This window comes from Lissotriton vulgaris, chromosome 1_2, assembly GCF_964263255.1.
Source record: "Lissotriton vulgaris chromosome 1_2, aLisVul1.2, whole genome shotgun sequence".
Lineage (NCBI taxonomy): Eukaryota > Metazoa > Chordata > Amphibia > Caudata > Salamandridae > Lissotriton > Lissotriton vulgaris.
Window position 1 is genome coordinate 267,845,537 of NC_141686.1, and position 1,153,433 is coordinate 268,998,969.

At 47.6% G+C, this 1,153,433-nt stretch overlaps 2 protein-coding genes and 1 pseudogene across 13 annotated transcripts in view; all 3 read right to left on the reverse strand.

Annotated features, from left to right (window-relative positions):
• Positions 1-279,269: 279,269 nt before the first annotated feature.
• On the reverse strand, positions 279,270-779,289 carry KDM4A (lysine demethylase 4A). 3 transcript variants are annotated; one of them, XM_086953195.1, is made up of 23 exons: positions 779,040-779,289; positions 753,903-754,074; positions 749,755-749,930; positions 697,334-697,448; positions 640,953-641,146; positions 636,387-636,436; positions 635,883-635,986; positions 634,221-634,358; positions 591,871-592,112; positions 584,444-584,646; positions 506,913-507,352; positions 486,637-486,933; positions 429,245-429,356; positions 421,315-421,496; positions 412,261-412,459; positions 348,498-348,574; positions 341,292-341,347; positions 335,636-335,744; positions 334,920-335,108; positions 304,296-304,466; positions 302,655-302,774; positions 298,578-298,670; positions 279,270-281,328 (listed from the first exon to the last, which is right to left on the reverse strand). In XM_086953195.1, exons 2-23 carry the CDS (start codon positions 754,038-754,040, stop codon positions 281,188-281,190), a joined length of 3,546 nt encoding a protein of 1,181 aa, XP_086809321.1. In that variant the 5' UTR covers positions 754,041-754,074; positions 779,040-779,289; the 3' UTR covers positions 279,270-281,187. The 3 variants fall into 3 exon arrangements, with proteins under 3 accessions (XP_086809321.1, XP_086809322.1, XP_086809323.1); XM_086953196.1 differs by lacking the exon at positions 486,637-486,933 and having other exon boundaries at positions 779,040-779,195; XM_086953197.1 differs by lacking the exons at positions 697,334-697,448; positions 749,755-749,930; positions 753,903-754,074; positions 779,040-779,289 and having other exon boundaries at positions 635,883-635,985; positions 636,385-636,436; positions 640,953-641,090.
• Positions 779,290-952,486: 173,197 nt separating this feature from the next.
• Positions 952,487-1,153,433, reverse strand: part of PTPRF (protein tyrosine phosphatase receptor type F) — a 756,588-nt gene continuing 555,641 nt past the window's right edge. For 2 of the 10 annotated variants that reach the window (XM_086953199.1, XM_086953200.1), the window contains 30 exons: positions 1,150,027-1,150,215; positions 1,120,197-1,120,307; positions 1,098,226-1,098,495; positions 1,096,698-1,097,279; positions 1,094,163-1,094,296; positions 1,093,644-1,093,788; positions 1,087,134-1,087,439; positions 1,080,498-1,080,691; positions 1,079,117-1,079,143; positions 1,073,465-1,073,582; positions 1,071,892-1,072,470; positions 1,063,706-1,063,803; positions 1,047,674-1,047,927; positions 1,045,685-1,045,775; positions 1,044,730-1,044,942; positions 1,042,667-1,042,824; positions 1,039,233-1,039,348; positions 1,033,308-1,033,340; positions 1,024,121-1,024,218; positions 1,007,170-1,007,293; positions 1,004,714-1,004,889; positions 991,240-991,359; positions 979,301-979,455; positions 978,423-978,708; positions 976,574-976,752; positions 976,256-976,382; positions 974,693-974,818; positions 968,552-968,706; positions 957,481-957,616; positions 952,487-954,091 (listed from right to left, as the gene is read on the reverse strand). In XM_086953199.1, the coding sequence (XP_086809325.1) occupies positions 954,023-954,091; positions 957,481-957,616; positions 968,552-968,706; positions 974,693-974,818; positions 976,256-976,382; positions 976,574-976,752; positions 978,423-978,708; positions 979,301-979,455; positions 991,240-991,359; positions 1,004,714-1,004,889; positions 1,007,170-1,007,293; positions 1,024,121-1,024,218; positions 1,033,308-1,033,340; positions 1,039,233-1,039,348; positions 1,042,667-1,042,824; positions 1,044,730-1,044,942; positions 1,045,685-1,045,775; positions 1,047,674-1,047,927; positions 1,063,706-1,063,803; positions 1,071,892-1,072,470; positions 1,073,465-1,073,582; positions 1,079,117-1,079,143; positions 1,080,498-1,080,691; positions 1,087,134-1,087,439; positions 1,093,644-1,093,788; positions 1,094,163-1,094,296; positions 1,096,698-1,097,279; positions 1,098,226-1,098,495; positions 1,120,197-1,120,307; positions 1,150,027-1,150,215 (5,369 nt within the window). In that variant the 3' untranslated portion in view covers positions 952,487-954,022. The remainder of the gene's footprint in view (positions 954,092-957,480; positions 957,617-968,551; positions 968,707-974,692; positions 974,819-976,255; positions 976,383-976,573; positions 976,753-978,422; positions 978,709-979,300; positions 979,456-991,239; positions 991,360-1,004,713; positions 1,004,890-1,007,169; positions 1,007,294-1,024,120; positions 1,024,219-1,033,307; positions 1,033,341-1,039,232; positions 1,039,349-1,042,666; positions 1,042,825-1,044,729; positions 1,044,943-1,045,684; positions 1,045,776-1,047,673; positions 1,047,928-1,063,705; positions 1,063,804-1,071,891; positions 1,072,471-1,073,464; positions 1,073,583-1,079,116; positions 1,079,144-1,080,497; positions 1,080,692-1,087,133; positions 1,087,440-1,093,643; positions 1,093,789-1,094,162; positions 1,094,297-1,096,697; positions 1,097,280-1,098,225; positions 1,098,496-1,120,196; positions 1,120,308-1,150,026; positions 1,150,216-1,153,433) is intronic. The other 8 variants (XM_086953202.1, XM_086953203.1, XM_086953207.1 and 5 more) reach the window with 7 other exon arrangements.
• Positions 1,001,510-1,003,559, reverse strand: LOC147736470 (uncharacterized; annotated as a pseudogene).

The window sequence follows — 1,153,433 nt, forward strand, 5'->3', positions numbered from 1 at the left end:
AGGAGGTGCAATAACCTTCCTGAGTATCCTATGCATGAATTCTCTCTCTTTTTAGATGCATAATATTTACCAGTTGACCCTAAAACACCACTTGTGGATGGAAGAGGGGACACCTACAGGTATCAGGACCTTAGGTATTGCATGAAGTTATGCAAGAGATAGGGAGGTTGGGACCATGCAATAGGGATGTTGGGACCTTGCCATAGAGATTTTGGGAGCTTGCAATAGGGAGGTTTGGACCTTGCAATAGAGATGTCAGGACTTTGCAATAAGGAGGTTGGGACCATGCAATAGGAGGGTTGGGACCTTGCAATAGGGAGGTTAGGACCATGCAATAGGGGGGTTGGGACCTTGCAATAGGGAGGTTTGGACCTTGCAATAGAGATGTTGGGACCTTGCAATAGGGAGGTTGGGAACATGCAATAGGGAGGTTGGGACCATGCAATAGGGAGGTTGGGACCTTGCAATAGGGAGGTTGGGAACATGCAATAGGGAGGTTGGGACCATGCAATAGGGAGGTTGGAACCTTGCAATAGGGAGGTTGGGACCTTGCAATAGGGAGGTTGGGAACATGCAATAGGGAGGTTGGGACCTTGCAATAGGGAGGTTGGGAACATGCAATAGGGAGGTTGGGACCTTGCAATAGTGAGGTTGAGACCTTGCATCTTGTTCGTCTCTCGCTCCCATGGAAAATCCAGGCGAAAATTATGACAATATGTCCACTTGGCGCTACTGGATATCAGAGTTAAACTATGGAGTGAATCCATGCCTGGGCCGGACCATGATGCTGACTCTGACAGCCCTACCCATGCAGTCCGTAGTTTCCAGACCTGAATGTTTTGTGTACTTCACTGTGTCTTGTCCATCAGAAGAAAGGCTTTGTGAAGTCGTGTGTTACTTCTTGGACAGAGGGTAATATGTCCACCACCTTGTCCCACAACGTTTAAGAGTACCTACCCAAGATTTGTGAGGTGTTGACTGATCTAAGGGTAATACTGGCACTGCATAACAAGTGTGTCATGAAAGATTACATGCGTTTGGATTCTCGTTCTTGAGGAGTCATAAGAAAAGCATTGGGGTTCTGGTGACTGGTGAATGCCATTAAAGTTAAGCTCTCTGACATGGGGTGCTCGAAGAGAAAATCTGGAACCTATGGAGCAGGCCTTCATTCATTTTCCAAATTATATATCACATTTTAGCGTAATCACACAACATCTACTTCCCTGATAGAAATCAGTTGTGTCCATAGAATTGCCGGAGTGGTGGTTTCCATAGTTACCATGTATTCCACTAAAACAACATTTTCTAGTGAGCCTGCACCCACTTGTGTACATCCTTTAACCACATTTTGAAGCAATGTGGTATTAGATACAGGTGCAACTCTGATTATATGATAATTAGATTAGAATTATTTCTGAAGAAACAGCAGTCAGTCCAAACCTTGAATATATCTTGTACGTTCAGAGTTAGTTATCAGCCGCTGCTGGGAAGAGCAGTGGGGCAGTTAGGCCGGGTGGGGTGATTTCGAGAGACGGCCACGAAGGAAAATCAAATAAATAAATAATTAATTTTCCCCCTCGTGGTCGTCTCTCGAAATTAAGCCTGGGCTGAGATTCGCGAAGTTCAGCAATGCGAAACTCAGCGAAGTGCAAACAAAACACAATGCTACGGAGAGCTCCGAACTGCGTTAGATAAATGTTGTTCGCAGTGATTTTCAGTGCCAGGTGCTTGTCCACACTGTGCAATCATCGCAAATGGCACCTTGCACAGCGCAAGTGGGGGCTGCTTCCTTTCTGCCACTCTAGTAGATTTTTACTCGAGCAGCAGCTTTCTTAACACGAACGGACGGTTTCTCAACTCGAGCGGTCGCAAGCATACACGACCACTTGCAATGAGAAATCTGACCGCTCGCGTTGAGAAATCTCGCTGGGGTGGATTAACAACGCTCGCACTCGCCAACTTGATGTTGACGATCGCGAATGAGGAAAAAATCTCACTAGTAGGTGGATTTTCTTCACTCGCCAACTTGTCGATGACGGATGCGAGCGAGGAAAAAAACTCTGCTCCGCAACGCGAAGCTGAGTTTTTCAGAACTCCGTGAGCTCCGCGTAACGCGGAGTGCGGAAAACTCTGCAACCTCCGCGAACAGAGCGGAGTTCACCGCCTAGACTTACTCGAAATCCACCCCACCTGGCCTCACCACTCTTACCTGCAGCGGCTGTGGCTGGTAGTCATCGCTAAGTAGTAGATAAACCCCAATTGGTCCAAGCAGAAGGCTTCCAACTCAGTTGGTGTTTCTCAGTTCAAAATGCCCTTGTCCCACAATGGTCTCTAGTGTTCAATTTAAAAATAGGATCTTCTGACTCCTGATGTTACTGCAGGCCTGGTGAGTCCTGACAATCTCCCAAGAACCATTCATAGGAAAGTTTATTGCACAAAACCAAGGACACTTCCTTTTCTGGGCCATGGGAAAGAGAACTATGTATGGACACCTCAATCTAGAGAAGAACATCTATGTCACTTCGAGAAATAGTTCCTACTTGACGTCCTCCAGTGAAAGGCAACTGAGAGCATATGTTCTCAAGCTGAGTGAACTTGCAGGAGGAGCTGCTATCGGGGAAAAGTCCCCATTGCTGCATCCACTGCTACAGGCGCATCGCTTCCCAACACAGGGTTCACAACCCCATACAGCCGTCTGTTGCTATAATGAACGGTGATGGAGTTATCCGAAAAAATCAGAATTGTACTTCCCGAGACCGAATGGGGAAAATGCCTTTACAGTAAGGCAGACCGCCTGCAACTCCAATGCATTTATGTCCAGTTCCCAGGCGGTCCAAAGGCCTTGTAAAGTTCTATTGCGCAGATGGGTACCCCAGCCCATTGAGGATGCATCAGTGACTACCGTTACCTTTGCCAATGAGTGGGTAAAGGATGAACAACTACCGGAGTGGAGGGGTCCATCCATCAGTGCAAATCCAGATGAACTAATTAGAGAATCTGAACCAAGGGACTCCATTCTGCTAGAGCCCATTCGGGCGTCGTTTGAGGACAGTCATCTACCATCTAATGCATGGAACCAACAGGATGTATGAGGACCTGAGGTCAGACAGTTGTAAGACTGCCAAACTGGGAGTTGTGCCTGGGTCAGAAATCTCTAATCTGGTGGCTAACAGCCAGATTCATGAAGCATTTTTGCGGGCGCAAACGGTGCGAATCGCAGAATTCGGCCGTTTGCGCCCGCAAAAATTGCATTAGAAATTCATCATTGGGTCATGACATCGCAAATTGAGAAATCGCAAAAAATTGCGATTTTTCAAATTGCGATCACATTTAAGGAATCTCAATTTGAGATTCCTTAAATGATATTCATGACCCAATATAAAATTGCGAATTCGCTATTTTTGGACGCAATTTACTGCGAGGTCAAACCTCGCGGTAAATTGCGAAAACTCAGAAAAATGCATTTAAATGCATTTTTCTGAGTTGCATGTTACACACACACATGTCCTTTGGACATGTGTGTGTGCAACACCTGTGTCACATTTCATTTGAGGGGTGCTACAGGGTGTCCTGTGGACACCCCTGGCACCCTTCAAATCGCAATCTTATTTGCGATTAGCTAATTGCTAATCGCAAATAAGGAATACTCCCCATCCATTCCTATGGGCCTTTTGGCCCATAGGAATGAATGGCGAGTTATTCCTTATTTGCGATTAGCAATTTGCTAATTGCAAATTAGGAATCAGTAGGAATCGCATTTTATTATGCGATTCCTACATGAATGCCGTTTTGCGAGTCCTTAATAGCGAATCGCTATGATTCGCTATTAGGGGCTCGCAAAACGGCCCGTTGATGAATCAGGCGGTTAGTGGACTAATGCGTCCACTGTAGGGGGCGGCTGTGTTTGACCTCGTGGTCACTGGTTCAAATCCTGGCAAGGTCCTTTCATCCTTCTGAGATGTATCAAATGAGTACCATTGAGTTGGGTAACAATACACTTCTGTCAGTGCCAAGCTAACTTTCTGGGTGAATGTAAGCTTTTACAAATGCACGTTATGTTATGAATGATCTCCAGAATATCTGTGCTCCTCTGAGGAGGAGGGAAACCCTTGATGCAAGATATGTCCAGGACTCATCTGATGAAGGTTAACCTCTGGGTACTGATGGTAAAGCCCAGCTGATGGAGAAGGGTCATTAGGTGCTGAAGCTCTCCCTGGACCAGTACTGGGTACCCCACACTCCATAGTCAGTCACACAAGTATGGAAATACATGAATTCCTCACCACTGCATTAAAGCTGCAACAACTGCAAGTGCTTTCGAGAAGGCCCGCGGTGCGGTCATTGGTCCAAGTGCCCAGATCGTGAAGTGATCCTGCTGAGAGCCCAGGGTGAACCTCAGGTAAACTGAAGGCAGGGAGGACTGGAAGACGAAAATAGGCATTTTCAAGATACAGGGACACCAACCAATCCCCCACATTCAGGCACTACAAGAGTTGGCTCAGGGACAGCATCTTGCACTTATCCAGCCATATGACCTCTTTCAGAAGACATACATCCATGCTAGGTCTCTGACCTCCATCCTTGTTAGGGACCAAGAAGTAACAGGAGTACCCCTGTCTTCTTTAGGGACCATCTCTACACCCCATGTGCTTAGCAGGGCAAGGTCTTATGCTTACAATTTTTATTTACTTCTTTTTATTGTTTTTTTTCCATTTTTACAATAATATCTGTCACCACACAGGTACAAACACTGCAAGTAGGTCAAACAGAAAATGAAAGCAAAGAAGAAGACAATCCCATGTCCCAGTTTCCATTTTCTCCCATCTTTTGACATCTTTGTTTTGCACAGTCTCCATTAAACAAATGTTCTCACCATCACAATCAAATGCAGTGAATTCTTAATCTATATCCAGAGGGGTTCATTGCTATTCTTTAAATACTTCCCAAGGCCCCTAAACCTTTTCAGTTTTTTTGGGGACAACCCTGGCCGTCGCTTATTGTTTTCTCTGCTCCCATGAACCAGCCCAAGCCTTCTTCAATTACTTGAGTGTTGGGGGAGTCCTTGCTCCACCTATCCTAGCTACATTTCACAAGGCCATGTCTAGTCCTAAACTGCACAGTAACATTGGTACATGGGTGCCTGCTTCCTCAGGTGAGGTATGTGCCAGAGAGCATGACCTGGTGGAATGAGGGAAGTCTAGCGGAAGGAATATGAAGCCCTTGTGGATTAGCAGAATGACCCAGGGAGATCTCTTGTAATATTCTCCCCCCCAAAACAGAAGATGTTGGAGAAGGGTGGTTGGCAGTCAGATAAGTTTTGATGCAGACATAAGAGGGTGTCTCAGACTGAATCAACGGATGACATTGGTATCCCCTAGATCTACACCTGCCCCAAAACGAGCAGTCCATTTGTGGGGGTATCTGGTGCGGCTGGGTAGATTGTCTTTACCCGGGACTGCATTTCCTTGGAACAACCTCAGAATGTTATGTACTTTGATTAAGCCAAATTTTCTGTACTATTAATAAATTGTCTTGCTGGAGAGGCTAGGCTCAGCATGCGATCCATAGCTCTACTGGCCTTGAAGTGTTCCAGAAAGCAGTTGGTTTTCTTGCGAAACAATCACCAAAGGAGGTGTCCACTGGGGGTTGCCTGGACATCGCCTGCAAAAGCAGTGCAACACGGGCAGCCATGGTAATGCTGCGCGACGGCTGTGCCCATGGATTGAGCCACTGCAGAGTCCAGACTGCATGTTGGGTTCTGGAGGCGTCCAAACCATCATTAACTAAATTGTTTTTTCATGTGGTCTGGTAGGCTGATCACTGGGATCCTAATCGTAAAGGAAAATTCACCTGAGTAAATTCAGTTGTGTAAATCTACTACTACGCCTAGAGGTAACTTTACACTTTTTTGCTATTCACACATTTACATGTCTCCACCCTCTGGTGGAGCCTCCTGTAGCAGGATTTAAAAGTGCACAAGGTCTTGACCACCAGGGCAGCTATCTCTCTTTGATAAAGTACATCAACATATATTTAAAGACTATTAAACTTAAAAAAATATAAATATTAGGCCCGATTGTGGAGTTGGGCAGAAAGCCATCGGACAGCTTGTCGAAGGCTTTCCACCCAACATCGATGGCTTCCCGCCGACTGCCGTATTACAATGACGGCGGTCAGAGAGAAACCGGCAGGGGGATTCATCTGCTCTTCCGACAGGCTCAAAGAGACCACCGAAGCTTCGGAATGACTAATAATCCCATGATAATGGAGGAGTTAGCCTCCGCTCCGCCGTTGGGATTATAATGTCATTTGCCCACAGCCTTTCGATATCAGCTTTTCTGACATGGAAAGGCTATCAAAAAGTGACTTTGGGGCCCCTAGCAGGGCCCCTAACCCACTCGGCCCTCCACTATTGGGCTTGGGGGCACCTTAGGTGCCCCCCTAAATATCCATGCACTGTGTGGCAGGCACCGCACGGTGCAGGATGTTTGAAAACATAAATTTTTCAATGGCCGCTTGTGCTGCAGGCCTATTCCGCCTACCGCACAAACTGCCATTGAATAATGGATGTTTCTGACTGCCCTTAGGGCGGTTGCATCCAAATTATGCCGGTGGACCGCCGACCTATGGTTCGACTGACATAGTAATACGGGGCATAGTATCATTGAAAATATGTGAAATATGAAATGTGAAATAATGTGAAATAATTGTATATATCATTTGAAATCTAGAATTTATCAAATACATTTTTGTAGCATATTAACTTAACCCCTTCCAGGCTGATGACGAGCTGGGCTCGTCATGGCGTAGCCTCCTCGCACGCTGATGACGAGCCCAGCTCGTCACGTAAAGTGCGTTTTCGCAAATCTCAGCGTGCGAGCGGAATAACGCATGAGGTTAAAATGTGTAATATATTATTCATTATTTGAAATATATTTATATAATGACAAAATATTACTAAATAATTGAAAGAAATCCCCACCTACATTTTATCATTTTTATATATATATATATTTGCAAAAAGTTCCAAAAGTTTGTAACTTGCGCTCTCAGCAACACAGGCACGACACGTAGGTTGTATTCCAAGGGTGTTTATTCGCCTACTCAACATGTTTCGGCTTCCATGCAGCCTTGATCACGTAAGTGAGAGTGCTCTCCCAAAACATAAATAACATCACTTAGAATCTGTGGACATCAAGAAAGGACTGTACATTGGAAATTGATCAAGAAAGTATGTCGGCCATCTTTTAACATGTTCTAACAAAAATAAATGCACATAGATCAGCAGCGCCATGGCGTAATTAATACAAATAGAAATACAATCTTTCCTGCAAGATTGTTTGCGCCGCATCAGGAATAAGGCATTAACCAATATAGCAACCCTGCTTGCAATCGCTAGTAGTGCACAGCTGCGCTCATCACTTCGATATTAAGAAAAAACACAACTTGCCAACACCCACTTTTTACTTTCAAGAAAGCCAATTATTTATGAGCAATAGGACAAACACAATTTCTTTATATTTGACCTGGTATATTTATTTATACCCATCAATTTCAGTATTTCTTATTCTTTTATACTTTTTTTTATCAAAGAAGGACAAAATATACATTCACCTGTTCACAATAAATCTGTACAACACTATCTACACAACACTTAATATATACAATTCATTTATACAATTGACAAAAATTCTACATATAATACAAAAAACACACAACAATTAATTCAAAATATTATTCAATGAAATGATCAAATCAATACTGATACAGAAAAGGAAAAAAGAGACAAAGTCAAAGAGGAAGGAGTAATAGCTTATTGTTTTGAAAACGTTTAGTGTTATAAATAACTCCCTCCGATGTGCCGACGCGTTTCTAGTCCAAAGAACTGAATTTCTGGACTGTCATCAGGGCCCTGTCACTTGTTTGTGTTCAAGAGATCCAAAATTGTTGGCTATACGAGGTTCCTGTTATGAGAGTCGACGGATCGTCTACCGAGACTGCACTGTCATCACAATCAAGCGGGGCATCGACGATCTACCTGTTCCTAAATATAGTTTCAGAATCAGGGTTAAAATCATCAGCCTCTGCACGTAACTCTGGTAATCAGTGTAACATCAAGGTTCCCTGCTAAAGAACGATAATATGTACTGGCTTCTTCAAAGTTAAGCTCTAATTCTCTGTAACACTTCTAGATTCCTTGCCGGTGAGAACTTTTTTATATGCGTTTCTTCCAGCTCGTGCAGGCTCAAGACCTGTCACTCGTGTTAACATCCACGTTTATACTGCTACCATGTTCCAAGTATTACCTTCTTAATTTACAAATAGGGTCCAGCCTTCCCCACTCCTTGTACGGACCTAACTCCTTAGTTTTCATCACTTCGATATGGCATGTATACAGCATGTTAGAACTGTGCATCCTGTTCTAATAAACGTGTCAGCCATCTTGCAACCTAACATGTCTAAGTTGCAAAAAACATTGGGCCCGATTCACAGAACTAACTTAAGACAAAATCCTAAACTTACTACTTTTGGTATTCACAGAAGTTAGGATTTTGTCTTAAAACAGACTTAAGACAGAATTAAGACAAACTTAAGACAAAATCCTAACTTCTGTGAATACAAAAAGTAGTACGTTTAGGATTTTGTCTTAAGTTAGTTCTGTGAATCGGGCCCATTGTCAGTAGAAATCATAGGATTCATCCTAATTGCTGACAAACTGCTTGAGGTCATGATTTCATGTACAATAATACAAGATTAAAATGCCAAATGCGGGTGCCAAAGACTAACTGCAATACCGGCAGTGGGTCAAGGTCCTGTGTCGACCCATGCCTGAGCGTATTACATAAAAAGTACAAAAGCATGGTATGTGAACTCAGTCATCATGTAAAATACATGTGTGCACCCGCGTGAATGGCTAGACACATGTCTACAGATGGAGAGTGACAGCAAAGAGTGTGCATGCCAGTCATCAAGTAAAATACAAGCGTGCACTGGAAGAATAGCAGATTGCATATCTCTATTGTGGCTATAAATTAGTCAAATGAATTGCAATAAAGCAGGGAGGACAAAATTAAAAGTCGATAAAACAGTGTTGGAAACCAGGTCAGTCGTACTTGTCACGGATGTCACTCAAGGATGGTGTATTCAGTGAAAAAGTCGATGTGCAGATGGTGATAAAAAGAGGTGAGAAAGATTGGAATGCCCGTGCAGTGAGTGCGGTGATGGGACTTCTTCCTTATTGCCTACCTGTGTGAACATAATAAAAGATAATAAAAACATATTAATAAATATGTAACTACAAAACGCCTTCTGTATCAAACTGAATAAACACGTATATGCACTAAGGTCGATGGAGGAGGCACAAAAAGAAAAAATGACATCGGACACATGCATGGGAGTGGCTAAGGAACATGTCACTCTTCTCCCAGGTGTATCGCTATCTCCTCATCCTGATTGAGGCCACCAGGATCTTTGGACTGGTAAATGATGATACATTTTGAATCGTTTTGTCTTAGTTTCAGAACCCTGTTGCCACCCCTAGGATTTCTGGGGATCTGTTCAAGAATGAAAAATCTCAAGAGGGAATTGTTGGAGAAATGTTTGCCCCTAAAGTGTCTCGCCACAGGGTATTTCTCATCGTTGTGTGTTATGGTGCGGCAGTGTTCAAGAATATGTTTCTTGGCTTGGAGGGTTGTGCTGACTATATACCACAGTTTACAGGGGCATTCGATTACATATATCACAAAGGTGGTACTACAAGTGAGGAATTGTTTGATTTCTCTTTTTATTCCATTGTATTCAACCCACTTAGTATAAGTGCTATTCTTGCAGGCTTTACAGTGGCCGCAGGGAAAAAATCCGCTGAGACCATGTTCCTGTCCGGTCAGGTAAGTAGTGAAGTCACTGTGCACCACCATGTCCCTGATACTCCTCCCTTTCCTGTAGGTGACACTAGGTCTATTGGGGATGGTTTCTCCTATGATGTTGTCGCACTTTTGTTCTGCATTCTGTCCATCAACTATGGTTTTTGCATTTGTCACCCAGAGTGGGATGGGTATGCTCAGACGTGAGTCCCATGCTCTCCACACCACTGGATTCAAGCAAGCCGGGCTGAAGACGGCTGGAATGCCAGAAACCGGTCCTCGGTAGCTTGTTTCCGGTCCAGGGAAGGCATGGCTTGGCAGTTCGGGCTGGACTGTTCCCATGAGGCACAGGGTCAGACCGATTTGCATATGGCCATGTCTGAACTGGGGTGGTGTGGAGTGCAAAAAAACGATGGATTTGGACCCAGATCTCTGTACTGGGGTGAATGTATGACATTGTTCTGCATTCTGTCCATCAACTGTGGTTTTTGCATTTGTCACCCCGAGTGGGATGGGTATGCTCAGACGTGAGTCCCATGCTCTCCACACCACTGGATTCAAGCAAGCCGGGCTGAAGAAGGCTGGAATGCCAGAAACCGGTCCTCGGAAGCTTGTTTCCGGTCCAGGGAAGGCATGGCTTGGCAGTTCGGGCTGGACTGTTCCCATGAGGCACAGGGTCAAGGCTGATTTGCATATGGCCATGTCTGAACTGGGGTGGTGTGGAGTGCAAAAAAACGATGGATTTGGGCCCAGATCTCTGTACTGGGGTGAATGTATGACATTGTTCTGCATTCTGTCCATCAACTGTAGTTTTTGCATTTGTCACCCCGAGTGGGATGGGTATGCTCAGACGTGAGTCCCATGCTCTCCACACCTCTGGATTCAAGCAAGCCGGGCTGAAGACAGCTGGAATGCCAGAAACCGGTCCTCGGTAGCTTGTTTCTGGTCCAGGGAAGGCATGGCTTGGCAGTTCGGGCTGGACTGTTCCCATGAGGCACAGGGTCAAACTGATTTGCATATGGCCATGTCTGAACTGGGGAACTGGGGTGGTATGGAGTGCAAAAGAACGATGGATTTGGGCCCAGATCTCTGTACTGGGGTGAATGTGTGACATAGTTCTGCATTCTGGCCATCAACTGTGGTATATATATATATATATATATATATATATATATATATATATATATATATATATATATATATATATATATATATATATATATATATATATATATATATATATATATAGATATATATATATATATTCACAGAAAAAACCATAGGTTATAGACCATATATAGTTAGGAATTTGCATTTACAAAACCTTGAAAATTCACTGAAAAAACCATAGGTTATAGACCATATATAGTTAGGGATTAGCATTTAAAAAACCTTATTTTATTTGCACAAAACCATTGAAATTCCATATATAGTTAGTTGCACTAACTATATATCGCGGACCCGCAATCCACTGCTAATGATGTCACATATTACATCATTCATGACATGGTCAGTGACATCACTGATGACATCACTGATGACATCTCAAATGACATCACTGATGACATCACTGATGACAACACCCAGTGACTGTATGTTTCTGTAAAGTTAAAATATGTCTTACATATTGAAGAATGAGTGGATGTATAAGTGTCTGGATGAAGGATTTAGTAGGTGCATGACTGACTGTATGAGAGAATGATTAAATGTGTCTCACTGAGTGCATGGGTTAGTGATTAAAGTGTCTTAATTTGGCAATCATTATTTATGTTCTTCTGTAAACTGCTGCATGTTTAAATCAGTAGCTATATCAGTAACTATATGGGTTATTGAATGGTTGCCCAAGTATTTGTATGGGAGACTGAGTATGTGTGTGGGTGGCTGGGAGGTGTATAACTCTGTGCATAGATGTGTGAGCAGTTGATTCCCTAGGTGTATGGCTTCAAAAGTGCATGTAGAAACAGCTGTATGGACAGTTGACTGTGTGCATGAGTATATTGGTGAGTGAATGGATATCTCAGTTCTACATGTCAAAGTAAGTACATATGTAAAACACACTCCATGTGAGAGTTGACATATATAAATAACTGAACATAAGAGCCAGTGAATGTGAGAGTGGCTGTATGAATCATTGTGAACTTGTATCAAGGATTGTATAAGAGAGTAAATATGTGTTAGTATATGTTTGAATAAGTAAGGTGTGTATAACTGTATAGTTGAGGAAATGGAGGTGTGATTGATTCTTTGCATGACTGACTAGGTGTGTGAGTAACTCCATGGATGTGTGACAGTCTGTGAGTGCCTGTTTACACTGAGTGTATCTAAGGTTATATTAGAGTCTGAAGATGTATTATCACATAAATGATATCATCAGTGATGTAATCAGTAATGTCAAATGAGATGTCAGTGATATCATCAGTGATGTCATTTGAGATCTCATCAGTGATGTCATCAGTGATGTCATTTGAGATGTCATCAGTGATGTCATCAGTGATGTCACTGACCATGTCATGAATGATGTAATATGTGACATCATTAGCAGTGGATTGCGGGTCCGCGATATATAGTTAGTGCAACTAACTATATATGGAATTTCAATGGTTTTGTGCAAATAAAATAAGGTTTTTTTTAAATGCTAATCCCTAACTATATATGGTCTATAACCTATGGTTTTTTCAGTGAATTTTCAAGGTTTTGTAAATGCAAATTCCTAACTATATATGGTCTATAACCTATGGTTTTTTCTGTGAATTTCATTGGTTTTTTAAAAGCTAATATCTATAGCTGTAAAATATATTCTTTATTAAGTGACGTATCACGTAGCCCGTGAGACGCCTCATGATGCATCGCATAACCGTGACGTATCGTCTCTGCAGCGCAAACCAAACCCAAAACGTAAGCGCGCCAAAACACGCTTAAAGATATATATATATTTTTTTAACCTTAATTAGACAAAATTCACCCGTGCACATATCACAAACGTTCAAAAAACACAATATGTCGGACTCCCGTTACGCTGCCGGTTAGCTGCCCGGTTAACGTACCAGGAAGCACCTTTACCGTGAAAAATCGCATTTTTTTTTTCAGGGAACTTTAATAGCTTCCTCATCAATCCTAGGGGTTCAGGAGGGGTCTGCCTTACCCCTTTCATTCATTTACACCTTTTTTCCACCTCTTGTCTCTCGATCCCACAGAGAGACAAGATGGCGGCCGCTCCAGACTGTTTACAAAGATAACAGCCAATCAGCTTCTCCTCAGACTCCCGTTACACTGCCGGTTAGCTGCCCGGTTCGCGTACCAAGACGCGTCTCTACGGCGAAAAAATCGGATTTTTTTTTTTTGGGCCCAGCGTGGCTCTATAATATCCCCTCATCAATCCTAGGGGGTCAGAAGGGGTCTACCTTGCCCCTTTCCTTCATTTCCCCCTTTGTTTTGGCCTCCTCTTGTCTCTCGATCCTACCGAGAGACAAGATGGCGGCCGCTCCGAACTGTTTACAATGTTGACAGCCAATCAGCTACTCGTCAGACTCCCGTTACACTGCCGGTTAGCTTCCCGGTTAGCTGCCCGGTTCGCGTACCAAGACGCGTCTCTACGGCGAAAAAAACTGAATTTTTTTTTTTTTTTTTTGGGCCCAGCGTGGCTCTATAATATCCCCTCATCAATCCTAGGGGGTCAGAAGGGGTCTACCTTGCCCCCTTTCCTTCATTTCCTCCTTTGTTTTGGCCTCCTCTTGTCTCTCGATCCTACCGAGAGACAAGATGGCGGCCGCACCGGACTGTTTAGAATGTTGACAGACACCGGAGAGCCAATCAGCTTCGCTTCGCAAAGTTACGATAAGCGAAAAGTACGCGAACCGGATCGCTGCCCGGAGCGCTGTTACAGATATATATCTTGATTTAAACGTTAATTTCTCAAAATCCACTGAAGCACATATATTGAGACCTAGCAAAGGCACATCGGGCTAACAGTCCCTACAATTTTGCCAAGTTTCGTGCAAATCCATTCAGCCGTTCGAGCTAAAAGTGAGTCCAACCGCCCTATGGAAAACTCAATGTTAAAAACGCGTTTTGGGACCCCCCTTTTTTCTCAGCCCCCCCTTGACGAAACCCCCCCAAATTTCCAGGAGCTGCTCAGAAACAAAATGTGCCATTTTCCTGAAAATTTCAGCCGATTCCGTCCACAAACGCCAAAGTTATTAGACATAGAATTTTCAGAAATCCCATAGGGAAAAAATCCTAACTATATATACCTACTGGCGACCGCCAGTAGGTAATATATATATATATCTATATATCTATATATATATATATATATATATATATATATATATATATATATATATATATATATATATATATATATATATATATATACATATATATATATATACCTTTGTTTATCCATTGTCCCGTCACAATACATTCATGACTCTGACTTCTGTACGAGATATTTGCTCAAGAACAGCTGCTTTTCCATGGGACCGCCTTGCTGCATTATGGGATAGGTAGTCCTGTTGGGACATGAGCACGCGCTGGGAGGCGGACACTTAAGTCTTGCAGTTACAAACTAAGCACAGTTTGGCCCCAGAGAGCGGCCAGAGACTTTGCCCAATTGCTTCTTAAGGATTCAGTTTGGATTAATACATGTGCAGCAAAGCAGCAATGAATTTCGTTCCAGAGTAGAGGTCAGAGGTCGGATACTGGCGGACCGCAGACTAGCGCTGCAAAACATTCCAGGTTGAAAGCTGTCTTTATTTGATCATTTAGTGACAGATAGCAGCAAGTAGATTGTAATATTTTAATACAATTTGTGTCAGATCCAGGCGATACATTATGAGAGATTGGTGCCGTATGTTGAAAGCAAATACCTCTCCCATCAAGGAAGGTGAAACATATAGATTTTTTGCATGCATATACAACATTTTCAATGCAATTAGAACTATGGTAAATCGTGTAGGTGGAGTATAAGCACTGTGCTAACTGAATATTACTATATGCTTTACCTGTCATAGTGTTTGTAGATCCAAAACTCGCATGGGGTTGATATCAATGCTGTGTGTTGGATAGTATTTCTTCTATGTTGTACATCGCCTTGAGTGGGGTGGGGTATTTAAACTAATTTTGTAATGGCGCCAATTAGATTGAAAAAGGCTTCTACAAAGCCGAAACGTGTCTCTCGTATCTCTGGGTTGAGGGTGATCTGAGATAATACAAGAAGCTGTATCCTTACAGCCTTGAGTCCGTGCCTTCTCCTTTGGATGTTTCTGAGGTAGCGGGACTGTTTGTTCATATGCAGGGTTCGAGTCGGGGTACCACGCGGGTGGACGGCGTCCCCCCCACTTATTTTTTTGAGAGCTAGATAACCACAAACTGCAACTGAGTGCAAGCCACTTTTCGTGACGTCACTTCCGGTCGTGACGTCAGCGTCCCCCCACTTCTTTTTTTAGGAAATGTGCCCTGTTCATATGTATATATATATTGCACGAAAACTCTAGAACAATATACCAAAGAACCGAGCCCAATTCCATCAGCGTGGGTAAAGATTTTTTATTGCATCAAATGGCAAATCCTTGCCCGGTGCGTTTCGGAGCAGAGCTCCTTTGTCACAGGTCCTCCATAAGCCCTACTCTCTTCAACATCTACATGGCACTGCTTGCAGCCATCGTCAGGAACCAAGGACTCAACATAGTCTCCTACGCCAACGGCGCAAAGCTGATTCTCTCCCTCACCAACTAACCCACGGTCGCCAAGAACAACTTTCACGATAAAATGAAGACTGTCGCCACCAGAATAACAGCTGCCTCAAGCTCAACTCAGAGAAGACCAAAATCCTCATCATGGGCTCCACCCTCTCCGCCGGTGGACCACCTCTGGTGGCCCACAGCACTTGGTACTGACAGACCATGCACCGAACCTCCGCATCATCCTGGACTCCTCGCTCACCATTAGCTGACAGATCAATGCTGTCTCATCATCCTGCTTCCACAGTCTAAGCCTGCTCCAAAAGATCTACAAGTGGATCCCCATTGTGTCCAGAAACAGTTGCCCACGCACTCATCAGCAGCAGAATTGACTACGGCAATGGACTTTACGCCAGCATCACCCAGAAACTCCTTAAGAAACTTCAGAACATTCAGAACGCCTCCGCCAGACTCATCCTCAACATCCCCACCGCAGTCACTTCACCGACCACCTGAGAGACCTCCACTGGCTCGCAGTCATCAGAAGAATCGCCTTCATGCCCCTCAAACACACCTACAAAGCCCTACATGACTTGGGACCTGCGTACCTTAATCACTGCTTCACATTTAATGAACCCACCAGAGACCTCTGCGCTGCCCAACTGGCCTTGGCTACCCTCTCTCATATATGCAAGACCACAGCTGGATGAAGATCCATCTCCTACCTCACAGCAGAGACCTGGAACACCCTGCCTCTCCACTCACCATCACTACCTCAATTCAGGAAGGAACTCAAGAACTGGCTCTTCAACTGAACCACAATGCCTCCAACGGACCAGCAGTCCATACCCAGCGCCTCGAGACCCTTATGGGTGAGTAGTCACGCTTCATAAACCAACTGATTGATTGATTGGATGGAATAACGGACCAACTTAAGTATAGGTGGATGTGCGGGATGGATCAATGCACAATAAAAGTGGGTATAATACAAACACTTATTTATTCTTAGCCATGGAGTCAGAAAAGAACTGGTGCGCAATAAATACAAGATGACAGTCTAAGTGCATTTGTATACTGACCTCGTGGCCTGGGCCTCTCATTTCACTGAACCTTTAGTTAGTGGGTGGCGCGTGAGATGTACAATCTCCACTGTAACTCACCTAATCCTACTGAGCGGACATAACTTGAAAGTCAGCACAGCAGGTCTGGTGTCTTTGGAGGGCCTGTGGGAATTGGACATCCTAGGGTGTGCATGGCTGGAAGAACCAAGTGAGTTGGCGTTCCTGGTTTGATGCCAAAATAGAATATGCCATATTTATGAGAGTTATACGTCATGTTGGCACCATGCAATGTGGTACAAGTGTGACGCAAACCTTTAAGTCACATTTATGAAGGCATGCAAAGCCACTTTGTGTGGCTGCATGGCTTTAAAAATATGGAGTAATGCCACGTAGGCAAATCGCTGAGTCGCCTTAGTCTGCACATGGGAGGCATTCCATGGGCACTGTGGTGGGTGCTTCCATGCCCTGTTTGGGAGCTGCATGGGAGTTTGGTTTTTGACGCATTCCCAAATTTACAAAGAATTGTAAACCTGGGAATGCGCCAAAATGATACGCCTCTCCAGGAGAGGCGTAAGAAGAAGAAATATCTTCATATTTCCTCATTATTTCCTCTTTTTACGTGTTCTGCACATAGAAAGAGGAAAAAGGCTCAGAGGATTGTTTTTGTGCACAAACGTGTCTCTTCCTGCACCAAAACAATCCTGCCTACAAAACATGCCCCTTGCACCATGGTGCAACGGTGCCTCTGTTGGTGCTAGGCTGCCACAATGGCACCAGCACAGGGGTAAAGGACAGGAATGCACCGTATTGCATAAATGTAGCGTATTTCTGTCGTTTCGCTGTGACGCAGGGCAGCATCGCCTTCTGCTCAAGTCATCCTGAAGCTTGTCTGTGCCACTGGCTTTTTCCTGCATCAGAAGTGATTTGTTTTATGGGATCCTTACCAATTGCTTTTGTACATTCTTTATTCCATAAGGTGGCTCCTGCAAGAAATCGCCCATGCTTAAAGATGAAGAGCTCCTGGATTAAGGGATGACCGCCACAACCTTCCAATGACATTGATGAATTATCTTCTTTTTTCATTTATCTGTCAAGGGGGAGAAAACAGGAATCACATTAGCTGCACACCTTCTAACCTATACATGACTAGCCGTGCAATAAGGGTTTTGGGGCCCAGGCAAGACATATTTTGACCCCCATTCTTCGTAACAACTATGAATTTATTACAGACTAGCTTACCCGTCGCGCGTTGCTGCGATCTCAGAAGAAAGCAAATTTAAGGAAACTTGTTATGATAACATTCACTTTACATTGTGTCATTTTTATTGAAACGTATTCATTTTAATATGGAAAACATTTTAAAGTGTTGTTTTAATTCTGTTTATTTATTCGAGTGCTTGTGGATACACTGTATTTATTTTTTTCCGTCTGGTGCGTACACAAATAAATCAGAAGGTTTTCCGATGCGTGAGCTGGCCACATACAGTTGTCCATGTGAGAAGCACGGATTCTCCAAATCTAGTCCACACACTTGCAGCGATTGTCCTTGTGCTTTGTTGATGGTCATTGCAAAAGCGATTCGCACCGTAAACTGTAAACGTTCAGTATTGGAAAGATTATGAGGGCCCTGGGGGCCTTTATTTAACAATTTTTTTTTTTTTTGCCAGAAACCTTCGCAGAAGTGTACTCAACAACTTTTAACACATTTTTTTTTGTTTTGTGTTTTTGCCAGAAACCTTCGCGGGAGTGTACTCTACAACTTCCCAAAGTTTCATGGCGATCGGATCAATGGTGTAGTAATGCATAAAGGACAAACAGACATACTTTCGTTTTTATATATATATAGAAGATTTTTAGCTCCTTCAAACATTTTGGTGCCAAACAACGTTATACATTAAACTTTCAGAAATAGGAGTTTGCAAAAACAGGACAAAGCTCAATGTGCCTGGAATGTGCAAACCACATAGTACATCATTGATGAAAATACTTGTTTTTGAGCTGGGATCTAGATTTTGTTTGTCTTGCAAGAACAACATTTCTTGCAGGATTCTGTGTGTTACCAGTCTGTTCCCACCATTGTAGTAAAGACACTGTAACAGTGATTCAGTCGGATGATTAGCCGACTAGTACGTTAAATTAAAATAAAACGTTTACAACCTGCTTGAAACTTTAGCTTTAATTGTTGTATATTCAGAGATACAAGTAAATCCCCCTTCACAGCGGGAGGTCAACAGTCAGAATCAAAGCACTGCTTGAAGAATTTACACCATTGCATCGGGTAAAATCTGACAAATTCTCCTTAATTCTTTCCCATGCCTCGTCTTCTTCGCCTCTTGTTATGTGTAGGCTTCACTGGCTTTACAGTGAACTCGGACTTTGTGAGATAAGAGACAGGGCGTAGAGGCAGCAGATGAAACAAGAAATAAACATAAAGGCATAGAATGGGAGGCAAAGTCATGTCTAAGGGGGAGTACTTTACTACTCTGTTGGGTACTTTTTAGCTGTAGTAACTTTAGAAGTGCAGTTTGTGACTAGAGATGGGCTTACTCATTTGTGGGTGGGTGCAAGTCCCTCCCTAAACCCCACCCTAGCCCTACTCCACCCCCTCCTTACTCTCCTTCCCATTTAATAGTAAGTATTCCCCGTTTTCCAGCCACTCTGCCTCCCACATTTACAACTAAAATGTTGGTGTTCGTGAGCTGAAATATCCTTAGTTGAGGTGGAGCTCTTTCATACATAAAAATAGGAGAGGTTGAAACCTCTACACATAGTTTAGTGATTAGCATTTTGTAGTATATGAGTAGTACTACTGTAGCACTACTAAATATACTACAAACTCCCTAGGTATTCAAGGGTATGTCTAGACGTGGATCTGTGCTCATTGTGCCAGTGGAACCAAGTTACACCCGACTGACGAGCCCCAATCAGGGGGACACTGGTCTTGGGTTGTTTGTGTTCCGGTTAAGGGAGAATGCGGCTCAGTAGTTTGGACTAGTCTGTTCCTATTGGAGCAGGGTTCAGACTGATTTGCATATGACATATAGACTAGCCTGTTCCTACTAGAGTAGGGTTAAGACTGATTTGCATATGACATATGAACTAACCTGTCCCTATTGGAGTAGGATTAAGACTGATTTGCATATGGCTGGGTCCAAACTGAGGTGGCATGGTGTTCAAAAGACTGATGGGTTGGAATGCTTAGCGATTTCCAGTGGTTAGTTGTATTTCAAGCATTCTACCTGTCACCTTTTGTGGATTTGAACAATCTGGATAGAAACTGAATTCCACGTAAATATAGTTACAAGATTTAATGAAAAATAATCGAGCTCTAAGTGCAACAAGCATTGGCAAAGCCAATAAGGGCCAGATGTAGGTGGCCAAATACCGGTCGGTAACGGACGATTTCGGTCGTTACTGACCGGTATTTGGAGTTTGAGATGTAGGGGGCCTAAATATTACCGATTCGGTAAATTTACTGAATCAGTAAATCTAGATGTAGGTGGCACTGAAAACAGTGCCACAGGCCCTTAAGAATTCGTTATTTACCACAAAGTAATATTTTGTGGTAAATAACGAATTCCAGTGTACATGCACATCTGTGCATGTACACCTGTGCCATGTGGCATACATATATGCCCTAAGGGCATGTACACTTGTGCCATGTGGCATATGTATGTGTGCCAAATGGCACACAAGCCAGAATCAGGGGTGCAACAGGGTGTCAAAGTGACACCCTGTCCCCCTTGACAATTCGGTAATTTTACCGAATCAGTATTTACCGATTCAGTAATTGCCATTGATTCCTATGGGCCTCAAGGCCGATTCGGTAATTACCGAATCTTAACAATTCGGTAAATGTTACCGAATATTTATCTACATGGCATTTACCGATTTGTAAATACTGAATCGATAAAATTCGGTATTTACGAATCGGTAAATGTCATTTACCTACATCTGGCCCTGAGTCGGTCCTTTGGGACCTATTGGCTGCGCCATTGGTTTTAGCCTTGCATTGGGGAATGCCGTGCCGCATGAATATAGAATGTTTTTTCAAGCAACCTTTTGACGCAGATGTCTGCGTGCATCTCTATAAAATTACACATGCATTTTTTTCTTCTTTTTTAGTCACCAATCCAAGCTGGATCAGTAATTAAGAAGAATAAAAAGGTGCAAAGCGTTTTTTTACATTGGGTTGTGTGAAAAGAAAAAATGGAAGTAGGAAGCAACATGGGTGCCTAAGGGGGAGCCGGAAGCAACACAGGTTGTTGGGGCTTCGGATAGGAGAACTATAAGGGACACAAGAGGCAGGGGGAATCAAATGGTCAAAACACAGCAATGTGGACATGGTGTGGAGAAAGCACACAGGCGAGAAGGCAACTGCAAGTAGTGGGGAAGAAAACCACAGGCGAGAGAGGAACATAGAGCGGGGTGAAGGGTGGGGAGAATGAATGAATGAATAAAATTTATAATGCGCAGACAATAACCCGAAGGTATCAAGGCGCCTAACAGAACAGAACAATAAAAGAGGTAATCACTACATCGCTACAGGTACGCTTGCACAAAAAGGTGAGTTTTCAAAGCCCCTTTGAAAGCCTGAAGGGTGGGTAATGATCTTATTTCCCGGGGGAGAGCATTCCGCCACTAAGGGGCCAGTGTGGAAAAGGCCCTGCCATCCCATTTCACTCTCCTGAAACGGGGGGTAGATAGCAGGAGTCTGCCAGAGGACCGCAGATTCCTAGTGGGAGAGTATCGGGACAGAATAGATCCAAGACCAGAGGGGCTATTTCTGGCCAGAGCCTTGTATGTCAGGCACGCGATCTTAAAGTGAATCCGTGCCTCAACAGGGAGCCAATGAAGCAGCTTTCTCGCCGCTGTGGCAGAGGAGCGCTTAGGAAGGTCAAGGACAAACCTGGCCGCCGCATTTTGGACTACCTGCAAGCGCTGCAGAAGGCTCTTTTTCAGGCCCGCATACAGCGCATTGCAGTAGTCTATTCTTGAGCCTATAAGGGAGGGAACCAAACGAGGGAGACATATGGATAACACACACACTCTCGAAGAGGGCTTTAACGAAAAGAATAAAGTAGTACCTGCAAAAGAAGGCATGGAAGGACACAGTAATGCATCCATGCTCCATGGAGCAACACATAAAAAGAGAAAGGAAAGCCCACACAGCTGATAAATAAGAAACAAGCAAATGAGAGTGACAATGAAGATAACCAATAGTAAGCAATGGGAGGGCTCTAAGTCCGCTGCATGCTAACAATAGGTCTCACAACAGAGCATGTGCTGTCTAGACCTCGAAGGAAATTATCAAGGCGTTATCAATGTATGTTCAAGCTTTCTTTTGGCACTGTTTGGCTAATGGACACTGGACAGCTTGAGTTTAGCTGTTTTTGCTTGCCGCTGTTTCTGAAAGTTACTTTTGTTCAAATTTGTTTGACATTACCAAAGCTTAAATTAGATAAACATGTGGACGTTTTTAGGTCTCGCCTATGCAGCGCGCATGCGCTGCTTAGGAAAAAGACCTAAAGCTGTTGATTCCCTTTTTGAGGCAAAAACGTGCACGTGATCCTCTCCCTCACCAAGGACCTCCTCACCGCCAAAGCCAACCTGCACCGTGGTATGAAGGCTGTCGCCAACTGGATGGAAGACAGTCGGCTCAAACTGAACACGGACAAGACAGAGATCCTCCTCCTCGGACCTAACCCCTCCGCCTGGGACGACTCCTGGTGGCCCACCTCCCTGGGCACCGCCCGACTCCTACCAACCACGCACGCAACCTGGGAGTCCTCCTCGACTCGAAACTCACCATGGCCAAATCAACGCAGTCTCTTCAACCTGCTTCTACACCCTCCGCATGCTTCGCAAGATCTACAGATGGATCCCTACAGACACACGGAAAACTGTCACCCACGCCCTCATCAGCAGCAGACTCGACTACGGCAACGCCCTCTATGCCGGAGCCCCGTCCAAGCTCATTAGCAGACTGCAAAGAATCCAGAACGACTCCGCACGCCTGGTCCTTGACGCCCCCCGCCGAGACCACATCACTCCCCACCTGAGAGACCTGCACTGGCTCCCCGTCGACAGAAGAATCACCTTCAAACTCCTGACCCACGCACACAAAGCACTCCACAACACCGGCCCAGAATACCTCAACAGCCGACTGTCATTGTACGTACCCAACAGAGAACTCCGCTCTGCCGACCTCTCACTGGCCACCGTCCCACGCATCCACAGAAACACCGCCGGGGGCAGGTCCTTCTCACACCACGCCGCCAAGACATGGAACGCCCTCCCTCTGCCCCTACGCCAGACAGAAGACCCACAGACCTTCAGGAGACTATTCAAGACCTGGCTCTTCGACCGCTAGCTGCAGCCACCCTCCCCCCCCAGCGCCTTGAGACCCTCGCGGGTGTGTAGTGCGCTTTATAAATTCTCTGATTGAGTGATTGATTGTGTTCCACTGCCTTCAATGGCAACGCGGGCACGTGTGGCGATTGCCTTGCGGGAGCGAGCGGCAGCGCCATATGGCATCAATTATTCCCGCTGGCTCCTGCAAGAAGGGAAGCGGCAGGTCCCCTGCTTCTGTGCGAGGCGTGTGCGCTTGTACTGCCTATTTTCCGGGTATGCTCTGGTTTTTACAGTCCGGCAGAGTAGGCTGGATTAGGAATGCCTGGCTGTTAAGGCTGTCACTGACGCCCTGAGCTGCCCTGTTGGAAGTGCAATAGAGCCAACGGGACACGGCGGGATAGAGCCTACGCAGCTTAGAGAGGTGTGTCAGGCGCTGCAAATATATGTCTCTTCCTCTGCTGTTGCTGCTTTATTGATGGCATCCTCTCAATGTAATGCTGCTCCGTTTTCACATTTTAGCTGACTTATTAAGTAAGGCTTTTCCTGGGTCGGCGTTACACACAAGTGTGTCTCGGTCTTTCTTCCTTTTGGGTTCCGGTGCGGAAGGTTTTAGTGGCAGGTGGCCCCTCGATTCTTTCATGCCCCAGCCTCCCGCTGCCCTCCAGAGAGTGCACACAGCTGTACATAAGGCTGGGTGAACAGAATGGATGAAGCTCCGCTGAGAGGTGACGTGTGCACTATAGACGCTGTACACTGCAGGATGTGCACAGTTAAAAGGGGTCACAGCACACTGTTCCACAGGCTACATTTTGATTTACATCGTGCAGAGTGCTCTCTTTTTTTTATTATTAGGACTGCTCTTTATCACGAGTGCTCCCTGGTGGTGGAGTAAGTGAAACAATGTCAGCCTGCAGGTAGGGTGTGAGTTGGGCGAATCTTTTGCTTGACATGCTCTACTGTAAGTTCTTGCTTCCGCAACCCCCCCCATAATTGACTATTCCTCTTTTATAATGACGCTGTAAATGTCGGGTGTATTTATTACACAACTGAGTGGTACTCATTTCATCAGCCCGCACGGATGAACAACTGAGGGTTGACTTTGAGTACTGTATACACAGTAGGAGAGTATTTGATGAAATTAAAGATGAGGGGAACATTTAAAAAGGCTGCATTGCTGCTAGAGATTACCTGAAAGGATTGTAGAGTCGGTCATTATAGAGAAACCAATTAGCGTTTTTGCCTGTAAAATTAAAGACTACAATATAGGGGAAAAATAGACCTGTTTCTGTGTCTTTTTTACTTCAGACTGCATGAGCCACTGTGTAGTAATTGTATAGCTCTTCAATCCTTGGCAGCACAGCACCCAGGATAATGTGCTGCATGGCTGAACACTTATATGGTCCCAAAAGCGAGACGTATTGGCTATTGGCGCATGCCTTTGGTTTCAGCTTTACGTAGTACCAGAGTGTTTGCGATTTAGTCTGTGTCGCTCTTCGTCAGTGTATACGTTTGTGTCCATCTGCGTTCAATTTTGAGTGGCACATCCCTCCGCTTCAAATTACGGACTGTAGCAGAACCGCGCAGGCTAACATATATGGCTCTGGTAAACCACATTGTATTCAGCTAGGCTTGGGTTGGGTTGCATATCACACAAACCACATGTCTTTGTCTCTGCAGTCAGTATACGTTATATCCCGGGCGTCCAGCAGTGTCATTTGGTGGAGGCAAAGGGGCAGGTTTACAATCCCCTTGCGCCCCTATTACGCCGTTGTTGCATCACTTTTGTGACGCAGCGGCGGTGCAAAAGATGCGCCATGGTGCGGGGGTACTTACAACGTGACACATCTGGGAGATGCGTCATGTTGTAAAGCCCTGCGCCAGAAGGAGGCGTTCCTGCGCAAGGGGGGAGTTCCGGCGCAGGAACGCCTCCTAAAAGTGGCTGCGTCAAATCTACAAGATCTCACTTAGTCACTTTTGGGCCCAGGCTGCGTCAAAACCAGTGCTTTAAATGGGCAGGTACTCGCCGGTACTGAGTACCAGCACTTCCGAATTTTTTTGCCGTCAGTACCGGCACTTCTCTGGAGCCAGGGAGAGTACCGGTACCCTGATCGACAGCACGGCAGGCTCAGGTTTTTCCTCCAGTGCAGGGCAGAGGCCACTCTGCTTCTGAGGAGCTGGTAATTAACTCGGCTGCAGCAGCCTTTTGCAGATTTGCTGGCGAAGATTCCAGCAGCGCCTATTTCATCTGCAGGGGGCTGAGCGGGCTTGTGTCACGTTGTGATTTACAGGACAGGGGCCCTGGACAGACCGTGCACTGTGAATCAGGTGTGAGCCACCATTCGGGTGAAAGTGCCATGACTTTTATCTTGTGTAAGGAGTTAATCTGTTTTTTACAGAAACACACTTCTCATGTGTTTTAATTTGTGCTGTAACTGGTACAGAAGTAATTATGTATGATCATATTTTGCCCTTAGCCCCGCCCCTAGCCCCGCCCACTTGCCAGACCTCTATTTTAATGAGTACCTACACTTATTTTTCCCCATTTAAAGCACTGGTCAAAACCCTGCTTGAAGCAGGCGTAAGGATTGACGCAGCATTGTAAAGATAGGGCCCCCAAGAGCATTGCTGGAGCTGCGTCGCGCTTGTGACAGAACTGCAGCAATGCGCTGCCTTTACGGCATAGATGCGTCACGCATCTGTGCCGTTTTTGACCCATAGTGCGCCACATTGTAAATGCGGCGCATCCATGATGGCGGTGCCGTAGCGCACAATAACTGGCGCATCCCTGCTGATATGCAGGGATGCACCAGTTATTGTAAATCTGCCCCAGAATGTTTAAAATGTGTGCAGTAAACGTCACATTTTGTAAAACGCATTTGCAATGCACTATGTCTCGCAATTGCGAGATTTAGAGCTATTGGAATTGTAAGTGACTAGGCCTTTTATTTATGTTTTAAAAACCAAAACGTAAATAAAAGTAATTGTCAATTACAATGCCAATAGCTCAAACTCGAGTAAATGCGAGACCTATTGCATTGCAAATGCTTGTTCTGCATAGGGCACCCCAAAATATGTCTTGCCCGGTGACAAAAAAATCATTGAAATACCTCTGAAGAGACATTAAAAGCAATACAGGGGAGAGATGCAGATTAAATACCTCGCTATACACAGAGTGAAGGGCGCAAGGGCCATGGGATGAGGCGAGCATGTGCTGGCCGAACAAACTTATGTTTGAGGCGAGGTAAGGGGGGGCTACTACGGGAGAGACACGGAGCAGTAAAGGGCGGGGTATGCACCACCCTCAAGGGAGGGGAGGGAAGCAAACATGGAAACGCCAGCAGGAAGAGACATCATTGTAAATGAAAAGTAAACATCAACCCGGTGCCGCCCCTGTGAGACTGTCCCAACAGGGTACGGCGTCCGAGGGGGGCCAGAACACCAGCGAACACCCTCTTGCACGGCAGGAAGAGAGAGCCCTTTCATACCGGAGAGCAGCTGGCGTCAGCCGGAGCCAGCGAGCTGCCAGCCGAGGGAGAAGAAAGGGGGCATTGATGGGCAGCCGTGCCCAGTGCCAGGGGAGGGCCCATCCGAGGGCACCGCGCAGGGATCGGCTCTGTACAATAGGCCCGAGAAGGAGGGGGTTCCAGCGGGCTCTGTGCAGCGAAGGGGGCCAGTACGGACGACCTTCTTTGAGGGGGAGGGGTGGGGGCTTCTCCCTCGGCCCTCTCCACCCCGCGAGATGGGTGTGGAGAAAGATTCAGTGCACAGGGTATAGGAACTCCCCACTGAGGGCTCTGTGCAGAGAGGGGTTCAGTACACAGGGTATAGGAACTCCCCACTGAGGGCTCTGTGCAGAGAGGAGTTCAGTACACAGGGTATAGGAACTCCATACTGAGGGCTCTGTGCAGAGGAGGGTTCAGTACACAGGGTATAGGAACTCCTCACTGAGGGCTCTGTGCAGAGAGGGGTTCAGTACACAGGGTATAGGACCTCCTCACTGAGGGCTCTGTGCAGAGGAGGGTTCAGTACACAGGGTATAGGAACTCCTCAATGAGGGCTCTGTGCAGAGGAGGGTTCAGTACACAGGGTATAGGAACTCCCCACTGAGGGCTCTGTGTGAAGGAGGGTTCAGTACACAGGGTATAGGGACTCCATACTGAGGGCTCTGTGCAGAGAGGCGTTCAGTACACAGGGTATAGGGACTCCATACTGAGGGCTCTGTGTAGAGGAGTGTTCAGTACACAGGGTACAGGGACTCCATACTAAGGGCTCTGTGCAGAGGAGGGTTCAGTACACAGGGTATAGGAACTCCTCACTGAGGGCTCTGTGCAGAGGAGGGTTCAGTACACTGGGTATAGGAACTCCATACTGAGGGCTCTGTGCAGCGAAGGGGGCCAGTACGGACGACCTTCTTTGAGGGGGAGGGGTGGAGGCTTCTCCCTCGGCCCTCTCCACCCACGAGATGGGTGTGGAGAAAGATTCAGTGCACAGGGTATAGGAACTCCCCACTGAGGGCTCTGTGCAGAGAGGGGTTCAGTACACAGGGTATAGGAACTCCCCACTGAGGGCTCTGTGCAGAGAGGAGTTCAGTACACAGGGTATAGGAACTCCATACTGAGGGCTCTGTGCAGAGGAGGGTTCAGTACACAGGGTATAGGAACTCCTCACTGAGGGCTCTGTGCAGAGGAGGGTTCAGTACACAGGGTATAGGACCTCCTCACTGAGGGCTCTGTGCAGAGGAGGGTTCAGTACACAGGGTATAGGAACTCCTCACTGAGGGCTCTGTGCAGAGGAGGGTTCAGTACACAGGGTATAGGAACTCCCCACTGAGGGCTCTGTGTGAAGGAGGGTTCAGTACACAGGGTATAGGGACTCCATACTGAGGGCTCTGTGCAGAGAGGCGTTCAGTACACAGGGTATAGGGACTCCATACTGAGGGCTCTGTGTAGAGGAGTGTTCAGTACACAGGGTACAGGGACTCCATACTAAGGCTCTGTGCAGAGGAGGGTTCAGTACACAGGGTAATGGGAACTCCATACTGAGGGCTCTGTGCAGAGGAGGGTTCAGTACACAGGGTATAGGAACTCCTCACTGAGGGCTCTGTGCAGAGGAGGGTTCAGTACACTGGGTATAGGAACTCCATACTGAGGGCTCTGTGCAGAGGAGGGTTCAGTGCACAGGGTATAGGAACTCCTCACTGAGGGCTCTGTGCAGAGATTGGTTCAGTACACAGGGTACAGGAACTCCATACTGAGGGCTCTGTGCAGAGGAGGGTTCAGTACACAGGGTATAGGAACTCCCCACTGAGGGCTCTGTGCAGAGGAGGGTTCAGTACACAGGGTATAGGGACTCCATACTGAGGGCTCTTTGCAGAGGAGGGTTCAGTACACAAAGTAATGGGAACTCCATACTGAGGGCTCTGTGTAGAGGAGGGTTCAGCACACAGGGTATAGGAACTCCCAACTGAGGGCTCTTTGCAGAGGAGGGTTCAGTACACAGGGTATAGGGACTCCATACTGAGGGCTCTGTGCAGAGGAGGGTTCAGTACACAGGGTATAGGGACTCCATACTGAGGGCTCTGTGTAGAGGAGGGTTCAGTACACAGGGTATAGGAACTCCCAACTGAGGGCTCTGTGCAGAGGAGGGTTCAGTACACAGGGTATAGGGACTCCATACTGAGGGATCTGTTCAGAGAGGGGTGCAGTACACAGGGTATATGAACTCCCCACTGAGGGCTCTGTGCAGAGGAGTGTTCAGTGGACAGGGTATAGGAACTCCCCACTGAGGGCTCTGTGCAGAGGAGGGTTCAGTACACAGGGTATAGGGACTCCATTCTGAGGGCTCTGTGCAGAGAGGGGTTCAGTACACAGGGAATAGGAACTCCCCACTGAGGGCTCTGTGCAGAGGGGGGTTCAGTACACAGGGTATAGGGTCTCCATACTGAGGGCTCTGTGTAGAAAGGGGTTCAGTACACAGGGTATAGGAACTCCCCACTGAGGGCTCTGTGCAGAGGAGGGTTCAGTACACAGGGTATAGGGACTCCATACTGAGGGATCTGTTAAGAGAGGGGTTCAGTACACAGGGTATAGGAACTCCCCACTGAGGGCTCTGTGCAGAGAGGGGTTCAGTACACAGGGTACAGGAACTCCATACTGAGGGCTCTGTGCAGAGGAGGGTTAAGTACACAGGGTATAGGGACTCCATACTGAGGGATCTGTTAAGAGAGGGGTTCAGTACACAGGGTATAGGAACTCCCCACTGAGGGCTCTGTGCAGAGGAGGGTTCAGTACACAGGGTATAGGGACTCCATACTGAGGGATCTGTTAAGAGAGGGGTTCAGAACACAGGGTATAGGAACTCCCCACTGAGGGCTCTGTGCAGAGAGGGGTTCAGTACACAGGGTACAGGAACTCCATACTGAGGGATCTGTTAAGAGAGGGGTTCAGTACACAGGGTACAGGAACTCCATACTGAGGGCTCTGTGCAGAGGAGGGTTCAGTACACAGGGTATAGGAACTCCATACTGAGGGCTCTGTGCAGAGGAGGGTTCAGTACACAGGGTATAGGAACTCCATACTGAGGGCTCTGTGCAGAGGAGGGTTCAGTACACAGGGTATAGGAACTCCTCACTGAGGGCTCTGTGCAGAGATTGGTTCAGTACACAGGGTACAGGAACTCCATACTGAGGGCGCTGTGCAGAGGAGGGTTCAGTACACAGGGTATAGGAACTCCCCACTGAGGGCTCTGTGCAGAGGAGGGTTCAGTACACAGGGTATAGGAACTCCCCACTGAGGGCTCTGTGTGAAGGAGGGTTCAGTACACAGGGTATAGGGACTCCATACTGAGGGCTCTGTGCAGAGAGGCGTTCAGTACACAGGGTATAGGGACTCCATACTGAGGGCTCTGTGTAGAGGAGTGTTCAGTACACAGGGTACAGGGACTCCATACTAAGGGCTCTGTGCAGAGGAGGGTTCAGTACACAGGGTAATGGGAACTCCATACTGAGGGCTCTGTGCAGAGGAGGGTTCAGTACACAGGGTATAGGAACTCCTCACTGAGGGCTCTGTGCAGAGGAGGGTTCAGTACACTGGGTATAGGAACTCCATACTGAGGGCTCTGTGCAGAGGAGGGTTCAGTGCACAGGGTATAGGAACTCCTCACTGAGGGCTCTGTGCAGAGATTGGTTCAGTACACAGGGTACAGGAACTCCATACTGAGGGCTCTGTGCAGAGGAGGGTTCAGTACACAGGGTATAGGAACTCCCCACTGAGGGCTCTGTGCAGAGGAGGGTTCAGTACACAGGGTATAGGGACTCCATACTGAGGGCTCTTTGCAGAGGAGGGTTCAGTACACAAAGTAATGGGAACTCCATACTGAGGGCTCTGTGTAGAGGAGGGGTCAGTACACAGGGTATAGGAACTCCCAACTGAGGGCTCTTTGCAGAGGAGGGTTCAGTACACAGGGTATAGGGACTCCATACTGAGGGCTCTGTGCAGAGGAGGGTTCAGTACACAGGGTATAGGGACTCCATACTGAGGGCTCTGTGTAGAGGAGGGTTCAGTACACAGGGTATAGGAACTCCCAACTGAGGGCTCTGTGCAGAGGAGGGTTCAGTACACAGGGTATAGGGACTCCATACTGAGGGATCTGTTCAGAGAGGGGTTCAGTACACAGGGTATAGGAACTCCCCACTGAGGGCTCTGTGCAGAGGAGTGTTCAGTGGACGGGGTATAGGACCTCCCCACTGAGGGCTCTGTGCAGAGGAGGGTTCAGTACACAGGGTATAGGGACTCCATTCTGAGGGCTCTGTGCAGAGAGGGGTTCAGTACACAGGGAATAGGAACTCCCCACTGAGGGCTCTGTGCAGAGGGGGGTTCAGTACACAGGGTATAGGGTCTCCATACTGAGGGCTCTGTGTAGAAAGGGGTTCAGTACACAGGGTATAGGAACTCCCCACTGAGGGCTCTGTGCAGAGGAGGGTTCAGTACACAGGGTATAGGGACTCCATACTGAGGGATCTGTTAAGAGAGGGGTTCAGTACACAGGGTATAGGAACTCCCCACTGAGGGCTCTGTGCAGAGAGGGGTTCAGTACACAGGGTACAGGAACTCCATACTGAGGGCTCTGTGCAGAGGAGGGTTAAGTACACAGGGTATAGGGACTCCATACTGAGGGATCTGTTAAGAGAGGGGTTCAGTACACAGGGTATAGGAACTCCCCACTGAGGGCTCTGTGCAGAGGAGGGTTCAGTACACAGGGTATAGGGACTCCATACTGAGGGATCTGTTAAGAGAGGGGTTCAGTACACAGGGTATAGGAACTCCCCACTGAGGGCTCTGTGCAGAGAGGGGTTCAGTACACAGGGTACAGGAACTCCATACTGAGGGATCTGTTAAGAGAGGGGTTCAGTACACAGGGTACAGGAACTCCATACTGAGGGCTCTGTGCAGAGGAGGGTTCAGTACACAGGGTATAGGAACTCCATACTGAGGGCTCTGTGCAGAGGAGGGTTCAGTACACAGGGTATAGGAACTCCATACTGAGGGCTCTGTGCAGAGGAGGGTTCAGTACACAGGGTATAGGGACTCCATTCTGAGGGCTCTGTGCAGAGAGGGGTTCAGTACACAGGGAATAGGAACTCCCCACTGAGGGCTCTGTGCAGAGGGGGGTTCAGTACACAGGGTATAGGAACTCCCCACTGAGGGCTCTGTGCAGAGAGGGGTTCAGTACACAGGGTACAGGAACTCCATACTGAGGGCTCTGTGCAGAGGAGGGTTAAGTACACAGGGTATAGGGACTCCATACTGAGGGATCTGTTAAGAGAGGGGTTCAGTACACAGGGTATAGGAACTCCCCACTGAGGGCTCTGTGCAGAGGAGGGTTCAGTACACAGGGTGTAGGGACTCCATACTGAGGGATCTGTTAAGAGAGGGGTTCAGAACACAGGGTATAGGAACTCCCCACTGAGGGCTCTGTGCAGAGAGGGGTTCAGTACACAGGGTACAGGAACTCCATACTGAGGGATCTGTTAAGAGAGGGGTTCAGTACACAGGGTACAGGAACTCCATACTGAGGGCTCTGTGCAGAGGAGGGTTCAGTACACAGGGTATAGGAACTCCATACTGAGGGCTCTGTGCAGAGGAGGGTTCAGTACACAGGGTATAGGAACTCCATACTGAGGGCTCTGTGCAGAGGAGGGTTCAGTACACAGGGTATAGGAACTCCTCACTGAGGGCTCTGTGCAGAGATTGGTTCAGTACACAGGGTACAGGAACTCCATACTGAGGGCGCTGTGCAGAGGAGGGTTCAGTACACAGGGTATAGGAACTCCCCACTGAGGGCTCTGTGCAGAGGAGGGTTCAGTACACAGGGTATAGGAACTCCCCACTGAGGGCTCTGTGTGAAGGAGGGTTCAGTACACAGGGTATAGGGACTCCATACTGAGGGCTCTGTGCAGAGAGGCGTTCAGTACACAGGGTATAGGGACTCCATACTGAGGGCTCTGTGTAGAGGAGTGTTCAGTACACAGGGTACAGGGACTCCATACTAAGGGCTCTGTGCAGAGGAGGGTTCAGTACACAGGGTAATGGGAACTCCATACTGAGGGCTCTGTGCAGAGGAGGGTTCAGTACACAGGGTATAGGAACTCCTCACTGAGGGCTCTGTGCAGAGGAGGGTTCAGTACACTGGGTATAGGAACTCCATACTGAGGGCTCTGTGCAGAGGAGGGTTCAGTGCACAGGGTATAGGAAGTCCTCACTGAGGGCTCTGTGCAGAGATTGGTTCAGTACACAGGGTACAGGAACTCCATACTGAGGGCTCTGTGCAGAGGAGGGTTCAGTACACAGGGTAAAGGAACTCCCCACTGAGGGCTCTGTGCAGAGGAGGGTTCAGTACACAGGGTATAGGGACTCCATACTGAGGGCTCTTTGCAGAGGAGGGTTCAGTACACAAAGTAATGGGAACTCCATACTGAGGGCTCTGTGTAGAGGAGGGGTCAGTACACAGGGTATAGGAACTCCCAACTGAGGGCTCTTTGCAGAGGAGGGTTCAGTACACAGGGTATAGGGACTCCATACTGAGGGCTCTGTGCAGAGGAGGGTTCAGTACACAGGGTATAGGGACTCCATACTGAGGGCTCTGTGTAGAGGAGGGTTCAGTACACAGGGTATAGGAACTCCCAACTGAGGGCTCTGTGCAGAGGAGGGTTCAGTACACAGGGTATAGGGACTCCATACTGAGGGATCTGTTCAGAGAGGGGTTCAGTACACAGGGTATAGGAACTCCCCACTGAGGGCTCTGTGCAGAGGAGTGTTCAGTGGACGGGGTATAGGACCTCCCCACTGAGGGCTCTGTGCAGAGGAGGGTTCAGTACACAGGGTATAGGGACTCCATTCTGAGGGCTCTGTGCAGAGAGGGGTTCAGTACACAGGGAATAGGAACTCCCCACTGAGGGCTCTGTGCAGAGGGGGGTTCAGTACACAGGGTATAGGGTCTCCATACTGAGGGCTCTGTGTAGAAAGGGGTTCAGTACACAGGGTATAGGAACTCCCCACTGAGGGCTCTGTGCAGAGGAGGGTTCAGTACACAGGGTATAGGGACTCCATACTGAGGGATCTGTTAAGAGAGGGGTTCAGTACACAGGGTATAGGAACTCCCCACTGAGGGCTCTGTGCAGAGAGGGGTTCAGTACACAGGGTACAGGAACTCCATACTGAGGGCTCTGTGCAGAGGAGGGTTAAGTACACAGGGTATAGGGACTCCATACTGAGGGATCTGTTAAGAGAGGGGTTCAGTACACAGGGTATAGGAACTCCCCACTGAGGGCTCTGTGCAGAGGAGGGTTCAGTACACAGGGTATAGGGACTCCATACTGAGGGATCTGTTAAGAGAGGGGTTCAGTACACAGGGTATAGGAACTCCCCACTGAGGGCTCTGTGCAGAGAGGGGTTCAGTACACAGGGTACAGGAACTCCATACTGAGGGATCTGTTAAGAGAGGGGTTCAGTACACAGGGTACAGGAACTCCATACTGAGGGCTCTGTGCAGAGGAGGGTTCAGTACACAGGGTATAGGAACTCCATACTGAGGGCTCTGTGCAGAGGAGGGTTCAGTACACAGGGTATAGGAACTCCATACTGAGGGCTCTGTGCAGAGGAGGGTTCAGTACACAGGGTATAGGGACTCCATTCTGAGGGCTCTGTGCAGAGAGGGGTTCAGTACACAGGGAATAGGAACTCCCCACTGAGGGCTCTGTGCAGAGGGGGGTTCAGTACACAGGGTATAGGGTCTCCATACTGAGGGCTCTGTGTAGAAAGGGGTTCAGTACACAGGGTATAGGAACTCCCCACTGAGGGCTCTGTGCAGAGGAGGGTTCAGTACACAGGGTATAGGGACTCCATACTGAGGGATCTGTTAAGAGAGGGGTTCAGTACACAGGGTATAGGAACTCCCCACTGAGGGCTCTGTGCAGAGAGGGGTTCAGTACACAGGGTACAGGAACTCCATACTGAGGGCTCTGTGCAGAGGAGGGTTAAGTACACAGGGTATAGGGACTCCATACTGAGGGATCTGTTAAGAGAGGGGTTCAGTACACAGGGTATAGGAACTCCCCACTAAGGGCTCTGTGCAGAGGAGGGTTCAGTACACAGGGTATAGGGACTCCATACTGAGGGATCTGTTAAGAGAGGGGTTCAGTACACAGGGTATAGGAACTCCCCACTGAGGGCTCTGTGCAGAGAGGGGTTCAGTACACAGGGTACAGGAACTCCATACTGAGGGATCTGTTAAGAGAGGGGTTCAGTACACAGGGTACAGGAACTCCATACTGAGGGCTCTGTGCAGAGGAGGGTTCAGTACACAGGGTATAGGAACTCCATACTGAGGGCTCTGTGCAGAGGAGGGTTCAGTACACAGGGTATAGGAACTCCATACTGAGGGCTCTGTGCAGAGGAGGGTTCAGTACACAGGGTATAGGAACTCCTCACTGAGGGCTCTGTGCAGAGATTGGTTCAGTACACAGGGTACAGGAACTCCATACTGAGGGCGCTGTGCAGAGGAGGGTTCAGTACACAGGGTATAGGAACTCCCCACTGAGGGCTCTGTGCAGAGGAGGGTTCAGTACACAGGGTATAGAAACTCCCCACTGAGGGCTCTGTGCAGAGGAGGGTTCAATACACAGGGTATAGGGACTCCATACTGAGGGCTCTGTGCAGAGAGGCGTTCGGTACACAAAGTAATGGGAACTCCATACTGAGGGCTCTGTGTAGAGGAGGGTTCAGTACACAGGGTATAGGAACTCCCAACTGAGGGCTCTTTGCAGAGGAGGGTTCAGTACACAGGGTATAGGGACTCCATACTGAGGGCTCTGTGCAGAGGAGGGTTCAGTACACAGGGTATAGGGACTCCATACTGAGGGCTCTGTGTAGAGGAGGGTTCAGTACACAGGGTATAGGAACTCCCAACTGAGGGCTCTTTGCAGAGGAGGGTTCAGTACACAGGGTATAGGGACTCCATTCTGAGGGCTCTGTGCAGAGAGGGGTTCAGTACACAGGGTATAGGAACTCCCCACTGAGGGCTCTGTGCAGAGGGGGGTTCAGTACACAAGGTATAGGGACTCCATACTGAGGGCTCTGTGTAGAGAGGGGTTCAGTACACAGGGTATAGGAACTCCCCACTGAGGGCTCTGTGCAGAGGAAGGTTCAGTACACAGGGTATAGGGACTCCATACTGAGGGATCTGTTAAGAGAGGGGTTCAGTACACAGGGTATAGGAACTCCCCACTGAGGGCTCTGTGCAGAGGAGGGTTCAGTACACAGAGTATAGGAACTCCCCACTGAGGGCTCTGTGCAGAGGAGGGTTCAGTACACAGGGTATAGGGACTCCATACTGAGGGCTTTGTGCAGAGAGGAGTTCAGTACACAGGGTATAGGGACTCCATACTGAGGGCTCTGTGCAGAGAGGGGTTCAGTACACAGGGTAATGGGAACTCCATACTGAGGGCTCTGTGCAGAGGAGGGTTCAGTACACAGGGTATAGGAACTCCCCACTGAGGGCTCTGTGCAGAGGAGGGTTCAGTACACAGGGTATAGGGACTCCATACTGAGGGCTCTGTGCAGAGAGGAGTTCAGTACACAGGGTATAGGGACTCCATACTGAGGGCTCTGTGCAGAGAGGGGTTCAGTACACAGGGTAATGGGAACTCCATACTGAGGGCTCTGTGCAGAGGAGGGTTCAGTACACAGGGTATAGGAACTCCCCACTGAGGGCTCTGTGCAGAGGAGGGTTCAGTACACAGGGTATAGGGACTCCATACTGAGGGCTCTGTGCAGAGAGGGGCTCAGTACACAGGGTACAGGGACTCCATACTGAGGGCTCTGTGCAGAGGAGGGTTCAGTACACAGGGTATAGGGACTCCATACTGAGGGCTCTTTGCAGAGAGGGGTTCAGTACACAGGGTATAGGGACTCCATACTGAGGGCTCTGTGCAGAGGAGGGTTCAGTACACCGGGTATAGGAACTCCCCACTGAGGTCTCTGTGCAGAGGAGTGTTCAGTACACAGGGTATAGGGACTCCATACTGAGGGCTCTGTGCAGAGAGGGGTTCAGTACACAGGGTATAGGAACTCCCCACTGAGGGCTCTGTGCAGAGAGGGGTTCAGTACACAGGGTATAGGAACTCCCAACTGAGGGCTCTTTGCAGAGGAGGGTTCAGTACACAGGGTATAGGGACTCCATACTGAGGGCTCTGTGCAGAGGAGGGTTCAGTACACAGGGTATAGGGACTCCATTCTGAGGGCTCTGTGCAGAGAGGGGTTCAGTACACAGGGTATAGGAAATCCCCACTGAGGGCTCTGTGCAGAGGGGGTTCAGTACACAGGGTATAGGGACTCCATACTGAGGGCTCTGTGTAGAGAGGGGTTCAGTACACAGGGTATAGGAACTCCCCACTGAGGGCTCTGTGCAGAGGAGGGTTCAGTACACAGGGTATAGGGACTCCATACTGAGGGATCTGTTCAGAGAGGGGTTCAGTACACAGGGTATAGGAACTTCCCACTGAGGGCTCTGTGCAGAGGAGTGTTCAGTGGACAGGGTATAGGAACTCCCCACTGAGGGCTCTGTGCAGAGGAGGGTTCAGTACACAGTGTATAGGGACTCCATTCTGAGGGCTCTGTGCAGAGAGGGGTTCAGTACACAGGGAATAGGAACTCCCCACTGAGGGCTCTGTGCAGAGGGGGGTTCAGTACACAGGGTATAGGGACTCCATACTGAGGGCTCTGTGTAGAGAGGGGTTCAGTACACAGGGTATAGGAACTCCCCACTGAGGGCTCTGTGCAGAGGAGGGTTCAGTACACAGGGTATAGGGACTCCATACTGAGGGATCTGTTAAGAGAGGGGTTCAGTACACAGGGTATAGGAACTCCCCACTGAGGGCTCTGTGCAGAGGAGGGTTCAGTACACAGAGTATAGGAACTCCCCACTGAGGGCTCTGTGCAGAGGAGGGTTCAGTACACAGGGTATAGGGACTCCATACTGAGGGCTCTGTGCAGAGAGGAGTTCAGTACACAGGGTATAGGGACTCCATACTGAGGGCTCTGTGCAGAGAGGGGTTCAGTACACAGGGTAATGGGAACTCCATACTGAGGGCTCTGTGCAGAGGAGGGTTCAGTACACAGGGTATAGGAACTCCCCACTGAGGGCTCTGTGCAGAGGAGGGTTCAGTACACAGGGTATTGGGACTCCATACGGAGGGCTCTGTGCAGAGAGGAGTTCAGTACACAGGGTATAGGGACTCCATACTGAGGGCTCTTTGCAGAGAGGGGTTCAGTACACAGGGTAATGGGAACTCCATACTGAGGGCTCTGTGCAGAGGAGGGTTCAGTACACAGGGTATAGGAACTCCCCACTGAGGGCTCTGTGCAGAGGAGGGTTCAGTACACAGGGTATAGGGACTCCATACTGAGGGCTCTGTGCAGAGAGGGGCTCAGTACACAGGGTACAGGAACTCCATACTGAGGGCTCTGTGTAGAGGAGGGTTCAGTACACAGGGTATAGGAACTGCCCACTGAGGGCTCTGTGCAGAGGAGGGTTCAGTACACAGGGTATAGGGACTCCATACTGAGGGCTCTGTGCAGAGGAGGGTTCAGTACACCGGGTATAGGAACTCCCCACTGAGGTCTCTGTGCCGAGGAGTGTTCAGTACACAGGGTATAGGTACTCCATACTGAGGGCTCTGTGCAGAGAGGGGTTCAGTACACAGGGTATAGGAACTCCCCACTGAGGGCTCTGTGCAGAGGAGGGTTCAGTACACAGGGTATAGGGACTCCATACTGAGGGCTCTGTGCAGAGAGGAGTTCAGTACACAGGGTATAGGGACTCCATACTGAGGGCTCTGTGCAGAGGAGGGTTCAGTAAACCGGGTATAGGAACTCCCCACTGAGGGCTCTGTGCAGAGGAGGGTTCAGTACACAGGGTATAGGGACTCCATACTGAGGGCTCTGTGCAGAGAGTGGGTCAGTACACAGGGTATAGGGACTCCATACTGAGGGATCTGTTCAGAGAGGGGTTCAGTACACAGGGTATAGGGACTCCATACTGAGGGCTCTGTGCAGAGAGGGGTTCAGTACACAAAGTAATGGGAACTCCATACTGAGGGCTCTGTGCAGAGGAGGGTTCAGTACACAGGGTATAGGACCTCCTCACTGAGGGCTCTGTGCAGAGGAGGGTTCAGTACACAGGGTATAGGGACTCCATACTGAGGGCTCTGTGCAGAGAGGGGTTCAGTACACAAAGTAATGGGAACTCCATACTGAGGGCTCTGTGCAGAGGAGGGTTCAGTACACAGGGTATAGGAACTCCCAACTGAGGGCTCTGTGCAGAGGAGGGTTCAGTACACAGGGTATAGGGACTCCATACTGTGGGCTCTGTGCAGAGAGGGGTTCAGTACACAGGGTATAGGAACTCCCCACTGAGGGCTCTGTGCAGAGGAGGGTTCAGTACACATGGTATGGGGACTCCATACTGAGGGATCTGTTCAGAGAGGGGTTCAGTACACAGGGTATAGGAACTCCCCACTGAGGGCTCTGTGCAGAGGAGGGTTCAGTACACAGGGTATAGGGACTCCATACTGAGGGATCTGTTCAGAGAGGGGTTCAGTACACAGGGTATAGGAACTCCCCACTGAGGGCTCTTTGCAGAGGAGGGTTCAGTACACAGGGTATAGGAACTCCCCACTGAGGGCTCTGTGCAGAGGAGGGTTCAGTACACAGGGTATAGGGACTCCATACTGGGGGCTCTGTGCAGAGAGGAGTTCAGTACACAGGGTAATGGGAACTCCATACTGAGGGCTCTGTGCAGAGAGGGATTCAGTACACAGGGTATAGGAACTCCCCACTGAGGGCTCTGTGCAGAGAGGGGTTCAGTGCACAGGGTACAGGAACTCCATACTGAGGGCTCTGTGTAGAGGAGGGTTCAGTACACAGGTATAGGAACTCCCCACTGAGGGCTCTGTGCAGAAGAGGGTTCAGTACACCGGGTATAGGAACTCCCCACTGAGGGCTCTGTGCAGAGGAGGGTTCAGTACACAGGGTATAGGGACTCCATACTGAGGGATCTGTTCAGAGAGGGGTTCAGTACACAGGGTATAGGGACTCCATACTGAGGGCTCTGTGCAGAGGAGGGTTCAGTGGACAGGGTATAGGAACTCCCCACTGAGGGCTCTGTGCAGAGGAGGGTTCAGTACACAGGGTATAGGGACTCCATACTGAGGGCTCTGTGCAGAGGAGGGTTCAGTACACAGGGTATAGGAACTCCCCACTGAGGTCTCTGTGCTGAGGAGGGTTCAGTACACAGGGTATAGGGACTCCATACTGAGGGCTCTGTGCAGAGAGGGGTTCAGTACACAGGGTATAGGAACTCCCCACTGAGGGCTCTGTGCAGAGAGGGGTTCAGTACACAGGGTATAGGAACTCCCCACTGAGGGCTCTGTGCAGAGGAGGGTTCAGTACACAGGGTATAGGGACTCCATACTGAGGGCTCTGTGCAGAGGAGGGTTCAGTACACAGGGTATAGGGACTCCATACTGAGGGCTCTGTGCAGAGAGGGGTTCAGTACACAGGGTACAGGGACTCCATACTGAGGGCTCTGTGCAGAGGAGGGTTCAGTACACAGGGTTTAGGGACTCCATACTGAGGGCTCTGTGCAGAGGAGGGTTCAGTACACAGGGTATAGGAACTCCCCACTGAGGGCTCTGTGCAGAGGAGGGTTCAGTACACAGGGTATAGGAACTCCATACTGAGGGCTCTGTGCAGAGGAGGGTTCAGTACACAGGGTATAGGAACTCCCCACTGAGGGCTCTGTGCAGAGAGGGGTTCAGTACACAGGGTATAGGGACTCCCCACTGAGGGCTCTGTGCAGAGAGGGGGTTCAGTACACAGGGTATAGGGACTCGTACACAGGGCATAGGTTCTCCATACTGAGGGCTCTGTGCAGAGAGGGGTTCAGTACACAGGGTATAGGAACTCCCCACTGAGGGCTCTGTGCAGAGGAGGGTTCAGTACACAGGGTATAGGGACTCCATACTGAGGGCTCTGTGCAGAGGAGGGTTCAGTACACAGGGTATAGGGACTCCATACTGAGGGATCTGTGCAGAGAGGGGTTCAGTACACAGGGTACAGGGACTCCATACTGAGGGCTCTGTGCAGAGGAGGGTTCAGTACACAGGGTATAGGGACTCCATACTGAGGGCTCTGTGCAGAGAAGGGTTCAGTACACAGGGTATAGGAACTCCCCACTGAGGGCTCTGTGCAGAGGAGGGTTCAGTACACAGGGTATAGAAACTCCATACTGAGGGATCTGTGCAGAGGAGGGTTCAGTACACAGGGTATAGGAACTCCCCACTGAGGGCTCTGTGCAGAGAGGGGTTCAGTACACAGGGTATAGGGACTCCCCACTGAGGGCTCTGTGCAGAGAGGGGTTCAGTACACAGGGTATAGGGACTCGTACACAGGGCATAGGTTCTCCATACTAAGGGCTCTGTGCAGAGAGGGGTTCAGTACACAGGGTATAGGGACTACATACTGAGGGCTCTCTGCAGAGGAGGGTTAAATACATCGGGCCTAAGTTCCGGTGACCCTCCCACTGACGGCTCTGCGCATAAAGGCTCAGTACACAGGTCCTTGGGGGTGGGACCTGACCTCTGTGGGCTCTGTGCCAAGACGTGTTTTGTACAGACATCCTAGGTAGAGAGAGGGGTGGTCCTCTCTCTCCCCTGCCCCCGGCAGTACTATTACGTTTATCCTGATTAATAACTGTACGGAATTTGTGGATGACTTGTAATAACTATCTGGGTGCAAACAACACGTAAATTTCCTTCGGTATTGCTCTTTTTAGTGGGTACCCTGTCTCATCACGGGTGGGTACCCTGTCTCATCACTGTCTCATCACTGGTGGGTACCCTGTCTCATCACTGGTGGGTACCCTGTCTTATCTCTGGTGGGTACCCTGTCTCATCACTATCTCCTCACTCGTGGATACCATGTCTCATCACTGGTGTGTACCCTGTCTCCTCCCTGGTGGGTACCCTGTCTAATCACTGGTGGGTACCCTGTCTCATCACTGGTGGGTACCCGGTCTCATCACTGGTGGGTACCCTGTCTCATCACGGGTGGGTACCTTGTCTAATCACTGGTGGGTACCCTGTCTCATCACTGTCTCATCACTGGTGGGTACCCTGTCTCATCACTGGTGGGTACCTTGTCTCATCTCTGGTGGGTACCCTGTCTCATCACTGTCTTATCACTGGTGGATACCCTGTCTCATCACTGGTGTGTACCCTGTCTCATCTCTGGTGGGTACCCTGTCTCATCACTGGTGGGTACCCTGTCTCCTCCCTGGTGGGTACCCTGTCTAATCACTGGTGGGTACCCTGTCTCATCACTGGTGGGTACCCTGTCTCATCACGGGTGGGTACCTTGTCTAATCACTGGTGGGTACCCTGTCTCATCACTGTCTCATCACTGGTGTGTACCCTGTCTCATCACTGGTGGGTACCTTGTCTCATCTCTGGTGGGTACCCTGTCTCATCACTGTCTCATCACTGGTGGATACCCTGTCTCATCACTGGTGTGTACCCTGTCTCATCTCTGGTGGGTACCCTGTCTCATCACTGGTGGGTACCCTGTCTCCTCCTTGGTGGGTACCCTGTCTAATCACTGGTGGGTACCCTGTCTCATCACTGGTGGGTACCCTGTCTCATCACTGGTGGGTACCCTGTCTCCTCCCTGGTGGGTACCCTGTCTAATCACTGGTGGGTACCCTGTCTCATCACTGGTGGGTACCCTGTCTCATCACTGTCTCATCACTGGTGGGTACCCTGTCTCATCACTGGTGGGTACCCTGTCTCATCTCTGGTGGGTACCCTGTCTCATCACTATCTCCTCACTCGCGGATACCATGACTCATCACTGGTGTGTACCCTGTCTCCTCCCTGGTGGGTACCCTGTCTATTCACTGGTGGGTACCCTGTCTCCTCCCTGGCGGGTACCCTGTCTAATCACTGGTGGGTACCCTGTCTCATCACGGGTGGGTACCTTGTCTAATCACTGGTGGGTACCCTGTCTCATCACTGTCTCATCACTGGTGGGTACCCTGTCTCATCACTGGTGGGTACCTTGTCTCATCTCTGGTGGGTACCCTGTCTCATCACTGTCTTATCACTGGTGGATACCCTGTCTCATCACTGGTGTGTACCCTGTCTCATCACTGGTGGGTACCCTGTCTCCTCCCTTGTGGGTACCCTGTCTAATCACTGGTGGGTACCCTGTCTCATCACTGGTGGGTACCCTGTCTCATCACTGGTGGGTACCCTGTCTCATCACGGGTGGGTACCTTGTCTAATCACTGGTGGGTACCCTGTCTCATCACTGTCTCATCACTGGTGGGTACCCTGTCTCATCACTGGTGGGTACCTTGTCTCATCTCTGGTGGGTACCCTGTCTCATCACTGTCTCATCACTGGTGGATACCCTGTCTCATCACTGGTGTGTACCCTGTCTCATCTCTGGTGGGTACCCTGTCTCATCACTGGTGGGTACCCTGTCTCCTCCCTGGTGGGTACCCTGTCTAATCACTGGTGGGTACCCTGTCTCATCACTGGTGGGTACCCTGTCTCATCACTGGTGGGTACCCTGTCTCCTCCCTGGTGGGTACCCTGTCTAATCACTGGTGGGTACCCTGTCTCATCACTAGTGGGTACCCTGTCTCATCACTGGTGGGTACCCTGTCTCATCACTGTCTCATCACTGGTGGATACCCTGTCTCATCTCTGGTGGGTACCCTGTCTCATCACTGGTGGATACCCTGTCTCATCTCTGGTGGGTACCCTGTCTCATCACTGGTGGGTACACTGTCTCATCTCTGGGGGGTACCCTGTCTCATCCCTGGTGGGTGCCCTGTCTCATCACTGGTGGGTACCCTGTCTCGTCACGGGTGGGTACCTTGTCTAATCACTGGTGGGTACCCCGTCTCATCACTGTCTCATCACTGGTGGGTACCCTGTCTCATCACTGGTGGGTACCTTGTCTCATCTCTGGTGGGTACCCTGTCTCATCACTGTCTCATCACTGGTGGATACCCTGTCTCATCTCTGGTGGGTACCCTGTCTCATCACTGGTGGGTACCCTGTCTCATCACTGGTGGGTACCCTGTCTTATCACTGGTGGGTACCCTGTCTCATCTCTGGTGGGTACCCTGTCTCATCACTGGTGGGTACCCTGTCTCATCCCTGGTGGGTACCCTGTCTCATCACTGGTGGGTACCCTGTCTCATCTCTGGTGGGTACCCTGTCTCATCACTGGTGGGTACCCTGTCTCATCACTGGTGGGTACCCTGTCTCATCTCTGGTGGGTACCCTGTCTCATCCCTGGTGGGTACCCTGTCTCATCACTGGTGGGTACCCTGTCTCATCACTGGTGGGTACACTGTCTCATCTCTGGTGGGTACCCTGTCTCATCCCTGGTGGGTGCCCTGTCTCATCCCTGGTGGGTGCCCTGTCTCATCACTGGTGGGTACCCTGTCTCATCACTGGTGGGTACCCTGTCTCCTCCCTGGTGGGTACCCTGTCTAATCACTGGTGGGTACCCTGTCTCATCACCGGTGGGTACCCTGTCTCATCACTGGTGGGTACCCTGTCTCATCTCTTGCGGGTACCCTGTCTCATCTCTGGTGGGTACCCTGTCTCATCTCTTGTGGGTACCCTGTCTCAGCACTGTCTCATCACTCGTGGATACCTTGTCTCATCACTGCTGTGTACCCTGTCTCATCTCTGGTGGGTACCGTATCTCAACACTGGTGTGTACCCTGTCCCCTCCCTGGTGGGTACCCTGTCTAATCACTGGTGGGTACCCTGTCCCATCACTGGTGGGTACCCTGTCTCATCTCTGGTGGGTACCCTGTCTCATCATTGTCTCGTCACTTGTGGATACCCTGTCTCATCACTGGTGTGTACCCTGTTTCATCTCTGGTGGGTACCCTGTCTCATCACTGGTGGGTACCCTGTCTTATCACTGGTGGGTACCCTGTCTCATCTCTGGTGGGTACCCTGTCTCATCACTGGTGGGTACCCTGTCTCATCCCTGGTGGGTACCCTGTCTCATCACTGGTGGGTACCCTGTCTCATCTCTGGTGGGTACCCTGTCTCAACACTGGTGTGTACCCTGTCTCCTCCCTGGTGGGTACCCTGTCTAATCACTGGTGGGTACCCTGTCCCATCACTGGTGGGTACCCTGTCTCATCTCTGGTGGGTACCCTGTCTCATCATTGTCTCGTCACTTGTGGATACCCTGTCTCATCACTGGTGTGTACCCTGTCTCATCTCTGGTGGGTACCCTGTCTCATCACTGGTGGGTACCCTGTCTTATCACTGGTGGGTACCCTGTCTCATCTCTGGTGGGTACCCTGTCTCATCACTGGTGGGTACCCTGTCTCATCCCTGGTGGGTACCCTGTCTCATCACTGGTGGGTACCCTGTCTCATCTCTGGTGGGTACCCTGTCTCATCACTGGTGGGTACCCTGTCTCATCACTGGTGGGTACCCTGTCTTATCACTGGTGGGTACCCTGTCTCATCTCTGGTGGGTACCCTGTCTCATCACTGGTGGGTACCCTGTCTCATCCCTGGTGGGTACCCTGTCTCATCACTGGTGGGTACCCTGTCTCATCTCTGGTGGGTACCCTGTCTCATCACTGGTGGGTACCCTGTCTCATCACTGGTGGGTACCCTGTCTCATCTCTGGTGGGTACCCTGTCTCATCCCTGGTGGGTACCCTGTCTCATCACTGGTGGGTACCCTGTCTCATCACTGGTGGGTACACTGTCTCATCTCTGGTGGGTACCCTGTCTCATCCCTGGTGGGTGCCCTGTCTCATCACTGGTGGGTACCCTGTCTCGTCACGGGTGGGTACCTTGTCTAATCACTGGTGGGTACCCTGTCTCATCACTGTCTCATCACTGGTGGGTACCCTGTCTCATCACTGGTGGGTACCTTGTCTCATCTCTGGTGGTTACCCTGTCTCATCACTGTCTTATCACTGGTGGATACCCTGTCTCATCACTGGTGTGTACCCTGTCTCATCTCTGGTGGGTACCCTGTCTCATCACTGGTGGGTACCCTGTCTCCTCCCTGGTGGGTACCCTGTCTAATCACTGGTGGGTACCCTGTCTCATCACTGGTGGGTACCCTGTCTCATCACGGGTGGGTACCTTGTCTAATCACTGGTGGGTACCCTGTCTCATCACTGTCTCATCACTGGTGTGTACCCTGTCTCATCACTGGTGGGTACCTTGTCTCATCTCTGGTGGGTACCCTGTCTCATCACTGTCTCATCACTGGTGGATACCCTGTCTCATCACTGGTGTGTACCCTGTCTCATCTCTGGTGGGTACCCTGTCTCATCACTGGTGGGTACCCTGTCTCCTCCTTGGTGGGTACCCTGTCTAATCACTGGTGGGTACCCTGTCTCATCACTGGTGGGTACCCTGTCTCATCACTGGTGGGTACCCTGTCTCCTCCCTGGTGGGTACCCTGTCTAATCACTGGTGGGTACCCTGTCTCATCACTGGTGGGTACCCTGTCTCATCACTGGTGGGTACCCTGTCTCATCACTGTCTCATCACTGGTGGGTACCCTGTCTCATCACTGGTGGGTACCCTGTCTCATCTCTGGTGGGTACCCTGTCTCATCACTATCTCCTCACTCGCGGATACCATGACTCATCACTGGTGTGTACCCTGTCTCCTCCCTGGTGGGTACCCTGTCTAATCACTGGTGGGTACCCTGTCTCATCACTGGTGGGTACCCGGTCTCATCACTGGTGGGTACCCTGTCTCATCACGGGTGGGTACCTTGTCTAATCACTGGTGGGTACCCTGTCTCATCACTGTCTCATCACTGGTGGGTACCCTGTCTCATCACTGGTGGGTACCTTGTCTCATCTCTGGTGGGTACCCTGTCTCATCACTGTCTTATCACTGGTGGATACCCTGTCTCATCACTGGTGTGTACCCTGTCTCATCTCTGGTGGGTACCCTGTCTCATCACTGGTGGGTACCCTGTCTCCTCCCTGGTGGGTACCCTGTCTAATCACTGGTGGGTACCCTGTCTCATCACTGGTGGGTACCCTGTCTCATCACTGGTGGGTACCCTGTCTCATCACGGGTGGGTACCTTGTCTAATCACTGGTGGGTACCCTGTCTCATCACTGTCTCATCACTGGTGGGTACCCTGTCTCATCACTGGTGGGTACCTTGTCTCATCTCTGGTGGGTACCCTGTCTCATCACTGTCTCATCACTGGTGGATACCCTGTCTCATCACTGGTGTGTACCCTGTCTCATCTCTGGTGGGTACCCTGTCTCATCACTGGTGGGGACCCTGTCTCCTCCCTGGTGGGTACCCTGTCTAATCACTGGTGGGTACCCTGTCTCATCACTGGTGGGTACCCTGTCTCATCACTGGTGGGTACCCTGTCTCCTCCCTGGTGGGTACCCTGTCTAATCACTGGTGGGTACCCTGTCTCATCACTGGTGGGTACCCTGTCTCATCACTGGTGGGTACCCTGTCTCATCACTGGCGGGTACCCTGTCTCATCACTGGTGGGTACCCTGTCTCATCACTGTTTCATCACTCGTAGATACCCTCTCTCATCACTGGTGTGTACCCTGTCTCATCTCTGCTGGGTACCCTGTCTCATCACTGGTGGGTACCCTGTCTCCTCCCTGGTGGGTACCCTGTCTCATCACTGGTGTGTACCCTGTCTCATCTCTGGTGGGTACCCTGTCTCATCACTGGTGGGTACCCTGTCTCCTCCCTGGTGGGTACCCTGTCTAATCACTGGTGGGTACCCTGTCTCATCACTGGTGGGTACCCTGTCTCATCACTGGTGGGTACCCTGTCTCATCTCTTGCGGGTACCCTGTCTCATCTCTGGTGGGTACCCTGTCTCATCTCTGGTGGGTACCCTGTCTCAGCACTGTCTCATCACTCGTGGATACCTTGTCTTATCACTGCTGTGTACCCTGTCTCATCTCTGGTGGGTACCGTATCTCAACACTGGTGTGTACCCTGTCTCCTCCCTGGTGGGTACCCTGTCTAATCACTGGTGGGTACCCTGTCCCATCACTGGTGGGTACCCTGTCTCATCTCTGGTGGGTACCCTGTCTCATCATTGTCTCGTCACTTGTGGATACCCTGTCTCATCACTGGTGTGTACCCTGTCTCATCTCTGGTGGGTACCCTGTCTCATCACTGGTGGGTACCCTGTCTTATCACTGGTGGGTACCCTGTCTCATCTCTGGTGGGTACCCTGTCTCATCACTGGTGGGTACCCTGTCTCATCCCTGGTGGGTACCCTGTCTCATCACTGGTGGGTACCCTGTCTCATCTCTGGTGGGTACCCTGTCTCAACACTGGTGTGTACCCTGTCTCCTCCCTGGTGGGTACCCTGTCTAATCACTGGTGGGTACCCTGTCCCATCACTGGTGGGTACCCTGTCTCATCTCTGGTGGGTACCCTGTCTCATCATTGTCTCGTCACTTGTGGATACCCTGTCTCATCACTGGTGTGTACCCTGTCTCATCTCTGGTGGGTACCCTGTCTCATCACTGGTGGGTACCCTGTCTTATCACTGGTGGGTACCCTGTCTCATCTCTGGTGGGTACCCTGTCTCATCACTGGTGGGTACCCTGTCTCATCCCTGGTGGGTACCGTCTCATCACTGGTGGGTACCCTGTCTCATCTCTGGTGGGTACCCTGTCTCATCACTGGTGGGTACCCTGTCTCATCACTGGTGGGTACCCTGTCTCATCTCTGGTGGGTACCCTGTCTCATCCCTGGTGGGTACCCTGTCTCATCACTGGTGCGTACCCTGTCTCATCACTGGTGGGTACACTGTCTCATCACTGGTACCCTGTCTCATCCCTGGTGGGTACCCTGTCTCATCACTGGTCGGTACCCTGTCTCGTCACTGGTGGGTACCCTGTCTCATCCCTGGTGGGTACCCTGTCTCATCACTGGTGGGTACCCTGTCTCATCACTGGTGGGTAACCTGTCTCATCCCTGGTGGGTACCCTGTCTCATCCCTGGTGGGTACCCTGTCTCATCACTGGTGGGTACCCTGTCTCATCACTGGTGGGTAACCTGTCTCATCCCTGGTGGGTACCCTGTCTCATCCCTGGTGGGTACCCTGTCTCATCCCTGGTGGGTAACCTGTCTCATCCCTGGTGGGTACCCTGTCTCATCCCTGGTGGGTACCCTGTCTCATCACTGGTGGGTACCCTGTCTCATCCCTGGTGGGTAACCTGTCTCATCCCTGGTGGGTACCCTGTCTCATCCCTGGTGGGTACCCTGTCTCATCACTGGTGGGTACCCTGTCTCATCACAGATTGCTCGCTCAGGCCATTATTGAGTGGCCATGCTCCTCTTGGTATGTGTGCAAAGAGGAGTTCTCATGGACACTTCCAACTGCAGATTCCTCACCTTTAGAACATCCTAGACGCCATATTGGATTGGGATAATTCCTCTACCAATGCTTCTGTGTGCCATTGGTGGTGCCACTGGACTCTGTGGTGACTCCACACTGTCGTCGCTTTAACGGAGCAAAGCCACAAAAAGCGCCACCACACACGCTGAAGCCGCTTGTTTCTTTTTACTTCCATGCCGTCAGTGCAGATTGCTGAAGAAACTGCCCCAGACCGCGTGCTAATTCCGAACTTGCGACCTATTTAGATGGTAAAGAACTTTCCACATGACGGGTGGTGGGAGGTAAGTGAGCAATCTGCAGTTAGATAAGAGGATCTGCCACAAAGACTGTTACCGAAGGTAAGCAACTTGTTCTTCTGATGGATACTTCGAACCATAGATTCTTCACCGTTAGAATAGGTTCCATTGAATTTTGAATTTTGAAATAAATTTATTGAGCGCGGTTGCTGCCCGGGGGCGTCCAAGCGCTGAGATGAGACGGAGAGACGAGACGGAACACAGGGTTTAGAGCTCGGAGGCTTTGCCGTACCTCACCAAGGTGCGTGGGTCTGGGGAGTGGACTGTGACTAAAAAATCCTGCAGAACCGAGCAGAAAAAAGGGACGTTCCACCTGAAACTGACTGTCAATTTGGAAAGGCACTTGCCATTATTTGTGCAGTCACTATTCCTTTTTTCACCCACGAGTATGTCTTCGAAATAAGTTGTGTGTGACTTTGCAACATGAACAGAACTGCTCTTTCTGTTATGTATTTCCTCTAGGTCACCCAAATTCAGCAGGACTTCTTTGTCTGCCCTCATACGACCTCAAGGGATAAGGTTGTATGAACATAACGTTTTTTTGCACTGTGTAGCAAGTCTCACTAAGGTCCTGACGAATTGCCATCCAGGCAAGAAACATGTTGACCTGCTCAGGGGGTTGTAGGTATATAGCTTAAATACTACCCATAGCTTATATCTCCCCTCCCACCATTTTAACCAAGGGAGTCAGCCACGCCAATAAATTCCATTGTGGACTGGCCCACCTTTTTTAACCTTCACCACTTCTTTCACGACGACACCCTTTTTCTTCCCGCACACCCGCATGCATCATATGGCCGGGACAAAAGATCTCCGATAAAGAGCCCCTTTACGGGTGCCCGTCAGACATTGCACGTCAGACATTGCAGCACCAGTCTGACGAGGAGCAGAACCCATATGATGAAGCATGACATCTAGCTTGCTAGGTGTGTGAGGGTTTTAGTTCCAACAAGGGTATTCCCCTTCTTTGGCTTTTCTCTACCTCTCTTTTCACGCTTCCCTCGACATACTCTAGTTTTCCACCACTCCACCCCGGGGAACTTTGTACATTGCTTTGTGACCATTCTCCCGGACACGTACACTGGACCCCGTGAAAAATTGTCCTCTTACGGTTCCTTTGTTATTATATTACTTTGCGCAGGATCCTTCCAGCGGAACCTTCATTAGGTTACCTACAGTATATCCATTACTGGTAGGCCCACTAGATCCCCTGGTGCTAATACCAAGCATAGGTGGACCCCTCACTTTCCTTTACACCTATAGCTCACACAATACTCCCGGCCGTTCCCACCTAACATGGAGGACGTTCCGAGTCTGAGCTTCGATGAAGACGCTATCGCCGAGGCCCTGAGACTAGCTCCCCCACTCTTTGGGTCGGGTGGAGCTTCTGTATCCAACACAACCAATAATGACGACTGGGCAAGCCTTACCACCTTGAAAAAAGAATGGCTCAGGATTACCGTCCACGGGTCCATGATGACCGAATACTTACGAGCAAACATCGCTCCACAGGGTCTCATAGTTAACATCATGCCCAGACTCTTTCTAGTGGATGGGCAATTCAAAATAGATTGGTGCCATGTTTCATGGAAATGTACAAAAGATCTCCTCTTCCTAATAGTTAAAACAGCCAAGAGACTAGCAGATGCCCTACTGGTCAAAATTACAGCTATGGAGGTAGCTATCAGAGGGACCCTCACCAAAACTCCCTTTCAAACAAAGCTAGCGGAGATAAATCATGAAATTGCTGATAGTCAAGAGTTCCTGCTCAAGCAAAAGATGACCAAACTTCAAAAAGAAGTGGATAGATTCGATAAAGAAAAGGTGTATCCATACCTCAAAAACGGATATACCAACAAAAGATCTACCTACTCTTCCGATGAGAACTCAGACACCGGGAGTCGCAGGGGCTCTTCTAGTAGTGACTCGAGTGGAAGTTTCCCCACCAAAAATAATCGCAATCAACGACGGGGAAACTGGAACCAGGGCTACCACAATGGACCACAATTCCATGGTCCACCACAGATGTTGCCACCATGGCAATACCCATTCTACCCACAGGCCCCACCACAATTCTATCCCATGAACCCTCCTTTTTTAGACAGAGGTTGGGGCAGAGGAAGAGGGCGCAACAAAAGAGGAATGCAGAAAGGTGTGATATGGCAAGACGAGCAAACCACAACCCCCTCAATGGAGACGAGGAGCACGACCAGAGGAAGGAGAATTTGATCGTTAATCTTTCCGAAAGATCACTCACCCCAATCGAAACCAAGGTCCTTGAAAAGGGCTTAGGATTTGTACCAACGCCTATCCCCGACAGTTTCACGGAGATGTGTGAATTGAACCAACTTTTCAGGAAGATACGCTTACGAGCTTTCTTCCGTGACAAACCCACCGTTGAAAGTACCGATACAGGTCTACGTAAACCATCCACTTTCACTCCCACCGACAACATGGTCCCCCCTGAAGTCTTAGCCTTTGAAAAGGCTGTCCTCAAAGGTTTCGAAAACATACCGGCAACTAACAACTTCAAACACTTGAGCAAAGCTGAAAGACAAGCCATTCAGGATCTATCTAATGATACCTCCATCATCATCAAACAGGCTGACAAGGGTGGGGCTACTGTGATTCAAAACAGTGGCGATTACGACACGGAATGCAAACGCCAGCTGGCGAACACCACCCACTACAGACCTCTTAACACAGACCCCACCAAAAGACTTGTCACTTCTATCATTAGCCTTGTCATGGAAGGTGAGACTAACGGTTGGATCACCAAAAATGAAGCAGATTTCTTGATAACCACCGATCCAGTGATGCCTTATTTCTACACCCTTCCAAAATCCATAAAGGGCAAAATCCGGTCCCTGGAAGACCAATCGTCTCAGGGATTGGCTCTCTTCTCGAGCCACTGTCCAAGTTCTGCGACTCCTTTTTACAACCGGTGGTGAGGAAGATACCGTCTTTTCTCCAAGACATCAGGGACGTGCTCCGTCTAATAGACAACATCGAGGGGAGAGAGGGTGTTGATCTCCTCCTCACATTAGACGTTGAAGCATTATACACCAACATCCCCCAACAAGCCACCTTGGAAGCTGTTGAGACTACTCTACTACAGGAAGAATGGTGCTCACCCACACCTATTTCTTACATACTAGCATGCGCTACCATAGCCCTAACTGAAAACTTTTTCCAGTACGGTACCCAGCTTTACCATCAAGTTAGTGGCACTTCGATGGGTTCCACTTTTGCGCCTAGCTTGGCCTGTATCTACATGTCTACCTTCGAAGAGAATGTTATCAGCTCCAGCAATAACCCCTTCAGAGACAATCTGACTTTGTGGCGAAGGTATATAGACGACATTCTCGAACTATGGAGAGGAGACCGCACCACCTGTGAGTCCTTCTGTACATGGATCAACCTGCAGAATCCCTTCCTTAAATTCACAGGCACCATATCGGAATCCACCATTCCCTTCCTTGACCTGAATATCAATCTCAACCAGGACGGGTTGAAGACTACCCTATACCGCAAAAGTACCGACAGGAACAGTCTCCTCCTCTATGAGAGCCACCATCCGAGAGCTCTAAGGGACAACCTGCCATTCGGACAATTCCTCCGGGTACGCAGAAATTGCACAGAGAGATCCGATTTCCATCAAGAACCGAAGATCCTACAACACAAACTGCAGGATAGAGGGTACCCAGCTCGTCTTGTATACAATTCCCGCAAACGAGCTATCAACAACCCCAGAGAGGTACTACTAGAGCCTAATCCCAAAGAGTCCGATGACTTAATCACCTGTGTCACCTGCTTTACGAAAAATTCTGGCAATATCAAGAAAATCATCAATAAAAATTGGCATATCATAAACTCTAGTGGTCTTAATATCCCACCACCCCGGTTTGCGTTCAAACGAACGGCCAACCTTAAGGACTCCTTGATTCACACACGGCCCAAGAAACAAAATGCCAGCAATCAAAACACTTTGTGGGGCCTAACTCCAGTGACTGGGCACTTCCCTTGCGGGGGCTGTGCTGTGTGTCCCCAAACTCGACCTACCAAGGAGATTATGCTTACTGAGACCTTTAAATGGCAGCTACGCAAACATACCAACTGCAACAGTATCAAATGCACATACCTCATTACATGCCCCTGTAACAAACACTATCTTGGGATGACCATGAGACAAGTGAAACTACACATCATGGAGCACAAAAGTAACATCAGGTGTCTCAAAACGCATACCAGGTTGTACGAACACTTGCCGAGCAGGGCCATCAAGCAGACAACATACGCTGGCTAGTCTTAGAGTCCCATCCCCTCATCTCACAACGGGCATTGTTGAGAATCGAACAGAGATGGGTACAACGCCTCCAACTTGACACGTGTGGCCTCAACGACTCAGTACCATGGTCGGCACTGTCATAATAACCCTGATCAAACAGGTACTATAGCCATACTACCCCCTGTGATGTGTACCTGCAAACTTTTTCCGCCCCTAAGATGGCCGCCTTGTTCGGACGAATGTCTCAAGTGACCGCTCCGCTATAGTGCTCTGAAGCTTTCCACTCTGACGCATGCGCAGGTTTTCCGTCTGAGCTCCGCCCCCACGCGTACTCGTCGAGACAGGAGCTACTTATACTCCTCATGGTCGCTGGTTTCGTTACCAGCTGCGCTGTCCTGACCAGACGGTGGGGGTAGGTGTTAGGGGCACTGACCGCACTCTATCCGGGTAAGTTTGCTTTGATTCCCTATAACGGTCCACCGCCTCGCTAACCCAGCCGGCTTCAGTTCATGCCGGGTGAGGTCTTGCCGATGGGACAGAGGGTGATCCCACATCTCTGTGCGATCGACACCGGCCCTGGGAGGTGATCACCACCATTGTTGGCATCAATTGACATGTGCTTCTGTTGTGCCCTGAATACGGTCTTGACCAGGTCTGGAATCTGCTCCCCGCCCGGGTATACGGTTACAGCCTGTGTTGATTCAGTGTTTGGGTGCTCATTTTGGCCCACGTTTTGCCTTTGGTTGACGCAGTTCCCGATGGCTACATCGACGCACATATGATCTACCCGATTCCCTACTCACCCCTTCGGCAATTTCCACTCTGTGAGTGCTGACCCACGACTGGCAACCACTGCTGAGCATTATTCATTGCTCTTCTCTCCATCTCCTCCCAGGTTCCTGACCTTTACGTGCAGGTCTCACTGGAGCAGACTGCGGGGTACCTTAGGATCTCCCTTAGGGTAAGATCGGTCAATTTGTACCTCTCAGTTAGCGTCTTTTTTAATAAATTTTAACTTTGCATCTTAAAATCCCACTTTCCATTTGGAAAGGCACTTGCCATTATTTGTGCAGTCACTATTCATTTTTTCACCCACAAGTATGTCTTCGAAATAAGTTGTGTGTGACTTTGCAACATGAACAGAACTGCTCTTTCTGTTATGTATTTCCTCTAGGTCACCCAAATTCAGCAGGACTTCTTTGTCTGCCCTCATACGACCTCAAGGGATAAGGTTGTATGAACATAACGTTTTTTTGCACTGTGTAGCAAGTCTCACTAAGGTCCTGACGAATTGCCATCCAGGCAAGAAACATGTTGACCTGCTCAGGGGGTTGTAGGTATATAGCTTAAATACTACCCATAGCTTATATCTCCCCTCCCACCATTTTAACCAAGGGAGTCAGCCACGCCAATAAATTCCATTGTGGACTGACCCACCTTTTTTAACCTTCACCACTTCTTTCACGACTACACCCTTTTTCTTCCCGCACACCCGCATGCACCATATGGCTGGAACAAAAGATCTCCGATAAAGAGCCCCTTTACGGGTGCCCGTCAGACATTGCAGCGCCAGTCTGACGAAGAGCAGAACCCATATGATGAAGCATGACATCTAGCTTGCTAGGTGTGTGAGGGTTTTAGTTCCAACCAGGGTATTCCCCTTCTTTGGCTTTTCTCTACCTCTCTTTTCACGCTTCACTCGACATACTCTAGTTTTCCACCACTCCACCCTGGGGAACTTTGTACATTGATTTGTGACCAGAAGTGCCTTGTGGACAGATGTACTGACACCCATGTAACAGCCTGTCAGATGTCCAAAACTGGCACCCTTGCACCAAAGCTGTTGTAGTCATCAAGCTGTGAGGAAGCTGCTTTTCACCCGTGCATAACAAACGTTAATGTAGAAAACTATTCACCTTGCACAGCCTTACATCTATTTGCCAAAGACATACTTAGAAAGAGTTGATCTTTTAGGTGGTCAATGTCCTTAGTAGCAGTTTGTCCGGAAAGGAAGAGGTGTAAGGCTGTTGTACTCACAGGAAGGCGGTTTTCAGCATCAGGAACTGTAAAGAACCGCTATGCATGGACTCCAAGGGCCCACACATGAGAAACATCAAGAATGGTTTGGTCCCACGGAGGCATAACATGGTTTAGGTGTAAACATGTGTCAAATCTTGTACAACTATATCATAACCGGAGACTGAAACAAAAAGTGGTCGGTCAGGTACACACAGAAAAGGAGAAATGACTGATAATTGTTCACTCTCCTTGCGTAGTCAAGGGCGATGGGAATGACCTGATCCCAGTCTGTCCTGATCCCAACCCAAGGCGGGAGAGGTAGCACTGGAAAACTGTATATGACTATGTCCTTCCATTTCAGCTGAAATGCATCGGCTAACGAACAGCACTGCATTAACACCATTGCACAGAATTGTTGATACTATACCTTCTCAATGGCCGTGAACGGATCTGGCCAGGGCATGCCCCACTCATCAAAGCCCGTCTGTGCCATCTCAAGATGGAGATGCCACTTGTGGTCTCAGGGGCGGCCTTAGGCATGTGCAAGCTGGGCACCTGCACAGGGCCACCAAACCCCAGGAGCCACCACGCCAATATATATCCTTAATATAATAATCCTCTGAGGATGGATACATATTTGCGTGGTGGCCCCTGGGAGGGATTTGGCGGCCTCCAGCTCTGTTCCACTTCCGAACACCCTGACCCCCCTTTTTACTGACCTCCGTGCTTCGCCCCGCCTTGACCCCATCTTCCGGGGCCCCCTACCTACGCTCCCTGCCCAATGCCACCATGAGCCTAGAGCCACCCCTGGTGGTCTGCTCAGTTCATCTGCCCTAGCATTCAGTGCCCCCACTTGGTGGGTGGTGACCAGGAAGAGGTTCTGCTGGCCCTGCCACCTTCTGAGGAGTAGCCCCTCTGGTACAGGATCTAGGACCCCACCCCAGCCTGCTTGTTGCAGTGGCACCTTGCAGTGGTGGTGTTGTCTGTGAGGACATGCACTAGCTTAACCTTTATGGACATCAGGAAGGCCTGCAAGTCCAGATAATTGGCCAGAAACTCCAGCAGATTAATGTGGAACGGGCCCTCTGTCGGAGACCAGAGCCCCCTGATCTCTACCTCATCAGTCCCACAGGGACGCGTCCATTCCCACCGTCAGCTCTGGGAAGTGGGTGGGACCTGCAACGCTGCTACATTGGAGCAGCCACCACTGCAAACGTCGATCTGTCTTCTGCAATACCGGGGTGGCCTTGATCAGACTGCCTTGATGCTGGGTCCTTTGGAACTGCAAATCCCATTACAGACAACACATGTGCCACCTTGCATGGATGGAGAGAAGGATGAATGAGGCTAAGAGCCCAAGTAGTCTCAGACCAGCTCTCAAAATGATCCAGGACAAAGGCTTAAACACTGTCACCACAGGTCAGGTACGTGAAGTAGTGTGGCTCACTGGTTAGAGGCGGCAGACCCGAGAGCAGAGGACGGCCCGGGACCAGGGTTCAATTCCCGGCGCGGCAGGTTTCTGGACCAGGGTCAGCGGACTCAATAATTCTCTCGCCTCGGTGCCCACTCTGATCAGCGATCACACTCGGCAACTCTGGGCATTAGCTTGCTTCATCTTCACTAACGGCCCCACCAGACCGCCGGGGATGCCTGGTCTCACCCTGGAGATACCCATTAAGGGACCATCTCTCAGGGAAGCCAGGAAGGGTTTCGCAGCGGTCGAAGCGCCTTGGGACCCTCCGGGTAAGTAGTGCGCTATATAAATGCCTATACATTACATTACATCTAAAGTCCTGGACTCGTTGCGGCTGAGGGAAAGCCCTGAACTTCACTGTGTCAGGATTGCCCAAGAGAATGGAAGCCTCTGCAAAATAGTCCGATGAGACTCCTGCTTGTTGATAGTCAACCCTAACAATGTCAAGAGGTCTGCTGTTGTCTGCAGGTAGTCCACAAACTAACTGTTGCAAGCCAGACAGCCAATCATTGGGGTACTGGAATACTGGTATCCCCAAACTCCGAAGATGGACTGAGACTAGTGGCATCAGTTTCATGTACACCTTAAGGGTTCTGTTGAAACTGAAGGGGAACACAGAGAACTGAAAATGCTTCTAGCCTATCTGGAACCGGATACAACCTTGATGCAACTGTAGGACGAGAATAGGAAAATACTAATCCTGTATGTCCAAGGAGACCATCTAGTCGCCCATGTCCAGAGCAGACTGTACCAGCGTTTGCATTTTGAATTTGTCCTTCCGCAGGAAGCGATTCGGAGGCTCAAGGTCCAGAATAAGTCTGAGGCTCATGTCCTTCCAAGGGAAGGCGGAAATAGCGAGAGTAACAGCCCCCTCCTCATTCCAAGTCCAGCACCTGCTCTTTCCACCCTTGGAGAGCAAGAACTGCACCTCTTGTAATGGATAGGTGCCTCTCTGAAGGCCACTCTGGTATGTGAGGAATAGTGGCGTGGTAGGGAGACAAGGCAGGGCATGGCCATTTTGAGCAATAAGTAAGACCTATCTGTCGGACATGCTGAATCACCGACCTGGGAGGAAATGTTGAATCCTGCCTCACACGGGTTGGACGAGTGCCACTAAGGGCAATCTAAAGTGGCATGGTGGCCGTTGTGCAGGAAAAGGAATTGGAAGACTGATGGACCTTGACGGTTCTCAGCTGCCTGCAGAACCCATTTCCACAGCCTCAGAATGACTGCTGTGTCTGCTGCATCACAGGCTGGGAGAGCTGTCTTCCCCTTTACACCAGCTGTCTGGAATAGCCTCTAAACCTTCAGAATCGATGCAGAAACTGTTTGGCAAAGGCCAACAGCCCCAAGGAGTGCATTGCAGCTCTGCCGTCCTTAAAGCGCTCCAGCACAGAGTCTGCCTTCTCAGGGAAAGGCAGGAACCATCAAAAAACATATCCATGAGGAAGACCTGTACATCCCACCAGAGAATCCTGGGAAATGCATCCATGCATGTCGATGAAGGACATCAATGTTAGCGATTGCTCTCTCTACAGGCATCCATAGCATCCAGACCTGCACAGATATCATATATGACCCTTGCTTATCCGTCATAGAGCATGTGGGCTACAGAGGCCATAAGATCTTCTGGGACTGATTGCGAGATGTCGCTGGCCATGTCTAAAGGGCACGTTTGTAACGGACCTGCAAACAAACAATATGTATGGACCACAGTGCTAAACTGGCAGGAGAAAATGTGCTTCCAAAAGCATAAATCCTTCTGCATTCCCCATCCGGGGGAGTGGTTGGAATGAGTTGGGATGCACCTTACTGGTCGAGGCCATACACGGAGGCTCTCTGGGGTAGGGCGCTTGATGAGTAGGTCTTTGACGTGTGGCCACCTGCCACTTTTTACCTTTATTTTCAGTTTTATTACACAAGATGATACATCATGAAACAGTGCATCATATATTATTTAAGTTCAGCACGCAGGTATATATATCATTGGCAATCACGCTCTTAAGGTTATACATTGATAGCAGTAATCGCTGTTATTTATCACAGGGTGATATGAGACATAGTATTCAGTGTAAAGCATAGCAATCTTCACATTACAGAGTCACTTAAGGAAGTTCTGGGTGCTTGGCGAGGTAATGGACCACAAATATCCCTGCGATGGGCGGAGCTAAGGAGTAGAGTGATAGAGGTCTCAGGATAGTTGTAGCATTTCGTGAAATATGAGAGGGAATTGTTACATTTAGGCGGTCTGCCATTCCCCATGTCATGGCGACAATACGCTTACCCAGAGAGAGTGCGAGAGCGACGTACGTACGACAACCTTTTAGTAAGTCCCCACTATTAAAGGTATCATGCAGTTGGGGTAGAGGAAGTATCCTTACCGCTAGAGCGGTCGACCTCGAACCTGGGGAATCGGGTTTGCATCTCGTCATCAACGCCTTTGATTCTGGGCAAATCACTTAATCTCAGGGGGCCCAATTCACAGAATGAATTTAAGACTCAATCCTAAACTTACTACTATTTTGGTATTCACACAATGCACTTACTACATTTGGTATTCACAGAATGAACTTACTACTTTTGGTATTCACAGAAGTTAGGATTTTGTCTTAAGTCTATCTTAAGTCTGTCTTAAGTCTGACTTAAGTCTGTCTTAAGACAAACTTAAGACAAAATCCTAGCTTCTGTGAATACCGAAAGTAGTAAGTTCATTCTGTGAATGCCAAAAGTAGTAAGTGCATTCTGTGAATGCCAAAATAGTAGTAAGTTTACGATTGAGTCTTAAGTTCATTCTGTGAATCAGGCCCCCTGTGCCTAACAAAAATGAATGTTTCCGCTCATGTAAAGCGCTCTGATACCCGATGTCTCGGGTATAGTTCACGTAATACATAAAACTCTAATAATAATAATAATCATCTCAAATTCAATTTCCGTCATTTCTCATGAGGCAGTTAATATATGTCCCCAGAATGCCTGAATCTCAGGAGAGGTCCATGAAAAGTGCAGAATATTGACATCTGCAGCTCTAATAGGGTGACCAACTGGCATAGGTGCAAATTCAGGACGGCGAGTGTAAAAATTCAGGACAAAAGGTAAAAATTCAGGACAAAACTTCGGGACAAAAGGTACTTTTTACAGACGGGTCAGAGGAGGTTGCACAATAGTATATAAGTAAGTAAATAGACAGCCACTTAAGTACAAGTAAAAATAGGTTTATATCAGGTTGAGACAATCATGCACTTCACGGTTTTTAGGTCTCGGCTAGAAGCGCGCGAAGCGCGTTCTCGCCGAGAACTATAGTCGTCGGCTCAGCCGACAAGGATTGGAGACAAGAGCTGGCCACACGCGGAGCATTGTCTATGGCAGAGGCGGATTCAGACGCGCGCCTTGGGATTCGGTCGCGCGTGTGAGCTTGTAACGTAGACAGCTCACACGCGCGACCCAATCCCAAGGCGCGCGTCGGAATGTCGGCCAGGCACGGAGCTCTTAGGCGCAGGGTTCACGGGGAGGACATAGGGATCCCGGCAGACTCTGTTGTCTTAAGAGAAGCAGAATTTCCTCCCTCCCCTCTGTTGCCGCCGCCATTCCGCAGCACTCTTTATGGTGAAAAGGAGCACCGTGCTTATATATCGGAGTCCGTAGCTCTTTCATAACGTTCCATTGTTACTACGCCAGACCTAAATATACGTATAGCAGGTACTGCCAAGCAATGTATTTAGCACCCGTATAGAAAGCGTTGATAGTCCACGTTCATTGTAAGTACCTGGGCAAACTCGTCTATGTGTAGGCTGTAGAGTTTGAGCATAAACTATAAATTCTGAAAGGAGCCGCAGAGGAAAGTGGTGTGCATTGCTGCACTTCGAGGCCTGTTCCAGGATTTTCGGCACTATATACTGCAGGAAAAGCAAGCCCCTTAATCCAAGCTGCCACCGAACATCTTTCAGTGTTTATGCACTTGGCAAATGTGCTGTAACAGACAGAGAACGAGAGGCACGTGTGCAGCTGTTTTCAGACAATATGTACAACACCGGCCAATTCTGATGCGGTTATTGTTGGCTGAAAGAAAATTGGGTTACAGTTGTTAAGATGCTTCTGCCGTGTTTTGATTTGTAGCCATAGCGATGACTCGGGATGTTGAGCAAGAGTTTGCAAGTATCCATTGCAGTCCCTGGGTGATAACATTTTCATTGTTATCCCCCAGCTCTTTTTATTTTTCACGGCGGGCTGCGACATTATTCACCCCTGCAAGTGACTTGAGAATACTGACGTGCTTGGTGAAGTATTTGGGAAAACTTCGAATGGTTTTAATAAAAGTGGTACGAAGTGTTTCTCATCTGGGCTTGTGTGCGTCCCTTGACCTGCGCGCGCGCCTCAGGCAGGGGCTCACAGCTGTTATTATTCACACAGCTCTGATGATGCACCTCAGGCACGGGGCTGACGCAGTTATTATTCACACAGCTCTGATGATGCACCTCAGGCACGGGCTGACGCAGTTATTATTCACACAGCTCTGATGATGCACCTCAGGCACGGGGCTAACGCAGTTATTATTCAAAAGAAAGTGCTTCTAATATGCCATTAGTTGCATCCCCTGGTGCACACCTATTCTCCTTGATATTAATCAAGGATTCCTTTAAAAAAATGTATATTCCACTGCTTTTGAAGATTGAATTATATTTATTTATTCAATTTATCGGTTCATTCTGTCTTGTTGAAATTGTTTTCATTTCATATCTTGCATTTTCATAAATATTCCATGGACATGATGGCCTTTAATTATATCCTCCAATGCATTTCGGGCATTGTATGCCCTTCATTAGGGAGCATGTGCTATATAAATTAAACAAGACATATATTCTCTTAAATACAATAATACCCAGCAAGGCATACTTAAATTCTATACAGTTCACTCCATGCGTATCAAACGTGCTCTCTGTGCTCATGGTGTATTGTGCCCAGCGTTGTGAATGTTATAACAAACACAAAGATATAGATAAACATAAAACGAGTGTTAAACTTATATGTCACAGGTATAGCGATTTCGCGGCAAGAATGAAAAGGTAACGGCAGGTAAAAAAACTGAAAACTGAAAGTGATGACAGAGTCATAAGGATGTCCGTCGCGGCATACACAACATAGCGCGATATAGCTTAAGAAGTCTGTGTAATAACTTACAGTTTAAGACGAGTAGAGTCTCTTTATGCTTTCAGGTTCGCAGGTGCTGAGAAGCGTTTATTACGTGTGGTCGTGGACTGCTTCCTGATACCAAAGCTGAAGCAATCCGATTGGTTGTCGGATGCCGATTATGTGACCGATGAGATGGAAAACAGACTCACGAATCGCGAGTTGAGTAAAGGGCATAACGATGACAAGTGACCATGCAAATGAGTAAACATGTAAATAATGATGATCAAAAAAATTAAAAGGATGAGAAATGGAAATGGGAAGGAGTTATTATTCACACAGCTCTGATGATGCACCTCAGGCATGGGGCTGACGCAGTTATTATTCACACAGCTCTGATGATGCACCTCAGGCACGGGCTGACGCAGTTATTATTCACACAGCTCTGATGATGCACCTCAGGCACGGGCTCACAGCTGTTATTATTCACACAGCTCTGATGATGTACCTCAGGCACGGAGCTCACAGCTGTTATTATTCACATAGCTCTGATGATGCACCTCAGGCAGGGGCTCTCAGCTGTTATTATTCACACAGCTCTGATGATGCACCTCAGGCAGGGGCTCACAGCTGTTATTATTTAAACAGCTCTGATGATGCACCTCAGTCACGGGGCTGACGCAGTTATTATTCACACAGCTCTGATGATGCACCTCAGTCACGGGCTGACGCAGTTATTATTCACACAGCTCTGATGATGCACCTCAGGCACGGGCTCACAGCTGTTATTATTCACACAGCTCTGATGATGCACCTCAGGCACGGGCTGACACAGTTATTATTCACACAGCTCTGATGATGCACCTCAGGCAGGGGCTCACAGCTGTTATTATTCACACAGCTCTGATGATGCACCTCAGGCACGGGGCTGACACAGTTATTAATCACACTGCTCTGGTGATGCACCTCAGGCACAGGCTCACAGCTGTTATTATTCACACAGCTCTGATGATGCACCTTAGGCAGGGGCTCACAGCTGTTATTATTCACACAGCTCTGATGATGCACCTCAGGCACGGGGCTGACACAGGTATTATTCACACAGCTCTGATGATGCACCTCAGGCACGGGCTGACGCAGTTATTATTCACACAGCTCTGATGATGCACCTCAGGCACGGGCTCACAGCTGTTATTATTCACACAGCTCTGATGATGTACCTCAGGCACGGGGCTCACAGCTGTTATTATTCACACAGCTCTGATGATGCACCTCAGGCACGGGGCTGACACAGTTATTATTGACACAGCTCTGATGATGCACCTCAGGCACGGGCTGACACAGTTATTATTCACACAGCTCTGATGATGCACCTCAGGCCGGGGCTCACAGCTGTTATTATTTACACAGCTCTGATAATGCACCTCAGGCACGGGGCTGATGCAGTTATTATTCACATAGCTCTGATGATGCACCTCAGGCAGGGGCTCACAGCTGTTATTATTCACACAGCTCTGATGATGCACCTCAGGCAGGGGCTCACAGCTGTTATTATTTAAATAGCTCTGATGATGCACCTCAGTCACGGGGCTGACGCAGTTATTATTCACACAGCTCTGATGATGCACCTCAGGCACGGGCTGACGCAGTTATTATTCACACAGCTGTGAAGATGCATCTCAGGCACGGGCTCACAGCTGTTATTATTCACACAGCTCTGATGATGCACCTCAGGCACGGGCTGACACAGTTATTATTCACACAGCTCTGATGATGCACCTCAGGCAGGGGCTCACAGCTGTTATTATTCACACAGCTCTGATGATGCACCTCAGGCACGGGGCTGACGCAGTTATTATTCACACAGCTCTGATGATACACCTCAGGCAGGGGCTCACAGCTGTTATTATTCACACAGCTCTGATGATGCACCTCAGGCACGGGCTGACGCAGTTATTATTCACACAGCTCTGATGATGCACCTCAGGCAGGGGCTCACAGCTGTTATTATTCACATAGCTCTGATGATGCACCTCAGGCACGGGGCTGACGCAGTTATTATTCACACAGCTCTGATGATGCACCTCAGGCACGGGCTCACAGCTGTTATTATTCACACAGCTCTGATGATACACCTCAGGCAGGGGCTCACAGCTGTTATTATTCACACTGCTCTGATGATGCACCTCAGGCACGGGCTGACGCAGTTATTATTCAGACAGCTCTGATGATGCACCTCAGGCACGGGCTCACAGCTGTTATTATTCACACAGCTCTGATGCGCTCTCTAATACTCTTTACTAATAACTCTCTCCTACTCACTATCAACTTCTAACTCTACTACTTACTCTGTGTGTGGGTGCTAATGCAATAGGTCTCGCATATGCAAGCGATGAAGCTATTGGCAATGTAAATGTAAATTGGTTGGGGACTAGACCAAATGATATCGAGGGTGACTGCATCATCGTCAACTTTAGTGATCCAGTGGCTATAGAGCATTTGCTGGGGTGTGGCAGACTTGCTCCTTCTGGTTCGATAGACACCAGTCACTGGGGGTACTTTTACTGCCAGAACCGGGCCCCGGCCATGAAGGAACATCTTTTACCCCCAAATGGCAACACTTTTTTTGAGTACAACATCCCAGTGGCCAACAGATTTAGGGCTCTGAGTGGCATGGATTGACTACCATTGGGTGGCCCCATCGAAGTTCTATTTACACCAGTACTCTCGGAGGTGGGAGGCCAACGCAGGGGACCAGGGTTTACTGCCCAGACTACCAACCCAGTATTGTCTGGCTCACTTCCCCCAATGGATACTTGGCTAATTGCCCACCCACCATTGACGGACACGAATCTGTCCCCCACCCACGGGTAATACCTACCCCCCTGACTTAGCGCACCCCTTAGGAGCACTCCCTGGTCTATCAGCCTTCCGATCCACCCTGATTTCCTCCTGGAATGTTGCTGGACTGGGGCAAAAGTTGCAAAATTCTGAGTTGGGGGAGCTGGTGGATGGGTACGATCTTTGTTTATTTCAAGAAACTTGGCTCCTGTCCGATCCTGTGAGGGTAGGGTTTGCTTTATACCACAGAGCGGCAGTCCAGGGACTAAGGGGGAGGCCTTCAGGAGGGCTGTGCATTTGGGTGGCAGTCCATGTAGGATGCATAGTTAAGGTAATTGACACCAATTGCCTGGGTATCTTGTGCATTACATTGACTTTCAAAGGGGGATTAGTACTGGCAGTAATCAACATCTATTTACGTCCTTTTCCCCGGCAAAAAGGCATATCCATCTTAGAGGCGCTGGAGGCACTCTTATCCTCCTTCCCCCCTTCGTATCATAAAATCATTGGGGCAGACCTCAATTGCCACTATGAGTCCCTCTTGGGGATTCCCCCTGTTACCTCTGAGGAGGATGAGACCTGGCTAATTCCGGAATGTTCCATTTACCCCCAGAAACGCTTGATGCCACTGGCACTAGCGATTAATAAATTGGTCGTAGCTTTTTCCCTAAGGGCTTGCAATGGCCACCTCCTTCCGGACATACCGGGGGCCCCCACCTATAATAGACCAGGGAAAAGCACGACAATTGACCATATATTGACCAACGTGGAATTTTGGGCACAAATAAGAGCGTTTGTTGTAATCCCTAGAGTGGACAGCGACCACAATTTACTGTTGCTCGAATTAGTTAACCCCTGGGGAAACAAACTACACAGGATGCAACTGGGTCCCCCACTAACCAGAATCGTTTTCTAACAGCGGGGGGTAGGCGCGTCAGGTGGGAGAGGGTGATTCAGATACCGGATAAGTTGGCAGAGTTGTATGAGAAGGTAGCAGGGGCCCTAGTCAAGGTGAGTGCCTTGAGGAGCTGTAACTCTGACCCCTCATATCTATCGGCTCTCCAGGCTACTCATGATATGCTATTCAAGGCACTGGCTGATTTCTTCACAGCTCCCGAAACTGGTAGGGGGAGAACTCTCATGAGAGGGCACTGGTTCAACAAAAGCTGTAGGGAGGCAAAATCATCCCTAATAAAGGAAGTTAAAATGGGTACCCTGCAGTCCATTAGAAAAGCACAGCAAACTTACAAAAGTCTGACCGAAGCGGCTAAGGCTGAGTGGGAAGCCGACAGATGGAAGAAAATTAGAGTAGCACTCGATGCCCGAGAGTACACGGTTTTCTGGAACCTGGTGCGACCCGCCGTAGTCCCCAACCTCTGCGAAGAGGCGTGGCTCTCTCACTTTAAGCCCCTCTACTCACTAGATTGTGTGGTCCCTTTAGTAGACACACCTGAATCCGCAAGCCCCCTCGACTCTGCCCCTGTAACGGGCATTGCCCATGATAGCTACCCCTGCACAATTCTGGAAGTTCAGGCTGCAATTAGGAGTCTGATTCCGGGGAAGGCCCCGGGCCTTGATAGGATACCTGGGGACCTATATCGGACCGAGCAAAGGGTGTGGGCTCCTTACATCTGCACTTTCTTTAATGCCATTATGCTGGGCCTTGACATCCCCCCTACCTGGCTGAGAGCCGAGATTATACCCATCCACAAGATGAATTCTCCCTTGGATCCGGCCAATTATCACGTCATAAGTTTGATTGGCGTCCTCCAGAAGCTCTTAGCCCGAGTCCTCCTAACCAAGTTACAGCTCTGGATGGATGAACATCACATCTTAAGCTCCCTGCAGGCAGGCTTTCAGGCGGGGATTTCTACGATCGAATACCTGTTTAGGCTACAGCTGGTATACTGGAGGACGGTCACCCTAGGGGAGGATAGCCTGTACTTGATCTTTTTGGATCTCTGGCCCGCATTCGACCTGGTCCAGAGGGACAAGCAAAGGGCTGTTCTTAAGGAGATGGGTGCCCTGGCCTACCTGTGTGATCTTTTTAAACAATTGCATCAGGGTACATTAGCTAGGGTGAGGTACTGGAGTGGAGGTGAGCTGTCTTCTCTGTTCCCGGCAGAAAGGGGAGTGAGGCAGGGGTGCGTTTTAGCCCCCACGCTTTTCTCCCTCTTTCTCAATGGCCTGATTCTCTTTTTAATAGGAGCAAAAGACATGGGTTCCCCCAGCCTAGCGGGACGGAAAATACCGGCACTAATGTTCGCCCTTGATACCCTCCTATTATCTAAATCATCGGGAGGTATCCAGCGTACACTGGAGGCCTTCTCTAGGTTTTGCAAGGAGAGGAACTTAGAAATCAACTTCACCAAAACAAAGTATATGGTATTTAATCTGAAACGTCCTAACTGTCTGCACCTGCACCTGGACGGAAAGACCTTGTATCGGGTGTCCACGAGTATTTGGGGGTCACTATAAACGATAAAATGGACTGGGGCTCGCAGATCACCAGGGCCAATCTGAAGCTCGCCCAATCCACGGGTGGAAACCTAAAAGTCTTCAATGAATCCTCGCTTAAGTTGGTAGGGCCTCCTGTAGAAATATATAGAGCCCAGGCGCGAGGTGGTGCACTCTATGGCGCGGACCTCTGGGGACACGTAAGTGCGGCTCCTCTCACCCTCACTGAGAATAGCTTCATGAGGCGTCTCCTCAGACTACCCCAGAGCACACCCCTCACTCCACTTAGGCTAGATCTGGGCTTGGGCCCCATCCAGGATGTCGTCTCGACCCGTCCATTGCTATATTGGAGACGACTCTGGGCCACCCCGGAACTTGAGAGCAATAGGGAAGATTTATGGGACTTGCTAGACAGTAAGGGTGTGGGGGAAATACCATGGCTAAAGTATATCCAGCGCCTCGCCCAGGCTATAGGGAGGGGGGCTCTGTGGTCTTCCCCGGAGGAGTCCTGTGCTTTGCTCCCTAGAAAAACCTTGACCATGGAACTGACAGAGCATTTCTCGGCTGTTCTATTATCTAGTTCTTCCCTGGGTAGGCTGACCAAAACTTTTCTGGAGATTAAGGCCCACACCAACTTTGAGAGATTCTTGGATGACATTCAGCCCCCCCTGGCCAGGAAACTTTATATCCAATTCAGGCACGGCTCACTCCCTCTCAGGGATGTCACAGCAAAGTGGTCCAAATCCGCACTGCCGGCGAGTACTTGCCTGGGGTGTTCGGGAGGTACAGAGACAGATCTGCTCTTTCTGCTCTTCTGCCTCTCGTACTCCCGGGCAAGAGACACATGGATAGTCTTATTTTGTAAGTCCAGGGGTATCAGGGACTACAAGGAGACCTACTGTATCCTCAAAACTGACACTGCCTTCTTGTCAGTATATGTAACTTCTAAATTTCTTCTCTCAATGTGGTTCAGTAGGTATGCAATTTAAAAAAAAAAGGGAGAGCCATCCCCGTTAACTGTCCTTTAGTTGGCTCATTGAGGTGATAACGGGGGAATTTCCCCATACTATAGTAGACTGGGTAGTTTGGCAGGAATCGTTGTAGTGTTTTCGAGACATTTCCTCACTCATGTACTTCTCTTATAAACTTTCTCATATTAACCTATGTAATTGGATTCCTCAAGGTCTTTTACCATTTTTATTGTGTTTAATTATTTATATAAAATTACACTAATGTATGTAATATATGTCTTTTGATGGTTTTTAACCAAAATAAAAGCTTTTGACTGACTGACTGACTTGTAAATGACAATGCCATTTATTTATGATTTAAAAAAAATAAAATCATGAGCAATGCCAATAGCTCTACCTTTAATGCTGCCGAGACCATTGCATTGTAAATGCTTGTTCAGTATGGCCGCTGCTTACTACCTTAGACGATTCAAAACTCGCATCTCGCTCCAGCAGGTACATTAGTCACCAGACGATGGTGAACAACACCTGAATATAAGTGAGGTCACTTTTATTGTTGATTGAAAACTACTGGATATATATTAAGCTGAAAAAAGAATTCAAAGTAATGGTAAATAATGCTAAAAGGATACACAAAGAGAAATGCTGGTTAGATCTGTTAGTAGCCATAGAGGATAAAAATCTAAGGCAATTTTGGAAATTAGTAAAGGCAGCAGCCGGAACAGCAGATGGGGAATTAAATTGCGTGGTGAGTGAGGCCGCATGGGAAGAGTACATAAGGGAATTGTACGGGGCAAGATCTCCCAGAGAGGTTGTGGAGGCCAAAATATGGCAAGAAATCTCAGAAGACCTAATAGCCAAATTTAACGAAGAACAAGTAGAGCTCACAATAAAAGATCTTAAGCTAACCCGTGCAGCAGGTCCAGACAATCTCCCTGCAATAATACTAAAGTCGGAGGTTAAGTGGTGGGCAAGATTTCTCACAAGGATGTTTCATGTAGTTCTAAAAAAAGGCGTAATGCCACCTACCTGGAAGGGTGCCATAATTAGGCCAATCCACAAGAAAGGGAGTAAAGAGGAGCCACAAAACTACCGGCTGATTAACCTCCTAGATGTAGGAGAGAAAGTATTCTCTAAAATTGTACTCAAACAATTGAACGAATGGGTGGAGGAGTTCCAAATAGTAGCCACAGAACAGGGTGGATTTAGAGCAGGCCACTCAACAATTGATCATGGATTTGCTCTATGGGCTATGGCTAGGAAGTCGACGGAAAAAACGGCAAGTTATGCTGTTGTTTCGTCGACTTCAGAGAAGCCTTTGACTCAGTAGATCGGGCATGCCTGTGGGATACCCTAATGAGGTTAAAGATTCCCAAAGATCTCCTCATAATAATAAAGGAACTACATAGAGAAAATTGGGGGCAAGTTATCAAGGATACTGTGGGTTCTTTGACCCCAAAAATACCCATTGCTAATGGATTAAGACAGGGCTGTGTGTTGGCTCCCCAGCTTTTTCCTATTTTCTGTCAGATCTCCCGGCATACCTTGAGTTAGAGGGTAGTGCTAGCCCTAAAATGGATGGGAACAAGGTAGCCTGCCTATTGTATGCGGACGATCTGGTAATAGTTGACCAGACCGAGAGGGGCCTCCAAAGAAAGCTTAATGCCTTTAACACATACTGCGCTAGTAAATTTTTAACTATCGACCTAGATAAAACCAAAACCTTATGCTTCGGGAAAAAGATAAGTAGGTTTAGCTGGTACATAGGGGATCTCAAACTGGAGACAGTAAATGAGTATCGATACCTGGGTATATGGTTCGATAGGGCCCTAAATTGGAATACCCACCTGGAAACACAAAAAGCAAAGGCATTCTCTTCCATATGTGGTCTAAAAAGGTTTAATGGGGATTATGGAGAGATGTCACATCAACCAATGCTTAGAGCCTTTGAGGCAATGATCCCCTCCCAAGTCCTGTATGGAGCCGAGATCCTTTATTTGAGCGGTAGGGGATCTTGGGACGGGATAGAGGGGAAATGCATAAAAAGGCTCCTATCACTTCCTCAATCTCCTATGATACAAGCCATAAGAACAGAAATAGGCACAATGTCCTGGATGATTCAAACTCAGTTGGCTGTAATCAGATTTTGGAAGAGACTGGAAGACCCTGAAAACCAAAAAGTAGCACACTGGTGTCGAAAAGAAATTCAGAAAAGTGAGCTAAAATGGGCAAAGGCCAGTAGAGAAAAATTGATGGGAATTTGTAAAGCATTAAAGATCGATGTAGACCAGGAATCATACCAAGTCCTAAGTACCAAAGGTGAGCTGAAGCAAAGGGGGAAAGAAGTTTCCAAACGGTGTGATATAGAATATTTAGCAAAGAAAAAATCAGTAGCGCATATGTTAAAGGCTTGGTCTAATGAAAATTGGTTCCCCTACCTAGACATTTTACCGAACCGTGGGTTCAGGCAAGAGATCCTGAGGCTACGGATCGGGATTAACCCATGGTTAGTAAACAGAGACCTTAAAACAAAAATGTTAGACCAGCAAGGTCTCTGTAGGTGAGAGCTGGGAACCAAAGGAGACCTGCCACATATCTTGCTAGACTGTTTGTTACTCTTAGAGCAGAGAAAACTGTGGCTGCGTCCTGTATTTTTAAATTATGATATAAAAACAAGGATGCAGGCAGCTAGCCTTTTATTTGAAATCCCCTCCATTGATATTGTAATTGCCCTGGGGAAATTTATAAAGGGGGCCCTGAGTGCATTGAGAAGCCAGGAATAATTTGTAGTACCGCAGGAAACCCTAGGCCAAATGAAATTGCTGGTAGGGTAAAGAAAACGAATAGGCTTTTATATGTAAATATAGGTTTTAAGAAATGTAAGTTTTAGTGGTATTTTATAATTTTGAAAATGGTGTGTAGATTCTTTTTAACGGATTAACTTTTAAAAAAAAGGTGTTATGAATTCACTGTGCAAACTCCTTCCTGTATTATGTTCATTGCATTGTTTAAAGACTAAGGTCATAATAAACATATATTTGACTTGACTTGACTACTGGATATACAAGGAACTTTGCAGTGCCAGCCCCAAGTAACAAAACTGCTCACCCCCCTTTCTAGCCTCATCTTCACACAGACCGTCTCTCATGTGCATTTAATTTCTTTTATAGTGTTACTCATCCCAAGTATGTAGGGCAGGGTGTCAGAGTGCGTTACATCAAACACACATTATGTAGAGACAATTACTCTTATAAACGTGAAAGTCAATGTATAGGAAATGTTACTTAAGATCATGGGTGCTACAAGGTATAATCATTCTTTTATCTATCATTCAGACTTTCACAATTCCTTCTGTCCTTCCATCTATGTGCCCATCTATATCCAAACATATTCAACCATTTGCAAACCTATCCACCATGTATCCTTCCATCCATCATTTCCCTCATCCATCCCTCCATCCACCCTTTCACTCATCCATCTATTATTCATCCACCCACCCTTTCACCCCATCCATCCGTACAGTTACCCATCCACTCTTCTACCCATCCATCTGTTCACTCATCTATCCAGCCATTTATCCTTTCCCCATCCAGTCATCCTTTCACTTACTCATCCATCCACCCAGTAACTTATTCTTCCACCCATTCACCCTTTTAGTCATTCATTCTCCCTTTCTCTCTCCATCCCCCTTTCACTTATCCAACCATCCATCATCCACCCATCCATCTACTCATCCATTCATGAATCCATCCATTGACAATATTACTCATCCATCCGTTCTCTCATCCATCCACCCTTTCACTTCTTCACTCATCTATCCATCCTTTTGTCCATCTACACCCTTTCACTCGCTCATCAAGCCTTACATCCACCCTTTAACTTATCCATCCATCTACCCTTTCACTTATCAATTAATCAATCCATCCATCTTTTCACTCATCCATTCACCCATTCACTTGCCCATCATCTACCCTTTCACTCATCCATCCTTTCAACACACCTATCCACCCTTTTACCATCCATCTACCCTTCCACCCATACATCGATCTATTTACCTTTTCTCTCATCCATACTTCCACTCATTCACTCATCCATCCATTATTTCTTTCATTTTCTATCCATTCACCCTTTCATTCATCCATTCATCCTTTCACTAATCCATCCAGCCATTCACACATTCCTTCACTTTTTTACTCACCCACCTTTTCACATTATGAGCTGAGCCTTTGTCTGCAGAGTTGCAGACAGAAGAGGCCCATCAACAACTTCACCTTGCTGTAGTTCCTAAAGCAAGGGGTGGGGGAGAGTTCACTATGCCCCTGCACATAGGCAATCTGAAAACTAGAAGTCATGAGTCATGTATGAATCACAGTGTTGTGGAGTGACTGTGACATGGTGATGTTTCCAGGGCTTTAAGTGGTGTAAAAAACTTAGGGGTCTCTTCAAAGGGGGTGTTCGATGTAATTAAGGGCGTGGTTTAAAACACCTAGGCTAGAAATCTGCGCTTAGCTGTTGTTTCGCACGAGAGGTATTATGTTGTGTCTGTCATTGCATCCAGATATATAATACTGCACGTATCAGTACACCAACAACAAGCCAGGACTATTGACTTTGTCAATGGTTGTTATTTGCTTAAAATAAAAAAGCAGTAGTAACCATGGCTTTGTTGAATATAATATTGAAAATACTTCAGTTCTAAAATGATCATATATTGAGAGAACGATAACCTGTTCTTTTTAAGTTTTTTTATAGGATTCTTTATGTAAACTGTTTTCTAACATTGCAGCATGGGCGTTTTACCTTTTATCTAACAGAATGCCTTGCTGTACCCTGAGGCAGAAGGGGCCCTGCCACATGCTGTAACAGCACAGACTGGCCCATTGTCATTCTGTATGTGACAATTAGCTGGCATACAGAATGACAATGGGCAAGTGGGGCTGCTCTTGTGCTCGAGGCGGAGTGCAAGGCACCAGCATCAAAGGGCTAAGGCTTCTCGCAGGGAGCAGTGCTGCTCCCTGTGATGGCCAAAATTACGGACAAAAGGCGTCCGTAATAGGGATCCTCACGGACAACGGACGTGAGGTCCAAATTACGGACGGTCCGTGAAATTTACGGACGGTTGGTCACCCTAAGCTCTAAAGTGCCAACAGTGTCAATCAGCACTTAGTCCAAATCTAACCATACTTACAGCCAGGGTATAGTATTTGCTTTATTTGCAAGCAGCAAAGTAGTCATTGCTCATCTGTGGTCATATTCTAGATCATGTTCCCACATATATTTCTTCATATAGACTCAGAGTTTGTCTATAAGGGCTATGGCTGGACATTATAAGCGCGAGTGCTTTCCATTCGATAGGTTTGTCAGGCTGTAAATATGGACCAAAGAGCAGCTCAGACGTTGATAGATTCAAACATCCATGGTCGTGGAGTTAGAATCATTTAAGGATTCAGAGCAAGGCTTCGTCCAAGTGGTCATCAAACATCAGGCAGGGTATTCTTCATAGGAAGCCAGGGCCCAGACGCTTCTGGCCCCGGCTGTGAAATCTCGATTTGAAGTTTTGTTTTGTATCGACTGAGTAGCTACGGGAAACATCCTTTACAGCTAAAATTTTCCAAGCAGTACCTTTACAACGCAGGAATTACAACGCAAGTCGTTACAATGACTTGCGCTGGAGGGCGCTGTAGGATAGAGAATAGTTTAATTTACTATCAAAAACCTTCCCTACTATCCTCTGGGACTGGATTTGAATTAAACTATTCACTATCCAGTGCCCCCCAACGCAGGTCGTTGTAACAACTTGCGTTGTAAAACCTGGGTTGTAAAGGCATGCGTGGAAAAAGCATGCGTTGTAACAACATACATCCATAGCTCCATTTCCGGAGCCTCATCTGCCCTCTGAGCCACCACTGCAAATGAGGCAGTCTCTTCTGTTGGTGGCCCAAGCGGCAGGTCAAGCTCAGCATCAGGGGAGGTGTCAAACTCCAAGGGTTTTCTGTATGTCGATGTATTAAGCATCATCAGTATAGTAAGGGGGAGCAAATTATTTTCCAAACATTATCAACAACATCTTGAGGTACCTCTGCTCTGGCACAAGATCATAGAACAAGGAGTTAACAGAGCCTCTGCTGGTAGGTGCAGCATAGCAGAGTGACTGCGTTAGAGTCAAGATGCAAGCAGACTGGTTACTCTTTGGTTATTTAGTAGCTGACACTGGCGGCCTTGAGCTGAAGTTGGTTCTGGGTCCGACACTAGCATTGGCTTTAAAGCTGTCCTTTGGGGTGAGGACATTGATCCTCAGGACTCTGGTGAAATTGTGTAGAAGTTATCAGAAAAGCGACAAATTTTGGAGCGGAGCTTTGGATCCCTTTCGGAAGGTGCAGAGAGAAACTAAATGCACCAGTGCTTGTATGCAACTCCATTCGGTAACGTCTGGGGCAGTATGGAGTCAGCGTAGACCTGTATGACATCACCTATCAGCGCAGACCATTGCTGTGGACAAAGATTTCCAGATCCATTCTGGCACCTTGCGAGTATTCTAAAGTGAGGAATCTGCAGAAATATCCATGAAAAGGCAGCCATGTCAATCTACTAGTCTCTTTACGAGGAGCCTCATTGGCTCGCTCCGAGTCTCATCCCATGACTCCTTGTTCTGAAGTTACACCACGTCAAAATGCTCACCTCCACAACTCTGCTTGGTACCTTGTGTGGGACTTTTTCTTCGGTGTGGCGGCATGTTTGCTTGCTAATATTCTGTTGGATACTATAGTTTACAACTGTTACTGATGCAGCGCTACTCCGGAAATCATTTCTAAAACCATATCACCTTTCCCTGAAGTATCAAATCATACATCTACTCATCAGTGGGGCCCATATCACTGTGAGTTACTCGCAAGACACTTTCATCCTACTTCATGGATCAGTGAAATTCAAAGGAGAGCTGCTGTATCATGGCGGAGTGTCTAAATAGAAACTAAATATTTATACTATTTACACCTGCAGTTTAAATTAGTTTTACCATAGTTCATTAACAAGACATTTCATTCAGACACACCAACCATTATGGTCGATGAATCTGCTAGTAAAAAATTAGGCGTAGGAAAATTCAAGACCAGCTTAATTCTCCATTTATCTAATTTTTATTAAAGCAAAGTTTAGCATGTTTGACAGTTTATTAGCTTTAATTATTTCTTTATTCAAAGTAACTTTTGAAAGGAATTTTTTTCAAATAGTCATTTTCATTTATTTTAAAGATTCAGAAAATACATTATTACTTAGATTTCAGAATACAAGTTTTAGCAAAAGACAGAGAGTTCCCCAAAATTCATTTTCTCCTAACTTCCGTAACTAATAACCTCATCTAAAGCTCAGTCTCACTCAAAGAATTAAAACATTTATATAGCCCTTCTGTTTACCTCTCCCCATACTAAGGTTTCCCTGTTAGTTATTACCTAGCAAACAAGCGACATAGATGGAATTTACACTCACTTATCCTCCGGTTTATGCCACAAATACATGCACAAAAAGCACATTTATGCAGTTTTTGTTTATTTCGAAGCTTTGCATTATTTTACATCACAACAACAACATTAATTAGTTCGTTATATTTCTCCATGCAAGCAGATTAGTATTCACACGTGTATATGTGCATTCTATACTACGTTGGTTAATATTTTCCACACCACACAATTAATAAAGGTTACTGTTATGAGGAAATGATTTCACGAGCTTTATACAAAATTTTGTTTTCTCACCTCGCTCCATCAACTCCCTCCTCTGGTGAATTTATCACCAAATATCTCCCAAAATTTTGCAAATTTTCAACAACCATGTTTTGAGCTCTTCAAATTAGTATGGTTTATACTTTCGTATCCTTTTCTTTGGTTTCTGTAAAAACCTTTTCTCAAATTTCTCCATCTCTATATCACAGTTTTCTCTTTCTCTTTCTCATCTTTCTTGAATTGCCTTCTTTATCGATTTTCTAACATTCCTTATCTTTCTATATATGTAACATAATCTTATCATCAGAATCACAAATACTACTATTGTTACTGGAATTGGTATCTTACCTATAATTGAACTACCTATTTCTTGGAACCAATGTTTAACTGCTGAAAGACTTTTACCAAGTCGTTCAAGAACACCCTCAACCTCCAGTGGTTCAATTTCTTTGTGCAACGCTGTAATGTTTGTAATGTATTTTTCAATATTTTGACTTTTATCTGGAATATAGGTGCAGCAGTGTTGTACCTTCAAAATTCCACAAACTCCTCCTTCTTTTGTTAATATTATATCAAGATTCAAGGTTCCCAATGATGCACTGGGCCAGGGACAGACTGATTTGCATATAGCCAGGTTCTGAGCTGGGATGGTGCAGTGAGCTAAATAACGGTGATGGATCAAGCCCTGATCTTTGGACTGGGTAAGAGTGGTCTGCTTAATTAAGACACTCTGTTCATCACCACCCCCTTTTCTGAATCGTTTTTGGCCACTATAGGTGTGGCAGGGTATACTCAGACATGAGTCCCTTGCTCACTGCACCATCAGGATTCAAGCAAGCCGGGCCGACGACGGCTGAAATGCCAGAAACCGTTCCCCGGAAGCTTGTCTCCTTTCTGGTGAAGAATTGGCTTGGTAGTTTAGTCTGCCCTGTTCCCATGATGCACTGGGCCAGGGACAGACTGATTTGCATATAGCCAGGTTCTGAGCTGGGATGGTGCAGTGAGCTAAATAACGGTGATGGATCAAGCCCTAATCTTTGGACTGGGTAAAAGTGGTCTGCTTAATTCAGACACTCTGTTCATCACCACCCCCTTTTCCGAATCGTTTTTGGCCACTATAGGTGTGGCGGGGTATACTCAGGCATGAGTCCCTTGCTCACTGCACCATCAGGATTCAAGCACGCCGGGCCGACGACGGCTGAAATGCCAGAAACCGGTCCCCGGAAGCTTGTCTCCTTTCTGGTGAAGAATTGGCTTGGTAGTTTTGTCTGCCCTTTTCCCATGATGCACTGGGCCGGGGACAGACTGATTTGCATATAGCCAGGTTCTGAGCTGGGATGGTGCAGTGAGCTAAATAACGGTGATGGATCAAGCCCTGATCTTTGGACTGGGTAAGAGTGGTCTGCTTAATTAAGACACTCTGTTCATCACCACCCCCTTTTCTGAATCGTTTTTGGCCACTATAGGTGTGGCAGGGTATACTCAGACATGAGTCCCTTGCTCACTGCACCATCAGGATTCAAGCAAGCCGGGCCGACAACGGCTGAAATGCCAGAAACCGTTCCCCGGAAGCTTGTCTCCTTTCTGGTGAAGAATTGGCTTGGTAGTTTAGTCTGCCCTGTTCCCATGATGCACTGGGCCAGGGACAGACTGATTTGCATATAGCCAGGTTCTGAGCTGGGATGGTGCAGTGAGCTAAATAACGGTGATGGATCAAGCCCTGATCTTTGGACTGGGTAAAAGTGGTCTGCTTAATTCAGACACTCTGTTCATCACCACCCCCTTTTCTGAATCGTTTTTGGCCACTATAGGTGTGGCAGGGTATACTCAGGCATGAGTCCCTTGCTCACTGCACCATCAGGATTCAAGCACGCCGGGCCGACGACGGCTGAAATGCCAGAAACCGGTCCCCGGAAGCTTGTCTCCTTTCTGGTGAAGAATTGGCTTGGTAGTTTAGTCTGCCCTGTTCCCATGATGCACTGGGCCAGGGACAGACTGATTTGCATATAGCCAGGTTCTGAGCTGGGATGGTGCAGTGAGCTAAATAATGGTGATTTATCAAGCCCTGATCTTTGGACTGGGTACGGGTGGTCTGCTTAATTTAGACACTCTGTTCATCACCACCCCCTTTTCTGAATCGTTTTTGGCCACTATAGGTGTGGCAGGGTATACTCAGACATGAGTCCCTTGCTCACTGCGCCATCAGGATTCAAGCAAGCCGGGCCGACGACGGCTGAAATGCCAGAAACCGGTCCCCGGAAGCTTGTCTCCTTTCTGGTGAAGAATTGGCTTGGTAGTTTAGTCTGCCCTGTTCCCATGATGCACTGGGCCAGGGACAGACTGATTTGCATATAGCCAGATTCTGAGCTGGGATGGTGCAGTGAGCTAAATAACGGTGATGGATCAAGCCCTGATCTTTGGACTGGGTAAGAGTGGTCTGCTTAATTCAGACACTCTGTTCATCACCACCCCCTTTTCTGAATCGTTTTTGGCCACTATAGGTGTGGCAGGGTATACTCAGAAATGAGTCCCTTGCTCACTGCACCATCAGGATTCAAGCAAGCCGGGCCGACGATGGCTGAAATGCCAGAAACCGGTCCCCGGAAGCTTGTCTCCTTTCTGGTGAAGAATTGGCTTAGTAGTTTAGTCTGCCCTGTTCCCATGAATCACTGGGCCAGGGACAGACTGATTTGCATATAGCCAGGTTCTGAGCTGGGATGGTGCAGTGAGCTAAATAACGGTGATGGATCAAGCCCTGATCTTTGGACTGGGTAAGAGTGGTCTGCTTAATTCAGACACTCTGTTCATCACCACCCCCTTTTCTGAATCATAATATTATATCAAGAGCAATACGATTTTGCATTACCATCATGGGCGTCCGCAGGGGGGGCAAGGAGGGGCACTTGCCCCCCCCTCGAGCACCCCTCCTTGCCTCCCCTGCGGATGCTCATGAAAACCGTGACTTCAAGACAGGGTTCTCACTCTCTTTCCTCTCCTTTCTTTTATTCGCTTCCCTGTGAAATGGATCCAAAAAAGAAACGCTTTTGCTGGAAATGAACTATTTTTCTGCCATTTTAATTCCAAAGTGCAGCATTGGGAATAAAAGGCTAAAAATATGAAAAATAGATAAATAACTAAATAAAGTAAGACAGAGTGGTAGCAAACTGCCCAAACTGATTTGATTCACACCGAAACACATTAGCGCCACTTTTACAGAGTTTGCCAGAGAAGTCTATTTTTGTTTTCTTGTCTTTGTTTTCCCTGGACTTGGAACTAGTGCACCAATCCTGGAGGTACTGCAATGTGTGGATTGGAAAACAAAATGTGTGCTGCAGCTCTCCGTCCAGGGATGTGGTCTTTTTACCGTACTGCTTACGTTTTGTAAGGATATAAGCAATGGACTTTGAAAGTCCTTAACTTTTCTGGAAAAAGCACTCACTGATTTCTGAATAGTGAGTGTAAAAGCATTAAGGTAACCATGTTGTTCCTGCTTACATTTCCCATGGTTTGCTAAATGTTGCATTCCCTATAAGTGTTTGCTTTTTCCAGGAGGTTGTTACTTTTTTTTTGTAGGCCGCATATTGCTCTTGTCTAGTGTGTAATTTAAATTGAGCCGCATCCAGGTGTTTATAGTGGGCAACAATTGGGTTGTAGTTGAAGAAAGTGGGAGTTTTTCTCAGTGGGGCAGTACGGTGTTTAGTGGGGGAGAGGATGTGGCACTATGGTCAGAGCTGCTGAATTTGGAATTGGGAACCAGGTTCAGCCTTAATAACCAGTCCACCAGACCACTCTCCTGCTAGAGCACGATCACATGCTAGACCTTAGAAGGGTTCGCAACACCTTAGAAGCCCTGGTGTCTTCGCACCAGCAGGTGGACCCTAGCATGACAAGTGTAGGTTAAACTTCAAGGCTTGTCCACCACTATCCATACTGAAGCTCGCCTCCAGTCTTGCAAGCAGAACTTTGAAGCAGCACACCCTAGAACAACAGTCACTGAGGTCACAGGACCCTTGAGAAGGGTCAGCTCTAAGGTGTTGCAACCAGTGTGAACGCACCGGGTGCTGGCTTTAGGTGGTGGCATCATATTTGCAAGCATATCATGGTTTTAAAAACGCTTGATGCCTCCTTCCTGGCCTCCAGCAATTTTCGGCAACAATAAAAATGTCATGATGACTCTGGTAATTAATGTTCTTCCTATAGGGAGATCAGAATTTTGTCTTGTGGAAGTTTTGACTCATGGGAAAGTAGCTCAAAGGGTTAATGTACCGGCTGCAAAGAACATGTGCCATGCAGATCACAAAGTGCACATAATGTAAATAGGTCAGTGGGTACTGCTTTTGTCAGAGAGATCCTTTTGTTACTTGCAGTTTATAAGTTAAAATCCCAACTTAGAACAGAGAGCTATTAACTGTCATCCAAGAGCTGCATACAAACTGCAAGGTATAAATGAGAGTGTAAGACCCCATCCCCCCAGTCTTTGATTATCCTAATGTCCCAAATAGTGTTCTTTTGGACAGAAATCAATTCTGATTATTAAGGAGAACCCCCAACCATGGTATTATGTTTTAAATTCCGGGTATTGTGTTTCTCCAGACCAATCACTATATAACTATACGGGCTACTAGTATGGTTGTCATGTGACTCCTACACCTTGTAGTCCTTCGTCTTATGTAACATTTTCTATACAGTGATTTACACACATCTTGATTGTCTCTGTGTAATGTGTGTGATGTAAAGTGCTCCGACACCCTACAATGGTATGAGTGGCGCTGTAAATCAAATTAAATGCATCTGAGAGAGAGTGGTTATGGAAACTTGGGGGGTACAGTTAAAGGGTGGTAGTGAGGGAATCCATGGCAGAGGTGGTCATTGGGGGGGCACTAACAAACATTAATGCACAGGACACCACCAGTGCTATGGCTGGCCCTGCCCTTGAGGCCAGTCTGCCTCACCCATAGGTACCTCCATTGGCCTTCTTTCAGCAGTAGTAGCTGCAACCCACCAGGGATTGACAATGCAGGATTTGCACACACACCAAACTAAGTTAACAAACTTCACAGTCTCCCTGCTTCATTTACAATCACTTTAACATGTGCTGCCTGCAGTGGGGCCACTGGAATTAATTATGCAGCAAAGGATGACAAAATGATGCCGTAGTGTTGACTAAATTATGCATTAAAAATAAGGCTGCAGCATAATGAAGTATATTTTCAGATATTTTATTATTTTGACTTGTGTACACATGCTAACAGTCTCTGGAAAGATTTTGCCTTATTAGTACCAGTGTAACATACAAATGCAGCAGTGAGAAAGGTGACCAGTCAACCTTTCCAATAGGCCATCCACTCCGCAGCAACACAAGTCACATTTTTTATAAACTTTTGATATGTTTGAGCCACAAACAATTTATTATTTTAAATGGTAAGATCATGCAGCAGATCTTGCATTATGAGGCAACTATAACGGAGCCATAATTTTAGAGAAAACATTTATAAACTAGGATATTTTGCCATTCATGTTTGAACTCCGTTGTGGAAAAAGGGAGAAGTGCTGATGACTGAAACTCCATGGCTCGGAGACAAATGGCTTGTGTTTCCACATTTTATCGTATTTGGTACATTCTGTGATTAGAAACATATCCCACTTTGTGAATATATTTTAAATGTCAATAACTCATTATAACCTTAAATAATCATGTGTATCCGTTGGTTGATTAAACTGGGCAGTGAAATGCCAAACAAATACTAAAAGTTGGGATGCCTGCGCATTCTTGCCACACCTCTGGCTCCACCCACAGATCCAATCCTTGGGTTATTCCCGCCCTCTGATTCTCCGCCCACTGTTCTCCTATTTCTTTCCCCAACTCGAACACCGTGTAAGACTCAGCTTCCCTGGACCTGTGATGTGGCGCATCTGCGGGCGCCGCATGTGCCACACATTTACGGTGCAGGGCTTCCGCGTAAGGGAGCTGGCCATTATTGTATCCCTAAAAATGTGCACGTTGTCAGTTTGACATTGACTACACGTAGGGGGATACTAGGTTTCTTTTCAAAAATATAGCTAACATTTGGACCTACACATTTTATTTTGTATAAATTAATTGAATGTGTGTAAAATTTTGCAATGCCCGTGGAATTCTAGTAAAGGGAGCACCCCTTTTTCGAATCACTAGCGTGGGTGATTGCTGTATTATTTATTACTGACTTTTACGTTGTGTTTTAACTTTGTATAACATTTATCATGAATTCTAGCGCCAAGGGGGGCGCTAGAGGGCGCACTTGCGGAATGGCTGCCTAAACGTGCAGCTCCCGCTCCTTGGACATATATCCTTCCTTAATCCTGCACCACGGGGTGCTATATCGCCCTAAAAAGACTGGATTCCACATCCTTGTGTTGCACCCTGCACTCGATCCGAGTTTGGAGCCGCTATAAGCTTAGAGGCAGAAGTTACGGGCTGTTGAACTCCGCCCGGCTTGAGCTCCGGAGCGGCGGAGGGCGGGCGCCCGGCCACCGCGATCACGCGACCTCGGGGATTGCCACGAGGACCCAGGGCAGCGCCAGGACTCCTTCCTCTTGATCCTTCCGGGACGGTGTGCGGAGACTACCGTGTAGGTAGGCGGCTGCTGTGGACTTCCCTTGGGTCCCCCCCCCCTCCCCAAGCCACTCATGGACTCACCTTACTAGCGCTGAGGAGGGGGCATTCCCCGTACGGCGGGCAGAGCTGTGGCCCCCTGGGACTGCCGACCTTGTCTCCCATAACGCCGCGGACCCAAGCCTGTGCGGTGCGAACCTCTGAATCTGCCTTCTGGGGGTCGGAGGTGGGCCCCCCCTGTTGCGCAGTGCCCCCTGCCACGTTCCCGCCTCACTCACCGGCTGCCTGCTGGGACGTGTGGGGTGCCATCCTGCAGGACACTTTACACGGCTGCTGCTAGCCACGCTCTGACCTTCTGGCTTGGCCCCTGCTGTCCGCTGCTCCCCGTCCGGAAACCTGCTGAGGGTGACTGTAGCTGCGACCACGCACCCCTGGCTGGCTGCTCACTCACTGCCTCCTGGCGCTATAAGGCTGAATAGCGCTTCTTCTTGGTGTCGCCCCTACCGCTGTTCATAGGGACTTACCGAGCCTGAGATCCTTCTACCTCCTACTGTTCCCGGCCTTCCTACTAGGCCTGCACCAGCGTCGGGTCGCACTGACCCCCCTCATTGTGGCCCATCGCCTGTTGCCGGACACTGTCATGGGGCGACCTGAGACCCGCCAGCCTAAGCTAAGCTTCGACAGTGCGCGCAAGAACGCCACATCATCACAGATGAACCCGGGGCCCAGCGCGCCGCCTCCGCCACCCTCCTCGCCTCCGAACCCTGCTGTGGACCTTACCAACTTGATGCAGGAAATGCGTCAAGGCTTTGCCACCGTTGTGGAGAAAGTGGACGGGGTCACGGCCCGTCTGGACGCCCTGGTTCACAAAGTTGATCGCCATGAAGAGCGCATCACTACTGCGGAGCAGAGGATCTCTGACAACACTGACATGGCCACGACCCATACGGCGCAGCTGGCCAGAATGGACAACCTGCTTCGTATTATAGCGGCGAAGAACGAGGACTTGGAGGCGCGTAGCCGCCGAAACAACATTCGCATTACTAATGTGCCGGAATCCACGGCCACTGGCAGGATGGAACTATATGTGGAGAAACTGCTTAGGGGCTCGATCGGAGAAGAAGCTTTCTCGCCTCAATTTATTGTGGAGAGGGCCCACCGCTCCCTGGCACCTATGCCACAGCCTGGTCTGCCACCGAGGCCCATAATTGCTCGTCTCTTGAACTATCGCGATCGCGATGCCGCCCTCAGAGCTGCTCGAACTCAAAGATCGTTGCAGTATGAAGGGATCACTTTCTCCATCTATCCCGACTTTACGCCAATGGTTCAGGACGAACGGCGCAAGTTCCTCCCAGTGAAAAAAAAACTGCGAGAAGCTCAAATAGACTATGCCCTTTTGTATCCTGCAAAGCTCCGAGTCACCCATCAAGGCAAGCAAAGTTTTTTTACTAACCCGCAAAAGGCTGAGGACTTCCTGAAGAAGATCCGACGGGCACGTAGGGATGAGCTGAACCCTGCGGACGACCTGGAGAATGACGACCTGCCTCCGGTGCATCGCGATGACTAACTATCACCTCACTCTTTGAGCTGCAATTACACTACACCGACCTGCCTGCTGACAACGACTTGGACACTGATAGCTGGGATGCTACACGAGTGATGGACCTGCATGAACCTTGCACCCCAGTGGTAACGTACACCAAGGACCACCGTCTCGGCCCTAGTCTCCACCGAGGGCGGTATAGTTCTGGAGCTAGGGATCAGATGGTGGCAGTGCGCGCTCTATGTTGTACCCCTGTCGGGTGTCCCCCATTGCACTGTTGCGTTTTTGCGCTGTTTGCGCTAATAAAGTTGGGAGGGGAGGGGAGGGAGGAGGGCTCTATGGGTGGGTTCCACGGCTTCTGGCATGATTGGGATGCTGGGGTGGGAGGGGGGGGGTTGGAATTGATGTTGCTGCTGCGGTTGAAAGGGAGGTTGGGGAGGGACTGCGAGGGTGGGATTCATGGCTTCTGGCATGTTTGGGATGCTGGGGTGGGTGGGGGGAGGTTGGATTTTAAGAGGCTTTTGTTGCTTAGACTGTATTTTTATTTGCTGAACTGGTGTTTCTTTGGGTGGGGACGAGGCGGCTATGGCACTGACGTTAGGCCTTATGGGTCTCTTTCACATATAGGATTGCTATGTCCATGGCAGTATTGAATGCTAATGCTAGATTGACATGCTTATCGTGGAATGTCAGGGGTCTGAACAATGCTAAGAAATGCAGAAATATAATTGCCTATCTGAACAGACATCATGTGCAAGTTGTTATGTTGCAGGAGACGCATCTGCCTGCTCAGGGCGTTGCCACGTTTGCGACAAAATGGGCTAGTACCCGTGTTTTTTCCTCATACTCGACATATGCAAGGGGGGTTGCGGTGCTTATTGCCAGCGGAGTGCCTTTTCATCGTCTCGGAGAGGCGGTGGACAAAGAAGGGCGTTATGCTTTATTGTGGGGAAGAATTGGCCGTGATGTATATGTATTTGTATCTATGTACGCACCGAATGTTGATACTCCTGCCTTTTATTCCACGTTGTGGGGGAAGATTATAGCTGTTGGGGCAAGACATGTTGTGTGGGGTGGAGATTTCAACCTCGCACTAGTGCCCCCCATGGATAGGGCGGATGGTGTCAGCTCCTACAAGCCCAAGTCTAGGGAGACGTTGGAGGGAATCATGGAGGAGGGTGGACTCTTAGATGCCTGGAGACACCTGCATACCCAGGAGCGGGAAGGGACACACTTTACCTCACACACCGGGACATGGGCGCGTCTCGACTATTTTCTGGTTGACAGAGAGGTTACTGCGGAGTTGGTAAGAGTAGAGCACCTGCCTAGGACCTTTTCCGATCACAGCCCTGTGTCTATGCAATTCAGCATTCCTGGGTGGGACGATCCACGTCCTCAGTGGCGACTGCGCCCTGATGTACTTTTGGACAATGTCTTCTGTACTGAGCTGGGTGAGGAGATAGCAGATTTTTTCCCAAGAAATAAAGGCTCGGTAAAGTCAGTTGAACACATCTGGGAGGCTTTCAAGGTCACCATTAGGGGCTCCTGCATCTCCAAAAGTCACGGGGTGCTGCGTGATATCCTACAGTCCATAGCTGCACTGGAGCGCGACCTGCGGGCTCTGGAACACCGCATGATCACAAATTCTGATCCACACCTTCACGCCACCTTTAGGGAGACACTATCAAAGTTTGAAGAGGAGGCAGCCAGGGAGGCGAAGTATCGGGGCAAACACTGGGTGGCTCGGAAATATTGTGAGGGTGATAGGCCTGGAAAAGTGCTCGCTGCAATCACACGACCTTCACGGGTGCACAACACTATACTTGAGATTACTGACGACGCCGGCACTGTAGTCAGGGACCCGGCAGAGGTACTGTCCACCTTCACAACACACTACTCTTCACTTTATACTTCTACGGCAGTGGAACACACCTCATACGCTGAATACCTTAATGAGGTGGCATTGTGCTGGCTCAGCGATGGGGACAGTTGTTTCTTGCGGCTCCTTTCGAGCTAGACGAGGTTTGTGAAGCCATCATGTCCCTTCGGAATGGCAAGGCGCCGGGGCTCGATGGCTTACCGGCCGAATTTTATAAAACCTACGTCGACATAATGGCGCCGGTGCTCTGCGAGGTCTTCACGGAATCCCTAGCCGATGGGATACTTCCCCACTCTATGCGTGAGGTGGTCATCACCTCCCTTCTGAAACCGGATAAAAACCCCACCACCTGTGATTCATACCGACCACTATCCCTCCTGAACTGTGATGTCAAGATTCTGGCCAAGGTCTTAGCCACCCGACTGTCGCTGCTCATGACCAGGCTGGTCCTACCCGATCAGTCTGGCTTTGTGGCGGGAAGGTCTACGTCCCATAATCTTCGCACCCTCTTTGCCTTGCTTCGCACGGTTCACCCCGACATCCCTGTCGCAGCCGTGTTCCTGGATGCCACTAAGGCATTCGACTCGATCGAATGGCCTTACCTGTTTTCGGTTCTAGCCAGCATGGGTTTTCCAAAATTATTTCTCTCTTGGGTTCGACTTTTGTATACGGACCCCACTGCGAGGGTGCTAATCAATGGCCGCCTGTCACTACCTATCGCACTTACTAGAGGCACCCGGCAGGGATACCCGCTCTCTCCCCTACTTTTTGCCATCGCGGTCGAACCGCTCGCCTGTCGTTTACGGCAGCTACACCGGGAGGGAGCAGTGCAATGTCTGCAACGGCAAATAGATGTGTCCCTATATGCTGATGATATCACACTATACGTTAAACATCCCGAGACGCATCTCAATCCCCTGCTTCGAGAATTCATAATGTTCGGAGGGGTATCGGGTGTCCACATCAATTGGGCAAAGTCGCAGTTTTTTCCCCTCACGGATGCAGTGCATGTCTTCCCTCTCGATTACCCACTAGAGTGGTGTAGCGATGATCTTAAGTATTTGGGGATTCGTATATCTCGCGATAGAGATGAGACGTTACGTGCCAACTATGGAGTAGCCATGACCAAGTTAACTGCTTCAGTGGACAGATGGATCACATTGCCGCTCTCCATGGCGGGTAGAGCCTCGCTCATTAAGATGGTGATCTTACCTCCTTCCTGTATCTTTTTCTTAATATCCCCTATTACCCTGGCGCTTTTTTCTTCAGGACGCTCCGCACGGAGCTGCGCAGGCTTTTCTGGGGTAGCAAATCCCCCCGCTTAAAATGGTCGACGCTGACCCTCCCCTATGATAGAGGTGGCTTTGACGTCCCTGATTTTGAAACTTACTACCAATGTGCACAGGCGCACTTTGCCTACCATTGGATGGCTCCGACTCCTTTCATGCCGCACATAGCGGTAGAGGACTGGATCGTACACCCTATACCACTCAACGGTCTGCTGCACTGTCCTGAGACGTCCATCACCATTGCGAACACCTCAGTTTCCTGCACATTAGACGCATGGCGCCGCATTGCTAGACACCTGTCATGCCCATTACCCTACTCTCCTAAATTACCACTTTCTTACCACCCACAACTATCTCTCTTGTCGGAACGAGGTTTCCGTCAATTATGTGACAAATTACACATCGCCTGTTGGGATGACCTGTTCCATGAGAGTAGTTTCAAGACTACGGAACTGTTCTTTAAGGCACAAACGCACACATCCCTTGAACTCTTTTACTACATTCGGCTACGTGAGGGGATGCGGGACATCTTACCTGATTATCCCAATGAACCTGAGACCCTAGCGCCACTGCACTTCCTGCTGGGATCACAAGACGGGACCCACTTGGTCTCTGGTCTTTACCGCCAAATCCGCAATGCTGCCCCGGAGCCGGTCCCTAGTGCTCGGTTGCGCTGGTCTGCTGAACTCGCCATCGACATTACCGATGAGCAGTGGAAATACTGTTGCACGCTCACCTCTCGCGTGTCTGCTAGCAGCAGATTGAAAATTATTCACTACAAATTCCTTCAGAGGATATACTATACTCCGACTCGGAAATTTAGGTTCGGTTTGGCTGACAGCGACCGCTGTGAACGCTGCCGTGCTGACCATGCTGATTTACTGCACCTTGCATGGGACTGTCCTCAGGTTGCTCATTACTGGCAGCTGGTTGTAGAGGCAATTGCGGAGATGGTGGGTGAGGCGGTGCCCGCAGACCCCTTGGTCGCCATCCTCGGATACACGATGCAATTGCCTAAAGGGTGCCGGAAATTTGTTGACACCGCCTTGCTCTTAGCCAAGCGACGTGTTGCTTGCCGCTGGGGTAGAGGAAGAGCGCCTAAGTTTAAGGACTGGCTTACAGATTTGACATATTGCCAAGACCAACACACCACTTTTGCCGAATTGATACCCCTCTCTTGCAGGCCCAGAGATATTTGGGAACCACTAATGCACTACCTGCTCACGCGCCCGGACGACGATGCACGTTCGGGCGACCTGCCTGCCCCTCCTCAGCGCGCTAGCACCCCTCCCGGATCGCAGCCCCTTGATACCTCCTGCGACATCTGACTCTCCTCGTCCCCACACGCTCTCATGCCCCTGCAGCGTCCTGAATGAACTAGGCCGCCCTGTCTTGGCCTGACCCACACCCCCCCCCCCTCTCTGGGCATAAATGTTCCTTTTTTTTTTTTTTTTTTTTCTACATCCACAGCCCGTTTCACACTCTTGCTAGATGACACCCCATTTTATTTTCTGCAACTATAGGACACACCTTTGCAGACTTCTGCCACACTGGGATAGCAGTCCCGGACATCAGTTCCGCCATGGGCTGCGGCCTGCCTGACCCACCTTGCTGCACCACACTTTATTTGCACTTTAGTACAGTCACATACGGCCTCGTAGTTATTACCTGAGTTGGGAAGTTTTGGGTTCCTGTTTTGAAGAAAAAAAAAATAGGAGAGGGATTTCATCTCTCGACTACAAAACCCTGTTCACCTGCTGCTCATCCTTGCTTGTCCTACTCCCCGGGCTGCAGAACCAGCATCATGTATGTTTTTCTATACGCCGCCGGGCCCCCGGGATGCCGGCTTTTGGGCTGTGTACTGTTCATAACTTTTGCTGCCAGCCTCCGGGTTGTAGGCGGACCAAGCTGTGTACCATACTCTGTTTACTCCAATAAAGCAGGTTGAACCCCCCAAAAAAAAAAAATGAATTCTAGCGCCAAGAAGCCAATATTGGTAAATATGTGCGCTACAAATAATCCCTAACATAAACTGTGCATACAGTATATTTAATCTGGTGCTTTAATCATAGGCAGTTTTAAAGTATTCGGTTTTGAAGACAGCCTTGATTGGTGTTGGATCGAGGACCCGGAAGTCGGCACACCTAGCAGACAGAGATAGAGCAGCTTGTCAGAAAGTTTAGCATTTTCCCTACAGGCGGTGTTTGTTGGCCGGTGGCAGAGTCAGTCACATGCCCTGGATTCCTGTAATTTAATGGAGTCTATCCCAGTTGTGCACCCCAGTGTTTCTTGTGTCCCAGCTGGCACACATCATGTCGGTGGATGGTGAAGACGTTAACATTTTGCCCCCCCCTGGAAAAAAGTCTGCGGACGCCCATGATTACCATAGCTCTCATAGGAACCATTTCAGTATTTACCATTAAGAATCCACCTGCTGTGTCTGTTGACAAACGATCTACTATTGTTGATAATCTTCAAATTCTGTGTGCATCAAACGAAATTCCCACTGCTGGTATCAGTGCTCCAAAAATATCACCTATTATTTCTATTACACTCTCTCTTTTCCTACGACTTAAAGGTTTACCTATCTCATGTATTCCATTAGTACCCCTATCTACATGAAAGATTTTAGGAAAGACCAGACCCACATAGCAAGTCCAATACCAATGGTCTGGTAATCTATAGTAAGCTTTGTTCCCACAGATAAAACATATACCAGGGAAAACTGGAACTTTTCCCCCTTTGAATCCCCAACACCCTAAAATTCTATAGGTGTCTTTACATTGACCTGCTCCCACAAAATAATTGTCATACACAGTGTTGTCTCTTCTTAAGCAAAATGTCCCTAACAATGTAGTATCTATATTTATAGCCACATTCCCATTTCTATCATCAATGTTTTCATCTTCAAATGTCCAATATTTGGATTTCTCAAGTTTTACCTTTTCAATGCGTTTATAAGCAATTCTTCTCACTTCAACCATATCTAGAAATGCTTTCTCCTCAACTCTCATTTTACATGTCAAATTATTTTTAAAGGCGTACTCATGACTCAATTCGTCTATTTCCAAAAAGAATTCTCCCATTACTTTGGCAGGCTTCATTCTATTCAGAGCACTATCAATTTTTAACTTAGCAAATACTTCATCTGAATTTGAATATTGATACTCTAGCTTCCCTGTTTGATAAAACAGGCTTGCAATCACACTACACGTAACACCGTATATAAGTGGAAGAAGGTGATATGTCACCCCTTCTGAAACAGATGCAGGTAATTTTACACACACATAGCAGTCACTGGCATCCATAGTTTTAACATATTCAAATAACAATTTAGAAAATGTGTTTTTGGTAAAATCATTAATGGACCTATCCTGATGCATTTCTGGTCTATATACATGTGGTTTATTAGGCTTTGATTCCACATTCTGTCCACTTGAACTCACATTATGTTTTAATTTCACTAAATTATCCTGAAAATGAATGACAATAGCTAAGATTATCCATATCAGTATTAGTAATCCTGTACATATCAAACATGATCGACACCATTTTCTAAAAATAGAACATTTCGTTTTATGATCATTACTAGACATTTTTTATTTTTTTATTTTTTTTACACAGCGATTTTTCTAACAATTTTTCTTCGACCTTTTGTCACCTGTAGGCTTTTGTTTTCAATTTACAATGTCTTTCTTATCAGGACTTCAGATTTTATCTTTCACCTTATACCTTTGAGCAATTATCACTTTTCACTGTGATTCAGTCCATTACTCACTTTTTCCAATTGACTTTGGGCAATATTAGTTCTCTTGGCTACTGTTTACTTCCTCAATCGGAGGTAAAACAATATAGGACCACTCAGGTGATTTATACTTCTGATTTGGTCTTCTCACTCTTTTTGGCCTTTGAACAACTTCTATTCTTTTTCCCAACGACTCCTTTTAACTGGTTATTTCATTTACTTGATCTTGTAGTTTTCTGGCTTTGTTAACCAGTTTAAATCTCAATCAGTCTCTTTTGACCAATTATCTCCTTTACAAACTCTTTTTCTCTTAGGCTCCGTGGTGTTATGATCCACTCTCCAAGCCGTTTTTCTAGAACTTTTTCTCAATGGAGTCTCATCTGCACTGTCATCAGTTTCACTTTCAGTCTCTTCGATACTTTCATTTATGACAAACTTTACAATGTCTTTTTCTTTTCCAAGATCAGTTTTCTCTTCTGACAGTTCTTTCACTCTGTTAGGAACATCTCCATAGCTGGTACTTGGAATCTCATCCTTATCGTGAGTTGTTTCCTCTTTTCCAGTGTCAGGATTTTCAAACTGTTCCTCAGTATTTTCCTGACCACCAGTTTTATCTTTACCTTGCTCACTGTCTTTACTGGTGTCAGTCTCTACCAAATCTCGACCTTCAGATTGATCTTCAGAATTTGGTATTTCAACAGTTTCTCCTTCTCCTTCAGATGCAGAACTAGCCTCCGATACTTCCAGATGTCGACGTTCTTGTCGATCTTCAGTATCTGGATTTCTTCTTGGTTCACCTTCCGAGTCGGAATCAGTTGTGCTTTCACCTTCTTTGTTTGGATTCTCAGGTTCAGGCACACGGATGGTATGGCTTGCATGCACCCATCTTTTCACTCCGGCACATTTAACTGCAGTGGTGCTGACCAATATGACCTGCCTTGGTCTCTGCCAGTGAGGCACCAAACCGAACCCAATCTCCAGGAACTAGAACATGAGCTGGACTTTTCGCTTTCGTGTTTGGTTCTCTTTCGTGTTTGGATTTGCTTTTGCTCACCCCTGAGGCGGAAGCCGGGGGCTTTCTCCTTCTATCCCTTTGCCTACGGGCATTTACCTGAGTGTTGGCAGAAATCTTTTTAAAACTTGTAATATATTTTAAACAGCGCAATTTTACCTGCGTGCACTGCGGACCACTCGGTGCAAGATCTACGTTGCTCCGAGGCCCCGGCCTCGATCCCATTTCCTGACCGGTGCAGCCGATTTAGGTGCTGACGCCGGCAGGCTAGGAGGGTCACCATCTTGGGGGAAGGAATAGGGCTGCAGTCCAGTAGTTGGACGCTCCCGGCCCGCCCGACCAGGTATTTAACCACGGTGTTTCTGATAGAGCTCAGATTTGCTTTTGCTCACCCTTGAGGCGGAAGCCGGGGGCTTTCTCCTTCTATCCCTTTGGCTACGGGCATTTACCTGAGTGTTGGCAGAAATCTTTTTAAAACTTGTAATATATTTTAAACAGCGCATTTTTACCTGCGTGCACTGCGGACCCCTCGGTGCAAGATCTACGTTACTCCGAGGCCCCTCGATCCCATTTCCTGACCGGTGCAGCCAATTTAGGTGCTGACGCCGGCAGGCTAGGAGGGTCGCCATCTTGGGGGAAGGAATAGGGCTGAGGTCCAGTAGTTGGACGCTTCCCACCCACCTCCCACTGGATAAAAAGATGACACCTTCCTGTCTGTACAGCGGGCGCAGCAGCAGGCGCGCCGGCGGCGCGCCAAAGGCAAGCCCGTCTGCGCCCGTCCGCGGCCGACCGGGGCACGGGGCCAGTACCCCTGCTCATTTTTCCGCCAATGCTGGACATAAAAAACAAATCAGGTATACTATTAGTGACCTACTTGCCCTCCGCCTCAATGTTGATGATAACTGCCGTCATACTATAATAATGGACTCTCCAATGCCACACTGTGCGACCTGCGGTTATTCCACTGGGGGGGGGGGAGGAAAGATGAGGTGACACTGATAAATATGAAGTTGACATTGTTAAATTGTAGATCCCTCAAAAAGCACAAATTAGAAATACATGATCTGGTAATAGAGGGCGATCTCGATGTGCTCTTCCTAACAGAAACTTGGTTAGATGAAGCCTCAACTCCCGAAACTCTGGAAGCTGTCCCCGCAGGTTACAGCCTGCTCAGAATTGACAGAGAAATGCAAATAGGGGGGGGATTGGCATTGATCTATAGAAGCGACCTACATTGTACCTTAGAAAAGACTACGTTGCCCAATTGTGAAGGTGGTTTCTGCACGATAAAAGTTAACCCCAAAAATATTATTAATGGACTCCTTCTATACCGGCCTCCAGGTAAGACTTCACAGTTCTGCAATCAACTGACAGAGCTCATAACTCAGTATACACTTCGGTATAAGAAATTTCTTGTATTAGGAGATCTCAATCTTCATTTTGAGAATCCTAATTGCAAGGAGGCACAGGAGGTGGTGGATGCTCTGAAATCTTGGTCACTTAAACTTCAATCTACAGCCCCGTCGCATCAACTTGGCCACCTTTTAGATCCCGTTTTTGTCAACTGGGAAGGAATTAAAATTGCCACACCATTGCAAATTATTTGGTCAGATCATTTCGTTATTCCTTTAGAAGTTGAAGTTGGCCCCCAGGACTGCAGTGTGACCAAAACTAGGCCTCTGAAACATAGAAACTGGAAGAAGTTCACACAGGAAAACTTTAAATCTGCCCTACTTAAAGAACCACTTCCTCCCAGCGACACCCTGCTTAAGGCTTGGGATGATTATGAGAAATGGGTGTCTAGGGCTCTGGACACAGTAGCACCTTGGACATCCAAGCGCCCCGTCAGGAAAGCTAAAACTGCTCCCTGGTTCTCTAAAGAACTTAAAGAAGCTAAAGCCAAATGTAAAAACACTGAACGGAGCTGGAGGAAAAACTATAATCCAGAGGATAAGTTGAACTATAAGAGAGAACTAAAAATCTATCATAAACTCATAAGAACAGCCAAAGGCGCTCATTTTAAAGGATGTATTGAATCTGCTAAAAACCCTACCAAGGAACTCTTTTTGATCTATAAAGAGCTCACGGCCCCAACTAGACTTGAGGCCCAAGATACCTACACGAATGAACTATGCGATGATATCGCAGATTTTTTCATTAAAAAAGTGGATTCAATACACGCTACCTTTACAGGTAGCATGCAAACTAAATACTCGGTAGTGAGAAGTGATTCTGCTACCAAGGCCCATTTGACTCACTTTACAGTTCCTGAGAGGGTAGACCTGCTCACCATCGTTAACAGCATTTAGTCTGGCTCCCCCCTTGATGTGATTGCCCCCAATCGTTGTAAGGAAGTCATTGACTGTATGATTGAACAGATTGAACATCTGATCACCCTATCTTTTCAGGAATGTCACGTGCCTGATGTATGGAAACTGGCACAAGTAATACCCCTGAAAAAAAAAAGCTAACATACATATTTCCCAGTTACAAAATCTTCGTCCAATCTCTCTCCTCCCCTTCTGTGGGAAAGTTGTGGAGAAGATAGTGAACAGTGACCTCATGAAATTTGTTGAGGAGAACTCTCTTCTCCATTCCACGCAGTCAGGGTTCAGAGCAGGCCACTCTACTGAGTCGGCGGCTCTCTTCTCCACAGAATGTTTGAGACAACTTGCAGATGAGGGGCAGACAGCAGCGTTGGTTTTATTAGATCTAAGTGCAGCTTTCGACACCGTGCTGCACTCAACGCTGCTGTCTCGCCTCTCAGATCTGGGAGTAGCTGGGCCAGCCCTGGAATGGATAGAATCCTTTCTAGAAAACAGGAGTTTTCAGGTACACTGCCCTCCTCACAAATCATCTCTTCGCAAACTGAGACATGGGGTTCCACAGGGCTCAAGTTTGAGCCCCACGCTATTCAATCTTTATATGGAGCCCTTAGCCCACATTGTGGAAGCTTTTGGTGTGGATATCGTCACATATGCTGACGATACCCAACTAATAATTAAACTTACCCACAATCAGGCAGAGGATGCCACTAATTTTTCCAACTGTATGCGTTCTGTGGCAGGGTGGATGAACAACAACTGCCTACGCCTTAATGGCGATAAAACAGAATTTTGATGGTTGGTAAATCCCCCTCCGCCTGGTCGCAGGCCTGGTGGCCAACAGAACTAGGTGCGATCCCCAGCCCAGCGAACTCTGTTAAGAATTTAGGAATATGGCTGGATGCGGAGCTTTCATTTAAGCAACAGATTAGCAAAATTACGGGTAAATGTTTTGGAATACTAAAAACACTCCGTAAAGTCCTAGATCTGCTCCCCATCAGTGCCAGGAAGACACTTATTCATGCCCTAGTTACTCCACATTTGGACTACAGCAACGCTCTTCTTCTAGGACTAAGCAGAAAAGGCTTACATCAATTACAATGTGTCCAAAATGCTGCGGCACGCCTGGTACAGAACCTTCCATGCAGGGCATCTGGTAAAACAGCATTACGAAAACTTCACTGGCTCCCTATTGAGGAGCGCATTAAGTTCAAATCTCTTTGTTTTGCCCATCGCATTGCACAGGGAAAAGGGCCAAGTTACCTGCGCAACCTTCTGAATATTCATCGCCCCACCCGGAATCTCAGATCTGCTGGAGCGATGCTGTTTCAGCTCCCTCGCGTACGCAGGACAAGGATGGGAGGCAGCTCCTTCCGCTTTCTTGCAAGTAAGCACTGGAACAATCTCCCTCTTGACCTGCGCATGGAGCCATCAGAAACAAGATTCAGACTTAAACTAAAAACCTACCTTTTTCCAAGGCAATAATTGTTTCCTTGTAGCCTAGGACCCAGACTGGCCCCAGACCTCGGCCTCTTCAGGGAGCTGTAGCATTTCTAAGCGCGGGGACACACTGTTTTTAGTGTAACCAGGCGCTCTAAAAGTGGTTTTATTATTATTATTATTATTATTATTCCCACCTGATTCAACACAGAAAGCACCACATCAGACAGGTTTTTGTAGTAATCCAGTATGATGTCATCATTAATTGTCAACAATTTATCAACTGGTACAAATGTTTGTCTCATCACTCTGCCCATTAAAATCTCATGTGGACTCAATCCAGTCTTTTTGTCAGGGATACTTCTCAATGTCATCAAAACAAGTGATAAGGCGTTAGGACACTTCAGTCCTGTTGCCAAACACATTTTGCAATTCTATTTTTTATCGTTCCATTCACTTGTTCAACTATCCCTGAAACCTCAGGTCTGTAAGCACAATGCAGTTTCTGACGAATGTCCAGTGCTTCACAGATCATTTGCATAATTTCATTCTGAAAGTCGGGTCCACGATCAGTTTCGATCGTAACTGGAAATTTATTTATTTATTTATTTATTTATTGACATTTGTAGAGCGCGGCGAATACCCGTGGGCGTCTCGGCGCTAATTAAGGGATGGATCAGCAACTGGGGTAAAGAAGATATACAAGGCTATTGGTCAAATAACCACGTCTTTAGCTGTTTGCGGAATGTGAACAGGGAGGGACTTGCTCGGATATGTGCAGGAAGGGTGTTCCAGAGTCTAGGGGCGGCAACCAGGAAACGCCTGTCGCCCCAGGTGACTGTTCTAGTGCGAGGCACAGCCAAGAGGTTCTGAATAGAGGAACGAAGAGATCGGGTTGGGACATGATGGAGAAGATTCTGTTTGAGAAAGTGGGGACCTTGATTATTGAGTGACTTGTAAACAATACACAGCGATTTGAATTTGATACGGCTGCGTATCGGGAGCCAATGGAGATCCCTAATGATGTTTGTAACTGGTGCGAACTTGGGGATCCCAGCCAGCATTCGTGCGGCTGCATTTTGGATTGACTGCATCTTATTTGTCACTCGGACTTGGGCATTTAAGAATAGAGCGTTACAATAGTCCAAGGAGGACAGGACTAGTGAGCTGACCAGTGTTTTCCCGGCCGTGTTCGGTAGGAAAGGTAGTATTTTCCTAATCATTCTCAATTTCATATGACCTGAAGCCGCAGTTTTATTCGCATGTGCCATAAAATTGAGGCCAGCATCGAAGATGACGCCTAGATTTCTCACTTTAATCCGAGCCTTGGAATAATTTCACGTAAAAGCAATTTTGCAACAGTTAGCCCATCATTTCTCCTCGTGGGGAAAGCCTCCACCCATCGAGAAAACAAAAAAATGATCACCAGAACATATATAAGTCTGTTACAAGGTGGAAGTTCAATAAAATCCATCTGCATTCGTGTAAATGGACCTCCCTCCCGTCCTATGGTTCCCAGACTCACAATTGTTTTTCTGTTTGGATTAAATTGCTGAGATACCAGGCATCTCTGGCACAGACTTTCAGCAATCATCCTAAACTTTGGATTGTACCACATCGGTCTAAATAGAAGAACCATGGCATCTCTTCCAACATGAGCTTGACCATGATACATTCGGGCCATGTTTGAAATCATGCTATCGGGCATTACTGGTTGTTCATCTTTGTAAACCCAGATTTCGTCTTCCTCTCTTTGTTTGCATCCTGCCTTTAACCAGATATTTTTCTCTTCCTCATCTGCTTCTTCCTGCAGTTGCCTCACTTCCTGCCAAGTTTCAACTACTGTGGTTAGCATTAAAGAACTTGAAACATGCTCCTTTTCCCTGTCCTGATTGATGGATGCAAGATTCTTTGCACATTATTTCGCAATTGAGTCTACATACCTGTTACCTTGGGTGATATAATCATCCCCCCTTTTGTGAGCCGCACACTTCACCACAGCAATCTTGTCAGGCAATTGAATTGTATCTACTAACATTCTCACAAATTCAGCATTACGTATTGGGGATCCTGCAGAAGTCAAATAACCTCTTGGGGACCATAGCTGTCCTTAATCATGAACAACTCCAGATCGATACTGACTATCAGTCACTATCGTAACCTTAATCTCCTTTCCCAATTCACATGCTCTAATCAAAGCAATCAATTCCGCTACTTGAGCAGAACGAATTCCCTTCAAACAAGATGCTTCCAATACATCTGCCACTGTGCAAACTGATATGATGCACTCAGAACACCTTCATTTGTTCTCAGGCATGAACCATCAACAAACATTACGTAGTCTGATTCAGGCAATGGCTCATCTCTGATGTCAGGTCTTGGTTTGGTACAGTATTCAAGAAGATCTAGGCACTTGTGATCAGCCTCATTTTTTACTTCAGTTTCCATGGTATCAGGCAATAGCGTAGAAGGATTAACATTTACACTTCTAGAGATTGTTACATTTTCTGCTCCCAGAATAATTTTCTCATATTTTGTCATTCTATTGTTGGTAAGATACTGTGTTTTTTCCCTAGTGAGGAGAATCTCCACAGAATGAGGTACATATACCCTTACAGGAAATCCCATCACTATTCCTTCACTTTGTTCTAGACTTACGCTTGTAGCTGCTACGGATTTTCGACAACCTGGCAATGCCTTTGCAACTGGATCTAAAACAGCTGAGAAATATGCAATTGGCTTTCTCATTTTTCCATGTCTTTGAATTAGTACTGACATTGCACATCCTTCTCGTTCACTGCAGTACAGTTCAAATTCTTTTTCATAGTCAGGCATCCCTAAAGCTGGTGCTTCACATAAGCTTGTTTTTAGCTGTTCAAATGCTACCATCTCAGTTTTGGTCAGAACTATTGGGTCTCTGATATCTGCTCTGGTTAATCTCTGTAATGGTTTTGCTATCAGTGAAAATCCGCTAATACAGTGTCTACAGTAACCTACCATTCCCAGGAACATTCTTACTTGTCTCTGTGTTTTTGGTGGCTGCATTCCCTGTATCATTCTATTTCTTTCCGCAGTAACTTGTCTGATTCCTTTGGAAATCTTATGACCTAAGTATTGCACTTCCTTCAGACAAAAATGTAATTTAGAGTTATACACTTTATGTCCCTTCTCTGCCAAATGATTTAGCAATGCAATGGTATCTGTTACACATGCATCTTTTGTCTTCGATGCCACTAGGAGATCATCAATGTACTGAACCAATACGGATTCTCCAGGCATACTCAAACTTTCTAGTGATTTCTTTAGCAACTGATTAAAAATAGATGGACTTTCAGTGTACCCTTGAGGAATTCGGCACCATGCCAGAATACGATCTCTGAACCGGAACGCAAAAATTGGTTGAATTTCTGGGTGCAATGGAACTGTAAAGAACGCATTACACAGATAGATCACAGTGTACCATTCTGCATCGCGGGGAATTTGATATAAAATCACTGCTGGATTTGGTACAATTGGACAACATGGGACAACAATTCTATTAACCTTTCTAATGTCCTGTACAATCCTAAATATTCCATTTGGCTTTTTCAATCCCATTATCGGTGAATTACAAGGACTACTCTCTATCTCTCTCAGTATGCCTTGCTCAATCATTTTGTTTATCACCGGTGTTATTCCTTCCACTATTTCTGCTGTCATTTTGTATTGGGTAATGTTTGGGTAACTCACACCTTCTTTTATAGAGACTTTCACAGGATCTACATCTCTCATTAATCCTATATCTTCTCCTGTGAAATCCCACATATTTTCTTTCACTACCTGTAGGAGAGTAGGGTCTGCAATCCTATGATCACCCAGATTGTTTGCTTTTGTTTCATGGTTTACGACTTTCTCTGGCTGTGGGCCTGCTAATCAGACCCACAGCCTTGCTGTTCTCTCACTAAATTGACACATGTACCTTAGGTGTATTATCCAATTGGTACTGGGTCCCCTTATCGGACCCTGTAACTCAGGGCATGGGTGTACCCAGGGCCTACCAGGGGCTGCAGCATGTATTATGCCATCCCTGGATGGCCATCTAAATCTGACACAACTGGCTGCACGACAGCTGGGGCAAGGTGGTGTAATCACCCTTTGCTTTAGATATAGTATACCTATATCTAACCCTAAAAATGGACACACAGATTCCTATCAGTAACTCCTATGGCAGGCCTTGACAATCCTGAAGGCAGAGTGCTTGGAATCGTGTGAGATGGTGCTCTGGCATGAGCTGAGCCCGTTTGCAGCTTGCGGAACCAAGTCCTAATAGCTGTTCCATGATAACGCATACCATATACTCTTAAGTGCATTATAATCCTCGCGGTTAAATGCTATCTTTGGTATTGCTTTATCAAAACATGTTGAGTAAGGTGTCATACGAATTGGAATACTAACCCCTCGCCAATTCTGGCGACGGGGTTAGCATTCCACCCTTCTAGAGGGACACGACATGTATGTAACTGTGAACCCCGGTTAAAGTTAACTCGAGCCTCAGCATCACAAAATGGATGCTGCCACCACAGACACGAGTCTGACCCCCTGCAGCTGGGAGTCCTTCCAGCGAGGGGAGCTTGGACAAAGGGTTTCCTGTCAGGGGCGGTGCTAGCACCATCCCAGACAGGGTTTTGTGTATCCTGGGTAGGCAGGGCTTTACAGGAAGGTGACTGCAAGTGGCACCCCGGTGCTCACTATGCATCTGCCGGCTCGAACCAGTTCCAGGGACACACCAGTCCCTGGCCTGGGGAAAGTCCGGCATGGGAGAGGGGTGTAACCACCCCCCTTCCTGGTCCCACCCCTAGGGCAGGACCTAGTCGCGTACCCACCCCTTTCTTTAGGATAACGGCAGGAGCGTGGACCCTTCCAAATTAGATCATCTTTGAATCAAGAAACTACTTTCCACGAAAGGAACTCTCGACTCTTCTCAAGATTTCTCCCTTGTGACTAAGGAGTAGTCACCCTGCATCCGCAGGCACCATCTAAAGAACTCTGCGGTTTGCTGCACGTCCTTCCTCCGGAATCCGACTGACCTGCACGACGAGACCCGGCTTCCCTGGCACCTCTGACCTCTACCTACCTCTACAGCTAAGCTGAGAACCGTAGGTGCGACGAGACCTCGAGGGACCGGCCATCATCAGAACTGCACGACTTCTATCCAGCACAACCGCCGAGGGATCCTCTGGTGAGTGCTTTGTGGTCCGAGAAGCCCGACCCTGAGCAGCTCCAGCACCGAAGACCAGCCCCCCAGCATCCACGAGATCTGCGTGGGGCCCTTCTGCTTTTTGGCTGCTCACCGCGTTGTCTGGCTACTAGCCTGCTGGCTTGTGGCCTTCCCGACGACGACCGACGACGACAACACTGCTGGTCTGGTTGCTCCAGACTGGCCCTTGCTCCCTTCCAAAAGAGGAGCACCCCGGACCCTCCTGGGCCACTCCAGACGCCAATTTAGGTCCACCATTGTGGGACAGCTCGCACCTCCATCCTGGTCGCCGACAACGCCTCCTGGTCCGTGAGACTGCAGAGCCCAGCGTCGCCCACTCACCTGGTCGAGGTGACTACCATCCGGTGCCCTCCTGGTGCCCACACAATCACTGGCTAGTGATTAAGAACTTGGTCCCCTCTGCTTTCAGGTGTCATCCATCTTCGATCCAGGCTTGGATCACTTCGAACAATCTTCACTGGTCGCCTGCCAGCAACTTCTTTCTTCAGGCTCCTGGTTCGTCAACGAGGATTCCCGACGTCTTTTCAGAGCTATGCAGCCGCAGCCTCTGGGCTAGGTAACTTCGACATTTCGGTGCCCCAGCATAGCCTCACTATCCAAGGGTCCAGATCCACTTTCGTTTTCAGCCTACCTAGTCGGGTTCGCCCGAGAACACTAACTTTGCTTTTACTAGCCTCCATAGGCTTTGTCCAGCATCCCGAGTGAGAGTGCACACTCTGCACCCGAGTCCCCTAGGCCTCCTACTAGTAATCTGAAGGTTCAGTAACATAGTCCTAGCGATTCCAAAGCCTATTAGTCCAGTACTTACCTGCTAGTAATTTCGCATTCCACTTCCATAGTATATGGTTTTTCGTGCCCCTCGGGCATTTGTGTAAATTGTGCAACTTATAGTATTTTCGTAAGAGTTTTGTTGTGTGCTTAGTACCCTGTCCTCATAAAGAGTACAGGGCTGTTGTGATCTAAATAAATACACTGTTTATTTTCATAACACTTGTTTGGTGTCCTTTCACTTGGTGTTCAAGGGGTATATGTGATGGTATAACAGCTGGCTTAACACGCCCTCTAGAGTTTAGCCCGAAGACTGCTCGTATCCATGCTACTAGAATAGCTGGTCTATAAGGTTGACTTACAACCAATCATCGAAAAGGGTTGTTTGGACTGATACAAAGTGCTCACTAGAATAGTGAACATTATATATCAGGCCAACTTCTCACACTACCCCTTTCAATTCATCAGGTATTTTCTCTCGATCAAACACAGGTAACAACTTATTTTGTTCTGCCTCAATCATGAGCATGGTCATTTTATACAAGCTATCTTCATCTGGAGTTTGCAGTTCTATGCCGTCTGGTGAACAGTATATGGCACAGTTCATTTTACACAAAATGTCTCGTCCTAACAGATTTACGGGACTACTGTCACACACCACAAATCGATTCATGTCTTTGAAATTTCCAATTTCTACTTCAACTGGTTGTGATAAGGAGGTTTTAATCTGTCTATTAGTTACACCCACAACTTGGATGTGCTCTCCCGAGAGAGGAAGATTTTGTACTTCCACCGATCTAACAGTAGAACGGGTAGCACCAGTGTCCACTAGGAAAGTTATTTCTACATCATTCACCTTTCCGTTTACAAATGGACCAGACTGATCTACCTGAGGAATGGCTCCAAGCACACACTCTTCTCCCTTTCTCTGGCACCGTCAGAAACTTTCATCCGACTCACTCCCACCTTCCTCTTGTAACCAATACTGGGGACTCACATTCACTCTAATTGATCTATTTACCTGCTCGCCTCCACTGAATCCTGTCTCTGCACTGTATCTCTGTTGATTCATACTGTATGGAAGTGGCGGTTGTGGCACCTGACCTTGCTGAGTAACTATTTACTGCTGTTGTGGTTGCTGTTGAATTACCTCATGCTGCACCTGTGGATTCAATGACGTATTTTCAGGATTAACTCTTGGTGGATACTTACACTCTTTTCTCCAATGCCCTATTCTGCTGCAAATATAACAAGGGAGCTTTTTCTTAAGCTCTTCTATATTCCCTATCAATTTTGTTTTGTTGAAATTTCCTTTACATTTTCCTTGACGCTCTGTATTTTTATTCTCCAATTGTGCTACTTGGTGTTCAGCTACTTTCACTTGTGCCCACATGGCTTTCTCTTTTAACTTCTTTTGTTTGGCATCGATTTCTTCACTACAATATTTGGCTTTTCTTAAAACATCATCTACAGTACTTGATTGCCATCTTACCATACTATTCCTAATCATGTCTCCAATTTCTGGTCTCAACCCATACACGAATCTATATACAAAATGACTCATGTCCTTTTCGCTCAGTTCCTCATATCCACTGTATTGCTTAAATACTAATAACAATCTTTCATAGAATCAATGTACAGAATATTTTGGCTCCTGTGTAGTTCTGTCTATTTAAACCCAATCAGTTTCTTTTGGTGGAATTTTATTCTTCAAAACTACTATTACTTGTTCGTACTTGCGCATTACTTCAGGTGACGGAGCACCTGTTACTTTGTCTCGTGTATATTCCTCTCTTGGCCAATCTACAGATATTTTACACTCAGTCCACAAATCTGCTGGCACAACTAAATCAAATAATCCATCCAGATCAACCCATAACACTTTTGAAACTTTTACAAATCTGTCCACCTGTCGATACCTACCATTCTACTGGTTTCTGTCTCAATCTGGGAAAATCATTCATAAATGATAGTATGTCCTGTCTACTCCAAGGAACATGCACATATTCTCCTCCTGGTATTTCTCTCATAGGAAATGCATTTACTGTTGTTTCTTTTTCTCTGACTGGGAATGCTAATGTAGATTTATCACTAGCCTCTTCTTTCTTCCTTGCCCATTTCACTCTCCAATTATTCACATCTCCCCCTTTTCTTAGCAGCACAATTAATTCTTTTATTTGAGTTATTCTTCCAGCTGTATTCATATTTTCAATTTCTTTCTCTGAAAAGTCTACTCTATACGTCTTCTGCAATGTTTTAAATTTTGTGAAATCTACATTTAATTCACTGGCACATCCTTCCAGCTGATCATGTACAGATTTTGTTTTCCAGGTAATACTTTTACACATGAACATCAGTTCATCATCTTGATAGGCTTTTAATCTGTCTGTTCCAATTGTTCCAATAATGAATTCTTCCATATCAATTTTTAATCTTGCCACATCTAATACTTTAGGTTCATGTTCTTTTAATTTCAAAGTTTTAAGCCAATCACTTAATTCTTGTTCCGACGGACCTATCGGAGTCTGTGTTAAATCTACTTTTTCAATACTCTTTTCAGGTGTAGCAGAATCAGATTCTGCTCCAGTTGCATATTTATAGGGTGAACTCTGATTAAAAGTCAAGTCAAGTAGATTTACATTACTTGCTCGTTTGATTTCTGACAAGTCTGGATAAACATTTTCTTTTACCTTTTACAAACTTTGCTGTAAAGGGATTGTTAAACTTGGCTCTTTTATTCTTTGGTTCTCAAACACTGGGATTACAGGTCCTATCGTTACTGGGACTGTTACAGCTTCTATATTTCTCGTAAGCTCTTGTATCTTTTCTGTCAATTCATTTGTAGATCGTATATACTCAGCAGTACTAGTTTGTTCCTCAACTCGTTTTTCTACTCTATTTACACTTCCTCTTTCATCATTCTGTTTGGGAGTACCAGTAAGTCTCGTTTCTGTCATTGAGGTGTTTGGGTTATATCTCACTTCTACTCTTTCTGGTACATCTCTCAAATTTGAAAATTGCCTTGTGGTTTCATTAATTCTACCTTCTACTGACGGAGCATTAGGTGTAGTCTATAAAGAACCTGGTTGATATTGGGGTGGTCTCCTATTTAATATCTCTTCCAGTACAGCATCCTCTGATTCACTATCACCATAACCTGTTTCCATATTTTTCTTCTTCTCTGTACATTTCCGCCCTTCATATTCATCCACTTGTCTAACTGGATACATGCCATCACACATGTCTGCATTTCTCCATCTGCGCATTCTACTCTCATGTGTCTCTCCCCATAATTCACAAAATCTACCTCTTGGTCTGATATGCCTTTCTGACCTTTCTTGTTCCATTTCATGCATCTCATCTTCCCATTCAACTAGAGCTTCAAATTGAGTAGGTCTAGATCTTGGCTCAAGCTTCATCATCCTTTCTCTTAAATTTCATAAAACTGCCACATTAAAAGATCCAACCTCTGGAAAAGCTAACGCACCATCATTTCTGGTATACCTTGGCCAATTCTCTAACCAAACACATGTATGGTAACCATATTTTGACAACATATAGGAAGCAGGCGTTTTCGGTGGAGGAAGTAATTTTCCCTCCCTTGTTACTATCCCCTTATCCTTCACAAACACATTTTTCAATTTCTTAAACCATGAAGGTTTCTTCTTTTCCTCTTCGTAATAGTAATCCATTCTTCTATAAATTCCCTGTCTTTCAAAAGATCTCGTACTTTTCTGTTGCTGTTCCGTAACACCAACCTATCACAGCGCGGTTTATACTAGCGTACCAATTAGAACAAGATATGTCTTCTTAGTGCTTAACCAATAGTTTCCCTGCTTTTCGTGATGCACCAATCAGCCCTTACTCTGTCTTGGTCAAGAGGACCAATCCCTGCGCGACACTTTTGACGTCACCAGCGCTCCGGCTTCTGCAGCACCGACTGAACCCTCCTTTACAAGTTTAATTGAGAAGCCATATTTACAAGATATACAACTTAATTAGTTAGTAACTTACACAAAACAACTCCATTCGTCTGTTTTGCTAAAACAAAGTGATAGATTTTCAATCGTTCAAGTATACAGTATAGTTACAACAGAATTTTAGACTCGCCGATAAAGTAGCACCACCCTCTACCTTACCCTTCTGTCAAACAATAACAAACCCGTTTCTCTAGGAATAAGACACATACAGAGACCTCAATGCTCCTTAGAGTCTAATCCAGAGTTTCACAAGAACGCATATTGCTATTTCATTTACACACATTCATACGGAAAATCCCTATTCATTGATACAATAGTTCTGTATTTCCAGTAATCAGTGCTTACCTCTGCCCTACCACAGAATTTCTCTATTGTTAGTAAAGTAACACATCCCTCTACTTTACCCTTCTTCCAAGCTCGGATTAAATCCTACTATTCTCCCAGCGATAAGTTTTAAAACAGAATACGCAATGATCCATATACTTGAAAGCTAAAATTTCATAGACTGCCCTCGCTATTCATTTATCCTTTCACCCTAAGGTCCCTAAACTTGTGATGTGCGACGACACCAATTGTGATATGCGCAAATACCACTGTAGTATACAACGATACTACCTTTTGAAACAGACTATGCGATGTGCGACTTCACTTGCCACACTTCCTCTGCCTGCAGACAGATTAACCAGCTTCCCACAATCGCCATAAGCCTTGTCAGGGCTACATATAATGTAATACAAACTCAACAGATGTTAGTCATAATTCTGTACATAAACCCTTATCACTTTGTACATAATCCTAGCTAATTATATAGCAACCAATGCTCTGCTACCAAGTTATATTACTGATGCAGCGCTACTCCAGAAATAATTTCTAAAACCATATCACCTTTCCCTGAAGTATCAAATCATACATCTACTCCCCAGTGGGGCCCATATCACTGTGAGTTACTCACAAGACACTTTGAGCCCGATTCACAGAATGAACTTAAGACTCAATCCTAAATTTACTACTATTTTGGTATTCACAGAATGCACTTACTACTTTTGGCATTCACAGAATGCACTTACTACTTTTGGTATTCACAGAATGAACTTACTACTTTTGGGATTCACAGAAGTTAGGATTTTGTCTTAAGTTTGTCTTAAGACAAACTTATGACAGACTTAAGACAAACTTACGACAGACTTAAGACAGACTTAAGTTAGGATTTTGTCTTAAGTCTGTCTTAAGTCTGTCTTAAGTTTGTCTTAAGTCTGTCTTAAGTCTGTCTTTAGTCTGTCTTAAGTTTGTCTTAAGACAAACTTAAGACAAAATCCTAACTTCTGTGAATACCAAAAGTAGTAAGTTCATTCTGTGAATACCAAAATAGTAGTAAGTTTAGGATTGAGTCTTAAGTTCATTCTGTGAATCGGGCCCTTTCATCCTACTTCATGGATCAGTGAAATTCAATGGAGAGCTGCTGTATCACTATTTACACTTGCAGTTTAAATGAGTTTTACCATGGTTCATTAACAAGACATTTCATTCAGACACACCAACCATTATGGTCGACGAATCTGCTAGTAAAAAACGTAGGCGTAGGAAAATACAAGACCAGCTTAATTCTCCATTTATCAAATTTTTATTAAAGCAAAGTTTAGCATGTTTGACAGTTTGTTCGCTTCAATTATTTCTTTATTCAAAGTAACTTTTGAAAGGAATTTTTTTTTCAAATAGTCATTTTCAATTATTTTAAAGATTCAGAAAAGACATTATTACTTAGATTTCAGAATACAAGTTTTAGCAAAAGACAGATAGTTCCCCAAAATTCATTTTCTCCTAACTTCCGTAACTAATAACCTCATCTAAAGCTCAGTCTCACTCAAAGAATTAAAACATTTACTCAAGGAAATCTTACATCTCAGGAAAATCAGCATTCCGACAGCATCTCAGGAGGAAATTGAAGAGAAGCATAATTTTAAGTAAAGTCAGGGGTTTTTATACACTATTTCACTAACTTTATCTATCCAAAAAGTAACTATCAACACAAACTCGGTTTCTGATTGGACAAATTTGGGGTGGATGAGCATCACCTTATCATTTTAACATTCAATTCCATTGTGTCAGCTAATTTTTAAAGGGTCCTTTGTTTAAGAAAGTCTTTCGCCTAGTCACATCCTCCGCTTGCAACTCCATGGACTTTTCCCACGTTTAGTAACTCAAACGTCCATCCTCTTGGCAGTCATCAGGACTTCCAGGGCATACTGGTCTTGAACTGGCTTCGTTCATGCACAAGCAGCTTGCATTCAACTCGGACTTGGGCTGCGCATGCTCAGTTCATCGTTTATTCGCAGTTAATAGAGCAGCCAAATTTTCACTAGGCCTCAAAGGCCAGAATGGGAACTATCATAGAAACAAACACAAAATAATGTTCAATATGAAACTATAGCCCTTCTGTTTGGTAGGTAGCCAAAATATCGAAATTAAAATATCGATATACAATAATATCGATGTTTTAATTTCGACGGTATAGAATATCGATGTGCAATAATATCGTTAGATAGAATATCGATTTTAAGGTATCTATGTTATTAATATCAAAATTGTGTTTAGTGTTATGTATTTCAGTTTGTATTTTAGATGTTTGTTAAACATGTTTTTTAATGTATGTTTAAAAATTGGTAATTTTATTTACATTGTACGTTTTAGTATCAGAGCGGGTTGTGGGTTTATAGGGGAATAGGGTGGAAAGTAATTGAATTATAATGAATAAATTATGTTTTTTAAATATTTTTGATAAATAATTAATTGTTAAATATTAATTAATTTGCAATTAATTATTATTAATTATTTGATTAAATTAGAGTTAATGTAGTAATACTTTTTATTTTTTTTATTGTTAATTAATAATTAATTGATAATTATTTATTATTATGTGATAAAATGATAATTCAATTTTTTATGTGATTTATTTATGTGTAATGGGTTGTGTGTTTATAGGGGAATAGGGTGTGAAATAATTAAATTAAATTAATTAAAGAGATGGTGTTTATTTATTGGTATTAAATATTATTAATTATTAATTATTTAATTGGTAATTCGTTTTTAAAATTAATTTATATTAATTATAAAGAATTGAATAATAAATATTGTTTATTGTTGTAAATGTCTTGTTAATTAATTATTAATTGGTCATTAATTATTAATTAATATTTGTCAATTAGTTAATTTACAATTACATCAATTTAATAATATTAATTGTTATTAATTGATCAATTGATATTTAGATTAATTGTGTTTTTTTGTATGTGTAGTGTGTTGTGTGTTAAGGGGGAGTAGCGTGGGAAGTAATTTTTTGTTATTTTAGTAAATATTAATTATAAATATTTGGTATTTAGTAATATATTTTTGTAAATAAAATGACATTTTTTTTCTTTAAAAAACATATGTAATTGATAAGTATGTTAATATAACGCCTACACTATCCTGCTCTTTCGCTACTATTGCACCCTCTGGAGTGGGAATAGTAATTTTTACCCGTATGCTATCCAACGCCCTCCCTACTGTTGCACCCTCTGGAGTGGGAATAGTAATTTTTTCCCCTACGCTATCCAACGCTTTCCCTACTGTTGCACCCTCCGGAATGGGAATAGTAATTTTTACCCCTACGCTATCCAGCGCTTTCCCTACTGTTGCGCCCTCTCGATTGGGAATAGTAATTTTTACCCTTACGCTATCCAACGCTTTCCCTACTGTTGCACTCTATGGAGTGGGAATAGTAATTTTTACCCCCACGATATCCAATGCTTTCCCTACTGTTGCACCCTTTGGAGTGGGAATAATAATTTTTACCTCTACACTATCCAACATTTTCCCTACTGTTGCACCCTCTGGAATGGGGATAGTAATTTTTACCCCTACGCTATCCAATGCTTTCCCTACTGTTGCACCCTTTGGAATTGGGAATAGTAATTTTTACCCCTACGCTATCCAACGCTTTCCCTACTGGTGCACCCTCTGAAGTTGGAATAGTAATGTTTACCCCTAAGCTATCCAACGCTTTCCCTACTGATGCAATATGTGGAGTAAGTATATATATTAATTTATATGTAGAGTTTTTAATTTATTTTAAATGTATATGTATTAGCTATTATTTTTTAAATATGTTTTAATGTTTATATCTATAATTTGTTAAATTATATGTATTTTTAAATTAGTTTTACATTATTATTAATACATTTAAAAAATCGATATTTTTTTACTTCAATATTTTTTTCACAACTATATTTTTTCCTGATATTTTTGTACTTACCTTTATGTAGATAGAAATTCGATATTTTTGATTTCGATATTTTTGCTTCGATATTTTTGTCTGTCTATATTCTGTCTGTCGATATTATGTCATAGATCCCTTCTGTTTACCTCCCCCCATACTAAGGTTTCCCTGTTAGTTATTACCTAGCAAACAAGCGACATAGATGCAATTTATACTCACTTATCCTCCGGTTTCTGCCACAAATACATGCACAAAAAGCACATTTATGCAGTTTTTGTTTATTTCGAAGCTTTGCATTATTTTACATCACAACAACAACATTAATTAGTTCGTTATATTTCTCCATGCAAGCAGATTAGTATTCACACGTGTATATGTGCATTCTATACTACGTTGGTTAATATTTTCCACACAACACAATTAATAAAGGTTACTGTTATGAGGAAATGATTTCACGAGGGGTATACAAAATGTTGTTTTCCCATCTCGCTCCATCAACTTCCCATGGCCACCAATAATATTGTACTCAAATTGGAGCACAACAAAGTTATTCCATGAAATCACTTGACTCTCTTTAGGTCATAAATGAGCGTAGACAAGGGATTACCGCAGGAGACAGTAGGGGTTAGAAACTCTGACACAGCTTGACAAAGAAAAATAACCCGCGGTTCTTAACATGTTCCTGAGTCCACTCACTTCTCTGGACACCAGCTGCCAAGATATCTTCTTCTTGGTAGGCAAAGGATGTGCTATACACAGGGCCTTCCCCTCTGTTCTTAGCATGTTCCTGAGCCCACCTACTTCCCTGGGCACCGGCTGCCAGGGCATCCTCCTCCTGGAAGGCAAGGGATGCAAGTATGCACAGGGCCTTCACCTCCTTTAGAATGTCCAGTTTGTCTTGGAAACGTTAAGGCGGTTCTATGTAAGCTAGGCATTTAAGAACTGCATTGAAAGGCAGAGGTGGCGTCTATCGCCTGACATTCTAGATACTAAGGGCCCCATTAGGATGGGGGGCGGGCTTTGCCCGCCCACCATCCTATCGGAAATCGGGACCGCCCGCCCTAAGGGCGGGGGTCCCGCACGCACCATTAGGATGTGCCCGCCACAGTGGCGGGCACATCCTGTATTTATAGTATTGTAGCGGGCGGAGCTCTGTGCTCCGCCCGCCACAATACTAAAAATGCTTTGCAGCATTTACATAATCAAAGCGGCAGGCACCGCACGGTGCATACCGCTTTGATTATGTAAATGCAGTGGGGTACCACAGGTACCCCCCCGTGTGCCACCCCCCTTTGTACTTCACTCCGGGGGCCCACAGGGGGCCCCCAAAGTGAACACCGCCTGCCTTTCCGTGGCGGCATTGCCGCCGCGGAAAGGCATTGCACTCGTGCCATTATAATATGGCTTGCGGTGTCTCATAGAAACCGCCACCATATTAATCATTTTCCGCCCCGGCCGCAATGTGACCGGGGCGGAAAAGTGGCGGGCGGTGTTTCCCTACGTTGCGGTCCCCCCGCCATTGTAATGTGGCGGGGGGGTAAAGTGTGGCGGGCGGACATTTCTGTCGGGCGGATCGCCACCGCCACCATGGCGGTGGCGATCCGCCCGAAATCCTAATGGAGCCCTAGATCTGGTCTACATGGCCGCCTTTATTGAGGCTCCAGGAGAGAAGATGATCTGAATACCACTACTGGCGGTGACAATCCTGGGTCACCAGAACCATTCTGGTCTTGTGTTTCTGTCTTGAGAATTAACAGAACTAGAGAAGAAACATACCACTATTTCCCAGACTGTCTTACGCTTTCCAGTTTGACTTGGTTTCTGGGAATCTCGAAGCAAAGTCTCAAAGTTTCGCGTTTGCTTCTGTGATGAATACATTTATATCTGACTTTCCCCATGCTTTCAGGTCCACAGAAAGCATTGCATCATTTACGCCCTTCTTGCAGAAACATCTTCAACTTGTGTACCTTGTCATTCAGAGCACTTGGTACGTAACTAGTTTTCAATTCACCAACACATGACGGAGCCAGAAGTACCATCCACAATCACACCCTCCAAGCGAACATTTACTACAACACAAGAACAGTGGTAATCTCATCTAATAGCATAACAAACTAAGCAACATTTACTATTAAAGACACCAAACAGTCAGATCTTTCATTCAGCACTAATTACTGTCCCACAACACCCATGGAGATCAACTAAAACAATCAAAGATGTAAGATTCTCTAAAAACTCTTGTATAAAAATCTTGAACGGTACCACCAAGACCTCACTCATAGGCCCTTCTCAAAGGAATCAAAGCATCCACCGTGTACATCTCGGTAACAAATTGAGAGTGCCCTCTAAATTATTAGCTCCACATTTCATGTGTACTATCAGTAAACGCATTGATTACCTCAAGGATTGATTATGGAAACAGTCTTTACCTAGGTTTACCTAAATACTTAGGGCCAGGTTTATCAATCTTTCAAGGGGCACCTTCCTGCACAAAAACAAACTTGAGAGGAATGTTCTTCTTCCTGTGGGCCCGATTCACAGAATGAACTTAAGACTCAATCCTAAACTTACTACTATTTTGGTATTCACAGAATGCATCTACTACACAATTATAAAACATAATTAGCATTATCAATGAGCTACTAATACTAGCTGTGTCGACAAGTTTCAGCATAGTTGCCTCACCGGGTCCTGCCCTTCCTTCAGGGTGAAGCTAGGGTGTAGGTTTACCTGTAATGTTATGTTATGTTATGTTATGTTAAAAGAAATTTATAGAGCGCACGTTCACCAGCGGTTTCTTGGCGCTAAGCAGAGTCAATCAGTTACTGTGACAATACATAAACTTTCAAATATAGGCCTGGACAAATAAACAAGTTTTAAGAGACTTTCTAAACTGGATGTAAGAAGTAGACAGTCGCAATTCAGGAGAGAGAGAACTCCAAAATTGTGGGGCCAGAAATGAAAATCTTAAACCTCCTTGTTGTTTTGAGTCAGCAGGTTCATATTTGCTGACCGTAAGTCACGGGACGGAACGTAGCGCCATACTTTAGAAGAGATGAAAGCCGGACCGCGGGCAGAGAGGGCTTTATAAATAGTACAACCGAGTTTAAAAAGGCAGCATTGAGTGACTGTCTGATATCAGCTGACATGACATATATTCCTCACTTTTTCATGTGGTGTCTCTTGTAAGAGCCAATGTACATACTCCTTGGAAGCACCTGCTTTACAGACTGTGTTTCTCCAAAGTTTCACCACTTCTCTTGTTTATATTCAAGGAAGGTTTACTCTTTTTGGAAGGCTAAGATAGGACAGTGAGCTACTCTCTTACTTCACATGTGCTCCTGGGGTCTTTTGGCTTCTGTACGCAAACTGGCCAAAGGATAGAAGAGGACACCGAACACGGAGGAATGGAAGTATCCTTAAAAATAAAGGAGAGATGTAGTAAACTATTTACACTATCATAAGTACTGCTCTGAACATCACACTACAGACACAGACTTTATTTCACAGGTACATCTCAGCAGCATTAAAGAACATACACTTACACTTGATAGCAGACCTTGAGAAAGCAACAAGGCTCACCGAAAGCTCATGTATTGTCCCCAAAAAGGTTTTGTAAGATGAAACAAATATATCACTCTCCTATGAGACCAACATGCATTGCAGTCAGTGATTTCTGCCTCTATAGATGTTTTATAAGTATCACAATTATTTTAAAAGAGAAATAAATCTAAAGCATGGTTATTAGCCTTATCTGCAGAGCTGTTTTCAATGATCCAAAAAAACACAAAGGCATACCTCCTGTGCAAAGCAGTTGTTTACCACAACCTATTTTAGTGAGAAAGGAAATACATGAAGGGTAATCTGCTACCTTGAATTGGAAGTGTAAGGAATAATAGTCCTGGAATCAGAGCCCTCTACTAAGTGTGGGCTAGGGTGATGCTTCTGAACGTCAACAGTGATCATACCCGAAGGCATCTATTCCTTGGCAAAACCACCTTCTGGGATGCCCTAGAGCATTGTTGATCCATGTAAAATTAAATGGAAAATAGATTATATACCGCTCCATTACCCAGGCTGCTAGCTGATTAGGTAGATGAAAAACCTGAGAGCTAAGCAATCCCTGCGCGACACTTTTGACGTCACCAGCGCTCCGGCTTCTGCAGCACCGACTGACCCCTCCTTTACAAGTTTAATTGAGAAGCCATATTTACAAAATATACAACTTAATTATTTAGTAACTTACACAAAACAACTCCATTCGTCTGTTTTGCTAAAACAAAGTGATAGATTTTCAATCGTTCAAGTATACAGTATAGTTACAACAGAATTTTAGACTCGCCGATAAAGTAGCACAACCCTCTACCTTACCCTTCTGTCAAACAATAACAAACCCGTTTCTCTAGGAATAAGACACATACAGAGACGTCAATGCTCCTTAGAGTCTAATCCAGAGTTTCACAAGAACGCATATTGCTATTTCATTTACACACATTCATACGGAAAATCCCTATTCATTCATACAATAATTCTGTATTTCCAGTAATCAGTGCTTACCTCTGCCCTACCACAGAATTTCTCTATTGTTAGTAAAGTAACACATCCCTCTACTTTACCCTTCTTCCAAGCTCGGATTAAATCCTACTATTCTCCCAGCGATAAGTTTTAAAACAGAATACGCAATGATCCATATATTTGAAAGCTAAAATTTCATAGACTGCCCTCGCTATTCATTTATCCTTTCACCCTAAGGTCCCTAAACTTGTGATGTGTGACGACACCAATTGTGATATGCGCAAATACCACTGTAGTATACAACGATACTACCTTTTGAAACAGACTATGCAATGTGCGACTTCACTTGCCACACTTCCTCTGCCTGCAGACAGAGTAACCAGCTTCCCACAATCGCCATAAGCCTTTTCAGGGCTACATATAATGTAATACAAACTCAACAGATGTTAGTCATAATTCTGTACATAAACCCTTATCACTTTGTACATAATCCTAGCTAATTATATAGCAACCAATGCTCTGCTACCAAGTTATATTACTGATGCAGCGCTACTCCAGAAATAATTTCTAAAACCATATCACCTTTCCCTGAAGTATCAAATCATACATCTACTCCTCAGTGGGGCCCATATCACTGTGAGTTACTCACAAGACACTTTGAGCCCGATTCACAGAATGAACTTAAGACTCAATCCTAAATTTACTACTATTTTGGTATTCACAGAATGCACTTACTACTTTTGGCATTCACAGAATGCACTTACTACTTTTGGTATTCACAGAATGAACTTACTACTTTTGGGATTCACAGAAGTTAGGATTTTGTCTTAAGTTTGTCTTAAGACAAACTTATGACAGACTTAAGACAAACTTACGACAGACTTAAGACAGACTTAAGTTAGGATTTTGTCTTAAGTCTGTCTTAAGTCTGTCTTAAGTTTGTCTTAAGTCTGTCTTAAGTCTGTCTTTAGTCTGTCTTAAGTTTGTCTTAAGACAAACTTAAGACAAAATCCTAACTTCTGTGAATACCAAAAGTAGTAAGTTCATTCTGTGAATACCAAAATAGTAGTAAGTTTAGGATTGAGTCTTAAGTTCATTCTGTGAATCGGGCCCTTTCATCCTACTTCATGGATCAGTGAAATTTAATGGAGAGCTGCTGTATCACTATTTACACCTGCAGTTTAAATGAGTTTTACCATGGTTCATTAGCAAGACATTTCATTCAGACACACCAACCATTATGGTCGACGAATCTGCTAGTAAAAAACGTAGGCGTAGGAAAATACAAGACCAGCTTAATTCTCCATTTATCAAATTTTTATTAAAGCAAAGTTTAGCATGTTTGACAGTTTATTCGCTTTAATTATTTCTTTATTCAAAGTAACTTTTGAAAGGAATTTTTTTTTCAAATAGTCATTTTCAATTATTTTAAAGATTCAGAAAAGACATTATTACTCAGATTTCAGAATACAAGTTTTAGCAAAAGACAGATAGTTCCCCAAAATTCATTTTCTCCTAACTTCCGTAACTAATAACCTCATCTAAAGCTCAGTCTCACTCAAAGAAATAAAACATTTACTCAAGGAAATCTTACATCTCAGGAAAATCAGCATTCCGACAGCATCTCAGGAGGAAATTGAAGAGAAGCATAATTTTAAGTAAAGTCAGGGGTTTTTATACACTATTTCACTAACTTTATCTATCCAAAAAGTAACTATCAACACAAACTCAGTTTCTGATTGGACAAATTTGGGGTGGATGAGCATCACCTTATCATTTTAACATTCAATTCCATTGTGTCAGCTAATTTTTAAAGGGTCCTTTGTTTAAGAAAGTCTTTAGCCTAGTCACATCCTCCGCTTGCAACTCCATGGACTTTTCCCACGTTTAGTAACTCAAACGTCCATCCTCTTGGCAGTCATCAGGACTTCCAGGGCATACTGGTCTTGAACTGGCTTCGTTCATGCACAAGCAGCTCGCATTCAACTCGGACTTGGGCTGCGCATGCTCAGTTCATCGTTTATTCGCAGTTAATAGAGCAGCCATTTTTTCACTAGGCCTCAAAGGCCAGAATGGGAACTATCATAGAAACAAACACAAAATAATGTTCAATATGGAACTATAGCCCTTCTGTTTGGTAGGTAGCCAAAATATCGAAATTAAAATATCGATATACAATAATATCGATGTTTTAATTTCGATGGTATAGAATATCGAAGTGCAATAATATCGTTAGATAGAATATCGATTTTAAGGTATCTATGTTATTAATATCAAAATTGTGTTTAGTGTTATGTATTTCAGTTTGTATTTTATATGTTTGTTAAACATGTTTTTTAATGTATGTTTAAAAATTGGTAATTTTATTTACATTTTACGTTTTAGTATCAGAGCGGGTTGTGGGTTTATAGGGGAATAGGGTGGAAAGTAATTTAATTATAATGAAGAAATTATTATGTTTTTTAAATATTTTTGATAAATAATTAATTGTTAAATATTAATTAATTTGCAATTAATTATTATTAATTATTTGATTAAATTAGAGTTAATGTAGTAATACTTTGTATTTTTTTTATTGTTAATTAATAATTAATTGATAATTATTTATTATTATGTGATAAAATGATAATTCAATTTTTTATGTGATTTATTTATGTGTAATGGGTTGTGTGTTTATAGGGGAATAGGGTGTGAAATAATTAAATTAAATTAATTAAAGAGATGGTGTTTATTTATTGGTATTAAATATTATTAATTATTAATTATTTAATTGGTAATTCGTTTTTAAAATTAATTTATATTAATTATAAAGAATTGAATAATAAATATTGTTTATTGTTGTAAATGTCTTGTTAATTAATTATTAATTGGTCATTAATTATTAATTAATATTTGTCAATTAGTTAATTTACAATTACATCAATTTAATAATATTAATTGTTATTAATTGATCAATTGATATTTAGATTAATTGTGTTTTTTTGTATGTGTAGTGTGTTGTGTGTTAAAGGGGGAGTAGCATGGGAAGTAATTTTTTGTTATTTTAGTAAATATTAATTATAAATATTTGGTATTTAGTAATATATTTTTGTAAATAAAATGACATTTTTTTTCTTTAAAAAACATATGTAATTGATAAGTATGTTAATATAACGCCTACACTATCCTGCTCTTTCGCTACTATTGCACCCTCTGGAGTGGGAATAGTAATTTTTACCCGTATGCTATCCAACGCCCTCCCTACTGTTGCACCCTCTGGAGTGGGAATAGTAATTTTTTCCCCTACGCTATCCAACGCTTTCCCTACTGTTGCACCCTCCGGAATGGGAATAGTAATTTTTACCCCTACGCTATCCAGCGCTTTCCCTACTGTTGCGCCCTCTGGATTGGGAATAGTAATTTTTACCCTTACGCTATCCAACGCTTTCCCTACTGTTGCACTCTATGGAGTGGGAATAGTAATTTTTACCCCCACGCTATCCAATGCTTTCCCTACTGTTGCACCCTTTGGAGTGGGAATAATAATTTTTACCTCTACACTATCCAACATTTTCCCTACTGTTGCACCCTCTGGAATGGGGATAGTAATTTTTACCCCTACGCTATCCAACGCTTTCCCTACTGTTGCACCCTTTGGAATTGTGAATAGTAATTTTTACCCCTACGCTATCCAACGCTTTCCCTACTGTTGCACCCTCTGAAGTTGGGAAAGTAATTTTTACCCCTGCGCTATCCAACGCTTTCCCTATTGGTGCAGCCTCTGTAGTTGGAATAGTAATTTTTACCCCTACGCTATCCAACGCTTTCCCTACTGATGCAATATGTGGAGTAAGTATATATATTAATTTATATGTAGAGTTTTTAATTTATTTTAAATGTATATGTATTAGTTATTATTTTTTAAATATGTTTTAATGTTTATATCTATAATTTGTTAAATTATATGTATTTTTAAATTAGTTTTACATTATTATTAATACATTTAAAAAATCGATATTTTTTTACTTCAATATTTTTTTCACAACTATATTTTTTCCTGATATTTTTGTACTTACCTTTATGTAGATAGAAATTCGATATTTTTGATTTCGATATTTTTGCTTCGATATTTTTGTCTGTCTATATTCTGTCTGTCGATATTATGTCATAAATCCCTTCTGTTTACCTCCCCCCATACTAAGGTTTCCCTGTTAGTTATTACCTAGCAAACAAGCGACATAGATGCAATTTATACTCACTTATCCTCCGGTTTCTGCCACAAATACATGCACAAAAAGCACATTTATGCAGTTTTTGTTTATTTCGAAGCTTTGCATTATTTTACATCACAACAACAACATTAATTAGTTCGTTATATTTCTCCATGCAAGCAGATTAGTATTCACACGTGTATATGTGCATTCTATACTACGTTGGTTAATATTTTCCACACCACACAATTAATACAGGTTACTGTTATGAGGAAATGATTTCACGAGGGGTATACAAAATGTTGTTTTCCCATCTCGCTCCATCAACTTCCCATGGCCACCAATAATATTGTACTCAAATTGGAGCACAACAAAGTTATTCCATGAAATCACTTGACTCTCTTTAGGTCATAAATGAGCGTAGACAAGGGATTACCGCAGGAGACAGTAGGGGTTAGAAACTCTGACACAGCTTGACAAAGAAAAATAACCCTCGGTTCTTAACATGTTCCTGAGTCCACTCACTTCTCTGGACACCAGCTGCCAAGATATCTTCTTCTTGGTAGGCAAAGGATGTGCTATACACAGGGCCTTCCCCTCTGTTCTTAGCATGTTCCTGAGCCCACCTACTTCTCTGGGCACCGGCTGCCAGGGCAATCGGGACCGCCCGCCCTAAGGGCGGGGGTCCCGCACGCACCATTAGGATGTGCCCGCCACAGTGGCGGGCACATCCTGTATTTATAGTATTGTGGCGGGCGGAGCTCTGTGCTCCGCCCGCCACAATACTAAAAATGCTTTGCAGCATTTACATAATCAAAGCGGCAGGCACCGCGCGGTGCCTACCGCTTTGATTATGTAAATGCAGGGGGGTACCACAGGTACCCCCCCGTGTGCCACCCCCCTTTGGACTTCACTCCGGGGGCCCACAGGGGGCCCCCAAAGTGAACACGGCCTGCCTTTCCGTGGCGGCATTGCCGCCGCGGAAAGGCATTGCACTCGTGCCATTATAATATGGCTTGCGGTGTCTCATAGACACCGCCACCATATTAATCATTTTCCGCCCCGGCCGCAAAGTGACCGGGGTGGAAAAGTGGCGGGCGGTGTTTCCCTACGTTGCGGTCCCCCCGCCATTGTAATGTGGCGGGGGGGTAAAGGGTGGCGGGCGGACATTTTTGTCGGGCGGATCGCCACCGCCACCATGGCGGTGGCGATCCGCCCGAAATCCTAATGGAGCCCTAGATCTGGTCTACATGGCCGCCTTTATTGAGGCTCCAGGAGAGAAGATGATCTGAATACCACTACTGGCGGTGACAATCCTGGGTCACCAGAACCATTCTGGTCTTGTGTTTCTGTCTTGAGAATTAACAGAACTAGAGAAGAAACATACCACTATTTCCCAGACTGTCTTACGCTTTCCAGTGTGACTTGGTTTCTGGGAATCTCGAAGCAAAGTCTCAATGTTTCGCGTTTGCTTCTGTGATGAATACATTTATATCTGACTTTCCCCATGCTTTCAGGTCCACAGAAAGCATTGCATCATTTACGCCCTTCTTGCAGAAACATCTTCAACTTGTGTACCTTGTCATTCAGAGCACTTGGTACGTAACTAGTTTTCAATTCACCAACACATGACGGAGCCAGAAGTACCATCCACAATCACACCCTCCAAGCGAACATATACTACAACACAAGAACAGTGGTAATCTCATCTAATAGCATAACAAACTAAGCAACATTTACTATTAAAGACACCAAACAGTCAGATCTTTCATTCAGCACTAATTACTGTCCCACAACACCCATGGAGATCAACTAAAACAATCAAAGATGTAAGATTCTCTAAAAACTCTTGTATAAAAATCTTGAACGGTACCACCAAGACCTCACTCATAGGCCCTTCTCAAAGGAATCAAAGCATCCACCGTGTACATCTCGGTAACAAATTGAGAGTGCCCTCTAAATTATTAGCTCCACATTTCATGTGTACTATCAGTAAACACATTGATTACCTCAAGGATTGATTATGGAAACAGTCTTTACCTAGGTTTACCTAAATACTTAGGGCCAGGTTTATCAATCTTTCAAGGGGCACCTTCCTGCACAAAAACAAACTTGAGAGGAATGTTCTTCTTCCTGTGGGCCCGATTCACAGAATGAACTTAAGACTCAATCCTAAACTTACTACTATTTTGGTATTCACAGAATGCACCTACTACACAATTATAAAACATAATTAGCATTATCAATGAGCTACTAATACTAGCTGTTTCGACAAGTTTCAGCATAGTTGCCTCACCGGGTCCTGCCCTTCCTTCAGGGTGAAGCTAGGGTGTAGGTTTACCTGTAATGTTATGTTATGTTATGTTAAAAGAAATGTATAGAGCGCACGTTCACCAGCGGTTTCTTGGCGCTAAGCAGAGTCAATCAGTTACTGTGACAATACATAAACTTTCAAATATAGGCCTGGACAAATAAACAAGTTTTAAGAGACTTTCTAAACTGGATGTAAGAAGTAGACAGTCGCAATTCAGGAGAGAGAGAACTCCAAAATTGTGGGGCCAGAAATGAAAATCTTAAACCTCCTTGTTGTTTTGAGTCAGCAGGTTCATATTTGCTGACCGTAAGTCACGGGACGGAACGTAGCGCCATACTTTAGAAGAGATGAAAGCCGGACCGCGGGCAGAGAGGGCTTTATAAATAGTACAACCGAGTTTAAAAAGGCAGCATTGAGTGACTGACTGATATCAGCTGACATGACATATATTCCTCACTTTTTCATGTGGTGTCTCTTGTAAGAGCCAATGTACATACTCCTTGGAAGCACCTGCTTTACAGACTGCGTTTCTCCAAATTTTCACCACTTCTCTTGTTTATATTCAAGGAAGGTTTACTCTTTTTGGAAGGCTAAGATAGGACAGTGAGCTACTCTCTTACTTCACATGTGCTCCTGGGGTCTTTTGGCTTCTGTCTGCAAACTGGCCAAAGGATAGAAGAGGACACCGAACACGGAGGAATGGAAGTATCCTTAAAAATAAAGGAGAGATGTAGTAAACCATTTACACTATCATAAGTACTGCTCTGAACATCACACTACAGACACAGACTTTATTTCACAGGTACATCTCAGCAGCATTAAAGAACATACACTTACACTTGATAGCAGACCTTGAGAAAGCAACAAGGCTCACCGAAAGCTCATGTATTGTCCCCAAAAAGGTTTTGTAAGATGAAACAAATATATCACTCTCCTATGAGACCAACATGCATTGCAGTCAGTGATTTCTGCCTCTATAGATGTTTTATAAGTATCACAATTATTTTAAAAGAGAAATAAATCTAAAGCATGGTTATTAGCCTTATCTGCAGAGCTGTTTTCAATTATCCAAAAAAACACAAAGGCATACCTCCTGTGCAAAGCAGTTGTTTACCACAACCTATTTTAGTGAGAAAGGAAATACATGAAGGGTAATCTGCTACCTTGAATTGGAAGTGTAAGGAATAATAGTCCTGGAATCAGAGCCCTCTATTAAGTGTGGGCTAGGGTGATGCTTCTGAACGTCAACAGTGATCATGCCAGAAGGCATCTATTCCTTGGCAAAACCACCTTCTGGGATGCCCTAGAGCATTGTTGATCCATGTAAAATTAAATGGAAAATAGATTATATACCACTCTATTACCCAGGCTGCTAGCTGATTAGGTAGATGAAAAACCTGAGAGCTAAGCAATCCCTGCGCAACACTTTTACGTCACCAGCGCTCCGGCTTCTGCAGCACCGACTGACCCCTCCTTTACAAGTTTAATTGAGAAGCCATATTTACAAGATATACAACTTAATTAGTTAGTAACTTACACAAAACAACTCCATTCGTCTGTTTTGCTAAAACAAAGTGATAGATTTTCAATCGTTCAAGTATACAGTATAGTTACAACAGAATTTTAGACTCGCCGATAAAGTAGCACAACCCTCTACCTTACCCTTCTGTCAAACAATAACAAACCCGTTTCTCTAGGAATAAGACACATACAGAGACCTCAATGCTCCTTAGAGTCTAATCCAGAGTTTCACAAGAACGCATATTGCTATTTCATTTACACACATTCATACGGAAAATCCCTATTCATTCATACAATAATTCTGTATTTCCAGTAATCAGTGCTTACCTCTGCCCTACCACAGAATTTCTCTATTGTTAGTAAAGTAACACATCCCTCTACTTTACCCTTCTTCCAAGCTCGGATTAAATCCTACTATTCTCCCAGCGATAAGTTTTAAAACAGAATATGCAATGATCCATATACTTGAAAGCTAAAATTTCATAGACTGCCCTCGCTATTCATTTATCCTTTCACCCTAAGGTCCCTAAACTTGTGATGTGCGACGACACCAATTGTGATATGCGCAAATACCACTGTAGTATACAACGATACTACCTTTTGAAACAGACTATGCGATGTGCGACTTCAATTGCCACACTTCCTCTGCCTGCAGACAGAGTAACCAGCTTCCCACAATCGCCATAAGCCTTTTCAGGGCTACATATAATGTAATACAAACTCAACAGATGTTAGTCATAATTCTGTACATAAACCCTTATCACTTTGTACATAATCCTAGCTAATTATATAGCAACCAATGCTCTGCTACCAAGTTATATTACTGATGCAGCGCTACTCCAGAAATAATTTCTAAAACCATATCACCTTTCCCTGAAGTATCAAATCATACATCTACTCCCCAGTGGGGCCCATATCACTGTGAGTTACTCACAAGACACTTTGAGCCCGATTCACAGAATGAACTTAAGACTCAATCCTAAATTTACTACTATTTTGGTATTCACAGAATGCACTTACTACTTTTGGCATTCACAGAATGCACTTACTACTTTTGGTATTCACAGAATGAACTTACTACTTTTGGGATTCACAGAAGTTAGGATTTTGTCTTAAGTTTGTCTTAAGACAAACTTATGACAGACTTAAGACAAACTTACGACAGACTTAAGACAGACTTAAGTTAGGATTTTGTCTTAAGTCTGTCTTAAGTCTGTCTTAAGTTTGTCTTAAGTCTGTCTTAAGTCTGTCTTTAGTCTGTCTTAAGTTTGTCTTAAGACAAACTTAAGACAAAATCCTAACTTCTGTGAATACCAAAAGTAGTAAGTTCATTCTGTGAATACCAAAATAGTAGTAAGTTTAGGATTGAGTCTTAAGTTCATTCTGTGAATCGGGCCCTTTCATCCTACTTCATGGATCAGTGAAATTCAATGGAGAGCTGCTGTATCACTATTTACACCTGCAGTTTAAATGAGTTTTACCATGGTTCATTAACAAGACATTTCATTCAGACACACCAACCATTATGGTCGACGAATCTGCTAGTAAAAAACGTAGGCGTAGGAAAATACAAGACCAGCTTAATTCTCCATTTATCAAATTTTTATTAAAGCAAAGTTTAGCATGTTTGACAGTTTATTCGCTTTAATTATTTCTTTATTCAAAGTAACTTTTGAAAGGAATTTTTTTTTCAAATAGTCATTTTCAATTATTTTAAAGATTCAGAAAAGACATTATTACTTAGATTTCAGAATACAAGTTTTAGCAAAAGACAGATAGTTCCCCAAAATTCATTTTCTCCTAACTTCCGCAACTAATAACCTCATCTAAAGCTCAGTCTCACTCAAAGATATAAAACATTTACTCAAGGAAATCTTACATCTCAGGAAAATCAGCATTACGACAGCATCTCAGGAGGAAATTGAAGAGAAGCATAATTTTAAGTAAAGTCAGGGGTTTTTATACACTATTTCACTAACTTTATCTATCCAAAAAGTAACTATCAACACAAACTCGGTTTCTGATTGGACAAATTTGGGGTGGATGAGCATCACCTTATCATTTTAACATTCAATTCCATTGTGTCAGCTAATTTTTAAAGGGTCCTTTGTTTAAGAAAGTCTTTAGCCTAGTCACATCCTCCGCTTGCAACTCCATGGACTTTTCCCACGTTTAGTAACTCAAACGTCCATCCTCTTGGCAGTCATCAAGACTTCCAGGGCATACTGGTCTTGAACTGGCTTCGTTCATGCACAAGCAGCTCGCATTCAACTCGGACTTGGGCTGCGCATGCTCAGTTCATCGTTTATTCGCAGTTAATAGAGCAACCATATTTTCACTAGGCCTCAAAGGCCAGAATGGGAACTATCATAGAAACAAACACAAAATAATGTTCAATATGGAACTATAGCCCTTCTGTTTGGTAGGTAGCCAAAATATCGAAATTAAAATATCGATATACAATAATATCGATGTTTTAATTTCGATGGTATAGAATATCGATGTGCAATAATATCGTTAGATAGAATATCGATTTTAAGGTATCTATGTTATTAATATCAAAATTGTGTTTAGTGTTATGTATTTCAGTTTGTATTTTATATGTTTGTTAAACATGTTTTTTAATATATGTTTAAAAATTGGTAATTTTATTTACATTTTACGTTTTAGTATCAGAGCGGGTTGTGGGTTTATAGGGGAATAGGGTGGAAAGTAATTTAATTATAATGAATACATTATTATGTTTTTTAAATATTTTTGATTAATAATTAATTGTTAAATAATAATTAATTTGCAATTAATTATTATAATTATTTGATTAAATTAGAGTTAATGTAGTAATACTTTTTATTTTTTGTTATTGTTAATTAATAATTAATTGATAATTATTTATTATTATGTGATAAAATGATAATTCAATTTTTATGTGATTTATTTATGTGTAGTGGGTTGTGTGTTTATAGGGGAATAGGGTGTGAAATAATTAAATTAAATTAATTAAAGAGATGTTGTTTATTTATTGGTATTAAATATTATTAATTATTAATTATTTAATTGGTAATTAGTTTTTAAAAAAGTAATTTATCTTAATTATAAAGAATTGATTAATAAATATTGTTTATTGTTGTAAATGTCTTGTTAATTAATTATTAATTGGTCATTAATTATTAATTAATATTTGTCAATTAGTTAATTTACAATTACATCAATTTAATAATATTAATTGTTATTAATTGATCAATTGATATTTAGATTAATTGTGTTTTTTTGTATGTGTAGTGTGTTGTGTGTTAAAGGGGGAGTAGCGTGGGAAGTAATTTTTTGTTATTTTAGTAAATATTAATTATAAATATTTGGTATTTAGTAATATATTTTTGTAAATAAAATGACATCTTTTTTTTCTTTAAAAAAATATGTAATTGATAAGTATGTTAATATAACGCCTACCTTATCCTGCTCTTTCGCTACTATTGCACCCTCTGGAGTGGGAATAGTAATTTTTACCCGTATGCTATCCAACGCCCTCCATACTGTTGCACCCTCTGGAGTGGGAATAGTAATTTTTTCCCCTACGCTATCCAACGCTTTCCCTACTGTTGCACACTCCGGAATGGGAATAGTAATTTTTACCCCTACGCTATCCAGCGCTTTCCCTACTGTTGCGCCCTCTGGATTGGGAATAGTAATTTTTACCCTTACGCTATCCAACGCTTTCCCTACTGTTGCACTCTATGGAGTGGGAATAGTAATTTTTACCCCCACGCTATCCAATGCTTTCCCTACTGTTGCACCCTTTGGAGTGGGAATAATAATTTTTACCTCTACACTATCCAACATTTTCCCTACTGTTGCACCCTCTGGAATGGGGATAGTAATTTTTACCCCTACGCTATCCAACGCTTTCCCTACTGTTGCACCCTTTGGAATTGTGAATAGTAATTTTTACCCCTACGCTATCCAACGCTTTCCCTACTGTTGCACCCTCTGAAGTTGGGAAAGTAATTTTTACCCCTACGCTATCCAACGCTTTCCCTATTGGTGCACCCTCTGTAGTTGGAATAGTAATTTTTACCCCTACGCTATCCAACGCTTTCCCTACTGATGCAATATGTGGAGTAAGTATATATATTAATTTATATGTAGAGTTTTTAATTTATTTTAAATGTATATGTATTAGTTAATTTTTTTAAAATATGTTTTAATGTTTATATCTATAATTTGTTAAATTATATGTATTTTTAAATTAGTTTTACATTATTATTAATACATTTAAAAAATCGATATTTTTTTACTTCAATATTTTTTTCACAACTATATTTTTTCCTGATATTTTTGTACTTACCTTTATGTAGATAGAAATTCGATATTTTTGATTTCGATATTTTTGCTTCGATATTTTTGTCTGTCTATATTCTGTCTGTCGATATTATGTCATAGATCCCTTCTGTTTACCTCCCCCCATACTAAGGTTTCCCTGTTAGTTATTACCTAGCAAACAAGCGACTTAGATGCAATTTATACTCACTTATCCTCCGGTTTCTGCCACAAATACATGGAAAGGGGCGACCACTCGGTCCCCCCGAACGTATGGCGGAGTACCACGATCCCCCCGGGAAGCCATCTTGGGCGGGAGGTGAGTCTCGGCTGGTATGCCCGAAGCGGCGTAGCCGGGGCGCGCCTTTTCCCGCCCTAGAGTGGGTTGGCCTAGACACTGACGCAGCTGGCCACGCCCTAGGGGCAGGCAGGGGCGGGTTTACGCCCGCCCGTAAGACAGATAAAAGGAGAAGCAAGATCCGAAGGCATCCTCTTGTTCCTGTGCTCTGAAGCTGCACCTCCTCGCTGCACGTGAGCTCGAGACGGAACGAAGAGCCAATTTTGAGCGTTGTAATCGTTCTTGTTTGTTTTTCAGATACTCTGTTGGAGAATGCCGAAGAAGGCGGGAAAGCGCATGACTACTGACCAGATGCTGCGCGTTCTCATGAAGGAGATGACCGAACTAAAGAGGCGAATGGATAAGAACGAGGAAGGGGGACCGAAACGTCCTTTGGCGGGAGCAGCCCCGGGAGGGAAAAACAAGAGGCCCAGGAGGGGAGCAGCGGGAGAAGACATCCCGGGTCCCAGTGCCCCGCTCGAGGCACCAACTCCCGTGCCGGAGGAAGGGAATCCGATTCCCGTTGTGGTCACCCCCGTGTCCGGGGAAGATATGCCGCCCGAGCTGGCAGCACAATTGGCAGCGTGGTTGGGAAAAGGTAGCGAGGGCGCCACGGCTGTCGACGCGCAGGAGCTAATGAAGCAACTGCGTGAGTCACGGGAAGCAGCGAAGGTGTCCACGCCGGCTGCAGCAGTAGAGAAGCCACAGGGGACAGGTTCAGTAGCAGAGGCAACGTCCGGTGCAGGTAAGCAGCCATTGCCGATTGCGAGGGATGAGTCAGCACCCTCTCGTAGGGAAAAGTTGGGTCAGCATGTTCCTTTGGCTATTAAGGAGAAGATATGGGCAGGGGAGTACGTAAACATCTTCTCGTTGCTTACTGATCACTATGAGATGGAGCATGTTAAGGGCCAGAAGGAGCTCATGCATCCGAGTGTTTGGCGCGCAAAAATGGCCGCCTTTAAGGTAAATGAAAACATTGGCAATTGGGGCCAAGCGTGGGGGGTTTTTACATCGATCTTGGGGGAGCGAAGGCCCGATCTGTTACCCGAATTGCCGATTTATCAGTCACGAATCATGGGGTACTCGGTATCACACGAGGGTAATCATTGGTTCTGCTATGATAACCTGTTTAGAAAAGCTAAAGAACATGATAAAAACTTAACATGGGATTGTTATGATTCTGTGTCATGGTCCAAAATGAAGGAGACTGGTATGTTAAAATTGCCATTAGTAGGGAGTATCGTTGGCGAATCTTCCCGCCAGTATGCGGGGACGCCCTTTCGGTCAGGTGCGGGTACCGACAATTACTCGAAGCCTGCCGGCAACACAGGAAAAAGGGGGGTTTGTTGGAACTTCAACAGGGGTAAATGTACTAGGCCCCAGGGATCGTGCAAATTTAGACACGAATGTAGTGGGTGTGGGCAATCATCCCATCCTGAGTCCACGTGCAGAGCCAAAACGGGTGATAACGGGGGTAGAGGAGGCGCCAAACAGGTCTAACATAGTCCGAGGGGTGCCTTTACCTACCCCGATTGATACCTTGGCAATGATTCCTTGGCTCAGTGAATACCCGGATCGTACTTCTGCTGGGGTGTTGCGGAACGGGTTTTCTTATGGTTTCCGCATCCCAGTGGGGGACTTTCAAGGTGCAACGAAATGTAAAAATCAACTATCGGTCTTTCAGCATACGACTGTGGTACAGGATAAGATCAGGAAGGAGGTTACTCGAGGTCGAGTCGCCGGTCCGTTTAGTGTACCACCGGTTCCTAATTTTGTTTGTTCCCCTTTAGGTGTGGTCCCAAAGAAGGACCCGGGTGAGTTTCGGCTGATACATAATTTATCAGCCCCACGTGGTCTTTCCGTAAACGAAGCGATAGACCCGGAAGTGTGTTCGGTGCGGTACGCATCCTTCGATGAGGCCGTAGCCATTTTGAATCGCCTGGGGCCCGGGGCGCTGATGGCAAAATCTGATATCGAGTCAGCGTTCCGGTTGCTCCCGGTACATCCAGACGATCAGCGTCTCTTAGGTTTCATGTTTCAGGGTCATTATTACATGGATAGGTGTATGCCGATGGGGTGCTCTATATCTTGTGCCTATTTCGAAAAATTCAGTAGTTTTCTACAATGGGTCTTCACAAGGAAGACGGGTTTCCAAAATGTGATGCATTACCTTGATGATTTTTTGTTCCTGGGGGCAGCCGGGGATCCGGAATGTGGGCAGGCTTTGGCGCAGTTTTGTGTCTTGATGAATCAGTTTGGCGTGCCATTGGCACCAGGTAAGACTGTGGGGCCTTCCACTTGCCTCGAGTTTCTGGGGATCGAGTTAGACTCCGCAGAAGGTTGTTTTCGTTTACCAGCTGACAAAGTGTCAAAGTTCAGGACATCCCTGCAAATGTGTTTAAGTGGACCTAAGGTTAAGCTGCATCAATTACAGCAGTTAGTTGGCCAGCTGAATTTTGCCCTGAGGGTTATACCAATGGCCCGCCCCTTTTCCCGTTCGATTGCTCAAGCCATGGTCGGCCTGAGGGAGTGCCATCATCGCACAAGGCTCTCGGCAGAGGTCCGCCAGGACATGCGCATTTGGTTAGCATTTCTGGCGGATTTCAATGGTCGAGTCGTCTGGAACAAACCGGCCGGGTCCTCTGAGGAGCTGGGGCTGTGGACAGATTCGGCAGGGAGCATAGGTTTCGGTGCCATCTTCGGCACGAGATGGTCTGCACAAAAGTGGCCGACATGGTGGCATGACAGTGGACTGACAAGTAACATTGCTTTCCTGGAACTTTTTCCCATTTTCGTGGCCCTGAGAACTTGGCCCGAAGGGTTCAAAGATCACTCTGTGGTATTTTGGTCTGACAATATGACCGTGGTCGAGTGTATCAATAGTCAGGCAGCACGATGCAAATGCATTTTGAGACTGCTCAAGGAAATTGTTTTACTGTGTATGCAATTGAATGTGCTATTCAGGGCAAGACATGTCCCAGGGGTAATGAACCAGGCGGCTGATGCACTGTCTCGTTTTCGTATGCAGGCTTTCTGGGGTTTCCTTCCCACAGCGGACCCGGAGCCGGCACCCTTTCCCGAAGCTCTCTGGTCTCTCGGTGCTCCGAACTTCGTAACCTCGTGGGAGAGAGTTTAGCACCCAGGACGAGGAAGGCATATGAAGGGGCGTTCCGGTCCTATTTGGCCTTTTTGGGGACTGATAGAGAGGAGCTTTGGGGCCAGGAGGAGTGGGTGGTGAATTTTCTGATGTCCTTACATCAGGTCGGGAAATCGGTGGCCACGGCTCAGAGGCATCGGGCTGCCATTTCCTTTGTTGCCAGGGCTCATGGGATCCAAGACCCGACAGCGTCTTTCGTTGTACAGAAAGCGCTACGGGGGTGGCAACGCCTTGAGGGTCGCAGAGTAGACGAGAGGCGCCCGATAGGTTTGGATAGGCTGGCCCAGTTATTAGCCAGACTCCCTGCTACGTGTTCATCTCAATTTGAGACAGTGTTATTCCGAGCCGCTTTTACGCTGGCATTCCATGGGGCTATGCGGGTAAGCGAACTGGTGGCGAGGAACAAGCAGGATGTGACGGGAGGATTGTGCCACGAGCACGTCCAGATCAGAGGGGAGACGATGACGGTCTCATTTGTCAGGTCCAAGACCGATCAAAGTGGGATGGGTGACTGCGTAATCATACGCAGGATTCCCGGGTCCTCCATGTGCCCGGTAAGGTGTCTAGAGGATTATTTAGCACGAAGGGTGGCATCATGGGGGGGGACATTGTTGAGACACGCTGACGCCACCCCACTGACAAAGTTTCAGTTTCAGCGGGTGCTTGCGATGTCGATTGACGCTGCGGGCTTGAACCCGGGCGAGTTTGGGACCCATTCCTTTCGGATAGGGGCTGCTACAGAAGCTACAGCCAGGGGTTTGGATGTTGAACAAGTTAAGCGGGTGGGGCGTTGGTCCTCCAATTGTTATAAAAGGTATGTGCGGTTGCACATGTTGTGAAGCTGTAACAATGTACTCACGCTTCTTGTTTTTGTTTGGTTTTCAGTTGCGCAAGCCTACGAGGCGGGGCGGACTTTGCAGTCGACCCAACACCGGGCCAGCGGTCAGACATCACCGGCTGTGAAAAAGGAGGTGTGGGTCGTGGGCCACTCATACGTGAGACGTGCCGCAGACGTATTCAAGGCAGGTGATATGATTCACGTAGCTGGAGAATACGGGTACAGTGTGTCCTTCTACGGAAGAGGCGGTCTCTGTATTGACCAGTTTCAATCATTTTTTGAGGGTTTGCTAGGGCGGACGAGGTCACCGCCGTCTGTAGTCATAGTACATCTTGGGGGTAATGATTTGGTCACCACTGGTAGACGACTTCTTCTTGAGGCGATGCTTTCCACTGTGAGTTGGTTAGCGAGGAGAGTTCTAGGGTGCACAATTGCGTGGTCCCATATGATCCCACGAAAAGTGTGGCGGGGGGCTATTTCGGTTCCTGCTTTAAATCATTCTGTTAGAAAGCTTAATAACAAAGTGAGTAGGTTGTTCCGTTCCAAGACACTGCATTCTATTTCACATGGGTGTATTAATGATGACAGTATGTATTTGGGGGATGGAGTGCATTTGTCTCGGGTGGGGAATGAGTTACTCATAGGAGACTTCTTAGCATGGCTAAAAACGTTACACCATGACCTTTAGGTAGGAGTGTTGTGGGGGGTCCGGATAGCCGGTCAACTATCCGGCCTGTGGCGGTAAGGTCATGATCGGTGAGCACTAATTGGAAGATCCCTATGAGTGGGCGTCACCCAGCACGGATGGGAGCGCTCGGGGGAGGTGGCCATTGGCCCCTCAACGGGGAGGCGGTCCCTTCTAAGGATGGGTCGCCGAAAGAAGAGGAAAGGCGGTCAAGGCCCCTTCCTGGGTAGGAGGGGTTACAGCCCCCTCCTGGGGAATTTCCCGGGGCCAGGACGTCTGCGACGGCAGATATGGTAAGTTGTGTGGGGTTTGGGGGGGGGTCTACGCTACCTTCTAGATACCTCACACGAGTCCACGTACGACCTCTAAGTGGCGTCGAGTTTTATTGGGGCCCCCGTCAAGTCAAGGGAAATTGGTAATTGCACTGGAGGTACGCCTCTGGGCCGCCCCTCACAAGTGAGGGCGATATTTCTGGGTTAGGGATCTTGACACCGGTTACGACCTTGCCGTTGGCCCTTAAACGTTGGGATGTACAATTTCAAAATTTCAAGTAAATGTTTTGTAGGATGTTAGTTCGGCTAGGAGAACCTTTGTATTAGAGAATCTGTTAAGGTTAGCCAAACATCGCAATGTGGTAATGAAATTGTACATAATATGAAACTGTTTATTTAATGTTTTAATTTTGTTTCATATTTTAATAAATACGGCCGGGAGGGTTACTCCCTCCCGTCTTCCAAAGACTTCAGAACTGTTTCCGTTTCCCATCCTTGGGGATTGTGTTGAGAGGGGGTGGCGGGTATCTCAGCCATATGGAAAGGGGCGACCACTCGGTCCCCCCGAACGTATGGCGGAGTACCACGATCCCCCCGGGAAGCCATCTTGGGCGGGAGGCGAGTCTCGGCTGGTATGCCCGAAGCGGCGTAGCCGGGGCGCGCCTTTTCCCGCCCTAGAGTGGGTTGGCCTAGACACTGACGCGGCTGGCCACGCCCTAGGGGCAGGCAGGGGCGGGTTTACGCCCGCCCTGAAGACAGATAAAAGGAGAAGCAAGATCCGAAGGCATCCTCTTGTTCCTGTGCTCTGAAGCTGCACCTCCTCGCTGCACGTGAGCTCGAGACGGAACGAAGAGCCAATTTTGACCCACCCACCAGCCCCTGATGACAGCAAGTGGTTTTGAATAAAGTTGATGGATAACTCTGATTTTCGTTTACAGGTTGTGGTATTATCGTGATGATTTTGAGTATGTAATAAAGAATGTCGATTTGTGTTACGTTTCGCAAATAAAGAAATTCTGCTTTAGTGTTCATTGGTAAGCATGCTTTTAATAAAAGTGTAGTTGCTACTGTCTTTTTAGTTTAGTCATTTAGTTAGCATTGTCGTATTTATTTTGGTCGGGCGGTAAGGTCATGATCGGTGAGCACTAATTGGAAGATCCCTATGAGTGGGCGTCACCCAGCACGGATGGGAGCGCTCGGGGGAGGTGGCCATTGGCCCCTCAACGGGGAGGCGGTCCCTTCTAAGGATGGGTCGCCGAAAGAAGAGGAAAGGCGGTCAAGGCCCCTTCCTGGGTAGGAGGGGTTACAGCCCCCTCCTGGGGAATTTCCCGGGGCCAGGACGTCTGCGACGGCAGATATGGTAAGTTGTGTGGGGTTTGGGGGGGGGTCTACGCTACCTTCTAGATACCTCACACGAGTCCACGTACGACCTCTAAGTGGCGTCGAGTTTTATTGGGGCCCCCGTCAAGTCAAGGGAAATTGGTAATTGCACTGGAGGTACGCCTCTGGGCCGCCCCTCACAAGTGAGGGCGATATTTCTGGGTTAGGGATCTTGACACCGGTTACGACCTTGCCGTTGGCCCTTAAACGTTAGGATGTACAATTTCAAAATTTCAAGTAAATGTTTTGTAGGATGTTAGTTCGGCTAGGAGAACCTTTGTATTAGAGAATCTGTTAAGGTTAGCCAAACATCGCAATGTGGTAATGAAATTGTACATAATATGAAACTGTTTATTTAATGTTTTAATTTTGTTTCATATTTTAATAAATACGGCCGGGAGGGTTACTCCCTCCCGTCTTCCAAAGACTTCAGAACTGTTTCCGTTTCCCATCCTTGGGGATTGTGTTGAGAGGGGGTGGCGGGTATCTCAGCCATATGCACAAAAAGCACATTTATGCAGTTTTTGTTTATTTCGAAGCTTTGCATTATTTTACATCACAACAACAACATTAATTAGTTCGTTATATTTCTCCATGCAAGCAGATTAGTATTCACACGTGTATATGTGCATTCTATACTACGTTGGTTAATATTTTCCACACCACACAATTAATAAAGGTTACTGTTATGAGGAAATGATTTCACGAGGGGTATACAAAATGTTGTTTTCCCATCTCGCTCCATCAACTTCTCATGGCCACCAATAATATTGTACTCAAATTGGAGCACAACAAAGTTATTCCATGAAATCACTTGCCTCTCTTTAGGTCATAAATGAGCGTAGACAAGGGATTACCGCAGGAGACAGTAGGGGTTAGAAACTCTGACACAGCTTGACAAAGAAAAATAACCCTCGGTTCTTAACATGTTCCTGAGTCCACTCACTTCTCTGGACACCAGCTGCCAAGATATCTTCTTCTTGGTAGGCAAAGGATGTGCTATACACAGGGCCTTCCCCTCTGTTCTTAGCATGTTCCTGAGCCCACCTACTTCTCTGGGCACCGGCTGCCAGGGCAATCGGGACCGCCCGCCCTAAGGGCGGGGGTCCCGCACGCACCATTAGGATGTGCCCGCCACAGTGGCGGGCACATCCTGTATTTATAGTATTGTGGCGGGCGGAGCTCTGTGCTCCGCCCGCCACAATACTAAAAATGCTTTGCAGCATTTACATAATCAAAGCGGCAGGCACCGCGCGGTGCCTACCGCTTTGATTATGTAAATGCAGGGGGGTACCACAGGTACCCCCCCGTGTGCCACCCCCCTTTGGACTTCACTCCGGGGGCCCACAGGGGGCCCCCAAAGTGAACACCGCCTGCCTTTCCGTGGCGGCATTGCCGCCGCGGAAAGGCATTGCACTCGTGCCATTATAATATGGCTTGCCCGCCACCATATTAATCATTTTCCGCCCCGGCCGCAAAGTGACCGGGGTGGAAAAGTGGCAGGGCGGTGTTTCCCTACGTTGCGGTCCCCCCGCCATTGTAATGTGGCGGGGGGGTAAAGGGTGGCGGGCGGACATTTTTGTCGGGCGGATCGCCACCGCCACCATGGCGGTGGCGATCCGCCCGAAATCCTAATGGAGCCCTAGATCTGGTCTACATGGCCGCCTTTATTGAGGCTCCAGGAGAGAAGATGATCTGAATACCACTACTGGCGGTGACAATCCTGGGTCACCAGAACCATTCTGGTCTTGTGTTTCTGTCTTGAGAATTAACAGAACTAGAGAAGAAACATACCACTATTTCCCAGACTGTCTTACGCTTTCCAGTTTGACTTGGTTTCTGGGAATCTCGAAGCAAAGTCTCAATGTTTCGCGTTTGCTTCTGTGATGAATACATTTATATCTGACTTTCCCCATGCTTTCAGGTCCACAGAAAGCATTGCATCATTTACGCCCTTCTTGCAGAAACATCTTCAACTTGTGTACCTTGTCATTCAGAGCACTTGGTACGTAACTAGTTTTCAATTCACCAACACATGACGGAGCCAGAAGTACCATCCACAATCACACCCTCCAAGCGAACATATACTACAACACAAGAACAGTGGTAATCTCATCTAATAGCATAACAAACTAAGCAACATTTACTATTAAAGACACCAAACAGTCAGATCTTTCATTCAGCACTAATTACTGTCCCACAACACCCATGGAGATCAACTAAAACAATCAAAGATGTAAGATTCTCTAAAAACTCTTGTATAAAAATCTTGAACGGTACCACCAAGACCTCACTCATAGGCCCTTCTCAAAGGAATCAAAGCATCCACCGTGTACATCTCGGTAACAAATTGAGAGTGCCCTCTAAATTATTAGCTCCACATTTCATGTGTACTATCAGTAAACACATTGATTACCTCAAGGATTGATTATGGAAACAGTCTTTACCTAGGTTTACCTAAATACTTAGGGCCAGGTTTATCAATCTTTCAAGGGGCACCTTCCTGCACAAAAACAAACTTGAGAGGAATGTTCTTCTTCCTATGGGCCCGATTCACAGAATGAACTTAAGACTCAATCCTAAACTTACTACTATTTTGGTATTCACAGAATGCACCTACTACACAATTATAAAACATAATTAGCATTATCAATGAGCTACTAATACTAGCTGTGTCGACAAGTTTCAGCATAGTTGCCTCACCGGGTCCTGCCCTTCCTTCAGGGTGAAGCTAGGGTGTAGGTTTACCTGTAATGTTATGTTATGTTATGTTATGTTATGTTATGTTAAAAGAAATTTATAGAGCGCACGTTCACCAGCGGTTTCTTGGCGCTAAGCAGAGTCAATCAGTTACTGTGACAATACATAAACTTTCAAATATAGGCCTGGACAAATAAACAAGTTTTAAGAGACTTTCTAAACTGGATGTAAGAAGTAGACAGTCGCAATTCAGGAGAGAGAGAACTCCAAAATTGTGGAGCCAGAAATGAAAATCTTAAACCTCCTTGTTGTTTTGAGTCAGCAGGTTCATATTTGCTGACCGTAAGTCACGGGACGGAACGTAGCGCCATACTTTAGAAGAGATGAAAGCCGGACCGCGGGCAGAGAGGGCTTTATAAATAGTACAACCGAGTTTAAAAAGGCAGCATTGAGTGACTGACTGATATCAGCTGACATGACATATATTCCTCACTTTTTCATGTGGTGTCTCTTGTAAGAGCCAATGTACATACTCCTTGGAAGCACCTGCTTTACAGACTGTGTTTCTCCAAAGTTTCACCACTTCTCTTGTTTATATTCAAGGAAGGTTTACTCTTTTTGGAAGGCTAAGATAGGACAGTGAGCTACTCTCTTACTTCACATGTGCTCCTGGGGTCTTTTGGCTTCTGTACGCAAACTGGCCAAAGGATAGAAGAGGACACCGAACACGGAGGAATGGAAGTATCCTTAAAAATAAAGGAGAGATGTAGTAAACCATTTACACTATAATAAGTACTGCTCTGAACATCACACTACAGGCACAGACTTTATTTCACAGGTACATCTCAGCAGCATTAAAGAACATACACTTACACTTGATAGCAGACCTTGAGAAAGCAACAAGGCTCACCGAAAGCTCATGTATTGTCCCCAAAAAGGTTTTGTAAGATGAAACAAATATATCACTGTCCTATGAGACCAACATGCATTGCAGTCAGTGATTTCTGCCTCTATAGATGTTTTATAAGTATCACATTTATTTTAAAAGAGAAATAAATCTAAAGCATGGTTATTAGCCTTATCTGCAGAGCTGTTTTCAATTATCCAAAAAAACACAAAGGCATACCTCCTGTGCAAAGCAGTTGTTTACCACAACCTATTTTAGTGAGAAAGGAAATACATGAAGGGTAATCTGCTACCTTGAATTGGAAGTGTAAGGAATAATAGTCCTGGAATCAGAGCCCTCTACTAAGTGTGGGCTAGGGTGTTGCTTCTGAACGTCAACAGTGATCATGCCAGAAGGCATCTATTCCTTGGCAAAACCACCTTCTGGGATGCCCTAGAGCATTGTTGATCCATGTAAAATTAAATGAAAAAGAGATTATATACCGCTCTATTACCCAGGGGCGTCATGGCGCTGCTAGCTGATTAGGTAGATAAAAACCTGAGAGCTAAGGGTTGAAATGCCAGGGTTTCAATCTTTCCCTGAAGAGTAGTTCATTTACTAAGGACCTGAGGGCTAATTTATCATAGTATTGCATCACCCGTGCGCCACTCAACAGGGCGCAAGAGCGACGCAACACTAAAGTTAGATTTATCATGCCACGCAGCATCACCAGGCGTGGCCCTGAGCGATTTGATAAATCTAGAGTAAGGCAACGCAGGGCAGCGCAGCCCAGCGCAAATCTCTGTTTTGCGTTACTCTGCTCCAGGGAGGCTTTTCATGGGTGTTACCATGCAGGAATGAGCCATATAATGTTATATACGGTGCATTCCTGTCATTTCTCTTTCACGCACTGCAGAAATGTGGCTTGCTGAGCTGTGAGCAAGTTTGATACATTTGCCCCCGGATAACAAGTGACATCGAGCTCCAAAGTATGGTCGCAAGATAAGGAAATAATCTCTCTCCCAGAAGCTTACTTGATTATGTAGACAAATACATTTTTCAAGATGCCGATCTGAGAGACCTTTGCGGGTTATAACATTGAAATCTGGGCATACAGAATTCAGGACCCCTGTTGCGGACGGTTATATGTGCCAAACAAAGTACCTTGAACATAGCTCTCTTTCTGAACAGCATCCAGTGGACCTTTGAAAGTTCCTTTAAAACTGATTGATGTGAAGGTATGTCAAGAATGAGGCGAGCTGCGGCATTCTGAACTATCTGGAGTCTGATCGCTGAGACCTGAGCAACATGGCTGATGCCCGGTGGAGCTGCTAGACAGCTAATGAGGAGATTGGCCCTGGTTTCCCCCTCGGCCCACACCCCAGCCGGACATTGGGCACAGTTCCTCCTCGTCTCCCTGCTATGGCTCCTTCCTCCTTTCCTTCGAATTCTCTCAACCGCTGTTTGTTTACTTTACCGTACTGTGCTATTGTAACTGATGTAACCTGTAACGCAATGTTTCCCTGGTAAAGCGCTCTGATACCTCCGGGTCTAGCCAGAGAGAGCTATATAAAACGTTTTAGTTGTACCTTGTAATGCAACGATCCTTCGGTTAAGCGCTCGGATACGCCCAGGTCTAGCCAGCGCTTTACAAACTTCTCAAATCAAATAAATTCAAAACTGGTTTTCTGAAGGCCCGGTGGAGCTGCTCGACTGCTAATGAGGGGATTGGCCCGGGTTTCCCCCTTGACCGTCACCTACCCAGCTGGACATTGGGCACAGTTCCTCCACTTCTCCCTGCTATGACTCCTCCCTCCCCTCCCTCCTACGAATTCTTGCAACGTTGTTTATGTGCACTGTACCTTACTATGTTCTTGTAACTGATGTAACCTTTAACGCAATGATCCCAAATGTAAAACGCTCTGATACCCTCTTGGGTCATGTTGCACTATATAAAACTTTATAAATAAATAGTCTGTTTAGTGAATGACGGTTACTTCCCAGATAAAGTGCATCACAGTAGTCTAGGTGAGAATGAAAACGCGTTAGGACTACTTTTTTTGCATGAAGTGAAAGGAATAACAGGAAAAAGTTACCTGCATATTCTTAAGATGTTGATGCAAGATGACATGCCTTGACTAACCTGTCTCGCAGAAGTTAGAGTCTCATCAAAGATGACTCCTAGGTTCTTGAATGATTTAACTGGTGCCGGCACTCTACCAAGCGCCATTGGCTACCAGGACCTACACCGAACGGATGATGAGTGAATCTCCGTTTTCTCCACGTCTAATTAGAGGTAGTTCTTTCTCATCCAGTTCTCACCTCACACATACAATCATGAAAGTTGGAAGCTGCGGAATGAACATAGTTTATAGTGGTAAGGATGATTTGTGTGTTGTCCGCATATGTCAGGACAGAGAGTTCGTAGGACCTAATCAAAGAGGCTAAAAGAGAAAGATAGAAGTTAGAATAGTGAAGAACCCTGGTAAGCCCCCAAGGCATTGAGAAAGTACTTTAATCAATTCACAGCTAAGCCTATCTGTTACGTACCTGACAGAAAGAAATGCAGCACTTGTAGTGCCTTATCTTTAATCCCTCGCCGGGCGAAGCGGGTCACAAACACGGGGCAGTTAACGGTATTAAATGCCGCTGGGAGATCTAATAAAATTAGAACGGCTGAACCTCCTCTTTCTACTAAGACTCTACTATTGTCCTTTGCCGATACCAGCGAAGACTCTGTGCTGCAACCAGTTCTAAACCCTGATTGTGAGGCATCTTATAATCCATTCCTGTTTAAAACGGCTGTGAGTTTCACATTTAGACAGGGGTGTAGCCATCATTGGTGAAGCAAGTGCAGTACACCAGGCGTTTTCCTGAATTCACGGTCCACCAAAGACTCATGATACTCGCCCTGAAGTTTATCCCATGGTGCACTGGTAGGCGTTCACCTGGTGGTTATATGATACGGTGCACAGTTGCGTGACACATGGGTCCTCTTGCCATGATAAATTTGCCTGTAGGTTGGTCGTGGCAATGAAACATGTCGGCCATTCGCAACCTTCTGGTCTAAACATGTAGGGCCCGATTCATAGAATAAACTTAAGACTCAATCCTACACTTACTACTATTTTGGTATTCACAGAATGAACTTACTACTTTTGGTATTCACAGAAGGTAGGGTTTTGTCTTAAGTTGTCTTAAGACAGACTTTGGACAGACTTAAGACAAAATCCTAACTTCTATGAATACCAAAAGTAGTAAGTTCATTCTGTGAATGCCAAAAGTAGTAAGTGCATTCTGTGAATACCAAAATAGTAGTAAGTTTAGGATTGAGTCTGAAGTTCATTCTGTGAATCGGGCCCCTTAACAATAATTTATACATATATATATATATATATATATATATATACATATATATATATATATATATATATATATATATATATATATATATATATATATATATATATATATATATATATGTATTTACTTTAAAATAATTAAACTATTATCTTTAATTTATTTTAAAACTAAAATTATATCAAAATGAAATATAAAGTTATCAATATTTGAAATATAAAAAACATTCTGGGCCCGATTGACAGAATGAACTTAAGACTCAATCCTAAACTTACTACTATTTTGGTATTCACAGAATGCACTTACTACTTTTGGTATTCACAGAAGTTAGGATTTTGTCTTAAGTTTGTCTTAAGACAAACTTAAGACATACTTAAGACAGACTGAAGACACAATCCTAATTTAAGTCTGTCTTAATGTCTTAAGTCTCTCTTAAGACAAACTTAAGACAAAATCCTAACTTCTGTGAATACCAAAAGTAGTAAGTGCATTCTGTGAATACCAAAATAGTAGTAAGTTTAGGATTGAGTCTTAAGTTCATTCTGTGAATCGGGCCCGTAAGGTTTTTAATCATGAGGCGGGGGATATAGTAAAGTATGTATGACATGCCTTTTGGACTAATTTTTACGTTTTGTTTTGTAAGAGGAAGTGATTGTCTCTCCTTTCTTTAAGGACCTTTTGATTGATGCATGCAGTAGGGTGATATATTTTTGCGAAATTGAGCAGTTATTGTACACACCAAGTATAAGTAGAGATTCTGATTTAGTCTGGTCCTTTTGCTACTGTAAGAAAGTGCTCATGATGATACAGTGAGCCTGTTGGTCAATATTAGCAAACAGGCTCAGTGTGGTCGCTTATGTGAGGCACTTGCTATCATTTTGTATAGGGTTAAGTAGCACCAAGGGGCATATTATCAAGGCTGGTGATATGAGATTATCGCCGCTTTTGCAGCCATTTTTGGCTGAAAAGCGGCGATAATTTTATCGCCCTATTAGCAAGCTGTCGCTAACAGCAGTTAGCGACAGCTTGTAGGCGATAGCGAGCGGTTTGGGGCCCGCTTTGCATGTCAGCGATATTTATCGCTAATGACATGCAAAGTGGGCGTACCCAACCTGTTCGCGACTGAAAGCAGTCGCTAACATCGCTATTGCCTATTATCAATGCAGGCGTAGCGCTGAAATAATTCACGCTAAGCGCGAATATCGCCAAAACCTAATGCCTGCTCAGACCACTTCTTAGCCTGTATATCCAATGGGAGGTGGATATTCAGGTTAAGCCCCTATTAGCGATAATGCCTGAATATCGCTGGATTTCCAGCGATATTGACGCATTTTGCCGCTATCGACGGATATTTTATCGCTTTGGAGATAAACGTTGCTAATAGCACTCCGCGATAAAATCCGGAGATGCGCGTCGATAAAAAAAATATCACTAAGCACATTTAGCGATAAATATCGCTAGTTGTTGATAATATGCCCCCATATCTTTTGCTTATGGATCCCACCCTGACATATGGTGTGACCCGGAGGTTCCCCAGAGCAGTTTTGAGTCCTAATTCTGAAATGTGTGATGTGGTCTCTATTTAGAGTGATAATTTAAAAGAGTGCTTGTGTGAATGACATTGGGGCTGTGTTGTTGTGATAAGAGGTACACTGGGAACCATCGTCCTCAGGGGTCTATTGAGGCCTGATAATTGCTGTATTTTTCTACGCCAACAATAGTGAAATGGGTCACTTTTCCTACTTGCACCAGGGACTGTGGCATCATTGCTATGGTCAGGGTCATCTTTTTGCGTGGCTGAGCTGGGCCCATGCTGACAACCTTCAGAGAGGCTCGTAGAGCGCTCTGCACTAAGGTCCTAGCACCTTAACTGCTGTCATTTAAAGATGTTCTAGTCAGTTTTAACATATGAATTTAACACCCTGTCAGCCCCCTTCCATGCCCTCCCCTCTAAGTATACCCTCTACTGCCATACAACACCACCCCCTCCTCACCCCAGTGAACAACTTGGCACCAGCGTCATGGCACTAACTGTGGACAATTTAGGGGAGTTGGTGAAGGAGCAAGATGTTCGTTAACTGATCGCTGCTTTGATGATGCAAGTCAGGGACTGACCTGTTAAAAGTGACTCCTGCTGCTTCATTTTACAGGAACTGCAGCGAGGGTGGCAAATGTCTTTCCACCCAGGGCGCACTCTAAGCAAAGGCCGGCTCTTGCTAGGGTACTGTGTTTAGAGCCCATTCCAGGATTTTAGCGGAAAGTGGGAATAAATACATTCGCTGCTAGTTCCTCAACTCCTTGGGATTGACAGAGGGGTTTTTAATGAGTGAAATTCCTGCTAAATACCAGTTAAGATGCCTGTGCCAAATATCCCATTTAACCCAGAACACTTGACTGGGGTGAATGTATGATTCATTCAGTATTCTGTTTATCATTTATTTGCGTAACACTTTTTACCCTAAGTGGGATGGGTATGCCCAGACGTGGGTTCCTTGCTTACTGTGGGCCAGATTCACAGAATGAACTTAAGACTCAATCCTAAACTTACTACTATTTTGGTATTCACAGAATGCACTTACTTCTTTTGGCATTCACAGAATGCACTTACTACTTTTGGCATTCACAGAATGAACTTACTACTTTTGGTATTCACAGAAGTTAGGATTTTGTCTTAAGTTTGTCTTAAGACAGACTTAAGACAGACTTAAGAGACTTAAGACAAACTTAACACAGACTTAAGACAGACTTAAGACAGACTTAAGACAAACTTAAGACAAAAACCTAACTTAAGTCTGTCTTAAGTCTGTCTTAAGTCTGTCTTAAGTCTGTCTTAAGTTTGTATTAAGACAAACTTAAGACAAAATCCTAACTTCTGTGAATACCAAAAGTAGTAAGTTTATTCTGTGAATACCAAAAGTAGTAAGTGCATTCTGTGAATGCCAAAAGTAGTGCGTTTAGGATTGAGTCTTAAGTTCTTTCTGTGAATCGGGCCCTGTGCTACTAGATTGAAGCTAGCTTGGCTGATGAGGGGTAATACCCAGAAACCGGTCTCAGAATGCTTATTTGCAGTCCAGGGAAGACCTGGCTTGGCAGTTTGGTCTGGACTGTTCCCATGAGGCCCAGGGTCAAGACGGATTTGCATTTGTCTGGGTCTAAACTGGGGTGGCGAAGTGAGCTAAAGAACGACGATGAATTCAACCCAGATCTCTTGACTGGGGGTGAATGTATGATTCAGTCAGCATTCCGTCCATCATTAGTTTGCGTAACAATTATCTGGTTCCATGTTACTGAAAATGGTTGGCCGTAACTTTAGGTACTAACTTGAGAATGCGGTGTACATGGATCAGTTGATGAGCCAGACTGGATAGTAAGAAGAGAGGTGAACACCTGTAACTCTGTGAGAACTACAAAACATTCCAACACCGGAGGGTTTCCTGACATACCCCTAGAAAATGCGATGAATTAATAGTCAAGAGATTCATTGGAGCAAATTCTTCATAGATAGTATTCATTTTTGTCTGAAAGAAGATAATCAGCTTCTCACAGAAGGACTGAGTAAGGTCCTTGCTCGAAGAGTTGGTATGCCGAGAAAAAGCTTTACCTACAGAAAATAGCTCTTTGGTGAGATTCTATGCATTATCTATTTTGCGCATAGAGAACCTGGATTTTTCTTTCAATATAGTACATTTGTACTCTCAGATGCACTTTTCATACTGGGTTATTTCCTTCTGGTCGTAAACTTTTCTCCATTTTTAGGTCTCGCCTGCCGATGCGCTTGCGCATTCGAGCTAGCGAGAGATATAGGGGCTTATGCAGAGTTTAACCAAACTGGCGATTTGATGCTGTGCTCGTGCGCTTTTAGGTCAATGCGCAAGCGCATTGAGCTAAAATGCGCTTGCACAGCATCAAATCGCCAGCCATCTGTTCCCCAGCTTAGCTTCTTACGTCACAAACCACCATTTGTCTCTTCAAAGGCTCCGCTCCCCGCCCCCGCCTGCACCACTCTCCTACTTCTCCTTCCACGTGCCTCTAGCACTTACATCCCTATCACTCCCCCCTCCCACCTCCCAAACAGCATCGAGCCAGGAAGACAGTAAACGAGGCCCCATCGTCTCTTGAAGCCGCTACTAATAAGACTACATGTATGTTTTCTATCCTATATTTCCATGTTTATTTCCCTTCAATTTACTGAAACTTATTTCTTCCAAGAAACACACGGATCACAGCTCGCTCTCCTTTCATGTACCGTGTCACGCTTTTTATGTGCCATGTGACGCTTCTAGTTAGTACAAGCTCGGTAGGAAAGGCCTGGGCGGCATTGTAAAACAGCACACTTTAAATGCCCCTTTTGGTTTAAAAAACATGTCCCTCACAAGTGCACATAACTTATACAGCTGACAGATGCAACATGTAATCATATTTTGTAACATAAAAAATGAACTTAGGCACTCTGCCCGGCGGAGTTTGGGCAATCTAAACACACACTAGACGGCTTTGTTACTATCAACAGGTGTGAAAAACACACTTAGAGCTTGAACCGCGATAGCCTGTTTCTGTACAGCATCCAGTCCCAGCCGCATTTCGTGTGCCTTGTAGTTTACACCAGTTTGTCATTGCTCTGAAAATAATGAAGATATATGTGGGCGGTATAATGTATTTTATGTAAGCACGCACACGGCATGTGGTATTCATTTCGATAGTACGGGGTCCACATTAGATATTAGAGCCACTAGCTGGCCGGGTTGACCTAATGCGTTTCTGAGAACTTTGATGTAAAGCAGCCCTTTATATCACAGAGACCCCCTTTAAGCTGCAGCAGTAACTTCTAGCCGCGGTGGATTAATGCTTTGTGCACTGTGGCCTGCCAAGATTGATGGCTTTCGGCACAGTTTAATGACATTGTTTGGAGTAACCTCGGAAAGTTCACTTTGTTTATACATGTAATACAACCTTTAAACGGTGTAATGGGTTTGAGTAGACTCAGAATGAACAGCTCGGTGTTTATGAAATGCGTTTCTCTTTTATTTCTGTGTTTTAGGTAATGAGATCATCATGTATTTCGCATTTGTTACTTAGTTTTTTCTTAATAAAAAAATACTGCAAACGTGTTGATAAAGTATAGGTTGGCTTGGTGTGGGGTAAATACGTTTCATTATCAAAGATTTTGAAAACTGCATAACGAGTACAGATGGTCCTTTGAATGATAAAGAACCAAAGTGTTAATATATTTTTATTCTTAAATGTCGCGAATAGTAAATGTGTAGGATGTTGGGTTGACATAATGAGAGTTACTGCAACTGTGTGCACATTTAGACCGAAATTACAAAATAACTTTCTTTCCCAGTTTTCTATAGGGCGAACTCGACCCGGAGGTATTGGAGCCTTTACATGAACATCAGTTACATTACACAAGTCACCATATTTAGGCACGGGAGATTAAGTGGTTTCCCCAGAATCGCCGAATTTTGAGACGGCGCCTAAACTCCAGGCTTGTTCATCTGTTTCAAAGTCGACAGCCCTCCCCAACACTTCAGAATTCGTTTCCAGTCGGGTCTTTTAAAAAAAAAAATCGAGTAGCACCTCACACATTTCATGGTGGGAGTTAATTAACACCACTTGGGGGAGTTCGAGGCCCCAGGCTGTTAGCTCCAAAACACACCAGGCTTATGACGCTAACCCAAGTAAGTACATGCTCAGTTCGCCAGTTACAAAGGGTCTCTGACATCCAGTTGTGGCATACGGGCTTTGGATGCTGGCTCATGTACGTTCCTCATAGTTAAAATAAAAAAGTCTGAAACTTTGCTGTTAATTACCTATTGTAATCAACAGATACCGCGAGTCATAATTAACAAGCATCGAGGAGCATTTCAATCAACTAAAACGTCCCTTTAGAAGGTCAGTTGTACTCGCAGATTCCACGTGACACTCTGCACCACCACAGCATCATTCAGCACCACCACAGCACCACTCAGCACCACCACAGCACCACCCAGCACCACCACAGCACCACCAGCACCACCACAGCACCACTCAGCACCACCACATTATCAGTCAGCACCACCACATTATCAGTCAGCACCACCACAGCACCACTCACCACCACAACATCACTCGGCACCACCACAATTCCACTCGGCACCACCACAGCACCACTCGGCAGCACCACAACATCACTCAGCACCACCACACAGCACCACCACAGCACCACCCAGCACCATCACACCACCACAGCACCACTCAGCACCACCACAGCATCACTCAGTATCACCACAGCACCACTCAGCACCACCACAGCACCACTCAGCGCAACCACAGCACCACTCAGCGCAACCACAGTATCACTCAGCGCAACCACAGCATCACTCAACACAACTACAGCATCACTCAGCGCAACCACAGCATCACTCAGCGCAACCACAGCATCACTCAGCTCAACTACAGCATCACTCATCGTAACCACAGCATCACTCAGCATCACCACAGCATCACTGGTTCAAATATGTTCTCTCAATGTTTCAAGCTTTATTACAAATGTCAAAAAAAGATGTTAATATTTTACTTCTGTTCTTGGATTTTCGTCACAATAAAATACACTGAACATAATCTTCACTAAAGTTATTTACAAAAGTTTAATCTATTGCCATTATAGATTACAATCACTTTTATTTAAGTATTAATTATTTTAAAAAGTTAATAGCCATTGTTATTTGTAATATCAAGACATCTAAGTCACGTAAATACAAAACATGTTGCATTACAAATGCTATAGGGTCACATTTGCGAAAGTTATAACTATTGGCATTGAAAATGACAAAGCTATTAATTTAGCTATTTTAAAAAACAACACATAAATTAAAAAAATGTCATTTATAAGACCAATAGCTCAAACTTTCCTAATGTGAGACCTATTGCATTTCCAATGCTTGTTGATCCTGCCGACGGCATTTCTGATTGAGCAACTTTAATGTTTCAAGGGGCTGAATGAGATGTCTTATTTGACCACAACTCTCTAATTGGCGCTATTGAGTCAAGTGCCTCAGTGAGCTATCTGTCGTAGCAAAATCCAGTAAAGGGGACAGATGTATTAACTAAAACTGAACTAAAATCCTGCTTGGTATTTTTTATACAAGGGCCTTTTATGACATATCCGGAGAACTGCTGCCGGCCCTTTTACTTTTGCGGTAACCCTCCGATTAAACACCAGCGTCATCTGCTCTGATCAAGGTAGAAGCATTGTTCAAAGTGTTGCATTTACACACAGCAGGTAACTTGCTTCCATTGGCAGCAGACACAGGAGCAGATTTCAAGCCCCCTGCGACACATTTATGCCGCTGTTGCGTCACTTCTGTGACGCAGCTGCGGCATAAACCATGTGCCATGTTGTGCCGTATTTTCAATGTGACGCATCTAGGGAGAAGCGTCACATTGTAAAGCACTGCATCACATGAACCCTACGCTTGGTTTTATGTGGGCGTTCCGGCTAGGGTGGGCGTTCCCTCGCAGGTACGCCTCATAAAAGTGATGCAGTGCAATATACAAGATTTCTTGGAGTCACTTTTACGGCCATGCTGCGTCAGAACCCTGCGCCTGCTTGAAGAAGGCCTAAAGAGTGACGCAGCATGTTAGGCATAGGGCGCCCCCGAGCCTTGCTTGAGCCGCGTCGCGCTTGCCATGCGACTCCAGCAATGCGCCGCCTTTATGCAGGGGGATGCGACACGCATCTGCCCATCCGTGCCGCATTGTAAATGCAGCACATCAGTGATGGTGCACGGGTGGTTTTGCGTGTCACAAGTGTTCTGGCGCATCCCTGCTGATTGCAGAGATGCCCCAAACCTTGTAAATCTGCTCCAGGGTGCCTTATTTGTTTCGGAAAAACACAGCCATTTTTTTACTGGGAGAATTTTCGAATGCAGAACATTTTTTCTGCACTTTAAAATGTTTGGGGAGAGGAGCTACGTCAGCAAGCAAGATGGCTGCTTAGGCTCACGGCTCCGTCGACCCTCGTAACCCGCCGCGATATCCTGCATGTTATCCTGACTTAACGCCTAGTCTCTGTGTGCATGAACTGTCCCGCACTCCGATGGTGAAATCCGGAACTTTTATCAGCTTGTTTGACAGAGTTACATCGAGTGTAAGTTTGCGGCCTGCTCCAGCGGTGAAGCCGGGTCCTGGAGTACTTTCACAGCCGGGCTGTAGTGCAACCACATCGGCCAGGAGACTCAGGCTGGGCCCGAACGACCGGAGTGGAGGCTTTGTTTCAGCCCGGATTTGGTGGCGATCGTCTTCCGTGCTCAGTATCGACGGAGGAATGAGTCTGCGTGCTGCTGGCTGCGGGTGGGGGCCCTCGTCCCGTGGCCCCGGTTTGCTCCCGCCGGGGTCCGGTGGTTCGGGGTCACTGGCCTGCGGCCTTAACTGGGTTGACCGTGGTTGCGAACAAAGACTGGTCACCCTTCGCAATTGCACGTTCGAGATCCTGTCTATCCCCCCCGTGGGTGCCGGAATCACCCGGGGAGGTGATAGTGATTGATACCGAACACGAGATTATGGATCGAACGGTGCATGAGCCATCGCTGCGGTTAATACTGGCAGAACTTTGGGCATTCCGCTCACCTGTGGATACTTTGCTGAGCAAGTTGGACTCGCGCCTATCTGAAATTCTCCTGGTGGAACCAGGGCCGGCCTTATTGTTGAGACGGGATTCTGCAGCCATTCAAAACGTGGCCATTTTGACTCCGTGCGAGGACCCCGTGAAGAAACGAGTAATGGAATCATCGGATGGTGCCCTGGTGGACGGTGTTCCCGAGGATGGCATGGTATTGCTGAACTTTTCACCACTGCCGGCTTTGGAGATATCGTCAGGCGTTCCCCTCCCGGAGGTTTTTGTCTGTGACTTTCCATCTCTTTTGTGGTCATCTTCTCCTTTCCTGGCAACGCTACGACTCCTGTTCAAGACACATTGGGACTGTTCATCTCGGAGGGAGAGTTCGTCTGCATCTACGGTTCTTGAGGACTCACTGCCTGCTGGTAGCCATGGGCTGATTTCTGCTGACTCTTCTCTTCTCTATTGCTTCTTTGTGTTCCTCTGGGTCTCGCTGGAAGTGGTTCGTGTTTTTTCTCGGAAGGGCCAAGGTTAAGATCGGCTGGATCGGGATGGGTTGGCATGGCTTTTGGACCTGTAACTGTTTGCTCTAAGAGGCTGGGCGGTGTCTCACGGTACCCTCTAATTTCTCTACATTGCTGTCATAAGGTTATCTTTTACTGATAGGGGGTGGCTGTTTCAGGCGGGGGTCTAAAGGGGCTGGGAGCCACATGGATATGCCCTCCTCCGCTCTTTTTTTTCCTACCTTTGGGGTTTTAGTTGTTAGGGGTGACAGGCAAGCTGCTAGTGGGGTCAGGCTGTAGCCATTTGCAGGGGTGCAGGGTGGAGGGCTGAAGGGGTTTTTTTTATTTTGCCTTTTTTATTTTCTATGGCCTTCCTTCTTTCTCTTTCTTCTTGGAGGGTCAGTATAACTACGAATCATTCGGATTCTTATCGTATGCTTGTACTTCGTGCTTTCGCTTTTATGATATCTTGATTTGTGGGCGGGCAGGCCTCGAGTATTGGCGCAACATGGAAATGTATATTGTGTGTTCTTTTGTATCGACCTCTATGCTCTGGCGCCAAATCTCCATTTTAGTGGTCATTATATGTATATCCTGTTTTTTTACCCTGCCCCCCGCTTCTTCTGTTTGATTGTATGGCACCTGATCCTCTCTTCTATAATATAAAATGAAACCTCTGTCTTATCCTGAACTCCGACTATGCATTCCAATACAAGCTTTACTCTGATTCGATGCTGGACCCTGGGGTTGTCAGCTGATGAGCTGTGTCGTATTGTGTTATTACCACATTTTAATTTGTCTAGCGGCCGGCCCCCGCCGTTGTAGGCCCATGCTTGTATTTTTACTGAATGCTACAATAAAGGTTATCAAAAAAAAATGTTTGGGGATTCACAGAACTAACTTAAGGCAAAATCCTAAACTTACTACTTTTGGTATTCACAGAAGTTAGGATTTTGTCTTAAGTTTGTCCTAAGACAAACTTAAGACAAAATCCTAACTTCTATGAATACCAAAAGTAGTAAGTTTAGGATTTTGTCTCAAGTTAGGTCTGTGAATCGGGCCCTTTGTTTGTTTTTATACATGCAACGCAGCTACATTTCCCAATCGGTGCAACACTTTTTTGGGCCTCCATAGGAAAACACTAGCCAGCCTGGTAAATACCAGCATAGATGGCAACCCTAGGTATGTCCTGTGCCACAAGTTCATATGGGCACAAGCTCAGTGTCACCCACACACATACATCCCATTCATACGCACACATGTTCATACATGCCCAAAGAGCACGCTCTCACTGACACACATGGTAGCCCTATCATAGTGCCCCTAGTCAAGGTATTGTGTTCAAACCATAGTATCTGGCTCCATGGACATTACACTTAAGGCCATATTTACAACCCCCATGCGTCTCTTTTACGCCGCCGTTGTGTCACTTTTGTGACGCAGCGGCGGCGCAAAAAATGCGCCATGGTGCGGGGTATTTACAACGTGACGCATCTGGAGATGCGACACGTTGTATAGCCCTGCACCAGAAGGAGGCGTGCTGGCACAGAGGGGGGGGGTCCGGCGCAGGACCGCCTCCTAAAAGTGGCTGAGTGAAATCTACAAGATTTCACTCAGTCACTTTTGGAACCATGCTGCGTCAAAACCCTGCGCCTGCTTGAAGCAGGCGTAAGGATTGATGCAGTATTGTGTGAATAGGGCCCGAGAGCATTGCTGGAGCTGCGTCGCTCTTGCGTCGCAACTCCAGCAATGCGCCGCCTTTACAGCACAGATGCGTCACGCACCTGTGCCGTTTTTGCCCCAAGGTGCGCCGCATTGTAAATGCGGTGCATCCATGAAGGCGGCGGCATGGCGCTCAATAACTGGCGCCTCCCTGGGAATGCGCCAGTTATTGTAAATCTACCCCCCTAAGCCAATGAAACTGGTGTGAGGGTTCTGATAACAATGCACGAGGTGCTTGGCCTTCAGCAGCTCACGATGATTTTCAGTGATCAGAAATAGTTCTCACTAAAGTAAAAGTTGGAGACCCTCTGGTGTATACATTGTTTTTTTAGCTTTCTTTAAAGGAGCGGGGATGCTGCATAACTGGTTATTACCGTAGATGTTTCCTGTGCATGACGCCTTCCCTTTGTTAACCTCGTAGAATGTGCAGTTTGTTAGGCTGCAGAAGAGAAGGTGACCTTTGCTACAGATGTATTTACTCTGCTCCTGTTACCAAGGAATAAAACTGTATTTTTCCAAAGTCATCCGGTTGTGTCGGTGACTTCTTTACACACTGCCAAATGTTATCTGCACTGATCTAGATACTATTAATTGCCTGAGGAGGGAGGGCAGATGGCACCGTTCAACCCATGGGTGTGTTCCACAGGATGCTCAGATCATGCACAGGCCTCCCTCATGGATATGCCCTTTGATGGATCTCGCCATTTTGTGATCAGGCCGACTCTGCACTGCAGCTCTTCGGAGATTCACAGAATGAACTTAAGACTCAATCCTAAACTTACTACTATTTTGGCATTCACATAATGAACTTACTACTTTTGGTATTCACAGAAGTTAGGATTTTGTCTTAAGTTTGTCTAAAGACAAAATTAAGACAGACTTAAGACAGACTTAAGACAGACTTAAGACAAAATCCTAACTTAAGTCTGTCTTAAGTCTGTCTTAAGTTTGTCTTAAGACAAACTTAAGACAAAATCCTAACTTCTGTGAATACCAAAAGTAGTAAGTTCATTCTGTGAATATCAAAATAGTAGTAAGTTTAGGATTGAGTCTTAAATTCATTCTGTGAATCGGGCCCGGAGTCATTATACCCGAGAATGGGCAAACCAGAACCCCAAAGGAGATTGGGGATGAAACAGTAAGCATGATCCAGAAATCTTCGATGGACTCTAGCGCTTTTGCCAGGTGTTTGTTTACCCACATCCCTCCTTTGTGACTCACTGGACTCCTCCAATCCCCACTCCGTGCACTCCTTCTGGTGGTCCTGCCACCTGTAGGTTACATATTGAGCTTTGTCACACAGCTTCTCAGAGGGTGTATTTTTTGATTGCTGGTGGTGACGCGCATGGCCATGATCCTTTCCATAACCCTTCCTGTGCAGTGTCAGTTAAAGGGGGGGGGGGTCCTCTAAAGAGGGCGTGGCCAGAGAAACGTACCTAGGCATCCTTTCCAAGAAGGACAGCACTTGCAAGTGAGGGTGTGACAAAAATGTGAGCTGAAAACTGGAGCCAGACCTTTTGACTTTGCCAGTGCCTTTTTGCTGTATCAGACAAATCAGTAATAGCAATATTTTTGTGTGAATAATTAGGAGTGGCAATATGAAACTGAATCTTGCCTTCCTGAAGTCAGTGGGTGCGGTGGTAGTATTCACTCCCAGCCACCCATCAGACCACTTTCCTCTGCAGTCTCTCACTCTGAAAGACACTCACACCCCTCTTCTCCTGACATCATCTGCACATCTCACACGTCGTCGCCTTCCTTTCCATCTGTCTTTTCACACTGCCCTGCTTGTTTTTCCATGTTTTTCCTTGTGTTACCCCCTCTCCCCATGCCTTCTCTCTTTATCACACAGTCCCTCTCTAGCACACAGTCCCTCTTTATCACAGTCCCTCTCTCTTCATCCCACAGTCCCTCTCTATCATGAAGTCCCTCTCTATCACACAGTCCCTCTCTATCACGCAGTCCCTCTCTATCACGCAGTCCCTCTCTATCCCACAGTCCCTCTCTATCACACAGTCCCTCTCTATCACACAGTCCCTCTTTATCACACAGTCCCTCTCTCGCTAGCACACAGTCCCTCTCTCTTCATCACACAATCCCTCTCTATCACAGTCCCACTTTATCACACAGTCCCTCTTTATCACAGTCCCTCTCTCTTCATCACACAGTCCCTCTCTCTTCATCACACAGTCCCTCTCTATCACGCAGTCCCTCTCTATCACACAGTCCCTCTCTATCACACAGTCCCACTCTATCACACAGTCCCTCTTTATCACAGTCCCTCTCTCTTCATCACACAGTTCCTCTCTCTTCATCACACAGTCCCTCTCTCTTCATCACACAGTCCCTCTCTATCACACAGTCCCTCTCTATCACACAGTACCTCTCTATCACACAGTCCCTCTCTATCACAGAGTACCTCTTTATCACACAGTCCCTCGTTATCACACAGTCCCTCTCTCTCTCTATCACACAGTCCCTCTCTCTTCATCACAGAGTCCCTCTCTATCACACAGTCCCTCTCTATCACACAGTACCTCTTTATCACACAGTCCCTCTTTATCACAGTCCCTCTCTCTTCATCACACAGTCCCTCTCTCTTCATCACACAGTCCCTCTCTATCAGACAGTACCTCTCTATCAGACAGTCCCTCCCTATCACAGAGTACCTCATTATCACACAGTCCCTCTTTATCACACAGTCCCTCTCTCTCTATCACACAGTCCCTCTCTCTTCATCACACAGTCCCTCTCTCTTCATCACACAGTACCTCTCTATCACACAGTCCCTCTCTATCACACAGCCCCTCTCTATCACACAGTCCCTCTCTATCACAGAGTACCTCTTTATCACACAGTCCCTCTTTATCACACAGTCCCTCTCTCTCTATAACACAGTCCCTCTCTATCACACAGTCCCTCTTTATCACACAGTCCCTCTCTCTCTATCACACAGTCCCTCTCTCTTCATCACACAGTCCCTCTCTATCACACAGTCCCTCTTTATCACAGTCCCTCTGAGGAAATATAAATTTTTGGTCATGTTATGTTCCCTAGCGCGTACCCCACCGACTCCATGTGCCAGCTTAAAGTGCATGTAACTTCCCTCCTGTGTCAGCTATGAAGACGCAAATACATTTGCGTCCAACGTTAACTTGTCCTCTTTCAGATCCACCCTGAATGGATTATATAGTCCGTTCCTAAGTATGCTATGCCACCGTCTTTTTGTAGTGTACTTTACATGTTTTTCTGCTCTGGCAGAGTAGGCCCTGAATTTCTGCCATCGAGCCTCTTTTCTGGCTTTTGACTCTGACAGCCTCTGCCCAGGCTACCTCTGTACCCGTGAACTCTGACTTACTTCCAGCGTGGCCCGTCGCGCTCAGCTCAGCCTGCTTTCTGCCAAGACTGACTATAACCTTCGAGTTATCTGTTCCGCTCCTCGAAAATGCATTCCTGCCTACTAGCTTCAGTAAACATCCTCCCCAGCTGCAGAGCCAAAGGGCCGACCTGTCTCAGTGCAAGTAATTCATAGCCTCTGTTACCATGCTTCCATGGAAGGCCCCGTGCCCCCACGCTTCTCATGCAGACACTTAGGCGCTTATACACGCATCCACAGTTAACATAGAATAGCTTCTGCCCTAGAGACCTTTCCGCCCAGATAATATGGTTCCTAAACATCAGATATCAGATATGATAGAAGTACGAGTTGATCTGACATGCCAGACTTCTGTCTCTTTCCGTCAGTGTAAATGTCAAGTCCCCTGCACCCCTCTAATCACACGTCATGCAGCTGCGCGCGCATCCAAGCTTCCGATTTCTGCTGACATTGCAACAATTCTGTTAGTGCCACCCCTTTGTGACACCTATTTGTGACGTTTCTAGCACACACCTCTAGTTCACGCCTCTTGATTACGTACTAGTACCACGTGTATACTGTTATCTTGTCTTCTCTCAGCTGTTACGCCTCTTGCACTGTTGCTTATGATATGAATTAAGTATATAAGCTATGTATTGTCAATAAAATGTAGCGCTCTATCCCTTCTGACACCCCTGTGGTGGTCAGAATCCGATATCCTGGTCATGACCATTCCTTTTTAAGGAATAAAACCCCTAAGAACTCTAACACCACGGACTCTGGTTTTTTCTTTCCGATCTGAGTTATTATTGATTAAGTACTTACCTGCATAGAAATTAAGAGAGTAAATTAATTATTTACGTCATTTTGGCGCCCGAACAGGGACCCCTCCCCCACCTCACGCGCCGGTTGGCGCATTGCAAGCTCTGTCCCCTGCCATCAGTTAGACGGAACCTACGCGTACCGGCAGGATTTCCTGCATCTCCCTCTGGCCCACGGAGGTGACGAAGACTGCGATCAGTGCCCAGACGAGGCGGTGAGGAGTGCGGAGGATCCCGACCAGAGCCTAGCCGAAAGAAGCAAGGTCCGAGGTGTCAAGAGGCCCACCAGGTTTCCGAAGTTTTCCGAAATTTTCCGAAGTTTTCCGAAGTGTCGAGTTGAGTCCAGTCGAGTTTTCCGAGGCCTTCTGTTTCCGTGCTTCCCGGTGAGTACCATTGCTGGGACGTATCTAGACGGGTTTGGGTACACAAGTCCGGTCTGCACTGTTTTTAGGCAGTGTATCTGTACTGTTTAGCAGTATATCTAGTATTCTGAATTTCTGCACTGTTACACCAGTGTATCTGTACTGTTGAGCAGTACATCCAGTATAGGGGGTAGTCATCTATGTCTCAAATGTCTTCTTATGTGATTAATGTCGTGGTATGAATGTGACCGTTTTAATGTGCATTATTGTGTTTCTTGTATAACCTAGCTGTAACCAGTATTTAAGGAGTAAGGATCGAGCATTCAGTAATAAGTAAACAAGATGCCGTTTTTCAGCAAGTTAAAGCAGATAGGAACTAGGAAAGGGATACTGGAGGAAGAAATTCCTATTCCCCCTAGGGACACTCCAGGTAACTTTATGTATCATAAACATGGCATAGATGCCATATTGTATTTAGACTTATGGGCCGATTACACCAAGCACCTAGACGAAAGACACAGATGGCCTGTTACTGGAACATGGGACGCCGAGTGCATCATGAAGGTAGAAGAAGCACTATGGAAAAAGAAAGCTAGACAATCTTAGAAAGACGCCATAGAATTTTGGCGTAAAGAATCACATAAGCGTGCTGAGAAAGCACTCCGTAGAGAAGACAGACTTAAAGAATCAGAAAAAGCCCAAGAAAACGAATTAGTTATTGAAGGGATCCGAGTAAAAACAGAACAAATAGACCGTGCCCGAAACAATCTCGTAAACGGTATGTATCTCGCGGCTGAGGGTTCATCTGAGGCCCTATCAGAAATACCGAAAAACTTACCGCCACCATTAGTTCCAACTAAAGTAATGCATAAGACTACTAAAGACATATTCCTAAATTCTTATCTAGAGGATGTAGCACCAGCTTACACCAATTTGCCTGTTCGTGCCCTGCCTCCCGACAGGGACGGGGGTGGCACTCCGCCCCCAGATCATGTTCCGCCGGTACCGCGCCAGACCTCCCCCGCTCCGCCAGCTCCGCCACTTCCCGCACCCAAAATTGACCTACCGAAGCAAGACCTACCTGATCCTACTAAACGACAAATTCAAGTTCAGATCCAAACTCCGCAGGGAGATAATGCCCAAGCATCCACCTCAGGAGGTGCGACCGCGGGTCTTCGGACCCCGCCATTAACACCCAGATTCAATCTCAGGGACATGCAGAGTCCTCTCACGTTCAGGTCACCTCGTCTTGACGCACTCAGAGAAAACATTTCCGTTTGTAGATATGATCCAGTACCCGGTAAAAACGATTTAATGATATTGGCATCACTACGGTTAAGATCTGCTACTGATATCTTGTTATGCTATGTAGGAATGAAGGACCGTCTAGATAGAATATATGAATTTGTTCAGACAGGGAAAGACCCTGACAGTATCAAGGATGCCATGGATAAACAGAAGGTTGACATTCAAGCACAGATACTACGATTTTTAATAAATTGTTTAATAAGAGAACGAGACAGGCCCGGAACAGATCAAAGTGAATTAGATGCACTGAACAAGTGGGGTCAAAATATAGCCGATGGAAAACATGACAGGGGGGCTTGCATAGCCAGTATGTACAAGAAAATTAGAAAAGCAGTGATAACGGTACACCAGAAAGGGAATGACAAAGCTTCCTCCGAGGAGGAAGAAGAACCTGAAGAACATGAACAAGCTACAGATACTATAGCGTATGTAGGTAAGGGAACCTACCTTAGGAAGGGCATCCGTCCGGAAAACAAGAGAGTTTTTCTCTCTGCTTTAACAAACCCGAATTCTTCTGAACACCAGTTCCAGGAGACTGATAAAAGACTACGAGAAAGAATGGGGTACCATGTACTCAATTCGATGGATGAACAAGAACTAGCCCGGTCAGCCATATTATGGGCTGAAAATCCGGATATGTATAATGATGATACCTTAGCACAGACGTTTCTAAACCTTTCCCCAGAGGAACAGAAATTAGCAGGTGTATACATGATTCAGCACCTCCTCACGAAATACAGAAATAAACACTCCGATCCAGGACCCTTACACGAAACATTAGAAGCACTACTCATGGATAGATGGAGAGGTTTCAGTACCAAGTTAATACAAATAATTCTAGAACAACGACATAGATATAACACCTTCATAAGTTCTGAATATGTTCCCGCCCCACCTCCAGAAAGGAAAACGTACCACATGCAATGCGGAAGTGGCATTGAAAGTCAGAACCCCTTACGAGAAGTACACCCAGTTATGGGTGCGGATCACGTCTTGAAACGTGTATATGTACACACGCCACTGACTAAGTTAGAACTGTTAGAAATGAAGAAACTAGTTCCGAGTCATGATAAAGACCCTGCAGGTTTTCACAGAGAGCTTAAAGACATGTTACTAATGGGGGATTACACGTATGATGATATTATGAAAATGTTAAAGGTACTGTTGCCCACGGGCATTTACGAGAAATTAAAGGAAAAAGAATGGGAGGTGGGGGACACAAAGATTGCATGGGCAGAAATAGAAGACGAAGAAAGCAAACGGATCCCAGGGGTAGGCCTTGGGGACAAGACTAAAGCATTACCCGGATTAATAGTACAGGTTTTGCCAAGATTATTGACAACAAGAAAGGAAGATTGGGACGCCATCTCGTCCTGTAAACAGAAACATGATGAAGATACTAGTGACTTCTATTCCAGATTTGAGAAATGTTTCATTATAAATAGTGGCCTACAACCAAGCAGCGAATCATATCCACACCTTTTTGTATCAAAACTAGTCGAGAACTCCCTACCATTAGTTAAAAATAGAGTGTACAAAGTTGAAAGTACTTGGCAGGCAAATACACCATCCCAGATGTTACAAATGTTACAATATCATCAGAACAGAATTAGAGAAGAACAAGATCAGGAACAGAAACGTATGAAAGACACCAAGATGAAAATGTTAGTAGCTCAGACGGTCCCAGCCGACGGCCAGAGAAAAGGTGGGACCCAGACAAGTCACACTACAGCTCCCGTTAAAGGGACATGTAATTATTGTAAACAGCCAGGTCATTACGTACATGAATGCCCAGTCCTGAAACATAACATTTCAACAGGTAAAACTAAAGAAAGACCGCATCCGCCTAGACAAGATCAGGTCCAGCAACAGACCTCACAAAATGTACAACCAATGCAGAATACACAGCCTATGCATGCTCCATCTCACACAGCACAGACAGTAGCAGGACCACAGCCCATTGCCGCGACTCAGCAAGTTTCACAACAGATGTACCAGTATGCCCAATCTGCATATCCAGATTACCCCCGATATACATGAAATAGCCTAGAGAGGGAAGGTGGTTTGCCTCTTATTGAAATTCCTGTAGATCAAGAAGGTCCTTATGTACACAGTCACGTATTGGGAAAAGACAGAAAGTTTTTAATTGACACAGGGGCAAGCCGCACCACAATCAGTCATAATGAAGTCCCAGGGGCACCCCTCTCAGGCTCACAGAATGTTTCCCTTGGTTTTTCAGGACAGCCTATTGTAAATGAAGTATCGGAACCAGTACCATTGGCTGTGGGTCCATTGTCACGAGTTACAGATTTGTTACTTACGAACTCATGCCCAGAAAACTTGCTAGGAATTAAAACTCTGAAGGCTCTAGGAGCTATAATATGCTGTTCCCCGGAGGGAGTTAGACTCTTTCTACGGGATTTCAAGGGTCATTATGTTTTACGAGAATTTGATGTCAGATTGAAAAATGTACCAGATCACCTATGGGCAAAAGGCCCGGCTGACGTAGGTTGTATGCATATCACCCCATACCGTGTTACACTCAAGACAGGAGTCGTTCTACCCAGAATCAGACAATACAAGTTACCACCCGATGCTGTAGTGGCTTTACTGAAAATAATTGAAGAGCTCATTGCCCAGGGAGTGGTCGTAGAGACCGACTCCAATATCTGTAATTCACCCATCATTCCAATTCTTAAACGTACAGACCCCAATGCACCGCCAGTATATCGGCTGGTGATTGATCTTCGAGAACTGAACAAATGTATTGTACCACAGTACCCTGTGGTCCCCGATATCTCTTCCCTATTGACTGCCATTGATTCAGAAGCAACGTTCTTTACTGTAATTGATCTCAAGAACGCTTTCTTCAGTGTACCTATTGATCCGGAGAGCCAATATCTCTTCGGATTCAGTTTAAATGGACGAAGCTTCAAATTTTCCCGCGCACCTCAAGGATTCACAGAAAGCCCCAGCATCTATAGTCAAGCACTGAAAAGACAACTAGATTGTGTTCAAATGCCAGTTAACACCGCTTTACTGCAATACGTCGATGATCTACTGATCACCGCACGAAGTGAGCCCGAATGTGAACAAGCATCATTGACAGTTTTACATTTCCTGGCCGACAAGGGACACAAGGTGTCTCCTTCGAAGCTACAATTCTGTGTTCAGCAAGTTGTGTACTTGGGTCACTTGCTGTTCAAAGTGGGGAGACAGCTCACTCCCGATCGCATTCAGTTAATTGTAAATATGCCACGACCCCAGACACAAAAGGAAGTGCGGGCCTTCATAGGCCTCACCTCGTACTGCAGACAATGGATTCCTCAATATGCATTTCTAGCTAAACCGCTCATCCAGTTAACGACGCAGGAGGCAGCAACTTCGATTGCCCTCCCTTGGACTCAGGAACACACACAAGCCTTTGAGGAATTAAAGAAAGCATTATGCCAAGCACCAGTTTTAGCGACACCATGTTACAGCAAACCGTTTACACTTTTTGTTACAGAACGTGACGGTACAGCATTGTCTGTCCACACTCAAGATCAGGCAGGTTCACATAAGCCTTGCGCTTATTTTTCAAGTACATTGGATTCCGTAGCTCAGGCACTCCCTGCATGCTTAAAGTCAGTAGCTGCAACAGCGTTAGCAATATGACAAAGCGATTCAATTGTTTTAGGACATCAGTTGACAGTTCAAGTACCACACTCTGTAGAGGTTCTTTTAAACAGAACCCAAACTCAGCACCTGACTATAGCACGACTGACAGGTTACGAATTAACACTATTCCAGCCACACATAGAAATCAGACGCTGCAGCATCCTGAACCCAGCAACACTGTTACCTACCATTATGACAGATCCAGCTCCGCATGATTGCATAGAGATCATTAATGCAGTAACAAAGCCCCGACGAGACTTAACAGATGTTCCATTGACAAATCCTGACCTGACACTTTATGTGGATGGTTCATGTATGAGAACAAGTACAGGAGAGTTAGTGGCCGCGTATGCCGTGACCACTGAAACTGAAGTTAAAGAAACACATCGTATTGATACACTGTCTGCTCAAGCGGCAGAGCTCATCGCTCTGACCCGAGCCTGTATTCTAGCCAAGAACAGAAATGTCAACATATACACTGACTCCCGTTATGCGTTCGGAGTTGTACACGACTTCGGCATGTTATGGCAAGAACGAGGTTTTCTGACCTCTCATGGTGCCAAGATCCAACACGGTCCCCTCATTCAAGCACTGTTAGAAGCAATACATCTGCCTTCAGGCATATCCGTTATGAAGTGTAAAGCACATACTAAAGTCACAGATTCTGTTTCCCAGGGTAACGACCTGGCAGACCAGACAGCAAAACATACAGCATTGACTCACACTCAGACAATTGATACGACAAAGACAACAGGACCGACACACTGTATGACAGTCAGGGATCCCACACTAGATGTTATCGACATTCAGACACATGCTACTCCAGAAGAAATACAGAAATGGATTGAACAAGGAGGGATCCAAACAGATCAAGGTTGGGTGACGAAGGGAAAATCTACATGGTTTCTCCCTGACTCTATGGTTCAAGTCATGATAAATACAGCACATAGTCCAGCACACCTAGGAGAGAAAGCGATGTTAGACAGTTTACAAAATCTTTGGGACAATAAACACTTACGAGCAGCAGCGAAACAGAAAGTGCGTACTTGCATGATCTGTTGTCAGTTCAATCCAGGTAAAAGCGTCCCTGTAGAGCAAGGTGGATTTCATCCTCCCGATCACCCTTTTGAAGTCCTCCAGATGGATTATATCCAGATGGACCGTTGTCGAGGATTTAAATATGTCCTCGTAGTTGTTTGTGCTCTGTCCCGCTGGACCGAAGCATACCCAGTCCCAGATTACACTGCTCCGACCACTGCCAAACAGCTGGTTCGTGAATTCTTCCCACGATACGGCTTGCCTCGTGTCGTGTACTCAGATAACGGTCAGCCATTCTCGTCTGCATTGATGAAAGAAGTTTCTTTATTACTGGGATACCAGTGGAAATTCCATTGTGTCCGACATCCTGAAGCCGCAGGCCTGGTAGAAAGGCATAAACAGACACTAAAGATACGCCTTGCAAAAATATGTCAGGAGAAAGGGGTCGACTGGATAGTCGCCCTGCCAGTGGCACTATTCTACATGAGAATGGTTGCCCATTCGAGATCAGGGCTATCCCCGTACGAGGTGGTCTTTGGCAGACCACCGAATATGTGGGGGACGCCCATTCCGAAAAAGATTACTGATGTTGATTGTAACATGTTGACAGATTACCTTGCCTCCTTGATGTCTGCACTCCAATCATGTCGTTCACAGGTTGCCGCAGCCTTCCCTGACAACACTGATGTAAAGCCACACGACGTCCGTCCTGGGGACATCGTATTAGTGCGCAATTTTGATAGAAAGAGTCCGTTGGAGCCCCGCTGGAAATCGCCGAAGACCGTCCTTCTCACCACGAAGACCGCCGTGAAGATCGAAGGGAGAAAGGGGTGGGTTCACACGAGTCATGTGAAAAAATTTTTTGGACTAAAACCTGATCGAGACTCGTCCACCCCCACCAAAGACTGTGTCGAGCCAAAAGACTTTACAGAATCTGAACGAGAAAAAACTCCCCGAGAAGAGTACCGTATGAAACTCCGATCTAGCAAGTCAGACAGTTTAATTGTTTAAGTCCTCCCCTAGGTGAATCGGTTAAATAGTTTCTGACATGTATCCCCTAGATCGAGATAGAGAGAGAGAGAGAGAAGCCAAGAAACGTACATACTGTAAATCACTTCGTAGTCACTGTATAGTGACACTATTAATCATGTTTATTCTGAGTATTTTAATTATTGTTGCTAGCATCCTTTTACCTATCTATTGTCCTATTTTCAAGCGTGAACAATCTGTTTACAATATATCTGCTGAACACATTTTTAGTGAGTTACCCCCACACGAACTTTCCTACAGACTTGCGCTGCGCAACAACACTTTTATTAGTATGCTACACCATTCTCATCAAACTAACAATGCTACAGATTGCTGGATATGTGGCCGACTCCCTCCCTACCAGAATTACAAGGGAGCTCTGCCCCTCTTTCCGTACCCATTCACTCACAATGGCTCTTGCGGAGCATGGTTTAAAATAATAAATTCCTTAGATCCGGATATTGCTGTTTTCGATGGGGGCTGGGTTTGGGGTAACCTGAACTTAGTCCTGCTCGACGTCTGTTACCCTGATAAGGATGGACTCCCCACTAGAATTGGAACTGATCTAGAAAATGAAGTGTATGGATTAGGTAACTATACGATTAGCCTTATGATTCTTACTGTTGAATCCGAAGCCGCCCCTGTTATACCTACTATGTCAGTATTGCCAGTTACTGGCGAATTATGCATCAGGAAGAAAGGTTCAGTACACTTAGGTCATAGTAAATGCACTACTGTGGTCGAATTCAGCGATCATGGAAAATCGTCCTTTAAAGCTATTAGTCATTCTTACTTTGTTTGTGGTCATACCGCATACATACGTCTACCTCCAGATTGGGATGGTACCTGTTACATTGCATTCCTTCTGCCACCTGTTTTCCTAGCTCCCCCTGATTACCATAGAAATACCAATCTAGTAAAGAATAGACCCAGAAGAGATATCCCACTTGTCGACTACACAGAAACGGCATGGGAACAGTACACCGATTTTAATAAAGGATTCTTTTTCTTTTTAGGACCTGTTCAGAATAGTAAATTAATACGCAGATTAACTAGAACACTTGAAGCAGTAGTAAATGAAACTGCCTCCGCCTTAGGTAACTTAACAGAAGAACAGTCCGCCATGCGGGTTGTTGTCCTTCAGAACCGTCTTGTTATTGACGTCATCTTGGCAGATAGAGGTGGAGCTTGTAAGGTCATCGGGTCAAGTTGCTGTGTTTTCATACCACAAAACGCACCATCTGTATATCAAGCTATTACACGTCTCCATAAAATTGCAAATCAGATACACCAGAATCCAGGCACCTGGACTTGGTCCGGTTGGTTCTGGACAACGTTAACCGCTTGGGGATGGAAGATCCTATCCTTCCTAGGCATTGGCCTAGTCCTAGTATTCAGTTGCTGCCTGTGCCTACAGTGTGGGCCAGCGATTTGTGGACTGTGTGCCACCTCTTGTATTGAACATTCCAGTTTTCTCTCAAATCGTAAACGAAAGAAAGAAGAACAAATGATGTTACAAGAACAAACTGATCGATTCATGAGGATCGATATATCATGAAGGGTCCGTAGGGAACAAGGAGGGAATGAGGAAATATAAATTTTTGGTCATGTTATGTTCCCTAGCGCGTACCCCACCGACTCCATGTGCCAGCTTAAAGTGCATGTAACTTCCCTCCTGTGTCAGCTATGAAGACGCAAATACATTTGCGTCCAACGTTAACTTGTCCTCTTTCAGATCCACCCTGAATGGATTATATAGTCCGTTCCTAAGTATGCTATGCCACCGTCTTTTTGTAGTGTACTTTACATGTTTTTCTGCTCTGGCAGAGTAGGCCCTGAATTTCTGCCATCGAGCCTCTTTTCTGGCTTTTGACTCTGACAGCCTCTGCCCAGGCTACCTCTGTACCCGTGAACTCTGACTTACTTCCAGCGCGGCCCCTCGCGCTCAGCTCAGCCTGCTTTCTGCCAAGACTGACTATAACCTTCGAGTTATCTGTTCCGCTCCTCGAAAATGCATTCCTGCCTACTAGCTTCAGTAAACATCCTCCCCAGCTGCAGAGCCAAAGGGCCGACCTGTCTCAGTGCAAGTAATTCATAGCCTCTGTTACCATGCTTCCATGGAAGGCCCCGTGCCCCCACGCTTCTCATGCACACACTTAGGCGCTTATACACGCATCCACAGTTAACATAGAATAGCTTCTGCCCTAGAGACCTTTCCGCCCAGATAATATGGTTCCTAAACATCAGATATCAGATATGATAGAAGTACCAGTTGATCTGACATGCCAGACTTCTGTCTCTTTCCGTCAGTGTAAATGTCAAGTCCCCTGCACCCCTCTAATCACACGTCATGCAGCTGCGCGCGCATCCAAGCTTCCGATTTCTGCTGACATTGCAACAATTCTGTTAGTGCCACCCCTTTGTGACACCTATTTGTGACGTTTCTAGCACACACCTCTAGTTCACGCCTCTTGATTACGTACTAGTACCACGTGTATACTGTTATCTTGTCTTCTCTCAGCTGTTACGCCTCTTGCACTGTTGCTTATGATATGAATTAAGTATATAAGCTATGTATTGTCAATAAAATGTAGCGCTCTATCCCTTCTGACACCCCTGTGGTGGTCAGAATCCGATATCCTGGTCATGACCATTCCTTTTTAAGGAATAAAACCCCTAAGAACTCTAACACCACGGACTCTGGTTTTTTCTTTCCGATCTGAGTTATTATTGATTAAGTACTTACCTGCATAGAAATTAAGAGAGTAAATTAATTATTTACGTCATTTTGGCGCCCGAACAGGGACCCCTCCCCCACCTCACGCGCCGGTTGGCGCATTGCAAGCTCTGTCCCCTGCCATCAGTTAGACGGAACCTACGCGTACCGGCAGGATTTCCTGCATCTCCCTCTGGCCCACGGAGGTGACGAAGACTGCGATCAGTGCCCAGACGAGGCGGTGAGGAGTGCGGAGGATCCCGACCAGAGCCTAGCCGAAAGAAGCAAGGTCCGAGGTGTCAAGAGGCCCACCAGGTTTCCGAAGTTTTCCGAAATTTTCCGAAGTTTTCCGAAGTGTCGAGTTGAGTCCAGTCGAGTTTTCCGAGGCCTTCTGTTTCCGTGCTTCCCGGTGAGTACCATTGCTGGGACGTATCTAGACGGGTTTGGGTACACAAGTCCGGTCTGCACTGTTTTTAGGCAGTGTATCTGTACTGTTTAGCAGTATATCTAGTATTCTGAATTTCTGCACTGTTACACCAGTGTATCTGTACTGTTGAGCAGTACATCCAGTATAGGGGGTAGTCATCTATGTCTCAAATGTCTTCTTATGTGATTAATGTCGTGGTATGAATGTGACCGTTTTAATGTGCATTATTGTGTTTCTTGTATAACCTAGCTGTAACCAGTATTTAAGGAGTAAGGATCGAGCATTCAGTAATAAGTAAACAAGATGCCGTTTTTCAGCAAGTTAAAGCAGATAGGAACTAGGAAAGGGATACTGGAGGAAGAAATTCCTATTCCCCCTAGGGACACTCCAGGTAACTTTATGTATCATAAACATGGCATAGATGCCATATTGTATTTAGACTTATGGGCCGATTACACCAAGCACCTAGATGAAAGACACAGATGGCCTGTTACTGGAACATGGGACGCCGAGTGCATCATGAAGGTAGAAGAAGCACTATGGAAAAAGAAAGCTAGACAATCTCAGAAAGACGCCATAGAATTTTGGCGTAAAGAATCACATAAGCGTGCTGAGAAAGCACTCCGTAGAGAAGACAGACTTAAAGAATCAGAAAAAGCCCAAGAAAACGAATTAGTTATTGAAGGGATCCGAGTAAAAACAGAACAAATAGACCGTGCCCGAAACAATCTCGTAAACGGTATGTATCTCGCGGCTGAGGGTTCATCTGAGGCCCTATCAGAAATACCGAAAAACTTACCGCCACCATTAGTTCCAACTAAAGTAATGCATAAGACTACTAAAGACATATTCCTAAATTCTTATCTAGAGGATGTAGCACCAGCTTACACCAATTTGCCTGTTCGTGCCCTGCCTCCCGACAGGGACGGGGGTGGCACTCCGCCCCCAGATCATGTTCCGCCGGTACCGCGCCAGACCTCCCCCGCTCCGCCAGCTCCGCCACTTCCCGCACCCAAAATTGACCTACCGAAGCAAGACCTACCTGATCCTACTAAACGACAAATTCAAGTTCAGATCCAGACTCCGCAGGGAGATAATGCCCAAGCATCCACCTCAGGAGGTGCGACCGCGGTTCTTCGGACCCCGCCATTAACACCCAGATTCAATCTCAGGGACATGCAGAGTCCTCTCACGTTCAGGTCACCTCGTCTTGACGCACTCAGAGAAAACATTTCCGTTTGTAGATATGATCCAGTACCCGGTAAAAACGATTTAATGATATTGGCATCACTACGGTTAAGATCTGCTACTGATATCTTGTTATGCTATGTAGGAATGAAGGACCGTCTAGATAGAATATATGAATTTGTTCAGACAGGGAAAGACCCTGACAGTATCAAGGATGCCATGGATAAACAGAAGGTTGACATTCAAGCACAGATACTACGATTTTTCATAAATTGTTTAATAAGAGAACGAGACAGGCCCGGAACAGATCAAAGTGAATTAGATGCACTGAACAAGTGGGGTCAAAATATAGCCGATGGAAAACATGACAGGGGGGCTTGCATAGCCAGTATGTACAAGAAAATTAGAAAAGCAGTGATAACGGTACACCAGAAAGGGAATGACAAAGCTTCCTCCGAGGAGGAAGAAGAACCTGAAGAACATGAACAAGCTACAGATACTATAGCGTATGTAGGTAAGGGAACCTACCTTAGGAAGGGCATCCGTCCGGAAAACAAGAGAGTTTTTCTCTCTGCTTTAACAAACCCGAATTCTTCTGAACACCAGTTCCAGGAGACTGATAAAAGACTACGAGAAAGAATGGGGTACCATGTACTCAATTCGATGGATGAACAAGAACTAGCCCGGTCAGCCATATTATGGGCTGAAAATCCGGATATGTATAATGATGATACCTTAGCACAGACGTTTCTAAACCTTTCCCCAGAGGAACAGAAATTAGCAGGTGTATACATGATTCAGCACCTCCTCACGAAATACAGAAATAAACACTCCGATCCAGGACCCTTACACGAAACATTAGAAGCACTACTCATGGATAGATGGAGAGGTTTCAGTACCAAGTTAATACAAATAATTCTAGAACAACGACATAGATATAACACCTTCATAAGTTCTGAATATGTTCCCGCCCCACCTCCAGAAAGGAAAACGTACCACATGCAATGCGGAAGTGGCATTGAAAGTCAGAACCCCTTACGAGAAGTACACCCAGTTATGGGTGCGGATCACGTCTTGAAACGTGTATATGTACACACGCCACTGACTAAGTTAGAACTGTTAGAAATGAAGAAACTAGTTCCGAGTCATGATAAAGACCCTGCAGGTTTTCACAGAGAGCTTAAAGACATGTTACTAATGGGGGATTACACGTATGATGATATTATGAAAATGTTAAAGGTACTGTTGCCCACGGGCATTTACGAGAAATTAAAGGAAAAAGAATGGGAGGTGGGGGACACAAAGATTGCATGGGCAGAAATAGAAGACGAAGAAAGCAAACGGATCCCAGGGGTAGGCCTTGGGGACAAGACTAAAGCATTACCCGGATTAATAGTACAGGTTTTGCCAAGATTATTGACAACAAGAAAGGAAGATTGGGACGCCATCTCGTCCTGTAAACAGAAACATGATGAAGATACTAGTGACTTCTATTCCAGATTTGAGAAATGTTTCATTATAAATAGTGGCCTACAACCAAGCAGCGAATCATATCCACACCTTTTTGTATCAAAACTAGTCGAGAACTCCCTACCATTAGTTAAAAATAGAGTGTACAAAGTTGAAAGTACTTGGCAGGCAAATACACCATCCCAGATGTTACAAATGTTACAATATCATCAGAACAGAATTAGAGAAGAACAAGATCAGGAACAGAAACGTATGAAAGACACCAAGATGAAAATGTTAGTAGCTCAGACGGTCCCAGCCGACGGCCAGAGAAAAGGTGGGACCCAGACAAGTCACACTACAGCTCCCGTTAAAGGGACATGTAATTATTGTAAACAGCCAGGTCATTACGTACATGAATGCCCAGTCCTGAAACATAACATTTCAACAGGTAAAACTAAAGAAAGACCGCATCCGCCTAGACAAGATCAGGTCCAGCAACAGACCTCACAAAATGTACAACCAATGCAGAATACACAGCCTATGCATGCTCCATCTCACACAGCACAGACAGTAGCAGGACCACAGCCCATTGCCGCGACTCAGCAAGTTTCACAACAGATGTACCAGTATGCCCAATCTGCATATCCAGATTACCCCCGATATACATGAAATAGCCTAGAGAGGGAAGGTGGTTTGCCTCTTATTGAAATTCCTGTAGATCAAGAAGGTCCTTATGTACACAGTCACGTATTGGGAAAAGACAGAAAGTTTTTAATTGACACAGGGGCAAGCCGCACCACAATCAGTCATAATGAAGTCCCAGGGGCACCCCTCTCAGGCTCACAGAATGTTTCCCTTGGTTTTTCAGGACAGCCTATTGTAAATGAAGTATCGGAACCAGTACCATTGGCTGTGGGTCCATTGTCACGAGTTACAGATTTGTTACTTACGAACTCATGCCCAGAAAACTTGCTAGGAATTAAAACTCTGAAGGCTCTAGGAGCTATAATATGCTGTTCCCCGGAGGGAGTTAGACTCTTTCTACGGGATTTCAAGGGTCATTATGTTTTACGAGAATTTGATGTCAGATTGAAAAATGTACCAGATCACCTATGGGCAAAAGGCCCGGCTGACGTAGGTTGTATGCATATCACCCCATACCGTGTTACACTCAAGACAGGAGTCGTTCTACCCAGAATCAGACAATACAAGTTACCACCCGATGCTGTAGTGGCTTTACTGAAAATAATTGAAGAGCTCATTGCCCAGGGAGTGGTCGTAGAGACCGACTCCAATATCTGTAATTCACCCATCATTCCAATTCTTAAACGTACAGACCCCAATGCACCGCCAGTATATCGGCTGGTGATTGATCTTCGAGAACTGAACAAATGTATTGTACCACAGTACCCTGTGGTCCCCGATATCTCTTCCCTATTGACTGCCATTGATTCAGAAGCAACGTTCTTTACTGTAATTGATCTCAAGAACGCTTTCTTCAGTGTACCTATTGATCCGGAGAGCCAATATCTCTTCGGATTCAGTTTAAATGGACGAAGCTTCAAATTTTCCCGCGCACCTCAAGGATTCACAGAAAGCCCCAGCATCTATAGTCAAGCACTGAAAAGACAACTAGATTGTGTTCAAATGCCAGTTAACACCGCTTTACTGCAATACGTCGATGATCTACTGATCACCGCACGAAGTGAGCCCGAATGTGAACAAGCATCATTGACAGTTTTACATTTCCTGGCCGACAAGGGACACAAGGTGTCTCCTTCGAAGCTACAATTCTGTGTTCAGCAAGTTGTGTACTTGGGTCACTTGCTGTCCAAAGTGGGGAGACAGCTCACTCCCGATCGCATTCAGTTAATTGTAAATATGCCACGACCCCAGACACAAAAGGAAGTGCGGGCCTTCATAGGCCTCACCTCGTACTGCAGACAATGGATTCCTCAATATGCATTTCTAGCTAAACCGCTCATCCAGTTAACGACGCAGGAGGCAGCAACTTCGATTGCCCTCCCTTGGACTCAGGAACACACACAAGCCTTTGAGGAATTAAAGAAAGCATTATGCCAAGCACCAGTTTTAGCGACACCATGTTACAGCAAACCGTTTACACTTTTTGTTACAGAACGTGACGGTACAGCATTGTCTGTCCTCACTCAAGATCAGGCAGGTTCACATAAGCCTTGCGCTTATTTTTCAAGTACATTGGATTCCGTAGCTCAGGCACTCCCTGCATGCTTAAAGTCAGTAGCTGCAACAGCGTTAGCAATAAGACAAAGCGATTCAATTGTTTTAGGACATCAGTTGACAGTTCAAGTACCACACTCTGTAGAGGTTCTTTTAAACAGAACCCAAACTCAGCACCTGACTATAGCACGACTGACAGGTTACGAATTAACACTATTCCAGCCACACATAGAAATCAGACGCTGCAGCATCCTGAACCCAGCAACACTGTTACCTACCATTATGACAGATCCAGCTCCGCATGATTGCATAGAGATCATTAATGCAGTAACAAAGCCCGACGAGACTTAACAGATGTTCCATTGACAAATCCTGACCTGACACTTTATGTGGATGGTTCATGTATGAGAACAAGTACAGGAGAGTTAGTGGCCGCGTATGCCGTGGCCACTGAAACTGAAGTTAAAGAAACACATCGTATTGATACACTGTCTGCTCAAGCGGCAGAGCTCATCGCTCTGACCCGAGCCTGTATTCTAGCCAAGAACAGAAATGTCAACATATACACTGACTCCCGTTATGCGTTCGGAGTTGTACACGACTTCGGCATGTTATGGCAAGAACGAGGTTTTCTGACCTCTCATGGTGCCAAGATCCAACACGGTCCCCTCATTCAAGCACTGTTAGAAGCAATACATCTGCCTTCAGGCATATCCGTTATGAAGTGTAAAGCACATACTAAAGTCACAGATTCTGTTTCCCAGGGTAACGACCTGGCAGACCAGACAGCAAAACATACAGCATTGACTCACACTCAGACAATTGATACGACAAAGACAACAGGACCGACACACTGTATGACAGTCAGGGATCCCACACTAGATGTTATCGACATTCAGACACATGCTACTCCAGAAGAAATACAGAAATGGATTGAACAAGGAGGGATCCAAACAGATCAAGGTTGGGTGACGAAGGGAAAATCTACATGGTTTCTCCCTGACTCTATGGTTCAAGTCATGATAAATACAGCACATAGTCCAGCACACCTAGGAGAGAAAGCGATGTTAGACAGTTTACAAAATCTTTGGAACAATAAACACTTACGAGCAGCAGCGAAACAGAAAGTGCGTACTTGCATGATCTGTTGTCAGTTCAATCCAGGTAAAAGCGTCCCTGTAGAGCAAGGTGGATTTCATCCTCCCGATCACCCTTTTGAAGTCCTCCAGATGGATTATATCCAGATGGACCGTTGTCGAGGATTTAAATATGTCCTCGTAGTTGTTTGTGCTCTGTCCCGCTGGACCGAAGCATACCCAGTCCCAGATTACACTGCTCCGACCACTGCCAAACAGCTGGTTCGTGAATTCTTCCCACGATACGGCTTGCCTCGTGTCGTGTACTCAGATAACGGTCAGCCATTCTCGTCTGCATTGATGAAAGAAGTTTCTTTATTACTGGGATACCAGTGGAAATTCCATTGTGTCCGACATCCTGAAGCCGCAGGCCTGGTAGAAAGGCATAACCAGACACTAAAGATACGCCTTGCAAAAATATGTCAGGAGAAAGGGGTCGACTGGATAGTCGCCCTGCCAGTGGCACTATTCTACATGAGAATGGTTGCCCATTCGAGATCAGGGCTATCCCCGTACGAGGTGGTCTTTGGCAGACCACCGAATATGTGGGGGACGCCCATTCCGAAAAAGATTACTGATGTTGATTGTAACATGTTGACAGATTACCTTGCCTCCTTGATGTCTGCACTCCAATCATGTCGTTCACAGGTTGCCGCAGCCTTCCCTGACAACACTGATGTAAAGCCACACGACGTCCGTCCTGGGGACATCGTATTAGTGCGCAATTTTGATAGAAAGAGTCCGTTGGAGCCCCGCTGGAAATCGCCGAAGACCGTCCTTCTCACCACGAAGACCGCCGTGAAGATCGAAGGGAGAAAGGGGTGGGTTCACACGAGTCATGTGAAAAAAATTTTTGGACTAAAACCTGATCGAGACTCGTCCACCCCCACCAAAGACTGTGTCGAGCCAAAAGACTTTACAGAATCTGAACGAGAAAAAACTCCCCGAGAAGAGTACCGTATGAAACTCCGATCTAGCAAGTCAGACAGTTTAATTGTTTAAGTCCTCCCCTAGGTGAATCGGTTAAATAGTTTCTGACATGTATCCCCTAGATCGAGATAGAGAGAGAGAGAGAGAAGCCAAGAAACGTACATACTGTAAATCACTTCGTAGTCACTGTATAGTGACACTATTAATCATGTTTATTCTGAGTATTTTAATTATTGTTGCTAGCATCCTTTTACCTATCTATTGTCCTATTTTCAAGCGTGAACAATCTGTTTACAATATATCTGCTGAACACATTTTTAGTGAGTTACCCCCACACGAACTTTCCTACAGACTTGCGCTGCGCAACAACACTTTTATTAGTATGCTACACCATTCTCATCAAACTAACAATGCTACAGATTGCTGGATATGTGGCCGACTCCCTCCCTACCAGAATTACAAGGGAGCTCTGCCCCTCTTTCCGTACCCATTCACTCACAATGGCTCTTGCGGAGCATGGTTTAAAATAATAAATTCCTTAGATCCGGATATTGCTGTTTTCGATGGGGGCTGGGTTTGGGGTAACCTGAACTTAGTCCTGCTCGACGTCTGTTACCCTGATAAGGATGGACTCCCCACTAGAATTGGAACTGATCTAGAAAATGAAGTGTATGGATTAGGTAACTATACGATTAGCCTTATGATTCTTACTGTTGAATCCGAAGCCGCCCCTGTTATACCTACTATGTCAGTATTGCCAGTTACTGGCGAATTATGCATCAGGAAGAAAGGTTCAGTACACTTAGGTCATAGTAAATGCACTACTGTGGTCGAATTCAGCGATCATGGAAAATCGTCCTTTAAAGCTATTAGTCATTCTTACTTTGTTTGTGGTCATACCGCATACATACGTCTACCTCCAGATTGGGATGGTACCTGTTACATTGCATTCCTTCTGCCACCTGTTTTCCTAGCTCCCCCTGATTACCATAGAAATACCAATCTAGTAAAGAATAGACCCAGAAGAGATATCCCACTTGTCGACTACACAGAAACGGCATGGGAACAGTACACCGATTTTAATAAAGGATTCTTTTTCTTTTTAGGACCTGTTCAGAATAGTAAATTAATACGCAGATTAACTAGAACACTTGAAGCAGTAGTAAATGAAACTGCCTCCGCCTTAGGTAACTTAACAGAAGAACAGTCCGCCATGCGGGTTGTTGTCCTTCAGAACCGTCTTGTTATTGACGTCATCTTGGCAGATAGAGGTGGAGCTTGTAAGGTCATCGGGTCAAGTTGCTGTGTTTTCATACCACAAAACGCACCATCTGTATATCAAGCTATTACACGTCTCCATAAAATTGCAAATCAGATACACCAGAATCCAGGCACCTGGACTTGGTCCGGTTGGTTCTGGACAACGTTAACCGCTTGGGGATGGAAGATCCTATCCTTCCTAGGCATTGGCCTAGTCCTAGTATTCAGTTGCTGCCTGTGCCTACAGTGTGGGCCAGCGATTTGTGGACTGTGTGCCACCTCTTGTATTGAACATTCCAGTTTTCTCTCAAATCGTAAACGAAAGAAAGAAGAACAAATGATGTTACAAGAACAAACTGATCGATTCATGAGGATCGATATATCATGAAGGGTCCGTAGGGAACAAGGAGGGAATGAGGAAATATAAATTTTTGGTCATGTTATGTTCCCTAGCGCGTACCCCACCGACTCCATGTGCCAGCTTAAAGTGCATGTAACTTCCCTCCTGTGTCAGCTATGAAGACGCAAATACATTTGCGTCCAACGTTAACTTGTCCTCTTTCAGATCCACCCTGAATGGATTATATAGTCCGTTCCTAAGTATGCTATGCCACCGTCTTTTTGTAGTGTACTTTACATGTTTTTCTGCTCTGGCAGAGTAGGCCCTGAATTTCTGCCATCGAGCCTCTTTTCTGGCTTTTGACTCTGACAGCCTCTGCCCAGGCTACCTCTGTACCCGTGAACTCTGACTTACTTCCAGCGCGGCCCGTCGCGCTCAGCTCAGCCTGCTTTCTGCCAAGACTGACTATAACCTTCGAGTTATCTGTTCCGCTCCTCGAAAATGCATTCCTGCCTACTAGCTTCAGTAAACATCCTCCCCAGCTGCAGAGCCAAAGGGCCGACCTGTCTCAGTGCAAGTAATTCATAGCCTCTGTTACCATGCTTCCATGGAAGGCCCCGTGCCCCCACGCTTCTCATGCAGACACTTAGGCGCTTATACACGCATCCACAGTTAACATAGAATAGCTTCTGCCCTAGAGACCTTTCCGCCCAGATAATATGGTTCCTAAACATCAGATATCAGATATGATAGAAGTACGAGTTGATCTGACATGCCAGACTTCTGTCTCTTTCCGTCAGTGTAAATGTCAAGTCCCCTGCACCCCTCTAATCACACGTCATGCAGCTGCGCGCGCATCCAAGCTTCCGATTTCTGCTGACATTGCAACAATTCTGTTAGTGCCACCCCTTTGTGACACCTATTTGTGACGTTTCTAGCACACACCTCTAGTTCACGCCTCTTGATTACGTACTAGTACCACGTGTATACTGTTATCTTGTCTTCTCTCAGCTGTTACGCCTCTTGCACTGTTGCTTATGATATGAATTAAGTATATAAGCTATGTATTGTCAATAAAATGTAGCGCTCTATCCCTTCTGACACCCCTGTGGTGGTCAGAATCCGATATCCTGGTCATGACCATTCCTTTTTAAGGAATAAAACCCCTAAGAACTCTAACACCACGGACTCTGGTTTTTTCTTTCCGATCTGAGTTATTATTGATTAAGTACTTACCTGCATAGAAATTAAGAGAGTAAATTAATTATTTACGTCACCTCTCTCTTCATCACACAGTCCCTCTCTATCACACAGTCCCTCTTTATCACAGTCCCTCTCTCTTCATCACACAGTCCCTCTCTATCACGCAGTCCCTCTCTATCACGCAGTACCTCTCTATCACACAGTCCCTCTCTATCACGCAGTACCTCTCTATCACACAGTCCCTCTCTATCACACAGTCCACTTTATCACACAGTCCCTCTCTCTCCATCACACAGTCCCTCTCTCTTCATCAAACAGCCCCTCTCTATCACAGTCCCTCTTTATCACACAGTCCCTCTTTATCACAGTCCCTCTCTCTTCATCACACAGTCCCTCTCTATCACACAGTCCCTCTCTATCACACAGTACCTCTCTATCACACAGTCCCTCTTTATCACACAGTCCCTCTCTATCACACAGTCCCTCTCTATCACACAGCCCCTCTCTATCACACAGTCCCTCTCTATCACACAGTACCTCTTTATCACACAGTCCCCTCTCTTCATCACACAGTCCCTCTCTATCACACAGTCCCTCTCTATCACACAGTCCCTCTCTATCACACAGTACCTCTTTATCACACAGTCCCTCTTTATCACACAGTCCCTCTTTATCACAGTCCCTCTCTCTTCATCACACAGTCCCTCTCTATCACACAGTCCCTCTCTATCACACAGTACCTCTCTATCACACAGTCCCTCTTTATCACACAGTCCCTCTCTATCACACAGTCCCTCTCTATCACACAGCCCCTCTCTATCACACAGTCCCTCTCTATCACACAGTACCTCTTTATCACACAGTCCCCTCTCTTCATCACACAGTCCCTCTCTATCACACAGTCCCTCTCTATCACACAGTCCCTCTCTATCACACAGTACCTCTTTATCACACAGTCCCTCTTTATCACACAGTCCCACTCTCTCTATCACACAGTCCCTCTCTATCACACAGTCCCTCTCTATCACACAGTCCCTCTCTCTCTATCACACAGTCCCTCTCTCTTCATCACACAGTCCCTTTTTTATCACAGTCCCTCTCTCTTCATTACACATTCCCTCTCTATCACATAGTCCCTCTTTATCACAGTCCCTCTCTCTTCATAACACAGTTGCTCTCTATCACACAGTCCCTCTCTATCACACAGTCCCTCATTATCCCAGTCCCTCTCTCTTCATCACACAGTCCCTCTTTATCACACGGTCCCTCTCTCTTTATCACAAAGTCCCTCTCTCTTTATCACACAGTACCTCTCTATCATGCAGTCCCTCTCTATCACACAGTCCCTCTCTATCACGCAGTCCCTCTCTATCACACAGTCCCTCTCTATCACACAGTCCCTCTCTATCACACAGTCCAACTCTATCACGCAGTCCCTCTCTATCACGCAGTCCCTCTCAATCACGCAGTCCCTCTCTATCACGCAGTCCCTCTTTATCACACAGCCCCTCTCTCTTCATCTCACAGTCCCTCTTTATCACACAGTCCCTCTTTATCACACAGTCCCTCTCTCTTCATCACACAGTCCCTCTCTATCACAGTCCCTTTCTATCATATCTGTTACTCACGGAAGGATCTTCTCCTACTGAGACCCCCAAGAATACGCTCTGTCACTTTGTGCATAAGCAGGAAGACACATATACTCATTGTGATCTCTGTAGCCCACATTCTTGGGGATTAATTCATAATCCTCCAGCTTCCACTCATTTGCGTATGGCCCTATTGAACTGAAGGTCCCTCCCCAAGCACTCTCTGGAGATCAATTTTATGCTACAGGACCACGACTTAGATATCTTGTTCCTTACGGAAACGTGGTTAACCTCTAACTCAGAGGCCGACATTGTCCTTGCACTCCCCCGGGGTTTTTAATTCATTCTCAGACCAGGCCCTCTGGTGGAGGGGGCGGCCTGGCCATACTGTACAGAGATTATTTTGTCTGTAGAGTGAAGGATGGCAGCATCTCGGAGTCTGAAAGCTGCCACTTCTCCTTTCAATTATCTTCTACTACCTCTTTTATAGGCCTCTTAGTGTACAGCCCTCCAGGGAACTCCAGCCACTTTGTTAACTCTCTCCTGGAAACAGTTACTGTCCTGGCGTCCTCCGCCCCCAATTTTACCATTCTAGAGGATCTCAATCTCCACTTTAATGACCCCCTAGACATAGTGGCGGAGGACCTCCAAATCGATTTTAGATCATACGTGCTTCGACTAGTTAATACGGGTGCCACACATAATAAAGTCCACCTTCTTGACCCGGATTTTACCAATATTCGGTCATTTCAGGCTAACCCCCCCTTTCCCCTCCCCTGGTCAGATCATTTTTTGGTCCCTTTTATCCTGGCAGGGCGAGTTCAAAACACCACAAACCCCTAGTACAAGCACTTTTGAGAGGGCTTGGTCCAAGCTCTCCTTTGAAAATTGGACTCGCACACTTGAACATTCCATTCCTCCCCACGATCCGGACCCCGTGGTAGCTGACACCAACCTTAAAAACTGGCTCAGGAGCCCACTGGACGTAGTCTTGCCAAAAAAAAGACTGGGAAAAAAGATTGGGAGAGTAGGCTCTGCCTCCTGGTATACACCCGAGCTCAGAATCTTAAGGAAAGGTTGTAAGAAGCTCGAGCGCACATGGAGGAAAGACTGGAACAATGCAAATAAAGATACATACCGTGCTGCTATTAGAGCGTGTAAAGTCACCCTCAGAAACGCCAAGACAGTATTCTTTGACGAAAGAATGAAAAGTTCTTCTAATTCTACCAGAGAAACCTATCAGATTGTCAAAGAACTACTGAAGGTCCCTGATCCCCCATTGTCTCAAGACATGTCAGGAGCCAAATGTAATGAACTTGCCAACTATTTCGACTCAAAAATTAAACACATCTTAACTACCCTGCCTCAAGCGGACAGCCATGCAAATGCCGGTAGCCTCCTCCCTGCCTTGGGCCCTCAGCTCAATGCTTTCAATCATCCAGTCTCAGTTGAGGAATTTCTTAAAGTCCTAGCCGTTATGAAAAGCGGTTCCCCACTAGTGACCCGGTCCCTATGCGGTTTCTCAAACAGATTGCCACTACTGTTGCTACACCGGCAACTGAGCTTATTAACACCTCACTTTCCCAGGGGATTGTTCTGCCCAGCTGGAAAGGGGCCATTGTGAAGGCCCTTTTAAAGAAACCGCAGCTTGACCCACTGGAGATGGTAAATTTTAGGCCGATTTCATTACTCCCAGGACTCAGTAAGATCACAGAAAGACTGGTGAATGACCAACTCTCCCACTTTCTGGGGTCTAATGAGCTACTGCGGAGCTCTCAAACCGGATTCTGCCCAGGCCAAGGCACGGATATGGCCCTCCTCTCTGTCATCGAGGAGGCATGTTGCATCTTGGATTCGGGAGGATCAGTGGCAGTGATCCACCTGGATCTGAGTGCAGCCTTTGATACGGTTAATCATCGTGTCCTAATCCAGCGCCTGGCTGAGGTGGGAGTAAGGGGGTCCGCCCTGGCATGGTTAACATCATACCTGAATAATTGCACCTTTCAAGTTTGGGAAGGCAATTCACGATCTGCCTCAATCCCCCTCCAGTGTGGTGTGCCGCAGGGCTCGTCTTTAAGCCCCACATTGTTTAATGTGTATATGGCCCCCCTGGAGGATGTGGTTGTCCCGTTTGGAATCAAAATTGTAAGTTACGCAGACGACACTCAACTGGTCGTCTCACTCTTCCAACTTGATCAATGCCCGGACAGTCTTGGTTCATGCTTGAAGAAAATACATGCATGGATGTGTGATTCCTCCCTTAAACGGAACGGGTCAAAAACCGAAATCATACTATTAGGTCACAAGGTGACCTCAATACCCACCACATCTGGCCTGCTTGTCTGGGGGATCTTCCCAGCGAAATTAAAAGCTTAGGGGTCTGGTTGAAACAGGATCTCTCGTTCAAAACACAAGCAAAAAAAACGGCAGGAATCTGCTTTGGCCTTCTTCTGTCTGCCCGGAAAGTCCTTCCCCTCCGCCCGCAGCATTCTAGGAAGCTGCTAGTACAAGGACTGGTTTTGTCCAGATTAGATTATAGCAATGTTATGTTTTTGGGGGGCCCCTGAAGCCACAATTTATAAACTACAACAGACTCAAAATGCCGCAGCTAGGCTATTGATGGGTACCTCAGCTAGGACGTCAGCAAAACCAGCACTCAAATCGCTCCACTGGCTCCCCATACGTGAAAGGATTAAGTTTAAATCTTTATGTATCGCCCATAAACTTCTTCAAGGTAAGGGACCCTCTATTATGAAGAGTCTAGTTACGCCCTGCAAGGCTAATAGGCCCTTGCGCTCCGACAACAAATGCCTGGCGAGAGTGCCAAGATTCAAGAAGGCACGCACAGGAGGCCGCCGCTTCTCCATGAATGCGGCCTCGCTGTGGAACTCCCTCCCCTCGAAACTGCGTGTGGAACCCTGCCATTCGCGTTTCCGGAAGCTCCTGAAAACCTTCCTTTTCCCCAAGTGACCCTCTGTTTTCCTTTCTCCCTCTCGAGCCTGATTCTAGTGCAGCGCTGGGATGCCTCCAGGTAACCATGCGCTTTATAAAACCGGTTACATTACATTACATTACATTACACTAGTCGATGGTGTTTCGACCTTCATGACTCAAGGTCAACATGAGGACAAGTATGACATAATCAACAAAGAAGGATGCTGCCTGAAAAGAATCTGCGGCACATAAAAAGGCGTATATGAGCCTTAAGTCAGGGCTAGCACTGCTGGTTCTTGGGGGAGGAAGGAAGACAATTAAAAAAGCAGGTCAATTGGTGAGTATATGCCTTCACAGGAATAATGCAGGTCTAAATTGCTGAAGCATATGAAGACCGTAGTCCATGTAAGGATATGTGTCAGTCACTATACAATCCAGAAGGTAACCTGGGAGCGGGGTGGGTGTCAAGTCCGTCTTCTGTGTAGAGCCCTTTATCCAATTAGGGCTTGCGGTAACAAACGGATGGCATTTAAAATCAAACTCCTTAAGCTCCCACGGCGAGGTGCTGCTTAACACGGATTGTCCAGCCGTGGAAACTCCAGTGTGCAAAATTGCTCTCTCACTTCTGAAAGATACCATGCACCACCTCTGGATGGAGACACCCTTCATGATCTGCTAGGTATCGACAGATGAATTTGTCCGCCCTGGTGGTCAGAGAATCTGGCATATGCCTTGCCATTCCAGCCATGCCCAGAGACGCAGGGTCTCCTGTCCTGTTTGTTGGGATGGTGTTATCCATGAGTACCTGAACCAGCTTTCCTTTCAATGCCAAGCAAGTCATTCAGAGCTCCAGAAAGTTGTTGTGGAGTTTGGATTCCGCCGGAGACCAGATTCCTCTGATCTCCACCTCTCCCAGAAGGCTGCCCTATCCCAGGTGTGAAGCATCTGTCCGTACTGTGTGATCTGGTTGGGGAAGGGTAGAGGGACCAGCCTCTGACCCAATTGTGGTTGGTCTGCCACCACTGCAGATTCTGTGCGGTCCCATCTGAGAGCTGGACTATGTTAGAGAGATTCCCTTGATGCTGCGCCTACTGGAACTTAGGGTCCCACTGCAGAGTCCGCATATGCCATCTGGCATGTGTCTCTAGCAAGATGTAGGAGGCCAGGAGGACCTGCAGCCTCTGTGACTCTGACCGAAATCCAGGATAGAGGCTGAAACCTCAAAGCCTCAATATCCTGGACTTGCCACTCAAGAGGATAAGACCGAAACCGCACTGTGTCCAGAACAGCTCCGATGAAAGGGAGCATCAGACGGAGTCGGGTTTGAATTCAGCACGTTGATAGTGAACCCCAGCAAAATCAGCAGATTTGTTGTAGTCTGGAGGAGAGAGAGGACTGTCTGGGGTGAGCTTGCCTTCAATAGCCAATCTTCAAGATTGGGGAAGACTGGCACCCCTGATCTGCGCTAACGAGCTGCGATCACCTCCATCACCTTGGTGAACACCAGAAGGGCGCTGGCAAGGCCAAAGGGGAGCAATGTGACCTGAAAGTGCTTGTGGCCTACCGTTAACCACAGGTAGTGCTGATGGGCAGGCAGTACGGGAATGTGCAAATAAGCATCCTCCAAGTCCAATGCAACCACCCAGTCTCCAGGGTCTAGGGCAGACAAGACCTGAGCCAGAGTGAGCAATTTGAACTTTGAGGAAATAATTGAGAGCTTGCAGATCTAGACTAGGCCGAAGCCTCATGTCTTTTTTCGGGTCCAGAGAGTAGCAGGAATAGCAACCATAGCTGACTTCTGGTGCTGGAACCCTCTCTATGGCTTCCTTGCCCAAGAGTGTCCTGACTTCCTCCTGAAGCGTGTTCCAGTGGTCCTCCGTCAGTCGGTTGAAAGGCATGAAGAAAGGGGTAGTCTCGAAGGGGAGGGAGTAGCCCCTTTGGTCTATCTGAAGAACCCACTTGTCCGATGTGATATTTTGCCAGTAGTGGAGGGGATGGCTGAGCCTGTCACCAACCAGTCTCCCATGATCTTGAAAATCTGGACCAGGAAGGTTTAGAGGCTGCTGGGGGAGGAGTGGACTGACTGGACCTCTGGCCTCCTGACCCACCAGGTTGAAAGGAGCCATGCAGAGGTTGCTGAACTTGTGCGGTCTTGTGGCTGGGATATGGCTGGCATGGCTGAAAGCCCCCTATGTGGAAATGAAAGCGGCGAAAAGTAGGCGGGGGACCGGTGGGCACTGAGAAGCTAAAGATCTTGGCTGTAACCTGTGAGTCCTTAACACCATGGCTGCTGCCCCGATTCCCCCCTGGTGCTGCACATTCCTTAACTGGGTGTGGTTGTGACGGAACCATTCCGTCATCAGCACAGCTCAGCCGTGACTGATGACGGAATGATTCCATCACCAGCATCGAAGGGGTTAAAGTGCTCCAGAGCCATGCCTGCCTGGTCTCTGTAGAGACAGGTCCATCAAAGGGCATGCCCATAAGGGAAGCCTGGACTTCACCGGAAAAGTCAGAGGTTCAGAGCCAGGCATGGTGTCGAACGGCCACCACTGATGACATTATTCTGCCCAGCGAGTCAGTGATATCAAGCCCACAATGAATAGTGAACTTTTAAGCATCTCTCCTGTCTGATGACACTTGGGAGAGAATGGCCTAGGCCTCCTCCGGGAACTCTGGCAGCACCTGCGCAACAGTTTCCCACAAGAAGTGAACATAGCAGCACAATAAGCAGGCAGTGTTTGTAGGGATTTGCCTCTGAATATAGTATGCCAGAAGGTGGCTATACCGTGTACAGAATCCAGGGGTTCCCCAGAAGTATACAGGGTTCAATGTAAAAACCAAAGTGCTCTATTACTGGTAGTGTGGGCGAGCAGCCTTGGGCCTAACACAGAGGAGTGTAAGACATTTATTGCACACACAGGACCAATAACTGACACAACTCAAAAAGGAGATCCACACCAATTTTAGAAAATAGGCTTTGTTCAAGTTTTATTTTAAGACCAAGATATTCGAATTAAGGTAAGTACGTTTAGCAGAAAAAAAATATTACCTTTTTAAAAGTCGACAATGAAATTTCGGAACAGTTCAATGCTATCCTATGGAGGAAAACAATAAAGCGGTTATACAGGTAAGTTTCCAACTTACAGTTCCAGTCCCCAGGACCAAAGGTCAGTAAGGGGCAAGGGTCAGGTGAGTAACAACACTGCACTACCAGTGGCACAGGGGCAGCTGGGTACAGTGGTGAAAAGGAGAGTTCTCCCAATGAGTTTCACTGCAGACTGGGGTTGCTCTAAGTCACAGTGCTTGCAATAAGGTAAATCGGTTGCAGGGGCCAAGTTTTGGGGGTTAGGAACAGCACAGGGTGGGTCACAAAGCAGCACCAAACAGACACCACTAGCAGCACACAAGTGGCCGGGGGCAAATTCAGACTCGGGCGGCCAATGCTTTTCAATTGAGAACTTGCTTCGGACAAACATGGGGCAGACGTCGCACTCAAGGGTGCAGAAAGGAGACCCACGACAGCAGAGGTAAGTAGAGATGTAGGAGGTCGTAGGGGCACCATCGAGTCAGCTCACCCAGGCCTAGGGGCTTTGGGTGAAGGGGTGCCTTTAGAAGTCGGATTCCTCTTACTGGAACCAGTCGCGGTCAGGGAAAACCTCTGGATTCAGGCTGCAGGCATTTTCATGGAGCCCAGGAGGGGTCAGTCAACTCTGGAATTAAGGTCAGGATCGGTGGGGAACCTGTTCTGGATAGGTGGTTGTAATGGCAGAGTTTTTGGCTTTATTTAGCAGTGATATAGATCATTAGTCTTGCTCGCATCTAGTATAGGTATTCTTAGCCTGTGTTGGCCCTTTTAAGCCCTTTTTCCAGACCTAGAAGAGGATAGCTGCTTAATATGCCTTTATTCTTGACTTTCACCTGTCTATTGCCTATTGGCTTTGACATATTAGACATATTGGTATGGTTTATGTAGGTATTCTGACAGAGCTAAGGAGCATTTCACCCCTTTCAGGCCTACAGGCCTAGAGCTAGAGGGACTCCATTTTGATGAAGCTGGGAGACTTTTCAGGGCAAAGGCAATGTTTATAGTTATAACTGTTGTCCGCCCTAAGCGGACCGGAGAGAACCGGCCAGAGCTGAATCTAATCAGGAATTGTTCCCGGGCTCAGGTCTCTAGACGAAACAAGCAGACTGGTCACTGTGGGAGCGTCTAGCGCAAGGAGCCTGGTGCATGGGATTGGTGGGAGGAAGCTGCTGGCTGGAACTTTCCATGAGGAAACAGCATTCTATATCAGTGAAGTGCAGAGGCGGAGTCAGTCAGTCGAGGAGAGAGTCAGTCGAGGAGAGAGTCAGCCAGAGAGTCCAGCAGAGAGTCGAGCAGTGGAGTGGAGTTGGCAGAGAGAGAGAGAGGGTTCAATCTGGAGAAGAGCTGAGTTGAATAGTGAGCTGGAACTGAAGGAAGCAGTCAGAAGCAGTTGCTTATCAGGAGGAGGTGTGAATAGCTGGAGTCTGAAGTAATGCCTTTTAAAAGAGATAGAGGAGAGCTCGTGGACTAACCTATGGGAGCAGATGGAGTTAATTGGACATTGGCGCAGAGACAGAGTGAATAAGCTAGTGGAATGAACGGTGATCAGAGCGGCAGGAACCATTAAGATTGAAGACGGAAGGTGGAGAGACAGTTCGTGTGGGGGAGAGGAGTCCAGAGACAGAGTGATCAGCGCAGAGGTGTACCCAAGAGTGCAGGAGAGAGAGAGAGTCTGAGATGAGCCAAGGCACAGACGAGAGAGTAACCCAGATGACAGCTAGAACAAGACTTCACACTAATCAGGTGATATTGTTTTCATCACATTAGCTACACTTACACTTTATGTCTAATCTTTTCCCTTTCAGCGGAGTGTTCCTGTTATGTGTAATCTTTTCTCTTTCAAGCGGTGTGTTCTACCTATAGTCTTTGTCATATCTGTGTGAAGGTTTATATTGTACTAATAATAAATGACCCCATTGATTAGTGAATTAGTGTGCATGAGTTCTTTTATGATAAAGTTATCCTGGCTTCAAGCCAGTTGCTGTTGAGCCACTGATGGATAAGGGGGGTAGGAGCGCTTAAATCAAGAAATTAACTCAGTCACATAGTGTGTATATCTTTATCCCCATACAGTGAGATTACTCACTCCTGGTAGGTATTACTGTTTGAACAGATGCTACCCCTGATCAGGTAAGTAATAGTGAGGGAGAGAGGAGACTTGCAACCAAGGGACTAAGTTAGTACACCATCCCATAATATTATTGTAGTAGCAGACCCTTAGTGAAGAGACTTCCCAATATATATATATATATGTATAGGTGTTCATAGGAATGTGGTCGTCGTTGATATGCGGCGTTAGTGAGAGCACTGGGGGGTCGAACCAGTGTGTATACCCACTGGATTGTGGCTTGAATAAGTGAGAACACTAGGAGGTTGAACTAGTGTGTAGTTTCGCAGGATTGTGAACAGTTTGGAAAAGGGAGCATTGGGTTCTGCAGGCCCATGTGTAGTCGCACCGGATTGTGCGCAATATCTGCCCTAGGGTAGACCGGTCTGGGTCTGAATGGCCGCGAGACCAACTGATGTAAATAAGTGTGGTGTAGGGTATGGATATCCCTAGTAATCAGTGAGTATTCTTAGTATCCCTATAGATTTAGTGGTGTTTTTAATAATATGAGCTTGTATATTGCGAGTTCCCCATCCTCAGGTAGGTACCAGGTGCCTGGATATAGGTGGTCCTGGGGAGGGAAGGTGAGTACGTTCTGGCTGGGTTGGAGGGGCCCCTGGGGGCTGATCCCACCTACTCAGAAAATCCAGCCATAACATCTGGCGTCGACGAACAGTTTACGAAACCTGTGTGATCTGGCCATGTGCTTAGAGAGTTTCCCATGTGTTCTGAGGGAGTGCCCTGAACGCTGGTTCCATCTGGCGTAATGTTGCAGTTTATGTAGCCTGTTAGACCCATGGGCTTGAACAGTTGCAGCGTGAGGAGAGTGCATTACATCATGGCATTTGGTTTATTCAGGGTGGAAGGAATGGTTTTCATCTTGGTGTTTAAACTGTCAGAGTTGAAGGATGGCATTACATGAGGAAGCCAGTTACATCTATGTGATGGTCCAATTGTATAAATGTGTGTAAAAATGCTTTTAAATTGCCCATTCAATTGCTTGCTGCATCTGCTTATGCTGTGCAATGTGAAATGTGTTCATTGTAATATGATCTGTGGAGTTCTTTGAATATAGCTCCTTGTAAATATGACTTGTGAATAGCGCCATATTAATGTGGCTTGTGAGGTGCATGTTCTCATGTTGATTTATTGTGTTCCTTGTGCATTGCGCCTTGGATACATTGTTTGTGTAAAGCTTGTCTTGTAAATATGACTTGTGAATAGCGCCATATTAATGTGGCTTGTGAGGTGCATGTTCTCATGTTGATCTGTTGTGTTCCTTGTGCATTGCGCCTTGGAAATGTTGTTTGTGAAAGGCTTGTCTTGTAAATATGGCTTGTGAATAGCGCCATGTGGTCATGGCTTGGACAGGGCATGTTATCATTACGTTTGGCAGGAGGGAGCTGGATCTCTCTCGGGTGCTTGGGGATAACGTTTTGAAAATATGTGTACGTGTCATCTGTAAACGTGAAGAAATGTGCTAATGATTTTCCCATGTATCCATGGACGTTGGGAAATGATTCTGCTTGAGCTGCCAAAGGGTTAATATCTTGAGTTGAGATGGCAGTCTTTATTTTTTACATGCTGTCAACATGCATGGTTATCTGACCTGACTATAAAAGTCAGTGGATTATTTTAAGGATTATTTGATGGTTTGATTTTCACTTTTTGTTTGGTTCCTTGGTCTGCCTACGTGCTTTGTCAGTTTCTTGACGGGAAGGTAACATCTTGTGTTTTGAGAAGGGTTCTGTTCATTTCACATTCCTTTTGAAATGCGTCTACGAATTTTTGTGTGGGTTCGCCTTGGAACTGATGTGGTTATAAATAAACCTTACGGAGAAAGCTGTGTTCTTTTAAAATGAGTGAAATGTTAAAAAGATAGCCCGTTAGAATGCATGCTACGAGCTGTTTTCATTAATTATTTCTGTGAGGGGTTTCCATCTAGACAGGAATGTGCTGGTTGCAATGATCATAAATCCAGAATAATCAATTTTGTCCGACAGTGCATGGTAACATGTGCTTTTAATTAGTGGAATGCAACCATGTGCCTTTGAAAGACAAAAAAAAAAAAAAAAAGGTTAAAATGTAACATTATTATTTTCCCAAATATGAATTAAAATGTATGTTTTTATAAATGTGTCACCAAAACGTTAAATTAAATACAATGTTGAAATGTATCTGCATTTTATGTTGTTTTACAAATTATTTCTCTTTGACAAATGGACCATGTTACTTCGTTTTTTTTTCTCAAATACAGAATGTATAATCTTGTGTGCCAAAGATAGTTGCCCCTTTCTAAATAAGTGCCCATATTTTAAATGTCTTGCCTTTAGCTGAATTAGTTGGACAAAAGTCTTTTTCAAAACTGGAGCTTTTTTTAATTGGCAGTACACTGTAACAGAATTGTTTTTTTGTTAAATTCTAGCTTCCGTTAGTTAGAAAATAAGGCATGAGAAATTTGTTTTTCGACCTTGGCAGACCAGCTGGTTTGTGCCTTCATTCTGCAAGTTTCGATCACGTCCCAGTTCGTTATGATTGGCTACAATCCAATTTTCTTCCGCGAACGGCTTGTTTACTTAAGGGCGGGGTGACCTGGCTCTTCCCTTGGAGTTAGTTAGTCGTGATGGGCCTGGGCGGGCTTCTCTGATCAGGGAAATGGGAGGCTTGCAGTGCCCTGCTGATGCTGTGAGCTCATCATTTGGCGGTAATCCAATTTTTTTTTTCACACTGTAGCCTGGCTCCTGCTCTGAAGGGAGGGGCTGGTTTAGTAAGGATTAGGGTATGTTAGGCCCTGCAAAAAGTTATTAAAAGTTAAATTTTGAATGTTTTTAATTAATTAGGATATTTTCTTTTCAATAATGAAAGGCACCCGGGGTGCTTTTTAAATGGAAAATTTTATTTTACAAGAATAATGATACTTGTTCTCTTGTTCCTAGGTTGCTGGGTTGTGGTGCGTGCGTGCGTCGGCCCACCCCCCTCCCACTCCCTTTATTGTTTTAGCTTTTTACTTTCATGTTTTTATTTTAGTTTATTATTTTTGGATGATGGAACCAGACCAGACCAGACCAGACAGGGTGATGGATGGCCGCATTGGAGGAAGTGTCCGGATACCGAGGATGCAGGGTGGTGGCCTACACTGAAGAATTTGGACATTATGGCTTGGCCTGCAATTTTTTCTTGACATCACTACGAGCAGGCTCCACTTTTAAAAAACAAAAAACCAAAACATGTTTTATTTGTTACAGAATTTTAAAAGGATTTCATGAATAATCCCTTGGACAAGCAGGCCCCACTTTTAAAGCAAAAAATATGCCACCTATTATAGTTTTTCTGTTTTCTTCAAAACAGTTTTTGCGTGATTTCAATGAAGGACTTTTTTGAATGGCGGTGCCCACATGTGTTCTTAAATGGGGTTGTTGTTGTTTTTTTTTTACTGTTCTTACATTTTCACCTTGATTGATCAAAGGGTGGTTACCTTAAAATTTGGATTGTTTTGGGTGGTGTGTCTTTTAGTATGATTATGTATTAATGTTTGCCCGAACCTTGACACAGTTTGTCATGTTTATTTCTCAGATTTCACTTTAAATTGACAAATGTCAGCAAGTAGGCCTCATTTAGGCCTATTGTTATTTTCATCTCACATATTAGCCCCTACACCAATAGTTTCATGAGTCATCATTAGCTTAAGTTGCCTATAGTACGTAGGGCTCATTTAGGCCCTTTCTTGTTCTCTCATTAGGAGTTGAAACACATTTAGTTCTTAAGTTGACAATAGTAGGTAGGCCTCATTTAGCCTTAAGTTGTCCGAAGTAGGCCCCATTTAGGCCCCTTGCTGTTTTCATTCAACACATAAGTCCCTACATCACTAGATTTCACCAGTTATCATTAGAAGTTGAGGCACATTTAGTTTGAGGATGCTTTGGTTAGTTTCTGTTGTTATCAGATCCAATCTCAGATATGTTTCAGCATTCAAGTCAAGGGTGCTTTGATTTGTTTTTAGGTTTCTATTGCCTACAATTGAGTTTCAGGTGGAATTTTCTTAAGTTGTCATTCTTTTTAGGGAGATTTTTAGGTTTTGATTTGTTGATAGATTGTGTTGATGTTTGTTTATCTAGATGTTATTGTTTATAAGATGTTCGCAAGATAAGGATCTAAGGGTGGATGGCAGAGATATTTAGCAGTGATATAGATCTTAATCTTGCTCACATCTAGGATAGGTATTCTTAGCCTATGTTGGATAGATTATGTTGATGTTTGTTTAGATGGTTGTTGTTGTTTATAAGATGCTCGCAAGATAAGGATCTAGGGTGCAATGTAATGGCAGAGTTTTTGGCTTTATTTAGCAGTGATATAGATCATTAGTCTTGCTCGCATCTAGTATAGGTATTCTTAGCCTGTGTTGGCCCTTTTAAGCCCTTTTTCCAGACCTAGAAGAGGATAGCTGCTTAATATGCCTTTATTCTTGACTTTCACCTGTCTATTGCCTATTGGCTTTGAAATATTAGACATATTGGTATGGTTTATGTAGGTATTCTGACAGAGCTAAGGAGCATTTCACCCCTTTCAGGCCTACAGGCCTAGAGCTAGAGGGACTCCATTTTGATGAAGCTGGGAGACTTTTCAGGGCAAAGGCAATGTTTATAGTTATAACTGTTGTCCGCCCTAAGCGGACCGGAGAGAACCGGCCAGAGCTGAATCTAATCAGGAATTGTTCCCGGGCTCAGGTCTCTAGACGAAACAAGCAGACTGGTCACTGTGGGAGCGTCTAGCGCAAGGAGCCTGGTGCATGGGATTGGTGGGAGGAAGCTGCTGGCTGGAACTTTCCATGAGGAAACAGCATTCTATATCAGTGAAGTGCAGAGGCGGAGTCAGTCAGTCGAGGAGAGAGTCAGTCGAGGAGAGAGTCAGCCAGAGAGTCCAGCAGAGAGTCGAGCAGTGGAGTGGAGTTGGCAGAGAGAGAGAGAGGGTTCAATCTGGAGAAGAGCTGAGTTGAATAGTGAGCTGGAACTGAAGGAAGCAGTCAGAAGCAGTTGCTTATCAGGAGGAGGTGTGAATAGCTGGAGTCTGAAGTAATGCCTTTTAAAAGAGATAGAGGAGAGCTCGTGGACTAACCTATGGGAGCAGATGGAGTTAATTGGACATTGGCGCAGAGACAGAGTGAATAAGCTAGTGGAATGAACGGTGATCAGAGCGGCAGGAACCATTAAGATTGAAGACGGAAGGTGGAGAGACAGTTCGTGTGGGGGAGAGGAGTCCAGAGACAGAGTGATCAGCGCAGAGGTGTACCCAAGAGTGCAGGAGAGAGAGAGAGTCTGAGATGAGCCAAGGCACAGACGAGAGAGGAACCCAGATGACAGCTAGAACAAGACTTCACACTAATCAGGTGATATTGTTTTCATCACATTAGCTACACTTACACTTTATGTCTAATCTTTTCCCTTTCAGCGGAGTGTTCCTGTTATGTGTAATCTTTTCTCTTTCAAGCGGTGTGTTCTACCTATAGTCTTTGTCATATCTGTGTGAAGGTTTATATTGTACTAATAATAAATGACCCCATTGATTAGTGAATTAGTGTGCATGAGTTCTTTTATGATAAAGTTATCCTGGCTTCAAGCCAGTTGCTGTTGAGCCACTGATGGATAAGGGGGGTAGGAGCGCTTAAATCAAGAAATTAACTCAGTCACATAGTGTGTATATCTTTATCCCCATACAGTGAGATTACTCACTCCTGGTAGGTATTACTGTTTGAACAGATGCTACCCCTGATCAGGTAAGTAATAGTGAGGGAGAGAGGAGACTTGCAACCAAGGGACTAAGTTAGTACACCATCCCATAATATTATTGTAGTAGCAGACCCTTAGTGAAGAGACTTCCCAATATATATATATATATGTATAGGTGTTCATAGGAATGTGGTCGTCGTTGATATGCGGCGTTAGTGAGAGCACTGGGGGGTCGAACCAGTGTGTATACCCACTGGATTGTGGCTTGAATAAGTGAGAACACTAGGAGGTTGAACTAGTGTGTAGTTTCGCAGGATTGTGAACAGTTTGGAAAAGGGAGCATTGGGTTCTGCAGGCCCATGTGTAGTCGCACCGGATTGTGCGCAATATCTGCCCTAGGGTAGACCGGTCTGGGTCTGAATGGCCGCGAGACCAACTGATGTAAATAAGTGTGGTGTAGGGTATGGATATCCCTAGTAATCAGTGAGTATTCTTAGTATCCCTATAGATTTAGTGGTGTTTTTAATAATATGAGCTTGTATATTGCGAGTTCCCCATCCTCAGGTAGGTACCAGGTGCCTGGATATAGGTGGTCCTGGGGAGGGAAGGTGAGTACGTTCTGGCTGGGTTGGAGGGGCCCCTGGGGGCTGATCCCACCTACTCAGAAAATCCAGCCATAACAGTGGTCCACCTGGACACGGGTCGGAGGCGTCGAGTCAGAGTGGGCAGGACTTGCGGATCTGGAGGGCACAGAGTCCTTTATGTATGTTTCTTGGGGACAGAGCCGCTGTCCTCTGGAGTCCCTGGTCTTTGTTCAAAAGCTGACAGTTTTCCTTGAGTTCTGGAAGTCGCTAGCTGCAGGACAAGCGTGGTCTTCTTTGCAGGGTTTTTGAAGCTGGAGAAAGGCTGGTAGGGCTGGGGTCAAGTCAGTAGTCTTCTTCGTCCTTCTTCTTAGGTCAGCAGGGAACTAGTTTATTGGTCGGGGGAGGCACCAAAATACCAAATTTAGGGGCGTAGCAGGTAGGGCAAATGGCCACCTTAACTGGGGTGGCTACACCCTCAATTATCCCACCCTCCTGTGGGAGGGGGCATAAACCTAGCCATGGCTGGAGGGGTTTCCCCATCTTCAAGATGGTGGGGATTGAAAGATGTGCTTCACCTTGCCTCCCCTACCTTAGGTGTGGAGTTGGCAGAGGTGGGCACACCTCCTTTGCTTCTACGTTTTCCCACCCCAACGTGGGGGTGAAAACTGGGGACTAACATTTCCTGCTAGCAGCAGAGACTGGGGGTTTGCATTACAAAAACAGCAGGCCTTTGAAGCTGGCCCTTTAAGCACTGGGCCCATCCTGGGGGAGGAGGCGTGACATCTCCGCCCATGATGTGGATTGTTTATGGTCCCAGAGAGAAGAGGCTCTCCACCCAGTGGTCCAGAAACAGGTCTGTTTATGGTAGGCTGCCTAAAGCCAGACAGTGACCACACCAGGGTCGGCAGGTTTACCGGCGCACCTCTGAGGCGCCCTCTGAGTACACGGTACAATAAATCACACACTGGCATCAGTATGGATTTATTACAGGAAGTTGCTTGGTACCAAGCACTCCTGGTTTCAGTGAAGCCATCGTGGTACTGGGGAACTCGAGTTGTCGAGTTTCCAGCCCATGTACACCTTATGGCTTCCTTGGCACTTACAATATTTAAGAATTGACTTAAGTATTGTTGGGGCATGCCTACTCATGCAGGTATGCCCTCATCTGTGGTATAATGCACCATGCCTTAGGGCGGTAAGGCCTGCTAGAGGTGTGACCTAATTATACCTTCAGCCAGTGCTGGCTGGCATGGCCCCCTGGCAGGATGCCATGTCCACTTTGTTGTTTTTCACCTCACAGGGCCATGCAAACTGCAAGGGCAGTGGCATGGTCCTAGTGAAAGGGTCTCAGGGAACTCTCTTCAGCTTCCAGGACCTAGGGACCCAAGGTACCACTTACTAGGGTTTTATAGGGGGCAGAAGTACCAGTTGTGGATATGTTTTTAGGGAAGAAACACTGGCACAGGGGATCTGGTTGGCAGGGACCTTGTGCACTACAAACTAAACCACATCAATTTCCAGGCAAAAAGTGGGGATAGCCATATAAAAATAGGCCCTCTCTCAGTCTTCATCGACCGCAATACAAGGCTAGCCGAAGAAAAATGCTTCTTGCCCCAACTATCCAGTCTCTTGGATTCCTTGTCCGGGGTGTGGAAGGAAAAACACTCTGTGAGGCCTGGAACACCAGACTATTGGGGCAGGGTGGTTGCCCGGAGCAGGGCAATGATGGTGGGCAGATGCCCTATACACAGGGGCCCGTGCTGTGCTTGGACAAAGTTCCCAGAAAGACTTCCGTCAAGCCTTCGTTGAAAGGCAGGAGGTGTTCTGAAGTTGAGACACCTAGCTGCAGAACCTCTGCCAAGATGCTAGTCTTGACTTCCAACGAAGGGAGCTGAAGGTCCAGGACCTTGGCTGCCCTTCTCACCACCGTAGTATATGAAGCTCCATCCTCCACAGCCATGGTAGGGGGGAGAAAGCAGGCCAGAATCTGGGGAGGTATCCAGGCCTCTGTCCTCACCCAATTCCTCATACCAGTCCATTTCGTGCTCAGGCTGGTCTTCTAAAGGGTCCCGCGACCCCTCCCAATTATCCTCCTTTCCTAGCCTCTCAAAAGAAGGCTGAAGAATCGACCAAGGACCCAAGGGTGTCGTCGGATCCAGGTCGTTGGGGATGAGAATTGGGCTAGCGCTGCCAGGGGATGCCGGGCAGTCTCGGGCGCAGGGGCAAGCCACAGGGGAACGACTGGGCCAGTCCGGATCTGACACCGGATCCATTAGGGTGCATTGGCAACGGTGGTGTCAGTGCGGAACCGAATTAAGCCCCGCCTGAGCCTCCGAGGCCCAAAGGCACGCTAGGAGGGTCAGGTCGCTTAAATATGAGGCACATGGCATCTCAAAAGTCTTTGAACTGAGCAGGGGTTGCTCTGGTCCCCGGGAAGGCAGGGAAGTGCAAAGCTGACCCTGGTGCAGGTTCTGCAGAATGAGGCCTAGGGCACTGAGTCTCCTCCATCATGTCAGCTGATAGACGGGATGATGTTAAAGCACACCTCAACTTCTAATGCTCCTTATGTCTCTTACCTGACCGACTCAACAAGTTTGAGAAGGAGGACGAGGACTTAGGGCTCCCGGAGCAGAACCTCTCCCTCAATTGGGAACAAGAGCGCCAGGCAACCGGCATGGAGTCGAATGCAGGGCTGCAAACAACTTTAGAGACAGCTCCCCTAAAGCCTTCTGAGACTTGTCCCAGCAGTCAGAGCATGACTTTGAGTCATGGTGACTCTTCAGGCACCATAGACAAACTAATTGTGGATCCATCACCGACATGGTGCAATGGCAGGTGCCGCATGGTCTTCTTCGACAATAAGGAAAAACTGTCGACAAAATGTCAAAACAGCCTGTCAAAAAGTGACAGAGGGTAGCTCTCTTTATGGATCAGTGCTAGCTGGGGCGGAAAGAAAAGAACTGATGTCAGCGAGCGGAGGTGCCGCCTATATAGGTAACACAGACGTCACTTCTGGTGCGGACACCACACAGATCCAAAGGACGTCACCGACCACTACACAAGGGTACTTTTCGAGCTAAAGTATTCTGGGTCCAGCCGGACGCCCAGGATATTTTAAAGCAAGGAATCTACCACTAGATGTCTCTATCAGATTCATCGGACGCTAGAGGTGGTGGATTTCATTCTCGCCTGCAGGCGCCCTTTCGCAAAATCAGTTTATGCCAGGTGCTGGAATATATTGTCAGCCTATCTACGTTTACCGGAACAACCATCATAGTTTAAATCTCCTGTTCTGATGCAATTTATTAAAGGTTTGACATACATGTTTCTGCCCTCCAGCTTTAAAGATACGCTGTGGCCCCCGAACATTCCCAGCCCTAAGGTGATGGGTGGCCCTGCTAAAAATCTTGGTATATGGTTTGGGGAAGATTTAAGATTTGAAGACCATATAAGGAAACTATCAGGGACATGCTTTGCTACCCTGAGAGCGCTGCGAAGATTCTTTCCACTGCTCCCCAGAGATGCAAAAGAGACTGTTGCCCGAGCTCTCATTTTATCGAGACTGGATTACGCGAACGCTCTGTTCAGCGATATCCCTGCTTATTTGGTCAAACGTTTACAGGTCATCCAGAATGCCGCCGTCCGTCTCTTGTGTAATGTTCCGAGATGGAAGAGCGTCCGATCCCACATGTGCAGTCTTCATTGGCTGCCAGTGGCACAGCGCATTCTATTCAAATCTTTAGTGCTCTCTTTCAGAGCAACCCACAATCAAGGGCCAGCTTACTTGAAGAAACGGTTTATCTTTTATGCCCCTTCACGTTGCCTTAGATCGTCCTCCCTGTATAAGATGACTCTTCCTCGCTTTAAGCGGATCAGATTAGGGATTCAGTCGATAGCTGTGGTGGCTGCCAGGGCATGGAATGCCCTTCCCCTTCACCTGCGCTCTATTCAGTGCGTGGGTCAGTTTAAGAAGAATCTGAAAACTCATCTGTTTATCGGTGTGGCATAAGCTGGTCCCCCCGCTGTCTTTTTCTGTCTTTCTCCATCGCGCCAGGATACTCCCAAGTAATAGAGCGCGTTATAAAATGGTTTATATACATATATATATATATATATATTTATATATATATATATATATACATACAATGGGACCTTAACTTGGTCTTGACATTTTTCATGTGCATGGACTTTGACCTGTTGACAGTGGCTCGCTGTACCTACTGACTTTGAAGACTGTCTTCCGTTTTGCGGGTACGACAGCACTTTCAACAAAACCACCATACACCACCTTTTTTCCAGACAAGTTGGTGGTGAGGACTTAGCCAGCATTCTAGCTGAAATTCCTGACTCCCTTTCTTATTGGGTCTTTGACAGCATTCTTTGCTACCCTTCATCCCTCAAAAGAAGGCAGGCTCCATGAGGTGGACACCAACATGGTAATAAGCTGTTAAACTGATCGTACCAAAGAACACAGTTTGGAAGATCAGATTTTTGCCAGGTTCTCAAGGTCAAAGAAAGAGAACGGTTTCAGAAGACGACCCTGTTGAGGTGGGTACCCACCCTTGAAATCAGGCAGGCTACGACATGGGTATCAGTGTACATGTTCATGATGCACCACGGTCTTGATAACCAGGTTGGCAGGGTGGCACTCTGCCAGCTTGGTCCTACAGGACTCATTGGTTTAAGTCTCCACCTTGGGAGTTACTGCTTTGGTATCTATTCTGAAGTGAGGAATCTGCGGCTAGAAGTATCCATCAGAAGAATAAGTTACTTAACTTTTGTAAACTCTTTTGGTAGCTGTTCTAACCAGAAATACCTTACTGCCCGCCCACCTACCCGTTCTGTGGCGTGACCTTTTTTAACATCCAAAAACGTCCAAAGTTAATATTCAGCACACTGGTACCAACAATTGTTCACATTCAATATATAACAGCATAGAAAAGGAAAAAACAAACTTACATCAGTGTGGAGGCACTTGCCGCACTAAACGTTCTAAGATGGGTACAGAGCACCCAAATACCTGCATGGTTTATTAATGAATTAATTTATTTATAAAGTTTTATATAGCGCGAACAAGATATCGTATGTTCAGTTTTGAATTATTTAACATAGCAGTCAATTTCCAGTGCTGGCAAAAAATCAATATGGTTGTCCATTAATCAATACAGTAGGAGAGTTGAAGCAAGAGTCAGTAAGAGTAGCTAATCAGTATGCTTTAACAGGGATACCACCCAATGTAGGAGGGTGGGGCCTAGTCTGCAGAAGTGTAAACTGTGGGCTACAGGTGTGTCTGTACCCGTTTTGAACCTATTTCCACCTTAGTCTTGCAGGTCTATTTTATTAGGTTTATTAAGCACTCTGCCCAGCTGCCTTTATGCAAGGAGGTGAAGATACTTAACATAGAGGGTGGAGCCCTGGAAGCTCGTAATTGTGATCCGCGTATGACTGAGTCTACGGAAGGCGTATAGAAAGTCAATAATTGCTGAATAAACAGTTTTTTTCTGTTGCAGATTGTTCTCATCAGATGTTAGGATTGTTAGCAAGATGCTCTCAAACGTGCTGCAGTTGCATTGAATCCACCTTGCTAGAAGGGTGGCAGCTCAGCATGGATCCCCCAGTCTTCCACAGCTTGTACAGGTTTGGTGAAGGTCTTACATGAAGAATCCAGGAGTGCTATGGGGCAATAATCTAAAGGCTCAGTCAAAGTCCTTTTTATATAAATGGGATGCAGTGTGCTCCCATGCCAACTCTCTTTGGAATCTATGTTACATTCCAAAACTCAAAGAGCATCAATAAAATACTGATCTAAATGAAAACTTTACTTTACAGTGGGTATGATCTTTCTGTAGATACTGTTTACCTGCAGATTCCTCTGAGGCGACTGTGGTGCCAAGATGGGTAAATAGGTGCAGAAAATGACTCTTTCGAGGGGGAGCATTCTCTGTATGAAAACCAGCTATGGTTTGGCCAAGAAGGACCCAGCAGAAGCAATCAGGACCAAATCCACCACTTCTGCTCTTGCAAATGGATCTCTGCACACCATAGCCAACAAGCATTTACAATGCAATGGTCTCGGCCTTGTTAAAGTTAGAGCTATTGGCATTGCTGATGACATTATTTTTATTTATGTTTTTGTTTTTAAAACTTATAAATAAATGGCATTGTCATTTACAATGCCAATAGCTTAATCTCTCGCAAATGCGAGACCTATTGCATTTGCACCCACACACAGAGCCACACCCACAAAGCCACCCACAAATACAGAGCCACCCACACAGAGCCACCCACACAGAGCCATTCACAGAGCCACCCAAACACACACAGACCCACCCACACAGAGCCACCTACGTACACACACAGAGCCACCCTCACATAGAGCCACCCACACATAGAGCCACGTACAAGAAAGATACCCACACAGCCCCCCCCCACACACAGACACACACACACAGAGCCCCCCCACACACACATAGCCCCCCCACACACAGAGTCCCACACACAGAGCCCCACACACACACAGAGCCCCCCACACACGCACAGAGAGCCCCACACACACACAGAGAGCCCCCCATACACACACAGAGCCCCCCACACACACACACAGAGAGCCCCACACACACACACACACACACACACAGAGCCCCCCACAAACACACCAACACACACAAGCCTTCTGAGGGCTGCCTTTGGACTAGCCCATAATAATACATAGTACAATCCATTGCTGTGCTTTCCCCGTTTTTTGCAAAAGAGAAGCCCACAAACAGTTGATTGTCGAAACAAAGCTCTCTGGTTTGATCAATGTAAATCTGAAGGCTCTGTTTGGAGCATGATGGTGGAGGTGTTCCTCCTCAGAGGGGTGTGGTGGAGTGTACAAGGTGGTGGGTTGCCCAATGTAGAGGGCCGTAACTACCTTCAGCAGGAATGTGTCTTTTGTCCGGTGGACACATTTGTCTGGGAAATCTGCTGGGTATGGTTACTAGACTGGAGTTCACTTGCGGATTTAATGGGGAAGAGGAACACCGTCTTGATAGTCAACAAGTGTAGACAGTTGTGCGTCGGGTCAAAGGGGGGGTTCATGTCAGGGCTTTATTATGCACAAAGCACTTTCCCTGTTTGCGACATGGTGCTATGTTCCCTCTAAGGTGCGCGTGTGCGTGCACCCTTCACTTTCACTGCGCCCAGCACCTCTGCAGGACTGTATCTTTAGATTATTGGCATATAGAGAAAACCTTCCCCGGCTGCTCATCTAAAAAGAATGCAGCAGCGTGAAAGGAAGTTTTCTCTACCCTTGGGCACTCCAAAAGGGAAATCCAGTGAAAGAGAAACTGCTGGGGTCCCATCAGTATTCTGATGGGGTCCCTCACATTAACAGTGTCTCCAAGCAGATATTTAAGTAAATATGCTAATGTGCTTAACACCTTTACAAGCCCTTTTGTTGCTTGAAAGAACTTAATGAGGTGTGCTAAGTTCATTAACATGATATATAAAGAAGTGGTTCTGTCAGGAATGTGGCAATTTCTTTGTTCAATTTAATTAATATATCCAAAATATTTAATTTTTTGTAGTAAACATTTACAAACTTAGTGGAAGAAAATGTTTCAACATCACTTTTAAAGAACTAAATTGGGATACGCGGAACACACCACAAGGACAAAATATTTTTGGTTTGTATGAGTATTATGCACACAAATTAATGAATATGGCTGTCAATAAAACAATACAATACAAGGCGATAAATTGATTGAAGTGCAGGAAAAGTGACTCATGGTGATAAGTGAAACAAGCATTGGCATAGCCAATAGGTATCGCCTTTGGGACCTTATAAATGTTACTTGTTGTATTATAGCTCTGGGTGCAATGGCAGAAGCAGCAAAATAGTAGTCCAGCGGCTCACTATGCTCAGCACAGATTTGTAGCGTAGGCGTTTTATGCCACAATTTTATCAGCCACTTCCCTTTGAGAGACCCCCCCAGTTTTTCAACCCACTTAAAGCACTTGTTATACTATTATAGGTAATAGGCAGGAGTCTAGCTTCTAACTCAGTGGGAGTGACGTCATAGGAAGTCTGCCCTTTTCACAGCCTGTGCCCCAGCCCTCAAAGAACCTCCTCACCCTCAGCCTACCTCGCTGCGATGATGCCGGCTTTAAGGGCATCGCTGGAGGTGGGAGGGAGGTGAAAGGGAGCTGCTGGCTTCAGGAGTGCCAAAGGGCCTGTTTGCATGCAGGACTGAGGTGGGAGAGCATTGCGGTTATCGCTAGAGGTGGGAGGGAGGTGACAGGGACCTGCGGGTGTCAGGAGTTCCAAAGGGCCCGTGAGGGAGTGAGGTGGGAGGGCACTGCGGTCATTGCTGAAGGGGAGAGGGAGGTGGCAGGGCAATGCAGGCGTCAGGGGTGCCAAAGGGCCCGTTTGTGTGCAGGAGGGAGGCGAGAGGGCAATGCGGGCATCGCTGCAGTGTGAGGGTCAGACTTCTATCAGCCGCACGGGGCAAAGACTGCCTCAGCTTACGCCACCTGCCGGTGGGAGCACTACAAAGAGACCGGAAGGCAACATGAGTGGTAATTAGGTAACAAAAATTAAGTACATTAGAAGTTCTCCATGTACAGCTAAAGTTGTGAAAGCCTAACATAAGCAAAGACAAAGAAGTAGCGGCATTTGCTCTCATGGTCGAGCAGCGTAAACTTTAGGGGTGATTTGGTGGCGAGTGTGGGTTGGTTTTAATTCATCTGCTGTGGAGACGTGTGTGTTCCATTTTTCCAGCGTGACTGGGAGCTTTCCTTTAAGCCAGTTTGAATTGTTCAAGTTCCATCTTCCGTAAACGCGCTCTGTGGTGGTGGAGGCGCATTGAAGCAAGGTAAAGGCACTCAGAGCGGCCATAAAGTGCGTGCAAAGTAAAACCAGCCGCGCAGCCGCGAGATTAGTCTTCACTTTTTAAGCACTGCACTTGTGCTTGTGGCGTGCCGCTGCACGCTCCCGCAAGGTGGATGCCGCCACAATCACGAGTGCGGGGCTTGAAAAAGTGAAGAGCGACGGCTAAAGGCCCTCCTATGCAATGCCAATAGTAATGTTGTACTGTCCATTTCTCAATACATGAATACACGACCCAAGAGTGACTTTATATTGAGGTTAGGGAAGCTGCATGGACTAGTGTGACTGCAACGTCGACAATTTGACCCTAGGCGGAAGCGCAGCTTAATATGCGTCGAAGGCTGGTCTTCATCAGGACAGGGGAGGTAGGAAAACAAATGTTGACAGCCGGAAGGAATGAATGCCGGGGTTCCTATGAGGTAAGTAGTGTAGGATCCAAACTAATTTTGAAGAACTGGTAGACTAACACCAGGAGGCTGTGGTATGAATAAGCGATGTTAACTCATGCGAGCTCCACCAGCCTGTTGGAGACGAGTTAAAGAATGATTTTAAACAACACAGCCCTCAAGTGATCGTTACAATAGGGAGAGACGTGACCTATTCAGTCTGCTTTCGCTCTGCTAGTGCATTTCAATCACTTTATCGCCTTGTATTGTATTGTTTTATTGACAGCCATATTCATTAATTTGTGTGCATATTGTCATTTTTGTCCAAAAAATATTTTGGCCCACATGCATCAAGCACTTTTTCATTCGCAAACGGTGCGATTCCTTAAAATCGGCCGTTTGCGAATGCAAAAGTGCTTTTTGGGATGCATGAAGCAATTTTAGAATTCGCAACATTGTTGCGAGTTCTAAAATTGCGGGTGCTTTTAAGAAGTCGCAGATGTGCGACTTCTTAAAAGCAATGCATCATTACTTTTAGAAGTGGAAATTCGCAATTAGGGTTCCAAATTTACCGAGTGGTTGAACCACTCGGTAAATTTGGAAAAAGTGTTTAAAATGTTGAAAATGCTTTTTTTTCAACATTCATGTTACGGACACACATGTCCTTAGGACATGTGTGTGTGCAACATGATGCGAAAAATACATTTCAGGGGTGCATGGGGGGGGTCCTTTGGACCCCCCCCTGCACCCATGAAATTGTCTAAGTGCCACTCGCAATTTGCATTGACTCCTATGGGCCTTTTGGCCCATAGGAATCAATGGGAATTGCGAAAATTAACTTAAGAATTCGGTATTTCTTTGGGATACGGTAAAAATTGCGATTTTTACCGAATCACAAAGAAATACCGAAAAAAATGATGTTTGCACTTCTTAATTTGCGATTCCTTATTTTTCGCAAATTAAGAAATGCAAAATGACACAATGATGCATGTGGGCCTTTGTCCTTGTGGTGTGTTCTGCATATTCCAGTTTGGTTATTTAAAAGTGATGTTGAACCATTTCCTTCCATTAAGTTTATAAATGTTTGCTACTAAAAATTGAATGTTTTGGCTATATTCATTACATTGAACAAAGACATTGCCACATTCCCGACAGAACCACTTCTTTATATATCATACATACCCAGGTTCTGAGGGACACAGGGTCACCCCATTATTGTTAAAAGATCATTAACATGTCTACAGGCTGCTGAAGAGACACGCTGGCTCACTGGTTTATAGGGTCATCGGGGTTTGGTCATTTAGGCATTTCTTTGGGGCAGTTTGTGGCCTGTTTTATGGGCTGGTGACCTGGCTTTTACAAATGATTTCTCTGAAGATAGCACAAGCACTGCCTGCAAGAAACACACATGCATAGAGTGTCATATACCTTCTAAAATACTTACATAGCATGTTTTACATGTGCTTTTCAAAACTGCCTGAATTTCCAAGTGTAGGCCACAATTTCAGCTGGGACTAATGGAGGACACTTGCTGCCCAGTTCAACCCTGAAGACACATGCATAGCTACATTAACTAACATTGGCAAAACCGATAGGCTTAGCCTATGCAAGATCTATTGACTTTGTCAATGTTTTATTAGATATTCTGAACAGCAGTACATGCTTAAAGTAAAGAGAAAAAAATGTGCTTTGATGCAGCCAGCGCTTACCGCACCATATTGCTTTTTTTCCCCTTTAAACCATATATGCAGTATATCTAATGTGCCGTATATCTAAAAAAAGCATTGACTAAGCCAAATAGCTCTCGGGGGATGTGAGTGCTATCATGGAGATATATATATATTCAGTGAAAAGACCATAGGTTTCAGGGGCGTCATAGTTAGCTGGACATTTCACTCGTACAAAATCATAGAAATTCCTCCGTTATAGTTAGTTCATCTAACTATAACTCACGCGCCCGCAATGCACTGCGGATGACGTCACATATTACATCACTCATGACATGGTCAGTGACATCACTGATGAAATCACTGATGACATCTGTGATGACATCATCCAGTGAATGTGTGTCTTTCTGAAAATTAAATATTTTTTATATATGTATATCTCAAGGTCGATATAATAATAAATAGGTAAATAAGTGTCTAAATGGATGTTTTTTTGTAAAATTGATTGTATGACTGTTTAAGTGTATCTTAGTGAATACATGGGTTAGCGAGTAATGTTTAAATATGTAAATATCTGTATCAGTCTCTCACTTTGTGTATAAGTAGCTGCAAATGTTGGTGAGTAGCTACGTGAGTGTCTATACGGGTTATTAGTTTTCTTTTAGTATCAGTGTGAGTGTCTGTATGGTTCGGTGGGGGTATTACTTAGTGCATAGATGCATGAATGAGTGACTCACTGTTTGTATGTGTTGAAGACAGCATCTGTGCAGGACTGTATGGGTGGATGAGTGTGTGTATGGGTGTGTTAGTGAGTGAATGACTGCCTCAATAGTGTCTTTATGAGTAACTACTATGTTTTAAACTAGTATATCTGAGTATTGATGTATACAAGTGAGTATATGTGAGAGTGAGAGATTGGAAGAGTTCCTGTATAAATAAGTTTGTGTTTCTATACGTGATTGTTTAAGAGAGTAATGTGTATGTGTACGTTTCTGTAGAAGTAAGTGTAGTGATGTGTGTATAACTGTATATGCAAGTAAATGGATGTTTGATTCTTTATTAGCATGAGTGACTATGTGTGTGAGTAACTATGAATGAGTGGCGGTGTGTAACAGGATGTATAGGTGTATTAGTACATATGATGAGTGAGTACATGTTTGAGTGACTCTATAGAACTGTTGGTGAATGAGTGGATGTGTATGTAGATCTTGGAATTACTGAATAGATTGTTGTAACTGGTATTGGTATGTCAATTTTTTGAAAATATTAGTTTCTATTTTTGAATGTGTGTATCAAAGGTTATATTAGGGTGAGAGGAGGCCTGCCACTCTATTACAAGGATGATGTCATAAGTGATGTCACTGACCATGTCATGAATGATGTAATAAGTGATGTCATCAGCAGTGCATTGCAGGCGTGTGAGTTATAGTTAGCTGAACTAACTATAACAGGGGAACTTCTATGGTTTTGTACGAGTGAAATGTCCAGCTAACTATAACGCCCATGAAACCTATATTTTTTTCAGTGAATTTCTAAGGTTTTTTAAATGGCAATTCCTAACAATACGTGCCTGAAACCTAGGTTTTTTCACTGAATTTCAAAGGTTTTTTAAATGCTAATTTCTAACTATGTCTACAGAGATAGGTCATGTGAAGAAAGAAGAAAAAACGCACAGAAAGACAAAAAAAAATGCAGAAAGAAGCAACAGAAGTCAACAAAGACGAAGAAAAGTGCAGAAAGTAGGAAAACATGCAGAAAGAACAAACAGAAGAGCAGTAAGAAGCCTTGTTGCAAAGTCATCCTTTACCCTCAACTTTCTAAGACGGGTTCTGCTGGTAACTGACTGACTAACCACTCCTAGAGCCAGTGCTATGTTAAAATACATTTAGAATACAGTTAAAACACCTACCTACACGAGGGAACACTATGCGTTGGGGTCTCCCTGTTATTAGCATAACCTCCTCTGTAAGCCCCTAGTATATAATAGCGGTACAAAAGAGGGTTTGTACCGCTTTTGGCCGCCATAAGTGTGGCAGGGTATACTCAGATGTGAGTCCCTTGCTCACTTTGCCACTGGATTCAAGCAAGCCGGGCTGAAGACGGCTGGAATGCCAGAAACCGGTCCTCGAAAGCTTGTTTCCAATTCAGGTAAGATATGGCTTGGCAGTTCGGGCTGGACTGTTCCCATGAGGCACAGGGTCAGACTGATTTGCATATAGCCATGTCTGAACTGGGGTGGCAGAGTGGGCTAAAGAACGGTGATGGATTAAACCCAGATCTTTTGACTGGGTGTGAGTGTTTGATTGATTCAGATGCTCCGTCCATCACCACCCCCTTTTGTACCCCTAGTATATAATAGGGCAGGGGGATTAAAACTACCTCTTAAAACGCGCCACAGGGCGTGTTTGCACACGTCACCTCAGGCCCCGTCCCCTCCCTTCACCACTGTGCAAACAGGCTCTGTGGCCATTTTATGTTGGGAGATTAAGTCTCCTTGAATCCTGAGGGTCCCTAGGGTCCAACTAGTCCATTAGGTTCCTCCAGTAAGCGCCACAGAGCTGCGTTGCAGAGAGATGTAAAAAGGGGCACAGCCCAGTCCACCTCTCTACAGCGCAGCACAGTGGCACTTACTGGAAGCGCCTGGTGAGCTAGTTGTCCCCCAGGGGCCCTCAGGATTGAAGGGGAATTATTTCTCCAACCTAAAACGTGCCACTGGGCGTGTTTGCACACGTCACCTAAGGCCCAGTCCCCTCCCTTCGCCACTGTGTAAACACGTCCTGTTGCCATTTTAATTTGGGAGATTAAGTTAATTTGAATCCTGAGGGTGCCTAGGGTCCAACTAGGCCACTAGGTACCTCCAGTAAGTGCCACAGAGCTGCGTTGCAGAGAGGTGTAAAATGTGGAACGGCCTGGACCATGTCTCTGCAACGCAGCACAGTGGCACTTATTTGAAGCACCTGGTGGGCTAGTTAGCCCCAGGGTCACTCAGAATTGAAGGGGAATTATTTCCCCTACTTATAACGCGTCATAGGGTGTGTTTACACATGTCACCTCAGGCCCCGTCCCCTCCCTTTGCCACTGTGTAAACACGCCCTGTGGCCGTTTTAATTTGGGAGATTAAGTCCCCTTGAATCCTGAGGATCCCTAGGGGCAAATTAGCCCACTAGGTACCTCCAGTAGGTGCCATTGCAGAGAGGTGTAAAAAGAGGCACAGCCTGCACCACCTCTCTGCAACGAGGCACATTGGCGCTTACTGGAAGCACCTGGTGGGCTAGTTGGCCCCCCAGGGTCCCTCATGATTGAAGGGGAATTATTTCCCCAACTTATAACGCGCCACAGGGCTGTTTGCACACGTCACCTCAGACCCTGTCCCCTCTCTTCACTACTGTGTAAATGCTCCCTGTGGCCGTTCTAAGTTGAGAGATTAAGTCCCCTTGAATAGTAAGGGTCTCTAGGGTCAAACTAGCCCACTAGGTACCTCCAGTAAGCGCCACAGAGCTGTGTTGCAGAGAGGTGTAAAAAGGGGCGTGGCCTCTGAACACCTGCCTGCAACGCAGCTCCCTGGCACATACTGGATACTTCTTGGGCTAGTTGGCCCTCAGGGGCCCTCAGTATTGAAAGATAATTAATTCCCGAACTTACAACTCATCACGGGCGCGTTTGCACAATGGTGAAGGAAGGGGGCATGTCCTGAGCTGACATGTCTGCAAACGCCCTGTGGCACGTTTTAAGATTGAGAATTAATTCCTCCTCAATCCTGAGAGTCTTAGGGGGCCAACTAGCCCACCAGGTACCTCCAGTATGCGCCCCAGAGCTCCGTTGCAGAGAGGTGTTCAGAGGCCGCGCCCCTTTTTACAACACTCTGCAACGCACATCAGTGGCGCTTACTGGAGGTACCTGGTGGGCTAGTTGGGACCCTCAGGATTGAAGAGGAATTAATTCCCCAACTTAAACCGCGCCACAGGGTGTGTTTGCACACATGTCAACTCCGGCCCCGCCCTCTCCCTTCACCACTGTGGAAACGCACCCCGTGGCGCGTTTTAAGTTGGAGGATTAACTCCCCTTGAATCCTGAGGGTCCCTGAGGTGCAACTGGCCCACCAGCTACCTCCACTAAGCGCCACAGAGCCACAGAGCTGCGTTGCAGAGACGTGGCTCACTAACCATGTCATGAATGATCTAATATGTGACATCATCAGCAGGGCATTGCGGGTGCGTGAAATATAGTTAGTCCAACTAACTATATAGGAGCAATTTCAATGGTTTTGTATGAGTGAAATGTCCAGCAAACTATAACACCCCTAGAACTTTTTTGAGTGAATTTCAAAGTTTTTTTAAAGCTAATTCCTAACTATATAAGGCCTGAAACCTATGGTTTTTTAAGTGAATATATATATATGAAATGAAATAAAATGAAATTTAATTTGTAAAGTGCATGGCTGCCCTAGAGCGTCCCAGCGCTAACCCAACAGATGACAGGAAGAAACTCAGAGAGAAACCGGTACTTAGGGGATCTTAGGAAAAAGAAAAGTTTTGAGCGACTTTCGGAACTTAAGGTAGCAGGGTTCGGTCCGGATATGCCTACGGAGAGCGTTCCAGTTTTTCGCCGCATTTACAGTAAAGCGGCGTCCTCCTGTGCGGGCCTTCCTAACTCTTAGAATTATGGCAAGATTTTCCAAATCCGACCGGAGGGCCCGAGCGGGTCTGTAGGGACGAATCAGGCTCCTAAGGGTCGGAGGACCTTTGCCTTGGAGCGTCTTATGGGCAATGCATGATGATTTGAAGGCAATTCTCTCCCGAACGGGCCGCCAGTGGAGAGCTCTCAACAGTATATATATATATATATATATATATATATATATATATGCAGCGTGAGACAGGCAGGTGGGCAAGCAACAGGAGGGAGGTGCAGGCACACCTGGCCTTGGCTGTAGTGCACTGAAGACCTTCATTTCCACTAAAGGGAAAAACACTATTAGAGGGAACATTGCCGTTGTGCCCCTTTCCAAATGTGCGCTGGGTGCAAACAGGGGCTGTGCTCCCTAATACAATGAATGCGCTGCCCCCAGGAGAGCCATGAACTCATGCTGCCCTGGAGGCAGTGCATTCACAGAAATAGGGAGCGGCTGCTACAAAGCCACATATTCTGTGTAGGTGGCAACCCAACTGCATTTTATAGAGGGGTTAAAAATCCCCTACAGGTAGGTGCAGTGAGTGACGGGAGGGAAGTCCTTTCACCACTCGACAGTCCTGCCTTCAAGAGGTGCACTGAGAGCGTGCTACCTTTATGAGGCACACTGAGCCTGCACCTCCTAATGGCAAGTTTGTCTCTTTTCCTGTGTCTTTAACACCTTGGCTGCTAATGGTTTTCCCCTCCTGTGCTGATCCTAATCGAACCTCATTGTTCATGACGAGCTCAGCTCGCCATAAGCACAGCTCCACTGTGAGCAGCGAAGGGGTTAATACAGAGCGGGAGCAGAGTCCAAGGGATTCTCATTAGTATTGGGCCATAACCCCATGCAAATGAGGGAACAAACTCTCATGACAGTGCTGGCGTTACGAGTGTGCCGGTGCTATCAGTAGACACACAAGCAGCTGTAGCCCCTTCTGTTATACCAGTGTGCCCCAAGGGGTGCATAAAGTGGGCACCCGTTGCACCCTGGGGGCACGATGCAAAATAAGGCTCCTGGGTAAGTGGGAACCAAATTAAAGTTGCACTGCGGCATCACAAAAGGTGCTGGCGGGAACATGTGAGCCAGTAGTTTTAAAAAAAAGAGGTGATTTGAATAGTGATGGCTGATCTGACAAACGTAAAAAGGCTGAAGATAGCCCTCAACTGTAGCCATAGCAATGTCTTGCTGTGCTAAGCACAAATAAAACAACAAGAAGTCAAACAACTTTGCATTAATGATTAAGATGTTAAAGTGGGGAAAACCGGACAAGAAACTTTTCCCAGCGTCCTGTGTTTACTGCTTTGGTGATGGATGTGTGGCTGCCAAAATAACACCAACCGCCTCAGAAGGAAGATCAAAAGCCATCAACCATCAGTGCTCAATCTCCACGCAGGGAGACGCAGGTTGTGCAGGCTTGATTGCAGAACCCGGCCCTACTGCTGCAACAGGATATTCTTGCCAAAGGGGCAGCTCATGGCCTGAATTTCCGGGTACCACACTCTCTTCACCCAGCCCAGAGCCACTTGAAAGGCTTGGACCATACTTTTAATCTTTTTCAGTACTCTGGGCAGGAGAGGTAGGGGTGGAAAGGCATACAGCAGCACAGAGCCCCAATTGAAATGGAAGGTGTCTCTGAGGGGAGAACGGCCTTGAGAACGCCAATGCACAAAAGCTTCAACAATGCGCATTCTCTGCGCTGGTGAATAGATGGGTCCAAGGTTCTCCCCATTGCTGGAAGATGCCCTGTGCCGCCGCAGAGTTTTACTACCATTAATGATCTGCTAGGCAAAGGCAGCTTTGTTCTTCTACCCTGGTGTTTAAAGATCCTGCCAGTTGTTGGGCAATCATGGAAATGCCATGAGCATTCAGCCACTTCCAGAGACTTAAAGCCTCCTGGCACAGGACCCACAATCCCACTCTGCCCAGTTTGTTGTAATACCACATGGCATTTGTGTTGGCCGTGAGAACCCGTACTTGTTCCCGTTGATGGTCAGGAGTAACGCCAAGTTAATCGCTCACAACTCCAGCAGGTTGATGTGTACGCGAGTCTCCGTTGGAGGTTAGAATCCCCTCCTAGGTGACCTTCCCAAACCGAGCAGCAATGCATCCATCACCAGTCACTTCTGGGTGGGATAGGGCTGAGGAGTCTGCTGCCAATCCAGCTGCCGCTCTTTTGCAGTCTTCTTTGCAACCTGGATACACTCTGACAGCTCTCCTTGGTGCTGAGCACACTGAGACTTCAGATCCCAGCGTAGAGCTCCCATGTGCCACCTGGTGTGGTCCACAAACAAGATGCAGGCGGACAAGAGGACCAGAAGCCTCAGAGCGTCTCTCAGTGTGACCCAGACAAAGGGCTGAAACACCTGGATCATAGCCTGACTGTCTTGGGACTCGTTGAGGAAGAGGGAAGGCTCTTAAGAGCATTATATCCAGGATAGCTTAGATGAAGAGGAGCCGTTGTGAAGGTGATACTTTGGCATGTTGTACGAAATTGCCCCTTTTTGTATGGTTGCCCCCCCATGTTTTGCCTAATGTTGATGCACTTTGACTGAGTGTGCTCTGGGTTTCTGCCAACCAGGTACCCAGGGCCTATGTTCTTTCCGTAAATCTGCACTGTTGCACACCCAAATTGACAACTCTCTGGCCACATGTAAGCCCCTTGTAAAAGGGACCATAGGTACCAAGGGCACTGTGACCAGGGAAGGTCTCCAAGGGCTGCATCACTTATTGTGCTTCCCTTAGTGTCCCTGTACCTTTACACACATACACAGTATCAATTCAGGCTGAGTGTTTTGATTCAGAACAAAGTGAAGAGTCGATATGGCACACATCCCTGTGTGCAATGCCTACAACCCACTGCCTATGGCATAGGTAAGCCACCCCTCTAGCTGGGTGAACTAGGCAACTGGTGAGGGTACATGTGCCTGAGCCCTGTATCCCTACAGTGTCAAGCCAATTCTTAATATTTGAAGTGCAGTAAGGCCATAAAGAGTATATGGTCTGGGAGTTTGTCATTACAAACTCCACAGCTCTATAATGCCTTTACTGAAAACTGGGAAGTTTGATATCAAACTTCTCAGCACATTAAACCCACACTGATGCCAGTGTGGACTTCAATGAAAAATGCACTCAGAGGGCATTATAGAGATGCCTCCTGAAAAACGACCTGACTCTAGTGTCCTGGCTGAGTGGCTGCTCGTCAGCTGCCACCACCAGACATGTTTCTGGACCCCTGAGTTGAGAGCCTGCTTTTCTCTGGGTCCTAAAGCAAAGCACATCCTGGGTCGAGGTGCCAAGCCTCCTCCCCTAGGATGGGCAGGGTCCCTGAAGGGGAAGTTTCAAAGGCTCACCGCCTTTGCGAGCTGGCCCAGCCATTTGCTGATCCCAGCGTCTGCCCCTACCGGTCTGACCCCAATTTTGGGCAGGAGAACCGGTGGGAAAACCAAGATAGGAGGAGAGGTGTAAATGTAAAAATTGATACTTGTATAGCGCACTACTCACCCGCAAGGGTCTCAAGGCGCTTGTACGAATACCGCTGTGGAACCCATCCTGGCTTTCCCTGTGAGGCGTCCACTCCTGGGCACCCCCAAGGTGGAGGCCAGGCATCCTTAGCGTTGTGAGGGCCGTTGTGGAGATTAAGCAAGCTATTGCCCAGAGTTGCAGAGTGGGATTCCATGATTGGAATAGGCACCGAGGCGAGAATTATCAGGTCCGTGGAATTTTTTGAGCCCACGACCCGCCGAGGCGGGGAATTGAACTCTGGTCCCGGGCTAGACATCTGCATCAGGGTCTGCCGCTATAACCATTGAGCCACACTTCTCCCACCTTTGCCAACCCCACCTCTCTGGTGCGGGAGGCAGGGCGAAGCACAACTCTCAGTATCCGCCATCTTGAAGATGGGGGGATCCAGCCAATTAGAGTAAGGCTTATGGACCCCTCCCACTGGAGGGTGGCATAATATGGGGTGTACCCACCCCAAGAAAGGGACCCATTGGTCCCAACCTTCACCTACCTGAAACACCCCTAAATTTAGTAATTAGGGTCAACCATGAATCTTACCTCCTCAGACAAGAAGAAACAAGAAGAAGGACCGAAGAGCCGTGCTGAAGGAAGAGGCCTGTCCCAACCTCTTCCTGCTTCAGTGAAACTCTGGTGTTTGCCCCCACCCCCCCTGCCCAAAAACCGGAGGGCCTGCCCTTTCCCAACCAGACTTTGTGTCCCAGATTTGCTCACCCACAGACTCTGGCTAAAGCTAAATCCGCACCACATGCCAATAACCATACACCACAAAGCGGTCTCCCGGCAATTCTGACCTGGGATCTGGCGATACCTAACCTGACTCAGGTCTCCCGACGACGTTTGCAACTCCTTTCTGGAGGACACCCCACCCCCCCAACCGCAGCTGGTATGAAGAATCCAACACCAAAAGATACCCCTGCACCAGACACTCCACAGCCTTGGATGGCCCAACCGACGATGTCCCGGTATCCCACTACATTTCAACTTACCCCTACAACCGGTGGTCACCTCCAGAAGATCTCCATGCCCGAGCTTGCAGTGTTTGTTAAAACTGGAGAATCCCCATTAAAAGTAATAGAGCAACCAACGCCAAAACAGCACCCTGCACCCGGCTACCCTAATGCCGCTGTGGGTGCTTACTTGAACCCCATTTTGCCCTGAACTTAAATCCCAGAGCTTTGCTCCCTCAATCTTGTGTCCTGCTCATGAGCAGCCACCAACCGGAGGCCCCCATTGCATTACATTGGGCCTCAGCACACAGCACCCGGCCGCCCTAGTGCCGCTGGGGGTGCTTTTGAGTGCATCCTTGACCCTGTCGGAACCGCTGTTTTAACACCAGAAACTCAACCCCAAAGACCATTTACTTACCTGCAAACCGATAACCTAATTTTTCTCCATTGGATAACAATGACTGTTTTCCTCAGAAAAACGTCAAAGTATTGAGGGTGTTTGTGTGGAAACATTAGTAACTGTGTGTAAGAAATGGTGTTACCAAATCTCCAGGGGGGGGGGGGGGGGGTAGCATGGAGCAGAGCGGGCAGGCTAAACTACGGAGGACATGTGAAGCACTCACGCACTATCCACAGACGACACCCCAGGCACACTACAAAAGAGTCACAACACCACCTTTGGTTGGAAAAAGAAGAAGTTTAGTGATATCACCAACCTGCAAGGTAAAAAGGAACAAAATAGTGGTAATCACAACAAGGCGCCAACTGGCGCCGGAGCCAAGTACATCAGGGGGGGTTATTTACATGGGACGAAAGGGTTGAGTCCATAAGTCCATGCTTAAAGGAAAAAGGATGGTTAACTGAACACTAGACCTGGGGCCAATCTGGCAGGGCCAACTCAGGCTCTCATCCTCGGGGGTAGGCTGTAATTGCAAAATCCAACATTATGCATAAATACTCCTCATGCGTTATAACGCCAATCCCTACCCCTGTAAGGGAAAAACAACATATAATACCAGACAGAAACACATGTAATAAATCAACGCGGCTGACCCCTTTAACGTGGGCGGAACCAGGGGCCTGGAATCACCTTTCACCTGGCATAACATTAAGCATGTCACCACAATGCAGCTTAGTTTACTAATCCTCCCACCGCAGGAGTAAAGGGGGGTAGTCAACCTCTCAATACCTTCCCCTATTAAAACATTTCATCAGGGGTGCAATTCAATGATCCCGGTAGCTTATCACCATGAACATTCGACGAAGCCCGCCCCTGCAAGGAATGCAATAAAGAGGTGCTCAATTAGCATTTCCTGGTACCAGCACCTGCAAAACCTTTCTTTAGTCATGAATCAACTAACAGGCAGGGAGCATCCGGTAAGTAGGCACCTTTCCTTAAGTATCTACAAGCACCAGGCTTCAGGCAACCTTTCTTTATGCCAGGACAATCACTTCCTCATGCCAGGATACTCATTCCCCTAATCAAGAAGAACATTTCCTTGGGCATTAGATGAGGACATTGGTACTAACTCATGGGTGGACAGAAGGTGAACCTGGGGCGTATGACCACTAAGCTTAACTCAGAGCATCTAGCCTGAAGACATGCTCATCCTGTCCCAGTTCAGGGGGGCCCCAGTTCCTTCCCCCCAGGCCCTTACAGTCCTGATTAGTCCCACCACAGGGTTAGTCAGGGCCACCACCGTGGTATCTGGGGCCAACGGGGCCCAACTACAAATGTCCAAGCTAAGGGGAGGGGGGCGAGCACCGACCCTGTGCCCAGTTGCCCTCTTCACCCCCCCACACAGTTTGCCCAAGGCCCCACTCACCGGGCGCTTCTAGGCTTCTGGGTCCGGGCTCCTCTTCCACTGGTTTCCCTAACCCGAACTTCAAAGCGGAGGGGGGCAGGCACCGGCAATGTGCCTCGAGGCCCCCCCTCCCTCCGGGCTCTTCACTCGGGGCTCCCTCTTGCTGCCATCTCTGCAGGCGGCGGAGGGACAAAGGCGGGACACAAGCGGGGCTCTCCTGCTGTCTCCGAGTGCCCCGTCGACAACAGCTCGTGCTCCCAGCCTCCTCGAGGTCCTGACCGGCGGTGGTGGGCTCCCGTTCCGGTCTCTCTCACCGGCGCTCCTCACAATCCCGGGGCTCCCTCCTCATCACAGGAGCCCCGTGGCACCTCCGGCCGGCTTCTTTCCCGCTTCCTCTGCGGCGGCTTGCACAGACCGGCGGGGTGGCCTCCCGGACCGGTCGCTCTTCACGGGGACCCGGGACTTCGGTCCTCCGCTCCTTCTCTGGCTGCCGGGACGGCAGCCAATCGCTGCGCGGCCTTCCAGGGGCCCGGCCGCGCAGCCACTCCGTGCGTGGCTTGGCTGGGGGCGTGGCCAATGACGTCGCCAGGCGCCCCCGTCACATGACACGGGCCCGGACGGCTTCAGGGCCTAGCGCGGCCCTCTCTCCACTTCGGCGGCCCCCTCCTGGCATCGGGGGCTGCCGCAACGATGCACACCCCAGCAGGGGGTCTCCTCAAGGCGGCGCCGGGCCGCGGTGGTGATTTTCGGCGCTGCCACACAGCGCGAGGCCAGGACAAGGGGTAGGCTCCCTTTCTTGTTAAGTAGTCCTCTCACAGAAAGTGCGCCAAAACACGTCAGATAAGCGCTTTCAAAGGGTACCAGTTCCTCTGGGGCACAAGACAGCTCCTCATACAGCTCCTCACACAGTTGGCAAAGGGGCCACAGCTTCCTTGGGGGCACCAACCTCCCCAAACAGCGTCTGACAGGCGCACCTCATGGAGGGGGGGCGAACAGTTCCACAGCCAGCCCCAGGGGCACACTCCTCACCTCCTGGGGGGTTCAAGCCCACAGCATTCCTCCTCTTCTGGGCACCTCTTTCCCTCAGCGCTGGCGTAGTTCAAGGTCCCACAGCGTCAGGGACCTAGGGGGGCTCTCCTTCTGTCAGGGGCCCTGGGGGACAGTTGAGGGGGGGTGGAATGGATGCAGGGCCCAGCTCACAGGCCCATGTGGCGGTGACTCCTTGCAGCAGATCCCCTCACGTCCCTGTCCCAGCTCTGTCACACTCTCTGGTGGCACTTACCCCTACTTATACCCTCCTCCCTCACAGTGCCAGAACCTTCCGGAATGTTGGGGAAAACTGGTTCACACTGGCTCAAGGGGAGGGGTTGAGCACCCTGGGTGCCAGGCTTCCCTCCAAAAGCTAGGGGTGGCTGGGTAATAATAACTAGACCGCTGACCTAACGCAGTCAGGTGGCAAAACCCAGGGCCATGACATCCATTTTAAAAACACAGTACATTTCAGTCGGGTGCATTTTTAACATGGGGGAATATTTTCTGCACACCATTTAACAACATTTAATTTTACAACAGGGCAACTCTTACCACACATGGTCCTTATATGTTTAATACCATGGGGGAGACATTCAAATTAGGGGGCAAAAAGCGAAAAATTTGGGGGACAGGGCCAAGTCCAACACTGTGTTTTTCTGAAAACTTTTTTACTTAACTTTTCTCTAAGAAATATTCCAGTGAGATATCGAGGCATATCACACAGAGTAGAAAAAGTAATATAAAAAGTAATTACAACTGCATTTGAAAATATTACAAACCTGTAACAAAACTCATTTTCATCCAACTTGCTTGTTGATCAATCTGTTTCGAAAAGTATAATTCCACTTACTTGTACCAAGTTCTGCTAGGTTCTAAAAATAAAATACAACAAAAGAAAAACTTTTTATACAAAAAATTAGTCTGATCTCAGTACGAGTGTGTGACCTCATTTCTTGCCTGAGAGTGTACAATAAATGCTTAACACTACTCTCTGATAAAGTCTTACTGCTTGCCCACACTACCACAAATAGAGAGTAAGGTATTATCTACTTTAGCCTCTGCCAACCTATGAGGATTCTCTGGACTCTGTGCATACTATACCTTACTTTGGTATAGTATTGTGCACACTATACCTTACTTTGGTATAGTATACACAGAACTAGCTTCCTAAACATGTTGATGGAAAACACAAACAATGTCAAAAGGTTGTCCGTAGTCCGGAGATGATTTATGACTGATTGAGGTGGGCTTGCCGAGACAGTAGCCAGTAGTGGAGGTATGGGGAAACTGATTTTCCCAAACTCCACAGACGGACTGAGACGACCACCACCACCAATCACCTTTCTGAACAGGCTGAGGTCCAATAGTAGGGCCAAAGGGGAGCATAGAGATCTGAAAGTGCTCTTGGCCTACCTGAAACCACAGGGAGTGTCTGTGGGTCTGCAGGACGTGTAGGAAGCTGGCTCTGTATAATGCACAGAGTCCAGTGGAACCCCAAAGGTAGGCAGAGGTAAAAGTAAATAGCACCTTACTCTCCATTTGTGGTAGTGTGGGCGAGCAGTAAGCGTTATCACATGGTAGTGTTAACACCATCGATGCTAGTGTTATTTTCCTCCTGTGCTGACCTTTTGGTTTTTCCATTGTTCATGACGAGCTCAGCTCGTCATGAGTGTATGGAGGTGTACATCATGACGAGCTGAGCTCGTCATGAGCGTTGAAGGAGTTAAGCATTTATTGTACACACTCAGGCAAGAAATGTTATCACATACTCAGACTGAACCCAGACCAATTTGTTTGTATAAAAAATAATATTATTTAGTTTTATTTATTTTCTAGAACCAAGCATTCCTGGCACAGGTAAGGGTAAATGGTACTTTTCAAGGCAGGTTGAACAATACAAGCAAGCTAAATGAAAAGGACTTTGTTACAGGTTTGAAAATATTTTCAATATAGTGCAAATTACTGCTGGACTACTTTTCAGATTACTTTATGGATTGCTTTTTCTACTCAGTGTGATATGCCTAGGTATCACAGTGGGACATTTCCTAGAGAAGAAGTGAGTAAAGCAGTTTTTAGATATTTGCAGTTTTCCAAGTTCTCATACAAAACCAACTCTACACTAAAAACAATTTTCACAAGGAAGCAGTCAATGCAGTCCTATAGGAGGAAATGTAGTTATCGGTTCAAGGTAAGTACTTGGGTTTGTGAGTTGGTTTCCTGGGGTTAGAACCAGAGTACCCCCAGGGTCAAGAATGCACTCTCAAAGCACCCTCAGCTGTACTAGGGCAGCAGAGTGCTGAGACCCAATGTTATCCAATGGGAGTAGGGGGGCTCCGGTTGGTGGCTGCTCACGAGCAGGCCACAAGGTTGTGGGAGCAAAGCTCCAGGTGTTAGGCTCAGGGCAAATGGGGATCCGAGTTAGCACCCTCAGTAGACCCGAAGCGGTGGCTGGGTGCAGGGCGCTGTTTTGGCGTCGGGTGCCCTGTTTTCAATGGGTATTGTCTGGTTGCAACAAAGACTGCCGGCTCGGGGACAAAGATATTCTGGAGGTGACCACTGGTTAGAGAGGCATGTTGGGATGCCTGGGGACGCTGGGACACCATTGGTTGGCCCACCCAAGGCCTTGGGACGTCGGGTGCAGGGGTGTCTTTAGGCATCTGGTTTTCTTGCCAGCTCCGGCTGCGGTCAGGGGGATCATCCAGAAAGGAGCTACAGGTGTCAATTGGAGATTTGGAGTAGGTCACAGATCACCAGATTTCCGGTCAGGACCGCTGGGGAGACCTGCTTATGGTGTTGGGCCACTCAAACTCAGTGCAGAGTCGCGGATTTGGCCAGAGCCAGAGTCTGGTGTTGAGCAAATCCGGTGCTCACAGGAGACAAATGTCTTGATCTTGGAAGGCAGGACTTGTCCTTCGGGTTCTTGAGGGCTACTGGCTGCAAGACACACTGTGATTTTGCTGGAGCAGGTTCGAAGTGGGAACAGGCCGGTAGGGCTGGGGCCAAGTCAGTAGGTCTCCTCCTCTTCTTACTTTCAGCACGGGTTCTCGATCCTTCTTCTTCTCGTTGGTTCTTGTCTGAGGCAAGGTTTGGGGTTGTCCCTAATACTAGATTTAGGGGCAGGACAGGTAAGTAAAGGTCGGGACCAATGGGTCCCTTCCTTGGGGTGAGTACACCCCATACTATGCCACCCTCCAGGGTAGGGGGGGCATATGCCTCACTCTGGTTGGCTGGGTCCCTCCATCTGCAAGATGGCGGGGACTGAGATTTGTGTTGAACCTCGCCTCCCTAACCTGAGGGGTGGGGTCGGCAAAGGTGGGCACACCTTCCTTCCTCACTTGGTTTTCCCACTGATTGTCCCACCCAAAGTGGGGGTCATAACCGGTGGTGGGCAGTTTCTGGAAGCAGCAAATGGCTTGGGTAGCTCAAAAAGGTGGCAAGCCTTTGAAGCTTCCCCTTAGTGGACCCTGCCCATCCTGGGGAGGAGGCTTGGAACCTCGTCCCAGGATGTGCATTATTTCAGGACCTGAGAGCACAGGCTCTCGACCCAGGGGTCCAGAAACATGCCTGGGGAGCAGCCACTCAGCTAGGACACTAGACTTAGATCGATTTTCAGGGGACATCTCTAAGATGCCCTCTTAGTGCATTTTTCATTAAATCCCACACTGGCATCATTGTGGATTTAGTGTGCTGAGAAGTTTGATAACAAACTTCCCAGTTTTCAGTAAAACCATTATGGTGCTGTGGCATTCGTAATAACAAACTTCCAGCATCATACACTCTTAATGGCATTACTGAATTTACAATGTTTAAGAAATTGCTTAGACACTGTAGGGGTACAGGGCTCATTCACCTGTACCCTCATTATGGTGCTGTGGTAATATATATATATATATATATATATATATATATATATATATATATATATATATATATATATATATACACACACACACACACACATGGAAAATGCATCTGTTCTTGGCATGTAGAGCTGTACACTTTGCATTAGATCGCCACCTGGTGTTGGGCTCGGATGATTGCATGTTGTTGTCGTCTTGGAAGAAGTCTTTGTAGTCACAAGATAGGGGACTCCTCCCTTGGACGATAGTGCGCATGGGCATCGGCTCCATCCTTAGATTGTTTTGGGAAATGATGGAGTTAGTAGAAGTAAAGAAAAAGATGTCCATGCGTGTGCATCTAAGTAAGATAAAACTGGAACAGATACAGGTCCCGGGGAGGCGGGAGCGCGTGTAGAACTCTGCAGCTCTACATGCCAAGAACAGATGCATACTGGTAAGTAGCATTTTCCGTTCGAGGCATATGAGCTGCAGATTGTACACTTAGCATCGATTGTGCAGCAGTGTCTCCCCTAGCGGAGGTCACCTGTATCCGTTGCAGTAGTTTGAAAGAGAGTTTTAAGGACAGCTTGGCATACTGCAGCTTGCTGCTTGGCTTGCACATCAACACAGTAGTGTTTAGTGAAGGTGTGTGTTGTAGACCATGTTGCTGCCCTGCATATGTCCTCTAGGTGGATGTTTCCTAAGAAAGCCATAGAGGCTCCTAGTTTGCGTGTGGAGTGCGCTCTAGGAGGAACTGTTAATGTACGCTTTGCTTTTTGATAGCATATTTGTATACATTTTACAATTCAGAAGCAAAAAAGGTTTAAATGTCAGTGAAAGATGGGCGCACTGCTAGGAAATGAACGCGCATGAGTGTGCAAATTCTTAATCATAGGTTGGTGGTACAACTGGGTGAGTGGAAAACCTGTGAAACCACTCAGTGGTCAAACCAGCATGCCAGTGAGACCCAAACTTATACTACAGATACCCTATGAACACACATTAGAGAGTACATATATTATTCATTTCATAGGATAAATACAAAATCACAAAAGGTAAGATGGCAGAGAGACGAATAAGTCTTGTGTAGATTCAATTCTTCAATTCTTTATTTTAATGTTAGAGAAACAGCAGCCAGCCGACACGTGTATCGCTCGCGCGAATCTTCAGGGCTTAGGACGCTACTGTATACGCAAAGGAGGTCGCTCTGCCGGTTGATGTAAATATATAATTTACCGTCGAAATTTCTATGCAGGTAAGTACCTAATCAATAATAACTCAAATTGGAAAGAAAGAACCAGAGTCCGTGGTGTTAGAGTTCTTAGGGGTTTTATTCCTCAAAAAGGAATGGTCAAGACCATAATATCATGTTCTTCCCACCGCAGGGGTGGAAGAAGGGATAGAGCGCTTCATTTTATTGACAGTACATAGCTTATATACTTAATTCATGTCATAGAAAACAGTATAGTAGGCGTAACAGCTGAGAGAAGACAAGATAACAGTATGCACGTGTTACTAGTACGTAATCAGAAGGCGTGGACTAGGCGTGAACTGGAGGTGTGTGCTAGAAGCGTCACAGATAGGTGTCACAAGGGGGTGGCACCAAGCAGAAATGTTGCAATGTCAGCAGAAATCGGAAGCTTGGATGCGCGCGCAGCTGCATGACGTGTGATAGACGTGAAACTGGAGGGGTGCAGGGGACTTGACATTTACACTGACGGAAAGAGACAGAAGTCTGGCATGTCAGATCAACTTGTACTTCTATCATATCTGATATCTGATGTTTAGGAACCATATTATCTGGACGGAAAGGTCTCTGGGGCAGAAGCTATTCTATACTGACTGTGAGTGCGTGTTGAAGCGCCTAAGTGTCTGCATGAGAAGCGTGGGGCATGGGGCCTTCCATGGGAGCATGGTAACAGAGGCTGTGAATTACTTGCACGGAGACAGGTCGGCCCTTTGGCCCCGTAGCTGAGGGGGATGTTTACTGAAGCTAGTAGGCAGGAATGTATTTTCGAGGAGCGGAACAGATAACTCGAAGGTTATAGTCAGTCTTGGCAGGCAGCAGGCTGAGCTGAGCGCGGTGGGCCGCGCTGGAAGTAAGTCAGAGTTCACGGGTACAGAGACATCCTGGGCTGAGGCTTTCAGAGTCAGAAGCCAGAGAAAAAGGCTCGATGGCAGAAATTCAGGGCCTACCTTGCCAGAGCTGAAAAACATGTAAGGTACACTACAAAAAGACGTTGGCATAACATACTTAGGAACGGACTATTTAATCCATTCAGGGTGGATCTGAAAGAGGACAAGTTAACGTTGGACGCAAATGTATTTGCGTCTTCATAGCTGGCACAGGAGGGAAGTTACATGCACTTTAAGCTGGTACATGGAGACGGTGGGGTACGCGCTAGGGAACACAACTTGACCATAACATTTATATTTCCTCATTCCCTCCTTGTTCCCTACGGACCCTTCATGATATATCGATCCTCATGAATCGATCAGTTTGTTCTTGTAACATCATTTGCTCTTCTTTCTTTCTTTTGCGTTTTGAGAGAAAACTGGAATGTTCAATACATGACGTGGCACACAGTCCACAAATCGCTGGCCCGCACTGCAGGCACAGGCAGCAACTGAATACTAGGATTAGGCCAATGCCTAGGAAGGATAGGATCTTCCATCCCCAAGCGGTTAACGTTGTCCAGAACCAACCGGACCAAGTCCAGGTGCCTGGATTCTGATGTATCTGATTTGCAATTTTATGGAGACGTGTAATAGCTTGATATACAGATGGTGCGTTTTGTGGAATGAAAACACAGCAACTTGACCCGATGACCTTACAGGCTCCACCTCTATCTGCCAAGATGACGTCAATAACAAGACGATTCTGAAGGACAACAACCCGCATGGCGGACTGCTCTTCTGTTAAGTTACCTAAGGCGGAGGCAGTTTCATTCACTACTGCTTCAAGTGTTCTAGTTAATCTGCGTATTAGTTTACTATTTTGAACAGGTCCTAAAAAGAAAAAGAATCCTTTATTAAAATCGGTGTACTGTTCCCATGCCGTTTCTGTGTAGTCGACAAGTGGGATATCTCTTCTGGGTCTATTCTTTACTAGATTTGTATTTCTGTGGTAATCAGGAGGAGCTAGGAAAACAGGTGGCAGAAGGAATGCAATATAACAGGTACCATCCCAATCTGGAGGTAGGCGTATGTATGCGGTATGACCACAAACAAAATAAGAATGACGAATAGCTTTGAAGGACGATTTTCCATGATCACTGAATTCGACCACAGTAGTGCATTTACTATGACCTAAGTGTACTGAACCTTTCTTCCTGACACATAATTCCCCCGTGACGGGTAATACTGACATAGTCGGTATAACAGGTGCAGCTTCGGATTCAACAGTAAGAATCATAAGGCTAATTGTGTAATTACCTAATCCATATACTTCATTTTCTAGATCAGTTCCTATTCTAGTGGGGAGTCCCTCCTTATCAGGGTAACAGACGTCGAGCAGGACCAAGTTCAGGTTTCCCCAAACCCAGCCCCCATCGAAAACAGCAATGTCAGGATCTAGGGAATTAATTATTTTAAACCATGCACCACAGGAGCCATTGTGAGTGAACGGGTACGGAAAGAGGGGCAGAGCTCCCTTGTAATTCTGGTAGGGAGGGAGTCGGCCACATATCCAGCAGTCTGTAGCATTGTTAGTTTGATGGGAATGATGTAGCATACTGATGAACGTGTTGTTGCGTAGCGCAAGTCTGTAGGAGAGTTCGTGTGGAGGTAACTCGCTAAAAGTGTGTTCAGCAGAGACATTGTAAGCAGATTGTTCACGCTTGAAAATAGGGTAGTAGATAGGGAGAAGTATACTGGCAACCATTATCAGAAGACTTAGAAAAAGCATTATTAACAATGTCACTATACAGTGACTACGCAGTGATTTACAGTATGTACGTTTCTTGTATTCTCTCTCTCTCTCTCTATCTCGATCTAGGGGATACATGTCAGAAACTATTTAACCGATTCACCTAGGGGAGGACTTAAACAATTTAACTGTCTGACTTGCTAGATCGGAGCTTGAGTCTGTATTCTTCTTGGGGAGTTTTTTCTCGTTCGGAAGGTTTAAAGTCACTGGGCTTGATACAGTCTTTGGAAGGGGTGGATGAGCCTGGGTCGGATTTCAGTTCATTACACAGTTTAACATGGCTCATATGGACCCACCCCTTCCTGCCCTCCACCTTCACCGCTGTCCTTGTAGTAAGTAGAACGGTCTTCGGCGATTTCCAGCGGGGCTCCAACGAACTTTTCCGGTCAAAGTTCCTTATCAGTATTAGATCACCTGGACGGACATCATGTGGCTTTACATCAGTATTGTCAGGGAAAGCTGCGGCAACCTGTGAACGACATGATTGGAGTGCAGACATCAAGGAGACAAGGTAATCTGTCAACATATTGCAATCAACATCAGTAATTTTTTTCGGAATGGGCGTCCCCCACATATTCGGTGGTCTCCCAAAGACCACTTCGTACGGGGATAGTCCTGATCTCGAATGGGCAACCATCCTCATATAGAACAGTGCCACTGGCAGGGCGACTATCCAGTCGACCCCTTTCTCTTTACATATTTTAGCAAGTCGTGTCTTTAATGTCTGATTATGCCTTTCTACAAGGCCTGCGGCTTCGGGATGTCGGACACAATGGAATTTCCACTGGTATCCTAGCAATAAAGAAACTTCTTTCATTAATTCGGATGAGAATGGCTGACCGTTATCTGAGTACACAACACGAGGCAAGCCGTACCGTGGGAAGAATTCACGAACCAACTGCCTGGCAGTGGTCGGAGCAGTGTAATCTGGGACTGGGTATGCTTCGGTCCAACGGGACAGAGCACAAACAACTACGAGAACATATTTAAAACCTCGACAACAGTCCATCTGGATATAATCCATCTGGAGGACTTCAAAAGGGTGATCGGGAGGATGAAATCCACCTTGCTCTACAGGGACGCTTTTACCTGAATTGAACTGACAACAGATCATGCACGTACGCACTTTCTGTTTTGCTGCTGCTCGTAAGTGTTTATTGTTCCAAAGATTTTGTAAACTGTCTAGCATCGCTTTTTCTCCTAGATGTGCTGGACTATGTGCTGTATTAATCATGACTTGAACCATAGAATCAGGGAGAAACCATGTAGATTTTCCCTTCGTCACCCAACCTTGATCTGTCTGGATCCCTCCTAGTTCAATCCATTTCTTTATCTCTTCCGGGGTAGCATGTGTCTGAATATCGATAACATCTAGTGTGGGATCCCTGACTGTCATACAATGTGTCGGTCCTATTGTCTTTGTCATGTCAGTTGTCTGAGTGTGAGTCAGTGCTGTATGTTTTGCTGTCTGGTCTGCCAGGTCGTTACCCTGGGAAACAGAATCTGTGACTTTAGTATGTGCTTTACACTTCATGACGGATATGCCTGAAGGCAGATGTATTGCTTCTAACAGTGCTTGAATGAGGGGACCATGTTGGATATTGGCACCATGAGAGGTCAGAAAACCTCGTTCTTGCCATAACATACCGAAGTCGTGTACAACTCCGAACGCATAACGGGAATCAGTGTATATGTTGACATTTCTGTTCTTGGCTAGAATACAGGCTCGGGTCAGAGCAATAAGCTCTGCCGCTTGAGCGGACAGTGTGTCGATACAATGTGTTTCTTTAACTTCGGTTTCAGTGGTCACTGCATACGCGGCCACTAATTCTCCTGTACTTGTTCTCATACATGAACCATCCACATAAAGTGTCAGGTCTGGATTTGTCAATGGAACATCTGTTAAGTCTCGTCTGGGCTTTGTTACTGCATTAATGATCTCTATGCAATCATGCGGGGCTGGATCTGTCATAATTGTAGGTAACAGTGTTGCGGGGTTCAATATGCTGCAGCGTCTTATTTCTATGTGTGGCTGGAATAGCGTTAATTCATAACCTGTCAGTCGTGCTATAGTCAAGTGTTGAGTCTGAGTTCTGTTTAACAGAACCTCTACAGAGTGTGGAACTTGTACTGTTAACTGATGTCCTAAGACAATTGAATCGCTCTGTCTTATTGCTAACGCTGTTGCTGCTACTGACTTTAGGCACGCAGGGAGTGCCTGGGCTACTGAGTCCAATGTACTAGAAAAATAAGCGCAAGGCTTATGTGAACCTGCTTGATCTTGAGTGAGGACAGACAATGCTGTACCATCACGTTCTGTAACAAAAAGTGTAAACGGTTTGCTGTAACATGGTGTCGCTAAAACTGGCGCCTGGCATAATGCTTTCTTTAATTCCTCAAAGGCTTGTGTATGTTCCTGAGTCCAAGGGAGGGCAGTCGAAGTCGCTGCCTCCTGCGTCGTTAACTGGATGAGTGGTTTAGCTAGAAATGCATATTGAGGAATCCATTGTCTGCAGTACGAGGTGAGGCCTATGAAGGCCCGCACTTCCTTTTGTGTCTGGGGTCGTGGCATATTTACAATTAACTGAATGCGATCGGGAGTGAGCTGTCTCCCCACTTTGGACAGCAAGTGACCCAAGTACACAACTTGCTGAACACAGAATTGAAGCTTCGAAGGAGACACCTTGTGTCCCTTGTCGGCCAGAAAATGTAAAACTGTCAGTGATGCTTGTTCACATTCGGGCTCACTTCGTGCGGTGATCAGCAGATCATCGACGTATTGCAGTAAAGCGGTGTTAACTGGCATTTGAATACAATCTAGTTGTCTTTTCAGTGCTTGACTATAGATGCTGGGGCTTTCTGTGAATCCTTGAGGTGTGCGGGAAAATTTGAAGCTTCGTCCATTTAAACTGAATCCGAAGAGATATTGGCTCTCTGGATCAATAGGTACACTGAAGAAAGCGTTCTTGAGATCAATTACAGTAAAGAACGTTGCTTCTGAATCAATAGCTGTCAATAGGGAAGAGATACCGGGGACCACAGGGTACTGTGGTACAATACATTTGTTCAGTTCTCGAAGATCAATCACCAGCCGATATACTGGCGGTGCATTGGGGTCGGTACGTTTAAAAATTGGAATGATAGGTGAATTAGAGATATTGGAGTCAGTCTCTACGACCACTCCTTGTGCTATGAGCTCTTCAATGATTTCCAGTAAAGCCACTACAGCATCGGGTGGTAATTTGTATTGTCTGATTCGGGGTAGAACAACTCCTGTCTTGAGTGTAACACGGTATGGTGTGATATGCATACAACCTACATCAGTTGGGCCTTTTGCCCACAGGTGATCTGGTACATTTTTCAATCTGACATCGAATTCTCGCAACACATAATGACCCTTGAAATCCCGTAGAAAGAGTCTAACTCCCTCCGGGGAACAGCAGATTATAGCTCCTAGAGCCTTCAATGTTTTAATTCCTAACAGATTTTCTGGGCATGATTTCGTAAGTAACAAGTCTGTAACTCGTGATAATGGACCCACAGCCAAGGGTAATGGTTCTGATACTTCATTTACAATGGGCTGTCCTGAAAAACTAAGGGAAACATTCTGTGAGCCTGAGAGGGGTGCCCCTGGGACTTCATTGTGACTGATTGTGGTGCGACTTGCCCCTGTGTCAATTAAAAACTTTCTGTCTTTTCCCAATACTTGACTGTGTACATAAGGACCTTCTTGATCTACAGGAATTTCAAAAAGAGGCAAGCCAAATTCCCTCTCTAGGCTGTTTCATGTGTATCGTTGATACTCAGGGTAAGCAGATTGGGCATACTGGTACATCTGCTGAGAAACTTGCTGAGTTGCGGCAAGAGGCTGTGGCTGTGATACCGCTACTGTCTGTGCTGTATGGGATGAAGCATGCATAGGCTGTGTGTTCTGCATGGGCTGTACATTCTGTGAGGTCTGTTGCTGAACCTGATCTTGTCTTGGTGGATGCGGTCTCTCTTTAGTTTTACCTGTTGCTATGTTATGTTTCAGAACTGGACATTCATGGACGTAGTGACCTGGTTGCTTGCAATAATTGCACGTCCCTTTAACGGGACCTGCGACGTGACCTGTCTGGTTCGTACCCTTTCTGTTTCCGTCCGTATGGACCGACTGGGCTACCAACATTTTCATTTTCGTGTCTTTCATACGTTTCTGTTCTTGATCCTGTTCTTCTCTGATTCTATTCTGATGGTATTGTAACATTTGTAACATCTGGGATGGCGTATTTGCTTGCCATGTACTTTCAACCTTGTATACACGATTCTTGACTGCCAACAGGGAATTCTCAACTAACTTTGATACAAAAAGATGCGGGTACGACTCGCTACTTGGTTTAAGACCACTATTAATAATAAAACATTTCTCGAATCTTGAATAAAAGTCACTAGTATCTTCGTCGGGTTTCTGTTTACATGCTGAGATTGCATCCCAGTCTTCTTTTCTAGTTGCCAATAATCTTGGCAGAACCTGTACTATTAAACCTGGTAATGCTTTAGTTTTGTCCCCAAGGCCTACCCCTGGGACACGTTTATTCTCTTCGTCTTCTATTTCTGCCCAAACAATCTTTTTCTCTCCCACCTCCCATTCCTTTAGTTTCTCGTAGATGCCTGTGGGCAGCAGTACCTTTAACATTTTCATGATATCATCATATGTGTAATCCCCCATCAGTAACATGTCTTTAAGCTCTCTGTGAAAACCTGCAGGATCTTTATCATGGCTCGGGACTAGTTTCTTCATTTCTAACAGTTCTAACTTAGTCAGTGGCGTGTGTACATATACACGTTTCAAGAGATTGTCCGCACCCATAACTGGGTGTACTTCTCGTAAGGGGTTCTGACTTTCAATGCCACTCACGCATTGCATGTGATACGTTTTCCTTTCTGGGGGCGGAGCAGGAACATATTCAGAGCTTATGAAAGTGTTATATCTATGTCGTTGTTCTAGAATTATTTGTATTAACTTGGTACTTAAACCTCTCCATCTATCCATGAGTAGTGCTTCTAATGTTTCGTGTAAGGGACCTGGATCAGAATGTTGGTTTCTGTATTTCGTGAGGAGGTGCTGAATCATGTATACACCTGCTAGTTTCTGTTCGTCTGGGGAGAGGTTCAGAAATGTCTGCGCTAAGGTATCATCATTATACATATCCGGATTTTCAGCCCATAATATGGCTGACCGGGCTAGTTCTTGTTCATCCATCGAATTGAGTATGTGGTACCCCACTCGGTCTCGGAGTCTTTTATCAGTCTCCTGGAACTGATGTTCAGAAGAATTCAGGTTTGTTAAGGCAGAGAGAAAAACTCTCTTGCTTTCCGGACGGATACCTTTCCTAAGGTAAGTTCCCTTACCTACATACGCTATAGTATCTGTAGTCTTTTCTGGTTCTTCAAGCTCTTCTTCCTCCTCGGAGGAAGCCTTTTCTTTCTCTTTTTGGTGTATTTCTATCACTCTTTTTCTAATTTTCTTATACATACTGGCTATGCAATTTCCTCTATCGTGTTTTCCTTCAGATATGTTTTGACCCCACTTGTTTAGTGCATCTAATTCACTCTGATCTGTCCCAGGCCTGTCTCGTTCTCTTATTAGGCAATTTATGAAAAAACGTAGTATCTGTGCTTGAACGTCAACTTTCTGTTTCTCCATGGCCTCCTGAATACTGTCAGGGTCTTTCCCTGTCTGTACAAACTCATATATTCTATCTAGACGGTCCTTCATTCCTACATAGCACAGCAAGAAATCAGTAGCAGATCTTAACCGTAGTGATGCCAATATCATTAGATCGTCTTTTCCGGGTACTGGATCATATCTGCAAACTGAAAGGTTTTCCTTTAATGCGTCAAGGCGGGGTGATTTGAACGTAAAAGGGCTCCGCAAGTCCCTGAACTGTAACCTGTGTGTCAATGGCGGGGTGTGTAGACCCCCTTCCGCACCCCCTGAGGCGGAGGCTTGGGCATCATTTCTCGGCGGAGTCTGTATCTGAACTTGAACTTGTCTTTTAGTAGGATCAGGTAGAAGTGGTTTCGGTAGATCAACTTTAAGTGCGGGAAGTGGTGGAGGTGGCGGAACAGGAGCTTTCTGTTGTGGTACTGGCGGAATTTGATCTCGGGGCGGGTTACCGCCCCCGTCCCTGTCGTTAGGCAGGGCACGGACAGGCAGATTGGTGTAAGCGGGTGCTACATCCTCTAGATAGGAATTCAGGAATATGTCTTTAGTAGTCTTATGCATTACTTTAGTTGGAACTAATGGTGACGGTAGGTTTTTCGGTATTTCAGAAATGGCCTCAGGCGAACCCTCAGCCGCGAGATACATACCGTTCACGAGGTTACTTCGTGCGCGGTCTACTTGTTCTGTTTTTACTCGGATCCCTTCGGTAACTAACTCATTTTCTTGGGCCTTTTCTGATTCTTTAAGTCTGTCTTCTCTACGTAGTGCTTTTTCAGCACGCTTATGCGATTCCTTACGCCAAAACTCTATGGCGTCTTTCTGAGATTGTCTGGCTTTCTTTTTCCATAGTACTTCCTCCACCTTCATGATGCACTCAGCATCCCATGTTCCGTTAACAGGCCATCTGTGTCTTTCGTCTAGATGTTTAGTATAGTCAGCCCATAACTCTAGAAATAATATGGCATCTATGCCATGTTTGTGGTACATGAAGTTTCCTGGAGTGTCCCTAGGGGGGATAGGAATTGCTTCCTCTAGTATCCCTTTCCTAGTTCCTATCTGCTTTAACTTGTCGAAAAACGGCATCTTGTTTACTTAGTACTGACTGCTCAATCCTTACTATTTAATACTGGATACAGCTAGCTATACAAGAACACAATAAGGCACATTTAAAACGGTCACATTCATACCACGACATTAATCACACGAAAAGACATTTTTGAAACATATACGACTACCCCCAATACTAGATATACTGCTAAACAGTACAGATACACTGGTAAACAGTGCAGAACTTCAGAATACTAGATATACTGCTAAACAGTACAGATACACTGTCTAAAAACAGTGCAGACCGGACTTGTGTACCCAAACCCGTCTTGATACGTCCCAGCAATGGTACTCACCGGGAAGCACGGAAACAGAAGGCCTCGGAAAACTCGACTGGACTGGACTCGACTCGGCTCGACTTCGGGAAACTTCGGAAAACTGGTGGGCCTCTTGACACCTCGGACCTTGCTTCTTTCGGCTAGGCTCTGGTCGGGATCCTCCGCACTCCTCACCGCCTCCTCTGGGTACTGATCGCAGTCTTCGTCACCTCCGTGGGTCAGAGGGAGATGCAGGAAATCCTGCCGGTACGCGTAGTTTCCTTCTAACTGATGGCAGGGGACAGAGCTTGCAACGCACCAACCGGCGCGTGAGGTGGGGGAGGGGTCCCTATTCGGGCGCCAAAATGATGTAAATATATAATTTACCGTCGAAATTTCTATGCAGGTAAGTACTTAATCAATAATAACTCAAATCGGAAAGAAAGAACCAGAGTCCATGGTGTTAGAGTTCTTAGGGGTTTTATTCATCAAAAAGGAATGGTCAAGACCATAATATCATGTTCTTCCCACCGCAGGGGTGGAAGAAGGGATAGAGCGCTTCATTTTATTGACAGTACATAGCTTATATACTTAATTCATGTCATAGAAAACAGTATAGTAGGCGTAACAGCTGAGAGAAGATAAGATAACAGTATGCACGTGTTACTAGTACGTAATCAGAAGGCGTGGACTAGGCGTGAACTGGAGGTGTGTGCTAGAAGCGTCACAGATAGGTGTCACAAGGGGGTGGCACCAAGCAGAAATGTTGCAATGTCAGCAGAAATCGGAAGCTTGGATGCGCGCGCAGCTGCATGACGTGTGATAGACGTGAAACTGGAGGGGTGCAGGGGACTTGACATTTACACTGACGGAAAGAGACAGAAGTCTGGCATGTCAGATCAACTTGTACTTCTATCATATCTGATATCTGATGTTTAGGAACCATATTATCTGGACGGAAAGGTCTCTGGGGCAGAAGCTATTCTATACTGACTGTGAGTGCGTGTTGAAGCGCCTAAGTGTCTGCATGAGAAGCGTGGGGCATGGGGCCTTCCATGGGAGCATGGTAACAGAGGCTGTGAATTACTTGCACGGAGACAGGTCGGCCCTTTGGCCCCGTAGCTGAGGGGGATGTTTACTGAAGCTAGTAGGCAGGAATGTATTTTCGAGGAGCGGAACAGATAACTCGAAGGTTATAGTCAGTCTTGGCAGGCAGCAGGCTGAGCTGAGCGCGGTGGGCCGCGCTGGAAGTAAGTCAGAGTTCACGGGTACAGAGACATCCTGGGCTGAGGCTTTCAGAGTCAGAAGCCAGAGAAAAAGGCTCGATGGCAGAAATTCAGGGCCTACCTTGCCAGAGCTGAAAAACATGTAAGGTACACTACAAAAAGACGTTGGCATAACATACTTAGGAACGGACTATTTAATCCATTCAGGGTGGATCTGAAAGAGGACAAGTTAACGTTGGACGCAAATGTATTTGCGTCTTCATAGCTGGCACAGGAGGGAAGTTACATGCACTTTAAGCTGGTACATGGAGACGGTGGGGTACGCGCTAGGGAACACAACTTGACCAAAAAATTTATATTTCCTCACGGTGATAATTCCGACCCGGTAGGGCCCTTGACCGGGTTAAAAAGTAGCAAAATTTCGACCGCTAACAGCAGCAATGACAGCAGCAGGGCTGACAACAGCGCGCAGACGGGAGCCCACAGCCGGAACGTGGCGAGGGAGCAATAGACAGGGGGAAATCTATAAGCGCCAGGAGCGGGGGCGGTGGAGTGGGGGGTGCGGGAGGCCAACTGGACAAGATGAGAGAATACACATGCATATACTGTCTTTCAGGGGGGGAGGGGGACCTTGGGAAGGGGGAAAAAGTGGGATTGATTTGTATTGTACCCGGAGGACACTGCCGCATCTAGTTATCACTGTTTATTGCAAATGTTGTGGTTGCAACTGAGTTAAGTTTATATGAAATGGCACTCCGAGTGGAGAGGAGATGCAAAGACTTACACGAATCATGGCCATGCACGAAGGCCCGGGACTCAGTCGCCTGACGCATATGGCACAATATAGTAGCGTCTAAATAGCGAATGGTAATGTCGGTGTACTGATAGCAGAACACTGGGATAAATGTTTGATGTGCACGATGCGTACAATGTGTTATTGGAAATTTAGATGATAAAAATGCCAATAAAAAAAGAGTTGGCAAAAAAAAGTAGCAAAATTTCGAAGAAGGTCACCTCCAAGATAGTTGCATCTGACAAGACTTGTTGAAAAAGATTCCGTATTGACGGTAGGGAAGTCGAAAGTTATGCAAAGGTCAATCCACTCTCACGAGTCGTGAGTCATATCCATCCAATTTCGTGTTCGAAATGTAGGAGCCCCCAAATGGTGGTATGGAAGACGTGTAATGAAAAATGTAAACGCGAAGTGCGCGCCGACATACAAACTTCCCGGGTCACAGTGTTCCTGGTATCGGACGACACCAGGAACACGACCTCCTTTGCGTATACAGTAGCGTCCTAAGCCCTGACGATTTGCGCGAGCGATGAAACACGTGTCGGCTGGCTGCTGTTTCTCTGACATGAAAATAAAGAATTGAAGAATTGAATCTACACAAGACTTATTCGTCTCTCTGCCATCTTACCTTTTGTGATTTTGTATTTATCCTATGAAATTATTAATATATGTACTCTCTAATGTGTGTGCATAGGGTATCTGTAGTATACATTTTACAATTCACCTTGCAATCCCACCTTTAGAGATGGGGTTGCCTTTATGAGGTGGAGAGAAAGATACAAACGGATGTTTTGTTTTTCGAAAATACTTAGTTCTATCTATATAGTAGAGAAGAGCTCTTTTAATATCCAGTGTGTGTAAAGCCTTTTCTGCTACAGAGTCTGGGTTTTGGAAAAACAGGTAACTCTACAGATTGGTTTAAATGAAAAGGAGTTATGACTTTTGGGAGGAATTTTGGATTAGTTCTTAAAACCACGTAGTTGTAAAAATGGTTCTTGTATTGTGAATGCTTGCATCTCACTTACTCTCCTGAGAGAGGTAATAGCAATAAGGAAAGCTGTTTTCCACGTGAGGAATTGCAGTTCACATTTATGTGAAGGCTCAAAAGGGGGTCCCATGAGTCTTGTAAGAACATTTAGGTTCCACCTGGGTGGGATGATTCTTTTTAACCCTTCCATAAATGCTTTAATTGCAGGCACTCTGAAAAGAGACAGATGTTGTCTGTTTTGTAAATATGCTGCAATTGCTGCAAGGTGCAGGCGTATGGATGAATATGCCAAGTTACACCTTTGTAAATGTAAAAGGTAGCAAATGATATTCTGGATTGAAGCATCCAGGGGATCAATTTGGTTATTGTTGCAATAAATGGCAAATCTCTTCCATTTAGCAGCATAACAAGCTCTAGTAGTAGGTCTCCTGGCCTCTTAAATGACATTCATACAGTCTGGTGGTAAGTTAAGATAAACAAACTCCAAGACTTCAGGAGCCAGATCGCCAGATTCAGTTGATTTGGGTCTGGATGTCGGATGTCTCCATGGTTCTGCGTTAGCAGGGATGGAGTCAATCGTAACTTTTGGAGTGTAACTAGAGAGAGTTCTAGCAGTGTGGTGAACCCCGGTTGGCGTGCCCATGTAGGAGCTACTAGGATTAGTTTGAGAGACTGTTGTCTGAGCTTGCATATTACTAATGTATTATTGGTATTGGCGGAAAAGCGTATGCAAATCTGCCTGACCAGTTCATCTATATCGCATTGCCCTTGGACAGCAGGTGTGGAAACCTGGAGGCGAAGGTTGGGCATTTTGCGTTTTTGTGTGTGGCAAACAGATCTATGTCTGGATGACCCCAATTGTGAAAGAATGGTTGAAGAACCTGTGGATGTAGTTCCCATTCGTGAATTTGTTGTGTCTGCCGACTCAACAGATCTGCTATCTGATTGTGAACTCCTGGAAGGTGCCCTGCCAATAAATATATGTTCTGTGGAATGGCCCATCTCCAAATGTTTCGTGCGAGCTGGGACAATTGTAGAGAGTGTGTCCCCCCCTGTTTTTGTATATAATACATGGCTGTCATGTTGTCCGTCCGGATTAAGACAGCTTTGTTATGTACTTGTAATGTTTTGAGTGCTAAGAATATTGCTAGCAGCTCTAGATGGTTGATATGAAAGATTTTTTGTTGACTGTTCCATTGTCCTTGAGTTGTATGATGTAGGAGATGGACTCCCCATCCTGCGAGGGATGAGTCTGCTGTGAGCACTAGTTGTGGAACAGGTTCGAGGAACGGCCGCCCTTTTGTCAAATTTTTGGTGTTCCACCACTGCAGAGAGCGATGTGTGCGGCTGTCCACCAACACCAGGTCTGTTAGTTGACCTTGAGCCTGGTTCCACTGTTGTGCTAGACATTCCTGTAACGGACGCCTTTGCAGTCTTGCATATGGTACTATGAAGATGCAGGATGCCATCATGCCTATTAGTCTCATGAACACTCTGGCTTGCAGAGATTGTTGTTGTTGAAAGGCTGTGACTAAGGCTTGAATGCTCTGTATCCTTGCTGGACTGGGATACGCTAGAGCTGTAGACGTGTTTATTGTAGCCCCTAGATACTGATGTATATCACAGGGTTGCAGGTGCGACTTGGTGTAGTTGATTGTGAACCCTAAGTCGTGCAATGTTTGAATTGTCTGATGTGTGTGTTGGACACACTGATTGAATGACTTGGCTTTTATGAGCCAATCGTCTAGATAAGGGAAGACATGTATTTGTTGTCTCCTGAGATTTGCTGCTACTACTGCTAGGCACTTTGTGAATACTCGTGGTGCTTTTGTCACTCCGAAAGGAAGGACTTTGAAGTGATAATGTTGTCCTTCCAGTACAAACCTTAGATACTTTCTGTGAGCAGGATTGTAAAGGAACTATTTGTATTGCGTCCTTTTGTAGAAGTGACAGAACTTATTGTTTGAGCAGAGTAAGGTGTTCTGTAGACATTGGACGCTGCCTGGCTGGTATGTGTGGAGGGGTTGCTGTAAGTTCTAGGCAGTAGCCATACTGGATAATCTGTCTTACCCACTTGTCTGTTGTGATGGAGTTCCAGACAGGCAGGAATTGTGTTAACCCCTTCGACGCTGATGACGAGCTCAGCTCATCATGAAGTAAACCTCTCGTATGATCATGACGAGCTCAGCTCGTCATGAACCGCAGGATTTTCAAATCTTCAGCGCACAGCGGGAAAATGCGCCGCACCAATGGGGTTAGTCTGCCCCCACAGGAGTGGAATGCTGTTGGGGGAGCAGAGGGAAGTCAATGTTTTGTGGTGGAAGAGGTTTGATTATTGTTGTTATCCCGACCTCTTCCTTTGTTGTTATTCCCTCTATATCCTCCTCTAAAATATCCCTTGTTAGAGGATGTTTGTGTGTTAGATGTGAAGGATGTTGTATTGTCTGCACCAGTTTGTTTGGAGCCCCCTCTATAGAAGGAGCAACGAAAAGAACCTCTAGTTTGTGTGGACTGTAAAGCTTCCATAGATTTGGCAGTGTCTGTATCCTTTTTCATTTTTTCAAGTGCAGGGTCTACTTCTGGTCTAAACAATTGGTTTTGATTAAATGGTTGATTTAAAATGGTAGTTTGCACTTCCTGTTTAAAATCTGAAATGCGTAGCCACGCATGTCTCCTAAGTACGACACTAGTATTTACAGCTCTAGATGCAGTATCTGCTACATCTACTGCGCACTTGATTGAGGCATTAGAAATTAGCTTGCCTTCTTATATAAGGTAATTTGCCTGTGCCTTCTATTGGTCAGGTAGATGTTCTAGCAGTTTCTCTAATTATCATAATGAGCCCTATCATATCGGGAAAGGAGGGCTTGTGTATTAGGTATACGCCATATGTTGGTAGCTTGCGCAGCTATTCTTTCGCCTGAAGCATCAATTACCTTGGATTCTTTGTCAGGTGGGGGTGCCTCACCTGAAGTGTGTGAGTTTGCCCTTTTCCTAGCATTTGACACAACTAGTGAATCTAATGCTAGTTGTCCTTTAATGTAGGTTGGATCTGCAGGTGCAGGCCTTTATTTTTCTCAATTCTAGGGTTTAAGATCCTAGTACGTACAGGGTCTTTAAATATCTCTGGAGCATGTTTGATGACCCCTTTAATCATAGGAAGAATTTGAAAAGATCTTTGTGATTGTTCAAATGTATCTAATAGGTCATCTTCCTCTGCCTCATCAGAATGCATAGTGACCCCATGGTAAATGGCAGCTTTGTTCAAAGGTGACCAAAGCCAATGTTCTTTTCTGGTGGAGAAGGTTTTGATGGGTATGACTGTGGGTCAGGAATATCTGGCACATCCTGTGGGTTTGGGTACTCCCAGTCTGTATCATCTGTAGGGTATGGGAAAGGCTCATCTGTGTCTATTCCTCTTCCTAAACTATACTCATCATCATTTTGAGGTGAGTGTGAAGATAAAAGAGGAGAATGTGAAGGAGAGACCTGTGGTGTATTGTTAAGAGGAACACGGGATGAAGGAGAAGGAAGTATATGTGAAGAAGGGTGCATAGGAGATGTGGCAGAGTCCTTCTTTTTGGCAGGAACTACAGGAGTGGATGTTTCATCTGCCTTCCTCTTCTTGTGTGGTGTAGTGGATACAGCACCTGTCTTTGGGTCAATGTAGATCTTCTTTTGCAGAGGATCTGGCTGGAAAAACTCTTCTCCTTGTGGAACCTTTGTTGGCGCCGATTTTTTTGGTACCGGACGAAGTTGCTGCTTGTCTTTAGCCTTAGGAGTTGTTACAGTGTCCTTTGGTGTAGTTTTCGGCACCGAAGGTGTTGTTTTCTGTGTCGTAGGCTGTTTCGAGGGCTTGGACGCGTCGGAATCAGGCCTTGTCGGTTTTGGCACTGAAGACGATGTCTTCGGAGTGGAAGCTGGTCTCGTCGGCTTCGAGGGGTCGGACGCTGGCTTCATACCCTTATCTTTAGAAATCAACGGTTTTGGAGCCAAGACTTCTTTTGGTTTCGGTGCCGAGGGAGCGGTGGGATCGGCACGTGCGGCTTGCTCGGTACCGAGTTACCGGAAGTCTTAATGACTTTTTTAGGAGCCGGGCTCGATGGCGGGGTTGTCGAAGTGGTTTTTCGGTCATGACTGGGCCCCGGAGGCGGAGTGTTGACCTTTCCCTTCGATCTGGGGGCTGTGTGTGGTGCAGTAGTACTCACGCGCTGACCCAATGGTATGGAGTCATCTGAGTCGTCTGCCTCTGATACGATTTGGAGATCTTCGGAATCTTCTTCGGGAACGAGCGGAACCTCCTCGTCGAAGATATCCACTGGTTCCAGAGCTGATCTCTGCATGTCGTCTCGACGGGCCCTCCGATCTCTGATGATTTTCTTGGATCGAAAGGACGCGCAGGCTGTACAGCTGGATTCGCCGTGTTCTGGTGATAAGCACAGGTTGCAGGCCTCGTGGTGGTCACTACGTGGAAACTTTGCTCCACACCCGGGGCATCTCTTGAATGGCGTCCTTTCCATGAGGTGTATGCCTCACGGCATGGATAGGCCCAACGGCCCGCATCGACGACAGTAATCGAGCTGATGGAGTCAAAACGATGTTAGTCGATATCGAAATTAGTTTGGAGAGTTTTAGGAAGTTTTTTTGCGCTTCAAAGTGCTTGAAAAGTCGGAAAACTTTCATCCAAACCCAGTGGCGGAAAAAAACAATCTAAGGATGAAGCCGATGCCCATGCACACCATCCTCCAAGGGAGGAGTCCCTTATCTCGTGACTACAAAGACTTCTTCCAAGACGAAAACAACATGCAATCATCCGAGCCCAACACCAGGTGGCGATCTAATGCTAAGTGTATAATTTGCAGCTCATATGTCTCGAATATATATATATCTAAAGGCATTACAACACTTTTTAAGCACAAGAGACATCAAACTGCACCAACACACCATGATGCTCCCGCACATGACAGAATGGTGCTTGGAAAACACCTTCCTATTCGATAAACTCCTTTACAAACAGACGCAGGGCACAGCCCTGGGTACTTGCTTCGCCCCCAGCTATGCTAATTTGCATATGGCTGGTGGGAGGAGCAAGTACTCATGACGCAACACCAGGCGGAGATGTCGGACAGTGCGCTACATAGACGACATCTTTATCCTCTGGCGCGGCTCTGAACAGATTGCATTGGACTTCACCAACAGGATTAACAGCAATACATTGAACCTAAAATTCACATGTACCACCAGCAAGGAGAAAATTGTGTTCTTAGACCTAGAACTCTACCATGGCGACACCAGAGTCCAAACACGCACACATAGGAAAGAAACAGCAGGAAATGCCACCCTGCATGCACAAAGCTTGCACCCAACAAGTCCGATAGAAAGCATCCCCTATGCAGAATGCCTAAGGATGAAGAGGAACTGTAGCACCAACAAAGACCTAGAAGCATGCACATCCAGCCTTTTCAACAGACTGAGTCAGAGAGGATACCAAAATACAACACGAGCAAAGGCCATAAGAAAAAGCAAACTACACACAAGGGAAGACCTACTGAAAACTAACACATCCAGTAAGACAGTATCCAGGCAGGAAAGCACCAATACCCCCAGACTCATCACAGGGTTTAATAATGTAACGACTGGATTCTCAGACCAGATAGAATCAGCTCATCGGAGCACCACCAACCCAGCCGAAACGTAACCACCTCCCTCCTTAGGACCTATTTACAACAGGTATCTATGTCTCCTACCTAAGGATGGGGAATTAGCAATGTACATGCATAAGTTTTCTACAATATCACACTCACACTCACATAAGCTAGTCTCGCGGCAACCCGGGCCCAGACTATTCTACCCTAGGGCAGTTCTGATTAGTTACCATTACACACTGACCACAATCAGTGCTCGCCCAAGCCACGATCCTGCGGGTAACTCAAGCCACAATCCTGTGGGTATATGCACCAGTGTCCCCCCTGGTGTTCTCTTACTTACATTACAAGCCACAATCCTGTGGGAATATGCACCAGTGTCCCCCCTGGTGTTCTCATTAACGCCGCTTACCAACGACGATCACTTTCCTATAAATACCATTAGGAGGAATCTTTCGTTATCTACTAGGGATATGATACTACAATATTATAGATCACACAACGGTTTACCAAATTAGATGATGTACAACTTATCCTCCACTTCAAGGGCCCCTCTTTCCCTCATTGCTCAGTCATCGCTTACCTGATCGGGAATTTCGTCCGTTCATGAAAACAGTGCCTGACTAGAAGAACAGGTTACCCTGATTGTACAAGAATAAAAGGCACATGCTGGTTCACTAAGAACTGGGGTATCTTTATTACAATAACAATAACAATATAACGCAATACTATAACATATAGCCTGCACAGGAAAATGAAAGGTTAGAATGTGCACACTAGGAGGAAAAGGGTCGACGTCACCTTATTAATACAAAGTCTGGATTCAGCAGTCATCTAGGTTCCCTTCTCGTCTGTGCCTTGGCTCGTCTTAAGGTCACACTTCTGCAGTCACGGATACACGTCTGCACCGCTATGCTCTGTCTCCTCTGCTTCCCTCCAAGTCACTGGAACCTTCCTCTCATCAGCTGCTTTCTCTCTGGCTGTTCTGCACTACTCCTCTCTCCTCTCAATCACGGACCATCTTCACTTCTCGGCTTCGATCTTATAACTCAGTTTCAGCCACTCGGGTATTCGTTCCCTTAAGTAACTGCTTCACTCTTTATGCTCTGATCTTAATGTCAGAGCTCGCCAGCTGCTCCAACTAAAGTGTCTTCAATCTTTCTAAGAGAGTATCAGCTCTTCGATCTTTCTCAGACTTTAAAATGGCGACTGTCTGCCCTGAAATAATTAATGATTCAGAAAAGGGGGTGGTGATGAACAGAGTGTCTGAATTAAGCAGACCACTCTTACCCAGTCCAAAGATCAGGGCTTGATCATGTTCATCACCACCCCCTTTTCTGAATCGTTTTTGGCCACTATAGGTGTGGCAGGGTATACTCAGACATGAGTCCCTTTCTCACTGCACCATCAGGATTCAAGCAAGCCGGGCCGAAGACGGCTGAAATGCCAGAAACCGGTCCCCGGTAGCTTGTCTCCTTTCTGGTGAAGAATTGGCTTGGTAGTTTAGTCTGCCCTGTTCCCATGATGCCCTGGGCCAGGGGCAGACTGATTTGCATATAGCCAGGTTCGGAGCTGGGATGGTGCAGTGAGATAAATAACAGTGATGGATCAAGCCCTGATCTTTGGACTAGGTAAGAGTGGTCTGCTTAATTCAGACACTCTGTTCATCACCACCCCCTTTTCTGAACTGAAATAATTAATGGCATTGATGCTAACGGCTAGCTGGCGCCTACGGACAGCCTCATGCTTTCACTAATATGGAAGCTCGTTCCTTCATGGAAAGTTACGGCCAGTAACCTGCCGCCCACCAAATTCTTGTACCTCCCCGTACCAAGGACACGTTCCCAGCCGGCCGGCCTGATGTTGTGTCTTCGGAGTGGAGAAAAATAGTCTTTCGATAAGGGTCAGCCTGAGACGGTTCTTTCCAAGCGAACAACACCTCGTAACTAAAACATTACATTTGACCTAGAAGCATCTCAAGCTGCCGGGGCAGAAAGAAAGATGGAGTCTCTCCCGTTTGAGGCCTACAAGGCCCGAAATAAGCATAACTCCATAGAAGGTATACTAATACTCTTACAAAAGGACGGATAATCACTAATACTAATGAATCCATCCCCTAACATAAGTTTATAAGCCCTGATCTAAAGAAAAGGGTACGGAACTGTATCAATACGCCTTATGAATAGGCCCTGTTTATGGTTCTAATCCTTGCACTAGAATGATAGTAGACTGAAGTCACCTCCAATCACCTTCCCTCAAAGGAGGGCCGAAAAAGTCGGTCAAAACATTTCACCCTTGACTTCAGTCTATTAATCATTCATTAAATGGAACTAACATCTGTAGAAGAATAATATGAAACAAAACTAACGGATCTATTTTTCGTGCCAAATCTACAGTATTGGAGTAGGGAAGGAATGCACTGAATAAAGCAGCAAATAGCTACTAAAATGCTAATAGCAATCATAATACCCCCTAATATCTGTCGTAGAGAATGTAAGTCAGGTAACCAATTGAAGAGCCAGTCAAACTAGCCCTGGTCAATGTGTTTTCTAACCTCTTCAGTCAAGTCATGAAGTTTGTCAATATGAGCCTGAATGGATTTAGTATGGTCAGACAGGTTAAAACAGCAAAGACCTTCAAAGTCAGAACAGTCATGTCCATGTTTGAGCAAAAGATAGTCAATGGCAGCCCGGTTTTGCAAGATAGCTCTGCGTTCACCCTGGGCGTCTAATAACATGTCAGATAGAATTGTAGAAGTGTGATTAATTGACTTGACCATGCAGCAGGCCATCTTCCCGATAGATTTAGCATTGTAGACGGCCAATGCTGGAACGGCAATAATCGAAATAGCTAAACTAAGGTATTCAGATTTAGAGTATAGATGTAGGGAAGAATCACAGTCTTCCTGTAACATCATAGCATCACGAATTACACGGGAATAAGTATTAGGATGTGAAGAAAACATTAATAAACTTAATCTAGTGATGGCACAAGGGCCTCCGGAAATATTTGCAGGAATAAAGGGCTAGGAAGTATTACCACAAGAGAAAAGCCATCCAGAAGGTAACAACATTGTGCGATAATGGTTAGGGGCAACTACTACACTTTTACAGGTCATATTATTTTTAACAGAAGTACATGACTTCGGAGGTCTTCGGGAGCACAAAGTTCGTTCATAAGTGGAAAAAGAAGTGGCCGCCCGCAACTTAAGGCGCATACATTCAGTAATTGCATTGGGATCACATGTGAGAAAAAAGCAAAGATCACCCTGGGTGATATTATATGTGGTTATTTGGGAATGAATCGGGGGCGTTGAATCTGAAAGTATAGTACACAAAGGACAATACTCGTGGGTGGCGAAGTCTCCAAGGATCACATTGGGGCGAACATTTGATATATTAAAGATATGGGTTAAAGTCTCCAACGAAGCGGGGACAGCAACCAGACAGGTCGCTAGAATGTCAGTCACCGAACGCATCGGTGTCAAGCAAAAATGCGGAGAATTAGTAACTCGTTTAGCTAAAGTAGTCCAAAAATTAGATGATGAATCCCACGCAGCAAAGGAACGCGGTACTCGGGTTCTCGAATCAACCAAAGTCTGTGGGTTCCTCGATGTAAATGGCCTTTAACAATTTGAGGTACTTTTCGTTGTCTGGAATGTTGACAAATAGGACAATGTAAAATGGTATCTTTAATTAAATTTAAAGGAATATAAATTCCTCGATCGGCGGCCCACCTGCTAGTGGCTCTCTCTCCAAAATGTCCTGCTTTCTGGTGGGCCCATTTCGCCAATCCTGCCAAATCAGAATCTTGCATGTCCACCACTGCCTCAGCAATTTTAGATTTTTCATCTGCAATGTTATGAAAGAATTTGTCAAGGGAGTCTATTGGGGTATGAGCATCCATATGAAAGATTGTGACAGTACTCTGTGGGAGCATTTCCGAAATTTCTTGCCATAATTCTTTTCCCCCCAGTTCTTTTGAATGCAATTCCCGATTATGAGAATGCCAAGTTGGTAACCAGACCGCCAGTCCATTAGCAGTGGACCAGGAATCAGTAAAAATATGACATGTGCCAGGTAATTCTTGTTTAAAACTTGATAAACAGCATATAATTCAGCAAATTGACTACTCTTTCCCTCACCAGTTGTACTCAGCAATTTTTGTGTGATCGGATTATAGGACACTGCCTTCCAATGCCGTTTCTCTCCTATGAACCTTGCTGAACTATGCGTAAACCACACATGGTTTCTGTCCTCCACGGACAAATCATCAAATGGCTTACCCCACTTAACAGGAGATTCCTGTACTACAGGTACGGAGCAATCACTCCCAGTCTCAGTCAATGGCGCCTGCGCCACTTGCTCATGTAAAGATGCTACACCATTTGGTCCCACACGTGCCCTGTCTTGAATGTACCACTTCCACTTAATCACACTCGCTTCTAGAGCATGTCCAATTCGATGAGTTTTCGGCGAACTCAAAACCCACTGCATAATAGGAATTTCAGGTCTCAGAATCACATCATGTCCCAAAGTCAATTGCTCGGTATCCACCAGAGCCCAATAACATGCAAGCAACTGTTTCTCAAAAGGTGTATAATGCTCACCAGCATCGGGTAACTTTTTAGTCCAGAAACCTAACTGTACTTTATTTTTGCCTTGTTTTTGCCACAGACTCCAATTTGCATAAAGACCTTGCACGGACACATTCAAATCTACATCACCATCGCACACAGGCCACAAATCCAAAGCATACTGAATCGCTTCTTTTTCCAAATTGAACGCATCTTGCTTTGGTTTACCCCATTCAAACACATTCTTTTCGCGAGTGACTCGATATAAACGGGCCAATATCTGACTCAAATGTGGAATATGCTGCCGCCAAAAGCCAAACAAGCCAATGAAGCTCTGGGCCTCTCTCCTATTTCTTGGCACCGCAAAATCAAGAATTTTCTGTTTCACTTTTGGAATCACCTCTCTGTGACCTTCATGCCAATTGATGCCTAAAAACTTAACATTTTGAGATGGACCTTGTAACTTATCGGGATTGACTTCCCAACTTTTCTCATGTAAGCACTCAAGGATTTGATCTAATTGGGTCTGAACTTGATCTTGTGTCTCACCTTGAATCAAAATGTCATCAATATAATGACATATCTGGATCTGTGGGTGTACAGGTACTTCAGACAAATGTTCCGCCACCAGCCGGTGACAGATCGTAGGACTGTGTACATAGCCTTGGTGAAGACTTCTAAACGTCATTTGACGTCCATTCCATGTAAAACTGAATTGTTCCTGACACTTGGGGGCAATCGGAATTGAAAAGAAATCATTGGCAATATCAGTGGACGCATACCATTTACCTGGATGCTTCTGGATTCTCTCAGTTAAAGTAATGATGTCTGGTACTGCAACAGTCAAAGGGGGTGTATATTTATTCAGCTCGCGATAATCAACAGTCATACGCCAAGAATTATCACTTTTACACACAGGCCAAACGGGATTATTCCAAGCAGAAGTAACCGGAGTTATAACTCCTGCATCCACCAAATCCTGAATAGTAGCACTAATTTCTTCATGGCCACCTGGGATACGATATTGCTTCTGAGAAACAACTTTTGTATCCTGGGGAATTTTTATGGGGGGGCATTCTTAAACGACCAACCCGTACGGGTCTGGACGATATATAATGTTTAGTTCCAAATTGATAACAGCCGTCATCTAAATGCAAAGTCATTCCTTTCAAAATGTCAATCCCAATTATGTAATCCAAAAGTGGCACAACTAATACAGAATATTCTTTTCGTGGAATTCTGCCTATTCTCATTTCAAGTGCAGTTTGCACTGTGGGGGTTTCCTTTCCACCGAAACCAGTAATTGTTAAAAATTGGCCTTTAAATTTCTTTGATTTTCCATGAATAAGAGTGGCCTCCGCTCCCGTATCTACTAATGCTCGGGCCCTTTGGATATTACGATGTTTCCAAAAAATTTCAATTTCTATATAGGGTCTATTGTCTTTGTGAGCCCACCTGCGTACTGGAGCTTGACCTATTTCCTAGTCATTTTTACTGCGTTTTGTCAACCAGGACAAATCAGGGTAGATGCTCTCATATTTCTTGGGTATCAAAACCTCATGTTCATATCCAACTCCATTACGAAATGGATTCCTGTCATCTGTATGGTACTGTGAATTTCGATCAGAAAGTCTGTGTCGATCCTCCCATCTCCTCAACTCAGGGGACTGATCCCTTTCATCTCTATGTCTGCTGTTAGCATGATCATCTCTCCCCCTTTCTCTTTCCCCCTCTCGCCCTCTCTCTTTTTCACTTCGAGGGGACACATCACGCTCATACCGCCGTTCACCACGACGATCAGAATCATCACGACGTCTTTCGTCACCACTGTCATCAGAATATCCACGATCACCATCATTCTTTCGCACACGTCGGGCACCCTCCTTTCGATCCAAACCACGCTTGCGAAACATGTCCCACAAGCGATTATTAGGTTCACCATCAATGTCTTCCTTTTTCACACCATCAGCCAACAGTGCAAGAAACATATCACGTCTAGAGAACTTATAATCTCCAGCAGTACGACCTTCCGGTCTGGACTGTCTCTCAGGTTTAAACCAGTCACCCAACTCACCAAGCTGACAGACAGATTCAAGCACCATAGACAAAGGATTTCCAGTCTGGTTGATTAACAAAGTCATCATAACCTGTTTATAAGCAACAGGGGAAGAACGGATAATGCGATTCCGCACAGAAGATGTCAACAAACCATCCAACAACCTGTCAGCTGTACTCAAAAAAAATCGCAGTTTTCATCACCTCCTCTTTCAGCCGTTGCGACGCATCGCGTAAGGTGTACCCACGGCTTGTCATTCACAGGCCAATCAGATTCAGTAGGGTATTTGTGATTACAGCCATCAGTCGCCAACTGGAGCAGACTAATCTGGCCAGCACCATTAAAGTTTCGAAAATGATCTTGTACAGTAGAATTGGAACTCAAAGAGAAAAATCTCAAGGCATCTCCTGCATCTAACATGATACCTGCAGCGCCCAACTCATAAAGGCGCACCATCCATGTAAGCAAGGCCTCACCAGGCCGTTGTCGAAACCGTTGCAAAATGTCACTAACTTCCTGTTGAGTAAAATCTTCAATACTATCCATATGAATACCATTTGGATTACCAGAAGCTTGTTGTAATTTACGTCGAAAAACCGGATGCGCAGAAACCTCCGGACGAGCATCCGAAGAAGCCCAATCCATAGATTTAGAGGAACGATCAGAACGAAAAACGTCATTAGCATGGGAAGAGCGACCATTGTCGCCGGAATTATCACCTTTATCACAAGTAGCAGATTTACAGTCACGTCCGGAGCGAGAAGACTTGCGCTTGTCAGACTCCTCAGCCGAGGAGCCAGAATCATTCGAGTCCCAGATATTACCATCCCATTCATCGGGGTTCCAGTCCAGTCCAGCTTTCGCCACGACCAGACGCACCTTCCGTTTACAAACACGACCGCGACGATTCTTATACTTGTATTTCGCAATTCGAACAGCAGCCCTTTCGGCTATTGTCTGATAAGTTTCAAGTTTGTCGGCAAGCAATTTATTTTGACATCGCAAAAGAGTATGAGCATTTTGCACTTCAACAAACTTTTCTTCAATATCCACATATTGCTTCTGTAACTTCAAAAATTTCTCATGTACAATCCTGTACGCGGTCAAAACAATCCAATCTCTGCGTCCCAAAATAGGAAGCTCCTCACCCTTCACTACTGGTGCCTTCTGTAAGCAAGAAATCACATCCGCCAGCTTCAAACAAGAACTCCAATTCTCACCCAAACCAGTAGAATCGGCCCACTCACGGGCCAAGGCCTCGTAAGGCGTTGATTCCCAGCCGGGAATTTCAACAGGCAATTTGAAAGTAGATTTCGACTTTAGCAAAAACATTTTGACAAATCAAAAAGATATATACAATTATAAACAAACAATATACAAAATAAACCACGTACGAGCCGAGCTCAAACCAACAAGATAAAAACAATACAGCGCACACAGGCTTCGTTAACAGTTTGTGACGCCAGATGTAAGACCGGATTCTCAGACCAGATAGAATCAGCTCATCGGAGCACCACCAACCCAGCCGAAACGTAACCACCTCCCTCCTTAGGACCTATTTACAACAGGTATCTATGTCTCCTACCTAAGGATGGGGAATTAGCAATGTACATGCATAAGTTTTCTACAATATCACACTCACATAAGCTAGTCTCGCGGCAACCCGGGCCCAGACTATTCTACCCTAGGGCAGTTCTGATTAGTTACCATTACACACTGACCACAATCAGTGCTCGCCCAAGCCACGATCCTGCGGGTAACTCAAGCCACAATACTGTGGGTATATGCACCAGTGTCCCCCGGGTGTTCTCTTACTTACATTACAATCCACAATCCTGTGGGTATATGCACCAGTGTCCCCCCTGGTGTTCTCATTAACGCCGCTTACCAACGACGATCACTTTCCTATAAAAACCATTAGGAGGAATCTTTCGTTATCTACTAGGGATATGATACTACAATATTATAGATCACACAACGGTTTACCAAATTAGATGATGTACAACTTATCCTCCACTTCAAGGGCCCCTCTCTCCCTCATTGCTCAGTCATCGCTTACCTGATCGGGAATTGCGTCCGTTCATGAAAACAGTGCCTGACTAGAAGAACAGGTTACCCTGATTGTACAAGAATAAAAGGCACATGCTGGTTCACTAAGAACTAGGGTATCTTTATTACAATAACAATAACAATATAACGCAATACTATAACATATAGCCTGCAAAGGAAAATGAAAGGTTAGAATGTGCACACTAGGAGGAAAAGGGTCGACGTCACCTTATTAATACGAAGTCTGGATTCAGCAGTCATCTAGGTTCCCTTCTCGTCTGTGCCTTGGCTCGTCTTAAGGTCACACTTCTGCAGTCACGGATACACGTCTGCACCGCTATGCTCTGTCTCCTCTGCTTCCCTCCAAGTCACTGGAACCTTCCTCTCATCAGCTGCTTTCTCTCTGGCTGTTCTGCACTACTCCTCTCTCCTCTCAATCACGGACCATCTTCACTTCTCGGCTTCGATCTTATAACTCAGTTTCAGCCACTCGGGTATTCTTTCCCTTAACTAACTGCTTCACTCTTCATGCTCTGATCTTAATGTCAGAGCTCGCCAGCTGCTCCAACTAAAGTGTCTTCAATCTTTCTAAGAGAGTATCAGCTCTTCGATCTTTCTCAGACTTTAAAATGGCGACTGTCTGCCCTGAAATAATTAATGGCATTGATGCGAACGGCTAGCTGCCGCCTACGGACTGCCTCATGCTTTCACTAATATGGAAGCTCGTTCCTTCATGGAAAGTTACGGCCAGTAACCTGCCGCCCACCAAATTCTTGTACCTCCCCGTACCAAGGACACGTTCCCAGCCGGCCGGCCTGATGTTGTGTCTTCGGAGTGGAAAAAAATACAGTCTTTCGATAAGGGCCAGCCCGAGCCGGTTCTTTCCAAGCGAACAACACCTCGTAACTAAAACATTACATTTGACCTAGAAGCATCTCAAGCTGCCGGGGCAGAAAGAAAGATGGAGTCTCTCCCGTTTGAGGCCTACAAGGCCCGAAATAAGCATAACTCCATAGAAGGTATACTAATACTCTTACAAAAGGACGGATAATCACTAATACTAATGAATCTATCCCGCAACATAAGTTTATAAGCCGTGATCTAAAGAAAAGGGTACGGAACTGTATCAATACGCCTTATGAATAGGCCCTGTTTATGGTTCTAATCCTTGCACTAGAATGATAGTAGACTGAAGTCACCTCCAATCACCTTCCCTCAAAGGAGGGCCGAAAAAGTCGGTCAGAACAAATAAGTACCACACTAACCTCCGCAAAATCCTGTACCAGCACTGGGCGATTATCCGCAGTGACCCCACTCTAGGCGCCACATGTGCCAAACTACAGCAACTAACTTTTAGGCGGGCCAAATCGATGAGGGAGGAACTAGTCAACAATGCGCCAACACAGGACAGAGGGAGGAATTGGCTGAAAGCACAGGCAGGATTCTTCAAGTGCACAAAATGTAAAGCCTTCAAACACGCAACCAACACAAAAGTAGTAAACACACCGCTCAGGAAAAGCCCATTTCTGATAAAACACCACTACAACTGCAAACAGACTTTGCAGTTTATGTGTTACGCTGCACATGCAACAAACTGTACGTGGGAAGCACATTGCACCCCGTTCATGTAAGAATCCTGCAACACCTAAGAGCCATTTCAAACGATAATCCCTCCTACCCGGTGGCACGTCACATAAACATGCATCACGATGGCAAGGCGGAGGAACTTAGTTACTTTGTCATAGACCGTGTCAAAAAACACCCCAGAGGAGGCAACCGACTACTAACACTGAAGAGGCTTGAATCCAAATATATAATAATGTTAAACTGTAAGATACCAAACAGGCTTAACACAGATGAAGCGATGAGCGTCCATCTCTAACAAGCACTCCTGTAATCTTTTAACTAACCGGACACTGCAACCTCCTCGTGCTCTAGAACAATTACCCCAACCCGGTTTTAACATCTTCACTCACCATCCCTTGTAATACATACACTACACTAGGCACACGTAATGTTAAACCACACATAGTAACATGCAGTACATACACAGTGTACACAACGATCTAATGAATTACACGGAAACTGTCCGAAAAAAACACCCTCATACAATTATATTTTCAGCTGTGAGTGCACATGGCGCGCCCGCACCAAGCCATAACCCTTCTAACCTGCCTACAATTACAGTGGCATGAATTCTTTCCCGACTCCCGGGCGATATAGGTTAGAAAGGTCCCCTCACGACACAAGTTAGCGTCCGCCCACTGGGCACAATCCGCACATGAAGGACTCGGAACTTCATTTCCAATAGCAGCCAAATGAAACGTCTGTAAACTAAGTAAGCGGCACATACGACAATACCAATCGGGTGCAACCATACCTGTACTTCCAGTAGTAATAAGGGGATAGCATGTGCAACCGGGCAGCGAAAACATGAGCAGGTCATAACCCGAACAGACACACAGGCTAAGGCTCACTTCAACACACAGCCGTGATTACAGAATGCGCATGCAACGCACACCTTTGTAATACACAGGATCCGAGTATTTCCTTCATGTTAACATGTGAAGGGCGCCACATATGACCAAACAACAGCAATATTCAAGCGGAAGTATGAACAATTGTATATCTACTCATGACTGCTCGCAAACAGGGTCTATCGGAAAATGTATTATATTTAGATGTTTGTGTACTGCCATAAGTGAATGAACTTCGACATTATTAGGATGACTTGCATTTCTACTGTCACTAACTCTACTATGTCCATCACTTACCTGCCCGTCACCATGACAACCCTTGACATTTTTTTTCACTGCTTGTAAACTTTTTTCTTTGTTTCACGAGTGTAAAATCAATCACTATAAAAGGGCTCTTCACCTCGGTGAAGGTAGATGTAGTGACTAAGGCGGCTCTGACCGCCGAAACGAGTCTAATCGTATGGAATAAATAATATCTTTGTTTGTAACTTCATCCCACGGAGTCGGTGCCTGATTTTATATGGGGGTAACCAGGATTGGCTGAAAATATATATATATATATATCACACACAAGAGAAATAATCCAGCACTCCGCTCGTTGGATGCAGTTAGATTTATTGTAGCACACTGTCTAACAGTGTGCTACAATAAATCTAACTGCATCCAACGAGCGGAGTGCTGGATTATTTCTCTCGTGTGTGATTTACTACGGGACCCGGTCCTGGTCCCGAGTCCAGCACCGGCTTACAAGTGCTCCCTCTGCGACAGGACTTTTCGTGATTGATATATATATATATATATATATATATATATCCAAAACATAGCTCAGGGCTTTGAAGCCGCACACCGCTGAAAGTTTGGTCACAAACTTTTATTTGCAAGCACATTGTATCCCCTCCAGTTGCTGTATCCTTCGGCCTGACGCGTTTCGATGCCTTTGTGCATCTCTTCAGAGGCCAGCACAGGGAAAGTTCTTTAGCCGCTCTCCTCCCACAGCAATGCTGAATTCATTAGCCTCCGGTGTGCTGTGATAGTCACGTTCTTTTCACAACTGCATGCTGGGAAGTGGAGTCTTTGTAGGCAGTGTTAACCCTCCAATGGGTCCCGTCCCTGTAGCTCAATTTAGGATTATTTGAGCGGTGTGCGGCTTCAAAGCCCTGAGCTATGTTTTGGACATGTTTACACGGTTGCTCGGACCGTGGAAGCGACGCACCTCTGAGAACCGAAGAAAGGACCAGCAGGGGGGTAGCGTCCCGTCTGTATTGGCGCTGGAAGTAGCAGAACTTAAGCACACTGTACACCGTCTGGGGCCCATTGGAGGGCTAATCAAATAATCCCAAATTGAGGCACAGGGACGGGACCCATTGGAGGGTTAACACTGCCTACAAAGACTCCACTTCCCAGCATGCAGTTGTGAAAAGAACGTGACTATCACAGCACACCGGAGGCCAATGAATTCAGCATTGCTGTGGGAGGAGAGCGGCGAAAGAACTTTCCCTGTGCTGGCCTCTGAAGAGATGCACAAAGGCATCGAAACGCGTCAGGCCGAAGGATACAGCAACTGGAGGGGATACAATGTGCTTGCAAATAAAGGTTTGTGACCAAACTTTCAGCGGTGTGCGGCTTCAAAGCCCTGAGCTATGTTTTGGACATGTTTACACGGTTGCTCGGACCGTGGAAGCGACGCACCTCTGAGAACCGAAGAAAGGACCAGCAGGGGGTTAGCGCCCCGTCTGTATTGGCGCTGGAAGTAGCAGAACTTAAGCACACTGTACACCGTCTGGGGCCCATTGGAGGGCTAATCAAATAATCCCAAATTGAGGCACAGGGACGGGACCCATTGGAGGGTTAACACTGCCTACAAAGACTCCACTTCCCAGCATGCAGTTGTGAAAAGAACGTGACTATCACAGCACACCGGAGGCCAATGAATTCAGCATTGCTGTGGGAGGAGAGCGGCGAAAGAACTTTCCCTGTGCTGGCCTCTGAAGAGATGCACAAAGGCATCGAAACGCGTCAGGCCGAAGGATACAGCAACTGGAGGGGATACAATGTGCTTGCAAATAAAGGTTTGTGACCAAACTTTCAGCGGTGTGCGGCTTCAAAGCCCTGAGCTATGTTTTGGACATGTTTACACGGTTGCTCGGACCGTGGAAACGACGCACCTCTGAGAACCGAAGAAAGGACCAGCAGGGGGGTAGCGTCCCGTCTGTATTGGCGCTGGAAGTAGCAGAACTTAAGCACACTGTACACCGTCTGGGGCCCATTGGAGGGCTAATCAAATAATCCCAAATTGAGGCACAGGGACGGGACCCATTGGAGGGTTAACACTGCCTACAAAGACTCCACTTCCCAGCATGCAGTTGTGAAAAGAACGTGACTATCACAGCACACCGGAGGCCAATGAATTCAGCATTGCTGTGGGAGGAGAGCGGCGAAAGAACTTTCCCTGTGCTGGCCTCTGAAGAGATGCACAAAGGCATCGAAACGCGTCAGGCCGAAGGATACAGCAACTGGAGGGGATACAATGTGCTTGCAAATAAAGGTTTGTGACCAAACTTTCAGCGGTGTGCAGCTTCAAAGCCCTGAGCTATGTTTTGGACATGTTTACACGGTTGCTCGGACCGTGGAAGCGACGCACCTCTGAGAACCGAAGAAAGGACCAGCAGGGGGGTAACGTCCCGTCTGTATTGGCGCTGGAAGTAGCAGAACTTAAGCACACTGTACACCGTCTGGGGCCCATTGGAGGGCTAATCAAATAATCCCAAATTGAGGCACAGGGACGGGACCCATTGGAGGGTTAACACTGCCTACAAAGACTCCACTTCCCAGCATGCAGTTGTGAAAAGAACGTGACTATCACAGCACACCGGAGTCCAATGAATTCAGCATTGCTGTGGGAGGAGAGCGGCGAAAGAACTTTCCCTGTGCTGGCCTCTGAAGAGATGCACAAAGGCATCGAAACGCGTTAGGCCGAAGGATACAGCAACTGGAGGGGATACAATGTGCTTGCAAATAAAGGTTTGTGACCAAACTTTCAGCGGTGTGCGGCTTCAAAGCCCTGAGCTATGTTTTGGACATGTTTACACGGTTGCTCGGACCGTGGAAGCGACGCACCTCTGAGAACCGAAGAAAGGACCAGCAGGGGGGTAGCGTCCCGTCTGTATTGGCGCTGGAAGTAGCAGAACTTAAGCACACTGTACACCGTCTGGGGCCCATTGGAGGGCTAATCAAATAATCCCAAATTGAGGCACAGGGACGGGACCCATTGGAGGGTTAACACTGCCTACAAAGACTCCACTTCCCAGCATGCAGTTGTGAAAAGAACGTGACTATCACAGCACACCGGAGGCCAATGAATTCAGCATTGCTGTGGGAGGAGAGCGGCGAAAGAACGTTCCCTGTGCTGGCCTCTGAAGAGATGCACAAAGGCATCGAAACGCGTCAGGCCGAAGGATACAGCAACTGGAGGGGATACAATGTGCTTGCAAATAAAGTGACCAAACTTTCAGCGGTGTGCGGCTTCAAAGCCCTGAGCTATGTTTTGGACATGTTTACACGGTTGCTCGGACCGTGGAAGCGACGCACCTCTGAGAACCGAAGAAAGGACCAGCAGGGGGGTAGCGTCCCGTCTGTATTGGCGCTGGAAGTAGCAGAACTTAAGCACACTGTACACCGTCTGGGGCCCATTGGAGGGCTAATCAAATAATCCCAAACTGAGGCACAGGGACGGGACCCATTGGAGGGTTAACACTGCCTACAAAGACTCCACTTCCCAGCATGCAGTTGTGAAAAGAACGTGACTATCACAGCACACCGGAGGCCAATGAATTCAGCATTGCTGTGGGAGGAGAGCGGCGAAAGAACTTTCCCTGTGCTGGCCTCTGAAGAGATGCACAAAGGCATCGAAACGCGTCAGGCCGAAGGATACAGCAACTGGAGGGGATACAATGTGCTTGCAAATAAAGGTTTGTGACCAAACTTTCAGCGGTGTGCGGCTTCAAAGCCCTGAGCTATGTTTTGGACATGTTTACACGGTTGCTCGGACCGTGGAAGCGACGCACCTCTGAGAACCGAAGAAAGGACCAGCAGGGGGGTAGCGTCCCGTCTGTATTGGCGCTGGAAGTAGCAGAACTTAAGCACACTGTACACCGTCTGGGGCCCATTGGAGGGCTAATCAAATGATCCCAAATTGAGGCACAGGGACGGGACCCATTGGAGGGTTAACACTGCCTACAAAGACTCCACTTCCCAGCATGCAGTTGTGAAAAGAACGTGACTATCACAGCACACCGGAGGCCAATGAATTCAGCATTGCTGTGGGAGGAGAGCGGCGAAAGAACTTTCCCTGTGCTGGCCTCTGAAGAGATGCACAAAGGCATCGAAACGCGTCAGGCCGAAGGATACAGCAACTGGAGGGGATACAATGTGCTTGCAAATAAAGGTTTGTGACCAAACTTTCAGCGGTGTGCGGCTTCAAAGCCCTGAGCTATGTTTTGGACATGTTTACACGGTTGCTCGGACCGTGGAAGCGACGCACCTCTGAGAACCGAAGAAAGGACCAGCAGGGGGTTAGCGCCCCGTCTGTATTGGCGCTGGAAGTAGCAGAACTTAAGCACACTGTACACCGTCTGGGGCCCATTGGAGGGCTAATCAAATAATCCCAAATTGAGGCACAGGGACGGGACCCATTGGAGGGTTAACACTGCCTACAAAGACTCCACTTCCCAGCATGCAGTTGTGAAAAGAACGTGACTATCACAGCACACCGGAGGCCAATGAATTCAGCATTGCTGTGGGAGGAGAGCGGCGAAAGAACTTTCCCTGTGCTGGCCTCTGAAGAGATGCACAAAGGCATCGAAACGCGTCAGGCCGAAGGATACAGCAACTGGAGGGGATACAATGTGCTTGCAAATAAAGGTTTGTGACCAAACTTTCAGCGGTGTGCGGCTTCAAAGCCCTGAGCTATGTTTTGGACATGTTTACACGGTTGCTCGGACCGTGGAAGCGACGCACCTCTGAGAACCGAAGAAAGGACCAGCAGGGGGGTAGCGTCCCGTCTGTATTGGCGCTGGAAGTAGCAGAACTTAAGCACACTGTACACCGTCTGGGGCCCATTGGAGGGCTAATCAAATAATCCCAAATTGAGGCACAGGGACGGGACCCATTGGAGGGTTAACACTGCCTACAAAGACTCCACTTCCCAGCATGCAGTTGTGAAAAGAACGTGACTATCACAGCACACCGGAGGCCAATTAATTCAGCATTGCTGTGGGAGGAGAGCGGCGAAAGAACTTTCCCTGTGCTGGCCTCTGAAGAGATGCACAAAGGCATCGAAACGCGTCAGGCCGAAGGATACAGCAACTGGAGGGGATACAATGTGCTTGCAAATAAAGGTTTGTGACCAAACTTTCAGCGGTGTGCAGCTTCAAAGCCCTGAGCTATGTTTTGGACATGTTTACACGGTTGCTCGGACCGTGGAAGCGACGCACCTCTGAGAACCGAAGAAAGGACCAGCAGGGGGGTAGCGTCCCGTCTGTATTGGCGCTGGAAGTAGCAGAACTTAAGCACACTGTACACCGTCTGGGGCCCATTGGAGGGCTAATCAAATAATCCCAAATTGAGGCACAGGGACGGGACCCATTGGAGGGTTAACACTGCCTACAAAGACTCCACTTCCCAGCATGCAGTTGTGAAAAGAACGTGACTATCACAGCACACCGGAGTCCAATGAATTCAGCATTGCTGTGGGAGGAGAGCGGCGAAAGAACTTTCCCTGTGCTGGCCTCTGAAGAGATGCACAAAGGCATCGAAACGCGTCAGGCCGAAGGATACAGCAACTGGAGGGGATACAATGTGCTTGCAAATAAAGGTTTGTGACCAAACTTTCAGCGGTGTGCGGCTTCAAAGCCCTGAGCTATGTTTTGGACATGTTTACACGGTTGCTCGGACCGTGGAAGCGACGCACCTCTGAGAACCGAAGAAAGGACCAGCAGGGGGGTAGCGTCCCGTCTGTATTGGCGCTGGAAGTAGCAGAACTTAAGCACACTGTACACCGTCTGGGGCCCATTGGAGGGCTAATCAAATAATCCCAAATTGAGGCACAGGGACGGGACCCATTGGAGGGTTAACACTGCCTACAAAGACTCCACTTCCCAGCATGCAGTTGTGAAAAGAACGTGACTATCACAGCACACCGGAGGCCAATGAATTCAGCATTGCTGTGGGAGGAGAGCGGCGAAAGAACGTTCCCTGTGCTGGCCTCTGAAGAGATGCACAAAGGCATCGAAACGCGTCAGGCCGAAGGATACAGCAACTGGAGGGGATACAATGTGCTTGCAAATAAAGTGACCAAACTTTCAGCGGTGTGCGGCTTCAAAGCCCTGAGCTATGTTTTGGACATGTTTACACGGTTGCTCGGACCGTGGAAGCGACGCACCTCTGAGAACCGAAGAAAGGACCAGCAGGGGGGTAGCGTCCCGTCTGTATTGGCGCTGGAAGTAGCAGAACTTAAGCACACTGTACACCGTCTGGGGCCCATTGGAGGGCTAATCAAATAATCCCAAACTGAGGCACAGGGACGGGACCCATTGGAGGGTTAACACTGCCTACAAAGACTCCACTTCCCAGCATGCAGTTGTGAAAAGAACGTGACTATCACAGCACACCGGAGGCCAATGAATTCAGCATTGCTGTGGGAGGAGAGCGGCGAAAGAACTTTCCCTGTGCTGGCCTCTGAAGAGATGCACAAAGGCATCAAAACGCGTCAGGCCGAAGGATACAGCAACTGGAGGGGATACAATGTGCTTGCAAATAAAGGTTTGTGACCAAACTTTCAGCGGTGTGTGGCTTCAAAGCCCTGAGCTATGTTTTGGACATGTTTACACGGTTGCTCGGACCGTGGAAGCGACGCACCTCTGAGAACCGAAGAAAGGACCAGCAGGGGGGTAGCGTCCCGTCTGTATTGGCACTGGAAGTAGCAGAACTTAAGCACACTGTACACCGTCTGGGGCCCATTGGAGGGCTAATCAAATAATCCCAAATTGAGGCACAGGGACGGGACCCATTGGAGGGTTAACACTGCCTACAAAGACTCCACTTCCCAGCATGCAGTTGTGAAAAGAACGTGACTATCACAGCACACCGGAGGCCAATGAATTCAGCATTGCTGTTGGAGGAGAGCGGCGAAAGAACTTTCCCTGTGCTGGCCTCTGAAGAGATGCACAAAGGCATCGAAACGCGTCAGGCCGAAGGATACAGCAACTGGAGGGGATACAATGTGCTTGCAAATAAAGGTTTGTGACCAAACTTTCAGCGGTGTGCGGCTTCAAAGCCCTGAGCTATGTTTTGGACATGTTTACACGGTTGCTCGGACCGTGGAAGCGACGCACCTCTGAGAACCGAAGAAAGGACCAGCAGGGGGGTAGCGTCCCGTCTGTATTGGCGCTGGAAGTAGCAGAACTTAAGCACACTGTACACCGTCTGGGGCCCATTGGAGGGCTAATCAAATAATCCCAAATTGAGGCACAGGGATGGGACCCATTGGAGGGTTAACACTGCCTACAAAGACTCCACTTCCCAGCATGCAGTTGTGAAAAGAACGTGACTATCACAGCACACCGGAGGCCAATGAATTCAGCATTGCTGTGGGAGGAGAGCGGCGAAAGAACTTTCCCTGTGCTGGCCTCTGAAGAGATGCACAAAGGCATCGAAACGCGTCAGGCCGAAGGATACAGCAACTGGAGGGGATACAATGTGCTTGCAAATAAAGGTTTGTGACCAAACTTTCAGCGGTGTGCGGCTTCAAAGCCCTGAGCTATGTTTTGGACATGTTTACACGGTTGCTCGGACCGTGGAAGCGACGCACCTCTGAGAACCGAAGAAAGGACCAGCAGGGGGTTAGCGCCCCGTCTGTATTGGCGCTGGAAGTAGCAGAACTTAAGCACACTGTACACCGTCTGGGGCCCATTGGAGGGCTAATCAAATAATCCCAAATTGAGGCACAGGGACGGGACCCATTGGAGGGTTAACACTGCCTACAAAGACTCCACTTCCCAGCATGCAGTTGTGAAAAGAACGTGACTATCACAGCACACCGGAGGCCAATGAATTCAGCATTGCTGTGGGAGGAGAGCGGCGAAAGAACTTTCCCTGTGCTGGCCTCTGAAGAGATGCACAAAGGCATCGAAACGCGTCAGGCCGAAGGATACAGCAACTGGAGGGGATACAATGTGCTTGCAAATAAAGGTTTGTGACCAAACTTTCAGCGGTGTGCGGCTTCAAAGCCCTGAGCTATGTTTTGGACATGTTTACACGGTTGCTCGGACCGTGGAAACGACGCACCTCTGAGAACCGAAGAAAGGACCAGCAGGGGGGTAGCGTCCCGTCTGTATTGGCGCTGGAAGTAGCAGAACTTAAGCACACTGTACACCGTCTGGGGCCCATTGGAGGGCTAATCAAATAATCCCAAATTGAGGCACAGGGACGGGACCCATTGGAGGGTTAACACTGCCTACAAAGACTCCACTTCCCAGCATGCAGTTGTGAAAAGAACGTGACTATCACAGCACACCGGAGGCCAATGAATTCAGCATTGCTGTGGGAGGAGAGCGGCGAAAGAACTTTCCCTGTGCTGGCCTCTGAAGAGATGCACAAAGGCATCGAAACGCGTCAGGCCGAAGGATACAGCAACTGGAGGGGATACAATGTGCTTGCAAATAAAGGTTTGTGACCAAACTTTCAGCGGTGTGCAGCTTCAAAGCCCTGAGCTATGTTTTGGACATGTTTACACGGTTGCTCGGACCGTGGAAGCGACGCACCTCTGAGAACCGAAGAAAGGACCAGCAGGGGGGTAGCGTCCCGTCTGTATTGGCGCTGGAAGTAGCAGAACTTAAGCACACTGTACACCGTCTGGGGCCCATTGGAGGGCTAATCAAATAATCCCAAACTGAGGCACAGGGACGGGACCCATTGGAGGGTTAACACTGCCTACAAAGACTCCACTTCCCAGCATGCAGTTGTGAAAAGAACGTGACTATCACAGCACACCGGAGTCCAATGAATTCAGCATTGCTGTGGGAGGAGAGCGGCGAAAGAACTTTCCCTGTGCTGGCCTCTGAAGAGATGCACAAAGGCATCGAAACGCGTCAGGCCGAAGGATACAGCAACTGGAGGGGATACAATGTGCTTGCAAATAAAGGTTTGTGACCAAACTTTCAGCGGTGTGCGGCTTCAAAGCCCTGAGCTATGTTTTGGACATGTTTACACGGTTGCTCGGACCGTGGAAGCGACGCACCTCTGAGAACCGAAGAAAGGACCAGCAGGGGGGTAGCGTCCCGTCTGTATTGGCGCTGGAAGTAGCAGAACTTAAGCACACTGTACACCGTCTGGGGCCCATTGGAGGGCTAATCAAATAATCCCAAATTGAGGCACAGGGACGGGACCCATTGGAGGGTTAACACTGCCTACAAAGACTCCACTTCCCAGCATGCAGTTGTGAAAAGAACGTGACTATCACAGCACACCGGAGTCCAATGAATTCAGCATTGCTGTGGGAGGAGAGCGGCGAAAGAACTTTCCCTGTGCTGGCCTCTGAAGAGATGCACAAAGGCATCGAAACGCGTCAGGCCGAAGGATACAGCAACTGGAGGGGATACAATGTGCTTGCAAATAAAGTGACCAAACTTTCAGCGGTGTGCGGCTTCAAAGCCCTGAGCTATGTTTTGGACATGTTTACACGGTTGCTCGGACCGTGGAAGCGACGCACCTCTGAGAACCGAAGAAAGGACCAGCAGGGGGGTAGCGTCCCGTCTGTATTGGCGCTGGAAGTAGCAGAACTTAAGCACACTGTACACCGTCTGGGGCCCATTGGAGGGCTAATCAAATAATCCCAAATTGAGGCACAGGGACGGGACCCATTGGAGGGTTAACACTGCCTACAAAGACTCCACTTCCCAGCATGCAGTTGTGAAAAGAACGTGACTATCACAGCACACCGGAGTCCAATGAATTCAGCATTGCTGTGGGAGGAGAGCGGCGAAAGAACTTTCCCTGTGCTGGCCTCTGAAGAGATGCACAAAGGCATCGAAACGCGTCAGGCCGAAGGATACAGCAACTGGAGGGGATACAATGTGCTTGCAAATAAAGGTTTGTGACCAAACTTTCAGCGGTGTGCGGCTTCAAAGCCCTGAGCTATGTTTTGGACATGTTTACACGGTTGCTCGGACCGTGGAAGCGACGCACCTCTGAGAACCGAAGAAAGGACCAGCAGGGGGGTAGCGTCCCGTCTGTATTGGCGCTGGAAGTAGCAGAACTTAAGCACACTGTACACCGTCTGGGGCCCATTGGAGGGCTAATCAAATAATCCCAAATTGAGGCACAGGGACGGGACCCATTGGAGGGTTAACACTGCCTACAAAGACTCCACTTCCCAGCATGCAGTTGTGAAAAGAACGTGACTATCACAGCACACCGGAGGCCAATGAATTCAGCATTGCTGTGGGAGGAGAGCGGCGAAAGAACGTTCCCTGTGCTGGCCTCTGAAGAGATGCACAAAGGCATCGAAACGCGTCAGGCCGAAGGATACAGCAACTGGAGGGGATACAATGTGCTTGCAAATAAAGGTTTGTGACCAAACTTTCAGCGGTGTGTGGCTTCAAAGCCCTGAGCTATGTTTTGGACATGTTTACACGGTTGCTCGGACCGTGGAAGCGACGCACCTCTGAGAACCGAAGAAAGGACCAGCAGGGGGGTAGCGTCCCGTCTGTATTGGCACTGGAAGTAGCAGAACTTAAGCACACTGTACACCGTCTGGGGCCCACTGGAGGGCTAATCAAATAATCCCAAATTGAGGCACAGGGACGGGACCCATTGGAGGGTTAACACTGCCTACAAAGACTCCACTTCCCAGCATGCAGTTGTGAAAAGAACGTGACTATCACAGCACACCGGAGGCCAATGAATTCAGCATTGCTGTTGGAGGAGAGCGGCGAAAGAACTTTCCCTGTGCTGGCCTCTGAAGAGATGCACAAAGGCATCGAAACGCGTCAGGCCGAAGGATACAGCAACTGGAGGGGATACAATGTGCTTGCAAATAAAGGTTTGTGACCAAACTTTCAGCGGTGTGCGGCTTCATAGCCCTGAGCTATGTTTTGGACATGTTTACACGGTTGCTCGGACCGTGGAAGCGACGCACCTCTGAGAACCGAAGAAAGGACCAGCAGGGGGGTAGCGTCCCGTCTGTATTGGCGCTGGAAGTAGCAGAACTTAAGCACACTGTACACCGTCTGGGGCCCATTGGAGGGCTAATCAAATAATCCCAAATTGAGGCACAGGGATGGGACCCATTGGAGGGTTAACACTGCCTACAAAGACTCCACTTCCCAGCATGCAGTTGTGAAAAGAACGTGACTATCACAGGACACCGGAGGCCAATGAATTCAGCATTGCTGTGGGAGGAGAGCGGCGAAAGAACTTTCCCTGTGCTGGCCTCTGAAGAGATGCACAAAGGCATCGAAACGCGTCAGGCCGAAGGATACAGCAACTGGAGGGGATACAATGTGCTTGCAAATAAAGGTTTGTGACCAAACTTTCAGCGGTGTGCGGCTTCAAAGCCCTGAGCTATGTTTTGGACATGTTTACACGGTTGCTCGGACCGTGGAAGCGACGCACCTCTGAGAACCGAAGAAAGGACCAGCAGGGGGTTAGCGCCCCGTCTGTATTGGCGCTGGAAGTAGCAGAACTTAAGCACACTGTACACCGTCTGGGGCCCATTGGAGGGCTAATCAAATAATCCCAAATTGAGGCACAGGGACGGGACCCATTGGAGGGTTAACACTGCCTACAAAGACTCCACTTCCCAGCATGCAGTTGTGAAAAGAACGTGACTATCACAGCACACCGGAGGCCAATGAATTCAGCATTGCTGTGGGAGGAGAGCGGCGAAAGAACTTTCCCTGTGCTGGCCTCTGAAGAGATGCACAAAGGCATCGAAACGCGTCAGGCCGAAGGATACAGCAACTGGAGGGGATACAATGTGCTTGCAAATAAAGGTTTGTGACCAAACTTTCAGCGGTGTGCGGCTTCAAAGCCCTGAGCTATGTTTTGGACATGTTTACACGGTTGCTCGGACCGTGGAAACGACGCACCTCTGAGAACCGAAGAAAGGACCAGCAGGGGGGTAGCGTCCCGTCTGTATTGGCGCTGGAAGTAGCAGAACTTAAGCACACTGTACACCGTCTGGGGCCCATTGGAGGGCTAATCAAATAATCCCAAATTGAGGCACAGGGACGGGACCCATTGGAGGGTTAACACTGCCTACAAAGACTCCACTTCCCAGCATGCAGTTGTGAAAAGAACGTGACTATCACAGCACACCGGAGGCCAATGAATTCAGCATTGCTGTGGGAGGAGAGCGGCGAAAGAACTTTCCCTGTGCTGGCCTCTGAAGAGATGCACAAAGGCATCGAAACGCGTCAGGCCGAAGGATACAGCAACTGGAGGGGATACAATGTGCTTGCAAATAAAGGTTTGTGACCAAACTTTCAGCGGTGTGCAGCTTCAAAGCCCTGAGCTATGTTTTGGACATGTTTACACGGTTGCTCGGACCGTGGAAGCGACGCACCTCTGAGAACCGAAGAAAGGACCAGCAGGGGGGTAGCGTCCCATCTGTATTGGCGCTGGAAGTAGCAGAACTTAAGCACACTGTACACCGTCTGGGGCCCATTGGAGGGCTAATCAAATAATCCCAAATTGAGGCACAGGGACGGGACCCATTGGAGGGTTAACACTGCCTACAAAGACTCCACTTCCCAGCATGCAGTTGTGAAAAGAACGTGACTATCACAGCACACCGGAGTCCAATGAATTCAGCATTGCTGTGGGAGGAGAGCGGCGAAAGAACTTTCCCTGTGCTGGCCTCTGAAGAGATGCACAAAGGCATCGAAACGCGTCAGGCCGAAGGATACAGCAACTGGAGGGGATACAATGTGCTTGCAAATAAAGGTTTGTGACCAAACTTTCAGCGGTGTGCGGCTTCAAAGCCCTGAGCTATGTTTTGGACATGTTTACACGGTTGCTCGGACCGTGGAAGCGACGCACCTCTGAGAACCGAAGAAAGGACCAGCAGGGGGGTAGCGTCCCGTCTGTATTGGCGCTGGAAGTAGCAGAACTTAAGCACACTGTACACCGTCTGGGGCCCATTGGAGGGCTAATCAAATAATCCCAAATTGAGGCACAGGGACGGGACCCATTGGAGGGTTAACACTGCCTACAAAGACTCCACTTCCCAGCATGCAGTTGTGAAAAGAACGTGACTATCACAGCACACCGGAGGCCAATGAATTCAGCATTGCTGTGGGAGGAGAGCGGCGAAAGAACGTTCCCTGTGCTGGCCTCTGAAGAGATGCACAAAGGCATCGAAACGCGTCAGGCCGAAGGATACAGCAACTGGAGGGGATACAATGTGCTTGCAAATAAAGTGACCAAACTTTCAGCGGTGTGCGGTTTCAAAGCCCTGAGCTATGTTTTGGACATGTTTACACGGTTGCTCGGACCGTGGAAGCGACGCACCTCTGAGAACCGAAGAAAGGACCAGCAGGGGGGTAGCGTACCGTCTGTATTGGCGCTGGAAGTAGCAGAACTTAAGCACACTGTACACCGTCTGGGGCCCATTGAAGGGCTAATCAAATAATCCCAAACTGAGGCACAGGGACGGGACCCATTGGAGGGTTAACACTGCCTACAAAGACTCCACTTCCCAGCATGCAGTTGTGAAAAGAACGTGACTATCACAGCACACCGGAGGCCAATGAATTCAGCATTGCTGTGGGAGGAGAGCGGCGAAAGAACTTTCCCTGTGCTGGCCTCTGAAGAGATGCACAAAGGCATCAAAACGCGTCAGGCCGAAGGATACAGCAACTGGAGGGGATACAATGTGCTTGCAAATAAAGGTTTGTGACCAAACTTTCAGCGGTGTGCGGCTTCAAAGCCCTGAGCTATGTTTTGGACATGTTTACACGGTTGCTCGGACCGTGGAAGCGACGCACCTCTGAGAACCGAAGAAAGGACCAGCAGGGGGGTAGCGTCCCGTCTGTATTGGCGCTGGAAGTAGCAGAACTTAAGCACACTGTACACCGTCTGGGGCCCATTGGAGGGCTAATCAAATAATCCCAAATTGAGGCACAGGGACGGGACCCATTGGAGGGTTAACACTGCCTACAAAGACTCCACTTCCCAGCATGCAGTTGTGAAAAGAACGTGACTATCACAGCACACCGGAGGCCAATGAATTCAGCATTGCTGTGGGAGGAGAGCGGCGAAAGAACTTTCCCTGTGCTGGCCTCTGAAGAGATGCACAAAGGCATCGAAACGCGTCAGGCCGAAGGATACAGCAACTGGAGGGGATACAATGTGCTTGCAAATAAAGGTTTGTGACCAAACTTTCAGCGGTGTGCGGCTTCAAAGCCCTGAGCTATGTTTTGGACATGTTTACACGGTTGCTCGGACCGTGGAAACGACGCACCTCTGAGAACCGAAGAAAGGACCAGCAGGGGGGTAGCGTCCCGTCTGTATTGGCGCTGGAAGTAGCAGAACTTAAGCACACTGTACACCGTCTGGGGCCCATTGGAGGGCTAATCAAATAATCCCAAATTGAGGCACAGGGACGGGACCCATTGGAGGGTTAACACTGCCTACAAAGACTCCACTTCCCAGCGTGCAGTTGTGAAAAGAACGTGACTATCACAGCACACCGGAGGCCAATGAATTCAGCATTGCTGTGGGAGGAGAGCGGCGAAAGAACGTTCCCTGTGCTGGCCTCTGAAGAGATGCACAAAGGCATCGAAACGCGTCAGGCCGAAGGATACAGCAACTGGAGGGGATACAATGTGCTTGCAAATAAAGGTTTGTGACCAAACTTTCAGCGGTGTGTGGCTTCAAAGCCCTGAGCTATGTTTTGGACATGTTTACACGGTTGCTCGGACCGTGGAAGCGACGCACCTCTGAGAACCGAAGAAAGGACCAGCAGGGGGGTAGCGTCCCGTCTGTATTGGCGCTGGAAGTAGCAGAACTTAAGCACACTGTACACCGTCTGGGGCCCATTGGAGGGCTAATCAAATAATCCCAAATTGAGGCACAGGGACGGGACCCATTGGAGGGTTAACACGGCCTACAAAGACTCCACTTCCCAGCATGCAGTTGTGAAAAGAACGTGACTATCACAGCACACCGGAGGCCAATGAATTCAGCATTGCTGTGGGAGGAGAGCGGCGAAAGAACTTTCCCTGTGCTGGCCTCTGAAGAGATGCACAAAGGCATCGAAACGCATCAGGCCGAAGGATACAGCAACTGGAGGGGATACAATGTGCTTGCAAATAAAGGTTTGTGACCAAACTTTCAGCGGTGTGCGGCTTCAAAGCCCTGAGCTATGTTTTGGACATATGTAAATGTAAATGTGGGATACTTGTATAGCGCACAGTTACTCTACCCGAGTGTCCCGGCGCTGTAGACCGCTGGGGAACCCGTCCTGGTTTTCCCTGTGAGATGGTCCCTTTTGGGTATCTCCAGGGTGAAACCAGGCATCCCTGGCGTCTGTGGGGGCCGTTGTAGAGATGAGGCAAGCTAATGCCCAGAGTTGCCGAGTGTGCTCCCAGGTCGGAGTGGGCACCGATGCGAGAATTATCAGTCCGCTGATCCTGGTCCAAGACCCTGCCGCGTCGGGAATCGAACCCTGGTCCCGGGCCGTTCTCTGCACTCGGGTCTGCCGCCTCTAACCAGTGAGCCACACCTCTCCACCATATATATATATATATATATATATATATATATATATATATATATATACCAGTCCCCTTCCCCAAGAGAAAAGTGGTCCGACACATGCTCAGAGTTTGTCAGCAGCTTTTATTCCAAAATTAAGCCGCTCGAGTTTGGAATTGGTGGAAACGCTTGGCAGAGGCATTTCAGCCGGTCGGCTTTCATCAGTGCCTTGTTCCATCTAGTGATAGCTGTTCCAACTGGGGGCTGGTTTAAAGGAGTCATGTTCCACTCTGATTGGCCTTTGATGTTAACCCAGTCTCCTCAGATAGTTTGGCGCTACTCCATGCCGGGGTTTAATGTATACCATCCTGAGTGAAAACATACAGTGAAGCTTCAACTCGAACAGCCCAGTGGCTTCCCAGTCGTGCTGGCAACGATATACACTTGTCCCCCCCATCAACATAGAGAGATCCAATATGTCACATAATAATGATGTATTAGTCCTCTCTCTACCTTCATGACTAAGGATGACACGTGATGGGTATTTAAAAAAGGAAAAAAATGGTGCGCCAGTGTACCACTGACAAAGGCAGTAGCCGAAACGCGTCTGGTGCTCAGAGGGTCTGAAATAAAACCTTGATCCTCCTCCCGAGAGTGCGGTCTCTTCTTTTGCAGGACAAGAAGGTAGTAGCTTCGATAATAGCGGGGCACGCCCCCCGCAAACAAGCACCCGTGCTTGAGTGCATGGTCCAGCGTGAAAATGAAGCAGCGATATGTGTATATATATATATATATATATATATATATATATATATAAATATAAAGGTACAGGGCCTCCAAGGGTGGCACAATAAGTGCTGCAGCCTTTAGAGGCCTTCCCTGGCCACAGTGCCCTTGGTACCAATGATACCATTTACAAGGGACTGACCTGTGGCCAGAGAGTGGCAACTGGGTTTTGACTTAAAGGAGTTTTAGGGAAAGAACATAGGGCCTGGATACCGGTTTGTCAAGAACACTTTTTTACACAGCGGGTACGTAGAAGGAAAATGCTACTTACCAGTATGCATCTGTTCTTGGCATGTAGAGCTGCAGAGTTGCACACTGTGCATAGATCGCCACCTAGTGTTGGGCCCCGATGTTTGCAGTTTGTTGTTGTCCAGAAAAGTTCTTTGGAAGTCACAAGATAGGTGACTCCTCCTTTGGACCACATTGCGCATGGGCATCGGCTCCATTCCCAGATTGTTTTTCGCCATTAGGGAAATGATGGAGCTTTGCAGTAAAAGGAAGGATGCCCATGTAATTTGCATCTAATTACGATAATACTGGAACAGACAAGGGTAGACGGGGAGGCGTGTGCAACTCTGCAGCTCTACATGCCAAGAATAGATGCATACTGGTAAGTAGCATTTTCCGTTCGAGTCATATGAGCTGCAGATTGCACACCGTGCATAGATTGTATAGCAGTACCCATCCCTAGCGGCGACCACCCCTATCTGTTGCAGTAGTTTGGAATAATGTTTTGAGAACAGCCTGGTCCACATTAGCTTGTTGCTTGGTTTGCACATCTACACAATGGTGTTTTGTGAATGTGTGCGGTATAGACCATGTAGCTGCTCTGCAGATGTCATCTAGGGGAATGTTCCCTAAAAATGCCATTGAAGCCCCTATTTTTCTTGTAGAGTGGGCCTTAGGAGGAACAGATAACGTACGTTTAGCTTTGTGGTAACAAATCTGTATGCATTTGACAATCTATTTAGCTATCCCAGATTTTGGAATGGGATTACCTTTGTGTGGTGGTGAGAAAGACACAAAAAGTTGTTTTGTTTTACGAAAGGGTTGTGTCCTCTCTATGTAGTATAGCAATCCTCTTTTGACATCTAATATGTGAAGAGCTCTTTCTGGTACTGTCTGTGGTTGCGAGAAGAAAACGGGCAGCTCCACAGATTGATTGACAAGGAAGGGAGAAATGACTTTGGGTAAGAATTTTGGATTAGTACGCAGAACTACCTTATTGTGATGCATTTGCATAACATGCCCTAGTGGTTGGACGTCTAGCTTCTGTTACGACATTCATGCAGTCTGGAGGAAGGTTCAAATATCCAAATTGTAGGATTTCCCACATCTGAAAGAATGGCTGAAGAACTTGCATATGAAGTTCCCACTCGTGATTCTGTTTTGTTTGTCGACTTAACTTAACTCCTGGAACATGCTGGGCTAGACGGAATATGTTTTGAGGTATAGCCCACCGCCATATGTCCTGTGCTAGTTGAGATAGCTGCAGGGAGTGTGTGCTTCACTGCTTCTGTGTGTAATACATTGCTGTCATGTTGTCTGTGCGGACTAACACAGCTTTGTTTGATACTTGATTTTGGAAAGCTTTTAGTGCTAGGCATATTGCTAGTAACTCCAGATTGATGTTGAGTAACTTTTGTTGTGTTGTCCACCTGCCTTGCATGGTGTGTTGCAGTAGGTGGGCTCCCCAGCCGGAGAGCGATGCTTCCGCAGTTAAGATTATTTGAGGAACTGGCTTTAGGAACGGTCGTCCCTTGGAAAGGTTTTTGGTGTTCCACCACTGCAGAGAGCGATGAGTCTGACCGTCTACCAACACTAGGTCTGTCAATTGACCTTGAGCCTGGTTCCACTGACATGACAAGCATTCTTGTAGCAGGCGCATTTGATGTCTTGCATGGGGCACTATGAAAATGCAAGAGGCCATCATCCCTATGAGTTGCATGAACACTCTTGCTGGAAGAGAGTGTTGTAGCTGAAACCTTGTTAGAAGAGTTTGTATGCTGGCTATCCTTGCTGGAGTGGGATAGGCAAGCGCTTTTGAGGTGTTTATTGGGGCACCGAGGTACTGTTGTACTTTGGATGGTTGTAGATGGGACTTGGCGTGGTTTATTGTGAAACCCAAGTTGTGAAGCAGTTGTATTGTGGCATGAGTGTGTTCCACGCATTGGTTGTATGAGCTGGCTTTTATGAGCCAGTCGTCGAGGTACGGGAAGACATGGATGTGTTGTCTTCGTAAATGCGCGGTCACCACTGCTAAGCACTTGGTGAATACTCTTGGTGCTGTTGTGACTCCGAATGAGAGTACTATGAATTGATAATGCTGTCCGTCTATTACAAATCTGAGATACTTCCTGCGAGCCTTGTGAATGGGAATGTGGAAGTATGCGTCCTTGAGATCTAAAGTAGCAAGGAAGTTGTTTTGCGACAGAATCGGAAGGACTTGTTGCAGTGTGACCATGTGAAAATGGTCTGACTGTATGTATATGTTTAGCGGTCTGAGGTCTAGAATATGCCTTAGAGAGCCGTCCTTTTTTGGAATCAGAACATATAGTGTAAACCCCTTTGTTTTGTTGGTGCAGAGGAACTGGTTCTATTGCACTTTCTGTAGCAGGGATTCTACTTCTTGCTTTAACAGTGCTAGATGTTCTTGTGACATTGGATGCTATTTGGGTGGTATGTTTGGGGGGGGGAGATGTTAGTTCTAGACAGTAACCTGATTGATTAATTTGTCGCACCCACCTGTCTGATGTGATGTTGGTCCAGGCAAGAAGGAATTGTTGCAGTCTTCCCCCCACAGGAGTGGAATGTTGGGGGGGAAGGGGAGGAAAGTCATTGGGTAGGGGTAGAGGCAGAGCAGGAATTGTTGGTTTTGCCTCTGTCTTTGTTGTTGTTAGCCCTGTAACCCCCTCTTTGGTAGCCCTTAGTGAATGTGGATTGGCTAGGCGTTTTGTAAGAGGTGGAGGGACTTTCGGAGGAGTAGCCTCTAGTGTTGCCTCTGTATGATGAGCGAAGAAAAGAACGTCTGTGAGCTTGCTGTTGCAAGGCACCCATAGATTTTGCCGTATCAGTGTCTTTTTTCATCTTTTCTAAAGACGTGTCAACATTTGGGTCAAATAAATGTAACTCATCAAATGGCTGATTAAGGATGGAGTTTTGTACCTCAGGTTTAAAACCTGAGATACATAGCCAAGCATGTCTGCTGCATCTAGGGCACAGTGAATGGAAGTGTTGGTAATATTTTTACATTCCTGTATAAGTTCATTGGCCCTATTTTTGTTGTTGTCAGGTAGATGCTGCATTATGGACTCTAGTTCATCATAATGAGCTCTGTCGTATCTGGCCAGCAACGCTTGGGTGTTGGCGATGCGCCAGATATTAGCTGCTTGAGATGCTGTTCTTTTGCCTGAGGCGTCAAGTAGCTTGGATTCCTTGTCTGATGGTGAGGCCTCACCTGATGTCTGAGAATTAGCACGTTTATGTGCATTAGACACTACTAAAGAGTCTAATGGTGCTGGACCTTTAATATAGACTGGATCTGTAGAGGCAGCTTTATATTTTTTCTCAATTCGAGGATTGAGGACCCTAGCTTTGATGGGGCTTTAAAAACCTCTGTTGCATGTTTGATTACACCCTTAAGCATTGGTAAAATGGCAGTAGACCTTTCTGTGTTATCAAAAGTGTCTAGTAGGAAATCTTCACCCACCACATCTTTGTGTAAGTCCACCCCATGATATTGGGCAGATCTTTGGACTAGTAGGTTAAAACCTATAGTGTCCTCTGGTGGGGATGGTCTGAAAGGGTATATGTTGTCTTGTGGGACATAAGGCACATCAGGGGTGTTGTAATCATCACATGGATTAGGTGACTGAGGGGGACTATTGGTCCCTGCTGGGTCATGTGCACCTCCAGCTGTTTCATCAGAGTCTGTGTATACATCATCTTGTGGATCAGGGGATGGTGTAGGTGAATTTTGAGGTGGAGTAGATGTAAGAGGGTAAACAGTATGGGGAGGTGGAGGAGAAGGCACCCTTAATGGAGAGGTTGCAATGTCTCTCTTCTTTGGAGGAGGACGAGGTGCTGGCGCTTCAAGTGGTCTCTTTTTGGAACTTGGAGTCAATTGACCAGTCTTAGGATCCTTGACAAGAGTTTTTTGGTTAGGATCAGGTGTGAAAATTTCCTCTGAACAGGGCAGATCCTTTGGTGTCGAGGTTTTCGGCTCCGTAGGTTTTTTCGGCACTGAGTCGGTAGCTGATTTCGGTTTAGAAGTGTGCCCTTTTGAAGTGTCCTTTACCGGAACCGGTTTCTTCGGTTCCGGGTGTTTTTTCGATTCCGAAGCGTGTGAATCTGGAGCTTTAGACTGTTTTTTAGTTGGCTCCGAATGCGGTTTCGGCATCGATGAGCCGCTGCCAGTCTTCGGTGGCGTGTGCTTGGGTGTCGGAGCAATGGTCGGTGTGGTTGACGAAGATGGCTTTTTCTTCGGTGTCGGTGTAGGATCTGCACCGTGGATAGGCTGGCTCGAGCCAGAGCTGCCTGATGGCTTAATGGGCTTCTTTGCCGGGCCCGAAGGCGGGGCCTGGGATGCAGTCTCTCGGTGTGCACCTGGGCCCGAAGGGGAGGGTGTCGAGGAAGGGTTGGGGTCGACGATCTTACTTACGACCCGTTGAGCTGGAGTGACTTCCTCGACATCGGAGTCTTCGGCGTCTGAGGAGCTGGTACTCTCTGCGGCGTGCTGGTGTTCTGGCACGTCGACAAACTCTTGAAGATATCGTCGGGGATCGAAGCGGACGTGCGGGCCATTGTTCTTCGAGCTCGTCGGTCCCGGATCGTCTTCTTGGAGCGGAAGGAGGCACAAGCGGAACAGTCTTTAGCCTCGTGCTCCGGTGAGAGGCAAAGGTTGCACATCTCATGTAACTCGGTGTGGGGAAACTTCGACCCACATCGAGGACACTTATTGAATGGCGTCCTTTCCATGAGCCAGAAGGAAGGGATTCGTCGACGACCGGAATCGAAGACTTAGAAGTGAAGAATATCGTCGATGTGGAGCGCGATTGAAACAATACCGTTGAACGGGTGAGTATTGCGCGCCAAAGGAAATTTGGTTCCTAACCGGAGCGCTGGAAACACATCCGAGCCCGATGGCGGAAAAAACAATCTGGGGATGGAGCCGATACCCATGCGCAATGTGGTCCAAAGTAGGAGTCACCTATCTCGTGACTTCCAAAGAAATTTTCAGGACAACAAACTACAAATATCCGGGCACAACACTAAGTGGCGATCTATGCACAGTGTGCAATCTGATATGAATGTCAGCTGCCCTACATGCCAAGAACAGATGCATACTGGTAAGTAGCATTATCTGTTCGAGGCATGTGGGCTGCTGAATTCATATCTTAGCATAGGCTGTATAGCAGTTTCTCCTGTATCAGCTGCAGTGGTTTGAAAAAGAGTTTTAAGGACAGCAGCTTGTTGCTTAGCTTGCACATCTACACAGTAGTGTTTTGTGAAAGTGTGTATGGTAGACCATGTAGCCGCCCTACATATGTCTTCTAGGGGAATATTTCCTAGGAAAGCCATGGATGCCCCCATTTTGCACGTTGAGTGGGCTTTTGGGGGAATTGTTAAAGTGCGCTTTGCCTTTTGATAGCATATTTGAATGCATTTAACTATCCATCTGGCTATTCCTGTCTTTGAAATGGGATTACCCTTATGTTGTGGAGAAAAGGCAACAAAAAGTTCCTTCGTTTTCCTAAATGATTTAGTTCTGTCAACGTAATATAGCAGAGCTCTTTTGACATCTAGTGTATGTAGGGCTCTTTCAGCCACCGACTGCGGGTTTTGAAAGAAAACTGGCAATTCTATGGACTGTTTGATGTGGAAAGTGGATATCACTTTTGGCATACATTTAGGGTTAGTACGAAGCACCACCTATTGTGGTATATTTGCATGAAGGGTTCCTGAATGGTTAGTGCCTGTAGCTCACTTACTCGCCTGAGGGATTGATTTGGTTATTATTACAATAGATTACAAATCTTTTCCATTTAGCTGCGTAGCATGCTCTGGTAGTGGGGCGCCTTGCTTCCTTGATAATGTTCATGCAGTCTGGAGGCAAGTTAAGGTATGCGAACTCTAAGACCTCAGGAGCCAGATTGCTAGGTTCATCTGATTGTGATCTGGGTGCCTGATTTCGCCATGGTTCTGTGTTAGCAATTGTGGCGTAGTCTTTGGTGCGGAACTACTGAGAGTTCTAGGAGGTTCGTGTTCCATAGTTGTCTTGCCCATGTGGGAGCAACCAGGATCATTGTGAGTGACTGTTGCTTTAGTTTGCGTGCCACTAATGGAATCAGTGGGGTTAGCAGAAAAGCGTATGCAAATCTGCCTGACCAGTTCATCCATATCGCATTGCCTTGTGACAACGGGTGTGGGAACCTGGCGGCAAAGGACTGGCATTTTGAGTTTTCTTTTGTGGCAAACAGATCTATTTCTGGATGTCCCCATTTTTTGAAGAATGGTTGGAGAACTTGAGGGCGAATCACCCATTTGTGTATTTGATGGCTGTGTCGGCTTAGTAGATCTGCGATCTGATTGTCTATTCCTGGGAGGTGTTCTGCCAGGAGAAAGATGTTTTTTTGGAATTGCCCACCTCCATATGATCTGTGCTAGGAGAGTGTGTCCCTCCCTGTTTTTGGATGTAGTACAATGCTGTCATGTTGTCCGTCCGGATTAACACAGCCTTATTGTACAAGTATTTCTGGAAGGCTTTCATTGCTAGAAATACTGCTAGTAACTAAGTGGTTTATATGCAGTGTCCTTTGTTTGACTGTCCAGAGACCCTGGACTGTGTATTGAAGGAGGTGGGCTCCCCAACCTGTCAGTGATGCGTCCGCTGTTAATACTACTTGTGGAACCAGCTATTGGAACAGTCGCCCCTTGGAAAGGTTTTGTGGGTTCCACCACTGCAGAGAGTTGGAAGTGCTTGGTTCCACTGCCGTGCTAGGCATTCCTGCAATGGACGCATTTGAAGTCGGGTATGAGGGACAATGAATATGCAGGAGGCCATCATGCCTATAAGCTGCATGAACACTCGAGCTGGCAGGGAGTGTTGTGGCTGAAATCTTTGAATGAGAGATTGTATGTTGGATATCCTGGCTGCATTTGGATATACTTTCGCCACTGAGGTATCCATTCCAGGTAAGAAACTATTCGTTTTGCAGCGTGAATCTTTCTGGATTCACTATGCTGTGCATAGATTTCGTAGCGGTTTTGTCACTCATGTGGCGGCTGGGTGGAAGATGAGCGTTGGTTGTTAAAGATATGTTGAAGCACTCTTTGGCCCACTTGTGCTTCCTTGTTCATCTGCACATCTACGCAATAGTGTTTAGTGAAAGTGTGCACTGAAGCCCATGTTGCCGCCAGGCATATGTCTTGGATGGGCGTGTTTGCCAGGAAGGCGATCGTTGCCCCTTTCTTTCTGGTTGAGTGGGCTCGCGGCCCCTCCGTGAGCTCTTCACCAGCTTGCATGTGGCAGAGCTGTATTGTTTTGGCAATCCATCTTGCTATGTTGTTCTTAGTCACTGGTCTACCCAGGAGACTCCTTGCGAAGGACACAAAGAATTGTTTCGTCTTCCTGTGTTCTTTCGTCCTTTCTACATAGTGCATTACTGCCCGCCTTGCGTCCAGAGTGTGGAGCGCCCTCTCCGCGTTTGACGTGGGCTTCTGGAAGAAGCTAGGTATCTGGATACTTTGGTTCATGTGGAATTTAGATACTACCTTGGGCATGAAATACGGGTCTGTCCTCATCACGACCCTGTCACTGTGTATTTGTATGTACGGTTCTTGCAGCGTCAAAGCTTGTAGCTCGCTCACTCTGCGTAGCGATGTTATTGCTACTAGAAAGGCTGTCTTCATTGTCAGCATTTGTAGTGACGCTTTATGGATGGGTTCAAATGGTGGCTTCATGAGTTCCGTCAGTACCACGTTCAAGTTCCATGCCGGCGGCGGCATCCTCTTGGGTGGCGCTATTCTCTTCGCTCCTTCCAAGAACCTTTTAACTACTCTGGAAGTGAAGAAACTTCTTCCTGTTTCTCCTCTTGTGTATGCCACAATCGCTGCCAGGTGAACCCTCAGCGAGGACGAGCTTAGTTTAGCTTTGATCAGGTGCGTGAGGTATCTAAGTACTGTAGACTCTCTAGTCAGTTTTCTCTCCAGGTTTTTCCCATGGCACCACTGCGTGAACCTCTTCCATTTCTCCCCATAGCACTTCCGCATGCTGGGTCTCCTTGCTTCTCTCAGCACCCGAAGTGTGCTCTCTGGTAGCTTTAGATGTGCGAACTCTAAGTCCTCAGGAGCCACGTTGACAGGCTGAGGCTTTCTGGTTCTGGGTGTAGAACTTGTCCTCCTTCCATGGAGAGAAGGTCTCTTCTTTTTGGGAACTTGTGTGCTCTGCCCTGCGACATCTCCATAATCTGAGAGTACCATGTCTGCCTCGCCCATTGGGGAGCCACCAGGATGAGAGTCATGTTGCTCGACCTGCACTTGTTCAGGACTCTGGGGATCAGTGGCGTCGGTGGAAAAGCGTAGGCAAATTTCTTTGACCAGCTTATCCATAGGGCATTCCCATGGGACATCGGTTCCTGTTCCCTCGATGCAAAGTGTTGGCATTTTGCATTCTGGCGTGTTGCAAACAGGTCTATTGTTGGTGTGCCCCACCTCCTGAACAGATTCTCTGTCTCCTGGTTGTTCAGTTCCCATTCGTGGGACACCGATGTTTGCCTGCTGAGCCAATCCGCTTCCACATTGTCCTTCCCTGGCAGGTGTATGGCAAGCAGGTCTATCCTGAGTGGGATCGCCCATCTCCATATTTCCTGAGCCAAGCTCGACAGGGGGAATGACTGAGTCCCCCCTTGCTTGTTGATGTAAAACATCGTTGTGGTGTTGTCTGTCTGTATCATCACCCTTTTGTTGTAAAGGTGCTTTTGGAAGGCTTTGAGGGCCAGCAACACCGTTTTCAGTTCCAGGTAGTTGATGTGCTGGACTGCATCTCCTGGGTTCCATAGACCCCTCACTCTGAGCCTGTTCATGTGTGCACCCCATCCTTTCTGGGATGCGTCTATGGTGATGGTCACAGTTGGGTCCGGTGGCGTTAGAGGTTTCCCCATCGTTATATTCTCCTTCGTCCACCATTTCATCTCCTCCTGCACATTGTGCGTAACAACCACTAGATGTTCCCAACTTCCTTCTGCTTGTGACCATTGCTGTTGCAGCCACTCCTGTAGTGGTCTCATCTTTAGCCGAACATTGGGGACCAGGTGGATGCATGACGCCATCATCCCCAAGATCTTGCTCACCGTCCTCACTGTCAGAACTTGCCCCTTCTGGTAGTGACGTTTCTCCCTCAGCAGGCTGAGTGTTCTCTTCTCGCTGGGTGTCACTCTGCATTCGACCGTGTTGATCAGGGCTCCCAGGAAGATTTTCACTTGTTCTGGGTCCATGGAGCACTTTCTCCAGTGGATGGAGAAGCCCAGGTTCGTGAGCGTTCTTGTGACCTGTTCTGCGTGAGCTTTGCACCTCGTGTAAGAGCTTGCTTTCACGAGCCAGTCGTCCAGGTAGGGGTACACATGTATACCCTTCCTTCGTAGGTGTGCGGCCACCGCCGCGAGGCATTTGGTAAAGACCCTTGGCGCTGACTTGAGTCCGAAAGCCAGGGTTGTGAACTGGTAGTGGTCTTCGTTCACCTTGAATCTTAACATGTGTTTGTGTTTCCTGTTCATGGGGATGTGCAGGTATGTGTCTTTTAGGTCTATGGTTCATGGGGATGTGCAGGTATGCGACTTTTAGGTCTATGGTGGACAAGAAGTCCCCGGGCCTTATTTGTGGGATGACCTCTTGCAGGGAAGTCATCTTGAACTTTTGAGTTTTTACGTAGGTGTTCAGGAACCGTCTTAGGCTTTCGTCCGCCTTTGGTACTAGGAAGTAGTTTGAGTACACCCCCTTGTTCCGTTCTCTGTGCGGGACTTGTTCTATGGCCTCTTTGAGGAGCAGTTCTTGAGCTTCCTCTTGGAGCAACTGCAGTTCTTTGCCCTTGTGACCCCTTCTCTTTGGCTTTCTGCTTGGTGGATATCTTTCCAACTCTGCAGTATCCGTGCTGTATAATGCTTAGTATCCACTTGTCTGTGGTTATTTTTCTCCACTCGTGTAGAAAAAATCTCAACCTTCCCCCTACTGGTGTTGTGTGTTCTCTTGAGCCGTGTCCGTGTGAGCCTACCCTTAGCTGTTGGTGCTCTCCCCCCTGAGGCTTTGGGTGGGTGAGCGCCTCCTTCCTCATGGAGTCACTTTTGGGGGGGTTGATCACCACCTCTTCGTCTCTGGCCCCGTCCGTTTCCTCTCCCTCGAAAGGACTGGCCCCTATTCTGGGAGTTCCAATTCTGCCTCTGTTGACCCTGGTGCCATTGGTTGTCACTCTGTTGACCATGGTGGTGCGACTGTTGCGAATGTGATTGCTGGTTTCCCCCTCTACCATTTGGTCTCCTTGTGGGGGTGCCTCTCCGCATCCCCCTGAATTGTAGGGCTCCCATCGATTTGGCTGTCTCATTGTCCTTCTTCAGCTGAGCCAGTTTGTCATCTACTGATGCCCCGAACAGCGTCTCCCCGTTGAAGGGGGTGTTCAGGGTGTTGTTTTGCACTTCTGCCTTGAAGCCTGATATTCTGAGCCAGGCTTGCCTTCTCTCAGTGATGCCTATGGCCATCAGCCTGCTAGATGTTTCTGCCCCATCTAGGGCTGTCTTCAGGCATGCGTTTGCTATGTCCTTTCCCCCCTCGACGAGGTGGGCTGCCCTCTGCCTGTACTCCTCAGGCATGTGTTTCTGCAACTGGCTCATCTCATCCCAGTGCTGATATTGGTGTCTATTCAGGAGTGCATTGGAGTTTGCCCTCCTCCAATGCATAGCGGCATTTCTTTCAATTTTCCTTCCAGTGAGGTCCATCCTCCTGCTTTCCTTATCAGGTGGTGGCCCAGATGTGGTTGGCACGTTGGCCCTTCTTCTGGCTGTTGCCCCGATTATAGAGTCAGCTGCCACGGTGCCCTGGATATAAGGGGGGTACTTGGAGGAGAACTTGTATTTCTTCTCCGTTCTCGGGGTCACTGACCTGCATGTGGCCGGTTCCTTGAAGGCTTCAGTCCCTTGGGCTGTGACGCTCTTCAGCATGGGCAGGAAGCTGCTTTTCGTGTGCGAGGGGAGCAAAGTTTCTAGCAGGAAGTCAGCCTTTGTCTGTTCCTCCTCCAACTTCACATTGTAGACTGCTGCAGCCTTCTTAACGACCTCATAGTAAGCCCCGATGTCGTCTGGCGGCGATGGCCTCGAAGGGTATGTCTCCACAGGTTCCTCGGGGTTATTGGCCTCGAGATCCTGCCATTCTTCCTCTAGCGACGCCGAGGATTCTGAGTAGTAGCTCTCGCGGAGGTAATCTCCTTCCGAGCGGTAGAAATCCTCCTCTTCTCCCTCATCTGTGGGGTTTGGAGTTTTCGGCGGCTCCTCGGCCTCGAAGTCCTCCTGCACCTCTACCTCTTCGGCGGTCGCAGCGGTCTTCGAGGGAATCGAGTAGGTCTTCGAGGGAATCGAGTAGTTCTTCATTGTTTCCTCGAAGACTCTCTTCCTCTGGAGCATACTCTCCATTTCGGCCTCGAGCCTTCTTCTCTTTTTCTCCATCTCTGCCGCTTGCTCGGCGTCGAGCTTTTCGGCTGGTCTCTTCGACGGTACCTTCGATGTCGAGGCCATTCTGAGCGTCTTCTCGCTCGAGGGTCCCTTCTCGAGGGCCTGCCTCGACGACCTTTGCTTTTCGCTGGTCTTTGCCATCTGGGAATCCTTTTCGAAGGATCCGCTGGGCCTTTCGGAGGATGCGGCTTCGGACGTCGAAACTTTCGTCGCCGGCGCTCCTTTCGAGGACTTAGCCTCTGCTTTTCGGGGTTCTCCCTCAGGCTTTCTCGGCCCTGACTGGGTTTTCGGGGTCATAGACTCTCCTACCTTTTTAGAAGGTCTCACATCGGTCTCTACGACCGTGAAGTCATCTGGTCCCTCGGCGATGTTCTCCTCTTCGTCGGAAGAGGCACCCAGCTGGTAGAGGGTCGGCGTGGTCCCTTTCCCTTGCATCGTGTGGTGGGCCACCCTCTGTCTCTCTCGAACTCTCAAAGTCTTCGGCGTGAAGATTGAACAGGCGTTGCAATCCTCGCTGGAGTGGTCGATCGGCAGGCAGAGGTTGCAGACCGGATGCTGGTCCTTCTGCGCGTACTTGTGGTGGCAATTACGGCAGAACTTGAATGGGGTGTTGTCCATGTGCTCGCTCAGGGGGGCCCCCTGCGCGCACTTTCTCCTTGGCCGTCGAGTATCACAAGGTTTTCTCCTCTTTCTTCGTTCTGGCTCTAAGAGGTCTTCTTCTCCGACTTCCCTCGGTCCTTTTTTCTCAAAAACTTGGTGTATTTCCTTCTTTTCTCCTGAAACTTCTCCGGAGCTTCATGCGACGATCCAGACCCAACGGCGGAAAAAAGAATCTGAAGATGGCGCCCAAGGGTGGGAGCTTCCGCAGGAAGCGTGCCGACATCACGAAGGTGCACCAAATGGTGGGACGTCGACGCCCACCTGGGCTACAAAAAAAAAAAAAAAAGAGAAAAAAAGACTACGAATCCGGACCCAACCACCAGATCGCGGAATAATGCACAGCATAGTGAATCCAGAAAGATTCACGCTGCAAAAACACATGCGCACTGTAGTCCAGGGGAGGAGTCACCTTTCTCGTGATACTTCGAAGACTCTTCCAAGACAACAAGGTGCAAACATCCGGATCCAACACTAGGTGGCGATCTATGCTAAGATATGAATTCAGCAGCCCACATGCCTCGAACTTCATGTTTTCATACAGATGCATAGCTTGTAGGTGCTCAAATAACAGGTGTCATTATTTGTCCAATGGAATGGAATGCTGTCCATTTTGAAAGAAAGAATGGCTTTTTCGTCCATACTGTTAAACGTATGGGCTTGATCCACTCAATTATATCCGAGTAAAACTCAGAACCATAATGCATCATAGCAGTTTATGGACAGCGGCAAGGAAAGATTTGACATCGCCATATAAATTAATAGCAAGTGACACAAAAAGGAAAACAGGAGACCACATCTATAGGTTTAGAATGTAAGATCAGTGAATTTATTATGCTAAGTTTCTGACTGATATGTATGCCCAACACATGTCTGTGGTTCCCATTTTGAACTCAAGTTGTCCTCCCTAACAAGTAATTTTTGTGTTGAATGGGCATACCAATCAATGATGTCTCATGGGCACTCCAACAAGTCTTACAGCTACTACCTGTCCAGCTGACACTCAACATTGGAATGTATCCTTGTCTCACTGCAAGAAGCTTGCATCAATGTTAGCTGAACACACAATGTCCATGGGTGGCTGGATCAAATAACCCAATGTACTGTTCATAGAAATGATACGTATTGCATACTAAGAGCCCCAGGGCGGTGACCAGTCTGTCATCTCTAGATCACATTCCCAGCACCGTTAGTCAGCAGCACTGTGCAAACCCCAATATAGCTGCAATGTCAGCAGAGCCTGGCAGCCACCCTGCTGTCCTGCCTCTTTCCGTCTTTCTGAACAGACCGGGACTTTAATAATGGAACTGGTTTCACGGGGCATATCAGGCTCAGACATTTGATGGAGCTCAAAAAAGATACCTAGTCGACTTAGTATGCTACGAACTGCAATGCAGTCTTTGTATCCATTTAAAGGAATTTTAGCTCAAGATTAAGGCATTCAGATGGGAGTTAAAATAATAAATTAAAAAGAGCCTTGGAATGAGCAAGGAACAAGCATTGGATGATACAAGAAACTACTACTAGAGGTATAAATCACCCCCAAAGGCATCACACACCCTGTAGGAATCACCCTAGAAATTACATCTATGACAAGCCTCCAAAAGATTCCTTCACTCCGCTAGAGGAGCTGCCTACATAAGCTCAAGGACAAACCTGCATTTCACGTGTGTGATACATGCTCACTGGGTTGGAGCTATGAATGCAAAATACAGTGCTACCACAATAGTATCTTTTTTCAATGAAAGTGATCACTGCACCACCCTCCATACAATACAGACAGCGGGTTGTCACAGACTTAAGAAAGGACAACGCTGTTTCTTACCAGAATACCGCAGCTTTAACATTACCGTCGCATAAATAGATCTATGGCTGAACATTTCCATACACCAATGGAAACACAGATCACCGGCTCCACAGAACTACTGCGGATTCTCCCAGCCTCTTATGCCGAAATCACAAAAAATAAATATACAAAGGAGCAGAGAGGTCAAAATGGCGAATATCCGGTGGGAAGAGGAGCCATCTAATAGGTTTTCATTTGATTTGTTCACCCACTGACTGTTTTATTCATTCCAAAAGCTTTAGAATTCATTCCAATGCATTGGGAATGGACTGCGAGATGAAAACAAAAACAGCACACAGAAAACACAGCATTATAAATAGAGAAGAGTTTTACCAGGATGACCTGATAAACACTGCCTGTTCTTCACAGAGGCGATTGTAAGAGCGCAGAGGTACCCATAAGATTCAGGAAGAAACACTCATTTATTACGGTCTACGATGGGGTAGTTGCCGGACTAGGCATGTTACCAAGGTTCTTCCTGCAGTTGTTTTTTGAAACACCAAAATGGCCCAAGTGCAGAACAGGCAGCAAAAATAGATGAAAGATGCTCCAGGTCTGCGAAATGGCCACTCAATGTGCTTGGGAGCATTATCAGATTTGGAAATGGAGGAGAAAGCGGTAAAAACTGATAGGTGTCCCCATTTTAATCCTTCCATCTTTAGTTTGTAGAGGATGTTGTGAAGTCAGCCAGAACTAACGAACTGCAGACTCAAAGTCTTCATTATGATACAAAAGACACCTTTCTTTTCATTGACCAAAGAGAAGTCTTGAATTTGAACCATTCTCAGGCATGGGGGTCAGGTTTCCTGCCGAGAGCTCAAATTCATTGCCATTTTCGGTCTCCAAGTCCAGACCGCCCATGAGCAGGGACACATTATTCCATGATGGCTCGATACAGTGCCGGCTCGATGTAGTCCTCTCGGTACCGGGAGTTGATCACTCTTTGCCTCTTGACCTCCTGCTTCACTTCTGGATCCTCGAAGATTTCTGTGAATCGGGTGTCTGATGCGACGGACTACGAAGAGAGAGGATAGCATATCAGCACAATACAAGTTAGCACTGAAGTACGCATACATTGAAAGACAGCACATTATAACACTTTACAGCAAGTACAAGGTAATATCTGTGCCAACACATCTGGGCTAACCATCGGTAGACGTTATAATTTAATCTACATAAGCCTCTCCATAGCAACATTCAGCTGAAAAAGAAATATTCTAAATACCCACAGACTTTCCAACACCACCCACCTTATCCAACAAGAAACCCCATTCTGCTACTCATAGCTTTTATTCAAGTGATTAGTACAGTCACTCCACATCATAAACCCAGAGAACAAACTTCTTCCCACTCATGTGCCAATAGTACCTAGAGGCAGTCATTTTTGTACCTTATCACCTACACCAGGGGCATCATGGACCTCCCACCTTAGCAGCTTCAGCAGGTTAAGGAAGCCACTAAGTAGATCTGTGCAACATACAACATCTAAATTGTTGTTTATGACTCCTTGGACTGATAAGAGGCTGATGATCTCTAAGCAAAGACTTCTTAAGTACCACTGTAAAAAATCACTGCATGATGAAACTGGGGGGTGCAGGCACATGAGAAGGAACAATGGAGAGGAGGGTGAATGGACGATAAAAGAAAATGGAGAGCTGGAAGAAAGGAAAGATGAAGAGGTGGATAGAAGAACAAAGGACAGATGGAAGAAACGGAGGGAAATTAATAAGAGGGTTGGAAAAAGACAGAAGGATGGAGGGAAAGAAGGATAAACAAGTTATTTTCCTTTGGTAACACTATTCTTGGTGGTCTATCTAACCAGAGATTATTCTCCTTCAGAATAGCCCCAGAAGCCAGTCTGGATCTGCATTAGTGCTCCTGTGAACTAACAGGTTGCATCGTGCGGTTCCATCCCACCCAAGAAGTGATGGAGTGGAGAAGGGTTAAATTGCCATCCTTACACACAGACCTTATTTTCATTAACGTTCGCCTGTTACACCCTCAGACGAGGAGCAGCGAATAATATGTTGGACAGTGTGATGCATTTTAGCTTGGAACCTTTGTAAATGTGGAAAAAAAGGCTGCTCCACTGCACGGGAAGGAGGGAGAGCAGCACAAAGTATCTGCAGTTAGATAGAATAACATCCAGGAAGAGCGTTTCAGAAGGTATACAAGTTGCTCTTCTGATGACTACTACGTACTGCAGTTTCCTCTCGTTTATAGGAGATACAACAGCAGTGCCTCCCAAGATGGTGGGTTTGGAGAATAGATTCAGGCCAAAAAGTCCTGCAGAATTGAGTGGGCACAGTACCCCTCCCATGTGACCTGATTGTAAAGGAAGTTGTGATTTGTAACTGGTTACACAAATACTCATGCTGTAGCCCCTCAGATATCTAAAACAAGAACCCCTTGTGCCAATGTTTTTGTTGCAGCTTTGGCATGGCGGAGTGAACCTGCCGGCCTTCGGGGAGTTATTTTTTGGACAGTGCATAGCAGGTTTTCATACACTGGACTAGCTAGAGAACTAGGATCTTCTTTTGTACAGCCTTCCTTTCTTTGCCATAGAGATGGCCACAAAACGTTGACCATACACAAGATTGTATTTGTGGGGTTGATGTGAAAGCTCAGAGCCTCTTCGGGTGAAGTCAATGGATCCTCTCCTCTTTTGAGAGGTGAGGTTGAGCAAAGAAATGCTGGCAGTGTAACTGACTGGCCGATAAGGCAGATGCACCAAAATCGCCTGTAATTCACTCATTGAATGAATGAGTAAGGTCTTTAAAGTTAACAGTCATCAAAAACAGTAGTGTACATGCTTAAATTGTAGCTTAGGAACACTAAGACCAATTTCAGTCCCCATTTTAGCATCGCAAATGGCTTGGAAGGAAACACGAGTCAAACCCTTTATGAATCGCATTTTAATTGATCGAGCAGGTAAACACAGAAAGGTTGAAAAGGCTGACAAAAACCCCTTTCAAAATGTCTACCACAAGTCCTTGCTGGGCTAACAAAAGAACATCACAAAGTCTGTCTGGTAGGGGTCAGTGTCACAGCGCACAGCGTAGACAGACTTTGTAAAGTGGGTTCTGCTTGTTCTGCTGACCAGGATGACATCAACCATTTCAGCAAGAATGCCAAAAGAATTTAGTTGCACCTGCTCAATCAACAAGCATGGTGGTGTTCTTTGTGGTGATTCAGAGAGTGAAAGCCTTCCCAAACAGAGGTTGGCAAGACAGAAATTAATAGGTAGCGCCGAGCCAGAGGCAAGTTAAGGGTCTGGTTGGGCTCTAAGAGCCTGTGTATGTACTGAGCCATGAAAATAGATGGCATCGAAATCATGCAAGTTTCATCATGTGAAAATAGGATAGTCTCTTTAACATTGAAAGAGGAATTTCTGTAACACGCAGAAGCCTTTCACCTTACTATTTCGAGTTCACTTTGTACAGTGCACGCCCTGAGCTCCCGTACTGGAAGGTGTTTTTACATGTGATAAAGAAAAAGGAGTCTTTATAAAATAAAATACTTGCCTAGAATCACACAGTTGGGTCAAATGGGGAAGCCAGGTTTGGCCCCATGTTTTCTGGTTTCTCATTATGCAATTCACCTCCTAGACTGCTACCCATTTTTCTCCTTTTTAAAATCAAACATTTATGATTTGTTTTTAATTCTTGGTGCATGAGAGTACAGCGTCGGTGGCAGGTAGGGGTAGAGACTCCAGGCAAAGGATCCAGGACCCCACTTCACCCTGCTTGGTGGAGTATCGCATGGTGGATGTGTTGTCCGTGAGAACCTGTATCAGCTTCCCTTTGATGGATGGCAGGAAGGTTTTTAAATCCAGAAGGATCGCATGAAGCTACAGAAGGATAATATGGAGCTGGCTCTCCAACGAAGACCAGTGGTACCTATTTCCACCTCCCGCTGGTGATCTCTCCATCACAGCAGTAACACATCCGTCACAACAGTTAAGTCGGTGGGGAATAGACAACAGTCTATCATAGGTCAGGTTAACATCTGTATGAGGCCATGACGCCTCAGAGCTGCTCTATGACCAAAGCTGGAACAGAAGAATCGTTGCCCCAATGTCCTCGACTTACTGCAGTGATGGGAATGCCCTGAATTGTACTTTGTCCAAGACAGCTCCCATAAAAAGAAGTCTCTGCGAAGAAGCCAGGTGTGACTTCGGCTCATTGACCAAGAACCTAAACAATGTCAAAGGTTCGCCGTTGTCTGGAGGTGGTCTATGACTAATTGTGGCAAGCATGCCTTCAAGAGCCAGTCAGTCCGAGGTAGGGAAAAACTGGTCTCCCAAAACTCCAAAGATGTGTGGTGACCACTGGCATCAGTTTAATTCTTCACTGGGAGACGTTAGTAAAGACGAAGGGAAGTCTGGCAAACTGAAAATGCTGCTGGCCAACATTGAAGCTCAAGTGAAGTCTGTGGGATTGCACGGGCACATGAAAGTACATATCCTGTAGGTCTAGGCTATCCTCCATTCACCCGGATACAGGGCTGACAGAACTTGGACCAGTATGGCCATTTAGACTTTTTACATCCATAGGAAGGAGTTTAGAGGGTGAAGATCTAGAATAGGACTAAGGCATCTATCCTCCTTTTTAAAAAAACATATTTTATAAGGCCTTCATCCTTCTTGGGCATCAAGACATTGCGGAAGCAACATCTCATCCCTGTTTTCGAGTCCGGGATCCTCTCTATGGCCCCTTTGGACAGTCGAGTTGGCACATCTTGAAATAGGTGCTCCTCTGAAACCCGTTATGATGTGGGCGAAAACTGTGGCTGGTCAGAAAGGAACATAAGGGCATAGCCTCGTTAAGACAGTCTGGAGGACCCATCTTTTACTAAAGTGGCTTGGTGTAGGAAGCTGGTTTTCTGTTGCAGTAACCCCCCCCCCCCCTCCTTTTGCCAGACCAATGATGCACTTTGACTTGATGTGCCATGGGTCCCTACCAATCAGGTTCTCAGGGCCTGTGTTCTTTCACAAAACTGTACCTTGTACCCCCAATTGGCACCTCTCTGGCCACATGTCTCTCACACACACACACACACACACACACACACACACAAATACGCACACACACACACACTCCTCCCTCCATTGCAGGCTGCGTGTTTTGGTGCAGAACAAAGTGAAGTCGACATGGCACACATCCCTGTGTGCCATGCCTACAATCCACGGCCATGGCAAAGGTCAGCCACCCCTCTAGCTGGGTGCACTATACCAGTGTTGAGGGTACAGGTGCATAGCCCTGTACCCGTACAGTGTCTAGACCAATTCTCAGACATTGTAAGTGCAGTGCTGCCATTAAGAGTATATGGTGCTGGAAGTTTGTCATTACGAACTCCACAGCACCATAATGGGTTTACTGAAAACTGGGACGTTTGGTATCAAACTTCTCAGCAAATTAAACACTGATGCCAGTGTGGGATTAAATGCACAATGCACTCAGAGGGCATCTTAGAGAAGCCCCCTAGAAAACGACCATGCTCTGGTGGGTTCCCTGACTGGTACACACCAGCCTCCCACCACGAGACATGCTTTTGGACCCATGTGTGGGAGCCTTTGCTCCCTGAGCCCATAAACAAAGCCTTACCTGGCGGAGATAGTCACACCTTCCCCAGGCCAGAAAGAGACATCTGTGGCAGGGGAGCTTCAAAGGCCTTGCAGTCTTTGTAGCATGACCCCCAGCCTCTCCTGCTATCAGGAGCAGGCGCCCTTCCTGTACACCCTCCTTTTCGGTTGGGAGACAGGCGGGAAAAATTAGCACAGCCCTGGTGTGCCCACCTTTGCCAACCTCATCCCTCTGGTGGGGGGAGGCGAGGTGAAGCCCGTTCTTCAGTGCCTGCCATCTTGCAGATGGCAGGCACTAGCCAATCAGGATTAGGGATTCTGGCAATTGGAATATAGAACTCACCAAGGGAAATTAATACTACACTAAACTTCCTTACAGACGGGAGAGTGAAACCTCGCAAAAACGGGAGGAGAATTCCCAAGTCCTCATGTGCCAATATACGCAGCAAAAGAAGGCCTTCCGTCGCAGTGATTCGCACATTTGATAGTTGGTGAGTTCTATATTCCAATTTTGAGAGAGACATCAAACTAAAACAGTAAGACCATGCGATATCTCCAACCACCATCATTCTCTAACAGAAATACCAGTAAGAAGTATTTCCCTATATATCGGTGGCTCCCTTGGACTGTGTATCGCCATACTTATTATTATTTAAAGGTAATATATAGATCCTCATCCGTAAGTTAGGAAAGTTACAAATAAGCGATGTATACACTATACTGTTTTTCCTTTTCCTTTTCACCTCCTAGTCAGTTGCAACTATTTCTATAAGAAGCCCTGACAGCTAACAGACCCATAATATTGAAGGGATCCTGTGGCAGAATGAACTACAATATAGCATTGAGTTCAGATCAAATGTTTTTAACCTTTTACGTTTAGAAGGTATGTGACACTTTTGGTTTCTCTTTGACTATCACAATAGAATAAAGGTCATTTAGACTGAGACGGACTAGGTTGGGACAAAGGGAGAGGTAATAGATTAAATAAATAAAAAAGACTATAAATATAGGCCAATTACATACACTGTGTATAGATACAAAAAATATGAATACATGTGAACTTAATAGGCAATGAGAAAATGTATAAAAAGGTGTACACAAAGGCAAGACTATGACTATTAATGTTTGGTAATTGTGTTTTTTTAACCTAGAATCTGTCCTGAAGAAGGTGCTTTATAAAGAAAGAAAGCCGAAACGCCGTGCCGACATTTTTTTTGATTTGTATTATATTTTGTATTTTATAAATTGTATATTGAATTGAGAAGTGTGCTCATCTATGTTTTTAAAGCATTATTAAATCAAATCATGTGTGATGATATTAAAAATTTGTATACACTTTTTACACAAACAAATTGACAACAGCCTCATTAATCTATCTTGTGCTAGAATTGTGTTGGAACTGTGAGAAGGTGGCCTGATATGCAGTGCTCACTATTCTAGTGAACACTATGTATCAGTCCAGCAACCCTTATTGATGATTGGTTGTAAGTCAACCTTATAGACCAGCTATCCTAGTAGCATGGATACGAGCAGTCTAAGGCTAAAGATTCAAGAGGGCGTGTTAAGGCAGCTGTTATACCACACATATATCCCTTGAATACCAAGTGAAAGGACACCACACAAGTGTTATGAAAATAAACAAGATATCTATTAAGAATCACAACAGCCCTGTACTCTTTATGAGGACAGGGTACTAAGCACAAAACAAAACTCTTACGAAAATACTTAAGTTAGCACAGTATATACAAATGCCCGAGGGGCACGGAAAACCATATACTCTGAAAGTGGAATGCGAAATTACTAGCAGGTAAGTACAGTACTAATAGCCTTTGGAATCGCTAGGACTTGACTATAGAATTTAGATTACTTCTAGGAGACCCAGGGGACTCGGGTGCAGAGTGTGCACTCTCACGCGTGATGCGGGACAAAGTCTATGGTAGCTAGTAATGACAAAGTTAGTGTTCTCGGGCGAACCCGACCTGGTAGGGAGAAAACGAAAGTGGATCCTGACCCTTGGATAGTGAGGCTATGCTGGGGCACCGAAATGCCGAAGTTACCTAGCCCAGGGGCTGCAGCTGCATAGGTCTCAAAGGACGTCGGGAATCCTCGTAGACGGACCAGGAGCCTGGAAGAAAGAAGTTGCTGGCAGGCGACCAGTGAAGAAAGTTCGATGGATCCAAGCCTGGATCGAAGGAAGATGACACCTGAAAGCAGAGGGGACCAAGTTCGAGACTACTAGCCAGTAGTCAGTGGGCACCAGGAGGGCACCGGATGGTAGTCACCTCGACTAGGTGAGTGGGTGACGCTGTGCTCGCAGATCTCACGGACCAGGATGCGTTGTCGGCGACCAGGATGGAGGAGCGAGCTGTCCCACGATGGATGAAGCTGTCGGCGTCGCTGGACCCAGGATTGGGCAACAAAGCCTTGGCAAATTCAAGCCCACGCGGTGGACTCAAAATGGCGTCTGGAGTGGACCAGGAGGGTCCGGGGTGCCTCTCTTGAAGAAGGAAGCAAGGGCCAGTCTGGAGCAACCAGACCAGCAGCAGTGATGTCGTCGGGCGTCGTGAAGAAGGCCACAAGCCAGCCGGCTAGTAGCCACACAGCGCGGTGAGCACGCAAAAGCAGAAGGGCCCCACGCAGATCGTGGAGATGCTGGAGGGCTGATCTTCGGTGCTGGAGCTGCTCAGGGTTGGGGCTTCTCGGACCCCAAAGCACTCACCAGTGGAGCACACGGTGGGCTTGTTGCAAAGAAGTCGTGCAGTCTTGGCGATCGTCGGTCCCTCGAGGTCTCGTCGCACTCACGGTTCTCAGCTTTGCTGTAGAGGTGAGTAGAGGTCAGAGGTGCCAGGGAAGCCGGGTCTCGTCGAGCTGGGTCGTCGGATTCGTGAAGAAGGACTTGCAGCAGACCGCAGTGTTCTTAGGATGGTGCCCGCTTGATGCAGGGTGACTACTCCTTAGCCACAAGGGAGAATCTTGAAGAAGAAATCTTGATGTCCTTTCGCAGAAAGTCGTGTCTTGATTCCAAAGATGATCTAATTTGAACAGGGGGCCCGCTCCTATCTTTATACTAAAAAAAAGGGGGATGACCCGGTGACTAGGTCCTGCCTATGGGTGGGACTAGGAGGGGGGTGGTTACACCCCTCTGCCATGCCGGACTTTCCCCAGGCCAGGGGCTGGTGTGCCCCTGGAACTGGTTCTGACCGGCCTATGCGTAGTGAGCACCGGGGTGCCACTCAGCAGTCACCTTCCTGTAAAGCCCTGCCTACCCAGGATACACAAAACCATGTCTGGGACGGTGCTAGCACCGCCCCTGACAGGAAACCCTTTGTCCAGGCTCCCCTCGCTGGAAGGACTCCCAGCTGCAGGGGGTCAGACTCGTGTCTGTGGTGGCAGCATCCATTTTGTGGAGCTGAGGCTTCGTTTAACTTTAACCGGGGTTCACAGTTACATACATGTCGTGTCCCTCTAGAAGGGTGGAATGCTAACCCCGTCGCCAGAATTGGCGAGGGGTTAGTATTCCAATTCGTATGACACCTTACTCGACATGTTTTGATAAAGCAATACCAAAGATAGCATTTAACCGCGAGGATTATAATGCACTTAAGAGTATATGGTATGCGATATCATGGAACAGCTATTAGGACTTGATTCCGCAAGCTGCAGACAGGCTCGGCTCATGCCAGAGCACCATCTCACACGATTCCAAGCACTCTGCCTTCAGGATTGTTAAGGCCTGCCATAGGAGTGACTGATAGGAATCTGTGTGTCCATTTTAGGGTTAGATATAGGTATACTATATCTACAGCAAAGGGTGATTACACGACTTTGCCCCAGCTGTTCTGCAGCCAGTTGTGTCAAATTTAGGAGGCCAGCCAGGGGTGGCATAATACATGCTTCAGCCCCTGGTAGGCCCTGGGTACACCTATGCCCTGAGTTACAGGGTCTGATAAGGTGGCCCAGTACCAATTGGAAATGTACCTAAGGTACATGGAATCCATTTTACAGAGAGAGCAGTAGGCCTGGGGTCCTGATTGGCAGGATCCCAGGTCGACTATGTCAAAAACCAGCTAAAACACAGGGCAAAAAGTTGGGGGCAACCATAGTCAGGAGGTACCTTCCTACACAACCCCCACCCCCCCCCCCCCCCCAAACGAAGGGAGATAAGGCTATCCTTGTCCAGGTAAGCCTCTATTACCTAAGTGGCCATATAAGGAAGGACCAGCTCTGGCTTGGTTTTCCCCTGTGTCATGGTCCACTAGGCAACCCCTCACCCTAAGGGTATCTGAGGGTCTCCACCATAGGGAATCTCTGCCTTTGGTGTGTCTTGGGAAAGAAGAAGGCTGATGCTGGGATGGAGTACTGAAGTGAGGCTCCTCTACCTTTGGGCTCAACTTCCTCCAATCACCATTCATCCTGTGTGCCTTTCTTTCTTTAGCTGAGATGCACTGAGCTCTCAGGGCCAGCCTCTGGCTACCTAAAGCTGGAGGCTGAGTCCCTCTGTTTGGCTTACTGGAGGGACAGGTCAGGTCTGGGGTTTTTAGGCCCCATGTTTGGCTGTGCCCAACAGTGTCCAGCTGTGGGAGGTCCCTAACTACTTTTAAGGGGGATCCCTCAGGAGTCTGTTTTATTTTCACTTGGCTAGGTTTACCAGCTTCAGTGATCCTAATCTGCTGATTAAGGGGTTCTTTTGGACAGGGGGCCCTTTGGGGTCCACCACTGGCCTCCCTGACCTCTTCAGCCCTGGGCTGACTGAGGCAGGGTAGAGAGGTGCAGGTTACCTGCTCCAGACTGGGTCCCACCTGGGAAGGGTCCACTGCCATCAGGGGCACTACCAGGCTAGGCCTGACTACCTCTGGGGCAGTTCCTTCAACAGGGGTAGAGTCAGTTCCCCGAGGAGGCTGGCTCTCACCTAGTGTCTGGGAGGGGGAAGACCCTTCTTCCTCCTCAATGCTCTCTGTTTGAGTGGAGTGATCCATTGTTTCAGGCTTCACAACCTCACTATCTGTTTGAGTAGAGGCTGAGACCATTTCAACCTTGCCAACCTTTTCAGGAGGGCACTCAGTTTGTGTTTGGGCTGTGACTGTCACAGCCCTCCTATCCTGTTCTGGAAAGTCTGTCTGAGCCTGGGCAGTGGCTACCACTGCCCTTCCAACCTTTTCAGGGAGGAATGGTGCTTGGACTGGGGCTGTAGCTATTACTGCCCCACTAACCTGTCTGGATAGGCCTATCATTCTGGAGTGAGTTTCTTGCTCCACCTCAGCCCATGCTGAGAGTTCCAGGTCATTCCCCAGTAAGCAATCTACAGGTAGGTTATCTGTCACTGCCACTCTCATGGGCCCTGTGACATTACCCCAGCTGAGCTTGACTACTGCCATGGGATGCCTTCTCTTCACTCCATGAATGTCTGTCACCTGATAAGTAAAACCAGGGGTCAGTTGAGCAGAGGGGACCAGATGGTCAATCACCATGGTGATGCTGGCCCCTGTGTCTCTGAATGCCTCAACTTTCTGACCATTCACTATGACCTCTTGCCTATACTTTCCCAAAATGTGGGGTCCAGTAGTGAAGTTGGCAAACCCCATGCCAGTCTCACAGACAAGAGTGTGGTCAGGGGACCTGGCTAGGCCATAGTCCTCCTGATTGCCCAAAGTAATGCCCACCACATTCTTGGGGGCACTCCCACCACCTGGGGGATTACCACTAGTGGTAATAGGAGGTTTAGGAGTATTACCTGGGGGTATATTTCCCTTACTGCCACAACTGGCATCACTTTTGTAATGGCCCACCTGTTTACAGGTATGGCAATAAGGTTTCTTCTGTTCTGAAGGAGTGTTCTGGGACCCACCACCCTTGTTGGAGTTTTGGGGCCCTTGGGAAGTCTTCACTGTGGATTTATCCCCACCCTTCTCTTGAGGCTTGGTTGATTCCTTCTTCTGGTCACCACCCTGGTTCTTAGGCCTGACCCTGGTTCTGACCCATTTGTCTGCCCTCTTACCCAATTCCTGTGGAGAGGTCAGATCAGAGTCTACCAGGTGCTGGTGTAATAACTGGTTCTGACAATTATTTAAGATTTGCTCCCTCATAATTAGATTGTACAATCCTTTAAAATCAGTAACCTTACTACCCAGTAGCCAGCCTTCAAAAGCCTTAGTGGCACAATCAACAAAGTCAGACCAATCTTGAGACAGAGTTTTCTGGGTGTCTCTGAACATCAACCTGTACTGTTCAGTGGTTAAACCAAACCCATCAACCAGTGTATTTTTCAAGATTTGGTAATTGTTAGCATCCTCCACTCTTGTAGTGAGGAGCTTATCTCTACCTTTACCTTCAAAGGAGAGCCACAAGATAGCTGCCCACTGACTTTGGGGAACACCCTGCACAGTGCAGGCCCTCTCCAAAGCAGTTATCCATTTGTGGATGTCATCCCCTTGTTTAAAGGGGGGCACTATCTTATTCAGGTGCTTTGTATCAAAACTCCTTTCCCTATTGCTAGGTATATTGCTGCCACCAGTGGGCTGTAGCCCACATAATTCTTGCTCTCTAGCAAAGGCAAGTCTCTCTTTGGCCAGGGCAAGTTCTTCCCTTTCAATCCTCAGTTTGACTGCCCTTTCTTCAGCTTCATACACTCTCCTCTGAGGGGAAGTCATCCCTCTGTGAGAAGAGTTGTGAGAGCCATTGGTTCGAAGGGATCTGTTAGAGCCTCTTGATAGAGACCTAACTCGTCCATTCCCAATGTTAAGCTGACCTGAGAGTGGCCCCAGGGGTCCCCTAGTACCATTCTCATGCCTGCTTAAGTTGGACCTGGTTAGTCTGCTGACTTCTACCTGTCCCTTATCTGCCTCATCCCCTGACAACTGATCCTCATCCTCAGCATCATCTGCTTCCTGGAGGGGATGGTCATGGCTATCAAAGGGTCCCTGTAAGGAGGGCATACTCTCATCTGGATTAGAAGGGTCTGGGTTACCAGCCCTACTAGCATCATAAGCCTCTAAGAGACCAATCAGAAAGGAAGTGGTGGGGTTAGACCCCTGTCTTATCTTCCTGGAGGTACACACCTGTCTCAACTCCCTGAAGCTAAGAACAGTATATCTGGAAGTGGGGACCTGTGGAGGGTCCACTGACACAAGGGGAGACTCAGAGTTTCCTCCTTTGTCTGACATACTGTTTCTAGTGTGGTGTAAGTGATGCACCTACCTACACTATGTGTTTGCCTACTGATCCCTTGCTAAGAGTTGCAGCCAAGGTGTGCTAAGCCTTGAGGAGCTGCAACAGCTGGTTCAGTAGAACTCAGAGTATTCTAAGCTAAGTTATATGTACCTAACAGTACTTATGTGATCTTTCAACAAGATATTCTTAGGATACGTGTGGTAAAACAACAGCAAGCTCAAATCCCAACCGCTGCTCACCAATGTGGTAAGGTGGCCTGATATGCAGTGCTCACTATTCTAGTGAACACTATGTATCAGTCCAGCAACCCTTATTGATGATTGGTTGTAAGTCAACCTTATAGACCAGCTATCCTAGTAGCATGGATACGAGCAGTCTAAGGCTAAAGACTCGAGAGGGCGTGTTAAGCCAGCTGTTATACCACACATATATCCCTTGAATACCAAGTGAAAGGACACCACACAAGTGTTATGAAAATAAACAAGATATTTATTAAGATTCACAACAGCCCTGTACTCTTTATGAGGACAGGGTACTAAGCACAAAACAAAACTCTTACGAAAATACTTAAGTTAGCACAGTATATACAAATGCCCGAGGGGCACGGAAAACCATATACTCTGAAAGTGGAATGCGAAATTACTAGCAGGTAAGTACAGTACTAATAGCCTTTGGAATCGCTAGGACTTGACTATAGAATCGTTAGATTACTTCTTGGAGACCCAGGGGACTCGGGTGCAGAGTGTGCACTCTCACGCGTGATGCGGGACAAAGTCTATGGTAGCTAGTAATGACAAAGTTAGTGTTCTCGGGCGAACCCGACCTGGTAGGGAGAAAACGAAAGTGGATCCTGACCCTTGGATAGTGAGGCTATGCTGGGGCACCGAAATGCCGAAGTTACCTAGCCCAGGGGCTGCAGCTGCATAGGTCTCAAAGGACGTCGGGAATCCTCGTAGACGGACCAGGAGCCTGGAAGAAAGAAGTTGCTGGCAGGCGACCAGTGAAGAAAGTTCGATGGATCCAAGCCTGGATCGAAGGAAGATGACACCTGAAAGCAGAGGGGACCAAGTTCGAGACTACTAGCCAGTAGTCAGTGGGCACCAGGAGGGCACCGGATGGTAGTCACCTCGACTAGGTGAGTGGGTGACGCTGTGCTCACAGATCTCACGGACCAGGAGGCGTTGTCGGCGACCAGGATGGAGGAGCGAGCTGTCCCACGATGGATGAAGCTGTCGGCGTCGCTGGACCCAGGATTGGGCAACAAAGCCTTGGCAAATTCAAGCCCACGCGGTGGACTCAAAATGGCGTCTGGAGTGGACCAGGAGGGTCCGGGGTGCCTCTCTTGAAGAAGGAAGCAAGGGCCAGTCTGGAGCAACCAGACCAGCAGCAGTGATGTCGTCGGGCGTCGTGAAGAAGGCCACAAGCCAGCCGGCTAGTAGCCACACAGCGCGGTGAGCACGCAAAAGCAGAAGGGCCCCACGCAGATCGTGGAGATGCTGGAGGGCTGATCTTCGGTGCTGGAGCTGCTCAGGGTTGGGGCTTCTCGGACCCCAAAACACTCACCAGTGGAGCACACGGTGGGCTTGTTGCAAAGAAGTCGTGCAGTCTTGGCGATCGTCGGTCCCTCGAGGTCTCGTCGCACTCACGGTTCTCAGCTTTGCTGTAGAGGTGAGTAGAGGTCAGAGGTGCCAGGGAAGCCGGGTCTCGTCGAGCTGGGTCGTCGGATTTGTGAAGAAGGACTTGCAGCAGACCGCAGTGTTCTTAGGATGGTGCCCGCTTGATGCAGGGTGACTACTCCTTAGCCACAAGGGAGAATCTTGAAGAAGAAATCTTGATGTCCTTTCGCAGAAAGTCGTGTCTTGATTCCAAAGATGATCTAATTTGAACAGGGGGCCCGCTCCTATCTTCATACTAAAAAAAAGGGGGCTGACCCGGTGACTAGGTCCTGCCTATGGGTGGGACTAGGAGGGGGGTGGTTACACCCCTCTGCCTTTCCCCAGGCCAGGGGCTGGTATGCCCCTGGAACTGGTTCCGACCGGCCTATGCGTAGTGAGCACCGGGGTGCCACTCAGCAGTCACCTTCCTGTAAATCCCTGCCTACCCAGGATACACAAAACCATGTCTGGGACGGTGCTAGCATCGCCCCTGACAGGAAACCCTTTGTGCAGGCTCCCCTCGCTGGAAGGACTCCCAGCTGCAGGGGGTCAGACTCGTGTCTGTGGTGGCAGCATCCATTTTGTGGAGCTGAGGCTTCGTTTAACTTTAACCGGGGTTCACAGTTACATACATGTTGTGTCCCTCTAGAAGGGTGGAATGCTAACCCCGTCGCCAGAATTGGCGAGGGGTTAGTATTCCAATTCGTATAACACCTTACTCGACATGTTTTGATAAAGCAATACCAAAGATAGCATTTAACCGCGAGGATTATAATGCACTTAAGAGTATATGGTATGCGATATCATGGAACAGCTATTAGGACTTGATTCCGCAAGCTGCAGACAGGCTCAGCTCATGCCAGAGCACCATCTCACACGATTCCAAGCACTCTGCCTTCAGGATTGTTAAGGCCTGCCATAGGAGTGACTGATAGGAATCTGTGTGTCCATTTTAGGGTTAGATATAGGTATACTATATCTACAGCAAAGGGTGATTACACGACTTTGCCCCAGCTGTTCTGCAGCCAGTTGTGTCAAATTTAGGAGGCCAGCCAGGGGTGGCATAATACATGCTTCAGCCCCTGGTAGGCCCTGGGTACACCTATGCCCTGAGTTACAGGGTCTGATAAGGTGGCCCAGTACCAATTGGAAATGTACCTAAGGTACATGGAATCCATTTTACAGAGAGAGCAGTAGGCCTGGGGTCCTGATTGGCAGGATCCCAGGTCGACTATGTCAAAAACCAGCTAAAACACAGGGCAAAAAGTTGGGGGCAACCATAGTCAGGAGGTACCTTCCTACAGGAACGATAGACTAACTTGTGGGGACCTATAACTTTGATGTACTAGAATCTCTTACCTCTTGCCCTCGTCCGTAGTAGTCATAGACAAGACCATCTGTGTCTCGAGGTCAGATCTATCACGGAATTTAGATAATAGCTATGCAGCATAACCTTGTGGCTTGTAAAGTGGGACATCCCGTGTTTTTATTCTCCTTCCCCCTGGTCCCAGACAAACCCAGAGTGGGGGCCTCCTTATTTTTCTAGTTGGTTTGAATGAAACATTGAAAAACTGCAAATGTACTAAAAGTGAATTACTTACCTTTTGTCTAAGAAATGTCTCAGTGTGATATCTAGCAATAATATCATACTGATTAGCAAAAGTAACTTAAAAAGTAATCCAAAAAGTAACATGTACAGTAATCAGTAAAGTAACTAAAAAGTAATTTCTAACTGTTGATTTACATGCAATTCAACCAACTGCACTTAGGAATTAAACTTTAAATCACTGCATAATTCTTGAAAATATTATTATTTTACTTACTTGCACCAGGCTTGGCTTGGTTCTAGAAATAAAATAACTAAATAATATTTTTGATACAAACCAATTGGTCTAAGTCCAGTCTTTGACTGTGTGACATAATTTGCTGCCTGCGTGTGTACAACAAATGCTTCACACCCTCTGATTAAGCCTTACTGCTCGCCACACTACCACAAATGGAGAGTACGGTATTATCTACTTTAGCCTCGGGCTACCTTTGGGGATCCACTGGACTCTGTGCACACTATACCTTACTTTGGTATAGTATATACAGAGCCAGCTTCCTACAACTACTTCCCGGGGACGTTACCCTCAATTACTTTCTCCAAATTCAACTCCTCGCTGCACAAAGTTTAACGATCAAAACTAGACATCAGTAGCTGCAAATCAGGATCACCAATGGATTCTTGCCCTCCGAGAATGCTGTCAAAAGCTATTGAAGTAATTAACCCCCTGATGAATTCCCTGTTTAATACCTTAGTGGAATCATCCTCTGTCCCAGTACTCTTTAAACAGGCAAAAGTTACACCTCTTCTGAAAAAGCCATCAGCTAACCCAGATATTCTATCAAATTACCAGGCAATTTCTCTGGTCCCAGCTCTTTCCAGATGTTTGAAAATATGGTTAACATTTAATTAACATTTAATTATCTGACAACTCTTCTGCATCTGCCTCTACTAGGCTTAAGGATGAATCAGCCCTGATGGAAGTCTCGGCCACTACAAAATTATTTTACATAAAAGAGAGATGGTCACCCTTGTACCTCTTGATTTCTCAGTGGCTTTTGAAACTGTATCACAATTATTACTCCAACCTTAGACAGAGATGGGCATCTGTAGCTTGGTTCACACAGGAAGAGGTGGGAGCACACTGCTTCACCTCTCAGTAGAGTTCGTCACTTAGCATTCTGGTCAATGCAGTTCATGGCCAATGCTTACTTCAAATGTCACTGGAGTATTCCACCAAAGTTGGTGCAGGTTAGTGCTGTAAATCTGTAGACACGTGTTTCTGGATATCATCCGTCATCAGTACAGATAAAAACACATTTTATTTGGGGTTGCTGAGCAGGCTGGCACAAACTTTTCAGGTCTCAGTACCTCTCACAGGTGCATCTCCACAAGCTCGTCAGCTCAATGGCTCAAGGGAGCCTTTTCAAACAAGTAAGCATGGACTACAAACTGCATTTACCATAATGCTAAGAGGCCAACTGTGCTGGGAGGTCCCACCCCTTCCCATCTGTAGCTTAGTTCTTACAAGGCTCCAGTTCTTGTATGATAGGCAGCAAACAGTAACTATGGTCAATACCTCATCAGAAAACAAACAGCTCAAATATGGCATTCCCTAGGAGTTACCACTGAGCCCGACATTATTTAATGTATACATGGTCCCCTGGCGACGTTAATAGAATCTTTTGGAATGAAGTCGTGTCTTATGCAGATGACACGCAGATGCTCGAATCTGTGAATACCCCGTAGACTTCCTTCAGAATGTGTCTGAAGTAACAATGTATGCATCATATCCTGCTAAAATGCAACATGGATAAGGCGGAGATCCTGGTCATTGGACCTTGTAATACTTGTTGTGTCGATGATTGGCATCAGAAGGATTGGGCCTCAAGTCTTGCTAACCCCTCCTCCTCCTCCCTGCAGTAACTGTAAGAACCCTTGGAATTAAATTTGACATTAAGCTCTCTTTTCAACTCAAATGTCTAGGTGTAATTGGTGTGTTTCCGTCAATTTTATGACCATTTATAAAAAAAGTTCTACCCACTACAGGAGCACATTACTCTAAACCACTAATGTTGGACTGCAGAGCTTACTATAGTATGTGCATTATTTCAACATGTACACGTGTGGATGACATGCGCATTACTTCACTAACTAAAAGGAGGGCTTCCTCCCATTGCACACAATTTTAACAGCAAACTGCAGAAATGTCTGACACTCACACATATTTCGTAGGTGAGTCATTAAGGTCGTTAAACACCTTCACCCACACTGAACCAGCAGAAGACTGACTACCACTCAAAGTAACTTACCAGACGAGACTTGACTCTTTTAGGAAGTTCTTCATTAAGAGTATAGGCATCTTCTCTCTTCACAACCAGCTGGGACCCGTCTTCAAACTCCACCTAGGAAAGTCAAGACAATAAATGTCTATGATTGCGCACTAAAATTTGCATCTTCAGGCTCGGTTCCATTCAACTTGTTTAATAAAATGTAGTATAACGTGGAGACCAGAGAAAAACAATATAGACAATGTGATCACATTCAAAATTTAACAAGTTTATACAAGAGTTTTTCTAATCTGTCCTTGTTCTCACAGCTTCTTCTCTTTATGGACTCCAAGACCTTGGACATGTAATATGGCCTTGTGTCTGCTAACCAAAAACAATTCTTAAACCCTCTGTGTAGTTTCAGATACTCAGATGACCGAGTCAGGCCAGCAGGGTAACATCAGGAGGAGGCAAATATAGATACTGGCAAACTGTATCTTAACTTTAATAATGCTGGACCAACTCAGAGTAAACACGTGCAGGTTCTGTGGGTGTGCATTAGGACAATTTACCACCACATACTAACTAACGTGTCTCACACAGCAGGCTTTGTTGCACGCTGACATCAACATGCAGGAATACTGGACCAAAAATAATTGTACCTTTCCATCACAAACATCAAAGATGTGGTCGTAACACTACTGAACCCTTTGCCAATAGACTTAAAAAGCAATAGTCTCTTACCTGTAATCCTTGTTCTCTCTCAGGGGAATCTCCGCTGAAATCATAACCTCTCAATGTTCCCACCCACAAGCAGTTCTTTCCAAGTCACATTTTTACAGAACATTTGCCTTACTTTGGAGAGAACAGGAAATGCATGCGTAAAAATGTACAAATCGCAGCCTTTAGACAGACTATGTTGCAAATTTGCTTGAAATGATGGAGGGGAAAAAGCATTCAGGTGTACGGACAATATTAGCATGCACAAACGGGAAGGTTCAGGGTGCCCCTAAATACAAAATTTAGGGGCATTACAAGTAGGGTGAGGGCAGAGACCAATAGGTCCCTGTCCTGGGGTGGGTACCCCTGTCCCGGTGTGAGTAACCTGCTCCTCTCCTGTGGGAGGGGGGCAGGAGCCTAGCTGTGAGTGGGTAGGGCTTCCTATCCTCAAGATGGCGGAAGTCCGGAGTAGTGCTTCACCTCGCCTTCTCCACCTGAGAGGTGGAGTTGACACAGGCTGGCACACCCACTTTCCTGACGTAGGGTTTCCCGCCAGTTTTCCCGCCAGAGTGGGTGTCAGAACTGATGGGGGCCAGTTCTGATTACAGCAAGTGGTCTGGAGAAGCTCATAGAGGTGGCATGCCTTTGAAGCTTCCTCCTGCCCATCCTGGGGGAGGAGTCCTAGCACCTCACACAGGATGTGCATTGCTGCAGGCCCAGGAGAGCGGGGGACTCCAGCAACATGTCTGCTGTGTGGCAGCCTAGGCAGCCTCTCAGACAAGACGTGGATTGTAGGTTAGGTTTCAGGGGGCATCTCTAAGATGCCCTCTGTAGTGAATTTTACATTAAATCTCACACTGGCATCAATGTGGGTTTAATGTGCTGAGAAGTTTGATATTAAACTTGTCAGTCTTCAGTGTAGCTATTATGGCGCTGTGGAGTTCGTAATGACAACCTCCCAGCACCATATACTCTTAATGGCATCACTGCACTTACAGTGACCAGGGTACTGTAGGGCATAGGGCCTATGCACTTGTGCCCACACCACTGGCATAGGGCACCAAGCTAGAGAGGTGACTGATGTATGCCAGGGCAGTGGGGTTGTGGGCATGGAACACAGGGAGGTGTGCCATGTCGACTCTTTGTTTAGTTCTGCACCAGGACACCTAGCCTGAAAAGGCAGTGTGTGTGTGTCAGGGTGCAGGGCCCCTAAGGGTGGCACAATAAGTGCTGCAGCCCTTAGGGGTCTTTTCTGGTCACAATGCCCTGGGTATTCATGGTACCATTTACCAGGGGCTGACATGTGGCCAAAGATGCCAATTGGGTTTTAGCTTCAATACAGTTTTAAGGAAGGAACACAGGCCATGGGTACCTGATTGCCAGGAGCCCAGGGCACACTCAGTCAAAGCACATCAGCAATTCAGCAAAAAGTGGGGGTATACCATGCAAGAAAGATGGCACTTTCTCACACCTTCTCCTCAAGACCATTTGTGTTATTGACATTGAACCAGCCCTTGACAGTGAACAAGTAGGTATTGTACCTCTTCTTGACGTCGACGCCCTCAAAGTCGAATGGGCCGTCGTGCCTCACCGGATCTTTTTAGTTTTGAATCTCACTCTGCTGGAGAGGGTGAGATAGAGGCACTGGTAGAAGGAATAGTCTCTCCTCGCCCCTGGGACATCTCTCCAGCCGGGGAATCTTGCCCTTTTCCAGTGCTCTACTTGACCATGCTGGCGAATCCTCTCTCGCTCTCTCAAATTACATCTGGAGAGGGTCTTGCAGTGGCGACCCTCCTTAGGGTCATGAAATTCTGGCAAACAGGGAGCTATTTTTGCAATTTTTCAGCCACATTCTGGGCATTTCGCAACACAGAGATGGAATTTTGCAAAAACGATTGATTCCTGTCGGGGACATATCAGAGAAAACTCTTCACCCTAAAGAACTCTGGAGTGAATCACTTTTGGGAAAAAAGAAGTGAAACATTTTGAGTGAAAAAAACCTTAAAAGGCAGAGCTGTGAGCAGGAACCATAAATAAGAACTCACTTAATTGCCACCTACAGGGCATGATGAGACACAGGAGGCCAAAGTGTCCCTTAAAGGCGCAGTGTTCTTTTCTCATTGTTTCAATACTGCAGCCTCTCCAGTTTCATTAACCTATTCTTCCTACCATTCACTTTAAAAGAACGTAGACGTTTTAAAATGTAACGTTAATTCATTTTTAAATACTTTTGGAAGGCTGAATGATTTTTCTACTATTTTATATAATAAGTGAATGGAAATTGGCAATATAGCCTGTTTTAAGGCTGCAAGTTGTACATTTTGTCACATGTACCTCCTGGCATTTCCGAAGGAAGGCAAAGATATTGTGAAAATGTGACTTTGACAGAACTGTTTCGAGGTCCCCGCATGTGTGTCAGACTATTCAGTGCATGATATGAAATGAAATGAAATGAATGAAATGAAATTTGATTTGTAGAGAGCATGGCTGCCCGAAAGCGTCCCAGCGCTTGCTTAGGGAACCCGTCCTGGTATTCCCCTGCGAGATAACCCATTACTGGGCATCCCCAAGGTGAAAGCCAGGCATCCCGCTGCGAGGGGCCGTTGTGGAGATTAAGCAAGCTATTGCCCAGAGTTACAGAGTGGGACTCCATGATTGGAATAGGCACCGAGGCACGAATTGTCAGGTCCGGGGAAATTTTGAGCCCAAGACCCGCCGAGGCGGGGAATTGAACCCTGGTCCGGGCCAGACCTCTGCATCAGGGTCTGCTGCTCCAACCACTTGAGCCACACTTCTCCACACTCCGCATATGATTATCAATTAAGATTCCCTGTGATAGAACTCGACTTATTCTTTTATATTTCTTCCTTGAAATAAGCTGTCATGTCCAGATGTAACTGAACTAACCTCACAATTCATTCATACTTTAGCTGCATTCCACTTTACTTTTGCTTTTTTCATTGTACAGGGCACTAAGATATTCTGGTGTGGTAGCACCATATAAAGTAGCTAACTAAATATAGTCATTTTCATCAGTGGTCTGGTTGCAGTCATGGATACTTAAAATCAAAGCACTTATGGAATTTGGCCGGCAGTTGTGAACAAACGATTGCTGGTGCAGCCATTGAGGGTAGACTTCAAATCTTAGAATTGCTAAAATGGCTCCAGAATAAACACAATATGCTCCACAGGTACTACTGCTACACAAGATCTGTCTGTATATCATCTGCAACAGATAACATGTGATGGTTCCAAGCCAAATGGTTAAGTGGAGAAAGAAAAGCTTTCTGACAAGCAACCCCTGCAGAGGACAGAGAGCATGTGTGCACATTTAACCTTCTGAAGCTACCATCTTGGTGGCAGTGGACGCCATAAGCGCCAATGGAGTTGCAGTCTCACCTCGTACATCTGGATGACATGAGAAGCGATGAATGAGGCGCCGTACACCTGTCCATCTGTCCACCTGACCTGCACAGCTTCCCCAGCAGGAGGCGGCCCCGACTGCACACAACTGTGACTCTAAATGAACAAAAAACAATAGTATTAATGATTTGCACGCATGAAACGGGAAAGTTGCTACACCATGTTCAACACTTTTGGAAGAGAGCAGAATAAGGAAAGGAACACCAACCACACATTCTTGGAAAAAGAAACCAAAATAATTCCAGACATTAACCCACCAGCATGGCCAAACCCAATTTTACAAACCCTCTATTGAAGAACACATGTACCTGGGGACAAGCTCCTTTCAAATAGCTGTAAGTCAGGGGAGCGTGCCTCAGGAATGTGCTTGGAATGGAAACCAGGCGAGAATCAGATTTCACTTTTCAGATAAAACTGGAACCATATAGCTGGGTAACAGCAGCAGCAGGAAATTCCCTAGGAATTGAACACCTAATCTATCTAGTTACTTTCATATCATTCTAGGTGGTGCATTAACATGTAAAGAGATCTTGGAGCAAGTGGGGTGTCATGTAACCAGTTGTTAGCGAACAGTTCTTGACAGTTACTTGGCCTCTGGTGCTTAATAAATCCGACCTGCCATATACGTCTCACCAAAGGGGGGTATCCGTGAGTAAGAAACAGGTCTATAGTACTGGGAGAGAGTGATGTGGTTGAAGGGTGAGAGGTATCTCCAAAGTGGTGCTCCATTGGGCATGAGTCTTGTGGTCTTCCATCCCAATTCTTTGGTTTTATTTGTATATTGATTTACAGGTAAGATTTATAACTTAGAAGCCCTACAACCTACCCCAAGTCAGCAAATGTAGTGTTAGCAGTATATTAAGGTAGCTTACCTAGCACTACCGTAGTAAGCAGCTGAGGGAGTGTTAGGTCTGGCAGATCTCAGTTTAACAATCACAATTGGGTCCATTCTGCATGTTCTCAGTGAGTGTGTTTATTACAGTGGTGGCAGTACAGTGGTAGAGATGAAGCTGCTCTTGTCGAGGCTATATATTTCTGATCGAGAATCTGGTGAGCCGAGGCTATAAGAATGGCTATCCATTTTCTTGCGCCTCGGCTGCTCTGTGAAGTCAGCTCTGGAGGCCTAATACACATCTTAACTTAGCATGAGAAAGATGTAGTGCCTTGAAGCTGCTGGATGATTGTGGGGGAAGGGCCACTGCTAGTGTCTGGTACAGGCAGTGTATGCAAGAAAGGATGGAAGCAAGAGCATGATTCATTCTAATTCACACTCTCCACATAGTAGGAAGGCCAGATTACAATAAACTAATGGTATAACAAGAAACATCCAACATAATGAAATAAAGCCTCCAAGGACCACGCAGGCAACAATATATTCCATAATTTCCAAGGCAGTGTAGTGCAGGAGGCACCCACTGTTACATCCCATAAGAATGTTTACTAAAACCTCAAGGATAGGTGAGATTATGCCAATGTGCTAAACAGTTCTTACTTAGAGCAGATCAGGCAACACCCAAAGACATACATAACAACTGGAGAACCAAAGTCTCAAGAGTAGAGCACACAACCTCCTGAAATCTATAACCAACCCCCTACAAGAGAATAAAATCAACCTACCACTATATCCTCAGGATATAGGTCACTGCTGAAGGAACCGTCGTCAAAGTTCACTTCGTAAAATGTTTCTTTCATTCGTTTAATCACTTCACATTGATAGTAGCGGCCGTTTTTATGCTTGCTGATCACAGACTGCCCAACTTCAAGCTCTGTTTGGGAGGGCTTCACAGGCTGGAACAGGGTTACAAAAGAATAATACTCGGTTTCATTTTATAGCCACAGGCGCCACTACAAAAATAATATTTGCAGATATTGCACCGATCCACAAATTCACCACAACAAAATTAAAACAATTCCGTTATTGAGTCACATTTGCATAAGTCATCAACGGCTGAAGGAAAATGCTACTTACCAGTATGCATTTCATCTGTTCTTGGCATGTAGAGCTGCAGAGTTACACACTTTGCATAGATCGCCACCTAGCGTTGGGCCCGGATGTTTGCAGTTAGTTGTGGTCCTGAAAAGGTCTTTGGAAGTCACAAGATAGGCGACTCCTCCTTTGGACCACATTGCGCATGGGCATCGGCTCCATCCTCAGATTGTTTTTCGCCAGTAGGGAAATGATGGAGCTTTGCAAGAAAAGGAAGGATGTTCATGTAAGCTGTAGCTAATTAAGATAATACTGGCACAGACAAGGGTAGCTGGGGAGGCGGGTGGGCGTGTGTAACTCTGCAGCTCTACATGCCAAGAACAGATGCATACTGGTAAGTAGCATTTTCCGTTCGAGGCATATGAGCTGCAGATTACACACTGTGCATAGATTGTATAGCAGTACCCACTCTTAGCGGCGACCACCCCTATCTGTTGCAGTAGTTTGAAATAATGTTTTGAGAACAGCCTGGCCCACATTAGCTTGTTGCTTAGTTTGCACATCTACACAATGGTGTTTTGTGAATGTGTGCGGTATAGACCATGTAGCTGCTCTGCAGATGTCATCTAGGGGAATGTTCCATAAAAATGCCATTGAAGCCCCTATTTTCCTTGTAGAGTGGGCTTTAGGGGGAACAGATAACGTACGTTTAGCTTTGTGGTAACAAATCTGTATGCATTTGACAATCCATCTAGCTATCCCAGATTTTGAAATGGGATTACCCTTATGTGGTGGTGAGAAAGACACAAAAAGTTGTTTTGTCGGACGAAAGGGTTGTGTACTTTCGGTGTAGTATAGCAATGCCCTTTTGACATCTAGGGTATGAAGAGCTCTTTCTGCTACTGTCTGCGGCTGCGAGAAAAAACGGGCAGTTCCACAGATTGATTGAGGTAGAAGGGAGAAATGACTTTGCAGGAATTTTGGATCAGTACGAAAACGATCTTATTATGATGCATTTGCAAGAAGGGTTCTTGAATGGTTAGTGCTTGCAGTTCACTAACTCTCCGCAGAGAAGTAATAGCTACTAGGAACGCAACCTTCCATGTTAAAAATTGTAGTTCACATCTATGTAAGGGTTCGAAGGGAGGTTCCATTGGCCATGTGAGAACAATGTTTTAATTCCACACAGGTGAAGGTGGTACTCTGGGAGGAATTATTCTCTTAGGCCTTCCATAAAGGCTTTAATAGTAGGCACTCTGAACAGAGATAGATGCTGTCTATTTTGCAGATATGCTGCTATTGCAGCAAGATGCAGTCTAATAGACGTGTAGGCTAAGTTGCATCTTTGGAGGTGCAGTAAGTATCCTATGATCTGTTGAATAGACACGTCTAGTGGATTAATATCGTTGTTGTGACAATATATTAGAAAGAGTTTCCACTTAGCTGCATAACATGCTCTAGTGGTTGAACGTCTAGCTTCTTATATGACATTCATGCAGTCTGGAGGAAGGTTAAGGTATCCAAATGCAATAGTTACAACTTGTGTAACGATATATCTGTAAGAGACATTAGTTAGTGATAGATTCCTTACCTTAGAATATCCCCAGACGTCAGACTAGATCCGGAAACTTTTGCGTAGCAGTACCCTTGCGCGTCAGTAGGCGTCGTCTGCGGCTCCGCGTCCGTCGTCGGCGCCGTGATGACGTCGTCGGAGTACTTAGACGCCGCCTCCGCGTGCTGACGTCAGTTCTTAGACACAGCTTTTCCGCGCCAGAAGCGCAGAGCCATGCCAAAAACCAACACTGGTGCCATGAAATTAGGGCCCTAAAAGGGGCTGACCTTAACCCTAGATATCGGTTCGCAGAACGGGGAGAATGGGTGGGTCGGTAAGGAATCTATCACTAACTAATGTCTCTTACAGATAAATCGTTACACAAGTAGTAACTTGTACATCTGAAAGAGACACGTTAGTGATAGATTCCTTTCCTTAGAATAGATACCCCAGCAATACCATCCCCGTGGTGGTGGCTCTGCGAACCAATAATCACACCAGAAAGTCCTGGAGGACGGAACGGCCAAAGTAGCCGTCCCTCCGGACTTGACTGTCCAGGCAATAATGTCTTGCAAACGTGTGCAGCGAGGCCCACGTAGCCGCCTGGCAAATGTCCTGCAAGGGCACACCTCAGCCCAAGGCAGTTGTAGTGGCCGTGGCTCGAGTGGAATGAGGCCTCAGCCCAACAGGGGGTTCCTTCTTAGCCAAGGAGTAACACGCCTGGATGCACAAGATAATCCACCGGGAGATGGTCCGCTTGTGCACCGATTTCCCTTTCGTAGCGCCCGCGTATCCAACAAAGAGTTGATCATCCACCCGGAACTGTTGTGTGCGATTCAGATAAAATGAGAGCACATGTTTTGGGTCCAGACGGTGGAGCCTCTCCTCTTCCCTCGAGAGGTGAGGAGGCAGTAAGAAGGTGGGCAACGTGATGGATTGCCCATTGTGGAAGGCCGTGACTACCTTGGGTAGGAAGGAGGGCCTAGTCCGTAACACAACCTTGTCCGGATGGACTGAAAGGAAAGGAGGCTTACAAGATAAGAGCCTGGAGCTCACTCTCTCCTGGCAGAGGTGATGGCTACCAGGAAGGCAGTCTTCAAAGAAAGAAGGCGAAGAGGACAGTTGTGAAGCGGCTCAAAGGGAGCGCACATCAGAAACGTAAGAACCAGGTTCAAGTCCCACTGAGGCATCACGAAGGGAACAGGAGGAAACGTATGAGTGATGCCCTTCAGGAATCGATTAACGATAGGGGACTTGAACAAAGAAGGTTGGTCAGGCAGCCTCAGAAAGGCTGAAAGATAGCACTTGACAGTGCCCAGAGCAGAGCCCTGCTGGGCAAGAGAGAGAAGAAAGAGGAGAACCTCAGAAAGAGGGGCATTGAGGGAATCCACACCCTTTGCTGTGCACCATGCCACAAATCTGTTCCACCTGCAGGCGTATACCGACTTTGTGGAGGGACGCCTGGCTGCCAGAATGATGTTACAGACTTCAGGAGGCAAGTCAAATGGCCTCAACTGTCGCCGCTCAACCTCCAAGCATGGAGGTGGAGGCTGGACAGGTTCGGGTGGAGGACCGTCCCCTGCTGCTGCGACAGAAGGTCCTCCTGAAGAGGCAGACGAACCGGGGGATCGACTGACATACTGAGTAGCTCGGGATACCAGTACCTTCGTGCCCAGTCCGGAGCCACAAGGATGACTTGTTCCCGGTCGCGCTTGATCTTCTTCAGCACTCTGGGCAGAAGTGGTATAGGCGGAAAGGCGTACAACAGACCGCAGCTCCACTCGCGACGAAAAGTGTCTCCGAGCGAGTGCCGCTTTGGAAATTCCACCGCGCAGAACTGATGACATTGCACGTTCTCTTCGGTGGCGAATAGATCTAACCAAGGCTCTCCCCACTGCTGAAAGAGGCCTTGCGCCACGTCAGAGTTCAGACGCCATTCGTGATCCATCGAGCACCGTCGGCTGAGTTCGTCCGCCCTGGCGTTCGGGAGAACCTGCCAGGTGTTGAACCATCAGAGTCACGCCCTGATGTTCCAGCCATTGCCAGAGGCGCAGAGCCTCCTGGCAGAGGGTCCACTGCCCCACCCCGCCCTGCTTGTTGCAGTACCACATGGCGGTGGTGTTGTCCGTGAACACTTGCACTACACTCCCTCGGACAGACGGGAGGAATGCCTTCAGTGCTAGACGAATCGCCCGCAGCTCCAACAGGTTGATATGGAGCCGGGACTCTGCCGGAGACCAGAGGCCTCTGATCTCCGCCTCTCCCATGTGGCCCCCCCAGCCCTGGAGGGACGCGTCCGTCACAACTACGTACTCCGTTTGGGGAAGGGAGAGGGATCTGCCGTTGACCCAATCGCGGTCCGTGAGCCACCACTGCAGCTGTCTCGCAGTGCCCTCCGAGATCAGGACATGGTCGGACAGGTTGCTCTGATGCTGGGCCCACTGAAACTTCAGGTCCCACTGCAGAGCCCGCATCCACCACCGTGTGTGATGCACCAGAAGGATGCAGGAGGCCATCAGCCCCAGAAGCCGCAGCGTCAACCTGACCGAAACCCGGGATAAAGGCTGGAAGACCGGAATCAGAGCCTGTATATCTCGAACCCGCTGTTCGGGCGGGTAAACCCGAAACTGCGCTGAGTTGAGCACCGCTCCGATGAAAAGGAGCTTCTGAGAGGGGCACAGGTGTGACTTCAGCACATTGATGGAAAATCCCAGCTGGTGCAGGAGATCTGCCATAGTCTGGAGGTGGCTGACGACTGTCTGGGGCGAGCCCGCCTTCAACAACCAGTCGTCTAGGTAGGGGAAGACTGAGACCCCTAACCTGCGCAGATGAGCTGCGACCACCGCCATCACCTTCGTGAACACCCGTGGGGCACTGGTAAGGCCGAAGGGGAGCACAGTAAACTGAAAGTGCTCGTGGCCTACTGTGAACCGCAGGTAACGCTAGTGGGCCGGCAGGACGGGGATGTGGAAATACGCGTCCTGCAAGTCCAACGCTACCATCCAGTCTCCTGGGTCTAGGGCAGCTAAGACCTGAGCCAGAGTCAGCATTTTGAACTTCTCCTTCCGGAGGAAGCCGTTGACGTTCCTCAGATCCAAGAAAGGGCCTAGGCCCCCTTTGCCCTTCTTGGGTACCAGAAAGTAGTGGGAGTAGCAACCACGACCTACTTCTGGCCCAGGAACGCGCTCGATGGCCCCCTTGGCCAAGAGGGCCGAAACTTCCTCCTGCAGGAGCCGCAAGTGATCCCCCGATACGCGGTGGTGTTCTGGTGGCATGGCTTGAGGAGTCGTCTCGAAGGGGAGGGGGTAGCCCCTCCGGACGATCTGCATCACCCACCTGTCTGAAGTGACAGTGCGCCAGTGAGAGTGGTGATGGCAAACCCTGCCTCCCACTGGCGTCACATGGGCCGAAAAAGCACGGACTAGGAGGGTTTAGAGGTGGATGCCGCGGGTGCAGGTGTGGACTGACTCCGCCTGGTTCCCCGACCGCCTCCGCGGCGGTTTCTACGTCCGCCGCCGCGCTGGACGACAGTCTGCGGCGATTAGCTGGCGGCACGTGTGGGGGCGCCCCTTCCTTGGCCACGAAAGGAGCGAAAGGAACCCGTTTGCTGGCGCGGGGCCGAGAGGCCCAAGGACTTGGCCGTAGCCCTGGAGTCCTTAAAGCGCTCAAGCGCGTGGTCCGCTTTGTCGCCAAAGAGGCGACGGCCATCGAACGGCATGTCCATCAGAGTGTTCTGGACATCTGCCGAAAAATTGGCGGATCTCAGCCAGGCGTGGCGTCTCACCGCCACTGTCGTAGCCATCGCTCTGCCTAGCGAGTCGGTAGTATCCAGCTCACACCTGATTGGATACTTGGCTGCGTCTCGGCCCTCCACAAGGGCTTGGCGAGTTTGGCCTGTACCTCCAACGGGCACTCTGGCAACACTTCCGCTACCGTCTCCCACAGAGAGTGGGTGTAGCGGCCCAAGAGGCATGCGGTGTTGGAAGACCGCAGTCCCAAACTAAGGGAGGAGAATATCTTCTTTCCATAATTCTCGTACCTCTTGGATTCCCTGTCCGGCGGGGCCGTCGGGAATGCGGTCTGGGAATTAGAGGCCTGGATGACCAGACTCTCGGGGGTGGGGTGGGAGGACAGGAAACATGGGTCGCCAGGAGCCGGGCGGTGACGTTTGGCCACGTTCCTATCTACGGGCGAACCCGTAGCGGGCCTGGACCAAGTGCCCAAAAGAACGTCCGTCAAGGCCTCATTAAACGGCAGCAGAGGCCCCATTGAGCATGACTGCGGTTTAAGGACCTCTGTGAGGAGGTTAGTCCTCACGGCCGCGACGGGAAGCTCAAGGCCCAAGGCCTTGGCAGCCCTCGTCAACACCACACCATAGGTAGCTCCCTCCTCCGAAGCCAAGGTAGGAAGAGAGACAAATCCAGTGTCTGGAGAGGTGTCCAGGCCACTGGCCTCCCCAAGGTCTCCTGCCCAGTCCATATTAGACTGACACTCCTTGGTCAGAGGGTCCTCCGACCCCTCCCAATCCTCCTCATCACCCATCTCCTGAGATTCAGGGTTGTAATTGTATGAGGTCGGTTCATAGATGTAGAAATCTCCAAACGGCATCGGGTGCGGCGCCGATAGGCGCTGTCCCGACGTCGGAACCGAAGCAAAGGAGGTATCGGGGACGGCGCCGCCCGAGGACGGCGCCGGAGGTGACACCACGCGGACCGACGCCGGGGAGGGGGGGGGGGGGGGTGGGAGGGGTCGTAAGATCCACCGGTGACGATCCAGAGCCCAAGGAAGGCCCTGCGGAGCCGGGCCCGAAGGCGCCGGCGCCGCTGTTCCCTGCGGCGCCGGGCCCGAGGGCACCGGCGGTGTCGGGATCGTGGGGCCCCGGGCCCGAAGGTGCCGGCGGCCGAAGCACCCAACGGCGTCGGGGTCGAAGCCCCTGACCCACTAGGGCCCCCAGACGGGTCCGCTGGGCCCGGAGGCGCCGCGGAGCCCGTCGGAGGAGAAAGGGACCTCATGGCCATAAGGAAACGCTCAATCTCCTCCGGCGTCTCGTTCAGCCCAGGGACCGGAGGGTATGGGGCCGTCGGGGCGCCCGCGACTCCCGAGGAGCCGCGTGGGCGGTGTCACCCGAACCCCCGGCCGCATCGCGCGAAAGTCGGGGGGAGTCAGAAGAGCGATGATGCCTCTTTGACTTCTTGTGTTTCTTACCTGACGACTTGGACCCGGAGGAGTGGTGCCAACTCCCGGAGCGGTGACGGCTCCGTCCCCGCGACCTGTCCCTCGACCTCCCTTGGGACCAGGACCTCACACGGCGCGGGGCCGACTGCCGGAGTTCGAGCCGCCTGCGGGACCGCTCCCGCCTGGCTTTCCTCGAAAGGGCCCGACAGTCGGGGCAGGCCTCGTCGTCGTGGTCGACGCCCAAACACGTCAGGCACTGGCGGTGAGGATCCGTGACCGATATGGTGCGGTCGCAATCTTCACAATGCTTGAAGCCGGGCATCCCTACGGCAACGTCGATTCGAAAAGGATCAAAAAGATCACCAAAAACTTAGTCAAAAATTGACTAGGGTAACTGCTCTTTCCAGATCTGAGCTGGCTGGCGCGGAAAAAAGAACTGACGTCAGCACGCCGAGGCGGCGTCTAAGTACTCTGACGACGTCATCACGGCCCCCACGAAGGACGCGGAGCTGCAGACGACGCCTACCGACGCGCAAGGGTACTGCTACGCAAAAGTTTCCGGATCCAGTCTGATGCCTGGGGATATTCTAAGGTAAGAAATCTATCACTAACGTGTATCTTTCAGATTCTAGGATTTCAGGAGTCAGATCGCATGGTTGAGCTGAGCTGGGTCCGGGTGCCTGATCTCTCCATGGTTCTGTGTTAAAAGGCGTGGAGACAGGTATAGTTTTTGGTGCAATACTACAGACAGTGGGTGTGGATATCTGGCGGCGAAGCTTGGGCATTTGGTGTTTTCGTGGGTGGCAAAGAGGTCTATCTGAGCCTTTCCCAACAGCTGAAAGAATGGTTGAAGAACTTGCATATGAAGTTCCCACTCGTGGGTCTGTTGTGTCTGAACAGCCTGCCCTACAGCTGTCTGCTGTTTGGAGTGCACATCTACACAGTAATGTTTCGTAAATGTGTGTGTGGTAGACCATGTGGCTGCTCTACATATGTCTTCCAAAGGAATATTTCCAAGGAAAGCCATGGAGGCCCCCAACTTTCGGGTGGAGTGGGCCCTTGGTGGAATGGTGAGAGTGCGTTTGGCTTTCTGATAGCAGATCTGAATACATTTAATGATCCACCTGGCTATACCAGCCTTGGAAATGGGGTTACCTTTGTGTTGTGGCGCAAAGGCAACAAACAGTTGTTTAGTCTTCCTAAAATCTTTGGTCCCATCAATGTAGTACATTAGTGCACTTTTGACGTCAAGTGTGTGGAGCATTCTCTCCGCAAGTGACTCTGGATTTTGGAAGAACACCGGTAGTTCTATAGTTTGGTTGATATGGAACTGAGACACTACCTTAGGAAGGAATTTAGGGCTAGTGCGAAGCACCACCCTGTTAGAATGAATCTGAATAAATGGCTCCTGGATAGTTAGTGCCTGGAGTTCACTAACTCGTCGTAGCGACGTAATCGCTATAAGGAAAGCCACTTTCCATGTCAAGAATTGAATCTCGCAGGAATGCAGTGGTTCAAAAGGGGGACCCATCAGCCTGGTGAAGACCACATTGAGGTTCCACTCTGGAGCTGGTGGTGTCCGTGGAGGAATGACACGTTTGAGTCCTTATAAAAAGGCCTTAATGGCAGGCACCCTGAAAAGTGAGAGGTGTTGTCTGTTTTGGAGATAAGCAGCCATTGCGGATAAATGTATACAAATGGAAGCATAGGCCAGATTACATTTGTACAGATGTAAGAGATAACAATTGATCTTTTGAATAGATGCATCCAGCGGGTTAATGTTGTGGCCTGCACAATAAATGACAAACCGCTTCCACTTCGCCGCATAGCATGCTCTGGTGGTGGGCTTTCTTGCCTCTTGGATGATGTTCATACAGTCAGGAGGTAAGTTGAGGTAGCCAAACTCTAAGACTTCAGGAGCCAGATCGCCAGGTTGAGCTGTTGCGGATCTGGATGCTGAATGTCGCCATGGCTCTGCGTCAAAAGCCTGGGTGTGAGGCGCAGCCTTTGATGCGGTACCACGGACAGTTCTAGAAATGTGGTGTACCATGGTTGGCGAGCCCACGTCGGAGCAACCAGGATGAGAGTCATCGAGTGCTGCTTCAGCTCGCGTGCCACCAGCGGTATTAGGGGTGCTGGGGGAAAAGCGTACGCAAATCTGCCTGACCAGTTCATCCATATCGCATTGCCTTGCGATTGTGGGTGTGGAAACCTGTCGGCAAAGCTTCGGCATTTTGCGTTCTCCTTTGTGGCGAACAGGTCTATCTCTCGATGACCCCACCTTTGGAAGTATTTATTTATTTATTTATTTTGAAAGTTTTATATAGCGCGGACAAGATCCTTGCAGATATCAGAGCGCTTTACAAAGATAAGTACATGAGGGAGCATGGTTAAACAGATAAATCAATAGGTCAATGAGTACAAATTGGTGGCGTCTAAGCCCAACATGAGTACAAAGTAGTACAACTAGGTGGTTACAAAGCTAAACATGTGAGTAATAGACAGTCAATACAAATAGTCAAAAGGGTCAAACATGTAGTATAGATCGGTGCAGAGTACTAACAGTGATCAAGATAGTAGTTCAGGTGTATTTAGCCATGAGGATAGCTTTTACTTCATTTTTAAAGAGTGTGGTGGAAGAGATAAGCCTGGTTTCGGTCGGGAGAGAGTTCCAGATCCTAGGCGCCATTCCCGAGAAGGAGCGCTTATATGTTTTTTCCTTCCGGAATCTTCGAGGTTTCAACAGAAGATTGTTTGTGCCTCTGGTGATTCTAGCTCCTCCAGAGATTGTCAGTTTCTGAGCGAGGTATCCGGGTGAGTTTAGATGTACCGCCTTGTGTGTCATGCAGGCGATTTTCAGATGTATTCTAGCTTCAAATGGCAGCCAGTTCAGGGATTTCAGGTCAGGAGTGATATGGGAGTGTTTTTTTGACCCAGTGATGAGTCTCGCTGCAGCGTTTAGAGAAGCTCTTAGGGGTGCGGTTGTAGTTAGGGGGAGTCCGCAGAGGGCGATGCTGCCGTATTCAATTCGAGGGATGACTAGTGCTTGTACTGCCGTTTGGGAGTCTTTGGCTGGGAGGTAGGGTTTAAGTTTCCTCAGAGTGTTGATCTGGAAGTTTGCTCCCTTTGTTGCCTTGCTGATATGTTGCTGCATGTTCAGATTGGTGTCGAGTGTTATGCCTAGGGATTTTGCTGAGTCCACGATGGTGGGTTGGACATTGAGTGCAGTTGGGTCTTTAAGCCAAATTTGAGTGGTGGAGACCTTCGCTGGGGGTGAGATCAGAAGGAACTCTGTTTTCAGGGCATTGAGTTTGAGATGATTGTCGGCCAGCCATGATTGGGTGCTTCTGATCGTTGAGTTCAGGAGCAAGATGTCCTTGGGGGACTGTAATTTGAGATAAAGCTGGGTGTCATCTGCGTACATGTGAAAGTGTACATTGGATGCTTGTAGCAAGGTAGTGAGCGGTTCCATGACTAGGTTGAACAGAGTTGGGGATAGAGAGGATCCTTGGGGGACATCTAGCGTTACGGGTATTGGCGAGGACATCGTGTTGTTGCTCTTGAATTTCTGCGACCTGTTGTGAAGAAAGGAGGTGAACCACTTGAGAACAGTTCCCGATAAGCCCATTCTTGTGTTTAGAAGCTCTAGTAGATTCTCATGTTTAACAGTATCAAATGCTGAAGAGAGATCAAGGAGGATGAGGAGGCAGGTGTCGTTTTGGTCTAGTATTTGAAGTGCGTCGTCAATTATGTGAGTCATAGCCGTTTCTGTACTGTGCCCTGCTCGAAAGCCTGACTGGTGCGGGTTGAGGAGATCAAATTGTTCAATGTGTTGAATGGGTGGAGTACTGATGGATGTATCTCCCACTCGAGCCTTTGGTGGCTGTACCTGCTGAGCAGGTCCGCCATCTGAAGTCCTTGCCTGGGAGGTGTTCCGCCATGGGGAAGATGTTCCTCTGAATGGCCCACTTCCACATACTCTGAGCCAGATGAGACAACTGTGGAGAGTGTGTACCTCCCTGCTTCTGAATGTAGTACATGGCCCTCATGTTGTCCGCCCGGATCAACACAACCTTGTTGCACAGATGTACTTTGAAGGCTTTTAGTGCCATGAAGATCCCCATCAGTTCTAGAACATTGATGTGAATCTTCCTTTGCTGTGGTGTCCATAGTCCCTGCACAGTGTAGTGGAGTACATGAGCTCCCCATCCCTGGAGAGAAGCGTCAATCGTCAGGATGATCTGTGGCACAGGCTCTTGGAACGGTCGTCCCTTGCAAAGGTTTCGTGGATTCCACCAATGCAGAGAGTTGTATGCCCGACCGCTCATCAAACCTAGGTCTTTCAACTGTCTGTGAGCCTGAGTCCACTGACGTGCTAAGCACTCCTGAAGCGGACGCATATGTAGTCTCGCGTGCGGGACTATGGAGATGGAGAAGTGTGGCTCAATGATTAGAGCGGCAGACCCTGATGCAGAGGTCTAGCCCGGGACCAGGGTTCAATTCCCCGCCTCGGCGGATCTTGGGCTCAAAATTCCACGGGCCTGATGATTCTCGCCTCAGTGCCTATTTCAATCATGGAGTCCCACTATGCAACTCTGGGCAATAGCTTGCTTAATCTCCACAACGGCCCCCACAACGCTAAGGATGCCTGGCCTCCACCTTGGGGGTGCCCAGGAGTGGACGTCTCACAGGGAAAGCCAGGATGGGTTCCACAGCGGTATTCGTACAAGCGCCTTGAGACCCTTGCGGGTGAGTAGTACGCTATACAAGTGCAGAAGTGTGAGTGAGTGTGAGTGTGAGATGCAGGAGGCCATCATGCCTATCAACTGCATGAACACCCGCTGGAAGCGAGTGTAGAGGTCTGAATTTTTGTATCAGCGATTGAATGCTGCTGACCCTCACTGAATTTGGACTGGTAATGTTGATTTTGGATGGTGAACCTGAGGTATTTTTTGTGTGACGGGTGCAGCGGAATATGAAAATAGACATCTTTCAGATCTAAAGTTGCGAGAAAATCTCCCTGACTGAGCAACGGTAGGACTTGATGCAGTGTTAGCATGTGAAAGTGCTCCGACAGAATGTACTGATTGAGGGGTCTGAGGTCCAGTATGGGTCTTAGGGACCCGTCCTTTTTTGGTATCAAGAAGTACAGTGAGTAAACTCCTGTGCCTCTTTCTTCCACAGGCACAAGCTCGATTGCCCCTTTTTGCAGCATGACGAGGCCCTCACGCTGCAATAAGTGCAAATGCTCGTCGGACATAGGACGGTGTCTTGGGGGTATGTTGGGTGGAGTTGATGTTAACTCCAGACAATAACCGTACTGTATAAGCTGTGTGACCCACCTGTCTGTGGTGATGGACCTCCAGACTGGCAGGAACTGTTGAAGTCTCCCCCCGACTGGTGTTGCGTGGTCGGGTGGCAGTGACAAGGCGTCACTGTTTGTTAGTGGCGGAGGATCTGGAGTTGTTGTTTCCACGACCTCTGCCTTTGGCGCTGTTTCCACGATATCCACCTATACTTTGTTTGGTGTATGTGGTCTGCGCGTTACCTTTATAGTACTGTGTGGTTTGGGAGAGCTGGCCTCTGGAAACACCTCTAGTGCTTGAGCGACGAAAAGAACCACCCCTGAACTGCAGGGACTGCAGAGCCCCCATGGACTTAGCAGTTTCAGTGTCCTTTTTGATCTTCTCCAAGGTGGTGTCCACCTCTGGGCCAAATAGATGATCAGGGTTTACGGTCTGATTAAGAATGGTGGTCTGTATCTCCGGGTTAAATCCTGAGATTCTGAGCCAGGCATGTCGTCTCAGCATGACACTAGTGTTGATAGCTCTTGCCACGGTGTCAGCCGCGTCCAGTGCCCATTTGATAGAAGCATTGGATATTAGCTTCCCCTCTTGGATGAGCATCTCAGCTGCCTCTTTGTATTCGTCTGGCAGGTGCTGTAACAGGGTCTCCAGTGTGTCATAATGTGCCCTGTCATACCTGGCTAGAAGTGCTTGTGTATTTGAAATGCGCCAGATATTGGCCGCTTGAGCTGCCACCCTTTTCCCTGATGCCTCAAACACCTTAGATTCCTTATCTGGGGGAGGAGCATCACCCGTTGTTTGTGAATTAGCCCTCTTCCGGGCATTAGAAACAACAAGAGAGTCCAAAGGCAACTGTCCCTTGATGTAAGTAGGGTCACTAGGTGCCGGTTTATACTTCTTCTCAATTCTAGGGTTTATCACCCTGGCTCTCGTAGGTTCTTTAAAGATCTCCCCAGAATGCTTTAAGACACCCTTCAACATAGGCAGAGTCTTGACAGTCCTCTCTGAGACAGAAAAGGTGTCAAAGAGAAAGTCCACTTCAATGGAGTCAGCATGGAGCTGGACGTCATGATTCTTAGCTGCCCTTTCAATGAAGGCATTAAACGCAGATTGTTTTTCGCCATGATGGGAAATAATGGAGTTAGTAGAAGTAAAGAAAAAGGATGTCCATGCGTGTGCATCCAAGTAAGATGAGTACTGGAACGGATACAAGTCCCGGGGAGGCAGGAGGGCGTGTAGGACTCTGCAGCTCTACATGCCAAGAACAGATGCATACTGGTAAGTAGCATTTTCCGTTTGAGGCATATGAGCTGCAGATCCTACACTTAGCAACGATTGTGCAGCAGTGTCTCCCCTAGCGGTGGTCGCTTGTATCTGTTGCAGCATACTGAAATAGTGCTTTAAGGACAGCTTGGCCCACTGCAGCTTGCTGCTTGGCTTGCACATCAACACAATAGTGTTTAGTGAAGGTGTGTATTGTAGACCATGTTGCTGCCTTGCATATGTCCTCAAGTGGTATGTTTCCTAAGAAAGCCATAGAGGCTCCTAGTTTACGAGTAGAGTGTGCTCTAGGAGGAACTATTAGTGTACGCTTAGCTTTTTGATAGCATATTTGAATACACTTTACAATCCATTTGGCAATTCCTCCATTAGAGATGGCATTGCCTTTCTGTGGTGGAGAGAAAGATACAAATAGTTGTTTTGTCTTTCTGAAGGATTTGGTCCTGTCTGTGTAGTATAGTAGAGCTCTTCTCACATCTAAGGTGTGTAAAGCCCTTTCTGCAACAGAGTCTGGTTTTTGGAAAAACACTGGTAACTCTACTGATTGGTTAAGGTGAAACTGAGTAATCACTTTTGGCAGGAATTTAGGATTGGGTCCAAGAACCACTTTGTTAGGATGTATTTGAAAAAATAGTTCTTCTATTGTGAATGCTTGTATTTCACTAACTCTTCTGAGAGGGGTGATGGCAATAAGGAAAGCAGTTTTCCATGTTAGAAATTGCAGTTCACACTTATGTAAAGGCTCAAAAGGGGGACCCATGAGTCTTGTAAGGACCACATTTAGGTTCCATACAGGAGCAGGTGGTAACCTAGGTGGGATTATTCGTTTTAATACTTCTATAAATGCTTTTATTGCAGGTACTCTAAAGAGAGACAGATGTTGTCTATTTTGTAAATAGGCTGCAATTGCTGCTAGATGCAGGTGTATGGAAGAAGAAATGCGTTACTTACCTGTAACAGCAGTTATCCAGTCTTGGTGTCTTTCATAGATTCACATGCCTGAATCATTCCCCGTCGTCGAGACGGGAGCCTCCGGTAAATAAAAAAGTAATGTCCATAGACATACATAGAGAGAAAGGGTCCAAGGGTCTCCCCTTAGTAGCCTTTCCTTGTCCTTATGTAAAAAGGACCAAACTGACATAGTCAGCCAATCAGCTCCGACCTCCCTCTAGAACCTTCCTGGGAGGAGCCTCAGTCCCTCAGATTTTCGTACGCACCCAGCTAGGTTTGGCGTAATATAGTTCCGAGAGGGAAGTGAGTCCTTCCCGGGGAGGCGGGAGGGTTGCATGTGAATCTATGAAAGACACCAATACTGGATAACTGCTGTTACAGGTAAGTAACGCATTTCTTATCCAGTATTAGGGGTGTCTTTCATAGATTCACATGCCTGAATCAGAGTAGCTAGCAATCATAGTAGCACATTTGTAAACAGAGTTGCTCTGCCGTCATAGTAGATAATGCATATAATATCATACAATAAAGAGACAGCTTAGACATAATATCATCAGAGCAATAATGTGCATACCTGGAAGGCGGGATGTAGGAAGGCTCACCTTACTGAAAGAGATGGCGAAGCACCGCCTGGCCCACTGCCGCATCCTTCTGGAGTTCGATATCCAGGCAGTAGTGTCTGGAGAAAGTATGCGGTGACTTCCAGGTCGCCGCCCTGCAGATGTCCAGGATTGGCACTCCTGCAAACAGCGCCGCTGACGTGGACATCGCCCTGGTGGAATGAGCAGTAACATGATCATTCAGAGGCCGGCCTTGTCGTGGCAGAATGAAATCGCAGAGGAGATCCATCTGGAGATGCTTTGCTTCGTGAGGGGTAGGCCCATTCGTGGCCTGCTGTATGCCACGAACAGCTGTGAGGATTTTCTGAGATCCTTAGTCTTGTCCAGGTAGAACTTCAGGCACCTCATGAGGTCCAAAGAATGCAGCGATCTTTCCGCTGCTGTGGAAGGGTTGGCGAAGAATGACCTAAGGACCAATGGTTCGTTGAGATGGAAGTCCGAAGGTACTTTTGGAATGAACTTAGGGTTTGGTCGCAGTATCACCCTATCATGTCTGAATTGTAGATATGGTTCTTGAATGGACAAGGCTTGCAGCTCACTAACCCTTCTGGCCGAAGTTAGAGCGAGCAAGAGCGCTGTTTTCCATGAGAGGTGTTGAAGAGATGCCCTGTGAATGGGCTCAAACGGGTGACGCATGAGCTGGTTGAGTACCAGGTTAAGCTGCCATGTGGGAGGTACTTTTCGAGGCCTCGGGAAGGATCTGTATAGCCCTTTGAGGAATTGCTTGACTAGCCGACTAGACCACAGAGAAGGTCCTGTGACCGTTCTGGTGAACCTCGAGATTGCTGCCAGGTGAACTTTGATGGATGCATGCGCCAGTCCCGACTGGGCCAAATGCAGGAGGTATGGTAATATCTGTTCAGGTGTGATGGCGAGGGGCCGTAAGCCCTGGTCTGAGCACCATATGCAGAACCTCTTCCATTTGAGACAGTAGGTCTTGTTCGTACTGTCTGCCCTTGCTTTGGCTAGTACATCCCTGCAGCCTTGTGGGATATTTAGGTCACCGAACTCTCTGTGCTCAGGAGCCAGGCTGATGATTTGAGCGATTGGAGGTTCGGGTGTTGCACTTGCCCGTTGGACATCGTCAGAAGGGCTGGGTGTTGGTTCAGGCGAATCGGTGATGTGATGGAGAGTCGAAGCAGATCCGAGAACCAGTGTTGCCTCGGCCAGGACGGGGCAATCAGGATCAGGGTGCATGGTTCCGCTTTCATTTTTCTGAGGAGCCGTGGAATCATCGGGAATGGAGGAAAGGCGTATGCAAAGACGCTGTACCATCCGATGGAAAATGCATTTCCTAGTGATCCTGGTTGGGGATGCCAACTTGCGTAGCTCGGGCATTTGGCGTTCCTCTTGGTGGCAAAGAGGTCGATGTTTGGTACTCCCCAAAGAGAAAAGATGTGAGTGAGGGCGCTGTCCGATAGTTCCCACTCGTGGGAGAGGGACTTTTGCCTGCTCAGGGCGTCCGCGATGGTATTGTCCTTTCCCGGGACATATTCCGCTTTGAGTTGGATTTCGTGTATCACCAGCCAGTTCCAGATCATCTGCGATTCGCGTGAGAGCAAGAGCGAACGCGTTCACCCTTGTTTGTTTAGATAGTGCATCGTCGTGGTGTTGTCTGTCCTGACGAGCACTGGGGATTTCTGGATGCGGGGTAAGAAGGCTTGAAGAGCCAGATACACTGCTCTTAGCTCCAAGAGGTTTATATGGAGTGATTGCTCTTGAGAGTCCCATTTGCCGCTGATCTGTAGGTCCTGGAGCACCGCTCCCCATCCCTCTAGGGAGGCGTCCGTTGTTATCACCAGCGGTGATGCTGGGAGGAGAAACGGTAAGCCCACTGTTAGATTTTGGCGACGTGTCCACCATTGTAGAGCTTTCGAAATTTTTGGTGTGATCCGAAGGATGTCCTCGAAGGAGCCAGTGCTTTGGGTCCATTGGCTCGCGAGTGCCTCCTGCAAGGGCCGCATTCTGAGCCTGCAGTGCGGGATGAGGAGTATGCAGGAAGACATCATCCCCAGGAGGGAGGTGTAAGTCCGAACTTTCAGGTGCGTTGTCTTTGCCACAGCCGTGGCCAGAGATAAGATCTTGTCTGTCCTTTCTTTTGAGGGGAAGGCTTTCGTGCACACTGTGTCTAACATGGCCCCTAGGAAGGTAATCTTTGTTGCGGGGACCATGCATGATTTTTTGAGATTGAGCGTCAATCCCAGATTTTGAAAGAGATTGGTGCAGGCGTTGGAGGACGTGATTGCGTCCCCAGGTGAGGGTGCTTTCACCAGCCAGTCGTCTAGGTAGGGGAAGACCTGGTGGCCCAGTTGACGCAGGAAGGCTGCCACTGGCGCAAGGCATTTCGTGAAAATGCGCGGCGCGGACTTGAGGCCGAACGGCAGGACTTTGAACTGATAGTGACGGCCCGCCACCTCGAATCTTAGGAATTTCCGGTGATTTTTGAGGATGGGGATGTGGTAGTATGCATCCTGGAGATCCAGTGACACCATGAAATCGCCTTTCTCTAGAATGCCCAGGATTTCTTGAATCGTCACCATCCTGAACGATTGGCTCCGCAGGAAGGTGTTGAGTCCCCGGAGATCCAGGATGGGTCTCCACTTGTTTTCTTTTTGTTGTACAAGAAAGAAGTGGGAGTAAAATCCTTTCCCCTTTGAGGATGCCGGAACCCTTTCGATTGCTCCTTTTTGTAGCATTGTCGAAAGTTCCTTCAGAAGCAGGCGTGGATGTTTGTGTGTCCGTCTGCGTGGAGGGGTATTGGGAGGGATGGAGGTGAATTCGAGAGAGTGGCCGAATCGAATAATTTGAAGAACCCACCGGTCCGTGGTGATGTACTGCCAATTGTGAAGGAAATGGGTCAGCTTTCCTCCAATTTGAAAGGATGGAGATGGTGTTTGGACTGGCTGGAGTAGTCGGTCGCTGGCGGCCGCCAGCGCCCCTCTTGGTATTTTTACCTCTGTAGGTTGGCCTTCCGAATGAAGATTGTCGGCCTTGCTGTTGTTTGTTTTGGTACTGGCCTTTGTGATTGTATGAGAACGAGGATGAGGACCTGTTTTGATATGAGCCTCGATAGGAGGACTGACCTCTGGGCCTGTTGCCCCGAAAGGACTGGTTTCTAGACTGCAGAGAGCCCAGTGCCCTTGCCGTGTCTGTGTCCTTCTTAATGGCCTGTAGAGCTTCGTCGACCTTTTCTCCAAACAGGTGCTGGCCGTCGAAGGGCATGTCCAGAACCTTTGCTTGGACTTCTTGGCGGAATGAAGTCGCTCTTAGCCATCCCTGGCGTCTCAGTACAGCAGCTCCCGCAAGTTGACGGAAGCCTGTCATGGCTGCGTCGATAGCACAGTCTATGAGTTCCGCTGCAGAAGATTGACCTTCCACGAGGAGCGCTTTCACCTCACCCTGGACGTCATCAGGCAGTTCCTTTACGTAAGGGGCAATGTCCTCCCACAGCTGGCGATTGTAACGCCCCAGCAAGGCAATGGAGTTGGCCACCTTGATGGACATGGCCGATGTGGATGTGAAACGTTTACCAATCGTGTCAAGTTTCCTGCCCTCTTTGTCCGGGGGAGCGGACAGTGGTGAGGAAGGGTTGCGGGAGTGTTTCTGGGCCGCCTGCGTCACTACCGAGTCCGGTTTGGGGTGACCATTAAGGCAAGCCGCCGCAGTGAGTGGTGCTCTGTATTTCTTATCTAGGCGTGGGACCACCGCCGGCACTGAAGCAGGAGTTAGCATTAACTTCTTTCCTTGTTCCCACAAGAATTCTATGATCGGAACAGCTTTTGCAGATTTCTGAGTCTGTTCCTTAAAGCCGTGCAGGAAACAGTCAGTTTCCGTGGATTCCACCACCATGTGGAATCTCTTCGCCGCTCTCTCCACCAGCTTGTGGAAGCCAGCAATGTCGACCGGGGGGGAGTCCGCTTGGCGTGGTTGTGGTGAAGCTGGGGATGATGCTATATATTCATCCTCTTCATCCTGGTCCGAGTGAACCTCCTGGACCTCTCCTTCCTCCAGTTCTTCCTCTTCCTCCTCATCGTCCGAAGAAACCACCACTTGAGGCTGGACGTCGTGTTGGGTTTGATGGGGAAGGTGAGTGCGTTCCGGTGCGGACACCTGTACTTGAGCTGGAGGTGTCTGATCCCCCTTGTCCCCTGGTGCGGGACTCTTAGGCGCTTGACCGCCTCTGTTAGCCTCCGGAAAGCGTTGCTTGTAGTCTTGCACAAGAAGTCGTAAGTCATCAACCAGGGTTGCTGGTAAGCATATCATGGGGGTGACTTCAGTGCGGACACTGGCGTGGACGGAGTGTTCCTGATAGGTGAATTCCTCCTGTTCCTCATCAGTGCTTTGGCATTTTATGTGAAGTTCTGAGACTGAAGTAGCGGGATCCAGATGGTCATCCTCTTCGGATTCTTCGCTTTGGAAAATTTCTTGAGGTGGTTGCTTTTCCACCTTGCTTGGAGACGTCGTTTCCGGGGTAATTAGTGGTTTGCCTGGTTTGCCAGACTGTATGGTAGAGCTTGTCGTCGTCGAGGGGACCGTCGACGGTGGTAGCATCATGGACGGTGCCTCCACCAGTTTCGATTTTTTCCATGGTTCATTCGACGACGAGTCGTCCGTCGACGGTGTCGTCGTCGAGTCCGTCGGCGGAGCCTTTGGTGTCGTCGTCGACGGGGTCTTCGTCGACGGTGTCTTCGTCGACGGGGTCTTCGTCGACGGTGTCTTCGTCGACGGGGTCGTCGTCGACGAGCCTCTCGTCGACGGGGTCGTCGACGAGGTCTTCGTCGACGGTGGGGTGGACGAAGGGATCTTGGTTGTCGACGACTGCGAAGTCGTCGTCTTCATCGACGGTGCCTTCGTAGACGATGGTCTCGTCGACGAGTCTCTCGTCGACACTCTTGTCGTCGCCGGTTTTGACGACGATGGGCTCGTCGCTGGTGACGGCGTCGTCGACGGTGTGGTCTTCGTCGTCGACATGGTCTTTGTCGTCGACGACGATGTCAGGGGAATAATTGAAGAAACAGGTCTACCTGAAGATGAGGAGGACGTAGTCATCGTCGTCGATGCTGAGGGCGACGATGCTGATGTGGTAGACACTGTGGTTTTGACTGAAGTAGTCCTCTGGCTTTGTCTGGAGGACGGAGCAGGCATTTTAAAGGTTTTATCCTCCTTAGCAGACACTGAGGATGACGCAGATCTCGCCTCTGAAGACTTTTTGTGGGTCTTCGTAGGAGGAGTGTCTGAGGGGCCCGGGGAAGCTTCCCTTGGCCTCTTGTTTGAGACAGCAGAGGTCCTGGAAACGCTGCTCACAGAGGAGTCCAGATTGTCTCTGTTCTTAAGCCTGTCCAAGCAAATCAGAAGGCGACCTTCCCTGTCTCTCACAGTCTTTTTTGGAAAAGACCGACAGATAGTGCATTTCTCCGAATTATGGTCCGGGTAAAGGCAATACAAGCACAGGTCGTGCCGATCATCCACATGTATTCTTTTCTTGCTGCAGGAAGAGCAGGCCCTGAACAGGGCTTTCTTCCCAGAGTCAGACATGTAAAAAGCAGTAGAAACACACACTTACTTCAGGGATAGTGTGTTGAAGAAGTCCTTGAAGAGTTTTGAGGTTTCAGAGAACACTTTCAAAGAAAGTTTGGTGAATTTAGAGTAATCCTGAGGAGAGCTCAGGCAGGAGACTCCCTAGCACAACGTGCGGTAGAAAATCTGAGGGACTGAGGCTCCTCCCAGGAAGGTTCTAGAGGGAGGTCGGAGCTGATTGGCTGACTATGTCAGTTTGGTCCTTTTTACATAAGGACAAGGAAAGGCTACTAAGGGGAGACCCTTGGACCCTTTCTCTCTATGTATGTCTATGGACATTACTTTTTTATTTACCGGAGGCTCCCGTCTCGACGACGGGGAATGATTCAGGCATGTGAATCTATGAAAGACACCCCTAATACTGGATAATAAGCCAAATTGGACCTTTGTAGGTGTAGAAGGTAGCAAATGATATTTTGGATGGAAACATCCAGTGGATCAATGTGATTGTTGTTACAGTATATTGCAAAACCGTTTCCACTTAGCAGCCTAGCATGCTCTGGAAGTGGGTCTTCTAGCTTCTTTAATTATATTCATACAGTCTGGTGGTAAGTTTAAGTAACCAAACTCTAGGACCTCAGGAGCCAGATCGCCAAATTCAGTTGGCTTGGTTCTGGGTGCCTTTATTTTTCCATGGTTCTGTGTTAACAGGGATGGCGTGAGCCGTCATTTCTGATGTGGAACCAGTGAGAGATCTAGTAGCGTGGTGAACCACGGCTGACGTGCCCATGTGGGGGCCACTAGTATTAGTTTGAAAGACTGTTGTCTGAGCTTGCGTACTACTAGTGGAATGAGTGGGAGAGGCGGAAAAGCGTACGCAAATCTGCCTGACCAGTTCATCCATATTGCATTCCCCTCCGACCGTGGGTTTGGAAACCTGGCGGCGAAGGTTGGGCATTTTGAGTTCTCGTGGCTGGCAAACAGGTCTATTTGTGGATGCCCCCACATTTGGAAGAATGGTTGAAGAACTTGTGGGTGCAACTCCCATTCGTGAATCTGTTGTGACTGGCGACTCAACAGATCTGCTATCTGGTTGTGAATTCCTGGAAGGTGTTCTACTGTCAGATGTATGTTTTGAGGGATGGCCCATCTCCAAATGTTCTGTGCAAGTTGGGACAGTTGCAGAGAGTGTGTCCCCCCCTGTTTTTGTATATAATACATGGCTGTCATATTGTCCGTCCGGACTAGGACAGCTTTGTTTTGGATTTGTACTTGAAAAGTTTTGAGTGCTAGGAAAATTGCTAGCAACTCTAAATGGTTGATGTGGAACTGTTTCTGTTGATTGTTCCACTGACCTTGTGTGGTATAATGCAAGAGATGGGCTCCTCATCCTGTGAGGGATGCATCTGTCGTGAGCACTGTGAGAAGTTGGCCTGATATATGATGCTCACTAGTTCTAGTGATCACCTTGCATCAGTCCAAACAACCCTTATGGTGATTGGTTGTAAGTCAACCTTATAGACCAGCTATCCTAATGGTAGCATGGACAAAGCAGTCTTAGGCTAAACTCTTTTGGCATGTGAAGCCAGCTGTTTTACCACATATAACCCCTTGAATACCAAGTGAAAGGACACCACACAGGTTGTTATGAAAATACACAATATATTTATTAATAACAAACACCTCTGAGCTCTTTATGAGTTCAGAGGGCTAAGCACATAACAAGACTCTTAAGAAAAATACGTTTAAGTTGCACAAGTTACAATGTTGCCCTAGGGGTGCAACAAACCATATACTAAACAAGTGGTATAAGGAAATCGATAGAAGGAATTGAGCTGTCCAGAGGCTGTAGGATCGCTGGGACTACACTACCCTAACCTTAGGTAAGTAATAGGAGGCCCACGGGACACGTGTGCAGAGTGTGAACTCACATGCGAGATGCGTAACAAAGTCAATGGACAGTACAATTTACGAAAATGTAAGTAATAGACAGTTCTGACTAGGTAGGACTAAAATGACTGGAAATCTGGACACTAGGAGAGTTAATCTACTCTTGAGCACTGAAATGCTCTTGTTACCTCACCCACGGGCTGCGGGTGCATAGGTGTCAAAGTGTGTCGGGTTTCCGTGTTGAAGTCTATGGAGCCTTGAAGAAAGATGCTGCAGGCGACCAGGAGGAAGATGTCCGGTGTGATCCAAGGGTGGATCAAGGAAGAAGAATACCTGAAAGCAGAGGGGACAATGTTCACAGTCACTAGCCAGTGACTGGAGTGGAACCAGGAAGGAAGCAGATGCTGTTGTCGCGATCAGGTGAGGAGTGGACGCTTGACTCTGCAGCCACGTGGACCAGGAGGTGTCTTTGACGACCAGGATGGAGGCACGAGCTGTCCCACGCAGGCCCTCGCTGTCGGCGGTGTTGGTTCCGGATTCGGCATCAACAGGCCTTGGCAAAGGCAACCCACGTGGTGAGTGGAAAAGGCTTCTGGTGCGGACCAGGAGGGTCCGGGGTGCTTCTCCTTTGCAGGGAAGCAAGGGCCAGTCTGGAGCAACCAGACCAGCGGTGTAGATTTCGTGGATCGTCGTCTAGGAGGCCACTAGCCAGCCGGCAAGTGACCAGACAACGCGTTGAGCACGAATCAAGCAAAAGGGCCCCACGCAGATCTCGTGGATGCTGGAGGGCTGATCTTCTGTGCAGGAGCTGCTCGGGGCTGGGGCTTCTCAATCCCCAAAGCACTTCGTTGAGAATGCCTCTGAAGTCGTGCTGGAAGCAAAGTGCAGTTTCTCCAAGATGGCCAGTCCCACGTGTCTCGTCGCACCCATGGATCTCAGCTGTGCTGCAGATGTGAGTTGAGGTCGGAGAGAGTCTTCTGTGGAGCAGGACGTCGAAGTCCAGAGTTTCTTCTTGCAGTTTCAAATCAGGATTAATCTAAATTTGAAATGGGACCAGCTCCTACCTTTATTCTCCTAAAGGGGGCTGTACTATGACTAGGTCCCTCCTATGGGTGGGACCATGTCTCATGCCTTTCAGGCCTGTCCTACCTAATACACCAAATCCTGTCTGGGGTGGTGCTAGCACCTCCCTAGTCAGGAAACCCTTTGTCCAGGCTGCCCTCGCTGGAAGGACTCCCAGCAGCAGGAGGTCAGACTTGTGTCTGTGGTGGCAGCATCCATTTTGTGATGCTAAGGCTCGAGTTAACTTTAACCGGGGTTCACAGTTACATACATGTCGTGTCCCTCTAAAAGGGTGGAATGCTACCCCCGTCGCCAGAATTGGCGAGGGGGAAGCATTCCAATTCGTATGACACCTTATTCGACATGTTTTGATAATGCTATGCCAAAGTTAGCAATAACCGCGAGGATTATAATGCATTTAAGAGTATATGGTATAGCGTTATCATGGAAACAGCTAAAGGACTTGGTTCCGAAAGCTGCAGACAGGCTCAGCTCATGCCAGAGCACCATCTCACATAATTCCAAGCGCTCTGCCTCCAGGATTGTTAAGGCCTGCCATAGGAGTGACTTATAGGAGGATATGTGTCCATTTTAGCGTTAGATATAGGTATACTATATCTAAAGCAAAGGGTGATTACACCACCTTGCCCCAGCTGTGTTACCAGCCAGTTGTGTCAATTTTGGATGGCCAGCCAGGGGTGGCATAATACATGCTGCAGCCCCTGGTAGGCCTTGGGTGCACTTATGCCCTGGGTACCTATGGTACACTGTGCAAGGACTTACAGGAGTGACCCAATACCAATTAGATATGTACCTAAGGTACATGGAGTCCATTTTAACAGAGAGAGCAGGAAGCCTGGGGTCCTGGATAGCAGGATCCCAGGCCAACTATGTCGAAAAAAAGCAAAACACTAGGCAAAAAGTTGGGGGCAACCATAGTCAGATACCCACCTTCCTACAAGCACTATCTGTGGAACAGGATCTAGGAACGGTCGTCCCTTTGTCAAGTTTTTGGTGTTCCACCATTGCAGAGAGCGATATGTACGGCTGTCTACCAACACCAGGTCTGTGAGCTGACCTTGAGCCTGATTCCACTGTTGTGCTAGACATTCTTGTAGTGGGCACATTTGCAGTCTTGCGTGAGGAACTATAAAGATGCAAGACGCCATCATGCCTATTAATTTCATGAACACTCTGGCTTGGAGAGAGTGCTGGCATTGAAAAAGGGAGAATAAGTTCTGAATACTTTGAATCCTGACTTGAATGGGATACGCTAGAGCTGCAGATGTGTTTATAGTAGCTCTAGGTGCGACTTGGTGTAGTTTATCGTAAACCCTAAGTTGTGCAGTGTTTGAATTGTTTGTTTTGTGTGTTGTGCACACTGGTTGAACGATTTTGCTTTTATGAGCAAGTCGTCGAGGTAGGGAAAGACATGTATTTGTTGTCTTCTGAGATGTGCTGCCACTACTGCTAAGCACTTTGTAAACACTCGTGGTGCTGTTGTGACCCCGAATGGAAGGACTTTGAACTGATAGTGTTGTCCTTGTATGACAAACCTTAAATACTTCCTGTGCGCAGGATGTATTGGAATGTGAAAATAGGCGTCCTTTAGGTCTAGTGTGGACAGAAAGTCTCCCTGTTGCAGTAATGGGAGTACCTGTTGTAAAGTAATCATGTGAAAATGATCTGATTGTATGTAGTGGTTGAGGAGCCTGACATCGAGAATTGGTCTTAATGTCCCGTCCTTTTTCGGAATTAGGAAGTACAGCGAGTAAACTCCTGTTCCTTGTTCCTCTAACGGAACTACTTGAATAGCATCTTTTTGTAGAAGTGCCGGAACTTCCTGTTGAAGCAGAGTTATGTGTTCTGCAGACATTGGTCGCTGCCTGGGTGGTATGTTTGGGTGGGTTGCTGTGAGTTCTAGGCAGTAGCCATGTTGGATAATTTGTCTTACCCACCCGTCTGTTGTGATGGAGGTCCAGACAGGTAGGAACTGTGAAAGTCTGCCCCCCACAGGAGTGGAATGCTGTAGGGGAGGCAGAGGGAAGTCACTGTTTAGGAGTGGAAGAGGAGCGGTTGTTGTTATTACCTCTACCTCTTCCCTTGTTGTCATTGCCTCTGTATCCTCCTCTAAAATAGCCTTTATTAGAGGAGGTTTGTGTGTGCGTTTTAAAAGATGATGTTGTGTCTGCGCCGGTCTGCTTGGAGCCTCCTCTAGAAAAGGAGCGGCGAAAAGAACCTCTAGTTTGGGTGGATTGTAATGCCCCCATAGACTTAGCGGTGTGTGTGTCTTTCTTCATCTTTTCTAGTGTATTATCTACTTTCGGCCCGAACAATTGGTTCTGATTGAAGGGCTGGTTCAGGATGGTAGTTTGTACTTCTGGTTTGAAACGTGAAATGCGTAACCATGCGTGACGCCTGAGAATAACACTAGTGTTAACTGCTCTGGATGCTGTGTCAGCTACATCTAGTGTGCATTTAATTGAGGCATTAGATATTAATTTGCCTTCCTGTAAAAGCTCTGCTGCCAGATCTTTGTTGATCTGGTAGGTGTTCCATTAACTTTTCTAGTTGATCGTAATGAGCCCTGTTGTAGCGTGAGAGTAAGGCTTGTGTATTTGCTATGCGCCATATGTTTGTTGCTTGGATAGCAATTCGTTTCCCTGACGCATCAATAATCTTGGATTCTTTGTCAGGCGGGGGTGTGTCCCCAGAAGTTTGAGAATTGGCCCTTTTACGTGCATTTGACACTACCAAGGAGTCTAATGGCAGATGTCCCTTAATGTATACTGGATCAGCTGGTGCTGGCCTATACTTTTTCTCTATTCTAGGATTTAGCACCCTACACCGTACTGGATCTTTAAAAATCTCTGGAGCATGTTTAATGACTCCTTTGATCATTGGTAATATTTGGGAAGACCTTTGTGACTGTTCAAAAGTGTTTAACAAGAAGTCCTCCTCAATGGCATCAGAGTGCATAGGAACCCCATGGTAAAGTGCAGCTCTGTTTAATAAATGATTAAACCCTATACTATCCTCTGTAGGAGAAGGTTTTGTTGGGTAGTACGGAGGATCAGGGATGTCTGGTGCATTGTTTGGTGCACAATTATATGTATCGTCATCCTTGGGATATTCTGTGTTGATATCCTCATCTAAAGGGTATGTATGTGGCTCTGGTACATCATCCCCCCCACCTAAATCATACTCCTCGTCAGTGTGGTGTGATGATGCAGGAGATTGAATAGGAGAAATTATAGGTTCAATATATGGAGTAATAGGAGAGGAAGAAGGTGAAGGAGAGGAAGGGTGCATTGGAGGAGTTGCACAGTCCTTTTTGGCAGGAACCACAGGTGTAAGTGGTGTGTCTGCTGGTCTTTTTTTATTAGGAATTGCTTCCACATGTCCAGTTTTTGGATTAATATGGACTTTTTTTGTCTAGGATCTGGTCTAAACAGTTCTTCCTCTTCTATAATCTTCTTCGGCGTCGATTTTTTCGGTGCCGATAGAGGTTGTCTAGTGTTCTTTGCCTTAGGAGGAGTAATTGAGTCCTGTGGCAATGTTTTCGGTGCCGAAGGTTGTTTAGTCTTATCTGGGGTCTTTGGTACCGATATTGGAGGTTTCGGCGTGGAGACAGGATTTGCTGGGCCTGTGGTGCCGGAAACTGGCTTCCCCTCTTTGTTTTTGGAACCGGAAGGTTTCAGAGTCGAGGCTTTCGGGTCCGGTACGGGTTTTGCCTTTGGCACTGATGTGTCTTTTGGTACGGGTGCCGAAGTGTCCTTGTCTTTGGGCACCGAAGGATGTTTTGTTTTCGGTGCCGACGAGTCCTTCGGTGTCGAAGGATGTTTCGGTGCCAATGGAGGAGGTGTAATTGGCACATGGTGTTTCTTCGGTGCCAAGGCACCAAAAGGCGTATTTTCTTTCCTCTGAGCCGGACCCGAAGGCGGGACGTTAGAGGGCAAATTTCGGTCTCGTCTGGGCCCCATGGGCGGAGTGCTGAGCGTTGCCTTTTGTTTGGGTAATGTCTGTCGTGCACGGGCAGATGTACTCACGGGTTGTCGAGATGGAATCAAATCGTCCGAACCCTCTGCCCCACATATGATCTGGAGATCAGATGAGTCTTCCTCTGCGCCGAGTGGAGCCTCGTCCTTTGAGATATCTTCGATTGGATTTTCGTCCTCTGAGACTTCTTTGACGATCTCCTCCTCAAAGATGGCCTCCGGTGCTGGTGCTGATCTCCTCATCTCGTGTCGACGGGCCCTCCGATCCCGGATGGTCTTCTTCGATCGGAAGGAGGCACAGGCTGTGCAGGTCGACTTGTCGTGTTCTGGCGAGAGAGAGAGAGGTTGCAAACCTCGTGATGGTCTCTATGAGGGAATTTTGCTCGACATACTGGGCATCTCTTGAATGGAGTTCTGTCCATGAGGCGTAGGCCGCACGGCGCCGATAGGCCCAACGGCCCGCGTCGACGCACCGGAATGTAGCTGGTGATGTCGAAAAGTCTATTCGATGTCGAAAAAAGTTTGTTTAAAGTTTCTCGCTTCGAAAATGCAGAAAAGTCTTTTCTAGCCGGAGCGGAAAACTTTCATCCGAACTTAGTGGCGGAAAAAAACAATCTGAGGATGTAGTCGATGATGCGCAGTATTGTCCAAGGGAGGAGTCACCTATCTCGTGACTACAAAGACTTCTTCCAAGAAGACAACAACCTGCAATCATCCGAGCCCAACACCAGGTGGCGATCTATTGCTAAGTGTAGGATCTGCAGCTCATATGCCTCAAACAAACTGTTTCTGGGCGGAGCGGAGAAACTTTCATCCGAACCCAGTGGCGGAAAAAAACAATCTGAGGATGGAGCCGATGCCCATGCGCAGTATTGTCCAAGGGAGGAATCACCTATCGGGACTAGCAAAGACTTCCTCCAAGAAGACAACAACCTGCAATCATCCGAGCCCAACACCAGGTGGTGATCTAATGCATAGAGTACTATCTGCAGCTCCTATGCCTCGAACATGAGTTTGTACTTCACTTCACTGTTGATTCCTCCTTACTTGATAAGGACCTGTGGCAAGAATGGTGACCCTGGGCCAAGCAGATTAAAATTAATCTGTTCCACAGATCCACACTAATTTTATATTAATAACCTTCTTTCAAGATTTAGCTTAAGACCAAGAAATATGTAAAAAGATAAGAATGTTTTTCCTAAGAAATACTTTTCACTTGAAAAAGTGGGCACAGTGCAATTTTAAGCTCTTCAATGTTAACCTATGGGAGGTGTGAAAAAGTGGACCACCTTCTGGGTTGGCTAATTATTCCTGCCTGTCTTCCCACCGAATAGGAGGGGAGACAGGAAGAGGGCCTACTTCTGATAGCAGGAGAGGTTGGGGGTCGTATTACAAAGGCTGCAAGGCCTTTGAAGCTCTCCTGCCCCAGATGGCTCTTCCTGGCCTGCGGGAGGTGTGACCACTTACTCCCGGGAAAGGCTTTGTTTCTGTGCTTGGGGAGTGAAGGCTCTCACTTCAGGGGTCCAGAAGCATGTCTTGTGGTGGCAGGCTGGTGTGTACCAGTCAGGTAACCCATGAAAGGCTGGTCGTTTTTCAGGTGGCATCTCCAAGAGCCTCTTTGAGTGCATTGTATAATAAATCCCACACTGGCATCAGTGTGGGTTTAATGTGCTGAGAAATTTGAAACCAAACTTTTCAGTTTTCAGTGCAGCCAGTATGGTACTATGGAGTTAGTGATGACAAACTCCCAGCACCATATACTCTGAAGGGCAGCACTGCATTTACAATGTCTAAGAATTGACTTAGACACTGTAGGAGTGCAGGGCTCATGCACATGTACCCACACCACTGGTATAGTGCACCCAGCTAGTGGGGTGACTGATCTATGCCAGGGCAGTAGGTTGTAGGCATGACACTCAGGGATGTGTGCCATGTCGACTATTTACTTTGTTCCGCACAAAAACACGCAGCCTGCAATGGCAGTGTGTGTGTGTGTAAAGGTACAGGGCCTCTATATGTGCTGCAGCCCTTAGAGGTCTTCCCTGGTCACAGTGCCCTTGGGACCCATGGTACCTTTTACAAGGTACTTACATGTGGCCAGAGAAGTGCCAATTGGGGGTACAAAGGTGCAGTTTTGGGAAAGAACCCAGGTCCTGGAAACCTGATTGGCAGGGACCCAGGGCACATCAAGTCAAAGTGCATCAGAAGCCTGGCAAAAAGTGGGGGGGTTACTGCAACAGAAACCCAGCTTCCTACATGTCTCTATCAGATTGCACCTTACCTGATGAGGGAAATCTGAACATGGACCAACCTTTTGACTTGGATTAGGATCAACCGTGTTTTTTGTGCTTGACAAAGTAAAGTTTGGCTTCCTGTTGACTGTAACATTTTTGGGGTGCATCAGGGAGCACCTGTTACAGGACCTGGAGTCGTTTTTGGAGCTGAGGCCACACAACCAGACATTATACAATTCTGTAAGCAATGTTTGCTTCCGGTATTAACATTTACATATTTCTGGGGGATTGGTATGGGAGGGGATGAGATATCCCTGCACACTGCCAAGAAATGTAAAAGTTCAAAAAGGCTTTGGTAACCACTGAAATCAGTAGGAGAGAAGCTAAAAATCACGCCAAAGCCTTCAAAAAAGGGCAACTGAAGTCAGCATGCAGGTGGGACGAAGACTGATGTTGGAACTTGCTGGCATTCAGGAGGTATTTCAGAAGTTTTCCAGATACAGTCTCGTGCCAGGGATCTGTGGTTAGAAGTGCCCATCAGAAAACCTTCTATGCTCTCAACTCATCAAATGTAATGCCAAACTCTAGCAACAAAGATACACTCCCTTACAACAAAACTCTCCCAAGCTAAATACAAGTAGATGTTGCACTGTGTGTGAGCTTCTATAGAAAACCAAGTATTGCAATATTTTTAAATCATCTTTTCTGTCACTGCTCTGATAACTCACCTCCAACTGTGTTGGACTTTTATGCCTGAAGCAGGTGATGAACACCACGAAGGGCCAGTCATCTGGCTGCATCATGAGGCCAGCAGCCTGTGCACATGTAACATGAAATGAGGTAGGGCACCGTCCATGGGAGCACTGCACACAGCATCCGCTGATCCTCTTCTTGCGCTTCCTGCAGAACACACATTTCTACAGGAGAAAGAGGGGAAAGGAGAGATCATGAAAACGACTGACTTTTACCTCCTAGAGGGTCAGTGTCCTGTACTCGAATCATGCTGTTGCCACTGCAACAATCTCGAAAGGCTGAGGTCTGGAAGGTCTGGAAAGAGTAGTCAGCCTCATTAAGGTTGTGGGTTCACTATGGGTGCTCGGTCAGCAGAGTTAGGCTCTGCTAAATAACAGCACTATACAATGTGGAACAACTCCATGCAATTCATAAGATTTCACTTAAAGAAAAATAGAAGCCAGACCAGAAAAAAAACACACACACAAAGATGCAAGGAAGGGCTGTGAAAGTAGTTGAACCAATAAAAAAAAGACTTTAGTCCCAATGACAGAACTTGCCAAGACAATTACCTGACTGAACCTCAACAGGCATAAGTCCTTGTGTTACAGTTAGAAATGAGACAAAAAACTCCTTAAGGAATGTACCATCTAGAATTCCTTCATTGGACGGACAGAAGCAAGCATGACAAAGTTTGACCACAAGAACTTACCAGTCTGAATCGCTGAAACGGGACCTTGCTAATGTCAATGGGGCGTCGTTCGGCAATATCAACAAACTTGGCTTCCAGAACAGCCACTGCACACATTACGTGGACCCATCTGGAAAAGCACGGGTAAAAAGACTTTTAGAACAGATCTATCTGTAGCGGACAATAGGATCAGCTCAGGCATTCATGGAGTAGGGATACCAATAACTGGTGCACTGGTGAACAAAACTGTTAAAACAAATAGAAATCTAAAGGTAATGTCTGTCCCTAATGAAACAGGCATTGGTCACCACACTTCACCTGAGTAATGATTGTTTATAAGTACTTTATTCAACAAACAAAAAGGATGTTGGACTAATAATGAGACATGGTGATTGCAACACATGATGAAGTACACAGTCTAGCTACCCAGAGCTCAGAATGTGATTGCCTAAGTGGGCTCTAGGCTGGAGTCCATGGCTAGCTAGTTGGCCTGATTGCCAAGCGTTGCCAGTCTTGTTCACAGTTTTAGGGTGTCTGAGCTGCTATGGATCAGTTGTAGCCATGAATATTGACCATTTTGAAGGGGTTTTGACCACAGTTTCAACAGGTCAAAGTTCCAGAACATAGCAGCAAGAGAGGATTTCAATGGTTTCAGAAGGGTTTTCTCCAGCAGATAGGAAAGGCTCTTTTTGCCATTGACTGTCGGGTGCCATTAGACAATGAAGAAGTCAATTACGAACATCCCACAACCTGTTGCCATGGAAGAGTAACTGACATTACAGGCTCACCACTCTCCATTAATAGGTGATGGAGCAGCTCCTCGAACGAGATGTAATCGTGAATCCCCTGGCAGGGCAGGCTCGTGGTTCTTGCGCAGTCTCAGCCCATCGAAAAGTCCCCACGCTGGTCCTTCCAGTCAGGTGAATCTCTATCTTTCCATGGATCAGGTAAGTTCTCATGCCAGATGCACTCCAGCACCTTTAGCTGGCAGGCAGGTATTTCTCCTCGCCAAAAGAATAAACAAGGTAGTGCCACAACCTTTCACCGAGGGTCAGTGTCCCTGTACTCGAATCATGCTGTTGCCACTGCAACAATCTCGAAAGGCTCAGGTCAGGAGAGAGTAGCCAGCCTCATTCAAGGTTGTGGATATAAAACCACATCTCTCGGGTTCTTTCTTTTTAAAACAAAAGGAAAAGGCACATACACATGTTACCAGGCTCAGAACGACACATTGAATGGCATGTTCAACGTGTCGGTCTAACTACGAGAGCTGTTCTCCCTCCAGCATGGAGGGAGAACAGCTCTCGTAGTTATCTTTTCTGGACTGATATAACCATCCCTGACTCCCTCAAAGTTGGACAAGTCACACCTTTACTAAAGAAACCTACAGCCGACCCAACTGATTTAAACAATTACCGTCCCATTACCAATATTCCCACTCTCGCCAAACTCCTGGAAAAATGCGCACAACTACAATTGACTAAACACATTGATCAGCTTGATCTCCTCAACTCGCATCAATCGGGCTTCCGAGCAGGACACAGTACAGAAACTGCTATGACTCACATAATTGACGACGCCCTACAACTCCTAGATCAAAATGATACCTGCCTCCTCATCCTTCTTGATGTCTCATCAGCATTCGACCCCGTCAAACATGAGAATTTACTCGAACTTTTAAACACAAGAATGGGTCTATCTGGGACTGTTCTCATGTGGTTCACTTCCTTCCTACACAACAGGTCGCAGAAATTCAAGAGCAACAACCTGATGTCCGCGCCAATACCTGTATTGTTAGGTGTCCCCCAAGGATCCTCCCTATCCCCAATGTTGTTCAACCTAGTTATGGAACCGCTCACCACCTTGCTACAAGCATCCAATGTACTCTTTCACATGTACGCCGATGACACCCAACTATATCTCAAATTACAATCCCCCAAAGACATTTTACTGCTGAACTCAACGATCAGAAGCACCCAAGCCTGGCTTGCCGATAACCATCTCAAACTCAATGCTCTGAAAACTGAGTTCCTTCTGATCTCACCTCCCGCGAAAATCTCTACCACTCAACTTTGGCTTAAACACCTAACTGCACTCAATGTCCAACCCACTATCGTGGACTCAGCAAAATCTTTAGGCATAACACTCGACACCAATCTCAACATGCAGCAACATATCAGCAAGGAAGCGAACTACCAAATCAATACCCTGAGGAAACTTAAACCCTTCCTCCCAGCCAAAGACTTCCAAACTGCAGTACAAGCACTAGTCATCCCTCGAATAGAATACGGCAACTTCGCCCTCTGCGGTCTCCCTCTAACTACTACTGCACCCCAAAGAGCTCCTCTAAACGCTGCAGCGAGACTCATCACTGGGTCAAAAAAAACACTCGCACATCTCCCCTGACTTGAAATCCCTGAACTGGCTGCCTTTTGAAGCCAGAATTCATCTGAAAATTGCCTGCATGACACACAAGGCTGTACACCTGAGCTCACCCGGATACCTCACCCAGAAGCTGACAATCTCTGGCGGCTCTAGAAACACTAGAGGCACAAACAATCTTCTGCTAAAACCTCGAAGATTCCGGAAGGAAAAACTTATAAACGCTCCTTCTCAGGAATGGCACCCAGGATCTGGAACTCACTCCCTCCTGAAACCAGGCTTATCTCCTCCATCACACTCTTTAAAAAAGAAGTAAAAGCTATCCTCATGGCTAAATACACTTGAACTATTAACATGGATTTTTAAAGTCTCTGCACCGATCTGTATTATCTGTTCGATCCCTGCGATTATCTGTATTATTTGTATTGTTGACTTACCTGACTGTCTATGCTCACACTTACTTGTACTACTTGCATTGGTCATGTATCTGTTTTACTGTGCCTATTACCTACAATTACGCTATACCTAATGGCCTGTTATTCACTCTCCTGATTGTATCTCCTGCTCTGTAAAGCGCTCTGATATCTGCAAAGATCTTGTTCGCGCTATATAAAACTTTCAAAATAAAATAAAAATACAGGCAGCCTTGGTGTTGAGTCAATACAGCTGAAAAGTGCTGGCTGACTCATTCAGCACTTCTTTCCTTCACCCAGACAAACAGTGTGCATGTGTTCCAAACCTAGAGAAGCATCTAGTCACTATTCAAAATGCCTGGCTTCCAACTCAGGTGGCTACTGCGAGAACTAGTTTTGGCTCGCTCAGGTGGGATGTATGTTCTTGTCTAGATGACTCACAGTGTCAAAAGAAATGGGCACAATACAGGAAAGAGGGGAAAAGTGGGAGTTGTTGCAGTTGGAGAAGCTTGCCTGCCATTGGACTGAAGCATATGGAGTCCTAAGACTAGGGGTAAGATACCTACTTGTCAGGGGGAAGACAGGATAGCATACATGCAGACTGCAGTGTCTGAGATACACAATAGCAGCCAAGTGCGAAAGAGACAACCATCATGTGGGGGCCAAATGTGCGCACACACACACACGGAGCCCAACTGACTATAGCACTCATGTGCTCTCCCCTTCTTTCCCTCCTGCCACACACATTCACCTACTCGCACTCACACATGTTTTCACTCACTCACTATGCCTCTTCCTTCCTTCAATGTACAGGAGTACAGGTAAAAAAGCTTATATTCTTGACAAGAAAACACTCAGTCAGTCTCCACATAGAATGGGTAGATAGTGCAGTATCCATGGCCTCAAAAGGGGTAGATCCATGAGGATTTTATTTTACATTATAGCTAGAACCTGTAGGAAGTTTGCCGGATTGACAAGTTCACTGGGGGAAAACAGGGCTGTCAAGAAAATGCACATGGGTACATCAGAGCAGGGCAGGACCGCTTCAAACGCCTATGAAGAGGACATTTCTTTCAACAGTTTTCCCCAGCCTCAACTTATCCAATCCCCATTGTCATGTGCTGCTGTGAGTTAACTAGTTACTGTGAGCTGTATCATAGACATACATAAAGTTAACTCAGTCTTCCTGCCATGGCCACCAGACGGTGGCCATGGCAGTCAATATTTTGAACAAAGCCCTTACTTACAAGGCACCAAAAATGTTGCCAGGAGCTGAACATCTAATAGGTTCCTGCTCAAAACTGGCCCAAGTCTATATTCCTGCATGAAACTTTCCTGCTGTGATCCGAGGAGAGACAGAAAGGTTACCTTGAGCTGGTGTGCACCTGTCAGGGTACACGCCTCCTTGATTTTGGGGGGACCTGCAATGGTCAAGCTGACTGGTCATTCAGTTTGAGCACTCTGCAACTGACAAATTCCACCCAGAAGCCACAAGATCTTCAAAGCCCAGTAAGACAGGAAAAGAAAATAAAGGCTTGAGTCCAGAGATTAACATCATCTAAGTCTTGGTTCTGCAGATATGCTCAAGTGGTATTGAGTGGGTTAACTTGCACCATCTCTGAGCTGCTAACTAGTCTTAGGAGACCTATCCCAGTACTCCCTAATCTAGAGGGGCAGGATGTCTAGTACCTTCATACCCCTGGTCCGGAGTTCGTAGACTGGAGGTGGTCAAAGGGATTCTGGACATATTGAAATTATCTTTCCAGCTCTTACATATACAAACATTGATAGAGGCGGCTTGACATTGCTCCTTTAGTCCAGTTTCCAGTTGGAACTAGTGACGCCTAGGACGTGTGGTTGCCACCCCCTCCCCCACCCCTGGAAAACTGGAACAACCTGTTTACTAGCATTTGGACACCCCAGAAATGACTGTCCTAAAAAGTCTTTTAGAGGCTCAGGAGGCTCAATTCGAACCTCCAGTTGACCCTCAGTTCAGTGCGCATGACCAGGCCCTATGAACAATTGGCTTGACTAGCGACTCAGAATGGGCGCAGCAGTGACCAGCAGCCACCATTAACAGAATTTTGGAGTGAGACCTAGTTCCGTTTTTGGGTGGTTGATTTTAGGACTCAGCACTTGCTTGGAATACTGTGGCTTCTGTGGAAACCCTGCATGTGAATCACTTGTGAGGGGTAGTAGGAACTGAACCATTTCAAACACATGGATAGTTTCAAACCGGTCTGCATCCTGAGTGCAGAGCTATATAAAGTGTCAAAACACTCACAATAGTTAGAGCCTGACGAGTCCGTAGGAATCCAGAAGTTTACCTTCTTCTTTCATCTGGACTTATTCCCCAAAGGTAGTTAAGAGGACGACTTTTCTGTTACCTCACCACCTCTATGAATGAGATCGCTCAAATTCCCTATGGAGCCACAGGAATAGAAGGGTGATTTGTGATTATAAAGCCTACATCCTTCAGCAGACCATCTGGGAGCCCTTATCTTGCGGTCGCTCCTTTGCATGAGAGTGAAGTGCCTAAGTGGAGTACACCAGTATTGTGGCAAAGGAACACAGTAAGAAAGAAAGAAAAACGTTACTTGCCTGTAATAACAGTTCTCTGTCATTGGTATCTTTCTAACACTTACATGATTAAACCATTCCTGGTCGTCGAGGCAGGAGCACCACTGTAAGCTTTGTGAGCCTGAAAGGCCTCAAACAGTGCCACATTATCACACTCACCTCCCTGGAAAAGACTCAAACTTCAGGCAAAGGGGAGTCCCCCTAGCCTCAACCCTTCAGAGGCCTTCACACCTCAGAGAAGATCAACAACACAAATGATTTCAAGTAAGCCTCTATCTGGGTGGAAGGGAAGTCACACTTACCGGTCTCCATTGGCTCTCTGCAGCGCTCCACCTCTGAGCGGACACAAGCAGCAGTCCTGGAAGGAGAGAAAAGTAAAGCTTTGATAATAATGCTGATTAGGCACTGCTACCTTGCAAGCATGGCTGTAGGGGTTCCTAGATGCTACCCCAGTTATACGCTGAAACTTCAGAACAGCCGTGGCCATCGGTAAAAGTCAATCTCCCACCAGTGAACTGGCCAGAGAGTTACTGGCTCTGCCATAACAATACTCCCAAAAGGCTATTCTTTCCAAACATGTATGCAACTTAACGGGTTTTTACTAAAACCAATTGAGTTAATAAAGATGGATGCTAAATGTGCATAATGTATCACAGGGACTGAGTTTAAATAACAAACCTGCCTTGGAAAATGATGGCTTAGAGGAAGGAGTCTGTAGCCAAGACCAAGACTGGATGTGGGCAGAGTTAAGAACCTTAATATCAACAACTTAAAACTTAATACAGTAGAGCACACTCTCCTCTAATAATAGCATCCCTAACCCTATACATGATTATCAAGAGAAAGGATGAGGTGCTATACCACAGAGCGCATACAACCGACGTGTAACTGCAAACTGCAATGACTGTTGGGCTTACAGGAGGAAAGCACAGACTAAGCCACAAAATGTGCAGGGGCAGTGCTGGGGTGCATTTCCAAACAAAACTAAATTAGTGCACAAAACATTCTTACCAATAGAGAGAAGGCCTGAGCAACAGCTGATAAGGAAATTGCTACTTACCAGTATGCACCTGTTTTTGGCATGTAGAGCTGCAGATTCTTACACTGTGCATTAGATCGCCACCTGGTGTAGAGAAGTCTTTGTAGTCACAAGATAGGTGACTCCTCCCTTGGACGATAGTGCGCATGGGCATCGACTCCATCCTTAGATTGTTTTTCGCCATTATGGGAAATGATGGAGTTAGTAGAAATAGAAATAAGGGATGTCCATGTGTGTGTATCTGATTAAGATAGAACTGGAACAGATACCGGCCCCGGGGAGGCGGGAGGGCGTGTAAGAATCTGCAGCTCTACATGCCAAGAACAGATGCATACTGGTAAGCAGCATTTTCCGTTCGAGGCATATGAGCTGCAGATCTTACACTGTGCATCGATTGTACAGCAGTGTCTCCCCTAGCGGTGGTCACTTGTATCTGTTGCAGTTTGAAAGAGAGTTTTGAGGACAGCTTGGCCTACTGCAGCTTGCTGCTTTGCTTGCACATCAACACAGTAGTGTTTAGTGAAGGTATGTGTTGTAGACCATGTTGCTGCCTTGCAGATGTCATCTGGGGAATGTTCCCTAAGAAAGCCATAGAGGCTCCTAGTTTGCGTGTGGAGTGCGCTCTAGGAGGAACTGTTAATGTACGTTTTGCTTTGTTATAATATATTTGTATACATTTTACAATCCACCTTGCAATTCCAGCATTAGAGATGGGGTTGCCTTTATGTGGTGGAGAGAAAGCTACAAACAGTTGTTTTGTTTTACGAAAGGATTCGGTCCTATCAATGTAATAGAGAAGAGCTCTTTTTACATCTGGTGTGTGTAGAGTTCTTTCTGCTACAGAGACTGGGTTTTGAAAAAACACTGGCAACTCTACTGATTGATTTAGATGAAAGGGAGTAATTACTTTAGGAAGGAATTTGGGATTAGTTCTTAGAACCACCTTGTTACGGTGTAAATGTAAAAATGGTTCGTGTATAGTGAAAGCTTGCATCTCACTAACTCTCCTAAGAGAGGAAATAGCAATTAGGAAAGCTGTTTTCCATGTAAGGAATTGCAGTTCACACTTATGTTAAGGTTCAAAGGGGGGGGGGGGCATGAGCCTGGTAAGAACAATGTTTAGGTTCCACACTGGAGAGGGTGGTAACCTAGGAGGAATGATTCGTTTTAGTCCTTCCATGAAAGCTTTGATTGCAGGAACTCTAAATAACATATGTTGTCTATTTTGTAGATATGCTGAAATGGCAGCAAGATGTAAACGTATAGATGAATATGCTAGATTACATCTTTGTAAATGGAAAAGGTAACAGATGATATTCTGTATGGAAGCTTCTAGAGGATCAATTTGATTATTAGTGCAGTAAATGTCAATTCTCTTCCATTTTGCAGCATAGCAGGCTCTAGTAGTAGGTCTTCTGGCACCTTAATGATATTCATTCAGTCTGGTGGCAGGTTAAGGTAACCAAACCCTAAAACTTCAGGAGCCAGATAGCCAGATTCAGTTGACTTAGATCTGGATGTCTTATGTCTCCATGGTTCTGCATTAGCATGGATGGTGTCAGACACAGTTTTTGATGTGGAACTAGAGAGAGTTCTAGCAGTGTGGTGAACCATGGTTGAAGTTCCCATGTGGGAGCTACCAGGATTAATTTGAGAGATTGTTGTCTCAGCTTGCGTACTACTAGTGGTATTAGCGGGATTGGCGGAAAAGCGTACGCAAATCTGCCTGACCAGTTCATCCATATCGCATTGCCCTTGGACAGTGGGTGTGGAAACCTGGCGGCTAAGGTTGGGCATTTTGCGTTTTCGTGTGTGGCAAACAGATCTATGTCTGGATGACCCCACTTGTGAAAGAATGGTAGAAGAACTTGCAGATGTAGTTCCCATTCATGAATCTGTTGTGTCTGTCGACTTAACAGATCTGCTATCCGATTGTGAACTCCTGGAAGGTGCTCTGCCAATAAATATATGTTCTGTGGAATGGCCCATCTCCAAATGTTCTGTGTGAGCTGGGACAGTTGCAGCGAATGTGTGCCTCCTTGTTTTTGAATATAGTACATGGCTGTCATGTTGTCCGTCCGGATCAAGAGAGCTTTGTTCTGTACATGTACTTGGAATGATTTTAGTGCTAGGAATATTGCTAGCAGCTCTAGGTGATTGATGTGAAGCGGCCCATTTTCCCTGAGTTGTATGGTGGAGCAGATGGGCTCCCCATCCTGTGAGGGATGCGTCTGTTGTCAGTACTACCTGCGGCACAGGTTCGAGGTATGGTCGCCCTCTGGACAAGTTTTTGGTGTTCCACCATTGCAGAGAGCGATATGTACGGCTGTCTACCAACACCAGGTCTGTAAGTTGTCCTTGAGCCTGATTCCAGTGATGTGCTAGACATTCCTGCAGTGGGCGCATTTGCAGTCTTGCATATGGTACAATAAAAATGCAAGATGCCACCATGCCTATTAGTTGCATGAACACTCCGGCTGGGAGAGTGTTGGTCTTGAAACTTTGTGACTAAGGTTTGAATGCTTTGTATCCTGGCTGGACTGGGATAAGCTAGAGCTGTATCGGTGTTTATTGTAGCCCCTAGGTATTGATGTACATGAGAGGGCTGGAGATGTGACTTGGTGTAGTTGATTGTAAACTTCAAGTTGTGCAGTGTTTGAATTGTTTGAGATGTGTGTTGGACACACTGATTGGATGACTTGGCTTTTATGAGCCAATCGTCTAAGTATGGGAAGACATGGATATGTTGTCTACTAAGATGTGCTGCTACTACTGCTAGGCACTTTGTAAACACTCGTGGTGCAGTTGTGACCCCGAATGGAAGGACTTTGAACTGATAATGTTGTCCTTATATTACAAATCTGAGATACTTCCTGCGAGAAGGATGTATGTTTAAGATCAAGCAGGGGTTGGCACCCACTTACCCCCAGTCTCTCGTCCACCAATATGTTCCTTCCCGCCCTCTTAGGTCTTCTTCCCAAGGGAACTATCTGATCCCTCGATTTAGACTCACTAGAATGGGCGGACGTTCTTTCCCTTACCTTGCCCCGAGACTCTGGAACTCTCTTCCTGCCCCATTGAAATTCGAACGATCTTTTGTTAAGTTTCGCAGAGATTTGAAAACCTGGCTCTTCCCTCGACAGTAGGTCCTGACCAGTTGCTGTTGTACCAGCTGTGGCGCCGGGAGACCCCATTGTGGGTAGCTGTGCGCCTTATAAATGCAATTACAATGTATGGAAATGTGGAAGTAGGCGTCTTTGAAGTCTAGTGTGGGTAGGAAATCTCCTTGTTGCAACAATGGGCGCACTTGTTGTAAAGTGATCATGTGAAAATGACCTGAGTGTATATACTGATTGAGAGGCCTTAGGTCTAGAATTGGTCTTAGTGTTCCGTCCTTTTTAGGTATTAGGAAATAGAGTGAGTAAACCACTGTTCCTTGATGTTGCAACGGAACTAGCTCTATTGCATCTTTTTGCAGTAATGAGAGAACCTCTTGTTGGAGCAGCGTTAGATGTTCTGTGGACATTGGACGCTGTCTGGGTGGAATATGTGGAGGGGTAGCTGTATGCTCTAGGCAGTAACCATAATGGATAATTTGTCTTACCCACCTGTCTGTTGTGATGGAATTCCAGACAGGGAGGAACTCTGTTAGTCTGCCCCCTACAGGAGTAGAATGCTGTTGGGGGAACAGAAGGAAGTCACTGTTTTGTGTTGGGAGAGGTTCGATTATTGTTATTTCCTCAACCTCTTCCCTTTTGTTGTTGCCTCTGTAGCCTCCTCTAAAGTATCCTCTGGTGGAGGATGTTTGTGTATTGGCTTTAAAGGAAGCTGAATTGTCTGCTCCAGCTTGTTTGGAGCTTCCTCTGTAGAAGGAGCGACGAAAGGAGCCTCGTGATTGGGTGGACTGCAGAGCTCCCATAGACTTTGCTGTGCTAGTGTCTTTCTTCATTTTTTCAAGTGCTGTGTCTACTTCTGGACCAAACAATTGTTGTTGATTGAAAGGTTGATTTAAGATAGTAGTTTGCTTAAATCCTGAAATGCGTAGCCACGGCTTAGGAGGACACTGGTGTTTGTTGCTATGGATGCAGTGTCTGCTACATCAAGTGCGCATTTAATGGAGGCATTTGATATAAGCTTACCCTCTTGTATGAGGTAATTTGCTTGTGCCTTATATTGGTCAGGCAGGTGTTGTAAGAGCTTCTCTAACTGCTCATAGTGAGCCCTGTCGTACCTTCCGAGGAGGGCTTGTGTGTTAGCTATCCACCATGTATTGCTAGCTTGGGCAGCTATTCTTTTCCCTGAATCGTCTATGGTCTTTGATTCTTTATCAGGAGGTGGTGCTTCCCCTGATGTTTGAGAATTAGCTCTTTTCCTAGCGTTTGAAACTACTAGGGAGTCTAAGGGTAGCTGTCCTTTAATATAGGCATGGTCCCCAGGAGCTGCTCTGTACATTTTCTCTATCCTTGGGTTTATGATTATTCTAGCTTGTACAGGATCTTTAAAGACTTCTGGTGCATGCTTAATGACTCCTTTAATCAATGGCAGTATTTGTACAGATTTTTGGGAGTGTTCAAAAGTGTCTAATAAAAAATCTTCTTCTGCCTCATCTGAATGCATGGTGACATTGTGATAGATGGCAGCCCTATTAATTAAGTGTCCAAACCCTATATTGTCTTCTAGAGGAGAAGGTTTAGATGGATATGTATGTGGGTCAGGAATATCTGGTACGTCCTGTGGGTATGGATACTCCCAGTCTGGTGAACCTGTTGGGTAGGGAAAAGGGTCATCTGGGTCTCTCCCTTCCCCCATGCTATACTCATCATCATCAACATCCTGAGTAGCTGTATGTGGTGGAGAATGAGGAGGAGAATTTTGAGGTGAAATGTTTAAAGGAAGAGGAGGAGAAGAAGATACAGGAGAAGAAGGGTGCATAGGAGATGTGTCAGAGTCCTTCTTCTTGACAGGCACTGGAGGTGTAGGTGCTGTATCTGACTTCCTCTTCCTGTGTGGTGTAGTGGAAACATGTCCTGTTTCTGGATCAATGTAGATACTTTTCTGTAAAGGATCTGGTTGTAAAAGCTCCTCTTCTTGAGGCACAGCCTTTGGTGCCGATTTTTTCGGTTCTGAACCGGTTTGTTGCTTGTCTTTAGCCTTAGGAGCTCATGTGGAGTCCTTTGGCGTAGATTTCGGCTCTGAAGATATTGTCTTTGGAGCCGAAGCCTGTTTCGTGGACTTGAAAGCATCGGAATCAGGCTTTTTATTTGTTTCGGCATCGAGGGTATTGGCTTCGGAGTGGAATCTGTTTTGGAGGCATTGGAAACAGGCTTCGTTCTTTTTGGAGCCATTTTGTCTCTCGGAGTCAACGGTTTCGGAGTGTGTTTCGGAACCGGGACTTCTTATTGTTTCGGTGCCGAGGGAGAAGGTGTTATTGGCACATGCGGTTTGCTCGGTATGGAGCTACTGGAAGGCTTCATTATTTTCTTCGGAGCCGGGCTCGATGGCGGGGCTTTTGAAGTGTTTTTTCGGTCTCGACTGGGCCCGGCATGCGGAGTGTTGCCCTTTGCCTTTGATTTTGGTGTCTGGGTTGGGGTAGGGGCAGTGGTACTCGCGTATTGACCTGAAGGTATGGAGTCATCTGAGTCATCTGCCTTGGATACGATCTGGAGATCATCGGAATCTTCTTCTGGGACGTATGGACCTTCGTCGAAGATATGCACCGGTTCCGGAGCTGATCTCTGCATGTCGCGTCGACGGGCCCTCCGATCTCGAATGGTCTTTTTAGATCGAAAGGATGCACAGGCTGTGCAGCTGGATTCGTCGGGTTCTGGCGACAAGCACAGGTTACAGACCTCGTGATGGTCACTGTGTGGAAATTTTGCTCCACACTCGAAGCATCTTTTGAATGGTGTCCTTTCCATGAGGTGTAGGCCTCACGGCATGGGTAGGCCCAAAGGCCCGCGTCGACGACCGGAATCTAGCTGATCCAGTCGAGTCAATGTTTATCGATATTGAAAGTTGTTTGTAGAAAAATTTCACGTCGAAGTACTTGAAAAGTAGATTTCGTAACCGGAGAAGTTTCATCCGAACCCAGTGGCGGAAAAAACAATCTAAGGATGGAGTTGATGCCCATGCGCACTATCGTCCAAGGGAGGAGTCACCTATCTCATGACTACAAAGACTTCCCAACACCAGGTGGCGATCTAATGCACAGTGTAAGATCTGCAGCTCATATGCCTCGAACCAATGGCTTATTCGTCTAGCTCTGTACACTACATTCAGGTTTGCATTTGAGCAAACCGGAGCAGTACATCAAGGGGGAAGGGTTAGGGTAACATTCTTGAAGGCGAACGTGTAAAATATAGCCTACATGTTTCTTTAACCACAATCTGCATGTGACATTCGCTTGCACACTGCCCACTAACATCTCACATCCGTTCTTCACCAGTATCTCAAGCTTTTTTGGGCTCACCTCTGTCAGTGCATTCTCAGCACATCTGGAACACAGCCAGTCCGCTGTAGCCTGTTCAGGCGGCACACCATAACAACCTGTTGGAGAGGAGAGGCAGTGGTCAAGAGAAAAGCAGGAACATTGCTTGAGATTTTTTTTTTTAATGACATTTTGTTTGAGATAAGTTTTGTCTTAAGACAGGATGATGAAGAAACAAAAAGGACTCAGTTTCCTTAATTAAAATGAGAAATAAGCCAAAAATACAATTTTTTCTTTACAAATTAAAATAGTATTGTATTTTGTGCAGTCAGTGGTTACCTGGTACTGTCATTCACCACGTTTCTACCTGGGACAAAAATACCCTTTGTGTACGACTCAATGGGAAGAGCAGTCTCTTACTTTCTTGTAATCTCAGTTCTACATTATGAATATTCTACCTAAATAATGTTCCTTGGGTGCTTTTGGAGTTCGACATGTTTCTTGCCAGAGTGTCCACACCTGGGATCAATAGCAATTCATCAGGACTGTAACAATAGTGTTCCTAATCTACTTTGTGAGACCCTAAAGCTGTCCTTGTAGTGCTCTCTCTGAATGTTATATACAAGAAAAGTTTTCCTATTTAGAAAAACAATCAGAGTACTTGCATGTAACCTTGGTATACCCAATTTCGGGTCTCAGTGACTCCTATGATGTGGGGAATTACAGCTACTGCTTTTATTAATATATATATATTTAAAAAAGTTTTCTTTCTGATAAGATACATCTGCCAGTGGATTCCTCACCTTGTGAATATCCCCTTGCGTCAGCAACATTCGGAAATTCTTTTCGTAGCTTGGCGCCGACGTGGACTTGGACGTCATAGAGACACGGCATCGCACGAGACTCCGCTGACGTCACCGACACCCATAATAGGCCCACGCCGGCGTGATGACATCAGTTCCCTTTTTTACGCGTCGTCGACGCTAACGGTTTCGGGATACACAGTAGCTTTCTAGTGATTTTGTTGCTATTTCCTTCGTATTTCTGCTTCTTTGTTTCGTGACGATGTCGACGAAGAAGACTGGCTTCAAGCCCTGCAAGGAATGCGGGAAGATGATGTCCATCACGGACCCGCAGGAGGACTGCTTATGGTGCTTAAGCTCTGATCATGATGTGGATGGGTGTTCATCTTGTCGAAAGATAGACCCGAAGGCCCTGCGGGAAAGAGAAACCAAGCTCCTGGTGCCGAAGTTGAAGGCTGACAAAGGTAGGAAGTATTCACGATCTCGTTCGAGAAGGGCGAGGTCGAGGTCGAAGTCAAGATCAAGATCTCGAGAGGAGTCGACCTCGAAGTCCTCAACGGAACATACTTCAAAATCAAGAAGGAAGCTTAAGAAGAGGAGACATGAGTCCCGACGTCACTCGGGAAAGGAGTCGGACTCGAGATCGAAGTCGCCAAAGAAGGTTTGATCGAAGGTGATCCCACCACAGGAAGCTTCGAATAGGGAAGGTGAGGCTTTGCCTTCGGAGTTGCAGGTGCAGTTGCCGACTCCAGCTTCCGATCCGTCTCCGGCGCCGTCCCCGGCCCGAGAGGAAGAAGAAGTTCAGGTGGAAGGGGAATCTGTGCCTGTGGAGGAGCCAGATTCGTTCCCACCTCGAGTCCAGCCTGAGGGTGTTCAGCCACCTTTTCCTGCCCCAGGCCAAGACCTATCAGCGTTTTTAAACGCAATGTATGGCGTCTTTACGAGGGCTTGGTACCCTTCTGGAGCACCTTCGGGTCCCATGGGTCCACTGGCCTAAAATTTAGGGGTGCCACAATCCTATGCCCCAGCTCCATTTATGCCGGCCCCGACGCCGCCATGGCAATACACGGCTCCGCCGAAGTCGTTGACGCCGGTCTCGGCGTCCTCCGCTCTAAGTCGACCTCGAGTACAACCCACTGACTCGCTCTTCGCTTCTGAGCTGAGTGGTCGCTCCCCTGTGGCTTTGGTATCGTTGTGCAGCGCATTGTACCGGAAACTGCTTGACATCTATTGCCTGCTGTGTGCTTTCGACTGCCGCTTTGTTAATTTGCATTTTAATATTGCCAGCGTTACTTTCTTGGCTTTGGTATCGTTGTGCAGCGCATTGTACCGGAAACTGCCTGATATCTATTGCCTGCTCTGTGCTTTTGACTGCCGCTTTGTTTATTTGCATTATTAAATTGCCAGCGTTACTTTCTTGCTGAATTCGCGTTTTCCCCAAAGCGCTCTTGCCGTGCTGACCCTTCCGCCTCCATTTTGTTGTTGTTGTCCTCCTCCGTAGCCCCCCGCCCCGCCTCCCAGCTGAGACGCCCTCGCCCCTCCCCCTCCATCATCCATATATGACAGCTGTTCCCGCGTGCAGCGTTTACGCGCAGCGTTCGCGCCCCATCCGCGCCGAAGGTGCGCCAAAGGTAAGCCCGTCTACGCCCGTCCGCGCCTGCACCGCGCCCAGCGCCAGACCCCCTGGCCCTCGCACTGCCCAACCATCCCGCTTCACCTACGATGCCACCACCCTCCTAGCCCTTAACCCCGGCCGTTCCCCCAACTGCGTCCAAGCCGCTCCTGGACACACCCATGGACCTTTCTCATGCTACTCCTGCAAATTCATCGGCACCGTCAACAACTCCGCTACGATCACACCTCAGATTCCCGACCCCACCCACCTACAATGCATCTTGCTCAACACCCGATCGGTCCACAGGCACGCCATTGACCTTTGGAATCTACTAGACACCATCTCTCCGGACGTCGCCTTCCTTACAGAAACATGGATGAACGCCTCCTCCGCCCCGGACATCACCATTGCCATCCCAGAAGATTATAAGATCATACGCAAGGACCGTACCGGCCACACAGGAGGAGGAATCGCTATCGTCCATAAGAAATCCATCCACATCTCAACCAGCTCTGACATCAATCTCGCCAACTCCGAACACCTTCACTTCCAGATCCACATCGACCCCAAGACCACACTCAGAGGCACCCTCCTTTACAGACCACCAGGACCCCGCGCACAATTTAGTGAGGACATCACGGACTTCATCACTCCACACGCACTCCCCTCCAAAGATTACATCCTCCTGGGAGACCTCAACTTTCACCTTGAAAAGAACAACGACCGCAACTCCACCACCCTTCTGGACAACCTCGCCAACCTCGGACTTAGACAACTGGTCACTTCCCCCACCCACATCGCAGGTCACACTCTCGACCCTATCTTCACCTCCAGCAATCATGTCTCCTTCAGCCACACTACGGCTCTCCTCTGGACTGACCACAGCTGCGTTCACTTTACCTACAACAAGCCCAAACCCAACAACCACCCCCAACCAACTCTGCAAAGAAACTGGAACAAAATCACCATCGACCAGATCTCCTCTTCGCTTCTTCTAAACCCCCCAGCCCACTCCTCAAACCCCGACCAAGCCGCCACCAACCTCTCCCTATGGCTATCCAACAGCGCCGACATCCTAGCACCACTGAAAAAGCGACAAAGCAAACTTGGCAGCAAGAAGGCCTCATGGTTCAACGATGATCTTAAGAAATCCAAGAAACTCTGCCGCTCCCTTGAGAAGGCCTGGAAAAAAGACCCAACCACCAGCACCAAGGACGCCTTCAAAAACGCCACCCGCATACATCACCAACTGATCCGAAAGGCCAAGAAAACCACCTTCAAGGAACGACTAGATAACAACGCCCACAACAGCAAGGAACTTTTCAACATCGTCAAGGAATTTACCAATCCCTCGGCCAACTCTAACGACATCACCCCCTCTCAAGCACTCTGCGACTCCCTAGCCTCATTCTTCCACAACAAAATTGCAGACATCCACAACAGCTTCGACAACCAACCCGGAGACCAACCCTCCCAACCATCTACTGGACCCTCACCCCCCTAGAACACCCTTAATGACTGGAACCCTATCTCCACTGAGGACACCATCCGCCTAATGAATTCCATCCACTCAGGATCCCTCACAGACCCATGCCCTCACCACATCTTCAACAAAGCAGACTCCATCATAGCACCGCACCTCCGAGACGTCATCAACTGCTCCCTCAAATCCGCCACCTTCCCAGAAAGCTGGAAACACGCCGAACTCAGCGCCCTTCTGAAAAAACCCACAGCGGACCCCACCGAAATCAAAAATTACCGCCCCATCTCGCTCCTTCCATTCCCGGCCAAAGTCATCGAGAAAGCAGTCAACAACCAGCTCGCCACCTTCCTCGAAGCCAACAAATCCCTCGACTCCTCACAGTCCGGCTTCCGAGCAAAACACAGCACTGAGACCGCCCTCATCGCAGCAACAGACGACATTCGAACTCTACTGGACAATGGAGACACAGTCGCCCTCATCCTCCTCGACCTCTACGCAGCCTTCGACACAGTCTGCCATAGCACCCTTCTACAGCGCCTCAGAAACATCGGAATCCAAGGAAAAGCACTGGAATGGATCACCTCGTTCCTCACCGGAAGAACCCAGAGAGTCCGCCTTCCACCATTCAAGTCAGATGCCACTGAAGTCATCTGCGGCGTGCCACAAGGATCTTCACTCAGCCCCACCCTTTTCAACGTATACATGAGCCCCCTCGCGGCCATCGCACGCCAACACAACCTCAACATCATCTCCTACGCGGATGACACTCAACTGATCCTATCACTCACCAATGACCCTAGCACCGCCAAAACTAACCTACACGAAGGAATGAAAGAAGTAGCCGAATGGATGAAACACAGCCGTCTGAAACTGAACTCAGATAAAACAGAAGTCCTTATCTTAGGTACCTCCCCCTCTGCATGGGACGACTCTTGGTGGCCAGAAGCCCTTGGAAAAGCACCCATCCCGACAGACCACGCACGGAACCTTGGCGTCATCCTGGATTCCTCACTTTCGATGAACAGACAAGTCAACGCCGTCTCTTCATCTTGCTTCAACATTCTTCGCATGCCCAAAAAAACTTTTCGTTGGATCCCCACCGAAACTAGGAAAACGGTCACCCACGCTCTGGTCACGAGCCGACTGGACTATGGAAACACCCTCTACGCCGGTACCACAGCTAAACTCCAGAAAAAACTCCAACGAATCCAAAACGCCTCAGCCAGGCTCATATTAGACATCCCGCGTAAAGAACATATCTCTGGTCACCTGAAAAACCTCCACTGGCTTCCCGTCAATAAGAGGATCACTTTCCGGCTCCTAACCCACGCACACAAAGCACTCTACGAAATCGGACCAGAATGCCTCAACACACGACTGTCCTTCTACACCCCCTCCCGCCAGCTACGATCATCCAACCAAGCCCTTGCCACTGTACCCCGCATCAACAAAACCACCATGGGAGGTAGATCCTTCTCCTACCTGGCAGCTAAAACCTGGAACTCACTTCCCACTTACCTTCGCCTCACCCAGAACCACCTAGCATTCAGAAAGCAACTTAAAACGTGGATATTTGACAAGTAATTCCCCTCCCCTCCTCAAGCGCCTTGAGACCCTCCGGGTATGTAGCGCGCTATATAAATTCTTTGACTTGACTTGACTTGACTGGGCCATCGGATTCGATACCGACGTCGGTTCCGGCTCCGTTGGAGTCGATGGTGGATCCAGTGGAGAGGCGTGTTAAGGAGAGGTCCAGGAGGGAGGCACAACGCCTTTTGGAGGAGCAGAGATATGTTGACTCTCATCCTGATGTGGAGGAAGGTGAACTAGAAGAAGACTGCTTTGAAGACCTGGCAGATGCTAGTGGCCTGGATTTTTCCCCAGAATGGGAGTTACCATCAGGTTCAGATGCACCTTCAAAGGACGTCCAGCCTTATCATGTAGTAATGAGGAAGGCTGCAGGACTTCTTAATTTGACTTTGCCAACAGTTGAATTTAAGTCTAATCTTCTTACTGAGGTCGCCTAGTTCGGTGGTGGAACCGTTGCTTCAGTTTAATGAGGCTTTAACAGAGCCTATTATGGAGGTGTGGAAAAAGCCTCTTACTGCTCCGGCTGTTTCCAAAAGTGTGGCAAGACGATACAGGGTTGCACCTGAAGACCCTGCCTTTTTAACATCTCATCCTTCTCCTGAGAGCCTGGTCATTCAGGCAGCATGTACAAAGAAGTCTTTGAGTGCGTTCCCCAAAGTGCCTGGGGATAAGGAGGCCAAGAAGCAAGATCAGGTGGCGAATAAAGACTTTCTCCTCGGCAAGTATGGCATTGAAGTCCACTAATGCCACTTGTCTCATGGGGAGATATGTGCACGCACTTATGGATTCAATGCGTTCTTTGGCTCCTAAGATTCCTGATGGAAGTAGGAGTGATTTTGAGGATGTGTTGTCTGACGCTCAAGCGGCGGCACGCCAAGTTATACAAAGCGGATTGGACACTGCTGATTCTGTGGCTGGCATCATGGGCATTGCGGTTGCCACGAGAAGGTCGGCTTGGCTAAAATCATCAGACTTTTCTGCAGATGTTCAAGCAGCTTTATTGGATCTGCCATTTGATGGTGTTGGTCTGGCAAAAAGGCTGATACTGCCTTAGAGGACAGTAGAGCTACTGCCAAATCTTTAGGTCTCCAGATCAGAGGTTCTTCGGCCAGGAGATTCAGAGGTTTTGGAAGCTCTTGCTTTTGCAATTATCGACAAGGTCAGCAGCAGCAGCAGCAGAATACCTTGTACAGATCTTACAGGGGAAAGCAAAGAGCTCGTCCTCGTGGACGTCAGGCCTCTACCTCCTCCGCCTCCTCCAACCCCCCCCAGCCACAGAAAAGCAGCCCTAGATCCGCCATTCAGGATCATGCAGGTCCGGTGGGGGGTCGGCTTACCCACTTTCTAGGTGATTGGGAACCGGTTACATCAGATCTTTGGGTTCTCAATCTTTGAAAAAAAAATTTGTTTTGGGCTCCCGAGTAGAAAGTATACTGGAGCTGTCCAGGGTGCAGTTTCCTCCAACAATCAACTAGACCAAACGTGTCCAGGAGACTCTTGAGCTAAAGCTGTGCCGCGGGCAGAGTTCTAGGGGGGCTACGGTCTTCATCTCCACTAACTACAGAATTAAAGTCGCCACCCGCTACCAGTATGCCGTCAGGAAACCCCAGGATCACATTACCCAAATCCGCAAATGTGGTGGTTTGCAGGCCAGGGGGAACATACACAGACAAAATGGAGATCGTCTTTCCCTCCCACCGACCCGTGATAGCCGCATAGCGGCCCCTGTCATCCAGCACTACGTCATCTATCTCCAGGGGGAGGGAAGTTCTGACCAGAACCCCCACTCCTCTCGATCCAGAGGTAAATCCAGAGTGAGCCACTAAGCGGTAGCCCCGTCTGTTCAGCGCGTGGCATGTATTACCAACCAGATGCATCTCCTGGAGTAAAATCACATCTGGGGCACATCGTTTCAAGTATTGCAACACTATCCCCCGCTTTATCCTATCACCAAGACCGTTAACGTTCCAACTCAGCACCCTAAGCGCCCCCCCATACCGGCATTGGGCACTCCGCCCCCCTCGCCCCGGAACAAGCACACAGGATAATAGCCAGAACATAGCGCAGCCTCGAGCAAAAAAAAAAAAAAGAAAAGCCCCCCCTCACCACCCCCAAGGAACCCCGAAAAAACACCCCCCCCCACCCTGCACCCCTGCGTTAGACCAAACAGCCACCCCAACTTGCAGTGTGCCTGTCGCCCCATTAAACTAACCTACAAGAAGAGAGAGAAAGTCCCCAGAGGAGGAAGAAGAGGCCCGATTCCCCCCACCCCGGGTATCCACACTGTAAAGCAAATCGATCACACAGCCACTGCTATAAGTCCAAGGAAATCGGCTCGCCGATGCAGACTCACTACTCCTGTTCAGCCAGGCCCCCTTCGGCACCTCTCGAACTCTCGCTGCTGGTGCGGTTTGATGGCAATGTGTCCAACTAGTCACTGGCCACTTCGGGGCGATCAAAGAAGAACGCTCGCTCCTCATATTCGATCCTCAGGCGGGCCGGAAAAAGCATGGCATACTTTAGTCCCATATCCCTGAGCCGTCTCTTTACCCCGATGAAACCCATGCGTTGTTTCTGCACCGCCTGCGTGAAGTCCGGATAGAAACTAATTGAGACATTGACAAACTTAGTGGGACCTGTAGTACGTGAGGCTTGCAGGATAGCGTCCCGGTCCCAAAAGTTAAAAATTCTGGCGATGATAGGCCTTGGTGCGGCCCCCAGCTTGGGCTATCCACCGGGGACTCTATGAGCGCGCTCCACCGTAAAAAAGTTGCTAAGGCCCTTAGGCATGAGATGTTTCAGGACCAGATCCTCCACCAGAAGGTCCGTAGACACATCCGCAGAGTTCTCCGATGCGGACGTTATTGCGCCTGGCCCGGCCCTCGAAATCCTCCAGCCGGCGGGCAAACAAGTCGTTGGAGGTTCGGAGAGTGCAATCCTCAGCCTGGAGGTCCGAGACATCAGTAGGCAGGCTCGCAGTTTTGATATCCAGGGACTTGACCCGCTCATTCGTTTTGCCCAGGTCCGCCCTAATAAGATTGACCTCGATCGCCACTGTGTCGATCTGTGCAGCAAGGGTTTCATATTGTTGGCCCATAGTCGTTCGAACACTGGTGATGGCGCCCATGATGTCCTTCAATATCGGCTCCTCCGTTATAGGAGGACCATCTCCGGTCCCATCAAGAGCCTTGCTCGCTCCGCCTGGGGACCCTTTTGGGCGAGTGTAACGCTCTATGGTTTGGGTTTGAAGAACTCCACCACGATGCGTGCCCTTGGTGTTCCGTTTCTCGGTATCCGCTTTGCCCGCCATGTTGAGCAATGAACTCCAACGGAACCGGTGGGATCTGGTCAAAATGGTCCCGCTCATGGTGGCCCGCAAGGGCGAGAGGGCTAAGATCCAAAGCAGACGTAGGACCTGCAGCAAGAACAGGACAGTCGTGTAGAGTGGCCCTAGAACGCCGTCAACAATGACCAAAAGCGAAACCGAAAGTACCACAGGGGCTGGGGGAGTGCCACACTAGCTGTTGTTGTTCAATTGCCACCTGGGTACCTCGGGGACTCCAGTCCGGGGATGGGCTACGATGTAGGCCGCAAACTTCATGTAAATGTAAATGTATAGGCATTTATATAGCGCACTACTTACCCGTAGGGTCCCAAGGCGCTTCGACCGCTGCGAAACCCTTCCTGGCTTCCCTGAGAGATGGTCCCTTAATGGGTATCTCCAGGGTGAGACCAGGCATCCCCGGCGGTCTGGTGGGGCCGTTAGTGAAGATGAGGCAAGCTAATGCCCAGAGTTGCCGAGTGTGATCGCTGATCAGAGTGGGCACCGAGGCGAGAGAATTATCGAGTCCGCTGACCCTGGTCCAGAAACCTGCCGCGCCGGGAATCGAACCCTGGTCCCAGGCCGTCCTCTGCTCTCGGGTCTGCCGCCTCTAACCAGTGAGCCACACTACTTCAGGGTGCAGTAAGTCCGGTTCTCGGCGTCCGAATTGATTTTCGAAAAAAGTTCTCAGGATCAGCAGGGCATCAGCAATAAGAACCCGTCGTTAAAATCAGGATTTGTGGCAGGATAGATGCTGGAGGCGAAGTGGGTCTCGGGAGCCCTTTGCTCACGCGTCCATCTTGGAACCGCGCGAAGCTCCTCCCTGGGTTCTCAATCTTGTAGAAAATGGGTACGCCCTTCCCTTTCGGGATTCCCTCCCAATTACCCTCCTTGCCAAGGTTTATGCACAGAGGAACATCTGTTGCTTCTACAGAAGGAAGTGTAGACTCTATTAAGAAAGGGTGCGATAGAGGTGGTTCCAGAACAGGAAAGGGGTCAGGGATGCTACTCCCGGTATTTCCTGATTACCAAGAAGGATGGCAGACTTCGTCCAATCCTGGATCATAGGATCTTGAATCTCTATCTAAAACAAGAGAAATTCAAGATGTTCACCCTTGCGCAGGTTCTTCAAGCGCTGCTGGAAGAAGACTGGATGGTGTCGCTCGACTTGCAGGATGCGTATTTTCACATCCCAATCCTGAAGTCACACAGGAATTATCTCCGTTTTACGGTGGGGTCGCAACACTATCAGTTTGCGGTCCTTCCATTTGGAATTACTACTGCGCCTCGAGTCTTTACCAAGGTGATGGCGGTGGTGGCAGCACATCTCATAAGGTCGGAGATTCCAGTATTCCCCTATTTGGACGACTGGCTGATCAAAGCAGAGTTGTCAGAGAGAGTGCTCCAACATCTGCAAGAGACAACCCAGTTGCTGTACATGTTGTTTTTTTTAATAAATGTACCCAAGTCTCACCTGGTGCCCTCCTAGCGCATCCTGTTTATAGGTGCTGTACTGGACACAACTGTATGTCGTGCATTCCCTCCTCCTCAAAAGATTTGCGACATACAGGAAATGATTCCTTTATTTTACAATGGAGCGGTCGTTCCAGTCCTGAAGGTCCTTCGCCTGCTCGGTCTGATGGCTTCATGCATTCTGTTGGTCAACCATGCACGCTGGCACATGAGGGCACTCTAGTGGTGCCTCCGCAGACAGTGGTATCAGCACAATGGAGATCTCAGGGAGTCAGTGAGGATCTCCAGAGAAGCTGCAGCGGATCTGACTTAGTGGTGCGTGGAAGGCAACCTGTCTCAGGGGAAGCCTTTTCAACTGCCTCCTCCGTTGGCCACAGTAATAACGGATGCATCCACTCAAGGGTGGGGTGCTCCTCTGGGGGGCCTGGAGGTCAAGGGTCTTTTGTCTCCAGAGGAAAGGTTGCTTCATATCAACCTTCTGGAATTGCGGGAGATACGTTTGGCGCTCAAGGCCTTCCTCCCTTCCCTTCGCGGTCGGTCAGTCCAAGTCCTGACGGACAACACGACCGAGATGTGGTACATCAACAAGCAGGGAGGAGTGGGGTCGCAGTGTCTCAGCAGGGAGGCTCTGCGGCTATGGTCCTGGGTTCAGGACCATCAGATTTGTCTGATGGCAAATCATCTGCCCGGAGTTCTGAACGTTCGTGCGGACACTCTCAGTCGACAGTTCTCGGCCGACCACGAGTGGAGGCTCTATCCAGAGGTAGTTCACGACATCTTTCAGATGTGGGGAAATCCTCGGGTGGACCTGTTCGCCACTCACGAGAATGCTCACTGCCCGTCTTTTTGCAGTCTCCAGTATCCGATGCAAGGAGCCTTGGGGGACGCGTTTCAGTTGAGTTGGGGAAGATAACTCCTTTATACGTTTCCTCCCATACCTTTGATTCCTCGGGTTCTGAGGAAGATTCGCCAAGACCGGGCCCAAGTCATATTGGTCGCCCCGGATTGGCCAAGAAGGGTGTGGTACACAGATCTTCTCCACCTCTCCTCTCACCAGCCGCTCCGTCTCCCTCTCAGGGCATCCTGCCTCAATGGGACTTAAATCTTGTCTTAACATACTTGATGGGTGCTCCCTTTAAGCCCTTACACAAGTGTCCTATGAGGCTTTTGACTTTTAAGACAGTCTTCCTGGTTGCAATTACCTCGGCAAGGAGGGTAAGTGAGCTTCAAGCTCTTAGTTCCAAGGCCCCATTCTTGACCATTCATGTGGACCGAATGGTTTTTAGGACCAGGGCTGCTTTTCTCCCTAAGGACTCCCTTCCACCTAGGACAATCCATTACCCTCCCTACCTTTTATCCTCCCCTCACCCTTCCAAGGAGGAGGAGAGACTTCACCGCTTGGACCCTAGGAGGGCAGGGAGCTTTTACCTGGACAGAACTAAAGACTGTCGAGTGGATGACCAGCTCTTCATTGGGTTTGCTGGCAGCAAAAAAGGAAAAGCGGCTCATAAAAGAACTCTTTCAAGATGGATCATCCTCTGTATAAAGATCTGCTACTCTTTGGCCGGTAAGGAGCCTCCAGAGGGTATAAGGGCTCATTCTACAAGGGCTAAGTCGTCAACCTCTAAATTGTCTAGAGGTGTTCCTGTAGAGCCGCAACTTGGTCCTCCCTCCACACTTTCGCGAAGCATTACTGCTTGGACACCGAAGTGAGGAGGGACGGCCACTTTGCGCGTTCTGTCCTCCAGGATTTTCTGGTATAAAGTGTGGACACCCTCCTCCGGGAGTGGGGACTGCTGTGGGACTCTATTCACAAGGTGAGGAATCCACTGGCAGATGTATCTATCAGAAGAACAAGCTACTTACCTTCGGTAACGCTTTTTCTGGTAGATACAGTATCTGCCTGTGGATTCCTCACTGACTCACCCGCCTCCCCGTTGTCCACTCTTCTATACCAGAGTAACTGTATTTGTTTTATGGTCAAAGAAAATGTGTAATTTCAGATGTTTTCTTACTTTTGCTTCACATTGTATGTGTTATCTTGACTATCGTGAACTGTGTATACTATGTATATATATATATATATACTGTCATTGGTCCGTCCGTGTGCCTCGAAGGCACGGAAAAAAGGGCGGAACTGATGTCATCACGCCGGCGTGGGCCTATTATGGGCATTGGTGATGTCAGCGGAGTCGCTTGCGATGGCGTGTCTCTATGACGTCCAAGTCCACGTCGGCGCGAAGCTACGAAAAGAATTTCCGAATGTTGCTGACGCAAGGGGATATCCACAAGGTGAGGAATCCACAGGCAGATACTGTATCTACCAGAAAAAGCGTTACCGAAAGTAAGTAACTTGTTCGTTTGGAATAAGATGAATCCCCCCGGGGAAAGCTGTACCAGGGGGGCAGCTTCCCCCTCTGTGAATCAGTAACTACTCCAGGTCGGGGAGGATGGCACAGGATCATTGATTTCCAACAGCAATTGTAGCCACAAACCATGGATACATGCCACTAAAAACCAGGGAAGCGGAGAGCGGGTCACCTCTTTCACACCCTTTATTTGCAAATCTGAATGCATTCAAAAACCCTTTTAAGTTGGACTTTTTTAACTCGTAAAAGAGCGTTGATACGTTGTATAAGTGTCCTGCAATCGTAGGATTTGCAGCCACAAAACACCTTTGTAAATGAGGCTAGTAAATTGGTAAGACCCCGCTACAAGATCAAAGGCTCATACAGTAATGCACTGCAAGTCAATCTGTCCTTTGAAGCACAGGTGATACTGGCAACATTAATCACCTTTGCCCCATGGCCTCCTAAAAAATCATCTCTTTTAAATCAATGGAAAGGGGTTCAGTAAATTGCTCTGAAGTGTCCCTCAGTGAATGCCCACTGCAACCAAGGAGAGCTGTGGGACTTAAAGCTCTGAGAAAGAATTCTGTCAGTGCCTCTTGCCTCCTGCTGTACATCTCACAGGAGCTGAAGAAGGTGTACCCTGGGTCCAGTAACTCATTTTGGTCACTGCCAATACAAGTGACTGCACGAGGATCTGCCAGAATCTATTCGGAAAACAATAATGAATGGAAATACTACTGTTTTTTTCCACAGAACGTATGGTCACAGGTGTGAACATATCAAGCATAGGCTTCAACAGCCCTCCAGCAAAACAAAGATGAGTCTTAGCAAACTGGTTTGTTTGCAGTGACTGAAGTTTAAACTGTAGAAATGTATGTTTCAATTTTCAGGTTCTTGGCCCCTCTTGTGGAAACCTTCGGGAAAGGCATATCAAACTGCAGAGGTGAGGTCTTACAAGGGAGAGTAAGGTGAAACAGTAGAGCGACCTCTTATAGACAGTGCGTGTCTGATTCGCAGACATTGGTGAAATGCATAGACAAAGGAGAAATATTACTTCCAAGTCTATGTGATAAGAAGGGGGCCTATCGAACGCCAGGGGGGTGGGAGGGGGGAGGAGGGAGGGACCCGAGTTCAGAGGCAAACAGTACCCAATAAACTCAGCACACAATGGTTAAGAAAACAATTTACGCTGTTTTGTATGACAAAATACTCCTTCATGGAGGATAAAAATGGTGATAGACAACGTTTAAATCAGTTCAAAAGGTTCAATTACACATGTGCAATAGTCTGATCCTCATACAGCGTCGTCAGATAGACAGACTTCCTAACTATGACATCCCCTCTTCATGGGTTCATGATGGTCCTCTTCCCCACGCCGCCTCCAATCACCTGCCTCAAATTCTTGGACTTACTCCGCGCTTGCAAAAGAGGAGGAGGACTGGCTCGGATCAAGCTTAAAGAACCCACCAGAGGTAGCCTTTGTCACACTCCCCTACCACCCTTTGGAGAGATGTGACTGGGCAACATGCCTAACTTGGAAGACATGGGGACAAAGAGCCATAGGAATGAAGAACCCACAGCTCCACTGAGGACCAGGACAAGCGCCTGTAGGGAGAAAAGAAGCGATGGGGACTGTCTTCAGTCTTGCTACAAAATGGGGAGGGGTGGCAAGTCCATCTGGCAGGGGGCATCTCTGGGCGATAGGAGACAAGGAACCTTGACCCAGAAATTTTAAAGGTCACTCCGATCAATTCCATAATAACTCGGGCTGGTAACGAGTGTTGAGGCTGAAATTGTGATATTAGATTTTGCATGTTGCATATTCTGACTGGGTTGGGGTATGCTAGAGCTTTGCAAGTATCTATTGTGGTTCCTAGATACGCTTGTGTGTGGCATAGTTGGAGGTGAGACTTGGTGAGGTTTACAGTGAACCCCAAGTCGTGAAGTAGTTGAACTGTTTTCGGAGTGTGGTGCAGGGCGCTGTGTCACAACCTGGCTTTATTAGCCGTCGTCTAGGTAAGAGAAGACGTGAATGTGTTGTCTTCTTAAATGAGTTGAGACTACTGTCAGACACTTGGTGAAGACTCTGGGTGCTGTAATCACCCTGAATGGGAGAACTTTGAATTGGTAATGTTGTCCGTCCACCACGAACCTGAGATATTTTCTGTGAGCCTGGTGAATGGGGTTATGGAAATAGGCGGCCTTTAAGTCCAGAGTGGACGGAAAATCGCCTTGCGAAAGCATTGAGAGAACCTGTTGAAGTGGTCTGAATGAATGTAGAGATTTAGCTATCTGAGGTCTGATGTCGGCCTAAGAGAGACGTCCTTTTTGGGGATTAAGAAACACAGATGATGTAATGGGACTGGTTCTATCGCCTGTTTTCCCAAGAGAGAGAAAACCTCGAGTTTTAAGAGGGTGAGATGTTCTGGTGACATTGTATGTGTTCTTGGAAGAATAGTTGGGGGAGTGCTGGTAAGCTCCAGGCAGTAACCATACTGGATAATTTGAAGTACCCACTTGTGTGAGGTGATTGAATTCCAGACAGGTAGGAATTGCGAGAGACGTCCCCCGACAGGAGTGGAATGATCGGGTGTAGTGGAGGGAAGTCACTGTTTGTTGGCAGGGACAGTGCTTGTGGAGTTACCTCTGCCTCTTCCCTTATTATTGTTTCCTCTATAACCTCCTCGAAAATAACCTCTGGAAGAAGGGGATTGGTTATTACACTTGTAAGAGGAGGGGGGATTTTCGGTGGACATAGTTTTTGAACCACCCCTGTAAATGGAGCAGCGAAAGGAACCTCTATTAGTAGGTAATTGTAAATCCCCCATAGACTTTGCTACCTCAGTGTCCTTCTTCATTTTCTCCAGTGAGGTATCGACAGCTGGTCCAAAAAAATGTTCTTTATCAAAAGGCTGGTTAAGTATGGAGGATTGTACCTCCTGTTTAAATCCATAAATCCTCGGCCAAGCGTGTCTGCGCAGTAGCACACTAGTATTTATTGCACGAGCTGCTGTGTCTGCTGCATCTAGTGCACATTTAATTGAAGAATTAGTGATGGGGTTGCCTTCCTGGATAAGGCCATTAGCCTTTGTTTTGTACTGATCGGGTAAGTGTTGCATGAGTTTTTCTAACTCATCGTAATGAGCCCTATCAAAGTGTGCTAGTAGAGACTGAGCGTTTGCAATACGCCAATGATTTGCAGCCACTCTCTTACCTGAGGCATCAATGAGCTTGGACTTCTTGTCAGGAGGAAGGGCCTCACCTGTGGTTTGAGAGTTAGCTCTCTTGCGAGCGTTAGAGACTACAAGAGAGTCTAAGGGCAATTGACTTTTGAGGTAAGCCCGATCTGTAGGAGCGGGTTTATATTTCTTGTCTACTCTGGGTGTGAGTATTCTTGCCCTAAACGGGTCTTTAAATATCTCATTTGTGTGCTTTAACATGCCTTTTTGCCTTTTGTAAATTGTGGATAGATCTTTGAGAATAAGTGAGTGTCTCAGAGGAAATCCTCTTCTAAAGGCTCTTTATGGAGCTCCACCCCGTGATATTGAGCAGCTCTGTTAATGAGCCGGACGTATCCAATGTTGTCATCAGTTGAGGAGGGTCTAGGGGGATAGAGGTCAGGGTCGTTGTCTGTATCTTCTCATAATTTTCCCAAGGTTCAGTGTCTGGTGGTATATCCTGCTCTTCGTCCGCATCCCCATCCCCATACTCTTCATCCTGTGTGTCAGGTGAAGGTGGAGGTAGTGGTGAATTTGATTGTGTGATCATCAAATTAGGATTAGGAGGAGGAGAGGGAGCTGGTATGTAAGGGGGAGAAGGGTCAGTGAAATGAAATGAAATGTAGAATATTTATATAGCGCACTTCTACCCGGAGGCCTCGTAGCGCTGTATTTATACCGCTGTGGAACCCATCCTGGGATTTCCTGTGAAATGTCCACTCCTGGGCACCCCCAAGGTGAAGCCAGGCATCCACAGCGCTGCTGGGGCCGTTGTGGAGATTAAGCAAGCTATTGCCCAGAGTCACAGAGTGGGACCCATGATTAGATTAGGCACCGAGGCGAGAATTATCAGGTCCGGGGAAATTGAGTCCAAGAGCTGCCGAGGAGGGAATTGAACCCTGGTCCCGGGCCAGACCTCTGCATCAGTGTCTGCCGCTCTAACCATTGAGCCACGCTTCTCCACTGCCCATGTCCTTTTTCTTAAGAGGTATAGGAGAGTCCTCAGAGATCAATTTTCTGTTTTTTAGGAAGAGTGGCATGAATGTGACCTGTTTGAGGGTTAATGACAAGTCTTTTCTGTTTTGGATCCAAAGGTGGTTCATCAGACCGAAGCTCTTTGGATGGAGTGTTCTTTTCTTTATGTGCCGATTTCGGCGCCGAAGGTTTCGCTCAGAGTCTTTGTGCTTGGGTAGGTTTCTGCTCCAAGCTTTTCAGTGCTGAAGATTTCGGCTTCAATTTTTTTGGTGCTGGAGGTTTCGGCTCCGAACCTTTAGGTGTGGAGACTTTCGGCTCCAAGGTCTTCATTGTCGAATGTGCAGCCTTCGGTCCCGGTGGTGTGGTGACCGGTAGATGCTTCAGAGCCGAAGGTGTTGGTTCGGTACCAGAATGGGGCTGGCTCGAGACTGAGCCAGAAGGCTTCTCTTTATGTTTCTTAGCCGGGCTGGAGGGCAGGGCATCTTAAACTTTGTCGGTGTCGACCTGAGCCCAAAGGCGAAGGGGGTACCAGAACCTTTGTTTTATGTTGACTGGGCAAATGGGAATCAGTACTTACGGTACGCTGACCCGGAGTGATGTGCTCTTCTTCTTCTATGTCGGAGTCTGCTTCAGACACGGATGTAAGAAAGTGGCTCTGTATATACTGGACCAAAGTAAGTACAGTGTGTTCAGAGTCCACAGTCCCCAGAGGACTGGCAGGGGATAAAGTTAGATATAACCTTACTCTCTAAAGTGGTAGCTTGGTTGAGCAGTAAGGCAGTATCAGTAAAGCATTTGTCGTACACACTCAGTCAGCAAATGGTCTCACATACTCAAGAACTGAACTCAAGGCCAATTGTTTTGTATCAAAATATATAGTTGTTTTTTTTAGAACCAACAAGGTATACTTTCTCAGAATGAATTACTTTAGTTTAAATATTTTGCAAATAGGCAAAAGTCTTTAAGTACAGTAGTTACCGTTGTTGCAATGGGCAACACAATTTCAAACACAATGCAACAGTGAGCTCAATGGGGATTTTTAGTTAAATGCAATTAATTACTTTATGGATTACTTTTCTAACCACAAGACTGGATCCTAGATTCAGTCCTGGGACATCTTCTGTAAGCAGTTGAGTAAAAGTGTTTTGGTTACAGTAGTGATTTTAAGGAATATTATTGTATTTTAAAAGTTGACACCTAGAAACTTTTTCACATAGAATCACCAATGTTATCCCATGGGAGGAAATTCACTTAACAGGTAAGTAGTGTTATCGTTACTTTTTTAGGTCTCGCCTTTACCATTCCGCAGGAATGGGAAATGGGGAGAATTCAAGTCGGCTATTTTCTCTTCAAACCAAAGGGCTTTCAGCCCTGCGGTTTTCATGCTGTGCACGTGAACCACGTGATAACATGCACGCGCATTCAGGGCCAGCCAGCCCAGCACATCAAAGGGCTTCTCCTCCCCTAATTATTCATGGCCAGTCGCAGGCCGGCCGTACTTTCAGTTTCCCGGAAGGCTTCTCCTCACCTAATTAGGGGAGGAGAAGCCCTTTGATGTGCTTCACACCAATGGGCCTCAGTCATTCCTCTTGTTTGTATTTGCTTCCAGACTCGATCTGCTCATGTGCACAAGACGCTTTACACATTACACTCATCTGCCTGAAGTGGGAGTTTTAAACAAGCAAAGCTGGTCCTTCTGTACTTGCAGTTTCACTTCTAATGTGTGTTGTTATTTATCATGATTTTTTTTAGCTGAGGTGTATCACACTAGTTCATGAGTTTGATCTCTTCATACTGTGAAATGTTTTCTAAGTTGTTTTTGATTGTCTTACCGCTGGAGGTCTCCCTGTGCTACATTTAGCCTCTGACACATGCAACGCTACGCAACCATGCAACGCCACTCAACCATGCAACGCCACTCAACCATGCAACGCCACTCAACCATGCAACGCCACTCACACATGCAACGCCACTCAACCACGCAACGCCACTCAACCACGCAACGCCACTCAACCACGCAACGCCACTCAACCACGCAACGCCACTCACCTACGCAACGCCACTCACCTACGCAACGCCACTCACCTACGCAACGCCACTCATCTACGCAACGCCACTCAACTACGCAACGCCACGCAACTACGCAACACCACGCAACTACGCAACGCCACGCAACGCCACGGATGCAACGCCACTCACACATGCAACGCCACTCACACACACATGCAACGCCACTCACACATGCAACGTCACTCAACCACGCAACGCCACTCAACCACGCAACGCCACTCAACCATGCAACGCCACTCAACTACGCAACGCCACGCAACTATGCAACGCCACGCAATTACGCAACGCCACGCAACTACGCAACGCCACGCAACTACGCAACGCCACTCAACTACGCAACGCCACTCAACTACGCAACGCCACTCAACTACGCAACTCCACTCACCTACGCAACGCCACTCACCTACGCAACGCCACTCAACTACGCAACGCCACTCAACTACGCAACGCCACTCAACTACGCAACGCCACTCAACTACGCAACGCCACGCAACTACGCAACGCCACGCAACTACGCAACACCACGCAACTACGCAACGCCACGCAACTACGCAATGCCACGCAACTACGCAACGCCACTCACACACACATGCAACGCCACTCACACACACATGCAACCCCACTCACACACACATGCAACGCCACTCACACACGCAACGCCACTCAACCACGCAACACCACTCAACCACGCAACGCCACTCAACCACGCAACGCCACTCAACTACGCAACGCAACTACGCAACGCCACGCAACTACGCAACGCCACGCAACTACGCAACGCCACTCAACTACGCAACGCCACTCAACTACGCAACGCCACTCACCTACGCAACACCACTCACCTACGCAACGCCACTCACCTACGCAACGCCACTCAACTACGCAACGCCACTCATCTACGCAACGCCACTCATCTACGCAACGCCAACTCAAGTATGCAACGCCACTCACCTACGCAACGCCACTCACCTACGCAACGCCACTCACCTACGCAACGCCACTCAACTACGCAACGCCACTCAACTACGCAACGCCACTCAACTACGCAACGCCACGCAACTACGCAACGCCACGCAACTACGCAACACCACGCAACTACGCAACGCCACTCACACATGCAACGCCACTCACACACACATGCAATGCCACTCACACATGCAACGCCACTCACACACGCAACGCCACTCAACCACGCAACGCCACTCAACCACGCAACGCCACTCAACCACGCAACGCCACTCAACCACGCAACGCAACTACGCAACGCCACGCAACTACGCAACGCCACGCAACTACGCAACGCCACTCAACTACGCAACGCCACTCACCTACGCAACGCCACTCACCTACGCAACGCCACTCAACTACGCAACGCCACTCATCTACGCAACGCCACTCATCTACGCAACGCCACTCATCTACGCAACGCCAACTCACCTACGCAACGCCACTCACCTACGCAACGCCACTCACCTACGCAATGCCACTCACCTATGCAACGCCACTCACCTATGCAACGCCACTCACCTATGCAACGCCACTCAACTACGCAACGCCACTCAACTACGCAACGCCACTCAACTACGCAACGCCACTCAACTACGCAACGCTCACACATGCAACGCCACTCACACATGCAACGCCACTCAACCACGCAACGCCACTCAACTACGCACACATGCAACGGCACTCACACATGCAACGCCACTCAACCACGCAACGCCACGCAACTACGCAACGCCACTCAACTACGCAACGCCACGCAACTACGCAACGCCACTAACCTACGCAACACCACTCAACTACGCAACGCCACTCACCTACGCAACGCCACTCACCTACGCAACGCCACTCACCTACGCAACGCCACTCACCTACGCAATGCCACTCAACTACGCAACGCCACTCAACTACGCAACGCCACTCAACTACGCAACGCTCACACATGCAACGCCACTCACACATGCAACCCCACTCACACATGCAACGCCACTCAACCAAGCAACGCCACTCAACTACGCACACATGCAACGCCACTCACACATGCAACGCCACTCAACCACGCAACGCCACGCAACTACGCATCGCCACTCAACTACGCAACGCCACTCAACTACGCAACGCCACTCAACTACGCAACGCCACTCAACTACGCAACGCCACTCAACTACGCAACGCCACTCAACTACGCAACGCTCACACATGCAACGCCACTCACACATGCAACCCCACTCACACATGCAACGCCACTCAACCACGCAACGCCACTCAACCACGCAACGCCACTCAACCACGCAACGCCACTCAACCACGCAATGCCACTCAACCACGCAACGCCACTCAACTACGCAACGCCACTCAACTACGCAACGCCACTCAACTACGCAACGCTCACACATGCAACGCCACTCACACATGCAACCCCACTCACACATGCAACGCCACTCACACATGCAACGCCACTCAACTACGCACACATGCAACGCCACTCACACATGCAACGCCACTCAACCACGCAACGCCACTCAACCACGCAACGCCACGCAACTATGCAACGCCACGCAACTACGCAACGCCACGCAACTACGCAACGCCACGCAACTACGCAACGCCACTCACTTACGCAACGCCACTCACCTACGCAACGCCACTCAACTACGCAACGCCACTCACCTACGCAACGCCACTCACCTACGCAACGCCACTCACCTACGCAACGCCACTCAACTACGCAACGCCACGCAACTACGCAACGCCACGCAACTACGCAACGCCACGCAACTACGCAACGCCACTCAACTACGCAACGCCACTCATCTACGCAACGCCACTCATCTATGCAACGCCACTCAACTACGCAACGCCACTCAACTACGTAACGCCACTCAACTACGCAACGCTCACACATGCAACGCCACTCACACATGCAACCCCACTCACACATGCAACGCCACTCAACCACGCAACGCCACTCAATTACACACACATGCAACGCCACTCACACATGCAACGCCACTCAACCACGCAACGCCACGCAACTACGCAACGCCACTCAACTACGCAACGCCACTCAACTACGCAACGCCACTCAACTACGCAACGCCACTCAACTACGCAACGCCACTCAACTACGCAACGCCACTCAACTACGCAACGCCACTCAACTACGCAACGCCACGCAACTACGCAACGCCACGCAACTACGCAATGCCACGCAACTACGCAACGCCACTCACACACACATGCAACGCCACTCACACACGCAACGCCACTCACACACGCAACGCCACTCAACCACGCAACGCCACTCAACCACGCAACGCCACTCAACTACGCAACTACGCAACGCCACTCAACTACGCAACGCCACTCACCTACGCAACGCCACTCACCTACGCAACGCCACTCACCTACGCAACGCCACTCACCTACGCAACGCCACTCAACTACGCAACGCCACTCAACTACGCAACGCCACTCATCTACGCAACGCCACTCATCTACGCAACGCCACTCATCTACGCAACGCCACTCACCTACGCAACGCCACTCACCTACGCAACGCCACTCACCTACGCAACGCCACTCACCTACACAACGCCACTCACCTATGCAACGCCACTCACCTATGCAACGCCACTCACCTACGCAACGCCACTCACCTACGCAACGCCACTCACCTACGCAACGCCACTCACCTACGCAACGCCACTCAACTACGCAGCGCCACGCAACTACGCAACGCCACGCAACTACGCAACGCCACGCAACTACGCAACGCCACGCAACTACGCAATGCCACTCACACATGCAACGCCACTCACACACACATGCAACGCCACTCACATATGCAACGCCACTCACACACGCAACTCAACCACGCAACGCCACTCAACGCCACTCAACTACGCAACGCAACGCAACTACGCAACGCCACGCAACTACGCAACGCCACGCAACTACGCAACGCCACGCAACTACGCAACGCCACTCACCTACGCAACGCCACTCACCTACGCAACGCCACTCACCTACGCAACGCCACTCAACTACGCAACGCCACTCATCTACGCAACGCCACTCATCTACGCAACGCCACTCACCTACGCAACGCCACTCACCTATGCAACGCCACTCACCTATGCAACGCCACTCACCTATGCAACGCCACTCACCTATGCAACGCCACTCAACTACGCAACGCCACTCAACTACGCAACGCCACTCAACTACGCAACGCCACTCAACTACGCAACGCCACGCAACTACGCAACGCCACGCAACTACGCAACGCCACGCAACTACGCAACGCCACGCAACTACGCAATGCCACGCAACTACGCAACGCTACTCATCTACGCAACGCCACTCATCTACGCAACGCCACTCATCTATGCAACGCCACTCAACTACGCAACGCCACTCAACTACGTAACGCCACTCAACTACGCAACGCTCACACATGCAACGCCACTCACACATGCAACCCCACTCACACATGCAACGCCACTCAACCACGCAACGCCACTCAATTACACACACATGCAACGCCACTCACACATGCAACGCCACTCAACCACGCAACGCCACGCAACTACGCAACGCCACTCAACTACGCAACGCCACTCAACTACGCAACGCCACTCACCTACGCAACGCCACTCACCTACGCAACGCCACTCACCTACGCAACGCCACTCACCTACGCAACGCCACTCACCTACGCAACGCCACTCACCTACGCAACGCCACTCGACTACGCAACGCCACTCAACTACGCAACGCCACTCAACTACGCAACGCCACTCAACTACGCAACGCCACTCAACTACGCAACGCCACTCAACTACGCAACGCTCACACATGCAACGCCACTCACACATGCAACGCCACTCACACATGCAACCCCACTCACACATGCAACGCCACTCAACCACGCAACGCCACTCAACTACGCACACATGCAACGCCACTCACACATGCAACGCCACTCAACCACGCAACGCCACGCAACTACGCAACGCCACTCAACTACGCAACGCCACGCAACTACGCAACGCCACTCACCTACGCAACACCACTCAACTACGCAACGCCACTCACCTACGCAACGCCACTCACCTACGCAACGCCACTCACCTATGCAACGCCACTCAACTACGCAACGCCACTCAACTACGCAACGCTCACACATGCAACGCCACTCACACATGCAACCCCACTCACACATGCAACGCCACTCAACCACGCAACGCCACTCAACTACACACACATGCAACGCCACTCACACATGCAACGCCACTCAACCACGCAACGCCACGCAACTACGCATCGCCACTCAACTACGCAACGCCACTCAACTACGCAACGCTCACACATGCAACGCCACTCACACATGCAACGCCACTCACACATGCAACCCCACTCACACATGCAACGCCACTCAACCACGCAACGCCACTCAACTACGCACACATGCAACGCCACTCACACATGCAACGCCACTCAACCACGCAACGCCACTCAACCACGCAACGCAACTACGCAACGCCACGCAACTACGCAACGCCACGCAACTACGCAACGCCACGCAACTACGCAACGCCACTCACACATGCAACGCCACTCACACACACATGCAACGCCACTCACACACACATGCAACGCCACTCACACACGCAACGCCACTCAACCACGCAACGCCACTCAACTACGCAACGCAACTACGCAACGCCACGCAACTACGCAACGCCACGCAACTAAGCAACGCCACTCACCTACGCAACGCCACTCAACTACGCAACGCCACTCAACTACGCAACGCCACTCAACTACGCAACGCCACTCATCTACGCAACGCCACTCACCTACGCAACGCCACTCACCTACGCAACGCCACTCACCTACGCAACGCCACTCACCTACGCAACGCCACTCACCTACGCAACGCCACTCAACTACGCAACGCCACTCACACATGCAACGCCACTCACACATGCAACGCCACTCACACATGCAACCCCACTCACACATGCAACGCCACTCAACCACGCAACGCCACTCAACTACGCACACATGCAACGCCACTCACACATGCAACGCCACTCAACCACGCAACGCCACTCAACCACGCAACGCCACTCAACCACGCAACGCAACTACGCAACGCCACGCAACTACGCAACGCCACGCAACTACGCAACGCCACGCAACTACGCAACGCCACTCACATATGCAACGCCACTCACACACACATGCAACGCCACTCACACACACATGCAACGCCACTCACACACGCCACTCAACCACGCAACGCCACTCAACTACACACACATGCAACGCCACTCACACATGCAACGCCACTCAACCACGCAACGCCACGCAACTACGCATCGCCACAACTACGCAACGCCACGCAACTACGCAACGCCACGCAACTACTCAATGCCACGCAACTACGCAACGCCACTCACACATGCAACGCCACTCACACACACATGCAACGCCACTCACACACACATGCAACGCCACTCACACACGCAACGCCACTCAACCACGCAACGCCACTCACCTACGCAACGCCACTCACCTACGCAACGCCACTCACCTATGCAACGCCACTCAACTACGCAACGCCACTCAACTACGCAACGCCACGCAACTACGCAACCCCACGCAACTACGCAACGCCACGCAACTACGCAACGCCACGCAACTACGCAACGCCACGCAACTACGCAACGCCACACAACTACGCAACGCCACGCAACTACGCAACGCCACGCAACTACGCAACGCCACTCAACTACACAACGCCACTCATCTACGCAACGCCACTCATCTATGCAACGCCACTCAACTACGCAACGCCACTCAACTACGTAACGCCACTCAACTACGCAACGCTCACACATGCAACGCCACTCACACATGCAACCCCACTCACACATGCAACGCCACTCAACGCCACTCAATTACACACACATGCAACGCCACTCACACATGCAACGCCACTCACACATGCAACCCCACTCACACATGCAACGCCACTCAACCACGCAACGCCACTCAATTACACACACATGCAACGCCACTCACACATGCAACGCCACTCAACCACGCAACGCCACGCAACTACGCATCGCCACTCAACTACGCAACGCCACTCAACTACGCAACGCCACTCACCTACGCAACGCCACTCACCTACGCAACGCCACTCACCTACGCAACGCCACTCGACTACGCAACGCCACTCAACTACGCAACGCCACTCAACTACGCAACGCCACTCAACTACGCAACGCCGCTCACACATGCAACGCCACTCACACATGCAACGCCACTCACACATGCAACGCCACTCACACATGCAACCCCACTCACACATGCAACGCCACTCAACCACGCAACGCCACTCAACTACGCACACATGCAACGCCACTCACACATGCAACGCCACTCAACCACGCAACGCCACGCAACTACGCAACGCCACTCAACTACGCAACGCCACGCAACTACGCAACGCCACTCACCTACGCAACACCACTCACCTACGCAACGCCACTCACCTACGCAACGCCACTCACCTACGCAACGCCACTCACCTATGCAACGCCACTCAACTACGCAACGCCACTCAACTACGCAACGCTCACACATGCAACGCCACTCACACATGCAACCCCACTCACACATGCAACGCCACTCAACCACGCAACGCCACTCAACTACACACACATGCAACGCCACACACACATGCAACGCCACTCAACCACGCAACGCCACGCAACTACGCATCGCCACTCAACTACGCAACGCCACTCAACTACGCAACGCCACTCAACTACGCAACGCTCACACATGCAACGCCACTCACACATGCAACGCCACTCACACATGCAACCCCACTCACACATGCAACGCCACTCAACCACGCAACGCCACTCAACTACGCAACGCCACTCAACTACGCACACATGCAACGCCACTCACACATGCAACGCCACTCAACCACGCAACGCCACTCAACCACGCAACGCAACTACGCAACGCCACGCAACTACGCAACGCCACGCAACTACGCAACGCCACGCAACTACGCAACGCCACTCACACATGCAACGCCACTCACACACACATGCAACGCCACTCACACACACATGCAACGCCACTCACACACGCAACGCCACTCAACCACGCAACGCCACTCAACTACGCAACGCAACTACGCAACGCCACGCAACTACGCAACGCCACGCAACTAAGCAACGCCACTCACCTACGCAACGCCACTCACCTACGCAACGCCACTCACCTACGCAACGCCACTCAACTACGCAACGCCACTCAACTACGCAACGCCACTCATCTACGCAACGCCACTCATCTACGCAACGCCACTCACCTACGCAACGCCACTCACCTACGCAACGCCACTCACCTACGCAACGCCACTCACCTACGCAACGCCACTCAACTACGCAACGCCACTCCACTACGCAACGCCACTCAACTACGCAACGCCACTCAACTACGCAACGCCACTCAACTAAGCAACGCTCACACATGCAACGCCACTCACACATGCAACCCCACTCAACCACGCAACGCCACTCAACTACGCACACATGCAACGCCACTCACACATGCAACGCCACTCAACCACGCAACGCCACGCAACTACGCAACGCAACTACGCAACGCTACTCAACTACGCAACGCCACGCAACTACGTAACGCCACGCAACTACGCAAACGCCACTCAACTACGCAACGCCACTCACCTACGCAACGCCACTCACCTACGCAACGCCACTCACCTACGCAACGCCACTCACCTACGCAACGCCACTCACCTACGCAACGCCACTCGACTACGCAACGCCACTCGACTACGCAACGCCACTCGACTACGCAACGCCACTCAACTACGCAACGCCACTCAACTACGCAACGCTCACACATGCAACGCCACTCACACATGCAACGCCACTCAACCACGCAACGCTACTCAACTACGCACACATGCAACGCCACTCACACATGCAACGCCACTCACACATGCAACGCCACTCACACATGCAACGCCACTCACACACGCAACGCCACGCAACGCCACTCAACTACGCAACGCCACTCAACTACGCAACGCCACTCAACTACGCAACGCCACGCAACTACGGAACGCCACACAACTACGTAACGCCACGCAACTACGCAACGCCACGCAACTACGCAACGCCACTCAACTACGCAACGCCACTCAACTACGCATCGCCACTCAACTACGCAACGCCACTCAACTACGCAACGCCACTCTACGCAACGCCACTCTACGCAACGCCACTCTACGCAACGCCACTCTATGCAACGCCACTCTACGCAACGCCACTCTATGCAACGCCACTCTACGCAACGCCACTCTACGCAACGCCACTCACACATGCAACGCCACTCACACATGCAACGCCACTCAACTACGCAACGCCACTCACACAGCCAACGCAACTCACACATGCAACGCCACTCACACATGCAACGCCACTCACACATGCAACGCCACTCTACTACGCAACGCCACTCTACTACGCAACGCCACTCACACAGCCAACGCAACTCACACATGCAACGCCACTCAACTACGCAACGCCACTCAACTACGCAACGCCACTCAACTACGCAACGCCACTCACACACGCAACCCCACTCACACACGCAACCCCACTCACACACGCAATGCCACTCACACACGCAACGCCACTCACACACGCAACGCCACTCACACACACAACGCCACTCACACACGAAAAACCACTCACGTTGCCAATAGGTCTCGCAGTACGACAGTTGGAGCCATTACAATTGCAAATAACAATGCCTTTCACTTTGGTTATCATTTTAAATACATAAAGGGCTTTGTCATTTACAAAACCAATAGCTCCAACTTTCCTACTGCGAGACCTATTGGCAACGCCAGTGCTTGTCTTACTCAGTGGTGGATCCTGGATCCAGCACTGGTGCACCTCCTGTAAACAGTTGAAAGAATGTGTTGAAGTCATACTGGCGGTTTTTAAGGAACATTTGTAGTTAGTGAAAATCGACACTTGGTAACTTTTCTGGTGAAAACCAGACAATGGGTACCTATGGAAGGAAAGGAGTAGTTTCTTACCTGTAACTCCAGTTCTGTAGTAGGGGTATCTCTGTTATAGTCATAATCTAGTGAATAGACCCGCGCATGTGCGGAGACCCCGGAGCAATCAAAAATAATCTCTTAAACTGTCTTCTTAGCAGTACTGCATAGACACTTAAGAGAAAATGAAAGACAAATAATGCAGCCTATACATGCAAGGCTACACTGTCCAATACTTCAACTAGAAATGCAAGCATATTCCAAAAATATCCCACTTTAGACCTGTCTGCCAGGTTTAACCATGGAAAACACTTCCCCCTTCACCAAATCCTTGGAATGATAGAGAGGAAGGACAGGACAGACAAGCCCCCATAGGCTGCCATTATGTGGCTTAAAAAGGGATACCGTGCCTTTAAGGAAACTTTCCAGAACTCTACTGGTATCCCAGAATGCACAGCAACTCCCTCCACTTTCAGTTCTTTTTGGAGGTGTATCAGCTAGACCTGTAGCATTCATCATTTCATCACTTTCTCCACCGGGCAGGAGGGCGGGCACTTATGACTATAACAGAGATACCCCTACTACAGAACTGGAGTTACAGGTAAGAAACTACTCCTTCTGTAGTAGGGGATCTCTGTGTATAGTCCTAATCTAAGAATAGAATGGCAAGCCCATCCCAAAAACAACCCGGCGGTGGAGAAAAAGACAACACCACTATTATGCGAACAGATTTCGCAGCGAAGCCGGTCCGACCTGAGCATCTGCCCTGGCATCAGAGTTCAGACAGTAATGTTTAGCAAAGGTATGGACCAACTTCCAAGTGGCAGCCTTGCAGAGTCACCCCGGCAATGGGAACATTACGAAGCAAAGTAGTTGTGGCCGCTTTGCCCCTGGTGGAATGAGCCTTAGGCTTACCCCCTAAGGTCTTATTCGCTTTCTGATAACAAAGCTGGATACACAACACAATCCACCTAGAGATAGATTGCTTCGAAGTAGCCAGACCAGTCCTAACCGACCCATAATTGACAAACAAATGGTCGGACCTGCGAATGTCTTTGGTCTTATCCAGATAGAATTTCAACACCCTTCTAAAATCCATGAATGAAGAGACCTTTCCACTGGAGTGGAAGGATTCTGGAAAAAAGATGGTAAAGTTATCGTCTGATTAACGTGAAAATCAGAAATCACCTTGGGAAGGAACTTAGGGTGAATACGCATAACAGCCTTAGCAGCATGAAACACAGTATAAGGTTCTTGGCAACACAACGCCTGAATCTCACTCACACTACGGGCGGATGTAATGGCCACAAGAAACGCCGACTTCCAAGAGAGGTGCTGCAGCGAAACGTTGTGAATAGGCTCGAAAGGTTCCTTCATCAGCCTGGACAGCACCACATTCAGTTCCCATGCCTGCGAAGGAAGCCGAACAGGAGGGAACACCTTCTTCAATCCTTCCCAAAAATCCTTAATCACAGTGATCTGGAAGAAGGACGTCTGTGAAGGACATTTTCTGTAAGCAGTCAATGCAGCCAGATGAACCTTAATGGAATGGAAATTAAGGCCAGACTGAGCCAGATGCAGAAGGTATGGAAGGATGACATCCTCCTTGCAGGTCGTAGGATCATAGTTTTTAGACATGCACCAGATGCAGAATCTCCTCCATTTGTAAGCATAAGAGGTAGACGGCCTCTTAGCCTCCTTCAATATGTCCATGCAATCCTTAGGAAGATTAAGTGGCCATATTGCACTATCTCAGGAGCCATGTCGCCAAACAACGACGAGAGGTTGGGGTGCACCATCTGCCCCCCGAACTTCGTGAGAAGGTCCGGCAGACACGGCAGCCGCCGATGAGGCAGAATTGAGCAGGTCCGTGAACCACCACTGCCTGGGCCATTCTGGAGCAATGAGGATCATCCGCGCCTGGGACTGGGCCAGCTTGATGAGCACCGCCGGAATCAGGGGAATGAGTGGAAGAGCGTACAGAAAGCTGTTCGACCAGTTGATCCATAACGTGTTCCCCAGAGTCCCCGGTAGGTAATACCTCGAGGCGAAGTCGCGGCATTTGCTGTTTTCGGCGGTGGCGAACTGATCCAAGTCTGGATTGCCCCACACGGCGAAGATGTCTTCGAGCACTTCGTCGTTTATGACCCACTCGTGGTTTTCTTGCAGCAACCTGCTGAGGGCGTCCGCCTGAACTTTCTGTTCCGTTATCGTCAATCCTCTGGCTAGCAGCCAGTGCCAGATCGCCTGCGCCTCCCTGTGCGCGATCTCGAGCCCCCCTGCTTGTTGAGGTAATACATTGTGATCGTATTGTCCGTCTGTACAAGCAAGGAGCTGGTCTGGAAGGACGGAATAAAGACCTTCAGTGCCAAGTGAAGAGCTCTGAGTTCCAAGAAATTGATGCAATACGTGGACTCCGCCGGAGACCACTGTCCTTGGATCTGCAGATGGTCTGAATGCGCTCCCTAGCCCAGGAGAGACGCATCAGTCACGATAGTCTGAGTCGGGATATCCTTGTGGAAAGGAACCCCTCTGAGTAGATTCTCTTCCGAGCACCACCATCTCAGGGATTGTTGGGCGTGAAGAGACAGCTGAATCCGGTCGTCCCAACACCCTTTCCTCTGGTCCCACTGGTCCTCCAAACATTCCTGTAGCGACCTCATGTGTAGGCGCGAGTGTGGAGTGAGGAAGATACAAGAGGCCATCGATCCCAGTAGAGAAGACACCGTCCTCACTGTTGTAGATGGAGCAGCTATGAGAGCCTGAGCCTTCCGAAGGATGGATAAGCGTCTCTCCTCCGAAGGAGACACGCTTGCCGACAACGTATTGATAGAGGCTCCCAAGTGCTGCAGGCACTGCACAGGAATCGGGACAGACTTGGACAGATTTATGTGCAACCCCAGACTGTTCAGCAGGACGGCCGTCCTGTTGAAGTGCAACTGCACTTCCTGGAAGGTGGAGGCTTTGATCAACCTATCGTCCAGGTAGGGGTAGACAAACACCTTGTTCGTTCGTTCTCAGGTGCGCTGCTACCACAGCCATGCATTTTGATAAAGTCCTGGGTGCAGACTTCAGTCCAAACGGTAGTACGGTGTACTGATAGTGATTGGTGCCGACTAGGAAGCGCAGGAACTTCCGATGTTTCCGTGCAATGGGCACATGGAAGTACGCATCTCGCAGATCTATCACGCACAGCCAGTCTCCCTTCTGCAGCGGAGGATAGATCTGGTGCAAAGACAGCACGCAAAACTTTTCCCTGCCAATCCAGAAAGGGCCTGAGCTCGTTTGTGTCCTTCTTCTGTATTAGGAAGAAGCGCGAGTAAAGACCCTTTCCCCTTTGAGACAGAGGGACGTCTTCTATCGCCCTTTTTAGGTTTTGCCTGGGGCACGGAGCTTTAGCTCCCCCCCCAGGAGAAATCTGTAGTTTTCAGTAAGGGACACTTGAATACGCCCTCTGTTCCATTGGCAAGCTCCATAAATGGAGGCTAGCCATTGGAACAGAGATCTGTCCGTCAAGACAGGACCAGATTCGGGGGGCGTTCTCGAGATTTTTTCCATGGGCGCGGTTTCACTCTCCGTGGCGTGGTTTCACTCTCTGTTGAGCGCTTGACCGAGCGGCGCGGGTGCCACCCATTTGCCGCCTTTATTTGCCCGTGGTTGCGTGTGTCGACTCCGTTTGGATATTTTATTTAATTTAATCGAGGGAGCCCACCCCTCTTCAGTCCCGCATCACCGCCTCAGCCCCAGGTCAGAGGAGACGCCGAAGGAGCAACCGCTGACGTCACCCTGGAGCCGCGCTGCCAATGGTTTAGGCAGCGGGAGGCTCGCCGGGCAACCTGCGCGGTGATTGGCTGCTGGGAGGACCGAAGAAGCAGGAAGCAGCCTGCCGTGCCCTGCCGAGGCTCCCGAGCGAAGGGAGAGCCCCGGGAGAAGGAGCAGAGCCGGCGCGAGACACCCGGTGAGTGGGGCAGAAGGAGAGGGAGGGGCGCCGGGACACATTGTCGGTGTCCGCCCCCCCTGCGCGAGCTCGCACTCATGAGCGCACATTACCGTGGGCGGGGTTGCCGAAATGCCCGCTCCGTGCTGGGCCTCCGTTGTTCCCCAGGTGAGTGCTTGTTTTTATCTGCCAAGAACTTTCATGCCATGGCGCAACCTTTTAGCTGCCTAAATTGTCACCCGTCAAAGCTCTGCATTCCGGTGCTTGCAGCTTCGGATTTCCGCCTGCGAACAACTCCTTATCATAAAACCCGTGACGGGTTGAAGGTGTCACGCGTAACGAGACGCCCCTTTACAGCGCGGATTATGCGATTACAGAGAAACGTGTATTTATCCGCCATCCCCACCGAAAGAGGAGAATTTGGTTCTGACAGTAGAAGAATTAGACGGATGGCACAGTTTGTCCGTTTCTGTAACTGTCAAGTCAGAGACGTCTGTCGGAATGCTAGAGAAGAAGAGAGTTTAGCCGTGCGACAGTTAATCATGATCGTGGCGTTTGGAGTGAAAAGGCGGCTTTGGCAGATATGCGCTCCCGACAGCTTTCCGCTGTGAAGCCTTTCACGCTGCTGGAGAGGGGAGCTCTCTTACACACTGGCGGGGGTTCCGGTTTTTCAGGAACCTGCACCTCAACCAAAGCACAATAACATGTCGGGAAACTCATCCTCCTCGCAGGAGGTTTTAATAACCAGGCCCGGGCATGCCTTTTAGTCCACGGGGCATTTTCCCGGTTGGATCCCTCGGAGGCCGGTTTTCAAAGCACAGGGCCGCTCCCAGTATCTCCAACTCCCTGGGGTTAATTATAGCAGGAGCAGAGAGACTTCAAGGCACAGAGTGTGGGAGGGAGGGGTAAGGTAGAGAGGGCGAAGGGCTATAGGAGATTGCAGGAGGAGACGAAGGGAGCGTGCCTCCGACCCCGGATTTCTTTGACCATAATTAGCACATCCATAACACAGCATAATTATAGTTTTGTTTTCTTTGTGTTTTCCTATTTATTCATGTGAGCCTCGGGGTATTCGGATTTGAAGTCTAACTAGGCTACTTTTTGTTGGGATTTACTGTGGCATTTGTAAACTTCTGCAGTGTTTACAATGCTTTTGCAAAGCATCTGCAGGCAGGCGTGTGTTTACTGTACTCTCCTTCTTTAAATCTGCGGTGTTGTGAACTGCAAAGGCATGTTACACGAGTACAATTGTCTGCGTTCACTTGTCTCAGTATTACCCGCCATTGCTAATTAAGAATTATTACAGTCCGCAGATCGCTTAAAATCGTCATACTGCTTTCGTTTGGTCTCCTGAACGGATGCGTCTCTGCAGTTGGCATTCAGATCCCTAAGTACAATCACCGCTCTCCGCTGGGTGGCACTGTGCGATTGTAGTCCTAGATTCGACTGTGGTAGAGGGAGGGCGATACACTGCAGGGCCATTTCATCTTAGTGATACTCACGTGCTTCTAGTTTGTCCTTATCAAATATGAATACTAAGCGTGTCTATAGGGTTTTAGCAGTTTCCCCTCCTGCTACATTCTACACATATATTTATAGGTAAGTAGTGTGTAATGTCAGATTAAGGAGAGCGCCTTTGGTACAAGGTTCCGACTTTAACTTAAGGTTTTTGGAAAGCGCTACAAACAACCTTGTGGTGGCCTCTGGGCTCTTTGGAACATACTGTATTCATCGGTAGGGCAATCGGCCATACACTTGCAAAGTCAGTAACTAGAGCCATTGACCGGGTATACTAATAACCAGTTGCTAAAGCCTCTGAGAAGAGTTAATACAGCCTGAGACGTGAGCCCAGTAGGGGTAAAAGCTGGCTTTAGGTGTCTAACTAGCGGTGCTGTGCCTGTATAGGCGCTGTTCAGAAGGGTGGGTAGCTCACAGACATGACAAAATAGATCTGCCTAGGCCCGTGTGCCCGTTCCCGCCCCTCCCCCCCCACTCCCCATCCCCCCCTTCCCCCCACCGCTCTCAGTGTGTACTGCAATACTGTGATTTTCGTGTCAATAACAGCCTTATTCCACTAGACTGGGGCTATAGCTCAATAATTAAACGCTCTGATTTTCGGTCACCGTATATATGCTGAAGCGAGTTGCAGGGGCTCACGGTGCGGATAATGTGAAACTTTCTGTCGGTTGTGGCGTCGAGAGGTAGTGGACGTAGATTAGTTTAAACTGTGTTAACTGTGTTTGCAAGGACGTCATGAAACCAAACCACTAATGAAAAATATCGCACTAGTTGAGGTCTGCATATTGTGTGAGTATCAGACTATCTGTTGTTTAGCGATGGTGACCTATGTGACTGTGCCTATATGCGTGTGTCTGCATAGGACCTTGCCCCTCCATTCGTGCCATGAGGTTAAGTCTTCTCTCCGGCCGGAAATGTTAGTGCTGTTGAATACTGTTTGCAGTCTCTGTAGCTACAGAACTGTGTTGCACGAGAGTGTGCGAGATATTCAGGGCCACTGGAATTATGCAATGCCTCGGCCGCTGCTTTTTCTGCATAATAATAGACTTGCTGGTTTGCTACATACTCCACCGTGTGCTGTGTGATCTGCAGATTTTAACAAAAAAAATTGTTTTTAGAACAAATGGACAAAAAGTTACTAAAACGTTGTAATGCGTTTACGAGCAGTGGAATGCCATTTTCCAAGGTTAACTAGGCATCTTTCAGTTGCTTATTTTGCTATTTCGTTGTTAAACAGGTATTAATCAGGTTAAAAAAATTCCCGACAGTATTCCCATGTTTAAAAATGTCAAAATAATGAAGTAGTATTATCAAACGATGTGCCGCATTTTGTCACATAATTTGCATTTACTTGATGCATAATTTGATGCTCCCTTCCGCATAATTTCAGTGGCCATGGATATATTTTAGCTGCTGTCTTCTTATGGGTCGGTTGAGATGCAGTTGTGTGAGTAGGGTGTGCTGTTAGCCTGACAACCCTTTGCCATCCATACCAGTGTGGTGAGCGTGTGTCGTTGTCGGACTTGTGCATGTTTCTATAAAGGTTGTCTGAAGAAGGCATGCATTGTTAAGGCATCGCTGCCTTGCCTACTTAATGTACTGATGGGTGTAGTTGAGGGTATGCTTTTCATGCCCAAGGTTGTAACTACACATACTTTGGTAGGTAGTAGAAACTGTAAAGCATCACTAATACACTAATACATTTGCAAAATTCTCAAGAGGAAGGAGCAGTTCAGCACATGAGTTGGAGAGGGCCACTAGGGTGACTGAGAGTAGGGTCTGAGATTGAAACTTTGCGAAAGAAGAGTGAATTAATCTTAGGACGGGGTACATCCATCAGCATGTGATTAGAGAGGGGCAGCAGTGCCTTGAAACGCTACTTGTGTGTTGAGGTGCTGTGTTTATGGTATGTGTTGGTTTATGGGACTTTTGCTGCTGGAATTTACTTGGTCATAAGAGATGTCATGTGCATTTTGACTCGTAGGATTGGCCAACGCTTTTTTAAAATTATTTTGTTGTCATCATATATCATTAAATATGCTTTAAATTCAATGCCAATGCTTGTAGTTTGTAAATTGTGCTGTTGTGGGTTCTGCGTGTAGGATCGCATTCTGGCTGCGGTTTCCTACCTGGGAAGGGCCGACCTTTTGTAGGATTTGATTCTGTTTCCTGACCCCTGGCCTGAGGTATCCTCTCCTCCTCTGGATTGAGTCATAAGGTGTTGGTTTCCAGGCCTGCCCTCTGTCCAAAGCGCAGTGCTCTGAAAAAAGAAAGTACGGGCCCTCTCGCACCTATTGTGTTCAGGATTGATAGCAATACTCGCACACACGGAACTGCTTTTCCTGGTTGGCAGACGGATTAAGATTTTTGTTTCAGTTAGGATTGCACCCAGAACAACCCACTTCTTACGTAATTGGCTTATGTTTCCCACCAAGACCTCCTTTCAGTAACCTATCAAATGGTGTATTTTGTCTGAAGGGCGAAGAGAGGAGGGATTATGGAACGGTACACGATAGGAACTTTATCAGCTCTTTGCGCTAGGTTTCCCTGTTGTGTCTTGTGCAATGCTGTGACCGATGAATGACAGTGAACATAAAGTATTTTTCTCCCTGCAAAAAGCTAATATGCAATTGAACTTGGAAAGCCTAACGTAACACTCCCATACGGTTTTTGGTGTCTAACTTTAAAGAGCACACAGGATTTTTAATGTTATGTTTGTTTTTTCTTTTAAACTATGCTGATTCACAAATAATGCACATTAATACACAAACTTATTTCATGCAAACACGTTTGGATTCAGAAAGAATTCTTGTGATAGCGAACGATTATGAAAATGTGATGTGTGTGGGTCTGTGTGTGTGTGGCTCTGTGTGTGTGGCTCTGTGTGTGTGTGTGGCTGTGTGTGTGTGGCTCTGTGTGTGTGTGGCTCTGTGTGTGTGTGGCTCTGTGTGTGTGTGGCTCTGTGTGTGTGTGGCTCTGTGTGTGTGTGGCTCTGTGTGTGTGCGGCTCTGTGTGTGTGCGGCTCTGTGTGTGTGCGGCTCTGTGTGTGCGGCTCTGTGTGTGTGCGGCTCTGTGTGTGTGTGGCTCTGTGTGTGTGTGGCTCTGTGTGTGTGTGTGGCTCTGTGTGTGTGTGGCTCTGTGTGTGTGTGGCTCTGTGTGTGTGGCTCTGTGTGTGTGTGTGGCTCTGGGTGGGTTCTGCGTTTCTGCCCCCCCCTCCCGTTGTCACCCTCCCTCCCTGGCTAATCACCTCTCCCCTGCCCCTACTCCTTCACTACTGCCGCCTTGATGCAGGATGCGCCCTCCCCCGCACATCTCCTGCCGAGGGAGGCCCGCACACTGCCCCGCACTGCCTGGCTCCTGCAGCACTCTCAGCCACGAGAGGACCCCGCATCCGGCTCGATCCCTCCAGCGCCATCCAACCCCCACAAGGCGCTACACCCCCAGCACTCCGTGCATCGTCGGCACATCCTGGAGCCTCCAGTGACCCCCTCTTGCCCTGCAGATCTCCCCCCCCCTGCACCCCCCTCTGCAGCCCACCCCAGACCCGCAGCCCTCTGCCCTCACCTCTCACTCTGGAGCCGCCACTCTTCTTCTGACAAAAATTCCACGGACAGAAAAATGCCAGAGACACACGGACATAGAATTAAATAAATAAATACACACAGACACATCGGTGAGAAAGGTTGCTTTTATTTAAAGTTACAATTTGTGTCTCCCTGTTGCCTGCTTGTGCCTCCGTTTTCGTGTCTCCCTGTTGCCTGCTTGTGCCTCCGTTTTCGTGCCGTGACTCTGTTGCCTGCTTGTGCCCCAGTTGCCTGCTTGTGCCTCCGTTTTCGTGCCGGTGAGACTGAGTGCAGGCTGTGAGTGCAGGCTGTGCGTGCAGGCTGTGCGTGCAGGCTGTGTGTGCAGGCTGTGCGTGCAGGCTGTGCGTGCAGGCTGTGGGTGCAGGCTGTGAGTGCAGGCTGTGAGTGCAGGCTGTGAGTGCAGGCTGTGAGTGCAGACTGTGAGTGCAGACTGACGGACTGTGCGTACCTGTGTATGTGTGCAGCTATGTGTACAAGAGCTAAGTGATGCTGTGTATGTGTGTGTGATGCTATATGTGTATTATGCTATGTGTATGTGTGGGTCTGTAGCTGTGTATGTGTGCAGATGTGTCCAGGAGCTGAGTGATGCTGTCTGTGTGTAATGCTATGTATGTGTGATGCTATGTATGTATAATACTGTGTGTGTGGGTGTAACTGTGCATGTCTGTAGCTGTGTGTGTATGTAGCTGTGTATACAAAGCCTGTCAATGTGTGTAGAGGAGGAGCTCTGCGTGTGTGTGTATAGCTCTGTGTACATATACCTATGTGTGTATAAGTGCAAATGCAATAGGTCTCACATTTCGTAACCATAAAGCTATTTACTAGTAAACGACAAAGCCATTTGTTTATCTGTTTTACAAAAAAAAACATAGGTGAAAATTTTGACATTTACAATGCCAATAGCTCTAATTTTGTCAAAGGCAAAACCATTGCATTGTAGAATGCTTGTTCTTAACAGGGTATCGGCCTTCGCCTGGAGCTCGCGCAGTTGGAACTGCGAGCCGACCGGTGGAATTGCTGGAGGCGGGCTGGTGAAATGAAGACTGTATCCATTGCAAACAATATTCAGCACCCACTTGTCCTGAGTAATGTTTCTCCACTCTGCCGGGTAATGTTGAATGCTTCCTCCCACCGGAGCGGGTAACGGATGAAGGGGAAGTAACAGCTCAGGGCCTAGACCCAGCCGGGCCTTTGGTCGCGGATGAAGCCTGCTGACCTCCACGGTCCCTCTGGCGCTTTTGGAATGGGCGCCGCTGGAACTGCTGCTGTTGCTGCTGTTGTTGTTGTCCAGCCTGGCGACCTTACCCTCTACCTTACGCCCCATACCTTCTCTGGAACGAGCGGAAGGTCTTCTTCTGTTCCTTCGGCTTTTCCAATCCGACAGCCGTCAAGGTCTCTGCCTCCACCTTCATACGGGCCATCTCCTCGTCTGCGTGTTTTCCAAACAGGGTCTCACCAGAGAAGGGTAGATTGGCCACCCTCTGCTGCGCCTCGGGCTTCAAGGACGTCAGACGCAGCCAGGCGTGGCGCCTCAGGTTGACCCCATGGCAGTATCCGTGCGCTGCCAGGAGGGAGGAATCCACAGACGAACTGAACACCTGGTTGGAGACCATCAGTCCTTCATTAAGGATTTCTTGGAAATCTTCCCTATCCTCCCGTGGAAGACGTTCCACGAACCGTGTTAGGGACTCCCAGAGGGACCGATCATAAAACCCCAACAAGGCCGAGGCACTCGTGGCCTTCATAGACGTGGCTGCCGTCCCGCAGACCTTCCTGCCTGCCGAATCCGTCCAGCGGCTCTCCTTGTCAGGAGGCACTGTCGATGATGGGGTGGTTGCCTGCTGCTTCCTCGCCGCCGTCACAATCACTGAGTTCGACGTAGGGTCCACACGAAGAAACGCAGGGTCCGTGTCAGGGGCCCGATACTTCTTCTGCAGCCTGGAACGCGCTGCTTTAGTAACCGCAGGGGTGAGGAAGAGCTCCATGGCGGGTTCCACCAGCCCTGGCACTAACGGCAACAATGGGCGAGACAATTGCTTCTTGTGAAGGATCTCGAAAATAACGGAAGTCAATGACGTGGGCGTAGTGAGCGTGATGCCCAGCTTAGCCGCTCCTTGCAGCAACACCTCCTGGAAGGAGACAATGTCATCTATCAGGGACACCCTCGTCCGAGGGGAGTCCGACAGGGTCAGTGAGTAGTCCCTGGCACTGGACGAGTCCGTGTGGCGGGATCTAGATCGGTCTCTCCTATGGCGCCGTCTGAACAGCGTAGATGAGCGATGGCGACTCCTGGACCTATCTCTCCGCCTTGAGCAAGACCTCGATCTCCGTGGCCTTGGACGGTCTGTGGGCCGGAAAGGAGGGCTCTGTGGAGGCCGAGACAGGAGCCTAGGCTGTGGAAGCCCCGTAGGCGGCATTGGCAAATGAGGTAGCGAGACAGACCTCGGCGGAGCCGGTGGAGGAGGGCGGTGAGGAGGAACCGGAGGTGGTGGAGGCGTAGGAGGATGTGGAGGAGGAGTCGGGGTCTGCGGAGGAGGATCCACGGGTAAAGGAGGAGGTGTAGGCGACCTCGGTTTGGAGGGTGAGTAGACTTGAGAGTACTCCAAGTCTGGAGACTGTCCCACTCTCCTTTTCTTCTTCTGACCAGAAGGGGGCGATCTAGAGGCCCTCCCCCTCGTGGACGAGCGACGTCGCGGCCGCGACCGCATGCTCGCTGAAGCCGAGGACTCTGTCCTAGTCCTAGAACGTCTAGTCTTCCTCCTCGGCGCCGAGCGTCCTTTCGACGTACGTCTCCTTAACGTTGACGAACGTCGGCTCGACGCAGACGAGCGTCTGCTCGGCGTCGATGGCCGTCTCTTCGACGTCGACAATCGGTACCTCGACGTCGATCGTCTCCTCGATGACGACCTCCGTCTCGACGCTGATCTTCGTCTCAACGTCGCTGACTTGCATGTCGACGTTGATTGTGACCGGCAGTGTCGCCTCGACGGCGAGCGCCGGCGTCTTGACCCCTCTCGAAGTCAAGTATAGCTCGACGACGAACCAGTCCTGGACGTCGACCTCGACTGAGGTCTCGACGTCAGTCCCCTCGACGTAGACGCCGCTTCGACCCGGAGCCCCAGGGAACAGACTGTGGTCATTCCTTTCGACGCTGACGTCGAGGGTATCGACGTCAACGGAGACCGGTGGCGTTTTCTGGCCTTTCCTTTACTGGGAGCCCCCCAGAGGCCGACGCACGGGCAGAGGAAGGAGCCCCTTCAAGCCCATACCCACCTTGTCCTTGCTGCCTCCTCAGCTTCAATCCTTGGAGCCTGGTCTTCTCCCTGTCCTGAGGGTCCTTTTAGGGAACTGCAGACAGATATCACACTCCTCAGGAACATGAGAAGGCAGGCACAGGATGCACACCCTGTAAGGATCTAATTTTGCCTTTTTCCTGCAGCACTCAGGACATTTATAAAATAATGCAGGCATATTTGATAAAAAAGCAGCCAAAACAGCAGAGAAATTCCAGCCAGATGAGACAAGGCAAAAACACGTTGAGTGAACACACTCTAACACTTTAAAAGTGCACAATTAGTAGAAAATTAACCCAAAAAAGGGAGATGCCAGAGAGTTCTGGAAAATTCCTTAAAGGCACGGTATCGCTTTTTAAGCCACATAATGGCAGCCTATGGGGGCTTGTCTGTCCTGTCCTTCCTCTCTATCATTCCAAGGATTTGGTGAAGGGGGGGGAAGTGTTTTCCATGGTTAAACCTGGCAGACAGGTCTAAAGTGGGATATTTTTGGAATATCCTTGCATTTCTAGTTGAAGTACTGGACAGTATAGCCTTGCATGTATAGGCTGCATTATTTGTCTTTCATTTTCTCTTAAGTGTCTATGCAGTACTGCAAAGAAGACAGCTTAAGAGATTGTTTTTGATTGCTCCGGGGTCCCCGCACATGAGCGGGGCTATTCACTAGATTATGACTATACACAGAGATCCCCTACTACAGAATACAAGTTACTGGTAAGTACGGTTGAAATTACTTTTCATGGTTAGTGCTGGGCTAAAATATGCAGCACGGGGTTCTCTCCTGAAAACAGGTGAGTACATCGAGATTCGTTGTTCAGCTGATTTTAGGTGAATATTTTAACGTTTCAAAACTCCACACTTAGAAGAATTTCCAAGTGAAACCAGTCAATGTTACCCTATGGTAGAAAAGGGAGTTATCAGCTTTGGGGTAAGTTCTCGACTGGCAGAGTTAAGGCTCCGGGCATAGACTCAGGGGTCTGTCAGGTAGGTACAGTGGATACACCCTCAGGGCAAGCCGGGTGCAGAGGTAGTTAGACCCAATGAGAGGCAGGGGGCCTGCGGTTGGTAGCTGCTGGCTAGCAGGCCACGCGGCTGTGGGAGCTGGGCTCCTGGTCACTTCTTCAGAACAAAGGGGGAAGTGGATTAGGACAAAGGTTGCACTGCCTGGGCCACTCGGGCGGCTGGGTGCAGGGTGCTTTTGAGCCGTCTGGCGCTCAATGTTATTCAATGGAGATCTTGGATAGTGAACAAAGGCTGCAGGCTCGGGGATGGAGACTCTTCAGGAGCGACCAACACTTCGAGGGGTAAGTTGGGATCTTGGAGGATAGGTAGACACCCAGGAGTTGGGCACAGGGGGCCGGGCGGCGCTGGGTGCAGGGGTGTCTTGACGTCTGGAAATCTTACCCTCTGCTGGTCGCGGTTGGAGGGATCTCCTGTTGTGAGACTGCAGCCGTCGTCAAGGTCGCCGAGGAGGGTCCTTGGGCACTGGATTTCAGGTCACAATCGCTGCGGGGACGTCCTCAGGGTCTTTGTCCACTCGGGCACAAGCCGGGCTCGGTGGGTGCAGAGTGGGCTGGATTTGTGGTTCCTGATTGGCACCAGGGGTATTGCTGTTTGAGCAGAACCACTGCTCATGGGAGTCCCAGTCTTTAAGAGGTTCGAGGCAGGCAGGTCCTCCGGGGTTTTCAAGGTTGCTGTCCGCAGGAGACGCTAGGATTTAGCAGGAGCAGGTTCAAGAATCAACAGGCCTGTAGGGCTGGGGCCAAGTCAGTTGGTGTCGTCCTCTTGTTAGCAGCTGCACGGCAGTCTTCTTCTTGATTTTCTTTCTTGTTTTTGAATCTGGATCTGAGGAAGGAAGGTTCAGGGTGCCCCTAAATACTAGATTTAGGGACGTTACTGGTAGAGTGATGGCAGGGACCAATGGGTCCCTGTCCTGGGGTGAGTACACCCCCTATCCGGCTCCTCTCCTGTGGGAGGGGGGCAGGAGCCTATCTCTGATTGGGCATCCTCAAGATTGCAGGAGCCTGGAGTTGTGTTTCACCTCGCCTCTTCTACCTGAGGGGTGGAGTTGGCACACCCCCTTTCCTCACGTAGGGTTTCCCGCCAGTCTTCCTGCCAGAGTGGGGGTCAGAACCAGTGAGGGCCAGTTGCGGAGTACAGTAAGTGGCCTGGAGAAGCTCACAAAGGCGGCATGCCTTTGAAGCTTCCCCCTGCCCATCCTGGGAAGGAGAACTAGCACCTCGCCCAGGATGTGCATTGTTGCAGGCTCATGAGAGCGGGGGGCTCTCCACCCAGGGGTCCAGCAACATGCCTGCTGTGTGGCAGCCTAGGTAGCCTCTCAGACAAGACGTGGATTGTAGGTTAGGTTTCAGGGGGCATCTCTAAGATGCCCTCTGTAGTGCATTTTACATCAAATCCCACCCTGGCATCAGTGTGGGTTTAATGTGCTGAGAAGTTTGATATCAAACGTGTCAGACTTCAGTGTAGCCATTATGGTGCTGTGGAGTTCGTGATGACAATCTCCCAGCACCATCTACTCTTAATTGCATCACTGCACTTACAGTGCCCAGGAATGGCCCTGGGTACTGTAGGGGCACAGGGCTCATGCACCTGTGCCCACACCACTGGCATAGTGCACCCAGCTAGAGGGGTGACTGAGGTATGCCAAGGTAGTGGGTTTGTGGGCATGGCACACAGGGTCGTGTGCCATGTCGGTTGTCTGTTTAATTCTGCACCAAGTCACTCAGCCTGCAAAGGCAGTATGTGTGTGTCAAGGTACAGGGCCCCTAAGGGTGGCACAATATGTGCTGCAGCCCTTAGGGGTTTTCTCTGGTCACAGTGCCCTGGGTACCTAGGGTACCATTTACCAGGGGCTGACCTGTGGCCAGAGATGCCAATTGGGTTTAGGTTTCAGGGAAGGAACACAGGCCCTGGGTACCTGGTTGGCAGGACCCCAGGGCAAACTCAGTCAAAGTACATCAGCCATTCAGCAAAACATGGGGGCATACCATGCAAGAAAGATGGCACTTTCTCACAACGGACACCTGTTCTTCTTCCTCGGCTCCTTCAGCTGGATGTTGGATATCGGAATCTTCGCTGAAGATGTCCGGTACGGAGCCGCTGTGATGTTGCATCTCGTGTTGTTGAGCCCGACCATCACAAATTGTCTTTTACGGTTGGAACGATCGATACGAGTCACAGTATTTTTCGTTGTATTTCGGGGATGAGCAGAGGTTGCAGACCTCGTGCAAATCGATGCTTGGAAACTTAGCACGACACCCGGGACATAATTTAAAGGGAGTCCGTTCCATCGATTGCTAGTGCGGTCGGCACGGGTAGGCCCAACGGCCCGCCTTGAGTTTCTCGATCGAAGGTTTTCTCAGTTGAAACTATGAGCGTTGAATAGGGGACCGCAGTCGATAACAATAGTGTTGAGGGTAGTGGATTGCGCGTCGAAGGAGTTCGAATACGATACCAAACCGGAGCGCAGCAATACACATCCGAACTGGATGGAGGAAAAAACAATCCAAGGATGGAGTCGATGCCCAGGCGCACTATCACCGAAAGGAGGAGTCACCTACCTCGTGACTGGAAAGACTTCTTTGAAGAAAAACAAAGTGCAAATATCCGGACCCAACACTAGATGGCGATCTATGCTAAAGCTTATGATCTACAGCTCATATGCCTCGAACATCTTTTGTTCTTTCCACAAAATATAGTAGAGCTCTAACATTTAATGTGTGCAGAGCTCGTTCTGCTACAGAATCAGGTTGAGGAAAGAACACGGGTAACCGAACAACAGATTGATATGAAAAGCAGAAACCACTTTAGGTAGAAATTTGGGATTGGTTCTGTTAGACCTGGCACCATTGGCGTGGGTCTCCCTTCCATTTTTTGCTGTTGCCTTCTGTATTTTTGCTATGTGTTTTGCTGATCTAGATGCTTTGGGCACTTTGCCACTGCTATACAGTGCCAAAATGCCAGTGCTCGCTATTGTAAATTATTGTAATGGATTAGTGGCTCCATGATTGGCGATTTGATTTACTTGTCAGACCCTATTACAGTGCACCATGTGTGCCCAGGGCCTGTAAATCAAATGCTGCTGGTGGACTTGCAGCACTGGTTGTGCCACCCACAGAAGCAGCTTGTAAAATGTGTCTCAGGCATGCCATTGCAGAGCCTGTGTGCAACCTGGGGCTGACATGTCGACTTGGCAAGGGCACCCACTTGCCAGTCCCTAAACCTTCGCTTTTCTACCTATTAGTCGCCCCTAAGGTAGGCCCAAGGTACCCCATGGGCAGGGTGCATTGTATGTAAAAGGTAGGACATGCCCTGAAGTGTGTGGCATATCCTGATAGTGAGTTACAGCCAATTTCGTTTTTCACTATAGCAAGGCTACCTAGTCCCATAGGGCAGAATGGGCAGTTTGATTATAACATCTTATAATCCTAACTGACCCTGGGAACATGGTAGAAAAACGAATGTAGTATGCCTGAACTCAGAATAATAAAATACATCTTTTAGCGAAGTTGGTTTTAACATTCTGTGTTTGAAAATACCACTTTTATAAAGTCTGTATTTTCTTGCCTAATCATCCAGCCTGCCTCAGCTAGGTTGTGTATTCAATGTCTGGTTTGTGAGTAAAAGGGGATGGGGTAGCTCCAGGAGGCTGGGTGATTCAGTACTAGGCTGAATAGGCCTATCTGCATTGGGAGTGGTGGGAGGAGTAGCACCTGGGCCTCAATAGGTCAGTGCCTGCCTTCCACAATGCTGGCTCCACCTCCTGTGGTGAGTCTGTTGACCCTGGCCCACAGTGACAAATGAAGTTGTGCACTGGCAGAATGCACCCAGAACTGATTCAGACTAGGTACAGACACTCTCTGCCTTCAAAGTCAAAGGATTTGTGTGTATAAAAAGGAGGACTCAGAACTTTAGATCACTTCTGGGAATCAAGACAACCCTTTGCCAAGGAGAAAAACCGAGGAAGCTGAAGGAGGAGACTGCCCTTGTGCTGTGCTGTTGGCCTGCAGTGGTTACTTTATTGCCAAGCAAAGGAGAAAGGGAACTTTGTGTGTACTTTTTCAATCTTGAAGAAGAATCTCCAAGGGCTTGAATTGCGCTTGCCTCCTGCCTGAAGTCTCAGGGATACAAGACTTCACCACCAGCTCCCCTGAATTCCCTTGCTGGGAATTCTGCCTGCAGTGAGGTGCCTACTGTTGTTTGGGCCCTCTGAGAAGACTGCGTGTCGCTGGGAGCGCGACGCAACGAGGAGAAGTGGGTCCCTGCCGCAGGAGTTGCCGTCGCATCGCAGAAGAAGAGTGCCGCCATCGCAGCTGCTCGCCGTCGCATCATCGGCCAAGCGTGTTGCATCACTGGAGAAGCGTTTCGCAGGGCCTGTCACGGCTCAGAAGTCACCGAGTTCACCGCACAGCGGTCGGGCATGCACGCATCGCATCCAATGTTGTTGCATCGCATCAAGACATTCTGTCGCAGCGCGCCGGATCGTCACATCGCATCGAGGCGCCATCTTGTTGCATCGTCACCGGGCCGCAGTAAGAAACAACGCATAACTCCCCACACAGTAAGGAAGCGAGCCTGCGCAGCAGTAAGGAACCAAAGCATCCACTCCCTTGAGTGTAAGGAACGGCACATCAACTTCCCTGAAAATCTTGTTTGTTTTGCGTGACACATCTAAGGTACTTTGAAATTAAAGTGCCGCATTTACCATCTTCATTGAACTAAGCTATTTTCTACTATTTTAGAGTCTATTTTTGATTACAGTATTGTGGATTTTTGTCATTTGGTCTTGTGTTAAGTCTACTAAAGATTGCTTATTTTTCTAAACTGGTGTGGTGTCCATTTGTAGTGTTTTCACTGTATTACTGTATGTGTTCAAAATGTTTACACCCTGCCTCTGAGTTAAGCCTGTCAGCTCGTGCCAAGCTACCAAGGAGGTGAGCAGGGGTTATTTTAGAAGTGTAGCCCCTTACCCTGACTAGAAGCAAGGGTCTCTATTTGGTCAAAGGTACCTACCTCTGCCAACTAGAGACCCCAGTTCTAACAGGTTTGAAGAACCACTTTGTATTTATGAAGGTGAAAGAAAGGATCTTGTATAGTTAGTGCCTGAAGTTCACCAACTCTCCTTAAGGAAGTGATTGCAATAAGAAAAGCAACCTTCCAAGAGAGGAATTGTAAAGGACACCTTTGCATTGGTTCAAAAGGCGGACCCATTAGCCTTGTAAGGACTATGTTTAAGTTCCACACTGGTGGAGGTGGAACTCTTGGCGGTATCACTCTTTTTAGTCCTTCCACAAAGGCCTAATCACTGGTACTCTGAATAGAGATAAGTGTTGTCTGATTTGTAAATATGCAGCTACTGCTACTAAATGCAAGCGAATTGAAGTGTAGGCTAGTCCAGATTGCTGTAAGTATAAGAGGTAACAGATGATGTTCTGCACTGTGGCATCAAGGGGATTGATATTGTTATTGGTACAATAGATAACACATCTTTTACATTTGGCAGTATAATATGCCCTAGTAGTAGCTCTCCTAGCCGGTTTTAGGATGTTCATACAGTCGGGTCGTAATTGTAAATAACCAAACTATGACCTCAGGAGCCAAATCGCTAGGTTGTGTTCCTTGGGATTTGGATGCCTGCTTTCTTCATGGTTCTGAGTCAGGAGACTGGAGTTGAGATGCAGCTTTTGGTGTGGAACTAGTAAGAGCTCTAACAAGGTGGTGAACAAAGGTTGGCGTGCCCATGTGGGAGCTATGAGAATCAGTTTGAGGGTTGTTTGTCTGCGCTTCCACACTCCAGCGGAATGAGGGGGAGAGGTGGAAAGCGTAAGCAGATATCCCTGACCAGTTCATACATAGGGCATTGCCTTTGGAGAGCAGATGTAGGAACCTGGAGGCAAAGCTTTGGCATTTTGCTTTTTGAGTTATGGCGAACAGGTCTATGTGTGGAAATCCCCATTCCTGAAAGTAGGGAATAAGAACCTGGGGGTGAAGTTCCCACTCGTGGATTTGCTGTCTCTGTCTGCCGAGAAGGTCTGCAATCTGATTGTTCACTGCTGGAAGATGTTCTGCTAGGAGATACATTTTTTGATGTATGGCCCATTTCCAAATGGCTTGTGCTAGGCGTGACAGATGGAGAGTGTCCCCCCCCCCCCCCCCCCCCCCCCCCCCCAGTTTTTGTATGTAATACAAAGCTGTTGTGTTGTCTGTGCGGACTAGGACAGTTTTGCCTGTTAGGTGAGGTTGAAAGACTTTTAGCGCTAGAAACTCTGCTAGTAGCTCTAGGTGATTGATATGGAGACACAGGTTCTATGGCTCCTGTGGAGAAAAGAGACTGTACGTCTTGCTGAAGTAGATGTAAATGTTATGGTGACATTTTGTGAGAACGTGGTGGTATGTTTGGGGGAATGTTGGTAAGCTCCAGGCAATAACCATATTGGATCATTCCTAACACCCATTTGTCTGTGGTGATAATTGCCAAATGGGGAGGAATTGTAGAAGACGTCCCCCAACAGGTGTTAAATGATCGAGGGAAGTGTGGGTAAGTCACTGCGACTACCCACAATTCCCAATCAGCAGTTCTTGCATATATCCGCTGACAGCGGGATTTATCGGGCCGGCTGGGAGGAATGAGGTCACCTTAGCTGAATGGGGCGAAACAGAACACTTTGCTCCATTGCCGCGGGGGCCAATTGCATTCCGCCTACCTGCCCAGGAGATAGGAGCACCGCTGCCTGCACCAGGGACCCCACGCTGTCTGTCACCCCTGCCGCCGCTGCCTGCTTCACCGTGCGGCCGCCGAGGGGGAGAGACTACAGCTCCCAGGTAGCAGGGCAGCAGCAACGCCCACTTCCGCCCACCATCGCGCCCGGAGGCGCTCAAAAGGAAGGGGCAATTCCCGCGTCGCGGGACGCGCGCGGGCGGAGACCGGGCAGAGGGCGGGCCGTCTTAGGCCGTCAGAGGCCGGGCTGGGCCACCCCCCCTTGGCTGCAGGAACGAGTAAGTGACCCGACGTCCGTAAAATATGTACTGCGGCTACCGAGGAGGTATTTGTGTGTTGTGTGGTTCCTAATTCTCCACACTTCTTTTGTTTTTACGCTGTCCAATTACTGTGGAATAACAACTTATAACAGTCTATAATGTCGATACAAACCACCTTAACGGATAATTATTTGCTCAAAGTTGTTAGCAGGATCAACAGTGAGAGAAGAAAATCTCTGGGGCAAAGTAACTTACCTGAGCCACAACTTGTCTCAAACCTGGAATCCGCCAACGAAATTAACAACCCCCCCACTGTGACAGTTGAGTCTAAGGACACTAGTTGTAACATTGGAACTACCTCTGTAGAAATGTTAGATGACTCTATCTCTGTGGAAAACCTACCGGAAAGTACTGATGGTACCCCGCAATCATGCACAAGGGCTACACGTTCTATGAGAGCATGCAAGAAACTAATTACCAAGCGGGGAGGCCACATGTCCAGGAAAAAAAAGGAACCTACACCCAAGAAAACTATCTGCGACAAAGGGACATTAACCAAGGACAATTGCGTTACTTTAAATACTGAGCAATTCGATCTGTTGGTGGGTTGCATCGACAGTAAATTGAGGCTGATTGTTGATCCACTATTTGTTAAAATTGATGCCTTAACAGCAGAAGTATTAAGATTGGGATCCCAGCTAGATGTGTACGCAGCCAAGATATCTAATATTGGACCGGCTAGTAAGGATGCCCTTAGCATTAATTCTGCCCCTAAGCCAATTAATGGGAGGTCCTGCTCTACGAAAAATGCAACTTCTGGCCCCAATATGACTAGTCTGACCCCGCAGGTCCCATCTGCCTTACCAAGTACGAGTATGTCACCAGCATGTCATCCAGGGAGGGTAATGCAGGCACCACCCGTGACGGCTACGGTTGTTGGATCTGCTGTGGGACCTTCTAGCAATATACCACTTCCCAAGGCAGGCGGGGCAGCTCAGTTACCTGCAATGCCAGCCACGGCCGCAGTTACTGAGTCTGTAGGGGCCTCTGCTGCCTATAATCGCCCGGTGGACCTCCCACCCGAGTGTGTGCCTTACGTTGTGGTTCTAACGAATGTCCCATCCTTACCACCCAGCCAGGTCTCACCTCCCCATGAGCCGCGGGACTCGTTAAAGAACAAAACGGTCGCCTGGCTACATAGACACTGTGGGTTCCCCATCAATTTCTCGGACCAAATTCTTTCTACTAGAAGGGTTACATGGGTTGGTAACATTAGAAAGAATTGTGGGGGAGACTGCGTGATTGTTAATTTCAAACACCCCCAGCATGTGGCGACGGTCCTATTGAGAGCTGCTGCAATAACCCAGTATGAGACCGACGTAACCGCACGTCCTTTGGGCTATTTTTACAATAATCTTAATAAGTTACCGCCTTCCATTAGTAGAGATAGGACTTTTACCCCCAACATTGTATCCAATAGCGAGAGATCCTTTCAACCTAACCCTAATTTTGCTCCAACTGGTAATAGATTTTTCCTGCCTACACCAAACCCTATACCTACTGTGGATAGTTTTTTTCCATCCAACCCCTTTTTTCCATCTAATGATGTTAGATCTTTTCCACAAACCCAGGGGATGGGGATGGTTTACGAAGTCCCTGTCCAGAACAGGTATCAACTCCTGAGTTCCCTGGATCAGAATGATTGACTCCCTAGGAGACTTGGCCTTGAAGGGGATGCCAATAGGGGTGCCATTCTGATTAATTCCAGTGAGGTAAATGTGGACATTGAGAGTCAACAGTCTAATGATACCTTGGGCAATAATTGTAGTAGGGCAAACGTGTCTTATGCTGCTGTGATCTCTGAAGACCCCGTGAAGGATGCTGATACCAATAATGGGAGGTCCACAAATGAACATTGTAGCAAAGGCAAGAATCCTAATAATGTAGGGGATAGTTCTAATAATGACCTTACCATGGGGATTTCAATTGTTAGTTGGAATATTGCCGGATGGGCTTCTAAGGCACATAAAATGGAGTGGGAGGGCATTATAAGGTCTTATGACATTTTATGCCTGCAGGAGACATGGTGTGTTGCCAAACCAAGTTTTGAAGGGTATACATGCTATAGTCTAGAAGCTACTGAATCAAGGCATGGTAGGGCAAAGGGAAGTTTACTTTTTTTAATTTCAGTGGATCTAAAATTGACAATTATTAAACATCTGTTAGTCGAACCCCACTCGCAAATTCTTTGGGTCCGTACAAAGGACGGCACTGACGTGCTTTTAATAAATTTTTATAACAATAATTTTAACAATTTACGGCACAAAGTAATTGAGGAGTTAGATTGTGCCCTCATGAAGCTGATATCTGAGGCAAAATGCACTTTTACTTATATTTGGCTAGGGGATTTTAACTTAACAGTTTGCAGTCTGTCCTCGTCGAGGGCATGTGGGATTCAAACCAATAGTGGGGATTGCATGGCACACTTCCCACACCACGCCTATGGGGAAGCTATTAATAATGTGATGGCTTCCTACGACCTTGAGCTAGTAAGTGCTGACCTAGGGGGTAGTGATAGTCCCATCCCAACCTTTATTGGGCGGAATAGTGGATCCATAATTGACCATATTATGGTTTCATCTAATCTGGTACCTCACTGCCTGACCACGGTAAGGGATGCTTCTTCCCTGAGTGATCACAACTATATCACTATGCAAATTACTATATGGGAATGCAGAGTAGAACTGCCAACAAAGACTTTGGGGGGTGTTGAGCCACACAGGGCTAATGGGACCAGGCTAAGGTGGAAAGGGGAAAAAGCATCTATAGTGGAACCCATTATTGTAAATAAATGCCGTGCGGATATAGATATTATCCTGACTCCAGGATGTCCGCCTGCCTCTGTTATGACTCATTTTCTTAACATTAATAACATCATCAATAACATCTTCACGGGGACCAGTTCGGGTAGAAGCGAAAAAGGGATAGGCTGGTTTGACCATACATGTACGTCCCTTCTTTCGCAACTTAAACACGCTCTAGCCCCTACACCAAGAGATAAGAATAGAGTCAGACTTTTAAGAATTGAATACAAAAAGGCGTTATCTAAAAGGAAGAAGGAACTACAGCAGGAGGCCTGGGATCTTCTAACCAAGTCTGCAGAAACTGCTGACAGCCGCTTATTTTGGTCCACCATTAACTCCCCTTTCCTCCAAGATGATAATAACCCACAGCTCTCCTCCAATGTTGGGAGTGAGGAATGGGTGAAACACTTTTCCGCAATCTTTCAGGAAGATATCAACACGTCCGAGGACCAAAGGCTTTGGCCTGTGGTGCCTCTAGATATCGCCCTGAAGGAAGTGGAATGTAGTATTAAATCTAGCAAGGGTGGTAAGGCCCAGGGGCCAGATGGAGTCCCAATTGATGTGTTCCGGGCTCAGCCGCAGCTCTGGGCACCGATACTTACTTTGGCACTCAATGCTGCGGTTACCACTCTGATCCCACCTTCTTGGGGTGATTCCATCATTGTCCCCATCTACAAAAAGGGAGATAAGGCATTAGCTTGCAATTATCGGCCTATTAGCCTGCTTGACTCTTCGGTTAAAATTATGAGTCGAGTGTTGTTATATAGATTAGAAGAGTGGGCGGATGAGAATGGGATTCTTGCCGATTCACAATATGGATTCAGGAGGGGGCGGGGGACGTTAGACCAGTGCCTGAATCTTGAATTGTTGATTGGCAAGTATACTAGAGCAAAGCCCGGAAATTTATATCTCTGCTTTGCTGACCTAAGCAGTGCTTTCGATTTGGTAAATCATTCTCTCCTGTGGTCAGTTCTGCTAGATATGGGTGCCCCCAAAGAAATTATTTTTTTCCTTGCTAGATTGTACAGTAAGATGCAAACATGTGTTCGCTATGGGGTTGGTGGGGAGTGTACCCCAAATTTTAACGTTAAACGAGGGATTAGACAGGGATGTGTCCTTGCCCCCTTGCTGTTTAGTCTTTTTATTAATGGGGTTGACTCTGCTTTGAAAACTGTTAAGGCTGATGCCCCACAGGTTGCTGGTAATAGTGTCCCTGTTCTGCTTTATGCAGATGACGCGGTACTTCTGTCCCGAACACCTGTTGGCTTGCAGCGCCTGATGGACAGGTTTACACTGTTTATTGGGAGTAGGAGGATGCTGATTAATAAAAACAAAACTCACACTATGACCTGTGGGACAAAGACGGGAAAAAATTGCGCCTTTTTTATAGAAGGGGTAAAGGTTCAGCATGTTAATAGCTTTTGCTACCTGGGGGTTACCTTTTCTAGCGATGGTTGCTGGGGGCAAGAATTAACCAATGTTAGGACGAAAATGAGAAAAAGCTCCTTTGGTATCTTCAAATTTGCCGCTAAACTGGGAGATAGGCGAATTAAGGATATGATGGAGATCTACAAGGCGCGCAGTGTATCTATCGCCCTTTATGGGGCGGGACTCTGGGGTTATTGCAACGTCGAGCATCTGCAGAGGGAAGAGAATGACTTTATAAAGAAATTACTATGTCTCCCTAAATCTGCCCCAACTGAGTTGATACACAAAGAGGTAGGGGTCGCATACTTGGGGGACCTAGCTTTACTTAGGCCTCTACTACTCTATCGAGCGACCTGGCTCAAGGAAGAGACAGAGTTTAATCAACTTGTCATCAGGGATTGCCTTGGTTTAGACAACTGGTCGATGATACCATGGCTTAAATACGTTGTGGACAGCTATTTGAGCATTTTTGATATTAATTTGCTGTTAGACCACTGTCCCCCACAAGGTCTTGTCAAACAGGACATGAAAAACACCTTTAAGTCCTATAGAACTCTGAAACGCTCAGCTGTGACCAATACCCTTGTTACTGTTAATCTCTACAATAAATATATTGCTACCGAGGGATTTCAGAACTACCTGAATGTGGTAACCAGGTCGGCGCATCGATTTGTGCTAACTAGACTGAGAGCTGGAATCGCCCATGTTTTGGTGGCCTTTCCACACCAAAAAAAGCACCCGGTTGGCCCTTGTCCCTGCGACGGGAATTCAAAACAAAGCACCATGCACTTTATGCTTATCTGTACGTTGTTTCAAAATGTAAGGATTGCATATTTGAAACCAATATTTCTTAGGTATGGCATTCGTACTGTGGAGGATGCAATGTGTATTTTATACAATATGGACTGCCCTTTTATATGTTTTTATGCTGCGAGTTTTATTTGTAAATCTATGACTTTCAGGAAAAGTATGATTTTTTAACATTACTGTCACTTACTGTATTTTATCTTGTTGCATTTTGCTATGTGCTTTTATGGTCATCGATTGTTATGAACCGAATAAAGCTTCATGAAATGAAATGAATGGGGCTTAATTGAAGGGATTGGACTGCAAGTAAGTACGATGCTTTTACAAGACCATTGTAATAGCGGTTTACAGGGAAATCGTTGTTGAATTTGGATGCAGATATATGAAAGATCTGCTGATTGGGAATTTAGTAGGCACGGATGACCTAATGAAATACAGTGCTCATGACATTTTGGAAACCATTATTTTAGAAGAAAAATAGAAATAAAAATCAGAACCTTTTGCGTGATAGGTAGAAGTTACACAGAAAGAACACTGAACTATAGCCCTAATGACGTTCTACGTTGGACAAAACACGTTGGCTGAATTTATTAGGAACTTCTGTTGATGAACTGCTACAAGTTTGTCAATTAATATTGATGAACTGTCATAATCGTTGTGGAAACACTATCCTAAAGTGACGTGCAATAAATTGTGGATATGTGGATTCAAGGAAATCTATCTTTTTGGTTAAATCAGTTGGGAACAAATTTGCATTGGCAAATACTGATTACTGAATATTTTCCTCTTGTTCTTCCTCTGCCCTTTGTGCGTCGAATTCCTGCTTGAATTTTTCACTGAAAATGTCTGACATTATGGCTCTGCATCTCGCGACGTCGAGCACGACGATCACGGAGCGTTTTCTTCAAATCGGAACGATTTACACATGTTACAGTTTTCTTCATTGTGCTCCGGAGACAAACACAAGTTGCAGACTTCGTGCAAGTCGTGCGCGTATACGTAGCACGATACAGACGGCAAAATTTAAATGGAGTCCGTTCCATCGACTGCGAAGTGGACCGACGCGGTTATGCCGGACGGCTTCTCCAAGATCTTCCATCGAAGTAGATGTTTTCCTCGATGGATACAATACGCGGAGAACTGGGATACGTGTTTGAAAACAATATCACGGTTAGAGTGGATTGCGCACTGACGGAAAACCAAAGCAATGGTTTCAAAGCGGAGCGCAGCGATACACATCTGAACTTGATCGCAGGGAAAAAACAATCTAACAATGGAGTTGATGCCCATGCCCACTATTACCGAAAGGAGGAGTTACCTACTTCGTGACTGGAAAGACTTCTTCGAAGAAAAACAACTTGCAAACATCCGGAACCAACACTAGATGGCAGGAGTATGCAAAGCATGTGATCTACAGCTCACATGGCCGAACATTTAGTTTTTGCTTAAGTAGATCTAACATCATTAATCCCAGAAAGTGATAGCGCCATCTCATTTTCTACTTTTATCATACTTTTTAATGTCTTATTCACGTACCTGTTCACGTAAATCCTATTCTTTTTTCAAGATATTGCACTAGCTAGGTATTATGTTATAGGTCACTTGCAGATTCTAAACCTTTCCATCAACGACAGGAAGCTGAAATGCTTGACTTCATTAACAGTAGAGAGTCAAGTGGCCTAAAGAGATTAACTTGGTCATCCATTTGAGGTCTAGCAGAATTGGTAATCTTGAGACATCATCTGTAAATGAAAGTACCCACATATAATAGTGCCCAGAAACCACGGACTGCCTGAACACCACTAGAAGAGTAAAAGCGCTACCTTCTGTAACACTCATTCAGGTGGAGGTTCCATCTAAAGATTCCTCACTTTCTACATCCTTCCAGGTGCCAGACCGGATCCAGACAAGCTTCCACAGCTCCTGCTTACCAGTTGGTGGCACCATTGGCATCCACGGGGACTCCAGCCAACCTCGGACATGATGACATTGAGGCATATATAGGTGCCACCCCAGCACATTAATTTCAGTTTAGCTCCTTTTTTTCCACATCCTCAAGAGACAGGAGTGACAAAACCAAAGTGAAACAGGCAGTGAGCCAAAACGAACTTGGGCCCTTATTTCTGAAGGTTCAATCCAAAGAATGAGGAGGTGGGATGTGAGGATAGACAAAAGTAAATGCCAGAAAGAGCATTCCAGAAGGTAAATAACTGATTCTTCTGAAGATATATCTACCCGCAGATTCCTTACCTTTTCAAACAGTACCAAAGTACCTCTTACCCCGAACTGGAGGCGGGCCTGAGGAGTGTACTTACACCACAAAGTCCTGTAAGACTGAATGAGCAAAATGCAAATGCTACTTACCAGTATGCATCTGTTCTTGGCATGTAGGGCTGCTGACATTCATATCTGTGCATAGATCGCCGCCTAGTGTTGGGTCCGGATGATTGCACATTGTTGTCCTGGAAGAGTCTTCGAAGTATCACGAGATAGGTGGCTCCTCCCCTGGACTACAGTGCGCATGGGCATCGCCTCCATCCCCAGATTGTTTTTAGCCATTGGCAGAGATGGAGTGAACTATGTGAGTGATGACCATGCTGTGAGCATATATATATATGAATACTGCAGCTGCTACAGGCGCCGGGGAGGAGGGCGGGCGATATGAATGTCAGCAGCGCTACATGCCAAGAACAGATGCATACTGGTAAGTAGCATTTGCAGTTCAAGGCATGTGGGCTGCTGAATTCATATCTGTGCATAGAATACATAGCAGTCCCCCTCTTATCGGCGGCCGCCCGTGCCAGCTGCAGCAGTTTGAAAAAGTGTTCCTGAGAACAGCCTGACCAACAGCTGCCTGCTGTTTAGAGTGCACGTCTACACAGTAATGTTTAGTAAAAGTGTGTGTGGTAGACCATGTGGCTGCTCTACAAATATCCTCTAAGGGAATGTTCCCAAGGAAAGCCATAGAGGCCCCCAACTTTCTGGTGGAGTGGGCTCTTGGTGGAATAGTGAGAGTGCGTTTAGCCTTAGCGTAACAGATCTGAATACATTTCACGATCCACCTAGCGATAGCAGCTTTGGAAATAGCATTACCCTTGTGGTGTGAGGCAAATGCAACGAAAAGTTGCTTGGTCTTTCGAAAATCCTTTGTCCTGTCAATGTAGTACATTAAGGCTCTTTTAACGTCAAGGGTGTGGAGCATCCGCTCCGCCAGCGACTCAGGGTTTTGAAAAAACACTGGCAACTCAATTGTCTGGTTTATGTGGAATTGAGATACAACCTTGGGTAGAAATTTAGGGTTAGTGCGGAGCACCACCCTGTTAGCATGTACTTGGAAAAATGGTTCTTGGATGGTGAGTGCCTGCAACTCACTAACCCTCCGTAGCGATGTAATTGCTACTAAGAAAGCCACCTTCCAAGTCAGAAACTGAAGCTCACAAGAGTGCAGTGGCTCAAAAGGAGGACCCATCAGCCTTGTAAGAACCACATTGAGGTTCCATTCAGGTGCTGGTGGTGTCCGTGGTGGAATGACTCTTTTGAGTCCTTCCAGAAAAGCCTTGATAGCAGGAACCTTGAAAAGTGAAAGGTGTTGCCTATTCTGGAGGTATGCGGCCATAGCAAACAGGTGAATGCGGATGGAAGAATACGCCAAATTGCATTGGTACAGATGGAACAGGTAACAAATGATGTTCTGAATGGAAGCATCCAGCGGGTCAATGTCGTGGTTTACACAGTAAACGACAAACCGTTTCCATTTAGCCGCATAACATGCTCTAGTAGTGGGCTTCCTTGCCTCCCGAATGATGTCCATGCAATCGGGGGGAAGATTGAGGTAGCCAAACTCTAGGACTTCAGGAGCCAGATCGCCAGGTTGAGCTGTTGCGGATCTGGGTGCTGAATGTCGCCATGGCTCTGCGTCAGAAGGCTGGGTGTGAGATGAAGCCTTTGATGCGGTACCACGGAAAGTTCCAAAAACGTGGTGTACCATGGTTGGCGAGCCCACGTTGGAGCAACCAGGATGAGAGTCATCGAGTGCTGCCTGAGCTTGCGCGCCACCAGCGGTATCAGAGGTGCTGGGGGAAAAGCGTACGCAAATCTGCCTGACCAGTTCATCCATATCGCATTGCCCTGCGATTGCGGGTGTGGGAATCTGGCGGCGAAGCTTTGGCATTTTGCGTTCTCCCTTGTGGCGAACAGGTCTATCTCTGGATGACCCCACCTTCGGAAGTACGGTTGGAGTACTGATGGATGTATCTCCCACTCGTGCATTTGGTGGCTGTGCCTGCTGAGCAGGTCCGCCATCTGATTGTCCTTGCCTGGGAGATGCTCCGCCATGAGGAATATGTTCCTCTGAATGGCCCACTTCCACATGCGCTGAGCCAGATGAGACAGCTGCGGAGAGTGTGTGCCTCCCTGCTTCTGAATGTAGTACATGGCCGTCATGTTGTCCGTCCGGATCAACACGACCTTGTTGCACAGATGTACTTTGAATGCCTTTAAGGCCATGAAGATCGCCATCAGTTCCAGTACATTGATGTGCATCTTCCTTTGCTGTAGTGTCCATAGTCCCTGCACTGTGTAGTGGAGTACATGCGCTCCCCATCCCTGGAGAGAAGCGTCCGTCGTCAGGATAATCTGTGGCACAGGCTCTTGGAACGGTCGGCCCTTGCAAAGGTTTTGTGGATTCCACCAATGCAGAGAGTTGTATGCTCGACCGCTCACCAACACTAGGTCTGTTAGTTTCCCGTGAGCCTGAGTCCACTGACGTGCTAGGCACTCCTGAAGCGGACGCATATGTAACCTCGCGTGCGGGACGAGGGAGATGCAGGAGGCCATCATGCCTATCAACTGCATGAACACCTTCGCTGGAAGCGAGTGTTGAGGTCTGAATCGTTGGATCAGCGTCTGGATGCTGGTGATTCTCACTGAATTTGGCTGCGCAGTGGCTGCAAGAGTGTCTATTGTCGCGCTCAGATACTGCCGTATATGGGCGGGCTGGAGATGGGATTTTGGGTAATTCAGTGAGAATCCCAGATCGTGCAGGAGATGAATGGTGCGGGACACGTGGTCGGCGCACTGCTGTTCTGACTTTGCCTGAAAGAGCCAGTCGTCCAGATAAGGATAGACGTGGATGTTCTGGCGTCTTAGATGCGCCGCCACAGTCGCCAGGCACTTTGTAAAAACTCTTGGCGCTGTGGTGACCCCGAAAGGCAGAACCCTGAACTGGTAGTGCTGGTCTTGAATTGTGAATCTGAGGTACTTCCTGTGTGAAGGATGCAGGGGAATGTGAAAGTATGCATCCTTGAGATCCAGCGTAGCCAGGAAGTCCCCCTGCCGAAGCAGAGGGAGAACCTGCTGCAACGTGAGCATATGGAAGTGTTCTGACAGAATGTACCAGTTGAGGGGCCTGAGGTCCAGGATGGGCCTGAGGCATCCGTCCTTTTTGGGGATTAGAAAGTACAGAGAGTAAACTCCTGATCCCCTTTCTTGCAGTGGCACGAGCTCTATTGCCCCTTTTTGCAGCATGGCTTTGACCTCCTGCTGCAACAAGTGCAAGTGCTCGCCGGACATAGGACGGCTTCTTGGAGGTATGTTTGGTGGAGTGGAAGTAAGTTCCAGACAGTAACCGTACTGGATAAGAGATTTGACCCACCTGTCCGTGGTGATGGTTTTCCACGCGGGCAGGAACTGCTGGAGTCTCCCCCCGACCGGTGTTGTGTGGTCGGGGGGCAGTGACAAGGCGTCACTGTTTGTTGGCGGTGGAGGACCTGGAGCTGTTGTTTCCACGTCCTCTGCCTTTGACGTTGTTGCCCCTGTAGCCACCTCTACCCTTGTTGGTGTATGAGGTTTGGGTGTTGCTTTTAAAGTACTGCGTGGATTGTGATGCCTGACCCCTTGAGGTGCCTCTGTTATTGGAGCGGCGAAAGGAACCACCCCGAAACTGCTGGGATTGGAGGGCCCCCATAGACTTAGCAGTGTCCGTGTCTTTCTTCATTTTTTCAAGGGTTGCATCCACTTCAGGGCCAAACAGGTGGTCTGGATTAACTGTTTGATTTAAGATGGTTGTCTGTATGTCTGGTTTAAACCCTGATATTCTAAGCCATGCACGTCTACGCAGTAACACACTAGTGTTGATAGCCCTGGAGGCGGTATCAGCCACGTCCAGTGCACACTTAATGGAAGCGTTGGTGATTAGCTTCCCCTCCTGAATTAACATTTCAGCACCTTCTTTGTACTGATCAGGTAAGTGCTGCAGAAGTGTTTCTAGGGTGTCACAGTGCGCCCTATCGTAGCGTGCAAGTAGGGCCTGCGTGTTTGAAATGCGCCAAATATTAGCTGCCTGTGCAGCAATACGTTTGCCTGAGGCTTCAAAGATCTTCGATTCTTTATCTGGGGGAGGAGCATCACCCGTGGTTTGCGAGTTTGCCCGCTTGCGTGCGTTGGATACCACCAAAGAGTCCAGTGGCAAGTGTCCCATGATGTACGTTGGATCAGTGGGCGCTGCCTTGTATTTTTTGTCAATACGAGGATTGATGACCCGCGCCTGAGTGGGATCCTTGAAAACCTCAGGCGCGTGCTTCAGCACCCCCTTGAGCATAGGCAATGTCTTGACAGTCTTTTCAGCCACTGAGAAGGTGTCAAACAGAAAATCGACATCCACTGGGTCCGCATGGAGGTCGACATCATGGTTAGCCGCAGCTCTCTCAATCAGAGCGTTGAAGGCGGCTGAGTCCTCTGTTGGAGAAGTTTTTGCTGCAAAAAGTTGTGGTTTATGACCTGACTGAGGGTCCTCAGGGTCGCCTCCAGCAGACCAAGGTTCATTGACCTCCTCCGGATCCGAGTACGCTGGATAATTGTACTCGTCCTCCTCATCTCCGTCGCCTTCCCCAGCGATAGAGTGAGCTGGTGAGAGTTCTAAATTTTGTGGAGATGCAGGCTCCACAGGGGCAGAAGTACCCGCAGAGTCCAACTTCTTTTTGAGTGGAATACGAAAATGTTCCAACACTGGCTCCGGGGTGATCTTCCTTTTAAGGAGAGAGTTTGCCTGTGTTGGCGTCGATGATAACCTCTCGACGCTCCTCGTCCGCGAGTGGCTGGAGCCGAGGCTGCGACACCACCAATGATGCTTTCGGCGCCGACACCAGCTGCGAGGGCGCCCCGAGCCCGTGTTTTGGAGTGAAAGCCTTCGGCGTCGTCTTCGGCGGCAGCGTGAAATGGATTGGCATCTGCGCCTTTGCCGGTTTCTGTGGAGGCTTCGGCACCACATCTTTCGGTCCGGGAGCCAAGGTGTCCTTCCGAATACGTTGAAGGGACTCCGTGACCTTCTTGGTTAAGGACAGTGAGGGCTGGACCGGCTCGAGCGATTCCCCCGAGTCCGGAGTCGGGTCGGCGATCAAAGGCACGGTCTTCGGAGCCGACACATCACCACCCTTGGCCTTGTCGACCGGAATCGGCGCAGCTAGAGCTTCGGGGTCGACTTGACGAGTCTTCGAGGCTCTTTTCGGGTCGTCGACCTTCTTCGGCGCCGACGCGGCCGCGTCGGTCGTCTTTGCCTTCGGCTGCGACACCGGGGTCTTCGGGTCGGCCATCTTAGCACGGCTCTTGATGTGGGCGGCCATTTTGGACGTCTTAGGCGCTGAGGCCTTTGGAGCCTTTAGTTTCACCAGTGCGACTTTCACTTTCGGTTTCGACACCGCTGGTGTGGACCCTGATGGCTTCACTTTCGGTTTCTGTACCGGGAGTGGCGCATCACCAATGTCCGTGGCCGGGCCCGGAGGCGGGGCCGTGGGACGAGTAGTAAGGTCTTGGGTAAGGCCCGAAGGCGATCCCTCGACCTGGGCCGTATAATGGGGATTGACCCCTGAGTCAGTCTGAGGATGCTCCTCCTCTGAGCTATCCTCCACGGTGGCAATGGCCCCGTCGTCGTCCCCTACCTCACCGACGACTTCCTCAAATTCCTCGTCCCCCGCGTCGTAGTTGTCATCCTCCGACGCCGGGCTGGAGTCCGAAACTTGTAGGACGGTGTCGTCATCAACGTCTTCCTCAAAGATGTTGTCCGGCGGGGGCGCCGATAACTGGGCCTGGAGTCTAGCGGCCCTACGAAGCTTAAGAGTCTTCTTGCACCGGAACTTGGAGCAGGCCATACACCTGGCCTCATCGTGGTCCGGCGACAAACATTTGTTGCACACTGGGTGCACGTCGAGGTGTGAATACTTTGAGGTGCACACCGGGCACCTCTTAAACGGAGTTCGTTCCATGTTGAGTAGTCTGGAGCGTCGTGTAGGCCCGTCTGCGCCGACAGCACGCGGAAGGGCAGCAAGTGTTCGGAGCCGATGAATAAACAACCCGAACGATTGACAATACCGACGCAAGTCCTAAAGACCTTTTGGTCTCAAGTTAGAAAAGTTAAACAACTATCGACTCCGACAGAGGGAACCGAAACACATCCGAACCCAATGGCGGAAAAAAACAATCTGGGGATGGAGGCGATGCCCATGCGCACTGTAGTCCAGGGGAGGAGCCACCTATCTCGTGATACTTTGAAGACTCTTCCAGGACAACAATGTGCAATCATCCGGACCCAAAACTAGGCGGCGATCTATGCACAGATATGAATTCAGCAGCCCACATGCCTCGAACTGACCCTCCCTGAGGACTAGAGAATCAATACAGTAATGCCTGGTGTAAATATGGATAAATCCACGTAGTGGCCTCGCAGATGTCTAGAACTGTAACAATCATAGCTGAGCTCTGGTGGAACAAACCTAAGGCCTTCTAGAGGATCCTTCTTAGACAGGGTAGAACACAGCTTTATGTAGCAGACATTCCAGCAGTTTGGTACTCGACTGCTTTTCCTTTTTTCATACATCAAAAGGTGTATCCATTGTATGTGAAAAACATACACCTATAAAACCTTTACTGAAGCTAGGTCGGCTAACCTCAAAGGCTAATATTCTGGAGAAGTGTTGGCACAGAAGCTGGTTATTACAGGTGCCCCGCTAATTTCACAGACAGTTCATCATTCAGCATGAGACTCTTGCTTTTTAGAGGGGGTGGAACATAGCAGCCAAATACTATATTCTATCAAGGTCAAAGTGAGGCATGCTTTTGACAAATATTTGAAGGCGTAGTCTTCTAATTTTTATTTATTTAGCTAGTTACTAGTCTACTTTTAATCTATTAAAAATGTTCTATACTTTCATACTATAATGTTATTTTGATGTTGATTGCATGCTTTTTTCTTAACCACGAAAGACAAAATAATATGGTAAGTACATTGTGTTGGGCTGCATATTTAACATTCCCTGGACAGGTACAGCAGTACTAAAAGTAATACTTACTGGAATGCACACACACAGAGCATTTTCTGCAGGTGACTAGGATGCTGGTGCCATCTTCCTCCAGATAGGGGGTGGTGAGGTTCAGTTCCGTGCTCCACCCTGTCGTAGTAAAGCACATCTCTGGAATCAGGGGCTTGGTGCGGATGCTGATGTCGCCAACGCTAGGGTCACTTTTGATGTTTTGACCAGCACACTCAGTCTAAGGACAAAGCACAGGCCATTCACACAAGAGAACAACCCAGCCCTGAAATTCTACCAGGTCAGGGAGGGAACCAACACCACAGTAGGACATAACAGGCCTATTTACAATCTAAATTTTGTAGTACGTTTAGTAGTACTACAACAGAACTAATAAAGTACCAAAAAAAGCTATTCACAAACCTACGAGTGTAAATCTCCACCTCCATCTTTTCTATGTTTCTATGGGAAGATACGGATGTACATGTACTACTTAATATTAAATGTGAGAGGGACCAGGAGAGTGGTTGAAAAATGGGGCGTAGCTACTACAAAATAGTTGGGGGCTGGAGAGGAATAAGGATGTGTTAAGGAAGGTTTAGTGAGGGACATAACTCACTCACCAAAAATAAGCCCATTACTATTGATAAACTGTACTTCTAAAGTTACTACACCCAAAAAGGACCCAAAACAGTAGTAAATGTACTCCAACTCAGTGGAGCTGTGTGGTGGGTGCGCTTGCGCATTGACCTAAAAGCGTACGGGCACAGCATCAAATCGCCAGTTTGGTTAAACTCTGGATAAGCCCCTATATCTCTCGCCAGCTCGAATGCGCAAGCGCATCGGCAGGCGAGACCTAAAAAGGTTAACATTAATTTATTATTAAAATATACTTACATGACTTAATTCTATGCATGATAAATACATAATGAACAAGTTACTTACCTTCGATAACGCTTTTTCTGGTAGATACAGTATCTGCCTGTGGATTCCTCACCTTGTGAATATCCCCCTTGTGTCAGCAACGTTTGGAAAATTCTTCGTAGCACGCCGGCATGGACGACGTCATAGGAGCACGGCATCGCGCGCGACTCCGTCTGACGTCACCAACTCCTTATTAGGCCTATGTCGGCGTGATGACATCAGTTCCGCCCTTTTCTCCGTGCCTTCGAGGCACCCGGACAGACCAATGACAGTAGATATACAAATATACAGTATACAAAGTACATACAAATCAAAACAGCACACATAGTGCGCAGCAAAGGCATAAATATCCCATTATATATACAAATATAAATATAAAACTACATATACTCCGGTATAGCAGAGTGGACAACGGGGAGGCGGGTGGGTCAGTGAGGAATCCACAGGCAGATACTGTATCTACCAGAAAAAGCGTTACCGAAGGTAAGTAACTTGTTCTTCTGATAGATACATCTGCCAGTGGATTCCTCACCTTGTGAATAGATTCCCACAGCAGTCCCCACTCCCGGAGGAGGGTGTCCACCCTGCTACACCAAGAAATCTTGGAGGACAGAGCGCGCGAAGTGGCCATCCCTCCTAACCTCGGAATCCAAGCAGTAATGCTTCGCGAAAGTGTGGAGGGAGGCCCAAGTCGCGGCCCTGCAAATGTCCTCAACAGGCACACCTCTAGACAATGCAGAAGTAGCAGACCTTGCCCTGGTAGAATGAGCTCTTATACCCTCAGGAGGGTCCTTACCCGCCAAGGAGTAGCAGATCTTGATGCACAGAATTATCCACCTGGAAAGTGTGCGCTTGTGCACCGCTCTACCCTTCCGGCAGCCAGCAAAACCAACAAACAGCTGGTCGTCCAACCGAAAGTCTTTAGTTCTGTCCAGATAAAAAGACACCGTCCTCTTAGGGTCCAGACGGTGCAGTCTCTCTTCCTCCTTGGAAGGGTGAGGGGGAGGATAGAAGGTAGAAAGGGTAATGGACTGTCCTAGATGGAAGGGAGTTACCACCTTAGGCAGAAAAGCAGCCCTGGTCCTAAGAACCATTCGATCAGCATGAATGGTCAGGAATGGGGGCTTAAAACTAAGAGCTTGAAGCTCACTCACCCTCCTTGCCGAGGTGATCGCAACTAGGAAGACCGTCTTAAAAGGCAAAAAGCCTCATGGGACACTTGTGTAAGGGTTCGAAGGGAGAACCCATCAAGAATGTAAGATAAGATTTAAGTCCCATTGAGGCACGATAAATGGAGAAGGAGGGAACTTATTAGTGAGGCCCTTCAGAAACCTCAAAACCACTATAGATTTAAAAAGAGATGGCTGATCCGGCAAACAGAGAAATGCCGACAACGCCGAAAGGTAACCTTTGACTGTTGCAACAGCAAATCCTTGTTGCGCCAAAGAAAGAGCAAACTGCAAAATATCGGACAAATGAGCCCTCAAAGGATCAATACCCTTCTCCCTACACCAAACAACAAATTTAGACCATCTATACGAATAGATGGACTTGGTGGAGTCACGCCTGGCTGAAAGAATGACATCCACCACATCGTGAGGGAGAGAAAAGGAAATCAGGTTGCCCCGTTCAATCTCCAGGCATGAAGATTGAAGGTGGGGGTGTAGAACCTGCCCCTCCATCTGAGAGAGGAGATCTACCCTGAAAGGGAGACGGAGCGGCGGGTGAGAGGAGAGGTGGAGTAGGTCCGTGTACCACACCCTTCTTGGCCAATCCGGGGCGACCAATATGACCCGGGCCCGGTCCTGGCGAATCTTCCTCAGAACCAGAGGAATCAAGGGTATGGGAGGAAACGCGTAAAGGAGTTGACTTCTCCAACTCAACTGAAACGCTTCCCCCAAAGCTCCTTGCATCGGAAACTAGAGACTGCAGAACGACAGGCAGTGAGCATTCTCGCGAGTGGCAAACAGGTCCACCCGTGGGGTCCCCCACATCACCCGGATGGAGCCTCCAATCGTGATCGGCAGAGAACTGCCGACTGAGAATGTCTGCACGTACGTTCAGAACTCCGGCCAGATGATTTGCCATCAAACAAATATGATGGTCCTGAACCCAGAACCAGAGATGCAGAGACACTGCGACCCTACTCCTCCCTGCTTGCTGGCATACCACATCGCGGTCGTGTTGTCCGTCAGGACTTGAACAGACTGACCGCGAAGGGAAGGGAGGAAGGCCTTGAGCGCCAGACGTATCGCCCGCAACTGTAGAAGGTTGATGTGAAGCAACCTTTCCTCTGGAGACCAAAGACCTTTGACTTCCAGATCCCCCAGATGAGCACCCCACCCTAGAGTGGATGCATCCGTTATCACTGTGGCCACCGCTGGAGGCAGTTGGAAGGGCTTTCCTTGAGACAGATTGCCTTCCACGCCCCACCAAGACAGATCCGCTGCAGCTTCTCTGGAGATCCTCACAGACTCCCTGAGATCTCCGTTGTGCTGATACCACTGCCTGCGGAGGCACCACTGGAGTGCTCTCGTGTGCCAGCGTGCATGGTTGACCAACAGAATGCAAGAAGCCATCAGACCGAGCAGACGAAGGACCTTCAGGACTGGAACAACCGCTTCATTGTAGAATAAAAGAATCCTTTCTTGTATGTCGCGAATCCTTTGAGGAGGAGGGAATGCACGACTTACATTTGTGCCAGTACCGCACCTATGAACAGGTTGCGCTGGGAGCACACCAGGTGAGACTTGGGTACATTTATCGAAAAACCCAACCTGTACAACAACTGAGTTGTCTCTTGCAGATGATGGAGCACCTTCTCTGGCGACTCCGCTTTGATCAGCAGTCGTCCAGATACGGGAATACCGGTATCCACGACCTCCTGAGATGTGCTACCACCACTGCCATCACCTTGGTGAAAACTCGAGGCGCAGTAGTAAGACCAAACGGAAGGACCGCAAACTGGTAGTGTTACGACCCCACCGTAAAACAGAGATACTTCCTGTGCGACTTCAGGATGGGGATGTGGAAATCAGCATCCTGCAAGTCGATCGACACCATCCAGTCTTCTTCCAACAGCGCTTGAAGAACCTGCGCAAGAGTGAGCATCTTGAACTTTTCCTGTTTTATATATATGTTCAAGATCGTGAGATCCAGGATTGGCCGAAGCATGCCATCCTTCTTGGGGATCAGGAAATACCGAAAGTAGCACCCCTGACCCCTCTCCTGCTCAGGAACCACCTCTATCGTACCCTTTCTGAACAGTGCCAGGACTTCTTCCTGCAGGAGAAGCAGGTGGTCCTCCGAACAATAACCTTGGCAAGGAGGGTAATTGGGAGGGAACTCCTGAAAAGGAAGTGCATACCCATTTTCTACGAGATTGAGAACCCAAGATCTGATGTAACCGATTCCCAATCCGTAGACAATGAGTAAGCCGACCCCCTACCGGACCCGCATGATCCGGAATGGCGGATCTAGGGCTGCTTTGCTGTTGAAGGTGGGGGGTGGGTATTAGAGGAGGAAGTAGAGGAGGAGGAGGCCTGACGTCCACGTCCACGACCCCTCTGTCTACCTCTGTATGATTTATCGAGAGGGTTCTGCTGTTGCTGCTTTTATTGGCTTTGTTTGAAGGGGCGCAAGGAGGACCTCCCAAAACCCCTGAACTTCTTGGTGGTAGAGCCTTTTGCTTGCAGGCCCAAAGATCTAGCCGTTGCCCGGCTTTCTTTGAACCTCTCCAATGCCGTATCCGCTTTCTTCCCAAAGAGGCCAACGCCATCAAAAGGCAAATCCATAAGAGTAGCCTGAATGTCTGTGGGAAACTCTGAAGACTTTAGCCAAGCGGCTCTTCTGGTGCCCACCGAAGAACCCATCACCCTAGCCACAGAGTCTGCCGTCTCCATGCCACTCTGAATAACCTGGCGGGCCGCCGCCTGAGTGTCCAAGACAACCTCGTTGAAGTTTGTCCTGTCTTCCTCCGGAAGCTTAGCTGACAACTGCTTCACCGAATCCATTAAGGCATGAACATACCTTCCCAGTAGGCAAGTAGCATTAGTAGACTTCAAGGCCATGCTACCCGAGGAGAAAACCTTTTTAGCAACCTGATCCACTTTCTTGGATTCCTTATCTCCAGGAACCTGGGGAAAAGAGCCTGCAGATCTGTTCGAACAACCGGCCTGCACCACCAGACTTTCCGGCCAAGGATGAGAAGTCAAGATCGCAGGGTCACCAGGTGCCACACTAACGTCTTGCCACTGATCTGGACACTGCAGGTGCAGACAAAGGCCTTTTCCAAACCTCTAAAATCGGTTCAGTCAGAGCCTCAGTGAATGGCAGAGTCGGCTCAACAACCGAAGATGGCGAATGCAAGACTTTCGTGAGGATATTTGATTTGAACTCCACTGTAGGCAAAGTCAGATTTAGCAATTAAGCAGTCTTTCTGATAACTACATGATATGGCATCACATCCCTAGAGGGTGCATTCGAAACCACAGGCAACCCCCATTCTGGAGAAAGTTCCAGGCTACTTGCACTTTGCAGATCATCAAAGCAATGCTCTTGCTCCTGAAGCTCGCCTTCTTCCACTTCAGGTTCCCCATACTCCTCCTCTAAGAGACGCTGGGCTCTATGCCTTGACCACTCCAGACGAACCGAAGTAGTCGGATCCGGTAATGACTCCGACGGAGTTGGAGCCAGCGTCGAGCGAGGAACTGGAACAACAGGTGGTTGAGAAGACGGAACCGGCGTCGAACTGCGATCCAAATCCCGAGGTCGCTCCGGAGCCGGCGAAGCCGTGTGCGGAGTCGCTAACCTCGGCGGCGCCGTACCGAGTCAAGGAGGATATGGCACCGGCATAGATGGTAGAAAAGGCGCCTGAGCATAAGCTTGGGGAACACCCAAGTTATATGACAAGTGACCCATGGGACCCGCAGGTGCTCCAGAGGGGTACATTGCCCTCGCATAAACACCAAACATGGCATTTAGGAAATGCGAAGGGTCCTGACCAGGACCAGGAAAGGAAGGTTACGAACCCAATGGCTGCTCCGATGGAGGCTGCTCCGGATTCGGCTCCTCTTGACCCTTTTGACCTTCCAGGTCATCCTCCGGAGTCGGTGTCTGAGGATCCACGACCTCTTCGTGCTCTGAAGACTGTCCCGAAACCGGATTCGGTTCTAGCTCTGGATCCGGAGAATGCTCTGGAGACCGTACCGGCGAGGCTCCACCTTCAGGAGAAGGAGACACAAAGTCCTTATGATGTCTTCGAGAAGACTTGCTCTTCGAGTCCGACGACCCCGAATGATGCCGAGAACTATGCTTTTTCCTCTTGTGTTTTCTTCGAGGATCCCGAAGCATGCCCAGAAGCCGACTTCGACGCCGACTCCAATCTGGCCCTCGACCTCGCTCTCGATTTCGACCTTGACTTCGGCTTCGAGCTGGAGCGTCTAGATCTTGATCTCTAAGATCTCTTGGCTTCTTTACCTTTAACTTTGGCCCGCAGAAGTTTTGCCTCCCGTTCTCGCAGAGCCTTTGGATTCATCTTAAAGCAGGATCGGCAGCCCTTGACATTATGATCCGAACCCAGACACCATAAGCAATCTTCGTGTGGATCGGTAATCGACATCATCCGGGCACACAAGCCGCACTGCTTGAACCTCGTCTTCCTCAACGACATCTTCGACGAAGAACAGAAACAGAAACACACAAATAGATACAAAGTCACTATCTGAATCTCAGAAGATCCCAGAAACCGTTAGCGTCGATGACGCGTAAAAAAGGGAACTGATGTCATCACGCCGACGTAGGCCTAATAAGGAGTCGGTGATGTCAGACGGAGTCGCACGCGATGCCGTGCTCCTATGACGTCGTCCACGCCGGCGTGCTATGAAGAATTTTCCGAACATTGCTGACGCAAGGGGGATATTCACAAGGTGAGGAATCCACTGGCAGATGTTTCTATCAGAAAGGAAATATAATATAGTTTAGGATGAATTTCTTTTCTTTTAAATATAATAATTATTTTAATATAATAATTACATTTTAAATTTAAACGAAGGTATTCATTCTGTAACTGTTTTATTTTGTTTAACATTTAAAATAAATACACACAAATAAATTACCTTAAAATGTAAAGTAAAAATATTTTCTTAGTTTCTTTTTTTTTTTTTACATTGCCCTGTTCTTTATCATAGAGAGATCTGCACCACTGGGGCAGAGCACTCCCTATGGTAAAATAAACCGAAATTTTTAAAAGGTTAATAAACGTGTAAACAACAGGTAAAATATTTTTATGTTAAAAATTATTGTAATTGTTTGTGGTTATTTTGAATGTACAACAAAATAAATAAAAAATGCTGCAGCACTATTAACTTTCATTTGAATTAAACCTTTACTTAATGTAAATATAGTAAATTAAATGTTTTTAAAGATTAACCAAACAAATACCACATGAAGTAAAAAAAATAAAGAATTTCACTATTATGCATTATTAAAATAGACGTATACAATTAATTACAATTTTTTTATTATATTTTAATAAATATTCATGTCATCCAATTTTTAATTCAAGAAAAGTTATTAAAATATGTTAAAATAAGTATTTTTAACTAGTTTAAATAATTGAGCTAGATTTGCTATGGGGTTCTATTTCAAGTTCCTACCCCCTTATTTTCCGTAGGAGGGTGTTTCAGTGTCAGTGGTTGGAACCGTGTGATGCTGGATTTACTATTGCTCCTTAATGTCTATAGCAACTTTACACTTGTAAATTTGAATGTATTCCCTGTTTCAGAGGGGCAGAGAAATGTAAATCTACATTTTTGAGTGACATCATGTTTGCAAATGCTGAAAAGACAAAAGTAGTAAAGTTCTTAAAATGTTTAAGGGTAAACTTAGAATTGTAGATTTGCTCATGCGCATGTTTAGCTTTGTAAATAGGTTCCAACGTCGGAAAAATCAGATTTTCATGGTCTACAAAATGCAGACTGATTCCACTGAGGGATTACCTATGCTTGCCTTGTTAGAATGTCCAGAACAACATGCACAGAGCACAAAAAGCATGCAGAACAGTGATAAATATTCACAGAGAAAGAAGGTATTAAATAGAGACTGCCAAGAAAATATAGAGATGCAAAAAGAGTAGTGACTTAATTTGACAGCGCTAAACACCCATCCCTTGTAAGACCCATCTGCCATGCTGGCAGCGACATATGATGGCGATGAAGCACAATTCTAAATAAATGTGAAGGAAGGCCTCTATAGTATGCAGAGTAGTAGCAACAAGCACAAGGAAGTGACAGCATGCACACATAGCAATTACCTGGCGGACAGCCTTGGTGCATGCAAAGAGAACATCAGCCTCAAGTCTTTATCGGTTGAAAAGTTTACAGCAGCATGTACAGAGGACACAGTGTGCACACTGCAGCAGCAGCGTGAGAAGACTCACAAAGCAACAAGCATACTCACAGAGCAGAGAGGGGGCGTACATAACAATAGGGATGACCTCCTGGGATGATAAAGTACAGGCAAATGTAGAGTACTGTGAGGATGCATGCATCAGAGACAGCATGCACACAAAGCCACAGGAGCACACATTCAGCAGTGAGTGCAAAGCAACGCTAACACTCCCACACTACCACAATAGCACGCGCAAACAGCAGCGAGAGAGAGCTCGGTTATAGCTTGTGCACACTGCCGTGAGCGAGCAGAAGCAGCAACTGTAGGTACACTGGTTGAGTGTAAAAAAACATGCTTGAAACATGAAACCATCACACAGAAGTGATTGTGTAGACACGGGGACTGTAAGCTCACATTTCTACAGAGCACCTGCTGAAACTCCAGAGGCACATGCACCCTGGGCAGTGTGTGCACAGAATTAAGTGAAAATGTGCATTCAAAAGTAAGGATGACCTGCTGATAGGTCTGTAAAAGCATGCACAAATAGCAATGAGAGTGCACACAAGGCAGCAAACACACATAATACACAGCAGTAGACATGGACCAGTTGGTAGGTGTGGAAAACATGCCCAGTGGATGGTGGAAGAATACATACAGTACTGGTGATAAGCAACATAGTGGGGAGAACATGCTGGGAGGTCTGGGATGCACACAAGCAACAAGCCCATACACAGGCATACAGAGATCAGAGCAAGAGTGAGCCCACACAGCAGTAGGAAGTACCTGCTGGAACATCTGGAAGAGCATGCATACAGAGCAGTAAGGTGCCACTCGGCTCATCGCTCTGTTATATTCCTGCTCCGCCTGGAAATTTGGAGGTCTATTCTGCCAGAGCTGGGTGAGAGGCTTGGCCCAGGCCTCCGTCTCTTCAGGTTCCTCTTCTACCGACTGCTGCTCTGGCATTTCTGGAAAAAGAAAAAAACATGAAACAAATTAATTTTTCCCTTTCCAATTCGTCGTCAAAGCTAGGACACCCAAAGTGTCAGTCCCCTCATCACAGGTGGTGACAGGGGCCTGGTGGCACTGCATTATTAGTCTAAGGGTGCATGCCTTTTATCTGTACCCCAGGCTCCCAACGTTTGAAGTATTACCATTCGCTCAAACTGGAGTCCCTCACCTTCATGTGTGAAGGCTACATGTATATTACTGTTATCAATCAATCAATCAATATCAAGTAAATGGTGGGGTCCATTTGTCCCCACGTAAGCCATGTCCAGGGTGCACATACTCCTTGTGGAGTCCGCCTCCCGAAAACCTGTTGTAACTGATGGGTGGCAGGTGTCGGGCCATTCACTTTGTCAGACTGCTAGAGTGAAAGCCACTGAGGCACTATGGTCCGTGAGGGGCTCAGTCCAACCTTGAATCTTCAAAATTACCTAGACAGTCCAAAGTGGTCCGACCTAGGGCTAATTGCTTCTGAAGCACAGGAAACATGGACTGTTAAGGGAAGTTGCACTTTTGCAGCATAGAAGTAACAATTTTTTTTTTTAAAGTGCCCTTTGACTCTGCTTCACGTCTTAGCCACCGGTGTGATAAATGCTGGCTCCCAGGAGTGAGAAGTTATACTCATTTGTATTTCTTATAGACACTGCTTACCAGTGAAAAGAAAGGAATATGCTACTTACCAGTATGCATCTGTTCTTGGCATATAGGGCTGCTGACATTCATATCTGTGCATAGATCGCCGCCTAGTGTTGGGTCCGGATGATTGCACATAGTTGTCCTGGAATAGTCTTCGAAGTATCACGAGATAGGTGGCTCCTCCCCTGGACTACAGTGCGAATGGGCCTCCTTTCCATCCTCAGATTGTTTTTAGCCATTGTGGCAGAGATGGAGTATAGTACAGTAAGTGATGACCATTCCTGAGAATGATTCTGAGTGCTACAGCTGCGACAGGCACCGGGGAAAAGTGTCCTCGATATGAATGTCAGCAGCCCTACATGCCAAGAACAGATGCATTCTGGTAAGTAGCATATTCCGTTCGAGGCATGTGGGCTGCTGAATTCATATCTGTGCATAGAATAAATAGCAGTTTCCTCCTTAGCGGTGGTTGCCCGTGCCAGCTGCAGCAGTCTAAAAAGGGAGTTCTGAGAACAGCCTGTCCTACAGCAGCTTGCTGTTTGGAGTGTACATCTACGCAGTAGTGTTTGGTAAATGTATGTATGGTGGTCCATGTGGCTGCTCTACATATATCTTCTAGAGGAATGTTACCTAGGAAAGCCATGGATGCCCCTAACTTGCGTGTGGAATGCGCTCTTGGGGGAACTGTTAATGTGCGTTTAGCCTTCTGATCACAGATTTGTATGCACTTAACAATCCATCTGGCTATACCTGATTTGGAAATGGGGTTGCCTTTGTGCTGTGGAGAGAAGGCAACAAACGTTGTTTAGTTTTCCTGAAATCTTTTGTCCTGTCTATGTAATACAGGAGAGCTCTTTTAACATCCAGTGTGTGCAGTGCTCGGTCTGCTACTGAATCTGGATTTGGGAAGAAAACGGGCAGTTCTATGGTTTGATTAATGTGGAACTGCGACACCACCTTAGGCATAAATTCAGCGTTGGTACGCAGCACTACCCTATTAGCATAAATCTGTATGAAAGGCTCTTGAATAGTTAGGGCTTGAAGCTCACTAACTCTTCTTAGCGATGTGATTGCTACTAGAAAGGCCACTTTCCATGTTAGAAACTGTATTTCACAAGAGTGAAGAGGTTCAAAAGGTGGTCCCATTAGTATGGTGAGAACAATGTTCAGATTCCAGACAGGTGAAGGTGGGTGTCTGGGAGGAATCACTCTTTTGAGTCCCTCCATAAATGCTTTAATGGCCGGCACCCTGAAAAGGGAAAGGTGCTGTCTGTTTTGAAGATAAGCTGCCATTGCGGCTAAATGTATCCTGATGGAACTATATGCCATATTGCATCTGTATAGATGTAACAAATAACATATAATGTTTTGCGTTGATGCATCTAGCGGATTTATGCCAGCATTGGAACAATAAATGACAAATCGCTTCCATTTTGCCGCATAGCACGCCCTGGTTGTAGGTCTTCTTGCCTCCTTGATGATGTTCATACAGTCAGGGGGCAGGTTTAGGTAGCCAAACTCTATGACCTCAGGAGCCATATTGCAAGGCTCAATTGTTGCAGATTTGGGTACTGAATGTCTCCACGACTCTGAGAGAGGAGACTGGGTGTGAGTCGCAGTCGCTGGTGAGGCACCACTGAAAGTTCTAGGAACATGGTGTACCACGCCTGCCTTGCCCATGTTGGAGCAACTAGGATGAGCGTCATGGAGTGCTGCCGCAGTTTGCGTGCCACTAGCGGTATGAGCGGTGCTGGGGGAAAAGCGTACGCAAATCTGCCTGACCAGTTCATCCATATCGCATTACCCTGAGACTGCGGGTGTGGGAACCTGGCGGCGAAGTTTTGGCATTTTGCGTTTTCTTTTGTGGCGAATAGGTCTATCTCTGGATGACCCCACTGCTGGAAATACGGTTGGAGCACTGAGGGATGTATCTCCCACTCGTGCATTTGATGGCTGTTCCTGCTGAGCAGGTCCGCCATCTGGTTGTCCTTGCCTGGGAGATGTTCCGCCATGAGAAACATGTTTCTTTGAATGGCCCACTTCCACATGCTCTGGGCTAGATGTGACAATTGTGGAGAGTGTGTGCCTCCCTGCTTCTGGATTTAATACATGGCAGTCATGTTGTCCGTCCGGATTAGCACGACTTTGTTGCACAAATGCAATTAGAACACCTTCATCGCCATCAGCTCCAACAGGTTGATGTGCATCTTTTGCTGCTGCGTCGTCCATAGACCCTGCACTGTATAATGGAGGACATGCGCTCCCCAGCTTTGAAGAGATGCGTCCGTTGTGAGCACCATCTGTGGTACAGGCTCTTGGAACGGTCGTCCCTTGCAAAGGTTTTGTGTGTTCCACCAATGCAGAGAGTTGTATGCACGACCGGTCACCAACACTAGGTCTTTGAGATGTCCCTGAGCCTGGTTCCACTGTCGTGCCAAGCACTCCTGAAGCGGACGTATGTGTAGTCTCGCATGAGGGACTATGAAGATGCAGGAGGCCATCATACCCATCAGCTGCATAAATACTTGCGCTGGGAGTGAGTGTTGGGGGCTGAATTTCTGAATCAGCAATTGTATGCTATTGACTCTGGAAGAGTTTGGCTGCTGAGGTGAATTGTGTGGGACATGTGGCTGGCACATTGCTGGGCTGACTTTGCTTGGACAAGCCAGTCGTCCAGATAAGGATAGACATGGATGTGTTGTCTCCGAAGGTGCGCAGCCACTGTCGCTAAGCACTTGGTAAACACTCTGGGGGCTGTAGTGACCCAGAAAGGCAGGACCTTGAACTGGTAATGCTGGTTGTTTATAGTGAACCTGAGATATTTCCTGTGTCCTGGGTGAATGGGAATGTGGAAATATGCGTCCTTTAGATCTAGGGTTGCTAGGAAGTCCCCCTGACTGAGCAATGGCAGAACTTGCTGCAAAGTCAGCATGTGAAAATGTTCTGACAAGATGTACTGGTTCAGGGGTCTGAGGTCTAGAATGGGCCGGGGAGACCCGTCCTTCTTTGGGATTAAGAAGTACAGTGAGTACACCCCTGTACCCTGTTGTTCTAAAGGCAAGAGTTCTATGGCCCCTTTTTGCAGCATGCATATGACTTCTTGCTGCAATAAGTGCATGTGCTCTGCGGACATAGGACGGTGCCTTGGGGGTATGTTGGGTGGAGTGGAGGTTAGTTCTAGGCAATAGCCGTATTGGATAAGTTGTCTCATCCACCTGTCTGTGGTAATGGCTTCCCAGACTGGCAGGAACTGCTGAAGTCTTCCCCCGACCGGTTTTACATGGTCTGGGGGCAGTGACAAGACGTCACTGTTTATTGGTGGCGGAGGATCTGGCGTTATTATTTCCTCGTCCTCTGCCTTTGGTGCTGTTCCCACGATATCCACCCCTATTGTTTTTGTTATAGGTGGTGTGTGTGCTCCCTTTGTTGTATTGGGCTTGCTGTGATGCTTGACCTCTAGAGGCTCCCCTGTTACTGGAGCGACGAAAGGAACCGCCCCTGAACTGTTGTGACTGCAGAGCTCCCATGGATTTTGCTGTCTCAGTGTCTTTCTTAATTTTTTCTAGGGTTGTGTCTACATCAGGACCAAATAGAAATTCAGGGTTAACCGGCTGATTAAGTAAAGTTGTTTGGATCTCTGGCTTAAAACCAGAGATGCGTAGCCAGGCATGCCTTCTAAGCATCACACTTATGTTGATGGCCCTAGCTGCAGTGTCTGCTGCGTCCAGGGCACATTTTATGGATGCATTTGAAATCAGCTTCCCCTCCTGTATCAGCATTTCTGCTCCCTCCTTATAAGCATCAGGCAGGTGTTGTAGTAGCTGCTCTAACGTGTCGTAATGAGCCCTATCATATCTGGCTAATAGGGCATGTGTATTTGAGATCCTCCAAATATTTGCCGCTTGAGCCGCTACTCGTTTGCCAGAAGCTCGGGTCGACAACACTTTTGGTTTTGATTGGAGCCGATGACTCCGACGCCGTAGATCCGAGGACTGTCTTCATCAGTTTCGGTTTCGATTTTGCATCCGTTTGTTTCGGTTTCGATTTTACCGCTGATTGTGGTTGATCGACCGATGGCTCCTTAGAAATATTCTTAGCCGGGCCTTGACGCTGGGCTATAGAATGTGGATTAAGATCTTGGCTAAGGCCTTCCGGCGATGCCTCGACCTGAGCCTTAGAAAGTACAGTGTCAGTATTGGGCCCCGCGACTGCGGTTGGGCCTTGCTCATCGCTCAGTGCTCCGACGCAGGATCCGACTGTTGTTCAGGATCCTCTTCATCGACGCCCTCGTCGTCATCAGCCTCGAAGATGTTCTCCGGGTCGGGCGCCGTCTTCTACACCGACTGTCTTGCGGCGCGTCGAAGCCGAAGTGTCTTCTTCGACCTGAACCTAGAACAGGCCATGCAGCTGGCCTCGTTGTGGTCCGGGGATAGGCATTTATTGCACACTGGGTGCACATCAATGTGAGGGTATTTGGAGTTGCAAACGGGGCATCTCTTGAACGGGCTCCGTTCCATCGTCGATCGTTGATTGGGCCTCTGGTGTCGAAAAAAGGCAAACGGCCTTCGACGTCCTGTTCGAAGAACTGGATCAAGTACGTGGCACCGAACGAAAGACAATACCGACGCCCGAAGGCCTTTTTGGCCTTAAAAAAGTGTTTTATATTGATTCCGAACTTGAGTCAAGAAAGTACATCCGAACCCAATGGCGGAAAAAAACAATCTGAGGATGGAAAGGATGCTCATGCGCATTGTAGTCCAGGGGAGGAGCCACCTATCTCGTGATACTTCGAAGACTCTTCCAGGACAACAATGTGCAATCATCCTGACCCAACACCAGGCGGCGATCTATGCACAGATATGAATTCAGCAGCTCACATGCCTCGAACACATACTTACAGATGCAGAACCTCTTCTGCATTACATGTCTTTCCCTAGAGAGGGCTAACATCTAAATTCCTGCCCAAAGCCTTGCCCGAATGGGACCAGAAAAGAGATACCAAGAGCATAACTGCCCGTTTGAGGCATTGGGTGGCACTTTCCATGAGGAGAATGCACACTGATCCTGGAAGACCTGCGCATGGCCATAGAGGGGAATCTGGACGGAGGATCTGAACTCTGAACATAACTTTTCTTACCTGTGGGAGTGGTTTTACAGTTTGAAGAATTTTCTGGATTCACATACTGTGCATTATTCTGCCATCTAGTGGTTGGGTCTAGAATTCTCCAGTATCCTAGTAGTCCTCCTCTCTTTCTTTCTCCCTTTGTTTTTTTGGCATCGGCGTTCCCACCATTTGGAGTCTTATCCAAACTCTCCTGATGTCATACGCCTTCCTCAGAAGCTCCCACATGTGGTCACCATCTTTAGATTCTTTTTTCTCTTTCTTCTTCTTTTTGCTTTCCCATCTTCTTGGGGAGATGGGTGCGTCGCCTGTGCATCCCGAAAATTCTTCAAGCTGCAAAATTACTCCTACAGGTAAGAAACAATTTCGTTTCGCAGCGTGAATGTTTTCTAATTTGTCTAACGCTCTTTCCACTTGATTGTTAGGCTCCTGAAGAATCTGGATATATTAATTTTACTGATTTTTGGGGGAATATATGAAATTACTTTGGGTAGGAATTGTGGATCTGTTCTCGTGCCTATTCTATCCCTGTGGAATTGCCAATATAGCTCTTGGATTGTAAGTGCCTTTAGTTCACTCACCCGGCGAAGAGATGTCATTGTAACAAGGAATGCTGTTTTCAGTATGAGCATCTTTACAGAGGCCTTGTGCAGAAGATCAAATGGTTTTCTCATTAGTCGTGTTAGTACCAAGTTTGAGTTCCATGTAGGAGCTGGCACCCACCTAGGTGGTGCTATCCTTTTTGCTTGTCCCATGAATCTTTATTACAGCTGTGTCTTTAGTGCTGTCGGAAAATAACCCACTGTTTGGCACCACTTCGAGTATCCTTCCCATTTGGCTATGTAAGACTTCCTTGTTGTTAGCCTTCTTGCTTCTCTGAGAATGACCATTGTGTTTTCTGTTAAACCCACATTTTTTATTCTTTTGTTCATTCTACACGGTAGAGCGGAAAACAATTATTCCACTGTTGGAAAGAATTCTGTATTCGATAGCACAAACAAGCCCACGAAGCTTCCTGAGTATTGGAAACTCCGTACATATGTTTTATGCTTGGCAAATTTCTGCTTGCTATTCTTAAAATCAGAAAAATGCACTTTAATCCACATGGGGTACACTTTTAGAACTTGCACTTACACCCACCAGCGGGGGCAAGCCATTTTATGTACACGGTTTTACACCTTTAAATCAATTTTATAGCTGTTTTATGAATCTAACGTCTATTTTAACAGTTACTAAAGCTCAACCGTTGTTTTAGATGAGTTTATGTACTTTTTATGCATTTATTCAAATGCAAAATAAAGATGTGATGAGGATTATCACGTTGTAAATATTCGCTCATCACATCAGCTTCCTGTGCACGTCATGTAAGTTTGGATCAACAGTGCTCGAATGCTATTCAGGTCTACAATTGTTTCATCACTATCTGCCTTTGTTTGTACTCCTAAACATACTCTGTGTCTCTTTCTTGTGTGCTTTCTGCCTCTGTTCCTTCATCGCCTTTGCTATCCTTCCCTCTGATTCATGTTCTCCATTAAGGGGTTGCCCAGTCCACTAGATCTTCCAATTATTCATCCGTGCGAGCACGTTTCATGTTCACTTCCTCCGCTAGAGGCCCATTCGGCCACATCTTTATACCATAATAAGTTTCAGTTAATTTAGAGAGTTATTCACAGGGATGGCCGAAACTTGAAGTTTGGTAGTAAGAAGTCCCTCAGGTTAGTGGAGATACTGCCAACCTGCCGGAGTAAACTCTATTCACCAGGCACTAAATCAGGCCATTAATGAGCCACCACATAAACCGGAGTAAAAGTGCAAGAGGGTTTCAGTAGGACAACAGGGGATATTCAAAAGCACATCTATCTATGAAAGTTCCAAAGCTGGAGAAGACTAAATATGAGGAGAGCAGTGCAGCACAAATTGAGATGCCAAACTGATTCTTGCAAAACTCACCATCGTCGCTCCCAGTCTCCTTCAGGACAAGAGGATGATGACGAGGCAGTTTGGCCAGAAGCTGCTTGCGGCAGACTGGGTTCTCAGATTCCATCATGTTGTCCTCTGCCACCTGCATGAGACCAGAAACTCTCACTCAGTTTCATGAGCCACCAAGTAACATAAAAGGAGTACATTTCCAATGACAACAAGGGGAAAGATCAGTTACAATGCACCACAGACGAACAAGTTACTTACTTTTGTTAACACCTTAACTGGTAGATGCTCGATCTAGCCGCTGATTCCTTAAATTAGAATATTCCCCAGGTGTCAGGCTGGATCCGGAAATTTTTGGTGACCAATACCCCTGTGCACCGGTAGGTGTTGTCGTTCGGCTCTGCGTGGCATCGTTCATGCTGGAAGTGATGAGTGAGGTTTCCATATAGGCGCCACCCCAGCGTGCTGACGTAAGTTTCTTTTCGTGACTTTCCAAGTCAGAAGCATGGACCCACGAAGAACACTGATCACTGGTGCGTTAAACTGGGGACCTTAAATTGGAACAGACCTTAATTCTGAAATCTGTTAGGAGATGATGAGTAGGTCAGTAAAGAATCTGTGGCTAGACAGTCTTTACCACATACGGCTTTACCCAAGGTAACTTGTTCATCTGATAGAGACTTTTAGTCGCAGATTCCTTACCTTAGAATAGATATGAGAGGAGTTGGCCTAACAGCTAGGGTGTCCGACCTAGAATCTGGGGAATTGGTTCGAGTCTCGACAATGACGCTGAACATCCTGTGATTCTGGGCAAATCACTTAATCTCCCCGTGCCTAAAAAAAATGAATGTGTGTGTCCTCATGTAACTGGTGCTATGTAAAGCGCTCGGATACCCGATTCAGGTCAAGTTTGCGCTGTATAAAACTCTGCCCCCCCCCCCCAAAAAAAAATCAATACCCAAGCAATACTTTCCCGGAGGAGGGGCTGCGATAAGGATTAGACTAAAAAGTACTGTAGGACCTAACTGGCAAAATGACCATCACACCACACCTGATTGTTCAGGCAGTAGTTCTTCGTAAACATGTGAAAAGAAGTGAGGAAGGGAGGTTTGCCCACCTTTGCCAACCCCACCCCTCAGGTGGGGGAGGCGAGGTGAAGCACAACTCTCAGTCCCCACCATCTTGCAGATTGGGGGACCCAGCCAACATGAGAGAGGCATATGCCCCCTCTTACTGGAGGGTGGCACAATAAGGGGAGGTGTATGCACCCCAAGGAAAGGACCCATTGGCCCGACCTTTACTTACCTGTAACGCCCCATAATCTAGTATTTAGGGGCAACCACAAATGTTGCCTCCTCAAACAAGAACCGACCAGAAGAAGAGAAGTAGAAGGACCGAATAAACCATGCTGAACGAAGAAGAGGAGGATGCCCACTGACTTGACCCCAGCCCCACCGGCCTGTCCTTACCTCGAAGCTGCTCCAGCAAAATCCCGGTGTGTCCTGCAGCCAGCAGCCCTCAAGAACCCGAAGGACCTACCCTACCTTCCAAAACCAAGACTTTATCTCCTGTGAGCACCAGATTGGCTCACCCACAGACTCTGGCACCAGTCAAATCTGCAAGTCTACACCACTCTGAACCCGACGCCATGGCCCAAGTGGCCCAACCCCACAAGGAGGTCTTCCCAGCGACCCTGACCTGAGATCTGGCCATCTCTAACCTGCCTCAAATCTCCAATTGATGCCTGCATCCCCGCTCTGGAAGTTCCCCCGACCCCAACCGGAGCTGGTAAGAAAAACCCAAAGCCTAAAGACACCCCTGCACCCGACGTCCCATGACCTTAGGTGGCCCAATTGACGATGTCCCAGCATCCCCCAGGCACCTTAACTTACCTCTCCAACCGGTAGTCACCTTCAGAACATCTTTGTTCCAAGCCTGCAGAATTTGATGCAACCGGAGAATACCCATTGAAATGAACAGGGCATCCAACGCCAAAACAGCACCCTGCATCCAGCCGCCCCTGGGCCGCTGGAGGTGTACCTTCGGCGCTAACTCGGATTCCCTTTGCCCTGAGCCTAACACCAGGAGCTTCACTCCCATAACCTTGTTCCCTGCTCGTGAGCAGCTACCAACATGAGGCCCATTGGATAACATTGGACCTCAGCACTCTGCACCAGGGCGCCCAAGTGCCTTTGAGTGGGATGTATGTCGTTACAACGCATACTTTTACAACGCATACCTTTACAACGCATTTTTTACACCGCAACATCCATTACAACGCATTCCATTACAACACATGCCATTACAACGAATTCTTTGAAACTACCTTTACAACGCATTCCACTACAACGCATACTACATTTACAACGCATACCATTACATTGCATGTATGGTAAGTATTGAATAGTGTAGGGGTAAAAAGTACTATTCTAACTCCAGGGGGTGCAGCAGTAGGGTAAGTGTTGGATAGTGTAGGGGGAAAAATTACTATTCTAACTCTAGGGGGTGCAACAGTATGGTAAGTGTTGGATAGTGTAGGTATGCGTTGTAATGGTATGCGTTGTAGTGACATGGGTTGTAATGGTTGGGTTGTAATGGTTGCGTTGTAATGGTATGCGTTGTAATGGATGTTGCGTTGTAAAATCTTTGTTGTAAAGGTAGTGCGTTGTAAAAGTTGCGTTGTAAGTGTTGTTTCCCCTTTGAGTGTGTTCTGAGAGGGCATCCTTGACCCTGGAGAACCTTGGTTCTAATCCCAGAATACCAACTCCCACAAATAGGTACTTACCTGTAAACTGTTAACTTCATTTCCTTCCATAGGATAGCATTGACTGCTTTTCCTTGAAAATTCTTCTAAGTGTGGAGTTGGTGTGTATGAAACATTGAAAAACTGTAAATGTACTAAAAGTCAATTACTTACACTTTGTCTGAGAAATGTCTCAGAGTGATATCTAGGCATATCTCACTGATTAGCAACATTAACTTAAAAAAGTAATCTAAAAATTAAGGTGCACAGTAATCTGTAAAGTAACTCAAAAGTAATTTCGAACGGCTGACTTGCCTGTAATTCAACCAACTGCATTTGAACCTGCATTAAACTGTAAATCACAGCATAAGATTTTGCAAAGTATTATTTCACATACCTGCACCAGGCTTGGCTTGGTTCTAGAAATAAAATAACTAAATAATATTTTTGATACAAACAAATTGGTCTGAGTTCAGTCTTTGAGTATGTGACATCATTTCAAGCCTGAGCGTGTACAACAAATGCTTAACACTACCCTCTGATAAAGCCTAAGGTGCTATCTACTTTTACCTCTGCATACCTGGACTCTGTGCCGACTACACCTCACTTAGGTATAGTATATACAGAACCAGCTTCCTACACTGGTGAATCAGGGGTGGGATATACAACTTTGCATTTGTTGGACTACTTGGTTGCCACCTGATCACACAACAGAACTCTTAAATTGTCTTTAGAATTTAGATTTGTTAAAATTGGCATTTTTGTAAAATTACCAAAAGACTTGTAAGGGCCTTGGATAAGTCCCTTTAGAATTTTAGAAAAATAAAAAGGTCACTTTAGCTAGGATTAGAGGGGTTAGAAATATTTTTTTAACAATGTCTGAAAACAAGAACCCAGCTAGATAACCACAATGGCATTTAGGACCAGGTTGAGGAGCTCAACCTCACCCCTTACCTTCACTTGTCTTTCAAGGAGGTAAAGTCCCTATGTAAAATTAAAAACATAACCAAGGGGTCCCATCCCACTAAACAAAAGATTCAGGAGCTATTGGCTGGGTATGCTAAGGACCCCCCATCTGAAAATGGCGAAGACCAATCAGAGGAGGAAGAAGAAGAAGGAGGGGAAGAGGATGCTATGCAACCCCCCTCACCCCACTTCATAGGAAGAGGGACTACTGTACAGTGAGGCCAGAGACCCCCAACCCTGGAGCCACTAGGAGAGTGGTAGTGCCTCAGAAGTACAGGGAGTTCCTCCTAACTTTAGTTCAAGTGCCCCTGACTCCAAGAGTAAACCTCTTGGTGCCTAGAAGCCACACAGGTGGATCAGGTGGATCAGGTGGACATCCTCAATGAGGAGGCCAGCCTTTTACCACGGTTGACGAAAAGCCTGGATCTAGAGACCAGGTTGCTGGCTCCAGAGAGAGAGAGAGAGAGAGCAGCGATGGGCCTAGCACCCATCAATGGTGGCAACAATTTACTTAAGGATAAAGAACAATTTTATGATCCTAAAATCCCCAAAGGGATTGTCCCTAAATACGAAGAGAGTGATGATATCACAAAATGGTTCACAGTCTTTCAGAGGGCTTGTGAAATGAGAAAAGTGAAGAAGTCACACTAGGGGGCACTCCTTTGGGAACTGTTCTCCGGTTACTGCAGAGACAGACTCCTGACCCTTCCTGGGGCAGATGCTGGGTCTTATGACCTCATGAAGAGAACTCTGATTGAGGGATTTGGAGTCACAACTTAGGAACATAGAATTAGATTCATGGGAGGGCTCACAAAACCAATCCTGGACTGACTTTGTAGACTACTCAGTCAAGACACTAGATGGTTGGTTAACGTGACAATATGCATGATTTCATTGGACTTTACAATTTGTTAATGAAAGAACACATTTTGAGTAATTGCACTAATGATAAGTTACAACATTTGGTAGACCTAGGTCTACCTTCTCACCTAGAACTGGGAAAGAAGGCAGACCACTTGGGTGAAGACAAGGGTGACTAAAACAACCACTGGGGGTGAACAAAAGAAAAGGGTTACAAAACCTCCCCAGGAAAAGGTGGTGAGAATCCCCAAGAAAAAAAAAACCTGTGTCTTCTAAAGTGCCCCAAAAACCTGCACAGGGAGGTGTGTCCCAAAACTCTTCCGAATCTACAACTAAGTACAAGGGAAAGAACTTGGATCCTGCAAAGGCCTGATGTAACAACTGTAGAAAGTTAGGACACTTAACTGGAGATGCTACTTGTCCTAACAAGAAGCCCCCCGGTCCTAGTACAGCTACTCCTGGTGTAGCAAGTCTCTAGAAGGGATCAACAGTGTTCCAAGAGCAAATCGGGTTGCATCGGGTTGCACAATGAAGCAGTTCTAGGGTAAGTTGAGTTTGCCACGGTAGCTGTGTAGCCACCCAACTAAAAGAAGTTTTTTCAATACCCTTGGAATAATGGAACTAGGATAGAAGCTCAGAGGGATAAATGTGCCAGTGTCACTATGACGAGAGGTACACTGGTTTCCCCTGAACAATAATTGATTGAGAGATCTTACCCAGTCACCAATGCTGACAGTGTTACCACTAACCATGCAATGGCTATGGTGACATTAGAGGTTACTGGCCTGAAACAGGTAGTGGTCTCTCCAAAGCTTCCAGCTGCATGTCTGCTTGGCAATGACTTGGAAACCTCAGCATGGGCTGAGGTTGAACTGAAAACCCATCCAGCAATGCTGGATATCCCTGAGATGGTGTGTGTAAAAATAAGAGCACAGAGCACAAAACGGGTGAAAAGGTAGTGTTAGTGTCTGAAAGTATGGCCCAACCTTCCAAGAGGAAAGGTAAAAAGAATGGTAACCCAGCTTCTGTACAGCAAAAGGATCAGGACCACTCTCCTCAAGGAGAGGAGGACCCTCTAGGGAAGATCTGTGCCTTGGACAGCAAGACAGTCCCACTCTTGAAAGACTGAGGCAGCAAGCTGCTGCACAGGAAAAGGGAGAGGTCAGTGGTACCCACAGAGTTTATTGGGAAGAGGGACTACTGTACAGTGAGGCCAGAGACCCCCAACCCTGTAGCCACTAGGAGAGTGGTAGTGCCTCAGAAGTACAGGGAGTTCCTCCTAACTTTAGTTCATGTCATCCCTCTAGCTGGGCATTTGGGCCATACCAAAACCAGGGAAAGGCTAGGGAGCCACTTTTACTGGACACAGATGTCTCAGAAATGAAAGGAGTTGGTCAGCTCCTGTGTCACCTAACAAGCCAGTGGCAAAACAGGTGGACACCCAAAGGGCCCCTTGATATCACTACCAGTAGTTGGGTTTCCTTTAAAAGGTTAGGTGTGTACATAGTGGGTCCACGTGATACTCCCACAGCATCAGGAAATAAATTCATACTAGTGGTTGTGGATCATGCCACGATGTATCCTGAAGCAATTCCCTCTCGGACTGCTACAGCTCCTGCACAAGCCAAAGTCCTCATTGGTGTCTTCACCGGGGTAGGGTTTTCTAAGAAGATGGTTTCAGACAAAGGTTCCAACTTCATGTCTGCTTACCTCAAACACATGTGGAAAGAGTGTGGAGTGCAGTACAAGTTTACTACACCTTATCACCCACAAACCAATGGCCTTGTTGAGAGATTCAACAAGACATTAAAAGGCATGATTATGGGGCTCCCTGAAAAACTCAAAAGGAGATGGGATGTCTTCTTACTATGCTTGTTTTTTCGCTTACAGAGAGGTGCCTCAGAAGGGAGTAGGGGCTTCCCCCTTTGAACTTCTGTTTGGCCATCCTGTGAGAAGACCACTCTGTCTTGTAAAAGAGGGTTGAGAGAAACCTCTCCAAGAACCCAAACAAGATATTGTGGACGTTGTGCTTGGCCTAAGGTCCAGAATGTCTGAGTACATGGAAAAGGCATCCAAGAATCTTGAGGCCAGCCAGGAGCGTCAAAAGCACTGGTATGACCAAAAAACAGCACTGGTAGAATTTCAACCAGGGCAAAAGGTGTGGGTTTGGGAGCCAGTGGCACCAAGGGCTCTCCGGGACAGATGTAGTGGCCTTACCCAATCTTAGAAAAGAAAAGTGAGGTCACCCACTTGGTTTACCTGGGCACAAGCAGGACACCCAAAAGGGTGATCCATGTTAACCGTCTTAAGATATTCAAGACAGGGCCAACATCCCCATGCTGATGGTGACTCGTGAGGATCAGGAGACAGAGAGTGAACCTCTCCCTGACCTCATCTCATACAGCCCAAAAAATGGGTCAGTGGATGGAGTTGTCTTTTCAGACACCCTCTCAACCCGACAGCAGACTGATTGCAAGCAAGTCTTGCAGCAGCATACAAAGCTCTTTTCATTGACCCTTGATCAGACAAACTGGTGTACCCATGATGTGGACACTGGTGACAGTTCACCTGCCAAAAACAAAATCTATCACCAGTCTGATTAAGTCAAGGGAAGCATCAGAGCTAAAGTCAGCAAGATGCTGGATTTAGGGGTTATTTCACCCTCTGATAGCCCCTTGGCCAGCCCAGTGGTTTTAGTCCCCAAACCTCATCCACAGGGTGGAAAGAGAGAAAGGATAAGTTACTTACCTGTAATCCTAGTTCTCTTCCAGGGGTATCCTCATCAAGTCATAAGCACTGAATATTCCCGCCCATGTGCGGGGACCCCGGAAATAATATAAAATTATATTTGGAAATCACATATATCTAGCTCCACATAAAAGTATGTACATATATCATTCTCTCACACCAATGCAGCCCCAAAACTGAGGCTAAATAATGTAATTACCCATACATAGACTGTATTTGCAAGTATATAAAAACACATTAGGTCCAATAGCACTTGAACTCTTGTGTTTTAATGAGCAAAACACTCATAAATCCTGAAAATTGCTAATAAATAGACATAGTTAGCCCACAGGCTGCATTGTAAAGCAATAGCATAGAAAATGAAAGCATTTCCAACACAAACTGGCACCGTGCCTTTAAGGCCGCCATGACCCCTGGCTTCCCATCATGCCTCAGGAGTGACCGTTAGGTCAGTTGTTCTTTGCATAACCTGGAAAGTCAGGGCTCAACAATAAACCATACACACTTTGACAACGTCTCATTTACCTGGGGAGGTGAGTGGGTTGCTTATGACTTTGATGAGGATACCCCTGGAAGTGAACTAGGATTACAGGTAAGTAACTAATCCTTCTCTTCCAGGGGATCCTCATCAATAGTCCTAAGCACTGAATAGAATAGCGAGGTAAATGAGAAACACATGACCCAACCAAAGATTGTAACAGCCGAAAATCAGCTGTTAAACATATTTCGCAAGGAGGCCTGGCCTACCTGGGTATCTGCTCTAGTGTCTGAATCTAGACAGTAATGTCTGGTAAATGTATGGATGGACCTCCAGGTCGCCGCCTTACAAATCTCAGACACGGGCACATTATGAAGAAAAGCTGTAGTGGCGGCTTTCCCTCTGGTGGAATGTGCTTTGGGAGAAAACCCCAGGGGCTTCTGTGCCAATTGATAGGCGAATTTGATACACAAAACTATCCACCTTGAGATGGAACGTTTCGAGGCTGCATAACCTGATCTGATCGATCCATAGTTGACAAACAGTTGATCAGACGTACGTATAGATTTGGACCTATCAAGAGAGAATTTAAAAACCCTTTTCAGGTCCAAAGAATGCAAGGCCATCTCAGCTGGAGTGGAGGGATTGGGAAAAAAGGTGGGTAGAGAGATGGTCTGGTTTACATGGAAATCTGACACCACCTTAGGTAGAAAAGAGGGATGTGCCCTCAACACCACCCTATTCAGATGAAACACTGTATAAGGCTCTTTGGAACAGAGCGCTTGAATTTCGCTCACCCTGTGGGCTGACGTGATTGCTATCAAAAAAGAAGCCTTCCAAGAAATATGCTGCAAGGTTGCTTTATGAATGGGTTCGAAAGGAGGACCCATCAATTTCGATAGCACCAGGTTCAACTCCCAGGGGGGCGACGGAGGGCGTAACGGAGGGTAGACCTTCTTCAAGCCCTGTAGAAAATCTTTCACAGCCTGCAACTGGAAAAAAGAAGGTTGGGAAGGTGACCGCCTATAAGCTGTTATAGCTGCTAAGTGAACTTTAATGGAATTAAATTTCAACCCTGCTTTAGCCAGATATAATAGGTAAGGGAGAATGACCTCTTGCTGATCCTTGATAGGATGACAATTGTTCTGCATACACCACATGTAGAAACGCTTCCACTTGCATGCATATGAATGCCTTGTGGAAGGCCGTCTCACCTCTTTCAAAATGGACATGCAGTCCTGCAGCAGTCCTAGGTGGCCGTATTGTATGACCTCAGGAGCCATGCTGCCAAGTTCAGTGACGGAAGGTTGGAATGATGAATCCTCCCGTTCATCTTTGAGAGCAGGTCCGGCCTGCACGGCAGCCTCTTGTGAGGACACTCTGACAGATGTAGAAGGTCCGTGTACCACCACTGCCTCGGCCAATCGGGGGCAATGAGAATCATCCTTGTGTACGAGTGAGTCGGTTTGCTCACCACCTTCGGGGACAGCGGGAAGGGGTGGAAAGGCGTACACAAATTCCCCTGACCAGTCTATCAAAAGGGCATTCCCTTTCGATCCTGGTCAGTAGAATCTTGAGGCGAAGTCTCGGCATTTGGTGTTTTCGTCGTCCGCAAAGAGATCTATTGTGGGACGAACCCATGACTGGAAGATGCTTTCGACTACCTCGTCATTGAGAACCCAGTCCTCTTAGTCTTCGAAATGCCGGCTTAGAGCGTCCGTTCTCACGTTCTGTTTTCCTGGGAGATGGACTACTGTGACTGACCAATTCCGAGCCAGGAGCCAATGCCGTCCTCTTCCATATGATACGCGATGCTTCCCCCCACTGGAGTGGTCAACGGCACTGGGGGAAGAAAGGACTCATTGTTTGGATTGCGCCTTGTTGGAGTTATTGCCTTGTCGCCGATTAGCTCCACCGCTTGAGGAGCGCCTGCCCCTATATTGGGATTTTTGCTGCCCCTGTTGGTCTAGACCCTTCTGCCACGGAGGGGTTTGAACCCTGTGTTGGGAGGATCGCTTGTTGTAGGGGCGGAATCTTTTGCGGAATTATTTTTTCTTTTCAAGCCCTACAGCTTTTAGCGTGTCTAATTCCGTCTTCATACGCTGCATTTCCTTATCGGTGTGTGAACTGAATAGAGATGTTTCAGAGAAAGGCAGGTTCATGATCTGTGTCTGAGCTTCTGGCTTTAGGGCGGTAAGGCGCAACCACGAAGACCTTCTTGCACATACCCCATGAGCATATCCATGCGCCGACAGGGTAGATCCATCCGCTGCAGCACTAATAATCTGGTTGGAGACTTTGCTGCCCTCCGTAAGGATCTCTTCGAAATCCCTTCGATGTTCCTGAGGGAGTTTTTGAACAAAGCGCTGTAGGGAATCCCACAGGGATCTATCATAGCGGCCCAATAGCGCCTAAGCATTGGAAACCTTCAGCAAGGAGGCCGAGGTGCCGCATACTCTTCGCCACCAGGAGTCTTGAGTCTTGCTCTCCTTGTCTAGAGGTACAGTGGAGGAAGACGCCACTGCATGGATCTTTCTGGCCGCTGCGATTACTGAATCCGGGGGAGTGTCGGCTCTGAGGAATAGTGGGTCCTTCTCAGGCGACCGATATTTTTTAAGAATCCTCGCTGGTACTGACTTTATGGTTGCAGGCGTGAGGAATATTTTCTCACGCCTGGTTCTGGTTCTATTATTCTGGTTCTATTATCCCTATTATCCCCTGGAACCAAGGGAAGAAGAGGTTTGGCCACCGTCTTGTGATGCAGTGTTTCAAAAATCACTGAAGACTTGGTCTGGCGCGCTGTCATGGGAATATCCAGCTTAAGCGCCCCTCTGCCTAAGATGTCCTGGAAAGTGAAGATGTTGTCCACTGGAGAGATTCTCAACAGTGGGCTATCGGTTAGTGTAGGAGAATAGTCTCTATGGGAGCGAGTAGACGATGAAGTGGTAGGAGATCTGCGCTCCCTTCTCCTGCTCCTTGACCTGGACCTCCGCCTGCTTGAGCGCATTTTGGTGCGCGTTCGCTCTCTGGGCCTGGAAGGAGGTCGATCCCGATCCACCTGCTGCGTTAATCGAGCGGCTGTGTCTTTGTCGGGGGCCCAGTGGTGTAAAGGTCTGTACCACCTAGGAGACAGCCTGACGGAAGGCGACTTCGGTCTTTCTGTCCTCTCAGGGGAACGTGCTGGAGGAGATGGATTTACCTCTTCGTGCTGCGATCTAGACGGTGAATGCTCTGATGCACTGTCAGAAGAATAGATCACAACATCCGAGGTCTTAGATGCTGATTCTCATGAGAGCCTGAGGGAGATGACGATAGGCTCACCGGAGGAGAGACCTTTCCTGAAGGACATCTAGAGCGAGATCTGGAGCGACTCTGTGATGCCTGGTGTCTTCGTGGAGACTGCCCTGAAGAAAATCTCTTCTCTTTTGAAGGTGGACTCGAGCGTATAGGAAAACGTCCCCTTGACTTGGAACGCCTCTCCGGCGCTGATGCCGCCTCCTTTCTCGGCATCGACTTTGGAAATCTCTGCATCGACGCTGGCTGGTGACCCGGTGATGGAGTTCGCAAACTCGACGTCGACCTTACAGGGGTCTTCTGTGTCGAGGTTGGGACCAACGCCAGTCTCGACACTGGAGGTGGCGGCTGGTGTCTCGACGCCTGAGACTGATGACCCATTCTTGGCGGAGACCCGTGGCTCGACATCGAACACCGGTGGGACGCCGATGGAGCAACCTGCTTCAAAGTTGAACTCCGGTGATGCGGCGTCGATGACGAGTGTCCTGACGTCGAACGCCAGTGATGAGGCGTCGACAAAGCGTGCCTCGACTGCGAACGCCTCTGCCTCGACATCTAACTCCGGTGCGTTGACAGAGCGCTGTGCCTCGACGGCGATCGCTGGTGCGACGACGGAGCACTGGGCCTCGACGGCGATCGCTGTGGCGACGACGGAGTGATCTGCCTCGACATCGTATGCCCACCTGGCGACGACGGAGGCCTGCCTCTCGAAGTTGAACACCACCTAGTTGACGTCAACGGAGGTACCGGAGTCTTCGCCGTCGAAGAATGTGTCTTCGAAGGTGTCTTCGCCGTCGCAGGCAGCTTTGACCCCGATCCGGACGCCGACTGAGAACAGGCCGGGACTTCTCTCGACCCCCAACAGCGTTCTTCTCTTCTGCTGCCTTTTAGGAGACCTACCTCTTTGAGAGAGGCCATACATTCTGATTCTCTCTCTGTCCTTGAGGGTTTTCCTTGATAAGTTCTTACAATGTTGACAGCTGTCTGCTATATGAGTCTCAGGGAGACAAAGGGTACACACAGGGTGTGTGTCAGTCCTGGATTTTTGCCACAGGAGGGGCAAGGAACGAAAAGTGAAGGAATAAACCTTTTCTGAAGAACAAAAAAGGCAGCACCAGCACTCTAAAGTCAAAAGACGTTGAGTGAAAGTGAAAAAGTTGAAGAATTTCAATATATTTTTGACAAAGGCAAAAAAGGTACGAGCTGTAAAACCAGGGTCCTGACTGAAGGAGCCGGAAAGAACAACTGACCTGACTGTCACCCCTGAGGCATGATGGCAAGCCAGGGGTCATGGCTGCCTTAAAGTCACAGAGCCAGTTTTTGTTGAAAATGCTTTCATTTTCTATGCTATTGTTTTACAATGCAGTCTGTGGGCTAACAATGTCTATTTATTAGCAATTTTCAGGATTTATGAGTGTTTTGCTCATTAAAAACACAGAGCTATTGCTATTTGACCTAATGTGTTTTTTATATACATGCAAATACAGTCTATGTATGGGTGATTACATTGTTTAGCCTCAGTTTCGGGGCTGCATTGGTGTGAGAAAAAAAATGATATATGTACATACATGTATGTGGAGCTAGATATATGTGATTTCCATATCTAATTCTACCTTATTTCCGGGGTCCCCGCACATGGGCGGGAATATTCAGTGCTTATGACTTTGATGAGGATCCCCTGGAAGAGAATGTGGTTATATGTGGACTATAGAGGGCTCAACTCTGTCACCCAGACAAATGCTCACCCTATCCCAAGAGCAGTTGAGTTGATAGGCAAATTGGGTGCAGCCAAATTTCCAAGTACCTTTGACTTAACTGCAGGGTACTGACAAATTGGCATGGCCCCAGGAGCAAAAGAAAAGACAGCATTCTCCACACCTGATGGGCATTGTCAGTTTACTGTTATGCCCTTTGGTTTAAAGAATGCTCCTGCACCTTCCAGAGGTTGGTGAATCAAGTCCTTGCTGGATTGGAATCCTGTAGTGCAGCTTATCTAGATGATATTGCTGTCTTTAGTTCCACCTGGCAGATCACCTAATTCACCTTGGGAAGGTTTTGAATGCCTTGCAAACGGCAATCCTAACTATTAAGGCATCCAAATGCCAGATAGGGCAGGGAACTGTGGTGTACCTGGGCCACCTTGTTGGTGGAGGCCAGGTACAGCCCAAGATCCAGGCCATCCTGGACTGGGCAGCTCCAACAACCCAGACCCAAGTCAGGGCATTCCTTGGCTTCACTATGTACTACAGGAGGTTTGTGAAGGGGTATGGGTCCATTGTGGCTCCCCTCACAGAACTTACCTCCAAGAAGATGCACAAAAAGGTAAACTGGACAGTTAGCTCTCAAAAGGCTTTTGACATCCTGAAAGAGGAAATGTGTTCAGAATCAATTCTCAAAGCTTCAGATTATGCCAAGCAGTTTACTGTGCAGACTGATGACTCTGAGCTAGGGATAGGAGCATTCCTATACCAGACCAATGATGAAGGTCAAGACCAACCTGTTGATTTTATAAGCAGAAAGCTTCTCCAAAGGGAGCTGTGTTGGAGTGCCATTGAGAGGGAGGCCTTTGCTGTGGTTTGGTCCCTGAAGAAGCTGAGACCATACTTGTTTGGTACTCACTTCCTAGATCAAACTGATCACAGACATCTCAGATGGTGAATGCAGATGAAAGGTGAAAATCCTAAACTGTTGAGGTGGTCCATCTCCCTACAGGGATTGGACTTTGTAGTGGAACACAGACTGAGGACTGCCCATGCAAATGCAGATGGCTTTCCAGGTTCTTCCACTTAGAAAATGAAGACTCTCTGGGAAAGGTTAGTCTCATCCTCTTCCGTCGGTGGGGGGGATGGGGCTGTGTGAGTAAGTGCCCATTGGCCCCAACCTTTTACCTACCAATAACGCCACATAATCTAGTATTTAGGGGCACCCCTGAACACTGTTTCCTCAGACAAGAAACCACAAGAAGAAAATGTGAGAAAGTGCCTTCTTTCAGCATGGTTGCCCCCACTTTTTGCTGAATTGCTGATGTGCTTTGACTGAGTCTGCCCTTGTTCCTGCTAATAAGGTACCCAGGGCCTATGTTCTTTCCCTAAAACTACATTGATGCCTAAACCCAATTGGCATCTCTAGCCACAGGTCAGCCCCTGGTAAATGGTACCGCAGGTACCCAGGGCACTGTGACCAGAGAAGGCCTCTAGGGGCTGCAGCACTTATTGTGCCACCTTTAGAGGCCACACACACACACAGCCTTTGCAGGCTGTGTGTTTTGGTGCAGAATAAAGTGAAGAGTCGACATGGCACACATCCTTGTCTGCCATGCCTTCAACCCACTCCCCTGGCATAGGTCAGTCACCCCTCTAGCTGGTTGCACTATACCAGTAGTGAGGGTACAGGTGCATGAGCTCAGTACCCCTACAGTGTTTAAGTCCATTCTTAGACATTGTAAGTGCAGTGCTGCCATTACAAGTTTATGGTGCTGGGAGTTTGTCATTACGAACTCCACAGCACCATAATGGTTACACTGAAAACTGAGAAGTTTGGTATCAAATTTCTCAGCACATTAAACCCACACTGATGCCAGTGTGGGATATAATGAAAAACGCACACAGAGAGCATCTCAGAGATGCACCCATAAAACTAACCTACCACTAGTGTCCAGGCTGAGTGGCTGCTTTCCGCCAGACATGTTTCTGGACCTATGGGCCGAGAGCCTGCTGCTCTCTGGGGCTTTAATCAATGCACATCCTGGGACAAGGTGCAAAGTCTCTTTCCCCAGGATGGGGAGGGCTCACAAAGGGGAAGCTTCAAAGGTTGCTGACTTTGTGCACCTCCCCAGGCCACTTGCTGCTCTCAGCAACTGGTCCCCACTGGTTCTGACCCCTACTTTGGGCGGGAGAACCGGCAGGAAAAACAAGTGAGGTAGAGAGGTGTGCCCACCTCTGCCAACTCCACCCCTCAGGTGGGGAGGGGAGGTGAAGAACAACTCTCAGTCCCTACCATCTTGCAGATTATGCCAAAGGAGGCTGACATAATAGGGGGAGTACCCACCCCAGGGAAGGGACGCACTGGTCCCAACCTTTTTACCTACCCTTAACACCCCTAAATCTAGTATTTATAGGCACTCCTGAACCTTGCTTCCACAGATAAGTACCTGCAACAAGAAAAGAAGGACCAAACAGCCGTGTCGAAGCTACCAAGAGGAAGCTGCCCACTGACCTGGCCCCAGCCCTACCGGCCTGTCTCCACCTCGAACCTGCTCCTGCGAAATCCTGGTGTGTCCTGCAGCCAGCAAGGATAAGTTACTTACCTGTAATCATGGATTGACTTCCAGGGGTATTATACTCATGAAAGTCATAAGCACTGAATAATCTCCGCCCATGCTCAAGACCCCGGATCATATACAACAATACATATATATCTGCATGTTTAGAACCACAAGTACATAGTACTATCCTAACATACATATATACATGTATAAACACATAAATATGCAGCCTATTATATATCCAATTGGCTAAGAAGCCAAAATTACATGTATTTCTATTGTATGAAAATAATACCACATACAAATACTGCAATAGAGAACATGCACTGCAATTGTGTTCCACAACAACCTTTTATTTTCAGAAAAGAAAGTAGGCAATAAGCCCAGAGGCTGCATAGATAAATAACATCACTGTATAGAAAAAAATGGCACCTGGCCTTTAAGGCTTCCAAGAACCTGGACACCGTGCCTTTAAGACCTCCAGGAGCCCCCTGCTCCTATCATGAAGGTGACAGTTAGGTCAGTTCTTTTTCAACAGTGTATACACCTGTAGGAACCAACATATATGATGCAAGCAACGCAGTATAGCCCTGTTAATGTTCGTCCGGGGAGGCGGGAGGGTTGCTTATGAATTTGAGGAGTATACCCCTGGAAGAGAACTAGGATTACAGGTAAGTAACTTAGCCCTCTCTTCCAGGGGATACTCATCAATAGTCATAAGCATTGAATAGTGTAGCAAGCCCATACCCACTTCCTCGCGGACGAGCAAACAGCAGCAAGCACAGTTAAAGAAAACATGTTACATGGCATTAACCAAATACATTTCTCATAGAGGTTTGCCCAAACTGAGCATCCGCCTGTGTCTCAGAGTCCAAACAGTAATGACGAGTGAAAGTGTGAACTGATCGCCATGTAGCGGCTTTACAAATATCTGCAATGGGCACATTCCTAAGGAGAGCCATGGTAGAGGCTTTTCCCCTGGTAGAATGGGGCTTAGGTTTGCTCTGAAGGGTTTTGTTGGCCAGTTGGTATGACAATGATATGCAAGACACTATCCACCTAGAGATGGATCTTTTGGAAGCTGCAGAGCCGGTGTTTATGGAACCATAGTTAATAAACAGACGGTCCGATTTTCTCAGTTCCTGTGTTTTGTCTAAATAACACTTCAGAACCCTCTTGAGGTCCAGAGAATGGAGGATTTGGAGGCGGCTTTCCATGTCAGATGTTGTAAAGAAGCTCTATGAATAGGTTCAAAAGGAGCCCCCATCAAATTTGTTAAAACAATGTTAAGCGCTCATGGAGGAGAAGGAGCCCTGATTGGAGAGTAAACCTTTCTCAAACCCTCAAGGAAATCTTTGACCACAGGAATTTTGAAAAAGGAAATTTGAGTAGGGGACTTTCTATATGCAGTGATAGCTGCAACATGGACTTTAATAGAGGAGAACTGGAGACCAGATTTGCCCAAATGCAGCAAATATGGTAAAATCACCTGTTCTTGACCCCGGACAGGATCATGTCCATTGTTCACACACCATAGGTAGAAACGCTTCCACTTGAAGGCATACAATTTCCTAGTGGAAGGTCTCTTAGCTTCTTTGAGAATGTCCATGCATTCAGAAGTCAACTGTAGGTGTCCATACTGTAGGACTTCAGAAGCCATGCCGTCACCATAGGGATGAGAGATTGGGGTGAAAAACCTTCCCGGCGTGCTTGGATAACAGATCCGGACGGCATGGCAACGTCCTGTGTGGTACTTCCGATAGCTGAAGAAGGTACGGATACCACCACGACGAAGCCATTCTGGGGCTATCAGGATCAATCTGGTGTTTTTCCTGTAGAACTGTGGGAATCAACGGAATCTGTGGAAAGGGCGGTGTACAGTAATGCCTGAGACCATTCTAGCAAAAGGGCATTCCTTTGAGAGCCTGGTTGGGGAAACCTGGATGCGAAGACGGGGCATTTTGCGTTTACCACGTCTGCAAACAGGTCGATGTCTGGTACTCCCCAGTTTTGAAAGATGTTTTGAGTGACATCGTTGTTGAGCACCCAGTCGTGAACTTGCAGAGGACCAATGTGAGCACCCCATCCTTGGAGTGAGGCATCTGTGACTATCGTCTTGAGTAGGAGGGTCCAGGTGAAAAGGAACTCCCTTTATCAGGTGGGATCACTTCATCCACCATCTGATGGAATCCCTGGCTGATTGATGGAGAATCACATGATCTTCCCAGAATCCTGATATCTGCATCCACTGGTCTTCCAGACATTGTTGTAAGTGACGCATGTTTAACCTTGCGCTTGGTACGATAATAAATGCATAACGCCATTGAGCCCAGCAGTGATGACACCTGTCGGACTGTGGGACGTTGCGTGTGAAGGAGGTTCAGATATTTCTCGTGGATTGAGGATAACTTCTCCTCCGAAGGACACACGTTTGCTTTTTCGGAATCCAGGGAGGCACCCAGGTAGTGGATCCTCTGTGTTGGGTGAAGCTCGATTTCTTGAAGTTGACATGAAGGCCCAACTGGTTCAGTAGCTGAAGACAGTACGAGAGATGAGTCTGCAGCAGGGCAGGAGATGAGTCTGCAGCAGAGCAGGGGACAAGCTCTTCAGGAGCCAGTCGTTCAGGTAGGGATATATAAATATCCTGTGCTTGCGGAGAAAAGCTGCCACCACAGCCATGCATTCTGAGTATGTTTGAGGTGCTGATTTGAGCCAGAACAGGAGCACCATGAATTGGTAATGCTGGAATGAAACCTGAAACCTTAGAAATTTGCGATGTTTCTTGGACACTGGAACGTGGAAGTATGCGTCCTGCAAATCAATGGAGCACATCCAGTTCCCTTGATGAAGTTGTGGGAAGATTTGATGCAGTGCCAACATTCAAAACCTTTCTTTGCGAATTAATTTGTTCAACAGTCTCAAGTCCAGTTTTGGTCTGTATTCTGTGGTGGGCCTCTTTTTTGCATGAGGAAATAACGAGAATAAATCTGGTTTCCTTTGTGGAATGGGAACTTTTTTAATGGGCCTTTTTAGGTCTTGCACCTGGCGACGCAGCGCAAAGCGCTGTCGCCAGCGAGACCTTTTGTTGCTGACTTGCCTCCCAAGGGAGACAGGAGATGGGCATGCGCAGGACGGACTGGAAATGTGAACGCGCCGTGCACATCTCCTGTCCCCCTTCTGTCCACGCAAGCCAGCTGCATGAAGTAACTGTGCGCGCGCGCGCACACACACACACACAACCCCCCGCCCCCTCCATCCCTCGTCTCCCTCAACAACAAACATGGCGCGCTTTCGCTTTACCTCCCTCCGCCTTCTCTATGGCTCATCTCCTACCAGCCCTGCAGCGCTGTTACTGGTAGAATGATGCACAAGATGCGTGTGCTGTGTCTCCTCTGGGCCCTCGGCTGGGCCGGCATATACTCCCGAAAAGACCCGCTGGTCATCTTGGACTGCGACAACCGCTCTCACCTGCTTCACAGAGTTATACGCGGCGCCACTGGGCACGAGCCGCAGGCCTCGCCGATGTGCACGCTCACGGCGTGCCTACAACCCGCGCAGCTCTTTCACTTTCCCTTGTTACCCATATCCGTCTTCGTTGTCTGCCCTCGGCATCCAGGCTGCCATGCCACAGCTCCACCTCCTTCCAGATCAACCAGGGAACGGCTCAACAAAGAGGCTGCATCCGCCGATGGGGTGCTGCAGATGACAAGGGCCGGACTCCCCTTTCCTCTTGCCACCCCAGCAGTTGCCATCTGTTTCATCGCGGCTGGTAGATGAGCCCGGAGCAGCAGCCGTCATGGCAATCCAGAGCGCGGCACAATTTCCGACAGGCAAGTAACAGTTCCTGTTGTTCTGTTGCTATATCGCATTAAGGATCACAAACAATAGATTCCCTGGCCAGCAGCCTCTGTAGAGCAATTAGTATGCCACATAGCATTTTCCTTTCAATACTGGGGGTTGTAGATCTCAGGTGGCCATAGTTCTGCAAAAGGTCGCCTCAGCCGACTGCCATCTTGCTTTCCTTAACTCACCCATGACCTTCTCTTAGCTGGGAAATTTGTTTTGGCGACGGAGAGGACTCGCCAACTGGCTTTTATGGGCCTTTCTAGCAACTTCGATCTGATAAACCGCACTAAATTATGGGAAATAGTGGAATAATTGGAGGTGGAAAAATAAATGTTAACGATGATAATGGTCTGTTAAGGGCCCTCAATTTGAACACAGAGGTGTAAGGCAAGAGTGTATTTTTCCCCCTTCCTCTTTCTGCTCTTTGTAAACAACCTAAGCAGTTTTTATGCAAGCAGGGAAAGACATACCTAGGTAGTGCCTAATGCCCATTCCATTGTACGATGATGACTCAATTATTATTTCTAGAAAAGCTAATTGGCTTTTGCTTCTGTTGGAATAATTGTTATTCTTCATAGAGGTTTTGAATAAAAAGGTTAATTTAGCTAAACTGTTTAGCATAACCTGTGGCCCTGCGAAGTCAAAATTTAAGTCCCATTAGTTGGGGTGGTGCCAAGTTAGAAAGTACCAAGCCTTTTATTTATTTGTGGATTTTATTTAATTTGTCAGTCACATGGGTCCCTCTGAAACATCAATAACTTAGTAAAAGTTGCATCCTGGCGCCATTTCTTTTTCTTCTTTATAAGTGTAATCTAGGATCTCTTCTTGCCATCATGATTACGAGGAAGCACTCGAGTATTCCTACAACCAGGATGTTGTTCCTAACCACTGGCGGAGCAGGGGCATGCTCAACCATGATGTTGTTCCTAACCACTGAAGGAGCAGGGGCATGCTCACTCGGTGCATTCTGATAAGCTGGCTCTCTAGCCGCAAAGCGTGACATTAGTCTTTCTTCCGTGTAAACTGGAAGTTGGTCATTATATTTTTAGATATACATTGTTAGGTCTCGCCCTGGTAAAAGCGCGCGAAGCGCGTTCTCGCCACGAGACCTATAGTTGTCAGCTCTGCTTACAGCGAGCTAAGACGGAGACAAGAGATGTGCACGCACAGCATGCCGGAATCGGATCAGGTCGCGCGCGTGTGAACACGAGCTCCGATTTCGATTCCGGCATGCTTTTGACACCACAGACAGACACACGCACACACAGACACGCGCACACAAACACACACACAGACACGCGCGTGCGCGCACACACACACACACACACACACACAGGCACACGTGCGCAAAACACACACTCACACACGTCCCCTCTCGCCCCCCCTTCTTCCCAACTCACCGGGCTCTTTCGGCGTGTCCCTCTCCCTCCGCAGTGGGTCAGTCTCGGCAGCAGGCTCCAATTCAGACTCCAGCGATCCTCAGCTTGTCTTCTTTCAGTCGCAGTCTCGTGGCACCGAAGCAATAACAACCGCACGCCTACAAAAGCTGCGCCCCCTCTGTTAAAAATGCCAGCAGGATCCTATCCACTGTCTTTTTAAGTACCACGTGTTCTACCAGATGACGCACCTGGAAGCACCCTATCCCATCAATGCTCGTCCATGGAAATAGAACCGAGAGTATTCGTGACGTGCAGACCATTGGCAATGATTGGCTGAAGGACCTCAGCGAGAGGTTAGAGGAGCTGAGCGGCAGGAGGAATCTGTCTGGAGCAGTAGTAGGTAAATAGTAGAGGGGCCCGGTGATACATGTGAGAAATAATACGGTCTGGCGAGGGGGAGAGAAAATAAGCAGGCTTGTGCTGGGGGTTCAGGCAGCATAACGTGTCTGCATAGGGAGAGTGCAGTGATGAGGTATTTGAATGGGCGAGGACATATTTTGGCGCTGACTAGTTTGTGTGTTACATTTCCTCGTTTGAGATATGTTAATGTGTAACAGTTTTAATGTGTGGCATATTGATGAGTGACACGTACTCACTGGTAGTAACTGCTCTAATTGTTCTTGTTTGTTTTTTTAACTCGAATGGGGCAGCAGCATGGTCTTTTACATTATTTTTCAAGAAAGGCAAAATATTGTCCGCACTCTATTTCCAGACACTCACAAAGTAAGGAAGGGCACTTTAACAGAGGTATGTATAGCGCCACATGGGGTGGAAAAAAAAACCCCTCACAGGACTGTTCAGCAGCCCGTCAGAGAGAAGAGTTTCTATTCACAGCAGTTCCGCACAACACAAGGCAGACATGCCTTCCGCGGCTTTCCAGTCCTTTAAAGACTGGACTCCGTTCTCCTGGGGTCGTGACATCACCCTTCTGGAATGATCAGTATGGCTGCCGGGCTGCACTGAGAGCTCTCAACACTCTAGGAACTCCCGGCCTTCCACTTATGCTACAGGGTCTGTGTAGTGCGGTACTGCCTTTAGAATGGACTCGAAGCGCTATCTGAAATTCTGATATTTTCACAAATGGTCTTCAGACGCGTCACAGACTGGAGTGCGTTTCTGATTGTTTTAGTAAGAATAGTAGGGTGCAGTTAAAAGGTGGCTTTTGTGTACAATCTCGGTTGTACAGGTGTTGAGACTGGCTAGTGTTTGGTATGTGTAGGGCGTGTTTTTTGTTGTTGTTGCAAATATCCGGTACTGTCGGAAAATCTACAGGTGCTATAGGAAAAATTGATTTCAGCAATGTGTATTGCCCGGCCCCGACATACGCACTGCCCTCTGGCAAAATGTATGTTCGCATTTAAGAAGGTGACCACACTTCAAGGACTAGTGCCTCCTTGTCTTCTTCAGCATCAGAAAATATTCGCCCGGTCGCCCTTTGGGGCTGTGAACCACTACCACATTGCTAGCAGCGTAGGGTGGCTCAGTGAGCTGAACACTCGCCACTGACAAAGGTTCTTCTCTGGAAGTCATGAGAACGAAACCAACAGGGCACACTTAGATCTTCGTCTTAAATTCAGTACTATAAACTGATTAATAGTAAGAGTTGTCATTTACAGTGCTTGGAAACGCGAGTAGAGTTCTATGACACTACATAAACATCGAGTTAGCATTCACGTCCAGACTCTATTATTGGAGCCCTCAATTACAACTTATTTTAATTTAACAGCTGTGGTCTTGTTAACAGTACATAACGTTGTGACTCTAATGTGTGCACAGTTCCAAAATTTCAACAAATTAGAAAGGCAGGTTCGGTGTCAGGGTATATAATGTGAAGATTGTGCTGCATTTATTTTATGTTAAATAGCTTTACTTAATCGCGATCGCTATTTCTATTAGTAGAAGGCATACATTCTGCTTGAGGTGGAGAGGCAAGGACAGTAGTGGATAGAAAATATGGCTTGTCATTTACTCCAGCAGTGATCTAAACTGTGGGTGGGGGGGGGGGGGGGGAGTTTGGGGCACCGCTTGGCGACCATTCACAGACCGTATTCATGCTTGAGTGGTCATAAACCTAAGAGCCTATAGAAGACCCACCTGATATTCAAATGACATGGCTTCCAGGTCAATGCCATAGTCAATGGTGCTGGTTATCGCACTGGGACCTGTCTAATCAATAACTGGTAAAGGGAGCTTCTACGATACTGTCATTACACCTGCCTGGCTGCTATACGCAGGGCACAAGTCCTAAAAAACAGAAGTGTGTGTGGGGGGGGGGGGGGGGGGGGGCGCTGACGTCACGACAGGAAGTGGCGTCACGAAAGGTGGCTTGTCTGCTTTGTTCTTCAGCACAACATTTAAAATTAACTTGGGGAACTTCAATGAGTGTGTCTCTGGCACCGTGTCTGCTTTACCAGTCACAAGCATTACCACATTTACAACTCCCTAAAACTCCCTAAAACCCTAAAAATACCCCTGTACCCCAAAACCCAAACCTAGCCCTGAACCTTAAAAATACCCCTGTATCCCAAAACCGATACCTATCCCTAAACCCTAAAACTACCCATGTACCCCATAACCCAAAACTATATCTGAACCCTTAAAATTCCCAAGCATCTCAAAACATATACCTCAGTACCCCAAAACATATACCTCTATACCCATACTTACCTTATCCAAACATTAAAAAACGAGCACTGGCGTTGCCAATAGGTCTCGTAGTAGGAAAGTTGGAGCTATTGGTTTTGTAAATGACAAAGCCCTTTATGTTTTGAAAATGAAAACAAAAATAAAAGGCATTGTTATTTGCAATTGTAATAGCTCCAACTTTCCTCCTGCGAGACCTATTGGCAACGCCAGTGCTTGTTTTGTTTCTTGGAGGGGGAGGCAAGACAGAGGCAAGGAGTGTGGCAAATGGCCGGAAGGAAGCCGGGTGGGGGCGGGAGAGCCTGTTGGGGGGGGCGGGAATGCGAGCGAGGGGAGGAGAAGTGTGAATGCAACACAGAGATGCAAGCTGCTCTTTAGTACTGGCAGTCGCAAAAATAATTTAAAAAATGTGAATGAAACATAAATAAAGCAAGGCGTGTTGGGGGTTGATTAATGTTTTGGAGCAAAAGACCAGTAGGAAGGCCCTGTCGGGAATGTGCAGCTGTCGGGTATTCACAAAAATAAATAAATAAAAAATAACAGTGGGAGGAGTGAAGCTTGCTAGGAGAAGTTGGGGGCTCAGGCCCGACCCAAAATGACAAAAAAATGGAGATATGAAGAAAATTGCCTTGGCTTCACGACTCCCCACGTGTAAAACCATTTACGAGCATGGAGAGACCCTATTTCAGCCTGACCATGGTGATTCTCTGACGAGGCCAGAGGAGTTCAACACTTGCAACGCTATAGTCACAGAGGCGACAGATGGTTAATAGGCAAAGGGCTTGGATCGGGCAGAGAGCAATGCCCGCAATCAGGTTAATGTTAGATGGCGGCCTGGGGGCAGGGGCGCCGTTTCCTGTGATGGTAATCGCTGAGGTATCCGCTTACTGCATAATAAATCTACCTGACTAATGAAGTCCGCCCGAGCGCAGCTGGGTGCAAGGAGGAGCGAGGCGGCAGCAAACATGGCTTGAGTGAAGACGCGCTGCGAGGGGCTCTCCAGGGCACGAGCTCCGATGAGGGGAAGACGGACAAAGAGTGGGGAAATAAGTAACAGCACACAGGGTCTGTCTGAGTGTCCCAGGAAGCGAGAGATGAAAGGGACATAGGAATCAGACAACGCAAGTTTATTGCCCGGAGGTTATTCATTAGGTTATTTGCAGACTGATCCGGGAGTGGTTTAATCCAATCTCCAAGACATAAGAGTGTCCTCTGGAGAGACATATCTTCACTTATAGAACTCCCCGAGATTAGGGGACGGCATGACTGAGTTGCGGGATTGGGACTTTTCTCTTTACACATAATTTGAATACACTGATTGGTTCCTGTTTTCACTCTCCAGAGACACCTCTTGGGAACGCGCATGCGTGGGCCCGCCTTTGGAAATGCGGTTTCCGCTGTGCACTATTTGCTAAGAGGGTACTGTGTTTCTCTGTGTCTATTTACACTCGGTGATCCCATGCTGTTTTACAGCCGATATCTCCATCCTTGTCGTGGGGGACCACTTTTTAAAATATCAGGCAATGTGATTGGCTGTAATAAAATTCCGTTTCCGAAAACCGATGCGAGTGCAAGCACGCTCAGGGGTGTATTGTTTCATCAGGATGTGTGCACTACTAGGCAGTGTGCCCATTGTAAATAGTGCTTGCACATCACACAGAAAAGAACCCGTGCAAAGAGAGATCACAAGTCTTATCTGGTGCAGCAGCTAAGGGCTCCGGGAGCCGTCCCTGCTACATTGACACACACTGGAAGCGGACCCCTACTAAAGTGGCAGCACTCTGGTAGCTGTAATTATTAGTTACATGAGATAAGTTTTGTTTTCATGGCCCAAAATGACTGAAATGAAGAGCTGCTCGTAAGCCAGTTTACAGTCACTTGCGTCGACATGACACGTGTAAACATCGAGGGCAATGCGGTTTCTCTTCTTCAGACGACACGAAAGAAGAAATACATAGTGGCACTTTTGAAACGTGCAGGGCAAAATATTCCTCAAGAAATGTCTTGTCGGGTGAGAGTTAAACCAAGGAACGGGAGAGCAGAAGGGTCTAACAGGGAAAGCGAGAAAGGACGAAATTGAGGCTGATTACAGGCAGGGAAACTGAAAGTGCGGCCGGCCGGCCTGTGGCCGGCCATGAATAATTAGGGGAGGAGAAGCCCTTTGATGTGCTGTGCTGGGCGTGAATGCGCGTGCTTGTTTGCTCACGTGATTCCCGTGAACTTCAAGAAAACCGCGGCTGAAAGCCCTTGGTTTGACGAGGATTTTGCCGACTTGAATTCTCGCTCCCTCAATGCGCTTGCGCGCATTGTAGGTCACGAGACCTAAAAACATGCTTTTACCATTCATGCATTTACAACTAATTTCGTTGTAAATGTATGAGTGGTAAAAGCATATAAAATGTAATGCCATGCGTTATAATGGCATTGCGGTGTCATGGTACTTTCCTAATGAAAATATGCAGAGTGATGGTATGCGGAAGAAAGTTGCGGCCCACATCTCCAGCAACATACTCATATTTTTTCACCACCCATTTGAAAAATGCATAGGTCTCTTTCATTGATGGCCAGCACCGACATACACTTTTAGACACACCTCCCGCCACAAGTTCTAGAATTGCGAACTTTAGAGCTGGGGAGATACGTTCAAATCTCGGCATCAGGTCAACATCCTGTGATTCCAGGCAAATGGCTTTGTCTCCCCGTGCCTACCACAAATGAATGTGTTCTTCTGTAATGTAAATTGTGCTCATGCCATGTTGTTGAGTTCGTGCTATATAATATTGCAAGGAAAAATAAAGTAGGGAAACTCGAGTTCACACACTACTGAACGAGCACTCTTAACTGCATCAGCAGTGCACTGTGAATCGGAGCGTTTCACAGGCCTGTCACAGATAAGAAATGCTATCATTATACTACTGGCCAGCAGCAATTCATACCCGGACAACGTCGGGACGGGCTGCTAGTTATATATATAATATCTGCTCTTGTACTTTAAATAGGTGTCACATTTGCAAAAGTTAGAACTATTGGCATTGTAAATGACAAAGCTGTTAATCTCGCTATTTTCAAAACCAATACAAAATAAAAAAATTGTCATTTACAATACCAATAGCTCAAACTTTTCTAATGAGACCTATTGCATTGCAAATGCTTGTTTTTTATTGTGGCAATAATTCCAGTTCACTGAGTTTCCTGGATACCAGTCTCTTTGTATCAGTTTTATATATACAACATTAAAATTGATCATTGTTAATGATGTACAAAATGAAAATGTGCAGAAATGTATACTGTATTTGGTGTTAAGCCACACCTTATTCAAAAGGCTTGCTTGGTACATGTTCTTGTGCAGGACATGACAATTAAGTCCTGTGAAATTACAGTCAGCAGAAAGCTGCAAACACCCAGAGGAATGTACTCCTTCATTGTAATATGCACCCTTTACTCATGTATACTCACCTGTAGATTTGTTTCAAACTTAAATCGCTCATTACTATTGAATAGCTAAAATGATTCTTCAAACTGGTTTTTTTTCTCCTGGACATGTGTGGCCTGTTTTTGCCCAGTGGAGCACTCCATTGGGCATACACTAGGCTGACTGGAATTGTCTCTTATTTATTGTTCCTTCTCTTTTGTTCTAGGTGACAAACTGAACACTATTTCTTTTTTTATTTAATCTGTCTTGATGAGACCAACACCACTGTGGGTTAAAACATCAACATTAAATTCAGTAACTGGATATATTAAGATTGCCAAAATATCCTTACATAGGCTAGTCCCCTACTGTATAACCTTATTTAATTTAACACTTCTTATCGCAGATTCCTTATCTTTAAATATTCTCCAGGTGTCAGGCTGGATCCGGAAATCTTTGCGCAGTCCCCCTTGAGTGCCCAAAGGTGGCATTGTTCGTCTCTGCATGGCATCATCAGAAAAGATGTATGCAGTGCCTTTATAGGCTCCACCCCAGCATGCAGACCTCAGTTACTTCTTTTATACACCATCAGCTTGGATACAGATGCGCTCCCCTCAGTCATCTTTTGACGGAATTTTTTTACCATTGTCGAATTTTGACCAGTGTGTCCTTTTTAGTTCCTTCAAGCCTTGGCAGCGCATGTGCTGCTCTGCAAGGCATGCTGTATTCAGGTAAGGACTTAAAGCTCCGCCCACTCTCCACCCATATTTTTCTTTGCTTGTCAGTGTCCACTGTAAACTGTGGCTGCTCATTTGCCAATAGGGTTAGAAGTTCCTCCTTACTACTGCCTTGCACATTTTGTAACCTCCCATAGAGACACCCCCGTTATGGGTGTTGTTACTCAGTAGGCTTTAATTACAGCCTCCGAGCACTATTTTCTCAAATAGCTTTGTCCTGCATGCTTTTGCAGGCAGCAGGCGCTCTCTCCCTAACGCTTCTTAATTTTTTTTTTTTATAGCATGGGCGCCGAACGCATTGCAATGCAAAAGGTCTTGCATTTGCTATTGGCAAATGCCTTTTATTTATCAGTTTTAAAACAAACACATACATTAAAGGCATTGTCATTTACAATCCCAATAGCTCAAACTCTCGTAAATGCGAGACCTGTTGCATTGCATATGCTTGTTGTAGAAGAGTGTTCATCTCCGCTTGTAACAAATGGTGATCGTGGAGAGATTTTTCTCGCAGAGGGACTGATGGAGGTGGAGATTTGAACCTGAGCAGATATCCGTTCTGCACAATCTTGATGACCCACTTGTCCTTTGTTATCTTTTTTCACTCCTCCAGATGTAAAAAAATACTCCCCCCCCCCCCCTCCCCCCGCCCGCCCTTATTGTTTTGTTGGTGGTTTAGGCGCAGCCGACTGCTGTTTCTGCATTACTCTCCCTCGTCCAGGTCTCCTCTGTTGGTAGTGAGACCTTGATTGCGTCTGACTTTGGTTTTGTGTGGTCCAGGGAGGGGTTTGAACCCTCTGCTGAAGGGAACGCCGATCATATGGAAGGAACCTTAGTCAGAATTCTTTCCACTTTTCCAAACCAACAGCCTTTAGAGTGTCCAGTTCAGTTTTCATCTTGGACATCTCATGGTCCACGTGGGACCCGGACCGAGAAGAGCCATTGAAGGGAAGGTTGACAATCTTCCACTGTGCATCAGGTTTGAGACCCGTGAGACGAAGCCATGCTGAACGCCTCAAGCAAATGCCATGGGAATATCCATAGGCCACCAAATCTACTGTGTCAGCAACAACACTGATTACTTGATTTGCCACCAATCCACCCACTTGCAGGATGTCCTGGAAATCTCGTTGGTCCTCTTTTAGTAGTTTGTCCGTGAACCTTGCCAAAGAGTCCCACAGTGATCTGTCGTAATGACCCAGCAGGGCGGAAGCACTAGCCACTTTCATGACTGACTTAGAGGTATTGCACATCCTTTCCCCCCCCAGGAATCCATATTTTTACTGTCTTTTTCTGGAGGAACAGAGGAGGCGGAAGCAGCAGAATGTGCTTTTCTGACCGCTGCCACTATGACAGTCTGGAGGTGGGTTGGCATGAAGAAACAATGAGTCTTAGTCTGGGGCCTTATACTTCTTCGAGATCCGAGTTGGAGCCGAGCCCACCGTGGCCAGAGTCAGGAAAGTCTGCACTGCTTACCAAAGGAAGAAGAGGTCTGGCAGAAGACCTATGATGCAGGGTTTAAAATATGACGGAAGTTGAAACTGTGGTGCAGTCATATTGATGTTCAACTTGCTGGCACCCCTGCAGAGCACTTCATTGAAAGTCCCGATATTGCCAATCAGGGAAACCCTGGATGGCGGTGTAGAAGATAGGGTTTGTGAATAGTCCCTAAGGTAAGACCTGAAAGATGAGGTTGTTGATGGAGATCTCCGTCTCCTCTTTGGAGTAGGAGAATGGCGAGATCTTGAGCACCCTTTTGAATGTGAACGCCTTCATGATGGAGATCTAGATCGTCTCGGAGACCTGCGAGGAGAGGGTCTCCAGGATTCTTTAGGAGGAAGTCCCTCAGAAGACCTGGGAGGAACTTTCCAGAGCCTTAAGTCTTCCAAACATCTTGGTGACATATGAATCGAAGGAGATTTCTCTCTGGGAGTCTGAGAGCCCTCTGGTATAACTTGGATACTGGCGAGTCTAAGTGACGTAGATACTCCTCTCGACTTCGAGCGCCGGGATCTCAATGCCGATCTAGGCTTCTCTGGCACCTCCCCAGCAAAATGGCAGGATGTCTCTCCCTCGACGTCGAGCGATGTCTCAACGACGACACGGAATGTGCCACTATCGTCCGCTGCTGCGGAGATCCACTTAAGGATTCAAGCCTTTGCCGCGATGCTCTTGAGGTTGGTCTCTTCGACGTCGACTGTGAAGGTGTTCTCGAAGTCGACTGTCAGTGTTCCTGCGGCGTCTTAGACAGTGAACGTGCCCTCGAAGTCAACAGCGTGTCGGTCCGTAAGGGTGATCTGGTCATCGATCCTCTCGACGCCGACCTTCGGGAAGGAGGCGGATACCTCTGCGTCAACCGATGTCTTCACGTTGACGACGACTTAGGTCTGTGTAACCATACTTCGAGCCCGGAGCAGTATGCCTCGACGTCGTTTTACTTTACGGCGACGGAGGTTCTCTTAGTGTCGACGGCGGTCAGTCCCTGGACGTCGAGGAGTTTCTCACCTGTTGTTCCGACACCGATCTCGACACCGACGGCAAGCACTCAGGAATTTTCTTACTTTGGAGGCTGGAGAGGCAGATCTTCGCCGCTTCTTTGATTTTTCCTGAGAGGAGGCCTCTCAGAGGAAGGATTACTCTCTAGGCACGTTTATGGTGTTTACCTCTCTCCAACGAGGCAAGAAGCCTGATCTTTTCTCTGTCTTATAGAGTTCTTTTAGAAAATTGTTGACAATAACACCTCAGCGTTGTGTGAGGATGGCAAGCACACAATGCACACAGAGTGAGGCTCAGATTTAGCCATCTTCTTCCCACAGGAAGGGCACTTAAAATAACGCTGGCATTTCTGACCAAAAAATAATTTAAGTTGTCAGAAAAATACTGGAAAACAATCCCAGTGATGGAGCAGATTCCTTCTGGAGTCAGGCATTGTTTTATTTTTTGTGCTTCAGACAGACTGCATTTAAATTGACGTGCACATTTTGGTGCAAGTTAAAACTCATGACACATGAAAATATGAAAATGTGGCCTAGTCAGTCTGAAATGCTTGTGCTGAATTAGGAATATGCTACTTACCACTATGCATCTGTTCTTGGCGTGTAGGGCTGCTGACATTCATATCTGTGCATAGAGCGCCGCCTAGCGTTGGGTCCAGGTGATTGCACATTGTTGTCCTGGAAGAGTCTTCGAAGTATCACAAGATAGGTGGCACCTCCCCTGGACTACAGTGCTCATGGGCATCCTCTCCATCCTCAGATTGTTTTTCGCCATTGTGGCAGAGATGGAGTATGATACAGTAAGTGATGTCCATGCTAGAGGTTAATTCTGAGTGCTACAGCTGCGACAGGCACCGGGGAGGAGGGCGGGCGATATGAATGTCAGCAGCCCTACACGCCAAGAACAGATGCATACTGGTAAGTAGAATATTCCGTTCGAGGCATGTGGGCTGCTGAATTCATATCTGTGCATAGAATGTATAGCAGTCTCCCCCTTAGCAGTGGTTGCCCGTGCCAGCTGCAGCAGTCTGAAAAAGAGTCTTGAGAACAGCCTGTCCTACAGCTGCTTGCTGTTTGGAGTGTACATCTACGCAGTAGTGTTTGGTAAATGTGTGTATGGTAGACAAAGTGGCTGCTCTACATAATTCCTCTAGAGGAATGTTTCCATGGAAAGCCATGGATGCCCCTAGCTTGCGTGTTGAATGCGCTCTTGGGGGAACTGTTAATGTGCGTTTAGCTTTCTGATAACAAATCTGTATGCACTTAACAATCCATCTGGCTAAACCCGATTTGGAAATGGGGTTGCCTTTGTGCTGCGGTGAAAAGGCAACAAACAGTTGCTTAGTTTTTCTGAAATGTTTTGCCCTGTCTATATAGTACAGGAGAGCTCTCAACGTCTAGTGTGTGTAGAGCTCTTTCTGCCACTGAATCTGGATTCGGGAAGAACACTGGCAGTTCTATTGTTTGATTGATGTGAAACTGGGATACCACCTTTGGCATAAATTTAGGGTTTGTACGTAGCACTACCCTATTTGCGTGAATTTGGATGAATGGCTCCTGAATAGTTAGGCCTTGCAGCTCACTAACTCTTCTAAGTGATGTAATCGCCACTAAAAAAGCCACTTTCCACGTTAGGAATTGTATTTCACACGAGTGTAGAGGTTCAAAAGGTGGTCCCATCAGTCTGGTTAGAACCACGTTCAGGTTCCAGACAGGTGACGGTGGGTGTCTAGGAGGAATCACTCGTTTGAGTCCCTCCATGAAAGCTTTAATAGCAGGCACTCTGAAGAGTGAAAGGTGCTGCCTGTTTTGAAGATAAGCTGCCACAGCAGCTAAATGTAAACGTATGGAACTGTAGGCTAGATTGCATCTGTGTAAATGTAACAGATAACATATGATGTTTTGAGTTGATGCATCTAGCGGATTTATGTTATTATTGTTACAATAAATGGCAAATCGTTTCCACTTTGCCGCATAGCATGCTCTGGTCGTAGGTCTTCTTGCCTCCTTGATAATATTCATACAGTCAGGAGGCAAGTTAAGGTAACCTCGGCCCCCAGGGAGTGAAGTGGCTTTTAGAGCGGCGCTACCGGACGTCATTAGTGAACTGGCTGCGGGGTGCTCCAATTTCTCCATCATTGGAGATTTAAATCTGCACTTTGACAACATAGCTAGCCCCACAGTGTCCAGTTTTGTGGCCGATCTTGAGGCGCTCCAGCTGGTTCAGCTGGTGGCACAGCCCACCCGTTCAGGGGGTCATACCCTCGATCCGTTTTTAACCAATCTTACGGAAGCCTGCATCTCCAGCTACACACCTCTAGCATGGACTGATCATTATTTGATACAGATCCATTGCCCTACACCGGCTATACAACCTAAGCCAGTGGTGTGTTCTATTCCAAGACGTTGTTGGAATAAACTCAAGCTGGACGAGTTCTTCCATCTCCTATCGGCCGACTCATTTGACAGCACGGGGTCGGCTGATCAGGTCTATGACAGGTTTTGTCATTGGGTTTCTAGGGCTTTAGACACACTTATTCCCATGGTAGGCTGTAAAACTGGAACCGGTAAAGCCAGCCCTTGGTACGATGACTCGCTACGGGCACTGAAGGTTTCTTGTAGGCGTGCAGAGAGGCCTTGGCGCAAGTCTTATAACAGCATGAAGAAGGTTCTCTACCTGTCTACGGTGAAACTGTATCACCGGGCAGTGTGCAGAACCCGTGCCGCCTTCTATGCTGAACAATTTAGGACGAGTTCGAACCCGTCCAAGGCTATTTTCAAGGTGCTGAAAGACCTCACGGCCAAAAAGGTAACTTCGACGCACCAGAGCTCGGTGGAGCACTGTGAAAAACTGGCAGAGTTCTTTCTGGAAAAGGTTAATGCCATTTATCGAGCCTTTCCGGTGGCCACCCCCTCGGCTAATCCACCTCTCAAGCCGTTACCATCTGAGGGGTTGCATTCCTTTCCTATCCTAACACCTGATAGTCTGATAGTCTCGGCATCTTGGCTCGTCAGGTGAAGTCTGGCTGCCCAGCTGTGTTCAAAGACCTAGCGGTATATGAGATCTCGCCGCTATGCTCTCTGATCAACTCGTTACTTACATCTGGCGAGGTCCCACTGAAGTGGAAGCGAGCCATTGTTCGTCCTATCCTCAAGAAACCTAGCTTGGACGGTAGCAAGCCTGAGAGCTATCGGCCAATTTCACTCCTGCCGTGGCCGGCCAAGGTGACTGAGGCGCATGCCAACGCAGTCCTCTCGGAACATCTCCGCCATGCAGATATCCTCGATGCTAAACAGAATGGGTTTAGGGCAGGTCATAGCACGGAGACGGCTCTGCTGTATATGGTGGAGCATCTTCGCTCCGTGCTTGACGCGGGACAAACGGCAGCGCTGGTGCTACTAGACCTGAGCGCTGCCTTTGACACCGTCTCGCACCCGATCCTTGTGCGGCGCTTAGAGGAGGCTGGTGTCACCGGCATTGCCCTCCAGTGGTTCCGGTCGTTTTTAGCCAATCGGGCATTTAGCGTGACCGTCCCACCTTACCAGTCCAAATTCCATCCGTTGAACCTGGGGGTCCCCCAAGGCTCCTCGCTGAGTCCTACGTTGTTCAATCTTTACGTAAGGCCGCTGGCTGAGGTTGTCAGGCAATGGGGTATGACGATGGTGTCATACGCCGATGACACCCAGCTAGCGGTTACGATCAGCGGGGATGCCGAAGTCGATGCCCCCAGGTTTCAACAAGGACTGCGGGCGGTCGCCAGCTGGATGACGTCCAACTGTCTCCAGCTGAACGCTAGTAAGACCAAGGTCATGGTCTTTGGCAAACAACCGGAACTTTGGGGAGAGAGATGGTGGCCAGGGGACTTGGGTAGCTCCCATCCCAGTCGCCGAGCTTAAGAACCTCGGGGTCTGGCTGGACCCTACCCTTACGTTTGTGTGTCATACCAAACGTACGGCGGCCTGCTGCTTTGGTATTCTGCGTGGGCTCCGTCCAGTGCTTAAGTTTTTCGATGCCCCCACGAGGCAGCTCATGATCCAAGCCACTGTCATCTCTAGGCTGGATTATGCGAGTTCCCTACTGGTTGGACTGAATCAGGCAGAGATTGGGCGTTTACAACGGGTCCAGAACGCCGCAGCTAGATCGGTGGTAGGCTTACCAAGATTCTGCCCTACCTCTAGCACTTTGCGTTCACTGCATTGGCTCCCGGTGGCCCAGCGGATCCAGTTTAAGGTCCTCTGTGTCGCCTACAAGATTCTGAAGGGGTCCCCAGCAACGATTCTCATGGCTCTTCTAGCTCATTACACCCCAACCCGAGCATTAAGATCTGCGGACTTGGAACTGGCTGTTGTGCCGCGCTTTAAACGGAGTAGGGCAGGAGGGCGTTCGTTTCAAGTGCGCGCGGCGGTTCTGTGGAACTCCCTGCCCCCGGCGATTCGTGCCGAGAAGGACCTGCTCTCTTTTCGCCGTGCGGTGAAAACTTTCTTATTTCCTTAGTTTTTACACTGTTTGATTATTGTTTTCGTTGTGTTGTGCTGCTGCCTTGTCGGGCGCCAGGACGCTCCTTAGCTGGAGCATCTGTGCGCCAAATAAAAACGCATAACATAACATAACATAACAAACTCTATGACTTCAGGAGCCAGATTGCAAGGTTCAACTGTTGCGGATTTGAGTGCTGAATGTCTCCATGGCTCTGCGTTAAAAGACTGTTAGTCGCAGCCTTTGATGGGGCACCACGGAAAGTTCTAGGAACGTGGTGTACCATGGTTGCCTCGCCCACGTTGGAGCAACTAGGATTAGTGTCATCGAGTGTTGTCGCAGCTTGCGTGCCACTAGTGGTATGAGCGGGGCTGGGGGAAAAGCGTACGCAAATCTGCCTGACCAGTTCATCCATATCGCATTGCCCTGAGACTGCGGATGTGGAAACCTGGCGGCGAAGCTTTGGCATTTTGTGTTTTCCCTTGTGGCGAACAGGTCTATCTCTGGGTGACCCCACTGCTGAAAGTACGGTTGTAGCACTGAGGGATGTATCTCCCACTCGTGCATCTGGTGGCTGTTCCTGCTGAGCAGGTCCGCCATCTGGTTGTCCCTGCCTGGGAGGTGTTCCGCCATGAGGAATATGTTTCTCTGAATGGCCCACTTCCACATGCTTTGCGCTAGATGTGACAACTGTGGAGAGAGTGTTCCTCCCTGCTTCTGTATGTAGTACATGGCAGTCATGTTGTCCGTCCGGATCAACACTACTTTGTTGCACAAATGTACCTTGAACGCCTTCATTGCCATAAAGATTGCCAGCAGGTTGATGTGCATCTTCTTTTGATGTGTCGTCTATAGTCCCTGCACTGTGTAATGGAGGACATGCGCTCTCCATCCTAGGAGAGATGCGTCCGTCGTCAGCCCTATTTGTGGTACAGGCTCTTGGAGCGGTCGTCCCCTGCAAAGGGTTTTGTGGGTTCCACCAATGCAGAGAGTTGTATGCGCGACCGGTCACCAACACTAGGTCTTTCAATTGTCCTTGAGCCTGGGTCCACTGTCGTGCTAAGCACTCCTGAAGCGGACGCATGTGTAGTCTCGCGTGAGGGACTATGAAGATGCAGGAGGCCATCATGCCTATCAACTGCTGGGAGCGAGTGTTGAGGTCTGAATTTCTGAATTAGTAATTGAATGCTGTTGATTCTGGCTGAGTTTGGCTGTGCCTTTGCTGCCAGAGTGTCTATTGTGGCACGTGGGCGGGTTGAAGACTTTGGGTAGTTTAATTAGAATTCGAGGCTGTGTAGGAGGTGAATAGTGCAGGACATGTGGCTGGCACATTGCTGGGCTGACTTTGCTTGGATAAGCCAGTCGTCCAGATAGGGGTAGACGTGAATATGCTGTCTCCGTAGGTGCGCAGCTACTGTCGCTAGGCACTTGGTAAACACCCTGGGGGCTGTTGTCACCCCGAAAGGCAGGACCTTGAACTGGTAGTGCTGATTTTGTATGGTAAACCGGAGATATTTCCTGTGTGCCGGATGTATCGGTATGTGGAAATATGCGTCTTTTAGGTCTAGTGTTGCGAGGAAATCTCCCTGACTGAGTAAGGGTAGAACCTGCTGGAAAGTGAACATGTGAAAATGTTCTGACAAGATGTATTGGTTTAGGGGCCTGAGGTCCAGTATTGGCCTGAGAGACCTGTCTTTTTTGGGGATTAAGAAGTACAGCGAGTATACCCCTGTACCCTGATAATACCCTCCCGAGCACTCAAAATTGCTCAGCAAAATATTAATAAAAAGTCACAAAAAGTTCCAAGTTTTGATTAGCGCACACTCCAAATTCAAGTCCGAGGCGAGTATACCCCTGTACCTTGTTGTTCTATAGGTACGAGTTCTATGGCCCCTTTTTGCAGCCTGCTGATGACCTCGTGCTGCAATAAGTGTATGTGCTCTGCGGACATAGGACGGTGTCTTGGGGGTATGTTGGGTGGAGTGGAGGTTAGCTCTAGACAATAGCCGTACTGGATAAATTGTCTCACCCACATGTCTGTGGTAATGCTTTCCCAGACTGGCAGGAACTGCTGCAATCGTCCCCCGACCGGTGTTACATGGTCTAGGGGCAGTGACAAGACGTCACTGTTTAGTATTGGAGGAGGATCTGGTGTTGTTATTCCCTCGTCCTCTGCCTTTGTTGCTGTTGCCACGGTATCCACCTCTATTGTTTTTACTATAGGTGGTCTGTGTGCTCCCTTTATTGTATGGAGTCTGCTGTGATGCCTGACCTCGTGTAGCTCCTCTGTTACAGGAGCGACGAAAGGAGCCTCCTCTGAATTGTTGTGACTGCAAGGCACCCATAGACTTGGCTGTCTCTGTGTCCTTTTTAATCTTCTCTAATATTGTGTCCACATCAGGACCAAATAAATAATCAGGGTTCACAGGCTGATTCAATAATGTGGTTTGAATCTCAGGTTTGAACCCAGAGATGCGTACCCACACATGTCTCCTGAGCAGGACACTTGTATTGATGGCCCTGGCTGCGGTGTCTGCTGCGTCTAGCGCACATTTAATGGATGCGTTAGATATGAGTTTTCCCTCTTGTATCAGTGTTTCTGCTCCCTCCTTGTAGACATTAGGCAAATGTTGTAGCAGTTGCTCTAGTGTGTCATAGTGAGCCCTATCGTACCTGGCTAATAGGGCTTGTGTATTAGAAATTCTCCATATATTAGCTGCTTGAGCAGCCACCCATTTTCCAGAAGCCTCTAATATCTTAGACTCCTTGTCTGGAGGAGGAGCATCACCAGTGGTTTGTGAGTTGGCACGCTTACGAGCATTAGATACCACCAAAGAGTCCAATGGCAGCTGTCCCTTTATATATGTAGGGTCCACAGGTGCCGGTCTGTATTTTCTTTCGATTCTAGGGTTAACAACCCTTGCTCTTGTGGTTTCCTTGAAAATGTCTCCTGCGTGTTTAAGGACACCTTTCAACAGTGGCAATGTCTTGACTGATTTCTCTGAAGTGGAGAAAGTGTCAAATAGGAAGTCTTCTTCAATTGGGTCAGCATGCATCTCCACATCATGATTGTTTGCTGCCCTTTCTATTAATGCGTTAAACGCAGCTGTATCCTTTGTTGGTGAAGTCTTGACAGGATACGAATGAGTGTCAGGAATAGTCTGTGACTCCCCCGGGTCTACAGGGTCTGTCCAGGCTTGAGTCTGGTCATCCTGATCCGTGTCCACAGGATAATTAAATTCCTCATTGTAGTCATACCCCACATCCTCATCAGTGCGTGTGGGTAAGTATGCAAAAGTGTCCTGGCCATGGGACCTTACAGTCTCAAAAAGAACAGGTGATGTGGAAGAATCCCTTTTCTTCTTGAGTGGAATTTTATATGTTTCAAGAGGATTTTCGGGAAACAACCGTTACATCGCAACTTTTACAACGCTGGATCCATTACATCGCATGCTTTTACAATGCAGGACATTACATAGCAGATGCTATTACAACGCATGCCATTACAATGTAAGTATAGGTAAGTATATAATTTTTATTTTTATTTTATCTAACATTATTTAATTAATTTAATTATTATTAATAATAAATAAAAATATTAATGTATGTTTTTTTATTAATTAAATATATTAATTTAAGTAATTTAAAAAAATTAAGTATGAGTATAGGAGTATATGTTTTGGGGTACTGAGGTATATGTTTTGGGGTGTTTGGGTATTTTTAGGTTTCAGGGCTGGGTTTGGGTTTTGGGGTACAGGGGTATTTTTAGGTTTCAGGGCTGGGTTTGGGTTTTGGGGTACAGGGGTATTTTTAGGTTTCAGGGCTGGGTTTGGGTTTTGGGGTACAGGGGTATTTTTAGGTTTCAGGGCTGGGTTTGGGTTTTGGGGTACAGGGGTATTTTTAGGTTTCAGGGTTGGGTTTGGGTTTTGGGGTACAGGGGTATTTTTAGATTTCAGGGTTGGGTTTGGGTTTTGGGGTACAGGGGTATTTTTAGGTTTCAGGGCTGGGTTTGTGTTTTGGGGTACAGGGGTATTTTTAGGTTTCAGGGCTGGGTTTGGGTTTTGGGGTACAGGGGTATTTTTAGGTTTCAGGGCTGGGTTTGGGTTTTGGGGTACGGGGGTATTTTAGGTTTCAGGGCTGGTTTTGGGGTACAGGGGTATTTTTAGGTTTCAGGGCTGGGTTTTGGAGTACAGGGGTATTTTTAGGTTTCAGGGCTGGGTTTGGGTTTTGGGGTACAGGGGTATTTTTAGGTTTCAGGGCTGGGTTTGGGTTTTGGGGTACTGGGGTATTTTTAGGGTTTAGTTTTAAAATAAATCTTTTAATTTAATTTTATAAATTAATTTAATTTTTTTTATTATTTATTAAAAATAGTTCTTTATTATTAATTGTTCTTTTTAAAATAAACTTAAAGTAATATATGTACAAACTAATTATTTAAAAATAATGTAATTTATTTAACTAATAAAATTTAAATTAATTAATTTTTTTTAAAAAATAATATACTTACCTATACTTACATTGTAATGGCATGCGTTGTAATAGCATCAGCTATGTAATGTCATGCGTTGTAAAGCCATGCGATGTAATGGATCCTGCGTTGTAAAAAATGCGTTGTAACAGAGTGCGTTGTAATATTTCGCGTTGTAACGTCATACATCCGGATTTTCTGGCCTGATCTTCCTCTGATAAATATTAAGTCTGCCAGAGTCGGAGTTGATATGTAACTTCGACTGCTCATCATAGGAGGGCTCTTGGTACACATTGTCCTCTTCTAGAGAATGACTCCTTTTCCCCATTAACACCTTCTTGGACGTTTCGATCTCCGTTTTCAGTTCGAACGCCTTAGGCCGTGCAGTCGGGGACAGTCAGAATTTTATCGGTGGCATAGTGTTTGTAGACTGACTGACCTTCTTCGGGGCCGGCGTCGTCATCGGTCCGACTGACTTTGTCTTTTCGCCAATACGTTTTTGGCCTTGCGTCGACTTCGGCGCCTGTTGCGTTGGAGGTGCACTCTTCTGCCTCGACTCGACGTGCTCCTTGGAGCCGCTCTTGGTCTTCGGCTCGAGGCCTTTGACGAACTGTGGCCTGTCGACTCGTTGCTTCGGATCGAGCACCTTCTGAGACTTGAGTCCCTTATTTGTGTCGATGTCCGTCGACGTCGACCTCGTTGGTTCGACGTGCTTGACTTTAGTCATGGACTTCAGTGTACCGATCTTCGGTTCGACACCCTTCTTCTTCGTCGAATCCGAAGGATCCGAACTCTTCGATCCGAAGACTGTCTCCAGCAGTTTCGTTTTCGTCTCCATGGCTTTCGGTTTTGATTTAACCAGTGACTGGTAATGTTTGACCGATGGCTTGTGTGATATATTCTTAGCCAGGCTGAGACGCGGGGCTATAGAATGTTCGTTATGATCTTGGCTAAGGCCTTCCGGCGATGCCTCGACCTGAGCCCCTGGAAGTCTTTCAGTGTCTGTACCGGGCCCCATGCTCATGGTTGGGCCTGGTTCATCGCTCGAGTCGTCATCGACGGCTCTGATGGCTGTTGCGTCGTCCCCTACCTCGTCGTCGTTTTCATCCTCGACATTTTCTTCGTCGTCTTCATAGTAGTTGGAGTCATGCTCCGAACCGGGATCCGATTGCTGTTCTGGATCCTCAGTCTCGACGACCTCATAGTCTTCTTCATCGAAGATATTTACCGGGTGGGTCGGGCGCTGGCTTCGTCATCGTCTGCCTCACTGCGCGTCGAACTCAAAGCGCCTTCTTCGACCTGAATTGAGCACAAGCTAGACAGTTGGCCTCATTGTGCTCCAGAGATAGGCACTTGTTGCACACCGGGTGTGCATCGATGTGTGGGTACTTAGAATTACAAAGGGGGCATCGTTTGAACGGGCTCCGTTCCATCGACGATCGGGCCTCTGGTGTCGAAAAGGCCATGCGGCCCTCTTCGACGTCCTGCTCGAAAAGAACTGGAACAAAGTACTCGGCACCGATCGAAATGACAATACCGATGACCCCGAAGGCCTTTTAGAAAAGTTTTTCAAACTATTCCGTACTTGAGTAAAGAAAGTACATCCGAACCCAAAGGCGGAAAAAAACAATCTGAGGATGGAGAGGATGCCCATGCGCACTGTAGTCCAGGGGAGGAGCCACCTATCTCGTGATACTTCGAAGACTCTTCCTGGACAACAATGTGCAATCATCCGGACCCAACACTAGGCGGCGATCTATGCACAGATATGAATTCAGCAGCCCACATGCCTCGAACACGTGTTTTTGCAGTGTAGAGAAAAACATGTGATTTAAGTGGCCTTTTTAGCTTTGAAGATTAATAGAATATGTTCTCTCTTCCCAGCTCATCCCTTGCAATCTACATTCACTATTCCTGTCTTAAGAGACTTTGGCTTGTTGCATATTTGGTTAAATATTTCAGTTTAAAACACCTCTTTTTATAATGTGTGTGAATTAATAATGCACCAAACACTACACATGGGGCTAAATTCTTTTTTGCATGAAAAGCTAGCTAAAGCATGATAGATGTATTAACTATGTGCATTTTTTAAATTTACACTCAAACATAATAATGCTATGTGGTACATTGCACATTTTTTGCATGTTGTGCATAAATAATAAGAAAAGCTGCTTTAAACTAATAGCTTTGCTAGGAAATCTTTTATAAAGGGAATTAGTAAGGCGTTGGGAAACATAATGGGTTTATTTACATGAAATTAATACTTTTTTTTTTTTATTGATTTGCTTTTTGGGCCTAAGATTAAATGGCTACCTGTGAATCCAGCAAGGCTAGGACTTGCAATACAAGCACTGGCGTTGCCAATAGGTCTCGCAGTAGGAAAGTTGGAGCTATTGGTTTTGTAAATGACAAAGCCCTTTATGTATTTAAAATGATAACCAAAGTGAAAGGCATTGTTATTTGCAATTGTAATGGCTCCAACTGTCGTACTGCGAGACCTATTGGCAACGTGAGTGGTTTTTCGTGTGTGAGTGGCGTTGTGTGTGTGAGTGGCGTTGCCTGTGTGAGTGGCGTTGCCTGTGTGAGAGGCGTTGCCTGTGTGAGAGGCGTTGCCTGTGTGAGTGGCGTTGCCTGTGTGAGTGGCGTTGCCTGTGTGAGTGGCGTTGCATGTGTGAGTGGCGTTGCATGTGTGAGTGGCGTTGCATGTGTGAGTGGCGTTGCATGTGTGAGTGGCGTTGCGTAGTTGAGTGGCGTTGCGTAGTTGAGTGGCGTTGCGTAGTTGAGTGGCGTTGCGTAGTTGAGTGGCGTTGCGTAGTTGAGTGGCGTTGCGTAGTTGAGTGGCGTTGCGTAGTTGAGTGGCGTTGCGTAGTTGAGTGGCGTTGCGTAGTTGAGTGGCGTTGCGTAGTTGAGTGGCGTTGCGTAGTTGAGTGGCGTTGCGTAGTTGAGTGGCGTTGCGTAGTTGAGTGGCGTTGCGTAGTTGCGTGGCGTTGCGTAGTTGCGTGGCGTTGCGTAGTTGCGTGGCGTTGCGTAGTTGCGTGGCGTTGCGTAGTTGCGTGGCGTTGCGTAGTTGCGTGGCGTTGCGTAGCTGCGTGGCGTTGCGTAGCTGCGTGGCGTTGCGTAGTTGCGTGGCGTTGCGTAGTTGCGTGGCGTTGCGTAGTTGCGTGGCGTTGCATAGTTGCGTGGCGTTGCGTAGTTGCGTGGCGTTGCATGTGTGAGTGGCGTTGCATGTGTGCGTAGTTGAGTGGCGTTGCGTGGTTGAGTGGCGTTGCATGTGTGAGTGGCGTTGCATGTGTGAGTGGCGTTGCATGTGTGAGTGGCGTTGCATGTGTGAGTGGCGTTGCATGTGTGAGTGGCGTTGCATGTGTGAGTGGCGTTGCATGTGTGAGTGGCGTTGCATGTGTGAGCGTTGCGTGGTTGAGTGGCGTTGCATGTGTGAGTGGCGTTGCATGTGTGCGTAGTTGAGTGGCGTTGCGTGGTTGAGTGGCGTTGCATGTGTGAGTGGCGTTGCATGTGTGAGTGGCGTTGCATGTGTGAGTGGCGTTGCATGTGTGAGTGGCGTTGCATGTGTGAGTGGCGTTGCATGTGTGAGTGGCGTTGCATGTGTGAGTGGCGTTGCATGTGTGAGTGGCGTTGCATGTGTGAGCGGCGTTGCATGTGTGAGCGTTGCGTAGCATGTGTGAGCGTTGCGTAGCATGTGTGAGTGGCGTTGCATGTGTGAGTGGCGTTGCATGTGTGAGTGGCGTTGCATGTGTGAGTGGCGTTGCATGTGTGAGTGGCGTTGCATGTGTGAGTGGCGTTGCATGTGTGAGTGGCGTTGCATGTGTGAGTGGCGTTGCATGTGTGAGTGGCGTTGCGTAGTTGAGTGGCGTTGCGTAGTTGAGTGGCGTTGCGTAGTTGAGTGGCGTTGCGTAGTTGAGTGGCGTTGCGTAGTTGAGTGGCGTTGCGTAGTTGAGTGGCGTTGCGTAGTTGAGTGGCGTTGCGTAGTTGAGTGGCGTTGCGTAGTTGAGTGGCGTTGCGTAGTTGAGTGGCGTTGCGTAGTTGAGTGGCGTTGCGTAGTTGCGTGGTGTTGCGTAGTTGCGTGGCGTTGCGTAGTTGCGTGGCGTTGCGTAGTTGAGTGGCGTTGCGTAGTTGAGTGGCGTTGCGTAGTTGAGTGGCGTTGCGTAGTTGAGTGGCGTTGCGTAGTTGAGTGGCGTTGCGTAGTTGAGTGGCGTTGCGTAGTTGCGTGGCGTTGCGTAGTTGCATGGCGTTGCGTAGTTAAGTGGCGTTGCGTAGTTGAGTGGCGTGGCGTTGCGTAGTTGAGTGGCGTTGCGTAGTTGCGTGGCGTTGCGTAGTTGCGTGGCGTTGCGTAGTTGCGTGGCGTTGCGTAGTTGCGTGGCGTTGCGTAGTTGAGTGGCGTTGCATGTGTGAGTGGCGTTGCATGTGTGAGTGGCGTTGCATGTGTGAGTGGCGTTGCATGTGTGAGTGGCGTTGCATGTGTGAGTGGCGTTGCATGTGTGAGTGGCGTTGCATGTGTGAGTGGCGTTGCATGTGTGAGTGGCGTTGCATGTGTGAGTGGTGTTGCATGTGTGAGTGGCGTTGCATGTGTGAGTGGCGTTGCATGTGTGAGTGGCGTTGCACAGTTGAGTGGCGTTGCACGTGTGAGTGGCGTTGCACAGTTGAGTGGCGTTGCGTAGTTGAGTGGCGTTGCGTAGTTGAGTGGCGTTGCGTAGTTGAGTGGCGTTGCGTAGTTGAGTGGCGTTGCGTAGTTGAGTGGCGTTGCGTAGTTGAGTGGTGTTGCGTAGTTGCGTGGCGTTGCGTAGTTGCGTGGCGTTGCGTAGTTGAGTGGCGTTGCGTAGTTGAGTGGCGTTGCGTAGTTGAGTGGCGTTGCGTAGTTGCGTGGCGTTGCGTAGTTGCGTGGCGTTGCGTAGTTGAGTGGCGTTGCGTAGTTGAGTGGCGTTGCGTAGTTGAGTGGCGTTGCGTAGTTGCGTTGCGTAGTTGCGTGGCGTGGCGTAGTTAAGTGGCGTTGCGTAGTTGAGTGGCGTTGCGTAGTTGAGTGGCGTGCGTAGTTGAGTGGCGTTGCGTAGTTGAGTGGCGTTGCGTAGTTGAGTGGCGTTGCGTAGTTGAGTGGCGTTGCGTAGTTGAGTGGCGTTGCGTGGCGTTGCGTAGTTGCGTGGCGTTGCGTAGTTGCGTGGCGTTGCGTAGTTGCGTGGCGTTGCGTAGTTGCGTGGAGTTGCGTAGTTGCGTGGAGTTGCGTAGTTGAGTGGCGTTGCGTAGTTGAGTGGCGTTGCGTAGTTGAGTGGCGTTGCGTAGTTGAGTGGCGTTGCGTGGCATTGCGTAGTTGCGTGGCGTTGCGTAGTTGCGTGGCGTTGCGTAGTTGCGTGGCGTTGCGTAGTTGCGTGGCGTTGCATGTGTGAGTGGCGTTGCATGTGTGCGCAGTTGAGTGGCGTTGCGTGGTTGAGTGGCGTTGCATGTGTTAGTGGCGTTGCATGTGTGAGCGTTGCGTAGTTGAGTGGCGTTGCATGTGTGAGTGGCGTTGCATGTGTGAGTGGCGTTGCATGTGTGAGTGGCGTTGCATGTGTGAGTGGCGTTGCATGTGTGAGTGGCGTTGCATGTGTGAGCGTTGCGTAGTTGAGTGGCGTTGCGTAGTTGAGTGGCGTTGCGTAGTTGAGTGGCGTTGCGTAGTTGAGTGGCGTTGCGTAGTTGAGTGGCGTTGCGTAGTTGAGTGGTGTTGCGTAGTTGAGTGGCGTTGCGTCGTTGAGTGGCGTTGCGTCGTTGAGTGGCGTTGCGTCGTTGAGTGGCGTTGCGTCGTTGAGTGGCGTTGCGTCGTTGAGTGGCGTTGAGTGGCGTTGCATAGTTGCGTGGCGTTGCGTAGTTGCGTGGCGTTGCGTAGTTGAGTGGCGTTGCGTAGTTGAGTGGCGTTGCGTAGTTGAGTGGCGTTGCGTAGTTGAGTGGCGTTGCGTAGTTGAGTGGCGTTGCGTAGTTGAGTGGCGTTGCGTAGTTGCGTGGCGTTGCGTAGTTGCGTGGCGTTGCGTAGTTGCGTGGCGTTGCGTAGTTGCGTGGCGTTGCGTAGTTGCGTGGCGTTGCGTAGTTGCGTGGCGTTGCGTAGATGAGTGGCGTTGCGTAGTTGAGTGGCGTTGCGTAGTTGAGTGGCGTTGCGTAGTTGAGTGGCGTTGCGTAGTTGCGTGGCGTTGCGTAGTTGCGTGGCGTTGCGTAGTTGCGTGGCGTTGCGTGGTTGAGTGGCGTTGCGTGGTTGAGTGGCGTTGCGTGGTTGAGTGGCGTTGCGTGGTTGAGTGGCGTTGTATGTTTGTGTGAGTGGCGTTGCATGTGTGAGTGGCGTTGCATCCGTGGCGTTGCGTAGTGTTGCGTAGTTGCGTGGCGTAGTTGAGTGGCGTTGCGTGGTTGAGTGGCGTTGCATGTTGAGTGGCGTTGCATGTGTGTGTGAGTGGCGTTGCATGTGTGAGTGGCGTTGCATGTGTGAGTGGCGTTGCATGTGTGAGTGGCGTTGCATGTGTGAGTGGCGTTGCATGGTTGAGTGGCGTTGCATGGTTGAGTGGCGTTGCATGGTTGAGTGGCGTTGCATGGTTGAGTGGCGTTGCATGGTTGAGTGGCGTTGCGTGGTTGCGTGGCGTTGCATGTGTCAGAGGCTAAATGTAGCACAGGGAGACCTCCAGCGGTAAGACAATCAAAAACAACTTAGAAAACATTTCACAGTATGAAGAGATCAAACTCATGAACGAGCGTGATACACCTCAGCTAAAAATCATGATAAATAACACACATTAGAAGTGAAACTGCAAGTACAGAAGGACCAGCTTTGCTTGTTTAAAACTCCCACTTCAGGCAGATGAGTGTAATGTGTAAAGCGTCTTGTGCACATGAGCAGATCGGAGTCTGGAAGCAAATGCAAACAAGAGGAATGACTGAGGCGCATTGGTGTGAAGCACATCAAAGGGCTTCTCCTCCCCTAATTAGGTGAGGAGAAGCCGTTCCAGGGAAACTGAAAGTATGGCCGGCCTGTGGCCGGCCATGAATAATTAGGGGAGGAGAAGCCCTTTGATGTGCTGGGCTGGCTGGCCCTGAATGCTCGTGCATGTTATCACGTGGTTCACGTGAACAGCATGAAAACCGCGGGGCTGAAAGCCCTTTGGTTTGAAGAGAAAATAGCCGACTTGAATTCTCCCCATTTCCCATTCCTGCGGAATGGTAAAGGCGAGACCTAAAAAAGAAGAGAGCATGCGCAGATGATACCAGCTTACTTCAAAGCACGAAGGAGTCAAGGCCACTGTGAACTGTACATTCTTGTTATTGTACCAATGTACGAGTGTTAGTTAAAGTATCCTACCAGCTTGCGATGTGACAGGAATGAGGAAATTAGAATGAAACATTTTTCCTAGTAAATGTTGCTAAAGATATAAATGTATTAATCATTCGCGCTTCTTTTGTTAAAACTGGTATCGTTTAGAATTTGCAATGAGTCAGGATGGGGAGACCTCTTGCCACCGTGACTAACCAATCAGGTACAAGCTTTTGTGAAAATGCAACATTTTGTGTAGTCTGCCAAGAATTACAGTATAAATAATGACCTCTTTGGAGGCGTGGTTGGCTTCTAGGCTCATTAAGCGTTAGGCTCTTCGGCTTTAGGGGGACGTGTGAGCTCTTGAGAGAAGGAACAGATTAGACCAGACATTCTATAGGTTAGAGAGTTGAGTTTAAGGCCCTCTCAACGTGCCATCGCATTCTGAGCGGCAAAGCCCCTGTGCCACTTCAGAGTTTGGTGTCCCACTATGAGCCTACCCGCAATTTACGGTCCTCTCAGACGGGACTACTTGTGGTGCCCAGAGTTAGGAAGGCGCGGATGGGGGGGAGATCTTTCAGATACCTTGCTCCCAAGTGCTGGAATGTCTTGCCCCCAGACTTGCGTCTTGAGCCATCAGAGGCCCTGTTTAGGAAAAAATTAAAAACTTACCTTTTTAGCAGGTAGCTCCTGGGGGAGGGGGGGATGGCAACTGCTCACTTATCATAGCGCGGGGACACGCCTTCTGGCGTCACCAGGCGCTTTAAAAATGTCCAAATAAATAAATAGGTACGTGATTGTCACAGGTACAGCCTTGGGAGGAGATTTGCTTCTGGGGAGAGTCAGGGGGAGGTTTCTTGCTCATATTTCTTTTTTTAGGGAGGTCCTTGCACGTCATATTTTTGGCATGGCAGGCTACATTCCTTTGAGGACTGGTGAAGGAGGGGCGGCTTGCTCCTAAGACACAGACAGGCAGAGAGTGCAGCTGATTAGGATAGAATTAGATGCTAAACTTTAAGTTTATGCTTTGACTAATTAACTAGGTCTGAAAATATGTATTTGTCTTATGCATTTATTTCTCTTAATGGGAGATTTTTGCAAACTATTTAATTATTGATTAGCCTTGCAAGATTCTTTTTCTTAGAAACTCTTTAAGAGTTTTGACTGACATTTTGCGCCACATTTTCTTTTCTACATGGGATGCTTGTATGCAGACTGTAAAATGTTCTGTATTAATGCTATTTTTCCTGTTTTCCAAATTCTGTAACCTGATTGATATTTTACTAATAAATAAAGAGTCAGAGAAAAATTTACTTTTGACTAGAAACAACTCTCTTCATTGGCTTAAATAATAATTGCTTTTTTGACTGTTCATGTTTATTTACAGTCTCCTGCAGGTAATACATGGTGTCAAGGGCACAACACCTTTTCAGTGGTAAATAGAGGTAGCATGAGGTTTTGCATTCAGAAATGATTGAGAAATAACCGCTGCATCACCAGCAACAGAAAATGTCGAATAAAGTTGTTGGTTTTTGACTAGAAAAGTCAAAAACTGACAAGCTCAAGCTCCAGGATCCTCAGAGAATGAGCCGGAAAAAATAACTAACCTGTCACCTGTGTGGCATGATGGGAGCTTGGGGCGCCTGGAGGTCTTAAAGGCACGGTGTCCAGGTTCTTGGAAGCCTTAAGGCAAGGGGCCAGTCTTTTCTATACAGTGATGTTATTTATCTATGCACCCTCTGGGCTAATTGCCTGCTATTACTTGTTTTCTTTTCTGAAAATAAAAGGTTGTTGTGGAACACTATTGCAGTGCATGTTCTCTATTGCAGTATTTTTATGTGACATTATTATCACACAATAGAAATACATCTAATTTTGGCTTCTTAACCTATTGGATGTATAATAGGCTGCATATTTATGTGTTTATACATGCATATAGGTATGTTTGGATACTAATATGTACTTGGGGTTCTAAACACACGCATATAGACGTATTGTTGTATATGCTCCGGGGTCCCACACATGGGTGGGGATAATTCAGTGCTTATGACTATTGATGAGTATTCCCTGAAAGAGAACCTCGAAAACCTGCCTGCCTTCAACCCCAAAGCCTTTGTCTCCCGTGAATGCCGTATTTGTTAATCTGCAATCTCTGGCCCCGGACGGAAACCACAAATCTGCACCACCTATCACGGCCGAGCTTGAATGGGCAAACACAAGGAGGTCCCCCCCGGCGATCCGGACCCGAGATCCGGCGGCCCCTGACCTGCCTCAAGCCTCCAGCAGACGCCTGTAGCCTAAATCCTGAAGGTCTCCTCCGAACCGCAAACACCAACTCCAACAACAGAGTACTTACCCTTAAAACAATAACACTATTTTCCTCCACAGGATAACTGTTTTTGTGTGAAAAGCTTTTAAGTGAAGAGCTGGTAAATCTATGAAAAGCTTTTAAACTGTAACCAAATAACCAGAAAGCTTTTACTTACTTGTTTACAGGAAATGCCCCAGTGCAGTATCCAGGTATACTAAACTGTGTAGGAAAAGTGATCTCAAAAGTAACTTACCTGTAATTTTACTAAAAAGCCTATACAAAAGTATATGTACTGTATTTCCAAAACGTTGCATTCTCAGTACCAGTACTGTTATCCAAACTAAGTGCATATAAAATTACAACTCCAAATGTTTACAAACTGCATTACTACTGTAAAGTATTTATTGCTTACCTGTGCCAGGTTTGCTTGGTTCTAGAAAATAAAATAACTAAAATAATATTTTTATACAAAAACAATTAGTCTGAACTGGAGTGTGTGAAATCATTTGCTGACAGTGTGTACAACAAATGCTTAACACTGTCCTCTGATACAGCCTTACTGCTTGACCACACTACCACAAATAGAATGTAAGGTGCCATCTACTTTTACCTCTGTCTACCTTTGGGGTTCCACTGGACTCTGTGCACACTATACCTCACTTTGGTGTAGTATATACAGAGCCAGCTTCCTACCGTTATGGGTAAGGGGAACAGTATGTTATGCATCCCATAGGTCATGATACCCTAATAGATCTTGTAACTCCCCATCATCTGTACCTGGTGATCCTGGAGGTGTATAAACTAACAAAAGAGAGAGCAAGGGATCATGTTCACACTGAGTGAACGGGGAGTACTCCTGTTTCCCTGAGTATCAATTAATTAAACAAATGGAGGAGTACCACCATAAAGAATCAGAAAAATTCCTAATGGGTGTGTAGAAGACAAAAGGGAGGGATTTATCCTTTTGTAAAAAAACCCTCACTCACCAACCTAGTGGTGACATGCTTCATCATCGGGGTCCACCCTGATGACCTAAGGCTTGCCGGCTCGATCCCAAAGGTTGGTCTCAGTCCAAAGAGGTTGATGCAGAAGGCTTTGCTTTGGTATCAGATTTCATTGATGGGACAGAGGGTGGGGCGACCAAAGCAGTCTTTTGGATCTGAACATGGCCTGAAGGCAGAGTCTTTCCGGTGACCTCTTTATGCGAGTGTTTGGAAGCGTGCTTGGGTGTTGGAGCTGGGTTAGGGGCAACAGTACTCTGAGGCGGACCAGATGGAAGTCTACACATTTCCATATCGATATCCACGTCGGAGGAGCTTTCTTCAGGGGGGCAGGCCCATTGTTCTTCCTCTGAACCTGCCTCCTCTTGGGCATGTTGCTTGCAGAAAATGTTGGGTGTGTCATCTTCGTGTCTGCGAGACATTTCCAACTGACTTTTTTTTACCACAAAGAGTTACACGCATCACACTCGGCCTCACGATGGTTCAGAGAAAGACATAAGTTGCACATAGTGTGCAGATACTTTGCGTGGCAACAAGGGCAAAACCTGAAGAGTTTCTGTTGAATCAGAAAGACATCCTCGATGGAAAGCGAGGGCTCTCGGGAGTAGGCCTCAAAGGCAGGTGTAGGAAGGTGGGATACTTCTGCATGGTTACTTCCACTTTTTGCTTGATGTAATACTGTTTCTGACTAGTCTGACTGGGATCCTGCTAATCAGGACCTGTCTCTGTGCTTTCTTCCCTAAATTGGTATGGTAAGTAATTAGGTACATCCCAGATTGGATGCTGGTGTACACTTATCAGTCCCTAGTATATGGTACTGAGGTACCCAGGGTATAGTTACACCAGGGGCCCCCCATGGGCGGGAGCATGTATTATGCCACCCATGGGAGACCACTCAATTTGTAACTATAAGCTTGCCATTGCAGCCTGTGTAAGCTGGTGCTAGCACCACTTACGAAAGATATAGGTTTTCCTATATCGAAGGTCACTGCACTTAAAACCTATAAGTCACCCCTAGAGCAGACCTTTCAATCCTGAAGGCAGGGTGCTCGGTTCTAAGTGTGAGAGTGCCCCTGCATGAGCAGGACACCTCTACAGCCCATAGAGTCCATTATCCGGAGTTGTAAGTGAGACAGCCATATGACATATAGAGCTGCACAGCATCATTACGCGCCGACTATCTCAAAACTGCCTTTAACTAATACTATCATGTTTGGTATCAAACATTTAGGAATCATACCCCTACAACATAAACGGTGCGGGAGGTATGATTCCATGCACCGTAAAGCTCCTTTGGGAGGCACTTGGTGCTCCCGGTACCAGTATTCCAGATCCGGACAGCAAACTAGGGCTGCTGCCGACCAGACCCACGTTTCTCCCCTCCTGCTCTTGATCCAACCTCGGGAAGTGGAAGGCAGAACAACAGGTATCCTGTCACAGGGAAGTGTTACTACCTCCCAGACAGGGTTTAGCGTTATTTGGGCCGGGTGGGGGCAGCTGACAGCGCCACATAGTCTGCGTGCAGGGCACAATTGGTGCCCTCCATTCATAGACCAGTTCAAACTAGTTCAGGGAGAAGTTGGCTCCTGCTCTGGCGTCAACCTGGACAAAGGAGAAAGGAGTATCCTCCCCCTTGTCCAGCCCCTCCTTAGGGAGGGACCCCTGTATCGTCCAAATCCTTTCCTTAAAGTATTTAAGGGCTTACCTGAGGGTGGGTCCCTAGATTCGTCGTAGGACAAGTTACATTTCAGACACCACTTCTTCTTCAGCGTCTGGGCTTTCTGGACTTTGCTGTATTTCGCTCAGTGCATCACACTGCTAACTAGGAAGACTGCTCCTGATCTCGTCGCCCTGCTCGTCTGCTACAACGTACGTGCCTGTGCTCCATACAGAAACCTGCCAAGGCCTGTGGGCATCCAAGACACTAGAAGGAATATCCCTTGAATTGAAGGAGTCACTTCCCTGCATCTGCAGGCACCGCAACTAAGCTGACTAGTCTGCTGATCCTGGGCTCCCACGGACTCCGAAAGGCTCAAGAACACAGGCGGTGGTTCTTCTCATCCCTCGAAACCTGCCCTGTCCTCTCACCAAGTTTGTGGCCAGTATCCCTTGTCGGAGCTGCAGGAACAGAACCACTGTGAACTGCGTCGACTTGTAGTTGCAAATGCTTGTTGGCTTCCTTCCACCAAGATCTTCAGGCTCCAAGTAGCTCAACCTCAAGCATCTCCAGTGACCAAGATCTTCGTCCTCACAGCATTACATGGACCGTGGGCCTTCATCTTTGATGAACTGCTCTAGGTCCTCTCGAGACTCCACTGCCACCGGCCTGTGGGTCCTCTTGAGGGTCATCTTTGAATTCTTTGGGCTCCCCTGATTGCTCGGGATCTGCCCTGTCTCCCCTGGTTGTGGTGAGCCTCCTGAACCTTGCTGGTCCAGACATTGCATCTGCTTCAACTTTCAAGTTGGTTGCAGTTGCCAAGGTTTGTTGGTGCACCCGGCTGACAGTGACCCCTCAACTCTCGACATCTGAAGTGCGACAGCTTGCATCCGTCTCCTGGTCGTCCAAGTCAAGTCAAGTCAAGTCATAAAATTTGTATAGCGCACTACATACCCAGAGGGTTTCAAGGCGCTTAGGAAGGGGAGGAGGATTATTTGTCAAATATCCACGTTTTAAGCTGCTTTCTGAACGCTAGGTGGTTCTGGGTGAGGCGCAGGTAAGCGGGGAGTGAGTTCCATGTTTTAGCAGCCAGGTATGAAAAGGATCTGCCTCCCATGGTGGTCTTGTTGATGCGAGGTACAGTGGCGAGGGCTTGGCTGGAAGACCGTAGTTGGCGGGGGGGGGGGTGTAGAAGGACAGGCGAGAGTTGAGGCAATCTGGTCCGATGTCGTAGAGTGATTTGTGTGCGTGGGTAAGCAGTCGGAAAGTGATCCTCTTATTGACGGGTAGCCAGTGGAGGTCTTTAAGGTGACCAGAGATGTGTTCGTTGCGTGGGATGTCTAATATGAGTCTGGCTGATGCGTTTTGGATTCGTTGGAGTTTCTTCTGGAGTTTTGCGGTAGTGCCCGCGTAGAGGGTGTTTCCGTAGTCCAGTCGGCTCGTGACCAGAGCGTGGGTGACTGTTTTCCTTGTTTCGGAGGGGATCCAGCGAAATGTTTTTCTGAGCATGCGAAGAATGTTGAAGCAGGAAGAGGATACGGCGCTGACTTGTCTGTTCATCGAAAGTGAGGAATCCAGGATGACGCCTAGGTTCCGTGCGTGGTCTGTCGGGATGGGTGCTTTTCCGAGGGCTTCCGGCCACCAGGAGTCGTCCCATGCAGAGGGGGAAGTACCTAAGATGAGGACTTCTGTTTTGTCTGAGTTCAGTTTCAGACGGCTTAGCTTCATCCATTCGGCAACTTCTTTCATTCCTTCGTGAAGGTTAGTTTTGGCGGTGCTGGGGTCATTGGTGAGAGAAAGGATTAGTTGAGTGTCGTCCGCGTAGAAGATGATGTTGAGGTTGTGTTGGCGTGCGATGGCCGCGAGGGGGCTCATGTATACGTTGAAGAGGGTGGGACTGAGTGAGGATCCTTGAGGTACGCCGCAGATGACTTCAGAGGCCTCGGACTTGAATGGAGGAAGGCGGACTCTCTGGGTTCTTCCGGTGAGGAATGAGGTGATCCATTCAAGTGCTTTTCCTTGGATTCCGATGTTATTGAGGCGTTGTAGAAGGGTGCTGTGGCAGACTGTGTCGAATGCTGCAGAGAGGTCGAGGAGGATGAGGGCGACTGTGTCTCCATTGTCCAGTAGAGTTCGAATGTCGTCTGTTGCTGCGATGAGGGCGGTCTCAGTGCTATGTTTTGCTCGGAAGCCAGATTGTGAGGGGTCGAGGGATTTGTTGGCTTCGAGGAAAGCGGCGAGCTGGTTGTTGACGGCTTTCTCGATGACTTTGGCCGGGAATGGAAGAAGCGAGATGGGGCGGTAATTTTTGAGTTCGGTGGGGTCTGCTGTTGGTTTTTTCAGAAGGGCGGTGAGTTCAGCGTGTTTCCAGTTTTCTGGGAAGGTGGCGGAGTTGAAGGAGCAGTTGATGACGTCTCGGAGGTGCGGTGCGATGACGGAGTCTGCTTTGTTGAAGATGTGGTGAGGGCATGGGTCTGTGGGGGATCCTGAGTGGATGGAATTCATCAGGCGGGTGGTGTCCTCCGTGGAGATTGGGTTCCAAGCGTTAAGGGTGTTCACGGGGGGAAGATGGTCCGCAGATGGTAGGGTGGGCTGGTTTCCGGGTTGGTTGTCAAAGCTGTTGTGGATGTCTGCAATCTTGTTGTGGAAAAAAGAGGCTAGGGAGTCGCAGAGGGTTTGAGAGGGTGTGATGTCGTTGGAGTTGGCTGAGGGGTTGGAAAATTCCTTGACGATGTTGAAATGTTCCTTGCTGTTGTGGGCGTTGTTGTCAAGTCGATCCTTGAATGCTGTTTTCTTGGCTTTTCGGATTAGTTGGTGGTGACAGCGGGTGGCGCTTTTGAAGGCGTCCTTGGTGCTGGTGGTTGGGTCTTTTTTCCAGGCCTTTTCAAGGGATCGGCAGAGTTTCTTGGACTTCTTGAGATCATCGTTGAACCATGAGGCTTTCTTGCTGCCAGGTTTGCTTTGACGTTTTTTCAGTGGAGCTAAGGTGTCGGCGGTGTTGGATAACCATAGGGTGAGGTTGGCGGCGGCTTCGTTGGCGTTGGAAGAGGGGGCTGGGGAGTTTCGAAGGAGCGATGCGGAGATTTGGTCAGTGGTGATTTTGTTCCAGTTTCTTTGCAGGGTAGGTTGGGAGTGGTTGATGGGTTTCGGCTTGTTGTAGATGAAGTGAACGCAGCTGTGGTCGGTCCAGAGGAGATCCGTGGTGTGGCTGAAGGAGACATGGTTGCTGGATGTGAAGATGGGGTCGAGTGTGTGACCTGCGATGTGGGTGGGGGAAGTGACTAGTTGTTTAAGTCCGAGGTTGGCGAGGTTGTCCAAGAGGGTGGTGGTGTTGCGGTCGTTGGTCTTTTCAAGGTGAAAGTTGAGGTCTCCCAGAAGGATGTAGTCTTTGGAGGGGAGCGCGTGTGGGGTGATGAAGTCCGTGATGTCTTCACTGAATTTTGCGCGTGGTCCTGGTGGTCTGTAGAGGAGAGTGCCTCTGAGTGTTGTTTTGGGATCGATGTGGATCTGGAAGTGAAGGTGTTCGGAGTTGGCGAGATTGACGTCAGAGCTGGTTGAGATGCGGATAGATTTCTTATGGACGATAGCGATTCCTCCTCCTGTGTGGCTGGTACGGTCTTTGCGGGTGATCTTATAGTCTTCAGGAATGGCATTAGTGATGCCTGGTGCGGAGGAAGCATTCATCCATGTTTCTGTAAGGAAGGCGATGTCCGGAGAAATGGTGTCTAGTAGATTCCATAGGTCAATGGCATGCCTGTGGATCGATCTGGTGTTGAGAAGGATGCATTGTAGGTGGTTGGGGTCGGGAATCTGAGGTGTGGTCGTAGCAGAGATGTTGTCGGTGCCGCTGAATTTGCAGGAGTAGCAGGAGAAAGGGCCATGGGTGTGTCCAGGAGCGGCTTGGACGCAGTTGGGGGCGCGACCGGGGTCGAGGGCTAGGAGGGTGGCGGCATCGTAGGTAATGCGGGGGGGCTGGGAGGGACGGGGGACAGGGGGTCTGGCGCTGGGCGCGGTCCAGGCGCAGACGGGCGTAGACGGGCTTACCTTTGGCGCACCTTCACCTGGTCTGCACACCTGCAGTTTCAAGGTCACCATCTTTATGAAGTCCTCCATTGGGTTTGACAGCAGTTTCCAGCGCCACATCACACCTATGCACCCGTCTTCCCTGGTGCAGGTATCCTGGTTCCTAAGGTATCCACGGGTGGGGTAGCTGTTATGTTACCACTGTTATGCTATGTTACCACTATTTATATAGAGCAACAGCTACTTCAGCAAAGGGGCATCCCGGCGCTGACAGCAGAGCACCTAACTAAAAAAGGTGGAGTAGGGCCACAGGCTACACGGCGGGAAATAGGTATGTTTTAATGGCCTTCCTGAATTCTAAGTAGTTTTTGAGGCTCCGTATGTGGGTAGGCAGCGAGTCCCAGAGGTAAGCCGCCCTGCTGTGGAAGGAACGGCCTCCCGCCCGTACTCTCTGAGACCTAGGGACCGTCACTAGGTATTGACCTAGTGGGGCGGAGGTGATTTGCGAGGACATATGCAGAGACTAGATTGGCCAGGATGCTAGGGGTGTTAAATTTCAGGGCTTTGAAAGTGATGCAAAGTGCTTTGAATTCAATTCTCCTGGCCACAGGCAGCCAATGCAGTCGGCAAATGGTGTCTGACACAGGACAGGACCTATGTAGGCCGAGCAGGGTTCTTGCTTTTATGTTCTGAGCCCTTTGTAGCCTCGCAATTTCTGCCTTATTTGCCCCTAGGTACAGTGAGCAGGCATAGTCCAATCTGGACATCATAGATGCCTGAATGATGATCTGAAGTGTGGGTGGATCAAATAAGCCCAATAGGGGCCTGAGCCCCCCGCAGCAGGTCCCTGCCACCTTTTTGGTTTGAACTTGGTAGCTAAGGGACGAGTCCAGCCATACCCCCAGGTTTTTTACAGCCTGCTGGTGAGGGGTGCACGCCCAAGGCTTTCCGGCAACCAGAGTTCACTCCACAGACCATGGTCCTTCCCTACCAACAATACCTCTGACTTGTTTGCATTCAGCTGGAGGCAGTTGGCGGTCATCCACTCGGCGACTACCGCCAGGTCGTCACGAAATTTCAGGGCGTCCCTCTCAGTGTCACTAGAGAGTGCCACCACCAGCTGAGTATCGTCGGTGTAGGAGACCATGGTTAGTCCCTGTTCCTAGCCACCGAAGCCAACGGTTGAACATAGAGATTAAACAACAGGGGGCTGAGGAAGGAACCCTGTGGGACCCCTTGTTTGATGGGGTGTGTGCCCGAGGCAAAGGGAGGGACTGTGACCACAAACGACCTCTCACTAAGGAACGAAGTAAGCCACGTCAGAGCCAAACCAGCAATTCCCGCCTCCTCCAGGCATTGTAGCAGCATGGCATGTGACACTGTCAAACGCTCTCCAACCTTCTGTCTTCCACACGGTTTCTTCAGGGTCCACTGGGAAGGGTCCTTCCTTAAAATTGCAACTGCGACTTACCCATTGACTTGCATTGATCCTGCAGTTGTGTTCCCACTCTGCACACAGCCTCCATTGTGCTCCTGGTTACTTACCTTGGGTCCCCGGCACTTCTACGTCTTCTGGGTATAGTCCTGACTTGAGTCGTGGTTCGCATACCACTATTTTAGTATGTGGTTTGGACCCCCTTCTGGTGACCACTGTTTATTTCGTGCTACTTACCTGTTTCTATTGCAAAGTATTGTGTGCATTGTGTACATCTCCGGCTAGGAGATATGTTTGTCCAAAGTCCTAACTGATGTAACTCAAGTAGCGCAGAAGTGGAAATCGCGATCGAAACAATACCATCGAAGATAGTTAAAAGAACCAAAGAGTCGTACCGAACTGATTTGTCACACGAAGCAGAGGCACACATGTCCAAACCTAAACAGCAGAGAGAAAACAATCTAACAAAGAAGTCTATGCCCATGCGCAGTATCACCAAGAGGAGGAGTCACCCAATCTCGTGACTCGAAAGACTTCTTCGAAGAAAAACAACTTGCACAACAACCCCGTAACCAAAACTAGATGACAGAAGTATGCAGAGCATGTGTATCTACAGCCACTCATGCCATCGAACATATAAATACAGAATATAAAATAGAGCAACAAATCTATTCCACTAAAAAGTCAAAACAGGACTTGCAAAAGAAATTAGAAGGATGAAGTATGGGTGGAGAAATCCATCCTTAAGCCTCCTTTGCTCTATGTCCCTCATCTGGAACCACCCACGAAAGTTTGATATCTCATTTGTAGGAATGAGGAGACTAGAATCTATAAGAAAAAGCACTCACCTGTTTCTGCTTCTGCTTCCGCGTGACAAAGTCTTTAAAACTCTGAGGTGGATGGGTACTAAATATAGATGGCCATCGAAGGAGCCGGTTCTTCAAAGACCTAACCGAAAGAGAGTCACAGAGTGCGCAGTCAGGCCAGGGATGCTCAGGCCCAAGGCACTGTAGACAAAGATTGTGTGGATCAGCTTCTGGAAACTGTGCAGGGCACGTACGACATCTCTTGAAACCAGTTGTCTGTGGCTGGAGCTGGAGAGCAGAATTGCGTACTGAAGTTGGAGATCCACAGGATATCTTGGACTGAAAATATTAGAGATAAAGAATATAAGAGTCACTATGGCTAGTATCTTGTAAGAACAACTTGGTACATTTAGTTCCTCTTAAGCCAGCCCGGAGAAGGCTAAACAAGATAAGCCTCAGAAAATAGCATTAAAAAAAGCTGCCGACCAGACAGCCAGAAGAGGCATCTTGGATGATTAAAGAGAACCTCAGTCAGTGTGGGCGAACTTGGCGGTGAACTACTCCGTTCCGTCTCATCCCAATTAATAAAACACAAACCTCACATTCCTCTGGTAAAACAACAAGTAACTATCTTTACATGCTACAATGCATTTAGTCATCTCACAAAAGTGAAAATGAAAATATAGCAAGCAGTGAGAGAGGCAAGGATTGTGGGGTACTCTCTAACCTAGGTAGAGAACCAAGCAAATGCCTTTAACACAATGAGCACATCATGCTGAACGATTTGACGGTGGTCCCATCCTCCTAAGACCACCCCAAGCACAGTTATGGGCAAAAATACAATCCCATCCAAAGGCCATGCAAAGCATTATGGGACGAGATTCTAGAATGCAGTGAATATTCTAGTATCCAATATCAAAACATTCCTAGAGAGGCAGCCTCTCCTGGCTCAGCTGAGAACTGATACTATAATATTCACTGCACTCTGGACTCTCGCCCCATAATGCTTTGCTGGGCCTTTGGTTGGCATTGTATTTTTGCCCATACCTTTGCTTGGGGTGGTCCTAGGAGGGTGAGACCACCACTGAATCGTTCAGCATGATATGCTCTTTGTGTTTAAGGCATCAGCTTATCCTCCCCCTAGGTTAGGGGGACCCAAAATCATCCCCTCTCTCATTGCCAGAGTTATATTTCAAAGCTCACTTTTGTGAACTGGTTATATGCTTTTTAGCATGTATAGGTAAAGTAGTTTTATTGAAGAGTTGTGGGTGCAGTAGCTACCTCCGCTACTTGGCGGAGTCTGAGTTTTTGTATGAATTCCGTGTTCTCAATGTAATGTGTAGTTCGCAAATCTACACAACCTCCGCTAGCGGAGCGGAGTTCATTGCCCACGGGTAAACTTCAGACAGTAGACAGATTCCACAGTAAGACAGATCTAGGTTCTAGAGTTAGGCTCTGCTAAAATGAGCACCTGATCAAGACCCTAGAATTCAAAGCCTGTTTCATGCAACAACAAAAGAAGTGAGTGAAGTTTGCCAAGTGGATTTCAGCAGATGCCATCCAGAGGTGTCAAAGTGACTAGCCACATAGTTTGCCTAGGCTTAGATTACAGGTATGCTGATGCTCTTAAAGTGAGGGCTAACATTAGAAGCCTGGGTTTAGGTCTTCAAGTATCTCTTTCATCATAAACTCTATTGCCTGCTCTAGATAAAAAAAACATAAGAGCATCTTAACATCCACATTCTGGATTGGCTGCTCTTTTTTAAGGAGGAAGGAATTGCCCAGGAATGCAAAGATAACTCAGATGCAACAATGTTGGCAGCAAAGGGATGGAGAGGAGGGAGCAGGTTAGTGGGAGGGAAGTGGTGTTTGCCGATTGCGACACATAACCCCAAGATTGCTGCCTGAAGTCTTCCTAGTCTTACAACTTTGGAGCAGCCATCTTTGGGTCAGGTATCACATCTGCAAATGCAAAGAGAAATAAGTCCGACATATTAAGGTCGGGCTCGCACTAAAATCTTTTTAAATACTCTTGAAACGAGCACTACTAAAAATAAAAGGTCTGGTTTGAATGTGCTAATGCATTCACATACAAATAAACAAACGCTGTTTGCATGCGCTGTGAAAGTTTGCAAAAAGGATTGCTTCCTTTAAAAAATGAATAAATGTGAAAAAGAACTGAATGTCACAGTGCAACGACTGAGTTTACTCTTCAGATGTAAAAATCATAAATCAAACAACCAAAAGCATGAATAAAGAGAGAAATACTCCTTTGGACTGAGTCTAAGGCCACCGTATGTGTATTTAATTTCTAATAGAAGTATCCCTGGGAGGAGTTCGTGGAGTTACGCTACGCGAAGTGCAAAAGAAAAAAAAATTCAGCCACACTACACGTAGCTCAGCAAGCGGCGGAGTACGGTAGAGAAATGCGTTCGCGGTGATTGCAGTGCTGGATGCTTGTCCGCACTGTGCAATCACTGCAAGCAGCACCATGCACATCGCAAGCTTTCCTTTCCTGCCGTTCGAGTAGGTCTTTACTCGAGCAGCAACTTTCTCAACGCGAACGGTCAGTTTCTCAATGCGAGCAGTCACGAGCATACACGACCACTCGCAATGAGAAACCTGACCCCCTGGTGCTGAGAAATATCGCCGGGAGGGTTATTTTCCACGATCGCGCTGGCCAACTTGATGTTGGCGAATGCGAGCGAGGAAAAATCCCCACTGGAAGGTGGATTTTCCTCGCTCGCCAACTTAATGTTGGTGAACGTCAGCGAGGGAAAAAACTCCGCTCCGCGAAGCTGAGTTTTTCGGAACTCCGCGAGCTCCGCGTAACATGGAGTGCAAGAAACTCTGCAAACTCCGCAAGCGGAGACGAGTTCACCTCCCAGGATTAAATAGAAGGTCTTCTATTCCGATGCACTGACAACCCAGACCTAAAAAAGGCTGATGCAGTGGGGAAAAACAAAAAGACGACTGCTTTGTGTATACAATGTTTGCATTACATAAATAATTGCTATGTGTAATGAGTTAGTGAACTTTCCAATTGTAAAATAGCCTCTCCGGCATTTCAATGAAAGGACTGTATAGGAGGTACAAGGATACACTAATGAGACAATAGCATGAGGTGAGTAATAAAATGTTACTTACTGGCAATCATAGTTCTTCACCGTGGGATTCCCTCTGAGTTCATAAAATGTAGGATATCTACATGCATGTGTGAGATACGAGATTGTTGCTACACAAGCCAAAATAGCGTACGCTTAATCCCGAAGCTCTGCACTGGCCCGCAATAATCCTGACCTTATGAACCACCACTGGGGACATCATCGGCAACGAGGACCTGTGAGAGGACCATTCGCCCATGGGCACCAAAATGAGTGCTGTCGCACCTCTGGAGGCAGCTGGATGCCAGAGATCAGCAGGACATAAGGATTGAGCCACATCAGTCGGACGCGTGTGCAGACGGCTTGGGGGCCAAGCAGTCCAGGGGACCCGTTCATGTACACAGCGGCGGAGGCCGATGTGAGGGACCAAGACTGTCCCTAGAGGCAGATGAAGACGGTGCATGGCCTAGGCTTGAAGCAGATCAGCAGCCTGAAGAGGCGTGGTCATGCCCAGAGATGAGGCCAGAGTGGTGCAGGCGGAGTGGGGCCTGCTCTGGAGCGACACCAGCCTGTGTAGGACCCGGGAGGTCTCCTGGGAGATCCAGCACATACAGGAAGGCCCGATTCGAGGGCCCCTTCTAACGACAGGGGAGTCCACAGGAAACTACCGGAGAGGCCCCTGCCAACACCGAACGAGGATCAGGACGGTCTTTGGAGGCCTGGGAGTGCTTGCTGACAAGCCCAGAGTGCTGCGGGCGTGGCGGAGTCGCACAAGAGCAGCACCTGCCTGGATGGAACTCGTGAGGCCTGCTGAGCAGCACAGTATGGTGCAGAAGGGGGTGCCCTGGACATGGGGCACCTCCTCCAATATTAGCAGGGCCACCCGGAAGGCCCCTACCCAGCTGGTGAGAACTTCCCCCATAATGAGTGTAGGAGATAAAGGAGAAGAGAGCCTGGGACCACGCCACACATTGAGAACTGCCAGAATTCTCCAGGGATGGCACCAGCTAACCTCACGGTGGGCCAGAGACAGAACAACAGGCGCCATTTACTCCCCCTGAGGTCCCAGCTGGCAATGACAAACACAGCGCAGGGCACAGGGGCCGGAAAGTCACTGGCGGACCGGAGAAACCAGGGGGCACTGCGCCTGGGGACATGAGTGATCAGGCAGAGGTGGAGGTGCGGACAGCACAAGGGAGCCGAGGACATGAGTGATCAGGCAGAGGTGGAGGTGCGCCTGGGGACATGAGTGATCAGGCAGAGGTGGAGGTGCGGACAGCACAAGGGAGCCGAGGAAGGCACAGCAGACGTGGAGGCCCCACCCACAGTGCATGCACTAGACAGGACTTTGGCATGAGGTCCCCCCAGTTGACAATCAGACCTCCCTTTGCTCAGATCTGCAAGGAGACCACAGGTGTGCGTCCGTGCACCTCCTGCGCTAAGTGGAATCCCCAGCGGCGGGCAGGATTTGGGAGTGCTAGATTGCCAGTATCAACACGGAGAGGAACTAGCTGGCTACAGGGTCTAGGGACACCCGGTAGATAGCCCAGCGAAAGGATCACTTGTGGAAGAATACTGGGGGGGAGGGTTGGTGAGAAATTGCTTTACTCCATGGAAGAGACAATCTCACCCTGGACAGCCTAAAACAAAGCCAGCAAACAGAATGCCAGAAAGGAGTATATTACTTACCCTGTAAGCATCTGTTCTTGGCATGCAGAGTTGTAGAGTCACATGCTTTGCATACTCCTGCCATTTAGTGTTGGGTTCAGATGTCTGCAAGTTGTTTTTCTTTGAAGAAGTCTTTCGAGTTACGAGGTAAGGGGACTCCTCCTTTTGGAAATAACGTGCAAGGGCATTTACTCCATTGTTAAATTATTTTCCAGCAAGACGATATGAATGGAGTAAGTAAGTGTAAGTATAGAGATGTCCATGCATGTGGAATGTAAATAGGAACTGCAACGACCATAGTTGTCTGGGGAGGGCGAATATAAATCTATAGCACTACATGCTAAGAACAGATGCTTACTGGGTAAGTAACCTAATCCATTTGAGGCATGTGTACTGCAGATACACATGCTTTGCAAAGACTGTATAGCAGTACCCTCCCAAAGTGGTGGCTAACCAGGGGGCGTTGCAGTGGTTTTAAAAAGTGTTTGACTTGTTGCTGCATCCTGCTGAGGAGGTCGGCAATGCTGTTGTCTGTCCATGAAAGGGGTTCTGCTAGCAGTTGTATTTTGTGATGTATTGCCCAATGCCAAATGGTCTGAGAGAGAGGTGTGAAACTGTACAGATGTTGCCCCCACCCCCCAACCCCCTGTTTTTGTACACAGTCCATGGCAGTCCTATTGTCCGTCCGAACTAGGACAGCCTTGCCTATAAGGTGAGGTAGAAATACTTTGAGCACTAGGTGAATAGCTTGAAGCTCTAGGTAGCTGATGTGGAGACTTCGGTGTTTGATGTCCCATAGTCCCTGAACTGATAGGTGTTGTAAGTGGGCAAGCTATCCTGCGAGGATGCGTCTCCTGTTAGCACAGGGTCGACAAATGGCCACCCCTTTGATAAGTTTTGTGTGTTCCACCACTGCAGAGAGCGATGGGTGCGGCTGTCTACCAACACTAGATCTTGTAGTTGCCCCTGTAATTGATTCCATTGAAGTGCTAAACATTCCTGCAAAACATGCATGTTCATGCTTGCATGAGGCACTATGGCAAGGCATGATGCCATCATACCTATAAGTTGCATAAAAGTTCTCACTGTTAGATACTGACTGATTTAGAGGTATTAGTGTTTGAAAATGTTGAATCCTGTCTGCACTTGGATAGGCTACACCTGTTTGAGTGTTAAGCATAGCTCCTAGGCAGGGCTGCAGCTATGAAGGGTAAATACGGGATTTGTGGGCATGGACTATGAATCCCAGCTGAAGTAGAAGATTTATGGTAATAGGAGTGTACTGTTGACACCTGTGGTATGTGTTGGCTTAGATAAGCCAATCGTCTAGATATGGAAAGACACAAATGTGTTGTCTCCTTAGATGAGCTGCTACCACTGCAAGGCATTTATTGAATACTCTGGGTGCAGTAGTAACTCCGAATGGGAGTACTTTGAACAAATGCTTTCCTGCTATCACAAATCCGAGATATTTGTGATGTGCTGGGTGAATAGGGATGTGTCCTTTAGGTCTAGTGCTGACATTGTCACTTTGCTGTAAGAGTGGAAGCATTAGCTGAAGTGTGACCTTATGGAAGTGCTCTGATAGTATGTATAGGTCTAAAGGCCTGAGACCTAAAATTGGCCGTATAGAAGAACAAGTTACTTACCTTCGGTAACTATGTATCTGAAAGAGACATAGGTTATAGATTCCTTACCTTAGAATTACCCCTAGGCGCAGACTTGACCCGGAGTATTTTTTCTGCGCATCGGTAGGTGGCATCGGTCGACTCAGCATCTGTCGTGGTGGTCAGCGGGACGACGTTGTGGTGTCTACTTAGACGCCGCAACTGGGCGATGACGTCAGTTCTGACACGAATTTCCACACCAGAAGCGCACAAGACACTGGCCAATGGTACGCCTCAACTAGGGCCCTGTAAGGGAGTCCCTATCCCTAGAAGCGAGTTCGCAGAGCTGGGAGGGAGGTTGGGGCAGTAAGGAATCTATAACAAACCTATGTCTCTTACAGATACATTACCAAAGGTAAGTACCTTGTTCATCTCAAAGAGACAGTTAGTTATAGATGCCTTACCTTAGAATAGATATCACAGAAATACCATACCCTGAGGAGGGTCTGCGAACCAAGTACACACCAGAAAGTCCTGGAGGACAGAACGGGTAAAGTAGCCGTCCCTCCGGACTGGACTATCCAGGCAGTAGTGTCCGGCGAACATGTGCATTGATGCCCACGTGGCCGTCTGGCAGATGTCAATAAGTGGGACTGCACATAAAGCAGTAATTGCTGCCGTAGCTCTAGTGGAATGTGCCCGCAGCTCCACTGGAGGTTCCTTTTTTGCGAAAGCGTAACAAATCTTTATACAAAGGACAACCTATCTTGAGATGGTACGCTTTTTGACAGCCTGCACTTTCTTGGCACCCATATAGCCAACGAAAAGTTGATTGTCCATCCGGAAATCTTTAATGCGGTCAAGGTAGCAGGACAGCGCACGTTTAGGGTCTAGACCATGGAGTTGGACGGGTGTGTAGGTGGAAAAAAGGAGGGCAGAGTGATGGTTTGTCCTATATGAAAAGGAGTAACTACTTTAGGAAGGAACCAGCGTCTCGTCCTAAGCACCACTTTGTCCAGATGTACAGAAAAGAAAGGGGGCTTAAAAGAAAGAGCCTGAAGCTCACTCACTCGGCGAGCAGAGGTGATGGCAACAAGAAAGGCAGTCTTCAGAGTAAGGAGCCTGAGAGGACAGTTGTGAAGAGACTCGAAGGGAGCGCACACAAGATTCAAGTCCCACTGAGGCATTATGAAAGGAGATGAATGAAAGAGGTGAATAATGCCCTTAAAGAACCTGTTAACAATAGGGGACTTGAACAAAGAGGGCTGATCTGGTAGCCGAAGAAAAGCAGAAATGGCTGCCAGATAGCCTTTAAGAGTGCCCAGAGCTGAGCCCTGCTGGGCCAAAGAACGAATGAACAAAAGAACTTCAGAAAGAGGGGCAGAGAGGGTATCCACAGCCTTTGCTGTGCACCATACCACAAACTTGTTCCATTGACAGGAGTATAACGTTTTGGTGGAGGGACGCCTGGTTGCCAAGATGACATTACAGACTTCAGGTGGAAGGTCAAAAGCTGTCAACTGTCGCCACTCAATCTCCTGGCAAGGAGGTGGAGGCAGGACAGGTTGCAGGTGGAGGACCGCCCCCTGCTGTTGCAACAGAAGATCCTCGCCTGATCAGAGGATCAATAGCCATGCTCAGCAGATCAGGGTACCAGACTTTTCGTGCCCAGTCAGGGGGCCACAAGAATGACTTGGGCCCGGTTGCGCTTGATCTTCTTCAGCACTCGAGGGAGAAGTGGAACAGGCTGTAATGAGCTCGCAAGTTGCGAGAGGCTCATTAATATTAATGAGCCTCGCAATTTGCAAACCCATTGGGAATCGCAATCAGTGTGAAATACACTGTTGTACATCGGAAATTGCGCCTTGGTGTTGGGTGAGGAAAATGGGATCACCCAGAGCCTTGCGGTGGCGAGGGGCAATCGTCCGTTCCACAGGAGCCCATGTGCTGGGCTTGGACCAAGTGAGGGCGTCCGTGAGGGCTTCAATGAAGGGCAAGAGGGGTTTTGAGGAAGTTAACGCAGGTTGAAGCACCCCTGTCAGGAGGTCAGTCCTGACTGATAATGTTGTGAGATCCAGACCCAAGGTCCCTGTTGCCCTATGCACCACCACACTCCATCCTCCATAGCTAAGGTAGGGGGAGGAAGCACCCCAAGGTCTGGGGAAATGTCCTGACCACTGGTGTCCCCCAATTCCTCTCTCTAGTCCGGTTTGTCCAGACGGTCTGCCAAAGGGTTCAGCGACCCCTCCCAGTCCTCATCACCACCTTTAGGGTGACTGGGAACACCTGGGATGAACAAGGGAACAAAAGTACCCTCCGTGGTTGGTCCGGCTCCGGGTCCATCTCAGGGATGGGGACGGGGGTGGCTGGGGGCACGGCCAACATCAGGGGGCGTTGTCACTGGGTTCGGTGCTGGGGAATGTCGATCAGCATCGATCTGGATCTAGGCCTGGATCTATGGGAGCCCTCCTGTGCCAGGGCTGGAGCCGGCGGTATTGAAGGCCCAGAGCCCCCTGACCGGTTCCGCGGGGCCCAAAGGCGCGCCAGTGGAGTCGGGCTGCCCAAAGACACTGTGTAGGGCTTTGTAGAACATACACCCTGGCTCCCAGAAACGGCGGAGGCGCAGCGTCGTCCCTGAATCATGCACCGGAGACAGAGCCTTAGAGCATCCGTTCTCCGGATCCCACATCACGTCAGCCAACCGACGGGAAGAAGGCAAAGAGCAACAGTGCTTCTTCGCCTTCTTCTTGTGCTTCGACTTACCAGAGGAGATCGAAGACTTAGACCAAGTGAGGTGGCTCCACGAACGATCGTGAGACCTTCACCTCAAGCAAGACCGAGAGCGACGTGTAGCCGACTGACGGGCCTCCAAGAGACTTCCGATTCATGGCCCGGGAGTCGGAGCACGACCTCGGGTCCGGACACAAAAGGCACACAAGGTGAGGATCCGTGCAGGAGGTTGTCATCACGAAACTCCACAGCACCATGATGGCTACACTGAAGACTGAGAAGTTAGGTATCAAACTTCTAAGCACATTAAATCCACACTGATGCCAGTGTGGGATTTAATGTAAAAGGCATGACAGAGGGCAACTTAGAGTTGCCCCCTGAAACTAACCCACAACCTGCATCCTTACTGAGGGCTGCTTAGGCTGCCACCCAGCAGACACGTTGCTGGAGCCCTGGGTAGAGAGCTATCTGCTCTTGTGGGCCTGCAACAATGCACATCCTGGGGCGAGGTGTTAGGCCTCCTCCCCCAGGATGGGCAGGGGAAGCTTCAAAGTCATGCCGCCTTTGTGAGCTTCTCCAGGCCACTTGCAACTAGCTCCCACCGGTTCTGACCCCCACTCTGGCAGGAAGACAGGCGGGAAAACCAAAGTGAGGAAAGGGGGTGTGCCAGCCTCTGCCAACCCCACGCCTCAGGTGGGGGAGGCGAGGTGAAGTACAACTCCGAGCTCTCGCCATCTTGAGGATGGTGAGCCCTACCGAATCAGAGACAGGTTCCTGGCACCCTCCCACTGGAGAGTGGTAGGATAGGGGGTGTACTCACCCGAGGGAAGGGACCCATTGGTCCCTGACCTTTCCCTACCTGTAACGCCCATAAATGTAGTATTTAGGGGCACCCTGAACCTTCCTTCCTCAGGTGCCGATGGAACTCCAGTTCTATCTCCAGCTCGGAGTCAGACTCTTGGATGGAGAAGGCCACAGCTTCCACTGCAGATGCTTCCATTTCTTCCTCTTCAATATCTTCTCCAAAGATATGGGGATGTCTGATATTTTGTCTGCATTTCTTTCGGACGAGCCCGGCGGTCTTGGAGTTTTTTTTTTAGTTAAATGAGCGACAGGTGGCTCAGTTTTCTTCTTTATGCTCCGGAGAAATGCAAACGTTACAGACTTCGTGAAGGTCAGTGCACGGATTTTGGAGTGGCACCAAGAGCTAAATTAGAAGGGAGTCTGTTCCATCGGCAGATTACTCAATGGTGTTTGTTCGAGTAGAAATGAAACTAAACAGGGTAAGCACGAAGGCTGCGGTTGGAGTTCTCAATCCAAATAGGAGATTTTTCCAATTTTCAACTCGTGGAGGATGGGAAACACATTTGAAACAATACAGGCGAAGGTACAGTGGGTTGTGAACCAAAGGGATCCAGACTAACTTTCTTGAATCAGACCACAGTAAACCACATTCAAACTTGATGGTGTGAGAATGTACCATCTTTCTTGCATTGGTATGCCCCAACTTTTTTTCTGACTGCTGATGTGCTTTGACAAACAAGTGTGCCCTGGGCTCCTGCCAACCAGGACCCAGGGCCTGTGTTCCTTCCCTAAAACTGTGTTGAAACTGAAAATACAATTGGCATCTCTGGCCACCTGTCAGCCCCTAGTAAATGGTACCCTAAGTACCCAGGGCATGGTGACCAGAGAAGACCCCTAAGGGTTGCAGCACTTATTGTGCCACCCGTAGGGGCCCTGTACCCTGGCACCCACACACTGCCTTTGCAGGCTGAGTGCCTAAGTACAGAACTAAACAAAGGGTCGACATGGCACACATCCCTGTGTGCCAGGCCCACAAACCCACTGCCCTCGCATACGCCACACCTCTAGCTGGTTGCCCTATGCCAGTGGTGTGGGCACAGGCACAGGTGCATGAGCCCTGTGCCCCTACAGTACCCAGGGTCATTCCTGGGCACTGTAAGTGCAGTGATGCCATTGAGAGAATATGGTGCTGGGAGGTCGACATTACGAACTCCACAACACCATAATGGCTACACTGAAGACTGACAAAGGAGTTGTTTCTGTTTTGTAACTCCAGTTCTGTAGTAGGGGTATCTCTGTTATAGTCATAATCTAGTGAATAGTCCCGCCCATGTGCGTGGACCCCGGAGCAATCAAAAATAATCTCTTAAGGTGTCGAAAAATGCAGAACTGCACAGACACTTAAGAGAGAATTAAAGACAGATAATGCAGCCTATATAACAGGCTACACTGTCGAGTACTTCAACTAGAAATTCCACCAAAAATCCACAAACAGCAAAGTCTGTCCAGATTTCCCTTGCCTCAGCAGCAAAAACCCTCTGGAATGATAGAGAGGAAGACATGGACAGACAAGCCCCATAGGCTGCCATTATGTGGCTCAGAACAGGATACTGTGCCTTTAAGAGAACTTGCCAGAACTTCACAGTATCCCAGAATGCACTGCAGGTCCCTTTTACTTTCAGTTCTTTTTGAAGGCGTAACACGCCAGACCTGTAGCATTCCTTACAAGAATATCTCTCTCCACTGGGGAGGAGGGCGGGCGTTTATGACTAGAACAGAGATACCCCTACTACAGAACTGGAGTGACAGGACAGAAACTACTCCTTCTGTAGTAGGGGATCTCTGTGTATAGTCATAATCTAGTGAATAGAATGGCAAGCCCATCCCCACACCAAAGCGGCGGTGGAGAAACGAGAAATAACATCACTATTGTGCGAACAGATTTCGCAGCGAAGCCTGCCCAACCTGAGCATCTGCCCTGGCATCAGTGTCCAGGCAGTAATGCTTAGCAAAGGTATGGACCGACTTCCAAGTGGCCGCCTTGCAGATTTCTGCAATTGGAACATTACGGAGCAAAGCCGTCGTGGCAGCTTTGCCCCTGGTGGAATGAGCCTTAGGTTTACCCCCTAAGGCCTTATTAGCCTTTTGGTAACACAGTTGTATGCAGGACACAATCCACCTAGATATGGACTGTTTAGAGGTAGAAAGACCCGTCCTGACTGATCCATAATTGATAAACAATTGGTCTGACCTACGAATATCTTTGGTCTTATCCAGATAAAATTTCAACACCCTCCTAACATCCAGGGAATGTAAGGACCTTTCCGCTGGAGATGAAGGATTCTGAAAAAACGTAGGCAAAGTTATAGTCTGATTGACATGAAAATCTGAAATAACCTTGGGAAGAAATTTAGGGTGAGTATGCATAACCTTAGCAGCATGAAATACAGTATAAGGTTCTTGTTGCAAGTCAATGCAGCGAGATGAACCTTAATGGAATGAACATTAAGGCCAGACTGCGCCAAATGTAGAAGATAAGGAAGGATGACATCTTCCTTACACGTCGTCGGGTCATAGATCTTGGACTTGCACCAGATGCAAAACCTCTTCCACTTGTAAGCATAGGAAGTCCGAGTGGAAGGTCGCTTAGCCTCCTTCAGTATGTCCATGCAATCTTCGGGTAGATTCAAATGGCCATATTGCACTATCTCAGGAGCCATGCCGCCAAACTCAAAGACGAGAGGTTGGGGTGCAACATCTGCCCCCCGAACTTCGTGAGAAGGTCCGGCCTGCACGGCAGCCGTATGTGAGGATGGAGAGACCGGTGAAGCAGGTCCGTGAACCACCACTGCCTGGGCCATTCTGGGGCAATCAGGATCATCCGTGCCCTGGACTGGGACAGCTTGATTAGTACCGCCAGAATCAGGGGAATGGGTGGAAAAGCGTCAGAAAGCTGTTCGACCAGTTGATCCATTGCACATTCCCCCGCGTCCCCTGCTGGTAGTACCTGGAGGCGAAGTCTCTGCATTTGCTGTTTTCGGCGGTGGCAAACAGATCTATGTCTGGAGTCCCCCACCTTGCAAAGACTTCTCCTAGTACTTCGTCGTTTATGACCCATTCGTGGTTTTCCTGAATCAGTCTGCTCAGTGTGTCTGCCTGAACATTCTGCACACCTGGTAGATGGGTAGCCGTTATCGTCAGTCCTCTGGCCAGAAGCCAGTGCCAGATCGCCTGCGCCTCCTGCGACAGAGTGCGTGATCTCGAGCCCCCCTGCTTGTTGTGGTAATACATCGTGGTCGTATTGTCGGTCTGTACAAGCAGAGAGTTGGTCTGGAAGGATGGATGAAAGGCCTTCAGTGCCAAGTGAACAGCTCTGAGTTCCAGGAAGTTGATGTGGTACGTGGACTCCATCGGGGACCACGTTCCTTGAATCTGTAAGTCTTCGGAATGCGCTCCCCAGCCGTGGAGAGAAGCATCCGTCACGATAGTCTGAGTGGGAATGTCCTTGTGGAAGGGAACCCCTTTGAGGAGATTCTCCGCTGAACACCACCACTTCAGAGACTGAAGAGCATGCAGAGACAGTCGTATTTTGTCGTCCCAAGATCCTTTCCTCTGATCCCACTGGTCCTCCAAGCACTCCTGCAGAGGTCTCATGTGCAGCCGTGCGTGAGGCGTGAGGAAGATACAAGAGGCCATGGACCCCAGTAGAGAAGACACCGTCCTCACTGTTGTAGATGGAGCGGTCATAAGAGCCTGAGCCTTCCGAAGGATCGATCGTCGTCGCTCCTCCGAAGGAGACACGCTTGCAGACAGCGTATTGATGGTGGCTCCCAAGTACTGAATGCACTGGACCGGAGTCGGGACAGACTTGGACATGTTGATGTGTAACCCCAGCTTGTTCAAGAGAACGCACGTCTTCTGGAAGTGTGCTTGAGCTTCCGAGAAGGAGGAGGCCTTGATCAACCAATCGTCCAGGTATGGGTAGACAAACACCTTGTTCTTTCTTAGGTGCGCTGCTACCACTGCCATGCACTTCGAGAATGTTCTGGGCGCAGACTTCAGTCCGAATGGCAGTACTGTGTACTGATAATGTTTGGCGCCGACTTGGAATCGCAGGAACTTCCTGTGTTTGTGTGCAATGGGCACATGGAAGTATGCATCCTGTAGGTCTATTGCACATAGCCAGTCTCCCTGTTGCAACTGAGGAAAAATCTGATGCAACGACAGCATGCGAAACCTCTGCGAATCCACTTGTTTGCCTGTCGCAAGTCCAGAATGGGCCTGAACTCGTACTTGTCCTTCTTGCGAACCAGGAAGAACCGGGAGTACAGACCTCTTCCTCTTTGAGACAGAGGTACGTCTTCTATCGCCCTTTTCCTTAACAGGATATCGGCCTCCGCCTGGAGCTCGCGCAGTTGAAACTGCGAGCTGACCGGAGGAATTGATGGAGGTGGGCTGGTGAACCGAAGACTGTATCCATTGCAAACAATATTCAGCACCCACTTGTCCTGAGTAATTTTTCTCCACTCTGCCAGAAAAAATTGAACGCTTCCCCCCACCGGAGCGGGTAACGGATATAGGGGAAGTAACCGCTCAGGGTCGAGACCCAGCCGGGCCCTTGTTCGCTGTGGAGGACTGCTGGGCCCCTCTACCCTTCTGTCGTTTTTGGAAGGGTCTCCGGAACTGCTGCTGCTGTTGTTGCTGCTGCTGTCCCGAAGTCTGTCCTCTCCCTCTGCCCTGTGCACCGAACCGTCTCTGGAACGGTCGGTAAGCCTTCTTCTCTTTGGGCTTCTCCAAGCCCACAGCCGTCAGGGTCTCTGCCTCCGCCTTCAAGCGGGCCATCTCATCGTCGGCATGCTTGCCGAAAAGTGTCTCCCCTGAGAAGGGTTGGTTGGCCACCCGCTGCTGGGCCTCCGGCTTGAGTGATGTGAGCCTGAGCCAAGCATGGCGCCGCTGGTTGATCCCATGACAGTACCCATGGGCAGCCAAAAGAGAGACATCCGCAGCCGCGCTGATGACCTGGTTCGAAACCAGCATCCCCTCCTTGAGGATCTCCTGGAAGTCCTTCCTCTTGTCTCTTGGCAGGAGTTCCGTGAACTGTTGCAGGGAGTTCCACAGGGCACGGTCATACCGCCCTAGCAAAGCTGCATCACTGGAGGCCTTCATGGCCGTGGACGCCGTCCCACAGGCCTTCCTGCCAGCCGAGTCGATCCATCGGCTTTCTTTGTCAGGTGGTACGGTTGAAGACGGGGAGGTAGAATGTAGTTTCCTGGCCCCCGTCACTATAACAGAGTCCGGAACCGGGTCCATCCGTAGAAAAGCCAGGTCCGAATCCGGGGCCCTGTACTTCTTCAGAAGTCGGGAGGGAGCGGCCTTCGCCACTGCCGGCGTGAGGCACAGCTCCTCCGCGGGCTCTACCAACCCAGGCACTAGCGGCAGCAAAGGGCGAGACAAATGCTTTTTGTGAAGCGTCTCAAATATCACGGACGTCGTGGGTGTCGGAGCCGTCACCGTGATTCCCAATTTCGCTGCCCCCCTCAGGAGCACATCCTGGAATGTGCTGATGTCGTCCACCGGAGACACCCTCGTCCCCGGGGATTCCGACAAGGTCGGTGAATAGGTCCTGGTCCTGGACCTGGAGGAGTCCGTGCGGGACCGCCTCCTATGGCGCCGTCTTGATCTGGTGGAGGATCTACGCCGACTCCTAGATCTCCCCCTCAGTCCGGAGCGTGATCTTGACCTCCTTGGCTTCGGCCGATCCGCCGGTTCCACCGGAGCGGGCGACTTTGGTTTGGCCGGGGCCCTCGGCTGAGGGGTCCCCTTGGGAGGAGTCGAAAAACAGGGCAGTGAGAACGACTATGGAGGGACCGGAGGCGGCTTGTCTGCTGGCAGCTGAGGTTGACGTAGAGAATGAGGAAGTGGTGGTAGAGGAGGAGTAGGAGCCCTCGGAGGGAGCCCCCTCGGTAACGGTGGCGGGGGTGTGACAGTCTTCTGCGGCGGGGTATACACCACGGAATACACCGAGCCCGGTGATCCGCCTTCCTTTCCAGCCTGGGACGTTGGCGAGCCTCCCATGGTGCCAGACCTCCTTCCACGTCTCTTCGCCGTCGAAGAATGGCGACCGGACGGCGAGCGTCGGTCCCTCGACGGCGAGCGTCTGTTCCTCGACGTCGACCGTCTCACCCTCGACGCCGAACGTCTTTGCCTCGACGATGACCTCCTTCGCCTCGACAGCGACCTCCTTCGCCACGACAATGATCTTCTCTTCGACGCCGAGTATCCCCTCGACGACGAGCACCGACGCCGGGCCTGTCGACGTCGATCACTCGACGACGACGATGAAATCACCACCGGAGACCTAGACGGCGGTCTGTTCAGTTCCTTCGACGTCGAGCGTCGACGCCGCTTCGACCCAGAGCCCTGGGGAGACGGGGCACAGACTGTAGTTATCCCTCTCGACGCCGTAGCAATCGACCCAGACGGAGAATGGGGACGCTTGGTGGTCTTCCTGCCCCTGGGCCTCAGCACGGGCAGAGGAAGCCCCTCCAGACCCACCTTGCGCCTTCAGCCTTCTTTCCTCAAGGCCCTGAAGCCTGACCTTCTTTCTATCCTTCAGGGTCCTGCCAGAGAAGCCTTGACAAATCACACACTTCTCTGGGACATGGGAAGAGGGAAGGCAGAGGATACACACCTCATGAGGGTCCGATTTGGCCTTCTTCCTGGAGCATTCTGGACATTTGTCAAATAATGCAGGGCCCGACCTCCTCCCCGGTGGAGAGAGATATTCTTGTAAGGAATGCTACAGGTCTGGTGTGTTACGCCTTCAAAAAGAACTGAAAGTAAAAGGGACTTGCAGTGCATTCTGGGATACTGTGAAGTTCTGGAAAGTTCTCTTAAAGGCACAGTATCCTGTTCTGAGCCACATAATGGCAGCCTATGGGGCTTGTCTGTCCATGTCTTCCTCTCTATCATTCCAGAGGTTTTTGCTGATGAGGCAAGGGAAATCTGGACAGACTTTGCGGTTTGTGGATTTTTGGTGCAATTTCTAGTTGAAGTACTGGACTCTTAAGTGTTCTGGATTTTTCGACACCTTAAAATATTATTTTTGATTGCTCCGGGGTCCACGCACATGGGCGGGACTATTCACTAGATTTTGACTATACACAGAGATCCCCTACTACAGAAGTTTGGTATCAAACTTTCAGCACATTAAATCCACACTGATGCCAGTGTGGGATTTAATGAGAAATGCACCACAGAGGGCATCTTAGAGATGCCCCCTGAAACCTAACCACAATCCACGTCTGGACTGGGAGGCTGCCTAGGCAGCAGACATGTTGCTGAACCCCTGGGTGGAGAGCCCCCCACTCTCCTGTGCCTGCAACAATGCACATCCTGGGCGAGGTGCTAGGGCTCCTCCCCCAGGATGGGCAGGGGGAAGCTTCAAAGGCCTGCCGCCTCTGTGAGCTTCTCCAGACCATTTGCTGTACCCAGCAACTGGCCCCCACCAGTCCTGACCCCCACTCTGGCGGGAAGACTGGTGGGAAAAACTACGTCAGGATGGGGGGTGTGCCAGCCTGTGCCAACCCCATCCCTCAGGTGGGGAGACTAGGTGAAGCACGACCCCGGGCTCCGGCCATCTTGAAGATGGGGAGCCCTGCCCAATCACAGCTAGGCTCCTGCCCCCCTCCCACAGGAGAGGAGCAGGCAAGGGGGTGTACCCACCCCAGGACAGGGACCTATTGGTCCCTGCCCGTGCCCTACCTGTAACGCCCCTAAATTCAGTACTTAGGGGCTCCCTGAACCTTCCTTCCGGAGATCCTGATAAGAAGAGAAGAAAGAAGATCAGGAGGAAGAAGACCCGCCGTACAGTTGCTAACAGGACGACACCCACTACTTGGCCCCAGCCCTACCGGCCTGTCGATCCTGGAACCTGCTCCTGCTTTATCCCGGCGACTCCTGTGGGCTGCAACCTTGGGACACCCGGAGGACCTGCCTGCCTTGACCCTCTTAAAGACTGGGACTACCATAAGCAGAGGCTCTGCTTCAACAACCAACCCCTGCTCCCACAGCCACGTGGCCTGCTCGCCAGCAGCCACCAATCGGAGGCCCCCTGCCCCTCATTGGATAACATTGGGCCTAACTACCTCTGCACCCAGCCAGCCCTGCGCCACTGAGGGTGAACCAACTGTACCTACCTGACCCTGGGGGACCCCTGAGTCTATGCCCAGAACCTTAACCTCACCAGCCGAGTACTCACCTGGAAACTGGTAACTCACTTACCTGCCATTGAATAACATTGACCGGTTTGACTCGAAAAATCTTCTACTTTTGAAAATTTAAAATATTCATATAAAATCATCCGAATTCCGAATCCTGAAGTACTCACCTGTGATCAGGAGAGAAGCCAGTACTGTACCTTGTAGCCCAGTACTGAACCACAAAAGTAATCCCTATCGGTTTACTAGTAACTTGTAGTTTCTCCATAGGAATCCATTGTCTGCTTTTCTATGAAATTTCTTCGAAGTGTCTACTTTTGAAAACTAGATATATTCTTTAAAAATCAGACAAAGTACTGAAACGTAATTACTTACATGTTTTAAGTTGAGACCCAGTGCGGGACCCAGGAGCCCAGTGCTGGATTACAAAAGTAACGAGATCGTACTTTACCTGCAACCTGAATTTTCTCCCATTGGATAACATTGCCAGATTCCTGTTGAAAAGTTTTTAAGTGTGGACTTTTAAAATAGCTTTATATTTCTGAAAAATCACTGCAATACCTAAAACGTTTTTACTAAATTGTTTTCAGCTTAGACCCCAGGACTGACTCTAGGGTCCAGTCCTGGAACTACCAAAGTAATCCACAAAGTAATCCACTGTGTTTATATAGGAAAACCCATTGAGCTCAATGCTAATTTGTGTGTAGAATTGTGTTGCCTACTGCAATCCCTGTACCTATTGTGTTTACAAAGTTTATTGCCTTTCTGCAAAGTACTCATCTGAGACCTCTCATATGGAGAACAGTATATTTTGATACCTGTTGGTTCTAGAAAATAAAACATCTAGATCTTGGATATAAAAACAATTGGCCTGGAGTTCAGTCTTTGAGTGTGTGAAACCTTTTGCTGACTGAGCGTGCACAACAAATGCTTTACACTGTCCTCTGGCACTGCCTTACTGCTCGACCAAGCTACCACTTTAGAGAGTAAGGTCACACCTGGCTTTACCCTCTGTTATACCTCTGGAGATTATGGACTCTATACACACTGTACCTTATTCTGGTCCAGTATATATAGAGCCACTTTCTCACGGATGGAACAAAGAAAACAATCTAACAATGGAGTCAATGCCCTTGTGCAGCATCTTCGAAGAAAAACAACTTGCAAACATCCAGACCCAACACTAGATGGCAGGAGTATGCACAGCATGTGTATCTACAGCACACATGCCTCGAACATTGTCTTCTCACAACCAGGTAAACATCACTTCTGCTACCCTTTACACCCTCATGCTTATTAAGATTGTACTGTTTATTCCAGCTAACCTACAGAAAATGGTAGTCACTTTGTTAGTGCTTTTGAAGATTGATTACTGTAATGGGCTCTGTTTGAATGCCCATCAGCACGTTTTAAAGAAACTTCAAACTCCACAAAACATGGAAGCACGGGTGCTCCTAAAAATTCCTATGTCCCAGTTCATTTCCAAATCCCTTAGGAAGCCTCACTGGTTGCCTGAAAGGCAGAGGGTGCAGTTCAAAGCACTTTGTATTTTATATAAAGCTATGCATGACCAAGGTCCGTACTTTTTAAAAGACCAGCTTCACTTGGCATGCGCCTGTCAGATCTCTAAGATTGGCATCCACTAAATTTGTGGCTGTGACCAGTTTCAAGCGTGCTACCTGTGTGGCAGAGGCCTTATGCTTAATGCTACTAAAAGCGTGGACCGACCTTCCTCTCTTTTCCAAAGCATTGTCAAACCTTTCTGCATTTAGGAAATCTAAGAAAACTTGGTTGTTTGCCATTAACTAGAGTTTTTTGTGCCTTTTTGTCTGCAGTTCAGCTAGTGCCAGGACGCCTCCCGGTATTTGAGTACTCTACAAGAATAATTAACATAACATGACATTAAATTACAGCAAAAATATACAAGAGCTGGGGGGCTTCACTTCCTGAAGCCATGCATTGGACTTTTGCTGTGTCTTGCGCTGTAAAAGACCAATCCTGGCTGTGGTTCGAGAATACGGAAAATAAAAACAAATTAAATAAATACATAAAAGTATTGCTGTAAAATAAATACAACATATACATGTGGCTGAAACAAAAGCACAGGGAGATGCAGAATTAACACAGAGTATACCCTCCCTCATCTTAACCATAGCTCTCCATCCCATTGCATTTCTCATTCTTACCTCTCCAAACTCCTGATCAGTGGTGGTACTGCTGACACTGCTATCCTCCTCCTTCACAGGGCTGTCCTCAGAGGATGAAGAAGAGGAGGAAGAGCTTGCATCAGCATCACTCCCATCGGCTTCGGCATATCGGCGCGTTGTTCCTACTTCTCCAGGGCTGAGGGTCCCTGTAAGGGGAAGGTCTGTTGATTCAGAGTCAGAGGACTCAGAATCAGTGGTTGAGGAGGAGGCAGCACTGGAGGAAGAGCTCTGGCTGGAGGAGTGGGGCAGCAGGCTACTGCTGACTGCCGTAAGAACCCGAGAGTTAGGGAAGGACAGGTCCAGGGCTTCATCCTCCTGCTTGCAGCAGGGCTGGATGACATCCACCTCCTCATCATCAACTTCTTCAAGCTTCACACTCTTGAGTTCTTCAAACGTCCCCTGTGAGGGTGCCGTACTATCTGCAAAAGAAAAGGCCAAGGTTTTCAGGAGCAAGCTGGGATGCAAGGTGTTGGCTGAATACGAAATAAACACAAGCATGAAAAAGAAAAGCAAAGAAATCTTTCAGGATACAACTCCTTTAACTATTGGAAGATGCTGATTTAGCCTGTTCTCTATCCTTGCATGCTTTGAAAGCCTGGGAAGGCTGCTAGGACCACTTTTCACAAGAATTAACAAACACAGCAAAGGAATTCACTGTACCAATGTTTGTTTTGCCACTTGTAAACTACTGTGGCTGGAGAGAAGTAGCATCAAGGAAGGATATCTGTATGAAGATGCAAACCAAACTATAAAGGAAGGGGTTTGAAGGGAACAAAAAAGTGCAAAGAACGGGAGGGGGAAGGGTGAGGGAGGGAGGGACCATGTCAAAGCTGGGTGGACAGGGTCATACTATTCAGGGGTGTGGAATTCCTATAGCTCAACGCCCAGGACATATTGTTTGGGGTCAAGGGCAAAAGGTTGTCATGTGTAAATTGTCCCTGGGACAAGTAGGCCCAACCCCCTGCAGCACAAACCCTTTGACTGCCAGTTTGCAGTACCACATACATTATGGATCAGAAAAGGGCAGTGTCTGCAATTAAGGTAATATTTTTGTCCATATGTTAATGCTGTTCAATCTTGTATTTATGGTTCATTAATTGAAAGCCTTTATAATAAGGGTGAGTGCTCTAAGTAAATGTTGTAAACTCTGTCTGCACTACTGACAATGGTTCCAGTTTAAAACAAGCATTTGCAATGCAATAGGTCTCGCATTAGGAAAGTTTGAGCTATTGGTATTGTAAATGACATTTTTTTTATTTATGTGTTGGTTTTGAAAATAGCCAAATTAATAGCTTTGTCATTTACAATGCCAATACTTTTACCTTTTGCAAATGTGACACCTATAGCATTTGTAATGCAAAATGTTTTGTATTTACGCGATTTATCAAAGCACCGTGCAAGCTTTCACACAGTGCCATAAACTGCTGGGACTGTCCCATTAACAGCACTACTAGCCGCCGTAAACAATAAACAGGGGCATGCTGTGGGAGATGATAGCAGGGGAAGGGCAGTGCACGGCCCGCCATAGTTAAATATAAACAGTGGCGTGGAGGGGGGGCTGCGAGGGAGGTGAAAAATGTGCAGTCACTCAAAGTGGGAGGAGCCAATGGGTTAAGTAGGCTGACCCACTGTCACATGATGTATGCTGTGGTTGGTGGAAGCAAAATATTAAAGGCAATTTAAAAGACCAATGAATTAAGCTTGATGATGAAAAAAAGACCTAAAAACAGTAGTTCATTAATGCACTGATTTAAATGACATGAGCCCTGCTGCTTTGCATATACTTTCCCATTTGCATGAACACCCAGTTGATGGCTGAGAATAGGGAGAAGGGTCTCCTTCCCTGGCCCAACAAATCTGCAGGTGATGGACCCTCAAACACGGGGTGTTATGAGGCACTAAATCTCCCACGAGGGGTGGTATGTACGGTCATTTTTCTGCCCCCACTGAAGAGACAGAAATTGAGTAGTAACATGTTTGTAAAATCATAGACTGTAGAAGTATATTTGGTACAGACGTAGCCAAACTACAAAAGCATTGTCCTTAAATAATATCTCCCTGCAAAAACAGATCTACACCTTTGGTCCCTAGCAACACCCAGCCCTGCCAGGGCTCAAGTTAGAACAGTAATTCCGAAAAACTGTTGGAAAGTAAGCCTGGCTGGATTAATGAATTAAATATTTCTGTACACTGTGTTTTTGTAAGGCCAAGATTTAGGTTAACTACATTTTGGAATAATTATTTTTGTAAAAAATGTTTGAGGAATCTGAAGCGTGAAGATTTTAAATAATCAGAGTTAGACACTGTAACTCCTTGTTTTCAATCAAGCAATGAGTAACTTTATTTTGGCTATAAGCCATAAAAGCACAGAAGATAAAAGACAAAAATAAAACCATTTTAAGGCATATCATTTAAAAGTACAATAATGTGAATCTTAGAAGAGCCCATAACTCTTTGCTTTTAGGTGGGCACCAGCAAAATGGATGCTTTGAGCAAAACATCAAAAAATAAATGAAAAAATAAATAAAAGAGCCGGTATGTGATATTCTGAACTGTTTCCTTGATTATGTGGCCAGCTATTCCTAAAACTGGGCATGGAACTATAAATAGGTTATACACAATAAAAAGAATGATCAGGCAATAAAGGTTAAGATATATAAATACTGTAAAAAGGTTCCTATATTCTACAAATAAGTATTGCGCATCTTATTCTCCATCTGTTAGTATACATGCAAACAGATTACCGCTTTTCAGGTTTTCCTGGAAAGTACTGATCTTGTGCCTTGCTTTCCACATACACATCAGATAACGAGAGAGAGCAAAAACTATCAATCTGCTTATAATGTGTCTCAGAATCCTGATTGCTATCTTATGTTCCCTTACTCCCGCATTTCAACAGAGCGGGAATATCCAACACCTCCTGGAATTCAAATAGGTTGGACAGAATAACATAATGTGCTCAATAGTTTCTTTTTGGTCCCCACATGATGGGCACTTTAACTCATTAACCCATGATGTGTACTCCCACTTAGCAGTAAATGTCTGGAGAGACTTGGTTCCATACTAGAATTACAAGAACAGTCGCAGGGCAAGGGGAGGCTCTATTTAGTCCAGAAAGGCCTTCGGCTTAAAGGAGTCTTTAACTGTAAGAAAGGCATCTGTTAACGGATCATGGCTTGGATGTGTGGGAAAAAAATTGTCTCTATGTTGTCAATATGTGGTCTTGATGAGTGCTTTGTGAGTAACGCCAGCCTGGTCTGGTCTGGGGCACTCCATAGACCATCACGACCAATCTCTGACAATATGCCATTCACATGCTTTGACAACATGAGCTGGGGAGAAACGAATAGTTTCTTACCTGTTGGTGTAGTTTTGCAGCTTGACGATCTTTCTGGATTCACTATGCTGTGCATATTCCGCGGTCTTGTGGTTGGGTCCGGATTCGTAGTCTTTTCTCTCTTTTTTTTTTTGTGGCCCAGGTGGGCGTCGGCGTCACCCTTCCTTGGGTGTATTTCCGGTGACGTCGGCATGCTTCCTGCGGAAGCTCCCATCCCTGGGCGCCATCTTCGGATTCTTTTTTTCGTGTTTCCTTCGTTTCCGAAGTGATGGCAATGTTCTATGTAGGTGATTTTTCCTTAACCGCCTTGTATGTAAAATCCATTTTATCTCTTCATCTTCTTTTTTTTTTTTTTTTTTTTGACCACCCCTTTTCTCTCCAGCCTCATCTTTCTGGCGGAGGTGGGTGGGTTCGCTAGTGAATCCAGAAAGATCATCAAGCTGCAAAACTACACCGACAGGTAAGAAACTATTCGTTTTGCAGCGTGAATCTTTCTGGATTCACTATGCTGTGCATAGATTTTGTAGCGGTTTCTCATTTCCGTGGCGGCTGGGTGGAAGATGAGTTCTGGTGTCTGAATATGTGCTGGAGCACCTTTTGTCCGACTTGCGCTTCCTTGTTCATCTGCACATCCACGCAGTAGTGTTTTGTGAACGTGTGCACTGAAGCCCATGTTGCCGCCAGGCATATGTCTTGTATGGGCGTGTTAGCCAGGAAGGCTATTGTGGCCCCCTTCTTCCTAGTGGAGTGTGCACGCACTCCCTCGTCTAGTTCCTGTCCTGCCCTGTTGTGGCAGAGCTGAATCGTCTGTGCTATCCATCGTGCAATAGTGTTCTTCGTTACTGCTTTGCCCATGTAACTGTTGGCGAATGACACAAAGAACTGCTTCGTTTTTCTGTGCTCCTTTGTCCTTTCAATGTAATGCATGACCGCCCTTCTGGCGTCTAAGGTGTGCAGAGCTCGCTCAGCGCTATTGGTTGGTTTTTGGAAAAAACTCGGTATCTGTATGGACTGGTTCATGTGGAACCTGGAGACCACCTTCGGCATGAAGTGTGGGTCCGTCCTCATCACAACCCTATCACTATGTATTTGTATGTAGGGTTCCTGTAGCGTCAGCGCTTGTAGTTCGCTTACCCTGCGTAATGACGTTATAGCAACTAGGAAGGCTGTTTTCATGGTTAGCATCTTTAAGGAGGCCCTGTGCAGTGGTTCAAAGGGCTCCTTCATGAGTTCCGTGAGAACTACGTTCAAGTTCCATGCTGGTGGTGGCACCCGCTTGGGCGGTGCGATCCTCTTCGCTCCTTCCAGGAACCTCTTGACAACCTGGGATGTGAAGAAGCTCCTGCCCATCTCACCCCTTGTGTAGGCTACTATAGCCGCTAAGTGAACCCTCAAGGAGGATGAACTGAGTTTTTTGTCCAGCAAGTGTGTCAGGTATCGCAGCACTGTGGAGTCTTTCTTCATTTTCTTGTGAAGTTGTTCACGTTTGCACCACATCGTGTATCTTTTCCATTTTGCGACATAGCACCGCCGTGTGCTCGGCCTCCGTGCCTCCCGAAGGACCCTGAGGGTGCTCTCTGGCAGTCTCAAATGTGCAAACTCTATGTCCTCAGGAGCCATGCTACTAGGCTCATGGTCTCTGGCTCTGGGTGCAGCACCTCTCCGTTCTGCATGGAGAGCAGGTCCTTTCTTCTGCCGAATCTGTGGGGTGCACTCTGTGACATCTCCATGATCTGCGAGTACCATGTCTGCCTCGCCCACTGTGGCGCGACCAGTATCAGGGTCATCTTGCTCGCTCTGCACTTGCTCAGTACTCGGTGTATCAGTGGTATCGGGGGAAAAGCGTAGGCAAATGTCCCGGACCAATCTATCCATAGGGCATTCCCAAGGGACCCCTTTTCGGGTAGTCTGGATGCGAAGTACTGGCATTTCGCATTCTGGCGTGTTGCAAACAGGTCCACTGATGGCGTTCCCCACCTGTTGAATAACCACCTCGTTTCCTGAGCATTGAGCTCCCACTCGTGGGATGCCGATGTCTGTCTGCTCAGCCAGTCTGCCTGAATGTTCTCCTTCCCTGGTAGGTGTATGGCTAGCAGGTCTATCTGTAGAGGGATGGCCCATCTCCATATCTCCTGTGCCAGTGTTGAAAGCGTTGTTGACTGTGTTCCACCCTGCTTGTTGATGTAGAACATCGCCGTGGTGTTGTCTGTCTGCAGTAACACCCTTTGCTTGTACAGTCTTGTCTGGAAGGCTTTCAGTGCAAGGAAGATTGTCTTCAATTCTAGGTAATTGATATGCTTTGTCGCATCTGCTGGCGTCCACAGTCCTCTCACTTTGAGCTCCTCCATGTGAGCGCCCCATCCCTTCAGGGATGCGTCTGTGGTGATGGTCACTGTCGGAGTTGGGGGTGTTAGAGGCTTTCCCCTTGTTAGGTTCTCCATGGTCCACCATGTCATCTCCCTTTGCACTGCGTGCGTCACCACCACAAGATCCTCCCAACTGCCTGACGCCTGTGACCACTGTTCCTGGAGCCATTCCTGCATGGGTCTCATGTGTAGCCGCACATTCGGCACCAGGTGGATGCATGATGCCATCATCCCCATGATCTTGCTCGCCGTCCTCGCTGTCCGAGCTTGCCCCTTCCGGTAGAGGCGAGTTTCCTTGACCAGCGCCCTTGCTCTCTTCTCGCTGGGGAACACCTTGGCCTGCACGGTGTTGATCACTGCCCCCAGGAAGGTCTTCACTTGCTCCGGTTCCATTGACGATTTTTCCCAATGGACGGAGAACCCCAGGTTTATGAGCGTGCTCGTCACTGTCTGTGCGTGGTGTTTGCACCTTTGGTACGAACTCGCCTTCACCAACCAGTCGTCTAGATAAGGGTATACGTGTATCCCCTGTCTTCGTAGGTGTGCAGCAACTGCTGCGAGGCACTTCGTGAATACCCTTGGTGCTGATTTGAGTCCGAAGGCCAGCGTTGTGAACTGGTAGTGGCCTCCCCCGATTGTGAACCTGAGCATATGTTTGTGCTTTTTGTTCATCGGTATGTGCAAGTAGGCGTCCTTGAGGTCTATCGTGACCATGAAGTCTCCGACCTGCAGTTGCGGTAGCACCTCCTGCAGGGAGGTCATTTTGAATTTCTGTGTTCTTATGAATTTGTTGAGGAACCTCAGGTCTAGGATGGGCCTCATCTTGTCGTCTACCTTTGGTACCAGGAAGTACGTCGAGTAGACTCCCTTGTTCCTTTCCTTGAATGGGACTCGCTCTATGGCCTGCTTTTGCAGAAGTTCCTTTACTTCTTCCTGAAGCCTCGCCAGCTGGTCTCCTGCTGGCGGTCTTCCCCTTGGTTTCCTGCTTGTTGGCCTTTTCTCCAATTCCAGGCAATACCCGAATTGGATGATGTTTAGGATCCATTTGTCTGATGTGATTTCTCTCCATTCCTGGAGGTAAAATTGCAATCTTCCTCCCACTGGTGTCATGTGGTCGTAGGTGTTTTGATTGTCCCGACCCCTTGGTACGTGGTGCCCCCCCGGGTCCTTTCTGTGGCTGGGCACCCAGAGTTCTGTGGAGTCACTTCGAGGAGGGCTGCTGCCCCCCTCTCCTATTCTGGCCACGTCCGTTTCTTCCTCGAAAGGACTGACCTCTTGGTTGGTACTGCCAGGACTGTTTCTGCTGACCTTGCTGTCCCTGTGAGTCTGCCTGGTGCGTTTGCTGGAAAACCTGGTGTGATGTACCTGGTTGGTTTCCACCTCTCCCGCCGGGCCTCCGTGACGGGGTGCCTCTTCTGTTGCCTCTGAACTGCAACGCCCCCATAGACCTTGCCGTCTCATTATCTTTCTTGAGCTGGCTGAGTTTCTCGTCCACAGTTGCCCCGAAGAGCGTGTCGCCGTTGAACGGTGTGTTGAGGATACTGTGTTGCACCTCGGGTTTGAACCCTGAAATCCTGAGCCAGGCGTGTCTCCTTTCCGTGACACCCATCATCATCAGCCTGCTGGCGGTGTCTGCCCCGTCCAGGGCCGTCTTAAGGCAAGAATTTGCCGCATTTTTCCCCTCTTCGACCAACATCTCGGCCTTCTGCCTGGCCTCCTGGGGTAGGTCCTTCACCAAGTGCCCCAGGCCGTCCATGATCTGGTACATGTGCCTGTTTAGAAGAGCGTTGGAGTTAGCCATGCGCCAGTGGGTCGCAGCATTCCGTTCGATCCTTCTGCCCACCAGATCCATCCTCTTGCTCTCCTTATCCGGTGGTGGGCCCGAGGTAGTGGATACGTTGGCCCTCTTCCTAGCCGTGCCCGTGATAATGGAGTCTGCGGAGACCTCGCCTCGAATGTAGGCCGGGTCCTTCGTGGAGTGTTTGTATTTTTTCTCTGTTCTAGGGGTTACCGCCTTGCATGTTGCGGGCTCCTTGAATGCTTCTTGTCCTTGAGCCAAGACGCTCTCGAGCATTGGGAGGAACTGGCTCCTTGTCTGTGTTGGGAGCAAAGTCTCGAGCAGGAAGTCTGCTTTCTGCTTCTCCTCGTCGAGCTTTAACCTAAATGCCGCTGCGGCAGATTGTATCGCCGAATTGTATGCCCCGATGTCGTCAGGCGGCGAGGGCCTCGAGGGGTATGTGTCGACCGCCTCCTCCGGGCTCTCGGTGTCGATATCCAGGTAATCCTCCTCGATGGGGTCATAGGTGGCCGACTCGGCGTCCAACCTACTGCCCTCCTCCTCGTCATAGCCGTAATCCTCGTAGGGATTCTCCTCATCTCCCTGGTCGTCGACCATCTCGGCGGCCGGGCCATGTCCGTCGCCGAGTTCTTCTTCCTCTTCGACCAGATCTAGCACCACGTGCTTGGTCTTGTGTGGAATTGTAAAGGTACTCATCTCTGCGTCGAAATCCTTCTTCCGCTGCAAGATGCTCGCCATCTCGGCCTCCAAACGCCGTCTTTTCTTTTCCCTTTCGGCCGCGTTCTCGGCCTCGGAACGCTCGGCCCCTCTCTTCGTCACCTGGCTCGGCGGCGAGACTCTCGGCGTCGAAGGTTTGGACGTCGAACTTGGCTTCGGGTCCTTGGACGTCGTCAAAGCTTTCGGGTCTTTCTCCCTCGACGCCGATCGGTCCCTTTCGGAGACGATCTTCGGCGCCTTCTGCTGCTCAACAGCCCGGCCCCTTTCGGAGGCGATCTTCGGAGCCTTCTGCTGTTCTACAGCTCTCGGCGCCAGGGACTCCTTCTCTGAGGATCCGCTGGGCCTGTGTGCGGTCGCGGACTGCAGATGTCGCTGCGTCGGCGCCTTCGGGGTCTGGCCCTCGTTCTTTCGAGACTCAGGGTCTCTCGTGCTCTTGTGGGACGTCGAGTCTCCTACCTTATCAGGCGTCTTCTTGGAATCGGTCTCTACGACCGTGTAGCTGTCGTGTTCGGCGGCAGCGTTGTCCTCTTCCTCTGAGGACATCCCCAGGTCATACAGCGAAGGCGTCGGGGCTTTTCCTCCGAGGGTGGCGTGTGCTACCCTCTGGCTCTTCCTCACACGAAGGGTCTTCGCGGCGAAGACGGAGCAGGCGTTGCAGTCTTCGGTTCTGTGGTCCACCGGTAGGCAAAGGTTGCACACCGGGTGCTGATCTTTCTGCGCGTACTTGTGTCTGCAATTCGGGCAGAACTTGAACGGCGTGTTGTCCATCCTCGAGCGTTTCAGGCTTCCCTGACCGCGTGGACGCCGATGATCGTCGAAGTTCTCGACGTTCTCTCCTCCTTCTCTCTTCGCCAATGGTCTGCGAAGTCTTCCTTGGTCTTCTTCTTTTAATTTCTTCTCGAACTTCTCGCTTTGCAGTACTTTCTCCAAAAATGTCTGGAGCCCAACGGGAACGATCCAGACCCGACCGCGGAAAAAAGAATCTGAAGATGGCGCCCAGGGATGGGAGCTTCCGCAGGAAGCATGCCGACGTCACCGGAAATACACCCAAGGAAGGGTGACGCCGACGCCCACCTGGGCCACAAAAAAAAAAGAGAGAAAAGACTACGAATCCGGACCCAACCACAAGACCGCGGAATATGCACAGCATAGTGAATCCAGAAAGATTCACGCTGCAAAATTGCACTCCACCACCAGATGCACAGCTTGTTCCATCATTAGTTACCACAACTACAACTTTCTCCGCTTTTCCACAAATGTATTCCATGTAATCCAAAAGTGTATATGGCTCATCATTTATCATCCTGTCACATGTGGGGCCCTTGTGCATTCAACTGTTTCTAGTGTGCATTCAACTGTTTCTAGTGTGCAGATACGCCGATCCGGGACTTTTTCTAACGCATGACGAATGCAAAAAACATCCTCAGTAGTTCATTTCTTTACCCAATGCATTTCGGCCTCTTTATTGCCCTTCTTTAGGGGTTCCCTACAAATTTAAGATATTTGACATTAGTTTACGTGTTCAGACCTCTATGCATCAAAAACTACCATGCATTAAACAATTCCTGTCTCGGTTTTTGTGGCAATAATAAACGTTTTCCCTTTAAATGCGCCACAACGCGCATAAAAATGTACCCAAAGCAGCCTATCCCAAACCCATTCCTCTCACGTATTCGATGTCCCTACTCCTATTTAAACCCCACAATTAGGTTTCCCCATCTCCTAGATAGAAAAGCTACTTAACATTAACCCGTACCCATCTACAGAACTGCAAAAGCATCCCCATACCTTCTTCATGTTGGAGCATAATCTCCTTCTCCAAGTATTCCTTTCAGTACAGAATATCAACTCCTTCCTGCTGTTTCCCTTTCAATTTTTATAACGTGACTCCACCCCTTCAACAATGGCCAATCCTATCGCGTAGTCTCATAATCTCCCAACCATCACTACTCCAAGTCCCATAAGGCACTACTATAGATGCCTAATTGACCCAGATCTAATAATAACCAGTAACTGACATTTACGTTGACCCACTTCCCGTTACATCGCCCTGCCCAGGTACCTCTCAAATATTCAAATACCCCGCCCACCCGCTGATGTCAACAAACACGTCGATTAAAACCAACTTATGATGCTGACTTCCTAAGACATAGAATTCAACACGTATGACTATGCGTCAATAAAAAGCATGTGTTGATGCGTGAATATTCCTACAAAGTCCGATCCGAAAAACTATCTGTCATGATGTTTTCTTCTCCTGGGACGAGTTGTTGAGTTTGCCATCGCACATGTGACTTCCTCCATAGTAATCTCTTTTTAACACTTCTCAATGGGTGCAACTTGGAAGGAGGGCAGTAAATACATACAGTGAGTTCAACAAGGGGTTGTCCAAGTGCACACCCGTTTTCACTAATAAGTTCACCATATCTCTGTTCATCAAAATGTTTTTGTCTTAAGCGTGCAACCCAGAAATACGGCCTGCCCAAATGCCGCGTACATGTATATAGGAACCTTTTTACAATATGTGTAACACATACACATATAATGAGCGACCATAACAGACACATAATAGGGTGTAAGGTTGCAAATGCCGAGGACCGCAATACCAAGTGCGCAGAACGACTGCCGTTATTATATACACTGCTGCGGGACAGTTCAGTTTCGAAAACGAGGCCTGACACGCTAAAGGGATAAAGGAGAGGCGTGACACGCACTGAAGGGGCGGAGAAACAACGGAGCGGGCTGCGGAGTCTGGTCTGACATGGAGGGCAGGACGAGAGAAGCCGGTGAGGGGGGGCGTCGGGCACATTGACGGTGCCCGCCCCCCCGTGATGGAAGCCCTGCTTGTGCCCGGTGAGCGGGGTTGGGAGTGTGTGTGTGCGGGTTTGTAAGAGGGGGAGGGGGGGGGTGCGCGCGCTTGTATGTGCCTGCGTGTGTTGTGCCTGTCTGCGTGTGTGTGTGTGTGTGCGCGCGCGTGCTCCTGTGCGTGCAGGGGATGGGGCCTGCCTGTGTGCGCGCCGTGTTTGCATGCAAGCCCTGCGGTCTGCGCAAGCGCGCTCACTCCCGCGGTGAAATCCGACACTGGGAAAGCTCGTGACACTTTGGTGTCCACTTTCCCAAATACGGATAGCATTAGTTGTCGAGCTGACAGCATTCATGCTTCGCATGAATGCTAACGTCAGCTCGACCTAAAAAATGAAAGCAGGAAATATAGATTTAGCTAAACTACTGTAAAATTTCAGGTAGCATTTCTTTGCAGCATCATCATTTAGTAACATGTTAATTCATGCTAGTATTTACCCAAAATATTCAGAATGGAAAAATAGTGTAACCAGTTTCAGTAAGATTATGGGAAACAGAAATAAACAAGCATTGGCAAAGCCAGAAGGTCTGAAATTTGGTGGTCAGCTTTGTAGTGTTGTCAATGTGTGACTTGTTTTATCATGGTTTTTGTAAAACCTTATTGGTGTGGGAGCTCCCGGGCCCTCACCATTATGACAAACATTGGCAAAAGTAAAAATTGTTTTTGGTCTCAGAAAGCACACACTGCCACAGTAGTTACTGGCACTGAACAAAACTACTTTGTGTGCAGATATGCTCCTTGTGAAAAAGCAGAATGCTGTCACGCACAGTGAAGCCTGCCGCGCGCGCGAGAGAGAGAGAGAGAGAGAGAGAGAGAGAGAGAGAGAGAGAGAGAGAGAGAGAGAGAGAGAGAGAGAGAGAGAGAGAGAGAGAGAGAGAGAGAGAGAGAGAGAGAGAGAGAGAGAGAGAGAGAGAAAGAGAGAGAGAGAGAGAGAGAGAGAGAGAGAGAGAGAGAGAGAGAGAGAGAGAGAGAGAGAGATAATTTTAATAAACACAAAAGGTCATGATAAACGCCATACCAAATTAGGGGCCTAATTATTAAAGAAAGTCTCAAAAGTGCACCCATGGTATATGTCCTTCCCATAACTTCAACGATACGGCTTTCGTGCATTCCCAAGAATTTACAGAAGTAGGACAAGAAATAGTACTCCTAGAAAATATTTTGTGATTTGCATTTTAGCATGAGCAAATATGCATGTGTAGATTTGTGCCTGCAATAATCTGAGTGTTTGCAAGTTCACTTTCCCGCCAACCACTTTTTTACCAACTCTGCCATTGTCAGGAGTAAATTTCCAACATTTCTCAGGATGGGAAAAGATTAGAGAAGAGTTGTTGAAAACCCTTAAAACACGCAATTTAGTAGGTTTGCAGACTCAAAAAGGCATTCTAACCCTGGAACTACTGCTTACCATTACCTGCAGCCCAGTATGTAGATCTGCAGAAACATGGCAACATAAGGAGATTGCAAGTATTAAAACACTACTATGGTATGAGCACTGGCATAATCAGAGAGGCTGTATCAGAGATCTTATATAATGAGCATGCTTCCATAATTTGTCGCCATACTACATGGTACCAAAGGGACAAGTGGATTTTGTTACAGACAGGAGAAGTAGATTTATAGAGCAACCTGCCCCATGGACAAGTAGATATTTTATTAAATTCCACATCCCTGACTATATAGGAGGCGGCACAGGAAAACAAGACAAGTTACTTACCAATATGAATTGTTTTGCAGCTTGATGCTCTTACGACTCTCTTCCTTTACCGGGGATAGTCTATGTGAATCTAAGAGTTCAAGCTGCAAAACCATTCTCATAGGTTAAGTAGCTGGCTTCTTTTGCAGCATGAATTCATATCTAGATTCACATGCTGTGCGCTGCAGTCTTTTGATCACGGACCTATTGGAGCCAAGGAGCACACCACTGCAATAGTCCAGCCTGGCTAGAACAGTGGCTTGAACAATCAGCTGGCGAGAGTGGGGGTAAACAAAAAACAATATGGGTTTGAGGCCGCGACGGAAGCCAAAACAGGTACCTGCAACAGACTTGGCATGATCTTCAAAGGTAAGGGCACTATCGACCCAAATGCCTAGATTTTTTTTAACGGTTTTCGGCAGGGGGGAGCGCCAAGCTTCAGAGGCCACCAATTGCTGCCCCAGAAATGAGAGTCTCTACCTAGTAGGAGGATCTCAGACTTAGTGGAGTTCAGTTGGAGGCAATTAGCCTCCGTCCAAGTGGAGATGGCGGTCAGGTCCTCCTGAAATTTAACTGTATCCTGGCTAGGGTTCTTGGTAAAGGAAAGCATCAGCTGCGCGTCATCCGCATATGACACCAGGGAGATGTCACAGGCTTTGCCCAGCAAAGCCAGCGGCCAAATGTAAACATTGAACAGGGTAGGGGTCAATGCTGAACCCACAGAAAACACTGCAGCGAAGGGAGTGTGTATGGGAATGGAAAGGGGGGGGCGATGAAACGATGAGCCAGACGAGGGATTTGTCGGTGATACCGATCTCCCGCAGCTGAAAAAGCAGGATGTTGTGGGAAACCATGTCGAAAGCGGCACAGAGATCAAGAAGAATCAGTGCTGAAGTTCTGCCCTCATCCTGGGATGCTCTGAGTTGTTCAGTGACCGCCAGTAGAGCTGACTAAGTTCTATGACAAAGCCTAAAGCCAATTTGAGAGGGATCTAAGATGGAACAGTATTCCGGGTGCAGGGTCAGAATGCTGTTCACATGGGATTCCGTGATTTTAGCTCAAAAAGGGAGCAAAGAAATCGGGCGGTAATTCTCTGGCCTAGAAGCGTCTACAGACAGCTTTTTCAATAGTGGAATTACTTTCACATGTTTACAGGATTGCGGGGACGCTGCTGATGATAGGAATAGATTGATGAGTTCCAGGCAGCTAGGTGAAGGAAGTCTTGGAACTTACGGAAGAGTTACGGTTTAAAGGGGTCGTCTGGAGATCCAGGTTTTATCTTCGTAAACCAGGCCTGGAGGCCTTCGATGGAGATTAGGGACGGGCAGGAAGGCAGTGAGTCTCAGTGTCAGTAAGATAACCTTACAAGGAGTCCAAAGCAGTGCTTTTAGAGCAGAAGCTGTCATACATAGCCTCCACCTTGTTAATAAAATAGGTGACCCGTACCTTACATTGGGCATTAGATGTTATGGCATTTTTGGGGGCCACAGGGGATTTCACCATCTCCTTAAGAGAGAGAAGATCATTTTCGAGGGGTCGTTGCTGGTATTGATTTTATTGGCAAAGTAGGCAGCACAGGATTTCCGGACCTGTTTACGATAGGCTTTAATGGCCGTTATATATTCAAAACCTACACATTAGGATTTCATTTAGCGTCTATGGATCATTTTACAATATATCACTTCCTAGTGAAAAGCCTACACATCTCCTTTATTATATCTTGACTGCTATGGGAAGGATCAAATGACGGAATTTTGCCACTTCAGGTGAGAAAATTCTACTTGTATTCTGAAAATTCTACTTGACTGATGTATGCCAGGGCAGTGGGTTTGTGGGCCTGGCATACAGGGATGTGTGTCATGTCGACTCTTTGTTTAGCCCTGTACCTTTGCACTCAGCCTGCCAAAGGCAGCATGTGGGTGCAAGGGTACAGGGCCCATAAGGGTGGCACAATAAGTGCTGAAGCCCTTAGGGGTCTTCTTTGGTCACCATGCCCTGGGTACCTAGGGTACCATTTACTAGGGGCTGATAGGTCGCCAGAGATGCCAATTGGATTTTGTTTCAACACAGTTTTTAGGGAAGGAACACAGGCCCTGGGTACCTGGTTGGCAGGAGCCCAGGGCACACTTGTCAAAGCACATCAGCAATTCAGATAAAAGTGGGGGCCTACCAAGGCAGGAAAGATGGAACTTTCTCACATGTAGTTTGTCAAAATCTGCTCATTATTGTTGGAGATATGACTTTGAAAGCCTTTCAAATCTAGAAAGATTGTTTAGAGTTCTAGGTGATGTATGTTGTAGTGCTTTCTGAACTGGCTTAACTGCCCTTATTTGAATCTGTCCAATGTTGATGGCCCATCCTACATGGGTTACATCCCTTGTTTTAATGGCTTGTGTGTAGGAAACTGGCTCTATATATACTACACCAAAATGAGTTATAGTGTGTATACAGTCCAGGTGACCCCAGAGGTAGGCAGAGGTTAAAGTTAAGTAGAACCTTACTCTCTAGTTGTGGTAGAGTGGTCGAGCAGTAAGGCAGTATCAGAGGACAGTGTTAAGCATTTGATGTACACACTCAGTGTGCAAATGAATTCACTCTTTCAATAACTGAACTCTAGGCCAATTGTGTTTGTATAAAAATATATACGGTTTTATTTTTAGAACCAAACAAGCCTGGCACAGGTAAGCATTAAATACTTTTCAGTAATAAGTTACTGGATATAGAACAGTTAGAAAATGCAATAGTAATTGTACTTTGTTTGATTTACAGGGGATGCAGTAGGTTGCAAAACTTAGCAAATCCAGTACATTGAAATGAATAGGCTTTTTCAGCAAATCACAGGTAAGTTACATTTTACGTTACTTTTCTAACTCAGTGCTGGATACCTAGATTCAGCACTGGGACATTTCCTGTAAACAGGTAAGTAATTATGTTTTGGTTATTCGCATGATTTTTAAAGAATATCTTTAGATTTCAAAACTCCACACTTAGAAACTTTTTGGAAGAAAATTGTCAAGGTTATCCTATGGAGGAAAAGCAGTTTATCCGTTCACAGGTAAGTAATCGACTGTGGGAGTTAAGGTCCTGGAGTTAGACTCAGGGGTCCGCCAGGGTCAGTGATGCACTGTTGCACCCTCAACAACACTAGGGTGGGCGAGTGCAGAATGTTGAGGCCCAATGTTATCCAATGGGGCATAGGGGGCCTTTGGTTGGTGGCTGCTGACAAGCAGGCCACTGGGTTGTGGGAGGAAAGCTCCTAGGGTTAAGGTCAGGAAAAATGGGGAAACAAAGTAGCACAAAAGGTGCACCCTCAGCGGCACTGGGGCGGCCGGGTGCACAGTGCTGTTTCGACGTCGGGCGCCCTGTTGCTCTCTATAGAGAACCTCCGGTTTGCAAAAGCACTGCAGGCAGGGAGCAAAGGAATTCTGGGTGCGACCAACACTTGGAGCGGTAAGTTGGGAAGTTAAGAGTTGGTTAGGCACCGTCGGTTTGGGCACACAAGGCCGTAGGGCGTCGGGTGCAGGGGTACCTTTTGGGGTTGGATCTTCTTACCTGCTCCTGGTCGCGGTTAGGGGGGCCTTCTGTATTTAGGCTGCAGGCGTCGGTTGGAGGCTTGCGGCAGGTGAGGGGACGCCGCATCTCTGATCAGGATTGCCGGGTGACCTTCTCGTGTTGTTTTTCCACTCTAGATCGGGCCAGGTTCGGTGGGTGCAGAGTGGGCTGGATTTGCGGTCTCTGGCTACTGCCAGAGGTTGCAGTTGAACAAATCCGGTGTTCACGGGAAAAGCAGTCTTTGGAAGTAAAGGCAGGCAGGCAGGTCCTCCGGGGTTTTCGAGGTTGCTGGCTGCAGGACACATCGGGATTTTGCAGGAGCAGGTTCGAGGGGAGACAGGACTGTAGGGCTGTCGGCTGGAGCTAAGTCAGTGGGCGTCTTTCTCTTGTTAGCTGGCTGCACTGCTGTTCGGTCCTTCTTTTTTTCTTGTCATTGCTGGATCTGAGGAAGCAAGGTTCAGGGTGCCCCCAAAATAGTAGATTTAGGGGTGTTACAGGTAGGTAAGAGCAGGGACAATTGGGTCCCTTTCCCAGGGGTGGGTACACCCCCTATCATGCCACCCTGCAGTGAGAGGGGCGCAGGAGCTTGTCCCTGGTTGGCTAGGTCCCCATCCTCAAGATGGTGGGGACTCAGAGTTGTGCTTCACTAGGAGTTGGTCGAGTTTCAGGGGGCATCTCCAAGATGCCATCTGTCGTGCAATTTGCATTAAATCCCACACTGGTATCAGTGTGGGTTTAATCTGCCAAGAACTTTGATACCAAACTTCCCAGTTTTCAGTGTAGCCATTATGGCAGGGGTCTTCAATCTGTGGGGCGCGACCCCCAGGGGGTCGTGGAGTCCTGGGAAGGGGGTCGCAGATTGTCATTTTGACTTAGTGGCGTTGGGCTGATTGAGGGTGCTCACGGCGGAGGCCTAATTCACACCGAGGGGTGAAAAACGGCAAAGCCTCATTAACAAGTAAAAGGTCTTTTAAAGACCTGTGAAGTACTCAGGTGCGGCTTTCTGTGTGTCCCTGAAGGTGATTCAGCCCAGCTCACATACACGAGGGGGGGAGAGCTGGGGGGCAGGGGAGGGTGGCTAGGGGAGGAGGCTGTAGCCCTTTGAGTTCCATGTACGGTGCGCACCTGGAGTTGTGGGTCCCGCCTGTAAAACACAAAGCACGAACCCTCATACCTGGCGCCTGTGCGGGAGAAATGTGCCTGAGAGTCTGTTCTTCAGTGAGATGTTGTTACAGCCTGTCCGCCCCCAGCAGGGAGGCACAGAGATGCTCTCCCATGAGAGAGGAAGAAGAAGGAAGAAGACGCAGAGAGATACTGACCCCCCTTCTCCCCCTTATGAGAGAGGCACAGAAAAGGTGGGTGGATGAATGAAAGGGTGGATGGATGAAGGATGGATGGATGGATGGATGGATAAAAGGTTGCACGGATGAATGATGGATGGATGGATGTGTGAAAAGGTGGGTGGATGAATGATGGGTGAATGGATGGATGAAAGGGTGGATGGATGAAGGATGGATGTATACATGGATAAAAGGTTGCATGGATCATGATGGATGGATGCGTAAAAAGGTGGGTGGATGGATGAAAGGGTGGAGGGGATGAATGTATGGATGTAAGGATGAAAGGGTGGAATGGATGTATGGATGGATAAAATGTCGCATGGATGAATGATGGACGGATGTGTGAAAAGGTAGGTGAATGAATGATGGATGAATGGATGGATGAAAGGGTGGATAGGTGAAGGATGTATGTATGTATGGATGGAAGGATGAAGCGGTAGATGGATGAAGGATGGATGTATGGATGGATAAAAGGTTGCATGGATCATAATGGATGGATGTGTGAAACGGTGGGTGGATGAATGATGGGTGAATGGATGGATGAAAGGGTGGAGGGATGAATGTATGGATGTAAGGATGAAAGGGTGGATGGATGTATGGATGGATAAAAGGTTGCATGGATGAATGATGGATGGATGTGTGAAAATGTAGGTGGATGAATGATGGGTGAATGATGGATGAAAGGGTGGATAGATGAAGGCTGTATGTATGGATGGAAGGAAGGATGAAACAGTAGATGGATGAAGGATGGATGGATAAAAGGTTGCATGGATCAAGATGGATGTGTGAAAAGGTGGGTGGATGAATGATGGGTGGATGGATGGATGGATGAAAGGGTGGGTGGATGGATGGATGGATGAAACGGTAGATGGATGAAGGATGTATGGATGGATGAAGGATGTATGGATGGATAAAAGGTTGCATGGATGGATGTGTGAAAAGGTGGGTGGATGAATGATGGATGGATGGAAGGATGGGTAAAGGATGGAAGGATGAAAGGGTGAATGGATGGATGTATGGATGGATCAAAGGGTGGGTGAATGAAGGATGGATGGATGTGTGAAAGTGTGGGTGGATGAATGATGGATGGATGTGATGAGGTCTAACAGGCGCATTTATGGTTGTCTATAGTTGTTGATGATGAGGAGTACCAGTTTCTAGAAACTTTTGTTGGAAGGGGGTCCTTAAGCCTAAAAAGGTTTTACAAGGGGGTCTTGGCATCAAAAAGTTTGAAGACCTCTGCATTATGGTGTTGTGGAGTTCGTAATGACAAACTACCAGCACCATATACTCTTAATAGCAGCACTGCACTTGCAGTGCCCAAGAATGGACTTGGGCACTGTAGGGGTACAGAGCTTATGCACCTGTACCCTCACCACTGGCATAGGGCACCCAGCTAGACGGTTGACTGATATATGCCATGGCAGTGGTTTGTGGGCATGTCACACAAGGATGTGTGCCATGTCGACTCTTCACTTTGTTCTGCACCAAGGCACACAGCCTGCAAAGGCAGTGTGTGTGTGTCAGGGTCTCCAAGGGTGGCACAATAAGTGCTGCAGCCCTTAGAGGCATGCTCTGGTCACAATGCCCTGGGTACCCGTGGTACCATTTACCAGGTGCTGACTTGTGGCCAAAGATGCCAATTGGATTTAGGCTTCAATGCAATTTTAGGAATGGAACATAGGCCCTGGGTACCTGATTAGCAGGAGCCAAGGGCACACTCAGTCAAAGAACATCAGCAATTCAGCAAAAAGTGGGGGCATTCCATGCAACAAGAAAACAAGTTACTTACCTGTAACTTTAGTTCTCCAGTATTGGTAACTTTCAAAGATTCCCATTGCTTGTATCATTCCCCGTCGTGGAGATGGGAGTCCCCGGTAAATAAAAAAATACCATAGAAATAGGTACAAAAAAAGAATAAGGCCTAGGCCTGATCTCATTTTGTAGCATAGCCACCTCTTTTTGTAAAAGAGACCAAATAAAATTAACAGCTAATCAGAATAGCCTCACCCCAAAGACCCTTCCTGAGAGAGCCCCAGATTTTCGTACCAGTTGTGTAACAGTATAACAAAAGATGATGAAGGCTGCGCTTTCCCAAGGGAGGAGGGTGGGCGCATGGGCATCTATGAAAGTAACCAATACTGGGGAACCAAAGTTACAGGTAAGTAACTTGTTTTCTTACTCCAGTGTTGGAACTTTCATAGCTTCCTATTGCTTGTATCAGAATATGTATCAGTCACAAGGCACATTTTGTGTAATAATACATTGTTATAAAATCTTGCAAGATTCATCACATTTATTAGAGATAGAAATTATCCATAGAGAATTGACAATAGAATAGCAAGTGAACATCAAGAGATACAAAATGTGCGAATAACCAATAAAAGGAAGGAGGGTTAGTAGGGAAAGCTCACCACTCATTGAAAGAGGTTCCTCAGGACTGCCTGTCCCACTGCAGCGTAACTACGAGTGGAGGAGTCCAAGCAGTAATGCCATGTGAAGGTATGGGCACTGCTCCATGTCGCTGCTCTGCAAATGTCTTTGATCGGCACGCCGACGAAGAAAGCAACAGAAGCACACATGGCTCTCATAGATTGTGCCTGGACCCGCCCCTCCAGGGGCTTACCAGCCGCTTGGTGACAGTACTGGATAGCGTTGGCAATCCATCGAGCAATACCCTGTTTTTAAAGAGGGATACCCTTGGCAAGGGGCAACCGAAAGCGACAGAGCTGCGTTGATCTTCTGAAGTCTCTGGTACATTGAAGATAAGATTTCAGACACATTTGAACGTCCAGAGAGTGTAGAGCCCTCTCTGCTGGAGTAGTGGGTCGAGGAAAAAAGGATTTGAGAATCACTGGTTCATTCAAATGAAAGTCTGAAGGTACCTTCAGGATAAATTTGGGATTCGTCCTCAGAAACAAAGTCTCTCTTTTAAACTGTAAGAACAGTTCTTGAATAGTGAGAGCGTGCAGTTCACCTTCCCTCCTGGCCGATGTTTTTGCGAGAAGGATGGCCACTTTCCATGAGAGGAATTTAAGGTCCGCCCTATGAATTGGCTCAAAAGGCGGCCTCATGAGTGGCGTAAGGACCAATTTAAGCTGCCACAGAGGCGGTGGAGACCGAAGTGGTGGGAAAACTCTAAAAAGACCTTTAAGAAATGGATTCACAATTCTTGTCGACCAGAGGGAGGTCCAGAAGAAGTCAATCTGAATCTAGAAATGGCTGCAAGGTGCACCTTGATAGAGGAGTGAGCGAGACCTGATTTAGCCAATGCCAGAATGTATTGCAAAATCTGATGAGGAGCAGAAGAGTAAGGATGAATTTCCTCTTGCAGGCACCACAGGCAGCAACGCTTCCATTTTAAGCGATATGTCTTATTTGTACTCGGTGCTCAAGCTTGAGCAAGAACTTTGCTACACTCTGCAGAGATATTTAGAATCTGAAATTCTTGTTGCTCAGGATTCACGCTGATAACTGAAGAGCTCGGATCCGGATGTACCACTTGGCCCTCGGACATCATCAGCAGGAAAGGAATTGGGCGCAGATGAACAAGATGATCGAGGGAGAGCAGGAGAAGCTCTGTGAACCAAAACTGGCGGGGCCATGTCGGGACCACTAGAATCATTCTGCAGTGTTCCGTCTTGAGTTTCCGGAGAAGTATGGGCATTAGTGGGATCGTTGGAAAAGCGTAAACAAATGCGCCTGACCAGGCCATCAAAAGCGCATTCCCCAACGATCCCGGATGGTGATCCCTGCTTGCGTAGAGTCGGCATTTCTTGTTCTGTGAAGTGGCAAAGAGATCTATGGGCGGAGTGCCCCAGAGACTGAACATTTCCTCCAGAGTGTCTTGGTCTAACTCCCACTCGTGGCTCACTGTCTTCTGGCCACTGAGCGTGTCCGCTGTCTTGTTGAGGGCACCTGGAAGATGTTCCGCCGAGAGTGATATCTTCTGTTGGATTGCCCATTCCCAAATTTCATGAGCCTCCTTGGATAGTCGACGAGACCTTGTACCTCCCTGCTTGTTTACGTAATACATGGCCGTCGTGTTGTCCGCACGGACCACAACAGTGGATCGTTGAATCCACGGAAGGAAGGCCTGCAAGGCTAGACGAATCGCCCTGAGTTCCAACAGATTGATTTAGAGTAGGCGATGCTGGAGCAGCCAGCGGCCGCTTACCTGAAAGTCTTGCAAGACTGCTCCCCAGTCTTCTAGTGAGGCGTTTTTTGTTATTAGAGGAGCTGGGGTGACCTGCGTCTGTTGTTATTAGGGGAGCTGGGGTGACCCTGAAGGTGAGACCCTGAGAGATATTGTCTGACCACCCACCACATTGCCTTCTCTTTCCTAGGCTGAGTTATTGTGATCTTGTCTTCGAAAAAGCCTTCTGCATGGCGCCACTGCAAATCCAGTTGTTCTTGGAGGGGGTGCATTTGTAACCTGCACTGTGGAATCAAGGGAATGCAGGACGAGATTGACTCCAGAAGGGACTTATAGAGGCAAACTGAAAGTGACCCTCTTCTTTGCAACAGACGAGCAGAGGTCATCACCTTTGTTTGTCTTTCTTTTGACGGGAATGCTTTGCAGCAAGATGTGACCATACCGGCCCCCAAGAACCTGGCCGACTTGGACGGGCACAGGACTGACTTTTCCGTGTTCAGCTGAAGCCCCTGGTGACGGAAGAGTTGTGTGCATGTTCGGACATCCTCTTCTGCTGCGTGACGAGACAGAGCTTTCACCAACCAGTCGTCCAGGTAAGGAAAGACCTGAAGTTTCAGTTTCCTGGGAAAAGCTGTGTCCGGGGCCAGGACCTTTGTGAAAATCCGTGGAGAGGATCTGAGTCCGAAAGGCAGGACCCTGAATTGAAAGTGGCTCTTGACTACTGTAAAGGGTAAAAACTTCCTGTGGGCAGTGTGGATGGGGACATGAAAGTATGAGTCCTCATGGTCCAGGGTGGCCATGTAATCTCCTGGATTGAGGAGCCGTAAAATGTCTTGTAAGGAGACCGTCTAAAAAGAGAGTTTGATGAGATAGGTGTTTAGCTCCCTCAGGTCTAAAATTGGGCACCATTCTTCTACGGTCTTTTGAACAAGAAAGAAAGGGAATAGAATCCTTTTCTCCATTGGGATAGAGGGACCGGCTCTATCGCACCCTTGAGAAGGAGTAGGTGTGCTTCTAGACTCGGTGGCGCAAGGGGCTTTGGATGGTGGTTGATGTTGAAATTCCAGAGTATAGCCTGACAAAACAATATTGAGAACCCATCGATCTGATGTTATAAGTTGCCAGTTGTGGAAGTATTGGAATATCCTGCCCCCCCAATGGTGTTACAGGGGACAAAGGAACAGTAGGAAGAGCCAGGAAGCTGCTACTGGCGCTTAGAGAATTCCCTCCCATGGCGCCCTTGTCGTCCTCTAGATGAAGATCGAGAGAAAGAAAATGACTGGCCCGGTCGTTGAGAATATTGCGGCTGGTATGATTCAGAAGGCTGTGAGTAAGAGTAATAGCGCTGCTGAACAAGTTACTTACCTTCGGTAACGATATATCTGTAAGAAACAGTAGTTAGTATTAGATTCCTTACCTTCGAATATCCCCAGGCGTCAGACTGGATCCGGAAATTTTTGCGTAGCAGTACCCTTGCGCGTCGGTAGGCGTCTGCGGCTCCGCGTCGGTCGTCGGCGTCGTGATGAAGTCGTCGGAGTACTTAGACGCCGCCTCCGCGTGCTGACGTCAGTTCTTAGACACAGCTTTTCCACGCCAAAAACGCAGAGCCATGTCAATAACCAACACTGGTGCCATTGAAACTAGGGCCCTGAAAGGGGATGACCTTAACCCTAGATATCGGTTCGCAGAACGGGGAGGATGGGTGGGGCGGTAAGGAATCTAATACTAACTACTGTTTCTTACAGCTATATCGTTACCGAAGGTAAGTAACTTGTTCATCTGAAAGAAACAGGTTAGTATTAGATTCCTTACCTTAGAATAGATACCCCAGCAATACCAACCACGGTGGTGGGTCTGCGAACCAATAATCACACCAGAAAGTCCTGGAAGACGGAACGGCCAAAGAAGCCATCCCTTCGGACTTGGCTGTCCAGGCAGTAGTGTCTTGCAAACGTGTGCAACGATGCCCACGTAGCTGCCTGACAGATGTCATGCAAGGGGACACCCCGGCCCAGGGCAGTGGTAGCTGCCGTGGCCCGAGTGGAATGGGCCCTCAGCCCAACAGGAGGCTCCTTCCTTGCCAAGGAGTAACAAGCCTTGATACACAAGACGACCCACCGAGAGATGGTCCGCTTGTGTACCGCCCGTCCCTTCTTAGCGCCCACGTAACCAGCAAAGAGTTGGTCATCCACCCGGAACTGGCGTGTGCAATCCAGATAGAATGAGAGCGCACGTTTTGGGTCCAGACGGTGGAGCCGCTCTTCCTCCTTTGAGGGATGCGGAGGCGGAAAGAAGGTGGGCAAGGTGATAGACTGCCCGATGTGAAAGGCCGTGACAACGTTGGGCAGGAAAAAGGGCCTAGTCCGCAACACAATCTTGTCCGGATGGACAGAAAGGAAAGGAGGTTTAGAGGAAAGAGCCTGGAGCTCACTCACTCTCCGGGCAGAGGTGATGACAACCAGGAAAGCAGTCTTCAGAGTAAGAAGGCGGATAGGACAGTTGTGAAGTTGTTCAAAGAGAGCGCACATCAGATAAGTAAGAACCAGGTTCAAGTCCCACTGAGGCATCACGAAGGCAACAGGTGGAAACGTGTGTGTGATGCCTTTCAGAAAACGAGTTACAATAGGGTACATGAACAAAGATGGTTGATCAGGCAACCTTAGAAAGGCTGAAAGGGCAGAAAGGTAGCCCTTGATAGTGCCCAGAGCAGAGCCCTGCTGGGCAAGAGAAAGAAATTAGAGACGAACCTCAGAAAGAGGGGCAGAGAGAGGATCCACAGCCTTTGCTGTGCACCATGCCACACATCTGTTCCACCTGCAGGCGTATACCGACTTTGTGGAGGGACGCCTGGCTGCCAGAATAATATTACAGACTTCAGGAGGCAAGTCAAATGGCCTCAACTGTCGCCGCTCAATCTCCAAGCATGGAGGTGGAGACTGGACAGGTTCGGGTGGAGGACCATCCCCTGTTGCTGCAACAGAAGGTCCTCCTGAAGAGTCAGACGGACCAGGGGATCGACTGACATCCTGAGTAGCTCGGGATACCAGTACCATTGTGCCCAGTCCGGAGCCACAAGGATGATTTGGGCCCGGTCACGTTTGATCTTCTTCAGCACTCTGGGCAGAAGTGGTATAGGCGGAAAGGCGTACAACAGACCGCAACTCCACTCGCGGCGAAAAGCGTCTCCGAGCGAGTGCCGCCTTGGAAATTCCAACGCGCAGAACTGATCTAACCAAGGCTCTCCCCAATGCAGAAAGAGACCTTGCGCCACATCCGAGTTTAGACGCCATTCGTGATCCATCATGCAAAGGAGGCGGAGTTCGTCCGCCCTGGCGTTCAGAGAACCTGCCAGGTGTTGAACCACCAGGGTCACGTCCTGATGTTCCAGACACTGCCAAAGGCGCAGAGCCTCCTGGCAGAGGGTCCACGACCCCACCCGCCCTGTTTGTTGCACACCTGCACTACACTCCCCCGGACAGAGGGGAGGAATGCCTTCAGTGCAAGACGAATCACCCGCAGCTCCAGAAGGTTGATATGGAGCCGGGACTCCGCCGGAGGCCAGAGGTCTCTGATCTCCGCCTCTCGCATGTGGCCTCCCCAGCCCAGGAGGGACGCGTCAGTCACAACTACGTGCTCCGGTTGGCGAAGGGAGAGGGATCTGCCGCTGACCCAATCGCGGTCCGCGAGCCACTACTGCAGCTGTCTTGCAGTGACCTCCGAGATCAGGACATGGTCAGACAGGTTGCCCTGATGCTGGGCCCACTGAAACTTCAGGTCCCACTGCAGAGCCCGCATCCGCCAACGGGCGTGATGCACCAGAAGGATGCAGGAAGTCATCAGCCCCAGAAGCCGCAGCGTCAACCTGACCGAGACTCGGGATAAAGGCTGAAAGATCGGAATCAGAGCCTGAATATCCCGAACCCGCTGCTCGGGGGGATAAACCAGAAACTGCGCCGAGTCGAGAACCGCTCCGATGAGGAGGAGCTTCTGAGAGGGACACAGGCACGTTGATGGAGAACCCCAGCAGGTGCAGGAGATCCGCCGTCTTCTGGAGGTGGCTGACGACTGTCTGGGGCGAGCCCGCCTTCAACAACCAGTCGTCGAGGTAGGGAAAGACAAATCCCTAACCTGCACAGATGAGCTGCGACCACCGCCATCACTTTCGTGAACGCCCGTGGGGCTCTGGTAAGGCCAAAGGGGAGCACGGTAAACTGAAAGTGCTCGTGGCCTACCATGAACTGCAGGTAGCGCAGGTGGGCTGGCAGGACGGGGATGTGAAAATAAGCGTCCTGCAAGTCCAACACTACCATCCAGTCTCCTGGGTCCAGGGCAGCTAAGACCTGAGCCAGTGTCAGCATTTTGAACTTCTCCTTCCGGAGGAAGCCGTTGACGTTCAGTAGATCCAAGATAGGGCGTAGGCCCCCTTTGCCCTTCTTGGGTACCAGAAATTCGTGGGAGTAGCAACCACACCCTACTTCTGGCCCAGGAATGCGCTTGATGGCCCCCTTGGCCAAGAGGGCCGTAACTTCCTCCTGCAGAAGCCGCAAATGATCCCCCGATACGCGGTGGTATTGCGGTGGCATGGCTGGAGGGGTCGTCTCAAAGGGGAGGGAGTAGCCCCTTCGGACGATTTGCAGCACCCACCTGTCCGATGTGACAGTGCGCCAGTGGGAGTGGTGATGGCGAACCCTGCCACCCACTGGCGTCACATGGGCCCGAAAGCACAGACAAGGAAGGTTTAGAGGCGGATGCTGCGGGGGAAGGTGTGGACTGGCCTCGCTGTTGTCCACTGCGGTTTTCCACGGCCGCCACCGCGTTGGATGTTAGTTTGCAGTACCGTGTTGGATGTTAGTCTGCAGTGCGTGGCTGGTAGCACGTGTTGGGGCGCCCCTTTCTTGGCCACGAAAGGAGCGAAAGGAACCCGTTTACTGGCGCGGGCCGAGAGGCCCAAGGACTTGGCCGCAGCCCTGGAGTCCTTAAAGCGCTCAAGCGCATGGTCTGCCTTGTCGCCAAAGAGGTGACGGCCATCAAACGGCATGTCCATGAGGGTATTCTGGACATCCGCTGAAAAGTTAGCGGACCTCAACCAGGCGTGGCGACGAATCGCCACCGTCGTTGCCATCGCTCTGCCCAGTGAGTCGGTGGTATCCAGCCCACACCGGATGGAAAAACGTGCCGCATCTCGACCCTCCGCAAGGGCTTGGGCGAGGTTAGCCTTGACCTCCGCCGGCCATTGGGGCAGCACGTCCGCGACCGTGTCCCACAGGGAGTGGGTGTAGCGGCCCAAGTGGCATGCGGTGTTGGAAGATCGCAGTCCCAAACTAAGGGAGGAGAATATCTTCTTTCCATAATACTCATACCTCTTGGATTCCCGATCAGGCAGAGCCGACGGGAATGCGGTCTGGGAGTTAGAGGCCTGGATGACCAGGCTCTCGGGGGTGGGGTGGGTGGACAGGAAACAAGGGTCGCCCGGGGCCGGGCGGTTGCGTCTGACCACGGTCCTATCTACAGGCTGGCCTGTAGCGGGCCTGGACCAAGTGCCCAAAAGAACGTAAGTCAAGGCCTCATTAAACGGCAGCCGAGGCTCAGCCGAGCTTGACTGCGGTTTAAGGACCTCAGTGAGGAGGTTAGTCCTCACGGCTGCGACGGGGAGCTCAAGGCCCAAAGCCATGGCTGCCCGCGTCAACACCACACTGAAGGTTGCCCCCTCCTCCGAAGCCATGGTAGGAGGTGAGACAAAACCAGTGTCTGGCGAAGTGTCCAGACCACTGGCATCCCCAAGTCCACCTGTCCAGTCCTCCTGGGACGGACACTCACGTGTCAGAGGGTCCTCAGACCCCTCCCAATACTCCTCATCACCCATCTCTTGATAATCAGGGTTGTCAAATGACGGGGCTGGTTCACTGAATTAAAACTCCCCAAGAGGCGTCGAGAGCGGCGCCCAGCGGCGCCGTTCCGACGCCGGAACCGGATCGAGGGAGGTATTGGGGATGGCGCCGCCAGAGGACGGCGTCGGAGGTGACACCTGTGGGACCGGCGCCGGTGAGGTCGTCAGGTCGACCGGCGATGATCCGGATCCAGAAGCGGATCCAGTGGGGCCCTGCGGCGCCGGGCCCGCCGGCGGCGTCGGGGCCGAAGCACCCGACCCGTTAGGGCCCCCAGACGGGTCCGCTGGGCCCGAAGGCGCCGCGGAGCCCGCCGGAGGAGTGAGGGACCTCATGGCCATGAGGAAGCGCTCGATCTCCTCCGGCGTCGCTTGCTGCCCAGGGACCGGAGGGTATGAGGCAGGTTGCGACGCCCGCGACTCACCCGAACCCCCGGCCACATCGCGCGAGCGTCGGGGGAATCGGAAGAGCGATGACTTCTTGTGCTTACCATATGACTTCAATCCTGAGGAGTGATGTCGACTCCCGGAGCTATGATGGCTCCGCCCCCGCGACCGGTCCCTCGACATCCGTCCGGACCGGGACCTTTCACGGCGCGGGGCTGACTGCCGTTGTTTGAGCCGCTTGCGGGACCGCTCCCGCCTAGCTTTCGAGGTTAAGACCCGACAGTCGGAGCAGGTCTTGTCGTCATGATCGACGCCGAGACAGTGGAGGCACAGTCGGTGAGGGTCGGTGACCGACATCAGCCGGTCGCAGTCCTCACAAGGTTTAAAACCTGGCATCCCTACCGACACCGATCGGAGTCGAAGACTCGAAGAATGATCAAAAAGATCTCAAAAAAGTTTAGTTAAAAAGTGACTAAGGTACCATTTTTTCCAGGTCTGCGCTGCTGGAGCAGAAAAAAGAACTAACGTCAGCATGCGGAGGCGGCGTCTCAGTACTCTGACGACGTAATCACGGCGCCGACGCGGAGCCGCAGACGACGCCTACCGACGCGCAAGGGTACTGCTACGCAAAAATTTCTGGATCCAGTCTGACGCCTGGGGATATTCTAAGGTAAGGAATCTAATACTAACCTGTTTCTTTCAGATGCAGATATTCGCCTCTGTATGAGGAAAAACCTCTCCCTCTTGCTCCATGGAAAGGGACCTTGCGGTATAGTAGAGTCCCAAGGGACACTCCAGTTTCTGTGTCTATCTTTATATCTTGCAACGCATCATCAATGTGCTTCCCAAAGAGCGCCTCAAGGTCAAATGGAAGGTCCATGATCTTGTTTAGGACTTCCGGCCGGAACTAAGTGGCACAAAGCCAGCCTTGGCGTCGAAGGACTGCTGCCCCTGCTAGGGAACGGAAGGCTGTAGTGGCAATATCCATTGCGCAGTCAATTATTTCTGAAGATGTTCTCGCTCCCTCCTGGAGGGTCTTTTTGGCTTCAGTTTAGCTTCTTCCGGCAGCTGGTCTAGATAAGGAGATAGATAACACCACATCTGGCGTTCATACCTTCCAAGAAACAAGGCATTGATTGCTCTGACCAGGAGTCTCAACATGGAAGAGAACCTCTTCCCAGCATTATCCAACCGCCTTCCCTCTTTATCAGGTGGTGTGGTAATAGGGGCAGCCGGATTTTTAGACTTTCTCTGGGCCGCTAGAGAAATCACAGAATCCGGTTTCGGCTGGCTGACGAGACAAGCAGGGCTATCTTCAGGAGCCTTGTACTTTTAACCCAGATGAGGACGCACAGGTAGGACTGTGGCCGGCGACTTCATAACCTTTAGTCCCTCATCCCAGATGTGACCCACGATAGGGATAGAGTGTACTGACTTCCTGTATGGTTCTTTAAAGTCATATAAAAACATTCTGACTGCACAGATGGAATGGGCAGATCGAAACGCTTAGAAGCTCTCTCCATGAGATAATGACACCCCCCAATATCAGCAGGAGGGGAATCCGCCGGTTCTGGAACGGGAGAGGCAGGATCCGAAATGATGTAATCATCCCATTCCCTGTCAGGGTCCGGGATTGTCTGTGTTCCTTGGTCATCATCGGATGTATCATCCTGGAAAGTAACCACATTCTGCTGTGGTTCTGGTAACTCCGGCAACTAAATTTGAGGAGGAAGCTGAGGTGTAACCAGAAGAGCAAGTGGAGTTGGAGGCACATGCACTGTTTCTCGGGCAGAGGACTGTATCTCTTTTTGTAATCGGAAAGCATGAACTGCAAGTCCGTAGTGGGGAAGATGGCATACAGACCATCTCCTGTTGATATTGCTCCTGAAACCTCAATTGTGGCTCATAATGTTGCTGCTCCATAAAATACTCATCAGAGTCTTAACATGCAGCTGAGACGGGTTATCTGCATCACCATAAGGACAGTCATCGTACTCAGAAAACTCCTCTAAAAGGAGACCAGGAGGCAGGGGTGTCACTTTCCTGGGCAAAGTAATTTCAAGAGTAATGAGACGTCTCCGTATAGAAATTGCCACATTTTGTACGTTGACTAGGTCGTCGACGGAGCCACCACTGCCGATGTTTGAACCGACGGGGAGAGGGCCACCGCCGAAGGGACCGTTGTCATAATCAAGCTGGAAGCTGTCGTCGACGTGGTTGCCGTCAACACCATCACTTTCGTCATCCTCGTCGATGTGGACGTGGTCAGAGTAGACGTTGATGACAGAATGAAAGGTACCCCTGTGCGTAGCATCGTCGACGAAGCCAGTGGAGACGAGGAAACTCTCGTTGACGAGCCCGTCGACGGAGCCGAAGTAGATGACGGTAAGGTTTTTGAAGCCGCCGTCTATGATATCGATGTTGTCGTCATCAACAAGAGAATTTTTCTGTCAGCTTCTCCCTCAGGTGGGATAGAAGCTGTTTTTTTTTTAAGTTTTAGCCTTCTCAGAAGGAGAAGATGCAGAAGGCACATGGCTCGTCTTCTTCGCAGGTGCTACTTCTGAAGCAAGTCCTTCCCTCGCCTTTACACCACGGTGAGGAGCTCTGATGGGACTAAGCCTGTCAGACCTATCAGAGGTCTTTTCTAAGGTTTTTGAATGGGGGTCTGAAGAAGTAGAAGAAGTAGACGTCCCTCACGGTCCCACAAGGTCTTGGTGGAGAAGGTCCGACAGATTTTGTAGACAGTAGCTTTATGGTCAGGATACAAAGAATCAATACACTCCTTATGTTTGACCTCCATATAAAGTCTCTTTTTAGAGCAGGTGGCACAAGCTTTGAACAAAGCCTTCTTCTCCTTGTCGGACACGTTGAAGTGAAGAGCTGAAGTGAGAAAGTAGTTGAATTATAAGTTGAAGAAAACTGAGCAGAGCTCAGTGGAGACTACCTTGCACAACGTGCGGTAGAAAATCTGAGGCTCCGAGGCTCTCTCAGGAAGGTCCTATGGGGTGAGGCTGTTCTGATGGCTGTTCATTTTATTTGGTCTCTTTTACAAAAAGAGGTGGATATGCTACAAAATTAGAGGAGGCCTAGGCCTTATTCTTTTTTTGTACCTATTTATATGGTATTTTTTATTTACTGGGGACTCCCATCTCGACGACAGGGAATGATACAAGCAATGGGAATCTATTAAAGTTCCAATGCTGGAGTAAAGGGGGCACTTTTTCAGATTGTGTGACTGATGTTTTTGAGCTATGTATACCATGTATTTTTGTAAAGTGCACTATCACTCAGAATGGTGTCCGGGCGCTGAACAGGGGTGTGAGCCTATCCCCCTGAAAATGAAAACTGAAACGCCAGGTCTTCAGCTAAAAATTGGCTCAGGAAACCCCTCGATGGTTTCAGGATTACTGTAAACATATGCTTTTAATCAATAGAACACTGACCAAGGAACACAACAAAAGATTCTGAGCCTCCAACAAGGACAGTCTTGATCTACTGCCCCCTTGTTTGTGTAAGTACCATGCTTGAATAAGACCACTGTTTGTGCCTTGTGAAATAAATGGTTTGCTCGCAGCTCCAAATAACTGAAGTGATGTGAGCTCTTCTTTTCTTACCACTGACATTGCATGGAGAGCACTCCTCAATGTGATTTCAATCTTGACTGAAAGGCATTAGTGACAATAGTTTGAGTTGGGGGAACCAGTTGGAAAAGTATTCCTTAAAGCAGGTTCGCTCTACACCGCCATGAGAGGAATTGTCAAGAATTAGAGATTGTTGTCCCAACTGTCCTTTGGAAGCTAATGATCTTCCAGACATTGCTATGATATATCATATGTAGTCTTGCGTTCGGGACATAGTAAATGCAAAAAAACATGGACCCCCTTTCAAGGATATTTGATGTGGGGTTGGATAGGCACTCTTTAGGTTGGATAGGCACTCTTTAGAAGAAGATACATTTCTCTAGAATCAATGGCAGTTTTTTCTCCAAGGGAAACACTTTTCCCCGAAATGTTTTTAATGCTGCTCCCAGATAGGAAAGAACTTGAATGCAGGATGCAATCCATTTCTGTTCATCAGTAGACCCATATAGAGCAATAGAGACTTTTAATCTTGAAGTCCTGCTCTGCTGTGTGCGCGCGGTGCGCTGATATCAGCCATTCGTCTAGCTATGAATAAACAAATATTCCTTGACAACGTAGAGTCTGCCACTACTGCAATACATTTTGACAAAGTTTGGGAGGCTGATTTCAGACTAAAGAGAAGGACAGCATACAGATAATGTGATTTTCTTTCAGCAAACCTCAAACACTCCTGTATTTTCTGAAAGCACACGCCCAATCTCCTTGTCTGGGATGGGAGAGGTGTGGCGCCGCGGCCAGGGTGACTGACTCCGGAATCTGGGGATCACGGTTCGATCCCCAGGGCCGGCGGCGGATTAGCCCAGCACCATGTGACTCTGGGCAATAGCTTGCTTGATCTTCCCGACGGCCCCCAGCGCCTAGAGACCCTTACGGTGATTGTGCGCTTTACAAATGTGGATTATTATGTCTTAGAGAAAATCTGATGACGGACCACTATGCAAACTCTCTTCTGATTCACTTGTTGATCTTTCATGGAGCTAATATTTGGTCAGAATTTAGCAATCAGGGCTTTTATCTGAATCAGGAAATATCTGGAATGGATTCATTTTCACTCAAGGTGAGGAAGGTAGAGGAACGGGTTGGACTGCTGCTTCTTTAAGAGCAAAGAGGTTTCTTTTCTTTGGCAACTAGTTGGTATATTGACGTCAGCTTCTAACCTTGAAACCTAGCTAGTAACCATGCTTTACAATGGTTAGCACCCACTTGCCATTTGCAAATGTCCTCTACTCTTGTAGAAGAAAGGACACCGCTCCTGCCACTAAAGTGGGGATGAAAGAGGGGGTACTGAGGTGCCACTGGCAGCTGGAAGCAGCATGTTGCTCCAAAGCTTTAAGCAGGTTGTAACTTCACTACTTTGCCTTTAGATCTCCTTCAGTGACATGGTATCTCTGGCCTTTGCACTGCTGGTAAGGCCAGCAAAGGAGTTGAACTCCTCATGGGCAATCCCTCGGTTTATGCTCAGACTTGTATAACCTTTATTTTACTATAAAGCCCACCACCTTTAGTGTCTCTGTCTCATTCTTCATTCTGGCCGGAAAAGAAAGCCTGAAACTTGGAAATTCAGGATTTTCAGTCACGCTTTAGTGCAGAGAAGTGCAACCAAAATTAATCAGTACCCAGAAGCTGCCAACTCCACTTCATCTATGGCTGCACTGATAAGTTGACCTGAAACTAATGAACCTGCATGCAACATCTCCCCAAAATCCTGTCTGTAGTGACTAGGTGATTATTCAGAACAGGATTTAGAACCATCCCATATATCACGGAGGTAGCATTAAGGAGGCCTGCAGCACTGGCATTCTTCATGGCAGCAGCCGCAGATCCAGTAATCGTTTTTTTTATTAAATCCATCCTACTACTTTCTCCATTAGATGCTGCAGAGGTTTCATAGGGACATGCAGGTCTCCTCCGACCAAAGCCTCAATATAAGGACTAGGTTGAAGTTTGACTGGAGGAAGTCAGGCTCTTACTGGGGCGATTTAACCATCGTGTAACTACCTGAATGGCGGTTGGTGTTGAGAATTTCTCCTGAGACAGTTCAGAGAAACTCATGCCCATTAGAGGAAGGGGCCTTGGGGATGCCCTTGGTTGGAGTGTTTCCATGATCACAGACTCCGTTGTCTGCAGTGCCCACAAATGAGGATTTCATTTTGAAATTCTTCATGCGAGAACATCATGAACAGTGGTTATGTTATCCATAGAAGACACCCTTGCCAGAGATGTTGCAAGTCATATGAGTGAATGACAACATGGAGTCGTCATCATGTGAAGTGTACCATGTAGGTGCCTCAGCTGGTGCTCTGTCGTCTGTGCCGAGAGGGCGTATGTGGAGCATCCAGATTCCCCTTGGAAGATTAGGGTGCATGAGGAGGAGCATCCTGCCTTGAAAAAAATCAAAGATACAACTGCATTCTTCAAAATGGAGACACTGACGTCGTACCAGACACCATTGTAGGTGTAGGTGACAAAGAGGAAGCAGAGGAGTCTAAGGAAAGACATAGCGAAAAGATCCTAAGGACTGCGGAGATGGATCCATAGTCAGTGATAACCTCAGCCTCTTTTTAGGTCTCTATGGCAGGGATGTCTAAGTTCTCAAAACCAATCTTTGTGACGTTGAGGGCTACCTTGATACCAGAGAAGCTACTGATGAAGGTTATGTCGACGTTGAATGTACATAATCTATTGATGGCATCGGGGAGCCATCATAAGTCTGGAGTCCTTCAGCATTGGCGGAGACACCATGGGATGTCTGGATACTAAGAGCGCTGCCAGTAATGGTATACATTGTTGTCAACGTCAAATCCTTCAACGGCGAACATGTTGGGCTTGAAGCTCTTGTCGCCATGGCCTTGACGGGGATAGGGTCCATCAACTGTGAGAATGATGGTGATGATGGATTCTTTTTTTCAGACACTTTCACAACTTACTAGTGGAAAAAGAGTGTTCCTTGGAGGACATTTCTGATCTCTTCTATTTTCCCTTCAGTTCCTACAGCTTGCCATACGTCCGAGTGAATGGAGCCTAATAAGTATTTTTCCCAACAAAGGAGTGAATATAATCTTACTCTGTCTATTGTCTGCGACTTCAGAGTTACAGCAAGATCAGGGTCTCAGAGTCCAACCTCTGAGTCAAGGGTTACGTCAGCACTGATCTGGGAGTGGGACCAATTTTGGTGCGAAGCAGGATATGGCTGGCATTGCAGCCTTTGTTTAGGGCAAGCTTGGGATAGAGTGCGTCACTCTGGGTTGAGGTGAGTTGTATGAAGGACCAGAAGTTTGGTGCTTTTTAAGGCTAGATTTTAGGATCTCGGGAGCAGTGCTCTACTTAAGCCCATGGGCACTTTGAAAGTGGAACTACACGAGATAGACTAGCAGGGGGATAAATCTCCTTGGTGTGGTCTTTGTCGTGGGGTCTGTAGGCCACTGGGCGAAATCTCCTCTTGTTCTGGTTCCGATTCAGAGGTGCTTGGGGATACCATCTCTGGGCTGTCCTGTCCTTGCAGTGGTTGAAGGTTGGAAAATCTTCTTTCTTTCCTTCAGCGTGGTGGATATATTCTTGCCCAAAGAGGTCTAGGGTCTCAGGCAACTCCTAGCGGTACAGCTTACAGTGTGTCTGTAAGGAAGTGGGTTTCTGTTGCAGTAACAAATAGTTTGACCTGTCGGTGTTGTTTTGCAGCTTGAAGAATTTTCTGGATTCACATGCTGTGCATTATTCCGCCATCTAGTGGTTGGGTCCGGAATTGTGACCTCGGGAGCATTGCTCTGCTTCAGTCCATGGGCACTTTCAAAGTGGAACTACCTGAGATAGCCTAGCACAGGCAGGGGGGATAAATGTCCTTGGTGTGGTCTTTGTCGTGGGGCCTATAGACCACTGGGCAAAACCTCCTCTTGTTCTGGTTCCGATTCAGATGTGCTCGGGATACTATCTCCGGGCTCTCCTGTACTTGCAGTGGTTGAAGGCTTGGAAAATCTTCTTTCTTTCCTTCGGCGTGGTGGATATCCTCTTGCCCAAAGAGGTTTGGGGTCTCAGGCAACTCCTAGCGGTACAGCTTATAATGTCTGTAGGGCAGTGGGTTTCTGTTGCACTAACAAATAGTTTCTTACCGGTCGGTGTAGTTTTGCAGCATGAAGAATTTTCTGGATTCACATGCTGTGCATTATTCTGCCATCTAGTGGTTGGGTCCCGAATTGTAGTATTTCTTTTCTCTTTTTTTTTTGTTAGTGTGCGTAGGAAGCTCCCACCTTTGGTCGCCATCTTCTGCTTCTTTTTTTCCCCTCTCTCCTCTTTATTGTTCTCTCCCTTGGTGGAGGAGAGTGGGTTCGCTAGTGAATCCAGAAAATTCTTCAAGGTGCAAAACTGCACCGACGGGTAAGAAACTATTCCTTTTGCAGCGTAAATCTTTTCTGTAGTCACATGCTGTGCATAGACTTTGTAGTGGTTTGCTAGTCTTGTGGTGGCTGGGTGGAGGATGAACTTTGGTTTGTAAATAGATGCTTTAAGCCCTTCTGTCCTACTTGTGCTTCTTTGTTCATTTGAATGTCTACACAGTAATGCTTTGTGAATGTGTGTACCGAAGACCATGTTGCAGCCATGCAGATGTCTTGAATTGTTAGCTAGAAATGTAATAGTTGCTCCTTTCCCCCTTGTTGAGTGTGCCAGTGGGTCTTCTTTTAAAGTTTGTCCTGCTTGCATGTGGCATAATTGTATGGCTTGCACTATCCATCTTGCAACTGTGTATTTGGTTACTGGCCTTCGCAGAAAACTTTTTGCAAAGGATACAAATAACTTTTGTTTTTCCGTATTCCTTAGTTCTTTCAATGTAATACATGACTGCTCTTCTTGCGTCACGTGTGCAAAGCTCTTTCTGCTTTGGCCTTTGGATTTTGAAAGAAACTTGGTATCTGAATACTCGGAATTATGTGGAATTTTGATACCACCTTTGGTATGAATTGAGGATCTGTCCTCATGACAATCCTGTTACTATGTATTTGGAAGTAGGGTTCCTGTAGTGTTAGTGCCTGCAGTTCACTAACTCTACGTAGGGATGTTATTGCCACTAAAAAGGCTGTTTTTAGCATGAGCATTTGTGGCGTTGCTTTTCGTAGTGGTTCAAATGGTGCTTTCATCATTTGCGCTAGAATCATGTTCAGATTCCATGTTGGTCCTGGTACCATTTTATTGTGGTGCAATTCTTTTTGCTCCTTCAAGAAACCGTTTGACCACATGTGAAGTGAAGAAACTCTTCCTGGTTTCCCCTCTTGTATACGCTACAATTGCTGCTAAGTGTACTTTTAGCGAAGTGAAACAATTTACTTTGTAGTAAATGTTTCAAATACTTTAGCACAGTTCTTTCTTTGGTAATCTTTTTTGAAAGACAACTTTTAAGGCATTGCTCACCCCTATGGAAGGCCCAAGGTACCCCCTTGGGAAGGGTGCAGTGTATGTGCAAGGTAGAGCATGTACTTGTGCAGGTGACATGCTCTGGTAGTGAATTACAGTCATTTTTCGTTTTTCACTATTGTAAGGCTATCTTGCCCCATATGTTATCATGGGGGATGCTGGCTACAGTGGCTACCAGCATATCTTCCCATAGGAGCAAGATAGGACATAAAAGTCTGGTATCCCTGAACTCGGAATTTAATAACACACCTTTTAGGAAAGGTTGTTTTTAAATCCTGTGTTTGAGAACAGCACTTTTAGAAAGTTGCTGTTCTCTTGTCTGACCTTTCTGTGTGCCTTGGCCTGTTTGTGAACTGACTGTCTGGTTTGTGAATGACAGGTGCTGGGTGGCTCCCAGAGTCTGAGTGGGCCATCCCTGGGCTGAATAGCTCCATCTGCATCTAGAGTGGTGGGAGGGGGTAGCACCTGGGCATGAATAGGGCTGTGCCTGCCTTCCACAATGCTGGCTCCACCTCCTGCTGGGCGGCTGACCACCCTGCCCCTCTCCCTGAAAGGAAAGGAGAGGCCAGGAAAACAAAGTGCTCAAGGAACACCCAGAACTGGTTGAGACCGGGCTCGGCACCTCCTGCGCAAATGGATGAAAGACTTTTAGGGGTATAAGTGCAGGACCCCTGTAGGAACTGGGTTAACCAGATTACGGGGGGGTAGCATGGACCGAGCAGGTAGGCACCCGAAGCTTAGGTGTTAAGTGACTGCACAGCACACGCATCCACTGAGACAATAAGTGCACGCAGAGACTGAGACCACATCAGTATGTTTGATTCAAATAAGGAATATGCTACTTACCAGTATGCATCTGTTCTTGGCATGTAGGGCTGCTGACATTCATATCTGTGCATAGATCGCCGCCTAGTGTTGGGTCCGGATGATTGCACATTGTTGTCCTGGAAGAGTCTTCGAAGTATCACAAGATAGTTGGCTCCTCCCCTGGACTACAGTGCGCATGGGCATCCTCTCCATCCTCAGATTGTTTTTCGCCACTGTGGCAGAGATGGAGTATGATACAGTAAGTGATGTCCATGCTAGAGATTAATTCTGAGTGCTACAGCTGCGACAGGCACCGGGGAGGAGGGCGGGCGATATGAATGTCAGCAGCCCTACATGCCAAGAACAGATGCATACTGGTAAGTAGCATATTCCGTTCGAGGCATGTGGGCTGCTGAATTCATATCTGTGCATAGAATGTATAGCAGTCTCCCCCTTAGCGGTGGTTGCCCGTGCTAGCTGCAGCAGTCTGAAAAAGAGTCTTGAGAAAAGCCTGTCCTACAGCTGCTTGCTGTTTGGAGTGTACATCTACACAGTAGTGTTTGGTAAATGTATGTATGGTAGACCATGTGGCTGCTCCACATATTTCCTCTAGAGGAATGTTTCCTAGGAAAGCCATGGATGCCCCTAACTTGCGTGTTGAATGCGCTCTTGGGGGAACTGTTAATGTGCGTTTAGCTTTTTGATAACAAATCTGTATGCACTTAACAATCCATCTGGCTACACCTGATTTGGAAATGGGGTTGCCTTTGTGCTGTGGTGAAAAGGCAACAAACAGTTGCTTTGTTTTCCTGAAATGTTTTATCCTGTCTACATAGTACAGGAGAGCTCTCTTAACGTCCAGTGTGTGTAGAGCTCTTTCTGCCACTGAATCTGGATTTGGGAAGAACACTGGCAGTTCTATTGTTTGATTGATGTGAAACTGGAATACCACCTTTGGCATAAATTTAGAGTTTGTACGTAGCACTACCCTATTTGCGTGAATTTGGATGAATGGCTCCTGAATAGTTAGGGCTTGCAGCTCACTAACTCTTCTAAGTGATGTAATCGCCACTAAAAAAGCCACTTTCCACGTTAGGAATTGTATTTCACATGAGTGTAGAGGTTCAAAAGGTGGTCCCATCAGTCTGGTTAGAACCACGTTCAGGTTCCAGACAGGTGAAGGTGGGTGTCTCAGAGGAATTACTCGTTTGAGTCCCTCCATGAAAGCTTTAATAGCAGGTACTCTGAAGAGTGAAAGGTGCTGCCTGTTCTGAAGATAAGCTGCCACCACAGCTAGATGTATACGTATGGAACTGTAGGCTAGATTGCATCTGTGTAAATGTAACAGATAACATATGATGTTTTGAGTTGATGCATCTAGCGGATTTATGTCATTATTGTTACAATAGATGACAAATTGTTTCCACTTTGCCGCATAGCATGCTCTGGTGGTAGGCCTTCTTGCCTCCTTGATAATATTCATACAGTCAGGAGGCAAGTTTAGGTAACCAAACTCTATGACTTCAGGAGCCAGATCGCAAGGTTCAACTATTGCGGATCTGGGTGCTGAATGTCTCCATGGCTCTGCGTTAAAAGACTGGGTGTTAATCGCAGCCTTTGATGAGGCACCACAGAAAGTTCTAGGAACATGGTGTACCATGGTTGCCTCGCCCACGTTGGAGCAACTAGGATGAGTGTCATCGAGTGTTGTCGCGTGCCACTAGCGGCATGAGCGGGGCCGGGGTAAAAGCGTACGCAAATAAGCCTGACCAGTTCATCCATATAGCATTGCCCGGAGACAGCGGATGTGGAAACCTGGCGGTGAAGCTTTGGCATTTTGCGTTTTCCCTTGTGGCGAACAGGTCTATTTCTGGATGACCCCACCGCTGGAAGTACGGTTGTAGCACTGAGGGATGTATCTCCCACTCGTGCATCTGGTGGCTGTGTCTGCTGAGCAGATCCGCCATCTGGTTGTCCCTGCCTGGGAGGTGTTCCGCCATGAGGAATAGGTTTCTCTGAATGTCCCACTTCCACATGCTTTGCGCTAGATGTGACTACTGTGGAGAGTGTGTTCCTCCCTGCTTTTGTATGTAGTACATGGCAGTCATGTTGTCCGTCCGGATCAACACAACTTTGTTGCACAAATGTACCTTGAACGCCTTCATTGCCATAAAGATTGCCATCATTTCCAGTAGGTTGATGTGCATCTTCTTTTGCTGTGTCGTCCATAGTTCCTGCACTGTGTAATGGAGGACATGCGCTCCCCATCCCAGGAGAGATGCGTCCGTCGTCAGCACTATTTGTGGTACAGGCTCTTGGAACGGTCGTCCCCTGCAAAGGGTTTGTGGGTTCCACCAATGCAGAGTGTTGTATGCGCGACCGGTCACCAACACTAGGTCTTTCAATTGTCCTTGAGCCTGGTTCCGCTGCCGTGCTAAGCACTCCTGAAGCGGACGCATGTGTAGTCTCGCGTGAAGGACTATGAAGATGCAGGAGGCCATCATGCCTATCAACTGCATAAACACCCGTGCTGTGAGCGAGTGTTGGGGTCTGAATTTCTGAATCAGTAAGTGAATGCTGTTGATTCTTGCTGAGTTTGGCTGTGCCTTTTCTGCCAGAGTGTCTATTGTCGCTCCTAGGTACTGTCGTACGTGGGCGGGTTGAAGATGAGACTTTGGGTAGTTCAATGAGAATCCGAGGCTGTGTAGGAGGTGAATAGTGCGGGACATGTGGCTGGCACATTTCTGGGCTGACTTTGCTTGGATAAGCCAGTCGTCCAGATATGGGTAGACGTGAATATGCTGTCTCCGTAGGTGTGCAGCTACTGTTGCTAGGCACTTGGTAAACACCCTGGAGGCTGTTGTCACCCCGAAAGGCAGGACCATGAACTGGTAGTGCTGATTTTGTATGGTAAACCTGAGATATTTCCTGTGTGCCGGGTGTATCGGTATGTGGAAATATGTCTCTTTTAGGTCTATTGTTGCGAGGAAATCTCCCTGACTGAGCAATGGTAGAACCAATATCCCTGACTGAGCAATGGTAGAACCTGCTGTAAAATGAGCATGTGAAAATGTTCTGACAAGATGTATTGGTTTAGGGGCCTGAGGTCAAGTATTGGCCCGAGAGACCCGTCCTTTTTGGGGATTAAGAAGTACAGTGAGTATACCCCTGTACCCTGTTGCTCTATAGGTATGAGTTCTATGGCCCCTTTTTGCAGCATGCTGATGACCTCGTGCTGCAATAAGTGTATGTGCTCTGCGGACATAGGACGGTGTCTTGGGGGTATGTTGGGTGGGGTGGAGGTTAGCTCTAGACAATAGCCGTACTGGATAAGTTGTCTCACCCACCTGTCTGTGGTAATGCTTTCCCAGACTGGCAGGAACTGCTGTAATCTTCCCCCGACCGGTGTTACATGGTCTGGGGGCAGTGACAAGGCGTCACTGTTTAGTATTGACAGAGGATCTGGTGTTGTTATTCCCTCGTCCTCTGCCTTTGTTGCTGTTGCCACGGTATCCACCTCTATTGTTTTTATTATAGGTGGTCTGCGTGCTCCCTTTATTGTATGGAGTCTGCAGGGATGCCTGGCCTCGTGCAGCTCCTCTTACCGGAGCGACGAAAGGAGCCTCCTCTGAATTGTTGTGACTGCAAGGCCCCCATAGACTTGGCTGTCTCCGTGTCCTTTTTAATCTTCTCTAATAATGTGTCCACATCAGGACCAAATAAATAATCAGGGTTCACAGGCTGATTTAATAATGTGGATTGAATCTCAGGTTTGAACCCAGAGATGCGTAACCAAGCATGTCTCCTGAGCATGACACTTGTATTGATGGCCCTGGCCGCGGTGTCTGCTGCGTCTAGCGCACATTTAATGGATGCATTAGTTAGGAGTTTCCCCTCTTGTATCAGTGTTTCTGCTCCCTCCTTGTAGGTATCAGGCAAATGCTGTAGCAGTTGCTCTAGTGTGTCATAGTGAGCCCTATCATATCTGGCTAATAGGGCCTGTGTATTAGAAATTCTCCATATATTCGCTGCTTGAGCAGCTACCCTTTTTCCAGAAGCTTCTAATATCTTAGACTCCTTGTCTGGAGGAGGAGCATCACCAGTGCTTTGTGAGTTGGCACGCTTACGAACATTTGATACCACCAAAGAGTCCAATGGCAGCTGTCCCTTAATATATGTAGGGTCCACAGGTGCCGGTCTGTATTTTCTTTCGATTCTGGGGTTAACAACCCTTGCTCTTGTGGTTTCCTTGAAAATGTCTCCTGCGTGTTTAAGGACACCTTTCAACATTGGCAATGTCTTGACTGATTTCTCTTAAGTGGAGAAAGTGTCAAATAGGAAGTCCTCTTCAATTGGGTCAGCATGCATTTCCACATCATGATTGTTTGCTGCCCTTTCTATTAATGCGTTAAACGCAGCTGTATCCTCTGTTGGCGAAGTCTTGACAGGATAAGAAGGAGTGTCAGGGATAGTCTGTGACACCCCCGGGTCAACAGGGTCTGTCCAGGCTTGAGTGTGGTCATCCTGATACGTGTCCATTGTAGTCATACCCCATATCCTCATCAGTGCGTGTGGGTGAGTATGCAGAAGTGTCCTGGCCATGGTACCTTACAGTCTCAAAAAGAACAGGTGATGTGGAAGAATCCCTTTTCTTCTTGAGTGGAATTTTATATGTTTCAAGAGGATTTTCTGACCTGATCTTCCTCTGATAAATAGTAAGTCTGCCAGAGTCTGAGTCGATATGTAGCTTCGACTGCTCATCATAGGAGGGCTCTTTGTACACAATGTCCTCTTCTAGAGAATGACTCCTTTTCCCCATTGACACCTTCTTGGACATTTCGATTCCAGTTTTCGGATCGAATGCCTTAGGCCGTGCAGTTGGGGGGAGTCCGAATTTTATCGGTGGCATAGACTTTGTAGACTGACTGGCCTTCATCGGGTCCGGCGTCGTCATCGGTCCGACCGACTGCGTCTTTTCGCCAATATGTTTTTGGCCTTGCGTCTACTTCGGCGCCTGTTGCGTTGGAGGCGCGCTCTTCTGCCTCGACTCGACATGCTCCTTCAAGCCGCTCTTGGTCTTCGGCTCGAGGCCTTTGACGAACTGTGGCCTGTCGACTCGTTGCTTCGGATCGAGTCCCTTATTTGTGTTGCTGTCCGTCGACGTGGACCTCGTCGGTTCGACGTTTTCGACTTTAGTCATGGCCTTTGGCGTACCGATCTTCGGTTCGACACCCTTTATTTGAGACCCCGCAGGGTCGTCGACACTCTTCTTCTTTGTTGAATCCAATGGATCCGAACTCTTCGAACCGACCTGTCTGCAGCAGTTTCGTTTCGTTTTTGACTCCATGGCTTTCGGTTTAGATTTACCAGTGACTGGTAATGTTCGACCGATGGCTCGTGTGATATATTCTTAGCCGGGTCGAGACGCGGGGCTATAGAATGTTCGTCATGATCTTGGCTAAGGCCTTCTGGCGATGCCTCGACCGGAGCCGTTGGAAGTCTTTTAGTGTCTGTTCCGGGCCCCGTAGTCACTGTTGGGCCTGGTTCATCATTCGAGTCGTCATCGACGGCTCCGATGGGTGATGCGTCGTCACTTACCTCAACGACGTTTTCATCCTCGACGATTTCTTCGTCGTCCTCATAATAGTTGGAGTCATGCTCCGAACCGGGATCCGACTGCTGTCTTGGATCCTCATTTTCGACGACCTAATCGTCTTCTTCACCGAAGATATTCACCGGGTCGGGCGCTGGCTTCGTCATCGTCTGCCTCGCTGCGCTCGAAGTCTTCTTGGACCTGAATTGAGCACAAGCTAGACAGTTGGCCTCATTGTGCTCCGGAGACAGGCATTTGTTGCACACCGGGTGTACATCGATGGGTGGGTACTTAGAATTACAAAGGGGGCATCGTTTGAACAGGCTCCGTTCCATCGACGACCGGGCCTCCGGTGTCGAAAAGGCCACGCGGCTCTCTTCGACGTCCTGCTCGAAAAGAACTGGAACAAAGTACTTGGCACCGATCGAAATGACAATACCGACGACCCCGAAGGCCTTTTGGCCTTTTAGAAACGTTTTTTTATTGATTCCGAACTTGAGTAAAGAAAGTACATCCGAACCCAATGGCGGAAAAAAACAATCTGGGGATGGAGAGGAGTCCCATGCGCACTGTAGTCCAGGGGAGGAGCCTCCTATCTCGTGATACTTCGAAGACTCCTCCAGGACAACAATGTGCAATCATCCGGACCCAACACTAGGCGGCGATCTATGCACAGATATGAATTCAGCAGCCCACATGCCTCGAACATAAGTTTTATTAAGATCAAGATCAGGGCAATCAAAGATCACAGTAGTAATAGCTCATTACCTTTCCTTAAAAACGCATATTTTTCGTTATTCAGCCATAAATACATAAATAAATAAATAAATAAATAGATAGTAAATAGTAAATAACTGTAGGCCTGGCATCAGCCTTGCTCCTAGTCAGCACCTGCAAGAAATTCCTTAGAGAGACATTTGAATACTGTTTCATTTAGCAGGAAGGAGTAGTTTCTGTCCTGTAACTCCAGTTCTGTAGTAGGGGTATCTCCGTTATAGTCCTAATCTAGTGAATAGTCCCGCCCATGTGCGTGGACCCCGGCAATCAAAAATAATCTCTTAAATTGTCAAAAAATGCAGAACTGCAAAGACACTTAAGAGAGAATTTAAAGACAAATAATGCAGCCTATATCCACAGGCTACACTGTCCAGTACTTCAACTAGAAATTCCACCAACAAAACTACACACACACCACAGCCTGCCCAGTTTCTTCCATAGAGAAACTTGCCTCTACCAGTAAAAGCCTCTGGAATGATAGAGAGGAAGGCATGGACAGACAAGCCCCATAGGCTGCCATTATGTGGCTTAAATAGGATACTGTGCCTTTAAGAGAACTTTCCAGAACTTCACCCAGTATCCCAGAATGCAAAGCAGGTCCCTTTTACTTTGTTCTTTTTGAAGGCGTAACACGCCAGACCTGTAGCATTCCTTACATGAATATTTTTCTCCACCGGGGAGGAGGGCGGGCGCTTATGACTATAACAGAGATACCCCTACTACAGAACTGGAGTTACAGGACAGAAACTACTCCTTCTGTAGTAGGGGATCTCTGTGTATAGTCATAATCTAGTGAATAGAATGGCAAGCCCATCCCCACACCAAAGCGGCGGTGGAGAGAAGAAAATTAACACCACTATTGTGCGAACAAATTCCGTAGCGAAGCTTGCCCAACCTGAGCATCTGCCCTGGCATCAGTGTCCAGACAGTAATGCTTAGCGAAGGTATGGACTGACTTCCAAGTGGCCGCCTTGCAGATCTCTGCAATCGGAACATTACGCAGTAAAGCAGTCGTGGCAGCTTTTCCCCTGGTGGAATGAGCCTTAGGTTTACCCCCTAAGGTCTTATTAGCCTTTTGGTAACACAGCTGTATGCAGGACACAATCCACCTAGAGATGGACTGCTTAGAGGTAGCAAGACCCGTCCTGATCGATCTATAATTGACAAATAATTGGCCTGACCTACGAACATCTTTGGTTTTATCCAGATAAAATTTCAACACTCTTCTAACATCCAGGGAATGTAGAGACCTTTCCGCTGGAGATGAAGGATTCTGAAAAAACGTAGGCAACGTTATGGTCTGGTTGACATGAAAATCAGAAATAACCTTGGGAAGAAATTTAGGGTGAGTACGTATAACAACCTTAGCAGCATGAGATACAGTATAAGGTTCTTGGCAACACAACACCTGAATTTCATTCACCCTACGGGCAGACGTAATGGCCACAAGGAACGCCGCCTTCCAGGACAGGTGCTGTAGCAAAGCCTTATGAATAGGTTCAAAAGGCTCCTTTATCAATCTGGACAGCACCACATTCAATTCCAATGGAGGCGAAGGAAGCCTGACAGGAGGGAACACTTTCTTCAAGCCTTCCAAAAAGTCTTTGATCACAGGGATCTGGAAGAAGGAAGTCTGTGAAGGGCATTTCCTGTAGGCAGTCAATCCAGCCAGATGAACCTTAATGGAATGAATATTAAGTCCAGACTGCGCCAAATGTAGAAGGTAAGGAAGGATGACGTCTTCCTTGCACGTCGTCGGGTCACAGTTCTTGGACTGGCACCAGATACAGAACCTCTTCCACTTGTAAGCATAGGAGGTCCGAGTGGAAGGTCTCTTAGACTCCTTCAGTATGTCCATACAATCTTCGGGCAGATTCAAATGGCCATATTGCACTATCTCAGGAGCCATGCCGCAAAACTCAAAGACGAGAGGTTGGGGTGCAACATCTGCCCCCCGAACTTCGTGAGAAGGTCTGGCCTGCACGGCAGCCGTATGTGAGGAAGGAGAGACCGGTGAAGCAGGTTCGTGAACCACCACTGTCTGGGCCATTCCGGGGCAATGAGTATCATCCAAGCCCTGGACAGGGCCAGCTTGATGAGTAACGCCGGAATCAGGGGAATGGGTGGAAAATGGGTGGAAAAGCGTACAGAAAGCTGTTCGACTAGTTGATCCATAGCGCATTCCCCAGCATCCCCTGCTGGTAGTACCTGGAGGCGAAGTCTCGGCATTTGCTGTTTTCGGCGCTGGCAAACAGATCGATGTCTGGAGTTCCCCGCCTTGCGAAGAATTCTCCTATTACTTCGTCGTTTATGACCCATTCGTGGTTTTCCTGAATAAGTCTGCTCAGCGCGTCCGCCTGAACATTCTGCACACCTGGCAGATGGGAAGCCGTTATCATCAGTCCTCTGGCCAGAAGCCAGTGCCAGATCGCCTGCGCCTCCTGTGACCGAGTGCGTGATCTCGAACCCCCCTGCTTGTTGAGGTAATACATCGTGGTCGTATTGTCCGTCTGTACAAGCAGAGAGTTGGTCTGAAAGGACGGAAGAAAGGCCTTCAGTGCCAAGTGAACAGCTCTGAGTTCCAGGAAATTGATGTGATACGTGGCCTCCATCGGGGACCACGTTCCTTGAATCTGCAAGTCTCCGGAGTGCGCCCCCAAACCGTGGAGAGAAGCCTCCGTCACGACAGTCTGCGTGGGAATGTCCTTATGGAAGGGAACCCCTCTGAGGAGATTCTCCGCTGAACACCACCACTTCAGCGACTGAAGAGCATGCAGAGACAGTCGTATCTTGTCGTCCCAAGATCCTTTCCTCTGATCCCACTGGTCCTCCAAGCACTCTTGCAACGGTCTCATGTGCAGTCGTGCGTGTGGCGTCAGGAAGATACAAAAGGCCATCGATCCCAGTAGAGAAGACACCGTCCTCACTGTTGTAGATGGAGTGGTCATAAGAGCCTGAGCCTTCCGAAGGAGTGATAATCGTCGCTCCTCCGAAGGAGACACGCTTGCTGACAGCGTATTGATGGAGGCTCCCAAGTACTGTATGCATTGGACCGGAGTCGGGACAGACTTGGACATGTTGATGTGCAACCCCAGCTTGTTCAAGAGAACGCACGTCTTCTGGAAGTGTGCTCGAGCTTCCGAGAAGAAGGAGGCCTTGATCAACCAATCGTCCAAGTATGGGTAGACAAACACCTTGCTCTTCCTCAGGTGTGCTGCTACCACCGCCATGCACTTCGAGAATGTTCTCGGCGCAGACTTTAGTCCGAATGGCGCCGACTTGGAATCGCAGGAACTTCCTTTGTTTGTGTGCAATGGGCACATGGAAGTACGCATCCCTGTTGCAACTGAGGATAAATCTGATGCAACGACAGCATGCGAAACTTCTCTCTGCGAATCCATTTGTTTGCCTGTCGCAAGTCCAGAATGGGCCTGAACTCGGTTTTGTCCTTCTTGCGAACTAGGAAGAACCGGGAGTACAGACCTCTTCCTCTCTGAGACAGAGGTACGTCTTCTATCGCCCTTTTCCTTAACAGGATATCTGCCTCCGCCTGTAGCTCGCGCAGCTGGAACTGCGAGCTGACCGGTGGAATCGCTGGAGGCGGGCTGATGAACCGAAGACTGTGTCCATTGCAAACAATATTCAGCACCCACTTGTCCTGAGTAATTTTTCTCCACTCTGCCAGAAAAAAATTGGATGCTTCCCCCTACCGGAGTGGGTAACAGATCCGGGGGAAGTAAGCGCTCAGGGCCTAGACCCAGCCGGGCCTTTGGTCGCTGGTGCCGACTGTTGGCCGCCTCTGCCCTTCGGGCATTTCTGGAACGGCTTACGGAACTGCTGTTGTTGCTGTGACTGTCCCGAAGCTTGGCCACGTCCTCTGCCCTGCCCACCGAACCGCCGTTGGAACGGGCAGTACGATTTCTTCGTCTCTTTGGGCTTTTCTAGACCCACAGCTGTGAGTGTTTCGGCCTCCGCCTTCATGCGGGCCATTTCATCATCCGCATGTTTCCCAAATAGGGTTTCGCCAGAGAATGGAAGATTGGCAACCCTTTGCTGTACGTCAGGTTTCAGTGACGTAAGGCGGAGCCAGGCATGCCATCGCTGGTTGATCCCATGACAAAAGCCATGCGCCGCCAAGAGGGACGAATCTGCTGCAGCGCTGATAATCTGATTCGCTACCAGCATCCCTTCATTTAACACTTCCTGGAAATCTTCCCTCTTCTCACGAGGTAAGTGTTCCGCAAACTGCTGGAGTGAGTCCCAGAGGGCACGGTCGTAGCTTCCCAACAAAGCCGTGGCACTCGCAGCCTTCATAGAGGTCGCCGATGTTCCACACACTTTATTTCCAGCTGAATCCATCCATCTAGACTCTTTGTCCGGGGGGACTGTGGATGACGGGGTGGTCGCATGCTGTTTGCGGGCCGCCGTCACTATCACAGAATCCGGAGGAGGTTCCTCTCTCAGAAAAGCCGGATCCGAATCAGGGGCCCGATATTTCTTCTGCAATCTTGAGGGGGCCGCCTTGGTCACCGCCGGGGTGAGAAAAAGGTCCATGGCCGGTTCCTCTAGGCACGGCACCAGAGGCAGTAGTGGACAAGACAGGTGTTTCTGGTGCAGTGTCTCGAAAATTACTGATGTCTTGGGCGTGGGCACCGTCAAGGAGATGCCCAATTTGGCTGCGCCTCGAAGTAGGACATCATGAAACGCCACCGGATCATCAACCGGCGACACCCTTGTGTACGGCGATCCCGACAAAGTCGGAGAGTAGTCCCTGGTACCTGAGGACCTTGAGCGAGAGCGAGGCCTGTGCCTCCTATGGCGGCGTCTCGACCGCGTGGATGACCTGTTGCGTGATCGCTCCCTCCTTTTGGAGCGAGAGCGCGACCTCCCGGTCCGTGGGCGCTCCGCAGGTTTCCGTGGAGGCATCTTCCGTGGCTTATCCTGGGGTCTTGGTCTAGGAGTCCACCTGGGTGGTGTAGGAAGAGGAGGTAGTGACACTGATCTTGGTGGAGGAACAGGAGGTATCTCCGGCCTAGGGGCAGGAGCGTGCGGCGGGAGCGGTGGTGGTGGCTGTCCTGAGGGAGGAAGCGGTGGGAGAGGAGGGTTGACGGGAGGATCCTCCTTCGGTACAGGGGGAGGAGGCGTCTTCGGCCGAGGGGGTGTATATACCACCGAGTACACCGAGCCCGGTGACTTCTTCGGAGGAGTGGACTGTGAACCAGCCCCTCCAGTCTGTGACCGCCGTCTCAGGCGCCCTCCACCAGACTCAGCGTGACTTCTGGTGCCAGAACTCCTTCTGCGCCGCTTCGGCAAGTGGGAACGACTCCTCGACGCCGACCTCTTTCTCCTCAACTCCGAACGTTGTTTATCCAGTGTCGAATGTCTCCTCCGCGACTCCGGCGTCGACCGTCGCCTCCGCGACATCAACCTCTCCTTCCTCGATGCCGAACGCCGCCTCCGCGACGACCTCTCCTTCCTCGACGCCGAACGCCGCCTCCGCGACGTCGACCGTTCCACTCTCGACGACGCCGTCTGCTTCCTCGAGATCCTCGACGCCGAGGATCTTCGACGCCGACCGTCTTCTCTACGGCGACCGGCGGTATCGCCTCGACGACGAGCGCCGGCGCCTGTGGCTTCTCCTTCGACGTCGATAGCTCGACGCTGACGTCGTCGACGACAACGAAGACTCAGTAGACAGTGGTTTCGACGGAGGCCTAGCCAGGCTCTTCGATGTCGAATCTTCACGCCGTCTCGACCTGGAGCCCCGGGGAGAAGGGGAACACACCGCGGTCATCCCTCTCGACGTCGTCGTCGATGCAATCGACGCAGACGGAGACCGGGACCGTTTGCTGGTCTTCCTGCCTCTGGGGAGTCCCCCAGAGGCCTCAGCAGAGGCAGAGGGAACCTTCCCAGCCTGCCCAGATCCACCTGCAGCCTGCAGTCGTCTCTCTTCTAGGCCTTGAAGCCTTATCTTCAGCCTTTCCCTCAGGGTCCTTGCTGAGAGGGTCTGGCAGATGTCACAGTCTTCAGGGAGACAAATAATGCAGACGTCGTGTGGATCAGTCTTGGCCTTCTTCCTTCCACATGCTGGGCATTTGTCGAAAAGAGCAGGCATTTTAGAGCCCTAAAAAGCCTGAACAAACCAACAGGAGAGAAGAGAAACACCAAGAATTTAAATTGCAAACACTTTTATCAAAAAGTGAATTCAAATCCAACATAAACCCTTGAAAAGGGGAGAGCTCAATGCCAGGGTCCTGTTAGCAGGAGCCGGAAAAAAGAACAAAGTAAAAGGGACCTGCTGTGCGTTCTGGGATACTTTGAGAAGTTCTGGAAAGTTCTCTTAAAGGCAGAGTATCCTATTTAAGGCACATAATGGCAGCCTATGGGATTTGTCTGTCTATGCCTTTCTCTCCATCATTCCAGAGGCTTTTACTGGTAGAGGCAAGTTTCTCTATGGAAGAAACTGGGCAGGCTGTGTTGTGTGTGTGGTTTTGTTGGTGGAATTTCTAGTTGAAGTACTGGACAGTGTAGCCTGTGGATATAGGCTGCATTATTTGTCTTTAAATTCTCTCTTAAGTGTCTTTGCAGTTCTGCATTTTTTGACAACTTAAGAGATTATTTTTGATTGCCGGGGTCCACGCACATGGGCGGGACTATTCACTAGATTATGACTATACACCGAGATCCCCTACTACAGAATAACGTCTCCTCATATAGAACAATTAGTCAGCATTTCCTCAACCCTGCATTAGGCAAAAGCTAACATTCCATTAGACAAAAGTACGCCTTTCATTTGGTACAAATAGACATGTCAGTAAAGATCATGCAATATCTCATTATAAGAGAACAGGCAACTCATTAGGTAGGCAGGACCTTTCATTAAATGCAGACCAGTTAATTAGCAGAAGTAAAGCATTTTGGTAGCCAGGTCAAACATGTATAGAGTTAAATGAGCCTTTAACTTTATCCCAGGCAGGGGTTAACTTATCTAGCCCTGGCTCCAGGGGCGTATCAAAGTTTTAGCCTAGTTCAAACGGTTCAGTGGCTAATCGGGGGCCAACGGGGACCAACTTCAGCTTCCCCAGGGGAGGGGCGAACCCAGGGCCTCCTTCGGCCTTCCGCCCACCTCTCCGGGGGTTTAGCTTTCAACTTCAGGCCTCCTCTAGGCCCCTTGCTTCGACACAGCTTGTTGAGGGAGGGCTTGTGCTCCTTCTGGAGCCCTCCGGTGGGTCTTGCAAGGCGGGGCCGGACGCAGGGCGCAGCCGGGCTTCACGGGCACCCACGCCGATTATTCCGCCAGCCCCAAGGGTGCAGCAAGTAGCAAGGGGGCTGGTGCTCCTTCTGGCCCCCTCCGCGATGAACTGGGGGCCGGACCGGAGCTTGTTCGGGAACAGGCCGGGATGGCAGGGGTTCGGCCAATCACAACTGAAGTCGGGGGCGTGGCCTATGACGCGGATGGCGCCCCCTTCACGTGGTGCGGGTGTAGGCGGCGTCGAGCCTCGCAAGGCCTAGCGCGGCCTACCTTGGATTCCGGTGGCCTTCTCCTGATACCGGGGTCCGCCGCGTAGGCATACACAGCAGCCGGGCCCACGCAGGGAGAAGCGCCAAGGTCGCGTCAGCGATGGCGAGGCTCTGCTTCCCTCCGAGGCCCCGAGGATGATAGCGGCACGCCCTCTCGCGAGGTGCCGGGCCGCGATGGTGAGTTCTTGTCAGGGGGGCCACGGGGACAACAGCGCTTCCCGGCACAGCCGGTGCACAAATCACAGCGCTTAGAGGCAGACAGCAGGTCAACAGGCTACAGCGCTTGGGGGAGGCTTCCTCAATAGAGCTTCTCAGGACACAGCGCTCAGGGGCAGCAGCGCTGTAGCAGGCACAGGAGACAGGGATCCAGCGCTTCTCCTAGGGCACAGAGGGAAGCGCTGGAGAGGCATTACAACTCGAGGGGGCCAGTCAGGCCGTCCAATTAATGAGACCCCTCAGGATTCCACGTGAGGAGAAGAACAAGTTACTTACCTTCGGTAACGATATATCTGTAAGAAACATTAGTTAGTATTAGATTCCTTACCTTAGAATAACCCCAGGCGTCAGTCTGGATCCAGAAACTTTTGCGTAGCAGTACCCCTGCGCGTCGGTAGGCGTCGTCTGCAGGCGTCCCCTGCGGCTCCGCGTCCGTCGTTGGCGTCGTGCGCCGTGATGACGTCGCTGGAGTATATAGACGCCGCCTCCGCGCGCTGACGTCAGTTCTTTGCACACAGCTTTTCTGCGCCAGAACACGCAGAGCCATGTGAGAACCAACACTGGTGCCATTGAAACTAGGGCCCTGAAAGGGATGTCCTTAACCCTAAGTATCAGTTCGCAGAACGGGGAGGATGGGTGGGGCGGTAAGGAATCTAATACTAACTAATGTTTCTTACAGATATATCGTTACCGAAGGTAAGTAACTTGTGCATCTGAAAGAAACACGTTAGTATTAGATTCCTTACCTTAGAATAGATACCCCAGCAAAACCAACCCCGGTGGTGGGTCTGCGAACCAATACAATTTCACACCAGAAAGTCCTGGAGGACAGAACGGCCAAAGAAGCCATCCCTCCGGACTGGACTGTCCAGGCAGTAGTGCCTCGCAAAAGTGTGCAGCGAGGCCCACGTAGCCGCCTGGCAAATGTCCTGCAAGGGGACTCCCCGGCCCAGGGCAGTAGTAGCCGCCGTGGCCCGAGTGGAATGGGCCCTCAGCCGAACAGGAGGCTCCTTTCGAGCCAAAGAGTAGCACGCTTTGATGCATAGAACGACCCACCGAGAGATGGTCCGTTTATGCACCGCCCGTCCCTTCTTCGCACCCACGTAGCCAACAAACAGTTGGTCATCCACCCGGAACTGGCGTGTGCGATCCACATAAAATGAAAGCGCACATTTTGGGTCCAGACGATGGAGCCGCTCTTCATCCTTTGAAGGATGCGGAGGCGGGAAGAAGGAGGGTAAGGTGATGGACTGCCCGATGTGAAAAGCAGAGACTACTTTGGGCAGGAAAGAAGGTCTAGTTCTCAGAACCACCTTGTCTGGATGAATGGACATGAAAGGAGGTTTGGCAGAAAGAGCCTGGAGCTCACTCACTCTCCTGGCAGAGGTGATGGCAACCAGGAAGGCCGTCTTTAAAGTCAGGAGACGGAGAGGACAGGAATGAAGTGGCTCAAAGGGAGCACACATCAAGAAGGTTAGAACCAGGTTCAAGTCCCACTGAGGCATCACAAACAGAACAGGAGGATACATGTGTGAGATGCCCTTCAGGAACCTTGTTACAATAGGGGACTTGAACAAAGAAGGTTGATCAGGCAGCCTTAAAAAGGCCGAAAGGGCAGAAAGGTAGCCCTTGATAGTGCCCAGAGCAGAGCCCTGCTGGGCAAGAGAGAGAAGAAAGAGGAGAACCTCGGGAAGAGGGGCAGAAAGGGGATCCACAGCCTTTGCTGTGCACCATGCCACAAATTTGTTCCACCGGCAGGCGTATACCGACTTTGTGGAGGAACGCCTGGCTGCCAGAATCACATCACAGACTTCAGGAGGCAAGTCAAATGGCCTCAACTGTCGCCGTTCAATCTCCACGCATGGAGGTGGAGGCTGGACAGGTTCGGGTGGAGGACCGTCCCCTGCTGCTGCGACAGAAGGTCCTCCTGAAGGGGCAGGCGGATCGGGGGACCGACTGACATGCTGAGTAGCTCGGGATACCAGTACCTTCGAGCCCAGTCCGGAGCCACAAGGATGACTTGGGCCCGGTCGCGCCTGATCTTCTTCAGCACTCTGGGCAGAAGTGGTATAGGCGGAAAGGCGTATAACAGACCGCAACTCCACTGGCGCCGAAAGGCGTCGCCGTGCAAGTGCCGTCTTGGAAACTCCAACGCGCAGAACTGATGACATTGCGCGTTCTCTTCTGTGGCGAATAGATCTAACCAAGGCTCTCCCCATCGCAGCCTTGTACCACGTCCGAGTTCAGACGCCATTCGTGATTCATCGAGCACCGACGGCTGAGTTCGTCCGCCCTGGCGTTCAGAGATCCCGCCAGGTGTTGAACCACCAGGGTCACCCCCTGATGTTCCAGCCACTGCCAGAGACGCAGAGCCTCCTGGCAAAGGGTCCACGACCCCACCCTGCCCTGTTTGTTGCAGTACCACATGGCGGTGGTGTTGTCCGTGAACACCTGCACCACACTCCTGCTGACAACAGGGAGGAATGCCTTCAGTGCTAGACGAATCGCCCGTAGCTCCAACAAATTTATATGGAGCCGGGACTCCGCCGGAGACCAGATGCCTCTGATCTCCGCCTCTCCCAGGTGGCCTCCCCAGCCCTGGAGGGACGCGTCCGTCACAACAACGTGCTCCGGTTGGGGAAGTGAGAGGGATCTGCCTCTGACCCAATCGCGGTCCGTAAGCCAACACTGCAGTTGTCTCGCAGTGCCCTCCGAGATCAAGACATGGTCGGACAAGTTACCCTGATGCTGGGCCCACTGAAACTTCAGGTCCCACTGCAGAGCCCGCATCCGCCACCGGGTGTGATGCACCAGAAGGATGCAGGAAGCCATCAGCCCCAGCAGCCGCAGCGTCAACCTGACCGAAACCCGGGATAACGGCTGGAAGATGGGAATCAAAGCCTGTATATCCTGGACTCGCCGTTCCGGAGGATAAACCCGAAACTGCGCCGAGTCGAGAACCGCTCCGATGAAAAGGAGCTTTTGAGAGGGACACAGGTGTGATTTCGGCACATTGATGGAAAACCCCAGCTCGTGCAGGAGGTCTGCCGTCATCTGGAGGTGGTGGACGACTGTCTGGGGCGAGCCCGCCTTCAACAACCAGTCGTCTAGGTAGGGGAAGACTGAAACCCCTAACCTGCGCAGATGGGCTGCGACCACCGCCATCACCTTTGTGAACACCTGTGGGGCGCTGGTAAGGCAGAAGGGGAGCACGATAAACTGAAAGTGCTCTTGGCCTACCGTTAACCGCAGGTAACGCCGGTGGGCCGGCAGGACGGGGATGTGAAAATATGCATCCTGCAAGTCCAACGCTACCATCCAGTCTTGCGGGTCGAGAGCAGCCAAGACCTGAGCCAATGTCAACATCTTGAACTTCTCCTTCCGGAGGAAGCCGTTGACGTTCCTTAGGTCCAAGATAAGACGTAGGCCCCCCTTGTCCTTCTTGGGTACCAGAAAGTAGTGGGAATAGCAACCACGACCTACTTCTGGCCCAGGAACGCGCTCGATGGCCCCCTTGGCCAAGAGGGCCGTAACTTCCTCCTTCAGAAGTGCCAAGTGGTCCCCCGACACACGGTGGTTCTGCGGTGGCATGGCTGGAGGAGTGGTCTCGAAGGGGAGGGAGTAGCCCCTTCGGACGATCTGCAGCACCCACCTGTCCGAGGTAATGGTGCGCCAGTGGGAGTGGTGATGGCGAACCCTGCCACCCACTGGCATCACATGGGCCTGAAAGCACGGACTAGGAGGATTTTGTGGTGGATGCTGCGGGGGGAGGTGTGGCCTGACCTCGCCGTTGTCCCCGACCGCCGCCACAGCGGTTTCCACGGCCGCCACCGCGTTGATAAGTTTGTTGCGGCGCGTGGCTGGCAGCACGTGTGGGACCGCCCCTTCCTTGGCCACGAAAGGAGCGAAACAAACCCGTTTGCTGGCGCTGGGTCGAAAGACCCAAGGACTTGGCCGTGACCCTGGAGTCCTTGAAGCGCTCCAGCGTGTGGTCCGCTTTGTCACCAAACAGGCGACAGCCATCAAACGGCATGTCCATCAAAGCATTCTGGACATCTGCCGAGAAGTTAGCGGATCTCAGCCAGGCGTGGCGACGAATCGCCACCGTCGTGGACATCGTTCTGCCCAGCGAGTCGGTCGTATCAAGACCACACCTAATGGAATATTTTGCTGCGTCTCGGCCTTCAATCATAGCCTTACCGAGCTTTGCCCGTACCTCCGGTGGGCATTCCGGAAGCAGTTCCGCGACCGTGTCCCACAGAGAGTGGGTGTAGCGGCCCAAGAGGCACGCGGTGTTGCAAGACCGCAGTCCCAGACTCAGGGACGGGAAGACCTTCTTTCCATACTGGTCGTACCTCTTAGATTCCCTGTCGGGCGGGGCAGACGGGAATGCGGTTTGGGAAGTGGAGGCCTGGCTCACCAGACTCTCAGGGGTGGGATGGGTGGACAGAAACTTGGGGTCATCCGAACACGGACGGTGGCGTCTGGCCACGTTCCTATCAACAGGCGAACCTGAAGCGGGCCTGGACCACGTGCCCAAAAGAACGTCAGACAAGGCCTCGTTGAACGGCAGCAGTGGCTCCTGTGGGCATGACTGCGGTTTGAGGACCTCAGTGAGGATGTTAGTCCTCACGGCCGCGACGGGGAGCTCAAGGTTTAAGGCCTTGGCAGCCCTCATCAACACCACTGAATAAGCTGCCCCCTCCTCCGAAGCCACGGTAGGAGGCGAGACAAAGCCAGGGTTAGGGGAGTCGTCTAGACCACTGGCGTCACCCAAGTCACCTGCCCAGTCCACATTGTACTGACATTCACGTGTCAGAGGGTCCTTAGACCCCTCCCAATCATCTCCGTAATCTGCCTCCTCATCATATTCGGGATCAACATAGCAGACCGGCTCCTCGGGGTCCATAGGCCCCATCGGCGTCGGACTCGACGTCAGGCGACGTCGGTTCGGCTCGTGACCGGAGTCGGAGAGGGTATGGGGCGGCGCCGCCCGGAGCCGGCGCCGGAGGACCGGCGTCGTGCGGGGACGGCGTCGGGGGTAGCCCCGATGGGATCGGCGCCGGGGAGGTCGGCTGGCCAGCCGGCGTCGACCCTGAAGGCCCCTGCGGCGCCGGGACCGGTGCCGTCGGCGGGGCCGGAGCACCCGACGGCGTCGAGGCAGGGGCACCCGACCCGCTAGGGCCCTCGGACGAGGGCACTGGGCCCGAAGGCGCCGTAGGCCCCGTCGGAGAATTCCTCTATCTCCTCGGGCGTCGCGCCTTGCCCAGGGACCGCCGGGTATGGAGCAGGCCGCGCCGGTAGCTCATGCGGAGCCGCGGGGGTGGGGCCACCCGAACCCCCGGCCGCATCGCGCGAGCGTCGGGGGGGGAGTCGGGGGTACGATGACGACGCCCCGACTTCTTGTGCTTCCTACCTGAGGAACCAGAGGAATGGTGATGACTTCCGGAGCGTTCGTGACGGCTCCGCGACCGCTCCCTTGACCGCTCCCTCGACCTCCGGCCGGACCGGGACCTCTCTCGACGCGGGGCCGACACCCGCAGCTCAAGTAGCTTGCGGGACCGCTCCCGCCTAGCTTTCTTCGTCAAGGCCCGGCAATCGACACAGGCGTCCACGTCCTGGTCGGGGCCCAGGCACCGGAGACAGAGGCGGTGATGGTCCGTGACCGACATTGTGCGGTCACAGTCATCACAGTTCTTAAAACCAGGCATCCTACCGGCACCGTAAGAAGATTTGTTCTTGGCGCTTGGTGGTTCCTGTGCCCTTGACAGATTCAGTCTCTTGTTTTATTGAGGAAGGTGGGGGGGGGGGGGGGGGGGGGGGGGCGGAGGGGGGGTGAGAGGGGTATCGGGGGGTTGAATTGAAGGCTTTCCTCAGCAGGTCACTTCAGGTGGTCCCTGGGTTCCCCTCCCGCCGGCCAGATCAGTGGGCTAGTTCAGTGTTCCTCACACAGCTTGGTGGGCAGCGCCTAAACCCGGTCACCCCCAGTGGTATAGGTTCCTGACTAGGCCCTCCTGCCTAAGTCTCCTGCGAATGGTCCCCCAGGTAAGTGTTGCCCCAACTGACTAGAAAGTTTCCCTCCCTTTTCTTTTATAGTGACAGTTGGTGACCACTCCCCGATTCCAGAAGGTTCCAGGAGCTTCCTCACTCTAGCTATGTCAGGCAGGCAGACTGGCATTGCTACAATGTTTAGGGATTCCAGCCAGCTCCTGGCTACTAGAGTGCGTCTAACAAGACCATGCTGCGGTAGCAGGGGTCAGTGGCAGCCATGTTGGGGGAAGAGAGCACCTGCACCTTAGCATTGATTTGCAATGGGAAGGTGCCCGGAGACCTAAGGCCAACAAAAAGAAGGTGGGAAAAAAGAGGCAAGGGCGAAAAAAAATAGGGAAAGACCACCATAGGGCTGACAGGTCTAACAACCCCTGACTACAGAAAATTAGATCATCCTGGAATCAAGAAGGAACCTCTGCCAAGGAGAAAGCTAAAACGGAAGAAGGAAGACTGTCTTGCTGTTGGTCTGCTGGACTGAACCGCTGTCGCTTTGCTGCCAAGGAGAGGGGAAGGACTTTGCTTTGTGCTGTGTCCCCCTTGCTTGAAGGAATCTCCAAGGGCCTGAGAAGAGCTGGCTCCCTGTTAAGAAGTCCCAGGAACAAAATGATTCCACCCCCAGCTTCCCTGAACTCTACTGAGAGAGTTCTGTCCTTCCTAGAGTGCTTGGGCCAGTTGTGGTGCCTCTGGAAGTTGTACCTGTGTTGGGAACCTGGAAACCAAGCTTTTAAAGAATTTCTGCAAGTTTAGTCACATCGCTCGCTTGCGGAGCGCATCCCCGTCAGTGCGAGGAAATTCCCGCCGCTACGAAGGCCGAGATCGTCACAGCGCCTGTTGCTGCTGCCAGAGTCGTCGCATCCTTCGTTTGTGGGACACACCAGTCCGGTGCGGGATGATTACCACCGCTGCGAGTGTCGTCGCAGAGCCTGCTACATCCAGCGGGGCTGTCGCATGGCCTCCCTAGGGTCTCAGGAGTGACGCATCGCTTGTTTTCCACCGCACTAGCTTCTGTTTTGGACTTTGTCGCATTTAAGGGTACTGTTGGCTAAACGTGACGCAACTGAACTTTTCACGCAACTGTGGATTATTCTATCGCAACTTTAAGAACTCTTTTGCAACCATATTCTTGAACTGTGTATGTTTGATTTTTGTAGTTTTGGTCTTGTTTAGATTAAATACCTTTATTTTTCTAAACTGTTGTGGAGTCCGTTTTTTTGGTGTTTTCACTGTGTTACTGTGAGTGTTGGTACAAATACTTTACACATTGCCTTTGATAAGCCTTGTAGGAAGGTACCTCCTGACTATGGTTGCCCCCAACTTTTTGCCCTGTGTTTTAGCTGGTTTTTGACATAGTCGACCTGGGATCCTGCCAATCAGGACCCCAGGCCTACTGCTCTCTCTGTAAAATGGATTCCATGTACCTTAGGTACATTTCCAATTGGTACTGGGCCACCTTATCAGACCCTGCAACTCAGGGCATAGGTGTACCCAGGGCCTACCAGGGGCTGAAGCATGTATTATGCCACCCCTGGCTAGCCTCCTAAATTTGACACAACTGGCTGCATGACAGCTGGGGCAAAGTCGTGTAATCACCCTTTGCTGTAGATATAGTATACCTATATCTAACCCTAAAATGGACACACAGATTTCTATCAGTCACTCCTTTGGCAGGCCTTAACAATCCTGAAGGCAGAGTGCTTGGAATCGTGTGAGATGGTGCTCTGGCATGAGCTGAGCCTGTCTGCAGCTTGCGGAACCAAGTCCTAATAGCTGTTCCATGATATCGCATACCATATACTCTTAAGTGCATCATAATCCTCGCGGTTAAAGGCTAACTTTGGTATTGCTTTATCAAAACATGTCGAGTAAGGTGTCATACGAATTGGAATACTAACCCCTCGCCAATTCTGGCGACGGGGTTAGCATTCCACCCTTCTAGAGGGACACGACATGTATGTAACTGTGAACCCCGGTTAAAGTTAAACGAAGCCTCAGCTCCACAAAATGGATGCTGCCACCACAGACACGAGTCTGACCCCCTGCAGCTGGGAGTCCTTCCAGCGAGGGGAGCCTGGACAAAGGGTTTCCTGTCAGGGGCGGTGCTAGCACCGTCCCAGACATGGTTTTGTGTATCCTGGGTAGGCAGGGCTTTACAGGAAGGTGACTGCTGAGTGGCACCCCGGTGCTCACTACGCATAGGCCGGTCAGAACCAGTTCCAGGGGCACACCAGCCCCTGGCCTGGGGAAAGTCCGGCATGGCAGAGGGGTGTAACCACCCCCCTCCTAGTCCCACCCATAGGCAGGACCTAGTCACCGGGTCAGCCCCCTTTTTTAGTATAAAGATGGGAGCGGGCCCCCTGTTCAAATTAGATCATCTTTGGAATCAAGACACGACTTTCTTCGAAAGGACATCAAGATTTCTTCTTCAAGATTCTCCGTTGTGGCTAAGGAGTAGTCACCCTGCATCAAGCGGGCACCATCCTAAGAACACTGCGGTCTGCTGCAAGTCCTTCTTCACGAATCCGACGACCCAGCTCGACGAGACCCGGCTTCCCTGGCACCTCTGACCTCTACAGCAAAGCTGAGAACCGTGAGTGCGACGAGACCTCGAGGGACCGACGATCGCCAAGACTGCACGACTTCTTTGCAACAAGCCCACCGTGTGCTCCACTGGTGAGTGCTTTGGGGTCCGAGAAGCCCCAACCCTGAGCAGCTCCAGCACCGAAGATCAGCCCTCCAGCATCTCCACGATCTGCGTGGGGCCCTTCTGCTTTTGCGTGCTCACCGCGCTGTGTGGCTACTAGCCGGCTGGCTTGTGGCCTTCTTCACGACGCCCGACGACATCACTGCTGCTGGTCTGGTTGCCCCAGACTGGCCCTTGCTTCCTTCTTCAAGAGAGGCACCCCGGACCCTCCTGGTCCACTCCAGACGCCATTTTGAGTCCACCGCGTGGGCTTGAATTTGCCAAGGCTTTGTTGCCCAATCCTGGGTCCAGCGACGCCGACAGCTTCATCCATCGTGGGACAGCTCGCTCCTCCATCCTGGTCGCCGACAACGCCTCCTGGTCCGTGAGATCTGCGAGCACAGCGTCACCCACTCACCTAGTCGAGGTGGCTACCATCCGGTGCCGTCCTGGTGCCCACTGACTACTGGCTAGTAGTCTCGAACTTGGTCCCCTCTGCTTTCAGGTGTCATCTTCCTTCGATCCAGGCTTGGATCCATCGAACTTTCTTCACTGGTCGCCTGCCAGCAACTTCTTTCTTCCAGGCTCCTGGTCCGTCTACGAGGATTCCCGACGTCTTTTGAGACCTATGCAGCTGCAGCCCCTGGGCTAGGTAACTTCGGCATTTCGGTGCCCCAGCATAGCCTCACTATCCAAGGGTCAGAATCCACTTTCGTTTTCCTCCTACCAGGTCGGGTTCGCCCGAGAACACTAACTTTGTCTTTACTAGCTACCATAGACTTTGTCCCGCATCACGCGTGAGAGTGCACACTCTGCACCCGAGTCCCCTGGGTCTCCTAGAAGTAATCTAACGATTCTATAGTCAAGTCCTAGCGATTCCAAAGGCTATTAGTACTGTACTTACCTGCTAGTAATTTCGCATTCCACTTTCAGAGTATATGGTTTTCCGTGCCCCTCGGGCATTTGTATATACTGTGCTAACTTAAGTATTTTCGTAAGAGTTTTGTTTTGTGCTTAGTACCCTGTCCTCATAAAGAGTACAGGGCTGTTGTGATTCTTAATAAATATCTTGTTTATTTTCATAACACTTGTGTGGTGTCCTTTTACTTGGTATTCAAGGGGTATATGTGTGGTATAACAGCTGGCTTAACACGCCCTCTCGAGTCTTTAGCCTTAGACTGCTCGTATCCATGCTACTAGGATAGCTGGTCTATAAGGTTGACTTACAACCAATCATCAATAAGGGTTGCTGGACTGATACATAGTGTTCACTAGAATAGTGAGCACTGCATATCAGGCCACCTTCTCACATTGGTGAGCAGCGGTTGGGATTTGAGCTTGCTGTTGTTTTACCACACGTATCCTAAGAATATCTTGTTGAAAGATCACATAAGTACTGTTAGGTACATATAACTTAGCTTAGAATACTCTGAGTTCTACTGAACCAGCTGTTGCAGCTCCTCAAGGCATAGCACACCTTGGCTGCAACTCTTAGCAAGGGATCAGTAGGCAAACACATAGTGTAGGTAGGTGCATCACTTACACCACACTAGAAACAGTATGTCAGACAAAGGAGGAAACTCTGAGTCTCCCCTTGTGTCAGTGGACCCTCCACAGGTCCCCACTTCCAGATATACTGTTCTTAGTTTCAGGGAGTTGAGACAGGTGTGTACCTCCAGGAAGATAAGACAGGGGTCTAACCCCACAACTTCCTTTCTGATTGGTCTCTTAGAGGCTTATGATGCCAGTAGGGCTGGTAACCCAGACCCTTCTAATCCAGATGGGAGTATGCCCTCCTTACAGGGACCCTTTGATAGCCATGACCATCCCCTCCAGGAAGCAGATGATGCTGAGGATGAGGATGAGGATCAGTTGTCAGGGGATGAGGCAGATAAGGGACAGGTAGAAGTCAGCAGACTAACCAGGTCCAACTTAAGCAGGCATGAGAATGGTACTAGGGGACCCCTGGGGCCACTCTCAGGCCAGCTTAACATTGGGAATGGACGAGTTAGGTCTCTATCAAGAGGCTCTAACAGATCCCTTTGAACCAATGGCTCTCACAACTCTTCTCACAGAGGGATGACTTCCCCTCAGAGGAGAGTGTATGAAGCTGAAGAAAGGGCAGTCAAACTGAGGATTGAAATGGAAGAACTTGCCCTGGCCAAAGAGAGACTTGCCTTTGCTAGAGAGCAACAGTTAAGTGGGGTAGTCCCCACTGGTGGCAGCAATATACCTAGCAATAGGGAAAGGAGTTTTGATACAAAGCACCTGAATAAGATAGTGCCCCCCTTTAAGCAAGGGGATGACATCCACAAATGGATAACTGCTTTGGAGAGAGCCTGCACTGTGCAGGGTGTTCCCCAAAGTCAGTGGGCAGCTATCTTGTGGCTCTCCTTTGATGGTAAAGGTAGAGACAAGCTCCTCACTACTAGAGATGAGGATGCTAACAATTACCACATCCTGAAGAATACACTGGTTGATGGGTTTGGTTTAACCACTGAACAGTACAGGTTGATGTTCAGAGATACCCAGAAAACTCAGTCTCAGGATTGGACTGACTTTGTTGATTGTGCCACTAAGGCTTTTGAAGGCTGGCTACTGGGTAGTAAGGTTACTGATTTTAAAGGATTGTACAATCTAATTATGAGGGAGCAAATCTTAAATAATTGTCAGAACCAGTTATTACACCAGCACCTGGTAGACTCTGATCTGACCTCTCCACAGGAATTGGGTAAGAGGGCAGACAAATGGGTCAGAACCAGGGTCAGGCCTAAGAACCAGGGTGGTGACCAAAAGAAGGAATCAACCAAGCCTCAAGAGAAGGGTGGGGATAAATCCACAGAGAAGACTTCCCAAGGGCCCCAAAACTCCAATAAGGGTGGTGGGTCCCAGAACACTCCTTCAGAACAGAAGAAACCTTATTGCCATACCTGTAAACAGGTGGGCCATTACAAAAGTGATGCCAAGTGCCCTAAAAATAGCAATAAGGAAAACATACCCCCAAGTAACACTCCCAGACCTCCTGTTACCACTAGTGGTAATCCCCCAGGTGGTGGGAGTGCCCCCAAGAATGTGGTGGGCATTACTTTGGGCAATCAGGAGGACTATGGCCTAGCCAGGTCCCCTGACCACACTCTTGTCTGTGAGACTGGCATGGGGTTTGCCAACTTCACTACTGGACCCCACATTTTGGGAAAGTATAGACAAGAGGTCATAGTGAATGGTCAGAAAGTTGAGGCATTCAGAGACACAGGGGCCAGCATCACCATGGTGATTGACCATCTGGTCCCCTCTGCTCAACTGACCCCGGGTTTTACTTATCAGGTGACAGACATTCATGGAGTGAAGAGAAGGCATCCCATGGCAGTAGTCAAGCTCAGCTGGGGTAATGTCACAGGGCCCATGAGAGTGGCAGTGACAGATAACCTACCTGTAGATTGCTTACTGGGGAATGACCTGGAACTCTCAGCATGGGCTGAGGTGGAGCAAGAAACTCACTCCAGAATGATAGGCCTATCGAGACAGGTTAGTGGGGCAGTAATAGCTACAGCCCCAGTCCAAGCACCATTCCTCCCTGACAAGGTTGGAAGGGCAGTGGTAGCCACTGCCCAGGCTCAGACAGACTTTCCAGAACAGGATAGGAGGGCTGTGACAGTCACAGCCCAAACACAAACTGAGTGCCCTCCTGAAAAGGTTGGCAAGGTTGAAATGGTCTCAGCCTCTACTCAAACAGATAGTGAGGTTGTGAAGCCTGAAACAATGGATCACTCCACTCAAACAGAGAGCATTGAGGAGGAAGAAGAGTCTTCCCCCTCCCAGACGCTAGGTGAGAGCCAGCCTCCTCAGGGAACTGACTCTACCCCTGTTGAAGGAACTGCCCCAGAGGTAGTCAGGCCTAGCCTGGCAGTGCCCCTGATGGCAGTGGACCCTTCCCAGGTGGGACCCAGTCTGGAGCAGGTAACCTGCCCCTCTCTACCCTGCCTCAGTCAGCCCAGGGCTGAAGAGGTCAGGGAGGACCCCAAAGGGCCCCCTGTCCAAAAGAACTCCTTAATCAGCAGATTAGGTTCACTGAAGCTGGTAAACCTAGCCAAGTGAAAAGAAATCAGACTCCTGAGGGATCCCCCTTAAAAGTAGTTAAGGACCTCCCACAGCTGGACACTGCTGGGCACAGCCAAACCTGGGGCCTAAAAACCCCAGACCTGACCTGTCCCTCCAGTAAGCCAAACAGAGGGACTCAGCCTCCAGCTTTAGGTAGCCAGAGGCTGACCCTGAGAGCTCAGTGCATCTCAGCTAAAGAAAGAAAGGCACACATGATGGATGGTGATTGGAGGAAGTTGAGCCCAAAGGTAGAGGAGCCTCACTTCAGCACTCCATCCCAGCATCAGCCTTTTTCTTTCCCAAGACACACCAGAGACAGAGATTCCCTATGGTGGAGACCCTCAGATACCCTTAGGGTGAGGGGTTGCCTAGTGGACCATGACACAGGGGGAGACCAAGCCAGAGCTGGTCCTTCCTTATATGGCCACTTAGGTAATAGAGGCTTACCTGGACAAGGATAGCCTTACCTCCTTTCGTTTGGGGGGGGGGTTGTGTAGGAAGGTACCTCCTGACTATGGTTGCCCACAACTTTTTACCCTGTGTTTTAGCTGGTTTTTGACATAGTCGACCTGGGATCCTGCCAATCAGGACCCCAGGCCCACTGCTCTCTCTGTAAAATGGATTCCATGTACCTTAGGTACATTTCCAATTGGTACTGGGCCACCTTATCAGACCCTGTAACTCAGGGCATAGGTGTACCCAGGGCCTACCAGGGGCTGAAGCATGTATTATGCCACCCCTGGCTAGCCTCCTAAATTTGACACAACTGGCTGCATGACAGCTGGGGCAAAGTCGTGTAATCACCCTTTGCTGTAGATATAGTATACCTATATCTAACCCTAAAATGGACACACAGATTCCTATCAGTCACTCCTATGGCAGGCCTTAACAATCCTGAAGGCAGAGTGCTTGGAATCGTGTGAGATGGTGCTCTGGCATGAGCTGAGCCTGTCTGCAGCTTGCGGAACCAAGTCCTAATAACTGTTCCATGATATTGCATACCATATACTCTTAAGTGCATTATAATCCTCGCGGTTAAATGCTAACTTTGGTATTGCTTTATCAAAACATGTCGAGTAAGGTGTCATACGAATTGGAATACTAACCCCTCGCCAATTCTGGCGACGGGGTTAGCATTCCACCCTTCTAGAGGGACACGACATGTATGTAACTGTGAACCCCGGTTAAAGTTAAACGAAGCCTCAGCTCCACAAAATGGATGCTGCCACCACAGACACGAGTCTGACCCCCTGCAGCTGGGAGTCCTTCCAGCGAGGGGAGCCTGGACAAAGAGTTTCCTGTCAGGGGCGGTGCTAGCACCGTCCCAGACATGGTTTTGTGTATCCTGGGTAGGCAGGGCTTTACAGGAAGGTGACTGCTGAGTGGCACCCCGGTGCTCACTACGCATAGGCCGGTCAGAACCAGTTCCAGGGGCACACCAGCCCCTGGCCTGGGGAAAGTCCGGCATGGCAGAGGGGTGTAACCACCCCCCTCCTAGTCCCATAGGCAGGACCACCGGGTCAGCCCCCTTTTTTAGTATAAAGATGGGAGCGGGCCCCCTGTTCAAATTAGATCATCTTTGGAATCAAGACACGACTTTCTTCGAAAGGACATCAAGATTTCTTCTTCAAGATTCTCCCTTGTGGCTAAGGAGTAGTCACCCTGCATCAAGCGGGCACCATCCTAAGAACACTGCGGTCTGCTGCAAGTCCTTCTTCACGAATCCGACGACCCAGCTCGACGAGACCCGGCTTCCCTGGCACCTCTGACCTCTACTCACCTCTACAGCAAAGCTGAGAACCGTGAGTGCGACGAGACCTCGAGGGACCGACGATCGCCAAGACTGCACGACTTCTTTACAACAAGCCCACCGTGTGCTCCACTGGTGAGTGCTTTGGGGTCCGAGAAGCTCCAACCCTGAGCAGCTCCAGCACCGAAGATCAGCCCTCCAGCATCTCCACGATCTGCGTGGGGCCCTTCTGCTTTTGCGTGCTCACCGCGCTGTGTGGCTACTAGCCGGCTGGCTTGTGGCCTTCTTCACGACGCCCGACGACATCACTGCTGCTGGTCTGGTTGCCCCAGACTGGCCCTTGCTTCCTTCTTCAAGAGAGGCACCCCGGACCCTCCTGGTCCACTCCAGACGCCATTTTGAGTCCACCGCGTGGGCTTGAATTTGCCAAGGCTTTGTTGCCCAATCCTGGGTCCAGCGACGCCGACAGCTTCATCCATCGTGGGACAGCTCGCTCCTCCATCCTGGTCGCCAACAACGCCTCCTGGTCCGTGAGATCTGCAAGCACAGCGTCACCCACTCACCTAGTCGAGGTGGCTACCATCCGGTGCCGTCCTGGTGCCCACTGACTACTGGCTAGTAGTCTCGACCTTGGTCCCCTCTGCTTTCAGGTGTCATCTTCCTTCGATCCAGGCTTGGATCCATCGAACTTTCTTCACTGGTCGCCTGCCAGCAATTTCTTTCTTCCAGGCTCCTGGTCCGTCTACGAGGATTCCCGACGTCTTTTGAGACCTATGCAGCTGCAGCCCCTGGGCTAGGTAACTTCGGCATTTCGGTGCCCCAGCATAGCCTCACTATCCAAGGGTCAGAATCCACTTTCGTTTTCCTCCTACCAGGTCGGGTTCGCCCGAGAACACTAACTTTGTCTTTACTAGCTACCATAGACTTTGTCCCGCATCACGCGTGAGAGTGCACACTCTGCACCCGAGTCCCCTGGGTCTCCTAGAAGTAATCTAACGATTCTATAGTCAAGTCCTAGCGATTCCAAAGGCTATTAGTACTGTACTTACCTGCTAGTAATTTCGCATTCCACTTTCAGAGTATATGGTTTTCCGTGCCCCTCGGGCATTTGTATATACTGTGCTAACTTAAGTATTTTCGTAAGAGTTTGTTTTGTGCTTAGTACCCTGTCCTCATAAAGAGTACAGGGCTGTTGTGATTCTTAATAAATATCTTGTTTATTTTCATAATACTTGAGTGGTGTCCTTTCACTTGGTATTCAAGGGGTATATGTGTGGTATAACAGCTGGCTTAACACGCCCTCTCGAGTCTTTAGCCTTAGACTGCTCGTATCCATGCTACTAGGATAGCTGGTCTATAAGGTTGACTTACAACCAATCATCAATAAGGGTTGCTGGACTGATACATAGTGTTCACTAGAATAGTGAGCACTGCATATCAGGCCACCTTCTCACAAGCCTGACTGCTCGTGCCAAGCTACCAAGGGGGTGAGCAGGGGTAATCTAAAGTTTACCCTGACTAGAAGAAAGGGTCCCTATTTGGACAGTGGTACCTACCTCTGCCAACTAGAGACCCCCAGTTCTAACAGTAGTGTTTTTTGTCCATAACAAATCTTAACAGCCTCTTGCATCTCTTGTTCACTGGGATGTGTAAATTCAAATCTCAAGTCTATTGTTCCCATGTAATCTCCCTTTTGCAACTGAGGTAACACTTCTTGCAGTGTAGTCATTTTGAATATTTGTGTTTTTATAAATGTTTCGAAACCGTAGGTCTAATGTTGGCCGTAATGTTCCGTCTACTTTTGGAATTAGAAGTATGTTGAATATACCCACTTGTTCTTGTCTCTGTGTGGTACGTGCTCTATTGCATGTTTTCCCTGAAGTTCGTGCACCTCTTTGACTAGGCGAGATTCTTCTTTTGAATATCTTTTGCTTTGGACTCCTGTGTGGAGGTTGTTTTGTTAACTCTATGCAGTAACCATACTGTATTATGTTTAAAATCCATTTGTCTGAGGTTATTTCCCTCCATTTTTGCGGACAAAACGTGACTGCCTCCTACTGGGGTGGTATTTTGGAGGAACTGTAAATTGGTTTGTTTGGTCTTTGTATATGTCCTTTTTCTGGGTGTGCCCTCACTACTGCTGTTAGTGAATGTACCTTTTTGTGAGTGCAGTCACTTAGTAGAGGTTTGTTGTTCACCTCTTTGTGGCTGACCTCTGCCATGGGGACGCCCTTGAAAGTATGCTCTTCCTTGGTATTGCCAGCTATACTTTTGTTCCTGTTGTGGACCATGGCTCGCTTGATACGTTTGCTGGTAACCTTGATCTGAGGTAGCAGTTTGGTGTATACCTCTACCCGCTGGTATTCTTGATGGTGTGCCTCTACGCATGCCTCGGAACTGTAGAGCCCCCATGGACCTTGCAGTTTCGTTATCCTTTTTTAATTGATTGAGCTTTTCATCAACACACTCCCAAACAATTGCTCCCCATTGAATAGGGAGTAAATGATGTTACTTTGCACTTTTGGCTTGAAGCCTGAGATTCTAAGCAATGCATTCCTCCTTTCTGTGATACTGTTGGAAAACGAGGCAGCATCTGTGAGGACTGCACAAATAACATGACTACATTTGTCCTTCACTGGGAACCAAACAACCAATTGTAGCGCCTGACTTTCAGAGGTAGGTGGTGTGGGCTAGTAATCCCCATTTGCAGGGGCGCAGAAATAACACTCAATAATTGATTGTCCAGTCTGTACTTTTCTTTATAAAACTAAGAGTACATTTATTAAACACACACACTCAATACTATGCACCAATTTACAAATATACATAAGCTGTTAGAATTACTTTATGACATTGCATAAAATCTCCACCCCTCCCGCGTGCGGGTGTTTGGGGGGTGGTTGTCTAATACCCCCACTCCCATGTATGCACATCATCTTGCCCCCGATGCAGTTAGTTGAACATAACCTGGAGCGTGGGCCCTGCGCACTGTCACCACCCCAGTGCCGAGTCACCCCATTAGCTCAACAAGCATTAAAATGGGATACACCTGCCTTACACCAGTACTTCAATTTGCACATGTGACCTTCAGTCCCGCTAAAAGAAATAACATTAGTAAAAGCATTTCTGGTGCAATTACACCTCTTCACCTTCAGGGAATGCTCTTCTCCAGTCATCCCCCACTCAACCCTTCACCCCTGGATGCACTTCTCCATACACCCTCAGCTGTAGAACAAAAGTTTCAGCCCAGAAGGTGTTAAATGCAGACTGAGCCCTTGAGGGGTTATTCCTTTCAAGTCCCCATCTGACTTCGGGAGGGACACCTCTTACGCTGCGGGGAAGACTGCGCTTCTCCAGCAGCTCACCCAGCAAACATGTATTGTGGTGACCCCACTCTCCTGGGGCCACCACCAGCCGTGAAAACGCTGGGTTGCCCTTGATGAGCAGTTCTCCCGCTGCTCCGGGGAGAGCCGCGATGGGGGCCTCCGGCCGCTTTTTGGGCCTCGGTGGGAGGCCCGGTCCCACCTGGACCCCCAGGTACGGTAATGGCTCGGGGAGCACAACCCCGGCCGATTGGCAGCTTCTCGAGGGCCCGATCCCACCCGGGCCCCCACTCTTTTTCTGGAGTCCCGGTCCCATCTGGGACACCCGCCTTTCCTTCTCCTGGGTCCCCCGGGAGCCTTCTTGATGGAGGGCAGACCGGGGAGCCCACCCCCGGCTGCCCCCTGCCGGCTCCCTGCACGGCCAGCACCTTCATGTGCTGCCGCGGGAGCTGGCTGGGAACTTCTCAGGGTTCTACCGGTGGGGTGGGGCGGGGTGGTGGTGGGGGGGGGGGGGGGGGGGGGTACGGGGAGTTGGAGTTGCAGAGGCACACCCCTGGCTCCTCATTCCTTCTGGGGCACGGGGATGGGTTCCTGGGCCTCCAGGGCCATCTGTACGGGTGGCGCGAAGGCGCCCCCTGGCTTTGCTTTGAGGCCTGGGGATGGGGTCCAGGCCCACCTCCCCCTCTTTGCGGGGAGCTCGCCGGGGCTCCCCGATTAGTCTCATCTTCGCAGGGGGCCAGGGTGGGCTCCAGGCACCCCGTAGGGGGCAGACTTCATGGGGGGTGCGACAGCGCCCCCAACTTTACTTTGGGGCCCGGGGATGGGGGCGAGGCGGCACTCCCCGCTTCCTCCATTTTGCGGTGGACGTGACAGCGCTCCCGCCTTCCTCCTCCCAACTTCGCCGAGGACCAGGTTGGGCTCCTGGCCCCCCTGATGGGGCACCTTCATGGCCCCCTCCTCCTTGGGGGCAGCCCCCGGGGACCCGACCCACCCGGGGGCATCTCCGAGACCGTCGTCTGTCTTCTTAGGGGTCAAAGGTCGCCTACCTTCCGGGGGCCATATCTCAGCCCCTGGGGTTCCGATCTTCCCCATTTTCACGTCCTCTTGCTCCTGGTTCACCCCCCAGCCAACGGGAGCGTTCTCCTTCGCCCTCCCGGTCTCCAAGAGGATACATTCTGCAGGGAACTTTCTTCACTGTCTCCCTGCGCCAGCCTTTCGCCTGGCTCTCCTCCTGGGCCTCTCTTCTACCTGCGCAGAGGCCACTGCTTCTGCGCACCAGTCCTGGGCTCTTCTTCTGGCGCTGTTAGGGCCCTGGGTGACAGTCAGGGGGTCTCTCCTTCCAGCTGCCCATTGCCAGCCTCCAGTACCTCCGGCCTCAGCAGACCACACCCCAGAAAGAGCTTCTCTTCCCGTGTAAGCACTTTTTAAAAGTTGAGTAGGGGGCTGGCAGGAAGTCTCTGTTTGTCCTATCAAACAGCGATACATTACTTCCCTGCCCCTGCTCCTTCCTTGCCCAGCCTCTGGGTTTGTGCAAAATGGCGGCGTCCAGGGTCTCTGGCCAAATGGTTTCTGAAAAAGCCCTTCCCCCCCTCGCTGCCTTCCCTCCTTGGTGCAGCCTGGTGCCTGGTGCCTGGCACCCAGTGATGGCTGCCGATGAATGAGCCTGTAGCCCCACCCATCTTCTCTTCGTGGAGAGGAGCCCTTAGCTTGTGGAAGAAAGGTTATCAATCCATCCAGCTGAGGTCAGCCCTCAGTCAAGGTCTAGTTATGGCTGGCTCAGAGAAATATGACAGTCCTGGATGACCCAAAAGCAAGCAGTACACATATGACTTTCGACCCTGCTCAATACTCCTTTTCACATACATTACAGTGGACTTTAGTGTGTGTCTGGAATCTGTCGGCCTTTTGAAAGTTACTTTAGCCCATGGGCTCCACATTCCAGTAGGGCAGGGGTATTCAAACTGTGGGGCGCGACCCCCAGGGGGGCCGTGAAGTGATCGGAAGGGGGTCGCGCATTCCCTTCACACTTCTGCCCAGGCCCATAGCTTCAGCCCCCCTACTCCCCCGTCGCGTGTCTCAGCCAGGGCTGCTGGAGTACAGCTGGAGCTGCTGGGGGGCTCGGCGGGGCAGTGTCTGGAGTCTTATCTCCGGCACACCCCTGAGTTTTTCACAGGTCATTAAAGACCATTAGCATATTTACATACCTTTAGTAAACTGGTTACAGAGGCATGCTTCGGGTTTTTTCTATTTCCAGTACCCCCTGGGCACCCACTCTGCCTATTCCATACATTTGCATTTTACATTTACTGGGGTAGTGGGAGAATGCATTTCATGAAAAGTAATATAAAGTAGGTTTGCCAAAAGAAAATGCCAGCCCTGTGTTGTTTAAAGAGCCTGCAAAGACGTCCTCTTGACACTAAATAGACTTCTAAATAAAAAAAGATGTATTCATTTGTTATGTGACTTTTCTTTCTTTGTTCCCTTTATCAATCATTGAGGCAGCCCTAGAACACAATTAAGTGTTTTCTATTTATATTTGCTGTTCTAAGTATGCACAGATAAGTGCTGAAAATACAGTTTTAGGTGACTGATTATTTTTGAACCATCTGGGACATCAAAATAATGAGCTGGCAACCCTAATCATAGGACTGGGTGCGGGACAGCAGTGATAGGGGAAGAGAGGGAGTACTGGGGTGGGTGCTGAGCAGTGATTAATTTGTAATAAAACATGTGTCAGGGCCCTCATCAGTAGGCCCACTGATTGCCTTGCTTGCCCGGCCAACTACCATACCTATGCAACTACGAACCATAACACTTGCACAAGAGTGACTATTGAGACTATTTCAAGCCTCCAAAGCTATAAGAATGGCATTGGTGTCAGGAGTTTATCATTTTTAATGTACATTGAATATTGAATTATTAAACAGCTGTTCTACTAATCTCTAAATTACACAGATTAGACAGAGCCACCATGAGGCAGACTCTCATAGTGCCAGTGTGCACAATTAGGTGCCAGTGCCAAGCACTGGAAACCACTGCTCAAATTAGGCACTGGTGCGGAGGTAACAGGGGAGAGGGACGTTGGTTCAAGAAGGTGTAGAAGAACAAAGGTGTGGAAGGTGAATGGGGGGACTGAACAGGTGTAAGTTACAAATAGACAAAAATTTAAATGGAGAGATTTGAGGTGAATCAGAAGGGCTGAGGGGCACAGGTAGGGGATGGGGCCAGAGAGGCCATGCGATCAATGCGAGCGACTGTTAGAGATGAGGGCAGTGAAAAGACAGAATGGCAGAAGGTGGTTAAAGGTGAAGTGAGAGGTTGAATGGGGAGAGTTCGGATATTGTAAAAAGGGGTGATAGAAGTGGACTGCATATTGAGAGAGGGATCTGGGATTAGGAGAGGAGAGGGGGTGAGAGGAAAGCGGCATAGGTAAACTGCTTAACTCTGCACAAGACCGCTACGGTTGTAAGGGACACCTGCTGGTCCCGGCCAGGGCCAGGTGAGCTTCTAATGTGGCAGCACATATTCCTGTGGAGTGGAAGGCCCATCACAAAGGTTAAATAGACATCTTTCTGACGTTAATTGCTGAATTTTGGTTATAAACTGGTACTGATAGGGTGAAATCGTTTCTCAGTGTTACTGTGTGTAAAAATAATGTAGCCATGCTAACCCAAAATACGCGGCATCACATAACATTATTTACATTTTCTTCCCACACAATTTGGTTAAGCCTGTCGTGCAATTCGGTCCTCACCTGCATCATAATTCCAGTAGCCCTGCCTACAGGTTTAGAAATGTTTGTCCGGAGAGGGTCCTTATGCCTGAAAATGTTGAATCGGGGGTCTCGGCATCCTAAAGTTTGAAGACCTCTGCCGTAGGGGATTAATGAAGTGAAAAACAGTAAAAACACACTAACTTTCCCTGGCATGTTTATTCCCAGCGTATAAAGCCTATTCCATGTCACCACTCCATTCTGCATAAGTCCTGCCACACCAGTCTGGCTGCGCATGCTAGGAATCTCCCCTGCGCTGCCCCTACACGTGTGCACACGCATGTACACATGTGTCTGCATGTAACCAGCCCGGTGTCCCTTACTCCAGCTGCTGCACAGTGGCCTGATCAAGCCAGGGGAAAATCAGTAAAATCCTCATGCAGTCTCTTACATCCAGAGTTCACTGTGCGTGAGTCCCAACTAATGAGGATTCCCCACAGTAAAAGCTCAACAATTAGGTGCTAAAAAAGCAAAGAATCTTGGCGGCCCATAGTGTCAGACCACCTTCTAACAGATACCAATCATCATTTGCCTGCTTGATGTTTCAGCAGCATCCAGGGCTGATATTAAACATGTATTTGCAATGTTTTTACCCTCTTCCACCAGGTGGCTAGCTCTGTTTTGGAATTGTTCAAATAGATTTCTCAACAATTCTCCTACTTCCACCCAATGTTGATAAGCATGTCTGTTCAACAATGCCTTTGAATTAGCAATGAGTCACTGCACTTCTTTCCACCTTCCTTCCCGCCAGGCCCATCCTCTTGTTTTCTTTGTCTGGAGGTGGTCCAACTGTAATTGGTACATTTGCTCTTTTCCTTGCTGTTTAAGTAATAATAGAGAGTCAGCAGGCACAGATCCCCTGATGTATATAGGATCCTTAGAGGAGTGCTTATACTTCTTTTCTGCTCTTGGTGTGATAGCCTTCCATGCAGCAGGCTCTTTGAATGCCTCTTTCTCTGGTCTAGTACACTTGGCAGCATTGGGAGTAGGACAGGGTTTCTGGATTGTGTAGGTATCCGTGTCTCTAATAAAAAAAACATGTGGTTTTTCTTCCTCCAGTTGAACCCAATAAGTTTCAGCAGCTTTTTTAATTACCTGATTATACATGCCAATGTCATTGGGGGTGATGGCCTCGAAGGCTATGTTTCCACAGCCTCTTTAGGTGATTTGGCGTCGAGATCTTGCCATTGGAGGTCTTGATTCTCAGAGATCGCTGATTCGGCAAATGTCCGTTAGTCTTCCTTGACGTCTTCTCCGAAGAAGAATGATTCTTCCTATTCGATCAGTACAGGGGTTGTGGGCAGTATTATTTAGTCACCGACCTTTTCGTCTTCCGTATCTTTCGCTTTCGGCGGTATCTTGAATTGCTTCAAGCTTTTGTCAAAGTCTTTTTTACGTTGCAAAATATTAGCATTTCGGCTTCGAGCCTCTTCCTCTATCTCGGCCGCGTGTGTTTCGGCGTCGTGCTTTTCGGCTCTACGTTTTTTGCCTGTTGACGCCGAACCAGTCATCGACGCTTGTTTGGGCCTCTCTTTTGTCGATGCTGAGGCGTCCTTTTCCAGACTGCTTTTCGACGTCTTTGTCCTTTCGAGGACCTTAGCCGTTCCGGAGTCCTTATCCAAGGATCCTACGGTGTGTCTTTTTTTGGATGCAGCTGCGGTGCTTCGACGCTGAGGCTCCCTTTGGTGGTCTTGAATCTGATTTTCGAGACTCTTCTATTTTTTTTTTTTAGGTTGACGACTCTTACCTCCTTGACACCTTACTTGGAGAAGTATGTGCAGGTGTGATATGCCTGTCTTAGAGGAGATTTTTGCGGTTGAGAGGCATGCTTAGTGGAAGGTGATGGAGGGAAATGTCTTCTACTGTCCGACAACATGAACTGTAGGTCTGAAACCAAGGAACACAGTAGTGAGATAATTTCCTCCTGGTACTGCTTATGATATTGTGCTGGTGTGGCATAATAACCTTGCTCATAGTACTCCTCTTTGTCGTCCTCTGGTTGATATCTGATGAGCAACTCGGACTGTGAGCCATGCCAAAGGGACCATCTTCATCCGAGTCATACTCATCTAAATGTAGGGCTGCCAGTAATTTGGACACTTTACTTGGAGAAGTGAGTGCAGGTGTGATATGCCTGGATTTGTTATACTTTTCAGATTTTTCCCTTATTGACTGGGCAAACAACGAGGTAGTCTTCGAAGATGTAAAGGGAGATTTGGCTGAAAATGCTGCAGAAACTGATTTCTTCGTCGACGTTGGAGACTTCACCTAAGGCCGTGACTTCGTAGACAGGTGTGACATAGTCGACTGGACTGTCGTTGAGGTGAGGTGAGGACGATCTTAGTCGTCAATGAAATTGGGACTTGACTAGTCGACCATAAAATCATCAGCGAGAAAGATGAGGCAGTTGAGAAGGTGGAGATGGCGGCCTTAGATGAGGAGGTGGTCTTCGTCGTCAATGGTGTCAACAGCAATTTTCTCGTCAACGGTACCACACTTTTCGAAGGTCTCCTCTTAGACATTACAGAAGACTGCTTTTTAAAAGTGTAGATTACCTTATGAGGGTCAGGCCTCGGTTTTGAAGGTGTTTGAGGAGAAAGATAATGTTTTTTTGCCTTTCGTTTTGAGGACATCCAACACAGGTGCCGGGATGCCCAAGGGTAACCATGCGCGATATAAAACTCATTAATAATAATAATAATAATAACAGGTGATCTGCATGGACTGTGCTCCATGTGAGAGCCCTGAGAGGATGTTTTAGAGTATTTTTTAGATGGTGTGGGAAAATAGGTTTATGTTGCAGCACTCCCACTTTTTGCCCGGCTTTTGATGCAACTTTGACTGAAGTGTACTGGGACCCTGCTGCCCAGGTTCCCAGTACCAGTGTTACAACCCTAAAAACTGTATCACAATTGGCAACCTCAGACCCCCCCTGTAAGACCCTAGTAAATGGTGCCCTGGTACATAGGAAATCCCTCACCAGGCCCATGCTAACTGCAGCCTGCATGCCTCGGTGAAGACATAAACGACCAAGTCGACCTGGCACACTGACTGTGTGCCATGTCAAAGCAGCACTACATAAGGTATGGGTAAGTCACCCCTCGAGAAGGCCTTACAAGCCTTAAGGCAGGGTGCACTATATCACAGGTGCGGGCATATTGGCATGAGCAGACATGCCCCATCAATATTTAAGTCTATTCTTAATATTTTAAGTGCCAGGGAAGCCATAGAGAGTAAACAGGCTGGAAACTCAACAACTTTAATTCCCCAATACCATTATGGCTTCACTGAACCCAGGAGTGTTTGGTACCAAAGAACTCATCTCAATAAACCCACAAATATGCCAGTGTTGGATTTATAACAACATGTACCAGAGGTGCCCCCATAAAGTCTACCAACCTTGGTGTGGTCTCTGACTGGCTTTAGGCAGTCTCCCTCCACCAGACATGTTTCTTTACCCCTCGGACAAGAGCCCCTGCTCTTTGAGGCGAGAAACAAAGCCCATCATGGGTGGTGGTCTCACACCTCCCCTCCCCCCGCCCCACCCAGAATGAGCACAGTGCTCTGAAGCTTCAAAGGACTTGCCGCCTTTGTAATGCAACCCCAGCCTCTGCTGCTAGCAGATGGCAGCCCCCGGTTCAAACCCCCACTTTTACCGGGAGAACCAACAGGAAAACCTAAGTGGATGGCAAATGCAAGGCATGTGGAAGGAACTGAAAAATTCGGTCTATGTAACATTACTCAACTTGAGATTTCTACAGATAGGGTCGGCATTCATCTCTCACCTGGTGATATTACTGTCTCCTCATATTTCATAACATCATTGCAGACGGGAGGCAAATCAGCAACTGGAACCTCAACAGGTAGTTCTGCCTCATACTGAGGAGTGCTTAACTCATCCTTTGGAAAGCATTCACTTGTGCTGACTTCCTGTGGTACCTCCAAACATACCCGGTGCCTCTTGGTTCCAATTTGTTGCTTGGTCACGCTAGAAAGGTGAGAATTTAGAGTTATTCATTGTCCCTTATAAGTCGATACCCTGCCCTCTACAGGACATTATGCCTAGGTAGTTCCATACGGGTAGAGAAAGTCAGACCTCTGAGAAAGTTCACAATAGCTTCCTAAGTCCCGTCACCCAAACAAATATTCAAACTGCTCCTTTCAGCTAATGTACACTAGAAAGTAAAACAAAACTCCCAATTCATGCAAGGAAGCATCTGTCATGAGTATGATATACAGCATTATGTTACAAAAGCTGGTCTCCAGGTAAAGGCCACCACTGAAAGGCCTCATGAAGATGAGGTGAGATGTGCGTTAGGTGTGTTAAGTTACTGTGACTAAGGTATGGGGTCTGTTCCTTGGATCCAGATGGCACCACACATGGTTGATACTGCTGTTTAACACTGGCATGCCTAGGCTGCAAGCATAGGGACACACCAATTAGGTAACTAAGTATCTGCCTTTAGGAGGTCAATTCTATAATGCTCTAGTACGAGTCAGGAACTGTCCAATCAGACCAAGCAACCAATTCAAATAGGTTACATGTGTACATATGTACAAATTAGTAAATTATGACACTCCAATTAAGGTGTACAAAATATAACAAAAGATGATAACTTATAGGGCCAAGGCACGTTGCCTAAACACTTTTAAAGCATTTAGGTACTTGGGACTCAATTACAAGTTCTGCAGAGTGATATCCCTGGGTGGAATACCACTCCACCTGCTCAGGACTAGCTCAGTGCACCTCAACCCAGACTATCCAAGGGTAGGAAAATCTGGCCTGATTTACTGTCCAAAAAATCTGGGCAGTAAAATCAGAAAATTAGGCAGGGTCTAAAGGCACAAGCGCAACTCAGCCTCGCAATCCACTTCCTACAGCACGGAAAGAGGATGGATGGCCCCCTCATGCCTGGCTCCAGCCACTTCTGCATCTGCTCACCAATATCATCCCAAACTCCTGCACTGTACCAGCTCCTGCATTCCTATTCATCGCATGCTCTGGCCAGGTGCTAAATGGGGATGTTAGTCAGCCATGAACCGAGAATTCTAATCACAATTTGACCTGGAAAATTAACGGCCCACATTGTTATTTCCTGTTCAACGGGAAGTAATTAATAATTGTACTTCCGAACCATAATTGCACAATACTGGCTGTGTGCTACTGTGTGCCAGGATTGCACCCCACCAATACATATCATGCAGCAACTTAAGATTGTAGTACACTGTGACCAATTTTGACGTTCTGGGATAAACTTGCGTATTCTCAGCCTGAGAATACGCAATAATAATTATATGCTCACTCTTGCTCGTTTTTATTATATATATATTGTCTAATGACTGAATATTGTGATATGAAGCGGTAGCCCTGAGACTAGTTCTCTACATACAACTGATTGTATCTATTGATGTCTATTTCGAACCTATGGAATTGCTTTGAAAAGTGACAGAAGAGATTATATGTAACTGCAGAGTGAGTGCAGAGTGAGAGTGAGTGCAGAGAGGTTGACTGCAGAGTGAGTGCAGAGTGAGAGTGAGTGCAGAGAGGTTGACTGCAGAGTGATTGCAGAGTGAGAGTGAGTGCAGAGAGGTTGACTGCAGAGTGAGTGCAGAGTGAGAGTGAGTGCAGAGAGATTGACTGCAGAGTGAGCACAGAGTGTGAGTGACTGCAGTGTGACTGACTGCAGTGTGAGTGCAGAGTGTGCGCAGAGTGTGTGCAGAGTGTGTGCAGAGTGAGCGCAGAGTGTGTGCAGAATGAGAGTGAGTGCCGAAAGATTGACTGCAGAGTGAGCGCAAAGTGTGAGTGACTGCAGTGTGAGTGCAGAGTGTGAGTGACTGCAGTGTGAGTGCAGAGTGAGTGCAGAGTGAGCGCAGAGTGTGCGCAGAGTGAGCGCAGAGATTGACTGCAAAGTGAGCGCAGAGTGTGAGTGACTGCAGTGTGAGCGCAGAGTGTGTGCAGAGTGTGTGCAGAGTGTGCGCAGAGTGAGCGCAGAGTGAGTGCAGAGTGAGAGTGAGTGCAGAGTGGGAGTGAATGCAGAGAGATTGACTGCAGAGTGAGAGTGAATGCAGAGAGATTGACTGCAGAGTGAGAGTGAGTGAAGAGTGAGTGCACCATGAGCCATCAGTGCAGACATCAATTGTTAACGCATCCACAATAAACTATTGTAGCAATCGCAGTATGGTGCACAGAAATGCAAAATACAGTTTACAATGTCAATACATGAAATACAGGTAAAGGTTAGAATAGCACTACAGAAGCACAGTTCGATGAGTGCAGAATGAGTGCAGAGTGAGAGTGAATGCAGAGAGATTGACTGCAGAGTGAGAGCAGAATGAGTGCAGAGTGAGAGTGAGTGCAGAGTGAGTGCAGAGTGAGAGTGAATGCAGAGATTGACTGCAGAGTGAGAGCAGAGTGAGTGCAGAGTGAGTGCAGAGTGAGTGCAGAGTGAGTGCAGAGTAAGTGCAGAGTGAGAGTGAATGCAGAGAGATTGACTGCAGAGTGAGAGCAGAATGAGTGCAGAGTGAGTGCAGAGTGGGAGTGAATGCAGAGAGATTGACTGCAGAGTGAGAGCAGAATGAGTGCAGAGTGAGAGTGAGTGCAGAGTGGGAGTGAATGCAGAGAGATTGACTGCAGAGTGAGAGTGAATGCAGAGAGATTGACTGCAGAGTGAGAGTGAGTGCAGAGTGAGTGCAGAGTGAGAGCAGAATGAGCGCAGAGTGTGAGTGAGTGAAGAGTGAGTGCACCAACAGCCATCAGTGCAGACATCAATTGTTAACGCATCCACAATAAACTATTGTAGCAATCGCAGTATGGTGCACTTTACTTTTAAACATATTGATCTAAAGCGCAGCGTGCCACCATTGCTACAATTCCAATACAACCCACATATTTCTACTACACACCACATGGATACACTCCATAACACATGGATAAAAGACATTGCCATTTACAATGCCATTACCTGTAACTCAAATAAATCCGAGACCTATTGCATTTCTAATGCTTGTGTTTTGTTGTGGGAGGATCTTGGGAGATAATTCCATGTTGGGAATTTACCTGAAGGAGAAGGGCAATCGTTCAGCATATCCGTGTGGGTCTTAATTTAGACAGAGTGTAGCTACAGAGGCCGGCACTGACATGCCATTGCTGGGGGAAAAGGTTTCGGATTCAGGTTGGCTCCTGAAGGGGAATCTGCAGCTTAAGCCACATTGCATCAAAGCACGTTCTCTCCCTTTCGTGTTTTTGGGTAGAAATCTCCATCCACTGTAATATGAATCAGTGAAGTGTTACATACCGGTGCTACACTTGCTGCTTTTCAAACTTTAATTTTGTATTGAACACTTACTTCTTAATATCCCAACACTTAAAAAAGGACACCGGAGGTGGTGTGATCCGAGCAGTCAGGGGTGTTTGCCAGTACGTGCAAGCACCTGTTTGTAACATTATTGAAGGTTATGAAGCCTTTTATGCTTTCAGTGTTCACATTGCTCAAAATCCAACAAATAGAAAATAGGTAACCCCCTCCAACTTCACTTGAAAAGCCAAGGCCTTTATACGTTTCTTGAGGAGGGTCACCTTCATTAACTGCTTTCCAAGACTTAGATTACTTTTGAGGAAAATAAACAAATGGAATAAGAAAAGAGTGATTTATAAAGCTGTTGCAAAATGTCTGGACTGTGCAAACAACAGTCAGTGTTCGGCCAACTCAAAGTGCTCTGCATTATTATAAAATGCTGGTCTGGCAATGCTCCAACGTAGCAAGAGAAAATTCAGACATCTCTTGCAAAATACACTTCTCTATCTTGACATTAGCCAGAGTCCTGGAACCAAGAATTTTCTTTAATATGCAGAACTAAATATTAGGAGAACCAGCTGGCTTTAAAAACGTATAATACATGGGAACCTGAAATCTATGTATGCCTATTCGCTTGCAATAATGAAATGAAGTAGCAGCTCAGCATTAAGAAAAGGTTCCTTGTAATTCTGGTTCTGCATTGTAGGTATTCTCACGGAAGTAATAAAACATAAAAGAGTGCCACCTACGTGCACGGACCATGGGACACTTTTCCATATAGAATAATCTGACGGAGGTAGACATCACATTGCTGAACAGTGTGGTAGAAGTATTTTACTAGCCAGCTATAACTGCATCATTCTGTAGAAAACTACTGGGATGAACACCATCCACTCCGGATCTCCAACCGACCCCTGCCCCCACCACGTCTTCAACAAGGCGGACTCCATCATCGCACCCCAACTGCGGGACATCATCAACATCTCCTTCAACACCGCCACCTTCCCGGAGAGCTGGAAGAACGCCGAGCTCAGCGCCCTACTGAAGAAACCAACAGCGGACCCCACCGACCTCAAGAGCTTTCGCCCCATCTCACTCCTCCCTTTTCCTGCCAAAGTCATCGAGAAGACCGTCAACAGACAGCTTGCCGCCTTCCTCGAGACGAACGGATCCCTTGACCCCTCGCAGTCCGGTTTCCGAGCGAACCACAGCACTGAGACCGCCCTCATCGCAGCCACCGACGACATCAGAACCCTGCTCGACAACGGGAAAACAGCGGCCCTCATCCTCCTGGATCTCTCCGCAGCGTTCGACACTGTCTGCCACCGCACCCTAGTCCAACGCCTCAGCAACACAGGTGTCCAAGAGAAGGCTCTGGAATGGATCATCTCGTTCCTCGCCGGAAGAACACAGAGAGTCCGCCTCCCCCGTTTCGTTCCGAGGCCACCAAAGTCATCTGCGGCGTACCGCAAGGATCATCACTCAGCCCCACCCTCTTCAACGTCTACATGAGACCCCTTGCAGCCATCGCACGCCAACACAACCTCAACATCATCTCCTACGCCGACGACACCCAACTGATCCTCTCCCTCACCAGTGACCCCGCCAACGCCAGAACTAGCCTACACGAAGGGATGAAAGACGTCGCAGAGTGGATGAAGAACAGCCGCCTGAAACTGAACTCAGACAAGACGGAAGTCCTCATCCTAGGACCATCGCCCTCCGCCTGAGACGACACCTGGTGGCCCCCGGCCCCTACGCCTAAGACAACAGACCATGCACGCAACCTGGGCTTCATCCTAGACTCCTCCCTCTCGATGACCAGACAAGTCAACGCCGTCTCCTCATCATGCTTCAACACCCTACACACGCTCCATAAGATCTTCCGATAGATCCCGACCGAAACCAGGAAGACGGTCACCCAGGCACTCGTCACAAGCCGACTGGACTACGGAAACACCCTCTACGCCGGAACCACAGCCAAGCTACAGAAAAGACTCCAACGCATCCAGAACGCCTCCGCCCGACTCATCCTGGACATCCCCCGACGCAGCCACATCTCCGGACACCTGAGGGACCTGCACTGGCTCCCCGTCAGCAAGAGAATCACGTTCAGACTCCTCACCCACGCACACAAGTCCCTCCACGACCTGGGCCCCAAGTACCTCAACGACCGCTTGACCTTCTACACGCACACCCGCCAGCTATGTTCAACAAGCCTTCCCCTCGCCGCCGTACCACGCATCCGAAGAGCCACCGCAGGAGGAAGATCCTTCTCCTACCTGGCGGCCAAGACGTGGAACTCCCTCCCCACCCACCTCCGGCTGACCCAGGACCATCTCGCCTTCAAGAGACAACTCAAGACCTGGCTGTTCGAGCAATAGCAGACCCCCCTTCCCCCAAGCGCCTTGAGACCCTCCGGGTGAGTAGTGCGCTATACAAATGCCATGACTGATTGATTGATTGATTGATTGGGTTGTACATAGCGTAAAAGCCACACTTCAGCATTTGGAGTAGAATGAGCTATATAGTGAAAATTCAGCTGTAACTGACAAAGTAAACAAGCATTTGCAATGCAATAGGTCTCGCATTTAAGCGGGTTTGAGCTATTGACATTGCAAATGACAATGCCTTTTATTTTTGTTTTTAAAACCTAAATAAAAGGAATTGTCATTTGCAATATCAATAGTTCAAACTTGCATAAATGCGAGACCTATTGCATTGCAAATGCTTGTTTAAATGCATGGTACACATTCTTTGCAGCAGGCATATTAAGCCTCTGCGCTTCCTTAGAGAAGTCAAAGCTACCACTAGATAAAACTACCATCACTCTTCAGCACGTACATTAATCACTGGAGTTATCTTGACACTTTTATTGTTGCTTTTAAAACTGCTGATTAAACAGGGAACTTTGTAGTGCTTTTAAAACTGCTGCCTGGGGACCTCCAGGGAATGTGTCAAGGACACCAGTTTGGGAACCACTGTTCTAGACTACTGACCTTCCAGTAGATCCTCTGGGCCTGGCCTCTGAGTATTGCAAGCATAAAGAAAGATCAATGGCTACTCTGCATATCAACCCCTCAGAAGTAAAAAAAAGCAATAGCAACACGCACACTTCCTGAAATAGCCATCTATCAACCTGGAAATATTCTGATGAATACAAAGTTTCCCTGCGCATTACAGGTATTTAATCTTGCAATGTAATGGTGAAGTGATCCTACGTGGGTCTAGCCGACAGACGGAAGAGGAGAACGACAAAGACAACAACTGGACTGATTGATTAAAGTAGCTTCCAATTGCCAGGTTACACAAGAAAGATAGTTTCGATCTCTAGTTTGACTATTAGAAAAACTGTATGTAGGTTTATGATTAGAACCTACACCTTAGTCACTTTCTGGCCGGATTATGGTTAAGAATCTTACCTAAAATTTAAGTAAGACCTCAAAAGTCAGAACCACAAATAAACCAACAACTATAGTGAAGTCCTGAGGTACGGTAATACAAGGTGTTTGAGAAAATTAACCATTTGTGCTTTCCATTTCTGCCACCTCAAGAATACAAATAGGAATGTTATTGATTTATTTTGAACTTATAAAGCTCTTCAACTTCATTGCTATGTTCCATGCCCCTTTGCTGGGGCAGCCGTGCGCTATATAAGATCCCTTAACATAACATGCTGCCCGAGACGCGATTAATCAGGCAGTGTTTCATTGCAGGTATGTTGTTTCTTAGAGGTGCCCTCAGCACACCACAACAACCGCATGTCTTGGTCTAACAGAGAATAGAGGCAGCCACATGCTATACAGCATATGTGCAAAGGTCCTTGGACACAAAAAGATGTCCCTTATTTGCAACAGTTTTGTACAACCGGATTTTTTTATGGTCATACCAAGTGACACAAAGAAAGCAAGTATTACCTCTTTTTCTCCACAGTATCCATAGGTTCAGTTTCCTCTTTGCATTTCTCCTCATCTTCATCTTCATCTTCACACTCATCACTGCACTCAGCCTTGTGGAACTCAGCAGCTTCAGGTGTTGGACGGGAGTGGTCAATGGCTGTAGTATCCTTGCCAGCTTTCCAGAGCTTATACCGATCTGGCTGGAACTTCCTTACAAAGACATCCATTGATATTTTTACCATGTCCTTCCTGCAAGAGCACTATAATGAGGGAAGAGAAGACATGGGTTACAATTTGTTCAGAGAAAACGGCTGCACAGAAATGCAAAATACAGTTTACAATGTCAATACATGAGATATAGGTAAAGGTTAGAATAGCACTACAGAAGCACAGTTCGATGGGTAAGAAAGATTTGGCCTTAGAAGGGGTTGCACCAAATGGTAAGCCTCTGCATTAGACCTTAAAGAACAGCTGCAGTGTAGCAAGGGGAGTAAAGAATTCGGTTAATGCTACTCACGACAAGCACTCATGTAACTCCAGAGCCCTTGGAAGCACTGCTTGGAGTTTTTGGGAAAAAACATCCCCAGCATGGAATGGGTGTAAGAAACTGGATCTATATATACTACACCAAAATGAGGTATAGTGTGTACAGAGTCCAAGTGTTCCCAGAAGTAGGCAGATGTTAAAGTTAGATAGAACCTTACTCTCTAATAGTGGTAGCTTGGTCGAGCATTAAGGCAGTATCAGATGACAGTAGTAAGCATTTGATGTACCCACTCAGTCAGCAAATGAATTCACACACTCAAGAACTAAACTCTAGTCCAATTGCTTTGTATAAAAAAATACTGTTGTTATTTGGTTACTGGATATAGAACAGTTTGAAAACGCAATAGAAATTGTACTTATTTACAGGAGAGCAGTAATATGCAACACAAAGCAAATATAGTACATTGGAATGAATAGGCTTTTTCAATAAATTGCAAGCAAGTTACTTTTACGTTACTTTTTTTAACTCAGTGCTGGATGCCTAGATTCAGCACTGGGACATTTCTTGTAAACAGGTGAGTAAATGCGTTTTTGTTATTCGTGCGATTTTTAAAGAATATTTTCAGATTTCAAAACTCCACACTTAGAAACTTTCAAATTGCAGGTAAGTTACTTTTACGTTACTTTTTCCAACTCAGTGCTGGATGCCTAAATTCAGCACTGGGACATGTTCTGCAAACAGGTGAGAAGGAAAATGCTACTTACCAGTATGCATCTGTTCTTGGTATTTAGAGCTGCAGAGTTACACACTATGCATAGATGGCCACCTAGTGTTGGGCCCGGATGTTTGCAGTTTGTTTTGTTGTAGAAAAGTTCTTCAGAGTCACGGGATAGGTGACTCCTCCTTAGGATGATACTGCGCATGGGCATCGGCTCCATCCCCAGATTGTTTTTCGCCATTAGGGAAGTGATGGAGCTGTACAAGAAGTAGTGATGTCCATGTGGTTTGTATCTAATTAAGATAATACTGGAACAGATAAAGGCAGCCGGGGAGGCGGGTGGGCGTGTGTAACTCTGCAGCTCTACATGCCAAGAACAGATGCATACTGGTAAGTAGCATTTTCCGTTCGAGGCATAAGAGCTGCAGATTACACATAATGCATAGATTGTATTGCAGTACCCACACCTAGCGGCGACTACCCGTATCTATTGCAGTTGTTTGAAACAGTGTTTTTAATACAGCCTGGCCCACAGTGGCTTGTTGTTTAGTTTGCACATCTACACAATAAGGCTTTGTGAATGTGTGCGGTGTGAGCCATGTAACTACTCTGCATATGTCATCTAAGGGGATGTTCCCTAAGAATGCCATTGAACTCCCTATCTTTCTTGTTGAGTGGGCTTTTGGAGGATTTGTCAACGTGCGCTTTGCTTTTTGGTAATACATTTGTATGCATTTAACTATCCATCTGGCGATCCCCGATTTTGATATAGGGTTGCCTTTGTGTGGCGGTGAAAAAGACCCAAAAAGTTGTTCTGTTTTACGAAACGATTGTGTTCTTTCGATATAGTACAGCAGAGCTCTTTTAACGTCTGAAGTGTGTAGAGCCCTTTCTGCGACTGTTTGAGGCTGCGAGAAGAATACGGGCAGCTCAACGGATTGGTTTAGATGGAATGGTGAAATGACTTTAGGCAGGAATTTTGGATTAGTACGAAGAACCACTTTGTTATGATGCATTTGCAAAAAGGGTTCTTGAATGGTAAATGCTTGTAGTCCACTAACCCTTCTAAGAGAAGTAATTGCTACTAGGAAAGCTACTTTCCAAGTTACGATTTGAAATTCACATTTATGTAATGGTTCAAAGGGAGGACCCATTAACCTTGTAAGAACAAGGGGGGCGTGGCCAAGAGCCGATCATGGCGGACGTGTAGTTGAAGAGCTCCGTCCTTAGCCCTCGACACAAGCAAATTATCCTGCCTGCCCAGAGTGCGACCTGCCTAGAAATCGTGCCCGGAGCCTCAGGAGGTGAGCGGCGTGCAGCGACGGAAAGCCGCCCCCCTCGGACATCACCGGAGACGCTGGGGGACTGTGGTGCCTGCTGCGCCGTGGTCAGCCGCGGCCTCGATTGGCCGAGTGACTGAACTGCTGCCGGGTATCGGCACGCTGTGAGGGTGCTCCAGGCCGGAGACGGGATACGGAACCTGCCGATGGGCCCGTGGACGGTGGCAGGCTACCGCTTCGGCTACCGCCTTACTGCCTCCACCCTGGCGCTGAGATCCCCAGACGGTATTATCCTGCTGGGCGGCCCGCCCGCGGCTGCGGACACCGGGACTGGACCAACGCCCGCCTGCACGGCGAGGAGGCACCCGCACGGACTTGAAGAACTGGTGAGGAGAGTGGGGCCGGGGGAGCGTGAGGACGATCATTGGCGCGGGGAGACCCGAGACAGCTGGCCGAGACGCGCACCAGCAGCGCGGTGCGTCCCGGCGCTGCAGCGGTGCTGCGGGCGCCATCTTGTCTTCTCTTTGGGCCCCCGGATACCCCGAGTGACGGATACGGCGCCCTGCACTGCCTGGAGCGCGCTGCGGCAACCCGGAGACAAGGGCACAGGGGGCGCAGTGCAACACCCACGCAAGGCCCCTGCACTCGTCAACAAGGCAGGGGCCCCCAACCACCTTCACGGGGTACACCCGCACGGCGGCCTGCGGGCGGGCCACAGTCCACGAGGTCACTACTACTGGACCGGGCGAGAGGCGCCTCCCATCCTCCCGGCCTCTGAGGTGTTTCCCCCTGCCTGCGGACCGTGGCCCCCCCCCATATCTCCTTGCTGGGGCCGGGACAGTAGCCATACGCAGGACCCTTCGCGGGGCGCCACCGCACCCGCCAGAGGCGCTATCCTTACTGCAGCACCATTGACCTATTTGTTCTGGGGACCTACCTAACACCTGCCTCCTTCCTGTTGGCTCAAGGAACTGCGCGGCCAACCTCCGGTGCTGTGCGAGGACAATTGTAAGGGCCGTGACCGGTGGATGCACCATCTACAGCGCCACCCTGCTTACTAGGTCAATGGGCAGACACAGGGGCAGGACCCAGGACCAAGGCGCGCCGGAGGACATGCAGTCCACGGGCTCGAGGACCCACTAGCCTCCTCAAATGTGGACATTATCCCACCGACAGGGAAGGGTTCTCAAGACGCCAAACTAGATCTTATCCTCAACGAAATACACGCCACACGTGAGGCGCTGGAATCACGCTTAGACAGCATGGCGATGGGCCTCTCCCTGCCCCAAGCTGATCATAACAAACTGGCGGAGCGAGTCTCAGAACAGAAAATAGCGCTGAACGACCTCATTCCCCAACAGACGGAACACTCGGCGAAGCTGGAGGGCGTGGAGAAACAACTCAAACAACTATGGGACAGGGTGGATGATGCGAAAGGACGTGCCCGCCGCAACAACGTCCGCATCCTAGGCATTCCGGAACGGAGCGAGGGGAGAAACCCCACCCAATTCGTGGAAGACTGGCTACGGAAAATGGTGGGCCCGGAGGATCTTACTGCCCTGTACAGTGTGGAACAAGCACACAGAATGCCGTCGAGACCCCCACAACCGGGAGCACCCCCTCGTCCTCTGATTGCGCGCCTCCTCCACTACAAGGATCGTGACACTGTGCTGAGGGTGGCTCGAGAGAAGGCACCATTACGCTATGAGGACAAGAATGTCTCAGTATATCCTGACTTCACGCCCACGGTACAACGAGCCAGATCCACCTTCATGGGAGTGAAGCGAAAATTGCGAGAGAGAGACATGAAATATGTGCTCCTGTTCCCCGCACGGCTCAAGATCCTACATGGTAACAAATTTCACTTCTTCGACTCGCCGGAGGAGGCGGAGGAATGGATGGAGGTCACACTAACACCACCGGCCTCACAGGACCCATTTGCCGACGCCGGAAGCAGCAGACATCGGAGCCCACCAGACCGGAGGGACACCACTCCCAACACCAGACGAACCCGCCCCTCGGCGGGGTCACCGACAAGGGCACAGGCTACAGGGGACCGGCCAGCGGGTCAGTCATCAACGATGCGGCTGACGGAGGAGGCGCTCGCCGCACACGACGCGGGAGCAGGATCACTGTCACCACTGACACGCACACCGAGGTATCAGGATCGGTGGACAGCCTGCAATTGTTTCCTAAGATCACGGCCCAGATGGCAGCAGAGTTCTGAGCAGCAACACGCTGGACACTCTCCGGGTGGTAACGTATGAATGATCTCATTCTCCGCATCAGGAGGGTTGCAAAAGGGCCTAGTTTATGGGGGGCTACCCTGCCATCGCAGGCCAATAAGAGACAGGCACGAGTGGTCTGCTCCCCCCCACCACATGCACATGGAACTAGTTGACTTATGCCCACGTTGGGCATCTTGGTTCGGCTCCCGGGGCCCGTTGGCCTGGGGACCTTAATGTTCAGGGGTTACCTGTTTGTATGACACTCCTCTCCTGCAGTAAGACATATCTGGCATGGACACCCATGAGCTCACCATTACTGCATTACACGGTCGGTCATGGGGCCACTTAATGTTTACCATTTGTGCACCTGGAATGTGCGGGGCATGGGCTCGGTTCACAAACGGCACAGAATCCTAGCCCAACTCAACCGTAGGGGAATCATGGTGGCTTGCCTGCAAGAGACACACCTGAACAGTGCCGAAAATGTGAAACTGCGCAAGAAATGGAGAGGGCAGCTCTTCGCTACTTCCTATTCTGCGTTCTCTAGGGGGGCAGCTATTTGGCTTCGCAATTCTGTTCCCTTTAAACTGTTAGAGCAGAGAATTAACAAAGAGGGTAGATTTGTGTTTGTGAGGGGTTTATTGGATAGGGATGCTGTTGTGCTTGGTTGTGTGTACTCACCGAATTCAGGTCAGTCGGACTTTTTGGCGAATGTCAACGGGATCCTTGCGGATTGGGCTGATCATCACTGGGTGATTGGGGGGGATTTCAACGCTGTGCTAGATGTTGCTCTGGATAGGTCACACCCCCCACTGCATGCCACCGAAAGCAGGAAACAGGCAGACGCACTGGCACAATGGGCGGAGGGTTGGGATTTGGCAGACGCGTGGCGCAGCACACATTTACTAGACAGGGAATATACCTTTTTCTCCCCACCGCACCAGCTACACACCAGAATAGACCATATATTCTGCTCCCGTTCCCTGACGGGATCGATTGTTCAGGCTCAGCACATGGGGAAAACCCTCTCGGATCATAACCCTGTTGAACTCACTTGGCAATGGGGCCGACCGCTGGCTCCCATCCCGACTTGGAGATTGTCCACGGAATTGCTTGAAGACACGGTCTTCAGGTCGTCCCTGTCAGACACCATTGAAGCCTACTTTGACACGAACGCACATACCGCCAGCACCCGACAAATAGAGTGGGACACCTTCAAAGTCTTCCTCAGAGGAGAGGCGATGGCCACCCGGGTGGGCAGAAGACGGGAGGTGATCAATAACCTAAAAGAGGTGGAGGGTAAACTGGCGTCCCTGGAGAGTGAAGCTGCGGGCACGAATGCACACTTCACACCGCTGCAGGACGCACATATAAAACACGCTGAGCTACTAGAAGACCTAAGACTATTAGATTACAGGGAATTCACTAATAGGCAGCACACACAGGCGGATAGATCTGGCCCCCTGCTGGCCCGTATTATACGAGACTCTCCAGTATCCCATCCGATTTTGGAAATAATGGACCAGACAGGGATATTGACCTCCACTCAAATAGGAATCAACACTGCATTCAAAGACTACTACACTACACTATATGGCCCCCACCAACACCTCTCAGAGGCCGCCCTTGAGGAATTCATGAGGGATTTAGAACTACCCCAACTCACCGACAGGCAATGTAAGGACTTAAAGCGTAACATTACGATAGCAGAGATTAGGCAGGCGATACACGCTCTCCCGAGGAGCAAGGCCCCTGGGACGGACGGCCTACCGGCCGAATTCTATGCAACATTCATAGATCTCCTAGCCCCGCGCTTACACACTATATAACTGGAAGCTTTGCGGACCACCTCCCTGCCACAGTCATCCCTACAAGCGTTAATAACCTCCCTATTAAAACCGGGCAAAGATGGGATGCACCTGGTTAATTACAGACCTTTATCTCTCCTCAACACCGATTATAAGATTCTGAGCAAGGTGCTAGCGACGCTATTGGCACAATTCATTCCACAGCTGATCCATCCCGACCAGTGTTGTTTTGTGCCAGGCCGAAGTACGGCTAGGAATCTTAGAAGGCTGGCACAGACGATGCTACGAGACCCGGCGGACGTGGGCTCCGAGGGCTGCATCTCATTGGATTTGAAACAGGCCTTTGATTCCCTCAGATGGGATTACATGTTTGCTACGCTCGCGAAATTCGGGATTCCACCCGAATATATTGCCTGGGTCAAACTGCTATACACCCGTCCCACGGCTCGGGTGCGCACCTCCAAACACATTTCAGGACCAATAGCCATAGCAAGGGGCACTCTGCAGGGTTGCCCACTCTCCCCGCTCCTATTTATCCTGGCCCTCGAACCACTGCTCTGTAAACTCCGGACGGCGGCCCCCCACTGTGGCATTCGAAGACACGGGACGACACACGTAATGTCCGCCTACGCCTACGATATCATCTTATATCTCCATGATCTGCGGGGCAACCTGGACCCCATGCCTCAAATATTTGAGGACTTCAGGTCATTATCAGGCCTCACCATAAGCGAACCCAAGTCATACGGATTCACCTTTGCAAACGCAGGCTTGTTCGATCCTCTACCCTTCGCACCACACACATTCTAAATGGCAGACACCACTTTCCGATATCTCGGGATACACATTTACAGGGATGCCGAAGTAATGATAGATGGCAACCTCGGGAGGGCCATTAGAGCACTGAAAACGCAAATCCAATTTTGGCTGTCACTACCTCTATCGGTAGCCGGCAGAGTGGCCATCTCCAAAATAATAATGCTTCCCCGCCTCATTTACTACTTCACCAATCTACCATTCCTGATCCCTGCGGCGACCTTTAAAACACTAGACACACTCCTTACGGAACTCGTGTGGGGGCCGGGGCGCAGGCGCATAGGCCTTGCTAAACTACAGCTCCCCTCTGGTTCCGGAGGCATGGGAATACCAGACTTCAGGGCCTACAACTACGCGTGCCAACTACAATGGCTGGCCTATTGGCTAGCGGGTCGAAACCTCCATGAGATTAACATGACAGAGGATGATCATGCTAAAGGGGGTATCCATGCCTTGCTCTTACCCCGCTCAGACCTGCCAAGAGACGACCCACCGCTCCTCCGCCTTGCTATATTATACTGACGAAAGGCGTTGAAATACACATGCCCGACGACGTCCTATGCCCCCACAATTCCACTTTTGGGAATCCCACTAGAGTCGGGACCGCTCACAACGAACAAACTTATGTCCTGGAACGACGCTGGGGTGACACATGTAGGTGACCTTTTTACTGAGGGACGCCTGCTGTCCTTTGAAGACTTCAGGGCCACGCATGGTGTTCCTGGAGGCTCGTTCCTCATGCATGCTGGCCTTCGACATTATGTAACAAATAGGTGGGCGCTCGAAGGGCGGGAACCACTCACGAATCCCTTGCCAACGATGCAGTACCTCATGGGGACAGGTAGCCACCTAACTAAGTGGCTCACCGCTAGCATCAGAACGGGGAGGGCGGTCCCTCTATCGCCTCCCAGAACAAAATGGGAAAGAGACATAGGATAAGGAATGGGAACGTATCCTCCAATTTCCCAAGAAGGTAGCCAGAAACCCCAAGTTCAAATTCATCCAACTGATGTTACTACACAGAGCCTACCTGACTCCACACCGCATGATGTTCCCTGATGCAGTTGTCACATGCCCCCGATGCGACACGGATGACGCATCGCTAGTACACATGCTATGGCACTGCCCCAAACTAGGCTATTATTGGACCACTATTAATGACCTGCTCGGGGGAGCAGGCTCCCTGCCACATACACTCACCCTAGAATATGTACTCTTGGGACTGGGACTAACGGCACGCACAAGGAGCGTGGCAACACGTTTTGCTGACATGGCCCTATTGCTAGCGAAACAAGCAATCACGATGAGGTGGAAATCACCTAGGCCACCTGATCCTGATTTAAGGTAAGCAGAAGTGATGCGTTGGGGCAGGGCATAGGGTGAAGCACTGCAAAGGGAGGAACATAGAGGCCTCAGGAAAACACCGATTTCACTGGACTGGTTTGCCATTCTGGAAATGTTTGAAACAGGGGACAATGGGGACTCTAATGATTCGTTGCACATGTACTAAATACGTCCTGCCATTCTTGAGATTCCATGTACCGTTTCGAACTGTGGTGCACTTGACGATAGTACGGGTGATCCCGTACTGTTATTAATTCTACCCCTGCCCGACTGTGTGGATAGACTTTACCGTGATACACAATGACGTGGGTGAGGCCAATGTACATTCTGATGTTTATGCGCACGCAATAGGAGGGCTTCTTGAGGGTGGAGGGAGGGTCTATTTTGATTCGTAAGGGTTTGTTATATTAATTCAATAAGGGAAAAATTTCAAAATCACAATGTACTATGTAACCACTATTACTGTGCAAGCAGAAACATGTTCCACCCTGATTTATTGATGCGATCATAACTAGGTTTTTGCTCTGATCACTATGCTAATAAACAGATTTTTAAAAAAAAACAACCTTATAAGAATAATGTTCAGGTTCCACATTGGTGCTGGTGGCGTTCTGGGAAGAATTATTCTTTTGAGTCCTTCCATGAAAGCTTTAATAGTTGGTACTCTAAAAAGAGACAGATGTTGTCTGTTTTGTAAGTATGCTGCAATGGCAGCAAGGTGTAGTCTGATAGACGTATAGGCTAAGTTACACTTTTGAAGGTGTAATAGATATCCTATGATGTGTTGGATAGACACGTCTAAGGGATCTATTTGGTGGTTTGGCAGTATATGGCAAAGCGTTTCCACTTCGCAGCATAACATGCTCTGGTAGTGGGGCGTCTAGCTTCTTTAATGATGTTCATGTATTCTGGAGGAAGGTTGAGGTAACCAACTCTATGACCTCAGGAGCCAGATCGCTAGGTTGAGCGAGCTGGGTCCGGGTGTCTGATCTCTCCATGGTTCTGCGTTAATAGGCGTGGAGATCGATTTAGTTTTTAATGTGGCACCACAGACATTTGCAGCAGCGTGGTGTACCACGGTTGTCTGGCCCAAGTTGGAGCGTCTAGAATGAGTGTCAGGGAATGTTGTTGCAGTTTGCGCACCACTAACGGAAGTAGTGGGAGAGGAGGAAAAGCATACGCAAACAGTTTTGACCAGTTCATCCATATCGATTGCCTTTGGACAATGGGTGTGGGTATCTGGCGGCAAAGTTTGGGCATTTTGCGTTTTCGTGGGTGGCAAAGAGGTCTATCTGAGGTTGTCCCCACATTTGGAAAAACGGATGAAGAACTTGTGAGTGAAGTTCCCACTCATGGATCTGCTGTGTTTGTCGACTTAGAAGATCTGCGATAGCGTTTTATACTCCTGGGATGTGCTGGGCTAAGAGGAAGATTTTTAGCAGTATAGCCCATCTCCATATCTGTTGTGCTAACAGAGAGCTGCAGAGAGTGTGTCCCCCCTTGTTTGTTTATGTAGTACATAGCTATCATATTGTCTGTGCGGATTAAGACAGCTTTGCCTGACACTTGAGTTTGAAATGCTTTCAGAGCTAGAAACACCACTAGCCGCTCCAAATGATTGATATGGAGTAATTTTTGTTGCGGTGTCCTCCTGCCCTGCACGGTGTGATGCAGTAGATGGGCTCCCCAACCGGAGAGCGATGCGTCCGCGGTCATGACTACTTGGGGAACTGGTCCTAGACACGGTCATCCCTTGGAACGGTTTTTGGTGTTCCACCATTGCAGAGAACGATGAGTCCGACCGCCTACCAACACTAGGTCTGTTAAGTGACCTTGAGCCTGGTTCCATTGGCGTGCTAGGCACTCTTGAAGAGGACGCATTTGCAATCTTGCGTGAGGTACTACTGATATGCAAGATGCCATCATTCCTATGAGTTGCATGAACACTCGAGCTGGTAGCGAGTGTTGTGGTTTGAATTTTGTTAGGAGAGTTTGTACACTTGTTATCCTGGCTGGAGAGGGATAGGCTAGTGTTAATTGGGTGTTTATTGTAGCGCCGAGATATTGTTGTATGTGTGAGGGGTGCAAGTGCGATTTGATGTGATTTACTGTGAATCCTAAGTTGTAAAGCAGTTGAATAGTAGCTTGAGTGTTTTGCACACACTGTTTTTATGAGCTGGCTTTTATGAGCCAGTCATCCAGATATGGGAAGACGTGAATGTGCTGTCTTCTTAAGTGTGCTGCTACTACTGCTAGGCCTTTGGTAAACACCCTTGGCGCTGTTGTGACTCCGAACTGGTAGTGTTGTCCGTCTAGCACAAATCTGAGATATTTTCTGTGTGCTGCGTGGATGGGAATATGGAAGTAGACGTCCTTGAGATCTAGAGTGACAAGGAAGTCGTTTAGTACCAGTAATGGGAGTACTTGTAGTGTGACTATATGAAAATGATCTGACTGTATGTAAATGTTTAGAGGCCTGAGGTCTAGGATGGGTCTTAGAGATCCGTCCTTCTTTGGTATTAGGAAATATAGGGAATATACTCCTTTGTTTTTCTGATGCTCTGGAACTATTTCTATTGCATTTTTCTGCAGGAGGAATATTACCTCCTGTCTGAGCAATGTTAAATGTTCCTGTGACATTGGACGTTGCTTGTATGGTATGTTTGGAGGGGTAGATGTTAGTTCAAGACAATAACCTGATTGAATTATTTGGAGCACCCACCTGTCTGATGTGATGTTTTCCCAGGCTGGCAGGTACTGTTGAAGTCTTCCCCCGACAGGAGTGGAATGAGGCGGGGGAAGGGAGTCATTGGGCAGGGTTAGAGGCAAAGCTCGAGTTGTTTTTTTTGCCTCTGCCTTGGTTATTGTTACCCCTGTACCCACCCCTTTGGAAGTCTTTACTGTAGGTAGACTGTGTAGGGGCTTTGTACGAGGTAGAAGCTGTGTCTGAGGTATATACCCTGGTGGCACCTCGATAGTATGAGCGACAAAATGAACGTCTGGGAGCCTGCGACTGCAGGGCTCCCATAGATTTGGCGGTGTCTGTATCTTTTTTCATTTTCTCTAATGATACATCTACCTCGGGTCCAAATAGGTGTTGTTCGTCAAAGGGTTGGTTAAGAATGGCGCTTTGCACATCGGGTTTGAACCCTGATATGTGCAGCCAGGTGTGTCTACGTAGTAAGACACTGGTGTTAACTGCCCTAGAGGCTGTGTCTGCTGCATCAAGGGCACAGCTAATAGAGGTGTTTGTGATGTTTTTCCCCTCCTGGATGAGCTTGTTTGCTCTATCCTTGCCTCATTAGTGATTCTAGCTCATCTTAATGTGCCCTGTCATATCTGGCTGGCAGTGCCTGTTTATTGGCGATACGCCACACGTTTGCTGCTTGAGACACTGTTCTTTTGCCTGATGCGTCAAGTAGCTTAGATTCTTTATCTGGTGGTGCAGCCTCACCGGATGTTTGTGAGTTTGCCCTTTTGCATGCGTTGGAAACTACAAGTGAGTCTAGTGGTACTGGGCCTTTAATATATGCTGGGTCTGATGGGGCAGCTTTATATTTTTCTCTATCCGAGGGTTAATGACCCGAGTTCTGACTGGGTCTTTGAAGACTTCAGGAGCATGCTTGATCACTCCTTTGGGAGAAAATTACAAAAAACAATTTGATGGACAGAATGTAGATCAATGTCTTACATTCACCCCAGTACAAGGATCTGGGCCTAAATCCATCGTTTTTTGCACTCCACACCACCCTGGGTTAGATAATGGCTTTATGCAAATCAGCTCTGACCCTGTGCCCCATGGGAACAGTCCAGTCCGAACTACACAGACATATCTTTCCCAGACCGGAATCAAGCATCCGAGGACCGGACCGGTTTCGAGGTAACACCTCTCATCAGCCCGGCTAGCTTGACTCCAGTGGTGTGGAGGCTCCTTTGAGCATGGGCAAGATGGATGAAGACCTTTGTGCATTATCAAATGTATCCATCAGGAAGACGTTGACGCCTTCCTCGAAGATGTCATCCGGAATCGGAGCTGAAGATCTTTGAGCCATTGCTCTCCTCCCTCTTCGGTCCCGGATAGACTTTTTGGAGCGGAAAGAGGCACAAGCTGAACAGTCTTTCGCCTCGTGCTCCGGAGAGAGACAGAGGTTACACACCTCATGCAGGTCGGTGTGGGGAAACTTCGACCCACATTGAGGACACTTCTTAAATGGCGTCCTTTCCATGAGCTGGAGTTGAGGCCTAAGTAGGCCCGAATGCCGTTGATGACGACCGGAATCGAGATCCTCGATGTTTGAAGATTAGCGTCGACTGGAAAGCATTCGAAACTTAGTTTTGTATGAGGATTGCGCGCCGAAGGAAATCAGTTCCAACACGGAGCGCTGGAAACACATCCGAGCCCAGTGGCGGAAAAAACAATCTGGGGATGGAGCCGATGCCCATGCGCAGTATCATCCTAAGGAGGAGTCACCTATCCCGTGACTCCGAAAGACTTTTCTACAACAAAACAAACTGCAAACATCCGGGCCCAACACTAGGTGGCCATCTATGCACAGTGTGTAATCTGCAGCTCCTATGCCTCGAACAACACGTTTTGGTTATTTGTACGATTTTTAAAGAATATCTTTAGTTTTCAAAACTCCACACTTGCTCGTTTCTTGGAGGGAAAATTGGCAATGTTATCCTATGGAGGAAAAACAGGTTATCGTTTTGCAGGTAAGTAAACAACTGTGGGAGTTAAGGTTCTGGGGTTAGACTCGGGGGTCTCCCAGGGTCAGTGATGCACTGTTATTGCACCCTCAGCGGCACTCTGGGTGCAGAGTGTTGAGGCTTCACTGATCAGCAGGCAGCTTGGATGACTAGAAGACATCAGAAGTATACTCCTTTTTATTTCTGAGTGACTATTGCCCCCTCATCCTTATCCCAAGCATCTCCCAAAGGTGAGAGATCAGAGTTATTAATTGTCTCCTATAAGTTGATACCCTGAACTCTACAGGACTTCTATGCCTAGGTAGTGCCATATGGGTGAAGGAATTCATACCTCGGAGAGCGTCCGCAATAGCTTCTTCAGTCCCATCTTCTAACCAAGTAAGCAAAGCTTTGCTGTAATTGGCAGTGCTGGCAGAGACTTGCAGCCAAGGAGTGCATGACTTTTTACCTGCATTGCTGTGAGGAGAATGCCTACCGGTTCTCCTCAAGTAATAATCGGTTTATTCAAATAATTATGGTACCTGGCTTTCATGATGTGTGGAACATGTGCAGAGGCTGTGTGGTAGATATGAGAGGTGTAAAGCGGTCAATTGAATGTTAGGTAACATTCATTAGAAACCGTGGACAGGTCCAGAGAGGGGAGTTTCAATTTGGGCATAAACTGTTTAGCACACACCACCTGCAACTTTGCCTATCTGGTTGGGAATGAATTGATTGCCATCTGGGTGGTGGGTTCTTAGGCCCAGGGTTTTAGTTTGACTTTTTATATTTGTGCACTGGAGACTTAGCAACAGAGGCTTCAGCTCACTTGAGCTGTCTAGCTTGGTACCCAAGCTGGAGCAGTTTAAGGGTGTGGTAAGAAAACATGTGATCTTTACCCCAAGCAAAAAACAGAACTGCTTTCATGGTAAAGGTGCTCACGTATGATGGAGACCCAACAAGTTCTTGGCCAGCCACAATACAGTCACACAGGAAAACACTGGCTAACAAGGTTTTTCAAAATGCAGCTTCTACCACCAATGCTAAGAGTGCTAGCAACTTCTACTTTCCAGAGAGCATTCCATTTTCAACTGTTCATTTTATTTATATGTAATAAGAGCACTATTGCAGTTTTAAGCCACTGCACTGACGTTATTGATATCAGAGAGTCTGTTTTACTGTATCATGCTTTATCTGACTTTTAAATCTGCTAGATCAAGACCAAACTAAAACTCTCTAGGAAAGAAAACGCCAAGTACACAAGTGGAGTTATTTGGCTTCTCAGCTGCAGTGCTATTGTATTGCTATTTTATTGCTGGCCGTGGAACACCAGTGGTAACAACCATGCCGATAAAGGGCACAGCCCAGTTCAGATTGTCTGCCCAAGAGAGTCCAAAAACTCTTCACAAGTGACAGCTTCCCTCCTTCCAGGACAGTTTATCTCAACTTCTCCAGATTAGAGTAGGAAGCTGTTGAAGGTATCCCGGGCCAGCCCAGAGCTGGAGGGAAGAGCACGATGAGCAAAGGTTAAGCTTGAGGTTCACCTACCCAGTTCTGATATGCATGGTCTTCTTAGTGTTCAGATGATCTACAACTTAATGGGCATACAAGCCTAATATTTAGACTGAACCGAAGGGCCTCATTTACCAAAATTCAAGCTCTTCACCAAATCCTGGAGGAGTGCTTCACATTTAAAAACACTGCTAGTGAGCTGCTACTGAGAGGTTTCTCCATCACTGCGACTACTTCCACGGGAGAATTGCTTTCAAGCATATGGCCAACAAACCCACACCACCCCGTATGTTGATATATTGGACAGCGGTGGTGGTGTTCAACCAACTTTGAACATTGTCCCGTGAGAAAGAACGGAGAAAGGCCTTCAGAGCAAGACAGACTGCTCACAGCACATATATGTGCAGGTGTTGCTTCAACACAAACTAAGGGCCTAGATGAGCACTCGAGCCCAATGAGGAGTGCCCATATTGGCATGACCCTTTGGAGGCCAAACGTGTGGTCAATCAGAAGGTTGGAGGAGTGGGGTCCTTCTATCAGTGATACGCTGATGGGAACATTTGCAGCTATGGCCTCTTCAAATACTTGTGGAGGGTTCTTACCCACCATCTGGCATAAGGAAACAAAAGGATGCACCCAGGCCGTGAGGCCAAAGAGGCACAAGACACACAGGACCAGGATCAGAGTTTGAGTCAGTCACAGCGGAATTTTCACCTCAATATCTGCGATCCTCTGAGGCAAAGCAAAAAAGTCCATTATGGTTTATTGTAGACAAGTGCCCCTTTTATACATAGTTGCCCCCACGTTTTGCCTGGTATAGGAAGCTGGCTCTTTATATAGTATACAACTAGGTGGTTATACCGTGCTCAGAGTCCAGCGGCTCCCCAAAAGTGCACAGGGCTAAATGCAAAACCCCAAATGCTCTATTAGTAGCTGTGTGGGCGCGCAGCCTAATACAGAGGAGTGTAAGACATTTATTGCACAATGGGAGAAATGCAAATGCTACTTACCAGTATGCATCTGTTCTTGGCATGTAGGGCTGCTGACATTCATATCTGTGCATAGATCGCCGCCTAGTGTTGGGTCCGGATGATTGCACATTGTTGTCCTGGAAGAGTCTTCGAAGTATCACGAGATAGGTGGCTCCTCCCCTGGACTACAGGGCGCATGGGCATCGACTCCATCCCCAGATTGTTTTTAGCCATTGTGGCCAAGATGGAGTGAAACTCAGCGAATGATGACCATGCTATGAGTATATCTGTGAATACTGCAGCTGCTACAGGCGCCGGGGAGGAGGGCGGGCGATATGAATGTCAGCAGCCCTACATGCCATGAACAGATGCATACTGGTAAGTAGCATTTGCAGTTCGAGGCATGTGGGCTGCTTAATTCATATCTGTGCATAGAATACATAGCAGTCCCTCCATTAGCGGCGGCCGCCCGTGTCAGCTGCAGCAGTTTGGAAAAGTGTCTTGAGAACAGCCTGCCCTACAGCTGCCTGCTGTTTGGAGTGCACGTCTACACAGTAATGCTTCGTAAATGTGTGTGTGGTAGACCATGTGGCTGCTCTACATATGTCCTCTAAGGGAATGTTTCCAAGGAAAGCCATAGAGGCCCCCAACTTTCTGGTGGAGTGGGCTCTTGGTGGAATGGTAAGAGTGCGTTTTGCCTTTGCATAGCAGATTTGAATACATTTCACGATCCACCTAGCAATACCAGCCTTGGAAATAGGGTTACCTTTGTGATGTGGCGCAAAGGCGACAAAAAGCTGCTTAGTCATTCTGAAATCTTTGGTCCTATCAATGTAATACATTAGGGTCCGTTTAACGTCAAGGGTGTGGAGCATCCGCTCCGCCAGTGACTCAGGATTTTGAAAGAACACCGGCAACTCAATGGTTTGGTTGATGTGGAACTGAGACACAACCTTGGGGAGAAATTTAGGGTTAGTGCGGAGCACTACCCTGTTTGCGTGAACTTGGAAGAAAGGCTCTTGGATTGTGAGGGCTTGCAGTTCACTAACCCTCCGTAGCGATGTAATTGCTACAAGGAAAGCCACTTTCCATGTCAAGAACTGAATCTCGCAGGAATGTAGTGGCTCAAAGGGAGGACCCATCAGTCTGGTAAGAACCACATTGAGGTTCCATTCAGGAGCTGGTGGAGTCCGTGGCGGAATGACTCTTTTGAGGCCTTCCAGAAATGCCTTGATGGCAGGCACCTTGAAGAGTGAAAGGTGTTGTCTATTTTGGAGATACGCGGCCATCGCAGACAGGTGAATGCGAATGGAAGTATAGGCCAGATTACACTTGTATAGATGGAACAGGTAACAGATGATGTTCTGAATAGAAGCATCTAGCGGATCAATGTTGTAGTTTGCACAATAGATGACAAACCGCTTCCATTTCGCCGCATAGCAGGCTCTAGTAGTGGGCTTACTAGCCTCCCGAATGATGTCCATGCAATTGGGAGGAAGGTTGAGGTAGCCAAACTCTAGGACTTCAGGAGCCAGATCGCCAGGTTGAGCTGTTGCGGATCTGGGTGCTGAATGTCGCCATGGCTCTGTGTCAGAAGGCTAGGTGTGAGATGTAGCCTTTGATGCGGTACCACGGACAGTTCTAGAAACGTGGTGTACCATGGTTGACGAGCCCACTTTGGAGCAACTAGGATGAGAGTCATCGAGTGCTGCCTGAGCTTGCGTGCCACCAGCGGTATCAGAGGTGCTGGGGGAAAAGCGTACGCAAATTTGCCTGACCAGTTCATCCATATCGCATTGCCCTGCGACTGTGGGTGTGGGAACCTGGCGGCGAAGCTTTGGCATTTGGCGTTCTCCTCTGTGGCGAACAGGTCTATCTCTGGATGACCCCACCTTTGGAAGTACGGCTGGAGTACTGATGGATGTATCTCCCACTCGTGCATTTGGTGGCTGTGCCTGCTGAGCAGGTCCGCCATCTGATTGTCCTTGCCTGGGAGATGCTCTGCCATGAGGAAAATGTTCCTCTGAATGGCCCACTTCCACATGCTCTGAGCCAGATGAGACAGCTGCGGAGAGTGCGTGCCTCCCTGCTTCTGAATGTAGTACATGGCCGTCATGTTGTCCGTCCGGATCAACACGACCTTGTTGCACAGATGTACTTTGAATGCCTTTAAGGCCATGAAGATCGCCATCAGTTCTAGAACATTGATGTGCATCTTCCTCTGCTGTTGCGTCCATAGTCCCTGCACTGTGTATTGGAGTACATGCGCTCCACATCCCTGGAGAGAAGCGTCCGTTGTCAGGATAATCTGTGGCACAGGCTCTTGAAACGGTCGGCCCTTGCAAAGGTTTCGTGGATTCCACCAATGCAGAGAGTTGTATGCCCGACCGCTCACCAACACTAGGTCTTTCAACTGGTTGTGAGCCTGCGTCCACTGACGTGCTAAGCACTCCTGAAGCGGACGCATATGTAGTCTCGCTTGCGGGACAATGGAGATGCAGGAGGCCATCATGCCTATCAACTGCATGAACACTCTTGCTGGAAGCGAGTGTTGAGGTCTGAATTTTTGGATCAGCGATTGAATGCGGTTGATCCTCACTGAATTTGGCTGTGCTGTAGCCGCCAGAGTGTTTATGGTCGCACCCAGATACTGCTGTATGTGAGCGGGCTGGAGATGGGACTTTGGGTAATTCAGTGAGAACCCCCAGATTGTGCAGAAGATGAATGGTTTGGGACACGTGGTTGGCACACTGATGGGCCGACTTGGCTTGAATAAGCCAGTCGTCCAGATAGGGGTAGACGTGAATGTTCTGACGTCTGAGATGCACCGCCACCATTGCTAGGCACTTTGTGAAAACCCTGGGTGCCGTGGTGACCCCAAAAGGCAAAACCTTGAACTGGTAGTGTTGGTTTTGTATGGTGAACCTGAGGTATTTTCGGTGTGAAGGATGTAGTGGAATGTGGAAGTATGCATCCTTCAGATCCAGAGTTGCCAGGTAGTCCCCTTGTTGAAGCAGTGGAAGAACCTGCTGCAGCGTGAGCATGTGGAAATGCTCCGAGAGGATGTAAAAATTGAGTGGCCTGAGGTCCAGAATGGGCCTGAGGGATCCGTCCTTCTTTGGAATCAGAAAGTACAGGGAGTAAACTCCCGCACCTCTTTCCTGCAAGGGCACGAGCTCTATTGCCCCTTTTTGCAGCATGACGTTGACTTCTTGCTGCAATAAGTGCAAGTGCTCGCCGGACACAGGACGGTTTTTTGGGGGTATGTTGGGTGGAGTGGATGTGAGCTCCAGACAATAACCGTATTGGACAAGTTTTCTGACCCACCTGTCCGTGGTGATGGACTTCCACATGGGCAGGAACTGCTGGAGTCTCCCCCCGACCGGTGTTGCGTGGTCGGGGGGCAGTGACAAGGCGTCACTGTTTGTTGGCGGTGGAGGACCTGGAGCTGTTGTTCCCACGTCCTCTGCCTTGGACGTTGTTGCCACGGTATCCACCCCAACCTTTGTTGGTATAAGAAGTTTGGGTGTTGCTTTTGTAGAATTGCGTTGACTGTGAAAGTTGACCCCTTGAGGTGCCTCTAGTATTGGAGCGACGAAAGGACCCACCCCGAAACTGCTGGGATTGCAAGGCACCCATAGACTTCGCAGTGTCGGTGTCCTTTTTCATCTTCTCGAGGGTGGTATCAACCTCGGGGCCAAACAGGTGGTCTGGGTTGACCGTCAGGTTTAAGATGGTAGTTTGAATGTCCAGCTTGAACCCAGAAATCCTCAGCCATGCATGTCTACGAAGCAGCACGCTAGTGTTAATCGCTTGCGAGGCGGTGTCAGCCACGTCCAGAGCGCACTTAATGGAAGCATTGGTGATAAGCTTCCCCTCCTGTATCAACATCTCTGCCGCCTCCTTATACTGATCGGGTAAGTGCTGTAAAAGGGTTTCTAGAGTATCATAGTGTGCCCTGTCATAACGCGCTAGTAGCTCCTGTGTGTTGGATATGCGCCATATGTTGCTGCCTGCGCCGCCACCCTCTTCCCAGAAGCCTCAAAAACTTTTGATTCCTTGTCTGGGGGAGGAGCATCACCAGTAGTCTGTGAGTTGGCTCGCTTGCGTGCATTGGAGACAACCAGGGAATCCAGAGGCAACTGTCCTTTGATATAAGTTGGATCGGTGGGCGCTGCCTTGTACTTCTTGTCGATTCGTGGGTTGATGACTCTTGCCCGGGTGGGCTCTTTGAACACCTCAGCCGCATGTTTCAACACCCCTTTCAGCATTGGCATAGTCTTTACAGTTTTTTCAGAGACCGAAAAGGTGTCAAAGAGGAAGTCGACGTCCACTGGGTCAGCATGGAGGTCGACGACGTGATTGGCTGCCGCCCTCTCAATGAGGGCATTGAAAGCCGCAGAGTCCTCAGTTGGGGAAGTTTTGGCTGAGAAAAGCTGTGGCTCCTGCCCTGAATGCGGGTCCCCTGGATCGCCACCTGCAGACCATGGTTCAGTCACATCCTCTGGGTCTGAGTAGACGGGGTAGCTATACTCATCCTCGTCGTTGCCATCACCCTCCTCAACATGGGAATGAGTGGGTGAAAGTTCCTGAGCTTGTGGTGACACGGGCTCCATAAGGGCAGAGGCACCAGCAGAGTCCATCTTTCTTTTAAGTGGAATCTTGTAAGGCTCTAATTGTGGTTCAGGGGTGATCTTTCTCTTGAGGAGAGAGAGCTGGCCCGTGTTGGCGTCGATGAAAACCTCCTGACGCTCTTCTTCCGTCAGTTGCCGTGGCCGTGGGCTGGGGACCACCAACGCTGGCTTCGGTGTCGAAGACACCTTCACGGGTACTCCGGACCCCGATTTTGCTGCGAAAGCTTTCGGCGCCGTTTTCGGTGGCAAGGCGAAGAGAATCGGCGTCGGCGCCTTCGCCGGTTTTTCTAGAGGCTTGGGCAGCACAGGGTCCTTTGGCTCGACTGCTGCGGTCCCCTCCCTAATCCGTTGAAGGGACTCCGTCACCTTCTTAGTGAACGAGGCGGAGGGACGTGCCGGCTCGAGAGAGTCTTTTGCAGCTGGTTTCGGGGTGGCGACCGACGATGCGCTCTTCGGCGTCGACGCTGTTGCCCCCTTGTCGAGTAGAAGTGAGGCAGTGAGGGACTTGGGGTCGTCCTGCCGCTTCTTCGGGTCGAGAGTGGACTTCTTATGGTCGTCGACCTTCTTTTTGGGATCGAGTCGACCCTTACTTGCGTCGACCGTCTTCGGCGCCGATGCAGCTGCGTCGGACCCTTTAACCTTCGGCTTCGATACAGTAGCCTTTGGGTCGGCCATTTTGGCGTGGCTCTTGAGCTCGACGGCCATCTTAGATTTCTTCGGCGCCGAGGCCTCCGAAGTGTTCGACCCGACCAGCGGGATCCGTGCTTTCGGTTTCGAGACGTCTGGCGTCGAGACCGTTGGTTTCACTTTCGGTTTTGACGGCACCGGGAGCGGTGCCGTATCAATGTCCGTGGCCGGGCCGGAAGGCGGGCCGTGGAACGTGAATCAAGGTCTTGGGTAAGGCCCGAAGGCGATCCCTCGACCTGGGCCTCATCATGGCGGATGGCCCCGGAGTCAGTCTGAGGAAGCTCCTCGTCCGAGCTATCCTCTACGGTGGCAAGGGCCCCGTCGTCGTCCCCTACCTCCTCGACGACTTCACCGAAATCCTCGTCCTCCGCGTCGTAGTCGTCCTCGACCTCCGACGCTGGGTTAGATTCCGTGATCTCCTGGATAGCGTCGTCCTCGACATCCTCAGCGTCGAAGATGTCCGTAGGAGGTGGTGCAGATCGCTGGGCCTCCAGGCGCGCAGCTCGGCGGAGCTTGAGTGTCTTTTTGGACCGGAACTTGGAACAGGCCATACACTTGGCCTCGTCGTGGTCCGGCGACAAGCACTTGTTGCACACCGGGTGTACATCGATATGCGGATACTTCGAGGCACACACCGGGCACAGTTTAAATGGACTTCGTTCCATGATGGAAGAGGTAGGAGCGTCGAGTAGGCCCGTCCACGCCGAAAGCACGCGGAAGGGCAATGTCAGTTCGGAGCCGAGGAAATTACGAATCCGAACGAGAGACAATACCGACGCAAGTCCTAAAGACCTTTTGGTCTTAAACAAAGTAAGTTAACAACTATCGATTCCGACAGAGGGAACCGAACACATCCGAACCCAATGGCGGAAAAAAACAATCTGGGGATGGAGTCGATGCCCATGCGCACTGTAGTCCAGGGGAGGAGCCACCTATCTCGTTATACTTCGAAGACTCTTCCAGGACAACAATGTGCAATCATCCGGACCCAACACTAGGCGGCGATCTATGCACAGATATGAATTCAGCAGCCCACATGCCTCGAACTTGCCTCTTTTGCATGGTTAGCCACCAACTTTTGCCTGGTTTTGATGTGGTTTCAATTGTAGTGCGCATGGTCCCTGCCAACCAGGTTCCCTGTGCCAGTGCTTCTTCCCTAAAAACAAATCCCCAATTGGTACTTATACCCCTGCAGGTTCCTAGTAAATGGCACCTTGGGTACCTAGGGCCAGGGAGCTGAAGAAGGTCCCCGGGGACCCCCCCTCAATGGGACGATGCCACTGCCCTTGCAGCCTGCATGCCCATGTGAGGGAGAAAACAACAAAATCGACATGGGTGCCATGCCAGCCAGCACTGCCTGAAGGCATAGGTAGGTCACCCCTTTAGCAGGCCACACAGCCCTAAGGCAGAGTGCTCTTTACCACAGGAGCAGATATGCCCCAACAATACTGGGTTCCAATCCTTAATTTTGTAAGTGCCAGGGAAGACATAAACAGTACATTAGCTGGACACCATAATGGCTTCACTGAACACCTAACTACTCTTTTCAATAAATCCACACTCATGTCAGTGTGGGATGTAATTTACCATCATGGCACCTTACAGGTGCCCCCTGAAAACCTGCCAACCCTGGTGTTGTCTCTGAACGGCTGTAGGTAGGCAGCCAGCTACCACCAGTCATGTTTCTCGCCCCCTGGATAGAGGGCTCCGGCTCTCTGGGACCAGAAACAATGCACATCCTGGGCAGGGGTGTCACACTTCCATGCCCAGGGTGGGCCAGTGCTCAAAGAGAGGAGCTTCAAAAGGTCTGCTGCATCTGTAATACGACACCCACCTACCCCAGCTTCTGCTGCTAGCAGCAGATGGCAGCCCCAGGTTTACACCGCCACTTTGGGCGGGAAAACCGGTGGGAAAACTTAAGGAGAATAGTAGGTGTGCCCACCACTGCCAACTACATCCCTAAGGTGGGGGAGGTGAGGTGCAGCACATATTTTAGTCCCTACCATCTTGAAGATAGGAAGACCCTCCAATCAGGGCTAGGTCTATGCCCCCTTTCCACAGGAGGGTGACATAATAGAGGTTGTAGTCACTCCAGGTAAGGTGTCCATTGGTCCTACATGCTACTCCCCTAAAACAACCATAAATCTAGTATTTAGGTGTCTCCCCAAGACCAGGAAACTAGATCTGCGACGACTGACAAAGAAAGAAGACACCCCTGCAAAAGAAGCCTGAACACTACGACTTTCGGCCAGTCTCCAGCTTCGGCAAACCTGCAACCTGTCTTGCAGCCAGCAACCTCTGCAGCCCCTGGGAGGACTGTTGCCTTCAACATAGACTCCCATCTCCTGTGGACAGCGGACCTGTCCAGAAGTAACCAACAACAAAGACTTCGTTTACATGCAGATCCCAAACTCATGTCCACTTTGCACCCGACTCCCAAGGCGTGGCCCAACTGCCCAATGAAACATCCCCAGCGACCAGGACTCAGAATCCAGCGTTGGCCGACCTCTCCTGACCCCCATGATGGCACCTGCAGAGAGAATCTGAAGGCCCACCCTCCCTCCACACAGGCGGCCCGGTAAGAAAAGGTCTGACATCTCAAGGCACTCCTGCACCCGCAGCCCCCCTGGTTTTGGTGTGCTCGAGCAGCAGAGCCCCTGTAACCCCAACACCTCAACTTACCCGGGCTGTCACTGGTTGTAGGAAAAGTGACCCTTTTTGCATGGTTAGCCCCTAACTTTTTGCCAGATACCGATGCCAACTTGAATGCGTGAGTGCTCGGATCCTGCTACCCAGGCCCCAGAACCAGTGTTCTTTCCCAAAATTGTACCTCTGCACCCACAATTGGCACACCTCTGGGCCATCTGTAAGTACCTTGTAAAAGGTACCCCTGGTCCCAACGGCCTTGTGACCAGAGAGTACTTGTAAGAAAGTGTCCTCTTTTTGCATGGTTGCCTCCACTTTTTGCCGAACTGTTGATGTACTTTGACTGAGTGTGCTCTGGGTTCCTGCCAACCAGGAACCCAGGACCTATGTAATTTCCCTAAACTGCATTAAGACATAAACCAATTGGCACTCTCTGGCCACATGTCAGTCCCCTGCAAATGGTACCATAGGTACCAAGGGCACTGTGGACAGGGAAGGCCTCTAAGGGGTGCAGCACTTATTGTGCCACCCTTAGAGGCATTGTTCCTTTACACACACACTCGCTGCCATTGCAGGCTGCGTGTGTTGGTGCAGACCAAAGTGAAGAGTCGAAATGGCACACGTCCCTGTGTGCCATACCTACAATCCACTGCCCTGGCATAGATCAGTTACCCCTCTAGCTAGGTGCTCTCTACCACTGGTGAGGGTACAGGTGCATGAGCCCTGTAACCCTACAATTTCTAAGTCAATTCTTAGACATTGTAAGTGCAGTGCTGCCATTAAGAGTATATGGTGCTGGGAGTCCGTTCCATAGTACCATAATGGCTGCACTGAAAACTGAGAAGTTTGGTATCAAACTTCTCAGCACATTAAACCCACACTGATGCCAGTGTGGGATTTAATGAAAAATGCACTCAGAGGGCATCTTGGAGATGCCCCCTGAAAAACGACCTAACACTAGTGTTCCGCTGAGTGGCTGCTCGCCAGCTGCCACCACCAGACATGTTTCTGGACCCCTGGGTCGAGAGCCTGCTGCTCTCTGGGTCTGAAACAAGAATGAAGAACAGAAGATCAGCAGCTGTCTTGATCAGGGAACTTAACTGAATTTTGCCTCCACAAGGGGCACTATTGCTCATTGTAGAACACTACTTCAGTTAGGTAAGCCTTTAAACAACAAGCTCGCAATTCGATCACCAGATCAATACCATTTTCTCCATAGAAGAAGCTTGCAAGTGCCTCACCAGATCAATAAAGTTTTCTCCAAAGAAGAAAAGCAGGCCTGAACATATGTTTTTACCACCAATTTTTTCAATTGCCTTTTTATTTTTACTCCTTTCTTCCTCACAATGTTATGTTAATTTAATTTGTATCGCACACAGAAACTCAAAAGTGTCCCGACGCAGAGCAGAGAGGGGCAACCATCAGAGTTAAGCAAAGAGATACGTTTTCAAGTTCTTCTTGAAGATCAGCGGGTCCTGGATATTTCGAGGGGGAGTGCGTTCCAGACAACAGCAGCTTTCCGCGCTAAAGTGCTGACACCAAGCCTCTGACGTTTGAAGCGGGGGATCAGAGCGAGGCGCTGGGACATTGAGCGCAGATAATGCGCTGGGGTGTAGAAGGCAAAACGTTTCTGTAAGAAGATGGGCTCATGCCCATAAGATCCATGACCAAGGATTTGAATTTGACGCGGTCGACCACCGGGAGTCAATGCAGAGGGCACAGGTGCGATCTCATGCTTGTCCTGGCGGGAATTTCCAGAAGGAGTCCGGCTGCCGCATTCTAGACCACCTGGAGTTTTTTTTAACAGATAGCCTGGGATGCCCACATACAGGGCATTGCCGTAGTCCAGTCGAGACAGAATAAGGGCGCAAATGACCGACTCCTTCCCCTTCCTAGGCAGGAGAGGGAGAAATTTCCCCTAAGATTTCAAAAGGCCAAAGCATGTCCCAGCAAGTTTCTTAATCTGTGTGGCGCAGGAGACAGGGTGGCCACCATGCCGACGACCATACAGTTGGTCCTCCCCCACCACGAGCACCTCGGTCTTACTGCCATTGAGTTTCAAGCAGTTGGCGGACATCCAGGTTACCAGTTCTTGCATGCAAACTCTGAAGTTGTCCGCCGCAAGACCAGGCACACGTGAGAGGGATATGACCAGCTGCTTGTCATCGGCATAGGACACGAGGCGCAAGCCATAGCTTTCAAATATAGCCGCCAGCGGGGAGACGTACAGATTGAACAGAGTTGGGCTCAGGGACGATCCCTGCGGCACGCCCTGGCCCAACCTTATCTCCCTAGAATAACATTCTCCCTGGCGGACTTGAAAGCATCTACCTGTCAGGAAAGACCGGATCCATCTAAGCGCAGCTCCTGATACCCCTCCACCATTCAGACACTGTAGCAAGGTGGAATGAGCTACAGTGTCAAATACTGCGCTTAGATCCAGAAGGATCAGGGCCATAGTCTGGCCCTCGTCCACTCCCTGCCGTATGGACTCTACTGCCATGAGCAGTGCGGACTCCGTCGAGTGTAGTGGACGGATGCCAAATTGAGAGTCGTGAAGTAAGGAAGCCTCTTCCACAAAGCCCATCAGCTGGAAGTTCACAGTTTTCTCAGCTACCTTCGCCATATATGGCAAAAGAGAAATAGGTCGAAGATTTTCTAACCTATCATAGCTGATATTGGGCCCGTTTCCATGCCTCAGGGACAGTATGTGTCCCAAAAGAGATGTCCAGGAGATGGCGGAAGTACGGCTCTAATACGTGCAGACTACCCATCAGGCGTCTGGGCGTAGTAGGGTCCCTAGGGGAGCCTTGATTTAATAGATCCACAGATCTGGATAAGTTTCTCAGTAGACGGGGTGACGAATGTGGTTAGCACCAGTTGTTCTCCCCTTACTCCAGGCACCTCTTCAATCTCGGGGTCTAAGATAGTCCGGCTTGGAAAGGCCAAATAGATGGTTGCTACCTTGTTGGAAAAAAAACTCCGCTACTCGGTTACAGCTGGCCACCGTGCAGAATTCTTCTGGAACTGCTGTAGGCTTCCCAATCGAGAGTGATTTGTATATTAAGAACAATTCCTTCGTGGAGTTTTCTGCTTCTCTAATCCTGGTGTCGTAGTACGCCTTTTTAGCCTTCCTAATTAATCTATGGTAGGTGCGCCTACTAACAACATAGTCAATTTTAGCTTGGGTGGCGAAGGCTGATCTCCACTGCCTTTCTGCACGTTTACACGCAACCTTGGCCATGTGCACCTCTTCGTTGAACCAAGGTGCCGATCTCTGCGCACGTCCCCCCGTTCTCATCATGGCAAGCGGAGAAACCTGGTCCAGGGCATCCGTGATGCGCTGGTCCAGATTGTTGTTGGCTTTCTCCACATCCTCCCCCCCCCCCGATCACCCCCCACCATAAGTGCCTCATTAAACCTGGCTTGGGAGAAGTTAGCTCATCTCCGACTCGAACAATGTAATGCTGCCTGTTCCGGCACTCTAGCTCCCGGAATGTGTATCAAAAAGGGCACCAGATGATAGTCCGACCAAGGAATGGGTACAGGGGTCAGGGCCTCCACCTGTCCCCAGTTGGCAAAGATAGGGTCCAGTAAGTGGCCCCGCATATGGGTGAGATGTCTAACTATCAGCTCAAGCTGGAGCGCACTCATCTCTTTACGGAGGTCCCCAGCCATCTTATCCGTAGGATCATCCAGGTGTAGGTTCAATCACCTAACACCAGGAACTTATCCGTGCGCAAAGCTGCCTCTGTAATACCTTCGACCAGGCTGTCGTCAAATCTGGCGGACGGGCCAGGTGGCCTGTATATCAAGAGGCCCTGCACAGTGTAGCCCCCATTTACCTGAATGGAGAACGCACCCGCCTCACTTTCTGTGAGCACAGTCTGCTCCAGATGGCAGCGAAGGCCCTGCTTAGCGGCAATGGCTATCCCTCCACCTCTACCCTTCGGTCGATCTTGCCTTACCAGGGTGTAACTCTCCGGAATGGCTTCAAGGGCCTCTGAGGTAGAGCCACAGTCTAGCCATGTCTCCGTGAAGAAGACTAGGTCCCATTGCTTTTCACTAAGGAGATCATAAATATCTAGTTTGTGCTTGCGTAGAGACCAGACATTCAGCAAGCCACAGACTAGCTTGAAAGACTCACATTTTGCCTTTTTGGGCAGATTAGAAGTGAATTGGCAGTGACTGCAACCAGTGCACTCCTCAACACTCATGCCATGCAGACAAGAGCTGCTAGCGCTCATATTGTGGAGGGACAGCAGGGGGCAAGGCCCTGGCCCGCGCTCGGCCGCCGACGGGCGCAGACGGGCTTAACTTCGGCGCGCCTTCGTCGCGCCCGCTGCTCTGCCGAATACACATCCGCCTTATATCCCTCCTAGCATCCAAACAACTAGAACGCTGTCCGTAGTAACCGGAAGCAGCTGGCTCAGACCTTCCACGCCCTCTGCTCGAACTGTGCTAGTCACCGGCGTCAGAACGAGGCGGGAAGGAGGGACAAGTCCAGCGCCTCCGAGTGCCGAAGCTGCAGCTGCCTGCCTTCAGGTAAGAACCTCGGCAGTGCAAAGTGCAGAGTGCCCCAAACAAAAGAGCAAATGTGAGGGAAATAGTTAAACAGCACACGGGGGGAGCGTACACTCTCTCGCTCACACAAGCCCCAACTGATTAAACTGAGCTCACACACTGTAAAACCGCAGGTCTGCAAAGATCACCAAAGGGCCGAAAATCGCGCCGTAAAAGCGGCAGGGACACTGCCACTGTCCACTTACTTACCACTTAACAATATAAGCCGAAACCCACGGGCTGGTCAAATCCCGAGGGAAGATACGCAGCAGCGTGCGTCACCCGAAAAATATACCCACACCGAGAATAAAGTCACCACGAGTAGAATTGGGCAAAACCAAAAGCAAGACAAGCCTTGTACCGCGAGGAGCGCTTCCTCAGGCAGCCATTACTCTGATGTCGAGCTTTGGGGCGGGGCTAAGCCCGAAATGCACAATGTTGTTGAAAGACAACCATCACAGCTAATAGAAAGAGACTTTTCTCTTTTGGAGCCGTCCCACTTGGACGGCCTCAGCCTGACTTGCTGCTGGCGTAAAAGGTTTCTTATCTTCTTTATGGGGCCATCTGTTTGGACCCATAAAGAAGATAAGAAAGCTTTTACCACACACGTAAGTCAAGGAAGCCAGTCGAAGTGGGGCGGCTTTATAAGAGAAAAGAGTACGTCACAGGACGCTCTTTTCCAATGGATGGCCACCGTTTAGCATGAACGGTGACGCCAGCCAATGGAAAAGAGGGGCGGGGCTTAACCTCGCTACTGAAACGTACTCCGAATCATTAAATCTCGCAAGCGAAACTGCACATGCGCAGCCATCGCAGGCCGAGGCTTAAAAACCAGCAGCATTGGTGGCGGGAGGAGTTGGAAGCTGGCTGTGCATATACTATATAAAAAGTAAGGTATAGTGTGCACAGAGTCCAGTGGATCCCAAAAGTTAGGCAGAGGCTAAAGTGGATAATACGTTACTCTCTAGTTTTGGTAGTGTGGGTGTGCAGTAAGGCTTTATCAGAGGGTACTGTTAAGCATTTATTGTACACACTCAGGAAAGGGTGTCACACACTTTTTTATTCTGGCACATACGGGCTATTGATTATGCTGAATTGTTTAAATAGATCAAGCGGGTGTTCCCTGACAGAAATAATCATGTTCTCCATCATTACTTGAGTATTTTTGCATACTTGATCACGATGTAGTGTGAGAGGGATGTGGATAGTAGTGTGTATAACACATGCATGTAAGTTGACAGGTGGGTAGATTTGAATACTAAACTAATTAATTTAAAGATTATAAATCACACGACATGTGCTTGCTCATATGGGTGGAAACCTTTCAGTGGTTTGTACTAAAAAGAGGTCCCTTGGAAAGTATGCTATCCATCAATTTTTGGAGGGGAAGTTTTTGGTTTTCGATTTTTTTTACTGTATTTACATATTTAAGTTTTTTGGTTCATGAAGAGCATAGGGCAATATCATCAAACAATGAAATGAATGGATCAACATAGGATTGTATAACAATTTATGTCAAGAAGTAATATGTCAATAATATAATCTGGGTTTAGTTTACGTTGGTAAAACACAATACTGATTAAATAGTATAACATGTTTTTTGTATCAAAAACGAAGGTACAAGATGTACTGATTTAATGTTCGTGGATTTCAAACTGAATGGGTAAGTTAAATACATTCTGCTGTGCGCACCTGGATTCAGGTACATATCTACTTGATACAATTCACATTGACACCGATGAGAGACCGTCAGCTCCCAGGCCAGGTACAGCACGCATAGAAACCAAATAGGGAAAATGGCAAAACAAAAATTGAGGATTAAAAGGTGTGCGCCATTGGCAACAAATAGAATTGTTTTTGTTACTACACAGAGATGTGTGCCATGTCGACTCTTCACTTTGCTCTGCACCAAAACACGCAGCGTGCAATGGCAGTGTGTGCGTGTGTTCAGGTACAGGGCCTCTAAGGGTGGCACACTTAGTGCTGCGGCCCTTAGAGGCCTTCCCTGGTCACAGTGCCTTTGGTACCTAGAGTACATTTTACAAGGGAATTGCATGTGGCCAGAGAGATGTTAATTGGGTTTAGCAACAGTACAGTTTAGGGAAAGAACATAGGAACTGGGTACTTGGTTGGCAGGAACCCAAGGCATACTCAGTCAAAGAGCATCAACATTACACAAACAAGCATTTGCAATGCAATAGGTCTCGCAGCATTAAAGTTTGAGTTACTGGCATTGTAAATGACAATTCTTTGCATTAATTTTTTATTTATTTTGCAATTGGTATATAAACATTGTTTGTGAGTAGTTAGCTGTTGGTAACAGACACCCTCACAGACCTAGAGCACTGCACGGCTCATATAATTGAATATGCACTGAAATCGGAAGGCTGCAATGCTGATTGAGTGCATAGGGCCCAGGGTCCATGCACACCTGCTGTGCAGCCGAGGCCTACCTTACAGAGGGCCCCACAGAAATTAATCAGTGATGCCACAGGCCATGGTGCCAAGTAACCCGAGAGCAAACAATGTGTAACATGAGTGGATGCCTGTCATCAGCTGTGGCCCAGCACCACACTGGCACGAAAGACAGTACACAGGCCTAGAATTCGGCATGGCCTCTTTTGAGAATCACTATGCATCAAATCAGCGGTGCTAAGAGGTACCTATGATTAAAGACACAGGAAAGCAGCTTTGACGTGCGAGCGTCGGGGGAAGTCAGAAGAGCGATGATGTCTCTTCGACTTCTTATGCATCTTACCTGACGACTTGGACCCGGAGGAGTGGTGCCGACTCCCGGAGCTGTGAAGGCTCCGTCCCCGCGACCTGTCCCTCGACCTCCCGTGGGACCGGGACCGGGACCTCACACGGCGCGGGCCGACTGCCAGAGTTCGAGTCGCCTGCGGGACCGCTCCCACCTGGCCTTCCTCGAAAGGGCCCGACAGTCGGGGCAGGCCTCATTGTCATGGTCGACGCCCAAACACGTCAGGCACAGGCGGTGGGGATCCGTGACCGACATGGTACGGTCGCACTCGTCGCAATGCTTGAATCCGGGCATCCCTAAAGGCACCGTCGGAGTCGTACAGTCTTCGAATTGGATCAAAAGATCACCAAAAGTTAGTCAAAAAGTGACTAGGGAACTGCTCTTTCCAGATCTGCGCTGGCTGGCGCGGAAAAAAGAAGAACTGACGTCAGCACGCAGAGGCGGCGTCTAAGTACTCCGACGACGTCATCACGGCGCCGACGACGGACGTGGAGCCGCAGACGACGCCTACCGACGCGCAAGGGTTCTGCTACGCAAAACTTTCCGGATCCAGTCTGACGCCTGGGGATATTCTAAGGTAAGGAATCTATCACTAACGTGTCTCTTTCAGATTCGACCTGAAGGTGTTGCTAGGCACCGGGAGATTAAGTGACTTGCTCAGAACCACAGGATGTGGAGTCCAAGACGAGGCTCGAACACGGTAACCCAGCTCCAAGGTCGACAGCTCCGCCCGTTATGCCACATCCTGTTTTTACTGCTGCGTCCACGCACACATTACAAGAAGCAACTAACTTCATGTACAAAACGCACATTGTATTTCGGAACAAGTACAAGTTGCAAAAACATATTTTGCGGGTTAAGAAACGTTTATTGTTGTTTTGCTCATACCAGAGTTCATTCACCCCAAAGACAGACCCAAGAGTGCTCCACTCTCCACGAATCCTCATCGTCGAAGCCAGGAGCAGCCGAGCCCCACTTCCCTCTCCAGCCCACCTTAGACATATCCACGCTCTATCGATTTCCTAGAATAGCTTTAAAAAGCAAAACTGTCCAATTCTGTTCAATATTTTTCTGGCGTGCCTTATTTTTTTCTTCTAATGAACTAGACTAGCCATTCGTTCTGTGATGTCATTTGACAGTGTCCATGCTCTAACGGTATGGTTGGGCCAACATTATTCTAACAGTGCCTACCTCGACCCCCACCCGCATTCAAGACTATGGGATGCCTGGTTGTTGATGGAAGCTCATGGGTGGTCATGTATTCAGGGCCCCTTAGCTGCATTCCTTGTGGAGAAGCTGGCCACGTTTCTGCTTCTTCTAATATATGTGCAGTCCCACATAAGCAGGATAAAAACAATAGGTAAAAAGGAAATTATTTAAAAAAAATATTAGAAAGCAATTCGAAAACACATACAGTAGGGAAGTAGACATATATATACTCCCAAATCCATCAGTGCAAAGTGCTCTTAATGGACCTCCCCCTGCGCCAGGGAAATGCTCAGCAGTGACTAGCAGGAACAAAAGGCACTCAGCAGGCGTGTAGGGACAGGGTGTGCAGAGCAGTGCAGGGTGCAGCCGCTTCAGCACAAAACCCCAGCTACTGTCACTAACCCTCAACAGCTGACCCAACAATTATTATTAATAACAGACACTGGTTCGAATCCCAGCAGGGCCGACTCCTATTTCTTTCCGATTTAGTTAATAATTGTGGTTAATATTATAGTTTTCATAAAGTACAGTTGATAAATGCAGGTGCAATAAAACCATAATTTTCTGACATCATACTGCTCCAAACAGGCCATCCGAATTTAAAAAGTCCAACATAAAAAACGGTTCAACATGGAAAAAAAATATATATCTCATAATATTAGGAAATATTTGCTAGAACATAACATCACGGAGTGAATTCTCTCTTCCTGATGCAATGATCAGAGCAATCACTCATCCAGACAAGACGTGAGCGAAACCGAAACCTTCCGTGGGGCAGGACTTCCGTCTTCGGAAGCCCACGCACGCGCCCACGGAGTGCCATGGAGAGAAGCAGTGCTGGTGACGCGGGGCTCCCATGCCGAGGGTGAGCCCCGAGGAGGCTGCAGAAGTCCAGAATGGCGGTAAGTGGGGCTTAGTTGTAGGGGGCAGGGGGTAGTGCGCTTGTGTGTGTGGGCACGCGTGTGTGTGTATGTGTGTGGGGGGGGGGTCTCTGTATGTGTGTGTGTGTGTGTGTGTGTGTGTGTGTAGGTGCGCTCGTGTGTCAAGTCAAGTCAATTAATTTATATAGCGCGCTACATACCCAGAGGGTCTCAAGGCGCTTGAAGAAGGGTGGGGAATTACTTGTCGAATATCCAGGTTTTAAGTTGCTTTCTGAATGCTAGGTGGTTCTGAGTGAGGTGAAGGTGAATGGGAAGGGAGTTCCAGGTTTTAGCCGCCAGGTAGGAGAAGGATCTTCCTCCCATGGTGGTTTTGTTGATGCGGGATACAGCCGCAAGGGCTTGATTGGAAGAGCGTAGCTGGCGGGAGGGGGTGTAGAAGGAAAGTCGTGTGTTGAGGCATTCGGGTCCAAGTTCGTAAAGTGCTTTGTGTGCGTGGGTTAGGAGGCGGAATGTTATTCTCTTATTGACGGGGAGCCAATGGAGGTTTTTCAGGTGACCAGAAATGTGGTCTTTACGCGGGATGTCTAGTATGAGTCTGGCTGATGCGTTCTGGATGCGTTGGAGTTTTTTCTGAAGTTTTGCGGTGGTACCGGCGTATAGGGTGTTTCCGTAGTCCAGGCGGCTTGTAACCAGTGCGTGGGTGACCGTTTTTCTAGTTTCGGTGGGGATCCAGCGAAATGTTTTTTTGAGCATGCGAAGAATGTTGAAGCAAGATGATGAAACGGCGTTGACTTGTCTGGTCATCGAGAGTGAGGAGTCCAGGATGACGCCCAGATTCCGTGCGTGGTCCGTCGGGATGGGTGCATTTCCAGGGGCCTCTGGCCACCAAGAGTCGTCCCAGGCGGAGGGGGAGGTACCTAAGATAAGGACTTCTGTTTTGTCTGACTTCAGTTTCAGACGGCTGTGCTTCATCCACTCGGCTACTTCTTTCATTCCTTCATGTAGGTTGGTTTTGGCGGTGTTAGGGTCTTTGGTGAGTGAGAGGATCAGTTGAGTGTCATCAGCATAGGAGATGATGTTGAGGTTGTGTTGGCGTGCGATGGCCGCGAGGGGGCTCATGTATACGTTGAAGAGGGTGGGGCTGATTGAAGATCCTTGTGGCACGCCGCAAATGACTTCAGTGGCCTTTGACTTGAATGGTGGGAGGCGGACTCTCTGAGTTCTTCCGGCAAGGAACGAGGTGATCCATTCCAGTGCTTTTCCTTGGATTCCGATGTTGGTGAGGCGTTGTAACAGAGTGCTATGACAGACTGTGTCGAAGGCTGCGGAGAGGTCGAGGAGGATGAGGGCGACTGTGTCTCCATTGTCCAGTAGAGTTCGAATGTCGTCTGTTGCTGCGATGAGTGCGGTCTCAGTGCTGTGTTTGTCTCGGAAGCCGGACTGTGAGGAGTCGAGGGATTTGTTGGTTTCGAGGAAGGCGGCGAGCTGGTTGTTGACAGCTTTCTCGATGACTTTGGCCGGGAATGGAAGGAGTGAGATGGGGCGGTAGTTTTTGAGTTCGGTGCGGTCAGCTGTGGGTTTTTTCAGAAGGGCGCAGAGTTCGGCGTGTTTCCAGCTTTCCGGGAAGGTGGCGGAGTTGAGGGAGCAGTTGATGACGTCTCGGAGGTGTGGTGCTATGATGGAGTCTGCTTTGTTGAAGATGTGGTGAGGGCATGGGTCTGTGGGGGATCCTGAGTGGATGGAGTTCATCAGGCGGATGGTGTCCTCAGTGGAGATTGGGTTCCAGTCATTAAGGATGTTCAAGGGGGGTGAAGGTACGGCAGAAGGTTGGGTGGGTTGGTCTCCGGGTTGGTTGTCGAAGCTGTTGTGGATGTCTGCGATTTTGTCGTGGAAGAACGAAGCTAGGGAGTCGCAAAGGGTTTGAGAGGGAGTGATGTCGTTGGAGTTGGCAGTGGGGTTGGTAAACTCTTTGACGATGTTGAATAATTCCTTGCTGTTGTGAGCGTTGTTGTCTAGTCGGTCTTTGAATGCGGCTTTCTTGGCAGTCCGGATCAGTTGGTGGTGTATGCGGGTGGCGTTTTTGAAGGCGTCCCTGGTGCTGGTGTTTGGGTCTTTTTTCCAGGCCTTCTCAAGGGAGTGACAGTTTCTTGGATTTCTTAAGATCATCGTTGAACCAGGGGGCGTTTTTGCTGCCTAGTTTGATTTGACATTTTTTCAAAGGTGCTAGGTTGTCGGCGCTGTTGGTTAGCCATTGAGTGAGGTTAATGGCTGCTTGGTTGGGGTTCGAAGAGTGGGCAGGGGGGTTTTGAAGAAGCGATTAACCTCTTCGCCGCTAATGACAAGGGTAACTCGTCATGGAGTTTCCATTGATTTCAATGGAAATTACATGGAAGAGCCAGAAGAGGCATAGCATCCAAGTGGTTAAGAGATCTGGTCGATGGTGATTTTGTTCCAGTTTCTTCGCAGAGTAGGTTGAGGATGGTTGTGGGTTGTGGTCTTTTTGTAGATAAAGTGAACGCAGCTGTGGTCCGTCCAATGGAGAACTGTGGTGTGACTGAAGGAGATATGTTTGCTGGAGGTGAAGATAGGGTCGAGTGTGTGACCTGCGTAGAGAGTGGGGGTATTAACAAGTTGTTTGAGTCCGAGGTTGGAGAGACTGTCCAGAAGGGTGGTGGCGTTGCTGTCGTTGCTCTTTTACAGGTGAAAATTGAGGTCTCCCAGTAGAATGTAGTCCTCGGAGGGGAGGGCGTGTGGGGTGATAAAGTCAGTGATGTCTTCACTGAATTGTGCACGGGTTCCTGGTGGCCTGTAGAGGAGGGTGCCTCTGAGTGTGGTCTTGGGGTCGGTATGGATCTGGAAGTGAAGGTGTTCGGCGCTAGAGAGGTTGACGTCTGAGCTGGTTGAGATGCGGATGGAATTCTTATGGACGATAGCGATGCCTCATCCTGTTTGGTAGGTGCGGTCTTTTCGGATGATCTTGTAGCCTTCCGGGATGGCAATGGTGATGTCTGGGGCTGAGGAGGCGTTCATCCATGTTTCTGTTAGGAAGGCGACGTCCGGATAGATGGTGTCTAGTAGATTCCAAATGTCGATGGCGTGTCTGTGGACCGAGCGGGTGTTGAGCAGGATGCATTTTAGGTGGTTGGTGTCAGATCTCTGTTTGGTGTTAGTGGATGAGGAGTTGGTCTTGGTGCCGTCATACTTGCAGGAGTTGCATGTGAAGGGTCCATGGGTGTGTCCAGGAGCGGCTTGGGCGCAGTTGGGGAGTCGGCCGGGGTTTAGGGCTAAGAGGGTGGAGGCGTCGTATGTAATGCGGTTGGGGTGGGTGGTACGGGGGTCAGGGGGTCTGGCGCTGGGCGCGGGCTTGGCGCGGACGGGCGTAGACGGGCTTACCTTTGGCGCACCTTCGGCGCGGCCGCAGCGCGTGGACGCTGCCCGTTGGGACATCTGACATAAATGGAGAGTGGAGGGGGCGGAGCGTGGGAGGGGCAGCTGGGAGGCGGGATCTGGGAGGAGACACGGGCTCACACAAGTAAACACTCCACAAAATGGCAGCCCGGTACCTGATTCGAAACTGGGGCACAGCCGGAGTGCGAGTCAAGGTACAGGAGTTGCCAAAAACACTATTCAGGCTCAATTAACTTCCCCACAATGCAAATTCTATGTGCAAATATATATTAACACAAGCAAATGATACCAGGCGCTGAATGCGCTCTAACAGGGCAAGCAGGCAGCAGGCAAATTAATTAATGCACAACGATACCAGGCGCGGCGTGCACTTCAAATGCGCTCAGTAAGGGCAAGCAGGCAGCAGGGAGCAAAGCGTCTGTTGGGAGGCAGAGAGCAGGGGGAGCGATCGTTATGGACGGAGTCCAGACGGCCAGAGATAGCAAGAGGACGGGGCGCGTTAGCAGTACTCGTGGGTGGGAGGGGCAGCTGGGAGGCGGGATCTGGGAGGAGACACGGGCTCACACAAGTAAACATTCCACAAAATGGCAGCCCGGTACCTGAATCGAAACTGGGGCACAGCCGGAGTGCGAGTCAAGGTACAGGAGTTGCCAAAAACACTATTCAGGCTCAATTAACTGTGTGTGCGCATGCGTGCAGAGGGAGGTGTGGCTGTGTGTGTGTGTGCTGGCGCCTTCTAGGAGATAGGAGCTGGCCACAGCGTGAGCGTTCGCGCGCGGCCCGCTCCGATCGCTGATTTTGGGATGCGCGCGGCCAGCTCCTGTCTCCTGGAAAGCTGAGTCGCTGATTATAGGTCTCTGGCGAGACCGCGCTTACGTGCGGTTAAACGCCACGAGACCTAAAAATGGGGGGCAACCATGCAAAAAGGGGTATTTGCCTACCGGGGAGAATTACACAAAAAGAGGTCCTCTCCTACAAACTGCATAGCAGCTAACCTCACCAACCAAAAATGTGAAGAACCTCTAGTGGAATGCAATATTGTTAAGTTCACTGGAGCAAATGAAGGGGGGAATAAAACCTACAGGGCATTCCACAATGGCAGAGATTTCCAAACCATGCATCGGACATATGCCCCAATGAGAACTACGAAACTAACTAGGTAGTGTAAGTGTGCACTTAGATAAAACTGCGCTTAATTATATTTGTACTACGAGATTTAGATAGATTATGCCTTGAAATGACACACATATATTTGCAGAAACGCAAATGAGTTGCCTTCAAGAGAGGGAAGTGCGATGCGGTTTGATTATTTCAGTGGAAAAAAGGTGGCTGCTAAAGAAAATGGGGAGGATGTCGGAGGCGAATCACTGGATTATGCAGGAGGGTGGAAGATGACAGCTCTGCCCTCTTCCTTACCAAGCACTAAATTCACATCACACAGGAAGGATGTGGGATGCAGGAGAACCTTTAAAAAGAATTGATTGATCAGATTTTTTTTTAAAAGGCACGCATATTTTCATATGCAAACCAGGACATCCCAGGAGAAGGATTTTCAAAAATGGTGCAGCCAACAGCCCGTCTCCACTGACTTTCATGTTCTACCCCACTGAACTCTATTTAACCTCAGATACCAAGTTTCTGCTGTATAGAGGTCCATCTTAATTTAAAAAAGACAGTCTTTCTAATTAAAAAATATACTTTATTTTAAAATAATTATGACGGATTTGTAGATCTGATTCCGTTTTTTTATCAATCAATAATCTTTATTTCGATTATAAAAAAACATAAAAAATTACATAACATTTAAAACAATCATAAAACAAATCTTTCAATTCATGACCGACTATTCAGACACAATTACAAGTACTAGTCGAAGTCCCAATAAGGTTTTCCTAGTAATTAAAACAATAAATACGGTTTTAAACTATAAAATCACCGAACATCCATCAAAAATCTAATTTTAGCAAAATGTACAGTATTATCAATTCATTTAGGCACAATTTTTAAATGATGTTTCCTTAAAATACATTAAGAAATCAGCATTACGTACAAGGGTCCAAACCAATTACCGTTTTAGTATTATTATTTTTTCTTTACACAAGCTTAATCACAAGAATAGCTAAAACTTTAGACCCCTTCTCCTCCTTATTAGATCTACACAGAAAAGGTATCTACTTATGCTAAACACAACAGGTTGGGCGGTATCCGTTTGCAATATTCTTTCTGCTTCACTGCAGCGTCTAAATCCCAGAAAGCGACAAATTGTTTTAATCTGTTTTGCCCTAGCACGGATATAAGCAGGGCAAAAGAATAGCATGTGTACTTCATTTTCTTTAACACCTGTATTGCAGAGTTCACAGCTACCATATTTTTCCTTTCCTATATTGCACACCCATTTTGTAGTATTTGCATTAATTTGTAAAGTGCCGTAGCGAAATTTTAGATACAAAGATTTGTCAAGACCTGGCTGGATTACATCCATAAAGGGCTCAAATTTACTATTTGGTTCCGTAATAAGGAACCTTAGAGATAAGCTGCCTAGTTTGGGGTTGTGTGACCGGGAATTTTGGATAAACGCCCAGTAACTTAATTTCAATAGTTTTTTGGAACTCAAAGTCAGACCTTCTGGGTCCTCCCAAAAATGTCTCAGCCCCAGATTGGTAAACCAGTCCTCGATGTGAATCAACCATGCCAGCCTTGTGTTATTTTTCATTTTCAAAATTTCCTGTAGGCCTTCTCTATAATGGGCAAGTTCGTCTGTAGACCACAGACGGACCCAAAACAATAATGGCCGTAAAGCCTCGTGGTCATCAGTACGATTGCTAATTTAGTATCTAGAGTAATGCCTAAGTAGTTAAAATTATGCACATATTCAATCCTTTCTGTTTTAACAGTCAAAGTTTTTTTTTTTCAGAACAAAATTTTATTGTTGTTTCAGGTAAGATTGCAAGACATCCACAGTACTCCGAACACCGGAGCTGTGATCAAAAGCAAAGAATAGCAATACAGTAATCAGGATAAAACATTGGTATCGAACTACCCTTACCCCCCCAGCCCCGTAAAAGTACCCCCACCCGGGTCCCACCCTAGCCCTGTTCACAATGTCCACCTAGGTCTAAGCATATCAGTCTGTGCAATATTGGTAATACACTCTTACCCTCGCCCCGGTCTTCAGAACAATTGATCACTAGTTACATCCTGCTGTATCGGCGGCTCCAGCCACAACCCCCTGTATTGCGCCCACCTCTTCCATATTTTGTAGTGCTTTCTGGGGCAGCCACGGGCCTCAAACACTGGTCGTTCCAGTCCCATATAATAATCCAAACCCCGCTTCCATACCTCTATCGGGGAAGCCCGATAGAGGGTCTTTCCAGGCGCGGGCCATGTCCATCTTGGCCACTGTAAGGCCCAGGAGTAGTAAGTGTCGTTTGTAGATGTTACCACCCACTTGCTCCAAAACATGTAGAAGGCCCAACTGTGATGTACGTGGGAGCTGCCAGCCCAGTACCTCATCCAAGCAATCCCATACACGCCTCCAGTATCTCTCCAATGCCCACAGGACCACACCGTGTGAAGGAAGGTGCCTGCCTCTCTGCCACACCTCAGACAGTCGGGGGAGGCAATCAATCCGGCCCGCCACAGTCTCTCTCTTGTGTAGTAAGCCCTATGCAGGTATTTAAATTGGATAAAGCGCAGTCGTATAGCGATGGCCGCCTCCCTTGGAGCCGCAAGAGCCTCCCTCCACCCCTCCTCATCAATTTCTCCGACATCTCTCTCCCAAGTAGACCGCAAGCCGTCCGAGAGGGGGAGCAATGAATAACCAGTGATTGATAAATGCGGGAAATTTTCTTTTCCACCAGTTCCCCCATAAATAATTTAGTTTCTAGTGGGCTGAACTCCGGTAGGGAGTCCAGTCCCTCCAATGCAGGAGAAATGGCATGTCGAAACTGCAAGTATTTGAAACATTGGGTATTGGGCATATCGTATTCGTCCCTCAGCTCCTGAAATGATTTAAGGGTTGTGCCCTTCATGACATGTCCCAGTGCCGAAATCCCTATCGCGCCCCAGCCGCGAAACCCTTGCAAGGTCGCCAGAGCCAGTAGGCGGCCATTTCGCCACAGCGGGGTCTCCTCGGTCAGCCTGTTCCACCATCCCATACGGCTAAGCGCTCAACGCCAGACCTGGAAGACAACCACTGGGAGCCTCTTCCTCTTCCCCGCAGAGTACAGCAACGTATGTAAAGTATCTGGTTCCATCAAAAATCTCTATAGGGCGTAAGCCGGATCACTCCGATCTCCATACCACCATTCGTTGAGCACCAACAAATGGGATGCTTGATAGTAGGATAGGATATCCGACGACGCCAGGCCACCGCAATACGTAGAGAGGAAACAGGTGCGGAGAGCCACACGAATAGCACCTCCCGCACAAAGGAAACGGCCTAGCGCCGAGTTAACCTGGCGAAACCACTGCGGCGAGACAGGATAGGGGTGGTTCTGTAGTTGATAGAGCAGACGACAGTCAAAGTTTTTTAAAAAGATTTATGCTGATTGACTGCCATATATTTGGTTTTAGTTGGGTTAATCTCCAATCCTTTGGTTTCACAGTAAATTATGAAAGTGTTAAGTAAATTTTGGAGGCCTTTTGGTGTCTGAGATATTAGGATAGTATCATCTGCAAACAGGAGTGCAGGTACAGGAGCCCCCCCCAGCTTGGGAGAATCATGTTTGGAGCCCAAGAGGGATTCTGGGATATCGTTCACATACAAAGAGAACAATGTGGGGACAAGGACGCACCCTTGTCTTATACCCCTAGTTACATATATACGGTTGCCAATTCACCATTTGGACCCCATCCGACCCTGGCAAGTTGCCCTCGTGCAGTCTGATAATATGTGCCAGGATTTCCCCCGGAACACCCAGGTCCCTTAGTGTTAACCACAATGCGTTTCTAGGGACCAGGTCAAAGGCTGCCCTGAGGTCAACAAATGCAATATACAGATGCAACTTTTTTACTTTAATATACTTCCAAATAATACAAAGGAATCCAAACACCTGATCGATTGAGCTGATTTTTTTCCCTAAAACCTGCCCGGTACTTGGTTAGGGTGCTATTTTCCACAATCCAAGAACTCAGTTTATTTAAAATTTGTCTTGCAAAAACCTTTTGTAGGACATCGATTAGACTGATCGGTCTATAATGCGCCAGGTTCAGACGATCCCCTTTCTTAATAATGGTTACAATCTCTGAGCCCCTCTATGTTTCAGGGATGGGAGCACCCGCTTCAATGGCATTGCACAAAAGATTTACATACAGGCCCATATCTCCTTCTCGTGCCTCCATAAATCTCCGGGAATTCTGTCTGGCCCAGGTGCATTCCCTGGTTTTATTGCATTTATTGCTTCCATAGTTTCTGACATACTAAAGGTCAAGGGTATTTAATTTGTGTTGACGATTATATTGTCACTATCAAGGATAATCTCATTGCTAGAGGTTGAGTACAGGTGAGAGAATTGGGATATCCAAGTGTTAGCGTCAAGGAATAAATCCCTGCGACAAATCCCATTACTGTTACCCTTGGATACCAGTTTTCAGCTCCCCAGAGACCTCTTATCCTGTATTGTGCAGAAGCAAAAAAATAAGGGGTGGTCTGCTCCTGTTGCAAAAATACTTTCCATCTGCGTTGACTGGGGTAGAGGCTAGAGCAAAGAACAAAGGTGGCCTACCAGCACAGAGTGTTTGCCGTACTCAATCCAGCGTAGGGTGGCAAAGTTGGTGGATTCTGCACAGTTAAATCCATGGTTGAAGCCAGCATGGTATCCATAAGGAAAAGTGATCATAAACTCTCCTGCCTCCTGTGTCACCTAAGAGAAGGGAAAAGAACAGGCTGGAATCAACACTTTATGTAGAGCCATCAGCATTGAGTGCACAACTTTTACTGTATGTACCCTGTCCGTGTCAAAGCAGAGAACACACTCACTACGTTATATTACAAGTAACAAAAATAAACATAAGACACACCAAATTAGCCCTCTGTGACACTACTTTATCACAAAACTGCATTGTAGGAACCCTGAATGTTCACGGTTTAATCTTCTTCAGAATATTCTAAAATTCAACAACAGTCTGTATTCAATTCCAGAAGTCACATTGATTCATAAAGTACTTTTATGCTTGATCTGTCTTATCTCTGCTGTCCCTGTCTCATCAAGCTTTCACATGTTAGACTGATACAGATATATGTGAAGCACTCCAGTGCCTCCTTGGCTGTGTCTGCGCTAAGCAAATAGTTTAAATAATGTTTTTTAAAGAAAGGCTTATCCAAGAGTAGTGGAAAGCAGAGCCATTTCCCAGTAGAGAGCTTATGCTTTGAAGTTCAACATTTTTTAAATAATATCTTCGAACTGAAGAAAGGGACTTCACTGGAAATAAATACAGAGTTACTAGATTTCACACAGAGCAGTGCACAAGCAGCTGGTTTTCTAGATTCTTTTCAAATAACCATGCAGCCTTGAGGGTGGTTAAGGTACACAAACTCCAAGTACTCAGGTGCTAGATGGAGCACTTGGGGTCTGGGTGTCTGAGTCGACACAAGTGTTGTGTGAGAAGGTCTGGCCATATTGGGTGCTTCTCGTGAGGGTGATTGAAATCTGTAGAAGCACTAAAAACCATGGTTGCCTTGTCCATGTTGGTGTGATTAGGAACATTGAGATCGGCTGCATATTACCGACTATAAATGGAAGCGGTGCAAAACCGTAAGCAAGCATCCCAGACCTGTTGATGCATAGTGCATTTCCCTTGGAATAAAGGGTGTGGGTACCTAGTGGCAAAGTTTTGCCATTTTGTGCTTTTGGGAGTGGCAAAGGCATCTATTGTTGGAGGTTCCCCAACATTGGAAGTACCCGTGTAGAACTTGTGGGTGGAGTTCCTGTAGGAAGCTGGCTCTGTATGGAATATGCGTTGTTATGGTTTGCGTTGTAATGGCATGTGTTGTAATGGAAGCTGCATTGTATAGACTGCGTTGTAACGGTATGCATTGTAATAGTTTTATTTGTAATGTCATACATTCGCCCATGGCATCAGGCCTCTAAAAGGTGGAGCACAGAGTACATACACATAGTGAACAGGAGAATTCAAGCTTGTAGAACCCCGAGCAGAGTCACTCAATGAAAAAACACTAAACAAACCAAACATGGACTCAGCGAAAGGGTCAACCAGCTGACCATGCTGATCCCAAAGAGTTCCTTAGCCGCAGTCAAGGAACCTCTAACTAACCTAGCACTCTAGTTACATGTCACAGTGCATCAGCAGAAGCAACGAAAGATTTTCATAAGCAACTAACTTTATGGCAATGCTCCATGATCAGTCCAGCGTTCATCCTTACTCACCTTATTGAATGGGATCCCATATTTCTTCAGAATGAAGGGAGAGATGAGGGTCATTTTGTGGCGAAGGAAAGCCTCACAGTTCTGAGCGCTTCCAGGAAAAAAACCTGCAATGCAAGAAAGAGGATGGACTGAAAAAGTGAGCCCTTTACCTTTACTGGCAAAGAGACACATAAAGCATGTGCACTCCTGTAGGCAAGTAACAAGAAGTACAGAGAGCAGACATGCTCCATAGAACCTCTAGTTACGAACACTAATCATATCAGCAATTATGTAATGTTATTGTTTCACTGTCTAGGGATAACGAGAATGGCTGTACAGAACTCTGGCAGAAACAGTATGCTTTGCAAGAAATGTCAGGGAGTGCATGCCCATCAACAAGCCATTTAAAATGAAGCAGTAAACAAACTGATCTACCAGTGTGGCATGTGAATCCCCTGGCTTGTGTAGCAAAGCTCTTTTCAGAAACAGGCACCAGACACACAGATCAGACCAAAAACACTTTACCTTTGGCAAGTCGCTCCAATCTCTTTCCATGCTCGGGGGGGACGCAGTACCTGCAATAAACACACAGTCAGCTTAAGTCATCAATCCCAGCAGGTTGCAGAAAGCAGTACTGGGACACCCATGAAAACAAAGGTAAACAGAAATGGAGGTTAAAACAATATTGGGTGACGTCTCTGAGCTTATCTTTGAATTCACAGACATTATGTTATCTCCACCCATGGCTAAGATCTTGACAAAAACATCTAATTTGAACAATGTCAAATCCTTTAATTAATCCGTATGGAAAACATACTGATCTAGAGGAAGCAATTTCCGTTTTTTTGGTGATATAAAGAACAATTAAAATGCTTTCATACACCGAAAAGCTCAAAGACTGAAAAAAATCGAATTTCAAATCACAAAATAAATTTGTAATCATGCGGACGTGAGCCAATATGTGTCAGTTTCATTGAGAGAGTTTTTAAATTGACATTTTTAGCTTTCACGGTGCTCCACTGTCCCAGGGCAGGGTCAGTGAGGACAGTTTCGTCTGATGATGGGAATGAAGTACTGTACTGATTTCTGTGCTTCAAATTTAAAGAGAAGACACGTTTATAAATTCTTAGAAAATGAACCAAAATGTTAAAACAGTAACCTTCCTTTCTATCATGGGATTCTCCTCAATATTCATAAACATTTGGATACCACGCTTATCGAATAGCCAACCATAACAAGCATTTGCAATGCAATAGGTCTCGCATTATTAAAGTTTGAGCTGTAGAGAGAGAGGTAGAGAGACAGAGAGAGAGAGAGACAGAGGTAGAGAGATGTAGAGAGGTAGGGAGTTGTAGAGAGGTAGAGAGGTGCAGAGAGGTAGAGAGGTGCAGAGAGGTGTAGAGGGGTAGAGAGGTAGAGTGAGAGACAGGGGTAGAGAGAGAGGTAGAGAGAGGTAGAAGGGTAGAGAGAGGTAGAGGGAGAGAGGTAGAGAGCGAGAGGGAGGGAGAGGTAGAGTGAGAGGTAGAAAGGGAGAGGTAGAGAGGGAGAGGTAGAGAGGGAGAGGTAGAGACGGAGGTAGAGGTAGAGAGAGGTAGAGAGAGAGGTAGGTAGAGGTAGAGAGGTAGGTAGAGGTAGAGAGGTAGAGAGGTAGAGAGAGGGAGAGAGGGGGGAGAGAGTTGAAGGAGGTAGAGATAGAGAGAGGCAGAGAGAGAAGTAGAGAGAGAGGCAGGGAGAGAGGTAAAGAGAGAGGTCGAAAGCGATAGAGATAGATAGAGAGGTGTAGAGAGGTAGAGGGAGGTAGAGAGAGGTAGATAGAGGCAGAAAGAGAGAGGCAGAGAGAGAGAGGCAGAGAGAGAGAGGCAGAGAGAGAGGTACAGAGCGAGGTACAGAGAAAGGGAGAGGGGGAGAGGGAGAGAGAGGGGTACAGAGGTGGAGAGGTAGAGAGATAGAGAGGTAGAGAGGTAGAGAGATAGAGAGGTAGATAGAGAGACAGATGTGGAAAGAGAGGTAGAGGTAGAGAGAGGTAGAGGTAGAGAGGAGTAGAGCGGTAGGGAGAGGTAGAGAGAGAGAGGCAGAGAGAGAGAGGTACAGAGGGAGAGAAAGAGGGAGAGAAGTAGAGAGAGAGGTAGATAGAGAGAGAGGTGGAGAGAGAGCGATGGGTAAAGCTAGAGTGAGGTAGAGAGATGTAGAGGTAGAGAGAGAGGGAGAGAGCGAGAGAGAGGTAAAGGTAGAGTGGTAGAGAGATGTAGAAGTAGAGAGGTGTAGAGAAGTAGAGAGAGAGGTAGAGGTAAAGAGAGGTAGAGAAGTAGAGGTAGAAAGAGGGAGAGAGGTAGAGGAAGAGATAGAGGTAGATATAGAGGTTGAGAAGTAGAGAACTACGTAGAGAGAGGTAGAGGGAAGTAGAAAGGGATAGCGAGGTAGAAAGGGATAGAGAGGTAGAAAGGGATAGAGAAGTAGAAAGGGATAGAGAGGTAGAGAGGTGTAGAGAGAGAGGTAGAAGGAGGTAGAGAGGGGTAGAGAGGTAGATAGAGAGAGCTAGATAGAGAGAGGTAGATAGAGAGAGGTAGAGCTAGAGAGAGGTAGAGCTAGAGAGAGGTAGAGCTAGAGAGAGGTAGAGCTAGAGAGAGGTAGAGCTAGAGAGAGGTAGAGCTAGAGAGGTAGAGAGATTTGTTCACTTGCTGGTTTGACCCGGTTTTCTTTTTGGACTATTATTTGCTGGGTTTGGTACTACAGTCTGGGGTTTGGGCAGAAGGTTAATAACAGTCTCCCATAAAGAAACATATTTTAGGAAAACAATAAAGTTGCAATACATGCCTGTGGCATAACGGGCAATCGATAGCTAGTTTAGGGCCCATATACTTTGCTATGCCTCTATCCAAAAGCTCTGAATTGGACACCTAACTTGACCTCACATCAAAGATCTGATTCAAGAAGTTTCTGTTTTCATTTATGAGACTTTCTTTAAATTAGCATGTATATCAATTCACATAACTGTAATGCAAAATCCCCTGAAGTGGACATGACATGTTTGAGCTCTACAAAACAAGAACTAGAGATCTTGTGGTGATTGATATAAAAAGTAAACTTAACAAAAGTAATTAGTTGAACTAATGTGTCCTAAAAGGCAGAGCTGCATATTTGTTGTGCTGGCAATGATTTCTAATAATGAAAATAACCAAAACAACTTCACTTGTTTTATATAGCGCTTCGTGTGCCTCTTCTGCTTCTAAGTGCTGTGAATGATTTATATTAGTATTGAGCAATTTATGGACTCCTAGACGGACTGTATGTGTCTGCATATTTGTTGTGCTGGCAATGATTTCCAATAATGAAAATAACAATAATAACTTAACTTGTTTTATATAGCGCTTTGTGTGCCTCCTCTGCTTCTAAGTGCTCTAAATGATAGATATTATTATAATGCAATATATGGACTCCTAGGCGGACTGTATGTGTGCGTGTGCGCAAATATGAAAACATGCACACGATAGAACAGAAAGCACTTTTAATAATAAATTACATTTAGGTACGTGTACAATAAAAACATAACTTTTAATCTGTTCGGGGCCTCTGTGTTTAGCTGTAGCACTCACTCAGCAAGAAAGGAACGTTTATGAGAGAAAGGGTGGCTGGAAATGAGGAGATTTCCGTCCGAGTGTGACACATGAATGCGCAGCCTTTCTCCTTGAGACCACGTTTGCAAACCAGACGTGCGTGCGAGCTATGTGGTTTCACTTATCGCGCCCGTTCTGGGCATGATAACTGAAACAGTGACGGCTTTTTGGTGTCTATTACGCGCACCAAGCGCGTAATAGACACCAATAGACCGTGGGCGGAGCAACACGCACACCTTTGGCCAATAGAGTACAGTCTTTCATTAAAAGACGCACGCTAAGGCCAATGGGGTAGCTGAAAAGGAAACGCACACGCACGAGCGTGTGCGATTCCTAGGTCAGCTTGAATTCCCTGTTTTTCACCTAATAGAGGTCTCGCGACCTGCGTTGCACTGCGCGCGAGACCTAAAAAACAGAGAAAAGTGGCAAGTGACAAATCGGTTAAGCAAAAAACAAAACTCTGCAGAGGAGCTAGACTTACTCGGCTGTCAAGGTCATTACTGGACAAAGGATCTACTTAATAATACCAGGTACAGAAATAAACAACGCGCCCCACTGCAGATCTCACTGAAGGGCAAGTTTACATATAATTGGCTTATAAGCGTTTCATGGACAAGCTGAAGTGCAGGAAACTATTCACGGTGCTATAAATCGCTCTGGAGAAGCCAAACCATTATGGATTGTTGCTGCAATAAAAACACAAGGATTCAAACTACGTGCAGCGAAGCAAGCATTCCACTGGGGCTGGAGGGGGAATTCTAGAGGCAGTAAAACAGGGTAGGTTGGGAGAAAATCAGAAACGTCTCTGCAAAGTTCTTAATGAAAATTAATATCATGAAATACTAAACAGAATTAAAGTATGTGTAAAGCTTGGATCTCAGTCGCCACCCTAACCGATGTAATGGCCAACAAGAGAATGCTCTTCAGGAGAAAGGTTGAGAGAGGGAATTGTAGAAAACAAAGAATTTAACAGGCAAAATTTAGAACAAGCATTTGCAATGCAATAGGTCTCGCATTTGCGAGAGTTTAAGCTTTAGGCATTGTAAACGACAATACCTTATTTTTCTGGTTTGCTAATTAACACAAATAAAAGGCATGGTCATTTACAATGCCAATAGCTCAAACTCTTGTAACTGCGAAACCTATTCAAAGAAGCAACAGCCATTGTCCCGGCTGCTCGGAAAGTGAAAGCCTGCAGGGCGCACTGAATGTTGCAGGAAAGCATGTCTTGCCTGCAGTAGGAGAAACCCATTAATGAAGATCTCCCTGGAGGGAAAGCTACATTTGCCACTGTGTGCAAGTACGCACCTGTACATTAGCTTCACGAGTCCCACCCCACTGCCAGCTAGAAGTCAATATTTGCACACACAGTGGGACACTGTGAGGGAAACGGTGATGCTAACATGCCGGAATGTCATGCTATACCTAAATTCAACAAAAGGATATCGGGAAAAGCCTGTCACAAATGATGTCTCACCAGGATTTGGGCTCTCCGAAATGTAGATAGTTGATGCTGTACAGATCCATGTCTTCGGTGTGCCAAGCAAAGGAGGTCTTCCACATGCCGAAGTACAGGTATGGGGTGTTCACACCTTCAATGGTTATGCCTTTCTCGCTCTCCACAACATCCAGAATGGTGTTCAGGTGACCAATATTCCATTCATGGACATGCTGGAAAACAAAGAGGAGTCTGGGATGAAAGGCAGGCCTTTGAGATAAGCTAAAATAAAAGGCAAGAATAAATGTCATTCAAGTTAAGGACATGGGTGAGATTCTTATCTGGCAAGTGGAAACCATTCCCTACCACTACCCACACGGGCTTTACCCCCTCTCACAACCCCCCACCCCCATTTCCAGTCTGCAGCCAAGAGCAAAACATTGAGGCACTCCTGAAGCAGAACAATGGACAGTGCACAGTTAAGTAATGTGAATTTTCCAGCAAATATGGAAGGGTCCATCCCGATTATTCTTGGAGAAATTACAGCCAATGCTGCCGTCTTGTCAGCAATTTCACAGAATAGAGGGAGACGAGGAAGTAAAAACAGAAAACTGAAGGAAACAAGCATTTGCAATGCAATAGGTCTCGCATTAGGAAAGTTTGAGCTATTGGTATTGTAAATAACACATTTTTGATTTATGTTTTATTTTTGAAAATAGCGAAATGAATAGCTTTGTCATTTACAATGCCAATAGTTATAACTTTCACAAATGTGACACCTATAGCATTTGTAATGCAATATGTGTTGTATTTACGTGACTTACATGTATTGATATCACAAATAACAATGGCTTAATGTTTTTCAATAATTAATACTTAAATAAAAGTTATTGTAATTTATAATGGCAATAGCTTAAAGGTTTGTAAATAACTTTTGTGAAGATTATGTTCAGTGTATTTTATTGTGACGAAAATCCAAGAACAGAAGTGAAATATTAACATATTTTTGTTACATTTGTAATGAAGCTTGAAACATTGAGAGGACATATTTGAACCAGGTGTTGATGAATGGTTGCACAGATTGATGCTGTGGTGGCGCTCAGTGATATTGTGATGGCGAACGAGTGATGCTGTGGCGTTCAGTGATGCTGTGCTAGCGCATAGTGATGTTGTGGTGCCCCTGAGTGATGATGTGGTGGTGCGGAGTGATGCTGCATGCTATGCTTTGTTATCCTATGTTTTGTTTTGTTATGCTATGCTATGTTTTGCTATCCTATGCTTTGATATGTTATGCTATGCTATGCTGTGTTTTGTTATGCTATGTTATGTTTTGTTATGCTATGCTATGTATTGTTATGCTATCGTCACTTTCCAACTCCCAAAACATTTTTCTGGGAGACCTCAACCTCCATTGGACTGAGACCAATAACCCCTCTATCACCCTCCTATCCAATCTTCTCGAGATCAATAACCCCAAGCAACTTTGTAAATCTTCGACCCATTCCAAAGGAGCAATCCTAGATGCCATCATTACAAGCACAGATTTAGCCTTCCTATCCAACATCGTTCCCATCGACTGGTCCGACCATCATCTCATTCTGTTCTCTATAGCGGTCTCTGCCATCCCTCCTCCCACGAAAATCATTAAACCCATGAAACTGTCCAGAAATCTTAATAATATACCCCTGATTTACTGGAATCTAAACTCCATGCCCAACTTATCGCCATCCCTCCCTCACTGAACCCGAATGAGCTTACAAAATACTACAACAATGCAGTAGTGGATACCCTGGACCTCCTGGCCCCACTGAAGCTAAAAAACCAAAGAACCATTCCTTCCAAATCATGGTTCAATTCTGAGCTTAATAATGAAAGACGCTCACTTGGACGGAAAGAACGTGGAGACAACACCCTACCCCTTTGCACCTAGCTCGCCTCAGACTTGCAAGATCATCTTATAAAAACACATCTTTAAACAAAAAGCATCCTTTTTCCGAGCACAACTGGACCGAGCAAAAAATAGACCCAGAGAACTGTTTAACATTGTTCGCAATCAGACCTCATCCACTCCTCCTATACTTCTGGCCTCGACCACTAGATGCGAAGAAATAGCCCTCTTTTTCTCTGAAAAAATTGCTAGAATAGAACAATCCTTCCTCCAGACTCCGACCCCTACCTTCATTTTGGACATCTCCCCTAACTCACCTGCATCCCTCCCCCCCCCCTCCCCCCTGCTCCCTCCATGATCCTACATAACATTGATCTCCCAATCCACTCCATTCCCTCCTCCCTCTATGATTCCGATCCCCCTAACACTCTCCTTAAAAATAACGCAGCCTGGCATAATTTCCAGCCAGTTACTGAAAGAGTTGTCTTTGACATCATTGCGAAACTTAACCACATTGCTGCTGTGGTTATTTTTCTCCTGTGCTGGATTTTCCCATTTCCCATTGTTCATGACGAGCTGGGCTCGTCATCAGTGTTTGAGGAGGCTACACCATGACGAGCCCAGCTCGTCATCAGCCTCGAAGGGGTTAAACCCTCCTCCCACACCAAAGACCCCCTCCCCTCTAAACTTGTCCAAAATCTCAAACACATCATGACCCCTTCCTGGACCTCGATCATGAACACTTCCCTAGCCACTGGCTGTGTCCCTTCCTCCCTACAACTGGGCCAAATCACCCACATTCTCAAAAACCCTACTGCCGACCCTAATGACCTCAACAACCTCCGTCCTATTTCCAATCTGCCCCTACTCTCGAAAGCCCTGGAAAAATGTGTCCTTCTTCAGCTTGACAGACACATTGAACTTTTTAACTTACTTGACCCCCAACAATCAGGCTTCAGGAAAGGTTGCAGCACTGAAACCGCCATGCTTAACATTGTAGATGACATTCACCACTCCCTCGACAATGGCAAATCTAGCCTATTGATCCTCCTCGATCTCTCTGCAGCGTTCGATACCGTTAACCATTTTGTTCTACTCAAAGTCCTTAGAGAATGATTCGGCCTTAATGGTATGACTCATAATTGGTTTGTCTCATACCTGCAACACCGTGCTCAACAAATTAAAATCCAAAACTGCTTATCTAACCCCTCCCCCACTTCTCTAGGAGTTCCGCAAGGATCCATTCTCTCTCCCTCTCTCTTTAACCTCTTCATGGAACCCCTCACCCTCATTCTCAAACAAGCCCGGATCAACTACCATCTTTACGCGGACGATAGTCAACTCTACCATAAGATAAAAACCCATGCTGACATCCTCCACCTCAACAACACCCTCATCAAAATTCAAGCCTGGTTCCACTCGAACCATCTCAAACTTAACCCTAAAAAAACTGAAATTATTCTTTTCTCCCCAAAAAACAACCAGCTCACCATTCAAAATTGGATCACAGACCTTAATGCCCTCAATTACCCCTTGTCCCTAGCCACCTCAGTCAAATCCTTGGGCATCTCCCTTGACAACTGCCTATCTCTCAACGTACACATCAAAAACTCTGCCAAAGGAGCCCTCCTTACCCTCCGTAACCTTAAGAGAATTAAGCCCTTCGGGGGCGGAGCTAGCCGGCGAGAGGAATGGCCGCCTAAACTCGCGGCTCCGCCGTGTGCAGCCCTAAACATCCTCCATAATCCTTGCTAGCAACGATCCGTGATCGGCCCCTGCCCCCGCGACCTGCCTGGAGTGTGGGGGGCAGTCGGGCGCTCCAGCGGCAACGAGTGTGCGGCAGCACGGCGGCTCAGAGAAGCGCCGCGCACCAGGGACACCAGGCCGCAAAGCCGCAGGCTGGAGTTGGGCAGGCGCCCGTGTGGCGTAACCCGACGTGCGGCAGCGCCCGCCGCGAGGTGCCGGTCCCCTCACCCCTCCCCCATCCGGAGCACCGGGGGTGGACCAGCAGCGCAGCTGGGGCGGTCGGCCCCCCCGCAACAGAGTACGGCGGTGCAGGTCCTGGGACACCTCCTCCCTCCTGCGAGAGAACAAGGAAGGAATACGGCCCCCCCCCCCACCCCCCTGTGCTACAGCTGCCAGGGCCCCGACGTAGGCGGCCTCGGGACGAGGTGAGAGGGAGAATATTGCGGTGGGCTGGGCTGGGGGGTCAATGTCCTGTCTTCAGCTGGACCACTGCATCCTTCCTGAGCTCAACGACTGCGGTGCGGAGGGTACAGGCAGCCAGATTGGGAGCTCCTGAACTTGCGCCCGGAGGTGGGTGCCTATCATAGCTGGCACGAGGCGTACCCCATGATCGGCGAGGCCACCCTGTCTGGCCCAGTTGGCCCTTCATAACCGGCGCCGGCGTGACTATTCCTCCGTAGGTCCCGGCCTCGGGGCCAATATCACTCAACCCACGGGGCCCCGGCTGGGGGGGGGGGAGACTGGAGGCGGGGAGCAGCCTGCAGGCACTATATCCTTGTGGGCCATCACTTGGAGGGCTGCCTTGACGATCCTACGCGCCGGTGCGGCCTGCAGGAGTGGGAAGTGGCAACATGGGCAAGGGTGTTAAAACTCAGAGTAAGCTGCCCTTCTCACAGACGCGTCTGTTACAGCAGAGCCCAGTTGCTGAGGGCGGCCCGACGGAACGCTTGGTGGAAGCTCCTAGCGTTGACACAGACTTAAAAACTATGCTGCTTTCTATGGAACAGGGTATCCAATCCAGCATCTCGGCCCTAGGGTCCAAGATTGACGCGATGTCCTATAGGATGGGTCGGATGGCGGAGCGGCTGGACAAACACGCCGAGAGGCATGATATGGCAGAAGTGGAGGAGGCGCAAACCGATCTTGATACGGCGCAAAAGAAGATGGAACGGATGATGCAGACATTGCAGGATAAAACCGAGGATTTGGAAGCACGTTCTCGGCACTGTAACCTGCGCATCACGGGCCTTCCGGAGACTACAGCGACGGGCCCTATGGAGCGCTTTGTGCAACAGCTTCTTGTGAAACTTCTTGGCGACGGAGTGTTCTCCCACATGTTTACGGTGGAGAGAGCGCATAGATCGCTGGCGCCCAAGCCGCAGCCTGGGGCGCCTCCCCGCCCTATAATAGCGAAACTGCTCAACTATAGGGACAGGGACACTGCACTCCGCCTGGCACGCACGAAACAAAACCTACAATACGAGGGGTCGGCTATCTCCCTGTATCCGGATTATACGGTTAAGGTGCAGGAGGAGCGGAAACAATTCATTCCACACAAAAAACGCCTACGGGAGATGGGTCTGGACTACGCACTGCTATATCCGGCTAAGTTACGGGTCAACAGAGGAGGCCATTCTCACATCTTTACGGATCCTAAAGTGCTTCAGCAGGCGATGAAGCCGTGGTCGAAGGAAGCTAAAGGAAGCTCGGACAAGAATCAAGGCGGCGACGACAGCGACAGCCGCTTGGATGAACAGGACTGAACTCTGTCGGGCTGGGTAGCCCTGCTGCCCGCTGGGTAGTCGGGGAGTGGACTTCGGATTCGCCCTTGTTGTGGGCCCCCTCTGGTGGGGTGTAGGACAACATGGTACATCTTCTGAGGACTGCAGGTTACACAGATAAGTGGTGGGGAGGGGGAGGGCTGTGGGAGGAGGGGCGGCTATGTGCGCGACTTCTGCGCCCCCCCCCCCCCCAGTCCAGGCACCTGTTGGGGCACGCTGCATGATTTATTCTAGTAAATGTTGGGGGTCGACGGAACTAGGCCTGGGATCATTTGCTGCTTGGGGACCTGGACATCTGTCTCGCGGGGGCGCTGTGGCACGGCTTATTGTTAGGATGTTGAATGTTGCACTGACCGAGGGCTTTTGTGCACGGCGGGGGCGGGGAGAAAGGCTGACGGTCGCTCTGAGACATAGGTAGAGACTATGACATTTGGCTATCTATGTCCCCGCGCGTTTAGCACACTGTGTTGTTGGTTAACTCTAGTTGAGGTGGGATCACTGGGGAGTGGGGTGGGAACAACACTGTCGGACCGGGTTGGGGTGGGTCTGCTGTGGGTGGGGGGATGGAGGGAAATGTTTGGGGGTTTGCTGTTTCCGGGTGGGGGGGTTGGGTGGGAGATGGGGCTATTTCCTGACTGTTCGCTACACCCTTTGAAAGCTGTGTGGGATGTTGGTGGCATGAAGATGCTATGCTATTATGTGCCCTCACTTTACTCCGATGGCTAGTGCCCAGGTGACTGACTTGAATAATCCTCCGGATACCCTCAGAGTATTGACTTGGAACGTCCGGGGTCTTAATGACCACAGGAAACTGAGGAAAGTACTCCACTATCTACAAAGGCATCAGGTAGACTTGGCCCTCATCCAAGAAACGCACTTACCACTCACGAGCGGGATACTATGACATAGGGGTTTGATAGGCAACTCTACAGCGGCAGGCTACACTACACTCTCTAGGGGCGTCCTGACGTGGGTGAACTCACGCTCTAAATTGGTCCTCTGTCCGTTTAAGGCAGATCCCGAGGGCCGCTACCTCATCTCGAGGTGCGACGGTAGGGGCCATGACTTAATAGTGGTAAATGTATATGGCCCGAACTATGACTCCCCCGATTTCTATGCCCGCTTGGTCCTCTGTTGCAGAACATACACCTCGGCGCATATGCTTTGGGGGGGCGATTTTAACTTAGTCCTAGACCCCGGGTTGGATAGATCTTCTGGTCCCATGCGAAGGCCAGCTGCAGCAGCGGTGACCCTACAGGCAGAGCTGCTGACTTTAGATCTAGTGGATGTCTGGAGGAGCAGGAACGCGGGCAGGGGTGGGTTCACACATTACTCCTCCTTTCATGACATACATACCAGGATTGATTACTGGTTGGCCTCTCACCAGCCAAATTGTACAATGCTCCGTGCTCCCGCGAACACTGTCCGACCACTCCCCAGTTCTGCTGGTCCTTGCGACGCCAAACCGCAGGATTCCCCCGTTCGCCTGGCGCTTCCCTCCGTATGCCCTACTTGACGATACCTTTAGAGGGGAACTGGCGGAGGAAATAGATGTCTTCTTTGAAAAGAACCTGGGTTCGGTGGATAACTTCCACACGATATGGGAGGCCTTTAAGGTCTTTATCCGCGGGATAGCCATGGCCAAGCATTCCAGCGTGCTGAAGGCCATACGACAGCGGCTACGCACCTTGGAATCCCAACTAGCGGACCTCGAGACGAGACTCCTGACTGACCCTGACCCCGCTTTGGCGGATAGGCTGAGATCTCTCATCTCGGAGTTCAATGAAGAGGTGGACAGAGAGGTCTGTTACATGGGGAAATACGCCTTGGCGAGAACTTATGGTGAGAGTGAGCGTCCTAGCTCACTGCTAGCAAGTCTATTGCGAGACGACAAAAAGAGCCCTCGAGTGGCGGAGCTTGAAACACCGGGAGGACATATAGTCACGGCGGAAGCGGACATTCTCTCTACTTTCCGCTCCTACTATTCGGACCTGTACACTACCAAGACACACGACCTTGAGGCTGACATTGACGATTACCTGGAACATATAGAACTACCATTCTTGGCGCAATCTGATAGAGAGTTTCTCATGTCACCGATTCAAGCGGACGAGCTCTCTGAGGCCTTAGCCTCCATGCGTGTCCACAGCGCTCCCGGGACCGATGGATTGACAGTAGGCTTCTATAAGGCCTTCAAGGACAAACTTTTCCCACACCTATTGTCCCTGTTTGACGAGGTATGCGAAGAAGGCAGCATGCCCAGCACTATGAGGGAGGCCCTCTTGGTCACCATACTGAAGCCGGGCAAGCCCCCTTGTGTCTGCAGTTCGTACAGACCGATTTCGCTCCTAAATGTAGACGCTAAACTTTACGCCAAGGTCCTGGCTACCCGACTGGCCCTTATAGCGCCGGAGGTGGTTGCCCCAGAACAATCCGGTTTTATACCGGGACGGAATCTGTCCTATAACATACGCACAGTACTGGGCACCATGCAGCATGTGTGCCAGGATGCGAAGGCTGTCGCAATCTTCCTTGACATGGAGAAGGCGTTCGATTCCGTTGAATGGCCTTTCATGCTGAGGGTCTTGCAGCGCATGGGACTGGGTGAGCAGTTCCTGCAAATGGTAGGCGTCCTGTACTGGAGACCGGTGGCCCGGGTGCGGCTAGGAGATCAGGTTTCGGACCCTTTTCCCATCAGCAGAGGCACGAGGCAGGGCTGTCCCCTGTCCCCGCTGCTGTACGCCCTGGTCGCTGAACCACTCGCGTGCGCACTCCGGGAGTATCATTGGCATAGGGGGGTTAGCTTCCCTTCCTACAAAATAATCATCGACGTATGCGGACGATACGCTACTGTACGTACGGAATCCGGAGTTCAACCTGTCCCCTGTTCTGCGGGAGGTGGTGCGCTTCAGTGCCCTCTCGGGTCTTAAGGTTAACTGGGAGAAGTCGGTGGCATTCTTACTGACCCCGGTGACGGATCGTTTTGAAATGGAATACCCGCTGAACTGGTCGACAGAACCGGTGCGGTATCTTGACATTAAGATTCACACTGACCCGGAGATACTTTTCTCTGAGAACTATGGGGTGGCTTTTAGCAAATGCGAAGAGGACGTGGCACGCTGGTGCAAACTCCCGCTTTCCCTGATGGGCCGAGTGGCCATCATGAAGATGGTGATTCTCCCGCGATTCTTATTCCTATTCTCCGCCCTACCCATAATTCTGTCCAGAGCCTTCTTCCGGAACCTCACTACACTTATGACCCGCTTAGCTTGGGGGGGGTAGACAACCGCGCGTCCGGTGGCGTACACTTACGCTCCCGTGTGAACTGGGAGGACTGGGTGCGCCTGACCTGGAGAGATATTATAGAGTGGCCCAGGCCACGCACCTGCACACGTGGATTCATGGGGACAAGAACATCCCGCACGTACGGAAGGAACAGCTTTTCGCGGAACCTCTCCCACTCCCGGCCACGGTCTGTACTCCAGTTGATCGTAGGGTGGGCGTATTAGACTCGATAACGGCAACAAAGCATGCATGGAATGCCCTAATGCAGGCTAGGGAGGAAGTACTGTTATACTCCCCTGCGATGGCGGTAGAGTGGCTACAGTGGCTGGCCCCCATCGGAAACGGGAACGTACTCCGAGCACTGCATGAGCTGGGCCTCAATATTGCGGGAGATCTATTTGAGAACGGCAAGGCCAAAACATGGGATCAGGTTGCACAGGGTGTCGAGAACCCGACACTCTTACAGAGGTTTCAGTTCCACACACTTAGAAGTGCCTTACGCGACGTTCGAGGGCCGGAGCTAATAGAGCCGCCAGACATTCCGGAGCTCTCGTACGTCATAGCGACAGCCTCCCCACGGCATTTGACGACGCATCTGTACAAATGCATTGCCTCCCACAGAGCACAGGAGCCTTCCAAGGCCCGATTGGCCTGGCAAATTGACCTAGAGGCGGAAATAGATGACTCGATGTGGGCATATTGTTGTGCCAATACTAGAAAGGTGTCGCTGAACGGACGACACAGGTTGGTACACTTTAAATTCCTACAGAGAGTGTATTACACTCCTGAACGGTTGCATCGCTATGGCCTCAGACAGTCCCTGGACTGCGAGCGCTGCCATGCCCCAGTGGCGGACTTCCTACATCTGGCGTGGGGCTGCCGCAAGATATATGAGTTTTGGGAGGCAGTTATCTTGGAATTGAGCGAGATATTAAACCATGACCTGCCTATGGACCCTGCTCTGGCACTTCTGGGCTATTCAAGGTCGTTGCCGGTGGCGTGTAGGAGGCTGGCAGACATGGGATTATTGTTGGCGAAACGTACGGTGGCACAGTGCTGGATGAGAGGGCCGAACCCCCGAAGAAAAAAAACGCTGGGCCAGGGACATGGTATATTGCTGCACGCAAGCTGAACACTACAGCGAGCTCCTGCCTCCCACCAGCAGGCCGAAAAACTTCTGGAGCTTATATACCGTCTTCAGAAACACCAGGGAAGAGGCAGAGGACGCACAACGGGAGGGAGAGGAGGATACACAATAACGGGCATGCACACTGAGCACCCTAGAGGCCTTAATTGGGGAAGGGAGCACTCCGAGTGGAATAGCGAGGTGATGGCTGGGCGGAGTATTGAAGCCTGGCTGTCACAGGGTGGGGAACGGACGATACCACACAAGGGGGGCCCCGCGGGGCGGGGGTGACACTTGCCCGGCCTGTCCAGAGGGAGGTACACCAGGGGCGAGGGAGGCGGACACCAACACGACACTACACTTGGCACTGCACCCAACGGGTGGGTTAGCGAACGGGTAGGGCAGCAAGAGGGAGAGGGGTTTGGGGAAGTTCTATGGGAGGTCATTCTCACTTGTTTGCCTCTGAAGGGAGAGGGTAGTTCACTGTTGAGGGGGGGGGGGTTAAAACACAAAACACACCTACATTTCTAGCTTTACAGCTTGCGGCCTACACAACCTGACCTCTGTAAGTGCACAGGCACTGTCATGTGCTCACCCATGATGTCGGAGGGAGTCTGCGATTGAGAACTCCACTAACTAGGACTGATGCGCCGCCGTACCCCCGGGTTGACGGCATCAGGCTGTGTACTTTGCATGAACTGTATAGAGTTTACTTGCATCATTTTGCCTTTATCGCATCGCAGGCCTGGGAGGTTGTAGGCGGAATGCTGTGTACGACTGGAATCATGTCAATAAAGGTGTTTAAAAAAAAAAAAAAAAGAGAATTAAGCCTTCATCCCAATTGATGATTTTAAACTAGCAGTTCAATCTCTTGTTCTATCGCGCATTGATTACGGCAATGCCATCCTCACCGGAATTCCCAAAACACACCTGGCACCTCTAAAATCAGTGCTCAACCTCGCGGCCAGGCTTATCACAGACTGCAAACGATTTGACCACATCTCTCCCGCCCTCAAATGACTCCACATTGAAGGCAGATCCACTTATAAAACCGCCTGCATTACGCACAAAATCCTCCACCAAAACACTCCGACATACCTTGCTATCAAATTGACCAAAGCAGGCTGCACGCGATCCCTGAGAAGCTCTAACACCCTCCTACTTATCCCCCCCTTCAGAAAAAGAATTCCACTCAGTCACGCTCCTTTTCAGGCAATGCCCCTATTATTTGGAATGCCCTCCCACCAGACCTCCGTTGTAACCCGTCCTACCCCAGCTTCAAAAAAGAACTCAAACATCTTCTCCTTAATAAATACGGGGGCTTCTAACTACCTCCCGAGTGGCCTCGCCTTCCTCAGCATCCCCCCACCCAGCTGCTCCGTCTACGGCTAGTGAACCCCCTCCTGCCCCCCCTCTCCTTTCCCTTCAATCTTATCACCTTCCCTCCCCTCCTTGCCTCTCCTTTACCTCCCGTTTCTTACTAAACCTTATGACCTTTAGTTTTTCTTTGTACATTTTTGGTCCTTCTTGCTCCTAGGTATATTTTATCGAACCTTCCCACCAAACTGCGACCTCTATATTGTATAGCTTATGGTGTTTAGCAATTGTTTTTTACTTTTTATCTAGTGTAACCTTTATCCTATGTGGACTGCTTATTTTTGAATCAACTTTCTGTACTTATACACACTGTACCTGTATTTAAACACCTTTGTTACAATTGTAAAGCGCTCCGATACCTCTGGGTCCAGCCAGCGCTATATAAAACCTCTAAAATAAAAATAAAAAAATAAAAATGTTTTGTTGTGTTTGGTATGCTATGTTTTGCTATGCTATTATATGTTTGTTTTGATATGCTGTGTTTTGTTGTGTTGTGTTTTGTTAAGCTATGCTCTGTTTTGCTGTGTTTTGCTATGTTTTGTTATGCTATGTTTTATGTTATGCTATGCTTTGTTGTGTTTTGTTATGCTATGCTGTTTTGTTGTGTTTTATTATGCTATGCTTTGTTTTGCTGTGCTATGTTTTGTTATGCTAGGTGATGTTATGTTATGCTATGCTAAGCTTTGTTATGCTATGCTATGTTGTGTTTTGTTAAGCTATGCTCTGTTTTGTTGTGTTTTGCTATGTTTTGTTATGCTGTTTTGTTATGCTATGCTTTCTTTTATGTTATGTTATGCTATGTTTTGTTATGTTATGTTATGTTCTGCTAGGTTTTGTTTTGTTATGCTATGCTTTGTTATACTATGCTATGTTTTGTTTTGCAATGCTTTATGTTATGCTAGGCTATGTTTTGTTTTGTTATGTTATGCTATGTTGTGTTTTGCTATCCTATGTTTTTGTTATGCTATGTTTTGTTTTGCTATCCTGTGCTGTGTTTTGTTATGCTATGCTATGTTTTGTTATGCTATGCTGGTGAGTGAGGGTGAGAGGGTGTTCGGGTGTATGAGGGTGAGGGTGTGTGAGGGTGAGAGGGTGTAAGAGTGAGAGTGTGTGAGTGTAAGGGTGTGAGGGCTTGAAGTCTGATGCCAAGGCTCAGACAAATGGCATAGCAAGAATAAAGAGACCCCCTCTGAGTAAATGATAGGTCAGGGAAAAGAGGGGAAAACAACACACATATATATATATATATATACACATATACATACATATATACATATATACATATACATATACATATATATATATATCACAATATTTCCCTCATTGAACAACAAATCTTACTTTGAAAGTATACCAGTAACAAGAGAAAAAAAGTTATTATTTCAACATTATTTTTAGCAACATTTAATTTCCTCTTTTTTGTATATATATTTTTCATTATATCATTTTGTACAAAATCAAAAAATAATTTCATCAGACATAAATCTTAATGCATCTAATCATTGGTACTTTTCTTTTATAACCATGATTATTGCCAATAAATATACCACATACAAAAATATAAATATATAAAAAAAGTCCTCCTAATTCAATACCACATATACATATCCATTCCAATCATACTAACTCATTCATACTCATACATTTATACCAAAACATCCAATATCTGTCAATGGTAAGATAAAAGTTTGACAGAGAGGAGAAAAAATTATTAACTCTCTTCTGCCAAAATTCAGGTCTCAAAACCAAACTTCTATGAGACTCGGCACTGGGTCGACGTGCGTTTCAGTGGAATGAAGGCTGATGGAAGCACCTTCCTCAGGACCACTTCAGATATACCACATTCATTTCTCAGGGGACCTATAATACGAGTCTGCACTATTGGACTCTAGTTTATCACGAGGCAGCAAAGGTTGAAGTCTTACAATTATCAAAATATCAATTTATACAGCACCAGAATTAATTTTGTTCTGAATAATTCACTCAGTTTGCTTCTTTCAAGTTGCATAGGGGCCAGCAAAGAAGAACGTGGCTTATAAATAAAGTATATGTATGTTTTAATTCATTTCTCCTTTATGCGCTATACGCAGGCTAAATCTGCAGTTCCCAAGTTAGAATGATGATACTGTGACGGTGCCGATTTCCAGATGTAGCATGTCGTTCATATAAGAACCCCTGTGCCGCAAATGATGAAGAAATCAGACAAATGGCATTCCTTTCAAGTTTGATGCGGGGGAGCACATGGTGAGCGTGCTCCTGGCGCACATGCACTGGCCATAATCCGCATTCCACAGCCGTCTGGCAGCATTTCCTGGAGCCCCTACATAAGTCTCGCCGGAGCAATGCGCAACCAACACGAGTCCGTGTCGTTAGTAAGTCTCATGCGTTCCGACTGAACGCCAAAGTCGGAACGCATGAGACTTACTAACGACACGGACTCGTGTTGGTGACCTTTACGATTACAGAAATTACAGAAATTACTACAGGATAAAGATATAACATTATGGGTACGAGCAGATATTGAAGTGAGAAGGAATTCATTTGAATAATCCGCTGATATTTGGATTGGAACAGTAGTCTTTGGAAAGACTCATATATAGATTTGGAAATAAATACATATATCGGGTGTTGACATATCCGAGAGAGACTACATAAAATAAGACGGAGTCTGATTCGTACTTATACACTACGTAGGGACGACTAGTATGTTGATATCTATCAGAAAATAGCCCTGAAGAAGTCAATTTGTCCTACACGGACTTGACGAAACGCGTGTTGGCTGCGAGCAATCGTTTGATGAATATTGGATTTGATTTGAAAGAAGACTGAACATTAAAAGAAACTACATCAAGACTTTTTTGATAATTTGAGTGCTCGGAGGATTAAAATAAACGTATTTATTCTACACTTGAACATTTGAAAAGGGTGTTCTCTTCTTGCTAAAAATGCATGCCACTTACTTCTCTTGCCTATGCACAAGAAAATGCAAACAAATCTGCTTTTTAGAACTTTCCTATAAACACAATAAAAAAGAAGAAAACGCCACTGTTAAAGAAGTTGCTCTTTTGCATTCTTGAATGTGGATGATAAATATGTAAAGGAAGGCTGTGGCCAAGGCACTGAGGCAGTACTGAAGCCACTCCCCATGATGCCCACATGGTGAGGAACTGATGGGCCTCAAACCAATGGCTCTCAACTGGGGCGAGCACTCAAGTATCCCAGTACCAGACAACCTCTATTCTCTCTGGATTGTGAATGGTCGATGCACTAGAAGAGGCCATGCTGCTTGTTACATAAGGCCAACCCTTTTAATTACCATTAGCTCTGCAATTGCAATGCACTGTTCCTTACACCTTCTTAACCTTTATACTGATCCATTTATCTTGCCACTGTTTTACAGCAGCACCTATGTTCACCTACAAGTGGCCACGGTGATCTGGCTTCACAGACTGAGTAGTTTGAACCCCTGTGTTCACTGGTCTGAAGTTGTAATCCATACATAACTATGGCTATTATTTGATGTCCCAAGATGCTCGTTTCCGGTCCAGGGAGGACCTGGCATGGCAGTTCGGTCTGGACTGATCCCATGGGGCACAGGGTCAAGACTGGTTTCCATATGGCTGGGTCCAAACTGGGTTGGCGTAGTGGGCAAAAGAACAGTGGATTTATCCCGGATCTTTTGACTGGGGAGTATGTTTGTATTGTCAGCATTCTATCCATCATTTGTTTGCTGTAACACTTTTTGCCCTAAGTGGGATGGGTATGCCCAGACGTGGGTCCTTTGCTCACTATGCCACTGGATTCAAGCTAGCCTGGCTGAAGAAGGGTGACACCCCCTGAAACCGGACCCAGGATGCTCGTTTCTGGTCCAGGGAGGATCTGGCCTGGCAGTTCGGCCTGGACTGTTCCCATGGTGCACAGGGTCAAGACTGATTTGCATATGGCTGGGTCCAAAATGGGGTGGCGTAGTGGGCAAAAGAACAATGGATTTAACCCAGATCTTTTGACTGGGGGAGAATGTTCGCACTGTCAGCATTCCGTCCATCATTTGTTTGCAGTAACATTTATAAAGATCTCATCCACAGCTTGATGTGGCATTGACAAAGCAAAGTTGATTTGCCCTCCTAGCAAACCCATGCATAGACCTGCTCTCAAGTACATGCTGTGAACTATTGCATTTATGACCTCTACCTCTTCAGTTAAGAGGGACAGCGAAATTCCTACTTTCCAATTAAAACTCTTACTTTTTATCTTAGGGGAATAGCAGTCTTTGACACACCACCTTCTTTTGTGCTTAAGGTAGTTTCAGTCTACTATTTGATTGAAACACAGAAAGCCCAACTCCATTTTAAGTAGGCCGCAACTCCATGTTCTGTATTTTTGCAAAATCATCAACCTGTCTTGCATTGATGCAGATGTTGTCTGTCCTTATATTTCCAAGAACAATAAGTGTCAAGTCATTTAGTTGTAGACAAACAAAACACCTGATGCAACATCATCCTGGAAAAAGTGACTTGTTATCTCAATGTCAAACAAAGAATAGTCAAAATAGTATTGTCTGAATTATCATACTTTTACCTTGTATGTTTAAAGGAATGCATCTTACACTAGCTTTTTGATGCGTATTGGTTAAATCAAACATACCTCAGATGACATTGCATCTAAGATAAAATATAATTTAAAAGGACTGCAACTGAACTACCTGTCAAGAGAGGTTTTCCGCCCCAGATTATCAAGAGTAAGCTACTGCCAGACCAGAAGATGATCCTGCTGCTGCTGCTGCCGTATCAGACTTTCAACTGAAAGCCTATATCGAGCCTGAGTGGAGTTGATTGCCTTTCGCAGGGAATACAGACTCCTCGACTCCAGATAGTAACAGCATTTTGCTGTAAATAAGGTAAGCAGTACACTCATCCTCCCTAAGAAAATCTAGATTACAAGTTATTCTACTTTCCATGGTCGCCTAGCTTAGCGTATAGAAGTAGTAGTTTAGGGTGTTAGGTTTTTAGATGACTTTTTAACCATGTTAGAAGTGTTCGTTTTATTCTCGTTGCTCACAACTTGCATTTGTGCTGGTTTAATCGTATTCTGTGTGGGTATTTTACTTGCATTGCGCAGTAGGGTGCACCTGTTGAAATAAACAGGCATTTCAGTTAAAGTGTATTTTTCTTAGGGGGGGGGGGGGGGTTGTATGTGATTGACAATGAAAAATTTGTGTTTATGATCACCACATTGCGTCTGGATCCCTGTTTAGGGACTGTTAATAACCCAAAAGAATGGACGCCACTTTAACTATAAATTGGATGGGGTACAGCGGACTACAAAAACCTGCCTGTCACATTCAAGCGTTGGGGCACTGAGCGAAGTTCACTTGTGTCACCTGTGGGTGGGGAACCAAACCTTGTAGAGCTGAGCCACAGACTCAGTTTACGCAAAACATTAGATTCTCGCAGGGCATTTGCCTGTGTTTTTTCCTAATCCATTTATTACCCAACTCCATGCTGAAAATGGCCATCTTTTGTTTGCTATTCCACCAGATTGTTTTGCTTTATCTGTCCTATTTTTTGCTGCACCCTTTTTTGTCAGAATTAGGATTCTGCACCTTTTACTCCTGCTAACTAGTGATAAAGCGCTTCAGCTCTCCATTCACACATGTTAAAATTGGTATGCACCTAATTGGCACATTTAAGTTATTTATAAGTCACTATTAAATGGCAATGCACGTACCTAGGACCTGTAAATTAAATGCAACTAGTGGGCTGCAGTACTCCTTGTGCCACCCAATAAAGTAGTACTGTAAAACATATCTGAGGCCTGCCATTGCAGCCTGTAGTGCAGTTTAAAACTGCCATTACGACCTCCCAAATATAAAAGTCTTTAGAAGACCTTATTCTCGACTGCCGAAAGGTGGGTACCCGGCACCGAGTTTCGGAAGGTTGGACTTTGGGCTTTTGTTAGAGAGTTGCACAGAAAGAAAATGATCAACCACTTCCAGACATTATTGCAAGTGGAACGATTTCTGCTGCTGACCCAGAGCTGCTTAAACGCTTCAATACACCTGCATATGCTGAAACCCTGGACTCCACTATGGATTTACTGAAGGACCTGTCATTTACGACCATCTGATTTTACGGTGTCAGATTTCTATTTCATGTGGCTAATCTCCTCGCCAGCTTGAGCACCTAACAAGGTGTTTGCAGAAAAGAAGCGAATCAATTTACTTGCTGAGCTGTTAGACAGGCATGTTGAATTCCACCTCTCTTTCAGGAGGTGCTCTTATCTTCTCCTTTAAGTTCTACAAGATCAGATTTGACAATGAAGACTATCTTGACAGCAAATGCCTGCTCTACATGAAAATGCGAGGTCGGATGGGCGATTGGCAAAGCCAAGTGTAAGTGCAAGGTAGGTAATCTTTACACAGGGACTTTGAGTATCTGAGGGTGTCTATGGGGGGAGAGGAGGCAACCCTGGTCTTCTGGCCTTAAGGCAGTATATCATGCCCACCCCCCTTCGCTTTTAGGCTGCTGCAGAAGGTGCAGATGATCCTTTATCTCGAACAACAGGAGTAACGGCAGACAAAAAAATAATTCTACCTTGAAGAACTTCACGTTCTGCCTTTAAAGAAGTGAATTTTATCCCTCTGTAGGTTGTAAAAAAATGCCACTGCCTCTGCCACAAAGGCACAAGAGCCCTTATGGTGTCCATCCTCTCTCATCTTCCAACATACAACCACATTTGCAAAATTATCTAAATAGACTGTATTTCAATTTGGCAGATGGGCTGCTCCGCCACATTTGTGGTGGAGTGCCCTAAACACCAAACTATTAAATGGGACCCAAGACAATTGCAATTTTCAAAACCATCCACTGTGTCTGAAACATACACCCGTGGAAAACTACAAAGGCAGGTTATATAACATTAACACCTCATAGAATTTATTGTAAAATGAAGTAATTACACATTAAAGATATATATGTCTATATATCCCATTTCAAAGTGCTGCCTTTAGACACAGCAGGCATTTTGCTCCCACTGGCTGATTGACACTGTGACAACTGAAAAATACAGCCATTACTTTAAGAAGGAGAAATTTAAAGTACAGAAATATTTTCCATAGTACGAACGTTTTCACAACATTTTTCTGCAGTATAAATTTCTCCCATTTATAAAAATGGTTGTAAGCTTTGGTTATTCATGTAACTGTGTGACATATGGCAAGTCATGTCCTGTGCCACAAGTACATAAGATACAGGCTCGCAGTCACCTATAGACCTATATCCCATTCATACATGCACATGTTCATACATCCCTATAGAGGACGCTCTCACTGGCACATATGGCAGCCCTGCCATATTATCGGTAGCCAAAATATTTTTCAAACCTTAGTATCTGGCTCTCTTGAACACTAGGCTTAAAGTCAATGAAGCTGGGCGTGGGGCTGTCTGGTCTGTTAATGCTCAAATTGCTTGGCCTTCAGTTGCCAACAACGATTTTACTGGTCAGAAGTAGCTCCCACTACGAAAAAAGGTTGGAGACCCCTGGTTCAGAGCAATAAGAGAACATTATAAACAGGAATCCGGAGAAGCAATCACCAGAAATGGCTTCTGGAAGAGACATTTTAGACCAACAGCACCCTCTTGTGGCCATTTGATACGTTGACAGGTTCACTTCTAAAGCTACTTCAAATGGAAACCCAGAGAATGACATATCAAAATGGTTACTTACCAGTCAGTAGGAGTAGTTATGCAGCTTTAAGAGTTTTATGTATTCACATGCTGTGCATTATTCCGTGATCTAGTAGTTGGATCCGGAATTGTCCTTGTTCTCCCGCTCCCATATTGTGGGCATAGTCTACCACCATTTGATGGTAAGTCAATCAATTGTGTGATGTGAGACAGCGGCCCAGAATTTCCAGTGCGTGTTCGCTATCTTCAGATTCTGCCCATTTCTAGGAAGGTGGTTGAGTCGCATGTGAATCCAGAAAACTCTTCAAGCTGAAAAACTACTCCTACTGGTAAGTAACCATTTTGTTTTGCAGCATGAATCTTTTTCTGGATTCACATGCTCTGCATTAGAATATGTAGCAGTATCCTGTTCCCTTGGTTGGTTTGGGTTGAAATGTAGATGTGTTGGTAAACAGATGTTGAAATACCTTCTGTCCCACATGTGTTTCGCTGTTCATTTGGATAACCACACAGTTGTGCTTTGTGAAGGTGTGTGGTGAAGACCAGGTTGCTGCCATGCAGATTTCGTCAATGGGTATGTTTGCGAGGAATGCAAGTGTTGCGCCCTTTCTCCTGGTTGAGTGTGCTCTAGGGCGCACTGGTTATGTCTTTCCCATTCTGATGTAGTATGTTTTCATAGTCTTCAATATCCATTGTGCGATTGTTCCCTTGGTAACTGGTTCCTTGCTTGCCCTAGCAAAAGAGAAACAATGGATTTCCTTTGCGAAAACCCATTCTTCCTGTATATTGTAGATTAGTGCCCTCCGCACATCCCATGTGAGGGGCTCTTTCAGCTGGTGTCTTTGGTTTTTGAAAGAATGCTGGCAGTTCTACGCTTTGATTTACTTGGAATTGTGAATCCACCTTTGGTAGGGACTGTGGATTTGTTAAGAGGACCGCTTTCTACTCATGGATTAGCGGGTATGGTTTCTGTATTGTCAGAGCTTGTAGCTCACTGACTGTGTGGTGATATGATGGTTATTCGAAAAGCTTTACATTGGCCTTGTGCATAGGTTCAAAAGGCTCTGTCATCAATTGTGTTAGGACCGTGCTTAAGATCAACATAGGGGCTGATACCGCTCTTGGTTGGGCCACTCCTTTTGAACATTCCAGGAATCTTAACTACTGGAAGTGTCAAGAGGATGTTTCCTGGTTTACCTCTGCTATAAGCTACTATTGTGGCTAGGTCTACCCTTAGGGATGCGTAGATTAGGCCACTGTCCAACAGGTGTGTGAAGTATGTTAGTACTGTCTACTGGTCTATGCTTGTTTCCATTGTCCTGTTATCTGTGCACCAGTGGATGTATCTGCTCCATTTGCCACATGTAGCATTTTCTTGTGCTCGGTTTTCTTGCCTCCCTAAGGATTTTCTTTGTCCTGGGGGAAGTAGCAATAGGTGACCGGATTCTAGGTAATCAGGAGCCATGCTCCTAGGCCGAGTGTTGCTGGTTGGTACAATCTTCCGTTTTACACTGTTAGCAGGTCCTGTTCTGCCTGGGTTAGGATCATGTACCCTTTGGACATCTCCAGCAGGTTCATAGATCATGTCTGTTTAGCCCATTGTGTGGCTAGGAGAATGAGTGTTGCCCCAGGTTGTCTGGCTTTGTCCCGTACCCTAGGTATCAGGGGAATTGGTGGAAAGGCGTATGCGAATATCCCTGACCAGTCTTGCGACATGTAATTCCCCTTGGATTGGTGCAGTGGAAACCCAGAGGCAAAGTTTGGGCATTTTGTGTGCTTGAAAAAATGTCTAGGTTTGAAGTGCCCCACACCTTGAAACGAATAGTTTCTTACCTGTCGGTGTAGTTTTGCAGCTTGAAGATCTTTCTGGATTCACTATGCTGTGCATTATTCCGCGGTCTTGTGGTTGGGTCCGGAATCGTAGTCTTTTCTTTTCTTTGTTTATTTTTTTGTAGGCCAGGTGGGCGTCGACGTCCCACACTTTGGTGTATTTCCGGTGACGTCGGCGCGCTTCCTGTGGAAGCACCCACTCTTGGGCGCCATCTTCGGATTCTTTTTTCTCGTGTTTGTTCTGTTACCGAAGTAATGGCAATGTTCTAGTAAGTCATTCACCGCTTTAACCTTCAAGGTTTGTTTGTTCAAGTAGTTGTCCATGTTTTTAAACCCCTTCCTCTCCAGCCTCATCTTTCTGGAGGAAATGGGTGGGTTCGCTAGTGAATCCAGAAAGATCTTCAAGCTGCAAAACTACACCGACAGGTAAGAAACTATTCGTTTTGCAGCATGAATCTTTCTGGATTCACTATGCTGTGCATAGACTTTGTAGCGGTTTCTCATTTTTGTGGCGGCTGGGTGGAAGATGAGCGTTGGTTATTGAATATGTGTTGAAGCACCTTTTGTCCGACTTGTGCTTCCTTGTTCATCTGTATATCCACGCAGTAGTGCTTCATGAACGTGTGCACTGAAGCCCATGTTGCCGCCAGGCATATGTCCTGAATGGGTGTGTTGGCCAGGAAAGCTATTGTAGCTCCCTTTTTCCTGGTAGAGTGGGCCCGTGTCCCCCCTGCCAGTTCTTCCCCTGCCTGTTTGTGGCAGAATTGTATCGTCTGTGCAATCCATCTTGCAATTGTTCCTTTAGGTACTGGCTTGCCCATGAAGCTCTTTGCGAAGGAAACAAAGAATTGCTTTGTTTTCCTGTGATCCTTTGTCCTTTCAATGCAGTGCATGACAGGAAGAAACTTGGTATTTGTATAGTTTGATTCATGTGGAACTCTGACACCACCTTCGGCATGAAGTGTGGGTCTGTTCTCATTACCACCCTATCATTGTGGATTTGGATGTAGGGTTCCTGTAACGTTAACGCCTGAAGTTCGCTTACCATACGCAGCGAGGTGATTGCTACCAGGAAAGCGGTTTTCATTGTTAGCCTCTCTAGGGATGCTTTGTGAATTGGTTCGAAAGGATGTTCAATCAGTTCTGTAAGTACCAGGTTAAGGTTCCATGCAGGTGGTGGCACCCTCTTTGGAGGTGCAATCCTCTTTGCTCCTTCTAGGAATCTTTTAACCACTTGTGAGGTGAAGAAACTCTTACACGTCTCCACTCTTGTGTAAGCGACTATTGCTGCTAAATGAACTCTCAAGGAGCATGAGCTTAGTTTCTTGTCTAGTAGGTGCGTGAGGTACCTAGCACCGTTGAGTCCCTTTGCATCTTATTGTGCAGCTTCTCTCTCCTGCACCATAGAGTGAATCTCTTCCATTTTGATACATAGCACTTTCGCGTGCTGGGCCTCCGTGCCTCCGGAAGTATCCTCAGGGTGCTCTCTGGTAGTTTCAGATGCGCAAATTCTATGTCCTCAGGAGCCACGCTACCAGGCTCAGGCTCTCTGGCTCTGGGTGTAGCACCTGCCCGTTTTGCATGGTGAGCAGGTCCTTTCCCCTTCTGAATTTGTGGGGTGCGCTCTGTGCCATCTCCATGATCTGTGAATACCATGTCTGCCTGGCCCACTGTGGTGCGACCAGTATCAGGGTCATGTTGCTCGCTCTGCACTTGCTGAGGACCTTGTGCATCAGCGGTATCGGGGAAAAAGCTCAACCAGTCTATCCATAGGGCATTCCCCAGGGACCCCACCCCGGGCCGCCTGGATGCGAAGCTTCTGCATTTTGCATTTTGGCGTGTTGCAAATAGGTCCACCGACGGTGTCCCCCACCTGTCGAACAGCCTTTTCGTCTCCTGTGCATTGAGCTCCCATTCGTGGGTTGCCGATGTCTGTCTGCTGAGCCATTCTGCTTCTACGTTGTTCTTTCCTGGCAGATGAATGGCTAGCAGGTCTATGTTGAGAGGGATGGCCCAAGTCCATATCTCCTGTGCCAGCTTCGAAAGTGTGGCTGATTGTGTTCCACCCTGCTGTTGATGTAGAACATCGCTGTAGTGTTGTCCGTCTGGATCAACACCCTCTGGTTGTACAGTTTTGTCTGAAAGGCTTTTATAGCAAGGAAAACTGTCTTCAACTCCAGGAAGATGATGTGCTTTATCGCATCTGCTGGTGTCCACAGACCCCTCACTTTGAGTTTCTCCATGTGAGCTCCCCATCCCTTCTGGGATGCATGTGTGATGATGGTCACCGTTGGCGTTGGCGGCGTTAGAGGCTTTCCCCTTGTCAGGTTCTCCATGTTCCACCATGCCATTTCTTTCTGCACTGCGTGCGTTACAACCACTAGATCCTCCCAACGCCCTGTTGCTTGTGACCATTGCCCTTGTAACCACTCCTGCAAGGGTCTCCTGTGCAGCCGCACATTTGGCACTAGGTGAATGCATGATGCCATCATGCCCATGATCTTGCTCGCTGTTCTCACTGTCCGAGCTTGCCCCCTCTGGTAGAGCTTCGTCTCCTTCACAAGTGCAACTGACCTCTTCTCGCTTGGGAACACCTTGCTCTGTACGGTGTCGATCTAAGCTCCCAGGAAGATCTTTATTTGTTCTTAGTTCCATTGAGGATTTCACCCAGTGTATGGAGAATCCCAGGTCCATCAGTGTTCTTGTCACTCTCTGTGCATGCTCCTTGCATATCTGGTATGACCTTGCTTTTATCAGCCAGTCGTCCAGGTAAGGGTATACGTGTATTCCCTCCCTTCTTAGGTGTGCTACGACTGTTGCTAGGCACTTTGTGAAGACCCTTGGTGCCGACTTTAAACCGAACGCTAGGGTTGTGAACTGATAGTGGTGTTTCCCTATGGCGAATCTGAGCAGATGTTTGTGACTTCCGTTCATTGGTATGTGTAGGTAGGCATCCTTTAGGTCTATGGTGACCATGAAGTCTCTTTTTTGCAATTGAGGGAGCACCTCTTGCAGGGATGTCATTTTGAACTTTTGTGTTCTTATGAATTTCTTTAAGAACCTTAGGTCCAGGATGGGTCTAATTGTTTCGTCTACCTTTGGCACCAGGAAGTACGTACAATACACCCCTCTGTTCCTTTCTCTGTAAGGTACTGGTTCTATGGCTTGTTTTTGCAGGAGCTCTCCCACTTCCTTTTGGAGTAGCTGCAGCTCTTTCTTTGCTAGTTGCCTTCTCTTTGGTTTTCTGCTTGTTGGTGTCATTTCCAGCTCTATGCAGTATCATAACTGCATGATGTTTAGAACCGATTTGTCTGAAGTTATTTTCTTCCACTCCTGGAAGTAATGTTTTAGTCTTCCTCCAACTGGTCTCCCATGCCCGCAGGTACTTAGTGCGCCTGACCCCTGCGTTCTGTCCTCGTGCCTCAACCTGGGAGTTCTTATTTGGGTGGGCACACGTTGAATGACCAAGTCATGTGGTGGGGGTTGCTGACCTCCCCTCCTATTCTGGCCCCGTCCATTGCCTCTCCGGCGAAAGGGCTGGCCCCTCTGCTGGTATTGCAAGGACTGCTTTTGTTGGACTTGCTGTGTTTGGTTCTCCGCCTGGTGGGATTGTTGGAACGCCTGGTGCGATGTTCCTGGCTGGTTCCCACCCCTGCCGTTGGGCCTTCGTGACGGGGTGCCCCTTTTGGACCCTATGAACTGCAATGCCCTGATGGACCTTGCGGTATCATTGTCCTTTTTTAGTTGACTGAGCTTTTCGTCTACTGGGGCCTCGAACAAGGTCTGTCCGTTGAACGGGGTGTTCAGTATGCTGTGTTGTACTTCTGGCTTGAAACCTGACACCCTGAACCAGGCTTGTCTTCTTTCTGTGATGCCCATCATCATGAGCCTACAGGAGGTGTCCGCTCCGTCCAGAGCGGTCTTGATGCAAGAGTTTGCCAAATTCTTCCCTTCTTCGACTAGGTTTTCAGCTCTCTCTCTGAATTCCTGAGGCATATTTTTCATCAACTTGCTCAGTTCCTCCATGATTTGGTACTGATGTCTGTTTAGTAGTGCGTTGGAATTGGCCATTCGCCAGTGCATCGCAGCATTCCTCTCAATTCTTCTCCCAACCAAGTCCATCCTCTTGCTCTCCTTGTCTGGGGGTGGTCCTGAGGTAGTAGACATATTAGCCCTCTTTCTTGCTGTGGCAGCAATGATTGAGTCTGCTGAGACCGTGCCCTGCATATAGGCTGGGTCCTTGGAAGAATGTTTGTAATTCTTTTCAGTCCTTGGGGTGACTGCCTTGCATGTAGCTGGCTCCCTGAAGGCTTCTTTCCCTTGTGCCATGACACTTTCTAGCATTGGCAGGTACTGGCTCTTGGTCTGTGTGGGGAGCAATGTCTCGAAGAGGAAGTCAGCCTTCTGCTGCTCTTCGTCGAGTTTCACCTTGAAGACAGCCGCTGCATTCCTGATGACAGTGTTGTACACGCCAATGTCATCTGGCGGCGAAGGCCTCGAAGGATAAGTGTCAACGCTTTCTTCGGGACTCTGCCGACATCTTGCCAGTCAATCTCCTGACTTTCCAAGGTCGCCGAACCCAGGAGCGTCTTGCGGTCGTCGTCCTCCTCATAGTAGTCGAAGGCCTCGTCTTCGTCCGGTTCGTCGAATGTTTCGACATTCCCCGACTGTTCCTCGACTTCATCCTCTTCCTCCTCGACCACCTCATGCACCTATGGCTTGGGCTTCGTCGGGATTATGTAGTCTTTCATCCTGGCGTCGAAATCCTTCTTTCGTTGCAGGATGTTTTCCATTTCGGCTTCGAGACGCCTCTTCTCCATTTCGGCAGCCAGATCTGCGTCTAATGGGTCGACCGATCTCTTTGGCGGTAAATTTTGCGCCAAACTAATTTTCGGCATCGCCGAGCTTATCTTCGGCGTCGGCGCTGGGGTCTTTTTTGGGTCCTTCTCCCTCGGCGTCGGACGTTCCTTTTTGGAGATGTTTTTCGACTGCTTTAGCTGTTCTTCAGCTCTCGGCGCCGGGGACTCCTTCTCAGAGGATCCGCTGGGCCTGGGTTTAGGTGCCTGCGCCGAAGCTTTCTGCGCCGGCACTTTCGAGGATTTGCCCTTGATCTTTCGAGACTCCTGGTCTCTCGGGGAAGATAGGCCCAGGTTTCGAAGGGATGGAGGCTGGCCCTTGCCCTGCATCGTGGCGTTGGCTACTCTCTGTCTCGCTTGAACTCGAAGAGTTTTCGGCGTAAAAACGGAGCAGGCGTAGCAGTCGCTGCTCTCGTGGTCTACTGGTAGGCAGAGGTTGCAAACCGGGTGCTGGTCCTTCTGTACGTACTTGTGGTGGCAATTCGCGCAGAACTTGAAAGTAGTCTTGTACATCTCAAGCGTTCAGGGTGCCCCCTGCGCTCGCATTCCTCGATGGAAAATCGAAGTTCTGGAAATTTCTTCCCTCTTTCATCGATCCTCTCGATGATTTAGTCTCCTGAAGTCTTCTCCAATGTTTTTCGTCAGAAAACTACGCCTTTTCTTCTTTTTCTCCAAAAATGTCTGGAGCCCTCTCGGGAACGATCCTGACCCAACCGCGGAAAAAAGAATCTGAAGATGGCGCCCAAGAGTGGGTGCTTCCACAGGAAGCGTGCCGACGTCACCGGAAATGCACAAAAGGGTGGGACGTCGACGCCCACCTGGGCTACAAAAAAAAAAAAGAAGAAAAGACTACGATTCCGGACCCAACCACAAGACCGCGGAATAATGCACAGCATAGTGAATCCAGAAAGATTCACTCTGCAAAAATGTTGTTTAGCTCCTCCTGCTTTATCAGTCATTTGCTTGGTCAGTCTATCCGTCTCAGAGTTTTGTTTCACTGGCAGGTGAATTGTCTGTTGTGAGATTCTTCTGGGAATAGCCCACCTAAATATTTCCTGAGCTAGCTTGAACAGAGAGGACACGTTCCCCCAGTTTGTTGAGGTAGAACATAGTCATTGTGCTGTCCATCTGGATCAGTACAGTCGGACTCATTATACGCACTTGAAAAGCTTATAAGGCCAGAAAAACAGTCTTTATCCCTTGATAGTTTATGTATCTCACGGCATCCAAGGTATTCCAGAGTTCGCTGACTTTCAAGTTGCTGAGTTTCGCCACTGTATTCCCCTGTGTACCTTTGCTGGGACAACCACTAGATCCTCCCAGCTCCCTTTGACTTGTAACCATCGTTTCAGATGAATTACTGAATGAGGCTCATATAGTCTTGACTGCGGTACAAATCATATGTATGATGCTATCATGCCCATGAGTTTCATGACAGTCCTTGCTGTCAGACACCGACCCCTATGGTCAAGGTAACTTTGGTCGGCAAAAGCCTCTGCTCTCTTCTGGACTGTGTGTGCTTGTGCCGTCCTTGAGTTTAGGGTTGCTCCAAGGAACACTTTCACTTGTTCTGGTTGTGGTTAGGATTTCTTGATTATCCTTGTAAATCAGAGATATTGTAGTGTTGGAATTACTGTTTGCATGTCTCTGTGGCATCTTTCCTTTGATTGTACTCTCACTAGTCAGTTGTCTAGGTACGGACAGATGTGAATGCCTTCTCTTCTTAGGTAGGTTGCTACTGCAGCTGGATCCTTGGTGAAGATTGTATCCCGAAGGGTAGCAAACTGAAATGGTAGTGTACCCTGTCGAGAATTAATCGAAGATACTTTTTGTGTCTTTGGATCATGGGTATGTATAGGTAGGTATCCTAAGTCTAAGGAGGCCTTATATCGCCTTTCCTTAAGAGTGGTATTACTCCTTGCAGAGTTGTCATCTTGAAGTGTTGAGTTTGTATGAACTGGTTAAGAAATCTAGGGCCAAATGTAGGTGGCCAAATACCGGTCGGTAACGGCCGATTTCGGCCGTTACCGACTGGTATTCGTAATTCCAGATGTAGGGGGACTGAAAATTACCGATTCTGTATATTTACTGAATCGGTAATTTTACCGAATCGGTAAAGTACCGATTCGGTAAATGTACAGAATCGGTAATTTGGGATGTAGGTGGCACTGGAAACAGTGCCACAGGCCCTTAGAAATTCGTTATTTAGCATGAAATACAATGGCATGGTAAATAACGAATTTCTGTGTACATGCACATCTGTGCATGTACACCTGTGCCATGTGGCACACATACATGCCCTAAGGGCATGTATGTGTGTCACATTGCACACAAGCCAAAATCAGGGGTGCAACAGGGTGTCAAAGTGACACCCTGTCCCCCTTGACAAATCGGTAAAATTACCGAATCGGTATTTACCGATTCGGTAATTGCCATTGATTCCTATGGGCCTCAAGGCCCATAGGAATCAATGGCAATTACCGAATCGGTAAATACCGATTCGGTAATTACCGCATATTACCGATTCGGTAATATTTACAGATTAATTACCTACATGGCATTTACCGAATTGTAAATACCGAATCGGTAAAATTCGGTATTTACGATTCGGTAAATGCCATTTACCTACATATGGCCCCTAATGTCTAGGATTGGTCTTTTTTTTTTTGATAATCAACTTTATTGGATATAAAAGCAAACATAATTAATTGGCAGCAGCTCAACAATCAGCATGTACAGTAGATCAGTGGACATCAGAAAGAAGGGAAGGGTCAGTTGAGTCCATTTCAGCAGTTCCTCACATTGAATGGGGGAGACATTACATGTTAGAAAGAGGACAAGAAAATCATGGTGGTAGCATATTGAACCATTTCCCCCACACTTTGTGGAATAGCTCCGGGCAGCCACGGGACCCACAGGACCTTGAATAGGGCCTCCTCCTGTGTCCCGCACCAGTCCACTTGCCTCCTCCAACCCCCCACAGTCGGCCCCTTGTTCCGCAACCAATGCAGCACTAGGTCTCTCTTGGCCACCGACACCGCTGTCCCCAAGAGCCGTTTGTCCATCCTAGAACCGTCAAGTCCATGAAAAACCCCCAGCAGCATCCTCAGAGGATCATGTGGGACCACCCATCCCAGGACCTGCGTGAGCTCCCGTTCCACCCCCTCCCAGAACGCCAGAATCCCCGGGCAGAGCCACACCATATGATAGAAATCAGCATCTTCTAAACCGCACCTCGGGCAGCATGAGGAAGGGCGCAGGCGGGTGTGGAATAACTGTTCAGGGGTGAGGTATGCAGCGTGGAGATAGTAAATCTGCACTAAGCGCAGCCCTGAGGACGAGGTCAGGGTTCTAGGTGCCATGAGGGCATCCCTCCAGTCCGCTTCCTCCAGGGGACCGACCCAGCCCTCCCAGCGGACACAAAGACGATCCAGGGAAGCGGGCCTGTTATTCACTAGAGTGCTGTATATACGGGAAACTCCACCCCTACTCAGATCATCCATCATCACCTGGGCCTCTAGTGGGCTAAATTCTGGGAGGGAAACAGGGAAGGGGAGGTGTGTGTGGAGGGAATGGCATAGTTGCAGGAAGCGAAAGTGCTGGACGTGGGAGAGAGCATAGCGTTGTTGTAGGTCTGCAAATGTGTGAGCGTGGTCTCCCACCCAGACATCCCCGAGCACCGAGATACCAATGAGATCCCAGTGGCGAAAACCCGCCAGGGACGAGACCTCCCAGAGCCAGGTTCCATGCCAGAAACCGGTCCCCGGTAGCTTGTTTCCTTCCCAGTGTAAGAATTGGCTTTTGTAGTTTGGTTTGCCCTGTTCCCATCATGCACTGGGACAGGAACAGACTAATTTGCATACAGCCAGGTTCTGAAACTGGGATGGTGCAGTGAGCTAAAAAACGGTGTTGGATCTAGCCCTGATCTCTTGACTGGGTGAGAGTATTCTGTTTAATTCAGAGACTCTGTCCCTCACCACCCCTTGATGTAAATAGGTTCCATGCCAGAGCGGCGTCTGCCGAGTGAGCCTACGATCCCACCGTACATGCCAAAGGGCGGTGCGCCAGGCCAGGAGTACCGTTCGGGTGATCGGTGCCAATGTGTTCGGGACCGGACTGCCGTAAAGGAGCGCCTGAACCTGTGGGAAGTCCATCGCGTCCAGCTCCACCCAGTAGGCTGGGTCGGACCAGCCGCCCGTATACCAGTCGTGGATAACAATTTGTTTGGTGGCAAGGTAGTAGAGATGGAGGTGAGTGACCCCCATGCCTCCGTCGAAGCCTGTGAGCCAGGGACATATGCGGCCTCTTACCATCCCACAGAAAGTGTGACAGGGCTCCGTTGAGTTCCCGGAACCAGGAGCGCGGGAGATGGACATTGGTGTTTTGCAGTATGTAAAGGAAGCGGGGAGGACCATCATTTTGAAGAGTACGCTCCTGCATAGGGGGTTGAGGGGAAGAGTTTGCCACTTCTTAAAATCAGCCCTCATCCGGACAACGATGGGGGGTGATGTTCAGGGCCCACTCAAGCTCCGGTAGGAGAGCCACCCACACCCCAAGGTATTTGACAGAGAGGTGCCTAAGGGGGATGGTCGACTGCCAGTCGTAACAGTCTCTGGAGGGGTGCAGCAGGACTAGCGTGGATTTGGCTGCATTGAGACGGAGCCCGGAGACATCCTCGAATGCCGAGAGGACCTGTAGGCACCTGGGGCCCGATTAGCTGGATCCGCCAGGTATAAAAGCACGTCATCCGCATAAAGGGCTATGGTATCCACATGGCTCGCATTCCAGGCCCAACCCCAGATGAGGGGATCCTGCCGGATAAGCGCCGCCAGGGGCTCCATCGCTAACGCGAATAGGAGTGGCGAGAGGGGGCACCCCTGGCGTGTACCCCTGCAAATCGGGAAGGCCTCAGAGAGCTCTCCGTTAATGAGGACCCGAGCTAGGATTGGTCTTAGTGTTAAATCCTGTTTTGGAACCAGAAAGTAAGAGGACTAGATTTCATTGCCTGCTTCCTTTTGGGGGAAACCTTTTCTATGGCTCACGTTTGGAAGAGCTCTTTTACATCCTTTCTGAGTTGTACAAGTTCCTGTACATGAAAGGTTTTTATTTTTGGCAGCAAGTGTGGGGGTGTCTTGATGAGTTCTTTTGTAGTATCCATGCTTTATTATGTTTAGGATCCAATTGTCTGATGTGATTGTCCCCCAGTTCTTGAGGAACCCCCCTATTCTGCCCCCCACTGGTGATTGTTGGTGGTGGGGCCAATTGATGATTGGGTCAATTGTCTGCTGAGCCTCCACTTCTAGGAGGCCGACTGTAAAAAAGTGTGCTCTTTGTGCTGAACTGTTGATGTGCTTTGACTGAATGTGCCCTGGGTTCCTGCCAAACAGGTACCCAGGGCCTATATTTTTTTCCCTACACTGCATTGGAAACAAACCCCAATTAGCACTCTTTGGCCTTTCTGAGCCTATCCAGGCCCTCTGCTGCTTCCAGCAACTGGCCCCTACTGGTTCTGACCCCCACTGTGGGCAGGAGAATCGGCCAACCTTTGCCAACCCCACCCCTCAGGTGTGGGAGGTGAGGTGAAGCTCAAATCTCAGTCCCCACCATCTTCCAGATGGGGGGCCCCAGCCAACCAGAGTGAGGCATATGCCCCGCTACCACTAGAGGGTGTCATAATAGGGGATGTACTCTTCCCAAGGAAGGGACCCATTGGTCCCAATTTTTACCTACCTGTAACGCCTCTAAATATAGTATTTAGGGGCAACACCGAACCTTGCCTCCTCAGACAAGAACAGACCAAGAAGAAAAGAAGAAGGACCTAAAAGCCGCGCCGAAGCGAAGGAGAAGACGATGGCCATTGATTTGGCCCGAGCCCTATCGTCCCGTCCCCACCTCGAACCTGCAGAAGCAAAATCGTGGTGTGTCCTGCAGCCAGCAACCTCAAGAACCCAGAGGACCTGCCCTGCCTTCCACAAAAAAGACAGTTTCCTGTGAAAACCGGATTTTCTCACCCACAGACTCTTGCTAAGGCCAAATCAGCGAGTCTGCAAAACTCTGTACACAACACCCATGGCCCGAGTTGGAGTGGCCCAACACCACGAGGAGGTCTCCCCGGAGATCCTGACCTGAGATCTAGTGATCTCTGACCTGCCTCGAATCTCCCAGCAAAGCCTGCAGTCTCTTTCTGGAGGATAAACTTCCCCCACCCCTCCCTCCCCCCCTCCCCGATCGAGGCCAGAGCTGGCAAGCAAGAAAACCTGACGCCTAAAGACACCCGAAGTCCCACTGTCTTCGATTGCCCCACCAACAGTGTCCCAGCATCCCCAAGCATCCCAATTTACCTCTCCAACCAGCGGTGTGGTCACCTCCAGAAGATCTACGTCCCCGAGCCTGCAGTCTTTGTTGAAACCAGAGAATCACCATTGAAATCTACAGGGCACCCAACGCCAAAACAGCACTCTGCACCCAGCCGCCCCTGTGCCGCTGCGGGTGTACTTTGGGTACTAACTCGGATCCCCTTTGCCCTGAACCTAACACCGGGAGCTTTGCTCCCACAATCTAGTGGCCTGCCCATGAGCAGCCACCAACCAGAGGCCCATTGTATAACATTGGGCCTCAGCACTCTGCACCCGGCCGCCCTAGGTGCAGTTTTCAGTAAACCCATTATGGTTATGTGGAGTTCGTAATGACAAACTCCCAGCACCATATACTCTTAATGGCATTACTGCACTTACAATGTCTAAGAATTGACTTAGACACTGTAGGGGTACGGGCTCATGCAACAAAACCCTCACCACTGGTTGTTCTGAGAGGGTATACATTGACCCTGGGGGAACCCTTGTTCTAACCCCAGAATACCAACTCTCAAAACAAATATTTATTTATTTATTTATTTTGAAAGTTTTATATAGCGCGAACAGGATCTTTGCAGATATCAGAGCGCTTTACACGGCTGGGAATGCCAGCAAGAGAGTGGGGTTACACATAAGTAGTACAGCACATCAATAATACAAATATAACAGTTAAATGTGTGCATAGATAGTCAGTAGCATCAATAAAACAGGTGGGATACACATAAGTAGTACAGCACATCAATAATACAAATATAACAGTTAAGTGTGTGCATAGATAGTCAGTAGCATCAATAATACAGTAGATAGTTAGTAGCAACAATAATTCAGGTGAAATACATAGTCATAGAGTTCGAACAGAGTAATACAGGTCGGAGTAGGGTCTTTCCAAATCCACGCTAATAGGTCAAGTGTATTTGGCCATAAAAATTGCTTTTACTTCTTTCTTAAAAAGTGTGAAGGAGGAGAGGAGTCTGGTTTCAGGAGGGAGTGAGTTCCAGATCCTGGGTGCCATTCCTGAGAAAGAGCGTTTATATGTTTTTGCCTTCCGGAATCTTCGAGGTTTTAGCAGAAGATTGTCTGTGCCTCTAGTGATTCTAGAGCCGCCAGAGATTGACAGCTTCTGAGTGAGATATCCGGGAGAGCTCAGATGTAGAGCCTTGTGTGTCATGCAGGCGATTTTCAAATGTATTCTGGCTTCAAAAGGCAGCCAGTCCAGGGATTTCAAATCAGGGGTGATGTGCGAGTGTTTTTTAGATCCAGTGATGAGTCTGGCTGCAGCGTTTAGAGAGGCTCTTAGTGGTGCAGTGCTGGTTAACGGGAGACCGCAGAGGGCGGTGCTGCCGTATTCAATTCGTGGGATTACTAGAGCTTGTACTGCAGTTTGGAAGTCTTTGGCTGGTAGGAAGGGTTTAAGTTTCCTCAGTGTATTGATTTGGAAGTTCGCTCCCTTAGTAGCCTTGCTGATATGATGCTGCATGTTAAGGTTGGAGTCGAGGGTTATGCCTAAAGATTTCGCTGAGTCCACTATGATGGGTTGGACATTGAGTGCCGTTAACTGTTTAAGCCAGGTTTGCGTGATGGGGATCTTCGCGGGAGGTGCGATCAGCAGGAATTCTGTTTTCAGAGCATTGAGTTTGAGATGATTATCAGCAAGCCAGGATTGGGTGCTTCTAATCGTAGAGTTCAGTAGTAAAATGTCGTTGGGGGATTGTAATTTGAGATATAGTTGGGTGTCATCTGCGTACATGTGAAAAAGTACATTGGATGCTTGAAGCAAGGTGGTGAGAGGTTCCATAACTAGGTTGAACAGGGTTGGTGATAGGGAAGATCCTTGGGGGACGCCTAACGACACAGGTATTGGAGAGGACATCAGGTTGTTACTCTTGAATTTCTGCGACCTGTTGTGTAAAAAGGAGGTGAACCACTTGAGAACAGTCCCAGAAAAACCCATTCTTGTGCTCAGAAGATCGAGTAACTTCTCATGTTTGACGGTGTCGAATGCCGAAGAGAGATCAAGCAGGATGAGGAGGCAGGTATCACCTTGATCTAGGATTTGAAGGGCGTCGTCAATTATGTGAGTCATAGCAGTTTCAGTGCTGTGTCCTGCTCGGAAGCCTGATTGATGCGGGTTGAGGAGATCAAACAGGTCGATATGTTTAGTCAGTTGTAGTTGAACGCATTTTTCCAATAATTTGGCGAGAGTGGGAATATTGGTAATGGGACGGTAGTTGTTTAGGTCGGATGGGTCGGCAGTAGGTTTCTTTAGCAAAGGTGTGACTTGTCCAACTTTGAGAGAGTCAGGGATGGTTCCTTCTTGGAGCGAGCTGTTGATGATTTTAGTCCAGAGAGGAAGGAGCAGTGGGATGAAATCTTTGACGGCGTTAGCAGGGAGGGGATCCGTGAGGTGATTGGAAGGTTTCAAGGTGTTGAGCAGTTTGCCTATTTCTTCTTCGGAGTAGGTTTCAAAGGTTGACCATGTTGCATTGTTTTTAGGTTCGGTGGGTGTTATGCAGTTGAGTGTGTTGTGGAGTATTGCATCAGCGCGGAGATCATTCTTTATGTTGTCAGTTTTTTGGGTAAAGAAGGTGGCGAAGTCTTCACAGGAGGGTGCTTCGTGCAAGGTACTGAGAGGTTGGGGCTGTTCCTTGGCTTGTGTTCTGATTAACTCAAAGAGTTTTCCAGGGCGATTTTTTGCTTGGTCGAGCTGGAGGCTGAAGAAGTTTGCTTTTGAGCGCTTTATTTTCCTGAAGTAGGCGTTTCTCTTTTTCTTCAGGGTTTTCAGGTGTAGTGCAGAGGGAGCTGACCTCCAGGTGCGCTCTGCCAATCTCATGGCTCGTCTATCTTCATTGAGACTCCCGTCGTACCATGGGTTGGAGATTTTAGCGGAGACTCTTTTTAGCTGCATGGGAGCAGCCTCATTAATTATTGAGGTCACGGCGCTCAGATAGTGGTCAGTCAGGGATTGGACATCTGTAACGCCAGCAGGGGGGAGTAGGAGGTCGCGACTGTTCGGGGGTAAGGATAATGGGTTGAGTTTTTTCAGGTCTCTTTTCCAGACTTTAGGTCTGGTGGGTTGAACCGAGTTGAGTTTGACTTTTTCATTGATGTGAAATGTAACAATATGATGGTCTGACCAATCACAGGGTTGAATAGTCTCAAGTTGAGTAGCGCCCTCTTTGGCGATGATAAGGTCGAGGATAGAGCCTTTCTTGTGGGTCGGGCTGTTGCATAATTGTGTGAGGTCCAGTGCGCTGAGGAAGCTTTTAAGACTATTTACCACCGCATCGTTAAGGTCGTTCCAATGGAGGTTGAAGTCACCCAGGTATATTTGGGTGAGCTGTCGTCCTGCGTTGGTTGAAATCAGGTCCATCATTTGTTGGGCGAAGATGAGGTGGTCTCTGGGAGGGTGGTAAATGCCATGGAGAGTGCATATCGGTTTGCCATCACTGATGATATCGAGGCAGATGTATTCGTAGGAAGTTGGGGAGGGTAGGGACGGCACGGAAACTGTCAGTACAGAAAGGCTGTTCCTGTATATGCATGCGATTCCGCCACCTATCTTGCCAGACCTGTCAAGCCTAATGATGTGGTAGTTAGGGGGGACCAGAATGTCCATTATAGGTGTAGAGGATTCGGTTAACCAGGTTTCAGTCAGGATGATTAGGTCAAGGTCCAATCTTAGGATGAGATCAGCGATGGTGGAGGAGTGTTTAGAAGCCGATCTGCAGTTTAGGAGAGTGCATTTGAGACGGGGTGTGTCTGGAGAGGAAGAGGGTACTAGAGAGAGGGGGACTTTTCTAAGGTTATTTGGGACGGATGTTCTGTTGTTAAGAGTGGAGGATCTACGGGGATTTGAGTGTATTGTGGGGATGGGGAGGTGCGAGGCAGTTGTGATGTTTAGGGGAGCTTGGTCGTAGGAGCGGAGGAGGGAGAGGGTGTCGAGGTCCGAGAGAGGGTTGCATGTACGAAGGGGGCGGTTGTTGCGATTGTGGGCGGGGATTGCGGTCCAGTGAGTGCAGCGGTTGTGCTTGTTGCGATTGTGGGCATGGATCGTGGTCCGGTGTGAGGGACGTGGCTTAGGAGCGTTGTCGGGACGGGAGGGTAGCAGGTTGAGAGGGGGGGTGGTGGTGAGAGAGGCGAGTCTAGGGGGTGTGGTGAGCAGCTCTTTGATGGTGTGCATGTCTTCCCTGATGGTGTGAATTTCTTCTTTGAGTTGTAGGAGGAAGGACATAATCTTGTCTAGCGTGGGGTGAGTATTAGTGTTGGGGGTGGACGTGTTAAGGAGAGAGGGTAAGGGGGCGATGGGAGTGGATGAAGTGTGGAGGAGGTTGGAGGCGTGGAGACTGGGATTCATGGCAGGGGGAGAGGGCGGGGGGGAAGTGGAGTGTATGATGGTGGTGAAAGGGGAGCCTGCAGGGAAGTGAGGGCTGTGAGTGGGGGGGGGAGTTGAGGTTGGAGGTGGTCCTGTCGTGGGACTGGGGAGTTAAGATAGTAGATGTGGTGTGCGCTGCATGCTTAGTTAGCGTGTGAAAGTGGGGGCTGAGAGAGGGGGGGGACAGGGTGTGGGAATTGTCGCTATGAGTGTCGATCTGGTGCTGAAGTAGGTTAGAGGGGTTGTGGGCGGGGTCTATGGTGTCAGGGGGGAGAGGATGGGTGGGGGTATTATGAGAGGGGGTCACCGGGGTGGGAGTGTGGGGTCGGTTGGTGTGTGATGGGAGGTTATTTATGTCTGTGATTGCGGAGTGTGGGGTGGTTGCCGCAGGTGGGTGAGTGACTGGTGTGTTGGGGGAGGAGGTGAGGTGCATGTCATTCTGGTGCTGAGCCAGGTAAGAAGAGTTGTCGGTGGGGGCTGTGAGGTCTGGGGTGATAATACTGGAGGGGATGTGAGTGGAGGTCCGATGGTTGGAGAGGTTCTCTTTGAAAGTGGGGAACAGGTTGTCTAGTAGTTCCAGGTTCCTGTCTGTGGATTGAATTAGGACAATCCCGTTATTGTAGATAGTAATGGTGGTTCTGCCTAGGAAGAGTTGGGAAGGTGTGATGGAGAGAGTTAAGCAGTGAGCGGATTTCCTGGTGGTGGTGACAGTGAGTAGGGTGAGGAACGTTTCTCTCCATTGAGTTCTGCGAGAGGTGTGGAAGATGATATCGATGTTAAGGGATCCATTGACTGGTGAGAAGTAGGTGTCGACAAAGGGGATTTCAGGGTGAGACCTCAGGAAGTTGTGTTTAAAGCGTTTAGCGGCTTTTTTGGTGAGTGCGGATGGGTAGTTGATTTTATATGTGTGCTTGCCGATGGGCTCCATGCTGGGATGGCGGTATATGTGTAGGTGAGTGTGGCGGTAAAGGTGTGGGAGGGTAGATGATAGTGTGACACGTGCGCAAAGAACAATGCAGACAGTAGGTTACATGGTACACAAGTGACCTTAGGGAGTAACAAAAATAGACAACATATAGGGGTAGCAATCTGAGAAAAGCACTATGCCGACAGTAAATTACGTGGTACACGAATGCCACTAGTGAGTAACAAGATAGTCAAAATAATCAAGATAAGGAGGTAGCAATCTGTGCCAACCAAAAATAAACAGTGTGAATGGGTGTAGCTTACACAGTGTACACAAATGAAAGAAGAAATATGAGGTAGCAGTCGGTACAGCTTACACAATGTACCGAAATATACAAAAATATAAAAATATAAATGGCGTCAAACGGTGCATATCGAGCAATATCAATACAAGTTATTCGCCAGAACAATTTGAGGTAGCGCTCGGTACATTGACAGTGAAGAAAAGTGAGAAATGTGCAAGTTTACGCAAACGAAAATATACACAATACATATAGAGGTATAATGTTGCACTACAATGCAGGCACTTGGTCACACGAGTGTTTAAATACACAAACTAATTGTAGGTAGCAAGGTACAAGATACAAGTAGAGGTAGAAGACTGCAAAAATAGGCAGGCACTTATGAGTTAGCAGTCCGTAAATTACATGAGATAAAAGTGATAAGTGGGTGCAGGTTGCAGCATTGTGCAAAGTGGTGCAGAGTATACTTGGAGGAGAAGTTTTGATTAAATATAAACCTACACTATATGGGGTAGCAGTCGGTGAATTACAGGAGATAAAAGTGAGAAATGGGTGCAGGTTGCAGAAATGTGTAGAGTAGTGCAGAGTACAATTGGAGGAATAGTTCTAATAAAATATAATTCTATAGATAAAATATAAAAATATAAAAATAAACATCAGAATACACCTGCAAACAGTCGGTTACAAGCCACAGATGGGTGTGTGTCAGAGTACAGTAGTTGAGCTTAGTCTAAAGAGGTGAGGTCTTAGTGTCAGTTTATATAGTGGAGTTGTGGTGGTTTGAGAACAGGGGAGTACAGTTCAGTTTCTATTCGAGCCGGCCCTGTTCCTGGCTTGCTGAATACCAATGCAAACCATCAGCTACATGACTCAACAATCAAAAAGTGACATTAGTGAGCAACTCAAAATATAAGAGGTAGCGCAATCTGTGCAGTAAAGTGAACTGAGTATAGCTTACACGAATGTACAAAATACAAGTAGGAGAATAATACTGCAATAAAAGGCAAACATTCTGGCACAAAATGCCAGTAGGAATATAATACTGCAATAAACGGCAGACATTCTGGCACATGAAGGTGTAGATACAGAGCTGCGCAAAGTACTCGGTATTTGAGATTAATCTAAAAAGATACGTTCTTAATGTATGTTCAGATAATGAAAATGAAAACGACTAATCCAGGATGGCCGCCCAGGAGAGAGACTAGTCAAAGATGGCCGCCAAATGGGTGAGATAGAGAGAGTAGTCCTCTGTTTGTTACTGTTGCTTTGAGAGCAGGGAGGAGCAGTTTCGATTCCCATTCATGCAAGCCCCATTTCTAGCTTGTTGGAAGGGAGTCTTATCTGGAGTTGTTGAGGAGCCTCGTGGGCAACTGTATGTACAGGGGGGATTTATTGCTTCAGCTTAAGACCCCCGCCATTTTGAACAAAGGAGGTTTAAAATGAGTACAAGCTGATAGGGTGCAGTAAATACCTTAGTTGCGATTTCAGCTCAAAAGTACGCAGAAATTATTGTTGAAGCTTTGCAGAGATCGGGGCTTTAGTCAGAAGTTTTGCAGACATCGAGGCTTTAGACAGAATGTACACCGTTATCGTGTGCTTCGACTTCTAGCAGGTTTGGCAGCTGGAAGGGCAGTTGAGGCAGTTGAGGCTAGAGTTCGTGCTCCTATGGTGAAAGCACAATCTTTACCATAGCTTGGGTCACATCCAGCCTCCGGTGTAGTTAGAACCAGTGAGTGCAACTCAGCTTTTAACCTTCCTGTGTCGACAAAAGGGGGACTATTTCAGCGATTCCCGCTTGTTAGAGGCTGTGAGCCTCGAGCACCCAAATGTCCTCTACCCGACAGCAAACCAAAGCGGCAGCCCTGTTACGTCGGTGTACACACATCCGAGAGCATACATAGGACGCCAGTTTTTTTGATCCCTTTTTACGCCTTTCATCTGCTAGGCTCCCGATCCCGATACCGTTTGGGGGGGGGGCACCGTGCTCACCCTAGCCACACGCGCCCACTGCCAGCCAAGCGCTGGGGCGTCCTCACTCTTCCGCGCTCGGCTAGACCGCCATGCCTCTCACCTCCTCCTCTGCCTCCAAGCCCATGGGGCGCCTGCTCCCTCTGATGTTGTGTGCAGGATTCAGCCCCGGAGCTGCCAGCCCGGCATCGAGCTCAGCGGGCGGGACCGGGTGCACAGGTCCCAGCGCGAGCGGGACACCGGGGGTCCCGGCAGCAATCACAGGCGGGCAGCAGAAATGTGTTACTTACCTGTTAACCGATAACTCCATTTCCTCCATAGAATAGCATTGACTGGTTTTCCTAAAAATTATTAAGTGTGGTGTTGGTTTGTATGGAATAACAAAACTGCAAATGTACTAGAAGTAATTTACTTACCTTTTATCTAGGAGATGTCTCAGTGTAATATCTAGACATATCACACTGATTAGCAAAAGTAATTTAAAAAGTACTCCAATAAGTAACATGTAAGTAATTTACAAACTAAATGAAAAGTAGTCTCAAAACAGTAACTTACCTGCAATTCAATCAACTGCATTTGAACCTGTATTCAATTGTAAAACATTGCATAAGAATAGAATTTTGCAAAGAATTTATTTCACTTACCTGCATCAGTCTTGGCTTGGTTCTAGGAATAAAATAAGTAAATAACATTTTTGTACAAACAAAATTGGTCTGCATTAAGTCTTTGAGTGTGTGACATCATTTGCTAATTGTGTACAACAAATGCTTAACACTACCCTCTGATAAAGCCTTACTGCTTGCTCACAGTACCACAAATAAAGAGTAAGGTGCCATCTACTTTTACCTCTGCCTACTTTTGGGGTTCCACTGTACTCGGTGCACACTATACCTACCTCATTTTGGTAGAATATATACAGATCCAACTTCTTATACTGACCTCTTTCTCTTGTTCTCAAAAGGACTGTCTTGCCGAATGTTGCCATTGATGATGTGGCATTTGTTGCGTCAGAAGACAAGTGCGGGTTTGGGGAGCTTCTTGTTGCTGGCCTGTTGTGAATGCAGTTGTGCCTGTGGGCCTTCTGTTTGCAGTCTCTACTCTCCTAAAGGTTCCTCTGAACTGAAGCGTTCCCATGGCCTTGGCAGTGTCATTATCCTCTTTAACTAATGTAGTGTATCGTCTACCACCTGCCCGAATATTGCGTCGCTGTGAGGGGCATGTTGATTGGTTCCAACTCAACAGCCTCAAGTGCAACTCGGACAAATCCGAGATACTATTCTTCGGATGCCCATCGGAACCAGATTGGCATGGTTGGTGGCCTGCTGACATGTTCCCTCCAGCTCAGTCATCTAAATGGGCTAAGAACCTGGGAGTCAAAATTGACAATGAGCTTTCGCTCAAATCCCAGGTCTCTACTCTTACGGGAACGTGCTTCGGGATCCTCAGAATGCTGCATAAGTTCTTTCCTCTTCTATCTGAGGAACATCGGAGGATAACTGTTCAGGCACTTATAGGATCCAGATTGGATTATGCCAATGTTCTATATCTGGGTCTGCCAGAATATCTCCTTCAGCGTATGCAGGTGACCCAGAACGCTGCAGCTCGAGCGATTTTTAGCCTGCATCGCCGTACTAGTGCCTCCAACCTTCTATTATCCCTCCATTGGCTTCCTGTACGGAAGAGGATACTGTTTAAGGCCATGACCTTAGCCCATAAGGCCCTGCATGGTAATGGTGCAAAATATCTCCAGAAGAGGCTGGACTTCTACCGACCTACGCGATCCCTCAGGTCGGAAACACTGGCTCTGGCAAGGGTGCCACGTATCAAAAGGGCTCGGCTAGGCGGCCGGTCCTTTAGATTCCTTGCCCCCCAGCTATGGAACTCTCTACCGGTGTCCTTGCGGACGACCTCGAACTTGCTTGCCTTTAGGAAAGACTTGAAAACTTGGCTGTTCTCTGGTTAGTGCGTTTCCCCTTTTTAGGCTCCTGTCTTTTTACTGTTATGTCTTCCAGCTCTTTCTTTAGGTCTGGAGCACAAAGCGCCGGGACACTCCTTTGGAGTAGCCGTTGCGCTATAAAAGTCCCATTTTAACATAACATAACATAACATAACATATCTCAGTCTTGAATCCAGAGACTCTGACCAATGTGCATCTGAGTGTTGTCCCAGTGCACATCTGACTTCTGGCAGGGTCTACTGCGTCCAATGCTGATTTAAGGTAGGGATTGGCAATATGTTAGCCCTCCTGAATCACTGTCTTGGCCTTTTGTGTTACTCTTCTGAAAGGTCCTGCATTAGGCCCTCTTTTTCGTCCCATTGCTGGTGTCTATAACGGTTAAGGAGCGCATTGGAGTTTGCTATTCTCCACTATGTGGCTGCCTCGCTCTCCATCTTCCTTCCCACCAGTTTAAGCGACTTGCTCTCCTTCTCTGGTGGTGGCCCCGTGGATGAGGGAGCATTGTTCTCTTCCTCGCAGTGGATACAATGCTCGAATCTACTGGGAGGTTGCCTTTTATATATTTAGGGTCCTGTGTGGATTGTTTGTACTTTTTTCTTCTATTAGAGGCGCGATAGCTCTTCTTGAATTGCATCCTTCCCCTGCTCTAGAATGCTATGGAGCATGGGTATGGAGAGGTTGGCCTTTTGAAAAGGCATCAGGGTTTCCAGTAGGAAGCATTCTTCCCCTTTCTCCTCTTCTGACTTTTGCCCATAGAAGTCTGCAACCTTTTTGATGATGTGGTTGTTGTACAGGCACACGTTCATAAGGCTCTAAGATGCCAAGTATCCAGACGAAGGGGTCAATCAGGACGTATCCTCGAACTGGATTTAGTTCTAATGCATCGTCGCTTCTTCGACCTCATAAATCTCTGTTCTTCATGTAGCTCTTGTGTCATCAGGGCCTCCAAGACTAAATGGTCGTAATAGACCTCAGAGATTACAGAAGGTCTTGTTGGAATGCAAAAATCTTAAATGAAGCATCAAACTCCTGAAGTATCAAATAAAGGATGGCTGCTATTGTAACCTTGAGCCTTAATTTTTCACACTGAACGTAGTACACTTTGTTGGGGTCGACCATTGGTGGAGCTTCCCTTTTCGGTTTCGATGGCTCTCCCTGCATTATTTCCTTACCCTTCTCTCTCCCTACTTCTCGTGCACTTGATGGTGTTGAAGACCTTGTTGACAATACGCCCCAATCGGTGTCCTTTGGTCAGGACCTTGTGGTTCGCTTTGCTTGTGCTGATCTTTAGTCGTCAAGTGTATCGACGCCGAGACCACCTTTGAAAACTTGGTGTCCTTTGGTGTTTTTTCTCGGCATCCACAGAACTCTCCTGGATGCTTGTCCAACTCTCCTCCTCAACACCAGTTCTGCCTCCTCGACGTTCTCCTCCTCGTCGCTGGATAGGCAAAGCTCTTTCAGAGTTTCCTGTGTCTGAGTGCTAGCCATGGTGAAGTGTTCTAGTCTCTGTTGACGTTGTACCTTGAGTGTCTTGGGTACGAACGCAGCACAGACCTCGGAGTCCTCAGCCTTGTGTTCCTTTGGCAGGCAAAGGTTGCAGACCTCGTGGTGTCTCTGCTGGTGAAATTGTATGCACTGTTAGTGCAGAATATGAAAGGGGTATTTTTCATGACCCTTTACTGCCTCTCCCCATCTCATCTCCGGCCACCTGGATCTTATTGGCGGGGGTCGAGAAGGCCCCCTTCTCCTTTTCTTAGATCTATGTAGGAAAGTGCCCCATTTTGCATGGTTACCCAGCTTTTTTTGCCTGACACCTGATGTATCCTGTACCCCGGGACCCGGCCAATCAGGATCCCAGGGCTTGTGCTGTTTCCCAAAACCGTACCTTTGTACCCACAATTGGCACATCCCTGGCCACAGGTAAGCCCATCCTAAAAGGTACTATGAGTACCAAGGGCACTAACCAGTGAAGGCCTCTAAGGGCTGCAGCACCTATTGTAAATGTAAATGTAAATGTAAATGTAAGGTGTTTTGTAGCGCGCTCAATTACTACCGGAGTATCCTGGCGCGAATGACCGCTGGGGAACCCGTCCTGGCTTTCCCTGTGAGATGGTCCCAAGCTGGGTATCTCCAAGGTGAAGCCAGGCATCCCCGGCGTCTGTGGGGGGCCGTTGTAGCGATGAGGCAAGCTTAATGCCCAGAGTTACCGAGTGTGATCACTGCCCAAAGTGGGCACCGAGGCGAGAATTATCAGTCCGCTGACCCTGGTCCTCGACCCTGCCGCGTCGGGAATCGAACCCTGGTCCCGGGCCGTTCTCAGCCTCCGGGTCTGCCGCCTCTAACCAGTGAGCCACACCTCGCTATTGTGCCACCCTTAGAGGCCCTGTACCTTAACACCACACACTGCCATTGAAGGCTGTGTGTTTTAGTGCAGAGAAAAGGGAAGAGTACACATGGCATACATACCTGTGTGCCATGCCTACTACCCACTGCCTGATGCCTAGGTAAGCCAACCCTCTAGCAGGATGCACTAGCCTCAGGTGAGGATACAGTGGCATGAGCCATGTACCCCTACAGTGTCTAAGTCCATTCTTAGACAGTTTAAGGGTAGTAAAGCCATAAAACAATATAGGTCTGGGAGTTGGTCATTACAAACTCCACAGTACCATAATGGCTTTACTAAAAACTGGGAAGTTTGGTATCAAACTTTTCAGCACATTAAACCCACACTGATGCCAGCGTGGGATTTAATGTGAAATGCACTCAAAGGGCATCGTAGAGATGCCTCCTGAAAAACGAACAGCCCTGGTGTGGTTCCTGAATGGCAGCCCACCATTTGCCACCACCACACAGGATTCTGGATCCCTGGATAGAGAGTCTCCACCACTCTCTGGGTCCAGAAACAAAGCCCATCCTGGGCAGAGGTGGCATGCCTTTTGCTGCCCCCAGCAACTGGCTGCTACCTGTTCGCCCCCCCCCCCCCACTTTGGGCAGGAGAATTGGCGGGGAAACTAAGCTAAGAGGAAAGCTGTGCCACCTTTGCCAAGCCCAACCATCAGGTGGGGGAGGCGAGGTTAAGCACACATCACTCCCCTCCATCTTTGGCATAATATGGGGTGTACCCACCCCAAGGAAGAGACCCATTGGTCCCGACCTGCAAATCCCTTTTAATGCCCCTAAAACTAGCATTTAGGGGTCAGAGAGACATCCTGAAGGCGACCACCGGCTGGAGAGCTATGTTTGACTGTTGGGGGACTTTGAACCTTGCCTCCCCAGATTCGAGGAAGAAAAAAGAAGGACCAAAGAGTCGTGCTGACCCAGGAAGAAGAGGATACCTACTGCTTTGGCCCCAGCCCTACCGGCCTGTTCGCCTTGACCCTACCTACAGCTTAGAACCCGGTGGGTCCAGCTACCCCCAGAGCTCGGAGGACCTGCCTTGCACTCACCTTACAGACTTTGTCTCCTGTGAGCACCGAGACTACAAGACCAGAGTACGGATTCCGGCGACTCCTCGATTCTGCACCACTCCGTACCCGACACCCAGGGCCCGAGTTAGAGTGGCTCAACACCATAAGGAGGTCTCCCCATCGATCTAGACTTGGGATCTGGTGATCTCCAACCTCCCTCAAGCCTCAAGACGACACCTGCAGTCTCAATCTGTAAGCTCCCCCCCAGCCGGCGGTGGTAAGAAAACCCGGCGCCAGAAGAAAACCCTGCACCAGACACCCCACAAACTTTGCTGGCCCAACCAACGGTGTTCAGGCATCCCCCAACAGTCAAACATAGCTCTCCAGTCGGTGGTCGCCTTCAGGATGTCTCCCTGACAGAGCCATGGACACCGCCTTTTATGAACAACAAATTGAAACTCATGTCAGTGATACCAATACCTATGATATTTTACCAGGAGACCCCACACTGGAGTTCTCGAAAGATCTGATACATATCATCAACACAGCATTTGAAAATGGTACTATCAATGATAAAACTCGCAGATTCTTGACACCTATCAAACCCAAACCTCCCGTGCTATACATGCTTCCTAAAATGCACAAGCATCCAACTCATCCTCCTTTTCGACCTATCGTGTCGACCAGAGGCAGCCTGCACGAGAATGTAGGCAAATTCCTAGATAAATATCTGCAACCATTTGTACTTGAAACTAAGTCACATGTAAGACACCACCGATTTTTTGCTGAAATTGGAACCTATCATGAATGAATTGAGAAATTCCCAACTCATCATGTGTACTGTGGACGTGTGTTCACTTTACACCTCCATCCCCCATGATGGAGGCATTGAAGCCATTGAAAACGTACTCGCTTCAGCAGACCTGGATTCAGATTTCAAAATATTTCTCATGCAATTGACTATGTTCACTTTGTACCACAGTTATTTCACTGTTCAAGACAAATGGATACTACAACTCAATGGTACGGCCATGGGAAATTCGGCAGCTCCTTGCTACGCTAATATTTATATGAAACATTTCGAGGAGTCCCACATTCTTTGCCAAGACAGCTGGCAGGAACATGGTAAATTATATTTACGCTTCATTGATGACATTTTCCTACTATGGGAGGGTACCATAGACACTCTGAACTCCTTCTTAGGTACTTGGAATAACTTCAACCAGAGAATTCAATTTACTTGGGAACACAGTGACAAACTAGTGCATTACCTTGATGTGGAAATACACAGAGGACCAGGAGATTGGTCCACTACTATCTACCGTAAACCTACGGACAGAAACTCCACTCTCCATTACAGAAGCTTTCACCGTGTTGGTTTAAAGAATAATTTACCCTATGCCCAACTCCTTCGAGTTAAACGCATTGTTTCCAAAGAAGAGGAATGCAAAAAGGAAATAAGGATCACTCTTGACCGCCTGAAGTCACGAGGATATCCTACCCCCATACTTGATTTAGCAGCTGAAAGAAGTGATAAATGTCGTAGGACTGCTTTATTGCAACCTAAATCCAAGAAACAGTCAGACCGCATGTTGGTCGTCTCCAAATATTCCAAAACATCCAACCGCTTTCAATCCGTAAACATTGGTCCATCTTGACTTTGGAACCTGATTTCAAGGGTTTATTCAGCCAACCACCAGTTTTTTCATTCACCAGAGGTAGGAACTTAAAAGAAATTTTAAGTCAACCAAGTAAACATGATGCACAGACTGTCTACAAAGGACTCAAGCCCTGTTATAACTGCAGTAACTGTAACAATTGTATTCCTGGCAACATCATCAATCACCCGATGAAAGGACATCAGATCAAACTCAGGGTGAACGCGACCTGTAACACCAGTAATGTTATTTATCTATTGAAGTGTCCCTGCGGCAAATGTTATGTCGGACACACCGAAAGAAAGATCCGTGTCAGGATCTTAGAACATAAGAGTAACATCCGCACGAACAACTTGAAATCTATAGTAGCCACCCATTTCATGGAGAACAGGCACACTGTGGCTCAACTAAAATTTCAAATTTTGGAACAAGTTCAAGTCACACATAACAACAAGAATACCCTATTAAAAAGAGAGAACTATTGGATTCGTTTTCTGACCACGATGGTGCCCCATGGGCTCAATGACCGCATTGAATTTCTTTGTTACCTGTAATTTTCCTCCATGTTTACGTTGGAATCTACTTATATTTATATATTTCCTTTCTCACTCTATTTTTTCTTATATCCCCCTGGGGGACACACACTCCATCATGGCGGCGTTCGTATTTCACTCATCTCTACTGTTCTCACTCTGCTCGGGTCTTGTTTTTAGTCCCTTTTTTATGTTTACGCACTCTGGACGCTCTAAATCACTGATATGCAGCGTTTCACGGGTTGACCTGCTCCGTTTGGAATTCCGCGGAGTTTAGCGTAGTTTCACGCATGTAAGTACCCTACTGGGGAACCTATGATATTTTCACCGGGTGGGCATCAACACGCTGTTAGTTTACTCGACTTTTCACCGTCCCACGAGCATGTTATCGTGTGGTTACACTTTCTCGGTTTGATAGTCTCTGTCTACGTATCACGCTACTCGTCTTGGGAGATAGCCTTTTCTATTCAACACGGGAGAGCTTGGGTGGCACGTTGGTTTGTTCTCACCGTTTTATTCTTCTACTCGTTATGCAGGAAATAATGCATTCGTTTTCATTATCAGTAATTTTTTATGTTCTGTTGCTTTAAATTTCAGTTAGCTAGTCGCATGACATTGTATAGCATTTTGTTGCAGGTTGCAGGATGTTTTAGTGATTTTGGCTATTTTCTGATTTGCCTCGTAGAGTAATCGCCTGACGAAGGGCGTCTGCCCGAAATGCATTGGGATGTGTGAGGATTATTGTGTTACAACATGACTACCACAGAGACATGTTTTTGACTTCAGTCTTTTCCTGATTGGAATGTCTAAATATTCTACATTCTCAAATAAAACCTTGAGATGGATAACTTTGATTCTCGTATAAACTTGTGTATGGAATAAGACTTCGGTCCCCCTGGTTGCGCACAGAGGTGTTCTCTCCCCAGACGGGGGAGCCTCGGATTAGTTCTACTGACTCTCACACTGCCTGGCCAGACAGTGTTTATCCTCTTGTTGCACACTACAGCCCGTTACAACCCTTAACCACTCCACCATTTGACCAAATTGCTGTGCGAGTTCCCTCAACCGTTGATTATTCTCTTCATCTGACCTTGGATCTCAGCACGCGATCATCATGAATTTTGATTCGGTCTCTGGAATGACCGATCAAAAGGCAAGCACATTCGCCTACACAACAAAAGATGCAGATAAAATTTACAGCCTAATACAGGATGACATCACCTCTACTGGCAACACCCACAGTGCGGAGAGTAACCTCAGACAATTACTCTACCTGCTCAAGAAAGAATCGAATCAGAAACTACACGCGAGTACCCTGATACGGTATCATCGTGTTCAACGGATCCCTCGGGGCCTACGGCTTCCCTTAAAACCTCTCCTTTGTAAAAATAACGCCAAATTTGTTGAACGTTGGTATTCTATTCTCAACAAGTGTTTCCTCGATCTGATCCTTTTGATCGTGGAGGAACTATCCAAAACGTTGGAAGAACTATCCCATGAAATTACCTGCGTAAAGAAAGAGCTGGACGAAGCCATGCCCATTGACGAATTGAACAAAATGCTGGAAGATATAAACACCCAACTTGATAAGCATGCACGCGAAACTCAAGAAAGAAAACTGCGTAAATTCAAGAGAGACACCATTGATTATAAGCTCGGCGAGGTGTACACCTGGGCAGAGGTGTACGCCCGCCGACGCTCTAACAAACCTTATAATTCGTTCTCTGCCAATGAAACATCATCCTCTGAAGAGGACAGCAGACAGAGACCTACTCGTACCACACCTGATGCCGAATCACAGACACCGAGTACGTCTACAGACTCCACGGTGCATTTTTTAGAATCAGGCCCAGACCAACAGAAAGATCCCTGGGGGGGAATAACCCGCCGAGGTAATAGAAAAAACTCCACCTGTAACCAAGGGCAAGAAAGTCAAAGGAAGGCGCTGAACTCTAATGACAACCTTGTCATTAACATCTCTTCCACCGTCCTATCTTCTGATTAAATTAATACCTTACAGAAGGGCCAATCTTTTGTGCCCACCACCAACACCTTGGAGCTTGAAGTAAGCGCCTTTAAACTTGTTCGGAATATCCGTTTGAGACACTATTTTCAAAACATCAATCCTATCCTTACTCAAGAAGAAGACATGCTCAGAGGACTACGACCCCACAGCACCTTTCTGGCACCTCAAAGCCATAAAATCATAGACGCTTTTGAAAATTTGAATAAACAGGAAATACTCAACTTGCCATTTCAACAACCTACCAAACATGGGAATCTCACCCGGAAAGAGAAACATTTTGCAAAAGTTGGCTGACAATCCTACCATCACGTGTCAAAATGCTGATAAAGGGGGTGCCCTAGTGATCATGGACACCGCCTTTTATGAACAACAAATTGAAACTCATGTCAGTGATACCAATACCTAGGATATTTTACCTGGGGACCCCACACTGGAGTTCTCGCAAGATCTGATACATATCATCAACACGGCATTTGAAAATGGTACTATCAATGATAAAACTCGCAGATTCTTGACACCTATCAATCCCAAACCTCCCGTGCTATACATGCTTCCTAAAATGCACAAGCATCCAACTCATCCCCCTTTTCGACCTATCGTGTCGACCAGAGGCAGCCTGCACGAGAATGTAGGCAAATTCCTAGATAAATATCTGCAACCATTTGTACTTGAAACTAAGTCACATGTAAGAGACACCACCGATTTTTTGCTGAAATTGGAACCTATCATGAATGAATTGAGAAATTCCCAACTCATCATGTGTACTGTGGACGTGTGTTCACTTTACACCTCCATCCCCCATGATGGAGGCATTGAAGCCATTGAAAACGTACTCGCTTCAGCAGACCTGGATTCAGATTTCAAAATATTTCTCATGCAATTGACTATGTTCACTTTGTACCACAGTTATTTCACTGTTCAAGACAAATGGATACTACAACTCAATGGTACGGCCATGGGAAATTCGGCAGCTCCTTGCTACGCTAATATTTATATGAAACATTTCGAGGAGTCCCACATTCTTTGCCAAGACAGCTGGCAGGAACATGGTAAATTATATTTACGCTTCATTGATGACATTTTCCTACTATGGGAGGGTACCATAGACACTCTGAACTCCTTCTTAGGTACTTGGAATAACTTCAACCAGAGAATTCAATTTACTTGGGAACACAGTGACAAACTAGTGCATTACCTTGATGTGGAAATACACAGAGGACCAGGAGATTGGTCCACTACTATCTACCGTAAACCTACGGACAGAAACTCCACTCTCCATTACAGAAGCTTTCACCGTGTTGGTTTAAAGAATAATTTACCCTATGCCCAACTCCTTCGAGTTAAACGCATTGTTTCCAAAGAAGAGGAATGCAAAAAGGAAATAAGGATCACTCTTGACCGCCTGAAGTCACGAGGATATCCTACCCCCATACTTGATTTAGCAGCTGAAAGAAGTGATAAATGTCGTAGGACTGCTTTATTGCAACCTAAACCCAAGAAACAGTCAGACCGCATGGTGGTCGTCTCCAAATATTCCAAAACATCCAACCGCTTTCAATCCATAATCCGTAAACATTGGTCCATCTTGACTTTGGAACCTGATTTCAAGGGTTTATTCAGCCAACCACCAGTTTTTTCATTCACCAGAGGTAGGAACTTAAAAGAAATTTTAAGTCAACCAAGTAAACATGATGCACAGACTGTCTACAAAGGACTCAAGCCCTGTTATAACTGCAGTAACTGTAACAATTGTATTCCTGGCAACATCATCAATCACCCGATGAAAGGACATCAGATCAAACTCAGGGTGAACGCGATCTGTAACACCAGTAATGTTATTTATCTATTGAAGTGTCCCTGCGGCAAATGTTATGTCGGACACACCGAAAGAAAGATCCGTGTCAGGATCTTAGAACATAAGAGTAACATCCGCACGAACAACTTGAAATCTACAGTAGCCACCCATTTCATGGAGAACAGGCACACTGTGGCTCAACTAAAATTTCAAATTTTGGAACAAGTTCAAGTCACACATAACAACAAGAATACCCTATTAAAAAGAGAGAACTATTGGATTCGTTTTCTGACCACGATGGTGCCCCATGGGCTCAATGGCCGCATTGAATTTCTTTGTTACCTGTAATTTTCCTCCATGTTTGCCCCATGGGCTCAATGACCGCATTGAATTTCTTTGTTACCTGTAATTTTCCTCCATGTTTACGTTGGAATCTACTTATATTTATATATTTCCTTTCTCACTCTATTTTTTCTTATATCCCCCTGGGACACACACACTCCATCATGGCGGCGTTCGTATTTCACACATCTCTACTGTTCTCACTCTGCTCGGGTCTTGTTTTTAGTCCCTTTTTTATGTTTACGCACTCTGGACGCTTTAAATCACTGATATGCAGCGTTTCACGGGTTGACCTGCTCCGTTTGGAATTCCGCGGAGTTTAGCGTAGTTTCACGCATGTAAGTACCCTACTGGGGACCCTATGATATTTTCACCGGGTGGGCATTAACACGCTGTTTACTCGACTTTTCACCGTCCCACGAGCATGTTATCGTGTGGTTACACTTTCTCGGTTTGATAGTCTGTCTACGTATCACGCTACTCGTCTTGGGAGATAGCCTTTTCTATTCAACACGGGAGAGCTTGGGTGGCACGTTGGTTTGTTCTCACCGTTTTATTCTTCTACTCGTTATGCAGGAAATAATGCATTCGTTTTCATTATCAGTATTTTTTTATGTTCTGTTGCTTTAAATTTCAGTTAGGTAGTCGCATGACATTGTATAGCATTTTGTTGCAGGTTGCAGGATGTTTTAGTGATTTTGGCTATTTTCTGATTTGCCTCGTAGAGTAATCCCCTGACGAAGGGCGTCTGCCCGAAATGCATTGGGATGTGTGAGGATTATTGTGTTACAACATGACTACCACAGAGACATGTTTTTGGCTTCAGTCTTTTCCTGATTGGAATGTCTAAATATTCTACATTCTCAAATAAAACCTTGAGATGGATAACTTTGATTCTCGTATAAACTTGTGTATGGAATAAGACTTCGGTCCCCCTGGTTGTGCACAGAGGTGTTCTCTCCCCAGACGGGGGAGCCTCGGATTAGTTCCCTGACAGAGCCTGCAGCATTGTCGAACCAAAGGTCTCCATTAAGAACACAGGGTCTCCGACGTCTCCTTGGCACCCTGCACTCTGCCTCCCCAATGCCCCTGGTGGTGCAGCTCCTGTGCGGATTGTTGGCCCCTGCAGTACGGACGTTAACCCCAGTAGCTTTGCTCCCACACCGGAGCGGTCTACTTGTAAGCAGTCTCTAACCAAAGGCCCCCTTAACCCCGTTGACGAACATTGGGCACCTGCACTCTGCACCCTGCCGTCCCAGTGCTGCTGCTGGTGCAACTCGAGTGCCAACCTAGACCTTGGGGGGCCACAGTCCTAACCCCAAAACTCATACTTGTAAGATGTTTACTTACCTGTGTAACCAATAACCACGTTTCTCCCATAGGAACCCATGTTGTAAGATTTTGGTCCTAAAAACGTTCCAAGTGTTGAACTGTTGTTCAGAATGGAAAAAACTAACTTTAACTCAAGCCAAGAAAAGTCGTACTTACCTTGGTATTGTGAGATCCTTATGTATGGTATCTAGGCATACAACTCCCAGTCCTCTATTCAAGTAATCAAGAAGTAACCTAAAAGTAATTACTGTGCAATCAATTCAAACTGCTTTTTAAAGGCATACCAACCTGTAACTATTGTGAATTCAATCACAACTGCATTTCCTTGTGAAGTCTTGCATTTGAGAGTGTATTTTACTTACCTGTGCCAAGTCTTGCTTGGTTCTTTAAATAAAACTTAAGTATACCTTTTTCATACTTACCTAATTTCTCTGGATTCAGTCTCCGAGTGTGTGCCTTCAGTCCTGATTGAGTGTACACAATAAATGCTTAACACACCCTGTGGATAAGCCTAACACCTCGCCCACACTACCACAAAGAGAATTGTTGGTACTTACCTAATTTAGCCTCTGCTATACCTCTGGAGACTCCCTGGACTCTGTATATACTATACCAAAGTAAGGGATAGTGTGAATAGAGCCAACTTCCTACAACCTTCTTGCGCTCAATCACTGCTCTTTGTAGATTTGATCACTTGTCTTCACTAGCTGTGATTCTTCGGAGCTCTTCAGGCATGTTTCCAGATCCAACAGGCAGAAAAAAAGAATCTGAAGATGGCAACCACACACAGGCACTTCCGGGGGACCTTCTGACATGACACAAGGGATGGACTGATCACCAAATGGTGGTCGACGACTCCCACAAAGAAAAACAACAAGAATAAGGATAATTCCAGACCAAACAACTGGATGGGGAAATAACGCACAGCCTGTGAATCCAGAAAAGGATTCACAAGGCAAAACTTTTCTTTCGTCTTCTCTAACTCTCCAGTCCTGGAGTACACTCTCTTTCTTGGGCACACATTACAAAGTGACACCCTCACAATCCTCCTTCGACTTCCAGCAAATCAGTCGGGCCACATTTAGAAGGGGCTAGGACCTCCAGCCGATTCATGAATTACTGTCTTTGCCATCCCTATGACCAGGTAACTACGCATGCCTTACTCTAAGAAGTAGAGGGCTCTCTAAAAACAGTAGGACACAATATTTAGAAACAATAGCGTCAAGTCCTGCTTCAATTAACGTTTGTTAAAGGACTTTACTTCCAGGCAAGTAAAATAATGGGCTTAAAATTAAGACAAACAATTAAACCTCGAGGTCCTGGTGCCTTCTGGGCCGAAGTTAGAACCCCAAATGTCTTCATAGCTTCCTCTCAATGTAATCTTGTTAATCTTAGCCTGTACGGATAATGTCAACCTACAGAGATGCTTCAGGGCAATCGGAGTACTGTTGAAAGCGATTGTGTCTGTAAGGCGGTTTTTGGAGTTCTGGAGCAGTCAAAGGTTACTGTGGATTAAGGAGGTTTACCACTGGTGTCTCAGAGCCACATGACCACTTGGCCCCAACTAAATGACCAAACACTTGCTTCCTTCCAGCACTTGACTCTCTAGGGGAGGTGGGCCGAGGCTTAATGCAGGACGGAGAAAGACTCGCACAATATATAACCGTGAATAGAGAATTCAGTCACTAATTTACTTAAGGAGAAAGAAAATTAATTTAACAGCAAGCAAGGAAATAGTATAATCATAACTATGAAACACCAAAATCCCAGAAAGGCACAATACCTTGTGAGCCTCAGAACAAACTTTAAAGTGTTTTAAACTTCTACATGCGAAGTATAACAAATCCAGATATCATGGAGTCCTATGACCAAGATTAACCAATGTCAGTTATTGAACCGGAGGTGCCACACAAAGATACAAAGCATATGATCTATCTAGCCCTCTGGGCAATTGGAGAAACTAGATTACTGAGAAATGCAAACACTCCTCTCTGGCCTAAATCCCACCACACAAAGCAAGTTCACAAGCCCAAAACAGGTTTCTTGTAGATGCATAATGCAGATTCTTGGGGTGGAACAGTGGTGTGGGTGTTCGCGGTAACTGTTGGAGGAGCACAAGTCTAGTTTACAGAGTTTAGGGTGCAAGGCCAAACCATCATATTGGGACACTGGAAGCAGAGCCCCAATACCTGCTGGGTGTCCCATTTAGGTGATAGGGAGCAGGGGCCTGTATTTTGGACACAATTAGTAGCAACAGAGAATTTCCAATCGGAGGGTGTCATTCCATGGACAGGCAAGAGAGAGGCCAGTGGCTCAACGGCTACTTGTAAAAACAAGGACTACTGCCTGCAGCTTTAAAGAGCGATATTGCTGGGCCCGCAGCAGGTAATACGTCAATTGCAATAACCAGTGTGCTCTCGACTTGCTGATGCAATGGGATCTGAGGTGGGGTGTTGGAGGAGGAGGCAAAGCCCAGATTTCTCTGGACCTCAAGAGGTCAGTAGAGTTTGTAGGGAAAGACACCATGGGTACTGGATAGGCTGGGGAGCAGGATCACGATTTCCCATGTCTGAAAGCGATGGGCCAGATTCTCGACCCAGATGTCTTTGTGTTGTCCCGAAGCAGCTGCACTGACAATGGGGCAGCACTGTGGATCCTGGGTAGTCTCTGCCTGTCAAGATGCCCCCATGAATGCCCTTCCTGTCAATTAGGCCTTGGATTCACCTCGTAGATCAGGTCCTCCTGGTAGGCACTCTAGAGCTCCTCTTGCAGACAGGTAGTCTTTACGCTTGTTACAGGTCCAGCAGTAAAATGGCGCGCTGTAGGTTTTCCCAGACTGACCCAGTCTGAAGAGAATGGCATCCTGTAACTGCTGCCCTCCTAATGTTTCTCTTGTGTTACCAGATGCGGATACACAGGACCTCCTCGGCACGGAGGATAAACACTGAAGAGAGTCCTGACCATCCTTATTCTCCATTGTTAACCAAACCTGGCCAATCAGGAGGCGGAGCCTTTTGAATGTCTGAATGCTCCTCTACTCCACAGAGATCATTCGTTCCACTCCAGTGGTCCAAATTTACAACAGTCACACTGATCCTCTGAGATCTGCTTCTGCTTGTAGATGTGAGATGGCCCTGTTTGGATAACAATGTAACTAGGGGGCATTGGTCATGAGCAGGAGAGAGTGTAGGTTTCACACTGGCATGGGAAACCCAGAAGCATAAAACAGGAATGGCCAGATTATCTCTCCCGCTCTTTAGCCGTACCTAATCTCATGGCGGTGGGCATGAGAAATGTACACGTGGGTTGGTACAACTAAGAGGACTACACCAGCCTTGAACATTAAAGAGTACTATCTTGTGCAGCACACACACATGGAATCAAGGGGACTACAATGGATACTAACACACAGCAGTTTCACTCACAACAGTAAACCAAAAACACCCTCAACATTCACTACAGGTAAGCAGGAGGGCTCACAGTTCAAATCAGATTTCAGAAACCAGGATATGATAGGACCGTTGGAGGGGGCACATGTAACTTGGACAGAGCTAGGCAGAGTATTTATTTAGCACAACACATATTTAGATTACACTAGATATTTAAAAAATGAGGCACAGGATGAGAATATGATTTGCCCAGAATGCTATGGGGTTTGGTCAACAGCCAACGCTAGTAATAAAAGGCAGGTGTTTGCACTGCTATTCCTCCGGCTGATGGCAGTGAGATACTCTACAGTCAATAGGAGACACTTCGAAATCGTGTCCAGCCCAGAGCTTAGAGTATTCCGTGCGAGGCAGAACATGTGAAGACTGCTCCTATGAGCTTCAAATAAACTAAACTTCCTTCACTTTCAACAATGTCACCAAATGGGGGAGGGAGCATGCTACTTTACCTTGTCATACAGCGATCCATTCACATCAGCGCCATAGATTGGAGGGTTGAATGTCAAATTCTTCCAGTATTTACGCTCCAAGTCCTCGAAATCTGAATACCTTGGGGTGCAGTACCTGGAAAAGAGAACAGATGAGATTCTAAGTCACGGAACCTGATCCAAAAAGAATCTCAGAACACCCTGATATAAGATTTGATCTTATATCACTAAGAGCAGGGGTTTAGGGGGTGGGAGAGACACCCAAGGATACAATCGAAAAACAATAGACAGTGGAGTACTGGGCCTGGACTTGGGTTAGTGACTGGAGGTTTAAAGTTAAGTTAATTCCAGAACTGCTATAGCATGGAGGCTAATTCCAGCAGTTCCAGAACAACTTCATACAGCCGATGTGGGGAGGAGGGGGGAGCGGTGGACCCTCAACTGCATAGGTGGAAACCAGCATCTTTGCAACATGCATACACAGCTTTCAATAGTCTCCTCCATTCACTTGTCCAGGCACATATGTGAAAGCACATACAAGCACACAAATGTACAGGTTACCGGCATGCATTTCCTAGACATCTAATGGCCCCGGTTACGGAAACTATTCAGATTTTCTACTGATTTTCTCAACTTTCTAGAGGACCGGGTTAAAAGTCCTATATCTACAACTATAGACTATACTGATAACATTTCTAATCTCTTAATGCTTATGTTGAGAGGGCGGTAGCCACTCTCACTAAAAGGGGGCTTTGATATATCAACTTTGTAAAACAATAGTACCTATAGCGGGCTCCCATACTTAATAGGCTAACTAAGACAAAACCGAGAGAGCCATTCAGAAAATGTACAAGGGCAAGGCAGAAGGGCTTCTATAATTCTTGCATGCATGTTGTCAAAACAGTATGTGTCACAGCCCTTTCTGCCTTTGCATGAATTAGAAAGAAGACATGAGCAGTGCTGGGGTGAACTATCTAATTCCAATGACAAATCCAAAATCTTAGAGTAAGAACTGAACTCCCACTTGAAAAAGACTGAAAGGTTTTCTATCCGCCTGCCTTGGATGCTCCACCCACACACACAGAGCAAACCTTTCCATTACTTCCCAAAGTGAAGCAAATGAATCAACCACAACTTCTATCAACTGATTCTGTCATCCAAGATACAGCGCAACTCTCAGCACTAATGATGCTGAGTGGGTTTCACTTCCAAAGCAGTTTTCTGCAAGCAAAGTGGAATGCTGCAGTGTTACGAGACATCAGAGCAGTAGAGTACTCCAAGAAAAACAATCCAAAAGTTTTTATTCTAAACACTGAGCAATATTACTTGAGTGCCATGGTTGAAAATCTAAAAGACAGAATCTATTCAAACCTGGCGAAAGCCCCTTCAAGTATCTCGACATTCACATTGCATGTGAGCCACGAATAGCATGGCACCTCAACATTGCTCCAATACTGACGCGTGCACACGTGTAGATCTCGCTAGCTGGGCTACCCTTCCCCCGAACTTGGCGGACCGGATCGCCTTCTATAAAATGTTGGTCCTTCCCAGATTTCTATACTTGTCACAGAATCACCCTTTTGTTCTCCCAAACGCTTTCTTTCCCAATCTATGGCCACAAGGTTTTCCTGGGCCTCCAGGTCCCCCAGAGTTTCCCATACTAAATGCTCGGCCTCTTCAAACGATCAGGGTCTGGGCGCCCCGACCTCCACCTATACTACTGGGCTGCACGAATGGTACAGTTTAACGACTGGCTGTTCGGGGATTGCCAGGATTCTTCCTGGCATCTAGAACTCCACATGCTGAGAACTGGGATGTTCACAATGTACTCTATGGGCGGAAGCTCCCTGCCTCGCTCCCGCAGATTTCTAAAATCCCTCTCCCATGTTGGATGGATGGCAGCATTTTTACAGATCCTTTGCTTGGGTGTACTGACAGCACCTTGGCTGAAGTGGGTCTGGAGGGGGACTGGATAGGGATCAGTACGCTGGGGGACCTGCGGAACGGGGACCACATAGTTTACTTTGATTATCTGAAAGCCAAATATGACCTCCATAACTCACAATTCTTTCAATACTTACAGGTGTGACACACCCTTGACGCATATAAAGAGTTGTTAACAACAGTCCCCAAAGCTAACCCCGTAGAAATAAGGGTGACGATGGAACCCTTGGGTCGACTGGGAATTTCCTAGCTATACTGCTCACTTCCTGGACCATTAATGCACAAGACTATGGTAGACAGTACAATCCCTCTGTTGACTTGTAGCTCATGCGAGTGTACTTTTTGCAGCCCTTGGCTTCCAAAATACTAGTTATTCAACATTTGTCTCTAATAAAGCTGCCAAAGATGGTCTGCTTAGAAGCCATTATTGTCTCTTTCATTATTGGCTTCTAGAGCGCTGCGCACTCATAACAAACCAGCAGCTTCCTCCTGTTTAGTCAATTGTACGATGTGCAGGTAAGTATTACTGTCCTGCTAACAACTTCCTGCAAGTCTCACAGTGATTTTTAGGTCTCACCTAGCATTGCATCGCATGCGCTGCTAGTTGGTCAGATATTGTGGATGAGGAATTTCAGAAGGGGGCTTGAAGCTCCGCCCCTCATTTCCATTGGCTGGCATCACCGTTTATGCTTAACGGTAGCCTGCCATTGGAAATGAGGTGTTTTTGTTGACGCCATTTCACCTTTTTATCCGGACAGGGTCGTCTGCTTTGCTACGGTCGCAAAAACATTCTCACCTTTAAGGGGGCCAGGCATGTTTCAGTGTGGACAACTTTATGATGCTGGGGCCATCTGTTTCTAATTAGCGTGTACTGCCGGCTCATGTTTCCGAAAACTTGTCCTGGAAGGCTTTGTGATTCAAGATGGGTGAAAACATGACATTAAAATCTGAATATATTCTCAGTAACTTAGCAGGCAAGACCTACGCTTAGCCGTGCACCCAGCATGCTGTGCAAGGACATGTTCAGGAGTCTGCGTCATTTGGTAGATCCACCCGGTTTACTGTGAACTACAATTCCCAGCCTCTATACACAAAACTGACCCGTGATAACGTCACGTGATTTCTATATGCTTTTCGTTGCTATACCATTGGATGCGACACTGCTGCTTGACTTCGGTTGTTTTTCAAGGGTGAACTGGGTGTGGTATCGAGACCTATGCACGTATTTTTATAATTGGGGCTCAGGCTGCTGAAAATTCAAAGCTAGAGGCACCAACATCAAGTAATAGTCGAATACTCGTGCTTCCAGGTCAGAAGGGGCTTGGCTTGTGTGGTGCTCGTGACTCTGAGGTCAGTAATTGGTTGTCCTTTCAAGGATCAGGAGGGCCTGGTTGCCTGGCTCAGACAGGCTCAGTGGTCGTGACGGTGACGTCAACACCCTGTTGTGCTTCCGGGTCAGGAGGTTTGGGCTCAATGAAGCTGCTTCCCCGCCCGCCTGCCTCCCCTTTGTCTTCTCTCCCACTCTCCTGCTCTCTCGCCTTCTCTCTCTTTTCCCTTCCCTCTCTCTGACATGTTCAGTGATCTGGGAGCTTCAAATCATTGTCGTTTCTAGCATGTTTGGCATATTTGCGCCCGGTTCCTGGCTTCTCGTTGACTCTCCACCTCCCTCCCTGGAGTGCGGCGCACAGAGGTGTGGGGAACCTCGCGCTGGTGTAGGAGATGGAGGCGGTCAGACTTTTGGGGCGTTTATTTGCGTTTTACTTAAAAAAAAAAAAAAAAAAAAAAAAAGAAGAGTATTTTCCAACTGCTCGAGCACTACTCTGAAACTGGACACGGCGCTTCCAGTACCAGGAGACATCTTACGTGCAGGCAGTGAGGGAACTGCTCTCTGGCTTGCGTTCTTACAGTTGTTGTCCCTCAGGCAGGGCTGCTTTTCAGGACACAGCCAGAGTTTTTGCTTCCCCATGGCCGACTTCAGCACGTCTGCAGTGTCTGCTGGGACGTGTCTCCTGAAGGTTACTGCAGGGCTAGAGGACCCCATGAGTGCATGGTACAAAGAGCCCCACCCTGGCTTCCGATAGACACTGCTCTCTGTGAGTACCCTCTTATTAAGTCCTCATTGTAAACCCTCCTCCAGAGTGCCCCTCCTGTCACTTCATGTCAAGAGTCTTCATTTTACACCTGTTAGTACCTCTCTGCCAGTACCCTCTTTTTGCCCCTACTCCTTGTGAATATCCTCTTGTAAACACATAATTTTACCCCTTTCTCATTACTCTCTTGTTATTACAGCAGTGTAGAAATCTTTTAGGTAGTTTTACGTTTAATGTCAGCGCACACCTTGTATCCTGCTTTGTGATCTGCTGGAACTTTCCCCTTTTTAAGCCAACAGCAGGCCCGACTGCAAACACTGCCACGAGTCAAATGTTAGGGCTTCCTGCAGAGCGCCAGTCCCCGCCAAGGGTAGTGCTTCAGCTCCCAGCGCTGAACTCACGCTGCTACTTTCTTCCCTTCATTTGCAGCTCCTCCGATGTAGTGATTGGGGGCTCGCCAGCTTAAACAACTTCACTCTGGGTTTGCTGGCATGCATCCTAATCGTCGGTGGTGCAGGAGGGAGACGATACCACAAACGCCTCTTTAAACATCAGAGACATGTACCCTTAGTAGAGAGTTTAAAGAGGCGTTTGTGGTATCGCCGCTCTCCTGCACCACTGATGATTATGATAGATATATATATATATATATATCAAGCTTGTATGACTGCCCACACTGGACAACCCCTCTGCGTCCTTCCATCAGGTTATCTGGTCCTGCCCGGCTATACAAGCTCATTGGGTCTCAGTCAATGAGCGGATCGCGTGCACGCTGCAGGAAGCGGTGGAGTTGGATCCTAGAGTGCTACTTCTTGGGATAACGGATGGATGGCTTGACACTAAGTACCATAGCTTATTCGCAGGTATTGGGTACCTCGTGCCCAAACAGGAAACTGCTCAGCACTGGTGGTTACTGATCTGTCTACCCGGCCGAAAGGTATGATCTTCTGATGCCAAGTCGAAAAGGAGATGAAATGAAATTAAATGAAAATACAATTTATATAGCCCAATGGCTACCCTTATGCGTCCCAGCGCTGCAGAAGTCACGCTTATAACAGAGCCGATGAGAGCTACTCTGGTTTGTTAAAGAGCAAGGTTTTTAGGAGTTTGCGGAAGGTGAGTAGTTTGGGCTCCGATCTGAGTGAGAGAGGGAGGGCGTTCCAGAGCTTGGCGAGATTATGGGAGAATTAGCGGCCTCCACACCTAGCTTTCTTAAACCTGGGTATTACGGCGAGGAAGGAGGACCCGGACCTGATCTGTCTGGTCGGATGGTAGGCGGTTATCAGGGGGCGATTGATAATGGGGCCTGTATCCCAGAAAGAACGATGTGCAATGCACATTGCCTTGACTTCTATCCTTGCCCTTACTGGGAGCCAGTGAAGGTCCTTGAGTCTGGATTTGATAGAAACTCGTTGGGGGATTTGGAGGAGGGTTCTAACAGCACAGTTCTGAATTATCTGCAATTTTTTTTAGGGCGGCTTGGGGAGCCCCAAGATATAGGGCATTCCCAAAGTCTAAGCGGGACAGAATTAGACCTTGGACCATTATCCGTCTGGCATGAAAAGGTAGCAGGGGGAGGATTATGCACATGAGTCTTAGATGGCCAAAGCAGGTGGCTGATAGTTTGGTCGCCTGGTGGTTAAACTAAAGTGATTTGTCCAGACAGATACCCAAGCTTTTGATCGAGTCTTTGGGTGCGGGGGGCGGTCCCAGGCAGGGGGCCAGAGCGGGTCAATGGTCTTGCTGATAGAGTTCCCAAGGAGCATGAGCTCTGTTTTATCCCCATTCAATTTCAGGCAGGAGGATGTCATCCATTCGGTGACTGCTTCCAGACAGTTTTTCAGGCCGTGGGGTGAGTTAGGGGGGGATTCCGAGCCACCACTAGCTGAGTATCGTCCGCATAAGTGACGGTTTTTACTCCGAAGGGGCGGACGATCTCGGCTTGTGGGCTCATGTAAACATTAAATAGGGTAGGGCTTAGAGAGCAGCCCTGTGGGACACCACAATTCAGGGGCTTGCTGGGGGAGGTACATTCCCTCTCGAATACCTGGAATGAGCGGTTGGAGAGAAAAGACCTAAACCAGGTTATTACCATTCCTGAGATTCCCTTCCAGCTAAGTCGGTGCAGTAGGATGTTGTGGTTTACATTGTCAAAGGCGAATGACGGCTGCCGAACCTCCACTATCCAGGATCCTCCTGGCCTCCTCTGTCACTGCGACCAGAGTGGTTTCAGTCCCATGGAGGGGCGGAATCCCGTCTGGGAAGGGTCTAAAAGTGTATTGGACTCTAGAAAGTTTGTTAGCACTGTGTTGGCATGTTTTTCGAGGAGTTTGCTTAGCCAGGGCAGTAGGGAGATAGGTCAGTAGTTAGAAGGGTTGTTTTGATCTAAATTTGATTTCTTTACAAGGGCTTTCACCATGGCTTGCTTCCAAGGGAGTGGGACAGTACCGGTGGAAAGGGAGGTATTGAGTAGTTCAAGGATGGTGGGTAAAATTTAATGGATGACTGAGAGAAGGGTACGCGGGGGTGCAGGGTCATTTGGTGAGCTGGACTTTACCTGATACATGATCGACTCTAGGTTGGCGGGATCTAGAGGAGGGAAATGGTCAAGTGTAGCTGGGGATGAAGGCCTGGGCTCTGAGGAGTTCCTGGGCAGAGTGACTAAGTGGGAGAAAGAGGTGTTAATCGTTTCGATTTTACGGAGAAAAAAACTCAGCTAGGTTGTCACAGTGAGTTTGGACATTCGCAAAATCTTTGGGCTACTCAGGTAATTTAAGGAGGGATTTTGCTATGAGGTATATTTCCTTGGGTTTTGAGGTTGCTTTGGCGATTTTTTCCTCAAAGAAGGATGCCTGCGCGAGTTTAAGGCTGGCCTTGTAGGATTTGATCGCAGCTCTGTAGGCCATTTTCTTAGAGGGAGAGTAATCTAGGCGCCATTTCCTCTCCATTTTTTGCAGATGCGTTTTGATTCATGGAGGTCTGCGGAGTACCAAGGGGCGGTCGTATTGCAACATTTGAGTTCAGCGGTTTTGATGGGGAGCACCAGATCGAGTGAGTTGGTGATCCACTTATTATAATTCTCATTCCCCAGGGTGGGGTTGGAGGTGTTGGGTGGTTTTCGAGCCTTCCCAGCCATTCCGATTGGGATCATTTAGACCAGTTCCGGGTTTTGCGCATTGCTACAGGCTTAGAAAAGCATAGATTTGGGACAGTCCACCACATTAGAAGGATAAGAAAATGGTCCGTTCAGGGAAGGGGGGGAAGGAATTCCAATTTGTAAGTCCGAGCAATTACTGAAAATAGGGTCAAGGAGATGCCCTTTGAGATGGGTTGGTGAGGGCACTAGCTGTATAAGCTCGAGAGCGGAGAGGCTGGAGATTACTTCTCTGGCGTTGGAGTCATTGGGGTCATCAAAATGAATGTTAAGGTCTCCTAGAAGAGTGAAATTAGAAGGGTGTAAGCAAGATTGGCTATGATTGATGGAAGCGCGTGAAGGAATTGCCCTTGTGCGCCAGGTGGGCGATATAAAAGTACTCCGAGAAGGTGCTAGTGGGTGAGAATTCAATAGTAAAGGGGAGACTTTCACAATCTGGGACAGAGATGGGTGAACTGCGACATACATAGCAGTTTCTATGAATCACTGCTAGTCCACCCCCCTTCCCGTTTTACGATCGCTGCATAGTGTTTGATATCCTTGGGGGAGGGCCTGGATGAGGTCAGGTTCTGACTGATCGTGCAGCCATGTCTCTGTTAGGAATAGAGCATCAGGGTTTAGCTCCTCCAGTAACATTGAGATTTCTAGGGAGTGCCCAGGAAGAGGCCTGCAGTTTAAGAGGTACATACTGTGTTGTGAGGTTTTAGTAGGAGGGACAGAAAGAAGTCTAAACCCACACTGAGGGCAGATAGTATGCTGATCTGCTGGGTTCCAGGAGAAATGGCACAAGGAAAATATTTTCCCTCTTAGCTTGTATAGGTTTGGACTGTAGCTCCTGATGTGGGCGGGAAAACGGACAGGGGTTGTGGCCCCTGGCCCTGGCCGCAGACGGGCCGGCGCGTCCGCTGCATGCGGTGAAAGGCATCTGATTTTATGGGGTGTTGCCGGTGAGATCCGCCCCCTCCTACCCTCTAACCCGGAAGTGGTGGATGTTCCGCTCCTGCCTCCACAACAATCGGGAGAAATCCCGTGGTGGACCAGGGAGGTGCGGGGAAGCCGGGTGTCAGAGGGTGCAGGCAGGAGTGCGGGTAAGTCTGACTGTGCAAGTAATGCAAATCCTAAAATGCGGCAAAATATAAAAAAACTAAAATATAATTTCAATAATTTTTTTAAGTAGCAAGGATACCGGAGAGAGCAGTCGCTGCTCTGCCTAAGATATACAAGTCAAGAGGTTGTGTCAAAAGACTTACAAAAGTCTCGGGGAGAATGGATCTCATAGTGCAGGTGTACAGCTTATTTCCTGTTTTGATTCTCTTCACTTGGGCTGTGACGAATACGTTTGGGGGGGAAAGGAATCCATGCTTCAAGTGTCGCTGCGATATCTGCGCCTGCCCTTGCAATCACGTAACCTTGTATTGTTTGTGGCTTGCTTTAAAATGTATATAAAGATTTATTATAAAAAATAAAAATAAAAATGCCTGGCGAACAAACAGGCTGCAACATTACTACTAAGAGAAACGCCAAAATATTGGCAAGAAGACTTTGTCCATGTCCAAGAGTTTCTTGTATCAACTATCCTTTTAATGGATGCGGAAAGAATCTTTAGTATATATTTTCTACTGCTCAAGTACATATTATCTAAATGTTAATGTTAGGGGTTATTTATTAAGCGCACTTACACCGGGTGGCTTCATGGCGCTGACCAGAAAACAGAGAATACTGAGGGCAGACTGATCAGACAGCAAGCTGTCCACTATACCATGTGATATGCTTGCTGGAACAGTCAGGTCTTGAGAAGCTTCCTAAACTGCATAGTGTCAGTACAAGACCGGATTGCCAAAGGGAACGAGTTCCAGAGTTTTGGCGCCAGGACCGCAAAGCGGCGGCCTTCCTGACGCACACGTTTGAACTTAGGTACAGATAGCGAGGAGAGATGGGCTGAGCGAAGGGTCCGATTGGGAACATATCTGGGTAATAGATTGTTGATGAAGGCAGGACTTTTAGCATGCAGAGCCTTGAACACAAGGCAGCCTCTTTAGAAAACACATCGCTGAGGATGGAAAGCCAATGTAGTTTCCCAAGCACAGGACTAATTGGTTGCCATCTAGGTTGTCGCTTGACCAGCCGAGCTGCCTAGTTTTGAACAAATAGAGTGGCATACCCAGATAAACGGAATTTGCATAGTCCAGATGAGATGTAACAGTGGCAGTTATGATCCGGATCAGAGCATCCTGGGTGAAAAACCGGTGAATTTTCCTGATCTTGCGCATCTGGAGAAAGCACTTCGAGATCACATTGCCCACCTGGGATTTCAATGTGAGTTCCTTATCAAGGGAGACTCCCAGTGTTTTAGCTGAACTGGAAGGGGAAGGAGGTGGACCCAGCTCCACGGGCCAATAATGTGGACCCCAAAATTTGTGGCTGTCCCCGGTCAGAACAAGCTCTGTCTTACCCGGGTTCAGTTTCAAATGGTTGCTGTCCATCCACTGCTGTATATACAGCAGTGTTCCCAGAAAGTCCGCCACTGAGCGGTTAGAACCATCTATCTCAAAGACCAATTGCAGATCATCTGCATAGTTGAGGACTGTCACATTTCTCTCCTTCAATGAACGAATCAAAGGGGAAGCAAGATATGGCCCTAGACGGACCGCCTGAGACCTATCATTCAGAAAGGAAGAGAGCCAGCAAGCAATACTTCCTTGCCATGGTTTTTTCCTTTGAAAAGGCATGGTAAAGCAACACTTTTCGTAACTCTGCTCCTATTTAGTAAAGATTTGAAGGAATACCTCTTTTAACAACACTACATCGAAATGCAGTAACAGTTCACTTCTGCACTGAGAACCCTTGCAGGTCTTTCATTCGTTGACTGTATAGTTACCCTTGAACCGACATGCGCACCTGCTATCTTTTCGCTAGCTTTGCGCTATAAAAATACTACATACAAACTGTCCTCAAAAGTGGCATCACTATTTTCATACAGTTAATTTGCATATCATGTTAGGATTTTAATTAATCAAGGTTAAAATGATTAAATTACACAGCAAGATTACTTGGGTTCCGATTCAGTGATGCACTAGCATACCTCCAATTCAAAGAAAAACTCTTTCCTATAAAGAAAATTGTGGAGGAGTAATTTTTTACTGTCAAACGACAACTAAAAACAGCACTCTTTTGCTAGGTTTGAATCTATCAGAGACCTCATCTCCCCATATAGTCCGACAAGATGCCTTTGGTCTGCACAAGACCAAAGGTTACAAGAACAAGGTTATGAGAACCTCAAGAACTAAGATAAAGATGGGGAGGCAGATGATTTTCACACCTGGTGCCGAAGTTGTGGAACTCTGCCCCGGGAGCTGAGACTGTTCGAAGAGGAGCTCAGCTTCAGGAAGAAGCTCAAGGCATGGTTTTCCCCACTGTAACCCCCAACTGTCCACCTTCTTCTACAGCACTCTCATCCAGTGCTAGGAAAACCTTGGACAGCTATAAGCTTAAAAAAAAAAAACATCTCAATCCTCCTCTCCTTTCCTTTCAACCCAGTCATCTCTAAGAGTGGGCGGAAGATCTAAACACAGGTGAATACTTTCATATTTAGATCTGTATCATTTTTATTTTCATCTTTAGTTTTTGTGATTTTTACAGCAGATGGCACCAGACAAGACTGCACCTCTTGCATGAATGTGTCACAAAAACTGCTGGTCTAACATCATTTTTCATTTAAAATGTGTTTATTCGTTCACAGCCCGATCTATTACAATGCAATGCACACAAGAACATACTCGATGTCAAACGTAAAGACCACGCCCCACGCCCCATCCCCATCCCCAACCCCCCCCCCTGTCCCCCCCCCTCAAACACACGCGGCATTCTTTAACAAGGGTCTTTCATAATCGTCCCATCCTTCGGCTAGCCTATGATCTACAATGAGTCTTTTAAACACAGACATACATGCCTAAAGGTGCACCGCGCATGCTTATTATAGGAAGAAGTGATGCTCTACACTTAGGAAGGATTACTCGCTGCATTCTTCGTAGAGAATTGTATTAGACTACATGGACTTGAGTCGCCCGTTACTACACTTTTCTTACAAATTCCTCAATGAAAATTCACTTGTTGGGAAGAGTGGCCTTGGGCTCATTCGTGTTTTAGAGTGCAATTTGTTCCCCTTCACAACCAAGCACGTTAATGCTGAGCACGCCAAACATGATGTTTATACAACTTTTCATCCAAACGCGATTGCTTTTAAAGTCATTTCACGGAGCACATTCACCATACAACCCTCCTTTTGCAGAAAGCAGGTATTCGTGTGTTACTTCACAAGTGAGTCAGCCCCAGAGAGAATCTGCTGTTCTACATATCAATTGTACCAGACACAAAACACGAAAGAAAATGCAGGATTTTCCATTAAAAAAAGCACCCGGTCTTTAGCTTTCCTGCAGGTTCAGAAATCTACATTTTCGGGTGCCCGCTCAAAGAAACTCCATGCACACGCACAGTGCATGTACACCGAGATGGTCCAAGAATGCGTACATAGGTCTGGCTAAAGATCAGAAATGTTTCCACTTCTCTTTGGTAAGCTGCACGGATGGGACAAACAGGTTAAGAAGTTGCATACCATTGTATGTGTTGTTCACACGTCCCTAAACGTTTACAATACATGAGTACAGCACAATTATCCTAGCATGATCTGTTTACATTATTCATATAAAATCAATAAAACATCTTAAATGAGTACAACGCAATGGCTAGTGTTGGCTCCCCCATTTAACTATTTTAGAATCGCCAGGCCCCAGGACAAAAGGTTTATTTGCTCCAATTCTTATGGCATTCGGTAGTGTACAGACTTCTGTCTTTTTGTAGGGATGGAAAGGATGGTGGAGCATTATCGGAGATCTTTCATAAAATACAGATCTGCTTGTTCTCCACCACCTGGTCAACACTTAAATCTTTTCTTCAATCGTGGTCACCCCCAGAATCAAGGCTTCTGTGGGGTCATTTATGTTGTTGGGCATTCTGTTCCAAGACCTCAAAGAAGGGGTGGAGTGAGGAAAAGGTTGAGGATAAGCTGACAGGATTGCACCAACTTTGTTCAAACTGTAATTTGCAGACGTTCATTGACATCTTTATATGAAAATAAAAAAAAGGCAGCAAACTCACTGGAGGCCCCCTCTTTAAGGGTTCGCCTCTATGCCATGATGAGATGTTGACAGGTGACATTTTCCATTCAGTCATTTCTTGTGGCAAAGTGGGTTTCACTTTTTTCCTGGTCTTTGATGCAACTTGGACTGTAGAGTACTGGGTCCCTGCTGTCCAGGTTCCCAGTACCAGTGTTCTTTCCCTAAAACTGTTCCACAATTGGCAACTTCAGCCCCCTGTAACTCTCTAGTAAATGGTACCCTTGGTACCCCGGGCATGGCGACTGAAGAGGGTCCCCTGGGGACCCCTCACCAAGGCCATGCCACTGTCCCTGCATCTGGCATGCCCTGGTGTAGTGAAAAGCGACAAAGTCGACATGGCACAACCAGCACTGCCTAAGGTATAGATAGGTAAGTCACCCCTCTAGCTGGCCTTACAGCCCAAAAGCAGGGTGCACTATATCACAGGAGTGGGCATATCTGCATGAGCAGTTATGCCCCAACATTTTTTAAGTCTATTCTTATATAGTGTAAGTGTCAGGGCAAGCCATAGAGAGTACATTGGCTGGAAACTCAACAACTCGAGTTCCCCAGCAACATGATGGCTTCTTTGAACCCAAGAGTGTTTGGTACCAAACAACTCCTCTCAATAAACCCACACGGATGCCATTGTGGTATTTATTGAAACATGTACTCAGAGGCAGCTTAGAGGTAACCCCTGAAAACCTACCAACCCTGGTGTGGTCCTTGAATGGCTTTAGGCAGCCTGCCACCACCAGACATTTTTCTGGATCCCTGGGTCGACACCCTCTGTTCACTGTGGCTATATATAAAGCACATCCTGGGTGGAGGCGTTGTTCCTCCTCCTCCAGGATAGGCACAGTGCTTGAGAGGAAAGCTTCAAAGGCCTGCCACCTTTGTAGTACAACCAACAGCCTCTGCTGCTAGCAACAGATAGCAGCTCTTGGTTTACATCCCCACTTTGTGCGGGAAAACCTAGCAAGAATAGGTGTGCCCACCTCTGCCAACTCCACCCCTAAGGAGCAGGAGGCGTGGTGATGCACATTTTTCAGTCTCCGCCATCTTCAAGATGGTGAGACTCCTCCAATCAGGGCAAGGACTATGCCCCTCCCACAGGAAGGTGGCATACTTTAGGGTGTAGGCACCCCAGGTAAAGTGCCCATTGGCCCCACCGGTCACTCTCATAAAACACCCCCAAATATATTATTTAGGTGCCTCCCCAAGACCCTGAAACTAGTTTTTGCCGACCTAAGAAGAGAAAGGACAAAGAAGACGCCGTGCAGAGAAGACTGAAGACCTACTGACTCTGCCCCAGCCCTAACGTCCCGTCTGCAGCTTCAAAGATCCTGCGAAAACAACACCTGTTCTGCAGCCAGTAACCTCCAAAACCCCTGGGAGGGCTGCCTGCCTTTAAAAAAGATCAGAACTTGCGAAGACAGAGGCTCTGTCCAATGCATTCCGGAACCGCGATCCCCGACCACTCTGCACCAGACGCCTCCGGCCTGTGTCCAAGTGGCTCACCGGTCCAGAAGAGGTTCCCAAGCTATCCCGAGTTTTAGTCCACCGTTGGTGACAACTTCTGGACTCTAGGACGACGCATGCAGTGTGAATCCAAAGGCTCCAAACAACCATAACCGGCTCCGGTAAGGGAAATCCCAAGTTAAAGGACACCACTGCACCTGAAGCTCCTGGGCCTTGGAGAGCTGGACTGAAGGTGCCCCTGCAACCCACTGCATCCAAGCTTACCTCTGCTGTCGCAGGTGTTCTTCGTGCAGCCTATGTTTTAATGCATGCAACCTGTTTTCAAGATCATCCATTTGCTTGCACTGGACACCCACACACTGTATGTACCCAGTGTATATTTGGTGCTGCCTTGTGGCGCCCTGTGCTTGCTTAAACCCCAAAGCTTGAACCCTGCAGCTACTTTACATACCTGCAAGCTGCGTGTCTTCAAGTACCTATTGGTTCACGTTGGGCCAGAGCTCAAGATTTTACCTCGGCACCCTCCCGCCCTGGTGCCCCCTGGTGGTGCAGTGTTGGTGTTCACCTGAACCTTGCCCTCTACTAACCTTCAACCCTGAAGACTGGAACTATAAATTGTGTACCTACTTGCAAATCTACATTATTGTTTTCCTCCCATAGATTAACACCATGCGCGCTAGCGGAATTCCGCTAGCGCGCTGGGTTTTTCAAAAACGCACTTTACGTGACAAGCTGGGCTCGTCATCAGCGTGCGAGCGGGCTACGCCATGACGAGCCCAGCTCGTCATGAGCGTCGAAGGGGTTAACATTGCAAAGACTGAAAACTGCATTGTGTACACTTTGAACCAGAAAAGTATTTTTTATTTAAAAACGTAATTGCTTCTATGAAAGTTGGGTGGTGTTAGTAAATAAATATATTATTATTATTATTATTATTATATTTCTTATATAGCGCCGGAATCGACCCCCGAAGGGGTATCTCCGCGCTTGCCTTGGGATCCCGTCCTGGTTTTTCCCTGTGAGATAGCCCCTACAGGGCATCCCCAAGGTGAAAGCCAGGCATCCCGCCGCGGGGGGGCCGTTGTGGAGATTAAGCAAGCATAATGCCCAGAGTTGCAGAGTGTGAACCCATGATTAGGTCAGGCACCGAAGCGAGAATTATCGAGTCCGTGGACATTTGAGCTCAACACCCTGCCGCGTCGGGAATCGAACCCTGGTCCCGGGTCTAACCTCTGCTTCAGGGTCTGCCTGCCCTAACCAGTGAGCCACACTTCTCCACTCCATTAAAGTACTATTTTTATAAACTGGTCTCAGATTTATTCATCAAGTGTGCATCTTATTTATTGCCACTGTGTGTACAACCAATATACTAACACAACCCTCTGATAAGTCTAACTGATCACCCACACTACCACAACAAGCATTTGCAATGCAATAGGGGTCGCAGCATTCAAGTTTGAGTTATTGGCATTGTATATGACAATGTGTTGCATGAATTTTATGAAAAATATTTCGGGGTGGGGTGCTAATTCTTCAAACCAAAGACAGAGGGGCTGTAAGAAGGGGTGAACAAACAACAAAAGCCTCATTTACATGTAAATGGTCTTTAAAGACCTGTTAAGTACTTAGATGCTCGCCAGCCCGCGAAGCTGTGTCAGCCCAAGCTGACACACACGACGGCGTGTCAAGGATGCTATCCATTTCAGGCAAGGAACTTCGCCCCATCTGAGGAACACCGTCCCATCTAGCGCTATTCAACCATAATCGCATACAGAGGCTCCCTTATGCCCCTGGGCTCCCTGCTGCTTTATTGATTTTGCCGACCTTGCCCTCCTTGCGGTGCCTTTTCTTTCGCCCTTCAGGCCTTGGGCCTCACTCTTTTACGCCTTCATTGCCCCATCGCCCGCCACTCTTTACTTTGAACCTTACCGGTTGTCCATCCATCCTGTCTTATATTATATCCTCTCTTCTTGCGTACTTTCACAAACTGCCACTGACGTGTCTCTCATCCCATAATCCCGGTTTCTCGCGCCTCTGGGGCCTCACTCTCACGCCTCGCCTTCGGCTCCCCCCTTGCCCTTTCGCACCGCCTCCTGCCTCTCGAGCTCTGTTTGTCTCCCCTTCCTCTCCAGCCTCGGGCACACACCACCTAGGAATGAGGGATCCGACTTCGGGAGCAGCCCAGGGCCAGTGAAGTGAAACTGAAAGTGCGCGGCACAATAGCTGCTCGTGCACACACGCTTACACACTGAGCATGCGTGCTGCCACCTTGCCTGGGACATGGGCAGGGATGGAGTGCGCGGCAGTCCGGGGCAGTCCCGGTCTCCCGTGAGCTGAGGGGGCCCGCGTGGAGCGCACCCCGCAGAGGAGACTGAGAAAGTCCGCAGTGGCGGTGAGTGGGGCTTAGTTGGAGGGGGGCAGCGGGGGGGTCTGGGGGGAATGGTCTCGGAGTGCCTGGAGGAGCAGTGATGACGCGGGGCTCCCATGCCCGAGGGAGAGCCTCGCAGAGATGTCCGGAGTGGCAGTAAGTGGGCCTTAGTTGTAGGGGGGGCGGCGGGTGGTCTTGGTGCTTGTGCGTGTGTGTGTGTGTGTGTGTGTGCGCACGACGGTGGGGGGGTGTCTCTGTATGTGCGCGTGTATGTGCGCTCTTGTGTGTGTCTCTGTGTGTGCGCATGCGTGCAGGGGGAGGTGTGGCTGTGTGTGTGTTGGAGCTTCCCAGGAGACAGGAGATGGCCACAGTGTGCGCGTTCGCGGCCCGCTCCGATCCGATTTTTGAAGAAGCGCGTGGCCATCTCTTGTCACCTGGAAAGCAGAGTCGCTGACAATAGGTCTTTGGCAAGACAGCGCTTCGCGCTGTAAACGCCACGAGACCTAAAAAGGAGCATTAGTATGATCTATTTATCCTCTGTTCAGCCTCTGGAGAAACACTGTAGCAAAGTGCTCCTTTTTGCATGGTTGCACCCCCACTTTTTGCCTGATCTTGATCCTCTGACTAACTGCCCTGGGTTTCTGCCAACAAGGGCCTATGTTCTTTCTCTAAAACGGTACTGTTGCAAACCTAATTGGCAACTCTCTGGCAACATGCAAGTCCCTTGTAAAAAGTAGCATGGGTACCCAGGGCACTGTGACCAAGGAAGGCCTCTAAAGACTGCAGCACATTTTGTGCCAAGCTTAGAGGCCCTGTAACACACATACACACTGCCATCGCAGGCTGCGTGTTTTGATACCGAGCAAAGTGAAGAGTCGACATGGCACACAACCCTGTGTGCCATGCATATAACCCACTCCCTATGGTATAGGTAAGCCACCTCTCTAGCAGGATGCACTAGACCACTGTCGAGGGCACAGGGGCATAAGCCCTGTATCCCTACACTGTCTAAGTCCATTGTTAGACATTTTAAGTGCAGCAAAGCCATAAAGAGTATATGGTCTGGGAGTTTGTCATAAACTCCACAGCACCATTATGTCTTTACTGAAATCTGGGAAGTTTGACATCAAACTTCTCAGCACATAAAACTCACACCGATGCCAGTGTGGGATTTAAGGCCAAATGCACTCAGAGGACATCTTAGAGATGCCCTCTGACACTTGAAAAACGCCCAGACTCTAGTGTCCTGGCTGACTTGCTGCTCGCCAGCTGCCACCATCAGACATGTTCTGGAGCCCTGCATCGAGAGCCTCCCACTCTCGGGGTCCAGAAACAAAACACATCCTGGGTCAAGATGCCAAACCGTTTCCCACAGGATGGGCAGGGTCCACGAAGGGGAAGCTTCAAATGCTTGCTGCTTTTGTGAGATGACTCACCAATTTGCTGCTCCCAGCAAACTGGATTAATGAATCATTGGGGTTTGCCCAAAACACCCTACACTACCTGGGCTAAGAAATAACACATTATACACATTGGCGAAGTGGAGGAATATATACCTACATAGTCAACTATAGGATACATTGAATTATACTTTTTAATGGTACATAGTCCCATCCCAATTATTTATACATCAAAAACCACATACCACTATTTATTCCTGATCGGAACAATTCTTATCTTAGTTTTAATTGTTCTCAAAATTTCTTAGAATTTCTTTTAAAAATCTCAACATAAACAAACATATACATATATTCAATTGGTCACATAAATGCATATCTTCAATTCATCCTATATGGTTTCCTACCCCCCGGTTTTCAGTATCAGTGTTTGCACCCTCATTAACGGCAATCACTGCGAGGCAAGCCTATATACACGAGGTACCAGCTACACCTCCTGAAACATTTTACAATGTGTATATCCAATTAAATAATTTTTTTTCTTGATTTAATGGATTACTCCAAGCACCAACTGTCGCCGTGTTTCAGCCCCGATTCCTTCTGGGCCTCATCAGGACAAGGGTAAAGGAACAACAATGCCTCCTGCGAGCAATATATGTCTCTAGGGTATGGTCCACCGTGCTCAATACAGTCTTCAAATATGATATACGGTTCACACAAGCAGATCACCAGTACACTTTATTTATTTATTTATATTTATATTCTTATATAGCGCTAGAATTCGACCCCCGGAGGGGTATCTCCGCGCTTCCGCTTTAACAAAGGAGCTAAGACCTGGTTCTGAGCTGTAAAAGGGCTTGAGTGAATTTCTTAGCAGGCGATAAATAGAAAGGTTTTTAAGATTTTCTTGAAAGATTGAAAGTTGGTGGTATTTTTAAGGGTTGGGAGCAATGAATTCCAAAGAATGGGGCCTTTATAGGGCAGGGTTTGCCCTCCCTGCCTTGCCTTTTTTATCCTTGGGACTTGGAGTAGTTGCTGTAGGTTTATAGAGAGTGAATTTTTCTTTTAAGTATTTGGGTCCATTACCAAAAAGACATTTGTGAATTGTACAGCAAATTTTGAATTTTACGCGCTGCCTAATTGTCAACCAGTGAAGTTTGACCAAGAGGGGGAGTGAAGGAGACCTTGGCTGAGCGTTGAGAACTAGTCTCGCTGCGGTGTTCTGGACCACCTGTAATCTCTGTAGTTGTTCCTCATTGGCCGAGATTAACAAGCCATTACAGTACTCCAGTCTACTAACTACCAAGGCCTGGCCGAAAGTTTTCCTGTAGGAGTCTGATAGAAACGGGAAAATGCGTCGTAGCAGTCCAATGACCCGGAAACAAGATCCTGCTACTTGATTCGTGTGCTCTTTGAGCAGAAGTGTTTTATCTAGCCGCACACCGAGGTTTTTTTACGGTCTGTTTGGGGCTTGGTGTTGGTCCCAAATCCGGGGGCCACCATTCAGGGGACCACAAAAGTGTGGCCTCTCCGAACAGCATGACCTAGTCTTGCCTACATTGCACTGGAGGCAGTTTGTAGCCATCCAGTCGGATATTGCCCTCATTGCGTCCGCAAAAGATTTTTGTATTGCGGGCGTTAGGTTTTTAAAGGGGAACAAAAGTCGCGTGTCGTCAGCGTACGACACAGGGGTCAACCCATATGTTCTTACAATGTCTGCCAAGTGGGCCAAATACATGTTGAAAAGTGTGGGGCTTAGGCATGAGCCCTGTGGTACTCCCTTGGTGAGCTCCCTTGAGATGGAATGATGGGAGCCCAGTCTGACCCCTTGATGTCGATCCGAAAGAAAGCTTTCCAACCAGGACAGAGCCACACCTTCTATGCCCATCTCCCTCAAACGACCGAGGAGTATCTCATGAGACACTGTGTCGAAGGCAGCGGATAAATCTAACAGCACCAGAATCATGGAGCCTCCTCCATCCAGTGACATCCTGATGTTATCGGTCACCGAGAGGAGGGCAGATTCTGTGCTGTGATTGGGCCTAAATCCAGATTGAGAAAAATCTAGGCCCTCCGCTGCCTCAATGTACTTGGACAAACAAGTGTTCACGTCTCTCTCGGTCATTTTGCTGAGGTAAGGCAAGAGGGAGATGGGTCGGAGGTTCGAAAGGTCTGTCCATGGAAGTGCCGCGTTCTTTCGGATGGGGTTCACCACCGCTTTTTTCCACCCTAAGGGTACAGATCCTTCCCTGAGAGAATGGTTGATTAGTGCTTGGATATGAGGTCCAAGCAGAGTTTGCAGGGAGGCAGTTGTTTTGGCTGACAGAAGGTCATCTGGAGACCCTGATTTTATGAGGCTCATAAGGGAGGAGAGATCTGAGTCATTGACTACTGGAAATGCCTTAAGTTTGGTAGTTCTCCGTGTGGGCAGAGTGGAGGGAGAGAGAAAGTTGTTACTCTTCTGACTGGAGAACCTTTATGATTTTTTTCGTAAATCAAGTTGATTTTGTTTTCGAAGAATAGAGAGATTTCATCACATATTCTTTGGGAAAAGTCATTAGGGCTTTCACATGCAATAGGTTAACAAATTCTTGAAGAATCTTAAATAATTCCTTAGAGCGGTTGCCCGCTTCTGCAAGTTGTTGAGAAAGGCTATTCCTCTGTGCTAGTTTGATATTTTTATAATATTTAGTCTGGGCCTCATGATGTGCTTTCTTATTTTCTCCAGTTCGCGTTTTCCTCCATTTCTTTTCTATCTTCCTACATTTTTGTTTCTCTATTCTAAGTTCCTCAGTGAACCATATTTCCTGTTTGGTAGCAGGATATTGTTTATGTAGCTTTAGAGGGGCTATTTTATCAATTGCTTCTGTAAGAGAGTTGTTAAATTTGGTCAGAGTGATCTCCACACTATCCATCTCTGTGGGGATGGGCTGCTTCCATACCCTTTGCAACTCCTCTACGGTGACTTTGTGCCACTGTCGGCGCCAGACAGGTGGAAGGGTGTTTTTTTGAGAGAGCTTATCTCCCTCGAATAGATAGAATTCCACGATAAAGTGGTCAGACCAATTTATTGGAACAGTAGGTAGACATCGTACTTTGGGGAAATTGGTAAATAGCAAATCTAGGAGATGACCTCCTGTATGGGTGGGTCCATGATTCTGCAGATATAGACCAAGGGAAGATAGATCAGAAACCAGAGAAATAGTGTCTGGGTGTGCAGAAATGTCAGAGTGAATATTAAAATCGCCGAGAAGGATGAAGTCTTCCTTTGCTTTAAAATGTGGGGCTAGGAGTTCCAATAGTGCAAGGGAGAAGCCTCCTTTCCAGAATCTGTTTGTGGCATAGTGCATTTTAAAAAGCATTACTTCAAAAAGCGGGCAGTACATTTGTTCTAGTATTGTAATCTTCAGATGTTCTTTATACATAATAGCTAGGCCACCACCGGTTTTCTCCGGGCGGTCAAAATGGATAAATTTAGCCCAGAGGAACACCCACGGCTATAGCGGGGACAGTATGGGGCTTTAACCAAGTTTCCGTTAGGAAGCAAAGGTCTGGTTGCATTGTGTGTAGTAGGTCCCATACTTCTAGTTGATGTTTTGGTAGGGAGCGGACATTTAAAAGAAAGCACTTTGTCCCTTTTGTGAGATATATTTCTTTTTAAACTTCTCAACACTGGGTTTAGTGTGTGAAGCTTGAAAATGGCAATTAATGCAGGAAAAAGGACCCTCAGGGCATGGCCACAAGTCTCTAGAACATCCTGTGAGAGGGGTTGGCCTGAGATGTAGCAGAGCATGAGCCGTGTACCTGATGTGAGGGGTCCCTACAGAAGGGTTAGCCACGTGAGTCGAGCCCATGGCCCCTGGTCCCGTCTAGTCGCGGACGGGCGCAGACGGGCTGCTCTTTGGCTGCTCTTCGGCTGTGCACCATCGCTGTGCGCTCAGGGGGGCGAAGGCTAAATAGCCCCAGAAGAGCGAGCACTAGAGCGCTAACCGCTCCAATGCTACCGGAAGTGCCTTGCTCTCACCTGACCGCCCTCCGCACAACGGTAATAGTTATCCTGTCGGACAGGGGCGGCCAGGAAGGAAGTAGAGCCTCGGCTTGTTGCTGTCTCAGGGAAAATGGCGAAGGAGCTGCTACCCTCCTATTAGATCAGGTAGGGGGAGCGAAAATCGTGATGTTTAAAAATGCCGATTCGGCGAGATTGTATTAATCAGGCACAAATATAAATTTTTAAAAGCTAGGCATAGCATCAAAGTCACGATTTACAATTTTCAATTAAAACACACAGCGTGGAGCACAGTTTTCGGCAGCCTTCGTCAAGCGAGCGGGTCGGGGACACTGCCACCATCACCTTACCGCAGCTTCTGTGAAGTAGATGCTCTGCCTAAATAGCCCTAGAAGTGTGAGCACTAGAGCGCTAACCGCTCCAATGCCACCGGAAGTGCCTTGCTCTCACCTGACCGCCCTCCGCACAACGGTAATAGTTACCCTGTCGGCCCGGGGCGGCCAGGAAGGAAGTAGAGCCTCGGCTTGTTGCTGTCTCAGGGAAAATGGCGAAGGAGCTGCTACCCTCCTATTAGATCAGGTAGGGGGGAGCGAAAATCGTGATGTTTAAAAATGCCGATTCAGCGAGATTGTATTCATCAGGCACAAATATAAATTTTTAAAAGCTAGGCATAGCATTAAAGTCACGATTTACAATTTTCAATTAAAACACATACAGCGTGGAGCACAGTTTGGCGGACACTGTCACCATTACACTGTACTGCTAAGAAACACCAGGGCCTCCTCAGTGCTCTCCCTACCACCTAATACACGCACAGTTCGTGTTTTCTTCCAGGATGTTCAAAGAACGCTGTGCGATATGCTGCTATCAGTTAGAGTTAGTTCCCAGTCACCTCCATTTCCGGGCTCCCAGCAAACTGGCCCCCACCGGTTCGGACCCCCACTCTAGAGTGAGTATTGGTGGGAAAACCAAGACAAGAGGAGGTGTGCCCACCTTTGCCAAATCCCACCGCTAGGGTGGGGGAGGCAAGGAGAAGCACAACTCTCAATCCCCGCCATCTTGAAGATGGCGGGACCCAGCCACCCAGAGTGAGGCTTATGCCCCCCTCCCACTGAAGGGTGGCATAATAGGGGGTGTACCAACCCCAAGGAAGGGACCCATTGGTTCAGACCTATACCTACCTGAAATGCCCCTAAATGTAGTATTTAGGGGCTGCCCCAAACCTTGCCTCTTCAGACAAGAATGGAGAAGAACCAAAGAGCTGTGCTGAAGGAAGAAGGAGGAGGACAGCAATTGACTTGGCCCCATCCCTACCAGCCTGTCCCGACCTGCTCCAGTGGAATCCCTGTGTGTCCTGCAGCCAGCAGCCCCCAGAACCCGGAGGACCTGCCCTGCCTTCCCTACAAAGACTTTGTCTACCGTTAGCACCAGACTTGCTCAAGAACCAGACTCTGGCCGAATATGTGAGTTTGCTTCACTCTGCACCCGACGCCTACGGCCTGAGTTTGAGTGGCCAAACACCACGAGCAGGTCTTTCGGTGATCCTGACCACCTCAAGCCTTCCAACGACATCTGCAGCCTCTATCTGGAGGATCCCCCCTGACCGTGACTGGGGCTGGTAGGAAAAGCTGACGCCTAAAGACACCCCTGCACCAGACGCCCCACGGCCTTGGGTGGCCCAACTGACAGTGTCCAGGCAACCCCAGCATCAACACTTACCTCTCCAACCAGTGATTGCCTCCAGAACTCTTTGTGCCAGAGTCTGCAGTGTTTGATCTGATTGGAGTTTCCCCGTTGAAAACAACACGGCACCCAAAGTCGATCCAGTACCCTGCACCTGGCCGCCGCTGTGGGTGTACCTTGTGTGCCAACTAGGATCCCCCTTTACCCTGAGCTCAACCCCAGGAGCTTTGCTCCCTCAACCTTGTGGCCTGCCCGAAAGCAGCCACCATCTGACGGCTCCCAGGTCCCATAGGCTAACAATGGGCCTCAGCACCCGGCTTCCCTAGTGCCACTGTGGGTGTTTTTGGAGCGCATCCTTGACCCTGGGGGAACCTTTGTTCTAACCCCAGAAACTCACCCCTCAAGACTGCACTTACCTGCAAACCAAGAACCTAATTTTTCTCCATAGTACTGCATTGACTGTTTTCCTCTAAAAAAACGTCAAAGTATTGAGGGCGTTTGTATGGAATGGAAACCTAAGAAAATGTTTTGATACAAACTGTTTTACGTACCTTTTACCTAGGAAATGCCCCAATGTGATATCTAGGCATATCACACGGAGTAAAAAAAGTAATCTAAAAAAGTACTCTGAAAAGTCATCAAAAGTAATCCAAAAGTAACTTCACCTGCAATTGAATCTTTGCACAAACCTGTAACAAGTCATATTCATCCAGCTTGTTTGTTGAATAATCTTTCATGAAAAGTACAATTCCATATTCCAAGTCTTGCTTGGTTCTAAAAATAAAATACAACTAAAATATTTTTGATACAAACCTTTGGTCGGAGTTCAGTCTTTGAGAGTGTGACATCTTTTCTTGCCCGAGTGTGTTATGCTTAACATTACCCTCTGATAAAGCCTAACAGCTAACCCACGCTACCACAAATAGAGAGTAAGGTATTATCTACTTTTACCTTCGTATGCCTTTGGGGATCCCCTGAACTCTGTGCACACTATACCTCACTTTGGTATCGTGTATACAGAGCCAGCTTCCTACACTACACACTATACCCCTTTGTGGTACAGTATGTGGAGAGCCAGCCTCTCACACCATTTCAATGGTGGATTTATCGGTCATTATGGAGAAATATGGGTAACATTAAGGAATTTCAGCCATTTATTTCTTTGAAAAAAGAAGTTTCAATAGGTGTCTAAGAGGCATGGATGAGCATTATGTCAGACATGCACTCTCGGATGGAGACTTCCGGCTCGGAGAAGAGCAAAATAAAATGAATAGCACATGCAGTCAGCTCTCCTGATACTTTTGTTGTGTGCCTGGTAAAGGTGCTACTCACATAGTGGCATTACATACAAATAGGCTTCTCTGCTTTCAGTTTCTATTTACTGTGAATTCCAGTGGCTTTTTCCCCTCAGTGTGCTCCAATTTTTTCAAAACAAGTAAAAATCAGTGGTTATCAATGTTCCATTTTGTATGCTCCGTAGAAAATCACAAACAGTGTTTTCTGTCTCTTAAAATAATTTGGCAATCAATCAATCAGGGGTTTTGTAGTGCACTACTCACCTGTGAAAGTCTCAAGGCGCTGGGCAAGTGGATGGGGTCGGGGGAAGAGGGGTATGCAAGCAGCTTCTTTGATCATTCGAACAGACAGGTCTTGAGGTCCTTTCTGAATTGGTGCAGTGTTGGGCTTCGTCTGATATGGAAGGGGAGTTGGTTCCAGGTCTTGGCAGCCAGGCAGGAGAAGGAACTGCCACCTGCTCTGGCCCTGTGGATGCGGGGACCGTGACTAGGTTGAGGTCGGCCTAGCGGAGGTATTTATTGGGGGTTTGAAAGGAGATACATTTGTTGAGGTATTAGGGTCTGGAGTTATGGAGGGCTTTGTAGGCGTGTGTGAGCAGTTTGAAGGTTATTTTTCTTTCGACGGGGAGCCAGTGGAGATCGCAGAGGTGTTGGGTGATGTGGTCATGTCGTGGGACGTTGAAGATAAGTCTGTCTGCGGCGTTCTGGATGGTCTGGAGTTTGCTGAGGAGTTTTTTGTTGATTACGGGGTAGAGGACATTTCCGTAGAACAGTCTGCTGGTGATGAGAGCGAGGGTGATGGTCTTCCTGGAGTCGGGGCAATTTGAAGGTTTTGCGAAGGATGCGTAAGGTGTTGACGCAAGTGGAGGACACAGTGTTAATCTGGTGATTCATGGCAAGTGAAGAGTAGAGTATGATGCCGAGGTTGCGTGCGTGGTCCATTGCGTGGGTGGGTTTCCTAGGGCAGGGGGTCACCAGGTGATCCCATGCGAAGGTGGCGGAGCTGAAGATGAGGACTTCTGTTTTCTCAGAGTTGAGCTCGAGGTAGCTGCTGCTCATCTAGATTGCGACGTCTTTCATCCCTTCTTGGAAGCTGCGCCTGGTGATGTCTGGTTCCTTTGGGTGTTGTCGGCATAACAGACTATGTTGAATCTGTGTTTATTGACGATGGTTGCGAGGGGGGTCCATGAAGACGAAGAGCGTGGGGCTGAGGAAGGATCCCTGAGGGACAACGCATCTTTATTCTTTGTGTTCTGCCGGAGAGGAAAGACAAATCCAGTCTAGGGCTGTTCCCTGGATGTCGGCGTCGTGGAGTCTGGTGGTTAGTGTACGGTGGGAGACTGTGTCGAAGGCTGCTGAAAGGTCCAAGAGGATGAGCGCTGCTGTGTGGCCTTGGTCGAGGATGGTGCGGATGTCATCGGTGGCGGCTATGAGGGTGGTCTTGATGCGGTGGTTGCTGCAGAAAACTGATTGAGAGTTGTCTAGGATGTTGATGGTTTCTATGAAGTGAGCTAGCTGAGTGTTGACTGCTTTCTGGATTTCTGTCCTCATTTGTTCCTAATGTCAATTATTCATCACTTCATTCTTTCACCCAACTTTCTTCGTACCCTTTCCTTATAATTACAATTTCAAGTAACTTTTCACTATTTATCTCACTTCCCTGCCTGTCCAACTTGCCAGCACTGAAAGCCCTCTATCCAGCAGTTCAGTCCTACCCCATGACAAGAATGTGCATGGATGAATAGGTTTCCATTTTAACTGTAGCAGATCTATTCTTCAAACATTCTTAGGACATGAGATGTGAATTGTGGGTTCTCAGGTTTTGCAAGTCAGTGTGATGCCACCACGGTCCATTCGGCTGCAACTAATGTCCCCCCACACCAACACCTTGAGCCTGGGTAGTGTGCCTTATTACTCGGATTGTGAGGTGGCAGTGCCCTCAAGTGTGAGAAGAAAGTCGCGCAGTGGTTGCCATGTCATGCTGGTGGGATGTGGGCAGCTGTAGGTGTGCGTACAATTCTCAATTTGTGTTGCACTGTATCAAGCTATTAAGCTAAGCATTGAGTGTGGGTGCACAATGGCTACCCCAGTGTATGGCAACCTCCCTTTTGGCGAGCAGAAGTGCAATAGCAATGAAGCAGCGTGAGGCAGCTGAGATGTCTTGAACAAACCCCAGGAGCGCTATTAATGGCAAAAACATGAGGGTCCTCCGGGTCAGTCCCTCAACAGTATCAGGCCACCCTCTCGCAGGTCCATGCCATATGGGCAGAATCAGCTGATGTTAAGTGGCACTTGGGGCAGGAGTGGGGGCGGGAGAGTTTCATCTTATGTATTTTCGTCAGCGTGGTGTATGCTCGCCACAAAAATTTAAAGTGGAGCATTTTGAGGCAATGGTTGAGGGATATAAATCTTGTTTGCGTACAGCAATTTTGCATTGAAATTATGTTAGCGGACATCCTAGATCTCGCTCCCAGGCAGCACGGACACCAGCATCCCTTGCAGGTCCCAAGTGAAGACATGATTAGTAGAGTTTGGATATCAGGTGTTCCCCGCAAGTATCTGTGATCAGCAACGTCAGGGGTATATAGTCGTCCAGCTCGAGGGGGTAGCTGGAAATCGGGGCTCCAAAGGCCCCTTGCCGCCGGCAGATGAATTGGTCCAGTATTGGAGCATCTTGAAATCGGGTGTCTTCTGACGGTAAAAATGCGTGGCTGTCTGGGAAGAGGTCCCGGATGGTGGTTAGGGAAGACCAGGTTAGGGTGCGTCAGACAAGGGCCTCTTCCATAACAGGCAACCACGGGTTTGCGGCCCGAGGTATGGCAGACTAGTACAACAAATGGCTTCCTCTCATTCTAATCAGTCGTTGCCATGCCAACTGGTTATAGACACCGTCTGGGTGTCACAATAATCGTGCAGCAGCCCCGCTGGCAACAGCACATCCAGTGGCATGGGGTCATCAAGGTCTACTTCTGGCTTAGTGTACGGTATGCGGGATTCCGGATGGTACCAGTGATGTGCAAAGCTGCACTGAGCCACCAGGTAATATAGATCGGAGTTAGAACCCCGAAGACCCCACGCTTATTTGGCAGCATGATTGGATCCCAACTTATCCTCGGCTGCTTGCCCCACCAAGACGAGCTTAACAAGGCGGGTGCGAAATGTCTCAAAGAAAGCCTTGATCAGCGGGATCGGGATGTTTTGGAGCAGGTATAAAAATTGGGGTAGGACCACCATTTTGACAATGGCTTTCGGGCCTGCCATAGATATGGGAAGAGTCAGCCAGCGTTTGACCAGTATGGATAGTTTGTACAGCGCTGGACCATAGTTGCGACGTAGTATCTGCTCTTTATTTCTATGAATATATATCACTAGGTACTCTAGTAAGTCGTTACACCACACTTAAGGAAATTCACAGTCAAAGCTGCTTGCTGCTGACGTCAAGGGAAATATCTCAGATTTACCCTAATTTATATGTAGCCCAGGCAGGGCTCCGTATCCGAGGACTTCCCATACTATGGGCACTATATTCTCACTCGAGTTTCGTGTGTAAAGGACAATTTCATCCACATAAAGCATGATCAGGAGTGGTCCAGTTTTAAACTGCAATCCTCTGTGGAGGTACTTCTCATGCAAATGTCGCACCAGAGGTTCCAGGGCAATGACGAACAGTAGGGGCAACAGCGGGCACCCTTGTCTAGCGACCCGTTTTAGAGAGAAGGTGTAGGAAGCTGGTTTTCTGTTGCAGTAACCCTTCCACTTTTTCCATGCTAATCAGTTTCCCAGGGCCTGTGTTCTTTCCCAAAACTGAACTTTTGTATCCCCAATTGGCACCTCTCAGGTCACATGCAAGTCCCTTGTAAAAGGTACCATGGGTACCAAGTGCACTGTGATCAGGGAAAGCCTCTAAGGGATGCAGCACATATTGTGCCATAACACACACACTGCCATTGCAGGCTGCGTGTTTTGGTGCAGAGAAAAGTGACGAGTCGACGTGCCATGCCTGCAACTCACTACCTATGGTATAGGTAAGACACCACTCTAGCTGGGTGCACTATACCACTGGTGAGGGTACAGTTGCATGAGCACTGTACCCCTACAGTGTCTAAGTCCATTTTTAGGGGAAAAATATACAACAATATCTCAACCGGATTCAAGTGGAAATAAATACACGTGTACGTACAGGACATTACAGGAAGAGGACACAAGGAGAGCGATTACAAATTATTCGTTGAATGTGCTAAAGGCATCATATATTTAGAAGACTAGGTTATACACAACAGTTGTAACAGCACTGTTAAGCAAAAATGGATAGGCAACCCTAGAGGACTGAGTGCACATTGTGCTCGTGACAGGATGTGACGGCGCAAGTGACAAGGTGAAAAAACACAGCGATAGGCGCAAGGTGAAACGTAATACACAATATATCCAAAATGGCTGGTTCAATACAATGATTTCTTTTGAGGGATTAGATATAACTCAGTAGGAGTTTCATGAATCAAAGGGAGACGTGCGCCACAAGTTGCACTGATGAGTCGACAGTGTTTCGATCCTTTCAGATTAGGATCATCATCAGGAACGGATGGCCAGGTAGGTAAGTGCTGCAGCAGGTAATTGGTGCACCCCAGGAGAGAGGGGTTGAACTTGTGATGAGGTAGCAGCGTCAGGGGACGTCTGCAGATGATGGCATGCCATGGGAATTGAACCGTCTGGTAAAACTTGGGGAGGCAGGGTCATAGCCCCGATCCACTGCAAGGGAGACAGGTAGAATCCTAGACTCAGCGTGTGTGGCTAGAAAATGAATCCACGATGGGCTGGGGGGTGAGAAGAGATCTTGATTGTACTCGTAATGCCGGGGACCAAATCCTTGAAGTGCTGGGAAGTGAGTAACACCGGGCCGCCACCGTCGAGTCCATTCTTAGGCAAGGTGAGTGCAGTAATTACGTCATTACGAACTCCACAGCACCATAATGACATTACAAAATTCTGGGAAGTTTGGTATCAAACTTCTCAGCATAATAAACCCACACTGATGCCAGCGTGGGATTTATTATATAATGCACTCAGAGGGAATCTTTGAGATGCTCCCTGAAAAACGACCAGCCTCTGGTGGGTTCCCTGACTGGTACACACCAGCCTGCCATCACGAGACATGTTTCTGGAGCCCTGGTGTGGGAGCCGTCGCTCCCGGAGCCCAGAAACAAAGCTTTTCCTGGGCAGAGGTGATTACACCTCCCCGGGTCAGGAAGAGCCATCTGTGGCAGGGATGCTTCAAAGGCCTTGCTACCTTTATAATGCGACTTTCAGCCTCTCCTGCTATCAGGAGTAGGCCCCCTTCCTGTCTCCCCTCTTTTTCAGCAGGAAGAATTAGAGCAGTGCAGAAGGTTTGCCCACCTCTCCCAACCCCACACCTCAGGTGGGGAAGGCGAGGGAGAGTACACTCTCCAAATCAGGGATTGTGCACACTCCCCCACGTGGGGTGAGCACACCCAGGGTGTAGTCACCCTAAAGTCAGTAGCCCATTGACTACGGACCCCAAGACCCCCAAGACCCCCTAAATACAGTATAGAGGGGGCAGCCCTGAACGTCGAAGGCAGATTCCCGCAACCTACGAAGAAGTACCAAAGACGATTCCCAGCAAAGGAGACTGCAGAGAAGAACTGACTTGGCCCCAGCCCTACTGGCCTGTCCGCAGTTTCCAGAGATCCTACGCCAAAAGTCGCCTTGTCCTGCAGCCATTGACCTCCAGAACCCTGGGAGGACTGACTGCCTTCAACAAAGACTGGATCTCCGGTGAACAGCAGCTCTGTTCAAAAGTAACTCCCAAAACAGACTCTGAGCCTACTGAGGACAAAGAACCCCGACGCCTGGACCCACCACTGCACCCGACGCCTATGGCCCAAATCTGGGTAGCCCACCGGTCCTAGCGAGGTCCCCCAGCGCTTCAGAGTATACCGTGGATTGACCCCTCCAGAACTCCCAGACATCCCCTGCAGCCTCTGCAAAGGACCCCCCCCCCAACCGCGAGTGGCCTAGTAAAGTGAAATCTGACCTCAGAGGACACCCCTGCATCCAGCCGCCCTGCGCCCTGGAGAAAAGAAACCAAGGTGCACCTACATCCATGAATCCTCCAACTTACCTGCCCAGCTGTTGGCTCTATCCGGATGTTCTTCCTGGACGAGCCTGCAGCCATAATCCTAAACCGGCAACTCCTATTGATAACAGGGCACCAGATGTCAATGCAGCCCCCTGCACCCGGACACCCCTGTGCCGCTGTGGGTGCACCTTGTGTAATAAAACGGATCCCACTTTTGCCCTGAGCCTAACACCTGGAGCTTTGCTCCCACAACCTTGTGGCCTGCTCGTGAGCAGCCACCAACCGGAGGCCCCCTATCCCCTATTGGAGAACATTGGGCCTCAGCACTCCTAGTGCAGCTGAGGGTGCTTTGAGAGTACATCCTTGACCCTTGGGGAACCCTGGTTCTAACCCCCGAAACCCAACTCCTACAACCAAAATACTTACCTGTAAACCGATAACTTCCTTTTCTCCCATAGGATGCACTGACTGCTTTTCTTTGAAAATTCTTGTGTGCAGAGTTGGTTTGTATGAAACCCTAAGAAACTGCAAATGTCTAAAAACGGATTTACTTGCATTAACTCTAGATAATGTACCAGTGTGATATCTAGGCATATCAACAAGAGTAGAAAAAGTAACTTAAAAAGTAATCTGCAAAGAAACTTGAAAAGTAATCTGAAAAGAACTTCAACTGTTTTATAAACAAATGACTTAGCTGTAAACCAATCCAACTGCATTCAAATTGTATTTTACTGCATAATAATTGCAAGGTATTATTTCACTTTCCTGCACCAGGCCTGGCTTTGTTTTAGAAATAAAATAACTAAATAATGTTTTTCATACAAACAGAATTGGTCTGAGTTCAGTCTTTGAGTGTGTGGCATCATTTCTTGCCTGAGTTTGTACAATAAATGCTTAACACTACCCTCTGATAAAGCCTTACGGCTCGCCCACACTACCACAATTAGAGAGAGCAAGGAATGATCTACTTTTACCTCCGTCTACCTTTGGGGTTCCATTGTACTCTGTCCACACTATACCTTGATTTGGTATAGTATATACACAGCCAGATTCCTACAGAAGGGCAGCGTCAACGTGCCATCTACGCGAATGTGTGCTGTAGGCTGCGTCTATAGCAGTTGGATATGGGCCGTGAATCCCAACGTGAGCCCTAAGTGTGGCCTGCAAGAAAGGCCATTCCAGTGAGTTGAACGCTTGCTCAGCGTCCAACATCACCGCAGCAGCTGGTACAATAGGTGAGATTCTGTGGAGAACCGCGAAGAGTGTGCCTTGGATCTATGTGGAACAAATACGGATTATGCCGTGGAGATCATTTCATCTAGCACCATTTTAGGCAATTATCTTCTTTTCAAAAATTTTTAACAAGGAGAGAGGTCTGAAGAAGCTGCAACAGAGAAAGTCTTTCCCAGGCTTGGGGAGCAGTATTCTCACTGCCTCGCAGGGGGGGTGGGAGTTCGAGGAGGTGCGGGACTATTAGGTGTTTATATGCCATATAGCAACTACCCGAAAACCATTTGAAGCCCGGCGCCTTCATGCCATCCACGGCCTCTAACGCTTGCACTATCTCCTCCACAGTGAAGGGTTCCCCTTGTAATAGATGATGCGCTGAGCTGAACCACACCATGGCAATCTCCTTCAAGTAGCGTGCCCGATCAGCAGTCTTGCCTGTGACCCAGGAGGTGTACAAGACTGTGTAGTGGGTGAGTATCAAGTCCTGAAAACCCAGTGTATCTGAAATGTAGTGAGTGCTGTAATGTTTGACTGGCCTCTAGGCCTTTAGTAGTAGGGCAAGTGTGCGCCCTGGTCTCTCTCCCTCACCGTAGCGTCTGGCCGTTGCATACTTCCCCCAAACAGCGTGTTTCCCTCTTGGTCACTTCTCTGAACTCAGCAAGTAGGGCGGCACTGTGGGGGAGCTGCATCCTTGCCCCATGCACCTCCTGATCGATCTCTGATAAAGGTTTCTCTAGCTGGAATAAAGCGCGTCATAGGTCTTGAAGGATCGCCGGGTGCAAACCTATGCAGACCCCCCCCCCATCTTATATAGGCCTTAATGGCCTCCCATAGTGTGGCCCAGGTCTCGCCTGTCTCTTTGTTTATTTCAAAGTACTCCACTATCGCCGCACGGCGCTCTGATCTGAATAAGTCTTCTTGGTGCGCCATCCCTGGAAACCTCTACTGCCTCTCCACCACCCTCTCACACACCCTCCCCCCTCTTGTGATTCGGAGCTTCAGGAGCACCGGAAAATGAGCTGACAATGTTTGTGGAAGGTGTTGTATGGAGGATATCAGAGGAGCAATGGTGGGCGTGATGAGCCAATAATCCAGGCGGGTCCAGGTGTTGTGTAGTGCTGTGTAGTATGTGTAGGTGGGTTGCATGCTGTCTGTCTCTGAGTTCTCCAAGTGCACGCCAAGAGCATGGCTTGGTACCAGGAGTATCCGTTGTGCTGTCACGCTTGTGGTCGAGCAATATGTTCAGGCCCCTCATGCAAATCTGGTCTGCCTCCATCCAGTCAATAGGAGCCTGTAGCTCATGGTAAAAGTCCAGACTCTCTGTATTTGGAACGTATAAATTTACTAGAAGTATGGGGTACCCCATCAAAAGCCCGCCACCATAGTCTTTTACCCCTCCCCTATATCAGCGTGCACTCCCGATAGCTGAAAGGCTACTCATCTGTGTAGGAGTATGGAGACACCCCTGGCGTAGGTGTTGTAGCCAGCGAAATAACAATGAGTTCCCCATGTGTATGCGAAGGTGGGTCATGGCTTGGGGGACAGGTGCATCTTCAGTAGAAAGGCAATGTCGGCCTGGTGCTTTTGTAAGTAGTGCAACACCTTACTGGCGTGATTCAGCCCCGTATGTTCCAGGTCGCTAGTGTGATGTCTGCAAAGGGGTGAATCATATTGTGTGTAGACATAGGTGTTTTGTGGGTTGAAAAATCTCTGTGGCCAATAGGAATAGCGCGGTACCACCAGTATCCTGAAGTATAAACAATGGCAAATCTTCTCACAATTCAATATACGTTCCCTCTCCCTCCCATCCCTGTTCTTAATGCTACACGGAAATCTCACTCCCATTAACGTTGCTACAGTCCCCAACAGGTTCAGCGTAAACTAATACAACTCATCATCTTGTGTAACACACTCATAGTGTCGATTCCAAGCAGGTTCCTTACATTCTGCAGGAATAAACAACATGTTTTCTAGTAAACAGTGCATTTTCCAGTGTACTACTCAATCCATCAATCAGCGGTTTGTATAGCGTGCTACTCACCCGTGAGGGTCTCAAGGCGCTGTGGGGGGAAAGGAGGCGGTTCCGGATCAGTCACAAAGCCAGGTCTTAAGGTCCTTCCTGAACGTGTGCAGGGTCGGGGAGCATCTGATGATCACAGTGAGCTTGTGCCAGGTTTTGGCTGCGGTGTATGAGGAAGCTCTCCAGCCGGTTCGATTTCTGCGGATATGGGGGACCTCTGCCAGGGCGAGGTCCGCGGAGCGGAGGTTCCTCTTGGGTACGTGGAAGGTTACTCTCTCGTTGAGGTATTTGGGTCCGATGTTGTGGAGGGATTTGTTGGCATGGGTGAGGAGTTTGAAGGTGACCCTCTTCTCGACGGGGAGCCAGTGGAGGCTGCGTAGGTGTTGGGTCATGTGCTCATGGTGTGGAGTCTCGAGGACGAGTTTGGCTGCAGCGTTCTGGATGGTCTGGAGCCTGTGCAGCAGAGTATTGTTGATTCCGGCGTAGAGGGCATTGCCGTAGTCAAGTCTGCTGGTGATGAGTGCGTGGATGACAGTCTTTCTGCAGTCGGGGGGGGGGGGTGGGGGGGGGGGGAATCCACTTGAAGGACTTACGGAGGATGTGAAGACAGTTGAAACTAGTGGAGGTGGCGGCGTTGATCTGCTAGTTCATGGAGAGGGAGGAGTCAAGGATGATGCGGAGGTTCCGAGCTTGGTTTGTTGGGGTGGGTGGGTTTCCACCCCACGCCAGTAGGTACCAGCCATGACATAAGTGACTATGCAACATCATGCGCAACTCGCAAAAGGTACAATACGTAGCCCAACATAAGCAGAGTCAAACTGGTGAGTCCAGAGACAAGGTCACTGCTGGCGCCAGAGTTGGCAACAGGCGGTGGATCATCAGGGGAAATACTACGGTGTGCAGCTCGCAATCCGGAGTACATACAACAGAACTCCTGCACTGCCGCTTTAGTGTCAAAGTCAAAACTTTGCCATTGACTCGAACTCCAAGCGCACAGGATACAGCATCCCATTGCTGAGGCCCAGGTTGCACAATATGGAGTTAACACCGGAGTATTTTCTGCGGGCTTCCTGGATCACTGCTGTGAATCCCGGGTGGATAGAGATCGATGAACCCTGTCAGCTGAGCGGCGCTTTTTCCCTGGCCAGGCGCAAGGCAGTGTCACAGTCCCGTAAATTCAGACGGCGGGCGATGAGTGGACGCGGTGGACATCCTGGATTCGGGCGTGGCCCAAGGAAGCCGTGGGCCCTCTCAACTACAAATGTGGGTGTGACAAAGTCCTTGCCGAAAAAAAAGAAGAAGATAGGTCAGGGGCTTATCCACGAACTGATCTAACCGACCTGTCTTCGTGGATACTGGAATAACCCAGTATGCGGATGTTGTTACGCCTGCCATGCGCCTCTAGGCCCTCATTCATTAAAGCAATAGTTTTAGGAGCATCTTCATACGTTCAAGTTTCTTGGTCGCCTGGGCCGCCCCACTGTCCACATCCGAAATTCTGCCCTCATCCTCGTTGTTTCTCGTGGTGGTCCAGCCGAGCGCCCATTGTGTCCATTCGCTTACACAACATAACTAAACGGCTATCCAGGGCCCAAATGCCCGCCCTGAGTTCCGTCGTGAGGGCGTCCGCACTACAGCACGGGGATTCGGCACACTACCTCCCTCCGCCATATCCAGGCCAATGCCCCCCACTGCTCTTTTCAAATTGTAACCGTCATTGCTATGGATCTCCCCAGACCATGTCCGGCCAGCAAGGGGGTGCCAGCAGCAACCAGTCCAGGGCAGAGACTGCTGTAGGGGTTTCCAGCCTAGCCACAGGGTGGGCTTGTCCTCCGTGGGATAGATGTGGGAATCCGGAGTGGGGCCAGCAAAGTGCACTGTCCTGTCCTCGCAGGCTTTCAGTGGGTATCACTGACCCAGTCGGGTGGGGGAGGAAAGGGCACAGCAGCAGTCCTCCCTCATCGGTCACCAGGCGTGGCCAGATAATGTGCACCTCCGGCACAGTCCTCTGTCCAGTTTTCAAGAATGTACATCCACGTATGGAATCTCCAAGTGCTCTCCAGGCCCACTCCCAGATGCTGCTGCCCCATGGATATAATTATGGCAGGCCCTCCCGCCGACCACAACATCCAGGTTCTAGGCCCAGCATTGTAGGCGCCGCTCCCTGGGCCCCCGCACGCGGGTCCTGGTCTGCAGGGCAGCTGAAAATAAAGAAGATAGGCAAGGAGGGGCAGCGAACCCCGCTCCGGCTGGACGAGCTTAGCCCGATGGCAGTCCCCAAGGCTCGCCCAAGGATTCTTATCACAGGGCCTCTTGGGGGAAACGCGAGCCGGCCTTACCAGTCTTTAAGGTGTGCCCACCTCTGGTACAGTACCCCGCAACTCAGCCGTCACTAGTAACCTCAGGTCCCAGCCGGGCCTCCGCACCACAACAGCCCAGCGATGGCAACGGGGCTCGCAGCAGTCTCCATGCTTCCGCTGCTCTCAAAAAGATTTGCCCGGGCCCGCAGGGTTGCGTTATTGATATGGGTTGGGATTGAATGGCTGTTTATGTTCTGTAGGGGCCCAGGATGGTGAGTAGGCCGGCGGAGCTGCAACGCTACGCAGCCAACTTAGTCAGCAGCTTGGCCACTCCCTTCAAGCTTCAGAGTTGAGCTGTCTATGACTCATACACTAACTTGTAACATTTTAAAGTTAATGTATGCACTTAAAGCAGCACAGTGGGGGGCACTGAAGATACTCCTATGACCCATGATCCTTCTGTAGGAGGGGGATAATGCTCCTATAGGGATGCTTTCTAGGCCATCACAAAGTAAGCCTAAGAACGGGAGTGCTGGTGCAGTGTCATAAGCTTAAGAGTAGAAGATTTGGTGAAGTGTTTTATGGCGTGACATGGATAGTTCTCACCACAAGCCCAATAGATCTACTTTCAGAGAGCAAAACTCTATACAACTCACACTGAAGGAGGAGAATATCAGAGTTGCGGCTTTCCTTGGACGGAGACACTTTTCAGGGTTTAGCTACAAACTTGTTGATCACTTCACAGAAGCCTGCAGTGTAAAGTGAGTTAACAACATAAGAGCCCTGCTTCCTAGACAGGAGTAATCGTAAGTCCTGGGAATCCAAGAACATGGAATGGTCAGATCGGGTTATTAAGTGCTTTGGTAGGTGCTGCAGTTATACTGCTTAACAACACAGGGTGTAAAAGGTATTAAAGGGAGGGGGGGGTTGGCTGAACGGACCTGAATCGTTTCGGCTCCGCTACCAGCCTTAAACTCACAGCAAATACAGGTGTACTGAGCTGAATGGCTCTATTAACTGTCCGTAAAGTGTCGGACGGTGTGTGGAGGCCCTGGGCTGGCCTTGATGGCCCAATATCACAGAGAATAGTAGAGAGCCCAGCCTCGGGGCAAGTGGTGAGGCGGTGGTCGGAGCGGTCACCGAGAGCTCACAGGGCTTCTCGTTCACTAGAACCTCTCTTTCCCCCACACAACCCCAGTCTGGCCTCCATGCTGTGGGACTCTGCCCAGACGGACGGTGCGGGAAGCGGACCCGCTGTGAGACCTGCGGGGTAGCGACCAGAGACCCGTCGAGTGGCACCCGGTAGTGGGCCACCTGTTTTGTGACGTCAAAGAGCGGCGATCCCCATTGCCTGTTGTCCTCGACCAATGAGGAGGTGGCGGGGGCAGTAGAAGTGTTGCAGTGACTCCTTGTTACTGTCGATCCGGTCAGAGTGTATGAGGAGCTGGTGTTCAGGAGCTGGAGATAAGACATGCCTCACCTCAATATGGCGCTGCAGGGTGCCAGACGATCAAACTAGGGAGAACAGAGGGAGGCCCCACTGGCTCCCTCATGGAAGCACTATGCTGAGGGACTACTGTAAACCGTAGACCAGTTGGACCTCGAGCATCACCCCCCATTACCCTCCCCCCCCGTGCAACATAAATTGCCAGACAGGATTATGAAGTATACCGGGGAGAAGGCCTTACAGAGATCATAGTCATGAGTTTGGGCCTTCGTTGTGGACTGATGGGGATGCTCTAGGGGTGGAGACCAGCTCATAACTTGCAGATCCCAGACCAATTCTTAGTCCACAATCTATCCAGGCAAATTCAAGATAGGGAGGGGTACGCCCCCCTTGAGGGGGAAAAAGTGTAACGTCTTTGACGCTACTCCCAAGGATCAGGACACCTGTGCAATACCTTGGCTTCCGTTCAGAAGGGGTTCAGAAGGGAGGTGCGTCTGAAAGCAACTTTTAAACAGCAAAGGCATACCACAGGAGGGGTCAACTGCTTGAAGGGGGGCCAAACGGCCTTCTGAATCAACACCCTATCCATACCTGAATTACCATCCTCTATGCCTTCGAAGAAGCAAGAATCCAACTAGGTATCCAGCTATTTCTCCCTAGGAGAATCAAAAGATAAGGCAATAAGTGCTCCAGGCCCAGCCAACATGTCACTCACGAAGGAAGAGTATCTGGCATCCCTCCAAGATTTCAAGAAGGAACTCCGAGAGTAAATTAAAACTGATTTGACCGCGTCCTTAGACTCCCTGCATTCAGACCTGCACAGAAAACTGGTCACTCCACAACAAGATGTGGATTTGGTGGGTGCCAGAGTCTTGGACCTCGAGATCACGTCAATGGACCTGGAACAATGCACCGGTCAAGTGGAGGAAAAGACATGTATGCTGCGCCAACATCTTCAGACGGCGATTCTTAACTGCAAATACCTGGAAAACAGATCAAGATGAGAGAATATATGAATACGAGGCGTGGAGGAGCGAGTTGAGGGCCTGGACTTTGAAACCTCGTTAAAAGATTCGCCTCTAGAAATGAAGATTGACAGAGTTCATAGAGGGGGCCCTCCGCTGAGATGAGATAAGGGACGCAACTGATGTCCTAAGCTGTACACGTTTAAGACTAAGGAAGCCATCTTGTTGGCGGCCAAGAAGGCTGACTGTCACCTTTCAGGGGGCTTCCTGCACCCTCTTCCAGTACATTGCTCTGGCGACACTGCTTAGATGCTAACAATTCTGCCCAATGACTGACAAATTAAATGAAGAACATATCCAATATTGCTGGACATATCCTTTTGAGTTTGCATTTGAGCTCCACAAGTCCCACCATGCCACCAATCCAGAAGAGGCAATGAAGCTACTAGATATGCCACAATCAACAGGGTCCCCATTGGAGGGGACACTGGACTTGTCACATAGCCCATACAACGCAGGTCAATTGCTGGAGCAATGCCGTCCATGGCAGGCCAAAAAGAAACAATAGGAGAGGCCACCCTGCTCTTCCGGGTTTTCAGCCACTAGAACACCCACATGATCTTGAGCGGCTGATTGGCACTTTCCCATTGGCAGATCCAGTGGGGTCTGTCAACTGCAGAACATTCGGAAACTCGCAGATGCCTGTATATCGTTTGACTGATTTGAAAAGCCCCAAAGGTTTAAATGGCACTGCTGTTGCCGCCTACCTAACTCTGTTCCGATGCCTTTGTAAGAACGCTATAATCCTTCTACTCCTTGAGGGAAATCGGTAGCGGTATTAGACCGATTCATCCAACATGTGTTTTTCTCTCTAAGAAAAAAAGTTTTGGGATAAAATGTTTGTGTTTGTTTTTTTAAAATGTATTACTGCAGTGGGTGGTTTGCACTGACGGGCTTCTGATAGGAAGGAATTTGGGAATGGAACTCGTGGGGGGAGGAGGAGGAGAGAACACGTGGGGGGGGGGAAGACAAGACAGGGAGAATGAGGGACACTGCGGTACTGGTTTTTTGCTGTGGAGGAGGGCAGGAGAGCATTGCAGGGAAGCGCAGCAAATCACATCAACCATGGTGATCACTACACTCACAGGGAATATTAAGGGTCTAACACGTGATCGCCTGTTCCGTGCCGATCTTTGGAAAGCAATCAGGGAATAGTTTGAGATTAACCCCTTGCGTGCTTATGACGAGCTCAGCTCGTCATGAGGCACAGTGGAGCTGGGCTCATGACGAGCTGAGCTCGTCATAACAGCCTCGGATGGCAAACGCTGGGCTAATTCCCCGCCTGTGCGGGCGTTCCATGGGAGCGGGCGGTTCATGACGAGCTCAGCTCGTCATGAGCACAGCTCCACTGTGCAGCATGACAAGCTGGCCTCGTCACAAGCACCGCAGCACCGCGCGTGGACCCTTTCCCCCCCAGCACCGCCGGGGAATTAGCCCAGCGTGGAAGAGGTTAATATCCCTCAGGACACATCTCCATCCAATTACTGGGCTGTGTTTAAAGCATGTATTAGGGGTAAATGTAAAGCCCTGCATTCCGCCCATAATAAACAAAGAGCCTCCGAACGGGCGTTACTTGAAACGGAATTATGCCAGCTAGAGCAGGCACACAAGGCAAATCTGACATTAGCTCTCTAGAGGAATGTCACTGCCGCAAGATGTAAACTACATACGATATAACACAGGGCAGTGTTCACTCTTCTCATTCTTCCACAGAACTCCTATTTAGTGGGAAACAAAGTCGGTACACACCTAGCGAGTCAATTACGAACCAGGTCTGAAAAATAATTATATTGGGGATATACACACACAGAAGGAACAGATGGCAGCCTCTGAAACAGAGAAGGCATGAGTCTTCAAACACTTTCATGATGAACTATAGACAGGAGAACAAGTAGCTCCCCAATCCAGACAGAATATTTGAAGAATGTGCAACTCCCACAGGTCACAGAGGCCCAAAACAAAGTGCTGCGAGAACCTATCTCTGAAGACGAGGTGCGCAACGCAATTAACTCTCTAAAACTTCATAAAGCCTCTGGACCAGATGTTCTCACAGCTCTTCATTCTAAAACCTTTAGTGGGGACCTGGTTGCTCATTTGACCCCTCTATTCCGGCAATTTACTACTCAAGGCTCCCTTACTCCATCTATGACTGAGGCTTTGGTAAGAGTTATCAAGAAACCAGGAAAAGATTAAAGCTACTGTAGCTCATCCAGACCCATAGCCTTGCTCAATTTAGACTCGAACATATATACAAAGATCTTAGCTTCCCGTATTGACCGCTTGATGCCGGACTTGATCCACCAAGCTAAATCGGGCTTTATAAAGGGCTCGAAAACTCACGATAATGTGAGACATGTGCGCCACTTCATAGAGAATACCACGAACAATAAATCCCGGCAGTGCTCTGGGACTCGGTGCAGAAAAAGTGTTTGACCGAGTGGACTAGTCCCTCCTCTTCCTAACTTTAACACGTTTTGGCTTCTGTGAAGAATTTGTTGCTATGATTTGAGCTGTAGTAGCCATCTTTCTTGTATGATACCAAATGCTGTAAGATTCTAGGCCATGTTAAGTTGACATAATATTCTCAACACTAAACGCTTATACCTTGGCTTCCGAGAAACAGCTTTAGTAACGCAAGGCTTGCTCAAAAGAGATACGTGACAAAGGAAGATGCTCGCTTAGGCACGAACATTTCAGCACATCTCATTTCGCAACATGTTTCTAGTCATTACTATTATGTTGCAAATATTAACTGGAAAAACACCATACTTATATCTTACATTACAGTGGAAAGTCCCAGAAGCTGCCCACTTGGGTCACGTGGTCAGCAACAGTACATTTCGGACCTTAAATGGTATAGCGCAGCTTAGGCTTTTGCTAATTGGTCAAATGAACTATGCTTAATTTATACTACGTCTGTTATGATGCTACATCTTTTGCGGTTTGGGCCTATAAAAACTGTCAGACACGTCACCTCTTTGGACATTCAGTGACTTTGCTGATGTCTCTGTGCTGCATGTTAATCCACTGTTTGTTAGTCTCCAATAAACCTGGCTATCTTTTGTGCTGACAGAGTTGTATGTGTGGTAATATTTATTATTTATTACTTCAGCTTCTACATTTGGTGTGAGAATGCAGCTCCTTGATCACTGACGACTTCACGAACTGGCTGCTGGACTCCAGCTTCCATCGGAGTTCGGAGACCTGAGGTTCGATAACTTTTGCATTTGTCTTTATCTCCCCTCCTTTGATGCTGGGGAACGGTCTGCCCGTAAGTTGACTTTGTCATATGTCTGGCTCCTGCTTCTTTTTCTCTCTCGCTCAGCACATTTGAATGGTCTCCAGTTCACAGCCCTCCGTCGATCTTCGCTCTCCCTCTCCCTCTCCATTTCCTCTTCTCATGCCGGGGATAGTTTGCTTGTGTCCTGGCGACGTATATATCTTATGTTTCCACAGCTTATGGGATATACCAATGGCTGTAATAACCGCTGTACTTATCACTTTCCTCTGTGCCCTTTTCATGGCTCTCAATTTATTTCTCAGTCGGTCACCATTCGGCTGAGGACTGTATTCCTGTCTAATGTCAGCATTCGCTCCATGGTGCGGATAGACCTTTCTCCTCTTGCTGTGTGTGTGGCTCTTGACCTCTGACATTGCTGCCACTCTCTGCCGTAATTGTCTACAAACACATTTTTGCTCTACATTTTAGTTCCTGGTTCGGATACCCTTCCCAGCTGGCCGGTGACGGTGTCCCTCTGCAAGTTCCCTGCAAGCAGTGACTCCCTGGTGCTAGCCAGCGCCTATCTGACGACGTACCAAGGAGAACGACCTACTGCACCCTCTGTCTTGCTAGCAGAAAGTCCCCGGCCGATTGGGGTGGAGGACCTTCATAGCTACTTCCCACTGACTGAAGCAGAGGTCGGTACGCTTTGCCAGACTCAACACACACCGGTGAGTTTTGATTGGGGATTTTAGATCCTCTAGGTTGGGTTGTAGCAGGTAGCCCCTCGTTTTAGAGCTCTGGCAGTTATGCTCCCCAGGAACAGGTGGTGTCTGTTATAGCACCCCTGTCATTGCACATCCTACTTGTGCTGGAATGATATTGTAGAGGCTGTGGCTGGTTCGGCTCCTCCTCTTGTAGTTGCAACAGTTTCTCAGGGCGCCGGTTCTTAGGGCCCATGAACTCAGATCCGAGTCCAGCTAACTCACCTCAGCGCCGCTGGTCCCGGGTACCCAGTAGACCCGAGGTAGAGAGTATTAGTGAATGGGTACAGCTGCACCCTCTTTCAACTTGGGAGAGGGACGAGACAGGGACGCCCTTATCTCTGCTATTATTCGCTTTGAGCATTGAACCCTTAGGTGCTCAGATCCGGGTTAACTCATCGATTTGGGGTATCACCTTTGGGAGAACAGAGCATAAAATATCATTATTCGGAGAGGATAACCTCTTAACCCTTACTAACCCGGCCTCTTCTCTAGCGACCCTTTCGGCAGAGCTGGGCAAATTCGAAACAATATCAGGCTTTCGCGTCAACACGACTAAATCCTCATTCCTTAATTTAATACTGCCCCCAAGAGATATGTAGTCATTAGTGACAACTTCGCAATTCCAATGGGCAAAGAAGGATATAACCTATTTAGGACATGGGATTAACCCCAAATCTATAAGGCCAATTTCCCTCCACTCCTTCAGAAATTGAAAAGCAGACCTTAGACGATGGTCTCCTCTTTTTACATCATGGCAGGCCGCATTAATGCGGTTAAGATGACTATCTTACCTAGGGTTCTTTATCTTTTTCCAAGTCTGCCATAATTCGACTTTCTCCCGTCTCTCCGCACTCTCATAACTCGCTTAATTTGGCAAAACCCCAGTCCTTCGACTATCGAGAAGGGCTGGCACTCCTACTTGCTTTGAACTCCCAAATAAAAGAAATACAGCACTCCCACATCGAGGCACACACATGGCAAAGCAAGAAAACCCCTGAAAAGGGGTTTCACTCTCATAAAATGAGGCACACCAAAAGACAGCTTTCAGAATAAAGTGTGGGGTTTTATTTGTGCAACACTCTCTAACAGAAAGGTTTTCTCAGATGTAAAATGAAACAATATGCAAACGTATATATATATATATATATATATATATATATATATATAAAATCCAACTTGCCCTCAGCGTGCTTCGTGCACAGACAGGTACGCAGACAGCAACAATAAAATCGCCAGAGTCAGACTTCTTTGTTCGGTTGCTTTTATTTATGCATATTTAGTGGTGCATATCGTCAGACGCGTTTCGGGCACGTCCGTGCCCTTGCTCACTGATGATATATATAGATATACAAGTGAGCAAGGCGGAGGCTGCCGCCGAAACGCGTCTGTGCAGCATGTCGGATAAAAAAAATTTCTTGAGTTAAATTCACGGAGTCAGTGCCTTCCTTCTATCGCATGGGAATCGGATTGGTAAACAATATATATATATATATACACAAGCAATAAAAACACAAGTAAGCAAAGGCAACTGTTAAATACCATAGGATAAAATGCAAGCAGATAATAAAGATAATACTGGACGTCCACTGCAAGAAATGAGAACTGTTAAGTGCAAGTAATCAGACACACGGAATAAACCCTGTCAAAGGAAAGTATAAAAAGATATAAAATATATACACAGAATACATCAGATGATTATAACCACTGGAGACCTGAATATGCACACAGACACACATACACACTTCACAATGCCAATAATCAGATAAAATACCTCACCGGCTGCAATAACTTTATCTTAGCCCACACAAGACTGGGAGATTCACAGCACTGGGGCCAGGAGTACACGCATCCGACCTTCAGGTAAAAATCCTGCTTCCGAGCCAGGAAACCCCAGTTTGATCATATTCTCAATGCACTAGAAGTTTCCGAGAAGACCTCCTCTGCGCCAAGGAAACTTACTTGAGTTGGCCAAACCCCCACATGCATTCCAAAGGCAAAGGAGTTCTCACATATTCTTTTGTGCTCCCACATGTTCCAGCCCCTTATCTTAGTGAAGCTTGCTAAAGTAGAAAACATCTTAAAAAGTGCAGAAAAGAATCTTGAACGTGACTACCCTAAATACCATGAGTAACCTGGGGGCCTGTGTGTGTGTGTGTGCGCAGAGCTCAAGCTAGACAGAGTCAGAATTCAAGGTGGAGTTTAGCTAAAAGAACAAACTTCATAACATTTCCTAATGTACAACATAATGCACATGTGTCCACCTCTGCCTATAAAACTACACTCCGAGACAGAGTTCATTCTACACCTCTCTTATGCCTTGAAACGCACATCCCACATGTTCTGTTCCTGGCAAGGCTGATCCACTCTGTGAAACGCTCCCACTCTGAGGCTACAAGGAGACACGAAATGGAATCTCAATGCAAAAAGCACATGCAGAAAAAATGAGGTCGTACATTCAAGCTAGAGTAACTTAAAACACAGTCAATTAAAACAATGGTAGTCAACGGTTATCACGTGGTCCCAATACATAGGAGTGCCTATAGCACATACACCCTCCCAGATTTTCATTTTTATTATAAAGTGTATCCTTAAGAGCGATTGCCGAGAAGTCTCTCAAAGCATCCAACAACACTGGTTACATATGGACAGGGCCATAGTGGGGAGGGTCATATGGGACGTTCTGTGGAAACCTAATACAGAAAGACCTCCAAATGCTTACCTCAGCACACCCACACAAACTCCCCTGAAAGTATGAGATGAGGTAAATAACCAAGTAAAGTGGACGACCTTTCCCTCCCCTTATCCAGCCATACATTTTAACCCAGTTTTCCCCCATGCATTAGAACAGGGCCCCTTTCACATGTGGAAGGAGGGTGGTTGTCTGAAAATATCAGTTCTCTTTCATAATTGGAACATCCTAAGATTTGAGAATTGCAAAAGAGACTTCCATCTGTTGGACTCTTAATAATACCATAACAATCAGTTGAAACACTGGGTACAACAACCCCAGTACAGAGCAGCAGCCACTAGGTAGTTTACCCCCATAGAACGATTTGTTAAGCAAGGTGGGACTACCAAAGGGTCCATCTCCTTTTTATATTCTCTGTTATTATATACCCTATACACGTCACAACATAAAACAATGTGGGAACAGGTGCCACAGATGGACATGCCAGAGAAATAATGGACACATCTATGGGGAGATATTGCAAAATGTAATCACTCAATAGACATGAGGGAAGCCCATTACAAGGTCACGTATGACTGGTATCTGTACCCCACCAAGCAAAAAAAAAAAATAGATGTTCCCACACACGCCAGACCTCTGTTGGAGGGGGTGCGGTCTCCTAGGAGATTTTAGTCACATATGGTGGGACTGTCCGATCATACGCCCATTTTGGAATTAAATCAAATTAAAAAACATCCTGGATAACTAATCGCGGAGACCCCAAGCTTTGTCTGACTGGGGCTACGCGATGATAGCCTGAAATATCAAACTAAAGGGGTGAGCGATTATGTGGTTATTCGGGCGCAAAACAGATGTTAGCCGCTGTATAGAAGAACAAGCATTTGCAATGCAATAGGTCTCGCATTTATACAAGTTTGAGCTATTGGCATTGTAAATGACAATGCTTTTCATTTAAGTTTTGTTTTTTAAAACATAAATAAAAGGCACTGTCATTTACAATGCTAAGAGCTCAAACTCTCGCAAATGCGAGACCTATTGAATTGCAAATGCTTGTTTATATAGCGGGGTCCCCTTCCCCCTTTCGGTTGAGACCCATTGACTAGCAGCACAGAACGCAAATCCAAGATTGCCTTCTAGTCAAAACATCATCAAGGGTAAAAGCATTTCAACATAATCAGTATTTTCTACAACCCTGAAGAGCACGTTGTGGACTCAATGCTGGTTTGTTACAGAGCCTTCTTTGCAGATCATGTCACCTCCATCTACTCCCCATGATGGTCATGAATACACGTGAGATATTTGGGATTTCTATCCAAGGGTATCTGCTGGTATTTTACAATCAGTAGGAACGACATGTACCATTATTATGTTATCCTATTCCTCTATCATATATCACACAAAATGGAGTTTGGAATTTCTGAACAATTAAGATGGCTGACTGACGTTGGCCCCTAAGTCCGCAGCCCAAGCAAACCGCTACTTTCAGCCTTTAAAGTGCGGTAAACACACAGGACTTTATGGCGATGCCATCACTGTAACCACTGTGCAGTCACATAAGTAGCGCCAGGGCAGGTGTTTGAAGCTGTTTTGGGTGAATCTGTCACAACAGTGTTAATGCTGACTGCCCTAGGGTTTGCTGTACACCGAAGGGCATATTCAACAAGAGGCGATGGGCGGTGGCACAACAGACATAAGGGGACCCTCAGACACATGTATAAGTGATCACACGTGTGTTAGTCTCTATCCGTGCCGTCACAGGCCAACATACAGCGACTGACCTGGAAGAGACAAGCTAGCAGTTGCTATAGGGGTTGTGGTGGGGAGAAGCAGTTAGAAAAAGAAGAGTTCATAGACAAATAAGTCAAAGAAGAGGATACGTAATGTTACTAAGGAAAAATGCTGTCTTAAAGAATTGACATATTGCACACTGAATACTGCACATTAATGCACTTTAGTGCTTGTCTCACATAATTTATATAATTTGTACTGTAGTATTTAGGTCCGATTGGTCTAATGGCTGCCTGTTTTGCACTTTAAATAGTCTTTTGCACAATTGATACAAACTGTACTGTAGTATACTGGTCTAAATGCGCGATTTGCACTTTATTGTATGATTTGCACAATTGTCATAGTAGATGTGGTATATCTGCGCAATTTGCACACCTTAAATGGCCTGTGTTTTAGAGTATAATCTAGTCGCTACTGTTTAATTGGGAGAAAAGATTCAACAATCTAAGCGTGATTTGCACTTCATTGTATGATTTGCACAATTGTCATAGTAGACGTGGTATATTTGCGCAGTCTGCACAACTTAAATGGCATGTGTTTTAGAGTATAATCTAGTCGCTACTGCCTTATTGGGAGAAAAGATTCAATAATCTAAGCGGTCTCTCATCTATGCATTTTGCACAAGTCGCACTTTAGAAATGCATTTTGCACAGGTAGCACAAATTGCACTTTAGACGGGATGTCTTGGGCCTGTGGACAAAACAGGCTATATTTTCCTATTTTTAAATATATCATAATTAGGAATAAACTGTTGATTCGGTCTCTGAATGTTAACGGTTTGAACAATATGCATAAAAGTTGTGCAATAGAGAGCTGGCTAAAAGGTCACCACCATGATGTGATCTTTATACAAGAGACGCACGTTCGAGCTTTAGCAGATGCTAGTAAAATGTTTAAAAATTGGGCGGGTTTCTATTGTTCATCTGTGTCAGGGACAGCTCAGAGAGGCGTGAGCATCTATATAGACAAGCATGTCCAATTTCATGATCAAGCATCACATTCAGATACGAATGGCAGATGGACATTCTTGCATGGGATAATTAAACCACACAAGCCTGATACTTGCTACAATCTATGCACCAATCGTGGATGACCCGCTCCCCATTTTACAGATAAAACAAGCACTGTCAGGTATACCTCGTCAGATCATATGGTGGGGTGGGGGGTGGGGGGGGGGGGTTTAATTTTTTGCTAAACCCTGTGGTTGATTCAACTAAACAAGACTGAAGGCAAAATAAACAACAAGTAGCCACCGCTCTGTTGAGCTGTAAGACAGATTTAGATATTCTTGATAACTGGCGGCTCAATAAAACGTGAGTACTCTTGTTATTCGGCGAAATAGGATTCATCATCAAGGCTAGACTTTTTTCTAATCTCCTATAATCTGGAAGTCAGTAAATATGAGCATATAGTGAATGCCTTCTCAGATCATGCCCTCATACCCTTCGCCACATGAAAACAATAGCACAAGGGAACTTTGATAAAATCAAACTGTTCCTCTGTGTGAGTGGTCTCTAGAGAACAGTAAAGAAAAAACGGTACAATCCCAGCACCTAAGATTCCACCACCCACACAAGAAAGGTCTCAACACGTAAATATAAAACTTTAGAGTGCCGAAAGACTTCTGCGCATGGTTTAACAGGATCCAGCCAGGACCAAAAATTAAGGGGCTGAAGATCAATGATGTCCAATTGTAGTGAAGATTTGCTGGGGTGGGCGTATCCACTCAAATGTGGCACAGGTACTCTTTGGTCAAGGGAAATACCCTTTAACTAGTAGAGGCCTTCAGCCATCAAAAATGCCATCTTTGTCTTGGTGACAGGGTGACTTGCCAGATGTCACTGATTTTGATCCAGTCTGGCATACTGTGCAAAAAAAGTATTCATGCATGGCTTGGAATAGGGAGGGCTGGTGTGCCCAGTTTGTTTGCCAATTGAGCAAAGTAATTTTCCTCCAGTGAACTCAGCAATCAGACAAGTTCCCCATCTTGGAAGATGATCCGGTGTCAAGGGAAACCCAAAACAACTTTAGTGAGCGAGAGTGGCTACTGCTCCCCAAACCATGCTATGTGGAGAATGGCAGAGGCTACGCTGCATTAGGAGTCCAAGAACACAGGCCTTTTTTAACTGCACTCTTTTGTAGAATGCCTCCAGGCTCTCACGTTGAAGGATGTTCCAGGTTCGGAAATTGTGGTACGTTGCCTGGCCTGTGTGGGTTGTGTGCAAAAAAAGGGCTTAGGTGGAGGGATAATGGTGTGTTTGTGAATGTGAGCAGAGGGTTGCTGGGGTGTGTGTGTGTGTGTGTGCGCGCGCATGTGTCTTTATTAGTATTACACTATTTATATTTACACTTTAGCAAAATAATCTCTTACAAGAAATTATATATACATAATTGCATTGAAGATCATTCTCCGACAAATCACAATTCATAAATATAACTTGTTGCTATTTGGACCCGTGAATGTGCTGCACAAGGTAGCATCTTTCCATCATGCAGGTTGGCTTTGTCCCCAATAGACGAGGCAGCGTGTACATACTCGCTCTCAAAACTCAATCCTGAAAGTTGTTTATATGTTGGGTGAGGGTACCTTCAACTCCCAAGAGTAAACATGTGGAAAGAAAAACTCCACACACAATCCCATTATGAGACCAAACAGCCATAGCAGGAAGAGGTTAGTTAAAGGGACAGCTTTGCTAGTTTAACTCTTAAGAATGTGAAAGAATATGCCATCCTTGGAATCTTAGTTTTGGAACAGGAGTATCATCAACATTTAAACCAGAGCACAGAAAGACTATCAGTTTAGACGGATACTCTGGTCATGGCGTCACAATGAGCTGCACTGACTGCCAACGCTCTGCATTCCTACATAATGAAGCCTTAAGGATGCAGTGTGCATTAGCAACACTGACAGCTTTGTTTTTTGTTCAGGAGAATTAAAATAGGACTTTCACAGGCAAAGGGTTTTTAGTACCAAAATATGATTTCATCAGATGCAATACTAGAATAAACAGAAAATGAGGTCTCACAGTAAAATTTTAATTATATATCTCTAAATTTAACCCCTTGTATGCTGGTGACGAACCCCAGCCGTCACGCTCCGCGGTGCTCGTGTGCTGATGACGGCTGGGGTTTGTCACGGCCCCGCCCTGTTTGTTTGTTTACCGCACAGCGGCGGAAACGGGCCAGCAGCGAAGGGGTTAAAAAGATATTTCAGGAAGGAACATACACATAATTTGTTTTAAACAATATTCGCAGCAGAACACGGGTATTTAGAAGTTTTTCCAAGTAACAGATAGGGAATAAAATCGGTTTTATGCCACCACAATAGACAGTAAACAAAAAAAGTAATAAGGCTTACGAAAAAGTCAGGAAAACAAAGTACTATACATCACCTCATGCATTGCATTTCATACACTATGTATTGTTTTAAGTCTGCAGTAGACACTACCTGTGCTAGACCAGAGTAACAGACTGCTCGCCCTTTTCACAGCGATCCCTTCTTAACCCCACAGCACATACCACCGGTGCTGGACCAGAGTCATGGATTGGTCGCCCTTTTCACTGTGATCCTGCCATATGTAGCATAATGCAGGACCCTGCACAGGCTCTAAAGCTGAGAAAGCCCAATTGCCTGTCTGGTCTGGCATCTTATTCTCAACTCTCAGCTGGTTCTCCTATCAAGTTCCAATACATATATGCATCACCTTCAAACGCTTGAAACACACAGCAGCCTGTATAGTCAGAGAACAAACAGACCGTAATACCATGGCTGCCAAGAGACCCCATGTCATGTGAGACACGAACCCCTTCACATTTTAGCCAACAGTACTTCACATGCTCAGATTTTTTAGCCCATACTCACAAATGGAAAAGTGAAACTAAAAGTCCCAGCAATGCTAAAAGACAAAATGTCAGGACTGGCCGATTGTGCCAGTCATGACATATGACCACTTAGTAGGCAAGTACTATGTACACCGCAGTCAAGCATGTTCTTGCAAATATGATGAAGTACACAAACACAAAGTGAGCAGATCTTGGCGGTGAACCTGCATGATATGTGCCTCTGCTTCTGGAACTTAACCCAACACCCCATCAGATTCACATCTGACCTGAATACATTCCACAAGTACTCAAAATCGCATCCTTTCAGTTATAAACCTAAACCACCTCCACCACTGCGGTAGGGCAACAAGTTATCATGTGTATTTTGTCCTTGGGACAAGTAGCATGGTTTTTGCAAAACCTTGAGCAAGAGAGAGAACTTTAATAAACACAAAAGGTCACGGTCAACGCCAGACCAAATTAGGGGCACAACTATTAAAGATAGTCACAAAAGTGAACCCATGGTATCTGTCCTTGTATTAAGTGCAGCTATACGGCTTTCGTGAATTCCCAAGAACTTACAGAAGTACGACAAGAAATAGTACTCCTAAAATGCATGAGCAAATATGCATGTGTAGATTTGCTTATGCAAAAATATGAGCGTTTGCAAGTTTACGTTTTACTTTTTGTTGAAAACACCTAAAACATGCAAGTTAGTAGGTTTGTACAGGCTCAAAAGGGCATTCTAAGCCTGGAACTATTGCTTACCACTACCTTCAGCCCCAGTATGTAGATCTGCGGAAACATGGCAACGTAAGGGGATTACAAGTATTCAAACACTACCATGGTATGAGCCCTGGCATAATCAAAGAGGCTGTATCAGAGCTCTTATAATGAGATTGCTACCAATCTTTGTCGCTGCACTACATGGCACCAAAGGTGCAAGTGGATTTTGTTACAGGACAACCTGCCCCATGGAGAAGTAGATATTTTATTAAATTCCACACCCCTGGAATCATCCCATGAGCTCACTTACGCTCCCATGCCTAACCTCATGCTGCTTCATTGATGCCTAAGTGACTCTTATTGGTCACGGATATAGAGCAATGAACACATTCAAATGATGTACAGCATTATATGAAAGCTAAACGTAAAAAACAATTTGGTACACAAAGGCCTTCTTACAAGTAAATACAGATTGCTGTAACTCCTTGCTGTAATCCCTGCACAGAACCCCTTCTTCCAGCTGCTAAAATTCTATTCACCAATTCACTGGATTGGAGTAGGACATATTAATTTACCATCTTGTTGGATTCTGGGAGCATATCCCTTTGTGTATTGCTTTGCTGAAAGATGTTCAAAGGTCACTTTCCTCCCACCTAGCAACACTACCTATGTTAAACTTTTTTTAATCCAGACCTACTCAAATAGAAGAGTTAGAGGAACATCCCTCTTTCGTAGTTCTTACTTGTCACTGTTGGCGATGCGTCTGAACTCCCGTAAGCTCATTGGCTTCTTCTGTATGTTGTACTGTGTAAAAAGGCCAGACTGGCCAGTAACCAACTGCTGGATGGGTGCCGGAATCACCAGGTCATCAATGTCATCATAGGAGAGTCGAGGCTTCCACTCCTTGGGAGGAACCACCTAAATTTCAACAAATTCCAGGTTAGTTAGAAAATGCAAGTGGTGTGGTGTCTGACCTGGTAACAGCTGGACACAGCACTACCAGATATGCTATACAAAGCTTACTTCACAGGTTTTGCTTAAAACCACAGGAAGATGAAGGGAAGTCAGAGGGAAACACCTAGGTCCTTGTGAGCTTCCTTGGGGAGACACCACCATTCAACACTGAAAAATCTAAGACAAACGCCTGCTCCAAACAGTGTAGAAAAACACCACAAACAATAGGACAGATTTAGCTTCCACCCGTGCAAATCAAGATTCACTGATGGAAATATCGTTAGAGGTAAAGTATGGAGAGGAGGATAACAGTGTAATTTCCCCAGCACAAGCCTCACTTCTATACCGCACATGAGCTCTCAATGCCATCCAGGAAACTTGCTACTGCTGCTTGCAATCATATGATGTCTTTCTGGAGTGGCGGGAGGAGAATTCTTCCCTCACAGTGTCATCGATTATATTCGGTACACATGATCCCCTCGAACAGGACACCTGCCCTGTGAATAATATCGGCAACCTTGGAAATTCTTTGACTTTAGATGGGATAGGTCAACTCAATATGTTAATTTAGTTGATTTTTATCCCACCCAATTACTATAAAAACGAATTAGTCTAAATACCAGACCATCTACCAGCACATCGCTAACTTTCCTCAACCCTGTAATTCCACACTAGAATGTACTCAGAACATAAACAACGTTTTCTTATGGTTTAGAAAACAGGGAGATAACTCAAAATCAAACAGGGCGAAAACCCATCCTTCACTATCACGGTCTCTGGATGCCTGGCTCGCCTAGCGTCAACCAGCCCCGTGCCACTTCTTATTCCCACAAGACATTACTAGAGCACCCTGTAAACTTCCACAAACCTACCAGACACCTCCACTCAGACGACTCCTACTCATGCAAACACCCTACGTACGCAGAAACAGATCCTGCAGTTGTGCTTTCTCGCTCCTCGAGCCTGGAACGACCTGCCCCTGCACATTGGAGGCACCTCCTCAGTTCTTTAACTCCGCAAAAACTAAAGCCCTAGCTCTTTACCCAGCCCGACCCTGGCTCGGTCTATACTGCTTCAGCATCTGTGCTAGGTTACCCTCCTGGGTAAGCTGTGTGTTATATAAAGTAACATAACATAAATCTCTGCTGCATTTTTCTTTCTAAGCTTTTATTACTTATTTGAGGCTCCCCCCTCCCTCCCATTCTCAGAGCTGATGTGAAGGACATGTCGCCATGACTGCCATCCAGCACAATTCATCTGTTCCCTTGACAGATTTCGTCTTACAGCTTAAACTAAAAATGGGTAGAAATTACAATCCCCACTCCCACTGTCGTATTTGTGCTAAAAGAGAAATATTACTTTGAGAATAATTTATGGATAATTTGCGTGTCCACTGGAGTTAATGCAAGGGTATACAGTGCTGTTTGAAAGCAGAACTATGTTCACCTGAAAGAAAGTGCCCAAGTAAACACCAAACCAGAGTGGGAATGGGAATTTGCCCTTCCCACCCCTCAATTCAAGTCTATGAACTGATTGGTGGAGACGTAGAGACAGTTTCACTCTCTGCTACAGTGAAGAGGCTCTCCTGTGTAACAGTCCATGAGTACGCCTTAAATAGGGTCCTTTCCTCATCTTTCGGTGTATAAGCAAGGGTGGGGTTGGAGGCTGGAGGAGATAGTGGGGTAATCTTCAGGGTTATCCATAAAAATGTAACTTCTGTTTACTTATTGGGCCCTAATATTTTGATATCAAGATGTAGCGTTCTCTCTGGAATCCTTTCAAAGCACTAATATAGAAGAAGGGCAAATAAGATTGGAGATATAAATGGACTGCCATAGCACTGCCCATGCAATGGACTCGCGCCTGGTTAGGAAGAAACTGGTAGCTTTGTTCTTCGAGGTTAAATCCCAAGCTAAAGTTTACTCACAGTCAGAGTTCTAGTATGCTCGGCCCGATAGTCGAACCCTGGGTTTTAGGTTGCAACACTTTTCTTAATGAGGTATTGCTATTGGTAAATAAATGCATATGGCTCGAAAAATTCACTTGCCCACTCACTATGGAGAGCAAGATTTATTCAGGACGTGCTATTTGTGGGGCATACTTGCCCATTCTGGAGAGCTGACAACAGGTGTTCTGCTTGCTCGCAAAGTCGATGAGCTGTAAATATGCCTTTAAATCTGGTATCTTGTCACATTTGCTCGACTTTCAGAGACAGATCAAAAGTCAGTTTGTCTTCCTACATTTACTTTTCTTTCTCGACTGAAGTTAGAGGATTTTGTAAAGTGAACTGTCATTGTCCGATGTCAGACAATCGTGCTGTGCAAAGCATGTGAAATAAAAGGCTGTAAGCTTTCAGGCTTTTTTCTAACACAACGCTTAAATAGCTAATAAGTGAACTGTTTAAACTTTTTAAAAATATTTCACTAGTTATGAAGACACATTTTAAATATTTTTTGCTGAAACTCAATTTCCAAACATTGTTTTTACACTATATATTTTTATCAGGAAAACTACATGTTAGTGGGAAAGCTGAGGCCATTTCAATAGAAAATGTGCTATCTGCAAATGACAGTGCCCTACCACATCATGCTTTAGTAATAGGTTTATGAAAAGTGAGTTCTTAAAGATGAACTGGGAAATATTCCTGCTCCTGCCCAGAAGACAATGCTATTAGTGAACTAGGAGGCAAGCCAGAGATCAAGTGTACCCTATAAGTGGGCTCGATTTCAAATTATACATGTGGCAAACATTTAGTCAAGTAAATAGTGTTTTTTTGTACAGTAAAAATAGTGAACTTGCATTTTTGAAGGTGCTCTCATGTGATAATGAAGAAAAAGGTGGCTCCATAAGACAATATATTTGCCTAGGATCACACAATTTAGGACCATTTCTCAGGTCAAGTATATTGCAGTTAGGACTACTAGATTATTCAAATTACTGGGTCTAGTACAATTTTTATGTTTTTTCGAGCCCTGTCATATCATTGTTACAAGGAACTGTAGTTGTGAACCTGATGGACAAAGGCGAGTTCATATATTGGCCCAGACTAATATCCAACCTTCAACATGCAACAACCACATGCTTTGACAGGCAGTTTCACAACCACAGACAGGAACACCCCAATGACTACATGGTTTTTATGTGTTGCCAATAAAAACAACTTGAGGATATTTGCTCTGACGGATAGGTTTCACGAAACCTGTTGTGACAATTCTTTCCACCCCAAAAAAGATTTACTCCAGGCTGTCAAAACCAACCCGACGATAGGGTTTCTTGGCAAATAAAATGCCACTAATGCTGCACTCGTTTGTTTGCTTCTTATTCAATGGCATGCCATTTTCTTTTTGTGCTTGTAGCCTCCCACTGACGCCCCACAATCCTACGGAGAATAGCCTCTTTGCCATCCTTTTGATGGGCTTACTTGTCTCCTTCCACTGCTAATTTTATAGAACTACTTTCTTCTTTTTGGTTAAGCACCCCATCCATGTGTTTCCGGCTTTCTCCCTCATGTGCTTTGCCCTGCCAAATATCCGCCCCAGTCCCCTTGTTGCTCTCTTTCTTGTGTGATGCTTGCTCTTGTGTGCTAACCCCACTGAACTTCCATGCCCTTCCATCGTATTAGTGTCTCTACACCTCAGTGTTGCTCTCTCCCCCCTTGTATGCTGTGAATGTAGGTGAGAGAGAATTTGTTAATGTATTTTAAACACACACATACAAGCTCCCATTTAGCACAGGACAGTCTTTTTTTTTTAATTGTAAAGTTACTACAATCATGGCAGAAATCATTTGGCTAATACCCTACCCAAGGGTATTCTAAACACTCATCTGTGATTTCCTTTATGAAATCTGATGCTTCAATGACACAAATTTATGAATCTGACTTCCCAGTGCTACAGACGGGCACAGATTTGCTTTGCTAATGCTGGGTCTACTTACCTTTGCGAGCCCTCCTCGATGGGCTCCTTGTGACTCAATGTAAGCAATATAGCGACTGAAGTTACGGAATTCGTCCATAGTGGGATAGAAGGTCATAATCCGCGAGCCGGGGTTTTGATTCTCTGGATCACTCGCCATTTTTGCGATGGAAGATTTCTCACGTTATGGACGCCTAGAAGATAAAACATGGCACACATTGTTTTACTACCTTGCCAATAAAAGACATCACACAGTTTTCTTTTCTATCCAGCTCTACTTGCAGTGTTGAGCACATAAATATCACCTGATAAGCACCAGTTGAGGACAATTAATTTTCTTCAGCTGCCACTAGCTCAACATCGATCCACCTGACCTATGTCCGCCAACTTGATTATGTCTAGAATAGCCTCTGCAGCAGTACATAGGCTCTTGACCCTATTGGTAATTCTTCCTTTCTGCATGGTTATCATTGAGAGACCAACGGTATTTAACTACTCCAAACCTAAACTAAAGTGTCAACTAGTATTGTGCGACAACTCATTCAGAGGGGGGGCGGAGGGGTTGAGGGGCTACTGGATCCCAATTGTGGAAGTTGACATGGTTTGCCACTTGTGTCCGTCCTACTACGGCTCTGCAAACTGGGCCAAGTACAACCCATTGCTCACATAGCTTTCAAGGAAGCAAAGGTAAGCAGTTTTAGATTTCTCAGGAAGATAAAGTGGGGGCAAGGAATCAAACTCAACAATCAACCAACACTTTAACTGAAGTGTCCAGCCCTTAGCTTTGAGTATAAACACGTACTTTAATTACACAACAGAACTAAATACTACATAATCCAATTCTGCTCAAGAACACCGAGTTGAATCCCCTGTTGCGTTCTTCAGTTTGCACTACACACTACCGCCTTAACATCTTCTCCCCCACCGATGATACGTGGGCACTATATCATCAGGCGGCAGAGGCATGAATTAGCCACAGGGGCAGATTAGAACTGTTATAACTAGGGGGCGGAGCTTGCCGGCTCAACATGATAGCCACGCGCTAGCTGAGCTACGCTACGCCATAGCACTATCCTGCACTATCGTGGCAGTTCTTGCAGCCTAATCGGCCCAAATTCGGGTGCCTGGAGAGTCGGAAGTACCCCGGAATTGAACAGCGCTAATAAAGCCTGGCTACGCGGCGAGACAGCTGTGATACTCCGGCAATTGCTCATTGGGCCCACGCCCCCCTCTGGGTGCTCCCCCGTGCCAGATTATTGCCAAATTCCTAAACTATAGGGATAGAGAGATGCGGCCCTGAAAAAAGCCATAGACTTAGGGACATTGCAGTATGAGGGCTCCACAATATCGCTGTTCCCCGACTTTACAGCTAAAGTTCAAGAGGGGCGAAGACAGTTAGCCCCATTAAAGCGTGCACTACGTGCCCAAGAACTAGCCTACGCTATGCTCTTCCCAGCGCGGCTGCGAGTGACGATGAATGGCGTTTCAAAGATTTTTCTGGATCCCAAGTCCCTGCAAAAAGCACTTAAGGACTACACCAAAGTGCAACAACGTAGAACTGCTTAGGAACAGCTGCAGGGGGCTGAGGGGGGCACCATGGATGAAAACAACTAGATATGCATTGTATCCTCTGCTATCAGTAGGACATATATATATGTTATGGGGACGGGGAAGTGGAGGAATATTGATATTTCTGCAGGTGCTCGGGCATGTGGAAGCGCGATAATTAAATTGAGTTACAAATTGAAGCGATCCTATCTGTAGTCGCAGGGTGGAGTGTTCCCTATATGCGAGTACTATATGTCAGTCTTTATGAGTTGGTGCTTTGCGATTGTACATCCAAGAAGGGGTGCATATAGTAGACAGGGTTGAATAGGCACTGGTGTCTGATTATTTATTGGATCCGCAGCTTCATTGGGGGCTCGGGCGTGACAGCCCCAGGGGGAGACTGTCAATTTATATGTAAAAAGGGAAAATTGTAGCGCTACACGAGGGAAGCTGTGGCTTCGATACGGCAACAGTCATTGCTTACGAAGAGCGACAGATATTGGTTGAGTGGTGGTTAGGGCTTCTGGCTCTTGGGCAGCCTGTGAGTGACTGATTCACTAAGATGTGAGATGCAACCTGACATAATGGTATTGAAATGGCTGTTTATTACTCTTGGCGGTTGCTGACAGTGCGCTGAGGAAACATCTGCCCCGTGTGTGCGCACCACCTGATGGCACTATGGCATACTCATTTGAGTTATGGGGGGTTGGGCTAATCGTTTGTGTCAAGTTGGGGTTGACGCAACGTGGGTGGGGGTTGTTTGTAGGGAACCTTTTTTTGAGCCACAGTAAAAGTAATGATCATAAGGTACATTTCAGTTACTCTAAGCAGACGGTTGGGTTGGACAGTGTAAGACCGATTTTGTTACTTATAGCTCCCCGTATTTCTCTAAGATGATCCAGCAGGAAGGTCAGTACTCCTATTCTTAACATGGAATGTCTGGGCCTTAATAACCATCGTAAGGTGTGGAATGTTATTGCTCATCTTAAACGGAATTCTGTAGACATTGCCCTACTACAAGAAACTCATTTGCCTATGGATAGCACAATGTTAACGCAGAGTGCGCTGCAGGGCTCGTCCCATGCCTCGAGGTTTACTTCCCACACCAGAGGGGTGCTCACATGGGTTAACCCAAAGTCAGAACTTAAAATAGGCCTGTGTGTGGCTGATGTAGAGGGGCGGTTCACCATTTCCAGGTGCAGGGGTAGGGCCTAGAATTACTAGTAATTAAGGTGAATGGGCCTAATTATGATAACCCTCACTTTTTCCAATCCCTTTTCACATCCCCTGGTGTCGATGCAGCACTACCGCTGTTAGTGAGAGGAGATTTTAATTGCCTCTTAGACCAATGCTGGACAGCTCCGGGGGCCCAGAGCGTCGCACCTCGGTTTCAGCAAAACTCAATGCGGACACAATACGGCTAGATATGGTGGATATCTGGAGGACACGGTTCCCGTGGCAAGGGGGCTATACACACTATTCCGCTCCACACGAGAATAGACTACTGGTTATTGTCGCGCGACATGTGGTCGGAGACTGTAAGGTTCACCCACGAACCCTGTCAGATCATGCTCCCATACTCTTGGTCCTGCGCAGTCCACAGAGGTAGCCCGCCCCGTTCACTTGGAGGTTTACCCGATGCTCGCTACTTGACACCGCTTTCAAAGCTAGGATGGCCGAGGCAAACAAAGACTTTTTTGCAAATAATATAGGATCGGTTTCGCAATGCTCCACAGTTTGGGAAACATTTAAGGTATATTTATTAGAGGCATTGCTATATCTAATCACTCTGGGGTGCGTCTCGCTATTAGGAGCAGGCTAGAATACCTGGAGAAACGTCTGTCTGAGTTGGAGACAGTATTGCGTTGAGATGGAGCGGTGGAAGGAAATGACGAATTGCAAAAACCGCTCGCGGAATATCAGGAGGCAGCCGATAGCGAAGTTAAACATATAGGGAAATATGCGGTTGCTAGAAGCTACGGGGAAAGAAAACGACTGAGAGCCACACTCGCGGCGCTACTGAGGCACAGGAGAGAGGCATCTACGATTACAGCAATCAGGTCGGAGGAAGGAGAGATGTTGGTAGATCCTGAAAGTATAGCCAACCAATTTAGGCAGTACTACGAATCCTTTTATCGCTCCCGCTCCCAAACAGAGGATAGTACGTTCCGTGACTATTTAGAGCACATAAAATTACCCTGGCTCACGAATAAACAAGAGTACCTGATGAGGCCGCTAGAGGCGGGAGATACACGAGGCCTTACTCCATATGCGATAAGGAAGTGCCCCAGGGCAAGACTGTTTAATAGTGGCCGTCTACAAAGAATTTAAAGATGGTTCTTTAAATTGGTTCCTCATCTAGTAACGCTGTTCGAAGAGCTCTATGAATCACGGGGAACTGAGCTCGTCAATGAGAGAAGCCATGATAGTCACTATGCTTAAGCCCAGTAAGCTCCCAGACGAGTGCTCCTCGTTACGCCCGTTATTACTCAATGTAGATACCAAAATATACGCCAAGATTCTAGCCAATCGTCTTGCTCCCTTAGTACCGAGTCTCGCCAGCACAAAACAGGCAGGGTTTGTCCCGGGTCGTAATCTAACTTACTACTTGCGCACCTTCTTCGGCACACTCCAACATGTAAACCCAGAGGTCAAAGCAACTGCAGTATTTCTAGACGCAGAGAAAGAGTTTGATTCGGTAGAATGGCCATTTATGCGAGCAGTATTGGAAAGAATAGGGGTGGGTAGAGTATTTCTGAAATTGGTTGCAGTACTGTCCAATTCGCCCACTGCCAGAATACACATGGGAGATATGGTTACCGCCCCAGTAAAAATCTCTAGGGGCACTAGGCAAGGTTACCTACTGTCACCTCTTCTATACGCTGCAGTAGCATAACCCCTTGCATGTGCTCTCGGGGAATGCCATGGCTTTCGAGGGCTCTGGTTTCATGCCTATAACTTAATGGTGTCATCATATGCGGACAACACTTTGCTTTACATTCGGAACCCGGAGGTAAACTTATCTGTGGTACTTAGGGAAGTTGTTCAATTTGGTGAACTTTCAGGCTTAAAAATTAACTGGACCAAGTCCATAATCTTCCAGCATCCACCACTTCTTTTGAGCTAGACTTCCCTTTAACTTGGACCATGGAACCGGTCCGCTATCTGGGCAAACAAATTCATACGGACCCAGAGATATTTTTTAAGAAAAACTATGGGAGGGCAGTCACTGAACCGATTGCCTATTTCGCTCCAGGGGCGGATATCGATGATGAAAATGGTGATTCTCACAAGGTTTCTATTCTTATTTTTAAATATTCCCATGGTCCTCCCTGTACACTTTTTTAAACTATCACCTCCATACTGACTAAACTGGCATGGGCGGGAAAGCAGCCGAGAGCGCAGTGGAAGGTTCTCATCCTACCTTACTATCTCAGAGGACTGGGAGCCCCAGATATGGACTTGTACTACAGAGTAGCACAAAGCTCACATGCGTTTAATTGGTTACACCAGACTTTAGACCCTCAGCACTTGCACATTGAATAGGTTGCGATTGCCCCTTCTGACCTCCCCATTAGCCTATTTCGGACCCCAGATCATCGTACGGGAATCCTGGACTCCATAAACTCCACAGTTCATGCATGGCATGACCTGGTAAAAAGACAGGCCAGTAACATATACTCCCCAATTGTTCCGCTAGAGTGGTGCGATTGGCTCCCTATGAGTAAAGATTGCGTGGTGCTCAAAGCATTGCAGACGATAAGTGTAAATAGAGGGGCGACCTCTTCCTGGAGGGTAAGCTTGTACATGGGCTGATGTAGTAACAGAGGGTACTGCGGTCACCCTATTAGTGCAATTTCAGTACCATAGGGTGAGACACGCGCTGCGTGAGATACTAGGCAAAGACACGACGGAGCCTCCTGAGGTGACCCTGCTCACAATCATATTGAAAGCAGAAACACCCTGCAAACTAGTGTCCAATATTTATGGGGTTGCACAGGCCTATCGTAATAAATATTATACAAAGTCTAGATTGGAGTGGCAAAAGGATCTGGATAGGGACATAGATTATGACACTTGGAGGTACAGTTGTGAGGCGACCCGCCGGGTCTCCTTAAACGGCCGACATCGGCTAATCCATTTTAAATGTTTACAGAGAGTCTATTACATGCCAGAGCGGCTCTTTCGGTACGGGCTACGTGAGATGGCTGAGTGTGAGAGGTGCAGGGTTTGTACTGCGGACTTCCTAAATGTACCCTGGCTATGCCCAACAATTGCAAAGTTCTGGGAAAAGGTATTTAAGACACTGAGCGACATTACTGAGGTGACAATGCTCCCTGATCCGTTAATCGCCCTGCTGTGCTACACTACGAAAATAAAGAAGGGAATTCGTAGATTGGTTGAAATGGGAATGTTAACTGAAAAGCGAAGAGTAGCAATGTGTTGGGCGAGAGGCCCTCCACCCACAATGCAGGAGTGGTCACGAGACATGTTGTACTGTAACACACAAACGGAACTGTAAAGCAAGGTACTTCACCCTCGAAGTCGTTCCAAGAACTTCTGGGGATTGTATCAAACATCTCGCTGGAAAGGCTCTCCCAGCCGCAGACTCGCTCCCGGTTACGGTGAACATCTCAATGTAATTGTAAATGCTATTATCCAACATGTCACTGGTATAAGAGACCAACCGGTGTAACTAACCTGGCAACTGAATTGTAGTACGAGAGATATGGAATTGTGCCTGTTGTGTACGCTGAAAATCATCACTGTGGCTCCTGTTTGATAGTAAATGGTTTGCATTATTTTTTTTACTGTATACACTCAAGTGTATGCTTCAAGTATGCATATTATGCAAATGGTTTATCCCTGTTGTCTAACTGTAGAAGCAAGTCATGTCTTTATTTAACTGTATAACCTAATAAATACAACAATAACAGCAAAATAAATAAAATATGGGGCTTAGAAGAACAACCACTCGATCTTACTCTTGGGTTAATTTGGGTAGAAAGTCTTGAGTTCCATTTACTCGCCTTCCCTCTGAGCCTGTGGGAAAACTTGTGATGGCTGTGCCCAGTCCTTGTAGGTCAGGTGGTGCCCATGTTTGCTATAGCTGCTCCATGATGTCAACATCATTGGGTGGATGCAGTTTAGATCCTGATGTTGTGTCCGGCCTTAACAGCAGAGGCAGTCCACAGTGGCGTTGTGCAAGTACACTTCACAGGCCAGATGGGCTTACCTCAGAAATAAGCAGGTGTGCCATCCCTTCATGATCCACGCAATGTTCAACTGGATCGAAACGCCGTCAACAACATATAACACCTTATGCATTACTTGTAATATTATCATTGATCATGTAAAGGCGTTTCTTGCGATTTGTTTATTGAATTGAGGATTTTCCCTATAACAAACCGTGAGCGTTGCCTGAGCTCCCTAAATGTTTTCTAACCGTTTGTCTCTGTTTTTGTAGTAGGATGCAGGCTTGTGTCCCACCTTCTGTATTTTTGATTGTACACAATTTCTTAAAAATGTGGTAACTATTAAATAACAGACCAATGTCCGGCTGGACAAGTTTAATCAATACAGGACTGATTGGATCTGTATTTATTTATGCTCATATATCCCAGTTTCTCTAGGGACCGCTGTAATTTTGAATGAATTCCTTGTCAGTGAGGCTCACAGCGACAAAATGCAGTTACGGTCTCTCAGGCCAATCAGGTTCTCAGCAGTGAGGTACAGTGGCAGCAACATGGGCTAACTGATGCAGTGGAAAGCAGATACAGCCATGTCTGGTTGATAAAGTCTCAGGTAGAAACTGAACAATGAGACAGGGTGTGAGGGGAGCTCACAATAATGGTAACTCCTAGTTTCACTCTTTGATGGGATCCACTTCATCTGGGTGCTCCACACACCGGAAACACAATGGACATCTCATCCTTTCCAGTCTCTCCTCCTGCACCTTCTGGCGCAAAACCTTCCTAGCTAAGTAGGCAAACAGGCTTAGAGGCATGAGGCAGAGCTCAGCTCCTCGAGCAAAAAGTGCAGACTTTAAGTGTTGTCCCCTCATCTACGAGAGACTTACTGACAGGCCAACACATTACACAGCATCTCTCACCAAGTAACAGAAGAGCAAACCCTTAATTTAACAAGATGAACATGAGACTGGACAAAGGGGAAGGTGGGTCTGGGCTCCACTTTTTACCCACATTTTAGAGAGAGGTGATGTGGGTCCACTGTCTCACCAGCTTGGGGTGGTTCTCTTTCAAGTGTTCTTCACAGGCTGCTCTCCAGACACAGCCTTTGCATTAAGTGATGCTCCTCGAAGCAGGCAGCACTGGGGCTGTTTGCAAGAAGGAGCACCCATCACATGGGCATGATGAAGTGTGGGATCTCAGCACGTTGTAGTCATCCGCCTTTCTAAAGCAGTAATCGAGGGCAGACAAAAGGGCAGAAACTTGATGAACTTAAACTAGTAAAACCCTAGACCCACCCTCCTACCATCCACCAAATGGCAATGCTCAGGCAGAAGCAATGAGCAGCCACATGCTACCAAAGTCTTCATCGAACTGCTAAAGGTTTATCATAGTCTACAATGGTGATGTTGATATCCATGTGATATTATGTTTCCACTGGGACCACCCCCTTTTATATACCGAATTTACCCAGGTCCTAGTGACGTCTGGGTCAACCCGATTGCTTTGCAGCATACGCACATCAGCATAAGTTTCTGAGGTACACATAACAGCTGAACTTGACAAAAAATCAGTCAAAGGGACGCAAAATTTCATTGACACAGATAAAAGGTTTGTCTGCTTTATCTGCTACATCTCTGGATAGCAGTTCCCTTCCCACTATAAGGGCACACTTGGTGCTCCCCACCAGGTCACAGGACATGGCCTGGAACACGCGGTTGTATGGGAAGCTTAGGCCTCTGTGCATACTCTAGATTTGCATAATACCAGGGACAAAATAAAGGCTGGGATACTACATTCATATGCAATTGGGAATCAAGGACAGGGGAATACTCTTGTATACAATGCAGGAGACATTCCTTCCCAACATAATGAACTAAAGTGCACCCCATGCTTGTGGAAAGAAAATACACGTTGAAAGGACAATCCTAAAGTAACATCTGTACACACAAGCATTGCAAAGTTATGCCATTCAAATAATGCCCTTTAAAGGGAAAGAAAATGAATAAAGACAACAGCACATAGTACTGAAGCCAGATATAGAATGATACAGTGTAGATGCCTCTAAATATATTGTAGCCTATGAATTGGTCAAGACACCCCCACACATGGACCTCATTAGTTAGTCAGCAAGTTGTGCATGATGTTATGAGTGGACAACCAACATTTCTGGCAGTCAGCTACAGGTAGCAAGAATAGTATAATTCCTTCCCATCCTTTGGATGCCTATTATAACCTTGACAATAGTAAGTCATTTAAAATGATGGCAGCTGAGTTTCCTTGTTAGTGTGACTGCTGGGTTATCATGTAATAATGGAATATTAACACCTTGGCTGCTAGGCGTTTCTCCCCCCCCCCCCCCCCCCCCCCCCTGTGCTGAAGGCTTCCGATTTTCATAGTTTCATGACGAGCTCAGCTCGTCATCAGCACAGCTCAACTGTGCATCATGACGAGCTGAGCTCGTCATGAGCATCGAATGGGTTAAGAAGGGAAATTAGATGCATCTACAAGTAGGTTCTGGGCCCAAGCACAATTCAATGTGGAGAAGAGGCATAATAATTCAGATGGGAATAAAAATAATTCAACACTCAACTCAACCAAATAAAATACTGTTCTGGAGATTGTGCTTAAATTTAGCTCAATGCCATTTGAGATTTGGGTATCCACAAGTACTACTAGTTTATTTAATTAAGTGGATAAGTGTAAACTTCTGTCTCTAAAGAACCAACGGATGTCAAAGGGTAGCAGTAAAAATGTCTGTTTGAATTGGGTTTAAGGGTGGTAATTTACAATGAATGAGAGCTTGTATGACCATAACCCATTTCACAGAGCAAAGTCAACATATAGAGCTCTAATCTGAAGGAAGACTCATTTCCACACTGAGTTAGTAAAGCGATGCACAACCATACCCATTCTGATATTACATTTGCTAAAAAAAATAGTGCAGTTCAAAAGTGCTTTATTCGGTATATATATATATATATATATATATATATATATATATATAACCATATAGCAGACAAAACATAAAACATAACGTTACATATAAGAAAATATGATACAATTTTTATAATAGAGAATCAACCCTGTAATGTCAACACCTAGACGTAAACCAAGTTTTTCATGGGCGATAAAACAGTCGCAGGGTGTATGCAAGAACTACCGAACTCTTTTATGTGCAAAATACTCCTAGTAAAGTGCAATTTCCTTTATAACACATGTGCAAACTCGCAATAGTAAAGTGACATATGCTAATAGTCAATAAAGAAAACCCGTACGTGAAATTTCTTTGGAACACATGTGCAAAACTAGCAAAAATAAAGTACAATTTCATTTACAACACGTGCAAAATTTGCAATAATAAAGTGCAATTTCATTTGCAACACATGTGCAAAACTCATAATAATAATAATGAACATGCTAACATCCTAAAAACACGTACTGAGACTAGAATAAATGCTCATCTCTCCCACTGAAAGTAACATGTGTTAATTCTTAGTACTGCATGTTCATATAATAATTGATTTCCTTGCGGACATACATCTTAATATATATGTAGCTACATAAAAACATACATCTGAACTTCCTAAAATAAACATTATCTGTATCGCAGCCTTAGTGGACCGTACCTTATATTTCAAAAAGATGGTTTTAAATAACATTTCCTAAAAAGGATATAACATTTACAAAACAGCATAAAATGACAACAGCTCTGCTTGGAAGTACCATCACAAGGGCAAGGAAAGGTACTATTCCGTCTAGTGTAAGGAAATGCCACAAGGTGGTGCACAGTGCCTAATCGTATGCGTGTTAGTAAAAAACGATGAGAATTTCTTGTAACTGCTTTTAAATAAGGCTGGAAGCCTTCGCTTAGATTATGCTCCTGATAAAAAGTAAAAGTGTGTTGTTTCTCGCATTCAAAAGCCCGGTCATTCCTTGTAGGTTTTAAAAAGGATTCCTTAAGCTCTTTTTTAGATATAGAAGCACCCTGTTCCATTTCCTGGAATGGGTCTGGTCAAAGAGTATTTTATACCAATGTTGGATGTGTCTAAGCCATGGAATATGTGAACAGTAGTCAAGCTTTAGACAATCGTTAATTACATCCTGAGTGAATTTGGTTTCAGTTTTGGACCAATTCGATCGCCATAATGCCAGCGGACGCAGGGCTGTTAAATCCTTCACATAATTTAAGCCCACTTCCCTGTGAGTTCTCTCAGTGGAGGCTGATGCAGGGGCACACAGCAAGCGTTTCAGGAATACATTTTCCTCGTGTTGGATTAGCTTGCCGCTGTGAGTATGGTGGCCCCATAAACCCGCGCCATATAATGCGGATGACAAACACCTTGAATTTTAGATTGACACCATCTCCTTGATTCTGTGGCACCCCAATTTAGCGGCAAATCTAAAAACGCTATTAGTGTTCCTAACCATTTTAAGTCGTACGCTCTCCTGTTCGTCGGCCCACCTTCCATCTCCAGATAATGTAATGCCAAGGTAACAGAACTTTTTAACAGTTTCTAATTTTACATCATCTAGGTAAAAGGTCCTATTTTGCTTTATCTTCTTCCCACATGACATTACAAAAGTTTTTTCTTTGTTAATTAACAATTTCCTGCTGTTTATAAACATCTGGAACTTGTTAATAAGGCATTGGAGACCATTTTGAGTGTGTGATAGGAGGACCGCGTCATCCGCGTAAAACAGTATTGGGATGGGATTACCATCAATGATGGGGGCAACCGCTGGAGTTGTTCTAAGAATTGAATCAATTTGATTAATAAATAAAGAAAATAAAAGAGGAGCTAAAACGCAGCCTTGTCTGATGCCTCTGTTAATCTTAAAAAAGGGGGTACATTCGCCGGCAGGACCGAATCGCAATTTGCTGGACAGATTTTCATAAAGTCTTGCCATGGAAATGTATAATCTTCTTTGGTGCTCCCATTTCCAATAAAGTAGGCCATAAAAGAGAATGTTCAACTAAATCAAAAGCAGAACTTAAATCGGCAAAGCATAAAAATAGATTACCTTCTTTAGCTGTGGTATATTTATTAATGATAACGTCGAGGTTTACACACTGCTCCATTGTTCCCATCCCCCTTCTGAACCCGTACTGTACAGGCGATAAGATGATATTTTCCTCTGCCCAAGTTTCTAGTCTCTCTAAAAGGATTCTACTCAAGACCTTAAATCGACGAGTCCAGGAGGGAGATGGGACGGTAATTGCGTGCCTCTGACCTTGGGCCTTTCTTAAAGAGGGGGATAATAATCGATTGTCCCCAAGTCAGTGAAGGTGGTCTTCAATAGCAGCATTAAAAAAACATGTTAGTATGGGTGCCCATAAATTCATCTCATGCTTGTACAGGTCCAAAGGCACACCATCGGGGCCCGGGGCTTTACCGCCATTGCTCTTTACTAGACCCTCATATACCTCAGTCAAACTAATGAATATTGGCATAATCTGCCATTTGGATTTATTTTCCGTTGTAATATCTAAAATCAACCCATCTGAATTAAAAATCTTTGAAAAATGGTCTATCCAGGCATTACAATTTACATGGAAAGTTATTTCAGGAATATTTTCATTTTTTTAAAAGGGACAATTAATAGTCTCCCAGAATAATTTGTTATTTTTTGTGTCCGCCGCCAAAATCCAGGTTAGACCATGCCTCATTTTGCAATTCTTTTTTTCGCGCCTCCAAAGAAATCTTGCAATTGTGGCGCTCATCCCGGATTTATACTATGTCTCTTGGCTTGGCATCTGGAGCCAACTTTAGTTTGGTTAGCGCTTGGGCACAGTTTTTATCGAACCAAACCACCTGAGTAGTCCTCAATTTCTGGTTCCTAGCTGTCAATAAGCCCTCAATTGCCGTATTTATTTTGCAGAACTTAGAAAGCAGGGCACCAGTGGGCAGGGCACCAGTGGTCACCTTGTTACTTAAACAGTAGCTTATTTCTGCACTGCATTTAACTTGAACATACGCCAAGAGTCGATCAGGATTAATGTTGACCCACTTGATTCTCATGCCATTCGGTCTTTTCGCCATGATATCCTGAATAGGATTGCCATGAATAGGAGTTTTATGCCCCCAACCGAATAATGTCAGAGAAATGCTATTGTGGTCACTCACGGTCTGCTCAACTATCCATAAATTAGAGTAAGCCAAACCAGAAGACACAAGAATGTGATCAATGTTAGAATGAGCATCCCTTCCTTTAAAAAGTTGGGCACTTGATGTTACCCTTTTTGTTGGTGCAATCCAGTAACTCTAGATCCAATTTAGCAACTAGGTTATTCAGCGCAGTTCCATAGTTGTTATGGGGAAAGTGGGTATATGGGGCACTGCCTCTGAAGTCCTGCTCACCTAGAAAACCACAGATCCCTTTTTGTGCATATCTACAGGCCTGTATATTAAAATCTCCAGCCCGGAGGATGACCGGTAGATCATTAGACTGGGCTAAGATTTCATCTATCACCCTCCCTATGTCCTGCACTATCAATCCCCTGCTGGCGTCAAAGATATTGTTATAAAAATTAATTATAACCAAATCCCTGCCTTTGAGATGCTCCAAGCATAGTAACTGTGCATATGGGGCAACCTCGGAGAAACTTTCAAGTTTGAACTCAGTTAACCTAGTCGATATCAAAGTTAGAAGTCCACCTTTCGCTCTACCTGCAGCAGAAATTGCTGCATCTACACAATAAGATGTGTAGCCCTCAACATAAATTGGCTCTCTATGCCATGTCTCTTGGAGACAGATTATATCCTACCCTTGTGTGATAAATTCCTTCCAAAATGGGGTAATTCATTTCCCACCAATACCCGCTATATTCCAGGTGGTAATATTAAGGCCTTCTTCTGTGGTATCATGTAAAATAATTTGGGGTCGGGATATTACTAGACTATCAGGTATACTAGTAACTACGGATGGTGTATTATGTAGTACTGTAGCTACAACCGTCTGAATACCTTTATTTAGAACCAACTCCTTGGGTTTCCTAGCTGTACTATTCAATCTGACCACTTTAGAATTAATTTCAGATCCAGGCAATATCTCCCTAGGGTTAACTGTACAGGCCTGACCATCATTTCCCATTTCACGGCATGTTACATCAGCGACATGCTTCTGAATATAATGGCCCATAAGTCAATCAATATCATCAATTGGTTCAAATGCCTGAAATCTATTAAAAGTCGGAATGGAAAAACAATCCTGAGTTTTAGATAAAATAAACGGATTATGGGCTTTGATGTAATGATTAACTCTAGGACAATCATTTATATACACATTGGCATGATTGCCTGTCTGGTCCCTGTAGAAAAAATCTAATGGGAATAAGATTGTATTATACTCCCATTTGGAAGGGGGAGGTGCATTCAAGATGGAATCTCTAGCCCAGTCTGATGTTCTGAAATTAATAATAACACAGTCACCCTCAATTTTCTTTTCACTGGGACCCAACCAGCCTACTCTCTGGATCATAATGATCTGGTTAGCCCCGTGCATTGGAAAGCCGCAATACCTGGAAAGCCAGTGCAAGATTTTGTTTTTAAGCATTTCATGATTTTCAGTTTGGGTGGGCTTTAATTTTGGGACGTTCGCAAGAACTGCTACGTAAGCACTGCATTCAGGTGGCAAGTTGATCACAGCTGGGATTACATTCTGGTTTTTACGCACAGGCTCTAGCCTACCTAACTTATTAGGTTCTGGGTTACCTTGCTTACTATGTTCTATCAAAACTGTCTGCCCTGTGGTGATGATAGAACCGTTAGGAGGTAATCTTTCGGGAATAGTATCTATAGTGGTTGACCCTGGGCGACTGGTTCCTCTAGAGACCCCACAGACCGGGTTATTTGTTGATCTTTGCTTGGGGACAGTTTGCTGGGCGATTGCCTGTCTAGGTGCAGTCGTGCTATTCTGGTACGCATTAACTGGTGCATTATCCATATTTCGAGTTAGCTTAAGTGCATCAGGATGAACTGCAGTGCTGGATTTCTCCACCTGATTGCTAGGTTTATGTATTTCCCTAGCCATATTATCGATTTTGTCGTGAATCGGTTTCATTAGCTCAATTAATTTGCAATAGATAGCCTCAAGGTCAATAGTATTCGGGGGTACTGGTATAGTATGTTTTGACCTTGATGTAACGATGTTTCCTTGGGGTGCATTGTTAATGACCAAGTTTGCTTTCGTACTTTTCTGACTCCCCCTTTTTGGCCTCTTTGATTTCCTTGCAACAACTGGCTCAATCGTTTTAACAGGGGTGACAGGAATAGCTACTAGCGATAAATCAGGGGTTCTTGAGATACGCAAGCTATCTTCTTCTATCCCGACTACACACCCACTTCTAGATCAGAACCTGGGGTACCCACAGGGCTTGTTATCAAATGGGGGCTTAAATCTACTTGCTCGCCCGGTATCATGCTTAGCCCCAATGAGAGACGCCTTTCCGTACGGTCAATTTCCTTGGCCAGAGCGCTCACAGCTTTAACTAAATAGTTATCTATGGCGTTACAAGTATCCGCAGGAATTGGCTGTACGATCTTCCTCCCCATTATAAGCAAATAGACAAATGGCTGATAACTGTGTACTAAGAGAAAATTCAAATAAAAGAACCAATGAAAGAAGTTTTCATGGATCCATTTAAACCATCTTTTAGTGAAGTGGCCTTGCTTGCCTGGAGATCCACATAAACATTTTAATAATTAGGAATTGCAGTTATGTTTCTAATATGTCACGACAAATAATGTGTTTCCTTTAATTCACAGATGTTCGCTGTTCTTCGTCTACCCTTCAGAGTCCTCAAAAAAGAAAAGCCAGATAATTGACGAATGCAAATGTTTGTCTCACAAAACCCGGAGAACGTCTTAATGCCTAAGGTATGAATAAGCATAAAGAATAGCTTTAGAAACAAGTATTGGCATAGCCAATAGGTCTCGCCGTTGGGACCTTATAAGCGTTTAACCATGCAATATTTAATGTTGTTGCACCAAGGATATTGTGCGGCATAACTAAATACTTCTAAGGTCCCAAAAGCAAGACCTATTGGCTATGCCAATGCGTGTTTTTACTAGTATTAAGGTGCATAAGAAACATTAGGTCTCTTTAGACATTAATGCAATCAGCAATTTAATAAAACTTAAATACTATTCAAAACAGTGTTTGGTCATTATTTACCTTGATAAGATGTCCCTGAAAAATACCTAATCTGACATTGAACTTTAATTCAACAGTTTCACATTTATGCTATAGCCAATTATAAGCAAAAGACCAACAATTGATGGACGGAATGCAGAACAAATCAAAACATTCACCCCCAGTCAAGAGATCTGGTTTAAATCCATAATTATTTTGCTCACCATGCTACCCTAGTTTAGACCTAGCCATATGCAAATCAGACTTGACCCTGTGGCTCAAGGGAACAGTCCACCCCGAACTGCCAAGCCCTCCCTGGACTGGAAACAAGCATCGTAGGACCGGTTTCGAAGTTTCAGCCCGAATAAGCTTGAAACCAGTGGCCCAGTGAGCCCGGAACCCACGCCTGGGCATACCAAGCGCACTTAGGGACAATTATAAGGCATGTTAAAAACAAAACAAAACAAAAAAAACATATTCTAGAAATTAGCAGGATGACGTACACCCTTACAAGGCTCACAATTTTATTTGAGCTTCTGGGAATAAATACCTGAACCGTATAAATCTCCAGTTTATAAAAAAGTGTGTAAACAGTACTACATAACAACTCTTTAATGTCAGCATGTGTTAAGAAATTCAAAGGTGAATAATCTATTGTAGACATAAACTTAGTTTTTCTCACATATTTTGGCAATATTACTTTAAGTTAAACCACAACCTATTTGTTATGTAAGTCTGTGTTAAATGAGGAAATTCATGAAAGCCAGAAGTTTAGAAGTCGTAGTTTATTGCCATAATTACTCCACCCAGCACATGAAACATCCGACCAATAGAAAGTCCAACTGTGACTGGTTACATCGTTAGAACTCTCCACAGAACGAACCCATTATGCGTGAGCCTTCACATTCGAAACATAACACAAGGTAAAATATGAAGCGCATGAAATAAGAACATCGAATAGACATTGCGCGATGTACACTAAACACTTACCACTACAGTCTGCCACTCACACTAGTTGCACTCTGTCTCTAACTTATTAAAGTCAAAGTAGACTTGTCTCCAGGACTACACCATTAATATTGCATGGATGCACAGGTCCATACAGTCAATGCATGATGTAATTGTTTGTGGGGCCTTTACAAATTACTTTATTTTCAAAAATATTTAGAGTGGTTTATAGAGTATTTTGAGGAGCAGTAGCTCAGTGATGTCATCAATATCATTTGAGATGTCAGTGAGGTCATACATGTTGTCATTTAGCATGTCACGAGTGATGAAATATGTAAGGTCTTTAGTAGTGCCTGACAGGGTACAATTTATAGTTAGCTCACTAAACCAGAACTGGTGATTTTTTTGTGTTTGTTTACGCTCTTTTTTCCCCTGCACCGGAGCTTAGGTAGGTGAACTTTTTTTTCTCTGCCTATGGGAAGCCTGACTTACATATTACACAGTGGTAACTGCCACAGAGCACTATATATATTTTTTTTTTTTTTTTTTTTTACTACTGTGGACGTCCGGAGAGGGTAAGCGCTGCATGCACCAGTACCGGGCATTACGCTTTGTAATTAATTTACCTCTGTCCGCCATAAGCTAACTTGGCAGACCCCCACACAACTCTTTGTTACCCCGTTTTGAGGAATCGCTGAGATAGTCACAGCGGTCAACGCTGGTGCCACGGACTCCCTTGACATCATGTCCCTAATTGCGGAGAGGGAGAGAGAGGCGGATGACGTGTTTAAAAGCCTCAATGCAGTGACAAAAAGATCAGAGACTTTGGTATTGCCACAAACATCCATGAGCAACCTACAGACTCTATTCCACCAATTAGAGAAAATTCAAGAGCGAGAGATAAGAAAATGGTGGGAGGCTACATCACTCCAAAGATACGTGGACTGCAACAGAGTCCCCAGAGGTTTGCGTATTTTTTCCGTTCCATCGTACGAGAACCCGGATCCCCAATTGTTAAAAGACTGGGCAGCGTACACAGCTGATTCGAGCAAAGGCATGTTACTATTGCTCATAAAATACGCATGGAGTGATAGGGACAAAGCCCTCTCTGAGATCCAAAAACTTGAAGATCTAATTGCAAAAGAAAAAGACACGAAGACCACTGACGATCTACGTGCAAACATGCAAAAACGGCTTAAAGAATATGAAAACGGAATCAAGAAAAGGAAGCAAACAAAGTTCCAGAGGGACGAGCAAGATTATTTAACGGGCAGAATACTCACCTTCGCGAAGAAATTCGATGCCACAAGAAAAAGGCTCGCTCAGGGAACCCAACGGGTTAATACCAACGTCACCTCAGAATCAGAAGTCTCAACATCAGAGGATGAGTCGACCAGATCAAATGGAAGACAAAGTGTGGAACCCAACATAACTGAGCCTTTTTTAGACGAATTTCAAGTAATGCAAGAAACGCGACAACGTCCACAGCCCCAGATGGCGAAAAAAGCCACAAAAAAAGGAGGAAAACCAGGCGCGGCAGAAGGGGCCGCACAAGACACAACACCTATGGTAACCCGGAGCAGGGGCAGGAGGGGGAGACGATGGAACAAGAGAATACCATCATCAACCTCTCTCAGAGAAAACTTTCAACCCATGAGAACAAGTACTGAAAAGAGGCATGACTTTCTTCCCCACAGCTAAATTTGATCTTGTAGAAACAAGAATTGGCATCTTCAAGTTTGTACGGAAATTAAAATTGGATAAAATCTTTGCCAACCGCCCCCAACCAGAACTGGCAACGAATACTGGAACAACCAACGAAATGACCAACGATCTCATTGATGATGACTTATCTCTCCTTCAAATCACGCACTCCTTAGCAGGCACGGAGGATTTGCCAAGCTCAAGTGAAGTACTCAGGAGAGAAGAAATCATACAGAAGAGAGATCCAAGCAACCTAAAAAAGAAATCTAGATTCCTACCGCATGCAACACATGACGCCATCGATGTTTTCAATGATGCAATTTAAGATCTGGACAAACTCACCACCAAAAAAGTGGAAATCACTAAAAACAACTCCAATCTCTCCAGCATGGAATGGCAAGCCATAAAATCACTTAAGGAAGACAATTCGATAGAGATTAAACCCTCAGACAAGGGGGGAAACATAGTTATTTTTGACAAGGAACAATACAAACTAGAAGCACTAAGACAACTAGAGGATAAAGAATGCTATGAGGTGATCAACAGAAATGACTTTGAGAAATGTATCTCAGAATGTCATGGACTGCTAAGGATCTGGTTGGATGAAGGCATGCTGAGCAAAAGCGAACATGAGTACCTGCATTGCGAACATCCAATTATCCCTACTTTTTACCACCTGCCAAAGGTGCATAAAGACATCAAGCACCCACCAGGGAGACCAATCGTCTCATCCATAGGAAGCCTCTTAGAAGCAACTTCTAGATTCATTGATAACTATCTATCTCCCTATGTCAAAGATCTTGCCTCTTTTGTAAGAGACACTCAGGACTTCCTTAGGATTATTGACGACATACATTGGGATAATGATATGCTCCTCATCACTCTAGATGTCGCCAATTTGTACACCTGCATTGGGCACCAAGATGGACTCCAAGCTATTGAATGGTTTTTGAAAAAGAAAAGCATGCAATTCCATCAACACAATCGCATGCTATTGAAAATGACTGAGTTTTGTCTTTACAATAATATCTTTCTATTCTCAGGTACATTGTATCGTCAAATCAGGGGGACCGCCATGGGCACGTGCTTCGCCCCCAGCTATCCGAACCTTTTCGTAGGCTGGTGGGAGAAGCACGTGGCCTGGGGGGGGGGGGGACCAACGAACACTGGCTAGACCATATTATGGTTTGGACCAGTTATATTGACGACTTGTTTGTCGTCTGGCGGGGCGACAGACCCTCGGCTGAGAGGTTTGTGGCGACGCTAGACGACAACAGTCTCAACTTGAGATTCACCAGTGTGATAAGTGATAAATCAGTCCACTATCTAGACCTTGAGGTATTTGCGGCAAGGGGCACTATCCAAACTAAACTCTACCGCAAGCCGACGGCAGGAAATGCCGTCTTGCACGCTGCCAGTCATCATCCCAGATCTATGGTAAAAAATATTCCTTATGGTGAACTATTGCGCCTGAAACGAAATTGCTCAGAACACAGCGATTTCCTACAGGCACAAAAAGCAGCAGTCTCTAGATTCCTAGAGCGAGGCTATTCGAAAACATCACTATCAGAAGCCTCCAAAAAAGTGGAACTCAGAAACAGAAAAGATCTCCTGGTGAACAAAAACCTGAGAAAGACAGTAGAGGCAGAACCTGTGACAAGAATGATTACGACCTATAATATGAGATCGAAGGAGTTGGTCCAGATTTTTAACAACAATTGGCATATTCTGAAAACAGACAGTGTCCTAAAGAACAGAATATCGCCTAGACCAATGATCACATATAGGCGTTGTCAATCCTTAGGCGACCATCTAACTAGGAGTCACTACAGGGACCCCCCAAAACCATCCAGATCCAAGCCCATTCAGGGTTTCTACCCCTGCATGCACTGTAAAGCATGTAAATATAGCCAGAAAAAGATCAAATATGAGGGTAGACCCAATGACCCCCGACCCACAAGAACCATCAACAAATTCCTGAATTGTAATTCGGAATTTGTGATATATTGTCTTGTCTGCCCGTGCTCCAAGAGGTACGTTGGGAGTACGATCAATCCAGCAAAGAAGCGCATCCTGGAGCACATGCGTGCCATCACCAACAGGGACAAAAATTACCCGGTGGCACGCCACTTTGAAACCCACCATAACAGCAACAGAGACTTACTGTCCTTTTACCTCATAGATCAATTGGAAAGGCAGGAAAGAGGTGGGGATTAAATCAGAACTCTCAGGGCAATGGAGTCGAGATATATCATCGACCTCCAAACCATGAAGCCGGTAGGTTTAAACAATGATGAAGAACTTTGGGTACATCTGGATTAACATCATAGTGGGGCTAACTGTAAATAAGTGAACATGAAACATCTGAAACAAAAATAAGATACCATCATCTGCTAAACTCCCCCTCACACGCTGTGTTCATTTGATTATGAAATCTGTATACTTGCATTAGGGGGGCCTATGCCCATACAGGGCAAGATGTAGAAAAACAAGAAAATACGCCCATTCAGGGCGACAAAAAATAGTGACTTGCCCGGAGCACGTACAAAAACGTAGAGAGAGTGATCCAATACACACGGTGTACATAAACAGAATGTTGATGCATATAAATTGCATACAAATGTCTAACCTTCCAACAAATGAAATATAGAGAGTTATGTAAATATCTGCAAAATACCTGCACTTGATGCGAACTCCTGACATTTTATCAATTCTAGAGAATGTAAAAAATATTTTTGATGCACCGTGTCTATGTGTATATATATGAATTTATTGTTGTTGTCATAGGCATACTTTCCTTTTCTCCGAGCAAGTCATATATTTAACAAAAGAATTACATGGGATTTCCCCGTTGTTTTTAACTGCACGAGCACTTTATTAATCGCCATTCTCCGTGTATTACTGTAAGAAAACATATACTTGTACATTACAAGATGTCTGCCACAATTCTAACTAGCTTTTGGCTTAGTCCTCTTTTGATGATAATGAAGAGGTGGAGATAAAATGGCGTGTTTTGTTATTCACTTTGACACTGAGGAAGCCGTTTCACGGCGAAACGCGTTTGTCTTTTTATGGGGTAGGGGGTCTGTCAATAAATTCAACGAAACATCACCAGCTTGGAGTGCCGTCTGCTTTCTTCTGAAAAAGCGAGCGTGTATCGAATATATATATATATATATATATATATATAAAAAGTGGTTTATAGAGTATTTTGAGGAGCAGTAGCTCAGTGATGTCATCAATATTATTTGAGATGTCAGAGAGGTCATACATGCTGTCATTTAGCATGTCACGAGTGATGAAATATGTAAGGTCTTTAGTAGTGCCTGACAGGGTACAAGTTATAGTTAGCTCACTAAACTAGAACTGGTGATTTTTTTTTGTTTTTAAGTGTTTGTTTAGGCTCTTTTTTCCCCTGCACCGGAGCGAAGGTAGGTGAACTTTTTTTTTTAAAGCTTTATGAGGATTCATCAAACAGCACCAAAGTAAGCAAAACAAAAAATGCTCTGCCTACAGTAACTCCCTAAAAATCAACCCGGACAAAACCGAGGTGCTGCCAATTACCATCGCTGGCAACCCTTGGTGTGATCGTTCCTGGCCTGGGGAGTTGGGCATGCCTCCGGAACCGGCGGAGGTGGTTAAGAGCCTGGGCATCCAGGTGGACAGTAAGCTTTCCATGAAAAAGCAAGTCACAGCTGTGGTGGGCAGCTGTGTCGGCCTCCTTCGACAACTCAGGAAAGTTTCCTCGCTGCTCTCTTTTTCCACTTTAAGGAGTGCGGTCTCTGCAATGATTTTAGCCAGGTTGGACTATGGCAATTCGTTGTACATAGGACTTCCACAGGGTCTTCTAAACAGAATGCAGACGGTCATGAATGATGCCGCTAGGCTCATTTTTTTTAGAAACCGAGGAACACCCAGGCATCCCCCCTCCTGCGGGAACTTCACTGGCTGCCAGTTAGGCAGAGGCTAATGTTCAGGGGGCTCTGCATTGTCCATAAAGCCCTTTATGGAAGGGCACCTACCTATCTGAAATCACGCCTGACCCTCTATAAACCAGGGAGGCTGCTTAGATCTGCTGATCCATCTATCTTGTTCAGCCACGTTGTAGACTGACCACTGTGGGTGGGCGTGCTTTTTCACATACTCTGCCAGCTATGTGGAACAAATTACCGTTGGAACTTCGCAATGAGACGAACCCAATGCCCTTCCGTAAGAAATTAAAGACTGTGCTTTTCCAGCAAGCATGGGGTGGCCGCTAACTGTAATCTGATGCATCCTCTCTATTATCTAGCTGATCCTAACAAAGCGCTTAGAGACCTCTGTGTTATAGTGCGCTATACAAATCACAATAAATAAATAAATATGGGAAGTCTGACTTACATATTACACAGTGGCAACTGCCACAGAGCACTATATATATATGTATTCACGTATATACAACTGGAAAATCATGTTAAAACCCAGGTTACAGCAAAAGACAACGCCACCATCTCCTTCTTATAAACAAAGATAACCAATAAAAATGTATCAAATCCCCAAGGCATCTCTTACCCTAAAAATACTGCTACCAATGACAACCAACACTTTCCAATGTCACACACCTTGATCGATCAATAAACAATTGCTATTGCCAAAAAATCAATAAACATTACCCATTTTTTCAACCCTTTTTTATATACATGCTACTCTTCCTAGAATAATTTTTTGGGCAATTCTGAAAATTTGCCGTAAACCAAGAGAAGCAAGATAACATGAACGGACGTACATGATAATAAATGCAGCAAAACAGAGAAATATCTTTATAAATAACTGAGTAATTTTCATGAGCCAATTACAAAGACAAATAGAATTTACACTGCATTGACAATTAGGAATAAATCATTATAAGTACACTAATCTGTAAAAAAAAATCCTGGTTGGTAACCAGTACCCTTTCCTTAAACAAGGGATGTCCATCCTAGGCCCAGGCGGGGCACAACCATGCTGAATTGTCGGATTATCCCCCCAAAAAAACTCCACATAAAATTCATCCAAATAAATTATAATTCTCACATAGAATGTTTATTTATTTGGCAACAATAGCATTTTGATCAGAAGCTTTATAAACAGCAATAAAAAATGTACAATAATCAATGAGGGTGAGGCGATTTCACATAGTGTGGAGAAATATCAGTGCAAGCATGGATTAAATGACTGGTAAAGACAAATGAAGTGGAACATACAGCAGCAAATGTACATAGCTACAGAATATATGTGCTATAACTGTGGGCATCGTTCAATAAATAACATAGGTTTTTTCACTGAGGTTTTCAGCTCTTAAGAGATAGGGTTACACGAATGTCTGCAATGAGGTAGTTCAACTGCAGGAGGCCCAAAGGGTAGAAGGACTGCAATTGAGAGGAAGCATAGTGTGGATTGAGTGCGACTAAAAGGTTATGGAGCTTAGCTTACGATATTGGTGAACTAATGAGGAGCTACACAAGTAGTGCTTTGAATACACATATTTACTTGCATATGCCACTGTTTTTGCTTGCCAGCCAGCTTGATGGCTGCATATAGACAAGGGAGATGTTCCTGGGTAAACTGTATAGAGATCAAGTAGAAGAATGTAGGAGTAATGGATGAAGTCCATCAATAGACGCTATTGCACTCCGATGAGTGCTTCTAGATGTGATGATGGTAATAATGCATCTTGCACATGTTCAGAAGTTAGAAATATGTTGCAGCGGATGGGCAGAGTTGCCAAAACTTCAGTTGTCAGATAGGTTGAAGAGAACGCCGGGGTGTTTGGCCAATTGGGTGAACTTAAGCAGAAGCTTAAAAGTAACCCTAAACGTTACAACTAAACCCAACATTGTTAACTACGTAGTTTAGGTGAGTCCATTTAGCATTTATCCCGTTTTTGGTCACAAACAAGCTAACGAATTAAGTCAGCTACTTGCTCAGATTCAGAAAGGGTCAGGAGTTGGTTTATGAATACGACTTTGTGTAAAATCCTTCTTTTATAGAATAGCGATTCCGTTTATGTAAGTTTAGCCTGGTGATCATTTATACACCTCTTAAATACGTTTGTTTTAACACTGCTCTGACAACATCACGTACTACTAGACCGTAGAACAGGCTCAGCCGGCTGTGCTATCCATCACCAGGATTCAACGTACCATGCTTCTAATTTTCAATCATGCTTCCAATTTAAATGGCCTAACTGCAAGAATCGGTGTGTGTACGAGTGAGTCTTTGTTAGATTGCTTGTATAACTATCATACATATTAAAACATTCAACGTCCTACAGGGGTACATTTCAAGCCTCCGATGTGTTTAGAGAAATGCAGAAGCACCCGTTCGCCTTCTTCCTTTCATGTCAAAATAGTTTACATTAATAAAGTCGCCCATTTTAACACACAAATGCCGTGCGCCGGAAGTTCTATTAAGCCCCGCCTTCTTCGCGCGATTGGTCGCCAAGAAGAGCTACAAGAAGGTCGCCCAATAACCACCCAACCTCGATTATGACGGCGAATCCAATTGGCTGAAGCTGTTCTGAATCCCATAAACAGCCGGGGCGCACAGTAAGCCTCAGTGATGAGAAATGCAAGGGAAGAATAGGCCGCCGGGGGCGTGAGCACGATGTCACTCACCGGTGGGCGGGTCGGTGCGCCCCCACTGGGCTTACGGCGTTGGGCCGCCGGCTCTGTCACCGGGATCCGAACTACAGCAGTCCACAGCCGCCGCTCCTTCCCACCCACCCTGACAGACTCTTGCTTGACCCCTTCGATAAACCCGCCCCTCGTTGTAACCGCGCAAGCGCAGTCCGAGTCCGGAGCGAGATGGGCACCGAGCTCCACCAAACACAATAGCCCTTCCGCCCAGCTAGAGGCTGTCGAGAACAGCCAGGGGCGGGTCTAAATTAACCTGTCTGTCTTTTGCTCTTCTCTCATTGGGCAGAGCGGACACGGGAGCATCCGTTGACAAGCATCGGTTCGGGGACTGTCCAACGGGAGCCCCATTTCTTTGTGTCGTCATTATTGTAGAGGCCTGTTAAAGATTCAGTTGCTGCACCAGTCTCCAGAGTGTGAGTGAACATAGAAAAGGGACATTGTCGTGCTCGGCAAGCTGCTGAACTCTACCTACGAGACTTCGCCTCTGATTGAGGCGAACATGTCTTTCGATGTATAATGTACCGTCCATACACTCGGGTCCGATCAGCGCTCTTAAGTGCTTGTTCAGAAGAGAGCGTGGGGTTCAAAAGGCGATTGCTCTAATGTAGGCCTTCATCGTTAAGTTCTCGAAGAGTACTTGATTTGTGTTTTTTTAATACATAAGCATGTTGGTAACACCCCATTCCATATTCGGCAATTTAAGTTTGCAGTTACGTTACGAGGTCACGCGACCAGTACGTCAGGGTGCACTTTTCCAACATGGCGGCCCTTCCTACCCGCCGTGTCTTTTTTCTATGTCGAGGCCCATATAATATTTCCCCGACTTCAGATGCAGCCATCGTTAGTCCACTTGGCACGTGCTGTTGTGGATACGACGGACTTATTTATTAGCAGTTTCATATAGCGCAGATATGTTCTGAAGGCATCAGATCGCTCTTCAACACACAGGATACAGCATTACAGTAATAGTAGTTCAACTTAGACGTTTACATCGGTGGATTCGTAAAAAAGTGTTGTATATCTGGTTTGAGCGTTTCAGCAAGTTGTGTTGTTCTGAACATAATTGGTTGTTGCCTTTCACTTATGTCACTTAGAACGTTCATACACTATTTAACTCACGTCACTTCGAGCGTCATCATTCTGTTTCTCACCAGCTGTTATTGATAGCCGCTCTGCCTCCCAGCTGTGTGGGCCTTGTTACCTTAATAAATACTTATATTTAATACTTACCTGCTTCTTAGTGTTTCGTGTCGTGTACCATGACACTTCAAAAAGTTACCACAAGAGACAGTTACAACAGTTGCGCAGAGGAAATATACATAGCTGCCTGTAGTGTAAACATAAGACAACCACGAGCGGTGCTGTCAACGTTACTTTATTCCATAATACAAGGGCCCGCAGGGAGCGGAAAGAATAATAGCAGTCACCTCGGGAGTCAGCTGTCATCTGTCAGACAGTTACGGTGACGTCATGTAAATAGGCTATGAACGTTCCATGATGACACCGAGTGATGTCAGATCATGGAGAAGGAAAACATACTATGCAACATAACGCCCCACACAATAACAATGATGATAACATGTACAACATCTCCCTTTTCCCCAAAGAAAAACAAAACAGTACATTCTACTCCATCACATAGTCCTTGAATCTTTTAGGCAAGTTGACTACTCTACCCCCTCTGGAGGACAAAACCCTTACTGGTTCAAGTGCGGTGTCTCCCATGCATGCTGCAGGGGGACTAGTTCCTTCTTTACTGGGACTTATCACAGAGTCTTCCTGGGCTAGAACCGTGTCCCCATTTTCAACAGTGGAACTCCTTGGACTTTCTCCTAACTGCGAAGAATATCTGGGCCTGGTATCAGTATGCGATTGGTTTTGACTTTCAGATATGTCTTCCCATTCAAGCACACTATCGTTAAGGTTCCCTTCTTCCTTTTCAACATTTTTCATAATTATCTTCTCTTGTCCTTGTTTCAGCCTCACCACATCGTCTTTACTACGCCATCCTTCACCTTCTATGTACACAGCGCCACTAGAAGCCTTACCGATCCTCATGGGTTTACTGAACTTTGTTTCGCCCTTACTCACCAAACCAGGCTTCTTCACCAAAACCCAATCTCCTGGTGTTCACCAAAACCCAATCTCCTGGTGTCACATATTTGTTTTTCACCCTGTTCACCATGTCAGAGTATGCTTTGGCTTTCTTCTGTTTTTTTTTTTCAATGTTCTCTTTTACCTTGAGCTCTTTCTCACATACTTCTCTCGAATTGATAACTGTTCCTTTCCATCCACCTATTTTTGGTGTTATGATGTTGTTACATGTTCTTCCTCTCATCAAGAAAAATGGGGTATACCCAGTGGCTTCTTTTGGCGTATTGTTGTACGCATTTATCTTCACCCTTATGAATTCTTTCACATCCATTTCATTTGCAATGGCCATTTGTATCCCTTCTTTAAAGAACCTGTTCATTCTTTCAACTTGGCCGTTGCTCTTAGGGCTGTACAGTGGTGTTTTTTCCTGTGCAATACCAGAGTTTTCTAAAAACTCGATCATCATTCGTGAAACCGGTTGCGACCCATTGTCTGACACTAGGACCTTAGGTTGACCCTCTTTGTCGAAGACTTTTTTCAAAAATTTTATGACCACTTCTGTTGTAACCACGTCCACAAATTTATAAAATACCCATTTTGAATAGTAGTCTGTTAATACTATCAAGTATTTGCATTCATTAGGCAATAAATTGAATGGTCCTGCAAAGTCAATCGCAATTTTAGCCCAAGGTCCATCTGGGATTTCTACAATTTGCAGTTCATTCTTCTCAACCCTCCAATGTTTATCTGGTTTTAAACATTGCTCACATTTATCTACATAGTTTCTTATCTCACTGTCCACACCTGGCCACCAATAATGCATCCTTAGAATGTTCCTTGTGGCAGTGATACCAGGATGTCCTCTGTGAGCTAGCTTTATAATTTTTTGTCTGAGTCATATGGCGGCACAAAGACTTCGCCCCTTTTTAAGAAACCATTTTCCAATGTTAGTTCATCGCCCACTTGCTGGTAATTTCTCAGTTCATTTGGCAGGTTCCTTACAGGTGGCCATTCAGATCGCACATATGTGTTTACTTTAGCTAGAACAGCGTCCTTTGCCATGCCCTCCTGCCATTCCTTATCTGTTATCGACCCTTCACACATTATCGTGGCATCAATATGCGCCACCACACATTCTGTGTCATCCTGTGCTTCTTCTTTTTGATTTTGAATAGGCAAACGTGACAAGCAATCTGCTCTACTGTTTTTGCCCCCTTTTATGTGCTCTATTTTGAAATTGAATTCTTGAAGCTTTGACATCAACCTTATCAGTCTAGAGCTTGCATTTCCGTTGCCTCGACCTTTGCCATCCATCATGTATATTAATGGTTTATGGTCAGTTACCAAAGTGGAACTTTTTCCCCATAGATAGTCCTTAAGCTTGTGCACTGCCCATACACATGCTAAGGTTTCACGTTCAATTGTACTGTAATTGACCTCCGTCTCATTTAGCCTTCTAGAAATGAAAGCAATTGTGTTTTCTTCATTTCCCTGTTTCTGACAAAACACAGCACAAATTCCTTCAGCACTGGCATCCACGGTTACTATGTTATCCAATTGCGGGTCATAGGGTTTCAGTGCAGGTGCATTTGCTATTTCTTCTTTGACAGTTTTGAAGGCTTGTTCCTGCTCGTTCGTCCATTTAAACACCACATTTTTTTAATAGTCTTCTGAGTGGTTCCACCTTTTCTGCATACTTTTGCATGAACTTTGCATAATATTCACTGAGTCCAAGGAATGACTTAAGGGTTTCCTTGTTCTTTGGTTCCGGGGCCCCCCTTATTGCATGTACAAGATCCTCTTTTGGCGAGATACCTTCTGCTGTCAAGACGTGCCCCAGATATTCAATCTCATTTGTCATAAATCTGCATTTGTCCTTTGAGACAGTCATGCCTTTCTTTTTTAGAACATCCAATACCTTTTCAATTAGCTTTAAGTGGTCTTGTTCAGTCTCTGAATGCAAAAGAATGTCATCTTGAAAGGCTTCCACCCCCTTCATTCCCCCGAACAGGATGTCCATTAGTTTTTGAAAGACACCAGAAGAGGAAGCCAATCCGAATGGTAGCCGCACATACCTAAATGCCCCGAATGGTGTAATGAACGTAGTTAGTTTTTTAGACCTTTCAGACAGACAAACCTGATGGTATGCAGCTCTTAAGTCAATCAATGAGAAGAACTTTGAACCTGATACTGACTGAAGTATGTGTTGAATTTTTGGTAGAGGATGGCAGTTTACAATTATGTTTCTGTTTAGCGACCTCAGGTCCACACACAACCTGATGTCCCCAGTTTTCTTTTTCTTCGAAACAACAATAGCAGAAATCCATTCGGACTCATCTGCTTCCTCAATTACTCCTTCTTTCATCAATTTCTCTAGTACTTCCTTTAATTCTTTCCTTACAGACAATGGAATGGTTCTTACTTTATGCTTACATGGTATGGCACCTTCTCTCAATTTAATGTCATGGTTAAAACCTTTGACGCAACCAATTACATTTTTAAACACCTCTTTATGTTTGTCAAGAGTAGCTGTCAAGTCTACTTTATCCTCCTCTATGCTAATACTATTCACCCATTCCTCTCTCAAAATAACTGGGTCTTTAGCTCCAGGCACCAATATGACGCCTAACCGGGCTAGATCTCTCCATCCCACTAATATCCTCCCTTTTTCTGCCACATAGATTTTAGTTTCGATTATTCTTCCCTTGAAACTGACTGTGTCATTGAAATATCCTAACATATTTATTTCCTTTTCCCCGAAGGCTTTGGGGTTAATATCAGATTTTATTAGCTCAACATTCTGCCATTTTTCATCAAAAAGAACATCTGAGATGGTTGTTATGGGTGCCCCAGAATCTGCAGTGAACTTCAGCTCAACCTCTCCAATCTTTACATCCCCAATGGGACCCTTTATTCTACCCTCCTCCATCTCCACATACAGAACAATGTTTGCACACATTTCTTCATCAAAATTTCCCACAATATTTATGTTCATGCTATTACTCATTCTTTTAGTTTTGCATAAGGGAGAATAATGACCGTATTTTTTACATTTGACACACTTCTTACCAACTGCAGGACAATTCTTGTAATCAGCTAAGTGCTCATTAGATCCACAACTGAAACAGCTTAATTGCTTACCTCCTACCTTCCTTTCACTTAAATTTTTCTCATATGTTTTACCATCACCCTTCCTCTTGTCCTGTAAATAAAATACATTAGTGTTATTTCCTGCTAGCGACAATTCTTTAGTAGATACTAGCGATCTCTCAATTCCCCTTGCTATATCTATGACTTCTTGCAAGGTTGGCCTTTTGCATGCCAACAACCTCTCTTGTACTTTTTTCGAATAACAATAGAAAACAATTTGATCTCTTATGTACACATCTGTCATTTCTTCATATTCACATTCTACAGCAAGAATTCTTAAACATGCAATGTATTCATCAACTGTTTCCCCTTCTTGTTGTTTCCTAAGAGCAAACTTGTGCCTTGCGACCATAATGTTGTTTTCTTCATAAATTGCCTTTCTAGCCTTTTTAAGGCTTCCTGATACTCATTCAGAGGTACAAATGTTCCAGGTGGGCTCTCATATTCGGGCAGGCTGTCGAAAACCTCCTGCCCCGCTTTTCCTAATAACCCAAATAACAATGAACACTTCCTTTCGGCATCAAATGCTTTTCCATCTATAGATATAATGTAATTTTCAAAAGCTCTTATCCATTTCTTCCACTTCATCGTGGGTTTTCCAGGCTCATCTAGGAACGAGGAGTTGCACATATATTATTGCATTCTGCCATGTTTACCACTGATTCCTTTGTTATTTTCCACAAATCAGTCTTTATGTATTGATGGCTTTATTAGGTTTCTTATCCTGCTTTCACCTCTTTTTTTTTCTCTTTTATTTTACGAATATATTTCAAATATTGATTTACTGTTATTAACGCCGTGGACTTACTTGGCTTTATTTTCCTTTATTAAAGTATTCGGGGATAAAGATGTTACACCAGCGCGATGTTTTTCGCTGTGTACGCTTACCCCCTTGTTATTTGTTTACTCTGAGGCAAAGTCAATTTCCAAAATAGCCGCACGCAGCTCACGCTCGATGACGTGTGATGCCACAGTCCAATGAATTTTCAGTTTACTTTCCCGGCATGCCTCACGCGACACAGCTGAGGTGATTTACTGCGCCTTCAGCTGTTGCCACTGACAGGAAAACGCGCCAAATCCTGAGGCAACATCAACAGCCGGTTTCAATGTAAGATTACATTTGCTGCAGCGCTTAGCTTTCAGTATTTACGCAGCCATGCTTACTTCATGCGCACACGTCGAGTCGATTCCAAATGCTTTTTACAGTGCAATTAGTTTATGCGCAGCCAACTCCTTTAGCATACATGCATCGCACTATGATTTCAAGCAGCGGAGCTCTCCTTCCAGACGGCGCTTGTCATTCACAACACGTGTACTTACTCCGTGTGGTTTATAGTCTCTTTTTATTTTATTTTATTTCCTCGCTCTAAGAATTGATCGCGGCTTCGTCAATCAATCCCACATCGTTATCAGATTTTTCACCCGCAGGCCCTTCACTGATCCCCAGTACTCGTCGCCAATTGTAGTGTAAACATAAGACAACCACGAGCGGTGCTGTCAACGTTACTTTATTCCATAATACAAGGGCCCGCAGGGAGCGGAAAGAATAATAGCAGTCACCTCAGGAGTCATCTGTCATCTGTCAGACAGTTACGGTGACGTCATGTTAATAGGCTATGAACGTTCCATGATGACACCGAGTGATGTCAGATCATGGAGAAGGAAAACATACTATGCAACATAACGCCCCGCACAATAACAATGATGATAACATGTACAACACTGCCAAGGTTTCAGATTGCTATGTGTGACATTTTCACAATTTCAATATAATTAGGAGTGACATTTCAATGACTATGAGTGACATTTTCTCACAAGAGTCAATTGTTACAACCACTTTGACTGCGGACCCCCGCTATATGAGCGTACTAGTATTGTGAGGGGGGGAAAGTCTACTAACGTATTATGGGGGCACAATTACACCACAGCAAAGTAGCACGCAGAATAAGGGACAACTACACAGTACTTGGCTGGTATGGACCGGAAGTCTCGAGCGACCCCTGTCCCTTTATTTAAGCCCTCTGGCCTCGCCTGGCCAGAGAGTGCTACAATGTGTGGTGGTGCTTCCGGGGCTCCTGCCTACGCCCGGCAGGAACACTAGAGCGTTACATCCCATCCCAAATCAGTTCTTTAAACAAAACAAAGAAAACTTCATCATGCAAAGTCTGCTAGTCGTTGGTTGGGACGTGGATTTGGCCTTAAGTTATAAGGGCGGTGATGAGCTTCTTGGTCTTGTCCAAAACTCAGTCTCTGCCCGTTATTCTCCACGCAGCCCAGGTCGGTGGTCATGGCTGGTGATGACCCAGCGGGACTTGCTACGGCAGTCTCGTTAGGGCTACCGTCAGAAGTTTCCATAGCAGGTCTCACCTTGGGAGTCAGCACTGTATCGAGAGGTGTGTCGGCCGCTGGTGGGACTTTGAACAAGGATATGTTCCGTGTTACTTCTTCTCCGTTTCTTTCTGCAGTGACTGCCGTTCTTTTGGTTGATTTCACGGTCCATGGCCCAGCCTCCTATGGAGTACGGAACTTCCCGACAGGCCGCCGGGTTCGTATGAGGACCGAGTCTCCGGGGATCAACATCCAGGCGCAGGCCCTCCGTCGCCGACTAGCTTTGTCGTTTGTGTTATGCCTCCGCTCTTGCGTCTCTGCCGGGTTGTATGGTTCAGGACTCAAATTGTCTGCTGTCGGTAGGTCACACCTAGGGCCAGTCTGCATGAGTGACCACGGGGAACGTCGTGTCATGCAGTGGGGCGTGCTACGGTATTCTCTCAAGAAGTGTTGGAGTGCCGCCTCCGGATCTTTCTCTTCTGCTGTTGCTATGCGCAAAACTTTATTGATGGTACGCATGAAGCGCTTCACTTCACCGTTAGCTTGCTGCCACTGCGGAGTGATCCAGTGATGCTTTATTCCGAGCTCCCTTAGGAAGTCCTTGAATTTGTTGCCCTGGAACGGAGGCCCGTTGTCCGTTTTGATGACGTGAGGCAGGCCTAATAAAGCGAATGATTTGCTTAGAATGGGCTGGATGTTGCCTAAACTAGTGGATGGCGCTACTTCCACTATAGGATATTTGGTGTAGCTGTCGACTAGGACCACATTGATTCTCCCATCTGGGAAACTCCCAAAGTCAAGGTTGATCCATGACCAAGGTGACAGTGCTGGGTCTTCAGTGATTATTGGAGCTGGGGCTTCAGAGTTGTTGGTGATCTGACAAGCTCTGCAGTTTCGAAATACTGTGTCTACACTCTCTTCTAGATTGGGAAACCACACCTTTTCCCTCATCCTAGACTTCATTCTCCTGGTGCCTTGGTGACCTTCATGAGCGAGGATCGTGGCTTGTTCTTGCAGATCTTTTGGGATCACTATTCGTGATCCTCTTAGGACGACACCATTGTCCGCAGCGCTGAGCTTGTCTCGAACTTGCCAGAACTATCCCAAGCGGATCCTGTTGGCTTCACTCCAACCTTGGACGTTTCTAAGAAATCCTTCCCACGACCCTTTATTCAATGCCTCCATTACTCGTTGGAGTATGGCAATAGTGTCAATGTGTTTTTTAAATCAGATCCAGCGACATCACCATTGGGAGACCATATTGACAAAGTCTTCGGTTTTTGACTCCTGGTCGACATCAGGTTCGGCTGTACTTGCTGGGTGGTGAGACAAAAAATCGTCCGTACTCTTTGCCCCTGGCCGGTATACTAGTTCCATTTGGTACTGTTGCACCTGTATTGCCCATCGCTCGATCCGGGGGGTGGATGAGGAGCTGTTCCTTTAAACAATGGAAGGAGTGGTTGGTGGTCAGTGACCACTCGGAAAGGGTGTCCGCTCATGTATAAGTGGAAATGATTGCACGCCCATTTCACGGCTAGCGCCTCTTGCTCAATTTGGGAGTATCTAGCCTCCGTTGTGGTGAGTGCTTTGCTCGCGAATGCCAGCGGGACCCAAACCCCGGGGTCGGTCTCTTGCGTCAGCAGTGCCCCTAATCCGACCGGGCTGGCGTCAACCAAAACTTCAGTGGATCGAGTCGTGTCGAAGTAGGCCATTGTGGTGCTGTTGAGTAGGGCCGATTTTACCTGGTTGAAGCCTTTTCTTCATCAGATGTCCACTGCCATGGGGTCTCCTTCTTTGTGAGGTTCCGCAGCGGTTCCGCAATTGTTGCCAGATTCAGGATGAATCATGCACAGTATGTTGCCATCCCCAAGAAGCTTCTTACTTCAGACGCGTTGGTCGGCGCTGGGGTAAGCTGAATGGCATGTGATTTCCGGGGGTCCACTTTTGCCCCTTCTGAACTAAATACATATCCGAAAAAGTCAATTGTTTTTTGAAAGAATTGGCACTTCTCTTTATGGAGGGTCACACCGTGCTCCGCTAACCGCTGTAGAGTGGCTCTGAGTCGTCGATGATGTTCTTCAATACTTTTCGAGTGGATCAGTATATCGTCGCTTAAGTTGAGGTCGCCTTGGAGGCCTGATAGGATCTCCCTCACTACATTTTGAAATATTTCGGCTGTTGACGATATACCCAAGTTTAGTCTTTTGTACCTGCGAAGCTAGAGATGGGTCGATAATGTTGTAATGTACCTGCTTTCCTCGACTAGCCTTAACTGGTGGTAGCCAGAATTCAGGTCCGGCTTCGAGAACCACTGCGAGCCGTTGAGATCTGCTAGTATGTGGTCTACTGTTGGCGTGAGGTGTCTAGGCGCGGATGATGGCGCGATGGAGTCTTCATGGGGCGCGACGTTGTCGGCTCTTCTAGCGATAATGTCTCACTGCACCCGTCAGTGTCTTCCTTCCTGTGTTGCCCCTGCCTCGGGATCCTCCTCGACACACGCTTGCAAAATGGTTCGGGATTCCACATTTTGAGCACGTCTTCCCTTTTGCTGGACATTCGTCCAGGTTGTGCTCCTCTCTCCCGCAGTATCCGCACGGTGTGCGCCGTGTTGTTTTGGCGGGCCACCTTCCTCGCCCACTCCGAGTCGGTGTGCGAACTGCGTCAACCCTCTCTGTCTTCACGCTGACGCTTGGCTCCGTCTGTTGGCTGAGTGCGGCTTCAATTGCGGTTGCTCGTATGTCAGATAGCTCATGGGAGCAGGCCAGGATTAGGATTTCCTCCAAGGGGATTCTCGGCTGTCTAAGTATGAGGTTCCGCATTGTTTTGTTGCGTTGGTAAAACCATCAGGTCCTGGTGCTTTAACTCATTTAATAATATGTATGCCATTAGAAATGTAAACAAAAGACAGAAGCAATCAGCAGCTGACCAAGGTTTCGCACATCCACTTCTTCTGTTTCAAAATTATTAGACGGTGCGGCTACTCTCACCATCCGCTGCCAAGGATGTATTTCAGACCAATGGTTGTATAAGAGCAGAGAGGCGCACACAATGAAGTCAATGATTATAAGAGAGTCCAAAAGGAGTTTCAGATCTTCAGTTCTTATTTAAAAAAGTGTTCTTTATTTTCATGTACAGCGGCACAGCCAACGCGTTTCATTCCCATTCGTGCCTTGGGAATTTCATCAGGGCATGTATAGACAGTTTATAGCGGTCGTGCTTCTTCGAGAACAGTATGTGAGCCGGTCACGGAAGGTCACAAAGTGTGCCTGCAAGCTGCTTGTGCTTCTTTCCAAGTGGAATACTGATCCAAGTCCCCCCGGTGTTTCTGATCACTGTAACTTGTATAAGTCAAACGAAGAAGAGAGTTCCGGGCCCCTCGAGGCAAATCCAAAAGCAAAAACAGTGGGGGGTTCCGAGTACTCGATGAAGTATCCGACTTTAGTAGGGGTTTTGAAATAAGTCGGATACTTCATCGAGTACTCGGAACCCCCCACTGTTTTTGCTTTTGGATTTGCCTCGAGGGGCCCGGAACTCTCTTCTTCGTTTGACTTATACAAGTTACAGTGATCAGAAACACCGGGGGGACTTGGATCAGTATTCCACTTGGAAAGAAGCACAAGCAGCTTGCAGGCACACTTTGTGACCTTCCGTGACCGGCTCACATACTGTTCTCGAAGAAGCACGACCGCTATAAACTGTCTATACATGCCCTGATGAAATTCCCAAGGCACGAATGGGAATGAAACGCGTTGGCTGTGCCGCTGTACATGAAAATAAAAAACACTTTTTTAAATAAGAACTGAAGATCTGAAACTCCTTTTGGACTCTCTTATAATCATTGACTTCATTGTGTGCGCCTCTCTGCTCTTATACAGCCATTAGAAATGTCTTGAATTCGAATTTCATCATCTAATGTTGAAAAATCTGTTAAGATGAGAAGGAGGAGAAATAGAAGATAAGTATTTGAGAATGTCTTCTTGAAGTGTGGGAGGGTCCAGAGTATAAAGATTCTGAAAGAAATGTGTGCATTCTAATAATATTTATTTCTTCACGTTTATAAACCATACGATTAGTGGAGGTGAGGATAGAATCTATCTTGGTGCCTTCCTGTTTAACTTTGAGGTAATCTTCTGGAAGTTTTCCAGCTTTATTTTGACCACCATATTATTTGGCTGATGCTTTAAGTAAAAATGAATTGGCATTTTCTGTAGATAATTTATTAAAGGCGAATTTGGATTTAATGTGTCCCTCTAAGCAAGTTTTAGAATTGGTGTAGAAATAAGAATATTCTAATTGTTTAATATTTCTTTAAGTGGTTTCCATTTACTGAACAAGGTCTTCTTTTTATGAAACACAAAGGAGGATGCTGAAATCTCTAGAGGCAGCTTTAAAGGTGTTCCATATAATCTGGGAAGAGATGTTCAGGTTCTCATTTTCAAGAAAAAAGGTATTAGAAAATTATTCAAAACTTTGAGTCAAATTGGGATCCAATAGAAGAGAATTACTAAAACTCCACGTTCTAGTACCTTGAGTAGCTGGAAAAAAATCCAAATCCAAAATAACAGTAGCATGATCTGAAAGCAATTTGGAGTCTATGCTAGAATTGGCAATATATTGTGCAAGCGATTTAGAAAGAAACAAATAATCTACACAAGATTGGGAGGAATGTACAAGGAGAAGAACATATTTTCAAAAAACGTGGGATTACACAGTCTCCAAGCATCCACTAGAGACCTTTGTTGAATAGTAGATGTAAACTGAGAGTGCAAGTGGGAAGGAGTGAATGTAGATTTAGAATTACAACAAATTTATTGGAAGGTTCCCCTGGTTGTTAACACAGGAAGGGGGAGAGTAAAGCGAAATAGGAGACCCTGTGATTTATTTTTACTAAATGGAGTCAAAAATACTGACTTAAACAAGACAATGTGGGGGCAAGACAGGTCTCTAGGAAGTCCTAATTTGTCAATTATAATATAGTGGCAAAAGAATATGTAGAACACTTTTCATATTATATGTCCAATTTTATGAGATCAACAAATCCACCAAAGATATAAGAAATGTTATATATAAACACAATTTATTAAAATACCTCCCTTAAGGGTTACAATCTAAATTAAAATACAATAAAATAAATTTTCCACATAGTGAACAAATCTGTTTTAAAAAAGGTCAAAGGAAAAAAGTCGACGCGCGTTTCGGTGTTCGTTTGTAATATTCACACCTTCATCAGTACACTTTGACATTTCATTGGTAGTCTGATTTTTCGATGGAACTGAACACGGAGGAGCAGGGAGGCCGATTTAAACTACGAAGGTGAAAACAAATGACCAACTAATCAAAACAGCCGCACAAAAGTGAATATATAAATTTGTGATTCCGAATTGATGAAGGGATTCCGAGCCCCCCCCTTTTTTTAACCTAACCCGAGAGTAAATTCCGGTGGCTCCTCCGTGTCTTATCACCTTATGCAGTGACCTTATCACAGTTACTACATGACCATAAGGAACAGATGTAACACAAATTTCCAGTTGTTTTAGAAGTCTTCTAATTTAAAAAAAAGAAACTTTGAAAAATCAGACTACCAATGAAATGTCACAGTGTCCTGATGAAGGTGTGAGTATTACAAACGAACATTGTATTGTATTTTAATTTAGATTGTAACCCTTAAGGGAGGTATTTTAATAAATTGTGTTTATATATAACATTTCTTATATCTTTGGTGGATTTGTTGATCTCATAAAATTGGACATATAATATGAAAAGTGTTCTACATATTCTTTTGCCACTACATTATAATTGACAAATTAGGACTTCATAGAGACCTGTCTTGCCCCCACATTGTCTTGTTTCAGTCAGTATTTTTGACTCCATTAAGTAAAAATAAATCACAGGGTCTCCTATTTCGCATTTCGATTTAGAATTACAGCCATTGATGGGATCAAAGACCATGCTACAATCACCACCTACTAAAATGGTGTTAATCATGGGTAATTCAAAATCAATTATCACTTTTTTATGACTTTCATTTTGTGTTTTAGATTTTACCACTGTTAAAAATTCAATGTATGTTGAGGTTTGCTTATCAGTAAGTAAACTGTACACTAAGGAGACAACAGTGTTTTAATGTAGGCATGAATAGTGTATATTTGGGTTAATGAATGGGGTGTGGATTTAAACGTCTCCAATTTTACAAGGTTGTGGGGTGTGCTTTAGATTGGTATTATGTTTCTGAGGGTATTTGTTGTCATGCAAATGAAAGGTTTCATTATTAACCGTAAAAGTTAGTTCAGGAGGAATGGTAATAGCAAGAATGTTTGGGGTGTTATACGTTGGGAGTTACTTGCCTGTTTTGTCCTCTGGATAATTCTGCATAAATAAGAATTGTGGGCATAGAACTTGCTGCATGCATAGGAACAATTTGGGATACATCCCTCAAAACTGCTCCACAGGGTTCATTGGAGGTGGATGTACCTCGTCAATCTCCATTGCAGAGACAGAGTGGTTATGCTGTGTGGTCCTTAAAACAGAGTCCCCAAGAATAAACGGTTTGTCTGTGCAACAGAATGAGTAATACTGCACACACCTTCAATGACTCCTGGGGTCAGGTAATCTCTCCTTACAATAAGGTAGCCACTGTGTTTTAGGAGTTGGTTTCTTCTATGGGATTTTACATAAGTAGCTTGTCTTGGTGATGCAATTTTGGAACTGTCTGTAAAAGAAGGGAGAAAAAGAGTTTTTGAGTTATAGTTTTGAAATTAATGTTTAATCTGCAAAGAAAAATGTGTTAGTTTTACATGTTTGACGAGTGATATTTCAGAAAACATTTTTAACAATGCATTGTTATTAATTCATGCTTTTGGAATTTGATATTTATTGTTTTGAACCTGCAACAAAACCAGTTAACAGTTATTTAGTTTTCCATTGAGTTTTTGAAGAACATGTTCTTTCTTATATTGTTTGATTTGGAATATGGAGCTGTGATTCTCTAATATGGTGAAGTCTCTGATGGTGAAGCCTCTGATAACTGACAAACCATTTGGAAGATGAATGATATCCTGGTATTGCCCCGGCTGTAGCGTCCCTCGGGAAGCTGTCGGTGCTGCCTTGGTTCAAGGTTTGCCACCCAAGGTGCAAGAACAGCTTTATATCATTCTAAGAAACAATCGCAATGGACCGCACACCACTAGCCCCTCCTCCAGATCGCCCCTATGGACTCTGGTACATGGAGTTCTTGAGTAGTTCACCCCAGTGGGTGCAAGTAGGTACTTGTTGAATTGATGATCTCTAGACCCGATACATGTCCCGGGTTTTTGTATATCGCCCGAGACATGGCTCAGGTTTCGGGATAACTTCCCTCATCAGTAGAGAAAATAGTTAGGGATGGAAGAGAAGGCCGCCAAGCAACCGTCAAAGGCCTCGATGCCCGAACTGGCACGCAGGTGCGTCGTCCAGGAGCTCGTCAGCTCAAAGCTCAAGGGAGCCAATTTGTAGAAACAATCGCAATGGACCGTACACCGCTAGCCCCTCCTCCGGATCGCCCCTAGGGACTCTGGTACATGGAGTTCTCGAGTGGTTCACCCCAGTGGGTGCAAGTAGGTACTTGTTGAACTGATGATCTCTAGACCCAATACATGTCCCGGGTTTTTGGATATCGCCCGAGACATGGCTCGGGTTTCGGGATAACTTCCTTCATCAGTAGAGAAAATAGTTAGGGGTGGAAGAGCTTTATATCATTCATTTTGGGTCGCAGACCAAGAGGCCTGCTAAATGAAGTTCTGTTGCTAATCACTGTGTTACCGTAGAAGATAGGAGAAAAGAGTTGAATTAATCAAAATAGATGTCTTTACAAATACACTAATTTCAACACATTGCAAAAGGCAGGGGCTGGAGAGGAATGGGGAAATAGAACAATTGGGGAGGTCGGGGGCATAATTAGGAAAGGGGTCAAGGCGATTCTTCTTCGACTGGAGGTTACCCATGTTTCAGTCATGGGCAGCTGGGTCCCACCACCAATCCTGCCAGCTTGCAGAAGCTCCCAAAGCTGATACACTCCCTCATAGCATAACGTAAGCAGCCCAGACTGCTCTGTAAATGCTTTAAAATCCCTTTAGATCAAAATGGGCTGTATGTGTGATATTTTATTAATGGAAAGACCACCTCTTGCCTTATTGACAACGTGGCTAGCTATTAGCTATTCTCTAATGACTGCGGAATACTCTCTTGTACCTCTCAGGCATGTCCATTGATGCAGTTGGCATTTCAGACACTTGCACGTCCACCATATCACAGCAATCATGTATCCCTAACAGACCAATGTGCCTTTTTTCAAGCTAGCCCCTCCTGCCAAACATTTGGAGAGAGGCCTCTGATGTAAAATGAATTGTGTTGTGTATTGTACAAGGACTGCTGCCTATCTGAATGTGCTGAAAAGCAATGAAAATTAAGTTTTAGCTATATCATGTGAAACCCAAGGGCGTGGCTTGGAGGCTGATGGAGCTGGCTGCGTGAGCGCCGAGCTCCATGCAGGTCCCCGCAAAATCCTGAATTAAACGGCCCTTAGAACCCCCTCTGGGGTGCCAGGAGTTATTGGCGGGGTGGCCCTGTCCGGGAGCCTGGCAGGAGAAGAAGAGAGCGTGCTTCGGGACTCTATGACCCCCTTTCTTGGCCCGTGAGTGGAAAGGTGACGAAGGAGCAAAATGAAGACGGGAGCCCGGTCCTTTGTCTGAGGACTGGCGGAGGCGTCGGAAGCTCAAACCAACTGTGGCTGGGGCTGCCAGGGGCCGGAGAGAGAAGTAGCAGCGCTCGCCCGGTGTGAACCAGTTCGGTGGAAATCGAGGGCGGCGCGCCCGCGCCAAGGAACGACGGCGACCTGAGATGATACGGGCCCAGAAGCCCGAAAGTGCTGCAGCGACCTCCCCGTGACCTGGAGCAGTACGGAGGTGGAGAGCAGGGAGGTGTGGAACCAAGGAGCCCTTCTGCCCTTCTTCCTGGCCCGGTGAGTGGGGTGCAGTCTGTCCTGTGGCCCTTGGCGGTGGAGGCGGTCGAGGGGCCGAGGGCGGCTGTGGCTCGCGAGCGGGGCCAGGGGGGTGGGGGGCGCGGGCTGGAATAGAGGCCCGCAGCGGCTAAAGGTGGCGGACCTGCCTAGTGAAGGGGTAGGGAAGTAACTGGTTCCCAGGCACCCTGAGAAGAAGAGCCAGGCGGGGCATGGAATATTGCACATAGGTGCATGGTGTGACGAGGAAGAAGGTTGGTGCTGCTGGGCTAGGAGAGGAGTCCGGCAAGCGGAGTGGAAGGGTGCTTGCAATTGCAATACATGCAGCAAACGTACGAGGGAGGACACATAGAAGGCGGACAGTACCCATATCGCTGGCGAGTTTAATAATGGTGCATGGGCTGCTGGGATCAAGGAGGCACCTGGAGGGGAACAGGCGCTGAACAGGTGGTGAGCAGCACGACAGAACCATTGAGACTTTGAGGGAGAGGGAGCTCATAGTAAACCCTCCACACTTCCCCCACCCCTTTTTTTTTTCCGGCGTGGTGACCACCAGAAGTTTCCCCCCTGCAACTCGGGAATAGACTGTGGGGGAATCCCGGGTTTGCAGGACACTGATTACCAGCAAATAGGGGGCAGGAGCGCTTAAGTCACACATCGCATCATGGGACCTGCAGGGGGTGGTTATCCCTGTTGAGTGAAGCACTCAGATTGGCATGGGACAACTGTGGAAGCAGATATAAGCTCGGGAATCTGGGCTGAGGTGCGGAGCACAGGCACATTGCTAACAATTGGAGTTACCGGTCATGGGTAAACCAAGTGGGAAACCGGGCGGAGCAGCCCAGCCGCCGGAGGGCGAGCAGCAGTCACAGGCTGAACCGGAGGGAATGGAGGAAGCCCAGGACCCACAATTGCAAAAGCAATTTGATTGTATACTAACAGCAATTGAGAATTCACGCACAGCTCTGCAACAAGATATTGCGCAAGTGTCGACGGGGCTGGGCCTATTGCGGGCAGACCACTCTAAACTGGTGGACAGGATGAAGCAGGTGGAAGGGACAATGCAGGAGTTGGAACCGGCTCAAAAGGTATTGGAGAGCAAGGTAGCGGATGCGCTGATCCGCATTCAAGCGCTGGAAAGGCGAACTGAGGATGCCGAAAGTCGTAACAGACATAATAATATTCGTGTGGTGGGCTTGCAAGAAAAAGTGGAGGGGTCAGATATGGTGAACAATCTGGAGCAGTGGTTGGAGGCAGTAGTGGCGGCACAGGGTCTATCTTCCTTCTTCACGCTGGAGCGGGCCCACAGGGTGCCTGCCAAGCCTCTGCTGCCGGGACGACCCCCGCGCCCAGTGGTAGCTAGACTCTTGCATTACAAAGACAGGGATTTATTGCTACAGAAGGCGCAGATTGATGGACCGTATGAGGTGGATGAATGGCAGAGTGAATATATTCCCGGATTATACTTTGGACAACCAGCGCCGTCGCACCTCTTTTTTGTCAGTAGAGAGAGCACTGCGATCAGAGGGTATTCAGTACTCGTTGCTGTTTCCTGCGAAACTGAAGATAGTGTTGGATGGTGGCACGCACTTCTATGAAACTCCAGAAGAGGCTTGGGAATGGCTGGAAACATACAGAGCTGGGACGGATCGGGAGGAGCAACGATCACAGGAGCTTGCCGAGGGACTGCCTCAGCGTCAATCACAGCGCCTTCGGCGTAGGCGGTTGAAAGTGCGAAAACCATCGTAGGCACAGACGGCACTGGGGAAACAAGATGCACTAGAAGCGGTGTCGGCGTTGGAAGTGTTTGGATGCCGCAGGTTACTCTAGCTACGGCGGATGGATTACTGGATGAATGATGGTTTGCTTGTTGGTTGCTGGAACTAGCAGATGGCTGAGTCTGTTATGGGTAGACTGAGTTCCTGGTGGGCCCAATAATGTTGGGTGGAGATTTTAACTCAATAGCAGATGCGATCTTGGACAGATCTCACCCCCCTTCGCGAGAGTCACCAGTGCATAGACTGTCCAAATATAGGCTTGCATGGCAGGATAGATGGCACCTGGTGGATGTGTGGAGGTCACATCATCAGCAAGCCAGGGATTATTCCTATTGTTCGGCTCTGCATGAGCTTCATGTGCGACTGGATATCATACTGTGTTTCTCGCAAGTTGCTAACGATTGGAGTTACCGGTCATAGGTAAACCAAGAGGGAAACCCGGTGGAGCAGCCCAGCCGCCGAAGGGTGAGCAGCGGTCACAGGCTGAATCGGAGGGAATGGAGGAAGCACAGGACCCACAATTGCAAAAGCGATTTTATCGTATATTAACAGCAATTGCGGATTCACGCACAGCTCTGCAACAAGATATTGCGCAAGTGGCGACGGGGCTGGGCCTATTGTGAGCAGACCACTCTAAACTGGTGGACAGGATGAAGCAGGTGGAAGGGACAATGCAGAAGTTGGAACCGGCCCAGAAGGTATTGGAGAGCAAGGTAGCGGATGCGCTGATCCGCATTCAAGCGCTGGAAAGGCGAACAGAGGATGCCGAAAGTCGCAACAGATGTAATAATATTCGTGTGGTGAGCTTGCCAGAAAAAGTGGAGGAGTCAGATATGGTGAACTATCTGGAGCAGTGGTTGAAGACAGTAGTGGCGGCAGAGGGTCTATCTTCCTTCTTCACGTTGGAGCGGGCACAGAGGGTGCCCGCCAAGCCTCCGCTGCCGGGATGACCCCCGCGCCCAGTGGTAGCTAGACTCTTGCATTACAAAGACAGGGATTCATTGCTACAGAATGCGCAGATTGATGGACCGTATGAGGTGGATGCATGGCAGAGTGAATATATTCCCAGATTATACTTTGGACATCCAGCGCCGTCGCACCTCTTTTTTGTCAGTAAAGAGAGTACTGCGATCAGAGGGCATTCAGTACTCGTTGCTGTTTCCTGCGAATCTGAAGATAGTGTTGGATGGTGGCACGCACTTCTATGAAGATGCTTGGGAATGGCTGGGAACATACAGAGCTGGGACAGATCGGGAGGAGCAACGATCGCAGGAGCTTGCTGAGGGACTGCCTCAGCGTCAATCGCAGCGCCTTCTGTGTAGGCGGTTGAAAGTGCGAAAACCATCGCAGGCCCAGACGGCACTGGGGAAACAAGATGCACTAGAAGTGGTGTCGGCGTTGGCTAGCGGTCAGACATTGCAGTCGGCGGACTGTACAGATACGGAGAAGGACAAATTTCAGTCACACTGAACTGTCAGAGGTTGGAAGTGTTTGGATGCCGAAGGTTACTCTAGCTACGGCTGATGGATTACTGGATGAATGATGGTTCGCATGTTGGCTGCTGGGACAAGCAGATGGCTGAGTCGGTTGTGGGTAGACTGAGTATCATGCTGAGGTAGAACGATGGTTGAGACTGGTGAGTAAAGAGTGGGTTTTGAGACTTGGCTCCGGGGCGGGGAGACGCCATGATGACTGATGCTTTTATATGTTGATGACTGGTGCACAGGGGGTGGGGGGTGGCAGGATGGGTATTATTGGGGATCACAGCGGAGTTATTCTATGACCAAGAGCGGTCACCCGTTGGAGCTAGGTCCCCCCACTGCCCCTAAGGCATGCCTGCAGTGGCTACTGCTGGGCTTATGTGTGTGGTGTGTGTTGGTATGGTTTGAATGGGGACTAACAATTTTGTTTTAGGACCTGTTCTTGGTAGGGTGGGGGGATGGGGAAGTTGAGGACTGGGATGGGTTCTGGGGTTCACCGGTGTGTTCAATGTTGTTGATGGAAAGGAGAAGTTGAATTGTGATCATGGGGACAGTACATGATTTGCGATGTATTAGTTGGAATGTGCGGGGGCTACACACTATGACCAGGCACAAGGTCCATGCATATTTAGTTAGGAGGGGAGTGCACATAGCATTGCTCCAGGAAACACACCTTACTAAGTCAGAGGGGTTAGCGCTTCAGTGTAGAATGGGGGGACAGGTTTTAGTACAGCTTACTCAGCGTTTGCAAGGGGTGCATTGGTTTGGATCAGGGCAGAAGTCCCTTTTCAGATGCTTAAACAAACCATAGATAGCGAGGGCAGATTTGTGGCAGTTGACGGGCGCCTATACGGCAGAGAAGTCACCCTGTGTAGTACTTATGCACCTAATGTAGAGCAAGCGCGATTTTTAGACAGAATGTCCGGGGCGCTGGCGCAGTTCCTGGCTGGCCCAATAATGTTAAGGGGAGATTTTAACTCAATAGCAGATGCGATCTTAGACAGATCTCACCCCCCTTTGCGAGAGTCACCAGTGCATAGACTGTCCAAATATAGGCTTGCATGGCAGGATAGATGGCACCTGGTGGATGTGTGGAGGTCACATCATCTGCAAGACACCTCAAGATCTGTTGTGTCTTGACTTTTCTTATGAAAGTGTGTGGTGTTTCTATGTCATTTGTATACCCTTTCTGAGACTTTGAGTGACTTTGCACATGGCAGGCATTAGGGCAGTGTGACCGGTGCAGTCCCACTGGGCACTGACCTATGCAGCAGCTGGTGACCAGATTGTGGTACAGGATGAACAGAGGCATCTGAGCACCAGAGGGGACCAGACTGTGGTACAGGATGCACAGGGCATCTAAGCGCCAGCCGGTGACCAGATAGTGGTACAGGATGGAAAGGGGCATCTGAGCACCAGCCGGTGACCAGAGGAGACCATACTGTGGTACAGGATGAAAAGGGGCATCTGAGCGCCAGCCGGTGACCAGAAGAGACCATACTACAGTACAGGATGGACAGGGGCATCTGAGCAACAGCCTCTCAGCAGACTGTGGTACAGGATGGACAGGAGTGTCTGAGCAAAATTCCTATTTTTCGGCTCTGCATGAGCTTCATGTGCGACTGGATATCATACTGGTTCCTCGCAAGTTGCAGCTTCCGTAGTTAATTCTGAGTATCTTACTAGAACTCTGTCCGACCACAACCCACTGCTGCTCACCTTGCACTGGACAAGGGAAAAGGCTGACATTCCGACGTGGCGATTGCGCCCTGAGACATTAGAGGACCCCGTATTCCGCAGAGAGGTGGAAGAAGGGATAGCACATTACTTCTCTGAGAATGCAGGTACTGCTTCTACCAGGGCGGTGGAGTGGGACTCCTTTAAAGTGGTAGTACGGGGGCTCTGCATTAACAAATATACTGGAGAACGCAAAACTTTACTGCAGGATGTCGAGAAAGCAGAGGGACAGTTGAGGTTGGCGGAAAAGGCAAGGCCAGGGCATTCGGAGCTTCAAAAGAAGGTAATGGAACAACATGAACAACCACTCGGTGCCTGCCATGTTGTGCATGGAAGTGCATGATATGCATTTTTAGCATTGCGGCGGGCGGTTCTTTCAGCACCACCCGCCGCAATGCTAAAAATGAGGGATGCGCCCGCCAGTGTGGCAGGCGCATCCTAATGTCCCCCACGGGACCCCCGCCCTTATGGCGGGCGGTCCCGATTTGCATCGGGATGGCGGGCAAACTAAGTGCGCCCGCCATCCTAATGCGCCATCCTAATGTGCCTCTAAACGTTTTTGGCAACTAACAAACCAACACAAATGGATATTTGCATTGGTTTGTATGGCATAATAATGCAAAACAGTACGAAACCCTGATTTGCATTACTTGCATTGAGGGGGTGTTACATGGGTGGCACATGGGTTTTCCCATGCCACCGCCCGTGATTTGTTACGCTAAACCCTATCTACTAACATAAGCAGACAGGGTTTAGCACCAAAATTGATGCTGCTATAAAGAAGGTGTTAAAAGGAGAAATTGTTTCATTTCTCCTTTCTTTTCCAACTTTGCATGCATTTTGCACTGTACAGCACACACACACACAAAGTAGGAAAAGCATTTAAACTTGTCTACGCATGGTATTATGTACAGGCTCATGGGAACAGTCCAGCCCGAACTGCCAAGCCATGTCTTTCCTGGACCGGAATCAAGCATCCTAGGACCGGTTTCTGGCTATGAGGCACAGGGTCAAGGCTGATTTGCATATGGCCATGTCTGAACTGGGATGTGTGGAGTGCAAAAAACGATGGATTTAGGCCCAGATCTCTTTACTGGGATGAATGTATGACATTGTTCTGCATTCTGTACATCAATTGTTGTTTTTGCATTTGTCACCCCAAGTGGAATGGGTATGCTCAGACGTGAGTCCCATGCTCTCCACACCACTGGAGTCAAGCTATCCTGGCTGAAGACGGCTGATAGCCAGAAACCGGTCCTAGGATGCTTGATTCCAGTCCAGGAAAGACATGGCTTGGCAGTTCGGGCTGGACTGTTCCCATGAGGCACAGGGTCAAGGCTGATTTGCATATGGCCATGTCTGAACTGGGGTGGGGTGGTGTGGCGTGCAAAAAAACGATGGATTTAGGCCCAGATCTCTGTACTGGGGTGAATGTATGACATTGTTCTGCATTCTGTCCATCAATTGTTGTTTTTGCATTTGTCACCCCGAGTGGGATGGGTATGCTCAGACGTGAGTCCCGCGCTCTCCTCACCACTGGAATCAAGCTATCCTGGCTGAAGACGGCTGATAGCCAGAAACCGGTCCTAGGATGCTTGATTCCGGTCCAGGAAAGACTTGGCTTGGCAGTTTGGGCTGGACTGTTCCCATGAGGGTCAAGGCTGATTTGCATATGGCCATTTGATATTTTGATATTTATGAGTATTTGTAAAGCGCTAACGTTCGCTCCCAGGGGAGCATCATGGCGCTAGGCGAGCTGCAGAGAAATAACTGGGAAGGTGGAGTATAGTGGAAGAGAGAACTAAATAGCAGCCAGGACAGAGGAGTCTGGTAATTTGTAGACCCATGTCTTGAGGAGTTTTCTGAAGTTGTTCTCATTGTCTATGGCTCTAAGGTTGGCGGGTAGGGTGTTCGAACTGGGGTGGTGTGGAGTGCAAAAAAACAATGGATTTAGGCCCAGATCTCTGTACTGGGGTGAATGCATGACATTGTTCTGCATTCTGTCCATCAATTGTTGTTTGTGATTGTAGAGAAGCAGGCTTGAATGAAACAAACTGTAAAAGGGACCCTGATGGAGGGTGGAAGGAGAGAGCTGGGCCAGTGGTTGCTTTGAAGTTTCTCCTCCCTAATCTCACTCGACGGTATTACAGTATTGCCCATGAGAGCAGAGAGAGCACGATTTGTGCCCTAGACACATACTGGTTTGCTCCATCATTCCCTTCTGTTGCCTAACATTGTCACTCCTATGCCACGTGCCAAGCCCACAACATTGGGAGTAGAATCAAACTCACCCTGTTGCACACCCGCCTCTATGTCCACATTCAAATAGACTTTATCCAGGCCCACATGTTGTGCCCACAGGTATAGTCTCCTCCCGAGGAATCACAGACCAGAGATTTTACCTCAAGATCTGTTGTGTCTTGACTTTTCTTATGAAAGTGTGTGGTGTTTCTATGTCTGTTGTATACCCTGTGTGAGACTTTGAGTGACTTTGCACATGGCAGGCTTTAGGGCAGTGTGACCGGTGCAGTCCCACTGGGCACTGACCTATGCAGCAGCTGGTGACCAGATTGTGGTACAGGATGAACAGAGGCATCTGAGCACCAGAGGGGACCAGACTGTGGTACAGGATAGACAGGTGCATCTGAGCACCAGAGGTGACCAGACTATGGTACAGGATGCACAGGGGCATCTAAGCGCCAGCCGGTGACCAGATAGTGGTACAGGATGGACAGGAGTGTCCGAGCGCCAGCCGGTGACCAGAGTGGACCATACTATGGTACAGGATGGAAAGGGGCATCTGAGCGCCAGCCGGTGACCAGAGGAGACCATACTACAGTACAGGATGGACAGGGGCATCTGAGCACCAGCCTCTCAGCAGACTGTGGTACAGGATGGACAGGAGTGTCTGAGCAAAATTCCTATTTTTCGGCTCTCCATGAGCTTCATGTGCGACTGGATATCATACTGGTTCCTCGCAAGTTGCAGCTTCCGTAGTTAATTCTGAGTATCTTACTAGAACTTTGTCCGACCACAACCCACTGCTGCTCACCTTGCATTGGACAAGGGAAAAGGCTGACATTCCGACGTGGCGATTGCGCCCTGAGACATTAGAGGACCCCGTGTTCCGCAGAGAGGTGGAAGAAGGGATAGCACATTACTTCTCTGAGAATGCAGGTACTGCTTCTACCAGGGCGGTGGAGTGGGACTCCTTTAAAGTGGTAGTACGGGGGCTCTGCATTAACAAATATACTGGAGTACGCAAAACTTTACTGCAGGATGTCGAGAAAGCAGAGGGACAGTTGAGGTTGGCGGAAAAGGCAAGGCCAGGGCATTCGGAGCTTCAAAAGAAGGAAATGGAAGCCAAGGAGGTGTTGGCCGCGGAAGTAGAGAGGTTGCGTTGCTTTGAATATAGGAAGTATGTTGAGAAGGCTCACACGGAGGGCGATAAGTCGGGGACACTGTTAGCTTGGTTAGCGAATCCCACACCGAGTGGCTCTCAAATCCTGGCACTGGAAGCGGACGGGGGTAACATGGTCTATACCCAGAGGGGAATTATGCATGAGTTCTGGAAATACTACGAGAGGCCTTATAAGAGCACAATAGCTGCAGATGAGACTGATATAGAGGCATATCTGGAGGACTTGATGCTTCCGCAACTAGAAGAGGAACAGGTGCAGCATTTGGGCCGGAGCATTACACTTGAGGAAATTAGAAGTGCCATTAAACAGATGGCACGGAACAAGACCCCGGGAGTAGATGGATTGCTGGTTGAATTTTATTTGCAGTAAATGGGCATACTAGCGCCAAGACTACTGGTGGTCTACGAGTTGGCAAGGGAATTGGGTCAGCTGCCAGGAACGATGCGTGAGGACCTCATAGTCCCGTTACTAAAGCCGGGACGAGATAATACAGGCAAAGCGGTCTTCCCTAGCATACCTTGGAGTCCATGTATATCATGGACATAATGACCTGCTAGAAGGGAATATTGGGAGGTGCGTACGAGCCTTGAAGGGGAGAATGACCTTTTGGAGCACCCTTCCGCTGTCAGTGATGGGGAGGATTGCATTACTGAAGATGGTGGTACTACCTCGGCTACTATTTTTTTTCAGAACACTGCCTAAATGGGTGCCTTGCTCAGTGTTTGCAAGCTTGAACTACATGATAGTGGGGTTTATTTGGGGGACGGGGAGGCGCAGGGTAGCCCTCAGAACATTGATGAGGCCGAGAGCGGACGGTGGGTTGGCAGCTCCTGACCTGGAATTGTATTACATAGCGGCACAGCTACAAGTCCTTACACAAGCGGTGGCTGCGGAGTTTAGGGGGCCTGAGTCGGCACGAGGTAGTGGAATCCCGAGACCTGTTCTGTCCTTCATAGTAATGCAGCAGCGCATTGAACTTGGTGATCTCACCTTGGAAGAGAGGACGCTGCAGCAGTGTTGGAACAGAAGCCAGAGGAAGGCGGGGGTGCAGCAACCCTATGTGCCGGAAATACCGTTGGGGATGCTCACTCCCCTGCCTCATGGGGGAGACTGGACATTGCTGTGGGACTGGGAACAGGCAGGGGTCCAAGTCCTGGGGGACTTATATGAGGATGGGGCGCTGTTAACGTACCAGGTGTTACAGGAAAGGTTCGATCTCCCCAGAGGAGGCTTTCTGGTACATGCGGCCCTAGTGCGGGCGATGCAAAAGCATTGGAAGGAGGGATTGATGGAACTTAAAACAACAATGGCAAGTAAGTATGTGGTGATGGCAAGTGGTACGTTTAAGGCAGTTACATGTTTATATTCCAGAATGCTGAATGAAGGGTTAGCCCCACTAAACACGCTGCGCTTGAAATGGGAGGGAAGTATAGAGAAGACCATACCGGAGGCCACATGGGGGCATATCCTGCATAGGGCCTGGAAGGGGACTAGAAATGCGCGGTTCCAGATGGTGCACTTCTTTATATTACACAGAGCGTACTTGACACCTGGTAAGAATATAGACTTCTATAGTGCTAGTAATGCGATGTGTCCTAGATGTGCAGTCGTGGGAGCAGACTTGGAGCATATGTTGTGGGGATGTTTGAGTCTGGGGAACTATTGGATAGAGGTGGGAGGCCTACTGAATTTAATTACAGAGTGCCACTTGGACTTTGACATGGCTGTATGCGTGCTACATTGGTTCCCTCACACCTCCAAAACAAAGATAACTAGTAAGTTCATAGATATGGGCCTAGTGTTAGCGAAAAGGGAAATTACGATGCCTTGGAAAGCAAGAGAAGGGCCTAGTGTTAGGAGGTGGAAGGCTGAATTGTTCAAGTGGGCTAGTAGTGAGGGGGCAGTTCGCCTACAGCAGGCGCGAAGGCAGAACAATGAAAAAGCGCTGAAGGCAGCGAGAGCGTGGGAGGAGCTGGTTCAGGCGCTGGTAAGCCAGTCGAGCGCGGAGGAAACGGAATGAAAGTGCATAAGATGGACTGTAACCAAGAATGAACAATCTAGCTGGATATCAACACACACTTTAATTATAGGAAGGAATGATAGTAGAACACATCAGTGAAAGGGAAGGGGGAGGATGGGGGAGGGTGGAGTTGTTTAGTTGAGCAATTAAGTAAAAGGAATCTAAACTTTGATGTTAACTGTTATAATGAAGAGCTGGAGCAGGTGGTAGATTACCATTGTTATATCTTACGGAAATGGAGAGGAACATGAATAAGCGTAATGTAATTGTATATCGGTATTCGAGGACTACTGAACGAACGGGCGGAGGAATAACTGATAATTGTAATGGAGATTGAGTGTTTCTTATGAGAAAATCAATAAAATTGTGTTTACAAAAAATAAATTTAAAAAATCATGTGAAACCCAAGGATGCACTTGTGATTGTTATTGTGAAAAAAGTAATGTCAAAATCTATAATATTCTTGATCAGGTGCCATCTACTTATGGTCCGATTATATGAATGTCTATGATATGTTTTACTGCTGACCTGGTGAAAACTAAGTTAAGTCGAATAAAGAAATTCCCTTGCATCTCAGTTCCTGGTAAGCCCTGAGGCACGAGCCTGATTTCAACCTCTTACTAGTGCTCTGATATAGCGAGGCGTCCTAGTGTCCACCATGTGTAACACCCCCTTTTACCGATCAAAAAGCCTGGTAAAGGCATGTGTAGGTTTGTGCAAGATCTTATCTCTAGCACTGCCATTGTAATGCTTAGTATTCCTATCATTTTGATCCCTCCTACCAAAGTCTCTTGTAATCAATCCACTGTGAAATTGATCATGGTTGTAGACCGTTCCTCTGCTTTCTTTCCAATTCTTATACTTCCTGAGAGTCAGTACCTCTTTACTTTCTTAATTTCAGGAAGCCTGGCGACTTGGACCGCGTCTCCCAAGATTTTACTGAATCATCTTCCAGTATTTCCTAAGTGCTGAAGAGCGATCCGAACATCCTTGTCATCCCAGCGGAATCCATGTTAGTTTAAATATCCAGTTGACCTGTTGTTTGCATGTGACTTTTTTGACTAATGCAACATGAAGTCCCTGCATCTCCTTGCTGAATTACCAAAGCAAGTGCCCAAAGCTTCTAAAGACAAAATACAAATCTGCCGCCTCGTGTTCGCTATCTGAGTCGCGACTTCTCAGCGAGGTGGAGGCCCCTGTCGACAAACTATATTGAAGTCATTCATAACTTTCATAGACTGGTCACTGTTGCTCCTGTACGCACATTCCAGGGACGGCAGGTTACTGCAGACAGTGGATACTGGAATGTGCATTCATTGTCAAACCTGTACAAGAATCTGTTAAGAAAGGCACCCCTGGACCATTGCATTTTTAGCTCTGAAAAAGCATTAAACTTCATCTCTGCTCTGGGAGTGCCAGACTATAACAAACCACACTGTACTGTCTTGAAAACAAAGGTTTAATTTCATGGCTATTGGTGCAGGGTTGCTGAGTTAAAAAAAGAGCCCATGGCATGCTGTTTTCAGCCCTTGATGCAGTTGGGGCAGACCGTCTGCCCAGCAAGCTGTGGTGGCGGCCTTCCACCTAATGAAGGTTTCCAAGAATAGAGTGCCCTACTCCACCTTGCTTTTGCTGTGTTCCATGCTGTAGTTGCCACCAAAACTCAGGCTGTCACGATACGAAATTATTTAGCTTTACGTCTCTCATATCACCATGACTTGATGTGCTGTCCTGAACCCCACCTCTCTGCTCCCCAATGCACAGGGTGGAGAAACACATGATAGCCTCACCATTTAACAACTGTATGTTGCAGAACCCAATTACAATGTCCAAACAAAATAATTTTACGAATGTCCGTCCAGTTTTGAAAGTACTCAAAATTCTTTATTCTTCTTTGTATTGGAAAAATATACACCAAGCAGCCAACACGTTTGGGTCTATTAGAAGAACTTCATCAGGGCAAATAAGATCTTTGCTTCTAAGTTTCAACCCCAGAGTAAACAAGGGGTCATCTGGATCATTCCGCTAACTACTCACAATAGGTTGTCACCTCAGATATAATATCAACAGGCAAGGACAGAATATGTCTCATATGCCTATTGACTATTAAGCTGCTTTAGTCGGGCTAAAATCCAACTCCGACAAGAATATAATGTAAAGGCTGATGTGCCAGCATGCCGCGGTCTCAGGCTACATAGCGTGTAACTTTTACCGATTGCCTCACCATGAACACCCAGTCGTCCAAGCCCCATATTGGTCTGACTGATGCACCAATACCTAACTGGGATCTTGTTTATGTTGATGGTTCTTTCCTTTGAATTGATTGTGGCCTGCTAGTGGCTAGATACGCAATCTGTACTCTATATGAAATAGTTGAAAGTCTGTATCACCTTGAGTGCACTCTGCTCAAGTTGCTGAATAAATTACTCTCAGGTGTGCCTGTATTCTTGAGGCTCAGCAAACTGTTACCATATTCACGGTTGGGAATGGCCCATAATTCTGAGCTCCTCTGAATGCAACCGGGTTTCCTCTCTTCTGCAGGGGCCCCAAGTAAAAACTGTATATATGTTGAAGGACTACTTGATGCTCTTGGTACCTTTTGAAACTGCTCTTGCTAAGCGTTCTGTGCACATGCTCTCTCAAGACGAGGGCCAGATGCACAAAGGTTTAGCACCGGGTTAGCGTTACTTTTTTAAAGTTGAACAGACACTAAGGGGCCCATTAGGATCTCGGGCGGATCGCCGCCACCCGCATGGCGGTGGCGATCCACCCGAGATCCTTCCCGCGCCTGCCACCCAGTTACCCCCGCCATATTACTATGGTGGGGGGGGGACCGCGGCGGATGGAAAGACCGTCTGCCGCTTTTCCGCCCCAGTCGCCTTGCGACCGGGGCGTAAAAGGATTTATATGGTAGCGGTGTCTGTCAGACACCGCCAGCAATATTAGAATGGGGCGGAAACATACCTTTCCGGGGCGGCAATGGAATGGCATGCGGGGATTGCTAGCGGGGGCCCGTTGCGGGCCCCCAGGGACTCTGGGTGGTGGGGGTGCACATAGGGGGTAGCTATGGTACCCCCTGCAGTTCCATGAACAACATAGCAGGCACCGCGCGTGCCTGCCATGTTGTGCATGATATGCATTTTTAGCATTGCGACGGGCGGTTCTTTCAGCCCCGCCCGCCGCAATGCTAAAAATGCGGGATGCGCCCGCCAGTGTGGCAGGCGCATCCTAATGTCCCCCACGGGACCCCCGCCCTTATGGCGGGCGGTCCCGATTTGCGTCGGGATGGCGGGCGAACTAAGTTCGCCCGCCATCCTAATGTGCCTCTCAAAGTTTTTGGCAACTAACAAACCAACACAAATGGATATTTGCATTGGTTTGGATGGCATAATTATGCAAAACAGTACGAAACCCTGATTTGCATTACTTTGCATTGAGATGGTGTTACATGGGTGGCACATGGGTGTTCCCATGCCACCGCCTGTGATTTGTTACGCTAAACCCTATCTACTAACATAAGCAGACAGGGTTTAGCACCAAAATTGATGCTGCTATAAAGAAGGCGTTAAAAGGAGAAATTGTTTAATTTCTCCCTTCTTTTCCAACTTTGCATGCATTTTGCACTGTACAGCACACACACAAAGTAGGAAGAGCATTTAAACTTGTCTACGCATGGTATTATGTACAGGAAGGGTACGTACAGGAAGGGTTGCCTTACTGTACAAAACCTATGGTAGACATAGGAACACACCCTAGCGCTACGGCACAAAGGTGGGTGCCTGGTACACGGCAGCTGAAATCAGCACCGGCACTAGGGAGAGGGGAAGCGAGAGACATATCTCTGTGAACATAGTGCTCTCCTGCTCTCTCCCTGTCACGCAACGCAGTGCAGGCTCTTTGGCTGGTGCGCTGCGTTGCATGACACCTTTGAGAATCTGGGCCAAGGTGTCAAGGGAAGATTGTCTCTGTGATCAAACTTCTCAAAGGTCTACATTCTCTTCTAGTTCTGAAGAACCATGCTCAACTCTCAGATTGTTGAATCTCTTGTGCCTATGATGAAATTTTGTTCTCATTCGCAGGACTGTGCTGTGAAGTGAAAGGGAAGTGTGGCTCAATGGTTAGAGCGGCAGACCCTGATGCAGTAGTCTGACCGGGACCAGGGTTCAATTCCCGCCTCGGCGGGTCTCGGGCTCAATTTCCTCGGACCTGATAATTCTCGTTTCGGTGCCTATTCTAATCATGAGTCCCACTCTGCACCTCTGGGCAATAGCTTGCTTAATCTCTACAACGGCCCCAACAACGCTGAGGATGCCTGACTTCACCTTGGGGTTGCCCAGGAGTGGGCTCCTCACAGGGAAAGGCCAGGAAGGGTTCCTCGGTGGTATTCGTACAAGCGCCGAGATGCCTACGGGTAGTCGTGCGCTATACAAGTGTGTAATCATTTCATTTCATTGTAGAGAAGCAGGCTTGAATGAAACAAACTGTAAAAGGAACCTGATGGAGGGTGGATGGAGAGAGCTAGGCCAGTGGTTGCTTTGAAGTTTCTCCTCCCTAATCTCACTCAACGATATTACAGTATTGCCCATGACAGCAGAGAGAGCGCGATTTGTGCCGTAGACACATACTGGTTTGCTCCATCATTCCCTTCTGTTGCCTAACATTGTCACTCCTATGCCACGTGCCAAGCCCACAACATTGGGAATAGAATCAAACTCACCCTGTTGCCCACCCGCCTCTATGTCCACATTCAAATAGACTTTATCCAGGCCCACATGTTGTGCCCACAGGTATAGTCTCCTGCCGAGGACTCACAGACCAGAGATTTTACCTCAAGATCTGTTACGTCTTGACTTTTCCTATGGAAGTGTGTGGTGTTTCTATGTCTTTTGTATACCCTGTATGAGACTTTGAGTGACTTTGCACAGGGCAGGCTTTAGGGCAGTGTGACCGGTGCAGTCGCACTGGGCACTGACCTATGCACCAGCTGGTGACCAGATTGTGGTACAGGATGGACAGAGGCATCTGAGCACCATAGGTGACCAGACTATGGTACAGGATAGACAGAGGCATTATAGCACCAGGAAAGGAAGGGACCAGACTCTGTTACATGATGGACAGGAGTGTCTGAGAACCAGACACTGACCAGACTATTGTACAAAGATGCACAGGGTTATCTAAGCACCAGCCGCTGACCTGACTATGGTACAGGATGACACGGGCATCTAAGCACCAGCTGCTGACCTGACTATGGTACAGGATGAACACGGGCATCTAAGGTCCAGCCGCTGACTAGACTATGGTACAGAATGCAAAGGGGCATCTAAGCACCAGCCACTGACCTGACTATGGTACAGGATGACACGGGCATTTAAGCACCAGCTGCTGACCTTACTATGGTACAGGATGTACACAGGCATCTAAGCGCCAGCCGCTGACCTGACTATGGTACCGGATGGACAGGAGCATCTGAGGCCCATCTGGTAGCCAGAGGGAACCATACTACGGTACAGGATGGACAGGGGCATCAGAACGCCAGAAGGGACCATGCTATGGTAAAGGATGGACAGGGGCATCTGAGCACCAGCCGGTGACCAGAGGGGACCATACTACGGTACAGGGTGGTCAAGGGTGTCTGAGTGCCAGCCTGTAACCATAGGGGACCAGACTACGGTACAGGGTTGTCAGGGGTGTCTGAATGCCAGCCTGTGACTCCTACTTAATGTACTTTAACCCTGCTGAGAAGTGTTGGGTGTCCGCTACTAAAAGTACTGTAATCGTGCTGAGAAGTGGGGACACTCTCCCTTTAAATGTACTGTAACCCTGCTGAGACGTGCTGGTACTCTCCCATTAAAAGTATGTAAGGATCTATGACAGAATATCGACTACAAAAATATCGAGTCAACAATATCGAGGGCAAAAATATCGACATCCTATCTACAACATGGTAAGTACAAAAATATCGAAAAAATAATATTGTTGTAAAAAATATCGATGTTAAAAATATCGATTTTTTTTTAATATATATAAATGTAAAAGTAAGTATATAACACTAATAAATAAAATAAACATATTTAAAAGTATCTAATAATGTTTAAAATTAATAAATAAAAATATATACAGTAAAGATATAATATATGTACTAAACAATAAGTATTAATAATTAATTTACTAAAAATACCCCTTTACCCAAAAACTGAAAACTGACCCTGAACCCTAAAAATACCCCTTTACCCAAGAACTGAAAACTGACCCTGAACCCTAAAAATACCCCTTTACCCAAGAACTGAAAACTGACCCTGAACCCTAAAAATACCCCTTTACCCAAAAACTGAAAACTGACCCTGAACCCTAAAAATACCCCTTTACCCATGAACTGAAAACTGACCCTGAACCCTAAAAATACCCCTTTCCCCATGAACTGAAAACTGACCCTGAACCCTAAAAATACCCCTTTCCCCATGAACTGAAAACTGACCCTGAACCCTAAAAATACCCCTTTACCCATGAACTGAAAACTGACCCTGAACCCTAAAAATACCCCTTTACCCATGAACTGAAAACTGACCCTGAACCCTAAAAAAACACCCCTTTACCCAAAAACTGAAAACTGACCCTGAACCCTAAAAATACCCCTTTACCCATGAACTGAAAACTGACCCTGAACCCTAAAAATACCCCTTTACCCATGAACTGAAAACTGACCCTGAACACTAAAAATACCCATTTACCCATGAACTGAAAACTGACCCTGAACCCTAAAAATACCCCTTTACCCAAAAACAGAAAACTGACCCTGAACCCTAAAAATACCCCTTTACCCATGAACTGAAAACTGACCCTGAACACTAAAAATACCCCTTTACCCATGAACTGAAAACTGACCCTGAACCCTAAAAATACCCCTTTACCCAAAAACTGAAAACTGACCCTGAACCCTAAAAATACCCCTTTACCCATGAACTGAAAACTGACCCTGAACACTAAAAATACCCCTTTACCCATGAACTGAAAACTGACCCTGAACCCTAAAAATACCCCTTTACCCAAAAACTGAAAACTGACCCTGAACCCTAAAAACACCCCTTTACCCAAAAACTGAAAACTGCCCCTAAACACTCAAAATACCCCTTTACCCAAAAACCCCAAAATGACCCTGAACCCTAAAAATACTCCTTAACCCAAAGTTAAATAATATTTTTTAATTAGCAATCAATAATTAATTAACAATAACAATAAAGTAAATATATTAGCACATAAGCTGTAATTAATATAATTTAATAATTATTATCATTTTTCCCCAATTAATTAATTAACAGTAACTAAAAATTATATATAAATAAATTACTCTAATAATGTAATTAACTAACTAATATTATTTAATTACCAATTAATTACTAATTTAAAATATGTACCACATTATATTAATTAATTAACTAAGTAATATTAATTATTTGCCAATTAATTAGTTATAAATATTAAAAAACATATCATAATTAATTAATTATTATTAAATTACTCCCCACCCTATTCCCCTATAAACCCACATCCCGCTACAGAAAATATATATCAATTAATCAATTAATTATTTCCTAATTAATCAATATTAATTAGCAAATAATTATAATTAATTAATTAATCCTACTAATTATTAATCAACTTACCATAATTAAATTACTTCCCACCCTATTCCCCTATAAACCCACAACCCGCTCCGGTACTAAAACATCAAATTTACTTATAAATTTCTATATTATTATAGAAAATGTATACACATATAATAGTAATTATTTTAAATACTTAAATTAAACATATAACACATACATAATAAAAAACTATACAATAATACAAATATCGATATTAGTGTCATCGAAATTATTAACATCGATATATATGCTATCGATATTACTAACTTCGATATTACTTACATCGATATTAAGTATTTCGATATTACTTACCTTGGGTCGATATTCTGTCCTACGATATTCTTGCCTTCGATATTATGCTCCTTCGATATTACAGACTCGATATTATGGTAAGTCGATATTTACAACTCGATATTTTGACTGTCTACCGTATGTAACCCTGATGACAAATGCAGGTACTCTGTCACTAAAAGTACTTTAACCCTGCTTAAAGTGTAGGTCCTCTCCCATTAAAAGTACTTCAATACTGCTGAGAACCGTGCTGAGAAGTGCGGGCACTCTCCCATTAAAAGTACTGTAACCCTAGTAAGAAGTATGGGTACTCTCTCACTAAAAGTACTTTAACCCTGCTTAAAGTGCAGGTACTCTCCCATTAAAAGTACTTTAACCCTGCTGAGAAGTGCGGGTACTCTCCCACTAAAAGTACTGGGACACTGCTGAGAAATGCGTATACTAGCCTACTTACAGGCACATGCATCAATGTTGGCTTTTGCGATTCCTTAATTGAGATTTTTAAGGAATCGCAAAAGCCTATGCATGTAGAAATCGCTTAAAAAATAGCGATTTTTAAATATTCCTTAATAGCAATTTGCAAATTGCGAGTAGCAATTAAGGAATACCTCCCCATTCATTCCTATGGGCCTAGAGGCCCATAGCAATGAATAGGAAGACATTCTCAATTTACGATTCTCAATTAGAGAATCGCAAATTGAGAATGCAATTTCAAGGGTGCCGGGGTGTCAAAAGGACACCCTGTTGCACCCCTGAAATTGATCTGCGCACAAAATTGCATTTTTCAAAGTTTTTGCAAATTACCATGAAGTTTAACTTCATGGTAATTTGGTCCCCCTATTTGCGAAATCGCAGATTTTTTTATTTTCATGCATTGCATTTAAGGAATCGCAAAATGCGATTCCTTAAATGCAATCGCAATTTGAGAACTCGCAATTAATTGCAAATTCTCAAATTGCGAGGGCCTTGACCCTTGTTGCATCGCTAAAGCTAATTTTGCGATCGCAAGCGGCCGATTTTTGCGAATCGCATCGTTTGCAATCGCAAAAGGCTTTGATGCATGTGCCTGTAAGAGAAATATAACCCTGTTGAGAAGTGTGGGTACTGTCCCATCAAAAGTACTGTAACCCTGCTGAGAAGTGTGGGTACTCGCTGACAAAAAGTACTATAATTCGTTTAAGAAGTGCTGGTACTCTCCCATTAAAAGTACTGTAACCCTGCTGAGAAGTGCAGGTACTTTTCCATTAAAAGTACTATAGTCCTTCTGAGAAGTGCAGGTATTCGCCCACTAAAATGTACTGTAACCCTGCTGAGAAGTGTGGTACTGGCCCACTAAAAGTAATGTATTTCTGCTACGACGTGCTGGTATACTCCCACTAAGACTACTGTAACCCTGCTGAGAAGTGCTGGTTCTCTCCCATTAGAAGTATTGTAACCCTGCTGAGAAGTGCGTGTACTATCCCACTAAAAGTACTCGTTTAGGAAGTGGGCATTTTCTTATTTTACCATCCTGTGCCTCTGCCTTCCTATGGAATCAACATCTGGTTTAGACTGACAGGGGGCTGTTTTTGCATTCATTCTAGACAGTCACACAAAGGGAGTTGAAGTGTGCCCGGCATAGCCTGATGGCCCATCGCCCGGCTGATGGGCCTTCCTGAGCTAGGATGTTGGGAGGAGCTGTCACCTGCATCTGAATAGGGCTGTGCCTGACCTCTCACAATGCTGTCTCCCCCTCCCCCCCTGGAGTGTGTCTGGAGCCAAAACCAGGCAGGACAAAAACTTGTGCACGACAATGACAATCCTTTGTAGACTGCCTACTTCAAACGCCAAAAGGGGTACAGGTCTTGCACTTAAAACCACAGACTTTTAGAACACTTCTGGAACTGAGGACTCTGCCAAGAAGAGCTGAAGAGCTGTCAGGAGGAGTACTGCCCCTTTGCTGGGTGTTGCTTTACTGGGTTGGCCTGCAGTTGTTGCTTCTGTCTGTGGGCAGTGAAAGGACTAGACTTTGCTTTGTTTCCACCTTTTCCAAGTTTCTCCATGGGCTTGTGTGTGCTTGTCTCCTGTAGGAAGTCTCAGGGCCATCAATAACTTCATCTGCAGCATCCCTAAACTCCACTGCTGGGAGTTTTGACCTGCCTTGTGGAGCCAACTCCAGTTCTGGGCCCTTGGAGGTTGTTCTGCTGCTTCAAGCCATCAAAATCAATACATCACCCTTCCAGCGCCTGTTTTTCCGGCACAGCACTGCTGTGCAGGGGATATTGCCACACACCGCCGCAGTGTGGCCAAAGAAACTGAAGCAGCGCCTATCAACGGCCGAAGAAACCACTGCAGCCCGATTTCACGCACCTTGACTCCGAAGTCCGAGACCCTCGCACTGACTCCGATGCAGGCACTGCTGTGCGCATGTAAGAATCAACACATCGTGGGACCGCGACTGAAAAATTTGACGCACACCTGTTTGCCCCCGCATCTACCTCTAGGGCATCCGGATTTCCATTCATGGCACTTGTGTTGCAAGTTTTTCCCATACATTACCCGCATACGAGAACCATCTTGGAACTCAACACATTGCTTCCCCTTACAGTCCAGATTTGACTCATCACTTCTCCTGCTTGCAGCAGAACTGATGCATTGCCTCCCTAGAATTCTGGAACTGCAGCATCACAGAGCCCGATTCACAGAATGAACTTAAGACTCAATCCTAAACTTACTACTTTTGGCATTCACAGAATGAAATTAATACTTTTGGTATTCACAGACGTTAGGATTTTGTCATAAATTTGTCTTAAGACATACGTAAGACAGACTTAAGACACACTTAAGACAAAATCCTAACTTCTGTTAATATCAAAAGTAGTAAGTGCATTCTGTGAATACCAAAATAGTAGTAAGTTTAGGATTGAGTCTTAAGTTCATTCTGTGAATCGGGCCCACGGTGTTTTTCAACACTCCCCTCCTCTGCAGCTGTTTCTTTGTGGATTTGAATGCATCCAAGGTACTTTGTGTAAAATCATCTTATCCATTGAGTTCTAAGGACAGAATTGATTGAAATGTTGGATTTTTGTCATTTTGGTCTTGTGCGGTTTAGATAAAGAACCTTTATTTTTCTAAACCTGTGTGGTGTCCATTTGTAGTGTTTTCACTGTGTTACTGTGTATGTTGTGTACAAATACTTTACACATTGCCTCTGAGATAGGCCTGACTGCTCATGCCAAGCTACCAAGGGGGTGAGCAGGTGTTATCTCAGGTGTGTAATCCCCTTACCCTGACTAGAAGAAAGTGTCCCTACCTGGACAGGGTGTACACCACTGCCAACTAGAAACCCCCATGTCTAACACTTTATATCAGCCCATTTATGGCACTCAGTTGTTGGGACATGTTTCAGCTTTTTATTAATGTATCCATCAGAATTGATTATTTTCCAAATTAAAAGAGATTACTATACTGCCCTTTATACAGCCCGAAGGTTGGGTGGACACATTTTTAATTATGCCTGCATTTTTGTGCAACTTCAGGGATTTTGATAATTCACAAGAAATCTGCCCAAGGTATCGTACTTTCGAAGGGAACTGCACCGTAGGTCCTGTTTTGTCTGTTGTCATAAAGCCACTTTATTCGGGAGCAAGCTGGGTGCAAAACGCCTGTTGACCTCTCACTGCACAAAAGGTATAACATAAACTGAACTCCATCCCCTAAACAGTCCCCACCCCCATTAACATTTTAACAACAACTTAACCCCATCCATTTATACCTTTCTCATGCTTCTCTGGCCTTTATCCTGCCCACATTGCTTTCCACCTCAGTGGTTTACCCACCCTGGACCAAGCCTGTCATCCCTCCCTTCCTCCTGTCTTTATTTTCCATTGCTTTCTTTCTAGCTGCCCTTTCATCTCCTCTTCATAATGTTTTGAACAGCTCCCTTCCAGACACATACACTTTCCTTCGACCGTGACCCCCATTCCACTCTCTGCCTCATAGCTACCAAATTTGCAGCACGCACATGAGTGACATTTCCATGTTTTCATTTTGCATATGAGTGACATTCATGACACTTTGAGTGACACTTTATGGAGAGCTAATACCATCCCTAAATCCATTTTTAAGATTCTACCAAGGCACCGGCATAACCCTTAATTAAAACTTTATATAAAATCACCGTTGCTCATTTTTAACATAGCTCTTAAATCTGTGTTTACTTTAATTATCAGGCATGGATCATTAAGACAGCTCTGGGACACATTTTACAGAGCTTTCCTCTTCTATTTACTGTTTAAACAATGCACTCACAAGGAGAAGAAATACTGGCTTGCAGCACCTGGATTATATTACCCATAGGTGCTAAATTGTTAATGTGTGACATTTCTATGTTTCAGATTGCTTTTGTGTGACAATTCTATGTTTTAGTTTGCTAATGTGTGACATTTCTGTTTCAGGATGCTTATGTGTGACATTTCCATCTTTTAGTGTGCAAATGTTTGACATTTCTATGTTTCAGATTGCTTGTGTGTGATATTTCTATTTCTGAGTGAGCTTATGCATGGCATTTCTATGTCCGAGTGTGCTTATGCGTGACATTTCTATGTTTCAGATTGCTTATGTGTGATATTTCTATGTCTGAGTGAGCTTATGCATGGCATTTCTATGTCCGAGTGTGCTTATGCGTGACATTTCCAAGTTTCAGATTGCTTATGTGTGATATTTCTATGTCCGAGTGAGCTTATGCATGGCATTTCTATGTCCGAGTGTGCTTATGCGTGACATTTCCGTGTTTCAGATTGCTTATGTGTGATATTTCTATATCCGAGTGAGCTTATGTGTGACATTTCTATGTCCAAGTGTGCTTATGCGTGACATTTCAATGCCTTATGTGTGACACTGCGAGTGACTGTTTATAGATAGCAGAACGCAATAGATATGCTCATGTAATGAGATGCATTTCAGAAATGGCCAACATAATGCTGCAGCGCTCCGAATACTTGAGCCAGGTCTCAATAGTGCTAGAAGAATATGTAGGCCATAGTTAACAATAATCAAGGCATTTGCTTACTTTTTGAATGGCATGTAAACTCAGTCGTTTTCTTTTTATGGCTGCATTTGGAAGAGCAAATGATAGCATTGGTGAAAACCAATAACACTCGCCATTTAATAAATTGTAAATATTAATGTGTTTCAATGGGTCCGATATCTAGAGAAAGTCGCGCCTTGTCAGTATGCCTGGTATCTATGCAGAGAGCTGTCTATGCCAATAAACCAAGATCTATCCGATACTGTTTCCAGCCAGGAGTTCTACATGTTTATTTAGCCTGCATCCCTAGGCCCAAGGCAGGCATGCAGCCATTGCCTTCTGTTAAATCGAGTCTCTGCAGGCACGGCTACAAATCCCAACGGGAGAAGCACTACTTTATCAGAAAATGTGCCAGACCTAGAAGGGAAAATTAATATATTTAATTAGCTTTTGCAGTCAGGAAATGTTAATTCAACCCCAAAACAGCTTGTAGAGACAAAAAATAGCATGATTGCCGCATGGTGTCTAAGTAGGGGTTGTGAGCATGCAGATATCTTTCCTACTGCATGTTCAAGTAAGTGTTATTTCCCATTTTATAGCTCATGTCATTACCATTATTTAATGTTATCGCTGCATTTTTGTAAATGTTGAACCACTCAGACCCTCGAATTGCATTTTCAAGGACATTAAAAAGAAGGGAAGGGGTTGGGGGAGAGGAGCTTATTCTAAGATTGCATATTCTGAACATTAATTGTGTTACTTTTAGGATCTCAAAATTAATTGGTCTTTGTTTTCATTGTTCGTTCTGAATATGTTAACACCATACAAAGAAGCCGCTTTGTATGCTCCCGTGTCTCGGCTGCAGCCCGCAGTCGCGGGATGGTGACTGGTTGCAAACTCCTGGGGCGAACATCTGTGATGTACAACAGGGGCAGGAATTCAACATTTTAATCCCCCGAACGTGATCTCAAACCTGCTTGCCTGACTTCACAATGGCAGCTGCGAGGGACATTATTCTGAAGAATGATCTATGCACTCCCCATAGTCAGGCCACTGGGTGAACCGGTTTTAACAACCCCTGGGTATTTAATTAACCATAAATAAATATATGGCCTGCAAGAGAAGCGCTAAAAAGTGACAAGCTCCCAACCCCTGAGCAAGGACAGCAAAACAGCAGCCAACTGTTGAGGGGGAGGGGGACCCCGAGAACTCTTGGAAGCCCATGACTGGTGCGAACCTGCACTACAGCCCCAAATCACTCGAGGGGGTCAGAGCGGGCTTGCGAGGAAGCACGACTGTAGCAATTTCAGAGGGGGAAAGACCTGAAAGATGGTGGGGACCCCCTTCCAAAATAACCCTGTGTGCGGCACCAGGAACCCCAACGCCACACGGACCGCTGCCTGACCCTGGCATGCAACCCTTCCGCCTGCATGAGATGCTCTGCTTAGTAAGACGTTTCCAACACCTGCAAAGAAAAGTAGAACAAAGCGTGAGTTTCTTTAACTAGCCCTGTGTATCGACTGGGATTTTCAGTAAATGGCTAATACCCCCTACGTATAGAAAAATGGGCAACCCAATGTACCCTTGAGGGTTTGGGCGTAATTGTATGATAGGGTAAAAGTACCGTCAAGGGATTTAGATCAAACAAAATATTTTAGTTTGTGGAAAACTTAGGGGTCGATTGGGATGGCGGACGGAAACGTGTTCCATCTGCCATGGTCGCAGCAAAAATACTCCCGACTGCTCGGCGGATAATCGCGGTAGCGATTAGGATATAACTGACAGCAAACACCGACCGCGGCGGATGGATCACATCAAACACCGACCGCGGCGGACGGATCGCATGAAAGACCGCCACAAGCGGACGGTACCACATAAATTCCCTCCGCCGCGGACGCATTCACAGCGGAAACAGGGCCAACCGCCACACGACCTGCGGAGGGTCCAGCCGCATGATTAGGATAACCCCGCAATCCCTACGGAACTCACCAGCTCCCACGACCGCCGCTGAATCATTGAAAAACGGAGCATGACTGCGGGAGAACCAAACGAACATCACCCCTGGCGTCAAACTGATTCAAAAATGGCGGCGGAAGGAAATAGAAAACACACAAAACAGGACACACACCCACCTGAAACACCTTCCCCCAACAACTACACGCCCCAAGGACACCCCCCCCAGCACAAACAAGTGCACCCAAGTCACCACACCCACAGAACACCTGACTGGCAACAACCATTGGGACACAACAACCACATAGAGTATAAAAGGAATCCCTCCCATTACCACAATCCTTTGCATCACAGCGCAGCTGGAAGAAAGAGGCAGAATAGCACAAACAGCAGACACACACAAACACACATACAACCTGCACACCAACACACCCACCACACAAACCCCCACAACACCATCCCTACATACCACACACCTGCACACCCCACCCCACCCACACCTTGCACATCACACACCATGGCACCCAAGAAAAACCCCAAGTTCACAGACACTGAGTTGAAGGTCATGGTGGATGAAATCATTTGTGTCGAACCACATCTCTTCGACAACCTAGTCCAGCAGACCACCTTGGCAACCAAAAACACCATGTGGAACAGGATAGTGACCAGAGTGAATGCTTCAGGGACCATGCCACGCACCAAACACGAGATCCAGAGGCGGTGGCACGACCTTAAGGCAAGGGTGAAAGGCATCAGGGCCAAGAACCACCTGCGGGCAAACCACACTGGCGGCGGCACTTCCCCGGAGACCATACCATTTGCCTAATGGGACGAGAAGGTGTTTGGCATACTGCACCCTGAGAATCTGGAAGGAATAGAAGAGGGATTTGAGGCTGGTAAGTACAAACCAATGACCACTATCACACTGTCATGGTCTGGCTTGCACAACTGCCAAGACACATCTCCCAGGCTCAAATCCATGCATGTGGACCACACAGTCACACAAATGTGAAGGCCTGGGCTCCAATGCACCCACCTTGACCAAGCACAAATGTTGCCTCCTACGTTCCCAGGCGTGCATGTTGTCAAAGCAACCAACACCACAACTCCCAACAGGCCCCCATGTCTATAGGGAGGGTGGGAGTGGGTGGGGGGGTTGGTCCAGCACTACAACTCCCAACAGGCCCCCATGTCTACAGGGAGTGTGTGGGTCCCAGCACTACAACTCCCAACAGGCCCTCATGTCTTCAGGGAGGGTGGGGGTGGGTGGGGGGTTGGTCCAGCACTACAACTCCCAACAGGCCCCTATGTCTACAGGGAGGGTGGGGGGGTTGGTCCAGCACTACAACTCCCAACAGGCCCCCATGTCTGCAGGGAGGGTGTGGGTGGGTGGGGGGGGGGGGACTTGGTCCAGCACTACAACTCCCAACAGGCCCCCATGTCCCATCCTAGGTAGGTAGCCATCTTCACAGGGGCACCATCCAATAGCAGGACCGGACCACAGGTATACAAGAATTGTCTACCCACCTCCACAACACCATAATGCCCATTACTGTCTACCACACTAACATGATGACACCAACAACCATGTCCTGATTGTATAGTAATGTGTAATGTAACAATAACAAACCTGTCATGTCCACAGCATTGATTGTAAAATTCTTGTCCCTCAGGTGATCGAAACTTGACAGGCGAAACCAGCAACCGCCAGCACTAGTCGCCCCCTTCACAGCCAGGACTCTCAGGAGAAGAATTCATGGACACCTCGGGTGCAGAGGACGATGCTGGGCCAAGCACACTTCCAGGGCCATCCGACTCCCAGGACATCCCTGCCTCCACCACCTTGGCCAGTGACACAACACCAACACCTGCCATTGTGAGCTGTGCAGCTACCACCACCACCACCACCACTCCTGCCTGTGCCACCCTGCCTGACCCATCGTCACATGATGGGCCATCGACATCTCAGGCTAGCAGGGACAGCGGACGGGGGAGGACACAGGTGACGCCACAGGTCACAAACCAGAGTGCAGGTGCAAGGCGAGGTCGGGAACAACACCTAGCCCATCCTGGGACAGAGACCCTGGATGCCATTGCCAGAGTGGAAGCCTCCTACGAGCGGTCGCAGGCACAGGCGGATCGGGCACACCAAGACTCGCTAGACACCTGCCAGCTGTTCCGGTCCGTGGACACCCGATTGGGACAAATTGTTGACATCATGGGGCAGCAAACAGCTCTTTGGAGGGAGTGGTTATCCCGCACCACACCACCTCCCCCTCCCCCAATTGGCCAGCGGGACAGGGCACCAACACCACCGCCACCATCACTTCAGGCCACTGACATGGAGGTGGTCCCAGAACAACCTGCCCCCACAGCTGGCACCGCTCAGGCTCCAAGACGGAGGGGCCGTCCGAGGCTGGATCCAGCTGAGAGCAGTGGCAATGCACCATCCAACTGCTCAAAGAGGGGAAGCCACCGACTTCACCCTTCCTTGAGCCTGGCATTCACTCTGCGAACTGTCTTGCCCCACAATGCCAAGCATTGGCACACGTCTGTTGGACTAGGTGTACATCACACAATGTGGTGTCCCCACTGTGTTTTCATCTGACATGACCTTCAACTCTCACTTCCCCCAACACCTATTTGTAAATATGCACAAACAGTAATCCACACCCTGTAAATAAACACCACGTAAACACTCAATGCTGTGTGACCTCCATGTTTCAATCACAGGTTTGTCTTAGTATTTGTCATTACCAGGTGCAGGTATCAATGTTCTTGAGAATCATCTCTCTGTGGGAGTGACCTAGGGATAATGAGAGAACAACAAGCACAGGTCATGAAACTGAATTACACCCATCACACCACACCGTACAGCAACATCCCACAAACCACACTCATCACAAATTAAGCGGATCACAGGACACACATCATGGAGCATTGGATGTACACCATCTCCCACACCCATTTGCGAACAGAACATACCAGAACAGGCAGCACCCACACACCACATCCACACATCACCAGCGAACATACATCACGCTTTGAACACCAGCACAAGAGGTAGTTACTCATATTCAAGGAAAGTAGCGAGCAATGAGCTGACGCCTCTGGTCCACACTTTCTTCCTCCCCACTCTCCTCATCACTGGACATGGGTGGTATGGGAGGCGGAGCAACCTGTTGGTCTGCAGGGTCCATGATCAGTGCAATATTGTTGCGTAAGGCCAGGTTGTGGAGCATGCAGCAGGCAATCACGATTTTGCATACTTTTCCTGGTGAGTATTGTAAGGCCCCTCTGGTTCTATCCAGGCAGCGAAACCTAGACTTCAGCAGTCCAAATGTATGTCCTCCCATGGGCCTCATTGTAGCGCATTTCTCCTGGGGTAGTTAGATTCCGTAGGGGGCTCAGCAGCCTCGGTCGGTTTGGGTACGCAGAGTCGCCTAGGTGGGGGGATGACAGATATCACAGCATAATCACCTACAAGCCACGCACGTTCTTGACGCAAATTAGCCATCAGTTGGGGGACAATGCTGCTCTGCAGGATGTGGGAGTCATATGCGGACCCAGGAAATCTTGCACACACATGGGAGATGATGTTGTCAGCTAGGCACACCACATGCACATTTATAGAATGGTAGTGCTTCCTATTGTGATAGACGGCTTCACGTGCCTGGGGTGGAATCAGACCAATATGTGTCCCATCAATGGCATCCACTACGTGTGGGATCTGGCCCAGGGCATAGAAGTCACCTTTCACTGCAGCCAGCTTTGCCGGACGTGGGAAATGGATATAATCATCCTTGTAACGCATCAAGGCATCCAGCACATCCCGCAGTACCATGCTGAACATGGATTGGGACATCCCCCCGGCATGACCAACTGTGTACTGGAAAGTGCCTGTTGCGAAGAAGTGAAGTGCCGCCATCACCTTTGCTGTGGGTGTAATTGCTCCTGGATATGGCCTGCATGGCTGCAGATGAGGTGACAATTGGGCTACAAGGTCCTGCAACCTCGGTCTGTCCAGCCGGAATTTGCGGATTACCTCCTCTTCAACCATGTCCTCCAGCACAGTGTATGGTCGATGCACATTTGAAGCCCTCCTATGTGGGAGTAGATGGGAGCAGATGTCAACTGACCTACAATGCACAGCTGTGCCACACTATCACATCTTGACCAACACAATACAAATTATACATGTTGCAGACACTGATTGTATGTGTGACGTGACCGAAATATAAGGCACTACAGCTGACTACACACACAATGTACACCCACAAATAACATCTGCTGTGCAAAAATGTCGAATGTTACGTGCACACATGTTGAAAGAACAGCCAACATAACATGACTGATTGCCCAAGTGTGGACAAGCGTCCCCACACACATGGACGTGCACACACAACACGAACATGGACCACAGCCTCCTTGTCATCATGCACCCATGACCCCACCTACAATGCTCTGCATCCTCACATGACAGGCATGGGCATACAACAGGCGACACACAGACGCATACACAGTATGCATGTATACATGTTATTTATTTATTTTATTTATTTATTTCAATTTGTATAGCGCTATATAACCCCGGGGTCTCTAAGCGCTTGTCCAGTAAACACCACAGGAACCAAAAGAAACATTACAGGAACTTTATATCCCTCCCCAGGCTTTCTGGAAAAGAACAGTCTTCAGCCTCTTCCGAAAGGTCAGCAAATTGGGTTCTTTGCGCAAGTCCACCGGTAGACTGTTCCAGGCCTCTGGGAGGGTGTTAGAAATGGCACGACCGCCCACTGTCGCCAATCTAAAACGAGGTTGCATGAGCAGGGTTGCTTCAGCAGATCTTAACACCCTGGCCGGTGTGTATGGGGTCAGGCGGGTCTTGATGTAGCTTGGTGCCTTACCATAAAGGGATTTATGTGCAATGCATAACCCTTTAAAGAGCACCCTCTGCCTTATCGGGAGCCAATGTAGCTCGCGCATGAGTGAAGACACATGCGTGCTCCTGGGTTTCTTGTGAATGAGCCTGGCGGCATCGTTCATCACCATCTGAAGTTTATCCAGGAGTTTTTGGGGTAAGCCCAAATAGAGCGAGTTACCATAATCCAGTCTTGCAAGGATCATAGCAGAGACCGCCCTTCGCAGGGTAGAATGGGACAATAATGGCGCGATCTTCCTAAGTTGACGCAACATGCCAACACAGGTTCCAACCACCGTGGTGACCTGTTTCCGCATGGAAAGCTTGTCATCCACATAAATGCCAAGACTTTTTACAGCCACTGCCGGCTCCGGGGGCGGTCCAAGTTCCCTCGGCCAGAATCCATCATGCCATGGATTGCCAGCGATGGTAACGGGTAGAACTTCCATCTTATCCGGATTGATTTTTAAAGAATTCAGTGACATCCAGTTAGCTGTCTGCTTCAAGATGGTTTGCAGATTTGCTGGTGCCCCATCATCCATTTGGATAATGATTTGGGTATCATCAGCGTAGTTATATACCTGACAATCCATCTGATTCAAAAGTCCGATCAGTGGTTGGAGGTATATATTGAATAACAGGGGCGACAGAGCCGACCCCTGTGGCACTCCGCAAGAGATTGGTGATGCAGTGGAGAGCAATTCTCCCAACTGAACTCTTTGTGTCCTCCCTTGTAAGAAAGAAGCAAACCAGGCGTGGGCTGTGCCCCGGATGCCGAAGTCTCTCATCCGCGTCAACAGTTGTTTATGACTGACGGTGTCAAACGCCGCGGAGAGGTCTAACAGCACCAGGGCGCCGGGTATCCTCTTGTCTGCCCTATTTCGGAGCTCGTCTATGATGGACAGCATGACCAGTTCCGTGCTGTGGTTTGCACGGAACCCTGCTTGGTTTGGTTCCAGCAGGCCATTCTCTTCTAGATGGTCAGAGAGGGCGGCCAAAACATGCTGTTCCAACACCTTGGCCAGGAAAGGGATCTGGGAAATAGGCCTAAAGTTTTTTAGGCATTTCACATCTGCCCCAGGCTTTTTCAGCAGAGGGATCAACCTTGCTTCCTTAAAGGCATTGGGAACCTTTCCTAATGCTAGAGAGGAGTTCAAAAGATTCAACACCTCCTCTTCTATTCCTGGCATGGCCAGTTTGAAAACGTCAGGGGGACAAGGGTCTGCCTGGGAACCCGACTTCACTCTCCCAGTGAGCCGGGGCAGGTCCTCTTTCGAAATGGGGGGAAGAAGCTCCAGAGGTCTAACCACCGGCTTTTTGGCCGACGTGGTCAGTGGGGGGCAAGCATGTATGGGAGTACAGGCAATTTCCGAATTAAGATCCGCAATTTTGCTGGTGAAAAAATTCTGAAATCTCTGGCAGTCCTCTAGAGTGAACTCCGGCCTTTGTTCTTTCACTTTTTTAAGTTCATTTAAGACTCGGAAAACTTCTTTTTGAGGATTTGTCGCTGTGATAATCCTTTCCTCATAGAATTCTGCCTTCCTAGCTGTAATTGCCTGCTTATAATTCGCTAATTCAAGCCCCCATCAATGCTACTTGCTACTTGCACACACAAACCACACACTCACGACAGCTTCTGGATGTGGGTACACAGCCTTGATGTACTGTGTAGATGTGTACCAATAGAAACGTGTGACCTCAAAACCAAGACGTCAACACATAGCCATGAACATCTGACGCAACTTGGGCTCACATCACTGGCTTATGTTCACGACTGGCAAGGTCAATAGTATGGCCACCCATGTAAGCAATGGACATAAATGACATAAATGATACACGTGTACACAGGCCAATGACATTACATAATGATTCCTAACGCATTACCGGACATGTCCTGACACACATGTACAACTATGAACATTACATGCGTTAGACCCGGCCTCGTGGCGTGGTCCTCCCTGACCCATAGCAACCCAACCCTGACCTGTGCACCACACCAGGCCCCTGATTATCATGGCCTACCCGGCCCACTCCCTCCATGACCCCACAGACAACACTGGACTTCCCCGTCCTCACCCCCCATCTTCCCCCCAAACCCCATCGTCCCCAAAGGCCTCCGGTGACCATTCCCCTGCACCTAAGATGGCCGCCCCCGGCCCCAGCGCAACCTCGGCCCTAGACGCGTCATGCCCAGCTGGGGGGTAGAGAGCTCCCCGTGAGCAAGAGAGGGAGGAGCAGTTTCTATAACACCACCAGCCTCCCCTTGAGAGATGGGTTTCGATCGCCCCTCCGTCCTCCCCACGCCTGCTGTGTGTCTGGGATCCCTCCAGACCCAACTTGAAAGGATCAAAGGGCCGCGTGGCAGGAAACCCCGACAAGCGACCCCCAGGTGCTAAGACCCCTACCTGCGAGGACTCCGGACATCAAAGAGGAACAGACCTATAACAAGGGGCGCTCTGGGGCTATCAGCAGATTGAATCCTGGAACTAAGAGAGCCCTGCGGACGTGGTCGCGGCTCGACGGAACATCGAAGAGGAAACTACCTGAACCTTGGACCCTTGGTGAGCCCTGCTGAAATTGTCGCGGCTCCCACCTTGGTGAGCCCTGCTGAAATCGTCGCGGCTCTCACCTGGCAGAGACGGACTTCTGCCTGAACCATCTGAGCCCTGCTGACATCGTTGCGGCTCCCACCAGGCAGAGACGGACTTCTGCCTGAACCATCTGAGCCCTGCTGACGTGGTCGCTGCTCCCTTGCAACCTTGAGAACATCTGAGCCCTGCTGATTGGATCGCGGCTCCCCGAAGATCGTAAGACCTCCGACGTCCTTGCTCGAGCACTGCTGACTTGGTCGCGGCTCAGAGACTGTTCTGGTCCGGCTGGACCCAAGATCGTATCGTATTCCCCGGCTCGAGGATTTAGAGCTGTGCGCCGAATGCGCACCTGCATTGACCCTGATCCTTAAGACTGTCCCTACCCTTACTGAGACTCTGTGAGCCCTTGCTCTACTTGTAAATACGAACCTTGCGGATCATAAAGATCCTGATACCTTGCTAGATAAAGAATACGTTCTTCCGAACCTACGGTGTGATGTCTCTTTGTCGAGTGGTGCTAGCTCAGCGCGTACGATCTTAGATACAAGACTCTTCCCCAGAAGGGTCTCCCGCCAGTGCTCGGCTGCATTCCTGGGAGAGGTGGGTCACAGGGTGGTCAGGTACATATCCTGCCCTCCCCTGGGATCGCCCCATCTAACAACATGTGTGCGGAGACATGCAGTGTGTGTACACACGCCATCCAGGTACGCCTTCCCCCAACGCATAAGATGATCCTTGATACTGCAACAGTGCATAACATTTGCTGCCTTGACAAGGACCATCACGGTCACACCCCGCAAACCGCATGTGCGCACTACCGCGACGGTGCATCATTTGAAAATCATCACTCACTGGCATCACAATAGTGAGCACGCATTCCGCATGGGCGGGGCAAGCTAACACATACATTTGAATGTACAAGTTGAAATGCCAGTTGGTATCCCCTCTTACAGTCACATAGCAGCACCCACTGCAGACCGCCGGGCCTGGCCGCTCACCCACCGCCGGTTGCAGGCAGTGGGTGACCACCCTGTGTAGTGATATCAGCCTGGCATGGTTGCCCCTGGCCGCTCATCCACCGCTGGGGTGCAGGCGGTGGGTGACGGCCCTGTGTAGTGATATTAGCCTGGCATGGTTGCCCCTGGCAATGTGTATGCAACAAGGACCCCCTGAATTAACGAATTTTAGAATTCCTAGGCCAGGGAAATAAGCACGATTGAAAAGTAACAACCTAGGCAATTTGACGATACAAATCACATATAGATCAAAAAAGGTATAGAAGTGAACTACAGCTGGCTAAAACACAAGTTTTTATTAAACAATTAACACAATTAAAAAAGGTCATTTATATGACATCAAATGACAGTTAAAAAAATCACATTATATAATTGACAGTTACACATTGTTAATTCACAAACAGTTTAAAAAAAATATAGGGGTATGTGGCATGAAAATTCGGTCTCTACGCGCGTTTCGGCGGCCAGCGCCTTCTTCCTGGAGCAGCCACACAATATTAATGGTTCGTTTTATCAAAGAGTTGTTTAAAGATAAATTTTCGTTCTCTCGTTTGAATTCTTTTGATGGCAAATAGATTTAGACTGATTGTTTTGATGATAAGGTAGTTAATCCCGCCAACCGGAACCCTTTTATGATGGTATTGGATAAAATTCGTTCCTGGGTATTTCTCCTAGACTATATCTAGGTCTCTTTGGATTTTGTCAATAGATTTCCAAATTGATGGCTGGTCTATTGTTGGTGCATTTTTCGTATAGATCTGATAACCTAAAAAGAAGAAGGATGCTTGTCTTTTTCAGGTTTCAGGTGTAAGGAGGATGTTAGTCCTTAGGTGTGTTGAGAGTAGAGTTTAAAAGATCTCCCTGCCTGAAACTGGTCGGCAAGGCTCCCTATGTCCGGTGGCGGGATGAGACGTCTCGATGAACGGCAAGCGCGGGAAAAAATGATGGTTGCCCCTGGCTTCGCTCACCCACCGCCGGGTGCAGGCGGTGGGTGACAGCCGGGTGCAGGCGGTGGTGACTGCCGCGTGCGTGACTGCTGGCTACAGGCGGTGGGTGACCACCCTGTGTAGTGATATCAGCCTGGCATGGCTGCCCCTGGCCGCTCACCCACCGCCGGGTGCAGGCGGTGGGTGACTGCCAGGTACAGGTGGTGGGTGACCGCTGGGTGCAGGCGGTTGGTGACTGCCCTGTGTAGTGATATCAGCCTGGCATGGTTGCCCCTGGCCGCTCACCCACCGCCGGGTGCAGGTGGTGGGTGACCACCCTGTGTAGTGATATCAGCCTGGCATGGTTGCCCCTGGCCGCTCACCCACTGCTGGGTACGGGGGGTGCGTGACCGCTGGGTGCGGGCAGTGGGTGAGTGGCCAGGGGCAACCATGCCAGGCTGATATCAATACATAGGGTGGTCACCCACCGCCTGTACCCGGCGGTCACGCACCGCCTGCACCCGGCGGTCACCCACCGCCTGCACCCGGCGGTGGGTGAGCGGCCAGGGGCAACCATGCCAGGCTGATATCACTACCCAGGGCGGTCACCCACCGCCTGCACCCAGCGGTCACCCACCGCCTGCACCCGGCGGTCACGCACTGCCCGCACCGGCGGTCACCCACCTCCTGCACCCAGCGGTCACCCACCGCCTGCACCTGGCGGTCACCCACCGCCTGCACCCAGCGGTCACCCACCGCCTGCACCCGGCGGTGGGTGAGCAGCCACGGGCAACCATGCCAGGCTGATATCACTACACAGGGCGGTCACCCACGCCTGCACCCGGCAGTCACGCACCACCTGCACCCGGCGGTCACCCACCGCCTGCCCCCGGCAGTCACCCACCGCCTGCACCCGGCCGTGGGTGAGCGGCCAGGCCCGGCGGTCTGCGGTGGGTGCTGCAATGTGACTGAAAGGGGGGGTAACAACTGCCATTCCCACTTGCACATTCAAATGTACATGATAGCCTGCCCCACCCCCGCGGAATGCGTGCTCCGCCATTGCGACGCCAGTGAGTGTTGAATTTAAAATGATGCACCATCGCAGTAGCGCGCACATGCGGTTGCCGATGTGTGACCGTGACGATCCTTGCACATGTAGCCAATGGAAACAGGTAACGCGGGTCTCGTAAGCGAATTCAAAAATAGCGGAAGCTGTGCACCGCCACAGCAGGGCCAGTCATTGGCTCTTTTTGAAAGAGGCAGCCCGGGAAAACCAATTGCTGCAGACGTGTGCCACTGATATCAGCTCAGGGCCCTATATATGTGTGAATCTGCAGCACACATCCACTGCTTCCAGCCACTGCTGCCTGCACCGATCACCTCTACCTGCTGCTGCTGAGCAATCCACCAACTGCTGCCTGCACCCATCACCTCTACCTGCTGCTGCTGAGCAATCCACCAACTGCTGCCTGCACCCATCACCTCTACCTGCTGCTGCTGAGCAATCCACCAACTGCTGCCTGCACCCATCACCTCTGCCTGCTGCTGCTGAGTAATCCACCAACTGCTGCCTGCACCCATCTCCTCTACCTGCTGCTGCTGAGCAATCCACCAACTGCTGCCTGCACCCATCTCCTCTACCTGCTGCTGCTGAGCAATCCACCAACTGCTGCTGTTGTGTTATCAGTCCTGGACCCTGCCATGCCGAGAGTGCAAGAGATCCGGTCTCGTCCCGTCACCGCAGCGGAGCTGGATATCCTTGTGGACGGTGTGCTCCGCCACTATGAACGGCTCTACGGTGCCCCCGGACAGGTGGCAAGTGCAGTGTGGGACATGTTGGTGTGCATGAGGTGGTCACTGACTCCTGGCTTCTGCAATCTTGGCGGTGTGCTGTGGGGCCTTCACATGTGCTGTACTGTGCATGGCTGCTGAAGGATACGTGTTGCTCCTATCTGTGTGAATGGCCAAATGTCCACTGACTTTCCCCTTTTATCTCCCATCATAGTAGGTCAAGCTGCACCTTCGCAAGGCCGTGTGAAGGACCATAGCACGTGATGTACGGGCAGTGAGGGTGTGCAATAGACGACACACACACTGCCACAAGCGCTGGGACGACATCTCCAGGCTCAGCAAGAATGTGGTGGAGATGACACTGGGGCAGATTCCACGATTATCCCGGCTTGCACGACACACCATGACCCCTCTGATGCTCCGTATCATTGCAGAGACGCATCCTGACCTGTCCGCCCGGTTGAGAGGGGATCAGCAGCAAACTAGCGGTAAGCACACTGAATGTGTTTGTGACTTGTGAGTGCATGCATGTATTGATGCTCAGACACATTAGTGACATCCGTGGTGTGTATGTTGTGCTGCAATAGCATGTTGGTGCCATTATCAGAGTGAGCGTTGGTATCCATATCAGCCAGGTGGACATACCAGTTGCATTGTAGTGCAGGGTCCCAGGACATGCCCTTGAGGTCTGTGTTCTCATGGCAACACATGTGTGGTGGTCTGCATGCACTTGCCCTGTTTGTTAGAAGTACATGTTTAACAGGCACCCCCGGTTCTTTGACATGAGGATGTCTGGTAGGGGTGGTTCTTGTGCAGGATGGATGCTACATGTTGGTCAGCAGTCAAGGATGTTTTTGTTTTGCAATTTGCAGTACGTGAGTGTGGCACTTACGTATACCTCTTTTCTCTCTCTTTCAGCTTTAGCCGAGGGCACTGACCCACAAACGACAGAGCTCAGTGGTGGCAATGCATCCGAATCCGAGATCACACACAAGCAGACTGAGACTGAAGAGAGCAGCCCTGGAGAGGGGGACAGGACTTTCCCTGAGGACTCACATGTGGAGACACCATCGTCCTCATCTTCAGACGGTGTTGGTGAGTCTGCACTGTTGGTAGACACAGGGAGTGGGCAATCTACACCTTCAGTCGGTACACAGCACACAGGGCCAACACTGCCACCAACTGCAACAAGTATTGCTCGTGCTCGCCAGAGTAGGGGGAGCAGAGTGGCCTTCGGTGCAGGCACCGCTGCCCCTGCCCCTGTGACACAAAGGTCCCATTTGTGCTGAGGCTGTTGATCTGCTGCAACAGCTGTGTGTAGGGCAGACTAACATGATCAATGCATTCCTAGACCACGATAGGAAGTTGGGGCAGGTGGTAGCATTCATGGAGTGGATGCATGGCGATGTTGCTGGTCTCCACAGAACAGTTCAGTCGTTATCCAACACAGTGTCTGCAGCCATTCAAAAGTCGCAGGGACAAGGGGCCCGATTCACAGAACTAACTTAAGACAAAATCCTAAACGTACTACTTTTGGTATTCACAGACGTTAGGATTTTGTCTTAAGTTTGTCTTAAAACAGACTTAAGACAGACTTAAGACATAATTAAGACAGACTTAAGTTAGGATTTTGTCTTAAGTCTGTCTTAAGCCTGTCTTAAGACAAAATCCTAACTTCTGTGAATACCAAAAGTAGTGAGTTTAGGATTTTGTCTTAAGTTAGTTCTGTGAATCCGGCTCTAAGTTTCACTTCAGTTCCCCCATCCACACCACTTGATGTCTCAGGGGAGAGTGACATTTCTGAGCAGGCCTCATTTTCGGGATATTGCACTAGAAGCAGCCACAGGCAGCAAGGCAGGGCACGGAGGGCACAGACACCATCCCCTAGGACAGGGAAATCTTTCACAGACCACGACACCAGCTACCCTGGAGTTGACACACAGGATACCCAAGGGGTTTTGGGGGACCGGGATTCACATGTAACACAGGCATCCCCCTCCAAAGGTACTCCCAAGGCAAGGGCAACTCCCAAGGACAAGGACACTGCAAAGGAAAGGGCACCTCCCAAGGCAGGGACACTCCCAAGGACAAGGACACTGCAAAGGAAAGGGCACCTCCCAAGGCAGGGACACTCCCAAGGACAAGGACACTGCAAAGGAAAGAGACACTACAATGGACCGGGACACTACAAAGGACAAGCCAACTCCCAGGGACAGGGCACCGCCCATGGATCAGGCACATTCCAGAGACAGGACACCTCCTACGGCCAAGGCACCTCCCAGGGCCAAGGGTTCTACCATGGACACGAGCTCCATCAAGGACAGGCATACATCACCCCTGCATGCCCTCAGGCTGATGTTGGAGAAGGAACGTAAAACACATGTGTCAGCGGTGGAGTCCCCCCATACCTCTACTCCCATCCACACCCCGCAGAAGCAGAGGAAGGAGTGCACTGTTGTTGCATCACCCATTACACATGATGCAGAGGGCAGAAGGCAGGGCCACAGCAAACGACAAGCAGTGTCCAGCAGTCCCCAGAGAGCAGACCCACACCAGCACATGATCCGCCTTTGATTGGTGATGTTCATGATGAGGCCATACCACTTACCAGTCCAGTCATGTCCAGGGTGCCCTTCCATATCACAAAGAAACGGAGACACACACCTGTGACACCTGCCCACCCCAATGTCGCTCAAGTACAGCTGTCTCCAGCTCCCAGAGCCACACTGCCTCCTGGCCCATACAGCCCTGTGGCTCATCATTTCAGTGGTCCTAGTGGGTCCGCTGCAGTTCACTCTCATTGTCAGCTAGTGGCACTGTGTCTGTTGTTCGCTGTCATGCCTCATGTAGTAGCACTGTGTCAGTTGTGCCCTCTCCTGTTTCCGGTACTATCAATGTGTGTGTCCGCCACTCTCATGTCTCAGATGCTGGCATGGTATTTGTTGGTCACTGTGCACTGTCATGTCCTGGCAGTGTGTCTGGGTCTATGGCTCATGTGTCAGTCACTAGAGCTGTGGCTGTGTCTCACACTCCTGTATCTGGTGCTGGCAGTGTGTCTGGGTCTATGGCTCATGTGTCAGTTACTACATCTGTGGCTGTGTCCCACACTCCTATTTCTGGTGCTGGCAGTGCGTCTGGGTCTATGGCTCATGTGTCAGTCACTAGAGCTGTGGCTGTGTCTCACACTCCTGTATCTGGTGCTGGCAGTGTGTCTGGGTCTATGGCTCATGTGTCAGTTACTACATCTGTGGCTGTGTCCCACACTCCTATTTCTGGTGCTGGCAGTGCGTCTGGGTCTATGGCTCATGTGTCAGTCACTAGAGCTGTGGCTGTGTCTCACACTCCTGTTTCTGGTGCTGGCAGTGTGTCTGGGTCTATGGCTCATGTGTCAGTCACTAGAGCAGTGGCTGTATCTCACACTCCTGTATCTGGTGCTGGCAGTGTGTCTGGGTCTATGGCTCATGTGTCAGTCACTAGAGCTGTGGCTGTGTCCCACACTCCTGTTTCTGGTGCTGGCAGTGTGTCTGGGTCTATGGCTCATGTGTCAGTCACTAGAGCTATGGCTGTGTCTCCCAATACGGTATCAGATCCTTTCACTGTGTCTGAGGCTACTAGGTCGAGCAGTCCATCAGATTCTGTGCTGTGAGGTGTAGTTCCTATCACTCACATATCATTGTACTTGGTGTGTAGATAGTCCATTGTAACCACCCTTGCATTATTAATGTCCATGGGACGGGGCTCTTGACACACATCCTTGTGCTGCCTCAGATGTACCTCCTCTGTTATGAACACTGCCCTGTTGCTGTTTGGATCCTGCATTGTGCCCTCTCATGTGTGGCCTCTGATGTCCCTGCTGTGTGCTATGGACTGTTGATGCACTTAACCCCTCTCATGGGCTGCCACTGAGGTACCTGCTCTGTGCCCTGCCATGGACTGTTGATGCACTTGGCCCCTCTCATGTGCTGCCACTGATGTCCCTGCTCTGTTACGTACACTGCCCTGTTGCTGTTAGGATGCTGCATTGTGCCCTCTCATGTGCTGCCACTGATGTACCTGCTCTGTGCCTTGCCATGGACTGTTGATGCTCTGTGCCCCTCTCACGTGCTGCCTCTGATGTACCTGTGTTGATGCACTTGGCCCCTCTCATGTGCTGCCACTGATGTCCCTGCTCTGTTACGTACACTGCCCTGTTGCTGTTAGGATGCTGCATTGTGCCCTCTCATGTGCTGCCTCTGATGTACCTGCTCTGTGCCTTGCCATGGACTGTTGATGCACTTAACCCCTCTCATGTGCTGCCTCTGATGTACCTGCTCTGTGCCTTGCCATGGACTGTTGATGCTCTGTGCCCGTCTCATGGCTGCCTCTGATGTACCTGCTCTGTGCCTTGCCATGGACTGTTAATGCTCTGTGCCCCTCTCATGTGCTGCCTCTGATGTCCCTGCTGTGTGCCATGGACTGTTGATGCTCTGTGCCCCTCTCATGTGCTGCCTCTGATGTACCTGCTCTGTTATGAACACTGCCCTGTTGCTGTTAGGATGCTGCATTGTGCCCTCTCATGTGCTGCCTCTGATGTCCCTGCTGTGTGCCATGGACTGTTGATGCACTTAACCCCTCTTATGTGCTGCCTCTGATGTACCTGCTCTGTGCCTTGCCATGGACTGTTGATGCACTTAGCCTCTCTCATGTGCTGCCTCTGATGTCCCTGCTGTGTGCCATGAACTGTTGATGCACTTAACCCCTCTTATGTGCTGCCTCTGATGTACCTGCTTTGTGCATTGCCATGGACTGTTGATGCACTTGGCCCCTCTCATGTGCTGCCTCTGATGTACCTGCTCTGTTATGAACACTGCCCTGTTGCTGTTAGGATGCTGCATTGTGCCTTTCATATGCTTCCTCTGATGTCCCTGCTGTGGGCCATGGACTGTTGATGCTCTGTGCCCCTCTCATGTGCTGCCTCTGATGTACCTGCTCTGTGCCTTGCCATGGACTGTTGATGAACTTGGCCCCTCTGATGTGCTGCCTCTGATGTACCAGCTCTGTGCCTTGCCATGGACTGTTGATGCTCTGTGCCCGTCTCATGGCTGCCTCTGATGTACCTGCTCTGTGCCTTGCCATGGACTGTTAATGCTCTGTGCCCCTCTCATGTGCTGCCTCTGATGTCCCTGCTCTGTTATGAACACTGCCCTGTTGCTGTTAGGATGCTGCAGTGTGCCTTCTAATGTGCTGCCTCTGATGTCCCTGCTGTGCGCCATGGACTGTTGATGCACTTAAGCCCTCTCATGTGCTGCCTCTGATGTACCTGCTCTGTGCCTTGCCATGGACTGTTGATGCCTTTAGCCCCTCTCATGTGCTGCCTCTGATGTCCCTGCTGTGTGCCATGGACTGTTGATGCACTTAACCCCTCTCATGTGCTGCCTCTGATGTACCTGCTCTGTGCCTTGCCATCGACTGTTGATGCTCTGTGCCCCTCTCATGTGCTGCCTCTGATGTACCTGCTCTGTCCCTTGCCATGGACTGTTGATGCACTTAGCCCCTCTCATGTGCTGCCTCTGATGTACCTGCTCTGTGCTTTGCCATGGACAGTTGATGCTCTGTGCCCCTCTCACGTGCTGCCTCTGATGTACCTGCTGGGTGCCATGGACTGTTGATGCACTTAGCCCCTCTCATGTGCTGCCTCTGATGTACCTGCTCTGTGCCCTGCCATGGACTGTTGATGCACTTGGCCCCTCTCATGTGCTGCCTCTGTTGTACCTGCTCTGTTATGAACACTGCCCTGTTGCTGTTAGGATGCTGCATTGTGCCCTCTCATGTGCTACCTCAGATGTCTATATCAAAAAGAGGGAGGTAAGACAGTTGATCATTTGATCAACGGACACGATTTACCACACAGAGTGGTGGAAGGTCCAGTAACAGCTTGTGTCCGTATCTAGCACTAGGAATACAATAGGGGTTTGCTGAACTGTTCCTATGGAGAGTTAGGGAAGAATTAACTGGCGTGACCAAAGGTGTTAGAGTAACACCCTGGGGCATCCATTTTGTTGGATGTAGTTGCCTCACACACCTAGAAGGGTGTCATGCTTCATCATAGGCGGTTGCTCCTCGTCGGGGAGGCGGTGCAATCCCCGACGGGCTCACCTCAAAGAGGGGCTCTTTGGCGGAGATCTTTTTATCCAACAGCCTTATGGTGAGGTGGGGGTGTGTGGGCAGGGCAAGGTGTAATGGTGTGAGGGATATTAAAATGTAGCAAGGGGTACCGGAATTCAGTTTATTCTGGGGGTCCCCTGGCTGCAGTTAAAAAATGGGGTTAGCTCACTAGGTGTCAGCAAGTCAGGTCGGGTGACCCTAGATGAGACTAAGAGTGAAGATGGTCGACATGTTTCTCACTGTGGGTATAGTCACCTGCGATTCATCAGGACCTTAACAAAGTGAAGGGAAACATGCTAGTGTCATGAGTGTAGTTTATGTTACCTCTGTGGGTTCTCCTATGCCTATACACAGAGAAAAAGGAAACAATGATTAAATACAAATCTGCATTAAAAAACAAGTCACGTCAATGCCAGGGCGTGTAAACAAAGTGGCATGCTGTTGGTGCTGTGTGACAATGAACACAACCACTGCATGCCTTGTAAATTGCGTGTGCAAAGTGCAAAGTGGAGAGCACACACAACTGCTGAGTCAGTGAGGAGGGTTGTGGTAGGGTGCTGGCTAAAAACAATGGTTTAAAAGTAGTTAAGAAGGGTAAAAATGCAGCAGCTTAGGTGAAATGCACTGCTCCTTTAGTGTAAAATGAGCAGGTTTAGTGTGACAGGCACTGTTTGTAATATACTGTGGCTATATGTAAAACACACACACACTGTGACCAAATGAGCTCTAGGTTGGGGAAGCCCACGTGCCCCACTTACCTAATGGTCAAGGACTATGTGCCACATGAGGGGTCAGCGGGACAAAACATCAGGGATGAGCCCAAGGGTTTAGCTGGAGGTAGAGCATAAAATTGCGCCTGTGGGTTACTGCTAAAACTAGTATTAGTACATCTCAATGAAGTGTTAGGCTGAAAGGCTAAAAACCTCCATATTGTCGCCCTCCGCTTATTTTCCGCCTATTTGACTCACCTCCATGCTCCTGTGTCCGCGCTGTTAGACCTACCCTTCTCCGCCGAGCTCGAGTAGATGTGTGAGCTCGGCGGCCGGGGCAATTTAAACCACATTGACAGGTCGGCGTGTGACAACGCGTCTCCGCCTCCTCTGTCAGGTCACGTGGTTTAGGGAGGTTTTATGGCGGCCATCTTAAGGCGGTGAGCTGGTGCGCTTAGCGCTAGTTGATTTTAATTTGTTGTGCCTGATCTTACGTCCAGGATACCACAGACGTACTACGTATTCTGGACAACATCCAGAATATAGGAGAAATTGATCTCTTGATTACCCTAGATGTAGAGGCCCTCTACACGAACATTCCTCAGAGGGCCACTCTAGAGGTGATTGAGGAAAGACTGGGCCTGGTAACTTGGAACTCAAACACTCCACAGACTTTCATTATGGAGTGCGCCACCCTAGCACTGACTGAAAATTACTTCGAATACAGAGGCAAATACTACCACCAGACCCAAGGTACATCTATGGGCAGTACTTTTGCCCCTTCGGTGGCCTGTCTGTATATGGCCAAGTTTGAGGGACTGCATATACACCATGAGACCAATCCTTTCAGGGATAACATCAAAATGTGGAAGCGCTTCATTGATGACATTCTGATTCTGTGGAAAGGCCCACCCACGTCACATGAAGCCTTCCTAGTTTGGGTCAACTCATTAAACCCTCACTTACATTTCACCATGGCCTCCTCACCCAAGGAGATTGCCTTCCTTGATTTAACAATAAGACTGGAAGAAGGGTCCATAAGCACGACCATGTACCGCAAACCCACTGACCGCAATAGTCTTTTACACTTCAAGAGTCACCATCCGAGGGCCCTACGTACTAATCTACCCTTCGGTCAATTTCTACGGATAAGACGTAACTGTAGTAAGGTGTCTGATTACAAAAAGGAGTCTGCAATCCTCTCGAGGAACCTACTTGACAGGGGCTACCCAAGACGCGATGTCCTAAAAGCTAGGAAACGCGCCAGGAACAACAACAGGGAAGCCCTTCTAGAAAGGCAGGAAAGAGTCCCGGTTGAGAATCAACCAATCACATGTGTGACAACATACACTCCTCTATCCACCAAAATCAGGAACACTATCAGACGTCACTGGGATATCCTCAACACTGGGGACATGTCCCTAGAAGAACCAAGGTTCGCCTTCAAGAGATCTCAAAACCTGAAGGATATCCTAATCAGCACTAGACCTAAGTGTATCAGAAAAGAAACCCAACACACCTTGTGGCATCTACCCCCGGTTACGGGCCACTATCCTTGTGGAATGTGTGGGGTTTGTAGGTACACCTTGACACTCAAGACCATCCAGCTCTCTGAGACCTTCAAATGGGAGATCAGACACCACACTAATTGCAATACATCACACTGTATATATATATGCTCAAGTGCCCGTGTGACCTACAATACATCGGGATGACAACCCGTCCCGTCAAAACCAGAATCATTGAACACCGCAGCAACTTCCGCTGCAAGAAGACTCATACAAAGATGTGCAAACATTTTGTAGAACAAAATCATGATGAGGATTCTATGAGATGGGTGGTACTAGAAGCCAGCCCCAATTGCCCGAGTAATGCTCTTTTCCGGAAGGAACAGAGATGGATCCATCGACTGTCTTCAGACAAACAGGGGCTCAACGAAGATATTCCGTGGCACTCACTTTAAACTGTCCAGCTCCCTATACTGCACCATGGGTAACCTATTATCGTGTACACTGGTCGCACCCCTGACAGGGGCCCACCATAAGAGTATAAACATCATTCTCCATTAATTTCCGTTGCTGGTACCACACACTACATACCGTGACCCACATGCCATACACGGCTCTCTGTACGTAGGCACACCACGTTACAACACACCGCCACTTCCTAAGCTCATTCCTGACACTGTATGCTCAGGACGGCTCCTGTGCCCATCACAACATGGCCGCCGTGTATTCAACACACCAGACCGGGCGATTTTCGAAAACGCTTTTTTACACATAAGTCGGCAGGGATAATTCTATGGCAACACGGGACGTCTCCTGTCCCCTGGACTCCCCCGCTCCGTGCCAAATAGAGTTAAGATCAGGCACAACAAATTAAAATCAACTAGCGCTAAGCGCACCAGCTCACCGCCTTAAGATGGCCGCCATAAAACCTCCCTAAACCACGTGACCTGACAGAGGAGGCGGAGACGCGTTGTCACACGCCGACCTGTCAATGTGGTTTAAATTGCCCCGGCCGCCGAGCTCACACATCTACTCGAGCTCGGCGGAGAAGGGTAGGTCTAACAGCGCGGACACAGGAGCATGGAGGTGAGTCAAATAGGCGGAAAATAAGCGGAGGGCGACAATATGGAGGTTTTTAGCCTTTCAGCCTGACGTAAATAATTAATTTACTCTCTTAATTTCTATGCAGGTAAGTACTTAATCAATAATAACTCAATCAGAATGAAAGAAAACAGAGTCCGTGGTGTTAGAGTTTCTAAGGGTTTTATTCCTCATAAAGGAATCAGGATATCATGTTCTGACCACCACAGGGGTGTCAGAAGGGATAGAGCGCGCTGAATTTTATTGATAATACATAGCTTATATACTTGATTTACACCATAAGAATCAATGTAAGAGGCGTAACAGCTGAGAGAAGACAAGATAACAGTATACACGTGGTACTAGTACATCATCAAGAGGCGTAAACTAGGCGTGAACTAGAGGTGTGTGCTAGAAACGTCACTGATAGGTGACGCAAGTGGGTGGCACCAAGGGGTGGTGCTAACAGAATGTTGCAATGTCAGCAGAAATCGGAAGCTTGGATGCGCGCGCAGCTGCATGACGTGTGATTGACGGGGTGCAGGGGACTTGACATTCACACTGACGGAAAGAGACAGAAGTCTGGCATGTCAGATCAACTTGTACTTCTATCATATCTGATATCTGATGTTTAGGAACTATACTATCTGGGCGGAAAGGTCTCTAGGGCAGAAGCTATTCTACGCTAACTGTGGATGCGTGTATAAGCGCCTGAGTGTCTACATGTGAAGCGTGGGGCACGGGGCCTTCCATGGAAGCATGGCAACAGAGGCTATGAATTACTTGCATTAAGACAGGTCGGCCCTTTGGCTCTGCAGCTGGGGAGGATGTTTACAGGATCTAGTAGGCAGGAATGTATTCTCGGGGAGCGGAACAGATAACTCGAAGGTTATAGTCAGTCTTGGCAGAAAGCAGGCTTGAGCTGAGCGCGAGGGGCCGCGCTGAAAGTAGGACAGAGTTCACGGGTACAGAGGTAGCCTGGGCAGAGTCAGGAGCCACAAAAGAGGTTCAGATGGCAGGAATTCAGGGCCTACTCTTGCTAGAGCAGGAAAAATACGAAAAGTGTACTACAAAAAGACGGTGGCATAGCCTACTTAGGAACGGACTATATAATCCATTCATGGTGGATCTGAAAGAGGACATGTTAACGTTGGACGCAAATGTATTTGCGTCTTCATAGCTGGCACAGGAGGGAAGTTACATGCACTTTAAGCTGGTACATGGAGTCGGTGGGGTACGCGTTAGGGAACACAACATGGCCAAAATTTAATTTTCCTCATTCCCTCCTTGTTCCCTACGGACCCTTCATGAAATATCGATCCTCATGAATCGATCAGTCTGTTCTTGCAACATCATTTGTTCTTCTTTCTTTCGGTTACGTTTTGAGTGAAAACTAGAATGTTCAATACAAGAGGTGGCACACAGTCCACAAATCGCTGGCCCACACTGCAGACACAGGCAGCAACTGAATACTAGGACTAGGCCAATGCCTAGGAAGGATAGGATCTTCCATCCCCAAGCTGTTAACGTTGTCCAGAACCAACCGGACCAAGTCCAGGTGCCTGGAGTCTGATGTACCTGATTTGCAATTTTATGAAGACGGGTGATAGCTTGATATACAGATGGTGCATTTTGTGGAATGAAAACACAGCAGCTTGACCCGATGACCTTACAGGCTCCACCTCTATCTGCCAAGATGACGTCAATTACAAGACGATTCTGAAGGACAACAACCCGCATAGCGGACTGCTCTTCCGTTAAGTTACCTAAGGCGGAGGTAGTTTCATTTACTACGGCTTCAAGTGTTCTAGTTAATCTGCGTATTAATTTACTATTCTGGACAGGGCCTAAAAAGAAAAAGAATCCTTTATTAAAGTCAGTGTACTGTTCCCATGCCGTTTCTGTGTAGTCGACAAGTGGGACATCTCTTCTGGGTCTATTCTTTACTAGATTGCTATTTCTATGGTAATCAGGAGGAGCTAGAAAAACAGGTGGCAGAAGGAATGCAATGTAACAGGTACCATCCCAATCTGGAGGTAGACGAATGTATGCGGTATGACCACAAACAAAGTAAGAATGACTGATAGCTTTGAAAGATGATTTACCATCATCACTGAATTCGACCACAGTAGTGCATTTACTATGACCTAAGTGTACTGAACCTTTCTTCTTGATACATAATTCACCAGTGACTGGCAGTACTGACATAATAGGCAGAACGGGTATGGCTTCGGATTCGACAGTAAGAATCATAAGGCTAATTGTATAATTACCTAATCCATATACTTCATTTTCTAGATCAGTTCCTATTCTAGTGGGGAGTCCCTCCTTATCTGGGTAACAGACGTCTAGTAGGACCAAGTTCAGGTTTCCCCAAACCCAACCCCCATCGAAAACAGCAATATCGGGATCTAAAGAATTAATTATCTTAAACCATGCTCCACAGGAGCCATTGTGAGAGAACGGGTACGGAAAGAGAGGCAGGGCTCCCTTGTAATTCTGGTAGGGAGGGAGTCGGCCACATATCCAGCAATTTGTAGCATTGTTAGTTTGATGAGAATGATGTAACATACTAATGAATGTATTGTTGCGCAGCGCGAGTCTGTAGGAAAGCTCATGAGGAGGTAACTCACTAAAAGTGTGTTCAGCAGAGACATTGTAAGCAGATTGTTCACGCTTGAAAATAGGATAGTAGATAGGTAATAAGATGCTAGCAATAATAATTAAAACACTGAGAATAAACATGATGATTAGTGTCACTATGCAGTGACTACGGAGTGATTTGCAATATGTACTTTTCTTTGCTTCTCTCTCTCTAACTCGATCTAGGGGATACATGTCAGAAACTATTTAACCGATTCACCTAGGGGAGGACTTAAACAATTAAACTGTCTGACTTGCTAGATCGTAATTTCATGCGGTATTGTTCTTGAGGAGTTTTTTCTCGTTTGGATTCGGTAAAGTCTTTGGTAACACAGTCTTTGGTGGGGGTGGGTGTGTCTTGTTCCGGTTTCAGTCCTGGGAATGTTTTGATATGGCTTAGGTGGACCCACCCCTTTCTGCCTTCCAATTTGACTGCGGTCCTTGTGGTAAGAAGAACGGTCTTCGGAGACTTCCAGCGGGGCTCCAACGGACTTTTCCTGTCGAAGTTGCGAACTAGGACAACATCCCCGGGACGGACGTCATGCGGCTTCACATCAGTGTTGTCAGGGAAGGCTGCGGCAACCTGTGAACGACATGATTGGAGTGCAGACATCAAGGAGGCAAGGTAATCTGTCAACATATTAGAATCAACATCAGTAATCTTTTTAGGAATGGGCGTCCCCCACATATTCGGTGGTCTGCCAAAGACCACCTCGTACGGGGATAGCCCTGATCTCGAATGGGCGACCATTCTCATATAGAATAGTGCCACTGGCAGGGCGACTATCCAGTCGACCCCTTTTTCCTGACATATTTTGGCAAGGCGGATCTTTAATGTCTGATTATGCCTTTCTACAAGGCCTGCTGCTTCTGGATGTCGGACACAATGGAACTTCCACTGGTATCCCAGTAACAAGGAAACTTGTTTCATTAATTCGGATGAGAATGGCTGACCGTTATCTGAGTACACGACACGAGGCAGGCCGTATCGTGGGAAGAATTCACGAACCAACTGTTTGGCAGTGGTCGGAGCAGTGTAATCTGGGACTGGGTATGCTTCGGTCCAGCGGGACAGAGCACAGACAACTACGAGAACATATTTAAATCCTCGACAACGGTCCATCTGGATATAATCCATCTGGAGGACTTCAAAAGGGTGATCGGGAGGATGAAATCCACCTTGCTCTACAGGGACGCTTTTACCTGGATTGAACTGACAACAGATCATGCAAGTACGCACTTTCTGTTTTGCTGCTGCTCGTAAGTGTTTATTGTTCCAGAGATTTTGTAAACTGTCTAGCATTGCTTTCTCTCCTAGGTGGGCAGGACTATGTGCTGTATTTATCATGACTTGAACCATAGAGTCAGGGAGAAACCATGTAGATTTTCCCTTCGTCATCCAACCTTGATCTGTCTGGATCCCTCCTAGTTCGATCCATTTCTTTATTTCGTCTGCAGTAGCATGTGTCTGAATGTCAATAACATCTAGTGTGGGATCTCTGACTGTCATACAGTTTGTCGGATCTGTTGTCTTTGTTGTGTCAGTTGTCTGAGTGTGAGTCAGTGCTGTATGTTTTGCTGTCTGATCTGCCAGGTCGTTACCCTGGGAAACAGAATCTGTGACTTTAGTATGTGCTTTACACTTCATGACGGATATGGCTGAAGGCAGATGTATTGCTTCTAACAGTGCTTGAATGAGAGGACCATGCTGTATCTTTGTACCATGAGAGGTCAGAAAACCTCTTTCTTGCCAGAGCATGCCGAAGTCGTGTACGACTCCGAACGCATAACGGGAATCAGTGTATATGTTAACATTTCTGTTCTTGGCTAGAATACAGGCTCGGGTCAGAGCGATGAGCTCTGCCGCTTGAGCAGACAGTGTATCAATACGATGTGTCTCTTTAACTTCAGTTTCAGTGGTCACTGCATACGCGGCCACTAACTCTCCTGTACTTGTTCTCATGCATGAACCATCCACATAAAGTGTCAGGTCTGGATTTGTCAATGGAACATCTGTTAAATCTCGTCTGGGCTTTGTTACTGTATTAATGATCTCTATACAATCATGTGGAGCTGGATCTGTCATAACTGTAGGTAACAGTGTTGCTGGGTTCAAGATACTGCAGCGTCTGATTTCTATGTGTGGCTGGAATAATGTCAATTCGTAACCTGTCAGTCGTGCTATAGTCAAGTGTTGAGTCTGGGTTCTGTTTAACAGAACCTCTACAGAATGTGGAACTTGTACAGTTAACTGATGACCTAAAACAATTGAGTCGCTTTGTCTGATTGCTAACGCTGTTGCTGCTACGGACTTTAAACATGCAGGGAATGCCTGTGCTACTGAATCCAATGTACTTGAAAAATAAGCGCAAGGCTTATGTGAACCTGCTTGATCTTGAGTGAGGACAGACAACGCTGTACCGTCACGTTCTGTAACAAAAAGTGTAAACGGTTTGCTGTAACATGGTGTTGCTAAAACTGGTGCTTGGCATAAAGCTTTCTTTAATTCCTCAAAGGCTTGTGTATGTTCCTGAGTCCAAGGGAGGACAGTCGAAGTCGCTGCCTCCTGCGTCGTTAACTGACTGAGTGGTTTAGCTAGAAATGCATATTGAGGAATCCATTGTCTGCAGTACGAGGTGAGGCCTATGAAGGCCCGCACTTCCTTTTGTGTCTGGGGTCGAGGCATGTTTACAATTAACTGAATGCGATCGGGAGTGAGCTGTCTCCCCACTTTGGACAGCAAGTGACCCAAGTACACAACTTGCTGAACACAGAATTGTAGCTTCGAAGGAGACACCTTGTGTCCCTTGTCGGCTAGGAAATGCAAAACTGTTAGTGATGCTTGTTCACACTCGGGCTCACTTCGTGCGGTGATCAGTAGATCATCGACGTATTGCAGTAAAGCGGTGTTAACTGGCATTTGAATACAATCTAGTTGTCTTTTCAGTGCTTGACTATAGATGCTGGGGCTTTCTGTAAATCCTTGAGGTGCGCGGGAAAATTTGAAACTTCGTCCATTTAAACTGAATCCGAAGAGATATTGGCTCTCCGGGTCAATAGGTACACTGAAGAAAGCGTTCTTGAGATCGATTACAGTAAAGAACGTTGCTTCTGAATCAATAGCAGTTAACAGGGAGGAGATATCGGGGACCACAGGATACTGTGGTACAATACATTTGTTCAGTTCTCGAAGGTCAATCACCAGCCGATATACTGGCGGTGCATTGCGGTCTGTACGTTTAAGAATTGGAATGATGGGTGAATTACAGATATTGGAGTCGGTCTCTACGACCACTCCCTGGGCAATAAGCTCTTCAATGATTTTCAGTAAAGCCACTACAGCATCGGGTGGTAACTTGTATTGTCTGATTCTGGGTAAAACAACTCCTGTCTTGAGTGTAACACGATATGGAGTGATATGCATACAACCTACATCAGCTGGGCCTTTTGCCCATAAGTGATCTGGTACATTTTTCAATCTTACATCAAAGTCACGTAGAACATAATGACCCTTGAAATCCCGTAGAAAGAGTCTGACTCCCTCTGGGGAACAGCATATTATAGCTCCTAAAGCCTTCAGTGTTTTAATTCCTAACAGATTTTCGGGACATGATTTCGTAAGTAACAAATCTGTAACTCGAGATAATGGACCCACAGCTAGTGGTACTGGTTCCGATACTTCATTTACAATAGGCTGTCCTGAAAAACCAAGGGAAACATTCTGTGAGCCTGAGAGGGGTGCCCCTGGGACTTCATTGTGACTGATAGTAGTGCGACTTGCCCCTGTGTCAATTAAAAACTTTCTGTCTTTTCCTAATACGTGACTGTGTACATAAGGACCTTCTTGATCTACAGGAATTTCAATAAGAGGCAAATCACCTTCCCTCCCTAGGCTGTTTCATGTATAACGCTGATAATCTGGATATGCCGACTGGGCATACTGGTACATCTGTTGTGAGACTTGCCGAGTTGCGGCAGCGGGCTGTGTCTGAGCATGCTGTGGCTGCGGTACTGCTACTGTCTGTACCGTATGGGACTGATCATGCATAGGCTGTGTATTCTGCATTGGCTGTTCGTTCTGTGAGGTCTGTTGATGACCCTGTTCATGTCTAGGCGGACGCGGTCTTTCTTTAGTTTTACCTGTCTCGATGTTATGTTTCAGGACTGGACATTCATGTACGTAGTGACCTGGCTGCTTGCAATAATTACATGTCCCTTTAACGGGAGCTGCAGAATGATTTGTCTGGGCCCCACCTTTTCTATGACCGTCGGCTGGAATTGTCTGAGCTACTAACATTTTCATTTTCGTGTCTTTCATACGTTTCTGTTCCTGATCTTGTTCTTCCCTAATTCTATTCTGGTGATATTGTAACATTTGTAACATCTGTGATGGCGTATTTGCCTGCCAAGTACTTTCAACTTTGTACACTCTATTTTTAACTAATGGTAGGGCGTTCTCGACTAATTTTGTTACAAAAAGGTGTGGATATGACTCGCTACTAGTTTTTAGACCACTATTGATAATGAAACATTTCTCGAATCTTGAATAAAAGTCACTAGTATCTTCATCTTGTTTCTGTTTACAGGACGATATTGCGTCCCAATCTTCCTTTCTTGTTGTCAATAATCTTGGCAAAACCTGTACTATTAAACCTGGTAATGCTTTAGTCTTGTCCCCAAGGCCTACCCCTGGGACTCGTTTGCTTTCTTCGTCTTCTATTTCTGTCCATGCTATCTTTGACTCTCCCACCTCCCAATCCTTTTCCTTTAATTTCTCGTAAATGCCCGTGGGCAACAGTACTTTTAACATTTTCATAATATCATCATACGTGTAATCTCCCATCAGTAACATGTCTTTAAGCTCTCTGTGAAAACCTGCAGGGTCTTTATCATGGCACGGAACTAATTTCTTCATTTCCAACAGTTCTAACTTAGTCAGTGGTGTGTGAACATACACACGCTTCAAGCGTTGGTCCGTACCCATAACTGGATGTACTTCTCGTAAGGGATTCTGACTTTCAATGCCACCACCGCATTGCATGTGGTACGTTTTTCTTTCTGGAGGCGGGGCGGGAGCATATTCAGAGTTTAGGAAGTTGTGATACTTACGTCGTTGTTCTAGAATTATTTGTATTAATTTGGTACTGAAACCTCTCCATCTATCCATAAGTAGTGCTTCTAATGTTTCGTGTAAGGGACCTGGATCAGAATGATGGTTTCTGAACTTGATGAGGAGGTGCTGAATCATATATTCACCTGCTATTTTCTGCTCTTCCGGGGAAAGGTTCAAGAATGTCTGCACTAACGTGTCATCATTATACATGTCTGGGTTTTCGGCCCATAATACAGCTGACCGGGCTAATTCCTGTTCATCCATAGAATTGAGTACATGGTACCCCATTCGGTCTCGAAGCCTTTTATCAGTTTCCTGGAACTGATGTTCAGAAGAATTCGGATTTGTTAACTCAGAGAGAAAGACTCTCTTGCTTTCTGGACGGACACCTTTCCTAAGGTAGGCTCCCCTACCTACATATGCTATAATATCTGTAGACCTTCCTGGTGCTTCATGTTCATCTTCCTCCTCGGAGGAAGCTTTATCATTCTCTTCCTGGTGTGCAGTCAATACTGCCTTTCTAATTTTCTGGGACATACTGGCTATGCAAGCCCTCTTATCATGCTTTCCGTCGGCTATATTTTGACCCCACTTGTTTAATGCGTCTAATTCACTTTGATCTGTCCCGGGCCTGTCTCGTTCTCTTATTACACAATTTATGAAAAATCATAATATCTGTGCTTGAATGTCAACTTTCTGTTTATGCATGGCAGCTTTGACACTGTCGGGGTCTTTCCCTGTCTGTATGAACTTATATAGTCTGTCGAGAATTTCCTGCATTCCTACATAGCATAGCAAGTTATCGGTGGCAGATCTTAATCGAAGTGATGCTAATATCATTAAATCGTCCTTTCCGGGTACTGGATCATATCTGCAAACTGACATCTTCTCTTTGAATGCGTCAAGCCGGGATGAGTAGGGAGACTGGAAAGGATTCTGCGTGTCCCTTAAATGCAATCTGTGTGTCGGTGGCGGGGTCTGTAGACCCGCTGTCGCACCTCCTGAGGCGGATGCTTGAGCATTATCTCTCCGCGGAGTCTGGATCTGAGTCTGAATTTGTCGTTTAGTGAGATCAGGTAGGACTGGTTTCGGTAGGTCTGTCTTAAGTACGGGAAGTGGCGGAGCTGGCGGAACAGAGGAGGTCTGTCGTGGTACCGGCGGGACATTATCTGGGGGCGCAGTGCCACCCCTATCCCTGTCAGTAGGCAGGGCACGAACAGGCAGATTGGTATAAGCTGGTGCTACATCCTCTAGATATGAATTTAGGAATATGTCTTTAGTAGTTTTATGCATTACTTTAGTTGGAACTAATGGTGTCGGTAAGTTTTTCGGTATCTCTGATTCAGTTTCAGATGTGCCATCTGCTGCAAGATACATACCGTTTACAAGATTATTTCGGGCACGGTCTATTTGTTCTGTTTTTACTCGGATCCCTTCAGTAACTAATTCGTTTTCTTGTTCTTTATCTGATTCTTTAAGTCTATCTTCTCTACGGAGTGCTTTATCAGCACGCTTACGTGATTCCTTACGCCAAAATTCTATGGCGTCCTTCTGAGATTGTCTAGCTTTCTTTTTCCATAATGCTTCTTCTACCCTCATGATGCACTCGGCATCCCACGTTCCGGTAACAGGCCATCTGTGTCTTTCGTCTAGGTGCTTGGTATAATCGGCCCATAAATCTAGATATAATATGGCATCTATGCCATGTTTCTGATACATAAAATTGCCTGGAGTGTCCCTAGGGGGGATAGGAATTTCTTCCTCCAGTAACCCTTTCCTAGTTCCTATCTGTTTTAACTTGTTAAAGAACGGCATCTTGCTTACTTATTACTGAGCGCTAGATCTTTATTCCTTAATACGAGTTTACAGCTAGTTGATACAAGAAACACAATAATACACAATTAAACAGTCACATTCATACCACAACATTAATCACATAAAAACATTGAAGACATAGATGACTACCCCCCTATACTGGATGTACTGCTCAACAGTACGGATACACTGATGTAACAGTGCAGAAATTCGGAATACTTGATATACTGCTAAACAGTACAGATACACTGCCTAAAAACAGTGCAGACCGGACTTGCGTACCCAAACCCGTCTAGATACGACCCAGCAATGGTACTCACCGGGAAGCACGGAAAACAGAAGGCCTCGGAAAACTCGACTGGACTCGACTCGGAACTTCGGAAAACTTCGGAAAACTTCGGAAAACTTCGGAAAACTGGTGGGCCTCTTCACACCTCGGACCTTGCTTCTTTCGGCTGGGCTCTGGTCGGGATCCTCCGCACTCCTCACCGCCTCGTCTGGGCACTGATCGCAGTCTTCGTCACCTCCGTGGGTCAGAGGGAGATGCAGGAAATCCTGCCAGTACACGTGTGTTCCGTCTAACTGATGGCAGGGGACAGAGTTTGCAACGCACCAACCGGCGCGTGAGGTGGGGGAGGAGTCCCTGTTCGGGCGCCAAAATGACGTAAATAATTAATTTACTCTCTTAATTTCTATGCAGGTAAGTACTTAATCAATAATAACTCAATCAGAATGAAAGAAAACAGAGTCCGTGGTGTTAGAGTTTCTAAGGGTTTTATTCCTCATAAAGGAATCAGGATATCATGTTCTGACCACCACAGGGGTGTCAGAAGGGATAGAGCGCGCTGAATTTTATTGATAATACATAGCTTATATACTTGATTTACACCATAAGAATCAATGTAAGAGGCGTAACAGCTGAGAGAAGACAAGATAACAGTATACACGTGGTACTAGTACATCATCAAGAGGCGTAAACTAGGCGTGAACTAGAGGTGTGTGCTAGAAACGTCACTGATAGGTGACGCAAGTGGGTGGCACCAAGGGGTGGTGCTAACAGAATGTTGCAATGTCAGCAGAAATCGGAAGCTTGGATGCGCGCGCAGCTGCATGACGTGTGATTGACGGGGTGCAGGGGACTTGACATTCACACTGACGGAAAGAGACAGAAGTCTGGCATGTCAGATCAACTTGTACTTCTATCATATCTGATATCTGATGTTTAGGAACTATACTATCTGGGCGGAAAGGTCTCTAGGGCAGAAGCTATTCTACGCTAACTGTGGATGCGTGTATAAGCGCCTGAGTGTCTACATGTGAAGCGTGGGGCACGGGGCCTTCCATGGAAGCATGGCAACAGAGGCTATGAATTACTTGCATTAAGACAGGTCGGCCCTTTGGCTCTGCAGCTGGGGAGGATGTTTACAGGATCTAGTAGGCAGGAATGTATTCTCGGGGAGCGGAACAGATAACTCGAAGGTTATAGTCAGTCTTGGCAGAAAGCAGGCTTGAGCTGAGCGCGAGGGGCCGCGCTGAAAGTAGGACAGAGTTCACGGGTACAGAGGTAGCCTGGGCAGAGTCAGGAGCCACAAAAGAGGTTCAGATGGCAGGAATTCAGGGCCTACTCTTGCTAGAGCAGGAAAAATACGAAAAGTGTACTACAAAAAGACGGTGGCATAGCCTACTTAGGAACGGACTATATAATCCATTCATGGTGGATCTGAAAGAGGACATGTTAACGTTGGACGCAAATGTATTTGCGTCTTCATAGCTGGCACAGGAGGGAAGTTACATGCACTTTAAGCTGGTACATGGAGTCGGTGGGGTACGCGTTAGGGAACACAACATGGCCAAAATTTAATTTTCCTCAAGCCTAACACTTCATTGAGATGTACTAATACTAGTTTTAGCAGTAACCCACAGGCGCAATTTTATGCTCTACCTCCAGCTAAACCCTTGGGCTCATCCCTGATGTTTTGTCCCGCTGACCCCTCATGTGGCACATAGTCCTTGACCATTAGGTAAGTGAGGCACGTGGGCTTCCCCAACCTAGAGCTCATTTGGTCACAGTGTGTGTGTGTTTTACATATAGCCACAGTATATTACAAACGGTGCCTGTCACACTAAACCTGCTCATTTTACACTAAAGGAGCAGTGCATTTCACCTAAGCTGCTGCATTTTTACCCTTCTTAACTACTTTTAAACCATTGTTTTTAGCCAGCACCCTACCACAACCCTCCTCACTGACTCAGCAGTTGTGTGTGCTCTCCACTTTGCACTTTGCACACGCAATTTACAAGGCATGCAGTGGTTGTGTTCATTGTCACACAGCACCAACAGCATGCCACTTTGTTTACACGCCCTGGCATTGACGTGACTTGTTTTTTAATGCAGATTTGTATTTAATCATTGTTTCCTTTTTCTCTGTGTATAGGCATAGGAGAACCCACAGAGGTAACATAAACTACACACATGACACTAGCATGTTTCCCTTCACTTTGTTAAGGTCCTGATGAATCGCAGGTGACTATACCCACAGTGAGAAACATGTCGACCATCTTCACTCTTAGTCTCATCTAGGGTCACCCGACCTGACTTGCTGACACCTAGTGAGCTAACCCCATTTTTTAACTGCAGCCAGGGGACCCCCAGAATAAACTGAATTCCGGTACCCCTTGCTACATTTTAATATCCCTCACACCATTACACCTTGCCCTGCCCACACACCCCCACCTCACCATAAGGCTGTTGGATAAAAAGATCTCCGCCAAAGAGCCCCTCTTTGAGGTGAGCCCGTCGGGGATTGCACCGCCTCCCCGACGAGGAGCAACCGCCTATGATGAAGCATGACACCCTTCTAGGTGTGTGAGGCAACTACATCCAACAAAATGGATGCCCCAGGGTGTTACTCTAACACCTTTGGTCACGCCAGTTAATTCTTCCCTAACTCTCCATAGGAACAGTTCAGCAAACCCCTATTGTATTCCTACCTCAGATGTACCTTTTCTGTTGTATCCAGTGCCCATGCTCCTGCCCCGGCAGGTACTCCCCGTCCGGCAGCGATTGGTGTGTTTGCGTACCTGCGTCGTCGTCGGCGATGGTCCATGACTTGCTGGTGGTGGAGCACTAGAAGGATCGGAAATGCGTTCAGAGCTGGGTCCATGACGGAGATCTGCCTGTGGTGGGTATCTCTCTGCAATGTTTTGCCTCGCCGCTGTGGTGAATCCGCTGTGTTCAGGCTGGTGGTTTTTCCGCTGCGATTTGCTGTGTCTTAACCGCTATCGTGATTACGTAGACGGTCGGAGACGTCATTCCGTACGGCGGTGTCTCTGGTTGGTTACGTCCGCCGCGGGGTCGGGTGTATTTCCGCGGCGGTGCTTGTTCTTCCGCGGCGTACGTAAATTTGACAGTGCTTCCCATCCTAATGTGGCGGACGGACTGGCTGCGGCTGGCGGACTGAAAAAAGGCATTTTCCGCCTACTTCATGCCGGCGGACGTCCTTCCGTCCGCCATCCTAATGACCCCCCTAATTAAATGACCCAATATTAATGTCTTAAAGCATCAATGGCAAACTTTGTCAAATATTTTTTTAAAGTTTTGCTAGAAGTCACAAGGAAAGGCGCTATTAGGCAAAAATAGAGTAAAGTGGCTGGTGTAGATAGAAAAATAGATTTTATCTGTAAATTTTCATAAAATAGGGTACATAACAGTATATGAAAACACAATGTTACATGAAGAACAAAATCAGATTATATCAGCTTCTCTGTAACAAGGGTACAAGCTTTTCTTCTTAAAAATACAGTTATAGAAGAAAAAGTGTCGGTCGACGTTTCGGTCTTTAGTAATCAATAAGCAAGAACATCTTCAGGACTATACAGGATAAATACTCGTTGACTCCTTATGTGTCACGATTCCAATGAGCCACTGCGTGTGTATTTTTAATGAATTTGTTATTAAAAACCGCATTATTCGTTCGGTGGCAAACTTTGTTGTTTATTCGATCAATTTCTTATTAGATGGCGCTATCTTTGGTAGCACAAAAGTCGCTTGTATTGTTTGAATTCAGACAGCGTAAAAGGATTTCTTTATCGACAAAAATGTTGCTGGTCTTTCTTTAAAATTCAGCCACCATTGGAGGATTTCGAATTTCAAAGTACCTCGTGTATCAAATCGTCGTCGTCTTTAGCCAAAGCTTTGGCTAAAGACGACGACGATTTGATACACGAGGTACTTTGAAAATCCTCCAATGGTGGCTGAATTTTAAAGAAAGACAAGTGACCTTTTGGTCGATAAAGAAATCTTTTTACGCTGTCTGAATTCAAACAAAACAAGCGACTTTTGTGTTACCAAAGATAGTGCCATCTAATAAGAAATTGATCGAATAAACAACAAAGTTTGCCACCGAACGAATATTGCGGTTTTTAATAAGAAATTCATCAAAAATACACACGCAGTATGAATTTTTAAGAAGAAAAGCTTGTGCCCTTCTTACAGAGAAGCTGATATAATCTAATTTTGTTCTTCATGTAACATTGTGTTTTGATGTACTGTTATGTACCCTATTTTATGAAAATTTACAGATAAAATCTATTTTTCTATCTACACCTGCCTCTTTACTCTATTTTTGCCTATAGACTAATAGCGCCTTTCCTTGTGACTTCTAGCACAATTTTTTTTAAATATTTGACAAAGTTTGCTATTGATGCTTTGGGACTTCCATTAATATTGAGTCATTTAATTAAGTTTTCAAAAACCTAAAATATTTTGTTTGATCTAAATCCCTTGATGGTACTAATACCCCCTACAGCACTACTGTGAACCCACTGTCTGACCTCAACATGGAGGACCGGCCATAAGATGACCAGCACTCCTTCTAAATGCTGCTCTCTACCACAGAGCAGGTCTGGACGCACTACCTGCCTGGAAGGAATACCAGGCTGGCACTTGATGTTTCTGCTGACATGGCTGCAGCCCAGAGGAATCTCCATACAGCACACATCAACCCTCTCTAAAGCCCTTTCTTAATTGCTGGGCAGACCGCAGCATTACACTCTGTCCAACAAAATGGTTGATACCTAAACCAATGGGGATAGAAAGAGTTCCTTCAACAGATTTAACACACACAAGGGGGCAACCAACTTTGAGTGGGGTTCCTTGGCTTGCCCCTTGCAACCATCCAACTATCCCACCTTATTGAAGCCTGTTTTGCTTCCTTTGGGTTCCTGCAACATCACCACATTTCTGGCACCAGAACTCCAACAAAAAGAGTCTAGCTGTTCAATCCCACCATCTCATCATATAGATGACTCTGGGATCCCAATCCCAGTTCCATCTTCCTCTCTTCCTAAGACTATTAAATTAGGTCCTCTTTGAACTCGAAATACACAGTGCACTTAGCAAAGCTGTGGACGACCTTGTGAAGACAATCTTTATCCTAGCAATAGGTTGCCTAGGTCATACCTATAACCTCCCAACTGGTATCAGCCTCCAACATGACGATACCTGTTGCCTCAAGTTCCCCTCCATTGCCCCTTTCCAGATCTGGCACAAATGATTTCAAGATCATATACCCCCCATATCTTTTCAAACATGCAAAAAACCTCAAACACAGGACTTTCAGGGACTTCCCTGAAACCCTCATCGCAGACCAATACTGTCGGGGGGACTCAGTGCACAGCTTTCAGAAGCCGCGCTGGCGAGACCGTGAGTGAAAACTAAGGGGAATAGGGCGGCTTGAATTGCACCGGGGCTGTCCTGGACCTCTTGCTCTAAACAGGAAAAAACATACATATGAGCTTTTGGAGACTGAAGCTTGGAGTTTGTACAATTTATTTGAAGACACAGCTTCTAGAAATAAGCAATGATAGCATAAAATCCATATAGTACTTGGTCCTGTACCCAGCATTCTCTTGAAAGTCACATGGACCAGTATGAGATTACAAAGTACAGTTTACAGCTGCTATGAGAGAGAGAAACTATACTTTAGGAACACTGGTGAGGCATGAGGCATATTGCATATAAGAGGTTAAGCACATATTATTGGGCACACTCACCACTGCATGTATGATGTCCTGAAAGTATAAGTTCAAAGATTTTAAATGCAGTGTGGATAAAACAAAGTCAGAGAAAGCATAACATTTCAAATAATGGAATACAACTTTAAATGTAACAAGGAAAAAGCATTTCATTACAGCAGAATATACAATAGAGTAGAATCTAAGTACATGAAACCTAAGTACATGAAACAGGGGCTATCTCGAGTAACCCCTGGGAAAAACTCTTGTCCGCCACCCATGTGCGGGGAGTAGTTCAACGATAATCTGGTGGACCACCCTTTTATACTTGTTCAGGGGTGAGGGGCCTATGGTCACGCTATATTACGTCACCTCGAACCACACATCCTTCTATCGCCTCTCACGCCCCTGCCTGGTGACTTTCCCATCATTAGTGTAGATGTGACTACCTTCTCGTAATTGTGTTAAGTACGCTAGCCTAGACTGAGTTCCTGCCATTCTGACTGGAAGTTTGTCACTAATCAGAAATGTGTTATTATTGCTTTGAAGGGTCTATTCATGTGTCAATCAGGCAGTCTGCGATAATACTTCGCCACAGTTATCCTCAGTTTATCGGATATCTTGCTTGACGTGGCTGTGGTGGGAACTTCCCTTATTCTATTCATGGCTTAGGTGGGGGACGTGGGGCATGTTGCAAGATTTATAGAGGAACTTGACTTCTGCTGTTTGTGAGAAATATACAATGAGGTGGGGCCTGGCAGGGGTGCTGAGCTTTGCAGACAAGAGCTGCTGGGTGAATCTTGGGTCAGACTTGCTTTCTGCTTCTGTTTAAGCTAAGAGAAAATGGCAGTGCCCAGGGCAATGTAACTGAGGCCTGTAACCTCTAAACAGCAGGGCCCACACAGGGGTCATGTTGTGCAGGTGACAGGTGTGTCCTTGGATAGCTGTGCAGGTAAAAATTCTTACTCCAACATTCCCCCCTTAAGTTCGAAATTCGAACTTTATCAAATCATCTTTAAACACCATTCGAACTGCATACTTAGCTGGAGATGGGGGTGGCCAGGGCGAGTTTATGAAGAATTAGTTCCCAAACCCTCTTCTGGTCCAATCTCGTACACATGATCTCATAGGGAGGTACTGACTTTCAGAGGGGACCTGCGCTAAGTGAGGGTCAGGGATGGTACGCTCTATGTTCAGCACTGCTATCTCTACATCTTCCCCTTGTCCCCTGTGTGTACCTGTGTAATTCATCTCAACTATCTTAGACCTTAATCTTCCAACATAATGCAACATAATCTGTGTTCAAAATTACACAACCACAAGCACACAAAATATAGGCATTATAAATTTTAGTACTGCAGATAGCCATGAAGGCATTCAGTCCAAATTGGACCAATTACTTAAAACATCTGCTTCTGCACTTCCATCCTCAGGCATCTGTCTCCCCAAATTGTCCAAGTCCTCAATGGCCTTTCTTTGTAAGTGTTCCGTTATCAGCATCATCGGCCAAAATGAAGACACAACAGGACTATTTTCCCATTCTGTCGCATCCACCACTATTCATCGCCATTAACTGGTCTAGAACATAGCTTTGTTCCAGAACCATTAGTCTCAAGGGTCGTAGTTCTTCTTCCACGGCGTTGAACCCATCACGGGTGTTGTTAACAAGCTGCATCAGTTCATATCTCGTTACTTGGAGCCATTGAGCATTGGCTTTGATCTGGAACATGGGGATAACTCCCCCAAAGAAAAGTTCAGCATCATTGAAATCTTCCGGAACCTCATGGAATGTGTCATCTGAGGAGTATTTATTGACTTCTCTTTTTCGGTGGTGGGGCAGGGTGACATCACCTGCCATTGGGTGTGTGTGGATGCGGGAAATGTCCACTGCTGGGACAACGAGATGCCATTCATGCATCGTCAAGATAGAACAAAATCCTTGCCATTGGGGAGGCAGCTGCAGATACAGATTTTCTCCGCATATCCAATAGATGCCAATGAGGATGGACGTGCTGTACTTCGAGTCCGAATTAGTACTAGTGCTCTTGTAATTGGCATTCCTGCCCACAGGTACCGTTCCATTACCTAGGAAGCAAAGGAGAGGAGACTTTAGCTTGTATTCTTTTTCCTGTGTGCATGGTGTACCCTCACTGGACGTGTATCTTCTAGTTTCCCTACCCCATATCTCATCACACTCCCTTTCTGTCTCCACATTTAAATTATGTTTGTGCTCTTGTCCTATAGCCGTGCTACCTAAGGAGGCTGCCTTACATATTATGTCACGTGGACCATTCCACTTATTGTCGAAATAAATGTTGGCCTTCAGGTGCAGAATATGTCTCCACTGACAAGGGCATGTGTCATGGGTGTAGTTACATCGGTGATGTTCAGGTGAGTGGCATTTGGATGGGGGTGTTGGGAAGGTGAAGTACCCTAATTTTCTAAACTGATACTCCCAGACCTGTATCATATTGGCAGGTACTCCCATTTCATGGTAAACTTCCATTCTCCTTTCTATTTCCAATGTATCAGTGATGTCCCTAAATGTTCCCATACTTGTCATCCCACTCTGTTGTATTTACAAATGCATCATCATTTACTTTGGCTGAGTGGAGCTGTATCTGCCCATGTATGCGGCAAAGAAACAAGTGTAAAAGACATTTGGCTGTGGGTGGTGGGACTTCTTTAGCAAAGATCAATTCATCTGTGGCTACAGCGTGTGGAATGTGAGAACATACAAAGCATGACTCATTTGTGGCTTTTCTTCCCACCTCCCTCATGTCTCTGTACCACATGTTATCCAACAATGCGTTATGGGTACCATCATTCTGTACTGACATACCAGGGCGCTGGGAGGAAAAATCAGGCATAGAGTGCTGGTCGAAGGTGTAATCAACTGTGTCTTGGAGATTACTAACCCAGTCTGCCATAAGTCGAGTATGCGATGTATATCTAACTGGCACTATCTCGCTACTCATTCTATGTCCAAGACTTCTTTTATTTTGGCGGGATCGTCTTGGGGTACCTGGCACAGTGGGGATCAAGATGATATCGAGTGTCAAGTCCCTTCCTGTAAGGTCAGCATGGGGTACAGAAAGTGTCAAGACAGGCATGGAGGTGTCATAGTTACTACTGGTGCTTATCCCAGTTTTCTTGTTAGCAGGAAGTGTCTTGTGCATGGGAAGCTCTATGGTCGTTACAAACTTAATATTGCTAGTATCTTCTCTCTCTGATCGCACTGCTAACCAGTGGAATGCTGTTACTAAAACTACAAACATAGCAAAGAAAATAATTATATTTGTACATATCTTATTAATTAAAATCTTGACATGGAGAGTTGTTCTGTTGCTGCGTCTCAGTCCGTAGGCCATCACACGATCTTCACATTCTTGTAAAGTCTGTGGATTCATGATGTCTTCAATGTTCAGATCTTGGATGGTGACGAGTGGAACCTCAAAAAGTTCATTTGCAAGTGTTCGTTGAATTTAAAGTCTCTCCACTTCCGGACTGCTCCTTTACAAAGATGTGTGTCCCAAAGCAGATAGGCGGAAGTTCATCAGAGATAGGACCCTTGTTCTTTTCTTCGATATCTGAATGAAAAGGAACTTTGGAGCACGCATTAGTGCACATAAATGAACAACTATTCATCTTTTATAATATCAGAAGAGGGCCCAGTATCTTAATTTAAGTCTGGTGGAGAGAACAACCATATTCATTGATCTGTCAGTGACAAGCCGATGAGATGTGATGTGATGATCAGAGCTGAGAGTGTTTCTAAGTGTAGACAGAGCAACGAGAAGGCAATATAGCCATTCCTTCCCAATTGTGGCACTTATCTTACTGATCTTGGCTTTGAACAGGCCTAACATTGTTGCAGTTGTTCAAAAGAATGATGTCTGAAAAATGACTGTCACTGCGGGTCACTGCAATGGCATCCGGTAATCCTCAGTGACATATGACCTCATGAAGTAGGAAGTTAAGCTGCGGCCTTTGCGTCATAATGGACACATGGTCCAACTTAAATCCACAGTGAAAAAGGGGCACACCACCACCATGATGTGTCTTATTATTAGGCATCTGTCGATCAAGCCCACATAGTTAATGTGGAGCTCTAAAAAGGACCCTAAAAAATGAAGGATGAACCACTCTGTCTGCAAAGTTGTGGACATGATATCATGTGAGGCCTGTGTAGGAAGGTGCAACTGACTGAGTGCTATTTGCAGAAGGGCCTGTGGCATGACAGGCTTTCCTGTCATTGTCTGTCTGCAAAATAAAATATGAAATATCCTGTTGTACTCCCCTCTCTTTCCTCAACTTTTTTCTTCAGGTGGGGCACTTCTCTGTGTCTCTCTAAGGTGCAGCTGTGCAATAAAATCATAGTGCTGTGTATTACCAATAGTGTATGGGCATGATGTATCTTCTTGCACTGTTGAGGGTGTATTTTGGGCAAGCAGAATGGAGGGCACGGTCAGTTTGTGCTGGGGATAGAGATGGTGCATGTCCGGGCCTTCTGGCTACTGCTTTCATATTCATAATTCAGACATACGACCACCTCTAAAATCCGCACATTTCAGTCTGACAATATTTTAATACTGAGCATTGCTTTCTCCCTGCATACGTCCTCTTAACAATGAAATCTACTTTATATCTGCATTCATTTTTACTTTCCCAGCACTGGGGCTGTGTGAAGTAACTACTGTACAGCTGTGCATATCTGAAAACATATTCCTTATCTCCTCTCATTCATCTTAACATATTCCTTACTATTTATTTCACCTAACTGTGTGATCTTGGGCTACTTATTTCTCTTGCTCATTCCCATAGACCAACGTATTATTACACAATACTTTTCCCTTTCTCATCAATCTTATTGGTAACTGTCGACTACAGGAAACCTTTTTCCTGTTTGGCTCTACGCCCAGAATATGCACTTGGCCAGGAAAGCTACTTGTGAACGCGGTCCGAAAAATAAAAAACAACCCCGTTGGCTTTTCAGTTCTTTTTAATATCTGAAAACATGTGCTGTCTCTATTTGCAATATGTAAAATATACGTATCGTATTATAGAAATAAAGATGGCTTATTTGTAATGCACATGTTCACTCAGAATGGTATATTTATGATAAACAGCAGATCTCTATTGTCCCCAACTCAAGGTATTTCTTGAATCCACCTTAGAAGGATGAAATGCTCAATAGGCCTAGCAGCACATGACCTCATGTCCAAATCTGAAAAGAAATGCGATGCAACTAGTGTGCATTCCATTCCATCATTTTATATCTTTCTCGTGCCTGTGTCAGCTGCTGCTGAATTTTGGGACGTAAGAATAAATAATTGTATTTAGTTGCTCTATTTTGCAATATTTAGCGATATATACAGTGTGAATTATATTTGACCATTCACGTAACATAACTATCTATTTCTGAACAAAAATGCAAACATAGAACTGACAGTCTGCGTGCACTTGGGAACCGAAAAGGGCATTGTGCCTTTTTTTTTTCATCGAAATATATTCTTATCTTTCATATTTAATTTGGCCATCAGATCACGTGGACTGTGGTGCATAGAGTAGGCGCTCCTCAATAACTTTATCTCCTGTTTCTATTCGTACTTGTTCTGTGAAAGGGTCCCTTAATATCTTTTCAGAGAAATCTATTTAGTTTGCGCTCTAGTTGGAAGTGGGCAGTGCCCTCCCCTTGATACAGGAGAATGTGGCACCTGTGTCAATCAAAAAAACTATACGTGTTGTTGTTAATCATGACATTCACAACTGGGTCCTCTCTAATCTTTGTGAGACATGACAACAAGGGACACACTAGAGTTGTCTGTGGGTTTATCCTGACTTGAATTGCCTCCAGCCTTGTGCTGCTGGATGGTGCCCTGTGAAACCGAATCAATGGGGGGCAGAACTGAAGCTCCTTGTGATACAGGGGCTTGTGTCAGGGGCACCATTTTGTACACAGGCATGTGTTGCTGAGGTACCTGTTGTATCTGATGTGTTGTTACCTGTGTGTTACCTCCTGGTATATTTAAGGCACTTTGTGAAACATTGGTGACAGTAGTCACTTGACTCACTGGTGTATCTAGCCTAACTGCATCAAGAGTCTTTCTTTTCTTTAATTTCTGCTGTTCTGATTCAGCAGTTGTGTTCTCAATAGCTAATTGCCTTATTTGTGACATTAGAGATCCGATGTCTGAGACATCTGGAAACTTCTGGCGCAGTTCGTTCCATAGCGCTGATCTTATTTTATTGAAAGGATCACCATCTAATTCTGAATTAGTGGTGCAAAGCCTTGTGTTGATGCGTGAAAACATATCCTCTGCATCCTTTCCAATCAGGGATGTGAGTAGGCTTTTCATATCCCAAATAGCCAATGACACACTTGAAGTGTCATTTTCAAAGGCTTCTATCCACTTTCCCGCACCCTCCGTGAGGGGTGGGAGTTCTCTCTTCAAATTTTCTTTGTTCGTTAGGGACCAAGTTACTGAGGTAGGGGGGTCATTGACCTCCTTTGACAGCAGGGGCAGCTGGTGTGTTACCCCTGTGGGTCTTGTGTGACAATACCTGCGTGCGTATTTCTTCCAGACCCTTAGGCCTTCGCGCATGTAGGTATAGTTCCAATCGTCATTTCCTTTTCCCTGCAATATACATTCTTCAGCAGTGGCCATTTCATCTGGCTCAAAGGAACCCTCTCGGGGCCAAACCTTCATTTGAGATGCATTTGTTTCTGTCCAGTCTGCCAATTTATCTGAGAATGGATTGACATACGGGTCACTCCCTTCTCCAAGTATCACTATCTCTTTTGGCGTCAGACCATTGATCAGTGGCGGTCTTGGCCTGTCAAGGGTCATATGGTGCAGTACACCAAGTCTGGCGGTGTGCAGACCTGCTGTACCTGATGCATCATATTCCTGTTGGACGTCATCCAGTCGCCCATAGTTACCTAGTACTGCAATTCTTTCTATCTCTCTTCTTCTCTGCCTTCTCCTCTCTTCTGCCTGTTCGAACATTTTTGGCAGATCCAAATTGTCTTGCTCTAGCTGTGGTCTCTCTAGCCTACGTGGTGTAACTACTGGAGGTGATGCCTGAGGCATAGGTGGTCGTGTCACCTGAGTGTTACAATTAATGACTGTAGACGGAGCTTGGGGCACACTTAAGTTGGCTGTGAGAGAAGCTGCTATGTTGATCTGTGGTGTGGCTGCACTTTTATTTTCCTGATGTAAGTCTATCCATGGCCCTTGCTGTGGCATGATAGATTGGACTCCACCACTGTGTGGCTCTACCTCCTTCACACTACTAGCTACTTCATTTGATGCCTGTTTTTTCTTTGCACCCATCTGGTCAGTCATTCTATCCCCTATACTGGCTAGGTATAATGACAGTTGCTGGAGGGCTGCTGTATTTTCTGTAGGGCTTCCTGAGTACTGTGTGTGTGACACGTCCCCTACTTCTTTACCTGTTCTTTGGCATAGGTCACTTTCTGTCCTATTCCTGCTAATGTCTCCCTCAGTTACTACCTCAGAGGGATACTGTTCGCTGTCTTTCTCTACTTCATCGAATTGTAGCAGGTGTTCTTCCTCTCTATTAGGACCTGTGTTAAGGGGCTGCCACTCATTATACTGACTCTGTGTATTGCAATGCTGGTGGCTCGGGAATCGGAATGGGCCATAATGTCTTGTTCTTGTTCTTGGGGTATCGTGATCCTTAGTGAGGGAAGTGGGTGCTGGGCTGTCGAGTCTGGGGAGTGTCATGTAGGAGCTGTGCTGTGAAGCACCAGAGGCCTCATGGCTCTCTTTATTTTCTTCCTGCTGGGGGCTGCAGAGTTGGACACGTCTCATTTTTATTATCAATAGCGTGTCAATTTGACCTGGCATTACTGAAGCTGCATCCTGCAGTATTGGGCTTTGCGAACTTAGGGATAGCTGACCTAATGTACTCTCTGATGTACTATCTTGTGAATTATCTGAGATGTCTGGGGCTGAGGCATCGTCATGGCCTCTGGCTGCCTGGACATCTGATGAGAGTTCTATGTCAGTCTTTATACCCTGTCCTAAATTAATGTCATCTGCGTCATAGGCTGGTGGATGTACTGTGATTTTAGACATTATCCTTCTGTGTGGTGTGTAGGCTGGCGTAAGTGTGCAACGCCACCCGGTATTATTGTCAGTTTTACCTGCTGCAAGTATGTTATGTCAATTCCTAGGGCTGAGATTAGCGTCAAAATGACTGTACATGTCAGGGGTGAGACAGACTCAGGGGATGTTGCTGTATCCTCAGAAAGGGCAACAACACAGCCGTTCACTATGTGTACCGTAATCTGTAGTCTTGGATCTTGTGTGGGCTGTCTGCTCATCTCCTAGAGTCGAGTTGTCTTTGAGGTAGGCTATCTGTGGCAGTGAATGTGGCGAAACTAATCTCCTTTCAACATGCGTCTTTGTAAATATGCCCAGATTTCTGGATAATGCGTCGTGGAAGGATGTCTTTGTAATAGTTCTGTGAGTCTTGGTGATAGCTGCTGCTGCAGCTTGTTATGCAACCCGTGGGCGTTATGCTCACAGCCTAGTGGAGTGACGGTATCCTGTGACTCTTCCTGCCCCTCCGGGCAGCTGGTGCTTGGAGGAGGCGGTGTGAGTGAACACTGAGGAGCAGTATCAGGGCTTTCGCTACTTACTACACTACCCACTGACTGGAGTGTAAGTTGTGTGTCATCAGTGGGGGATGTATACGTTGGCACTGGGAGGCACAGTTTCACTAGATGCAATGTGGATGCCCTTATCTCAGTACCCTGTGTGAGTGGGATTCCCAACAAGTCCCACGCTTTAGATAGTAAGGAAATTTCCTTTCTGTTAAATTCTCTATAAGTTTGTGCGCTCACGTTCTGCAGTGATACAATTTTATTGTTCAATATATGTAGGACTACCTCAACCTGATTCTGCCCACTCTGGCTCATCTGTACTCCCTTTGTTTATATGTGCGTATATGTACTAGAAGCAGGTTGACCTCCTGTAAGTTGTTTTCGGGGTCGGGACAGTTTACCACAAGCACAATGCTTCTACGATGACTGGATACCTCTTATACTCATGTATCCTATTCAATGCAGTTAAAAAAATAAAAACATTTCTTATTTATTCTAAACGATCTGTAGTTCAAAAATAACGCAGAGCACTTCCCTGAGACTTCCCTCGCGAAGCCTGCAGTTGCTTGTAGAGGGAAGGGGAAATCCTGAATGCCAGAAGGGCACGCAGTTTAACAGCAGCAAGAAAAAAGGAAAACAAGAAATATATATATGTGTGACAACCGTGTGGCTCGAAATGCTGTAGCTTATAGACTCTCTTCAGCTTAGCCAGTGGCAGATCAACATACATGGGAAACACAGAAATGCATTTACAATCTCCCTAGTTATTGAATCTCGCTAAAAGAACAGTCTTCAAATGATGGTCACAAAATATATTTAGCAGCAATTTCTACTTAGCGGGCCCCCCCCCTAAGTGATAATGGTACGGGGCCAGACATCACAGTTGTGCACAGTAGTCCCTACTTAGCAAGCCTTTTACCCTTAAGTGGTAATATTGGTGTGAGGCCAGACAGCACAATGATAAACAGAAATTCGATGTTCACAGTTTATAATTAGCCAAGGAAAGATGAACAATCACAATGTGCTTATATATCGATAGACCATGAAAACAGTAAGAATCACACAAGTTTTGTTCTATGAACCTAAAAATACATTCACCATTAAACACTAGGCGCTAACATGCCGGTCTGTGTCTAAACAGGCATCTAATAAGAGGAAAGTAAAATGTAAACACTTCAACAATTCTTTTACAAAAATCACGCTCTATGGCCACTAGAGTGCGCTAGAGTGTTCCCTATACATGTGGGGCGTACCAACAATAATTAATAAATCACGTTTTAGCTTGGCGAAAATATAATGCCTACAATATGAGTAAATAAACTTCCTAGTCCCGCACAGAACTCTTCCCTGGACATACAGCAGGGGATATCACCGCTAAATTAAGGAAAGATCAAAGGTCACGGTAGCTAATCGGACCTGCTGAAACTCCTTCTTTCTCATGGACTACTGACATGAGAGATTACCTCGTCTCTGTCACTCCTATCAAACAGAGGATCACTTGCACGAATATACTGAAAAAGATGCTAGACGCAACCCTTTCCTTCCTTGATACCCTGTTGCAGATGTATCAAAGGCCCTCCCCCTGCGGAGAGGCTTAACAATAGCTGAGAGACCTGCCACGCGCGGTCCTCCTTCCCTGAAAACTTTCAGAGGGTCACTTAAAAAGCCTGAAAGATGTATAATTCACCTTCCCTTCCTTAACACTCTATCGATGCGTCAAGGGTCCCCTCTTTAGAGGGGCACTGCAATCAAAATAAATGTTGAAAGAACTGCCACATGCGTTCTTTCCTTCCCTGTACTCTATATGCAACAGGGGCTTCCTTTAACCGCTAAATAAAAGCTAAATGTAAAAAAATAAGCGTTACAGGACGGACACAATCCTTCTTTGTATTTACACGAGCCGTAGCAATAACATGCGACTATTTATAAAGCAAAGAGAAACACATATATCTCAATAATGACCCAACTGTCAGGTTTAGTCTCCACTTAGCACACAATCCCTCCTCTGCGTAGAATCAAATAACAAGGTTAATAGACAGGAAACCCCTGGACCGTTGGATGTACCGCTGTATCACAACAACGCCCACCATTCGGCCAAACCCAAGAGAGAGATATAGCGCAGCGGCGGGCAGACACAATACTATGTATGCTTACCCTCAGCGCTGTGCTCTCCCCTCACAATGGTCCAGCAGGATGGCTGCAGAGTCGTTTAGCAGTTTAGTACTTCCTCCTTAGGAACCAGCTGCATCCTGTCAGTTTAACTCCTTATTATCACGTCGAGGTCACCACTTGTCGGAGGGGATGATTTACTAGGGACAGGAGGGGCCAGGGGGACTCAGTGCACAGCTTTCAGAAGCCGCGCTGGCGAGACCGTGAGTGAAAACTAAGGGGAATAGGGCGGCTTGAATTGCACCGGGGCTGTCCTGGACCTCTTGCTCTAAACAGGAAAAAACATACATATGAGCTTTTGGAGACTGAAGCTTGGAGTTTGTACAATTTATTTGAAGACACAGCTTCTAGAAATAAGCAATGATAGCATAAAATCCATATAGTACTTGGTCCTGTACCCAGCATTCTCTTGAAAGTCACATGGACCAGTATGAGATTACAAAGTACAGTTTACAGCTGCTATGAGAGAGAGAAACTATACTTTAGGAACACTGGTGAGGCATGAGGCATATTGCATATAAGAGGTTAAGCACATATTATTGGGCACACTCACCACTGCATGTATGATGTCCTGAAAGTATAAGTTCAAAGATTTTAAATGCAGTGTGGATAAAACAAAGTCAGAGAAAGCATAACATTTCAAATAATGGAATACAACTTTAAATGTAACAAGGAAAAAGCATTTCATTACAGCAGAATATACAATAGAGTAGAATCTAAGTACATGAAACCTAAGTACATGAAACAGGGGCTATCTCGAGTAACCCCTGGGAAAAACTCTTGTCCGCCACCCATGTGCGGGGAGTAGTTCAACGATAATCTGGTGGACCACCCTTTTATACTTGTTCAGGGGTGAGGGGCCTATGGTCACGCTATATTACGTCACCTCGAACCACACATCCTTCTATCGCCTCTCACGCCCCTGCCTGGTGACTTTCCCATCATTAGTGTAGATGTGACTACCTTCTCGTAATTGTGTTAAGTACGCTAGCCTAGACTGAGTTCCTGCCATTCTGACTGGAAGTTTGTCACTAATCAGAAATGTGTTATTATTGCTTTGAAGGGTCTATTCATGTGTCAATCAGGCAGTCTGCGATAATACTTCGCCACAGTTATCCTCAGTTTATCGGATATCTTGCTTGACGTGGCTGTGGTGGGAACTTCCCTTATTCTATTCATGGCTTAGGTGGGGGACGTGGGGCATGTTGCAAGATTTATAGAGGAACTTGACTTCTGCTGTTTGTGAGAAATATACAATGAGGTGGGGCCTGGCAGGGGTGCTGAGCTTTGCAGACAAGAGCTGCTGGGTGAATCTTGGGTCAGACTTGCTTTCTGCTTCTGTTTAAGCTAAGAGAAAATGGCAGTGCCCAGGGCAATGTAACTGAGGCCTGTAACCTCTAAACAGCAGGGCCCACACAGGGGTCATGTTGTGCAGGTGACAGGTGTGTCCTTGGATAGCTGTGCAGGTAAAAATTCTTACTCCAACAATACCATTGCCATTGCAAAGGCTCCCTCAAAACTGACCTCCTCCTCTCCACACACAACACGGACCTATGGATCAGGTCCTTACGCAAATACTCTGCCTTCCTCAGCTCTCGCTACCATCCCCTTAGGACGCAAACTCAAATTCTTTTCCCTCTTTGGCCTCTGGGGAAACCTCTCTATACCTTTTACAACAATGGGACGATCATGTTCGAAGCAAACTCCACAATCCTGGCCACTGTCAACTTAATTTATCTCACCCTCAGGCTCTCTGACAACCCTCCAAGCTCCCCCCTCATCATACCTTCATAACACCACTCACCGATACTCCTCCCCTACTGGTCCATTAAGACTGCATCTCTCACCACAGACTTTCTTTCAGTCCGATAGGCCTCCTGCAACCCATAGCTCACCTCCACTACCAGACCTTGAACATCTCCCACAGACCATCCCGCACCGTTCTCCTTTAACCTCCCACAAGCCATTATCTCCCACCACGGCTGCTGCCAGCCTTTTTCCATTCCCTCCATTGGCCCATGTGTATTCCTCCTCTCTCCTACCGTCTTTGCTCTCTGACCTAACATCTCTCTACACCATATACCAACAGCCAGCTCTTCCCCCTACCTTCACCTAAACCCCCAGAGTCTGTCCCTGACAGCCCACCAAAATCCTCTCATGATTGCAGAACATAACTGTCCTCGGCTCAACAAGCTCCTTTCCTCGTTCTCGTACCTCTTTCAAAGAATGGACATCCTCACTTCGGGCCCGATTCACAGAATGAACTTAAGACTCAATCCTAAACTTACTATTATTTTGGCATTCACAGAATGCACTTAGTACTTTTGGTATTCACAGAAGTTAGGATTTTGTCTTCAGTTTGTCTTAAGACAAACTTAAGACAGACTTAAGTTAGGATTTTGTCTTAAGTCTGTCTTAATTCTGTCTTAAGTCTGTCTTAAGTCTGTCTTAAGACAAAATCCTAACTTCTGTGAATACCAAAAGTAGTAAGTTCATTCTGTGAATGCCTAAAGTAGTAAGTGCATTTTGTGAATACCAAAATAGTAGTAAGTTTAGGATTGAGTCTTAAGTTCATTCTGTGAATCGGGCCCTTCAGCTCTATGCTACCTAAGTGACTATCTGTTGTCTCATCACTGCTACCCTCATCACCTCTTGCGGACCCTCCTAACACATCCTTCCAGCATACCGAGAGACAGCCACCTTACCAGACCCAATCAGACTCAATCTCTCCTAGATAACTCAGACCTACTTCCTCCCCTAAAGAATTACCCTGCTTTAAATACTGCTATCCCCTCCTCCCATCCTTCGGCAGGGGGTCACCCAATTTCCATCATCATCTCTGACCGCATTCAAACTCACACACCAGCACAGTGCGGGATCATCCCCTCTTAACTTGATACAAATCCCAACTACCATTCCGGAACAGACAAGTCAGAAAGACAATAGCTTCTTCCTGAACTGTATAATACACAATTGTCAGTCTGCAGTCAATCACTGTCTAGAGATATGTGACTTGCTCTAGGCTCATAATCTTGACATCCTGATCCCCACAGAAACATGGCTCAATGTCTTATCTAACCACACACTAGACCTTCTTCTTCCACCCACCTACTGCATTTTGAATTACGTCCGGGAAGATAGACACAGTGGAGGTTTCACACACATTGACTGAATCTCCGTGAGATGACAAACCCTCCCAACAACTCATTTTCAGCCCTTCGAAGGCATGTCGGTGGAACTGTCCACATTCACATCCACTACCTCCAACTTCAGATTGAATGTGATTTACCACCCACCGGATCAAATCAACGCCTTCATAGAGGACTGCATGGTTTTCTGCACCTCGTTACTTATCAGCTCAGTCAACAATATCTTCCTTGGGGACTTCAACATTCACTGGGGAGGCGTGGGCAACAGTTACATGGACACTTTTACCTCTTTTCTCAATGCCAATGATCTCCAATAACACTGCCAAAACCCCATTGTGGAAGGGGAACGCCACTCACCTCAACCGGGCGGCGCCCGAGTGGGGATACCATGACCACTAACCCTCCTGCGTCTCTGACGACCAGGAATCCTTCTCTCTTTTTCCCCCTACAGGAACCCGACCAGGTGACTGGACAAAGACCCTACCCGGAGGCGGAGAATCCAGAGCACCAAGAACCCGGAAGTGCCGAACCGGAAGCAGCCTGCCGGGAACCCGGAAGTCCCGCCCCCTACCACGGGCCGAGAAGTAGAAAAGCCGGCGACGAAGAGAGGAGAGCGTTCCAGATAGCCGACTCGTGGCAGGAGACAGCGCGTAGTGAACCAGTGAAGGAGAGTAGACGGGGCGAGAGGATCGAAGACGAAGAGTTGGAGGACGTCTGGACCGAGGAGTGGTGGAGTCCTCTGGAGGTGGCTGGAGAGCGGCCGTAACTCGCTGGAGAGTTACGGCGGGGCACGTGAGTACCTTGTTACCGTCTCCGTGTCCCCTTGTAAATAATTGTAAATACTTGTATAGCAGTAGAACGCACTGATCGATCACCCTTGCACTGTATATAGATTTAGTAGAGTCACTGCACCTATAACTTGTACCATAGTCCTTACACCCCGGCCACTCACGAGAGCACGCCTCTTCTACCCCTTTCCACATCTCTTCCCTTCCGTCTAAACCTTCCCGTCCATTCCCCTCCTCACGGTCAACTCTGTCCCCTCACGACCCTGGTGCTGGTATTGGTACTCCAGAAGTCAGAGCTGGAAAGGACTAAACCCCTGCCTCTCTGTTTCCCTCCGAGGTTACTCCGACGCCTCCCCGGAAGACCTGAAGACGTCCGGAAGATCCATCGGCCGACGGACACCTGGGAACAGACTACGGCTTCACACCTTGCACTCTGTACTTAAAACCGTTTGTCACTCAGAGCAATAAAAACAGCTACCATAGCCAAGTACATTCGGCCTCCACGCCTGTTATTCCGGTCCGCACCAACCCCCAGTCCACACTTGGTGTCAGAAGTGGGATCCGGAAGCATGGAGGCCGCCGTGAAGCAACTTGCAGAAAGCCAGGAACTCCTCGGAAAGATGATGGAGCGCTTTCTCAAAACGGCCGAGGACGATCGAGGCCAACTGCATGATGTCCTTGGAAAACTAGTCGACGTCATGGGTCAATCGAGGCCAGCGACTGCATTACCATCTGTGGTTTTACAAAAATACGTTCCGGGAGAAGACCCGGACTTCTTTTTTACGAACTTCGAGCGCCTGGCACAGGCGGCTGCTTGGCCGGTTGATCGCTGGAGCCACTACCTGGGGCCTCTGCTGACGGGAGAACTACAGGCGGCGTTTCAACAGGCCAATATACAAGGGCAGACCCCGTATCAGGACATCAAAACCTGTATCCTCGAGAGGCTCGGGATTGACGACGAGACCTACAGAGTACGGCTGCGACAGGCCCGTGAAGGACCTCAAGAAACTCCCCGGGCATTGTCATTCCGCATCCAAGACCTAACCAACTGCTGGTTGAAGCCTGCCACGGCCACCAAAGATGAGATCCTGTCCAAGATCTACTTGGAACAATTCCTAGCCTCCCTACACCCCGCCACACAGAAATGGGTCTGTCAACACTCCCGGCTCACTCTAGACACTGCTGTCGAGATCGCAAGTGCCTTCAGTCGTGCTCAAGACTTCCAGAAAAAGGACGAACACCCTACACGGATAACCCATGGAAGTCATCCTCGAACCCCGAGGCCGGTGGTTCCCCAGAAACCTGAACCTGTCCCCTTGTTTCCGTTTCCAGTGACCCCAAGACCCAGTCTTCCCGGTCCGCAGTGCTACCACTGTGGAGGATACGGACATATAGCCCGGTTCTGTCCCCAGAAGGAGGAACCTATGGAGGTCGGACTGGCTAGGAACTATGTGTGTCTCAAGACAGATGCCAGTCCTTCTCCTTTCCGGTGCCCGGTGAAGATTGATGGACATCCTATGATGGCCCTAGCCGATTCCGGTTGCCGACAAAGCGTATTAAGGCCACAGGAAATGCCCAGACCTATGGGGCCTATGACTGGCACAGTAGATATCCAATGTGTACACGGTGATACCAAGAGATATCCCACCACACGTGTACAGGTACAACACACCTCAGGGGAAAGAAGCCCCCTTACTGTCGGCCTGGTACCCAACCTGCCGGAACAGGTTATCCTGGGTAGCGATTATAATGGGCTGCCCCGTTTGTTACATGACGCTACAAACTCCTTGGAAAGATGGTGGTCCGAGGCTCCCTTTTCCCGAAACCCTCCTCCCGTGGAACCAACAAACAAAGTCCAGAAGACAAGAGGGCAAAAGAAGAAAGAAAAAAGGACACACACCACAGCCTATCCTGTTCAGGTGGACCAACATCCATGAGAGACTGATCGGGAGTTCCGTGCCGCCCAACAAGAGGACCCAGTACTACAAGACGCCTGGGGGCGGGCCCTGGAAAACGAGGATCCCTTGCACGTATGTCCTTATTTCTTTAAACGGAACGGTCTGTTGTATAGGAAAGGCGGACCCCAACAAGACCCTCAGTTACTCGTTCCCGGTCCCTTTCGCATTTTACAATACAAAGTCCGAATCCTCAGAGCCAAATCCTCCCACATCAAAGCCATCATGAATTCTGCAAAGAATAGACCCTAGCGCATGTTCATGGTCATTGCGCAGACTACTAACCCCTCCACCACTTCAGCTCCTAAGTCATCCGTGGCCCGTTCCAATGACTTTGTGGATTTCTTTGATAAAAAAGTTAAAGACACCCATATCTCAATGTCCATCAATGACTCACTTGAAACGGTGGTTGTGACTCTACCATGCAAGTCACTACAATCATGGTCATCCTTCTCTCCAATTTCTGAACAGGACCTACAACGAACAATCTCCAAAGTAAAACCCTCAAACCACCATCAGGGTGCCAATCCAGGTACTTGCAGCAAATCCTTTGCCACACACTTTCTCCCCATATGGACCACCGTGGTGAACTCCTCTCAAACAGGGCCTCTTCCCAGAATGTCTAAAAATGGGTCAAATCCCCCCTCTTGAAAAAACAACCTCTTGATCCAGAGAACCTGAACAACTACTGCTCAGTCTCCACACTCCCATTCTTAGGCAAAGTCATTGAAAGTTGTGTAGCATCCCAACTAACCTCACACATTCGAACAAGCAACCTCCTAGAATCTCTCCAATCAGGTTTCCGCCAGGGTCACAGTATAGAAGCTGGGATCCTCCAATTAGTGAATGACTCCCTCAGGTTCCTCAACTCTAGCAACTCTTGCCTCCTGGTCCTCCTGGATTTATCTGCTGCATTCAACACTGTCACCCATCTGAATCTTCTTCGTATTCTTCAACTTTGTGGAGGCACTGTCCTCAACTGGTTCTCCTCATGCCTATCCAACCACTCCCATATTGTGAAATTGGGCAACTTGCTCTCAAGACGAGTCAGCATTCTCAAAGAGGTCCCTCAAGGATCGATGCTCTCCACAACCCTCTTTAACCTCTACCTAGAACCTCTTTGTATGATTCTCAGAAACTCTGGGATTCTCTTCCACCTCTACGTCAACGACACCCAAATATACTTGAAAATCTCATCCCCAGAAGATGTTGCCCTGCTTTCAATCACACTCTTAAAGAGTCAAAACTGGATGTCCAACCACCATTTAAAACTCAACCCAATTAAAAGAGAATTTCTTTCGATCTCACCTCCGAAAGCAAAAACACCAGTACAAGAATGAATGGTTAATCCACCCATCCTGGATGGCTGCCCTACCATTGTCCAGAGTGGCAGATCATTCGGCATCACCCTTGATAATCATCTCAATCTTCATAGCCACATCACATGCAGGGCCAACAGCGCAAACACCAACTTTTGCAGCCTTGGGGCATCAGACAATTGATTCTGCAACAAGACCACAAAACAGCGGTGCAATCTCTCTTTCTCTCTAGACTAGATTATGGAATTGCCTTTCTCTCAGGCATTTCTAAGGTTCACCTAGGCTCACTGAGAGCAACACTACATGCTGCAGCATGCTTCTCTCTTAGGTCTCAAGAGATTTGGCCACATTTCCCCAGCCCTGTTAACCCTACAATGGCTTCCCATTGAAGTCTGTGGCCAATTCAATATCGCTTGCATTACCCACAGAGCGCTGCACTCCTCTTCACCCTCCTATCTAAACTAGAAACTGAAAATCTCTGGAGCAAATAGGGGCTCCAGAAATGCCCAAGTCCCGCTACTGGACTTCCCCACCTTCAGTCGAGAACAATATAAGAATCAGCTTTTCTCTGGAAGTGCCACTAGAATCTGGAACTCTCTGCCTCCCTCGCTCCATCTAACCATCTGCCTAGTAACCTTCAAAAGGGACCTCAAGCTCCTCCTTTTTGACAGACATCTTGGCTACTTCACCCTCGATCTGACTTATATACTCCCACACTACGATCTGACCTTCCCTAGTTGTGTGTCCCCACCACCTAAATCAATGCTTTTCCTGTGTATCTCCCCTGTTCATTTGCTGTAACTATTTCTTGTGATAACTCTTGCACACACCACACACCAACCAGTGTTATCACATTGTAACCCACTGTAACCCTTGTGTCTTGCTTGTTGTAAAGCACTCCGATGGGTGTGGGCCATGTCTGCGCAACATAAAATTGCAAAAATAAATAAATAAAATAATACTTGTAACCAGTGCGCAGGCTATGGTTGCATTATTATAATGTATGTACTGGGCCGCTTCTGTATAGCCCAGCCTGTGCATTCAAGAGGCCAGCCGGTAATTGCTGCCAGCCATGCCACATTGTTTTTAGAGCACAGCATATAGTACCACTATTGGCAACATTCCCCACCCACACAAACACATAGCATGGATGCTAAAAAATAAATACACAAGACAACTTTTGTTTGGGTAAACATTGCTGCACGTTTATTCCATACAACAGTAAGCAATATGGTGGGTTATCTTACGGGCGATCCAAGGGCAGGCAGCTGGAACCAACTATGCTGCCTGCCCACCTGATGAGCCAAGCAGCACTGGGGAAAACCTAATCTGTGCTACACCTTATGATGTGATCCTCTTTCCGGATCACGTGACACATTGGTCCCTTATTACTCACGCTCCTTTCAGGGTGTAGTGTAGCAAGCCAGGCCCCGGGTTGTTCAGGCCCACAACTGCCCGAAGGACTAACGGGACGCCGACGTGGTTTTCCAGGAACTTCAAATGAGGATCCTGGTATTTGGCTCTGGCACCCCCATTGTGCCCTGCAGAGGTAGCCTTTTGTACCCATTTGCTTCCAGATCGCCCTGTAACTCTGCCTGCAACGAAACAGAAAACATTACAACATTCTATGCATCGTGCCTGCCTCCCCCACGCCGGGTAAGCGGTAGGGTGGTAGACGGCGTGAAAAGAGGATGCCAAAATGGCATGGGAGGCCTATATACCCTCCCCCCAACCTCAGTGCGCGGGAAGTGATAAGCCTAGCGCACCAAAGGCCAGTCTGGGGGGACTACTCCCATGAGTCCCCGCAACTAGTGAAAGGGGTGGGTTAGTGCCCAAATGGCACTTGAGGGCCACCCTCTTGAGTGGCCTCCTGCGTGGGCCATGGGCAGCCGCAGATCTGCTCACTGTCTGCCATGGACTGCATCCCATAAGCTTCGCCCCCCCCCCCTCGCCTCCTCTGCCCAGGCTAAGATGACATGCACTGAAAGGGTTCACTAACACGCATCCGATCCGAGAATATGTTTTTTTATGCTTTCTGAGAGGCCCAGCAGCCCGAGCCAGACAGCCAGCCTCTGAACAGTTTCAGCGAGTGAACCCCCGTGCCCCCACCTCTTGTTTTTCTTTAGAGTGGCACTGAGGTGAAATCCTTGCCTGAAGGCAGGTATTTCACCTAAGCACTTGATGTATTGTGAGCATGGGGTGTGAAGTGCACAGCAGAGGGAAAGGGCTGGCCAGTGCAGGTCACACTTTTCTTTTGTATAGGAATTTCTGCTGGCGTCATAGCCCAGGGTGTGCTGTCTGTGCACTTGTATAGATGTGTATTGCATACAAGTGCACAGACAGCAAACCCTGGGCTATGACGCCAGCAGAAATTAATTTACAATGGAAAAGCCTCACCTGCACTGCCATCCCTTTTCCCCTGCTGTCTGTGCACTTGGATGGAATTCACATCCACGGTATGGGTTTTGGGGTGCCAGTGGGGGATAATTTTAGGGATCAGGATGGGTATGGGTTTTGGGGTATCAGTGGTAATTTTAGGGTTTAGGGAGGACATAGGTTTTGGGGTTACAGGGGTAATTTTAGGGTTCAGGGTGGGTATGGGGTGCCACAGGGTTAATTTTACTGTTCAGCGCAGGTATGTGTTCGGTGTGCCAGGGGTAATTTTAGGGTTCAGGGTGGGTATGGGTTATGGGGTGCCAGGGGGGAATTTATCGTTCAGCATGGTTATGGGTTTTGGGGTGCCAGGGGTAATTTTAAGGTTCAGGGTCGGCACGGGATTTGGGGGGCAAGGGTGTAATTTTAGGGATCAGCGCGGGTATGGGTTTTGGGGCTCCGGGGGGTGAATTTAGGGTTTAAGGTGGTAATGGGTTTTGGGATGCCAGGGGGTCATTTTAGGGTTTGGGGTGGGTATGGGTTTTGGGGTGCCAGGTGGGGATAATTTTAGGGATCAGGATGGGTATGTGTTTTGGAATGCCATTGGTAATTTTAGGGTTCAGGGAGGACATGGGTTTAGGGGTTCCAGGTGTAATTGTAGCATTCAGGGTGGGTATGGGATTTGGGGTGCCAGGGGGTAACTTTAGTCTTGAGGGAAAGAATGGGTTTAGGGGTGCCATGGGGTTAATTTTAGGGTTCAGGGCGGGTATGGGTTTTAGAGTGTGAGGGGGTTAATATTAGAGTTCAGCTTGGGTATGTGTTTGGTGTGCCGGGGATAATTTTAGGGTTCAGGGCAGGTGTGAGTTTTGGGGTGTCGGGCAATTTTAGGGTTCAGGGTGGGTATGGGTTATGGGGTGCCAGGGGGGAATTTATGGTTCAGGGTGGGTATGGGTTATGGGGTGCTAAGGGGGAATTTATAGTTCCGGTTGGGTATAGGTTATCGGGTGCCAGGAGGGATTTATGGTTCAGCATGGGTATGGGTTTTGGGGTGCCAGGGTCATTTTAAGGTTCAGGGTGGGTATGGCTTTTGGGGTGCCAGGGGTAATTTTAGAGTTCAGGGTGGGTATGGGTTTTAGATTGCCTGGGGTGATTTTAGAATTCAGGGCGGATATGGGTTTTGGGGTGCCAGGGGGTTAATTTCAGAGTTCAGGCTGGTAATGGGTTTTTGGGTGCCGGGAGTAATTTTGGGGTTCAGTGTGGGTATGGGTTTTGGGTTAATTTGAGGGTTCAGGGTGGGAATGGGCTTTGGGGTGCCAGGGGGGCAATTTTAGGGTTGGTTTGGGTTGAAGGGTTGTAGGGTTTTAAGGAAATGTGTATATATATATATATATATATATATATATATATATATATATATATATATATATATATATAATGAGGCGTTGGAAAGATTCTGTGCTCGAGGGTATGATGTCGCCCTTTTATTAGAGGCGAAAGACAGAGCCAACCAACTGGACAGGGACAATTATCTAGCCTCCATTAATGTGGATGTTACTCCTAGTCCAGTTGAAAGGGAGGTTGAGACACAGGCAAATAACATCAGTCTGATAACCACATTCAATGAAGATCACAAAAAAGTGAGAGGAATTTTGAAAAAGCATTGGCCCCTGTTAAAGACAGATATTACTCTAGCCCCCCTTATACCAGCTGAACCAGGGGTGGTGTTTAGAAGAGCTCCGTCCATGAGGGACATGCTGGTTAAATCCAGTCCGGAGGTAATAATGAAACCTCATCGAATTTCTAACAAATGCGGTTTTTTCAAATGTATATCTTGCAGGGCCTGCAAATTTGGTGTAAACACCAGTGAGTATTGCTCTGCTTTTGACCCTAATCCTATCAAGATCAGGGATCATTTCACCTGCCGCACGGACTTTGCAGTATACGTGCTCCAATGTACCTGTGGTCTCAGGTACGTTGGCAGCACAAAACTGCAGGCTTTTAACCGCATTCTGCAACACCTACGAGCTGTGGTCAATTCGGATGGCAATTATCCGGTAGCCCGGCATTTCGAATTGGTCCACAACAAAAACCTAAACGAATTAAGATATTTTATCATTGATGCGGTGCCAAAAAACATCAGAGGGGGAAACAGGGAGATAGCGTTAAGGCAGCTTGAGAGTAAGTACATCGTATTACTCGATACCAGAATCCCAAACGGATTAAATACGGGGGAGGACCTTTATTGCTTCCTCTAGAGGATGTAGCATAATGAGCTCTGTTAGTCATTTTGTCATAGCACCCACGATCATGTATCCGTTTGGATAGAGCCAGGGGTAGAAGCGTTTTGTTATATCTAACACCAAGGGGACAAGGATGGCTATTCTGTCTAACTTACTTTGGGTACCCCAATAAAGAACCTCACTCTTTCAAGCTGCCCACGTAGCAGTGAAAAGGGCACTATGCCATAATATTTACTGGAGTGTATATCCCTGTTTGGCCCCGTACCTCCCGTAGTGAGCTTTTTATCAGGCATTGGGCACTATGCCATGATGTTCCCGTTGTGCCACATCACAAGTGGTGTCTTAAAATGGTTTTTCAGCGTTACTATGACTGTTACACACATTTACTTCTGTTAGTGGGTGGCATGTAACTCTTCATTAATAGAGATTCAATTAACGTGCCACCACCAATGTACTCCCTAAAAACATTTGAGTATAACACTCGGTTTTAATAAGCACAATTTTGCACATCAGCACTATTTTGCACTTTTTAATAGCATATTTTGCACGTTCCCTATATTTGAGACTTCCTGCAGCTTTGGAATCTATATATACATGAATTGGAGTGAATCATGAATTTGATGGGCAATGCACTTTATTCCATAGGCATCAGTATGAAATGATATATTTATTTGTAAATAATGTGTAAATATATTAATTTGCCTTATCAAGTGTTTACAATTGTATATATTAATATGAAATGAACTTGCCTTTTGCACATGGACCATTATACATTGTTAATGGGATTTTAGACAGCAGCTCCGTTTACGAAGTATTTCTTCCATGTTCATGTTGTATTTGAGTCTCATTGGGGACATTCACAGTATATAAGCACACTTATTGGTTCTTTTAAGTCATGTGATCAAGGCTGCCTTGCTGCAGCCGAAACGCGTCATGCTGGGGACAGAAGAACAATAAACCACCCTTGAATTGAAAATAAGCGCAGTGTTTGTGGTCTGTACCTACATCGAGGAGTCGGTACCTTTGCCGAGGAGTAGGAGTTGGAACGGATATATATATATATATATATATATATATATATATATATATATATATATATATATATATATATATATATCGATTCCAACCCTGCTTCTTGGCCCTGGAAGCCAACGTCAACACAGGTACAGACCACGCAAAACGCTCAAATAGTATGCAAAGGTGGCTTTATTGTCCCATCGTCTCCAGCATCTATATATATACACATTGTACCAAAAAAATAAGCCATTTACAGGGATATATAAACCTATATAGCGTTTATACTTACCTGTAAAATAGTTACATTTTAAAACAAAACTTTTACCACGCATATGTCTTTGTTGTAAAGGCATATGCGTGGTAAAAGTTTGCATTGCAATGGTAACGTGTTGTAACAGCGCTTGAGTTGTTACAACCGCGTTGTAAAGGCATGCATTGGGATGGCATGTGTTGTAATGTCATACATTTGTGTGATGCTGAATCTGCTATCCTTTCATCCATCAATCCAACCATCCATCCTTTCTGATTTCAATTTAATCTGCCAACCTTACACCTATCCTGTTAGCCATCATCTCAGATATTTATTTACTCTACCATCCCTTCACCAACGCATCCATCATCTCACATTTACATTTACTATACTTTCACCCTTGTATCCATCCATTCTGATTTTCTTTCACGCTGCTATCATTTTACCCATTTAATTGGGATTTACCTGACCCACACAAAGGCCACTTTGTGTGGTTTTGCATGGTTTAGAAACTCCAGAGTAATGAGAGGCAGAGCTTTGAGCTGCCTTGAGTTACCTTGCGTTGGGAAGTCGTTCCATGGGTGGAGCCAGGGCATTCCCACACACCTGTCTATGGATGTCACAAGCACATTGTCCTACTATAGAAGCAATTGCTAATGAACTGGCGAAAAAGGGTCGTCGCCTTGAAATGGCATTGTGAAAATTGGTTATATTGTGTTCCTAAAGTGCTTTGTAGTAAAATATATTAAATTGGCTTTTTAATTCAGTACATTCTGTTCCTTTTTCATAAGACAATAGCATATAAATGCATCAAATTAACAAAAATGTATGCTCTAATTGTTGTCCAGTTTCAAATGCAGAATTCACCACATTTTTTCTCAGCTTGACCTGAGCATAAACCGATCCTGATTATCTGCCATTTTAGCTCCGACCCATTGATTAACATTTGCCACGCCCCTTCATTTGCCATGTTAGCCCCCCTTTTTCCATGTGTGCTGCATAAGCTAGCACACATGGAAAAAGCAAAAACGAGGAGAAATGAAGCCTTTCTCCTCGTTTCGCCACTTTAAGAACAAGTCTTTCCTGTTCTTAAATTCGGCACTGCCGCCTATTATTGCCTCTCTTGATGGCAGCGTCGAAGTGAATGGGTGTTGCGGTGGAACGCCCACCGCAACACCCACTGTATGCCCCCTTTCACAATGAGTTTATCGTGAAAGGGGCCCTATTAACAAGGCAGCGGTAAGTCAATTAACGTGGATTTAAGCCACGTTAATTGACTTAACGCTGCCTTGATAATGGGGCGATGCAAATATCGCTGCGTAATCGGCAGAAAAGTGCCGATAACGCAGCAATAAGGGGCTTAATAATATGCCCCCAAGAGCTGCAAGGAGATCTTCTCGATTGTCAAGAATTAAAGCTCGCCCTCAGCCACTGTCAACAACATCGCTGCCTCCCAACAACTCAGGGGCAAGCTATTCAGCTTCTTCCACAGCAAAATCACAAATATCTACAGCAACTTCGTACACCAACCCAACTCTAGAGAATTCATTGCAAATCTACCCATCACCAACCATGACGGGCAGCTGAATGAATGGACAACCCTCACCAGAAACAACACAGCGGACCATCCGCTCAGGACCCAACTGACTCATGCCCCCACCACTTCTACAACCTGCAGCACTGAAACAACACTCATCACAGCCACTGACGACATTCAGATCACCCTGGACCAAGGAGAAGCAGCAGCCCTCATCCTGCTCGACCTCTCTGCTGCCTTCGACAACGTCTTCCACAACAGCCTCGTCAGAATATTCCATGAGACTGGCATACAAGGATCCATCTACTTACACCCTATATCAAGGCATCAGTAGAGCCTGCAAGTCTTCAAAGAAGCCGCACCAAAGCACTACTGGAATTGCAGGGAATGAGTATACTATTTGGGAGAGTATTAACATCTGGGAAATCACAACACGTCCCATGATGGACAATGGCAGTGCACGCCAAAAGGGGAGCGATCTTGACAGAGCCGTTCCTGGATTCCCAGAGATCAGGTATATTCGGACACCTGGGGCCATATAATCAAGAAAGGGCGATACATTATCAGCACTTTTATTGGCAGGAAACTGCCGCTAAAGCGGCGATAATGGCCTTGATAATATGCCCTTGTGAATTCCCATAGAAGCCCAGGTTAACACCAGAACCTGGGCTTCTATGGGTATTCACAAGGGCATATTATCAAGCCCATTATCGCCGCTTTAGCGGCAGTTTCCTGCCGATAAAAGCGGCGATAATGTATCGCCCTTTCTTGATAATATGGCCCCTAGATATTTATGGTGTCCAATTGAGAGGTGGGGGTGGCAGCATGGTGTATTGAGGTTTGTTCAATGGAGCAAGGGGATAGAAGCAGGACTTATTCCAATTAATCCTGAGGCAAGAGACCCTGCCCAAACCCTCCAGGAGGGTAATCATAAGAGCTACTATGTGTCCGTCCTCTCTGAGGTAAATCAGTGCAGCATCTGCATACAGAGACACTATGTGCCACCTCACATCCATACATATACCCCATTCCGTACCCTTGGCCCATAGCGCACAAACTGGGGGCTCTATATCGAGCACGAACAGGAGAGAGTTGGCCACCCTGTCGCATACCTCTCTAAACCAAGATGGGTTCTGATATCACATTGCATGTTTTAACTCTAGCTGTTGTGGCCGTATATAACAGCTTAATCCAGGACAGGAACCATGCCCCAGCCCGAGCTTACGGAGCACCACAAGGAGATATGACCAGTCCAAGGTATCAAAGGCATTTTCAATATTTAGGGAAGCCCACCAAAGTTGAGGTCCCAGACGTCTCGGCCCAGTCCATTGTCATAAAGAGGTGTATATTTAAGATTATGCTCCTTTTGGGAATTAACCCATTCTGATCTGTGCGTACCAGCATTTTCACCCCAGGGACCAAACTATTACAGAGGATGTTACTTGAGATTTTGTAGTCTAGGTTCAGAAGAGGAAGCAGATGGTATGACCTCACCATCAGTGAATTCCTCTCTGGATTTGGGAGCACTGTGATGTTCTCCTCTTCATGGTGCCCGGTAGTTGACTGCGGTGTTTCATACATCTGCCAGAGCCTTGGTGCTAGCTGTCAGGGAAAGGCCACATAAAACTCAATTGGCGACCCATCTTTGCTGGGCATCTTACCCTTCACCATCTGCTTATTGTCACTCAAATCTCCTCTTTCAATTGCAGCACATTCAGCTGCGCCATTTATGGGGGGGTCTCCCTTGGAAATTGCAGATCATCTAAGTAACGCTCAACATTGAGGGGCAGACTTACAAGTCCCTTGCGCCGCTATTGCGTCACTTTTTTTGATGCAACGCCGGCACAATCAATGCAGCAAAATTACAACGTGACGCATCTAGGGAGATGTGTCACGTTGTAAAGCCCTGTGTCGCATTATACCTGCGTCAGGTATAATGTATGCAGGGTGGGCGTTCCCACGCAAAAAGCCATGTAGAACTGACTCAGTAAAATATACAACATTTCACTGCGTCACTCTACACCTTCACTGCGTCAAAATCCCTACGCCTGCTCAGACCAGGCGTAAGGAATGACGCAGGGCTTCTTGTATGGGACTCACCTGTTGTAGTACATTGCTGGAGTTGCGTCACTTTCATGAGCAACTCCAGCAATGCGTCACTTTTGTGCCAACAGATGTGTCAGTATTTCTGATGCATCTGTTAATGCTTGCGCCATGGAGCACTGAATTGTACATACAGCGCATCCATAGTGGCGCAAGGAAATTTAGCAGTGGCGCTAGGAAACTGACGCATCCATGCAGATGCGTCAGTTCCTTGTCAATCTGTCCCAGAGTATTTCCAAGTTTGTCGGGGTAGCATACAGCTCGGCATAGTAAGAGAAAAAAAATCCTATTGATCTCAGATTGCGAATTCACTATCTCCCCTCTCTATGTTCTAATTGCTGCTATGGAAATTCTGGAGGTCACTGACTGCAAAAGCCAAGGAAGTAAGCTCCATGCCTTGTTGCCCTCTGAGTGTTGCAGGACCACGTATTCCCTATAGTCCAGGGCACAGAGCCAGTCAACGCCACCCAGTGCTCCAATTTAGTTTGTATCAATCGTGACAGGGACTATCGTCTTGCACTGATTAGATTTTTAGTGCCGACATCTCAGATTCAGGGGATGATAATTATTTGCGGAGCATCATTCTGCTGCCGTGTACCAATTTAATACACAATCCTCTAAAGACCATCTTGAAGGCCTCCCATGTTATTAGAGAATCTGTAGTGGTGCCTTAGTTATCCTAAAAGTATTCAACCACCTCCTCAGCTAGTGAAGCTCAGAACGCCTTGTCGCAGAGTGCCTCCAGAGGAAGTCATCACAAAGGTATGGCCAAATGTTTACAGTTCTTTATTCAAATGTTTTTTGTGTTTTCTTTGGGCATGCATAAGTAAACCATGAAAGGGTAGATGTGTTTCCACAATTTCCTTGGGAATCAAAGTAGACATGTTCAAGGGTTGCCATAATTTGCCATTTACCCTTATGTAATGATGTCTTGTAAAGCGCATGAATCACCCCACCATGGGGTATCTTAGCGCTGTAGACCGCTGGGGAACCCGTCCTGGCTTTCCCTGTGAGATGGTCCCTACTGGGTATCTCTAAGGTGAAACCAGGCATCCCCGGTGTATGTGGGGCCATTGTGGAGATGAGGCAAGCTAATGCCCAGAGTTGCCGAGTGTGACCCTGGTTAGAGTAGGCACCGAGGCGAGAATTATCGAGTCCGCTGACCCTGCCGTGTCGGGAATTGAACCCAGTGAGCCACACCACTCCACTTATCGGGTTAGGGGATCAGGTGAGACACTGTGAGCTAGCTAGGAATTGAGCCGACATTTGCTGATGGTAAAGATGAACTCTATTCCTATATCCTGACACTTATGTTTTCCTAATATACAGTCTTACTTATTTGGTATGAATCATATAACAAGGCATCATATAACAAGGCGCCAGCAAAGTTTCAGGTCCGGTACTTATTTAACTTGTCTCTTGAGTGGTTCTTGTGTGTGCCGAAGGCCCCTATTCTACTCAGTATGGAGACACCCATGGGGTTAGGGAATAATCCTCCTCAGCATTATAGGAAACACCTATGTATGTCTGTATATGGATCACGCTTGTTCCTTAAAAGGATTACCCCAATATAGTACTATTCTCTCTGACTTCCATCCGTTTAAATGGCAAACACAAATAATGTTCCGGCTAATTGCAGACATGCTGCTACAGCACATTTACAATGACATGGGCTACCTCTTACGGGGGAAGGACTTACATTCGTGGTTGAGGCCCACAAACCTTATAAAACGGAAGCATATTATTCTTGGGTCACTCTTACTGCAGTTAATGCTGATACACAAACATACACTGACGGTGCTGTACCAAATCTATACAGGCCATACCACAAATTAGAAATACCATTAACATATCAGGAATTTCAGAATTGGATATAAGGTGTCCTCCCACATCCACTAATCAATACAAGACGGGGTCCCCTCAGCCATGATGGGGCAACGTGGCCAGTCCTAAACCGCTACACACCTTACCTAAATATAGGACTGCTGAAGTCTTTTTAATAATGTTTTTTAATTGTTTTAAAAATATTTTTTAGAATTGATGTATGTCTTATGCTTTTATGATTTAATATTTGAATCGAATAAAGCAAATTTTGATTTGATTTTTTTATAGGACTGCTAAATGCAGGTGAACTACGCACTCTGTACGCAGGTCCAGTGAGACCATACAGATGTTTAACACAGTTTGTTATGCGCACAGTAACAACTGCACCGGCAAGGCTATTCAAGCTGTGCAGCCACAGTTAGCTGTGCCTGCAATTAGTTCAGTAATTATAAACTCAATCATGGGTAAATATCCTGCCAGGCGGGAGGAAATTCCATTCTGTACCGCACAAAAAGCGAATCCGCGTGTAGCAGTGGTTCCCGATAAGGACCCCAAGTCAAACATAGAATTCCGACGCTGTGCCTAACTCTTGGGATGGTTCCCCCAATTCACGACTGTGCCACAGAGGACACCGTTTTTGCTGCAATATAGAAGATAACACATAGTGCACCATTAATAGCTGTTTTGCCTAAAGTGCTAAACAGATTCAAAATGAATATGGGGCTGCCCCTGCCCTGGATTTGAAGATGAAATGAATTGGCAATGTTGCTGCAGTATCCTCAATTATATTAAGTAATATTGATGGGGAAGCACTAGTGTGTTTTGGAGCCTTTACATCACCCTTCTCTCTGCTGAATTCTGTGAGCTGTCCTGTCCCCCTACCTTAGGCTGCTACGCTTGACGGAGCTAGATACTGCAGAGAGGGAACGAAAGGGATCCAGAAATGGCCAAACAGAGACATTGGAATCTTCTAAAAATAGAGCCTTGAAGTGAGTACTACAGGGGAGGGTGCGGAGGGTAGGTGAGTTTCTTTCCTGGTTCGTAGGATGTTGTTTTGCTTTAGTAGCAAGGTTTGGCTTATGGTGATGAAGCACTTTGTTTTGCTCATTAAAATGCAATAATAACAGATGTGGACCTAAAGTGGAAGCAGCAGCGCTGGCAGTATGCCAACACCTTGTGCTTGTTGCAGGCCAAGAGTTGCCGAAAATGATTGTGGACACCTAAGCAGCTATAAGTCAAGATCATTTAGGAGCCAGACCAAATAAGCAACAACTTTAAAGGTAGTTATGAAAAGGACCAGTGCTTTAAAAGGGAAAAAATAAGTGCAGGTACTCACCAAAAGGAGCAGTGGGCGGAGTTTAGGGCGGGGCTAAGCGGGGGCAAGGGGCAGGGTTAGTTTTTTTGACCGTGCCAAGGTTGTATGCACGAAATCTGCATGCATTTTATCACCCGCCTAAGGATTACATGCTGCTTCAGCCTGCCTTAAATCGAACCGGTGGCCTACAGCCCACTGAGCCATCTGTACAGTACTTTTGTAACATGCACACGTCACTTTTCTCTTGTAACATACTGTTTGCTACCTCTTACATTTTGTTTGCTCTCGATACTTGCGCAGTGCCACCATTGCCTCATGTAACGTTTGTTCTTGTGTTTGAGTGTCCTCCATTTATTGCAGTATTATACCTCTACTTGTACTTTGTACGCTTTTGTAACCTGCACACATATCACACAATTGTCACTATTGCCTCATGTAACTTAACGTTTGCTTTTGTAATTTGTTCACTTGTAATTTTCTCCTCATGTATCATTACTGTTCCTATTGTGAAGCGCTCTGACACCTTCGGGTAAAGTCCGCGCTATATAAAAATGCATAAAATCTCCTGGAACATTTGTAAACCGGAGTTAGGGCCAGAGCTGACAACGTCTGTACTGGGGATCCAGGTGCCAATCTCCACATTTTTGATTGGTCTTAAGGTCTGTCCAAGGTCGATGAAATAGGAATCAGCGAGTGTGGAAGTCGAAAGTGTGCAAGAAAGCAATTCAGATGCGTGGCGACTGTAAAAACCTTCCCACACGTTCAAGTTCAAGTTAAACATTTGTATTGCGCACTACTCACCCAGAGGGTCTCAAGGCGCTTGAGGGAAGGGGGTATTTTAATTGTCGAATATCCAAGTTTTTAGTTGTTTTCTGAAGGAGAGGTGGTTCTGTGTGAGGCGAAGGTGGGTGGGAAGAGAATTCCAGGATTTGGCCGCTAAGTAGGAGAAGGATCTTCCCCCCATGGTGGATTTATGGATGCGTGGAATAGCGGCGATGGATTGATTGGACGATCGTAGTTGGCGGGTGGGGGTGTAAAAGGACAGGCGCGTGTTGAGGCATTCGGGTCCTAAGTCGTAGAGGGCTTTGTGTGCGTGGGTGAGGAGACGGAACGTTATTCTCTTATTGACGGGTAGCCAGTGGAGGTCTTTCAGGTGACCGGAAATGTGAGCTTGACGGGGGATGTCTAGTATGAGTCTGGCTGAGGCGTTTTGGATGCGTTGGAGTTGTTTCTGTAGTTTGGCTGTGGTTCCGGCGTAAAGGGTGTTTCCGTATTCCAGTCGGCTTGTGACTAGTGCGTGGGTGACCGTCTTTCTTGTTTCGATGGGGATCCAACGGAAGTTTTTTTTGAGCATACGTAGGATGTTGAAGCATGATGATGAGACGGCGTTGACTTGTCTGGTCATCGAGAGGGAGGAGTCCAGGATGAAGCCCAGGTTACGTGCGTGGTCCGTAGGTATGGGTGCGTTTCCCAGGGCCGGTGGCCACCATGAGTCGTCCCAGGCGGAGGGGGATGAACCTAAGATGAGGACTTCCGTTTTGTCCAAGTTCAATTTTAAACGGCTGTTCTTCATCCATTCGGCTACTTCTTTCATCCCTTCGTGTAGGTTGGTTTTGGCGGTGTTTGGGTCTTTGGTGAGGGAGAGGATCAGCTGGGTGTGGTCTGCGTAGGAGATGATGTTGAGGTTGTGTTGGCGCGCGATGGATGCGAGGGGACTCATGTATACGTTGAAGAGGGTGGGACTGAGTGATGATCATTGTGGTACGCCGCAGATTACTACGGTGGCCTCTGATCTGAAAGGGGGGAGGCGGACTCTCTGGGTTCTTCCGGCGAGGAACGAGATGATCCAGTCCAATGCTTTTCCTTGTATCCCGATGTTGCTGAGGCGTTGTATAAGGGTGGTATGACAGACTGTATCGAAGGCTGCGGAGAGGTCGAGTAGGATGAGGGCAGCTGTTTCTCCGTTGTACAGTAGTGTTCGAATGTCGTCTGTTGCTGCGATGAGGGCGGTCTCGGTGCTGTGTTTGGCTCTGAAGCTGGACTGTGAAGGGTCAAGGGAATTGTTGGATTCGAGGAAGGCGGCGAGCTGACTGTTGATGGCTTTCTCAATGAGTTTGGCAGGGAATGGGAGGAGCGAGATGGGGCGGTAGTTCTTAAGTCCAGTGGGGTCTGCTGTGGGTTTCTTCAAAAAGGCGCTGAGTTCGGCATGTTTCCAGCTTTCTGGGAAGGTAGCGGAGTTGAGGGAGCAGTTGATGATGTCTGGGAGATGGGGTGCGATAATGGAGTCTGCTTTGTTGAAAATGTGGTGGGGACATGGGGCGGTTGGTGAACCTGAGTGGATGGAGTTCATCAGGCGGATGGTGTCTTCAGTGGTGATTGGGTTCCAGGCGTAAAGGTTGTTGGAGAGGGGTTTTAGTTCGGAGGTGGTTGGGGTGGACTGGTCTCCGGACAGGTTTTCAAAGCTGTTATGTATGTCAGCGATTTTGTTGTGGAAGAATGAGGCTAGGGAGTCGCAAAGGTCTTGGGATGGAGTGATGTCGTTGGTGCCTGCGGTGGGGCTGGTAAATTCTTTGACGATGTTGAATAGTTCCTTGCTGTTGTGGGCGTTGTTGTCGAGTCGATTCTTGAATGCTGATTTCTTGGTGGATCGGATCAGCTGGTGGTGTTTGCGGGTGGCATTCTTGAAGGTGGCCAGATTGTCAGTGGTTGGGTTTTTTCTCCAGGCTTTCTCGAGGGTGCGGCAGATCTTCTTGGATTTCTTGAGGTCATCGTTGAACCAGGGGGCTTTTTTGCTACCTTGCTTGATTTGATGTTTTTTCAAGGGTGCTAGTTCATCAGCGCTGTGGGTGATCCATTGTGTGAGGTTGGTGGCTGCAAGGTTTGGGTCCGATGGTTTTGCAGGAGGGTTTTGGTGAAGCGATGTGAATAGTTGGTCGGTGGTAATTTTGTTCCAGTTTCTGCTGGGAATTGGTTGTGGGTGGTTGTGAGCCGTAGTCTTATTGTAGTTGAAGTGAACGCAGCTGTGGTCTGTCCAATGGAGAGCTGTGGTGTGATTGAAGGAGATGTGCTTGCTGGAGGTGAAGATTGGGTCGAGCGTGTGTCCGGCATAGTGGGTGGGGGTGTTAACAAGTTGTTTGAGTCCGAGATTGGCGAGGTTGTCCAGAAGGGTGGTGGTGTTGCGGTCGTTGTTCTTTTCCAGGTGGAAGTTGAGGTCTCCCAGTAGAATGTAGTCCTCGGAGGGGAGGACGTGTGGACTGAGGAAGTCAGTGATGTCTTCGCTGAATTGTGTGCGGGATCCTGGTGGTCTGTAGATGAGGGTGCCTCTGAGTGTGGTCTTGGGGTCGGTGTGGATCTGGAAGTGAAGGTGTTCGGCGGCTGCGAGGTTATCGTCGGAACAGGTCGTGATGTGGATGGTGTTCTTATGGACGATGGCGATGCCTCCTCCTGTTTGGTTGATGCGGTCCTTTTGGATGATCTTGTAGCCGTCCGGGATGGCTATGGCGATGTCGGGCGCTGATGAGGCGTTCATCCAGGTTCCTGTAAGAAAGGCGACGTCCGGCGATGTGGTGTTGAGTAGGTTCCAAAGTTCAATGGCGTGTCTGTGGACCGAGCGGGTGTTGAGTAGGATGCACTTCAGGTGGTTAGTGTCGGGGCTCTGTTTGGAGTTTGTGGATTTGGTGTGGGTCTTGATGCAGTCGAACTTGCAGGAGTGGCAGGTGAAGGGTCCATGGGTGTGTCCGGGGGTGGCTTGGTGGCAATCAGGAAGTCGGCCGGGGTTGAGTGCTAAGAGGGTTGCGGCGTCGTACGTTATGCGGGAGGAGTGTATTTTGCGGGGTCCAGGGGGTCTGGCGCTGGGCGTGGTCCAGGCGCGGACGGGCGTAGATGGGCTTACCTTTGGCGCACCTTCGGCATGCATGAGGCGCGTCCGCTGCACGTGGACGCTGCGCGTCAGCTGTTCTGACATAAGTGGAAAGTGGAGGGGGGCAGAGCGAGGGAGGAGCAGCTGGGAGGCGGGAGCGGGGTGGAGAGGACGGGCTCCGAGGCACAACAACAAAATGGAATGGCAGCAAAAGCGAAACCGGAACAGGTTGGGGCACAAATAGGAATTACGCTCTGGGCAGTGGCACTGGCACAATCACAGGCACTATTAAATACATTCTATCATGCAATGCTAGCGCTACGATGCAAACTGGCCCAGACACTTTTTAAGGCAATGCGAGCAATGAGCAGAATGGCACAAAATACCCCAAGAGGCAATGCGAGCAATGCACAAAAGATTGATATCACGCTACAGAACACAGGCAGGCACCAATTCTATACAAGGCAGCTAAGCAATGTGAGAAAAGCACAACGATACCCAGGAGAGACCAGGGGGCGTGGGGAGCGACCGCTTCTGATGGAGTCAGGACGGTCACAGCGCTTTAGAAGACGGGGTGAGCCTTAGCAGTCAGTGGGAGGGAGGAGCAGCTGGGAGGGGGTAGCGGGGTGGAGAGGACGGGCTCCGAGGCACAACAACAAAATGAATGGCAGTAAAAGCGAAACTGGAACAGGTTGGGGCACAAATAGGAATTACGCTGTGGGCAGTTGCACTGGCACTATTAAATAAATTCTATCATGCAATGCAAGCGCTACGATGCAAACTGGCCCAGACACTTTTTAAGGCAATGCGAGCAATGAGCAGAATGGCACAAAATACCCCAAGAGGCAATGCGGGCAATGCACAAAAGATCGATATCTTTTGTTATGTCCTGAATAGTGCCTCCCACCACCACCCATTAGATTTTACTGCCCCCTCTTAGCGCCCACTGTGAAAGATCTTTGGATAAGCAAATGACTCAGCAGACACACCCCGGCTCTGAATTACAAAGCAGCTCACGCTGGGTCCTGGTGACGAGCTCCATTAAATGATTCCGCGCAGTGCTTGAAAGGTGCTTCCTTAGTATAAGTTGAGGGATAAAGGGACCGCGCTGCCTCGGTTAAAGTGAGGTCCCCATGAGTACCGGTACTGTCTTTCTTCTAGAAAAAAGTGCCGGTACTCAAGGGGAGAAAATGAAGAAGTGCCGGTACTCAGTACCGGTGAGTACCGGCCCATTTAAAGCACTGAAAAGGACAATACCAATCAGGCACTTAGTCTTCTAAAAAACACTTGGACAAACAGAAAAATATAGAAAACATTAAATCACAGGCTGGATCTCTGCAATCGGAGTTCACTGAGAAACGTTATAACTTGCATAACTGTGTTACACTTAAACAGCCTGATGGGTATCAGTATACTGATACACATCCTTTACGTTTATTTCAGGACTCACCCAATAAGCGCTCAGAGAGAGGAGGGTGAGCAGAGCGCAGACACTAAGAGTATGTAAAAACGAAAGTGGACTCACAGCTCTCGTCTGACATCATCATGAAAAAGGAAGAGAAACGTCCACAGTAAACATTCCAGTTCAAAAAGAAGAATGGGGCAGGCATTTCCACTAAATATGCCACACATATTGTGAAAGCTCCTTCAGAACAAGATGTGGGCATTGACACTGCTAGACAGTGCAGCAGAGTACACAATAGTTCAACAGAATTTTCAAGAGTTTCTGGCTGCAAGAGTTACTAATAGCTTTATTGAAGTTGAAAAATCAGATCAGCGAGTCGCCCCTCCAGACACACTTTCCAATTTAGAGATCCAAATTGAGGGTGGCATAATGCGTACTATTAAAGTAATATTCTAGGAAAAATGTACTCTTAGCTATAACATTCTCTTGGCAGAGGTCAATTGGCTGCCTGGGTTTTAGAAAAGTCCCACAAGGAGAAGATGTAATACTATCTTTCTTCTCTGTTCTTGTCCCTAAAGAAGCTAAGCAAGCATGGGCTCTTGCATAAGCCCTGGTATTATATCACAATAATGTAGGCTGGGATAATGATTTGCCTTATCACATTATACTCATAAGGTCCAGCCCGCAAGTGCAACCTCCAGTGCTTAATTTGTAAAATATGAAGTCCAGGTGCTCATATTTTTGTAGGAGGCCACACCCATGTCCCCTGGCTCCACCCACTTCCTTTACTAGCTCCACTCACTTACTCTATTGGCTCAACCCACATCCTCAACTGGCATGGCTGAAAGCCACATTTAATACCCGATCTGAATTCCTACCTTGGTAATATGATGGTTGACTTGATACGTGTTGGTTTTCAAGCTCCTTGGAAAAAATATCTTAATAAAATCAACGCAAAACCGCAAAAGAGACTGATGTCATGACTTTTGGAACCAAAGATAATGACATTTTTCTGACCATTAAAGTCCCGACTCCAAACTAATTCTGATATGACTATCTACCTATGTTGTATTATGTGTCTCCTAAGGCTTGACCCTAAACTGCCCCGGACCGGACTATTACTAAAAGATAGTGGGATATGACATTATAGAGCTCAGAGGTACATATCCACTATGAAGGCATCTATCATCTATCACATTAACAATATATTGGCCTCTGCTAGAGGCACAGTATGCGCCTCCCTGGCATAAAGTACTAACCGCTCTCCTTGTGGTAGTGTGGGCGAGCAGTTGGGCTTATTGAGAGAGTGTGTTAAGCATTTATTGTATTCACTCTATCAAGGACTATTTACACACACTCAGAGACCGAATCCAGACAAGTTAGGTAAGTATAAAAAAGATATACTTACGTTTTATTATAGAACAAAGCAGGAGTTGGCACAGTTGAGTAAAATATACTTTAAAATGCAAGGGAAATGCAGTTGTGCTAGAATTTACAGTTGTTATAGGTGTGTATCACTCTTGAAATGCAGTTTGTATTTTAAAGTACATTCAGATTACTCTTTAGTTACTTTAGGATTACTTTGAGTACTGGGGGCGGTATGCCTAGATACAACACCTAGGATCTCTAAATGCAAGGTACGTACAACTTTTTATACTTTGCAATAGAATTCTCTTTTCTTCATACAACACTTAGACATTTTTTAGGCCCAAAATCTCTTAACATGGCTTCCTATGGCCGAAAAATGGTTATAGGTCTCATAGGTAATTAAACATCTTACAAGTGGGAGCTTTTGAGGGTAGGACCATGGTTCCGCAAGGTCCAGGTAGGTACTCAAATTGCACCACCAGCGGCACTAGGGTGGCTGGGTGCGGAGTGCAAAATACCAATGTTAGCCAATGGGGCTAGGGGGCACCTCGGTTGGGGGCTGCTCACGGGCAGGCCACTAGGTCGCTGGAACACTAGGAGCCAAGCTCCTAGTGTACAGGTCAGGTGAAAAAGGGAGTCCCTATGCAGCACCATTTCACACCACCAGCGGCACTAGGGATGCCGGTTGCAGGGTGCTTAGGAGGTGTCGGGAGGTCGTTTTTGATTTTGGCGGCAGGCTCGGTGCAGGAAGTCTTCCGGGAGGAACCAACAGCAAGGCCAGTAAAGGTGGAGGGCTCGGGGACGAAGGTGCATATCAGGTCCCCTTCTCCAGGGCGGCCAGATTCAGGGGTGCCTTTTGAGGGTGGATTTCACCTTACCAGGCCACTTACGTTGGGGTGTGTGGGGGTGGGAGGGGTGGTGGTAGCGTGCTCCGTTACAGAAAGAGGCTGGGTACCAGAGTATCTTTTCAAACTGGGTTTTATTTTTATAGTGCGCCTGGTCCGAAAGGTCAGTCTTTCCCTTGCAAACTCCAGGTTGTTCGTGGTGGCGGAGTCCTCGGGTGATGGGCCTCTTGACGTACGGCTGCTGACTCTGCTCCGGTACTCCGTCTCCGGACCACCAAGGAAAAAGGAGACCAACAGAGGGAGCCGTTAGTTAATACTTTGATACCGGCGTACCCTATTTGGGACCATGTGGGAGTGAAGGAACACCCGTGCTTTTTACAGTCTGGACGTGCTCTGGGAGGTAGGTTGTGAGGAACACGGGAAGGGCAAGGAGGCGGGACGGGGTATGGGAAAAGACAGGGGGAAGGCACACACAGGTTAATTACACTATCTACACAGGGGTGCTCTTCTTCCCCACCCAGGCTGCCCAATGCCGCCGTACCTGAGAAAGCCACACTCCTCCCTCAGGAGTGTGGCACGGCGGAACACGGGGTCGTTGGCCTCCTGGCTCTCCTCCGCTCTCGGTTCTCTCGTCTTTTTCGTCTTCCACACGCTTCGTCTCCGGCTCCGCTTCTCCACTTCCGACCTCCGGGGTGATGACACACCTTCCGTATAGGACTTCCTGCCCTTTGTCCAGACCAGAGCCTCCGATGTCAGAGGGGGGCGGAGTCCCGTCCTGCTCATCGCAGTCCCACTTAAAGGTGCCGGGTCCAATTACGCCGTCCTGATCTGAAAGGCTGTCCCACTCTGCCCTCTGCGATTCAGTCTGTAGGGAGGGAGGGGAGTTAGGTACAGGGGTCCACCAGTTTGTAGGGTCCCTCACCCCGACCCAGTTACAGGGTGTCTCCATGCAGAGGCTACAGGCGATGTCTGGGAGTCCTGGAGGGGCCACCCAACGGTGGTCTCGGACTCTGGAACACAGGGGGACCTCTATGGGTCGAGGGCCACCTAGACTTGGGCTGTAGGCGAATGGTGCAGAGGTGGTTCTAGGTGTCGAGTTTCTTTGTTCTCAGTAGGCTCAGACTCGGCCTTTAGAGTTTATTTTGAACAGAGCTGCTGTTCGCAGGAGATCCAGTCTTTGCTGAAAGCAGTCAGTCCTCCCAGGGGTTTTAGAGGTCGTTGGCTGAAGGACACTGATGCAGGATCCCTGGAAACTGCAAATGGGCCGATAAGGCTGCGGCCAAGTCAGTTCTTCTTTGTAGTCTCCTCTGATGTGTGACTTCTTATGTACTCCTTCTTAGGTTGCAGGAAATTTCCATTCTGGGTTCAGGGCTGCCCCCTAAATACTGTATTTAGGGGGCGTTTTAGCGGTCTTGTATGACTCCACCCATGGTGTGCTCACCCCACGTGGGGGATTGGGCACAACCCCTAATCCTGATTGGAGAGTGCCTGCCATCTGTAAGATGGCGGACACTGAATAGTGGGCTTCACCTCGCCTCCCCCACCTGAGTGGTAGGGTTGGCAGAGGTGGGCACACCTTCTGGGCTGTTCTAATTTTTCCTGCCTGTCTTACAGCCAGAAAGGGGGTGAGACAGGAAGAGGGCCTGCTTTGATAGCAGGAGAAGCTGGGGGTTGCGTTGCAAAGGAGGCAAGGCTTTGAAGCTCCCCTGCCACAGGTGGCTCTTCCTGACCTGGGAAAGGTGAGAGCACCTCTGCCCAGGAAAAGGCTTTGCTTCTGGGCTCAGGGAGTGAAGGCTCCTACCCCAGGGGTCCAGAAACATGTCTTGTGGTGGCAGACTGTTGTGTACCAGTCAGGGAACCCACCAGAGGCTGGTCGTTTTTCAGGGGGCATCTCTAAGATGCCCTCTGAGTGCATTGTATAAGAAATTCCACACTGGCATCAGTGTGGGTTTATTAAGCTGAGAGGTTTGCTACCAAACTTCCCAGAATTCAGTGAAGCCACTTTGCTGTGGAGTTCGTAATGAAAAACTCCCAGACCATATACTCTTTATGGCTTTATTGCACTTACAATGTCTAAGTGGTATAGTGCACCCAGCAAGAGAGGTGACATATCTATAACATAGGCAGTGGGTTGTAGGCATGGCACACAGATATGTATGCCAGGTCAACTCTTTGGTTGGCACATGTTAGTAAGCTGTTATCAGATGTACAATTGAGCAACTTTTGGACTGATCCAAGCAAACTTGGTCCTGATGCACTGGAAATGGTAAAAGAACGATACAAGCTGGTGAAGAGGGAACTCAGATTGGATACATTAAAAAGGGAAAACTGGAAATAGCGGAGTGGGCAAATTTTATTGAAGCCCACGATATCCTTATTTTTCAAGAAACATGGGCACCAGATGCAATCTTTCACACGGGCTATCTCAACTTTTTTAAACCCGCGATTCGGGGATCAAAAGGTAGAGCCTCAGGAGGCCTAACAATCTGGGTGAGGCAGTCCCTTAGCTACAAAACCTCTGAAGTGGTAGTGCAAAACTCTGACAACCTAGGGATTAGGCTTGTCAGGAAAGATCAGCAGGAAATCTTTATTGTCAATATATATGCACGTGGCCTGCCAGGTGGTCAGTCGCCTGCTATTATTGACAATTTAGACTCACTTTTTAACTCCATCTGGCCAGATACATTTCTGATAGTGGCCGGGGACTTCAATTGTACCTTCGAACCTTACCTGTGTGAGGGCGATGACATCCATACTGAAGAAGATGCATTTTGGAATGTCCCACATTTGGCACTAAACCCTATCAAGAGAGGGACAGAGGCTGTCATCCAATGGCTGGGAATATGCTTTGAGTGGGGGCTGAGAGCTGTCAACGGCCGCTTGCACTCTGATAAAATGGGCTGCCCAACCTTTGATAATGGCACTTGCTCTAGCCGTATTGATTATATTCTATTAAAAATAGAGTTTTGGTCACTATTGGATGATATGGCAGTCATAGTGCACCCAGAAAGTGACCATAACCCCTTGGTCTTAAGCTTAAAACTGGAAGTAAATATTGGCGGTTGTAGTAGCACTAGGTATGTGACAGCTGATGCCTTCTTAAGTAATGACAGACGAAGGGTTCATTGGAGCAAGGTCATTGATGACCATACAGTCCTTGAAAGAATAAATAAGGAGGTATTAACGATACGGGCTGAGATAGAGGCACAGATTAATCTCCAAGGGCAGCATGATCATATGATAGAGCTCCATGAGCAGCTTTTTGAAAAACTGAAAGCTTTGCTCACAAAACCACCTAAACCCGGGACAGACTTAGTGCCACCACGGGGTAAAAAATGGTACAATAAATCATGTCACTCGGCCTATAGCTCACTGGTCAATACAATCAAATCAAGGGTGGTAATGAACATCAGACAGGCTAGGGTAGCCTATAAGAAAGCCCAAAGGGATGCTAAACCAGCCTGGGACGATAGACGCTGGCAGGACCTTCATGAAGCGAGTATGTCATCTAACCAGATCAAATTTTGGCAGGTGGTGAGTTCGTGTGGAAACCTGGATTCGCAAACTCCGGCGAATCATGTCCCAGTTGAGAAATGGGTGGAGTATTTTGCATCTCAGTTTAGGGCCATAGAATCAGCTGAACAATGGGGTATGGAAACTCTAGCTCCTAGGTCCTCATTGGTAAGTACACCACTAGTGTTTGTGAGCAGGGACACAGAGCTTGCCTTGGGACTCGTCCAGGCTGGTATAGCGCCAGGAAGCTTCGGCGTCAGCGCGATTTACAAATGGCACATAACATAACATAACATAACAAAGCCCCGGGCATCGACTGCATCCCTGCAGATTTATTTAAATTTGACCTGGTGAACTGGGTCCCATATATCACGACACTAGCTAACGCCATTGCAAATGGGGCTAGGATCCCGGACTCCTGGAAAGGGGCCGAAATTTAACTGATTTTTAAAAAGGGGGATCGCTCCGCCCCAGGGAACTACCGCCCTATAAGCCTAATAGACGCTATTCAGAAAGTGGTATCCAGAATGTTATTGGCTAAAATCCAGGATTGGGTCGAAAATGAGAATATCCTATCGCCTATGCAAGCAGGTTTCAGAACCAGTGTTAGCACAATAGATCAAGGGCTTTATTTATGAAGGCCTTGCGCCGCCGGTGCGTCACTTTTAACATGGGAAAAAGTGACGCACCGGTGGCGCAAGGCTTTCATAAATGAGGCCCCAAGTTCTTAGATTTCTTTTGATCTATTGGAAGGTGGTGCACTTGGGCGGAGGAACCATTTACGCTGCTTTTGTGGACCATAAAACCGCATTTGATCTTGTTCATAGAGAAAAGCTTTGGGCGGTTTTAGGTAAAATTGGAATGCCTTATGAGCTCCTGAACCTAGTAATACGTTTACACGAGGATAATTTTGCCATGGTCAAATGGGGTAACCAGGGCCAGGTAACTGAAAGCTTTCCAGTTAGCCGCGGAGTCAGGCAAGGATGCGTACTTGCTCCTACCTTATTCCTCCTTTTTATCAACCAGGTTACCCAGTACTTTGCAGATTTTCCAACTGACGCACCCATACTAGGTGGTAAAAAGTTCCCCCTCCTTATTTTCGCAGACGACACCCTTATTATCTCTAAAACTCGAAAGGGTTTGCAATCTGCGATAAATAAGTTTGAGTTTTTTTTTGTAAACGGAATGATTTACAGGTAAGCGTATGTAAAACTAAATTTATGGTATTAACCAAAAATAAGCCACTAAAGAGTAATGCCTGTATGAATGGCACCGCCTTAGAGCAGGTAGAGGTAATGACTTATCTTGGAGTTGTATTAGAATATAGGACTAGATGGAAACCACAACTTGATGCCATTTGTCTAAAATTTGCTAGATTAACTGGTTGCCTTATTAAAGAGCAAAGAATGTCACAAATTAAAAGGATAGCGCCGGTGCTCAAAATATATGAGGCTAAAATAAGCTCAGCCATCTTGTATGGCGCGGATCTCTGGGGTTTCTCTGACCTTTCCCTACTGGCTAAAATCCAAAACAAATTTCTACGTAACCTGGTGGGCCTTCCGCAATCGACCCCGAATGCTTGATCTGGGCCAACTATCGATTATAGATGTAGCCCGATACAGGATGCTGGGATTGTGGAGGAGAATCTGGACAACACCGGAATTGGCTATCTTTGCTAATAAAATTCTAGAAATAAGATAAATTCTGGGATCCAGCAACCTTCCATGGTTTAGAGCTGTTAAGTCCATGCTGGTAAATATGGGTCTCAGTTTGTTATGGACGGCGCCTGAACTTAATGTTTTTCCATCAAAGAAACAATTCAAAGAACTTTATTGGGCCTCCATTAAAATCCAAATTGTTGCACAATCAGACTCTTTTACCCTAACTGGTAGGTTCCTGGCACATAAATTAGACCCCCATCTAGAAGATTATTGGGATATCATCACCAGGAGTAATGATAGAAAACTCTTCCACCAATTTAGAGTTGGCACTCTTCCGGTTAGGACTTTTACCAGCTCTTGGCGTGATCACTCACCTGAGTATTGCCCAAGGTGCAGGGATAAAACAGAATCGATAGGTCACATCTTTTTTGCTTGTCCAGCATACCTTGCACCACGGAGAAAATGGCTAAAGCCAATATGTTCTAGGCTTAGAACTAGAGTGAGTTCAGAAGCCCTATGGCTATTAAGAACCAACACAACAGAGATTGTGATTATTGCGGTGGCAAAGTTTTTGGGCTGGTCATGGCTTATTAGAACAAGGTACCTATCCAGGAGCTTAGTATATTTTACCTATATTAAATTTTTTGTATAGTTAATACGTCTGATCTTGTACATTTAATTATGTCTTAAACCAAGTATGATACCCTTGTGTTATTGTAGTGTACAGTTTATCTAAAATGCAAATTACTTGGGGTATCAAGTTTTTATCATTGTTATTTTTGCCAAAGTACATTGTGATTGTATGTACTTCTTTTTACATTGTATTATGGATGGTTTTAATTGTTGTCTTTTATGATGAAATATTTCGCATAAAGACGTATGAACTGAAATGGTAAAAGAACGATACAAGCTGGTGAAGAGGGAACTCAGATTGGATGCATTAAGATCAGGTAGCACAGTGGCAGCAGGGCCGGACTGGGCACCAAAACCGGCCCTGGTAAACTGCTCGGCCGGGGCTCCCTGGGGGTGAAAGAGGGTGCGGCAGAGCTGTTTGCTAAGGCCGTTTCGGACAATTTTGTTACAGGAGGCCAATTGTGGTTCTGAGGTTCCGTGATTCTGAACCCGTTCAATAAAGTCGTCGGATATAGACGATTTTGGTGTCAGCGGACCGTAAATGACGAGTGCGGTATGTACGAGTGTTTTCGTCATAACCGATCAATGAGAACACTACGTATTCATGGATTCCGTTCGAACCTTCGGGTTCCATTTTGTCTACGGCAGCCATTTTGTGTGGTTGCCCTCACATAGGCCGATGACTAAGGCCGAACGAGTCTTTGGGACACGTACACCTTAGCTGACTTTTGAGTGACCTGAACGAACTGACTCCCTTGCCCGAGGCTGACCTCGTTGAGCCAGTTACTTGTTAGGTGAAGTAGTGTGGCTCACTGGTTAGAGGCGGCAGACCCGAGAGCAGAGGACGGCCCGGGACCAGGGTTCGATTCCCGGCGCGGCAGGTTTCTGGACCAGGGTCAGCGGACTCGATAATTCTCTCGCCTCGGTGCCCACTCTGATCAGCGATCACACTTGGCAACTCTGGGCACTAGCTTGCCTCATCTTCACTAACGGCCCCACCAGACCGCCGGGGATGCCAGGTCTCACCCTGGAGATACCCATTAAGGGACCATCTCTCAGGGAAGCCAGGAAGGGTTTCGCAGCGGTCGAAGCGCCTTGGGACCCTACGGGTAAGTAGTGCGCTATATAAATGCCTATACATACATACATTAGGCAGCTATTCAGATAGAGATCAAAGAGCAGGACATTGCTGAGTTTATGGTACATGCACAAACCCTTCTATCTTGCTTGTCATCTGCTTCTGTTCCTTCCTTTATGGCTTAATTATTGATTTGGGTTGAGGTCTTTATGATGGGTCCGTCCGGCCTGATCGAGTAGGAATGCTGGATTTTGCTTGGTCATTTCTGGTGGGCTGGACAACGGAAAGTGGGATTGTCGTCATGCGATATGTTTGAAATATCATCTTCCGATTGTTCAGTTTGTATGTAATCAATGCTAGCCAGGAATGTGATTTTTAGCATCTAAAACGATGCTCCGCTCTATGAATTTGTGCAGTCTCTAGCGAACCACCCGTGTTGTGCTTCGTAGACCTCTGTTCCTGGTTGCAGCCAATAAATGTGGTCTTTGACATCATCAAGAAGTGTCATGTGTCTCTGTTTGCCAAGGCAGGGGAACTCGAAGACTTCGGGCGTTTTCCCTGGCGCCGCTGGGTTCTAAAACCCAGTCCTTCAGTTGGCGCCCAACGTGGGGCGACTTCAGTGGTACCGGTCCAAGCCTGAAGATCGTGAGGAGCTTCGTGTGAAAATTCTGGAGGAAGGCCTGCCACTTCATCGACCCCTGTATGTGGTCCTGGTCTGAAAGTCTTTGCTGCGAGGTTCCCCGCTTTCCGACGGATACGAAGGACTGCTGCCCTGACTGTCGCCCTGTCTTGGAGCCATTAGACAATTTGTAGAGCGAGACGATAGACGGGTCTTCTGGTGACGCCATCGACATTTCAGTTAAGTATGAGTGGAGCGTCTCCCACTCCTTAGTTTTGTTTTGGTATCCCATCGGGATTCTTTGATTTGGTACCTGCAGGCCCCAAAGCAGAGGGACTCGTGTATTCACGAGACTATCGTTTTGATATTCCCTTGAAGTTTGAAGCTAGACTAGTGAGCGAAGATGCCTGGTCTTAGCAGACTTGGAAAGATATTTTGTTGTGGTTGTACTAGGGATTCCCAATTGGTGGACTCGTGTCCGGTTCCTCCGATTGGATTTCCGACCTATGAGCTCTACGTAAAACATGGAGTGGGCCCAATCGCATATAATGAAGTATGGATCAAATATACCAGGAATGACGGTGTCCTACAGTGGCCCCGTTATGGTAGCTTTGAAACTGAGATTTTAGATAATCTCGAAGTTAAACTGTTCAAGAAGAAAGCCCGGCCGGCGATGTTTGACTCTTTCCGCTTATGGCGAAAGGAAGCCAAACAGAAAGAAATTAAGTTAGCGAAGCAAAATAAGAGAGAACGAGGTATGCCAATGGTGCAAGCTGCTATACAGTTTAGGGATAACAAAGAAGAACAAGAAAGCGAACAGTTGCTTAGGCAACGTAAATTGGCGGTAGACAAATGCTATCCAGCTTTGCCACCTCAACAGCATGAAGAAAAGAAAGATCTTGAAAAAGATCCTTTAATGTCGCATTTATTGAGTTTGCCACCCCCTTATGTGCAGAGTGCTACAGCACCTCCACAAGTTGTAGTTGCGCAACCTCCGGTTGTTTTGCCACCTATGATTCCTCAACAGCCAGCTCCTTTTCCGTTGGCTCCTATTCCTTTGGCGCAGCCTTCTCAAGGGCCGCCAACTTTGCTACCTCCTTTGTCTGCTACTCCTACGTCTGTATTGTTTACTCCTCCTGTTACTGTTCCTACTTTGGTTTCTTCTCATTCTGCTTTGTCTCCTGTTCTTTTGTCAACTTCTCCTTCTGTTCGACAGAGAATGACCGATACTGTTGCTGGTCTCTTTTCTCCTCTTCTTGGTTCATTGGTTATGTCTCCTGTTGCAGAGCGTAAGCAATTGCGTAGCCAATTGCCTGGTCCTGATGAACGGACAGTGTTAGATCACTTAGCGCGTAAATGGGTTACGTACCCTTTGCACTATGATCTCGAGTGTGTTATGGATGTTTTCGGACAATGGGAAACACCGAAACAGACTGTGTAGGTACCAACCCAGGCGGTAATAGACTAAACTTGCCCACGTGATAGTGATAGGACACAACAACCCACTTCCGTAGCAAAAACAATTTCTTTTATTAAAGTAAAATTCATTAAGAAAAAATACAGTGACAACAGATTTTTTTATCTTAAAAAAGAGGCATGTGAAAACATGCAATACATATGGACACATAATTAAAATACAAAAAAAGGGGGACAATCCACAACAGTCACAATTTCATAAAAACATAATATTAATTCCTGTATCAAACATAATTCGGTATCTTGTCGACGCGCGTTTCGGCGGCCAGCGCCTTCTTCAAGACAAACAACACTTTCAAGTTCCTAGATAAAAAAACATAATTACTAATCCAAACAATGTAGTCAGTTACCCCATAAAAATAAACAATAACTTTATAATGTCCATCAATGCATTGATAATAACAAAGTCCATAGTATAACATCAAATATTGACTGTCAAATCAACATAAACGGAAGTGGGATGGGAGGTTTAAGGAGGTCCTAAGGGATAAGCAAGTTATAGCCAATATGGCAGAAGTATAGTTAATACAGACTTCGGTGCTCATTTGAAAAGGTTTTTTTTTGGCACAAGATATAGATGTCAATAATAGGACATTGGTACCAGACTGGTAGTAAACATTTAATAGTAAACAAATCAAAAGAGAATGCAAATAGGTTCATTAAGAAAGAATATAGAAAGAGTACATTGGTTTGCTCTTCATTCTGTCTTTATTTATTTGATCGATTGTTTATGCTAATATTTATCTAGCGTGCATCCGTGTTTATGGCCATTATAGCCCCTCAGCAACGAGATAGCTGCTACATACATACATGCTGTATGATAGTCTAATAGCCTATCTCTAATTTCTAATGGTAAAAATATGTAAATATACTTACATGCAAACTGATACATGCACTTTATGAACAAGTCTTCTCGCGATAGGATAATAGCTCTAAAAGAGTGGAAAATGAATAATGAAAGACTACTATTGAAATTAAAATAACGCAAGGTGATAACATAGAGAGCAGTGATTAGTTCATTGCGGCCATAGAACAGATGCAAAAAGTGTCCTGAATTATTTCCAAGGCTAGATGAAATAACAGGCATATTTAATTGAGTTTGTAATGTTCCACTTTTCTTACAATAATATAAACGAGCACATGGCCGCTTTGGGACATATCTGAACAGAATGTAAGTAATAAACTTACACAGCGTTTTGTATTGATGCACCGAAACAGAGATATGTTTTCGATATGATGTGTTCTTTCCTTCGTGAAGAATGGGAAAATGGTGATTTAGGACAAGCTCCGCCTGAGTTGTACTGTATACGGTCTGAGTTTGCGAAAGGGACTCTTGTGGGTCTTGAGGTTGAGAAAGCAGTTGCGAGGTTGTTGTCATTTAGGAGTGAATCTCCTTCTCTGCGACTGTTTGAGCCTGATTCTTCGGTTAGGAGAAAGGCGCGACAATACCCTATACGAGAGGTTGCCCCAGTTTGGAGACCTGGTGATGCAGCTGCTAATCCAGCTATTTCGCCACACTTTCAGCGAGTCTGGGTACATGTTCCATGGAAGCGTGCTGAAGTTTTAGCCCTTAAGCAGACTTTGCCTGATCCACGTAAAAATCCTGCAGGGTCCTGCAGGGTACTATAAGGAACTATTTCAGACTGCAGATTCATGTATTATGAATCGAGCCGATATAGAGATGTTGTTTGGGAATGTTGTTCCACAGCCTATATGGGGATTGATTCGTCATACGGATCATGCACAGGAATTGGGTGATACATGGAATAATCTAAGAGCCGCAGATAATAGACAAGTAGGTGGTGCTAAACCAGAGGATGTGATTGCTGATCTCCCTGGTAGGATTATTGATTTTATGAAGACTTTGATGCCTGCTGTGCGTGTTAATTGGGACAAGTTGTCTGCGTGCAAGCAGAAGAAAGACGAGACTGTGTCCGACTTTTTCACTAGATTCGAAGAGACGTTTATTGACCATAGTGGTCAGGACATGAGTACAGAAGGTGGTCAACGGTTGTTCATTGACAAGTTTGTGCATAATTTGCTTCCCGAATTGTGTAATAACTTGAAGGATTCTAAGAGTGCTTGGGCTGTTTCTACGTCAGCGCAGATTTTGGCTACTGCCCAGTACTATGAGAATAGAAATAAGGATGAGATATAGAAAGCGGATAGGAAGACTAAGGAATTGAAGACTAAAGTTCTTCTACAGCAAGCTTATCCGCCCCGTAATAATCAGCGCGATTATCAGCAACCTCAGCAATATCAGAGAAACTCGCAAAGGTTCGAGTCTTCTCAACAGCGTTTTCCCGTAGGCCCTAATCAATGTGCGTATTGCAAAGAGGGTCATTTCAAGAGTAGTTGTCCGGTTCTGTTACAGCGCACGAATGGTGCTTCTGGTGTGAGAGGTCGAGGTGTTCAGCAAGCTCCTAGAGGTAGAGGACGTGGTGTGTTTCCTCAGAATGCACGTTCTTTGCCTCCACAGAATTCTATGAATAGATTTGATCAACAGAATGGCGCGTCTGGTAGGACGGCACAGTACTATGCGGACGATTACTATGTTGAAGGTGAGAATATGGATGGTAATGATTGCTAGGACAGCCATAGACAAAGAGAGGGAGTTGTTTCAGTTCCAGTAGATCAGAGTGGACCTTATGTTGAAGTGATTGCATCAGGTGTGTCAGAACCTTTTCTGTTGGATACTGGTGCTGCAAAGAGTTCTATTATGCACTTTAAACTACCTGGCGCACCTTTGTCTGGTTTAACGAATGTTTCAGTAGGTTTTTCTGGCGCCCCGGTTACGAATCCGATTTCTAGTCTGTTATCGATTTCTGTTGGACCTTGTGAACTCGAAGCACCCCTCATTCTGACGACAGGTTGTGGTGAGAACTTGTTAGGATTGGACTTGTTGAAAAGATTGTATGCGACGCTACATTGTTCTCCTTCAGGAGTACACCTTACATTGGGTAAGAGAGTGATCTCTCCGATGTATTTATCTAAAGATCGACTTCCACCTGAATTGTCTTCTGTCCCTGATTCTCTTTGGGCTACTGGTCCTAATGATGTGGGTCTCTTAGAGATTCCGCCATATGTTGTGACGTTGAAAGAGAATGCTAGATTGCCTCGTATTCCGCAATATTAAATTTCCAGTGATGGTGAAAGAGCACTTTTGGTGATCATCTATGATCTGATTGAGAAAGGTGTGATTGAGGAAACGAGAGGTAATGTGTGCAATAGTCCGGTTTTGCCTGTTCTGAAACAAACTGATTCTTCACAGCCTCCTGTATATAGGTTTGTGATCGATCTCCGTGAGGTGAATAAGATTGTAGTTCCGCAATTTCCTGTTGTGCCTGATATCACCGCTTTACTGACTTTGATTCCGACTACAGCCATGTGGTTTTCGGTGATTGACTTGAAGAATGCTTTCTTCAGCATCCCGATTGCAGTGGAGAGTAGGGATATCTTTGGCTTCTCTTTAGGAGGCCGAAGTTTCCGGTTTAAGCGCGCTCCCCAAGGCTATTGTGAGAGTCCATCGATCTATAGCCAGGCTTATCGAAGGAGGGAAGGAAACTGACCGCAGAAAGAATTCAAGCGATTGCGAAAATAAGTGTGCCTACCACACAGAAAGAAGTACGTGCTTTCTTGGGTATTATGTCGTACTGTAGACAGTGGATCCCTAATTTTTCATTACTTGCAAAGCCTTTGATAGCTCTTACTGTTAAGGATACTCCTAATCCTATTCCTTGGACTGACGAATGTCAGAAGAGTTTTTCAGAATTGCGTGATGCGTTGTGTTCAGCTCCTGTGTTGGGTACTCCCGACTACAGTAAGCCGTTTACACTCTATGTCCACGAGAGAGAGGGATGTGCATTGTCAGTTTAACTCAACAGTTTGGTGATAAGCAACGTCCATGTGCTTATTTTTCGTCGACTTAGGATCCGGTAGCTAGAGCGTTGCCGAGTTGTTTGAGAGCTACAGCAGCAGCGGCTGTTTCGATTCGACAGTCTGCTGGCTTGGTGATGGATAATACACTGATTGTGACGGTTCCACATGCAGTGGATACCTTGTTGAATCGTACCAAGACACAGCACTTAACTAGTGCTTGGTTGTCGGGTTACGAATTGACACTGTTAGCGAGTCACGTGCATATAAAGAGATGCAACATGTTGAATCCAGCTACGTTTTTGCCGATTTCAGTTGAGATAGATATTACTGAACAGCATGATTGCTTCCTTAGGACAGAGGAAGAAATGAAAGGGAGGATAGACCGTAGGGATACTCCTCTTCCAGAGTGTGATGGTACCTTATGGGTTGATGGTTCGTGCTTTAAGCTTCCGAATGGTGATACGACTGCGGCATATGCTGTTACGACTTTGCATACGATTGTTGAAGCTGCACGTATCCCACATAATTCAGCGCAAGCAGCAGAGTTGATTGCATTAACAAGAGCGTGTGTGTTGGCGAAAGGATAACGAGTGACTGTGTATACCGATAGACCGTATGCGTTCGGTGTGGCTCATAGTTTTGGACGTTTGTGGAAAGAGCGTGGGTTCCATACTTCGCATGGAACTAAGAATCAGCATGGTCAGTTGGTGAATGAGCTTCTTGAATCTCTTACTTTGCTGTTGCAAGTTGCAATTGTGAAATGCAGTGCGCATAAGAAAGTTACTGATGATGTTGGTTGTGGTAATGCGTTTGCAGATGAAGTCGCGAAAGAAACTGCGAGAGAAATGATGAGTCGAATGTATGTTGCGGGTCCGGCGAGATGGGTTCCGGATAGAAGTATGTGTGAAGATACGATTGAGAGTGTGAAATCCATCCAAGCTGAAGCTACAGAGAAAGAGCTGAATGAATGGAGAGAAAGCAAGGGTAAATTGGATTTGAATGGTTGTTGGACTGAGTTGTCAGAGCATCAGAGATGGTTGTTACCCGATGCGTATGTACTTCCAGTGGTTACGATGGCTCATGGATTGGCTCATATCAGCGTGAAAGAGATTTGCAAGTTGTTAGCTCCAGTATGGCAGAATGCTTGTATTCCTAAGTGTGCAGAGAATCTGGTTAAGAACTGTATGGTGTGTTTGATGTATAATCCTGGTAAGGGAATTCCAACTCCAGCTGGTCATTTTGCTCCTCCAACGTATCCGTTCGAGGCTTTGCAGCTAGATTTCATCCACATGGAGAGGTGCAACAACCTGAAATATGTCTTAGTGGTGGTTTGCTCTTTTTCTAGATGGGTGGAATCCTACCCTTTGCAAGATAACACTGCCTTGTCCACAGCGAAAGCCCTTATTAAGGAATTTTTCCCTAGGATTGGTTTGCCGAGAATGATCTGGAGTGACAATGGGGGTAAATTTGTGGGTCAATTGATGAAGAGAGTATGTGATGGATAAGGTATTAAGCAGAAGTTCCACGCTGCAAATCATCCCCAATCAGCTGGTCTAGTCGAGTGCTATAATGGCACTCTTAAGCTGAAATTAGCTAAGATTCAAGCGAGCTCTGGTTTACAATGGCCAGATGCCTTGCCCCTAGCCCTTTTGTCCACTAGAATGACTGTGCATTCACGAATGGGTCCGAGTCCGTATGAGGTAGTTTTTGGTCGCCCGGCAAATATTTGGGGAGTGCCGCGGCTGACAAAGTTTAGTGAGATAAAACATCCTTTATTGCTGGACTACCTGTACGAATTGACGGCTAAATTGCGTGTTTTGCATCAACAGGTTCATGATACACTGCCACAAGCTTCTGAAGATCCAGGACACACCATCGAACCTGGCACCTGGGTGCTGGTGAAGAATTTCCAGCGGACCAAGAACGAGCAGCCCCGCTGGAACGGCCCGTATTTAGTTCTGTTGTCCACCCGTTCCGCAGTACGAGTGCACCGTAAAAAGAACTGGATCCATGGCGTACATTGTAAGAGAGCCCCTTTGCCTCTGCCGTACGACCGGTGGGTCCAGAAAGGACTTCCTGATTCTGAAACTGAGACCATGCCTCGTTTTCTGCCTTTTAGCGATGCCCGTTTGATTGGAACGAACACTGAGCAAGAAAGTGACTATCTTCTTCAAGAAGTTGTGCCTCCGTTGAATCGTTTGAACACTGTTGAACCTGAGTTATTATTCCGTGAACAGACATCGCCTGGCAAAGAGCGTTATAATTTGCGACCGAGAGTCGCTCGACAAATAAAATGAAATTCTTTCTTTTTCTGATTTTTAAGGTTAGCTCTCCTCCGAGGAACTATTTTGATTTTTGTTTTTCGAACCGCCATCCGGGTTCAGCTGTAGGGTCGCGGTGTCAAGTCTTTGGAGTGCAAGCCGAAGACGTTAGGTCGATGGTTCTGGTTGGTCTGAGGGAGTTGCCCTGGACTGACAGACGCGTTCCTTAGCACAGAACACCCTACCGCCGCGAGCAGCAATTAGAGAGGATGGAGTTTTTCGAGATGGAGAGACCTGTTGAAAGAATAAGCTTTAAGAGCAAAATCTTTAAATTAATGAGCAGAAAATGTTTTTTAATATTGTGTTTGCTTATGTTGTTTAGCTTAATGATGTTTTTAATTGGATATGTGACATTCTCTTTTCAAGTGACGTTCACGCCCACTATGCAACCTATGCCTCCTCCTACTGTTTCTTCACATTCTTTTCACCCTCTGCATGAACATGAAACTGTTAGAAGATTGGAATTTGCTAACAATTTCTTTGTTCAGCTTCTGCATCAACACCAGCTAGTAATGAACACGACTAATTGTTGGGTTTGTGGCCTTATGCTCCATACTACCGATAAAGGTATTCCTTACCTGGTTTTGCCTTTTAGCTACAATGGTTCTATTTGTTATGTTATGTTATGTTATGTTATCCTGCATTTCTAAAGCGTGCAGTTACTCAGAGTATCCCGGCGCTGCTACCCTGAACCCCCGCCCACCAACACAGCAGGCAAAGCCTCAAAAGAATGGGCTCAGAACAATAGTGTTTTTAGGCTCTTTTTAAAGACAGCCGGGTCAGCAACCTTCCCAAGAGCAAGAGGAAGCTCATTCCAAGCTAGGCCGGCTTTACGGGTGAAAGAGCAGCCGCCTAACCTATGACGCAAAAAACGCGGAGTCTGGATAGGGAGTTGGTCCGAAGACCGCAGAGTCCTAGTAGGGGAATAAAAAGTGAAACGCTTCTGCAGATAGAGAGGGCCCAATCCATACAAGGCCCGTTGGACAATGACCAACATTTTAAATTTCAAACGGGCCTCAACAGGGAGCCAATGAAGGTGGCAGAGATGGACCCGCATGCTCTGCCTGGAAGAGAGGCCCATTAGGAGCCGAGCAGCCGCGTTTTGAACTACCTGTACCTTTTTGATCAAATAGCCTGGGCAACCAACTAAAAGCGCGTTGGAATAATCCAACCATGAAAGAATCAAAGCCCGGACTACTGTTTCTTTAGCCTCCATGGGCAGAAGGGGGAGGAATTTTCGCAGGGTTTTAAGTATACCAAAACAAGTCCCTGTGAGTTTTTTGACATGCGTCGCAAAATTCAGATTTTCCTCAAACCACACCCCCAAGTTTTTTGCAAGGCCCTTGTCTGATTGAGGGGGCGGAAAGTCCGGAGGCCATAGTCTAGTTCTAAAGCCAGCAGGAAATGCCCCAAACAGGAGCACCTCCGACTTCTCCTCGTTGCACTTAAGCTGTGCGTTGGCCTGCCAGCGAAACACCGCAGAAAGACAACGCTGAACCATGATGACCGAATCCTCGCCCCTTCTCCATGTGAACAATAACTGTCACCCTAGCCCCCAATGACTACGCGAGGTAGACCAGGGGAGTCATAAAGATGTTAAACAAAAGGGGGCTAAGGGAAGAGCCCTGCGAGACACCAGTGGAGAGAGGGGAGGATGACGAGGAAAACGGAGGCAGCCAGACTTGCTGTGACCTGTCCTCCAAAAAGGATTGCAACCAACTCCACGCCGTACCCGTAATGCCGATATCGGCCAATCGGTTAAGAAGGAGAGAGTGAGGAACCGTGTCGAAAGCCGCCGAGAGATCCAGCATCACCAAGGCTGCTCTCCCGCCGGCATCCAAACAGTCCCTAATAGCCTCTGCCACCTCCAACAAAGCCGACTCTGTGCTGTGAGCAGCCCGAAACCCCGATTGCGCAGGATGTAGTGCGCCCGACTTCGCCACATAGTTGGTTAGCTGCGAAGTGACCACCTTTTCGCAGACCTTGGCCAAACTAGGCAAAAGAGAAATAGGTCTGTAATTACCAGGAAGCGAGGGGTCGAGGGTGGGCTTCTTAAGTAAAGGCAATAACAGGGCCTGCTTCCAAGCAAGTGGGACATATGCCTCGCGAAGCGACTGATTAATCAGATTATTAACTTCCGGGTTAATCGAGTCAGCTAGATCTGCCAGCAACCGAGCCGCGCAAGGGTCGTGGGGGGTGCCAGATTTCAGAGCCCCGAGGATTTTGCGGGAGGCCAAGAGGTCGATGGGGCTAAAGACAGAAAGAGAATAAACCAGGTCCTTTGCCACACCAGACCCACCCCAAGGGCAGAGCAGGTGTCACATTTTTCGGGAAGGAATCTTGAATATCCCTGATTTTCTCCCTAAAGTGATTGGACAAAGTGTTAGCCCAAGTGACTGAGGGGGTAGCAACAGCCTCCTGTGCACAAGGAGCCACAAAACTCTGCACAATAGCAAAGATTTCCTTCGCATTATTATTCGCCCTATCAATGCGAGCAGCAAAATGGGAACTTTTTGCTGAGGAGATGGCTGTATAGTACACTTTCTGTTTGTCCCTAAGAGCCTGTTTAGCCAAAGGACAATAGCCACTGGCCCTCCAAATTCTCTCCCAGACCTTACAAGAGTGTTTGAGAACCCTCAACTCTGCGGTGAACCAAGGCTTATAGGGGGTTTCTCTCCCCAACTTACAAGGGCCGGCGGCCGAAAGGCCCACAATGCATCACTAATCCAGCTCGAAAACGTGGTAACATTATCCGATAAGGTGCCCCTAAGAGTCGGGCGCGAGACCACCAGCTTAGCGCTCAGAAGTGCAGCATCAATCTTCTTGGACTTCGGGGCGCGAAGGCAGACTGGTGGGCGTTCTCGCAAAGTCGTCCACGAAAAGAATACTGGAAAGTGGTCTGTCCAGGTGACCGGGAGGGGTTTTTGGACCAGGACCGAGAAGTTGGAACAAATGAGGTCCAAGGTATGACCCCCCTTATGGGTGGGATCACTCACCCATTGGGAGAGCATAGCTAACTGGAGGATATCCCGAAAAGTGGCGGCGTCCGGCGACTCTGCTGAGTCTAGATGTAAATTGAGGTCGCCCAGCAAAAGGAATTTGGAAAACCTAAGGGCTCTCTCCGCTATGATGTCCCCGCAAGTGTCCAGAAAGACCCCAGCAGGGCCCGAAGGGCGATATAGTAAAGAACCGCCCAAGGTAAAATGGGGTGACAATTGCAGACTGAAGTCCAGAGCCTCACAGTCTACCCAATTATTCGATGCTTCCTCCTGAAGGACCCAGCAGTCTCTGGGCATATAGAACGATGTTCATCCCCAACGTTCCGTGAAAGATAGTCCGAAGACTAGTGCTCTGGTCAAGGGCATAGTCGACATGATTAGAGGAATTAGTTCCTATGAGACTATACCGAGAGATGAGACACAAGCATACATTGGTTGGAACGTTACTGGATACGGAGTTAGTCTGAGTGTTAACCAGCGAGCGAAGAAATCCCCTCCGATTTGGATAGTGCCCCACCAGGGTCATTATTGTCTGCAAGATAATGGCAAGAATCCGAGAGCTCAGTTAGGGAAGAGTGTTTGCACTAAGACTTATGTTTTTGCGTCTCAGACTTCCCCAGCGTTCCTAGCAGCTAAGGGTACCTATTTCATCTGTTACGATAAAGCATACACATGGTTGCCCCCTGACTTTTCGGGCACATGTTTTGTTTCGTTCCTGTTGCCTCCCACATTTACAGCTGCAGCAGATTACCATAAGACGAGAGTTGCTAGAGGTGTCTTCAGTAAGGAAGATACCGCAGGATAAGAGTTGGGAGATTTCTTTAAGAGTTTTCTGCCGTTCTGGGGACCTATGGCTAACAGCAGGAACATTCGACAGTTGACGAGAGTGGTTGAGTCCACCATAGTCGAAACTGCCGGTGCCCTTAGTAACTTGACTGCTGAGCTCCAGTCGGATCGCCTTATGACTCTTCAGAACAGAGTTGCGCTAGATGTCATACTTGCAGATAGAGGTGGGGTGTGTAAATTGATTCAATCGAGCTGCTGCGTTTTCTTTCCAGACAACGCTCCAACAGTTTTCCAGGCCATTTCCATACTACATAAGATCTCCGAGTCTGTACATATAGACGAGGGAGATTGGTCGTTGATGGGATGGTTTTGGGGATTGTTATCAACGTGGGGATGGAAGATTCTGAAGGTCATTGGGATGATCTTAGCTATCCTTTTCCTGTTCTGTCTTTGCGTACAGTGTGCTCCTGCTATTTGTGGCCTTTGTGCTACTTCGTGTGCGAGGAGACCTGTCAAGAGAGAGTTGCTAAGTACTAGGATGATGCTACAGCAACATCTTGATGATCTGATGAATATAGACCTGGATTCAGACTGACGTGGGTTTGGGTTTGTTGCCTATGTAAGGGCAAAAGGAGGTTCTGAGGTTCCGTGATTCTGAACCCGTTCAATAAAAGTCGTCTGATATAGACGATTTTGGAGTCAGCGGACCGCAAATGACGAGTGCGGTATGTACAAGTGTTTTCGTCAATGAGAACACTACGTATTCATGGATTCCGTTCGAACCTTCGGGTTCTATTTTGTGTACGGCAGCCATTTTGTGTGGTTGCCCTCACATAGGCCGATGACTACGGCTGAACGAGTCTTTGGGACACGTACACCTTAGCTGACTTTTGAGTGACCTGAACAAACTGACTCCCTTGCCAGAGGCTGACCTCGTTGAGCCAGTTCCTTGTTAGGCAGCTGGTCAGATAGAGATCAAAGAGCAGTACATTGCTGAGTTTATGGTACATGCACACACCCTTCTATCTTGCTTGGCATCTGCTTCTGTTCCTTCCTTTACGGCTTAATTATTGATTTGGGTTGAGGTCTTTATGATGGGTCCGTCCGGCCTGATCGAGCAGGAATGTTGGATTTTGCTTGGTCATTTCTGGTGGGCTGGACAACGGAAAGTGGGATTGTCGTCATGCGATATGTTTGAAACATCATCTTCCGATTGGTCAGTTTGTATGTAATCGATGCTAGCCAGGAATGTGATTTTTAGCATAAAAGACGATGCTCCGCTCTATGAATTTGTGCAGTCTCTAGCGAAACACCCGTGTTGTGCTTCGTAGACCTCTGTTCCTGGTTGCAGCCAATAAATGTGGTCTTTGATGTCATCAAGAAGTGTCCCGTGTCTCTGTTTGACAAGGCAGGGGAACTCGAAGACTTCAGGCGTTTTCCCTGGCGCCGCTGGGTTCTAAAACCCGGTTCTTAAAAATATTGCAGGCCTCCGGTAACAAAACCAGCCCCACGAGTGCCAAAACCAGCCCCCACCCTAGCGGCCCACCGGGCAAATAACAGGTGCTCACCTCAGCTAGTCCGGCCCAGAGTGGCAGGCTTCTTGGACCATAATGTGGAACCAGGGCCTAAAGAGTATTTCAACCATCTCCAACATGAACAGAAACTTACCTTGTATGTGAAGTTCAGATTGGGGGTCATTCTGACCAGAGAATATCTTGTAAAACATGCAATGCTTAATAAGGGGTGGGAATACTATGACTGCATGGTTGGGGGGGGGGGGGAGATGACATCACACACCTCCTGCTGCTTTGTAGTAGTACCTTTATTTGTACAATTCATCAAAACCATAACAAAAAAAATCATTACATTAACATAATAAAAACACTGTGGTGCAAATTCAATCATACCAATCACCTAAAAGATGAAGTCACCATTACATGATTTACTACCCCATCCTCAAAATTGTGCTCACAAAGTGAAAATTTACACAAAAAACACTTTCAATTCATAGTTCTAAAATGGAACTGAACTTAAATCTCAAATCAGCCAAAAGCATAACAGCGCGCCGAAACTGGTCGCTGACGCTATTTAGGTTTTATGGGATAAATTCAATCAAGGCTATCTGGGACCTTTGCTACAGGATAGAGGAGGGACATTTTCAAATCTGTAGCTTGACATTTGTGGGTTGTGTAGCCCTTGGTTAGAAATATACTGCTTGGTAGTAAATCTAACGGATACATTTGAATGAATAATGAATGCTCCAAAGTATTGATGCTTTTGGAACTTGATGGAATTATGTATCTTAGATTTTATAAGTGATAGCACCTTACTTCTTCTAAAGTACAACAGCTGCAGTTATGAGATTGGAATTTCATGAGCATTTGTATTTTAGAAACCAAAGTACATTGGTTTAGCGTGGGTTTCATTGATTTTGTTTTTACTGCCAGAGAATGCATTATTACCACGAATAGTAGATAGAATCAATTGTTGTTGCATGTTACTCAACTCAGTGAAAACATGATAATACTACTTTGATTAGCTGGTGTATTGTAATAGGAATGGTTGTGAACTTCAAGGGTAATTATTGACCATGTTATGATGCAGTTGGTTCAGAGATGAAAATCCTTGGGCCCTCCAACTTGTACCAGTACTAGCACTTCATTACCCCTGCACCCTTCGAAATTTTTTATTATAAACTTAGGGTCAATATTGTACTACAATACTGCATGTGTGTCCTGGCTCTTGAGTTGTTTTTTTATGTAATTTTAACCATATTTAATGTATACTGTATTTTAATTGGAGTTGTAAGGTAATTTGTAGAAACAAAGTATAGAGTACAGACTGAGTATGGAGAAGACTGAAACAATGAAAATGTAGATGGATCTATAATGTGCATACCCACGAGACACAGCTGTATATGAAAGTGTTCTCCTAGTTGATATTGTCAACATGCGCAGACACCAGACTTGGATGTCTGGCCAACATTCTAAGCTTTACCCTACAACACAGGCCCTCTTTTCTGTTCTTCACAATTTAGTCCAAATATTGCTCGACTCCGGTAACACGCTACATTGCAAACCCTCCATTAATGACTGCCAAATTGTGGAATTTATGAAACCACAACAAAAAAATCCAGAACTTGAAGTCTCATTTCAGTTCTAGAGCCAAAATTGTTCTGGATCAGATCAGGCTGCTTAGGGGTTTAAACCTTTCACACAAAGATGAATTTAAACCATAGGTTCATTCCCGTCTGCTTCCCAGGATGGATACTGGAAATGACTACTCACTGGAATCCCCAAGCTGCATTTGGCTCCCTAAAGGCTGCTTTGCTGGCTGCTGAAAGTTAGTACCAGGACTCAGGAGACTTCACATTACCTCGACCCTGATCTCTCTCAGATGGCTGCCTGTTGATGCCACAAGCACACTTAAGCTGGCCTGCACAATTCATAAAATCTAACCCTCCTCTGCATCTTGATACCTGGCCGATAAATACTGGGATGATTTAGACCTTGGTGGACTGGTTACTCAGCCACAACCGTGATGAATATCCCTTCCGCCGATATATAAATTCCATTATAGCCTATGGGATTTATATTACGGCCGACAGGGATATCAGTCACCGCTGTGACGGAGTAACCCATTGGCCAAGATCTAAATCAGGCCCTTTGTCTCACGAGCCACCCATTACTGCTTGAATCACTATGTTCAAGTAAAAACATAACACTTAAACAAGCTTTGTGTGTGTGCATAAAGGGTAAGTAATTCCATTCCCTTGAGGAAATACCTATCTAGGTGCATCTACAATGAGCGGAAATCTCACGTTATCACTCTTTGGAAAATTTAGGGAATGTGGCACCATTACCTTTGATTACCATTACCCTTGTTTCCGCTCAAGGCGATAAATCTTGGCCACCATATTTTGACTAGAGAAGCTCGCGCATAAACATGGGCAATCAATCAAATGCAAGTAAACATTTTAGCCAATAAGAGTTCTGTGTAGTTTTTAAGGGACTTATTTTCTAATTAAAATTTAAGATTCTCTGACTCTTCATTCATCAGTCGGGAATCAATCGGGTTACAGAAATAATAGAAAAATAAGGTTAGTACAGAGCATATCATAAATTGCATACGGCACGTTCCATAAATTACAGAATCTCTATTCTAAGAAAATGGGGCACACATGATGTCAGTCAGAAGCCATGAAGAGTTCAAGAATAGCAGCAAGTGTGAGCTTAGCATGAAACTAAATCAATAATGAATAATTGTAGCTTCGCCAACTAAGAGGAAAAAAGCATGGGGCAAATAAGCCTTAGCAAAGCCAGTTAAACAAATCATAAAGCTTGGGGATTTTAATAAAAGTCAGCATGGACAAAACCTGCATCTAATCTGCCTACATATGCCTCTGTTCTGCTCTCCATCAAGATCTGACCTCTCCTTCCCTGCATTTGCAAATCACATCTGCTCTGCTCCCTTCATTTCTGCATCGAAGACTGAAACTCCTCTGCAGCCTTCCATCTCTAAATCTGTCTGCAAGGGTTCTGAAAGTACTAAGCTAGGTATGCGTTTATCAAAGAATAATGTTACAAAGCCTATAGCGTGACTGCTTCACCCAAGCATTTTCCAAAAGGACACCTCCCTCCACCCCTCGGCAGATTGCATACGTCATCAACAGGTGAAGATCCTTCCCACGGCATATTCTGCATCTTATTTAATATAACTTAATTTCCTAAATTTCCTTTAAAGAAAACATTGTATTTCTAACACATAACATGAGCTGCAAAAGAACTTTTTGATTAGAAAAGAAACATTAAAGATAACATGGTAATGCACTTTTAAAATACGTGTGTTTTCTATTCTCTCTAAAGCAAAGAATGAAATGAGGCTTTGTTAAATCATTTCCACCAACTAAATAGATTAGGCTCTCTGGATACAAGCTGTAAATTATGCCACTGTTCTCTTTTCACATGGAGAAAAAATTCCTTTGCTTATCTCGAAGGCCAACAGAAGCTTTCTCAGCAAGAGCTGACTCATGAGAGCTAAGTGAAAAGAGCCGGATTAAAGATCTGTGAATATCAAACCCTCATGTTTTCACTTTGCAGCACAAAATGTCTGCATGTCACTTTTTAAATGCACTTTCATTTCTGAAGCTCAAATCAGGTTTTCCATTAGTGATGCTAAATTTTAGAGGAGATATTCATGCTCCTTCAGAGCTGAAAGACCCATTGCAAAGGTTCCACTAATGTAGATGCTCTGCTGATGATTGGTAATGTGGGAGCTTTGAGATGAGACTCAGCCTGCCACGCCCCACCCACCCTAAACCGCTCCCTCCCCCTGCCTAGGTAGTTCCTTGCGGTACAAAAGGGGGTGGTAATGGACGGAGCATCTGAACCAATCAAACACTCACACCCAGTCAAAAGATCTGGGTTTAATCCATCACCGTTCTTTAGCGCACTCTGCCACCCCAGTTCAGACATGGCTATATGCAAATCAGTCTGACCCTGTGCCTCATGGGAACAGTTCAGCCCGAACTGCCAAGCCATGCCTTCCCTGGACCGGAAACAAGCTTCCGAGGACCGGTTTCTGGCATTCCAGCCGTCTTCAGCCCGGCTTGCTTGAATCCAGTGGCAAAGTGAGCAAGGGACTCACGTCTGAGCATACCCTGCCACACTTATGGCGACCAAAAGCGGTACAAAAGGGGGTGGTAATGGACGGAGCATCTGAACCAATCAAACACTCACACCCAGTCAAAAGATGTGGGTTTAATCCATCACCGTTCTTTAGCCCACTCTGCCACCCCAGTTCAGACATGGCTATATGCAAATCAGTCTGACCCTGTGCCTCATGGGAACAGTCCAGCCCGAACTGCCAAGCCATGCCTTCCCTGGACCGGAATTAAGCTTCCGAGGACCGGTTTCTGGCATTCCAGCCGTCTTCAGCCCGGCTTGCTTGAATCCAGTGGCAAAGTGAGCAAGGGACTCACGTTTGAGCATACCCTGCCACACTTATGGCGGCCAAAAGCGGTACAAAAGGGGGTGGTAATGGACGGAGCATCTGAACCAATCAAACACTCACACCCAGTCAAAAGATCTGGGTTTAATCCATCACCGTTCTTTAGCCCACTCTGCCACCCCATTTCAGACATGGCTATATGCAAATCAGTCTAACCCTGTGCATCATGGGAACAGTCCAGCCCGAACTGCCAAGCCATGCCTTCCCTGGACCGGAATCAAGCTTCCGAGGACCGGTTTCTGGCATTCCAGTCGTCTTCAGCCCGGCTTGCTTGAATCCAGTGGCAAAGTGAGCAAGGGACTCACGTCTGAGCATACTCTGCCACACTTATGACGGCCAAAAGCGGTACTAAAGGGGGTGGTAATAGACGGAGCATCTGAACCAATCAAACACTCACACCCAGTCAAAAGATCTGGGTTTAATCCGTCACTGTTCTTTAGCCCACTCTGCCACCTCAGTTCAGACATGGCTATATGCAAATCAGTCTGACCCTGTGCCTCATGGGAACAGTCCAGCCCGAACTGCCAAGCCATGCCTTCCCTGTGTTGGGGTTCAAGGGGGCCTGGTGCCTTTTGTCTAGTTCCCCGTTCAGCGGTGTTTCTCAAAAGTGCCAAGTGCATATGCGAATTTATGGACGCTCCCTAGGGCTCGCTTTAAAAGGGGGTTGCCAACAGGAAACAGGTGCTTGGTTTCTTTATTGGTCCCTTGCCGTGTGATTCCTGTTTCTGTGGTTCTACCTTGTTCCCCTTCCTTCGAGCTCTGTTCCAGCTGTCTTTTCCAGTGCTGGGTTTTGATCCCCTTTTTCCCCTGTTTTCCTGTTTTCCTATTCCCGTGGGCTTTACTGAACCCTTAGTGGGGACCTGTTTTTGATCTTCGGTGACGTTCTGGGATTCGCGGCTGCGTTTCCTTTGAATATTTTTTTTTTTTTTAAATTTTTGGAAGACCTTTATTTAGAAAAGGGTGCACACAGCTATTCAGCCAAACATCCCGGAGGCATGGCAGCAAAATTAGAGCATCAAACTGTTTCGGCACACCCAGGAGAGCTGCTCAGGATAAGAGAGGTCAATTTTTTTTAAATTAAAACAGGATATACACGGTAAATACGTAATACAGTTCCATATGTTAACGAAAAGAAGAGAGAGAAAAGAAAAACAGGAGGGGGCCGGCTACGGGATCTAAAGTAGATAAAATCACTGGGTGGGCAGGGAAGCATGTCCAACTGCAGAGACACCCACATTTTGAAGCGAACAATATAAGCAAGCATACATTTCTGAAGACTCCCGACTAATGCCCCACCCGATGAATCCAATGACAGGAGATGCTGAACGGCCACAGTCCCAGCACCGCCCAAAAAGTCCAAACAGTAACCCGATACACTGACCCCCAACCCAGGGAGAGAGGAAAAAGGAAAGTCCAGTCAAACTAAAAAAGAGAAAAAGGCCATAGAAACAGAGAACGGAAAAACAAAAATACCCCACCCCCTACCCCCCACCCTGCACCCCTGCAGATGGCTACGGCCTACCCCCTTGCAGCGTGCCTATCGCCCAGCGACCAAAAACCCGAAATATAGTAGAAAAGAGATTTATAAAGGAAGGAAACACAGAAAAAGAAAGAAAAGAAAAGTTAAGGGAGGAGGAGAATCACACATTCCCGGTCACACTGCCCCCCTCCTTCGACGTACAGTCCTGGTCATTAAACAATAAGCAACAAAGCAAAGTAGATTCGGTAGAACCCAGGAAAGACGTCCTACACCGCCCCGCCCCCAGTACAAGAAAATGGCAGATCCCGGGTCCCTCACAAACCCCTAGCATCCGAGTCGAACACCAGTCTCACCCTTGACCTCTACGAGTGTTCACCAAGAGTTCCGCACACCGCATCCGCCTATTCACAGGATAAATCAAAAGTCCAGCCATTCCACGAATCTGTGCGGCGAGTCCAACGGATATCCACAGTCCACCACAATCCTCAGCCGCCATGACACTCGCCACGGTACGACCAGATCCCGACCGTCCATTACTCCACCACACTGCACAGCTCACACGATCGATAGATGTTCGCTGTTTCCGTTGGGTCACAGTTTCAATAAAGTCATTGGGGGACGAGCTCGTGAACACGACCACAGGCGGACTCGTCAACGTGGGCGGGCGATACACCATGGCGGCGGATTCAGCCGCACACTGTGGTACAGACATTGCTATCCATGCTTCCACACTAGATGGGCCTCGAGTCGTGGATTCCGGGATCAAAGTCGGGGACACGGCTCGCTTAGGGGGACCAGACAGATCAGAGTCATTATGCGATCGGGCAGTTTCGGTGGCATCCGCGATCGACTTATGTGAAAGAGCAACCATGTAGGAGCACAGACCCTGAATGGCGGCCATCACGGTTCGCAATGATGGCTCTTCTTCACCCCGCACCGCCGCGAACTGATCGACTCCAGACATCAGTGCGCCCTTCGGGTCACCCGATTCTCCCAGGGACTGAAGTGCGATGAGGGCAGGCGGGGGCAGGAGGCACACAGTCCAGCAGCGATAGGGCCTCTCAGACAGGGGCCCCACCCCGGCGGGAAGGGAACGCCGAGAAGGGGACCCCCGGCCACTCAGCCACTCACAGGATCATTACACCTCCTCAATGCGGGTAGAACCGCAGGTTAGCCACCAGTCCAGGGGCAGGGTGCTCTCCACTTCTATTCGACCGGACCGTGTCTGGGTCCCCCGGCCGCCGTTGTTGCACTGCAACCCGACAGGGTCAGTACTCGAGGTCCCGGCTCTCGGTCAGCGTTAGGCCAAGAACTTCCACTCGATGTAACTCCGGCAATCCGGGTCGTAAGTTTCCCAGGACCCCACCGCCAGTATCAGCAACGGGTCACCCACACGGGGGCGAGGCGAAAAAGCAGGATTTGCAGCAGGATATTTAAGCAGCAGGAGGAGGTCGACGGATCCGAGAGCTTATGCCGCTTGGCCGCAGAGCGCTTTATCAAGTTTCTTTTTTCATTTCATTTCATTTCATTTCATTTCATTATGCGGCCATCTTCGTTCGTCGCTAGGCTCCTCCCCTTCCTTTGAATATTGACGTCCCGTTCTGTCCCTTTTTGTATCCGAACCATCTTGTTGTACGTTGTGTTTGGGTGGTTTCACGAAGGAGCTGAATAACGTCCGTTTTTGCGCTACCTTCGTGTTCTTTTTTAGCTTCCAGGGTTTTTTTGGGTGTCTTTCGTATTCCCTTGATACCTTTTTTCCCCTGTCCCTTTTTTCTTAACAATTGTGAATTCCACCCCCTTTGTCATTCTCGGTGTTTCCCGAGGGGGCGTGGTTGGTCTTGGGTTACGCAAGAAACAACCAATATGATTGCAGTGGAAGAATTCCTGTTTCGTATCAAGCCACTCCCGTTTATTATCTGGGGTAAGCAGGGAGGTCGGTAGTTCGTGTGTGTACTTGGCACTGGTAATTGTAGTAGGGGTGTGTTTAATCTTGTCCCCTTTTTTCATTTTAGCGGTCTCGTCTGTGTCAAGCTGTCAGCTGCCAAGAAGCCAGAGGAGACGAGTTGTGTTCCCCAAGACCTTGGGTTCCGTTGTTTTGTTACCCACCTTCTCCCGGTGTCGTGTTCTCCACCATCCGTTTTGATTGCGGGTGTTGGGGGTCACGGCGTGGGTAGAGGACTGGGACGTTCTTCACTCCTGCGGTGTTGGGCCGGTCGGCATCGGAACAGAAAACCAAGCCCACAAATGAATACACCGCCCGAGTGAAGAATGGTTGAGGAGGTAGCGCACATGCAGGGTGAAGTCCAATCCCTGCGTCAGGAGAATCAGGAGTTACGGGGGACACTGAGTGAGGTGAAGGAAAGCACTAAGAGGAGAGGCAGGGATCCCTCAGTTAAGGCTAGGCCCCCATTGATTCAACCAGCCACATTTAAATATGAGAGGAGTGGGGGGCAGAGTGGGTCTCCTTCTCCTTTGTCCGTTACAGTGAACACTCCCGTGCCGGTGCCTCTAGCAGCTCCAGAGAGGTTTTCCGGGGATAGTAGCAGATATGCTATATTCATGAACCAGTGCCATTTGCACTTTATGTGTCGACCAACCGCTTTTCCTGATGACACTACTAAGGTAGCGTTTGTGATCTCATATCTTTCGGGTACTGCAGCTAGTTGGGCGGTCCCCTTAGTGGAAAACGATGACGCTGTGTTGAATAGTTTCCCAGCCTTTAAGAACCAGATGCATAGTCTGTTTGCTAAGCATGCTTTCATGCAGGCAAGCAATGTTGAATTGTTAAAGCTACGGCAGGGTAAGCAGGATCTTTTGGGTTATGTGGCTACTTTCAATCATCTAGTAGCAGAGACACAATGGCCCATGGCAAAAAGAACCTCTTTGTTTTATCAGGGCTTGTGCGAGGACCTAAAAGATATAGTCTCTCAGGTTGTAGACCCCCCTGAAGATAGTGTGGAGTTCGTCGATTTGGTTGTTAAACTCAACCATCGAATGATAGAAAGAAAAGGAGAAAAGATCAGGTTCCAACCCCCAAGGACAACTGTAACCAAGAGAGAAACATCTGAGAATGGGGGAGTAAAAACAGATCCTGAGCCTATGCCTTTGGGTGGGGTGCGGGGTCCCTTATCCAAGGAGGAAAAGGAGCGTAGGCGCTTGTTGCAGTTGTGTTTCTATTGTGGGAGGGGTGGACACTTTGCTCGAGAGTGTCCAGTGAAACCGTCCCGGATCCCGGAGAATAAGGCTGTGGCTTTCGTGGGAAGTGATTGTGAGAGTCCTATTGTCCATGAAAGAAGTAATTGTAATCCATATGACGTACAAGGGGCGGTTCAAAGAGTCCCGCATCATTTCACAGTATTGACTTGTTTCGCTTATTCATCTTGTGGTAGAACTTCCTTGTCGGTATTATTGGATTGTGGGGCCACAGGGAACTTTATGGACATCGGGTTGGCCGAGAAGCTGATGGTTCCCTGTGTGATGAAGAAACAACCTGAACCCGTGAGGGCTATTGACGGCACGGCGCTAACCTCTGGGTCGATTGTACGACAAACCGAACCATTGTTGATGACATTCGAGAATGGGCATTCTGAGACGGTCTGTTTCGATCTGATTGCCGCACCAGTATTTGGTGTGGTACTCGGGGTGCCCTGGTTACAGGCCCATAATCCCAGAATCGATTGGGCACGGAGGCTGGTCACGCTTGATTCAGAGTATTGTCTTCTTCACTGTTATTGTGAGGCGACTGATTGGGTGTCTCCGTTGTCTTGTGCAGCGAATGGTTTTGATCAGAATAGCGTGCCTCCTTCGTTCGTGGCTTATAAGGAGGTGTTTGATAAGGATCAGGCGTGTGTGTTGCCACCACACCGGGTTTTTGAACTAAAAAAAAATCTACCATAAACTAGTCAGAGCAGCCAAAGGCGCTCATTTCAATGGACGCATTGAATCGGCCAAAAATCCTACTAAAGTACTTTTTTTGATCTACAAGGAGCTCACTACTCCAACTAGGCTTGAGGCTCAGGATATCTACACTAATGAAATATGTGAAGATATCGCTGATTTTTTCATTAAAAAAGTGGATTCTATACATGCCACCTTCACAGGCGGCACGCCGACCAGCGACTCAGTTGTGAGAAGTGCTGGTACTACAAAGGCCTCTCTGACTCACTTTACTGTTCCTGAGAGGACAGACTTGCTCAGTATCATTAATGGCATTCAGTCTGGCTCCCCCCTTGATGTGATTACCCCCAATCGCTGTAAGGTAGTCATTGACTGTATGATTGAGCAATTGGAACACTTGATTACCCTATCCTTTCAGGAATGCCATGTGCCTGATGCATGGAAAATGGCACAAGTAATACCTCTGAAAAAAAAAAGCTAATATACACATTTCCCAGCTACAAAACCTCCGTCCTATCTCTCTCCTTCCCTTCTGCGGGAAGGTTGTGGAGAAGATAGTAAATAGCCAACTTATGAAGTTTGTGGAGGAGAACTCGCTTCTCCACTCTACGCAGTCAGGGTTCAGAGCAGGCCACTCTACTGAGTCGGCAGCTCTATTCTCCACAGAATGTTTGAGACAACTTGCAGATGAGGGGCAGACAGCAGCATTGGTATTATTAGATCTGAGTGCAGCTTTTGATACGTGCTGCACTCAACGTTGCTGTCTCGCCTCTCAGATCTGGGAGTAGATGGGCCAGCTCTGAAATGGATAGTATCCTTCTTAGAAAACAGAAGTTTCCAGGTTCACTGCCCCCCTCACAAATCATCCATCCACAAATTGAGATATGGGGTTCCACAGGGCTCAAGTCTGAGCCCCACGCTCTTTAATCTATATATGGAGCCGTTAGCCCATATTGTAGAAACTTTTGGTGTGGATATCGTCACATATGCTGACGATACCCAATTGATAATTAAACTCACCCATAATCAGCCAGAGGATGCCATCAATTTCTCCAACTGCATGCGCTCTGTGGATGCATAACAATTGCCTACGCCTCAATGGCGAGAAAACAGAAGTGTTGATAGTTGGCAAATCCCCCTCTGCCTGGTCGCAGGCTTGGTGGCCATCAGAACTGGGCGCGTTTCCCCACCCTGCTAATTCAGTTAAAAACTTAGGAATATGGCTAGATGCGGAACTTTCCTTTAAGCAACAAATCAGTAAGATCACGGGTAAATGTTTCGGTATTTTAAAAACTCTCCGTAAAGTGTTAGATCTTCTCCCCATCAGCGCCAGGAAGACACTCATCCATGCCCTGGTTACCCCGCACTTGGACTACGGCAATGCCCTTCTTTTAGGACTAAGCCGAAAATGTCTACATTAATTACAGTGTGTCCAAAATGCCGCGGCCCGCATGGTACTGAATCTCCCTCTCAGGGCCTCCGGTAAAACAGCACTACGAAAACTTCATTGGCTCCCTATTGAGGAACGCGTTAAGTTTAAAGCTCTCTGCTTTGCCCATCGCATTGCCCAGGGAAAAGGTCCGAGTTATCTACGCAACCTGTTGACCATCCACCGCCCCACCAGGAATCTTAGATCCGCTGGAGCGATGCTGTTTCAGCTCCCTCGCGTACGTAAGACCAGGATGGGAGGCAGCTCCTTTCGCTTTCTTGCAAGTAAGCACTGGAACAATCTCCCGTTACATCTACGCATGGAGCCCTCAGAAACAAGATTCAGACTCAAACTTAAAACCTACCTTTTTTCAAAGTTGTATTGATTCCTAGTCCTGGACCCTTTGGGCCCCTGACCTCGGCCTCTTCGGGATACTGTAGCATTTCTCAGCGCGGGGACACACTGTCATAAGTGTAACCAGGCGCGCTATAAGTGTTTTTATTATTATTATTATTATTGATTGCCGTATTGATTTGGTTCCGGGGGCCATTTTGCCCTGTAGTAGGGTTTATGCGTTGTCGGAGCCGGAGGAGAAACATCTACGGCAGTATTTGGATGAGATGTTAAAGAATGGGTTTATTCGACCTTCTTCTTCGCCTGTGTCTTCCTCCATATTTTTTATACCGAAGAAGGAGGGTGATCTTCGCGCTTGCGTGGACTACAGAGCGTTGCATAAGGTCACGATAAAGAACAAGTACCCATTACCTCTCATACCGGTGTTGTTAGATCAGCTGCGACATGCCAAGGTGTTCACAAAGCTTGATTGAAGAGGTGCTTACCATCTCGTTCGAGTCCGCGAGGGCGGTGAATGGAAAACGGCGTTCCGTACTAAGTTTGGTTTGTTTGAATATTGTGTTAGGCCTTTTGGTTTGTGTAACGCCCCTGCCGCTTTTCAGTTTTTTATAAATGAGGTTTTGCGTGAGTTTTTGGATGTCAGTGTGATTGTTTACATTGATGATATTTTGGGTTTTTCCTCGTCCATTGAGGAACATGATGCTCATGTTTTGCAGGTTTTGTCTAAGTTGTTGGAACACCGTTTATTTGTCAAGCTGGATAAATGCACTTTCGGTGCGACACATGTTGAGTTTTTGGGATTCTTGATTTCTGCGGATGGTATAAAGATGGATCCCCGGAAGATCGAAGCTATTGTTAACTGGCCCATGCCCACATGTGTTAAAGATATATAGGTGCTACTTGGTTTCGCCAACTTCTACAGGCAGTTTATTAGTCATTTTTATGATATTGTTTCGCCTAGGACTTCATTGTTGAAGAAGGGAGTGGTGTTTGAGTGGACGCCTGCAGCACAGTTGGCTTTGGAAAGATTAATCGGGCTTTTTACATCTGCTCCTGTGTTGATGCATCCTGATCCTGCTCTTCCGTTTTATGTAGAGGCGGATGCGTCCCAGTTAGTCGTTGGGGGCGTGTTGTCTCAGCGTGATAATGATTCTGGGATGATGCATCCAATTGCTTATTTTTCAAAGAAACTGCTACCTGCTGAGCAGAATTATACAGTCGCCGAGAGGGAACTATTGGCCATAAAGCTGTCTTTTGAGGAATGGCGCCATTACCTGTGGGGGGCTCGTCACCCCATTACTATCTATACGGATCACAAGAACATGGAGTTTTTCCGGTCCGCTAGGGCTTTGACTCCCAGACAGATGAGATGGGTGCTATTCTTTAATGAATACGATTTTACCATCACGTATAGGCCAGCTGCTCAACAGGGGAAATCTGATGTATTATCTCGGATTTATGTGGATCCGTCACAGGGAAGCAAGAAGGAGGAGTCCTGTTTTATGATTCCTGGTGATAAGATTGTTGGTTGTGCTTCCATAGACGATTTCATGGTTAGAGTGCAGGATGTAATGAAGCAGTTGGATCTGGCTTCGTGGCTGTCAGAACCTGGAATTACGTTAAAGGATGGGTTATTGTATCAGGCAAAGAAATTGTTTGTGCCCCCTGAGTTGCGTACACTGGTTCTTACATATTGTCATTCATCGTCCTTGGTTGCGCATCCGGGGGTCAATAAGACCAAAGAGCTGTGTATGCGTTGGTTTTGGTGGAAGTCTCTGGCCCATGATGTACAGGTGTTTGTGGCCTCATGCCCGGTGTGTGCTGTTAGTAAGTCCTCGCACATGTCTCCATCTGGGTTGTTGCACCCATTGCCAGTGCCTCCCTCCCCCTGGCATACGGTCAGTATGGACTTTGTGACCGATTTGCCGCTTGATTCGGGGTTTACGGCCATTTTAGTGGTTGTGGATTTATTCACTAAAATGGCTAATTTCGTTCCCTTGCCTGGGTTACCCACATCTAGAGAATTGGCTGATGTGTTTATGACCCAAGTTATTCGACTGCATGGGGTTCCTACTGCCATCGTTTCAGATAGAGGGGCACAGTTTGTTTCACATTTTTGGACTGCCCTGTTTCAGTCATTAAGGATGGAAGTACGTTTGTCATCAGCTTACCATCCACAAAGCGACGGGCAAACAGAACGTACCAATCAAACCATGGAGCAGTATTTGCGCTGTTTGCTAACGTCACTGACGGGCAGTTGGGTACAAGCCCTTCCTGTGGCTGAGTTCGCATATAATAACAGCATGCACTCAGCTTTGGGAATGTCACCGTTTTATTGTTCGATGGGGTTCCATCCCAAGACCATTCCTATTCAGCCATCTGAGAGGGTACCAGCAGTGGATTCCCTGAGTAGGGGTTTGATTGATATCTGGAAGAAAGCCCAACAGCAATTATTTGAGTCCAAGAAAGCCATGAAAGTACAGGCAGACAGGCATAGACGGCCGGCTCCTCTGTATGCACTTGGGGATAGGGTTTGGCTAGCAACGAAGAATCTGAAGTTGCCGGGACCAAGAAAATTACAGCCTCGGTTTGTAGGTCCCTTTCCTGTCCAGAAGGAGGTGAATCCAGTTGCAATCAGGTTGGCTTTACCGGCTGAGTATGGTATTCATCCTGTATTTCACACCTCTTTGTTGAAGCCGTACGTCACCACTTCTCAAGAGTTGCCACCTCCTCCTCCCGTTTTAATAGATGATAACGTGGAGTATGAGGTTAATACTGTTTTGAATTCCAAGCGGATGAAGGGACGGCTGTATTACCTTATTGACTGGAAGGGTTACCCCCCAGAAGACCGTTCTTGGGTTCCGGAAAGTAAGGTTCATGCTGCCCGGTTGGTTCGTCTGTTTCATCGCCTGCACCCTGGGAAGCCTAGGCCTGTAGGAAGGCTTTCGGGAGGGGGGACTGTTGGGGTTTAAGGGGGCCTGGTGCCTTCTGTCTAGTTCCCCGTTCAGCGGTGTTTCTCAAAAGTGCCAAGTGCATATGCGAATTTATGGACGCTCCCTAGGGCTCGCTTTAAAAGGGGGTTGCCAACAGGAAACAGGTGCTTGGTTTCTTTATTGGTCCCTTGCCGTGTGATTCCTGTTCCTGTGGTTCTACCTTGTTCCCCTTCCTTCGAGCTCTGTTCCAGCGGTCTTTTCCAGTGCTGGGTTTTGATCCCCTTTTTCCCCTGTTTTCCTGTTTTCCTATTCCCGTGGGCTTTACTGAACCCTTAGTGGGGACCGGTTTTTGATCTTCGGTGACGTTCTTGGATTCGCGGCTGCGTTTCCTTTGAGTATTGACATCCCGTTATGTCCCTTTTTGTATCCAAACCATCTTGTTGTACGTTGTGTTTGGGTGGTTTCACGAAGGAGCTGAATAACGGCCATTTTTGCGCTACCTTCGCGTTTTTTTTTAGCTTCCAGGGGTTTTTTGGGAGTCTTTCATATTCCCTTGATACCTTTTTTCCCCTGTCCCTTTTTTCTTAACAATTGTGAATTCCACCCCCTTTGTCATTCTCGGTGTTCCCCGAGGGGGCGTGGTTGGTCTGGGGTTACGCAAGAAACAACCAATACGATTGCAGTGGAAGAATTCCTGTTTCGTATCAAGCCTCTCCCATTTATTATCTGGGGTAAGCAGGGAGGTCGGTAGTTCGTGTGTGTACTTGGCACTGGTAATTGTAGTAGGGGTGTGTTTAATCTTGTCACCTTTTTTCATTTTAGCGGTCTCGTCTGTGTCAAGCTGTCAGCTGCCAAGAAGCCAGAGGAGACGAGTTGTGTTCCCCAAGACCTTGGGTTCCCTTGAATTGTAACCCACCTTCTCCCGGTGTCGTGTTCTCCACCATCCATTTTGATTGCGGGTGTTGGGGGTCACGGCGTGGGTAGAGGACTGGGACGTTCTTCACTCCTGCGGTGTTGGGCCAGTCGGCATCGGAACTGAAAACCAAGCCCACAAATTTATACACCGCCCGAGTGAAGAATGGTTGAGGAGGTAGCAGGGGGGGCTTCATCGATGCAGGAAATCATGCAGGCTTTAGCGCACATGCAGGGTGAAGTCCAATCCCTGCATCAGGAGAATCAGGAGTTACTGGGGACACTGAGTGAGGTGAAGGAAAGCACTAAGGGAATAGGCAGGGATCCCTCAGTTAAGGCTAGGCCCCCATTGATTCAACCACCCACATTTAAATATGAGAGGAGTGGGGGGCAGAGTGGGTCTGCTTCTCCTTTGTCCGTTACAGTGAACACTCCCGTGCCGGTGCCTCTAGCAGCTCCAGAGAGGTTTTCCGGGGATAGTAGCAGATATGCTATATTCATGAACCAGTGCCATTTGCACTTTATGCGTCGACCAACCGCTTTTCCTGATGACACTACTAAGGTAGCGTTTGTGATCTCATATCTCTCGGGTACTGCAGCTAGTTGGGCGTTTCCCCTTAGTGGAAAACGATGACGCTGTGTTGAGTAGTTTCCCAGCCTTTAAGAACCAGATGCATAGTCTGTTTGCTAAGCATGCTTTCATGCAGGCAAGCGATGTTGAATTGTTAAAGCTACGGCAGGGTATGCAGGATCTTTTGGGTTATGTGGCTACTTTCAATCATCTAGTAGCAGAGACACAATGGCCCATGGCAAAAAGAACCTCTTTGTTTTATCAGGGCTTGCGCGAGGACTTAAAAGATATAGTCTCTCAGGTTGTAGACCCCCCTGAAGATTGTGTGGAGTTCGTCGATTTGGTTGTTAAACTCAACCATCGAATGATTGAAAGAAAAGGAGAAAAGAACAGGTTCCAACCCCCAAGGACAACTGTAACCAAGAGAGAAACATCTAAGAATGGGGGCGTAAAAACAGATCCTGAACCTATGCCTTTGGGTGGGGTGCGGGGTCCCTTATCCAAGGAGGAAAAGGAGCGTAGGCGCTTGTTGCAGTTGTGTTTGTATTGTGGGAGGGGTGGACACTTTGCTCGAGTGTGTCCAGTGAAACCGTCCTGGATCCCGGAGAATAAGGCTGTGGCTTTCGTGGGAAGGGATTGTGAGAGTCCTATTGTCCATGAAAGAGGTAATTGTAATCTATATGACGTACAAGGGGCGGTTCAAAGAGTCCCGCATCATTTCACGGTATCGGCTTGTTTTGCTTATTCATCCTGTGGTAGAGCTTCCTTGTCGGTATTATTGGATTGTGGGGCCACAGGGAACTTTATGGACATCGGGTTGGCCGAGAAGCGGATGGTTCCCTGTGTGATGAAGAAACAACCTGAACCCGTGAGGGCTATTGACGGCACGGAGCTAACCTCTGGGTCGATTGTACGACAAACCGAACCATTGTTGATGATATTCGAGAATGGGCATTCTGAGGCGGTCTGTTTCGATCTGATTGCCGCACCAGCATTTGGTGTGGTACTCGGGGTGCCCTGGTTACAGGCCCATAATCCCAGAATCAATTGGGCACGGAGGCTGGTCACGCTTGATTCGGAGTATTGTCTTCTTCACTGTTATTGTGAGGGGACTGATTGGGTGTCTCTGTTGTCTTGTGCAGCGAGTGGTTGTGGTCAGAACAGCGTGCCTCCTTCGGTTGTGGCTTATAAGGAGGTGTTTGATAAGGATCAGGCGTGTGTCTTGCCACCACACCGGGCTTTTGATTGCAGTATTGATTTGGTTCCGGGGGCCATTTTGCCCTGTAGTAGGGTTTATGTGTTGTCGGAGCCGGAGGAGAAACATCTACGGCAGTATTTGGATGAGATGTTAAAGAATGGGTTTATTCGACCTTCTTCTTCGCCTGTGTCTTCCTCCATATTTTTTATACCGAAGAAGGAGGGTGATCTTCGCGCTTGCGTGGACTACAGAGCGTTGAATAAGGTCACAATAAAGAACAAGTACCCATTACCTCTCATACCGGTGTTGTTAGATCAGCTGCGACATGCCAAGGTGTTCACAAAGCTTGATTGAAGAGGTGCTTACCATCTCGTTTGTGTCCGCGAGGGTGACGAATGGAAAACGGCGTTCCGTACTAAGTTTGGTTTGTTTGAATATTGTGTTATGCCTTTTGGTTTGTGTAACGCCCCTGCCGCTTTTCAGTTTTTTATAAATGAGGTTTTGCGTGAGTTTTTGGATGTCAGTGTGATTGTTTACATTGATGATATTTTGGTTTTTTCCCCGTCCATTGAGGAACATGATGCTCATGTTTTGCAGGTTTTGTCTAAGTTGTTGGAACACCGTTTATTTGTCAAGCTGGATAAATGCACTTTCGGTGCGACACATGTTGAGTTTTTGGGATTCTTGATTTCTGCGGATGGTATAAAGATGGATCCCCGGAAGATCGAAGCTATTGTTAACTGGCCCATACCCACATGTGTTAAAGATATACAGGTGCTACTTGGTTTCGCCAACTTCTACAGGCAGTTTATTAGTCATTTTTCTGATATTGTTTCGCCAAAGACTTCATTGTTGAAGAAGGGAGTGGTGTTTGAGTGGACGCCTGCAGCACAGTTGGCTTTGGAAAGATTAATCGGGCTTTTTACATCTGCTCCTGTGTTGATGCATCCTGATCCTGCTCTTCCGTTTTATGTAGAGGCGGATGAGTCCCAGTTAGCCGTTGAGGGCGTGTTGTCTCAGCGTGATAATGATTCTGGGATGATGCATCCAATTGCGTATTTTTCAAAGAAACTGCTACCTGCTAAGCAGAATTATACGGTCGCCGAGAGGGAACTATTGGCCATAAAGCTGTCTTTTGAGGAATGGCGCCATTACCTGTGGGGGGCTCGTCACCCCATTACTATCTATACGGATCACAAGAACTTGCAGTTTTTGAGGTCCGCTAGGGCTTTGACTCCCAGACAGATGAGATGGGTGCTATTCTTTAATGAATACGATTTTACCATCACGTATAGGCCAGCTGCTCAACAGGGGAAATCTGATGCATTATCTCAGATTTATGTGGATCCGTCACAGGGAAGCAAGCAGGAGGAGTCCTGTTTTATGATTCCTGGTGATAAGATTGTTGGTTGTGCTTCCATAGACGATTTCATGGTTAGAGTGCAGTATGTAACGAAGCAGTTGGATCTGGCTTCGTGGCTGTCGGAACCTGGAATTACGTTAAAGGATTTGTTATTGTATCAGGCAAAGAAATTGTTTGTGCCCCCTGAGTTACATACACTGATTCTTACATATTGTCATTCATCGTCCTTGGTTGGGCATCCGGGGGTCAATAAGACCAAAGAGCTGTGTATGCGTTGGTTTTGGTGGAAGTCTCTGGCCCATGATGTACAGGTGTTTGTGGCCTCATGCCCGGTGTGTGCTGTTAGTAAGTCCTCGCACATGTCTCCATCTGGGTTGTTGCACCCATTGCCAGTGCCTCCCTCCCCCTGGCATACGGTCAGTATGGACTTTGTGACCGATTTGCCACTTGATTCGGGGTTTACGGCCATTTTAGTTGTTGTGGATTTGTTCACTAAAATGGCTCATTTCGTCCCTTGCCTGGGTTACCCACAACTAGAGAATTGGCTGATGTGTTTATGGCCCAAGTTATTTGACTGCATAGGGTTCCTACTGCCATCGTTTCAGATAGAGGGGCACAGTTTGTTTCACATTTTTGGACTGCCCTGTGTCGGTCATTAAGGATGGAAGTACGTTTGTCATCAGCTTACCATCCACAAAGCGACGGGCAAACAGAACGTACCAATCAAACCATGGAGCAGTATTTGCGCTGTTTGCTAACGTCACTGATGGGCAGTTGGGTACAAGCCCTTCCTGTGGCTGAGTTCGCATATAATAACAGCATGCACTCAGCTTTGGGCATGTCACCGTTTTATTGTTTGATGGGGTTCCATCCCAAGACCATTCCTATTCAGCCATCTGAGAGGGTATCAGCAGTGGATTCCCTGAGTAGGGGTTTGATTGATATCTGGAAGAAAGCCCAACAGCAATTATTTGAGTCCAAGAAAGCCATGAAAGTACAGGCAGACAGGCATAGACGGCCGGCTCCTCTGTATGCAGTTGGGGATAGGGCTTGGCTAGCAACGAAGAATCTGAAGTTGCCGGGACCAAGAAAATTACAACCTCGGTTTGTAGGTCTCTTTCCTGTCCAGAAGGTGGTGAATCCAGTTGTAATCAGGTTGGCTTTACCGGCTGACTATGGTATTCATCCTGTATTTCACACCTCTTTGTTGAAGCCATACGTCACCACTTCTCAAGAGTTGCCACCTCCTCCTCCCGTTTTAATAGATGATAACGTGGAGTATGAGGTTAATACTGTTTTGAATTCCAAGCGAATGAAGGGACGCCTGTATTACCTTATTGACTGGAAGGGTTACCCTCCAGAAGACCGTTCTTGGGTTCCGGCAAGTAAGGTTCATGCTGCCCGGTTGGTTCGTCTGTTTCATCGCCTGCACCCTGGGAAGCCTAGGCCTGTAGGAAGGCTTTCGGGAGGGGGTACTGTTGGGGTTCAAGGGGGCCTGGTGCCTTCTGTCTAGTTCCCCGTTCAGCGGTGTTTCTCAAAAGTGCCAAGTGCATATGCGAATTTATGGACGCTCCCTAGGGCTCGCTTTAAAAGGGGGTTGCCAACAGGAAACAGGTGCTTGGTTTCTTTATTGGTCCCTTGCCGTGTGATTCCTGTTCCTGTGGTTCTACCTTGTTCCCCTTCCTTCGAGCTCTGTTCCAGCGGTCTTTTCCAGTGCTGGGTTTTGATCCCCTTTTTCCCCTGTTTTCCTGTTTTCCTATTCCCGTGAGCTTTACTGAACCCTTAGTGGGGACCTGTTATTGATCTTCGGTGACGTTCTGGGATTCGCGGCTGTGTTTCCTTTGAGTATTGACGTCCCGTTATGTCCCTTTTTGTATCCAAACCATCTTGTTGTACGTTGTGATTGGGTGGTTTCACGAAGGAGCTGAATAGCGGCCATTTTTGCGCTACCTTCGTGTTCTTTTTTAGCTTCCAGGGGTTTTTTGGGTGTCTTTCGTATTTCCTTGATACCTTTTTTCCCCTGTCCCTTTTTTCTTAACAATTGTGAGTTCCACCCCCTTTGTCATGCTCGGTGTTTCCCGAGGGGGCGTGGTTGGTCTGGGGTTAAGCAAGAAACAACCAATACGATTACAGTGGAAGAATTCCTGTTTCGTATCAAGCCACTCCTGTTTATTACCTGGGGTAAGCAGGGAGGTCGGTAGTTCGTGTGTGTACTTGGCACTGGTAATTGTAGTAGGGGTGTGTTTAATCCTGTCCCTTTTTTTCATTTTAGCGGTCTCATCTGTTTCAAACTGTCAGCTGCCAAGAAGCCAGAGGAGATGAGTTGTGTTCCCCAAGACCTTGGGTTCCCTTGTTTTGTTACCCACCTTCTCCTGGTGTCGTGTTCTCCACCATCCGTTTTGATTGCGGGTGTTGGGGGTCACGGCGTGTATAGAGGACTGGGACGTTCTTCACTCCTGTGGTATTGGGCAGGTCGGCATCGGAACACCCTGGACAGGAAACAAGCTTCCGAGGACCGGTTTCTGGCATTCCAGCCGTCTTCAGCCCGGCTTGCTTGAATCCAGTGGCAAAGTGAGCAAGGGACTCACGTCTGAGCATACCCTGCCACACTCATGGCGGCCAAAAGCAGTACAAAAGGGGGTGGTAATGGACAGAGCATCTGAACCAATCAAACACTCACACCGTGTCAAAAGATCTGGGTTTAATCCATCACTGTTCTTTAGCCCACTCTGCCACCCCAGTTCAGACATGGCTATATGCAAATCAGTCTGACCCTGTGCCTCATGGGAACAGTCCAGCCGGAGCTGCCAAGCCATGCCTTCCCTGGACCGGAAACAAGCTTCCGAGGACCGGTTTCTGGCATTCCAGCCGTCTTCAGCCCGGCTTGCTTGAATCCAGTGGCAAAGTGAGCAAGGGACTCACGTCTGAGCATACCCTGCCAGACTTATGACGGCCAAAAGCGGTACAAAAGGGGGTGGTAATGGACGGAGCATCTGAAACAATAAAACACTCACACCCAGTCAAAAGATCTGGGTTTAATCCATCACCGTTCTTTAGCCCACTCTGCCACCCCAGTTCAGACATGGCTATATGCAAATCAATCTGACCCTATGCCTCATGGGAACAGTCCAGCCCGAACTGCCAAGCCATGCCTTCCCTGGACCGGAAACAAGCTTCCGAGGACCGGTTTCTGGCATTCCAGCCGTCTTCTGCCCGGCTTGCTTGAATCCAGTGGCAAAGTGAGCAAGGGACTCACGTCCGAGCATACCCTGCCACACTTATGGTGGCCAAAAGCGGTACAAAAGGGGGTGGTAATGGACGGAGCATCTGAACCAATCAAACACTCACACCCAGTCAAAAGATCTGGGTTTAATCCATCACCGTTCTTTAGCCCACTCTGTCACCCCAGTTCAGACATGGCTATATGCAAATCAGTCTGACCCTGTGCCTCATGGGAACAATCCAGCCCGAACTGCCAAGCCATGCCTTCCCTGTGTTGGAGTTCAAGGGGGCCTGGTGCCTTCTGTCTAGTTCCCCGTTCAGCGGTGTTTCTCAAAAGTGCCAACTGCATATGCGAATTTATGGACGCTCCCTAGGGCTTGCTTTAAAAGGGGGTTGCCAACAGGAAACAGGTGCTTGGTTTCTTTATTGGTCCCTTGCCGTGTGATTCCTGTTCCTGTGGTTCTACCTTGTTCCCCTTCCTTCGAGCTCTGTTCCAGTGGTCTTTTCCAGTGCTGGGTTTTGATCCCCTTTTTCTCCTGTTTTCCTATTCCAGTGGGCTTCGCTGAACCCTTAGTGGGGACCTGTTTTTGATCTTCGGTGACGTTCTGGGATTCGCGGCTGCCTTAACTTTGAGTATTGACGTCCCGTTATGTCCCTTTTTGTATCCAAACCATCTTGTTGTACGTTGTGTTTGGGTGGTTTCACGAAGGAGCTGAATAACGGCCGTTTTTGCGCTACCTTCGTGTTCTTTTTTAGCTTTCAGGGGTTTTTTGGGTGTCTTTCGTATTCCTTTGATACCTTTATTCCCCTGTCCCTTTTTTCTTAACAATTGTGAATTCCACCCCCTTTGTCATTCTCAGTGTTTCCCGAGGGGGCGTGGTTGGTCTGGGGTTATGCAAGAAACAACCAATACGATTGCAGTGGAAGAATTCTAGTTTCGTATCAAGCCACTCCAGTTTATTATCTGGGGTAAGCAGGGAGGTCGGTAGTTCTTGTGTGTACTTGGCACTGGTAATTGTAGTAGGGGTGTGTTTAATCTTGTCCCTTTTTTTCATTTTAGCGGTCTCATCTGTTTCAAACTCCACCATCCGTTTTGATTGCGGGTGTTGGGGGTCACGGCGTGTATAGAGGACTGGGACGTTCTTCACTCCTGCGGTATTGGGCAGGTCGGCATCGGAACACCCTGGACCGGAAACAAGCTTCCGAGGACCGGTTTCTGGCATTCCAGCCGTCTTCAGCCCGGCTTGCTTGAATCCAGTTGCAAAGTGAGCAAGGGACTCACGTCTGAGCATACCCTGCCACACTTATGGCGGCCAAAAGCAGTACAAAAGGGGGTGGTAATGGACGGAGCATCTGAACCAATCAAACACTCACACCCAGTCAAAAGATCTGGGTTTAATCCATCACCGTTCTTTAGCCCACTCTGCCACCCCAGTTCAGACATGGCTATATGCAAATCAGTCTGACCCTGTGCCTCATGGGAACAGTCCAGCCCAAACTGCCAAGCCATGCCTTCCCTGGACCGGAAACAAGCTTCCGAGGACCGGTTTCTGGCATTCCAGCCGTCTTCAGCACGGCTTGCTTGAATCCAGTGGCAAAGTGAGCAAGGGACTCACGTCTGTGCATACCCTGACACACTTATGGTGGCCAAAAGCGGTACAAAAGGGGGTGATAATTGACGGAGCACCTGAACCAATCAAACACTCACACCCAGTCAAAAGATCTGGGTTTAATCCATCACCGTTCTTTAGCCCACTCTGCCACCCCAGTTCAGACACGGCTATATGCAAATCAGTCTGACCCTGTGCCTCATGGTAACAGTCCAGCCCGAACTGCCAAGCCATGCCTTCCCTGGACCAGAAACAAGCTTCAGAGGACCAGTTTCTGGCATTCCAGCCGTCTTCAGCCCGGCTCGCTTGAATCCAGTATCAAAGTGAGCAAGGGACTCACGTCTGAGCATACCCTGCCACACTTATGGCGGCCAAAAGCGGTACAAAAGGGGGTGGTAATGGACGGTAGTTCCTTGCCCAGTTCAGTGGTAGTTACAAGGGTGGAGGTAGGACCTGTGCAGGCAAAAGACTATATGTATGTATGGACACCCCAAACTCCTGACCTCTCATATTCTTTCACTCTCGCTGTCGAGGAAGGACTGATAGACTTGGAGTATTGCAGTGTATTTTTATTTCTAATAGTGCTTTTCATGCACCTAGTAAGGCATTAACCACTTCTCTGGGTGGGCCAGTTACATTATTTCTTCCCTTGTTACACACCCCTTAAGAGGTTGTGAAGCACTCAGATTTTCAGGCATAAGTCATGCAATATTGTGCAGGGGTGGCAGCCATCTTTCCTCTCATTAGTGAATGTGTAGCTAGACCGCACCAGCTGTCTCGCTTTACTCCAAGAGGTGGCAGCCATCTTAGGTGTGGACATCTTAACTGATGCAAGTGCGATGTACCATCCAAAACAAAAAACTGATTAATGAGTCTTTGCTATAGACTGTAACGAGGCCTGCTTACATGTGAACTGCAACTAAATGTTGCTTATTTGTGTAAAAAAAAAATATTTCAAACATTATTCTTAATGTAAAGCACTCAGTCACCTTAACAGGTCTAATTTGCTCTACACAAATGTAAATACATATATAATGCGCCTCCTGTCTGGACGCTGTGATAACGGCGTCAGCTCACAGGCCCAATGACTGGCCATATCTGATGGCTCCATCACTTCACTCCCTCTCCACATTTGTACATTACCCCTTTACGACACATTGCAATCCAATTACCTAGTAATCTGCTGCGATACTTACAAGATGCGTTGTATTCTTCACTGCGCACTTTGTGCATAATACCCATGTTGTGGAGCTATGTGAGGCATTCTGAAATCATTTCCGGTGTAGTACACGCTGTATAAAACCTCAATAATATACTCATATTGTAAATACATTAGACTGCTGCTAGTGCCACGTTCAATCAGATTCTGAGTCAAAGTCTGTTTTCAATTACCAGTTTCAGATGGTTTTATTTAATAAACATTCCCACGCTATTTAATTTTTTTTTTTTTAACTCAGACAAGGTTATCTAAGTGTCAAATTGGATACCTCATAAGCAAAACATGTAAATACAACTTGTAGCTTAAGTGTGTGATTTACTAATATAATTTGACAGTTTCACTTTCAAGGGGTTAAGTTATGAATTGCACAAGACACAAAGGGGCAGATTTACAATAACTGGCGCATCCCTGCATATAAGCAGGGATGCGCCATGCCTCCGCCACCATGGATGCGCCGCATTACAATGCGGCGCACCATGGGGCAGAAACGGCACAGATGCGTCATGTATCTGTGCCGTAAAAGCGGTGCATTGCTGGAGTTGCGTCGCAAGAGCGATGCAGCTCCAGCAATGCTCTGGGGGGCCCTATTCTTACAATGCTGCGTCAATCCTTACGCCTGCTTCAGGCAAGCGCAGGGTTTTGACACGGCATGGGCCCAAAAGTGACTGAGTGAAATCTTGTAGATTTCACTAAGCCACTTTTGGGAGGCGTTCCTGCGCGGGAACGCCCTCCCCCTCTCTGCGCAGGAATGGCTACTTCTGGCGCAGGGTTTTCAATGCGACATCTCCCAGATGCGTCACATTGTAAGTACCCCGCATCTTTTGCGCTGCGTTACAAAAGTGACGCAACTGCAGCGTAAAAGGGGCGCAAGGGGCTTGTAAATCTGCCCCAAAGTAAACAAGGATCCCTTATTCCCTTCTCAGCCAAAGCTGATGGGGGAGTCAACGTTGGTTTAGACTAATGTCGCTGTGATCAGCGGATTGGGGGTAGGTTAATACATAGGCAAACACAGCTGATATCCAAGTCACCATTTAAAATACCACGAAAAGCGTAGGCACCTTGATAGACCAAATGGATCAGCCTTTGAACCCAGTGTAAGAAGCGCTCCTCCAATGGGTGGTCTTCTGCAGAATGCCAAAAAAAGGTTTAAGATCTGCAAGTGCTTCTAAGGACTGAGCCACCAGTGATTTTAAGATGAGATTGCCAGTATTAATGAACCAAACTGATGTAAGAGGAGAAGACCTTGGTCTTACTTTTAGACATGCTTGTTGACAGACATCTGGACTCCATACACTCCTGTAATCGGATGAGGAAGCTTTGCAATCCTATAGTGGTAGTGAAAGGACAATAGGTTTTGTTCATGAACAGGATTTGTGTTTTCACAGTGTTCCAACGCGCTGTATTACACCATAAGCACTACAAATCCTCTGAAGGGCAAAAATGATATAATTCTAAGAGGTGTTAAAAGAATTTTGATGCGCACAGATTGCAAGGGAGTTCCTTGATTCTGGGCAGTGGTGAAAATATGAGCTCAACACCGTGTGGACTACAGATATTGGGCCGCTACCAAACACCTCTACTTTCTAGTAAGATGCAAAGAACCTGGGTGTGAACACTTGTTAACCGAAAGGATAACCAAGTTACAGAGTGTGCCTTCTTCGCCATGCTACTCTTAAACTGAGTCTTCCCTGACTTAGGGTCATAGCCTCAAGAGCCTACTTTGGTCATGCCTTGACTACATCAATAGGATCGGCATTAGGCTCCTGAGACACCCCATCAGCAAACCACCATGAGTCCAGAATGCTGCAGGTAGAGAAGTGCTAAACCAGAGACCCAATCGGCAAACCACCATGAGTCCAGAATGCTGCAGGTAGAGAGGTGATAAACCAGAGAACCCAATCAGCAAACCACCATGAGTCCAGAATGCTGCAGGTAGAGAAGTGCTAAACCAGAGACCCAATCAGCAAACCACCACGAGTCCAGAATGCTGAAGGTAGAGAGGTGCTAAACCAGAGACGCAATAAGCAAACCACCACGAGTCCAGAATGTTGCAGGTAGAGAAGTGATAAACCAGAGACCCAATCAGCAAACCACCATCAGTCCAGAATGCTGCAGGTAGAGAAGTGCTAAACCAGAGACCCAATCAGCAAACCACCATGAGTCCAGAATGCTGCAGGTAGAGAAGTGATAAACCAGAGACCCAATCAGGAAACCACCATGAGTTCAGAATGCTGCAGGTAGAGAGGTGCTAAATCAGAGACGCAATAAGCAAACCACCATGAGTCCAGAATGTTGCAGGTAGAGAAGTGATAAACCAGAGATCCAATCAGCAAACCACCATGAGTCCAGAATGCTGCAGGTAGAGAAGTGCTAAACCAGAGACCCAATCAGCAAACCACAATGAGACCAGAATGCTGCAGGTAGAGGTGCTAAACCAGAGACCCAATCAGCAAACCACCATGAGTCCAGAATGCTGCAGGTAGAGAAGTGATAAACCAGAGACCCAATCAGCAAACCACCATGAGTCCAGAATGCTGCAGGAAGAGAAGTGATAAACCAGAGACCCAATCAGCAAACCACCATGAGTTCAGAATGCTGCAGGTAGAGAGGTGCGAAACCAGAGACCCAATCAGCAAACCACCATGAGTCCAAAATGCTGCAGGTAGAGAGGTGCTAAACCAGAGACCCAATCAGCAAACCACCATGAGTCCAGAATGCTGCAGGTAGAGAAGTGATAAACCAGAGACCCAATCAGCAAACCACCATGAGTTCAGAATGCTGCAGGTAGAGAGGTGCTAAACCAGAGACGCAATCAGCAAACCACCATGAGTCCAGAATGCTGCAGGTAGAGAAGTGATAAACCACAGATCCAATCAGCAAACCACCATGAGTCCAGAATGCTGCAGGTAGAGAAGTGCTAAACCAGAGACCCAATCAGCAAACCACAATGAGACCAGAATGCTGCAGGTAGAGAAGTGATAAACCAGAGATCCAATCAGCAAACCACCATGAGTCCAGAATGCTGCAGGTAGAGAAGTGCTAAACCAGAGACCCAATCAGCAAACCACAATGAGACCAGAATGCTGCAGGTCGAGGTGCTAAACCAGAGACCCAATCAGCAAACCACCATGAGTCCAGAATGCTGCAGGTAGAGGTGCTAAACCAGAGACCCAATCAGCAAACCACCATGAGTCCAGAATGCTGCAGGTAGAGAAGTGCTAAACCAGAGACCCAATCAGCAAACCACCATAAGTCCAGAATGCTGCAGGTAGAGGTGCTAAACCAGAGACCCAATCAGCAAACCACCATGAGTCCAGAATGCTGCAGGTAGAGAAGTGATAAACCAGAGACCCAATCAGCAAACCACCATGAGTCCAGAATGCTGCAGGAAGAGAAGTGATAAACCAGAGACCCAATCAGCAAACCACCATGAGTTCAGAATGCTGCAGGTAGAGAGGTGCGAAACCAGAGACCCAATCAGCAAACCACCATGAGTCCAAAATGCTGCAGGTAGAGAGGTGCTAAACCAGAGACCCAATCAGCAAACCACCATGAGTCCAGAATGCTGCAGGTAGAGAGGTGTTAAACCAGAGACCCAATAAGCAAACCACCATCAGTCCAGAATGCTGCAGGTAGAGAAGTGCTAAACCAGAGACCCAATCAGCAAACCACCATCAGTCCAGAATGCTGCAGGTAGAGAAGTGCTAAACCAGAGATCCAATCAGCAAACCACCATGAGTCCAGAATGCTGCAGGTAGAGAAGTGATATACCAGAGATCCAATCAGCAAACCACCATGAGTCCAGAATGCTGCAGGTAGAGAAGTGCTAAACCAGAGACCCAATCAGCAAACCACAATGAGACCAGAATGCTGCAGGTCGAGGTGCTAAACCAGAGACCCAATCAGCAAACCACCATGAGTCCAGAATGCTGCAGGTAGAGGTGCTAAACCAGAGACCCAATCAGCAAACCACCATGAGTCCAGAATGCTGCAGGTAGAAAAGTGCTAAACCAGAGACCCAATCAGCAAACCACACTGAGTCCAGAATGCTGCAGGTAGAGGTGCTAAACCAGAGACCCAATCAGCAAACCACCATGAGTCCAGAATGCTGCAGGTAGAGAAGTGATAAACCAGAGACCCAATCAGCAAACCACCATGAGTTCAGAATGCTGCAGGTAGAGAGGTGCTAAACCAGAGACCCAATCAGCAAACCACCATGAGTCCAACATGCTGCAGGTAGAGAGGTGCTAAACCAGAGACCCAATCAGCAAACCACCATGAGTCCAGAATGCTGCAGGTAGAGAGGTGCTAAACCAGAGACCCAATAAGCAAACCACCATCAGTCCAGAATGCTGCAGGTAGAGAAGTGCTAAACCAGAGACCCAATCAGCAAACCACCATGAGTCCAGAATTCTGCAGGTAGAGAGGTGCTAAACCAGAGACCCAATCAGCAAACCACCATGAGTCCAGAATGCTGCAGGTAGGGAAGTGCTAAACCAGAGACCCAATCAGCAAACCACCATCAGTCCAGAATGCTGCAGGTAGAGAAGTGCTAAACCAGAGACCCAATCAGCAAACCACCATGAGTCCAGAATGCTGCAGGAAGAGAAGTGCTAATCCAGAGAACCAATCAGCAAACCACCATGAGTCCAGAATGCTGCAGGAAGACAAGTGATAAACCAGAGATCCAATCAGCAAACCACCATGAGTCCAGAATGCTGCTGGTAGAGAAGTGATAAACCAGAGACCCAATCAGCAAACCACCATGAGTCCAGAATGCTGCTGGTAGATAAGTGCTAAACCAGAGATCCAATCAGCAAACCACCATGAGTCCAGAATGCTGCAGGTAGAGAAGTGATAAACCAGAGATCCAATCAGCAAACCACCATGAGTCCAGAATTCTGCAGGTAGAGAGGTGCTAAACCAGAGACCCAATCAGCAAACCACCATGAGTCCAGAATGCTGCAGGTAGGGAAGTGCTAAACCAGAGACCCAATCAGCAAACCACCATGAGTCCAGAATGCTGCAGGAAGAGAAGTGCTAAACCAGAGACCCAATCAGCAAACCACCATGAGTCCAGAATGCTGCAGGAAGACAAGTGATAAACCAGAGATCCAATCAGCAAACCACCATGAGTCCAGAATGCTGCTGGTAGAGAAGTGATAAACCAGAGACCCAATCAGCAAACCACCATGAGTCCAGAATGCTGCTGGTAGAGAAGTGATAAACCAGAGATCCAATCAGCAAACCACCATGAGTCCAGAATGCTGCAGGTAGAGAAGTGATAAACCAGAGATCCAATCAGCAAACCACCATGAGTCCAGAATTCTGCAGGTAGAGAGGTGCTAAACCAGAGACCCAATCAGCAAACCACCATGAGTCCAGAATGCTGCAGGTAGGGAAGTGCTAAACCAGAGACCCAATCAGCAAACCACCATGAGTCCAGAATGCTGCAGGAAGACAAGTGCTAAACCAGAGACCCAATCAGCAAACCACCATGAGTCCAGAATGCTGCAGGTAGAGAGGTGATAAACCAGAGACCCAATCAGCAAACCACCATGAGTCCAGAATGCTGCAGGTAGGGAAGTGCTAAACCAGAGACCCAATCAGCAAACCACCATGAGTTCAGAATGCTGCAGGAAGACAAGTGCTAAACCAGAGACCCAATCAGCAAACCACCATGAGTCCAGAATGCTGCAGGAAGACAAGTGATAAACCAGAGATCCAATCAGCAAACCACCATGAGTCCAGAATGCTGCTGGTAGAGAAGTGATAAACCAGAGACCCAATCAGCAAACCACCATGAGTCCAGAATGCTGCAGGTAGGGAAGTGCTAAACCAGAGACCCAATCAGCAAACCACCATGAGTCCAGAATGCTGCAGGTAGGGAAGTGCTAAACCAGAGACCCAATCAGCAAACCACCATGAGTCCAGAATGCTGCAGGAAGACAAGTGCTAAACCAGAGACCCAATCAGCAAACCACCATGAGTCCAGAATGCTGCAGGAAGACAAGTGATAAACCAGAGACCCAATCAGCAAACCACCATGAGTCCAGAATGCTGCTGGTAGAGAAGTGATAAACCAGAGACCCAATCAGCAAACCACCATGAGTCCAGAATGCTGCAGGTAGAGAGGTGCTAAACCAGAGATGAGGCCACCACATCATGCTGGCCCTAAAAGCCCTGCACTGTCTTCCGTCACTAGAATCATCTCATTCAAAGCTCTCTTCGCATTGCCCACTGATCCATACGAAGGGCACCATTTATGGCTCTCTTGCCAAAGGATGAGACACATCTAAAATTGTTCTCTTCCTGATCATCCCCCCTTTAAATAAACATGATTTAGAAAGAGATCCTTCTTTGTACAGACATGCAGCTTCGGGAATGTTTACTTCTGAAGGAAGCAAAAATGTTCCTTACCTTGTGACTGTAGTGCAGGAGATTGACATGATTTGCACACTACCGCCATCTAATGTTGAGCACAAGCGTTGCAAGAGGTTTCCCTCGAAATACAATTTTCAGTTGTGTGGACCCATCCCACTCCAGGACCAGCCTCCTGAAACAGGTGAGTGAAATGGAATAGGACATTGTGGAAGAATGTATAACCGTTGTAATGTAAGGCTTCAGCTTGCATCCGAGAAGGAGAGGGCGCATGTGAATCTGCAGCTCGACAAGATATAGATATAAGGCAAGTAAATATTTTCCATATGTAGTTGCAATTCACGTGCTTTCCATAGAAGAGAAAACAGTACTCTCTCCTAAAGTTGCAGCTTGAAAGCATTTGATGCAGATGTTTAGACTAAAGTTTTAAGGTCGATTTGTCTGACCTGTGCTTTTTGTCAGGCATGAGTGCCCATTCAATGTTTTGTAAAAGAGTGTAATGCTTATTGTTGGACTTGGCCCTTTTGGCAGGTTCACCCCTAAACTTTTTGCCTTTTAATGTGACCTGATACTTATAGTTTTTGGCCTCTGCGCACTTTAGCACTGTGTAGCAGTGTAAAGTGTGTGCGCACTGAGTGCGTGTGGTGAGATTGGCCTGCCCTCCCATAAGGAATGCATGGGGGATAAGTGTGTCCCTGGTAATTCCTGGTATATGAGGAGTGCAGGGGCGAGTTTGGTATGTGCCAACTCGTGAGAATAAATGCTGCGCAATGGTGTGCACAGATTTATTGTTACTGGTGGAGAAGTGCCACTTTTAGAAGTCGGCATTCCTGTGTGCAGTGTGTCTGCCTGCCTGATGTGGAGTGTATGTCTGGCTTGTGATTGACAGGGGCTGGATGGTGTGCTTGGCTCTAGTAGCCAGGATCAGTCTGCCCAGTTGTGAATAGGGAGATCTGCATGTAGATGGGAGGGAGGAGTTGCACCTGGGACCTGAATAGGGCTGTGCCTTCCCTCCACAATGCTGGCTCCGCCCCCTGTGGTGCGTCTGAGCACCGAGCCCCCACCTGACAAAGGGGAGAGGAGCTGAGCAAAACAAAGTGCTACAAAGCTCCCTCAAACCAGTTGCATCTGGTTTTCCCCAGCCCTGTGCTGGGTGAACAAAGGAAAAGTGCGTATGAAAGAAGGGGCTGTGACCGCATGAAAAGGTTCTCTGCTGTGCTGTCCTGACGCGGGGGGCTGCAGCTGTTGGGCTCCAGGAGAAACTACCACAAGGGATTGCCTCCCTGCTGGAGGGCCCTGTGTGCTGGCCTGCCTGAGCCCAGCCTTGTGCCCCCACTGAACCTAGCGCCAGGAAGAGCGCTATACTTGCCTTTATTTTAGCGAAGCGCTTTGCTGGCAAGAGCGCACTATTCTGTGACCCTGGAGACTTTGTGCTGCAGCACCTGGGAGCGTTTTATTTTTGCAGTCTATGGAAGCGCTTGACCTTTGTACTGGGAAGCGCTGTAGATGGACGGTGGGTGCCCTGCAGCACGAAGCTGCACCGTGTGGGATTCCTCCCCACAATTGCTGTTTATCAAGCAGGTGCCCACCCTGCCTCTCGGCGCTAAGAAAATACGAGCAGGAGTCCACCCCACGTTGGCGCCACTGACTTGTGATGTTTTAAATACCCCTAGCGGGTGCCCACCCCGCCAGGGACTTTGTGCTGTTTTCAATACCCCTAGCGAGTTCCCACCCCGCCAGGGACTTTGTGCTGTTAAATAACGGGAGCCTACCCTGAATCTCCCCCGAGATCACCGCTGCGACCCGCAAGTCCAGTAGAGCGGCCTTAGGTGTGGGTGGGGCGCTCCACGAACCAGGAAGCGGACGGGAGCCTACCCAGCGCTTCTGTAAATTGGGGAAGACCACGCGGACAAAGGCGGCGTCTGCACCCGGGGCCCCCAAGAGTGAGGGAGAGCTCCATGGTGCCTAGTGAAGAGCGGAGAGGGGTGAAGCTGCTGGCGGGGCCCTGTGTCAGAGGTAGGAGCCCCATGTGCCGCCTAAATTATATGGAGCCTCAGAGGATCCACAGGAGAAGACGCAGCCATCCAAGAGAAGGCAGAGGGGGAATGTGGCACATTGCCGGTGCCTGCCCCCACCGCAGTTAGAAGAGACGTGAAGCAGCAAGGAAGCAGACCGGACCCTACCCTGCCCTTCTGTAAATTGAAGGAGGCCGCCTTGCAAATAAGAAGGAGCCTAGCGAGGAGAAGGAGCTTTCCTAGGACTGCCGTTCTGGCCGTCACTCTGCCCCAGAGGAGTACTGACGTCTGGAGAGACCCCGCAGTCTAGTCGGTGAGTGGGGCTGGAATCGGACTCGTGGGGTGGGAGGCCTTTTACACCAAAGAGAGCCATGGGCAGCCCGAGGGCAGCCAGAAGAGCCCGGTGAGTAGGGCTCATTGGTGTAGTTATTCGAGGGGGTGTCGGGGCACATTGCCGGTGCCCAATCCCCCGTCTCGCCAGTACTAACTTCTTTTGGGGGCTCATTGTCCTTAGAAGTCCCAGGGGGACTTGGGGGACCAATTCAGTCTGAGAGTCCCAGAGAAGGGCTCAGAGGGCACACTGGTGCCCATGCTAATTTTTACAGCTGCCCAGCACTTAGTGGGCAACTGCCACGTTTAGGCTTGAGTGTTTGGCGCACCTTTGGAGTTTGCTGCACTAGCAGCCCAGCCCTGACTATTTGGACAAAGGGCATTTGAGCCCCATGGAAGGCCAGTTGGCTGGGGTCAGTACCTAATGTGATTCTTGCGCAAGGTGATTTGTGCATACTGTGATTTATGTAGATACGCAGGACATGTGAGTTATGTGCTGTATTTATCCACCATGATTGATGCCTCCTAATGTGTTTATGCCTAATGTGATAATGCTGAGGTCATTATTGAGCCAGTAAATACTGGTTGTGCTCTACAATTATTATTTTGTGCTACAGTTATTATATGTTCTAAATCTACTATTTCCACTAAGTGATGATTCCGACAGTGGTACATGTGGCCCGGTCATGTTTATATAATCCCCTGTAGATACTGCCCAGTGCCAGTTGGCACAGTGTCCATTGTGTGATTATGATCTAATGTGTTTATAGTAATACAAAGGCTATTTTTATATATAACCTTGTGTGGAGTTGCTTTTGTGGTGTGCCTAATGCGTTGCTGCTGTGTGTGCGTGTGTGTTGCGCAAACGCTTTACACATTTCCTCCAGAATAAGCCTGACTCCTCGTGCCAAGCTACCAAGGGGGTGAGCAGGGGTCATCTTTGGTGTGTAACTCCCTTGCCCTGACTTGAGTGGTGGTCTCTGCCTGGCGTTGGCGCAAGCCTTAGCCAACCAGAAATCCAATTTCTAACACTTACCATGTAGCAGCTTTACATATTTGGGCTAACAGTATATTCCTCAGGAAAGCCTTTGTGGCTCCCTTTCTGCCAGTAGAATTTGCTCTACACACCCCAGGAAGAGTATGTTTTGCTCTTGAGGGACATACCAGAATACATTTCACACTATCATGCGAGCTCCCACACGGAGATCGGGTTTCCCAAGTGGGTTTTGCGAATGCAACAAAGAATTGCTTAGTTTTGCAAATCGATTTGATATGATCAATGTAACACGTTGGAGCCTTCTTTACATCTACTTGTACAATGCTCAGAGGTGGAAACTAAATTGATAAGTTAAATCAGGGGTCTCCAAACCGGTCCTGGAGGGCCGGATCCATGCCAGATTTTTAAAATTACTACATGTATCTCAATGGGGATATCCAAAAAATCTGGCATGGATCCAGCCCTTCAGGACCGGTTTGGAGACCCCTGAGTTAAATGGCTTGAGTGACATTGAATGAAAATACCCTATGGTGTGAAATGCTGGTTCATCCTCAGGCTGATCCAATCTTTATGAACCTGGATGAAAGGCTACACTTCTAATAAGGCCCACAACTCACTCACCGTGTGCAAAGAAGTGATTGCGACTGGAAGTGGTACTTCCTATGTGAGATATTCCACTTCACATGTACGGAATGGCTCAAAGGGAGGTCCCAGGAATCTTCAGAGAACCATGTTAAGGTACCATGTAGGGACCGGTGACTAAGACCTTCCATGATTGCGTCAACAATTGGGATCATAAACAAAGATCTATCTTGTATGTGTTGCATCTGAGCAGCTACTGCTGCCAAATGAAGCCTGCTGTGTATTACAACCCTGACGTTTGGAAGTGTGACAAGTAGCCGATATCTTCACCAATGCTTGCATTGGCTGCGTAGGTTTACTAATGCAGTAATGACATTTTTTTTTCTCCATTTTGTGGGAAAGCAAGCTCATGTGGTAGATCCGTGAACTTCCTGCAAAATGAGCATACTTTCCACTGGAAGTTGCAGATTATCAAGCTCATAAATCCTTGGGAACCAAATCACAATGTTCATTTCCTTGAGATTTGGATGTCTCGGCTGACCCAGATGCTTATGTAAGAAGCCTGCTCTCAAGGTCTCAGTGCAGAAGGACTGACATTTCCTGTTCACAATCAAAGGGTATGTGGATGATCTACTCTTGTACTAAAGGATGAAATCCATACACCCAGAGCCCGGCACGTCTGTGGATGACTCTGGCTGGAGCGGACTGTTGAGGCCTTTTTTGCATAGTCGCTGGACTCGAAGCCTAGCTTTCAGTTCTGGTGACCACCCTGGCTTTAAGACTCTTGTTGAGGTCCAGCCCCGGAGGGACGCTCATTGGTTGGTATGCGAAGTGTCGATGTCTTCAGTGCAGCCTGTGTCCAGGGTGCAGTTTCAGATTGAGCTCCAGAAGATTACTCCTTCTCCTAGTAGGAGCAACCCAAGGAAAGGGTTTCGGGACCTTGATATGGTTGACCCCCAGAACACTCAAGTAAAGCCCCTAGATGTTCTCAGGTCTAAAGAACGGTGATGACCCAGTAGGATCCTCACGCTTGCTTCAGAAGCCCACGAAAACAGAAGAAAGACATGCCTCTCACTGATTGGGGAAAAACTTTAATGTGAACGAATAAAGAACTTCGATTGGCTAAGGATTTGCACCTTAGCCACTGATGTTGGACAAATTCTGGACCACAACAAACAGCAATTTCTCCATTGTCTGATCATCCAGCAAAAAGTGACCATAAGGACTTGACAGGTGCATTGCTAAGAGCAGAACGTTAGCTGAAATCTGACTTTGTTCAGGCTGGGGCCACACCTGGACTGCTGGAAGACCGTGCCTGTTGTGCCTCATAGCCATCATGAGGCTTCAAATAATATGCATCTAAAACGGACATAGGTTCCGCCCCCATTTTTTGACTGTGAAGAAATTGCAAAAAGCAAATCTGAAAAAATAAGCTTTACGCGAGTCATAGCCCTGTACCACAATATCAGCACTTGTTTAATTGTGACTTTCTGGCTTTTAAAATTTTTTGTATTGATATCAATTTTTATTGCCTTCTCATAACTTCTGCAACTCAGTTAAAGAAGTTTATTAAGAAACTGAGGGGCATTCTATGCAACAATCTGTAGAAATTGAAATAACTGCACAGCCCAGACAAGTGAATAAAAAAAAACATTTTTCAATTTATTAACATCTGGAATCAAGCAACAGTGCTGCAGTGTTTATTTTTTACTTTTTTTATTAACAAATAGAAAACAGACTGTGTACAACAGAGTGAACTCCTACAGCACTAATGCATCCCACAAGGTAAAAATGAATTTGTTCTCCAGCGATACAAGCCCTGCGTGGAATCCTCTTTGCTTGCTGCAGATTTTCAGTATGCGGAATACACTTGATAATACAGTTAGTTAAACCTTCCACCACCTTGATTTAAGTAGGACTGCACTAAGAGATGGCCAAGCCTCCCTCCTCCTGTAGTGCAGGCCTGATATAGTAAGTTGTATTAATATATATTATCAGTAAAGTTACAGTAGTCTTTTTGCCACATTGGTTTTTTGTTGTTGTATGAGAAGTCCAGATGGAGCTGAGGCCCATGAACAGTAATCGAGAATGCGAAAGTGGAAACGAGACAGCCCTTGCCTTGCCCCGCAACCCGCCATCCCCAACTCCACCACAGAAAGTACCACAGTTGCCACAGCGGGATGTCTGTGGCAGTTCTTGAGATTGTGCTGTCTTTGCTGCCTCCCCGTTGGGTCCAGAGTCAATGAGAAGTTTGGAAGCGGATAAAGTATTCCTGCGAGGTTTAAAGATTGTTCGAAGGGAATAGAGGGCAGTGGCAAAAGCTTGGTGTGTTTTCGCCTCTCTGCTGGCACCTCTCTCTCTCTCTCTCACTTGCTTGTTCCCACCGAACGTAAAAGACAGATGCAGCTGTTAATACCCATGAAATACGGGATGGGTAAAGGGGTAGGGACTAGCATCCTTCGCAAATGCAATCCTACTGTCATATAACCAGATTACCAGTTCCTGTGCAAGTGGCTCAATTCATGTGCTTGAGCGGCTTTCTCTATTTAGATGATGAAATCCACTCCTCTGTGTCCCCACCCCAACCATCCCAAATACAGAAATGTTTCCTAAAATAAAGTTTTAAAAGTTTAAGAGCAGTTGGCCTCCAGTTGAAATTTTGGCATGGTATTTGTGTCCCTGAAACCAACAGGGCAAAAACTGATCATACAGTACAAATAATCAAATGGCTAAAATAGAAACTAACAATTAAAAAAAATAAATGATACATATAAAAGTTAACATTTGCCACTAGCATTTTTTGTAGCTGCAAGACGTGTCTTGCTGGTCAAACATGATTTGTCTTATTTTTAAAAAAAACATGATTTTGTCAACATTGTAGTGTATAAAACCCTTGGAAATCAACACAATGGCTTCATGAGAGTAGAGGTGACAGAGAGGAAGGGCAAGAGGAAGCAGGTGGAGCGCATCCCAGCGAATGAAAGTCTGAGGCTCCCCCGCTCCCGTGCCCCGAAATGTTTCCATGGCGATGGGTCCTGAACACTGTGCTTACTCATCACCGGGCCGAGGGACGTCTGTACAGAGGAGCTGATGAGGGTTCAGCTGAGGGCTCGGGACGAGGCTCTCAGTCCCGGCGGCGGCGACACATTCCCAGGTCTGACGAGATGAAAGCTGTAGTTACGTTGCATAGTGGTCAAAGCTGCCCAGGTACTCCAGCGCTGCCCGGTAGCACAGCTGGTACTGGTCCTGGAATATTAAAAAGAAACACAAGGGTAAGCCGGATTCAGTTTCGACCTGTGGAGTGAGTCAGGTGAGGCTTAGTCCAGCCAAAGGAAAAACGTATGCCAGACCCTGTTCAGCAATAGAGGGTCTTGATGTGAAACCATGGGCAGTAGTGGGGAGGTCTGGGGTTAGATTATGTAGCAGAACACTTGAGTGAGGTGGGGCAAGTTATGGCAGATGTTAGGTTCAGCCAGACAGTGTGCTAGACGAGGCAGTATCCAGCAATATGGCGCCATATGCATCTTAGGTTAGACAGGACTCCAGAGCCTGTATTGCAAACAGGGTGCACTGTCTGTTCAAATTTGTGCGCAGTGCACAAACATGGCCAGTGTGCCCTTTTCCTGACAATACACTGCCCACGGGAAGACACAAACTTGCAGATGCCCTGGAGGAAGTGAATTAGTAACAGGGCTCGAGTCGGGGTACCACGCGGGTTCACAGCTTATTTTACTGGGTGGACGCCGTCCCCCCTGCCAAACAGCTGGACTTCACTCTTTGGCCTCTCTGGGACGAGATCGGAGGGCACCTTTCGTATTGTCCCTTCCTGTCGTGACGTCACTTCCAGTGACAGCGTCCCCCCACTTCTCTTTTTAGGAATGGTGCCCTGATTAGTAAATGACGGGCGGCTGCTTAAATCAGCCCCTCTATCATTCACCGCACAGGTGGCACCCGCCTGCACTTCAAACGGGGGAACAGAAATGATCTGCCTGCAGGGGGATGTCTGGGGAAGTCCATTGGATCCCTGTTCCCCCACTCCAGAGGGCTGCCCTCAGGGGTGCCCTGACTGTGCTCCACCTTTTTGTGATGCACAGTCAGTGAGACTCCCGACGGCATTTTCGCCTCTCCACCTGCAGCCATAGCAAACAGCAGGCACAGAGACAAGGGGTTTCCCTCATTTGCAAAGGCCCACAACCAGGCACATTATGGAATGCTCGCTTAAGATAGTGCTGGTTCTATATATGTGCCAGAGCTATCTTTATTACAGAATGGGCTGCACAAGAAACTGGGAACCCTTCTGTAATATTACAGTAGCACCAGGGCTGCTAAAAGGCACACATGCCTGCTGCACCCTGAGGCATGGTATGTAATACGGCCACAGGAAAGTGTGTGTAATATTGGAGAGCATGAAGAGTGGGCAAACATGCACGGGGTGAAAGGCCAAAAAAGAAGAGCTCAAGAGTCAGAGGTTCTTCATCCTGGGGTCCTGAAACGTGTGACGACTGAGGAGGAGGTATGTGAAGAAAGGATTCTGGAGCAGTTTCATGAGGTGGGAAGCCAGTACCAAGGGGTTATTGAACAAAGGCAATGACAGGAGCGGGGCATGAAGGAAGGGATCTTGGAATGCGTGCACAAAGACATAAAAGGTCAGTGTGGGGTACAAGCTACTATGCAAGGCGATGCTCAGTCCCAGGCAGAGGAAAGATTCAGGAGAGAGGAGACTAATACATTATGATAGAATGAATCACAGTATGTACAAAGAATCACAAATAGGAGAGAATACAGAATGAGAACTAGAAAATAGAATCCAGAGCAGAAAGGTGAAAGAGGAGTGTTGAGACAGAGAAGAGAATCCAGAGCAGACAGGTGAAAGAGGAGTGTTGAGACAGAGAAGAGAATCCAGAGCAGACAGGTGAAAGAGGAGTATTGAGACAGAAGAGAATCCAGAGCAGACAGGTGAAAGAGGAGTGATGAGACAGAAAATAGAATCCAGAGCAGACAGGTGAAAGAGGAGTGTTGAGACAGAAGAGAATCCAGAGCAGAAAGGTGAAAGAGGAGTGTTGATACCGAGAAGAGAATCCAGAGCAGACAGGTGAAAGAGGAGTGATGAGACAGAAAATAGAATCCAGAGCAGACAGGTGAAAGAGGAGTGATGAGACAGAAAATAGAATCCAGAGCAGACAGGTGAAAGAGGAGTGTTGAGACAGAAGAGAATCCAGAGCAGAAAGGTGAAAGAGGAGTGTTGATACAGAGAAGAGAATCCAGAGCAGACAAGTGAAAGAGGAGTGTTGATACAGAGAATAGAATCCAGAGCAGACAGGTGAAAGAGCAGTGCTGAGACAGAAAAGAGAATCCAGAGCAGAAAGGTGAAAGAGGAGTGTTGAGACAGAGAAGAGAATCCAGAGCAGACAGGTGAAAGAGGAGTGTTGAGACAGAGAAGTGAATCCAGAGCAGAAAGGTGAAGGAGGAGTGTTGAGACCGAAAAGAGAATCCAGAGCAGAAAGGTGAAAGAGGAGTGTTGAGACAGAGAAGTGAATCCAGAGCAGAAAGGTGAAGGAGGAGTGTTGAGACCGAAAAGAGAATCCAGAGCAGAAAGGTGAAAGAGGAGTGTTGAGACAGAGAAGAGAATCCAGAGCAGACAGGTGAAAGAGGAGTGTTGAGACAGAGAAGTGAATCCAGAGCAGAAAGGTGAAGGAGGAGTGTTGAGACCGAAAAGAGAATCCAGAGCAGAAAGGTGAAAGAGGAGTGTTGAGACAGAGAAGTGAATCCAGAGCAGAAAGGTGAAGGAGGAGTGTTGAGACAGAGAAGTGAATCCAGAGCAGAAAGGTGAAGGAGGAGTGTTGAGACCGAAAAGAGAATCCAGAGCAGAAAGGTGAAAGAGGAGTGTTGAGACAGAGAAGAGAATCCAGAGCAGACAGGTGAAAGAGGAGTGTTGAGACAGAGAAGTGAATCCAGAGCAGAAAGGTGAAGGAGGAGTGTTGAGACCGAAAAGAGAATCCAGAGCAGAAAGGTGAAAGAGCAGTGTTGAGACAGAGAAGTGAATCCAGAACAGAAAGGTGAAGGAGGAGTGTTGAGACAGATAAGTGAATCCAGAGCAGAAAGGTGAAGGAGGAGTGTTGAGACCGAAAAGAGAATCCAGAGCAGAAAGGTGAAAGAGGAGTGTTGAGACAGAGAAGAGAATCCAGAGCAGACAGGTGAAAGAGGAGTGTTGAGACAGAGAAGTGAATCCAGAGCAGAAAGGTGAAGGAGGAGTGTTGAGACCGAAAAGAGAATCCAGAGCAGAAAGGTGAAAGAGGAGTGTTGAGACAGAGAAGAGAATCCAGAGCAGAAAGGTGAAAGAGGAGTGTTGATACAGAGAAAAGAATCCAGAGCAGACAGGTGAAAGAGGAGTGTTGAGACAGAGAAGAGAATCCAGAGCAGAATGGTGAAAGAGGAGTGTTGAGACAGAGAAGAGAATCCAGAGCAGAATGGTGAAAGAGGAGTGTTGAGACAAAGTACAGAATCCAAAGCAGACAGGTGAAAGAGGAGTGTTGAGAAACAACCAGCATGCATATAGGGAGAGAGCCCTGAGCAGACAGGAGACAGAGCAGTACCAAGTGAGTACCCCAGCAGCAGGACTGCATCAAACCACCTACCTCGGTCTGCACCATTGCTGGCCGTTGTGTTCTCAAGGTTTTCACAGTCTGGAACATATCTACCACACCTTCGTACCGCATGCGCTCCAGCACAATACTAAGAGTAATAAATACTCCAGTGCGTCCAACTCCAGCACTGCAGGGAGACAGAGGGAAGTATTAGTGTGAGAAATACACGGGTCCTACAGGTAGGGGATGGCACAAGTTAACTCACAATTCCTCTCTTTGATACCTTGGTGCTTTTGCAGATTCTTTTCTTCATGACTTTAAGCCTGGGCCAGGTAGTGAGGGGCACAGAAATGATGCACAGAGGTTAGGCACCAAACAAGCCCTGAGAAGCACCAGAGTGTCCAAGGCCTTGTTATAGACAGTACCATTGAACATTCAGTTCTCCACCATTGCTCCCATCCACAGAGTCAATGGGCGCAGAGAATGATCATATGTAAGGGAGTGGGGGCAGGAACAAGTACTGGGACAACCGCATTAAATAGAAATGTTATGGCCATCTGGTCATAGCATCAAATGGACACCATGTCCTATCAGATTCATAGGAAGATTTATGTGGCAGACCCAACAAGTTAAAGAGGCTGAGAACCAGAGAGGAGACAATCCTCGATAGGACGGTGAATTACAACCAGTCCAACTGGTTTAATGTATGAAGGTTTTTGTTTTTCTTAGGTCACCACCTTGACTACTCTCCTTCACTACCTTATACGCGAGCACACTTTTTACACACGTTCCCTCTGGAGTAACCTCCCCTATGAAATGATAAACGCACAGTCAAGACTGTTTCACCAATTGACATGAGAATAAAATGCATGGTGAATTGAACTATGGGTTGTTGCACTTCTCGGTTTAATTTTGAACAACGTATTGAGTACTGGGAGCTGTTACACTGGTTTTTAAGCTGGCTCATGAAATAATTTGCTGAACATACCAAAAAGGGAAACAGACTTGTGTCTTGTAAAAATAAGGTCTAGGACCATTGTTTTTTGTATCATATTGTACCCAGGTCCGTGGCCACGATCGGGTTACCCCATTTTTGTAATGGTGCAATAATACACGGCAAAGGCATGAAGAGAAAACCATGCTGCTGCCTTCAAGATCTCCTGGATGAATTCCCCAAGATAGTCCAGGACTAATTTCACGGGCTCGCTTGTGACTGATGATAGGCTGTCTCTTTTCAAGCTACTAGATTCTGCCAGCATGCTAGTATTGCAACGCACATGCAGTCACAGGGAACTGACATTGTTTACTTATGCAAAGTTATCAAGAAAAGCACCTATGGACGACTGATATAGCCTGAGAAGTTGGGGATACCCCGTAAATTGACATTTCCACCACGCCTTGTGAAGTACATTTAGGCACACTTCCCAAACAGATTAATTACAGAATGTGTCTTAACATTTACAACATTGGAAAGTCCAAGGGATACATCAAGGGGCTATTCAATGGATGAGCTCACTGGAGACTGCCCTCCTTAAATCTTACTCCGTTTGTGGACTCATGCCCACAACATGTCTTACATCACCAAGCCTCTCAAAATACATATGAACACAAGGTGAACTCTCTGACAAAAGGCCGCTGAGCACAGAGCTCAGTGCTACCCGGTGGACTTCAGCAGAGCCACACGGCACATCCATGCACACTGATGCACTCCCTTTCCAACACATGCCACCCACCCGGATCGATTCCCCACCTGTGCCTCGTTCAAACACATTACATCCTAATCGCGTCTTCCTTGTCCCAGCCTTTATGAAATGAGGGAGTCTCCTTCCTGAGACAGGCAAACCCTTTTCAGCATAAGCAGTCCTTTTATAGGTTTACAATAAAACAGGCGCCCCTTTCTCCCATAATACCGGTCCCGGAACCTGACCGTGCCTGTTTATTGTGCATCACTTCTGTGGACATAGGCTATCCATTATGAATTGTTAAGTGCATACCTTTTTCATATTTTTTTAGGTCAAGCCTACTAGACTGCTCATACGCTGTCTGTTGCAAGACATATTGTGACCTACTTAGAGGGGCTTGGAGCCTGCCCACTGCTTACCGTTGGTTGGTTATCCTTATCACACACTTGCCTGCTTCTTATCCGTCCCCCAGCTTGTCAGTCTTGTGTTGCCCCCCATAGGCAATGAATCTTTATGATCTCTAATTGGATGATATCACTGTTGGCTTTTCAAGGACTACTTTTTATTTTGTGTGTGAAGCACTCCAAAAGAGTGTGTGTTTGTGTTATTTCCCCTGTGTAATCTGTCCCCTTGCACTCTATGTCGCCTTCTGTTTGCTGGCTGCTTCTCCTGCCCCTTACCTCTTTAGCTTGCCTGTGTGCTTCTCTCCATTGCTTCCTACCACCACGCCCTCTGCGTTGCTGTCCTCCAGCCTCTCTGTTGCGTTTGCTCCCGCCCTCCCCTGTTGCTTTCACATTCCCTGCAGGCCTCACTCCCCATCCATGCCTTTGCGTTCTCCTCCTGTTTTGCTTTGGTATTGCGGATGCTGTGCAGTGTGGTAAAATCCATTTGCAAAGCCAATAGGTCACGAAGGCGAGACCTGTTGGCTTGACCAGCGCTTGTTTTCTTCCTTTTAAACAATAGATGGGCTCTAGTGGTCAGTTGGTTTGCCACACCGCTCCACTGGTCGCCCTGCCTTAAGTAGCTATAGTATCAGGCAGGCTCTGCAACCCGGGGAAGCATGCCGGGCAGTGCTGAGCTGTGCTGGCAATACGCCTCCTGTCTGGACATGCTCTAATGGAAGGCGACCATGCTGTTCAGGCCATATCTTGACTTTAAAAGACACGGATGATTCACGAATGGATGAAGTGAGTCCCAGCTCCAGCAGGTGAGTTTAGCAAACACTGTTCACCTGCATGGAGGGCAGGAAAGGCAAACTGGGGAGGCTGCTGTTCCATCAGTCACTCAAAAGGCGATGGGAGGAAGGTCTGCAAACAATCTGTCCACCGGCAGTCACTCGGGTAACATTCCGGCCCAACTGTTTTTTGCCCTGAATGCCTCCTAAAAGGAAGGAAGAAACAAATGCCACTTCAGTAGATTACCTTGAAGCACTGGTAGGCAGACAGGGGCGGCTGCTCTCACTTATAAGACCCTACAAGGCTACCTGGAGGAAGATGGAACTGAGCCTGAAGCACAAAAAGGGAAGGTGGTAAAAGCAGCTCCATTAATGCAGGCTGTCAATCACATCAGAGCGAGAGACTATTTCGCTGAAAGTGAACAATTAATTGACTCAGATGGTTTCTGTGAATCCGGTGAATCATCGGCAACCGACGCCTCTTCACAAAGCAACAAGGAACAGATTGGAAAAGAGATGGAAAGTAGTAGATCAAATAGGTTTCCCCAGATTTCTAAGTAAACAGCCCCCACTAATAAATGTTGCATTGAATTTCCTCAAGTGGTGAAAGTACATTATTAGCAAGTAGCTCCTCCTCTTGGACACCATGGAAAGTTGACAACCATTGCAGGAGCCACTTAAGAGGGCTGGTGCAGCATAGTGCGGTCTTCTGCACATTGCTATATGCTGCCTGTGCACCACAGGTGATACTTTCATGCTCCTTTTGACAGATCCAAAAGGGAGAAGGCTGCACAGAGCTACTGGGGACAGTGGAGTTGACGGCACGCTCCCTGTCAGTCACCACTTTCAATGGTCTCTGTGCAGCTGAAACATCACCTGGAGCCATCAGCCAGGAGAAGGTGCATTTGGGTAGCGCCTTGGAAGCGGGATTCTCTACAGAAAGCACTAATGCCCCTTTACATTTCATGGAACCCATGTTTCTAGGTCTGCAATTGGACAAGCTGAGTAGGCAATCAGCAGAAGAGTTATTGCAACTCTTGAAGCACCAACACCACAATGGAGGTATTTCCTTTCTCCTCCGCGGCAACATAAAACATCACAAGCTCAAAGGCGGCTCTTCAGTGGGCGACAAATGTTACCAACTAGAATCAAACTGCCTCCTCTAAGCAAATTTTTCTGGCAGACTCCCAAAACACCAACACAAAAGAGAGGCACTATTGTCAGGAGTAGAAAAATGTATGTAGAACTTATGTAGAAAATGCAATAAGGCCAGTGCCTCTGTCAGAAGAACAGTGCTTAGTTTGTAAAGCAATAAGTGCCAGAGCCCTCGTCAGCAGGCCACACACAGCTCGCACTGTTGTTGCTGCCGACAACACCAACACAACTACTAACCATCACACTCCTGGAAACATGACTCTTGAGACTATTCCAGGACCCCAAAACTATAAGAATAGTTTGGGCAGCAGGTATTAGTCATTTTTAGTGTATTTTGATTTAATAAACAGCAGTTGTAGTGCTCATCTCTAAATTAGACAAACAGCGCTACCATGTGGCAGACTAGCATAAATGCCAGTGTTGACAATAAAGTGTCGATGCTGTGCAAGGGAAACCACCGGCACAAATTTTGCACTGGAGAAAGAAAGGGGCAGGTGGAATGAGGACTATTTTGAACTTAAAGCGAGTGACTATACTTTTTTTTACATCTTACCTGTAATTTGAAGTTACAAGTTATTAACTTTGATAGGCATGTTTTAATAGGAGGAAAATCCTAGTACAAGAGGAGGGTGGCATCGTGGAGTGAGAGAAGCAGGGTTACACCAAAACAGGTTGAAGCCATCACCCCCAACCCTCCCGGCATGGCGTTAGGTTGAGTTCCCCACTGTGTGTTCTGGGGCTGGTCCTGAATGTGTGGCCCAATCTTCATCAGCTTGTGTTAGTTCTTGCAACATCTCAACCCAGACCTGGCCATTCTAATGTACCTTGTCAACCGTCCTTACCTCTTGCATTATTCCTCATCTCAAGCTCATTCTGCCATACCTGCCTTCATCGTTTCAGCGTGGGCCCACTGGGGATTACCATTTTATGACCACTTGCCTCTTTTCAAGCACCAACCTTACTATGTCATCCATATGGCAAGCTTCAATTTCTGAAGCATGCAGAAAGGATCAGGAGGCTGTGTTTCTCAAGTGCCATAGGGGTGGCTCTCCGGGACTTGTGCACCAAAGCTTTCCAGTACGAGTGCGAGAAATGCAGTATGTGTATAACCCTCCTCCCTTGTGCTGCATTTAGGTCATTTGTCGGATTTGTCTGGATATTCTCTCTTTAATCTCGCTGGGGAGAGGTATGCCCGGTGAAGGACCTATCCATATCCTAGCTTAAAGTGAGCATTGCTGGGCACTCCTCGAACCAGTGCGCACGCCTTCTCCAAGCCCTTGTCCATCATGGGTTCCGCTATGTCCTTCTACCATCAGTGCCGCGCAGGGAGCTCGTCTGTCTTGTTTGTAATGTCAAAGAAATTCAAAATATTATCCATACAAATGTTAATTCCGGTGGTGGTTCCAGAGGATTCCCTTTCCCATTGGATCTTTAAGATGCAAATTCTCATATCGTGAAGAATCTTTCTTTTCAGAAGTATCTGTGTTTCGCACTGGAGGAGGATCAGTACCAGTTCACAGTTCTGCCTTCTAGCCCATCAGATGAGACAAGGGTATTCACCAAGGAACCTACTTCCATAGTCGCTTTTGTAAAACGTATTCATATTTTTCCATACCTGGTTACTGGAAAACTTGTGTTCATTCTCTATTAAAATCATGAGATCAGTACAGTTTTTGCAAAAAAACTTCACAACTTCGGTTTCCCTTTTGAACTGGAAGATATTCCAGCCGTCACCAGCCCAAGATCGCCAATTCATAAGAGCTAATTTCCAAACAGAATACGGGGAAAGTGCTCGTCCCAGAGGAAAGGGGGCTTATTTATCCATCATACCGGGCACCCTCTTGGAACCAGGGGAAAGGTCAGCAGAGAGTGAGTGGGTCAGGGTTTTACGCCCTGGGTTTGACGACATTCGAACCTCAGCTTCCACATTTACTGCACTTGGATCCAAACAGTCCGGATACGTCAAAATTGATTCCAATAACAGACAGGAGATGAGTTGGTGCAAGATCATGTGATGCAGGAGGACCTTGACCACCACCTTGGCCAATAGCAGCAGCTGACACCGGTCACTTTGGGTGCGAAGCACACATGGGCGATGCCAAGATTCAAAACCAGTAATCACAACTGGGAGCGTCCCAGACATCAAACTGGAAAGAGCTAAAGGAGCTATTTCTGGTATCGAGGTAGCCAGCTCCATTAGTTCTTGGGAATGCTATTTTGGCCAGGGTGGACAATCAGGTGGAGAAAGTGTATGTAAACCATCACAGGGGGAACACCATCCGTTTCTCTCCATCAAATTGTCCATGCCATGGGGCTTTAGGCCGAGAACCATCTAATCTCTCTATACTTGCTAGGGAAAGAAATTTGATTGCGGACCGAGTCGGAAATTTTCTTCGTCCATAAAGCCCAATCTCCACCCAAAAGTGCTCAAAGCATTAACAAGGGCGCCAGGCAAACTGTGTTTGGACCTATCTGCATCAGAGTCCAATGCACCACTACCGTTTCTCTACGAGAACACAATGTGCAGAAGTTTGAGCAGTGAATGCGCGGTCAGTCAGAAGGCTGACAGCTCTCCTGAATGCATTCCTCTACATTTCCCCTCCTCCTGAAGGGATTAGGAAGATACAGAGGGACAGGAACGAGTGCTCCTGGCAGTCTCGTGTGGCCAAGGATTCCATGGTTTCCCTTATTATAGAGATTGACAAAATCTCTTCTGTTAAAACTTCAAACTCAGAACTTGTGGTTTGAGTCTTTGAAGATCTTGTGGAACATAGTGAAACCCTCTTGGTTGCGCCAAAACCATCTTTTTACCCTACATAGGGCCTACTATTCGCCGGAGAGACTCAAAATTCCCAAACCACTCAGCAGTGGCATGCCCTAAATGTGGTCTGATTGCGGCTTCTGACCTGCACATGTTCTTTGATTGCCCACGGCTATCGCCCTTTTGGAACGCGGTTTGTCTAACACTCACTACTGCCTTGGGCTCCCAAGTCCTGCTATGCCCCGCTCTTATTATTTTTGGGGTCGCTCCAGAAGTTCAAGGTGTGGCTAAGAACTTACTCTTTTATGCTATTTTACTATCCAGAAGAGAAATATGTAGGAAATGGAAAGACCCATTACCTTCTACCTTGCTGGACTGGCGCACTTCAGTGCTACAAACGCCCAAAATGGACCGTTTAAGATCCAGACAAGAGAAACTTCTGGTCCTTATTAAGTTGGTTATAGCTGAGCACTCAACCATGGGTTTTGTTTTTTTTTCCCCCCAAGGTCCAATGATTACGCTGCTTGGCTTCTCTCTGTATGTTCATATACCCAATAGGGCGATATCAATACAAGATTGGGTATCTGACTGCAGCATACTACCCCGCTGGTTGTTCTAATATGGTGCTGTTGGAGTATGGTAATTGTACTGAGGGGCGACCCACTTCGTACTATTCAGTGCTCCTACCAGGTTATCTGCAACAGTACGCCCATCTCCATGCACTAATATTTGGTCACCAAGGGCGACAATGAGGACGAAAAAACGAAAAAAAAACAAAACTTCAGACTCCTACATTCACATGTGTGTCTCATAAGGCACTAATCCACTTACTGGTTGAATGGGAATTTAAAGTTTAACTTTGCAACAATGACTTGATTGTCATTGTAGAAGCATGCATTCAGGAAAGTTAAGGATCTGCTACTAGATTATTGTATGCTATAAACTGGAAAAAAATCAATTTGGTGCCTCCCTTCCTATGACCCTAATAAAATGTTGGATTGTTTTAGGATTGGCTTCTTTAAAGATGTATTCATTTGTACATCAAAAGCCCAACGAGCAGCCATCAAAGCAGTCAGAGAACACTGACTATCATTATCCTCCAGGAAAGCACTGACAAGTTGTTTACTGAACAGTTTACCACTGAAGCACCCAATGATGCATTCATCACGGGACCTACATTTAGTATTAAAAAGGCTTTAAAAGTTCAGAGACAGTACCACTTTCTGCACTAGGTCCTCGCCTTTCGCAGTCTTGTCTAGCTAGCGCTTAGGTTTTATTATTATTATTATTATTGCATTTCTTATATAGCGCCAGAATCGACCCCCGAAGGGGTATCTCCGCGCTTGCCTTGGGAACCCGTCCTGGTTTTTCCCTGTGAGATAGCCCCTACAGGGCATCCCCAAGGTGAAAGCCAGGCATCCCGCCGCGGGGGGCCGTTGTGGAGATTAAGCAAGCTTAATGCCCAGAGTTGCATAGTGTGAACCCATGATTAGGTCAGGCACCGAAGCAAGAATTATCAAGTCCGTGGACATTTGAGCTCAACACCATGCCGCGTCGGGAATCGAACCCTGGTCCCGGGTCTGACCTCTGCTTCAGGGTCTGCCTGCTCTAACCAGTGAGCTACACTTCTCCACATGAGCTTTAGAAATGCTACAATAGAAAAAAAATAGGAGATGGGCTTTTATTCAAATGGAAATTAAACCTTAAAACGTGCATCGGTAGGATAACTGTATACCTGACTTCTTGAGTGCCGTTCAAGATATTGGTTTTTAGTCCCATGTTATTTTGTAAATGTAAATGTAGATTCATTTATATAGCGCTGTATCACCGACCAGTTTCTAAGCGCTTGCTTAGGGAACCCGTCCTGGTATTCCCCTGTTAGATAACCCATTACTGGGCATCCCCAAGGTGAAATTTGAGCCCAAGACCCGCCGAGGCAGGGAATTGAACCCTGGTCCGGCCCAGACCTCTGCATCAGGGTCTGCCGCTCTAATCACTTGAGCCACACTTCTCCACAGGTACATAGGTTTACTTTTGATCAATTGGATTTTATTGTAAATAGTGTAAATCTTCTTTTAAAGTATGTATTTAAATATTGCTGCTATTTCTCTAGACATTCGCCGACTGCACCTATTAACTGATATATTCCGTCGTCTTTCTTTTAACCCCTTGCCTCCTTGACCCATCCATACGGTCAGGCATATTTCCCTTATATGTTTTAATAATTGTATCTGTTTCTTCTGTGGAGTGTTCTTTCTGTTTTAATGATTCATTTAGTGATCTAAAATGTATGTTGTTTTATTATCTGGTCTACTTTTTATGGTCTTAGTGACCGAAATAAAAGTTCTGGAAACGAAACGAAAAAAAATATTGGCAGTTTTTTGTTTTTTTTTACTAGAAATCACATCAGTTCGATATTTAGGAGAAATAGGCGTTTGAGCAACAGATGACTTCCAACATCTAAATACTGCCCGACAAAATGATCATAAGGCCACATTATGATTGTGTTCCAAAATAAGTCATCTTTTTAGTTGAAATCAAAAGATTATCCGTCCAACAATCTTTTTAGAGGCTTTGCAACGAAGCCCACACACCTTAGAGGGTTACCACGCATTACCTACCCTGAACAAAGCCTTTTGGCTCATCCCGTTCCTGGTTAGTTACTTTTTGGATGTATGGAAAGGGAAATATACCAATGACTGCAGCTATAAATAGATGGGGAGTGAGTTACTGTTACTGCATATAAAAAAACAGAATCACAGCATATCCTCCTGCATATCCTCCTGAGGGGGCTCTACAATAGGAGGAGCAGCAGCCCCCCGGTCACAACTTCAACTGATATTTTAACAGAGCTCTGCACAGCTGCTGTATGGAGTTCACAGCATTCCTTTTTGAAACATTACAGATTAGATGTGGATACACAGAAAATAGGACACCTTTTTTGATTTTTTGTTTTGGCCGGTGTACCAACTGATAATAAAAAAACGATAGAATAAGAGAAAATACCCTCAATAAACTTTCCTTTCAGCATCTAACAGGAATGTATTTTTTAGATCCTGAAATTTTCCATTCCAGTGACAGTAGTGTGTATACTCATTTCGTAAAGACTGAGGGGGAAGGTGGGACGGGGAAGTGATGGTCTGAATATTTAAGGGCAGCCTTCATCAGTCCTGATCCAAGAACATCTCTTCACAGTCCAACATCCCACCTTTCTAGCCCTGGAATTGTTATCCAACACGTGGTGTTACTGGCAGTATCTGGATCCGGGGTGAGTACTACATAACTGAGGGGTGTGTTTGTGAGTGTGAACACAAGAACTACAGCTGGAGAAGAGGGTTTGCCAGTCTCAGGGGACGCCCTAATTTCCTGAGGACTGTGACAAGAAAGCCTGGGATAAGGAGTAGCCAGGATTACAGGTGTGTTATCACACCATCTCTCAGCACTCCTGCACACTAATGCACATCCTCACACCGGCATCTTCCAACAATGATTGCACTCTGATGCACATTCAGCTAACCTGCACCTGAAGCCCACTGCACTACATTCCACCCATACCTAGCCACCATGCTACGTTCCACCCATACCTAGCCACCATGCTACGTTTCACCCATACCAAGCCACCACGCTACGTTCCACCCATATCTAGCCACCACGCTACGTTCCACCCATACCTAGCCACCATGCTTCGTTCCACCCATACCTAGCCACCATGCTACGTTCCACCCATACCTAGCCACCGCGCTACGTTCCTCCCATACCTAGCCACCACGCTACGTTCCACCCATATCTAGCCACCACGCTACGTTCCACCCATACCTAGCCACCACGCTACGTTCCACCCATACCTAGCCACAATGCTACATTCCACCAGTAGCTAGAAGTGAAGAACTTAGTATTCCTGTTAGGCCGCAAACACGCCCAGCCACCCGCCTACCTATGCATAATAAATACTTCAGGTCTGAAGACCGTGTGAAAAGCATGTATTATAGCACTGTAGTACCAACTATGAAGGATTATAGGAAGGAGGTATGCCTCCACCCTCCTCCTGCCCACCCTCACAGTGTAAGGGGTCACATGCACCCTTTGTATCACCCTCACAGGGCTGAAGATTCACCTGCAGTGCAAAGAGCTAAGACCCTGCTCGCCCTTGCATGCACAGTGGTAAAGACTTACACTAGGTGTACAGATCTAAGGCCCCTTCTGGCCCCAAGCTTACAGTGGGCACAACTCACCTGCAGTGCACAGTGCTAAGAACCTGCTCTCCCTTCTATGCACAGTGGTAAGGACTTACACTAGGTGCATACATCCAAGGCCCCTTTTGGTCCCACTCTTACAAGGGGCACAACTCACCTGCAGTGCACAGAGATTGGTCCATCCTGTCCAAACTGTTCCTTGGTTTTGTGCACTTGGCCAATGAAGTCGATGAAGCCCTCGCCAGTTTTTGGCACACCCTGCTCTGGCCAATCCGTGAACTGAAACTGTCGAATAGTTCTGGACTGTCCATCCTGGAGGGGGCAATATCAAGAGGTCACAAAATGTACAATCACAATATTGTGCACTGTTTATATTTGATACGTGCACATTTGCACAGGCAAGACAGATTCTTATGGGATATTCATTCAAATGCACTTGACAAGCACTTGTGCACGCACTCCGCTCAACATTAACACAGCTGCGTGCACAAGGTTTCGTAATTCACTGAAAAAGCTTGGCAGACATACCTCACACATTAGCTTTAACAAGGTCCCAAGCAAAACATCCTCAGGCCTAACACACACCAAATCACTTCTACCCTAATGGAAATCATGAATGAATAAACATACCTGCAAAAAATTCAAACGAGCATTGGTAAAGCCAATACGTCGCATTTATTAAACGTGTAGTGGCCAAGTTGATAGGTCTGGCTTTTATGTAGAGTAAGTGTTTGGTAATAGTTGCACCATTTTGTGTGTATTGCTCCAATGAAGCAACCCCTTGCTCTACAACAATATGGAAGTTGGAAAAGAGCCATTTTGATAAACGGGCTGCAGTGTTATGAAAAGGAGTCAAACAAGGACGTATGCGTAGAGCACAAGCGGTAATGGCATAAGCAGAAAAATATTTGATACTTTTTCACAATGGCCCAGTATTTTAAGCACAGCAGTAAGAAAACCTATTTGCATGCCTGTCTTTACTATTTGAATAAAATCAAGTTATTTCTATCGCCACCGCTGGCGATAGGAGGACAGTGAGAATCCAGCACTGACTAACGTCAACAAATCAGCAGCAGTATTGCAATGTGGCCACCTGTACTTGGTGTGGACAAGAAAACTATCTCCTGACATGGCGTGCCTTTATTTGTTTAGAAAACAAGGGACCCCTATAGTTAAACTAGCTATAACATAGGGAAATGAACAAGTGAGAGAAAGCTATAGCTAGAAACTGTTCATAAACCATTCTATCCTAAGAAATACTCTTTGTTGTCTGAGATATAGACATATATAGGACAGGCGCTCTACATGGTATAATAGGCAAAAAACAGTAATATTGGTCAGTATATATATATTTTTTTTAAACAATTATTTTTTCTTTTTCAAATTTTGTAGAGTTGATATTTGAGTAGATCATACAATGATTTGATTCTGTATTTGGAGATCCAAGTTATTACATGTGAATAAAGTCATAGACAGACATAAATATATACAAATCCTTTATGATAGACGAGAAACGTTGACTCAGGCAGTGCGGCAGATGTCTACAACGTGCGTTTCGGCAAACATGCCTTCATCAGGTAGCCGTCAACTACTCAAAAACAAGATGAGAATAGTGATATACTGTGGTTTCAGCTCAGTTGAGATATATCAATAAATGAAGCAGACTTAGATATAAAATCATGAAGATATTGTTATGGGGGTTCAATTTGATGGAGTGCGTTCTATGATACCAGATTAAATTAGGCAGCTGTCTCATATGGCTTCAATATAAATGGAGATACGGGAAGCTCCTCACATGAAAGTCCCCGAACGAACGCAGAGCCAGCTTCAGACGTTTATTGTAACAAGTCAACTTCATACGATGCGGTTATCTGAGTCCTGGGTCGATGAATTTAGATGATATAAGAATTGCCGCCGAGTCTTACATGTTGTAGCTTTGGGAAGCATGCTTTCAGGACAAACCTGTCGTAACGCTCATGTTGAGAAATGGCCAACTCTTACCTTAAGCAGGAAGCAAGTGAGTCTTCCTACACCATCTAGCTATCCTGTTACCCTCAACATCACCACTCGTCAGCAGCAAAGCACATGAACAATGCTGACCTCAGTGGGGAAAAAAATCCAAAATATTTGACAGATAACACAATTGCTGGATTTTAGGCGAAAAGGAGTATTTGTCTCAGATCCTGGCGCTAAAGACTGCAGTATCTAAGGAACCTCTGGTCTCTATGAGCCACTGGATAAGGACTCCACAATCTCAACTGTAGATGGCCGAGGAGGTGCAACGCATATTGAATCCATGGAGGGGGTCAGGGAGGGGGAAAGCCCAATGAAGACAGACTTGAGTGACCGCTCGAGGCTGCCCAGGCGAGGTCGCCCCACCTACGACGCTCCTGCCTGCTACTGCCAGCACGCTGCCCTTCTGCCGGCTGCCCTGCTTACGGCTGCGCTCTTCCTGCTACCTCCGTCTTCACCGCTGCCTGCCTGCCTTCCACTGCGTGCCTGGTTCCCCTGTCACCTCCCCGTTTTTTCTGTACCCATGCTGTGTGCCTGTTGCCTCCCCCAGCTTCAGACGTTTGCCTGTTGCCTCCCCCGCCCGCCGTCTGGTCACCCTTCCTTCCGTTTCCCTCTCCCCCGCTTCGGCTGCCCTCCCCCTCCGGGGTGCTCTTGCCGCCTTCTTCCCGCCACTGCCCTCTGGCGCTCCGCCCCCCCTCCTGCCCATTGGCCGCCCCGCTCCCGCCACCCAGCTGAACCGCCCTCCCGGCTCCTCACTTATGACGCCCCCAGAGCGACCGCGCAGCGGACGCGCGCAGCGGGAGCGCCGATTGAGCGCCGAAGGTGCGCCAAAGGTAAGCCCGTCTGCACCCGTCCGCGCCTGGACCGCGCCCAGTGCCAGGACCCCTGGACCCCGCAGACCCCAGCCCACCCGCCGGACGTACGACGCCGCCGCCCTCAATGCACTCAACACCGGCCGAATCCCGGGATGCTACCGAGCCACCCCGAGACGAACCCAGGGACCCTTCAGCTGCCACGCCTGCAAGTTCACCTGCATCCGGACCTGCACTACACCAGCACCCACCAAGCCGAACAACAGCAGCAACCACCTGAAGTGCATCCTCCTCAACACCCGCTCCGTCCACAGACACGCCATCGAACTCTGGAACCTCCTCGACACCACAGCTCCTGACGTCGCCTTCCTCACGGAAACCTGGATGAACGACTCCTCAGGGCCCGCCATCGCCATCCCAGAGGGCTACAAGATCACCCGAAGAGACCGCGACAACCACACTGGAGGAGGCATCGCCATCATCTACAGGGACACCATCCGCATCAAGACCAACACCGACGACACCCTGACAACCGCCGAACACCTGCACTTCCAGATCCACACGGACCCCAAAACCACCCTCAGAGGCACCCTGATCTACCGACCCCCGGGACCACGCACACAATTCAGCGAGGACATCGCCGACTTCATCAGCCCGCATGCCCTCCCCTCCGCCGACTACATCCTCCTGGGGGACATCAACTTCCACCTGGAGAACAACAACGACCGCAACACCATCACCCTGCTCGACAACCTTGCCACCCTCGGTCTCAAGCAGCTGGTGTCCACCCCCACCCACCTCGCCGGACACACACTCGACGCAGTCTTCTCATCCTGCAAAGACATAGTCTTCAGCCATGCCACCGGACTCCACTGGACGGACCACAGCTGCGTCCACTTCACCTTCAAATGAACGACGATCCACCACCACCAGCAACAGGTTGCTCGAAGAAGCTGGAACAAGATCACAGCCGACCAGCTCGCCGCTTCACTGAGCCAGCACCCTCCCGCCAGCTCAGCGAACCCCAGCCAGGCCGCCGACAACCTCACGAAGTGGATCAGCAACTGCGCGGACGAACTCGCCCCACTGAGGACCCCACCCAGCAGACCCGGCAGCAAGAAGGCCCCATGGTTCACCGACGAACTCAAGAGCTCCAAGAAGAACTGCCGAGCCCTCGAGAAAGCCTGGAGAAGGGAACCAACACCGGACAACATGACCACCCTCAAGCTTGCCACCCGGAAGCACCACCAATTGATCCGCGCCACCAAGAAAACTGCATTCAAGGACCGGCTGGACAACAACGCACACAACTGCAAGGAACTCTTCAACATCGTGAAAGAGCTCTCCGACCCCAACGCCGGCAACAACGACATCACCCCATCGCAAGACCTCTGCAACTCCCTCGCCTCCTACTTCCACAACAAGATCGCGGACATACACAACAGCTTCAGCACTCAACCGACGCACGCCACGACTGAACCACCGCCCCCCACCACCACCCTCCGCGCCTGGACTCCGATCAGCACCGAAGACACCGTCCGCATGATGAACTCCATCCACTCCGGATCTCCAACCGACCCCTGCCCTCACCACGTCTTCAACAAGGCCGACGCTGTCATCGCACCCCACCTGCGGGACATCATCAACACCTCCTTCGACACCGCCACCTTCCCGGAGAGCTGGAAGCATGCCGAACTCAGCGCCCTACTCAAGAAACCTACAGCGGACCCCACCGAACTCAAGAACTAGCGCCCCATCTCGCTCCTCCCGTTTCCAGCCAAAGTCATCGAGAAGACCGTCAACAAGCAGCTGGCCGCCTTCCTCGAGACGAACGGATCCCTCGAACCCTCACAGTCTGGCTTCCGAGCCAACCACAGCACCGAGACCGCCCTCATCGCGGCCACCGATGACATCCGAGCCCTGATGGACAACGGAGAAACAGCGGCCCTCATCCTCCTAGACCTCTCCGCGGCCTTCGACACTGTCTGCCACCGCACCCTAGTGCAGCGCCTCAGCAACGTCGGAATCCAGGAAAGGGCACTGGAGTGGATCATCTCCTTCCTCGACGGAAGAACACAGAGTCCGACTACCGCCGTACAAGTCAGAGGCCACCGAAGTCATCTGCGGCGTCCCTCAAGGATCCTCGCTGAGCCCCACCCTCTTCAACGTCTACATGAGCCCCCTCGCGGCCATCGCACGCCAGCACAACCTCAACATCATCTCCTACGCCGACGACACCCAGCTGATCCTCTCCCTGACCAACGACCCCGCCGCCAGAGCCGACCTTCACGAAGGGATGAAACACGTAGCCGAGTGGATGACGACCAGCCGCCTGAAACTGAACTCAGACAAGACGGAGGACCTCATCCTGGGCTCCTCGCCCTCCGCCTGGGATGACTCCTTGTGGCCCCCCGCCCTGGGCACCGCACCCAAACCGACAGACCACGCACGGAACCTGGGCGTCATCCTGGACTCCTCCCTCTCCATGACCAGACAAGTCAACGCCGTCTCCTCGTCGTGCTTCAATATCCTGCGCATGTTACGGAATATCTTCCGGTGGATCCCCACCGAGACCAGGAAGACGGTCACCCAGGCCCTCGTCACCAGCCGACTGGACTACGGCAACGCCCTCTACGCCGGAACCAATGCCAAGCTCCAGAAGAGACTCCAGCGGATCCAGAACACCTCAGCCAGACTCATCCTCGACATCCCACGACACAGCCACATCTCCGGACATCTGAGAGACCTGCATTGGCTCCCCGTCAACAAAAGAATCACCTTCCGTCTCCTCACCCACGCACACAAAGCCCTACACGATCAAGGCCCGAGCTACCTCAACAGCCGCATCAACTTCTACGCTCCCAAACGCCATCTCCGATCAGCCAGTCATGCCCTCGCCGCCGTCCCCCGCATCCGAAGAACGACAACAGGAGGAAGGTCCTTCTCCTACCTGGCCGCCAAGACCTGGAACTCCCTCCCGACCGACCTGCGCCTGACCCAAGACCACCTCTACTTCAGGAAGAAGCTCAAGACCTGGCTGTTCGAGCAGTAGCAGCACCCCCTCCCCTCCCCCCCTCAAGCGCCTTGAGACCCTCCGGGTAAGTAGTGCGCTCTATAAATGTCTTTGATTGATTGATTGACTTATACATGTTGCAGGGCAAGCAGGCTTGAACTATAATGCAACTGCTAGCAGACACCAAGGAAATGCTCTCACACAAACAAATGTGCTCAATGCACAGGCAGTCTATCTCTGTGACATTCACACACAGGCAGAGCAAAAAGCAGCCCTTTCAATCTTGTGTGAACACACACACACACACACACACACAGAATAAACCAGGCACAGTATTTAGACAGGAAACAGGCTCTCATTTCGTGTTTCTAGCATACAAAGCAGTGGAAGAGGCATGCTGTCACTCGTGTCTGTTCATGCTCACATGCTCTCACGGACACATGCCCATGGCTGTACTCACCCGGGCATCAGTGACTTTGAACTCCCGGAGAATATACTGTGGCATGTTGTACTCTGCCATTGGGTCCACCACAAAATACTGATAGCGGGCAGAGCGGTCAGCAGGCCAGTACTGGTGGCACTTCTCCTGCAGAGCACAGGAGAGGAGGCATTCAGTGATGTGCACCTAGGTGCAACAGGGTGCAAGTACTCTATCGTACAGCCCATGTTACAACTCAGAAGAAGGTAAGGGAAGCTGGAGGAAGGAGGAAAGAAAGCAACGAGGAGGGAAGAAAGGAATGAGGAGAGAAGGAAGGGGTTCAGAGGAAGGAATAGGCAGGAGAAGGCCAGAAGTTTAACAGGATATGTGCATTCAACCGTCAAGATAACTCGTCTCGCACAAGAACACAAGCGAGAGGTGAGCGGGGGGCAAGAGGATGAAAGCAGAGAGAAGACAGCTAGGGAAGAATGGAAGATGGCGAGGAATAGAGGGAGGAAGCAACAGAAAGAAGGATGGATGAGAGAAGTAAGGTAGAAAAGAGGACAGAAAAAGTGAAGACAGAAATGTGAAGGGAGGATGGAAAAAACAAGGCGAGGAAGTTTGAGTAGAGCAAGGTTTGGGACAGAAGGGAGAAAGATGAAAAGAGGACCAGAGGAAAGGAGTGAGGGTGTAAGAAATTAAAAAAGGGAGTCACTGCAGAAGGAGAAAGGTGCAGGTTGAAGGTATGTTGCATGGGAACACATGATCAAGAAAAGAGAAGGAACAGAAGATGCAAGAACAAAGGAGGGATGTCTGAAGATGGAAGATGTGGAATGGGGAATGGGAAGAAACAAAATAGGGAGGAAATCTGGTGGGATGAAAATGTAAGCAGCAAGTTGGGAGGGAAAGGGACCAGAGTGGGAATAGGCAGGTCAAGAGGAGGAAGAGAGAAGAGGAAGGAGGAAAGTAGATGGGGGAAATACATTGGTAAAGGAATGCAAAAGGCAAAGAAGTTGGAAGGGGAGGTGCAGATGTAGTGCAGTAGGAGAGAAAACATGAGAGTTTTAGAAGAAGAGGAAAGGGGAGAATTATGGAGAAGAGCGGAGGTTAGGAACGAGTAAGGAAAGCTAAGAAGCAGAAAAAACAGATTGAAGAAAGATGAAGAGATGTTAAAGAATGAAGTGGAAAGAGAGGGGTAAAGAAAGGAGGGTAGAGGAAGAAGAGATCAGAGGAAAAGATGAGAAGAAAGAATGGTAACAGCAATAGTAGAGAAGTTAGACGGAAGTGAAAGAGCAGAAGGAAGCAAAGCAAGTGCTAACTTTGGTTTAACACAAATTATTCTGAACAATAAGTAATAAGGGGTGTAAAACAGGATGGGGATATGGAAGAGAGATGTGCAGAATGAATGTTGAATGGAACAGGAAGGACTGGGATGGAGGAGTAAGGTAGAAAGGAGGGACGAATGGGAATGACCGAGCAGGGCCAAACAGGAAGAAAGAGGGGAAAAGGAATGCCAAGTCTGCAGCACCTAAGACTAAGATCTGGATTTGCCTCCCTATGATGCATGGCAACACAACATGTCCCTAAAGTTTTGCGGACACTTACACGTCCCATTTCCCGCAGTTTGGTCAGCATCACCACAATGGTGGAATTGTGCTCCCACAGCATGCGCCAGAAGTCCTCTGTTGTCTCTGCCAGGGGCCCCTGAGTAGCAATATAGGCTTTTTGCTGTCTGTAGGGAGGAAAAAAACATGGCGTCAAAAAGTGCTAAGTAAAGCACAGGACAAGCACACATGTTTCCCTGAGCCAAGGCCAGTCGGCTAGTATCTAAAACGGGACTACCGAAGCCCAGCCGTCAATCAATGTCATGCCCTTGTACCTTTGCCCAAAGCCTGCCCATTTCGACAAGACTTAATCCCTCACCTATAGCCATCGATGAAGCTAGCGTTGATGTAGTCCGAGCCCTCCACCCCTCGGATAGGTTGTAGGCAGACCCGCGTCAGCTCATAGGGCATGATATTCACCAGGCGGTTCTTGAACTTGTTGCACGGGAGGTTGGCACTGATGAATCGTGAGGTATGTGCTTTAGAGTTGGCCAGGAGCTGGTAGGGATGACAAAAGAACATGCTGTGTTAACTGGTTTGGATGAATTATGCACCTTATATCATCTTGTCATTTCATCACCGATGACGCAACACCACTGGAAGTAACAAAGCTCAGCAAAATAGAGAATAGAGGGCATGTGTACAACTAGTGGGTTTTTAATCTTTAAATGGAATACTATACTTTCCAGTTCCCGATGCTGTAAGCAAAAGCAGAGTTAAAAAATTTGCACAGCTGCGTTGCCACATTATGTGATGTCAACTGTTAACCATGTTTCAACTCCAAGGCATTAATTTGAAAACCTACTACAGCCCTGGAGTTCTAGTTTAGGTCCACTGAACTAACTCGACTTGCATAGGATGATGGGAGCGACTTTTAAAAAATAAGGGCTGGAAACCTGATGCCCTGTCGACACAGAGGTGGCACCTCATAGCCCCAACTCACACACTTCTCTGACAGTCTACCATTAGTAACATTGAACAATGTAATGACCACTTATAGACTACCAGTAAAATGGAACAATGCATTAAAACAAATGTAAGTATATCAAATGTCTTCTGCATCAGGTAGGTTAAAGTGCTCGAAAGAGAGGGGAGACTGCAGAAACAGTCGTTTTTAGATGTTCAGTGACCCTAGAAAGCAGATTCCGGACATCTTTGTGCAGTCAGCTCAAGGTTTGCAGATATTGGATCAGGTGTATATGAAAGCAAGCTGCCATCAGTGATTTACTACTTAAGGGTCCTCTGTCATTCCCTCAAAACACTCGCCCTGCGAGCTGCTGCGAGACCCCCAATCTCTCACTGGCCGAGGGGGTGGTTCTGTTGGGTTTTGCTCTCTGACTTGGAGCCCCTTGTTCATTTGTGATGTTCCTGGAACCACCACTCCACTCTTTTGAAGGGCGGGTACCAAAGCTAGCATCTTCCCATCACTATAGGGAATGGTGTGGGACTCTTGGGCATGGTGGGCAGCAGAAGGGTTTGAGGGACACACTGCAACCAGTGCTTACATCAGGGCTGGTAGCCCGAGGCGGAAAATAGCAGACACACTGCTTGGAGTACTGTTGTTGCAGCAACACAACCCACGTCCCGAACCAAGTGCACAGGGCAAGGGCTATGCTGTCAATCTACGGAAGGTAGAGCCAGAATGCAGACTCATACGCCATCTCTGCAGAGACACACAAGCAGCTACAGAGCTCACCCTTGTGTCACTGATGGTCACAATTTCCTGTGTGAAGTGTTCTAATCGGGCCTGTCACAGGGAACTCCCTCGATAAAAAGCACCATCTTCCCAATGTATCCTCCTAACTACTTGGCTTCTACAAGCGGGAGCACTCAGAGGGTGGGCGCAGCTCAGAGGGTGGGCGCAGCTCAGAGGGTGGGCGCAGCTCAGAGGGTGGGCGCAGCTCAGAGTACAATTTCAACATGTCTCAGGGTCAAGACCACACAAATAAAGGATTTTGAGATATGGGGGTCCAAAAAGAAGCTTCCATTTCCACAAACGTTGCACAAACACATGGTGTTTGGCAGGTCATGACTGGGAGAATCCCAAACACCAGAAAATCTTCAGACAATTATTAATGTGTTGAGCACCTAACAAATAGTAGGGAGAATGTATTGATGGTGTAGAAGACCTACAAGATGTGGCAGGGAAGGTCGCAAGCCCAACGTACCTTGAACTCCAGTTCCATGGACGGGACGCTCTCTCCCGGCGGGATCTGCCCCAGCTTCTGTATGTGGGCACACAGGCTTCGGGCTGGCACCTCGGTGTTGCCACAGAGTGCTGCCTCCAGCAAGGCCTCATGGATGAATATGTACTGGTCCTCGGTCTGCACCATGTAGTTGCGCTGGGCGCGCATGCACGTCACGTGACCGTACACATCCACCGTTTTCTCGTGCTTCATGCGCTCCAGCATTGCGTCGATGACTATGAAGCAGCCTGTCCGGCCCACGCCAGCACTGGAAGATGAATGGACAGTTTGTAACCAAGCAGTGCAGGCAAACCTAAGGTGATGCAAGATCCAATGTGGACCAGTGGCCACACGTTACATGCACCAGTGCTGAAGAAACATGATTCGAGCCATCCACATCCGTACAGCATGAACAAAGGACAGTGAATGACCTCACTCTGGGCACAGACTTACCAGCATACCTCAACAACTGGCAGAAATGGTACAGAGTGATCACAGCGTGACCATAGTTTCTGCTGCACTCACCCACCCAAATGCATTGACAACGGGCACACACTGCAGAGTAAGCAGTAGTCGATGGCAACACACGGCGCACACACAAACACTTTGAGAGCAAACAGGCCATGGTTAGAAAATCACTTTTATGAACAGGGGACAGCCAGTGACAACTTCTACTCAACTGACAGCACTGCAAGGGCACATGACTGACTGACCACACACTGCTCAGATAAACATTCCAAGAACAAGGGATAATCGGTGGCCACACACTCAAACCACATATCTCATAGGATGGCTTCTCCATGCGGCCTCCATACAGTCGTTCTCCACATACAATCATGCTTGCGCTGCCATGTGCTCACCTGCAGTGCACCACCATAGAGCCAGCGTCTGGCGGGTTACATGCCTTCACCCGCCGCAGGAATGCTAATATGGGTGTTGGGTACTCTGGGACACCGTGGTCCGGCCACGCCAGGAACTGGAACTGCCGGATCTCCCTCTTCTCACTGGAACCGTTCTGGTGAGAGAAAAAGGTTCCATTTGTCAAAACGTGAAATTAAGTTATAAAGAAAAATAAAAAAAGGAAAAGGCTTTGGCTATCAGCTTCATGTCTGATGGGTGACACAGAGCATTTAGTTAACGTTTAGTGATTGGTAGTAGCATGAAGGTGCTAAGATGAAGGTATAACTCATGTAAAAATAATTCCCGGCACCGGCTGCTTCCAGAAATGGAAGAGGTGAAGAGGGTAAAAATCACAAACCTCAGGCAGAAAACTCAATTAGTCTCTGCACATGTATTGTCCAGGATTCACTGTTGCATTCTATCATATTTGCAACCCTTATTGCGGAGGATTTATAATGATTTAATCCTTAAAGCTCCTCTCCTGAAACATATGAGTAGGCCTCAGAAGCCAGAATTCAATTTCATGGCGCCCAGTCAGAGAATCTTTTTCGAGGCGATCACCTTCGTGCACAAGGTTATCTTGGCACTGAACAATCTTGCCTGCATAAATGTATCATGCTCCATATCCCCGGAAGAAACCTTTGATCAAATCTCATGATTTCTTTTTGCTGTTCCACGCCTCAAAAAAATCCCAGTCTGTGGTTACTCTCAGCCTGCTTGGACCTCAGCTGGAGAAAAACCTACCCTTGTCTCTCAGAGCTATTCATTCTTTCTTTGATTTAAAAAAAAAAATCATTAAAACCCTTTTTATTTTTATTAGTTATTTGTGGTCTTTTGCTCTTCAGCCAGGAATCACAGTATCCTCTCAAACTCGCGGATTGTTCCTCGGTACCAAGATCCCTGTGTAGGTGAATGTGTGCATTATAAGTAATGCATCAAATCAGAAAGCCTAAAAATCTTAAACCTTTGCATAAACAATGGGTAATCAAAAAAAAAAGTCTACACAACTAAACTCTAGAGCAACAGCCTCATCCAGTTGCTGGTCTACGATCACACATCTATTCAAGTCCCAATGGTGCATTGGTCAATTGCAGTGGAGCTGGTGGTCTGACAACAAACACTTCCCTTGTGGTACATTTAATGATGACCCGAAACACTGATAATTGGAAAATGAAAAAGGAGGAATGGTTTTAATTTTTAACAATGCAAACTGTAAGAAAAATCCTGAGATAGAACAGGAAAATCTCAATTGTGCCCAAAGAAGAAACAAGAACAAATACACCCCTCAATGTGGATACACAGCCCTTCGATGCACGCCGTATCAGACAAAAATATAATTTGAAAGATTGACACTCACAATGAGATGGACTTTCTGCTTAAACACATATATCCCTGCATTCTTGAGTTAGCTGAAGGAGTCCAATGTATGCGATTTAAAGAGCCAAGACTCCAAATAGAAGCACCTCAGCCGAAGAGAAGGGCCCTGTCATGTACCGAAGGACCGGTCTGCATGGAAACTTCTTATAAATGAATCACCAGCATTTGTACACGATACAAGCACCAGGATTGACATGCCTACATCAGGACACTGTAAATCATAGTCTAGAAGATTCTCAGAATTTTGTCAACACCTTTTGTATCAGAGGGAAACACAAAGCATAAATCATTTGCTAAAGATAACATCACTGTCCCCTAAATCTACATTTTGTTTTTGCAACTTGGACACAAAGTCTCTGCAGTTGGTGTTTTTATCTTAGCAATAATGCCAGCACCTGCCGTAATACCATCTAGTAAGCCCGTGCAGGTATAAGTTGGCAGCAACATCTTTACTTTATCAATAGATTTGGGAGGACTGACGAGATGAAAATGTGTCCCCAGGGACATTTAGAAAACCTGGGAGATATTCCATTGAGAAAGATAACCAACCAAAAGACTAATCACCAAGACTTCCTGGACAGAATGGGAAAGTGTGGGCCACCGTGCACACCTTTATTTAACTAATGTGAGGTTTTCTCCTCTGTGTTCTACCATACAGTGATGGATGCAACATCCCTTTCTCAAGATGACCATCAGTAATTCATCACAGCCCTAAGAACAATGGTACCTATGAAAGCATAAATGTACCTTTTATATGGAGACTCCATGACCTCTAACCGATGGACTTTCATCCCTTATCAATTAGTATGTGACAAACCAAGTAGAGTCTGGACCCGAAAGTGTTACAAGAGCTGTCTTAGAGCTCTGACCCATGCATGCAGGTGTATGTTCAACTTGGACATGCCCGGCTACTTTGCGTTTGTGCAAACCCTATCAGCTCCCTCCTTAACATAGGAGCTCTACCAGATTTTTTTTTCATCCAATAGCCGAGGGGCTGGTAGGAAATATCGGTAACAGAACACGTCAAGGCTTTCTCCTTTTCTTTTTTTGTGGGTAGACTCCACAACAAGGAAATAGGTGGGAGGAGAAAGCATCGTCGTGTTTCCTAAAGGCCAGGCAGGACCTCCTGATCAAATACTTACACAAGAAGGAATTGTCTGATACACCCTCATAAGAAACTTATACTCCGCAAAAGAGCGTCTCCTGGTCACTCTCAGGACCAGGAGGGAACACAGGTGACTACACTTCTCCTGGCAGCCCCTTGCCTAATAACCTGATCAGAATAATCCACCAGGGCTAATCATTAATGCAACTCAAAAGTTAAGACACATCTGTTCTAACTCCATTCAGCCACCCACGTTGTGTGCTGCCTATATATGTTGTTTATTATGCCAAGTTAATGCGTACTGGACTCAAGCCACTGTAACAAGGACTACCCACCCACCTAAGGTGCCAGATAGACAAGGTCCCAACCCCGCAACCACAATTCAACAAGTGCGCATGCATGACTTGCCGATACCAATAGGATATGTTCTATGTAACCACTTTTGCTATATTTGTAGCTTTAAGTGCCAAGAGACAATTGAGTTATGCAGTTTGTGATAAAAACAACAAACAAACATATATAAACTCCACGCACGTGGGAGGCTGATGTTCTTTGATACGGCCCGACAGCAGAAACGTAGCACCTTGCTCCTGTACTGTGCTTTGGTGGAGGCCTGACGCCGAGGCGTTCAGTTTATCTAAGGGGGGAGCAATGGTGGGAAAAGGATCATTTATCAAGAACTAAACGGTCACTTCCCGGTTGGAGTATTTGCAGTTTGAAGAATTTTCTAGATCACATACCGTGCATTATTCCGCAATCTAGTGGGTGGGTCCGGAATGGTCTACTTGTTGTTTCTCGTCACTTTTTCGTGGGCATCGTCAACCATTTGTGCCTAAACTCCTCCTTGAGTGATGTCAGACGTGTGCTCCGAAAACCTTTTGATGTAGTCGCCATCCTCAGATTGTTTTTTTCGTCTCTCTTTCTGGGTTCACATGCTGTGCATGGATTATAAAGTGGTATTTTGTCCTGTGGGAAGGCAGAGTCCTTTGGAGTGTGTGTTAACAAACAAATGCTTTCGTACTCTTTGTCCCACTACTGCCTCTTGTTGATGTGGATGTCCACTCAGTAATGTTTTGTAAAGGTGTACACTGTTGACCAGGTGGCAGCTGTGCAAATGTCCTCCAGCACTATGCTACCTAGGAAGGCAAGTGGTGCTCCCTTCTTCCTTGTCGAGTGTACCTGTGGTTTTTCTGTAAGTGTTGCTCCCACAGCTTTGTAACAATATTCTATTGTCTGCACTATCCATCTTGCAGTAGTTCCTTTGGCGACGGGGAGCCTCTTCTTGCGTGTGCATAAGACACAAACTGTTCTTTTTCAGATAGGTCTTGTTTTTTCACATCCAGTGCGTGTAAAGCCTTCTGTGCCTGTGTTTACGGTTTGCAGAAATATTGGAAAGTGGATGGCCTTGTTAACGTGGAATTTCGATACGACCTTTGGTATGAACCTTAGGTTTGTTATCATCACCACTTTGTCGTTATCTATTCGAAGATACGGTACTTGTGTGGCGAGTGCTTCTATTTCACATATTCTGATAGAGGTGATGGCGATGAGGAATGCTATTTTAAGAGTTTGGCACTTGAGCTGTGCGTTTTGCATTGGTTGAAAAGTTGATGCAATTAGTTGCAAAAGTACAATATACAGGTTCGATGTGGGCATGGATGCCCTTTTTGGGGGCGGGGGGTGGGGTTGAGACACCTTTTTTACTCCCGAAAGGAACCGTTTCACCACAGGTGTGATGAAAAAACGACTCCCTATTATGCCTTTTGTGCATGCTAAGATGGCATAACGCAGGCATAGAAGAGGCGTAGAAGAGGCGTTCATCTAGCACGTATGTCATATCTAATGACGGTGGCGTTTTGTGCCCAGTCTCCGAGTTTTCCAGCCTTGATGCACCAGTGCATAAATCTCTTCAATTTGTTGCTGCAGCATTTCCACATTGGTCACCTTGCTTCTTTCAGGATCTCCATTGCTCTCCTTGACAAACTGAGGTACGTAAACTCTACGTCCTCCAGAGCCATGCTTCCAAACTTAGAGTGTATCTAGCTCCTGGTGTCATAAGTGTCCCTCCAGCATTGTCAGCAGGTCTTGATGCACTGGGAGTCTGATGTAATGCCCATGGGACATCTCCATGATGGCAGAGAACTGTGCCTGATGAACCCACTATGGGACCATCAGAATTAGGGTGACATTCCCACCTGCACTTTTATATCACCTTTGGTATCATTGGAATTGGTGGAAAGGAGTAAGAAAATATCCCTAACCATTTTATTGGTAGAGCATTCCTCAGTGGCTCAGGGTGGTAGAACCTGCTTTACAAGTTTGTCATTTGGTAGTCTTGTGATTAAGTCTCTGTGGTGTCCCCCCCATATTCGGAAAATGTGCATCAATAGATCTTATTTTAGCTCCCACTCATGTGTGGTGTTTGTTTTTCTGCTTTTCCTGTCCGCTTCTGTGTTTTGCTCTCCCACCAGCATTGCAGTCAGTGAGTTCAGGATAGCTCACAGGAACGTTTTCTTTGGGTCTGTATTCTGTGACATAATTGAAGGAAAAGGTTAGGGTGTGTATAGATCAGTGGTCTCCAACCGGTCGATCGCGAGCTACCGGTAGCTCGCAGAGGCCCTGTGAGTAGCTCGAGCCAGCATTTATATTTTGTAGCCCTTTATTGTCCTTGTTGTTTTTTCGGCCTTTTTTCAGTAGCAGTTGCCCGCCCTCACCCAAACCTGCTGCTCTGATAAGCTCAATTAAGCTTAGCTGAGGCTGGCGGGGCGGGCTGAAGAGGACGTTATTAGAGTCATATTTGCGCCACCTGCCTTCCGCAGCCAGGCACCGCGCTTTCATCCCGCAGGTCGTGTTCCAGTGCAGAGCAGCAGGGGCTGGAGAGCTTGGTAGTGAGCAAGACAAGTGGTGTGGCACAGGCAGTATTGAACTGCTACCCCACCAGTACCCGCGCCATTAGCATTTTCCAGGCAGGCACCGCTTCTTTGATCCGTTTGTGAAGCAGCAGATCGACCGGTAAGCCCTGGCCTGAATTAGTTGTTCTTGCTGTGTAGTTGTAAGTGCAAGCTGACTAAGCGAGAGGACGCTTTCTACAATTCTTTCCTAGATTTTGATCAGCCCGCTTTTTGTATTAGCATGGCACTGTGCATGTCCAATGTTGTGCGTTTGCAGCCTGCAGAATCTCTTGCCTGAATTAGTCGTAGCATAATTGTGTGCCCGTACCTCAGCATTAGTATTTCTCAGCCCCCGGCGCCAAAAATATTCTTGCCCAGAACCACGGTCAGATCAAGAGTATGGATGGCGTGAAGAGAGTGAGGAGGGGGAGAAGTGATTTGTGATGCTAACGGTTAAAATAAAAATGTCAAAACGTACTTCATATTATTGGCAGTGAAACACACCTAAACTGATCATACCAAAATTCACTAATTTAAAATGCACTTGTGAATTACAATATTTTGTGCAACAGGTCGATTCCCAGAGATAGCATTCCCTAATGGAAAATAAAACTACGGTGGCCGTTTCCTGTTGTTTTAAGCCTTTAAGATGCTGAAAATTGATTTTTGGTGAAAGTTACACTTAAAGGTCAAGAATGTGCATCGCGTGCCATGATGTCTAACTCAATGGCAACCTTTTGGAGTGAGCAAACTGGCAAAGACTGAAATCTAAACAAGTTCTGCAAACAACATCCGTGGGATGCAACAAAAAGAATTAGCAGGATAGTAAAGGTTTCACAGTAAACTTCATTTTCATCACGATATAGATTGCTGGCTTATTATATGAAATATTCTAAAAATAAAATGATTTGCAGGGGGATCTTGAAGTACAGATCCCCTGATTGAAGCTCTCAAAGTATAGTGGGTGTGAATGGGTGCCAACTCAGAAGTTATAAATACCTCTGCTCAGAGATGTTTTTATACATGGGCAAAGTGGACTCTGGCCCCCTGGAAAGCCCCAGCCTTCCGGGGGGCCGTGAAAGAGCAAGCTCTGTTGTTCACAGAGTCTTGCCTTCATTCATAACTGTGAATAGTTCTTCAACTTATTGTTTTATTGTTTAACTTTAATTTATTGTTAATGTCTGTGAAAGTCTATTACAGACGTTTTTGCAGAGAAATGAATGTTGTATTTATGTTTCTTGCAACATCCATAAATAACGTTCCTATTAGATCAAAACAAGACTTCCTATATGAGAAATAGGAGGGTGTCACATGGATTATTTGCAGTAATATTAGTGAGCTGCTGCATTACAACATTGAAAACACACACCACTATCCCTGAATATAACAAATGTAACAGCTTTAGAATTTGGACAGAGGTACCTGTGCACTGTCAGTGACCTGTCATAGAGGGCATGAAAGAGCTGAGAATGGATCATAAATTCAAAGCTCTCCCAAACAGGGGCCCCCAAGATACCTTTGGCACAGGCCCCCAAAGTCCAAAAGATATCCCTAGCTCAGCTTTTGGCCTGGCTTCTAACACTTCCACTAGGGGACACATTTGCAGTCAGGGCAGGAGAGGAGGGCGGCTCGCCTTGATGGGAAGTGGTCTTATGGGAAGCAGTAAGGGAGTCATGTGTGGCCTACAGGTAAAGGCCAGAGATCATCACCATGAAGATTAAGGGTTCATTTTCTCCCCTCCACCCATGGTTACCGTCTGTTTAAATTTGATTACATTGCGACTAATTAAAGGGTTCACCAACATAGATAATGGGAAGGATTTCATGTTGAGAAGCACGGCAAGGCCAACCAATGCGCTGATTAGCTCAGATGTGGTCAGCGTTTCTAGGGAACTCAAGTACGTTGTTCATACCACAGTATGGGCTCTGAATAAATTAGGCGTGCCTTAAAAAGTCAATGAAGCTGCGCGTGAGAGAGTCTCTTGGAAAAATTCGCGAGTTCCTTGGCCCTTAGTAGCTCACGATGATTTTCACTGATCAGAAGTTGCTCTCACTGCAGAAAAGGTTGGAGACCCCTGGTATAGATCATATGACCTTGTTGATCTTCCTACAGTGGGTGCCTGTCTTTGCTTTCACTAGACAGTCATCCAAATATGGAGATGTGTTGCTACCACAGCTAGGCCTTTTATGAACACTTGTAGGGCGTATTTTATCCCGATAGATAGGACCTTAAATTGGTAGAATGTCTTCTCCACTACAACCCTGAGGAATTATTTGTGCTGTCTGTCCACTGGTAAGTGTAGGTAAGCGTCCTTGAGATCTGTGGTTGCCATGTAGTCTCCTTTCCCTATTAAAGGGATGACTTCTTGCAGCACTGTCATCTTGAATTTCTGTGTTTTTATGAACTTGTTCTTTGCCCTTAGGCCCAGCATTGGTCTTAGTGTCTTCTCTGGTTTTGGTACAAGGAAGTAGCTTGAGTACACACCTTTGGGTCTTTGTTTTGGAGGTATTATTTCTGTAGCTTGTTAGCTTACTTGGTCTTCCACTTCCTGCTGTCCTCATTCTTTGAGTTCCTTCACTATCATCTTCTTTGGTGGTATTGTTGGGATAACCTTGTTAACTCTATGCAAAAGCCGTTCCTTATATTTAGTATCCATTTGCCGGAAGTGATTTTTTTCCATTCCTGCAGAAATCATGATTCCTCCTCCTACTGGTGACTTGTGTAAGAGGGTATTCTGGAAGCAGTCACTTGTTTGCATGGTTTCACCTTTTTGTGACCCCCCTCTCCCTTCTGTGGCTGGAAAAGGGCAGCCTGGCACTTGGGTTGTTCTATCATTGTGGTTCAGTGACAGGCTCACTCCGCTGGTGGCTGATAGTTGTAAGACTGGCTGTTTGGCTCCCCTTGTAGGCGTTCTTTTCCTCTGGGACACGCCTCCTCTGAATGTTCCCCTGTACTGCAGGGCGCCAACCTCCTGTTTGAATCCTGAGATCCCCAGCCCTGTGTGTCTGTGTAAGGTAGCGGCGATGCAGGGTTGCCAACTGCCTCGGTCCACTGCATCTGATGCCGATTCAAGGCAAGTTTGGGTGAGCATTTGGCAGTACAGGGTTTGCTCTATTTTTTAACTCCTCTGGCAGGTGTTCCATGAACTCCTCCATCTCATCCTACTGCTGGTGGGTGTACCCGTTTAGAAGGGCATTCGAGCTGGCTATGCTCCACTGCGCTGCTGCTGACCTCACCATTTTTCTCCCACCAGCTCTACTCTCTTCCTTTCCTGTCAGGTGGCACCTCTTTAGAAAGCGTGTTTGCTCCCTTGCGTGGTGTTGCTACAGTAAGGAAGTCAGCCGGCACATTTCCCTTGGTGTAGGGAGTGTCTTTAGATTAGAAGTTGTACTTCTTTTCCACCCTTGGTGTTCATGGCTTTGGATGCAGCTGGTTATTTGGAAGAACCTCTGCCCTGGGCCAGCATGCTGGGTAACATTGGGAGGAACGGATTCCTCTTCTGGTCTGTTAGTAGAGTTTTCAGGAGGAAACAGGTTTCTGACTGCTCCTCTTCTAGTTGGACCCCTAAGGACCTGAAGCTCTCTTGATAACCGAGTTGCATGCAGTGATGTCACCCGGTGGTGATGATTTAGACGGGTAGGATTGTACCCCTTTGTCTGCAGAGTCTGCATAAATGTCCTGCCACTCATATTTTGGCTCTCCCATTTGAGAGAGCTCTTCCTGTTGCTCTTCCTCAAGCTTGAAGAAATCCTCCGCCACTTCCACCTGTGGTTCTGGAGGTATTGGGGTTTTCCAGCTCATCTGTTTTTTTCTTGGTTGTGCGTGTTGCTTTAAAGGGGTTCTTTATCCCTTGAGGGCCTTGCAAACCAGCTGATCTGGATCAAGCCACAAGGCAAAACCACTACCAGAGGTTAAGGAGTTGCTGAAGTTCTTTCTGACATACAAAGGGGTGGTTAGCTTACACCATCCCAGCACATGCAGTACCCTAGAAATCTAACCAGATTGACGTCAGAGGTAAACAAAGCCTCTTGCTTTTTTATTATGACAATTGGCATAGTGTCCATTGGACTACTGACTTCACAATATAATAATAATAATAATAATAATACAGATGCTTGTAGAGCGCGAACAGCTACCTCTCAAGGAGGTGTCCCGGCGCTAGGAGAGTGCTTTCATCTGGGAGGAAGCTAGGTGAGATGGTATAAGTTTATTGCACAAAAAGCCAGGTCTTTAAGAGCTTCTTAAAACTTGCTTCTGTTGATGTGCTTAAATGTAAGGGCATATCAAAACCCTGAATCTCATGCCCATCCCGTGTGTTGGTGGGTGCCTCTGATACCTGGAAATATTAGCCACAACGAGCCAGTTCTGAACGGTCTCTCTGAAGCCTGGTATTCTGTGGGGCATTGAATGATCAGTGCCATAAATCTTGTATCTAGTACCCCTACACAACCAACTAGTTGTATTTCCAGTACATCCACCCGCAGAATTACTGAGCCAAGAGCAATGGAGTTCTTGAAGGCTAGTATTCGGTTAGCCCCATATCACCTGGACACCAAGGCGGTCTGTGAACTTGCCTTTTGGCCCTTTAACTAATTTAAGGACTTGAGAGGGACTCTACTCGAGTCTTGATATTGGACTTCGGTTTAGTAGACTTGGTCTGTTCCTGTGGGAAACTTGCATGTAGTCTAAAAACCACTGAGTTGTTCCAGTTGCCAATATGGATACCAAGAAACTAGGGCATGGGACAGACATGCCATATCAACTGGATGCTGCTTGGTACTCCTGGCCAAGTCACTGACTTCCAAAGGCTGCAGTATAGGAAAACAATTGCTATATGGGACTCACATAAAACTTGATTATGTACATGCAATAAACACATTTGAGGTTGTATGTTGTCCTCACAAGGTGCTAAGAACTTCTGGAGTTTGTGAATATTTGAATAGAGACATTTGCTGCATAAAAGGGATGTGTCGAGCTGCACATTAAGTTGGAGTTATTCACTGAGTCACTGCATTCAAGTTTTTACCTCGAATACCTCGGTAAGCGATGCATACTGGTCTTGGCTACCCCTATAGCCAGTCTCGAGTAGAAGCAGTGACTTGCAGTAACACAATGACCCAAGTACAAAAGCTCTAAATGGGAGGAATCAACCTAGATACGGACAAGTGAGCACTGACTGCTCGAGGACAACAGCAAAAAAGCCTCACAGCAACTGCTACTGAAGTCATAGTGTCCATCCCACAGGTAAATGTAATTAGAAACAAGATAAACAGCTATCAAACATGTTTAACAAGTCTAGGGAACTGGGGTGACATTTAAGGCATGCCTCTTAAGGAGTGTTTCAGGCTCCTGTCAGGTCTCAGAAGACGCACACATCTAAAAAGGACCCTACCACATGGAACAGGCAATAACCACAAGTTGGAAACCCAGGCCCATCAAGCCTGCTCTTCTTCCTGGCTGCTCTAGCACTGTAGCCTCTACCTGGTCATTTCCTTGCCTGCTTCAGCACACTGGACCTGCCTGAAGAACAGCAGCTCTGTTCTTGCTCTCACACAAAGGTCATTCTGATGTGTGTGCCCCAATCTTTTTGAATTTAGTTACTGACTTTGCTCCCTGATTTCTGCCAGAAAGGTGTTCTCTGCATTTATCAGCCTTTGTGTGTAGTAGAAATATCCTGGTTTACTCTGAAACTTCCCTTGAACTCTTCTCGCCCTTAATCAGGCTAAACTCTGGCCAAAATAGCTTTGCAGGATCCCATTCTCACTAAGAGAAGGTTACTATTTTCTGCGACTACAGGAGTTTTTGCCTGTGGTTTAACAAAATATAACTTTAAAAAACAGCTACAAACCTCAAATTACTCCATGGGGGGATAAATTACAGGTTAACATTTAGTGCTCGGTGCCCAGACTCCCAGAGGGCTCCTGTGACCACAGGGACAGCCCTGGACTGGAAGAGGTCCCCGCTGGCTAATCAGAAAGAGGTGAATTTGTCCCTTGCCGTGTGAGCTCTGCGGAGTAAAATACTAAACATAATTTGTTTCAGAAAGGTTGCTTGCTTGACAACTTTCTACACTGGAGCAGGATTTTCAGCAACACAGCTTGATTAAATGGCTTAAGTTCTCTGTGGGCTTCAATTTTCTTTAGTTTGGCTAAGTTAAGACGATAATGTTTTTTTCTTGTTCTAAAAATAAAATACTATTTCAAAGGACTATCTGAGGGTATGGAAGGGAATGGGATCATACTGGCTAGTTACCATAAAAGACGAAAGGCTTATATGGACACGGAATTTTTTGTACAAGAGCACTATTTCCCAAAATGCTCATTGCTGTGACAAGGCTGGTTGTATGCTATAACTTCAGGTTTTATGATAAACAGGGATATTGCAGACCCGCCTGATAAAGAATAGATGCTGATACAACTCTAGTTACTTTAAATTCAGTAGGTGCCACCTGAGCAGGTACATATTCCCACAGTATTGGGGCTTGAGACACTATGTTCCTAAAATGGCCGCACCGCTCCATGCTCACCTTGTACAATGCGAACGTCCTCACAGTGTAGGTGGCCAACTCCACTGTGTCGAGTAGTGTGATCTGGATCATCCCATACGTCTCCGAGCCTCGACTAGGCCAGTACTGGTCGCACTTCACCTGGAGTAAGAAAAGCAATAAGCATACAAATGAACAAAACGATAAATAATAAATATGCACATAAATCTTGAAGTATTGGAAAATAAAGTAATAAAAATAATATTCAAGCTAATATTGAATGAAATAAAACATTTGAGAAGAAAATAATAGTACAACAAAATAAAACCCCAAAATGACAGAAAATAATCAGTCAAATTAATACGTTAACTATGAAAAAAATAAAACTGATATAAAAATATTTATATAAATCAAAACAAGACAACTAATCTTTCTAATAAAGCAAATACAATATATGAAATCTAAACAAAAAAACAATGTAAAAGTGACATCCAAATTTATGTCCACTGTGCTAACTGATGAAGTCCTGCAACTTCAAATATAGTTGTCAGCATAACTTATTACTCTGAATTGAGGTTACACGCACATCTGCAATTGGGCATTACCAATACAGCTACCTTACGGAAATTATCTGTTGTTGGATAGATATTTTACACTGTGTGATTCATGGCACAATCCACAGGTCAGATCCCAGGGCAAACCATCATTCAGGCCATCAAAATAGCAATCCGCCATCCCTTCCTGGCCACGATCCTCACAGATCCTGTCCCTACCTCACCCCAATTTATCCTTCAGCTTCATCACAGTGAGGATTGTGGTGATTCTTGGCTCTCAGCATCCTAAAGGCGATGCTGATGACTTCTGGTTATTCAAAGGGACTCTGCAATAGTTCCAGAAGTTTGCCTTATGGCACCTAGAGCCTACTCTGCCTCAGAGCACCATCCCAATCCCCAGATCCCTCCTACTGGTCTTATCCGACTCTCACGCTGAACTTTTTAAGTCATAAGTGTGCACGCCCCCTTCTTCTTTACCACTCTGCATTATTTGGTGAAGTGCTCTGGCCCGAAGGCGGTTATCCCATTGCAGATCTATTATTACCCAACGCATCTTGTGAGGCAGGCATTTAAGGCATGTTGTGGTTCTACTTCTACTGAAGTACCTGAAGTGGAAGATAACTTCCCATTTAGGAAACACGAAGGATTACAGTACGCTAATTGTCTAATACAATAGTTTGCTGCGAGCTAGGCCTTCTAAAGCTTCAAATATCTCTCACTTTGCTTAATCAGAGATTTTAACAGCTTGCCTCATCTTCTAATCTCTATGATGGGTGTAAAGGTGACAATTGTCCGAGATCAGGAGCTTTGCTTAAGAATGTGGACATTTGGAATCTTGGTTGTATATCGTACGCGGATCCATAGATCGGATGTTGTGGTGCGACAGACATCTTCAGTGTGTTGTAATGGACATCGCCATCAGAAGAGAAAACCAGCTCCCTTAGGCCCAGATGCATGCATTGGGAAAAAGTGTGCTTGGACTGTTCGCATCTACGGACACCCGGTGGAGTCAGCAGAATTGGCTGAAAAGGAAAACGTTACTTACCCTGTAAGCATCTGTTTGTGGCATAGAGTGCTGTAGATTCTCGTGCTCGCATGCTCCTGCCATCAAGTGTTAGGCACGGACATGTACAACTTGTTTTTCATTGAAAAAGTCTTTTGAGGCATAATGTAGAGCAACTTCTACCTTAAGTGGTTGTGTGCATGGGCATCAACTCCATAGTTAGATTGTTTTCCTGCACGGCGGGTGAGGGTGGAAATGGAGGAGGAGTGCATAAAGATGTCCATTGTAAAGGGAAAAAAAGTGGAGAAAAAAAGATATCTGCAACCGTAAAAAAGGCATACAGGGAGGAGGGTGGCACATGTGAATCGACAGCACTACATGCCACAAACAACTGCTTACAGGTCAACATTTTCTGTTAGTGGCATGTATAGCTGTAGACTTGATAAAAACAAAGATGAGCCCCTTAGAACCATTAATAAGGAATTATTTCCATTTTCTTCTTTTCTTATAAAAAACGCCACTCTATTAAACATGAACGGTTGTCAAGTTACCAATAAGAGGCATATAACATTTTTATATATCATATGTATTGGCTCTTTTCACCTGTTAATATCGGTGCAATTTGCAGACAACGAGAATAGTCTGACACTGGTGCCCTTGAGCAATGAGGATTAAATGCTCTAAATAATAGCGCATATTTAGTTACACATTTATTCCAACACATTTGGTAAACAAAGGATCCTTTTTCTTTCAGACCCTAATTATCAAGAGGGATTTTTTGGATCAACTTGTCCGGGAGTAGCAGTGAACCAGCTCCCATGGAAAGGAGGTTTTCTTAGGTCCTACTATAAATATAAATTGTTTAGTGCGGAGGACCTCAAGGGGGTAACGTTAATAACATGATATAAATCCCGAAATTCATTTAACCCGTTTACTGCGCCCGCGATTTTGCGGAAGTGCGGCACTTCTGCAAAAAGGGCGGGGCCGCGTCGGCCATTGTCCGACGGCAGCACCAGCGAGGTAGCGTTGCCGTTGGCCAATGGCCGACAGCAGCATGTAAGGGGTTAACTTAGTCTCACACTGGTTTATAAATAAACGGAACCAATTTTCATGTGTATTTTAGACTCCACGTACATACGGGAAGACTACAGACCATTTGGCCAAAATATATGGCGCTAATATAGCTTGTTGCATTTTTACTCAGGTGAAGCCTTTCTCTCATTACCTTCTCCTGCCTTAAGTTACCCTAGAATATAAAATGCTGAGATTAATAGCATTATATTACTATGCCTCCACAGATATAATCTTAATGAACGAAACAGTGGACTTAGAGTGGAGATACTATATTTCGAATCATTTGTATAGTATTGAGGCAACGAGTGGTACCACCAATAGGAGGTGATGAGTGATAATTAAAGTTTTTGTTCTGGACTAGCTAATTGGCTCGAACGGTATATGTGGGTATGTTCGTTTGTGAGTCTTCAGCGTACGAGTGCCCTAATAGTTGCAATAAATAATTTTGAACCAATAGAGTGTTAGAGTTGAGAATGAGAGATGTGTGCCATATATTGCCTAACAAAAAAAACTTTTGGGTGATTTTTAGGACTTAAATTGATTTAGGATATTTGATTCAACTATGATATGGTGCCAACAATGCGGGCCTGGTTATAAATATGTGATAACTGATATGCATAGGACCGGGTGGGACTGTCAGACGTAAAATGGGTGTGGCTTCACTTACTACTTAAGTATCAGTCCTAATGTTTATAGTTCAACAAATATGTTGATATAGAAATTGCTTTTAATGGGACCAATGTGACTGATTTGTTTTTTATTACATAGGTGTTTTTAAAACCGATGTTGCTCAAAACACTTTTTAACCTTAGAGAGTATAAATAGTTTCGCCTTGAAAAAGATGGTGAAACAATACATCCATCGAAACGAGTCAACGCTCATTACAGTACACAGTCTGTGAGAAAGGCGGAGGTCAATAAGTATTTGGTACCAAGATCTACGCCTAAACCATTGTTGAAATACAGATATGTAACAAGCAAATGACATATTGAGTTTGTATGTGCTATGTACTCTCTTCTGCCATTCTATTGTGTTTTTTAATGAATTGTGAACTAATTTGTGATTGTTTTTTTTGAGCCCATGTGAATATTGTTGATTCAGTAATATGATACATTGTGTCTATTAGGTATAGGGGTTTTCCCTTGTTTTAACTACATTTTTAACATTACCTGTTTAACTAATAAACCGATTTATATACTTTTGTACACCTGATGATTTATGACTTTTTGTGGGAGATACATGGCATAATTCTCGTAAGTGTGTTTGTGATCTGAGGGTGAATATATACCAAGTTGAATGCGATGTGAAGATGGATGGAATATGAGAGATTGTTATAGGGTCCAAAGAATACTGCCCTTTTTTCAATGTATAGCTGTAGATACATATGCTCTTCATAGATTGTAAAGCAGTTACCAACCAAAAACATTAGAAATGTGTACGTAATACAGCCTGGCCCACTTGAGCCTGCTGTTGTGCTAGGACATCCAAACTGTAGTGTTAGTCGAATGTGTTTGGTGTGGAGCAGGCGGCTGCTTTACAGATGCCAGCTTTTGAGAGGTTACCCAGAAAAACCATGGAGGCTGCTTTTTTTCATGTAGAATGTGGCCTTGGAGTAGGGAGCTGCCTTTTGGCTTTGAGATAGCAGGTTTGGATACACTTTACTAGCCAGCGAGCTATCCCTGCTTTTGATATGTCTCTGCTTTTGTGTGGTTTTGAGTAGATAAAAAATAACTTGTCTCGTATGAAATGGTTTTGTCCTATCATTGTAGTACATGAGTCGTCTTTACATCTAGTGTGTGAAGGTGAAAGGAGAGAGAGATCGCCTTAGGTAGAACATTTGGGTTAGTTCTAAGTACTCCATCGGTGTGAACCTTTAAGGGCTCCTCAAACGGGGGCCCTTGGATCTCACCGACACGTCTGAGGGATGTGATCAAGACTAAAAATGCTGCCTTCCAGGACAAAAATTGGACAAGGCAGGCATGAAGGGGCCCCATAAGTCTATTGAGGACTAAGCTGGGGTTCCAGGAGGGGGCCGGGAGTGATGTGGGAGGATTAACCCTCTTAAGTGCTTTCATGAAAGCTTTGGTAACAAGAACTCTGAACAGAGAGGAGTGCCCCCTGTCTGTAAGTATGCTGCCATTGCAGCTAAATGTGGAAGACTGGATGTGTAAACCAGGCCTGAGCCTTGCAAGCAAAACAAGTAAAAAAACAAGGCTCTGTACTGTTAGCTTTAGCTTGTCAATGTTTTTGGGTGGGCAGTAGTGGACAAAGCTCTACCACTTTGCCACGTACCAGGCCTGAGTAGTGGGACGGCGAACCTCCTTGAGAATGACCATGTACTTATGGGGCAAATTTAGGTAACCAGACTCTAGGACTTCAGGAGCCATATTGCAAGTTTGAGCTGCCTGGGGCTGGGATGCCTGGGAGTGCACTGGTGCTGCATTAGAAGGTCTGACCTATTGGGGAGCTTCTCTAGAGAGATACAAACAATTAGCTGGTTGGGTGTTGTGAAACAAGGTTGCCTTGCAAACGTGGGGGCCACTAGGACCAGGGCGACAGACGTTTGCAGAAGCTTTTGAATCATGTACAGAAGGAGTGGGAGAGGTGAAAAAACTGGCAAATATTCCTGACCAATTTATTCATAGTGTATTGACCATTGACTGTGGTGAGGAACCCTGGAGGCGAAGTTTGAGCATTTCACATTTATGGATGTTGTGAACAGATCTATGTTGGAAAATCCCAAATGCCAAAAGAAGGGGAGCAGGGTTTTGGGCTGGAGTTCTCACTCATGACGTGTCACTGCATCCTGCTGTGCAGGTCTACAAATTCATTGTCCATTCCCGGAAGCTAATCCGCTAGGAAGTGAACTTTGTGGTAGATCGCCTAGCACTAAATGCGTAGCACCAACAGTTGGAAAGAGTCCGTGCCCCCCTGTTTCTGTAGGCAGTATATTGCTGCCATGTTGTTTGTTTTGATCAGAACTCTGTGGTACACATGGCATCAAAAGGCCTTAAGAGCCAATTGAACTGCCAACAACTCCAGGTAGTTTATGTGAAGTTTATTGGAGGGGAGTCCACAAACCCTGAACATTTACGGCCTCCGGTGAAGAGTGACTACCACTGCCAGACAGTTGGTGAAGACTCAGGGTGCGGTGGTAATCCGAATTGAAAGTGCTGTGCACTTACCATGAATCTGTGGTAGAGGCAATGTGCAGGGTGCATTAGGGTGTGGAAATAGGCATCCTTCAAGTCGAGGGCGATCATGAAGTCACCTTGCCTCAGTAATGCTGGTTTTCCCCCTTGACCGTCACCTACCCAGCCGGACATTGGGCATTGTTCCTCCACGTCTCCCGGCTATTACTCTTTCCTCTCCTCCCTCCTTCGAATTACTGTAACATTGTTTATATGTATTGTTTCGTACTATGCTTTTGTATCTGATGTAATTTGTAACGCAACAATCCTAAATGTAAAGCGCTCTGATACTCTCTTGGGCCAAGTTCGCGCTATATAAAACTTTATAAATAAAATAAAAAATGGTAGGACGTCCTGGGGTGTGACTATGAAGAAATGCCGCAATAGAATGTGTTTATTGAGGGGTTGGAGGTCTGTAATGGTCCTCAGGGATCTGTCTTTCTTGGAGATTAGGAAGTACAGGGTGCCCACTACTTCACCGCGTTGTTGTGGTAGAACTGGCTCCATCGTTCCTTTGAGTAAGAGACCATCCACCTCCTCTTGGAGGAGCCTCCGGTGTTGAGGGGATAGGGAGTGTTTGCGGGTGATTCTTTGGTGGTGGGGCAATGACCTCCAGGCAATAACCCTGCTCTACAATGGACAGGACTCATTGGTCTGAGGTGATTTGTTGCCATTGTGAAGGAACCCCAGCAGAAGTCCTCCGACAGGTGTTGTGTTATCGAGGGGGTTAGCAGAGGAAGTCAATACCTGACGTGGGAAGCTCCCTTAGTCACTCCACCTCTACTTCTGTTTCCCCTATAGGTGCCTCTGGAATATCCTCCGGAGGTCTGGGGTGCTGCTCCCACTAGTAAGAGGAGGAAGCCTCCGTGGAGGTAACCTTTGCGCTGCAACAAAATGATGAGCAGCGAAAAGTGGAACGGGTGATGGTGACTGAAGAGCACCCATTGCTTTGGCAGGATCTGTGTCCTTTCTTTTCTCCAGCATCTGATCAACTTGTAGGCCGAAGAGGCATTCTCCATCAATCATGTTGATCATATGCTGCTGGACTCCTGGCTTAAAGTTAGAGTTATGTAGCCAAGCTTGCCTGTGGATTAGGATGCTGGGATTTATGTCCCCTTGGCGGAGGTGTCGGACGCATCCAGAGTACACCTGTGGAGACAGCCTACCCTTCAGGCACAATCTGCGGCTGCTCTCTGTTGGGGTCGGAGAGATGTATGATCTCCCCATTTCATCCCATTGGGCATGGTCATATCCCACCAATGACCCCACAGAATTAGAGATACACCAATGAGTAACTGATTGTGAGACAATTCTCTTCCTTGTCGATCTTTTTACTTTCCTAGTCAGGGGGCGAGGCATCCCCAGTGTCCTGAATGCTGGCCTGTTTTCGGGTGGCATGCACCATCACTGAGTCTGGCAGGAGCTGGCCTCTAATGTAGAGTGGGTCAGAAGCAGAGGGCTTACATTTTTTTGTCAATCCTCAGGGTGACAACCCTGGCCTTGACTGGGTCCTTGAATACCTTCTGCTTAGGTTTAAGCATTCCCCTAAGCATAGGCAAGAATTGGAAGAGCACCTCCACAATGAAGTCTTCCTCTTCTGGTACGGTGTGTAGGTTTACCTTGTGACAAGTGACTGCCCTATGGATAACCTCATGGTATGAGGTGGTCTCATCAGGAAGGGAAGGTTTGGCAGAGTACAGGTCAGGGTTATTGGCACCTGGTGGGACAACCCCATAATCATCCCAATGGTCATCCTGGGCTTCCCACTCGTAAGGAGCGTCATAGGAATCAAAGGGTGGAGGACTTCTCCCGCATAGGATGAATGTGCAGATCCATGTGGTGAATACGAAAACCCCTGTGGTGGTGGTGGAGTTTGGAATAGTGGAGGTCGTTGAGGAGGAGGGTGAGGACAGAGTTGGAAAAGCAGGTCTTGGGGTAGCAGACAGGTGCCTTGTCTCGATGTTTTTTTTCTGCTATGGAGGCGGTGGGGTTTCCAACACCAATTGCTCTTCAAAAGTGAGCTTCGTCTTGCAGGGAAGAGTTTCCCGCACCTATGGTGTGGGCTTGACAATGATTTTGCTTGTTTGAGGATGGATAAACAGCACTCGCTGCCGAGAGTCCAACTTCTTATGAAGGCGCTGTAAGATGGGTAGCTCCTGGTCTTCGGAGTCTGTTGCCGATGGGCAACTAAATGCAAAATTCTGTTTTGTCTTCAAGGCTGTTTTCGATGCAGACAGTTGTTTGAGCTCTAAAGAGTACTTTGAAGTGGATGTCAAGTCACCCGAGAGTGCTGTTGGAGCTGTCGGCATCAAGGAGGGCCGGGTTGTGTGCAGCTGGCTCGGTGTCAAAGCCATCTACGAAGCCTTAGATTGGTGCTGGCCATGGCTGGGAGGCAGTGGTGGCTTGGGAGGCAGTGGTGGCCCGGAAGGCTGTGTCCCGAGAGTTGGCTCGATGTTTGTCCCCCGGAAGTGTACACTGGCACTCACAGTAGTGGTCTTATGATGCTGGGCTGACTTCGGCTGTGGTCTTGGATCTTGGAGTTTGACGGTGATTCAGGTTTAGGGCTAAAGGGCGGGCCTGTTCGACATCAACCTCTCGAACATCTTCCCCGAAGATGTCTGAGGTATCACCATCACAATGTTGCTCCATGGTACGCTGAGCTAGTCGACAGTCACGACTATTCTGAATTGTCTTTTTTGACTGGAATGAAAGGTAGGTGGAGCAGGAGGCCTTGTTATGCTCTGGAGACAGGCATAGGTTGCATACCATGTGTTGATATGCCCACGAGTACTTCGAATGGCACTGTGGACAGTAAAAAAATGTGTATTTTCCATCATGGTTCTAGCATTCTGAAATGCGAGACTCGACGGTAGAAGCCCGAAAGAGCTAAATCCCCATGTGGGGTGTCAATAAAATGGATGACGTGGATCCAATTGAGGGACTATACCATTAAGAAGAAACCTAAGCCCACCAAAACATTGCTCGAAAATGTATAATTTCTTACTGGTAGGTGAAGTTTTGCAGCTTGAAAAATTTTCTGGATTCACATGCTCAACCATCTAGTGGTTGGGCCTGAAATTCTCCCTTACAAACTTTGTCCTTCTACGCTTTTTGTAGGCTTCAATGGACCTCCATTTGGCATCCCTTTGTGACGTTCTCTCCTCTACCTTCGGTCACCATCTTCGGATTCAGATTTTTTTTTTATGCTGTTTCCTCCTTTCATCTTCTTGGCATAGGTGAGTAAGTTCGATTGTGAATCCAGAAACATCTTCAAGCTGCAAAACTACACTGACAGGTAAGAAACTATACTTTTTGCAGCATCAATCTTTTCTGGATTTGCATGCTGTGTATAGATTTTGTAGTGGTTTGTTACTAATAGATATTGCAAGACCTTTTTCCTACTTGTGCTTCCTTGTTCAGCTGAATAGGTACACAATTGTGTCTTGTGAACGTGTGCACTGATGACCACGTTGCTGCCACACACGTGTCTTGTAATGGAGTGAGTTGTGTAAATGTTCCTGCTTGTGTTATATGCAACCTGTTCCAATACCCTATCTCCTCTTCTGTCCTATGCGTGACAACCACTGGATGTTCCCAACTCATTGTTGTCTGTGGCGATTGGTTTTGTAGCCATTCCTAAAATGGTCTTATGTGAAGTTTTGTGTTTGGTATCAACAGGATGCAAGCAGCCATCATTCCTAGTGGCTTCCCCACCATCCTCACCGTCAGAGCTTGACCCTTCTAGTACAGCTGTATTGCCTCTGTTCTTTTCTCACTGAACATTTTTCCCTGAATTTAATTTATCCTGGCCTCCAAGAAAATTTTCTCTGGTTCTGGTTTGGGAGTGAACTCTCCATGTTTATTAAGAACCCTTCTGATTACTTGATGACTGTGATCTTTGATTTTTTTGGGTGAGTTTGCCCTTACCATCCAGTCATTTAGGTAGGGATACCGTGTATGCCTTGCCTTTGAAGGTATGCTGCTACTGCAGCTAGACAGTTTGTGAATACTCTTGGTGCCAATGTTGTTCTGAATGCCAGCACCTTGAACTGATATAGTATCTTTTGTCTGCCACAAATATGAGGAATATTTTGTGGCGTGTGTTCAAAGGAATGTGTAAATAAGTGTCCTGTAAGTCTATTATTGCCATGTAATCCCCTAATTGTCGTTTTGGTATTTCTTGTTGCAGGGTTGTCATTTTTAATGTTTGCATACATGTCTCTAAAAACCTCTAGTCCCAAATTGGTCATAGTTTCCCATCTACCTTTAGAATTAGGAAATATGTGGAGTTGTTTCCTTTATTTCGATCTTTGGCTCCAATTCTATAGCATCCTTTGCCAACATTTCCTCTACTTCCTTGAGTAGGCGGATGCCTCCTCTTTTGAAAGTTTCTTTCTCCTTGGTCCCTTGCATGGAGGTGTCTTATCTAATTATTTGCAATATCTGTACTGTATTATGCTTAAAACCCCATTGTCTGACATGATCTTCCCCTACTCCTGAAGGAAGTTCTTGATTCTGCCTCGTATAGGTGTTGAATATAGAAGTTCTTTATGTTCTATTTGTGCACTCTTGTATGTTTGTTGTTCTGTTTGTGCAATCCTGGATGTTTGTAGTGTGTCCTCTGTGATCTTTGATAAGTCCCTTATTTGCGGGTTTGCATCTCCCCTTTGTGGTTGTCCTTTTCCGCATGCGTGTTCGCGAATGGACTGCCTTCCCTGCTGGTACTGCTAATTTTGTTGTTGTTGGCTTGAATGACTACATCTCTGATTGGTTGGTTGGTATTCCTGACTGGATGATCCTGGATGGAAGGTGCCCCTTCCTGTGGGTCTTCGCAAGGGTACTGATCCCCTACGCATATCGCCTCTGAACTGCAGTGCCTCCATTGACTTTGCTGTTTTGCAATCATTTTTCAACTGATTCAGAGTCTTATTGACCGCACTCCTGAATAGTTGCTTCCCACTGAATGGTGCATTTATTATGTTTGTTTGTACTTCAGGTTTGAAACCTGAAATTCTCAACCAGGCACAGCGTCGCTCTGTAATGCCCATCATCATCTACCTGCTTGATGTATCAGCTGCATCCAGTGCAGGGTTTAAACATGTATTGGTGATGTTCTTGCCATGCTCCACAAGGTGTGCTGCCCTCTTTTGGAAATGCTCAGGGAGGTGACTTATCAGCTCTCCTATTTCCTCCCAACGTTAACAGGCATAACGATTGAGTAGTGTGTTAGAATTTGCAATACGCCTCTGAATTGCATCACTTCTCTCGGCCTTTCAACCCATGAGGTCCATCCTCTTACCCTCCTTTTCCGGAAGAAATCCTGTTGTGCCTGGGACGTTGATATTATGGAGTCTGCTGGAACTGTACCTTTTATGTAGTTTGGATCTTTGGACGAGCGTTTATATTTCTTCTCTGCCCTAGGAGTAACTGCTGTACATGTTGCAGATTCTTTAAACACCTCTTTTCCTTGATCCAATACACTTCGGAGCATAGACAAAAATTGATTCCTTTATAGTGTGGCAGGAGTCTCTCTAATAGAAACCGTGATTGCGATTTCTCCTCCTCTAACTGCACCCCATATTTATTGGATGCCTTCTTTATTACTAGGTTGTAAACACCAATATCGTTAGGTGGTGATGGCCTTGAAGGATAAATGTTGGCACCTTCTTCAGGTGAATGTTTAGAGGTCCTGCCATTGTGTCTCCTGAAGCCTCAGAACCCTAATAGATCTGTTCCTCCTCCTCTGCATAGAATATTTCTTCTTTGGTATCTTCTTGAGGTTCAGGAGTTAAAGGTGGCTCTATTTCCTCAAGACCTTTGTCCCCTTGATCCTCCGATGTTGAAGACTTTGTTGGGATTCTAAATTGTTTTAGACTTTCGTCAAAGTATTTCTTCTTTTGTAGAAGAATTGCCATTTCGGCCTCGAGCTGCCTCTTCTTTCTATCGTGGCAGCTTGTTCTTCGACGGCTAAAAGACCTTAGAAGACAACGTGTTCAGTGCACCGTGTTGTTCTGCTCTAGACCTCTCCTGTTTTGACATTAATGCGCATTTTCCTCGACTGTTCTTTGACCTCTTGGATTTTTCGGGGGTCTTTACTGCTGCGGTGTCCTTTTTGAAGGATTCAAGAGTACTTTTCTCTCTGGTCATGGATTTAGAGTCAGATTTTCGCGATTCAGGTAAGTTCCTCAAGGACGATGGTTCTTTTACCTCGGTTTGAGATGTCTTTTTGCCCCTTGTGTGTCAACGTCCACGATCTGGATGTCAGTGTCTGTATGACCTTGTTGTCCTGCTTTGATAATCGCCTCTGTCGTTTGAGAGGTCCAAATCATGCAGAAACAGGAGGGATGTTGACCCTGCATGTTATGGTGGGCTCTTCTCTGCTGCTCTCTTACCCTCGAAGTCTTCCGGGTAAACAGAATAGGTGTTGCAGTCCTTACTCTGGTGATCTGCCAACAGGCAGAGGTTGTAGACCATGTGTTGGTCTTTTTGAGCAAACTCATGGTGACAGTTTTTGCAAAACCGGAATCGTCTCTTCTCCATCACCAAGTACAGGGAGCCCCCTTACATGTGCTTTGTTTGGAACGATCAATGAGAATAACTTGTCCTTCTAATGAAACTTCTCCAAAACCTTCTTCAGATATTTCCTTAACTCCGGTCGACTTTCGGTGAATTTCTCTTGAATTTCTGGAAAAAATGTCTTCCCAATTGTTGGAGAGCCTTCAGCATTCATCCAGACCCAAAGGTACAAAAAAAAAATCTGAAAATGGCGTCCAAAGGTGGAAGCTTCCAGAAGAAGCACAAAAAGGAGGTCCTCCGATGCCCAACAACAAAAAACAGTAGGACAAGGTTAAGGGATAATTCCGGGCCCAACCACTAAATAGCAAAGAATGTACAGCATGTGAATCCAGAAAAGATGAATGTTGCAAAAGTACTGGGAACTGAGAACTCGGATAGGCCGACGAACACCACCTTGCTGAGTTAACTCAAAGCCCTGGCGAGGCACGTCTGCCCAGTACGGCGGAAGAAAATTAACTATGGAGTTGATGCCCATGCACATTATCAGTTAAGGGAGGAGTCACTATTCTCCGTGACACAAAATACTTATTTTAAGAAAAACAAGTTCTGTACGCCTGAAACCAAAACTAGATGGCACAAGTGTGCAGAGCATGGGTACCTACAGCTACACATGCCACAAATGTTAAGAGTAGGTATATAGAGCAATGTTCTTGACCAGTGCAGAGGCCATCTGGATGTACAGTTGAAGCCTCTCAGCTTTTTATGGGAATGTCTATTGATGGAAAACCTAGTGTAGTATTTGCCGAGGTAGATTTCACTCGTGACTGATACTGAGCACTGTGCCGAGATGATCTTTACTGCTGTTCACTCCAGTAAGATGTTCTGCCAGGATGCGTTGGCTTCTATAGGACCCAGCAGTGACATATCACTTGTGTTTGTGATAGGACCTCCATGGTTCACTAAGGGTCCTGGATCTTGCTGCCCCATCTCACTTCTGCTGTACATCTGTGCTGGGCCATGCTTCAGTTTGACCTCCTCCAGCCAGTGTAGTCGTTTGCCCCAACACATGGTAGGTGGCCTTTTATAAAGTGGTCTCCACCCTGGATTTACACCTGCACCCACTTCCTCCTCAGTCCCAACAATAAATGCTTGCCCCAAATCCCTTGCTCCTGCCTCACCCGAGACTTCTCTTCCAGCCGCGTCATCATGACGATGGTGGCGGTCCTCTGCTCCCACACCATCCTCCAGAAGTCGCTGAGGGTCTCGGGCAGGGGTCCCTGAGTAGCGATGTAGGCGTTCTGCTTCCTGTAGCCGTCAATGTAGTTGGCGTTGATATAGTCACTCCCGGGCACCCCTGGGGAAGACAGAAAGGAGCTGTGAGTTTGTGAAGGTAGTGAAGAAAGCAAGGGAAAATTGTGTATAGACACTATGTGTGGAGTAGTAGACGGTTAGCAAGAAGGAGGGCTGAGGGGGGGGGGAGAAGAGATTCAAGACCCATCAAAGCCCCATTTTTAACCAATGTCCCTTCAATATGCTGTGCCTGTGATCAAACCAAAGATGTTAGTCATGAAAACACGGACTTCAGACCTTTAAAAGGTTGGTACGGTAGGTGTGCACAGTCATAAAGAAGGCACATTTGCCCACACTATCTCTGGCACCGAATAGTCCAGCATAAGCCTACCAGTTATTTAGTTAACATTACTGTACTAAGGACAAGCTGCCCCGGGCATTGAGCAAATGTTGGGACATAATGGGCTGACCTTTATATACTGGCAGAGCATGTGCCAGGTAATTCTCAGACTACCCACCCACATTACGCTTCCGTTCACCCACCAACATACCCAGATTGTACAACTGGGGTCATGAAATGAAGAGATAGGAGGCAGAAAGAAGGCGGTCCCCAGTGCATGGGACAGGCATTCACAATGGTGAAACCTAGACTCCATTCAGGGTAAAATCATTTAGTGCTTAAGGCGGACATTGTCTGAACCCTAGGAGCACAGCCAGCCTCCACCCGGTCCGCATCACCCCTGATGGGCTGTGCCAATGAATCCAGTTAGGTTCAGGCCAGCATTCCAGCCAGGCTTCTACCATGAACCAGGGCAGTGTCTATATTTTAGGCAGGCAAGCTCTACCCGGGCCCAGAGCCAGGTTCGACAAGGGACTTCAGTCTGGCTACATCCATGATCCTCGCTGTGTTTTATCATTCAGTGGTGATACCATCCAAGCAGGCTTCAAGTTGAACAGAAACCCTTCTGGCTGCTTTCCTCCTCCCCCTCCCACACACACACACTTTGGCTGGCTAAGTGCTGAGAGAGAGTCTCACAGCGCTAAGTAATTCTTTATAAAATATTTAGTCACAGAGGAAGTAAGCCAAGACTAGGCTCCCGAAGAGGCTTTTACCAAGGAAGAGAATATTCAATTACACAAACCTTCCCTGGCGCTGAAATCAAGACTGAACCAGCAGCGCAGAGCCAGCCGCACTGCAGTCCAACGTACAACCCTCCCAGGGGGCTTCGCCAGCTCAACGCTCTCTTGGAACCAGCCCCGGGGTTCAAAATGTGCAGGATAGGGAGGCGGTGAAGCAGGATACATTGAATAGCTTAGGAAGAGAATTGACGCCTGAAAGTTATTCATACTACTGGCCCGCCGGTCTGCGAGGTGGCTGGTCAAGAGGTTATTTGTGTTTTGGGGGGTGCTTTAGACCAAGCTGGTCTACTATTACTAAATGCTGGTGCTACTGCTATGAAAATAAGAGGGTGCTCTTGCAGCTGGTACACAAGCTGTTTTCATCACCAGTGTTCGAGTGAATGGTCTTAAGATCACAGTTATGGTATGGAATATATCGACTTAGTAAAATGCAACGAAGCACACCCAAGGGTGCATCTTGGTGCTCGGCCTCCACATGGAACGCACCTAATAATTTAAAACAGCCAGGTTTTAAAGATTTTTTTAAATTGAACAAAATCTGAAAAGCCGTGAAGGTAGCTTGGAAGCCGATTCCACATCGTTGGAGCAGCATAGGAAAAGACTCTGCCTCTAAATCTTGAGGCTCGGTGATGGGAGCCAACAGCTCTGAGACTGGGGGTGAGTGTCGGAAAAGTTACAGTGCGCTGTCCATCATCTCCTTGTGTTTGCTTTGTTCGCCCTAAGTTGGCAGGGTGTGCCCAGACGTGGGTCCCTTGCTCACTTTGTCAATGGATTTAAGCAAGCCTGGCTGATGACGGGTGTTACCCAGAAACCGGTCCCAGGATGCCTGTTTCTGGTCCAGGGAGGACCTGGCTTGGCAGTTCGGGCTGGACTGTTCCCATGAGGCACAGGGTCAAGACTGATTTGCATATGGGTGGGTCTGAACTGGGGTGGCGAAGTGAGCTAAAGAATGATGATGGATTCAACCCAGATCTGTGACTGGGGGTGAGTGTCTGAAAGGTTTCAGTGCTCCGTCCATCATATCCTTGTGTTTGCCAACAGCTCTTACCATCCGTGCTGGTGAGAACGATCGATCTCCCATCTGGTGCTCAGCTACTCCTACAGCCAGTTCTAGACAGGGTGATTGCTCTTATGACCAGAGTGAGTGGAATCAGCAGCTCACAAAACCAGGGCAGGTCAGGATGTACGTTACTGCTGGACTTACCATCAATGGAGGTGAGAATGACGCGGGAATGGTCGTACGCAATCACGTTTGCATAACGATTCTTTGGCTTGTTCACTTCTAGGTTGGAGTTTTCCCAGGTGAACTGCTGTCCGGGGTCGATGGACTGAAAGACAAAGAAAAAGGCAGTCAAAACATATGAGAGAGAGAATATGAACAAAGGGGGATTCAAAGCACCTCTACAGAGAAACAAACAGCACAGAAGTGAACCCAAGTACCCAACAGCAGAATTAAAATGAATGGAAACACAAAGTAGCAGGTCATGCAGGAGAGAACGCTGAATGTTGCACAAGAAGCCTTGGAATATGAAGGATGCAGGGATAATGCAGCCAGTCAGGGGCGGCTCTAGGCTCATGGTGGCCCTGGGCTGGGAGCTTAGGTAGGGGGCCCCGGAAGAGAAGGTCCGGGCGGGGCGGATCGCGGAGGCCAGTGAAGATGGGGGGGTTAGGCTGTTTGGAAGTGGAACAGAGCAGGAGGCCGCCAAATCCCTGCCAGGGGCCACCACGCAAATATGTATCCATCCTCAGAGGATTATTATATTAAGGACATATATTGGTGTGGTGGCCCCTGGGGTTTGGTGGCCCTGTGCAGGTGCACAGCTTGCACATGCCTAAGGCCGCCCCTGAGGCAGTGCAGAGGAGACTGAACAGACTGGTGTTCTACCAATCAGGAGAATGCAATGACCAGGGGGAGGGCTATGAGACACTTGAATCCATTAGAAGATAAATAAAGGAAGGAAGGAGACTGAGTCATCTGAGGGAGACTGAGTCACTGGAGGGAGATATTTGAATTCCGAGTGGTGTAAATCTATTACAAAAGGGAGGGGTGGTGTGTGAGAGAGTCGATGTACATGTCGTAGGGGAATGGATTACCAGTAGAGGAGGCGAGGGCTCTAAATTAAAGGGTAATAAGTTAACTCTTGTCGGAAGAGCGTCAGGACTCAGGAGCAACATAAGAAATGTGTTAAGACGGAGGGCGATAAAAAAAATATACGGACTCACCTTCGAACAGGAGCAACAAAGACACAGCCAATGACCGGTCCTAAAGTAGCCGGAGCAGACAAAGGGCATTGTGTGTGTGATGAAACAGGGGGCTTCCAGACAAGGCTCCGGTCTTTCTCCAGAAAGAACATTAAACATTAATTACCCGAGTTATCGTGACATTTTTAATGAGGCTTGAAAATTGATGGGTCAACAAACGTGGCATCAGGTGCTTTGAAAAGAATAAACATGGCGACCCAAGTCAGCACCCGGTGCGGTGACAACAATCGCACCGCCCAAGAGCCGGCCCTGTCACAGACGGAAGCGATACGCACCCTCTGTGCTAGTTCAGCTCAGATCCCACCTTGTGAAAGGGCAGCAGCGCCATGCTGTGCTACTTCTGGGGTCTGCCACTGCAGTACCAGAAGAAGCCCACATGATGGCGCTCAGACTCCACCGTGGAGCCAGTCTGAGCAGCGCGTCAGAGGAGGCCGCACTGAGGCTCGTTTCAATGCATTAATTCAAGGCCGTAAATCCAGGCTGAGCTGCACTGTGCTCTAAAAAAGAAATACTCCTCTGCAGAGGGCATTAAGGAGGACGAGGGGGTAAAGTGTGTGTGTACGTGGAGGGGCGGGGACGGGGCCTTTACTGAACCTCGTCTGTATTCCATTTCCACCAGAAAGGATCTGCTAGACCCCTCAACCAAGGCTCGGGTTATTTATGTGTTGGCGCGAACTGCGGCATTGTGGGAAAATCTCAGATCCATCACCAGCCCATTAACCCGGGAAAACTACTATGAAGAGAGTCATCAGGAGTCTGGAGGGTGGGATGTGACCTTCACAGGGCTGGGAGGTGCGGGAGAGGGAAGGAAAGGGGTTCGCCCCCCCCAAAGAAAAGGATCTACAGGTGATGAGCCACAATGAGAGCCAGAGCAGGGGGTTTATTTGTAAGGGGGGGGGGGGTATTTATTTTCTCGCCGATCCTACACCACAGCTCAGTGCCACTCGTGCAGTGGGGATGGGGTGTAAGTGGGGGGCGCACAGGGAGACCCCCTGACCCACCTTCCCCAAGCACCTAAATGTTGTACGAAACCTCCTTCTGGGGGCGAGAGCTCGGGGCAGCAACGCGGGAGGAGACAGGACCATACCGGGAAGTGGTGGCGCATGGCCTGACCAGACAGGGGTACTGGGGGGCTGGAGAGAGAACCATCAACTGCAGATCCCTGAGTAAACACGCCATTGACATCTGGCAGTCCCTTCAGGACAACGACTGGGACCTGCTCTTCTTAACCGAAACATGGCTGAACGACACCACGAATCCTGTCATTACCCTTGCATTGCCAGAGGGCTACAACATCATCTGTGCAAACAGACCCAATGGCAAATCTGGGGGTGGTGTTGCGTTAATTCACAAATCCAAATGGACGGTTACCCTCCCCCCTTTTGACCAAATCGACATTATTGAAGGCCTCCCCTTCATTGTCCATATCTCTCCGTCCTCTTCCTGTTCTGGAATTCTCATCTACCGCCCCCCGCATTCCAATGTCTCTCACCTACTTGATCTGGCGGACTACCTCACTCAGCTTAGCACTCGCTACGCTAATTTCACCGCCTTAGGAGACTTCAATCTCCACGTCGATAACGAATCCTGTCCACACAGCAGCAACTTTATTTCAACGCTAGCAGCTTGCAAATTAACTCAAATAGTTACTCTACCTACGCATAAAGCTGGCCACACTTTGGATCTGATCTGCTCCAACTTACCATCTATCCGGGCCACATCCCCTTTCCCGGTTATATGGTCGGACCACTTTCTCATCCCTTTTGAGTTAGACATTCCCTGCCACGTTAGACCCGCTATCACTCCCAAAGTATCAGGCAGAAACTGGAGTCGCATCACCCCTAAATCGCTCCTGGGTTACCTAAAAAACACCCTTCCCTGTCCATCTTCCGATCCGGACTCACAGACAGACCACCTGGATACTTGGATTAGTCAGGCCTTGGACGCCCTGGCTCCTATCAAACCCAGTAAAACCCACAGGGCGACACCCTCCGCACCATGGTATTCTGACGAGCTCCGGCAAAAAAAGGCTTCTTGTAAATCCCTTGAACGCCTCTGGAGACTGAATTACTCCCTGGACAGTAAAACCACATACAAATCAGCCCTTAAAGAATATCAGAGAATGATCGAAAAACACAAACGAGATTTCTTGGCCCTCAGAATCAACCAAGCCAGTAATGGCGCTAGGGAAATCTTCACCATAGTGAGGTCCTTCACAAACCCAATGCTCTGACTCGTACTCAGCCCACCCAGGGGCGGCTGGTGACATTTGAAAGTGGTGAGGCGTAAACTAATTTGCATATTGCACCGCAGCGATTGAGCGCAGTGAGCGAGCCCGAACCACCTTGCATCCATCCATACATCATTCATGCATCCACCCATCCATCCACCCTGCATACATCATTCATTCATGCACCCATCCATCCATCATGCATCCGCCCATCATGCATGCATGCATCCATACATCATTCATGCATCCACCCATCCATCCATCCACCCACCCATCCATCCATCATGCATTAATCCATCCATCTTACGCGGATGACACTCAACTTATCCTTTCTCTCACCAATGACCCCAGCACCGCCAAAACTAACCTACACGAAGGAATGAAAGAAGTTGCCGAATGGATGAAACAAAGCCGTCTGAAACTGAACTCAGACAAAACAGAAGTCCTCATCTTAGGTACATCCCCCTCTGCATGGGACGACTCTTGGTGACCGGTAGCCCTTGGAAAAGCACCCATCCCGACAGACCACGCACGGAACCTAGGCGTCATCCTGGATTCTTCACTCTCAATGAACAGACAAGTCAACGCCGTTTCCTCATCCTGCTTCAACATTCTTCGCATGCTCAGAAAAACATTTCGCTGGATCCCCACCGAAACAAGAAAAACAGTCACCCATGCTCTAGTCACGAGCCGACTGGACTACGGAAATACCCTCTACGCAGGTACATCCGCTAAACTCCAGAAGAAACTCCAACGAATCCAAAACGCCTCAGCCAGGATCATATTAGACATCCCGCGCAACGAACACATCTCTGGTCACCTAAAAGACCTCCACTGGCTACCCGTCAATAAGAGAATCACCTTCCGTCTGCTAACCCACGCACACAAATCACTCTACGACATCGGACCAGAATGCCTCAACTCACGACTATCCTTCTACACCCCCTCCCGCAAACTTCGCTCTTCCAACCAAGCCCTCGCCACTGTACCTCGCATCAACAAGACCACCATGGGAGGCAGATCCTTCTCATACCTGGCTGCTAAAACATGGAACTCACTCCCCGCTTACCTTCCCCTCACCCAGAACCACCTAGCATTCAGAAAGCAACTTAAAACGTGGATATTTGACAAGTAATCCTCCTCCCATTTCTAAGCGCCTTGAGACCCTCTGGGTATGTAGTGCGCTATATAAATTATCTGACTTGACTTGACTTGACCCATCCATCCATCCAACCATCCTGCATTCATACATCATTCATGCACCCACCCATCCATCCATCCACCCACCCATCCATCCATCATGCATTAATCCATCATGCATGCATCCATCCATCCATCATGCATGCATCCATCCATACATCATTCATGCATCCACCCATCCATCCACCCACCCATCCTGCATCCATACATCATTCATTCATGCACCCACCCATCCATCCACCCATCCATCCATCATGCATCCACCCATCATGCAAGCATCCATCAATACATCATTCATGCATCCATCCATTCACCCACCCATCCATCCATCATTCATGCATCCACCCATCCATCCATCCATCATGCATCCACCCATCCATCCATCCATCCATCATGCATCCACCCATCATGCATGCATCCATCCATACATCATTCATGCATCCACCCATCCATCCATCCATCCAACCATCCTGCATCCATACATCATTCATTCATGCACCCATCCATCCATCATGCATCCATCCATCATGCATCCACCCATCATGCATGCATCCATCCATACATCATTCATGCATCCACCCATCCATCCACCCACCCATCCATCCACCCACCCACCCACCCACCCACCCATCCACCCACCCACCCATCCACCCACCCATCCTGCATCCATACATCATTCATTCATTCATGCACCCACCCATCCATCCATCCACCCATCCATCCATCATGCATCCACCCACCATGCATGCATCCATCCATACATCATTCATGCACCCATCCATCCACCCACCCACCCATCCATCCATCATGCATCCACCCATCATGCATGCATCCACCCATCCATCCACCCTGCATCCATACATCATTCGTTCATGCATCCACCCATCCACCCACCCATCCATCCTGCATCCATCATTCATTCATGCATCCATCCACCCATCATGCATGCATCCATCCATCCATGCATGCACCCATCCACCCACCCATCCACCGAACAATCATTAATGCACCCACCCTGCATCCATCCATCATTCATGTATTTACACATTTCTGCAGCAGATGCTTTAACACACTGAACTATCGCAAGTCATTTGTGCAAGCTAAACACCGAAAAACACACTCTTACCTTGCTGCCGGTCCCGCACACGTCACAGGCTCACAGCGCCCCTGGCCAATCCTGGCGCCAGGGGCACAGGTACCCTCTCGCCCGCAGCACGCCCATTAGGGCTCCTGATGTGTTTTGGCGGCGTTGCGCATGCCCAAGTGCGCATGCGTGGGCACGGGTAAAAATTCACCCTCCGTCCCCACGCATGCGTACTTGTGTTGCCGTCTGTACATTATCATGTCAATGAATCACATGACGCCCGCCCGGCAATCTGACGTCATGTTGATTCATTGACATGATTGTCATGAGGGAGCTGTGGGCGGCGTTGGGCAGGGGGGGCTACGCCCCCACCAACACCGTAGGGCAAAACAAGGAACCCTTCACTCCCTCGCACCCGCAACCGACCCTACTTGAATTTACACCCATCTCAGAAGCAGACTCGTTGGCTGAACTTCTCAAATGCAAATCAGGCTCACCCAATGACCCTTGGCCAGCCAAACAATATAAAAATCTTGCATCCCTTCTCAACCCTCACCTCAATATTATCTGGAATAATTCTCTCAGAATAGGCTGTTTCCCTGCTAAATGGAAACATGCCTCCTTAGTCCCCATCCTCAAAAAACCTAATTTGGATCCAGACAACCCCAGCAACTACAGGCCTATTTCTCTTCTGCCTGCCCCAGCCAAGATCCTGGAAAGACTGGTACATGCCCAGCTGTCGAATTTCGTTGAATCCAATGGGCTTCTCCACGACTCCCAGCATGGTTTCAGGTCGGGCCACAGTACCGAGTCGGCCCTCATCGAAATGGCTGACTCGGTAAGGTGGACACTTGACAAAGGGTCGAGGGCGGTGTTGGTGCTGCTGGATCTCTCGGCAGCATTCGACACCGTCTCCCACGAAATCCTGCTGGAAAGACTGAAGGATCTTGGGCTGGGTGGCGCTGTCCTGAAATGGTTTTCTTCTTACCTTTCGGACCGCACTCAGCAGGTTTTCACTCCTCCATTCTCCTCTTCCGCCAGACCTCTCAAATGGGGAGTCCCACAGGGCTCCTCCCTAAGCCCGCTCCTTTTTAATGTGTATTTCACCCCCTTGGCCAAGCAAATTGCACGGACGGGGATCAAATCCACTTCATACGCTGACGAAATCCAGCTTCTTTTTACCTTCGACTCCCCGTCCACCTCAGCTTTTGATCCACTGAAATCCTGCCTCAGGGACATCTCGAGCTGGATGGATGCCAACTCCCTCCGACTCAATGCAGGAAAAACCGAGATCCTCTTTTTTAACACACCATCCCCCCTGGACTCTAGTATCTGGTGGCCAGAAGACCTGAGCCTAGCTCCCACCCCTAAGGACTCGGTAAGAAATCTGGGAGTTCGCTGGGACAATCAACTCAGCTTCAAAAATCAGGTTCAAACAGTAGCATCCTCCTGCTTTGCCAAGATTAGAACCATAAAACGCTTCATCAACTACCTGCCGGCGGACTGCCGTAAGACTGTGATCCAGGCACTGATCATATCCCATCTTGATTATGCCAATGCCCTCTACCTTGGTATCACAGCAGGTCTCTGCCACAAACTCCAGACGGTTCAAAATGCCGCCGCTCGGCTGGTGGAGAGAATCCTGACTAGAGACCATATCACTCCCCATCTCCGTAAATTGCATTGGCTGCCCATAGCTAAAAGATGTCTGTTCAAGGCTATGACACTGGCCTTCCGAGCATCAAAAGCCAATGGATAGGCGCATCTGAAAAATATCCTGCGTCCCTATGCCAACTCCAGGACTTTACGTTCAAACACCCTACATTTCCTGGAAACCCCCCGATTCAAACGCTCCCGGGCAGGAGGGAAAACCTTTGAGGTTTGCACCTCACAACGATGGAACAAGCTTCCACTAGCCCTCCCCACCTGTCAGACAGAACCAGCTTTTCGTAAATCTCTGAAAACACATCTATTCTCCTCCTAATACTGGACCTCTTTTTTCAGAGTTTTCAGCGCCGGGACGCCCCGTTGGGGCCGCTGCGCGCTCTACAAAATTCTCAAATAACAAATAAATAAATGCGGCCTGACCAGAGCTGGAGGCGAGAGGCCAGATTTCCAGGTGTCCGGGGTACCCACAGACCCAGGGTGGCAGATCAGACACAAGGCCTGCACTGTCTCGCATGAGAAGTGGAATTTAGGGTCTGCCGTGACTGAAATCGAGGTGTCTAAAACAGTAGAGAGTCCCTAGAGGCAGATGTCTAATGAGAGTGATCACGACAGCCAACAGAACCCAAGCACAAGGCGAGCCCAAGAGGGAGCAGCTGCGCCCCCCCTCGGGCTGGGTAGGGCAGGTATGCCACCCTGGGGCAAACAGGGAGGTGAGATCAGGTCCAGGCGCCCCTCCGACCTCTTCCCGTGGAGAGGGTCTGTAGCTCCTCGAGCGATGCTACATTACTGAGGGGCAGTCTGTGAGTAAGGCCATGAGGACCCTGGGCCGGGCCTGCCCCATCTCAGTGGGCAGTACAGACCCTGGCCTTCATCTGGGTAGGTCTCAGCAGCACTGCCCCCTTCCTCTCAAAAGTGCGCCTTTCTTAAAAGCCCTGTCAAGTGAACTTCCATGGAGTTGCTCACAATCTAGTCCTGCACAGCCTGGCCACTTTCAAGCCAGCTTATGCCGCCTCTACTCCAGCGAGAGAGGCTCCCTCTCACATCATCTTATTCCCACCCCGAGCCTCATCCGAAGCCCTCCACCACTGTCCCTCTTGACCAGCCCAGGCAGTGCACACTCTTGGTCAGTCATCACCCAAGCACGGCTCCTGGCTCGTTCTCCTTCACCTCAACAGCCCTCAGTTTCCTGGTCCTCACCCTTCCGTCTACCCTCTTCCTGTGGGAAGCCCACAAGGGTCAGTCTGGGGACCTCTCCTCCTCATTTTACACCACCCACCTCTGTGCGCGTTTCTAGTATTGTGGTTCCTCCTTTCACCTCTATGCAGAGGGTGACATTGTCTTCCTCTTCACTTCCTTCCACTTCCTTCCTCTTCTCCTCCACATGGTGGTCATCTACGCCCTGACGGCTTTCCGTCACTGGAGGTCCAGCAGTCCCTTGTGCATCATTTTTTCCTGCAGGGAACTCACCCAGAACTATCCAAGGCCACAACACTGTTTCCTAGCTTCTCCGGATGCTCCTACCTTGCCTCTCTATTTCTCCTCAGCCAGGAGCAGAGGAGTGTTCTTCATACGAAGGCCCCAAGGATCCTTCATCTCTGCCAGAGCAGCCATAGACCAGCTGCTCGGCATTAAGACTCCACCTCACCTCCCAGATCACATCACACAGACACTCATTAACACACTTGTCGTGACCATGATGGAGCTCGGTGATACCCCGCAAGCTGGCCTCACACATGACCCTCCCTTACCTGGCACAAAGTGAACAACTTCACAACATATGTGCACTTTTAATCTCCAATGCCACCTCCCGACCTCCTGGTACAGGCTATCTGCTGGCCATAGCACGCGGTTTAGGTTTGTGATTTTGCCTTTAAAGCCAATTCATGGCTTTTTGCCTCATTACTGACCGGCGGAAGACATGCGGCACCTTTTCAGGAATGAGCTGGACGGGATTCCGTGATACAGAAGTTATCAAGCTCGTGTGAACCACGTTGCAATATACTTGCCAGAAACCAAACACATCCCTTCACTTTGCTGACCACATTACATTGCAAAAGATCTTACCCATTTATTGTGCAGTTCTCCATTTCTGCTTTATTGAATTGCCATTTCTTCCGCCCTTGGAGCGGCTCGGTCTGCATTGCAGATATTAGTCCATTGGAGCCGGACTACTTTTCCGCCATTCCGTTTGAAACACTTTCTATCAAACACCTTTACCGTCCTGTGAGTGGCTGGGGTATGATCACAGATTTGTGTTGATTTCAATCTCTGCCTTGGAGAATCCGGGGTGAAGATTAAAGCCACCTCCAGATCACCAAATCGGCCTGACGAATTTAACATATAGTTGGATTCCTTTGCTTCTCATTGTGTCGAGGGCCAGAATTGGGATTCCTTTCTATCTGAAAAAGGATCGACTCCCATTTTGAGATGAATAAACTCTTTACAACCTTGGCGAATATATATATATGATTCCGTGTCATATTGTGCTCGCCTTGATGAAGTTCCATACAAGGGAACTCCCCCGGCTACCTCACTCAGAAGCTGACAATTTCCGGCGGCTCCAGAACCACCAGAAGTACAAACAATCTCCTACTGAAGCCTCGCAGATTCCGGAAGGAAAGAACTTACAAACGCTCCTTCTCAGGAATGGCGCCCAGGATCTGGAACTCACTCCCTCCTGAAACCAGGCTCATCCCCTCCACTTGTCTTTTTAAGAAGGAAGTTAAAGCTATCCTCATGGCTAAACACACTTGAACTACTACTTTTGATCTTCTAAGACTGTGCGTCGATCTGTACTACCTGTTTGATCCCTTGCACATGTGTTTTACTTGTATTTTCGACCCCACCTGATTGCCCATGCTCCCCCCTATTTGTATTTATGCTCCCTCATGTACCCACCTTACCCCTTACCTATGTAAAGCGCTCTGTTAACGGCAAAGATCTTGTTCGCGCTATATATAAAACTTTCAAATAAACGCGTTGGCTGGATGACTTGATATGAATATTTTTTATTTAAGGAATATTTTCTAAGAATGAAGTGACTTTTCTACTCACTTTGGCCTACTGGACTCTGAGCTGCGCACCCCCTCTTGTAATAAAATTGCCTATTGCCTCCTTATTGACCTTCAGTCAATTTCTGCAAACACACTGAAAGGGATGATCAATAAAATTTTTAGTGGCTACTGCCAGACATTGTTGGGCCAAAGAAACAAACAATGAAACATCTGACACCTAGGCTTGCAAAGGGTCTATCTTGTGTGCTACACACACAGGGCCACACATTAGTCCTGGCACCCGGTGTAGATGGGCGCCTAGCAGCAAGGAGGTCATCAACATCAGGTGGTAGATTGAACGCTGACCACTGCCTCTCGGAGGTTTGTGATCAGGGAGCTGCCCTGACACTCCAGCCCACACCAGAGGTTCAGAGTCCCTTGGCACAGGAACCAGGACCCCAATCCACCCTGCTTGTTGCAGTATCACATAGCATTAGTGTTGACTGAGCACCAGTCTACCCATGATGGATGGCAGGAAGGGATTCAGGGCCAGACCAATGGCCACAACTCCAAGAGATGGAGATGGGATTTGGCCAGATATTGGAGTCCTCTGTTCTCCACCTCTCCCAGATGAACTTCTCAACCTAGCAGTGACCCACCAGTCCCACAGTCATCTGTGGGCGTGGAAGGGAGAGGGGCCTGCTGCTGGTACGATTGCAGCTGAGCAGCAAGTGCTGCGGGTATTTTGAAGACTCTTCCAAAACCATTGGACAGGCATCTTTAATGCTAAGCTCACAAGACTTCAGATTCCACTGCACAGAACACACAGGACACCTGGTGTAGTCGACAAGTAGGATGCAGGAAGCCAATAGGTCAGGAAGCCTGAGTTGCTCTCGCCGAAATCCAGAACCAAGGTTGAAACATCAGGATCATAGCCAAAATGTCCAGGCCTCGCTGTGACGGAGGGAAGGCCCTGAACTGCACCCTGTCCAAGACAGGGGCGTAACACAGGCCCCCGCAGCCCACGCGGTGCGGGGGGCCCCTAGCTCCAAGGGGCCCCCACGGCACTGCACTCTGGACGGAGAGCTCCTGATTGAGCCCGGAGGGGGACCCCCTAAGTACCGTGCAGGGAGGCCCCCTCACTTTTCGTTACGCCAGTGGTCCATGAATGAATGAATGGAGAGTTTTGTTGTATAGCGCAACGTTTACTCCAAGGAGCATCTTGGCACTTTGGCAGAAGAAGGAAATCTGGCAGATTGCAGAGTGGAGGGCAACTGAGTAGTGGTGCTTTAGATATAGGATAACACCATGTGATCTGGGGGTTGCGAAAAAACACGTTTTTAAAAGCTTCCTAAAGGTAAGTTCTGATTGTGCATGTCTCAGCTATGTAGGCAGGGCGTTCCCTGCTTTAGTCCCTAAGACTGCCATTGTCTTTCCACCTCTGGATTTCAATTTGAAATCGGGGACTGCTAACAGATTCTCGGAGGATGACCGCAGAGTACGTTGAGTGGTGTAAGGCTTAATTCTGGATCTTAGATACTCTGGCCCGGTTTAGCTTATGACTTTGTAGGTGATGGTCAGGATTTTAAAAAGAATCCTCTTATGGACCGGTAACCAGTGAAGGGTTTTTAATGCTGTGGCGGCGGAGGAGTCTCTAAGCAGTTTAAGTTCCAACCTTGCTGCAGCATTCTAGACCACTTGCAATCTTTTTACTGCAGTCTCTTTTTGTTCCTGCCTATAGACTATTGCAGTAGACCAGGCGAGATAGGATTAGGACTGCTGCAACTGGTTTTCTAGCAGGCACCGGGAGCAGGTCCAGGAATTTTCAGAGAGTTTTTATTGTTTGGAAACACATGCCTGCCATAGCAAGTGCTTGTGTGTGGAAAGATAATGTCGGATCAAATTTTATTCCTAGATTTCCGACTGTGTCCACTGTTGAGGGAGGCGCATCCTAATTTGAAGGCGACCACTGATTGGGCCTACATAGGTTTAACTTTCCAAACAGCATCATTTCAGTTTTCGAGCTGCTAGATTTAAGAGGATTCAGTTTCATCCAATCCATAACTGCTGTTAGACAGTGGTGAAACTAGTCTTCCGCCACTGTGGAGTTTTTATCAAGAGCGAGAATCAGCTGGGTGTCGTCTGCGTATGCAATGGCTTCAACATCAAACTTGGCCATCAGAGAGAGAAGTGGTGTCATATAAAGATTGAAAAGGGTTGGGCTCAAGGATGAGCCCTGGGGAACCCCTGATGACAACCATTTTTCTCCCGATTTGGGACTTCTCAATGTTACAATCTGATGCCCGTTTTCTAAAAAAGATGTGATCCAGGCCAATGCCTGGTTTGTGACTCCGCTGTCTGCCAACATGTCTCTCAGGATGTCGTGAGAGACAGTATCGAACTCTGCCAAAAAATCCAACAGAACCAGTACTGCATCCTTTCCCGATCCATGGCAAACTTTAGGGTGTCAGCGGGGTGGAGCAGCACTGATTCAGTTGAGTGGCCCGGTCTAAAACCGGATTGCCTAGGGTGTTGGTTTCTTATAGGAAATTATTAAGTTTAAGACAGCTCCTATGAAAGGAAACCTATGTGAAGGAATCAGGAGTGACATCAGCTGCTTCTTTGAGAACCCCAACAATGTCAGGAGGTTCAATGTTGTCTAGAGGTGGTCCCCCCACTGATCGTGGTGAGTGCCCCTTCAACAGCAAATCATCAAGGCAAGGGAAAACTGATCTCCCCAACCTCCGAAGATGGAAGGCAACCACTGCCATCACTTTGGTGTGCACCAGAGAGGCACTGGTGAGGCCAGAGTGGAGCATGGCTACCTGAAAAGGCTCTCGGCCTACCCTGAACGGCAGGTGAAGTCTGTGGGACTGCAGGATGGGTATATGAAAATATGCACCCAGTGGTCCTCACCCAGGGCAGACAGAACCTGGGCCACTGTGAGCCTTTTTAATTTGCACATCTTTAAGAAGGAAGTCAGAGGGTGAAGATCCAACATAGACTGAATCCTACCATCCTTCTATGGTACAAACAACTAGTGTGAGTAACAACCCGGCCCTATTTCTGAGTCTAGAACTAACTTGATGGCTCCTTTGGAGGCTATTACTTGCGCCTCTTGCATTAGAATGGACAGGGGCTCCTATAAGAGACATTATGATTTTTGAGCAAGGTGCAGCTGACCGATAGAAAGGGTAGGGCATAGCCATGCTGAACGATTTGGAGGATCCCTCTACCGGATGTGATGGACCCACACCCTGGAAGGAAGTTCTTGATCCTGCCTCTCACATTGTGCACCACTAATGAAAAGCTACAGCAGCTTGGGGGTTGTTGCCCCAAGGAAGGCAACTTAGGAGACCGATGCCCATGACCACCTCTGCGTTGCCTGCCAGATCCTAATTTGCAGTCATGAAAGGACTGGAGGCGACTGAAGTGGGGTCGGGGGGACGGACATTGCCTGTACAGATAACCCGCTGAAGCAGCCTCAGAATCTCCTGAGCTGATGAGTAAACTTCTTTGGCAGCGCCTAAAACACCCAGAGTGTGTGGCTTAGCCCTACTCTCCTTAGAACACGCTAAAGCAGAATCCTACTTTTTCACGGAACAGGCACAAGCCAACGAAAAGCATATTTATAAGGGAAGCTTGTACGTAGCCTGAGAAACCTGTGCATCGCATCCAGGCATAGCGACCACACTGATGCCAGCTGCACGCCTCAGGCAATCAGTTGTATAAAGACCAGAACGTAGCATGTATTTAGCCACCTTGAAGCTCCAAGGTGGATCTAAGCTCTTCGAGGACTACCGGCAACATCTAACGGGCCATTTGCCATAGGCCCAATAAACAAACAGCTTTGAACTACGCCAATGTAGGTCTAGCTGATGAGAACATTTGTTTTCTGAACATCTCAATTCTAATCAACTCCCTGTATGCGTGGGCGTTGGGAATGCTATAGGGTTTACCTTGCTGGTGCAAGCCTAGACCACCAGACTGTCTGCAGTAGGATGATGTTTACGGAAATCCGGTTCACCAGAAGCCAGTTTATAACATATGGTCGCCTGCCTGTTCACCAAAGGGCAAGAACAGGGCTTAGACCAAGTGCCCATACAGGTGTCAGTGAGGGCTTCATTGAAAAGAAGGAAGAGCTCACATGAGGTTGGGGCAGGTTGTAAAACTTCTGCGAAGACATTTGTATTGACTCCAAAGGAAGGCAGTTGTAGGACCAGGACCTTTGCCACTATTTGTATTACCACAGCAAAGGAGGCCCTCTCCTCCAAAGGGGACCCAAAGGGCGAATTCAACCCTGTACCTGGGGAAGTATCTGGCCCACTGGCCTCCTGTACGCCCATGTAGAGACTATCAGCATTATAATGGGGAGGGTAAATTAGCCCCATCCCCACCATCATCATCATCTCTGAGTGGTAGCAACTCTGGTCAGAGTCGGAGCCAAAAAGACAATGGAGCTTCTTCAGGACCAGACTCAGATAGTCAGAGGATCACGTGCGTTGTAGTCATTTGGAGCGCGACCGGCGTCGGACAGCGGCATTGGTAACAGATTCTCCTCTGGTGTCGGCATCGATGAAAGAGGGACAGAGGTGAGTGTTGGAACAGGTCTGAAAGTCTACACTGGCGTGGGTGCTGAACCCAAGATGGGTCCAACAGGTTCTGACACCATCAAGCATGGATCACCAGAAGTAATCAGACAGAGCCCCTGTGGATCCGTGGGGCCTGATGGCACACCAGAGGGAGCCAGACAGGTGTCAGAGATGCACAGGAAGACCCTGTAAGGCAACAACCTGCTGCAGGCTAGACAATGGCCGAGAATTCTGGGTGCATTGTGATCAATGCAAAATCAACTCAGTCTGATCGGGAGTGAGATCGAATGGCACCTTTACACACTCTCGACTTCTCTTCAGCAAGAGTGGATGGATGGGTTGAGTCTCACTTCACCTTCTTATGTTTCTGTTTGGGTTTCGACTTACTGGAGGACTTTGACCGTTCAGACGACATCTTGCTGGAGCAGCCCCAGGCGTAGCAGCAGGTCTGGGCCCTCTACTTGGAGCGAGAATAGGACATAAGAGAAGCCCATGACTTCTTCCTGTGCTCGGTGACCTATAGCTTCACTTGACAGTCCTCGATCACCTTTTGCCAGATGAGGGTGCACTCATCGCTCCACTTGGCATAGTGCTCCGAGCCCAAACAGCAGACTCACTCTTCTTGCGGGTCTGTGAATGACATCTCATTTTCGGTTGTTATGGCATGGTAGCTTGTTCCCCTGGACAAGGGATTTAGTTTTAGGAGTCATCGAAAGTGGGGGCAGCAAGTAAATTTATAAACAGTGAGAGCCAGCAAGTCCTCAACGATTAATTATTAAAGGACAGACTAAGCCCTACGTTGTTCTATTGGCTTTCACACTCCTCCGCACCACTCAAGAGCAGCAGACCACGGCCTCTGGCGTACGGACTATCTTGTGTTTCTGTGTATCCCTGGAACTTTCAAACTATTGTATGCAGGGATTTTATTATATAAATGGATTTGCATCACCCGGGACTTTACCACAAATAAGGAATCATATTACCAGCGTAATTAATTATTGCCTTTTAATAACTAATGTCTGCCTGTGGCCCTAGCAGATGATAAAATTAGAATGGATAATTATGGTTTTTAACAGTTTTTTACTTACTTCTTTTTAAAAAAGAGTGTTGTATTGTCTAGATGAGTTAATACATTTTATTATTACAAAAATAGGTTTCTAGAATGTTAAATTATTTTCTGATGAACTTTATCTTTTTAATTGTTGTGATGGTACAAATGCAAATATCTTAATGACCATTCTTGATATACGTTTTTCATTATGGATGCATGTTCACCATTGTAATGATTTTTATTAATCAAACAAAGTATTTCTTTTCCTTTCCCTGGACAATGGATGTCGTTTTGGGAGTAATCAAAAGTGGGGGCAGAGATTCGGACCCGCATTTGAAGGCACGGAAAGAGGAACTAAAAACAAATAGTATGAATTATTTTTGATTTTTTCTAGATACAACCCCTGAGGAAGGGCCAAGGGGCCCGAAATGCATAGGGCGTTGAAAGCAAGCATAAAAATGTTTATGTCAGAACTGGGAATGTAAAATTGTAATCCAATGAAACTTACAATTGGTTATAAAGTGTGATTTACTTTTTGAAAAAGAAACAAGTAAACAACAATGAAAAAAACCATGTAATGAGTGTGTGGATTACGGAATGGTTCTGTTAATTTAATATTTGATAAGATTTATGTTGATAAATTGAACAGAAGCACTCCAGCGGGAAGTGCAACAGTGCGCATTAGGTCAAGTGGTTTCGCTTGGTGTTTGTTAGTACGGAAAGAGGAACTAACATTGGTGTACGGTGGAACTAAGTCAACGAAGAGCCACACTGCACCGCCGAGTGGCATGCGGCAGCAGTGCTAATAAAGGTTTCCAGATCCAGTCTGGCACCTGCTTAAGATGGACAAAGAGGTGGTTTTGAAGAATCCATCAGAAAAAGAACGTGGTCTCCCAACAACCATGCTACAGAAGGCCAATGTATTACTTTGTTGCCCTAAGATGCACACCCCCTAATTGACACTTAGGGGGTCTGGTGGAATGTCTCTATTGCTTCATCAACACTCATCCATTTTAGAATCTGAAGCCTGATTAGCCCCGCCATTCCATCTCTCACTACCACGCAGTGCTCTTACCTCATACTCCTGCGAGAACTTGAGTCCATCGTTGGCTTTCAACCGGTCAATGTTGTCGGCGAGATCTGATATTGGGATGGCAGGGTGGTCCCTCATGCCTAGTGGAAACAAAAGAAGAGAGCTGTAGTGCCTGAGGAAGATGCTGATCTGGTAGACTGGGGTGACCCTGCACCCACTCAAATAAAGGTGACTGTGTTGGACTGCATGACCTATGAGGCGATGTGAAAAGCGGCATGATGGATGGAGGACAGCATGTCGACTGGTCCTGGACCTACATATCTCAACACACGGATGTGATCATATAGACCTGCCCCAGTGAGCATGCGGACAAGAGCACATGGTGGCGAACGGCCAAGCGCTCGCGCCACACACACTCAGCTATGCGAGGCCGTGAGTGGATGGTGAGCACAAGCTGAGCAACAAATCAACAGGGCTGAAGAGTGAAATAAAAAGCTGGGAGCAAACAAAGAAAGGCACAGATGGGGAAGAGTGGTGAAGTAGGGAGTAATGCTTGCTCGAGTGGGGTTGCATGACAAGAAAGAGTAGGAGACGAAGAAATGCAGAATAAAGGGGAGGCGAATAAATAGAACAGCTGGGAAGGAAAGGCTCGGAGTCAGAATAAACAAGAAGAGACTAAATGGATGAAAAGGAGAAGGTAAAGGATCATTAGCAAAGGAGTGAGGTTTAGGTTAGAAACTGGAGAGGCCGAGACAACATAAGTAACTGTAGCTAGTGGAGAACAAATTCAGAAACATTCAGTTCCTTTATCTTTCCCAGGCAAGGATCTGCTTTGAGCATTTATGTCTCCCTGCTCAGATTTTTCAGATTAGTAGTGGAGCGCTTTATGGATGGTATTGGGTGTAACCAGACTCTCCTCTGAGTATTGATTAGGATGGCACTGCTATAACCAGTCCCTCTGAGTATTAATGCCTCAATGCTCAGATTTTTTAGATTTAGGGATGGCATAGGGTGTGACCAGACTGCTCTGAATATGGATACCTCACTGCTCTGGTTTTTTTTAGTTTAGTAGTGACTCACTTTAGGGATGGCACTGGGTGAAGCAAATTAGAGATGGCACTGGCTGCAACCAGTCTCTGCTCTGAGTATTGATGCCTCACTGCTCTGATTTTTTAGATTAGGCGTGAAGAGCTTTAGGGATGGCACTGGGTGAAGCACTTTAGGGATGGCACTGGGTGTAACCAGTCTCTGCTCTGAGCTGTTTTTGATGTCATGGTCTAGCCGAAGCAAAATCCTTCTATTACATCCCCAATTTGTATAAGTCTGTTTTGTTTTTGTAGTTAAGCTGTGTGCATCTTCACTACGACTTATGGGTTTGGTCAAACCTGGATATGCAGAAAAGGTGCCCAGTTGAATAAGGCAGAGTGAAACATCTATGTCTAGCGGTCTCTAATGCACTTTGAAGCAAAAGGTGGTGGGCACTCCGGTTCCTAGAGAGTGAGGACGGGGGGGGCAGAGTAATTGTAATTGTAATTTATATTTATATAGCGCATTATCACCAACGGTCTCCAAGCGCTTGCTTTGGGAACCCGTCCTGGTTTTTCCCTGTGAGATAACCCGTACTGGGCACCCCCAAAGTGAATGCCAGGCATCCCGCCGCGGGGGCCATAGTGGAGATTAAGCAAGCTATTGCCCGGAGTTGCAGAGTGTGAACCCATGATTTGAGCAGGCACCGAAGCGAGAATTATCGAGTCCGTGGACATTTTGGGCTCAAGACCCTGCCGCGTCGGGAATTGAACCCTGGTCCCGGGTCTGAGCTCTGCTTCATGGTCTGCCTCTTCTAACCATTGAGCCACACTTCTCCACTATGGAAGTAAAGGAAGGACTCTGGGTTGCAGACAGATAGATGGCTCAGAGCAAAGGAAACAGCAGGGACTGAACAGAAGGTCTCTCCCAATGGATCAATGAAAGGTGGATCGATAAAGTAGCAGTTGGCTGACTTTGAGCAGAGTGCTGATCGGGTGGTGGGATCCACGGAGCCACCAATGCGTATTAATCCTATTCTGCTGCACTCCCGCTGCCGAGGGTCTAAGACCCACAACTTACCCACTATGCTAACAGCTTGTACCTTGCGCTACTCTGATCTAAAGCTCGTCTGCACATGCACGTCAGTTCTGGCCTACCCTACACCTGGTCCTCTCCCCATCAAAGAAGTTTCCTTCATCTTCCAGACATGGACAAGGCTCCTTTTCCATGACTTGCTCCACCCAGACTCCTCACAGTTCTCCATGTTCAGTGCACCAGTTCCAGATTTACTCCATTACACAGAGTTTGTCCCCAGCATCCTGGGAAGGTAAAGGACAGCTCTACTGAGGAGGCTGGTCTGGTGCAGGGCAGATTCCACTGAGTAAGAGCCTACGCACACTGCATGTCGTGACTCTGCCGTGGCCTGTCTGAGCTCAGTACCATGCATGCAGTCACCTGTGCACAAGCTCTGCCCAAGTGTCATCCAAATCTTCCGACATTAAATGGCTACAGCCGAGAAGCTGAGGATGCGAGTACCGCACCAGAGTCTAGTTCTCGGCTCCTCTACTCTCCAGTGTGGTTGGCCCAAATACCCAGACTGAGAAGGCTAGTACACAGCCTCTGGGAGGTCAGACACTTCCCATCAGCTTCTCAAAGCAGTTCAGTCTTCCCAGGTCCCCCATGAAAGGCTCAAAGTGCTCCACCACGCTTCCTGATCCAGGCAGGAGTGAAGCGAGCCAGGCAGTAGACTTGCACGGGGCGTACTCTAGATCCTCTGCACATCTGGCCAGTGTCCTGCACCTTAGAGGGCAAATCTTGGAGAGATGAAGAATCTACCTTTAAGGGTTGTGGGGTGGAATCCAACTCTGTCCCTGCTCTTTAAAAGAGTAGGACACTGCCGCCTAGGGAGAGGGCTAGATCACCATGCCGGTGCAACCTCTGAGAAGCACCCTGGCATGGGCCTTTAGGACTGGTCTGAACCAGGCATAGCACACTGCTACACCTGCTGTGTGGGATTCAGAAACACCTGTAGGAAGAACACAGTTTCTCAGAAACTGCCTTGTTCTCCACTCCAGGCTTTCCGCAGAGCTGCAGACAAGCAGCAAAGATTGACTAGACGTCGATCAGCGAGAGCTTTAGCATAAAGATGCGCAATCCATCAGTTTTCTTCATTGCTAACATCTGAAACTCAAGATATTGTTTTACTGGTTGCATCCGCAACGATTACCATCTTGCTGGAAGGACTTTACCACCTAATCTTGTATTCTTTGTGGGGTGATATTTTTATCAGCCGCACGCCTTCGCTCCATATCTTGGAATTGAAAGCGTCTCATTTTTGTTACTACAAGTTGCACATTTATGATTCCACTAATTATATAGCTACAATTGCTGAAAGTGCTGTTACTAATCCACTATGAACATTTTATACAACACATATGTATTATAATTTGTATTAATGTCCTATTTCATGTTTTCTTCTTTTTCTCATTCCTTTTTTCTCCTCTCCCTCGTGGTTCTTATTCTTTCTCATTCCATCTTTCGGTGTAGCAGTTGATGTTACACCTTTCCCTTTTCTTAATATTGATTTACTTAAATATATACTATAGCATATAACAGTATGTATTATTCTATTGCTGCGTTTTATAGCTCTGATATGATAAAAAATTAATAGTATTATCAAGTACTTCATTTACTCACAGTAGTTTTATTACTAGGTCATCCAGTTTTAAGATGGGCAAATTGTGTACTTTTGTATACTGTGATTATTTACTTTTCCTTTCTTTTATTCCCAGATGGATTACATTTTATTTTTATGCTGTTTATTTAAAATCTAATACAACTATTAAACTGAAAAACCATTTTCCCTTTTTGATTCGACAAGCTATAAACTTCTGTTTGAGAAGCACTTAAATAAACATTATTTTCATTAAACTCAGCAGGCCCAGTTTACCAGCATTTTGCTTTGACTAGGTATGAGTCACTCTGGTGATACTCCTGGGCAGTTTCTTAATCCAGGAGTACTCTAGTCTTACTTCCTGGGTTCAGGAACAAGCCAAAGCGCTTTAAGCATAAAGCAGAGCAACTCACAGGAAAATCTATGTGAATCGGGCTCAGGGTTTCCGGTTGTACGTCAGCGTGGCGGAAATGGTCAGGACAGAGGAGTCGGGAAACTGCCCAGAATGGGCATCAGGTGGCCACAGAAATCTACGCTGCTCAAGAGGGTGGTGAGAAAGATACACGGCAGACTATGTCGCTCTGTGCTTCTCTGATTTGATGTCCCAGAATTCCAAGGGCTTGCCTTACTATCTGTGGACTATGTATTAAAGGACCTATGGGAAGACATGTTCAGGTTTCCACAAGCTGTTCCGGCCAAAGGGTAGGGGTGGGAGAAGAGGACATGAGGAAAGTGGGGTGCCTGGGGGAGCAACAGGAATGGGGAAGGACAGTGAAGGAGGGCTGGGGGAGAACCTATAGGAGGCATGGGGACGAGATGGGGGCATGGAGATAGGGGAAAGGACTGCTGGGGTAGGGAAAATGACATGAAAGAAGGGATCAAATTGAGGAAGAGAAAAGAAGGGGGATGGCGAGGGAAAGGAGAGCAAGGAAGGAGATGAAAGGTGATAGTGAGGAAAGATGAGCGTGAGGGAGGGGAGGAAAAGTGAGCATGAGGGTTCAGAGGAAAGGAGGTGTGCCCTCGATATGCAAAGGAGGGCATAGATAGAGAGATAAAAGAGGCCTGAGGAGGGAGAGGAAAGGTAAACAAGGGAGTGGAGATTTGTACTTGGGATCTGAATGGAACGGGTAGCATGGGGAGAGGAAAGGAAGAGAGGCTTGGGGAGAGGAAAGGAAGGCAGGCTTGGGGAGATAAAAGGAGGGCGGGCACAGGGAGAGGAAAGGAGGGCGGGCACAGGGAGAGTAAAGGAGGGGGGCACAGAGAGAGGCAAGGAAGGCGGGCACGGGGAGAGGCAAGGAAGGCGGGCACGGGGAGAGGCAAGGAAGGCGGGCACAGGGAGATGAAAGAAGAGCGGGCACGGTGGGAGGGAAGGAGGGCGGGCACGGGGAGAGGAAAGGAGGGCGGGCACGGGGAGAGGAAAGGAGGGCGGGCACGGGGAGAGGAAAGGAGGGCGGGCACGGGGAGAGGAAAGGAGGGCGGGCACGGGGAGAGGAAAGGAGGGCGGGCACGGGGAGAGGAAAGGAGGGCGGGCACGGGGAGAGGAAAGGAGGGCGGGCACGGGGAGAGGAAAGGAGGGCGGGCACGTGGAGAGGAAAGGAGGGTGGGCACTGGGAGAGGAATGGAGGGCGGGCACGGGGAGAGGAATGGAGGGCGGGCACGGGGAGAGGAAAGGAGGGCGGGCACGGGGAGAGGAAAGGAGGGCGGGCACGGGGAGAGGAAAGGAGGGCGGGCACGGGGAGAGGAAAGGAGGGCGGGCACGGGGAGAGGAAAGGAGGGCGGGCACGGGGAGAGGAAAGGAGGGCGGGCACGGGGAGAGGAAAGGAGGGCGGGCACGGGGAGAGAAAAGGAGGGCGGGCACAGGGAGAGAAAAGGAGGGCGGGCACAGGGAGAGGAAAGAGGGCGGGCACAGGGAGAGGAAAGAGGGCGGGCACAGGGAGAGAAAAGGAGGGCGGGCACAGGGAGAGAAAAGGAGGGTGGGCACAGGGAGAGGAAAGGAGGGCGGGCACAGGGAGAGTAGAGAAAGGCGGGCACGGGGAGAGGCAAGGAAGGCGGGCACGGGGAGAGGCAAGGAAGGCGGGCACGGGGAGAGGCAAGGAAGAGAGGCTTGGGGAGAGGAAAGACTGTGGGCATGGTGAGATAAAAGGAAGGCGGGCACGGGGAGAGGAAAGACGGTGGGCACGGGGAGAGGAAAGGAGGGCGGGCACGGGGAGAGGAAAGGAGGGCGGGCACGGGGAGAGGAAAGGAGGGCGGGCACGGGGAGAGGAAAGACGGTGGGCACGGGGGGAGGAAAGGAGTGCGGGCACGAGGAGAGGAAAGACGGTGGGCACGGGGAGAGGAAAGGAGGGCGGGCACAGGGAGAGGAAAGGAGGGCGGGCACGGGGAGAGGAAAGGAGGGCGGGCACGGGGAGAGGAAAGGAGGGCGGGCACGGGGAGAGGAAAGACGGTGGGCACGGGGAGAGGAAAGACGGCGGGCACGGGGAGAGGAAAGGAGGGCGGGCACGGGGAGAGGAAAGGAGGGCGGGCACGGGGAGAGGAAAGGAGGGCGGGCACGGGGAGAGGGAAGGAGGGCAGAGGGCAGGCACGGGAAGAGGAAAGGAGGGCAGGCACGGGAAGAGGAAAGGAGGGCAGGCACGGGAAGAGGAAAGAAGGGTAGGCATGGGGAAAGAAAGAAGGGCATGCATGGGGAAGGGAAATGAATGAAGAGTAGGCATGGGAAAAGGAAAAAAGGGCGGGCACAGGAAGATGAAAGGAAGGCGGAGATGAGGAGAGAAAAGGGCGGGCAAGAGGAGAGGAAAAGGGTGCAGTCACGGAGAGAGGGAAGGAGGGCTTGTGGAGAGGAAAGAAGGGCAGGCATGGAGAGAGGAAAGGAGTGTGGGCATGGGGAGAGAAGGAGGGCAGCCATGGGGAGAGGAAAGGAACGTGGGCATGAGGAGAGGAAAGGAGGAGAGGCATGAGGAAAAAGGGTGGGTGGTCATGGGAGATGCAAAGGGTGGGCGGTCATGGGGAGAGGGGGTGGGTGGGCATGGGGAGAGGGAAAGGGTGGGAGGGTATGGGGAGAGGGAAAGGCTGGGTGGGCATGGGGAGAGGGAAAGGTGGGTGGGCATGGGGAGAGGGAAAGGGCAGGTGGGTATGGGGAGAGGGAAAGGGTGGGTGGGCATGGGAAGAGGGAAAGGGTCGGCAGGTGATGAGGAAAGGAATGCAGGGGAGAGGAAAGGAATGCTGGGGAGAGGAAAGGATACCAGAGGAAAAGAGAGTGGGCACAGGAAGAGGAAAGTAGGGCAGGCATGGGGAGGGGACAAGAAAGGCAGGCATAGGAAAGGAAAAGAAGGGCAGGCATATGGAGGGGAAATGAGGACTAGCATGGGGAGGGGAGTGGAAATGAGGGTGGGCATGGGGAGCGGAAAGGAGAGTGGATGTGGGGAGAGTACAAAAAGGGCAGACATGGGGAGGACAAGGGCCGGGGCATGGGAAGAGGAGTGGAGGGCTTAGGAAGAGGAACGGAGGGCATGAGGAGGGAGGGGAAAGGAGCTCAGTGACAGGTAGGTGGAAGAAGGGCCTGGATGGAATAAAGGAGAGCATAGGGAGAGCAAAGGAGGGGGGAGATGAAAGGTGTTTGGGGAGAGAAATGGAAGGGGTTTCGGAGAGAACTGGAATAGGTATGGAAAGAAGATGACAATAGTATAGGGAGCAAAAGGGAGGAATGCATGAGGAGGGAAAGGGAGGCATACAGTGGGAAAGGAGCACAAGGGGATGGAGGAGAAATTCGTTTAAGGGCTAAAAAGAAAATGTGTGCATGGTGGGGGAGAGGAAAGGACGACACGGGCAGGGAGAGGAAAGGACGACACGGGCAGGGAGAGGAAAGGACGACACAGGCAGGGAGAGGAAAGGACGACACGGGCAGGGAGAGGAAAGGACGACACGGGCAGGGAGAGGAAAGGACGACACGGGCAGGGAGAGGAAAGGACGACACGGGCAGGGAGAGGAAAGGACGACACGGGCAGGGAGAGGAAAGGACGACACGGGCAGGGAGAGGAAAGGACGACACGGGCAGGGAGAGGAAAGGACGACACGGGCAGGGAGAGGAAAGGACGACACGGGCAGGGAGAGGAAAGGACGACATGGGCAGGGAGGGGAAAGGACGACACGGGCAGGGAGAGGAAAGGACGACACGGGCAGGGAGAGGAAAGGACGACACGGGCAGGGAGAGGAAAGGACGACACGGGCAGGTAGAGGAAAGGACGACACGGGCAGGGAGAGGAAAGGACGACACGGGCAGGGAGAGGAAAGGGCGACACGGGCAGGGAGAGGAAAGGACGACACGGGCAGGGAGGGGAAAGGACGACACGGGCAGGGAGAGGAAAGGACGACACGGGCAGGTAGAGGAAAGGACGACACGGGCAGGGAGAGGAAAGGACGACACGGGCAGGGAGAGGAAAGGACGACACGGGCAGGGAGAGGAAAGGACGACTTAGGCAGGAAGAGGAAGGACAACATGGGCAGAAGAGGAAAGGACAACATGGGCAGGGAGAGGAAAGGACAACATGGGCAGGGAGAGGAAAGGATGACTTAGGCAGGAAGAGGAAGGACAACATGGGCAGGGAGAGGAAAGGACGACACGGGCAGGGAGAGGAAAGGACGACACGGGCAGGGAGAGGAAAGGACGACACGGGCAGGGAGAGGAAAGGACGACACGGGCAGGGAGAGGAAAGGACGACACGGGCAGGGAGAGGAAAGGACGACACGGGCAGGGAGAGGAAAGGACGACACGGGCAGGGAGAGGAAAGGACGACACGGGCAGGGAGAGGACAGGATGACACGGGCAGGGAGAGGACAGGACGACACGGGCAGGGAGAGGACAGGACGACACGGGCAGGGAGAGGACAGGACGACACGGGCAGGGAGAGGACAGGACAACATGGGCAGGGAAAGGAAAGGACAACACGGGCAGGGAGAGGAAAGGACAATATGGGCAGGGAGAGGAAAGGACAACACGGGCAGGGAGAGGAAAGGACAATATGGGCAGGGAGAGGAAAGGACAACACGGGCAGGGAGAGGAAAGGACAACACTGGCAGGGAGAGGAAAGGACAGCATGGGCAGGGAAAGGAAAGGACGACTTGGTCAGTAAGAGGAAGGACCACATGGGCTGGAGGGAAAAGCATGACATGGGCAGGGTGAAGGGCAGCATAGGGAGGGGAAAGGATGACATGATCTGGGGCGGAAATGAGGAGAGCATTGGGAGGGAGAAATAAGGAGATGTTGGGGTGGTAGGCATGTATGGATGGCAGAAGGAGAGAAAGGAGGCTCTGGGGAGGGAATAGAAGTCCTGGGAAAGGATGGATTAGCCTGTTGGAAAGTAAATAAGTAGGACGGTGAAGTGGTGGAGGAAAGGATGAGGGACTAGAAAAGGAAAGTAGAGACGGGAAGAATAGGTGTAACAGAGAGGATATAAGGTGATACAAGTAGAGAAAGCAAGAGGTGGAGAACGTAGGGTGATATGACAAAGAAACACGAGAGGAATTCAAACTAACTTGAAATATTCGGGCAACTGGGGTGACTCGAACCTGCAAAGAAACAAAATGGGGCAAGAACAAAAAGCTGTTAGCTTTTAAGATTCACTGAATATGCTCCAGACCCAGGGGCAGGGTCTGAGGAGGGGGCAGAGGAGATGGGCAAGAGGGAGGTAAGTGGTAAGGGGAGAGGGGTGGGCATCTGGAGACCACAATGCAAATGAAAGAAAAAGGTATCCTACAGCAGCTGCGCAGTCAGGGGCCCCAGCGACTGGGGAGGGCTAGAAATAGCTAAGTGAAGCCCCACATATAGATCCTTGATTGTGAGAAAAAGCCTGGAGTAGCCTATTACACTCAGTGCTTAATTTGTAATAATGTAAGTGCCAGGGCCCTCTTCAGGGGGTCACTTCTGCTTGCAGGGCCCATTGTTGCTGTCAGTACAGCAACAAAGGCCAGGGTCAGCTACCATACACGTAAGATCGAGCACTCTGTCCCAACATTGGTGCCAAGATAGGGCAGGTACATCTGTCCGCCAACAGTGCTAGGAGAAAGGGCCCTCTAGTCTACCACCAGGGAAACAACGGAAACTGGGCCTTATGGCTTGCTATCTGTACACTGGTAATGGACACCGCCTACTGCTACCAAACGTGCCCTGGCAGTGGACAGGGGCTTCTGCTGTGCTGCCTGTGCACTGGCAGTGGACAGGGCCTTCTGCTGTGCTGCCTGTGTCCTGGCAGTGGCAAGGGCCTTAGGCTGCGCTTCCTGTGCCCTGGCAGTGGACAGGGCCTTTGGCTGCGCTGCCTGTGCCCTGGCAGTGGACAGGGCCTTGGGCTGCGCTGCCTGTGCCCTGGCAGTGGACAGGGCCTTTGGCTGCGCTGCCGGTGCCCTGGTAGTGGACAGGGCCTTCGGCTGCACTGCCTGAGCCCTGGCAGTGGACAGGGCCTTGGGCTGCGCTGCCTGAGCCCTGGCAGTGGACAGGGCCTTGGGCTGCGCAGCCTGAGCCCTGGCAGTGGACAGGGCCTTCTGCTATGCTATGCGTGCCCTGGCAGTAGACATGGTGTACAGCTTCACCACCTTTGTACTGGCAATAGACGGTGCTCTCTGCTAGTTATCTGTGCAATGGCAGAGGCTACGCTCTTAAGCTATGCTACCTGTGCACCTAGAAGTGGACACCGTGTACAGCTTCGCTACTTGTGCAATGGAGGTGGACAACAAAAGACACAGATGATGGACGGAAGGCTGAGCAAATCAAACATTCACCCGCTGTCAAGAGATCTGGGCTAAACACATTGTTATTTTGCTCATCATGCCACCCCAGTTCAGACCCAGCCATATGCAAATCAGCCTTGACCCTGTGCCTGATGGGAACAGTCCAGCCCGAACTGCCAAGCCAGGTCTTCCCTGATTTAGGCCCAGATCTCTGCACTGGGGTGAATGTCTGACCTAGTGCAGCATTCTGTCCATCAATTGTTCTTTTTGCACTGGAGGTGGACAGGGCCCACTGTTTTTGGTACCTGTCTACAGGTAGTGGACACGCCCTACTACTACTCAACCTGTGCACTGGCAGCGGACATGGTATACCCCTAAGCAACCTATGCAATGGCAGACGACACTGCCTTCTGATATGCTACATCTTCACCTGGCAGTGGACATGATGTACCACTTTGCCACCTGTGCAGTGCCAGTGGACTTGGCCTTCTGCTACTCTACCTGTGCACACAGAGAATAGGGCCTTCTTCTATGCTACCTGTTCAGTGAATATAGCCATCTGCTTTGCCACCTGTGCAATGTCAGAGGCCACGCCTGTCTTTTTAACCTCCAGTGCAGTGTCAGAGGTCAAGACATTCTTAACAACAGTATAAATGTTAGAGAACTAGACCCACAGCCCTACCACCGATGTACCAAAAACGGACAGTGTGCTCTGCTTCAACCCCAGGGCATGGACAGAGGTGAGTGTCAAGAGCCCCTCCATCAGGGAAACGACTCAGAACAAAGCCCCAGCCCCACTGGCCGCGAAGAGACGATGGACAGGGCTCGCTGCACCTCTAGAGGGGCCAGACCTCAGCTCCATCTATCCCATGCCAAGGCCACAACCAATAAAGTCAGAGGGAATGGATGTGTCCACATGACACGCACTTCCAGCAACAGGCGTTGCACTGGGTAGGGCGCAGTCTCAAACACATGCGCCCTTGTAGCATACCCACAATGCACTGCAATGCACACTCAAGGAAGCGCCGCACAGAGATAGCTCCTCAGGTAAATCAAACGCACGCGGAGGTCAACATGGAGGAAAAGTGATCAACAGAAGATGTATTTGCAATTAAAGGATCTGCAGGGAGTGGGGGGAAAAACTCTTTATAGCGGCCCAGCCCAGGGGCTCCCCAACAAGCTCTAGCAGTGTGGTGAGAACAAGGCTGGCGGTGAAGAATGAACATGGCCACAGACACCTGGACACATACAAATGTTCTGAAGCAGGCGTGCTTGCAAACAGGGTTTATGAACATGCCCGGGTATGTTCTTTATTTCGGTTGACCGGAGAGTGTCAAGAAGATGCCAAAGAATGTAATCTCGAGCAATGTCATCAACGGAGCATCCCCAGAACTGGACTGAGAGGAAGCTCACATTTCACTGGTCCTAAAAATCCAAGAACCTCAAAAGGGCAGTGTTTACAGTAGCGGCTAGAGGATCCGTGGATCCATGTCCGTGCATTGAAGGATTTCAATGTGGCAATTGTTCGGAGTGTAGGAGTATGGAATCTTCATCTGTGTATATGATCACATCCTCAAACACCACAGTTAGTGGAAAGGTATACGGCTGATGGGCCAGAAGCCAAACTAGGCTAAACCACTGGGGTGGTGGCGTTTGGGAAAAAGAACTATTGTTGAGTCAGGTGTCCTGAGCAAGGATCTAGCTAAGCGAACGGAGATGACAAGGTCCCTTTAGCATATAAACCCCACAATTCAGTACCGGATCCATGAGGTTAGAGTGTTGAATGACTGAACGTGTTGGGTGGTGTAAGAACACCTTGTCTGGTTGCTTATACCCAATGCTAAATGTGGAAGGACCGTGCGAGACAGTCTTGAAACATCTGCCAAGCTCAGGGTCTTATGTTTGATCTATCAAATCAGAGTCCCGTAGGACTGTAAGTGTAGTCTTCGAATGTGTGGTCTCCTACCAAGGTACATGAGCGTGCTTTCAAGACTTTCAGGTCTCAAGAAGTGGTCTTTGACCATCTCTTCTCAGCTCTTGTTGTGATCCAAGAAATCCGCGGAGTAGGGAATGGGGTCTACAACACAGAACTCTTAGAACTGTTCCCCCGGCTCCTGTTATTGAGCCACGAACTTGTGAGTCTCGGAGGACTACACAAGACTGTCTTTGAGTATCTAACCCAAGCGCTTGTCTCGGAGGACTACACAAGACGGTCTCGGAGTATCTTACCCAAGCGCTTGTACCGGACAGCACCAACTTCAAATCTGGGAAGATGGCACAAGGCAGGTTGAGAACTTATCCCCCCCAGTCTTGCATTTGCTTCACATCACTTTGTTTTGAGTCTTCCACCCATAAGTCCTACACAGTTCTGTGCTTAGGTACTCAACAGGCTGGGCTACCTCACTGTCACTACATTTTTAGGCCTAGGAAATTCAGAGGCCTGATCTTAGCCCACCAGGACAGGACCAAGCCCACTGAGGGTTTTGGCAATGGCCAAGAATGAGCTAGCTGAAAGGTATTTTTTATGTTTACATTACTTTTTTGATGGGTCAGTTGCACTCTCATATCAGTGCTCAAAAAGTTCAGGTTCATTTTCGTGGCAGTCACTGTGGTCAAAACAAGAGTGCTCTCCTGGCAGGTGTCACATTCTCCTGCTATAAAAAGAAGAGCTGAGGGCATTTTTGCAAGAGATGCCGCCTTGTTGCTTCATTATCGTTTTTAGTTTCAAACCCATCAAAAAGTGTGGTGCGACCCATAGAAAGCACAATGAGTTTACAATGGTTGGCTGCAGGGTCACATGAAAACATTCAAACATATTATGAGTTGCTGCTCATGTCTCCCCAGGGCCTTCTGGTACTTGTAGGCTTCAAACGGACGTTTCCATCTTTTTTTTTACATTTTGTCTTGGACACACTGGTAGGCCCGCTCTCTGTCCAATAGCCTGTGACCTGCAGCCTGTGTCGTTCAAGTGGAGCTGGACAGCTTTGGGTGCCTGACTGCTCTACAGTTTGGAAAGGCGTCGTGTTGGATGGTGGAAGATGCACAAGCTCTGCATCTTCTACGCAGGGGAGACGAGTGCTTAGCAGTGCCCGCGAATCTGGATCATATGAATCACTGCTGTCGATTGTGTTGCAGAACCTTTGTTGGAAAAGCCGCTTGCAGAGCAAACTGGGAACCCTTTAAGATCAGAAGAGGAGCATCAGCAGTTCTACTGCAAGCATGTAGTATCCTGACAGCTGGTAGTTGCCAGGCCATTGCATGCCTCCCATCTACATGATCTAGAAAGGTAAGCTGTACGTTGTGCGTACTGCAGGGATCCGCGGGTACTGAGAGTACCACAACCACAAGATTAGAGAAATAAAGGTTCAAGGTAAAATAGAACATCTGTTATATTTATTGTGGGGCTTTGGAAGAAAATAAGGAGATACCAAAGTAAGATCTAAAGTTAGCCGTAATTTAACAGGTTCCATGTCTGGCCAGGAGCGACTGCTTTGAGGCCAGATTTTGACATGTGCCACTCTTGGACAAAAGGCATGTCTGGTGGGGATCTGAAATGCATTGTCTGCAGCAGCCAATCTAGTGAAACTTTGTGAGATGTTCAGAGCCTGTGCCCAATTTATGCAGATTTCTGCTAACACCTAAAATGTGAAGCACCGATGCGGAATGTGGAGTCTGCAACAAATTGGAATGCACACACTTAGCCTTCAGTCTTAAGAGTGAAATTCACTCACTCATACTTATTTTATTAGGAGCATGATGAAGGCAAAACGATTTCATTGCTGGATGTTATCTGGCACCTATCCAATGAACAATCTCCCATTAATGTGACACTACAATGTCTTTCGGTATTCTGGGGTATGACGTTCCAGAAGGAAAGGGATATATTTGGCTCTGTAATGTGCAACACAGGTCCAAGCGCTTCAGTATGAGCCACATTTTCATTGTAGCTACTAACTGTAGGAGATTTCCATTGCAATTCATTTAAAGTGCATTTATCTCATGTGGATATCCTACAATCGTGCTGGGGTCTGCCCTCCCGCACCCTCTGCTATTCCAACTAGATCAAAGCTGTATGAAATAATTAGTGGCAGGTCAGGTTTTTAAAGTGCCTGCCTGATAGGAAGGTTTAATAAAGCCATACAAGGACAAACATGTATGAGTTCAAGTGAAAAAAAGTAGACCAAGGCAATCAGTGGAAGATTTCGCAGCATACAATTTGTTTCCAGGCTGGAATCAGAATGAAGCACACTGAATGCATGGACATGTGATATTTAGATGAGGGTCTTAACTTTTCATGGTAATTACACTAAGTTGAAGAATGGGCTTGTTATAAATATTACTAAACGTGCAGGTAAGGTGCCCCAAGCTGTGAAATGTTAACTTTAACTGCATTAATACTGGTAAAATAAGTAACATCTAAAAGTGGTTTAAAAAAAGATGAACTATTCACAATGTCATTTTTTAAATAGTAGCACAGCTACTGGACTGAACGCGAAAACTGCATCAGAACATACCAGTCCGCTCTAGAAGTGCACTCCCAGCGGGGTGCGAGTAAGAGGGCCTTTAGTTCGTTTGGAGACTTGACCTCTTGGGCTACGGCTGCATCTCCGTGAAATCTACTCCCTGATCCAAGCAGCAGGTGATCATAGCAAGCTAGGTGAAGTGCTGGCACCAGCAGCAGTCAATCTGAGACCTCTGCCTCCTCGCGACAGATGTAGCCCGTCGTTGGTCACCTACCTGGAGTTTGGTAGTTGAGACGCCTCATCTCCACTGGGTCAGACGAGTTGGCCAGCAGTGAATCCTTCAGCCCCACAGTCTGGTCATCTTTGCCCGAGGGTGAACTGCCTCTTTTTCTAACAAAAAACAAAAACCAAAAAAAACAGTTGTGTATTTTTTGAAGCTGAAATTGCCCACTGTGCCTAGACTGCGGCAAAAGAGACTGGTTCTAGGAACAAACTAAACTAGCCAAAATGATTTTTAATCTTATAACAAATCCCCCAAAAAACAAAATGTCAGGCCCATGAAAAGAGACCAAATAAGAGATAATGAATGGCTTTTGGTGCCACCATTCTAGATGTCTGCTGAGCAAAGGTCTATGTGACTTAACCCACTAGGGCGTGTCGATTGGACAAGCAGGACATGGCGAAGAACGCTGGAAATTGTCAGCCATGATGTCCTATGGGGCACATTCAAACTCCAATGACATTGTCTGTAACAAGCCACAATCCAACAGAATCATCCATGCAAAGCACCAGCCAGCCACCTGCCTGGCAAAGACAAAGCTCATGTCATCAAGGAAGGAATACATACACCTGAAGGAGCTGCTTAGCATCACATCACAGTCCACAAACATCCGTCTGAACTGAATACATTCTCAAAAATGAGAATAAGTGTCAATCGTCTTTAAATGGGACAAAAACCCAAGAATCGCATGCAACAAAAGCGTAGAACCACCACATCAACTCTTTCCTTCAATCAGTACTCAAACCAGCATATAAAAATGAAGGAGTTTACGAAACGTATTCACGCAGCAACACTACGGCCACCAAAATAGATAGATTGTCCGGACAACGTGAGTAAGCCAAGTCTACAAAGCTACACTAGTTCCAGACATCAATAGCTTCCATTGGTCAAATGCTGGTGTCCCGGCTATAACTGATAATCAATAAGATGCACTTTCTGACTCCAAGTTCAACTAGACCTCCAAAGCGCCTCAATCCACGGCCACTCCTGCCATAAGGATGCACAGATGTATCAACTTATCGACAAGAAGGCAAATACTCCCCGAGCCTAGGAAGGAGGCTGATTATCGCTGATCCATGGATGGCTACAAGCTTCTGCTCTTGAATCCCGAGTGCTCTTAACCTTCCACCTATTAATGCTCAAATCCTTGTCATTCTAGGTGCAGTGGTCAACCCAACCCAAAGGCCAAGAGCCTAGAGGTCCCCTAAACTCAAAGACACGTCCTCAGCACATCCAACCATTACCGCCATGAACTTCAACCTATCCTCCTTTTAACAGCCCTGAAATGCCACTCCTCTCGGGGTTCCAGCCGTGAGAGCTCGCCACACAGATTTTGAGGTACCCACATACTGTTGGAAACTTTTAAGAGAGGTAAGAAGTGAAAGAAGCTCCTACCTTTCTTGTTTGCTAAATCCAGAGAAGAGCAAAAAAACAGATAAAGCAAAGCACGGTTAAATTACGCCACAAAACACCAGGAAGCAAAGCTAGGTATAACTGTAATTGGCTGCAAACACAGGCAACAGGCACATACGTGGGAGAGCGCATAAACACAGCGGGTGAGCGCCCAGTGGATGTTTGAGCATGATGCGTGCAAGCAGTGGTGAGTGAGTGTGAACACTGCTGAGCATCAGCAGACAACTTTAGACAATGCTCTGGAAATTCTGAACATCAGAGTAAACGTTAATTGTACTTCAACAAATTTTCAGAACTACTTTTGTGTTAAAATAGGTTTCTAAATCTGCCCAGAATTAAAGCCACCTCTCTACTATCAAGTGTGTTTAACCTCCCAAAATGCACTAAGTTAACAAAGTCAAGCGTAGTCATGGTGTGTAGATCTGGGATGAGGTGGCCATCTATCAGTAGTATTGGAAACAAGCAACTTGCGAAGAGAGGGAGAGACCCACAAGGTGCCGGAGGAACTACGAATACAATCTACTTGAAGGGCAGAGGATCCCTAAGCCTTCTGCTATGAATGGCAAGTTTCTAGCATTGATTTTTCCTAAATATCTTTTTACAGACGCCCGTATTCCAAGGTTCTGGTCCACTTATTTTTACAACTCCACTGCTTAAAGAAGGTTCTCCCCTATATTCCACTGCAGATGCAGTCCAAGGGCATGGCCGCCTGTGTCCTCTAGCGACTGGACTGTGGGAAGTTATGGACTATGGAGTTAAAAACTCTCAGTTTGGAGACTCTCGCGAATTCAGAACACACCCACCATACTGGCATGTGAGCTTTGCAAACCTGACCATGTGTCAGAAGCCAGATTGTTTTGAGCACTGGCTTCCATTGAGGTCTGTGTTCTGAACTGTGTGCCTCATAAAAGGCCATGCAGATCTTCTCCTGGAACCGAATGACCCCTCCAGAGTTCTCCAAGGTTCCTGAAGTCAGACGCAAAGGACCTGTGTAAAGTTCCTTGCATCGAGAGTTCAAAATGTGGAACTCTCAACCGGAGCCTACCTTTGTATATATGTGCTTATCTAGGAGCTCTTGGTTTTCTGCACCTTCGGTTCCTACTCACAAGAACCCATGGGCGGTACTTGTACTTTAGAGCTAAATAAAGACATGCCAATGGTGGACAGCCAATCTCTTGAGATTGTATGCGACTGCATCCAGACCCCCAACAAAGTGAGCTGCGATGCCCGTCTCCTAGCAACAAAGGCACTCTAGGATCTATGTCCTGTACTTGATGGACACTGAGAGACTGAAATCTGCAGCTATTTCTTTCGAGCTAATGTGAGGCTCTCTCTGTGAATATCCCAGCTTGCAAGAAGTGTGCAGGCAGATATTAGTTTGTAAGACTGGAAATTTAGATTTTTCCACAGCTTCGCTCACTAAGTCAGGTCCACTTTGCAACATTGTAAGAAGGGTGATCCCTTTCATGTGTTGGTTCGCAACTGTTGAATAAACTGCTTTTATTTTTTTCTTTCAGACATTTTTTAAATAAATGTATCATCAATACGTTCGAATGTCTGCAGCCTTAGGTGTTTGTTTGATGTCACCCAAGGTAGCCCTTTTAGGTTTTATAAGCAAAGCAATTTGGTGTCAATGTTAGTTGTTTCCATTTCAGAATGCACAGAGGGACAGCACAGGAAATACTCATCAGATCTACATATGCAGGTGTCTTCGACTGATAGGGCTAAGAAAGGCAATGGTCATAAGTACGCGTTTGCATGTGAACATGAGTGTGCAATCAATGGATGGGGAGATGGTGTGCCATGTGAGCTCAAACAGGGACGAGTGTCCATATGCAAGGAAGGGGATCCTGGAAGCGTGGATCTGAGCGCTTATGCAGACATTGCTCTGAAGCTTTGAGGCTCAGCTGCTCAGAGCAATGGTGGGCGGCCTGTTGCATTTACTGTGATTGGTAGGGCCGAGCAATAGCACAGTAAAGAATACAAGGTGTACCCTGGCCATGGGGGCAGCTCACCTCTTGAACAGAAGGATGGCAATGACGATGATGATGATGAGAATGACCGCCAGGACAGGGCCCATCACCCAGAGCATCTCCGGTTCATCCTGCTGCTTGGCCATGGAGGACAGCTCCTTCACGATCTCGTCCGAGTAGGGGCTCGCGGCGTACTTCTTCTGCAAGGGATAAGAAAGGGAGATCAGTGGGGGACAAATGGAAAATTACACATGGAGAGCACAGAGAAATTAAACTTCAAACCACAACATTTGAAGTGACAAACACTGGTGTGTCAAGAACTTGGGCAAAATGGGGTAATTTGCCTCCCAGACAAGGGTGCTCGAAGGGGCTGGAGGACCCACATAATACCGGCTCAGCAGCCCGAACAGCCCTTCAGTAAGTGAGAGACAGGTGATGAGTTTATCTTACTCAAGTCGGATTCTTGGGTATAATCCTGGATGTAACAAAGTGGTTCAATGTGGACGTTACAGAAGCAGACATTGGAGAGATGCGCATGTTAGGAACACCAGGGACAGAGGAACATGACCAAAGGGGTGATGACATTGTGTCCGGTCAAATACAGTGTACCACAGCCACACTTGCACGATGAATCAACTTTTTGAACCAGCGACGGTGGTTTGGAAAATTTGATAATTTAAGAACAAACGAGTGGTAACCGCAATCTCAAACAGTAGGTGGGATGATTTGTTGTGCTTCAGGAGTCAGAGGTGTCAATGACTCCGGGCCAGATTTAGATCTTGGACAATAGGTTACTCCATCACAAGGGTGACGGATATCCAGTCCGCTGAAATATAAATCCCATAGGATATAATGGAATTTGTATTTCAGCGGACGGGATATCCGTCACAGCTATGACGGAGTAACCCTTCGCCAAGATCTAAATCAGGCCCTTAATCACTTAAAAAGAAGATCTGGTAGATCAAAGCGAGCGGCGTTGCTTCTAGCTTCCACCTTTTACCTTTCTGTGGTGACTTTGGTAACGACTCGAGTCTTAACATTCTACAAAGGATTAGAGCCTCAACGTTCTACAAAGGACTAGAGTGTCAACATTCTACAAAGGACTAGAGTGTCAACATTCTACAAAGGACTAGAGTGTCAACATTCTACAAAGGACTAGAGTGTCAACATTCTACAAAGGACTAGAGTGTCAACATTCTACAAAGGACTAGTGTCAACATGCTACAAAGGACTAGAGTGTCAACATTCTACAAAGTATTCATGTCCATGGCTTGTAAACGTGTGGGTGTCCCGCCAGCACAGCACTTAGGCCTGTGCCACTTTTTGGTGGGCAGAACACCTTTGAGGCAATGTCTACAATATATACTCCTATCCTTTTACCTACATGTGTGCGTAAGCTCAATATTTCACGTCCCCTCCCCGACTCAAAGGCTTCGAGAGAAACCAGACATTTTCCTATTGTACACCTCACCCCATGCAGTTTTTAAGACCTTTCTTTGACACATTCTAGATGCCTTCCACCAGAGGTGTTTGCCCCAACATAACCCAACCCAAAGGAATGCAACACAGTTTAATCTAACCACTTTCAATGAAGCCAAAACCAGCACAACATAACATAATGCAAGGGGACCCAAATAACACAAGCCAAAGTAACATGCCGGAGGCAGTCGTCCACACAGCCCAACAACATCAAATATAACTCAATCCAATATAATTCGTAGCACCACCCAATCTAATCAACCAACCAATCCCACCATAATCTGATTCCAACAGAATTGAGCACAAAAACATTCAAATGTTATCTACCAAAACCATCCAAGCTGCTCAGAAACCAAATCAACATTATCCATTACAACCTAACCCATAAAACTGCCACAAACCAATTTACCCAGACAACACATTTAGCATTAATCCTGTCAAGTCCAAAGTAACCCCTTAGAGGCCAACCAACAATACCCAAAATAATATGCCACATGCAAACTAGCTCTCTGTATACAATCTGGCCCACAACCTACCCCAAGAAAATCCCACCAAGGAAAACTACGTAACCCATTTCCAGAAAGTCTATATTCCTATTGACCCAATTTAATACTTTAAAAACTCACAGCGTCGCGATCCTCCAGCGAAGCTAGAACGAAGCACTGGTAACTGAGGTCTTCCCTCAAAGGCTTGTTGACGAAGCCGTTATAGTCCTTCTCGTCTCCCAGGGTGAATGAATCGGGCAGGTTGGTAAGCTGGGCTGCAATGTATGGCTTCATTTTTTCGGCTTGCCGTCGCTGGCGTCGACCTGGGGATCCCTGGTTGATGGCATCCAGGATCTAAAGGCAGAAAATCGTTCTCCATGAGACGTGAGCAAGTCTTGCCAGGGCTTAAAAATGATCTTCTCAGTACCCTCGAAAACTCATGCAATTGCCTAAACCCCAGTTACTTTAGAGCACTCTGCACATGAGCACCACCTGGAAGGCTGTACAGATGTAAAGGACCTGCAATCAGCTCCCACCAAAACATGCATGGACAAGAAGCATCATGATGTTAAGCACAAGGTAGTCAATGACGCTGCTAGGTGAAGATGTCATCTTGTAGGCACCTCCATAATGAACAAATGTCAGTTACAAGCCACATACTGTCAGTGAGAAGCTAAGTGACCTATTGGTAAATAAGAAATCAGAAGTGAGGTACAGGATGAAGATGGGAAAATCAAGATGAAGACCAAAAGACAAGACAAAGGATAAGCGGAAACGTGTTGACTGACAGGGGACAAATGAGAAGCAAGATGGAAGCAGATAGAAGAGAGACAGCTAGGAGCAGGAGAAGAATGGGAGAACTAAGAAGGGACCGGAGACAGTCTTCAAATATAGCCTGAAGGAGCAGAGAGGCAGACGGGACAAATGAGAGCACCAAGAAGATATTAAAACCAAGGCCGATAGAGCAGAACTAAGACAAAAAAATAAATACAGGTACAACTCAGGTGGTATGTGGGCGGGTTAGGCACAGGCTGGTGCTGCAGGCGAGAGTTCATGTACGGGCGACCCTTGCAACACTGATGGCACAGGCTCATACCTGGGTCAGCTCCAAGTCCTCCGGACCTTGCTTGGGGGAGGCACCTCTACTGCTGCCAGGGGTCAACGGCACCACCACAATATAATAGGACCTGCCAGCAAGAGAAGGAAGAAAAGAGTTACTCATCAGCAGCCATAGCCCTGCTGCTCGCTCCTTGTTATAGATTCACATGCCCTGCACAGGCTACACAACAGGAGGAGTCTCAGCAAACAACATACACAATTGAGAGACATGTCTGCAAACAATCATCAACCATGGAAAAAAGTCTCACAATGTAACACGATAAAACTACAAGGCCTGCAAACATGCCTACAGATTTAATGGGAATAGAGACTGTGACATCTCCCAGTCTGGGGCTGCTTGTATTCCCTTCTGAAGGGGCCCTGGATTGGCATTCAGGCTGCACTGATCTTATTGGAGCAGCACCCATAGTGGATTTGCATAAGGCGGGTCTGTCAAGAATGGCACAGTGGGAACAAATGATGTAGGGAATGAAGCCCCGAGGAATTGCCTGTGGGGGTGGTTTAATTCCATTATCTTGTTGTTTCTGCAGTCCATGCTTTAGGTGTGATGGGTATACCCAGCCGTGAGTCCCGGGCTCACCGTACCATAGGACTCAAGATATACCTGGCTGACGAGACCCAAGTACGTCAAACTGGTCTGAAGCTGCTTGTGTTCAACCTGGAGGGAACCTTACCTAGACGTTTGGGATTGACTGTTCCAGTTCTTAATTTGTAAAAGCATAAGTGCTAGCCCTCTTCTCAGGAGGCCACTGCGGCCTGCACCACCCATTGTCCCTGCTAGCTCTGCCAATGACCGTATCAACCCAGCTGCTAACCATCGCAATCCTACAAGTGTGACAATTCAGACTATTCTAGGCCTCCCAAAGCTATAATAATTGCATTAGTGGCAGGTATTCTTCTTTTTGACTTTATATTGACTTATTAAACAGTTTATGTGCTCATCGTAAAATTAGACAAACAGTGCCACCATATGGTGGGCTGTCACTAGAGCTGGTGCTGATAACCAAGTACTGGTGCTGAGCACCGGAAAGCAGCTGCTCAAATTAAGCACAGGACTGTTCCTTACTAAAAGTAGGACTGTGACTGATTTGTATAAGGCGGGTCAGCGTGAATTTTATTGTTTAGTTCATTAAAACCATAACAATTTACAAACAAACCAGTGTTGAGTAACAACATACATCCAGATACAACAGATGCAGGTCTGTCTAGAGTGGTACAGTCGGTGATAAACAATGGTCGGGAATTATGCCCCAATCGATTACCAGCGACAGATTAATTCAAGCACTCGTTCTAACACATTGGTAATTTCACATTCAGGACAGAGCAGTCTGAAGGAAGCAAACACCAGAAACAACTGGACTCTACAAACAGGCACGATGGAACCAGAGTCCACATCTCTGCTTCATCACACAATGAAAGAAGCGATAGCAACTGCAAGAAACAGACTTTTAACATCTCGCTCAGTTAACCAAGAATTGTAATTGCATTTATATAGCGCTTACTACCACTGACTAGGTGTGGAAGCGCTTTTCGGCAAGTAGCATGCTACTCGGGAAACAAAAAAGGATTAGTGGTGAATTAGTATAGGGAATTATGAGATTAATTTGAGAGGTAAACTTGTGAGTCTGTTAGTTGGATTGTAAAGGATAGTGGAGGGATAGAAGAGGGAAGGGTATGCATTTATGTAGCGCTTACTCCCGCTGACAAGGCGTCAATGCACTTTTCGTCTAGTAGCACGCTACTCCGGAACCCAAAAAGGATTAGTGGTGAATTAGTATAGGGAAATATGAATTAATTTGAGTGGACATGTGACGCAAAAAAGTTTACAAGCAATTCGCCCAAGTACAAAGAAAAACAATCACCACAATGCAACAGGATGTGCGTGCACCCTCTGCACACAACAATTTGCACAATGGAAGAGCTGGAGACCTCTGGCAGACCCATCCTGAAGGACAGAAGTACCTACCTGACCGGGGCGGCGGCTTGAACCCGGGGCAGGCGCAGCGTGAACCGGCCATCCTTGATGTACTTGCTGGTGGAGGTGGGCTTGCCCTGCAGCACATCCGGGGCGGTGCGGATGGAGACCCGGTGCTGGAGCCCGCCGGCGCTATTGCCCCGGTTCATCAGGACGAAGGAGTACTCGGTGTCGGGCTTCAGGTCACTGATCAACTTCCGCATGGAGTGTCCGTCCACCTCCACGTCCTGGTTGTTGTAGAGGATCTGGAAAGACACAAGGACACACACTCACGCCAGCAGAAAAGGAGGTGTCTTGGAGTTCATTGCAAGAAGAGCACAGCTTAATATGTTCTTTATACTTAAAAACAACTGCAATGCAAGTCAGAGTACCCAACAAAGTACACCAATCCAACATGAATATAATACTTAATGATTTACAACTTAATGGACAAAGCAGATATTGTTCTTGTTACATATGCCCTCTTTTTACAGGATTACATTCCCCATAATTTGCATGGATTCTGAAGTCTTCCTCAACCCTATTATTGTGCTACCTTTCTCCACTCACCTGTATTATTATACTTGGACTTTGCCTGACTGGTTTATCTTCCCTGTTTTGTAGTTCCGTCTTTTCCTCCCTTTTAACTCTCTCTCTCTCTCTCTCTCGTTCTCTCCTCCTTCCTTTCCTCTCCCGACTTTCTTCCTTCTACAGCTTATTCTCTCTCAACCCTTTCTCCATCTTTTCTTAAATACTGAATATAAATATTGCTTGTTATTGGTGCATGTATCACAATTAACATCTGTAACCCAATATGGGAATAAGCTGGACTTGGGGGTCACTGTATATATTATTGCTCAATTCTTAATTTATACCAATAAAATAATTACTAAAAGAAAAATAAGATCCAAAAAAGGGAAAAAAGAACTTTAGAAAGTATGAATAAAAATTAAAAAATACAATCCAGAAAGGGACAAAGGAGATTTCTCGTTTAACATATACAGTTTGAGCAATGCCTACGGGGGCCTTTGCCTACATAGGAGCCCTCCCCCCCCCCCCCCCCCCAACAAACAAATGATCAAAGTCACCAGCCTCATTTTTTCCTATATTGAAATCATAGATGGAAATACACCAATCGCCAACACAATAGCACGGGTAAGAGTATTATATATACACCCACGCACAAGAAAGATAATTAGAGTTTACATAGGTATGAAATAGGCTCTGAAATCACGTTACAACCCAGTGAAAAGTCTTCATTTTCTTGCCTTCAGAAGAACGAATGGCTGAATAAATTCCACTTGGTTCCAGCACGATGCAGTTGCAAAACTCAGGAGGTGTTTAACCCATTGAGCTACATCAACAGGCAACAGCAGTCGCTTGGACACTTCTGCTGACAAACACAAACACACCTCTGTGATTTCAGCACCTCTCAGACATTTCGATACCTTTGAAAACTATTTTCACCGTTCGACTACTTGTCTTTGGTCAATTAAAGCCCCTTCTGTACAATTTCATTTTTAGTCTGGTAAATTGCCTTTACCTTGCAACCAATGTTTTACAAGAACTCCTGCCAAGCTGGAAGCAGTAACGGGGTATGTGCAGCGCTGCCTCCGAGGCACTATACAGACATTTCACTGATCACACACATAGGATCCATCACTGCAGTATTGTGAAAAAAAAGTCTAATTCTTGGGAAACAGGTGTATTATTTTTCGGGTCACTGAAGGACGCCTCTAGCCTTCATCTTCGACATTCATAGCATCAAAAACAATGACAACACCCTTCCAACAACACCCCTTGCCTGGCGTGGTACGCGGCCATGTAGACAAGCGCCACGTATGGGTAAAGCGCTATATAAATGTTGCAATGCAATACAATGGAACAATTGGCAAACAAGAGCGTCAGAGATAGCGTCAGACATAGCACCTGTGCAGACCTGCTGTCGAGAGACCTCTGTCCAGGGTCATGCACTCTCGCTCTCCAACAGAGAGGTATCAATGGTGCAACAGGTTCAGTAGCACCGGGCCCAGAATCCTGAGGGGATCCTTATGATTGCTCTATATTTCCACTTGGACAATGGCCAGGGCCCCCGTTTTCCTTGCATGCACGGGTTACTTCGGCATACTTGCATGCCGCTGCTCCCCAGGGCCCTTAATGCCCCTTCGCCATCACACCAGGGCCAGTATCGGGGGATGCCCCCGGCACCCGTGTCACAGCCCATTGTCCTACAGAGATAAACAGCTCCTTATGAAAATGCTTAATTGCTCTGCGGATGCTTTAGCTGACCGCCATGGCCCCTGCCCTCCAACTGCGCCCGCGCTACTGGGGAACCTGCTCTGATGCTCCACGGAAGGAAAGGCACTAATGGTTTCCATGGAGACCGGAGGAGGCTGCCAGCGCTGCCCGGGCTCCGCGTCGGTGCCTGACCCGGGGGCGTGGCAGGAGGTCAGCCTGTTTGCAAAACAATGAGGCCCGACGGCTGTTTGCTTCCTCCAGCCGCTGCGTCAAGACGCATCGAGTCACTGGGATGTCACGAGGACTTCCAGAGCCCGCGCCATTTTAATTTTAATCATATAGTGCCGTGACCCTAGCCGCATGCGTCAAGACGCATCGAGTCACTAGGATCTCGCTAGGATGTCATCACGAGGACTCCAGAGCCAGTGACCATAGCTGCATGCGTCAAGACGCATCGAGTCACCTGGATCTCACTAGGACGTCACGTGGACTCCAGAGCCCCTGCCATTTTAATTACAGTTCCGTGACCCTAGCCGCATGCGTCAAGACACATCGGCCACTAGGATTCACGAGGACTCCAGAGCCAGACCCCCTGTCGAGAGGACCCCCTGAGCCCGAGCTGTTATAATGTAATCATATACGGCCAGATTCATGAAACGAAATTCGGCTCGCAAAGGGTCAGATTCAGAGAATCTGGCCCTTTGCGAGCGCAATTTTTGCATTTGGGATTCATCATCCCAAATGCAAAAATCGCTATTATAGAAATCGCAAATTTGCGACTAGAAAAATGCACTTCTTGGGACATGTGTGTGCGTAACACCAGCGTCCAATGTCATTTCAGGGGTGCAACAGGGTGTCCTTTGGACACCCCTTCACCCTTGAAATCGCAATTTCAAAATGCAAATCGCTAATAGCGATTCACACATTGATAGGTCTTCCCATTCATTCCTTTGGGCCTTTTGGCCCATAGGAATGAATGGGGAGTTATTCCTTATTTGCGATTAGCAATTAGCTAATCGCAAATAAGGAAGCTGTAGGAATCGCAAAATAAATTGCGATTTGTACATGAATCCCGTTTTGCGAGTCTGTAATAGCGATTCCTTAATAATCGCTATTACTGACTCGCAAAACGGTCCTTTGATGAATCTAGCTGATAGTGCCGTGACCCTAGCCGTATGCGTCAAGACGCATGGGCCACTAGCATGTCACGAGGACTCCAGAGCACGTGCCATTTTAATGTTAATCATATAGTGCCGTGACCCTCCCTAGCCGCAGGCGTCAAGATGCATCGAGTCACTAGTATGTCACGAGAGCCCCTGATCCTGTGCCATTATAATGGAATCAAAGTGCTGTGATCCTAGCTGCATTCGTCAAGACGCATCGACCACTGGAGTGTCACAAGGACCCCTGAGCCATAGCTACTGTCAAGAGGACCTCTGAGAACGTACCATTATAATTTAATCATACAGTGCCAAGACCCTGGCCACACCTCAAGATGCAACAAGCCACTGGGATGCCACGTGGACCCCTGAGCCTGTGCCACTGCCACAAGGACTTTTGAACGGGGACCATTATAATCTTAAGTAGTGCCGTGACCCTACCTGCGTGCGTCAAGGTGCAACGAGTCACTAGGATGTCACAAGGACCTTTGAGCGGGTGCCATTAGAATGTAATTCTATAGTTCCTTGACACTAGCCGCATGGAAGCCGCTAGGATGGGTCACCAGGGCCCTGAAATGTTTTTCCTCTCACAATTACAGTCATGACCATTTTCTTGAACTGATCAGGCAGGATTGTCCATTTCATCCAATTGCTGGTGTCCATAGCTGTTCAGAAGTGTATTTGAGGTAGCTGTGCAATGTTGGATTGCTACGGCGTGTTCCACCTTTACCTCATCCCCATCGGGATCCTGTGTGCCCTTTTGGAAGATACGGTTGGAAAGGATGTTGGATGCAGTAAGCCATGTATGGGAGATGCTGGGTGAGGTGAATGAGGTTCAGAGATCTGCTTCAAATGAGGTGCACATTGGTGCATACGTTGTTACGGCGAGGACAAGCAGATGCATTCACAACTACCTACTTTTAAAAATTGTTTACATTTTTTTTTAAAGGAGGGATGATCAACCGAGGGCTCAGCCTGGAGCAGGATCTCTATGCTTTGGTGAGGGGTCTGCAGAGCTTGTGTTGAAGGAAAGGTGGTCTACTTCCATGCATTGTTGGATGGGCGATGCACATTGCTTTGAAGACGATGAGAGTCCAAAGGGATGGAAGAAGGAGTCGAACGTCTGCTGAGGTCTGGATTTTTTCCAAATATGAGGATAGGGACTCCAAGGTATAGTCTGTTGGCAGCGTTGAGATGGGAAAGCATCAAAATGTGCTTAATTGAGTGTTTTGAGAAGATCCAAGACATGGCAAGACTTCATGCAGGTGCCACATCATATCAGAGAAACTGTTTGGAAGCTTGAATTACTTGGGATATGAGGAGGATCAATGACAGAAGGGATGTAGGTTCCCTTCTGGTCTTCAAAACAAAGCCTTCTCCAGCTCCGTGGGCTGCAGCGGGAGACAAAATACCCCACTAAAGTGAGTCATCTCTCCTCTTGTGCTCAGCAACAGAAAATGCATTTTGATCCTCCTATGGTCTTCAGACGAAGCCTGCTCCAGGTGTGTGGGCTGCAGTGTGAGACCCAGGACCACACCAAGGTGCTTCATCTCTCCTCTTGTGCTCAGAAGATGCTGGCTTCACCTCGGAGGGGGAAATGAAGAGACTCTGAGAATGACACAGAATGGGTGCTGGTTCTTGTATGAAGGTATCGTCCTGAAGCCTTCAGAGGCGGCCGCTCCTCACGCTGCTCCCGGTGGTATCGTAGCGCTTCACTGCCTCGCATTGCTCTGATTGATCTCTGTAATAGTTCGCTTTGCCCCTGCATCCATTAGTGCCTGCTTGCTGCTAATTGTCATATCGTAGCGCTAATTTGCGAAAGCGCGCATTGACTAGCATTCATTGGTACTTTGCTGCCTTTGCCTGTATTATTATTTTGTGCCTGATTGTGCCGGTGCCACTGCCCACTACATAGCGCTTACTAGGTTGTGCCCCAATCCAGTTTCGATTTTGGCTTGCAGCCATTTTGGTGTTTGTTGTTGTGCCTCCCTGCCCGGCTCTCCGCCCCGCTCCCGCCTCCCAGCTGCTCCTCCCTCACCCCACCCCCCTCCACTAGCCATTTATGACAGATGCTTTTGCGCGCAGCATTCACGCACAGCGGTCGCGCCCCATGCGCGCCGAAGGTGCGCCAAAGGTAAGCCCGTCTACGCCCGTCCGCGCCTGGACCGCGCCCAGCGCCAGACCCCCTGGTCCCCGCAAAATCCATTCCGCCCGCATAACATGCGACGCTGCAACCTTTCAGCCCTTAACCCCGGCCGCCCACCTACCTGCTACCAAGCCGCCCCAGGACACACCCATGGACCCTTCACCTGCCATTCCTGCAAGCTCGACAGCATCAGGACCCACACCAAATCTACAAACTCCAAACAGAGCTCCGATACTAACCAACTAAAGTGCATCCTGCTCAACACCCGCTCGGTCCACAGACACGCCATTGAACTCTGGAACCTACTCGACACTACATCACCGGATGTCGCCTTCCTTACAGAAACCTGGATGAACGCATCATCAGCTCCCGACATCGCCATAGCCATCCCGGACAGCTACAAAATCATCCGAAAGGACCGCACCAACCAAACTGGAGGAGGCATCGCCATCATCCACAAGAACACCATCCGCATCACGACCATTTCCGACAACTACCTCTCAAACGCCAAACACCTTCACTTCCAGATCCACACCGACCCTAAGACCACACTCAGAGGCACCCTCATCTACAGACCACCAGGACCCCGCACACAATTCAGCGATGACATCACTGACTTCATCAGCCCACACGCCCTCCCCTCCGAGGACTACATTCTACTGGGAGACCTCAACTACCACCTTGAAAAGAAAAACGACCCCAACACCACCACCCTTCTGGCCAACCTGGCCAACTTCGGACTCAAACAAATTGTCAATACCCCCACCCACTATGCTGGACACACGCTCGACCCAATCTTCACCTCCAGCAAACATCTACTTCAATCACACCACAGCTCTCCACTGGACGGACCACAGCTGCGTTCACTTCAACTTCAAAAAGACCACGACCCATAACCCCCCTCAACCTATTCCCCGAAGGAACTGGAACAAAATCACCACCGACCAGCTCTTCACATCACTACACCAAAACCCTCCTGCCAAATCATCGGACCCAAACCAAGCAGCCACCAACCTCACTCAGTGGATCACCCATAGCGCAGACGAACTAGCACCCTTGAAGAACCATCAAATCAAGCAAGGTAACAAAAAAGCCCCCTGGTTCAACGATGACCTTAAGAAATCCAAGAAAGTATGTTGAACCCTCGAGAAAGCCTGGAGAAAAAACCCTTCCACTGACAACCTACCACCTTCAAGAACGCTACCCGCAAACACCACCAACTGATCCGATCCACCAAGAAATCAGCATTCAAGGAACGACTTGACAACAACGCCCACAACAGCAAGGAACTATTCAACATCGTCAAAGATTTTACCAACCCCACCGCCGCCACCAACGACATCACTCCCTCCCAAGACCTCTGCGATTCCCTAGCCTCTTTCTTCTACAACAAAATCGCAGACATACATAACAGCTTTGAAAACCAGTCCGGAAACCAGTCCACTGCACCCACCCCCGAACCAACACCCCCCCCTAACAACCTCTGCGCCTGGAACCCAATCACCACTGAAGACACCATCCTTTTGATGAACTCCATCCACTCAGGATCGCCAACCGACCCATGTCCCCACCACATTTTCAACAAAGCAGACTCCATCATCGCACCCCATCTCCGAGACGTCATCAACTGCTCCCTCAACTCCGCTACCTTCCCGGAAAGCTGGAAACATGCCAAACTCAGCGCCCTTCTGAAGAAATCCACAGCAGACCCCACTGAACTTAAGAATTACCGCCCCATATCGCTCCTCCCATTCGCTGCCAAAGTTATAGAGAAAGCCATCAACAATTAGCTCGCCACCTTCCTCGAAGCCAACAAATCCCTCGACCCCTCACAGTTCGGCTTCCGAGCCAAACACAGCACCGAAACCGCCCTCATCGCAGCAACAGACGACATCCGAACGCTGCTGGACAACGGAGAAACAGCTGCCCTCATCCTACTTGACCTCTCCGCAGCAATCAACACAGTCTGTCATAGCACCCTCATACAACGCCTCAGCAACGTCGGAATACAAGGAAAAGCATTGGACTGGATCATCTTGTTCCTCGCCGGAAGAACCTAGAGAGTCCGCCTCCCCCCTTTCAAATCAGAGGCCACCGAAGTCATCTGTGGCGTTCCACAAGGATCATCACTCAGTCCCACCCTCTTCAACGTATACATGAGTCCCCTCGCATCAATCGCACCCCAACACAACCTCAACATCTCCTACGCAGATGACACCCAGCTGATCCTCTCCCTCACCAAAGACCCCAACACCGCCAAAACCAACTTACACAAAGGAATAAAAGAAGTCGCCGAGTGGATGAAGAACAGCCGGCTAAAACTGAACTCGGACAAAACGGAAGTCCTCATCTTAGGTTCATCCGGTAGCTTGTTTCCTTCCCAGTGTAAGAATTGGCTTTTGTAGTTTGGTTTGCCCTGTTCCCATCATGCACTGGGACAGGAACAGACTAATTTGCATACAGCCAGGTTCTGAAACTGGGATGGTGCAGTGAGCTAAAAAACGGTGTTGGATCTAGCCCTGATCTCTTGACTGGGTGAGAGTATTCTGTTTAATTCAGAGACTCTGTCCCTCACCACCCCTTGTTGTAAATATTTTTGTCCACCCTAAGCGTGGAAGGGTATACTCAGATGTGAGTCCCTTGCTCATTGCACCATCAGGATTCAAGCAAGCCGGGCCGAAGACGGCTGAAATGCCAGAAACCGGTCCCCGGTAGCTTGTTTCCTTCCCAGTGTAAGAATTGGCTTTTGTAGTTTGGTTTGCCCTGTTCCCATCATGCACTGGGACAGGAACAGACTAATTTGCATACAGCCAGGTTCTGAAACTGGGATGGTGCAGTGAGCTAAAAAACGGTGTTGGATCTAGCCCTGATCTCTTGACTGGGTGAGAGTATTCTGTTTAATTCAGAGACTCTGTCCCTCACCACCCCTTGTTGTAAATATTTTTGTCCACCCTAAGCGTGGAAGGGTATACTCAGATGTGAGTCCCTTGCTCATTGCACCATCAGGATTCAAGCAAGCCGGGCCGAAGACGGCTGAAATGCCAGAAACCGGTCCCCGGTAGCTTGTTTCCTTCCCAGTGTAAGAATTGGCTTTTGTAGTTTGGTTTGCCCTGTTCCCATCATGCACTGGGACAGGAACAGACTAATTTGCATACAGCCAGGTTCTGAAACTGGGATGGTGCAGTGAGCTAAAAAACGGTGTTGGATCTAGCCCTGATCTCTTGACTGGGTGAGAGTATTCTGTTTAATTCAGAGACTCTGTCCCTCACCACCCCTTGTTGTAAATATTTTTGTCCACCCTAAGCGTGGAAGGGTATACTCAGATGTGAGTCCCTTGCTCATTGCACCATCAGGATTCAAGCAAGCCGGGCCGAAGACGGCTGAAATGCCAGAAACCGGTCCCCGGTAGCTTGTTTCCTTCCCAGTGTAAGAATTGGCTTTTGTAGTTTGGTTTGCCCTGTTCCCATCATGCACTGGGACAGGAACAGACTAATTTGCATACAGCCAGGTTCTGAAACTGGGATGGTGCAGTGAGCTAAAAAACGGTGTTGGATCTAGCCCTGATCTCTTGACTGGGTGAGAGTATTCTGTTTAATTCAGAGACTCTGTCCCTCACCACCCCTTGTTGTAAATATTTTTTTCCACCCTAAGCGTGGAAGGGTATACTCAGATGTGAGTCCCTTGCTCATTGCACCATCAGGATTCAAGCAAGCCGGGCCGAAGACGGCTGAAATGCCAGAAACCGGTCCCCGGTAGCTTGTTTCCTTCCCAGTGTAAGAATTGGCTTTTGTAGTTTGGTTTGCCCTGTTCCCATCATGCACTGGGACAGGAACAGACTAATTTGCATACAGCCAGGTTCTGAAACTGGGATGGTGCAGTGAGCTAAAAAACGGTGTTGGATCTAGCCCTGATCTCTTGACTGGGTGAGAGTATTCTGTTTAATTCAGAGACTCTGTCCCTCACCACCCCTTGTTGTAAATATTTTTGTCCACCCTAAGCGTGGAAGGGTATACTCAGATGTGAGTCCCTTGCTCATTGCACCATCAGGATTCAAGCAAGCCGGGCCGAAGACGGCTGAAATGCCAGAAACCGGTCCCCGGTAGCTTGTTTCCTTCCCAGTGTAAGAATTGGCTTTTGTAGTTTGGTTTGCCCTGTTCCCATCATGCACTGGGACAGGAACAGACTAATTTGCATACAGCCAGGTTCTGAAACTGGGATGGTGCAGTGAGCTAAAAAACGGTGTTGGATCTAGCCCTGATCTCTTGACTGGGTGAGAGTATTCTGTTTAATTCAGAGACTCTGTCCCTCACCACCCCTTGTTGTAAATATTTTTGTCCACCCTAAGCGTGGAAGGGTATACTCAGATGTGAGTCCCTTGCTCATTGCACCATCAGGATTCAAGCAAGCCGGGCCGAAGACGGCTGAAATGCCAGAAACCGGTCCCCGGTAGCTTGTTTCCTTCCCAGTGTAAGAATTGGCTTTTGTAGTTTGGTTTGCCCTGTTCCCATCATGCACTGGGACAGGAACAGACTAATTTGCATACAGCCAGGTTCTGAAACTGGGATGGTGCAGTGAGCTAAAAAACGGTGTTGGATCTAGCCCTGATCTCTTGACTGGGTGAGAGTATTCTGTTTAATTCAGAGACTCTGTCCCTCACCACCCCTTGTTGTAAATATTTTTGTCCACCCTAAGCGTGGAAGGGTATACTCAGATGTGAGTCCCTTGCTCATTGCACCATCAGGATTCAAGCAAGCCGGGCCGAAGACGGCTGAAATGCCAGAAACCGGTCCCCGGTAGCTTGTTTCCTTCCCAGTGTAAGAATTGGCTTTTGTAGTTTGGTTTGCCCTGTTCCCATCATGCACTGGGACAGGAACAGACTAATTTGCATACAGCCAGGTTCTGAAACTGGGATGGTGCAGTGAGCTAAAAAACGGTGTTGGATCTAGCCCTGATCTCTTGACTGGGTGAGAGTATTCTGTTTAATTCAGAGACTCTGTCCCTCACCACCCCTTGTTGTAAATATTTTTGTCCACCCTAAGCGTGGAAGGGTATACTCAGATGTGAGTCCCTTGCTCATTGCACCATCAGGATTCAAGCAAGCCGGGCCGAAGACGGCTGAAATGCCAGAAACCGGTCCCCGGTAGCTTGTTTCCTTCCCAGTGTAAGAATTGGCTTTTGTAGTTTGGTTTGCCCTGTTCCCATCATGCACTGGGACAGGAACAGACTAATTTGCATACAGCCAGGTTCTGAAACTGGGATGGTGCAGTGAGCTAAAAAACGGTGTTGGATCTAGCCCTGATCTCTTGACTGGGTGAGAGTATTCTGTTTAATTCAGAGACTCTGTCCCTCACCACCCCTTGTTGTAAATATTTTTGTCCACCCTAAGCGTGGAAGGGTATACTCAGATGTGAGTCCCTTGCTCATTGCACCATCAGGATTCAAGCAAGCCGGGCCGAAGACGGCTGAAATGCCAGAAACCGGTCCCCGGTAGCTTGTTTCCTTCCCAGTGTAAGAATTGGCTTTTGTAGTTTGGTTTGCCCTGTTCCCATCATGCACTGGGACAGGAACAGACTAATTTGCATACAGCCAGGTTCTGAAACTGGGATGGTGCAGTGAGCTAAAAAACGGTGTTGGATCTAGCCCTGATCTCTTGACTGGGTGAGAGTATTCTGTTTAATTCAGAGACTCTGTCCCTCACCACCCCTTGTTGTAAATATTTTTGTCCACCCTAAGCGTGGAAGGGTATACTCAGATGTGAGTCCCTTGCTCATTGCACCATCAGGATTCAAGCAAGCCGGGCCGAAGACGGCTGAAATGCCAGAAACCGGTCCCCGGTAGCTTGTTTCCTTCCCAGTGTAAGAATTGGCTTTTGTAGTTTGGTTTGCCCTGTTCCCATCATGCACTGGGACAGGAACAGACTAATTTGCATACAGCCAGGTTCTGAAACTGGGATGGTGCAGTGAGCTAAAAAACGGTGTTGGATCTAGCCCTGATCTCTTGACTGGGTGAGAGTATTCTGTTTAATTCAGAGACTCTGTCCCTCACCACCCCTTGTTGTAAATATTTTTGTCCACCCTAAGCGTGGAAGGGTATACTCAGATGTGAGTCCCTTGCTCATTGCACCATCAGGATTCAAGCAAGCCGGGCCGAAGACGGCTGAAATGCCAGAAACCGGTCCCCGGTAGCTTGTTTCCTTCCCAGTGTAAGAATTGGCTTTTGTAGTTTGGTTTGCCCTGTTCCCATCATGCACTGGGACAGGAACAGACTAATTTGCATACAGCCAGGTTCTGAAACTGGGATGGTGCAGTGAGCTAAAAAACGGTGTTGGATCTAGCCCTGATCTCTTGACTGGGTGAGAGTATTCTGTTTAATTCAGAGACTCTGTCCCTCACCACCCCTTGTTGTAAATATTTTTGTCCACCCTAAGCGTGGAAGGGTATACTCAGATGTGAGTCCCTTGCTCATTGCACCATCAGGATTCAAGCAAGCCGGGCCGAAGACGGCTGAAATGCCAGAAACCGGTCCCCGGTAGCTTGTTTCCTTCCCAGTGTAAGAATTGGCTTTTGTAGTTTGGTTTGCCCTGTTCCCATCATGCACTGGGACAGGAACAGACTAATTTGCATACAGCCAGGTTCTGAAACTGGGATGGTGCAGTGAGCTAAAAAACGGTGTTGGATCTAGCCCTGATCTCTTGACTGGGTGAGAGTATTCTGTTTAATTCAGAGACTCTGTCCCTCACCACCCCTTGTTGTAAATATTTTTGTCCACCCTAAGCGTGGAAGGGTATACTCAGATGTGAGTCCCTTGCTCATTGCACCATCAGGATTCAAGCAAGCCGGGCCGAAGACGGCTGAAATGCCAGAAACCGGTCCCCGGTAGCTTGTTTCCTTCCCAGTGTAAGAATTGGCTTTTGTAGTTTGGTTTGCCCTGTTCCCATCATGCACTGGGACAGGAACAGACTAATTTGCATACAGCCAGGTTCTGAAACTGGGATGGTGCAGTGAGCTAAAAAACGGTGTTGGATCTAGCCCTGATCTCTTGACTGGGTGAGAGTATTCTGTTTAATTCAGAGACTCTGTCCCTCACCACCCCTTGTTGTAAATAATAAAAAGTTATAGAGAAAGCCATCAACAATTAGCTCGCCACCTTCCTCGAAGCCAACAAATCCCTCGACCCCTCACAGTTCGGCTTCCGAGCCAAACACAGCACCGAAACCGCCCTCATCGCAGCAACAGACGACATCCGAACGCTGCTGGACAACGGAGAAACAGCTGCCCTCATCCTACTTGACCTCTCCGCAGCAATCAACACAGTCTGTCATAGCACCCTCATACAACGCCTCAGCAACGTCGGAATACAAGGAAAAGCATTGGACTGGATCATCTTGTTCCTCGCCGGAAGAACCTAGAGAGTCCGCCTCCCCCCTTTCAAATCAGAGGCCACCGAAGTCATCTGTGGCGTTCCACAAGGATCATCACTCAGTCCCACCCTCTTCAACGTATACATGAGTCCCCTCGCATCAATCGCACCCCAACACAACCTCAACATCTCCTACGCAGATGACACCCAGCTGATCCTCTCCCTCACCAAAGACCCCAACACCGCCAAAACCAACTTACACAAAGGAATAAAAGAAGTCGCCGAGTGGATGAAGAACAGCCGGCTAAAACTGAACTCGGACAAAACGGAAGTCCTCATCTTAGGTTCATCCCCAACCGCCTGGGACGAATCATGGTGGCCTCTGGCCCTGGGAACCGCACCTATACCGACGGACCACGCACGTAACCTGGGCTTCATCCTGGACTCCTCACTCTCGATGACCAGACAAGTCAACGCTGTCTCATCCTCATGCTTCAACATCTTACGCCTGCTCAAAAAAATCTTCTGATGGATCCCCACCGAAACAAGAAAGACGGTCACCCACGCACTGGTCACAAGCCGTCTGGATTACGGAAACACCCTTTATGCAGGAACCACAGCCAAACTACAGAAAAAACTCCAACGCATCCTAAACGCCTCAGCTAGACTCATACTGGACATCCCCCGTCAAGCTCACATTTCCGGTCACCTGAAAGACCTCCACTGGCTTCCCGTCAACAAGAGAATAACGTTCCGTCTCTTCACCCACGCACACAAAGCCCTCTACAACTTAGGACCCGAATGCTTCAACACGCGACTGTCCTTCTACACCCCCACCCATCTACTTCGATCATCCAACCAAGCCCTCGCCCCAATTCCCCGCCTCCATAGATCCACCATGGGAGGAAGAACCTTCTCCTACTTAGCGGCCAAAACCTGGAATTCTCTCCCCACCCACCTCCGCCTTGTACAGAACCACCTCTCCTTCAGAAAGCAACTCAAAACTTGGATATTCGATAAGTAAAATACCCCCCCTCCCCAAAGCGCCTTGAGACCCTCTGGGTGAGTAGTGCGCTATACAAATCTCTGAACTTGAACTTGAACTCACAGGATGCTTAGCTCAAGTCTGAGGGGTGTGGTATGACATTCATGAATCTCAGAGGCCCATCTCTGTTCTGGGGGCAAGGAGGGTCAGATGGTCAGAGTGTGGTTGTCTTCCGAAGCCTTAGGATTGAATGGAGTACGTCAGAAGGATGTCAGTCAGATTGTAATGTACCTTTGTGTTAACTGTGTGAAGATGACCCAATGGACTATTTTAGGGTGTGGGTCTTGCACACTGGTGTTGTGGGCCATGGACAAATAATGTGGGGCTTGGACAGGGGTAAACTGGGCCTCAGATGCGGTGAAATAAACCTTTGACAGGGCGGATGTCGATCCTCTGCTTTGACTATTGTCCTTGATGCACAATTCCACATACTTAATGGCGTTGAGTAGTTTGTTTTGAGTTCTGTTACTGGATATCTGTAGAGTGCACATATCACCAATTACTTCTCTGTTTGGCACTTTGTCAGACTTTGGATCAGGGTTGCCATTTGCCCAGAAGGCGTTTTACAGGGGAAAATTACAGCACATATCGCACTCTGTATGAGTGCGTAGTTTGTAGGGTGTCGTTACTGTTACGAAGGTGTATGATAACACCCTCCCCTGCCCCTTTACAGCCCTCCAACCTAACGCGTGTCAATGGGTTGGTTGTCAATGGGTTGCCTCTGCATGCCCACATATAAGATGCTGCGGTCGTCCCGCTTAAGAGGGTATGTTGTGACAGAGAAGGGGCTAGTGAAGAATCAGTGGCAAGTCAAGTTTACGAGACAAACACTGGAACCAGTGGTCCCATTAATCCACCACTGTAGCAGCTTGAGCGGAGGATGGGAACCACAGCGCCTTTTAAAATGGACGCCACTCATTTGACTTTAATGGGAGACAATGGTGTCCACACACAAGCTGCTACTTACCACTGCATGATATTAGCAGGAAACGAGGGCACAAAAGGAAAGAAGATAGATGTGGATAGAAAAAAAAAGGGGGATAGGTTGGTGGAGACATGGTTGGTGTGGGGTGGAGAGAAGGGAGAGCATGATAAAGTGATGGAGAAAGATGGATGGATGAGAGATGATAGAAAGATGGAGAGAAGGATTGGTGGTGGCAGAGAAAGAAAAGAGATCGAGAAAAGGATGATTTAGAGGAGGAAGGAGAAATGGAGAGAATAAATGAAGTAAGGATGCAGAACAGGAAGGAAGGATAGCCAAATGTATTTTGAACTGAGGTGTAAAAGGCAACATAGGGCCATGTTTTCAGAATTCCCTCGAGGAATCAACCAAACTTATTCCGGGCTTGCATGCCTCACCCGCTCTAAAAACTGGACAAATTGGGGCATATTTCATTTTTCTGGCTACTCCCTTGACTCGAGTTGTACTAAGTTGATACACTGGGTACTCAAAATTGTACACACTTTATTTGTAGAGCTGTCCGGCCCCACCTCCCCGCAGGGAAATGTATGAGTAGTACAGTTCCTGCTGCTGACACATTGGGGCTTTTCCATGCACAGAAAGCAAAAGTGATTAGAACAGCCTGTCTGCTGCCTTCAGCCCTTCTGGAAATATCCCATGGGATAGTAGGTAAATGTAGGTCTACTCCCAGTGCTAACCGGTCTTGCAGAAACTCACGGCCTATCAAAAAATGTGTCCTACAGCGTATTAAAATGTCTTGGCTTGTGCAGCAATGTATTCCTGTATCCCAATTCAACCTCTGAGCTGCTGCACAGGCTTAGGTGCAACTACAAGTTTGCCATAGTGGGGTAGGGGCATCTCTCTGGACCTCACCCCCAAAACTCTTTAGGTAGGACCCATACCCTACCCAGCAAGCACAACAAATTCAGCAGTCTCATATGTGCTCACATGGAAGAGCTTCAGTTTCTCATCAGGGATTTAAACAAATGGTAATGCAATACATGATGATCCTTTACCTGAACTCGCAGGACTGTGGGAACAACAAACCACCTCGCCTCTGAATGTTGGGCAGATACCTAGAAGTACCTATAGTGATTATTTTGACCGTAGCTCGGGGTGGACCTTGTGTCCTTACCTTGAAAGGAACAGCAGACTTGTAGGAGTCCGGCACCTCCCAGCTCAGCAAGACGGACGTCTTCATCACAGCGTTCACACGAAAGTTCTTTGCAAACACTAGAAAATAGAATGAAATAGTGGGCATAAGAAGGTAGGGAACCATTTCACGACCCCAATAGGACAAAGGGAACAACCTTCAGGACAGGTACACAGCGTGGACTTCTTCCAACACAATACTGAGGTGTAGCTGTTCAGGAGCTGATGGTGTCAATGTATGAGGGGGAATACATCAACCTCAAACTAAGCCTACATTCCAAACCTCTCGCCTTCAACTAAGGTTTCACCCTCAGTTGTCTCCACTCAAGTCTAAATTGTACTATGCGCCAGTCTCCAATGCACAATGTCAAGCCTTCCCTTCCCTGTGCAGCCTTCACAATGGTCACCGCTTATAGAAGTAAATACACTGTTTCACTTGGATGCGGGCTACACCAGCTTCCTACACGTGGGTCAGAGTCGCATCCAGATCCTCATCGACAAGCCGCCCAACATTTCATCTAAAGAGCCGTCTCGACTCACCAAATTCAAACCTCAAGAACTGAGCTGGGACACAGTCCCTCCTCCCGTAAGTGGCAAGGTTCCCACAGCACGATGCAAAGGAAACCTTGCACATCCATACTATCCATACTAATATAATAAAGAGAGAGCCCAAACCTTTGAGGCGGGTAATCTCAGGAACCACAGCACCAATCACAACACCCAATACAGCGTTGGAAAGGGCAGTTGCAGCAGAAGGACATAGGCTATGCAGACGCCCACCATATACATTTAAAAGGTAAAAGAACCGTGCCAGCAAAGTAGTCCCTTGTGGGCGTGTCTGCGTTGCGCTGTGGGCGTGTGCTGGGGGCGTGACAAACGCTGGGGGCGTGTGGTATATTCCGCCATTCATGCGTGTGCTAATCCCACCCTGCTCCCTTTAAATACCCCTGCATCCCATAATCATAACCCACCCTTACTCCTCAAAATACCCCAACACCCTTAAACACTAACCCATCTTAACCATATAAATATACTCTGTACCCCAAAACCCAAACCTATCCCTAATCCCTAAAAAATACCACTGTGCCCCAAAACCAGCCCTGAACCCTATAAAAACTCCTGTACCTCAAAACCCAAACCTACCCCTGAACCCTAAAAATACCCCTGAACCCCAAAACCCAAACCTACCCTTGAACCCTCAAATACCCCTGGACCCAAACCTACCCTTGAACCCTCAAATACCCCTGTACTACATAACCCTTAAAATACCCCTGTACCCCAAAACCCAAACCTAGCCCTTAACCCTTAAAATATCCCTGTACCCCAAAACCCAAACCTAACCCTGAACCCTAAAAAATAACCCTGTACCCCAAACCTACCCCTGAACCCTAATACCCCTGTAGCCCAAACCTAGCCCTGAACCCTAAAAATACCCCTGTAGCCCAAACCTAGCCCTGAACCCTAAAAATACCCCTGTACCCCAAACCTAGCCCTGAACCCTAAAAACACCCCTGTACCCCAAACCTAGCCCTGTACCCCAAACCTAGCCCTGTACCCTAAAAATACCCCTGTACCCCAAACCTAGCCCTGAACCCTAAAAATACCCCTGTACCCCAAAACCCAAACCCACCCCTGAGACCTAAAAATACCCCTATACCCCAAAACACAAACCCATACCTGAACCCTAAAAATACCCCTGTATCCCTAAACCCTAAAACGACCCCTGTACCCCATAACCCAAAACTATATCTGAACCCTTAAAATACCCAAACACTCCAAAACATATACCCCTATACCCATACTTACCTTATCCAAACATTAAAAAAAACACATGCTTTTACCATTAATGCATTTACAACGAATTTCATTGTAAATGTATGCGTGGTAAAAGCATATAAAATGTAATGCCATGCGTTATAATGGCATTATGGAGTCATGGTACTTTCGTAATGAAAGTATACGGAGTGATGGTATGCGGAAAGAAAGTTGCGGAATAATGGGTGTTTACCCTCCACCGGTAAGTACATTGGTGGCACGGCGGCCCACATCTCCAGCAACATACTCATATTTTTTCACCACCCATTTGAAAAATGCACAGGTCTCTCTTATTGAACCAGCCCTGAACCCTATAAAAACTCCTGTACCTCAAAACCCAAACCTACCCCTGAACCCTAAAAATACCCCTGAACCCCAAAACCCAAACCTACCCTTGAACCCTCAAATACCCCTGGACCCAAACCTACCCTTGAACCCTCAAATACCCCTGTACTACATAACCCTTAAAATACCCCTGTACCCCAAAACCCAAACCTAGCCCTTAACCCTTAAAATATCCCTGTACCCCAAAACCCAAACCTACCCCTGAACCCTAAAAAATAACCCTGTACCCCAAACCTACCCCTGAACCCTAATACCCCTGTAGCCCAAACCTAGCCCTGAACCCTAAAAATACCCCTGTAGCCCAAACCTAGCCCTGAACCCTAAAAATACCCCTGTACCCCAAACCTAGCCCTGAACCCTAAAAACACCCCTGTACCCCAAACCTAGCCCTGTACCCCAAACCTAGCCCTGAACCCTAAAAATACCCCTGTACCCCAAACCTAGCCCTGAACCCTAAAAATACCCCTGTACCCCAAAACCCAAACCCACCCCTGAGACCTAAAAATACCCCTATACCCCAAAACACAAACCCATACCTGAACCCTAAAAATACCCCTGTATCCCTAAACCCTAAAACGACCCCTGTACCCCATAACCCAAAACTATATCTGAACCCTTAAAATACCCAAACACTCCAAAACATATACCCCTATACCCATACTTACCTTATCCAAACATTAAAAAAAACACATGCTTTTACCATTAATGCATTTACAACGAATTTCATTGTAAATGTATGCGTGGTAAAAGCATATAAAATGTAATGCCATGCGTTATAATGGCATTATGGAGTCATGGTACTTTCGTAATGAAAGTATACGGAGTGATGGTATGCGGAAAGAAAGTTGCGGAATAATGGGTGTTTACCCTCCACCGGTAAGTACATTGGTGGCACGGCGGCCCACATCTCCAGCAACATACTCATATTTTTTCACCACCCATTTGAAAAATGCACAGGTCTCTCTTATTGATGGCCAGCACCGACATACACTTTTAGACACACCTCCTGCCACAAGTTATAGAATTGCAAACTTTAGAGCTGGGGAGCTACGTTCGAATCTCGGCATCAGCTCAACATCCTGTGATTCCAGGCAAATCGCTTTGTCTCCCCGTGCCTACCACAAATGAATGTGTTCTTCTGTAATGTAAATTGTGCTCATGCCATGTTGTCGGGTTCGCGCTATATAATATTGCAAGGAAAAATAAAGTAGGGAAACTCGAGTTCACACACTACTGAACGCGCACTCTTAAGTGCATCAGCAGTGCACTGTGAATAGGAGCGTTTCACAGGCCTGTCACATATACGAAATGCTATCAAAACGAAATCCTACAAAACCATATACTACTGGCCGGCAGCAATTCATACCCGGACAACGCCGGGACGGGCTGCTAATGTATGTATGTATGTATGTATGTATGTATGTATGTATGTATGTATGCATATACACATATATATATATATATATTCACTGAAAAAACCATAGGTTATAGACCATATATAGTTAGGAATTCGCATTTACAAAACCTTATTTTACTCACACAAAACCATTGAAATTCCATATATAGTTAGTTGCACTAACTATATATCGCGCACCCGCAATCCACTGCTGATGATGTCACATATTACATCATTCATGACATGGTCAGTGACATCACTGATGACATCACTGATGACATCTCAAATGACATCACTGATGACATCTCAAATGACATCACTGATGACATCACTAATGACATCACTAATGACATCACTGATGACATCACTAATGACATCTCATTTGACATTACTGATCACATCACTGATGATATCATTCATGTGATAATACGATGAACCTCTTCAGACTCTAATATAACCTTAGATACAATCAGTGTAAACAGACACTCACAGACTGTCACTCATCCATGGAGTTACTCACACACCTAGTCAGTCATGCAAAGAATCAATCACACCTCCATTTCCTCAACTATACAGTTATACAAACTTTACTTATTCAAACATATACTAACACATATTTACTCTCTTATACAATCCCTGATACAAGTTCACAATGATCCATACAGCCACTCACACATTCACTGGCTCTTATGCACAGTTATTTATATATGTCAACTCTCACATGTACTGTGTTTTACATATGTACTTACTTTGACATGTAGCACTGAGATATCCATTCACTCACCAATACACTCATGCACACAGTCAACCGCCCATACAGCTGTTTCCACATGCACTTTAGAAACCATACATCTAGTGAATCAACTGCTCACACATCTATGCACAGAGTCATACACCTCCCAGCCACCCACACACACACTCAGTCTCCCATACAAATACTTGGGCAACCAATCAATAACCCATATAGTTACTCATATAGCTACTTATCAACACATGCAACAGTTTACAGAACAACAGACATAATGATGCACAAATTAAGACAGTTTAGTCACTAACCCATGCACTCAGTGAGACACATTTAATCACTCACTCATACAGTCAGTCATGCACCTACTAAATCCTTCATCCAGACACTTATACATCCACTCATTCTTCAATATGTAAGACATATTTTAACTTTACAGAAACATACAGTCACTGGATGTTGTCATCAGTGATGTCATCAGTGATGTCATTTGAGATGTCAGTGATGTCATCAGTGATGTCACTGACCATGTCATGAATGATGTAATATGTGACATCATCAGCAGTGGATTGCGGGTGCGCGATATATAGTTCGTGCAACTAACTATATATGGAATTTCAATGGTTTTGTGGGAGTAAAATAAGGTTTTGTAAATGCGAATTCCTAACTATATATGGTCTATAACCTATGTTTTTTTCAGTGAATTTTCAAGGTTTTGTAAATGCTAATTCCTAACTATATATGGTCTATAACCTATGGTTTTTTCAGTGAATTTTCAAGGTTTTGTAAATGCTAATTCCTAACTATATATGGTCTATAGCCTATGGTTTTTTCAGTGAATATATATATATACATACATATATAAACATATATCATCTGTATATCTATATAAATACAAACATAAATGCATGCATACATATACTTATATGCATACAGATGCATGTTATTTACATGAAAGTTGAAAAAACACTAATAAAAGCAAAGCTAAAAAGCCACCTCATTACAAACAGAATGGCTTTAACTTAAACGAGGGCGAGATCTATTGCATTTTCAATGCTTGTTTACTTTGGTTCCATCAAGAAGGCATTCAGATGTGTCACACATTTGCCATAAATTCTGAAGGTTACCACTCTAGTTGCACATTAGATCACTGTAGTAAAGCTACTGCTCACCAGGGACGTCTGCTGCTGGTATTCAAAGTGCATGTTTCAGTCTGCATGTCAGAATTTTTTTAATGAAATAGAAGAGGATTTGAGAAGTCACTCAAAATGATCCCTAATTTTTCTTTCTGAAGCACTAATCATACTTTCTATGGCAACATTAACCCCCTCATGTTGATCCTTTTTAAATTGAGTGTTTTCAGACTTACCACTTCATTCCAATCAAGATGGCTTCTGGTGTGCCATACTTTTGTCATAAGTAAGACTGTTAGCGCTCTAGTTGTTCTTTAGAACACTCTGGGACATTCTGTCATTGGGCTATACTTGGGGTACATCTGGGTGATATTTGGGCTACATTTAGGCTCTTTTGTCTCTGGTGGCCATCTTGGGAGACTATTTCAGAATTTTTTAATGAAATTGAAGAGGGTTTGAGAAGTCACTCAAAATGTGCCCTAATTTTTCTTTCTGCAGCACTAATCATAATTCATATGGCAAAATATACCCCCTCATTTTGTACCTTTTTAAATTAAATGTTTTAAGAGTTACCACTTTATTCCAATCAAGATGGCTTCAGGTGTGCCATACCTTTGTAATAAGTAGGAGTGTTAGCGCTCTAGTTGTTCTTTAGAACACTCTGGGACATTCTGTCATTGGGCTATACTTGGGCTACATCTGGGTGATATTTGGGCTACATTTGGGCTCTTTTGTCTCTGGTGGCCATTTTGGGAGACTGCATGTCAGAATGTTTTAATGAAATAGAAAAGGATTTGAGAAGTCACTCAAAATGTTCCCTAATTTTTCATTCTGCAGCACTAATCATACTTTCTATGGCAAAATATACCCCCTCATGTTGTTTCTTTTTAAATTAAATGTTTTAAGAGTTACCACTTTATTCCAATCAAGATGGCTTCAGGTGTGCCATACCTTTGTAATAAGTAGGACTGTTAGCGCTCTAGTTGTTCTTTAGAACACTCTGGGACATTCTGTCATTGGGCTATACTTGGGCTACATCTGGGTGATATTTTGGCTACATTTGGGCTCTTTTGTCTCTGGTGGCCATTTTGGGAGACTGCATGTCAGAATGTTTTAATGAAATAGAAAAGGATTTGAGAAGTCACTCAAAATGTGCCCTAATTTTTCATTCTGCAGCACTAATCATACTTTCTATGGCAAAATATACCCCCTCATGTTGTTTCTTTTTAAATTAAATGTTTTAAGAGTTACCACTTTATTCCAATCAAGATGGCTTCAGGTGTGCCATACCTTTGTAATAAGTAGGACTGTTAGCGCTCTAGTTGTTCTTTAGAACTCTCTAGGAGGCTGCAGTAGAACACAAAGGAATCAACTGACCGTCTCTGTCCTTGTTGGATGTACATGTTTTACTGAGAATGTCAGACTTCATTTTCACATGACTGAGAAAGATAATGTGAATTTACAGAAAATATGCTTTCAGTTTAGCTTATAGATCCCCTTCCAAACCACTGTGGGAAAATCATGAGATATTAGTTTTCTTTCAAACAATATTCATGATATCACAGCAGAAGGTTTTTTCACATGGTAAAATCACCTTAGAACCCACCACAATTCCTAAAACGAGTATGGTACCATCAACAAATGATTTATAATGTAACTAAAGTCCTAAAACCCTCTATTAACTACAATGCTTTTTAATGAGGTGCTATCATGTATATTGGTCCCAAGATGGCTGCCAACACTTCTTGGATGAAGTGCTGACAGCCAATCAGATCAGATGTGTGGTTAGGCTCCGCCCAGATATATATCTTTTTTTGAACCTAAATTACTCAAAATCCACTGGAGCACATATATTGAGACCTAGCAAAGGCACATCGGGCTAACAGTCCCTACAATTTTGCCAAGTTTCGTGCAAATCCATTCAGCCGTTCGAGCTAAAAGTGAGGCCAACCGCCCTATGGAAATTAACATGGGAAAAATGCGTTTTGGGACCCCCCTTTTTTCTCGGCCCCCCCTTGATGAAACCCCCCCCAAATTGTCAGAGGCTGCTCAGAAACAAAATGTTCCATTTTCCTGAAAATTTCAGCCAATTCCGTCCACAAACGCCAAAGTTATTAGACATAGAATTTTCAAAAATCCCATAGAGAAAAAATCCTAACTATATATACCTACTGGCGACCGCCAGTAGGTAATATATATATAATATATATATATATTATATATATATATATATATATATATATATATATATATATCTTTGATTGCACTCCACCTGTGCCTCCCCGGTTTCACCCAGTAAATTGAGCGTGGACCACAAATCATTGCAGATCTCAGATTTATATTTCAGCTCATAAAAACCTCGGCAGCCAGGACGCGTTTCGACCCAACAAGGGTCTTGATCACATCTATCTATCTATCTATCTATCTATCTATCTATCTATCTATCTATCTTCATCTCTACATCCATAGGACGCAAGATATTTTATGATATGGGCCATCAAATGAACAATGCTTTAAAGCCTCTCCTGGAGCCTATCCTAGTTAACTCACTTAGGACACCTAATCTAAGCCCAACCTCAAGGGAACCACCTAGAAATGCCTTTAAGAGATTCCGTTTGTTCCGTACTAGCTCCCATCACACAACCCCACTAGAATCCTTCATAATGCGCCTTGGACTCCAAACACTAATCAAGACCACAATTCCATAAGCACTTGAGCCACAGGTTTGCCCTTACCTTGCTCGACAGGCATAGTCCTGGACTGGATGCTGGGGCTCAGGGGCCCGATGCCTCGGTTGTTGTGAGCGCGCACCTTGATGTCGTAAGTGGTGTCAGGCTTCAGGTTGGTCAGAGTGATGCGGGTGTTGCTGGTGACATTGGTCAAGTCTTGCTGGCTATTGATATCCCGGTATACCACCGTGTAGTTGGTAATCTTGCCGTTGCGCTCGGCAAGCACGGGCGGGTCCCACGACACCTCCGTGGTAGACGTGGTGAGCCCCACAACCTTAAGGTTCTGGGGAAAGCCACTGGGCAGGTCTTCAGGTGTAGTGATCTCCTTCTCAAACTCCTCACCGGGGCCCGCCTTATTCTTGGCAGAGAGCCGGAAGACGTAGGTGGCCCCCTTGTGCAGACTGGTGACCGTGTAGTGGTGGTCATTCTTGCCAAAGTCCATGGTGTTGAGCTTCTCCTCGTCCACACGTTTGTACTGCAGCCGGTAGCCCAGGAGCTCCCCGACCATCTCCTTCGGCGGGTGCCACTGGATGAGTGCCGTGTTCATCCGTGTGGTACTGATCATCATGGTGGGTTTGCCAGGCACTAGAAGAGTAAGACAGAACAGATATTACACAGAGGCCACAGAGCTGGTTGAAGATACAGCAGAAGTCCCACTGACACAGCAGAGCTGGTGGTAGACACAGCAGATGTCAAACTGAGGCAGCAGGGGGCGAATAAGGAGGCCAGAACTGATGTTAGAACAGCAGGGAGTATTTTCCCACCAACTGGGCCTTTTTTATTCCACCAGGGAATGCTTTTGATACTCCTTTTGAGCATTTCTGACTCTACCTACTAGCTAAGGATGCACCAGTGAAGAGACTGGGTGCTGTTACCTAGGAGTACACTGTTTCAGCTTTCTTCTCTCTGTCTTCATTTTAGATCTTAGCAAGAAACCACTGGGTCAGTGTTGGACAGTTTAGGCATTTCAATCCAGCACAGTCTGCAGCCAGGAGCTGTGGAGCGATGTGGATTTCACACCTTTATCTTTTACCAATAAAGTTCTTCCCAAGGGTACCAGAGGTCCACAGTGTTCTTGCATTCATCAGAGCTCCCTCCAACTTTTGTGCATCCACCGCCTTGCCCAAAGTGCTCAGCACTTCCCCTATATACACAAAACGTCAAACAGCATTTGCAAGCCCTCAGACTCTCAGTATGTACTCACTGCCCTTTACTGAGCACTTGCCATCAACTAAATTGTCTGCTGTGCACATGCTTGCCCAAAGTGCCTGTGCCTGCTCCCTGTGTGCATGTGCCAGTGTCTTGTGCCCACGTGCCAGCATACAGATCCCTAGTCTGCACAAACAGCAACCTCTCTTGTCCTAAGTGCCCCTGTGCACTTAACAGATGCGGTACACTCTCTAAGACACACAGTCACGTGCAAGCACACTGTTGTACTTTTGATACAAGTGCGCGGTCACATCCAGACATCCAGCAGGACTGCTGGGTACAGCGTTGCACCCAGCAGTCCTGTGCAATCAGCAGCACACTCCTGCATCTATGAGCATGCCCTTGAACCCTCTCGTCTCTGCAGACTCACCAGCCCCTGTAGTCGTGACCACCTTGGGTTTACTCCTAGCTCCATCGCCTTTCGTGGTATATGCGGCCACTGTAACAGAGTAGGTGGTCTCTGGTGTAAGCCCACCGATCAAAGCATCCTATAGGTTGGGGAGATAGAAAGGAGGCAATGGGACACAAAGAGTTAAATGAGGCAAAGCACATTACTGACACACTCAGGACACTGTGACAATGAGAGAAGACAGATCACTGCAGGAGGCGGTCTGGACACTGAGGCAACGGCTGAAGGTGGTTAACTGCAGGGCGCATTCAGAGCACTGCGGCAGGGACAGAAGATGGGTCACTTCACGGACACTCCACACCGCCCAGTGACTGAGCCAGCTTCCTGGACAAGGCAACAAGTGGGAGCCAATGAAGGGTAGGATACTGGGGGACCAACAGGGAATAAAAGAATTCTATGTTATTTGGGTAACTGATTGATATGTTTAACATGTTAGGATTGGAAGATTTTAATTTGCTAAAAAAGTTTATGCATAGCTGGTATTAATTTGGTTTTTGCTCCAGGTGGTTATTGATTTACATCAAGAAGTAATGGGGTTTAAAAGGTCCAAAACCATTACTGGCCAAGGAAATGAGCTTAAGGTTGGTTCTTGTAGCCTTGCCTTAGACAGGGGGTGCAACCCCTGACCCCCTAGGGTAAGTATGAAGCAACTGGTTTTTGCTAAGGCAGGATATATACTTTAATGATAATTCACGGAAAAAATTCCAATAGTTCACGTGAAAAAGTGTTTGAAGATTTATTCGCACTCTGTTTGCCAGAGTGGGTGAGATGAGTAAACAGCCAACACATGTTTCACCCCTTACACGGCCATCCGGCCTGTGGCTTCCTCAGGGCGGTTTGGAGTATAAAGGTAATCCATCAGCGTCGATGATGGGTCAAATATCTAGTTAGTCTTGAATCTCGGCGTAATGCCCGGCATGTCTGTCCGATCCGGTCTCTTCAATATGTCACATATTGAAGAGTGCGAATAAATCTTCAAACACTTTTTCATGTGAACTATTGGAATTTTTTCCGAGAATTATCATTAAAGTATATTAAAGTATATATCCTGCCTTAGCAAAAACCAGTTGGTTATTGATTTACAGTCTTAGCATTTCATCTAGAGGCTTCAAGATACATCTTACTGTAGGGTTATGTTCCCCACAAACCATGTTGGTTGCACATGTGTGATAATGCACATGTTCCTCCTACCAGAAGAAAATGTGATCTACAATTGAAAAGTTGCAACCAGCTTCAATGCCCAAACCAACCCTGAATCAACAGTACTCTGCACCAGAGACAGAATGGACTTTCTTGAAAGAAGTTCTACCATCGAGTGTTCCACGCTGGCAAATTAGTATCAAAGTAAATTCCAAGCTACCCTTGATGCCCCCAAATGTCCTGGACCAAAAAGGTTCAGGACAAAGATGGGCGACACAAGTGTAGAATGGCAACTCAAGAACAGTAAAGGTATTACACAGAATTGTGATCAAAACTTACTCCAACAAAATGAATTCCACCCATCTTTGAAGGCTTTTCTCAGAGCACTGTGGTCTTCAGAGATTTAGAAAGTTCTTAATAAAACATTGAGGAAGGAACTACAGCATGATATTACAAAAGATGAAGCTGCAGAGCTTACTTAACAAATTACCAATGAGAAGCGGAGCTTAATATCACCGAATAAGATTCAATGGACTTGGTCCTAAAACATCTGCAGCAGAAATTCCAGTTTTGTGAATTCTGTTATGGAACAAATGTATTGATGAGGCCAATTTAAAAATTATAGGCACTGGGTATGTGGCAAACACTATTTTTGGAGACACTTGGACATGTGAATGCCAACAGTTTTACTACTCTCAACCCAAGAACTTCTCCGTTGGTGCTCCTATGACAAGTCTCTGAAAGATCTTCCATGAGACTCATAATTGTTATCTTTATGGCAATAGTGGTGTTAAAATTGAAATGGACGTAATGGAGCTCTAGAAGTAATTACGGCTACGTAAAAGACCAATCTGGAGTGGCTACAAGCGATTATCTGCATTCAGTGCATGACTGCTGCCAATGGGGTCCTGGTGGTGGTTAACTACACTCCGAGTGGTTACGGTTGTTGCTGGGTGGCAACTTGCATGACTGATGCCATTATTAACAGAGTGTCGATTTGGGTTGTGACTGAGTGCTGTTATACAGGGTGCACTGGGGCCTGTGCATGTTATCATGCAGACCAAATAAGGTTGTGCGATTGTGCAGTCAGAGAGCCTAGGTCTGTGGTCAAGACCTGGCCAATAATTCTGGTGAACATTTCAAGGTGGATTTGACCTCAGGGTAGTGGAGGGTCAATGGCTTTGGGGTTGCTGTTGGTCTGAGTGTATATTTATTCCATTATAAACTAAACACCACAAATACCAGTGCAAAGATGACCTCTGAACTAGGTGAGTCACTCAAGCATGGAAGCAGTAAACTTGAGAGCTCTACCCTAGATAGGTTTTGGTAAAAGCCGTAGACTCAACTTAATGAACATTGAATTGAGCTTTGAGGACTTTTATGCTGAATTCATCTCTATTAATTTCACTTTATAAATTTACTGGTTGCTCCCACATCTATACTTAGCATTAATATGGAAAATGTTTAATATTTGCCTTATGTATTTATTTATAGGCCCAGTTGTTGGTCTTTACAATCTGATGAAATAAGTAATTGAATCTTTTAATGTAATGAAATTAAATCATTTTCTGGATTTCTAATCAATTTTTTCTTTCATGGTCTGTAAAGAATCAGAAGATTGACTACCTTCTATAACCTGTCTTTTCAAAATAAATGAACCTTTGAGAGGTTTGTAATATTTAGAATATTTACGGCATTTGATCCCACGTTGTCTCATTTCATCTATGATATGAATTAGACTTCATGCCATTATATGCTCAGTGGGTTTCCTTAGTTCAAAAGACAACACCACAGCTTATCATAATGACTGGTGGCACACAGACTTCACAATGCTCCAAATCGCCCAAAAAGCTGCCTACGAAAGGGTCTGAATTAATTACATGGTAAGCGGAGCAGGCAACAAATGACATGAGCCCGCTGCTCCTTGAGAGGCGTTCGCTTCGCCTGATATTCAAAAACACAGGTGTGTGGAGAACAGCTTCTATTTAGCGATGGTTCCACCCTATTGAACGCCCTTTCATGTTTTAATATGATCGAGCTGCATTTATTTACACAAAGTGTGCATTAATGTGGGTTTCTCCAGCAATAACAACTTCCATTCTGGAAGTCCCTGAAGACAGGTTTACTCAAGGGGGCTTTAAACTGCAGAAGGGTGTGCGCTCATTGGAATCTCTCTCCATCTTTCATCCTGTGATCCGCAGCAACCAAAAGAAGCATGCAGCATTCCACAAGCGTCATGCTATCACAGCAACTCGTGTGTATCAAGCGTTTAGCTGGTGTTTACAAGCCCCGCTAATTACTCCTTCACACCCGAGCAGGTATCAGCTTGATACTACAAGACTTCGTTAATCCAAAGCCCACAAGGATATCAAACCCCCTCGCCTGTTGTAGAAAACAAGGAGATTAACTCTATAAAAAAATTGGAAGGCCATGGCCTTATTCGAAGACGGAAATAGCAACACCCATCACCAACCAGTCCCACCCACAGAGAGCGAGAGCGAGCTTGTCAGGGACAAGGTATGAGGGTAAGAAACCACAGAACCGGGATGTAAATTCACATGCAACATGCAAGCCAAAGGTAAGATCTCCCAGAAGGTGTGACTGGATAAGCCGGCTGGAGGGAAAAGAGAAGAGCGAGAGACAGCAGCTCAAGAGGATGGGGAAGGAGGTTGTCAACTGAAAAGGGTGTAGAAGGAGAGAAGGCAGTGGAATCAAACATGGCCATGCAAGGCAAAACATCTGGAGGGAAGCCATTTTGTAAGTGGGAAGAGGAAAAGAGGATGCAGAAGGGGGGAATGGAGAGGACTTTAGGGAAAAAGGAATATGTGAAGTGATGATTGAGTAGAATAAGCAAAAAAGGAAGAGAGGTGAAACGTAAGGGGGTTGGAAGAAGAGGATGAGAGCAGAAAAGCTGAGGAGCGAGGCAAGGGGGACGGAAAAGAGGGAGAAGTAAAGTAAGGAAGCCTCAAATCTTGAAAGTGCACAAGAGGCTGTCACCTCCAGGGGTCATTTAGAACTCATGCACACTCATCAGTAGCCAGACGCATTCTGAAGGGGGCGCTCCTGAGGAACTCAAAAAATGGGAAGGCAGTCACATGCATGCTCAGCACATGCAGACCTGAGGCTATTCAGGACGGGCAGTCTCGCTGAGCACAGATGGGCACTCTCTCTTGAGACTCACCATCGAGGTGAGCACACCTAAGACTGCGGACTGGTCCTCACAGTCAATGCACTGGATGAAAAGAATGCTTCTGAACTCTTCATCTGACAGTTCTGATGCTTGCTGTGTGAGAATGACTAGCATTTTAGCTCTGCATGAGCCTGTTACTTCTTTCAGCTCTGTTTTAACAGCCAATGCTCTGGGTCATGGGTGGCACTGGCTCTAGAGGTGGACTGCGAAAGCCGTGCACAGCTAGGAACATTGATATAATGCCCAGTCACCTAGTTGCTATGCCTGCAACACTCATGCCTTTCTGGTGATTGACAGCTGTCTTAGAACCTGATCTATGTGGACATGTGACCCTAGCAGTCTCCTTATGTGGGTGCATGGCACAGGGTGAGCCTCTTGGCATACACGTAAGCTGACCAGAGACTTCGTTTTGGCACCTACAGAAAGTACCGATCTCCACTGGCTTTCTGGGCAGAGCAGAGAGTGACCTTCATTCCAGCCAGGGTCAAAGAGTGCAAGCCCATTGACAAGTCTTTCGATGAGGACAACGGCAGGTCATCTTGCACTTCCATCACTTGGGACAGGCAGCTTCAACCCTCACAAGGAATGACCACGCTGCGGCAGATTTGTTGCAACCACTGGGAACCATGGTGTCTGGGCACCGCATTTTCCAACTTTGTTCTGCTGTGCTGGCAAGATAACACAGCATCAACCAATAAGTCGCTTTCAAAGTGGCAGAAGGGCAGACACATGATTGTCCTTGCAGAGTTTCTGGACCTGGTAAAGGCTCCTGGATTGCTGGATCCCATCTGCCTCAATTCCTTGAGATTCCTTTGCAAGTAAAATGACCCACTGCTTATAAGGAGTACCTCTCTCTGACAGTCAAAGTGAGCTGCCTTTTGAAGGACTCTGTATGGTTCTGAAGGCAAGTGTCCCCTGAACTATACTTGGTTTCTCTGCAGGTGTGAGGTGGAGACAACTCAAGACCTGGCTGTTCGAGCAATAGCAGACCCCCCTTCACCCAAGCGCCTTGAGACCCTCCAGGTGAGTAGTGCGCTATACAAATGCTATGATTGATTGGATGGCAGGCAAGGCAGTTTGGGGGCTGCTGTGACACTCACACTAGGGTCCAAACTCACTCCCGCATACATGGCCAACAATTGCACCTGAGCCCAATGCTTGCAGCCTTGGACCACACTCGTCGCTGATACTCCTGGGGTGAAAGCCTCATATGCACAAGAGCCACGCCTGATTAAAAGCAAACACCCTTCCCTCCCTGAGGGAGATGCACACTGAGTACTCACATAGTCGGCAGGTTCCTCCGGGTGCCACTGGGGGGACAGGGAAAGAAGGGAACAATGGAGACAGAGTGAAGTGACTGGCTACGGAGAGCTAGTGACAAGAAGACACAACACTACACAATGGATTAGTGAAGAACAATGTGTTATGAGACTGGACACACAGGAAGCCAGGATGTGCTGTATCAGAAGGGATACAGTGCAGTCCTTGGGAGCAGGGCTGAGGTAGCACAGTGACCTGGCTGAGGAGGGACGAGATGGCCAGAGGCGGCCCAGGGAAACGACACAGTTCAAATGTTGAATGCCCAACTCTCACCCAGAGGGTGTGACGCCCCTCCATGCGGAGGGCTCTGGTACAGATGTGAGTAGACTTGGAAAGGGTGCATGAGGAGAGTTTGTCCACAGTAGTGCGTGAGAGGGAGGTGATGCTCAAGACGGCCTATGGGTGTCACTGGGAGAGGGAACACTAAAGGGTAGACTACACTTAGCTTCACCTGCCCTGTAGAAGTGCTTGCACAGATGGGAGGTGTGTTCAAGAAAACAGAGTGAGAGAGGACCCACGCTTGGAGCACTTTAAGAAAGTTGTGACTGAACTTGAGGGGCAGTTTTCAAAAAGGAAGCTCATGCAAGAGTATCTTGTGGTGAGCGCAACTCCATACTAGAGACGCGTTTGCAGCTGGGTAACCAAAAGAGGTTAATAGACCAAGGAAGTAAGTGCAACGGCACCAGAATACCATATCAAGAGCACCATTACAGCCACAAGTGAGTGTGTGTGCATGCAAAAATGGGCACGTTTAATCTCGCACCGGGGGTATTGTCTTTTACATTAATGCAAGGATCACTAGTACAGTTGCAAAAGTCTGTGAAACTAAGAGTGCAGAACTGCAAATTTGTGACAGGGTGTTTGCGTTCGTTATGGTACCTCAACAAGTGACCAGCAGTGAAAGTACAATCGGATAAGTGCAAAAGAAAGTGCTCTGAGGTTAGTAATAAGTGCACGTTGCAGCTAGTGAACTAGTATGGAAAAATAAGTAGGGAAGGGAGAGGAAAGGGGTGCCTGTGGAAGCGAGTGCCTCTGGGTTTTGAGAGAAACTAGACACTGGATGCAGAGGCCCTTATTTGTGCAGAACGTTCCAGATAAAAAAAACACATCCTACTTTCAACCCATACATGCGGTTTGATGGATTCCTTCACCCTATTTGCCAGCCATCCCATTGGAGAGGCCTTGGCTTGCAACAGCTTGGGGTTAGGACAGACCCTTGATGGTGGTCAACTGAGATTTGCATTGATGGTGTAAAGTAGAAGTGTGTATGATAGGTGTGCAAGTGAAGCTTGAACACTGGACCCACACGCATGGACATTGGAGTCTGGAGGGGTCAGTGCCTACCTGTGCCTCCGCCAGCATGACGTCCTTGATGATTGGCAGGCCGCGCGGCTCGTTGTTCTCCAGCCTCACATAGGTGACCTGGTATCCGCGGATCTGGCCGTGCTGCTTGTTAGAAATTGGTGACTTCCACGTCACACGCATCGACGTCGAGTTCACAGACTCCACTTCCACCTTCCTTGGTGGAGCGCTGGGCACTGCAACACATTAGGTTGTTAGTTCCACCAGCATGTACAATAACACAGGAAACAATCACTCCCTGCCACACCAAAGACTAGGGCACTCTCTGGCACAGGAACAAACCAATACCTCTGCCAGGGGTGCAAGACTGTCTGCCCTTCTCTCTCAGTTCACTCTAATTTCCTTCTTTCTCACAGTTGAAGGTATAAAGACATTATACAGGCCATCGAGAGGCAAGACGAGCCAACTGTGAAAAAGTTACTTACCTGCGACAGTATTACTGGCATCAGTTATAGATTCACAGAACTGCCTTTAATTATTCTTCCGGAAAATAAATTGTGCACGACCACTTAACATTTTTAAGAGTCAAATCTCAACTTCCTCAAATAAGGTATAGATTATAAGAGTTGCTCCTCACCTGAGATATTAGACACACTTTTACAGAAGAGACAGAAACAAAGCATCAAATCTCAAACAAGAAGGGAATGTATAAAAAGTTGCAGGTTACTTTCAATAAATCTACAACCCAAGACAAGATTGTTCAATGTAAATAGCTCTTCATTTTCAGCACAGCAGCTCCCATGGAACCAAGTGATGTAAAGAGAAGGTCCTAATCCAGAATTATCAACAGAAGGAAGAACACAAGAAGCAAGTGTACATTAGAAGAAGAGACAACTCTTGAGTCTGAATCTGCTAATAGATCTCCACATAGCGGTCTTACAGGTCTCTATTAAAAAAGCATTGTCCAGGAAAGCCAATATGGCTGAATGGATCATTGCTGATCAGCCAATCAGAGATTAGAATGAGCATGCATGTGCATTTAGTAAGGGAACCTGTTGCTTGCAGCTGATCATCAACACACATCTTATAAAGAGAGCACTCAACTGCAACTAGAGATAAAAATAAGCAAGGAGTAACAAGAGGGCTGAAAATCCTTCAACCATCAACATAGTTATGAAGGACTCTTTAAATGCTGAGTAAATAAATTCTGCTTTTCTGCAACCAAAGATGTCGGAAAGAACACTAGAAAACTGATCGAATGGTTCATTTGAAAATAGGCGACCGCACTGAAGAGGAAACCATCATTGTGCATGAGGGCCAGCTGATCTTCATAGAAAAATAGTGAAGCAACACCTCATTAGGAGACCTCACTGACATCAGAGGACCTCACTGACATCAGAGGACCTCACTGACATCAGAGGACCTCACTGACATCAGAGGACCTCACTGACATCAGAGGACCTCAATCTGACATCAGAGGACCTCAATCTGACATCAGAGGACCTCAATCTGACATCAGAGGACCTCAATATGACATCAGAGGACCTCAATATGACATCAGAGGACCTCAATCTGACATTAGAAAGCAGAGCAACACGAAGAACGGTTAAATAACATTAAGCTCATTAATGCACAGGTTCAACATGAGACCAACCAGCTCCAAAATCTATCCATCCTCTCTTTCTGATCAGACATATTGATATTAATTGCGTCTCTTAACACGCAGAGGTCTATGACGGGCAGTTCAAAACATGCACCAAAAACACCCGTATTCACAGACTACATCTCCACGGTTAATGGCGAGATTTGCATTAAGGCTTAGACTGGTATCAACTAGGTGGAAAGATGAATATTGACAAAAACAGGTGCCGATTGGCCAAGCATTACATGCATGAATGTACTAGACAAAACACAAAACATGCACAATAGCACAGGGCATTATTATGTTTTTTTAACCATTTTCTTCAAGCATTTGCAGCACCAGAAAAGGGACTCCATCCCAAGGTTACCTCCAGAGGTAAACCTGGAACCAGAGGCAGGAAGAAATCTACAGGCAGCAAAAAAGCATTGTAAAGCCAACTAGAAACACAAAGGTCTGAAAGGTTCACAAAGAACTCAGCGTCCTAAGATCTGCCTTTAGAAGGCACAATCCTATTCAAACCCTTGTCAGGTGCCAACATGTCAATAACACTCGTCCCACTGCCACCTTTATTGGCTCCAAAGGTACGGATTTCAGCCGGCTGCAAGGGTACCTCAAACACAGTGGCCGTATACACGGTCAGAGTCACACAGGGTTTTGTCCCAGACATGGTGCGGACTCCTCGTTCACTTTGGTGAGAGATGAACTTCTGAGCCAGGTCAACACATAAAATCTCTCTTCTTTGAAAATGTGGACCACTTCCTCTGGTTGAAGTTCCACGTGACAAAGGCAATCGTTTCAGACACAACTTGAGGTATTTCAGCTTTTTCTGGGTGGGAATGGGCAGTAGGTAAACCTAGAATGTTTTTCTTGCTCTTGTGTTGCATGCTAAAGAGTTCACTCTTGTTAATGAAAGTCCACTTGCTAAAATAGTCAGATATTGTCAGCTTGTGCGCTCTCTTTTTCGAGTGAAGTAACTCAACTTTCCTTTTTAGTTTAGATCTGCAGAAGTTACTTATAACAGAGAAGTGAATGGAAGAAGCATTTCAGTGGTCTTAAATTGTTTCCCGCCCTCACTGGTTCTCTATCATCTGAGATCACTATTGCATAACTTGTCTCCCGATCTTGTCCCAAAATAACTCAGATCTTGGTGTGTTGATGGGCCACAAGAGGATTGTGCAGCAGTCTCATTGATCCTCCAAAAGGCGGTGCAGTGACCGAGCAAGAGAAGGCACTTGCTTAAGACTCAAAGACCAAATTGATGGATCTTAGCTCATACCATCCCAACACCCAGTCCTGCTCAATCTTCAACTCAAATATGCCAACAAAGTAAAACATTATCACATAATAAAATAAGTCTGAATTTTCATATCACTGCAGTGGTGATGGCAATTATTTAACCTACATCCGCTTCAGAATGCGCCCCGAAATGTCCATCTTGAACTAAATCGAGCTAAGTTGGGGCAACAATCATCTCCATGGTGGACAAGGACTTTGGAATCCACAGCGGGTTGAGAATCGGTTGGGAGGTCAGTCGAAGGACAAAGATCCAGTGTCTGCACTACATTGTACTCTACACTGCCTACCAGTGGAGGTGGTACTTCATTTCAATTTGTGTTTGATATTTAGGAACTTGCTGCCTCATTCGTTCGAAGAAGAAACAGTCCATTATTCTCCAAGCCATACCATTTCGATAGACTTGCCAGCGACAGCCAGCCGCACCAAATATTAGGTGCAAACTCAGGTAGTTGTATGTTTGCTGACCGTGCTCCACTACTCTGAAAGATGCTTCCCTCAACAAATACTCCTTGTTTGCTTTTACAAATACGGTCAGAAGAGTTTCCCTGTAGTTACACTCTTCGGATACGGTTTCTTGCATCTTGATGCAGTTTGGCTTGAGGTGCTCTGCTTTATATACAATAATACATTAAAATAAAATAAGAACAATGCTCATATACTTAAGTCTCCTTACAGAGGACAAACGAGAAGGAGAGAAATCATGGATTGTAATGTGCCCCAAAAAAAGAATAAATAATGCAAACATATCAACAAGGCCATGGGCAGGCGTGTTCAAAGAGCAACCGAACTGTCAGAGAAAGAAAAGAACCTAACAGTGTCCGAGCAAACCATTCCAAAGACTGAGCGGAATAGGGACACAATTTATATTCAACCCCTAATAATGCTGAGAGGCTACACAATTGGTTTTAAAGTTTGAATACTACTGGGAATTCACTGATGGTGCAGAATAATACAGGCCAGAGTGTGAATCTATAGTTGATGCCATGCTGGAGAGAGTAAAATAAAAAAAGAGTAGACAAGGACTTGTATAAAATGAAAACCTCCTCCTCCCCAAAGTACAAATTAAAATCAAGAATCAGGATTATAAACATGAGAGGGAATGAGAGTGAAAGATAGAGGAGCAGAGTATGGACAGTGAAAGAAGAGAGAGAGAGAGTGTAAAAAGAATGTTTGAAAAAGTACATTTGACAGCAGAGGAGGCCTGCCTGGCCTCCCCATTCTACCCACCGTCCTCAGACTCTTCACACACAACCCGTGTGGGTCTCGCTTTACTGTTTCTTATACCCTACCCTTTTGTTCCAGGTCTTTATGAGTTTCTTTATCACCACCACTTGTCCGGCTGTCTTTTCCAGGCATCCAATGCATTTTTGGTAATTTAATATGTTGTAATTGGGCCCCTGAGTTTGTCCAGTCCTGTCTGATTTGCAGACCTATTCCTTTTGAGTTTCCACTTGTGGCTTCAGTGTGCGGTCACATGTCTGAGCCCCTCACATATCGAATGCCCTCCAACTGATGGATAACTTCTGATCCTGCCCTAGACTTCCTTTCAAAGTCTCCATCAGAAAGGCTTTGGGTCAATGTGTTCCTTTACTTTTCATTGGTGGTTGAGGTCAAAGTTGTTTCAGTGTGTTTGAGTTTGGGTTGTGAAGTTGTTGGTGTTTCAACCAGGGGGATGGTTGTGCATACAGCTGGCCTGCTACTGGGAAAGCAACTCTTGCCCCCACCTCAAAGAGGCTTCCTTCTGCTGCTAATCAGGGTGTTGCTTTGCCTCAGCCCTCATTCAGATGGTCATTGTGTGGTACCCGAATGGTCTCTCTTATTGAATCAGCTATGAATCAACGGTGGGTAATCAACGTCTATGTGGGACCCCATAACTAGGCTTGTTCCATTAAGAGGGTAGTGAATGCATAAACCTGCCATGGTTTTCACTGCATTGTTTCAGTCTGTTTTTTTGTCTGTTCTCTGTGTTGTGTTGCCTTGACCAAACGGCAAAGCCAAGTCCCCATGGGGGGAGAAGACATCTGTTCTGACATTCAAGAGCAGAGTCTGAACTGGTGCCCAAACCCTCTGGTGGCAGATGCAGGAAGCAGCCATCCTCAAGCACCTACCTTATTGCCTAGAGTTGGCAAAGTGGCAGAGGTACCAGGGGTGGGTTGGGAACTCGTACGATTGCATTTGGGCGCACAGCAAGGGCCATCAGGATCACCCGCCTTTGGGATGCAGTGCAAGGAGGCACATTAATGAGGGCTGGCCAGAGAGGATAGTTCATTGAGGGGCAGTTGGTTCACCCTTCCTGCCCTCTTCACTCAAATCCTCATTAGAAGCTAAGCCGCGCAAGTGGGTCCCTGTGGCATACGAGGGGGTAGTACGGCACATAGATCCGAACCTGAGCTCTACTACCTGCTAGTAATGTACAACATCCCTCCCCGCTGCTTTTGAGACAATCAGATTCAGGTTTTGTTTTTTAAAGCTCATTTATAATTTCTCTCTCTATCACCTCTGTCACTGTTGGACGTAGTCAGTAGCCTATCTATTGAAGACCTTTTTCATAACACCCCATAAGCCGCACCCGCCGGTTTCAGAAAGGGTTCTTCTTCTCACAAACCACTCCAATATACCACCCTGAACTCCTGGATTTGTGGCCTCTCTGAGGCTCTTTCTCACTACTTCATCATAACTGCTTCATCCAGAGCCGCCCCCCAACAGTATTTCATCTTCATCACTTACTGCCGGGAAACCCTCTACATCTCAAACAGAGACCTCCTCCCTGTTAATTTTTAAACCATGAGCTGATTGACCTCCCAATTCATCCTCATAGCATGAGCATTTACCTACCAGGGGGGCCTTTTAGACTGGTCTCAATTCTGAACTTTTGTCTCTGCTAGTCTAGCATCATAGCATTTGTGAGTCAGTGCTGAACTGGTTAAAAATACAAAAAAGCTCAGGGACAACATTTTTCTCAAGAGGCTCTCACCAGTGCTGCCGGAAGCCGGGGTTACCGGATATCAAGGGTCCCTAATTTTGATTTCACCCCATGTCCCTGTCTTCCGTCACTCCACACTTTATATCAATCATACAGATTCTTTTTCACCCTTGCTTCTTCTATTTGCTACAACTTTCTCTTCCCTGGGGTAAGGTTCAATGGTGAAGTACCAGTCATCAAAACCTTGAGTGCCAATGCTCACTGCCCGCAACCACAGACACGAATAAGCACCGTTTGTGAGTCTTACGATCTCAGCCTAATATTATGACCTCTTTCTCCTCCTGGAAGTCACACTCCCGTCCCAAATCATAGCCCCATAATCCTGAGCGTGACATTTGGGTCTACGAACAGTCCTCTGATGAGTCTCACATTCTTGCACTAGTACACATGACGTCTCCCAGCAGTTGCTTAGCAACGGAGAGGGCAGGAACAGCTTGACAACGTGGAATATGTCAAGAATGAGAATCTATGAAAGATCCAATGCTGAAGAACAATTGTTATAATACCTCAACCTTAAAAGAGACCTGAGAGTTAGGGAGTGAAAAGTGAGCCAAAGGGAGGAAAGGAAGAAGTGAGGGCACACAGCAGGGCAAACTGAGGAGCCAAGGAAAAAAGGAGGAAGGAAATCAAACTGGAAGAAAGGAAAGCAACCTGGAAGAAAGGAAAGCAACCAGGAAGAATAGGAAAGACCAGGTAGGAGAATAAGTGGCCAGGGTCACCGTCAGAGAGTGGTGCAGGACCCAAGGAGGACACCTACCGTCCTCGTCGGTCCTTGCAAGCACAGCGGGGCTCTCAGGCCCAGGTCCCACGTCAGTGTGGGCCCTGACCCACACCTTGTACTCCGTCCACTTCTCCAAGTCCCGGAGGTCCCAGCTGGTGTACTCTGGTCCGATGCCTTCCTTCACGTGCCTAGCAGGGTCCTCGCCACCCACCGCCTGGTAGGCCACTGAATATAGAGTGATTACACCATTGCGGCTGGAGGCCGGTGGTGCCACCCAACTTACCCGCAGGGCGGTGGAGCTTAGGCTGATGCATTCGACGTCCTGGGGTGGGGCAGATGGGGCTGGGGAGAAACAAATGAGGGGTAGGGAGATGAAGGGAAAATGACCATGGAGGCAAGCAGGACAAATGAAAGGTTGTGCAACCCGTAGTCAACCAATGGCCCTGTACTGCTGACCGGTAAGAGGACCCGAAGTGAACATCTGGGCACATCGCCTCCCTCGGTCTATGGTCCCAACAGGACAGCACATAATGAGCTTGGGCACAGTAGGGTCTGGAAAGAGCCTTTTAGTGGCATCCGTACACTATTCTAGAGTACAAGCAGACAGCATACAAAGAGTTGGGTGTATAAGATGGCCAGAAAAAAAGCATTTTAACGGAGAGGGGGGCATACCCACTCTATGCATGAGCTTAACCTACCAGCTGATAAAAAGCTAAACATAGTGGAGACTGAAAAGAGCTTTTAAGTGAGTGGTGTGTACCCTACTGTAGGCTACGGGCACCACCAGGCAGCGCATACAGAGCGGGAGCACATTAGGGCCAAGAAAGAATATAGGAGACCAACGAAGAAGCCACAGTGAGAGCCAAGCTCTACATAGGTGAACAAGCCTTACATGGCAAAACCAGGATGTATACTGCGAGACATTCTCTTTTATGAGTACGCAAGCTGTTTGTGAGGCAGGCGGCCCACGTACTACTCAAAAACAAAGATTCTCCAGCTTAATAGCTCAATACACTGAAGTGCCTGGGCGTGGACTGCAAGGCGCTTCTGACTGCAGCCCATTTTAGTCTGATCCTAAATAAAGCAACAAGAGAAGGTTCAAAACTGGTACACTGGGCACCCCTTGTGGGCATTCAACCCTTATGTGCAGCAGTCATTGCATTATGAACCCAGTGGGTAGAGGCTAAACAGAGGGGGATGCACCAGGCAATAGGCTACAAGCTCAGAACTGTCTGCAAGCACAGTGTGATTTGTTGTAAAGAGCTACAGGCTTTGAATCTGGGATGGATAATTCATGAGTAGGTGGTGAATCAGAGGCACAATCGCAATCACGACCAGGCTGGGTGTCTCGCCAGACGAGCACTTCTATTAGCCAAGTGCACATTTTAGGACGTAAAGATCTGAGCTCAGGGACAGAGCCAGATGTTGCTACAGCATGCCCACCAAGACCTTCTTCTGCTGGCCATTGGTCAAGAATGAGTTGCACACAAAGCAAAAAAAAACCAAATTCATAAAAATTTAACCAACCAAAGCAAGTGGGTGTAACTGAAAGGATGCAGCAAAAGAGAAACCAGAAGGCTATCAAAGGATAAAGTGGAGGCTAGAAGGGGCAACGCCAGATTCCTAGGAACCAACAAGTGGGGGCAACATACATGGTCATATGCGGCAGCAGGAGGCTGCGGACCACCTTACAAAAAGACCCAAATGTACTTACCATGATACTCCCAGCCCAGACACTCCCTTTTATTGCCAATTAATGGGATCAGTGGCTTTTTTTGAAGAGGGACAGAAGTTGTGCCAACAGCATTAAAATATGTGAAGCCAAGGACCACACACACACACACACACATGCGCACACACACAGACTCCTTGTCCTTCCTTCAGTGTGGTCGCACCCCATGTACACCACCTCTCTTATGTTCTACCTGGACACTAATACCAAGGAACAGAGTGTGAGCACTGCTGATCCAAGGGAATATTTATTGAGCAAATGTCTCCTTACTCATCCACCAAGCTCACTGAGACCTCCCTCCCTTTTGGAACAGAGCACCAAGGCTCTCATCCTGATTAACTACAGGAGATGTCCAAGCAAGGCCTCCAGCCAGCAGACTGCGAAAAGCAGCTTGGCCAAAGCATCTGCCCCGCAGAGCTCTTTCATCAGAGCCTTATTTTAGAGTGTCACAGATGCTGTCTTTGCTCTGGTGGAATGAGCACAAACTCCTTCTGGGAGAGGATGTCTCTGCCCTAAGAGAAGCAAAAGACAGTGAGCAATGGGGTCATGAGTGAAGCACTGCCGCAGTATCCGAAAACTGCCTAGAGTATCTTATTCAGAAGCGAACGCTCTGCTCCTGAAAGTAAAGTGGCTTACGAAACAAAACTGGAAGAAAGACAGACTGTTTGATGTGGAAATCTGAAATTATCCAAAATAGGAATAAAAAGAGGAAATGCGACCCGGAAACCATTAAATCGATACAGATCATAAAAGAAGGAAAAGAAAACACTTCGAACAGAAATTCTGCAGAATCTGGACTACATGGGGAATACATGAACGTTTGCTTAAAAGGTAGCTCTGGTAGGGTATGTGACTCTTAAGCTTGGGGGCAGGGTCCATCCATTCTGTTAAACAAAAGTTCTTATCCAATACTTTTCTCATGATTCTGAATTTCAGTCATCTTGCATTCCAGGAAACAGTTGTCCTGTCTTTTTTTTTTACAGTCCTCAAACCTGAAGTAACTAATAATGGACGTGGGTTGAGTTAAAGATTTTAAGGATGTCCCTGGACGCCTTTGTTGTCATGTGAAATAAACAAGCGCTTCGAAAAAGAAGAAAAGAAATTAGGCAAAATCTGGGTCCGATTACGAAATGTTTCAAAATACTAAAGTGTGGATTTCAGTGTCTGACATGGCACTGGTAAGGACTCTTGGCAGAGGCAATGACTTCCGGCACAGGTAACGGCTAGGAAGCCATTGGGTGAGAAGGGCGTGCTCCAGTGCCAGAGAGAACACGTGCATAGGTCTGCTTCAGAACCTGTCTACGGTATGGTTGGAGAAGAGAAAAACAATCCAGCAGATTGCCTCTCTAACCCGATGGTGGTGACAAAACTGAAGGATGACCTTGAGTGCCGGTTCCACCGCAGGGACCAACATATGACAAATTGCTGCAGCGCGGGGCCACCAAGCGCTCAGACTAACATCTCAAACCGTGAGCCCTCTGCTCCAGCACAGGGATGGGGCTGATCTACTTCATGCTGCATTTGAGGCCTCCAAGTTTTAAATGGATGGCCATGTGAAGACATGTGTTATTTACAATCTAAGAAACAAGCAGAGCGGAGAACAACATGAAACAGCAAAGGGGTGATGGTACTGCAAGGTCCACGTGTCGTATTGTCCATGCCCTCAATGCCTTCTCAGGTGTTTTCATTTTGTTGGCACATGCAGGAACAAACGGGAGACATTTTTTAAGAGAGTTTCAGATCTGACTGGAGGTGGCATGAATACCTTAAGTTCTAGTCGCTGCAGACCCATTCTGTTAACAGACCTGGAAGCGTAATCATAAGGCCAGCTGGATATTCTGTCAATGGACTAGAACAAACAAGCCCAGGGAACCAGAAACAGTGGCCACCACCAGGCGCTTTGAAGGCAGAAGAGTGGCGCTGGCTGCGGCTCACCATATGCATCAGTGGGGTGGAGGTTGGCCAAGCCTGTATAAAAATGCCCCAACCAGCTGGCGGAATTCTTCTCTGCCTCAGCACCATCAATTTCCCCACAAGACATTCACTTTTGGGATGCAGAGTTTTTGGCATAAAGGTCTTTGAGGGAAGATGCCAGAGGGCCAAGATCCAGACCGTAGTCAATAAACAACGTGCCACGCTTGTTCTTGCACTCACTGGACGGGCTCTGCCATCGAAGATGATGGGGCACGTGGTCCACTGCCCTCTAATCCTCTGGCAGTGGCCTAAGAGAATCTGAGTGGATGCTTCATTGTTTTTGTTGTAGACCATTGCCCTGGTGTCAATCGAGTGACAGAAAGAGTCCTGGGCTCCAAAACTCTACCTGTAAAGCTACAGCCAGATGCCCAGATTTTTTGATGTTGGTAGCGATAACGCCCTGAAGAGTGAGGGTACAAGGAGTACCACAAGGAAGTGGAAGTGTGAAGGCCCAGAATGGCCATTCGGGCACCCTGGCATTTTCCTGGTAGGCTGGAGGGCTCCTTTGAAAGCTTGATGGGCTCCAGAGACCCATCTGGCCCTCGTCGCCTGGCCTGGGGCTGGTTTGAACATTGGTGTCCAGGCTGATTTTAGTTTCCAGTCTACCCTGGGAGTGGGTCAAGACAGGATGTAATGGGGTCAACAAGGCAGGAGTTTGGGCTTTTAATCCTTTCAGGCTCAGACAGGGAAACCACCCTTAATCTCTCCTTTCTAGCTAGTGGGAGAAGGTGCAAAGAAGATGGTTCCAAGACATGAGGGCAGATTCGGCAGAAGGCCCAGGAAGGACACAGCCCCACATGTCCAACTGCACTACACACAATGACCTACCATGCTTCATTCCTGGTGATACCTGAAGATCAAAGGGGCCTCCAAATGGGAGTCTATTGCTCTTGGGCAACAAGATGCACACTTTAGTCAACTTCTTCCAAAGGGCTAGAGATTTGAGCTCACAGAGCGCACAGAATCAGCCCATTTGAAGGTGTTTACACAACAAGGCACAGATGCGTCAGAATGGAGGCCGATGCCACCACAGGGTCAAGGAAGAGCCTTGAAGCTTTGGTCACTTCTTCAGGTTCTCTGCCGATGTCCATAGAAAGAGTGACCATTCAACTTAGGGACAGGAGTTGGCGTAACGGCTAGGGCGGTTGACCTCAAATCTGGGGCACTGGGTTCGAGTCTCGGTAATGACGCTGAACATCCTGTGATTCTGGGCAAATCACTTAAACCCCTGTGACTAACAAAAATGAATGTGTCCTTATGTAATGCAACTGGTGCTATGTAAAGCGCTCTGATATCCGATTGGGGTAGAGTTTGTGCTATATAAAACAAAAAAACCTTAGTTGCGAGCTGGACTTCTCACCCCTGGTTCCTACTTCACTCGTCTAGAGCTGGGCGTTCTCAGCGGAAGATAAAATTTAGTTAAATTCTCCTCCGGATCCTCCTAGCTCAGAAAAGCCTGGTCTATGTCCTCTGACGTGACAGTGACCTCTTATAAACCTGAGGAGCGATAACTTGGAAACCAAATGGCATGCAGGGATGATTTTACACTCCGTATTACGAAGGACCACGTACAAGACTGTTCTCCGTCCTGTCCTTCTACCCACAACTACTGCCCAGGTGGATATCCTTTCCGGCTGTATTTTCAACCCCTTGCTATCCTTCATGGCGCGTGGTATGAGCAGCCAAAGGTGCTGCAGAATCCGACCAGGCGCAGCCGATAATTCTTCAGAATCGCAGTCAGTGTTGGGTCCTGCTGGACAAAGACGAACCTATGGTTTTTCAGGAGGGAGCCTATGGTTTTTCAGGAGGGAACCTATGGTTTTTCAGGAGGGAACCTATGGTTTTTCAGGAGGGAACCTATGGTTTTTCAGGCACTTCTTTGCTCTGCAAACAGCACCTCTGAAGGGGGCGATTGCCACCCCTTGAGCAGACGGGTAAGGAGCTGCCAGGTTCATGACATTCTACACAAAGCTCACAAGCAACAACCCACACAGTGTGCGTTCACAACGCGGGCAACACAGACTGGGATACAAGTAAAGGCTGAGGACAAGTGACATGCCCTTTGTGCAGAAGAACTAAAAATATTTTAAAACACCCCAAAAAAACAAAATCCTGTGAAGACAAAGCTTCAGGGGCTCGCAAAAGGGGTTGTCAATAGATGATAGCAATATAGGAAAATGGGTAGGGGAGGGGAAAAGAAGCAGTCCCAAGGCTGCTCAGGGGTGACATGCATGCATGGCCACTGACCTCGTTTACATAAGGGGTTGGCAGTGTTCAGCATTCACCACAAAGTAATTGGCAATGCCAGGGAGGGGGGCATAGGAGTCTGGAGCAAGAGCTTAGGTGAAACACTTGTGGCCAGAGGAGATTCACCTATATACAGACCCTCACAATGCCCACAAAAGCCAGCAGAGGACAGGCCAGCAAACAAGCACACGACACGACAAGCAGGCACACCAAGATATGTCATAATGGTGCATGCTACAACGATGGTAAGGACTGCACTTACCCTGGGCGCCTGCATGTCGGGCCACCAGCCGTGGGGCAGCGAAGACCAGAAAAGCAACACCCAACAGTCCAAGCATACTAGTCTTCAGCTCATTAAACAACACCACAGGGGCAACTTAAAAAAAAGGCCGCTCTGCCTGGGCAAAGTCTAAGCACGCCATGCAGCGCTCCCCAAATATCTTCTGCGTCCTTATATGTTCCCCTCTAAGTGAGCAAGCTAAGCCCCCTCACACATACGCTCCCTGCACAACCTCCATAAACACACTGCACCCTCACTGAGGCTTTTGCACCCACATATTACCCCTTAGTGAGGACAACCACACGCCACTCACTGGATTGCTCGGTGCGCGCCTCAACGATGGGGGTGTAGACCCCCAACCCCACGTCAGACCAGGCCGCGAGCTGGAAACGGTACAGAGTGTCTGGCTTCAGGCCTTCCACCGCGTAGGAAGATGCAGGGTCAAAGGTTATTTTTTGCTGCAAAAAAATGCATTTAAAATATTAATATTTTAAAAAAGGGTGGTCTTGTAATACTGCAATCCACCCACGCATCTTATAGCATTCAATAACGGATCAATACATGGATCAATACATGGATTAGGGTTCAATCAGTTTCCACAATCTACAAGAGCGCCCCTCCGCTCTCAATGAAAATCTGGCATCAAGTTTGTTGCTCCAATCTAAAATAGGTCACCCAGTTGTATCCATGCTCAAAAGTACTGCCCGACTCAGTGCTCCCCATACGCGGCTGATCCCGGGAGTCCTCTCCCTCAAGCGCATCACATGCTCCATATTACTACCTGCCTCTCCGTAGGCACCTGATTCCCAGAGTCCCCTCTAGAACGCCTTACCTGTTTCCCATCCTCTCCTTCGCGAAGGAGCAACTCGTACTTGATGATGCGCTCCTGTGGTGGGAGGAGCCAGGTTAGCAGGATCCGCGTGTCCGACTCTGCTTCCGCCTGAAAATCCGTGGGCTGGGCGGGGACTGTGGAAAGAGGTGAGGGTACATGTTGGATTGTGTCCGCCATATTCCGTATGCTTACAATCACCCTGGAGACCACCCCACCAGTCCCTGACACTCACCCTGCTACTCTGGCCCTGCAGGAAAGAACGTTAGAAGGCGGGGTACGGTCTCTCCTTGAGAAAAAAGGTTCTAAGAGCCACAGGGAAGGGTTTTATGTTGGTTTGCAGGGATTGGCTGGCCTAAAGGGCAATCAGGCAGAGCCTTATGGACTGGGCAGTTTTGTTGGCCAATTGTGGGCCGGTTTTAGGGTCAGCTGGGCCAGGATTTACTGTTGATTTACCTGCTTTTAGGAGTAAAAAAACATTGACAGCAGGAAGCTCAAACCCATGCAGTCTGCGGTACACTTCTACAGCTTGTCTTTGCAAGTTTCAAACTACCCTAATTTGCAAACATGGGCCACTTCTCTAGGCATTCAATTCATTAATAATGGCCATTTTGTATTTGGGACCGGCCCCATCTTGTGTCCCAGTCAGACCCTGGTGGTTTGTTGTGTCAAAACAAGTCTCTTGCTTGAGGGCTCGAATCTACAAGACCCCAAAACGTGCAGCTCTGCAGCCAGGCTCGCCGCCTGGTCCTGGAGACCAGGAGAATGTGGCACGCCCTGCGGTCCAGTGTTAAACCAGGCGCGTGTTATATTGGAGGCCATCTTGTTTAACGGGCAGCCGGAAAAAAGACTCAACCAACAGGTCCTGCACTTGGGAGACCTGCCCCCCATGAGAACGCCAATTACCAAATGAGGAACGTATATGACGTCACTTTGTAGCTGCTAACAGACATTAAAAAGTACACGAGAAATGTGGACGAGTTTCTTTCTCTGCAATACACAAAACTATTGGGGATTAGTTCGATCTGCCTGGCTTCTGGTCTATGGTATCTTTCCACTACTAACAAGATGTAACTCTACAAGGACTACACTACACTTTTGGCAGAAGTGCAAATGCTCTCATAGTGGTATGTTTTAGGATGGCCGCTTCCGGCATGGAGCACGTGCAAGAAAATATTGTGTGTAGAAGCGAATTTATGCAATATATTTCACAGTTGTTATTTTACTTCTGGAGGAAAGATTATGTGAATGTAATAAATGATTGCACAGAAAATGATAGTTCATTTGTATCTTAAAGATAAGTCGGAGCAGACAGTAAGAGAAATGGGTTTATTTTCGTGCAACATTTCCCGTTCTGTTGCTGACAGAACGTTGTGCATTAAAGGTCTCACAATTTGTTCTGTGTACGCGAACGGTTCGTATAATTCACGACTGGGATTTATTGGCACGGAGCTCGCTGTGCTCGTTTTTACAGGCACATTAGACATGGGGACATTTTAAGCAGGGTCCTATTTTTAGAAAGCTGGTCTTTAGCAGCATCCTTTGGCAGCGGGCATGTGAGCGGATTTCTAGAACGCGCACCTTGTGGGCAACGTGTTTCCTGAAGCACATTACTGGGCACGGGGCACACTCTGGGCTTGTTGTGCAGAGCACTTTGTTGCTCACTCTCAGAATTCGGCTGCTAGATTCTGCTCTTTTAATGTGGCTTGCATTTGTTTTCCTAAGGCGATTTACGTGCCACGAGCAAACTGTTTTACTGATTATTGGCACTAAATTTGCTAGTCACATGACTACTTTAATGTTAATTACATACTATTTACTGAATAAATCTGATACTTTGGAAAGACCAAGAGAGCGCCCTTGGCGAGACTCCACTTTGCCTTCCACTGACCCTTTCTAGTCGCACAGCAGCTCGATGCCTACATCTAGGCGCACGCGGCCTGGCGCACGCGGCCTGTGCCACGTGCCCACTCGTGGGAACTGGCTGGGAGTAACTGGACAGTGACAGTGGGTACCAGCCTCATGACTGGGAGGAACTGGAAACTGACAGGTAGTACCCAAGTCTAGGTTAGGAGTAACAGAGTGTAAACAGTATGTAGAGTAGACAAGTAAGGGGCCATAACGCTGTCAGACCATGTATACCCCGCCCCACACCTCACACCGCCTCTAACCAACACACACTGCCTTCTCATTGGTGAGACAGAAGCCGCCCAAACATACCCTGGGTGCACTGCGGCATGCCCTGCTACAACCCCGCCTTGCTGTATAGTCACGCCTTCTCGCCAAGCCCTTGTATCCTTGTCACTTCGCTGCCACGTCCTACACTTTTCTACAGTCCCATCTGTACTGCCACAGAGTAGGGTGACCCCACCTCAACAATGCCCTATCTCAACGCCTCTAACAGTCGCTACTACTCCTGGTAGAACATTCCTTATACACTCTCACATTTTGCAAAATCCTCCCTCGCCCCCTGTGGTCAGGTTCAAGCAGCACATAGGGCAGTGTGACTCTGCCCATCACACCATGCCAGGCACTTACCTCCTTGCTGCGTTTTGACCTGTATGATGTCACTGGGAGGTCCGTCGCCCACAGAGGTGAAGGCCAGCACGCGCATGCTATAGGTGGTCCCGGTGATCAGACTGCCCACCGTGGTCAGATGGCTGTCGTCCACGTTGTGCTTCTGCCAAGTGCTGAAGGGTTGGTCCGAGTCAGTGGTGAAGTAGACGCGGTATCCCCGGATCTGCCCATTGGGTTCCTCGGGTGGCTCCCACTGCACCAGCATGGTGCTTGCACTCAACATACGCGCTTGCACCTTCAGCGGAGGGCTTGACGGAGCTTGCTCACCAGTCTGGGCCTCCACCAAGTCACTGGGTGGGCCGCGCCCAATGTTGTTGACCGCGATGATGCGGAACTCGTACTCCGAAAACGGGCTGAGGCCGCCAATGCTGTAGCGGGTGGTGGCCACGCCATCCACCTCTTGGAAGGCCCCTTCTGAGGAGCGCGGCTTGTACTGGATGACATAGTACGACACAGGGTCTGGGTTCCCAGAGTCCCACGTCAGCGTGACACTCGTGGCTGTCGTTTCAGTGACCATCGCGTCTGTGGGAGGCTTTGGCAGAGCTGGAACAAAAAGTACAGGCAAATGTTAGTGGTTAGAATATCACGTGTCCCTGCCCCCCAAAAAAAAACACGGACGTCCCCCTGTATTTCTCTTGCACACAAATTTAGTATCCCCTGGGACAGTAAACCAAATGCACAGTTTAACTTTAGAGCATTAGACAGGACCGGAGGACTATGGGCGATAGGAATGTTCCACCAGGAACCAGAACAGTGAAGGATTCTGGGTGGTGTAATAGAGTGCATTAAACAGGAATGAGCTGAAGATTTGGAGTTATGGGGGTGTCATCACATTGAAGGAGTAGAAGAGGATTCTGGGAAATGTGAACATTCCCTATTATATTATATGGAGTAGAGGAGCATGGAATCTATCAATGGGCCCATTATATCGAGGATTGTGTGGGGAGGGGGGGTCAGTAAAGTATTCCTCCAGGGATTAATGTGTGTGGGAGGGGTAGGGGTTAGATAAGTATTCATCCAGGGAGTAAAGTGTGGGGGGTGGTCAGTTAAGTATTCCTCCAGGGAGTATAAAGTCACCAGTATACAGGAAGATTAGGGTTATTTCAGGAGGGCTAAATTTCATCATTACACAGGGTGCAGCAGGAAGACTCTTCGAAGGTCTGCATGGCCACCGCTCTGTTGTATAGTAGAAGACTCGAGAGTGGTCGGCCATGCTTACGCTGAGAGGTGCCAAATATTGTGTGACTTGAAGCTGCCCCTTGATACAGGGCACAGCGGAGGACTCTGGGGAAATAGCTTATTTCTAAGGGGCAACAATAAAGGATTTTGGGAAAAGCTTTTGTTACTAGTACACCCTGGAAGCCACAGAATGCAGGCACGCTGTGCCTGCTCCCGACTACACATGGTGCAGTCAAGTACTTCGGTAGCTAAAGTAGCATTTTATTTTATATGTATGGGGTGCAGCAGAGTATTCTGGGAGAAATACCACCTTTCACAGTGATCTGGGCGGATGCTTCGATCATGCCCAGGGATGAGATGGCAACGCAGGTGTAGTTGGCGGACTCGCGGATGTTGTTGAGCTCCAGCACGTTGCGGCCGACTGGCATCTCGTCCTCCTTCGTCAGCTCCAGCAGACCCGCCATCCACTTCACATAGGGCATGGGGGCGCCCACGGCCACGCATGTCAGGTTTACACTGCCTCCGGGCATCACCTCCTGGCTGCTGGGTGGAATAGAGAAGCGGGGTGCCACCCGCCGCACTGTGAAGAAAGAAGGGGAGCAAGAGGTTAGCATGTGGGAGCTGGCACGGGTGCACCCCAGCATTGGACTGGAGCTTTATCGCATATCAGCAGCCTCGTCCGTAGGTGAAGACCTGGAGAATTACCAAATGCTTCATAAAGACTGGTAGGGCTCATGTAAAGCCAGTCACTAGCAAAAGTCTCTGCTCGAGTCCTACCTCCCTTTCAGTTTTTCCCTTTATCTCTATAGGCCCAGGCCACGCCCTTTTGGGCAGCCATTTTGAGAGAAGCCATTACATATTGCTTCCTTCCATCTCGTGGCAACAAAGGCTGTGACCTCCATTACCAACAGCTTATTACGGCATGCAGTTCACTTTAAACTCTGAGATAATGGGAAATGCTGCTGCATTGACCTGCATTTTCCACAGCAGTGCGCCGTGAGTCAATCAACAAAAAAAAAAATCTTACCATGCCTTGGGGACATGGCTCCCAAAATGTTTGGCTGGGGTGAGGAAGGAACTCTGCCCCTTCTTATAGTCATAATCGTTTAATAAGAATAATCATAATATTAACGCTCTGTTCAAATCTGCCTATCATGGCGGTACTCTGTCACCATAGCAGGGTCAGGCAAACAGTGTACTCCCTTCGACAATACCCACAACTCCCTGGGCACAGTGCATTGGCTATATGAGTTGGCTAATACCCAACATGCTGTAAGCAGACACTGCAGTAGCTGGGCTCTTCATGCCTTCGGTTGACACTGCATCAACTGAATGCATGCACATTGCCCAGCATGCTCTGGGCTTACACTCTCAGAATCTACAATACCCAGCATGCCTTACGCTCAGATTGCGTCAGTGAGTTGCATTATGCAATATCCAGAACACTTCTGGTTCACATTACCTTAGATGGACACAGGTGCAGGACCCAGTGCACCAGATGTGTGATTATGCAATACCCAGCATGCTCTGGGAATCCCACTTTCTCAGAAGACCCATATTGCTTGGAGTTCACTCTGGATCACTCAAACGGGTTACGCTATTAAATACCCAGTGTGCTTAGGACTCATTCCAAAAGTTGGATGGGTTACGGTACCCAGCATGCTCTGGGCCCATGTGGATGACTTGATGCTGTGGGAGAACTTCAGTAATTGGTCTCTACAAAACATTGTGCTTGCTGGTCTGAGGGGATGAAGTCGCTTATTGTCAACTCATCTGTGGACAGAATCTACATTGGGGATGGCCATGTGGCATCTCTCTAGGGTGGAGGGGGGGGGGGGGGGGGTTAGGGGAGCTTGTCTCAGCCTGACCGGTCTGGAGAGCCCCCGGCACGGTTTGACAAGTTCTCCCCAACTGAAGCCCTCTCATTACCTGCCACCCTCTTCCCAGGCCCGGCTCGGTGTCACTCCGCCACCTCTGTGTCAGACATGTCCTGAGGCTGGCTCAGATCAGGCTCAAGTTCCCTCAGCCAGGATGGAGCTGGGACTGGCTGCAGATGAAGTTACTCTCATCCCCAGGAAGTGGTAACAATGCATCTCCGAAGGAGACCGCGATAGAGTATCATCAAAACAATCCCATCACCTGACGCCTGCAGGCCACGGGCAAATAAAGAGAGAGCTCCGACAGAGTGAACGAAATACCTGGGCTAACGCTTCTAAATCAATAGAAGACCCAGGGGCAGCATTTCATCATGTGTTGCTAACCTGAGCCATTGCAGAAGGGGAGCAGCCTCATGAGAACCAGTGAAGGCGGACGGCTGGGCGCAATCAATGAAAGCAACTTCTGCAATCAAATGTGATGCTAGAGTTCAATTTCTCTGGTAAGTTCACTACTTTAATATTTTTATTCGTCCTAATTTTGTCAATATTTCAAAAGCTGGTGCAAATAAGCGCATCCGAAAGAAAGGCATCCAGGCACCATCCGCTTTGCAGGAGCAATGCAGTTTTCATAAATGCTAGGGCCTTTTTGGGCTGTAGAGAGGAGTGCGGACACACGCAACAACCACATTACACCTCCTTATTATGGTGTAGAGCAGTGATCGTGCGGGCGTCAGTCTTATTAGGGCTGTATAGAGCAGTGTTTGCATGGACTTCACCGTCAATGAGCCTCCTCAGTGCTAGGTAGACCAGGCTAACGTATCATTGGGCCTCTTCGGTGGTAGGTAGACCAGGCTAACATATCATCGGGCCTCCTCGGTGCTAGGTAGACCAGGCTAACGTATCATTGTGCCGCCTCTCTGCTAAGTAGACCAGGCTAACGTATCATTGAGCCTCCTCAGTGCTATGTAGACCAGGCTAACGTATCATTGGGACTCCTCGGTGGTAGGTAGACCAGGCTAACGTATCATTGTGCCGCCTCTGTGCTAAGTAGACCAGGCTAACATTTCATTGGGCCTCCTCGGTGCTAGGTAGCCCAGGCTAATGTATCATTGGGCCTCCTCGGTGGTAGGTAGACCAGGCTAACGTATCATTGAGCCACCTCAGTGCTACGTAGCCCAGGCTAACGTTTCATTGGGCCTCCTCGGTGCTAGGTAGACCAGGCTAACGTATCATTGAGCCTCCTCAGTGCTACGTAGCCCAGGCTAACGTATCATTGGGACTCCTCTGTGGTAGGTAGACCAGGCCAACGTCTCATTGGTCCTCCTCAGTGCTATGTAGACGAGGCTAACATCTGGTTGGGCCTGTCTGGTGCAGGTTAATGCAGCGCTCGCACAAGCTGTAGCCTTAATGGCCCTCCTCAGACCAGGCTAACATCTCATTGGGCCTCCTTAGTTCATGTTAGAGCAGCGCTTGCACAAGCCGCAGCCTCAATGGAGCTCTGTATCATGGGGGGACGTGCGCTCATACAGGCTTCAGTCATATTGGGCCTGGGGACGTGCGCTGATACAGGCTTTAGTCATATTGGGCCTGTGTAGGACAGAGTTCGCACTGGCCTCAGTCTTTTTGAGCCTGTAAAGAGTAGCATTCGCATAGGCTGCAACCTCTTCAGAACTCCTTCATACTGGGTAGGGCAGTGTTTGCACGAGCTTCAGCCTTATGGAGCCTGTGTAGAACAACGCTCTCACAGGATAGACACATAGTGGAACTCTTCTGTGCTGGTTAGAGCAGCGTTCGTTCAGACCTCATCTTTACTGGGCCTCGTCAGTGCAGAGTACAACATCACAAGCACAGGCTACAAACTCTTTACGGCTTGGCGATGTGGTTCAGAATCTCTAGGCAAAGTAGCTAGGAGCCCCACTTCAGTCTTGTGTTTTTTTGGACAGAGGGTGATGGCGTGGCAACTTTGGGAAGGTCGTAGGGGAGTATGAACTGAGGTGTACGATTGGTCCCCATATAAAATAGCCCAGACCAGCTACACAATTAATGGAAAATGCTGCCAAAGGTATTTCCACTGTTTAGATGAGTTATCACAATCAATTAAAAAGAGGGTTGTTTCACACCCTTTAAAGAATAATATATTATACTTTACATCAGGCTCATGGCATACTCTCACCCTAGAATCCTTCCAGAATGCTGATAGACAACAGCCATTTCCATACATTACTTTCAGGAAGGAGGGATGCAACAGAAAGAAAGCTAGGCTAGATCAAGCATGGGGTAGGCGGGAGGGAGGTGACCGACCCTTGAGCGGTCTCCATTGGAGACTCTACCTTACAGCTTCGAAAGGGAAACTGCATGGTCTTCTACAGATAGAAACCACTACCAGAGCAGCAGCACTGCCGGCAGCAAATGTAAGACCATGCCGCGATGAGCTCAGATACAAACCACTATCAGAGCAGCAGCACAGCCGGCAGCGACTGGAAGACTATGCCGCGATGAGCTCAGATACAAACCCCTATCAGAGCAGTAGCACAGCCGGCAGCAACTGGAAGACTATGCCGCGATGAGCTCAGATACAAACCACTGCTAGAGCAGTAGCAGTGCCGGCAGCGACTGGAAGACCATGCCGCGATGAGCTCAGATACAAACCACTGCTAGAGCAGCAGCACTGCCGGCAGCAACTGGAAGACCATGTCGCGATGAGCTCAGATACAAACCACTGCCAGAGCAGCAGCACAGCCGGCAGCGACTGGAAGACCATGCCGCGATGAGCTCAGAGACAAACCACCGCTAGAGCAGCAGCATTGCCGGCAGTGACTGGAAGACCATGCCGTGATGAGCTCAGATACAAACCACTGCTAGAGCAGCAGCACTGCCGGCAGCGACTGGAAGACCATCCCGCGATGAGCTCAGATACAAACCACTGCCAGAGCAGCAGCACAGCCGGCAGCGACTGGAAGACCATGCCGCGATGAGCTCAGATACAAACCACTGCTAGAGCAGCAGCACTGCCGGCAGCGACTGGAAGACCATCCCGCGATGAGCTCAGATACACACCACTACCAGAGCAGCAGTACCTGGAAGACTATGCCACAATGATCTCAATGGGTACATGTGTTTACCTCAAGGCATCCCCTGCAGGTTGTAAAGAATGAAGCCACCAACACTTCAACTAGTTCTTTACTGCTACCTAGATGAAAGTTCACGGGCAAGACCCAGACAGTTCAGAGTTTGCTTGGGGTTCTAGAGGCTTGTAGGCCAGATCTGTGACCCTGAAATACTGAGCTAAAGATGGGGTGATAGGACTAGGCGGTCCTGCAGTCTCCACCTCCCTACTCAGTACTAGCACAATCAAGTAGTACACAAAGGAGACGGACTCTCAGTTGTGGTGCACCCCGTCCGCCACGGTTCAGACCTGGCACATGTTAAGGATAGTAACAGGAGATGCCCAGTTCTCCTATGCAGCAAACCGGTCCATTTCTGGATAAACCCTACTGCGTCGGTTTCATAGAACTGCTATAACCCCCACTGTCTAAAGAGAATCAGACTAAAGGGCTCTTGACTTTGGAACAATTTCAACATCAAACAAAGTCCCTGGGCTAATCCATGAGTGCGAATGCTGCTTGCAGATTACTGGAACACAAACTGTCATGAATTGTGAGGGAGGCAGTCAGACCTACAGTCTCTCTCAGACATTGCTCGATTCAGACAATTTATATTCCTGTCTAGAACTTGCAATGTTCTGTCTTTAGGGCCAGGAAGTAACAGGAGCGGTATAAACTCCCTACCAACCCCAGAAGAACCAGCCCCACTGCCTTTACAGGGACCTGGGATTCTCCTTCCATTGTCACAGTTGTTGGATGTCTGCAGAGGACAGGTGTGAGGAAGGGCTTGAAGATGAAGATCAGACCCAGTTCACAATAACCTCAGCACCCTTAAGATGTCTTGGTTTGGGCTCGGTCTATTCCAATCTTGCCAAGCAGACTGTGTTGTTGGGATTCTTCCAAAAGTCCTTGCAGTAAGTTCACCGGCTGATGTCTGGGGATACCAGGACCTCTAAGGAGGAGGTATGAGGCTCTCTTCGTAGGTGCTTTTCATATCTTGTGTGTTTTTACCCAGGTTCCGCTCCAAAAGCTGGTGCTACTTTCTCACTGAAATCTGCTCCTCGTTTGTTGCCTCTACAAGACCAAACCTCATCAAGGACAGAGCTTAAAATGGTCGTAGAGATGTCAGGACAATCGTAACAAAACCTCATCCATGACTTGCTACGCATGCTATGGAAGCTTCCTTCTTTAATCACCCACAGTACATGAGAGGAGGCAGCTCTCACTCTTTCTTGTACCTGCTCACAGGGCATCAGCGAATGCAGCCCAGGTCTAGCACGGACTATGATACTAGGCCTAGCTGCAAGGTAACCAGTAACTTAGGTAGTCCTGGGTATCAGGACTCAATTTAGTTTGTCTTAGTAGCCAGCCACCAGCTTTTTGCGACATAAGTTAACAGAGCCCTTCATCACTCAAAAGATTCAATGCCCAGGGCCCTTCTATCTCACCATCTCAGCACTACACCTCATCCCAATCGCTCTAGTCTTCTAATGATGAGCTGGTTACCCCATATTTCTGCAACAGCAGGCAGAGCAATTGCCTTTCAAATTTCTTCAGCCCCGCTGTGAAACTCTACTCTATCCAATTGGGGTACGTACTGTTATTTTTAAAAAGTATTACTTGGCCTTACTCCGGCACTATGTGACTTCTGCAGCGATCCCTATTTGGGATTTACTCAATACTAAGACAACGTTGAAGACCAAAGTGATCCTTGCAGATGTCAGTGTCCATCTAGGCTCAGTGAGAAGGCTCACCTTGGTTGTCTGTTGAACACCTGTCAGGATCTCTTGGGGTCTGGACCACATGAGTCAGCTGCCCTGGTCCATCGCCCACTAAGAATTAGCCACCCGAGTGAAGAAGCCGACAGCTAGGTAAGTTCACCTGCTCCAGAAGTTGTACCCTCTGGATTCCTCGATAGGAGGACAAGAACTGAGACCAACTATTCCTCCAGCCTTCCCCTCTAGAGTGTGCATAGGTTTGGAAGCAAGAAGAGAAACAAGACCCCAGTCAAAGACACTAGACATCCGGCACTTCCTCTGGTGAACACCGGGGAGAGGGGTCTCCAGCAAAGGTCTTTACAGAGTCTCCCACCTATAGACAGATTGAAGGACAGGTGAACACAGCCAACCAACGTCCAGGTCTGACAACTCGTAAAACATAGGGCAACGTTGCTTTCTTGTAACTGTCATTCTTGGGAAATGCCTCAGATTTGGAGAAAACATAAAAAAAAACAGAAACAATCTAAATAAAACAGTATTGAAATGGATCAAAAAGAAATTGGTGCTGAGCAGGAAGCCTGCAAGCCTGAAAAAGATAGCACTTTGTGGGGAAATAAATATCTTTAATTTGGAAATGGCGGTCGCTCTCAGTATTCAGGGGAAAGTGGGTTCCCATGGGCACGGTGGCATGGGACATGCTAGTGGTGTGTTTCATATTGCAACCGCCTGTCCATCAACGGTTACGATTCTACTGAGGAAAAACTATAGTGAAGGACAGGTGACGTGGTATGGTGTGTGTCCATGACACCGACTCACCGCCCTTACTCGTACCCAACACGGGAACTCCACAATAATGGTTTCATGTTTTAGTGAAGACAACATACATGGGAGACAAGCAGTTGTGGTCTCTGTTCTCCAAAACACACCCTAGATGCCCAGCACTCACCTCTACGCAGCCAGCGAGCACTAAACTGACCCTTCACCCCATGACAATGATGATGAGTGCAACATGATGGCGAGTTTACCCACCTTGGTTACCCTCATGTATGCGAGGAAGGCCCAGTGTAACAGGGCTGCACTCGCTTCATGAGGGCAACCTCTGGAGAATGTGCTGAGAATGTCTAAGTGAGAAGAGGACATTCAACTCTTGCTTCAGTGGCAGGAAAGGCTCCACACCTGAATTAAATGACCACGGCAAGTCATGTGAGAACTCCGGCGGAGTGGTTCCATGTGGACACGCTCGGCCGCCCCACATTCACTTGCCATGCACCTGCTGCAACTGAATGAGACTCTGAACAACGCTTGACATGATGGCAAACTGTGCAATGTTCAATGGGGAGAAAGGGTGAGTGCAGGAGGGGTGGGGGTATATGGACTATACGGGGAGGGGAATCGCTGCGCATGCGCATTCATGCAGGGGCCCTTTTGTCGAAATGGGGATATCATGCAGGATGAGATGCTAGCGAGGAGATTCAGGATGCAGTGAGGCAGCTCTTGAAAAGCAAAACAAACTGATTTTCCCAGGAGGGTGCAGTCCCCTGCGCACTTACCAATAAGGACCTCTGGTGAATTGACTTTAAAGTTTTCCCTTGTTCCAGAACCAAGGTGCCACCAGTGTCACTACTATAGCACCTTGAGACTCAGAAGAGGGAACAGAACACAAAAAGCTATTTTATGTGACCGGTGAGGAGCATGCACAGGGCTTTAACACTGGCAAAGCCACACAAGGCTACTCGCGGGTGAACTGCGACGCATCTGAGCTCCTGAGGTTCAACAACGCTAGTTTGCAAACTGCGTGCAGGTGGCGGGGTATGCCCGGCCCTGGAGTGTGGGTGAATGCCAAAGAGGTGCAGGTGAACGGAGGGGGCGGGAAGCCATGGCCACAAATCATGTCGTCTTCACAGGAGATCCAAGCCACTGTGAGCCAATTCTTCAATGGAAAGATCTTAGGCAGACTCCTAGGGCGATCAGTCAAGAGTTCATTCAAAATCAAAAATGGCTTGTAGGCAAGAGGAAGCTGCTGGTGGTCAACCTCAGCCCCTTCTGAAGGTTATGTAGTCATTGAAGAACAGGAGGAACTAACAGACATCCAGGAAATGGGTACCACATGTCTCCAATGCCCAATTCATCCTACATTTTCTAACACGTGATCAGATGTACAAGGAGAAGAGGACTAAAGCGTAGGAGGGAAGACCCACAGTGGTTTGCTGCAAGGCCTCAGACAAAGGGAGTTCTATGTAATGTGTACAATAATCGAAACCTTAGAGAGGGCCTTCACCCGATTCCGTGGCATTCACGTCTGCTCTAGGGCTAAAGTTAAGTAAGAGTGGGGGGCAGATGTCAGGACTCTGTCCTTATACACCAAGGACACAGCAAAGGGCAGCTAGATTTTAATGCATAAAGCCCACCTGGAAATGGGCATAAAAAAAGGCTGGAGGGCAGCAAGAGGTAGTCCAGACAAGGCTATCGCTTCTGAAAGGTAAGGAGGGTTTCCGCAGAAGCAACATCTCACATGAGGCTGACTCTTCGCTGCCCTTATTGGCACTTTCATAGGATTTAGTCTACAGGTCGGTCCACCCCTCAAGAGAGACAGAGGTAGAAAGGTGGGCACGGACCATCATCCCTGCTATAGATGGGCGGAAGGAGATTCACTTCAGTTACCTGAACACCAGCGACACCGTGTGTGCATACCTGTCCAAGTCTGACCACCTGACTCCCCACCTGTCTTGTTTCATCTGAAGCAACTACTGCACCCCCATCAGGTGGCCACAGGCTCAGGGTGCCAGAGGCATAGGCACCGATGCAGTCACTTGCAACCTCGATTGAGTTGTGGTCACTCCGGAGTCCAGGAGGAATCCTTGAAAAAAAAGAACTAGAAGAATTCTTAGAAAGAGGGCAGAAGGCAAGATGCAAACTGAGGAAAAAGACAAATTTACCGCCTTCCCCATCTGGAAACCGCATGGCACTATTTATGCTTCCCGTGTCGCCACGACGGCGGACATGTTAGAGCCCGTTTCTGAAGCCAAGCTGTGCGGTTTGTGCTGGATGCCTCAGCTGTAACTTTCAAGTCTAATTACTTGAGCTGACAAGCAGCGATAATGGCGGATACAGCTCAAGCACAGAGCGGCGGAGCACTAACCGCCAGCGAAAGCGACAGGAGGAAGGGAGATCTATAATCCGTCCTCACTCTCTGCTGCCGTGCCAAAAAATATATCACTAGGAGCGGGAGAGGAGACGGAGAGCCTTTGGTTCCTGCAATCCTTGCAATCGTATTGTAATCACAAAGCAAGATGGAGGCGACCAGGAAGAAGGGTGAGACAATCCAGTAAAGAGGGGCAGAATGGACAAAGCCATCCTCAAACAGCAAGCTCAGGAGAGAGTGGCCCACTCTAAAGAAATAAAAGGGACCCCCACTTCTTGGCTACAGCCCTTCAAACAGAAGATGGCACTTCAACCACATGCATGTACTGTGACGCGTGGCACAGAGGGTGGACTTTCCATGGGCTGCACGGAAACTAACAAGGGCCTAATCAAAGGGAGAGAGAGGCACTGGGCAGTAAGGAGACATTTCAAATGAGAATGGGGTGAAAAGACAAAGACTTCCAATCAGAGGGCTGCTGGGCAGAGATTAGAGACATTCCATGAGAACAGAGACTCATGGGACCAAAAATGGAAAATCCGTCCTCTGCGCCAGATGGATGTCCATCAGAGGGGTAGACATGGCGCACCCATGAAGGACTTGTTCTCACAGATGGGGGTGACTAAAGTGTTCAGAGGCACTACCGTCTCTCTGGAGCTCCAAGCGCATAAGATATTTGTGCTGTTGGTCGAACCCATACATGCCATTAGAAGGTCTATGCTGGCAAGTTCTCATTGGCCCTCTCAGTGCAGTATCTTTCAGCAGCAACAGGCAGAATGATGAGGTTGAAGTCAAAAAAAGGTGCTCCATGCCAGCTTGCTGCTGTTGAAAACACTTCCCCTCTGGAGTTATGGTGTCTAGACACAGCAAGCCTTTCTGATAAGGAAAGAGAACTGGAACACTGTACATAAAGAAAAGTACAGGCACAACAAAGCAAAAGAGCAAACGGCTTCGCTGCTCCGCGGAGAGAAGGCCATTTCATATGATCAAAGTCTCCAGCTACCACTATTGATTTCCTGCGGGAGCGGGCGGTGCTGATAGACATTTTTTGCTGGCCTTGTGCAGATGGTGGCTTCACGAGAAGTGTCGCGCAGCATGCAGGGTTAGCAAACAGTACCCAGGATGCAATGTTCATGCAGAGTTAACAAGTGTTCAATGCAACGTCCCCATCAGGCAGCGAGCATGCATGGATAACATCCCCCGCGCGCGTCGGCGACATTGCGGCACAGCTGAGCAAGCAGGTTTCAGGACGCGTCTGGTGGTGGGTCCAGGACCAATGGACCACCATCTACTCTCCCTACTAAGGAATGCTCCATAGAGGGTGGAGGGGTAGAGGGATAAGTAGTGAAAGGGACCAACCTTCTCGCTGATCTGAGAGATGAGATTTGGTTTGATGGTGGAGTGCGATGAAGATGAGGAGGGAATAAAAAAAGACAAGGAAAAACACAGAGAGAGTAAAAACAGACCAAGCTTCATCTGTCCGCACACGCCACGGAGAGACAACGAAAGCAGGAATGTAGTCATGAGCCTACAGCTTTGCACACTTATTGCAAAATACAGCCACAAACTCGACAAATGGACATCAACATAGAAATTCAAATCAAGAGCTGCCACCCAGAAAACCACAGCCTCACCATGTTCACACTCCGAAGAGATAAGAGGAACAGCCAGCGACAGGCCTTGCACAAGCGAGGCCACTATCCCAGTCACCAATACACCCCAGAGACAACCTCTAGACACACGCTTCTTGACTCGGTGCTCACACGTACCGCGCTCGACACACTGGTCACACATGCATTGCTTCTTAACATGTTGCTCACCCTTCCCACACTCTACCATGTTGCTCACCCATGCTGAGCTTCTCGACACACCGCTCACTCACAATGCACTCTTAACATGTGCTCAACTATGCCATGCTTCAACATGATACTCACCCATGCCGTGCTTCTTGGTGCATTCTGCACGGATACCACGCTGCTGGACATACTCCATACATGTAGCACACAGCTGAACATGTGCTGCACTCACCAGACCACCAGGAAGGACCTCACTACAATACACAGCCCACATTGCATACATTACACCACTGGACGCACACTGTAGCAATTGTCGCATTCCACATCTGCATCAAACGCCTGGACGCGCACCACATCTGTACCTAAGTAATGGAGACGCTCACATCTGTACGGCTCCATCGGACACACTCCAGCCAGCGACCACAATTTAAACTCCACACCCAGACAACAGAAAGCATTAAACATATACAATAGCCTTGTCAGAATGTGGAGGAAATGTCTTGGTGGAAATGAAGACTTCGATGTTGGTTCTGGCATGGCCCACCCCAGCTCACTTCTAAGGCTCCAGAACACAGTACACCTGGGCGCGAGAGAGAAGAACCACAGCACATCCCGCCCACCCCACACCTGAGCTGCAGGAAGAAAGCACCATCACCACAACATGGCTACCAATACACATAGGAAGTAAAACTGAAAAGGGGCAGAAAATAAGGAAGAGGGGACGCTGGCGTGTGGACCAGCCCGCTGCGACACTCTGTCCTGCAGAAGGAAACAGCACAGGGTTAGTAGCAAAGACATTGTACTGCAGGGAGGCTTTAAACTTTGCATTCATTTGGCAGGGCAGACCGTGGCTCAGAGCCTATGCTGGACCACTTGACACCTCCAGAGATGTGGAGAAAAGCATCTGAAACAAACCCTGAACAGAGGGAACACTGGCTCGCTTGGTTAAACATCATCTGTGGATACCTGTGAACAACCCGCGGGTTACAAGATCTAACCCCCTCATGGACCACAGCTCTGCCCCATGCAGGTTCAGAAAATAAGCATGTTCAGTTAGGTAATGTAGCCATGTAATATGTAAGTGGTAAGAGACCATGCAGTTTGTTTTACAAACAAGTAGTAAATAATCAAAATATTTAAAAACGTTTACTACAAACTTCAAAAGCCAACATGTTTCGTGACAATTCCAATTAGCGTGATGCTTCATCATGGCCAAGTACTCTTGAAATATCTAAATCAATGAAAGAGCCACCTAAATAGATCAATTAGTTGGATTGCATACAATTGAGTTCACGTTGTGTCGATAATCCATTGTTTAGAGATTCAAGATGATAATTACCCGTCTTTTGTAAAGGCGATTTACAACGAGCATCAGGAAGTCGGCATGATAACCCTTTGATGGTTCCGTTCGCAGTTAATTTAACATCATACGGGGCTCAGGTCTCTGCAAAAGAACTCAGATAGCACCCATTAGGAGGAGCCCACCTGAACCACACTAGGCCCATGTGGCTGAAAAATCATAGTAGAGGCCATTTCAGAAGACTGAGGTCACACAGTAGCCACAAGATTCTAGCAGCCCAGCTGGCCAGAGGGAGAGTGAATGAAGAGGTTGCTGGCCTTTAACGAGCTGGTGATCCTGAACCCTCCGCCCCACCTGTGCCTTGCGGTGTCCATATGACCCTCTTCTCTGGCCACAGAAGAACCAGCAGGTATTTCATGTTAACATCCCCTGTGTTTGCCAAACTGGTGCCACAAGAGGATACATTCATTCAGTAACTATATTTCTAGTTGGTACAGTTTTTAAAAATACTTTTACTAAAGTTATGCCTAAAATCCTAAGCACAAAATAAAATTTCCAGTGGGAACTGGTGACGCCATTATCGTCAGCGGGTGTCTTCAGATCTGTGGGGCACCAGCACTGGCTCAGAACTGGACACTTCTGGAGATGCCTTGCCCACTCCATCTGTCTCTCTTGACCAGAGAAGAACCACATGGAACCCTCACTGGTTCTTGGACACCAGTGCATGCTGGTCTCCTCCCATCTCCCCCTGCCTCCTTACTCACCACAGAGCTTGGATGCCTGGATCCGGAACCGTGTCTGTGACTTCTTTAGAGCGGAGTCCTAGATTTTAGGGCGATGGGTTTTTAGGGCCTGGGATTTTTTAACTATATTCTTCTTGCAGGTGCTGGAAGCTCGCCAGCTGAGGCTTGGGTGCACCTTACGGTGCCCACATAGATTGGTAGAGGGTCCATACGTGCATATACGGAGCAGGACTTGTTGTGCACACATAACTTGTACTGTTGATGCGCACGCAAGCTATGCCTGGTGCCTCTTCCGCGGCTTGGGGTATCAAGTGAGTCTGAAGGAAAGGGGGGCTGAACTCAGCAGCACTTTACAATCATCTGAGAACACAGGGGCGAGCCTAGTGGGATCACCCTGCATAATGCAGGAGGGAGAGGCTGTGCTTAGTGGAGTCAGTAGTATGCAGTGCATAGGGCAGAGTCGGCAATGGAGCAACAGGCAGGGCAGAGACCAGAGTCAGCGACAGCAGAACAGAGGGCGCGGAGGAGAGAACCTGTAATATACAGTACACAGAGTCTGCAACAGAACAATAAGTCAAGAGGGAGAATTTGTAGGCAACAGTGCAGGAGTCTGTAACAGAGAGCTGACTTGAAAGGGGCAGCACGTGTGGGAGAGTTAGTAACAGGCAGCGTAGAATGGAGAGTAACAGACCATGCTAGAACAGTCAGCCACGGGAGTGATTGGAACAGATAGACAAGGCTACGAGTCCGCGACAGGCGATGAAGATGGAAGAGTCAGCAACGGAGGATGACGAGGGTGAGTCGGATGGACAGAAGGATCGAAGAGGGTCACAGCACATGTGGGAGGGTTGGTAACACAAGGAGTCTGTAGTAAGTGGCAAAGGAGAAAGATATGTCTGTGCATACAGCGAAGGAGGGTGTAATAAGAGCGCAGAGTGGAGTCTGAGCAGTGTACAGGAGTAGGCTTGTAATATAGGGGGATCCAATGTACACTACATATGCGACTAGATCTGGGCGCGCACAAAAACGCAGCTTCTGTGCATAAACTTCAAGCAATGACACCATGAGTTATCCGCCCACCTCCCTGCACTTTAAGCTCCACCGAGAGAGTGCACAGGACCCATGCTTTGAAGGGCAGAGACATGAAAAGAAGGAAGATGGCACCAAAGCTGCCCCCATGCCTTGGTGTGGACACTGGTAGAAGTGATGCTTTAAGTCTGGCCACCAAACCAGTTTTCAGAACAGAAACATCGGACTAATCCCAAATTGCTGCGGCGGACACTCAAAAACCTGGCGAAGGCACTTCAGAACTTAAGAGCATCACTTGAGCCTCATGCCTCTCATTGGCTGTTCCAATCTCAGCCAATGGGGGGGGGGGCGGGGGGGTTGAGGTATCTCGAACCATACATCTTTAGTTCTCCTGTTCAAGTTATCATGGCATGGGGATGTGTTTCCAGTACGTCCTAAAGTCTGATCCCATCCAGTGCTAGGATTTAGCAGAGAAGTTACTTGCCTGCTACAATATTTGTGAATTGTCAAACTAGCGTAGATTCCTGTGCCTTGCGTCATCCTCCCATGTAGGCAGTTGGGCTCAACATAACATGTCGTTTACTGAAGCCTTAACCCCTTCGACGCTCATGACGGAGCGGTTCCGCATGAGCGCCGGTTGGGCTGTGCTCATGACAGAACTGTTCCGTCACGACGCCGCCCGTTATTTAGAACCTTCAGCACAGCGTGAAAATTCGCGCCACACTGAAGGTGTTAAAAGTTGTCCATGTACAAGATCAAGGGGGTCGGAATTGTGAACCAAACCACATCCATCTAGTTGTTTGTTTAGTAAGTGTTGTGTGTTTGTTAGACCGGAGACCGAGGCAGGGTCTAGGTTTCCCTCGGTTTGTGCAAGCAGAACCCTTGTGTGGTGTCGCGTTAAGAATCTGCACTACCCTGTGGCGCACGTCTGTTGAGCAATGCACACTTAAAATACTGAACTAACCACCTAAGCATCTAAGCAAGACCTCTGCCCACACTGGATGTATGTGTATATCTATCTATCTATCTCCCGGTATTATGGTATTTCTATTTTTGCCATTTCTGTCTGTATTTATCCATATTTATTTTTTTGCTAATTTTACCTGTATTTATCCATATCTATTTGAGATTTTGTATTAAAAAAAAGTGAAGCTGAAATGTGCATATTTCTGCATTTATTTAACCAGTTAATGTGCACTCGTGTCTGAACGCCTGACAGGTTTCAATGATATATACACACTCAGATGGTAAAATATGCACTTGTAAGAAAATATGTAAATTTAAGTATCAAGATTGTGCAAATCTACTGCCGTTTAATACTTTTTATTAAATCCATATATTTTTTTAATTCCCTTGCTTGTCAATCTGCACAGCTATTGGCCTGGTAGTCATGATTGACACTATTTAGACTCACTAAAAAACAAACCAATTTCCGTTTTTATCCACATTTAAAAATAAATACAGACAGGAAAATAAATGGTTTTCAGTCTGTATGTATCTGAATTTATCTGTAAAAACGGAAAACAGGGATATATACATATATATATATATATATATATATATATATATATATATATATATATATATATATATATATATATATATATATATATATATATATATATCTTAATTAGTAACACAAAAACAGCTGTCTTCACAATGACTGCTACTTACCATAACTCAGAAAGGATGCCAGAGTCTGGTCTGTGATGGAAGTAACAAACCCAAGCAGCGCTGTATAGCGCTATGAAGCACTCAATCCTAAGCACACGTGTCCAGTTCTAGAATACGTATCGCAGCAGTCTCTAGAACGGGCGTCACTGGCCCTTAGAAAGCATTCCATGTTCACTCCATCACTTGCCAGATATACAGCAGTAGAAGCTGCTTCAAGGGTGATACCCCCCTTTCACCATCAGTGAATCCAAGCTCCTCTCTATGCCTCTGGTCACTCCTTTCAGCCGCAGTGTATGCAACACCACCTCAGGGCTGGCCGGGGCATGTGGCCTTCAACGCAGCCACTTTCAATGCCTGGCATTACAGTTTGGGCTCACAGATGGCCTTGCTCCATCACTATCCAGCTTCTTGGTTTAAGAAGCCAGTGAGGTAGCTATCAATAGTGCAGGTGGTGCAGTCACACCAGGGTCCATGGCTGTAGGAAGCCATCTGGACCCTAGCTATGGCTGTATTGAACTATCCTACTGGCGACAAGGGGCCTATGCTCCCTGCTTACACTAGGGCTAAGGGCACACTACTTACGCCTCACTTTGGTGTTATACGCTGGATTGTGTCGCACACGTACAGAACACTGGTGCTAGTGCAGCCGCCATTACATTCCCAGCATTCCTTTCTCTCCATATTTTCAAGGTCATCGGTAGACGCAGGTGCCCGACCCTGAGCGTGCTTGTGGCACAGAAGGGAGATAGACATTACCAGCCTTGAGTAAGAGCACCTTTGGTAACCTCCAGTGGCACCCGAGGCAAAACAAAGGATGTTTTCTCATACTGACATTGGAAAAGACGACAGACACAAATGTGAGAAATGCTGAACTCTTTCACAACACATAAGAATGCACCGCAGAGTACAGACAGAAAGCGTATTAAACCCAAAGGCCATAAAGTGAAGTCTGAAGCGTCATGGAAGTCGACTTGTGAAATGTATGGGGTAGCGGAAGTGATGTCACACATCCATTGTCCCCCCTGATGACATCACAGATTAGGACCACTGCCCCATTGTGGACCTCGCACAGCCTTCCATTTCCTGCTTGGGGGATGAAGTGACGGCTACCAGTGTGGACACCACAAACGGTAAACATGGCGCCGAGAGCCCCGTTTACTTTCTGTTTCTGTGTCAGAGGCTGCAGGGAGCTCAGTTGGAAGGGTCCTGGCGGACCACTGAGAATAGAGCAGGGGTTCCCCACCTGGGGTGCGAGATGGCATTCCAGGGGAGGGGGGGGGGCTACAAAGAGGGAAGGCATGTACTGTATGCATAATAGGGAATGTGAGTTTACTTTTGTAGGGTGTGAGAACATTAATCAGACATTTTCTAGGTGTGTGGGGCATACAAAAGGATGTACCCCCTTGACTAAAGAGTTAGCGGACTCTACATTCACTCGCTCAGCGGGGGTCACTTCATGCAGGCGAGGTCTGCTCCTGAAACCGGTGCCTAATGAAGAGATATCCTGTAGAGGTGAGCGGTGGCAGCCAAGGAGGTCCCCTCTGGCTACGCGTCTGACAGCGCGCCCTCTCCTGTGCATCATATCCGCTGGGCCTACTTGAAACATTGTATTTCTGCTCACACAGCGAGCGGCAAGAGAAGACGAGCGCGGAACTGTCAACTGATCGCTGTCGATACCGGTAGGCCATCTGGTGCTCCTTGTTCATGCAGCACCTCTTCTATTTCCTTTGAACAGCGACCATCCTATTTTATAGAGTGACAGGTTTGCAGTGCAACATGGCTCCTATGGCCATGGGTCTGGTGTTCACGGTCGTGGAGGAGGAAAATGAGATGGCTGCAGTTTCGACCGCGCCGCTCAACCTACAAGAAATGCTGACGCTCCCGAAGAGCGAAGTTCCTTCTCCTTCAAGACGCCATTTCCATTCCTCTTATCGCTCACACTTTATCACTGTCACATATCTGCTCTGTAGGCGAGCAGGACCTGTCACCGCGCGCACAAGTGAACAGAGATAGGGCTGATGCGACATGTCACTTTGGGAAACAAGGGCATCTCGCGCCTTCCTGAGAACAGGAGCGGGGAGGGGACGCTTACCGTAGGAAGCCGCGCGCGACCATGAGTGTCCAATGAAGTCCAGCTCGCCTCGAACCACCTACAGTATTTCATCTCATATGAAAGGAGGACCTCAGCAAAAGAGCCTTGTAACACTGATGTAATGTCAGTGCCCCGGGCCATGCCAGGCTGGAAGATGAGAGGTGGCAGTAAGGTTTGCTCAGAATGGGTGAAGCTGATGGGCTCACAGGTACTCACAGGTAACAGCAATTGGACATTCACTGACAGACCCTGACAGTACACAGTGATGTGGAAATGGTCCATCTGCTCACCTCCACTCCTTACAGCATTGCTCGCCTGTTAAACACACAAGCAGTGTCCGAAGGGTGCAACAGAATTAAAGAAGCCTGCAGAAAAGGAGCCGTGCCAAACCGGCCAGCCACCAACCCTCAGTAAAAGCTGGGTGAAGGTGTAAAGAGAGGACCATGTTGCAGGCTTACGCGTCGCCACTGTAGGGGTTTTCTGTGGCGCCGGCTGCTTTATACATTATAAAAGGCCTTGAGGAACTTGAGCCACCTTGCAAATTCAAAACAAAGCAGGAACAATGTATGAATGCACTGCCTTCTAAGTAGCGCCTTCCTGCAAGACTCGACGACTGTGCTTTTTGTTCCATCACGAGCAGTGCCCCTTTGCCAAATTTCACAGACATCCAATTTGATGCGTCTAATTTTCAAATTAAGCGTGAAACAGCGATAAGAACAGATGAAGCAAACAGCTAGGTTGAGATTCATGGAGCCAGAAATCATCAGGTAAGATCAATGGGGGAGGGGAAGGGGGGGGGGGGCTCTGGAGGCAGTGTTCATCAGTTAAGACTGGTCAACGGGGGCTCTGGAGCCAGGGATTATCAAGTTAGACCGGTCAACGGGGGGCTTTGGAGCCAGAGTTCATCAGGTAAGACTGGTCAATAGGGGTCTGGAGCCAGGCAGCATAAAGTAAGACTGAATGGAGAGGCTCTGGAGCCAAGGGTCATACGGTAAGAATGATGGGGGAGGGGGCTCTGGAGCCAGGGAGCATCAGCAGGAATGGTGGGGTCTGGAGTACAGGATCATCAGGTGAGACCAGTGGGAGAGGCTGTAGAGCCAGAGTTCATCAGGTGAGACCGGTGGGGGAGGCTCTGGAGCCAAGGTTCAGCAGGTGAGACCGGTGGGGGAGGCTCTGGAGCCAGAGATCATCAGGTGAGACCGGTGGGGGAGGCTCTGGAGCCAAGGTTCAGCAGGTGAGACCGGTGGGGGTAGGAGGGGGGTTCCGGAGCCAGGGATCATCAAGCGGGACTGGAGGCAAATGCCCTTGAGGTATGGACCATGTGGTATTAATGGTGGGTGAGGGGATTCTGGAGCCAGGGAGCATCAGGTCGGACCGGCGAGGGGAAGCTCTAGAACCAGGGATCATCAGGTGAGACCGGTGGGGGAGGCTCTGGAGCCAAGGTTCAGCAGGTGAGACCGGTGGGGGTAGGAGGGGGGTTCCGGAGCCAGGGATCATCAAGCGGGACTGGAGGCAAATGCCCTTGAGGTATGGACCATGTGGTATTAATGGTGGGTGAGGGGATTCTGGAGCCAGGGAGCATCAGGTCGGACCGGCGAGGGGAAGCTCTAGAACCAGGGATCATCAGGTGAGACCGGTGGGGGAGGCTCTGGAGCCAAGGTTCAGCAGGTGAGACCGGTGGGTGTAGGAGGGGGGGTTCCGGAGCCAGGGGTCATCAAGCAAGACTGTAGGCAAAGGCCCTGGAGGTATGGACCATGTAGTAATAATGGTGGGTGAGGGGATTCTGGAGCCAGGGAGCATCAGGCCGGACCGGCGAGGGGAAGCTCTAGAACCAGGGATCATCAGGTGAGACCAGTGGGGGAGGGGTCTGGAGCCTGGGATCATCAGGTGAGACCAGGTGGGAGGGGCTCTGGAGCCAGGGATCCTCAAATAAGACCAGTGTGAAGGTTCTGGAGCCAAGGAGAATCAGATAAGTCTGGGGGAAGGGGCTATGGAGCCAGGAATCCTCAAGTAAGACTGGGGGGAGGGGGGATGGGGGGGTTGGGGAGGGGGATGTTCTGGATCCAGGGAGAATCGGGTAAGACCCCGGGTAGGAGGAAGGTTCTGGTGCCAGGGATCTTCAGGTGAGACTGGGTTGGGGGAGGTTCTGGAGCCAGGGAGAATCGGGTAAGACTGGCAGGGAGGTTCTGGAGCCAGGAAGAGTGTGGTAAGACCCCTGGGGTGATGACGTTTCACCAGGCATGGTGAATGACTGGAACTGCCTCAAGCTGCAGCAAGGTGAAGTGAAGTGGCCTACCCCACACTGGGGATTAACCATAGCGACAAAGAAAAGGCCGAGCTGGAGACTGGTTGCAGCAGGCAGAGGGTTGGTAACCCGCGGCCTACACATGCCAACATTCTAGGAGAGGAAAGTGGGAGATTAAAAGAATTTATAATAATTGGGAGAACGTATTTCTCCCATTGACTTCTATTGAAGAAGAGGCAATTTCAGGCGGGAGAAGGATAAAAAAAAAAAATCAAGAGTCTCCCGTCTGAATCGTGTCTATTGTCATGGTAGAAACATCCAGATACCCCGATTCCTCCCTTTCCGGGTCAAATGTTGGCTTCTTAGGTGGATTACAGCTAATGGTCCCTGTTTACCCTTTTTACTGAAATACAGACAAAAAACATGTATTTTCTTGTCTGCATTTACTTTTAAATGTGGATAAAAACTGAAATCGGGTGCTTTTTGAGTGATTCCAAATGCTCCCTTCCATGACTACCAGGCCAATAGCTGTGTGGATTATAGATAAGAGGGTTAAAAAGAAAGGAATTTTATAAAGAGGCTTAAACAGCAGTAAATATGCACAAGATTGATACAGAAATTTACATATTTTCATATAAGTGCATTGACTTTCTTCTGCGGGTGTTCGTATCACTGAAACCTGGCAGGCATTCAAGGATGAGCGCATATTTATCGGATAAATACATTTGGGAATATACCAGTTTCAGCTTCATTTTTTCACTAAACCCAAAAATAAATATAGGCAGGGCCTGGCTGGGAACAGAAACCGGTCCTGGCAAACTGCTCAGCGGCCCCCCCTTCCTGGGGTTAGGGGGAGTGCAGCCGAGCAGTTTGCGAGGACCGGTTTCGTCCGATTTTGTTACAGGGGATCGATATTGCCGACCCCCGGAAACAAAAACGGCCCACCAGGGGCCCAAAACTGGCCCCCACCCTAGCAGCCTATCGGGGAAGCGCCCGGTGCCCGCTGTGGCCAGTCCGGTAAAATTAGCAAAAAAGAAATATGAATAAATACAGATGGAAATGTCAAAAAAATATACCATGAAACCAGGAGCTCCAATTACAAAGGTGCTCTCACATGGTAAAGTTGTATTATTTAAAAAACTGCTATGATCTGAATGCCGAGGACAAATCTGGACTTATCATAAAATATACACAGATTTATGAGAGTTTTTAGCAGAGTGGGATCGACACTGCTATTGCTGGAACCGAAGAAAAAAAAGTCAGTGTATTCCAAAAAATAAAAAAACATTCCATGAAAAACAACCATAGCCGAGTTTTGAAGGGGTCATGCGACGGCCTGGAAGTACAAACTGGTCTCAGACCAAAGGAAGTGGTAACATTCAGGTTGAGAATCTAAATATGGCTACGTCACAGGAAGTGAGGACAGCAATGAAACATCACCACAATCTAACAGGCTTCTATTGACTTGAGCATGCAGATACCCTAATGGGGTAACCAGGGCCTACATGCAGGTGAGGAGCACCCTGCTGGGCACCAACAGGGGTCCAGGTGGGAACTTGCTTACCTCGCACATACAGGTTCGCTGGCGCCGAGTAGCGAGTCCCCGCACTGTTGGTGGCCACGCACTCGTACTTCCCCTGGTCCGACTCTTCGCTGTTTTCGATCTGCAAGGCACCTGTACAAAATAGGGAGACATGAGGAAGAAGAGGTTAGAAATTATCCTTGCACATGGAGGCATGTCTGCGGAAGCCTAGTTCCCAACACCACACTGGATGCCAGACGGGCTCATGGGTAGCGAGATGGTGGCAGAGCTCCACGACAGGTGACGTGTCCTCAATGACAGACAGATGTTCATAGACACTCAATGTCGGCTACACGTTGCCTTCAGCAGACAGATGGTCGCAACATCCAAAACAGATTAACAGGTACCCCCTGAGGAGGGAGGAGGAGATAGTGTTATGGGACCTAATGTTGAGTAAAAGATCTCAATGGAGATTGAATGATGTTCTCAGCCTCCAGATGTTGGTTGATGGTTTCCTTCAGAGACGGACCGATGTTGATGAATATCCACCGCTGGATACAAGGTTCCCCGGTGACTGACTGATGAACACGGACAATGAATGTAGGGTTATAGATGCCTTCAAAGGAGGACAGATGTTATTGGGTGCCCAGTGTTAAATACAAGGCATCCTCAGAGACAAAGGCTGTCCCCGAGATGTGTACAGGTAACAGAAAATCCTCAAAGAGACATCAGAACCGTCCACATTTCTGGTGAGATGTTTATAGAACACTTTCTGTGCTCAGCCTACCTCAGGTCCAGTCCACACACCCAACTGGAAGGAATACTGCAGCTCTCTCAGTGATGATAGGAAGGGAATAGGACAGACGATACTCTGTGCTCACAAAGAACACATTATGAATTTATAAACTGAACTGGACAGCCAAAAATACTTGACATTCCTACGACAGGGCATATCCTCACACACCATCCACTCATGGCAAGGACTTACACACATAGGAACAACTGCAGCAAGGTTCAGCAGCTGCCCTCCAGGCTGCTCACAAGCTATGGACGAGTTTTCTGCTAAAGTACAAATTAAGCCGACTTTGCTTCTAGGGATTGTCCCTCAAGCTAATCACAAGAATCAGATTGGCCCGTTCATGCCATGGCACCCTAAGTAACCAAGAGAAGGGCACCAAAGCACCAATGTTGTATCCTTGTGTAACTAAACTCAGATGGTCTGATTCCAGCTATGGACAACTAGACCAGAGCGAGGCCTTATTGTAGCAGATCTAATATCTGGCACAGCAACTTAATCAGCCCTAGGTCAGTCCAAAGAGGCTCGGTGTATGACCACACAAGCTTACACACCTCATAGACGACCTGTGTTGGATGCCTTACCCTATCATTTATGCTTTTCCGTTCAATTGGAGTAAATATCTGGAGTGTCTGTCTGCATTAAAGCATTGATCCCGTTATTCACGCAGACGTCATCACTGCATATGCGTTTGTGGCGTGTTAAACCATGGAGAATACTACTTTTCGAAGATTTTTATTGTGCCTCCTGTAAGCGGCGAGAAATTAAGACATTCCCCATTGATACACGGCAACAATGCTGAAAAAAGAATTGACTGAAAAATACCTCTTGGGTTTCCGGACAGTGAGAGTAACTTACTCCACGCTGAGTTGACCATGAACAGGACCTTCCGCAAGTCATGCTCAGCAGTTGCCAATTTGTTTTTTCAAATAGTCTTCAGTCTGCCCCGGGTGGTTCAGAAGACAGTGCATCCCGGGATCAACTGAACGTGTGACCAAGTGTCCAAGGAGAAAGGGAGATCGAAGGACCTGAAAGAAGATACACACCACGAGGCTACAAGAGGTATTCAAGGCGCAACTGCTAAGGTCCGCCCACCCCATCAAACACTACCGCCGCAACAATCCACTTTTGGTGGGATCAGAGAACTAAAATTACCAAGAACCAGGGTGTCCCAGCAAGATCATGCCCAATGGATCTTTGGAGACCATTAGAAGGGAGGGGGGGTCAAGACTGGCAGCCAAAGAGGTCTAGATCCCAGAGGATTCCGCGGAGGGTGGTCGAGGTGGAAAAGGTGAGCACTATATTGACACGGTGTGTGGTGGACTGAGCAGAGCTCTTCTATATGGTCCTCAGACTGGGGAAAGGTTAGCTTCGACTGGTACATTTAAATGTCCTGCCAGACTTGGACCTAAGCTCTGCCGTAGAGCCAATCACCCTGATTTGGGCTACATGGAAACAAACCAGAAACACACACACAGATGAGGCTCCACACCTGTTCTTGCTAACAGGCAAACTCAATGGGTTACGTTCTGTGTACGTGAGTGCGTGCATATCATTTTGGTACACACATGAGTTTGAGTGTGTGGATAGCTGCAATCTCTACCTCTTTTGCTGTGTGCACATTTTTGTATGTATGCAAGCCGATGAAAGGTCTTGTGTCTGATTACATGCACACTAACAGTCATATCTGTGAGTGTGGGGCTGACAGTAATGCTTCATATTAATGCCAGGTGACTACATAGTAGGTGTTCCTGGACTGCAAAGTATCACGTGGCACCTGCGAACACCTTGAATAGATGGCGCAGCTGTACAGTAACTGAGTGCACAAGATGTGAAAAACATTTTCATTAGGCCGTCGTCATGGCAGTGTGAATGACCGACACTTTCTGGAAGAGTTCAAGAAGCTGAGGTCCCTCTGATGGACACAAGGGAGAGAGATGCGGATGGTGGGAGAGTGATTGCCAGAAGAGCTTTTGAGTGGCTGAGTGGAAGCCAAGATAGATACCAGTTGATCCTCTTTGCATCTGGAAGAGATTTGGGGAGCGGGGCACAAATAACCGAAAGATTCCTTGAGTTGGGGAAAAAGGACAGAGGAGGCTAGGACAGCTCTTGCCATCACTCAGTATATTGTATGCGCATGTTTGTGTGAACATGTCTGAAACAACAGCTAGCCCCTCTGACATTAGCACTGAAAATAAATGTTGGTTGTGGGTAGCAGAAGATCACTGCCACATCACGTTTGTCAAAATAGCTCAGCCTCCTCTGGCGTCAGCTGTGACAGTCTGTTCCACCGCCCTCTTTCAGTTGTGTTGGAACAGCATCAATTTTGTCCTTGGTCCCAACATGGATGCCAGCTCAACGACAGGACTGCTATGAAGACAGATGTCATGATAGCTGTTTCTATACCAGCTGAGCTTGCAGAAGAACATATCAGCTCAAAACCCTAAGTGGAGCTTCCGGTAAAGGGACAAAGCAGCAGAGAGAGTCTCTAGCTCGCTAGTTAGATGGGTATTTGGCCCACAGAACCCCTCGCAGCTCTTTCTACCATTGGTATGATGTTTAGTGGCAAAGAATTTACCAACGGGTACAGGGACCCTCATAAACCAACCGTTGCCCAATCACAACGCTGCCTCCACAGATCTCTAGTGAGCCTTCCACATGAGAACCCAGAAGACAAGGAGCACGGGAAGAGGGGGATTGGATTGAGGTTGCCGGTCAAGTGACCCATCCAAAAGGCTTTCACCAGTGACAAAGAGTTAAAGGGAAGGTCATCCAACTACAAGCAGCAAGATGGCATAAAACCACTTAAAGCATTTAATGTTGGTTCCCCATTCAATGTGGGGCATAAATAGAAATGACTTCCATAGTCTGAGAACTGTATATATTCTTGACAAATGCTGGTTCCATTTACTTTTTTTAAACAAAAGCTCAGAATGGGTACTGAATTTAAGGTTTTATGTATGGAGAAGAAGCAAAAGGTTCTGTAGTCCATGAACTGATGTAAACAATCCAACTGGAGGGAGTGATGTGTGTGCATGTGTGGGTACAGAGACCATTCAAGATAGTTTTCACTGACCTCTGATAAACTGGCACACCAAACAGACATTGACACACATCTAATGTACACAAAGGCACACATAAAGCTCCGGAGATAGATACACAACATACATGTCTGTCATGAACATAGATTTTATAGACATTTTATTGTTTTGAATGTATGTATGAAAGAATGCATTTCTATGAACAAATGTATGGTTGAGTGACAGTATGCAAGTATTATGAGTGTCTGTATGCCTCATGAAATGAATGAGCCCATTATGCGAGCATAGGGGACATTCTTTCACCCCACCCCTTCTCCAAACATTCAGATCCACGAGTCAGGTAAAGCCTCTTTGCAAGCTAAGATTCAATCTCTTTGGCTAACCCAGTAGTGTTTGTTCCTACTCAGGATGCATCATACCGACTCTGCATTGATTTCAGAAAACTGAACAGGCCAATGATGCACATCTTTGACCTATAACAGGTAAGCTCTGATACAAATCTGAGGTTTTGCTGTAAACACATCATTGCCTTGCACCTAAATTACCAGAAGATACCACAATTGCAAAATGCAGAAGAAAGATCAAATGTTACCAGCCAAATGGACTGATTCAATTGCACGTCTGTTTGAATTAGCAAACAGAAACCCAGAAATCCAATGTGTTGTGGGCCTGGAACCAGCTTAAGATGCTGAAGACCAACATCGAGGCAACTGACAATCAATGCTGGTAACAGATATAAGCAGCTCAGAAATAAATTCACAACTCCCTTTAATCCAGGTTAGGTGCCAGTGTACTTTTGTACTGGCATCTGCATTTGTGAGGGTCAAATGTGTGTGGCCAGGACTTGGACCCAGCTTAGAATGCTGAACTATCGGTGTGAGTGTGACCCACGTCTACCAAACGTTGGGTGTTTAGCCCTACCAAAGGATTAGTGTTGGCTGGTCTCTGGGTGTCTCCTACGGTCGTAAAAAGGTGCACATAAGACTTTTTGAGAAAGACTATTGCCAGTAATGGGCCTGTCACTGGACTTGGCAGACACGTTTTCCTGGAACTGGGAAGCGAGTGACAAAGGCAACTTACACTCACTGTGAGCAGGTATCCGGGCAGAGGAATCTCCAGAGGAAGGTGATGGCTCAGGTGTTAACACCAAGGGTTGAACTGGTAACCGAGAAGGAAGAGGCAGCATCTACTGGCCTAGGCAGACTCGGAGGGTCCAGAAAAGGCTGTTGGACACCCCCACAGCCAGTATGTGACGCTGTGAACTGAGCTTGGCTTCACCAGGTGACTGACTCGGATCCAGCCCCTGAGCCAGCCTGGAGCTGGGGGTCGAGCTGTGTGACGGGAGGGGTAGAGGCCTCCATTGGGCACTAGTAGGTACTGCAAGGAACTTTCACTGACTGTACAGGCAAAATGGAGATGCCACGTGAACTGCTTCTTTGAAACACTGTACCCTTTAAGTGTCTCATCCAATTGTTCTTGTTTTGGCCTTAATCATAAAATAAGTTTGGTTTGTGGGGGCTTTAATGGGTGATTTCCTGATCAGAGTGATCTGCTGGTACCGCTGACCCTTGACACATTCTCTGAGGTAGCCTAACATCTCAGTCCTGTACTCTTTTGGGACAGAGGAGGGTGGATAGAGAACCTGTGTTTGCCTGACGAGGAGCTCGTTTTGCATGGTTTGGGGATAATATGCCCCACTGGACAACAAAGATTCCTAGACTGTGTTCATAGAAATCCAGCATCGGGTGGCTGCTCCACCACAAAAGAATCACAAGAGAAAGGCACAAGAGATTTGGGACCAAGGCACTCTACAAAGTGCAATCTACACAGATTGTGCCTACAATACTTGTGCTGCAAACATGTTGGCAAATGTAATATTGCCAAATTCAGAGCACTGGCCATCCAAGATGCCTAGAGCAGCTCACTTTTCACACTACCCACCAATGGCAGCTTCTCGCCATGCTCACAAGTACCCACTTCTCTCTGTGATCCCTAGTGCCGGCTCCTCACACTAGCCATCAATGCCAGCAGCTCATCCTGCTCATCAAGAGCAGCTTTTCATCCTGCTCATCAAGAGCAGCTTTTCACCCTGCTCATCAATGCCTGCTCACAAGAGTCAGAATCGCACACTACTCCCCCAGTGTCAACGTTTCTCACTGACCACCATTGCCAGCTTCTCACACTGCTCACCAGTTCCAGCTCCTCACACTGCTCACCAGTGTCAGCTTCTTACCCTGCTCACCAGTGTCAAAATACCCCACTGTTTACTACTGCACCACTGCAATCACTCACCAGTGACAGTTTCTCGCACTTCACACCAGTGCGTTGTACCTGCCCTAGAGTGGAAGACATAAATTCATCAACACATAGCTCTGACTGCAGAACAGTATGAACCCCAAAACCATTCTACACTGTTGTCAGTGTGTCCCGGGACTAGATAGTGAAAAGTTCTACTTCCACGGAGACAAACCACTACCTGAGCTGCCCTGCTGGGCTCTGTGGACAAACCCTGGTACGCACACTTCCTCATATTGGTCCCATCCAAGAATTCAATGAGATGATATGTTTGAGTCCCAGCGCACCCTACCCTGCGCCATGCAACGAAAAAAGATGGCAGTCAATGTGGATGCTTTTTGGAAGGGGAGCTGAGAACGGGGGACACGCGAGGGCCCCCTACTGGAAAATCTGGATGGATGGTCCATAGGTTTAACTTTGGAAAACAAAGAACACAACAAAAGGTTTTGTGACTGAGGCGTGAAGGTGTGTTAGATGAGCTTTGGGGTGGACCAGGAGCAACGGAAGGGGTGAAGTGGACCCAGAGAAGCGGACAATGAGAACACAGTGAGGGGGAGGGAGAACAGGGAATGGGGGTGAGGTGATATTGCCGCATTCTTACCTCTGATTGGTGTACCACCTGGCGAGGTAATACGAATGCAAACAAGATTAAAGAGAAGTGGTTAGTACAGAGAAGGAGGTTAGAAGAAACCAAAAAAAGAAGAAAAGCGGTTTTAGTTGTGTTAGAAAACGAGAGTCAGTAAACGGGGGCAAGAGCGACGGTCATAGGTAGTTAGTTAGGTTAGAACCCCTACACCTCCTAATACTACTTCCCCACATCCAGTTTTTCACATCTTAAGAGGGTTAGACATGGAAAGGGTGGGTGTAAACCTGGCCCCACCGACCCCTCAGGCAGAAATACAAAGTCTGAGGCAGGCACACGACATACTGTAGCTTGTGTGACCCCCTTTAATTATGTTTGTATGCATGCCACACCTGAGCAACTGAAGACTAACTTTGGCCCCATGCAGCTTACTAAGATTATATGCACAGGGATGGTTTTCACTACAGAAGTACCCCCTCCGCTTGAGGCCCTCATGGGGTAGCATCTGCATTGGTTGTACATTGGAACCACGCAGGCATTTACCACGCCTGCCTTAACAACATGGTCCGAAACACAAATGCGTCTCTACAATGCAGTCCTTTACCATGCAAGTTGTTACAACAACTTGCCTTGGGGAAAGCACTGGATTTTGGAATAGTATAATTTACTATTCCAACTCGAGACTTAAAGTCCAACATCAGTTCAACAACGCTTTCCTTAAGGCAAGGCTTTGTGGTTCGGACCGCGCGGTTATGGCACAGCATGGTTTGAGCCGCAATGAAAAGGCTGTTTCCCACCTGCAGCACGTGCTGCCCCTGTTCAAGGCAGGGCACATCACAGAAGTGCTGCAGGGGCTGCCCCTGAATCACATCAACCTCCAAGTCAAGGATGGGCTCAGGAAGAGTGATCCAGACATTCTTTTTCTTTTCCCAGTGTTGCATCAGATATGTCTAGCTGTTTGCATTGTCAGGCCTTCTGTAGGCGTCAGTGTTCCAAGGAGTGTTGATGTTAGCGCATGAGCAGTGAGATGCCCCCATTCGCATGTCTACCGTAGCCCTTTAACACACTGGGCTGTTTAAATCGGGATTGCCAACAAGAAACAAGGCTGAAAGTCAGGAGCTGAATTTTATGTTCCATTTCTCAGTTGTGCACAATGGAACTGTGATAAATGATACCATCAGTCATTCCTGGCTTTTCAGTCAACAGTATATTGCATTGGGGGTCTTGTAGCTTTACTGTGAACACTTTCATTATTGGCTCAAAAATCAAGCATGCAAAGTGCTGTTGGCTAAAATGACAGAATTGCTCGAAGGTGTTACATATGCCAAGGTACCACTTGTCTCCTATATTTTCAAGTTTTACAAAGTTGTTTAGCGCATTTCAAAAACAATGTTTCACAAGTAAAACCAGAAGTAAACAATTTTCATATATTTTGTGAGGGTTCACTCTTTCATTCACATCATACATCAAATCAGCATTGGAACCACAAAGCATTTTGACTTTTGTGTAGCAGGAAATTTTATATCGAGCATCACAATGAAAGGTAAAATCCGGACAGCAGCAGTGCAACCCTTCTAAAAACAAGGAATAAGTAACAGACAGGTGGCAGATGGAATGAAACATGATTCTCTCACGTGCACAGAACAGGCAGTGCTTTATTTGAGCCAGTGGTTTCCTGTGCTGAACACCAGCATTAATTGTCAACACCAGTGCTAGTGACAGTCTGCCACAAGGTGGCACTATCTGGCTAATTTAGAGATGAGCACAAAACAGTTAATTCCTAATTCAATATATGTTCAAAAATAACTATTACCTGCCTCCCAAGCCATTCTTATAACTTTTGGGGTTTGAAATAGTCCTAATTGTCACACTTGTAGGAGTGGGACAGTAGTTGTGTTGTTAGTCATTGGCAGCATGGCAGTGGCAATGTGTAGTGCAAGCTGCAGTGACCTCTTGGGGATAGCCAGGGCAGTTATTTCGTTTTTCAAATTAAGCATTGAGAACAGATACAACACAGATAGATAACACACTAAAAAGGGAATGAGAAGAGTTAAAGAAGTCTTGTGCGTTCTCGTAAACATGCATAAAGAAAGTACAAAACTCTTCAAAGAAACAGCCAGACTTCTTATGCCATTGCTGTACATTGATGTACTCGTAGGATGATGACCCCTCATCTACCTAATGTTTTTTAATGGTAGCTCCCTACCACAGGATTAAAACCAGGCGAGTCGAGCAACTGACCCTGCTCTTCGTTTTGGTCGCCATGTTTCGGCACTAGACCGTCTCCTTCAAGATACCAGGTGTCTGAAATTAAACACTGTTAAACAGTTCCTGGTTCATAGGGCATGTTGTGTAAGTGTATTCAATATCTCCTTTGTTGTTTTTCATAAAATGGGGCAACAGCAGTGAAAACACCCTTTCTTCATAGAACGAGTACACCTTGGGCGGAAACCGTGCAAACTGCTCTGCTTCAGAGAACAGATACTAAGGCAGCAGCGCAAGATTTCCCCCTCACAGGAAAGGTATAAATCAGGCAGCTGTGGCGCATACAGACTAAACAGCAGAAAGAAAGAATCTGAAGATAGCGACCAAAGGTGGTAGCTTCAGGGGAAAAGCAAATTATGTCACAAAATGCACCAAATGGGGAGTCTGTTGATGCCCAACAACAACAAAAAACAAAAATAGAGGAAGGACTACAAAAAAAGTAGAGAATTCCAGACCCAACCATGAGATGGCGGAATAATGCACAGCATGTGAATCCAGAAAAGATTCAAGCTGCAAAAGCAAGCTTCGCTCTCTCACGCAAGGAAGCAAGCGCTGTATCTCATTTCCTCAGAACCGATCCAGCGGGGCAGGCTCTTACCAGGGTGAATTGCTCACAGAATGTATACAGTTATGGCACGAGTGATGTAGGTCTCCGGGAGATCCCTGGAGCGGGTGCTTAACTCACTGAGAGGAACGTATAGGTGGATGAGAGAGTGACGGCATCCCACTTCGGCTGCTGATGCCGCTCTGAGACCGGCAGCTTGTGCTGATTCTTTATTTTACTACATATTGTCTAGTACCCTAGTAGGGGAATATGTTTTGGTGCTGACCATCCACACCTAAATACCTGTGCTCTAGGCACCTGCGCAGGCACCACTGCGTCGAAGAGCTTCTGAATGCGTGTGCACCGGGCACTGTGACAACCCAGGCTCGGAGCCGCACCTGTTCAAAATGCTGAGGATCATTACTGACCCTCTCTCTTCCAGCCCCAAGTCTAAAGTCTGAGCCAGACCCAGCTGGTCAGTGTACATGGCACCACCCCCGCCCAATCATCTTTCTGGGCGGTCCATGCAGCTCCTCCTTTCAAGGGTGGTGGGGTTGGGTACTTTCACCCGCAAAGTTTCCAAACCAACTAAAAGTGAAAGTCTTAACACAGAGGATTCGGCCTCCATTATTAGCCTCTCAATACAGAAATACAAAATCTTTTCTTTTTTCTTTTTCCTTCCCAAAAATCCGGAGTCCATAGGGCTGAAGAAATGGGTCCCATCCATCCATCGCGGGGGCGGGGGTGGGAGGTAGGAGAGGCTGCATGAATAGGACCGGTCGTTCTGTCCAAAGGGTGGTAGAGCTGGGACTACGCCAGTGTTATGACACCAGTTACAGATGGCCCAACTGGCCTTGGTGCAGGTGCAAAGAACTGAAGCGGTGGAGCCTGGGGAAGGTGACATACTGCCATTCAGACAGTGGAAGGCTACAGGGGTGTAGCTACCACTGGTGCAGCAGGTGCAGTGGTGCCAGGGCCATAGAACTCTGACTATACTGTATTTCAATACCCCCACAGCAGTCAAAGAAACCATTTCCCTTGCTAGGCTGCAGGGGGCAGAGTGAGGCTGTGGGTGGGCCTGGCTTATGGTCGAGAATAGGGGAGTTTAGGGTGATTGGGAGAATTTTCTGAAATCAACACTTTAAGAAGGGAAGGAAAGGGAGTCGGCTGCATCGACAGCGCGCTGGTGCACTCTGGTGCTGCGGGTGATGCGCATTGATTTTTGTGGGAACTCGATCTGTGGCAGTCTGGAGGGCGCTGTACGGTTCCCAGGCCACGAACCAGCATGACCCGAGGAAACAACGCATTAATAATGCAAAACAAAGCACTTTCGCGAAAAGCGAGAGGTTGATCAAGTATTTCCAATATAGAACGTCATTTTTCCGAAAGGAGAGACAGGACAATTCCCGATGCCAGGCGTGACTGCATCGGAGGTCTTGCCAGGCAGGACAAGAAACCAAGGTATGCCAGGCGTGACAGCAAGCATAAAGTATGGTCTGTGGCAGCACCCTTGAGCATGCCAGGCATCATAGCACCAGTAAGTCAGTGCTTAATTTGAGCAGGTGGTTTCTGGTACTCGGCACGGGCACTTTATTGTCAAAGTCGGCACTTGTTATATTCTACCACAAGGTGACACTGTTGTCTAATACAGAGAAGAGTATGACAACAGTTATTTATTCATTTCATATACATTAAAAATGACTAAGACCTGCCGCCCAAGGCAGTCATAGCTTTGGAGCCTGCAATAGTGTGAATTGTCACTTTTGTATGTGTCTGATGGTGTGTTGGTACTATCATTGGCAGCATGGCAGGGGCAATGGGTGATGCAAGCTGCAGTGGCCTCTTCACGAGAACCTGACACTTATTTTTCTACAAATTAAGCACTGCACTAGGTACGCCAGAAAGGGCTCAGCTGGCTCTCAGCAGTGGTCATCTCGGAGGATGTCCCGCTCCACACCCCTTTTTCGTGCACAAGCCCCCAATTCGCCTCTAGTTAGGGGAGCCTTGTGTACCCCACGGATGACCCCTGGCTTGACCTCTAGTAAAAGCATGATGTGCTCTCTGGGAAAGCTCACTGATGTCCTGTATGACCAGCTGGACATAACCAAAGGATGGACTTGATATGTACTATAAAATGAGCCTGCGGGACGTAAGTTTGAGTTTGGAGCCCCTTCTAGGATAGGTTTGGCCCCTCTTGCAATGAATTTGGTACCCCCCAGCAATAACTTGGTATCCCCCATTAGAATGAGTTTGAAGTCCCCCAGGATAGGACTGGTGTCTTCAATCCTGGGTGAGTTTGGTCCCTCACTGCGGAGAGTTTGGTGTCCCCATTAGTGTGGGTTTGGTGGGCCCCCATTATTGTGGGTTTGGTGCCCCCACAAGGATGAATTTGATGCCCCTTATGGTGAGCTTGGCGTCCCCCAGGGAAACTGGGTTGCTCCCCAAGATGAGTGTGTTGCCTCCACCCCATCCCAAGATGGGTTTGGTACCCCCATTAGGATGAGTTTAGTGTCCTACTAGGGTTAAGTTGGTGCCACAACCCCTACCCCCTCAGAATGAGTTTGGTGCCCACTAGGATGAGCATGGAACGGTGATAGTTTCACTTAAAGGTCTCTCTCGAGCGATGGAGACGTGGATCTCCTTGAAAGAGACGGAGGTTGACAGCTGCAGGGGCGTTGAAGGCACCCATCACACAATCCCCCAAGAGTAACAAGAGAGGTCTGATTGAGCGGTGATGTCAGCGCCAGGCTCTGGTGGACAGAAGCCACGATGGCCACTGATCAAGACCTGGAGTCATACAACTTAGCCTGAGGGCCCTCGAACCAGGCCAGATGTCAACAGAGGAGGCACCAGATTAGGAGCATCACAGAGACCACTCGGAGGAGGCCAGATACTCAACGAAATGTCGTATACTTGTAAAGCGCAAAGCTGCCCCAGCAAAGGGGCGTCCCGGAGCTGTATACCGCTGGGGAACCCATCCTGGCTTTCCCTGTGAGATAGTCCCTCCTGGGCATCTCCAAGGTGAAGACAAGCATCCCCGGCGCTGATGGGGCCGTTAGGAGAGATTTAGCAAGCTATTGCCCAGAGTTGCAGAGTGGGACCCATGGTCGGAGTAGGCACTGAGGCGAGAATTATCGAGTCCGCTGACCATGGCCCAAGACCCTGCCGCGTCGGGAATCGAACCCTAGTCCCGGGTCGACCTCTGCTTCCGGGTCTGCCGCCTCTAACCAGTGAGCCAAACCACTCCACTCCAAATGTTAAGATAAGTAGTAATGGTGAGATATGTCAGAGGAGGTGATTTACTCAAAGGAGAAGATACAGATCACAAGACCTCTCAGAGGAGGCCAGATACTCGACGGAGGTGGCCCTAGATCAACCATATCTGAGATGTCTCCGTAGAAGCCCGGTATTCAAAGGTGGAGTCCACCGGCGAGTAATACAACTGGAACTTCTTATAGGAGGTGAGCGACCCAGTGGAGGAGACATCACCACGAGCAAGCACCTGTGGAGACCCCGGAGTCCAGAAGACCTAATACTCCGAAACCACCTCCACCCATCTTTCAAGATTCATTTCATTTCAAAGTGCTTTATTTCGAGTATTACTCATAAAAGCAGACAAACATACATATAATAAAAAACAATTAAATTTACAACGTCATATTAGACTTGAGCACACACTTGATATTTAAAAAGACATAATACATGAAAGAATATCATAAGCAGGATAAATATGAAAAAGTGCCAAAAATACTGATCATAAATAAGCAATTTTTAAAAAAAGACAATATATCATAAAATTTCTAACCGACGATACATTAAAATTGAATATGTTATAAAGGGTAAAAGATGAATACAAGTCTAGCAGTCTCTGACCAAATAATCATTTTTTCCAGAGAATAGACTAAAGCCTAGCAGTCTCTGAGTATATCATAACTTGTTACAGAGAATAGACGTGTACTAATAATCTTGTAAACAACAGATTGAGTTATTGCCCTCTAATCGTTCTCTGTCTTAAAACCCAAGCCCACCCCAGGTACTTCGCAATGGCAGTAATAATCCAATTAGCAGATGTAGTTCTTAAAATCCGCAGTGCTACCATGCTATTTCTTGTTCCTAGGTTCCTACACATTGGGGCCAACCAAACTCTCCTAGGAATAGAGTACCTTGAACATGAGAACAGAAAGTGACCAAGGGTCTCATTGCCTACCCCACAGGCAGGACAGGTTGTCACGCCCCCTGCTTTCCATTTAGATGTTAAGTTGGATAAAGGCAAGGAACCAACCCTCAATTGAAAAAGCAGTTTCCTGTCCATGGGCTTTAATATGTAATCCCAATACATTTCATAATTTGGGTACAGCTTGGTCTCTAAGTAGCTAGTGGTCATGGACCCACTGTTTAAACTAAGCATACTTTTATTAACAACATGTTCCCAGTAGATACTTTTTATAGTAGACTTAGAAGGGAATAGGGCCCCGGCTGGGTCAACCCAAAGAGCATTAAGTCCTATATCGAACAAGGCAGTCTTCAATGATTTAAACCATTTAATTTTGTTGTAGCAATCTCTAGTGACAACATCTTTAAACCCATTTGCATAGTGAGAGAGCTCTGGCGTGGTCCAAAGCCTACGCCAATATAAAATCGGGCGTAGTTTGGCCTTGTCAGAAATTGCTCTCCTGCCTAGTTCATATCTTAGAGGCGATTGCGGGCTGCTCTGGGGGACGCCTATCAGATTCCTGTAAAATTTATTTTCTGAGGTTTGGAGCTCCTGAAGGTTTTCATACCCCCATAGTTCCGCACCATACAGGGCAGACCCAATTACTTTTGCCTCATAGATTATCAGAGGTGGTTTGATGGGCTTAGTAAACGATTTCCTTTGCTCTTTAATGATTGTGCCAGCTATTTGCTTGTGTCTTAATATAGAAATATTAAGGTGAGACTGCCACCTGTTATCGTTGGAAATATGTATCCCTAGGTAGGTAAAGGATTTAACAACCTCCAGGGTACGACCACTCAACGAAATATTAGATTTAAAATTTCTGTGAGGGTTGAAGGCCATTAGTTTTGTCTTGGACCCATTTACCTCCAGTCCATGAGCTACACAGAAATCATCAAATATTGCTAGTGCTTTTTGGAACCCTGCTGGTGTTTTTGATAAAATTAAAGTATCGTCGGCGAACATTAAAATTGGAACTTTTTCACCTGCAAGGGAAGGAGCATCAACTGCCTGGGACTGCATGGAGGAAACCACACCGTTAATAAAAAGGGTGAACAGGGTAGGTGCCATTGAACAACCCTGCCTAACCCCACGCTCAACTGGAAATTCGACGGTGTCATTACCATACCCACCCCAGCGAATTTTGGCATAATTGCCCTCATGCAGCCGCATGATTAGGGACAACAATTCCCCGGGGACCCCAAGTGTCACAAGAACTTCCCACAGTTTTGACCTTGGTACCAGGTCGAAGGCAGCCCGCAGATCAACAAATGCTGCGTACAGGCTGCCTCCGCCTAGCACCACGGTCCTCCACTGAATCAGCTGGAGGCGGAAGACTTGGTCGACAGTGCTGGTTGCCCTGCGAAAGCCAGCCTGGAAGGGGGATAAGATGTTGTTATCCTCAGCCCAATCAAGCAGCCTATTTACAATTACTCGACCGACTATCTTTTGGACTGTATCGATCAGACTGATCGGACGGTAATTACTAGGCAGAGCACGATCCCCTTTCTTGTATATTGGGATGATGACGGCACCCCTCCATGTCACTGGGATATCTGCACCTCTGGCGATGTGGTTGATTAGCAGATGGATGTATTTAGACCACCTTGCAGTGTCGTTTAAAAAAACGTCTGCAGGTACACCGTCGATGCCAGGAGCACGACCTTGATGGACAGATTTAAGTGCCATCATTATTTCATGCTGCGTAAAGGTGTCGGCTTCCATCGTTTCATGGGGTACACAAACGCTATCCGTAGCCAGGTTGCTCGATGCGTATTGTTCACTAAAAAATTTTACCCAAGCATCCTGGGGGACATTATTTGTGGAGGCATCTTCAATCCTGTCATGGCCCCATTTAACTATATGCCAGAATAACCTAGAGTTATTTTGGTCGCTGGCACTCTGTAACATATTCCAATGAGCTTCATCCCAAACTTTTTTAGCCTTAATTATTGAAGATTTATATTGTACCCTAGCCATCCTAATGGCCTCCTTGTTTTTATCTTTAATCGCGGCCCATAAATGGGCCCTGGCCCCCTTGCAGTCTTGGTTATACCATTTGGCTGGCCTAAGTTTCCCTGGCTTTTTGTTATTAGTCGGTTTTAAAAAATGGCGTTGTATTTCTTTGAAAAGGTCATTGTGGACCTGAGTAACTATGTTCTGGGTAGAAGGTAACCCGACCACACCCTCAAGGGCCACAATGGCCCTATCAGTTGCCATATTTATTTTTCCCAAAGCCAGCAGGTCAGATTTAACACTGGTCCACCTCAGCCTGCGCATATCATTAGTGGGTATAATCGAAGGCGGGAGGGGTTCAGCACAGGTATTTAAAACGGCATCGGGCTTCCACCAATTATGAAGGACACATAAAGGGTCGTGATCGCTCTCTAACCTTTCCAACACAGCCATATCAATGACCTTTGGCCATAGGGACATACTACATATTACGTAGTCAATACGGCTCTTGTTTCTTCCATTGTTAAAGGTCATGGCTGGTATTCTGTCAGACTTTGTTCGGCCATTCAAGGCCCTTAACCCATGTTCAAAACACATGGCGTTTAGGCCAAGAATGTCCTCAGTCCAACGAGTTATTGGGACTGCATTGAGAGCGGGGATATCCCATAGGGTGTCTTCTTCCAATCCCAATTGTACATCGCCAGAGTCTAAAGGCTCAAAAGTGCGATTTAGGTCGCCGGCTATTAATATGTTATTCCCTGATGAATGAGTTTCTAATAGATTGTACAGAGACAAAAGGACCTCAGATTTTCTTGCATTACCCCCCCTGGCATATACATTGTAGATATCCATGGAAGTAGATGAGCTACCCTTTAATCGAATGAGCTGAATGTCTTTTAGATTAAGCTCAATGTTTCTCACATCAACCATGAGAGCCTGGCGCACCCATATCGTAAGTCCCCCCATCGGTCGCCCTTTAGGACCCTTCGTAGCTGGGATGTAGAAATTCAGATAACCAAGTGCAAATACAGGATCTACAGCCCAAGTTTCTTGGAAAATGCAGACATCATATTGGCTGACAAAACCAGACCATTCACCACAATCCATTTTGGAACATAGGCCCGCAATATTCCAAGACAATAAATTCCCAGATGTGTTTACTGTTATTGAACTAGTGCAATAATCCAACCCTGATGACAACAGATCAACGTTGCTAGTTTCATTAGGATTTACAATAACTACACCAGCTCTAGATACAGTCGTGTCTATCACATCCTGTACAGATTGTGGACAACTCGAAACCACTGTATAGTTAGCAGCCATAGGAACTTGCAGCACGGTGGTAGGGGTGCATGGTAGTCAATCACAAGCGTCTAGGTTGGAGAGTGCAGCAAATCTATTTTCCACACCTAGACCCCACTCAGCAAGATCAGAGTTCTTGCTGCCCCTCTTAGTTACAACGTTCCATTTTGTTCTAAGAGTGCAGCAATTAGGACCTCTGCCTTTTCTAGGATAAAAGAAATCTAAAGTCAGAGGAACAATAGGGGTAAATCTTTTCTGGGGCGGGTGGAGGTTTGGTAAAATGTTAGGCAGGACCTCGGGGTCAGTAAAGTTAAGTACAACGCAATCCCCCTTGAATTTTTTTGCCCTGTTCCCAATCCACTCGACCCTTCGTGCATTCACCAGTTCTTCCGCAAGTTGCTCCTTACCCCAGGGTGTTATGGCCATGTTATTAGTTACAAGGTTTATCAAAGAGGAAACAGACACTTGTAACACTAAGCCATTGGTTAAGTAAATTTTAGAGTAACCTCAAAATACCCTATGCAATTTGGAATATAGCGGTATATATGGTTCATCCGCCCCGCATATGGGTTATTGGCCGTTATCATTGGTTACTCTAAATGAGTGATTTAGCCAGCCTCAACCGGAGGCACCTCTGGCATATAGTGCAGTGTCCAGAGAAGGAAAAAGGTGGTGTGTCAAAAAAAGAAAAAAGGGAGAAAAAAGGGGGGGTTTGTTAAAATAACTGGAAAATCACCCTAATTAGTTTTATTGATTGGTGTGATTTCCAGGTTGTTAAAAAACTGGTACTACTAAGTTGATCGAGTTACTAGATCACTGTAGTTGGGAAAAACACTTATTACATAAACGTCGACATGTTTCTGCTCCGTCGGCCCATAGGGGTCTATAGAGCATTCGTCAGGACTAACAGTAAAATAGACAAACAGTGTTAGGATTACTCACACCTTCCGGGGGCAGAGTCAGCACTAGACGCAATTGCAGTCACACGCGGCTCTGAGTCCTGAGGGCCCCCCGACGCAAGCAAGTACTCTCTGTTACAAGAAACCAGAGGAGTCAATACCCTGCAAAATATACAGGTTATTAACGTATTGCAACACAAAAGGTGTGAGTAATCCTAACACTGTTTGTCTATTTTACTGTTAGTCCTGACGAATGCTCTATAGACCCCTATGGGCCGACGGAGCAGAAACATGTCGACGTTTATGTAATAAGTGTTTTTCCCAACTACAGTGATCTAGTAACTCGATCAACTTAGTAGTACCAGTTTTTTAACAACCTGGAAATCACACCAATCAATAAAACTAATTAGGGTGATTTTCCAGTTATTTTAACAAACCCCCCCTTTTTTCTCCCTTTTTTCTTTTTTTGACACACCACCTTTTTCCTTCTCTGGACACTGCACTATATGCCAGAGGTGCCTCCGGTTGAGGCTGGCTAAATCACTCATTTAGAGTAACCAATGATAACGGCCAATAACCCATATGCGGGGCGGATGAACCATATATACCGCTATATTCCAAATTGCATAGGGTATTTTGAGGTTACTCTAAAATTTACTTAACCAATGGCTTAGTGTTACAAGTGTCTGTTTCCTCTTTGATAAACCTTGTACTTTCCCTGGGGAATGAAACAGACCCTTAAATCCCTAGTCCCTCCACATTGATTGACTCATGTTATTAGTTAGCCATGACAATGATTTGTTGAGTAATGACGCAGTCGACTCAACATCGCCGGGGGCTAATTTGGGTACATTAGCAAGAACGAGAACTAATGGTGAGGCTTCAACGACGAGCTCTGATGCTCCATTCGTGGTATTTAATTCCCCATAGGGTAAAGCAGATGAAACATCTCCAGGAGGCCTGTCAGATAAGTTTGTCAATAAGGGCAACGGGGGATTTTGTGTAACAGCAGAAGACGCACCATCAGAGTGGGTAGATTTAATTTCTGACAACAGAGGCTGGACACATGTTGAAATGGCTTCTGGTAGTTTTCTCACCTCTCCCAAGGTTTTACCCAATAGACCTTCCAGTTTGCTAACCTCAGCAGTTAATTTGTCGATTTTACTGATTAGGGGTTTTACCATCCCTTTAATTTTTGTATCCATCAGACAACAAAGTTTTTGCAATAAATCGTCGGAAAGAGTCACATAAGTTTCCCCAGTCAAGTCCTCCTCCTCATCATCGGTAGATTTCCTTGGTGGCGACGCAACTTTGTTTTTAGATGACCTTAAGCCTCCTCTCTTTTGTATGGCTTTCCTTTTACCCCCTGAAACCCTAGGTGCGGGGATGGGGGGAGCGGTAGAAGTAGCAGACTCGCTATTTACGGAAAGCACAGTTGGTACATCTATGTCACTATTTTCTTCTCTATTAGCAACAATGCCGCTAGGCTGAATACAATTTGAATCCTGGAGGGAGGCATGTGCCCCACCGAGGAGGCTATTGTTTAACAAGGCAAATGAGTCCTCGTTCTCTATATCTGCTAATGGTGATTGTAGTGGTGAATCCAGACCCAGTGAGGCCCTTCTATCAGTGTTGATTTTTGTCACAACCTGTACGAGATAGTTCTCCATTGTGTTAGAAGGTGTGGGTTGCTTTTTTGCAGGCATTTGGCAACAGAAGTTCCACTTGGGACTAAAGCAAGTACTATAAATAGTAAGGTTACTAATTACCTGGAGCTTCGTGAGCCTGGACAGCCTTGTGCGCTAATGGATGGAATGAATAGAGCAGAGTCCCTGGCCCAACCCAACCGTGGCCAACCTCGGACGGCCTCAGACGGCCCGCCCTTTGTCCGGGCTTCGTCCGGGCGTCCCGCTCGCGTCCCGCGAAGCGGGTGTCAGCGCCGCTTTTGTGCGCCTCCTGGCGCCCTCGCGTCACTGTGAAGCGCGCCGCCACGTAGGCTGCCGGGAATTGAAGTCCCGGAGCGGCGACGCGTGCAGTCTGTGCAGAGGATGACTCTCGGCGGTGGCGGCTTGTCTCCAGTGCCCCTGCAGCCTGGAAAGGAAGGTCCGGTCTGTGGCAGCGTCAGCAGGTAAGTGAAAGGCTCCCCCAAGATTCAGAAGTAAGGGTCTGCAAGCCCAGTGAAGGTCAGTCTGGGGTGTCAGGTACGGGCCTACCACTCACTTGTCTTGCAACCTTGTGAAGATGTCAGCTGGTCATAGTGACTTAGAGAAAATAAGCGCATTGTAAGCACCAGTTCTAGAGAAAAAAAGCGACTGGCTTCTGTCAAAAACCAACAAATAATGTTAGAATGGAGAGCAACGCAGGGCTGGCGTGGTACTTCCACCTCCCTGGTTAGTACCTCAGAGGAAAGATGGTGAGATGGAGTGCACGGCTCAGTGGGGTTACATTAGGCAGGAAAACAGGCCGGGTAGATGAATCTGGCTGGCTCTATGTACTACAGACAGGGCTTTAAGTGGAATGAAAAAACTGGGGTCTCTCAAAGAGGCGTGGTCGATGTAACTAAGGGCGTGGCTTAAAAATACCTAACCTAAAAATCTGTGCTCAACATAGCGCGCAGCTTGCATCCCAGGATCCCACCGAGGCCTGTCCTAATGCTTCCGATCAACACTCCCCTCGCCAGGGGTGCAGGGCTCCTAATGGGCAGGTGTGGGGGTATCTGCCGCGTGCACTCTGCACTCCGCCGGTTGTCGGGGGGACAGTGGAGGGGGGGGTCTTTCCTGGCCCCCGCTCATCAGAGCGGGGCCCGAGAGTGGGAGGATTGTCCGCTCCACCCCCACCGCCCCCCTGACCTCGGAGGCTGCAGTGCCGGTGCCGAGGGCCGGATTAGCTCCGCTTCCTTTGACTGGTCAGCAGGTTTGGCGGGAAGCGCGCAGACTTATCTAAAGCTTTTTATCTCCGCTTCCCAGCATAGCACTTCTGAAAGAGCCTCGTGGCTTCAAACACTTCACCCCTCACAGCCCCTCCCCCTCTCGCTCGTGAGGGATGGAGCCTGACGTCTGGTCTGGGCACCTTCGCCAGGCCTGGACCCTGACGTACACCCGTGATGAACAGACCCTTGTCAGGTGGTGCGTGCCTGGCCTTGATGAACAGAACCAAGACATGTGATGCGTGCCTGGCCTTGGTGCATGCATGCCTGGCCTTGATGAAAAGACCCAGGGCAGGAACTGCATGCCTGTCCATGAAAATATGCAGGGCAGGTGGTGCATGCCTGGCCTTGTGCATGACTGGCCTTGAGGAACAGACCCAAGACACGTGATTAATGCCTGGCCTTGGTGCATGCATGCCTGGCCTGGCCTTGGTGAACAGACTCAGGGCATCTACTGCATGCCTGGCCTTGTGCATGACTGGCCTTGAGGAACAGGCCCAAGACACGTGATGCATGCCTGGCCTTGGTGAACAGACCCAGGGCAGGTATTGCATGCCTGTCCTTCATGAAAAGATGCAGGGCAGGTGGTGCAGGCCTGGCCTTGTGCATGACTGGCCTTGAGGAACAGACCCAAGACATGTGATGCATGCCTGGCCTTGGTGAACAGACCCAGGGCAGCTACTGCATGCCTGGCCTTGGTGCATGCATGCCTGGCCTTGATGAACATACCCAGGGCAGGTACTTCATGCCTGGCCTTGGTGCATGCCTGGCCTTGGTGAACAGACCCAGGGCAGGTACTGCATGCCTGGCCTTGGTGCATGCATGCCTGGCCTTGGTGAAGAGACCCAGGGCAGGTACAGCATGCCTGGCCTTGGTGCATGCCTGGCCTTGGTGAACAGACCCAGGGCAGGTACTGCATGCCTGGCCTTGGTGCATGCATGCCTGGCCTTGGTGAAGAGACCCAGGGCAGGTACAGCATGCCTGGCCTTGGTGCATGCCTGGCCTTGGTGAACAGACCCAGGGCAGGTACTGCATGCCTGGCCTTGGTGCAAGCTTGCCTGGCCTTGATGAACAGACCTAGGATGAACACAAAAAGACAAGTGCCCATCACCCAGCCCCTGGACACCGGGTCACTGGTCAAACACCTGTGCTGTATCACGTTTGCAATTTTAGCATGGTTTAGTATCCTCAGGATCATATTACTGTATGGTACCCACAGCATGTCTGTATTGCTTTTGCAAATGAATAAAAAAATGCAAAAAAACGAGAGAAGGGCCATACAAAATGTCTTGGGGAATCAGACCGGGCAGAGGGCACCGGACATGCCAAACAAACAGCAGCAAAGAGAAGATGTAGAAGACTGGCAATGGCTGCCACAGTAGGACGCGTGGCACAAGATTCCACATAGGACCATCACCAGGGCTGGTTCTGAGGGACAGACCTAGTGCAGGTGGCACCGGAACAGGCCTGATGACCGTAGTAAGGGCGGTGGCCAGCTGTGCTGTCCAAGACAGGCCCTGATGCCCACTGAGACAGGAACAGATCATGAACATTCACAGTGACCTCAGAGATGGAAAGTGGCAGAAGAGTAGGCGGGTGGATAAGAACCACAGCAGGGGTAAAGACCAGGCCTTGAGTAACAGACCTAGGGCAGGTGGCACACATCTGGACCTGAAGAACAAACCCAGGCGGGTGGTGCAGCTCTAGGTGTATGGACAACAGTGACAGGAAAGAGTACAAGAAGGACCCTGAGGACCACACCAGCTCTAAAGGCCACTTCCATCGTAGATGGCATCTGACCATCCGCGACGACCAGTGAGAGCAAGAGATACTTGGGTGTCCAGAAGAGCAGCACCCACATATTGGGTGTGGTCGCATACGGCTAGCCCGGAGGACCACAGATGGGAAACAAGACAGACAAGACTGGAAGACTAGTGATGGTGGCTGGCACCAAGCTGCCCCCAAGGACCGATGCCTGGGGCAATGATAAATGACCAGCTCTGAGGACCTCCATAATTTCCCACCCTCCCTACTATTCCAAATGCTGGTTCAAGTAAACTAGGGGTCTCCAACCATTTTTGTATAAAGACCTATGGATCCCCACTGAAACGAGAAAGATGGTCACCCAGATCCTCGTCAGCAGTAGATTGGACGACAGGAACGCCCTTTAAGCAGGAACGTCGGCCAAACTCCTAAGTCGGCTCCAACACACCCAGAATGCCTCCGCACGCCTGATTCTCGACATCCCTCGCTGCAGCCACATCACACCCCACCTGAGAGACCTGCACTGGCTCCCCGACAACAAGAGGATAACCTTCGAACTCCTCACCCACGCACACAAACCACTCCACAACACCGGACCAGCGGACCTCAACAGCCGACTCAGGTTCTACACCCCCACCCACCAGCTCTGCTCCGCAGACCGCGCCCTCGCCACTGTTCCCCGCATCCAAAGAGTGACCGCCGGTGGCAGATCATTCTTCCACCTCGTTGCCAAGACATGGAACACCCTCCCCATCAGCCTACGACAGACCGAAGACCTTCTGACCTTCAGAAGACTTCAAGATCTGGCTTTTCGAACAGTAGCAGCTCCCCTCCTCCCCCCTAGCGCCTTGAGACCCTCACGGGTATGTAGTGCACTCTACGAATGCTTGATTAATTGATTGATTCATGTTCAATTAAAATCACATTGATCTACTAATATTATTAGTCTTGTAATAGTGATCATATCAGTCACGGTTACACTAGTGCCCCCCCCCCCCTCCTCCTCCTGTAAAATCTTCAGTAGTGTTCACCTTATTGCACCAAGCAGGGCTGCCAGCAGTACTGTGAACAGGGCTTCATCAATTTGGATTACCTCTACGTGGGTGATACATAACCGCCACTGCTCAATCCCCCCCGCGCAAAGGTAATAACATGAGCAACACGTTTCCCCCACGCTGTATGATTTATCACTCCCATATCAGCTTTACATATATTTTGCAAATTCAACCATTTATTTACAAACATCGGCTTCTGAAGGCACACACACATTTTAATCTTGAATACATGCTTTTCAGTTTTGGTATCCATATATTAATTAAACCAAGCAAATGCCTCTATTTTAGTAGGAGGGGCTGCACACAGATAGCTGAGTGCTGCCAGCAGCTCACGAGCTACTTGGTCGAGAAGCCTAAAGTAAACCACCTGGTGCTGTGGTGATGCTGCTGGGAGAGCTGCTGAGGTTCCAATGTGCATGTATACATGATGCATTCCTGATCCAAGGAATCCTCCCACTGTCCCATTGTGCACGTGCCATCCTACAATTTTCACATTTTACACGCCAACAGTGATGGTGGTGGTGCTGCGGTTAGTGCCTATGTCCCTGGCGCAGGTCGTACTCCTTCCGATAAATATTTTTGATATAATGTTGGTGTGGCGTAGATAAGGTCTCATAATTAAATTGTTTTCTGAGAAGGAGCTGATTTAGCCCAATTGTCAAAGACAGAGGTCAAGTGGGAGGTTGTACAATAGTACTTTTGTCATGGTTGTTCCCCCTTTCCTCCCAGACCGTACGCATCTTTAGGGGGGCCCTTTTATAGAGCCCGTACTCCTGCCGACATACATCTACACTTGGATCAGACAGTCCTGTTCTTGTCCCACTCTACGCCTGGGGCAGGCCATGCTGCCGCCATCACTTGGCTCCTGTAAGCACCTGTGCAGGTTTTACACCTGCTTCCCATGGTGTGCAGGTAGCACTGCTGCTGTAACCCATTCGTTGCCGATGCGAGTGTCGGCGCACGTGGCGCAGGCACGTAGAATGGCTGCTGCACTGTGGTGTGGCACTGATGACTGACCGTCACCAGGTAAGTGTGTGCTGCTCAGATCACACCCATGGAAAGGCAATCTACACAAATACACTGCACCAACTATAACAGTAGGTCAAACAATTAGAGGGCTAAAGCTTTCTCTAGCTGGGCCCAGCAATGCCACTGGTCTTCAGTGCCTAGTAGGGAAGGAGCCCTTCATCGGGCTTGGGAGAGATGCAATCAACCTCACTCCCGGACACAGATGTGTGGTTGGAATTTGTCATGACCGGTCTTGGGGCACTGGGTGTGCCAGGGATGCTTTTGCAGCAGAAATGCAACATTAACACTCGGGACGTTGAAGCCACACGGAAGGTGGGCTGCAGCGGGGGCTGTGTTGCAGCCAAACAATTCCGCACAGAGTCTTTTTTGAGCTGTCGGGTGTCAAAGTTCTACTGTAGGTAGTCTATGGTACTTACAAAGAGCATGTGGGCAAGCCCTTGCTTACAACTGGAGGGCTTTCTTGCCAATCTCATTTGCTTGCATCTTATTCGACACCTTTCTTTCCTATTTTTTAGCTTGCCCCTCCCCTGATGCACAGCTTCTTTACCATTCTTTTGATTGGATGACTTGTAACCCTTCCCCTGCTTGCATTCAAGGTACTCCTTTTTTTTCTTTTTATTTTAGCACTCCTGGGTGTGTATCTGTTTTCTTGCTCTCTCCCAAGTGTGTAGTTTTCCCCTGAAATCACCTCACCCCTGTGTTGCTTTTACTACTCCCTCCTGCCCAGCTCTCCCGTTGCTTACCCATCTAGTTATTTTTCTTAACCCCTCCACGGGTCTGTGTGCTCCTTTGCCCCTGGTTACTCCCAGGTTCAGAATTTACTTTGTTCCCTCCTTCCCCTGTTGCTTTCCCCCACAGTTTTCCCTTTTAGTGCACTTCCATGCCTATTTTATTTTTAAATGTACTTTTTGGTGCTGGGCATCTTGGACCATCAAATTAAAAGTTAAAGAGAAAAAAAGACTGCTTGCACACATCTAATCCATGCTGCTGTGTCATTTTGTTTTCGCTGATGCAGTTCCACATCGGCATTTAAGAATGTCTATATTTTTTTGGTACAGCACCTGTATAAAGCAATACAAATCCCTAAAGGTTGAATAATGCTATTGGAAGGCAGGTGAGGCCAACTGGCTTTGGTAATGCTTGTTACTTCGTTTGTAGACTCCTCTAGGCCCCGTCTAGTGTCATTTCTGGAGAATCCAATATCAGACAGGCGAACAATCAATACAGTGCTCGACCACGTGAGGTGCGGCGTCAGTACCTCCCCCTCCTAACCCCCCCCATGCAGTTAAAAAATAATTAACAGACGTGATATTCCGGCGAGCACGAGCCCGGTCCCTGTTTATGGAAAAGAGAAGTGAAAGGTCGAGGGAATATGCACAAACTGCAGATTTAGGACAGCAAGGTGCCATGGGAGAAGGTGCAGGGAGCCACACCCACGAGGATAGACCCCAAGGTGACATGGGAGAAGGTGCAGGGAGCCACGCCCACAAGGATAGACCCCAAGGTGCCATGGGAGAAGGTGCAGGGAGCCACGCCCACAAGGATGGATCCCAAGGTGCCATGGGAGAAGGTGGTGGGAGCCACGGATGGACCCCACGGTGCCACGGGAGAAGGTGCAGGGAGCCACACCCAAGAGGATAGACCCCAAGGTGCTCTGGGAGAAGGTGCAGGGAGCCACGCCCACGAGGATAGACCCCAAGGTGCCATGGGAGAAGGTGCAGGGAGCCACGCCCACAAGGATGGATCCCAAGGTGCCATGGGAGAAGGTGGTGGGAGCCACGGATGGACCCTAAGGTGCCATGGGAGAAGGTGTAGGGAGCCACACACACGAGGATAGACCCCAAGGTGCTCTGGGAGAAGGTGCAGGGAGCCACGGCCACGAGGATAGACCCCAAGGTGCCATGGGAGAAGGTGCAGGGAGCCACACCCACAAGGATGGGTCCCAAGGTGCCATGGGAGAAGGTGCAGGGAGCCACAACCACAAGGATGGATCCCAAGGTGCCATGGGAGAAGGTGCAGGGAGCCACGCCCACAAGGATGGATCCCAAGGTGCTCTGGGAGAAGGTGCAGGGAGCCACACCCACGAGGATAGACCCCAAGGTGATCTGGGAGAAGGTGCAGGGAGCCACGCCCACAAGGATGGATCCCAAGGTGCCATGGGAGAAGGTGGTGGGAGCCACGGATGGACCCCAAGGTGCCATGGGAGAAGGTGCAGGGAGCCACACCCACGAGGATAGACCCCAAGGTGCTCTGGGAGAAGGTGCAGGGAGCCACGCCCAAGAGGATAGACCCCAAGGTGCCATGGGAGAAGGTGCAGGGAGCCACGCCCACAAGGATGGATCCCAAGGTGCCATGGGAGAAGGTGCAGGGAGCCACACCCACGAGGATAGACCCCAAGGTGACATGGGAGAAGGTGCAGGGAGCCACACCCACAAGGATAGACCCCAAGGTGCCATGGGAGAAGGTGCAGGGAGCCACGCCCTCAAGGATGGATCTCAAGGTGCCATGGGAGAAGGTGGTGGGAGCCACGGATGGACCCCAAGGTGCCATGGGAGAAGGTGCAGGCAGCCACACCCACGAAGATAGACCCCAAGGTGCCATGGGAGAAGGTGCAGGGAGCCACGCCCACAAGGATGGATCCCAAGGTGCCATGGGAGAAGGTGGTGGGAGCCACGGATGGACCCCAAGGTGCCATGGGAGAAGGTGCAGGGAGCCACACCCACGAGGATAGACCCCAAGGTGCCATGTGAGAAGGTGCAGGGAGCCACGCCCACAAGGATGGATCCCAAGGTGCCATGGGAGAAGGTGCAGGGAGCCACATCCACAAGGATGGATCCCAAGGTGCCATGGGAGAAAGTGCAGGGAGCCACGCCCACAAGGATGGATCCCAAGGTGCTCTGGGAGAAGGTGCAGGGAGCCACGCCCACGGGGATAGACACCCGCATATGACTTGTGACCACCCGCCTGGCCAACTCCCTTTCCTTCTATCTGATCACCTTACCTCCCCTCCTCTTGACCCTCAGTTCTCTTGCATGTTTTTTGTATACTTAAAGTGAGGCTTCCCGCCAAACTGACCGCTACTTTGTATTACTCAGTGTCTAGCAATTGTTTTTTACTTTTTTATCTAGATGTCATGTATCCTATGTGGACTTGCTCTTTTATTATTCCATTGTCTGTGGTTATTCACACTGTACCTGTATGGAAACACCTTGTAAAGCGCTCCGATACTCCTGGGTCCAGCCAGCGCTATATAAAACCTCTTAAATAAATAAATAAAATAAAATAAATAAGGTGCCATGGGAGAAGGTGCAGGGAGCCACGCCCACAAGGATGGATCCCAAGGTGCTCTGGGAGAAGGTGCAGGGAGCCACACCCATGAGGATAGACCCCAAGGTGCTCTGGGAGAAGGTGCAGGGAGCCACGCCCACAAGGATAGACCCCAAAGTGCCATGGGAAAAGGTGCAGGGAGCCACGCCCACAAGGATGGATCCCAAGGTGCCATGGTAAACGGTGCAGGGAGCCACACCCACAAGGATAGACCCCAAGGTGCAATAGGAGAAGGTGCAGGGAGCCACGCCCACAAGAATAGACCCCAAGGTGCCATGGGAGAAGGTGCAGGGAGCCACGCCCACAAGGATGGATCCCAAGGTGCCATGGGAGAAGGTGCAGGGAGCCACGCCCACAAGGATGGATCCCAAGGTGCCATGGGAGAAGGTGCAGGGAGCCACGCCCACAAGGATGGATCCCAAGGGGCATGGGAGAAGGTGCAGGGAGCCACGCCCACAAGGATGGATCCCAAGGTGCCATGGGAGAAGGTGCAGGGAGCCACGGATGGACACCAAGGTGCCATGGGAGAAGGTGCAGCGAGCCACGCCCACAAGGATAGACCCCAAGGTGCCATGGGAAAAGGTGCAGGGAGCCACGCCCACAAGGATAGACCCCAAAGTGCCATGGGAAAAGGTGCAGGGAGCCACGCCCACAAGGATAGACCCCAAGGTGTCATGGACATCAAGTAGGCATGGGAGAAAGTGCAGGGGGCCACGCCCTCGAGGATGGACGCCAAGGTGCCATGTGAGAAGGTGTAGGCAGCCACGCCCACGAGGAGGGACACCAAGGTGCTACGGAAGAAAGTGCAAGATGCCACGCGGACAAGTATGGACGACAAAGTGCATTGGGAGAGAGTGCAGGAAGGCGTAAACGTAAAGATGGTTTCCAGGGTGCACTGCAGGAAAGTGCATGTAGCCAACAACTTAAGAATGGGCCCAGGCTACCCTGGGCGAAAGTACGGAGTGTATTAAATACAAGCATGAGCACTAAGGACCTGTGAAAAAGTGCAGTGAGCCATACTTTGAAGCATGGACCCCAAAGCACTGAGGGAGAAAGTGTAGGGTACCTATACTGAGGGCTATCTGCCAGGGTGCTCCGGGAGTAAGCGCACTGAGTCAGAAGAGACACAGGACTTCTTGAAGTGAAGGATATAAGCTTTATGGACTTGAGCCCAGTGGAGGACACTGTGCCAGCCCAAAAAGTTCAGGAAAGAAGGTGGGAAGGGGACATTCTTGGTGGTCCGCCTTGAGTGCCGGAGCCTGGCTACACCTTGGGGTCCTCAGGGTGCCCATTTAAAAAGTGCAAAACCAAAGCGCAGGTTATGCCCAGATGTGTGTCCCTTGCTCACTTTGCCACTGGATTCAAGATAGCCTGGCTGATGAGGGTTATGAATTCGAAACCGGTCCCAGGATGCTTGTTTCCGGTCCAGGGAGGTCCTGGCCTGGCAGTTCGGGCTGGACTGTTCCCATGAGGCACAGGGTCAGACTGATTTGCATATAGCCATGTCTGAACTGGGGTGGTGGAGTGAGCTAAAGAATGATGATGGATTAAACCCAGATGAGTTGACGGGGTGAGTACTTGCAATGTTCAACACTCTGTCCATCATCCCCTTTGATTTGGCTTCATTTAAAAAGTGCAGTTTGCCCACTGTTGGTCTCAAGGTAAAGGGTGGCTGGAGGAAGGTGCAGATAATGCACCGGGGTCCGATTACCACTAGTGACTCTTAAAGGTGCTGAGAGAGTGACAACGCTGACACGTCACTGACCCGCAGACATCACAGGCTCGGACTTTAGATGGTTGTGCTAACTTCCCACTACACACAGTCGAACCTCTCCCGGAAAGTGAAGGGGTGGGCTGCAAGCCCACCGGGCACCTACCCGAGCGCAGCTGCTTGATGCGTCCACTGCTGGTAGCGGTGTCCACCGGAAGGAAGTCCTTGAACCAGGAAATCTCCGGGTCCGGGTTCCCGCTGGCAGCACAGAGCAGGGTGGCCGTCCGCGTCTTCTCCACCACCTTCAGCTGGGGGCCCATGTCAATGGAGGGGAATCCGTGTGGAATCTGGTCTTCTGTGGAACACAAGGTGTGGACAGTGAGATACACCACGGACAGGGCACAATGAACAAACCATAAGATACAGCACCAAGTGGGCACAATGAACAAACCATATGATACAGCACCAAGGGTCACAACGAACAACCCATAAGATACGGCACCGGGGGGGGCACTATGAACAAACCATAAGAAACAGCACTGTGAAGGCACAATCAACAAACCATAAGATACATCACCAAGTGAGCACAATGAACAAACCATAAGATACAGCACCAAGTGCCATGGACATCAAGTAGGCATGGGAGAAAGTGCAGGGGGCCACGCCCTCGAGGATGGACGCCAAGGTGCTACGGAAGAAAGTGCAAGATGCCACGCGGACAAGTATGGACGACAAAGTGCATTGGGAGAGAGTGCAGGAAGGCGTAAACGTAAAGATGGTTTCCAGGGTGCACTGCAGGAAAGTGCATGTAGCCAACATGAACAAACCATAAGATACATCACCAAGTGGGCACAATCAACAAATGTAAGTCAATAAGGCTTTATTTCGATAAAAACATATCATTAAAGCATCACATTTTATAAAACACATTTACACATAGGTAGAAAATTCAATCAACAAATCATAAGATACAGCACCACAGGGACACCATCAACAAACCATAAGATACAGCACTGTGGGGGCACAATCAACCAACCATGAGATACAGCACCGCGGGGGCACAATGAACAAACCATAACATACAGCACCAAGGGGGCACAAACAAAACATAAGATACAGAATCAAATGGGCACAATAAACAAACAATAAGATACAGCACCAAGTGGGCACAATTAAACCATAAGCTACAGCACCGCAGGGGCAAAATGAACAAACCATAAGATACAGCACCGCGGGGTACAGTCAATAAACCATAAGCTACAGCATCAAGTGGGCTCAATGAACAAACCATAAGATACATCACTATGTGGGCAAAATGAACAAACCATAAGATACATTACCAAGTGGGCATAATCAACAAACCATAAGATATAGCACTGTGGGGGCACAATGAACAAACCTTAAGCTACAGCACCAAGTGGGCACAATGAACAAACCCTAAGCTACAGCACCAAGTGGGCACAATGAACAAACCATAAGATTCATCACCAAGTGGGCACAATCAACAAACCGTAAGATACAGCACTGTGGGGCATAATCAACAAACCACAAGATAAAGCACCAAGGGGGCATAATCAACAAACCATAAGATAAAGCAACACTGTGAGCAAAAGGTCTGCTGCTTGTAAATGTGACACTTTGAAATAGGAGAAAATAAAATGAAGAGTTAATTAAGGGAACTTTTCCTTTTAATTTTCTCCTGTTTAAAAGCATTCAGAAACCTTTTGTTTTCATGCTTCAGTATTGAGTCTCCACCACCTTTTATTGAATAGTTAAATACTTGAGTATTTAAGAGTACTTCAGTTCTTCACCTCTGTGCCCCAGCCTGGCTCATAAACCTGACTGAGCACTGCTCATTACAGGCCCGGCTATCCTCAGCCTGATGATAATAATGGAAAGTAAACACAGCCATCTCTTAACCTTAAAAGAGAAATGTGACCCTTGACAGCATTTAAAAACCCACTCAAGGCTGCCAGCTACTCCCAAGGTGCCTGGGAGCTGGTTGGAGGCACCTGCTGTAGGATGGCATTTTTTTCTGACAATTAAATACCAAATGAACTACGAGTACATTTCAAATCATATCAGCAATCAGAAAAGCACAAATGAAGCACATTTTATTTTTTTTTATTTTGAAGAGTAATGCAAGCAAATATTTTTATAGGATCAAAACAAATCAAGACACTTTACTTGGTGATGTGCCAATGATAAATATTCGCTGAAAGTCTATTTCCGGATAGATTCCTTGTTGTGCTTTATAGCTTTACCCGTAAATAAAGCATGCCTAAGCTTTAGTGGCCATTTCAATGGAAAATGAACTGTCTGGGGCACACCTGTGCCCCAATGCAGTAACTGCTAGATACCACACCCCTGCCACTCTCCTGCTGAGCTGGCCTGGCACATGTTCTACACTTGTGGTTTTTGCCACGCCTGGATTTTTCTCACTCCCGACTTCAGTGATCTAACTTTAATAGAAGCCCCCTCACTCTGATAATTGTTCCAGCACCACTGGTTAAGGACAGGTGCTGACTATACCTCGGGTGAGGACAGGTGCAGACTATAGCCTCAGGAAAAGGACTAGGTGCATCAACTGTGGTTTTTGCATTTGTCACCCCGAGTGGGATGGGTATGCTCAGACGTGAGTCCCAGGCTATCCACATCACTGGAGTCAAGCTATCCAGGCTGAAAACGACTGGAATGCCAGAAACCGGTCATTGGATGCCTGATTCCGGTCCAGAAAAGACATGGCTTGGTAGTTCGGGCTAGACTGTTCCCATGAGGCACAGGGTCAAGGCTGATTTGCATATGGCCATGTCTGAACTGGGGTGGTGTGGAGTGCAAAAAAACTATGGATTTAGGCCCAGATCTCTGTACTGGGGTGAATGTATGACATTGTTCAGCATTCTGTCCATCAACTGTTGTTTTTGCATATACCTCAGGTATATGCAGGGCAAGTGCTGACTGTAGCCTCAGGTAAGGTAAGGGCGGACTGTGGCCTCAGGTAAGGGCAAGGGCGGACTGTGGCCTCAGGTAAGGGCAAGGGCGGACTGTGGCCTCAGATAAGGGCAAGGGCGGACTGTAGCCTCATGTAAGGGCAGGTGCTGACTGTAGCCTCAGGTGAGGGTAGGTGCTGACTGTAGCCTCAGGTGAGGGTAGGTGCTGACTGTAGCCTCAGGTGAGGGTAGGTGCTGACTGTAGCCTCAGGTGAGGGCAGGTGCTGACTGTAGCCTCAGGTGAGGGCAGGTGCTGACTGTAGCCTCAGGTGAGGGCAGGTGCTGACTGTAGCCTCCGGTGAGGGCAGGTGCTGACTGTAGCCTCATGTAAGGGCAGGTGCTGACTGTAGCCTCAGGTAAGGGCAGGTGCTGACTGAAGCCTCAGGTGAGGGCAGGTGCGGACTGAAGCCTCAGGTGAGGGCAGGTGCGGACTGAAGCCTCAGGTGAGGGCAGGTGCGGACTGAAGCCTCAGGTGAGGGTAGGTGCGGACTGAAGCCTCAGGTGAGGGTAGGTGCGGACTGAAGCCTCAGGTGAGGGCAGGTGCGGACTGAAGCCTCAGGTGAGGGTAGGTGCGGACTGAAGC

Coding starts and splice junctions, on each gene's coding strand:
- KDM4A (XM_086953195.1), bottom strand. CDS start 754,040: ATGGCGAGTGATCCAGAGAATCAAAACCCCGGCTCGCGGATTATGACC. Junction 507,353..584,443: donor GGAGACAGTAATATCACCAG/GTGAGAGATGAA, acceptor TTTCTTTTGCAG/ATAGTACGGCACCCTCACAG. Junction 302,775..304,295: donor TATATCCTGAGGATATAGTG/GTAGGTTGATTT, acceptor TTGTTCATTTAG/AGTCACAGTTGTGTGCAGTC.